Source organism: Schistocerca americana, chromosome 4 (assembly GCF_021461395.2).
Source record: "Schistocerca americana isolate TAMUIC-IGC-003095 chromosome 4, iqSchAmer2.1, whole genome shotgun sequence".
Lineage (NCBI taxonomy): Eukaryota > Metazoa > Arthropoda > Insecta > Orthoptera > Acrididae > Schistocerca > Schistocerca americana.
Window position 1 is genome coordinate 817,961,024 of NC_060122.1, and position 1,153,433 is coordinate 819,114,456.

At 40.2% G+C, this 1,153,433-nt stretch overlaps 4 protein-coding genes and 1 non-coding gene across 7 annotated transcripts; 2 read left to right on the plus strand and 3 right to left on the minus strand.

Moving 5' to 3' along the window:
• Positions 1 to 11,440: 11,440 nt before the first annotated feature.
• Positions 11,441 to 11,515, minus strand: Trnal-caa. Its single transcript has one exon. It is a non-coding gene; the product is annotated as a tRNA-Leu (tRNA).
• Positions 11,516 to 16,682: 5,167 nt separating this feature from the next.
• Positions 16,683 to 47,002, minus strand: LOC124613105 (UDP-N-acetylglucosamine transferase subunit ALG13 homolog). Of its 3 annotated transcripts, none has more exons than XM_047141699.1 (2): positions 46,868 to 47,002; positions 16,683 to 17,522 (listed from the first exon to the last, which is right to left on the minus strand). In XM_047141699.1, the coding sequence occupies exons 1-2, from the start codon at positions 46,952 to 46,954 to the stop codon at positions 17,091 to 17,093; spliced, it is 519 nt and encodes a 172-aa protein (XP_046997655.1). In that variant the 5' UTR covers positions 46,955 to 47,002; the 3' UTR covers positions 16,683 to 17,090. The 3 variants fall into 3 exon arrangements, with proteins under 3 accessions (XP_046997655.1, XP_046997654.1, XP_046997656.1); XM_047141698.1 differs by lacking the exon at positions 46,868 to 47,002 and adding an exon at positions 33,130 to 35,332; XM_047141700.1 differs by lacking the exon at positions 46,868 to 47,002 and adding an exon at positions 25,417 to 25,560.
• A 152-nt stretch (positions 47,003 to 47,154) lies between these two features.
• LOC124613825 (E3 ubiquitin-protein ligase arkadia-C-like) lies at positions 47,155 to 337,880 on the plus strand. The gene is made up of 13 exons (XM_047142547.1): positions 47,155 to 47,386; positions 80,071 to 80,266; positions 134,064 to 134,468; positions 165,931 to 166,208; positions 166,275 to 166,568; positions 210,231 to 210,762; positions 219,118 to 219,358; positions 246,895 to 247,078; positions 259,240 to 259,376; positions 286,228 to 286,324; positions 293,134 to 293,337; positions 324,171 to 324,256; positions 336,713 to 337,880. The coding sequence occupies exons 2-13, from the start codon at positions 80,086 to 80,088 to the stop codon at positions 336,837 to 336,839; spliced, it is 2,766 nt and encodes a 921-aa protein (XP_046998503.1). The 5' UTR covers positions 47,155 to 47,386; positions 80,071 to 80,085; the 3' UTR covers positions 336,840 to 337,880.
• A 73,033-nt stretch (positions 337,881 to 410,913) lies between these two features.
• Positions 410,914 to 413,107, plus strand: LOC124613826. The gene is made up of 2 exons (XM_047142549.1): positions 410,914 to 410,993; positions 412,807 to 413,107. The coding sequence occupies exons 1-2, from the start codon at positions 410,914 to 410,916 to the stop codon at positions 413,105 to 413,107; spliced, it is 381 nt and encodes a 126-aa protein (XP_046998505.1).
• A 33,979-nt stretch (positions 413,108 to 447,086) lies between these two features.
• Positions 447,087 to 971,352, minus strand: LOC124613827 (titin). Its single transcript, XM_047142550.1, has 160 exons — positions 971,130 to 971,352; positions 900,075 to 900,111; positions 898,555 to 898,712; positions 898,112 to 898,264; positions 897,847 to 897,998; positions 892,623 to 892,853; positions 891,856 to 892,000; positions 891,652 to 891,718; positions 890,813 to 891,128; positions 890,559 to 890,705; positions 888,337 to 888,572; positions 884,416 to 884,645; positions 882,015 to 882,158; positions 879,682 to 879,939; positions 878,884 to 879,027; positions 876,984 to 877,259; positions 873,697 to 873,913; positions 873,360 to 873,507; positions 872,923 to 873,103; positions 871,892 to 872,149; positions 871,625 to 871,761; positions 871,098 to 871,359; positions 868,569 to 868,712; positions 867,217 to 867,474; positions 858,944 to 859,087; positions 855,382 to 855,636; positions 853,745 to 853,888; positions 853,175 to 853,429; positions 851,874 to 852,017; positions 848,713 to 848,970; positions 848,206 to 848,349; positions 847,355 to 847,612; positions 845,044 to 845,187; positions 842,247 to 842,385; positions 841,853 to 842,109; positions 839,603 to 839,742; positions 839,156 to 839,414; positions 837,374 to 837,628; positions 833,759 to 833,902; positions 833,413 to 833,667; positions 833,112 to 833,255; positions 832,150 to 832,551; positions 826,223 to 826,438; positions 823,418 to 823,594; positions 818,745 to 819,017; positions 813,967 to 814,110; positions 813,718 to 813,863; positions 810,918 to 811,038; positions 809,685 to 809,872; positions 805,261 to 805,478; positions 802,722 to 802,980; positions 796,642 to 796,860; positions 795,296 to 795,490; positions 791,804 to 791,984; positions 790,976 to 791,334; positions 790,653 to 790,859; positions 788,524 to 788,782; positions 782,670 to 782,806; positions 779,826 to 780,087; positions 773,536 to 773,689; positions 773,319 to 773,452; positions 772,881 to 773,112; positions 772,467 to 772,638; positions 767,062 to 767,248; positions 764,857 to 765,035; positions 758,259 to 758,386; positions 757,153 to 757,327; positions 751,510 to 751,611; positions 750,424 to 750,654; positions 745,722 to 745,922; positions 743,499 to 743,823; positions 738,529 to 738,717; positions 737,612 to 737,775; positions 732,230 to 732,366; positions 731,626 to 731,688; positions 731,322 to 731,426; positions 730,973 to 731,041; positions 730,861 to 730,918; positions 728,872 to 729,006; positions 728,649 to 728,734; positions 727,929 to 727,941; positions 727,749 to 727,784; positions 724,556 to 724,605; positions 724,318 to 724,475; positions 723,847 to 724,000; positions 723,039 to 723,113; positions 720,762 to 720,872; positions 720,434 to 720,554; positions 719,964 to 720,081; positions 718,684 to 718,806; positions 718,513 to 718,596; positions 717,051 to 717,121; positions 714,434 to 714,556; positions 714,059 to 714,070; positions 713,835 to 713,943; positions 713,551 to 713,653; positions 713,328 to 713,469; positions 712,237 to 712,293; positions 711,365 to 711,472; positions 710,331 to 710,467; positions 709,889 to 709,965; positions 709,556 to 709,667; positions 708,604 to 708,662; positions 701,263 to 701,408; positions 700,347 to 700,406; positions 700,248 to 700,255; positions 700,085 to 700,149; positions 698,826 to 698,967; positions 688,494 to 697,117; positions 685,629 to 685,928; positions 682,313 to 682,627; positions 681,909 to 682,066; positions 681,161 to 681,415; positions 677,597 to 677,804; positions 672,660 to 672,754; positions 671,785 to 671,903; positions 665,615 to 665,835; positions 664,287 to 664,756; positions 664,031 to 664,198; positions 662,130 to 662,199; positions 661,833 to 661,937; positions 651,449 to 651,631; positions 651,215 to 651,362; positions 640,974 to 641,043; positions 631,407 to 632,696; positions 626,819 to 626,885; positions 623,567 to 623,620; positions 602,337 to 615,296; positions 566,344 to 581,229; positions 563,739 to 563,786; positions 556,044 to 556,166; positions 539,964 to 540,116; positions 534,597 to 534,769; positions 525,873 to 526,063; positions 522,321 to 522,636; positions 520,666 to 520,954; positions 519,554 to 519,683; positions 515,798 to 515,977; positions 514,880 to 515,136; positions 512,202 to 512,314; positions 507,999 to 508,155; positions 502,721 to 502,987; positions 502,446 to 502,560; positions 502,126 to 502,280; positions 501,015 to 501,172; positions 496,470 to 496,605; positions 496,026 to 496,167; positions 491,254 to 491,523; positions 488,097 to 488,260; positions 486,003 to 486,287; positions 470,423 to 470,577; positions 470,184 to 470,331; positions 464,568 to 464,722; positions 461,997 to 462,147; positions 461,084 to 461,164; positions 458,527 to 458,631; positions 456,950 to 457,144; positions 456,318 to 456,523; positions 448,899 to 448,998; positions 447,087 to 448,188 (listed from the first exon to the last, which is right to left on the minus strand). Exons 1-160 carry the CDS (start codon positions 971,224 to 971,226, stop codon positions 447,995 to 447,997), a joined length of 63,576 nt encoding a protein of 21,191 aa, XP_046998506.1. The 5' UTR covers positions 971,227 to 971,352; the 3' UTR covers positions 447,087 to 447,994.
• Between the last annotated feature and the right edge of the window lie 182,081 nt (positions 971,353 to 1,153,433).

A 1,153,433-nucleotide genomic window follows, 5' to 3' on the forward strand; every position in this document is an offset into this window, starting at 1 on the left:
GCTGCGACAGCATGGACGTGAACCGTATGTGCAGTTGTCGGACTTTAAGCGAGGGCGTATAGTGGGCATGCGGGAGGCCGGGTGGACGTACCGCCGAATTGCTCAACACGTGGGGCGTGAGGTCTCCACAGTACATCGATGTTGTCGCCAGTGATCGGCGGAAGGTGCACGTGCCCGTCGACCTGGGACCGGACCGCAGCGACGCACGGATGCACGCCAAGACCGTAGGATCCTACGCAATGCCGTAGGGGACCGCACCGCCACTTCCCAGCAAATTAAGGATACTGTTGCTCCTGGAGTATCGGCGAGGACCATTCGCAACCGTCTCCATGAAGCTGGGCTACGGTCCCGCACACCGTTAGGCCGTCTTCCGCTCACGCCCCAACATCGTGCAGCCCGCCTCCAGTGGTGTCGCGACAGGCGTGAATGGAGGGACGAATGGAGACGTGTCGTCTTCAGCGATGAGAGTCGCTTCTGCCTTGGTGCCAATGATGGTCGTATGCGTGTTTGGCGCCGTGCAGGTGAGCGCCACACTCAGGACTGCATACGACCGAGGCACACAGGGCCAACACCTGGCATCATGGTGTGGGGAGCGATCTCCTACACTGGCCGTACACCACTGGTGATCGTCGAGGGGACACTGAATAGTACACGGTACATCCAAACCGTCATCGAACCCATCGTTCTACCATTCCTAGACCGGCAAGGGAACTTGCTGTTCCAACAGGACAATGCACGTCCGCATGTATCCCGTGCCACCCAACGTGCTCTAGAAGGTGTAAGTCAACTACCCTGGCCAGCAAGATCTCCGGATCTGTCCCCCATTGAGCATGTTTGGGACTGGATGAAGCGTCGTCTCACGCGGTCTGCACGTCCTGCACGAACGCTGGTCCAACTGAGGCGCCAGGTGGAAATGGCATGGCAAGCCTTTCCACAGGACTACATCCAGCATCTCTACGATCGTCTCCATGGGAGAATAGCAGCCTGCATTGCTGCGAAAGGTGGATATACACTGTACTAGTGCCGACATTGTGCATGCTGTGTTGCCTGTGTCTATGTGCCTGTGGTTCTGTCAGTGTGATCATGTGATGTATCTGACCCCAGGAATGTGTCAATAAAGTTTCCCCTTCCTGGGACAATGAATTCACGGTGTTCTTATTTCAATTTCCAGGAGTGTATTTTGGAGGAAATGTAACATATTTTAATCTTCTACTGGGAAAAATTTTCGCTACATGCCACAGTTTTCGAGACATTAAAGAAACCCTAAAATAGGGAGCTTTACATGCATCCCCACCTCCAATACTCACAAGTCACCTGTCGCAACTTTTAATATGTTCTCCTGCATCTACGTCTATACTGCGCAAACCATCATGAGGTGCATGGCAGAGAGTATGTTCCATTGAATCAGTTAATGGGATTCCGTCCGGTTCCATTCATGTGTGGAGTGCGGGAAGAATGATTGTTTGAATGCCTATGTGCATGCAGTAATTATTCTAACATTATCTTCACAATCCCTATGTGAGTGATACGTAGGGGCGTATGTTCCTAGAGTAATCATTTAAAGTAGGTTCTTGAAACTTTATTAATAGACTTTCTCTGGACAGTTTATGTCTGTGTTCAAGCGTCTTCCAGTTCAGTTCCTTCAGTATCTCTGTGGCACTCTCTCGCAGATTAAACAAATCTGAGACCATCTGTGCTGTCCTTCTGTGTATACATTCAATATTCCATGTCAGTCCTACCTGGTACAGGTGCCACTCACTAGAGCAATATTCTAGAACTGCTCACACAACTGATTTGTACACAATCTCCTTTGTAGTCTGATTGCACTTCCCCAATATTCTACCAATAAACCAAAGTCTACCACTTGCTTTATCCACAACTGAACTATGTGATCGTTCTATTACATATCCCTACAAAGTGTTACACCCAGGTATTTGTACAACTCAGCTGACTCCAAGAGTATCTCATTGATTTTATAGTCATAGAATAGTATGGTTTTCTGTTTTGTGAATTGCAAAATTTTACATTTATGAACATTTAAAACAAGTTACCAATCTCTGTACAAGTTTGAAATCTTTATTTTATTTATTTATTTATTTTCGAGTTCCGTGGATCCTTGACGCGAATGTATCGCTAAAATGTAGAACATGTCAGGTTATTACAGTAATAGCCACATGTAGATGATCATTAGGCAACCAATTTAACATGCATAAGCAGATACATGAAAAAGGACATTCACATGTAAAATAATTACACACAAAAATTCGGATAACAAAACAGATAATAGTACAGTAATGACATAGATGATTGCATAAATAATAGTGCAGTAGTGACATAGATGATTACATAAACAAATTTAAAGTAATTCATAAAAAAATATTCTGCCAACAAGTGATATGCTAATCTACATAATCAGTTCTATTAGAGATGCATGATCAACGAATTCCTGTAAAGAATAGAAAGAATTATCCAAAAGATAAAGTTTTAGCTCTGTTTTGAATTTAGTAAGATCCCCAATGACTGATTTGATATAGACAGGAAGGAGATCATGTTTTCTTCTTGAATTGTGATCATGGTACCCACTATTCATTTTGTAAATTGCATAATTTTTGTTCACGAAGCACATTAGTGACAAGATGTATTGGCAAGGCATGATGAGGATCCCCATCTGTTTGAATAAATTTCTGCAAGAAGATCTAGGATGCACTCTACTCATAACCTGACAACTCTCTTCTGTGCAACAAAGACTTTATTTGCTTGTGGTTGATTTCCCCAGAATATGATGCCATATGTCATAAGTGAATGGAAATAACCAACATATGCAGTTTTGATTGTTTCCATGTCAGAAACAGATGCAATTGAGCGAATGGCAAATGCTGCTGAATTCAATCTTTTACGTAGGTCAGTGATATGGACAGGCTAGTTCAATTTGTTATCAATATGTAAACCTAGAAATTTGGAAGATGCAACTTTCACTATTTCTTTGTCTCCACATTTTATTTCAACATTTTCCAATTTTTTGTTTACTCTTTGAAACTAAATTAAATGAGTCTTATTAACATTAAGGGACTGACCATTTGCAGTGAACCACTCTAGAACTTCTTGGAATATAGTGGTCACAGTGTTCTCTAGAATGCAGTTGGGTACTTTGTCAATCATAATGGTTGTGTCATCTGCAAATAGGGTGAAGTGTGCTTCTTGGGTCACACACCATGGGAGGTCATTTACAAAGTTTAAGAAAAGTAAGGGACCAAGCACCGAGCCCTATGGCACTCCACATTTTGATGTACCTCAATCAGAGCTGGCAGGCGCCTTGGCACAACTGTTTAATACTACCTTCTGATTTCTGTCATCTAGATATGACTCAAGCCACTTCCCTACTTTATCTTTTAAGCCATAGTGCTCAGCCTTTCTTGGTAGAATCTTGTGATCTACACAGCCAAATGCTTTTGACAGATAACAAAAGATTCCAACTGGTGACATTTTCTTGTTTATTGATTCAAGGAGTTGATTGACAAATGAGAAAATGGCTTTTTCAGTTGAAACACCCTTTTGGAATCCAAACTGATTTTTATTAAGGATGTTATATTTATTAAGGTGAGCCATGATTCTATTGTACATAAGCTCCTCTAGGATTTTTGAAAGACTTGTTAACAATGAAATTGGGCAGTAGTTAGAAACCTCTGCTTTATCACCCTTTTAGAAGAGTGGTTTAACAACTGCAAATTTTAGTCTATTAGGGATAGTACCTTGACTTAGAGATTCATTAAATATGTGACAGAACTTTAAGAATATATTTGTGCCAATGTTTAAGTACTTTGATAGACATATTGTCCACAACAGTGGAATTTTTGTTTTTCATTTAGCATATCACCTTCTCAATCTCATCTTCTGTGATGTGGGGTACATACATCAGGCTAATTTTTCTCTGCAGTGCTTTTTGTAGAAGGCTGATAGCTTCATCCATTACCCTTTACATCCAATTTGATCTACTGCTGTCAGACAATGATTGTTGAAGATATTGGCAATTATTTGCCCTTCAGCTACTATGCTTCCATTGTGACACACTTGTATACTGTCTGTATCCTCTGAAACTTTTCCTGTCTCCCTTTTTACCACCTTCCAGATTGTTTTTATTTTGTTATTTGATCTGTCAATTTCAGATTTGCTAAACGTACTCTTGGATCTTTTAATAACATTCTTTAGGATGTTACAGTACAATCTGTCGTGTTCTGTATCCTGAGGTTTATCAGAATTTCTGAGTGAAACAAAGCATTCGGTTTTTTCTACATGAAGTTTTTATTCCCTTAGTGAGCCACTGTCTCCTACAATCATTCTGGTTTGTGCTTTTCGAAATTTTCTTAGGAAATACAGCTTCAAAAAGGGTAACAAATTCATTTAGGAAAAGGTTGAATTTATCATCTACATTTTTAGCCTGATATACTGTCTCCCAGTGTAACTGTTCCAAATGCCTACTGAAGGTTTCCAGATTCTCACTGTCGATTAACCTGTATGGTCTACTGATAGAACTGCTCTTGCTAGCAGGGCTTACATCACGTATTTCCAACAGCTGCTCATCATGGTCAGAGAGACCATTTAAGATTTTTGTTACGAATATATTTTCGATTCTATTATTATCTACAAAAATATTGTCAATCAGACTTGTACAGTTCTTTGTTACCCTAGTGGGAAAGTCAACAACTGCCATCAGATTGAAAAAATTCATGACATTCTCAAACTCTGTTCTAGCATTGTTACAGGTAGGAAAATGTACATTAAAATCACCAAGCATTATTATTTCTTTGGTGTTTGAATACAAGTAAGTTAAAAGTGATTCTACTTGCTTGAGGAATACACTGACCTTTCCTGAGGGAGCTCTGTAGACAGCAATGACATAAATAGGCAGTGTATTAACAAGGACTTCAATACAACAAGCCTCAAAATTCTGGTCAACACAATATTTTTTTACATCGATAGATTTGTACACTATATTATTTCTAACATACATTATCACTCCTCCTCTGTCCATTTTACTTCTAATATAAAAAGTTGCTAAGGTGTACTTGTCTAGTTGCAGCATTTCAATCCTTTCCTTCATATGATGTTGAGTAAAAACATAAAATATGGGCATTGTTTATTGCATAACTGTCATTAATGCAAACAGACAACTGGTTCAGTTTGTTCCTTAGACCCATTACACTTTGATGAAATGAGCAAAGTTTGTTCATGTCCTAAACTCTTTGATTCGATGGCACTTCTTTGTTATGAACTGCAATTAGAGATTATAGCAGATCTACCTGAAGGTATCTGCCTTATGTTAGTCTTGGAACTGAGGGCAGGTACCAAAAATACTGCAGAGTTGTATGTTTCCTGGTTCTTGTGCATTCTGTTACTGCTGATGAAGGTGAAGCTGCTGAAAAGTCTTTCACTGTTGAAGACTGAGGAGGGGCCAATACTGATGAAGGGTCCTGAGCCACTGACGAAATATCAACAGCAGATGGAACTTTTGAATCTGCTGCTAAAGAACACAGGGGGACAGTTGCAGTTTCTGCTGCTAGTTAAGTTGGTCCCATACAAGGAACTGTTTCGTTCATTTTCTCTCTGCTTTCAACAATTTAGTTTACCATTTTACATATAAAGTTCTTTCCTTCGTAATTCAGATGCATCCCGTGCCTGGTATGGTGGCATCTGTCCAATATGCCTATATCAAGGAGGCTCCATTTTGTGAACAAAGAACAAATTTGTTTTATTTTCATGTTAGTTTCTCGTATTTCTTTGTTGACACACGAGTGATACATCAAGTCATATATGTGTGGTAATTTTGAGACACTAGTATTACATTGTTCATCTCGTTCTACGAATTTCTTTATCTCCATTAGACAGTTATCTGCTTCAGTTTTTGCGACAACGTTTGAACCCGCAATACACACCGCAAAGTCATTTTTTCTTAGGAATTTGTCATGCAGATTGTCGCCAATAATATTTTTTGTTGTTGCTCCAGGCTTAACAGTACTTGTTGCGTAGCATTATCTGTGTTATTTGAAAAGTTTTTTCACGTTTTTGCCGTGGCTGTCGGTTAAAAATAATACACTACTTTCATAAACACGCTGTTTTACATTTTTTGTTAATAGTGTTCTTCTTTTTCGTTTCATTTTTACGTGCAGTGGATGGCCTACTCACTTTTTCACTGTCACTGTTTTCCCTAATGCTGGAATTTGACTCTGTTTCAACTTTCTGTCGACACTCTTCGTTGAAAAGTCCATTTTTACTTTCCGGTAATTAATTCAGTTCCTTCACTAACGGAAAGAACATGAAATTTGTTTTCAACTGCCAATTGATTGGCGTCTTCACTCGCTAGTGATTTTTTAATGATCGGATTTTTGTTTTTGTACGATATTTTCGAATACTCATTTGAGTTTTTAGCCAGAAAAGAACTACACTTTTTTTTTGGCTAACGGCACACACATTTCCTTTCTAAGTTGTGAAATCTCACTACTCAGTGAGCTGATGATTAACTGCAGACTAGAGATACGCTCATTTAGCTTTCGTTCCTATAACTAGCACACACTTTACTTTTACCACCATTATTTTCGTTTTTCGCTGGAACACTCTTCACTTGAACACACAACACTTTCGCCTTCTTATCACTTATCAAGGTTTATTTTGGGTAACAAGACCAGACAGCGAGGTCATCGGTCTCATCGGATTAGGGAAGGAAGACGGCCATGCCCTTTAAAAGGAACCATCCCGGCATTTGCCTGGAGCTATTTAGGCAAATCACTGAAAACCTAAATCAGGCTGGCCGGACGCGGGATTGAACCGTCGTCCTCCCGAATGTGAGTCCAGTGACTTATCAGGATCTGACTGAATAAGACACTCCCCCCCCCCTACCATTGTACTAAAATTTGCGAATACACGAATTTTTTCCCCTCAGACAACATATTTTGGTATTTACTGACTGGACTAATAGGAAGGCATATTGAAAAGTAATGTCTCCGATTTTCTTAATGAAAACTCTTCTTAAACAAAACAAACATCATCAACATTTTGTATCTTCATTCTTCATGTCCATATATTTACAGACTCTTTTAAGAGTCACTCTTACCACTAGAGGCTCTGAATTGTAGTGTGTAACATGGCAGGGTGCAATGTAACCACATCAGTGCATGAGAAACAGTGTGCTGTAATCGAATTTAGAAGTCAAAGATTTCATCCTCACATGGAGCACAATCTCCTTCGGAATGATAATGCTAGGTCACAGTATAATTTAACAGCGGCGACACTTCGCCTTGATTTTTATGCCTACCGCGCCAGCAGCGCCCCAAGCGGCCAGTAACTTAAAGTCTTAAACTGTGAGTTCGACGCGATCGTGAAAGCGAATAGTGGTTGTTTATTTTGATTTCTACAATGGTTTTTACAAGTGGGAGCGTTTGTAGCGCAATAAATTGCAGCAGCAACAGGAAGAAGACACCACAGTTGTCTTTTTTAAGGTTTCCTAAGGGTCCTGAGAGGTATATACCATCATGTTACTAAACTGTATCGTTAGGATTAACTTGCAAATTACATGCGTATTAATGATTACTGTTTCGTTTTCGGAGCGGAAAATGTCTAGTTAATAGCAGACGAGAAGACCTTATGAAAAAAGATCCAGGTTACCTGTATAATAATATTAGTTTTGTTTGCTACATTTCGAACAAAAGCAGTTCATGATCGCAGACAATAATAAACCTGTGTGGAATGCAGTACGCAACTGTTTGACATCCCAAATAAGCAAACTCAACTGACGATGAAGAGGAAACTGCCACAAAGATTCGACAATCCATCTAAAGCTCTAAAACAGTCCTATGACACAGAAGCAACCAGAACAACTGTTCATGTATCAGTGGCAGATTCGTGTGAATCGTCAACATAGGCCTGCTTTGACGATGAAGTGGTTAGATTAAGTGTAGTTATTCGTGTCTTACAAAAGCGTAATGTTTGGTATGTATTTCATTCACTTCTGTTTTTAGTCACTTAATTTTTCGTGCTTCCTTCATGTTATGACATTTTGTTTGCACATTGTTCACTGACATTGTTTGAAAATTATTCAGATATTTTGCGTGAAATGTAATGTAATCAGCTCACTATAATGTTTTCAACGCATTTCTCCCACTATTTGGCAGTCGCTTGTCCCACTTAGAATAATATAAAGATGAAGGTAGTACTTGTGGCAACAGGTGACAATGACAAACACAGTAGGCCTACAGAACGATAAATGAGCAGTCGATCGCTTTTGCATACAGAGGTACTTGTCTGTGGTTCTTACGTGTGAATCCGTGTGTTTATATTCTTTTGATATCAACGTGGTAAGCTGCAATTCTATTCAATGTCACAAGTGGTTATTTACGAATGTGTTGTAGCTTGCCACTCGATTCATGGTTTTTGTCCATACTTGCGCTAATTTTAGAATCATTTTTAGAAACATGTATGCCTTCTGGTACTACACAAATCCTTGGAGGCGAGAAAATAACTCAAATATTTCGTAAATTACGTAGGAAATGGGTGCAAAACAAACATGCTTACGACGCGTTTGACGTTTACCTTACTCGCCGCTTGGAGCGCTAGTGTCGCTCCATCTATCGAACGATAACAACTTGTACAGCAGTGAGTATCGCAACTGTTATGTTTGACCACAGTATGTTAGACTGTGTGTTTGACTGCGACTCCTGCAACAGTCTGACGACTTGGGTTCACTGTGATTGATCATCCTACATTCAGTCCCCACTTGGCCCCTTATGATTTTCGTGTTTCCTAAACTTAAAAAACATGTTGAACGACTTCAGTTTGACAGTGATGCAAGCCGAGGTGAGATTATTGTGGCTTCATCGAAATAGTTGAACATCCTACAGTGATGGTATCAACAATGTGGTGTCTGGTGGGATACGTGTTTGTTGCCAGGATGACTGTTGAGAAATAAATATGTAGCCATGAAAAATAAAGATGTCGGATGTTAATAGCTCATCTGAAGAAATCCTTTAAAATTTCTCAATTGTCTGTGGTAATATGAGATCATCTCTCTCTTATTTAACAAGTTAGTATTATTATTATTATTATGCTAGAAAAGTCCATACGTATTATATCTGCCCAGGCTGCTCGAAAGTGATTATTGTATTTATGTGTGGTGTTACTTTTCAGTTCTCTTCTCAAAAAATTTAGGTGGAAAACAGTCTCATGAAAATATTAGAAATCACAAGGATTGGACACACATTACGTCATTTAATCTTTAGTTTGAACAATTCTGTAGTGTAATATCCATGGCAGAAATGGTAGGAGAGGAAAGATATCACCAGATGTGCAAGTGTTTAGCCTCTCAACATACTAACATCTGCTTTTGTAGCATAAAAGTTAATTGCCATATCATTACTTTTTTGTTATTTAAAACAGGAAAATGCTATCAAGTTACTAAAATCTCCTTCAGAAAACCCTTTATGATTATATGAAATATATTGTGGACATTTAAAAAATTAGTATATACAGATAGGGTAAATGACAGGTGGCTATAATTAAACTGATGATGTTCTGGGTGCTGCAGTGTGGTCTGTATGTGTATATCCCAGGATGTTGAAAAACTGTAGGTGCATTCATGAATTGGTGCCCTAATGGTGCATGCTGGAAAAAAAAATTAAAACTGTAAGGAGTCACAACATGAAATAATTCCTGTTTTGACATCAATATGTTGTTTGTCACTTTGTGATGTGTGTTGATTTCTTTTGTGAACTAACTGATAAGGTAAAGGGTTAAGAAAGTTGAAGTTTTCCATACAAAACGCCATGCCTATTGGCAAAAGAGACCATGTACTCCTAGTAAAATTGTTTTATTTGATCAGCAGCGATAGTAGTGCTGCATTATGGGAACATTGCTGCCTGAAAAAGTTGTGAAGAGACTCCATGTCAACAAACTGGCTAAAGAATATGATAAAGAAATTTGAAGAATTAAGTGATGCAGCTGGGAGGAGGAGGTAGCCCATTCCCATGACAATTGCTGACGAAGTGTCTCTAGCCACAGTTGACCACACAGCACATGCCTCAAACAGCCAGTGCTCGAGCTGTGTCATGGGAATTCTCTCTCCTATGGTTAACAATTCATAAGATTTTGTGGCTCAGTTTACAGTGCTATCCCTACAGGATTCAGAATGTGCACAAAATGAAGCCCCAATGTAGGCTACAATACCACAGTGTTGCCTTTCATCTTTTGGCATGCATGGAAATGGATGACATAACTGGGGAGTATCCTTTGGATGGGTGACACATGTTAAACTCTGTGTGGTGCCGTGAATGCACAGAACTGCCTCATATGGGGTTCTGCCCCACCACATGAGCAGGAATACCCACTGCTCTCAGCGTATGTGAATGTGTGGTGTGGTGTCACAGTCTCCTTCATTCTCGGTCTGTTTTTCAAGGGAATGACCCTTCACAGGCCTGTCAGGTGTATATCTGCCATGTTATAAGGACCTCCTTGTGCAACACAGGGATCCAGCTTTGCAAGAATTCAACTGTATGTATACTACTATTTTAAGGGGGTAACACGACATGCCACTTGCCAGATAAAAGATTTACTTTAAGAAGCCTTTGGTAATGACTGCATCATTTCTAGGCAATTCCACAGGTGTGATTTTCCAGATATCCTGACCTAAACTCACGACTTCAGTCTGTGGGGATATCTGAAAGATCATGTCTATCTGGGATGGTTCTGGATTTTTTTCTGATCCGAAGGATGGCATACAACAACATATGTCTCTGATCACACCAGATATGCTGCAAATAAACCACAACATGTTACGGATGCAGCATGTAGCTGAGTTGGGAGAGCATATTGAACACATGCAACTCGTGACCATATTCTAATAAACGTGCTAGAACCACTGTTACCAAGTGTTTTATTGCTCCTCCCCTTTCCCTATACCATCACATTCTGCTTACAGCACCATATTTTCACCTGGTGGCAGAAACTGGAACTAATATTTTTTTCAGCATACTCCACAATTGAACTGGTTAATGAACATACCTACGATGTTTCAGCATCCTGGGATGCATGCAACCCACACAGCAGCACTCACAACACCGTCAGTTTAATTGTAATCACCCAGTATGTAGCTGGAATCTATTTATTAGCAACTGTTCGTCAATTTGCAACAAAACAAACTCTGCTGCTGTGCACAACTATTTATCAGTTTGCAACAAACTCTGCTTCTGTGCTCAGAAGCAACAGTTCGAAGTATTTGTGGTACTGAAAGTTTGTCAGTCTTACAGGCATGGACAGATAACTAAATGTTCAAGGTGAATGCTCACAATATGCAGGAAATATGGGCACCCCCATGTTTTGGCACTGACACTTGTTTGTGCCATTCAATCTGCATAGTTGTCAGGTGTAATGTTGAAACTTCCTAGCAGATTAAAACTGTGTGCCGGACCGAGACTCGAACTCGGGACCTTTGCCTTTTGCAGGCAAGTGCTCTACCAACTGAGCTATCCAAGCATGACTAACGCCCCGTCCTCACAGCTTTACTTCCGCCAGTACCTCGTCTCCTACCTGCCAAACTTTACAGCTCTCCTGCGAACCTTGCAGGACTAGCACTCTTGAAAGAAAGGATATTGCGGAGACATGGCTTAGCCACAGCCTGGAGGATGTTTCCAGAATGTGATTTTCACTCTGCAGCGGAGTGTGCGCTGATATGAAACATCTTGGCAGATTGAAACTGTGTGCCGGACCGAGACTCGAACTCTGGACCTTTGCCTTTCACGGCAGGTGTGATGTTGTTGTGTTTGCTTGCAGCATGCTGTGTGTTCCTTGAGTACATTGCAGCTTGCTAATGAACTTTAGTGTGTGACAGTCCAAGCAGTAGGTCATGAGTCAACAATGGCATTTACCAATACAGAAAAAGCCAACATGCTGTGGTGCGTGAAAAGTGTTGGCAGAATGCAGTTTGTTCTTGTGCGGTGTATGATGCAAGATATCCTAATGGACAACAACCATCTCGGCAGTTATTTATCAACCTCTTCAATCAATTAGACAATGTAACAAGTGATGACAGAAAATGGGGAAACTGATGTTCTTGCTGCTGTTGCAGCTGATCTGCACATTGCCTTACGTGCAGTTGCATGAGGAAGTGACATGAGTCAGGCAAGTGTCCTATGCATTCTCCACCAACATAGGTTCCATCCCTATCACATCTCTCTCCATCAAGAGCTGCATGGAAACAATTATGAGAATCATGTTGACTTCTCTACATAGGCATTAGACAGGATACTCCAGATGTATCAAGTTTAGTGATGAAGTGACATTTATCAATCGTGACCAGGTAAACTATTGAAAACAGGCACTGTTGGGCTGTTGACAATCCCTGTTGACTTCGTCAGTGTCCATGGAGTTTAAATTTGTGATAACGAACCATCAGCTCATAGGCCTGTTTTTTATAGCCGGAACACTGAAACTCACAAATATAACAGCCTCCCAACAGACCATCTTCCACGGATGCTAGAAGACATTTCTCTGCAGAGAAGGAGGAAGCTGTGGTACCAACACAATGGCTGTCCACCCCAGCACAAAGTTCTTCAGTATGTCATCATGAATTGTTTCCAAGTCTTTGGAGTGGATGCAGAGGACCTGTACCTTGGCCAGTCCATTCCTCAGATTTGACGCCTGTAGACTTTTTCTGTGGGGAAAGCTGAAAGATGCTGTCTACAAGGAGATATCAATTACACCTGATGATGTGCAATTACAGATTACTGCAGCCTCTTCAGAAATCTCTGTTGAAATGCTAGCATGTGTGCAGCAGTCATTCCATACCAGACTGGAACCGTATATAGCTGCTCAATTTGAACACAACCTGTGATGGTCAGTTGTCTCATTACTGGTCACAATCCACATAATCAGTGAAGCACTAGTATTGTCCTATAGTGTGTGCTACCACAGGTATTGTACAAGTGTCAGTGTGGGAACTTAAGTGTACATGACACACACTAGAATGCTGCATCAAACACCACTGACATTCTAATTTTATTTGTTAATGACAACAGACATTACTCCATTTAAACAAGTGTATGTTTGCACACAAAATACCTTTTCTAAGTATCACTACACACTGTTAACTGGCTAACAAGACAAGCCCTATCAGTATATTCTGCGACAACCACTCATCAGTAACTCTTTACATTTCTGCAATATTTATGGTGCAAGTTTTAAGTGATTCACTGTGTGTGTGTGTGTGTGTGTGTGTGTGTGTGTGTGTGTGTGTGTGAGAGAGAGAGAGAGAGAGAGAGAGAGAGAGAGAATGAGACTTGGTCTGTCAAAAAGAATTTGTTGTGTGATCAGTAAACTTTGTTAAAATTGTTCAAAACAGTCTCCCTGGGCACTGATACACAGTGGCCAATATGATTCCCACACTGCACAGGGTCCGTGGAAGTCTGCTGCTGTAACCTCTTTCAGAGACTTGATAACAGCCCGTTGGATGGTAGGAACATTATTGAAACGTTCTCTTTCCAGGCATCTATTGAGCCTTGGGGACAGAAACAAGACTGGTGGGCTCATATCATGGCTGTACAGTGGCTGCAGCAAGGTTGCAACTGTAATCTGAGCCAGGTAGTTGGTCACAATTGAGGTGTGGGCTGAAGCATTGTCATGGTGGAGCTTCAAACAACTGGCAGTTTCCAGTTATTTTCATTTGATAGTCTGTGCAGGTGTCCAAGGAAAAGATAATGAACATTGTCTTTACGTTAGATTTTGACATTCTCGCTTTCTTGGGGGACGGGGAGTTCAAGGTGTGCCATTCCGAGTTTGGTGCTTGGTTTTGGGGTCGTACTGGAATACCTACGATTCACCGCCTGTTGCTGCGTTGTCTAAAAAGCTGGGCTCACTTTCTAACTGCTCCAACATCACCTCAATGTTATTTGGCACCAATTTCCCACAAAACTTTGGTATGTTCAGATTTTCAGAAATAATTTAATGAAATGTCATTTCGCAAATTGTAACCAACTGAAGAGCAATTAATTTTACACTCAAAATGCTGATCAAGGTCCAGGAGATTTTTGACTTTGTTGATTGACATCCAGATTGCTCCATGTCTATTCTTGAACTCACTGAAACATCAAAAAACCTGGGCCTTTGACAGAGTGTTGTCTTTGTAAGTCTCCTTAACCAAAGCAAACATCTCGAAAGCAGTTTTGTCCTGCTGAAAGCACACACTACAAATTCGCCCACGAAGCACCATGCTGCTAGCAACTGGAGCGCTCCTCTGTTGCCCATCTAATTACTTTAAAGCCAAACCATACATACACTCAAGGTGTTTCAGGACTTCACTGATAAAATTTGAGGAATGATAGGTCACACAAAGATAATCACTTTTTATTAAGGAACATATAGTTTTGAATGGGTCCTTACGGTTATAATATGGAATAGTGGCAATTTGAATCACTGCCCATCCAACTTCTGAGAGCTTGTCAGGACTCTGTCAGATTTGGTGGAATACTTCAGGGATTTGGGCGATAATTTCAGCTCCAGTGGCAATTGGAGTAATGTTAACTGTAGTCTTGACATGTTCCCAAAGATCAAGATGGTCAAATCAGGCAGACCATCTGGCAACACAACATGTCCTCTTCATCCTATTCAGTGGTCCCCAAAATCTACAGTTGGCTGTGCCTGTGCACCTACGGTGAAGTGAGCTGATGCTCCATCATGCTGGAACCATTGGTCCCTGCACCAGCAAGCGGTAAATTGTTCAGCAGTTACAGAAATGTGTTCTGCAAGAACTATAAGTAAGATGCTCTAGTTACCCTCAGTAGCAGTATCGTGGGTCACAGAACGTGATTATCCACAATTCCTGTCCATCAGCTTACAGAGAACCTTTGCCAGTAGGATTTAATAGCAACTCTATGTTGATGCTCATAGTCTCAGATGTGGCTGTTCCTGCTGTTAAAATACCTGTCACTTTAACAGCAATAAAACCTGAACTCAGGAACAGTAAAATACATGACACTGAAGATATATATTGGCCACGACATCTTGGTAGATGATTGTTGCAGTGTCTGTGTGTTTATGGGTTGCATTTTTTCATATGGCTTGTCAAGCCAATGGCAGCACAGCATCTCTTGCCGCAATTGTCACAAGTATATCTGGCTGCTGAGGCAGGAGCAGTGGTAGCATCGCGAAGCTTTTTCTGCCTTAATCTGTCTAACAAGCCTTCGTCATGCTTCGACATTCCAGATGACATATCATCACGCCACTCTGGTCTCATGCTAGCCCGTGCCTCCCATCTGTTTGTGTCGATGCCAAAGCTCTCCATATCTCGTTTACAGGAGTCCTTGAACCTCAATACAGGATGTCCTACAGGTCTCTTGGCTACAGAGATCTCTCCAAGCATCACCTCACGTGGTAATCTGTCAGGACCCATACGGTGGACGTGTCCCATCTAGCGGAGTAGTCTCTGCTTCAAGATAGCTGAAATACTGTTGCAGTTAGTTTTAGATAGCACTGCTTCGTTGATCGCTCGGTTCTTCCACGTTACTCCAAGGATGGATCTCAGGCACCGCATGTGGAAATCATTAAGGCAACGTTCTTGTTTGGCATAGGTAGTCCATGTTTCCGATGCATACAAAAGGATGCTGAGGACGCACGTTTGATATACAAGAATTTTGGTGGTCAAAGAGAGTTTGTTGTTTGGAAAAACGTGTAGGGAGTTTGCCAAAAGGTGTCGCAGCTCTTCCAATGCGAGCATCAATTTCCTTGTCAACAGACATTTGATTCTATAGTAGATCCAAGATAGTAGAAGTTACCTACGACTTGCAGAGTAGTGCCATCTAGTGCGATATTTGACTTTGTGTTAGCACCCTGAACCATAATTACGGTCTTACTGCTGTTTACACTCATTGAGAATAGGTGGCATGCGTGACTAAATCTTGATACTAGCTCTTGCAGCTCTTCTGTGGAATTCACAACAATTGCAGCATCATCAGCATACAGTAGTTCACGAGCGACTATCTCGTAGCGCTTTGTCTTACTCTTTAGAAGACTGACATTGAAAAGCCTTCCATCTTTCCTAGTATGCAGATGTACTCCAACATTGCAATTCTCGAAAGCCACTTGGAGCAGACCCGAGAAGAAAATTCCAAAAGGTGTATGTGCCAACACACCGCCTTGTCTTACTCCACAGTTCATAATGAATGGTTTAGATGTACTGCCATCTAAGATATAATGTTACAATAATACAAGCTGAATGCAGCACTGATAACATGCAAACCATTGAAGGGCAGTATTACAACATAAGCTGAATGACAGGACTGGCACGACTCCACAGAATCACAATGGCACTAGGAGCTGTGCAGTAGGCCATCAGGTGGAGTGCACATCATGACCATGCACATAACTTGTGAATAGTGGACCAAAGTGTATGTTTCTTAATGAAAAAGGATCATCTTTGTGCGGTATCTCATCCCTGAAACATGCTGTACATGTGTATATTAACAGATAAACAACACGGAGTTTATGGGTTTTTATTCATTTTGTGTTTTCTTTTAGAGATCTCTGGGTGGTGAAGTGGAGACATGCAATTTGGGGCTAGTGCCAGACACAATGTAAAACCAGAAGGTGGGCAGAAAGCAATGTCCAGAAGGCTTGTCGTCAATCACAGGGGAAAAGAACATTAACAAATATCATGGCAACAATTTTTTTTTATTACAGCAGAATTAAGTTTTTGTATAATTACATGAATGTATTACATGAGAGGAGATTGATGTATTTTACTAATATTATATTTATTCAGTGTATTACATTTATTCAAAACATTAAGTATGAATGTTTTTATATTGTTTTGACATTAATAAAATTCATAATATTCTATAGTAAAAATGTCACTGGTGATTATTATATTTAACATTTTGTGGAATGTAACTTGATCATTCATAATGCAGACTGAAACTGAGTTCTGGTGTTCCTTGCATATACACTGTGTATGTCTCAATTCTAACACCAATATTGTTCCTTTACCTGGTACACCTTCATGAATCCCAATGCTTCATTGAGATTAACTCCCTGAGGCAGTGCTGAAATACTCCAGAACTCTATGTTTCATTATTATACTCATTAAAACCAAATACACTATTAAGGTATGCTGCAAAAATACCAGCATTTCCACGAGGAAAAGGTTTTAACTTTTCTAAGTTCATATTTTCTAACACACTTTTCAGATTTTCACATGTGCTGTAATATAAATGTTCATCAGCATGTAGCTGTTTTGCAAGTTCAAGTTGATGATTACCCATCAGCTGTTGATTTATAACCACTACAAGTGGCTTACCAGCTTCAAGTATCTCAAGACAGCTACCAGCTCCAGCATGACTTATAACTAAATCTGCATTCATTATATCTGCAAGCAAACTATCCCTAAACCGAAAATACTCAACAGAAATTCCTTCTTGAGTGCTGATGTTTGAAACCATAGCTCCATTTCCAATCTGAATGCACATATCAGTGTAACCTCTTGACCTGAGAACCTGAAAAGGCAATGACATCAATATGAACACTAGTGTATTTGTCACATCTGTTAATACTCTTTTTCTGGATGAATGAGAGAAAACTGTGATTGAAGAAATGTCTAATTATAGGTGCTTTGTTTATAGGCTGGCATATTTATTTTTTATGTTGTGTAATTCCATTAAACAAGGACAAATGTAAAGTAAGTAATTACCCTCCAAGATAAAATATATCTTTTCTTGTTTCTTTTTTTAATTACTCCGGCAGGATGGGTCAAAGACCACCATATTGTAAAAATTATTTTCATAATCAGACATGCACGTGTGCAACATAAAAAGCTTGACACAAAAGAATTCATTTCTTTGTAGAAAGTTAACTGATGGAATATTTTATCAGCCTTCATTCCAATTTCCTATTCCCACAATTTTCTTCTCTGAATACTTTGTCAGTTTTAAGATTCAATGTTATTGCTTTGCAATGTGAGAAAGTGATATGATACGTTAATCATTTGAAACTGTATCTAACACTGCTTGAAACATAAGAATTTTAGTACACACAGCAAAGGAAGCAAAAAGTAATAAAAAGAAATGTTAACTGAGGAAAGTTTCGAGGTCTCTCTCTAAGAACTATTAGGAAATCTCCGACAGGAGTACTTGATATGAGCAAAGCAAGAAAGAAGAAACAAACCAGAACATCCAAAGAAAGGAAAAAAATAGCATTCAGCATCTGATTTACGAATTCATTACACAACACATTCTTGAACTGGTCACAAATGGGGAAAGCAACTGGCCGGGCTCTTTTCAAAGAATCAATCTGGCATTCAACCTAAATGGCGGAACCACAGGAGCCCAAACATGAGAGGCTAGTTGGGATATAAACTCGGTTCCTTCTCGGAACGGGAGTACAGTGTGTTTTGCCTTCCCTCTTTTGCTTAGTACAGACATCCAAATAGAACTTGAGGATACACTATCAGTTGTAATATAACAAGAAAAGTTGGTCTGTCATAATACAGTACTCACAGATATGCAACATATTTTAGCTAGAGATGATAGATGGGTACTCACATATATTTCTTGAAAAAATACAAATTTTATTAGAATCACAAAAGAAAGTTTTAAAACTCAATGGATACAGGGAAACGGAAACAAGAAGTTAAACATTTGAAGTAATGTACAAGTACAAACATAAGGTGTTTAATAGAAGATGAAAATGGTCTACCAATAATTAAAACTCTATACAATATGTTTCACAACAAATGTGTAATAATGTGGAATTGATAAAGCTGGCCACTGTGAACAGGAAACGTAATTAGAGGAGGTCAAAAAGTATTGTCTCCTACTTTATGATGTGGTGTCAATAGGTCGTATCGACCACGATTAACACCACCTTTGGACACTTACTGCTCTGCCGAGCCTCCATGTTAGTTTTTTGAGTTCTGTTCTGTATCACAAGCTGTGTACACATATACGACTTAATGCGAAATATATCTCTATGTGGAATTTAATGGGGATAGTTATTGCATTCAACTGATAATCGTATCCCGTTCCCATACTGGTGACCCCAAAGTTTCTACGTCTTCCGTGCCGGGTGTTGTAAATCAACAGGTTATGTGCACGATGCCATGGCAACCTCACCCAACGCTTTGCTCGGAGATTTGGAAGCACAACAATGATCGCCAGACATCTTCATTCCTTCGCCAATGACCAGTTCTACATTAATTCACAGTGATTCGTGATCTCCAGCCACGTTAACTTCAAACTTTGTCACTCGACAACGGTAGAGTGCTACGCCACTAACACAGACAATGGACTCGGGTTTCGTGTCGTGGACTGTGCTCGCCAACATGTGAAGTGTGAAGTGAATAATATTCAGAACTGTGTACCTACTGACCGATCTTATAACGCTCAAAGTGATCTACATTCGCACACATACTTTGACTCTCAGTGGACAGCAACAACAGTTACTGTCGTGCCATGTGCATCACCGCCATTATTGCAAAATGCACCTGGCCACTATCAACCGTGAACTGTTCCGGTTTTGCCTGATTGGCAAACTAATCAAGAACATTTTAGTGCACACAATTCTCCATGCTCACTCAAGAAGAACTTTGGTCATAAGAGTTACCAACCCCCCCTTGCAACCGCCCCCCCCCCCCCCCCACACTCGCAGGGGGCCCCGGTTTTGGTCGCTCAGCTGCTCGCCTCTCCCACAGCACAGCCTGAGTCTGCCAGCCGGCCTTCCACGTTATGTCTGGGGTGGGTCAATTCAATTCAGTACCTGTAATCTCCGGTCCAGTTTACAGGACCCCCGCACATATTGTGCAACTGCTCGTTCCCACGGTACTGAACGTGCCAGCCGCGTGGCGTTTTCACGACACGTCAAGGACAATGCAGCCCGCTGTTGCTATGGACGTGCTTGCCAGTAACACACCTACACCTACTGTGCCAGTCTGGTGTATGGCCTCTCCTACCACGGACCAGCCGGTTTACCAAGGGACACCGAAGCCGCCTTCGTCCCCTCCCCCTTGTCGTCTGCCGAAGCTGCCTCCTCCATATGAGGACAACCCTCTATCATGGTTTGCGCTTGTTGAGCATCTTTACGAGTTCCATCATGTGTCTGACGACAACTGTAAATTCCTGTGTCTCGTCATGCACCTCCATGATCACTCAGACTTAATTTGCGATCTACTCCTCTTGCCACCACCTCCACCAAAGTACGAGTTCACGAAGAAAACGATCGTGGACTGACTCGCCTGCTCACCACAAGAATTAATCATCAAGATCTTGTACAAGGAACACCTGAGGGACTGAACTCCATCACAACTCTGATGCTGCCTTTGGTTGCTCGTGAGTGGGCATACAATGCCGGACGTCACACTGTGGGCGGTATGGTCCACCAAATTGCCTACCGATCTAAGATTCACCTGCTACTGCACTCCTTTGAGTCAATCGGCTCTTGTATCTGCATCGCAGACCAGCTGTATGCATTGCTACGTCAACACCAATCAGCTCACCACTCACCACTGGTCGGCACAACTGCTCCTGTTTACCGGCCGTCTGCTGGCAGAGGCAGAGCTCACTCCACATCCACGCTTTCTACACCATCTGGCAGTATCCGCTCGTTCTCTCCACCGTCTGAACATTCCAGGATAGCCCACGCACCATATGTGCTGGTATATATGCCAGAACAAGTCGATGAGGATAAGCCTCCTCCTCCTCCTCCTCCTCCTCCTCCTCCACCACCACCACACCACCACATCTGGCTCATCCGTACTGCTGATACCACGAGGTTTTTGACGATAATGCTAAGAAGTGTCAGTTACCTTGCCAGCACCCAAGCCGACTGCAGGACCTCACAGGCATTCCCATACACTGCACTCCGTCCACTCGTCCGCCTGGTCGAGCGGTCGTTTATACGTGACTGACATTTCATCATGGCTCATTTTCCTAGTCGACACTGGTGCATACGTCAATGGCTCCCCCCGTATTTTCATCGACAAGGTCACTTCTGCAAGTTGTCAATGCATCAACATTGCAAATCTCAGGCGCTGTCAAAGTTATGGTGCACCTATCTCCTCCTCTGTGTTTTCCATGGACTTTCTACATTGCTGACATCGATGAACCAATTCTCGTTACGGATTTTTTGTCCCATTACAAACTCTCTCCAAACGTGGTTCAGGGCTCGGTGCTACACCATCCCACTCACCCTCAGATACTGTGCTGCTGCCCTTATGTTCCACGCTCTGTTTCTCTCACGACATGTGAGTCAGTACGCAAGTGCTCCACCCTCGCGGGTGACATTGTGACTTGCGTCGCGAACCTACTGTCAGAATACGACTCGGCGGCACAACTCTGCCGGGAAAACGACGGGCTAAAACAACGAATAGCACAAATTTACAACAAGTTCAGTGTGGCTCGTACCTCGCTGCTGAAACTGCAGTCCACAGTGCCACCACCTAACCTTATTTCTCTAGCTGACAACAGCTCGGACACTCAGCAGGGTAGTCCAAAAACATTAATTGCGTGTGACGATTCGTGTCCGGTAGACACCGCACTCCCGATGTGCTCCCCATGTTCAGTTCCATGTGTTTCAAACAGTGCTTCTAACGGCAGTTGCACGCACGATACGCCCACCACGCAGGCAGCTGCCCCGCGTGTTAATAAACATCCCCCCCTCTCTCACGCGCCTACCACGTGACTCGGCAGCCATCGCTGTTTCCCGCTCGACGCCCACACCGGTTACTCAAGCTCTCTTGCCCGCGCTGGTTACTCAAGCCAAGGCTGACAACAGACAGTCGCTGCGTGGCCCCACCCGCTCCGTGCTGTGCGCAGCCGACCTCTCCAAACAATCACACGCCATGCTCACGTAATAGGCATGTGACTTTCGATCTGCCTTTTCCCACCCTCGCTAACGGTTACGCCTCGTCACACCCCACTCATCCAAAAACTTCACCTCAGGACGTTACTTAGTCTCATGTGCAGTTCTCAGTTTCTTCCGTCACTGACGGAACAACACAAAAGATAATTACCACTGCTGGCCCTCCTATTAGGCACAGGGTTAGATGCCTCAACCCCATTAAGTTGTGTGCGGCCCGGCATCAAATTAACAAACTTTTGGAAGCAGGTATTCTACAACCGTCGGACAGCAACTGGTCTTCACCAATTCACCTCACTCCCAAACATGACGATTCTTTTCGACTGTGTGATTACGGTAATTAACTTATTGTACCGTCATAGACAACTACCCCTTGCTGAACATAAACGATTTCACTCATATGTTATGGGCCACAATTTTCAGTGTGATTGACTGTAAACATGCCTATCACCAGATTCCCGTAGTGCTGGAAGACATTCCAAAGACAGCTATTATCGCGCCACTCGGTTTGTTCCAATACAACTTCATGCTGTTCAGCCTGAAAAATGCGGCACAAAAATGGCAAAGTTTCATCGACTCAATCTTACGACAGTTCGAGTTTTGCTTGGCATATCTGGATGACATACTCATTTTTAACAACTCGGCTGAGGAACATGAAAATTATTTATACAAGGTCCTCCAGACCTTGAACTCCAATAGCGTCGAGGTCAACAAGGGCAAATTCCAATTGTGCCAGTCCTCTGTCACATTTTTGGGTTACACCATCTCCACAGATGCCTCCCAAATCCTGGGTGCAGGCCATCACGTCACTGCCGCTCCTGCTACTTACAAAGCACTCCGACGTTTCTTGGGTACAATAAATTACTACTGTCGGCATCTGTCTTCTGCCGCTGCCGTGCAGGCCCCACTGACAGACTTGCTGTTGGGCAAACAGACTTAAGGCCTTAAACCAGTTCGCTGGACTGAACCTATGCTGGAGGCCTTCAAGGCTCTAAAACCTTCCTTAGCTCACGCCGTGACACTTGTCCATCCCGATCTGTCGGCCGAGTTGTTCATCAGTACGGACGCCAGCAACATCGCGGTGGGGGCAGTACTACAGCAACGCAAGGGCGACACAGTTTCTCCCCTTCATTTCTTCTCTAAAAAACTGTCTACAGCCCAGAAGAAATATTCCGCTTTTGATACATAACTTCTGGCGGTCTATGAACTCGTCAAACACTTTTGCCCTGACGTCGAGGGCCGCTCTTTCTTCATCCTCATCGATCACAAACCACTAGCAGACGCTTTCTGCAACCCTCCCGAGGGCCCAACCCCTCGGTGTTTCTGCCACTTTGATTTAGTCTCTCAATTGACAACAGACGTTTGCTACATCAAAGGCACAGAAAAAATCCCCGCGGATTTTTTTCTCGCGGATCAATACTGTCTCGCGTATCATCGACTTATCCAACCTTGCTGCTCTCCAGGCCTCCGACGAGGAATCTCAAGCTCTCCTCACGGATCTTCAAACATCTCTTTTGTTTACCAAAGCCAAGTTCCCTGGCGTTTTGGACGAGGTGTGGTGCGATTCTTCTACCAGCATCCTGCGGCCGTTGCTCCCGCCCACATTGCACCGGCAAGCCTTCGATGCCGTGCATAACCTCGCTCACCATGGCGTCTGCACCACTGCATGGCTCGTACCTGAGCGCTTCGTTTGGAAAAATATTAAACAGGACTGTCAGATCTGAGCATGCAGCTGCATCCCCTGTCAACGCAACAAAATCGGCTGTCACACCACCCCTTCACTAGGCAAGTTCGACATTCCACAAGGACAATTTCGTCATGTACATATCGACCTTATCGGTTCACTACCACTGTTGGAGAGCCACAGATATCTTCTCTTCACAATTGACTGCATGTCTCGCTGGGTGGAAGCTGTTCCTTTACCCAACATCACCGCTGAAACTGTGGGCAAGAGTTTCATCTCCTCATAGATTTCCAGGTTTGATTGCTCGAACACCATCACCACCGACCAAGGTCGGCAGTTTGAGTCTGCCCTGTTCACCATTTTATGTAACATCTGCGGCATTAAAAAAATTCATACAACAGCCCACCACCTGCAAAGCAACGGGTTAGTTGAACGGTGGCACCACACCCTCAGGTACCATGACTGCCTTTGGTCTGAGGTGCTTCCATGGGTGCTACTCGGTCTTCGTTCAACCTTTAAACTAGAATTACTGGGAACTATCTCTGAATTCGTTTTCAGGGAGAACCCTGTCCTACAAGGTGAACTTATCCTGCTTCAAGCACCTGAGGATTTTCCCCTCTCCCCAGATTTCATTATTCACATGCGCACCCACTTCAAACATGCACGGCTACACCCGCCTATCAGTCATTCCCTGCTGGATACTTACATGCCTCTGGAGGGGCGAGATGACGTTCGACATTATGGTTAAAGATCGTCCGCAGAACGTTTCAGTACACAGGCTCAAGCCTGCTTTTGAGGACTCTGACGCCCCTCTGTCATCTCAGATGGACCCTCCTGATGACTTTTCCACCACGGGCCTGAAGATGCTTTGTCTCATCCCACGGCACTGTTTTCTGGAACCCATAATTGGTCATCGCCATTCGCAGGTTTTCCAGGCAAATTGCCATCCACCCCATGTGTGGGTTACACCGCCACGTCACTGTCTGCAGAGACTCGCTCTCCCACATTCAACCTGTGCTGCAACGTGCCACCAAACTGGGTGGACGACGTGGCGATCGTCACCTACGACGCCAATGTGCTTGTGCTCCTAACAGACACTTCGACCTCGCCCAACAATGGGCAGTTAAATGTCAGTGTAGTGCATAGCTTGTCCCTCCTCCGCGAGTGCGACCCATCAGAAATTCGTGCGTTTATCTCCTTGGACGGCTCGATCTGCATTTGGGGTGGACGTACCTGCACCTGCCGTTCCAAACGCCTCCTCTCGGGCTAGCCGATGCATCGTCCGCCCCCGCTGGTTGACTGACTACGAGGTGGACCTGCCACCAACCACTCCACCTCCGCCTTGACCAAGATGGAAATGCCGGTCGTGCGCCTGCCGTCTCGCCCGACTACTACCGACGCTGATGCCCACATGACCTCCATTCAAGCCTCACAGGTGGTACTCGTACTGTGGGGGCTGTGTGGCATCGATAGGTCGTATCGACCACGATTAACAGCATCTCTGGAATCTTACTGCTCTGCTGAGCCTTCATGTTAGTTTTTGAGTTCTGTTCTGTATTGCAAGTTGTGTAGACATATATGACTTACTGCGAAATATATCTCTGTGGAATTTAATGGGGATAGTTATTGCATTCAACTGATAATTGTATCCCGTTCCCATAATGTCTTGGCAAATTATGAAACAAAACACATTTTACAAAATGGACAACACTGATGTATGGTTAGAAATAAAATGTAATATTAGAATTGTTCATGGCAGATTGTGACAACCTTTTGAATCTGTATATACTTGCAAGTTTGTGCTCAGTGAGTACCAAAATTGTTAAGCCAATAACGACACATGGAAAATATCTCACCAGTCTTTTAAACCACTGTGAGATACTTGTTATTTCAAACTGCAGGTAATCACAGCCAAATTGCCACATTTTGAATGAAATGATCCACAATGGCTGTTAAATACTTTTATTTAAAGGTCACAGTAGGTTTCTCATCAATCGAAAATGCAACCTCAGGTGACCTGTACAAAAATTAACAAAGAAAAAATCTGATCTGTACAAAAATTAATAAAGAAAAAAAATTGCTCAAGGAATTCTTAACCATGGTCTCAAGCATAAAGGGATATTGAAGCATAGTATTGTATAACAATACTTGAAAAGTATTCACGGAGTTTCTATTTAACAACTCATAGCAAAAACTGCCTTAGAACCACTAAACATTGTTCACATCAAGTTATGAACACACAGCACGTTAAGAGATGGGAATTAATGAGCTTCCATTGAAGATTGGGACAGGAGATAGAATCTAGATGTGAAATAGTATGCTGAATGGGGTCATGTAGATTTGCAGAGAAATGAGAGTCAAAAATGTATCACTAGGAAGGAAGAGAATACAAACATGTATTACACTGACATATTACAGGTTTCCCTGAAAATTGCCAAGGAAATAAATTGGAAAGATTGACACACACACACACACACACACACACACAGGGCTGCACTACAATCTGCTCTGTTAGTGCAACCTTTATTTTGTATTCAACAACTCATAACCAGACTGTCACCTTCCAGCATGACTTGACTGTGCTGTTACAGATAAGTCTGCCACCACAACCAAGGTTTCGAGAAAGACAATATCACACTTTAAACTGAATGATGTTCAGAAGAAATAAAATACGTTACCAGGAACCAGACTACTCTGAAAACTTATAAAACGAATTAGAGAGATGAACAGATAGTAGAAGAAACAATAATTAAAAAAGAATGAGAGTTGCAAGCCAACATTTATGAGTTGCAAGCTAACTGCATCAATTAAATTGTTATAATGGTAGTAGTGATAGTAATATCATTTAGCAAGCTACTCAAACAAGCAAAATTCTCCACTTTTTAAATTTTTGTCAGAAGCATCAGATATTTAAAAAAAACAACACAAGTTATGGGAAAAGAACAGAAAAGTACACATATAGTACCCACAAGACGTGATGCAATCAACGGAATAAGGCAAGTAATTATGTACAAAATAGAACAGATTAGAAACTTCCTGTCTGATTATAATTGTGTTATGGACCAGGAAGTGAACATGGGAACCTTGTCTTTCATGGTAAGTGCCCTACCGACTATATGTGATTCATAACCTGCTCTTGTGGCTTTACCTCCATTAGTACCTCTCTCATGCCTCTCAAACTTCACAGAAGTTCTCCACAAACTTTACGCAACACTCCTGAAGAAAGTAATTTAATTGGGTAGGTAAAGAAATCTACTCACCAAGAAGTGGCAGAACACACACATAAAAGAAGGTTGTAATTAGGCGAGATTTGGGAGCCAGTGGCTGCTCCTTCTGCAGGCATAAGGGTTAAAGGGGAAGGATGAGAGGTGAAGGAAAAGGACTTGAAAGGTTTAAGAAAAGGGGTAGATTTCAGAAAAGTCACCCAGAACTGCGGGTGAGGGGATGCTTACCGCATGGGTAAGTCTGGTAATCCCGTGCAGTCACCCCTGACCCGTGGTTCTGGGTGACTTTCCCTAAATCTACCCCTTCTCTTAAACCTTTCCAGTCCTTTTCTTTCACTCCTCTTCCTTCCCCTTCAGCGTTTCTGCCTGCAGGAGCCACTGGCTCCAAAAGCTTGCCTAATTACAACCTTCTTTTATGTGTGTGTCCTGCCGTCGCTTGGTGAATAGATTTTTTAATCTATACAATTAAATTATTTTGTCAAAAACTGATTGTTTTCATCATTTTACTAACTCCTGAAGAAGGGATGTACCATATTTTATGGACTATAAGACGCACTTTTTTCTTTGAAAAATTGCCTCCAAAATTCAGGTGCATCTTATACTCGAAATTAATATAAAAATGTCCAGTGTTAGATTTAAAATTCCCACCAGTCTTAAAAATCCATATATCTGACCTGTATCTATTTGCTTTATCTGGCAACATTGGATTTGACTGGCAGTAGCGGTGCACCAATGTGACAAACATGAGTTGGGGGGATTCACATGCTTGCTAACACTGTCTCCCTTCTGCCCCACCATCACAAACCCAGAACACTCTCTAGCCTATGACGTGTCGTTGTAGTCTTCGGTGCCAGTGAACTCGAATTTAAAGTTATCTGTGTTATCGGTAACAGTGCAGTATTTTTGTGAGCAGCTTGTTTCATAAGTGAAAAAAATAAAAGGTGTTCATATGATGCAGCTATAGGCTGAAAGTAATAGCATATGCAGAAGAACATGGAAACAAGAGTAGCTGAGTGGCATTTTGGCCCTCCATCAACAGGAAAGAAAAAAAACACACATTTGTGACTGGCAGGCTAGTAAAGAAAAACTGAAAAAATGAGGAAGATGAAATGTGCAAACAGAGAACTGAATGCAAAACAGCCAAAAATAGAAGAGGGTGATTTTCTACAATTTTAAAGGTCAGTGCAGCTTTATTAACTAAGAATTTCTGTAGTCTGGTTTTACAATCTAACAATAAAAATGGTAAAAATGTTCTTTTTTTAAAAAAAAGCTTAAAAATTAAGGTGCATCTTATAATCTGTGAAATATGGTAACACAGTAATGGCTTCATCAGCGCCTAGGGGATTTGAATTTTCACTATGCAATGTGTGCTCCCAGCAGTGCTGCTAAAACTGCAAAGAGTGCAGGAGAAATTATTTGAAGTTTGGAAGGTAGGAGAAAAGAACCTGCGCAAGCAAGGGTATGAGGACAGGAAGTTTCAAACCAGCACACACTCCACCACTTCTACATCCAATTAATGTGTGCCTGCCACTGTGAAGTCTACACGTGTGGACCTTCATTGTTGTCCACATTCTCTCACAGTGACTCATCTGACCCCAATTCTAGCGCAGTGTGTTTTGCAATCCAGACACGATACTTGGGCAGTGGCAGTGGTAGCACGTCAATACAGATCCAAAACACATGGCCACGTGTCTCATTCTATTTATCTCACAGTAATAGCAGAAATTACAGTTCCCTGCAAGGTATCTGGGAAATCCATACCCATGTTGCTTGACATGTCTGCTGGTAATCTGTACAGAAACACATCCTGGGTGCGCTGCTCAGCTTCTTGGGCCATTACCTGATCAACTTCTATGCTCCCTGATTTGGTGTATGTCTTCTTATTGACTCAAAATATGGCCTGCATTAAGACAAGTAAACATGTGATTTTCAGAACATATTAGGTAGGGTAGTTTAGAATTACATAAGAAGTTGCTGACAAAACTGTACTGGGTGCTGCAGTCAGTATAAGAATACACATGTTGGGCTGGCTGGATCACACCAGACAGTTTCACAAGTAAGATGGTTCATGGTATCCTCATTTACAAGATTTTCTTTGGATCTTGCTGTTACTGCCAGCAAAGCAGAAAGCACTGATGCCAAAGACTACATTGTTAGCAGCCCCTCACAAAAGTTGCAGAGCACTGCGACCTGGATCCACCTGTGGCCCATAAATGTGGCCATCAACCTACCCAAAAAAGGAAGATGTTGGTGCCTATCCGATGGAGTAGCATCAGTTGGGAATACTGAATGCTGCGATGGTAAAATAAATATAATAAATATGGTAAATATATCACAAAGATGCTATATATCATGACAGAGGATATAACTGGGTGTGACTGGATATAATATATTAACAATTACAAATGGTACATGTTGTTTTGTATGCTTTCCAGAGGCTCTTGGATGTTAGACAGACGACGGCATGCAACCAATGCACTGAGTAACAAGTATTCCTGGCAATGGGAAACATGAGGGCTTTGGGCTGCTGCAGAATTGCAATGAGAAGACTTCCTAATAGTCAGGGAGGAGCACCATCACACTCTTCTAATTACTCTAGGAGAAAAAGTAATTACAATTGTGAACTAAGTAATATCTGAAGTCATTTCGTGATAAACAGTCACACAGTCTAGTCAGGACATTACACGTAATACTGGATGTTCACCTATATGGCTTATCTATCTTTTGTATACATTATAAATTAAAGTCCCCTGCTATAGTTTCTGTCCATGTGTTTGGGCTAATCTTAGAAGCTACAATAGGAATCTTGCTATCATTTTCACTAGTAGATAGACTGATTCATGAGAAAGTTTTCATGCAGACATGCACACAAATGCTTGTGCCCATACATGGTGCCAGCTGTATGCACAATGTCAGGACCGCGCTTTGGCAGGTGGTTTGGGGTGGGGTGGGGGTTGTACAAAGTGCAGTGATTACAGGAGAAAAATGTGGGAGGCAGGAAGAGTGATTGGGAGTGAGTAATGGAGGCTGTCCATCTTCTGGTTAGGGATGTGAAAGAGTGGGGTAGCAGATGCACAGAACAGGTATGTGATGCGCGGGTGTCTGAGCTAATGGGAGTGTAGCATATAATGAAGGTGACACGGAGAGGTGAATTGAGAGGGCATTATAGGACAGAGGAAGGGGAAGCTGCCGGTATGGGGACCGTCGATTAATGGAGATTGAAGCCAAGATGAAGCCAGAAGTGAAGGATGTGCTGCAACAATAACTCCCATTGGCACAGTTCAGAAAAGCTGGTGGTGGACGAAAAATCCAAATCGTCCTGGTCATTAAGCAGCCATTGAAATCAAACAAGTTGCACTCAGTTGCACATTGTGTCACCAGACTTTTCTATTTAGTTCCTGCCCATAGTTTGGTGGCAGTCATTCATTCCGATGGAAACCTGGTTTGTTGTCACACCAACATAAAAAGATGTACAGTGACTGCAGTAAAGTTGATATATTACATGGCTACTATCACAGGAGGCCCAGCGTCTGATAGGGTAGGATAAGCCCGCAACAGGACTGGAGTAGGAGGTGCTGAATGTGTAGATTGAGCAAAACTTTCCAACGATTATTACCACCTAGTGGCTTCCTTCCGATTTGAAGCTCGTGCTGCCCACTCTTTGCTAATATTTTCTAATTTACATCTACTTTGTCTCTCCTGTGTTTTCCATCAGCACCTTGTCCTAAATTTTCCCTCTTACCTCTTGTGACACCCTATGGCATTGTTCGTGGCTGTCATGACTACACCACTCACTCTTCTACCTCTTCACTGTATCACAGTTATAACACTTTCCAGCAACTAAACATCACACTCCATCTCCCAATCCACCCACACTTCCTCAACACATTGCTCTCATCAGAATTTTACATCTTTTCTTTTTGTGTCCCACAATTGATGATAATTTACACGTGATCAAATGCCCTCATATCACAGAACCATCCTATTGCCCTCGGCAGAATTTCTTCTGCCCTTTTCACTCCCCAAACTCATACTCTGTTATCTATTTCCCATTAAAATCACATATCGCCTTCATTTGTCCATTTCCCCTGACATTCCTCATTTTCTTAGCACCACTCAACCCAAATGGACACCTGCTCCATCTAAGTGCATCAGCTCACGAAAGTTCCTTATCCCTATCTAAAATTCGGTCCCATACCCTGTTCCTTAAATGCTGCTTACTTCACATATTCAGATTTCCACCAGTCCCTATCCCTCACAAACCTGATTCTATAGAAAAACATCGCCATGGCACAGGCATCCCAGAACCACCACTGTTCCTTCCGGAAGATACTGTTACTGTAGAATCCTAACTTGAAACCCTTGTTCTCAATACATAGAAGAGCATTCCAACCACCACCTCCATAAATTATAAACCCGTTGACATCCTACCTCTGTCTTGGAGCACAACTACCCATCAACACCCATTCCCTCACAATGATCCACCTCGTCAACCCTTCATACCACCCACACTCTACACAGCTGAACTTTTCAATTTGCCACACCCTCCAAAACTCCATCACGCCATAAGAATCCAGAACCCATACGAACCTGAATCACTGTTGTTAATCTTTCCACTGAAAACCTCAGCCCCTCAGAAGTTCCAGTCCTATCCAAAGGCCTCACGTTCAGCCACACACCCAAGTTTACCCATGTTGGACTTGTCACAGACCTTCTCTCCTTCTCCTGATCCCTGTAACGGAAACACTTCTTTTCCACCAATCCATCTGATCCTAGCCAACCTAATTCCAACAGTGAACCTTGCCTCTTCCAAGTTCATACCATCATCCAACCATGAACCTCCCTTCCTCCCATCCAATTACCCACAAGTCACCTTGCAGAAATTTCATGTCTTCAACTTGGCCTCACCATCCTTCCTCAGGTCCCTTCCTAAGAACACTAACCTTTCAGCACATGAAAGGATAGCAATACACAACCTCAAAACAGATCCTGAGCTAATTATCACCCCTGCAGACAAAGGCTCTACCGCTGTTGCAAAGAATTGCAGTGACTATCTGACAGAAGGCTTCCGGTAACTGTCTGACTCCACCACTGACAAACTCTGTTATAGTCATACCATCCCAGAAGTCCATCATAACCTCAAATCCCTACTGAAATCTGTAGGTCCATTTCAGAATCTCTTCCCCAGTCCATCTCCCTCCTCTACACAATATCCCACACACCCACCTCCTACACACCCTCAAAAATCCACAAACCCAACAGTCCTGGATGTCTCATCGTAGCTGGTTATTATGCTCCTACTGAAAAGAGTTTCTGTTCTTGTTGACCAACACCTCCAACCAATTGCCTGAAATCTAGACTTTCACATCAATGACACGAACCACTGTTTTCATCAACTCTCCACCATCCCAACCCACTTACCTCCTGTAACCCTACTCTTCACTGTTGTCGTCATCTCCCCATACAGCAACATCCCACATGCCCATGGCCTTTCTGCTATTGAGCACTACCTCTCCCAATATCCTTCGAACCCAAAACCCAATATCTCATTTCTCATACATCTTACCAACTATATCCTCCAACACAACTACATCTACTTAGAGGTAAAGATATCTGAACAAATCCACAGTACAGACACTGTCACCCACACGGCTACCTCCTATGCCAATCTTTTTATGGGCCATCTAGAGGAAATCTCCCTAGCCTCCCAAAGCCCCAAACTGCTAGTCTGGTTCACTGATGATATCTTCAGGATCTGGGCTCAGGGCCAAGACATCCTATCCTCATTCCTTCACAACCTCAACACCATCTCTACCATCTGCTTCACCTGCTCCTCCTCCAACCAATGTGCCACCTTCCTGGATGTTGGCCTCCACCTGATGGCTCCATCCACATTTCTGTCCATATGAAATCCACTAACCACCAACAGTATCTGCATTTCGACAGCTGCCACTACAACCTCACTAGAAAACACTTCCTATACAACCTGGTCATCTGTGGATGGCTTTCTACAGTGATGGGAACTCTCTTGCTGAAAGTCTCACGATATCCTCCACCTGCCACCCCTCCCCTCCCCTTGCTAGCTAGCTGCACCTTCCTATTATTACCATACCTGACACAACCCCCATCCCACCTTAGTCCATCTGCCGAACTGCTCTCCTGGCATTGTCTGTCCAGCCAGCACCACCTCTTTCTGTGAAAGAAAGGATGTACTCCAAAAGCTAGCTAGTTGAAAACTGAAGCGTAAATATAGCATGCAGTCTTCGGAGGAATATAACATAACAGTCAAACTTTGGTTGCTACATAATTATTGGAAGTTAAATTGAAGCTAAAGCTAATATTTACCCAAAAGATAAGAGTTCTGGCCACTTGCAATCCATTGGACATTTTGGTGTCTAGAGTTTGACCACTGTTAGGCTCATCATTGGCGTAAACTATATCGGAAGGACTGCCATGTATTGAAGTTTTCATAGTCACTGGTTACTTGTTTAGCCAGTCCTCAAACTTAAGACCCAGTGAGCTGAGCCGCAGCCTTGCAGTTTGCTCCAAGAGCCGGTCTTGTCATCAGCTTGTGTAGATGCATGCAGATAATTGCAGTATGACTGTGATACTAAATAAGTTGAGAAGAAGCCCAGAAAGGCAATCCCATTGCTAACTAGTCCACTTAGACTCCTAATGGGCTTTACTATGCCTTCTTTCATTTCACTGTTTGGTGAGAAACTTACTGAAGAAACACTAGTTTTATTTGAGAATCCCATTTGTATTTATTATGTCAAGAGGAGCTAAATCATGTGAATTCTTTCAGTTAAAAAGTATCACTATTAACTACTGGCAAGGATTTAATAATAGCTTGACATGGCATGGGGGAGTATGAGAAAGATGTAGACTTTATTTATATCAGAGAATGTAGAAGTGGATTGGACAGTGGTCCAAGAAGTGAAACAGTGTGCTGTGGATGCAATTCTAAGTGAATTACTAGCAGAGATGTTAAGGAAATTGCAACATGTTTTCCAGATATCCTGCAGGGAGCCGTAACTTCCACCATCACTCTGGCAGAAATAGAATCGTGACACATGGCCACATAATCGGACCCACAGTGATGTGCTACTATTGTCACTGGCCAAGTGATACATGACAGGACTGCAAAACACCAATGTGTGAGAACTGTTGTCCGTCGCGCCACCGAGAGCAAGAGAATGTGCAGAACAGCAATGGTCAGTGCACAGTAGACCACAACATGGCATGGGTGCATTAAATGGATGCAGAAATGCTGGAACCTCCAGGCAGAATTTCTAGTAAATACAGCCACTAGTCAGCAGTGCACAGTGTCAGTGACAGGCAGCCTAACCATTAGGAAGATATTTTAGTAGATACAGGAGCACATATTTCAGTTGTTAGTTACAGGTCCTTTGGGCTTGTCTGTATGTGTCCGCCACAGTCTACATTAAGTGGAGTGGGTGGAAGTGTTGTAAATTCGTAGGCATCAGGAAGGGTTACATTTACCTTGGCCACCGTAACTTGCAGCTTTTATGCAAGTACTTAATTTGGTAGGCAGTGGCTGCAATTCCATACTTGGGTTGGATTTACTGGCTTCAAATCTAGGTATAGTTGACTTAAAGCAGCATACTGTGGAGCTTGATGAGGGTTTTGTTCCTCATGATACCACAGCTGAGGATACCAAATTGATGCAACATGGTGCTGCCTTAACACCATCACTAAACTGCAATCATGATCACTCCAGCTCAACTTCTCTGATAAGATTCCAGAAGAAACTCCACAGATAATCAGGATGGATACTGGGATGAGTTGCCAACAGACACACTGTTTCTTGTGCAGTAACAAACTGAGTAGGGTACAACACTTGGTATGGCGCAGTATGTCGCACGCTCAGAAGCATAAACAATGTAGAGTATTTCCTGTCAGTATGGATAGTTTTGGAGAAATTGGAGCTTGCTTAGCTTGTGGGACACTGATTGCAAATTTGGCAGGTGCTAGAAGAAGAGGAGATGGGGAATTAGATGCGTTTATGGGTTCCACACGTGGGGAAAGCTGCTGACAAAGTTGTTTTATGGGAAGTTAGGTCACATTTACTGAAAAGAAGAAACAGGCAAAAATGACTTTGCTACTAGGAGATTATTCCATCCTAAAGGACCACTTCCAACAATACATGTTATCCAGCATCAGAGTTACAGGAAGGATGTACGGCCAGTTTACAGGAAGACATAATGTATTCTGAACCATCTTAAACCAGTAGTGGAGTAACGGGCAAATCGCTAGTTCCCAAATGGAATTACAGACATTACTTAGAGTCCATTGCAGCATCTATAGTTACCACTCCTAAAAATGAACAAACACATAGCCGCTGATGTACACCCATTCTCTGAGTGAGAACGCATACACAGTTTAGTGCCGGAGAATGCGGGCCTCTCTGATCAACTGTTTCGCAACAATACGGGGGTCGTTTGTGCCCCAGCTCACGGCGCCGGATGCGCTGAAACGTTTTACGTATGTGCGGAACGAGCTTTGTCGACCAATCACAGCGCTCACTGGCACGTATGTGGCCCCAGGCATCATTAAATGTTAAACTTGCTTTGTCAGTGCCCTACCTATTTCATAAGTCGATTTTTGACCAGTTTATTACTTCTAACATGGATCGGTGGCTGAAGTCAGGATCATTGAAGAAGGTTGCAGTTTCTCCATCGCCTTCACAACAAGGGAAGTTTCTAGTTGAAATGAATGAGGAGGACGACCAAAGGAAGACTTTACAGACATTTGAACATTTTTCTTCGGAATCCACGAAAAACCACACACACACACACACACACACACACACACACACACACACACACACACACACACGCGCGCGACTGTTACGAAATATGCATGCTCCTTACACAACAGTAGCCAAACAGTGGAAGTGAACAGACCATAAGCGGGAGCTTGTCAACAGCGAACAGTTTGGACGCGACATTGATTGCTCTTGGAGGAAGACAGCTCCATCGTGTGAAATTTCAATTACCAAGTAATTTTAATCAGGCTATAGTGTGTTGAACAAAGGGAGTAAATCCACTAGCAAGTGTCTGGATACAGCGGGAATTCAAATTGCATCGTTAATTTCAAGTTGTTTTCATTCATCGCTAAACCAAAGACTATTGATACTTCGGGGGAGGGGGAGTCATCGGGAACATGGCACTTGCATTATGAAGCTTTCAGTTCCCATGGGTTTCGCTCTGAAATTTAAAGTTACTGTGCTCTTGACTGACTAGGGGTCCGCCATGGATTTTCGACTGAAGAAGGGGTACGCCAGCTGAAAAGGTTGGGAAGCCCTGCAATAGAGCAATATCAATATCACCATATGGCCTTCAATACTAATGAGCATGGTGTTCAACCCAGTTAGCAAAGAACAGGGAACCAGTGATCATAAGGCCATTATACAATCACTGAAAACAACTGTAAATAGGAATGTCAAGGAAGGTAGAAAGACGTCAATGCTAAGTAAGTGCCACCAGAAAAGGACTTCAGATTACCTGAGAAGTCAACACGAAACATTCTTCTCTGAGACGGAAAATGCCGAGTATAAATGGACAATGTCCAAAAGTATTGTACAATATGCCTTAGACAGGTATCTGCAGAGCAAAGTTGTAAGGGAGGGGAAGGACCTCCTGTGGATGAACCAGTATGTTAGAAAGCTGCCCCAGAAGCAAAGACAGCTTCACTGCTGATTTTTAAATGAAATCAAAGCCTCACAGACAAATAAAAACTCCACGAGGCCAATATTAGCACAAGGAGACCTACAGGTGAAGCATTCCAAGAATTTGAAAGTAAAATATTGACAAAAAATGCTATGAAGTGTTTGTCTTACGCTAAATCAATAAACAAATCAAAGCCATGGGTCCAGACACCCTGTGACCGTAGTGGCGTTGAAACGGAGGGTGACCGAAACAAGGCCAAAATACCAACTTCCTTTTTCGAAAATTTTTTCACCGAGGAATACAGTACTGGTATTGCAGTTCTTCCTTGAAATAGTCACATAAAAATTGCAATGACATATCAGAATAAATTTCCGTGGGATATAAAAGAAACTGAAATTGTACAGCAGAGGAAAGAATGCTGGACCTCACAAGCTACCAATACGATTCTACACAGAGTAGGCAAAAGAAGTCGCTCCTTTTCTAGCAACAGTGTACAGGTCTCTTGAGGAATGAAGCATTCCTAATAGTTGGAGAAAACCACAGATAATTCCCATTTTCAAGAAGAATCATTGAACAGATGCACAATACTATAGGCCTATCACTGACCGATCTGTTGCAGAATTTTAGAATATGTTTCATGCTATTAAGACACATCTACAGAATGAACAAGGTTGTATACATGGAAGAAGCCTGGAGATACTGACAGGTTTCAGATAGATCATATAATGGTAAGACAGAGATTTAGGAACCAGGTGTTAAACTGTAAGACATTTCCAGGGGCAGATGTGGACTCTGACCACAATCTATTGGTTATGAACTGCAGATTAAAACTGAAGAAACTGCAAAAAGGTGGGAATCTAAGGAGATGGGACCTGGATAAACTGACTAAACCAGAGGTTGTACAGAGCTTCATGGAGAGCATAAGGGAAAAATTGACAGGAATGGGGGAAAGAAATACAGTAGAAGAAGAATGGGTAGCTTTGAGGGATGAAGTAGTGAAGGCAGCAGAGAATCAAGTAGGTAAAAAGACGAGGGCTAGTAGAAATCCTTGGGTGACAGAAGAAAAATTGAATTTAATTGACGAAAGGAGTAAATATAAAAATGCCGTAAATGAAGCAGGCGAAAAGGAATACATACGTCTCAAAAATGAGATTGACAGGAAGTGCAAAATGGCTAAGCAGGCATAGCTAGAGGACAAATGCAAGGATGTTGAGGCTTATCTCACTAGGGGTAAGATAGATACTGCCTACAGGAAAATTAAAGAGACCTTTGGAGAAAAGAGAACCACTTGTATGAATATCAAGAGCTCAGATGGAAATCCAGTTCTAAGCAAAGAAGGGAAAGCAGAAAGGTGGAAGGAGTATATAGAGGGTCTATACAGGGGCGATGTACTTGAGGGCAACGTTATAGAAATGGAAGAGGATGCAGATGAAGACGAAATGGGAGATATCATACTGCGTGAAGAGTTTGATAGAGCACTGAAATACCTAAGTCGAAACAAGGCCTCGGGAGTAGACAACATTCCATTAGAACTACTGACAGCCCTGGTACAGCCAGTTCTGACAAAACTCTACCATCTGGTGAGCAAAATGTATGAGACAGGCGAAATACCCTCAGACTTCAAGAAGAATATAATAATTCCAATCCCAAAGAAAGCAGGCGTTGACAGATGTGAAAATTACCGAACTATCAGTTTAATAAGTCAAGGCTGCAAAATACTAATGCGAATTCTTTACAGACGAATGGAAAATCTGGTAGAAGCCGACCTCGGGGAAGATCAGTTTGGATTCCGTAGAAATATCGGAACACGGGAGGCAATACTGACCCTACGATGTATTTTAGAAGCTAGATTAAGAAAAGGCAAACCTACGCTTCTAGCATTTGTAGACTTAGAGAAAGCTTTTGACAATGTTGACTGGAATACTCTCTTTCAAATTCTGAAGGTGGCAGGTGTAAAATACAGGGAGTGAAAGGCTATTTACAATTTGTACAGAAAGCAGATGGCAGTTATAAGAGTCGAGGGACATGAAAGGGAAGCAGTGGTTGGGAAGGGAGTGAGACAGGGTTGTAGTCTCTCCCCGATGTTGTTCAGTCTGTATATTGAGCAAGCAGTAAAAGAAACAAAAGAAAAATTCGGAGTAGGTATTAAAATCCATGCAGAAAAAATAAAAACTTTAAGGTTCGCCGATGACATTTTAATTCTGTCAGAGACAGCAAAGGACTTGGAAGAGCAGTTGAACGGAATGGACAGTGTCTTGAAAGGAGGATATAAGATGAACATCAACAAAAGCAAAACAAGGATAATGGAATGTAGTAAGTCGGGTGATGCTGAGGGAATTAGATTAGGAAATGAGACACTTAAAGTAGTTAAGGAATTTTGCTATTTGGGGAGCAAAATAACTGATGATGGTCGAAGTAGAGAGGATATAAAATGTTGACAGGCAATGGCAAGGAAAGTGTTTCTGAAGAAGAGAAATTTGTTAACATCGAGTATTGATTTAAGTGTCAAGAAGTTGTTTCTGAAAGTATTTGTATGGAGTGTAGCCATTTATGGAAGTGAAACATGGACGATAAATAGTTTGGACAAGAAGAGAATAGAAGCTTTCGAAATGTGGTGCTACAGAAGAATGCTGAAGATTAGATGGGTAGATCACATAACTAATAAGGAGGTATTGAATAGAATTGGGGAGAAGAGGAGTTTGTGGCACAACTTGACTAGAAGAAGAGATCGGTTGGTAGGACATGCTTTGAGGCATCAAGGGATCACCAATTTAGTATTGGAGGGCAGAGTGGAGGGTAAACATCGTAGAGGGAGACCAAGGGATGAATACACTAAGCAGGTTCAGAACAATGTAGGTTGCAGTACGTATTGGGAGATGAAGAAGCTTGCACAGGATAGAGTAGCATGGAGAGCTGCATCAAACCAGTCTCAGGACTGAAGACCACAACAACAACAACACAGAGTGAAAATCTGCTCTGTAGGAATCAATGTGGATTTTGTCTGTCCCCACGCTGCACAAGGCAGTAGATGCAAAAGCCTATGTTGATACTGTGTTCCTCAGCTTCCAGATGGCATTCAGTACAGTCCCATACAGTTGGCTAGTAAACAAAATAAGAGTGTACAGAATATCAGACCATTTGTGTGATTAGGTTGAAAAGTTTTTGCAGATGATGCTGTCATATAGCCTACAACGAACTAGCGACAGAAGAAAATTGTGTCAGAATACTTGGTGCAGGGACTGGCAATTGACCCTCAATAGAAACATATGCAACATTTTGCACTAAAAAGGCAGAAAGCTCCAGTATTGTATGATTGCACAATTTCTGAACAATTGCTGGAAGCAGTCATGTCCATTAAATATCCAGGGGTACATATACACAGCAAGTTAAAGTGGAACAGCCACATAAAACTAATAACAGGTAAAAATAAAACAATGAAAAATCCATGCTGGAATGTAACAACATTATTAAAAGGAAAGTTGCTATTCACCATATAGCAGAGATGCTGAGTCACAGATAGGCACAATAAAAAGACTGTGACAAATACAAAACTGAGGTCTCAGTTGCCCGAGACTGCAGTCATGCGTGTGTGAGTTGTGTTTGCATGAGTGTGCATGCATGTGTCTGTCATCTAATTTAGACGAAGGCCTTACTGGCTGAAAACTGTATTTGTTGCAGTCTTTTTATTGTGTATATCTGTGACTCAGCATCTCCGCTATAGTGTGAGTAGCAACTTTCCTTTTCATAATATAATAACAGGAAAGGCAGATGCCAGACAGATCCGTTGGAAGAATCCTCATAAAGTTTGGTGTACCCATGAAGTGCTAGTTTGAGCAATGCTTTAATGTTGCTCATCAGTCTGAGACCTTCACAAGATATGATTGATAGAGTGAACAGAGAAAATTCGCAGAAGAACAGTGTGTTTTATTACAGGTTGTTTTAGTATCCATGGAAGTGTCCCTGAGATGGTGACCCAACTCCATAGACAGACGTTACACGAGAAGCGCCATGCATCACGCCATGGTTTTCAAAAGCAGACATTCGTACAAAAGTCAATCAATATAGTGCTTCCTCCTATGTATCTCTCACGAAAAGGTGATGAAGGTATGATTACAGCTCACACAGAGGCTTACCAACAATCGTCCCACACACCATTCATGAAAGAACAGAAAAGGAGGCAAGTGACAGTGGTAAACAATGTGCCCTCTGCCACATACCACAAGGTGGTTTGCAGAGTACAGATTTAGATGTAAGATTGCAGAAAGTGCTGGACAGAGCTTTTGCCTCATCTAGAGTTTGCTCTCCAGGCAGTAGGCTATTAGGGTCATACCATTGCCTAGAAAGGAATCAAACCTGACCTGTTTGACCACTGTGGCTGTACCAGATCAAAACGTTTAGACAATTGTTCATGCTGTCATAACCCAATGGTTACTAAAATTTCAAGCTCTTGTCACGGACCGAGCGAGGTGGCGCAGTGGTTAGACACTGGACTCGCATTCGGGAGGATGACGGTTCAATCCCGCATTCGGCCATCCTGATTTAGGTTTTCCGTGATTTCCCAAAATCGTTCCAGGCAAATGCCGGGACGGTTCCTTTGAAAGGGCGCGGCCGACTTCCTTCCCCGTCCTTCCCTAAACCGATGAGACGTATGACCTCGCTGTCTGGTCTCCTTCCCCAAAAAGCAACAACAACAACTCTTGTCACGGCCTGGGCTTCAAATTCCATGTGGGAACTGCTGACAACTGTGCAGGTTCAGGGGGTAAAAAATTATCGACTAGTCCATACTGATGCAAATGTAAAGGTTGTATTAAGAATGTACACTGAACCATTGGCAACTGATGCCACGGATGCACAAAGCGGCAGCAGAATGAAAAATAGTTATAGGACTGACAAAAGAAGTAAAAGATGGACCAAACCTGACAATTGGTAGTCTGTTAGAGTGGGAGAAATATTTTAAAGCCCTGCCAACAGAAGGACACAGTAGAAGAAAATAAAATGGCACATGAGAGAGAACCAGTACATGGAAATGTGCAAATTGTGTTAGAGAGGTATGGCCCAAGTAGTCTGTATAAATATCTAAGCAGTGTGTTTAATAGAATTTATGCAGTATGGGGAGGAAATTTCAGCAGAATGGTACTTACCATGTCTGAACTCTAAGAGATGTAGAAAAGGAAGAAAACAAGCTTGGATATTATCACTGTAGCAGCGTAACAAGATGAATTAGCAGGCTTTGTTGTTGTTGTTGTTGTGGTTTTCAGTCCTGAGACTGGTTTGATGCAGCTCTCCACTACTTTACCCTGTGCAAGCTGCTTCATCTCCCAGTACGTACTGCAGCCTGCATCCTTCTGAACCTGCTTAGTGTATTCATCTCTTGGTCTCCCTCTACGATTTTTACCCTCCACGCTGCCCTCCAATACTAAATTGGTGATCCCTTGATGCCTCAGAACATGATGTCCTACCAACCTACCCATTCTTCTAGTCAAGTTGTGCCACAAACTCCTCTTCTCCCCAACTCTATTCAGTACCTCCCCATTAGTTATGTGATCTACCCATCTAATCTTCAGCATTCTTCTGTAGCACCACATTTCGAAAGCTTCTATTCTCTTCTTGTCCAAACTATTTATCATCCATGTTTCACTTCCATACATGGCTACACTCCATACAAATACTTTCAGAAATGACTTCCTGACACTTAAATCTATACTCGATGTTAACAAATTCCTCTTCTTCAGAAACTATTTGCTTGCCATTGCCAGTCTACATTTTATATCCTCTATACTTCGACCATCATCAGTTAGTTTGCTCCCCAAATAGCAAAATTCCTTAACTACTTTAAGTGTCTCATTTCCTAATCTAATTCCCTCAGCATCACCAGACTTACTACATTCCATTATCCTTGTTTTGCTTTTGATGATGTTCATCTTATATCCTCCTTTCAAGACACTGTCCATTCCGTTCAACTGCTCTTCCAAGTCCTTTGCTGTCTCTGACAGAATTAAAATGTCATCGGCGAACCTTAAAGTTTTTATTTTTTCTGCATGGATTTTAATAACTACTCCGAATTTTTCTTTTGTTTCTTTTACTGCTTGCTCAATATACAGACTGAACAACATCGGGGAGAGACTACAACCCTGTCTCACTCCCTTCCCAACCACTGCTTCCCTTTCATGTCCCTCGACTCTTATAAGTGCCATCTGCTTTCTGTACAAATTGTAAATAGCCTTTCACTCCCTGTATTTTACACCTGCCACCTTCAGAATTTGAAAGAGAGTATTCCAGTCAACATTGTCAAAAGCTTTCTCTAAGTCTACAAATGCTAGAAACATAGGTTTTCCTTTCCTTAATCTTTCTTCAAAGATAAGTCGTAGGGTCAGTATTGCCTCAATTGTTCCAATATTTCTACGGAATCCAAACTGATCTTCCCCGAGGTCGGCTTCTACCAGTTTTTCCATTCGTTCGTAAAGAATTCGCGTTAGTATTTTGGACCCGTGACTTATTAAACTGATTGTTCGGTAATTTTCACATCTGTCAGCACCTGCTTTCTTTGGGATTGGAATTATTATATTCTTCTTGAAGCCTGAGGGTATTTCGCCTGTCTCATACATCTTGCTCACCAGATGGAAGAGTTTTGTCAGGACTGGCTCTCCCAAGGCCGTCAGTAGTTCTAATGGAATGCTGTCTACTCCCGGGGCCTTGTTTCGACTCAGGTCTTTCAGTGCTCTGTCAAACTCTTCACGCAGTATGATATCTCCCATTTCATCTTCATCTACATCCTCTTCCATTTCCATAATATTGTCCTCAAGTACATTGCTCTTGTATAGACCCTTTATATACTCTTTCCACCTTTCTGCTTTCCCTTCTTTGCTTAGAACTGGGTTTCCATCTGAGCTCTTGATATTCATACAAGTGGTTCTCTTTTCTCCAAAGGTCTCTTTAATTTTCCTGTAGGCTGTATCTATCTTACCCCTAGTGAGATAAGCCTCTACATCCTTACATTTGTCCTCTAGCCATCCCTGCTTAGCCATTTTTCACTTCCTGTCGATCTCATTTTTGAGACGTTTGTATTTCTTTTTGCCTGCTTCATTTACTGCATTTTTATATTTTCTCCTTTCGTCAATTAAATTCAATTTTTCTTCTGTCACCCAAGGATTTCTACTAGCCCTCATCTTTTTACCAACTTGATCCTCTGCTGCCTTCACTATTTCATCCCTCAAAGCTACCCATTCTTCTTCTACTGTATTTCTTTCCCCCGTTCTTGTCAACTGTTCCCTTATGCTCTCCCTGAAATTCTGTGCAACCTCTGGTTTAGTCAGTTTATCCAGGTCCCATCTCCTTAGATTCCCACCTTTTTGCAGTTTCTTCAGTTTTAATCTACAGTTCATAACCAATAGATAGTGGTCAGAGTCCACATCTGCCCCTGGAACTGTCTTACAGTTTAAAACCTGGTTCCTAAATCTCTGTATTACCATTATATAATCTATCTGAAACCTGTCAGTATCTCCAGGTTTCTTCCATGTATACAACCTTCTTTTATGATTCTTGAACCAAGTGTTAGCCATGACTAAGTTATGCTCTGTGCAAAATTCTACCAGGCGGCTTCCCCTTTCATTTCTTACCCACAGTCCATATTCACCTATTACGTTTCCTCCTCTTCCTTTTCCTACTGTCGAATTCCAGTCACCCATGACTATTAAATTTTCATCTCCCTTCACTATCTAAATAATTTCTTTTATCTCATCATACATTTCTTCAATTTCTTCGTCATCTGCAGAGCTAGTTGGCATATAAACTTGTACTACTTTAGTAGGCGTGGGCTTCGTGTCTATCTTGGCCACAATAAGGCGTTCACTATGCTGTTTGTAGTAGCTTATCCGCACTCCTATTTTTTTTTATTCATTATTAAACCTACTCCTGCATTAACCCTATTTGATTTTGTATTTATAACCCTGTTTTCACCTGACCAGAAGTCTTGTTCCTCCTGCCACTGAACTTCGCTAATTCCCACTATATCTAACTTTAACCTATCCATTTCCCTTTTTAAATTTTCCAACCTACCTGCCCGATTACGGGATCTGACATTCCACGCTCCAATCTGTAGAACGCCAGTTTTCTTTCTCTTGATAACGACGACCTCTTGAGTAGTCCCCGCCCGGAGGTCTGAATGGGGGACTATTTTACCTCCGTAATATTTTATCCAAGGTGACGCCATCATCATTTAACCATACAGTAAAGCAGGCTTTATGGGGGGATTTTTTAACCAAGAATGGAGAAGATTACAACTGAATTGGAAGAACAGACAGGTCCTGTGTAGATAACATCTTTATCTTATGACAGATCATGGAGAAGAGATTGGAAAGGAATCCGAGAAGTCATTTGATTTCCATATGACACAGTGTCGTTAAAGATATTGTTTGAGTAGTTGTGGTCACAGGAACAGCCAAAAATATATGTAAGAAGTATCATAAATCCCCACAAGTCAGCAGAATTTGCCATTAGAGTGAGGAAAGAAATTTCCAGAGAGACCTCCAGAATAACTGAACGTCTGAAACAAGCACACAGTCTATCTCCTACTCTCTTTATGATGTATGTGCACAATGCACAGGATCTCTGGGGTAGAAAGTGCATGCCAAGGAGGATTAAAGTAGGGAACAAGTGTATGTACACACTATTCTATGCTGTTCATCAGGATGCAGTAGTAAATGATAAAGATGATATATGTTACATGCTTAGGAAGTTGTAACACGAATACAAAAAGTGGGGTAGAATATATGTGTTGCAGAGGGAAGTAACTTGGACATGGGCAGACCTTAAGTTAAAACTTACAAAGAGTTTAGTAGCATCCTATTACATGACGGAAGATGTGACACACACATTCAACAACCGATCAGGCAGGAAAGGGCAGCTATCTAAAAATTAAATCGTCTTCTTTGCTATCTAAAAATTAAATCGTCTTCTTTGGTCCTCAAAGGTGAGTTTAAAGGTTAAAATGGTATTATAAAAATGTACTGTGGACGCAATGACAAGTTAAGGTAGTGCATATTGTGAACTCACAGAATAAAATAAAAAAAGAGACTTTAGATCTTCAGAAACAGACTACTTGAGAAGAGCACGTAGAATTGCCTGATTTGAATGCATAAGAAATGAGGAAATAAGAGGAAGGATGAAGACCTTTTAGGCTACAGAAATATAGAATAGAAGACAGGATGGTTACAGTATGTTATATGCATGGAAGAGGCAGATGTCCAAAGAGAGCACTTTCATGGCATCCTCCTGGAAGGAGGAGGAGGAGGAGGAGGAGGAGGAGGAGGAGGAGACCACAAGAAGGGTGGCTAAAGGGTATCCAAGATGTGCTAGAAAAAAGGGGAATAGAAGAGGATGAAGAAGAATGGCAAGATTGAGGTGCTTAGTGACACAGATGCAGCAACAACTATAGGACTCCACGACAAGAAAACACAATATTAATAGTAGTGTTGTGTAGCTAATGCAGCTCTGTATAATCAACTAATGTCAAAAAAGCTGCACAAATATCAAGTCTGATCTTTTACACTTTCAGACTAGTGCAAAGCTTGGCAACTTGCTTTAATTGTTCAAGAACTTTACTGAGTCTCGAAACGCAAGTATGTAGTATGGTGTGCTACAGTATCAGTCAGGTGTAATTGGAATGCTCACATAACCTGTCATGGGCAAAGCAGTTGCAACACTTTTTTCAATGGTAGGATGCCAGGGGAAAGCCACTGATTTACATACGACGTTGTTTACAAAACACTTGTGCGACCGTTCTACAATACTGCAGTAGTGTCGGATCCATACCAAACAGAACTTAAAGTGTTTTGAACGTATACACTGATGAGCAACATTAACAGCTTCAGGTTTGTTTGAACCGCCCGAGAGCGCCACGAAGTGCTGAGAAACGTGAACGGTATCATGTTTATGCGGCGAAGTCACATTTCTCTGACGCTTTAGCACAGCAAACTATAGCCTATCACCATGACAAAATTCGGCTACTTAAATAAGTTTAAGATACTTTGCCTACTAACAAGCTGCAGAACCACAAACTTGCCGCTATGTTGTTATGTTCTGGGAACTAGATATCCATCAATGTATCCTGGAAGTGTTTTCAGTGTGATACATACAATCATTAACTTTTTTGTTCACAGACAAATATTTATTGGATTAGTTGTAAATTCTCATAATTTGCCGAGCTCTCTCCGGTCAAGAACCCACATTATCAATCAAATAGTTGAAAGGAGGAGTGTAACACAATATAATACGGCATGTTACTCAGTACACGTAAATTTCGACCCAGTACAGAATTTTGGAACTGGAAATATTAAACTATAGCAGAACCAACTTTCTCCTTCAACTACACTTCTAATTAGGCCACCACTCACACGTAACACTTCTTCGGAGCAAACCACTTTTACTAGATGATCGAATTTTGTAGTGCCAACAGTAACGAACACACGTTTTTGCACCATACTTTCATTAAAACTGATGTTGTGACGTAGTTAGATCGTTGATAAACATTGAGCTACGTATCGATAGTGTGTGTGCGTGTATATGTGCGTATTGTGATTATCGAATCAGCAGTGCCTTGCGAGAAATGGTGTCGAGGTGTGGGGTTTTGTAGGTGAGTAAGCGTTTTGACAAATTTTGTGTTTGGTATAGGAAACGAATCCAAGTCTCCTTGTGCAATAGTTGTTATCTGTCATGCAGAAATACTGTGTATATGACTACTCGTCTCCATGAGTACAAATATCGTCGTTTTTTTTGTGTGTGTTTGACAAGTGACATGTTAGCACATCGGGATGGATACCATACATGATGTGAAACATAATTGTGGGCTGTGTTCCTGTGCATTGCATGTAATTTCGGTAACTGTACGTTTCGACCGTGATGCAGTTTGATAGGTAAGAATCCCCTCGGGGTTCTAGTGATTTATCGAAATTTTGTTTATGTGAAGTATACTGAAGAAAAGGTAGGGGAAAGGGGGGGGGGGTTACATTACGTATATATGAAGAGAATGAACAGAACCATAGATCTGCTGCTAGTCAAGTGCTCTTTTTTTTGATAAAACGCTGTTACTGTAACCCTTGTTTTTAATTTTAATATGTTTATTGTAGGCTTTGATATTTTTTGTGACCATTTTTGAGTATTACATCGATGTTTACAGTTAGTTGTAATCTCATGCTGACTACACCCACGGTGGCTTTATGTTGTCACTTGGAGGCATTGAGAAAGAGAAATTGCGTATAATTGAACAAAATTGCGAACGTGGAAGATTCATATTATTGGAATTTGATTGTAAGAATCAGTGTATTTTCTACTTAGGATCAACATAGTTAAATAAAATTCCTGTGGAAAATACATATTGGCGTTTACAAATTCAATTGCACATCAGTTGAAAACGCGTGAAAAAACATACCGAAGAACTAAAATGTTATTAAGAGGAACAGCATGTAGTTGTGACAGCATACTTGTGACAATCAACACTTTGTGTGGTATAAATGTATGCCAGTCGAGTTTTTCAGAATGTATGCGGGAATATAGTTATTTGTAAGCAACAAAATTTCACGTGAAATTTGTAACTTATATTTGTCCTTTATCTGCATAAGATGTCACAGGATCCAGGCAAAATAAATGCGAAATGAGTAGGCCTGAAAATAAAAAACAATAAGACAAATATGTTATGTAATCAACATATTTTACACAAAACTGTATAAATTAACAATTGGGTGATAGACCTGCTTGGTGAGGTTTTTTATTTAGGTGCAGTTGAATGACAGCCGAATTGACCGCAAGAGAAATAAACAGAAAAGTTGGAATGTGTGGAGTGTTTCTGATAAAATAGATAGGGCTTTTTTTCTTTTTTCTTTTCTTTTTTTTTAAAAAAAAGAAAGATAGAGAAACTTCCAGCAAGTGTGAAATTGAAAATTTACAGTCTTTATGTTGCCAGCTTTGAATTATGACAGTGAGATATGAACTTTTAGTATGGAATTGATTTATTCAGAAACTGGAGGTTACTAGGTGAGCAGTGAAGATATGCACATTGGGAAGCACTGTTGGGGAGAGGAAAACTAAGAAATGTATCAAGTAACAGAAATGATTATTAACCGTAATTGTGACTGCCATGAAAATGAAGTGGGAATCAGTAAGACATGTAGTCAGGCAGGAACAAAATAAAATCATGGTAAGCAGGACATAGCACAAGTTAATTGGTGGTAAGTGGGCAAAGGATGTTTTTTTGAGTTCAAAAGGTTGGAATAGACTGGGGAACAAACTAGTGGAAGGTGAGTAGACACAGGAACAACGTGTATTCATGTGGCTAAATTCCATAACAAATGTGGAAGTGTAGAGGGGTTCCTGACAGGCAGTATTCATGGTGTCAGGTGTACTAACCTCTTTAATATTACATTGCTTTTTTTTTAATTAAAATTTTTGTTACAAGTGTTTCAAAGTTTTACCTTGTTCACTAAAACAGGTTCTAGGCCAGCTTAGTGCACTTGATTTAAAACCTTGCTTAATGTGATAAGAATTCATCAAGGATACTATAAGGTACATGTTATTTTAAAGTTGCATAATTACTAAGGCAAATAATTATACCAATAGATGTAGGGAAGAGCTGTCTGATGGAAATTCGCATTGGAGTTCTACAGTGTTCCATCTAGGTACACCACTGTTGCCCCATATATATTTATTTATTCATAATTGTATATACAAGAAGCTGAACTATAATCTTATAAAAGTTACTTGCACTTGTTAGTGTACACTTTATACATTGGAACTGAATCCATCTGATCAGAGCCCTTTGCCACATGCAAACTATGTACTGTTGCCATACAAAACATAGTTCAGAGTTTGAGCAGTGAGTTTGGGGGGAGGGAGGCAGGTAACTGCAACAGGCAGTTGTGTTGTATTTTGGTAACAGCCTGTGTTGACTATTGGATATTTGGCGAACAACAGCATTTGTTCTCTGATTGATGTGTTAAACAAGCTTTAACTGAAGAACACTATGCTTATAGTTTCACATGGCAGTTGTCAGTTAGCTAGTAGTTTCAATCAATTATTTAATTGGATAGATAAAAAATCTACTCACCAAGTGGCAGTGGAACACACACGTAAAAGATGGTTGTAATTGGCAAGCAATTGCTTCTCATCCTGTACGGTAAGTTTCCCCTGACCGGCAGTTCTGGGTGACTGTCCTGAAATCTAACCCTCTTCCTAGACCTCTCCAGTCCTTATCCTTCACCCCTCTTCATTCACCTTCAACCCTTATGTCTGAAGAAGGAACCACTGGCTCAAAAGCTCGCCAGTTACAACTGTCTTAAAAGCTCGCCAGTTACAACTGTCTTTTATAGGCTCCTATATGTTTCCTGCTGCTGCCTGGTGAGTAGATTCTTTTTTCTCTCCAATTAAATAATTTTGTCAACAGTTGATTGTTTTTGTTATTATATTAGTTTGAATCAAATTGTTGTGTTTTGCACAGTAATATAATTGGCCCTAAGAGCCGTGCAGCAGCAGATGACATGGTAGATAATATTTATCACGTGAATTTCTGTTAAATAAACAAATGTGTGTTCAGTGCTTTCCAGAAAAGTTGTGAACAACAGTAATATGTGTAGTGCATAGTCTCGAGGCATTGCAAGCTTTGAAATCATATAAAATAACTAAATCAACTTATTTTGCATATCTCCTTCAGTTATACGTAATGCTTAATCACTATGGGTCATTCCGTGTCAAGGGGACCAGGGATTCCCACTAGACTATCTCCAAATGTAATGAAATTTGGTGTGAAGATCCTATATGGTCTTTGATCATTATAAACCAAATTTCAGTTCATTATCATTAGTGGTTGACTCTTTAAGGGCTTTTAAAAGAGGCTACTCATCTGTGTGTCAGGTGTGAAGGTGCAAATGTGCTAAGTTTGCTAGACTTTTACAGAAAGTTCTAGCAACCATTTGGTCATTTGCTTAAACATATGAAAACAACTTTTTATTCTGAATTGCACCATGGCAAAAAATTATAGATAGATAGATACAAGCCTTGTAAGTGGCTAAAAAATTCATCATGCAATTGTGAGAGCCAAGGTTTCACTGACAACTGCTATTTTTCCTATAAACCAATCCATCAAAACTTCATATGGTTATTCCCATATATGATGTCTATATAGAGATCAAATTTAATTTACATTTGATGCCTAGATGAAAAGATATGCATCTGCCAAAATTTTCCATGTGCAAGCTGTAGGGTGTTTGTGGGGCGGGGGGGGGGGGGGGGGGCAATTTATTGCTTCAGCACTTCAACAAGATTGAAAAGTGAAATGTTTTGCTCATTGAATTTCATAATGCTACTGGTAATTATTCTTCTTAAATCCGTTTCAAACATTTAACTTAATGTATGCTATAAAGACTAGTATAATGCATAGCACAGCAAATGTGGAAAACAAAAATTCTAAAACATCAGTACCATTTTTGGTTAAAAAGTTCTACAGTTTTGTCAAGGACAGATTGAGGACAACTGTGTTGTCTTCCTGATAATGATGATGCTTTTAAAGTCAATAAACTACGTTGCTCATGACTCCTGCAGCTGTCTTCAGCAATTGGCCAGTGGAAGGAAAGAGCAGAACCATGTGGGTGGATAAAGCTGATGAGTACATCTTGTTGTTCATGTGAAACTTCACATGTTTCCAACCCATCAGAAATTGCCATACATACATGCAACATACCATCCTGGTTGTAAACTTGCAATTGATATTGCATCTGTATATCGCACACCATCCTCTGTGGATATGATCTTATAGTAAATTTAAACAAAAAAACTGTTAGTCTTACTAACTAAGCCTAAATATAAATACCAAAGAATCTTAATTTTTGGTGATATTAATATGGATATCAGGGTAAAGAGTCATATAAATATTGGAATTATTGGATAGCTTAAGAGCTTTTGATTGTTATTGTCTAAATGATAAGCTTACTAGATATAATGCATGATTAGACAATATAATAAGTAATATCCATGAAAATAATATTGAAGTTGGAGTAGTCAAGTTAGGCCTAGCTGACCATGATCGCCTATGGATTACAGTCGCAGTCAGCATTCCAGATGAACAACACAAAACTGTTAGACCTATGAATGAATGCAACATAGGAGAGTTTAGTACTAGATTAAAGTCAGTTAACTGGTATGACATGCGTGTGAATAACACAAGCAAATTATTTATAGAGGAAATTGCAAGAATATTTGATGAGTGTTGCCCCAGATTAGAATAATAACCAAGCTCATAAACCACAGAGACTAAATAATTGGTTCACACCATACCTCAACAGCATCAGGATTATGCTTCTTATGTGTAAGGACAGATCTCATAACAGCAGCGAGTACAAAGAGATGTACACTTGACAGCAAAAAAAGTGGGTCACTGCCGAATACAACCAACATAACGTAGCTGTGTTGCAGGTCCTCTAAACACCAAAACCCTGTGGGGTACAGTCGTGTGACTACACACAATGGGTACCGCAAGAGACTACTAGAGACCAAAGGTCTTTATGGCAGTCAGTCTAAATGTCAACTAATATTGTCATATAAAACATATTAGAAAACACGTTCTTAGCGATCAGACACCCCCATACCACTCATAAACTAACCTTAATTACAACAAGTGACATTCCAAAAGTTCTGAGAAAATGTATTATTTTACATATATTGCACAGTAATCCTTAGTCAAAATTAAATACTTGAGACAATATATGGAGTTACAAAGCTGTACGGCCATTGGAAAAAGTTTTTCGCTCTCGAAAAGGTTTTTCGTCCACGTGGTGAAAGTCACTCAACGGCGAGTGGCTCTGGAAATTCAATATTGGACAAACCAGTAAAAAAACGCGATTAACGGCAACAACCACTCTACGGAAATCTCAACATTAACAGCGAATCACCAGTAATATCATTGTTCTCATAACACATCAACAGCTACATGTACACAAATTTGAAGTTTAAATGGCATGACCAACATTGTCGTTCTGGACCTGGATTCAAACCAGGCATCTATAGCCATTGCTAACTAAGCTAAGCTTTATTTGGGCCTTATTGAGACCCGATCACTAGACATAAAGAGACGTGAGGTATAGACTTTTGCACCAGTATCAGTTATCAATTCAGATCCTGAAAATAAATGACGAAAATGTTTGTACTGAACTGGGAATCCTGTCATAACAGTTACCTTCCTGGGAACTACCCCCAACGACGTATAATATGGTGTCATTCACAAGGAACAAGGGATGCTCATGTTTAATGTTGAAATGCCATCATGTAAAGCTTGTGACAGGGATGCGAACCCAGCACCTAATCGGATTGTTAACGAAGTATATAAAATCAGAAGTTAAATATCAAATGTTTTCACCAATAGCGAGATTTTGGAACGTTTAATGACGATAGAATTGTTTTTGCCTGACTGGGATTCGAACCCAGCATCTAGCGCCGTCGTTTTCTAGCCACGAACAGATACAGATGATAAATAGCTATTGTTGGTTCACCAGTAGTGAGATGTGCGCGTGTTTAGCTAGACATCAGGCGACAAAAAGTTCTGTGCTGAATGGAATTCAAACCCCGCACACGTGGTCAAGAAGACACTTTAACTATCAAATTCTTTTCCAATAATAGCTAGGAGTGGCATGTTTGTACTTTCAATGATGTGATGGAAAATACTCTGCTGGCTAGAAGTTGAATCCACAATGTATCGTCATTGGTGATTGCAACAAACACAACATCAAACCCAAATCCTCAGTAGGATGGAGAGGAGTGTTTGAATTTGAAAAGATGTAAGGAAACGTTTGATCTTGTAATGTTGTGATAAAAAGCTCATCATGTGGCTGTGTGTTGAAACAAACATGTTACAGCTGACAACGCATGAAGAGACATTGAAATTGCAACTATTTTTTACTAGTAGTTCGGAGTGCACATGCTAGGGCTTGAAATGAAATAATGAATATTTTGTGCTGATCAGGATTCGAAACCAGATAGGTTCCTTTCGAGGAGGCCTAGAAGAATTTGCAATCTTGGGGAACACAGTGAAATCGAATTCGAATCCCAGTCCAGCACCACAATTTTCAACGTCTCAGTTTCAAATAAAGCAAGAGCCTTGTGAACTTATATGGCCATTGGTTCATTAAATGAAATATGTTTTCTAGTTTACGACGGCTTGCTGGTGACAGAGTCTTTGCCTTCCAGGGTTTCTCCATCTGTCACAGCTCAAACAAATGCCACTCTGCCACAGTCGGCAGCGAAGGGATGTTATCTTTACTGCGGATATTGAACTACGGAGCTTACTGGGGTTCTTCACTTGGAGTTACTAGGGGTGAAGGAGAGTTACTTGTGTGTGTTAAAAATCTACGCCTGACGTGAGATGTGAACCTACAAGTTTTACACACCAATACAAAATTAATCCACCAGACCACAGAACCCCCTGCCAAGCACATAATTATGAATGGTATTCATTTAGATGTAGATGCAGATGTCAAGGGACGGGAACAGGAAGGAGGGCAGGATCTGGGAATGGATAGAAGTGCAAAATATAAGCGTGCAATGCTTGCAAAGTGTTGCTTACTTAGATGTGTCCACAGTTCATTTTATCTTAGGACCGAGAGATAAGGAAGGACTGTTTTCAGAACAAAGAATGGGTTATAGGGAAGAGGAGATCAAAGAATACGGTTTCATGGGTGTTGAGAGGAATGATAGAGAGTAAAGACAGCAGCAACTAAAAGCGAAAATGTAGTGTCAATGGAAACCGCTAGATTTGCTTATGAAGTTTCGGGGGAATGGAATAGAAGGGCACTTGCGGCAATAGTGTCAGAGAGAGAGAGAGAGAGAGAGAGAGAGAGAGAGAGAGAGTCAGTGTGAGAGAGAATAGAGGAGATATTAACAATGAGTAAACATAATATGAAATCGTTTGCATATTGTGTGGAGGATGGAGGGTGTATTCATGGATGGAGGGGAAGAGAGAGATGTATTTGAAATAACAAAAACTACTGTGACAGAGTCCATCTACGCTGATTAGTTTGTAAGTATCTAGACAGATTATAATTGAAATCAAAATAGAATATTTAACAAACTGTATATTCAAAAGAAACCCACTTGAATTAAAAAGGCAACTCAAAGGAAAACTGACCCATATTTTGTATCTTTTCTGTTGCCACGCGATCTTCCACTAGCTCCCAATGAGGGAAAAATGACGAAAAAGAAAACATAACAAAACATTTTAAGGACTCTAATATTTTGTCCAGAATCCTTCCTTATTTTGTACTTCTATCATGCGTCTTGGCATAGAATGTGTAAGCCGTCGGACATAACAGCCTGAAGAAGCAATGTCCTCCCAGGCTTCCAGGACGCAGTCCCAAAGAGCGTCCGCAGTCGTTGGTTGGTTTCGTGGCCAGTTCTCTGTTAATGTTCTGGCGACCTCAGCCCACATGTTCTCCATGGGTTTCATATCAGCCACCCGTGGTGGCCAGTCCATGATGTTGACGCCAATCGTGGAGAGTCGCTCCTAAACAAATGCAGACTTGTGAATGGGAGAATGGTCCTCTTGCAATGCGACTTCCCTATCTGCGTACAGCATTTGCACTGACAGAAACATCACATTTTCCAATATGTGGGCAACTGCACACTGTCCAGAGTTCCTTCTATCCTGTGAAGAATTCCCGCCCCTCTTGCAGAAATCAAACCCCAGCAGGTAACAGATAGCCAGCCACTTCTTCTCGTCGTGGTTACATATTCGCGTCGATAGCGAGTCCCTTGTGGCCTGTAAACGATTCGTGGACCATTGTTACTGGTGGAAAATTCCTTCTCATCAATGAAAATGACATTGTCCTACAACGCCCTCAGATGGAGCTCTGAAAATGCTAGCTGGTATAAAACGTTGTCTTCGCTGAGCTCTTGTTTCACGGAGGATCGTCGTGCATGCAGTCCAGCGTCGCTCAGCCTTCGGCGAATTGTGTCACTGGAGCCGGGGAAGTTGGTCTCCCGCCACAACGGCTTCGCGTTCAGAAAGGGATTTTCTCTGCTCCTAGACACTTGGTCCCTGTCTTCCTGCTGTGATCTCTCTCTCTTCCTGCCTGAGCCAGGAGCACTGTTGGTGGTAACTCTTTCAAGGCAGATCCTCCACCACCTCGTTGCAGTGGTATATGGTACGTCATACCGTCTGCGAGCTTCTCTGACGGCACATCCTCCTTCTTCAATGAGAGCGACTACTCTATTTCGAACAGACCTCTCCCAGTGAGCCTTTACGGCAGACAGCCTGATGGGTATTTCTGCTTGCCACTCTTATACTGATGCCAGGAGAGGAGGTAAACATATTTATGTCAAACAGAGCGGCAGAGGCATGCGGCGCAGCGATGCTGGATGATCCCGGGCTGTTGACCCACCAGTGCCACCGCCAGCTTGCTCACTTCCGTCTCGCCTTGGCCAGCCTGGCTGGCCTGTAGCTCGCGAGCCGCGAGTGCAGGCACACCTACAGTTGACAATTCATTCAAATATTTGACGAACAATACGTTCAAAAATACATTCATTTTAAACATAGCTACCACAAAATATTTCATCTAGCTAGCAATAGCATGACGCAGGAAACTATTCTTTCTTGTAAGCGCTCTGCATTAGATGGGCATAGTGTGGTAAATCTATAACAAGTACTTTATATCCGTTACTGATAGAATGGGATTGTCAGGATCAGTAAATAATGCCCTTGAATATCTGAAACTAGCCTTTACAGATAGCTTCAGGTACATGAATATGTCACTCCCTTCACCAAAAGAAATAACTTCCATAATAAAATCTTTAAAAACAAAGTATTCTAGTGGTTACGATGAAATATCAGCAAAGTTAATTAAGGCATGTTCTTGTGAGTTTAGTACAATTCTAAGTTACTTGTGTAACCAGTCAATTATAACTGGGACATTTCCTGACTGGCTGAAATATGCAGATGTTAAGCCTCTATTCAAGAAAGGGGATAAAGAGATGCCATCAAACTACAGACCGATTTCACATTTGCCAGCATTCTCAAAAATTTTAGAAAAAGTAATGTACAGGCAGCTTCTCAACCATCTGACCACAAATAACATATTATCAAGGACACAGTTTGGATTTCTGAAGGGTTCTGATATCGAAAAGGCTATTTATACCTACAGTGAAAAATGTACTTAATTCATTAAATAACAAGTTACAAGCAGCAGGTATTTTCTGTGATTTGTCAAAGGCATTCGATTGTGTAAACCACAACATCCTTTTAAATAAATTGGAATTCTATGGTGTCACGGGCAGTGCTGCAAAATGGTTCAAGTCATACCTCGCTAACAGGAAACAAAGGATGTCAGTGCAAGGGACTAGTGAATTAAGTCATCAGTCATCATCAGAATGGGAAGAAATTACATGTGGTGTCCCACAAGGATCCATCTTACGGCCATTGCTTTTTCTTGTGTACATTAATGATCTCTCATCAGTTACACTGTCAGAAGCAGAGTTCGTTTTGTTTGCAGATGACACAAGTATTGCAATAAATAGTATGTCGAGTGTAGTTCTAGAAAGATCTGCTAATGATATTTTCATGGATATTAATAAATGGTTGAAAGCCAACTCACTGACATTAAACTACGAAAAGACTCACTATATGCTATTCAGAACCTGTAAGAGGTTTCCACCCAGCATATGCATAAAGTACGAAGAAGAGCAGATAGAAGAGGTTGACAGTCTTAAATTCCTGGGATTACAGCTTGATAATAAATTCAGTTGGGAGGAGCACACCACAGAACTGCAGAAACGCCTTAACAAATCTGTATTTGCAATTCGAGTGTTAGCAGACATAGGTGACGTAAATGTGAAAAAGCTTGCATACTTTGCCCACTTTCATTCCATAATGTCATATGGTATAATATTTTGGGGTAACTCTTCAAGTCAAACAAAAGTTTTCAAAGTCCAAAAGCGTGTAATACGTATTATTTGTGGAGTAAACTCACGGACGTCTTGTAGAAACCTCTTCAAAGAACTGGGTATACTAACTACTGCCTCTCAGTATATTTACTCCTTAATGAAATTTGTCCTAAATAATATATATCTTTTTCCAACAAACAGCTCAGTTCATACATACAATACCAGGAACAAAAATGATCTGCACAAGAACTTAAAAGCACTTACTTTAGTTCAAAAGGGGGTCCACTACTCAGGAACACTCATCTTCAATAATTTGCCAGCAAACATAAAAAATTTAGTTACAAATAAAGATCAGTTTAAAAGAAGCCTGAAAGACTTACTAGTGACCAACTCCTTCTACTCCATTGACTAATTTTTTAATAGAAACAAATGATGTGTTGTATATATTCATAGTATTAGTATTGTTATTTCAGCTTAAAAAAAAAAAAAAAGTGACATGTTCCACATCCACGAGGATCTCCTCAACACGGATCTATGGAACGAAAAACTAATCTAATCTAATCTAATCTAATCTAAGATGTAGCCTTAAGAAAACGTGTATTCAACCACGACAACTAAGCAGAATGTAAAAGTAAACAGGTTTGGCGGCAGCTTCTCCAAATAATAATATTATATACGTAGTATAAATACATGTTTTTGCACTTATAACATGTACTCAGTGTCTCTGAAACAGTACGTGCTGCACGACAGAAATTACCTTCTGCTGAGGCACTTCATTTACATCTCAATGATACACGACTACTAGAGAACATTGCTCTTTATGGCAGTCAATCCACTTGTAAATTAAAACCATGATATCACAGATATTAGGCAGCACGTTACTAGGGATGAGAAAGGCCTTAAGGTTTGCAACTAAACGTGCTACTCCTAGCTACTACTGAATAGGAATTTGATTATTAACGTGTCTTAATAACCATGTGTGCGGCGTTCGACTCTCAGTCAGCATTGACGTTTTCCTCACCTTATTTCTAGTTAAACGTGTGCACATCTCGCTAACGGTGGACCAACATTGGACATTTTTCGTCTGTTCTCGGTTAGACGACGACGGCGATAGGGGCCGGGTTCGAATCCCGGTCAGGCAATACAACTTCAGTCGCCATTTAAGGTTCCTACCTCACTACTGGTGACAAACTGTGATATCTACATTCTGATTTTACTTACTCATTCAACAATCTGATTAGGTGCTGGGTTCGGATCCTTGTCACCAGCATTACATGATGGCATTTCAATTTTAAACATGTGCATCCTTTGTTCCTTGACAATGCAACAATATACAATGTCTTTCGAGGTTAATTACCAAGAAGGTAATTGTCATGCTAGGGTTCCTGGTTTCGTACAATCATTATTGTCATTTACGTTCAAGTTGAGAATTGATAACTGATACTGGTGCAAACGTCAATATTTGACGTCTCTTTCTGCCTAGTAATCGAGTCTTGATAAGGCACAAAGCTGTGCTTGGTTAACAATGACTTTACGTTCTGGGTTTGCATCCGGATCCAGAACGAAGACGTTGGTCATGTCATTTAAAGTACAACTTTGTGTACAAGTAACTGTTGATGAGTTATGTGAACGATGATATTACTTGTGATTCACTGTTAATGTTGGGATTTCCGTAGAGTGCTTGCCGCCGTTAATCACGTTTGCTTTTAACTGCTTAGCATTACATAAAGTTGATGCGAAACCACTCCCCATTGAACGTTGAATGACGTTCAGCATATGTTGGGTAAACCTTTTAGACAGCAAAGAACTTTTTTCCAATTGGCATACAACTTTATAAATCAATATACTGTCTCAAATATTTAATTGTGCAAAAGGATTACTGAACGATTTATGTGGCAAAGTTAGTTGTCCCATAACATTTGAAATGTCACTTATTGTAATTAAGTTTTAGTTTACAAACGTTAAGGACTGTCTGATCTCTTCTGTACTATCGTGGTGTTACTTTACATCTGGATGGACTGTCATAAAGACCGGTGTTCTCTAGTAGTCTCTAGTGGTACCCATTCTGTATCTTACGACGACTGTACTGTGGAGGATTGCTACGATGTGCAACATAGATATGCTATGTTGGCTGCATACATTCAGGTGCAGCCTACATGCTGGAATTCAGGTGTGACCCACTTTTTTTGCTGTCGAGTGTACATTAGAATAAGAAAAATTTATAGATCTGAAATAAGCTTGGCAAAACATAGGGCAAACAATAACTATATTTTTAAATCTAGAAACAGTTGCAAAGCTGCCTGGGAAGTAATTAAAAGTGAAATAAATAGACTAACAACTCAACTAGCTATACCCATAGCCCCAGATATCTTGAACTCATACTTTGTTAACTTCAGTTTACAACAAGATTCGTCTCCCCCCAAATCTTAGCTTTATGCTAAAGCTCTTTTAGGTTTAAATAAGAATGTAGTTCATAAATTCTGCTGGGCAACAGTAACTGAAAATGATGTTAGCAAAGCAATAGACAAACTAAGTAGTTCCGGAGCAGAAGACTTCTATGGTCTGTCAAACTTTGTCATAAAGAAGATATCGAGTGGTCTTCTGTCCCCTCTTACCACTCTCATTAACTGAATATTACAGCAAGGGATTTTCCCCGACTGTTTGAAAATAGCAGTAACTATTCCCATATTTAACAAAGGAGATGAATCAAATCCAAGTAACTATTGCCATATCTCATTAATACCAATAATATCTGAAATAATCAAAGACTGTGTTCACCATCAAATGAATCACTATTTTGAGAGAAATAACTTGTTAAGTAACTCACAGTATGGATTCAGGTTTAAACTATCCACAGTTAAAGTGGTTGAAAATATTGATGGCTTTGAAAACAAATTAATCTCTTGTGCTACTCTCCTAGACCTGTTGTTGTTGTTGTGGTCTTCAGTCCTGAGACTGGTTTGATGCAGCTCTCCATGCTACTCTATAAGCATTTGACACTGTATCTCATAGTACTTTGATCATGAAATTAAGACACTATGGCGTGGAAGAGGACACCCTAAAATTATTAGAATCCTACTTAAGCAACAGAGTACAATTTGTTAGTGTAAATGGGCAGCTGTCAAACCTACAAACAATAAAAAGAGGTGTGCCACAGGGCTCCATACTTGGCCCTTCCTGTTTGTAGTGTATGTTAATGATATGCCACAGTATTTACCCCATAAAACAGTCCTCTATGTGGATGATACAACTTTTATCAATTCAGGACAGACTCTTGAATCTGCACGAGAAAAAAATAATATAATATTTGAAAAATCGGTTCATTGGTTTAGTGCAAACTCCCTATACATAAATGAAACAAAAACTGAGGAAATATTCTTTAATTTGAAGGTATCAAACAAAGAAAATAAATCTGTTAAATTATTAGGAATGATGATTGACCAGAAACTTAGTTGGGATAAACATATCACATACGTCTGTTCTAAACTTGCACGTGCTATGTTCCTACTTTATAAGCTTAGGAATAATGTCAGCCAAAACTTACTGCTGCATTCATATTTTGCTTATATCCACCCCCATCTTTCATATGGTATTCTGCTGTGGGGAAATTCTCCCAATTCAGTATCAATTTTTAGATGGCAAAAAAAAGCTCTTCGATGTATAGTGGGCTTATCTCCTAGGGATACATGCAGGGAACATTTCAAAAAACTTAACATCATGACAGTTCCTTGTTTGTACATCTATTATTGCTTATTACATGTAAAAGAAAACATAGCTCAATGTCCCCTTAGGTCATCTGTCCACACCCATAACACAAGACGAAACCACACAATTGATCTGCCGTACTATAGATTGTCTAAGATACGTAATAGTTATAAATATGTAGGCCTCGAACTGTTTAATATGCTCCCTAAAATAGTACAAACAGTATCTAAAAATAAATTTAAGACAACATTGGGTCAATGGCTCAAAGGTAAAGCATTTTACTCAGTTGATGAATATAAAGATTGTAATATGGCAGATTTGCTGTTTTAACATAGAGAAAGGTACCTCTGCCTGTAGTAGGACCTAAATTTGGAAAAACAATATCTAACATTTGGCATAGACGTATTTTGAGTGCTCTATATGTGTATCAATATCTTGGGATAATGACATAGTGCTATCAACATGTATATGATAATGGCATAGTGTCATCAACATGAATACTCCCCACCTAATATAAATTTGTATAATGTTTTATTTTTTATTGTGAAATTAAATCTATATAAAATTCCAAATGTGTGCTATTGTACTACACTAACATACATATGATTCATACATACATTGTTATGAGATTATAACCATCTTTATACTGTAATTGAACTTATTGATGAAGCCCATTGTATAAGAAAATACTAAACGGCTAATAAAAATTCTTATTCTTATTCTGATATTGATGGAATTTCTTCATCTGCTTTGAAGGCAATAACTGTGAATGCCATAGCATCATTGAAAACTCTGCTTACTATGATCTGATTGCAATGAATTGGCTTAAATTGATGATTTACTCTTGTTCCAGCGATTGTGTGATTAGATTAGATTAGATTTACTTTGATTCCAATTGATCTGTAGTGAGGAGGTCCTCCAGGATGTAGAATGTGTCAGAAAAACAACAATACATGACAAATATTTACAACTCAAACAAATAAGCTAATGTACCTTTCCACAGGTCCCAAGTGGAATGATCGTCATTTTTTAATGAACGCTATATGAAAGAATCATTTTACAAGTACTAATGCACTGAGTTTGAAATAAAAAGAGTTTTTTTATTTATTTAAAAGGTAATAAACGTGTAATACAACTACTAAAATATTTACAATGAACACATTACTGCACTGAAATGGTGCAGAAGTTGGATTGTACAGGGTGTTTCAAAAATGACCGGTATATTTGAAACGGCAATAAAAACTAAACGAGCAGCGATAGAAATACACCGTTTGTTGCAATATGCTTGGGACAACAGTACATTTTCAGGCGGACAAACTTTCGAAATTACAGTAGTTACAATTTTCAACAACAGATGGCGCTGCAAGTGATGTGAAAGGTATAGAAGACAACGCAGTCTGTGGGTGCGCCATTCTGTACGTCGTCTTTCTGCTGTAAGCGTGTGCTGTTCACAACGTGCAAGTGTGCTGTAGACAACATGGTTTATTCCTTAGAACAGAGGATTTTTCTGGTGTTGGAATTCCACCGCCTCGAACACAGTGTTGTTGCAACAAGACGAAGTTTTCAATGGAGGTTTAATGTAACCAAAGGACCGAAAAGCGATACAATAAAGGATCTGTTTGAAAAATTTCAACGGACTGGGAACGTGATGGATGAACGTGCTGGAAAGGTAAGGCGACCGCGTACGGCAACCACAGAGGGCAACGCGCAGCTATGCAGCAGGTGATCCAACAGCAGCCTCGGGTTTCCGTTCACCGTGTTGCAGCTGCGGTCCAAATGACGCCAACGTCCACGTATCGTCTCATGCGTCAGAGTTTACACCTCTATCCATACAAAATTCAAACACGGCAACCCCTCAGTGTCGCTACCATTGCTGCACGAGAGACATTCGCTAACGATATAGTGCACAGGATTGATGACGGCGATATGCATGTGGGCAGCATTTGGTTTACTGACGAAGCTCATTTTTACCTGGACGGCTTCGTCAATAAACAGAACTGGCGCGTATGGGGAACCGAAAAGCCCCATGTTGCAGTCCCATCGTCCCTGCATCCTCAAAAAGTACTGGTCTGGGCCGCCATTTCTTCCAAAGGAATCATTGGCCCATTTTTCAGATCCGAAACGATTACTACATCACGCTATCTGGACATTCTTCATGAATTTGTGGCGGTACAAACTGCCTTAGACGACACTGCGAACACCTCGTGGTTTATGCAAGATGGTGCCCGGCCACATCGCACGGCCGACGTCTTTAATTTCCTGAATGAATATTACGATGATCGTGTGATTGCTTTGGGCTATCCGAAACATACAGGAGGTGGCATGGATTGGCCTCCCTATTCGCCAGACATGAACCCCTGTGACTTCTTTCTGTGGGGACACTTGAAAGACCAGGTGTACCGCCAGAATCCAGAAACAATTGAACAGCTGAAGCAGTACATCTCATCTGCATGTGAAGCCATTCCGCCAGACACGTTGTCAAAGGTTTTGGGTAATTTCATTCAGAAACTACGCCATATTATTGCTACGCATGGTGGATATGTGGAAAATATCGTACTATAGAGTTTCCCAGACCGCAGCGCCATCTGTTGTTGAAAATTGTAACTACTGTAATTTCGAAAGTTTGTCTGCCTGAAAATGTACTGTTGTTTCAAGCATATTGCAACAAACGGTGTATTTCTATCGCTGCTAGTTTAGTTTTTATTGCCATTTTAAATATACCGGTCATTTTTGAAACACCCTGTACTTACACACACACACACACACACACACACACACACACACACACACACACACACACACACATTTACAGTTAGCACATTACTGCACTGAAATTGTGCAGAGGTTCATTCCACGTGGGAAAAATATATCTAAAAACAAAGATGATGTAACTTACCAAACGAAAGCGTTGGTATGTTGATAGACACACAAACAAACACAAACACACACACAAAATTCAAGCTTTCGCAACCAACGGTTGCTTCATCAGGAAAGAGGGAAGGAGAAGGAAATACGAAAGGATGTGGGTTTTAAGGGAGAGGGTAAGGAGTCATTCCAATCCCGGGAGCGGAAAAACTTACCTTAGGGGGGAAAAAAGGACAGGTATACACTCGTGCGCACACACACACATATCCATCCGCACATATACAGACACAAGCAGACACATGTAAAGGCAAAGAGTTTCGGCAGAGATGTCAGTCGAGGCGGAAGTCGAAGTACAGAGGCAGAGATGTTGTTGAATGACATCTCTGCCCAAACTCTTTGCCTTTACATGTGTCTGCTTGTGTCTGTATATGTGCGGGTGTGTGTGTGTGTGTGTGTGTGTGTGTGTGTGTGTGTGTGTGTGTGTGCACGCGAGTGTATACCTGTCCTTTTTTTCCCCCTAAGGTAAGTTTTTCCGCTCCCGGGATTGGAATGACTCCTTACCCTCTCCCTTAAAATCCACATCCTTTCGTCCTTCCCTCTCCTTCCCTCTTTCCAGATGAAGCAACCGTGGGTTGCGAAAGCTTGAATTTTGTGTGTGTGTTTGTGTTTGTTTGTGTGTCTATCAACATACCAATGCTTTCGTTTGGTAAGTTACATCATCTTTGTTTTTAGATATATTTTTCCCACGTGGAATGTTTGCCTCTATTTTTTATATTCAGACAATTGTTAGCCTCATTTTCATAATCTGCCACCACAAAACCACTCCTTTTAATACATTACGCGCAGTTTTTTCGAAATTTTCCCGAATTTCTCCATCCTCTAACGTGTTTTGGCGGCAACACAACCACCTAACCTTTATGCACATCGTTGTCTACCAACCCAAGTCCAACATAGCCCAGCTGTAACCAACACCTTTTCGCCTTTTTTCACACCAGATCTCCAGTTACTTTCCAGTCCACCTTTATCCCTCCCCATATATTTTTATTTTCATTTTCATTTCAGCCTCATGTTACACTTTCCACCTTCTAATACCATGTCACCCTCACAACACCCCCACAACGACCCCATTAAGTTTTATTTACATTCCCTCCGCAAACCTGCCTTCGCCCTAGCCAGATTACGCTCCCATATTCTATTTTCTCAGGCTTGTCTGACATTTGGCATTACCCCCAAAGGCCTCACACTTAAAGTTCCCATCTCTGGCTGCAACCCTTCTTTCCATCAGTCCCTATACCAGTTCCAAACTGAACAATCCATTGCCCTCACCCACCTAATCCTTCAGCTACACATCAACTCAGCCAATGAACGCACCCGTCAACTCCTATCCTTAATAAAAGTCCTAATCTTTCCTCTCCCACATCCATACCGGCTGTTCAGAGCATCCTCCTATAGGCCAACGGTAAATTAGAACAGCATGCCACCCTCCACCTCAAAAAACTATCCAATCTCCTGGTTTCCCACCTCCGGAAGGGCAACTCACTCACCCTTCACAACCTTTCCAGCAAACCTCAACCTCCTCTCATTGCACACAAACCCAGTCTCTCCCATCTACTCAATCTCCCACTTGCAGCTCCACTCCCTCCAAAACCTCAAAATTCCAATCAACACAATCTGGAACCACAACACCCTAATTCAGTAGTTAACCTTTCCTCCAAACCTCTCTCCCAATCCGAAACCTCTGTCCTATCCAAAGGCCTCACCTTCAGCCCCACTCCCAGATTCAACCAAACAGCCCTCGTCAAAGATTTACTGTCCTACACTCGTCCTCTCTGCTGGAAATATCACTTTGCCATGAAGAAAAATGATCCTAATCCTACTCCTAATGATCCAACTCCCCAAGACACCATCCAAATTGAACCCTGCCTGGAACAGTTCCGTCCTCCGTCGCAGCGGGACCCACCTCCTCTTCCTCAAAATCACCCTCTCCAAACCTTCCAGGAATTTCTGACTTCCAGCCTTGCCTCTCAATCCTTCTTAAAAAACCTTAATCCTACTCCCAACATCACAACTGCTGAAGCCCAGGCTATCCGTGATCTGAAGGCTGACCGATCCATCGTCATTCTTCCGGCGGACAAGGGTTCCACGACCGTGGTACTTGATCGTCGGGAGTATGTAGCTGAGGGACTGCGTCAGCTTTCAGACAACACCACATACAAAGTTTGCCAAGGTAACCCCATTCCCGATGTCCAGGCGGAGCTTCAAGGAATCCTCAGAATCTTAGGCCCCCTGCAAAACCTTTCACCTGACTCCATCAACCTCCTGACCCCACCGACACCCCGCACCCCTACCTTTTACCTTCTTCCTAAAATCCACAAACCCAATCATCCCGGCCGCCCCACTGTAGCTGGTTACCAAGCCCCCACAGAACGTATCTCTGCCTACGTAGATCAACACCTTCAACCCATTACATGCAGTCTCCCATCCTTCATCAAAGACACCAACCACTTTGTCGAACGCCTGGAATCCTTACCCAATGTGTTACCCCCGGAAACTATCCTTGTAACCATTGATGCCACTTCATTACACACAAATACTTCGCATGTCCAGGGCCTCGCTGCGATGGAGCACTTCCTTTCACGCCGATCACCTGCCACCCTACCTAAAACCTCTTTCCTCATTACCTTAGCCAGCTTCAACCTGACCCACAATTTCTTCACTTTTGAAGGCCAGACATACCAACAATTAAAGGGAACAGCCATGGGCACCAGGATGGCCCCCTCGTACGCCAACCTATTCATGGGTCACTTAGAGGAAGCCTTCTTGGTTACCCAGGCCTGCCAACCCATAGTTTGGTACAGATTTATTGATGACATCTTCATGATCTGGACTCACAGTGAAGAAGAACTCCAGAATTTCCTTTCCAACCTCAACTCCTTTGGTTCCATCAGATTCACTTGGTCCTACTCCAAATCCCATGCCACTTTCCTTGATGTTGACCTCCACCTGTCCAACGGCCAGCTTCACACGTCCGTCCACATCAAACCCACCAACAAACAACAGTACCTCCATTATGACAGCTGCCACCCATTCCACATCAAACGGTCCCTTCCCTACAGCCTAGGTCTTCATGGCAAACAAATCTGCTCCAGTCCGGAATCCCTGAACCATTACACCAACAACCTGACAACAGCTTTCGCATCCTGCAAGAACCCTTCCGACCTGGGTCAGAAGCAAATAACCAGAGCCACTTCCTCATCCCCTCAAACCCAGAATCCCCCACAGAAGAACCACAAAAGTGCCCCACTTGTGACTGGATACTTTCCGGGACTGGACCAGACTCTGAATGTGGCTCTCCAGCAGGGATATGACTTCCTCAAATCCTGCCCTGAAATGAGATCCATCCTTCATGAAATCCTCCCCACTCCACCAAGAGTGTCTTTCCGCCGTCCACCTAACCTTCGTAACCTGTTAGTTCATCCCTATAAAATCCCCAAACCACCTTCCCTACCCTCTGGCTCCTATCCTTGTAACCGCCCCCGGTGTAAAACCTGTCCCATGCACCCTCCTACCACCACCTACTCCAGTCCTGTAACCCGGAAGGTGTACACGATCAAAGGCAGAGCCACATGTGAAAGCACCCTCGTGATTTACCAACTGACCTGCCTACACTGTGAAGCTTTCTATGTGGGAATGACCAGCAACAAACTGTCCATTCGCATGAATGGACACAGGCAGACAGTGTTTGTTGGTAATGAGGATCACCCTGTGGCTAAACATGCCTTGGTGCACGGCCAGCACATCTTGGCACAGTGTTACACCGTCCGGGTTATCTGGATACTTCCCACCAACACCAACCTATCCGAACTCCGGAGATGGGAACTTGCTCTTCAATATATCCTCTCTTCCCGTTACCCACCAGTCCTCAATCTCCGCTAATTTCAAGTTGCCGCCACTCACACCTCACCTGTCATTCAACATCATCTTTGCCTCTTTACTTCCGCCTCGACTGACATCTCTGCCCAAACTCTTTGTCTTTAAATATGTCTGCTTGTGTCTGTATATGTGTGGATGGATATGTGTGTGTGTGCGAGTGTATACCCGTCTGTCCTTTTTTCCCCCTAAGGTAAGTCTTTCCGCTCCCGGGATTGGAATGACTCCTTACCCTCTCCCTTAAAACCCACTTCCTTTCGTCTTCCCCTCTCCTTCCCTCTTTCCTGATGAGGCAACAGTTTGTTGCGAAAGCTTGAATTTTGTGTGTATGTTTGTGTTTGTTTGTGTGTCTATCGACCTGCCAGCGCTTTTGTTCGGTAAGTCGCCTCATATATATATATAGACACACACACACACACACACACACACACACACACACACACACACACACACAAATCAATTGGTACTACTGAAAAATTCATCAATGGAATAGAAGGAGTTGGCCACCAATAAATCCTTTAGGCTTCTCTTAAACAGAATTTCATTGGTTGTTAAGCCTTTTATGGCTGCTGGCAAGTTACTTAAAATGTGTGTTCCTGAGTAATGCACACCTTTTTGTGCAAGACTAAGTGACTTTAAATCCTTGTGAAGATTATTCTTATTTCTAGTATTGATTCCATGAATTGAGCTGTTGGTTTGAAAAAGTGACGTATTTTTAATGTCAAATTTCATTAAAGAATAAATATATTGGGAAACAGTAGCTAGTATCCCTAGTTCTATAAACAGGCTTCTGCAGGATGTTCTTGAGTTCACACCACATATAACTCTTACTGCACATTTTTGTGCCCGGAAAACTTTAGTTCGGCTTTATGAATCACCCCAAAAAATAATTCTATATGACATTATGGAATGGAAGCAAGCATATTATGCCAGTTTTTTTCATTTTTATATCCTCTATGTCTTTGGTAGGACATGTTCTGAGGCATCAAGGGATCACCAATCTAGTATTGGAGGGCAGCGTGGAGGGTAAAAATCGTAGAGGGAGACCAAAAGATGAATACACTAAGCAGGTTCAGAGGGATGTAGGCTGCAGTACGTACTGGGAGATGAAGCAGCTTGCACAGGATAGAGCAGCATGGAGAGCTGCATCAAACCAGTCTCAGGACTGAAGACCACAACAACAACAACAACATGTCTGACACAATTCGCATTGCAAATAGAGATTTGTTAAGATGCTTCAACAGTTCTGTGGTGTGCTTTTCCCAGTTGAATTTATTATCAAGCTCTAATCCCAAGAATTTAACCCTGTCCACTTCTTTTATCTGCTTGTCATCATATATTGGGCATATACTCGTGGAACACCCCTTACAAGTTCTGAACTGCATATAATGTGTTTTTTCAAAGTTTAGTGACAAGGAATTGTCTAGGAACCAGTGATTAATGTCCACAAATATTTTATTGCAATGTTTGTATCGTCGGCAAACAAAACGACTTGGCATCTGGTAATGTTACTGATGAAAGGTCATTGATATACACAAGAAAAGGTAAGGGCCCCAAAATGGAACCTTGTGGGACCCCACATGTAATTAGTTCCCAGTTGGATGATGCCTGATAGCTTGATACATGTCTCTTTCCTAATAACACCCTTTGTTTCCTGCCAGAGATATAAGATTTGAACCATTTTGCAGCATTTCCTGCTACACTATAATATTCTAATTTACTTAAAAGGATATTGTGATTTACACAGTCAAATGCCTTTGGCAGATCACAAAATATACCAGTTGCCTGCAATTTTTTATCTAATGAATTAAGCACATTTTCACTGTAACTGTAGATAGCCTTCTCAATATCAGAACCCTTTAGAAATCCGAACTGTGACTTTGACAGTATGTTATTTGAGATAAGATGGTTATAAAGCCGATTGTACGTTACTTTTTCTAAATTTTTTGAGAATGCAGGCAAAAGTGAAATTGGACGGAAATTTGATGCTATTTCTTTATCTCCCTTCTTAAACAGTGGCTTGACTTCAGCATATTTGAACCATTCAGGAAATATTCCACTGATGAACGACTGGTTAAACAGATAACTTAATATGTTACTTAACTCAGAATCACATTCTTTAATTAGCTTTGTTGATATTTCGTCATACCTGCTAAATGTTTTTGATTTTAAAGATTTTATGATGGACATTATTTCTGCTGGGGTAGTGAGGGTCAAATTCATATTATGGAAGTTACTTGAAATGTCTGGTCTGAGGTATTCCGTAGCAGCATCTACAGAACCTGACAACTTCATCTTTTCAGTAACAGTTATGAAATGTTTGTTAAAAAGTTCTGCAACACTATACACATCTGTCACCAATGTTTCATTTACTCTTAATGCTATGTGTCCCCTGCTGACCTCGTTTCTTGATCAGGCTGAATTTTTTTCAATTTCTTCTTTTGGTACATAAAAAAACTATACTTGGAATACTATCATCACAGAATTTGAACAAATCATATGAAGTCAATATCTGGTCATGTAAGGACCTCAGTAGACTAGCACGAGCCGGTAATCTTTTTGCTGTTCCAAAAAAATTCTATTTGGCAGTGATGCCGAAATCCTTTTCATATTGATGAAATTTTGGGATTCTTCTATAGAGCAGCTGAACCATCGCTAAAGTAATAAATGCTCTTAATGTTTTCAGTCTTTGTCTGTAAATATCCTGTTATCTTTATTTCAAAGGCATGGACAGCAGTGGTATCATGGCGGGGACAGTCGCTGATCATACAAATGTTATTACTTTGACATTCTTTGCCACCAAAATGGGCACCAAATGGATGTAATGTGGTCTGACTGTTCTCCCAATGAAATCCTTGTTCAGCATCTTGAGCAACAAATGAATAATTCTCAGCAAAATCCATCAATATGAGTAATTCATTTTCTGCAGGAATTCCTTTTAGTTGTATCAGGTATAAACTTTGCTGTTTTGGCACAAAGTGATGGTATCTTAAAACTGGTAATTTTCAAAATCAGTGCTTTCATGAAATCTTCAACAGTTCTCTAACTTGTCTCCAATGTGTGTCTGTCTGTATGGATCCATTGCTTCTATTCCATTGCTTCTTCAGGACCACAGTCTTCAAAAGTGTGTTCAAGAAAAGCCTCTAGTTCCATTTTTCCTGGACATCTTCACAACGTTGCAGCATAAAATATTTTGATTCCAAACTGTATACAGTCTTTTTTTTTCACAAAATATTGTAGTCATCTTGGATGGATGTTGCTGAAGCCAACATAATTTGACATTTTGATAAAGTGCACATACACATACCAAATGTGATCCAGAAGCATCAACTGTTGTACAACATTTTTCCCTGAGCCCACAAAATTTTGAGAATCTCTGTTGATTTCCATATTGCTGACAGTAGGCTATGACCCTCTGCTGGAGTGCAGCGAGACAGTCACTATCTTCATCAGTCTTGATGGTCTTGCACAGGGTTTCTTGAGAGACAGTCCACTTTTGTACACTATGGTAATGTCATACTCTGTAAGACGTAGTGCCCATCTGGCAACTCGTCCTCTTGAATCGTAAAGACCTGTCATTCAACAAAGTGGATTATGGTCTGTAACAACTGTGAATGGCCTTCCATAGAGATGCTGTCGAAATTTGCACATGGCCCAGATCACAGGAAGACATTCTCTTTCTGTAGTTGAGTAGTTTCTCTCGGCTTTTGTAAGTGTCCTAGAAGCATAGGCTATAACCATCTCTTTCCCATACGAAATTTTGCACCAGAAAAGCACCAATGCCATACCCACTGGCATCTCTGTGTAGTTCTGTAGGTGCTCTCTCATAATACAGACCAAATACAGCGTCAGTTGTCAGAGCTTTTTGCAGCACTTCTAAAGAATCTTGTTGAACACCACCCAGATAAATTTAGCATCAGCTTTTAACAACTCTTGGAGTGGCCTGGCTTTGATACAAAAGTCTTTGATAAAACGACGGTAATAAGAACATAATCCGAGGAGGCTTCTCACATCTCTAATACTTTTAGGAATAGGAAATTCCGTTATAGCTCTTGCCTATTCTGGGTCTGGCCACACACCTTCATTTGACACAAGTTGTCCAAGTATTTTGATTTCTTTTGCTCCAAAGAGACACTTTCTGGGATTAAGTTTCAGTCCGCCTTGTTGGAGACACTTAAGAATGACCCTCAGTCTGTTTATATGTTCATCAGTTGTCTTTGAGAACAGTATAATGTCATCTAAGTAACAAAGACACATCGCCCACTTCAGGTGACGTAGAAGATTATCCATCATCTGTTCAAAAGTTGCTGGTGCATTACACAAACCAAACGGCATTACCTTAAACTCATACAGGCCATTGGGGGTGATGAATGCAGTTTTCTCACGATCAGCCTCATCTACTTCGATTTGCCAGTATCCCGAGTACATGTCCATGGTTGAGAAAAACTTAGCCCCCTTCAGACAATCTAGTGTATCGTCAATTCGTGGAAGAGGGTAAACATCCTTTTTAGTTATCTTATTAAGCTTCCTGTAATCAACACAAAAGCGCCAACTGCCATCCTTCTTCCTGACGAGAATCACTGGTGACGACCCTGGGCTCTGTGAAGGCTGAATGATGTCATTCTTCATCATTTTCTCTATCTCATCATGGATTATTCGACTTTCTGTTGCTGACACATGGTATGCTCTCTGGCTTATTGGTTGACGGTTGACGGTCTCCAGTGCTAATCCAGTGCTTCACTGTCAATTTGTCTAATTTGCTTTTCACCTTTGGATTGAAGTATTTGGAGAACTCTTTGAAGAATGGCAAGTAGCTTCTTCTGTTGTTCCTTAGTGAGATCTGGTGATAGTCGAGCTAGAAGATCTTGTCTCGTAGTGGTGGTGCTAATTTCGCCCACAAACTCGGCATGGGAGGTTTCTATGACTCTCAACTGTTCTGCAATTAATGGCTCTGCATTTGCTACACACATGCGTCTTGGAAGGATCTGCGGTTCTCGGGGACAGTTAATTATCCACAATTCACCGAATCCGTTCTTAAAACAGGTGACAGAGGCTGGGATGACCAAATTATTCTCCAGTGGTATGCTGCTCACATTCCACTACAAGATCAATGGGTTGATGCGTGGCCTGACACATGACAGTTATCATTCTAGTGCTGACCTCAGGAATGATCACTTCATCCAGTGCACGTAGTGTCCACACACTTGGATGCGCATCTTCCTGTCCACAGTATCTCATCTCGTCTCGTCTAGCATAATCTATAATTGCCTGAGAAGCTTTCAAAAAGTCCTATCTGAGAATGACATCATGACTACACTCTTGTAAGATGAAGAATTCTAAAGGCTGTATATGGCCACTTATACCCACACGAATGGTACATCTTCCTGTAGGTTTTACATATTTCCCATTAGCCACCTTCAGCAGAGATGTTTTGCTGTCAACGAATGCGGTTTTCTGCAACTGGCGACGGTACTTCTCTGAAGTGACAACTGAATATGAAGCTCCAAGCTCCAGATTCCACAAGAGCTTGGGCTGGTCAGCCATCCATGAGGATATAGACACAGATTCCTAGCATTTTTGTAGTGATTGACGGCAGGGCATTTCTCTCTTTGGCGGCCTCACCACCAAGGAAGGTCGAACCCTTTAGTTTTCCAGCTTGCAGCAGCTAGGTGACTGGCTGTAGCTTGTAAATGGTGATGGAGACCTTGATCAGCATGTTGGGGAGCGTCCTCTCCAGCAGCTAGCTTGCTGCGATGGTAACCTACGTCATCCTGCACCCACATCTTCTTATTCACCTTCGTCGTCCTGGAGTTGGCGTCGACTAAGATCGGTCTGCTGTCTTTTGGCGTGGGTGTCATCAGATATCCGCCACCTTCCGTGACAATAGCGCACTACATGTCTCAGTCGTTCACAGTGGAAACATACTGGTTGGTTATCCTGGGTCCTCCAGACATCAGTCTTCCTTGGTGCCCAAACAGGTTCCTCACGCGGCATTGTAGGAACGTAACTCCGCCTGGGTCTCGGCTTTTTCACTGTTTTAAGGGAAATGAAGGACGAGAGATTGGGTTCAATTTCTGTTCCACTTCCTCCCATATGACCTCTTGAAGCGGCTCGGTTTTTTGCTTGCTGTGCAATCTAAGTGCTTTCTGAACTTCCTCGCCCACTGTCTGACGAAGTACACTTGTGACATCAGTTGCTTCCTCCATCACGGGCATCGATACGATGTTTGGAAGCTGTTCAAACTTCTTGGGTGTAATCTTTTTTGATGCATTGTCTCGATATACTGGCACCATTTTATGAAGTTGTCTGCTGTTGAAACACCGTGAGGAGTAGGGCTTGATACATGTCCTCAGCAACACCCTTCTCATGAGATGTGAAACCTTATCTTCCTCCTTCATTCTAGGATCCACTATTTTACACAGCTCCAAGACGTCTTGAATGTAGGATGCTGTAGTTTCTCCTGGATGCTGTGCCTTGCACTTTAATTTATCTTTAGCCTTGCACTTCTGTCATTGTGTGTCACCGAAATACTTGCACAGTTCCGCCTGGAATACTTCGCAGCTTGTGAACTTCTCCTCAGTGTTCTCATACCATTGCTTGACAGTGCCCTCCAAGTAGAAAAATATGTTAGCCAAACACACGGTGTCATCCTATTTGCTAAATTTGGCTATACGCTCATATACCTTCAGCCACTTGTTTGGATCTTGGCCATCATCACCAAAGAACCCGGAAGGATGTCTCATGTGGTGGCACACAGTTGCTATCATCGTAATGTCCTCTCCTTCTTCTGCCTCCGATAGATTGCGATCTGTTGAATATGGCTCGAACTCGGGTTTATTGCCGTGTAAACGGTGGCTCTGTTGTGGCCTGATGGGAGCCACTGTGTCGTCGATAATGTGCGCTATCACAAGTTCCAATACCTGGTGCCTCCACCAGAATAATGTCACATAGAAGAAGGTATAATTAGATGAATAGCAAACACTAACTTCACTTAACGAAGATTTATTCAGCACTTGCACATACAAGAGCGTGTAGTGAACTGCCTCCGGCCAGAACACATACAGTATATACACAGCTACAGAATGTTCCAGTACAATGATTCTTGACATTTGTGGATACTTCTAGAATGTACTCGAACCGAATATAAAAATTAAATTTGTACAGTCCAGGTGAGTTTTGAACTCACGACCCTCTATGCAAGAGTTTAGTATCATAACCATTACACCATGGCGCTACTCAGCTTCATCTGCGACAATATAACAACCAGCCTCCTTAATGGGGAAGGCACTATCTTCTGCTTAACACAGCATTTATGAGGTAAAATACGTTCACTGGTATTCATTGGAAGCTGAAAGTAGCAGGAGCAAGGTGAATTCTACTGGACAACATTATTGGATACCATGCTGAATGATCTAAAATTCCTGATAGAAAGGAAAGTTAGCTTTCAATGATGACTCTTCTTGAAAAACTTGTTATATTTGATACACACATTTCTATCTAGACAGGTGTAGCGTATTCAGTAAGGTTTAAAATAAATTTGTTAACTGCCATTGCTAAAATAAGACATATTTCACATGCTGATTGGAGAGGTTATTATAACCCTTACAAAAGTGTAACAGAAACACACAGGAAACTTGCTTGGACTCTATAGAAGAAAAGTGATGCTGTCTTCTAGGAACACTGTCTGGTAAATCTAGAGAACCAGTGCTCAAGGAAGAAAACAATTCTGCCAGCGTTGTATATGGCTCTTATCTCGTTTTTCTGAAAGCAGCAGCTCTTGATCTTCTCTGTTATTTTATCTTGCATAGGGCTCATGAGAGTAATGTAAGAGAAATTAGGGTGCGACAGACATTTTTCTCTCCAAAGATGTGATGATTGGTAGCCCCACATTAGCTCCCCCCTCCCCACTGCCATTGTGACTATTGTTATATAAAAGCTCTGTGTTTTTGAAACCATTTACGTTATCATGCAAAAAAAAGTGTTTGTAAAAATATTGAAAATCATAGGGATTGGACAGATTGGGATCTTATTATACTGAATGCTTCTGGAATTTGTTATGCAAGCAACGTCTTAATGAGAAACATTCAGATGGTAGCTGTGCTATGTGTGATCAGACTGTGTGAGAGGTGATACATCCTTCACACTCGTGTTTGATGGTTTCATCTTGGTGAGCGACTCCTGAAGCTCTACATTTTACATGTTCCACCTAATGCTTCATTTAGCTCTTGGCATAACATTTTAACAATGACATAGTCTTTATGTCTATGCAAGAAGCATTCCAGCTTACGCCTAATGTCCAGTCGAAAAACCTCTCCTCTCCCCATATTCCCCATGCATCATTAGATGACATTCTTTCTACAGATTGTAACATCTCTGAGGCCTGCATTAGGCCTAAAAATTCTAGTTACTGTGTATTGATTACCCAGGGAGTAGTAATTTGGGCATCCCTCTCCCATACCTGTTCCTTTAGTAGAAGGTTCTTCTTGCTCTTTCTAACTCTGATTACTGTTACCCTTGACTTGGAATATTTTCCTGTGTCTTTTACAACTGTTTCTAAAATCTTTTGATTATCTGAATATTTTTGACTACAGTCTCCAGAATATAGAAGCTGTTGGAGACATTTGTTTTATAGGTAACAGGTGTCCAGTGTCTGTTTAACAACTTACCTGATTTGGCAGGCTCATCTACAATCATATCATCAGTCCTTTGTGGAACCATACTGCTGCCAACTGCAGCTCTTTAACTGTCCTGACTCTTAAGTTTGCTTCTGATACTGACGGAGCAGCTGAGTTTTAAGAGGCAGCAACACAAATTTGTAATATGATCTCAGTGAGCTTGAACTTGCTCTGACACAGTCATAGAAGAGTTGTGTATGATGCAAAAGGACACTGAATGGATTATAAAGGAGGAGAGGAGGGAGGATATGAGGGGAGAATGAGTGAAAGAGATCCTAGGGGATGGAGTGTAACGGTGTGTAGTGCAGTGGGTAGTAGTGATTGAGGCCAGGAGAACTTGTGTGATTGAAGGACTTTCCGTAAGGACAGTTGTCATTAACATAGTTATGAGAAGCAACTGTTGTTTGGGGGGGGATCATCTAGATAGAACGGATTGTGAAGCAGCCATTTAAGTAGTTGTGCTTAGCGGCATGTTGTGCTGCTGTGTACTCAATTCTGCTCATTGGCCACAGTATGACCCTTTAGATGGACAGCTGGTTGATGAAGTTACACACATAAAAGGCCATGGTATACGACATGACTGCTTTCACAGGTGCACTACCTTTGGTAGACTAGGATATCCCTGTGACAGGACGTACTGGGAAGTGCAGCATAATGGTGGCTCAAGATGTTTTGTTAATTGGATTGGCAATGGAATGCCATTTTTGGAGTGGTGGAAAGTATTGTGGGTGTGATGTTTCTCATTTCTGGACACGATGATAAATAGTTGAAGCCCTGGCAAGGGGTGTGGTTACATTGCTCGAGGTGGGATGATATTATGTAAGGAGGACAATTTGCTCCTTTGCCTTTGCAGCTGATTCGTGGGGTTGATTGTAGAATTAGAGGCATGTTTGGGCTAAACATGGGATATCTGTTTGTGGTCTAAGTTTGTGGGCCAGTGCCTGTCTGAAGATCTTAGTAAGGCCTTCAGCATGCTAGATGGGGGCTTGTTCATTGCTGCAAATGCACTGACTGTGGGTGGCCAGACTGTATGGGAGAGACTTTTCAGTGTGGAAGGGATGGAAACTATCAAAACAGAGGTACTCTTGATGGTTAGTGGATGTGTCATGGTCAGAGGTTTTGGTGGCGCTATTGGATAGCTGTAAGTCATAAGTCAACATCCAGGAATGTTGCACAAGGGGCTGAACAAGACAAGGTGAAGTGTGTGGGAGAGAAGATGTTGAGGCTGTGAAGGAATGAGGATAGGATAGTGTGTCTTGTCCCTGGGTTCCGGACATAAAGGTGACATCAGTGAACCTGAACCAGACGAGGGGTTTGGAAGTTTGAGTGGCATGAAAGTTGCCCTACAGGCGGCCCACCAGAAGCAGATCCATCTTAGAAAGCAGTCATATACAGCTCTGCAGAAATTTTGTACAGTCTTTTATGTGGGCATGACCTGAAACCATCTCTTTGTTTGACTGGGCAACCTGTTTCTAGCACAGCTGACCATCCAGCAGTGAAACACACTTTTTTTAATGACATGCTGGACTCCATTGCCTCTTTCACGACCTGTACAGTCTGAATACTCATTCAATACTAGCCTCTCCAAACCACGTAGCTGTGAACTGTCCTTGTGGCACATTTTTGAATCTTGTTATCCTGGCCTCTGTTATGCCCTATACTACCCTCACCACGACCCTCCCCCCCCTCCCCGATCCCCCTGCAACTGCCCCCCCCCCCCTTCTACTTTACTCACTCTGTACTTACTTCTTCCTCTCCAGTCTCCTTTTTCCTCTGTTTCTCCATCCTCCCAGTCCACCCAACAGCACCATGTGACTGAGCCTACCTGTGCCAAAGTAAGATCACATTCTTATCTTTTGTTTTTACTGCCTCTCCTTCTCTCTGTCAAGTTCCCATACTTCTATCCTTCATGCTACTATTCTTATCTTGCCCACTTTTACTTGACCCTACTTCTCATCCCAGTTGAACTGCAGTGCCATTACAGTGTAGGCAGCCAATACCATGTAGCCATGTAGGTCGGCATATTTCTGTGCATGTATATTCTGTGCTACTTAACTTTGATGTGAGATGCCATCCAAAAGCTCAGCAACAGTTTCAGTCTTGTTTATGTGCCTGTTGACCACTCAACACATCATTTTTATAGTGTGTTGCTATATTTACTGCTTCCATTATTTGTATTCCATCAAGGACTTTTATTGCCATGCTTACCACAATTGTGCAAATAGAACACTGGTTGAACAACAGACAGGCATGCAGAAAAAGGATGATAAACTACTAAGACTTCGGGAAAACTATTTCCTTGCTTAAAAAAGAGGAGGAACAACCCCCCCCCCTGCCCCCCCCCCCACCCGCTCACACACTCTCTCTCTCTCTCTCTCTCTCTCTCTTTCTCTCTCTCTCTCTCTCTCTCTCCCTCCCTCACACACACACACACACACACACACACACACACACACAGAGAGAGAGAGAGAGAGAGAGAGAGAGAGAGAGAGAGAGAGAGAGAGATATGCCCATGGTTGAAGTGAAGTGCTACACTACTGATCCAAAGCTCTCTGGTTTGATCCTCAGTCATTCCTAGGATTTTTGTGTGTTATATATCACTTCTTTCACCTCTGGCAAGATTTGTTGATGGTAAACATGCTGAGTTACGCTGTAGTTTGGAGCCCATGTAAATCCTAGCAATACCAAAGCATTTTCCATAACACATACTACTGAGGCAGGATACTTAGTGCCCACCACAAAAAACTGAAAGAATAACAAAATTTTGATAATTGTTGTTAACTCTTATTAACAAAGTACTTTTTTGAAAGGTGCTGGTGTGTAAATTGGGTCCTGAACCTGAAAAAATATCTTTTAGCACTAACTTACCAATGTCAATGCATTTTCTGTAATGTGTACGTGAAGAGGAGGGATAGCTTATGACCACCATATTAATTTTTTAAAAATACATATTTTGTCAATTGTTGTTGAGTTTTATTCGCAGCATACTTTTCAAAGATATATAGAAGTGTAAGAAGGGTCCTGAACTAGAAAATATTCATATAGCATTTCTTGCAAAAAGTCACATTTACTAGTAAGGATTATGTTTGGATTACGTTTTACTGAAATTTCAAAACACTCACAGAATCTAGTATAAGAAATGATTGAAAACAATAAATATTTTTTAACATTTTAAAATACAAGACAAGTTGACGTAAATCATCACCCTGTTGGTATTGCGAGGATGAACTGTAGCCCATCCCCCCTTCCTCTCCTCCATCCCCTCCCCCCCCTTTCCCTCCTGTTCACTGTTTTGCTAAATTACCATGATTTTGTTTGTTTATTAAATTAACACTGAAGGAACATCAAAACTTTATGAAGCCAACATCATAAATTGACTGAAATGATGGGTAGTGTAAGATTTTTCAGTATGTTTTATGTTTGGTTACTCATATTTGGAATAATTTTTTGTAGTTCCTTTTGAATGTACTAAAATGAGAAGGGAAATTGAATGTACTGTTTTTACGTAGCATTTTTAGACTGGCATGGGTGACAGAGTGACTACGCCTGCCCCGGCCACTGCAGGCCCTCCCACGCGACATCGGCCGTGGGAACCTGCAACTGCTGAAGCAAAGTCTGGTGTCACATCCTTGGCAGACATTTTTGATACAGCCTTCTCATCTACAGTTGACCGTCCTGTGGATAATACTGAAAATTTCTCTGCAGGTAATTTCATGTTTTATCCATCACTCTCATATAGCAATAGATTTTACACAGTGTAATATCAACATACTTTATTCTGTTCAATGTCAAAGTAGACACATGAAGCATGTAATAAACGAATTTTAACAATATTTGCGGAATACGAGATACATTTGTATACATTAACAGTGTTTATGGTAAGCACACAATTTAAAAACATAGTTTAATTTGTTGGGTTGGAAATCTATTAAAATTTCCCCAGTTAGAAAGGGAGCTGTAAGAACCAGGAAAATGAGAGGGTTAGATGTACCAATACTGAAGGTGCGACAACTTGGTCCAAACAACAGAGGAGGAGAGCGATTACATTCAGCAAAGAACTAAGATAAGAACCTTGCGATTTTCGAGGCAGGGCGGGTTTTTAGTTTGTTAATAAAAGAACTAAGACCAGTATTACCCGTTGTTCACTATTATTAAATTGTGACCATCTGATCACTAGATTTGATTATGATTAAATAGTCCCAAAGCCATAAGTATAACCATACCAGCATGACTACAGAAGCTGAAGATGCGAGAAAGATCCTTTCTAAAATTCCAGAGTACAGCTGATAATTGTTAGGCCACAAACAAGATGCAAAACAAAAAAGGTGTAAAACTAACTAAAATTAAAAAAAATAAATAGTTTTGACAAGAGAATGGAGAGTATAGGAACTAGATGCTTATAAATATACACACTTGTGGTATGATGTTACAAATAGGAAGGAGGAAGGCTTTGAAGTACAAGGGTGGTTTTATAAGTCTGGTAAATTTCCATGAAAGACTGGAACATTGATGATGTGCCTTCATGGTTGGTAAGCTTGATTACCCCCAAGGGATGTATAAAGAATTTCAGAAATGTACAGCATACAATTCAGTGTTGACAGCCATCTGAATTGGTCAGTGTGTCAACTGCAGTGGAAAATGGAGAAAACATTTTCATTTGGAGGGTTTGACTGCTGCACAAATCAAAACAGAATTGGATGAAATTCACGCAGTGTCTGCACCATCATTTAAGACCATTTAGTTTTGGATTAATGGATTTCAATGTGGTTGGAGAAGTACTGAAGACAAAGTGTGGCCCAGCCGTCCAGTTGTGGTCACCACAAAGGAAACAGTTGATAAAAATCATAACATGGTAACACAAGACTGTCAAATACAAATTTGTGAGATTGCTGAGGCTGTAGGCAACTCAAATCAGTGAGTGCATAACGTCCTGCATAGAGAATTGTGTATGAAGAAGCTGCATGCAGGGTGGGTGCCGCAATTTGCTCACAGTTGACCACAAGCACATCTGGCAGAACATTTCAACACAATGTTTGGTGATGTTTAATCGCAATCTGCAAGACTTTTGGTGTTTATTCATGACTGTTGCTGAAACCTAGATCCATCATTACAGACCCGAGTCAAAAGGCTGGTGGAAGTGCACCAAAGAAGGCAAATACCAATTTGTCAGCTGATAGGGTGATTCCCAAGGAATGATCCTCAAAGATTGCTTGGTAAAAGGCAGATCCATAACTGGGCCCTATTATGCTTCATTTGAAACTTGGATTGGCTGAAAAAAGACAAAAGCTGACATGCAAAAAAGTGCTCTTTCACCAGGATAATGCACCATCCCACACACATCAGCAATAAAAGTGACAAAAGTGCTTGAACTGGGCTTTGAATTGGTTCCTTATCCGCCCTATCCAGTGGATTTAGCCCCAAGTGACTTCTTCCGGTTCCCAAACTTGAAACTTTGGCTTGCTGGGAAGAAAGTTTCATCAAATGAGGAAGTGATAGTGGTAGTTTACAGAACTCATTTTTCTTATGGGATGAAAAAGCAGGAGGATCACTGGACCAAGTGTATCAGAGGGGACTATGTCAAGATATAAGGTGAGTTCTTTATGAAACAAAACACTTTTTAATGCTTTTTTACCAGACTTATCACCCCATTTTCATAAAGGGAAAGGTTAGTATTAATTAACACAAGGATAATGACTAAGACAAAATTTGGAGGGGGGGGGGGGAGGGAAGAGAGAGAGAATCTGAATGACTTTAAGTGGCACTATTGCTAGGCAGTTTTGAAAATAAGTGTGTTATCAAATGAATGAAAAAGTATGGTAGAGTCATTGTCTTGCTGTTTTGACATGACATAAAATTTTATTCCTCCTTTAACTTTGTTCCTTGCTGTCAATAATTGATTTGTAAGTGCCAACAATTGCACAAGATATTTCTTTCAGTACTCCTGCTGTCTGTGTAAATCCAGAGGTCTTCCATGTCAAAACAAAGAGAGAGAACAGTATAAATCTTATCATGATAGTCTCAGATCAGGTCCAAATGTTTCACTAGCAGACACTTTATTGTGTGTGGCTGAAAATGATCTTAAGTATGAAGTTGAAAATAACTGTGTGATTATGTAATGCCGTAATGATCCATCAAGATGCAGTTCTTCAGGCTTTCCTGGATATCTGTTGACATCGTGGGTGTCAAGTTTTCTGCCAGATGTCAGTGTCGTCCATGCACAATATTTCGACAATGTTACTCGCTGCTTTCATCAGATGCTACCTGAGACTGATAGTTGAGTGAAACAGGTTGAATATTTATGGCAACTACCTCTCCTCCCTGTGGATGGTTCTGGACATTCCATATGTGGTCCATTCCCACTAGAAGTGTCCTGAGATGTTCCGTCTTCGGTCCAGAGCACCATGCTGTAAGCTGGTGTTCCATTTTCGGTCTGGAGCACCTCCACAGTCAGTTCTAGGTGTTCCATCTATGGATTTTCTCATTAGAAACATCCTGAGACATTCCATCTTCGATCTGGTGTGCCTGGTCCCCGGAGCTGGTGTTCAGTTTATGGTCCAGTGTACTTGACAGGTATCTGAGGCTCTCTTCTTGGTGCAATGCACTTGGTGCTGTGTCTGGGTTTTGTTCCACATTCCCAAATTCCCAGTTCTTCTATTTCTGAGTTGCTGCCACTGACGTGTTTTTGAACTAAGGCAGTGCAGGATTCAAGACATTGCTGAGTTGGTACCCAGTGCCACAATTCATGAAGTTTCCCACTACTTCCATCTCTATTGATTCTCTTATAACACTGTCCCTATATCCAGTATCTGTGCCAGAAACCTCATTTTTCCGTAGTTCATGGATAAGTTCCAGAAAATGCTTGACGATGACTGTTTTCATTGTCTGATCCAGCTGGATGTGCCTCTTATGCTCATGGTATCTGATGCCAACTGTTCTAGTTGTTTGAGCAATGTGTGACATGTCACAGTGGTAAAGTATATTATAAGTTGCTGGTTTCTGTAAGCCCAGGTCACCTTTCACATTTCCCAGTAGCCCTCTTATTTTGATTGGTGGACAGAACACACAATTGATGTTATGCTTCTCAAGGATCCTGCTGATGCTGATCTTGGCAACAATTGATCATGCATTGGCCGGGTAAGCTGCAGCCATTGCTTCATCATGCTCTTCTTCTCTCTCTCTCTCTCTCTCTCTCTCTCTCTCTCTGACTGTGTACCTACCTTTGCAGAAGACAGAGCGTAGATGCTCTCTTTATGATGTCAAGCTGTCTTGATCTAACAGTGTGTGCATTATGGACCAGTGTCCTCAAAACTCCAGTCCTTTACTCTGGGGGATAACAGCTGCTAGCTTTCAGGTATAAATCAGTGTGCATTGGTTTAGGACACACATTAGGGCCAAAGTGCCCAGATCTGCTTTCCTTTTGACAAGTAAATCCTGATTTGAAATTTAAAATTTTCCCAGCGAATTAAATGTTCAAAGAGATTTCGGGATTGCAGCCAGTCATCGTAGGATTTACTCCACAACATTTTGACTGGACACTTGCCAGTCATCTTCAGCTGAGCCATTGAAGACTGAGGAAAATGTTCCCAGCTCCACCTTGTATAGCGCACTGAGAGTATTGCCAGCATGCTGAGAGTATTGCCAGTGTGCTTGGGAGTATTGCCACGCGTACTTCAGAATCACGTTGACAAGACCATACCACCTGGCGGCAGTGCCTTCTCTGGTCCAGCTGCAGAGATCAGCTATCTTCGGTATTGCAACTTGCCGCAGTCATCAGTGTGTTCTGGTGTCCTCATCTTGTGCAAATCCTGGAGATGATGGGATTCCATGCATTAGACAACTGGTAGCTGCTGTCACAGTTCATTAGATTATACCGTATTTACTCAAATCTAAGCCGCACTCGAATCTAAGCCGCACCTGAAAAATGAGACTCGAAATGAAGGAAAAAAAAATTTCCTGAATCTAAGCCGCACCTGAAATTTGAGACTCGAAATTCAAGGGGAGAGAAAAGTTTTAGGCCGCACCTCGAAATCGAAACAAAGTTGGTCCATTGTAATATGAGACACAATTTAGGTCAAATGAATGACGATACAGCTACAATAGTTTGGTTTGAGCCTTAAGCTTAGCAGTTAAGCTTTACCAGGTAGCCGTTGCTGTGCGTCAGGTGCTCCGTCCTTATTTATACGGGTACCCTTCGTTTTTCACGTGCTTCGTCTGGTTTGAATTGAGTGCTTATTTTTCTTTGATCTGATAACTGCCATTCTCTTTGTTATAGCTGTTTACGTCACTCTAAGCTGAAAATGCATTACTGTACCGTGTCATGCATTGTTTGTCGCATTCTGATAATGTTTACGACCTGTCGCCGCTCGCGGCATGGTTTGCTTTTGTGCGTGCTACCGCCACTTACAATTAAAAAAGAGAGGAATTGTCTCAGTAGCGAAACAATAGCAAGAGACTGCTATTTGTTGTTATTTCTTTGATAATGATCAACAAGAAATAAATAATAAACTGCGTATGATATAAGATGTTCTGAACGAGAGTTTAGCGAAAATTTTTCTCCGTTTGAAATCTTCGCAGACGCCTCTTTAGTACATTACTTTCTGCACAGAAATTAGTCATCTTAGATTTAAAAATCTAGTCAACTGCCGTGCTTCATTTGTGACTGTATCACTATTAGGCATAAGAATAATACGAATTTAAACATGACATGATATGTGTATACTTCCGCGTTTGCTGTTGTCTCACTCTAGTTTCGTAGTTTATTAGGCAGACAGGATTTAAATGAGAAAGCAGCAAACACGAAAGAATACATGGAAAAGTGTTTATATTCGTATTATTCTTATGGTGAAGAGAATACTGCATGTGATTCACAATTCCTAAAAGTTCCCATTAGCAACCATCTCTTCTCACAGGTAGGAAAAAATTCAGAACATAGAATTGGCCATACTGACAAACATTGCAAACAGTCTTGCCAGTCGGATTTTCGTAGTACATTGAAAAGCAGCTACATTCGAAGATGAACAATACGGAATTTGTATTTGCTTCGTTGGATAATGTATGAAAATGCAGTGGTCGAAATTCGGGGCAGAGAAAAAAAGCTCGTCTTCCACCTTTTTTTTAAATTTATTTACTGACGCAGAGGTTTTGGCGCCAGTATTTATCTTTGTACCTGCAAAGCATGCCTGTGTAGCGCTACATATATTCGACGGCAGAAATTAGTTGTGGCGGCACCTACCAACATATTTCACAACTTCCGGTTACTTTGCACTCGATTCTAAGCTGCAGGCGGTTTTTTGGATTATAAAAACCGGAAAAAAAGTGCGGCTTAGATTCGAGTAAATACGGTATGTGGTGTGTATTTATGTGGATTATTTTGTAATGGCTTCCCAAAATGATGTTGCTGTGGCCAAAATTAATGTTTTGTCATACTTCATTGAATGTCTGTTGGAGGTACAATGTTCCACAATTGCAGACTTGGTGGGTTGCAGAAGGTGAGTGCAACATTTATGTTCTGTGCAATGTTCTTCGACTGTGTGTGTTGTTCGTCCTATGTAGGCCATACCACACAGGCAAGGTGTTTTGTAAATTCCCAACTTCCACAAGAACAAATTATCCTTCACTGATCCCAGCAGGTCTGAAACCTTAATGGCAGCTTCAGGGTAGGGAGAGTCTCAGTGAGCTTCTGGAACATCTTAACACATGCCACTCAACTGGAGGAGGATGGTCACCTGGTGTTTCTGAATGTACTTGCAAAAAGACATTGCTGTGGCCAGAAGTAATGTTTTGTCATACTCCATTGAATGCCCATTGGAGATACAATGCTCCGCGCACACACACTGTCGGATCAAAATAGTTTGACATCAGAAACAGAGTACCTATGCTCAGTTTTCTGCAAAAATGGATACACAGTCAAGCAGATGCCCAAGGCCTTTTAACGAACTACTCTGCCACACAATAGAAAAGAAGAGCAAGATGATGCAAAGGCTGTGGCTTGTCTGCCCTGTGCAGGATCTATTTGTGCCGAGATCAGCCAGATTCACAAGAAGCATAACATCAAGTGTGTGTTCTGTCCACCTATCAAAATAAGAGGGCAATTGGGATGTGCAAAAGCTGACTTGGGCTTACAAAAACGAGGAATTTATGATACACCTTGCCAGTGTCACATTTCATACATTGGCCAAACAACTAGGACAGTGGACATCAGATGCCAAGAATGTTGGGGCACATACAGCTGGGACAGACAACTAAATTATGGAACTTAATCATTCTATGAAAGATGAGAAAATCAGGGTTCTGGCACAGACTCCAGATACAGGGATAGTGTTACAGGAGAGTCAGTAGGATAGAAGTGGTGGGAAACAACATGAATTATGACACTGGGTACCAACTCAGCATTGCCTGGGATACTGCAGTGCTTTGCTTACAGTACAATGGTGGCAGCAGCATAACTCAAACAAAAGAAAGAACTGTGACATAGACATGGGGAATGAACACCAGACAGAGCACGAAGTACACCATACCAAAAACAGAACTTCTGATCTCTGTCAGGTACACCATACTGAAAACTGAATGCCAGCTCAAGCCCAAGCACGCTGGACTGAAGACAGAACATCTTAACAACATTTCCAGTAAGAATACCTGCAGACGGAATGCCTCCAACTGATGTTGAAGGTGCACTGGACCAAAAATGGAACACTAGCTTTCGGCCAGTTGGAATCGGCCAACTCTTATGTATACCTGGGTGTAACACTTCATAGGGATATGAAGTGCAATGATCACATAGGCTCAGTTGTGCGTAAAGCAGGTGGTACACTTCGGTTTATTGGTAGAATACTGGGGGAGTGCAATCAGTCTACAAAGGAGATTGCTTATAGATCACGTGTACTACTGGTCCTAGAGTATTGTGTTCAAGCATCACCTTAAGTATCTGACTGCAAATAACATATTTTCCAAGTCACAGTGTGTGTTCCTTAAGGATTCTGATACAGAGAAGGCTATTTACATGTACAGTGGGAATGTACCTAATTAATTGCATAAGAGATTAGAGGCTACTGGTATTTTCTGTGACTTGTCAAAAGCCTTTGACTGTGTGAATCACAGCGCACTCTTAAGTAAATTGGAATATTATGGTGTCACTGGCAGTGCTGCAAAATGGCTTGAGTCTTACCTAACAAGAAACAAAGGGTGTCATTTCAAAATGCTTGTCGTGTAAGCAGTCTGTCTTCAGCTGATTGGGAGTTAATTGCTTGTGGTGATCCTCAGGGTGGGTACATTAATGACCTCTCGTATGTTCCATTGACACATGCTAAATTTGTTTTGTTTGTAGATGATAAGAAACATTGCAATAAATAGCAAGTCAAGTACAGATTTAGAAATTGCTGTTAATAAAATTTTCACTGATATTAATAAATGATTTAAAGCTAATTCACTGTCATTAAACTCTGAAAAGACGTATTATATGCAGTTCAGAACATAAAGGTGCTATTTTCTGCATTCTACATACTGTCTGATGTGTTTGGAAGCATTATTTTCTCGAGCAAATAATTGTACGTGTGAAATATTTGGACAATACTTTTCCTGTTCTATCAGTTCCCAGGAGTGTGAACAGTTCGCCACACAACCTTTAACAAGAACTTTCACTATGAGTTCTGTTTTGGTCATTAATAAACTCTATTGTCACTTTTTTTCCTACATTTATTTACTATATTTCCATTTTCCATAAAAAGGATAATCCCCCAAAACATTACTTTCACCATTCAGATGCCAAACTCCACAGCAGGCAGCTTTCACAACACCGGCAATTTTGGCACTGACATGTAAATGAAAATTACCAATCAAAACAGACGAGACTCAGTACAGGAATAGTTTTATTCCCAGGTGTGCTGCAATAGACGTACTTGTCTCAAGTAGTCAATTGAGACTAGAAAGTTGATTGAATAAAAGAGGCTTTTAACAAATGTAAAAAGAGTTAGCTTGCTGGACACACTAGAAGTCACTGCACTTATGATACCCTAGAGGTCATTGCCCTCACACACAAGAGTATGCTACACTGCCATTGCCTACATAGGGAAAACACACACTCCCACATGTTAGACTCCAATGCCTTTCATCCTGCACTTCACAGTTTTCGGTTTAGATCACCATACTCATCAATTTTTGCTTTTTACTGGGTGAGTGCAAAGGATAGATCTCTCGGAAATGCTTGTCTTGACGTATAATTTGTGGTTGTAGTGTGCCAAAAAATAGCTCAATTACCGTGTACCCAGTTACCAATTTCAATTTTTGGACCAGATTTTACTTGCTGTAATACATCTGTGGTCCAATTTCAATTTTTGGACCAGATTTTACTTGCTGTAATACATCTGTGGTTTTTTAAGAGCTGATGAAATTCATTACCACTATTTCTTGTATAAACATTATATTGTAAATGTAATTTCCTTCACATATGCAAATTTTGTACAATGTATAGGAGAGGATTACAATTTTTAATCATGTATGCAAATGACATATGTTTTTGCTTGTATTTTGGGGGTTTTAACATTTTCTTCAATTCTGCATTTTCCTGTTATTTAAGTCTGGACCACACAAAAACGTAAAATAGGGGCTTCACTGTAAATGCACTATATACATGTTTTGTACCTTTTCTGATTCTACATGCTTTTCTATTTTGACACTGATGCTGAGTATGTTATAGCCCAAATCTATATCTGCAATATACTATTGTTATCCGTTTAGTCTCTTCTTCCTCATCTGTCTTAAACAGAAGACTCATCAAGAGTTCTATGACTTCATCGTTATTGTATGGTTTCCATGTTGCTATATTAATTTTACATATTTTAGCAATTTTATGAAAAGGATAGTTGCTACTCGCCATATAGCAAAGATGTTGACTCGCAGATAGACACAACAAAAAAACTGTCAGAAAGTAAGGCAAATGAGGCCTTGACAACATACACACACAGTCATGCAAATGCAACTCGCACGCCCCCCCCCCCCACACACAAAACCAAAGTCTCTGGCTGCTGAGACCAGACAGCGATCAGCAGCATATGATGTGATGGAAGATGCAACTGGGTGAGGCAGGTTACCAGAACATAGTATTATTTCAGTTAGAGTTCCCACCTGCACACAGCACTACACAGCTCTCTTTTCGACTAATGCACCCACAGTCTTTTTTATTTCTTTCGTGTCTGCTAGCCCAACCCCCCTCCCCCCTCCAAATCTCCTGCCTGCTGCCTCACCTCCTGACTGCCCTACCCTCTCTCCACCTCGGATCTGTATGCTCCCACAAGCAGCACTCCTACCTTCACACTCACCCTCCCCACTCCAGCCTCCTCCTTACCCCCACCACCCAGTTGCATCTTCCATCAAGCGCTGTTGCTCACAGCCAGAGACTACGCTCGTGTGTGTGAGTTGCATTTGTGTGACTGGGTGTGTATACTGCCTATTTCCGATGAAGGCCTTGTTGGCCGAGAGCTAACTTTCTGACAATCTTTCTGTTGTGCCTATCTGCAACTCAGCATCTCAGCTATATGGTGAGTAGCAACTATCCTTTTCAGAACACTGTTACATTCCACCCTGAATTTTACATTATTTTAGTTGTTTAACAGTCCTACTTTTAAACTGTGAATACAGACAGCTCTTCCATGCTGGCACTTATCTTCACACGAGGCAAACAATGCAATGTTACTGCAGAACAAAGGTTATTGAGAGGAATCTTTAATACAGAATCTCTCTAGTCCATCTCTCATCATTTTGTTGTGTTATACGTATAACCCATCTCCATGTTTTCAACTCCTATCTTTTCTCCTATCCATTGTTCATGTTTCTATACCTATTTGTTATGCCCAACTTGCATCTTCCCATTGCTCATAGGACAAACTTCAATGTGTAAGCCCCCCTCACTTATCGACCTTAATTACAGTGAAAAATTAAACCGCGTGCACCTAATGGAAATTTGGGAAAAGCAATCGTCACCGAAGTTAATTTGTCGGTAAAGAGGGAGGAAAGGGTTACATCTAAATGAAAGGAAAAATGCAAATGAAATTGGTGAAAATTAATTTTGAAAAGGGGTAAAGTTAATAAAGAAAGTAAATGTGTGGTCATTATGGTAACAATTAACTGGCATTAATTAGATATTTGAGATTTGGGGAAAATTACGGTCGCGAGTCCTATGAACAACTAATATAATAACTGAAAAAGAACGGTTATTCCACATATAATTAGCACTAAAAGCGTGGCAACTGAAGGTTGACACATGTCATGTGAAAACTGAATGTTTGTCAGAAGTAATAAATTTCGCTACACTCTGACTTAATTTAGTAAAAGAATTAATAAAACCAGAAAATTGAAAGTTAATTTAGTGACTGTGAACTTTGTTTCAGAAGCACTACGAAATAAAATAAAATAAGGTTAGCCTTGGGCCACCTCAACAATCATTTCAAAAGCTACTTTAATCTATGCAATTTAGAAATAAGAGATTTAACTTTGAACTTGAATTAAATGATTCTGAACAATTAACAATAATAAAATTTAGTACATACCAAGCTGAGTTGCAGTCACAGGTATGATAAAATATGGTAACAAAACTCGCACTCTTAATTTGTGCTTGTGTAATCTAAATATTGTAGCCAGCTATGAATACCTTAACTGAGCTTTGAAATTAAAGCAGTGAAATCGAATATTTCTTTAATGCTGGTGTTTGAATTTCAACGTCACTCGAGTTCATGTCGGAAAAGGAAGGGACCCTGCTTGGTAATGCAATTGGGACAATGAGCAACAAAGGTTCATGCTAAGTCGCTGTATTTTGCTAATGGAACAGTTTGAAAAGCTGAGGTCTGCCATACAGTTATAAAACTTTACGTGCTCCCAGTCTTCCTTGTTGGTTGATTGAAGGTTTGCAGTTGTCGATCGGGGAGGTGGCGACAGTCACTCATTGTCGGCCGTCGCTGTTCCAGAAGCTGGATGTTGGCGGGCCTCCTTCTTGACACGGTCACCAGGCGAAACGGGCGCTTGATGTGCGCCAGTTAATGCTTCCCGTCCGTGACACTGTGTCAGAAACTATCATAGCAAGTCGAGCGCAATTACACGCTGCCAAACCCGAAAGCGCGGCAACTCGTGGGAGCGTCACACAACACACCTGCTCCACCGCCCTACTCCAGCCAGACTCTCTCTGCCCGCACTCCGTGCAGCAGAGTTAACACTACCGAAGATCCTAAACACCTTGGTTCTCCACACGACCTGTCAATGTAATCGTTCGATAGCATAGTTTTCTCTAGGCCAGACCCAGCAGAAAAATACAAATAATATTTACAAAACAAACCAATTATACATCTACGTAAATGCATATATATATGTATAATAGAGGGAAACATTCCACATGGGAAAAATATATCTAAAAACAAAGATGATGAGACTTACCAAACAAAAGCGCTGGCAGGTCGATAGACACACAAACAAACACAAACATACACACAAAATTCGAGCTTTCGCAACAAACAGTTGCTTCATCAGGAAAGAGGGAAGGATAGGGAAAGACGAAAGGATGTGGGTTTTAAGGGAGAGGGTAAGCAGTCATTCCAATCCCGGGAGCGGAAAGACTTACCTTAGGGGGAAAAAAGGACAGGTATACACTCGCGCGCGTGCACACACACACACACACACACACACACACACACACACACACACACACACACACACACACACACACAGACACAAGCAGACATTTGTAAAGGCAAAGAGTTTGGGCAGAGATGTCAGTCGAGGCGGAAGTAAAGAGGCAAAGATGGTGTTGAAAGACAAGTGAGGTATGAGTGGCGGCAACTTGAAATTAGCGGAGGTTGAGGCCTGGCAGATAACGAGAAGAGAGGATATACTGAAGGGCAAGTTCCCATCTCCGGAGTTCTGACAGGTTGGTGTTAGTGGGAAGTATCCAGATAACCCGGACGGTGTAACACTGTGCCAAGATGTGCTGGCCGTGCACCAAGGCATGTTTAGCTACAGGGTGATCCTCATTACCAACAAACACTGTTTGTCTGTGTCCATCCATGCGAATGGACAGTTTGTTGCTGGTCATTCCCACATAGAAAGCTTCACAGTGTAGGCAGGTCAGTTGGTAAATCACGTGGGTGCATTCACACGTGGCTCTGCCTTTGATCGTGTACACCTTCCGGGTTACAGGACTGGAGTAGGTGGTGGTAGGAGGGTGCATGGGACAGGTTTTACACCGGGGGCGGTTAAAAGGGTAGGAGCCAGAGGGTAGGGAAGGTGGTTTGGGGATTTCATAGGAATGAACTAAGAGGTTACGAAGGTTAGGTGGATGGCGGAAAGACACTCTTGGTGGAGTGGGGAGGATTTCATGAAGGATGGATCTCATTTCAGGGCAGGATTTGAGGAAGTCGTATCCCTGCTGGAGAGCCACATTCAGAGTCTGATCCAGTCCCGGAAAGTATCCTGTCACAAGTGGGGCACTTTAGGGGTTCTTCTGTGGGAGGTCCTGGGTTTGAAGGGATGAGGAAGTGGCTCTGGTTATTTGCTTCTGTACCAGGTCAGGAGGGTAGTTGCGGGATGCGAAAGCTGTTTCCAGGTTGTTGGTGTAATGGTTCAGGGATTCTGGACTGGAGCAGATTTGTTTGCCACGAAGACCTAGGCTGTAGGGAAGGGACCGTTTGATGTGGAATGGGTGGCAGCTGCCATAATGGAGGTACTGTCGCTTGTTGGTGGGTTTCATGTGGACGGACGTGTGAAGCTGGCCATTGGACAGATGGAGGTCAACGTCAAGAAAAGTGGCATGGGATTTAGAGTAGGACCAGGTGAATCTGATGGAACCAAAGGAGTTGAGGTTGGAGAGGAAATTCTGGAGTTCTTCTTCACTGTGAGTCCAGATCATGAAGATGTCATCAATAAATCTGTACCAAACTTTGGGTTTGCAGGCCTGGGTAACCAAGAAGGCTTCCTCTAAGCGACCCATGAATAGGTAGGCGTACGAGGGGGCCATCCTGGTACCCATGGCTGTTCCCTTTAATTGTTGGTATGTCTGGCCTTCAAAAGTGAAGAAATTGTGGGTCAGGTTGAAGCTGGCTAAGGTAATGAGGAAAGAGGTTTTAGGTAGGGTGGCAGGTGATCGGCGTGAAAGGAAGTGCTCCATCGCAGCGAGGCCCTGGACATGCGAAATATTTGTGTGTAATGAAGTGGCATCAATGGTTACAAGGATGGTTTCCGGGGGTAACAGACTGGGTAAGGATTACAGGCGTTCGAGAAAGTGGTTGGTGTCTTTGATGAAGGATGGGAGACTGCATGTAATGGGTTGAAGGTGTTGAAGGTGTTGATCTACGTAGGCAGAGATACATTCTGTGGGGGCTTGGTAACCAACTACAATGGGGCGACTGGGATGATTGGGTTTGTGAATTTTAGGAAGAAGGTAGAAGGTAGGGGTGAGGGGTGTCGGTGGGGTCAGGAGGTTGATGGAGTCAGGTGAAAGGTTTTGTAGGGGGCCTAAGGTTCTGAGGATTCCTTGAAGCTCTGCCTGGACATCAGGAATGGGATTACCTTGGCAAACTTTGTACGTGGTGTTGTCTGAAAGCTGACGCAGTCCCTCAGCCACATACTCCCGACGATCAAGTACCACTGTCGTGGAACCCTTGTCTGCCAGAAGAATGACGATGGAACGGTCAGCCTTCAGATCACGGATAGCTTGGGCTTCAGCAGTGGAGATGTTGGGTGTAGGATTAAGGTTTTTTATGAAGGATTGAGAGGCAAGGCTGGAAGTCAGAAATTCCTGGAAGGTTTGGAGGGGGTGATTTTGAGGAAGAGGAGGTGGGTCCCGCTGTGACGGAGGACAGAACTGTTCCAGGCAGGGTTCAATTTGGATAGTGTCTTGGGGAGTTGAATCATTAGGAGTAGGATTAGGATCATTTTTCTTCGTGGCAAAGTGATATTTCCAGCAGAGAGGACGAGTGTAGGACAGTAAATCTTTGACGAGGGCTGTTTGGTTGAATCTGGGAGTGGGGCTGAAGGTGAGGCCTATGGATAGGACAGAGGTTTCGGATTGGGAGAGAGGTTTGGAGGAAAGGTTAACTACTGAATTAGGGTGTTGTGATTCCAGATTGTGTTGATTGGAATTTTGAGGTTTTGGAGGGAGTGGAGCTGCAAGTGGGAGATTGAGTAGATGGGAGAGACTGGGTTTGTGTGCAGTGAGAGGAGGTTGAGGTTTGCTGGAAAGGTTGTGAAGGGTGAGTGAGTTGCCTTTCCGGAGGTGGGAAACCAGGAGATTGGATAGTTTTTTGAGGTGGAGGGTGGCATGCTGTTCTAATTTGCGGTTGGCCTGTAGGAGGATGCTCTGAACAGCTGGTGTGGATGTGGGAGAGGAAAGATTAGGACTTTTATTAAGGATAGGAGTTGACGGGTGCGTTCATTGGCTGAGTTGATGTGTAGCTGAAGGATTAGGTGGGTGAGGGCAATGGATTTTTCAGCTAGGAACTGGTATAGGGACTGGTGGAAAGAAGGGTTGCAGCCAGAGATGGGAACTTTAAGTGTGAGGCCTTTGGGGGTAATGCCAAATGTCAGACATGCCTGTGAAAATAAAATATGGGAGTGTAATCTGGCTAGGGCGAAGGCATGTTTGCGGAGGGAATGTAAATAAAACTTAATGGGGTCGTTGTGGGGGTGTTGTGAGGGTGACATGGTATTAGAAGGTGGAAAGTGTTACATGAGGCTGAAATGAAAATGAAAATAAAAATAAAAATATATGGGGAGAGATAAAGGTGACTAGAAAGCAACTGGAGATCTGGTGTGAAAAAAGGCGAAAAAGTGTTGGTTAGAGCTGGGCTATGTTGATCCTGTGGTGAACTTGTGTAGGTAGACAACGATGTGTATAAAGGTTAGGTGGTTGTGTTGCCGCCAAAACACATTAAAGGGTGGAGAAATTCGGGAAAATTTCAAAAAAACTATGTGTAAATGTATTAAAAGGAGTGGTTTTGTGGTGGCAGATTATGAAAATGAGGCTAACAATTGTCTGACGAAGGAATAATGACGTCAAAACCTGTGGGAATCGGCTAAAAATGATCAGTGATGTGAGAAAAACGGAAATGGAAATAAAGCAAAAGTTATTAGAACTAGCCGAAATGGTTGTTACGCCAACCTATTCATGGGTCGCTTAGAGGAAACCTTCTTGGTTACCCAGGCCTGCAAACCCAAAGTTTGGTACAGATTTATTGATGACATCTTCATGATCTGGACTCACAGTGAAGAAGAACTCCAGAATTTCCTCTCCAACCTCAACTCCTTTGGTTCCATCAGATTCACCTGGTCCTACTCTAAATCCCATGCCACTTTCCTTGACGCTGACCTCCATCTGTCCAATGGCCAGCTTCACACGTCCGTCCACATGAAACCCACCAACAAGCAACAGTACCTCCATTATGACAGCTGCAACCCATTCCACATCAAACGGTCCCTTCCCTACAGCCTAGGTCTTCATGGCAAACAAATCTGCTCCAGTCCGGAATCCCTGAACCATTACACCAACAACCTGACAACAGCTTTCGCATCCTGCAAGAACCCTTCCGACCTGGGTCAGAAGCAAATAACCAGAGCCACTTCCTCATCCCCTCAAACCCAGAATCCCCCACAGAAGAACCACAAAAGTGCCCCACTTGTGACTGGATACTTTCCGGGACTGGACCAGACTCTGAATGTGGCTCTCCAGCAGGGATATGACTTCCTCAAATCCTGCCCTGAAATGAGATCCATCCTTCATGAAATCCTCCCCACTCCACCAAGAGTGTCTTTCCGCCGTCCACCTAACCTTCGTAACCTGTTAGTTCATCCCTATAAAATCCCCAAACCACCTTCCCTACCCTCTGGCTCCTATCCTTGTAACCGCCCCCGGTGTAAAACCTGTCCCATGCACCCTCCTACCACCACCTACTCCAGTCCTGTAACCCGGAAGGTGTACACGATCAAAGGCAGAGCCACATGTGAAAGCACCCTCGTGATTTACCAACTGACCTGCCTACACTGTGAAGCTTTCTATGTGGGAATGACCAGCAACAAACTGTCCATTCGCATGAATGGACACAGGCAGACAGTGTTTGTTGGTAATGAGGATCACCCTGTGGCTAAACATGCCTTGGTGCACGGCCAGCACATCTTGGCACAGTGTTACACCGTCCGGGTTATCTGGATACTTCCCACCAACACCAACCTATCCGAACTCCGGAGATGGGAACTTGCTCTTCAATATATCCTCTCTTCCAGTTACCCACCAGTCCTCAATCTCCGCTAATTTCAAGTTGCCGCCACTCACACCTCACCTGTCATTCAACATCATCTTTGCCTCTTTACTTCCGCCTCGACTGACATCTCTGCCCAAACTCTTTGTCTTTAAATATGTCTGCTTGTGTCTGTATATGTGTGGATGGATATGTGTGTGTGTGCGAGTGTATACCCGTCTGTCCTTTTTTCCCCCTAAGGTTAGTCTTTCCGCTCCCGGGATTGGAATGACTGCTTACCCTCTCCCTTAAAACCCACTTCCTTTCGTCTTCCCCTCTCCTTCCCTCTTTCCTGATGAGGCAACAGTTTGTTGCGAAAGCTTGAATTTTGTGTGTATGTTTGTGTTTGTTTGTGTGTCTATCGACCTGCCAGCGCTTTTGTTCGGTAAGTCGCCTCATATATATATATAGACACACACACACACACACACACACACACACACACACACACACACACACACAAATCAATTGGTACTACTGAAAAATTCATCAATGGAATAGAAGGAGTTGGCCACCAATAAATCCTTTAGGCTTCTCTTAAACAGAATTTCATTGGTTGTTAAGCCTTTTATGGCTGCTGGCAAGTTACTTAAAATGTGTGTTCCTGAGTAATGCACACCTTTTTGTGCAAGACTAAGTGACTTTAAATCCTTGTGAAGATTATTCTTATTTCTAGTATTGATTCCATGAATTGAGCTGTTGGTTTGAAAAAGTGACGTATTTTTAATGTCAAATTTCATTAAAGAATAAATATATTGGGAAACAGTAGCTAGTATCCCTAGTTCTATAAACAGGCTTCTGCAGGATGTTCTTGAGTTCACACCACATATAACTCTTACTGCACATTTTTGTGCCCGGAAAACTTTAGTTCGGCTTTATGAATCACCCCAAAAAATAATTCTATATGACATTATGGAATGGAAGCAAGCATATTATGCCAGTTTTTTTCATTTTTATATCCTCTATGTCTTTGGTAGGACATGTTCTGAGGCATCAAGGGATCACCAATCTAGTATTGGAGGGCAGCGTGGAGGGTAAAAATCGTAGAGGGAGACCAAAAGATGAATACACTAAGCAGGTTCAGAGGGATGTAGGCTGCAGTACGTACTGGGAGATGAAGCAGCTTGCACAGGATAGAGCAGCATGGAGAGCTGCATCAAACCAGTCTCAGGACTGAAGACCACAACAACAACAACAACATGTCTGACACAATTCGCATTGCAAATAGAGATTTGTTAAGATGCTTCAACAGTTCTGTGGTGTGCTTTTCCCAGTTGAATTTATTATCAAGCTCTAATCCCAAGAATTTAACCCTGTCCACTTCTTTTATCTGCTTGTCATCATATATTGGGCATATACTCGTGGAACACCCCTTACAAGTTCTGAACTGCATATAATGTGTTTTTTCAAAGTTTAGTGACAAGGAATTGTCTAGGAACCAGTGATTAATGTCCACAAATATTTTATTGCAATGTTTGTATCGTCGGCAAACAAAACGACTTGGCATCTGGTAATGTTACTGATGAAAGGTCATTGATATACACAAGAAAAGGTAAGGGCCCCAAAATGGAACCTTGTGGGACCCCACATGTAATTAGTTCCCAGTTGGATGATGCCTGATAGCTTGATACATGTCTCTTTCCTAATAACACCCTTTGTTTCCTGCCAGAGATATAAGATTTGAACCATTTTGCAGCATTTCCTGCTACACTATAATATTCTAATTTACTTAAAAGGATATTGTGATTTACACAGTCAAATGCCTTTGGCAGATCACAAAATATACCAGTTGCCTGCAATTTTTTATCTAATGAATTAAGCACATTTTCACTGTAACTGTAGATAGCCTTCTCAATATCAGAACCCTTTAGAAATCCGAACTGTGACTTTGACAGTATGTTATTTGAGATAAGATGGTTATAAAGCCGATTGTACGTTACTTTTTCTAAATTTTTTGAGAATGCAGGCAAAAGTGAAATTGGACGGAAATTTGATGCTATTTCTTTATCTCCCTTCTTAAACAGTGGCTTGACTTCAGCATATTTGAACCATTCAGGAAATATTCCACTGATGAACGACTGGTTAAACAGATAACTTAATATGTTACTTAACTCAGAATCACATTCTTTAATTAGCTTTGTTGATATTTCGTCATACCTGCTAAATGTTTTTGATTTTAAAGATTTTATGATGGACATTATTTCTGCTGGGGTAGTGAGGGTCAAATTCATATTATGGAAGTTACTTGAAATGTCTGGTCTGAGGTATTCCGTAGCAGCATCTACAGAACCTGACAACTTCATCTTTTCAGTAACAGTTATGAAATGTTTGTTAAAAAGTTCTGCAACACTATACACATCTGTCACCAATGTTTCATTTACTCTTAATGCTATGTGTCCCCTGCTGACCTCGTTTCTTGATCAGGCTGAATTTTTTTCAATTTCTTCTTTTGGTACATAAAAAAACTATACTTGGAATACTATCATCACAGAATTTGAACAAATCATATGAAGTCAATATCTGGTCATGTAAGGACCTCAGTAGACTAGCACGAGCCGGTAATCTTTTTGCTGTTCCAAAAAAATTCTATTTGGCAGTGATGCCGAAATCCTTTTCATATTGATGAAATTTTGGGATTCTTCTATAGAGCAGCTGAACCATCGCTAAAGTAATAAATGCTCTTAATGTTTTCAGTCTTTGTCTGTAAATATCCTGTTATCTTTATTTCAAAGGCATGGACAGCAGTGGTATCATGGCGGGGACAGTCGCTGATCATACAAATGTTATTACTTTGACATTCTTTGCCACCAAAATGGGCACCAAATGGATGTAATGTGGTCTGACTGTTCTCCCAATGAAATCCTTGTTCAGCATCTTGAGCAACAAATGAATAATTCTCAGCAAAATCCATCAATATGAGTAATTCATTTTCTGCAGGAATTCCTTTTAGTTGTATCAGGTATAAACTTTGCTGTTTTGGCACAAAGTGATGGTATCTTAAAACTGGTAATTTTCAAAATCAGTGCTTTCATGAAATCTTCAACAGTTCTCTAACTTGTCTCCAATGTGTGTCTGTCTGTATGGATCCATTGCTTCTATTCCATTGCTTCTTCAGGACCACAGTCTTCAAAAGTGTGTTCAAGAAAAGCCTCTAGTTCCATTTTTCCTGGACATCTTCACAACGTTGCAGCATAAAATATTTTGATTCCAAACTGTATACAGTCTTTTTTTTTCACAAAATATTGTAGTCATCTTGGATGGATGTTGCTGAAGCCAACATAATTTGACATTTTGATAAAGTGCACATACACATACCAAATGTGATCCAGAAGCATCAACTGTTGTACAACATTTTTCCCTGAGCCCACAAAATTTTGAGAATCTCTGTTGATTTCCATATTGCTGACAGTAGGCTATGACCCTCTGCTGGAGTGCAGCGAGACAGTCACTATCTTCATCAGTCTTGATGGTCTTGCACAGGGTTTCTTGAGAGACAGTCCACTTTTGTACACTATGGTAATGTCATACTCTGTAAGACGTAGTGCCCATCTGGCAACTCGTCCTCTTGAATCGTAAAGACCTGTCATTCAACAAAGTGGATTATGGTCTGTAACAACTGTGAATGGCCTTCCATAGAGATGCTGTCGAAATTTGCACATGGCCCAGATCACAGGAAGACATTCTCTTTCTGTAGTTGAGTAGTTTCTCTCGGCTTTTGTAAGTGTCCTAGAAGCATAGGCTATAACCATCTCTTTCCCATACGAAATTTTGCACCAGAAAAGCACCAATGCCATACCCACTGGCATCTCTGTGTAGTTCTGTAGGTGCTCTCTCATAATACAGACCAAATACAGCGTCAGTTGTCAGAGCTTTTTGCAGCACTTCTAAAGAATCTTGTTGAACACCACCCAGATAAATTTAGCATCAGCTTTTAACAACTCTTGGAGTGGCCTGGCTTTGATACAAAAGTCTTTGATAAAACGACGGTAATAAGAACATAATCCGAGGAGGCTTCTCACATCTCTAATACTTTTAGGAATAGGAAATTCCGTTATAGCTCTTGCCTATTCTGGGTCTGGCCACACACCTTCATTTGACACAAGTTGTCCAAGTATTTTGATTTCTTTTGCTCCAAAGAGACACTTTCTGGGATTAAGTTTCAGTCCGCCTTGTTGGAGACACTTAAGAATGACCCTCAGTCTGTTTATATGTTCATCAGTTGTCTTTGAGAACAGTATAATGTCATCTAAGTAACAAAGACACATCGCCCACTTCAGGTGACGTAGAAGATTATCCATCATCTGTTCAAAAGTTGCTGGTGCATTACACAAACCAAACGGCATTACCTTAAACTCATACAGGCCATTGGGGGTGATGAATGCAGTTTTCTCACGATCAGCCTCATCTACTTCGATTTGCCAGTATCCCGAGTACATGTCCATGGTTGAGAAAAACTTAGCCCCCTTCAGACAATCTAGTGTATCGTCAATTCGTGGAAGAGGGTAAACATCCTTTTTAGTTATCTTATTAAGCTTCCTGTAATCAACACAAAAGCGCCAACTGCCATCCTCCTTCCTGACGAGAATCACTGGTGACGACCCTGGGCTCTGTGAAGGCTGAATGATGTCATTCTTCATCATTTTCTCTATCTCATCATGGATTATTCGACTTTCTGTTGCTGACACATGGTATGCTCTCTGGCTTATTGGTTGACGGTCTCCAGTGCTAATCCAGTGCTTCACTGTCAATTTGTCTAATTTGCTTTTCACCTTTGGATTGAAGTATTTGGAGAACTCTTTGAAGAATGGCAAGTAGCTTCTTCTGTTGTTCCTTAGTGAGATCTGGTGATAGTCGAGCTAGAAGATCTTGTCTCGTAGTGGTGGTGCTAATTTCGCCCACAAACTCGGCATGGGAGGTTTCTATGACTCTCAACTGTTCTTCAATTAATGGCTCTGCATTTTCAGAATGAAAATTATTAAGTAGACTTTAGCTTGAGTACTTTCCTTCATTAGCCCCTTCATAACTTACATTTGGTATATATTGTACATACTCAGAGTACTGTACTAGGCAGAAGAATTTGTAATATGTCGAGTCCATTTCCAAATGGAGTATGATGGGAAATTAAGGTAATACTCATTATATCTCAAGAAAGTATGATAACATGACTCATATTATTAGCATTGTAACTCATGTATCATACAGAGGTGGTAACTGTCTGTTTACTGTTTTTACATATATATTTTATTATTGTCTGTCAGTCTAGCAAATAGAAGCTGGCCATCAGTGTGTATAAATAAATTGATAACACAACTTCTTCATGTACGGTCCCACAGCATTGTGTAACTTCTAAACAAAGAAACCATTTTATAAAGCACCGTAGACCATCAGTTTTATTATGCAAGATCCTTTATTGCACCATCTCAATATACCACATTACTGGCCAGTTTAAACCAGTGGCAATTTTCAGGTGTATAGCTGTGGTAATGTGTGTGTTACATTTAAAACCTATGCTATGGACACACACACACACACACACACACACACACACACACACACACACACACAAAATGTGTTTTCAAGCACAGATTATGCAGCATGCCATATGAGAACTGGTAGGGAAGGCGATTGGCTGACATCAGTTTATTGGGTGAATTTTAGGAAAGAGTGGTTCAGCTTAAAGGTGCATGTGGTATGCGGTCTGACCTATCTTTGAGTACTGCTTGAGTGTTTGGGATCCGTACCAGTTCAGATTAAAGGAAGATATCGAAGCTATTCAGAGGCGGGTGCTAGATTTGTTACCAGTAGCTTCAAACAACACATGTTACGGAGATGCTTCAGGAACTCAAATGGGAATCCATGGAGGGAAGGCGACATTCTTTTTGAGAAGTGCTGTTGAGAAAATGTAAAGAACCAGCATTTGAAGCTGGCTGCAGAACATTTCTACTGCTGCCAACATAGATTGCGCGTAAGGAGCATGAAGACAAGAGATTTGAAATTACAGCTCATATTGAGGTATATAGACAGTTGTTTTTCCAGGCTCTATTTACAAATGGAATAGGAAAGAAATGACTAGTAGTTGGTACAAGGCACCTTCTGCCATACAGACCATATGGTGGCTTGTAGAGTATCTATAGAGATGTAGATGTAAATAAAACACTACTAACAGTTAGCTTCCTGTCCTTGCAGATTGATTGACAACGTGTCCTTTTGCTTCCTCATGCACAATATAACCTGCTTCCAGGCATATATTATACAGCATCTCATGTAAGTAAAAACTCTGCTAACAGTTAGCTTCTTAGTCCTTGCTAATTCATTTAATGGCACAACATATCCTTTTGCTTCCTGTAATAGATATGTTTATGTATGAGGAAGCAAGAAGACACGTTGTCGTTAAATGAATTTGCAAATACCATGAACCTAGTTGTCAGTAGCACTTTTACTTACATGATGTGTTGTATCATGTGTACTTGGAAGCACAAGTTGTGATGTACGTGGCCATCTGTATAAATTTTCCACATTGAGAATGATATTTCGGGGGGGGGGGGGGGGGGGGGGGGGGAACAAGTGTCTGTCCCCACATAGAACAAGACAAGTTTTATACAAGGGCTATTCAGAAAGTAGGGAATGTTTCCGTCTGACGCCGCTAGGTGCACGCCAGTTGCGTATATTTTGGTACGTGTGTACTCGGCAGCTCTGTCAGCATCCATCCATGACAGCGGAAACGTCCCTGCACGTCTGGTTTTTTTCGATATTCGAATTTGAAATGTGCGCTGCAATCTAAAATCCCGCCAGTTGTGAAGTGCGGTCTGTGATACAGTTTTTGTTGGCAAAATCCTAAAACCTACAGAAATTTATCGTGAACTGTGCAAAGTGTATGGAACAATGTAATCAGTGTATGTCCTGTCCGTAAATTGTGCATTTGGTTTAAAACTGGCCGAACCAACATTCATATTGAAGAGAAGAGTGGACGCCTGAGTATTGTGACTGACGATCTTGTCGCTAAAGTTGATGAAACGATTCGTGAAAACCTTCGCTTCACAGTAACGGAGCTTTTGCTTTCTTTTCCACAAGTTTCTCGGACTTTGTCATTTGAAATTGTCACTCAAAAGCTAGGCGGGTGTGACTCTCTGGCTGAAGTCTCAGGTGGCAGAATTTTACGATGAAGGTATTTCAGACCTTGTCCATCGCTCTGACAAATGCCTCATTGTGTTTGGTGACTGTGTGGAAAAGTAGTATGTCATTCGCTCTTTCAGATGTATATAATAAAATGTATTTCTTGCACTCGTGTTTTTTTATATAATGCCAAAACGTTCCCTATTTTCTGAATAGCCCTTGTAAATGTGACAGAGACATCACCAACATTGTACTTTGAAAATAGCCAGTGGATGAAACTGGCCGGTAACGAGTTAATATATACGTGACGCATAACGGCACCTTGCATAATGAAACTGACAGCATACAGTGGTTTATAAAGCGGTTTCATGATTTAGAAATGAAATATATTAATATTAAATTAAATTTGTTATAAGCTTTTAATGCCACTATATTAGTTAAATATCGAAAACTGAGAACGGTGTGAAAAAATTGGTCAGAGTGAGGGTGAATGGAAGCTTCCAATATGTTTTTAGAGTTCTGTAGAGGTTCTGATGTATGTAAACAATATTGGGTGCGTATCTATCATTCTTGAGTACTTTTGAGTGTTTGAAATGCCTGTCATATCATCCTCAAATTGCCTTGTTCGCTTTGGTTGCCAAACTTTCTCAGCTAAAGTTTTTCTGTTTACAGGTTTATCTAAATTCATTGTTCTTGTTGATTCTCATATGCTTCTCAAGATATACATCAATTTAGCATGCAGTCTTGTCATGATTGATAGCTGAAAGATTTCTTTTACCTCATTGACTCCCCTAACAAGCTAGGTCATTTGACTTCAGGTTATTCTTACTTCTACTCACTCAACATCGTGTTTAGTTTACAAGCTATGAATAAATATTTTCAAAAATGTCAAATTATTCAGTAACATTTATCCTGTCGTACGCCATCAGCTGTTCTCACGATTTGCTCTTCCTTCCGCCACAGTTGTCGCCCAGTGTAAGGGATGGTAGTTGTGTCTGTCTTCCGTGTGTGGATTGTGTAAACTTTGTTCTGTGTGTTATCGTATTTTAACTGCGTATGTATCATATTTTCTGTCACGGAGATTGGAGACCAGCTCAGCATTTGCCTAAATGAGCGTAGAAAACTTCCTAAAACCCACACTCGGGCTAGCCGTTGTTCTAAACCAACAGTTGTCAACCTGCCACACAGATTATGTCCAGAGATTTCACTCACTTCCTGGTCTTGCAGACTAGTGTGCTGCTTGTTAAGATGTACAAATAGATTGATTTAGTCATTAAATGTTATCACTACTTATTTTCTTGCATTCTTTTTTTATTCCATCTAGTAATACAGATGACATCAGACATGCATAAAGCAAACAACTCAAGGTGACAACCACCATACATCTCATGCCATAAGACAGATCAGACGTACTCAAGTGTTAATACACTTCTGGTTTGCAGTATCTTCAAAGTCATCTTATGCTGCATCTCCATTGCCACACTTCACCTTCTGGATGAACAGTTGACCTTGTCCACGGCACTCTCAGCATTAAATGAACTGTCGCTTACCACTAAACTCATGCTCTGTGTGCGTGTAAGTGACACAACAGTGCATCCACCTGTTTATAAACTTATGAATTTTTCAGTTAGGTGCAGTTGTTAGTTCCCTTCCATTGCTACGATGAATCAAATTTATAAAGTTGTGAAAAAATGTTCTTGTCTTTATACTGCTCCTGTGACTGTAGCAATTACTTTAATTGTACCGCTCTCAACACCATGCTCAATCAAATGGCACAACTATGCTGCTTTTCTGTCATATTGGCAGTATTGTAGGTATTATAGGTACTAAACATTTAATACTCTCTTTATTTTATGACAGCTGCTCAAGAGGACTGAAAATAGCTCCATCATAGTTAATTTCTTTGTATTGTTATAGATATACCTAGGCTTGTTCTGAAATGGTTAGCGGTACTCCAGTAACAGCAAATTTCATCATATCACAGTAAACATAACTAAATTTCCATCTATAGAAGTTTATTCTTAAGTCGGTGTCAAGTTGGCCAGCAGGGAGGACTATAAAAAATAGACAAAGTTTCTGTATATACTGAGATAAAAAATAACTGCACAGTATTGGAGCACAAGTAGCCTTGAGAAACATTCAGCACTGCATAAGGTGGCAGTAGAAGATAATGCAGTGAGACCAGATCCAATGCAAAAATGAAGACAGAAAACCTCAGATCATGGGAACCTCTGATAGGGAGTGCTGGTCGTACTTTTCTAAAGGTTAGGTATTTGAGAACAAAGAACAATAGGCAGTTGACAACCCATTCACTCTGAAGAAACTCAATAACACCGTGAGTAGGAGTTTTACCTAAAAAATCCCTTCCTGTCCCTCTCCCCCTCCTCACGATCTGCCAAACTTAGGCTTACATACCGTACAAACTTATGACATACTCATAAAGTATGACAGATTCCCCATGATAATGTGATACGTTTGAATAACATGTGTTGTCTTAAAGTCTGCGCAACCTTTGTTAACACTCAACCCATCATAAACTGATTACTCACTTCCTAAACCTAAAATCTTGAATGCAAGTGGTGCAAGAGAGGCAAGGGTTATAACCAATCCTAAATTCATCATATGTCTATCATGATTGCTTCAAATTGATCATGCTAGTGCTCATGTTTTCCATAGAGGCTTTAAAGTAACTTTTATACCTGCACTGCATTTTAACGTTTCTAATCGTAGAATGAGAAAGAGTATAAACTTTAAATAACTGATGAGTTTTCTGGGCCTCAGAAAGGTGATAAACTTAGCTGATTAACACATTTGAGCGATATGAAAACATGGTCCCTTAAAACACTCAGTATTTCAAAGTTGGTGAGCCACAAGACATGGTAGCAGGCATAACTATCTGCTCCTTTTGGCTTCTGTCTCGGGATGTTCAACTGACATTTGTTGAACAATTTTCCTGACACTTTGCCACACAAGTCGCTGACATTGTCAAAGGCTCATCCTTCATTGTTGGTGGTGGACTGGAGTTGAGTTTGTGGTTAGAAATTACATGTACCTGTCGTGCCAACGTCTGAGAGTTTTTCCCTGGCCATTACTGCTGTGGTTTTTCCCTCGCTACCTGCAACAGTAATTTGCTGCAACACGGGAATCCAAAACCTGTATACTTTGAGGCTCTTTTCTTTCTTCTAGAAACTGTTGTCATATTTGTGAATATCCATGGCTTTCTTGAAGAGGTGGATGTGGTAGCTCGTCTCACCAGAAAGAATGTGTGTGTCTGCAGGTTTTGTTGTGCATGCTTCACAATGGCCAATTTCTCCACCTTTCCCAGTTTGCAATACCATTGTGTTTCATGAGACAGGTTTTGCTGGATCATCCAGTCATTCCAACACAGACATGTGCACAGTACATAGTATGGGATGTCTGGCAAAAAGGCTTTACCCGACCTTTCTTTGTCCTATGTATCATTTCATCAGATGTTTGGTTTTGTGACACTTCTTATGCAACTGGTGGTGTACCCATTGCTCCTGAGAATGTATTCCAGGTTTACACCTAATGTCTAAGGTGCTGTGGCTCACATATTTGTGTTGTACGCAGTACTACCATATTAAAAAATTTAAAGCTAATGATATAAAAAGCACCCTATGAAAAGAATAGAGTGCTGCTCACCACATCGAGGAGGCATTGAGTTGCAGACAAGCAGAATGAAAAAGAACACTAAAATATTTAAGCTTTCAGAAAGCCTCTTTTATGTGTGAATAGAAATCATCCTTTCCATATTATTGTCGCTGCTGTATTAATTTCTCCTCTTTTCTGGCTTGGGTGATAATTTGACAGTTTGCGTAGGTGATGGTCTGTGAGTGTCAGTTTTTGATATACGCTGTAGCATAGGTTCTCACTATGCCCTGTAACCAGTTGATCTAGAAGAGAGAGCTGTTGCTCTTTTTCTACCCGCATAGTATATTTTATGTTGGCATGGAGACTGTTAAGATGTATTAGGAAGTCACTGAGCTGTTCCTTACCATGGCTACTCATGACATACGTGTCATTGACGTGTCTGTACCACAACACCTTACGTTTAGAAGATGCCAAGTCCAGCACCAGTGGACGACCCATGGCAACACCATTCCACATAAAGTAGCTCGTGGTAAGCTGTACATGAAAGAGCTTGGTGATGTCCTGCAAGAAAATGGAATCAGTATCTATGAACAAAGAAACATCACCATAGTTGACAGAGATGTTGTTTGGTCTGAGTTTGTTTCTCCAGCTCCTCAGTGAAATCTCCTGCAGCCTTTATGTATATGTTGGCCTTTCCCATGTGCAGCTGAAGCAAAGAGGCGATGTGTTTCACCAGTTTATACTCAGTGAGCCAGGAGTGCATATGGTCAGTCATAATGCTACATCATATTTTTGGATTTTTGGTAACTCATACTATGGAGAAGGTAAGGCGTTTACGTTGCACAGGTTTTGCTGTATGTTCACTAAGATAGGAGAGACCTTGATTAACCAGTTTGTATTCCGCGTGATCTGTTGTGTTGAATCTGTGCTTAAATTTCTGCTGAGGGTTAAAGTTAAGCAAGTGGTTAACAACTCTTTTATTTGTTCTGTTTTTGTGACTGGATCATCTTTGACATTGCTGCTGTGTAGGAAAACAATGCAGTGTCAAGAAGTTTTTGTTCTGCTAAAAAGTGTAGTTAGTTTCCGTACTTTAATGGTGTGTACTTTTTTCCTTTCAGTTAATGTTATTGTGTCTAGCACAATTATTTATTCTACTCCAAGAACTTCGGTACATCATCAGGTCTAGTGCGTCACATATCTTCAGCTCATAATCTTCAGTCTTCATTAGTTAGGCTGACAGAACCGATTTGCACTTGTTGGCATTAAGGCCGTGGCAGAGCACTGTGCTGTGCGAGACTGACCACATAATAAAATTCGTAGATACACAGGTTCTCGCTATGGAGAAGAGCTACCATTCTCTCTTGTTCAGTAATGCCATAGAAATTCACAAACATGACAATAGTTCCAACAAGAAAGAAGAAAGCCTCAAGATGTATGGATCCTGAATTCTTGTGCAGTACTGAACATCTGTTGCAGATGGAAAGGGGAGAACCACAGCAATAATGGCCAGGGAAAAGCCCTCAGACATTTATGTGACAGGTACATATAATATTTGGCTGTGGGCTCGCCTCCAGTCTGCCACCGACAATTAGAGATCAGGAATGAGGTCTACTCACTTTAAACTCACAGGGGATACTATGACATCATCTCCAAATTCAGCATCTCCATTCGCTCAGAGATTGAACTCGAGAGTCTCCACCACTGGCCATTTAACTGCAAACTCATCGTTTTAGTCTGTTGCCGGTCGAAGTCGGCTATACAAGTGTAGAAATGAGAACAAGTGCACGAGTTCACAAGTATAACCAAAAACTCGCTTCACTGTTGCTACATATGTAACTAGATGTGACAATTATTTTGTACTAATACAATGACTGATCAGTTAGCAGTGACACTGTCCCAATAGTGGCATCTTTATTACTAATATATGCAATCCACAACTTCAAATTTGTTTATGACCTCTACAGGCAATGGAGGGTGAAACTGTGATGATGCCAGCCACTCACACTAGTGAAACTTCAGGAAAATCGTTAAGGAAACATCAGCTGAGAATTCAAAGACAGAAGCCAACAGGCAATTCATCAAGTGATAATGAAAGCCTCAACAACATCTGTTCATGTTTATAAAGCCTTTGTATGGTTATCACAGCATGAAGATTCTTCGTGCAGTCCACCAAGATGGAAAAATGCAGACCACCAGGGCTTGCAGGACGTTCAGGCTGGAGAGCTGCCACTGTCCATCATAGTGCGACAAGTGTATAAAATTTATCAGTACCCTAGGCACCAGCATGCCTTACCATTACTCGCCAATCCATGCAACATTATTTTAATAACCTTATATTAGGAAAGAGGCCTTTTGTCGTTCATGTAAAGAGAGCTATCATTTACAAATGGGTCTTGTAGGTGTTAAAGTTCTGCTAAGGTCATTGTATGTTACCACCGCTGAAGGCCTCCTACAAGATGTATAATTACTTTTGATTTAAGCATTGTAAATGTAGTTTTTTAAAGTGTTATTTTATAATATTTTGAACAAGTGCCACAATTTTATCACTGTGCATACAGAAGGGTCTAATAAAGGGAGATCTTTTGGCAGCTTACTTATTTTCTTTGATTGTGTCTACAGGATCAGCTTGCCAGATGCATTTACAATTTTCATTGTATAACAGTGGGGGAGGGAAGGGTGATGGAATCCTTAAGGCACTGGAGGAGATGTGATGTGATGAAGGGAAGCTTTTTTTATGTACCCTGATTCCTCCCACTTCACAGTAGATGATTCCAAACTCCAGTCTCCTACAACAAAAGAAGAGGAAAGAAATTCATCATTTGGGTACCAGGGTGTGTCAAAATCCAGGGTAATGAGGAATGGGAAACTGGTATTGCACCCAAAGAAATCTGTTGTGATCTTGCATGACGTTGCCTCGTCATTGAACCAAAAAGTTGTACACATGAGAATATGAGTGACTGAAACTACTGGAATGTAAGTTGCTGTCAATAAAACCAACTGTAACACTGTCACATCTCCATATGTGGCATTGGCCTCTGACCCTGTCTCTCTACTCCATCAAGAGTACCCACTTGTTTCTGGTGCCTTCAGGTTTGCAAGTTTCAGTATGCCTGATGTTCAAAGTGCATTTTTTGTTCTGACTTGACACTAGCTGGATATTTAAGTAATAACATGCTTTTTTTTAAGTGAAATGGATGTGATACATGTTTTGATGTAGCGATCAGCAAATGATGTATTCCTACTGCAGTATTTTAGTCGCTTCACTGTCAGCTTCTCTTATTTTGCCTAAAGTTTTAAGAATAAACTTAGTACAAGGTTTTGCGTATGTGTGTGTGTGTGTGTGTGTGTGTGAGAGAGAGAGAGAGAGAGAGAGAGAGAGAGAGAGAGAGAGAGAGAGAGAGAGAGAGAGAGATTTTACATTTATATTAGTGGCAAATATCCCTTTTTATTGTTTTTAGAATATTTATCTCAAATTAATTAAGCATGGGTGCTGAAAACCATAATGTACAGCATTCATAATGAATCCTATCCACACTTTTGACCCAACTTACTAATTCTAGAACTTCTGTGTTTATCTATTTAAAGGTAAGTATAAGCAGATAATGAGTAAGTGAATTGTGCTACAGAAACATATTTGTCATTCCTTGACAGATTAGGTTTGCACAATGTTACTTGCATTATTACGTTGGATACAATTGTTATCTGGACATTTATTAATAAAAGCTTGTATTATAGTAAGGTTTCTCCATTTTGTTTCAAAATTGTTTCTTTTGATTGTGTACTTTATTCCTTATTCATTGGCTAGATGTATTAACCAATGAGTGCAGCGAAATGATCCAGGTGTTTTATTGTAAATGTGTTTCTCATTATTTGCGAATATTGCCCACACTAAATCTGTCGGCTACTGTTGAAAGACAAATGCCTACACAACAGTACGCTGGCTTACACAAATTTGTGAATGTGGTGCAAAAATGTTGTTTTCAACTGGTTAAAAAAATGGCATAATGTCAGAAACAGTCTACTGTGAAAATGTCTGTCAAAAAGTTCTACATGCATGTGAACCCTGTTCAAAAAAAAAGATTGATACTCTATGTTTTCTTCTGCCTCCATTTAAAATATCTGAAGTTTGGGCCATAGTACACAGTTGGCTTAACAGTAATAGTAAGTAGTCCTGCTTTCCATTCTGTCCGTATCTTCCTGCTCTGTTTCAGTTACCTTGTGGCTAATGTTTAACTGCACTCTGTTGCTGTTGTTCTTTTGTAGCTTAGCAACATTCCAGGGTGCCTCTTGTAACTCTTTCATTTCACTTCTGTTTGATACCATTTCATTGTTTTCCATATGCTTTCTTTATAAATTTATCCAGAAACATTATTGTTATTACTCTACCAGCTACAGATTAAAGCAGTCAGCTTATCTTTCAATTATATCAACTTTATGTTTTTTTTATTCTTATGAAAACTCGTGCATAGAATGTCTGCTGATTTGTAGTTAAGTATCTACTTCCTCAGATTCTAATGTTGTCGTTCAATCTCAGAACTATCAGTGAAACTGTCATTGTTGTGTCTTGTCTGTCTTCCTTTTCTTAACACCACATTTACGAATCTCTTGCACATGGTCAAAGCTATTTGCCATATTTTTGGATTAAGGGAGACCACTCACCGAAAAGCAGAAGCGTTGAGGTGTCAATCGGCACACACACTAGGAAGAAAACTTGTTAGCTTTCGGAGTTATTCTTCAGCGAACAAGACTAAAACCCATAAACACACACACACACACACACACACACACACACACACACACACACACACACACACACACACACACATACATGTGTATGCCCTTACATGGTGCTAGCTTGGCTAACACTGTATTTAGTCAGGTGGTCTGGTTGTGGTGTGGGGCACTGCCCCCCCCCCCCCCCCCCACCCCCCGCCACCACATAACATAATCCAACAGATTTCTCGTGGCATATTCTCAAACACACCCAATTCTGCTGCCAACCTCAACAATCGGCTGTAAAAAAGCACCCTCCTTCCTCACCCAATATCACCCTGGACTGGAACTACTGAACCATGTCCTTTGCCATGGCTTTAATTATCTCTCATCCTGCCCTGCTATGAGGGACATTCTACCCAACATATTTTCCACCCCTCCTAAAGTGGTATTCCACTGCCAAACCTATTTACACAACATCCTAGTCCCTCCTTATGCACTCCTTCTCCAAAGCCTCTTGCCATGGAAGGCCAAGGTGCAAGATCTACCCAATTCACCCACTCAGCACCTCCTACTCCAGTCCTGTGACAAGATTATCATACATCATCAGAGGCTGGACCACCTGTGAAAGCAGCTGTGTCATACACCAAATCTACTACAGACACTGCACAGCTTTTTATGTCAGTATGACTATCAACCAGCTGTCCGCCAGGATGAAAGGCCATTGCCAAACTGTTCCCAAGAACGCATGTGATCCACCTGGTGGTACAACATGCGAGCTAAGCCTAACATGCTCAGTTTCAGTGGTCACTTCACAACCTGGGGCATCTGGATCCTTCCCTCCGCCACTAGCGTTCCTGAACTGTGCAGATGGGAATTATCCTTACAACATATCCTCTGCCCCCATAATCGTGCTGGACTCAGTCTCAGGTAACCCATTGTACCTGCACCCTCCGTGCGACAGTTTCCCCTTCCTCTGTTCCGTCACCCCCTCCCAGTTCAAGTCTCCGCACCGCATTCAGCATGCATTGCTCCCCACCGGCCCCTACAATTGTGCATTATATGCCGAGCCCATGTACCTGCCAACCTCTGTCTCGCATTCCTAGCCGGCGTACCAACTGCCTCCATCCTGCCTCTCGCCTCCTTCTCCTTCTATCCCCCCCTCCCCCTGAAACACTACCCTCACCACAACCAAGCCACCTGACTAAATACAGCCTTAGTCCAGTCAGCACTGTGTAGGAGCAGAGAGGTGTGTGTGTGTGTGTGTGTGTGTGTGTGTGTGTGTGTGTGTGTGTTTACTCTAGTTCATCACAAAGGATAACTCAATGCTTATGCCTTCATTTGAGTGGTCTCCTTCATCCCAAAAGTATTTACATTCTTTCCTATAACATTTATTCTGCATATTTATTGCTCTTAAATAATCTGTTTTCTGTTCACCTTTCCGCTACCTCCAGTGACCAATTAAAAAAAAATAGAGATGCAAAAGAAGATTATGCACCAAGTTACAGCAGAAGAGTATTTTATGAAGATGTGGCATTAACTTTTATGAAGTGTGTTTTAAAATTTAAGTCAAATACATTTTGGAAAAGAAAGTGCAATTGTTAATTCTCATTGGTTTTTGATGAAATAAGTTATGCTGTTACTTGTAATGTTTTTATTGTGGCCTATTATTTAGTTATATTCATTGTCAGTTAAGTTAATTCATGATATCTTGAGCACATTAATAAGCAGAATCTAAAAATATTTCTTGTTTGATTATTTTGGTGATTTCTAAACAAGTCATCTTTTTGATGTAATATTGGTAACACAGTAATGACGATGGCAAATAATTAAATCTTGACACTGAGCACTTTCTTTTTAGAATAACTAAAAATCATGTATAAATAACTAGAGAAAGAGAATATTAAAAGGCACATGTTTCACGTAAACATCTAACACACAATTTGCAGCAAGAAACTGGCTTCATAGATGTGACACATGTTGTCAGCTTCACTAGCATCGCTGAGAACGTATGAACGGTGTTTAATATGAGGGTCACTCCAAAAGAAATGCACACTATTTTTGTAAAAATACAGTTTTCATTCTGCATGTGTGAAAGTTTTACAGTGTGTTGATACATCCTTCCCGCTTGTTTTCAAACTTAGTTCATCCTGTTCCCATGAGTGGCGCCGTCACAGCATGTCTTCAAGATGGCTGCTACACTTGACGTTCATCAGAAGCAATGTGCTGTCATAGAATTCCTGTGCTGTGAAAACGAGACAGTGGGAAACATCCACAGGAGGTTGAAAAAAGGTGTATGGAGATGCTGCTGTCGATCGCAGTACAGTTAGTCGGTGGGCAAGCAGGTTATGTGATGAAAGCTGGCACAGCAATATTGAGGATTGTCCTCGCAGCGGCAGGCCTCGTACTGCACACACTCCAGACAATGTGCAGAGAGTTAACGAATTGGTGACTGCTGACAGACGCATCACAGTGAACAAATTGTCACACTACGTTGGGATAGGGGAAGGAAGTGTTTGCAGAATACTGAAAGTGTTGGCATTAAAAAAGGTTTGTGCCAGGTGGGTTCCCAGGATGTTGACAGTGGCTCACAAAGAAACAAGAAAAACAGTATGCAGCGAACTTTTGGAACAGTACAAGAATGATGGAGATGAATTTCTTGGAAGAATTGTGACAGGTGATGAAACGTGGCTCCATCATTTTTCACCAGAGACGAAGAGGCAATCAATGGAGTGGCATCTTGCAAATTCACCCCGAACCATACCTTATGCTGGAAAAGTTATGGCTACGGCGTTTTTCGATTCCGAAGGACTCTTGCTTGTGGACATCGTGCCAAGTGGAGCCACCATAAATTCTAGTGCATATGTGACGACACTGAAGAAACTTCAAGCTCGACAGAGTCGTGTTCGACCACATCGGCAAAAGCAGGATGTTTTGCTGTTGCACAACAATGCACGGTCCCATGACAGTCAAAAAACCATAGAAGCGATCACAAAACTCAGATGGACAACACTGAAACACCTGCCTTACAGTCCTGACCTGGCTCCATGTGACTATCATCTCTTTGGGAAACTGAAAGACTCTCTTCGTGGAACAAAGTTTGAAGATGATGACTCCCTTGTGCACACTGCCAAACAGTGGCTCCAACAGGTTGGTCCAGAATTTTACTGTGCGGGTATACAGGCACTGGTTCCAAGATGGTGTAAGGCAGTTGAGAGTGGTGGAAATTATGTAGAGAAATGAAAATATTGTTCCTAAAGGATGTATCTACACACTGTAAAACTTTCAAACAAGTAGAATAAAAGATGGATTTAAAAAAAAATAGTGTGCATTTCTTTAGGAGTGACCCTCGTATAAAAAATTCACCAATGTCTTGTTCAAATATTAAAATTTGCAGCCTTACTGAAAGAATGTTTTTGTTATTTTCATTTGATTAGAAGTAATTACAGTACAGAATCTGATAATTTTAGTTACTGAAGCTGTATTCCCGATTCTGTTAATAAATTGATGACGCTCTCCCAGCGTCTAACTCTATTCAAGTCATGGAAGGTATACAGTATCACAAGCAATGATATGCTCTGAAAAGTGGTGGCCAGCAGGCTTCTGGTGATACCATGTTAGGCACTACTGGCCAGTAGCGCAGAAAAATATGATTTGAAGACATAAAAGACAGACAGAATATCCAGAAGGAAACATCAGATATTATTAGAGAGATTTGCAGAACTTACCAGCTTGTCAGCCTCATGGATTGAAAGAAAAGCTTCTGATCTTCGAATTTTTAAAAAAGGTGGAATGAAACTGGGAAGAATAATTCTCAGGGGAAACTATAAACTTTAGTGCTCTGAAACAAAGTCAAATTGAAAAAAAGTCTTAAAAACCTCTGTAAAGATGTACTTGCATCTAGTCAGATGGTGTTTGATAGTGAAAGTTAATTATGATTAAAAAAATTTGTGTGAATTAGCCTGACATAGATGTAACATTGTTGCTGCTTTCAAAAACACATTACTGTATACCACTTTATCAGTGGCCTGTGCTATTTTGTTGTGGCTCCTGTAGTGGTGTGCTGCAGTACTGAAGCCAGGAGATTTCAGTGTGTACCATGAAAGTAGACATCTATAACAAACGAAAGACTGTTTCTAACTACATAAATAATCAATTATTGATAATATTACGTAAATGGATAGAGCTGCCACTTGGCAAGTAGATTTTTTTCTATCCATTTACATTAAAAAGACTATGTATGTAACTTTATTTATGTAAGGTGGCCCCTCATACAGATAGTTTAACCTGGCTGTAAATGGAGACAATAGTTTATGAAGTGAAAAACAAGAACCCAGCTGGACCAAATGAATTGGATGTAGCTGTGGCCAATGCTCTTGTAAAAATGGGTCAGCAGTGGTGGTACATGGCACTCAAAAGTGTGAGGAAAGAATATAAAATATTCAGTGGTTGTAAACAGGAAATAAATGTGCCAGTTACATTGACATGATGTAAAAATCCTAGATTCATTCCTAAACACAGATGAAAAAAGGGATGTCGAATTTACCCTTGAGGAAGGACGTGATGGCTTTAGACTTCACAGACCAACTATTAACCTCATTTTTGCCACAGTTATACTTTGTGAGAAGTAATAGATGGAAAATAAAATTCTTATGTCTTTCTGGTCCTCGTTATGAATGGTAATGTAGTATGTAAGGGTGTGTGTTAGATTGTTTGGTGTGTAAAAGAGTGGCTGAGAACATCACTACAAGGGTGAGATTTATATGATGAGATTAAGAGCTGTGTGCGACTCCAGAACAGAAGGTCAGAGTCCAGAACAAATGGTCAGATTGTGGTCCAAAAAGGGAGTTTTCTCTCGTAAGGCCTGTTTATCAACAGGGTAGTTAACATTGTAAATGCAATCAAAAGAAAGGATCCAACACATAATGTCTTACACTTCACTTACGTTGCAATACTGAGGTGAGACAAGTGGAAGTACAAGATAAATTAAATATCTGACATGAATTTATAGCAGTGGGTCTTAGTATCAGCAAAAAAAAGCAAATAATTTTAGTGTTGAATAAAAATTCTCCAGGAGTCCATCCGAGCACCATAAACATTGCAATAGAGATGTGGACCTCTTCCAGTTTTTACATAGTATTATCTCTTCAGATAACAACATATGCCATACAAAATTTTAATAACAGAATTCAAAAGCTATTAAATTGTACCACTTTCTATGCTATGTCCTTTAGCATGAAAGATATCCACAAGTTTCCAAGATCATTTTGTACAAAGCATACTTCTTCATTCTTGTCTACAAAATAGGATAAAATGAAGAATGAAGATATCTAATAACAGCTACGATTGAGAGAAGTCTGATAGAGATTCTCAAAGTAAAATGATTGCAGTAATATTGTCATATGAAAGGAATGGCTCTCCTGGGAACCTCACAAGTATACTTTGATTGAAAGGTTCCTGGGAAGAGAGCAAAAAAATGATGTTGTGATTGCTCGAATAACAAGATCTTAAGGATCTTAAAATTGTAGATTCCAAGTAATGAGGATGGGAATGGTATGGGCTTTATACTAAACTGCACCCGACTGCTTTCACTCATGAAGGGAACATCATCTGTGCACAATATTCTCTCCTTATAGATAAATTTTCACCTTTGATTATCATAGGGCACTACACATTTGCTGATGAACAACCAGTTCATTATTCATTTTGTTTTTCCAATTTCTTTTAACGCTTTGGAGACCAGCCACTTAGAGTAATATTGGTCCTAGGAAACCAGCCTTTTATGCCGTTATTTAAAGCATTTCTGGCACATATGTAATTAATATTTATTCAAGAGTAACATGTACTAAAAAAGAGCCAAGCTTCAAGATTAATTTTTCCACATTTACTTTAGTTCTTTGATGATTACAAATTTTAAAATAATGATGAGAGAAAGTATAATTGTCCTCCCAGGAAAAAATAGCGAGTTGAGTTATTGAGCAATTTCTTCCTTTTGAGCTTCCAAAATATATTGCACACCCAACGGACATGATGTATGTGTCGCAGAATTATGGCAAACTGTGAAACCTAATGAGTACACATCTGAAATTATATCAGCGCAATCATATTGGCTCAGCCATTCATGACAGCAACTGTTACTCTTGCTAATGTTTCTTTTGAAGCAATTCTAGAAATTGAAAACACAAGGCAGCACCAGTCAGGGGGCAGGTCATGAGACATCTGTACTTTCTTCACATACAAATTTAGTCCAGTTATCAAGTGATACTCAAGAAGATAAAGCCTGACCTATAATCGGTGTGGTCTTTTTAACACAAAGTTGCTGCCTGAGGTATACTTGGGCTTGGTCTCCACAGTGTTAAGGCCCGTATTACATTCTTAGAAATATTTTACCTTTTTTTTAAAAAAAAATATAAAAGTTTGGAATGCTCTCTGACTTTTATAAAAGCTTTTGTAGAAGTATTCCAAAACACTGTCTTAGATTTTATAAATTTCTTTTGTAAATAATCTTTGACATAGTTCTTTTACATTGTAATACCAGCTAAGATATCGTACTGCAAGAGCATGCCCCAATTTGAAATCAAAGAGAGTACTTACAGTAAGATTTTATGATCAGAATATCTCTCTCTCTCTCTCTCTCTCTCTCTCTTTTTTACATTCAATGAAAAATTGTATAGAAGAAAGTGTGATTGATGTTCCCGCCCACATCATTTAATAGCGGAAACAGTCACTGAGGTAAACATCCCTCAATAATAAAATAATCACATTAAATGTTGTCTCACTGATGTAAGGTGAACATGCATTTAATTAGTGGTTGCGTTTAAACTTATTTAGAGTGTTTTTGCAGACCCTAAATATTTGAGACAGCAGTATCACGGAAAAATTGTATAAAGATGCTTCTGTTTACTTTTTCATGTAGAGTTTAGTAATGTCTGTTATTGTCTTTATAAGAACCAGGATAGTATCAAAAGAGCTTTATATTGTGAAGCGAAGAGACAAGTGCACTTGACAGCACAAAAAATGGCAGGCAAAAATCATAGTGAGAGTCGAAGTCTGGTACAACAGTGACGTGTATGTGATGGAACATGCCAGTTTTACAGATTACATTCAGAACATGCATAAGAGAAATAATTACTTTAAATATTGTGCAAAAATAGTTCTGTCACAGATTTAGACCCATTTCAAGAATATCTCATTTTTTCCACAAATAGTATGTGCTGTTGGTAAGGTACCTATAATTACATTGCATACATCTTTAGTGGCGAAAATTTTTTTAGTTATCACTGTGGTGGATTGATCAGTCTGTAAGTTTTCTATATAATGGACCAGAGTTTAGATTCCAAGTTAATTTGTAACAGTTTCTTTGCCTTCCTTGCCGTAAGAGATACATCCAACATGGAAGACATCCTTCTCTGCCGGTAATGTGGAATTAATTTTACACTGTGGATTTGACGATTTTCAGTTTGTAAATCAATGAGGGTGGTGATAAATATGATAGAACTGGCAGCAACATTACCTGTTAGTCCGCCCAAACGGTGTGGCTCCAGCTTCTGCAACAGACTACACTACTAACAATAATAAAGCAGTTCCATCACAATCTGGCTGAAGGACAAACATTATCAAAAGCTGAGTGATGTATTAAATGCTATGCCACCCTAGCACAGTGGCTTTGCACAACTGCACGGACTACAGTTACACGCTCCCACAATCCAAATTTCCTTTCAAGCCTCAGCCCCCTTGCTGTTCCCCCTAAATTCGAAACAGCAGGCATGAATTGCAATTCGGCTTGAGGAGGGAGGCATGCTGTGGTAGTCCACACAGCTGTTAAAAGCTACTGTGTCACAGTAGCATTGTTGTTGCATCTGCCTAGTGAACAGGAGACCTGGCTTCAAGTCCTGGCCTTGGTACAAATTTTCGTTTTTCACTTCAGTGTGCCTATACAAGGTGGAATCTAAAATTTTTGGGACCAGTGCTACCATCTGGAAAGCAGGAGTAGTAGATCTATGCACTGCTAGGTGGTGACAGCTGCATATCTGACGAGTGGGTGTGTGGAGTGGCATTCAGCTGCGAGGATGTGTTATGTTGCAATTTTACAATGGATCTGCCAACAGAACAGTGCGTGTGTGTCAAATTCCGTGCGAATCTCGGGAAAAGTGCTACGGAGACCGTTGCAATGATTCAACAATTATTAGGGGGACAGAGCATGAGCCATACGCTTGTGTTTGAGTGGCTCTCCAAGACACAAAAAAGTGAGACAGATGAAGAGCAAAGTGAAGAGCATGATCATCGTTTCCTTTGATACCGAGGTAATTGTGCACAAAGAATTCGTCCCACCCTACTAAACAGTGAATTCTGGGTACTACTGTGACGTTTTATGATGGCTGCATGAAAACGTGTGGTGACAACGGCCCGAACTTTGGCACCGAGGTAACTGGTGGCTGCTGCATCACGACAACGTGCCCTGTCACACGTCCTTGCTCACCACGATGTTTTTGGCAAAAAACAACATGGCAGTTGTACCCCACCGACCGTACGCGCCAGATTTGGCACCTTGCAGCTTCGCACTATTCCCAAAACTGAAACTCGATTTGAAAGGCCTTCAGTTCGACACTCGGGGGGAGGATACGAGAAGCATCACTGGCAGTGATAAACACCCTCAAAGAACAGGACTTCCAGAAAATGTTTGACCAGTGGCAGAAGTGCTGGGACTGGTGTGTACGTGCGGATGGAAACTACTTTGAGGGTGATGGTGACCATTAGTCCAAAGGTAAGGTTTTCAGCAGATGGCAGCACCAGTCCCGAAAATTTTGGGTAGCACCTCGTATACATCTATATACATCGTAGTTGTCTGAAACTTGAAAAGATATCTGGAACCGTATAGTTTCATTTGACAAAAGCTGATTATTGAGTGTCCACAACAGCAGCAACACAAACTCTGAGATTTTCTTATGATTACATTACTATATTCTGTCAAGGGGAGGTACATCCAGCAACACACAATTTCAGTGTGCTTTAACTCTTTGAGGACTGGGTAGTTAGGGTGTTGTTTAACTAGCTGATACTGTGCCATTTTCTCAGTTTCCCTGAATTTTTTGTAGCATGTTCTATGGCACACAACTTAGATCAATTTTTTGCATTTAAAGAGGGGTCTTTTTTTCTACGAAATTTTGCATAGAAACATAGGATTACATCAGTGACAGTTTTTTAATAGTGAAATGAAAATGATGTTTTCTCGACAACAACATTTTTTGTCTTTAATTACATAAACAGAGATAAGATTACAATTTTTGATACTAAAAATGAAACTGTTTCAAAGTGTGGTTTTCGTGACTGAAAATTACTTATTTAAATTTCCATTACTGTGAAAAATTTTGAAGTGTTCTGGTAAACAAAGTTGTACATCATATTCTTCACAATAGTACCTTGTATCACCTCTTGCCACTTTGCCAGATATTGCTTTGCTTCTTTCTGCACACTCTCTGCATATACTTGGAGGCCATTTTAACTTTCGTAAAGCTAGAGTCAGTTTAGGAAAATGTCATCACAGAATCCACAGCTTGAAGAGTTTTGAGTGGAAATTGATTCAGTCATGCCAGATTTGTTCACCAAAGCATCTGCCAATTCAGTAATGAATTCAACAAGATGTTTATTACTGAACATCGAATTTTTATACAAAACATTTGAGTTTATGACGATCAGCATGAAAAGGTGAAAAAGATTTTCATTCATGACTTTATTTGCTTCCTCTCAAAAGGGTAGTAGCCCATTAGAGCTCTCTGTTGTTCACACCAGCCTTGTTTCTATTATAATCCAAAATACAGTCAGGTTTCATCTTCTCTTTTTATCATTTTTAACTTCATTCTGAAATTGACATTAGATGCAGTCATTTTGTGTTTCATTGTCAAAATAAATACATCTCTAGTACCTTTCCATTTCACAGCAAATGGTCTTGGCTGCAAAACAAAAGTTCAGTTTTTGGCCTCTGGGCTATTAGATCTTTATGTAGGTCTTTTCTATTTTTCACTATTGTAGACACTACCTTAGTTTTGGTTTTCCAGAAGTGATCGAACTGATCTGGGCTAGTGTAAAACCGATCCATTTGTAGAATATAGCCTTTACCTTAGAAAGTTTAACACGGTCTATTTACTACATGCAATATGCTGTTGTTAGCATTTGCCCGATAACCTGGATATATTCCAAACTTCAAAGTGTATCCACTATCTCATAACATAAAAAATATTACACCATATTTGTTAGACTTATTTTTCATATAGACCTTAAAACTAGGTCTGCCACAAAAAGGTCAACTCTCATTTGTTTGTACTGAGATTTTCTCCACTTTTTGTCATGAATATATTCAAGATGGGTTTCACCTTGTGAATAGGATCATATCGTGCTCTTCTTGATTTTTGAAATAAAAGCCACGTTTTGTGATATGTGATTTATTCATCTCACTACGTACAATTTTAAAATCATTTGATTTGATGTACAGGAGACATGTCAAGGTTTACAAAAGAAACTTTTTTCACTTTTTTAAGAGAATTACAAAAGTCTACATTATATTTTACATTTCTAAGTTACAGCTACACATGTACATAAAATAATACTGTAATACAGTCCTTGTGTTCAGACTGTGAAGCTGTCCTCAATGAATTCATCAACAAAATAATAACACTTTTCCACCAGATGAGATCAAACATTGCAGAATTTACAATCTCTTGGAAAACAATTTCCTGAAAAGGAGGTCTGCAGTGCAGAGTTTGTAGGCCAATTGTTGGTCAGTTTCAGTTTTCTAACAAGGCACATATATAAAACCACACAAAAAACTTATTCGGTTCGCTGAGTTTCACCGTACCCCATTTATACAAAATTGAATGCGGCTTTAGTTTCCCTGTTTGTTAGCTTTCAGTAGTTGTTCTAGCATAGCACTTTGTATGTTGGTTTACCATCTTGAGCAGTTCTGAACCATACAGATAGGTGAAACAATCAAACACAGAAGAGTTCTGATCCCGGATGGTTCTTCAAAAACTGCCAAGTCAAAAGAGGCAGATAGAGATGGGGATCCCTGATATGGCTTCAACATTGGCAGCATCATTTTGAGGGCTTGCTAACACATTAGAAATGCCTTCTTCATCTATAGCATAAATCAAAAAATTAGCATTCTGCTGTACAGTAGACAAAACTTGAACTTACAGAAAAAACTGTGATGCATTGAATAGCGTACCATCACTGCTTTGTAAACTAAAAATTTTGTTCATTGAGCTCTGAACCACTGCTGTGCAACAAAAACTTTATCTCATCATTAAGGCCATCTTGAAGACAAATATAGAGCGTGCGACCTTGTGAGGTGCTGCGTGTGACAAGAAGAAGAATCGGACCTCTGCAAAGAAAAAACATTCCTTTCCAGCCAGTATTAGTGACAGGTGCTGTCAACTGTATTTTCTTATGTAGTACAAGTGTGATAGAATATCTTTATGCAGATGAGAGATGTAAAACAGTGTTGGAATATGTTTTCAAATCCGACAAATGGCTGAATCGTATTTTCAGAGCAAATCCATGAGACTTAGGGTCTGTGTCACTCATCTTCAAAGTGTTAAAACAACAAGTTTACCCCATGTTTTTCTAAATTATTTCTGTTAAAATAAAGGTTATTGAATAAAGTAAAGTAATAAACAAGCAATGTGCAACATTTAATTAGAAATTATTGTCAGCTTTTTTATAATATGACAAAGCCAGTAATTATTATTATGTCAATGTATTTTATTATATCATTGTTGTGATGTATGGAAATATGAGATTGTGCCTATCATTTGTATTCAGTTAACCTTTTTATTGTATACTGAAGTGCCAAAGAAACATGTACACCTACCTAATATTGGGTAGGGTCCCCGTGAACACGCAGAAGTGCTGCAACACAATGTGCCGTGGACTTGACTAATGTCTGAAGTAGTGCTAGGGAGAACTGACACCATGAATCCTGCAGGGCTGTCCATAAATCCGTAAGAGTACGATGAGGTGGAGATCTCTTCTGAGCAGCACATAGCAAGGCATCCCAGATACGCTCAATGATGTTAATGTGTGGTGAGTTTCGTGGCCAGCGGAAGTGTTTAAACTCAGAAGAGTGTTCCTGGAGCCAGTCTGTAACAATTCTGGACATGTGTGGTGTAAAGAGTCCATCGGAATGCACTGTGGACATGAATGGATGCTGGTGATCAGACAGGATGCTTACATACGTGTCACCTGCCAGAGTCATATCTAGACGTGTTGGGGGCCCCATATCACTCCAACTACACACGCCCACTATCATTACAGAGCCTCCCATCAGCTTGAACAGTCCCCTTCTGACATGCAGGGTCCATGGATTCATGAGGTTGTCTTCATATCTGTACACGTCCATCCACTCAGTACATTTGGAAACGAGTTTCATCTGACCAGGCAACATGTTTCCAGTCATCAACAGTCCAATGTCAGAGTTGACAGGCCCAGGCAAGGCTTAAAGCTTTGTGTCATGCAGTCACTGAGGGTACATGAGTGGGCCTTCGGCTCCGAAAGCTCACATCAATGATGTTTCGTTGAATGGTTCGCGTGCTGACACTTGTTGATGGCCCAGCATTGAAATCTGCAGCAAGTTGTGTAACGGTTGCACTTCTGTCACATTGAATGATTCTTTTCTGTCGTCATTGGGCCCGTTCTTGCTGGATCTTTTTCCGGCTGCAGCGATGTTCGAGATTTGATGTTTTACCAGATTCCTGAGATTCACGGTATACCCGTCAAATTGTCATGTGGGAAAATCCTCTCTTTGTTGCTACCTCGGAGATACTGTGTCCGTTCGCTCATGCGCTGACTACAACACCACGTTTAGACTCACTTAAATCTCAATAAAATTGCCATTGTAGCAGCAGTAAACAATCTGACAACTGTGCAACACTTTTTGTCTTATATAGGCGTTGCCTACCACAGTGCCTTATTCTGCCTGTTTACATATCTCTTTATTTAAATTGACATGCTTATAGCACTTTTTTTGGGACTTCAGTGTTAGATGACGAAACACAGTACAACATACCATAAAAAATAAGTCTCGGTGAAACAAACAAGTGTTGCTTAGCATAGTATGGCAGATAATATGTGTATTGGTAAAAATGTGTAGTTAACAACTTTGAATAATAATAGTTCACCATGTAAAAGAAAGTAAAGATTTTATAAATTAATTTTGAAAACTGATGAAATTCTGAATATATAAAACATAAAAACCAAACTGGTATGGCAATTTTGACAAATATGTTTCCGATGGTCTTTGCACTCTGATTTTGAATACACACAGCTTTCACAGGAACGTTTTTGGTCTTCTTTTTGTCTGCAAAGAAAGCATAGTCCACATTTTTTTTAAATTTTTTTTTAAAGTTTGTTTCTGGTTGTGTTGCTGATCTTGGAATATAGCCCCCAATATGTGTCAAAATCTGTTCCATTGTTATGGGAAACTCTTTAGTTAAACTTTTTTCATGAGTCTTTCTTTTTCTCCTTCGACCAATCCAAATGGCAATAACTTGAGAAAATTGCTTAGGCTGTGTGTGCCACTATTCCCCATGTACAAGGCATAGGCTTTAACCCCTGACACATCCAAAAGCCCACACATACCGCTACATCGCATAGGACTGCGCCCTGTGGACTTATTGTGGTATAGTAAATCAAATACACTGACTCCCCTTTTGTTATTATTGTACGTAAGTACTATGTTCGATTTCTTTACCATCTTATGTATTTCACACATCTCATGCATCATTGACAGTGAAATAATGTTTTGACATTTTTAATGAACATGTTACTCTAACATATTTTCTTTCCTGTAAATCAAAGCAGATGAAGAAACTAGCCCATTTGTGGTTTTGAGCAGAGATTGTTTTTGTGTAAGATATTGACCATTGTCAAATTTTTGGCAGCCACTTCACAAGAAGCAAACCAGTTACCCATTGTAATGTTCCGGTTGGTGCCATAAATGTGGCATGTAAGACAATGATGGGTTAAGCACCAAAAAACTGATTTAGAGATAATCAATAAAATGTGCATAGCACTATAAAAATTGGGAATCACCATGCATACACAACTACTATGCAAGTTTTTTTGTCATATATGTGTTTTTGTTCTACATCAGTAGGAATAAGAACAAAATTATACAAAATTTGGAGAAAATGAAATGTTTGTACGCAGTGGTTTTAACATAAATAATGATACAAGTGCCATCATGCCCAGTTTCACTGATTTCATAGGGTTCTCCTAAAGCTATGTAATCTCCTCTTTCATAAATGGAATCATTTTAGCAAAAACCCATCTTTTCTACAGACAACCTAGATTCACAGTGTAGTATATCCAGTCGCACCTGTTGAAGATAAGAAGGCTTCACTTTCCTCTTCAAGACGTAATGTTCCTTGAACTCTTCAGTTGCATCAGTAGCTGACAGAACTTGGCAATAGAACTAGCCATTCAGCAGTCAGTCTGATCCGCTGTGATTTTGAAATATGCACATTGGTGAGATTGATATATTTTTAAGCAGCTCACTTGGTCGTAAAAATTAGTTTCTTGCTTAATAGTCGCTATGATGGTGTTGTGTGCCTAGCTTAATCACAATCACAAGACATAAAAGATTGTCCTTTCACCAAAAACTTGTGTTCTGTTTCTGTAAAGTAATCCTCTGCTTGTAGGTAAACTCACAGAAACATCATTATAATATTTTGTTCTGCCCACAGCAGTTGTCATTCCATATTATCAGTTTCTTTTTACAAATTTATTTCAGTGTAAAGGCTTTGTACACAGAGGAAGCAATTTCATTCGCACCCTTTCCGCATATGGCATCATGACTAGTTTGACTATTGCTAACGTGAATGCAAAAGTTGTAATCTGAGAGCTGCTGCAAATAGGACATTTCACTGTGCCTTAATGAAGGAAATCACTTTTTGTAAATGCATTGCAGCTCCACATGCTTCATAGTTAGACTCTTGATTGTGTTAGCTTTCATGGAATCCATAGCTTTCTCTGTTTCTCGGTGATGGAATTCTAACTGCAGTTTATTATCTTTATTATTGGGATTATACTTCAGTTTGCCTTTAAGATGATCACACGTAGAACAAGTGTCAAGCGACAAATGATGAAATTTCAGTTTTGAGAATTTATCATTAAAGACTTCAGCATAGAAGTGGTATGTGTTTTTAGTGTCGTCATGTTGCTGTTGAAATTCCTTGAATAAATGAAAAACAGTCAGTTCCTAAGTATTCTTCATCAGCTGATTTTTGCTTTGAAAAGTTGTCTTTCTTGCCTTGGTGTGCCATTAATATCATTAACAACCAGCTTTTCATCTTCTTCTGTATATTTCTGGTGTTTTGTCTTATTCCTCATTCTTTAATGACATTCTCACCACTCTAAGCAAAGTGTGTTAATGTTTTGAACCCTTCTTTTGGTCAAACTGAGAACCTCACAAAATGTATTAGGAAGCAGGGTGGGAGGTTATGGAGAATGATTTGGAGGTGGTGTTCTGTAGGAACATTGTACACAGCCACAATAGGATGTCGTGTAGGGTGACTTTTAGGGCTGCATTTTTTGAGTTCACGAAGCACTTAAATGGTAGGAGTGGATGGGGTTGCTAGTGTGAGGAGGGAGATGGATTCAGGTGTCAGGTTTTTGGGATGGACCTGAAGGCCTTGAGGAGCTGCTCGAGATCAAGTTGCACTTCCGGGATTGGATCATGGTTATGAGGTTGGTATGCAGAGGTGGAGTAAAGTTGGCTGAAACTCTCAGCTACATGACTACTATTCATGACCGCTGTGGTGGAGGTTTTGTCTGCAAAACGGATGATAAGGTCTGGATTCTTTTGCTGGTCACAGACAGCAAAATGTTCCGTAGGAGTGATGCTGGACTCACCAGGAAGCAATGTAGGAAAGGAAGGTGAGGCCAGGTTAGAAGTGAGGTATTCCTGGAAGATTACCAAGGGATGAGTGGATGGAAGGGGGAAGAGGATCATGGTTGGGGCAGGGGGAGGCTGGAGCAGTTTTAAAAAAGTTTCTGTACGGGACTTTGGCTGTTGTCAGTGGGGCATGTGGCAAAGACATGTTTTCACTGCAACGAATGAGTAAAGGAAAGGAGGTCCTTCACAAGTCCAGGATGGTTGAAATTAGGTTTGGGGCTAAAGGTGAGGCCTATAGGAAGTACTGAGACTTATGCAGAGGCCAGAGTTTGGGAAGAAAGATTGACAACAGTGTTACTGGATAGGTATTTAGGGCTAGTGTATTTCATGGAGGACACAGGAAGTTTTTGGGGGTGTGGAAGGTGGAGTAACCAGAAAGGCATGGCCGGAGAGCTAAGGGATTGGATCAGAGTATTAGGCTTTTTCTTGACTATAGGTAGCCCCAAGTCGGTATAAGATAGAAGTAGCTGAGACAGCTCCCTCAGATGATGCTGGGAATGCTGTTCCAGCAGTTGGAGGGCAAGAGTTTCTGTTGCAGTGATGCCATTCAGGAAGTTTGTATCACAGAGTAAAAGAATATTGCTCAAGGAGTAGAGGCTGTCAAGTATAGTTTGTGCGACTATGAAGGACCAGATTGGTCAGGGTGAGGGACTGATGGAATTCGAAAAGTTGAAGGTTTTTGCGGTAGGATGTATGGCAGCCTGAGATGTCAGATTTAAAGGTAAGGGCATTAGGTGGAATAATATGTGCCAGAGAGGACTTTAGGAAGAGGATATGTGAAAGGCAAGTTTTCAGAATTGGTGTGGCAGAATGAGCAGGGATTCATAGTTGGGGGACAAAAAGGCTGCCTGAAAATTTGTTAAAAAAAGGCGGAAAATAAGAGGCAAAAACTTAAGGTCAGAGTGTTTTATCATATAGAGCACTATGTAGGAAGTTCAGAATTTTTTTTTAAAGAGGTAGGAAGTAGTGAGCATGCTTGTAAACATATAAGTTCAATCGAAAATTAACGTGTGTGACAGTAAGAAACATGCATGATCGTAAATAAATCCACATGATCATATACTGAGATTGTAAATGAACCTGTGATCGGCTAACGGTCAAGTTGGGCAATACAAATCAGTAGAGGAGAATGTGTTAAAACTACTAAATTTACATGTTCAAAAAGGGTTGAATTATTTCCTTAGTTCTCTTGATTCTATGAAATGGGAGAGATTACTCCTTTTGAAACTTGATAGATTGACTTAATATTACAGCTGGAAACACTTATGATGCTTTTCTGTAGTTAAACATTCATTAACAGATCAGTCATTTCAAATCATAGGATAAAGACCGAATGAATTCTTCAGCTGCCCTTGTGACATCACGAATCATTGTCACAACTCTCAGAATTCTCTTGGGCTCTGCACGCCTTCGAGAAGGGGCGCACTTCAGTGGAATGACCACTGACTCACCAAGTGTCATATGGTGGGAACCAGCTGTCGTAGTCTTGTAGAAACATGGCATCCAGCCCCCACCCTCTGATTATACGCACATACTAACAAATTCTCACACAGTACGCACATTCGCATTTATTAACTATGTAACGAAATTTCTACCTGCAGCTGATGAATACCATTTGTTCATTAGGGAGACTTGTAGTAACCTACCACGTTCATGAAGTGATATGTTACACTTCAGGTGGTGTCACCGCATTTGCTGGGAGTTACATCACAGCACTATTTAATGTGGTGGGCCATAACAATAACAGCCATTTAAAGTCCGTCTTAGATGGTGGTCTGCATGTGTTTTGAAGGCAGGTACTGTAGAGGAGAAGATTTTACAGAAATATTAAGGAATAAAGAATGGACAACGAGTTGTAGATAAGTAAAGAGAGACAGTACCAAAGGTACAACTGTATGGGAAGTAAGTGAGCCAAATAGGCAGTTTATAATAATAATGGTAATTTATGACTCGAGCAATATGTAAAATAAGGGACTGGCAGCTGCTTGCCTATAGCAGATCAATGCATGGAGCACAGAAACTTGTAATAGAAAACAGCATCCACACTAGCTTTTGAGCACTAGTTCTATTTCTAGTAAAAGTACGCACATTCACACAGACACCCAGATTCGCACTCCAGTGGTCGCAGCAAGATTGAGCACACTGTTCAAGAAAAATGCATTTTGGAATTATTTCCTTTCTTAGCATATCTGATCTATCCCAGTTTTGCCTTGAGAAAAATGAATATGATGTCAGATTTTTTTCTCTAGTTTTTATGGTATTCTTATTTCAAGTGGAAATACTAAAAATACATTTCAAAATTCTTTTTCTTATGCAAACAGCTAAACAATTTTGGGTTGATAAAAATGAAAGTGACATTAGAGATTCGATTAGCAGGTGTAACTCTGGTTTTAAAGCTTTGCTCACTTAAGTAAAGGGACTTATTCACATGTATGTCTTCTTTTTGCTAGTTGTTTGTACTCTTTTTCTGGGTCTTCTCTAGGCACTGTCCAGTATAAGTCCACAAACATAGAAGTGTTTAATTTTCCCCCAGACCTTCACTCCATTTGTGAGATGTCCTGGTGGAACTGCTCTACATGTTCGTCATTTACTGTACCACAGTTGTCAGGGATGAAGTCCACAGATCCGCCTGTGGAATGGAGTTTAAATGACATTTTGTAGCGTAATTGATGGTATTTTTCTAGAAGATTATTCACAGTGACAACTTACGTGTTAACTCTTCGATTTCACAGGAAGCCATTTGCATCATCTTTAAATGCTTTCCATGTTGCTTTCTCATGGCCCTGGAAAACTTGTCCAACGTTTTTATCTTTAAGATGACAACAAATCTGTGGAGTAGTGAAGATACTTTCTTTAACTTTAGCAGCACTGATCTGTGGAAAGCTTCTCTGATCTCGTCTGTCCTCTTTACAAAGTTCTTCTTTAATCCAAGTTTTATGTGTAGAGGGGACAAAAGAATTTTGCTTTTTTCTACCAGAGGATCACACTGCACATTTTTCTTTTTGGGGCAGAGATTTTCCCTAGGGGGCAAGATCTTTACTTTGGAGTGAGATGACCTAGCCTGACTATCCCACTGACACATGGAACAACAGTATTTTATGTAGCCCCACTGTATGCCCAGCAATATTGTAGTGACCTCTGTCAACACAGATGTATCATTGATGGTCAGTGTATTCAGTTGCTGTCAGAAATGTCTCATGTTTTCATAGGTTTCTTTCATGTGGAAAGCATGGTCTTATAGGCAGTGAAGGGAGGGAATTTCCATTATGTAAAAATACAGCTTTTAAACTTAGCTTTGAAGAGTATATAAATAATCCCCAGTCCTTAGGATTGTACTCCAGATGTAAAGATGTATTAAACCACTCACATTACAACAGGCAACAAGAGTATTTTTCTTTATCATGTACTAATTCAGGTCTTTTTGCTGAGTCCTATACACAGACACATTGACATTAGATTACAGAAGATTCTGTTTTTGAAGCTGTTATACCAAAAGCTCTAGTTCATCTTAAGATATTCCACATCTCTAATTAAATCACTTATTGTTAGTTTGGCCTGGCTAAATCTTTGTGGCTCACTGGTCAGTTCACTTTCAGGCATAAATTCAGTATCCTTTAAGATGATGGATGAGGTGATTTCTCCCTTCCGTGCACTTTGTCTACATTTGACTGCTGACTGTATACTTGCGGAGATCCTCTCCATGTGATTCTGGTCGAATGGCTGGTGGGAAGTTGGGGCAGTCTACAGTCTGCTTCTTTTTTCTAGACTTGCTATGCTGGAGGGTGAGGGAGAGGGGTGTTGTGCAGGAATGTGATTTGAAGGCTCTCTGCAAATCATTAGGACAGCAAACAGCACTGACTGAACATTTTTGTTTACCACCCACAGAGGGTCACAGCACATGTTTTGTAAATTGTATGTGGTACCTAGGACTGATCCATATTCCTAATTGCATCCCAAAGTAATGGTGATATTCTGTCTCCATAGACATGGCAAAAATTGTCAAGAAAGTTTTTACAGTTACGTGGCATCCTGGATTCTGTGCAGCCTTGGGGGGAGACAGTTTTATATATAAAAAAAATCAAAGATGAGGTGACTTACCGAACGAAAGCGCTGGCAGGTCGATAGACACACAAACAAACACAAACATACACACAAAATTCAAGCTTTCGCAACAAACTGTTGCCTCATCAGGAAAGAGGGAAGCAGAGGGGAAGACGAAAGGAAGTGGGTTTCAAGGGAGAGGGTAAGGAGTCATTCCAATCCCGGGAGCGGAAAGTCTTACCTTAGGGGGAAAAAAGGACAGGTATACACTCGCACACACGCACATATCCATCCACACATACAGACACAAGCAGACACATTCTTTAAATATGTCTGCTTGTGTCTGTATGTGTGGATGGATATGTGCGTGTGTGCGAGTGTATACCTGTCCTTTTTTCCCCCTAAGGTAAGTCTTTCCGCTCCCGGGATTGGAATGACTCCTTACCCTCTCCCTTAAAACCCACTTCCTTTCGTCTTCCCCTCTCCTTCCCTCTTTCCTGATGAGGCAACAGTTTGTTGCGAAAGCTTGAATTTTGTGTGTATGTTTGTGTTTGTTTGTGTGTCTATCGACCTGCCAGCGCTTTCGTTCGGTAAGTCACCTCATCTTTGATTTTATATATAATTTTTCCCACGTGGAATGTTTCCTTCTATATATATATATATATATATATATATATATATATATATATATATATATATAAAACAAAGATGATGTGACTTACCAAACGAAAGCGCTGGCACGTTGATAGACACACAAACATACACACAAAATTCAAGCTTTCGCAACAAACTGTTGCCTCATCAGGAAAGAGGGAAGGAGAGGGAAAGACGAAAGGATGTGGGTTTTAAGGGAGAGGGTAAGGAGTCATTCCAATCCCGGGAGCGGAAAGACTTACCTTAGGGGGAAAAAAGGACGGGTATACACGCGCGCGCGCGCGCACACACACACACACACACACACACACACACACACACACACACACACACACATATATATATATATAGGTTTGCGGAAGAATGCAACTATTTCTGTAGAGAAACACGTGTAAGAAAATGGTTAAAAAGTTCTACGTAATAGTAGCCATCCCAACTTTATTATCTCTAAGGAAAACTTGTATGCTCGTAAAAAGAGAGTTCACAACAGTGTAATCCACTGAAATGAGATTTCTTTGAACTGTTGTTGGATTGCAGCTATTGAGATAATGGTAGTAAATACCTTGGAAGAACAAGGAAATTGTGGTCACTGGAACATGATGCTTATTTTATCCCTCATGTGAAGATAACAGTAATTAACGTCTGTTGAAAGTACTGAAGATGTTTATTCGAATAATACACTAATTGTCCAAGCTATTACTTGAAATATGTACTATTCCTGTTCAAGCATGCTGTGCCTACAGTCTAAGAAAACATTCTTATATGGATGATTGTTATTGCATTTTCTAGGATTATTATTATGATGACCCACAAAGGAAGAATGGCATCTTGTTTTAAGTCTATGAACCTTTTAATAACTGTCACAAGTTATGTCTCACCTAAGTTGTATCATCCTCTAATTCAACCCATCTCACTTTGCTCTCTCATGTTATAATTACAACTTATGCAGATGATAAGCAAGAACACAAAGGTTAGAGTTTATGTGTGAGCAGTAAGTGAATGAAGAAGTAAAAAGAAGAAAGAAAAGTATGAAGGCTAATTCTAGCATGTTGTGCAGGATAGAGGTTGTTATTGATAGTAATAAATTGCACATAGACTTTTTGGTTATTCCCCATGTGTTAAACTGACTGGTTCCCCTGCACTTCTGGTACAGGTCCCGGTGATGCAGACTTCGATCAGCTGCTGTCCGACAATGATCCACTGTTTGCTGACAGTGACCCTGACGCAGATGAATCGGTATTGGCTACAAGCCTCGATGAGTACTATGGCTTCAGTACAGATGCTGGGGCTGTAGGGGTGGATGTGGCAGTGGGAGGGCATTGGTCGGCAGCGGTTCAGCCGTCACCATCAGTTCTGCCTGGCAGCTCTGCACTTGCACCCCCACCTCCACCTCCACTCCCACCACCTGAACTGTTCGACTTGGTAAGACGCAAAAGATCACTTCGAGAGGATCGCAGTGCCTGTGCTGTTGCTGCTACTGCTGCTGCAAAACTGAGAGCGAGAACAAGGGGCATATCCTCTCCCTCGAGTTCCTCCACTGACTTCGTTTTCTCACCAGGTATTGTAATTGTTGAGAAGTATCTAGATGTAGTTTCTGCATTGATGAACAGAGACATACATTTCTGTGGAATTAAGGATGGCATTAATTGACAGAGCAAAAGGTAAACTAGACAATGTTCCAGTCCATTTCACTTGGAAAATTGGTTAATTTTAACTGTAGGCAAGAAGAAACACAATTTCTTTAAGTAAATACACTTTCATTTCACAGCATTCACGTCTTCATTTTGTATGTTGCTCCTGTTGTGTTTGTTCACTTTAGTTTCTGGTGCAGCTTTCCATTCCTATGGATTTCATTGTGTGGCACTGTTCTGTGATTGTCAGTAATCTACATTGCAATGCTGACATTTTTCACCACTGATTGCTGGCAGATTCATGTAGCAAATAATGTGACAAACTTTATTCTGTTAATTTATTTTGTGAACTTAACTTTCAACGTGTTTCTCTTTACTGTTCTTAAAATTATTGCTTTCCCCTGTGCTTGAGCCCTACGTCATTAGTCCTGTGTTGTTTGTTTTTGCTTAGCAACATAGTAAAATGATTTCACAGATATTTAATCTAGGATGCTGATAAATTCCATACAATCTTGGACAATATTAAGTTTTATTCCACATTTATTGTGACACACTCAGGATGCATAGATAGTTTAAAATTATTCAGGCCTGTGACCTACCATTTGGCTGTCTATGACCGAGACTGATGGGCAGCAGCTCCAAGCTATGGTTTCCTATTGTAATGCTGACTTTTGTTTCATTTTGTTGCCTCCTTTTTGTAAGGCTATTGCAAGGTTGTATGGTCTTCAGTGCTCATTTTATCAAAGGAGCTATGCTTCTGAGTGAGGCTTTATGCTGCTGTACGCAATTTTCAGCATTCTATCAGACCACATATATTTTCTCTGTAGTCATAGCTACATAGTAAATGTAAGGGAAATGAAAGGTTTAAACCAGATTTTCCATGACTCTGAGTAACAACATGCCCAACAGAAATTTAGCTGAAGCGGAATAGAGTTTCGTAGCTTGTGGGATTCAGAAGCTAATCTCCTTCACTATAGTGCATGTTCAATAATACTTAGTGCTTTTCTTTTGCAGGTTTCTTTGATGTATTTTTGTGGTAGTCATTTTTATTTTGCAACCATTTCCTGCATTTAATCTGCTAACTTTGAACACACATATGGTGTGCACTGCTGCATGTATTTTGTACTCATCCTTTCTCTGTAATAATGGAAAAAAACAGAAATCACTTGTTCAGAAGTTTGAAGTAAAGTGGTTAATATTAAGCGAAGTAGTGACTACAGAAGAGAAAGTGATAGTAAAGGAAGAAAATGTGAGAATTGACAACATTGCATTTCTCACTTATATTTACTGAAACATCAAGGAGCAACGACCCCTAAAATTGCAGGAGAGGGAGGGATATATTTCTATGTGGGCACAATAGAGTGTGAGGCCAAAGTAAACTGTTCCTTTACCTGCTGAACAAGAAAAATGATAAAAGTTTAAAGTAGACTTTTTGGAATGTATTTGGAAGTAAATTACTTCCTTTTCACAAGTGTAAAGATACATAAACAAAATAAAATTTGGTTTCTGTGAGCAGGTAATCGTCAGTGGAAATAGGTGATATGAGAAAAGCAAAAGTTCTTCTCACATTCTGTTTCTAGAGATTGAATTGAAAAATAAAATACGGTGGCACACGATTATTTGTTCTATTTTTAGTTTAAATTGAATTTCAAACTATGGCTACTCATTTCACTGAAGTATCCAAACATTCTCTTACAAAGATTTTCACATTCTTTCCTTTCTTAAATTTAAAATCAGAAACATCTTGGTTATATCATCGTGTTTGTTTAGTTCTGTCATCAGCTCGTGTTGTACATAAGCAAAAATTTCAGTTTAAAATTGGTGGGAATTCAGTAAGAAGATATACATCAGCAATACTATAATAAATAAGGATTATTTTTATGTTGTTCTGTTTGGAAATATTTCAGATCTTTTTTCAGTAAGTACAGCTTTTTCGTCATAACTGAAAAGTTCAGTGTTCACTACAATATGCGTGCATGCATGTGAGAGTGCGCGCGTTACACCATTTCAGGGTGGATACACCCTATGACAACCGAGAAATCCGTGGGAAACATAGGAATTTTTTCATCTGGGAAAAGCTTGGGAATTTCTTAGAATTCTGGTAATTTTTCATTGTTTTAGTTTTCAGTTAAATTTTTATAACTTTGACTGGTAAGAATTGATATTCTAATGAATAATTTTATTTTAGCCTGCCTCTGCAAACTAATTTTGCAGCAATAAAATAGAAATAAGAGAATAACACCAAAATAGAACTTTAGTTCCAAAGAAAATGTGTCCTTTACAACAAAAAAACACAATACACACACTAGCGTCTGCAGACATCAAAATGTGTCAAATGCTTTAGGATGAAAATTTCACATGTAATTATAATAATGTATGGAAAAGTTGAAGTGCTTGACAGAACAGGTATTCAACTAAGTAATCCATGAACTGTTCTGTGATAGCAGTGCAATTTGTAATCATGCTGCTGCAATTTAAGCTTTGCTCTTAGGATCCTGCCTAATCACACCCTTGGAGAAAACCAGCAAAAAAATTTTGAAGGCCTATATTGTACAGACGTGTTCAAATTATTAGACTGAAGACATTTTTTCCAGTACTTGACATTTATTACACATTTACATCCACATACAGATTATATTTGTACATTCAGTACTTTGTATGCATGCCTTTGTTCTTAATCAACATTTTTATCCTGTTTGGCATAGTTTTTATTAACATTTCACACGACTTTTTAATATCATTGTCATGGTACCAGATCTCCATGAGATCTGGTTTGGTGGTTATTCTAAATTTCCTTATCCTCTGTTTCACTATAGCCCATATATTTTCAACTGGGTTCATATTAGGACTATTCCCTGGCCTGGGAAATACTTTCAGTTGCTTTTCTTCCAAGTACTTGGAAACACTTTTGACTTTGTGGCAAGGTGCTCCATCATACATAAAAATGGCATCTTTATTTGGAAACCACTCATTTATTTTGGGGAAAAGTTCCTTTTCAAGAATTCTTTATATTGTTCTTGCCTCATTGTCCCTTCAACAATGTGTAACCTGCCAGGACCTTTCACGGACATCACACTCCAGACCATAGCGGAAGTTGGATGCTTCACACATTGCAGTTCAGAGAAAATTTGAGTCTCGTAACAAATAAATACCCCACTCATGTGGTTATACTTGGTGGGGACTTCAACCTTCCCTCGATATGTTGGCAAAAATACTTGTTCAAAACCGGTGGTAGGCAGAAAACATCTTCCGAGATTGTCCTAAATGCTTTCTCCGAAGATTATTTCGAGCAGTTAGTCCACGAACCCACGCGAATTGTAAATAGTTGCAAAAACACACTTGACCTCTTAGCCACAAACAATCCAGAGCTAATAGAGAGCATCATTACTGATACAGGGATTAGTGATCACAGGGTCGTTGTAGCTAGGCTCAATACTGTTTCTTCCAAATCCACCAGAAACAAACGCAAAATAATTTTATTTAAAAAAGTGGATAAAGTGTCACTAGAAGCCTTCCTAAGAGACAATCTCCATTACTTCCGAACTGACTATGCAAATGTAGACGAGATGTGGCTCAAATTCAAAGATATAGTAGCAACAGCAATTGAGAGATTCATACCTCATAAATTGGTAAGAGATGGAACTCATCCCCCATGGTACACAAATCAGGTCTGAACGCTGTTGCAGAGGTAACGGAAAAAGCATGCGAAGTTCAGAAGAATGCGAAATCCCGAAGATTGGCTAAAATTTACAGACACGCAAAATTTGACACGGACTTCAATGTGAGATGCCTTTAATAGGTTCCACAACGAAACTTTGTCTCGAAATTTGGTAGAAAATCCGAAGAAATTCTGGTTGTATGTAAAGTACACAAGCGGCAAGACGCAGTCAATACCTTCGCTGTGCAGTGCTGATGGTACTGTTGCTGACGACTGTGCCGCTAAAGCGTAGTTATTGAACGCAGTTTTCCGAAATTCCTTCACCAGGGAAGACGAATGGAGTATTCCAGAATTTGAAACACGAACAGCTGCTAGCATGAGTTTCTTAGAAGTAGATACCTTAGGGGTTGCGAAGCAACTCAAATCGCTTGATACGGGCAAGTCTTCAGGTCCAGATTGTATACTGATTAGGTTTCTTTCAGATTACGCTGATACAATAGCTCCCTACTTAGCAATTATATACAACCGCTCGCTCACTGATAGATCTGTACCTACAGATTGGAAAATTGCGCAGGTCGCACCAGTGTTTAAGAAGGGTAGTAGGAGTAATCCATCGAACTACAGACCTATATCATTGACGTCGGTTTGCAGGAGGGTTTTGGAGCATATACTGTATTCAAACATTATGAATCACCTCGAAGGGAACGATCTATTGATACGTAATCAGCATGGTTTCAGAAAACATCGTTCTTGTGCAACGCAGCTAGCTCTTTATTCGCACGAAGTAATGGCCGCTATCGACAGGGGATCTCAGGTTGATTCCGTATTTCTGGATGTCCGGAAGGCTTTTGACACCGTTCCTCACAAGTGACTTCTAATCAAGCTGCGGGCCTATGGGGTATCGTCTCAGTTGTGCGACTGGATTCGTGATTTCCTGTCAGGAAGGTCGCAGTTCGTAGTAATAGACGGCAAATCATCGAGTAAAACTGAAGTGATACCAGGTGTTCCCCAGGGAAGCGTCCTGGGACCTCTGCTGTTCCTGATCTATATAAATGACCGGGGTGACAATCTGAGCAGTTCTCTTAGGTTGTTCGCAGATGATGCTGTAATTTACCATCTAGTAAGGTCAACCGAAGACCAGTATCAGTTACAAAGCGATTTAGAAGAGATTGCTGTATGGTGTGGCAGGTGGCAGTTGATGCTAAATAACGAAAAGTGTGAGGTGATCCACATGAGTTCCAAAAGAAATCTGTTGAAATTCGATTACGTGATAAATAGGACAATTCTCAAGGCTGTCAATTCAACTAAGTACCTGGGTCTTAAAATTACGAACAACTTCAGTTGGAAATACCACAGAGATAATATTGTGGGGAAGGCGAGCCAAAGGTTGCGTTTCATTGGCAGGACACTTAGAAGATGCAACAAGTCCACTAAAGAGACAGCTTACACTACACTCGTTCATCCTCTGTTAGATTATTGCTGCGTGGTGTAGGATCCTTACCAGGTGGGATTGACAGAGGATGTCAAAAGGGTGCAAAAAAGGGCAGCTCGTTTTGTATTATCACGTAATAGGGGAGAGAGTGTGGCAGATATGATACGCGAGTTGGAATGGAAGTTATTAAAGCAAAGACGTTTTTCGTCGCGGCGAGATCTATTTACGAAATTTCAGTCACCAACTTTCTCTTCCAAATGCGAAAATATTTTGTTGAGCCCAACCTACATATGTAGGAATGATCATCAAAATAAAATAAGAGAAATCAGAGCTCGAAAAGAAAGGTTTAGGTGTTTGTTTTTCCCGCGTGCTGTTCGGGAGTGGAATGGTAGAGAGATAGTATGATTGTGGTTCGATGAACCCTCTGCCAAGCACTTAAATGTGAATTGCAGAGTAGTCTTCTAGATGTAGATGTAGATGCTGCACACACTCAGCTTTGAACTGTTCTCCAGGTCTGTGATCATAATACTGGCTGCTTTCTTCCATCACAGTGAATACAGATTCATCACTGGAGCACACCTGAAGCATGTGTACAAAATTGCAAGTTAGAAAAGTTGGAAATAGTAGCATAGGAGACCTCAACAGTCCCAAAATTCAAATGTGCATTTCTTCAGTATCAGTAAAACATCACAATTTGAAGCCAAAACCCCTAACTTTAGAGATCAGACCCACTTAATTTACCATATCATTGCACATACCTTAGCCCAGTCCTCACTTGTCCACTCCTGAAGTTGTTTAGCCTACTGCAATCTTTTGGTTTTCATGGCAGGTGTGATTTTCTGTTTTTTCCTTGGTTGGCATGCCTCTAAACCACATTCAAACACCCTCCTCCTCACTGGCACAGGTGAAACTTCAACACCAAAACCTTTCAGCTGATCGCTCATGTCTGTAGAAGTAAGTTTATGGTTCATTATTACCATGTTTGTAAGTCTTCTCATTGTTCCAGGACTGATTTTATTTTTATTTTATTTTTTATTTATTTATTTATTTATTTTTTTGACGTCCACATTTTCCTTTTCTGTTTGGGTTGTATTCACCACCTTTCTGCACTGAAAGTTTGATTCTGCTGACAGTTTCTGTGATATTCTCATTCTGTCAGCAATTTCTTGCAGTGTATGACACTTTTTAGCAAGAAGTGCCACCACAGTTGAAACTTTATGAGGTGAAACATCTTATGTCTTTGCCATGACCTCACTTTCTTTGGAAACGCTATGATTTATTCCTATAGCTAAAAACAAGCAAGTTCACAGGCTACAGTATATAATGTCTTGTCAATGTACAAAAAGTTGATAGAATAGATAACAAGCCGAAGTACACCACAGAAACATAAAACATTTCTGTAAACACAGTTTCAAAGCATGTACACAGACAACTAACACCAACACAATTTGGAGAAAAAATGATAAATATTACCAAATGTGAAAAATTCAGTGATCTGCGAGTTGATTGGAAGGGAAATTTTGTGACATCAATCAAACCATTAAAACAAGTCAATTATTACACTTTTCTCTCCTATTTTTACACCTGAAAACTTAATATAAAAAATAATCATGTAGTCTAATAATTTGAACACATCTTTATGTGAAAACTTGGCTTTTCTAGTAGCAATGCTGTATACATATTAAATTAAATAATTAACTTTTCCTATTCGTGTGTTCGTGCTACTTAACAGTGATGATTGCTTGGCTGAAAACATTACATGTCCTGTGCTCTGTATATCTACTGTCATTGGCAGGCTAGATCACATGCCATGACTGATGATTAACTAACAAAAGCACATCACAATCTCTATTTCAGTGCTTCGCAAGTTGCCACACTATATTTGGTGGAATTTGTATTTATACTTTTGTAATAGGAAAATATGGAGTGTACATGCACATCAAAGTTCTTTCCAAAATATGTCTTTTTTTTGCATTTAATTTCCTAAAGTGATGGGAAGTTCTAATCTGGTGAATAAAACCTTTACCCTTCAATAGATTGATAAGTTTTACAGCTCCAAGGGAAAGTATTGTCGCTTAACATGGGGGAAAAAATGTACTGCCACCCAGGGTATCTGTATTTTCACATGGCAAAAAGTGTATTTTTAACTGAGAAATTCAGGTAATTTCACCACCCCCTCCTCCCCCCCCCCCCCCCCCCCCTCTTTCCTGTCCATGCATACACACTGCATTATTCAGGCATGCACCTTGGACATTATTATACCCTCTCTCATTATTTTGGCTCAGATCTTGCAGCCATTATCAAAATGATTTTATGACAGACTTCTGATACTGAAAGCATACCTAAATATTCTTTGAGATGCCAGAAACACATGACCAAAATTATACTAAGCAGTTTGCAACACATTTGTTACAGATGACATAGTTGGCACGTAGCAAACACTGAATGTAAGTGAGCCCAGAGGTGCTGAACAAGCCACAGACCCACAGTGAATGAGTCACATGGTTCATCATTCATCCTGTTAGCATTGTACAAAATAACAGGCAGTGGAGACTTGAAACAGAAATTACTGTGAGAGAGAAGACATAAAATAAAGGGATTATATTAATTGTCTAGGTGGAGGTCCTTGTATTGGTTGATCGTATTGTGTGGCAATTGTATTTGTACTGCTTCTTTGCGCACACAATCCCGAAAGGATGAGGGTGCGACCAATATCTGAGCATTATCATACTCCATAGAATGGTTGGTGAAAATACAATGCTGAACTGTATCAGATTTATTTTGACTGTTAGTGTTCATGCATGATTCATTTACTGTGTACGGTTTATCGTAAATAACTTTTACCACACTGGTACATAATCGTACATGTACCTCTTTTTGTTACAGCAGGAGCTATACATTGCTCACTATTGGTACAAAATGCAAAGGTTGTAGGATTTGCTCTGAGCAAAGTTCCTTAATTAATTTTACTTTTGAGCCAGAAAATTTCCTCATTGGAATTTGACCACATTGTTGTTGCTTTTTGGAAAAATTTGATTTATGTGTCTACAACAAAGATGTTTCCTTGAAAACAGTCTATGTTAGATATTATACACTATTTAGCTCTTTTCCCATTACATGAAACATTCCTGGAATTTGATCTTTGGGGATAGCTTTTGATATCTCAGTGATGCATTTTTAACCTTACGTATGCTTTTAAAATGATGGCTCTTTAAGTTTTTTTCTCTATTTTTGTGCACAGAACAAAGTCACATGGCCTTATTTATGGCAAATGTGATGGCTGGGGCATCATTAAATTACTGTTTTTGGCCAAAAATGAACAAACACGCAACAAAGTGTGAGCGGGTGCAAAAGCCATGAATTGAATCAGATATATTTTTTTTTCAGATTTTTTCTGCAAACAGCACTAAATTTGTTAGTGGTGGTTCTTATTGACCCACTGAGCATAACCTTCCCATTTGACCACACTTGTTGAGTTTTTTCAGTCTTGGTGATCCAGAATGTTTCTACTGGGATGACTGAGCTTTAGTTTCGAAGCCATATCCATAAACCCACTTTTGATCACCTGTTGTGGCACATTTCGATAGTTGTGCTGTGTTGTCGATTTCATCTAGTGGCTCCTGAGCAAGTTGCTTTCACCACAGTTTTTGTTTAAAATTCAAAATTTCCAAACAAATTTTGATATCGTATGTTTCATATCCAAAACATCTGAACAAATTTTATGGTGTGAGCCAAATGATGTGCCAACATCATCGACTACTTCATTGACTGTGATTCAGCAATAATTCATAAGTCTTTTCTCTGCTTCATTGGTTAGTGATGTGTACTCATCATCTTCACTGTTCTCATGACCTCCTTCAAATGCCTATTCCACTTGTAAACCCTTGTTTTACCCAAAACAGACTTACCAAAACCAATATCTGACAAATATAAAACATTCTTATAACAAAATTTGCATGAAATTAAATTATCTGATCCATTTTTGTACAAAATAAATGTCAGTACTACTAAAATATACAGGATAACTAAAATATGAATGGTACTGTGCGAGCCGTTCCACACAGAATGGTGGATTGGTGGGTTGAAGGTCAGTGTGCTAGGGAGGGGGATCCAGCTTGGTTTGCTGCTGCATTCTGTTCTGACCCTAGTACTGGCATGAGCGAACAAGAGGTTCTTTCATCTGTCGCACAACATATTATAAAGTTTTTAACTCATGAAGGGGCTAAACCCTCGGAGATTTTAAGTCATTTAAAGGCACAGTTTGAGATGCTAGACTATCCCAGAGCTGAGTGTTTACTTGGGTCAGACAATTTAAGGATGGCCAAGAAAGTGTGGAAAATGAAGGTCATGCTCCATGGCCAAGGTCAAGCCCCACAGTGACATCTGTGCTGTTCAAGAGCTTATTGAAGGTGGTCACTGGTGCAGTATTGAATAAATTGCAGGGGAAGTGGGTATCAGCATTGGGAGTGCTCAAACCATTATCAATGAATAGCTGGGCTTGAGAAAAATTTGTACTCAACGAATTTGAAAGTTAATGTTAAGAACAGCAAAAACAGGTGAGATTGGAGATCTGTGAGAGACTTCTGAATCCATTCCAGCAAGAAGGGATTTTTTAAAGTGCATCATTGTGTGATGAGACACTGTTGCATCACTATACTCCAGAATCCAAAATGGTGAATAACGAGTCACAAGTAAAGGATGAAGCCTGCACAGTGGAGGCGAAAACCTGCTCGCAGCAGGAAAAGTACTTGTGACTCTGTTTTTTAGCTACAGAGTAGTGTTACTCATCGACTTTCTGTATGATAAATGTATGGTGAATACAGCTTACTACTCCTGATTGTTAACATCGGCAAAAGCCGCCTATCAAAAGAAAAGATGAAGAATGTACATCAGAGATGTCGTCCTACAAAACAGTGCTAAGCCTCACTCCACGAATTTGACAATGGACAAATTGGAGGACACGCACTGGGAAACCCTCGACCGTCCTCCCTTCACTCCAGATTTGTTTGCACCTGACTCATATGGTATGTAGGTGGCTACTATGCCTGATGGAAACTGCTGCATCGTGCTGCTGCTGCCGCTGTTGGAGTGGACCAGCACTGTGGCACCAAGTCCAGGGGAAATGGAGGGGGGGGGGGGGGGGTAGAGGCTTAGTGCAGGAAGCAAGTTTCCCGGTGGGGACTCGAATTCGTGGCTGCGGCTGGCGGCTCCTTGTCATTCCTTGTCCAGCATAGCCCCTTGGTACAGCTGGACTGTGATTGACTCTGCTACAAAATCAACTGTTATTTATGCCAAATAGCAACACAAGTGATGTGTATTGCTGATGTGCTAGCAAGCTACTCTTAGTGAGGCTAGCCTATCTTGCAATAATTTGACATACTTGTTGGCTTAAGCTAAATGTCAACATACCACACTTTTCAGACACCAGTGACTAATTCAGTGTTCCAAAACACCTTCTCACAGATTTTACTCTTAACGTGGTAGCGGCACTACGTTACCGCCCCCTCCCCCCACCTTTACGGAGAAGACCCAGTGCCTCAGATCTTCCTTAAGACTGTTTGTCACATCTACAATAGTTTCCTTTACAAAACATCTGATGGTGTGATTTTTAAAGTTGAGAGTCTGTGTTTGACTTCAGCCTTATATGCTAAATGCCTCCTTAGCCTATTTAGTTGCTTACATCTACAGCACTTAACAGTCCATTAGTTCTTCTAGGACTTTCATCACTTTGTGCTTTTACATTTCTCACTTTCTGTAAAACATATAGCCTTGATGATTTGCAAATATTCATAGGTTATTTCCCATAAACTCAAAAATACATTTCTCTCTCATATTTACATTACACTACTATTCATACTGTGGCTGTCATCACCTTGGAATCTCTCCTCATGTTGTTTAATCTCCCAATCTCTCTCAAGATGCCCCTCTCAAGATGCCCTTGCCCTACTCATTATCTCAAATGTTATGAAACATATTTTGCTGCAAGTCTTTTTGCCACCCTCAAGCCCACACAACTTTTAACTCCCCATTCCACACTTAAGAACAAAAAGTGACCTCTTTCTTTCTTAGTAAATTATCCTGAACATATCAACTTTAACAATAAATGCTCTAGCTCTGTTAAACTCTTATGCAGGGCATCTCATCTTTCTACCTGGTGTTTTTTTTTAATCCTTTGTTGGAACAACTTTGGAATTTTTTTATTGTGATAACAGTTCCCCTTATGTTTTTCCAGCAAACACTCTTCCAAAACAATCCTCACGAGAAAACCATGTACAGCACTAGTTGAATCACTCATTACAGACTGAATTCGCCTCAAAATGCTTGTTTTTTATTCCTGCTCCCAAAAAAACAACTTCCTGGTGCCTGTGGCACTATACCGTGTGAATTGCCCCTTATCGTATTTGTACACGGCAACAGCTTTCTGTCGCTGAAGGTTAACTTTGGCATGATTTTTCACGCAGAATATTTACTTTCAGTCTTGAGTTATAATCTTCGTCCGATTCATACTTGTCGCATACATCAGACTGTGGCTGTGTGGTAAACACTCGCTGTGCAGGTCAGCTGCATACCCTGCGAGGCTGTGACACAGTACTTGTGCTCACATTACGTACCAACCCTCTGATGCAAACTCTTAAACAGCTTTAGCTATGGGGGCTTGATCGTCCACTCTGTGAACTTATCTTCTGCCACCACATCTGCAACCCAACTACCAACAACCCTTTAATATCTAAAACAAAATAATTATTGTAGTTCAACTCTGCTTTTCACAAAAATCACCAGCACCTGCACTTACATGTGCATCTGACCCAGGCTCACCCTGCCTCAGGGCTATCCCCATTATCACTACTGCATTTAAATCACCTGCACACAGAGACAGCACTTGCCCCACTGTGTTACTGAAACTACAGCCCTGCACTAGTAGAGTTATCTGCTTCATTCGTGGGCAGTAGTTATAGGTGTTGCTGCTCCCTCTAGTGTCACCAAATGGGGTGGTGATGAGCTCAAAGATCTCAGTTCTGATACCTCTTTATAGCCAACTCCGTGGGTGGCAGAAGGCCAAGTGGCATCGGGGTGATGTCAGATGGCAGGCTGATGAGTCCCAGGAAAAAGTAGCTATCAAAATTAACACTTTTATTTCCAATTGACACATTGATTCTGCAGCCAGTCACACCCCTGCCCCACAGGAGTTGGTCAGCTGCCAGCCAGTGTCCGCCCAGCTGACTGCAAAGTGTACTGGCACCCTGCTTTGCTGACGTCTGCACTTGGCACCAGGCCAGCGGCTCTATTGTGTGAACCACAGCACTGATGTCAGTGGTGCGTACTGGAATCTTGCAGAGGTCTCCCCTGTTTGGTGAATGGCTGCATCCAGATGGCTGAGACGTGTGGCAAGAGACCCAACCACCGCATTCTCAGTAGGCAGCTGCTGTGCCTGGGGTGTGACCTGCTGCCTCCTGGCTGAAGTGAAGCTGCTGCTAGAGTGGACCCCAATGATGGAGACATTCGCCTTTCCTCCACCATTAATTACTGTTGCTCTGGTCAGTTACTCGGAGCAAAGCTATCCTGTCTTGCAATAATTTCACACTCAGATGTTGACGTGGTGTGCTTGCTGATCACCTGTGGCTAATGCAGTGTTCCACCACACTCTCTGACAAATTTTATTCTTAACCTGGTAGAGGTGCTACGAAACTTTGTATGTATCACCTACTTTTTTAAACAAATCTCATTATTCTGATGGGATTACTTTGTTATCTGTATTATTGTTCTTGAACTTCTTGTTAACAATAAAGCATACTAATCTTGTACAGTAAAGCATACATTTGGATTTCCTCCCTGCTCTCTATCATAATAAACGAATGTACTGATCTTACTTCTGTAATTTGGTCTTCATTTCATTGCTACACATCGGATAACCGTACTGGTCCCTAAATGTGGTGTAGTTGGAACAGTTGGGTTTCAAAGATCCATTCTGTTTGTGGTGGGGTGGGTTTTGTTTCCCACTATCTTTTAAACAATCATTTCACCTACCTGGATAGGTTTCATGTTGCCTGCCCCCTCACTCTGCAATGGTAGATACTGGTTTAGCCCACAAAAGCAACATTGATGAAAATTCAGATAAATACTTATCATGCAAAGGCTAGCATGATTCATTTGAAAAATGTCTAAAATTTCCTTAAAGTTGACCCATTGTCTTTAAAAAATGGAAAATGGCTATCAAGTCCGTATTTAATATCTCAATATCACTTATGCAATGTTACTGGCTTTCTCTGTTAAAAGCTCAGTTGGTATAGGCAAATGTTTCATCTTTGACACAAGTGAGAATTGTAGATAGGCTAATGGACACTAATGTGCTCTTCTAATTTTTTTTTTTAGCAATCCTGGGCCCATATCCATTGATGGAGTGGACTAAAAATGTCAGATCACACACATTAATATTTAATGATAGGAAAAAAAAAAACTGTGTACACCATCAAAGCAGAGAAACCTAAACTTCTTTTTTAACAGAACCAACTTTGATTCTTTTTTTAATACAGTGTCAAAGATAATCCAGTCATGTTATAAAAACACAATAAATAAAGGAGCTCTTGACCACTTGTTTAACAGGACTCAATAAAGTATGCGTGCCACAAAGATAAATGGCTGCTCCGTGACAACACTGGTGTGAGGTTCCACCTGGCATGATTATTACGTGTACCAATTGTGTTGGTCCCACATACAGACATTGGACTCAGACTGCCCTGGGCACACCTCTGGCCTGGTTTCTCACTTTTCACATTTATTGCCTCAGTCTTCAAGTACGCAGCTCGTTGTTAATACATATTGGTAAAAGGAGTATCACATTAGCTTGATTTGGGACTGCTCATCAAACGGACTCATAAAATACTACTTTAAAAACCATTATGTTTTCAGTGGGAAACAAACTTATGCTTTCCATCAGCACTGGGTGTCACATGTCAGACGTGACAAGCAGTGTTTGTCTGATTGACTCCAGCTACATACTACAAAAATTAAATTGCAGATATCTTCCAAAACATAGGAGATAATGCGCCTGACGACTCTTAATAGAGATGCATCGTATAGCACATCAAAGTAACGCACTGGCAAAAATTTTACTTTCCATTTGAAATGAGCAGAAAATGCATATGCGTCCATGTGCAATGAGCAGAAAATGCGTATACGAAACTTGACTAATCCAATAACAATATGGAATGAACTCCAAAAATTTTACACCTCGAAGGATAGCAAATTCCACACTCTGTAATTGAGATGGAAATTATGTTACCTAAAAATGAAGAATTGTGAATATATGGAAAATTATCTATGATTGATAAACAAAACTATAAAATCTTGTGAATATGAGTGACAAAATTGAAGATACAAATCTGACTATTCTGTGTGGACTTCCAGATGAATGTGATGCAGTAGTTACAGCTTTGTGCAATTTGTCAGACAATGATTTTAAACATACTACAATTAATAGGCATCTGCTTGCTGAAGATGATATATATCACAAATATAGTGAAAATAACGTTCTACAATGTCCTTCAAACCTAATACTGGTTGTCAAAGGTACCAAAAAAGTCACTTATGGAACAACATGACAGAGGACAGAAACAAATGAAGAAAAAAGCAACACAAAAAGGTTCTTTGTTAGCTGCAATTTCGCAAAGTTGGTCCCATATCCAGAAGTTGCCCTGAAAAGGGGAAAATTATGTTGTTGTTGTTGTGGTCTTCAGTCCTGAGACTGGTTTGATGCAGCTCTCCATGCTACTCTATCCTGTGTAAGCTTCTTCATCTCCCAGTGCCTACTGCAGCCTACATCCTTCTGAATCTGCTTAGTGTATTCATTTCTTGGTCTCCCTATACGATTTTTACCCTCCACGCTGCCCTCCAATACTAAATTGGTGATCCCTCGATGTCTCAGAACATGTCCTACCAACCGATCCCTTCTTCTAGTCAAGTTGTGCCAGAAGCTCCTCTTCTTCCCGATTCTATTCAATACCTCCTCATTGGTTATGTGATCTACCCATCTGATCTTCAGCATTCTTCTGTAGCACCACATTTCGAAAGCTTCTATTCTCCTCTTGTCTAAACTATTTATCGTCCACGTTTCACTTCCATACATGGCTACACTCCATACAGATACTTTCAAAAACGACTTCCTGACATTTAAGTCTATACTCGATGTTAACAAATTTCTCTTCTTCAGAAACGCTTTCCTTGCCATTGCCAGTCTACATTTTATATCCTCTCTACTTCGACCATCATCAGTTATTTTGCTCCCCAAATAGCAAAACTCCTTTACTACTTTAAGTGTCTCATTTCCTAATCTAATACCCTCAACATCACCCGACTTAATTTGACTACATTCCATTATCCTCGTTTTGCTTTTGTTGATGTTCATCTTATATCCTCCTTTCAAGACACTGCCCATTCCGTTCAACTGCTCTTCCAAGTCCTTTGCTGTCTCTGACACAATTACAATGTCATCGCCGAACCTCAAAGTTTTTATTTCTTCTCCATGGATTTTAATACCTACTCCGAACTTATCTTTTGTTTCCTTTATTGCTTGCTCAATATACAGATTGAATAACATCGGGGAGAGGCTACAACCCTGTCTCACTTCCTTCCCAACCACTGCTTCCCTTTCATACCCCTCGACTCTTATAATTGCCATCTGATTTCTGTACAAATTGTAAATAGCCTTTCGCTCCCTATATTTTACCCCTGCCACCTTCAGAATTTGAAAGAGAGTATTCCAGTCAACATTGTCAAAAGCTTTCTCTAAGTCTACAAATGCTAGAAACGTAGGTTTGCCTTTCCATAATCTTTCTTCTAAGATAAGTCGTAGGGTCAGTATTGCCTCACGTGTTCCAACATTTCTACGGAATCCAAACTGATCATCCCCGAGGTCTTCTTCTAACAGTTTTTCCATTCGTGTGTAAAGAATTCACATTAGTATTTTGCAGCTGTGACTTATTAAACTGATAGTTCGGTAATTTTCACATCTGTCAACACCTGCTTTCTTTGGGATTGGAATTATTATATTCTTCTTGGAGTGTGAGGGTATTTCGCCTGTCTCATACATCTTGCTCACCAGATGGTAGAGTTTTGTCAGGACTGGCTCTGCCAAGGCTGTCAGTAGTTCTAACGGAATGTTGTCTACTCCGGGGGCCTTGTTTCATCTCAGGTCTTTCACTGCTCTGTTAAACTCTTCACGCAGTATCGTATCTCCCATTTCATCTTCATCTACATCCTCTTCCATTTCCATAATATTGTCCTCAAGTACATCGCCCTTGTATAGACCCTCTATATACTCCTTCCACCTTACTGCTTTCCGTTCTTTGCTTAGAACTGAGCTCTTGATATTCATACAAGTTGCTCTCTTTTCTCCAAAGGTCTCTTTAATTTTCTTGTAGGCAGTATCTATCTTACCCCTAGTGAGATAAGCCTCTACATCCTTACATTTGTCCACTAGCCATCCCTGCTAAGCCATTTGCACTTCCTGTCGATATCATTTTTGAGACATTTGTATTCCTTTTTGCCTGCTTCATTTACTGCATTTTTGTATTTCCTCCTTTCATCAATTAAATTCAATATTTCTTCTGTTACCCAAGGGTTTCTACTAGCCCTCGTCTTTTTACCTGTTTGATCCTCTGCTGCCTTCACTATTTCCTCCTCAAAGCTACCCATTCTTCTTCTACTGTATTTCTTTCCCCCATTCCTGTCAATTGTTCCCTTATGCTCTCCCTGAAACTCTGTACAACCTCTGGTTCTTTCAGTTTATCCAGGTCCCATCTCCTTAAATTCCCACGTTTTTGCAGTTTCTTCAGTTTTAATCTACAGTTCATAACCAATAGATTGTGGTCAGAAGCCACATCTGCCCCTGGAAATGTCTTACAATTTGAAACCTGGTTCCTAAATCTCTGTCTTACCATTATGTAATCTATCTGATACCTTTTAGTATCTCCAGGGTTCTTCCATGTATACAACCTTCTTTCATGATTCTTAAACCAAGTGTTAGCGGGGAAAATTAAGAAAGAGCAAAAGAAACGAGGTGCTGTTAGTATGAGTACTTCTTCTGGCACAGTGAAATCTAGAGGCTGGATTCCTGGGCAACTCATCACACGATCCCAAATGAAAATTATTTTTCGGCTCTTGATATAAATATTTTAGCTGAAGCTGAAGGCAGAAAATAGAAACCATGGGGAAAGGTGCACTGAGGGGGAAGATAATTAATGATGTAGGTTTGTCTGGAGAATGTGTAGTTAAAAATACACTATTTTTGACTGAGAATGACCATACAATCTTGTCTGCGAGGTAGCTCACTGAAAACTATAGAGAAGTTCTTTTCAATAAAGAAGGTTGCAAGATCTATGATGAATCTGAAAGACTGCTCATTAGAACTCAACAGGAAGATAATTTAGATAACATAAATACAAAGCCATGTCCAGACAACCGAGTATTAAGTGTAATGAGAAATAACGATCACAAAATCTCTGGGCTTTGCCATCATCGTATGATGCTTATCAGCAAGAGTACAGTCAACAACATGATAAAAAAGGAAACAGTCTTGGAATTAGAATGTGAAAAACGTGAAATGAACCCTTTTGATTAGACTGTTTGGCTGATTTTGTGTCGTGGTTGAAAGAGCCACATCAATTAATGTGCCCCAGGTAGCAAGAATAAATGAATTTCATTTACTTTCAAAAATGAAATTAAAAAAAAAAAAAAAGGCCCGTTGTTTGTATACACTAGCTGGTTCCAGTCTACCGATAGTCACTGACTTAGCTCTGAGTTTCCTGACGGGCAGTGTCAGTGTGGCTGTTATCGATGGAGATTGGTAGGCCTCGAGGGTGGTCCAGGAGAGGGGTCCCTGTGAGGCAGAAGTTCGTAGCTGGTCAGAGAGAATGTGGCCGCTGTGGAGGGTGAGGAGAGAGAGGCTCTGTTGGACAGGCTGCAGACATGGCCGCTGTGCTCTGATAACAATGACGAGTTCCACACTAATGGCCCACAGGTGAGGCCGACATTGGGTCCAGCACGGAGAAACTCAGACGGGACATGGCTCAGAGCATAGGCACTGTTGGCTTGTATGGAGAATTCACACACACACAGAGTGAAGACTTGGTCACGGCTCGGAACCAGGATGCCAGGGGCTTGTGTGTACAACTCAGGCAAGATGTGGAAGTGACTCCAAGTGAAGGACTGCACTGCAGTGAAGGGACCACCGTTTGGCCCGCAGCATCACTCCGTGTGTGAACTGTCCCTGGTCAGCCGGGCAGCATCCTTTATAGCAGCTCAGTGGAAGAATACTGCTGTGGCAATTGAAGGGCACATTATCTGCAGAAGAAGAATTCGTGCCTGCGATGGCAGCACTAATTGCGATCCCTCTAAAGTGCGTGTCATTTATGACGGCGGCCGAGTTTAGGTTTGTTCTGCGCATCTGACGTCACAAAACACAGTCAGCCAATGAACAGAAAACGACGTTGCCAGAGCTCGACTGCAGTGCAGAGCACAGACGAGTGTCTTCAGTTTTAGAAACTTTCAGTCATAAATAAAGTAATTTAACGAAAGCAGTGTCTTGATAGCACACTTTATTTTATAGAAAGTTTGGAAGAAGCATTCTTTATACCAATTGCTTCATATTCTATTAATTAATTAAACCAAACAAGCAATAAGCCTCGTAATTCAGGCGATAGCAAGGAAAGGTGTTTATATCATTCTCACTTACCGTTTTTTCACAATAAAGAACAGCGGTAATTGTTATTTCCTATTGTACTTCGACGAAATGTGAGTAATTCATAGTCATACCAACAGTGTTTGTCGGTATTTTGCGTGATATGTTAAAGTCCTCTGGGAGATGCATTGCATGACGAGCTGCGTTAGCGTAATGGTTAAAGTGTATGGCTGCTAAGCGGAAGGTTATGAGTTCAAACCTTGTTGGATGCTTAATACTTTCTTTATTTAAAAACAATATCGAAGTATATTACTTCATAAATTTTATTCATTTGAATGTAATTTTTTGAAATTTCTAGTGGAAACTAAAATCGACCGTACGGAAAGTATACGCTATGGACTTTTACCTCTGCAAACTCTTCAAAATTTCTTGCAATGGTTTACTACATCTAATGCTGCACAATAACTGTGTTGAACTTCGAAACAAAATTAAGTCCTCTAGGGGGACGGGGGGACGGGGAGGGGGGGAGTTATCAGTGAAGATGATGTGTAAAAATAAAATTTTTGGGCCAAATAGTTTTTATGAAATCGAATGATAAAGTGTGTCAAAGCAGCCGAAACACCATGTGTCTGCACAGGCGAGCAGTGCAATGATGACAAAATCGCGCACATCACGGAATGCGGGGAGCACGTCTCTGTAGCAGCAAAAGGGTTAATATGGCCGTGGTGGCTTTATTTCATAAACTGCGCGCTCCCCCCTAAACGTAAGTTTGCGAACTATATACTATGGCACTGCTTCTCTTGGCGCGTACAACTGGCAACGCAGCAATCTCCCGCGTCTGGCCGGGCATTGCGAACCGCCAAGATAAAAGAATTGAACTATAGTATCAAAGCTGGCACCGCTTGGTACTGTGGCAGCTGCAGGAGATGCGGTTGACAACAAACATGGTGCGCTACTGTTTGTCCAGCATCTTCTGTGGTAGTGTTGCAGGCCACTGGCAGAGACAGCAGTACATGTCTGTGTTGCTTAATAGTGGATTCCAGGGGATACAGTACTCCTCCACCTTTTAAAAAGGCGGCAAAACTGGCTCGATGGTGAAGCAGTTGCTGCCAGAAGGAGGTACCAGTGAGCCAGTGGCGGCGGACGAGAGGATGGTGCTCCATTGATGGCAGCTGCCCTTGATGAGACGATTCAAGCTGACTGGGGAGGCATTCGATGTGGCTGACAGAAACAGCTGCTGATAAGGGACCTGAAAGCCACAAATAGGCAAAGTCGTCGTGGAGCAAGGTAATCTGGCAGCTGGGAGGCAACGATGGGTGAGAGAGCCGTAGTGGTCCAGGGCTATTTGTGTCGGAACTTCCACGACTGCGTGACTGAATGCCAGAGGACAAGGACAGGGAATGGGAACAACAGCTTGATCGAGAGCAGTATCAGAGGAGGAAGTGACATGGCAACACAGTGGTGGTGTTGAGAGTGCCGACAGTGGTAGGACCATTTTTGGAACCTACCAGTGTTGTCGGAGAAGAAAGTATCTCTGCAGCTGATCGACCTGACTCCAATGCAGTGACAGGAGTGGTGGCATAGGAGTCTGCTGTGGCAGGTCCAGATGCGGTGGTGCGAGTGGTGGCAGCAGCCAGATACTCATTGTACTCTGAAAAACCATTGGAAGAGGTGGCAGCTCACAGTACACATATGGTAAATTGACACGAAGACTGTTTCTAAGAACAGTATAGAAGGATACAAAGGAATGAACTACCCATTTATTACTTGTTCATAGTAATCTCACGGGACCTGTTGACATTCCAAGTTTGCGAGGCGATACATATTTAATGAGTATCATTTATAATGCAAGCAGATACATATTTGCACATTCCTTAAAAAACCTAGTGTGCGACATTTATGTGTGATACAATGTGAAGTTTTCATTTGCGTACCCAAACAAAGACGTCATGCTAAATTATTCACTAGGGCAGAAAAAGGCATTCTTATCGGATATTCTGTGCGTGACCACGGGTCAGAATAGGTAGGTGGAATGTGAACAGAGCTAGTGAAGGTTGAGGCCATGGGAGGTTACAGGAGTGAAGGATATGTTGTAGGGAGAGTTTCCATATGTGTAATTCAGAAATTCTGAAATTTCTGTCCTTTTCATAATATTGTCGTATAGTACGTGAGATATTCAGGTCAGTTTGTAAATACATTCTGTACATGTACTTCTGACTGTAGTATAAATGATACCTTGGAAGGGAAGATAGTTGCCTGTTCGTGTTTTTTAGTTTTATTAGGTTGTTCATGTGTTCCTTGACCACCGGGAGCAGGATGGCTGGTTGCTTGCTTTTGTTTTAATGTCACATGAATTGTCACTTCTGAAATACACACTGTTTCGCAGTGAATCATCTTTAACGTAACATACCATTAGTGTCTTCTAACATATATGCTTTAGTCATTTTACACCTTGCACTTTGATTCCTTTTACTTGTCATGTCATCTTAAAGTACGGTTTTCTGTGGCAGATCCTGCAATGGAAAAAAGTGTTAGTGACCAATCCACATTTAACAATTTGTAAGGAATTGTCAGTTGTGTTTCTTAGTAAATTAGAATGTTACAATCATTAGAACAATCACAGAATTGCATGTTATTTCTACATCTTTAACATGTTATCCTCCTAGGGACATGTTTCAGAAAATTTCCAAAACTGAATTGTTTGTTTGTTTTATCACATATTTACAATTTTTCTCTTGTCCCTCCCCTTACTTCAATGCTCTGTCAAGGAATCTTATGTACTGGGGCTCACTGTTGCTGTACACTTGGTCTTCATGTTCGTAGGCTACAGAACTGTCTTTAGCTGCAATATGTATAGAGAAATTCTTAGCACCCAAAGTGCTATAGCTGAAACAATTGCCCCAAGATTGTGGCATTGTAAAAAGAATGATGTGACAAGCTTTGTTCTCTAGGATACCTGCAGAAGAAATTCCTGTTTCTGAGGGGGAAAAAGTTAATGTGTATAAAAGCTGACTGTCTTGGTGCTGTTGAAATACATTTTAGGCAGACCGTACCTCTGGTAATTGTAGAATATGATTAGAACGTTACAATGGAATACCAATGTAGATGTGTTTGATGACCTTGTTGATGAGATGCAACATTTTCACAAGTGTAGCATGTGTAAGTATACTTTTTTCAACTGTACAATAGCAAATGCTGCAGTAGTGAACCACTATTGAAGACTGATTTCCTGCCTTGAAGTCTTTGCTATAAATGCTTCCAGGTGCTGATCTCAGTAAGGACTATAAAAATTCACTCACAGTGAACACTTATGTTACAGTAATACTTTTCATTGATGAACCTGCATCCATCTGTAATAGAATCTGTAAACAGCTACTTGTAAGTGATTCATTCAAAACCAATATAATATCATCATCGTAGAATTCTGCACAGAGCATAACTTAATCATAGCTAACACTTGGTTTGAGAATCGTGAAAGAAGGTTGTACACACGGAAGAGGCCTGGAGACACTAGAAGATTTCAGATAGATTATATAATGGTAATACAGAGATTTAGGAGCCAGGTTTTAAATTGTAAGACATTTCCAGGGGCACCACAATTTACTGGTTATGAATTGTAGATTAAAACTGAAGAAACTGTAAAAAGGTGGGAATTTAAGGAGATGGAACCTGGATATGAAAGAACCAGAGGTTGTAGAGATATTCAGAGAGAGCATTAGGGAAAGATTGACAAGAATGGGGGAAACAAATACTGTAGTAGAAGAATGGGTAGCTTTGAGAGATGAAATAGTGAAGGCAGCTGAGGATCAAGTAGGTAAAAAGACGAGGACTAGTAGAAATCATTGGCTAATAGAAGAGATTCTGAATTTAATTGATGAAAGGAAAAAATATAAAAGTGCAGTAATGAAGCAGGCAAACAGGAATACAAACGTCTCAGAAATGAGATCGACAGGAAGTGCAAAATGGCTAAGCAGGGATACCTGGAGGACAAATGTAAGGATGTAGAGGCATATATCACTAGAGGTAGGATAGATACTACCTACAGGAATTAGAGAGACCTTTGGAGAAGAGAGAACCACCTGTATGAATATCAAGGGCTCAGATGGAAAACCAGTCCCAAGCAAAGAAGGGAAAGCAGAAAGGTGGAACGAGTATACAGAGGGTCTGTGTGATGGCGATATACTTGAAGGCAGCATTATGAAAATGGAAGAGGATGTAGATGAAGATGAAATGGGAGATATGATAATGCATGAAGAGTTTGACAGAGCACTAAAAGACCGAAGTCGAAAAAAGGCCCCAGGAGTAGACAACATTCCATTAGAATTACTGATAGGCTCGGGAGAGCCAGCCCTGACAACACTCTAGCATCTGGTGAGCAGGATGTATGAGACAGGCAAAATACCCTCTAACTTCAAGAAGAATATAATGATTCCAATCCCAAAGGAAACAGGTGTTGACAGATGTGAAAACTACCAAACAATCAGTTTAATAAGTCGCGGCTACAAAATGCTAACACAAATTCTTCACAGATGAATGGAAAAACCGGTAGAAGCTGACCTCGGGGAAGACCAGTTTTGATTCCGTAGAAATGTCGGAGCAGGTGAGGCAGTACTGACCCTACGACTTATCTTAGAAGCTAGATTAAGGAAAGGCAAACCTACATTTCTAGCATTTGTAGACTTAGAGAAAGCTTTTGACAATGTTGACTGGAATACTCTCTTTCAAATTCTGAAGGTGGCAGGGGTAAAATACAGGGAGCGAAAGGCTATTTACAATTTGTACAGAAACCAGAGGGCAATTATAAGAGTCGAGGGGCATGAAAGGGAAGCAGTGGTTGGGAAAGGAGTGAGACAGGGTTGTAGCCTCTCCCCGATGTTATTCAATCTGTATATTGAGCAAGCAATAAAGGAAACAAAAGATAAGTTCGGAGTAGGTATTAAAATCCATGGAGAAGAAATAAAAACTTTGAGGTTCGGCGATGACATTGTAATTGTGTCAGAGACAGCAAAGGACTTGGAAGAGCAGTTGAACGGAATGGGCAGTGTCTTGAAAGGAGGATATAAGATGAACATCAAGAAAAGTGAAACGAGGGTAATGAAATATAGTTGAATTAAATCAGGTGATGCTGAGGGAGTTAGATTATGAAATGAGATAGTTAAAGTAGAAGATGAGTGTTACTAGTTGGGAAGCAAAACAACTGATGATGGTTGAAGTAGAGAGGATATAAAATGTAGACTGGCAATGGCAAGGAAAGCATTTCTGAAGAAGAGAAATTTGTTAACATCGACTATAGATTTAAGTGTCAGGAAGTCGTTTCTGAAAGTATTTGTATGGAGTGTAGCCATGTATGGACGTGAAACATGGACGATAAATAGTTTAGACAAGAGGAGAATAGAAGCTTTCGAAATGTGGTGCTACAGAAGAATGCTGAAGATTAGATGGGTAGATCACATAACTAATGAGGAGGTATTGAATAGAATTGGGCAGAAGAGAAATTTGTGGCACAACTTGACTAGAGGAAGGGATCTGTTGATAGGACATATTCTGAGGCATCAAGGGATCATCAATTTAGTATTGGAGGGCAGTGTGGAGGACTGAAAGCCACAACTACTACTACGACAACAACATGGCATCATTAGAAATTTTCAGGCATTGGTACATGTTGCAAACTACACATGGTAGTTTTGAATAGGTGACATGCTCTTTGGCCCCATTACTTGTACTTTTTGATACTGATTGTCTGTCTGTAGAAACACATATGCTATATGTAAAGTACATTATGAAGGTTACTAGAATAATATCTTTTGATAGGGTTGGTTATTGTGCGCTTGTTCTGAATTATTGCAAACACTTGGGAAATTATTTCTTCTTTATACGGGATGATTCACGAAAATACACAAATATTGTAATATGTTATTCTACAAGTAAAACTAAAGAAAAAAGTTCATATAAACATAGGTCCGCAAATGTTTAGTTACGGAGTTGTGGCTAATAAAAGATTTTGTCTGAAATTTAGCAGTTGGCTAATATGAAGCCATGGCAAAACTGTACGAGGTTAAAGTAAAGCACAATTTTCATTTATTTCGTTGTTATTGATCTGGTGAATCTAATAAAACATGTCCCAGACATGTATTTGTAGTAGTTTTTGATCCAGAGAAGCAAATGCGTAATTTCATAAAAATTTTAATTTATTAACTACTAGGCCCAAATTGTTTTTTCAATTCCAGACAGTTGCACAAAGTTTTCAACAGAAATTGTAGAGAATTTGATATTGGAAAAATGATGGTAATAATGTTAACTGAAATCTATATGAATGTGGGAGATATCTGCTTTTATTAATACCACTGCACACGTGAATTCATGTTAAACCAGAAAAAACAAAGCTCAGTGTTAAGGAAGTTGTACAGTGTACATACAGTTTCACAATACATTCATAATAAATATTCAAAAATATCTCCATTGAGTTCATTGCATTTAACTGCATGTGTATGAGCAGGTTTTGTTGCTCGTTTCAGTTTCAGAGGATTGTTCTTAATTTTGTCTACTGCATTCATAATGCGAGCAAGTAATGCCTCACGTGTATTGACTTTGTCCTCGTAAACTATGTCTTTTGTCCATCCCCGTACACAAAAATCCATTGGTGCTAAATCGTGTGATCTGAGTGGCCACAGATGTGTAGCACCACGACCAATCCATTTATGAGGAAAATGTTTATTTAAATGTGAATCAACGGCTTTGGTGAAATGTGGAGATGCGTCATCATGTTGAAAATATATTTGCAGTGTCCACCTCCGTAGCATTACCACCTACTACGCAGGGGCCCCTGGTTCAGTTCCCAGTAGGGGACTGGGTGTTGTGTGTCCTTCATCATCATTGACTCGCAAGTCGCTGAAGTGGCGTCAACTAAAAGGTACTTGCAATACGGCGGCCGAACTCCCCCGAATGAGGCCTTCCAGCGAACATGCCATACAATCATTTTTTTACATTTGTAATCGTGTAGAAAGTGGAACACCTGTGAGCAAGCAGGGCATTTCTTCTTGAAGGAATTGTAAGTACATCTCGCCAGTTAGACATCCATGGAAAATGAATTTTCCAATAAAGTGTGTGTTGATTATACCACACCAAACATTTATGCCAAATCACTGCTGGAAATTGTGTTGCACTGTTGCATGTGGATTTGCTTCAGACCATACGTGCTCATTATGTAAATTGTTTATACCATCTCGAGTAAACTGTGCCTCATCAGTAAATAAAATGTATTTGTGTAACCGCCAATTAGTATTTAACCAGTTGCACAACTCCAAGTGAAGGGCAGGATATCCTGGATGTAAATGATGAAATTTTTGTTTATGGTAAGGTTACAGGTTATTGTACTTCAGTGTATGCCATACCTTAGATTGTGAAATGCCTAATCATTGAGATATATATTGTGTACTGGTACCTGGGCTATGTTTCACAGCATCCATAATATTCCCCTCATCGTCTTCACGTATCGAGCGCTCATACTGATTATGAATGCTAGGTAGAGAACCTGTCTCCTGTAACATTTGAAATACTCCACTAATGGTTTGTGCATTTGGAATCCTCCCAGTTGGATATTGTACGTGATATTCGTTAGCTGCAGCCATAGAATTACCATCACATTTGCCAAAAATAAATACCATATCAGCGTATTCCTCTGTTGTAAATGTGAAAGACATCCCTGTTTCATAAGTAATCTACTAACTACGTACAACAGTTACTATGTTGTTTCACTTTAAGACACTGTTGTTATTGTGTTCTTTCACTGAACAATATAGAAAGCTAACTCGTTTCAAGGTTAGGAAATGACTGAAACAACTCACTAACGGTTCCCAACAATGACATAAACGTTTCTACATTCTTAATGGAAAGTAAATAGATTTACTTGTATAATAATCTTTTCTTCTCTGGATGTTTTGGAAACTACTGCAGCATGTCTAGGCCTTGTTTATTAGATTCACCCGACCAATAACAAGAAAATAAGTGGAAATCGTGTTTTACTTTAACCTCATACAGTTTTGCGATAGCTTCATGCTAGTGAAGTTGCTAAATTTCAGGCAAAATCTTTTAGTAGTTGTAACTCCGCAACTTATATGAACTTTTTCTTTAGTTTTGCTTGTAGAATAACATATTAAAATATTTGCATATCTTCATGAATCACCCTGTATACCCTCACCTAGGCGCCGCTCATAGTTAAAGGCTCCGACACACGGCTGCCACAAAATACTCTGCCGGAAAAAAGTACACCCTTTTAGAGGTTTCCAATTCACTCAAGATGTATTGTTGCAAGAGTGCATATGGAATACAGGGAATGATTACATTTACAGATTGATAGCACAAGCAGTTCTGAGGTACCACATATTGACCCGTGCCTAGTACATGGTGTACTCTCCACAGGCAGCAATGCAGGCATTGACTCTAGCATCCAGTTGATCATACAGATGGTGGATACTGTCCTGGGATACATTATTCCACACCTGCTTGACCTGTCCATGTAATTCGGAAAGAGTTGTCGGTTGACGTGTCGCCTGAGTCACTTCTCATCCCGTCACATGACACGTGTGCTTGATCAGAGACAAGTCCGGAAATGGTGCTGGTGGTAAAGATGCTGCACATCTTATAGAGCGTGTTACATTTCATGGGCAGTGTGTAGGCAAGCATTATCCTGCTGGAACAACACATCACCTTCCTGTTGAAAGTGCGACAAAAAAAAAAAAAATTATGGATCTAACAACATTCTGCATGTACCAAGAGCTGGGTAGTGTCCCCTCCAGAAACAGTATAAGTGAATAAGAGCTATAGCTTAGTATGCTGCAGACTAGAAGGCTGGGGTGCTGTCTGTGTGTCTTGGACGAATGCACTCTATGAGAGAGCGCTATGTCGTACGTGCAAACGACCATTGCTTGCATGCAGGTAGAAGCTGCTTTCATTGCTGAAGACCACGGCCGTACCATTCTGTCTTACAAGTGATTCCCTGATGGCACCAGTCGAGGCGTGCATGTCGATGCTGTGGTGTGAGTGGAAGAAGAGTTAAGGTGTGCGTGCCTATAGTCCCACTGCTAACAAGCAATTCCCAGCAGTTCATGTTGAGACATCTAGGCTCGTTCTTACAATATGATGGTCCTGGCGGGCGTCCAGAACCTTGTCTACAGTTGTGAGAATGTTCATGTGACCTCTGATAGCAGCGTTGTTGCACAACTGATGCAGCACATCCAACCTGCGTAATAATTCTCCGAAGGAACTGTCCTGCCATTTATAAAGCCACCTTTTTGATCCCTTTCAAACTCGCTCAGTTGCCTGTAGGAAGCACAAGTGTTTCCCCGTGGCTTGGTTGCCTGCTTGCTTCACACGTTTGCACCACACTGTGCCATCTGAACGTGAGTATTCCCTATTAATGAGTAGACACAGATGGTACTCTGGTCGCTATACCACTATACTATCTGTTGGTCGATGACACTGAAACCGTTATCACTACATCTACTATCTCCTAACTGGCATATGCCGTCATTGGATCAAAATGGACTTCATCTTTCTAGGTGTACTAATTTCTTTTCTGGCATTGTATATAGCAAAATGTATTTCTTAACAGCTGTAATACATTACAGAATTTCGAGTGTCAGAGTCCATTTTGAATATTTCCCACAAAAAGATGACAGTTGATATTTTTGGAACTATTGGTATCAGTTTATGTTTTTTGAAAAAAGTAGCAGCTAATTGTAAGGCTGCAACTTGACATGCCGATTAGCTCCTTATAGTAGAGGTTTGGGAGAGTGGCTTCGATGGAGTACAGCTTTTATGGACCTCTCGAAGGCTCTTATCGTTCAGCCTAAAAATGTCCTACCGACTTACGTATGATTTTCATGTTCTATTGCTAACATCAAAAGGGAATGAACAGAGTGGCTTAAACCTTCCTGTTGACCTATCAAATTCCTGCCTCTGTATATCTTTATTACACCTTGTTGCATCATTAATCAATGTTTAGTATTAATGTTTTGATATCTTTTAGATACCTTTATGTTTGTGGCATTGACAGTTCTGTTTGCTGTAGAAATAAGTTTGTAAATTTCTCAATAAAGTGCACTACAATACAGTAACCTAAGTATCACCACCTTCTGACAGTTTCACAAATGAATAGAGGAAATAAGTACATGAAAAATATCCCACTACTATTATTAGCACGTTTGTTTTTGTACCTGTAGTGTGCCTGAGTTGTAGTGAATTTCGTTTTCTTGCGAATAACTTGCAGCATCTGTGAGTTTGAAAACAGCATAATATGAATCCAGTGTACAGTGGATTAGGCAAAAATTTGGAACATGAGCATGAATAAGAGCCATTGCATCACCCAAATTTTAATGAAATGCTTATAGACCATTTTCCAGTGCAGAAAAAACAAATGAGTTATGATAACAAAAAGTGGTGTTAATAGGTAATTAAAAGCAATTCCTTTGTTGTAATTACCTATTTTGCTACTAAATGATGTGCTTAAAAATGGGTGGTTACATGGTTGACCACCAACATCACATTTTCCGATGCTTGAATACGACAAACCGTGCTAAATATGCCATGTTTTGGAGAGATCTTTAATGCAATGTGTCACTTAAATCATCTGTCTTCATAAGGATAAGCATGAAAACCAACAAATATGGCACACTAGCTTCATAAACACTTCAAGTCAACATAATGGCTGCTTGGTTTGCTTCTGGCAGCCAATCGAAGCATAAGATCCGTGACGTCACAGAAACATAACTGTTTTGTGTTTTGAACTGAAAATGCCAAAGATTCAACACACACAAACCATTAAACACCTCATATTTAGAATTGAAAACCAGAAAACATTAGGCATCCAGCGAATCTAACATACAGTACATCAAAGATCTCTCCAAAATGTGTGTTTGATATGATTTGTTGCGATAAAGTATCAGGGAATGTGACATCGATGGATAAATGTGGTACATTAGATCTTATCTTGAAGTTAGCTTTTGGTGTTATTTAATAGTGAGTATGAAATGGTAAGGAGAAACTGTTTGTAAACTTTTAGCTAGAGTGTGATTCTATGCCTCCTTCCCCCAAAACGTAGAAAGGTGACACTGTAGTTAGCGCAGTGGACTTGTGTTGGGAGGAAGATGATTCAAATCCTCATCCAGAGATCTGGATTTAGGTTTTCCTTGATTTCCCTTAATTGTTCCAGGCAAATGTCGAGATGGTTCTTTTCAAAAGGGCATAGGTAGTTTCCATCCCCATTCTTTCGTCATCCAAGTTTTGTAATCTGTGCTTGTTTTCCATCTCTAATCGCCACACTGTTGGTGGTACGTTGAGCTCAAACTTGAATCCCCCCCCCCCCCCCCCCCCAAAGGAATCTTGTTTGAGGTGACAGACTGATTTCTGGTCTGTAGCATAGCCCACGGTCAAAATTTGTTCCAGTCATTAAATGCGTCAGCCTTCCTCAGTTTGGAAAACACGAGCTGTGCCTGCACTATCTGTTAGATTTGCTGTGCTGCCCTTGGTTATGGAAGTTAAATTTTGATGTGATTGTTGCAACAAAATTTGATGCTCTGTGCATGAAGATTAATTGTATATTAGGGGAGTAAATTGCAGAGATGTTCAGTAAATAAATGCAAATCCAAAATCTCTGTCAAGTGCTGAAGTGAAAACAGATAGATAACAAGAGTGCATCGAAAGTGAATAAGAAGTTTGTAAAGGACATAGGAATAAATAAAAAATACAAAGATGAAATAAGACATTAAAAATGCAGACTAGAGTAGAAATAAAAAAGGTATGAATAACCCACAATGTACAAGAACACCAAGTCTAAGTAATAAAAATGGGAGTATAAAGAAAGAAAATTTGTCACAACTATTGTTTCACTTGTTGGTTGAAGGGAAGAGGGGAGGCAGGTGTTACAAGTTTAGAACTACAAGAATAGAATGAAGAATACAGGTGCAGAGGGGAACATATACCTACAGTAACATTCATAGCAAAGTTGAATACGCATTTACCATAAGTTGAAAAACTAAAGAATTCTCTCTGCTTCAGATGCATTTTTTTGCAGGTGTCTTTTTGTTGCTAAAATATATCAGTTCTCAATGGAGATAATATAAATTTCAAGTCTTGATGAATTTGCTTTTAGAATTATTATTCAAAATAGTCACTAGAAATTATTTTTAGAGGTAGTTGAGGCTCATGTGTAGAAGTCTTACTCAAATGCAGTTTCTCTACTCATGTCTCTCCATTATTAACAGTGATTTTGCAAGACAGCTCCAAACAAATGTTGCCCTAGCTCTGCAATCAGTGTCTGAATCTCCTTAGATCACAACATTGTTCTTACTCTACTCACACACCAATGGAACACTGTAATTTAACTATCAAATAATTCTGCTAATCGTTATGATTTGAAAAAGAGAAGGAAGAAATTAAAAATACTTTTCCTCAAGTATGTTTTTGTTTTTCTCAGTTACTGAGAATGGAGTAAACAATTTGATTTTGATACCATTGTAATTACTTCCATTATCTGAAAACAATTACAGGATTTTAATATTGATATTTCATTGAAATGTGCATGTAATGCCTTCATTTCTCACACCCTTCTTTTTCTTTTTTTTTCAGGGCCATCAGTATCTAGTCGACAAAATTCTCAAGGATACAGCCAGCCAGATGATGGTCCAAGCGCTCCTGATCTCCAGCTTGATTGGCTCTCATCTGGTAGTGATGCTGATGACACTGATGATGATAGTGGCATTGAAGTTCTTGGAATGCATACACTTTATGAGAATGGTTCGACAGCACAGCAGTCTCAAAATGTACAGCAGCAACAGGAGCAGCAGCAGCAGCAGCAGCAGCAGCAACAACAACAACAACAAGAACAGCAGCAGCAGCAGCAACAGCAATACCAACAGCAACAACCTCAACAGCAGCAGCAGCAGCAGCAGCAGCAGCAGCAACCACAACAGCAGCAGCAGCAGCAACAACAACAACAACAACAACAGCAACAGGTGGACATGCAACAACAACAACAACAACAACAACAGCAGCAGCAGCATGAGCAGGAAAGGCAAAGACGACAGCTGCGGAGACATTATATGAGTGAACGTCAGCATCAACAAACAATGTATACACCAAGCACGAACATCTATGTTCAGGCAGCTGCTCAAGCTTCTCAGATATTACCGCAACCTACTGATATACTTACACCGCAACAGCACTTCGAATTTTGTTTGGAGCATCCATCTGAACAAGTGCCAATGGTAAGTTATGAGATTAAAAACTTGGTCGTATTCATCATGTTAGAGTTTATGTGCTTCTAACATTCTTTCAGCTGCATTGTTTACCTTATTTCCTCTCTCTCTCTCTCATATGAGATCAGATTATTAGTGCAATGCACGTATCAGCAGTGTGTCTGGATGCTACTACTCTGTTAACCTATGAGTGCCCAGTTTCTTTTTAATTAAATTGTATTCTTAATTCTTGGAAAACTGTATCCTGGCAAACTAATTTAAGAAATATGGGGAAATTTTGTTTACTTAGGGCCTAAATGTAAAATTTTGAGCCATCCTCATTTGAGGACACTGAGCAGTTGGTAATTGTTTTATCCTTACACTGCTTACCAGAAAAATGAAAAGGGATAAGGAAACTGGTAATATTAAATTCACAATAACATTTCAGAGCTATTATTTATTTTACAGTGAACCACATTTACAAAAGTTTTAACCCAAAAACTTTCCAAAACCAAAGTTTAGTTAAGGCCTAATATGATATTAGGGAGAGCATTCCATACAGAGCACAATATTACACTTCCCAAATTATGTTGTAGGCTTTCCTTTGCAGTTCTCAAATTGGCATCTTCTTTGTTTTCATGTTTTTGGATGAGATGCTGTTTCTAGTTATATTGTGTGTCTGGTACTTTTGTCCTGGGAGATGAGATGAGTTTTGTTGGTCTTCCCTCAGTTGACCTCATTTCAAGACCTTTCTTCAGGTAAGCTCTAGCAATCTGTCTTCTGGATTCTTTGAATGAAACAGAAGTTCCTTCATTGCACTTGTTGAAAGCCAGGTATCCATTTACGTCATGTCTACCATCCACATAAAAAGGCACCACACACTACAATTGTATGTTTCTCTATTAGCCAGTCACGAAGATCGTTGCCTCCCATGAAATTCTTTTGTGTGTTCAATGCATGTGGTTGTGGAATAATAAACTTTTCTCTCAGGGATGAATTTCAGTGTCAAACTTTGACAGCAGGGAGCATGTTGTCAAGATTAGTTGCTAGTGCAACACACTACTTATCATTCCATTTTGTGGCCAAAATTTCCTTCTCTCTGTCAAATCTGAACTCAAAATATCCCCTCCCTTTCTTTTTCATTAAATTATCTAATGATAGCAGGTACTTCCTTGATTTGTTTTCTCTTATGATTCCATTTGCACAGGATCCTATTTCCTTCAGTTGGACGAGCAAGTCATGAATAGTAAACTAATTGTCAAAAAATATAATAATGGACAACATTTTCAAAACTACTTTGAAACACAGTGGTAGGTCCACATTGTCATCCTTGCTGTCCTTCCCACAGCATAGTAAGAAGTTGCAACGGTAGCCGTCAGTACTATATAAAACATATTCACGGCTTGGGTCTGATAAACTGCTTTATAGCATGATGTCCATAGTATATCACAATCATTTCATCAAAAGCTTCCCATCTTTGATATAATTTTAAACCAGAGCATATGCTAATGATTTTATTTTGAAAGAGTTTGAACTTTTGTTTTCATTGGTCTTTTTATTATCATGTTAACAAGTTACTTGTGTTGCCCATTTATTTTTATTATTGTTGAAATGTAATACATATTTCAGCTTATGATACCTATTATGACTCATTGCATTTTTCACTATTTCACCACCAATATAATCATCCACAGACCGACAGTCTCTCTCACTGAACAATTTACAATAGCCAGTAAAGCTCAAGAATGCAACACATACAAGGTACAACTGAAAAATAGATTTTATTTTTACATTCCTTAGCCTATCTTTTAGTCTCCTCTACAGTCACGTTTACAACTTCTTCTGAAAAGAGTTCTTCGAAAACCTCTACAATTTTTTTCCCCAATTTATTTGACAGGGAAGAAGCTTTCTTCCCTAAGCCAGGAAATGAAAATTTCGGAACCTGATCACACCATTTAATTTCCTCCTTGTGGGCTCTGTCAGAAGAAACACAAGGAATGTCTTCATTGCCTCTTTCATGTAAAATTTCTGTAGTACCTGCACTATTGCTTACATAGGTATTTCCTAACAAGTTATCATCTGTCTTCTCATCTTCATCTGGAGGTAGAGGTACCATATCTACTTCTATTTCTTCAGAAAATAGATATTCTGTTGCCTCGTCAATAGTTTTAAAAATTTGGTAAGCCATGACAAAGAAATCTGAAAAGACTGAAAAAATGTAACATTACCATGGAAGTGCCCAGGGTCCTCAAATTGGGACAAGTTTTAATGCACTGGAACACAAAACCAAATGAAGTATTTTCCACTGTCACTGGTACCAAACACTGCTACAGTTTTGTGTGTCCTAGCATGCAGAAAATGACAGTGGTTTTATCTTAGATGCAGCCACACTAGTAAAAATAACAATAACCAGAAGGCTCTGCAAAAACACTCCACTCTTCTTAACAGGCTTGAACTGAATAACTGTAGCAGAGAGATAACAACAGTACCCATTGTTAAAGGAAACCTCACTTTACCACAAGAAAAGCCTATTGTTGGTTTGAAGTAGCATACATTGTAATAATAATGGAAAAATCAACTGTCTTCAATAGATGGTGACTGATGCTAATGGTTTAATATTATTCATTACAACTGTAGTGGAATTCTGAGAAAAAGAAGTATCTACATGTGCCATATTTTGTGTATAATTTTTACCTTTGTGTGCATTTGTTAATATTTAGGGCAACTATTCGCCTGCATTAGTGTGACTAGAAAACCTGGATTTGTTAGGGAAAATTATTTTACCTGGCAGATTGGGAAAACCACTATGGCAGTTCTAAGAGACTCACTCAATTCTGAAATAGGTGGTGGGAGTTTGAATCATTTAATAACAGATGTGCTGAGTCATTGGAATGCAAATCACTCTGAGAGATTATGGTTTGGAGAACACTGAGTTGTTTAGTAGGAGGAAAAATGGTCCATTGAGTTGTTATCCTGTTTGTTGCTGGATTGTGATCATCTTCTGTCATCCAGCTGATCTTGTAAGTCTTCATTATCACCCTTGCGCAGGGGGGGGGGGGGGGGGGGGGGGGGGGAGTGAGTGTCACATCCCTTTTCCAGTGTTTGATTGTCAGTGCAATGTGTATGTTGGAATTTATCACATTGCTGTTTCCTCATTCACACAAAAACAAATATAAATTTGCAGAAGATCTCCGAGTGGCACTGTATCATATTTCACTGAGCCATTGCACACAGCTTCCTTGGCCAGAGTATCTACTTTTTCATTCCAGTTTATGCTGCTGTGTGTCTTCACCCACACCATGATGGTGAACTTATTTACATGGGAAAGCTTCTCAGCTGCTTCTCTAATGTGATATCCTATACAATTTTGGCACTGCTGACATCACAGCACTTTAACAGCGTCAACGCGAATTTGATGAAATTATGATTGTTTCTTCTTGCACTTCTTTTGCGTATTTTGCATATTAAATACCTCTGAAGTCACTGTATGTTCTGCAGTGGGCATGGATGTAATTTCAGGGAGCTTGAATTTGTCTCGTTGATTAGTCTTTCCATCTACGAATGCGCTTCCTGCCCTGTATTTTTGTTTAGGATTATTTTTGTAGACATCTTTAGGATGGACATGCTACTAATTATCAGCTAAAAGTTTTTCATTCAGTGTACCTTGGTTGAATGGGGGCTGTGTCTTGGTATTCAGCTCACTACAATGTTAGTGTAGGGCATGCTGAAGCAGCTTAAATTTGGTGTAGTGGCAATATATTCGTAGAAAGATGAAGCATTGAAGTAAAATTTTGCTAAGGGCACTAGTTTCTTCTTAATCCAATATCTGCCAGCCTATCACTTTGAAATGAGATCTATAATCTTTGTTATAAACTATCATTTAAGAAGTGGACACGTTTCAAGAGAAAATGACAGTGATGTATTTCTAGAATAGATCTAATGGCATTTTATTTACTTTCACCATCAAAGCATTAGTTGGAGTTGATTTAAATGCTCCAGTACAGAATCTGCTAGCTTTATACTGGCCCTTATTTAGTTTCTCTAAGCTATTTGACATTGCTGTACTTTTAACAGATGCTTCCATAATCCACGTAACGTATTATTAGAGTACACATGCCATGTTGGGCCAGTTTGTGACAACATTATGCATGCGACAAATCTGTGTGGAAACGTGGTTCAAACACTGATCGTTGTAGCAAAATACTGAGTCTGGCAACAAGTTTCAGAACTTCCTTTTGTCACATTAGGTTACTGATATTTGCAAGAAAAATATGGAAAGTAAAGTATGGAACTATTTAAAAGAAACTAAAAATTCAATTCTGACCTCCCTCTGCGGGACTGGGGGTTAGAATAGCACCGAGGTATTCCTGCCTGTTGTAAGAGGTGACTAAAAGGAGTCTCTCACGTTTCGGCCTGTATGTGATGGTCCCCTGTAGGGTTTGACCTCCATTTTTCAAAATTTTCCCGAAGAGTGAGCCAATTGGAGAAGGGTGCCTTACGTGGTGCATCATACGCTGAGACCTCTCGCATCCTTTGTTGACGTGGATCTGCACTTCCAATCATTCTCCAGCTGATGGGCATAGCCACCCTCCTGGGTACATTTTCCTCCATCCTCTGTGCAGTATCGATTTCTGCGTTGTCGCCGATAATGGACTTCTTAGCTCGTTTGCAGCTGATATCCAGCACGGTAGCCAGTGCGTTGTGGTGGGGCCGCCATGTATCCTGTTGGTTGTAGCCCCCTGACCACACAGGGATCGCTCTGCTGATGCCTGCACCGTTAACTCCACACGTATGCCGAGGAGTAGATGCCTCTCCCCCTGGGGCATCGGGACTCCCAACAATGGCCATTTTGCCAGGTGGCCTTTGCTGTAGCTGGGTGCACCCGTGGGGAGGGCCCCTGATTGGAGTGGGTGACATCATCAGGGCAGATGACATGCGATGAAGCGTAGTACATCATCTCTTGCTGGTGGTCCACCACCAGCAGTCTCTAAGCAGTCTAGGTCTACCTCCAATGCTAAGAAATATGACCCCAAATCGTTTCCCTCCTTGGCCACACCTTGAGAGGAACGCCAGGCTAATTGATGGCAGTGAACCTTATTCACCCCAGTATCTCGTGTGTACAAGAGTTGACAGGGAGTCTTTCATGTCCATGAAGCATCAGGTTTTTGTGGAGCATTTAAAGGACAAGTTTGGGGAGGTGGAGGGCTTGTCCAAAATGCGGTCAGGGTCAGTCTTGATAAGAATGGCATCCTCTGCCCAATCACGGGCATTACTCGCTTGTGACAAGCTTGCGAATGTTTCTGTTACCATCACACCCCATAGGAGCTTAAATATGGTCCAGGGTATCATATTTCACAGGGACCTTCTTTTGCAGTCTGATGATGAGCTGCATGCCAGTTTAGACTGGCGAGGTGTTCTTTTCGTCTGGCGCGTCCACTGTGGTCTGAGGAATAATCAGGTTGCCACTGGTGCCTTCATCTTGGCCTTCAAGGGTGACACATTACCCGAGAAGATCAAGGTGATGCCCTACCGCTGTGATGTGAAGCCATATATCCCTCCCCCGAAGCACTGCCTTAAGTGCTGGAAGTTCGGCCATATGTCTTCCCGCTGTACTTCCAGTGTCACCTGTCAGGATTGTGGACGACCTTCACATCCCAATACTCCATGTGCCCCACCTCCCATCTGTGTCAACTGCAGAGAGCACCATTGCCCTTGCTCGCCAGACTGCAGGATTCTCCAGAAATAAAGGAAAATTGTGGAGTACAAGACCCTGGACTGGCTGACCTACACTGAGGCTAAGAGAAAATATAAGAGGCTACATGCTGTTCATATGATGTCAACCAATGCAGCCGCTACAACGGGGATGAAGTGGCGATTCTGGCGTCTGCTGAGGCCCTAGATCTCGCTAGGCCCTTAGACACAATAGATGTTGATCACACAGGTACTCATCTGGTGGCAGCAGGTGACCCTGAGACATAGACTGCCTCACTGAGTGTTTCATGCCTTCCCAGTCTCATGATCACATCATCCTCTAGTGGAATTGCAGCAGTTTTTTCCATCACCTGGCTGAGCTACGGCAATTGTTAAGCTTTACACCTGCTTTCTGCATTGTCCTCCGGGAAACCTGGTTCCCGGCAATGCGGACCCCTGCCCTTCACAGCTACGGGGGATATCACAAAAACTGTAGCGAATATAATAGAGCATAAGGTGGAGTTTGCGTCTATGTCCTGAACTTGGTAAGTAGTGAACATGTGCCCCTTCAAACTCCTCTTGAAGCTGTGGCTGTCAGGATATGGACGACACAGGAAATAACTGTCTGCAGTGTATATCTCTCTCCAGATGGTGCAGTACCCCTGACGTATTGGCTCCACTGATTGAGCAACTCCCTAAACCTTTCCTACTTTTGGAAGATTTTAATGCCCATAATCCCTTGTGAGGTAGCACTGTGGTTACTAGCCAAGGTAGAGATGTCGAAAATTTACTGTCCCACCTCGACATCAGCCTCTCAAATACAGGTGCCCCCACACATTTCAGTGTGGCACGTGGCACATATTTGGCCATTGATCTCTTGATCTGCAGTCCTGGCCTTCTCCCATCTATCCACTGGAGAGCACATGATGACCTGTGTGGTAGTGACCTCTTCCCCATCTTCCTGTCACTCCCCTGGTGTCATGCCCATGGACACCTTCCCAGATGGACTTTAAACAAGGCAGACTGGGTAGACTTCACCTCTGCTGTCACTGTTGAATCCCCCCTCCCCCCCACACACACACCACATGGTGCCATCAATGGTTGAGGAGGTCACTACAATGATTGTTTCTGCAGCTGAAAACATGATCCCTCGTTCTTTAGGGTGCCCCCAGTGAAAGACAGTCCCTTGGTGGTCTCCGGAGTCACTGAGGCAATTAAAGAGCATTGGCGAGCTCTACAGTGACATAAGTGGCACCCTTCCATAGAGCACCTAATAGCCTTAAAGCAGTTCCGGGCCCGCATTCGCCAGCTTATAAAACGACGGAAACAGGAGTGTTGGGAGAGGTACATGTCGACCATGGTCTTTAAATATGTCTGCTTGTGTCTGTATATGTGTGGATAGATATGTGTGTGTGTGTGTGTGTGTGTGTGTGTGTGTGTGCGAGTGTGTACCCGTCCTTTTTTCCCCCTAAGGTAAGTCTTTCCGCTCCTGGGATTGGAATGACTCCTTACCCTCTCCCTTAAAACCCACATCCTTTCGTCTTTCCCTCTCCTTCCCTCTTTCCTGATGAGGCAACAGTTTGTTGCGAAAGCTTGAATTTTGTGTGTATGTTTGTGTTTGTTTGTGTGTCTATCGACGTGCCAGCGCTTTCGTTTTTATATATATATATATATATATATATATATATATATATATATATATATATATATATATATATATATATATATATATATATATATATGCGCCGATTTCCTGTTCCACCTCATTCTGTCCATTGCCCCTCTATACATCTCGCTCTGTCCCCAGCCATGTTCATCAGTATGCGTAGTCCCTGCAACACAGTTCAATAAAGCAAGCCAAATCATTTAGTCGCCCCTGACTACAGGCCGCCCTGCAAAGCAGGTTGATAAAGTAGACCAATACTACTCCAACACAGCACATCAGTTATGCAGGGCAGCCATCACGTTGCGGCCTGGAGAACCATTTCTTGCCCATGACATGTAGACTACTCTGCTAAATAGGTTGAGTTCACAGACTGATACTATTCCCACACAACATGTGATAGCTCCCCAACATAAGTGTGTTGTGGAATGAAAATAATTTAGGAATAAAAGAGACCACTCACCAAATAGCAGAAGCATTGAGTTGTCGACAGGCACACACAAAAGAAAATTAAAATTTTGCTAGCTTTCAGAAGAAATGTGTTGACAAGTTAGACCTAATGTGTATGATGTTTTTGGGGAGGGGGTGGGGGGAGAATAAACATAGCATATATTGCATCAGTTAAGTAAGAATTTTAAATAATCATCCATCTCAAATATGGAATTATTTTGCATACCAACAAAAAGTATTCAGACATCTTAATTTTTTGTATTTGAAGGCTTCCCAGGAACAATTTATTGAATTTATGCATATGAATCATATAGCTACATTTTGTGGGACTTTTGGGACACACATTGTGATCTTGAATGTTGTATGCAGACAAATTATTATGGTAGCAAGTATACAGGAAATATTGTATATTTCAGATTTATTAGTGTTCACATCAAAAGTTTCATACAAGCACAAAGTACTTTATAAACTTGAGAAACAGTGCTCCAGAAGTAAGCAACACAGAACAAGCAACCCACTCAGGTAACTCAGTTGCAGTCAGTCATCTATTTTTTATGCAGAAGTTTATTGTGAGTGGTGTTACTGTTAGATTTCAAAAGTCTGACTCTTAAAATACTATTCAGACAAACTGTGTAGTTATTCTTGATGTATTCACCAACAACAGATCTGCACAATTTCAGGGATGGACTAAGTCTACTTTTTTCTTCTCTGATTTAAGCATGATTGTCATAGCAGATCTGTTTTCTCGATGGCATGCCTTGCTTCACCGAGCTGCGACATCATAGCACAGAATAACAGACCAACCATCAGGTATTGGAACACGTAACAAAACTGCCACCTTAGAGACATGTAGCATCCATCAGCACCATCGTCCATTCACAAACAGTTCAGTTAATAACAGTTACTTTCACTGCTTTACCGAAAGTGATATGTTACACCACGAAGCCACAGCTTTAGATGGATAAAGTCATTGCAAAGCTATTAAATAACTAAACCAGGAATATTTGTAGTTTCGAACACACTGCATGTAGGGATACCAAAACCACAGTGTCCTAAACCCCACTGTTGCGTGCACCGAAACTGAGTTTATTCTACAGTTTCACTCCATGTGGTTCTAGTAAAGAACCCCGGGAGTGTTAAGAAGTAGTAGGAGACCCTTTATTAGTTCCTTATTAGACACTACTTCTTCCAAGCCTTAGGATGTAGTAGGAGACCCTTTGTTAGTTCCTTATTAGATATGTCTTCTGTCCTTCAGAGCTTCACATTTTAAGATTGAGTGTGGTGTGGTTTCATCCTCCTCATGACATAGTCTGCACTCAGGGGTTTCTTCCTCTATACCCATCATGTGTAGGTGTTTCTTAAAGTTTCCATCGCCAGTCATGAGCCCTGAGTCATGAGTTTAATCTGTTTCCTGTTCAAATTCAGGATTACAGAACTTCTCTTGAAACACGGATTCATCATTATTAGTTTGCCATGTTTTCGTTTTTGGACTGTATTCCAGTAATCTTTGTGGTGCCTCCTGATCCGACTATGTGGTCGTGATTTTATAATCGCCTTAGTAATGGATAGTACAAGTTCCAGTTCAATAAATGGAGTCGTCGTCTCTATCCTGGCCAGTCTTATCAGCTTATTCATTATGCCACAAATTCCTGAGTGACTAGGGACCCACAGCAGGTTAATCCTGGTGCTTTCACCTAGTCTCCCAAGAGCTTCATCGCATTGTGCAATGATCTTTGATCTTGGTGCAGGGGTTGACAGAGGTTTCAGAGCGGCTTGCTTGTCCGGATAAATGTAGATGGTGAATTCCATGTAGCACTTATGCAAATTCTCCTCTGGAACCCTCTGATAGCACATGTTCCCACACGAATACTGTGGCCAGCTCCCATAAAAAGACTGCTCTTTGTAGTCTAGGCTGTACCTAATATATTCCGGCCCCAGTGCTTTCATCAGTTTTCGACACATCAGTAAACCAAACTCTCTCTCCTGCACGGTGTTGTGGTTCATTGTTACACTGCTTCCTTCTTCCAGCTGTTACACTGAAATGTTTATTGAAGCAGCTTGAAGTTATTGTACGTTCAGCTGGCATTTCCCCGACTATTCCCATATTTACCACACTCACTATATTGGCATGAGATTCTGGATATTCTAAAGGAATCCAGTTGGTTCCAGTTTTTAACCCATATGCCCCAGGTGCTGTCTCCATTGTAACCCAAAGGTGTAATGCGGACATGTCCAGCACTTTCTTCATCCCTGAAGTGGGTGTGCTGCTAATTCCACCTATTATGGCTAAGCAGGACAATCCCTGCATCCTGCAAAGCTCTTAAGTGGCCAACTTTTATTCTACTTTATTCCACCATACTATATCCCCATAAATTATTGTAGGTCTTATGACAGTGGTGTACATCCAGTACCTGCTCCTGGTGTTTAGACCTCAGTTTTTACCGCAGGGCCTTCTGTTCATAAGAGTACTTTGTGCCTTGGGATGTGTGCTCTTTCTGTGAGGGTTCCATGACAAATTTGCATTCAGGATTATTCCAGGATACTTCACTGTCCCCTGTATGGTAGAATCTCATGGAGGAGCTTGAGATTCCAGTATGTGTGCTAGATTTGCTTTCTCATAAATAGTACTACAACAATTTTCTTGGGACCAACCATTAAATCCTGTGTTCCTCACCATTTTTCCACAATACCTGGTGCTCATTGTGCCATTGTTCTAACAGTACTAGCAAATTCGCCATGTATTACCATGGTTAAATCATCTGTGTATCCGTGGCAAAAGTAGCCGCTAGTACTTAACTCTCCAATGTATTCGTTCACCACTAGGTTCCACAGTAGTGGGGACAACCCCTCCTTGTGGACACCCCCTGGTGGTGTTGATCACTATTTTCTCATTCATCATGGTGGCATGTAGCTTTCTTCTACTTAGAATAATCTTAATCCACCTACATATGATGGTGTCAGTGCCATGTTCTTCTGCAGCTCTAACCGTGGACTTGAAGGTCACATTGCTAAACACTCCCTCAACATCCAGGAAATTCAGGTAACTTCTAGTTTTCTTCTACTTAAAATTATCTTAATCCATCTGTATTTGGTGGTGTCAGTACCATGTTCTTCTGCAGCTGTAATCGTGGCTTTGAAGGTCATATTGCTAAACGCTCCCTCAACATCCAGGAAGATGCAGAGATCTATGTCCTGAAAGTATAGAGCTTTATCCACCTCCCCAACAAGTTGGTGAAGTGCTGTTTCAAGTGATTTACCTGGTTGATAATGCTTACTGTTTTACATGTAGAGGTATCTCAGTTAACTTCTTCTGCCTAACATCCTCATTAACCAGTTTTTCTAATGTCTTTAGAACAAAGGAGGACAGACTGATCGAGTCTAACATCCATGACCTTTGTATGATCAGTTTGGCCTGGCCACAGATTGGAAACAACCTTCACTGTCCTCCAAGTGTTAGGAATGATTCTTGCTGGTAGGCTGACCCTAAACAGACTACATAGGAACCTAATTAAATCCTCTCCTGCAGAATGTTGCAGTAGAGCTGGAAAGATACCATTTGGCATCTGGTGTCTTGATCGGTAGAAACTTTCCCATGACCACTGGATTTTTTTAAAAAAAATCTACAAATCCTTTAGCAGATTCCATTTTCCCTTTGATTACCTGTAAAGCACTTCTCTCGAGGACTAACTCCTTGTCTGTCAGAGTGCATTAAGAGAAGTGAGTCTTAAGATACACATGCAGTGTCTCACTCACTCTCCTTGTATACTCATCATCCTCCTTCCTTAAATTACTTCCTGGATTATTTGGTATTCTAATGAGGATTTTATGAAGTCTAGTGCAAGTAGCGATGCCGTCAACTTCCTCATAGAATGCCTTCCAGGAAGGTAGCTTCGCTTCCTTGATCACAGGGCTGTATTTGACAAAAGCCTTCCGATATTTTGCCCATTGTCCTTTATTCCTTGCAAGGTTGAACAATCTTTTTAGCTGCTTTCATTGCACTTTCAGGTTTTTTTCCACTGAGGTACATTCCTATTTTGTGCACTTCTTGGTGGTTGGGCAGTTTTCCACATGTGGGTCTAATGGCAGATATCACTGGCATCAGACATGTCCTCAAAATTTGCTGGATTCCTTATCAAAGTTCTGACTTCAGATAAGCATGAGTTTAGATCTTTCTCATGTGAGTCTCAGACTGTTTTTGTGGGATTCCTATAGTCTATAGTCTGTTTCAATGCCTGTTTCAGCCTCAAACTTAGTATACATGTAGTCAGGAAAGAACGGCTCCCTTGCCCCATGTTTGACATAACTACTCATTAGAATGGACCCAAAAGTTATTTCAGTTACTTCTTCCCTCCTCCTCTTGCTGAAGGTAGGTTACCTACCCGTAGTCAAGATTTCCAGACTGTTTTCTAGTAGAAATTCAAGTAGGTGCTCACCTGTGCTGTTGATGTCACTGCCTCCCTGCACCACGTTGTGGGCACTGGGATCACAACCAACAAGCAGTTGGTCACTCTACTGTGAGCAGCTCTCTGCCAGTCCTGGTACTTGCCGGTAAGGAGTAGCACTGTCCTGTGGTCACTAAGTCCCGGGAACAAAAGTCCGCCATCAGCATGGATGGAATTCCATTTTTAACATAAATGCATATTGTGGAGTTCTTTAGATTTCTAGCATAAATCAACTTACTTCCAGTTCCTCCCAAATCTGAAACACCTCTTTGTTATAGATAGGATTCCTAGATCAGAGCCGTGTCCATCTCCTATCTTCCTAGAAGATAACTCAGGACAGCAGTTGCCCCATTACTGTGTTGCAGGTGTATTTGCAACACTTGCAATCTCCACAACTTCGTGATGCCTTTCTTTGATTATCCTGATGACTACCTGTGACGATCCTTTGTACTATTTCAGGTTAGATTCTCACACGCCTGCCACCACAGTGACTTCCACCACAAGGTTTTGGTTTTCCAGTGCGACCTTTCAGTTGATTACACTCCAATCCTCTGTTGATACATCTTGGGCACCATCTCCTGAAGCCACTCCACTGGTCCCATACCCTCACAGACATAGACAAGAGTGATTTGTCCAGATAGACCCTACTGAATTTGGGTCCTGGACTCATTCCTCTGTGCCCTCCCCCCTCTTCCTGCAGTGCCTAAAGGAGAGCCATCTGAACAAGCTCCATCTGCTGTGAGGTAATGTTGACCAGTAGATTTCCCTTTTGCATAACTGCCATCCTGAAAACCAAGACTGCAATACTCTAGGTCTGTTTCCTCGTTTCCTGTCTCGGCTTTCTAGATCTGTTTAATGGTTGGAAGTGGGGGCATTACACTCCTCTCTTGTTCTCTTGTCTTGGAGGTAGAAGGGGTCTGATTACCACCTTCAGTCTGTGACAGTCTTCTTTTATCTTGATCTGATCCAAGTTCTCAGTAACAGTTTACACTTCCTGAACTGGTCTGTTGCCCAATCCAGTTCCGGAAACAGCTTCCATTAGTTCCAACCACAATGCTTGTGAGTTTTAGATGTCATCAAGTCCCTCAGTTTTTGGTGTGTTTTTTGTGTTCTCCATTTTGATCCCACAAGAATAGTAGATCTGTTTGGTCAACTCTTGCAGAGCCCCACATGATGCAAGGTCAATTATTCAGGGAGGTCGCCCAGTATCCCTGAGGCTCCTCCATTAATGATTCTTCCTCCCATGCACCAAGCACACCTCAACATGGATCGCATCGCACCTTGGTGTGGGTATATTGGGAATTGGGTAAGGACTGTGGGAGTAGGTGGGAGAGAGATGAGTAGTTGTGGGATACTCTTCATCTGGTTCATCCACTGAGGCCTGTCTGGCAGGCGAGACCTTGCCAGTAGCTGTGCTATGCCGGCATAGTACTCAGCTGCTTGTGAATATGCGATCCTCTCCACCTGTAAAGACAGTGCTTCTACAAGGCAACATCACCCCGAGAGGTTTTAACAAACTTCAGCTATTAAAATAGTGACAGTTCATCTCTTTACGTTCTCCACTATATTCTGTGTGAATGACAAGCCGTCCATGCATAGCCTTTGCGCTAAGTACTAAGGCGTGTGATTAAAACTCTAAATTCTCACTATATGAAACAGTCATAAAAAATGTTTTGACCATAATCTATTTGTATATTGTTTCCATTTTTCCATCTGTAGTCTTACCACAAAGAGGGCTAATAAATCACCTGCACCTCTAGTTTATACTTCAGTTCTTTGAACAAATCAGGATGAGTACTCGTTGCTTAACTATGTTCATTGGATACCATATAAATATAATTTCCTGATACCAGTGTAGGGATGTCCTAACCTTATCCCAAAGCTATTTGTATGTGTGCTACACCTCTGACAGTCCTGTGAAGAAAACAAGTTTAAATATCCAGAGAAGAGAAAAGTTTCCACAGTGGAAACTACTGAACGTGAAAAAAGGAAGGATAGATGTGATACTCCTGGTGGAGAAGAAAGAAAAGGCTAGGAATGTTAGAACTGGAGAAAGAAAGTAAGAAAGAAAGACAGACAGACAGACAGACAGACAGACAGACAATTGATCCCAAAGACAGATACCCATCTCAGCCCCACCCCAAGAATCCCTCCTTGGGAGGTACTTCACAGTCAGGCTGGAGGATGAAGTTGTTTGCCACTCCTGCAGAATGGACACCATCAACTTCACCTCCTTAGGCCCTGAAAATTGGTTCTAAAACACTGTTAATAGCTTACGGAAATTGAAGCAACACTAATAGTAACTTCAGAGTGAATAATTAATTGAAGTCAGACCCTATACGTGGTCTACTCTTCATTAAACAGAGTAGACCAGTAGTAACTCTTGTTACTAAAACTCATTTGAAAAGGCATACAAAACCTGTACAAAATATACTCAGGTATAATTTCAAAATGTGCATCCGTATTGATTCATTGGATGTACCCAATCATATTTTTAATACTGGTTGGATATCGCAGTAGACATTTCATATATAATTGTATTCTTTTTTTCATTACCCCCAAATGAGGGAAGTTACAACTTTTGAACAATTAGTAACATTTTATTGCCTTACAAGTTGTACTTTTTTACTCCTTATTGTCTACATTATGAACAGCACACAAAAACTCAAAACACTTATGTCCACATTATTTTTTAAATTTAGTGTAGAAATCAGACCACAACAATTCAGGTAAATCCCTCTATTTCACAACTGTGGAGTAAGCCTCAAAACCCACAGTATTCTACTTCTGTAGGAACTCTATAGTACATCTGCTTCCTAAGACAGCTGTCTCGGAACTACCACCATATTTTCACAGTGGTACTGCCTATATATTCTACTTGCTTTGGTACACCTACCGTATCCAATTCATTGCAGATTTAATAAATGTGGGTAAAATTGCCTGTTTAATATCGCACACCAATCTTCTCTCTACTCCTGTACTTTGAGATAACTTCCTCCTGTTTTATCTGGAAGCCTTACGTGATTTCCAGGCTTCCTCATCTGTTGTCTAATGACTATAATCTCTGCATTTCGTACAGTATGACTCAAAATTCTTTTCATTCATTGCAAATATATTCTGTTACTGTGACTGCGAATGTCTGTAAGTATGTTTCATCTGGATGTTAGCTCATTATTGAGCTGCTATATAAAGGTGTCTTTTCCCATCAGTCTTCCTCATCATTGACCTGACAATGCTCACATTGTACATAGCTCCCATTAAACTCCTAAAAACAATCTTATTTAGGTAGAGTATCCTACCTGTGACTGCATATCAACTTTAAACATATATAACTTTAATTACTGTTGAGAACTTAATAATCCTCATTTATCCTCATGTTACTTTTACATAAGTATATTGTGTGAGATATTACACAGAAAAGTATTATGTAATAAACTCATGGCATCTGTAAAATCAGCTATACATGAATTACTAATATTCCATATATCAGTAAACATCTCAGTAATTGAACATTGCAGATAGAATAGCGAAAGGAAATTTAATTAAAAGAATAGAAAGTATAGTTGGAGAAGGAGACATCATTATATAGAATTCAAAATAGTAAGAAATATAACAAACAGCTGGAGCCTTCGAGTCATCACTCTACAAAGTTTGCACAGGTTATGAACACTCTTGAGGTGAATTTTTACTTTACTGCCATTTCTGCATGCCTGTGGTGTCAAAAAATGCATTTAACAATCAACACACACACCTCAGTTTGCTTAATGTATGCCTTCGATTTCAAACATACCTTCTCATCTTTTTAATCTTCTAAAAATGTTTACTATTTGTCATAACATAAAGTTATGGCGGAACTGAGACTAGGCTCTATTGGCAATGGCTGATTAATGAAAAGACAGACACACAACCAAGGTTCAAAAAATTTATTTTTTTAAAAAAGTAAAATTTTCATTCCTTTAAATACAATAACCATTTCAGAATAACAGGACACTACCAATTTTTCAGAATTAATGGAAAGAGGTAAGAACCACTGCTGATATTTTACAAATGAGATCTTTATAATAATCAGTTTAGCAGAAATTATATTTTTATTAATAAGGATGAGGCAAGTCAGCCATGTACAAGTAATACGAATAAGATAAGTTCACTAGACAAATAATTAGTCACCTCTAGAGAAATAATTACAAGCATCACACTGCCCCTGCACTTGATAAATGCCTGGATTTGGTTAGGAGGTGAGTCCACGAGTTGTGCAAGTGTGTCACATCCTGGTTAAGCGACTTGCTGAGGATTTGATTGGCGACTTCCACCAAATTGTTGGGTGCTGATGTCAATGTTTTACCCACTGTCCCACAGATTTTCTATGAGGTACAAGTTGGGTGGTTTTGCAGGCCGAGCAAAATGTAACAGTGTGGGGGAGTTTCAGAAAACCACTCACATACTCTTCCAGCCCATTGATCTTTGCTGTTGTCATCTTTATGTGCCTTTGTGAGCAATGGAATCTTACAAGTTGTTGGCTCCAAATGTTCATTGCATGCAGTTCCTGTCGCTATGTTCTCTCACTAACAGTTTGGGGTGGACGTTCATCCACTGCCTGCAGCAATTCCTGTCAGGTTGGGAAGCGATTTTGATTCATAGACCATGAAAAACATGTCAGGTTTCTCTGCCAGGTTCTTTTTACAACCACAATTCTGATGTTATGTTTTGTAGCCACATGTGTTACACCACTGCTTGCAGACACGTTGAATGGTCCACCATGAAAAACCAACAAATCCAGCAACTTCACATACTGTGTACACACAACTGCCTCCTTTTGCCACTCTGTAACATCTATACAATTACCCATTTTCACATACAGTGTCCACTTGAATCATAAATGGCTCATTGTTCTCTACTTCATTATGCTCATGTGGAGGCAGTGCACATACAGTTGAGTACGACTCAGTCGCTGCGCCATCTGTAAAGGCTAAATTAATCAGCTTTATGTGTGCTCTGGTGTGAAAAATGTTGTGCCCAGTGTCTTAATATCATCTCTTAATTAAAACTCATAATCTCCAAAGAAACCAAGAACGTATTAGTTGAAGTACAATATATAAATGGGTTAACTGTATTAATAACAATTCTGTAGTATCAATCACTGTTACAGAAATTACTACGAATTCACTTTGGAAGTTTTGCAGTTCAGTTTCTATTATTTTTTGTTATCCACACTAACAAGAAGGTTGGTCCATGACCATGCCCCTTGTACGCATGAACAAGGCTGTTTTCTTACTTAAGTGCAGAAGTTTCTGTGATACAGGTATTTTAGAAACAACTTAAATGATTGTCTGAGACCCACTCTCAACACAGATCCACAGCCAGTACTCTCTAACAAAACATCAAACCCTACTAATTGTTTGCCATTATGAGAGCAAATCCAGACAGATAATCATGAAACAGTCACATATGGTTGGTTGTTGTTTTAGTCAATCAAGATAGCACCCATATTGTAAGAATCTCTAAGTTGCTCTGCCCTACATGCTCCTGTAAAATGCCACCATTGCTTAACATACAGAAGAAAATACGGAGACACATGGAGTCCACTTCACTGTAACACGTGGCGGTATGGCACCTGATGCTGGACTCACCAGTTATGCCTGAAAGAGGCTTCCAAGGCTCTGCTCGAGGGCAAAGATCCTTAGTACTCATGCTGTTCCATGTGTCTGTCATACTACTTCTAGACAGAACAACTCCCACTCTGTGCCACGCAGTCACTTCTGAAATATGGTTGACTCGTGTAAACAACTGCGCAACTGCTGCACTCGAGAATGTCATCTGAGTGCCAGGAAGTAACTCCTTTTCAGCATGAAGAATTATTGCTCTGTGCCATAGAGATACTCCAAAACGTAAGCTACTCATAAACAACTACTCAGCCGCTGCAGTCAAAAGAGAGAGAAGCACACCATGTGACTGGTCAGAAATAATTAACTTTCCTCCTCACTGTACACACCAGTCTGGCGAGTCACATGACCTGCTCCACATCTCTGCTACACCAGTGCTATAGAATGAAGGTGCCAACCTTTGGCACAAAGTTCAAACATAAATGTATAGCTAAACCTGGCATTGTCTTTTTGTGAGTAATTACATTACTGAATATTAACTTGTAAGTTATTAGAACGTAATCTTATGAAAACACCGTACATATCATATACATTACCGCCTAAAATTAATAGACTACTGAAATCTGCACTGTCATTTCGGAGCTGGTAACAAAATTCTGTAACATGGGTTCTACCAGTTTTATTGCAATCTTGAATTAAGATAATTGTTCCTGAAATATATGATAAACTACATCTAGTGATGCAGGTGTGTTAATAAATTACTCAGCATGCAGTAGTGCCTTTGTTCCTGATAAATCATACTGCTCCACTTCTCAGTTGTCAAAGTAGAACACAAAACTTCTGACTTACATAAATCTGTATTCAATTCTAAAATATTAAAAGTGACATTAGTGTATGAACTGATTCGATGGCATGTGCATCAAATGGATTTATAACAGAATCTTGCTGTTCAGCTGATAACTCATTTATTATAGTTTGCTGTTGTAGATTTTAAGTCTGACAAACTGACAAAGTGTCACTCATTTCTTTGTTTCTGTAGCTGAATTCACCGATGAAGAGCTGTAGTCCTTCTATAATGCCGACCGCTACTCTTTGAATTCATAGACTTTACTAAATTCTCCTCTGCAGTAGTTTTTCATCAATCAGTTTAATGATTATTCATTAATGAAGCAACTCTTCTTAAATGTCTTTAACTGCTTGTAATGGCTTGTGTCATTTGCCATAATTTTGCTGGTAAGTCAACAGCAATATTTGTCAATGAAATTGTTGTCCAAAGTTGTTAATTTTTTTCTTGAGTTCTATTTAAAATATTCCACTTATTCAAATTTCATTGATTTTCCAGCATCAAAGTATTCTGGGTCCTGCGCTGAATTGCCAGATTGAAATATTCCCTATGTCTGTGTGTGTTCAGATTGCAAGTGCTGTTACCCTGAAACACCAAACTGCTGCCTGTGTTCAGACAAATTGTGTAGTTATTCTTGATATGGACTTCTTCACAGCTCCTTCTGTGCTGGAATCTGGAAGCACTAATCAGTTCTCAACCCTGTCTACCAAAATAATAAAAGCTCTTCTGTTCAATACAGTTCTATTGTGTGCTTGGTTACAATGCTGTAAATAAGGTAACACTTCATTTACAATTTACAATCAATCTGACATTAACCAAGTATAATGCTCACAAACAATAGTTCTGTGGAATCTCAGGAATAGAATGAATCTACATTTTTCTTTGCCGATGTAAGTGCAATTGTCATAGCAGTCCCATTCTCTCATTGATATACCCCATTTCTTTGAGTTGGCACATCACAGCACAGAATAACTGCCCAACCAGCAAGTACCGGATTGCACAGCAAAACTGGTATCATCACCGTCTTATTGACACTCAGCATTCATAAGTGCCAGTGGCCATGCACAAACAATACAACTTCCCAACAGTTTGCTATGCTAAGCAAATTAACTACTGATAAATACTTTCACTGTGGCGATCATCATTTGTTGGTGGTAGCCATTGGTTAACAAATCACTGTACCAAGAAGTGATATGTTACACCACGAACATTATATGCATAGTGTGTGTACTGCAGTTCGTTACAGAGCCCTAAGCCTCTGACAAGAGGTTAGTCTACTACAATCTAGTAACAAATCATACATGACCCTATGAAACAGGTCTCATTCAACAATGCAGGAAAACAGTCATTACTAAGGAAAACAATGAATTCCAGTGTAATAAGATCGGTTCCACACAGCATTCGTATCTCTTATTCACCGTACAAAGTAATAGTATGCTTCACACTATACAAATGCTGTAAAGTAAATCATGATACTGAAGGAGATTGTAATGCAGTTGCTTCTTTCAGTTGTCACATAACTGCCGAAATGACAGATACCGAATTAAGTGACCACCAGATAGGAATCTGACTGAAATATTCACCAGAGGAAATGTGATTGGACCTGATGGGGTACCTCTATGATTGTACAGGGAGTATACACAAGTACTTGCTCTTCTTGGCAGCTGTCTACCATAGGCCATCGGAGTCATGAAGCATTCCTAGTGACTGGAAAAATGTGCAGGTCTTTCACATTTTTAAGAAAGGTTGTTTAACTGGCACTTACAACTGCAGACCTATGGTGTTGATGTCAGTTGGTTGTAGAACATGTATTATGCTCACATATTATGAGCTTTTTGGAGACTGAAATTCACTTCCATAGTAATTAACAATCATTCTGCAAATAATGATTGCACGAAACACAGATCCCTCAGTTCGCCCACAAAACTCAGAAAATAGTAGATACCTGTGCCCAGGCTAATGCTGAGTTCTTTGACTTCCAGAAGACGTTCGATACAGTTTCATATGGTCATCTGATGAACAAAATATGAGTGTACTGATCATCTTTATGGTTGGATTGAAGACTTTGTTGCAAATAGAACACATCATCCTATCTTAATGGAAATAAGGCTTCAGGCATAAAAGTAACTTTGGATGTAACCCATGGGAGTGTTTAGGATCATTACTGTTCACAATCTATGTAAGTGATTTGGACTGTAATGGAAATTCCATGAGGTTTTCTGCAGATGATGCTGTTGTAAATAGAGAAGTCACAAAATTAGAAAATTGTAGGGAAACACCTACAGAGGAGTGAGACTTGGTACAGGGATTGAGTTTCAACACAAACAAATGTAATGTACTGCAGAGGAGTTGTGTGATCAAATGATTGGCAAACAATCACTGGAAGCTGGAAGTTTAGTCCAACTAATGTAATTCATTTTCTTCTGTTACAGTCACTGTTGGACCTCTGGTAGCTCATTCAGGGAGCCATTTTCTTCTTCCCCTGCCAGAGCCCCTTCATCCTGTCTCTTCTGTTGTCCTGCTCTTTTTCTGAGATTTTCAGTATCCTTCTCTCTTGTTGTCTGCTCCACTAGTATCCATCTATCCTTTTCATGTATCCTACTCTCGTGTTGATCTCTTGACGTATTGGTTGTGTTTACTTGCTTCACCAATTTTGTTCCTCTTCCACTTTGATCCCCAATTCAGATCCATCCTCAGCGAGTTCAACAACCTGGTTGTTTCCTTTCTTTGCTTTTGTCTTCTCAAGTGATTCCAGTACATTTTTTTTATGATTGTATCCATATTCATCATAATCTTACCCTCTTCAGTCAGATTTCTCTTGATATTGTCCTCGTACTGCGTTACGATTCTTCCCGAAGTTCATCCAGCCATCTGTCACTGCCTCTTGCAGGCACAGTATTTCCCAAATATTTTTCTCTTTTCCTTTCTGGTTGTTCTGCATCATATTTTCCTAGTGTGATCATTTCAGCCGTGTATAGTACCGCAAACCTCATCATTGCCTTATAGTGTCTTGAGTTCTGCATCATTAGGTGTTGTTGTTGTTGTTGTGGTCTTCAGTCCTGAGACTGGTTTGATGCAGCTCTCCATGCTACTCTATCCTGTGCAAGCTTCTTCATCTCCCAGTACCTACTGCAACCTACATCCTTCTGAATCTGCTTAGTGTATTCATCTCTTGATCGCCCTCTACGATTTTTACCCTCCACGCTGCCCTCCAATACTAAATTGGTGATCCCGTGATGCCTCAGAACATGTCCTACTAACCGATCCCTTCTTCTAGTCAAGCTGTGCCACAAACCCTCTTCTCCCAAATTCTGTTCAATACCTCCTCATTAGTTAGGTGATCTACTCATCTAATCTTCAGCATTCTTCTGTAGCACCACATTTCAAAAGCTTCTGTTGTCTTCTTGTCTAAACTGTTTATCGTCTATGTTTCACTTCCATACATGGCTACACTCCATACAAATACTTTCAGAAACGACTACCTGACACTTTACTCGATGTTAACAAATTTCTCTTCTTCAGAAAAACTTTCCTTGCCATTGCCAGTCTACATTTTATATCCTATCTACTTCGACCATCATCAGTTATTTTGCTCCACAAATAGCAAAACTCCTTTATTACTTTAAGTGTCTCATTTCCTAATCTAATTCCCTCAGCGTCACCCGACTTAATTTGACTCCATTCCATTATCCTTGTTTTGCTTTTGTTGATGTTCATCTTATATCCTCCTTTCAAGACACTGTCCATTCCGTTTCAGCTGCTCCTCCAGGTCCTTTGCTGTCTCCGACAGAATTACAATGTCATCGGCGAACCTCGACGTTTTTATTTCGTCTCCATGGACTTTAATACCTACACCAAATTTTTCTTTTGTTTCCTTTACTGCTTGCTCAATATACAGACTGAATAACATCGGGGAGAGGCTATAACCCTGTCTCACTCCCTTCCCAACCACTGCTTCCCTTTCATGTCCCTAGACTCTTATAACTGCCATCTGGTTTCTGTACAAATTGTAAATCACCCTTCGCTCCCTGTATTTTACCCCTGCCACCTTTAGGATTTGAAAGAGAGTATTCCAGTCAACATTGTCAAAAGCTTTCTCTAAGTCTACAAATGCTAGAAACGTAGGTTTGCCTTTCCTTAATCTAGCTTCTAAGATAAGTCGTAGGGTCATTATTGCCTCACGTGTCCAATCTTTCTATGGAATCCAAACTGATCTTCCCCGAGGTTGGCTTCTACTAGTTTTTCCATTCGTCTGTAAAGAATTCGTGTTAGTATTTTGCAGCTGTGACTTATTAAACTGATAGTTCGGTAGTTTTCACATCTGTCAACACCTGCTTTCTTTGGGATTGGAATTATTATATTCTTTTTGAAGTCTGAGGGTATTTTGCCTGTCTCATACATCTTGCTCACCAGATGGTAGAGTTTTGTCAGGACTGGCCCTCCCAAGGCTGTCAGGTATTATTAGGTATATTAGGTATCTTCTTCCTATTGTATATATCTTGATCATACAGTAGGCTGTCCTCATCCAATTCTTCATCCTGTCTAGTATTCTCTCATTGTTCCTGTTTCTTCCTGTTACGTATACTCCCAGGTATTTAAATTTGTCCACCATTTGCAGAGAGCCTTCTGATGTTTTCCAATACCCAGTAGTGATCCTCAGTCTCATAGATTTGGGTTTCTTGCTTAAGTTGTCGAGTTGTTTCCTTGCATCTTCCTCTTTCTCACTATTGCTATGTCGTCTACAAAGGTTATGCAGTCCACTTGAGCCCTGTTGCCCTTTTTGTCCACACGTACATCTTTGGTATTTCCATTTTCTCGTTTACTGCTCTCCCCAGTCTGATCTTTTCACCCATTGCTGCGTTGAACAAAATTGTGACAGCCCACACCTCTGTTTGACACTGGTCTTGATTTTAGACTGTTCTGTTCTTGGTCCTCTGTACCTTATCCTTGCCTTTGTCTGTCAGAGTTTGTGTTATTAGTTCTAGTGTAGTGCCATCTATTTGTCTGTTGCTTTTTAGAGCAAGTCTGTCAATGAAATCATATGCCATCGTGTAGTCCATGAAGGTTGCTACTGTCTTTGTCTTGTAGTTTCAACAGCACCTTGTAACTGACCTTCTCATAGTATTTTTTTTAAATTTTTGGTCTCTTTGATGAGCTTAAACTTATACGGACGGAATTAATAACAGTTCCTCTTCAAATAATGTAGGCTACACCAAATTTTTATCAGCTTTTCTACCAGAAGAAGAAGTAATTACAGTTTTTTTTCTCCTTTTGTTGGTGACAAATGAAGATGATTCAGCAGAGAGCAAACACTACATTAGAACCATAAAGCTAAATAGAATGGAAATAATTTAGGCATAAAGGAGGACACTCCACAATAGCAGAAGTCTTGAGTCGTCAGCAGGCACTTGCTACCTTTTGGAATAAATATTCTGTCAGGCTAGAGTACAAATACACACACCTGATACTATCTCGGCACTGCCTGTCCAGCTGGCACAATATATGGGCTCCGGTGTGTGTGTGTGTGTGTGTGTGTGTGTGTGTGTGGGGGGGGGGGGGGGGTTCTCTAGTTCAGCAAAGTTTTTATAGAAGTAACTTACAGTACCTTTGTTCATCCAGTATTTTGTTATTCATGAGTTCATGAGTCTGGGATCCTTACCAGATAGGATTGATAGAGAATGTAGAGAAAATCCTAAGAAGAGCAGCATGTTTCCTCACAGGTTCTTTTAGTAAGTTTGAAAGCATCACAGAGACGCTTATGTAACTTCAGTGGCAGACACTACCAGAATGGTGTTGTACATTATGGTGTGGTTTACTGTTAAATTTTTGAGGATGTATGTTCCTAGAAGAGTCAACCAATATATGGCTTCCTCCCCTGTATATCTTGCACTGTAACCATGAAGGTCAAGTTTGAGAGATTTTGAGCCCTCGTGGAGGCTTACCAACAATCGTTATCCTTATCGTACAACGGATTATAGAATATAGATGTAGTTGTCTCCACTGCTCAAAGGTAAAGTAAGAAAAAAAATTTCCCTTGTCATGGTGAGTAATTTTGAACAGTAGGTATAATGATTGGGTAAGTAACAATTGCCTTTAATTTTTTATAAAATGTAACTAACAATGAAATAGACATGTAGTGATCAACATCACTAGTTTTACTGAAAAAGCTTGTAAAGTTGCAACTTCATCTTTTTCTCAGTTTTTTGTAAAGACCTCACCACAAAATATTTAAGCCTGGCTTGGAAAATACCTACTTGGAAGGGACGTGCTACAGAAGTATCATCCACTTCTGGTTTTTGCCCAGACCGTCTTGTTGCACAATACTTCCTGCATTCGAGTGGGTGCTTTCCACAGTATCCCCAAATCCACGAGGATGGGATCCAGCAGGGCTCTGTATTTAGTGTCTCTCTCTTTTTAGTGGCCATCAACAGTCTAACAGCAGCTGTGGGGTCTTCAGTGTCAGCTTTCTTGTATGCCGATGATTTTTGCTTTTACAGTTGCTCCTCTAATGAGGGTCTTGCTGAACCTGAGGGTGTTGCTGAGCCCCAACTGTAGGATGCCTTTTGAAAGGCACAGCTTTCAGTTTTCTACCACCAAAACTCGCATCATTCACTTCTGTCACCATCATACTGTTCATTCACAACCAGTACTTTACCTCAATGACCAATTACTCGGTGTGGTGGAGACTTAAAATTTTTTGGCACTGGTCGTCAATGCCCAGATGACTTGGCTCGGGCTTCCCCATCTTCGCCAACTTAATTGAAGGTGCTGGCTGTACTTTAATACACTTTGCTGCCTCAGTAGCAACAGCTGGGGTGCACAACGCACTATCCTTCTGCAGCTTTACAAAGCCTCGATCGTGTCCTGTCTGGATTGTGGGAGTCTGATAAATGGTTTAGCATCGCCATCAGCATTGTGGTCACAGAACATGGTACACAGCTGTGGGTTCTGACTCACATTAAGAACCTCATCGAACTAGCCATGTGAACAGCCTACTTACGGAGCCTGTGGCAGTCTCCCATCTGTGCTTCTCACAGGGAATCCACTGTTCTTTGTCGGCTATGCATTGGCCACACTCGGCTGACCCACAGCCACATTTCCGATCTGAGGACCCACTTTACTACCAATGTGATAGCTGCCTGATGGTGACCCACATCCTGCTAGACCACCCAAATTTGCCTCTTTGCGGTGATATTTTAAACTTCCTAATGAGCTACCTCTGGTGGTATTGGACAATGCCAAAATGGCTGACCTGGTTTTACATTTCATCGGCAAAGGTTGTTTCTAGTCGTCTCTGTGAGATGGAGCACTTTGGCTTCATTGATCGCCTGAGGAGCTGGAGGGGCACCCCTTGCCTACTCTGGCCCAGGGCCGCCATGGCAGCTCTTACTCAGTGGTCAGACCTGGCCCCTACCCTTTCCACCTTTTTATTCTCCTTGTTATTTTATGTTCGCCATTTTCAATGTTTTATCTTTAGTAAACTTTTACCATCTTGTCTGTGTTGCTCATTTTCTTGGGGTAATGGACAGTGAGGTGGTGCTGGTGAGATGCAGAGGGTGCATCTCCCACCATATATCCTGCTCTGGGGACCTCCCAACTGCACTCTGTGCAGAGCAACTCACCCACCTTACCTCCACATTCCTCTCATACTTCTCCTCAATTTTATCTCTGTTTTACTGTATCTTGCTTACAATCAGGCATCCCAAGATTTGTCTTTTGTAACCTTCTTCTGAGGGTTATTCCTGGTTTGATTTAAAAAAAAAAACAAACAAAAAAAACTTCTACTTAGTGTCAGCAGCTGGGGTGGGTAATTTGTATAGGTTGACCATGTTTCTGTGATGTGCTTGGGCCACAGTTGCATTTTCTATTTGTTCACCTCCACTTTTTATATTTTTATTTAATTTTTTTATTTTCTATGTTCTTTTTATGTGTTTGACAAGGCAACATGTTCTTGGTTCCTATGAGTGATTGGAAAGTGTTCTCATTGTATTGGTGGCACACATGTGTGTTAATAAGAATTTTTTGAAGTTATGTAAACCGATTCTTGTGTACTTCTTATCGTTGATATACAGGTTTGTAACATTAATAAATTTTCTTTGTATTCGCTTTACTTTTGGTACATTTTAGATCCGATGATGACAACAAGATATTGCTGAAACCAGTCATTGTGAAATAGAGTAAAAATACCAAATGATCTTGGATGCAGAAGATTTTCCTATTCATTTTGTATTTGTTATTGTGTAAGAAAGTTTGGTTCAGTTTACCTAAACACAGTCATTGGAGATATTGCATAACTCTAGTATCAAATTTCAGCGAATTGGTAACTGAACCTAGCTGTTGCTTTTAAGACACTGTGTTCACTATATAGCATACTATTTTGAGATTGTTTCTGCATCTATGTCAGCAAACCGCAAGTCAGCTTATGGTGCGTGTGGTTGAGGGTATTTCCCCCTTTATATTCCATTTTCAGTCGTCGTGGGGGATGAATGATTGTAGGAAGCCTCCATAAAAGTTCAAGTTTCTCTGACATTATCTTCTTGATCGTGTCGTGAGATGTGTGTAAGGGATAAAGTATTATGTTGCTAGAATCTTCTTTGGATGTACATTCTCTCATTTTTTACTGGTAACCTCTTTGTAATCCTGAACACCTCTCTTGTATTGTCAGTCATTGGACTTGGATGAGCAGCTCCCTGTCACTCCCACACTTGCTAAAAGGTGACAAAATTCTCTGTATCTTTTCTATCTCGTCCACTAATTCTACCTCATGTGGATCTAAACTGAACGAGTGCTTTGTAAGCTACCTCACCCATGCATGAATTACATTTTAGCAGGATTCTTCTAATGAACCTCAGCATGGACTCTGTTTTGCTTATTACTAGTTTTATGACAGCTTGTTTTTGATGTACCGTTAGTTCTGTATTTATATCTTATATTATTGTTTTATAGTGTTATGTTGAAAATGAAAATAGTCCTATCAATTTCATTATGTTTATTGACATCATCACATTTATTAATGTTATACAGGGTGTTACAAAAAGGTATGGCCAAACTTTCAGGAAACATTCCTCACACACAAACAAAGAAAATATGTTGTGTGGACATGTGTCCGGAAATGCTTACTTTCCATGTTAGAGCTCATTCTATTACTTCTCTTCAAATCACATTAATCATGGAATGGAAACACACAGCAACAGAACGTACCAGCGTGACGTCAAACACTTTGTTACAGGAAATGTTCAAAATGTCCTCCGTTAGCGAGGATACAAGCATCCACCCTCCGTCGCGTGGAATCTCTGACGCGCTGATGCAGCTCTGGAGAGTGGCGTATTGTATCACAGCCGTCCACAATACGAGCACGAAGAGTCTTTACATTCGGTACTGGGGTTGCATAGACAAGAGCTTTCAAATGCCCCCATAAATGAAAGTCAAGAGGGTTGAGGTGAATCGAGGAAATACAGTACAGTACAGTACAGTACAGTACAGTACATACTGACGAAACTAAAATGAGCTCTAACATGGAAATTAAGCGTTTCCGGACACATGTCCACATAACATCTTTTCTTTATTTGTGTGTGAGGAATGTTTCCTGAAAGTTTAGCCGTACCTTTTTGTAACACCCTGTAGAAAGGAGTTACAATGACACTATTAAATGTAATGTCATAGAAAATAATACTATGCAACTATACCCTTGAAACATTTTCAAAAGAAAATGTCCTAACATCAAAATTCTCTCAAAGGGATTATTCTGCTGAACTGTCAAAACTTCAGTGTATAATTGAACATGGAAGACAGGCTGCCTTCAGTACAAACATTTGACAGTGTTGACATATCCTGCTGACATGGAAAGTTGCTTTTCCACTAAATTCTGAAGGGATTTGTACACCTTCGAAATATCTACAAGGCTGAGACCTGCAACATCAAGTATACATAAAAGACAGTTTGCCATGTCAGCACTAACAGAATTAATCTTACCATCCTAAATCTGAAACAATAACCTAAAGTTGTTATACAGGCTTGCGTGGGTCTGTCAGCATAAAAGTTATCGGCTGAGTTTGGAGGCAGCCCAGTGTGCTTCATTGTGTCCTTCACCTCTGCCTGAAGTATTTTCAAAAGCTTGCTGTTATCACCACCAAAATTTACTAACTGCTGCACTTAATGAGGTAAATTATGATAGATTGCTACTCACCACTCACCACATAGAGAAGACATTGATAAGCAGGTGGGCACATTTAAAAGTAGATTATTGGATATTATTTAGATGTTGGAGGCAGTTCCCTATGAGATAAAAACTCACACCCGTTCGTCTGATGAAGAACCTTGTCCGATAGACAACTACTATCCAACAATCTACTCTTAAATGTGCCTGTCTGCTGTCGACCCGTCTAAGTAGGGTGAGTAACAATCGATTGTAATTCGTGTTACAATTGTTCCATCCCCGATTTTCCATTGTTAAATGTGGAACATGCTTGGAGTGCTTCTGTTGGTCAATCACAGTACAAGATAAATGGCATCACACAAACATCTTTCTGATGGTAAAATAGAACACTGAGGGTGCTTATCTTATTATAGATTAACACATGCAGTTAAACTGATTCACTACATTAAAGATATCTTCTAAATGCATCATTTTGTTGTGGAAAAGTATTGGGAAATGTGACTTTGGTGATAAAAACTGGTACCAGAATAGAGTTAGTTGAAAGTATAAGATTTTCATCTGACATCACGTCTAGAAGAACTGCTCCTAACATGGAACAAAGTGGCATAGTCATTATCACACTGGACTCGCATTTTGGTACGATATTTCAAACCTGCATCTGATCATCCTGATTTAGGTTTTCTGTGAATTCTCTAAATCACTTCAGGTAAATGCCGGGGTGATTCGTTTTAAAGGGGCTCAGGTAGATTTTTTTCACCGACCTTCCCTAATCCGAGCTTGTGCTGTATCTCTAATGGCCTGTTGTCGACAGGAGATTAGATACTAATCTGCTCCTCCTCCTCCAACAGTTCCTAATACGGGACATAAATGGTCATTTTCATGTTACATGCGAACCTTAGCTTTGAAAGCCTCAATTTCAACATTCAGTAACTATCAGTTAAGACCATTACTAACTGCTGCCATCAAATTTATGACATATTTACATGAAAAGGGCAAACTGCTTAGTTGCAAGAAAATAGAGGTCCTTTTGTTGTGTTACTAAAACTGCCAGTTTTGTGTGACCTCTGCTCATTTTTTACACTGCCACATTCAATTGCATTTCTGGGATGCAGATGTTATAATCAGTTTCAATGTAATCGCCTTTTTATGCGAGTTCCATTTTCTGAATCCTTCCCGGAAAAGTTCTACTGTTGTTTCATTGAACCTTTTAGGCATGTCCCAGTGTCACCTTTTTGTGATGGCTACTGTGGGAGTCAGCACAGACACAAACAAGGAAGGAGAGAGCTAGTGATGGATGGAGGCAAGAATCGAAAATCATCTGTACAAAACACTTTCTAAGATTAATGGATCACTTTATTTCCAAAAAGAAAAGAACTTAACTTCTCCTGTGCTTCATGTGTGTCCTGCACACAAGTACTTTACTCTGTATTGCTGCTCACAGAACACATGATAAGTATTGTCTTCCTATTACTTAGTATTGATGTTCTCCGAGTCTGTGACCGAACTGGACCCACAAGCAATGTGTGGCTGGTTAAATCAGGATGGATGGAGCACTGAACTCTCTCTTCTTGGAGATGTGCTACTGCCTGCTCTTTCCATTGACATGTAGGTCAGCACCTTCTTGATACCGTTTTGCAGCAGTGCTCTAGTCGGTGTGCAATTGATGCTTTAGGACTGCTCATCCCTCCTCCCCAAAAATGCTGCATCAGTTTTATGTAGGGAGCCATCTTGCAACAATGGGGGGGGGGGGGGCAGCAAGACAGGAAACTGGGTGGCGTGAGGAGCTGGGAGCTGCAGCTTGGACTGACGCCAAGCCCCCGGCCACACCTCGATATCCATCGTGCGCTTCAGGGGGAAAATCAGTCAGAAAACCCCAGAAAGGTGCCCACCCCTTTTCTGAGCTGGTCCGTAGAAAAACGAAGAGGGCGACAATGATGACGGTGATGGTGCTGGGTCCATGGTGGGCACTGGGATGGGTACTGGGTAGATGAGCTACTGTGGTGGTGAAGGCAAATGGGTGTAGTTCCATTGGTTCTGCAAGAGATGCTGAAGAGGCAACAGGAGCAGATGCGTTGGCCACAGGATCCCAGTACGATGCATGTCTGGGGACAGAAAATCTGCAGAAGAATCTCTCTGTCGACAAACACGAATCTGGTTCTGATGATGGTGCAGCAACACAGCAGGCCCTTGAATTAAATTCGTGCAAGCCCCCAAATTTTGATGAATCGTTCCTCTATCCCAGTGCCTGGTGTGACTAGAAACCCTGAAAAGGATAGAATCATTAGGTGCAAAGCGGTACTTGCAGAGTGTGGGAGGCACTGTTCGCTGCTCTGGGTGTAGCTGCTGGAGCAGCATGCGGTGATGCCAGCCGTGTAGAAGCTATGGTGGCGATGGACTGTTGCGGGGCTGGTAGCAGCACATTGCAAGGAAGAGAGTAGCACTTGCTCGTGTGTGTGGGAGGCATGTTGTTTGGTCATCTGTTACTTGAATGTATGCGCGAATCGTTTGACTGGTAAGGTGAGTGATATCATTGGCTCTACAAAATTGTTTACAGTCCTGAGCCATAATCTGTGGCCCAGTGTCTGTAACCAACATTTCAGGCAAATTTTCCAAGCAAAAAATAGTTGACAGAGCCTGAATGGTACCGTGTGACATAGTCGTATTCGTGGGCACTGCAAACGTATATTTGCTAAAAGTGTCCACAACACTAAGCCATTGAGTGTCCCAAAAAGGAACAGCAAAGTCAATATGCACTTGTTGCCATGGGGATTAAGACTTTGACCAAGTTGAAAATGTTTGTGGCGGGACCGATAGATTCCCAACACAAGCGTGCCACTGACATCATCTGTTCAATGTGGGTGTCCGTGACCAGCCAAGTACAATGCTGACACGCTAACTGTTTTGTGCATACATTCCCCAATGACCGTGGTGGAGCAGTCACTGTCTGTCATGTTGTAAATAATTGCAACATGAATCACGGTGTCATTACAGTATTGTCCACAGCTACATTGAAACCGACACTGTTGTGTTGTACCTTGAAGTTCAGTGACCCACTGACAGTATATCTGCCCTGGCTTTTTGCGCAAGTGAAAGAACTTGTATCAAGCTGCAGCAACCTGCACCTGAGCCTCGTAATACTTTATGAGGGTGGAAACTCGATCTTCAAAACCTAGCAACTCTAACCTACTGGTAGGGAATAACTCCTGAGCAAGACAAAACTCCTGTGCCGGCCATTGACAAGAAATAAGAAAGTTTCACAGTACCTTGAACTTGATGTTTATCACAGTATGCCATTCGTTCCAGTCCTCTTGTTGTTAATTGAAAGCTCGGAATGGTGGAATGCACGGAGGCAGTGCCGTGGATGTGGCTGGCTGTTGAGGCAAAGTCGATTCAGCAGTGGACTGTGCATAAATGAGCTGCTGGACTGCTGTCATCAACTGCGACATTTGTTGGTCCTGAAACTGAATAAACTGCATCAGATCAAAGCCAGCAGCAGCTGGAGGCATAGGCACGGGTGGTGGAATAGGTGGGTTGGAGCCCAGTTTAATGAGAAGTGCTAAAACATAACAATTATAAGCAAATCAAATATCAGAAGTGTTGCGGTTAGTCTGCAAGCAGTGTGCTTCTGAAAGGAAAGAAAGAAATATTAGTGACCTGCTGTGGCGGAGCAGTGTAGAGCGAAGGCAACATTGGTTCTGGAATCCTTGTTTCCAGATTTTGTGTCGACTACTGTAGGAATCACCACCGACACAAACAAGGAAGGAGAGAAGTTGCAATGGCCAGTGGCAGGAATGCAAAATCATCTGTACAAAATACTGGGTGGTGGTTTCCAGCGACCTGCTGTGGCGGAGCATTGTAGAGCGAAGGCAGCATTGGTTCTGGAATCCTCATTACCAGATTTTGTGTTGGCTACTGTAGGAATCAGCACCGACACAAACAAGGAAGGAGAGAAATTGCAATGGCCAGTGGCAGGAATCCAAAATCATATGTACAAAACACTGTGTGGCAGTTTCCAGTGTGTGGTGCTGGTGTGCAAGACTGACCCGCCCCCTTCATCATTCGACTTACTTGGATGTGCTTTGCCAATCTTCTTTTCAGGATAGCCGGCTGCGTCAATCTCCTCAACTTCTTCTCTGAAGATATAATGCTGTTTGTAGGAATCTTCTCTACTCTCAAAATGATTCTGTACACACAAGATACTTTTAAATCAAGCCCACTATATTTTCGCTTCCACAAACAGAACACCACATAACAGTTTTCACATAAATAAACAATATTTCGTAAGCCCAATGACTCACATACCATCAGAACTATTAAGTACTTTTAGAATAAATTCAGTTCCAGAAATCTCTCAAAGTTTTCGCAAACCTACCATCAGAATCTCAAGAGAGTAAGTAAGTAAATTTCTTTTCTTATAACATAATTCAGCTGTTCAGAATAATGACTGACTTATGACTGACGTAGCACCATCACAGAGTAAGGCGCGCTTGCTCCTTGTGCTGAGCATGTAGCTTCTGTGGCGAGTGCGGCAACCACTTGCCCCTGTCAATCAACTGTCCACATTGTAGCATTCTCTTGATACACGTCCAGCATGCGCACACAGAAAACTGGCGCGAGGTAGACACTCCCCCATCTCTCACTCTCATATGTAAAATATCAGGTGTTCGAGACGGTGGAAAGCTGAGGGTCTCTAGAATTGGCATTGAATTTCTCGAAGCACTACAACTGTCTTAAGATTAATTGATCTCTTCATCTCTAAAGAGAAAAGAACTTAATTTCTCCTGTGCTTCCTGTGTCTCCTACATGCAAGTACTTTACTGTCTATTACTACTCGCAGAACACGGGCTAAGTATCGTCTCCCCATTACTCAGTACTGATGCCCTTGAAGTCTGCGACTGAACTGGGCCGACCAGCAATGGGGGGGCTGGTAAAATCAGCATTGACAGGTGGCCCTGAACTCCTACCTAGAGGTGTGCCACTGCTTGCTCTTTCCATTGGCATGTGGATCAGCACCTTCTTGATGCTGTTTCATGGCTCTGCGCTGGTTGGTGTGCAGCCATTGCTTTAGGTCTGCACAAACTTATTTCCTGTTCAACAGGAAATATTTTTAAGAAACCAATGGCATAGCTATGAGTATTCTGGTATCATCTGCTATGATGAACCTATATTTGTAACGCTTTGAAGCAATGGCACTAGACCTGCCAAGTTGAAACCAACATGTTTCTATCAACAAGTGAATTACACATTTGTGATGCAGTTGAATAAAATGAAAAAACTTGAAGAGTTTCTGGAACATTTTAACTCTATCCATCCTAATATAAAATGACAGAATTTGAAGCAGAGGGCCAGTTAGCTTTCTAGATGTGTTAGACTGGACAGATCCTTGGATCACAGTGCTTATAGAAAGTCCAAACACACTGACCTCAATCTCCATGCCTCAAGCTGACAAAGGAAGTCCGTGTTAAACACACTGGTCTGTAGAGCGCAGACACTTTCAGATAAGAAGATCCTTGCCAAAAAATTACAACACCTATAAGTAGTGTTCTGATGGAATGGGTACTCAGGTATTAAAATTATGAACGTGGTATACAATATGTGGGGCGGACCCAAAGAACATCAGTGACAAACCCGACTGAAACAACCAATCAAATAAGTTATTGCCAAGCACTGCCTTGAATATAATCATGAACTGAAATTCGATGAGACGGGTATCAGGGTAGAAACAACAAGTTTCTGGGATAGTAAAATTAAGGAGTCTATTGAAATAGAGATGTTGGAAAATCTAATAAAGAGGAATGGAGATTTCAATTTAAACAAAATTTGCTGTCAGACACTCAGTTCATTATGATCTCATTAGCCTTCACATCCGCAAGAGCCGGAAAATGCTGAGAGAATGTGTATATCACAAAATATCAGTACGTTCTCTGAAAAATAAAAGAGCATCGAAGACTGTTGGGGGCATTGGGAATTGAAACTCACAAGGGGACGATGCCTACTCATTATCACCGATTTCATCCAAATTTAAGGTGCCTCCAGGTCTTAGCTAGAAATTAAATTGGCAGAAGTTGAAATGCCACATGCCCAAGCATTTAGAAAAACTAACATTTTTGACCCAAGTCAGACGAGGCATGAAGCATTTACATTAGCATGGTTTGAAGGCAGTGACTGGTGCAGCAGAAAGAGTACGGAGTGGTAATCCAAAAGTCATGGGATCGCGTTACTATGCAGAAACCTTTTTCATTTCTACATTACTTAAACTGCAAATAAACTGAGATAATGCTCAAGATATAGCATTTGATGTGGTGAAATTTCTTTTGTTAATTGACTTGTGAGGAGGGCAGACAAATCCACGATTACAGATTTTTCAAGATGAGGGAGGATTGCCAGTATGCAGTGTGGAAGTGATTCCCCACAAATACGCATTGCTAAGGCAATGCTGCAGTGTCTGTTTTTATCATCAGCAAAAGAATTGGACCAGAAGGGTTCAAAACTGTTCTTATCTTGTTGAAACAGAAAAATAAATCTCATCCTCAGAAGGCTGCATCAAAATACAGTCAGCTGTACAACACAAGCTATCCTCACAAATATTAGGCAAGATGATGCATTAACGTGTGGTTCAATGCAAAACAATATGATGAAAGAAAACCTTTAATGAATGTAAATGAGATTTGTTTTTGTAAGGGCCTTTAAAACAACAATGTCATAAAAAAGCGATGTTTATAATGTGTGTGCACAATATGCGAGAAAATTACTGCTCCACCTGTTTTTTCGATGAATATTACCCGAGCACGTGTAAAGCATCACCTGTAAAATAATAAAAATATCATCTCTGCCCAAACTCTTTGCCTTTACAAATGTCTGCTTGTGTCTGTGTATGTGCGGATGGATATGTGCGTGTGTGCGAGTGTGTACCTGTCCTTTTTGCCCCTAAGGTAAGTCTTTCCGCTCCCGGGATTGGAATGATTCCTTACCCTCTCCCTTAAAACCCACATCCTTTCGTCTTCCCCTCTCCTTCCCTCTTTCCTGATGAAGCAACTGTTTGTTGCGAAAGCTTGAATTTTGTGTGTATGTTTGTGTTCGTTTGTGTGTCTGTCGACCTGCCACCACTTTTGTTTGGTAAGTCTCATCATCTTTGTTTTTAGATATAAAAATATCTAAGTTTATATATGAAGTTCACTAATACACCTCACACTCCCTTCCTCGGAATGTATTTGCAAACTCACATTTTCAGTTGCCTTCCCTTTTCATGCCTTTTATGAAAATGTTAATAAACACAATATGCTGTGCATTATTTCATTGTATTTACAGTGTAATTAATGTAATAACTGGAAATAAAAAATAAAAAAAGTTTTCACATAGCGGATCAAAGCCATGACCCTTGGATTATCATTCTGTACTCTTTTGCACTGTACACACAACCTGCAAAGTATACCAATACAAGTGGCTCAAGTCTGTTCAGCCCATGCCAAAAATGCTACTTTTTCCAAACGCATGGCCGTCTCGAGCTCCCTCGTCTGTTATTTTCACTTTTGGCCGTGCCCTGCATATTCCATAAAATTGGATGAAATTGGTAATCGCGAGTAGACACTGTCCCCTTGTCAGCTATAGATAGCAGCATGAGACCAACATCAGTCTACAATCTGGTTGGAGTCTAGGTAGTGAGCCCTCGTACCAGCACAACTTGCAGCAGCTGAAGAAGACGATGGGGGCACTCTTTGAAATATTAGGCATAAAATGGAAACGGTTACCCGGTGGATCATCTGGAAGTACCCCATTAGATTTGGTCATTGATTATAATATGAATAAAACTGGTATTGACAAAACAGGTCAAATTCACAGTTGTTATCTCATTTGCTTTGGAAGACTTTGTAATAGTAGAAGGAACAGCTTTATACCTATTTATATCCATTGTCAACAGCTTTATTTTTTAGACCGAGGAAACTGACAAACATGTTTGCCGAGGTGACACTGTGAAAAACTGTCAAAACAATGAACAGAACTTACTGAAAAACCGTCTACTCTGTTCAGAGATACTGACAAAACATTTGCAGGTCATTGTTGTGAGCAATTCCCGTTTACTCCAAAGTAACTAAATACAAATTCTGTTCAGATTTGGATTTAATAAACACCCAAACAAATGTAAAAGAAGAAAAAGTAACTGGTGGTGAAAGGGATACAAAGTCAGTCTTTCTGTGTGATATATTTCCAAGATTTTCACAAAAAATAAATCATATTTAGGAAATAAAAATAATTTTTAAAAACTAAAATGTGTTTTTGTGTTTGTTTTCTGCTACTATCATTCAACTCTGCTAATGGCAACATTTCTGTCTTTATAATTCTTATCATTTCCTGGAATATCATTGCTAAAACTGTATGACCCATCTATTAAAATAAATATGCATTTCCATAATTTATTTCTCTCTCCTAAAAGTGATGGCAGACAAGTTCTATCATATCTTAATTGCATAATGCTGTTTAATAATAACCCCACGTTATGCTAGTTTCAGGGCTAAATATTCTAGAAGTACATTGTGTTGTTGAAAATAAAACAATGTAAGACTATACAAAGTGTTCAAAGATGAAAAATATGACCTGTTTCTACCAATGTGGCTGAGGTGCAAATGGGAAAATTTTTTCTATTATGGTTTTCAAGATTAAGTGAAAAAAGGAAATTTTAAACGACAGATAATTTGCTTCTCAAGTGAAAGAGTGAAAGATCCATTCAATGGTTGTTATCTGATCTTACTGAAAAGAAGCAACGTACAAGGAGGATGTATCACAGTCATTGAACACAGCATTGAATGAGAATTGTTTAAACAGCAAAATAATTGTTTAAAGGAAACATACTTTAGAATGTCAGAATCCGGATTCTTCACCATAACGATGCATGCAGCCATGTGTTACTGCAGCTGAAATATTTATGGAGGTTATTTTTCTGCTAATCATTATTAACACTGATATTTTGTAGTTTCGTGTTTGTATAACATAAAATATTTGTGGATCCATGTGTGACATTGTTTTCTTGTTATGTGTCTTGGGTTGCATATTGTAGTGTGGATGTTTAATTTTCCCTGTCTTCTTTCCTTGGCTTAAATTTGGTTGAATTAATTTCATTGCTGGACTGTAGGTGAACCTGTAGGCCATTGGGATATAATTTAAGTGGAGCATTATATTTCTTTATTAGTTGATAAAGATGCATCAAATTGTGCCTGTAAAGATGTATTCGAGAGTGTGGTTGGATCTGAACCTATTTTGAAAATTTTTTATTTGTGTCACTATGAAATTAATGTATGAAGAAATATGCTTTTTCAATCTAAGTGTAGTTAGAACATATTTTTTATGCTAATCATTATTAACTTTGATATTTTGTGATATTTTGTAGTTTCCTTTTTGTATCACATGAAAGATTCCTGGGTCCATAGTCACCATATAGCGTAGATGCTGAGTCGCAGATAGGCACAACAAAAGGACTGCCAAACAAATAAGCTTTCAGCCACAAAGGCTTTCATCAGAATTAGAGCCCCCCCCCCCCCCTACACACACACACACACACACACACACACACACACACACACACACATGACCGCAGTCTCTGACATCGGCAGCCAGTGACTGTGGTCATGTGTGTGAGTTCTGTTTTGATGAATGAGTGTTTGTATGTTGTCTAATTCTGATGAAGGCCGTTGCAGCTGAAAGCTTATTTGTCTGCCAGTCTTTTTGTTGTGCCTATCTGTGACTCACCATCTCCTCTATTTAGTGAGTAGCAATGTATCCTTTTTGTAATGGTGTCTTCATTACATCCTGTGTTTTCCATTGTTTGACTTCTTTATGATCCATAGTTGCTTTTATATCCTTGCATAAAATTCTGAGTCACTCCATCGTGTATTCCCATTTGTGTGCAGAATACTGATTTTGTCTCCCCATGTGAAGTGATAACTTTCTGAACTTCCTGGCAGATTGAAACAGTGTGTCGAACGGAGACTTAAACTCGGGGCCTTTGCCTACACAAGAATGACTCATTACCTGTCCTCACAGCTTTAATTCCACCAGTACCTCATCTCCTACCTTCCAAATTTCACAGTAGCACTCCTGCTGGGAGGATGGGTCCTGAGTCATTCTTGGGTAGCTCGGTTGGTGCAGCACTTGCTCACGAAAGGCAAGGTCCCGAGTTCAAGTCTTGGTCTGGCACATAGTTTTAATCTGTCAGAAAGTTTCACTTCAGCACACACTGTGTTGCAGAGTGAAAATTTCATTCTTATAACTTTGTTTAGTCAGATGACATACTATTTCGTATAGACTTCATTTTGCAGCTGAACTTCCCAAATTAATAAAAGACTGAATAGTCAAATGCGAAACTGCAACCTCCCACATTCTTTGTAATATTATGTTTTCATTTACATTTTGATAAGTGACTTTAAACCACACCAGTTTGCAATTTCTTTCTAAAGTAGAATGGACAAAAAATATGATATATGAATGAATGGAAAACATTAATTACTCGAATGACCAACAAATCTTTGAAATCTCTAAATACATTCTCCCAGTTAAATTTCACATGATCTTGTTGAGAATGTATTCCACTTTTCTTGATGTTGACCTCATCCTCATCGAGGTTCAGTTACACACTGGTGTTCATGTTAAACCTAACAAACCATAGTCCATTTGACAGTTGCTGTCCTTCCTGTTTCATATGTTCCCTCTCAAACACCTTGTCATTCGAAACAGACATATTTGTTGAGATGCAGACTCTGTACAGGAGTACATCACCATTATCACCTATGGCTTCAGTGGACATAATTACCCCACCAGCTGAATTCCAAAATAGGTATTTGCTGGTCTGTCACATCCAATTCTGGTACAGCCAGTTCCTAAAAAAGGGGGGGGGGGCAGCTTAGTCTTATCCTGGTTTTTATTGTATTAATCAGCTAGTTTGACAAGGCTATGATTACCTCAAATCTGTCCTGAAATGAGGTCCATTCCATTCTGTCTGACATTTTGTCTACCACACCTACAATAGCATTTGCCCCCCTCCCCCCAATTTCCACAGTATCGTTTCTGTAATGCTTGTAATTCTGTCAGAGACAGCAAAGGACTTGGAAGAGCAGTTGAACGGAATGGACTGTGTCTTGAAAGGAGGACATAAGATGAACATCAACAAAAGCAAAACGAGGATAATGGAATGTAGTCAAATTAAATCGGGTGATGCTGAGGGGATTAGATTAGGAAATGAGACACTTAAAGTAGTAAAGGAGTTTTGCTATTTGGGGAGCAAAATAACTGATGATGGTCGAAGTAGAGAGATTATAAAATGTAGACTGGCAATGGCGAGGAAAGCGTTTCTGAAGAAGAAAAATTTGTTAACATTGAGTATATATTTAAGTGTCAGGAAGTCGTTTCTGAAAGTATTTGTGTGGAGTGTAGCGACATATGGACAAGAAGAGAATAGAAGCTTTTGAAATGTGGTGCTACAGAAGAATGCTGAAGATTAGATGGGTAGATCACATAACTAATGAGGAGCTATTGAATAGAATTGGGGAGAAGAGGAGTTTGTGGCACAACTTGACTAGAAGAAGGGATCGGTTGGTAGGACATGTTCTGAGTCATCAAGGGATCACCAATTTAGCATTGGAGGGCAGCGTGGGGAGTAAAAATCGTAGAGGGAGACCAAGAGATGAATACACTAAGCAGATTCAGAAGGATGTAGGTTGCCGTAAGTACTGGGAGATGAAGAAACTTGACCAGGATAGGGTAGCATGGAGAGCTGCATCAAACCAGTCTCAGGACTGAAGACGACAACAACAACAACAACAACAACAACAACAAGGCTTGCCTTACATCCCCTCCAACCATCACTTGCATCAGCCCTGTAACTTGCTAAACATATGCTACCAACCAAGTTATCAATTTAGGATGAATGAACATAGACTGATAACACACAGTATCCTGTTGCAGATCACACTCTACAACATGACCTTGGTATCTATTTCACCAAATGTGCAATCTGAATTTTTCTTCCTGACACCAGTTTCTCAGAACTCCACGGGTGGGAACTGGTGCTACAACATGCTCTTAGTTCTTGCCACCCACCTGCTCTTCATTTACATTAATTTCTTCTGTCTCGGCATTTCTTCTCAATAACTATTTCTTTCTTCACTCCCTTTTAGTTTCTGTACCTTTTATTTTCTAACCTATCTATTTTTCCCCTCCCTCCACCTCTGCCCAATATAGTGCACTTAACTTTCAATTCTTATTAGTTTTTGCACGAAGGTTTGTCTGAAATCTCTGCCTTGTGTGTTATCCTATCTTCCATCTTTAAGTTCTCAGTTTCAAAATCTTGTCCAGTTCAGCCCCCAATAATCAGCCTTTCCTGTCCGTCACACTGATATGGGGCTCTGGGCGACTTTTCTGAACTTCCTCTATTTCCTAAAACTTGCCGGTCCTTTTCCTTCGGCCCTCTTCCTTCCCTTTCAACACTTCTGCCTGAAGAAGGAGCCACTGGCTCTGAAACCTTGCACATTTACTTAATCTTAATACACGTTTTCTTGTGCCACCACTTGGTGAACAGATTTTTTTTTTCTCTATTCAATTATGTAAAAAAATGTATGGCTGACCTATAAATTGAAATGTGTGTCTGTGGACGAAATAGGCTAATTTCTTCATAATTTCAAAAATTCACAACTTGCCGAAGTAAAGATCACAGTGAAAACTACTGAGACAGAGCTTTTTAATTCATAGGCGTTTATTTATATCAAGTGCTTTGGATTGTTGGTGGGATTCAGTTGCCTATTCATACTGACTGATTTCGGTGCGAGAGCTCTTTTTTGCCCGTTTGGATACACTATTCAGTTCACCAACAGTTACAAAAATACGTTAATTTTTTAAACATGCATACAAATTACTTTAAAATAACAAAGCACTATTTCTGAGCAAAAAAGAAAAAGGTTCCTAATTTCTGAGCACTGAAGTAGCAATTAAATATTTTTCACAAAAAAAAGTGTACAAACAGGTTTGTGCGGTCACTTAAGGACACTAGCAATTATTTTAATTCTAATATGGTAGTTGCAAATTGATATCATTCAAGGATCAAAGAACGTTATCAAGTACAGTTTTCTGTAAACACTAAGGGTTACAAACATACATAAAAAACACAATTTCAGAATATATTATAATTATAAATAATTTTTTATTCATGTTGAGGTAACTACACGACTAAACATCATCTTAAAGAACAACAAATTGGAAAAGATAGATTGTTAGTTGTCATGCTCAGGTCTGCCCTCGTCAATGACCAACCGCAATCTTGGCCAAGAGACAGCTGTTGCAGAACATGCTGCACATCATGATATGCTTCACTTTAATGACTGCTTCACAGCTGGCCCACGCGGGGCTCACAGTTCTTTAGTGAGTTCGTGTATGGCACATACAGAGCCCTGAGCTATTGCAGTCTAGTCTTCCCGGGCTGCCTTTACTTCCCTGTGCACCTCCCCATCCACGCTCCTTCCCCACTGCCCGTTTCTTTCCCTCTCTTCGTGTTCTTACTTATGTTGGCCTGGCTATCCACCTGGTTTCCTGTATTCCTTGTGGATTTGTTTCCCTTGCCTTTTCTCTTTCATCTTTTCTGGCGTTTTTGGTCCCTTGCAAGCACGCAGAAGTGCTGCAACACGATCTGGCATTGACTTGACAAATGTCTGAAGTAGTGCTGGAGGGTATTGACACCACGAATGCTGCAGGGCTGTCCATAAAGCTATAAGAGTATGGGGGGGGGGGGGGGGAGGGAGGAGATCTCCTCTGAACAGGATGTTGCAAGGCATCCCAGATCAGATATGCTCAATAAAGTTCATGTCTGGGGAGTTTGGTGGCCAGTGGAAGTGTTTAAACTCGGAAGAGTGTTCCTGGAGACACTCTGTAGCAATTCTGGACATGTGGGGTGTTGCATTGTCCTGCTGGAATTGCCCCAGTCTGCTGGAATGCACAATGGACTCAAATGGATGCAAGTGATCAGACGGTATGCTGTCAGAGTCGTATCTAAATGTATCAGAGGTCCCATATCACTCCAACTGCACACGCACCTCACCATTACATAGCCTCCACCAGCTTAACAATCCTCTACTGACATGCAGAGTCCACGGAATCCTGAGGTTGTCTCTATACCTGTACATGTCCATCCACTGTATGCAATTTGAAGTGAGACTTGTCTGACAGGCAGCATGTTTCCTGTCATTAACAGTCCAATGTCAGTGTAGACAGGCTCAGACGAGGCGTAAAGCTTGTTGATGGCCCAGCATTGAAATATGCAGCAGTTTGCAGAGGGGTTGCACTTGTCACATTGAATGATTCTCTTCAGTCATTGTTGGTCCCGTTCTTGCAGGATCTTGAGATTTGATGTCCTACTGGATTCCTGATGTTCATGGTACACTCATGAAATGGTCATACAGGAAAATCCCCACTTCATTGCTACCTTGGAGATGTTGTATCCCATCACTCATGTGCTGACTATACCACCACGTTCAAACTCACTTAAACCTTGATAACTTTCCATTGTAGCAACAGTAACCAATCTAACATCTGCACCAGAAACTTGTTGTTTTATATAGATGTTGCCGACCACAGTGCCGTATTATGCCTGTTCACATATCTCTGTATCTGAATACACATGCCTATTTCTTTGGCACTTCAGTGTGTGTGGTATATATTATTTGTGTGGGGAATATTGTTGGATACCGTATGAAAAATGGAATTCAGTTTGCTACTTGTCCTTATTTGCTGATTACATTAACATTGTGTGTTCAGCCTGCACATTGCTAGCATCAAGTGTGTTACATTTGCAGTTTTCAATTTCTTTGCAGATGCAGCACCAGCAGCAGACTCAGCAGCAGCGACAGCAGCAACAAAGCACTGTTGGAAATAGTCAAACGAATACCGATAGTGGTGCAGTACCCGTTGTTGATTTGACTCAAGAATCTGACGAGGAGATGCCTATGGTTGCCCCAGTGCCATTAACATCAATGCCACCAGGAGGGACACGACCAGGCATTATATCTAGGCATCCTGCACGATTGAATTATCCAGCAGTGCCAGCACCTGCCCCTGCGCCAACATCATTCTCGGTCGGCTGTCGAGCAAGATGTCGAAGTAGGGGTGACTTAGCATCTACGGTTGGTCCTACATCTATGGGACCTGTTACTGGACATCTGGGGAGCTCAGTTGGCCCTGGACCTGGTCCAATTGCCACTGACTCACATCGATGTTATTCGGCACCTTGGATGCACCCCTGTCCTGCTGTTACACCACATGCTCATGGCCATGTTCACAGTCACAGCCACACACATGGTCACAATCATAATTCTCATGGATACAATGGTGGCCGGTTTTATGTAGGTGAGTGTTAGTAACCCTCATTGAAATGAAATAGTTTTTCCTGGAGACATGACTATGCACACGCGTGTGGGCAACCCCCCCCCCCCCCCCCCCCACACACACACACACACACACACACACCACATTCATCTGTTAAACATTTATAAGCCTGTATTTTTATACAAGAAATTAAGTTATTGTTGACTGTGGATTTTCCATCTAATGATTGCATTATTGGCAGGGCCATTGAGTGATAGGCAGGCAGGTACATAAATGAGACTGAACTCATAGCTAAGCTGTCAGACAATGTCACTTGCATAGATCATAATGCATGCACACACACACTTTACCAGCACTTAGAACTGTTAATATCCTTGTGTGTGTGTGTGTGTGTGTGTGTGTGTGTGTGTGTGTGTGTGTGTGTGCGCGTGTGCGCGCGCGTGCGTGTGTGTTTTTAGATGTTGGTCTGTTAACTGTGATGAAGGACATTGTATGATAGCTTAACTATGAGTTTAAACCCTTCATATGTGACTGTGTATTGCTGTATGCCTTGATTATATTATTAGTGCTTATCTTTACTTCTTCCATTGTGTGTGTCCCATCCAGGACTTTCCAGTATTTTATTAACATGTTTTAAATCTTTTTTTGGGGGCTTTGACACAAGATCATTATCTTTTGGATGAGGGAGGGTAAGGGGGTGGGGGTGGGGGAGGACTTCTTTCCTCTGTCATTTAATTAATGTTGTTGGTTCCTGACAGTATGAAATGACGTCCCGAATCTAGTTGAATTTATTTGATGTTTGTCACACACAGAGATGACGTTTTGCTATATATTCATTGTTGTTTTTACACTGCTGACCATTAAAATTGCTACACCAAGAAAAAATGCAGATGATAAACAGGTATTCGTTGGACAAATACATTATACTAGAACTGACATGTGATTACATTTTCACGCAATTTGGGTGCATAGATCGTGAGAAGTCAGTACCCAGAACAACCACCTCTGGCCATAATAACGGCCTTAATACGCCTGGGCATTGAGTCAAACAGAGCTCGGATGGCGTGTACAGGTACAGCTGCCCATGCAGCTTCAACACGATACCACAGTTCATCAAGAGTGGTGACTGGCGTATTGTGACGAGCCAGTTGCTCGGCCACCATTGACCAGCCGTTTTCAATTGGTGAGAGATCTGGAGAATGTGCTGGCCATGGCAGCAGTCGAACATTTTCTGTATCCAGAAAGCCCCGTACAGGACCTGCAACATGCGGTCATGCATTATCCTGCTGAAATGTAGAGTTTCGCAGGGATCGAATGAAGGGTAGAGCCATGGGTCGTAACACATCTGAAATGCAACGTCCACTGTTCAAAGTGCCGTCAATATGAACAAGAGATGACCAAGACGTGTAACCAATGGCACCCTATACCATCATGCCAGGTGATACACCAGTATGGCAATGACAAATACACGCTTCCTATGTGAGTTCACCGCGATGTCACCAAACATGTATGCGACCATCATGATGCTGTAAACAGAACGTGGATTCATCCAAAAAAATGACGTTTTGCCATTCGTGCACCCAAGTTCACCATTGAGTACACCATTGCAGGAGCTCCTGTCTGTGATGTAGCGTCAAGGGTAACCGCAGCCATGGTCTCCGAGCTGATAGTCCATGCTGCTGTAAACGTCCTCGAGCTGTTAGTGCAGATGGTTGTTGTCTTGCAAACGTCCTCATCTGTTGACTCAGGGATCGAGACGTGGCTGCACGATCCGTTACAGCCATGCAGATAAGATGCCTATCATCTCGACTGCTAGTGATAAGAGGCTGTTGGGATCCAGCACAGTATTCCGTATTACCCTCCTGAACCCACCGATTCCATATTCTGCTAACAGTCATTGGATCTCGACAAACGCGAGCAGCAATGTCATGATACGATAAACCGCAATCGTGATAGGCTACAATCCAACCTTTATCAAAGTCGGAAACGTGATGGTGCGTATTTCTCTTCCTTACACAAGGCATTACAACAACATTTCACAAGGCAACACTGGTCAACTGCTGTTTGTATTTGAGAAATCGGTTGGAAACTTTCCTCATGTCAGCACGTTGTAAGTGTTGCCACCGGAGCCAACCTTGTGCGAATGCTCTGAAAAGCGAATCATTTGCATATCACAGCATCTTCCTGCCAGTTAAATTTCGCGTCTGTAGCACGTCCTCTTCGTGGTGCAGCAATTTTAATGGCCAGTAGTGTATATAATAATGCACTCCAGATTGAATTTTCACTTTACTGTGGATTACGCACTAGCTTGGAACTTTCTGGCAGATTAAAGCTGTGTGCTGGACTGGGCCTCAAACCTAGAACCGTAGCTTTTTGCAGGCAAGTGCTCTATTTGTGACGTTTGCCTGCTCCATTTCTTCGTTTGTTGTCCTCGGTGTCGACGTATTGCGTTGCTATACTGGCTGAAAAATGCAGGGTGGAAGTTAAACACAGGCTACTTTAAATGATGTAGCCAACTGGTGCACACTTGCGTTTCACAGTTGCTTATTTTCACTGTTCACAACCCCACATATACACGTTTAATATGGCCAGTGCACTATTGTTTAACTTTCTATAAGCCTCATTAATAGTTTGCAGATGAACATCCACAAACTGTTACAATAGTTTACTATTGAACATCTATGAGCAGTAAAAACCTAACCACACAGTTCTTGAAGAATAACAAGGGATGTATGGAACAGACACAGTCATTGTTTTAACTCACGGCCTAATTGTGTTACCCGTATTTCACGGATGCATTGTTGTTGATCTAACCAATACGGGTTCCTCGTCTGAAACTCAGCTGTGGACTGACTGTCTCGGGACCAAAAATTGGGTCCCTAAATATCCTAACAATAATAGGTACTGGAACTACACATTGTTCAATGTTTAATTTACAGAAATTACAATTAAAACTTAACTCATTAAATTAACTGAATACATCAAAAATTGGTTCTTTTCAACAGTTTCTTCTATTACAAGAATTAGGCCGAATTATTTGTTTAAATGATGAAATTAACGTATATAGTTATGCAAACAAAACTTTGACAAAACTTTTAATTACTTTGGAATTAGTTAAGGGATGTCTTTGCTAACATGTTTTCGAATAGAGCCATATAAATACTTAAAGAATACTAGTGTTTTGTCTTCCAAATGTTTATAATTATTATAGAATTTATATTTGTTTATAAGTCAACAATAGAATTTAAGTTACGAAACAATTACTGATTTCACCCTATAACAAAATTATTAACTAGTAATAGTCAAAATAAGTTAGAAAATCAATTACATACAAAAACTAAGAACAAATTTGATCTAGTGTTATATTCTTCAAAACTCGGGCCCACCTTTCTCTTTCATGAAAATGCTGAGTACACTCATATATGTTAATCGTAATTAGTTAAAAATGAAAAATGAATTTTAAGGAGGTAGGTTGCAAAACAAGAGGGGAAGTAAATAAATCCCAGTTTGCTTCATCACGTCACCCCATCACTGGATTGACCAGATAGATATTGCAAATAGCTAACTGGGAATTTCAGTGACCACAAGTGACCCCAGACAGTGGGTTAAAAATCTACACACACAAAAAATATTACATATGAAATCTTATCAAAACTACAGTACATACGTTTTTTTAAAATTTATGCTTATATGAACTGGCCGTATGAAAATCCCCATGCAAAATATTTATATACTTTGCGTTGTACAGTGTCACAAAAGATCCGCAAGTAATACTTTTAACAAAAATTATGCATCTTCATCATAAGTGATGTCCTTTTTGGGTAAATGAAGATTACATTTAAAGCTACATATCATTTGTACAAGTCCTGTCTTGCTTAACAAAAAATTGATCCTCATGGGTAGCAAAAAAGTTAAACTACGCTGCGCATTGCAGTTCATTTTTAGACAGAAAATTTCACTTGCTTAATGTTTAGTAATTTTCATAAGCACTTTCACTTTTCCAATGAGCTTTTACACATTTTCTCACCAAGTTGTCCATGCCTTCAACAGGTCCAAGTGATAGTTAGTAAGGAAATGTATTGCTATCAGTTCCCTTGGAGTTGGTTCTCCTCCATCACAGTACATGAAAAAATTAGACAAAATACCCTACTTTAGTACACTTACTGTAACTTCTAACTTAAGCCTAAGAAAAAATGTTTAACACTAATGGAAAATGATAGTCATTACATCATAAATAAATACATTACATAGTTCTCATAGTCGCACGATAATTAGCCATAAAATTGACTATAGTATGAAAGGTTTGGAGTAGAAAAAATTTAAAATTGAGTGCACATTACACACAATAAATTACTCTCCAAGTCATAACTGTCTGAAACTGGTTGAACTTGAAAGATTTTGATCTCTTTTTCCATTTACAGAATAGCGAAAACTCAAGATATGCTGTAGCATAGATTTACTAATCATTACATTATGAAAAAAAGAATGGAGTCACCTTCACATAACTTAATTACTATTCAACTCAAAAAATTAAGGGGATGGAAATTGTACCAAATCATAGCCCCACTTGTCTACTCAACTCTGAGCACTACTCTAATTGAATCAGAAAATTAAATCCTCACAAAATGCTACCAAATAGTTGACCTGTCAGAATGTTCACATCAGTCTAGTAACATAGTTATCAGTTAATCAGCAAAATTACTTTTGTTTATCCCAATATTACCACTTTAAGCCCATAATTTGTCAGAAAACAAATAGGAGTTTTCAGATAGCCTATAGATCCAATAATGCAGTGTGACTTGTACTTAACTAAAATTTTGCTCTTTCTGGTAATCTCTCATTCCAGCTGCACTGTCATGAATTGCACAATATAAACAGTACCCAATGTTGCATACTTCAGAATTATATCATCAGTACAGCTACGCCACATTTGCTTGTATACAGTTATCTTTTTCATTAATCATGTCTGTCAGCTCCATTATTTTACTTACCTTTCTTACCTCATTAGCTAGTGGAGTGCATTCTCAAAAAATATCCCTACTGCAGAGACAGGCTCCCTAACGATTAAGACCCCAACATTATTCGTTATTTTATTATTTCATTATTGTTTCATTATCTAATAAATAAACACCTGCTCTGCTTATCTACTGCAAATTGACTCTACTGAAAAACACTCCACCATAACAGATCCTTATGCTAAGGCAAACTTAACTCTCATGACCGATCAGACAAAGTTATTGCTTAGAAAAATTATTTCACTGTATTCCATCAAATTGCATAATATTATAGCCTGAAGGGTGATATGCATACAAACCTTCCTTATTCTTTCCACATACATTACTCCAGGCAACTATGTTTAAAGTTGTAATTCCCTAATGTTAGAAAAGGCTGTACCATAACACAAGTAGATAGTTATCTCCATATACTGATTGCACTAGACACAAACACTTCTATTATACCACATTAACTTTAAGATCTCATATTTAAGATGGTTTTTACTGCATATTGCCTCTGCTGCTGCACCAATGAGCTGATTACTTCAGATATTAATTATAGTTTTCAGATAATCTGTTCCTTTTCCTCCACATATGCTGACACCTTTTATTTTCTGTTTACCTTACCTTTTTTTTAGACAGAAATTCTTTAATCATTTTACCAATTTACTTTCTTCCATCCTCTTATGATTGCATTACTTATCACTAACACAACATAACACTGGATATAACTTTTCTAAAATATTTCTATACTAAAGCATCCTACTGCACAAAATCACATGACAGTCAAGGAAAGATTGTTTCTGATTCACTGATAAACTACAGATAGAATGGGAGAAGAGTTTGACTGCCCCGTGAAACATCAAAAATGGGACAGACAGCTGGGGTAATCATTATCAACACATAATGGATCCAACACAGAATGTTGAACCCCCTACTTGCTATTTGCACAGGAAATTAGTCTCAAATATAACATCAAGCTGAGATTTTCAATCACCAAGAAATGGTCTCCAACAGCTGTCCTGCCGATTCCACAGTTAATAGTACCTCTTGTTTTACACTCTTTGATAGCTTACCAGTAGCACCAGTAATTCTTGTTCCAGAAACATGCATCACTGCTATACTCTTTGTGTTCTTAATAGATTCAAAAAATGCTTGTGGATTGCCATTCAAATCACTACCAGTGTCTAGTAAACACGTAACTTGTATACCTTGTACATTTGCAGTTATTACAGGGTGCCACACTTCCTTTTTACTTACCATGTGATCTTCTTCGAATAACAAATCCTCATTAATCTTTTCCTTGGAAAAACTATCATCCTGCTTACCAAAATGATTACCAGACCCACCTTTTTCTCTATAGTAGCCAGTTTTGAATCTAGACTTTCATGTACTTTTTCCACATTTGCGTTTCACAGTTCTTTACTTTCACTGTTAACCCCCCCAAATAATACACATTTAACATGGTCAGTGCACTATTGTTTAACTTTCGATAAGCCTCATTAATAGTTTGCAGGTGAACATCCACAAACTGCTACAATAGTTCACTATTGAACATCTATGAGCAGTAAAAACCTAACCACACAGTTCTTGAAGAATAAAATAGGTAATAGGTGCTGGAACTACACATTGTTCAATGTTTAATTTACAGAAATTACAATTAAAACTTAACTCATTAAATTAACTGAATACATCGAAAATTTGGTTCTTTTTAACAGTTTCTTCTACTACAAGAATTAGGCCGAATTGTTTGTTTAAATGATGAAATTAACATATATAGTTATGTAAACAATACTTTTGACAAAATTTTTAATTACTTTGGAATTAGTTAAGGGATGTCTTTGCTAACATGTTTTCGAATAGAGCCATATAAATACTTAAAGAATGCTAGTGTTTTGTCTTTCAAATGTTTATAATTATTACAGAATTTATATTTGTTTGTAATTCAACAACAGAATTTAAGTTACGAAACAATTACTGAGTTCACCTTATAACAAAAGTACTAACTAGTAATAGTCAAAATAAGTTAGAAAATCAATTACATACATAAAACTAAGCCAAATTCGATCTAGTGTTATATTCTTTAAAACTGCGGGCCCACCTTTCTCTTTCATGAAAATGCAGATTATACTCACGTATGTTAATCGTAATTAGTTAAAAATGAAAATGTATTTTAAGGAGGCAGATGGCAAAACAAGAGGGGAACTAAAAATATCCCAGCTTGCTTCGTCACATACTGACTGAGCTGTCGATCTAAGAATGCCTCCTGTGGACAATTTTAATCTGCCAGGCAGTTTCAAATTGGCGCACACACACTACTGAAAAGTGAAAATTCATTCTGGAAATGATCTCCTAGGCTGCAGCTTAGCCATTTCTCCACAATATCCTTTCTTTCATGAGTGCTAGTCCTGTAAGGTATGAAGGAGAATCTATAAAGTTTGGAAGGTAAGAAAAGTGGAAGTAAAGCTCTGAGGGCAGTCATGAGTCATGTTTGGGTAGATCAGTTGGTAGAAAACTTGCCCACAAAAGGCAAAGGTTCCAGATTTGACTTATAATCTGGCATGCTTTACATCTGCCAGGAAGTTCCTAAACATGAACTGATCGATTTATTGTTGTGCTTTTAACTCTGATAGAAATTGTTCACGAAGTGCAAGTATAAGGCGTTACATTGTTTATTGTTTTTTTAAATCAGCTTCCTTCCTTTCTTTTCAGTTTTTGATTTTATGTCCATTTTATGATCATAATATTTAATGGATTTTATAAAATATTTTTACCTCTTGATTTGCCAATTTATGTAATAACATCGTTAAGTTATGAACCGTATTTTTCCGGGACTCTGGAAATTTAAGTCTTGCTCTGTTGTGTATTCCCTCTCCCTCATAAAATGCATACCTCTTTTCTATCACACACTTTTCTTTCTAGGACTATCCTTTAAGGAACGTCAATTTTATTTTCTTTTTTTCTTAATTGGGGTGTTACTGATATATTTATGTTCCTACCACTCCTACTTCTGAGTAATTTTCTAATTGATATCCCTTATTTGTTCCTTGTTCACTGGTGCTTGAACTTTTCTTTGTGGTTTGGTATCCAGTTGTAAAATATTTGCGATGTAATGTAATTCTGTAATGTTCAGTAGTCTTTTTATTTCATAGACTGTCTTTGTTTCATCAATAACAGATATTTTTTCTCCAGTCTTGACACACAGTAGTCCATTGTTTTTTAGTGATGAATCTGATTTGTAAAGTCTGTGTGAGAAAATATGATGTGCATTCTGCATCGTCATTGTTTCCCTGAATTATAAACATTAAACACATTTAAGTATGAATGAAACAGTTTGAACTGTTGCCTGTAAATTTCTTAAGACATTTTTGTAAAATTCTAGGTGATGCACCACTACAACGAATGGCACAATTCCAGTATGGCGGTGTTAACTCAGGGCGCCCTACTACAGGTGCCTTTCCATATCTGGCTCCACCTCCTCCTCCTCCCCCTCCACAACCTCGTATCTATCCTGTCCATGAGCGACTGTGGCATACTCAACAGCGTATACAGGAGATTCAGCGACGACAACATTCTTTGCATGTGCAGCAGCAGCAACAGCAGCAGCAGCAACAGCAGCATAGGTATGTTGTTTTGTTTACATTGTGAGAACTGTCTTGTGCAGTCAAATCACTTTCTCTATACTCTTGTTAAATTTTACCTTTGTGGTAGAAGCAATATCAGGATTGAGAAGTGTAGCCTGAAAACCGTAACAACAGGAATAAAGTGGATAAACATGTAACAAACAGTATTTGTTAAAGGTGCAGCTAAGAAGCTACAGGTGCAAAATTTCAATTTTTTCCATGATAAATTGCATTTATTAGTTACCTGTTATCAATGTTCATTGTGACAAATCACACCAAAATAAATTAAGAGAAGTTTGTATTTTGTTGTGTTATGCAGAGTCATTATAGTTACCTGAAATTTATTTCATATTTTTTAATGTTTTATACTGCGGGTATGTGTGATTATAGAAAGTAAAAGACCTCAAAATTGTTTAAGAGTACAAATCTAGCAAAAATTCACCATTTATATTCCTCGTTTTGATATGTGTACAGATTTGTTGCTTGCCAGTTCCACTCAACATGACAGGAATTCAGAACTAATGTAAAAGTAGCTCAAATAATGACAACTCAAAATGTATGTGTGTGACAGCTCATAAACTGGTATTGTTAATGTTGTGAGGGACAATGCTTTAACTGTCTAATTTTTAAAATCAAATTTGCATTTGTTGCTTAATAAATTTGGGGTAATAACACTAGGAGATCAAAAGTAATATTTTATAGACCCTAGATATGCTTATTCATATACTAACCTTACGACTTATCTTAGAAGAAAGATTAAGAAAAGGCAAACCTACGTTTCTAGCATTTGTAGACTTAGAGAAAGCTTTTGACAATGTTAACTGGAATACTCTCTTTCAAATTCTGAAGGTGGCAGGGGTAAAATACAGGGAGCGAAAGGCTATTTACAATTTGTACAGAAACCAGAGGGCAGTTATAAGAGTCGAGGGGCATGAAAAGGGAAGCAGCGGTTGGGAAGGAAGTGAGACAGGGTTGTAGCCTCTCCCCGATGTTGTTCAATCTGTATATTGAGCAAGCAGTAAAGGAAACAAAAGAAAAATTCGGAGTAGGTATTAAAATTCATGGAGAAGAAGTAAAAACTTTGAGGTTCGCCGATGACATTGTAATTCTGTCAGAGACAGCAAAGGACTTGGAAGAGCAGTTGAATGGAATGGACAGTGTCTGAAAGGAGGATATAAGATGAACATCAACAAAAGCAAAACAAGGATAATGGAATGTAGTCTAATTAAGTCGGGTGATGCTGAGGGAATTAGATTAGGAAATGAGGCACTTAAAGTAATAAAGGAGTTTTGCTATTTGGGGAGCAAAATAACTGATGATGGTTGAAGTAGAGAGGATATAAAATGTAGGCTGGCAATGGCAAGGAAAGCGTTTCTGAAGAAGAGAAATTTGTTAACATCCAGTATTGATTTAAGTGTCAGGAAGTCATTTCTGAAAGTATTTGTATGGAGTGTAGCCATGTATGGAAGTGAAACATGGTCGATAACCAGTTTGGACAAGAAGAGAATAGAAGCTTTCGAAATGTGGTGCTACAGAAGAATGCTGAAGATAAGGTGGGTAGATCACGTAACTAATGAGGAGGTATTGAATAGGATTGGGGAGAAGAGAAGTTTGTGGCACAACTTGACTAGAAGAAGGGATCGGTTGGTAGGACACGTTTTGAGGCATCACGGGATCACAAATTTAGCATTGGAGGGCAGCGTGGAGGGTAAAAATCGTAGAGGGAGACCAAGAGATGAATACACTAAGCAGATTCAGAAGGATGTAGGTTGCAGTAGGTACTGGGAGATGAAGAAGCTTGCACAGGATAGAGTAGCATGGAGAGCTGCATCATACCAGTCTCAGGACTGAAGACCACAACAACAATGCTTATTCATTTTTAACAGTGCTACTACTATGATTTGTCCTGCATTATGTTGGTTGATCACCTCGAATATAAATTCAGCTAATGTACTGCACTGTTATGCAACATTTTTTGTAGTGTATATTGCCATAACATTCTTTTGGTTGTATAAAAACAATGGAAATTTCTGGATGGAGCAATACGTAAAGTAAGGGAAAGGCAACCAGTTTTGTAAAGTGGATTGATGTGTGGAACACACACACACACACACACACACACACACACACACACACACACAGAGAGAGAGAGAGAGAGAGAGAGAGAGAGAGAGAGAGAGAGAGTGTGTGTGTGTGTGTGTGTGTGTGTGTGTGTGTGTGTGCACTATTGCTGGAAAAAGAGCTAGTGCTCAGAAGCTAGTGTGAATGCTGCATTCCATTATGTACTACTGTGCCCCATGCATTGATCTACTATAGCTGAGTTGTATTTCCTTTAGTTTATGTATTGTGCTGAATTTTACCTGTTTTTAAGTGACTTGTCCAGTAACACTGCTGTTGTTAATTTGTTGAATGTGTTGTGATACTGAAGCTGCCTTGTGTGAAACAATTCCTTTGGCTCACTGTTATCTGAATCATGTTGGTGTAACAAATACTTTTCATGTCGTTTTGCTGGCTCTTATGATGTGCTCCTATCACTAAGCAACTCTGTTTTGCCTCTGTATTTCTGAATTTCAGGACTTGAATATTGCCTTTCCATATACTGTCATGTTAATGAAAATGGAATCTTTTTGTGAAAAAATGGTGATAAGTAGATGACTCACGTAGTGTGAATAGGCATATGAAAAGATAATTTGTAATTGCTTCAATCTTTCAAACTGCTACTTGCCTTCCAGTTTAGAAAAACTCACTCTCTCTCTCTCTCTCTCTCTCTCTCTCTCTCTCTCTCTCACACACACACACACACACACACACACACACACACACACACGTAAGTCTTGGAAATACAAAACAACCATTTACGTGTCCAAAAAGGACAAACAATTATCAGTCTTTCTGTATTTTTATACACTGTCCAGTGTTCTGATGGGTGAATGGTGGTTTTTTCCCCAGTCATATCAATGTATTAGTGGTGTACGCACCAGGGACTCTGATCCACCTATTTATAGGTGGATTTCATTACTTAACAGTTTGCCAAAAACAAGTTTTAAATTAGGATTGTTGATAGTTAAAATTGTTTTAAAATTTTTCCACCAGAGAAACAACTGAGATGTAATTGTAGAACAAAATCTTCATGTTTTGTGATATAGTGCTGTAACTCAAATGTAGTCACTCATATTGCCATTATATTTCCACTTTAAAATATCCAACTTAACGTTAGTGATAATGGCCTTGAGTGTTTCGAATGGGTAAAACAAACTCCTATAATTTGATGGAAGTTTCTTTCTCAGTGGAGGTGGTACCCTGTAGGCTAGTGTATATTTGCTCTTCTTACTAATGTTTCATTGCAGCTGATAATTCAGCTTTCTATAAAGTACCTTATGCCTCCTTATCCTTTGCTGCTTTTCCAAACCAATATCTAACATAACTCTAATGGAACTGTAATGGCTACTATCTCCCATGGTTAGAAAATGTAGTGTCCATTGTGAAATTTAACCACGGTTGTAGTAGGTCAAATATATCATGATATATATTTTTCTGTGTGTAGGAAGAAAGATGTTGCATACTGTAGCCCTGACAGAAAGATTTCAATTATCTAATTATGTATATTTGTGTCATTTGTCTAGTGCATGTTAGGAAATCAGATTGTATGTATTCAGTCGACTCATATGCAGAAAGGGACGAGTAGCAGGTGAAAGCTGTAGTGCTTACCGACTTGACAAAGAAGATCAGTAAATGACGGTGTTGGCAGGAATGTTGACATGGAGACAACAGCGAGTTGCAATTATATTGTACACGTTTACCAGCTCCTGCACCCAGCCGTCAGGTCTCCCTGCCTGCCGGGTGTAACTGAATGCCCGTAGCCATCTGGCTGTTCTGCCTGCTTGGTGTACATGTGTCCCTTAGCCATCTGGGCACTCTACTGTCAGGCATATATGCCCATAGCCACAGAAGGTTCAACAGATACATTCTCCTTTGATGGTCATGAACCAGCATTTGGTACAATATTTTGCTGTCCTGGTATATACTGAATCTCAGAATTGTATTCCAGAAGAAGTAATTCTCACCAGGTTAGCCTATTGTGCCTTAATTTGCAATTTAGCAAGACCAAAGGTGCCTTAAGATCTGTAGTGGCAATAGAATGTCTTGCTAAGAAGTAGTAGTGAAACTTTTCAAAACTCCATACAGTAGCAAGTGCTTCCCTTTCCCTGGCTGTGCATTTTCTCTTCCAATTAGTAGTGCATGGCGTACAAAGATGATAGTACGGTATTCAATGACTCCATTAACTTGTGTCGATTGATGCAATTCTGAACCAAGAAATTAATCACTGGAGTCAGCACTAAGACAGAAATTTTCACTCAGATAAGAATGATCGAATATTGGCACCTCACTCGGTTGTTTTTTAATTTATTCCAATGCTTCTTGATGTTCCTTATTCCATTTCCATAATTCCTCCATCTTTAAAAGTTCCATGATTACAAGTGATAGAAATTTCAGAAGTCAAAAAATGATTTGAGTAGTTTACATCATGTGGAGTGGCAAAATTTATTCTTGTTTTCAGTTACATTGGATGACATTCAGTTCCATGCAGAGAAATTACACATCCAAGGAATTTAAACTCTGATTTGCCAAAGTTGATTGTTGTACATTCAAGTTTCTAAGTGTTCTTCCCATAAAGTGATTTTAATTTGAATATGGTCTGTTTAGATCGTTATTTAAACTGGTAGCATCTTCCACTAAATGAAAAGACAACATATTTTCTGCTGTCGTCATCTAACAGTAGTTGCTGTAACTACTCATTAGGTCAAGGTTATTTAATTATTGTATTTCTTTAAACTTAAGTAAAAGACATTCCAAGTTTTCTCATTGGTCACATTGTAGCAAAATAATGCAGTTCGCTGCACAGACATCAATAACTGTACAACTGTGCTGTCCTTCTCGTTTATGGTGCAGATTGGGTTAGAATACTCAATTTCCAAGTGTTTAAGATCCAATTACCCAGTATCCTCTTAATGTCTTTATTGACTGCTTCTCTCTTAGCCAAAGATATTGGTTAAGATTTGCTGTGAAATGGTTAATTTGGCAGATGCAACATTTGATCAGACTAAATCAAACAATCAAAATTCCAGGATGGAATAGCAACAGCATGAAAAGGATGAATTTCTACTAACCGCATAGAGGAGGTTTTGAGTCGTGGACTGACGCAGTGAAAAGAATACTAAACTTTTAGTTTTCAGACAAACAGGTTCTTCTTGAGAAGCAGAAAACACACACACACGCGCGCACACACACACACACACACACACACACACACACACACACACACACACACACAGCTACTGTATATGGCCACTCAGGGCAACTGCAGGCTGCGCCTGCATCTTACGTGAGCAGCAAACCATGGTGGATGGCGGAGGTAAGGAGGTATGGGGTGGGAGGGTTAGGGATAGCAGGGTAGGGGTTGAAAAAGATGTTGTGCTGCTCAAGGGAGTGAGTAGGGAAATGGTGGGGAAGTGGGATGGGGGAAAAAGAATAGGACAGAGGAGAGATATGGATAAGGGGAAAGGCTAGTAGGCTTTATGCGGTCCTCCTCAACCCAACAAGCCACCTTCCTCATTGTTGAGCTCCACCTCGAGGATGGGTACATCATTACCTCTATCCCCATCAGACCTACCAACCATGAACAGTACTTCCAATTGAGCAGCTGCCACCCATACCATACCAAGAAGTCCCTTCCACACACCCTAAGGCACTCATGGCCACTACATATGTGGTGATGAGCAGTCCCTCTCCAAAAATGCAAATGATCACACTGAGGCCTTCACAGATTGAAATTACCCTCCCAGTTTTATCCAGAAACAGATCTCCTGTGGCCTGTCTCTCCAATCACCTACCACCTCCCAAATGACACTGTCTGGCCACTAAGGAGCACTCCTCTTTTGACTCAGTACCACCCAGGACTGGAGTAACTATATCAAATTCCCCACCAGGATTTTGACTACTACTCACCGTCCCTGAAATGAGTAATATTCTACCAACTATCCTCTCCATCCCTCGCACAGTGGTATTTTGCCATCCACCAAACCTACACAGTATCATTGTCCATACTTACTTCACCCATACTCCAGTCCTGCCACTGACATATACTATCCCGTCAAAGGTAGCAAACATGTGATTTACAAACTTAAGTTGCAACCACTGTGCTGTTTTCTACATGGGCATGACAATTAACTTGCTGTATGTCTGCACGAAGGACCTCTGCCAAACTGTGGCCAAGAAACAGCAGTACTGCCCATTTGCTGAACATGCTGCCCAAAATCTGTGCTTCAGTTCAATGACTGCTTCATAGCCTGCTCCTCTGGATCCTTCCTACCAACACTAGCTTTCTGGGCAGATGGGAACTCTCCATACAATATATCCTTCATTCTCATAATTCCCCCTGGCCTGAACCTTTGCTACTGCCTGTCTTCCATACTCTTCCCCTTTGCCACTCCAGTGCTACACACACCCCCTGTTCCACCAACACACCTAGTAGCCTTTTCCCTTCTCCACATCTCTCCTCTGTTGTATTCTTTCTCGTCCTCCCTACTTCTGTGTCCTGTCCCCACCACCACCTCCCTACTCACTCCCAAGCAGCAGCACAACTTCCTCCCCCTGACCACCACCATGACCACCACCACCACCATACCACCACCACCACCACCACCAATCCGGCTATCCCCCCCACTACAGGCATCCTTACCCCTGCCGCCAACAGCAGTTTAATTCTCACATCAGGTGCAGGTGTAGCCCACAGTTGGGCCTGGGCAGCTATATACAGTGGCCGTGTGTGTGTGTGTGTGTGTGTGTGTGTGTGTGTGTTTGTTTCCTTCTTGTGAAAAAGGATATTTTTGTCTGAAAGCTTAAAGTTTAATAGTGTTTTCATTGTGTCTATCTGCACTCTTGACCAAACAAGGTAGCCGGCTGAAGTGGCCGCGCGGTTAAAGGCGCTGCAGTCTGGAACCGCGAGACCGCTACGGTCGCAGGTTCGAATCCTGCCTCGGGCATGGATGTTTGTGATGTCCTTAGGTTAGTTAGGTTTAACTAGTTCTAAGTTCTAGGGGACTAATGACCTCAGCAGTTGAGTCCCATAGTGCTCAGAGCCATCAAACAAGGTGTTTTTGAACTCGGAGCAGTGTAGTGTCTTAGTACTTCTACTTTTATTCTTGTTTAGGTTCAGGTAAGTCCACTAATATTTGAATCTTGTTCTGAATACTAATCAGAGAGTCTTCATCATTATTATTGTTTCGCAGTCCATCATCCTCCTCTGATTTATTTATAACTGCAGTTCCCCCTTCTCCTTGAAAACACGTTAACCTCATATTCATGCGCACAATGTTTGTGCTATCTCTGTCAATGAATCCCTTCTATTTAGGTCTTGTCTCTCCATTATTTAACTTCGCATGCAGGCAACTTTCTTCAGATTCTATTATATATTTCGTTTTAGGTAACCAGTCAATACCAAAGACTAAATAGATCTTAGATCCAACAACCAGCACTCTTGCTCATACTCATCTTCCTGAATTCTGAAGTTGATCAGTGCCTGACCTTTGATGGATTTGCATTGATTACCTACAGCACTTATGATACATTTGCCGTTAACAGGAAATGCTGGGAATGCAACCAGACTATTCAGTTTTGAAAGTAAATGTTCTGAGATGGCACTAGGCAGTGTATCCCATACATCCACTTCTACAATCTCTGTATAGAGCTTTCTTCACATCTGTGATACATTTGCCTTTAATATCATTCAGTGCGACTTTTGACCCATTTCCTACGATACTGTTTTCTTAGTGGGCCATTTCTGAAAATTCAGTTAGTTTACTGGTACACATCCTTGTAGATTACAGTCTCAGCTTCTAGCACATTGTGGCGATCATGTGCTCTGTCTCTTGCATAAGGTGGTAAGTTTTCATGATTTACCGTAGTTCTTGTTCTGCTACAAGAACATCTATTCAGTTGGTGTTGTTTCTTATTTGGGATATCTTAGAATTTGTTAGGACAAAGTCCATAATTTAAAATATCAGCCTGAAGGAGGTATTATATGTTTAAATGATACATTATAATAGTTTGAAATGTCTTGGTCACAGTAAACACCCATATGTGTATATTTTCTTTGAACTTTCTCAGTGTACTGCATTAATTCTATCTGGTTAAGGATCCCACACCGTACATCAGTATTCCAAAAGAGGATGGACAAGCTTAGTGTAGGCAGTCTCTTTAGTAGATTTGTTGCATCTTCTAAGGGCTCTGCCAATAAATCGCAGTATTTGGTTCGACTTCCCCACAACATTGTACGAGTCCTTTTAGCACTCGTGGAGGACCTCACACTTTCCATTACTTAGGGTCAATTGCCAATATTTGCATCAAACAAATATCATTTCTAAATCATTCTGTAATTTGTTTTGATCTTCTGATGAAATTACTAGATGATTAATTACAGCATCATCTGCAAACAACCTAAGATGACTACTCACAATGTCTCCTAAATTGTTTATATAGATAAGGAACAGCAGAGGGCTTATAACACTACTTTAGGGGACACCAGAAATGACTTATTTTTTTGCTCGATGGCTTTCTGTCAGTTACTACGGGTTGTGACCCTTCTGACAGGAAATCATGAATCGAGTCACGCAACTGAGACAATATTCCATAAGCATGCTGTTGAATTACAACCAGCTTGTGAGGTACAGTGTCAAAAGCCTTCTGAAAATCTCAAAATATGGAATCAATTTGAAATCCCATGTCAGTAGCACTCAACACTGTGTGTCAATAAAGAGCTAGTTGTGTTTCACAAGAACAATGTCTTCTAAATCCATGTTGACTACGTGCCAGTAGATTGTTCTCTTTGAGGTACTTCATAATGTTCAAACACAATACAGATCCTAAAATCCTGCAGCGTATCGACGTTAATGATAAAGGCCTGTAATTTAGTGGCTTACTCCAACTGCCTTTCTTAAATATTGGTGTGACCTGTGCAGCTGTCCAGTCTTTGGATACTGATCTTTCGGCGAGAGAGCGGTTGTATATGATTGTTGAGTATGGAGCTATTGCATCAGCATACTCCAAGGATGTTGTTGTTGTTGTTGTGGTCTTCAGTCCTGGGACTGGTTTGATGCAGCTCTCCATGCTACTCTATCCTGTGCCAGCTTCTTCATCTCCCAGTACCTACTGCAACCTACATCCTTCTGAATCTGCTTAGTGTATTCATCTCTTTGTCTCCCTATATGATTTTTACCCTCCACACTGCCCTCCAATACTAAATTGGTGATCCCGTGATGCCTCAACACATGTCCTACCAACCGATCCCTTCTTCTAGTGAAGTTGTGCCACAAACTTCTCTTCTCCCCAATCCTATTCAAAACTTCCTCATTAGTTGTGTGATCTACCCATCTGATCTTCAGCATTCTTCTGTAGCACCACATTTCAAAAGCTTCTATTCTCTTCTTCTCCAAACTATTTATCGTCCATGTTTCACTTCCATACATGGCTACACTCCATACAGATACTTTCAGAAATGACTTCCTGACACTTAAATCTATACTCGATGTTAACAAATATTTCTTCTTCAGAAACGCTTTCCTTGCAATTACCAGTCTACATTTTATATCCTCTCTACTTCGACCATCATCAGTTATTTTGCTTCCCAAATAGCTAAATTCCTTTACTACTTTAAGTGTCTCATTTCCTAATCTAATTCCCAGCATCACCCGACTTAATTCCACTACATTCCATTATCCTCATTTTGCTTTTGTTGATGTTCATCTTATACCCTCCTTTCAAGACACTATCCATTCCATTCAACTGCTCTTCCAACTCTTTTGCTGTCTCTGACAGAATTACAATGTCATCGGCGAACCTCAAAGTTTTTATTTCTTCTCCATGGATTTTAATACCTATTCCGAATTTTTCTTTTGTTTCCTTCACTGCTTGCTCAATATACAGATTGAATAACATCGGGGAGAGACTACAACCCTGTCTGTCTCATTCCCTTCCCAGCCACTGCTTCCCTTTCATGTACCTCGACTCTTATAACTGCCATCTGGTTTCTGTACAAATTGTAAATCACCTTTCGCTCCCTGTATTTTACCCCTGCCACCTTTAGGATTTGAAAGAGAGTATTCCAGTCAACATTGTCAAATGCTTTCTCTAAGTCTACAAATGCTAGAAACATAGGTTTGCCTTTCCTTAATCTAGCTTCTAAGATAAGTCGTAGGGTCAGTATTGCCTCACGTGTCCCAACATTTCTACGGAATCCAAACTGATCTTCCCCGAGGTTGGCTTCTACTAGTTTTTCCATTCGTCTGTAAAGAATCCGCTTTAGTATTTTGCAGCCGTGACTTATTAAACTGATAGTTTGGTAATTTTCACACCTGCTTTCTTTGGGATTGGAATTATTATATTCTTCTTCAAGTCTGAGGGTATTTTGCCTGTCTCATACATCTTGCTCACCAGATGGTAGAGTTTCGTCAGGACTGGCTCTCCCAAGGCTGTCAGCAGCTCTAATGGAATGTTGTCTACTCCCGGGGCCTTGTTTCAACTCTTTCAGTGCTCTGTCAAACTCTTCACGCAGTGTTATATCTCCCATTTCATCTTCATCTACATCCTCTTCCATTTCCATAATATTGTCCTCAAGTACATTGCCCTTGTATAGACCCTCTATATACTCCTTCCACCTTTTTGCTTTCCCTTCTTTGCTTAGAACTGGGTTTCCACCTGAGCTTTTGATATTCATACAAGTGGTTCTCTTTTCTCTGAAGGTCTCTTTAATTCCTGTCAATTGTTCCCTTATGCTCTCCCTGAAACTCTGTACAACCTCTGGTTTAGTCAGTTTATCCAGGTCCCATCTCCTTAAATTCCCACCTTTTTGCAGTTTCTTCAGTTTTAATCTACAGGTCATAACCAATAGATTGTGGTCAGAATCCACATCTGCCCCTGGAAATGTCTTACAGTTTAAAACCTGGTTCCTAAATCTCTGTCTTACCATTATATAATCTATCTGAAACCTGTCATTATCTCCAGGCTTCTTCCATGTATACAACCTTCTTTCATGATTCTTGAACCAAATGTTAGCTATGATTAAGTTGTGCTCTGTGCAAAATTCTACCAGGCAGCTTCCTCTTTCATTTCTTACCCCCAATCCATATTCACCTACTACGTTTCCTTCTCTCCCTTTGCCTACTACTGAATTCCAGTCACCCATGACTATTAAATTTTCGTCTGCCTTCACAATCTGAATAATTTCTTTTATTTCATCATACATTTCTTCAATTTCTTCGTCATCTGCAGAGCTAGTTGGCATATAAACTTTTACTACTGTAGTAGGCGTGGGCTTCGTATCTATCTTGGCCACAATAATGCGTTCACTATGCTGTTTGTAGTAGCTTACCCGCATTCCTATTTTCCTGTTCATTATTAAACCTACTCCTGCGTTACCCCTATTTGATTTTGTGTTTATAACCCTGTAGTCACCTGACCAGAAGTCTTGTTTCTCCTTCCACCAAACTTCACTAATTCCCACTATATCTAACTTTAACCTATCCATTTCTGTTTTTAAATTTTCTAATCTACCTGCCCCATTAAGGGATCTGACATTCCATACTCCGATCTGTAGAACGCCAGTTTTCTTTCTCCTGATAACGACATCCTCTTGAGTAGTCCCCGCCTGGAGATCCGAATGCGGGACTATTTTACCACCGGAATATTTTACCCAAGAGGACGCCATCATCATTTAACCATACAGTAAAGCTGCTTGCCCTCGGGGAAAATTACGTCCGTAGTTTCCCCTTGCTTTCAGCCATTCGCAGTTCCAGCACAGCAAGGCCGTTTTGGTTAGTGTTACAAGGCCAGATCAGTCAATCATCCAGACTGTTGCCCTTGCAACTACTGAAAAGGCCGCTGTCCCTCTTCAGGAACCACACGTTTGTCTGGCCTCTCAACAGATACCCCTCCGTTGTGGTTGCACCTACGGTTCGGCTATCTGTATCGCTGAGGCACACATGGGGGGTGGGGGTGGCGGGAGGGGGGGGGGGGGTGTTTCCAAGGATAGCTACTTCTAAATTACTCAGGTTGGCAGCTGTTCTTGATTCGAATTCTGGAATATTTACTGTGTCTTCTTTGTTGAAAGAATGTCAGAAGGCTGTGTTAATAACTCTACTTTAGCAGCACTGTCATCAATAGTATTTCCATTGCTTATAGGCATTGATTGTGTCTTGCCGCGAGCATACTTTACATATGATCAGAATCCCTTTGAATTTTTGCCAGGTTTCGAGACAAAGTTTCACTGTGGAAATTATTATAAGCATTTTGCATTGAAGTCCATGCTAAATTTCGAACTCCTGTAATGGATCACCAATCTTGTGGATTTTGCATTTTTTTTAAATTTGACATCCTTTTTTTGCTCTCTTGATCTGGCACTGTTTTGTGTACCAATGGAAGGCTCATCTCCGTCATTTATTAATTTATTTGCTATAAAGCTCTTAATTGCTGGTGATACTATTTCTTTGAATTCAAGTCACATCTGGTCTACATTTGCATTGTTGCTTTGGAAGGAATGTCTCTGAAAGGCGTGGAGTGAATTTTTATCTGCTTTTCTGACTAAACAAAACAGCAGTTCTTACACAAATGAAGGCCACTACCACACTGATTTGTCTACAGACACCAGAGATGTGAGATTTGACTGAGAAGGCTTCACACTTTATGGTTATTGGTCATTCATCTTCGGCGCATCCGTGCTTATTCTGTGACAGCATGAGTCCCATTATTTCATAGGTGTGTATATAGCTTGAAGAAATATTGAAAAGTGGAACTGTAGAAGTTTATACAGGTTTAACAATAAAAACATTATTTGTCTGGCAAACATCATTCCCAGAATTTGTGAAAGATGAGGTGGGCAATCTTCCAAACTGCGTAGGCGACAGCATAAGTACTTCATACTTTAGTGGATTATTATACATCGTATTTAACCAAAAATAGAAAACTGTGCCATAAGTCTACTTTGTAGTAGACGAAAATGTGATGTATTCATAAGATTTCGTTTGCATAATGTGTTCGTCTAACTTCAATAACAAAAATGTTTCCCGTATGTTGAAAATTCGCTAACATCTTCAGAAAAGGCATTTCTTAAACTGTTCATAGTCATCTTAATAACTTTTTGCTGCAGACTGTGAGTAGCAGCACATTATGGGAGAGGCAACTGGGTGGGGGTAAGGAGGAGGCTGGGGTGGGAAGGGGGAGGAGGAGGGATAGCAGGGTAGGGGTGGGGGACAGTAAACTGCTGCTAGTGGGAGCGTGCAGGGATGAGGTAGAGAGAGGATATGCAGCGAGGTGCACTTGGGAGGGAGGTTAGATGGAGGGTGGGGGAGAGAGGGGGGGGGGGGGGGGCGTAGCGGAAAAGGAGAGAGGAAGAAGACTGGGTGTGTTGGTGGAATAGAGGGCTGTGTAATGCTGGGATGGCAATACCTCCATTTCAGTAGCTGCCACCTGTTCCATACCAAAAAGTCCCTTCCATATAGCCACCCATGGCCATCATATCTGCAGTGATGAGCGGTCCCTCTCAAAATATACGGAGGGTCTCACTGAGGCCTTTACAGACAGTAATTACCCTCCCAACCGTGTGCAAAAACAGAGTTCCTGTGCCTTATCTTTCCTGTCAGCCACCACCTCCCAACGTCCCACCGTGCTGCCACAGAGGAGCATTCCCCTCATGACTCGCTACCACTCAGGGTTGGGGCAACTGAGTCACATTTTCCCCCAAGATTTTGACGATCTCACGTCGTGCCCTCAAACGAGAAATGTCCACTCACTATCCTTCCCATCCCACCGACAGTGGTATTCTGTCGTCCACTGAACCTACACAATATCCTCGTCCACCCCTACACAGCCTTACTCCCAACCCCTTGCTCATGGTTCATACCCCAGAAATAGACCTATATGTAAGACCTGTCCCATACATCCTCCCACCACCACCTACCACAGACCGGTCGCTGACATTACCTATCCCATCAAAGGCAGTGTTACCTGCGAAACCATCTATATGATTTACAAGCTAAGCTTTATCCTCTGTGCTGCATTCTATGTGGCATGACAACGAACAAGCTGTCTGTCTACATGAATGGCAACCGACAAACTGTGTCCAAGAAACAACTGGACCACACTGTTGCAGAGCACGCCACCCTACATGACATTCCTCATTTCAGTGACTGCCGCACAGCCTGTGCCATGTGGATCCTTCCCATCAACTCCAGCTTTTCTGAATTCCATAGGTGGGAACTCTCTCTCTCTGCAATATAACCTACATTCCTGTAACCCTCCTGGCCTGAACCTGCGTTAGTCATTGTCCTTAGCCATCTAGCCCCTTCCCTGTTCCCATTTCAGCCCTACACAGACCTCTATTCCACCAACACACCCAGTCTTCTTCTTCTCTCCTTTTCCGCTACTCCCCTCTCTCCCCCACCCTCCATCTAACCTCCCGACTGCATATAGCTGCATACCCTCTCTCTACCTCATCCCTGCATGCTCCCATTACCAGCAGTTTACTGCCCCCCACCCCCACCCCTACCCTACTACCCTCCCCCTCCCCCTCCCCCTCCCAGCCTCCTCCTCACCCCCACCCAGTTGCCTTTCCTATCATGGGCTGCTGCTCGTAATCTGGCTTCAGCTGCCAGAGACTGTGGTCGTGTGTGTGTGTGTGTGTGTGTGTGTGTGTGTGTGTTTTGTCTATTTTCGACAAAAGCCATGTTGGCTGAAAGCTCATTTTGTGACAGTCTTTCTGTTGTGCCTATCAGTGACTCAGCATTTCACAATGCAGTGAGTAGCAACTATGCTTTTCATAATATTGTTGTATTTTGCACAGTGCTTTTCATTGCATGTATTACACACACACACACACACACACACACACACACACACACACACACACACAAGGTACATATGTTTGGCCCATAACTTTTCTGACAGATGAAATTGATTTCATGTCAGGACAATTATCATCCATCCATTGTTTTGATTTCTATTTCATTTCTGACATGAATTGATAGACCCATGCCTCATCCACCGTAACAAATTGACAGGAGAAAAAGAACTGTCCATATGTTGCTGGATCATCTGGATCATACAGCCATTTGTTGTTTGTTGTGGTCTTCAGTCCTGAGACTGGTCTGATGCAGCTCTCCATGCTACTCTATCCTGTGCAAGCTTTTTCATCTCCCAGTACCTACTGCAACCTACATCCTTCTGAATCTGCTTAGTGTATTCATCTCTTGGTCTCCCTCTACGATTTTTACCCTCCACGCTGCCCTCCAATACTAAATTGGTGATCCCTTGATGCCTCAGAACATGTCCTACCAACCGATCCCTTCTTCTGGTCAAGTTGTGCCACAAACTTCTCTTCTCCCCAATCCTGTTCAATACTTCCTCATTAGTTATGTGATCTACCCATCTAATCTTCAGCATTCTTCTGTAGCACCACATTTCGAAAGCTTCTATTCTCTTCTTTTCCAAACTATTTATCGTCCATGTTTCACTTCCATACATGGCTACACTCCATACGAATACTTTCAGAAATGACTTCCTGACACTTAAATCAATACTGGATGTTAACAAATTTCTCTTCTTCAGAAACGCTTTCCTTGCCATTGCCAGCCTACATTTTATATCCTCTCTACTTCGACCATCATCAGTTATTTTGCTCCCCAAATAGCAAAACTCCTTTACTACTTTAAGTGCCTCATTTCCTAATCTAATTCCCTCAGCATCACCCGACTTAATTAGACTACATTCCATTATCCTTGTTTTGCTTTTGTTGATGTTCATCTTATATCCTCCTTTCAAGACACTGTCCATTCCATTCAACTGCTCTTCCAAGTCCTTTGCTGTCTCTGACAGAATTACAATGTCATCGGCGAACCTCAAAGTTTTTATTTCTTCTCCATGAATTTTAATACCTACTCCGAATTTTTCTTTTGTTTCCTTTACTGCTTGCTCAATATACAGATTGAACAACATCGGGGAGAGGCTACAACCCTGTCTTACTCCCTTCCCAACCACTGCTTCCCTTTCATGTCCCTCGACTCTTATAACTGCCATCTGGTTTCTGTACAAATTGTAAATAGCCTTTCGCTCCCTGTATTTTACCCCTGCCACCTTTAGAATTTGAAAGAGAGTATTCCAGTCAACATTGTCAAAAGCTTTCTCTAAGTCTACAAATGCTAGAAACGTAGGTTTGCCTTTCCTTAATCTAGCTTTTAAGATAAGCCGTAGGGTCAGTATTGCCTCACGTGTTCCAATATTTCTACGGAATCCAAACTGATCTTCCCCGAGGTTGGCTTCTACTAGTTTTTCCATTCGTCTGTAAAGAATTCGTGTTAGTATTTTGCAGCTGTGACTTATTAAGCTGATAGTTCGGTAATTTTCACATCTGTCAACACCTGCTTTCTTTGGGATTGGAATTATTATATTCTTCTTGAAGTCTGAGGGTATTTCGCCTGTTTCATACATCTTGCTCATACAGCCATTATTTGAATTTATCCTCCCATTTCATAGCTGTTGAAAATGCAGGAGCGGACTACATGTAATTTATAGCTTCACTAACTTTTAATGACTTAACTAGCTGCATATCAAGTGTTGGCCAGGCTTATTAGCCTATCTCCTCCTTCCCCCCCCCCCCCCCCCCCCTTTCTGTCTGTCCATTTCTCCTTCCCTGTTTTCTCTCCATGTTCCTACTCCAACCTCAACAGGATGATGGTGGTTCATACCTCGACAGTATTTCTTTCCAGGTCGTAAATAATATGTACACCAAATACGATTGAAATTTTTCCATGGATTTGGGATAGGCTTTTTACCCGCTGTTTTGCCCGTGTACCCATGTCACATACATTTAACATATTTGTACATATATTTCACCTTTATCTCTAGCCAATATTTCCGTGCAGTTTATCTCTAGCCAATATTTCCCTGCAGTTTTATTTTCATGCAGCCCAACTTTTATAGTGTTGTATCTCCTGTACTATTTATTGTACAGTGATATAATTTTGCAGGTACATCCAGCAGTATATATGGCTACTGTTTGCAAAATGTGTTGTGAATAAAATTGCTGTTGTGGTCGTCAGTACGACGACTGATCAAGTTATGCCACAAATTTCTTGTCTCCCCCATTCTATTCAGTATCTCCTCATTAGTTGCAAATTGACCAATCTGATCTTCAACATTCTTCTTTAGCACCACATTTGAAAAGTGTCTATTCTCTTTTTGTCTAAACTGTTTGTCGTCCATGTTTCACTTCCATACATGGCAACACTCCATACAAATAGCTTCAGAAAAGATTTCCTAACACTTAAATGTATATTTTATGTTAACAGATTTCTGTTTTTCAGATATGCTTTTCTTGCCATTGCCAGTCTACGGCTATATTCCATTATCCTCGTTTTGCTGGTGTTGATGTTCATCTTGTATTGTCGTTTCAAGGCACTGTCTGTTCCATTCAACTGCTCTATCAAGTCCTTTGCTGTCTCTGACAGTATTACCATGTCATCAGCCAACCATCAAGTTTTTATTTCTTCTCCCTGAATTTTAATTCCTACTCCAAATTGTTCTTTAGTTTCTTTTACCTCGTGTTCAGTGTACAGATTGAATATCAGGGATAGGCTCTATCAGGGTTAGGCTCCAATCATGCCTCATCCCCTATTCAACCGCTGCTTCCCTTTTGTGCCCCTCGACTCTTATAACTGCCGTCTGGTTTCTGTACAAATTGTAAATAACCTCTCGCTCCCTCTGTTTTAACCGTGCTACCTTCAGAATTTCAAAGAGAGTATTCTAGTCAACATTGTCAAAAGCTTTCTCTAAGTCTACAAATGCTATAAACATAGATTGTCTTTCCATAACCTATCATCTTAGATAAGTCGTAGGTCAGTATTGCCTCTTGTATTTCTACATGTCTCTGGAATCCAAACTGTTCTTCCCCGAGGTTTGTTTATACCAATTTTTCCATTTTTCTGTAAAGGATCCGTGTTAGTATTTTGCAACTATGGATTATGAAACTGATGGTTCGATAATTTTCATGCCAGTTAGCAACTGCTTTCTTTGGTGTTGGAATTGCTATATTCTTCTTGAAGTCTGAGGGTATTTCGCCTCATACACACATCTTGCACACCTGATGGAAGAGTTTTGTCATTGTCATGGCTGGCTCTCCCAAGGCTATCAGTACTTCTGACAGAATATTGTCTACCCTCACGGCCATGTTTTGGCTTAAATCTTGTAGAGCTCAGTCAGATTCATGGCATTTTGTGCCATTTAAGAGAATGGGGTAAATAATAGAAATATTAATCCTTAACACTCTGTTGTAATATATATGTATATTAAAAAAATCTTGTTTCATATGTGCACTTCTTGTGCACTTGACACGGTTCACATCGTAACGGCTACCGTACCATGCGATTGATCGATGGAACATGCAACTAACTAACTAACCAATAAATTGTGGTCAGAGCCCACATCTGCCCCTGGGAACGTATTAAAATTTAAAATTTGGTTCCTAAATCTCTGTCTAACCATGAAGCCTTCAAGGTCTCTTCCACACACAAAACCTCCTTTTATGATTCTTAAACCAAGTTTAGCAATGATTAAATTATACTCTGTGCAAAAGTCTACCAGGTGGTTTTAGCTTTCATTCCTTTTCCACAGTCCATATTCACCTACTATTTTTCCTTCTCTTCTTTTTGTGCTATTGAATTCCAGCCTCCCATCACAATTACATTTTCATCTCCATTAACCATCTGGACAGTTTCTTTTATTTCATCATAGATTTCTTCAGTCTCTACATCATCTGTGGAGCCAGTTGGCATATAAACGTGTACTACTGTGTTACACATGGGCTTTGTGTCTGTCTTCGCCACGATAATATGTTCACTATGCTGTTCATCAGTAGCTTAACCACATTCCTATTTTCTTATTCATTATTAAATCCACTCCTCCATTACCCATATTTGATTTTGTGTTTATAATCTTGTATTCGTTTGACCAGAAGTCCAGTTTCTCGTGCCACAGAACAACACTAATTCCCACTATACCCAACTTCAACCTATTCATCTCCTTTTTTAATTTTTTTTTAATATACAAGGCTGGTTTGAAAAGTGCTCAGAACAGAATGGAGAAAAAGCACTTACATCACTGAAACTTTTTTATTTTTCAATGTACCGTATTTACTTGAATCTAAGCCGCACTCGATTCTAAGCCGCACCTGAAAAATGGGACTCAAAACCAAGGAAATAATTTTCCCGAATCTAAGCCGCACCTGAAATTTGAGACTCGAAATTCAAGGGGAGAAAAAAGTTTTAGGCCGCACCTCCAAATCGAAACAAAGTTGGTCCATTGTAATATGAGACACAGTTTAGGTCGAATGAATGACGATACAGCTATAGTAGTTTGGTTCGAGTCGTAAGCTTAGCAGTTGAGCTTTACCAGGTAGCCATTGCTATGCGTCAGGCGCTCCGTCCGCATTTATTCGGGTTCTGTTTCTTTTTCACGTGCTTCGTCTGGTTTGAATCGATTGCTTATTTTTCTTTGATCTGGTAAGTGCCGTTCTCATTGTTATAGGTGTTTACGTCACTCTAAGCTGAAAATGCATTATTGTACTGTCATGCATTGTTTGTCGCATTCTGATAGTGTGTGTTTACGGCCTGTCGCCGCTCACGGCATGGCTTGCTTTTGTGTTCGCTACCGCGGCTTACAATTAAAAAAAAAATGAGAGAGGAATCATCTCATTAGCGAAACAATGGCAAGAGACTGCTACTTGTTGTTACTTACACTGCTGCTTTCTTTGATAATGATCAACAAGAACCAAATAATAGACTGCGTATGATAGAAGATGTTCTGAACAAGAGTTTAGCTAAAATTTTTCTCCGTTTGAAAATCTTTGGGACGCCTCTTTAGTATATTACATTCTGCACAGAAATTAGAGTCATCTGAGATTTAAAAATCTAGTCAATTGCCGTGCTTCATTTCTGACTGTATCACTATTAGGCATAAGAATAATACGAATATAAACATGACATGATATGTACATTCTTCCGCATTTGCTGTTGTCTCACTCTAGTTTCGTACTTTATTAGGCAGACAGGATTTAAATGAGATAGCAGCAAACACGAAAGAAAACATGGCAGAATGTTTATATTCGTATTATTCTTATGGTGAAGAGAATACTACATGTGATTCACAATTCATAAAAGTTCCTATTAGCAACCATCTCTTCTCACAGGTAGGAAAAAATTCAGAACGTAGAGTTGGCCATATTGACAAACATCCCAAACAGTCCTGCCAGTTGGATTTTCGTATTACATTGAAATGCTGCTACGTTCGAAGATGAACTATACGGAATTTGTATTTACTTCGTTGGATAATGTATAAAAATGCAGTGGTCGAAACTCAGGGCAGAGAAAAAAGCTCGTCTTCCACCTTTTCTTAAATTTATTTACCGACACAGAGGTTTTGGCGCCAGTATTTATCTGTGTGCCTGCAAAGCATGCCAGTGTAGCGCTACATATATTCGACCGCAGAAGTTAGTTGTGGCGGCACCTACAAACATTTTTCAGAACTTCCGCTTACTTTGCACTCGATTCTAAGCTGCAGGCGGTTTTTTGGATTACAAAAGCCGGAAAAAAAGTGCGGCTTAGATTCGAGTAAATACGGTAGTCTCCTTGTAGATTAATGCACTTGGTCCAACAGAGTTCCAGTGCTGTGATCCCATCTTGAAAATGAGTTTCCTCCAGGCCTGCAAAATAGTTGTCAACTTTGGCTATCAGTTCTTCGTTTGAAGTGAATCTTCCTCCACCAAGAAAAATTTTCAGTTTTGGGAAGAGATGGAACTCTGACGAAGCCATATCAGATGGATAAGGCGGGTGTGGCAAAAATTCGTACCTTAGTTTGTGTAATTTTGCCATGGCAATGGCACATTTGTGTGGGTGCGCGTCAAGAGCCATGGCACTCATCTTGCAGATAATTTTTTCATTTTTCATTCTTCAGTAAAATGTGATATACCATTTCAGATGACATCTGGCAAGTGTGAGCAATTTCACGCACTTTCAATCTGCGATCCTCCATGACCATTTTCTGCACTTTTGCAATGATTTCTCAAGTAGTGACACATCTTGGCCGACCACTGCACGGATCATCATCTAACAAATTTAAATTCATTTGTCCACTTGGCAACAGTTGAATATGAAGGAGCAGAGTCCCCTAGTGTATTCTGGAAATAAGCTTGAATGTCTCTTGCTTTCATACCTTTCTTTATGAAGTACTTAATCACTGGTCGAATCTCAATTTTTTTCAACTTCGCAAATCCCTTAACAGGAACTACTACAGAACCACATCACCGCCACAGCTCTCTTCCAAGAGCACTGACGTGGCTCGTATTTACAGTTCAGTGAACAACTCATTGCACTAGTGCTTACCTCTCATGTTGATTCCGAGAACTTTTCAAATCGCCCTCATACCTGCTCAATTAAGGTATCTAGCATTCAATGCTCTAATCCTTAGAATGTCAGCTTTGTTTCTCCTGTTGATGACATCCTCTTGAATAGTCCTTGCCCGAAGATCCGAATGGGGGATTATTTTACCCAAGAGGATGCCATAATCATTTAGCCATACTGTAGAGCTGTATGCCCTTGAGAAAAATTACAGCTGTAGTTTCCCTTGCTTTCAGCCATTCACGGTATCAGCACTCTAACGTTCTGATGACTTAAGTGTGAGTGTGGATGTGGGTTATATTGGCTTATTCCTCCAAACCACCTTCCACTTCTTTATGATCTGACTTACTTGGAATTTGCAGCCACTCTTATTTCCTGAATAGCCGGCTGCTGGAAACCCTCTTGACTACTTCTCTGTTGAACAACGCTAGATACAGGAATTTTTAGACTCTTTCTACTTATGAAATAAGTAGACATACAAACTTTACTTTTCATCAACTAATGATGTATTTGACCTCCATACACAATAAAAATCTCACTTTCCACATGAATATGTAACTTCCTGCAAGTGTCTTGTACAGTCAGACGTTAGAAACAAATTGTGTTATAGTCAAAAGAAAGTTGGCTTGGATACCATGATCATTCTTAACATGAATCGTAAAGTGAGTCTTGCCTTTAACAAGGTTGTGTCAAGAGTCTACAAAAGTACTTCTTCAACTGTTCTTGTTATAAAAACAATAGTCAATGGCACAATAATCACAGAGCTGCATATGAACTCCATGGTTCTTTCTTACACACTCACTAAATCAGTCAATTTTTCACAAAATAATGTAATTGGATAGATGAAAAATCTACTCACCAAGTAGCAGCAGAACACCCGCATAAAAGAACGTTTTTATAGCTAGGAAGGAGCCACTGGCTCTGAAAGCTTGCTTATTTATAACATTCTTTTTTGTCTGTTTTCTGCCGCCGCTTGGTGAGTAGGTTATTTATCTTTCCATTTACATTATTTTAATAAATTTAATAAATTAAAATTTTATACAAGATGCAGCAGTTTTCAGACGTCGCAATGTTTGTTACAACATATTGCCTGAATGTTTGTCATACACTAACATTTTTTTGTGAGTACATTCAGCGCCATACATGGATGCTGTTTGCAAAATGTTTTCCAATTAGATTTCGCAGTAAAGAAATAATAAATTAAAACATCATGCATGATGCAGCAGCTTTTCATGTATCTCAGTGTTTGTGATGTCATATCTGCTGAGTAATGCTTCATACACTGATATAGTTTTGCTAGTACACACAGTGGCATGTGTGAAAACTGTCTGCGAAACACATTGTGACTACAGTTAGCACTGAAGAAGTAATAAATTAAAACATCATACTTCATGCGGTAATTTCACTGCATGAACAGAAAAAATGTAGTAAGTGATAAACTTTTCAGTGCGGCTGATCCCGGTGGAGGTTCGAGTCCTCCCTCGGGCATGGGTGTGTGCGTTTGTCCTTAGGATAATTTAGGTTAAGTAGTGTGTAAGCTTAGGGACTGATGACCTTAGCAGTTAAGTCCCATAAGATTTCACACACACACATTCTTTATATATATATATATATATATATATATATATATATATATATATATATATATATATATATATATATATAATATGTCTGCTTGTGTCTGTATGTGTGGATGGATATGTGCGTGTGTGCGAGTGTATACCTGTCCTTTTTTCCCCCTAAGGTAAGTCTTTCCGCTCCCGGGATTGGAATGACTCCTTACCCTCTCCTTTAAAACCCACTTCCTTTCGTCTCCCCTCTCCTTCCCTCTTTCCTGATGAGGCAACAGTTTGTTGCGAAAGCTTGAATTTTGTGTGTATGTTTGTGTTTGTTTGTGTGTCTGTCGACCTGCCAGCACTTTCATTTGGTAAGTCACATCATCTTTGTTTTTAGATATATATATAAAAACTCGTTGCCTTTACAAATGTCTGCTTGTGTCTGTGTATGTGTGGATGGATATGTGTGTGTGTGCGAGTGTATACCTGTCCTTTTTCCCCCCCCTAAGGTAAGTCTTTCCGCTCCCGGGATTGGAATGACTCCTTACCCTCTCCCTTAAAACCCATATCCTTTTGTCTTTCCTTCTCCTTCCCTCTTTCCTGACGAGGCAACCATTGGTTGCGAAAGCTAGAATTTTGTGTGTATGTTTGTGTTTGTTTGTGTGTCTATCGACCTGCCAGCGCTTTTGTTTGGTAAGTTTCATCATCTTTCTTTTTAGATATATTTTTCCCACGTGGAATGTTTCCCTCTATTATATATATATATATATATATATATATATATATATATATATATATATATATACTTTTTTCTTTCGTTATTTTGTGGAACTTGTCAGTGAGAAAAATATTTGTAAAGGTTTGAGATTAGATGTAAAGTTTCCTACAAGAGACTAAGTGCACTCATTCACAAATACTAGATGAATAAAGTATGAGTATTTTCACTGCTTTTTCACCCCCACCCCTTTGATAGGTAGGTGTTTCTTACCGCCACAGCAATTCTTACTAGACAGTAAGTGATATGTGTACCAAGTTTGGTTGAAATTGGTTCAGTGGTTTAGGAGGAGATATGGAACATACATATATGCACACGTACATTTATTTTTATAATACAAAGGAATGTCTGCTACTCATGTTTATGAATTCATGATTATCTATTTGAACAACTCTTGCATCCTGCATCCGGCCATCCTGATTTAGGTTTTCCATGATTTCCTTAAATCGCTCCAGGCAAATGCTGGGATGGTTCCTTTAAAAGGGCACGGCCGACTTCGTTCCCCGTCCTTCCCCCTAATCCGATGAGACCGATGACCTCGCTGTCTGGTCTCCTCCCCCAAAACAACCAACCAACCAACACTTGCATTTTTGAGAGTATAAATAGCAGTAAAACAACCATTTCTCAAAAGTGCACAAAATGTTCTCATCTACATCTCAATTTTAATGTGATTTACCTAGAAGTAGTTGTAGTTTTGTGCTAATAATCTTATTCAGTTTGCAAATTAAGAGAACCAGACTGAAATTTTAATGTAAATCAATGTCAGTATGTGTCCCCTCCAAGTCATTCTTATGCAATGGCAGTATACTGCATTTTACCATATATTTAAGCTTCATCTTGATTTTGTTTGATAATGGAGTATAGAAAGAATGCTTATATGTATCTGCCTGCACACCCAGTAGTCTGATCTTGTTATTTCAATCTCCTTTGGGCATGAACCAATGATCTGTTGAGTACATAAGGATGTCCTGCAGAAAATTGCTTCTTGAAATTTTGCACATAGGTTTCTGTGTTATATTTTGCTTCTGCTGTTAAGTATCTGCCAATTCAGTATTTGTATTTCTTGACACACTCCCTTGAATCAAACAAATCAGTCCCTATGGGTACTTACCATATTTATACATGATTTAAACCTCCTATTATGACTGCCTGACATTGGTCTCTCACATACGAGTAAATTCCACTGTTCACTATGTAAGTAATTTACAGACAATATATTTCAGAAATTGGCTGTTGTCCAAATATACTACCATTGAATTTATGCCCTTCACTATCCTTGTTTCCTCTGCTCTCTTTTTCTCTCTGAATCCCATGTTCCCCATATAATGAATCATTTAGATCCCTACTCCTGGATATGGATTCATTTATTAAATGTTTTGTCTCTGTGTGCACGCGCGCACGCACACACACACACACACACACTTCTCAGTGTTGCTACCATTGTAATCAACCTTTGGATTTTCATTATTTCAAAAATGTCACAAAATTAAGTCTCAAATACTGCCTCAAATACTTTAAAGCAATTAGACTACTAATATTTATAAATACATCAAAAGTGTTGTTTGCCTTCACACTGTGCTACAACAATGACTTTTGAGTGAAACTAACAAGTGCATGTAGTGTTGCAAACCTCTTAAAGAAGTACTTCATTTCTGTTACTGACAGCTTGGAGTTATCAGGCTCGGTGAACAGTGCAATGGAGTATCTGAGACCAGTCTTTAAAAATAACTTCATTAAAATGGAAAAGACATGATTCCCAAGGAAGTCATTAACATCTAAGTATTCTACTGGGTATGATAACATATCAGCGAAGTTAATCAGAGTGCTCTTGTGAGTTGAGTTCTGTCTTAAGTTATTTGTGTAATCAGTCTCTTATCAGTGGGACATTTCCAGACCGGCAAAAATATGCTGAATTTTTAGCCTCTTTACAAGAAGGGGGTTACAGAGATACCTCCAAGCTATCGACCAATTTCTCTTTGGCTGGCTTTCTCAAAAATATTTAAAAAGCCTGTGTTCAAGCATCTCCTTGAGCATCTGACTGCAAATAATGTATTGCCCAAGTCACAGTTTGAATTTCTTAAGGGTTCTGACGTAGAGAAACCTATTTACACTTGCAGTGAGAATGTACTTAATTCATTAGATAATAAATTAAAGGCTACTGGCATTTTATGTTACCTGTCAAAAGCCTTTGACTGTTTGAACCACAGCATTCTCTTCAGTAAATTAGAGTATTATGGCATCACCGGCCATGCTGTGAAATCGTTTGAGTCTTATCTAACGAACAGGAAACAAAGGTTGTCACTGCAAAATATCTGTGCAGTAAGCAGTCAGTCTCCATCTGATTGGGAATTAATTACATGTGGCATTCCTCAAGGTTCCATCTTGGGTCCATTGCTTTTTCTTGTGTACATTAATGACCTCTCGTCTGTTACATTACCAGATGCTAAGTTTGTTTTGCTTGCAGATGATACAAACATTGCAATAACTAGCAAGTCAAGCACAGATTTAGGAATAGCTGCTAATAAAATTTTTACTGGCATTGATAAATGGTTTAAAGCTAATTCACTGTCATTAAACTTTGGAAAGACCCACTATTTGCAGTTCAGAACCTGTAAGAGATTTCCTTCCAGCATGTGTATAATACATGAAGACATGCAGATCGAAGAGGTTGACAGTGTTAAATTTCTGAGATTACAACTCGACAATAAATTAGGTTGGGAAGGGCATACCACAGAATTGCTTAAGCGCGTAACCAAGTCTATATTTGCAGTGAGAACGATGTCAGATGTAGGAGAGATAAATATAAAAAAAACTTGCATACTTTGCTTACTTTCCCTCTATTATGTCATACGGGATCATGTTCTGGGGTAACTCATTAAATCGAGCAAAAGTTTATAGGGTGCAAAAGTGTGTAATAAAAGTCATTTGTGGCATAAATTCTAGAACATCATGTGGAAACCTGTTCAAGGAACTTTCTATTCTAACCACTGCTTCTCAGTATATTTATTCCTTAATGAAATTTGTTGCAAGTAATCTATCTCTCTTTCCAACCAACAGCTCAGTACATAGTATCAATACTAGGAATAAGAACAATCTACATAAAGATCTGAAATCACTTACCTTGGTCCAAAAAGGTGTCCAATATTCAGGAACACACATTTTCAAAAAATAGCCAGCAACCATTAAAAACTTTGTTTCAGATAGAGCACAGAGTTTGAAAGACTTTTTGATAGGCAACTCCTTCCACTCTATAGATGAATATCTTAACAGAGACTGTTAGGCCAGCTTAAATTAAAATATCTGTTAGATTTCAGTTGTGACAACACTTGGTCACAACAATCAAGATTAGGTATTTTGTATGTGATAAATTTACTAATAGTGCATAACATCGATTTCATTCTGACAGTGTATTAATTCTGTAAATACTAGGTGTTCCAGTTTACTGTCTTGTATTCACTTGTTTTGACAATCTCCTGACAAATGATCAGCATAGTAAGTGTTATATTCAAATGTTTTAAATTTTTTATGTTATGATTTTTGACAAGTTCCACACCCACCAGAATCATCTCATTTTTTGGGTCTGTGGAATGAAACTGAATCTAATCTAATCACTAAATAATTCAATTAATAGACTATTTGTGGATCACCAATGTATATAAATTGCTATGTCTCCAATAACATAACATAATATGAGTCATTCCATTATTGCAGCCGAAGCTTGATTGGCCGTGGTGAAGATGATGCTTATTGCCGACTTCAGCAGGGAGCCAGCCGACATTCTTGTCATGCTGCTCCACCTCCTCCACCTCCACCACTGCTTGCTCCACAGCAGCCAACTGTTTACAGTCGGCCTGAGGTTGTGCCGGCTCCTGCTCCAACAGCTGCACCACCTACAGTAAGTCTGAAAAAAATGTAGTTGTATCATTGTTTTATCTTTAAAGTTTTTGGATGTTTTTCCATATGATTTTTATCGAAAGTCTACACTTTTTATAAAATTTTGTTATTTATGTTTGTCAAATTAGTACCCTAAGTCAGATTAGGAATGTTGAAGACAAATCCACGATGGAAATATGCACTGTCTGGTGAATTTATTCTCAAACAATGATGCGCAAGATCATAATAAATGGCTTGCCACATCAGAATCAAATGGTGTCTCAGAAAACAATTACTAGGTTCAATAATCAAACAATGGGAAATTTTGTGGAACGTTACAGGAATGTATTTTGTCTTCTTTGTTTTTTGTCGTCTTTGCAGTCACAGTTATACATATTATATAGGTTAATACCGTGTTTTGCAACTTAAATAAATTGATCTAAATAATACTTTCATTAGCCACAAAAGATGGTGTTGACTTATATAACCTATGTTGTTGTTGTTGTTGTTGTTGTTGTTGTTGTGGTCTTCAGTCCTGAGACTGGTTTGATGCTGCTCTCCATGCTACTCTATCCTGTGCAAGCCTCTTCATCTCCCAGTACCTACTGCAACCCACATCATTCTGAATCTGCTCAGTGTATTCATCTCTTGGTCTCCCTCTACGATTTTTACCCTCCACGCTGCCCTCCAATGCTAAATTGGTGATCCCTTGATGCCTCAGAACATGTCCTACCAATCGATCCCCTCTTCTAGTCAAGTTATGCCACAAACTTCTCTTCTCCACAATCCTATTCAATATCTCCTCATTAGTTATGTGATCTACCCATCTAATCTTAAGCATTCTTCTGTAGCACCATATTTCGAAAGCTTCTATTCTCTTCTTGTCCAAACCATTTATCGTCCATGTTTCACTTCCATAAATGGCTACACTCCATACAAATACTTTGAGAAACGACTTCCTGACACTTAAATCTATACTCGATGTTAACAGATTTCTCTTCTTCAGAAATGCTTTCCTTGCCATTGCCAGTCTACATTTTATATCCTATCTACTTCGACCATCATCAGTTATTTTGGTCCCCAAATAGCAAAACTCCTTTACTACTTTAAGTGTCTCATTTCCTAATCTAATACCCTCAGCATCTCCCGACTTAATTCGACTACATTCTATTATCCTTGTTTTGCTTTTGTTGATGTTCATCTTATATCCTCCTTTCAAGATGCTATCCATTCCGTTTAACTGCTCTTCCAAGTCCTTTGCTGTCTCTGACAGAATTACAATGTCATCGGCGAACCTCAAAGTTTTTATTTCTTCTCCATGGATTTTAATACCTACTCCGAATTTTTCTTTTGTTTCCTTCACTGCTTGCTCAATATACAGATTGAATAACATCGGGGAGAGGCTACAACCCTGTCTCACTCCCTTCCCAACCACTGCTTCCCTTTCATGCCCCTCAACTCTTGTAACTGCCATTTGGTTTCTGTACAAATTGTAAATAGCCTTTCGTTCCTTGTATTTTACCCCTGCCACCTTCAGAATTGTTACAGGAGACTAATTGCAGTGTGGTGTGCCAGATGTGACAGTTAACACGTATGTGATGTTCTAAATGCACAGTTCGTCTTGTATTTCTTCTGTTCTGTAATGGTGAAACATTGAATAACTGGCTGCATATTGCAAGATTTTATTTCAGTTCGGTTTGTATGTCTTAATCAGGCTGATGTCAGAGTTGGGAGTACAAGGTTTGTCATGTTCATGGTAGTCAATAAGCCAAACATTCTATGTGCTTCCAGTGTGTTGCCACTGGTCTTCATTACTTGCTCATTAGACGGAACTAGGCTTCTTGAGCAGGAAGGTCATGAACCACAAGATATTTGCAAGCTGCAGTGATCACTAATAGACATAGATAGTGGAATGTTGTGTTTTGAATCCAAGTAGGTGTTTACAGTGCCAAGGTTTTGTAACATCCGTGTTGTATATAAAGACGAACTCACGTCCAGTGTGTGTGATACAGTAGCATATGAAACACAATCTTCGTGTACACCTTCGTCTTCAAAGTACAATAACTCCCAGAGTGTTTGGAACAGAGAATACCATGAATATATCAAGGCGAATTTCACATACGTAATCGCAGAAGATTTCTGATTGTGAATCAGATAATATGTTCTAGGGTACTCAGTCTCCAAGCTTTAAGCTTTCGGTATCACCTCTTTCTAGGAAGCTATACTTAAGAAACTCATGCTGCTAAAAAGTGAATACTAAGAAGGCTGTCACAGGTACCTGCACTTGCAAATACGCTTGCAACGATAAAAGGTTACATTTTTTACACACGTTTCATATTGATATTGACTGCCATAGATACTCTGTGACATAGTAGTATATAAATTCCGGAATATACTGGAAAAAATCACCTTGCGAGTATAAAAGCAAAGAGAATCCACAGGAAAGAATGGGAAAGCAAAGGCAGTCATTTTAAAGCCACTGGCTCTTGATATCGTAGAGTGAAAATAACTTCATGAGGTTACAGTGATAGGACATAGTAAACATGTTGTAAACAAGGTTCTTTCAAATTGTGAAATAGTTTACAAGAAAATATCTTCTGTGTGCTGTACATTTAATTTTTTATATTATTTATATGCTAAGGTGCAGCATGCATATATGTTTTTCTTGTTAACTACTACAATTTATATACAGCTACTGTGGAAAAGAAACTGATTAAAATTCTTTTATTGTATTTTTCCTGTCTTTGGCCACACAAATGTTATCATAACTGGTTACATATGATCTGTTCAAAATTAGAGAAAAGGAGAATAGTAAAATACTAAGAAACTAAATTACTGGCTCAAACCAACTTTAATTTTCTACTGTACATTCTTCACTATGTTACATAGTTACTTGTACCTGAACAAACAAAAAACTAGCAAGGGAAACTCCCCATCACAAACCCCCTCAGATTTAGTGATAAAAGGGTCCAGTGGACAGCCCGTCAAAACTGAACACAGATCAAGTGTGAAAAGAGGAAGAAGGTGTACTAAATTATGAAAAAAATGCAAAATGGAAACAGTGAACAGTCCAAGCACATGAAACACAACATAGAGCAGTGTAGAACAGACAGGGCATTATGATTAAGTGGTCACGGTGTTAGACTGCAAAGCAGATGAGCCGGCCTCAAAGCTCCCTGATGCCCGATCCCATTATTCAAATTTGTGTCTGTGTCATGCTGTAATGTCTGTTTGCAACAGCAAGGTGTAAGAAAGGAACCTACAATGAAAGTTGAGTCTGCACAACTACTCTATTAGCAGCCGAAACAAAGAGGCTTTTGAATGGGAACTGCAAATGTTTGATGACAAGGCAACAAGCCAACCAAATCGTCCACCGGTAAACACTTCTGGTGTGTCATACATGGCTTTAGTGATAGTACGTGTGTCATATGATAGGAATCTCTTATAGACGCACCTAATTTGTACTTGTGGTGGGTGAGTGAGATTGTCCAATTTAGGTGTTCATGTGACTATGAATATGGTCACTCCCAAGGAAATGATGAAAACATAGTTCATCACATAAGCTGCAACAAATAAACACAACAGTTCCACAGTCACATAGTTTCTTTGTGCTCTCTCAAAACATATGTTTTTAACATTTTTGCATTCTGTTTTTATAGTTTTGACTATTGAATTCCTTTGTTGTAACATAGTACACACCCATTTATTTGTTGTTTTCATTTCTGTGAGGTATCTATGTGGTATCTCGCCTGTTCTCACTATTCATCACATTTACTTGTGACGGTAATGTACTCCTATCACATGACTTATATTCTATAACCAATAGAACAAACATTTCAGTGACAGTGACCCGATGGACAATTCATAATGTTGTTGTGGTAGGGCAGGGGGGGGGGGGTGAATTTAAAATAAGTGGTATGAGGGAGTTTTGAACTTGGCCCCGTCTGCTTTGCAGTCCAACAACATGACCACTTAACCACAACCCCATGGCTCTTCCACTTCCTCAATGTTCCACTTGTTAAGGCTGGACCATTCACTGTTTTTAAATCCCCCCCCCCCCCCCCCACACACACACACACACATACATACACATACACATACACACACAGTTCGGCACACCTTCTTCCTATTTTCGTGCTTGATATGTGTTCAGTTAATGACAGGCTATCGATTGGGCCAGCTAACCAATAAATCTGAATGGAAGGGGGGGAGGGGAGGGGTGCGATGGGATGTTTCCCTTGTAAGAAACTAAATTACATAATCAAACTGACCTGACTTACTTGAACGCATTACATACTAACTCATACTTGTATAATTTACTACACTAAGTATTCAAGTAAGTTAAGCTGTATAAATAAATTTGTAACTTAGTTCCTTATTGTTTTACTAGCCCCGATTTTTCTTTCCTTTTAATCAGATCATCTGATAAAGACTTGCAAAGAACATGAAAGCAATTGTCACATTTGTGTGATCAGAATAAAAAAATAAAAAATAAAAAAAATAGGACTCCATAAAAATCTGTGTGTATTTGGATGAACTGAACCCTTTCCCCCTTTTCTGCCCTCCACCATTGTTACCAACAGTATCTGCTGATGGCTGTTGCACATCACTAACACAGAGAGAAATGGGAGAGATCTTCATTATCATCTTTGTTGTAATGGGACACTTATTCAATGACAGTATGGTGGCCCATCACCACTCATCAGTTTTAGCAGTCCAGCCCCATCCCATACATGCCTATATTGCAACAGCCATCTGCTAATGCAGCGAGGTTCTTTCTCCATGTGCCTGTGTCTGCCTCTGCCCAAGGCTCCCGGTTCTGCCATTCAACCAGACACCTGCGTACTATGGTTGCAGGCTAACGGGAAAAAGACGATAGCTCTGCACTGAGCTATGCTTTTGTTGGTCTGAGCTCAGTCACGCTTCTTCTCTTCAAGGTGACAACAATAGAGTTTGGTCCCGCTGATATGCTGCGACATATACACCGTGTGGCTATGGACTTACTATCTTGAATAGTGCAGGATGTGGTACGGAGGCAAAAATATTGAGACTCACCCACTCCACAGCATCTGTACAACTGCTACACAGCTGGGCACATAAAACAGTGTGACCATTTATAGAGTGTTGATTTCTTCAGCAGGTCTCTATGACGGACACAGTTCTTACTGTGCCTCTTGGCACCACTTTTTTCTTCAGTATTCATCATATCAGCAAGTGACATCAATATTGTGGCTCATTGTTTTAGGAACCACTATTAATTCATGAGGTTTTTTCAGTGCTCCTTATAATAGTTTAGTTAATTCAGTAAAACAGTTTGTTTCTGTCTTAAGCCTCTTGTAAATGTTATTCGTTGTGCCAGTACCTAAGATGCGTGTTACCACTTACCAATCTGCCTCCCCTCAGTGGGGCTCACCTCTCTTGTGAGTATTTGCTTGGCCAATAACGTAGCCCCTGGCCCTTGCCGCACTACTCCCCTTTCCATGCTGCGAGTCGATCCTTCCACTATTCTTTTTTCTCCTTTGGCTTCCCATTCGATGGTCTTGCTGCTGATCACACAGGACATTCAGCCTCCCCCCCCCCCCCCCCCCCCCTTTCTCCAATTTTCGCTTTCTCTTTATACAACTTCTCATTTTCATTAAATGTGTGATGAGAGGTTTTGCTAGCGTATGTACCCATTGCGGCTGGGGCACAGGGACTCCCTGCAATGGTTCACTAGTGCAGTAATTGTTGCTGTGGCTGTGTGATGCCTATGGTGTGAGCCCCATTCAGAGTGAGTGGCACCGAGATGAATGAGTCACTAATGAAGCAGCTCAAACTTTCTTCCGCTGCTGACGCTATTGACAGGTCACATCAATGTGACTGGACAATGTATTTCAGGAACCATCCAGAAATGAAAAGTACTAAATATTTGCTGGTGGTTGGGTCTGAACAGGTGTCTCACAGCACGCTAGCCATTGCAGCTAACCACTACACCATACTGCTTGCGCCAGAGCTCGGTTTATTTCTCCCTCTCCGGGAATAATAGCAGTTGGTCATTTCAGAAATTCTCATCACGACAGACTGCAATACATTGAATTTAGATCTTTTCATTGGTTCTCTGTAAGGTGGTGCTGGTGGATCTTTACATTCTGGTTATATTGTTAAATCCTCTTCCCCATGATGAACATCAGCATCGAGAGTAGCCCGTCCCATTGAAGCTTTGAGATTATTGACTGGGTCTTCAGTTTTATTGAACCTCTCATCTTTGATCTGCACCTCTGGACTGCAGCAGTACTTCATATGAAGGACACGGATGATGTCTTTGCACTTTTGAGTAACTTTTCCGATAGTCCTACTTTCTGCACAGGAATCAACATCCAAGCCAAGTCTAGAACTGTATCTCACTGGTTGGTGCTTGACAGTGTAGCAATCTTGTCTTATTTCGCTTGTATTTGAATGTCATTCCAATCTCTCTCTTCGACATCAATATACATCGAGAGCATATTTGCCAGTGTCTTAGTAAAGCATTCTGTGGGGCCATTTGTCTTTGGAAGTTAGGCAGTTTTCATCCTGCAAGTGAAGTCGCAACATGAAGTCAAGTGTGGTATTAATCTTTATTGGAAAACTTTTCCATAATCAGATATCATCACATTGTGTGCTCCATTGTAGAAAATGATGTTCTTTACAAGGAACCTTGCACTTTCCAGAGCTTCAGTGGTCACCACATCTTCGTTGACGTCATAGTGGGTGGGGTAGTTAGTGCAGATTATTACCCATCAGTTCCATTTGTCGACTTCAGGAACCTCCCCAAGAGGTCAATTCCAATTCGGTGGAATTGTAGTGCTGCAGGCAGAATTGGTGCCAGATGCCCGGAGGTAACTGCAGCATATGCTTCCATTGTTGACATACCTTACAGCGACTTGCGTAGTTTTTTTAACAGAGTGATAGAGACCTGGCCAGTAATAAGTGCATCTCGTCATGTCCAGGTGATCAGATGTTAAGCACAGTGGAAGAACTTCAGCATAGCTGATGGTAGATGAGCAACCATTTCTGTCCTACTGGATCATAGTTTCTCTTGCACAATGTTTAATTAATTAATTGCAATTCTCCTTTGGTCAGTTCCTTCTTCAAGACTTCTATGGTTTCCACAGTTCAGAATCTTTCCTCTGTTCAGCAACAATGTCATTTAATGCAGCAGTGACTGAGATTTCATCCTGGCTACTATGTTCTACCAGAAGAATTCTTCAAAGGCAGTCAGTGCCCTTGTGTTTGTATCCAGTTTTGTATACCACTATGATGTCATACTCAAGAAGCCTCTGTGTCCATCTCACCAGCCAATCCAGTGGATGCCTGAGGCTGGTCAGCCAGAAAGTGGTTTGCCACAATGATGAATGGTTTGTCAAATAAGTATGGCCAGAAATTGTTGAGTCCCACATTGCGATTATGCTGAGGAGTCGGAAAATCTGTAACTGCTCTTATTTTCTCTGGTTTGAGACAGACTCCATCACCATTCACTAGGTACCCCAATTTTATTTCTTGGGTGACTAAGAGGCACTTTTTTGCTTTAATTCCAACAGTACCGACCGAAATGTCAAGTTTGGTGCATAAATATAATAAATGTACATGTACAGTTGTATTTTATGACACAGGTCAAATGTCTGTCTACACTTCCTATTGTGTGTGTGTGTGTGTGTGTGTGTGTGTGTGTGTGTGTGTGTGTGTGTGTGTGTGTCATGTTAGTATCTCTTCTTGCTGCTCCACTTCTTTTATAAATTATGTGTAAATAACGTCCAATGAAAACAAATGCATCTGACAGCTGTCATTTAAATAAAAACCAGTGTTCTGTCAGTTACTGATATGAATTGTGCCTAGAAATTTGAAGTTAATCAGTGTAGCCTAATACACTTAATCAAAATATTATTGTATTTTTATTCTTAGCCAGAACCAGTTCTTTGCTCAGTCCTATTAATACATCAGGCTATATTCAGGTAGAATTAGTTTCCTACTTTCTTTCGTGTTTTTTTTTTTTTTTTTTTTTTTTTTTTTTTTTTTTTTTTTTTTTTTTTTTTTTTTTTTTTTAGAAAAAAGAGTGTGTGCACCTTGTTAATGATTATCTGTTAATTTCAATTATGCTGATGTGTATGTAGGAAAATTTCCAACTACTACCAAGAAATAGTCTTGAGCTAGAAACTGCTTTACACTCACAAGTTTTTCCTTCAGTACAATTTCTTTAATGCCAGCAAAATTCTGTATCCCAGTTAAAAGGAAGAAGAAGAAATAAATCCAGAGTGCCATCACCACTTTGGTCCCTGAAGTTAAACAGTCCTCATCACATGTTGGCTCATCATGTCCCACTAATGTTCCCTAATTGGATCAAGGTCTGATTTTAAACACTTCACACATCAACTCCCAATAACAATTACTTGCTCAGAATACCTATTTACATCTAATAACACTCTAAAAAAATTATTTAAACCTGTTTTTCATTCAACAAGCCTGAAGATCAGCCTGTTAATATTTCCATCAGCAAACTCCGGAACCTACACTACCAAAACCCAAAACACAATAATAGTTAGATAGCATAATTGCAAGATTTATAAGGATTCACTCTCTCTGAAGGAGACTCGCCACACCACTATTTTATCCTCGACTGTCCTCCCGATACCTGATGGTAAATTCCTTACCCAATCTGATTAGGTAAGCTCAATTTGCTCAACAACCCCAGATCATGGTCAGATGGAACTGTGGTCCAGCATTAACTGTCCATAAGCTCCATGTTAAGTACTTTTGGAACCATTAAAAGTGAACAAATGTACAATGCTACCTGTGCATTCAGCAATAGCTTCATTTTTAGTATCAGCCGTTGATGCAGCTTTATGTGGCCAGTTCTTCTTGGCAGGATCTTTGCCGCAAATTGTATATCCCCTGCCCCCGTTGACATAGCTGTGTAACATCAGTTTGAAAGTGCTCTCTACAACATTACAAATGACCACATATAAGCACACACAAAAATTAGAAGATTATTGCTAGATCTCTTTTATTTTATTGTACACAGGCAGTTGCTGAGGAAGAAATTAAGGCCAGTTACTGAGGCAGAAGATAAACCAATACGAAAAACATGATGCTAAATACCATCACATATTCTTGACCCATCATAGCGTGCAGTCTGAACACAATTCAACTCGGTTGTCTTTCGGCTTACATGTTCCTGAAAATGTCTTTGAAAACCAACAATGTCATCCAGATGGCAAAGTTACGTCATCCATTTAAGGTGTCAAAGCAGGTTGTCCATCGTACATTGGAAGGTGACTGGAACATTATACAGACCAAATGGTGTAACTTTAAACTTAAAGAGGCCATTGCTTCTTTCGAGCCATCTAGGGTGTCATCAATATGCTATAATGTTAGACATCTTTCTTTGTGATTTGGGTCAGTCATTGGTAATTGACACAGACATGCTCTGTGCCTTCCTTCTTCTTCATGAGGACAACGAAACAGGATCAAGGAATGTCTGAAGGATCAGTGCTGTCATCTTGCAGCATCTTCTCCATTTCCCGAATTATCTGTTGTTCAGCTGGTGACACAATATACAGGCACTGGCTAGTTGGCAGATGATCCCAGTGTTGATATGGTATTCTAGCAATGGTTGCATGGTCTGTCTTTCCTCCCCTCTGAATTTGGAATTATCTGAAACTTGACACAGAATGGCTATCATTCAGTAACGTTCCTGTGTCAGGCCATGAAAATTCGTTACAACCCCATAAAACAGTGCAGATTTACAGCTGCAAAAAATCTATGTGAGAACATGCAGCAATTGTTCATGTATACACAATACAAAATGTGCACATCCCACAAAGGGCACTAATACATGTCTGGTGTCACAAAATACAGAATTATAGTACCCAATTTCTTTCTTGAACTGCAGACTGGGTCCATAACCTATTGCAGAAACTTCAAGGATAAAGGGGCACAATATAAAGCACAAACACACAACACGTGCTACAATAAGGCATATATATTTTAGGACAGCAACAAAAGACAGAGATATGCTGTACTGAATAGAACACTGTACATGAAATTTACTTCAACACATTGGGTATAACAATCTGTTTTGTGTTAATTTCTTCTTCTGTAACTATTTGGTGAAAAACTTCATAATTATAAATGAAAAGCACAAAATTGTGTATGTTTTACAGTATTAATTTATTTAATTTACCAGTGTTTGGCTCATAAGACCATGCTTCAGATCAGATGATTTTGTGAAAATTTTGTTGATGGAAAATAAAGCTTGGTTTTTTGTAATGTGCAATCAGGCTTTGGACATTGCAGTACACCACTAATAGTTCCCATGTGTACTGGGCAGTTTGCAGCAGGCAGTTTGAAGTGTTTGCCCTTTTCTATGGGGAAGGGCAGTGTGCTATATCCCTGTCAAGTGTCACAGTCCTAGATGATCCACTCTCACATGCCTGAGAAGATTCTTAGCTATGCTTATTGAAGGAGAGGAGAGTGTTAAGTTCTTGTTTTCTGAGATTACAGAGATGGTAGTATTTGACATTGATTTAGGTCTCATATTTTATAAAAATGGATATGATTGAGTTTTCTGTTATCTGATGTATATAATTTGTGGATTAAATTTTTGTTAAATTTTCTTCTTGTAGTGTAATTGATTTTGTGTATCAGATGCTCCTTCAGCTTAGGAAATAAGAAGTGAAGACCTACAATACAGTGCTTTTTCCCTTTGTCCCTCTATTGCATTACATTAAAAAACAGTTTCTTTTCCGCCTTATAACTGAGTTCTGAATAATTTTAATTCATATATAATTAAGAAGCTAACAGCAGGACTTTTGCCTTTGTTACTGGTAATGTAGTCCAAGATAACATGGAATTACTAATTTATTAGATTTCTTGAAATTTTTTTTCCATGGCAGTGTACCCTGATGAACCAAAACATTATGACCACCTGCTCAATAGCTGTTTTGTCCATCTTTGGAACGAAATACGTCACTGATTCTGCATATCAGGGATCCGACAGTTTGTTGGTGGGTTTATGGAGATGTGGCACAGGCATGTAATTCATATAAATAACGAGCCACTTGTTTTCATATGTTGTGATGGCATCCTATAGTGACCCATACGGGTTCCATAGGATTTATGTCAGGTGAATTTGGTCACAGAGACATCAACATGGGTTCACTATAATGCTCCTCAAACCACTGTAGCATGGTTCTGGCCCCAAGACACAGACAATTATACTGTTGAAAGATGACATTGCCATTGGGGAAGACATCAAGCATGAAGGGATGCAGATGGTTCACAGCAGTCAGCAAGTCTTTGATTACTACCGCAGGTCCAATGCAAGCACAGGAGAATGGTTCCCATAGTGTAATACTGGTCCCACCAGCCTGTGTCCATGGCGCACTGCACGTTTCGAGCTGCTGTTTGTCTCAATGACAGTGTTTGTGAAGACAACCTCGACCAAGTGCAGGAAAAATGATTTCTCCAAAGAGCCAACATGTTTCCATTGATCAAAGGTCGAATCTTGACGGTCCCGTACACATTACAGTCATAATTGACAATGTTATTGGGTCAACATGTAAACTTGTAGGAGTAGTGCGCTGTGGAGCTCCGTGTACAACAATGTACAATTAATGGTGTGCTCTGAAACACTTGTGCATGCATCAGCATTGTGCTCTTTCAGCAGAGACGAATCCTAATTTACAGAGCAGACAAGCCTCCGAAGCCCACGTTCTGTGAAGTGTCGTGAACGTCCAACCGTTTAGTGCTTAGCGGTAGTTTCACCATCCTTCTTCCTCTTCCCGTAGATGCTCACATCAGTGGCACGTGAACATTCAACCAGCTTCGCTGCTTTCAAGATATTTGTTCACAGGCTGTTCGTAGTAACATCCTGTCCTTTGTCAGAGTCACTTATCTCACTGAATTTCTCCATTTGCAGTCTGTATCTTCACTACAGTGGTCACCTGTCTGTGTCTGCTCCGCTTACATACTTTTGTTACCTCGTCACATGTCCATAGTGCCACCATGCAGCATCCACCATCACACTGGGCAGTGCTAATTATGTTTTGGATTATCAGTGTATGTGCTAGAAAATTGTGTGTTGTCATTAATTGATGTGTGGACTGCAACACACTGTCTTTATACAGGATTACATGTATCTTTTTTTTTTGTTTCTCCTCTTTCTTGCAGGGAGCTGCTGCCGCCACTGCAGGCTGGACGCCAGAGGCAGATGTTCTCACATCCAGTACTGTGCTTTCATCACCTCCAACTATCATGCCTGACTTGCACACAGAAATTGTTGTCAGCTCTCCACCTACTGTTGGCATGTGAGTTAGCTGAACTTTACCTTGGGCTTGCTTTCAAGTTAGCCCTATGCAGTTGGGTTATACCTGTCTGCTTTTACTAGTGAGCTATGTTGTTGTTGTTGAAAGTGTCAAATATGAATTAATGATTCATTTGTTATATTCAAAGCTCTCTGTATAGTTCTCCCCAGCAGTCTTTTTTTCCCCTCTGTAATTTGTCCATAGAACCATTTTACAAATGATTTATACAATTCAAAACCTTACAGTATTATAATGGATGTTTGAGAACAAAGTTACATAAACTGATCAAAATACAAATTTTCACACACAATGCATAACACATATAGTTGATAGGACTAAAATATGACATAGATTACACAAAATAATTACTGGCAATACGGTACAAATTTATGGAGTTCATCTTTTATATTGCATAGGTTCTTACCATCTCAATCTACATTAAATGCAGAATATAAGTCTACCTAAAGTTATAGGGATAAATATTTAGGTTCTCCTTCTAAAGGTGTTATAAATGTTTGAGGTATAGCACGACTTTTATTAAGTTTAATAGTTCAGATTCGTATGACAAGATGTCATATGTGAGCAGACAACATTCCATTAGAACTACTAATAGCCTTGGGAGGGCCATCCCTGACAAAACTCTACCACCTGGCGAGCAAGATGTATGAGACAGGCGAAATGCCCTCAGACTTCAAGAAGAATATAATAATTCCAATCCCAAAGAAAGCAGGTGTTGACAGGTGCGAAAATTATTGAAAACTGACCTTACGACTTATCTTAGAAGGTAGATTAAGGAAAGGCAAACCTAGGTTTGTAGTATTTGTATACTTAGAGAAAGCTTTTGACAATGCTGACTGGAATATCCTCTAACAAATTCTGAAGGGGTCAAATACAAGGAGCAAGAAAGCTATTTACAGTTTGTACAGAAATCAGATGGCAGTTATGAGAGTCGAGGGACATGAAAGGGAAGCAGTGGCTGGGAAGGGAGTGAGACTGGGTTGTAGCCTCTCCCCGATGTTATTCAATCTGTATATTGAGCAGGCAGTAAAGGAAAAAAAAGAAAAATTTGGAGTAGGAATTAAAATCCATGGAAAAGAAATAAAAACTTTGCAGTTGGCCAATGACATTGTAATTCTGTCAGAGACAGCAAAGGACCTTCAAGAGCAGTTGAATGGAATGGACAGTGTCTTGAAAGGAGGATATAAGATGAACATCAACAAAAGCAAAACGAGGATAATGGGATGTAGTCAAATTAAATCAGGTGATGCTGAGGGAATTAGATTAGGAAATGAGACTCTTAAAGTAGTAGATGAGTTTTGCTATTTGGGGAGACAAATAACTGATGATGGAAATATAGACTGGCAATGGCAAGGAAAGCGTTTCTGAAGAAGAGAAATTTGGTAACTTCGAGTATAGATTTAAGTCTTAGAAATTCATCTTTTCTAAAAGTATTTGTATGAAGTGTAGGGATGTGAAACATGGATGATAAATAGTTTGGACAAGAAATGAATAGAAACTTTTGAAATATGATGCTACAGAAGAATGCTGAAGATTAGATGGATATATCACGTAACTAGTGAGGAGGTACTGAATCGAATTGGGGAGAAGAGGAATTTGTGGCACAACTTGATCATAAAACGGGATTGATTGGTTTGACACGTCCTGCGGCATCAAGGACTCACCAATTTAGTATTGGAGGGCAGCGTGGAGGGTAAAAATCGTAGAGGGAGACCAAGAGATGAATACATTAAGTAGATTCATATGGGTGTAGGCTGCAATAATTATTTTGAGATGAAGAAGCTTGCACAGGATAGAGTAGCATGGAGAGCTGCATCAAACCAATCTCTGGATTGAAGACGACAACAACAACAACAACAACAACAACATGACGAGATGTTTGCATTGATTACAAACTTGTACAACAGTCTACACATTGATGGATCATTAGTAACTAACACCCGTTGGAGACTGGGTGGGAACTGACGATGAAGTTTTCTATGATTACTTTCATGCTTCTTAGGTACTCAATATTTTTAACACATTGTAAAATATATGGTTTCGATCGTCTTCCTCGCCACAGGCGTGTGGGGGTGTGGCACTAAGATTGATCCTGTGAAAGTATTTCTTGAAGTTCCAGTGATTCAAATTCAGTCTTGCAGTATCTGTTTTGTAACTTGCTGATGTTACTGTCCTATGTCACATTACATTAAAAATTCTGTTTTCTACTGCATTACATTACAGTGTTACTTTTCTCTGTCATATTATGGTAAAAATGGCTTCTCTTCTATCCTACGACCCAGTGCTGTTTTCTTTGTTACTGTTTCTACTTCATTACTTTAAAAATGGCTTCTCTTCCATCTTACAACCCATTGCAGTTTCCCTTTGTTACTGTTCTCTGTTGTATTACAGTACTCAACTTTTCTGAATTGCACAGATGGGAACTCTCCCTGCAACTTGTCCATATTTTCATACCCCCTGGTGTCAACTTTCACTAGTCCTGTACTCCACCTTCCTATTCCATTGTCTTCTGCCACTCAATCCCTGCACAAACCTTCCAGTACTGTCTACTGGACCCTGAAAAACTAACAAGGCTAGTGCATGTTGCACACAAAATATATTTTGATGATAGCCAAGCTGATTGTACTTGACTTGGACACATCTGTGTTTATTATGCAATCCTCATTCTAACAGTAAAGAAATTCCACACCTGATGTGCTACAAATGTTGTAGTTTCAGAATTATAACATTGTCCTAAGCTCAATTTGCAGAGCCAGTGCTTCATATCACCTGTTATAGTTTGGTGTGGGGTGGATCTTTTTGTACAGTGTTCCTCAATTGCTGCATCTCTTCATATTCAGCTTTTACTTATGAAGGCTGTTGGTTTACCCAGTGTATTCCAGCCATATATTAAGTCACTGATATTGGGATGTTATCATCTATAAACAAATATCCATGATTATATAGCATTAGAAGGAATTTCTTGCTTAGTTATATTCTTTGATTGTTTTAACAATGACTGATTTGCTTCAACCACGTTGTGTTTCTTGAGCTTGACATTATTGCCCCTGTAACTATACGCAAAGCATTGTACGTCACAGTATGACACTTTTTAAGTGTGCTGCATGGTGCTGATTTGCAGCACATTTTCCTATTAACCTACAGTACAGAGTCATGGCTGTTCATCGATGGAAATACCATCATACTGCAGTTACAGATCTTATAATAGTACATAGTTCTTCACATCTTGTAATTACGTGTCTGATATGATATATGCATTTAAACTTACCATTGATAAGCATTCACTGGTGTGTGTGGGAAGGGGGGTGGGAGGAGGGGCTTCTGGGAGCAGGGGGGTTGTGTTGTACAAGTTACATTATAACTTGAAATTCTGTCTAGTAAAGATGTCACCTTGCTGGATGTACTGACGGATATTTCAAGGTCAGTTGTGATACCAACTAATGGTTGCATCCATTTTTTGTTGACAAGTCAGGAAATTTTTGTCTTCAGCGTTTGTACATATGTTATCTGCATATAATAGTATTAGAATATTCATGAATGTCTGTGGAATGTAAGTTGGACAACAGAGGAACCAAGACTGATACATGTGGAATTCCTGTGGTACTCACAAAATATATAATGCTGTTTAAGAAGGCCATGGCAATTTCAATTTTTTTTTCAATTTTTTCTCCAGTGTCAATAAGATGGCACTGCCATATGCTTTGATCAAGTCTATGAATGCTACTAATGACCAGCCATAAGATGATTTTACTAGTCCCTTTCTCTTTCTGAAAACCCATTTGTTTTTCTGTTTCTCACACCATCGTTCTGAATGCTGCATAATAATCATTTCCATTACCCCTTTGGAGTGTTGTAATGAGCTGATATGCCATTATGACTGGTTCATCTCTTTTTAGTGATTTGTGACTGGAGATGAGCAACAATTGTTTACTTATTGTGGGAGTTGTCTCAATGTATAGTAATCAATGTAATTGTGGCCAGTTGAAGCTGTGCTTTAGAAGAGTGCAATTTGGAATGTTTGCTATCATAAAGAGTTGGATAAGTTGTCCTCTTCATACCTTGTTTCAACTTCCTTGTCCAGTACAACAAGTGGTACAGTCATAAACAGGAATAATTCCAACTGTTCGTTAGGTAGCAGAATTCTATAGGAGTTTGCTGTCATGTCATTTTTTGTTGTTGTGGTGGTCTTCAGTCCTGAGACTGGTTTGATGCAGCTCTCCATGCTACTCTATCCTGTGCAAGCTTCTTCATCTCCCAGTATCTACTGCAACCTACATCCTTCTGAATCTGCTCAGTGTATTCATCTCTTGGTCTCCCTCTACGATTTTTACCCTCTACACTGCCCTCCAATACTAAATTGGTGATCCCTTGATGCCTCAGAACATGTCCTACCAACCGATCCCTTCTTCTGGTCAAGTTGTGCCACAAGCTCCTCTTCTCCCCAATTCTATTCAATACCTCCTCATTAGTTATGTGATCTACCCATCTAATCTTCAGCATTCTTCTGTAGCACCACATTTCGAAAGCTTCTATTCTCTTCTTGTTTAAGCTATTTGTCGTCCATGTTTCACTTCCATACATGGCTACACTCCATACAAATACTTTCAGAAATGACTTCCTGACACTTAAATCTATACTCGATGTAAACAAATTTCTCTTCTTCAGAAAAGCTTTCCTTGCCGTTGCCAGTCTACATTTTATATCCTCTCTACTTCAACTATCATCAGTTATTTTGCTCCCCAAATAGCAAAACTCCTTTACTACTTTAAGTGTCTCATTTCCTAATCTAATTCCCTCAGCATCACCCGACTTAATTCCACTACATTCCATTATCCTCGTTTTGCTTTTGTTGATGTTCATCTTATATCCTCCTTTCAAGACACTGTCCATTCCATTCAACTGCTCTTCCAAGTCCTTTGCTGTCTCTGACAGAGTTACAATGTCATCGGCGAACCTCAAAGTTTTTATTTCTTCTCCATGGATTTTAATACCTACTCCGAATTTTTCTTTTGTTTCCTTTACTGCTTGCTCAATATACAGATTGAATAACATCGGGGAGAGGCTACAACCCTGTTTTACTCCCTTCCCAACCACTACTTCCCTTTCATGTCCCCCCGACTCTTGTAACTGTCATCTGGTTTCTGTACAAATTGTAAATAGCCTTTCGCTCTCTGTATTTTACCCTGACACCTTTAGAATTTGAAAGAGAGTATTCCAGTCAACATTGTCAAAAGCTTTCTCTAAGTCTACAAATGCTAGAAATGTATGTTTGCCTTTCCTTAATCTTTCTTCTAAGGTAAGTCGTAAGGTCAGTATTGCCTCACGTGTTCCAGTATTTCTATGGAATCCAAACTGATCTTCCCCGAGGTCGGCTCCTACTAGCTTTTCCATTCGTCTGTAAAGAATTCGTGTTAGTATTTTGCAGCTGTGGCTTATTAAACTGATTGTTCGGTAATTTTCACATCTGTCAACACCTGCTTTCTTTGGGATTGGAATTATTATATTCTTCTTGAAGTCTGAGGGTATTTCGCCTGTTTCATACATCTTGCTCACCAGATGGTAGAGTTTTGTCAGGACTGGCTCTCCCAAGGCCGTCAGTAGTTCCAATGTAATGTTGTCTACTGCGGGGGCCTTGTTTCGACTCAGGTCTTTCAGTGCTCTGTCAAACTCTTCATGCAGTATCGTATCTCCCATTTCATCTTCATCTACATCCTCTTCCATTTTCATAATATTGTCCTCAAGTACATCGCCCTTGTATAGATCCTGTATATACTCCTTCCACCTTTCTGCTTTCCCTTCTTTGCTTAGAACTGGGTTTCCATCTGAGCTCTTGATGTTCATACAAGTGGTTCTCTTATCTCCAAAGGTCTCTTTAATGTTCCTGTAGGCAGTATCTATCTTACCCCTAGTGAGATAAGCCTCTACATCCTTACATTTGTCCTCTAGCCATCCCTGCTTAGCCATTTTGCACTTCCTGTTGATCTCATTTTTGAGACGTTTGTATTCCTTTTTGCCTGCTTCATTTACTGCATTTTTATATTTTCTCCTTTCATCAATTAAATTCAATATTTCTTCTGTTACCCAAGGATTTCTACTAGCCCTCGTCTTTTTACCTACTTGATCCTCTGCTGCCTTCACTACTTCATCCCTCAAAGCTACCCATTCTTCTTCTACTGTATTTCTTTCCCCCATTCCTGTCAATTGTTCCCTTATGCTCTCCCTGAAACTCTGTACAACCTCTGGTTCTTTCAGTTTATCCAGGTCCCATCTCCTTAAATTCCCACCTTTTTGCAGTTTTTTCACTTTTAATCTACAGGTCATAACCAATAGATTGTGCGTCATTTTTTATGTCCCTTATTACCTCCCAATTTCAGGTTAACAGTGTTTCTATACTAACCACAGTGCAGAAGTTTTACCAATTTTTATTTTTGTTTGTAAATAGTTTTTTTGCTTTGGCTTAGCATTTTTAAGCGTAAGGAAATTAATTCATTAAAGAACATTTTGTATTTTCTTAACAAATATCTTCATTCCATTAGAACTGCAACACATCCTTCATTGGTGACAGGGTGGTGATTTATGGGTTTTCCAGTTTTTTCCAACTTCGAATATTAATACTTTTCCCACTTCATTTATGAGTGATGACAAGGTGCTCGTGTCTTTTGGCAACTCCAGTTTGACTTAAGAGACATTACGGTTAGTTGTTTTACGTGTAGTAGTCAATCTAAGGTTCAAGCTTTGTGATGTTCCACTGTTTCTTGACTGTGATATCAGATGGCGATATACAGTCTGATTGGCAGCTACAAGCCGCTGTTATCCAATCTTGCTCACTTTATTATTTTGCACACCTGTCAATATCTTCTAATTGAACTTTGTCTCTCAAAGTGCTGCAGTTACATTTAGAAGTTAAGAGTACAAATGAACATCCAGATTGCTAAATAAATATGTTGCTTCTCATAAACAAGATGTAGTATATTGTACTCTTGTTTACAGTACCATGCATTACAAAACTGCTTTATTTTTCAGGATATCACAATTACATTGATAAGGATTATGTCCAAAAATGGTCTGTCGTGGTTAACGGATTCCAGTTGAGTGACTATATAACAAATCTTCTCTTGTCCCCTTGATGTCATAGGCATTGTCACGTTTGCTCTTCCTGTATTCTCGCACCATATCTCCAAGTCAGGACCTGACAATAGGGAATAAACTGCCCAACCAGGAGGCAACAAGAGTGCCTAACAATGTATATTGTTTTCCAACTTGCAGATATTCTATGTCTATCCTTTCCATAATTTGTGCAGACAAATAAAACATACATTCAAACAGTAGGTTATACTAATTCATTATGAAAATGAACTTTTTGTGTTGGGTGAATGCTTATGTAACATGTCACTTCACCAAAGTTATATGTTACACTGCAGATCCCCCTCCCCTTAGGCGAGTGATGTCATCACAACTATGAATTGCCAACAAACAATAAACTTTCAAAACTCAAAACTGATTTTAAACTTCTTAACTAGAAGTCTCAAAATCTTGTGTCTATCTGATGTATAGTCACAGCTATAATAGCATTTCATTTGTAATAAATATACTTATTCATGTTTATTACATGTGAAATGCCTGACGTTGATTGATAAACCATCAACCATAGGCATATGTTTACCTTAACTTCACTTGGATTAAGTTATTTAACATTTATAGCTGACAATCATTCTTTTACTAAGAATAGGGAACTTCAGATAATCAAAATTTATTACCAGTATAGATCATTAAAGCATTTTTATGATATTTCTTTGCTTTGTCTCTTGAATTATTCATTACTAGGACCTATGGACCAGAAGCCATTTAGTCCAATTGTACATATTTCATCTAATCAAATATAGAGGGTGAGTCAAGAGGAAAGGTACATGCTTTGAGGGGTGATAGTATTAGTGATTCTGAACAAACAACTTCATATTGGTGTATGCCCTATTCCGAATGGTTTCCAAGACAGAACACATTTAATATCACTTTTGTAAATTTTTCTTGAATAACTCTAAAGCCGCACCCTCCAGCGAAAACATGTCACAGTACAAAATTATACTTTATTAAAGTTCCTACAAAAAAGGTCCTACTCATTTTTTTCTCTAGAACTAATGATTTGTGTGAAGAGAGCATGAGAATGTTGAAAAACTCGCTCGACATGCGTGTGCTATAGCTTACGTAGTTTTTGTTGGCCAATTTGAGTTAGCAAGTTGAGACGAACAGTTTTATATGGGACACTTGTAGTCTGTTGAGGTAGTTTCCCAAACATACGACCATATGAAGTTTTTTTGTTCAGAATCACTAATACAAGCAGGTACCGTTCCTCCTGACTCACCCTGTATTTCTTCTAGAACTTGGGCTTTTTTTTTAAATTACTGGTCATGTCATAAACCTTGGACAAGCCTGTGCATACAGATTTTAATAATTGGAGACTACTGAATATGGTAAACAGGGAGGATAGCCAAGATACTCAGGAGCAGAAGACAGAAACGAGATGAAAGACTAAGGACATTAGACCTCAATGATTGGTATCCATCCCACCTCCATCATCCCAAGGATCCCGCCCTGGTAGGTTCTTCACTGAAGGCTCGGATAGTGAAGATCTTAGCTGTTTCTGGAGAATGAACTTCAATGACTTCTCCTCACCACACCTGAAAAGTGGTTCTGTACCTTTAGTATTGATGCCAAATGGAGAAGGTAGAAACACAGCAGTTATCACCTTTTCCTCTGTAAACTCCACATTCAAATTAAACCCTCTGTGGGCTAAATTACACAAACCTGCTGTAGCAAATTCTTATAAATCCAACCATCTCCAATAAAAATTTAAAGAAAAGATATAGATTCTTCAAGGAAAATTATATGAGACTCTGCAGAACTTACAAAACTATACTGGGATATTGCCATGTGTAGTTGTTACAGAGAACGCTACCTTTCCTGTTATGAAACTAGTTCTTTGCATTTACAAAACTGTCACCGAACCAGAGGAGTCATTTGTTGAATGATTAACAAGCCCTTGTTGTCGGACATTCTACGAGGGTTGACTGAAAAGTAATGCCTCCACCTTCGTAACTCTTCACCAGTTGGCAGCATTGGTGTGCGGCAGGTAGTGGCTTGTTCCATAGCCTCTTCTCTACAGCTCCAGCTGGCAGGAAGCCTTAGCATTGAACAGATGTGTTGTTACAGTGTAAAGTATGGAACCCTGCGCATATGGTCGGTCAATGCGATTTAAGCAATGTGCAGTCATTGAATTCTTGGCAGGACAAGGTCTCACCCCAAAGGAGATTCATCAGAGAATGAAATCAATTTATGGAGATTGTGTTGATGTGAGTACTGTGCGTCATTGGGCAAGTGAGTTTAAAAGTGCTGAGGTGAGGTGGAAACATGTGACCTGCATGACAAGCAATGAGTTGGACGTCATGTGACAGAAACCACCGAGTTCCACAAGCATAATGTTGACAGATTGGTTCAGGACGATTGTCGTATCACTCAGAGAGAAACTGCAAGCACAATCGGCATTTCACAAGAACATGTGGGTCACATTATTACTTTGCTTGGCTGTCGGAAGATCCGTGTACGATGGGTACCCCGGATGCCGACTCCTGAAATGAAAGCACACAGACTTGAAATTTGCCAGGAACTTGCCTTACGAGAGAATAAGGCACACAGTACCAACATCAACACAATCACCATAAACTGCTTTCATTCTCTGATGAATCTCCTTTGGGATGACACCTTCTGCTGTCTATAATTCAGTGATTGCACTTTGCTTAAATCGCATTGACTTACCGTCTGCACAGGGTTCCTTACTTTACACTGTAACGACACATCTGTTCAATGCTAAGGCTTCCCGCCAATTGGAGCTTACCATTGCTGCCAACTGTTGAAGGGTTACGAAAGTGGAGTCATTACTTTTCAGTCAACCCTCATATAAACAGTTATCTGTTGTACCAAACCAAAAGAGTAGTATGCAAAACACAGGACACTTGCCTTTTTATTATCCCTCTTTAAATTGGCACATGGAACAGATTAATGAACTCAAGTAAATTCACCTACCTTATTACTTTCTAGGAACCTTGGTACTAACAGTACCAACTTATATAATAGCTGTTAAGTTTCACTTCTTTCAGCAGTAAGATTATCTCTACACAGTCTTTTACTTTCCCACAGTGATACTGTCCATATTCATGTATCTGCCTTTTTCTCTCAAGCATGGCTCATCCTTTCCCCTCTAAGTTCACCTACCCTTTCCAATACATCATACACACATCCAGAGTAGGCTACAATATCCTTTTAATATCTAGAATGAGATTTTCACTCTGCAGTGGAGTGTGCGCTGTTAAGTTTGGAAGGTAGGAGATGAGGTACTGGCAGAAGTAAAGCTGTGAGGACAGGGCATGAGTCGTGCTTGGGTAGCTCAGTTGGTAGAGCACTTGCCCGCGAAAGGCAGAGGTCCCGAGTTCGAGTCTCGGTCCGGCACACAGTTTTAATCTACCAGGAAGTTCCTTTAATATTATTTTAAAATCTGCCTCCCCATTCTGTTAATATACAGGGTGAATCTCCAAAACTTGCATCACAAATATTGTGGAAATGGAAAGTACTGTTGATGTGTGGTTTTCATGTAGTGGATTGATTGTCAGGGGCTTGTATTGTTAGCAAATCAACAGATTCTAATAATAATTAGAAAACGTTTTTCTTGTGCAAACATACACTTTTTTTGTAATGGAACAATGCCTGTTGACATTAACAATCTAAAGTGGGGTAAATTAAAATATCAGTTCTGTTCATTGCAGGTTCTAGTGAGAGTCATTTACGAGATCTTATTTTGAAAAATTTCCACACCCAACACTTGTACAGTACATGTGGTACCACACACTGAAGAACAACGCAAGTGCATACACTAGAAATGTGGAATCTGAGCAGTAATGAGACAGTTGACCATGGCAGGTTGTGTTCAAAATGACCACTTTCTGTGGCAATGCACACTTCTAGGCTGGTAAGGAAGGACTGCTGCACATGTACAAGCGTTTCAGAGGAGATGTCCGAGCAGGCTACAGTAATACGTCTGTGCATGTCATCAATTAAAGTTGGTACTTCCTTGTAGACAGCATCTTTCAGCTTTCTCCACAGGAAAAATCCTACAGGTATCAAATTGAGGGAACAGGCCAGCCATGGTACAGGTCCTCTGTGTCCGATCCAGTGATATGGAAACAATTCATGAAGACATATTGCAGTAATACGTGCACTATGGGTTGGACAGTCATCATATAGGTACCACAGGTTCTGACTTGTCTGCAGAGGAATGTTTTATAGCATCCATGGAAGATGGTCTGTTAGGAGGCTGTGATACTTGTATTCTGTCAATGAAAAACAGGCCTGTGAGCTGATAGTTCACTATCCCACACCACACATTTACACTCCATAGACGCAGATGTTCTACATGACTAAGCCAACGGGAATTGTCAGCAGATCAATAACACATGTTTTGGTGGTTTACCTGGCCATAATTGATAAATGTGGCTTCATCACTAAACAAGATACCTGATACATCTGGAATTTCTGTATTAATGCCTATGTACAGAAGTTAACATGATTCTTATAATCATTCAGTGCAGCTCTTGGTGGAGAGAGGTGTGATAATAATGCATAAGATACATGCCTGACTTGTGCCACTTCCTTGTGTGATTGCACATGAGATAACGTGTGGATCAACTACAACAGCAGCAAGAACATTAATTTCCCCCATTTTCTGCCATCACTTGTTTCCTTTTGTTATATTGTCTAGGTGATACAATACGAATTTCACATAACTGGTTGAAGGGATTGGTAAATAATTGCTGACATGGTTGACATGTGTTGGGATACCTTGCCACGTACACTGTACATGAATGTACTGCAGTCTTTCTACACTCTCCGTACACATTGAGCATATTGGCTTTCTCTGCACTGGTAAATCTCATCGCTTGCTCAGGACCTACTGCTTGGATTGTCGCATTTTCACTGCACTCGAGGAACACACAAGAGTACTGTAATCAAACATAACATCATACTTAGCAGCTGCATAGGTTGAATGGCACAAACAAGTGTCAGTGTGAGAACTTTTCAAAATACAATATTTCATAAACAACTCGCACTAGAATCGTGCAACAAAACCAGTGACATTTTAATTTACCATACTTTAAGCTTTTTAATGTCAGTAGTCATTGTTCCATTTAAAAAAAAAAGTGTATGTTTACACAAAAAATACATTTTCTAAGTATTATTACAATCTGTTTATTGGCTAACAATACGAGCCCTGACTACCAGCCTACTCTGAAAACTGCACATCAATAGTATTTTCCATTTCCACAATATTTGTGGCGTAAATTTTGGGTGATTCACCCTGTATATTGAGATAACTACTACTACCGTGTTGTTGTGGTCTTCAGTCTTGAGACTGTTTTGATGCAGCTTTCCACGCTACTCTATTCTGTGCAAGCTTCTTCATCTCCCAGTTCGTACTGCAGCCTACATCCCTCTGAATCTGCTTAGTGTATTCATCTCTTGGTCTCCCTCTACAATTTTTACCCTCCACGCTGCCCTCCAATACTAAATTGGAGATCCCTGGATGCCTCAGAACATGTCCTACCAACCGATCCCTTCTTCTAGTCAAGTTGTGCCACAAACTCCTCTTCTCCCCAATCCTATTCAGTACCTCCTCATTAGTTATGTGATCTACCCATCTAATCTTCAGCATTCTTCTGTAGCACCACATTTCAAAAGCTTCTATTCTCTTCTTGTCCAAACTATTTATCGTCCATGTTTCACTTCCATACATGGCTACACTCCATACAAATACTTTCAGAAATGACTTCCTGACACTTAAATCTATACTCGATGTTAACAAATTTTTCTTCTTTAGAAATGTTTTCCTTGCCGTTGCCAGTCTACATTTTATATCCTCTCCCCAAATAGCAAAACTCCTGTACTACTTTAAGTGTCTCATTTCCTAATCTAATTCCCTCACCATCACCCAACTTAATTCCACTACATTCCATTATCCTCGTTTTGCTTTTGTTGATGTTCATCTTATATCCTCCTTTCAAGACACTGTCCATTCCATTCAATTGCCCTTCCAAGTCCTTTGCTGTCTCTGACAGAATTACAATGTCATCGGCGAACCTCAAAGTTTTTATTTCTTCTCCATGGATTTTAATACCTACTCCGAATTTTTCTTTTGTTTCCTTTACTGCATGCTCAATATACAGATTGAACAACATCGGGGAGAGGCTACAACCCTGTCTCGCTCCCTTCCCAACCACTGCTTCCCTTTCATACCCCTCGACTCTTATAACTGCCATCTGGTTTCTGTACAAATTGTAAATAGCCTTTCGCTCCCTGTATTTTACCCCTGGCATCTTCAGAATTTGAAAGAGTGTATTCCAGTCAACATTGTCAAAAGCTTTCTCTAAGTCTACAAATGTTATAAACGTAGGTTTGCATTTTCTTAATTAGCTTCTAAAATAAGTCGTAGGGTCAGTATTGCCTCACATGTTCTCATATTTCTACGGAATCCAAACTGATCTTCTCCAAGGTCGGCCTCTACCAGTTTTTCCATTCGTCTGTAAAGAATTCGCGTTAGTATTTTGCAGCCATGACTTATTAAACTGATAGTTCGGTAATTTTCACATCTGTCAATGCCTGCTTTCTTTGGGATTGGAATTATTATATTCTTCTTGGAGTCTGAGGGTATTTCACCTGTCTCATACATTTTGCTCACCAGATGGTAGAATTTTGTCAGGACTGGCTCTCCCGAGGCTGTCAGTAGTTCTGATGGAATGTTGTCTACTCCCGGGGCCTTGTTTCGACTTGGGTCTTTCAGTGCTCTATCAAACTCTTCATGCAGTATCATATCTCCCATTTCATCTTCATCTACATCCTCTTCCATTTCTATAACATTGCCCTCATGTACATCGCCCTTGTATAGATCCTCTATATACTCCTTCCACCTTTCTGGTTTCCCTTCTTTGCTTAGAATGGGTTTCCATCAATGCTCTTGATATTCATGCAAGTGGTTCTCCTTTCTCCAAAGATCTCTTTAATTTTCCTGTAGGCAGTATCTATCTTACCCCTAGTGAGATAAGCCTCTATATCCTTACATTTGTCCTCTTGCCATCCCTGCTTAGCCATTTTACACTTCCTGTCGATCTCATTTTTGAGACGTTTGTATTCCTTTTTGCCTGCTTCATTTACTGCATTTTTATATTTTCTCCTTTCGTCAATTAAATTCAATATTTCTCCTACCGTAGCTCGTATTTATTCCTGGTTTTTGATCTGACTTCTGCATTGTATTTATTTTACTGCACTCTACATAACCACTCATTACTGTAGCTCTGAGTGTCCTTCTATTATGTAGTTCAACAATTGTTTAACAATCGTACCTGGATGTTAGCCCATCACATTTATGTGTCATAGGTAAGGCTACATCCCCTTCGATTCTCCCTGTCAAAAGTAATGGAACTAACATACAGCACCACTTGGGGGGAGGGGAGGTGGAGGTGTCACCCTCATCTATGTTCTGCAGTCTATTTGCTGGCTAAAGTTTGTTAGTTTTTATTGTTTTCCACATACTCATACAAAACTATGTCAGTTGTGAAGTTTAGGATAGTTAAAGACCACTCAAAATCCTATAGAAGACTGGGAAAGAAACAAGAGACTGCTATACGGAAATCTGAAGCTGAAGAAATATAGCAGACAGTATGATACTTGGTGGGCCTTAATCTGCTAAATTGACACAGATTATGAATTTATCTGAGGAGTGTTTCTTAGACGCACATCTTTTGATCATGTTTATAATACATAGACCTTTTTGTTTTCAATTCGACAGATCTGTTAGGAAAGCATCATCCAGATGTGCAGTCCTCATAATAATTTTCTATGGACCGTTATCAGCAATGGGAAGACCTGCTTGTTTCTTTCATTAATTGTGAATTGGGATGAAAGACTTTCACTACAACCACATCATGAAGTTTACAGTCCAGGACACTTGCCTTTAAATTATATTCTTGCACTTAGCATTGCTCCTGTTGTTTTAAATTCCTCTCTATCTTTTCTTGTAAATCAATAGGTGTTATTTCTTTTATTTCAGGCCAAGAAAAAATTTATCAGTAATTCTCCTGTGAATTTTGTATTGAACACTTGTGTTGGGGAAAGTTCAATTGATAAATGAAGTAAATTCATTAAGCATATTGTGAAACTGCAGGATCATTCTCATCCAGATAAAGCTGTCAATCAGACAAGGATTGATCATTGTATTAGGATGTTTTTATAGACCACCAGCATCCTCAACAAACGTCGCAGAATGTTTGAGGGAAAGTCTTGAGTACATAGGAAGTAAATATCCAAATTATCCATTAGTTATAGATGGAGATTTTAATCTAGCATCCATTGACTGGGAAAATTACACGTTTATCACAGGGGGCAGAAGCAAAGATTCATGTGAAGTTATTCTAGGAGCGCTCTCAACATACAACCTTGAACAATTGGTTAGAAAACCAACTTGAGGTGGGAACATATTAGATATCTTGGTGACAAACAGACCTGTTCTTTTTGAGGAAGTTAATGTAGAAGAAGGTATTAACGACTATAATGTCGTTGTGGATTCTATGTCAGTGGAAGTTGCAAAAAACCCAAAGAAACAGCGTAGAGTTTCCTTGTTTGGGAAAGCAAATAAAAGTGTCATTAATGAATATCTTCATAGTCAGCTCCAAGCATTCACCGCGGTACACAAAGATATTGAGCATCTTTGGTCGGAATTTAAAGGTATTGTCCACCATTTGCTAGAGAAGTATGTGCCTAGCAAAAGTATAGGGGAGGGAAAGGATCTGCCTTGGTACAACAAACATATTAGGAAGTTGCTGAGAAAGCAGAGAATTTTGCACAGTCATTTTGAACATAGTCACTGCCCCACTGACCTACAGAAATTATGCGAAATGAAAGCAGCTGTCAGAAGGACAATGAGAGATTCTTTTAACGAATTTGAAAGCAATATTTTGTCTGCAGATTCTAAAAATAACTCCAAAAAATTTTGGTCGCATGTAAAATCTATGAACGCTACAAATAATTCAATACCTTCTCTTGCTGACAGTACGGGTAATGTAACTGATGATGATAAACAGAAGACCAAAATTTGAAACCTAGCTTTCAAAAACTCAGTTACAGTAGAGGACTGCAGCACCATTCCCCCTTTCAATTATTGAACAAACAAAAGGATGGCTGACATAGTGTTTAGTGTATCTGGGATTGTAAAACAGTTAAGATCCTTAGACACCAGGAAGGCATCTGGCCCAGACGGTATCCCCTTAATATTTTATGTTGACTGTGCTATTGCTACAAATATAGCACCATTCCTATCCATCATCTATCAGAGATCATTGGAACAGCAGAAAGTTCCACGGGACTGGAAGAAGGCCCAGGTCATAGCAATCTATAAAAAGGGTAGAAAATCGGATGCGCATAATTACCGGCCAATTTCACTGACATCGATTTGTTGTAGAATCATGGAACATATTTTGTGTTCAGACATAATGACCTTTCTAGACTCTGAGAAGCTCATCTGCAGAAACCAGCACGGTTTTAGGAAACAGCAGTCATGCGAGACACAGCTGGCCCTCTTTGTACATGATATACAACAGGCTCTAGATACAGCTCCCAGGTTGATGCCATATTTCTCGACTTTCGAAAGGCGTTCAACTCAGTTCCGCACTGTCGTTTGCTACAAAAAGTGTGCGCTTACGGTCTATCCAATGACATATGCGGTTGGATAGAAAGTTTTCCGACAGACAGGAGGCAGTATGTTGTCTTGAATGGGGCGACTTCATCAGAAACAAGCATAACTTCAGGTGTGCCCCAGGGCAATACAATAGGTCCTCTGCTTTTTACGATTTACATAAACGATCTGGTTGATGGTATTGACAGCGGCCTTGAACTGTTTGCCGATGATGCTGTAGTCTACAGGAAAGTAGTATCACACGAAAGTTGTGAACAAATCAATGAGAATTTGCAGAAAATAAATGCGTGGTGTAATGACTGGCAGTTATCTCTCAATATTAGTAAGTGTAACCTACTGCGTATAACAAGGCGAAAATCCCCATTAATGTACAAGTACAAAATAAATGCCCAGTCTTTGGAAGCTGTAACGTCCGTCAAGTATCTGGGTGTGACTATTCGAAATGATCTCAAATGGAATGATCAGATCACACAAGTAATGGGTAAGGTGAACTCTAGATTGCAGTTTATTGGTAGAATCCTGAAGCGATGCAGTCCTTCAACAAAGGAAATAGCTTACAACACGTTAGTTCGTCCAGTCTTGGAGTATTGTTCGTCTGTGTGGGACCTTTACCAGTTGGGTCTGATTCAAGAGATTGAGAAGGTCCAAAGAAGAGCGGCAAGATTTGTGACTGGTACATTTAGCCATCACAAGAGTGTTACAAATCTCATAGAAAGTGTGAAGTGGGACACACTTGCAGATAGACAGTGCACTAAACAGAAGGGGCTGCTTATTAAATTTCAAAATCCGATCTTCACAGAGGATGTAGAATATATATTATCACCACCAACTTTCAAATCGTGCAATGATCACCATTCAAAGATAAGGGAAATAAGAGGTCGTTCTGAGGTGTTCAGACAATCGTTTTTCCCTCATGTGATCCTGGAACAGAGGGGGGGGGGGGGGGGGAGGGGGGGGATATTACATTGATGCGAATTGTGCCCTCCGCCACACACCGCTTGGTGGCTAGCGGAGTATATATGTAGATGTAGATCTTCCTATCTCTTTCATAATTCTTGCAGAGGAATTGGATTGTGGGTGATATTTTGAAATAAGTATATGTTTTAACACCTTCCCATGGCATACTTCTTTGAAAGTACTTATAAATTCCCTTCCATTATTGGCAAGTAAGCGATTTGGTTTGCCTACATCCATGAAGTAATCTGTTAGACAGTTGATTACAGTTGTTGTACTTGATAATTTAATCAAATATAAATAATTTTGTATTAAAGGAGACTAAAGCTTAAAAGATTTAGACCAATAGCCTACTCAGAACAAAAAATAAAATAAAAATAAGGAACATCACCCTTGCACTTTGGCGAAGGACCAGAAAAATCTGCGGCTGTAATGTCATGTATTGCTTCAGGAATTACTGAATACAATGAGTAGTTTATTTGTATATTATTTTCTTTAGCTTTCTGACAAAGATCACTACTTCTTAATATCCTTTTTTATTTCTCTACTCAGATTTTTAAAATAATAAAACTTTGTCATATATTGAATGCACTTTTGTATACTGAAATGTCCATATTAAGCAATAGAAACTCTAGATTGGAATGTCAGCAATGTGAGGAAAAGATAAATTGCTACTTACTGTGAAGATGACATGTTGAGTTGCAAAGAAGCACAGTTAAAGACACTTACTCATAAGCTTTCTGTCACAGCCTTCATTAAGAAAGGAAAGAGAAGCATCTCCCATTCATTCATACAAGCAAGCACACCTCATGCGCACATGATCACCAACTCTGGAAGCTTGAACTGAGATTAAATCCTTTCTCATACTTTATTATCAACTAGCAAGTGTAGACCCTTAAATAGCAGTCACATCTGAATCTTTGCTTTGTTCTAACACTCTGAGATTTGAACATGTATTGTGTTTGTACACATCTCTAAAACTGCTCATTCACTTCATTTCGAACTAAATTGCTATGTTTTAGATTTCCGAATTTAGCACCTGTGTTAAGGTGGAAAGTGACTGCAGTATGTTACTTTTGATTCCCTGTTTTTTCTTATGTGAATCATTGAAATTCACAGTGCTACCAACTGGCGGGGTGTATATGACCCGGGAGATCTGGGAAAAACCCGGGAATTTTTTCATCTGGGAGAAAACCAGGAAAAACCCAGGATTTTTTAGAATTCCGGGAATTTTTCATTGTTTTAGTTTTCGGTTAAATTTTTGTAACATTGACCGGTAAGAACCAATACTCTAACAAAGGATATTACTGTATTTTGCTACTGCAGAATAATACTGCAGCAATAAAACTTGAAAGAGAGAATAAAAACGAAAATAAAACAAAGTTGCCAAGGAAACGTGCCATATACAGCAACAAAACACAGTGCTCACACAAGCATCTGCCAACAGCAAAATGTGTCAACGGCTTTAGGAAGACAATGCAATGCTTCCTAACAGCAAATTGACTCCAATGAGCATGACGTCACAACTGCTTACAGTAGATTCATTTGAGCAGTTGCGAGTGAGCTCATGCCATGTGCAGTAGAGTCACGTATGAGTAGTACCTTATCCCACTTTTTTGTCAGAATGCTACACTGGTAAGGGCCAGTTGTTCAGTCCCCGACTAGCAGCTGCTAAAGTTCTGTTGTGGGAGCAGCGTGGAAAACGCGTTCTACGAACACGTAATAATGCCTAAACGGAGAAAAAACGCGGGATAACTAAAACGGTGGTTGTGGCAGGGCTAGTCAAGTTAACTGGAGAATAAATTTTAACCCTGACAGGAATAGTCACAGACTTAGTGATGACAAGATTGTTAGAATGAGAAATATCATACAAATTATGGAAGAATATAACCACTCCAAATTTATATAAAAATTTCGTACTACTGCTTCAGAATCTAGAGCATATGAATGAAATGTGAAACTATTTCTTAACATGAAACCTTTTGCTTGTAGTAGGCCTAATAGGCATTTGATATTGGTACTTCATGATTATATTCTGTTGTGTTATGAAAATGACCATTTGTGCCAAAAGAGTGTCTTTTATTCGGTGTGTGTTACAATTGCTGCAATATTACGCAGACCTATTTCATGACAAAATACACGTAATCAGATCGAGAAACCACACCAGTCTTGTATTCTATTCATATTAATAGCATTTTCAGTATTAGACAACATTTGGTTTTTTCTTGTAGCAAAACATTTGACGAACTTTGATGAGCTAATAGATTCTTACCCAAAAGGAAAGCATGCCATGTAAAGCTGTACTAAGGTTAGTGAGGAAAACAATGCAAGGAGTTAAGGATTGAAGAAATGTGTACTGTCTTGCTTGTCTATTGTCTTTACTGGTTTTATGTATCCTACCTTTAATTTTATGTCACGCAAAACATAAAGTTATTAGCTAACAGGCAATAAAGAGTGCAAATTTTCTGAAGAGTTACTGTTCTCCCGGTTACAAATAATCCCGTCCAGTATTTATTGTCAGTTTTTTTTAAACAGGGGCAGGTCGTCAAACCGACCGATTGGGAGCAGGAGAGGCACCACAGGAAATTTTAATTTCCACTGTCCTGAATATAGTTTGATGGCACCCATTACAAAATGTTACATGTTTGAGGTCCACAGAACGAAATACAGTGACGTGTGACAGAATACTGTGTGAAGAGGCGTGGGACTGCACTTTGGCACATTTAAGACCAAACAATATGTCTTACATTTCCTCAAACACACATATTTTATGTATCAGACTCTTCAGAAAGATGTGCGCTACAAAATGGACATTTTTTGAAAAGTCGATTTTTTAAGTTTTTGGTGTCCTGCCTCAAACGCTCGTGGGTGGGGGGCGCCTCTATCTAGTATTGCACCAGTTCGGAAATATCGTAGATCCGGTGCAGATCTTCAGAGCAATCTTAAGTTGTAATGCGGAAGTGGGTAGTCTCACATGACCCTTGTTTACGTTTGGTGATTTTGCTGTTTCCTTTCCGTTTATTGCTCTTGCGTCAAATGAAAACCAAACTGATTTCTGTGACGGGGAGCTGTCAAGTGAATTACATAATTACGGAAGGCTAAAATATGTTATTAGTTTCAGATTTTATTTTATTTCCCCTTTCTGACAGTGAAGCATTAATCGCATTGCAGAACAATGAAGTTATTTCTATCTATTTGCTAAAGAAATTTGGTTTTTATTAATCTTTTCTGCTGAACCAGCCAATTTATTGCCAATTTATTTGAAACTGAGTGTTTAATTCCACACTATTGGCTAGTTTCAACTGTTCACTGCATTTCAGGTTCGTGTTTTCATCTTCTAGAACGTATGGCATTATGCCATATTGAAGAACCAAACATCAGATAATACAGTACTGGTACTCCAAGATTATTTACATCTGAATCTGAACATACGAATGTGCACTTTAAGCCGAATTATGCATTTTAGTATGGTTCACGAAATACCCGTGCCCTTAGAGTATCCTCTAATGTCTTGTTTCTTTTATGACATTATGTAAGACGTTTGTTATCAGGCGTCCTCTGGCAAGTGCTGAAAATATTGCGAATGGTGGTTTGAAAAGCGTTACTTTCATAGTAAATTTCCTTTTATGCAAGATGAACTGTGTGTGAGAATGTACGATGAATTTCATAAATCCCAGAGCTTTTGACTTTTAATTTAAAAATCAGCTCTTTTAGTACGATGATTTGGAATAATTTCGAGCGCAGAAGATCTAACATTTATGTCGTTCTTAAACATTTTACTGGCACATTTCTGTGATGTATCTTAAAGTGTAACACGCCCAAAAAAGGGGCAACATTATATGGGAAAGCTTTTCTTTTCTTGTAGCAACACTATGTATATTAATTTAAACCATTAACTTTCCCTACTTGTGTGTCCGCATTATCTAACAGTGATATTGCATTTGGCCGACATCATCACGTGTCCTATGTTCTGAATATCCGCTGTCATCGGCTGGCGAGATCACGTGACGTAAGCTACGACTGGCTTACAAAAGCGCATCACAATCACGATTTCAATGCTTCGAAAGTAATATGCGGTGTTTGGTGGAATTCGAATTTCTACTTTCGTAATATGACGATGTGCAGTGTACATGTTGCTGCAGGTCAGACATCTTACCAAAACGTGTTTGGTTCCCTAGGTTTCGTTTTCTAAAGTGTCGGAAAATTCTACCCCCGTGTATAAAGCCATAACCATTCAAAAGACTGATAAGTTTTACAGTTCCGAGGAAAAGTATACTCTCACTTAACACGGAAAGAGTGTATTTTCACCCAGCAGGAAATGTACTTTTAACCGGGAATGCCGGGGAAAATCGGGGAATTTTTTTTCCTCGTCCACGTATACACCCTGAACTGAATTTGCACCACAGTGAGATCCATGCTGTTGACCTTTGTTGCTACAAGCAACAGATATCAACTCCAGCAAATCTTTGTACACCAAAATCACCAATTTTCTTCAAAATGTCAAATCTTCTGAGTGGCATAAACATATTTTGGATCAACATCCAAATTGAATCTGTTCTTAATTATAGACCTACAACAGTTCATAAATAATTCATTGCACTCATAATTATATTTAAGGTATTGTTAACAGGTTATTAGCAATATCACACTGCTGGTTTAGACTGTAATATTTTAGTTAACAAGAGTTAGGACCCACTGGGGCAAGAGGAGGAGAAAATTCTAGAAAAAATATTTGTTGTTGGATTACAGAGTTTTGATGTAGTTCTGTAGTCTTGATATGTTGTACGTTACTGCTGTTGTGGCTGGCTGTACTGTAAAGGAGATTGAGGGGGTGACTCTGATGGTGTAGCAGCCAATGTTGCCTTTCCTGTCATCTATGTTATTGGCATAATGGCATGAGCAAGCTACTGTGAGCCAAAGATGGCTGTGCTGGTGTTTACATTGAAGTGATGTTGGCTTGTTGGGAGGCAGAAATTGTGTGTTTTGTCACTTTCTATTTGGGGGATGAGTAACTACACATCTTGTCCTACCGTGTCTAAACAGTAAATGGTCATAGGATTCTAAAACAGATAGTGTGTAGACTTCCACTGGGCAGTGATCTCCATGAATATAAACCGAGTGAGATGGCGCAGTGGTTAGCACACTGTACTCGCGTTCGGGAGGACAACGGTTCAATTCCACGTCCAGCCATCCTGATTTAGGTTTTCTGTGATTTCCCTAAATTGCTCCAGGCAAATGCCGAGATGGTTCCTGTGAAAGGGCATGGCTGATTTCCTAATCCTATGAGAGCAATGACCTTGCTGTTAGTTCTCTTCTCCCAAAACAACCAACCAACCATGAATATAAATAAACTGTAGGATCCACTAGAATCGAAATGTTAAATCACGAACTACTAATGACTATCTTACCTTTCCCCATCCAGCTTTATAATTTTACTGAATCACCAACTTGCAATAACCTTACAATATCTCATATGTTTGCAAGTTGTGAGCTTACTGAGGTGCAACTGCACCTCAGAAGTCTCACAACTTGTCTTCTTGGATCGTCGTCCCACTATTAATCGGCTTGTGAAAACAAATAAACAACACTGTAGCAAATGATTTTGATGCTTTCATATTTGACGCACAATGCTCCCGTTTTGTTGATCAGATTTGTAACATTTAGGAGCTTCATTATTTGACCTCGATTAAGAAGCTACGCTGGTCAACATACATTCACAAAGTTCACTGGTGGTAGACTAACCTCTTGCATACACAATTCTGATATAATAATCATGCTGTATGAATGATGAGAGACTTATTGTGCACAGGTTCATAGCTAGGGCTTAGCACACATCCAAAATATACATTTTATATACATTATTGTAGTTAATTATAAACTGTCTGACAATTGCATAAACCAAAAACTACACAATGTTTACAATTTCACTAGCAGACCTGGGCTGCTTAATGAGAACTGAGCTAAAAATTACAAATTACACCTGTTTATAGGCACACATAATGTAGAAAACTGCAAATTGGTGTAATACTGAACTAGTATGTTTTAGTTATTGATTTAAACGACATCAGTATTAAAGGGCACAAATATTCAGTAGCTAAAGAAGTAAGTCTGTTTAACTGAAATGTGTGTAAATATATAATGTCAAAACCATACTTACTACTTTGTGAGGGTGATTTTAATGTGTACCAGGATTTCCAAAGCTTGCCAAAAAATTTAAGTACAGTAAAATTTTATAATTGGACTACGTAACAAACTAATAAATTATGTTAGTGAAATTATGCATTTTTGGAAACAGAAAAATCAAGACTGAAAAACTGTGGTATAGAATTTTGGAAATAATTAAATTGTAAGAATATAACATTCTAGAACATAAAAATTTTGAATACAAATAATTTTTGAAATATTAAGATTTTGAAAAAAGGAAAACAATGTTGAAAAGAGGCGAATGTGAGCTTTGAAATGAGTTATACCAATCTACAAATAAACACCTTTTAAGTCACCAAAAATTTCGCTGTTTCATTTTTTCCATGTATAGTAAATAATGAATATTTCATGAGAACAAGTAGAACAGTCTCACCTTGCACTGTTACAAATGATGCCTCTATTATGGAGATTTCTATGTGTCTATTTATTCCCAGTTTAATAGTAAGAACTTTTGTATGTAGGCCTTCAAATCTGCTGTGCTTAGAGAAGAAAATTTTGGAGAATTGTCTCTGCAGTTAGTCATGACACACTTCCAATTTTCACAGAGCTTTTTTCCTGATGCTGGAATGTTAATTATGTGCTTCAATAACAACTGACATTCCCAGCTAATTAGTTTGCCAAGAGCCATAGAGTGCAGCCTGCTTTCTACGAATGAAGTGAAAGAATCTACATCACTTGGTGCATACAAGTTGCCAATGCGAACACTGTCACGTTGTTGAGATAGCATTAATGCATAGTAATTTCAATTCATAGTAATTTCCGTGTTTTACTGCGTTGATTGTTGAATTTTTTCTCCACCAAATCATCTTATTGCCATTTTTGAGTTATTCATTTCTGCAGCTGTTGTATCGATGTGTTGAATTTTTTGGCACCCCTCCATTATGTGATGTGATGACTGGCTTACCAATCAGTTTGCTAATTTGTTCACATGGCATTTCTTTATCCACTGTTGCACAGCATAATTGACTGTGCAAAGCTTGTGTAATCCCTACTACACATGTTGGAGATAGCAATATTTTAAAAAAATTGATGTTTGGTATATGAGCAGCTATATATTCAATACAGATATTAAAACTGTCACTGATACCACTTTATGAACACTGTCTAAGCAAATATATCACTTTACTATTGCAAAAACAGTCACTTGTTGAGTTCAGGTTTTGACAGTAATACCCACAGTGGCTAAATGGCTGTTGGTTTCGTCTTCTGAGATGTAACAGTATTTGAGTGTATAAAGGTTTTCAATATGTCAGGTCATGCAACTACTCTTAAATATTGAAGAAAAGACATTTTTAATATTAATAAATAGCAGCATTGGTGAAAAAAATTAAAAATGTCTTTTGTTAAATATTCGAGTGGTTTTACATTGGTGGCCTCAATTTTGAACATCTCCATATACAGCGTGATACAAAATGAAGTAACTTGTTTGAACTATCTCCTCTCTTTTATGTTTGTTTCCACACGTTACTGACAATGTCTTTTGTGGCGTGAACTGCTAACAATTAGCTGGTAAATGGTAGATCTTGTCATTACTGAGCATCAGCATGCCTCTTCAGTAACAAATACTGACCACAGTCCAGAGTGTAAACAAGAATCCATTATACTTGAAATCACCAACTGTTTCATCAAAATTGTATACTCTTATTATTGAGACAATGTGTAGTTGGTATGTGTTATTAGTCTTTAATGCTGAACCCTTAAGATATTATGAACATTGTACAAAGTTATCTGCTTATTGATATTTATTTATATATTTGTGTTGTGTTACTTTGCTTGCCCTTTGAATTGTCATCCCAGTAAAAATGATGGAGTGCATGGCCTTATGCAGTTTGGTGCATGCATTAATATGTGCTTTTTTGACTAGATGTAATAGATATTATACTATATTAAGTTCTCATTTTCGTAGTTGTTATCAGACTTTCTTTCTGTAATTGTGTTTGTATGTGCAGAATAAGCCAAAACCAAACTTTTTGCCTTCCAGTTACTGCATTGGTCGTATCACATGTCGACAAGAGTGACTAGTATCACTTTTAAATTAAACATCAAGCTCAGCTGTTCCAAAATTGTAATTAGACACTTATAGTTCTATCAAGAAGTAGCACCCCATCAGCTGGATCTGACAGTTCCGTATAACGACACAAACTTCCGTATAAGGCAGTTATCAGTTTGTTGCTCAGGACAAATAAATCCTAAGTTCTCAAGACTGTGAAGTCTTTAAATACATATCAGGCCTTCTTAGAGTAAAATGTGGGGCAGTTAACCTCTTTGAGATCTGGACTAGCAGCAGTAGAAGTTACAATAGTTACATTCTAAAAAATGAAGTTCATACCAATACATCTGTCTTAATGTAGCTGTGACAGGAGACTAGATTAAGTAAGGATTTTTTTTATGGTTAACCATGGTAAAAAACAAACTGTCGGAATTTAAAAGGTTCTGTAAATATTTTAAGTTAACAGCTTAATTAAATGACTCTGTAAAACAGTCTTTTTTTTGCATATCATGAATGTTAAAGGAAGTAAATCTGCTATCAACCTGAAGGTTGATATGAACACTACAGTGCTTTACTAGACATAGTTCTGTTAGAGATGGTATGCTGTTACCTTCCTCCAACCAGTGAACTGACATACCCAGCCAGTTATAGGGACCTACAGTTTAACATGGAATCCAAACCACGGTATAATGTGTCATTTTTCACATTATCAAGCATAGCCAGAGGTGAAACAAGTGGATCACAACACATAAGTAACTTAGGACTGACTGGTGTTTGAAACTGGGTCGTTGGGATCCTTAGTCTGGCAGTTGACCACTGAGCAGCCAAGCAACCTTTTTTATGTGATGAATGTTATTTATTTATAAAGTTGTTAACTAAATTACTGTAATGTATTACAGGGAAGCCACACACCAACATGTGCACCATCATCTGTATCACTATCACCAGCCAGGACATCGCATGCACCACCTGCATATCAGCATAACCCCTACAGTTGTAAGTGTACTGTTGTGTTGTTCCAATAGCGTATTATAATTTCAATTGCATTCTGTCTTATTCTGTGTTATAACTTCTTCTTCTTCTTCTTCTTCTTCTTCTTCTTCTTGTGATTAAAAAAGGGATGAAGCATTGCATAATTGTAGGTAGCTTTGACATATACACTCTGCGGACACTGTGGGTGTAGATATAAGTAGTTCGTGGAAGTTATTGATTGTGTGGGGTTCATCAAAGTGATCACTTCAGATATGCAAGCCACTTTTTCAATAGATAAAGAATCCATCACACAGAATCGAGTTAATACCACACGGAAGACTGTAAGAAACACCATTTCAGCAATAAAGTGGAAAACATACAGTATGCACAAAAAATTCAAAATTGTAAGAAGAAAACTCCAGGTTGGTACATCAACAGTATTAGGAATTTTCATTGTGCCTGTCTGCAGCTCAATGTGTCATCTTTATGGTATCAGTTTTTTCTAATATTGTCAAATTTCCAATTCGGCAATTTGTAGCAGTATTGGCGTGAAAGCAATATACTTGGTGAAGCAATTGATGTTCAACTCACTTCGAAAAGTTGCAAAACAAATTGTGTTAGATTCAAATCATCAGCCACTAAATTCAATGAATCCTTCCTAACAGTTGTTGGAAACATTGGGGCAAAAATGTCTCATGAAAATCTTAAATGCAGCAGAAATACCCTGGGTCCAACCCAACTGTTAGAGATGTCATAGCATTAGAGCTGGAGTGACAGAGCTTTCTAGAGTTTGCTGTCAAACAAGGCAAAGCAGGTAGGTAACATTCCAGCAGAATTTACAAAATCATGAGAAAGTGGATACCATTTATTTGAGTTAGCCTGCAGAATTTGTGACAGTAGATACATGCTATTGAACTCTCAGAAAAACATGTTCCGACTTGAACAAGGACCGAGAAATGGGAGAACAATCATACAATCAGATTGACCAATACAGTAAAGTTGCTGATCAGAATGTAAATATTTATGTGAGAGTAAAGGAGACCACTAAAGGAATAGCAGATGTGATGAGTCATCAAGAGACACACATAAAAGAGAATGTAAACTTTGCAGACTTTCTGAAGAAATCCCGGGATGAGCTACAGAAAAAGAAAGCACCAAACACACACATACACACACATCTGAACCAGCGTTTTGTGAACCGGGCACACCAGAATGGTGTTATATGTATGATAATGGCAAATAAAATTGAGGATCTGCTAGATATTCAATTTCAACAGTGTAGGAAAAGATAGATTGCCACTTACTGTAAGGATGACACATTAAGTTGCAGGCAGGCACAATTAAAAGAAACTTTACTTATGGCAGTCTGCAACTTAACATGTCATCTGTACAGTAAGTGGCGCTCTGTCTTTCTCCACATTATTGCTATTCCAACCTGGAGTTTCCATTATTAAGCTATTCAGTTTTGCTTTACAAAAGGTAAAGCAACAGAGAGGCAGTTCTGATGTTATACTTGTTAATGGAAGCAAGACTTAAGAAAAATCACGGAAGACTCATTCGGTTTGTCAACCCATGAAATTCGTTTGACACTTGATGCAAAATATTTGCAATCCTTAGAAAAATAGCTGTATGTTGTAGAGAAAAATGAGTACTATAGAATATGTACAAGAATCTAGAGGAAACAATAATAATGAAAAACAAGTGAAAAGTGCTCATGTTAAAACAGTGGGAAAGACAGGGATACAGTCTCTGTCTTCTACCGTTCAACCTGTATATTGTTGATGCTATGACGGAAACAGGAAAGGATTCTTTTTCACTGAACGTGCAGCATTGCCGAGATGCTGCAGAATGGGCATATCGTGTGACTGGAGCAGCAGACGTGGCAGACTTAAAACCCATAGAACTTGCCTGTGGCCCTCCTTCAAAACATGTTGCACATTTTCTGTAAGACTGACATTCATGCAAAGATTTTGGGGGAAAGGTTAAATCATAAAAAATCACAAATGAACTTACATCTATTACCTACTTTTCTATGTAGTCACCAATCTTCTCAACACGTTTCTCCCATCATGGTACCAGTTTCAGTATGCCCTGTTCATAGAAGTCTGATTGATAGGAGTACAGTATAACCTCGTTAGTATGAACTTGCATAAGAAGAACTCACGGTTAACGCGAAAAAAATATTGGTCCCGCCAGGAATACATTAGTTCTTATGGTATGTTTTATCGGTCAACACGAATTTCGGTTAAGGCGAATTACGAACTCTGTTTCAGTTCCTAGCGTAATCAAATTTCACTGTAACACAAACTTCCGACCTTAGAGTATTCTAAAGCATAATTTTTTTTCCAAAATGAATGTAGGAAATGTAGCTACAAAGCTAATTAAACTTATTGTTGACTAGTTTTTAACGTATTGTAGGTCACTAGCCGCGATTATCACCTCAACACTCAGCGTATGCTGTACATTGTAAGACATTCAGTAATGTGTACAGCAGCATTTAGGAATGTGCTCAGTGCCAGATTTGACACGTGTTCTGTTAGTCATAGCCGTATCAAGTTGGAATACTGAATAAAAACTACAGTTACAACCGGTACCATAGCACGCAAAAATGGCAAAGAGGAAACAGACAACTCTAAATGTACAGTTTAAGCGTAAGATTCTAGATGAAGTGGACCGTGGTACCAAGAAAACAGCAATTGCAGAGCAGTTTGGAATACCTAAATTTACTTTATCTATGATTATTAAGAATCGAGAAAAAATTATTACTGCTGCGGCATCAGGTTCTGGAAACAAACCTAAACGACTTTGTACCGCCAAGTATGAAGACATCGATACAGTACTGCTAGAATGGTTCAATCATATGCGTGCATCTAATATACCTTTAACTGGCCCTGTGATTCAGTCAGAAGTCAAAAGCAAATGATGTTGCTAAAGATATGGGCATCGAAGACTTCCGTTGCTCTGCTGGTTGGTTGTATCGGTTCTAAAAGAGACATTCAATTTCATCTATACGAATTTGTGGTGAAGCAAATAAAGTTGATAAAGAAAGTGTGAACAGCTGGTTGCATGAATTCAACCAAGTGAGGGAATAGTATGCCTCATGTGATGTGTTTAACATGCATGAAACTGGATTTTTCTACAATCTTTTTCCAAATCACACCCTGGGGATAAAAGGTGATAAGTGTCATGGTGGAGCACGAAGCAAACAACCTGTGACTGTTGTACTGTGCTGTAATGCTGACAGCAGTGAGAAGTTTCGTCCCTGGGTTATCCGTAAATCTGAGAAACCACGTTGTTTTAAAACATTAATATGTACACTTTACCTTGCATCTACTCTCACCACAAGAAAGCTTGGATCGATGGCACATCATTTCATAAGTGGCTTCTTCATTTCAACAGTCGAATGGTTGGTGAAAATAGACATGTTCTTCTTACATTGGACAGATGTACTGCCCATAACATTGGTGATCTGAACCTATCCAACATAAAGGTTCAGTTTTTTCCACCCAATGCCACAAGCCGCCTTCAGCCTTTGGACCAAGTGATAACCTCTCTCATAAAGAGAGCTTATCATAAGCGACTTGTAAGAGCTGCAATTTGTGCTGCTGAAAACAGTAGTGTAACCCTAAATTGGAATCTGCTTGACGCAATAAAAGCCATTGCAGCAGCTTGGTACTCAGTATTGCCACATCGTATAGGGAAGTGCTTTAACAGAGCTTGGAGACATAGCAACACTGAAGATGTCCACAAGTTAGAAGATGCCACTTCATCTGATGAATGGCCAGTTCTGCAGGACGTTGCGAACCCGGGATTAGTTTCGAAGAATTCTTTAGTGTAGACGATGATGTTGCCGTATGTGCTTCTGTGGAATCGGATGTGCCAAAAGCTGTGAACGAGATACAAGAAGAGCCATCAGAAGAAAGTGAAGAGGAAGAGAATACAGATACCATTCCACCTACCTGTCAGGAGATGTTTACAGCCCTGGACTGTTTAGAACGTTTCGCTTCAACGTCCGACGTCACTGCTGGGTTTACGGATGCTATCATTGCAATTGGTTGTGAAATTACAAAATATTATCGTTCCCATGAACGTCAGCGAACCATGACCGAATTTTTGTCCAAGAAAGTAACATACATAATTTGTGAGTACTTGGATTTTACAATCACTTTATAGTGTTATAAGTCTACAATAATGTGATTGATAGTGTAGTGTATTACACATTAGTGTAATACACATTAGTGCTGTACATGTATACTTATTAAAATATTTGTTTTTCACTTAACACGAACTTTTTTAACATGAACTCCTGATTTTTTGGTCCCTTCAGATTCGTGTTAACAAAGTTTTACTGTATAACCATCTGTGGACTGCTGATTTCAGTTTGCACGTCATAGAGCAATGACCGACCAGGAATTTCTTCATGAGACCGAACAGATGAAAGTCCGACAGGTCTGACGAATGGGAGGAGCACATTTGGGAGAGGGGGGGGGGGGGGTGAGGGGGCGGTGTTGAGCATTGTCATGAAGAAGCTTGACACCGTCATCGTTCGTAGTGTGGCATTTGTCACAAAAGGCATGACACAACTTAACCACAGTTTTAGTGTAGGCTGTGGCATGCACAGCGGTCCCATATAGAGGAAAGTCCACCAATAACATACCGCGCATGTCCTAGAACACTGTCACAAACACTTTCCTAACACACTGAATCACTTTCAGTTTTCTTCTGGGGAACCAGCATGTTTACACTTCATAGATTCCAGCTTGGTTTATGACATGTAGCGGTACACCCACGACTCATCATCAGTGATGATTCTTTTCAAAAATTCGTGTCCTTCCCTGGTATAATATGTTAAGGGATCTGAGCTTGCTATCATTCGCTGGCCCTTCTCATTGTCTGTCAGGTTCTCAGGCACCCAGCGAGCATGACTTTATGGCATTTCAGCCTGTTGTGAACAGTATCATACACCACACCATAGGAAATGCTGAACTGCTGTGATGAGGTTCGCAGTTGCATACGCAGGTTCTTTAATATTGCTGCCTGAATCGCTCCAACATTCTTTGGGGTTGCAGCTGTTACCAGCCACCTAGAGTGTGGCAAATCACTAAGATTCACACAATCCTCTTGGGAAAATGCACTCCACATGGTGACATTGCTACACCCGTACAGCTGTACCCGTAAACACCACGCATGTTGTTGTTGTTGTTGTTGTTGTTGTTGTTGTGGTCTTCAGTCCTGAGACTGGTTTGATGCAGCTCTCCATGCTACTCTATCCTGTGCAAGCTTCTTCATCTCTCAGTACCTACTGCAACCTACATCCTTCTGAATCTGCTTAGTGTATTCATCTCTTGGTCTCCCTCTACGATTTTTACCCTCCACGCTGCCCTCCATACTAAATTGGTGATCCCTCGATGTCTCAGAACATGTCCTACCAACCGATCCCTTCTTCTAGTCAAGTTGTGCCACAAGCTCCTCTTCTCCCCAGTTCTATTCAATACCTCCTCATTAGTTATGTGATCTACCCATCTAATCTTCAGCATTCTTCTGTAGCACCACATTTCGAAAGCTTCTATTCTCTTCTTGTTTAAGCTATTTGTCGTCCATGTTTCACTTCCATACATGGCTACACTCCATACAAATACTTTGAGAAACGACTTCCTGACACTTAAATCAATACTCGATGTTAACAAATTTCTCTTCTTAAGAAACGTTTTCCTTTCCATTGCCAGTCTACATTTTATATCCTCTCTACTTCGTCCATCATCAGTTATTTTGCTCCCCAAATAGCAAAACTTCTTTACTACTTTAAGTGTGTCATTTCCTAATCTAATTCCCTCAGCATCACCCGACTTAATTCCACTACATTCCATTACCCTTGTTTTGCTTTTGTTGATGTTCATCTTATACCCTCCTTTCAAGACACTGTCCATTCCGTTCAACTGCTCTTCCAAGTCCTTTGCTGTCTCTGACAGAATTACAATGTCATCGGCGAACCTCAAAGTTTTTTTAATTTCTTCTCCATGGATTATAATACCTACTCCGAACTTTTCTTTTGTTTCCTTTACTGCTTGCTCAATATACAGATTGAATAACATCAGGGATAGGCTACAACCCTGTCTCACTCCCTTCTCAACCACTGCTTCCCTTTCATACCCCTCGACTCTTATAACTGCCATCTGCCACGCATGTGGCTGTGAATTTCACTTGGTTTATGCCCTTTGGCCAACAAGTATCAGACTACGTTTCTGTGCTTTTCCCAAGTTGATGACAATAACGTGGATGCCATGTTTGCTTTGTAGTTCAGGCTTCTCTCGCTAGAGCTGCACGTGAATACAAAATACTCTCCGTAGCACAAGCTTCGAATTATATTACTGTGAAATTTCAGCATTCCTGGTGCATAACAGGGGTTAAAAAAATTATTGTGCGTTACTTTCCGATCCTCCTTTATAGCTAATGGATGAGGTCAGCATGGAATTTCCACATACCATAAAAGAAATTTTAAAGTGGGATGCAGGCTTTCTTGATAAATTTCACTGATGAAGTCTTCTCAAAATATCGGCCAAATGATAAGAGTACACTACGGCTTTCCAGTTTTTACAGGTGAAGAATGTATGACATTTGTAGGAAGTCTGCTTCTGCAACACATAGTGGGTTCAACATTTAATGTTTGGAATAACTGGTGAACTTTACTTTCAGTGAAGAATGGACACAGATAGAAGTTTATATTACTTAGAATGAGAACAGAATATCGGTGATCTTTTAGATTTAAATGTAGCCTTTTCTTTTTAATGTCATCTCAGTAGCTCATAGCAAAATCATTTCTATTTTATTTACAGACTGCTGGTAGTACCAGCCCTGAGCTGGTGTTTCCGCCAGTTCTAGCGCCTGAGTTAGTTCCTTTTCCTTTCCTGGCTCGACATATGACAGCGAGACTCGAGGATTATGTCCGTGTAGTGGAGCAGCGTCGTCTTGCCCATGCCAATCGTGGTGCTGATCAGGAGACAATTGAGCGTTACACATTTCCTCATAAATACAAAGTGGTAAGTAGTTAACAGTGATTTACATTTTATTTTTAAGTATTTAAATAATACCTGTTTCGTACAAGTAGTGAAATTACTTCTTTCATTCAAGTTCCTCAATTCTCTGCTGATGGAAACAGACAGAAATAAGTAGCAGTTCTCCTTCAGGAGAGAGAAGAAGAAAGAGTTTGCAAAATCAGGAGAGGAATCTGAGGAAGATGAATCACAAGACAGGCTAAGAGGGACCCATCTTATTTTGGAAGGAGTCATAGATGAATGAAATGGCATCAGAGAGAGCATAAGGCCAAAGATAACAACAGGGAGATAAAAAAAGCCAAGGAATAAAAATTCTAACAAACATCAATGTAAATGAGAGAGATGAGGGAATATCACAAGGAACAGTTTTCCATCTCTGGAATTGAGATAAACTAGTACTGGAGATGAGAATCTAAATAGGCATATGGTGTAGCATCGTCAGAAACCGGGTACTGATAGTTCAGAAGATGAATAAGTAATGCATCAGCCAGTTTGATGGTGGTCATCCAGATGTAGATGACATGGAGAGGACACAATTGCAGTAGCAAATCACATGAGTAGATCTGCAACTGGACCTATGTGTAACATTGTATGGTTTGCTACTTGTGGTACTGTAATAGATGATAGTGGGTGGTTGCATTGGAAAGATTTCAGGCTTAGAAATATTGGAATAGGAGTGACGACATTCCCAACCCCTCAGTGAATTTTCTTTGTATGTCTATACCATAACAGATTGACAGATTGACTTTCCTTAGATGACCTATCACTTCATAATTCACTAAAGTTCGTATTGATTTAATCTGTTTCCTTAACATGCACAGGGTAGACAAAATAGAACTAATGCAGAAAATATTTGTAAGGCTGACATGAAATTGACATTTGTTAATGAACAGGAAAACTTAATAGTGTGCTTCCAGGTGTTACGCCAAGCTGTTGTTGCCAGTTTATGCATAAAATGCAAACAACAACTCGGCATAACACCTGGAAGCACACTGTTAATAAGTACCACCTTTATAGATCACAATGCCGGAACTTCCCATTAAAGAAAATGCTGGAATCTGTTATTTTGATGCACCAAATGGTTGCTGTTGCATGTTTGCGCATAAGTATCCCTGGTGTGCTCTGTTTGAAGTACTTCGCTGTGTCATCACGTGCCTCATATAACTGGCACCTTTACCATGTTCACTATTAATAGACACTACAAAGGCGTGCCATGCGCCAAGTCGGCACTCGCCACTACTGCCGAAGACATACTGCCTGTACCATAATCACATGATTTGTAAGTGTATGTTATGAGACTAATAAATCACAATTCACAAAAAAAGACTACTACTTGTAGCTCGCTACCTTACTCCTACGGTAATACTGTCTTCATTGTCTCAGTAATGTATGTTACTGTTTGCCAAACTGGTTGCCTGTCCCTACTTCAGGTGTTTGTTTTGATTTATTCCTCAGTTTGGACATATCAGGTAGCCAGTTGCACCAAGCAGAATCTATTTATTGATTCTCCTTTTCCACCATCTTCAATCCATTCATATTTTTAGAGAATGGCTCAATTATTTTTCACTTTTGTAAACAGGGAAAAACTACTGCTGTCCATTCTGCAAGTGTACCTGCTGTTTACTCAGGTTACAGAAGCAACACAAATGGGAAAATCAATTACATTTTATTATTTTGACTGTGTGAGAGGAACAGACTTGTTTAGTGACCAGTTGAATGCATCATAAAATGGTGGTCAAGATAAAACAGCACATGTGAAACTGTGGGCACAAAATCAACTCAGTTCTGTAGCAAATACAAACTGTCACTGTTCAGAAAGAGTTCAAACCTGAAACTATTGCTGAGTGAAGGAAAGCCTGATACAAAGCCTGACTAAATCTGACCATTGTTTATCTATGCAAGTGGGAAATAAGAGTTTGTCATCTCAATAATTATCAAAAAGGTCATACATCGGTATCCTCACAATTTACTATTGCGCGTGAATTATAGTGTCTGACAAACTTTCTGATGATGAGTTCTGCTGATGATTTCGGAGTAAAGTGCAACTAGGACATGTGGCTCCTCAGTTTTTCATTTCTTCAAATGAGACCTAGTTCAGTCTGTCAGAGTACGTGAACTCACAGAACGTGCACCATTGTGCATCAGAAAATCGCATTCAGTACTTTGAATAGCCATTGCATAATATCAAGATTGTTGTTTGCTGTACAATATCTAGTGTTGTAATGTGATTCTTTCAACAAACTGTTAATACTAACTGGTAAGTCTAGAAACTGTTTAATGCATATGTGGATCAACGTACGGAAGATAAATGACTATAGGTATTTTCAGCTACATCTACATCTAAGTGATGCAATTCACACTTACGGGCCTGACAGAGGCATCGACGTTAAGTCGTGAGTGTTCCCTGACTGTAACTTCTGGTTGGGAATATATTATTTAATAATATTGTGAAAAGGAAAGTTGCTACTCACCATGTAGCGGAGATGCTGAGTCACAGATGGGCACAACAAAAAGACTGTCACAAATATAGCATTCAGCCAGTAAGGCCTTCATCAAAATTAGATGACAACAAACACATTCATACACACTCACGCCAATGCAGCTCACACACACGGTTGCAGTCTCAGGCAGCTGAGGCCACACTGCGAGCAGCAGCAACATTGCATGATTGGAGTGGCGACTGGGTAGGGCTGAGGAGGAGGCTGGAGTGGAGAGGGGGAGGGATAGTAGGATAGGGGTGGCGGACAGTGACGTGCTGTTGGGAAGCACGCAGGGACAAGGTGGAAAGAGGGTAGGGCAGCTATGTGCAGTCGGGAGGTTAGATGGAGGGCAGTGGAGAGGTAGGGTGGGGCGGATAGTGGAAAAGGATAGAAGTAAAATGACTGGTGCAATGAGGGAATGAGGGCTGTGTAATGCTGGAATTGGAACAGAGAAGGGGCTGGACAAGAGTGGACAATGACTAACGAAGTTTGAGGCCAGGAGGGTTACAGGAACGCAGGATATATTGCAGGGAAAGTTCCCACCTACCAATTCGGAAAAGCTGATTGTGGTGGGAAGGATAGCACAGGCTGTGAAGCAGTCATTGAAATGAACAACAACCTCCTATCCGTCCCCACATAGCTGACAAACCCTGTCTCGCAGACCTACTACATTTACCCCACCCTCCAAAACTCCCACCCACCCCCACCCACCACCACACACAATGCAGAACCTAAACAGAGCTGAAACACAGTCATAAACCTCTCCTCCAGAAGCCTTACCCTCATAGAAATATCATTCCTTTCCAAAGGTCTCACCTTTTGCCCCATTCCCAAATTCAATCATGCAGGACTTCTTAAAGACCTTCTATCCTCCTCCCGGTCGCTACAGTGGAAACACTTTTTCGCCACCAACCCTACCAATCAGGCTCAACCAAAGACCAATGTTGAACCCTGCCTAACTCAGTTCACTCCTCTGGCCAACCGTGATCCACCCCCACTGCCCCCAAATCACCCCCTGTTAACTTTCCAGAATTTCTTAATGTTGAACCTTGCCTCACCATCATTCCCAGAATCCCTCAACATGCAGACTAACCTAACATCTGCACTGGCCAACCGTGATCCACCCCCACTGGCCCCAAATCAGCCCCTGTTAACTTCCCAGAATTTCTTAACCTTGAACCTTGCCTCACCATCATTCCCAGAATCCCTCAACATGCAGACTAACCTAACATCTGCAGAAATAACCACAGTCCACCATCTAAAAACTTATCCCAACTTTATAATCCTACCTGCAATAAAAGCTCCAAAACTGTTGCTTTGAATGGCAAGGATTATCTGGCAGAAGGACTCCACCAGTTGTCAGATACATCCACCTAAAAACTGTGCCACAGTGACACCACTCCAGAAATCCAGCAGGATCTCCAGTCGCTCCTCAAATCCTTAGCCTCCTCCCAGAACCTCTCCCTGGAGTCCATCTCTCTACTCACCCCTACCACTCCCTGCACTCGTACTTTCTATATGCTTCCTAAAGTCCATGAACCCAACCATCCAGGATGCCTCATTATGGCCGGCTACTCTACCCCCACTGATTACCTGGAACCGACCCTCCTATATAAAAGATACCAACCATTTCCTCCACCGACTCTCCACAGTTCCTGTCCCTTTACCACACAGTGCCCTGCTTGTCACTATTGATACCACCTCCCTTCACACAAACATCCGTAATGCCCATGGCCTTACCACTATTGAAAACTACCTTTCCCAACACCCGATGGATTCCAAACCGACGACCTCCTTCCTAGCCCCCCATGACCAACTGTATCCTCACCCACAATTACTTCTCCTTTGAAGGCATTACCTACAAACAAATCCGGGATATAGCTATGGGCACTTGCATGGCACCATCCTATGCCAACCTATTCGTGGGACATCTAGAGGAATCCTTCCTAAACACCCAGAATCCTAAACTCCTCACTCGGTTCAGATTCATTGATGACATCTTTGCTATCTGGATTGAAGGTGACGACACCCTATCCCATTCTTCCAGAACCTCAACTACTTCTCCCCCATTTGCTTCACCTGGTCCTACTCAACCCAACAAGCCACCTTCCTAGATGTTGACCTCCACCCCAGAAATGGCTACATCAGTACCTCTGTCCATATCAAACCTGCTAATTACCAGCAATACCTCCACTTTGACAGATGTCACCCATTCCATACCAAGAAGTGCCCTCCATACAGCCTAGCCACCCACGGTCATTGCATTTGCAGTGGTGAGTGGTCCCTCTCCACATGGACTGAGAGTCTCACTGAAGCCTTCACAAACTATAACTATAATGTTGGCAGCACTGGCAAGGAGCAAGGAGCATTAGAAGTTCCTCTCAGTACCCTTCCAGTGTACATGTTCCTGTGTTGTCCTTTGTGGTTACAGTGTCCCAATGTCATTGATGAAGGACATCATGTATTGCTGTCCTCACCATGGAAGAGGAGGAGGAGGATTCTCTTCAAGACTGTGAGCTCATGGCTTTGTTGCTGTTAGGCAGCTATCTCTGGATTACAGATGAACTTCTTATCGACTGGCCAACCTTTGATGATGATGTTTGAGACCTCCTGTTGGACTTGATTGTCAGGAACCAGCTTATTGAACCATGACGAAATGTCACGGTTGGTTCTTTGCATTTCCTCCTTGTCTATAGCTCGTTCCTTTTGAAATTCCTGCTCTGCGCACTGCTGTTATCTTACCATAGCCAGAGGGCGCTGTGGCGTTGCTGCGGCCGGCTGCCTGCCGTGTTTGCGGGAGAGCATCGGTGGGGAGGAGGAACTCTGATTGCGGACATCTGGGAGTGTACAGGAGGCCACGCCGTTTGTTGATGGTTTAGTGTGACTCGTGTCAGGTGTGATGCACTGTTAAAACCGTGATATCAGCCAATGTTATGGTCTTGGTCTCGGGTGGATCCAAGGGGATGAGGCCTGGTTGTCCATTGAAACTCCTAACCTACGGACGTCATATGACTTAAAGTAAGACGTTTTGACCATTCTTTGCGTCATTTGCAAGCAACTGGGGATTCCGGCATCTGCAATAATTCGGCAAAGATTATTTGTTTCGTCAGTGTGTAAATGATTGAACAAGGAGCAGTTTATTTAATGCTCACCTTATGCCCGTGTTCTGCATTTGCTGCTTGCGAGTGTAAACTTGACACTCACCTTTGTCTGTTGATTTTAAGCACATCATCAATTACTGAATCCAAGTAGTGACTTTGAATTATGGATTCTTTCTTTCCTCATCATGACGTGTGTTAAATGACAAAGTAGAATTGCAGACCTTAACTTGCTACCTCATTTGTGTGGCATCAATAACAGAGCGTAACCTGTTAACTAATTAAGGCTTGTGGTAAACAAAGGTATTTAAGTATGTTTTAAAATATTATCTGAAATGTGTCAACGAATTATGTTGTGCTAGTTGATTCTGGGGTATTAATGGAAGTGTTGGCATGTCTGCCGTATAAGGGAATCCTGCTAGTTTTGATTGTCTTTGAAACTTTCATTGATAGAGAAACTACCGTGCTTTAGTCCTGCCTTGGGTTAAGGCTGTATTCAGGCTTTGGCATTTGTACTGCCAGCTGCAGTATCATCCCGTTGTTTCATGGTTGTTTTGTTCTCAAACTAGGTGTTTGTGCTAAACATGCTTTGGGCTGGGCGTTTCGCCCCTCAGCATTGTACTTTGGCTTCAGCCGAGTGTTCAGTCTATTGACTGTCCATTCTATGGCACATTGGTAATGGTCAACCTGTCATCAATTGATTTCAGTGCTGTAGTTAGTTGTAAATTAGTACTGGTTCCATTACCTTCTGACCAGGGTTCTTGCTCGACGCTTGTCTTTAAATATGCCGCTAACCTGGTTGGCGTATGTTGTGACTAGCTTAAATTAATCACTGCTCAGTAGCCCAACACAGTTTGTTGGCCGTCAGAAGCCATGTATGTGTTATTTATTCCTTTTATTCTAGTCAATCTATAAGCACGCTATTCTTAATTTTGTTACTCTATGTAGCCATTAAGTTGCCATTTTGCCATTTTTAGGGTGTTTAGATGGAGTGCGGCTCCTTTGAGTAGGCAATTTCCAATTTACTGTTTTTCCACCAGTTTTTAATTGAGCTGTACTTAATGTCATATTGTAAAGAAAAGTACTTATTTGAGGTTAACTGTCACGGTAAGGTGTTGTAGACGGTTCACTTTCCTGTTATTCACCTTAATGTTCCAGTCAATGTGTGAACTTGCTAATTATTTTCCCTTTAAATGGAGTGTGCCACCGTAATATTCTAAGTGACTGTTTTATAACCAGTTCTTTAACACACCTAGACGCATATTTATATTTATGGGAGAACTTAAATTGTGTTCTCCTTTTGAACTTTAACTAAAGTGCAGAAAACTGAATCAGGTGTTAATTATTGTTATAGTGTTATTATCTGTCAAGTGTAACATGCAGACATTTTCTTGGTCTGTTATCAAGTGTTACAATCAATGCAAATTGCAGTGAAGTGATGCCCTATTTCAGTTGTTCCCGTGATTTCCTATCTCCACAGATAATATTTAATTGTTTGATATAACAGGGTGTATACGGCCCGGAGCATCTGGGAAAAATCCGGGAATTTTTTCATCCAGGACAAATCCGGGAAAAACCCAGGAATTTCTTAGAATTCCGGGATTTTTCATTGTTTTAGATTTCAGTTAAAGTTTTGTGGGTTTGACGTGTAAGATCTGATACTCTGACAAGGAACTTTAGTCCACTACTGCTGAATAATACTGCAGCAATGAAACATAAATCAGGGAATAACACCAAAATAAAAGTTTAGTTGCATAGAAAATGGGTAATTTACACAATGCACCGACCAGTTTGCCGACACCGTAAAGTGTCAAAGGCTTTAGGTCGAAGATTATGCAGTACATCTGTAACAACTAATGTGCATTCAATGTGCGTGACATCACAATTGTTTGCATTTCTAACAGATCACCAGTAAATATTACGAATAGTGGCTTGAGATGCGTTACTTTCAAAGGAAATTTCCACGCAAGATGATTTATGTTACGTGTGGGAATGTGCAGTGAATTTCTTAAATCACAGGGTGTTATAACTCTCATTCAAAATGTAACACTTTGAGGATCAGCCATTTGAAAAATGTCGGGCCCAGAAGATAAGTCATTTATCCCACTATTTAAAATTTTATCGGCACATTTGTATTTGATATGACTTAACGTGTAGCACACGCTAAAAAAAGACCGAGTTAGTTTTCATATTTAATGTTGTTCTTACATAGATAAAAAATTATGCGATCGATGGCAAAAAGTGTAATCGACCTTCAAAAAATGTGCATAATGTGTTACTGAGTAATGTCACAAGTCTTTTCATGCCAGGACACCTCGACTTTTCTACGCAACTGATAATCATTTTGGCACGATTTTAATTGCCAAATTAGTGCCTGTTAGTAGGCCTACGGACTTCCTATCATTGTAGGACTAATAACAGTGGATGCCAGTAGACGACGCAATTCTCGTTCGTACATACACATCTACTTACGAGTTAACCACTGTAGAAACGCACTTTGTTGAGTTGAGCGAGCTCGGCCTACCTTCATAACTTAGCGCCGCGGCCTGTCTTTCTCGTAGGCCTCGTGCTCTGAATAACTGCCGTCATTCGCTAGCGAGATCACGTGACACGAGCTATGACCGGCTGACAAAAGTGCATCGCTCAACACAATCTCTATTTTAGAGTTTCGGAAGCTACCATGCTGGAATTTGTGGAATTTGTGTATATACTTTCGCAATACGAAAATAAACTCTGTGCATATTGTCTCGCAGCAAACAAATTTCCAAACACATTGTTTTTCCTGGATTTCGTTTCCTAAGATGCTGGGACTTCCTCCGCTGGTATACGACCTTTACGATTCAAAGGACTGATAGATTTTACAGCTCTGAGGGAAAGCATACTGTTACTTAACACGGATGTATTTTCACCCGCTCTATACGTAATTTCATCCGGGAGAAATTGTGTTTTTAACCGGGAAAAATCCGGGAATTTTTTTTTCTTGTCCACGTAGACACCCTGTATAAGACTGATTAAGCCTTTGTTGAAATATTGGAGGGAGGTGCACATGTCCCACTCATCAATAGTTGTTGCACTAATAGGGGATTGTGCCACTGCCTTCGCTGAATCTACATCCATGTGAAATTGAATTTCTGATGCTGTATTGAAGGATGTGTCTTGTCCTGTCTAAAGATGAGAGAGAATGTCATTGTTCACATGTTGAGTGTGGTGTGATATTGAATGTCACAGTTGTACATGACGAGGAACATGGCCCACCTTTGAAGGTGCTACACCACACTACTGACCTTATGAGGGATGTCACCTCCCTGTGCATAATCTTAAACACCTGCAGGCACTTCTTAGGATCGTACATGGAAAAACAGTTGGGCTTCAGGATTGCCCATTTTAGGTAATGAAAGGCCTGTTGGAAGGCAGTTGATCAGTGATACTTTACATTCTTGCATAACAGGTGCTGCAGTGACTCTTTAATGGGTATTATGTGAGGAATTAATTTTCTGTAATAAATTAGTATTCCGAGAACTGGCTTCAACTGTCAGATTTTCTATGGCCTCAGTGTGCTTTGGCATAGTTTGAATTCCTGCAGCACTGAAGATGTGGTCTAGGTAGTCCCACTTAAAAGATGAGAAAACACATTTGTCTTTATTATACTATAAGTTAGTCGTCCCAAGAACCTTGAAAGAGCTGCTTCATATTGTGAAACAGATATGTTGGGTCTGTCCCCATGACAATAATGCCATACACATAAGTGGCAACTGTTGGGACACCGTTCATCAATTGCTCCAGATAGCATTGAGTTCATCGAAGGGCAGCTGGAGATAAGCTTCCTGAAGCTATCTTTGAAAAAATGTGCCCAAACCTACTTAGCCATGATGTCCTTCACTGTGAGCATTGGGTCATTTGTTTGTTGATCGTGGAATTGAAGTCGCCGCAGACACGAAGGGAACTATCCAGTTTTGCCAACAGCACAATGGGTGTGGCCAAAAAAGGTATTAGTAATAATCACAGTGAGGACGCCTTTTTCTTGCAATCTTTGTAGTTCCAAATGTTGTTTGTCCCTCAAGCTAAAGGAGACATTCTGTGCCTTACAGAGTTTCGGAATTGCTGGCAGTTTCATTGTAATGTGGACTCAGACAAAAGTTGTCTTCCCATTGTAGGTGGTACAGTATTTCCATAAGATGTCCTAAAGGTGTGTGCAGGGCAGGAGAACCCAAGTTAATCAAATTGTCAATTCTAGGTCTAATGCAGAGAATGAGGTCGAGGTGCAAATTATTAATAGTGCCTTGTGATCGGACCACCTTGCAGAAAAACAGAATCCTTGTACTGGACAGTTAGTAATAATTGGCCATAGGCTGCAATGTCATCTCTACTGTAGCTGGTCAGTATTTTATGGAACATTCAGGATGGTGTGCACTTAGACGCCTATATCTTCGCAGTTAAGGATTGTGAAAGAAGATCTGATGTCTGTCTGGAAGTTGACTGGTGTGCTGTCTTTGGATACCTCCATGTTTAAGGTGTTTGTAGAACAGGGCAGACAAGCATTTTCTTGGAGGAGATTGGTACCTGAACCCAGCAGTTTGAGTTGTTGGAGGAGCCTATACACTTCGGCATTTGAGTATGCAATTGAAAAGGCGTTTCGATGAGTGTCACCTGTAATGCCATGGGCCTTGAGGTGTTATTCCAAAATGGCTATGTAGTTCACTCACGGCTCCAGCTGCTTATCGAAACTGGGAAATGGGGACAGAAATGGCTGTATGCCTTTAAGCTGCTTGTTGATCCAGAAAGGCGATTGGAAACTGTCTTTGGATACCTCCATGTTTAAGGTGTTTGTAGAACAGGGCAGACAAGCATTTTCTTGGAGGAGATTGGTACCTGAACCCAGCAGTTTGAGTTGTTGGAGGAGCCTATACACTTCGGCATTTGAGTATGCAATTGAAAAGGCGTTTCGATGAGTGTCACCTGTAATGCCATGGGCCTTGAGGTGTTATTCCAAAATGGCTATGTAGTTCACTCACGGCTCCAGCTGCTTATCGAAACTGGGAAATGGGGACAGAAATGGCTGTATGCCTTTAAGCTGCTTGTTGATCCAGAAAGGCGATTGGAAACTCCTTCTGACACTGTGTTGAGACACGCCAGCTTTTGCTAATAACACAGGTCGACACGGGTTCTGGGGTTTGGAAAGAAAGTGGTGTTCTTTATTAACTTGCCTCTCTGAACATTAAAATGATATCAGTTTTTTTCCATTATGCTCAATTGTTTCTGCACAGCTACCCCTCCTAGCGACCTGCTATTGGCTGCGAAATCACTGTTACTCAGTGGAATTTAAATTCGTATCACTCCAAGTCTTGTTTACATTCAAACCTCCACCTTCGTTAATTAGGTTCTCTGACATTTTTATTTTGGTAGGCTCTTCAATTATGCTGCCCCAGAAACTTGGCGTTTGCACCTTCATTCCGGTCCCATCTTATATTTTGTGATTATATTTGTAGCTGTGCTCAGCGACAGCTCATTTGCTTAGTTGTTTTAGTCGGGTATGTCATTGATGTTCCTTCCATCTCTCTTTGTGTGTTCTGATAGTCCGCCCCACCTGAGACATGTCACATATGCGCGGAATGCAATACACACCCAGCTTTTGGAGACATAGATTGTTTTTAATGTTGCAAAGAAGATTTTGTATTTTAGTTGAAGGTAGTGAAATATACAGGATCCCATGCTTCCGTAGCAGTGTACTGATCTTTCTGTATATCGGGTCGGAACAAGGTAGGTAAGAAATTTTTTATTTATCTTCCTTGCTCTCAACCTCTTTCTCTGTTATTCCTGATTTTGATGCAACACCTGTGCAGTTTGACAACCTTAGTACCCCTTCCATTTGGCAATCTGAGACCCCTTACCTCTGGCAGTCCAAGTACCTCTTTTTTTGGAACATGTTTTATTTCTTCAATGAAACTGCGTGTTTTAAGTGTTGGAGCTCTATGGATCAGAGTCTTAAGCACTAAAGTTCTTTGTGATGGATGGAGAAAGCTCGAGGTATGGAGATAGAGGTCAGCGTCCGTGGTTTTCTGTATACAATGTGTAACCCAGGGATGCATTCATTTTTCTCTCAAGTAACACGTCAAGGGAAGGTACAGCTACCTCTACTTACATATTGCTCCACAAGCCACCGCATGGTGCGTGGCCGAGGCTACATTGTATCACTACTAGTCGTTTCCTTTCCTGTTCCACATGCAAATGGAGTGAAGGAAAAATGGCTGTCTATATGCCTCCGTGAAAGCCCTTATTTCTCTTATTTTGTCTTCATGGTCCTTACACAAAATGTACATAGCAGTAGTAGAACTGTTCTGCTGTCAGCTGGTTCTCTAAATTTTCTTAATAGTCTTTCATGAAAAAAGTATCACCTTATCACCTTCCCTTTAGGGATTCCCATACAATTTCATGAAGCACCTCCAAATGTACCGGTAACAAATCTAGCAGCACGCAGTTTAATAGCTTCCATCTCTTCCTTTAATCTGATCTGGTGGGGACCCCACACACTCGAGCTGTACTCAACAATGTGTTGCACTTTTGTTCTATATGCTGTCTTCTTTGTAGATTAGCTGCACTTTGGTAAAGTTCTCCCAATGAACACAAGGTGAACATTCGCCTTCCCTACCACAGTCCTCACTTATTCGTTCCATTTCATATCACTGTGCAGTGTTTTGCCTATGTATCTAATCGACGTGACTCTGAAGCAGCACTCTACTAATGCTGAATTCTAACATTACCGAGCATTCTAGTTTCTATTCATCTGCATTAAATTACATTTTATGCATTTAGAGCAAGCTGCTATTTGCCACACCAACTAGAAATTGTGTCCAGTCTGTCAGATCATTATGTTCAGGGTGAGGCTAAAAGATGTTAACATTGAGTGGGTGTCTAACCATGTGAAATTAAAAGACAGAGATTTGGTTAGAGGGTTTCAATTTGCCGCCCATCCTGGTCAGTGGACTTCTAGAGTTCGTCAGTTGTTGATTGTAAGGCCCACTGAGCCATTTGGGCAGGGATGTGGTCCTTTAGGTTGTCCAAGTTGCTAGGTTTGCTGGCATAGACACAATCCTTGATTATGCTCCACAGCCAAAAACCTCATGGCATCAGGTTGGGTGAATGTGCTGGCTGTGGGAGAGAACCGCCTTGCCATCCAATGTTTGCCAAACATTTCGAGCACATGATCTGAAACCATTTGTCTGTAACGTTCAGAGGTGCTTCCTTGCTGAAAGTACCCTCACTGGAATATGGCAAGTGCTGAGCATGGCATGGTAATTCTCTCCCCTGATGAACTGTTGTTCAAAAAAAGAAGGGTCCAGGCACTCTAGGTTTGCTCACTGCTCATAAAACGTTGACCTTGGTGAAATCCCGCATGTGTTCTCAAACTACCAAGTGGTGCTTGGTGGCCCTGATGACACAGTTGTGCTTGTCCACATGACAGCTGATGTGGAATGTTGCCTTGTTATAAAACATGAGCAGAATGTCAAGCTCAATGTACACTATTTCTAAGATAATTTGTGCAGCACGTACACATGCTTGCTTGTCTGTATTTGTGAGCTGCTGCACGATCTGCAAGTGGTATGGCTTCATTCCTAAATTATGGTGCAAAATTCTAACCACTGACCTCTGAGAAATGCTAGCCATTAGAGAAAGTACACGTGAGGATTTGTATGGGTAGGCTACCGTCACTCCCCGGATGAAGATATTCTCTTCAATTCATCTTGATCTGTTTTTACTACTTTTTCCCTTGCAATCATCTTGAATGGCCCTGTTCTTACAAACTTCTCACAGATCCTACCAATTGTCAGGCTTGATGGTGCACCCTATCCAGTCCAGGCCTTGAATTTTTCTTTTATGGTGCTTGGGGACTGGAATACCTTGAGGCAGCTACCTTCCTTTGTTCTTCAATGGAATATCGGGACGCCGTGGTTTAATCAGCGAAAAAACAAAGAAGAGAACACCCATTTAAGGTTAACATCTTTTTGCCTCACCCTGTCTATAGAGAAAAAGAGCAGTCCTATCGCACTTTCCTGGGTCGCTCCTGACAATACACGTGTCTGTAATTGGCGCTCGCTGTCTGGGTTCTGTTTTTGAGTCACTTGCATATCTGGAAACATAATTTGTATGCTTAGACCTTCATTAACAGCCTGCAGTGGAGCACCATGTCAGGTGCTTTCCGGAAATCTAGGAATGTGGAATCTACCTATTGCCCTCCATCCATTGTTTGTGGGTTACCATGTGTAGAAAAAGACAAGCTGATTTTTGCACGAGCAATGCGTTTTAAATCTGCACTGATTTATGGACAGAAGCTTTTCTGCCTCAAGAAAATTTATTATCTTTGTAATCAGAATATGTTCGAGAACTCTGCAGCAAACCATCGTTACAGATATTAGTCATTAATTATGTTGGTCTGTTCCTTTACTCTTATTATATTCTGGAGTCACCTGCACATTTTTGGTACTTTCCACTGGGAGAGGGATTCGCAATAAATGTAAGCTAATTAAGGCATGGCCAATTTCTTAAATGCAACATTTAAAACTTCAGCTTTCCTTCTGTTGTCTTCTGTTGCCGTACCAGAATGGTCAAAGAGCACCTGGATAGAAGCCTTCAATCCGCTTGTCAAATTTATGTCAGACCAGAATTTTCTTGAGTTTTTCACAAGATCTTTTGGTTGTTATATGGTTCACGCATCAACTTCCTTACAGATGTCAAATTTCTACTAACTGTTGCCTGTAGACATTCGCGCAATCTTTTTTGAACTGAGAGCACAATAATTTCTGCTTCCACAGTATTTTCCGATTTTTATTATCAAGCCACAGTGCATTGTTACCATGTTTAATCCATGCATTTGGCACATACTTATCCATGGCAAGATTTACGATCAGTTTAAACTGTGCCTACATTTATTTTACATCCATCATACTGGGAGTAAATTATGTCCACTCATTGTCTAAGTGGGATGCTAACAGTTGCTTATATGCTCTTTCTTTATATAAATACTCCCACAGGCTTCTTGATTCCCGTTCTGTCTAGGCTTTCTAACTAGCTGCTCAAGACAGTTTTTGGAAAACATGTTCAAAAGTAATTCACAAGACTGACTGTCCGTACCATTTGTAATGACTCTATACACATCCCAGTCTATACTCAGTAGATAAAAGTCACCTCCAACTAATATTGCACGATTCAGATATTTCTATGCTATTGAGTATAAACTTTCAAGAATGACTCTACAACTGTTTTGACACAGAATCAGGTACCTGATAAAAACATTTGATAATTAACTTTTGTTCACTTAGGCCAGCTATTCACATCCAGATAACTTCACAGTCAAACTCAATATTGACCTCAATATAGACAGTATTTTTTCAACTGCAACCCCTCCTGTGATATGTAATCTGTCTTTTCAACAAACATTCTGTGCCTAGCTAAATATTTCGGAGCTTTCTGCTTCAGTTTTCAGTCAGCTCTCGCTTCCGAGTATAATTTGTGTGCAAAAACTTTCCTGTAGAGCAATGAATTCAGGAACTTTGTTACAAATACTTTGACAAACTACTGTTAAAATTTTGACAGTCGAAGTGTCTTTACTTTATACATCATTTGATTTCATTCTCTCAATACAGACCAGTGAGCATTCATCAGAGTCCGCTAATTCGGTTCTATCTGTCGTAATATAAAATTCACAGTGGAGCTTGAAAAAGACTTGACAGCTAGCTTTCCTGGACGTGTTAGTTAAGAGAAGAACAGATGGCTCCGTCAGGCACAGTGTATAAATGAAACCTACACACACGACCTCTATCGCCATGCCTTGAGCCATCGTAATCCATCAGAAAAAAGAAAAAAAAAATTCAGCGCTTAAGACTTTGGTCCATAGAACTCGAATACTTCCAGACATTGAGATCCTTGCTAATGAATAATGATGTTTCCGAAGGAAACGGGACTCAGATTGTCAAATTGAAGGGTTTGTGAAGCCCCCACTTCTATACCCTAAGTATTCCTATTGCAAATTGGACTTCTTGTAATGCAATTCCAACCAATTGAGAGGCCAGTGTTCTGTCCAATTAGTTTGCATAGTTTACCATAGACCACATTGCAACATAATAGGTAAATATCACGAAGAAACTCTGTAAGTATGATTAATTTACATTTGCCTCAGTAAAATTATTTCACTCTAAGCAAGAACTGACGGTGAGCATTGTGCCTGCTCAATACCCACGGCCCGAGCAGCACCAAAACGTAGGCTCCCTGCTGGTTTTACAACCGACCAACTAACCGGAAGATAGTTGCGGGTGATTATGAAAGTAGTAGTATTACTCGTCGGTACCTTCTGGTATTAATCTTGAATAAAAGGTATTGAAATACTGGTCTGTTGAATTCTCTACAATTATGAGTGTTACTGTCTTTGTTATTTAACCTTATTGTTGGGATGTTTTTGAAGGTCTGGTGGGATGCCTTCTCGTTGGTGGCAGTGCCAGAAGCCAGATTGTCTCTGGGATATTCTTGAACAACATGGGAAAAAGTTTTAGTGCAAGTAAAGAATAGTCTCAGTCATAAACCAATTACATTACCACTTCTGTCCAGTTCACCAGCCATACAGACCCCAGATTTGTCGAGTAGCACGGCGAAGCGAGCCGCACCTGATTATCGATGAACATCTTTGCACGAATGTTTGCTATGTAACTCGGTTGCATCATCCCACTTGCTTGTTGTCTAAATCAGTTTAAGCTGTTCTAGGGCATGACACTCACTCTACTAGTATTCCCGTCACCTCATCCACTTGTACTTTGCCAACTTACTGTAGACGATCCACAGTTCACAGTTTTTCATTTGTCACCAGTTTTAATAAAAATGTTTGTTTTGTATATTTTCAATAAATACAGCACTTAGTTTCCCTCACATATAATTAATTGGTATACTTTACCAAATTTATGCATTCTTAAGCACTCGAGATGTGACACGTGTAGCACCCACAGCTCCCGGCCTCCGTCTGACTCGACCCCCGTATGCTCTCCCATTTGTGATACCATGTGGCATTTGGATCTTGGCTGTTCTTTTCGTAGGGCCTGCCTGTATCAGAATATTTGCTTTCTACAGATTTAGTTTATTAACGCTGGGCATCAGTTTTATGCTCATGTATTTGGCCTAATTCAATTGTCTGTTTCTAATTTGCTTTTCAGCTTTGTTGTTCTTGACTCATTTATTAATTTTTGCGATTTTTATTTTAAAATCTGTGCTGTCCTTCTTGCCGGGTCTACATACCAGTAGGCTTTCTCAAAATGCTCTCCCACCTAAACGGCTTTCAGATGCCACAACATAAATTTGCATATGTTTCCTCAGATTGTGCAATCCATTGTCATCAAAATAAATTTCAGAAAAATTATCCTTACCTTTGAAATGAAAAATGATTTTTATACATCCCCTCATTTTTCATGTGATAATAGTCATAAAAACAAAGAAAAATGCATAATACAATGCAGCTATTACTATTTTGCCGAGTGAAATAAACATTAAACCATCAAATTGACTTGGTTAGACGACATAAGACATTCTTTCACATTCAAGAATATTCTTCTTAAAATTAATTATCTTTCAACAGTGTAATGTATCACTGCTAATTATATTAATTTTCAAAGCCTTTCAGCACTTTTAATTTTTCTGACTACCTAGTACTTAAGTCCTAAAAGTACATCTATACACAGATTATTTTATAATTATAAGCAAGAAAAAGTGTTGATACAGGTATTAATCAGAACCCTGAAATTTTTATGTAAACACAAAACCAATGAATAAAGCCATAAATTAATTAAGTCGTAAATATAAATCGTGTAGGTTTGATGGTGGGTTTTTCTTTAGCTTACTTTTTGTATAGCCTGTCACTGTGGGATTTTACCATAGCTCTTATGCCTTGTCACAATGGGATTTTGATCATAGTCTCCTATTCAGGGCGTATACGACCCGGGGACAACCAGGAAATCCGGGAAAAACCCGGGAATTTTTTCATCTGGGAGAAAACCGGGAAAGACCTGGGAATTTTTCAGAATTCCGGGAATTTTTCATTGTTTTAGCTTTCAGTTAAATTTTTGTAATTTTGACTGGTAAGAAATGATTCTCTAGTGAACAATGTTACTGTATCCTGTATCGTGCTACTGGAGAATGATACTGCAGCAATAAAATATAAACAAGAGGGGGGGGGGGGGAAATAAAACTTTAGTGGCAAAGGAAATGCGTCATTTACAACAACAAAACACCGTGCATGCCCAACAGTCTTCAAACAGCAAAAATATGTCAGAGGCCTTAGGGTGAAACCGAGCGAGGTGGCGCAGTGGTTAGCACACTGGACTCGCATTCGGGAGGACGACGGTTCAATCCCGTCTCCGGCCAACCTGATTTAGGTTTTCCGTGATTTCCCTAAATCGTTTCAGGCAAATGCCGGGATGGTTCCTTTGAAAGGGCACTGCCGATTTCCTTCCCAATCCTTCCCTAACCCGAGCTTGCGCTCAGTCTCTAATGACCTCGTTGTCGACGGGACGTTAAACACTAACCACCACCACCACCTTAGGGTGAAGACTAATATTTCGTAACAATAAGCTAGCTGTATTGGCATTAGCAGCAAGCAGCCAGATGCTAACGAGAAAAATTTTTCTCGTCTGCCCTAGCTGCCAGATTGGCGCGTGTGCAGAGTTGTCCGAGTTGTAGTGGGGAGGGGGTTAGTCTGTACCTGACTCCTGTTTGCGTTAAGCGATTTCACTGTTTCCTCTTCGTTTACAGCTCCCACGTCAAATGAAAATGAAACGGATTTCTGTGGCCGGGAGCTATCAAGTGAATTATAATACATTCACATAATTATGGAGGGCAAAATATATTATTAGTTTCAGTTTTCTGATTTTATTTTGTTTCCAAGTTATTAGCAGTCGAGCATTTATCACCTTGCAGAACAATGAAGTTATTTTTGTCAATTTAGTAAAGATATTTGTCTTTATTAATCTTTCCTCCGAGGCAATCAATTTATTTGAAATGAAGTGTTTCGTTCCACAGTATTGGCTAGTTCCAACTGTTTGCTGAATTTCAAGTGCACATTTTCATCTTCTGCCATGTATGGCATCATGCCATAATAAAGAACCAAATATGAGATAGTACAGTACTGGTACTCCAAGAAAATTTACATCCCAAAAACCACACTTAAAATCTTAATATCAGATAGGACGTACTTCATTGCGAATCTCGAAAAACCAATGTGCACTTCAAGCGAATTATGCATTTTAGTATGGTTTACTGAATTCCGATGCTTTCGGAGTATCCTCTGATGTCCTGTTTCCTTTATGGTGCAATGTAAGCCCTCGTAGTGCTTTATACATACAAACGTAAGGGCTTCCTACACCACTGCAGCTGCACATGCGCAATAATGCCTGTTTTCTGGCGCTCTCCGGAAACTGCTAAATCAAACCTCGGGACAGTATTGCGAATGGTGGTTTGAGAAATGTTACTTTCAAAGTAAATTTCTTTTTACCCAGGATGAATTATGTTATGTTAAATCACAGAGCGTTTAAAAGTGAACACTTTGAGGACCAGCCTTTTACAAGAATTTCAAGACCAGAGGACCAGACATTAAAGTCATTATTTTATATTTACTGCCGTATTTGTGTGAGGTGTCTTAAAGTATAACACACACAAAAAAAGGTCAATAATACATGTGAAACCTTAGCTTCTCTTGTAGTGTATTAATCTTAGAGACCAATATTATATGTGAAAGCTTAGCTTTTATTGGAGCTATACTATGTATATTAATGTAAACTATTAACTTTTCCTCTTTGTGAGTTTGCACCATGTAACAGTGATCTTGTTATTGGCTGACTATAACACGTGTCCTAGGCTCTGAATATCTGCTATCAGCATCTGGCAAGATCACTTGGCATGAGATACGACTGGCTTACAAAATGACATCGCAATCTTGATTTTAACGCTCCTGAAACTAATGTGCCGTGTTTAGTGCAATTTGAATTTTTTGCTGCACATCAAAGGGTCTTTCAAAACTTCCCCTCCCTTTTTTTTAAAGCATGGAAAAAGTGTATTTCTGCCTGGGAAAAAGTACATTTTTTAAACTTGAAAAATCCGGAAATAATCCGGGAAATTTTTTTTTCTTTGTCCACGTATACACCCTGTTATTACCTAGCATGTATCAGTTCAGTCTCTTACAAAAACTGCTACTTTTAGTCATGCATTGGGTACCTTTATTTATTCTGTATATGTCCTACTATGTAAAATTTCCTGCACTTCTATAAAACAGGGTCAAACCTTCCCACACTTATCGATGTGCCTCCTTCCTTGTAGGAAACCATTACAAGTTCATGCTTGTACTACATGAGGAATGAGTGAGAAACCGTAATTAAAGTCCATTGATCGGCCTCAGTAGATCACCCAAAATTTCATTGGCATGCAGTGCTGCAGCTCACCATCCCCTTGGTATGCCCATCAGAACAGTTGCATAACTGTTATATCTTACCATAAGACTAAATCCTTACTAGCTGTTAATAGTTGGTAGGTATAAACTTTCCTTCTAATGGTACAATGCAGTCTCTGATGGCCCTGCCTGGTTATGGATCATTAATATTTAGTCTCTTCAATGTGCAAATAGGTGGGACTCACCCATGACTCTTTTCATCGTAACCTTTGTATAATTCCTGGTTGAAATTTTTTTGTTTGTTAGTGGCCATGTAACTTAGCTGTGGGTTAGCCCTCTTTGCAACTTTCCTCTTTTTGAGTTTTTTCTTCCAACCTTTACCCTTTTTTGTTTCATTTTCTTTGTTTGTACAACGCGTAAAGGAGGAACTAGATATTTTGAGGATGGTGAAGCGTGGTGGGGAATGGGCAGTTGGCAAGAAGGCAGCTAGGAGGAGAAGGTATTCAGACAGTTATACTTTGCGTATATGCAATAGATTTGACCAGCTGTCAGAGTTGAGTGGAGAGGAGCCTCTTGTAGCTGTAGATGTAGGGAACATGCAGCAGCCCTTAGCAGTTAGGAGGCCTAGGTCAGTTGCAAATTCTAACAGGAAGAAGAAGATTCTGCTGCTAGGTAGTTAGCACGGTAGAGGTGTGGGCCAGCAGTTGCAGGAAGTGTTGGGGAGTGAGTACCAGGTCACCAGCATTGTGAAGCATATTGCAGGGTTGGCTCAAGCGACTGACAGCATTGGGGAGTTATGTAGGAATTTTATGAAGGAGGATCAGGTAGTGATAGTTGGTGGAACAGGGAACAGTCTTGATAGGGACGGGGAATATGATGTAGGTGGTGATCTGGTAAAGATAGCTACTCAGACTGGTGACACTAATGTGCATTTTGTGCAACTGTTTCAGCTTCATGATCGGTCTCATCTTAATGCAGCTGTCAGACACGTTAACATAGGGCTGGAGAGGGTGCTGATGGCAGAGGGCATGGGTCACATTTCATTGGTGCCAGTTGGGTCTATCAGTAGATCTGGTTTCACTATGCATGGCTTGCACTTCAATAGGTATGGGAAGGGGAGGCTGGCAAAGCATATAGGTGACACTGTAGTGGGTGGTGGTGGGATCACTCATAGAAAAATTGCTGTAGTAGTTGGTGTTAGAACAGCACATTTTTTAGATGAAGTCAGCTGATAGGTATACCTGCTTAAAGGAAGTCGCTCTAAGGACTCACCTTCAGAGGATGTCATGTTTCCAAGTAGAGAAGGAATTAGCATACTTCATCAAAATATAAGAGGCATTAGAGATAAAGTTAGTGAACTGGTTATAGATGTTGACTCTGAAATTATTAGTATGTCAGAGCACCACTTAAATAATTTGACAATTCAGAGGCTTCCTTTATCAGGATACAGATGTCATATGAGCTGATGCAGACCGTGTTTTTTCCCACTAGGGTGCAGGGGAATAGTAGCACAGCCATAGACAGTATTTGTATCCATTCTTCATTACTAGATGGGTATTCTGTTAGTAAAAGGGTGAATGGCCTTTCAGACCATGATGCACAAATTTCAACACTAAAAGGCTTTTGTTCACAAACAAATGTCACATATAATTACAAACTATGTAAGAAAGTTAATCCAACAGCAATACAGAGTTTTTAAACCTTGTCAAGGAACAGGAGTAGCAGAATGTTTATAGTGCCGATAACATAGATGACATATGTAATGCTTTCCTTAACACATTTCTCATGCTCTTTCAGGGTTGCTTTTCATGAGAACGTTCTAAATGGGGTATTAGCAGTAATAGGAAGCCCACGTGGCTGACTAGTGGGATAAGGATATCATGTAGAAGAAAACGGGAATTATATAAAAATGTTAGAAGTAGTCACAGTCAAGCTACAGTAACCCATTACAAACAGTATTGTAGGGTGCTTAAAATGTTATTAGGAAGGCGAAGAGTATGTGGTACACAAATAGAATAGCCAATTCACAGGATAAAATTAAAACCATATGGTCTGTTGTGAAGGAAGTGTCTGGTCAGCAGCACAAGTCACTTTGTAGTAAAAATATTTCTGTTACTGATAGATCAGATATATGTACAGTATTCATTTTCTGAGCATTGCTGATGAATTAAATAAAAATTGAGTTTCTACAGGGAATCATATAACTTTCTTGGCAAATGCCCTTCCAAGATTAATGTCTGAAATACTCCTCAGTGATACAGACAAGGGGGAGATTGAGTCAATAATTAAGTCACTGAAGACTAAGGGCTCTCATGGTTATGATGAAGTGCCTAGCAGAATATTAAAGTACTGTGCTGCACATGTTATCCCTGTATTTAGTCATTTGTAATTTTTCCTTTAGGAATGATCAGTTTCCTGAATGATTAAAGTACTCAGTAGTAAAGCCGCTTTATAAAAAGGGAGAAAGGGATAACGTAGACAATTTTAGACCTATTTCTGTGCCATCAGTGTTTGCTAAAGTTATTGGGTTGGGTTGATTTGGGGAATGAGACCAAACAGCGAGGTCATTGGTCTCATCAGGTTAGGGAAGGTTGGGGAACGAAGTAGGCCATGCCCTGTCAAAGGAACCATCCCGGCATTTGCCTCAAGCAATTTAGGGAAATCATGGAAAACCTAAATCAGGATGGCCGGACGTGGGATTGAACCATCAACCTCCTGAAAGTGAGTCCAGTGTGCTAACCACTGCGCCACCTCGCTCGGTGCTAAAGCTATTGAAAAGGCTGTGTATATAAGGATAATTGATCATTTTATATTACATGATTTGCTATCAAATGTACAATTCGGCTTTAGAAGTCATTTAACAACTGAAAATGCTATATTCTCTTTTTTCTGTGAAGTACTGGATGGGTTAAACAAAAGGTTTCGAACGTTAGGCATATTTTTTTATTTAACTTAGGCGTTTGATCATATCAGTCACAAAAATACAGGGTGTTACAAAAAGGTACGGCCAAACTTTCAGGAAACATTCCTCACACACAAATAAAGAAAAGATGTTATGTGGACATGCGTCCGGAGACGCTTACTTTCCATGTTAGAGCTCATTTTAGTTTCGTCAGTATGTACTGTACTTCCTCGATTCACCGCCATGATTTCATACGGGATACTCTACCTGTGCTGCTAGAACATGTGCCTTTACAAGTACGACACAACATGTGGTTCATGCACGATGGAGCTCCTGCACATTTCAGTCGAAGTGTTCGTACGCTTCTCAACAACAGATTCGATGACCGATGGATTGGTAGAGGCGGACCAATTCCATGGCCTCCACGCTCTCCTGACCTCAACCCTCTTGACTTTCATTTATGGGGGTATTTGAAAGCTCTTGTCTACGCAACCCCAGTACCAAATGTAGAGACTCTTCATGCTCGTATTGTGGACTGCTGTGATACAATACGCCATTCTCCAGGCCTGCATCAGCGCATCAGGGATTCCATGCGACGGAGGGTGGATGCATGTATCCTTGCTAACGGAGGACATTTTGAACATTTCCTGTAATAAAGTGTTTGAAGTCACGCTGGTACGTTCTGTTGCTGTGTGTTTCCATTCCGTGATTAATGTGATTTGAAGAGAAGTAATAAAATGAGCTCTAACATGGAAAGTAAGCGTTTCCGGACACATGTCCACATAACATATTTTCTTTCTTTGTGTGTGAGGAATGTTTCCTGAAAGTTTGGCCGTACCTTTTTGTAACACCCTGTATATTGATCCAGAAGCTGGACCATTACGAAATACGGGAAGTAGCTCAAAATTGATTCACCTCTTACTTTAGCAACAGATGGTTGAGAATGGCTGTGATGTGGGGTCTGAGTAGGGTATGGTCAAGTGGGGGGGGAGGGGGGGGGGTGCCCAGGGATCAGAGTTGGGGCCACGGGGCCACTCCTGTTCCTTATTTATATAAACGATATGCCCTCTAGTATTACGGGTAACTCTGATGAAATATTTCTATTTGCTGATGACACTAGCTTGGTAGTAAGGGACGCTGTGTGCAGCATTGGCTCGGTTTCAAATATTGCAGTTCATGACCTAAGTTCATGGCTTGTAGAAAATACACTAACGCTAAATCACAGTGAGACTCAGTTTTTCAGTTTCTAACATACAGTTCAACAAAACCTGACATTTTAATTTCACACAATGGGCATATGATTAGTGAATCTGAACAGTTCAAATTTCTAGGTGTTCAGATAGATACTAATCTGTCGTGGAAAGCCCATGTTCAGGATCTTGTTCAAAGACTTAATGCTGCCATTTTTGCTATTGGAATGGTATGTGAAGTGAGTTCTCGTTCAACATGAAAATTAGTCTACTTTGCTTATTTTCATTTGTTTATGTCTTATGGTATTGTATTTTGGGGTAACTCTTCCCATTCTAAAATGATAGTTTTGGCTCAGAAACGGGTGGTTTGGTGTAAGTTCACGAACCTCTTGTCGACCCCTGTTTGCGAGTCTGGGTATTTTGACATTGAACTCTCAATAAATATATTCCTTATTGCCATTTCTTGTAACTGTATTAGCTTATTTCCGATAATAAGCAGCTTTCACTCAGTTAATACTCAGACAAAATCAAACTTGCATTTGGATCGGACTTCCTTAACTCTTGTGCGAAAAGGTGTGCTGTATACTGCTGCATCCATTGTCAGTAAGCTAGCACTCAAATTCAAAAATCTTAGCAGTAACCCTCACCCTTTCAAATCAAAACAAAATTGTTTCCTCATGTGTCACTCCTTCTATTCTGTCGAGGAGTTCCTTGAAAAATTAAGCTGTTTCTTGTTGTACTGTTGATTGCGTTTACTTAAACTTATGGATTGATTTTTTTCAGTTTCATAAACATTTTACTTTTATCTGTTAATACATTTATGTTGTATTTCATATACTGACATGTTCCATGACCTTTGAGATTTGCTCCTCAATTTGGTCCTTCGGAACTTGACATGTAAATAAAAAATTAAAAAAATTTACTGATGTTTATCTACTCCATGACCATTTCCCATATTTATTCCCTATGCAGTTAATAATAAATTTCTGTTGTTCTTCTTATTCCCCTCCTTCTTACTCATATTTTAATGCTGGGTTACTTTCTGCAGTAGAAAATTTCTAACGGGTTTACAGAATAGTATTAATATTAAGAGATTGCAGTTTGGAAAAACGAAATTGAAAGAAAACCCCAAACAGCTTTGGAAGTCGTATATGCCACAAATGTTCGCTGAAGTTTGCAGACTCCTTGACCCTTCAATTCTTGGTCCTCACTTCTTTGCATACTAAACATTTTGAGGTTTTATCTGCAGTTGTTATCAATGAACACAATCAGTCCTCTTGCCTCTTCATCCATATCTTCATTCCTCACCTCTTGACACCAATTTAAAATTCTGTCTGGTGGCTTCTTCCTTCTCTTCTCCACAATTCTGATGTCGAGACTTTTGCCGCCCTTGTCATAAGCTATAATCTCATTTTTTGCCTCCCTTTTGTTATATGAAATATTCTAACTCCCACCCACCCACCTCATCCCCTCATTAGACTCCATCTCCACTGTTCTATCTTGCTTTTCTCCATTGTTGTTCATCCCATTAATACTGTATCTATCACACTGTGCATCTACTACTTACTATTTGTTCCTCATTGTTTTCACTTGAGACCACTTATGATTGTCCCTCAAAATCTTGCTTATCTGAACACCCTGTTGTGCTCATCTGTCAGCAGCTCCCTGACTTCTTCTTCATCATCATCTTCATCCCCGTATTCAATTACACGTGAAACCAAATTGCTTAGTTCCCTATCCTAGTCCCCTAATGATTCTCCGTTGCATTTACTTTCTGATTTAACAACAGCATCAACTTTCCTTACATCCTCTTCTTCCTGATGCCTGTTTTCCAATCTGTTGTTCACTGGTTCATAACTCACATCCTTTTCTGTGTTCCTTGCCATCAGATAAAACTCCAACAGTGCCTTCTCACTTCAGTGAGTCTATAATGGTTGTTCAGCTTCCATTTGTCCTCCTTTACTGCTCATCTTATCTTCAGGGCTAATGCTTTCAACTGCATCTCATATCAAAGAGTCATGGGCTTTGTTTCTGTTGACCTTGATTTATTTGTCTGTTAAATCCCCTGCGTTATGCACTTCTTCCAGTTGACTCCCAACTGTTCAGTTCATCCCAATCATTAACTTTCCTGGTTTTATTTGATTTAGTCTTCCTTCCTCTCTTTGTGCACACTGTTTGATAACATTATTGAGACACTGCTCATCTTCTGTCCAAGTTGAACAGGACCCTTTACTTTAAAAAAATCTTTTGCTCTAAATATTGTTGTCTCTTTCTATTATAAATTTGAAATACATACTGAATTATTGTTGTTCATAATAAAGTCTTTGCCAAGCTTGATGGTGCTGTAACATCCCATAGCCATTCTGTTAATACTGTGTGGTGTTAAAATTTACTTACTTTCTACACAGCTTAAGATTCTTGTTCAGTCTGTTCATGTTGGTTAATACAGTCAACCCTCCGTCAACAATTACTGATACTACTATAAAATCGGATACAGCAATAATTTTACCTGGTCCCAGCTTATTTCCTGTATGTATTAATTCCTCCAAATTACAATGATGAAGTAATTTGAGCGACATTCTGTTGTGACAAAGTTTTATGGATCATACTATATTCCACTTCTAAAAATCTGACCATAGTGGCACATATTGTTTGTTAAACCTCTCTACCTTCAGCACTGTATTTTCAGAAAATTTACTAAATACTGTGCTGATGGTAAGCAGGTAGGGAATATCATATAACAATGGGCGAGCCATGCTGAGTGGCAAATGGAAAGAGTTATAGAGCTCCTGTGTTTGAACCAATGTTAACTGTTTTAGTGTGTACATTGTTGAGCTTGAGCTGCAGTCGGAAGTGTTGTGACAGGCTCATATGCAGTTCCTTCAGGCTTGAGTAATAACATATGGACAATAATCAGTCATCCTTTTCCGTCGGGTTTTATTAGCCATTATCAGTGCTAAAAAATATAGGAAGTACATAGTCAGGCAATAGTATAAAACGTTACAACTTGTGGCGTAATCTGTTCAAAGTCAAATCGTCAGTTGTAGGTTCATTGTCAATCAAATTAACCAACAGAACTTCCTCCATGGTGTGTTCGTTTAGATGCATCTACATGGTTAATAACAGCAAATCAGTATATTGGTTTTATTGTATTTACAATGAAAATCTGCTTCAAGTGGCACAGAGATTAGTACTCTCTACATTCGTAATGGAACAGCAAGCCACTCAACTGTCCATCTTTCTGACATTTAGTGCCATCCATGAACTATTCAGTAAATAAGAGGAACCACATACCTGTCATGATGATTAAATAAAGAGAAAAATAGTACAAAAGATAGAAACATTTAAATCAAATCAGCATATAGCATGTGCCTCCTTGTGTTTTGTAAATTTTTTTTTTTAAGTTTTACCAATCTGATTTTACATATGTGTTTTAAAGAGTAACAAAACAATTGGCTCACAAGGAGTGAATCTGGAATTTTTTACATCTTCTATGTTTACTGTTAATGTGACAATAAGTCGGACAGCAACGTAAATAATTTTACTTGTATTTTATTTTGTGTTATTCCTATGCAAATTTGGAGTTTTTTGCTAGAGACCATAGCTGCCTTTCTTTGAGTGTTATATATTACGTAGTTCATATAGAGCTTGCCATACAGCTAACCGATGTGTTCTCTACAAAACCTACCTTCATTATATAGTCTTGAATGAACTGTGACAGAAGCCCAAACAACAGGGGACTGATGCACTAGGATGTGCATTGATGTTAAGAAACAGTGGTATGTAATCTTATGTATAAGTCATATAGGTTATGTCATGAGTTGTAACTTTTTATACTATCACCTGCCTATGTACTTCTTATATTTTTTAGCATTGATGATGGCTAGTCACTAGCAGAAATCTAGATTTGTCTAATAAAACCTGAAAGAAAAGGATGACTGATTGCTGTGCTCTTATCATTTGAAAGTCATACCACAGTCGTTGAGTGTGCACCCACATACCTAATCGAAGGTAACTTGATTTGGACAATAACTGAAACTCAACAAACAGATAAGGTTAGTGATGAAAATGAAGATTTTCAAAGACATCAACAATGGAATGAAACAAGCAGACATTGCAAGGGAATATGGACTTGCAGAATCAACATAGCTATTTTTCTTAAAAGAAGGAAAAGAAATTGAAGAAAGTTTTCCACTACTTTTTCACTACTTCTTGTGTGAGAAATAATTTTTAATCAGTAGAGTCTTATGTCTAATTTGTGATTCATATTGCTGATTGATATGATTTAATACTTCATTTTTCTGGTGATGCTGAACAGAGAAGTTCAATAAAACACAGACTTCTAGTGTATCTATTTCAGAGCAACTTAGAACTAAATTTATTGAGTACAGACAGTTTAAGGTGGATGCAAAGTATTTGTATACTAATACTGGAACTCCATGTATGTTCCATGCCACTATTAGTTTTGTTTTAATTGTGCATTGTTGTGGAAGCCTTTGTGCATGTGATAGTGTAACCATACAGGTGCTGCACAAATTTGAAAATTTGTTGCTGTTTATACTCCTCCTCCAGTTTCCAAACTGACTGATGTTTTATAGTGATTAAGGCTGTGAAGAATTCCATTACTAATCACACCATCCAGGAGAATAACTAGCCGCAACACCTGATTGGGGCAGCAGAATCGACAGAAATTGCAAGATGGTGTAGTACATTGGACTGATATGCACTTGTTTCAGGTCACTACCAAACTTAACTGACTGATCATACAATGCCAGTTTACACCACACACAATGCAGTATACGCTGACACTGCCATTGCCATTCTGTGTTGTTTTTGATGTGCTGAATTTGGTTTCATGTGTTGTTAACTCTGTGTTTCATTTTTCCTTTTGTGTACAAAAGCAGATGAAATGCTAGACTCAAAAGGAGAGGTATCCAGCAGTGGAACAGAGTTTTTGAAACCATCTATATTGTGATGTAGGTTAAGATTCCAGGTATCACACCCTGCAGCCATTCATCATAGTGGGCCCTTGTTTGGAAGTAATTGATGGGAGGGGGGGGGGGGGGGGGGGGGGGGGAGAATCGGAATTTTGTGTGATGCTCAACATTAAAAGAGAAGATTTCTGTAGACTGCTTGCGTGATATAAGGCCTTCACATGCTGAAGGTTATTGGTTTGGACCTCATCAAGTGTCTTAATATTTTTTATTTGTAAATTTTGAAAATGCGATCTATCAGTTAAAGAACAAATGACAAAATAATCTATTTATGTTGACTGTACAGTAGTGTCACAAATGTATTTTTCATTACAAGACTTCCTTTTTTATGGTTATTGTTGTACATATGTTTAAAACATAACATAAATTCCTGTTGCACTATGAACAAAATAACGGAGATGAAGATTTAAATGAAAGAAGGAATTATAAATAAAACAAAATTCAAGAAAAATGAGGAATAGAAATAAAGTGTGTAGTAAATGGATGAAAAAGCAGGATTATAAAATGAAATAAATTAAATCATAATTAATACATAAAATCAATTAAAATCGTGTGAACAGAGATTTCAAGTGGAAAAAGAATGATAGGAAGAAAGTACAGAAGCTGATATAATGGTTGAATTGATGTGCCAAAGCAATGGAAATATAAAATTACATTTAAACCAATTAACTGAATAAAAAAATGAGCAAAGTAATTTCAATAAAAATTGAAAAATAAAAAAACTGAAGTACCTGATGGTGATCAAATGCACAACCTTCTCCATCTCAAGGCCTTCCTTCTCCGTCTCAAGGCCTTACACTATCGATGACACAATGCAACCAGTCAGTATGATGCCACTATATTAATGGTACTGAACATCACGCAAAACTCCGAAATGTCTTTTTTTGTCAATAAGTTGCAAATGTGGGCATGCCAGGGTGAAGGGCTGCAGGGTGTAATAACTGCATCTTAACCTACATCACAGTAGAGATGGTTTAAAAAGTCACTCCCACCCCTGGGGACCTCTCCTTGTCAGTGATGTCTGTTAAGGAAGTCAGATAAGGGTGCCAGTGAGGGAAAGCCGTCAGTGGCAGTTGAATACCTTCAGTTTGTATTGATTCCACTATCCAGTATCAGCCACTGTGTCAAGTGTCTTCAAGAAGTGCAAAAATAATGGGTTATCTTGATTAAATTTTCTTTGGTTTGTTGTATTCACTTTAGGACAATACTGGATAGTGTCTCCAATAAAGTTGTGGCAGATTTCTCCCTAATCCCTTCCATTTATGCTCTGCCCCCCTCCCCTCCACAATCTCCGCCTTTGCTTTCTTCAGCAGTTGTATAAATCTGCATGTAGTAGCCAAAACATGCATCAGTTGTGCATATAATGGTGATGATGCTATGTTTCTAGTAAAAGTGCTTTTTTTCCCCATGACATTCTACTGATGCATACAGAGTACAGTATTGCAGCGTTATGCACATGTTACACAGGTTTTAAAACAGTTTAAATTGCAGTGCAAAGATAAACCACAAGGATATGTACTATTTCAAATTTTTAATTTTAAGTGATGTGTTATGTGGATAATTTGATGCAATTCACTATCATTTGTATTCACTGTTCTTTGCACCTGTTTTGTGTCCATTGATAAGATGAGTGATGTTCCTGGGAGGGGAGATCTCAAAAACTCTGTGTTATATGCAGGAACATTTGACATTAGGCTGATGTTCACTTTAACAGTGATTGTGTTTTCCTTTCTTATTGCAGTTCAAGAGAAGAACAGATGATCTGGAAGACAACACAGAGAAGTGTACTATATGTCTGTCAGAATTTGAAGAAAATGAAGATGTCAGGTAAATTATTCTAATTACATAGTGTGCAGGTGGACTGTGTTTAGTGTAGTGATCATTGAAGTATTAAAATTTAAGCTGTGACTACTACTGCAAAGTATCTTACGTATACCAATAATAAAACTGTAAAACTGTCGTGTATGTCTGTGTGAATGTTTTAATCTCCAGAACAACTAGAATTGTCATGGGGTTTTCACAGGCAACTTCAGCATTGCAACGCATGGGTTCCATTTCATGGCAGTTGGGACAAGTAAACATAGATATCGTTATTTAAAAGTTTTATCAGAAATCATCTGCTGAGCTTAGTAGTTCGGATGTAAAATCATCACAGTGTAGTACACCAAAGAAGGTGCTGTTAGTTTCATAGTGCACCAAAGAACCATTAGTTGGTGCTCTTGGTTTATTAAACTCACTAGCAATTGAGTTTTAAAATGTTTACGTCTGTGACAGAACTAAGCAATGCAGTCGTATCTTTCACAAATACAAACCTATGACGAATTTACTTGGCTAAGATATACGGATTTTTGCTTTGTGTATTAAAAACTTGTTTTGCTTCTTCTGATAGTTTCTACCTTTTACTCTTTGCGAGGAAAAACAAATTTATTAAGTTTGCTTTCTGATTTGGTTGCCTGCTCATTACATTTTGATTTTGTTTTGTTTGTGAATGGAAATTCTTAGAAAATAGTCAAATCTTTCTGAATACACCAGAACAGCTAAAAGGCTGAGGACTACGCAGTCTCAGAAATCCAGTGAAGATCGTGAAGGGAGACTTGCTGTGGCTCGAGAACATTCGGCATTATCTTGTTGTTTGGAAACTCATTCTGAAAACGATGTGAGACAAAACTCTGATCTAGAGCATCGTACGTAATCTCACTCTTCAGATCCCTTTGGTCACAGAGACTTAAAGTTACTTCTCTCCAACATATCATTGTAGAAGTGGGAATTCTAATGGGAAGTGGAGCAGGTGAGCAAGTTTTTACACCCAATGAGCTTACATTATGCCACGAACGTAAACAACGCACGAGGCCAGACATTGCATATTGCGGGCGTGGACCTTAGTGCGAGTTACTTTTCACACGGCCAGCTCTGTGTGGCTCTCTCCCGTGGAATGAAGCAAGCAGACTCGTCATTCATGTCCCCAATCACATTACATCAAACATTGCCCCAAAAAGAAGCTTTATAAGCCAATAATAAATTTCACACATTCAGTGTCAGGTACAGCTATAAGTAAGTATCTGGACAATTTCCAGTTTCTCAGCTAGTTGCTTATAAAAATGTAGCATAAGTCTATATACTTCAAAAGTGTTCGTAATAATGGTACCCTTTCATTTGAAAGGAAACTTAACATAAAGATTTTATTGTTGGTTTGGTCCAGGGGCAGATGCCGAGGAATAGGTGGGTGCTGTGACAGAGAGCAAAATAATTAGAAGCACACTTAATATGTATGTTACATCTTTTACTTAACTTTCATCTGAAAGCCCAAATTGTATCCTACATTGCCCTGTTACATATGCATGTTCATCATAAACAGGCACCAGAAGAGAGAAGCTAACTAGTAATACTGTGAAGGCTGCAAGTGAACTCTACAATTAGCCATGCTGGCATCAGTGTGGCGTCTCTTAAGCTGGCTCGATGGTGGTTCTGTTAGCGTGTGCAGCAGCGGGTGTGTCTGTGAGCCAGCTGTACATTGGCAGGACAGTAACATATGTTACTGTCAGCGTCTGGACTTAGACTGCCTGGTGTCGTGTCGATAGTGTACGACACTACATTTATCACAATAATGTAGTTTAACTGCTAATTATTGTTTTCAGTCAGGAATTATGATGTTTTATTGCTGATTAATCGTGTGCTCCTTGGTGTTCCACGAAGTTATTGTTTCCATTTTATGCGGACAGATATCTGGATGAGGATATAGTGAAAATCCTTGCTAAAATGCTAAGTTTACACCCACTCCAAAAACACTACCAACAGCAGATTACATCACCTTCATGGATCACATTGTAGCTTATCTCCCACTGAAAGCGGCAGAAGAGGTTCACTGTGTGAAACCTGTAGAACACTTACAAAGATGCCAGTGCTAAGATCAAACATCTCTGAGGGAGAAAGAACGGCATTGAGAAATCTGTGAGAGGACAAGGAAACTGTACTTCTGTCACCCGACAAGGACAGCGCTACGGTCATGATGCCGCACGTGTGGATTAGAATAAGATGATTTTCAGTCCTCTGATTGACAATGCATACAATCAGATAGATGTCAGCCCTACAATTAAAATTGATAGGAAGGTGATGGCTCTTCTGAATGAGTCAGGTGTGCCATGAAACATTATTAACAATCTTAAAATGTGAGCAGCAGTGCCACAACAGCTGTATGGAATTCCTAAAGAACATAGTGAAGAAATTTCTCTGAGACTTATAGTTAGTAATATTGGTGCACCGACATACTGGCTGACAAAATACCTGAAACACATACTTAGTTAATATGTGGGGAAATGTGAACACCAAATCCACAAGCCCGCTGAATTTGCACACCACCTCAGTCAATTGCAGCACCAGGGTACATGTATTAGGGTCAGTTTTGATGTAGTCTCCCTCTAGTGTTTCTTTTATGATTCCTTAGAACTAATTGCAGAAAAATTTGAGGGTTGTTTCACAGGACTTCTAATATATGTGCTGTAATACAATGTATCTCTTGCCAAAGATTATTATGTAGTAAAGCGTAATATCTATCATATCCATATTCTTTGTAAAAGCATTGAATGTTTACATTATGTGAATCAGTGTAAAACTGAGCGTAGCTAAATACTGTGTTTATTTTTGTACATAGCATAATAATGTACTCTATAAGAAGCAATCTGATATGGATACCACAAGGCAGTGCACTGTAACTACCTAAAACATAAAAAAAACTTTTGGGTTTGTAAATGTTTCATCACCGATCACTAAGTTTCCGTCAGCAGCACCAGCACTGCATCTAGCTACACTTGGTCCACAACATAATGCTCTTGTAACACATCTATCTGATGATGAGCCTGCAGTGGCTTGAAAACATGTTCAGGGTTGAATAAATCATAAAAACGTGACTGGTTGCATATTTATTACCACATAAATGCCAACAGAGGTAAATGATCAAGTGTTTTGAATAGTCCTTGGCCTAGCAACCATTTGCATACCTATTAAAAGAACTGGCATGATTTAGCTATTCTGCAGTACAGGGTCAAGATTTAAACATTATACACTTCCTCCAGCTCAGGCAAATTGAGCAAATCAGTTGGTTCTTTTGCATTAGGTGTAATCGAGGGTGGACCTCAGGTGGCTTACAAAAGCACCATTTATTCATGGATGGTTTATGAGGAAACACAGCAAAACTGTGATTTTTGGGTATGAAAATTACCAATTGTGGGGATGGCCACTTCTGTAGTTACCAATATTGAGAGGTGCAAAGTTACTGTTACTAACCATAGCAAATGGCTCAAGTTTTAACTGTACATTCCTTAGGCATTCATATAGAATCACCATTTTGCTGGTTGCTTTGATTTGATTTTATCAGGGAAGCAAAAACAACATTGGTCAAGCCCCCATTGAAACAGAGTTTATTGTGCGGTATCGTTCCCTGTGTCTCTAGTAAAGTCAACCAATGCCCTTGAACATTGCAAGGAGATCCTTTACTGGTGCTTTGCTAGAGACAATTTCTTCAGGTCTGGTTGATCCAAATATTCGAAGATCAGATGTGATGCGGTTTCATCACCCACTCCACACATCCTACATTTGGGGTCTTTTTCTATTATCCCCATTGTATGTAGGTGTCTTTTAATTCCCATGGCCTATCAATAGTCCAACCACGAGTTTCATTTCTCTCCTATCCTGACCAACCTATTGGCTTGCTCATTACCACTAATTCCTGAGTGACCAGGGACCCACAATAAGTTTACCCTATTGCTTACACCTCGGTCTGTTTTTGAACCGTCAGTGAACCAGATGATGTCCCCAGTATGGTGTCGAAATTTGTTCTACCAGAGCTCTCTACTTCCAATTACTACACTGAAAGGCTTGTTGAAGCAGCTGGGAGTTGTTATCTAGTCGGCCGGCATTTCCCCAACTACACCTATGTCTACCTCACTCAGTATTTTAGTGTGAGATGCTAGATACCCCAGTGAGTTCCATTTTTTGCCAGTTTTTAACCTGTGTGCTCCAGCTGCTGCCTGCATCTTTACCCACAGGTGTAATGAGGAACATGTCCAGTATGGTTTCCATCCCAGCAGTGGGTGTGCTGCTAATTCTGCCTGTAATGACTAAGCAGGCCAATCTCTGCACTTTAGCAAGCTCCCTAGCAGCTACCTGCTGTTCTACCTTTTTCCACCACACTGTAGTCCCATAAGGAATCACAGGTCTCACTACTGTGGTGTATATCCAGTACATACTCTTGGGTCTTAAGCCCCAGTTTTTACCACAAGCTCTCCTGGTACTCATTAGAGTACCTTTCACCTTGGAACAGATGCTCCTTACGTGAGGGGTCCACAGTAGTTTCTCATCCCAGGTTACCCCTAGATATTTCATTATCCCCTTCACTGATAGAGTTTCATCAAGAAGCTTGAGATTCCAATATGTGTGTTGGATCTGCTTCCTCGTAAATGGTACTACAACAGTCTTCTTATGACTGACCCTTAGTTCCTGTTTCCTGCACCAGTTTTGAACAATGTTAAAAGCTCCTTGTGCCATAGGTCTGACTGTACTTGAAAATTTGCCAAGTATTACTATAACAAGATCGTCTGCATATCCCTGGCAAAAGTACTGTCTTGAGTTTAATGAGTTCATTCACCACAAGGTTCCACAGTAGAGGGAACAGGACACCCCCCCCCCCCCCCCCCTCCCCTTGTAAACAGCCCCTGGTAGTGTTGATTACCATTTTTTCTTGCATCATGGTAGTTTCTACCTTATTACCACTAACCATGGCTGTAATCCACATGCAAATTGTGGTCTCCAAGCTGTGAACCTCTGCTGCCTTAACCAAGGATTCGAAGGTCATGTTGCTAAAAGCCTCTTCAATGTCTAAGAAGATGCAGAGGGCTATTTCCTGAAAGTGCTCTCTCCATCTTCCCACCAAGTTGGTGGAGTGCAATTTCACATGATTTTCCTGGTTGGTATGCACGTTGGTTTATGTGTAGAGGGACCGTAGTTAACCTCCTCTCCCTAACATGCACGTTGACCAGTTTTTCTAATGTTTTAAGAAGAAAGGAGGACAGATTGATTGGTCTCATATCCTTGGCCTTAGTACAATCAGTTCTCCCTGGCTTTGGGATGAAGACAACCTTCACTTCCCTCCAGACGTTAGGAATGTTTCCTGCTGCTTGGCTAACTCCAAGTAACCTGCATAGGAATCTTATCAAGTTCACTCCTGCTTGTTGCAGGAGCACTGGAAAAATTCCATCTGGGCCAGGTGACTTTAACGGTTGGAACGTTCCCACTGCCCATTGGATTTTACTGCGGTCAACATATTCTCTGACAGGTTCCCAGTTCTCCCTTCGAATACCTGAAAACGGGTATCTCAGAGGGATCTCATCCTGGTCTATGTTGTCTGTCAGAGTACATTGAGGAAAATGAGTCTTGAGTAGTAGTTCCAGCATTTTCATGTGCTGTCCTTGTATACTCCCCATCCTCTTTCCTTAAAGTTCCTCCTGGATTAGTTGGTATCCTAGTGAGGATTTTGTGAAGTCTGGCCTGAACAGTCGTACCCTCTAACTCCTCACAGAATACCTTCCAGGATGCCTGCTTTGCTTGTTTAATTGCAAGTTTGTATTTCACAAAGGCCTCCCAATATTCTGCCCATTGTCCTTTTGCTTCTTGCAAAGCTAAACAGTCTTGTACCTTTTTCATCTGTGCTTCCAGGTTGTTGTTCCATCAAGATACATTCCTATTCATGCACTTGTTGGTGATACAGCAGTTGTCATGGTATGGGGTCATGATGGCAGATGTTACAGCCTCTGCTACCTCCTCAAACTCTACTGGATTCCTTGCTACCAAAGTACTGACTTCCAATAGGCTCAAGACAAGGTCCCTCCTATACACCTCCCACCCCATTTTCCTGGGATTCGTATAGGACATGGTCTGTCTAATTCCTGTTGAACCTCGAACTTAATATACATGTGGTCTGATGAGGATGGCTTTAAAGCCACGTGCCATTGTATGACATAACTACCCATCAAATTGGAACCGAAGGTTATGTCAATTACCTCTTCCCTTCTTATATTCCTAAATGTAGATTCCTTGCCTGTATTGAGGATGTCTAAGTTATTAGCTAGAAGAAATTCTAGAAGGTACTGTTGGTGTTGGTGCTGTCCCACATTAAGTTGTGGGCATAGCATCACACCCAACCAATAGTTGGTCATCGTGTTGTGCACAGGCTTCCGTCAGTCTCCTCATCTCCTGGGAAGGCGGAGCACTGTCGTCGTAACGAAGGTATGCTGAGGCCATTACAAACTCCCTCGTGATACCTTCCTCACGTTGCCGCATCCTGATGATCACTAAGTCCCTAGAACAAAAGTCCACCATCAGCATGAAGGGGGTTCCATTTTTATGTAAATACACGTTCTGGAGTTTTTTATATTTCTAGCATAAACAAACATACCTCCAGTGCCACCGAGGCCCGATACATCCAATTTATATAAACAGGATTCCTGAATAAGGGCCATGTCTGCTTCTTTTCCTCCCAGAAGACGACTCAGGGCAGCAGTGGCTCCTCTATTGTGTTGCAGATTTATCTACAGCACATTTAATCTCCATCTTGCCACTATTGTTGCTTCTGATGTCTTTTATTACCCTGATGGCAACCTGCAAGAACCCCAAGAATAGTCTCAGGTCCTGTTCCCACACTGCCTTCAGGGACTTCTGTGTAACTTCCACCACAAGGGTTTGGCTGTTTTGTGCAACCTTCCAGTTGATTACCTTCCAATCCTCTGTTGAGACTTTCTCATTTTCAGACCATATTTTCTCATTCAGTTTCTGCACAGGTAGCCTTAAGGAGTTTTGGCACCCAGATTAATATCTTTGCGGTCTTGAAGAGCTCAGCCCCTGTCTTTACCAGCACCTTCACATCCTACCACAGTTATATTAGGGGCACCTCTTCCTCAAGCCAGTCCACTGTACCCACCCCCTCACAGACAAAGATAAGAGCACTGTGATCGAGATAGACTCTCGTGAATTTGGGTCCTGGACCAGCGTCCCCCACAATCTTCTCAAAGAGAGCCATCTGCACGAGCTGCTCCTGTTGTGAGGTGATATTGACCAGTGGATAGCCTTGCTGGATAATTGCCATCCTAAAAACTGAGACTGCAGTACTATAGGTCTGTTTCCCTATTTCTTGCCTCAGCTTTTTCTGGATACACTTATCCTGAGAAGTGGGAGTCTTATCCTCCCTTGTTCTCTTACTGCCTGCCCTCAATTTTTGTTTTCTAAGAAGTTTCCTCCTCTGAGGCCTGTCCCCCTGTTCAGCTGAGGGGTTGTTTTCCATCAGTTCCAGCCCCAATGTTTGGGTGTCTGAGGTGTCAACTTGCCCCTCAGTATTGCTATTTTCTTTCATGTCCATTTTGGTCCCACGAAAGTCAGGGATCTAATTGGTTCACACTGTGGAAACCCCATGCGGTGCAAGGCTAATTACTCAGGGAGGTCACCCGGTATCCCTGAGGCTCCGTTCACGACATATCTTTCCATGTGCCACACATCCCTCGGCACGGATCACATCACATCTTGGGTCCTTGGCAATGGACAAGGAATGGATGTGGGATGACAGGTCGTTGTGGGACACACTTAGTCTGGTCCATAGGCCAAGACCTTCTGACCATAGGTTTCCATAGCCGGCATAGCCCTCAGCTTCACGCGAACACACAAATCTCTCTATCCACATGGACAGTGCTACTTCAAGGTGGTGTCCCCCTGAGAGGTTTTGCCTGGTTTCAAAAATCTGTATCTTTATCCAGGTACACCCAAAAGATTATGATTTTTGATTACCAAAAGTGCCAATTGAGGGACTGAGAGTTCAACTGGCGCAAGTGCTTGCTGAGGAAAACTGATTAAATGAATGCCAGAGTTAAATGGCTGTTTATAATTTATGTGAGTTACTATAAAAAAAAAAAAAAACATAAAAAAACCACAGGATATTTTTCCTAATGGTCAGTTAGTCTGTGTGTAGTTGTAGCCGTAGTGAGAGACTGTAGTGGCACTGCATTATTTTTTATAATATATCAGAAATACATATACTCCTTCCATCTTAAAGCTTTTTAGAGTAAAACAGAGTCATGTGCAAAGACATTTTATTTGCTGTTCTATATTGTGAAGATTTTATTTGGTAGAACAAACCATATACATAGTACAAAGATATGCGAGTAATGGCAGAAGAGCCAACACCGTGTTACTAGAGGGGGCTGAAATGCACACGTTTTAGCTCACGCAGGCTGGCGTGAGGAGGGAAGAACTATACTGACATGAGGTCTGGAACGTGACAAGGAATTAGAATTCAGAAAGCGGACGTAATTAGTTTGACACTTAACTTTAATCCATTAATGATGAACGTCGCTCTTGATGGTACATGATTCACAATATTATCTGTTCAGATTATAGCAACTGAATATGGCGCCTTGCTAGGTCGTAGCAAATAACGTAGCTGAAGGCTATGCTAAACTGTCGTCTATGCAAATGAGAGCGTATGTAGACATTGAACCATCACTAGCAAAGTCGGCTGTACAACTGGGGCGAGTGCTAGGGAGTCTCTCTAGACTAGACCTGCCGTGTGGCGGCACTCGGTCTGCAATGACTAATAGTGTCGGCAAGCGGGTCCGACGTATACAAACGGACCGCGGCCGATTTAAAGGCTACCATCTAGCAAGTGTGTTGTCTGGCAATGACACCACATAATTAAAACAAAATTAATGTAACAAACTAAAAAAATAGGTAAATAGCAAACAAAATAAAAATACTCAATGAAAATATATTAGTGTCATTGCTGTACCATAGTGTTACACATTTTGAAGTCTTGCTCATTCCCTTCTTTGACCATTTCCTCTTCTTTCTCCACTCTTCTTACACCCATGCTGACTGCTGTCTGGAAATGAGATGTATTGTTATAGAACTCATGGTGAAGTGGATGGACACAGTTCATTATCTTCCAAACATTGTCCGCCCCCGGCAGCTGAGTGGTCAGCATGACAGACTGTCAATCCTAAGGGCCTGGGTTCAATTTCCGGCTGGGTCGGAGATTTTCTCCGCTTAGGGACTGGGTGTTGGGTTGACCTAATCATCATCATTTCATCCCCATCGACGCGCAGGTCACCGAAGTGGCGTCAACTCGATAGACCTGCACCAGGCGAACGGTCTACCTGACGGGAGGCCCTAGCCACACGACGTTTCATTTTTTCTAACGATTTTCTTTCACTTCTCAGATTTTATTTCAAACTCATCTTGGTGCAAAGACAGCAGAAGAGAAATTGATCGAGAGAGACCAATATTGTGCCCCCAAAAATCCGCTTCTGTCAGTTCATAATCAATGTTTAGTAGTTGTTTGAACTGCATTGTTTGAAGATTTTTGGTGATTCAGATCCATCTGATATTTCTCCATTGTATTCTTTGTGATCGTTCCAGTTTAGGTTACTTGTAATTGTAATCCCTAAGTATTTAGTTGAATTTACAGCCTTCAGATTTGTGTGACTTATCACGTAATTGAAATTTAAGGGATTTTTTTAGTACTAATGTGAATAACTTCACACTTTTCTTTATTCAGGGTCAATTGCCACTTTTCGCACCATACAGATATCCTGTCTAAATCATTTTGCAATTTGTATTGGTCATCTGATGACTTTACAAGAGGGTAAAAGACAGCATCATCTGCAAACAATGTAAGACGGCTACTCAGATTGTCTCCTATGTCGTTAATATAGATCAGGAACAATAGAGGGCCTATAACACTTCCTTGGGGAATGCTGGATATTACGTCTGTTTTACTTGATGACTTTCCATCTATTACTATGAACTGTGACCTTTCTGAGAGGAAATTGCAAATCCAGTTGCACATCTGAGGCAATGTTCCATAGGCATGCGGTTCTGAAGATCTAAAAATATGAAATCAATTTGACATCCCCTGTCGATAGCACTCATTACTTCATGAGTATAAAGAGTTAGTTGTGTTTCACAAGAACGATGTTTCCTGAATCCGTGCTGACTGTGTGTCAATAAATTGTTTTCTTCGAGATAATTCATAATGTTCGAACGCAGTATATGTTTGAAAAACCTACTGCAAATCGACATTAGTAATATTAGTAATATGGGCCTGTAATTCAGTGGATTACTCCTATTTCTCTTTTTGGGTATTAATGTGACTTGAGCAATTTTCCAGTCTTTAGGTAGGGAACTTTCTGCGAGTGAACGGTTGTATATAATTGCTAAATATAGAGCTATTGCATCAGCATACTCTGAAAGGAACCTAACTGGTATACAGTCTGGACCGGAGGCCTTGCCTTTATTAAGTGAATTAAGCTGCTTTGCTACGCCGAGGATATCTACTTCTATGTTTCTTATCTTCGCAGTTGTTATTGATTGGGATTCAGGAACATTCATTTCGTCTTCTTTGGTGAAGGTGTTTCAGAAAACCATGTTTAATAACTCAGCTTTAGTGACACTGTCATCAGTGACTTCACTGTTGTTATCGTGCAGTGAAGGTATTGATTGTGCTTGCCACTGGTGTGCTTTGTATATGACCAGAATATCTTTGGGTTTTCTGCCAGATTCCGAGACAGAGTTTCGTTATGGAAATTATTAAAAGAATCTTGCATTGAAGCATGCACTGTATTTTGAACTTCTGCAAAACTTTGTCAATCTTGGGGATTTTGCGTTCTTTTAAATTTGGCATACTTTTTCCATTGCTTCTGCATCAGCGATCTGACCCGTTTTGTGTACCATGGGGGATCAGTACAATCACTTATTAATTTATGTGTTATATGTCTCTCAATTGGTGTCGCTACTATTTCGTTGAAATCATCCCACGTTTTTTCCGTGCATACGTGATCAGATCAGAAGGAGCAGAGACTGTCGCTTAAAAAGGCGTTAAGAGTATTTTTATCAGCTTTTTGTATAGATGTACTTTGTGTTTCTTTGTGATGGTTGTGGTTGTTACGGTATTCAGTCTAGCAGCAACTGCCTTGTGGTCGCTAATCCCTGTATTCGTTATGATACTTCCTATTTGTCCAGGATTATTTGTTGCTAAGAGGTCAAGTAAGCTTTCACAAACATTTACGTTTTGAGTGGACTTATGGACTAATTGTTCAAAATAATTTTTGAGAAAGAATTCAGTACAATTTCAGATGATGTTTTATGCCTGCCTGTGGCTTTAAACGTACAATTTTTCCAGCATATCGAGAGTAGACTGAAGTTGCCACTGACTATAATTTTATGAGTGGGATACCTATTTGAACTGTTCAGCAACTATATCTTCTAAGTCCGGGGGTCGGTAAAACAATCCAATTAATAGTTTAGTCTGATTGTCAAGTGTAACCTCTACCCATGCTATTTCGCAGGAGCTATCTAATTCAATTTCACTACAAGGCAAACTACTTCTGAAAGTAATAAATAGGGACCAATGACCTTTGCAGTCTGGTCCCTTCAACCCCACAAACCAACCAACAGCAATAAATACTCCACCACCAACAGTATTTAATCTATCCATTCTGAACACTGTTAGGTCGTTTGAAAAAATTTCTGGTGAACTTATTTTCGGCTTTAGCCAGCATCCCGTACCTATAACTATTTGAGCTTCAGTGCTTGGAGCTCTGGTTCTTGCCCAACACAGCTACGACAATTTACAACTACAATACCGATCATTTCTACAACTGCCTTACTGTGTTTTACCTGCCCCCTTTTAGATGGAAACCCTTTTGGGGTTTCTTGAGACCCTCTAACCTGAAAAACTGCGCAATTCCCTTCCACACAGCCCCAGCTACCCGTGCAGCCACTTCCTGTGTGTAATTGACTCCTGACCTATGAAGTATAACCCTATGTTCTACAGTTCAACAGGAATAACAGCTGCCAATTTATTAACTAGTATAGTCTGATAAACAGAGAGCTATAACGGTATCCTCTTAACTTACATAGATACTAAAGTTTTTGAAAATGTGGTTTTCTTTTGTGAGTTTGAATGTGACTGTACCTTAGCAAAACGTGTATGTTCTGTTAAATATATCCTGCCACCCTGTGTTTTAAGAAGTGAATGCATGAATGTGCCCGAGTGTGACATGACAGATCACTGCACCTAAAGTGCTATGAGTACAGTCTCTCATCTTCTCTCCCCCCCTCTTATTGTATTAGAATAGAATGTAGCAGTGGAAGACTTAATGTATCCTGCTTAACCGTATATGACAATCATAAAATTGAAAATATGAACTATGTATTCAATTTTTTGACAGCTGTATTTTTATCTTTCAGACGCCTGCCATGCATGCATCTCTTCCATGTCGAGTGTGTTGATCAGTGGCTCAGCACAAATAAACGTTGCCCCATCTGTCGTGTGGACATTGAAACTCATCTCAACAAGGACTTGCAGACAACTTGACAGCTGTTTGTGTGTGTAGACAGTGAATAATCTTCAGCCATCACACCCAGTGCAGAATCTTCTGGCTTCTGTAGTGGTGCTTCCTGGAGACATCTTTAGTCTTTATATTTAATGTTAAGCTATTGTACTTTGATTGATATAATTCAAGGTGGGGCATCCGATTGTGTGGGCATGAAATTAAGGCATCAGTTTAGATTATTATTATTATTATTATTATTATTGTTATTTTTAACCAGGATGATTACACTAGGTTGCAAAATGCTAATGAAGTGTGATTACTGCAGGTTTCTTTTTCCATCCAAGTCGTGTGACGTGGCCTGCTTGTTTTTTTAGAGTTACCATATGTTCATGCTAACAGCTGATTGCATTGTTCTTAAAGTCAAAACACTGTAGGCTAAATTGGGGAATATTACTATGTTTATTTTGTGAATATAAAGTATTTATTAACAGTTGAAGCAGCGTAATAATCATGAAGGAATGGAATCCTCTGCTCCGTGAACAATAATTGTATATACAAGAAAAAAAAATGAGAGCAAGCTTTATTGTGCCTATTATCTAAATATAAATCAGTTATTAAAAACGCCAGCAACATAATAAACTTTAAGGTGTGGAATCCTCTGCTCAACAAAGAAGAATTACACATAAAATTAAGAATGAGGATTAACAGACGCAACTCCAGATGAATGATGACTGGTATTTAGGCTTACTTAAAACATCAGAAAATCATACTTGCTAGTATTAGTATAATACCCCTCTCCCTCCTTCCCCCTCAGCTCTCTCTCTCTCTCTCTCTCTCTCTCTCTCTCTCTCTCTCTCTCTCTCTCTCTCTCTCAGCTTTGTGTGTGTTACCAGAATTAACTCATATTTTCTCACTACTGCAGTGTGTCATGTGGCTCCCCCTCTCCTCCTCGACAATACTCAAAATGTCATCTTGTATCCACCTTGCCCAGCATGTCTTCCTTCCTCCCAGCTACTCAATCTTTCATTTCACCACACCCTCCTCCCTCACACACACACACACACAAACACACACACACACACACACACACACACACACACACACGTCCAGTTAACTGCTCATAAACAGTCTCTGTATATCTGTGTGTGTGTGTGTGTGTGTGTGTGTGTGTGTGTAGTAGAACACGGCAGAATAATTTATTTTCTTGTTATCTGTCCCCCATAACAGCTACCCATTGATGACCAAGATATATATATTGCCATGTATTTGAGACAAAATGAAATGTCTGTTAACTAATTTTATAAATACGTCTCAAACAATAAAAAAAAAAAAAAAAAATGTTATTGACTGAAGCAATCTGTAACATTGTAATGGTGTTATGAATTTCATTATTATTATTATTATTATTATTATTATCATCATCATCATCATCATCATCATCATCATACATAATCAGTGGAAATAACACCAAGTACTTGTCCTTTTTTGCAAAAGGAAACTTTAAGCTGTCAAATAACAGATTAACTTTTCATGGTTTGGGTTCATAGTCACATAAAACTTTTTAAAAGACATCATATTTGCCATTGACTGAAAAATTATTTATTTGCACTGTTGCAGTTTCAGCCTTATGGCCATAATCAAGTGGTATATTGCAAAAGACTGCATTCTCACACATGTCAGATCTAAAAGTCATCTGACATGTATGCATGTCGTGGTCATATTTAAGAGCAGTATGAAATTGGAGATATTTGCTACTCACAACATAAAACAGGCATTGAGCAGCAGACAGAGACATTTAAAAGTAGACTAAGCTATCGGACTAAGTCCTCCTTCAGATGTAATGCCGAGAGATGACAGTATCTCTGTGTCCTTGTCCGTGCAGAGTGTGTGTGTGTGTGTGTGTGTGTGTGTGTGTGTGTGTACCTGTGAAGATGAAGAAGTGCTTTGCCCAATAGCTTAGTCTACTTTTAAATGTGCCTTTCAACCCCTCAGTGCCTCTTCTATTTGGTAAGTAGCAATCTGTCCTATGTCATCTTGGATTTTTGACTGTTAGTATATTCATTTAAGTGTACACTGTTGAGATGTTATATGATTTGGAGAATCCTACTTCTTCAGCAATGATTTCTGAAATGTTTTGTAGATAGTTATTTAGACAGCACAGCTTTTGTCCCTTCCTTTCAAGTATATAACTCTATATTTCATATTTCCAAATTCAAACTGATTGTGTTAGTAGTTGGTGACAATTTCATTTTCAGTTATTTCTTCTCTCAAAAACAACACAGTGACAAATCAGAAGAAGGTAGCTATGCCAACACTGCAGAACTTGCTTTTTATTATGAGTGCAATTACAACTTCACCTTGAGCCAGGAGAGATGTAAGCCCTCACGCTCTAATCTCCCTTGAAATTGGGATGACAAAACTGATGTATTCCACAAAGACAATACAGAAAAAGACTTCTATATTTGTTCATAGTAAGGCTGCACAATCAAAGCTGTTGAGCTATGCCTCTTAGCTTCTCATAGCGAAGTGAAGAGGCATACAGGTACTTTGTTGTAAATATCCATTGCATTGATGCTTTCATTGAAGCATAAACTGTAAACATAAAATGAGTAAGAGAAATATAATGCTGCACACAGTTCTCAGCATATGAGCACTTCAGTGTCAAATAGCCCATATTGCCTTTTCTTACGGATAAAGATAATACTAAACTGTTACTACAGCCCTCGGAGTTGATTCTGCTGTATAATTTGTTCAAATTGAGAAAAAGTTTCATGTCACGAATTCATGATAATGAAATTTGAAAATAGATAAATAATATCTGTTTTTGGCAATTGAAAACAACATTCTTATGCTGAAGGAAGAATGCTGCAAGTTCCATAGTACTAAAAAAATTAATGGACCTATTTTGTTTAGCATGTGGAAGGTTGCATTAGACATTAGTTGCATCTTTGTGCACAGTCTAGATATCAGTTATCATATGATATAACTGTAGAAAAAATCTTTTAATCATTATTTTACCTGGGCTTCTTATTTTTCTGGTTTTATGACACTGCAGTTAAAGTTACTGCCTTTGAGCATCCATTTGAATATATGAAGAGTACAAATACCTGTAAATTATTGTTGCCATATAACATTTTTGGAAACAGTGGACTTTCGGTATAAATGAATGAGATCACTTTGTGTGTTTTTCATGTTTCTGGCATGACAAATATTTTATTTCTGTTCTTGATACACCAATAAAAAATGAGATGCATAAAAATATTTTATTGTGAACTTTCTGATGGTCACACTTGTAACTCTTAATCACTAATATCTTGCTTAACCTACCTAGTTTTCCTTTTTACATAAAAACTTATGCTTTAATAAATGATCTTGAAATATTTCTTCCACATACAAGGTTTTTGGTCAGATTTTATACAACATTTGTCTGTGTTTTAGTGGATGTCAGTTTTTACCACATCAATTTTACATTTTTTTCTTATAATAGTCAATGAGGTACATGTCTTTAACTCTACAAAACTTACAGTATAGTTCTAAATACAAATCCCTACTTACATGTTATTGAGTTTCATTGCCAAATTTCAGTTTCAGCATTCTTCCCACAGAATTTCCCATGCCCTAGAATCATTGTTTGTTGCACCACATTTTCTATCTTGTCAGCATAAATTTATCTTTGTGCAAAGATCAAATAATTTACACTAATGGCCATTAGGTTTCTTGTAATTTAATCTATCTTTTATTTACTAAATTTAACAGCAGTGAAACCTCTTTTTACACAGAAATTATTCATCAAAATCTCACCACCATTAAAAGGTTTAGAATTACAATCTAACTTTTATTCTTCTTCAAGCAATCTTTGTAATGGTGCCATACATATGGATAGTCTGAACTGAATTGCTGAATTGTAGTGTTGTGCTTTGTTAAGGTGACATTCACATTCATCTTTGCAGTGCTATCTTACTAGACTAACATTAGGAGATTCAAATCCAACAAGTTAAATGAGTTTACAGAATCAGTTCAACAACAGTGGGAAAATTTAATTCGTAGTTTTATTTGTTGTGTTATCTCTGTTGTTACAATTTCTAGGTATCTTTGGCCCACAAAATTAAACTATATGTGACTAATCAAGTACTAACGTCCCAGAATGAATGAAGCAAGACAGTGGCGTCTTTCATGTGCTCATTTATTAATTTTTCATGTACGAAGATGTACTCTGAAAGTGTTACATCTAGTTTAGTTTTGCTCCATTTTTGTGCACACCTTGTTTTAAATTTTTGGTTAATTTTATCTTGTGTGTGACTCTTATTAGAGTGGGCTTGTTAGTAACACACTTCATCATAAATTTGTTCCTCCTTTCTGAAAACTTACTTTGTAGTAGAAAACAGTAAAAGTTTATATTGTATACCTTTTTATTTATCTGGATTGATGTTTTTTATTTATTGAGAAATCTATACAGAATATTGCAATTCATGAACCCATGTTTCTGTAGAATTTTAACTGTGTTCACACTTTGCTTTTGCAAAAATGGACATGATATTTTGTTTCAACTGTGTGTGGATATGTTTTATTAGTTTTGATGTTTCAGAGGACGTCTTGTGGCCTCTCTCTTTCTGTATATGTTTCTGGTGTAGTGAATGTATTGTGCTTTACTTAGTGTCAGTCTTTTGTGTAGCCAATAGCAACAGTTAGAACTGAAAATGACGAGACATACCATGTCATCATTTAATATCCACAATGGATGAACTTCTCACATGGCATAAAAAAGTTATTTTTAATGAGTCATCTTAATTGGTTTGTTATGGTATCTGATTGACTGACAAATATCCCTTCTAAATAATATGGATATGCATATTGCAATAATTAAAAGCAGTTTTTGTCATCTTTCATCCTTTCAGTTTGATAGTTGCTCTACATGTGATTGTAAATAAACCTGATACTGTCTAGTCGTAAGCTACCTCTGAAATGTCACTGCTCCTTTTTTTAATTTTGTTTTAAATATACCTCAGTATATAAATTTATGTAAACAGTGTTTAGTTCCCAATATTTCTTACATGTTGTAAAATATGTACTTGTTATGTTTTGTATTTCTGCAGTGTTCTGTTAGGTATCCTCATTATTGAAATTTCCAGAATTAGTTGCAAAATTTTGTAAACAAAATAGTTAGACCTTTGGAAACTGCATGCAACAGTGAAAGTTTTGGAAACTGTGACTGCCCTTTGTTTTAATAATATTATTACAGATTTAGAACTAAAACCAGGACATGCATACTTCCATGCTTCCAATTAAACAGTAATTCATTTTCTGTGTCAATCTTATAATAATGAATAAAGTGTCAAAAATTGTGATACATATTTAATAAACTGCCAGAATCGGTCTTTCATCATATTTAAGTCAGTGGTATCTGGAAAAGAAACAAACTGTAGGAAGTGTTCTGAATGTTATTGGTCAGCATGAATTGTATAGTCTTAATAAAAGTTACTTACTCCCCATTAATCATTTATTGTGAAAAGGAAAGATAATGTGCTACAATTTTTCTCTTTTGTTGAGCTTCCGTGAAGGACAGACTGGAAGTGAAGTATACCAGTGACTATGAATCAGTTTTTAATGCTATTTTGCTGTGTGAATGAGATAACTTGCTTTGTATTATAAATGTATTTCAGATTAGAGGGTGAAATGTTGAAAAAATATGATGAAGTACCACATTTTTATTGGACATTGTGTGTTTAATAAAATTGTAATTGCGACTAGATTTCCAAACAAAATTGTAATTTTTGCCCATTTTCCCAGAAGTTGAAAAATGTAACTGCCTGTGTTTTTCAGTTCGCATTAACAATAACTCTCTCTGACAAGTCATCTGATTTTTTTGCCTAAGTATTTTAATTTCAAGCACAGAAAACCCCAAACTGTTATAGAAAATTAAACTTTCCTTATAACTAAACAGTCAAGCTGAAAATAATATCTGAATGACATATTAATGTTGTTCATTCCATTTTTAACAATAATGGTCATACTGAGGGGCGTGTTTCTTCAGAGTGGAAAGGAAATTTTTATCATAAGGAAATGAAATGCCTACACCCGTCCTTACGATCTTATTTATTGTGTAGCTACCATTTTCAGCACTTCATCGCTCCATCTTCAAGCCTTAATTGATGCTCAACTAAGGCCTGAAGACGGCACATTGGAGTGCCGAAACTGGTAGCTGCACAGTAAATAAGGTCATAAAGGTGGCTTTAGGCGTTTCATTTTCTTACAATAGTGAACGGCCGTGGTCCTCAAGAGCTCCAGTCAAAAGGAAGGACATACAGAAAATTTTTATTGTTTATGCACATTAAATACAGGAGATGTTGAGCAATGAACGGGCAAATAAAAAATATGTAAACTGCTTAGTTTTCAGCTAAAATCCTTATTCAGAGCTTATAAACACACAGTTACATCTCCGACTCTGCTCATTTGGCAGAGGGCATGCATCAACTGCTGTGTTGGACATGTTAGTGACAAGGTATGCTCAGTAACCCCAGTATGCAACATGGCTTCTAGTTCAGTCTTAAAACCCTAGGCCCTTTCAAAAACTTTACTACTAGTTCTGTTGTTCTCATTTGCACCATTCCATGGGGTCCATTTCATACATGCACCATTGTCACTGATTAATGTGTCTGTAGTGAATTAGTCTGTCCTTTTGTATAAAAACACCTTCAGCCTATTGTCCACATTTTTCCTGGCCTGCTTGTCACTCCTTCTGCCAACTGTCTGTAATGACCTTGTAGTTAGAGGAAGTGAAATCATATCCTTCCTCCCTTTTCTCTGCATTAACATCTATATATGATACCTGTGGTCTTGAACATTACCTCTCTCAGTGCCCAGCCACTCCAGATGTAAACTTCCTAGTTACTAATCACAACCAATGGTATACCTACTCACATCTACCACTCTTTTGAAGTATAATCCATAGCAATGCTGTGACAACTCAAAGGAACAATTTTATGTCAACCTTTCATGAGCCACCCTGAGGAATCTCTCTTAATCACTCAGAATCATAATAAATTGCACTGGTTCAGAAATCTTTATGATGTGGACCTAAGGTGACGATGCTGTATGCTCTTTCCTCCAGAACTGCAACACTTTCTCATCCATTTGCCCATCCTCATTGTCCTTGGCTTGGCTAGACACATTTTTTGATGTTGACCAGCATCTCACTGATGCTCCCATAACAGCCTTTGTTGTCTTCAGATGTACAACATTCAGTGTAAAGCTATTTTTGACGTACCTTGGCTCACTAAAAGAAGGTGATTTTAAATCTACGGTTGTGGTTTTCGGTCCAAATATTGTACTGGTGGAGCTCTCCATGCTACTCTGCTCTGTGGCAGTCTCTTCATCTCCGAATAACTACTGCAACCTACATCCTTCTGAATCTGCTTGCCGGCCGCGGTGGTCTAGTGGTTCTAGGCGCGCAGTCCGGAACCGCGGGGCTGCTACGGTCGCAGGTTCGAATCCTGCCTCGGGCATGGATGTGTGTGATGTCCTTAGGTTAGTTAGGTTTAATTAGTTCTAAGTTCTAGGGGACTTATGACCACAGCAGTTGAGTCCCATAGTGCTCAGAGCCATTTGAACCATTTTTGAATCTGCTTACTGTATTCATCTCTTGATCTCCCTCTATGATTTTTACTCCCAACACTTCTGTCCAATTCTATATTGGTGATCCTTTCATGTATCAGAATGTGTCCTATTAGTTGATCCCATCTTCTATCCAGGGTGTGCCACAAATTTATTTTATTCCCCAATTCTATTTCTATATAGTACTTCCTATCGAGTGGGGTAGTGCAGTGGTTAGCACACTGAACTCGCATTCACGAAGATGACTGTTCAAACCAGCATCCAACCATCCTGACTTAGGTTTCTCCTGATTTTCCTAAAGGCAAATGCTGGTACTGTTCCGTCGAAAAGGATAGCTGCTTCGCTTCTCTGTCCTTCCTTAACACAAGCTTGTGCTCCGTCTCTGATGACCTCTTCGTTGACGGGACATTAAACACTAACCTCCTTCTTCCTTCTCAGTTCCTCCTCATTACTTATGTGATCTATCCATCTAATCTTCAGCTTTCATCTGTAGTACCACATTTCAAAAGCTTCTATTCTTTTCTTGCCTAAACTGTTTATCATCCATTTTTCTCTTTCACTCCATACAAATATGGTGTGATTATAATTAAAGTTAAACTTTAAAACTGCTGTAAAAATAACACCACTGATCAGAATGATGTCAAATTGCCATGGACTATTATTGGAGAAGGGGAAAACGTATGACAGAAGAAAAATAAATAATTACAACATGTAGCAATAGATGACACTGTAAGCATCATAATTTAAAAGTGGTCAGCTACAAATGACAAATGAATCCTACAACAGTGCCTAAGGTGTATGTTTGATGTTCAACAAACTGTACTACTCAAGAGTGTATGGGTGTACAGGTGTGATACTGTTAGTTACGTAAGCCCATCCACCACGGCAAGGCCATATCACATCGGATGGGAAAAATCGGTTTTTAATTGCCCTGGGTCCAAAAACCACATAAATAGCATCACTCACATTGGTTTTTAATTGTCCTGGGTCCAAAAACCACATAAAAAGCATCAATCAAAATCAAATCAGATTATTAATTTCTGTGTGACTGGTGCAAAAAATGTTCAATATGCTGTCCACCATTTCCTGCAACACGAAATCGAGAATCGTGTTCCACAACTGATTGAAGTACCTGGGGTCACGTTCAGAATGTGTTGCGCAATGCATGCCTTCAATGCAGCTGAATTTGCAATCCGAACACTGAACACAACATCTTTCAGATAGCCCCACAGCCAGAAGTCACACGGATTAAGATCAGGTGATTGGTATGGCCAGGCTGTAGGGAAATGGTGGCTGATAATTCTACCATTTCCAAAATGATGCTTCAGCAGCTACTTAACTGGATTTGCAATGTATGGAGGTGCACCTTCTTGCATGAAAATGATCCCATCCATACATCCATGCTGTTGGAGAGCTGGAATGACGGGTTTGTGCAAAAGACACTCATAGCGCCTATCAGTGACATTACGGGTAACAGGACTGGAAGCACCTGTCTCTTCAAAAAAATATGGCCATATGATATATGATGCCATAAATCCGCACCACACAGTGACCTTTTCAGGATGAAGCAGTACTGGTTGATTTGCATGTGGATTTTCCATTGCCCATATTCGACAATTCTGTGTATTGACTACCCTGTCAGATGGAAGTGGGCTACATCTGTCGACAAAATCTTCCACAGCCAGTCATTGTCCACTTCCACGCGTGCAAGAAATTCTAAAGCAGAGGTCTCTCTTGCTGGTAGGTCAACAGGAAGCAACTTGTGCACATGAGTCGTTTTGAATGGATAGCAAAGAAGGTTGTTTCATAGGACTTTACGCACTGTGCTCACAGGTATGTCCAAGGTTCGGGCAATTCTCTGTTCACTAAACGTTTGCACACCACTGCTCATCTCCTCCTGCATTGCTGTGGTCACTTCTTCCACTGACGTCAAATCAATTCGTTTCCTCCCTCTTCCAAGTTGCACACCAAAAGAACCCATTTTTTCAAATTTCTGAGTCATTTTATCCAGGCCCACAGCAGTTATCGGACCAATACCGTTTTTCAAACTCTTCAGTGTCCAGAACTTCTGCAAAGCGACATGTGCACAGTCATCATTCTTGTAATACAGCTTTACAAGTAGAGCGCGATCCTGCATTCACAGTCATGGCAAATGTCGCAGATGCAAAAAGAGGAAAAGCCATGTACCCGATGTGTTCATACCAACTTCAGTGGGTTGTGCGCAGACAGGTGTTTTCATTTACGTATTCTGATACATGTAGCGCCATCTATTGATCAATTTTCACACTATTTTTTTTCTTGTGCTGTACCTTTTCCCCCTTCTCCGATAATATTTCATTTCAATTTGACATAATTGTGACCAGTGGTGTTATTTCTACAACGTTTTGGAAGTTTAACTTTAATTATAATTGCCCTATACCTTCAAAAAAGACTTCATAACACTTAAATCAGTAATCAGTGTAAACAAATTTCTCTTCTCCAGAAGCTCTTTCCTTGCCGTTGCAGGTTTACATTTTAGCTCTACTTTGGCCGGTGTCAGTTATTTTGGTGCCAAAACACCAGAACTCATCTACTACTTTCAGAGTCTCATTTCCTAATCTAATAAGCTCAGCAGCACCTGATTTAATTAGACTACATTCTGTTATCCTTGTTTTGCATTTCTCGTGTTCAACTTATATTCTCCTTTCAAGTCACTGTCCATTCCACTGAACTGCTCTTCCAAGTTCTTTGCTGTCTCTGACGACAGAATCACAATGTCATTGACAAAGTTTTTATTTCTTCTTCTTGAACTTCAATTCCTACTCCAAATTTTTCTTTGATTTCCTATACTGCTTGCTCAATGTACAAATTGAATAGATCAGGGATAGGCTTCAACCCTGTCTCACTCCCTTTTCAACCACTGCTTCCATTTCATGCACCTCAACCCTTAGAACTCCTACCTGTTTCTGTATGAGGTGTAAATAGCCTTTTATCCCTGTATTTTACTACTCCTAGATCAGAATTTCAAAGAGAGTATTCCAATCAACATTGTCAAAAGATTTCTCTAAGTCTACAAATGCTGTAAACATAGGTTTGCCTTTCCTTAACCTATCAGCTTTTACCAGTTTTTCCACTCTTCTGTAAAGAATTTGTATTAGTATTTTGCAAGCCTGACTTATTAAACCGATAGTTCGGTAGTATTAACATCTTTCAGCACCTGGTTTCTTTGTAAATGGAATTATTAAAGTCTGAGGATATTTTGCCTGTCTCATACATCTTGCTCGCCAGGTGGAAGAGTTTTGTAATGGCTGGCTCTTCCAAGGCTGTGAATGTCATCTTCTCCTGGGGCCTTGTCTCGACTTAGATCTTTTAGTGCTTCATCAAATTCTTCTTGCAATATCAAATCTCACATCTCATGTTCATCTACAGCCTCTTCCATTTCTATAATATTGTCTTCCAGTTCATCTCCCTTGTATAGACCCTCTATATACACCTTCCACCTTTCAGCTTTTCCTTCCTTGCCTAGGACTGATTTGCCATATGACCTCTTGGTATTAATACAGCTACTTCTCCTTTTTGCGGTGGCCTCTTTAATTTTCCTGGAGGTGCTATTTATCTTTCTCCTGGTGATATATGTTCCTAAATCCTTTCATTTTTCTTCTGTGTAGCCATTTTGTACTTCACAAAAGTCTCATTTTTTAGACTTTTGTATTCCCTTTCGTCTGCTTCATTTGTTGCATTTTTATGTTTTCTCCTGTCGTTATTTAAATTTCTGCCCCTGAAAATGCCTTACAATTTAAAATCTGGTTCCAAAAATATCTGTCTTACCATTATATAATCAATCTGAAACTTTCTGGTGTCTCCAGGTCTCTTGCTTATATACAACCTTGTTTCATGATTCTTAAACCTGGTGTAGCGATGATTTAATTATGTGCTGTGCAAAATTCTACCAGACAGCTTTCACTTTCATTCTTTTTTGCCAGTCCATATTCACCTCCAGTTTTACTTCTTTTCCTTTTATTACTATCAAATTCCAGTCCCTCATCACAATTAAATGTTTGTCTTCCTAAATCTATTATTCAATGATAAATTGGAAATTACTTATGTTCAAGCAATGAAGTTTGGGATATAGAAAAAAAAATAGTCACTTGATACAGTGCAACAACAAATAACTGAAATAAGAGAACAGTTCTAAATCAAAAGTGCAAATTACATTTTGAAATCAGTGTGGGTGAGCCGGCCGAAGTGGCCGTGCGGTTAAAGGCGCTGCAGTCTGGAACCGCAAGACCGCTACGGTCGCAGGTTCGAATCCTGCCTCGGGCATGGATGTTTGTGATGTCCTTAGGTTAGTTAGGTTTAACTAGTTCTAAGTTCTAGGGGACTAATGACCTCAGCAGTTGAGTCCCATAGTGCTCAGAGCCAATCAGTGTGGGTGAAAGAAGTGATCACTGACTTAAAATCAATTCCAGGTGTCTACAAAGCAGGAATTTGGAGTGTTTGAAAAACAAATTTCAGGTATTAGCTGAAGAGTAAATGTATTAGAAGAGTACAAATATACAAATGGGAAAGAAATAGTCAGATCCTACTTTGATAACCTTGGAGGAACCATTGAATGATAAAGTAGAACAAAAAGTTCAAGAAAGAACAGTGTTGTCCATGAGTTCACCTCATTCAACAGCATACTATGGAAAAACAGAAGAGGGTTTTAGGAAAATCTAGCAAGATCTGCAAAAAACTTATGAAATAATTTAAAAAAAAAAAATTAGATGATGATAGGGTTTCCTTTAGAGTTGCTAAAGGAATTTCGATTGTAATCAGGGACATTGAACATTTCCATAATTTAGATCTGAATTGGGCACACACCCTGCTTATTTTCTTGAAGTTTTCCAAAAGTCATTATCAGAGCTATTGGATGACACGAAAAAAGTGAATTTTGTTGTCTGTTATTTGGTAGGGGATGCAGTAGACTGGGAAACTACACACACTGAATTATTCAAGTTGTGGGAGGATCTAAGGAAACATTCAAAAAGAAACAATGATCATTTAGTGTGCAGGAAAAATTGACTCTAGTATTATTAGGTACCCACTGTTAAAACTAACATTGGGAAGGTTTTAAGAAAGATCAAAATATTTAGACAATCCAATAGATCAAAGTCACGTGGTGAAAGTTTTAATTTATGTTTACCTTACAAGTCAGAAAAGAAATTTATTACCAAATGTAAGTGAACCGTTAACATTCATGTAAATAATTTAGGACTACCCTAAATTATTTACATTCTACCAGGCCTTTCCTTACCATATGTTAACATTCATCGGTGATACCTTACGTAAAGATCAAGGAGATTACTCAGAGATGAAGGGTCTCAGAATTGGTTACATTAGAGGAAATTTCTTCTGTTTCTACATCAAAATGGAAGTAGACATTCTGTTTTAGTTGTTCCACGTTGATAGGAAGGGAAAAGCAGATTACTAAATGAGCCACGTACCAAACAAAAAAAAAAAAGAAGAAGAATGAAGAGATTTGTTGGCTATTCAGCAAAGGAATATGAGAGATCAGCTGTTCAATTAGTGACAAAGCCCCAGTTACATAACAGTTAGGTGCAATTAGGCATCACCAGAGATGTAAATGGGTGTATAAAGTTTGAGTGGTTTCATGTCAGGTAATTGTGAAGCAATTAGTAAAAGTAAATTGCATGTTAGTTAAAGAAAAGAAACCAACTGCTTGAAGTTAATAGTAATTTTCATTCAGCAGCATAGGGCTAACAGTATATTATAGTAATGCACTGCAGAATACCCAGAAAATGTAGGTTTCTAATGGACAGAGTTAAGAGTGTCAGTGGCTCACAGTGGTATTAGTAAGTTGTAGAAAGTTGTATTCAAGAGTAAATGGCGTCCTTTTTGATACAAACTGTGAGAAGAGGAAAGGTAAAAGATAGGTAGGTGTACTAAGCAAGAAGGACCTCCCCAATTCACGTTATTAACGATGGACAGTGGACGTGAACATATATATTATGGGCTTTACTTCAGAAGAGAGAAATGAGAAGTTCATATATGTCAAGGAAATGGAATTAGGGGAATAGAAAAGGTTGTTGTTTTCAGAGGGTATTTGTGGCCAGTGAGATGTAAATTATGTCAAGTCAGACAGCTAGTTATTGGAAAGCTGTAAATTGTTATTTCTATTTTTTATACACACATGTTCTGTTTTTTTAACAGAACACTTTGAACAACTAGAGATACGTTGTTCATATTCACAGTGCATGTACGTTAATATGTTCTGCAGAAATGATTAGCATTTCAGTCACCTCGGTTCAGCATTTGTCTTGTTTCTAGTATTCACAGGGTCCACTATAGGCCCTGACAACTTGTTCCATGTTTGATGACATCAATGTATATAAGGCTGAATGACATGCTCTTAGCCATCCATGCTGCATACACCTGCTTCCAAAGTTCACCTATGGTGGTTGGCACGGGGTCATAGCAGTGCGCAGATAGTTTCACCACATCCCACACATTTTTGATTGGCAACAAGTCTGGTGATCTGGTGGGCCAGTGCAAAAGGCTGACATCCTGTAGCACAAAGAAGGCACATGTTTGTGTAGCAATATTTGGCTGTGGATTGTCTTGCTGAAAAATGGCATCTGGGGTGTTGTGCAGAAAGGGTATGGCTATGAGCCACTGGATGTCATTCATGTAGGTGACACTGGTCACGGTGCCCTGGATATGCACCAATTGTGGTTTGTGCCTGTACCCTAAATCACCCCACAGCATAAGGCCTTGAGTTGGCACTGTATTTCTTATGTAAATGCAGTCACTGTGATGCCGCTCCTCCTGTTTGCAGTGAACTGAAATGTGGCCATAGTTTCCAAACAGATACAACCTGGATTAGTCCAAAACCACTATGTGATGGTATTCCTGTCCCCAGGACATTGTTCCATACATCTTTGCCATCTAGCACGTTTCTGCACATCGCCAAAGGTAGGTGGAGAAGTTGACGGTGTGCACGTAACCCAAACTGTAATAAACGACAATGGACTGTCACCCCTGATAGTGTACGATGTGTTACACTGTTGCACCAGACCTGAGTGGGAAGCAGATCTCTCCTGCAATGTCATTTGGATGAAGTGTTGATCTTCTCAGGTGGGGAGGGGGGACGGGGGTGGGGGTCCGGGTGCGACCTGACACATCCTATCGTTTTCTACTGCTTTCCGTGAACCATTCTTCATAAACCCTTTGCAGTGCTGAAACACGTTGTCCCACACGAGCAGCAATTTCCAGAGTAGATGCATCACATTCTGTGATGCCAATAATGCACTCTCTTTCGAACTCACTGATTTGATGGTACAGTATGCGCATATGTCTGTGAGGCATACTGCATGTATACTCATAGCAACGACTAGAGCTGTAGGCACATTTACTGGTAGGTGGTGTTCTGTCACGATATAGATGTTGACCTTGAACCTGTGAGCCAACGTGGTTAAAATGCTAATTGTTTCTGCAGAATATACTAATGTATGTGTCCTGTGAATATGAACGTCTTGTGTCTAGGTGTTCTGTTTTTTTTTCCGAAAATGTGTGTATAAACTCCAGTGCTATGCTGGATGATAACGTGAGACTGTGGCATAAGAGAATTCATTCCAGGCAACAAAAAAAAAGCACTCCGTCTTCAGGTCACGAGTGGCCTACAGGGACCATCAGACCACTGTGTCATCCTCAGTCGAGGATGCGGATAGGAGGGGCGTGGGGTCAGCACACCACTCTCCCGGTCGTTATGATGGTATTCTTGACCAAAGCCGCTGCTATTCAGTCGAGTAGGTCCTCGATTGGCATCACAAGACTGAGTACTCCTCGAAAAATGGCAACAGCGTATGGCGGCCTGGATGGTGCCGACCAGACCCGACAGCGCTTAACTTCGGTGATCTCACTGGAACCGGTGTATCCACTGCGGCAAGGCCATTGCCATTTCAGGCAGAGAAAGGTAAATAAAATTAAAGCGTATGAATAATTTCAAAAAAGTGATGATTAAGTTTGAAGAAAGTATTAAATGAGGTCTGAGAAAGAATCCTTTCACAGGCATATAATGATTCTTAAATGATAGAATGGTCAAGTCTATGGTGCAAGCCCTTGACTGGACAGTCGGCCCGGGTACAGGCAGAGTGCAGTATGTAAACATGACAGCCTATTGCTCAGGGAAGAGACACTTTATTCAGTCACAAACACGTGACCACAGGCGGCGACTAAGATCAGATCACATTCATGTTGACAGCTGAAATCTGTGTGAAAGGAGGACCTGGAGGGCCAGCAGATGGAGTTGTCTCAGGACTTCCACTGGCCCCAGAGGTGATCACGTGACCGAGAAAACCCTTCTGTTAGGCAGCACAATGTCTGCTCATTTCTCGCAGCCACTTTTCACGTCCAGTGGAAAATTAAATTGTACCCCAAAATTAATAAATATTGAATGTTATGTGTCACTGATGAGCCAGTAGACTCATTTGAAATGGAAAAGATGGATGATTATGCATGTTAAGATGTGCCTTTGATATCCACATTAGTTTATAAGTTAAGGTAAGTTAAAAGTTATAAATAATTCCTGAACTGTAAAAGTGAATGTCTCAGTGATGCATTATGCAATTGCAGCAGACAGATGTCTACGGATACGTCTCGTAGAACTGTATCAGACTGTGATACTAGATCTAGTGAAATTATTCATGTATTTAAACGAGAGTACAAAAAAGGGGATTTTGCACAATTAAAAACAGCTTTTCTTAATAAATAGAGAAACATTAAAAGTAGCGGCAGTAGGTGTAAACTTTATATATATATAGCAAATTATTTAATGTATAATTTAAATCATTTGTTAATATTTATGCTTATAAATCCAAAAGCAAACAAAAACAATAGGAATTATTGTTTATAAATAAACTATGTCAGATAAAAGAAAGCTGATAACAGCGCAATATATCTCAGAAAATTTCTGTGTGAGTTAGTGAGTCACATGTGTGTAAAAGGTTAAAATTTAGAATTTCAGCAACTTTCACTTTCAGAAGTTTAACTGACTTCAGTGGTAGCTGACCAAGATTTCGTGGGTGAACAGCGGCAATTTGGAGAGCAGTCTAGGTTTGGACGTCATTGGAGGCAGTCAGGCTGTGATAGTCTGTGTTTTGAGAAGGCTTTATCTTATGAATGGTGAACTAGCCTCTAGTTCACATGTGTAAATTATTCGGAGTTCCTACTTCTCGACCTAAATGTTTTTCGGCATCTGATGAACTTTTCGGGTTGTGTGTGCTACAAGCCCCACTTATAAGGTTTCAGTGTGTAGCCATGTAAACTTTATAGTGTGATATACTGTGGAAATTTTAACAATTTTTTAAAGATTACTCACATAATTACATACATAATAAGATTACTCACATAATTAATTGTGGCTTATTCATTTGCCTCGAAACTGAGTCAGGCTCTGAAATTAATTACTTGTGAACTGTGACTTTCGATTTTTCTCTGTTCTTATTGGAAATAAACTTGAATTTGTGAAACTTTTTAAAAAATACATGTGCACATGCATGATTTTTGCATAGCAAATCCTGCCTCCATTTGTATTAAATACTTCTGTGGATCATTGCAACGAATGTGTGAGCTGGCACCCCATAGATGAAACATAGCCAAATTTGTAATTCCATCCACATCTACAGGGGCACATTGAAGTGGGCAAATCTTTCTGTGCAGTGGCATGTGGGGATTATGAGCTGATACAGAACTTGTGCAGAGTTTAGAACTTTGATTTTTGCAACCAGATGAGAGAAATTGTATTTTATTTAATCATCAACACCACACGCACATTCCTACACAAAATGAACTGGGGACATAGAAATGACGGAGAGGCTTCATCCCACTGTAGCCCTCAGTGGTTCACAACCCCACAGTAGTCCACCCATCCCACCGCCACCCCACACCGAACCCAGGGTTACTGACAGCAGGCTGAGTAGGCCTGGTGATGTACTGGATGGTTTGGAGTGAGGAGAAACCCCTGCCCATATCCAGGATTGGACCCAGTCCTCCAGGGCTAGCTTCTTCTGCTGTACCCACTAGACCACCATAGTCACAATGTTTAAATGACACCAAAAGGAAACTCTCAAAGTGTCTAGTTTGCAAGTCTCTTCGTGATGAAAGTTGAATTCATTATGAGCTGATATAACAATGTAAAATATTATAGTTATGTGTATGTGTATTATAAATAACTTTGAAAACCTATTTGAGACTGATAAAACTTATCATAAATACGTATGCATGAGGGCATCATAATAAATGGCATTTGTCACTGCTTCCACGTGTGAAGTGTCATCCACTACAACACTGATTACTTCTACATGTGAAAGTGCATCAGCTGGAACATTTAGATTCCCTCCCATGTACACAATGCTGATCATGAACTGGCCAATATAATCTAATTGCCACAGCTACCTAGGTCTACCCCCATGAACAATGGACCTTGTCGTTGGTGGGGAGGCTTGCGTGCCTCAGCGATACAGCTGGCCGTACCGTAGGTACAACCACAATGGAGGGGTATCTGTTGAGAGGCCAGACAAATGTGTGGTTCCTAAAGAGGGGCAGCAGCCTTTTCAGTAGTTGCAGGGGCAACAGTCTGGATGATTGACTGATCTGGCCTTGCAACACTAACCAAAACGACCTTGCTGTGCTGGTACTGCGAATGGCTGAAAGCAAGGGGAAACTACAGCCATAATTTTTCCCGAGGGCATGCAGCTTTACTGTATGGTTAAATGATGATGGCGTCCTCTTGGGTAAAATATTCTGGAGGTAAAATAGTCCCCCATTCAGATCTCTGGGCGAGGGGAGAGAAATGAAAGAGGAAGCCGTCTGGTAGAATTTTGCACAGAGCATAACTTAATCATAGCTAACACTTGGTTCAAGAATCATAAAAGAAGGTTGTATACGTGGAAGAATCCTGGAGATACTAGAGAGTACCAGATAAACTATGTAATGGTAAGACAGAGATTTAGGAACCAGGTTTTAAATTGTAAGACATTTCCAGGGGCAGATGTGGACTCTGACCACAATCTATTGGTTATGAACTGTAAATTAAAATTGAAGAAACTCCAAAAAGGTGGGAATTTAAGGAGATGGGACCTAGATAAACTGACTAAACCAGAGGTTGTACAGAGTTTCAGGAACAATTGACAAGAATGGGGGAAAGAAATACAGTAGAAGAAGAATGGGTAGCTCTGAGGGATGAAGTAGTGAAGGCAGCAGAGGATCAAGTAGGTAAAAAGACGAGGGATAGTAGAAATCCTTGGGTAACAGAAGAAATATTGAATTTAATTGATGAAAGGAGAAAATATAAAAACGCAGTAAATAAAGCAGGCAAAAGGGAATACAAACGTCTCAAAAATGAGATCGACAGGAAGTGCAAAATGGCTAAGCAGGGATGGCTAGAGGACAAATGTAAGGATGTAGAGTCTTATCTCACTAGGGGTAAGATAGATACTGCCTACTGGAAAATTAAAGAGACCTTTGGAGAAAAGAGAGCCACTTGTATGAATATCAAGAGCTCAGATGGAAACCCAGTTCTAAGCAAAGAAGGGAAAGCAGAGAGGTGGAAGGAGTATATAGAGGGTCTATACAAGGGCGATGTACTTGAGGACAATATTATGGAAGTGGAAGAGGATGTAGATGAAGATGAAATGGGAGATACGATACTGCGTGAAGAGTTTGACAGAACAATGAAAGACCTGAGTCAAAACAAGGCCCCGGGAGTAGACAACATTCCATTGGAACTACTGACAGCCTTGGGTGAGCCAGTCCTGACAAAACTCTACCATGTGGTGAGCAAGATGTATGAGACAGGCGAAATTCCCTCCGACTTCAAGAAGAATATAATAATTCCAATCCCAAAGAAAGCAGGTGTTGACAGATGTGAAAATTACCAACTATCAGTTTAATAAGTCACAGCTGCAAAATACTAACGCGTATTCTTTACAGACAAATGAAAAACTGGTAGAAGCAGACCTAGGCGAAGATCAGTTTGGATTCTGCAGAAATGTTGGAACATGTGAGGCAATACTGATCCTATGACTTATCTTAGACGCTAGATTAAGGAAAGGTAAACCTACATTTCTGGCATTTGTAGACTTAGAGAAAGCTTTTGACAATGTTGACTGGAATACTGTCTTTCAAATTCTGAAGGTGGCAGGGGTAAAATACAGGGAGCGAAAGGCTATTTACAATTTGTACAGAAACCAGATGGCAGTTATAAGAGTCGAGGGGCATGAAAGGGAAGCAGTGGTTGGGAAGGGAGTGAGACAGGGTTGTAGCCTGTCCACGATGTTATTCAATCTGTATATTGAGCAAGCAGTAAAGGAAACAAAAGAAAAATTCAGAGTAGGTATTAAAGTTAAATTCTATATTTCTTCTGTTACCCAAGGATTTCTACTATCCTTCGTCTTTTTACCTACTTGATCCTCTGCTGCCTTCACTACTTCATCCCTCAGAGCTACCCATTCTTCTTCTACTGTATTTCTTTCCCCCATTCCTGTCAGTTGTTCCCTTATACTCTCCCAGAAACTCTGTACAACCTCTGGTTTAGTCAGTTTATCCAGGTCCCATCTCCTTAAATTCCCACCTTTTTGCAGTTTCTTCGATTTTAATCTACAGTTCATAACCAATAAATTGTGGTCAGAGTCCACATCTGCCCCTGGAAATGTGTTACAATTTAAAACCTGGTTCCTAAATCTCTGTCTTACCATTATATAATCTATCTGATACCTTCTAGTATCTGCAGGATTCTTCCACGTATAGAACCTTCTTTTATAATTCTTGAACCAAGTGTTAGCTATGATTAAGTTATGCTCTGTGCAAAATTCTACCAGATGGCTTCTTCTTTCATTTCTCTCCCCCAATCCATATTCACCCACTATATTTCCTTCTCTCCCTTTTCCTACTCTTGAATTCCAGTCACCCATGACTATTAAATTTTCCTCTCCCTTCACTACCTGAATAATTTCTTTTATCTTATCATAAATTTCTTCAATTTCTTCATCATCTTCAGAGCTAGTTGGCATATAAACTTGTACTACTGTAGTAGGCATGGGCTTCATGTCTTATCTTGGCCACAATAATGCGTTCACTATTCTGTTGGTAGTAGCTTAACCACACTCCTATTTTTTTATTCATTATTAAACCTACTCCTGCATTACTCCTATTTGATTTTGTATTTATAACCATGTATTCACCTGACCAAAAGTCTTGTTCCTCCTGCCACCGAACTTCACTAATTCCCACTATATCTAACTTCAACCTATCCATTTCCCTTTTTAAATTTTCTAAGCTACCTGCCTGATTAAGGGATCTGACATTCCACACTTCAATCCGTAGAATGCCAGTTTTCTTTCTCCTGATAACAACGTCCTCTTGAGTAGTCCCCGCCCGGAGATCCGAATTGGGGGACTATTTTACCTCCGGAATATTTTACCCAAGAGGACGCCATCATCATTTAACCATACAGTAAAGCTGCATGCCCTCGGGAAAAATTAAGGCTGTAGTTTCCCCTTGCTTTCAGCTGCTCGCAGTACCAGCACAGCAAGGCCGTTTTGGTTAGTGTTGCAAGGCCAGATCAGTCAATCATCCAGACTGTTGCCCCTACAACTACTGAAAAGGCTGCTGCCCCTCTTCAGGAACCACACGTTTGTCTCGCCTCTTAACAGATACCCCTCTGTTGTGGTTGCACCTACGGTACGGCCATCTGTATCGCTGAGGCACGCAAGCCTCCCCACCAATGGCAAGGTCCATGGTTGATGGGGAGGTATTGAATAGAATTGGGGAGAAGAGGAGATTGTGGCACAACTTGACAAGAAGAAGGGACCGTTTGGCAGGACATGTTCTGAGGCATCAAGGGATCACAAATTTAGCATTGGAGGGCAGTGTGGAGGGTAAAAATCGTAGAGGGAGACCAAGGGATGAATACACTAAGCAGATTCAGAAGGATGTAGGTTACAGTAAGTACTGGGAGATGAAGAAGCTTGCACAGGATAGAGTAGCATGGAGAGCTGCATCAAACCAGTCTCAGGACTGAAGACAACAACAACAACAACCTAGGTCTTGCTTTCTCTAGCTTTACCTTAAAGGCATAGGTAAGCATCTTATGAGCGATATAGGTGGTGAACTGTCAGCCTTCTACTGTGTGTCTGAATGTTTTAACTGCGGCATAAGGGACATACAATTCACAGTCGTACACTGCGCAATGTTTCTAAGATGGTGACATTTTATGACTATAGAATGCAATGGGCTGCCAATACTGATCAATTTCTTGCTGAAGTGCAGCATCAGTGGCAGTGGATGAAGCATCAACCATGAGCACAAGTGGGGCATGCGTGACCAAGTGTGCTAATAGGGCAGCCTCTGCTATAGCTATTTCCACAGCCTGAAACGTGGTGACTGCCTCGCTAGTACAGTGTACTCTGTGGTTAGGCTTCAGTGCACTCCTAAGTAGTTCATTCAACAGTGTGGTCGATGGTACTTCATTGAGAATGAACCATTGTTAGAAATTTACTACTTCTAGAACCATTGTGGTTTTCTGACTGTGATAGGCTGGGGGTATTTACTTATGGCATCTACTTTTTTGTGTGGTGCTTGAATACCCTGTGCATTCACTAAACACCCAAGGAAGTGCACCTGTTTCTCACCAAAAATGCACTTGGCAAGATTAATTACTAATCCCTGTGTGCATAGGTAATTTCACACTGGTGTAAAATGTTGCAAGTGCTCCTCTTCTGATGTGGACATCACCAACATATCATCTGTCTACACGCAGGAAAAATCTTAATCTTTTCTCATCTCATCTGTAAAATGCTGGTAGGTCTGAGCTGCATTTCACAGTCAAAATGACACCCTGGTGAACTCAGACAGGTCAAAAGCATCATCACTGCTGTTTTGGAACTGTCTTCTATAGCTACAGGTATTTGATAGTATGCTCAGACTAGGACAATGATAGAAATTATCATCTTACTGTGAATACTTACAGAAAAGTCTTCCATGTGTGGGACTGGATACCAGTCTGAGATGGTCCTTGCATTAAGTTGGCAAGTCACCAGAGGAGCACCATGTGTGCTTCTTCTTAGGCATTGTATTAATCAGGGCTGCCCATCTGCGACTAGAAACTCTCTCAGGTACACTGTGAAAGCATGCTACGAAATTCCTGTTTTAGCACTATAAGCTTTTCAGGCATCAATTGTCTAAGACAAGCCTGATTTGGCAGCTCTGCTGTGTTCAAAATGTAGTGAACAATTGTGTGCTTGACTGGTGAGAGTGTAGGTGGCCGCTGAATGACCTCAAGATGTCCTTCCGTAATTGTCTGTACGGTGTATCGCCTGTGACTGTTTACCGCTGGTGGGGTGACAGTAGACATTCCCTGGTGTATGCAGATTAGTAGTCAAGTCTGTTAATTGGCGACATTAAATATCGGACAGTAAGTCATAGAAGGATGAAAATTCTGCTCCGATAATAGGCTTCGATATATCTGCCACTGTAAATTGTCATTCAAATACACAGTGTAATCCAAAGTTAAGGAATAACGTTACTCGACCATATGTTCTAATTTTGCAGTTATTAGCAGTGAATAGACAGCAATTATCACAGTTCCAGTGTGGTAGGTGGTTTGCTGGATTTACTGACACATCCCACCCTCCATCAACCAGGTATTGTAGTTGTGTATCGCGGTCCATCACAAAAAGTCGGAGTGTGTTTGCATAGAAGTTGTTGTCACTGCTATGTTATCTGATTCATGCTTCCACTTGCAAGGTGGCATAAACTTTCATGCATTATTACCAAACTTCCTGTGGAACCAACATAAGTACTGTGCAGATAGTGAACTCATGACTGCCAGCAGTGTGGCCATTGATGGTTGTGCATTGTTTGTAATACAGCCACCTGTGTATCAATTTTGCAAGTTGTGAATGCAGAGAGGCTAGCATCACTGTGAGCACATTTCCTTGTCATGACATCAATGTTGAGACACTTGACGTGGACACATTTCAGCTACCCTGTCAGCCATTTGTGTCAGTGCGTTTAAATCGCCTGCACACACTGTGACAATTTTTTGGGTGTATGATGGCAATTAGGATGGCCATATATTCCATAGCACATCACCACTTACAGTGTTATTAGCCAAAGAGTGTAAATCTCTTACCAGTTGTGATGGAGTGCAATCTCTGAGCTGCTCAGTGCATGAAAGCTTCACTAGCCGTTTTGCTTCTGATACCGATGAGTATGTGATCAATGCATTTTTAATCCATGTATACCATTTGGTATCTTATGGTGTGGCTAGAATATCCTGGACTTCTGCTGCTAGATTCTCCATTGTAATAAAACATGGCGAAAACATTTTTGTGATGATGTTCGGGATGCATATTGTTGCTTAACACAAGAAAAACAACTTTCAATGTACGACATGTTATTGAGGATATTCTCCACCAAAAAAATAACATTTATCTTTTGTAAACCAGGGTGCTGCTTCTTGATGTTGCTGTAGGTTCATTTTGATGTTACTGCATTTCCACATGGAATTTATGTAATGGATTCAATAAGTTTCAGTACTTCTTGTTCACAGAGAATTTTATTTCGCTTGCTAGATGTTCAGTGGCGAGTGTGTCAAGTCTGACTACATGCTGCCGATACAAAATTCAGTCCAAGACTGACTTAAGACTGACCTATGGGAAACGGGAATACGGATAACTGTGGAAACCCAGTTTGTTTTTGCTGTATAAAAGAAATGTTTACTTCTCTTTCATCTTCAAAAATTAGCCAAAGTTAATTCATAATGTTTTAGCAACGAATGTAATGTTATGAAACACAAAAACTTAATATGTTAAAAATTAAAAAACATTTTCTGCTTGCACAACAACTCATTAATTTTTCAAGAAGTGCAGGTAATGTGGAAACACCTTAAAATGGTGGGAAACTGACTACTTGAAACAAAAACTATTAAAAATGTTAGACACTATTTTATTTTATATTAAATTTAAATTATACAAAAATATTTTTAAACACAACTGTAATAGAAAAATGCTTCATAAGCGAAGTTCACTTGCAAAAATTTCATATGTAAATATCTCCTTCATTTCCAGCACACAAAGAGTGACTCCACTCCTCACACACTACACACTTAATCCACAATTCTCCCCGTACATCTTTGGAAACTGCGCCTCCACAAAAAAGACAAATTGTGTCTTCTTTAGTAGGTTTCTCTTTCCCAACTGGGAGATCCAAATCTGACTTGCCTCAAGAAACAGTTGGTGCATTGGGCTCTTCATCTGAATCCTCAGATAACTTAAGCCGTTTTTTGCATGGTTTTCTAGGAGAAGCTTCACATTTTTTCTTGCTTTTGGCAGGTGCCTTATGAAGCTTCTGTTTACCCTTCAGTAAGGAGTCTTCAAGGCGTGTTTTATAAGGCGAAGATGTCAAAACAGCTGACAAACCTGGCTTACGACCTCTGTTGGAAACCTTCCTCCTTAGAGGAGGGATTGGCATGATATCTTGTGGAGACACATACGTGTTTGATGAGGTATTTGACATTGACGTTGACCTTCTGCTTTCTCTTTGGCCATCTTCACTTGGACTGTCAGTTGTCACAGGTCTGAATGCGTTCTGAGTGTCGTCTTGTCTGAGGTTATTACTTCCACGTGGAGATGCTGGATTCTCATAAGTTCCTCTCAGACTTCTGGCCTCATCTTAAGTTGATGTGGCAGCTATAAAGTCGAATTCTGCAGAAACAGTCCTGTCACATGGGAAAATTCCAGTCTCCAAAAATCCTTTTGCAGCAATAGAGCCAGTCTAGCACTTTATGGCTTTCCCAAACAACTCAGATGTGTGATATGGTCCTAAGAGCCGGCTGCTGTGCCGCAACCATTGGCGAACATACTCAGCGTAACAGGTTTTTAGAGTGCCCATAAAGGTCTTATTAAGTGGCTGAGTTTTATGAGAGCTCTTGGTTTCTGATCAGTTAGCTTTCGTGGCGTCTAGAAACAGACACAAAACATATTATAAGTAATGTATTTGATGTTGGTATTGCGGCAACGTTTCCACAGTGCCATCGTATGTATGCTTCCACATTAGCTACACATTGGCCATTTTAAATTTCGGTAGATTGCATTAAGCAACTATCCATTTAAAGTTAACAAAGCACTGCTAAAGGCTTCTATGCACCTCCCTTTATGAGCTATCAGATGTAAAGAAAGATAACTACAAAGTACGTAGATAAATATCCCAAAGTTTCCTCGAGAAAGGTTTAGAAAATGCGCGAATGTAAATTGCATCACTGTCACGGCGTCTATAGCTCAGCTGACTGCTAACCCTCTACCGTGACAAATAGGAACTATTGCAACAATATCTTGTTGCCCCACTAGTGTGCAGCACTCTGCAGGCCACATACTAGGTGTTAACCACATTACCCACAATTCCAAATTTACGCCCCTACCTCTGCATATATTTCAGCACAAAGAAAGATACATGTGTACGCTGTACAAGCTGCAAAGACTGACTGGAGCATTAACATGGCGGCTCGTCAGGGCAGTTAGAGTTCAAAGACCGTGCTTTACATGGTCGATGTGACCTGTCGATGCCACACAGCTACCCCCTCCCCCCCTCTCCCCCCTCCCCACAGTACGGAGTACAGCCTGTAAGGCCTGAGGGGAGGTCGTGTGGACGTCGGTGTCAGAGTGAGTAGTGCAAGGTAGCAGGTGCACGACTGGGAACTCCATCTCAGTCAGGGCAGCATGCAAAGGTGCAGTGATGGGCTTCAGGTCCACATCGTAATCAGACAGCCAGCGGGTTGAACAATGCGTCGGCCGGCCCGGGAGTAGAGGTGTGGGGACGGGTGCGGCGTGTGAGCGTGCCTGCCCCTAATGCAGATTGAGCCGTCCAAGGAGATGAATGCACGAACTCTTGATGGATCGCACTCTCGGGGGAGGGACCGACTGCACTATCTTGACATCTAGTTCCTTGTTGAGTATTGAGTCTGCAGTGTCTGTAAGGAGCACGAGCACACGGTCGTCGGAAGCGACAATCGACACGTCGTTAGTGTGGTTAGGTGGTACATTGCAGCGCAAGTTGAAAGTCGGGGAGCAAGTCTCTCCAGTAGATGAAATGTCATCAAAACCTGCGCATGGGGTTGATGACGACATGCTTGGGAAATCCCCGAACTGTGGTGATTAATCATCAGAAGGAGAAGACCCTACCATGGGACGAGCTAACTCATTATCGGGCTCGGCGATGGAAACTTTGTCCGGATGGTCCGACTGGGGCAGCAGAGGGGGGTGTCGGAGTCCACAATGTCATCTCGCCCCTCTGGAGTACTTCAAAGGTTCCGAGGTATGGGGGTTGGAGGGGTTGTCTAACGGAATAATCCCTGAGCATAACGTGGGAGCACGTGTTGAGTTCGGTTGGCACGTAAGTGTCCGGCGGAGAATGTCTGACAGGCAGGTGTATCTGTGAATGTCTAAAGTGGGTGTGCATTCTACTAATAAAGTCTGGGGAGGTGGGGAAATCCTCGGATCCTTGAGGCAAGATAAGTTCCCCAGGTAGAACTGAGTTCTCGCCGAAAACTAATTCGTAGATGGTTCCCTGTAAGTGAGGTTTAAAGGTCGAATGGAGACAGAGTACCACCCACTGAAGCGCCTCAGGCCAGAGGCAGTCATGGCACCCGAGTGCTGTTTTAAGGGTGCGGTGCCATCGTTCCACTAAACCGTTGCTTTCCGGATGGTAGGCTGTTGTATGAATTATTTTAATACTGCAAAGTTTACATACAATCGTGAAAAGTACAGACTCGAACTGTCGACCCTGGTCGGTGGTGATGGTGGACGGGCAACCGAACCTAGCGATCCATGATGAGACGAATCCCTTGGCCACGGTTTCTGCTGTGATGTTCGGTAAAGGAACCCAACGAGACATGCGGTCTATTGTGGAGAGGATATATTTGTTGCCCTCTGATAGTGGCAGAGGGCGTATAAGGTCGATATGTATATGACGAAAACGTCCTTGCGGAATGTCAAACTTGCTGGGAGGGGGGGGGGGGGGGGGGGTGAGGTGTGTTGTCAGGAAATGCAGCTGCATGCCCAGGTTTGACAGTCCTGCTTAACATTTTCCCAAACGAAACGCTCGGTGACGAGGAGTGTGGTGGCGCGGATGCCAGGGTGGGCGAGGATATGCAAGGCGTCGAAGGCTTGCCGGCGCAACGTGGGAGGGAGCAACAATCGCAGAGTAGAGTTGCACCACACTTCATCTGAAACCCCGGGGAACTTGGCTTTGGTAAACACAAGCGATGTCTGAGGATCCATGAGGAATGAGGAGAGCTTGAGATTCCTCATCAGAGGCCTGGAGAGCGGCGAGGTCAGATAAATCGACGATGCATGACACAGTATTGATCTGTGAAAAGAAATCAGGGGGGATGTTTACTGTGCCTTTGATGTAGCTTATGTCCGTAGTACATTGAGAGACCAGATCGAAGTGGTGGTAACACCGAGGGGGTGGGTCCTTGGGAGGGTGGCAGAACGCATCTGCCAGTGGTTTGTGGTCAGTAAGGATGAAGAAAGAACGGCCCTCGATGTCAGGGCCAAAGTGTTTGATGGCTTCATAGATTGTCAGGACTTCTCTACCAAAAGCAGAATATTTCTTTGTGTTGTAGACAATTTCTTAGAGAAGAAATGAAGGGTGAAACCATGTCACCTTTGCGTTGCTGTAATACTGCCCCGACCGCGACGTCGCTGGCGTCCGTAGTGATGAACAACTTGGCAGACGGATCGGGGTGGGCGAGTACGATGGCGTGAGCTAACGCTGTCTTTAGAGCCCTGAAGGCCTCTAGCGTAGGATCAGTCCAACGGACTGGCTTAAGGCCTGAAGTCTGTCTGCTGGACAGCTAGTCTGTTAGTGGGGCCTGCATGGTGGTGGCAGAAAACAGATGTCAGCGGTAATAATTTATAATACCCAGGAAACGTCGGAGTTCTTTCTGCATAGCCAGGGGTGGCAATGACCTGATAGTCTGCACGCGGGATTTGGAAGGCTGTATTCCGTCTGTGGAGACAGCGTAACCCAGAATTGTCACAGAAGACTGACACAATTGGAATTTTTCTTTGTTGACCTCAATACCATTGTATGCCAAAGTCTGAAGGACCTGGGATAAATGATCTTCGTGGTCTTCAGTCGATTTGCTGAAGATGAGTATGTCATCCAGGTATGCAAAGCAGAACTTGAATCGTCGTAAGATTGAGTCAATAAAACGTTGCCACGTTTGTGCCGCATTCTTTAAACCGAAAGGCATGAAGTTGTACTGGAACAAACTGAGTGGCGTGATGATACAGACTTTGGAATGTCTTTCAGTGCTACAGGAATCTGGTGATAGGCACGTGTACAGTCAATCACACTGAAGATTGTGGCGCTCGATAACATATGGGTGAAATCATTTTTGTTCAGCACTGGATAATTGTCCATGATGGTAAGAGCACTGAAGTGTCTGTAATCACCACACATTTGAAAAGAACTGTCGTGTTTGGTGATGAGGTGAATTGGTGAAGACCAGTTGCTGTCCAATGGCTGTAGAATGCCTGCCTCCAGAAGTTCGTTAATTTGCTGCCGTGCCATGCACAACTTAATGGGGTTGAGGCGTCTAACCTTGTGCCTAATATGAGGGCCAGCAGTGGTAATTATCTTGTGTGTCATTCTGTCAGTGACGGAAGAGGCTGAGAACTGCACACGAGGCTGAGTAACATCCTGACATGAAGTTTAGAGATGAGTGGGGTGCGATGAGGTTTAGCCGTTAGTGTGAGTGTGAAAATGCAGCACAAAAGTCACATGCCTATTACATGACCAAGATGTATGCTTGTTTGGAGAGCTCGGCTCCGCACGCAGCATAACCGGCGCGGGCGAGAGAGGCGTTGGTGTCGCACGGGGAATGGCAATGGCCGCTGAATCACGTGGTTGACGCGCGCGAGAGAGGGGGAATGTTTACCAACATGCGGGGCGACTGCCTGTACAGTGCGCGTGTATCGCACACGTGACTGTCATTAGAAGCACTGTTTGAAACACATGGCACTGCACACAGAGAACGTGTGGTGGGTGCAGAGATCACTGAAGGTGAATCGTCACATGCAATGAATGTTTTTGAACTAACCTGTTGAGTGTCCATGCTGGTGTCTGCTGATGAAGGTCAATCAGGTGAAGGAACTGTGGATTGCAATTGCAGCAGCAAGGTACGAGCCGTGGTGAGCTCATCGAAAGTGTGAGCAATGCGTTGTTTCAACTCGTCGTTTTACCAACAGAGTTGCACCACTGCGTCATACTCTGACAGTAGATTAGTGATGCAGGTCACAATTTTGTCCACAAGGGTGGAGCACTTGCAAACCAAATCACATGTCGCGACAGAAATGGAACGACGAGCATAAGTGCCTGAGCATGGTATCTGAGTGTCAGAAGGGTGGTGTATCACTGAACCTTGGACTATGTTCGGGGAGAGTTTGTAATGGGACAAGAAATCCATACCGAGAATTGGTTCGTCAACATCGATGATGTAAAAAGTCCACAGGAAAAGAAGAGGAGGAGATAGATGCACCATAATTTTTGCATAGCTGACAGTTTGCAATGTCGATTCGTTGACAGCGCATAGAAGCGACATCATCGGTGAAAAAATGGGAGGAGCCAACTATGTAGGTATGATGGACACGTCAGCGCCTGTGTCAACCAGGAAAACAAGCCACGAAAAAATGTCAGTCACGTACAAATGACCGCTCGGCCGAGAGGACGAGTGGATGGAGTGCAAAGTTTGAGGACGCCTGTGAAGTTCCCCGCAGGACTCGGCGTCTTTTACATCCTGCAGTCAGCGTTTGGGCTCTGGCAAGGTAATCTGCTGTTCTTTTCCTCATCCCCGAAAATCTTGTGGTACCAACAGTATGGATGAGCCAGATGTGGCAGTGGCAGTGATTGTGACAGCGGAGGAGGTTTGCCCTCGTTGATCTGTTCCAGAACATAAACCGGGACGTATGGTGCGTGTGTGATTCTTGAGTGCTCGGAAAGAGGAGAGAGCAAACGAGTTCTGCCTGGTGGTGTAGATGGCGTGGAGGTGGAACGAGCCCTGTCTCTGCCTGCAGACAGCCGGTAAACAGGCAGCATTGTGCCAGCCAGCGGTGAGGTGAGAGGTGTGCTGGTTGTTTTTGTCACAGTAGTGCACACAGCTGATCTGCGATACGAAGGCGAGAGCTGATAGACTTGAAGGAGTGCAGTAGCAGGTGTATCTGCAGGTTGTTAGGTAACTTGGCAGAAGATACCACCCACAAGGTAACATCTGGCATCGTGTGTTCACTCGCAAGTAGCCAAAGGCGGTGCCAGAGTTGTGATGGAGTGTGGTCCACCAGGTGTTCCTCATACAGGATCTTGATTATTAATTTATTAATTCCTGTGGTGAGCAAGCAAGTTGGTCCAATATTGCCTTCTTGGCAAACTCGTATTTTGGCGGCAGCGGTGGCAAAAGGAGGGGGTCACAAATTAAATCTGAGTGGTCATGGAGGTGTGCGTGATGAGACATAGAAATTTAGAGTTGTCATCGGTCACCTGTTGTAACTCAAAAAGGTGCTTCACAAGCGTGAACCACGAAACGGGTTTGTCCTCGTATAAAGGACATAGCTTCCACAGATGGGAGGGGTACACAAGAGTGGCTTCGGCATATCTTGGAAGGCCTGCTGTCCCGTGGTAGGATAGGCTGTCCTGTAACCTGGCACTACTGATGTGGGCGCGTTAGTAGCAAACACATCCCGAACAACGGCCAGTTAAAATGTCCCTGACGAGTCACGTAAGCACGATGCGGCAGGCACGGTCGGTACCGTGGGAACAAACAGATGAGTGGCGCGTGAGGTAGCCCCATAAACTGGACTGGAGGTTAAAGGCACACTACTTAAATTGTCCACTTTGTAAATGATACAGAAGGCCGGTGCAGCAGGTGCAGACAGTACTGCAGAATGAGTGAGCAGCTGTATGGTTGGAATCGGGGAACCTGTGAATGAGAGAGGGGTAGGGGGGGAGGGGTGGGTGGTTTGGTACTTGGTGTGGCAACAGCGAGAGTTTTCTGTGCACATCGGGAATGCACCCCGTGTGGTAGGGCCATAAATCACTGGTGAAACCTGCTGGCAGTCACATTGTCATGGTACAACGTTCCTGGATGGCGAAGCACCGTCGGGTGTGCTCGAACCCATGTGGTCGAGAAACTGGGCGACAGATCTGGTGGTTGAGCCTGGCAAACTTGATGTATAAAAATGTCCATTATTAAATTGTGAGGAAGACAAAACTGGGTAGCTTGATAGCAATTGTCCGCGTGTGCATTTTGGACGATTAGCGGCATTGCACATGGCACTATCATATCCGACATTGCAGCGCACAGAGGATCAAAGCACGTGTGCAAATTTGGGTCCCTACGAACACTACATGAGTGATTGATCATTACACAATTCTGTAAATCATCCACTTCATCTTTCACATGTTGGTGTGCACAGTCCCATGACACGAAACCTGAGTCCATTGTTTGAGGTAATGGCATAACACTCGGCCGTTGTAGAGCTGCAAAGTTTGAGGTTAACTTCATTGGAGATCACGGGTCACTGTCCGTTAGCAGCGAAACAACCATTGGCAGGGGACTGGAGTGGCCTGGTAGTAGTAGCTGAGCCTCCAAATCCTCATGTAAAACATTGGCTGAGGCAGCCATGGTGTCAAATGTAAAACCTGTTGATTCCACACAGCTGGCACGGAAGTCACAGAAGACGTAGAAACTTCAGGGTCACAATTTGGGAAATGGGAATACGGATAACTGTATATGCAACAAACTGTTCCCATAAATGTTTATACATACGTATATTTCATCACAAAGAAAGATACATGTGTATACTGTACAAGGTACAAAGGCTGACTGGAACATTAACACGGTGGCTCGTCAGAGCAGTTAGAGTTCAAAGATCATGTTTTACATGGTCGATGTGTCCTATCGACACCACAGCCTCTATTTATATGATTTTAAACAATTACTGTCATTTTTACATATTGATTTTGCATACTAACAATTAAAGTTTTTACATACATCTTCCCAAATTGAATAAAAATTTACATGAAATAACAGTGAATAATTTCATACAAAGACAGGAAAGAATCTGTTTCTATTAAGTGTATATATTAGATGTTTTATCATTGCAACAATATATTTCATTAATTTGCATCTATTATTTTACAGACTTAAAGTAAAACCATCCTATCATTTTCAGGTGAACAGAGCAATTACTTTTATGGAATGGAGGTCCTAAATACAATTAATTAAATTTTGAAAGGGTAAAATTTTACATTTCTATATGGTTGTAGTTACAGTTCTATTAAGTAACACCAATTAGAACATAAACATGTTTGATTCTGACTGAAAAATTATCATGTCATATTTCCGTTAGGAGAATAAACAATTTCTGACTTAAAAAACATAGAAATAGCTGTCTCTCGATGACTTGAAATATCGGAACTGTAATCATTAATTACTCCATAATTACAATAGCAACTTTATTCCTATCATGTGCCTGTAGTTTGTACTGTGTGTAAATTATGATGATACATTAGTTTTTAATCCGATATGTTTCCTTCATTCTATATACTGGTGAGGCCCAATGTAAACCATGTCAAAACAATAGTTTAAATTAGTGTAAATTACTAAGTTTCTGCATGAAGAATCTTCGGTGTATCACAGTATTCAAATCAAAATAACCAGAAACATGTCTCCTTCTTTCTATATAGTGGTGAGACACAATGTCAAAGCAACAGTTTAAATTGGTGTAAATTACTAATATTACATATATGCTCTCTTCAGGAGGGTGGAGATGAGATTGAAATAGGATACAGGATCCCAAAAGGTGTTGTGGTATTACAATACCTCCCAAAGGGGTTTGACTATCACAGGGAGACAAAGCTCTTCTCATTCTCTGGCTAAAATTAAAGGAATATAATCATGACTAGTGAAACAAACTAACAATTTGACAATTAGTGTGTGTAAAAAAGTAGGTATTACCATAACGAAATTTTATAAGGCATATATGATTTTAATATGAGGTATGTGTTATTGTACACCATTTTCTTGTGTACATCAATGACCTTTCATCAGTGACATTACCAGATGCCAAGTTTGTTTTGTTTGCTGATGATACAAACATATCAATAAAGGTCAGCTAATAAAATATTTGTGGACATTAATCACTGGTTCCTAGCTAATTCTTTCTCACTAAACTTTGAAAAAACACACTACATGCAGTTCAGAACTTGTAATGGGTGTCCCACGAGTATATGCCTAACATATGATGACAAGCAGATAGAAGAAGTGGACAGTGTTAAATTCTTGGGATTACAGCTTGATAATAAATTCAACTGGGAGGAGCACACCACAGAACTGCTGAAGCATCTTAACAAATCTCTATTTGCAATGTGAATTGTGTCAGACATAGGGGATACAAAAATGAAAAAGCTGGCATACTATGCTTACTTTCATTCCATAATGTTATATGGGATTATTTTTTGGGTTAATTCATCAAACCAAGCTAAAGTTTTCTGGGCAGAAAAATGTGCAGTACGAGTTACATGTGGTGTGAACTCAAGAATATCCAGCAGAAGCCCGTTTAGGGAACTAGGGATACTAACTACTGCTTCCCAATATATTTATTCCTTTATGAAATTTGTCGTTAAAAATATATCACTTTTTCAAACCAACAGCTCAATTCATGGAATCAATACTAGAAATAAGAATAATCTTCACAAGGATTTAAAATCACTTAGTCTTGTACAAAAAGGTGTGCATTATTCAGGAACACACATTTTCAATAACTTGCCAGCAGCCATTAAAAGCTTAACACCCAATGAAATTCAGTTTAAGAGAAGCCTAAAGGATTTATTGGTGGCCAACTCCTTCTACTCCATTGATGAATTTCTCAGTAAAACCAACAGATTTTTTTGTGTGTGTATATAACTTCTCTCTCTCTCTCTCTCTCTCTCTCTCTCTCTGTGTGTGTGTGTGTGTGTGTGTGTGTGTGTGTGTGTGTGTGTGTGTGTGTGTGTGTGCGCGCGCGTGTGTGTGTGTGTAAGTACAATCTAACTTCTGCACCATTTCAGTGCAGTAATGTGTTTACTGTAAATAAGTATTATAGTAGTTGTATGACACATTATTACCTTAGAAATAAATAAATAAACTTTTTTATTTTAAATTCAGTGCATCAGTATTTGTAAAATGACTCTGTCATATAGTGTTCATTAAAAAATGACGATCATTCCACTTCGGATCTGTGGAATGGTACATTAGCTTATTTGTTTTAGTTGTAAATATTTGTCATGTATTGTTGTTTTTCTGACATGTTCTACATCCTGGAGGACCTCCTCACTATGGATCAATTGGAATGAAAGTAAATCTAATCTAATAGAAAAAACAGAAAGGAAAAGCCAAGCGTATAAGTAGTTTTGTCATCTTGGTGCCCTTTTGATGCACTCCATTGAATGTTCTATGACATTTCTTATCGCTATGTTCAATTGTTCATATATTGTTACCTAAGAAATTGTGTCTTACCTCTAAAAACATATTAATGTGAATTGGTTTCTTGCAAGTCTCTATTAAGTTGGGTGTCAAGATATGGATATAGTATCACATAAATTATTATTATTATTTTTTAAATATGCAGTCACAAATAAATTGTGGTCATACTTTCATTTTTCCAGAGAGGAACTTGCCTCAACTAGAATGCAAGATATTAGATGCTGTATCAAACCGATCTCAATGTCAAAATTTCAATAGACCAAAGAAATTTATCATCATCCAAATTTATTGGTTAGAATGCTCATGTCTATATCAGTGTCCTCAAATAAATGTGAATGTACATCAGTAAACAAAATTAATTATTTCTCAGAATAACTCCTATGTCGTCACAACTGCTGTGCCTCTTACCTTTATGAGTAAGCATTATCAAATGCAGTAAACAGTAGCATTGTGTTTTATCATATTCCATTTCACATCATTTTGTTCCAACTCCTTCCTCAGTTCATTTCAAATTTGCATCAGCACAAAATCATCATTAGTTTACTCATAATCCCATAGTTGTTAATTAGTCTAATCACAGTGTAACTTCCAATTAAGAAGTATGGTGAACTGTACAATGTAAAGAGTTATTCTGTGTATATAATAGAGTATATAAAGCAAAATTCATGTTGATAGCATAAAATATAACCACTATACCAGACAAAATGTAGATTTGTGTCTATGAATGACATCAGATCCAAGAGTTATCCTACATTAAATCATAGAAATTGAAATATATGCCAGAAAATGCAAAGGAAAATTCCCTCCAGTCTGTTAAATGAGACCAAAGTAGTGCATAGAACCATACAGAATCCATTCATAGGAAACATTATTGCACCAAGTGACTGCAAGGCCACAAAGCAAGTTATATTTGATGAAAATCATTTACATTCTAATATACTTATGGGTTTAGCGTGGTAGGGTTGCCGAATCCAATGATTCACGCTACACCACGTGTAATAAACACCATTTTTATTTCTCGTAAGCACACATATACAGTTGTTTACATTCTGAATTCTCGGTACACGTCCGTACACTTTCACGCGCGACCACAGACTGGGGCAAAGAGCTTGCCAAAAACAAAGATATTACACGCGACTTGGTCGATAGTCGCCACATTAGCCCCCCCCCTAGAGTGTGGAGGACAAACATAAATATTGGGGCATACATGTAAAGGGAACACCCAGGGGGGAGGGAGAGGGTGTTTAATCAGAAACCATACCTTACATTACATTACATTAGTAATTGAAGTCTTCGAGCCAGCGAGGGGGGCGGATGGTCCTGCCTGACCGGGTGAATCCTCGTACAGCAGTTGAGGGATCTGGGGAGGGGATGGTGGGTTGTGAGGGGCCAGGATAGCGGATCTGAATGCCTGTGGCGGTACGTAGGACTTTGACCGTTGACGGGTCAGTACCAACAGGCAAGGGGACAGACTGGAGGAGATGAATGTGAGTTAAGTTGTCACTGGGGAAGCTGGCTTGTTCATAGAAGATGTACACATTACCCGGCTGCATAACAAAAAACACATTAGAGCTGCAAATAAGATCTGTGTTGACATTCACTACCACTTCCTTATACGGGTTGACAGAATCTCCACACGAGTCGTCATCGGTGACATCACACGCTCTGAGGCTGGTCCCTGATACATCACTGAATCCTAACAGGGGAGAGGCGAGGGGCTGCCTGTAGGAGGGTAAGTCATCATACGCATCACTCTGCATAGGAATGTCACACGCACCTGTAGCACTGTCACACGACTGGGAGTGGGGAACGTCACACGTGTGGGAATGGGCGTCGCTCATCCATGGACTGTCGGTAGATGCCTCATGCGAGGTGGGTGCAGCAGGAGATGGGGTCTGACTGGGTAGGGTATCGGGCAGTTCTCCCAGAGTCCATGCAGGTTTGAGGGGCCCTCCGCTTACGCATCGCCGCCGTGCAAGCCAAGCTCACGGACGCGCGTAAGCAGACCGCCCAGCTGTCGCACACGGCCACGCCCCCAACCCCCGCACCACTTCCTCGTACCTGCAGCCGACGCCGCGTGACATTTCTACTGCCGGACGGAAGCTGTACCCGCGACGCTACCAGGTACCCCACCGAGCTCTTCGACAAGGACTACCAGTGGATCACCGCCACTGCTGCTGAACTGCCGGCCTTGGACACACACACGTGTGCATTACAGGTTAGTCACAGTGCAACGGGTGCTGGTCCAGCATCCCCATCGGTGTTCGCGATCAATAACGGTACTGTCCACAGAATAAATACCACAGAAGGCCCACCGGTACGTGCAAAGGCTAGGCGTTTAAATCCGGAAAAACTTAAACACGCTAAAGCTATTGTTCAGGAACTTTTAGATAATAAGACTATCCGCCCTTCTTCTAGTTGTTGGTCGTCACCCATTCATTTGGTGCCCAAGAAAGATGACACTTTCCGCCTCTGCGGTGACTATCGGGCGCTTAACGCCAGAACAATTTTAGATAATTATCCCGTCCCAAATATTCAAGACTTTGCTTCCCAGCTGCATGGGGCACAAATTTTCAGTGTAGTCGATTGTCATAAGGCGTACCACCAACTGCCAATGGCACCTGAGGACGTTGAAAAGACCGCTATCATCACCCCGTTCGGGTTGTTCGAGTATTTGTTTATGCCATTCGGCCTTAAAAATGCTGCACAGACGTGGCAACGGTTCATCGACTCGCTGGTTGGAAAACTGGACTTTGCATATGCGTACCTGGACGACTTGTTAATTTTTTCTTCCTCCCTCGAGGAACATGAACAACATTTAAATACAGTGTTCCAACTATTAAAAGCAAACGGTATCGCAGTGAACAATACTAAGTCACAACTCCGCCGCACCAGTGCCACTTTTCTGGGCCACAGAGTTTCTGGCGACGGCATCCGCCCCCTAACTGAACGGGTGGAGGCCATTAGTACGGTGCCTTTGCCCAAAGATTTTCAGGGCCTCCGCCGCTTCCTTGGAACGGTAAATTACTACCGTAAGCATATTCCCCGCGCCGCCGACATACAAGCCCCACTGACGGATGCCCTTGCAGGAAAAAACACATCAGGGTCTCGGGCGGTCACGTGGACTCCAGATATGCGTCGCGCATTTGATAATCTAAAGTCAGCCTTACAGACAGCTGTTACGCTTGCTCACCCCATTCCTGATGCTCCCATCTCGCTTACTACAGACGCAAGTGATACAGCAGTGGGGGCAGTACTTCAGCAATCCGTGGGTTCTGTTGTACAGCCGCTCAGATTTTTCTCCCACAAACTGACCGCTTCCCAACGTAAATGGTCGACCTTCGACCGGGAACTGTTTGCTATTTACGCTGCTATCAAATATTTCCAAGACGATATCGAAGGCCGCCATCTCGTGGTATTTACCGACCACGAGCCATTGGTTTACGCTTTCCGTAACCCAGGTAAGGACTCATCCCCGAGACGTTTTAGGCATATGGACCTTATATGTCAGTTTATGAATGACATACGTTACGTCAGAGGCGCAGACAATGTCGTCGCTGATTTTCTGTCTCGGGTGTCGGTTTTATCTTCACAACTGGACCTCAGTGAGCTCCCTAAATTGCAGACAGAGGATACTGAACTCGCAGCATTGCGTTCCGATATCAAAACAGGACTCAAACTAGAGTTACGGACACTTCCTGGGTTTTCATCACCCATCTGGTGCGACATTTCAACAGGACGCATACGCCCGGTGATTCCTGCACCTCTCCACCGGGACATATTTAATAGTATCCACGACTTGGCACACCCTGGCATTCGCGCCTCCGCACGTCTGGTATCTGAACGTTTTGTTTGGCCCGGGGTGATAAAACAGTGTCGCAGTTGGGCACGAGCATGTGTGGCTTGTCAGCACGCAAAAGTAGGACGTCATGCACAGCCCCCCATGGGTACGTTCGATGTGGCAAAAAGAAGATTCCAGCACATACACATCGATATCGTCGGGCCCTTACCCCCCTCAGGCCCCTTCCGTTACATACTGTCCGCAATTGACAGGTTTACCCGCTGGGTAGAGGTAATTCCTCTCACTACTATCACAGCCGATGCAGTGGCCCGAGCCCTGCTGTTAATGTGGCTGCCCAGTCTCTGTCACCAGCGACCAGGGCCGCCAGTTCGAGTCTGCCCTCTTCCGACAGCTTTGTGAACTGTGTGGGGTGAAACGATTTAGGACTACAGCATACCACCCCCAGAGCAATGGGCTTGTGGAACGCTGGCACCGAACGCTTAAAGCTTCCCTGATGTGCCACAGAGGTGAGTGGGCCGATGCCTTACCATGGGTAGTGTTAGGCGTTCGGGTCGCGCTGGTTGAGGTCGAAGCGGCAGTGGAGGGGGACTTGTTTGTAGTTCCCTCCGATGGCGACGCTGCAGTAGTGCTGGTAGGAGAGGAGTTACTGCGGCGGTTGCCAGGCGGCGTTGGCTCCGCGCGCATGCGTGGAGCGAGTCGTGCGCACTCTGTACTGCAGGATGGGAACTGCCGCGCAGGTGTGCCAACCCCTGAGGCCTAAGGGCACCCTGGGGGGGTATGCGGGGGGGGCAGAATGTTGTAAACCTGGTCTGCGATCTTCAGTTTGGCATCTAGTGGGGCCGAAGTTACATGTAGAAGGTGAAGTTGAACTTGCGGGGGAAGTTTCAGCAACCAGATGGTCCAAAGTGTAATGTCCGGCATGTGATGCGTGTCAATCATAGCGCAGAGATGACGCCAGAGTTGCGACGGGGACCTGGATCCCAGCGATTCCTGACTGATGAGGCGGATAGCTTCCTCTGTCGATGTGGATAGTCGCTCGAGGATGGTGCGTCGGGCGAACGCATATTTGTCCGTAGTGGGGGGCGAAGCCACAATGTCGCAGATCAGATCCAGTTCGTCATGGAGGTGACACAGTAAGCATAGGAACTTCGAATTGTCGTCGGCGACGCCGTGTAGCTGCAGGACTTGGTCGACCAAGGCAAACCATGTGCGTGGGTGATCCTTGCGAAGGAGTGGTAGCTTCGGCCAACGGGTGGGAAAGTCTTGACATAAATGTTTATCAGAAACTGTCTCTCCCTGTCCATAGTTCTGCAACGTAATTGTCTCGGGTGCAGTAGCGGTGCACCAGCTTCCGCCACTGTCAGTGGCACGCGGCACGGTAGGCGCGGCTGGCTCGACTTTGGTCAAGAAATCAACGAATCGAGCGGTCGACGGAGTAACGCCGACGGGCGTAGAATGGACCGGCGCGGTAGAATCGACCGTAGTCGACCGATGTGCGGCGAATGACGGAATACAGTTTCCAGGCCCCTCCCCTACAGGTGCATTAAAATAGTTAAAATCACCTAATGTTTGTGGAACACACGCGGCAGGAACGGCGTGTGCCGTCGGAAACACTCGTAAAGCGGACGCTGGTGGTGTAGGGGGGGTTGGTGCAAAATCCGGAGTTCCGGCAGAAATATGAACTCTCCTGTCTTGAGCGTCCGGCTCGATTTGTACAGTCACTGATTCGGGTGGAAAATTCACACTTGCACTTGGGAAACCTGTAAACATAGTCACTGGGGTTTGAGCACATTGCGTCGGCTGTTGAGCACTCGGAACACGTGGCTGTGGAATTGTATAAACACTGTCCTGTAGAGTACGGCTAGTCGATGTGTTCGGAAACTGCGTAGAACTATTGCGGACGCTCGGTGGATAATTGTAAAACCATGCCGAAGCGTCCGTTGGAACACTTAGTTGGCACGTGTTCGGTGTAGCAGGCGGCAAGCGATCCATTGTGTACTGCTCGATGGTATAAGATTTCGTTGTAGCACTCGCAAACAAAATTCGGGGTCATCAGTATGGGTTTAGCGTGGTAGGGTTGCCGAATCCAATGATGCACGCTACACCACGTGTAATAAACACCATTTTTATTTCTTGTAATCACACATATACAGTTGTTTACATTCTGAATTCTCGGTACACGTCCGTACACTTTCACGCGCGACCACAGACTGGGGCAAAGAGCTTGCCAAAAACAAAGATATTACACGCGACTTGGTTGATAGTCGCCACATACTATTAAACACAAGAGTTAACCTACAATGCACCTGTGATATATATGTCATAACAGCTGGAAAACCGATGAAATGGATATAGTAACCAAAACTACATGAAACTAGAATTTGGCACGAGAGACCTCAAACAAAATTGAAAATGTTAAAGGCCCATGTTTGCGATGATCATACCGACCTGAAAAATCCAAACTGCTGGGTACTAACCAGCAAGGAAATTCATGTTCAGTTAGTTAAAATCTCAAAGTCCAATAAGGAATAAGTAATAAGTATGAAAATATGTGAATCAATATGATATGGAACGTCAAGTTCCAAACAAGTAACACCTACTACCAAAAGACAAGTAGAAGCTAGTATTAGAAGCACAAAGATTCAGTGATACAGTGAAGCATCAACAATGATTACAACTCATGTCAAATATGGGAAAATCTTCCAGATTAATAAAATTATTCATGTTCATACCGTAATAAAACACAGCAAAAATGTTTTTGTCAGTGATGTTCAGTCACTATCTAATTATTTCATACCACATTTTAATACAAGTGGTTGTTTGAAGCTAAGTACATACGTAGGCACTTCAATGATTCAATTAGAAATGCAATGTAAGTATTCAATAATAACCTGAATAGGTAGTTGAGGAAACACAATGACAAAAACCATACATATCACTGATATCGTGACACTGATGTGAGAATGGACAAATGTGGTTCAACATGGGTGATGTGAAAGAATACACACACACACACACACACACACACACACACACACACACACAGATATATGTGTATATGTTGGTCACATGCAGAAAACATAAATGTTCAAGATGAGCATCAAAATATCACATGACAATGTTGAGCATCATAGTACTAAAGAAGATATTTGATGAATGCTAACATCCAATATAGAAAACATGACCCAAAGCATATACAGGATCATATTTGGATAAAAGCACAAGCACAATGCAAAGCAGAGTAATACATGTGACATACTGAAACATAGCTTAAACTGCACACATAATTGGTGTGTCAATGAAACAGTTGGTGACCAGCCGGAGCATCCAGCCAAACTCCTATCTGGCTGATACCTTTCCCAGACTAATCAACCAACACATATACCTCATGAAGACTGTGGTTATCTGTAATCATGCAGCCAAAATCCACTAATAAAACAATTGTCACCCTAGGACAACAGCAAGCAAAATACTCCTAAATCATATTAATCAAAAGCTTTTGAAGACAACACCAGATTCACCACAGAGCAATGGAATTCATTATAGTCAGGATAAAGTAAATAATAAGTAAATCATTGAAATCCATAGACTATGTGTCATGTATAAACTTCATCTAGCAGGCTAAATGTATGCAATGTAAATTATGTCAATTGATGATAAAAATCTCCATAATAATCATTCTGAATATTCAGTCATGTATGTACAAGGGCTATCCACAAAGTACATTACGTTTTGGAATTAAAAATAAATAAAGTATTGGAAATTTTTTTTATTATATACAGATGAAAGCTACACTTAAATACTACTTTTCTACATAGTTGCCATTTAAATTAAGGCATTTATCGTAGTGATGGACGAACTTGGAAATTCCTTCGTCGTAAAATTCGGCCGCCTGCGCCTTCAACCACGTGGCGACTGTCTTTTGGGACAGAAAAGGTGTGATTTTTGTGGATTTCCTGGAAAGAGGCACTACAATAAACTCTCAAAGGTATTGCCAAACTCTGCACAACCTCAGAAGAGCAATACAAAACAAGCGCAGGGGAAAGTTGCGCTCAAACATCTTGCTGATTCACGACAACACCTGGGCCCACACGGCAATTCCACTCGTGAAGTTCTTGAATCTTTTAAGTGGGAGTTGTTTCCTCATCCACCGTACTGTCCCGACCTGGCACCGAGTGACTTCCGCTTATTCCCAACAATGAAGAAGTGGTTGGCTATGCAGCGTTTTGATGACGACGCACAGCTTCAAGAAGAGGTAACCACGTGGTTGAAGGCGCAGGCGGCCGAATTTTATGACGAAGGAATTTCCAAGCTCGTCCATCGCCACGATAAGTTCCTTAATTTAAATGGCAACTATGCAGAAAAGTAGTATTTAAGTGTGGCTTTCATCTGTATGTAATAAAAAAAAACCAATACTTTATTTATTTTTAATTCCAAAACGTAATGTACTTTGTGGATAGCCCTCGTACAAAGTATTTCAGATTCACGTGACAGTGAATAATTGTAGAAATCATAAATATGTGAAATAATACAAAATGTTATACATATGACCAAGATTAACCATAATTCCTGCTGATTAACTGGAATGTGAGTAAAGAAATGAATGTGTGAGATCCAGTTGGCTACACTTCTCTTCAAAATCCATATTTTTGTCAATTCCTGTCAGTGAAGATGAGATGAGATACTGTTATCAAACCAGCGAAGCCTTTCATGTACCAAGAAATGATTTAGACATGTGGCTAGAAACTAGGCGCAAATGGTGTAATTAAGGAATGTAGTACTGAAGTACAAAGATGTTGAAGCAGATACTACATTAGCTGGGGCCCTTGTGCTTGCCAGACAAATGGTATACACAGAGAGTGTCCCCCACTGAGGTTTGATCTTTGTATTATTCCCCAACTCTGCAAGTTCTCTAACTCCTTCTCAACAAACTTCCTCTTACAAATAGGTACTCCATAAGGCTTAATGAAAAATGGTTCACGTGGTCTCAATTTTAGCTTACACATGTAATCTTTTACCCTGCCTGGCTTATCACTGAAAATCCAATTATATTCCCACAGGGATCCCTCCAAGTCACTCCTTCCATCACTACTGAAGTTGTCTGCTGAGTAAACTTAATCCATTATTAATTAAGAAAAATCTTCACTAGCCACCAGGTTATCAAAAATCTCGTTATCTTCATCTAAATAATTTCTATCAAATACTTCTACTGCTTTTAAATTATTGCTACATTTCTCACTAAACATTAAATATAATTTAGTTTCGCTATGAACACCAGATTTTGGATTTAAAAAATTTAACTGCAGATTTAACCAATCAAACCTAGCATTAACTTTCAGTATCCAGTCCGTGGTGACGCTGCAGTTTGTTCGTGTTTTGCGTCTTCTGCTAAGGTGTTTATGAAACAGGTTATATGCACTACGCAATGACCATGCCAAACAAAGCCTTGTTTGAAGATGTGGAAGCACAACTCTGCTCACCGAGTTTCGTCGTTTCTTCGCCAACGGCGTATTCATCATTTACGCACAGTGATTCGCGTTCTCAACCAAAGCCGTGTGCTAACCTCATTAGTTTTCAACGGTCGACAACTACTCCATTAGAGCGAACAATGGACACAGGCTTCATGTCACCGGACTATGCCCATCCGACAGTGAAATGTGAACTGAACAATATTTGGAATCATGTCTCTTCAAATCGAGTGTTTCAAGAACAAAGTGCTCTCCATTTGAACACATGTTTAGCCACCCACCGGCATGCTACATCAGTTACTGTTGGACCACGTACATCGCCACCATAACTACAAACGGTGCCAGATCCGTTCCGAGCATGTGGTGTTCCAGTTGTGTCTAATTTACATACACAATTCAATGTTTTGCGTAACATGGACCCCTTACCTCACTTCAGTGGCCCGCCACATGCACTATGCACTACAGACATGTTATACATCAGATAGTTTCCACACGGGTGGTGTTCTCACCCCCCCCCCCATCCCCCCCTCACTTGCAGGGGTCCACGAGTCCGGTCACTCAACCGCCTGCCACTCCCACAGCGCCTCCTGTGTCTGCCACACTGGTCTCTCGCCCTGTTCCAGAAGCGGATCATTTCCACCCAGCACTCATCACTCACGGTCCAGTTTCCGCCCCCCCCCCCCCCCTCGTGTCCTGTCCATCCACCCATTTACACAGTACCATCCGTGCCTGCCAGGCCACGTTTTTGTGACACACAGTCAACTGTGCCAGCTGCTGCTACTATGGATTCGCTCGTCTGGTTTAAATCCAGGCCTACCACACCAACCTCTGACTTAACCTCAGTTCAGCCGCTACCCCAGGAGACACTGAACCCACCATCGTCAACCCCTTCTGGCCACCTGACAAAGCTACTGCCCTTATAAAAGGACAACCTGGAATTTTGGTTTGCGCTTGTTGAGCATCTGTTCGAGTTACATCATGTGTCTGACGACAACTCAAAGTTTCTCTGCCTCATCACACACCTCCACAACCACTCGGATTTAATTTGTGACCTGCTCCTTTTGCCGCTGCCTGCAGCAAAATACGAGTTTGCAAAGAAAACTATAATGGAACAACATGCCTGCTCGCCACAAGAGTTAATAATCAAGATTCTCTATGGGGAGCACCTGGGGGAACGCACCCCGTCACAACTCTGGCACCGCCTTTGTTTGCTTGTGAACGAACGTACCATGCCTGACACCATGCTATGGGCTGTGTGGTGTGCCAAACTACCTACCGATGTACAGAGCCATCTGTTACCATACTTGATCAAATCATTGGCTCCCACCTACGCATTGCTGACCAGTTGTATTTGCTGCTGCGGCAACATCAGCCTGTTCATTCCACACCCTTCATCGGCACAGCTGCCCCCGCATACCAACCTTTGGCCAGCAGAGGCAGGGCTTGCTCTGCCGTCACCTTGTCTACTTCTCCTGGCAGCATTGGCTCACTCTCTCTGCTGTCTGAGCACTCCAGGATCACCCACACACCTTATGTAACAGTCTATTTACCGGAACAAATGAAAGAGGACAAGCCGCCCCCACCTCCTCCTCACCCTGCTCGCCCTTTCTGCTGGTATCACAAAGTGTTTGGCGACGACGCCAAGAAGTGCAGGTTGCCATGCCAACACCCAAAGGCCGACCACAGGAACTAAGAGACGCTGAATCCTGCAGGAAACCTAACAGGCATCCTCTTACATTACACTCCGTTCATTCATCCTCCTGGCTGAGTGGTCATCTCTATGTGACTGACATTGCATCAGGTCTAGCTTTTCCGGTCGACTGGTGCTTACGTATCGATGTACTTTGATGGCTCCACCTGCTTCTTCACAGATGAAGTCACTTCTACGACCTTTCAATGCGTCGACGTTACCTAACTCAGACTCAGTAAAGGTCACAGTGACCCCCTCTCCTTTTCTACGTTTTCCGTGGACATTCTACATTGCCGACATTGATGAACCGATCCTCGGTATGGATTTTTTGTCTCATTACGAACTATCTCTGAACGTTGTACAGGGTTCAGTGCTCCACCATCCTATGAACACTCACATACCGTGCATCCACACCTATGTCCAACGCTCTGTTTCCACCACAACATACGATATCATACACGAGTGCTCTGCCCTCACGGGCAACATTGTGACCTGCTTTACCGACCAACTGTCAGAATAAGACTCGATGACGCAACTCTGCCAGGAAAAAGAGAAGCTGAAACAACGCATCGCATCCACTTACAGCAAGCTCGTCACAGCTTGTACCACGCTTTTGCAACTGCAGTCCATGGTGCCGCCACCTAAACGAGATTGCTCGACTGAGCCTAGCACGAATTCTCATCAGGTTAGTCCACAAACTTTACTTGCGTGTGAAGTTCCGAGGCCACCATCACGCTCACCTCATCCACTGCTGTGCGTTTCAAACAGTGCTGCTAATGACAGTCACACGCGTGATGTGGCCACGCCCACCTCTCAGACAGCTACCACACATGTTGATAAATATTCCCCCTCTTTCACTCACTGGCCACATGACCCAGTGGCCACTGTGGGCCCATGCACGATGCCAGCACTGGTCTCGCCCCCGCCGGTTGTCCAGTGCATGGTTAACAGCGGACAGTCACTGCCCGTTCCCCTTTGCTCGGCGCTGTGTGCGCACCCAACCCCTCCACACAAGCACACACAGCGCTTCCATAAGAGACATGTGATTTTCATGCTACCTTTCACCACTCGGGCTAATGGCTACACCTTGTCGTGACCTACTCGACCGAGGACTCAGCGCCAGGACGTTAACCAATCTCATGTGCAGTTCTCAGTTTCTTCCATCACTGATGGAACAACACACAAGATAGTTACCACTGCTGGCCCTCCTATTAGGCATAAGGTCCAATGCCTCGTCCCTATCAAGTTTCATTTGTGCCAGGTGTCAGTCTCCTTCCTAGGTTACACCATCTCCGCTGACAGAATACAGCCTCCCAAATCTCATGTGCAGGCTCTGCCACCTCCAGCTACTTACAAAGAGCTATGCTGTTTCCTTGGCACCATCAATTACTATCGTCTCCACCTGCCTTCTGCTGACACAGTTCAGGCACCCCTGATGGATGCGCTATCAGGCAAACAAACTTCTGGTATCAAACCCATCTCTTGGACTGCTATGATGCCAGAGGCTTTCAAGACTCTGAAGACTTCTTTAGCTCACGCTGTGACACTTGTCCACCTCGACCCCTTGGCCGAGTTATTCATCACTACGGATGCCAGCGACATCGTGGTGGAGGTAGTGTTGCAACAACACAAGGGCAACATGGTATCTCCCCTTCATTTCTCCTCCAAGAAACTATCTATGGCTCAGAGAAAATATTCTGCATTCGATAGAGAGCTCCTTGCTGTTTACGAGGCAATCAAATATATCCACCCCAATGTTGAGGGACATTCGTTTTTTGTCCTCACCGATCACAAACCACTGGCAGAAGTGTTCTACATGCCACCTGAGGACTCACCCCTTCGAAGTTACCGCCACTTTGACGTGGTTTCTCAATTCACAACGGACATCCATTACATCAAGGGTGCAGATAACGTTGCTGCAGATTTCTTGTCATGGATCAGTGCTGTTTGCCGCATCATTGATCTTCCTGATCTGGTCTCCCTCCAAGCTTCTGATGAAGATTCTCAAGCTCTCCTATGAGACCCACAAACATCACTTGTTTTCACAAAGGCTAAATTTCCTGGCGTTTCCAACAAGGTGTGGTGTGATTCTTCGGCCGGCACCATACACAATTTGCTCCCACCTGGGCTGCGAGGACAGGTTTTCGACGCCCTGCATAACCTAGCCTACCCAGTCGTTCGAGCTACCACACATCTCGTGTCCGAATGTTTTGTTTGGAAGAATAACAAACGGGACTGTCAAACCTGGGCATGCAGCTGCATCGCTTACCAGTGCAACAAGATCAGCTGCTACACCTTCCCACCTCTGGGCAAGTTCGACATTCCCGCAGGACGATTCCATCACATACATATTGATCTGATTGGGCCTCTTCCTCCTTCGAAGGTCCATAGATATATCTTATCAACTATCAACCATTTGTCTCACTGGGTCGAGGCTGTCCCTCTCCCTAACATTACTGCCGAGATGGTATCCAAGGCTTTCATTGGCTCGTGGATTGCTTGTTTCGGGTGCCCAACTACTATCACTACCGATCAGGGTCGACAGTTCGAATCCTCCCATTCCACCATCCTCTGCAATATCTGCAGTATTAAAAAAATACACACTACCGCCTATCACCCACAAAGCAATGGGTTGGTGGATAGATGGCACTGCACCCTCAAGATGGCCCTGTGAAGCCATGATTGTCTCTAGTCGGAAGCTCTCCCGTGGGTGCTACTTGGTCTACGCTCGACCTATAAACCTGACCTACAGGGGACTATATTCTGAATTTGTTTCCTGTGAGGATCTGGTCTTACCGGGGGAACTTATTCTTCCCCAGCTTAGCAAGGATCTTCACCCTTCGCCAGATTTCATTAGCCGGATGCGCACGCATTTTCAACAAATGCAATTGCACCTGCCCCTCAGCCCGAGACTTATGATCCCACCACACTCTCCGACTGCTCCCACATCATGTTGCATGATGATGCGTTGAGGCAGCCTCTTCAACCTCCTGATCTTGGCCCCTACAAGGTCCTGCGGCGGGGGGACATGAATTTTGATATCATGTTTAAAGACTGCATCACCTGAAACCGGCTTCCATTGACCCTAATGGTCTCCCACTGAAGCAGTCAGACTCTGCAGATCCTTGATCAATAATGAAGATATGCTCCCATCAACCTCACCGCACACCTCTTCTGCCGAAGACTTTTTGCCACCATTCACTAGTTTCCTGACCTCGCCCTGTTTCACCCTGTGCAGGTTTTGCACCCTCACCTCCAAATTCAGAGACGCACACACCTACTACCAGTTTGTCCTTTAGCGTAGCGCTGCACCTAGTGAATGACGTTTCTATAGTGATGTTTGACAACTGAGTGCCCATTCTTTTGACAGGTACATCGGACAGTCCCTTACACGTCTATTTTGCAAACAACCTCACACTCCCGCATGAGTGTGACCAAACTTCGCTACGTGCTTTCATTTCTACGGACAGCTCGATTCACTTAAGGGCCACACATACCTCCACCATGCCGTCGACCACCACACCTGCTTACTCCTGGGCTGGCCACAGTCTCATCCGACCACAGTGGCTGATTGACTATGAAGTGGACCTGCCTCTCACTGCTCCGCCTACACAACCGAACTTTTTCGAGATGGAAGTACCTGTGGTGAGCCTGCCTACGTGCACGATTTCCACCGACATCGCTGCCCATACGCCCTTACCTTTGGACACCTGTAGTACTCCGTACTGTGGGGGTGGGGGGGTGGGGGGGGCAGGGTTGGGAAATGGGGGGGGGGGGGCTGTGTGACGTCGATAGTTTGTATCAACCACGAAACTTAATATCTGTGAACTCTAAGTGCTCTGTCGAGCCTCCATCTTAACTTTACTTTAGTCATTTCTTTGTTATACTTCATTCTGTACGGACGCAGTGTCAAGTGTAAATATATATGGGGTACGACATATATGGGAGTTAAGTTTTCTATGTCCTGATTACCGGTCCCATTCCCATAGATTCAATAAGTTTCAGTACTTCTTGTTCACAGAGAATTTTATTTTGCATGCTAGATGTTCAGCAGCGAACATACGAAGACTGACTACATGCTGTTGATACAAAATTGGGTCCAAGACTGATTTAAACGTGATTTATGGCAGCAAACAAATCGCCTCTATTTATACAATTTTAAACAATTGCTGTCATTGTTACGTATTGATTTTGCATATTAACAATTAAAGTTTTTACATACATCTTCCCAAATTACATAGAAAATTACTTGGAATAACAGTGAATAATTTCATACAAAGACAGGAAAGAATCTGTTTCTATTAAGATTATAAACTACATGTTTCATCATTGCAACAATATATTTCGTTAATTTGCATCTATTATTTTACTGACTTAAAGTAAAACTATCCTATCATTTTCACGTGAACAGAGTGATTAGTTTTATTGAATGAAAGCCCTAGATTCGATTAATTAAATTTTGTATGAGTAAAATTTTACGTTTCTATATGGTCTAATTACAGTTCTATTAACTAACACCAATTAGAATATAAACATGTTTGATTCTGACTGAAATATCATCATGTCATATTTCTGTTAGGAGAATAAACAATTTCTATCTTAAAAAACATAAAAATAGCTGTCTCTCGATGATCTGATATATCAGAACTGTAATCGTTAATTACTCCATAATTATAATAGCAATTTTATTCATATAATGTGCCTGTAGTTTGTACTGTGTTTAAATTATGATGGTACATTAGTTTTTAATCCTATTTGTTTCCTTCATTCTATATACTGGTGAGGGCCAATGTAAACCATGTCAAAACAATAAATTAAATTTGTGTAAATTACTAAGTTGCTGTGTGAAGAATCTATGGTTCATCATAGTATTCAAATCCAGATAACCAGAAACATGTCTCCTTCTTTCTATACAGTGGTGAGACAAAATGTAGACAGTGTCAAAGCAACAGCTTAAATTGGCATAAATTACTAATACTACATATATGCCTTCTTCGGGAGAGTCAAGATGAGACTGGAATAGGATACATGAGCCCAAAAGGGGTTGTTGTATTATAACATAGCACTGTTTAGTCTCATTCACCAATATTTGTGTGAGGATGAACTGACTCTCTAGTTGGGCAAACTGTAATAGATGATTATGTTGCCAGAATGGTTGGACTTTCATTGTCACCCTGTTAATTCCTCTGCTGGCTGCTGCTTCAGTTCTGACTGTTGAGTCATTCATTCTTGTGTGGGAATGAGTGTGGTACGGCTGGTGTGGAAGTTACAAACATCAATGTTGTGAAACTGTGTGACATGCTGAAGCTGGCTTGGATGTGTTGTAGTCAATTGGGATCACCAAACATGTGGGTAATGGAGAAAACAAGATATTTATTCCTGCATATATTTGATAACAGCGTACACTTACAAAAACATAAATGTGTGCACATTGTAAAGCATGGAATAATTAACAGAAAAGTAAACCAAAGAACAACTACATCAATACCTCTCAAAACTGCCACTGCAGAGAACCATTATGTATCACTGTACATTTGCGGTGACAAAACTTCACCACAGGCCACTATAGGTGTAATTTAGATAGTCTCTTTAGAGCATTTGTTGCACATTCTCTAAAGTGATTCATTCTACATCATGTTGATGAAAGATATCTTTGAAAAGACTGTTTGAAGATGTAATTAACAAATTAATTTCACAGTTGTCTGATAGCCACCTAAATGACACCGGGTTCATGGCATACCTTCATGACAATTTCACATTTCTATAACAACATCCCAAGGGAATCTCTTTAGCCTATACAAATGTTTGCAGTCAGACCATCAGGTAAGCGAAAAAATACTATACTGGTGTCCAAAACTGAAGGATGAAAGTAACTTTCATATTATGTGACACTGCCAAGCAACTTAACTAAATGAAACTTGAACCATACATAGAAAGAACTGCTACAGTATAGTGCAGAAGGCAACTGACAGAAATACTCAATGAGACAAACAGAAATGACACTTTTATTCAAAGACCATAATTATACTGAAGTCCCCATGATTTGTGATGGTCTCCTGAACTTTACAAATGGCAGGATATGGTTCTTACCAGGGTGTGTGATCACCACAGTCAGCAGTGCATCCTCCAAAATATGCTTTCATGCTGGTCATGGGGTTGGTAGGGGGTTGTTGTGGTAGGGATTTCCACTCCTACAACAGCACAGAGCACAGTTGACAAGTGCTGGATGGTCATTGATACATGTGGACTTACTGCAATATGTATCTCCAATGCATTCCACAGATGTTCAGTGGGATGTTTGGGGAAATGGGCAGGCCTGTTCAGCTGCCTAATATCCTCTGGTTCCAAGAGTTCTTTCACTTGCAGCATTCAATGTGGCTGCACAGTGTAATCCATAAAAATGAAGTTAGGGCCCAATGCACCCCTGAAAAGATATGCAGGGGAATGAGTACAATGCACATTAACACTGAATGGTGAGTGTACCATTTTCAAAGAACTGGAGGTTAGTAAGCCCACCCAATATTATGCCTCCCCACACCATGACAATTGGACCACCAAAATAATGATGTTACACAATACTGGATGTGTGTCAACATGGAGAGAGGTGGAAATGTGTAATGCACCTAGGAAAATTGTGGAACACAATCAATTTGGTGGTCCAGATATTATCATCTTTGAACACATTACACCCACTGGTCATTATTGCTGTCATCTTTTCAGGGGTGCATTTGGCCCTCAGTTTATTTTTCTGGATGATGTAGGAGCTGTTGGAGTGAGAGGATATTCCGCAAAATATTATTTCGGTGGACGGCACAATACCATGGTAGGAGGGGTGGGAAGGATAGTGGATAGGAACCTACACAATATAATCGTCCAACCTTACACAACCCCTGCTCCCAATCCCTTACCTCATGGCTCATATGCCTGTAATAGACCTAGATGCAAGACCTGTCCCATACAACCCCCTACCACCACCTACTCCAGTCCAGTCACTAACATTACATATCACATCAAAGTCATGGCTACTTGTGAAACCAGTCATGTGATCTACAAGCTAAGCTGCAACCACTGTGCTGCATTATATGTGGGCATGACAACCAACAAGCTGTCTGTCCACATGAACGTCCACCGACAAACTGTGGCCAAAACATAAGTGGACCACCCTGTAGCTGAACACACTGCCAAACATGATACCCCTCATCTCAATGACTGCTTCACAGCCTGTGCCATATGAATCCTTCCCACCAACACCAGATTTTCTGAATTGTGCAGGTGGTGACTTTCCCTGCAACACATCCTACATTCCTGTAACCCTCCTGGCCTCGACCTTCGTTAGTCAATGTCCTCACCCATCCAGCCCCGTCCCTGTTCCCATTACAGCACTACACAGCCGTCACTTAACCACCACACCCAGTCTTTTAATTTATTTTATTTTTATTTTTATTTCTCTCCTTTCCGCTACTTACCCCCTCCCACCTCTGCACCTTCTCTCCTACCCTCCATCTAAACTGCAACACTTCACTGTCCGCCACTCCCACCATACTATCCCTCCCTCTCCCCGCCTCAGCCCCCTCCTTACCCCCACCCAGTCGTCACTCCGATCATGCACTGGTGCTGCTGCTCGCAGTGTAGTTTCAGCTCTCTGAGACTGCAGATGTGTGAGCAAGTTGCGCTTGCATGAGTGTGTGTTTGTGCGTGTGTGTATGTGTGTCTACTGCTGACAAAGGCCTTAATGGCCAAAAGCTATGATTGTGTGAATCTTTTTATTGTGCCAATCGCAGCTCAGCATCTCCGCTATATGGCAGGTAGGAACTTTCCTTCTCTCGTATTGTTACATTCCATCCTGGATATTCCATTGTTTGTATATGATGTCTGTGAGATTGCCTATTTTCACTGCTCACAGTTAGAGGTTATCTGCATGAAATAGCCACTTTATCACTTAAAAATTTATGATTTTTATTTTTGTGTATCTAATGTAAATTTATATATAAAAACAAAGATGATGTGACTTACCAAACGAAAGCGCTGGCACGTCGATAGACACACAAACAAACACAAATATACACACAAAATTCTAGCTTTCGCAACCAACGGTTGCTTTGTCAGGAAAGAGGGAAGGAGAGGGAAAGACGAAAGGATGTGGGTTTTAAAGGAGAGGGTAAGGAGTCATTCCAATCCAGGGAGCGGAAAGACTTACCTTAGGGGGAAAAAAGGACGGGTACACACTCGCACACACACACATATCCATTCACACATATACAGACACAAGCAAACATATTAAAAGGCAAAGAGTTTGGGCAGAGATGTCAGTCAAGGCGGAAGTGCAGAGGCAAAGATGTTGAATGACAGGTGAGGTATGAGTGGCGGCAACTTGAAATTAGCGGAGATTGAGGCCTGGTGGATAACGGGAAGAGAGGATATATTGAAGAGCAAGTTCCCATCTCCGGAGTTCAGATAGGTTGGTGTTAGTGGGAAGTATCCAGATAACCTGGACAGTGTAACACTGTACCAAGATGTGCTGGCCGTGCACCAAGGCATGTTTAGCCACAGGGTGATCCTCATTACCAACAAACACTGTCTGCCTGTGTCCATTCATGCGAATGGACAGTTTGTTGCTGGTCATTCCCACATAGAATGTGTCACAGTGTAGGCAGGTCAGTTGGTAAATCACGTGGGTGCTTTCACACGTGGCTCTGCCTTTGATCGTGTACACCTTCCGGGTTACAAGACTAGAGTAGGTGGTGGTGGGAGGGTGCTTGGGACAGGTTTTACACCAGGGGTGGTTACAAGGGTAGGAGCCAGAGGGTAGGGAAGAAGGTTTGGGGATTTCATAGGGATGAACTAAGAGGTTACGAAGGTTAGGTGGACGGCGGAAAGACACTCTTGGTGGAGTGGGGAGGATTTCATGAAGGATGGATCTCATTTCAGGGCAGGATTTGAGGAAGTCGTATCCCTGCTGGAGAGCCACATTCAGAGTCTGATCCAGTAAATGTAAATTTATAAACAATTCACGTAGTTCTTCTCTTTAAAAAAAATTGTGTTGACTTGACATGTATAATATCACTATACAATATGATCTGTGAACAAATGGAACTATCTGACTGACTAATATGACGTTTTAAAGACTGTCTCTGCAGATATGAAGAATAAGCCTTCTGATTATTGAGCAACAAATGGATAATTATCTGTAGATACTGTAAAAGTCTATATCATTTTCCACAGTTTTATGTATAACACAGATGGCTACCCTTGCAATCAGAAGCCTTGTGAAATCACAAAATATTGCAGTGGTAAAAAAATCTGATTTAATTGTTTCCAATATTGTATTCCATCTGTATAGCTGCTACTTCTCTTCAAAACCCAAATTGTTTGTTACTGAGTGTTCTATACAACTGTTTATGCAATCTAATGTTGTAGATGATATCTATCTATTGTGGTTAATTATTGATCAAAAATATTTTCTGTTTTTGTATACTGATGATTTTTCATCAATTTATCAAAGCTCTATCCCTTCTGAGGAATTTTGACCTTTTGAATTAGCTCAAGCAGGCTCAAACTTCTTCATAATTTGCAGTATGGTACTTTGTTATTTTCCAGTCAATTCATCACATCCATTCTTAAAGAGTTTTTATTTTTTTAATTGTTGTACTTATGAGAATTATCAACTGTTGTGTAGAGGTGAGAGCAATTTTCCTTTCCACACTTCTCAGAATTTGTAGTATTCATTTGTTCATGACAATCTCCACTGGCATTTCTGGCTCTAAAAATCAATCTTATTACATTGACAAATCTATTTCTTCAGCTTATATAAACATTACTGCATGCAACAGCCTTCTCAATGTACAGGTTAAAGCGTTCTATGTGTTTATTGCTATCATAGTTGATTTTACTTAAGTTGCATATAATTTTTAAATATAATTTCTACTTTTTTTGGTGGCTGACCACAGGAGTTCATAACAGCCCAATAACATTTTTTTGTTATTCTCCCTAAAATATTAATTTAAAATGCAGAAGATGAAATAATTAAAATTAAAAAGTTGCTGCAGGGTGCAACAAAAGAGAAAAGACACTTTTATTAATATACAAAAAAGAAAAAGAAAAGAAGAAAAGGTGATGCACCATGAACCACTAAGGAATTACCTCAATGGGGTGGAAATCAGTAGATGCGATGTACATGTACAGGCAAACAACTGATTACTGATTACAGTTCCAGAAAAATTGGATGATTTATTCAAGAGAAAGAGCTTCACAAATTGAGCAAGTCGATAACACACAATGTTCCAGCTATGGCCCTTATATAAGCAGTTATTAAGCTTGGTACTGATTGACAGAGTTTTTTAGATGTTCTCCTGAGGGGTACTGTGCCAAATTCTATCCAACTGGTGCCTTAGATTGTCGAAATCCTGAGATGGTTGGAGGGCCTGCCCATAATGCTCCAAACATTGTCAATTTGGGAGAGAACTGGGGATCCTCCTAGCCATGCTTTGGCAAGCACAAAGACAAGCAGTAAAAACTCTTTCCATGTGCAAATGGGCATTATCCTGCTGAAATGTTAAGCCCAGGTTATATTGCCAAGAAGGGTAACAAAATGCGACAAAGAATATTAGCAACATATCACTGTGATGTAATGGTACTATGGATGACAACCAAAGGAGTTCTGCTGTGAAATTAAATGGCACCCCAGACCATCATTCTTTTAGTCAGTCCATGTGGCAGGCAGCAGTCAGGTTAGTACCACACTGCTGTCCAGACACTTTTTTGCTGGTCATTGGGTCCAGTTTGAATCAGGGCTCATCACTGAAGACAATTCTACTTCAGTCAATGGGATTCCAGACTGAAGATGTATTTGGAGATACCCCCAACAGAGGTGGGATACCAAATTGTTGCCCACCAAATGGCCCATTGGCCAGGAGTGATGGTCTGGGTTTGCTATTTCATTTCATAGCGGGACCCCTTTGGCTGTCATCTGTGGCACCCTTGCAGCACTGTGGTATGTCAAAAGTCAGCTTAAAATTTTTAAATAGTGAGTTTCCTCGGTTGTACCATATATATGAATGTGATGAACAGGTAGAGTAGATAAATACAGTGAGCTCTAAAAGTGAATTTGTTGAACAGTGATGTTGAAGTTCTTAAAGGCGAAATAATTTCCTTGAAAGAAGAAAGTGGGAAACTCAAAAATGAAAAAGAAAAATGTTTGCCAATGAAAATACAAATACAGTGTCAAAATGCCGTGTACATAATAACAACAGTGTAGGAAAAGACAGATTGCTGCTTACTGTTAAGAAGACATGTCAAGCTGCAGACAGGCCCAATAAAAGACACTTTTAATTATTGTGCCTGTCTGCAAGTTGACATGTCTTCTTTATGGTAAGTAGCGAACTGTCTTTTCCTACATTGATGATATCCTTACATGGAGTTTCCATTGTTTGAGTGTATATAACAAAACAGACTTCAGTAATACGATAGAATCTGGTGAGAATGGAAAACTGCAGGTAACAATCTGTATACAAAACCAACAGAGAAATATAAATGGATAAACATAAACTGCAAAAATAGTGCACATAATACTGAACAAATTGTTGCAAATGAATTTCTAATAATCTGGAATTTATCCTTAAAAATGTATTAGCTCCTAGATGCGCCATCAGTGTTTGCCCAGAGAAGCATTTGAAGAATGTTATTGAAGCAAAACATAGCCTAACCAAAAGTGTAAATTGTAATGCAAATTACAAAGCAGTTTTTATCTATGTGGAGATGAATTCCCTTCGAAACTACAGCGGAGAAAACATATTTAATGAAACAAGAAATGTGACCACAACAGTGAAAAATGTATTTGTAGCATCAAGAGAGGCCTGGCATTATCCATAGAGGATACATGTTTAGCTTCTTTTGTGTTTTCTTAGTAGCATAGTTCTTAAATTTTGTGCATGTTTTCTTTTTCTCTATTTAAGAGATTTATTCTCATGTTTTTGTAACTGTGAAGTGTTTTCAGTCATTTTGTAGTCCCATTTTCATTCCTGCTGAACAACCAGCATGACAGCTCACAAGGCATCAGCCTTTATTGGTGACAAGTCAGGAGTTTAGCAAGTTGCATATCTCGGTTTCTGTCTGCGCTTCATTGACTCTGTGAAAGGCTTTGCTCCAGATTTCCAGCCCTGCATTATTGTGTGGGGAACAGTAAGACTTCCCTTGATTGGTGAGGAGTACACCACACAAAGGAAGTAGTTACTTGGGTAACAGAGTGCTTGTGGAGAGCACGTGGTTTTTTTAGGTTAGGCAGTAGGTTGAGGTTTCTGATGAACACATCACAGATTTCTCACAGATAGCATACTCAGATCACGTTCAGAGTAAAGACATTTAACCTGGAAAAAATTAATCAGTAAACTGTTGAAGTATTCATAATAAAGTTCCCAAATTTACTGCCCTCCAGGAAACTTCTCACACTCAAATTATTCTCGAGACTGAGAGCTGGCTGCAACCCGAAGTAGAAAGCTCTGAGATATCTAGTGGTTCATGGAATGTATATTGAAAAGACAGATTAGATGCTGTAGGAGGGGATGTGTTCATTGCATTTGATGAAAATATTGTCTCTGCTGAGGGCAAGTTTGAGTGTAGCAGTGAAGTTATCTGGTTGTGTATAACAGATCTAGATGAAATCAAGTTCATTATTGGATTTTTTACTGGCCACCTGATTCTACTGTGGTTGTAGAGTCATTGGTAGAAAGTCTGTGATGAGTAGTGTTGAAATACCTGGATCATGCAGTATGAGTTGGAGGCAACTTCAATCTACTGAGCATAGACTGGGATGTCCATAGATTCATTGCAAGGGGTAGAGAAAGACAGTCTTGCAAAGTTATTTTGAACATGTTTTCTGAAAACTGTCTTTAGCAGCTAGTTTGATAGCCCACACACAGTGGAAATATTTTACTCCTTGTAGCTACAAAAAGGCCTGAGGTAACCAACACCATCAGTAGAGAGACAGGGATTAATGACTTGATGTCTTCTTAGGAACTTCGGTTACTGAGGTTAATAAATCAGTCGAAAGGCGAAAAGAGTATTTCTCTTAGAAGGAGCAGATAGACAATGAACTGATATCATTTGGTTCCAGCATGATTGACATATAGGAAGTATGGGCAAAGTTTAAATGGATTGTAAATCATGCTCTGGAGAAGTATAAGCTGAGTAAATGGGTTAAGGATGGAAAATACCCTCCATGATTTAACAATGAAATTCAGAAAATGCTGATGAAGATAAGACTATTGCACTTTCAGTTAAAACCAGAATGCACAAATGGTGACAGATAAAAGTTTATAGAAATTTGTGTGTCTGTAAAAAGATCAAAGCACATAGATTACAAAAACTGCTTCCATCATACCTTAGCAACAGATCTTGCTGAGAACCTAAGAAAATTTTGGTTGTATGTAAAATTGCTAAGTGGGTCTAAGGCTTCAATCTGGTCACTGGTTGACTGCTCTGGTGTGGCAGTAAAAGATGGCAGAAGCAAAGCCAAAGTTTTAAATTTCACATTTAAGAAATGGTGCATGCAGAATACTCATACAAACATATCACTGTTTGATCGTCACACAGATTACCACATGGAGGACATATTAATAAGCATCACTGGTGTAGAGAAACAACTGAAAGAGTTGAAAGCAAATAAGTCACCAGCTCCTGATGGAATCTCAGTTCGGTTTTGCAAAGAGTACTCTACAACATTGGCCCCTTACTTAGCTTGCATTTATTGTGAATCTCTCACGCAATGCAAAGGCCCCAGCAAGTGGAAAAAAAGCACTGGTGACTCCTGTGTATAAGAAGGGGAAGCGGAGAGACCTGCAGAATTACAGACAAATGCCTTTAACATCAGTTTGCTGCAGAATACTTGAACACATTCTCAGTTCAAATATAATAAATTTCCTTGAGAGGAAAACGATTCTGTCCACAATCAGCATTGTTTTAGAAAACATTGCTTGTGTGATACTCAGCTTGTTCTTTTCTCCCATGAGATTCTGCAGTTCATAGATGGAAGATAATTGGTGGATTCCTTATTTGTATATTTCCATAAAATATTTGACATGTTGCCACACTGCTGACTGTTAATGAAGGTACAAGCATTCGGAACAGGTTCCCAGGTATGTTAGTGGCTTGAAGACTTCTTAAATAACAGAACCTAGTATGTTGTTCTCAATGGTGAGCGTTCATCAGAAACAAAGGTATCATTGGGAGTATCCCAGGAAATTGTGACAGGACTGCTGTTGTTCTATATATACATAAATGATCTGGTGGCCAGGGTAAGCAGCAGTCTGTGGATGTTTGCTGATAATGCTCTGGTGTATGGGAAGGTGTCACTGTTGAGTGATTGTAGAAGAATACAAGATGACTTAGACAAAATGTCTTGTTGGTGTGATGAATGGCAGCTAGCTCTAAATCTAGAAAAATGTAAGTTAATGCAGATGAGTATGAAAAAAAAATAAAAAACATAATGTGCAACTACAGCATTAGTAGGGTGCTGCTTTTAGACAGTCATGTTGATTAAATATCTAAGCATAACACTGCAGAGCAATATGAAATGGAATAATATGTAAGGACTATTGTGGAGAAGGTGAATGGTTGACTGTCATTTATTGTGAGAATTTTAGGAAATTGTGGTTCATCTGTAAAGAGGATGCAAGTAGGATACTAGTGTGACCCATTGTTGAGCACTGTTCAATTGTTTGGGAACCACATGAGATCAGATTAAAGGAAGACATTGAAGCAATTCAGAGGTGGGCTGCTTGATTTGTTACCAATGCATTCAAACAACATGCAAGTATTACGGAGGTGCCTCGGGAATTCAAATGAGAATCACAGGAGGGAAGGTGACGCTCTTGTCAAGGAGCACTGTTGAGAAAGTTTAGAGAACCAGTATTTGGGTCTGATTGCAGAACGATTCTGCTGTCACCGTTGTATATTTTGTAGTAAGGAGCATGGAGAAAAGATTAGAGAGATTTAGACTCTTGAGTGGCATATAGACAGTTTTCCCTCACTCTGTTTGTGAGTGGAAGAGGAAAGGAAATGACTACTAAAGTGTGCGTCATTTATGTTGGCGGCCGAGTTTACATTCGTTCTGTGCATCTGACGTTAAAAAAATACAGTCAGCCAACGAACAGAGAACGACGTTGCCAGATCTTGACTGCAGAGCAGAGCACGCACGAGTGTCTTCAGTTTTAGAAATGTTCAGTCATAAACAAAGTAATAGAACAAAAGCAATGTCTTGATAGCAGACTTTGTTTTTTGAAAATTTGGAAAAACCATTCTTTATACCAATTGCTTCATTTTCTATTAATTAATTAAACCAAACAAGCAATAAGACTCTTAATTCAGGCGATAGCAAGGAAAGGTGTTTGTATCAATTTTCGCAATAAAGAACAGCGGTAATTGTTTATTTCCTATTGTACTTCGACGAAGTGCGAGTAATTCATAGGCATACCAACAGTGTTAGTCAGAATTTTGCGTGACCCGTTAGAGTCCTTATGGAGAAACGTTGCACGACGAGCTGTGCTAGCGTAACGGTTAAGGCGTTAGGTTAATAAGCGATAGGTAACGAGTTGAAACCTTGTGCGATGCCAAGTATTTTTTTTATTTTAAAACAATATCGAAGTGTCTTACTTCATGAATTTTATTCGTTTGAATGCAATTTTTTGAAATTTCTAGTGCTTTGTCTCTTCATTAACCCTTTCGCTGCTGCAGTCACGTGCTCCCCGCATTCCGCACTGTGCGTGATTTTGTCATCACTGCACTGCTTGCCTGTGTAGACACATGGTGTTCCCACTGCTTTGACACACTTATCATTCGATTTCACAAGAACTATTTGGCCCAAAAATTAGATTTTTACACATCTTCTTGACTGATACCTTCCCCCCATAAATGACTCAATTTTGTTTCGATGTTCAACCCAGTTATTGTGCAGCATTAAATGTAGTAAACCATTGCACGAAATTTTGAAGAGTTTGCAGAGGTAAAAGTCCATAGTGTATACTTTCCGTATGGTCGATTTTAGTTGCCACAGTGTTGAGAATGAAATGTGGACAAGGTACCTAAATTTCCTATAAAATTTACTGTATAACAATATCTCATTTAATTTAAGCACCACATAGGTGTTGTATGTAATATTGAGAAAGATTCCGTCTTTCGCGACTGTAATAAAAGTTTTATTTACACCGGGCGCGTTTGGATTTATTTTAAAGCACTTCAGTCAGTCAAAGGAAGTGGGGGGGGGGGGGGGGGGGAGGAAGGTATCAGTCAAGAACATGTGTAAAAATCTAATTTTTGGGCCAAATAGTTTTTGTGGAATCGAATGATAAGTGTGTCAAAGCAGTCGGAAACACCATGTGTCAGCACAGGCGAGCAGTGCAGTGACAAAATCGCGCACAGCGCGGAATGCGGGGAGCACGTCTCTGTAGCAGCGAAAGGGTTAATGCGGCCGTGGTGGCTTTACTTCATAAACTGCGTGCTCCCCCCCTAAATGTAAGCTTGCGAACTGTACTATACTATGGCGCTGTTTCTCTTGGCGCGTGCGTCGTGTGCAACTGGCAACGCAGCAATCTCCCGCATCTGGGCGGGCATGCGCGAGCCGCCAAGATAAAAGAATTCAACTATAGTGGTACATGGTACCATCCACCACACACCATATGGTGACTTACAGAGTATATATGTAGATGTAGATGTAGATGCAGAAGATAAGTAAGTGACAAATATAGGCAAAGTAAACAGCAGTGTCAGAGAACATTATTCATAGGAAAATTATTTGTAGATAAATAAGTTTATAACCACATATTGCTTAGCACAGGATGTCCCACATTTCAACATGTCAGAGTGAGCAAAATTCAGCTAGATATTTACTAACATATGCAAAATTATAAATAATAAGGGAAATTAAATGTGAGGGATGGGGATGACAAGCTGCCTAATGGAAGAAAAGATAAAAATCCATTAAGAAAATCCATTCTTAAAACAATATGTAACAGGAAAGCATATTTTTGAAGCATTGAGAAACATATGAGGTGTGTGTGAAAAGTAATAAGAATGACAACACTGTGAGTGATCTGGCAACACTCTGTTGTTCTACTTGCATAGACTGGTGGTCATTCCTTCAAGAGGCTCAGTCTGAATTTCATCTGCATACAGCCATCACATGTTTTTTGAGAATGCCATCAGTAAAGTTGAGTTTTTGTTGTGTGTAAAAGAAGTATTGTTTAAATTTGGGGAATCTGCAACATGTGATCTTTGAAAAGTTGAAACAGGGCTATGGGGAACATTCCTAATCAAGAGCACAAGCTTTTTGTTGCACAAACAATTTTTGAAAGGCTGAGAACATGTTGAAGATGAATCTAATTCGGGAAATCCTTCCACTTCAAAAGCCAACAAAAATTCCAAACAAACGTGCATGTGTTGTTGTGAGATAGTTCCTCCAGGACAAAACTGTCAACCAAGTGTTTTACAATCATGTCCTCAAAAGGCTCAGGGAAAGGGTGCATCGACTGAAGCAGTACATTGCAAACAATGGATCCTGCGCTGTGACAATGTTCCTTGTCACACGACTGCTTCCATCATGGAATTTTTTTATCTCAAATGACACTACTGTTGTTCTGCAGCCCAACTTTTTACCTGACCTTAGTCCTTGTGATTTTTTCTTTCCTTGAAATGGAAAAATGTCTTAAAAGGACATAATTTTTGGCCTCTGGAGAACTTTCAAAGGAATGTGATTGACATGTTATAGGCCCTACCATTTGAAGCCTTTCAACACTGCTATCAAGACTGGAAACAACACCTCCACCAGTGTATACCTGTTGAAGGGAACTAATTTGAAGGGGACAATATTGTTGTTTGAAAAAAATAAAAACTTTTGTAGATAAAAAAAATCAGTCTCATTACTTTTGTCTCACACCTTGTAAATAACTTACATACAAAACATATTAATGGCAGAGATCCAGAGAAGGAAAAATTGATGATCTACAAATTTTCTTGGCAGGAGGGAGATATATATCAGTTCTTTGTCCAAACAAATATCAGCTGACATCAAAATACTTAATAGATTAGATAACAATGTTGTAGCAAGTAGCTTTTGTAGAAGTAACAAAATTCAAGGGGATTCCTGCACACTAATTAAAAAATTCTTCAATGTATTAGGAAGACACAATTTTAATTTTCTATGTGATGTATTTGAAAGTTGCTGTTTAAAATTAGAGAGACAAAATATTGTAATAATTTAAATATATGGATAAAGAAGTAACAAAACCATTTCTGTTTAAACTAAGGAATCTCCTACAGAAACTAACAAAACAGACAAAATGGATTATCATAGGTGCTGATTTTACCAAAACATAATAAATAAATCCAGGAATCAACAGAATTCATTGATCCGATTCAACCATTTGGTTTCAAGCTAAGCTTCCCTGAATTCACAAGAGAGAGTAAATAAACAGCAACTGCGTAGATAACATTCTGACACATTATTCATTTGTTGATATTAAAAAAAAAAAAAATCTGCATTGATTTAAGTATTTTTGATCATTCTGTGGTAAATGGGACCAGGCCAACAGGTTTTTTATGTTAAAGCCAAAGTCCAGACTGACAATAACCAAGAAAAATAGAATGAAAGAAGCTTCGTGTATAGTAAATAGGGATAAAAAAGCTAAGGGTAGTATCAATTTACTTCATCAAAATATTAAGGGAATAAAAAATAAAGTAGATGAGCTGTCAGTGTATTTAGATGATCTCAAAAATAAGAATGAGATTAATACACTTTGTCTGCTTCATCAAAATATTAAGGGAATAAAAAATAAAGTAGATGAGCTGTCAGTGTATTTAGATGATCTCAAAAATAAGAATGAGATTAATACACTTTGTCTGTCTGAACACCATGTAACTGTGGGTATGGAAAGTGTCATTATAAATTGGTATAATTTAGTATCTTACACTTGCAGATCTAGCATGGGTAAAGGAGGAGTTGCCATTTACACAAAGCAAAGTATAAGCAAAGAACTGAAGTAAGCAAATTTTTTTGTCAATCAGCACTTTGAAGTTTGTGCCTGTAACTACAGCTAGAAGATAATGCAATGTTGATATTAACAACAGTGTGCAGGTCCCCATTAGGAGATTGGGAGCTATTCATAAAAAAGTTTGACTCGCTATTGTACTGTCTGCCAGACGAAAAGAAGAAGTTATTAATCTGTGGTGATTTTAATGTAAACTTTCTAAGAAATTCTGATAGGAAAAATGAATTAGAATTGTTATTAATGGCATATAACTATGACATATAACTTATAATCAGTGATCAATTTCCCTACATGTATAGCTCAAGCCAATAGCACTCTAATAGATAATGTATTTGTATAGCAAGAGAATGTAAAACTAACACATACTTTCCCAGTGAAAAATGGATTATCACACCATGATGCACAACTGGTTAACTTACAAAACCCAGTAGGGTGTACAGTTCAGGAACCAATACGTAAAAGTGTAAGACTGGCTAATCGGGTATCTATTGAGCACTTCAGAGTAAGTTTAAGAAATGTATATAATGAGCCAAATGCCAATGATAAATGCAACACATTTCTTGATAAATTTATATCCCTTTTTGAAAAGCGTTGCCCCAGAAAATTACTAAATTGAGCACCAAACAGTTTTCAAAGAAACCTTGGATCACTACAAGCATTAAACTGTCTTCAGAAAGAAAAAGAAAATTGTATGAGGCAGCAAGAATTAGTAAAGATCCAGAAGTAATTTTACACTATAAAATTATTGTAACACACTGAGAAATGTTGTCAGAAAATTAAAAAATATGTATATTAGAGATGAAATTAACAACTCGGGCAATAAAATCATATCAGTATGGAATGTTGTTAGAAGAGAGATAGGAAAAATAACCACTGGGATAGGTAGTATTAGTATTAAAGAGAATGAGGCCATCTTAACCAACACTACATAAGCAGCTAATGTATTTAACAACCATTTCTTAAGTGTAGGTGAAAAAATTGGTGAGAATAGTTCAAAAGTAAAAGCCAAGCAGTACATGGAAGAGTCAATTTTGAGAAATCCTAGTCAGATTAATTTTCATCTAACAACCTCTTGTGAAATAAGGAAAATCATTAAATCTTTGAAAAATAAATGTTGTGTTGGAGTAGGTGACATCTCTAACAAGATATTAAAACAATGTGGGGCAGTTACAGCTGATGTTCTGAGTCACATTTGTAATGCATCACTAACTCAAGGTATTTTCCAAGACAGGTTAAAATATGCCATTGTCAAGCACATCTACAAAAAAGAAAAAGGAAACCACAGATGTCAGTAATTACTGGCCAGTATCTTTGCTTACGGCGTTTTCAAAAATCTTCAAGAAAGTAATGTACTCAAGAGTGGTTAGCATCTCAACAGTAATGGGTTACTTAATATATCACAGTTCGCATTTTAAAAATGTTGTTCCACTGAGACAGTAATAAATAGTTTCACAGCCCACATAATACAGTCTTTAAATAATAAAATGTCAAGAATAGGAATTTTCTGTGACTTATCCAAAGTGGTTGATTGTGTGAACTATGACATTATGTTACAGAAATTACAATTCTATGGTATAATCAGAACAGCATATGAGTGGTTTAAATCATACCTACAGAACAGGAAGCAAAAAGTTTCTTTATATGGTTTAAGTGATTTAAGGAAGTTTCCCACTTCATCTAACTGGGGTGAAATTACATTAGGTGTTCCGCAGGCTTCGGTCATGGGATAGTACAGTTCCTTCAATAAATACAATACATCAACAGAAGTCAGTAGCAAGGGTAAAGCATACTAAATTTTTGGGTGTACATATAGATGACAATCTGAATTGGAAAATTAATATTTTGGATATCCTGAAGCGACTAGGTTCAGCAACTTTTGCAATCAGAATAACTGCTAATTTTGAGGATACAGAAATTAACAAGCTAAGATACTTTGCATACTTTCACTCTCTGATGTCATACAGAATAATATTTTGGGGTAGCTCAACACTTAGGCAAAAGTGTTCACTGCTCAAAAGAAAGTGGCTAGAATAATGTGTGGGGCTCATAGTCATATATCTTGTAGGCACCTCTTTAAAAGCGTAGGAATTCTTACAAAAACTTCACAGTACATTTACTCAGCAATGAAATCTGTTCTCAGCAACATGAACCAGTTTAAAAACAACAGTGACATTCATGATTATAATACCAGAAGAAAGAAAGACTTACACTATCCTCTATTTAACCTATCTTTGGCATGGAGAGGGGTAACATATGCTGCTGTAAAACTTTTTGATGAATTACCAGATGAAATAAAATGTGTGACAGAGAGCAGTAATAGTTTTAAAAATAAATTGAAATCATATCTCCTTGACAACTCATTCTATACCATGGATGAATTCTTGGACAGGGAATAAATAATTCTATAGGTATAATATATACATTTAAAGTAATGGGCTAGGTGATAAAAATTTTAAGCGTAAAAAAAAAAGCCTTGATTCATGTGTGTGTTTCTTATTCACTTGACACATTCCACATCATAACGGTCACCATGAAGTTGATCAGTAGAACATGTAACTAACTAACTAATGTATAAAACTATTTTTAGAAGCATGGTAAAGGCAGAAAAAGAAATTGCATACAAAAAAATTCATTCTGAACCATACAAATAAACCCAAGGCAGTATGGTCAGTCTTAAAATCTGAAATTGGTGTCATAACTACCAGTTCACAAATTTCCAGGATTAAGATAGATGACAAATTTGTTGTAAATCATTCAGACATATCAGAACATTTCAATGAGTCTTTTTTTTATTTTATTTTATTTTTTATTTATTTATTTCATAAAAGTGTCAAAACAGATACTGATATAACTGGTTACTGGTACCCAGATAATGTTCAACCCTTTGGTTTCATCTACATCTACTCTGCAAATAACGCTGATGTGTATGTCAGAGGGTATGTCCCACTGTACCATTCCATTCACATATGAAGTGTGGGAAGGATGAATGTTTGAATGCCTCCGCTCATGCAGTAATTATTCTAATCTTATCCTCACAATCCCTACATGAGTGGTACGTGGGAAATTGTAATATGCTTCCAGAATCATCATTTAAAGCCAGTTCTTGAAACTTTATTAATTGACTTTCTCAGGACAGTTTATGTCTATCTTCAAGAGCCTTCCAGTTCAGTTTCTTCAGTATCTCTGTGACACTCTCCCACAGATCAAACAAACCTGTGACCATTCACACTGTCCTTCTCTGTATACTTTCAATAAACTTGTTAGTCCTATTTGGTACAGGTTCCAAACACTTGAGCAATATTCTAGAACCAGTTGCACAAGTAATTTGTAAGCAATCTTGTTTGTAGACGGATTGCACTTCCCCAATGTTCTACCAATAGACTGAAGTCTACCACCTGCTTGTCCCACAACTGAGCCTATGTGATCATATCCCTACAAAGTGTTACACTAAGGTATTTGTATGAGTTGGTCAATTCCAACAATGACTCACTAATGTTATAATCATAGGATACTACGTTCTTTTGTTTTGTGAAGTGCACTTAAATAAAGAAAATTATTTTGAGGCAGCTGTAATCAAAATTCTAGAAGCAAATATAATCATAACATGTATCTATTGTTCTCCAACAGGCAATGTATGTGTCTTCCTAAAAAGCCTTGAAATACTCCTAAACAAAATTCACCAATACAAAGAGGTACTAATTTTATGTGGTGATTTCAATGTTGATTTTCGGTCTACAGGGCACACGAAAGAATCGCTACTGAATCTCACTAATTCATCCAGTCTGAATCCCACAGTAACATTCCCCACAAGGTGCAAAAACAACACCAAAACCACACTTGACCAGATATTTCTATAATGTCCCTACCAGGAAGTCGAACCTCTGGTCACAGGCTATAGTGATCACTGTGGCCAAGTCCTATACCTTACAAATGTTCTCCCCTTAGACTGCAACAACAAATACACAACTAAAGTAAGAAATTACAGCAATGAAAACATGAAAATCTTCAATGATTCCTTAGCCAAAGAAACATGGACCAAAGTACATGAAGCAGATGATCTTCTTCTTCTTCTTCTTCGGTTATCAACCCACAGGTTGGTTGGCAGCAGCACGCCATTCCGTTCTTTTGTCAACTTTCTTCTTCATATCTGCATAGGTCTGGCACCCGATGTCATTTATTACTTGTTGAATGTAGCTTAATCTAGGTCGTCCTCGGCGAGTTCTTCCTTCAATGATTCCTTCTAATATTCTCTTAATGAAATTGTTATGCCGTAAAATGTGACCTATGAAGGTTATTCTTCTTTTCTGTATATTTCGCCAAAGAGATCTGTTTTCTTTCACTCTTCTGAGGACATCTTCGTTTGTAGCCTTGTCTCGCCAGCTGATTTTTTCCATTCTCCGGTAGCACCACATTTCGAATGCCTCTAATCTTCTCTTTTCTTCTTTTCCACTAGTCCAAGTTTCACATCCGTAAAGGGCTGTACTCCACACATAGGTTTTCATGACTCTCTTTCTTACGTCTAAACTAACATTTCTACTCGTCAGTAAGTTTCTTTTTCCATTGAATGCTATTTTGGCAAGTTGTATTCTGTTTTTAATGTCACTTTTGCTCCTTCCATCTGCTGTTATTTTGCTACCTAAGTAGTTAAATTCTGTAACCTGCCCTAGTTTCTCTCCCTTTATTGTTATTCGTATGGGTTCATTGTAGTTCAGGGCGCCACTCACCATCACTTTAGTCTTTTTCTTATTTATTTTCATTCCATACTGTTCTTTTAAGGTGTTTTCCATTTCATTGAGTGCGGCTTCTAAATCTTCTTTCCTTTCTGTAATTATGGCGATATCATCTGCATATCGCAACATATCTATTTTCATTCCGTTAAGTTTTATTCCTACTTCAATATTCTCTCTTATTTTGTCTATTGCTTCTTGGATATATGCGTTGAAAATTACTGGAGATAGTGGGCATCCCTGTCTCACTCCTTTCCTTATTCTTGCTGTTTCTTCTTTGTTTTCCTTCTTAACTATGGCTGTTTCATTTTGGTATATTTTAAAGATTATCCTTCTATCATTATATTTCAGACCAGCCTTCTTCAGAATTCTAAACATTTCTGGCCATACAACATTGTCAAATGCCTTTTCGAGGTCTACGAAGGCTATAAATACTTGTTTGTTTTTGGAAATTTGTTTCTCAATTATTAGTCTTAAAGATAAGATTGCTTCCCTCGTCCCTACACCGCTTCTAAAACCGAATTGGTCTTCACTTAGAGTGCTATTCAATTGGTTTTCAACTCTTTTCAAAATTATTCTTATTAGAATTTTTGATGCGTGTGAAAGAAGACTGAGTGTTCGATGGTTTTCACAGTCCATAGTAGATGCTTTCTTAGGTATGGGGAATATGATGCATTTCTGATAGTCTTCAGGAACTTCACCTGTTTTGTATATTTTCTGTATGAGTTGCAGTAATGTAGCTTTCATTTTGTCTCCTGATTTCTTAATTAGTTCAGAAGGTATATCATCAACACCTGCCGCTTTCTTATCTGGTAGTTCTTTTAGTGCTTTTTCAAATTCATCTTTCAGAATTGTGTCCCCTAGTTCTTCTTTCTCTACTTCTTCGCTTAATTCTATCATATTATCTGTTAGAGGGTCTCCTTGATATAGCTCTTCAATGTATTCTTGCCATCTCTTCAGCGTGTCATATCCAAATAGTACCTTGCCCTCTTTGTTCTTTATAGTTCCTGAAGATTTTACTTTCCGTTTAGCAAAGTTTTGTTTTATTGTTCTGTAGGCCAAGTCAGTTTTTCCTTTAACCATGTTTTCCTCCACCTCTTTACAAATGCTGTTGAGGTAATTTTCTTTTGCTTTCCTAGATTCTCTGTTTATTTGGTTTCTAAGCTTTCTATATTTGTTTTCGCTTTGCTCGTCAGAGGCATTTTTGTATAGTCTTCTTTCTTCCATTAGACAAATTATTTCAGGTGTTATCCACTCTTTCCTGTTTACAGGTTTGGCTTTCCCAATAAATTCTTCTGCTGCTTTATGTATGCCTTCTTTGATTTGTTTCCACTCCTCGTTAGTACTCCCGGGAATAATGTTTGATGCCATCTCATCAGTTTTCCGTGCATAAGGGATCACTAGTTCTTCAGACTTTAGGTTATCTCTGTTCCATACTTTGTTCGTTTTTCTCTCTAATCGCTTGAGTTTGAGTAAGCATTTCATCATTACAAGGTTGTGGTCACTATTAATATCCGCAGACGGGTAGCTTCTGCAATCCTTGATTTGGTTTTTAAAACGCGATTTTACTAATATATAGTCGATTTGGTGTCTTCTAGTATCTCCTGGGGCTTTCCACGTGTACCTTCTTCTTTTATGGTGGTTGAAAAGGGAGTTCGCTATGACCAACTTGTTTTTGGCACAAAATTCAATTAGCCGGCTTCCTCTTTCGTTTCTATCTCCTAGACCATATTTCCCTACAATTCCGTCAACTTTCTCTTCTCCAACACTAGCATTCCAATCTCCCATTATAATTAAGTTCTCTTCACCTTTAACATAATTTATAACTTTGTTGATGTCTTCATACACTGTTTCTATTACATCGTCTTCTTCTGCCGATGTCGGCATATAGACTTGTACTATTACCGTGTTCTTTGGTTTGGTTCCAATTTTGACTAGTATTATCCTAGAGTTAAATTGCACATATCCTGTGACTAGATTCCCGAGTTTTCCTTTTAGAATTATTCCAACTCCACCGATTCCAGTTGTTCCTTGGTTAGTACCTGTATGAATGATACGATAATTTCCTGATCTGAAGTCTCCTGGTTCAGGCCATCGCATCTCAGATATTCCTATTATGTCTGTTCCCATTCTGTCCATCTCTAGTTTGAGGTTCTCTAATTTCCCGCATTGGAGGAGTGTTCTTACATTCCATGTTGCTATTTTTAGTGTATTCTTCAACTTTGCCTGACCTTCCATTGTCCCCACCCGGAGATCCGATTGGGGGACTATTACTCCGGATTTATGTTTAACAGAAGATTCTGGCATGGTGCGCTACTGATTCTTGGGATATCTTGAGTGATCTTTAATGGAGTGGTTTCCCGTTGCCTTCTCCATCCTATGCCGTTGACTGTGAAGTTCTTCCGCCTTTAGGAGCAATTTCTCACTCCAAGGACAAGAGAGTGCCCTGCCTCTATCCGCTCATCCGCTCTCTTTGAGACCGTTGGCACTTGATAGGGGGCGTTTCCTTATCCCGGGAAACACTCGGTCGTCAGAGCCTCGTTAGCAATAACAGGGTGTACCGTGCAGCAATCCTTAGCTGCAACTCGGGTAGGTGAGGTTGACATTTGTACAGGAGAGGCTGTTAGAGTCGCTTCACTGTACCTTACAGATGATACAGACAACAAAATGGAATCATTCCTAAACACATTTCTATATCACTTCAATATTGCCTTTCCTCTTGAACTCAAACACATCACATCAAAATAACCCAATAAGAAGACATGGATAACAAATGGTATAAAGATTTCCTGCAGAGGGAAGAGAGATCTGCTGAAGTATCTAAAAATAACAACCCCATCCCCACCCCATCTCAAGAAAGATATATCAGGCAATATGTCAAAATCCTTAAAATAAGTCATAGCACTAGCAAAGTGACTAGCTAATGACAACTATGTGGCAACATCCTCAAACAAAACGAAGGCAGTGTGGAACATCATAAATAATTAAACAAATCAACAGCCACGTAAACATGAAAACACTATTCTGATCCACAACAAAACCAGAGTTACTAATCCACAAGAAATTGCAAATATTTTCAACAATTACTATGAAAATTTTGTTAAAAATCTGTTACAAAGCATCAACAAACCTACACTCAATAGACAAAACAAAATAACATCTCCTGTAGAATCTTCTTTGGAAAACTACTGCTGAAGAAATTGTACTAAATGCAAAGTACCTCAAGAATAAATTCTCATCTGGAATCGATGACACCCCAGATTTTATCATCAAAAAGTGCATATACAAAATAGCTCTCCCACTCTCAAATGTGTACAACTCATCATTGATGGCAGGTACATTTCCAAACTGCATGAAAGTGACTAAAGTCATCCCAATTTTTAAGAAAGCTGAAAAACTCAATGCAGAAAATTACAGACCCATATTACTGTTACCTGTGTTTGGTAAACTTTTGGAGAGATTAGTTCACCAAAGACTAATAAATTTTCTTGATAAGAACCAGATACTATCTGATGCCCAGCATGGTTTCAGAAAAAACAAATCTACAACAACTGCTATATATGAGTATTTACACTCCACCGTAGATGCTCTAGACAAAAAACAAAAAGCAGTTGGGATCTTCCTCAGTTTGTCCAAGGCATATCATGTCATAGACCACAAGATTCTCCTCAACAAACTGGAGTCATATGGCATCAGAGGCACTTCACTAAACTGGTTCAGCTCATACCTGACTAATAGGAAACAAAATGAGTCAATAAAACATAACAATCAAGGACGTCTCGAAACAGACTACTCTGACTACTGCAATATTACACAAGGTGTGCCCCAAGGCTGAATACTTGGAGCAGCGCTCTTCCTTCTGTACATAAACAACCTACAATCAAACATCAATGCCAGCACCAGTACACTCTTCGAAGATGATACCAGTATCCTCATAACAAACAAAAATGAACATGAACTCCAAGAGGCCATAAATGGAAATACATATGAACTTGGTGATTGGTTTGAGAAAAACAAGCTCATAGTTAACACAAAGAAAACCACTTACTTAAACTTCCACCTAAGAACAAATAAAATTATGCCAGATATGAAATTACACAGTTCCCAAATATCCCCAAATAGAGAAACAAGATTTCTAGGTCTATGGACCCAGGATAATCTAAAATGGCAAACACGCATAAATAAAACTAATAGTAAGCTAAACAAAGTGTGCTATACCCTATGAATCCTCGCATACTGCACAAGCCCAGAAACTGTTCATATAGCCTACTATGCACAATTTCACAGTTTAATGCAGTATGGTATTACATTCTGGGGAGACTCTACACATAGACCAAACATTCTCCTCACCCAAAAGAGAGCTATAAGAATAATGAATAAGGCAAAGCCAACTGATAGCTGCAAACCTCTCTTCCAAAAGTTGCATACTAGAACCATGCAAATTTGTAATATTACAAAATTTAATAAAAATGTAAATGTCCATGACTGTGGTACTAGGCAGAAAACGAAACTCCACTGAAAGACCTGAGTCGAAACAAGGCCCCGGGAGTAGACAACATTCCATTAGAACTACTGACGGCCTTGGGAGAGCCAGTCCTGACAAAACTCTACCATCTGGTGAGCAAGATGTATGAGACAGGCGAAATACCCTCCGACTTCAAGAAGAATATAATAATTCCAATCCCAAAGAAAGCAGGTGTTGACAGATGTGAAAATTACCAAACTATCAGTTTAATAAGTCACAGCTGCAAAATACTAACGTGAATTCCTTATAGATGAATGGAAAAACTGGTAGAAGCAGACCTCAGGGAAGATCAGTTTGGATTCCGTAGAAAGGTTGGAACACGTGAGGCAATACTGACCTTATGACATATCTTAGAAGAAAGATTAAAGAAAGGCAAACCTACGTTTCTAGCATTTGTAGACTTAGAGAAAGCTTTTGACTATGTTGACTGGAATACTCCCTTTCAAATTCTTAAAGTGGCAGGGGTAAAATACAGGGAGCGAAAGGCTATTTACAATTTGTACAGAAACCAGATGGCAGTTATAAGAGTCGAGGGGCATGAAAGGGAAGCAGTGGTTGGGAAGGGAGTGAGACAGGGTTGTAGCCTCTCCACGATGTTATTCAATCTGTATATTGAGCAAGCAGTAAAGGAAACAAAGGAAAAATTTGGAGTAGGTATTAAAATCCATGGAGAAGAAATAAAAACTTTGAGGTTCACCGGTAACATTGTAATTCTATCAGAGACCGCAAAGGACTTGGAAGAGCAGTTGAACGGAATGGACAGTGTCTTGAAAGGAGGATATAAGATGAACATCAACAAAAGCAAAACAAGGGTAATGGAATGTAGTCGAATTAAGTCGGGTGATGCTGAGGGAATTAGATTAGGAAATGAGACACTTAAAGTAGTAAATGAGTTTTGCTATTTGGGGAGCAAAATAACTGATGATGGTCGAAGTAGAGAGGATATAAAATGTAGACTGGCAATGACAAAGAAAGCGTTTCTGAAGAAGAGGAATTTGTTAACATCGAGTATAGATTTAAGTGTCAGGAAGTCGTTTCTGAAAGTATTTGTATGGAATGTAGCCATGTATGGAAGTGCAACATGGATGATAAATAATTTGGACAAGAAGAGAATAGAAGCTTTCAAAATGGTGGTGCTACAGAAGAATGCTGAAGATTAGATGGGTAGATCACATAACTAATGATGAAGTATTGAATAGAATTGGGGAGAAGAGGATTTTGTGGCTCAACTTGACAAAAAGAAGGGACAGGTTAGTAGGACATGTTCTGAGGCATCAAGGGTTCACAAATTTAGCTTTGGAGGGCAGCGTGGAGGGTAAAAATTGTAGAGGGAGACCAAGAGATGAATACACTAAGCAGATTCAGAAGGATGTAGGTTGCAGAAAGTACTGGGAGATGCAGCAGCTTGCACAGGATAGGGTAGCATGGAGAGCTGCATCATAGCAGTCTCTGGACTGAAGACCACAACAACAACAACAACATAGAAGACAAGATGTTTTAACGTGACTGCTTACTGCATTGCACTAATCTCAACTTTCAGCAAACTAATAGAGAAAATAATATTAAAAAATCTTGGAACATTACAACAGTGCTGACATATTAAGTGATTTCCAGCATGATTTCAGGCGACGTCGAATTACCATGTCACCAGCACTACAGTTTGTCCGTAATGTACTTGAAAAAATAAATGAAAAATCCCAAGCAACAGGAGTATTCCTGGACCTCTCAAGGGCTTTTGTTAGAGTACATCATGATGCCATCTCATCAAAAATTGCAAAGAGTGGCGTCACTGGAAAACTCATGCAATTGCTAGAAACATATTTAAAGGGCAGTGCATGGAGATTATGTACTATTATGGAGAAATACTGGATAGGAGAAGGTCAAGTATAAGGAATATACATTTTGGTGTTCCTCAGGGCTCTATTTTAGGTCCAGTCCTATTGGTATGCTATGTAATTCATTTCCCAAGTTCTCTTGACAATAAGCAATTGACCACTATGTATGCAGATGATACATCTGGTGTACGCTTTGTATACAATGAGCCCAGCCTAGTTGAAGAGATACATAACTTTACTGAAAAGGCAAGACCTCACTTTGAAGGAGAGAACCTAAAAGTAAACATAGAAAAAAACTAACATTATTTATTTTAAACCAAGTGGTCTGAACAGACAATATACTGTGATTGATGAAATTCTACCAAAAACCTGTACAGATAGTAAATTCTTGTGTTTTTGCATAAATGATTGACTTTCATGGAAGCAGCAAGCTGATTATGTCTGTAAAAGAATAACACCCAGTCTGTATGTATTAAGAAGATTATCACCATACCTTGATTCTGAAAACCTAAGGCGTTTCAGATGGATGGATTAGTGTTCCTTTCTTGTCTTATGGAATAGTAATGTCGGGTGGTTCATGCCAAACTAATATGAAAAGCGTTTTCATACTGCAGAATCGAGCCTTGAGGATCATAGCAAAAATAAAACCAGGAACTTCTTGCAAATCCCTATTCATTAGACACAATATTCTCACAGTTTATGCCATGTATAGACTAGAAACTATAACGCTAGTGAAACAAGACACTAAGATCGCAAAAAGGAACATGGATATTCACAACTATGAAACAAGGCATAGAAAAGATTTTCTTATGGTTAACAGAAGATCAACTTTAACAGCGAAAAGCCCCTATGTCAAAGAGCTGTTTTTAATAACTTTTTAATAAATGAAGTTAAGATATTTACAGGGGATACTTTGAAAATGTGACTCAAGCAGTGGTTTATCCAAAAGTGCCTTTATAACTTGAATTTATCATGAATTAAAATGTAATACGAAATAATGTAAACTAAAAAAATTGTAGCTGTAAAAACTTTATACTTAGTTGAAAACCCACATGCATGCAAAATTACGTGTTATGAGCAATAAATTGAATTGAAATTGAATCCCTAGTCTGGAAGAAAATATAATTCTCGGTATGGATTGGATAGTGAAAGTTGAGGCTTGTTTTGGATGGAGTGCTAAAGAATTGTTTATTTTGGAATCTAAAAGTAATACCTATCTGAAAACTAATTTCTGTATTTTAAACTGTGGGAAAAGTTCTAACTATTTGCAAAACATTTTGAACCAAGATGAGTACCAGATGTTTTATGACGATATAAATTTCGATGAGACTGAGGATTAGGATTTTGAAAGTGTAGTAGATTCTAAAGTGAGCGAAGCTAAAACTCTTAATGACCAACAAAAGGAACAATTTGGAAATTCAGAAAATGGAGACACTGGGTGTAATTGAGGAGTGCTTACAATAATCTTTTAGTTGTGGTAAATAAGAGAAATGGTGGAGTGTGAATTGTTTCGATTCTAGACACCTTAATAAATTTCTTATCAGAGAGAATGACCATCCCGAGAACATTAAAGAGCTGTTGTGCAGATTTGATTATGTAAAATACACAAATAGTTTAGACATGACCTCTGTATTTCACCAAATCCCACTTGAAATTAATTCTAGAATGTATACAGCATTTTTCAATACTGTGTGGTGCCATTTGGGTTAAATGTATCCACAGCTGAATTCATAAGAGTTCAGGATTCTGTCTTGGGAAGTGAAGTGAAATCAAAATTAATTGTGTATGTTTATGACATTCTGGCCACTGAAAAGACTTGGGACAAGATTTGGATACGTTAGGAGCTCTGTTTCCAAAACTAGAATCAGGTGGTATGAAATTTGATGTGGATGAAGTAAAATTTTTAGGACACATTATATGTGAGAAAGAAATTGCACCTGATAAAGAGAAACTTGATGCTATTGCTATTGTTAATTTTCCTACTCCTTACAACAAAAAACAGCTTAAATCAATTTTTGGGTTAACTGGATTTTATAGAAAATTTTCTAGCAACCAAGCTTTGAATGCTTCATGTCTGTGTGAACTTCTGAAGAAGAATACTGTTTGGGATTAGAATCATGAATGTCAGGATGCTTTTGGTGAGATCAAAGGACAGTTGTGTCAAAGTCAGATATTGTTCAGACTGGATTTGTCTCTTCCTTTTTGTATTATGACAGACAGTAGTAATGTCAGTTTGAGTGATAATTTATTTCAGGTGGTTGAAGTAGGAAGGTGTTATTGAACACAGACTTTTGGCATTTGCTAGTAGAGTATTACAGAAGCATGACAAGACTTACACTGGAACCAAGAATAAACTTTCACCTGTAGTTTGAAAATGATTTACTATGTCACAAAGTCATCATCTATACTGATCTCAAAGCATTATGTTATCTCCAGGAGTGTAAACTGTACCATAACAGAATTTTTTGCTGGGCCTTGTTTTTACAGCAGTTCAATTATCAAATCAGATATTTAAGGGCACAGACATTGGGGTGCTGATGCTTTGTCTAGTCTACTTTCAGGGAGTGACTCATCTAACAGCTTTGGAGCAGGAGAGAAAAACTTTAAAATAATGTAAGGGATGAAAGAGGAAAAGGAGATCTTGAAAATTTGCAAAGACATCCACAGGTATCAAAATCATGAGAAAAATTGGAAATAGGTTAAAAGCATGTTGGATAAGAAAGGAGGAGAAAAGACTGAACAATATTATAAGGTATACCAGGGTATTTTATTCTGGAGACATAAGACTGACACACATGATTGGAAACTATGTTGGTCAGTACAGTGTACTGATACTTTAATTACTTATACACATGAAAGTTTTGGTCATTGCGGAACAACCAAATGCACACAAAAGATTCAGGAAAACATCTATTTTTATAACACAGGAAGAAGAGTCAAGAAAAAGATTGCCAGCTGTGACAGATGTCAAAGAATGAAGGTAAGTAGAGGTAATATGATGAGAGGAGGAGTTGCCATATATGTCAAAAGCGTCCACAGTGCAAAAAATTTAGAAACTAAAAAATTTTGTGTAGAGCAACATATGGAAGCATGTGCCACTGAACTAAAACTAAATGATGGCACTTTCATAATTGTAACAGTGTAACAGTGAAACTTGGATGCTTTGTTGTGCTACCTGTCAGACAGGGGGAAGAAAATTATCATTTGTGGGGATTTCAATGTTGAATCCCTGAAAGAGTGTAATAGGAAGAATGACCTTGTAGTATTACTCAGCTCTTTCAATTTGAGCTCCGTCATTGATTTTCCTACTCAGATAACAAAGAACAGCAGGACATTGATAGATAACTTTTTTATAGACCAAGATAAGTTTAGGGACATAAATGCTTATCCTGTTGAGAATGGTCTTTCAGATCATGGTGCACAGCTAGTTACAGTACATGACATAGATCCATGCAGTATATCAAATTAGAATTTCAAAGCAGTGCGCTCAATTAACAATATAAATATTGCAAACTTTAGGGAAAGCCTACAGCAGCTAGACTGGGATGAAGTGTATAAGGAACCCGATGCAAACTTGAAATATAACTTATTTCACGATACATTTTTAAGGGTATTTGAAAATTGTTTTCCTAAGAAAATAGTTAAACATAATTCCAAGAAAACATATAAAAAACCTTGGCTAACTAAAGGAATAAGAATATCTTGCAACCGTAAAAGAGAACTGTATCTAACAGCAAGAGGGAGTACTGACCCCGAAATTGTTCAATATTATAGAAACTATTGTGCGGTACTAAGAAAAGTTATTAAAAAGTCCAGAAGATGTGTATCATGTCTGAGATCAGTAACTCTGATAATAAAATTAAAGCAATTTGGAATATTATTGAAAGGGAAACACGGCAACCAAGAGCACAGGAAGACTTTAGTGCCATAAAACTGAATGACAAGTGTACTAACAAACAATCAGAAACTGAAAATATTTTCAATAATCATTTTTTAAATGTTGTGGAGAAAATAGGATCTAGATCTTCACTAGAAGAGGCAAGGCTACTAATAGAAGAGGCCATACCTGTGCAGTTTGAAACAACTGTATTTCCACCAACCTCTCCCTCTGAAATCAGTAAAATAATAAACTCACTGAAAAGTAAAAGCTCTTACAGAATTGATGGCATTTCCAGCAGGGTACTTAAAGCTTGTTCCCCACAGATAAGTAGGATTCTCAGCCACGTATATAATAGCTCTTTGGAGCAGGGTGTTTTCCCCGATAGACTGAAATATGCCATTGTAAAACCATTGCATAAAAAGGGGGATACGTCGGATGTCGACAACTACCACCCAATCTCTCTTCTGACAGCTCTATCAAAAATTTTTGAGAAAGTAATGTATTCAAGAGTAGCCTCCCACATTTGTAAAAATAAAGTACCAACAACATGTCAGTTTGGTTTTCAGAAAGGCTTTTCAACAGAAAATGCTATATACGCTTTCACTGATCAAATATTAAATGCTCTGAATAACCGGACATCACCCATTGGTATTTTTTATGATCTCTCAAAGGCCTTTGATTGTGTAAATCATGGAATTCTTTCAGATAAGCTAAATGGTTTAATTCATACTTAACTGGAAGAATGCAGAAAGTTGAAATAAGTTGTTCATGTAATGTTAAAACAACAGCTGATTCCTCAAACTGGGGGGCTATCACGTACGGGGTCCCACAGGGTTCGGTCTTAGGTCCTTTACTGTTCTTGATATACATTAATGACTTACCATTCCACATTGATGAAGATGTAATAGTAATAACATCCAAAAACCAAGAACTAAGTGATGTAATTGTAAATGATGTTTTTCACAAAATTATTAAGTGGTTCTCAGCAAACGGACTCTCTTTAAATTTTGATAAAACACAGTATATACAGTTCCGTACAGTAAATGGCACAACTCCAGTAATAAATATAGACTTTGAACAGAAGTCTGTAGCTAAGGTAGAATTTCAAAAATTTTTAGGTGTGTCCATTGATGAGGGGTTAAACTGGAAGCAACACATTGATGGTCTGCTGAAACGTCTGAGTTCAGCTACGTATGCTATTAGGGTTATTGCAAATTTTAGTGATAAGAATCTCAGTAAATTAGCTCACTATGCCTACTTTCATTCACTGCTTTCGTATGGCATCATATTCTGGGGTAATTCATCGTTGAGTAGAAAAGTATTCATTGCTCAAAAACGTGTAATCAGAATAATTGCTGGTGCCCACCCATGGTCATCCTGCAGACATCTATTTAAGGATCTAGGGATCCTCGCAGTGACCTCACAGTATATATACTCACTTATGAAATTTGTTGTTAATAATCCAACCCAGTTCAAAAGTAATAGCAGTGTGCATAGCTATAACACCAGGAGAAAGGATGATCTTCACTATGCAGGATTAAATCTGACTTTGGCACAGAAAGGGGTAAATTATGCTGCCACAAAAGTCTTTGGTCACCTACCAAACAGCATCAAAAGCCTGACAGATAGCCAACCAACATTTAAAAATAAATTAAAAGAATTTCTAGATGACAATTCCTTCTACTCATTGGCTGAATTTTTAGATATAAATTAAGGGAGGGGAAAAAACCAACTTAAACATTAGTGTCATGCAATATTTTGTGTAATGTAATATCTTGTACAGACATCTTTTATTAACCTGACACATTCCACATCATTACGAAGTGTCGTATTCATGATCTATGGAACAAGTATTAATCTAATCTAATCTAAAGAACTAGAGGCCAAATGCAAAATATGTTGCCTAATGGTAGACCTGATCTCAGGTCTGTTGATATTTATGGACCTTAACCTAAGCCTAAGACTGGAGTTTGTTATGTTTTTGTGGTGGTTCATGTATTTTGTGAAGTTCATAAAGTTGATTCCTCAATCAGTAAGCAAATAATCTCTAAGTTTGAAAACACTTTTTTTCATCAGGTTGGTGTTCCAAAAACAATTTTATCTGGTAATGGTTCTCAGTTTACATCTCAAGCCTGGAAAGATTTTATTAATCATGCAAAAATAAGGCATATTCTAACCTCAGTGTACCATCCTTCGAGTAACCCTGCAGAAAGATATATGAGAGAGATTGGAAGACTATTTAAAACATATTGTAGTAAGAATCATACCAGATGGATAGATTATGTCAGTGACTTTGAGGATATTGGGAACAGCTTACAACATTCTTCAACAGGATTTTCACCATTTGAAATCATGTTTAATCACAGACCAACTAACTTTATTTCTGAAAATGTTGAGTTTCCACCATGTAAAATTCTGTCACCACAAAACGGCATGGTGGCCTGAGGAGAAACATTGTCAGACTCCACACCATATTTGCAGTCCCATACAACTATATAACAGAGTTGTGCTTTAGATTTTGATGCATATACCCCGTGTGACTAAATGTGTAGATCGTTTTACAGTTTTCAAATGTGACAATGCCATTAAATATCTAGTGATAGATTTCTTGTTTTAGAATGCTATTAGCATCAAATATTATTATTATTCTTGTGTAATCTACAGAAAGTGATTTAATTTAACTGTCAGAAACTCTTCTGGGTAAAGTCATGGGCGTTGTGGTAAATTGAGTGAAGACTCATATGGGAAATGGATACGAATAGCGGTATATGGAATAAACTGTCCACACTATTATCTGCACAGACATATATTTTGACAAGTATCATGCACGTGCACACATTACAAGATATAAGAACAGACTGCATTAACATGGCAGCTTGGATTAGCGACCTAAGTCCCAAAGATGAATCTTGTCTAAGGTCAAAATGACCTATCAACACCACACAGCCCCCCCCCCCTCCGCCCCCACCCCACCCCCTCGCCCCCGCAGTACAGAGTACCACATGTGAGTTTTGAGGGAAGACCATGTGGTCATCGATGCTGTTGGTGGTCGTACGAGTTGGTAGATGCACAACTGAGACCTCCATCCCGACCGGGGCGGGGTGTGGTGGCGGAGCAACGGGAGGCAGGTCCACCTCGAAGTCGTCGAGCCAGTGAGGATGGACGATGCAGCGGGCAACCCAAGAGCAGGCAGGTTGAATGGCAGATGGCGGGGTGTATGTGTCGCAAGGCCACATGCTAATCGAGCCGTCCGGCAAGATGAAAGCGTGAACTGTCGTCGGGTCGCACTCACAAGGGAGGGTGAAGCTATGCACAACAGTGACATTTAACTGGTCATTGGATGGTGGGGGCGTGGTGTCTGTGAGTAGAACCAGAACTCGGTTGTCGAGGGTGATAACTGAAATGTCGTCCACGTGGTGTGGGGGTACGTTGCTAAGCAGAGTGACTATGGGAGAGGGTGTCTCTGTAGTCGATGCGGTAGCAGCGAAACCCACACACGGTGTGGAGGGTGACGTGTCTGAGAAACCTGTGAAAGGCGATAGGGAGTCGTCGGGTGAACAAAACTACATGGTGGCCTGGGGAGAAACATTGCTGGACTCCACGGTGGGAGGGAGGCTGGCGGGAGAGATGTTAGGAGAATCAGGCTGAGCCAACAGAGGGACATTGGGGTCCACGAATGCTGGTTTGAGTCGGTTAATGGAACAGTTTGCGGAATGTTGTTGGCAATTATGTCGAAAGTTGCATCGTCCCGCCAGAGAACTTTAAAGGGGCCGAGATAAGGTGGTTGCAGAGGTTGTTGAACCGAATCGTCTCTCAGTATTACGTGGGAGCAAGTGCAGAGAGTGGCTGGCATTTAAGTGTCCGCAGGGAGTGGCTGATAGGTGGGTGCAGGCATGCAAGTTTGAAGTGGGTGCACATGTGACTTACGAAATCCAGGGAGGGGGGCAAATCTTCAGGTACTTGAGGCTGAATGAGTTCCACTGGTAGAATGGGGTTCTCCCTGAAAACAGATTCTGAGATAGTAGTTCCCTGTAAGTCAGGCTGGAAAGTTGAATGGTGGCCGAGCAGTACGCATGGGAGTGCTTCGGACCAGAGGCAGTCGTGGCACCTGAGTGCCGTTCTTAGAGTGCGGTGCCACCATTCCACTAACCCATTGCTTTGTGGGTGGTACGCTGTACAGTGAGTTTTCTTTATGCTACAGACGTTACATAAAATGGTGAACCAGGAAGACTCAAACTGCCGACCCTGGTCGGTCATGATGGCAGTCAGACAACCGAACCTAGCAATCCGTGAGGAGATAAAACCCTTGGCCACGGTCTCAGCAGTGATGTTAGGTAGGGGGACTGCCTCTACCCAGCGGGACGAGTGGTCAATTGTTGATAGAATGTATCTGTGGCCCTCCAACGGTGGAAGAGGACCGATAAGATCGATATGTACACGATGAAATCGTCCTGGAGGGATGTCGACCTTGCCCAGTTGTGGGGTGGTGTGGCAGCCGATTTTGTTGCGTTGGCAGGGGATGCAGCTGCATGCCCAGGTCTGACAGTCCTGTTTTATATTTTTCCTAATGAAATACTCAGAGACAAGTCATGTAGTGGTGCGGACACCAGGGTGAGTGAGGTTATGCAGAGTGTTGAAGGTCTGCCGTCGCAGGGCGGAGGGGTGGGCGGGGTGGGGGGGAGGAACAGGCATAAGGTACTCGTAGAAGAGTCGCACCACACCTCGTCCACAATGCCAGGGAATTTACCTTGAGTAAACACAAGGGATGTTTGAGCGTCCATGAGGAGAGCTTGAGATTGCTCGTGGGAGGTTTGTAGGGTGGCCAGGTTGGATAAGTCAATAATGCGTGAAATAGTATTAATTCGCAAAAAAAAATCTGCAGTGATGTTGTCCATGCCTTTGATGTAGTGAACGTCAGTTGTGAATTGGGAGACTAGATCAAAGTGATGGAAATGCTGAGGGGGTGGGCCTTCAGGGGGCTTCAGAAAGGATCTGCGAGTGGTTTGTGATCCATGAGGATGAAGAACAAGTGACACTCCATGTTGGGGCGGAAGTGTTTGAAGGGCTTGTAGACCACAAGGAATTCTCTATCGAAAGTGGAGTATTTCTTCTGAGCTGTTGATAGTTTTTTAGAGAAGAAAGGAAGAGGGGAAACCATGTCTGCCTTGCGTTGACTCGCACTGTGATGTCACTGGTGTCCATAGTGTTGAACAACACGGCCGAGGGTCAGGGTGTGTGGGTGTCATGGTGTGAGCTAAAGAAGTCTTTAATGCATTGAAAGCGTCCAGCATAGGTGGAGTCCAGTGAACGGGTTTGAGTCCTGAAGTCTGTTTACCCAACAGTGGGTCAGTCAGCAGGACCTGCAATGTGGCGGCAAAAGGCAGGTGATGATGGTAGTAATTTATTGTGCCCAGGAAATGTCAGAATTCTTTGTAATTAGCCGGGGGGTGGCAATGAAGTGATGGCATGCATGCGAGATTTGGGAGGCTGTATACCGTCGGTGGAGAAGGTGTAACTCAAGAAAGTGACGGAAGGCTGACGCAACTGGAGGTTTTCTTTGTTGACCTCGACACCATTGGAATTCAAGATCTGGAGGACCATGGATAAATGATTTTCATGTTCCTCAGCTGACTTGCTGAAAATGAGTATGTTGTCCAGATATGTGAAGCAAAACTCAAACTGTCATAAGATGGAGTCAATGAAATGCCACCACATTTGTGACGCGTTTTTTAGGCCGAATGGCATGAAGTACTGGAACAAACCAAGCGGAGTGATAATAGCTGTTTTAGGGATGTTGTCCGGTGCTATGGGAATCTGGTAGTAGGCACATTTACAGTCAATAACACTGAAGATTGTAGCGCCCAATAACGTACGAGTGAAATCATTTATGTTAGGCATGGGGTAATTGTCCATGACAGTATGAGCGTTTTAACGTCTATAGTCACTGCACATTCAGAAAGAACCGTCATGTTTGAGGACAAGGTGGATCAGTGAAGACCAGTTGCCGTCTGACGGTTGCAGGTACCTGCCTCCAAAAGTTCGTTAATTTGCTGCCAGGCTGCGTGCAACATAATAGGGTTGAGGCATCTAACCTTGTGCCTAATAGGAGGGTTGGCAGTGGTAACTATCTTGTGTGTCATTCTGTCAGTGATGGAAGAAACTGAGAGCTGCGCACGAGACTGATCAATGTCCAGATGCGAAGTTTTTGGACGGGTAGGGCGCGACGAGGCATAGCTGTTAGTGCAACTGGGAAAAGGCAGCGCGAAAGTCACATGTCTAGTACGTGAACGCGGCGTGCACTTGTTTGGAGAGGGTGGCTGTGCACGCAGAGCAGAGCAGGTCAGAATTCGTGGCGACTGTCTGCTGTCAACCTTGCACTTTGTACCTGACGTGGGCGAGAGCGACGTTGGCGTCACATGTGGAACAGTGATGGCCGCCGAGTCACGTGGCTGGCGCACGAGAGAGGAGGAATGTTTATCAACATGTGGGGTGGCTGCCCATTGGTGGGAGTGGTTGTATTGCATGCACAACTGGTATCAGAAGCACTGTCTGACACATGTGGCAGTAAACGTGGCGAGCGTGTCGGGGATGCAGAGTCTACCGGATGCAAATTGTCACAAGCAATTAATGTTTTTGGAGTAACCTGATGAGTGTCCGAGCTGGTGTCTGCTGGAGAAACATGATTAGATGGCAGGACTGTGGACTGCAGTTTCAGCAGCGAGGTACGAGTTGCAACGAGCTTGTTGTAAGTGTTTGCTATTCGTTGTTTTCCTGGCGGAGTTGTGCTGCCGAGTCGTATTCTGACAGTAGGTTAGTGACGCAGGTCACAACGTTGCCCGCAAGGGTGGAGCACTCACGTACCAACTCACATGTCATGAGAGAAGCAGAACGTGGAACATAAGTGCAGGAGCACTGTATCTGAATGTTAGTGGGATGGTGTAGCACTGAGCTCTGAACTATGTTTGGAGAGAGTTTGTAACGGGACAAAAAATTCACACCGAGAATTGGTTCATCAATGTCGGCAATGTAGAAAGTCCACGGAAAACACAGAGAATGGGATATGTGCACCATAACTTTGACAGTCCCTGAGATTTGTAATGTTGTTGTGTTGACAGCTTGTAGAAATGACTTCATATGTGAAAAGATGGGGAGTCATCGATGTAGGTATGATAGACACATCAGCACCCTAGGAAAATGTGCCGTGACAAAATGTCTGTCACGTACAAATGACCACTCAGCCGGTGGACGAGGGGACGGAGTGCAATGAACGAGGATGCCTGTGATGTTCCCCACAGGACTCAGCATCTTTTAGGTCCTGCGGTCAGCGTTTGGGTGCTGGCAAGGTAATCGGCACTTCTTGGCATTATTGCCAAAAATCTTGTGGTACCAACAGTACGGATGAGCCGGAAGTGGTGATGATGGCAACTGCGGCAGCGGAGGAGGCTTGTCCTCATTGATTTGTTCCAGCATGTATACTGGCACGTATGATGCATGGGTGGTCCTGGAGTGCCTGGACGTTGGAGAGAGTGAGCAGAGGCTGCCAGGCAATGTAGAAGGTGCGGAAGCGGAGCGAGCCCTGCCTCTGCCAGCAGACGGCAGGTATGAAGGAGCAGTTGTGCCAACTAGTGGTGAGTGGTGAGCTGCTTGGTGTTGTTGTAGGAATGAATACAATTGGTCTGCAACGCAGAGATGAGAGCCAATTGACTCGAAGGAGTGAGGTAGCAGCTGGATCTGTACGTCGGTAGGGAATTTGGTAGACCACACCACTCACAGAGTGTCCGGCTTGGCATGCTCACTCACAAGTAACAGAAGGCAGCACCAGAGTTGTGATCGTGTTTAGTCCCCCAGGTGTTCCTTGGACAAGATCTTGATGATTAATTCTTGTGGTGAGCAGGCGAGTCGTTCCATGATCATTTTCTTCGTGAACTCATACTTCGGTGGAGGCGGTGGCGAGAGGAGTAGATTAAGTCTAAGTGATCATGGAGGTGTGTGACGAGATACAGGAATTTAGGGTTGTCATCAGACACATGAAGCAACTCGAAAAGATGCTCAACAAGCGCAAACCATGATACAGGGTTGCCTTCGTATAAAGGTGGCAGCGTCAGCAGATGACCTGGGGGAGGGGACTAAGGTGGCTTCGGTGTCCCTTGGAAAACCGACTAGTCCATAGCAGGAGAGGCCATACAGCAAGCCAGCACAGTACGCATGAGTGTGTTACTGGCAAGAACATCCATAGCAACAGAGGATTGCATTGTCCTTGACGTGTCACGAAAACACGACGTGGCTGGCAAGGTTGGTACCGTGGGAACAAGCAGTTGTGCGATATGTGTAGGGGTCCTGTAAGCTGGACCATAGGTTACAGGTACTAATTTCAATTTGCCCACCTTGGAAATAACGCAGAAGGCCGGCAACACAGGCGAGCCGCTGAGTGGTCAGAACCGGGGCCCCCTGCGAGTGTGTGTGTGTGTGTGTGTGTGTGTGTGTGTGTGTGCGCATGGCGGCGGCGGGAGGAGGGGGGGGGGGGCAGCAGAGGTGGTGGGTTGGTAACTCATGTGACAAAAGTGTGAGTTCTCTGCACGCACATTGAAAACACGCCCCATGGGGTCGGACTATAAATTACCAGTTGAACTTGTGTAAGATCACTGCGGTGTGGGGTAAGATGCCTCTGGAAGGCGAAACGCCAAAAGATGACTCGAACCCACGTGGTCAACAGGTCTGGGGGATGAGCAAGGGAAAGTGTCCATCATTAGTCTGCAAATGAGGCAAAACCAGAACAGGTCTCGATTTATAGTGGCCGGGTGCGTTTTGCACAAATGGTGGCGGTGCACACGGCATGACAGTAACTGTTGTTGCGGCCCGTTGAGAGTCAAAGTACATGTGTGAATGTAGATCTCTTTGAACATTATACGATCGATTGGTGGGTACACAGTTCTGAATATTATCCAATTCACACTTCACATGTTGGCGAGCACAGTGAGGCGACGTGAAACCCTAGTCCATTGTTTGAGTTAACAGTGTAGCACTCGACTGTTGTAGAACAAAGTTTGAGGTTAATGTGGTTGGAGATCATGAATCACTATGGAATAATGGAGAGCCGGCCATTGGCGAAAGATTGAAGGGGCCCGGCGGTCGTAGTTGGGCTTCCAAATCTTTGAACAAAGTGTTGGGTGAGGTGACCGTGGCGGCGTGCGCATAACCTGTTGAATTACAACACCTGCTGCAGAAGTCGCAGAAGATGTAGAAACTTCAGAGTCGCTAGTATGGGAACGGGATACGAATAGTGGTATATGGAATAAACTTTCCTCACTAATATCTGCACAGACATATATTTCAACGATTATCATGCACGTGCACACAGTACAAGGTATAAGAACAGACTGAATTAAAACAGCAGCTTGGATGAGCAACCTGAGTCCCAAAGTTTAATGTCGTCTAAGGTCGATATGACCTATCGACGCCACATTCGTTTTATTGACATGTACTGTAAATATTAGGAACAGTATCTTGAAATTTCATATGGGCAGACCAAACACATGTGTATGTTAAACAGTTAAACACAGGATTCTTATGTATTACATCATGGACTATGGTCCATACCTCATTTTGTAGTAATTTTTTGGATGCTGCATCAGTGCAGTCCAACTTCTCTTGCTCATGTGCACTTATTGTATGAGTGCACAAGAGATGGAAAAGGTAAGTCAATGCAAAAGATATACTGTTAGTATTTGCGCTCTCACAAAAAAGGGTTGAGTTCTAAGAAACAGGAAAATAATGAAATAAAACATTTGTGTACTGAAGGAAAATATATAACGGAACGTCCAGGGTGAAATGTAACATGTAATGAAAAGGATAGCTCCTATTCACCATATAGCAAAGATGCTGAATCACAGATAGGCATAACAAAAAGACTGTCAGAAAATCAGCTTTCAGCCAACAAGGCCTTCATAAGAGATATAGAACACACACACACACACACACACACACACACACACACACACACACATGCAACTATGTGACCACAGTCTCAGGCTGTGAGCAGCAGCACACGATGGGAGATGCAACCAGGTGGTCAGAGTGAGGAGGAGGCTGGAGCAGGGAGAGGGAGGGATAGCAGGATAGGGAGGGAAGACAGTATAGCGCTGCTTGTAGGACCATACAAGGGGCAAGACAGAGATGGGATTGAGCAGCTACGTGCAGTCAGGAGGTTAGAAGGAGGGTGGGTGAGGGTTAGCGGAAAAGGAGAGAGGCAAAAAGACTGTCAGTGCATTGGTGGAGGTCATGTGTGGATGCAACATTCGTTGTAAAGCAACTGACAGAAAAGAAAAATGTGATCAACAAGCAACTATTTCTGTTCTTCCTAGACTAAGAGAAGATTCATGATGAGATAGGTAGGGTGATATTACGGGAAATACTCACTGGCAGCAATGTACCCTCAAATTTCATTACATGTTATACGAGAAAACAAAAATTCGTATAAATGAAGAGTTATTGGCTGTAAACCAAGGAATGAAACAAGGGTGCGGATATTATTATTATTATTATTATTATTATTATTACGAGGGCGGTTCAGAAAGTAACCTCCGATTGGTCACAGTGCGGGTTGTGGGGGGAGTAGCGACGCCATCTGTGCGTTCACGCACTCAACAGGTCAGTCGGCATCAAGCCGTGGTCGAGTGAACGTCGTACCTGCACTAGTTTAGTTTTTGTGGCAGTTTGAAATGTGTGCTGCAATAGAAAACCCCGCCAAATGTGAAGCGCGTGCTGTCATAAGGTTTTTTACAGCCAAAGGATATTCTGCAGCAGCTATTCATCGTGAGCTTTGTGCCTTGTACGGACCAAGAGTTATGAGTGAAGGAGTTGTCCGTAAATGGGTACGTTTATTTAAAAGTGGACGAGAAAACGCTCATGATGAAGAGAGGAGTGGTAGACCATCATTGGTGACTGATGAACTCGTTCAGACAGTTGATGCAAAAGTTCGTGAAAATCGACGTTTCTCAATGTCGGAGTTGTCTACTGGTTTTCCACAGATTTCTAAGACTCTCTTGTACGAGATAGTGACAGCAAGATTGGGTTACCGTAAGTTCTGTGCACGATGGGTGCCCAAAATTCTTACCGACCACCACAAAACTCAAAGAATGGCCTCTGCATTAGACTTTCTGTCACGTTATGAGGACGAAGGAGAACCATTGTTAAACAGAATCGTGACCGGTGATGAAACCTGGATTAAGTACGTGAACCCTGAGACAAAAGAACAATCAAAGATGTGGGCACATTCAAATTCGCCTACCAAACCAAGAAAAGGCTCGCAAGATTTTTCTGCCAGAAAACTGATGGCAACGGTGTTTTGGGATGCCAAAGGGGTGTTGTTGGTTGAATTCATGGAACATGGTACGACCATTAATCAAGACGTGTACTGTGAAACAATAAAAAAGTTACGATGGGCTATACAGAACAAACGCCGTGGTATGCTGACTTCCGGTATCGTTTTTTTGCACGATAACGCCCGTCCTCACTCTGCTCGCAGAACAACGGCCCTTCTTGAGTCCTTCAAGTGGGACGTTATCAACCATCCACCTTACAGCCCAGACCTGGCGCCAAGTGATTATCACCTCTTCATGCATTTGAAGAAATGGCTCGGGTCACAGCGGTTTGATGACGACGAAGAGCTCAAAGATGCGGTCACAGGCTGGCTCCAGGCACAAGTGGGTGATTTTTATGCAGAAGGAATTTCAAAGCTTGTGAAGAGATACGATAAGTGCCTCAATCGCTATGGAGACTATGTAGAAAAATAGTGCAAAGATGTAGTTGTAAGATGTATATATTAAAATATTTTTATTTAACTTGGTGTATTTTTTTAAATCAACCGGAGGTTACTTTCTGAACGGCCCTCGTATTATTATTATTATTATTTGCATCGAGATCAACAAAGCTTTCCATCCCATTTAAGCATACTTTCTAATCTTCCACAATTCTCTCATTATTTGTCCATGATGTCTCTTTCTGAAACTTCTGTGTACCAGACCGAGACTAAAACTCAGGACCTTTGCCTTTCTTGAGCAAGTAATCTTCCAACTGAGCTACCCAGACATGAGTCATGACTCGTCCTCACAGCTTTACTTCTGCCAGTATCTGATCTCCTACCTTCTGAACTTCTTAGAAGCTCTCCTGCAAACGTTGCAGAACAACCACTCATGGAAGAAAGGATATTGTGAAGACATGGCTTAGCCATAGCCTGGGGATGTTTTCGTAATGTAATATTCGCCCTTCAGTGGAGTGTGAGCTGCTTTGTAATTTCCTGGCAGATTTAAAACTGTCTGCTGGACCAAGACTTGAACTCAGGACCTTTACTTTTCGTTTGCAAGTGCCTTACCAACTGGTTCTTTTGTCTGCTTTCTTGAAAGTTTTGAAAGTGCAAATCACTGAGATATTCCTGATAGCCTTATATGTCTAGAACAGATTGAAGATTTGTTCTGTGCATGAAAGATCAGGACAGAAGCCTGTCTGGTATTAACCAGTTTTATGTTCTAACTGTTCTTGTGTACTATGTAGTAAGCATGCTGAGAAAATTTTGAAGGTGACTTGTAGCAGGGAGATTCCTCTATAGTTGTTCACATTCACCCTAAATTATTTTTTGTGCAGCGGATGGATAAGTGCACATTTCCAGTCATTAGGAAGTTTTTCTGTGCACCACATGGATGTGATTATTTTTGTGAGTTCCTGTAAAGACTTCTGTCCAAAGTGCTTTAGTAATTCTGCAATGATACCATCTTCACCATAATTATATCCATCATCACAAACAGCTGGATGTTGATGCTATAGTATATTACAAGACATGCTGCAAAATATTAAAGATGGTAATATGGATGTCAAAGCAAATACATTACAAGAAAAAGATAGTCACATCAGATAACAAAATAAAGACAATGTAGGATATAGTGAAGGAGACTGGTAGAACCAGACATGAAGAGGGGCAGATAGCATTAAGAGTAAATGATACATTGGCAACAGATTTGTGCACTATTGCAAAACTTTTTAACAAGCAGTTTATAACTATTACTGAGAAGATGGGGTTGTCAGGTTCAGTAGATGCTGCCATGGAGTATCTCAGACCAGACAGGACACATAGCTTCACTAACATGACTATAACCCTCACTACCAAGCAGAAGCAATATCCATCATAAAATCTTTAAATTAAAAAATTCTAGCGGGTATTATAAAATATCTACAAAGTTGATTAAAGAGTGTGCTTCTGAGTTTAGTAACCTATTAAGCTATCATTGTAAACAGTCATTAGTCAGCGGAATGTTTCCTGAATGGCTGAAATATACTGAAGTTAAGCCTTTGTGTAAGAAAGGAGATAAAGAAATACCATCAAATTTCCATCCAATTTCACTTTTTCCAGCATTCTGAAAATTTTTCTATAATGTAGTATAGAGTCAGCTTCTTAATCATCTGACAACAAATAACACATAGTCCAAGTCTTAGTTCAGATTTTAAAGGGTTCTGATATTGACAAGGCTTTCTACATGTATAGTGAAAATCTACTTAATTTATTAGACAATAAATTAAAGGCTACTGTTATATTTTGTGATCTGACAAAGGCATTTTCTGGGTAAATCACAATATCCTTTTAAGTAAATTAGAATATTAAGGTGCAATAAGAAATTTTGCAAAACAGTTCAGTTTCTATATATCTGTGAGGAAACAAAGCATGTCATCAGGAAAGATACCAGGCCTCATTAAATTGGGGAATAATTACGTGTGGCATTCCACAAGGTTCCATGATAGGGCCCTTGCTTTTTCTTGTGTGTATCAATGACCTTTCATCAGTAACATTACCGGACGTCACGTTTGTTTTGTTTGCATATGATACAAATATTGCAATAAATATCAAATCAAGTGCAGTCTTAGAAAGATCAATTAATGAAATTTTCATGTACATGAATAAATTGTTCCTAGCCAATTCTTTGCCATTAAATTTTGAAAAATCAGACAACATACAATTCAGAACTAGCAAGAGGTTCCTCACCAGTATATGGCTAAATTATGACGACAAACTGATAGAAGAAGTGGACAGTGTTAAATTTTTGGGATTATAGCTTGATAATAAATTCAACTGGAATGACCACATGACAAAACATCTGAAGCACCTAAACAAATCTCTATTTGCAATGTGAATGTTGTCAGACATAGGGGATATACAAATGAAAAAGCTGGCATACTATGCTTACTTTCATTTCATAATGTCATATGTGATTACTTTTTGGGGTAACTCATCAATGCAAGCTAAAGCTTTTCAGGTACAAAAACATGTAACAGGAATTATTTGTGGTTTGAACTCAAGAACATCCTGTAGAGGTCTTTTTAGGAACTATGGATATTAACTACTGCTTTCCAATACATTTATTTCTTAATGAAATTTGCCGTTAAAAACATATCTCTTTTTCGTACCGACAGCTCAGATCACAGAATCAGTACTAAAAATAAGAATAATCTTTGCAAAGATTTAAAGTCACTTACTTTGGTCCAAAAAGGTGCCCATTATTCAGGAACTCATATTTTCAATAACTTGCCAGCAGGCATAAAAAGTTTGACTACCAAGCTAACCAGCAAGGACAGTTGGGTGACAATTCAAGTAAGTCATATCGTCAAAGAAGTGGGAGTTTACATACATACTTCACCACTTTAAGTCATCCAGAGTGTTAGAACTAGGTGACCTGTCTGAAAGGACAGAAGAAAACAGGAATTTTAAGAGGAGCCTAAAGAATTTATTGATGGTCACCTCCTCCTATACCATCCAAGAATTTCTTAGTAGAAATTACTGATGTAAATGTGTGTGTGTGCTACTAATATTATAAAATAATACAAATATTAGTACAATCAGACTTCTGTACAAACTCAGTGCGGTGAAGCAATCATTGTAAATAATAGTTGAGAAATGGTTCTACTTTTCAGTGGTTATTACCTCATAAATAAAAATATGTTTGAAACTCCTCTGACTTATTCCACATCTGAGACAACCATTTCACTTGGGATCTGTGGCAGGTACATTAACATACTCAATGGACCTGGGAAGGAACAAATTTACTTACACTATTTTATTTGCGAAGGACCAAATTCTCCTATCAGGCAGTGAAAGTGATTCACGAAAATTGTGTTTAAACTGTATAATGATTTACAGACTTATCAAATGGTTAAAACTGTAAATAAAGTGAAAGTAATGGTGATGGAAAGGAAACATAAGAAAAGGAAAACCAGTGCTAAACAATAAAATAATAGGACAGGTGAAATCACTTAAATATCTCGGGGCAGAGATATCAGTATACAATGGTAATTCAGCTGTGGCTCAGAATACACAGAAATATAATGTAGTGCTTCAAGAATTTCTGCATAAATTCTAGAACCACTCCGCCTTTAACTGTCTTGAACACACAATATTTTAAATATAAGTGTGAGAGAGCCTATCTACTGCGTGCCACCTGTCTGTGTGTGCAGGTCCGAAGTGTGTAGTAACAAGAATGTAGACACGGTGTTCAAATGGCATCAACAAGTGTTTGCCAGTCGCGCCATGGAAGTTTAATGAAAGAACATGGCAGACTCAAGGAAATTCTGTGTTATTCAGTACTGTTTTATAATTTTGACTATTGTAGTGAAAAAGAAGAAGAACAGTTGAAATATTGTTAATTAATGCTCATTTTGGACTTGGAGAGGATAAGACGTATATTCAGATTTAGGATGAGAATGGACTTGGTTTTTAAGCCAACTTTCTCTTATGTGTTAATGAACTTTGTTTCTAACCTTTGGGTACATGAGGAGACTTACTTGACAGTGTTTGTTTATGTGGAGAATGAGATTTGTAAAAGTTTGATGTTTAAATATACATCGTTAAGTGAAGCAAAAGAAACTGCATATGTCTGGTTATTTTTATAAGTAGAAAGAGTCTTGAGAAATTCCTGTTCCTAGCAAATATACTTTGGAGAAGAAGAAAAAAGGAGGTTGCAGCAGCCAGCTAACCAGCAAGGACAGTTGGGTGAGAATCTCAAGTAAGTCATATTGTTAAAAAAGTGGGAGTTTACACACATACTTCACCACTTAAAGTCATCCAGAGCATTAGAACTAGGCAACCTTTGTGAAAGGCCAGAAGAAAACAGGAATTTTGAGACAAAAACAAGATAAGAAGATATTATGTGTTGCCATAGCAACTGAGTATAACAAGGCGAGAGAACTATTACGAGAAACTGGACTAAGCCTAAAAATCAAATGGAGAAAATTAGTAAATACAACAAAAGGGAAAGTACAATGTAAAGGATGTAAAGTTGTATATTCCCCAGGGATGTTAACACTCTGAGTTAATGTGCGGAGTGACGATCGTCAGATCTGGAGTTGTTTTTGGTGTTTCTTCCAAAATAGTTTTCCCACACCGAATTTCCTCCAAATCTTAAACTATTCTGTCATCTATTCCTAAAATCTTAATGTATCCTATAATCTTCTTACCTAGAAAATTGGATATGACTACAACTTAGGAAAATTACAGAATAAGAAAGAAAGTGATCTATAGACATCAAATAAAATGAATAGAATATTATATTAGTGGAAATTGTACTATATAAACAGAGTGAGATTTAGATGACATAAACTGAATGGGATATTATATATCTGGAAAAATATAATAACAGGTGAATATTTGAACATCTGTTATACTGTGGTGTATAGATTTTCTATTTTGTATAGAATATTGTATACCTTGTAGTGTGCCCTTCTCCTCGGGGTTCTGCCGTGAAAAATATAAAATAGAAAATCTGATTGGGTTTGGAATTTTGGTGGTTTCAGTTACAGATAAGGCGGACTTCGTATTATTGATTGAGATCGTGCTGTAATTTGACCGTGCATGGCAGACCGGGTCGGCAACACTACAAAAAGCGACTGTACGGAAATAGCATCAGAAACTAATTGAAATTTACCTTATAATCTTGTTAGATACGCATTATTAATTACAATGTAGTCTTCATGGCTGTCCTCGTAATTTCTCTTGTAGGACGACCCGTCTTTCACTTTTCTCCATCTGTTGAAAACTTCTTCAAGTTGCCACTGTTATGATCAGTTTACAAATTTGATGATAACCACCTTGAATCACTATTGAAACAACCTCGCTTTGTAATAAAATTTTAATTTCCACCCAAAAGCACATTCAACACAGCGCGGAAAAATACACGTCTTTCGTATCAAGACAAGAGAGAGAGTCCTCAATTAGTTCTTAAAAAAACGAATACAAAAACCTACGCAAAAGTAAAAAGACGAACAAAATTATTTATAAAATCGGTCGCTGGCGCAGCGCTCTTCTGCGTGCGCGATCGTAAATTATATCTTTGTATTGGCGGAGGCGCGGAAGTCAAAGTACCATTACAACCTTTTATGAAATATGATGTAAATGGGAGGATTTGTATCAGTTTCAGAAAGGGCTGGGTATTGTGGATAAAAGCATGGTTTACAAGAACACATAAATCATGACTAACACAAAACACACATCACATCTTTCAAACAACGCTTACAAACAAGTGTGCTTGATTCTTCAACATTTACCGTTTCCATAGGGTTGCTAAGGTTTCCTTCAGTGACCTCAAGGGTGAAGGTGTGAATGTCCATTCTGTGAGAGACGATTTAACACCAAACCTCCTCCGGCATCTCACTCAAGTACCTGGGAGGTAGGGATCCTGGGGAAGGGGAGAGGGAAGGGTTTCCTGTCTTTGGTGCTATCTTCGTTCTCTTCTTCGATCTTAGCAACCATATCTATTTTTTTTTCCTTTCTTACTTCTCATTTGAGGACCTATCTATTTTTCCCTCTTTCCATATTCATCTACTTCTATTGCAGAAGTCCTTCCTGGTTTCCAATAACCTAAATCTTATCTTCGACAAGATGGTCGAAGAATCAGACTACATGAACACACATTTGCATATACACAAAAATACATCTAAACACAAACATTAAAATTACAGTTTAGAAACCTGATGCTATGTGATAACCGCCAAGTATTGTAGGGGGAAACATACGTGTACATCGGGAAATATGCACACATCATTTTTTATTATGACTGTTCAACATTGCCTATTTATATAAAAAACTATGACGATTCCATATCGCATATATAACGCATGTGTACATATAAAAAAATTGAAGTACTCATGATGTTTATTTAAGAAAAGTCAGTGTAGCAAATACTCTGATAAATTGAGGATTTGAAGGATAGTGGGACTTGAATAGTGTATGTAAACATATTACCTACAGAATAGTATATAGACATGGAATCTATTAAGCATATAGAAGTTGAAAAGTAGAGGAGGACTCCTGGGATTAGATGAAGTATTAAGAAGTAAATGCTAAGTGTAGAATAGATTTTTTATCTTTACCAGAAAATATTTAATTATAGTATACATAGGAATGTATACTGGGGTTAATGAACCATGAGGCCTACTCAGAAAGCATAAGGGGGGTGTACCCAGCATTTACTGAATATAAAGGGCAGGCGTACCTACATGAAGATAGGATGACCTGTAGCCTAATGAATAGGGATGTTGTATAAAGGGGCGTACCTACCAGAATAGAGAGAGGAAGTGCACTCATATGGTCAACCCACAGGCAAGGTAAAGGTACTGATCCGAGGGTAGAAGGACACTATCATGACAGAAATCACACATTTTATAGGGATTATTCTGGTAACTTTGAATTCTATACGCAATGAGCATTATTACGTGCTATGTAAATTTACGAGTGTCGAAAGTAACACTTTCACATTGTCCAGAGTTCCTCCAACTTCATAAAATAGACTACTCAAGTGCCACATACACCTGTAGTTTACGACTGAAAATAAAAATAAAGTCTCATGTTTCCTCAATACTAGTCAGGCTTACTGGATAACTAATGAATACTCAGGTGTTGATATCAAAGAATTGCTCAATGTATACTGTTAATGTGTGAATTATTATTATGTGTGATATTAATGTACATGTTGATTATGTATAAAATATCTGAGGAAGGGTATATTTAGTGTTTCGAGAATTTTCGTGTAAGTTATAGAACCACTCAGCCTTTGACCGTCTCAAAAACACGATATTTAAAAATATAAGTGTGAGATTAGCCTATCTACTCCGTGCCACCTGCCTGTGTGTACAGGTCCGAAGTGTATAGTAAGAAAACTGTAGACACAGTGATCGAACGGCACCGACAAGTGTTTGCTGGTCGCGCCATGGAAGTTTAATGAAAGAACACGGCAGACTCAAGGAACTTCTGTGTTATTCAGTACTGTTTTATAACTTTGACTATTGTAGTGAAAAAGAAGAAGAACTGTTGAAATATTGTTAATTAATGCTCATTTTGGGCTTGGAGAGGATAAGACATGTATTCAGATTTAGGATGAGAATGGACTTGGTTTTTTAAGCCAACTTTCTCTTATGTGTAAATGAACTTCGTTTCTAACCTTTGGATACATGAGGAGACTTACTTGACAGTGTTTGTTTATGTGGAGAATGAGATTTGTTAAAGTTTGATGTTTAAATATACATCGTTAAGTGAAGCAAAAGAAACTGCATATGTCTGGTTATTTTTATAAGTAGAAAGAGTCTTGAGAAATTCCTGTTCCTAGCAGATATACTTTGGAGAAGAGAAAAGGAGGTTGCAGCAGCAAGATAACCAGCAAGGAAAGTTGGGTGACAATCTCAAGTAAGTCATATTGTTAAAGAACTGGGAGTTTACAGACATGCTTCGCCACTTTAAGTCATCCAAAGTGTTAGAATAATGCTATAAATGACACTAAAGGGATGACACTAGGACTATATTAAACATGCATGCTAAGCTTGCTCCTATGTATGGTAGCAAAAAATGGATCCCAAGAAAAGGAGATGACTAAAGAATTGAAGCTCCTGAAATGAGGTTTCTTATGTCACATGCTGGACTAACACTAAGAGACTGATTGTGGAGCAAAGATATAAGACAAAAACTAGACCTAAAAACAAGAGTGATAGAAGAGATTAGGCACTACTAAAAAATGGTATGACCATATCAAAAGGAAGCCAACTCAACACCTGCCAAGGCAAGTGTTGCATTTCAATCATGCTGGAAAATGGGATATAGGACAGCCAATGAAGAGATGGAGACAATTTTGTTAAATTTATTTGGTTTTGTATTGGACCAACACCCACTCCTTGAAATGGAAGAAGAAGAAGAAGAAGAAGAAGAAGGAGGAGGAGGAGGAGGAGGAGGAGGAGAGGAGCAAGAAGAAAGAAACTGGTGCCAAAATTGAGAAGATTAATTCATCAGCAATTAACAATGACGTTAATGACATCCAGTTAGTAAAGTCTGATGTAAAAATGTTATGACAAAATTTTTGCTTTGTAAGGAAAGAAATTGAAGAGGATGTAGATGAAGATGAAATGGGAGATACAATACTGCGTGGACAGAGCACTGAAAGACCTCAGTCGAAACAAGGCCCCGGGAGTGGACAACATTCCATTAGAACTACTATCGACCTTAGGAGAGCCAGTCCTGACAAAACTCTACCATCTGGTGAGCAAGATGCATGAGACAGGCGAAATACCCTCCGACTTCAAGAAGAATATAATAACTCCAATCCCAAAGAAAGCAGGTGTTGACAGATGTGAAAATTACCGAACTATCAGTTTAATAAGTCACAGCTGCAAAATACTAACACGAATTCCTTACAGACAAATGGAAAAACTGGTAGAAGGCGACCTCAGGGAAGATCAGTTTGGATTCCACAGAAATATTGGAACACGTGAAGCAAAACTGACTCTACGACTTATCTTAGAAAATAGATTAAAGAAAGACAAACCTACATTTCTAGCATTTGTAGACTTAGAGAAAGCTTTTGACAATGTTGACTGGAATACTCTCTTTCAAATTCTAAAGGTGGCAGGGGTAAAATACAGGGAGCGAAAGGCTATTTACAATTTGTACAGAACCAGATGGCAGTTATAAGAGTCGAGGGACATGAAAGGGAAGCAGTGGTTGGGAAGGGAGTAAGACAGGGTTGTAGCCTCTCCCCGATGTTGTTCAATCTGTATATTGAGCAAGCAGTAAAGGAAACAAAAGAAAAATTCGGAGTAGGTATTAAAATCCATGGAGAAGAAATAAAAACTTTGAGGTTCGCCGATGACATTGTAATTCTGTCAGAGACAGCAAGGACTTGGAAGAGCAGTTGAACGGAATGGACAGTGTCTTGAAATGAGGATATAAGATGAATGTCAACAAAAGCAAAACGAGGATAATGGAATGTAGTCGAATTAAGTCAGGGTGATGCTGAGGGAATTAGATTAGGAAATGAGACGCTTAAAGTAGTAAAGGAGTTTTTCTATTTGGGGAGCAAAATAACTGATGATGGTCGAAGTAGAGAGGATATAAAATGTAGACTGGCAATGGCAAGGAAATCATTTCTGAAGAGTATAGATTTAAGTGTCAGGAAGACGTTTCTGAAAGTATTTGTATGGAGTGTAGCCATATATGGAAGTGAAACATGGACGATAAATAGTTTCGACAAGAAGAGAATAGAAGCTCTTGAAATGTGGTGCTACAGAAGAATGCTGAGGATTAGATGGGTAGATCACATAACTAATGAGGAGGTATTGAATAGAATTGGGGAGAAGAGAAATTTGTGGCACAACTTGAATAGAAGAAGAGGTCGGTTGGTAGGACATGTTCTGAGGCATCAAGGGATCACAAATTTAGGATTGGAGGGCAGTGTGTAGGGTAAAAATCGTAGAGGGAGGCCAAGAGATGAATACACTAAGCAGATTCAGAAGGATGTAGGCTGCAGTAGGTACTGGGAGACGAAGTAGCTTGCACAGGGTAGAGTGGCATGGAGAGCTGCATCAAAGCAGTCTCTGGACTGAGGACCACAACAACAACAACAACAACAACAACAACAAGGAAAGAAGAGAAAGAATAAAAAACTGTGACTGTAGTTAAATGTCCAGTACTGAATCCATGCAAAATTTTCAAATTTGACAATGAAGTAAACTGTGTACAGAAAGTTTTCAATGCAAATATACAGAAGACCATTTTCAACACATGTGCAGTACTCAAGTGAATGTTTGTAAGATGTTAAAGATTTTGTTGTGTGGAGTACTGTATTTGCAGCTGAATGAGTAATGAAAGTGTTATAACCTTTAATCACCAATAATTGCATGGATATTCAAACACTCTCACTTCGGAACAATAGCTCGTTACATGATAACAACTCAGTATCTCTTATTCGACTGCCGTGCCGTGACATGCGGCCGGCGCCGTTCGTAGCTAGGTGGCACTCCCGCGCTCAGCCGAGTTGCGGAGCGCCTCTATCGCCGTTTGTGCGTACTGTCGTGGCGGCACTGTTAAATGTCATGGCACTGTCACAACACTTTTCCCCCCTTGAAGAAAAAAACACTCACTTCCTTGGAGACATGGACAATGCGAAGACATCCATGGCCTCTTGTGAGGCCCCGAGAAGATCTCGCAGAGACACACGAGAGTATGGTCGAAAATGTCCAGGACAGAAGCTCGTGCATGGAAAGTGCCTCCTGGATGAGATGATGGGTGAAAACTCTGGAGCAGCATCCATAGGTGTCGTGGACCTGGAGGTGTGCTCCAGCGAGATGGGTCCCGGAGAAGGCAGCGTCGTGACTTCGGCCGGTTCCGGTGTACTCGGAAGCGGTAGTGACGTCGGCTGCATCAACACGTACAGTAGAGCGGCAGCAGCGACAGGACTGGCTTCTCGGGCTGGTGGAGGCGAAGGAAGGGGCAGTGGCACCGGCGTGGCCACCACTTGTGGGCGCATCTGGTCGTAATGGCGAACAACCATGCCGTCGTCTGTACGTATTTCACAAAGCCGGCGGCCGTCAAGAGCCTTGACCACCCCTGGAATCCATTTAGGGCGAGATCCATACCCTCGTGCCCACACGTTGGCACCCACCGAGTATTTTCCCGCACTAGGGGACACAGCACAAGGCCTGACAGGGTGAAGCAGGTGCAGTAGAGTCTGTGGTTGGTGGCCATGCAAGAGTTCAGCAGGGCTGCGATCACCCAGAGGCATGGAGCGATAAGAACTCAGAAATTGCAGCAGAGCGTCATCTGTGGAAAAATCACTAAGGAATTTTTTCATCTGGCTTTTGAAAGTGTGGACAAGGTGCTCGACCTCCCCATTCGATTGCGGATGGAAGGGCGGTGCTGTAACATGATGAATCTCTTGTCCAGTGCAAAAATCACGGAAGGCCTGCGAAGAGAACTGAGAGCCATTGTCCGTGACGATCATGGATGGAAGACCTTCTAGCGCAAAGATTTTGGACAAAGCCAGCGTCGTCACCGCAGTGGTGGGCGATGGACATCGAACAACAAACGGAAACTTCGAGAAAGTGTCAATCAACAGTAGCCAATAAGTACTGAGGAAGGGGCCGGCAAAGTCAGCATGCACCTGTTCCCATGGCTGCGTCGGATCAGGCCATGGAGAGGGCATTGTACGAGGTGCAGCCAGTTGTTGAGCACACTGACCACACGCAGCAACCATGTGGGCGATGTCCGAATCAATACCGGGCCAATAAACGTGCCTGCGGGCCAGGGACTTAATCCGAGAAATACCCCAATGGCCTTCATGCAACAGTTTGAGAACATCTTTGTGAAGATAGGCTGGCACCACGACCCGTGGAGATGCGCCATCCGTGGCCAGAAGAACAACACCATCACGAACAGACAGACGAAGGCGCAAGGCATGGTAGTTGCAAAGGGGATCCGATGCCCGGCCCTTGGTCCTGTCCGGCCAACCCCATTGAACAAAACCAATCACCTAACGCAGGACTGGGTCCCGCGCAGTAGCCGACGTGACCTGCGACCCTGTAAGTGGAAAACCCTCGACCGCACGACGTTCTTCCTCATCAATGTGGAAACAGAGGAGTTCATCACGATTGAAAACCGGGTCTGGGCCCATCAGCAATCGCGACAATGCGTCAGCGTTGGCGTGCTGGGCCGTGGGGCGATAGTGAATCTCATAGTGAAAACGAGACAAGTATAAGGCCCAACGTTGCAGGCGGTGAGCTACCTTATCCAGAAGCGACGCCGATGGGCTGAACAGAGAGACCAGCGGCTTGTGGTCGGTGATGAGGTGAAACTTAGAACTATACAAAAAAACGCTGAACTTTTTTAAAGCATAAATGATAGCGAGCGCCTCCTTTTCGATTTGAGAGTAACGCCGTTGCGCATCGTTGAGGGTCTTGGAAGCATAGGCGATGGGGTGTTCCGACCCACCCTTATACCGATGGGTGAGAACAGCCCCTAGGCCATACTGTGACGCGTCAGTCGCCAGAACCAAGTGCTGACCCAGGCGGAATGTGGCAAGACAAGGTGCCGACTGCAAATGAGCCTTCAGGCGGACAAAAGCCTGCTCACACTCGTCGGACCAACAGAAAGGGACGTTTTTGCGTAACAGCTGATGCAGAGGATGAGCTACTGCCACCGCGGATGGAATGAATTTGTGATAATAAGCAATCTTACCTAGAAATGCCTGAAGTTCTTTGACAGTAGACAGCCAGGGTAGAGCGTTAATGGCCGCAACGTGCTGACGTAGAGGACGTATACCCTCATGGACAAGTGGAAACCAAGATACACAATGGAGGGTTGGAAGAACTGTGACTTGTCCAGATTGCACCTCAACCCAGCCGAATGCAAAACCCGAAACAGTGAATGCAAATTGCAAAGGTGCTCCTCAGTGGAGGCCCCCATGACAACAATGTCATCCAGATAGTTTATGCAGCCGAAAACGGAAGCCGTGAGCTGTTCCAAAAACCGCTGAAAAATGGCCGGTGCGCTAGCGACGCCAAATGGTAACCGCTGGTACTGATACAACCCAGAAGGAGTGTTGATGATGAGAAATTCCTTGGAAGAAGCATCCAATGGCAACTGATGGTACGCCTCCGATAAGTCAAGTTTGGAAAAGAACTGGCCCCCAGTGAGCTTGGTAAATAACTCCTCAGGACGGGAAAGAGGATAAGTGTCAATGAGGCTCTGAGCATTGACAGTGGCTTTAAAATCACCACACAATCGCAGACTCCCATTTGGTTTAGAAACCACCACGATTGGCGATGCCCATTCGCTGGAGGTAACAGGAAGGAGAATCCCTGAAGCTGTTAACCCGTCTATCTCAGCCTTGACAGGTGCACGCAACGCCACCGGAATAGGGCATGCCCGGAAAAACTTAGGACGAGCTGTAGGTTTAAGAGTAATGTGGGCATCAAAATCCTTGGCACAACCCAGACCAGCAGAGAACACGGGTGAAAATTCAGAACACAATCCATCCAGCTGTTGATACGGAATATCCTCAGATATGAGGTGCACATCATCATCAATGGAGAACCCGAACAACTGGAAAACATCATAACCGAACAGGTTTTCAGTGCCCGCATGATCCACCACATAAAACATGAGGGGCCTAACAACAGACTCGTAGGCAGTGGAAGCATCAAACTGGCCAATGATAGGAATTTTCTGTTTATTGTAAGTTCTCAGATTTTGCGTAACTGGAGACAAGGGAGGGGAGCCCAACTCCAAATACGTGCGAGAATTAATGAGAGTTACTGCAGAGCCAGTGTCCACTTGCATGCGAATGTCTTTATCGAGAACACGAACAGTAACAAACAACTTATTTGTTTGAGAAAGCACACAGTTAACATCCATGTCCGATGCCTCGTCCTCGTCGACAGGAACTTTAGGGGACTGACACACAGAAGCAATGTGGCCTTTTTTCCTACATGAATTACACGTGGCCCAACGTTTTGGACACGCTGTCATGCTGTACGAAACAACATGAACAAGAAGGAAGTGCGGAATGAACCTGCTTCTGTGGTTGCTGTTTTCGCTGCGAGCGTTGCGGCCCAATGCGACGTTGTTTACACGAGTGAACCGCCGACACATCTTCATTCTCCTGTGAAACAGGCAAATTGTCCATGTCGAAAGTTGACTGTACTATTTACGCACCATCAGCGTGAGACACTTCAAAGGATTGAGCGATGCTTAGAACTTCCAACAACAACGGGTTTGGCAGTTGTAGGGCACGTCGCCGAACTTCTTTATCAGGAGCAAGCCGTAGAATAGCATCCCTAACCATTGAATCAGCATAAGATTCATGATGAGTGTCCATGACAAACTGACATTTCCTATTCAGACCGTGTAGTTCCGCCGCCCAAGCCCGGTAAGATTGATGGGGCTGTTTACGACACCGGTAGAACGCCACGTGGGCGGCAACAACGTGGGTGTTTTTTCAATAATAGTTAGACAATAAGTCACACATTTCTTGGAAGGACAGAGAGGCAGGTTCCCACAGAGGGTTCTAACTGAGATAGCAGCTGATAGATCCGTGGGGAAATCCAAGATAGAAATAACGACTTACACATAGGAGCGTCGACAACGCCGAAAGCCAAGAAGTGTTGCCGCAAACGCTTCTCATAACCCTCCCAGTCTTCAGCAGCCTCATCGTAAGGAGGGACCGGAGGCGGAGAAGAGGAAGACAGACGATGAGTAAGTGACGTCGACAACGCCTGAATAGCAGCCGTCAGCTGTGTTTGTTGTTCAATGAGCGCTTGCATAAGCTGTTCCATGGCTGCCCCATCACGAACACACAAATCCACAACGCAGTGAAAATATCCGACCTCGTCGCCAAAAAGTGTTATAACCTTTAATCACCAATAATTGCGTGGATATTCAAACACTCTCACTTTGGAACAATAACTCGTTACATGATAAGAACTCAATATCTCTTATTCGACTGCCGTGCCGTGACATGCGGCCGGCGCCGTTCGTAGCTAGGTGGCGCTCCCGTGCTCAGCCAACTTGCGGAGCGCCTCTATCGCCGTTTGTGCGTACTGTCGTGGCGGCACTGTTAAATGTCGTGGCACTGTCACAACAGAAAGTAGTAGTTCACCTAAAACTGTGAAACTAAATGGAGAATAATAGGGTCTGATAAACTGTGAATCCATGAATAGGTAAGAAGTTTACTGAATTTTAGTGAACACATTACTTGGTGAATAGTGCTTTTCCAGTTGGGTGATTCCATTCTTCTTTTTTTAGATCACTCCAGTTCCTAACTCTCCTATCCACGGATTGTAAGAGAAAAGTAATTATCTTCTACTGTTTTCTATTCTAGGCAAAATTCATGAAGTAATAGTAAGGACTATGTGTAATGTTATGTAACAAGGTGAAGGTTGAGATAGTTGGTAGGAACCCTGTGCCTCTGAAAGTTCAATTTTGCAAACACACTTCCATAGTTAACAAGGTTGTAAGGAAGTAGTTTTATAAGACAGTAGATATGAGCAATAACATATAACTATGTACAAGTAAATACATTTTTTTAATGTGAAAAACTACATGTACTATTTGAGATAACATTGGAGCAACATATTTAACTTAAGGTACCACAAGTAAGAAATTGAATAAAATTCTAATTTATTTAACAGATAATGAAATGAATCCTGCTGCGAATCCTGTTTTCAGATTAATGTAATACTTAAATCATTCATGGAGCAAATTCTGTGTATAGATATTTTGCATTAATAACTTCAAGTACTAATGCATTAAGAGAAATATATTACTAATTAATTGTTTGTGATAGGTTAGAAAATAGGTAAAAGATCTTGCAGGAATGAAAAGCAAACACGATGTAATTTTTGAATAAGTGTTGAGAATTTCAGTAATTGGATTTAGTTTCAGAAACTTTTGAATTCAAAAGTAGTTCCAACCCCATAATTTAAGCAGTGTTTAATTACTGAAAAATGTAAAGGCATTATTAAAATTTATAGCAAGGAAAGTTATGGCAGAATACAAATAATTTAGGAGTGAAGGAGAGGCTCATCACACAGTAGAGCCATTGAGTCACTGACAGGCAGTCACAAAAGAAAAAGAAAAACTTGCCATCTTTTGGAATAATGTGTGTCTGTGTGTTTTTGTACTACAGCTCTGTAGTACAAAAACACACAGACACACACACACACACACACACACACACACACACACACACACACACTATAAACCTACATGCCATGATTGCATTTTGGCAGGTGGACTAGGGTGGGGTGGGAGTTGTGTCTGGTGGGGTGGCTAGAGGGAGAGAGAGGTAGAGACAGGAGAAGGGGTTGTGGATCAGTAGTTAACAACTCAGAGGGAAGCAGTAGATTTGTTTGCGAGGAATTGAGGGAGGAGTGGCAGATAAATGGGCTAGGAATGTGCTACATGGGCACCAGAGCCAGTGGGATGCAGTGCACAGTGAGGGTGACATGAAGGTATGGCACTGGAAGGGGTTGAGAGGTTGGAGAAAGGGGACACTATTGGATAGAACATGTGGGGACACCATCTGTCTGTTCTACCCAACGACTAAAAAGAATTTTTTCAAAAGATTTGCAGAAGATCTGAAATTGTACACAATCCTCTAAATTTAAGGTGATGTAATTGTTTATGCTTTTTTTGCGACAAAATGTATTTTTCCTCACTTAGTGTAAGTTCATTTTTTATAGAGTTAAGTCTCACCTAACGAGTCAGTTGATGTGATAGGGAAGTGATGATTTTTTACATGAGCATATGTACTTGAGAAAGTATTCCTCCAAATAGTTTCAATTTTTTTCTACAGCCAAATATCAGTTTCAATTTTTGTATTTTTGTTATGTTAGTTCCACTGCGTATGAAATGTTTTTGATGCTATTTAGAATGTGACTAGAATACTAATGTAAATTTTGAGTGCTGTATTATTAATATTTTGTTGCTATAGGTTGTAAGCAGAGATATGTTCTGGTATTGTAACGTGTGTGTGAGATGATGTAATTATGAATTGTCTGTACGAAGGTACATAATACTTTCTTTATGAAATTTGTAGGACATATTTTTTCATGCCTGAGGTCCATAAAGTTAAGATAATTTGAAGCTAATAATAGAGACAACATGTTGCTTGCATATTGCAAAAACAAGTACCTGGGAATGTTCCAATTTAAAAATTCTTTACGTAGGTCTAATGCAATTTTTCTGATATGAGTATTTCATTTGTAGTTGCCTTTCATGTATCTGTGGAGCTGCCATTTTTAAAGTTGTGTATGTAATTAGGATGTTCCTTTTTTGAGTGACTTAATTTCTGTACAAATTTAGCCTGGGTGTGATACTTTGATGACTATATAAATATGCATAACACAAGTGATGTTTTATATATCTGTGTGTGTGTGTGTGTGTGTTTTGTCTGTTCTTTCAGACATGTCCATAAGAATAGACATAACTTTGATCCAGCAGCCATTATGAATTAAGACACAAAGGAATTACTGCTGTGAATGGACAAGAAAGTTGAAAATTTGGGCTGAACTGGAATTCGAACCTGGGTCTCCTACTTACTAGGCAGTGGTCAGTTTCCCTACATACCTACCAGGTGTAATAGCTAATAGCATGCTGAGCTTCAAACTGATTACCAAGTTTTTAGAAGTACAGGAATGAAATGTTCAACAGCAAGTCATAAGTAACAGCCAATGACTGGTGATGTTACCCTTAAAAGTGACTGAAAAAAACACGATCATTCGTACAATATTATAAAAATGATAGATTGCTCTCACCATACAGATGATATATTGAGCTGCAGACAAGCACAATAAAAAAAGCAATAAAAATTGAGCTTTTGGCCAAAGCCTTCTTCAGAAAGGAAAACACACATGTTTAGACAAACAAGCACCCTCATACTCTGGAATGGCCAGAGATAGAGGTCATGTGTGCATGAGGATTGCTTGCTTGTGTGTGTGTGTGTGTGTGTGTGTGTGTGTGTGTGTGTGTGTGTGCATGCTTCCTTTTCTGAAGAAGGCTTTGGCTGAAAGCTCAGCATATAACAGTCTTTTCACTGAGCCTGTCTGCAACTCAATGTGTCATTTTTACGCAAAGTAGCAATCTGTCCTTTTCATAATACTGTTGATATTCCAACCTGGACAGCATCATATGTGCTTATTCGATGCTCAAAAGTGTTTTTTGTATTCCCCATTTCACTGGACTTTAGTTTATCTTCAAAATGAGGAAGTAATTTCTGACATTCCTGGTGTGTCAACAAAAAGGAAGGAAAGAACAATATATCACTGTACTGAAAGGTTAAAAAAACAGCAAACAAATTACTCCAACTTTAAAAATATATATATTTTAATATGATTCTTTCATGAAGTATCATTTGCTCTGTAAGCCGACTCTTACCAGTAACAAATTCATGTCGTTGCACCTATATTTTGTCTCCTTTAAGTTACCGGTGAAGTGACGCTTACTTGAACCAAATGATTACAGACTACTTTGTAAGCAGTTATTGCAACTGCAGTTGAAACAGACAGTGATATTAAAAGAGGTAAAAAATACTTGCAGCCAATTGAACACAATTACACATTTGAAATCACATAATTCAAAACTGAATGATACACAAGAGTATATCACAGCATAATACACTGTATTACTTACACACTTATTAAGTCACAGCAGAAATGTCCTGCTTCAGCAGACCCACTTCTCTGACTTGTTTTGTTGTGTAGTACAGTGTCCATAAAAATTACATATATATGAAAAACCTATAAGAATTACATTTTATGTCCATAAACATTTACATCCTCATTTCAATAAATTATTATTATTAACATTTGTAGTAATGTACAGTTCCTCTGCCTCCTTATTTACATATTTACTGAATATGCAAGAAATACAAAGCAACAGTCTTGGTCCTTGAATCAGTCAGCCAGAAGCAACAGGTGCAAGTTCTACTCTCTATCAGTGCCCCCTGCTTTGCTTTGCACAGGGTACTTTTTTTTATTTCATTGATGGAAATCAGGAAGCAAGATAGTAGAGTGCTTGCCCACAGTGCTGCTTCCAAGCCTTCATATAAAATTCAGTACAAAATTGCTTTACAAAAGGTAAAAAAATAAATAGTTCTATTGTTTTATCAGTGCCTTAAGCATAGATACGCTCAACAACTCTACTTACGACTTCGTATACACTTTACACACTATTTGTCTTTGTCTTCACAATTGATTCCTTACACCACATCACTTAAACAACTGTCGGGCATAGTACCAAATACGGAAGAAATATTCATCCCTTCTTAATAATGAACCTCTTGCGTATGATCGGATGTCAGCATCCATGCCTGCTTCTTTCATCCAGGATGTGGTGGTTTCAGTACTGAAACTAAGTGTCGGTGCTGTCGTTTCCAGCTTATCGAGTTCTTGCTGGTCAATTTCTGTAGAAAGACATAGCATACACAAAAAATTAAGATGTGTTGCAATGCTACATGCATAGGGTACGTATTACTAGACTTTTGTTCCACTATTACAAGTAAACACTTTTCCAATAAAAGGTCCAATTCCATCACTTAAAAACAACATAATCTTGAACATTGGGATCCTAACAAACCTTCTGAGAAGCTACAGGGGAAAGCTTGAAAGATTACAAATGTAAGCTTTAGTCAGACAGAACCCAACATCACAAGGATACCAGAAGAAGCTAAGAGGGAAGACATGGGGATTATTTGAGTACAGTACCAGCATTGGTGATTTACAATACAGAATGAAGAAGCATGGAAATGTTCTGTAATATGACATATGGCTTGAAATGTCAACAAGTTGCATAAATCTGCAGTTTGTTCAACTCAATTGTTATATTTTAATTAGACTGTTCAGAAGAAATGATATTTGTGGTTCAAATTTGGAGTGCTTTATTTATCAAATTGCATTCAGTGAAAAGCAGTAAGCTGTTGCACATGTTCTTATTGGAAGGAAAGTAAATACAAAGCTTTTTTCTGCATACAAATAATATAAAATTCTCATTCTTTATTTTAAAGACTCTCGATTGGAAATCATCAGCACAGACTGCTTTCAAACAGAATGCTATATCTTGAAAATTCATCTTTAATCTTAAACTGAATGCCATAATTTCTGTGGGCTACTTTACCTGTTGGCCTCAGCATTTTAAATGGCTCCTCTGATTCCAAAGGCTCACTAGGACCAACTTCATTCTTTGCAAAAATTCGAATGAGGTATTCATGGTTTTCCTGAAAGAAGAACAAAGTTATATATAAATAATCATACAATATCCAGTCCTAACACTGACTATTAACATCACATATACCCTCAGATAAACAGCGAGAGAAAACATAGAGATAAAAAGTTCTGGAGTACAAAAATAGAACTATAATGCAATTGAGTTTCAGGATAAGCAGAGGCTGCATTGCAAAGCGAATGATAAAGGAAAGCTCAGGAAATCAGCAGAATTTGCTAGCTCTGTCTGAAGTATGACTATGCACTAGATCTGTCTGAGGTATGACTATGCTTGGAAGACAATTAGATGTCAGCATAAAGTAGGTATCTAGATTGGGAGCTGACAAAAGGAGCAACATCGGTGCTTTGTACCATGCATGGGCAGGAGCAGGGGATGCATGACAGGTTGCTCAGTGTGGCATATTGTCAAGCATTTCTAATGTCCTGCAGGAGGCCCAGGGCTAGCTGGGATGTCAAGGGTTCATCTTCAATTAATACTGTTCAATATGGGGCATTTGTGAGTTTCAGGTTGGAGGCAGATCAGGTTAGAAGGCTGGTTTGTCAAACAGTTTCATGACATCAAAAGGGCCATTGAGATGCTTGCTATAAAGTGCCTAGTAAAGAAGACATTGTTTCATTTGTCCCTGCCAAGTAGGTCACACTTTTTAGGAGTGCCCTGAACTAAAATGCTTATCCTATTATTCACTCCTTACATTCTACAGAAATGGGACATGTATCTTAAATGCACTACAAAGGCCCACTGTCACTTGTCATACGCTTTACTTCAAGAGCTTGGGGACACAGCAGGCATTATTATTTGTGAAGCTTGCTGTATTGCAACCAAACAGAAAAGTAATTCTTAGATGCTGCAGGGTGGTGGGGTGATTACACAGAACGTGTTTTTAAAATGGTTTTCAAAGGGACATCATTGTCTCCTCAGATACTCCAGATGGTCGCACGATTTCACTGCCTGAAGGTGGAAACCTGGTAGTGTGTATTAGATATATGGGCTACAGTTTGGATATGTGTTAATCACCACAGAAGGGACAGTCACCAGCACATCAGCTTGTCTTGAATTGATTTCAAAAGATTCATTAGGTGTACTGTTGGCTCTGGTTGACACCAACCACCTACGTAATGTTAAGAAATGTTGGCACAGGCAGCATTAGACTGGTTGTTCCCCTTTTTGTTTTCAGTCAGCTGTCTTAGCAAGTCAAAAGATGATTGACAGTGTTTGTCAGTGAAATGTGGAAAGCATTTATGTAAGGAATTCTAAGACAAAAATAATACACGGTAACAGAATAACTCAAATTCATGTAAGTTTTATGAGAGATTAGATAAAGTGAATAGATAGTGTTTGGTGTCATTAAAATCAGCATTTAAATGTGATTTAGAATGTCCCTTTTGTTTAATTATAGATGTAAGGGCATGGAAGATATATCAAAAATTTATCTGGGAACTGATGTTGAGAGGATTGGGGGACTTTAGATAGCCCAGATATTTTCATGTCATTTTCTGTTTGAGTAAATTGTGGACAATGGTCAGGTGCTCAAGAGAGTACAGACATTTCCTTTTCACTTGTATCTGAGGATTTCTGTCAGTACTCAGGAGACATATTGGTATTGGTGTTAAAGAGAACTATGTTTCCTGAACTGTATTAGTTCCAAACTTCACATTTTTATCAAAAGTATACAGTGATTTAGAAGATTTCCTTGTGGTTGAACTGTTTGTGCTTTGAGCATTCATTGGATTTATCTTGACTTGGAATACTTACACCAGTGGCCAGTGGTAAAAACAGTCCTGTTATGTTCGAATCCAGCATTAGTAGTGTGCTTCTTGACACAGTCATGTCAATTAAATATCTGGTGTAACGTGATATAATATGGATTGAGCATGTAAGGATAGTTGATGGGAAGGCAGATGGTTGACTTTAGTTTATTGTACGGATTTTAGGAAATGTCATTCATCTGTAAACGAGGCCACATACAGAACATTAATGTGATCCATTCTTGAGTACTACTCAGGTATTTGAGATCCCTACCAGGTCAGATTAAAGGAAGACACTGAAACAAATCTGAAGCATGCTAGCAGATTTGTTATGGGTTGATTTGACCATCATGTATGTGTTGCAGAAATGCTTCATGAATTAAGATGGTAATCACTGGAGGGAAGACTATATTCTTTTTGTGGATCACTATTGAGAAAATTTAGAGAACCAGCACCTGAAGGTGACTGCAGACTGACTCTACTGCCACCAACATACATTTTGCATAAGGACCTTGAAGATAAGATAAAATAAATTAGGACCGATACAGAGGCATATAGACAGTTGTTTTTCTCTCACTCTATGTGTGAGACGAACAGGAAAGGAAATGACTAATAGTACAGGGTGCCCTCCACCTTGCACCATATGGTGGCTTTTGGAGTATCTATGTAGGAGTAGGCATATATAATATCTGAGCAGTAAAGTTATATTGAGTCAGACTCAAGAATAGTTAGAAGAGTTTTTTGGAAACTGTGAGCAAGATATTAGTATGCCTAGTAAACTGGCTGCTGCTGAAGTGACAGAGATAATTAGTGCCATTAATAAACAATTCTTATTACGTAAACAAGAGCAATTTAAACAAAGTTTTTGTGTTCCATTGGTGAAATCCAACTTCAGCTACTTAAATTTAATTAGCTAGCACATCTGCTAGGCCATCATAAACTTGAAATCATCATAAAGGGAACTGTTTTGTAGCAGGTGTCTGTTTTGTTTCTAGACAAAATGTGATGAGCCAAATTTCAGAAAAAAATCCAGTCACACATTTAAATTACCCTCCCAGGAATGAATAGTGACTCTCACCAGGAAGTCATAGCTATAGCTTCCAAGATTCATTACAGGCTGCCTACAATGAATTTCACTACACTTAGTTACTGGCATTCCCCTCTGAAATAAAAACTGCAAAGCACTGCACAAAAAGTGTTGCATACTGCTGCCAAGTTTAAAATGCAAGAATCTCATCCAGTTCATGGGTACCAGATTCCTTGAATGAGTCTGAAATCTGAATATGAATTTCTGAGGACTTCTTTTTTTAGTAGCTGTGGACTGCTGCACTAAGCATTAGGGTTGTAGAATTCAAGTTGGATACATCAGAAATGTGGAGACCACATTTTTGGCACAACCAATCATAGCCCACAATGAATTCAGAGAACAGGCAGATCAAAGAACTCTTTGAGTAGATGTTGCTCTCTTTAGATTTAGACTTCCGTCGATGTGTAGAACAAGTTCGTCCAGCAAGTTCCAGTAAGCATGAAATACCTCAAATGTGTACTTGTACTTTATCAATTACCAGATGGACACAAGTGTTTTTATCTAATGATATTTACTATTTATCTTGTCTTTTTGTAGTTTATTATTTGTTTTACATTCTGTTTCTTTTTCTAGTGGCCACTTGAAAAATTATTTGCAGTTGTAATTGCTCAGAACAGAACAACTTGAAATAAAAATATTCATTTGTTTTTATTCTTAATCTTTGAGACACAATTAATTATTTTAATGTAACAAATAATAAGTGTAACAAGTGATCAATTAAATGTCAATTGTGATTCTGATATTTAAAAAGAAAAAATAATTTAAAAATTAATAAATAGTAGAAAGGAATGCGCTGACAAAATATGGGTTGGTAATCCTGTCTTGCTTGTAAGGTTATTTATTGCATGAAAATGTGTACATATCGGTATGTCCAAGGACAAAGGAGATTTTCAGGATGAATCACATGAATAACTTTGGGTTACAAAATTCAGTGAAAGCTCAAAAATGATGTCGATTTAGTTATATAGCATGTACTTATCTTCGAAATTAAAATAGCATGTTGATTTTTCTGCTAAACTGAAAGCTGTAAATTCAACTAGTAAATAAGGGTTTGCCCCAGTGCAGTCTGTTTCAGTTTATTCACATAGGTCGAATTCTTGTTTGTCAATACAAACAATATTTTCTCTAGTTTAGTTAGTTCATTAATCAACATACAGTGTCTTATTCACTTATTCCCTCACTCAACATTTCTTAAAATTATCATCTTTGCAGAATAAGAAACACTTAACAATGGCAAAAAGGTACTCTGTTATACCACAGGTTTCACTTACTGATGACCTTGCTGTTTCATTGTATTCCACAATGGTCATTCTCAACCACACATGTTATTATAGTAACATGGTAAGTATCAAAGTTGAGGCATCCATTATCTGCTTTTTATTAAAGAAATCTCTACCATTCAGTATATCTTTAAGAAGTCTAGACCAGAAGTGTATAACCTGTGCCTTATCTTTACAGTCATCCAACACCTCCCAAAGCTCCACCGTCCGGCCACAGAGAAGCATTCCCCTTGTGATTCAGTACCACCCAGAACTGGAGCAATTGAATTACATTCTCCGCCAGAGTTTCGACTACCTTTCATCGCCCTGAAATTGGAAATGTCCTCCCACTCCCACTATCCTTCCCACTCCTCCCACAGTGGTGCTCCACCACCCATCAAACCTACACAATATCCTCATCCATCTCTACACAACCCCTGCTCCCACACCCTTGCCTTGTGGCTCATATGTCTGTAATTGATCCAAATGCAAGACCTGTCCTATTCATCCTCCCACCACCACTCACTCCAGTCCTGTCATACATCATCACCTATCCCATCAAATGCAGGGCTACCTGTGAAACAACAAGCTGTCTGTGCACATGAATGGTCACTGTCAAACTGTGCCCCAGAAACAACTGGACCACCCTGCTGCTAAGTATGCTGACCAACATGATGTCCTTCATTTCAATGACTGCTTCACAGCCTGTACCATATAGATCTTTCCTACCAGCACCAACTTTTCCGAATTGCACAGGTGGGAACTCTCCCTGCAATATATCTTACATTCATGTAACCCTCCTGGCCTCAATCTTTGTTAGTCATTGTCCTTACCTGTGTAGCCCCTTCCTTGTCCCCATTCCAGCACTACACAGCCCTCTATTCCACCAACATACCCAGTCTTTATACCACTCCTTTTCGGCTAACCTGTCCCTCCCCCCTCCCCTCCATCTAACATCCTTACTGCACCTAGCTCTCCCATTCTCTACCTCATCCCTGCACACTTCCAGCAGAACTTTATTGCCCCCCACCACACTCTGCCATACCTCCCCCTCCCTGCGCCAGTCTCCTCCTAACCACCATCTGGTTGCCTCACCCATAATACCATGCTGCTCACAGTCTGGATCCAGCTGCCAGAGACTGTGATCTTGTATGTGTGAGTTGCATTTGCGTGAGTGTATGTGTGTGTGTGTGTGTGTGTGTGTGTGTGTGTGTGTGTGTGTGTTTTGTCTATTTTTGACAAAAGCATTGTCGGCCAAAAGCTAACTTTCCTACAGTCTTTTTGTTGTGCCTTTCTGCATCTCAGCATCTCTGCTATATGAGTGGCAACTATCCTTTTCAGTATATTATAACCATTTCAAAGTGTTAAAAGGTATAAAATATGTACAGAAAGATTGAAGCAGATTCAGAAAATGCTTGGACGTATCAGGTGACAGTTTCTTGCACACAAAGGACATATCTCTCTTCTGAATCCACTCAAACATATAAGTTTAATTTATCAAGATTACATTTCAGCATTAACCCTTTCACACTGGTGCTTTGATTGTTGTGTCGTGTGCTGTGGACGAGTGCCCGGCCATGCCCGCTGTACGACGCATTTTTCACGCTCCCCACGGCACTACTCTGTCCTGCTTTCACACTCATAGTGTTATCACAGTTGGATTTTATACTATACATTTATTCAAGAAAATATTTATACAAATCACACATGTTTTTGATATTGTGTGCCGTGTCTGTGCACAAATCCAAATCTGGGGATGTCGATGGAACAGCTGTTTCACATTCATCATCAGATTCGAACAATAATTTGCTTTCATCCTAAAACTCACTACGCAATGTGAGAGGAAGAGCTTCCTCCACATTATATTGCTTCTATGTCATATTACTTCTAGTAAAAATTAACTGAGGTTAACAACACGTCACTTCAGATCAGAAAGAAGGCGGGAAATGAGCAGTGCAGCTCAAGTGAAACTAACTGAATACAGCTGCCATCAAGTGACTCTGTTGTTAAGTACAGACGTTGAGCAAAGCTGCTAAATGATGCATAGGTCAAACTTCCACATAAGTCGAGCATAGTGAAGCAGAGAAATATGATGCAAAGCGGAACTGCTATAGCAGTCCACCGGCTGGGCGGCACAGGCCGCACTCGACTGCTGCAGCAGTCCATTGGCTGAGCACTACATTCGCTCCCAACTTCTACAGAAGTTCACCATAGCAAAAGTGTTAATTATACTGTGCAGTAATCCATCCATTCTTGAAAAAAATCATTCACTCATTCATTCATACATTATATGGTTCATAAATGCAGATTCTGAATAATTTTGAGTTTAAGGGGAATTTACTTAAAAAAACACTTGTGAACAAAAAATCTATTTTCTATCCTAGAGGGAGGGGGAAGGAAGAGAGAGAATCCATTCCATTCCATATCGTATCTTACGGTGGTCACGTATATCACTATTCATTTGAAAGTAGCATCTGTTTGCTATGAACAACATTTGTCTTTGGAGGTTTGGCAATGGTGGATAAATATGAGTGGGTAGTATGCTGAATTAAGTTTTTGATTGGGTTGTCGAGATGATGATTATATTCTAACTTGTAATACAGTCAACCAAAAAATATTTTTACACATCGCATTTTGTATATTAAGTGACAAACATCTTCTGGAGCCAGTCCATCATTCTTATTAGTTTAAAATTACACAAGATGACTTTCTATATGATTTGGAGTGAAACTGTTTGCTGTGAACCAAAATGGAACTTTCATACTGCTGTGGACAGTGACTGAAATGAATCTTCCTGACGAATTGAAACTGTGTGCTCGACTGGGAATGTGGAGCAACGTCACAGTTTTCTGCAGGCAACACAATATCAAATGAGACAGATGAGTGTGACTGATGGCTTCAATAACAGCTTGTGATTGCAAGCAAGTCACTTCTGCTTTCCCAATCTCTACAGATGCCATTACATATTCTTATATGAAACTAAATGTTCAGACTGCTGGAGTTTTTCCACCATTCATCTGTGTAGGTATTTTGTCATAAGATAGACAAAAGTCCTATATTTCTTTATGCTATTAACATTGTCTTTTGGTCTGTTAAATTTTTTTAAGTGAAATTAGCTCAGAAGTATATGAAATCAGTGCCCATTAGCACCACATTCTCAACTAATAAAAAAATATTTCTGATAAATATATTTCCTTACACATCAAACATTAAAACATACCTGTAGGTCTTTGATTGTGAGTTTATGTACATCAGCTTTGACACGACCAACTTCCATCCACATAGTCTTTCGCACATCACGTATGGCGATAGTATAACCCTGAAGAGGTGCACCACCATCAGTTTCAGGGATTCCCCATGCAATCACAACAGCATTTGGGCCTATGGGTCGTACCTCAAGTGGAGCTGTAGGTGGTGATGGAACAGCTAGAAAAAATTAATGTTTTATGTAAGAACACTCACATAGTGGCAATTAAGGTATGTTTAGTGTAATAACCATATAGAAAGTAACCTCATATTTCTTATAACTATGGAGAATTCATTTAGCAACTACACAAAATCCCAGGTTTTCGATTGTTTGAGAATTCATTTAAGATGATTAAAACTACCAGTATTATTAAAATACAACTGAAATTATATCAAAAAGAAAAAAAAAAGACGATGAGTTGCAGATAGGCACAACAAAAAGCCTTTGTTGTGCTTATCTGCAACCCAGAATCTCTGCTATATTGTAAATAGCAACTATCCTTTTCATAATATTTTTGTCATTCCATCCTCTATTTTCCATTGTTTAAAAATAAAGTTTCATGATTTCCAGTTTGGTACCTTATTTTGGACTACTACAGAACTTACTTGCATGCTTTTTAAGGGAGACCAGCTCTGTGCCAGCTGGTGGGCTAAGTCCTATGGCATTTTCTGCATACACACGGAAGAAGTACTCAGCCTTATCTTTAAGGTTTTCTATACAGTATTGTAGTACTGATGGTTCAAGTGTAACAACTTTGCTCCACTTCTTTGATGACAGTAGTCTCTTTTCAATTATGTATCCTGTAGAATAGTAAAGGAAAAGTATATAGAAATTAATATAAGACAAAATAGCAACTGAAACCACATATTTAACTACCTATAAAATTACATATTTAAATGATGTGCTAGAACCAAATTTCAAATTTGGATGGCTAACACATGCAATTTGAAGCCCAATAAAAAATCATACAAAACAAAGAATATTTAGGTTAAAATGCAGAAGTAATGCAGCTTTTTTCAAGTAGATTTATAGAAATGATATTAGTCAGATGACAGGCTAAATTGATAAAAAAATTTATTGTTCTTAACAAAGTAATTTATTTTCATCTGTGTGGATTCATAAGCAAACAAGAACTATGTGGCAGGCACTCCTGTAAACTCCAGAAAAATCCACTGTACATTTCCTGTGTAACTGCCTTGAGTTCTAAAAGTGTGGAGTCAGCTCATCGTTGAGACACACTTTAAAATTTACCATGTATAGACAGCCACACACACAAGCTAATTATTTAGACAGTCTCTGCATAAGTGAAATATGTATCACTTTAAAAAGTTTTCTACTGCTTGTTCAAGTTTCATAAATAATTTCCATCTTCTTTCATGCCTTCAGCCACTGACATAATAATCTTAATGAAGAGTAATCAATATCTCTTGCTTTTTTTCTGTTCTTTTCTCTGCTCTCCCCACCCTTCATTAAAAAAATTTTCCTGTAATTCTGCTAATTCTACTCCACCTCTTCATTTAAATTCAGTTTTTTCTGGTTTTTAAAGAGAATATTCACATCTGCTGCTGAATATAACAGCTTCACTCCTTATGTCCAGCAATATGAAACTTCCTGACAGATTAAAACTGTGTGCCAGACCAAGACTCAAACTCAGGACCTTTGCCTTTCACGAGCAAGTGCTCTACCAACCAAGCTACCCAAGCACAACTCATGACCTGTCCTCACAACTTTACTTTGACCAGTACCTCATCTCCTTCCCAACTTCACAAAAGTTCTCCTGCAAAAGGCAAGAGCATTTGCTATGAAAGGCAAAGGTCCTGAGTTCAAGTCTCAGTCCGGGACACAGTTTTATTCTGCCAGGAAGTTTCATATCAGCACACACTCCACTGCAGAGTGAAAATTTCAGTCTAGAAATACCCTCCAGGCTGTGGCTAAGCCAGGTCTCTCCAGTATCCTTTCTTCCAGGAATGCTAGTCTTGGAAGTAATTATTAGAACTGACTAACGTCACTCATCGGATTTTCTGTATTTTACTCTTCTTTCAGATTTCATAAATACCCCCCCCCCCCCCCCTCCCACAAAGATAACTGAAAGAGAAGATAGATAACTGTCTAACAAAATTATAGCAATGTAATGTAGTCATATTATGCAAACTTTATGCAGAATACAAAATGTCTACATTACCTGTTAGTTCAGTTCCACCTGTACTGGCAGGGGGCCCCCACTGCAGAGTGACACTCTTGCTTGTGAAATCAGTAATATGTAGATCAACTGGTGCAGATGGGGCACCTAAACAAATAGAAATGAAGTCAGTTTTTTCACAGAAGTTACACTCTTCACAGTAACACAAAGAAACAATCAACAAAATACTTTTATTCTAAAAGATGTATAGAAGATTCCACTGAATGTGTACTCTTAAAGTGCAAATGCAAGGGGATTTGAACACTAATTCTTCTTCTTTTGATGTGTGGCGCCACATTTTCCTTGATCACTGCAGTTTGCGGTTTTCTTCTCCCCCCCACACACACAAATCCAGTCAGTATTAATTCATTCATTACATTTTATGAATCCTATCTGAAGGAGAACCTACAGGAATAAGGAAAAAGTTAAGATATGCATTAGCAAAGTGTAGCATCTGCTACTACAGCATTAATAATAATGGACTATCAACATATACTCAGATTAAGTTTAACATTGTAAAATAAACAGCAATGCTACTAGTTCGAGGGAGAAGAGAGGAGGACTGCTGTTTCCTCAGTTATATTACTACTGTTTATATGTTGTTTCAACTTAATATCTGCATGAAAACATGAATGCTCAAGACAAAGCAATAGTCATCTATATGCCACAAGAATAGAAGCCTATTCATAGTAGATGTTTAATAAGCATAATAGGAATTTAATTAGCATTATTCCTTGTCAGGGTACTGAGTGACTTCTCTAACCACTAACTCTTTTGAAATCTTTCTGGTCTTTGCTATTAGCCTTCATTGCCCTGAAGGAGTCACAGTATAAAAAATGGAAAAAAAAGACTGTGGTCTTTGTCCTTATTAGTACTTCCATCTTGATGTAAAGTTTTAATGGTTTGACCAAATTGTTCCAGGAAAATATTCAGCTGGTACCTATGAACAAGCTGTGCCCCACACCATCCTTTTTACCTGCCTGTTATTTACTTGTTCCACATAACCACAGTGATCTCCTTTATAACAGGATTTACAGAACAAAATGAATGAATAACTTAAGTAATGAGATTTGTAAAATGAAGTAAATTATTATGCTACATTTTTGTTGTTGATATTGTCCTTGTTGTTGTCCTTTTCACTGCAAATTTTATTCTGGAATTTCATAGTTCAGTGTTTCATTTTTTTCCCTTGAATACGTTTTGGATATGTTATAACATTGCCTAACTGACTCAGAAGCTACATATGAACAAGCTGTGCCCCACACCATCCTTTTTACCTGCCTGTTATTTACTTGTTCCACATAACCACAGTGATCTCCTTTATAACAGGATTTACAGTACAAAATGAATGAATAACTTAAGTAATGAGATTGTAAAATGAAGTAAATTATTATGCTACATTTTTGTTGTTGATATTGTCCTTGTTGTTGTCCTTTTCACTGCAATTTTAATTCTGGAATTTCATAGTTCAGTGTTTCATTTTTTTCCCTTGAATACGTTTTGGATATGTTACAACATTGCCTAACTGACTCAGAAGCTCAAATGAGCAAAAATTAAATGAATATATGAACCAGCTGCTTTTACTTCAGAAATAATTCATGCCTTATTTTCTTTTCCATTTTGTAGTGAACACATGAATCAGAAGCAGACTAAAGTTATTTCTGCTGCTATTCTTCAAGATATTCTGACCCATAATATTGTGGTTTGAACTCCTTATTGCACAAATCTACCAGTGTTCTCTGGAAGGCAGTTATTACATAAAAAGAATTGTCTGTGATCTGCTTCAAAAATGAATTTAAACTTCAATTGTTTTGTGAATGTATGCTTTCCCGGCATATACAGCTGGTGCCAGAAGACGATGAGTGTGTCACTTGTCGAAATGTCGCAGTTTGAAGACACCGCCACCCGGCTGGAAGCCCGAGAACTCTTCGCCAGTTCAGTTGTTTTGTTTGCAGCAAAACAAGCTTATCAAATTCATGGTAAAAACAAACAAACAAACAAACAAACACTAACACACAAAGCACTTTGTTCACTTCCATAGAGTTGAGACTGGCTAAAAATTTTCTGCTATAGAAACATAGATTAAAACACCAGTCAAAAACAGATTACTTACTAAAGCCACAGTCTATCTACCTCAGATATGTTCTATACATTTTACACTGAGTTGTTAAGAAAATGAGTCAGACATAGTGGTACAATTCACATAGTAATATGTACAGCTTCTCCCCCCCCTCCCCCCCCCCCCCCCCCCCCCACTTCCGCCCCCCCCCAAGATAAAACATGTTATCTAAAGCAAAGACACAGATGGAAAATACAAATACACTACAAAAAATCAGTAGGGCCTACAGTGTTCTTGCTCTCACAGCATCTGAAAAGTAGATTTTGAAACTACAAACTAACATAAAAGTTTATTATTCAAGATATTATTGTCTTTTGTAACACCAAACATGAGGGGATTAGTGTCTTGCAGTTCCTAAAATTTTAGGGGGACTATCTGTAGAGGACTGTAAAACAAAGTTTAGACAAGGAACATTTAGCACAAGCACAAAGCATTACTTACAATAGCCAGCCACACCTCTTGCTCGAAAAGCACCTAACATTACCAACAAAGCGTTTGTTGCATACTTGGGTGGAATTTTTCCTGTGAAAATAGTTAATAGAGAGAAAAGCTATAAAGCACAAATAGCAGTTAATAGCACTAAGGTAAGTTATCTTCATGAAAACTTCTGCCTTCAGATTCACAAAGACAGGACAAACATGCATAGGCATATTGTAAAATCACATCCCAAAATAATAAGATTACATTGCATTTTCTCCGATCTTATACATTGAACCCATGTTTAAAAGTTTCAGTTTTGCACAAGCAGATTTTCACAATTACTCAGAAACAGAGCCGACAAATTTTTTTTTTTTTTTTTGGCCTTATCATTGGCTACTATAGCCATGGAAGCATATTTATGCACACAGTCTAAATCTTCAGTAAAGTTTCACTTCAGTGCACACACTTGTGTAGAATGAAATATTTTATTTCAGAGACTATGAATGAGAGGCAATTACAATCAATATAACATTACCCTCCCAATGAAAAAAAAATCATATTTCATTACTCCTTTTAACACTGGAGGCAAAGCTGTGAATACAAATTAGTGTTCAGCATGTCTGGAAATTCAAGTTACTGAGCAATTTTTCTGTAATTATGAATATCATTCCAAACTTAAGAAAATAAATATCATGCTTCCTTATTTCACCATGCACTCCAAAAATTTCTTCTGTTTGTAATGGTAAATATGATAACTAAACTACCAAAAAATTAGTTAAAACACTTTTTGATATAGGATGTCAGCTTCTGAATAAATTTTTAATTGTGTGGCTCTGCATAAGTATGTTAGAAGCAGAAAAAGAATTATATATATTAATATGAAAAACAGTCTCTTGGTAATAAAGATTATTAGGAAACAAAAACTGTTTCTTACTTATTCTCATTCCAACAGTAATTGCATCTTCGGGAGCAAATGGTACACTGAGACCAACTTCATTTCTAGCTGTTATCCTGATATTATGCGATGAATTCGTTTTAAGTCCAGAAACTTCAATGTGAGTCACATCTTTTGTTGTGCTTCCAACCTGTTAGCATTGTATTCCTTATGTTACATACTGCAATCTGGTGATATTTTACAGATAAATTTCAGAAAGATAGTAGGTTTTTATACTGTATTAATTTAATGCACACTTTATTTGAATACATAATAATGTTACCATTGATTTTGCCAAAATTTACCCATTTATTATACAAATGAACATAAGTGCAGAAAATGCACAATTACATAAACTTTTTCTTAAATCGTATTCAGACTGCACCAAACCTTAGCCTACATTTTTTCAGGTTGTTTTGGGATGTCAATAAAATAAAGTTAACTAGTCACTGCAAATTATAAGAAAGGAAACAAAATAATAGTATTCTGTTATTGGTGAGGGATGCCCATGAGTATAGAGTGAGACTGTCCCAACTTCCTGGCAGCAACCAAACAAAGTGCCTGATAATGACACTTTGTTTTTGAAATATTTGGCATGTTTGCCAAAATGGTCTAATAACTTTAACATACATAACATTTGCTATGAAGAAGTTCCAAAGCGGCACTGACTGGACTCGTAGGTGTAAATTTCACCACATAAAAGTGATAGAAGTGAACTAAAAATGGTAATAACTGTAAGTTGTGTAACAAAAGATTCAGGAAAGGTATCCAGAACAAAATAAACATAAAGGAGATAACTGTGGACTACTCCTGGTCATGCGATATTTGTTTAACAGGAAAGTGTCTTCTTACTATGATAGGTAGGAGGGAATGATATGTTGCTTGTGTGGAACATTTTCTCCAGCCAGCCATGGACCATAATGTATTTCAGTGAGACATTACAAAAACACCGAAAGTGTACAACTTACAATTTTCAATATAATCTAGTACAAGGAGCAATCTTAGATTGTAAGTATGTAATTTCAGGTTCAGGGGAAAATGCCTTAATACAAGTTTATATATGCGGGTAGAGTGATTTGCCTATTGCATAAAGCTGATTGTTAAGCCAATCAAATAGGTTCCCATTGGATTCAAATTTGGGAGGACAACTGTTAAAATCTGTGTCCAGCCATCCAGATTTAAGTTTTCCATGATTTCCCTAAATCACAGCAGGCAAATGCTGAAATGGTTCCTTTGAAAGGGAAAGGCCGATTTCCTTCCCCGACCTTGAAACATTCCCAGCTTGTGCTCCATCTCTAATGACATCAAGGCTAATGGGATTTTAAAACCTAATTTTCCTTCCTCCTTTAGACAGTTACCAACAGATTAAAAAGGTAAAAGATCTCACAATATCCCAGTCTTCCATTCTCAGGAAGTTGTTACTTCATCATTTATATTTTTTACATTTGTTTGTCCATAAGTACTCAAAAGGTTGGCTGATTTTGATGATTCTGGATGTGTTTTATACAGGATGGACCCATATCATCATTAACTGGTAGCAGCTACTACTGGTACAGTACAAACAAAATACAACTTTTTGAATTTGCATGGGTAAAGCAGACTGGATATGGTCACCTTTTGAGTTGTCTACTTGCCACACAGAAGTCACAATGATTCAGCAGTGTATGCTGTATTTTATTTTTTTTACTAAAATGAGCCTTGTATGGAATATCTACTATTTTTGATACATAAATTATTTTGGAAAAAGATGATCCAGACACGTTTTTTCCGCAACAATCCTTGCTTGGCTCATTTCAGTTCTCTGTATTAATCAGAAATTGTCTTCAACAATGTAAACTATTAAGATTTTATGCCACTAGACACCCAAAGGTATAATGGTATCTGTCTCATGTAATAACCAATGAGATACAATAAAAATAGATTTAATTTCTCTTTCAGAGTAAAATAACTGTTTGCTCCTTTTTGTAATCTCTTCTTGGATGTTGGTTTTTTGTTTTCAAACGTTTTTATCTTCTCCCATAATTTTTTTCACCATATCTTCCCTGCACATCTTGGTAATTACCTTACTTCTCCCCCCAGCTTCCTCCTACCTGCTCCCCCCTCCCCTCTCTTAATTGTGTGAGGCTGTCTTTTTCAAAATTCATTTTTCTATTACTGCTGTGAGCGACTTCTCTCTCTCTCTCTTTCTATCTCCCCCTCCCACCTACTTTTATCATACTCATACCTCCCACTACTTCTCATGCCTTTCATATCACTTACTTCTTACAACCTTTACAACCACACGTTAACAGCATCACCAAAGCCACAGATATATGCATTTTTGTGTGAGGTTGTTTATGTACTCAAACTAGAAAAAGATCTGTAGTTCACAAGCTATGTCTATGCTGTTACATATTTCTGAATGGTACTTTACATCAGTTACAAGTGAGTGGCTGTAATTTTTAATTTTTGTTTATTTTTCCATCCAGAATAACTATTAATTGTAATGTTGTAAAAAAGTTGCATTAGCAATGTATGCTATTCTGTCAATACATTCTGTACTGAAAGATTTCACACAGTATAACGACTGACCTTCTGCCAGGCCTTCTTCCCCACTTCTCTGCGTTCTACAACATATTCCAGCACTGGAGCACCTCCATCTGATTCTGGTGATTGCCAAGCGACAGTGAAAGATGTCTCAGTCATACCTGAGACATGTAGTGGTCCTCTTGGGGCAGACGGTTTATCTGAAAATAAAACAAAATATTTGTTTCTCTCACTTGAAGAAATAACTTTACAATCATAAATACTTTATCACCGACAACAGTGCACATGTGCAGATCTCTCTCTCTTCTTAGTACACACTTCTCCCATGACCACGCCACACTGTCTTAGCAGGAAATGGGAAAATTGCAAACAAACTGCATTACATGGCTATGCAGTTGTGCAGTGACTACTGAACACCTGGCATGCCACTTTGTTTCACATTTCTCATTAACATAGATCACAAACAAAGCAAATTATGACTTATTCATTTTTGGTATGCTGAAGATATAATAAAATGTAAATCTGGCACAAACTGTCAGCAGACAGTCAGACACAGGTTGCTTCACTGATTTTCATCCTTCAGCTTGGCATGAAATTATTACTTTAGTTACATAATGAGATAATAAGCATGTTGATCAAAACATTGTTACCACCTGTGAAATGTTGCACTGGAGACATTGAAATTCTATCTGAGGAAAACTTTGTAGAACTCCTGGATAGTTCTAACACAAAGGAATTTGTATTTTACACAGTAATTACACTGCATACTGATTGGGTCCATCTGTAAATGCAACACGGGTGCTTGCAACTGAAGAGCCAAACAGTCTTGAAAAGAGCCCAAAAACAGACGAGAAACTGACAATGTCCTGAAAATGTGTGAAAATGTTTTTTCAGTGGTGCAATCAATACTTCCAAATTTGCATTTCCTTTAACTCTAGAGACTTTAGGGAAACGGATAGGGTTCTTTGCCAGAAGTTGTCCCTTCAACAATGTGATTTACTTTTTAAATACATCTAGATTCCCCATCAAATCACAAATAAATTGCACTTTATCTTGCAACATATTACTGAGAGCATCCTAGGGTGCACTCAAGTCCACTAAAAATGCAAGGTCTGCAGTCCATTCTGGGTATTGTAATCTTGTTTCCCGCTTCTCTTTCTCCTTCAGAAGTTCAACAATAGCGAATCTTAAACCAAAAAAGTGTTCCATGCATACCCCTTGGCACAACCCATGTACTTTGCAGCAATACGCAGGTTGTTTCACTGCTCTTGTAACAGGCTTCAAGGGATACAGTTTTGATAAGTAAGAAATGTTTTGATGTAAAGTAAGTTTGAAGATCAGATCACTTTCAAATCTCCCACTACACGGTATGCACACAGGCGAGACAATGAGCTCTCATCTGTGTATTCTACAGGAGCCTACAGCATGTGCAATGTTTTGAGTGTTCATCACTGGGTTCTTTTACACCTGATGAAGGACTCCCCTTTCAAAGCTGAGAATGCACTGTGTCTGTGTAGCAACACAGTCAATACTCCCAGTAGTGAATGTCACTAGTTGGTGGCTACATGCAAAAAAGATAATAAATAAATAAAGTAGCAGTTTCTCACTCCTCACAGCTGTTGCTGTAATTGGAGAAAAATGATACATCATGTTTAATTACAACAGGGACTAACTAAAAAGCCATCTTGTCTGTTTGAGTGTGTACTGTGAAGCTGGAGATTTGAAGGGGACCCAATCTTCAAATTTCTTTGTATCCACGCAGGGAATTTCTGGACATGGTTTCTTATCAAAACTTTATCAACTATTTTTCTCTCTACGACTCTTAGAAATCTATAACAGAGACAACCTATAATAGACACTGTGGGGCATCCAGTATAATATCTTCATACTCTTTGTTCAATTCTAGCAAAAACTGTTGAAACTGGCAGTGTAATAATGCATGTGACTCAAGAAAATTAACTATTTGCACTGCCAATATCATCACGTGCTCCATGCCTGCAAATTTAACACAAAGTGCTTTCAGAGATAGAAAACAATTAATCCCATGAAAATCATCTGCTGATCATTGTACTTCTTTGTTCTTTCAGCATGTAATCTTTACGTTTTTTGTGAATATTGTTTTAATGCCATTCTACAACAAATTTGCAGTGCCTGTCGAATATGCAACTGCATAATAGTTATTGAGAATTCTCATCTCTCTCTTTGAAAAAGAACTGGTTCCCATTCATTATTAAAGGTTTGTGATGACAGGTAGCGAGATTACCTCTTTATGTGCAAACAGTCACTAAAACTTTGATTTTTTTGTGCCATGAGCAAATAGTGAGGGATAAAATAGCAATACTGCTACAATTCTGTCATACTGCAGAAATTCATGCCGACCGAATAATGCCACACCACATACCATAAGGAATAGTGTCGCATCATGCTTTACTGTTTAGTTCTCAACAAATCTGATGGATCTAGCAAAGCCAAGATGAATTGAGAGGCAGTGAGGCAGGCCGAGACCCCAGAATGCATGCATGCAGCATACTTTGCAAGTAGAAGTTTTGCATGCTGTGGCTGATTTTGCTTTAATACAATAGCGTAATTCAATATTCATACAGAAACTTAAAGTACAATAATAAAAATGGAATGCATGAATGACGGATGTAAATTATAATGCTTTTTTATAAGAATGCCGGCATTCTGGCCCAAGATGCTGAAGTTGGAAGTCGTGTGTGCATGAGGTATGCTGGCTTGTGTGTTTGAGTGGTGTGTGTCTTTCTTTACTGATGAAGGCTGTGGCTGAAAGCTCTATGTAAGTGTCTTTTAAGTGTGCCTGTCTGAAACTTAACATGTCTTCTTTGTGAAACAAATACTAACAAAGAGATAGAGGGGCTGGCCAGTACTTACCTCAGCTCAGTACAGCCGATAGATACACATAAAACAGAACTGAAAATTTACATTCCTAGCTTTCGGAACTTTGTTCCTTCATCAGGGAGGAGAGAGGGGAAAAAAGGGAAGAAGGGAAAGTGGATTCAGTTACTCACAACCCAGGTTATGAAGCAACAGGGAAAGGTAAACAGGGAGGGTAGCAAGGATGGAGGCATGGTTGTATGTGTATCTATCGGCTGTACTGAGCTGAGGTAAGTACTGGCCAGCCCCTCTATCTCTTTGTTAGTATTTGTTTCACATCTTATATGAGATTTTCCATTAATCATTCATGTCTTCTTTGTAATAGATAGCATTCTGTCTTTTCCTATATTGCTGATATTCCTACCTGGAGTTTGTATTGCTTCATTTTGCAACATTAAGTCTAGATATGTCATCAACATGACTGGTACTGTACTCAAAAGCTATAGGTTTATTTTTCCTACTCAGCTGCATCTACTTCCATTTTTACACATTTAGAGCCAGCTGCCATCCATCACACCAAACATAAATTTTATCTAAGTCACATTTTATCACCCTACAGTCACTCATCTTTGACGCCACAGCACTATTCAGGAAACAACTGCAGATTGCTGTCTGTCCTGCCTGCCACATCATTTTATGTATATAGAAAATAACAGTGGTCCTATCACATTTCCCTGGAGCACTCCTGATGAAAGCATTGTCTCTGATGAACATATGCCATCAAGGACAACATAATGAATTCTTTCACTTAAGAAGTCTTAGAGCCACTCACATATCTGGGGATCTATTCCATATGCTCATGACTTCATTAACAGTCTGCAGAGGGGTACCATGTCAAATGCTTTCCAGAAATCTAAGGATATGGAATATGCCTGTTGCCTTTCATCCATAGTTCACAGTACATCATGTGAAAAAAGGGCAAGCTGAGTTTCACACAAGCAATGCTTTCTAAAACCATGCTGATTTGTGGACATAAGCTTTTGGGCCCTAGGAAATTTATTATGTTTGAATTCACAACATGTTCTAGAATTCTGCAGCAACCTTAAGTTAGGGATATTGATCTGTAATTTTGTGGGTCTGTTCTCTTATCCTTCTTATATATAGGAGTCAACTGAGCTTCTTTCCAGTCACCTGTGACTTTGCATTTGGGCAAGAGATTTGTGATAAATGAAAGCTAAGTAAGAAGCCAATGTTGTAGAGTACTCTTTATAAAACTAAGTTGGGCAACTTATTCATTTTCAACTCTTTCAGTTGTTTCTCCATGCCATGAATGCTTTTTACTATGTCATCCATACAGGACACTGTGTAATGGTCAAATGACAGTATGTTTGTACCATTCTTTGGCATGAACGATTTCTTAAACGTGGAATTTAAAACTTTGGCTTTCATTTTGCTATCTTTGGTTGCCATACTGGACTGGTCAGTGAGTGACTGGTTGCAAGCCTTATATCTGCTTAGCAATTTTACAAAGGACCTGTATTTTCTTGGGTTCTCAGCCAGATCTTTTGCTGAGGTATGACGGTGGTGGTTGTTGTATGCTTCATGCATAGATCTTTTCACAGATGCATGAATCTCTACTGACCTTTGCCTGTTGCCATTTGTGTATCATCTTTTGAAAATATACAATGTTTACAATCAGATCCAGAATTTTATCTCAGTCCTGATTCTATCAGCAATGGATTTTGTGAAGGTTGACCACAATCACTTGTTCCAGAAACATTGACATTGTGCACAACAGTGTTATAGAATTGACAGCTGGTGCATATGATTCGACTACTCTTCAGACAGCCTTGTACCATTCCTTGCCCACTGGCTGCACAGACTCTGACAAATACAAGGAAACAATCCGAAATCTTGAACATGGCAGCAATCAGCATCTGTTGAATTGTGGATGAAATGGGAATTGTACAGCTAATCAGAACTGTGTCAAAAGTTTATTCAGGTTTCGACAGATATAAACCTGGCTTCCTCAGATAAAGTAATAACACATGTTACATATTGTGTCAAAACAGAATCAAAGTCAGGAGGCTCAGTGAACACTTAAAAAAAAATAAAAATAAAAAAATAAAAAAAAAGTTCAAATGTGTGTGAAATCTTATGGGACTTAACTGCCAAGGTCATCAGTCCCTAAGCTTACACACTACTTAACCTAACACCCATGTCCGAGGGAGGACTCAAACCTCCGCCAGGACCAGCTACACAGTCCACGACTCCAGCGCCTTGGACCGTTCGGCTAATCCCGTGTGGCAGTCAACACTAAAATGGTCCCACATAATGGTCCCACATAAATAATACAGCTTAGCCATAAAGCTTAGTCAACAGTACAAACAATCCATGTAAAACCTAAGCCTTATGGATAATGTGGATTTTTCTATATCAGATTGTTTGCTTATGGCATTTGAGTACAATAAATAACAGATTATACTGAAAATGCAAAGATGACATTCAGAACTCAATATCCTGAAATTGAGTTTTTTACATTGGAAAAAGGAAACATTATATAGCAATACTGATAACAATACTGTGCTCTATCTTTTACCCCTTTTCTAGACCTTCTTCACCACATCCTACCATCCTTATAGATCACAACTGAAATTGGTACTTGTGATGTGATCATAAATAATATTCTGATAATGTCATATATGCAGCATTAGTAAGTATAATTGACTCCTCCAAAGCTCTTTTTTCAGTTCATAATATTTAGAACACAATGTACTTCCGTTAAAGCATCTTAATATTTAAATGGGACTGAAGTTCATTGCTTACCAAATTTGCTTCTAATGGTGACTGGGTCACTCTCAAGTGGCTCTGATGTTCCTACTGGATTCTCAGCAATAATTCTGAACATGTACTCTGAATCCTCTCTCAAACGTTGTACACAATATGACGAGACATCTTTCTCTACGTCAGCAACCTGAATTAATAATAATCAATCAATTAATTGACAGATAATGCTTCTTCTAATGTAAGTTCAGTTCTCAAATCTATTATGAGCAACATCATACCTTCATCCACACCATCTTTTCAACATCACATTTTTCAACAGAGTATTTAGAAAGCTCAAGGCCACCATCATCTGCAGGGGGTTTCCATTCGAGAACCACAGAATCCTTTCGGATATCTTTTACAATAATTGGCCCTTCTGGTTTGCTTGGCTTGTCTGAAATATTAATTTTTATGGTTGTTAGACACTAATAATGACTGACAGAAACATGAAACTTGTCTCTTAGTGTAGTACAGTTATACTATGCAAATGAAGAAAACTGCAATAGCCCACTGAAAACACTTACTGTATCTTATTGAGAACACTTGAGTTCTAATAAACAAATAGAGCAGAAGGCCAAATATTCCAACTATGTATTTATTATAAATGCTTAAAGGAGCATTGTAGAAGGATGCTTTTGGGAAGTCCCTCAATCATTCTTCACAGCTAGTTTATGAGTTTTTCAATGACTCATTACTCTACTACATGACACTCAGTAAATAAATATTTTTACTTTAGTACGATTTGCAGCCCACTCAAAAAAAAAGTGACTAAATTAATAATTAAAGTGACTAATTTGGAATGTAAAACATGAATTGCAATTTTTATAACTGCTATCTGCAAAAACTGTAATTCTAACAGCAAAATACATTAAATAATTTCCCGCACTAGAAATCATCCCGAATTTTGTTTTTAGACCTACACAAGATTACTGTTGTAAGAAAACAGGTAGTAGATAAAAGACACTTATGTAACAAAATGACTTCTCCACAGTACACTATTGTTTGGAAAAAGAGACAAGACTTCCAGGCTCCTTGATCCTGATGTTTCAGTGTTATATCACTGGAGTATCTTTCCAGGGAAGTGTTTCAATACTACAATATACAGAATGTGCTGCTTAGTGGTGGAAGATCTATTGATACACATAATGTGCATTGCTAATGGGCTCAAATGGTATCTCAAAACTAAGATAGTCAGACAATCAAAGAGTAATATGATACATCACCATCACTGCATGACAAAATGAAGAAAAATTCATGGTCTGCTCTTAATTACAATTTCAGGGTTCTGCAACTGATGGAGGAGCTGGTGGCTGAAAGTAAAACAGTATCATAATAATAGGAAATCTCTGTGGGAAATGCAGTCAAACTCTGCAGATGAACTTAACATAACTGCATTCAACTGGTAAGCTAATCAAACAGATGTCACCAAGTGATATCTGCACATTGGAGGTGCCTCTCTTCCCTATTGGTCACATTATTTTGTAGTGTCATATAGTACATTGATAATGTAGATAACCATAATCTGACAGCCAGTTCCACATCCACATGAATCTCTCTGCATCTGGTCTGAAACCTGTGGAAGACCTACACTGGATGAAATGAAAGATTCATATGCCAAAATTCGTGCTCACTATTGGAAAAGCATGTGTCACTGAAAAATGTAATCCCGTGACAACTTAGTAAGGATTAAGGCAAGTTGTTCTGTCTTTGCCCAAAAGGGCACAGGTACCATTAACTACTTGCAGCTCACACAAATGTCTAACTCATCTGTTGGCCCATCACTGTTCATGTGTACCTGCCTGCCCATGCAGAGGCATCCGAGCTAGAACAGCTCAGATTAAATGAACCAATGCTCTGGAAACAGATCTCCATTTCCAACTCTGTTATTTACACCACGCATTGTTAGTATCCATAAGGTAACATTTTTGATAGATCACTTCCTATGGTAAATGAATATGGATGGACTGGTCACCAATTCAAACTGCAGCCCACTGAGTTAAATGTCTCACAGTTGACACAAAGACAATCTGTATGGTAAATGTCAGTATCGACTGGTGACTTGAGAGTTCAGTTAGTATATGACCCACACAGAAACAGGAAATAGCTCCGCCACAGTTTAGCACAGTTTACATGTCACATGAAACTCTTTGCCCTGGGAGGTTAGTGTATCAAGGGTAAAGTTGTGGGATTCTAAGCATTCATAGATCTTGTTATCTGCAGGGTGTGGGAAAAAATATGCAAAAACTTTAAAAAATGGATGCTTGAACATAAATGCAGATGCTAAGCAAGCCTGCAGGTTGAACCGTTGTATTTGATCATAAACAGGACATGTCCTCAATACACTGCAAGTATTAGTCAAGGTCAGAACAGTGTTCTGTGTAGTTGTGATTGCATTATGTCACAGCTTAGTGCATTCAAATGTGGGCAAATTATTGGTGCTCATATGGAAGGTGTTTACATATCCAAGGTAGCTGAAGTATTTGTCATTCCAAGAGATGCCATATAAAGATTCACACTGCATCCAGGAGAACTGGAAAAAGCATAATCCTCTAAGCCAAAACATGGATGAAAATGTGTGCTGAGTGACTGTGACAGATAGTCACAGAAGAGGCTTGCGGGAGAGTAGGGGAGCAACTGCTGTAAAAGTCACTAAAAGTTACTGCAGAACTAAATGTTGTACTCATGAACCCTGTCAGCACCAAAACAACATTAAAGGAGACCCATAAGTAGGGAACTGCAGAACGTCTGGGATATTAAGAAATAGTTGAATGGCATTTCGTCAGATATGTCTTGTTTCACACTATTTTCAACTTCTGGTTGAGTTTACTTCACAAGAGTGAAAAATGATAGGGGTCTGGCAGTGATTTGGGCAGCCATATCATGGTATTGCACAGACACCATTGTTACTCTGCAGTGTTGCTTTGCTGCCAAAGATATGTGACCATTTTGGATGATCAGGTCCATCCCATGGAACAATGTCGATTCTCCAATGGTGATGCTGTGTTCCAAGACGACAGAGCCCCTGTTCACACAGCTCGCACCATCCAGGACTGGTTTTGTGAGCACGAGGGTGAACTGCCGCATCTCTCCTGGCCATCGCAGACACATCTTAATATTACTGAGCCTCTACTTTGGAGAGAAGGGTGCGTGACTGCTATCCACTTGCTTTATCACCACCTGGAGGTGGCCACTGTTTTGTAGGAAGAAAGATGTAAGATTCTCTTGAAAGCCATACGAGACTTTAATTTATCCATTCCAAAATGACTGGAAGCTGTTTTGAATGCCAGCGGTTTTCCTATACTTAATTAGGCATGGTCGTGTGTTGTGTTTTTGGTGTTTCCATACATTTGTCCTCTCCCTGAATTTACGTATTTAAATATGAACCAGAAACACAGGTTATTAGTAATGAAAGCTACAACAACCCCAAAGTAATGCCATATGAATGTATGAGTTCCTTAAAGTGGGAAAAACCGGCCGGGGTGGCCGAGCGGTTCTAGGCGCTACAGTCTGGAAACGCGTGACCACTACGGTCGCAGGTTCGAATTCTGCCTCGGGCATGGATGTGTGTGAAGTCCTTAGGTTAGTTAGGTTTAAGTAGTTCTAAGTTCTAGGGGACTGATGACCTTAGAAGTTAAGTCCCATAGTTTTCAGAGCCATTTTTTTAAATTGGGAAAAAAGAAAGATAATATGTTAATAAGTTCCTTAAACTGGGAAAAAATAAAGAAAATATGTTAACACAATATATTGGTTCCTTCATTTTTTCCTGACAATTCTGTAGGTGGAGTTTTGCTCTTCCTATACCAAGAGAAGTTTTTTCGTTGTGCCTATCTGCAACTCAGCATCTTCACTATATGGTGAGTAGCAACTATCCTTTTCATAATACCGATGTAGTTAGTTAGGTGTGTAAGCAATGAGGTACAGAGTTTGGAGTTGGAAGAATGCTGGGGTGACGGTGTTTGACAGTGGCACAACTGTGGACATTGGGAATGCTGGTCTGTAGGCAAGTGACATCACTAGTGTATGTAGGGATCCATGTAGTAAAGGGGTGGGGATGGTTGAGAGACATGTCTTTGATACGTGAATCTAGTGGGCAGGCAATCAGTTGGAGGTGTTCATAAACAACAGCTGAGATTCTTTTGGTGGGAGCAAAGTAAGCAGTTACGATGGGGTGCACAGGATTGTTAGGTTTATGGATTTTGGGAAGTATGTACAAGGTGGGTGTGTGGGTGGTGGTCATGGGAGGGGGAGATGGATTTGGGGAGAGATTATAGACTGGTCTAAGTATTTGAGTTGGGATTTGAGGTTGTGCTGGATATCAGCGATGGAGTCAGTGTGGTAGAGTTTGTACACAGAAGAGTGAGGCAGGCAGAATGCCTCTTGTCATGTAATCACTGTAGTTCATCAAGACAGTGGTGGAGCATTAGTATGGAAGGAACATGATTAAATTGGGGTCTGTCTCATAGCCATGATTCCCCAGTCCCCCCCACCACCACCACTCCCAGCCTTCTCTCTCACCTTGCGCATTGAACCTGACACAACACCTCACACCAGTTGAGCTGCAGTTCCAGCACAATGTAATCATCTGGTACAATTAGCTGTGTGTTTGTGTATGTGTACTCTAGCACTGAAGAAGGATGTAGTCGGAAGCTAGCATAGTTCTCAGTATTGTTTATATGCCCTTCGAAGAATCAACAACTCAGTTATTTGGTGAGGTGTTACCTCTGGTCCTAAATTATTCATGTTCCACATCACCAGGAGTACTAAGAGAGGCAGGCAAACAAAGAGGTGGATCAGGGAACATATTGGAGTATCAGCAAACACACTGGAATGGAAAATGTAATTACAACTATAATGAAAATTAAATGGAGGTGGATTGAATCTATAGCCATTGAATACATGTTTGATGGAATTAGGATGTTATTGCAATCTAAGATATGGAAAAAGACCAAGATGACAAACTAGTGGACTATGGATAAATGACATAATACATGTAATGGAAGGAAACATTCCACGTGGGAAAAATTATATATAAAAACAAAGATGAGGTGACTCACCGAACAAAAGCGCTGGCAGGTCGATAGACACACAAACAAACACAAACATACACACAAAATTCAAGCTTTCGCAACAAACTGTTGCCTCATCAGGAAAGAGGGGAGGAGAGGGGAAGACGAAAGGAAGTGGGTTTTAAGGGAGAGGGTAAGGAGTCATTCCAATCCCGGGAGCTGCTTGTGTCTGTATGTGTGGATGGATATGTGCGTGTGTGCGAGTGTATACCTGTCCCTTTTTCCCCCTAAGGTAAGTCTTTCCGCTCCCGGGATTGGAATGACTCCTTACCCTCTCCCTTAAAACCCACTTCCTTTCGTCTTCCCCTCTCCTTCCCTCTTTCCTGATGAGGCAACAGTTTGTTGCGAAAGCTTGAATTTTGTGTGTATGTTTGTGTTTGTTTGTGTGTCTATCGACCTGCCAGCGCTTTTGTTCGGTAAGTCACCTCATCTTTGTTTTTATATATAATGACATAACACATGAGAAGACTGTAGGCAGCCTTTTTATGCTCTAAACTTTCACACATTATATTGCATTTTGTCTGCTGTTACTATGAATATATGGCCTATGTCTATATAATATGAACATACAGAAGCTGCAATGAACTGAAATGTATTCCCCACTGTACAATTTATGTCTCTTTTAAATACACTTATTTTTCATTAAATCTGTTCTGATGCCAATACTGTTTGGACCACATTAATTTCCAACACAGCTGGATTATGTGTGATATTACTTTCCCAATTTCAATTTAAGAATTCATGTTTGGTCTACTACACTATTTACAGCTATCATTCTTAGATGTTGAAGATCCTGAGTTAAACTACACGGGTCATGGATACAGACCGATGTCCTGGAAGATATCTGCATAATGTCATAAAATGCACAGTGCTTGAATGAACTATGAGAAGGATATAGTGTATAGCCAGTAGCACAAGGTTAATTAAAAAAAAAAAATTCAGTACCATCAAGAAACTTTTCTACTGAATAATTTTCTGGTCGATTCCACACTTAGACAAAAAGTACTCCATAAAAGTATTTGACTATACCCTCCGCTTGTGAACTGATGGTGCTGCCAGATAATGTAAACAGTTTTAAAAACAAATCAAAATCATTTCTGCTTGATAACTTCTTCAACTTTTGACATGAATTTAATGAACAGCAAAATGTCTACCTTATTGCATTAGGGCTCCATTTGAGAAATTGTATAACACACTAAGATTAAAATTATGTAAATAGTGAGCAAGTAGACACACTTCCATTACAATTTGTATTTGTATTTATCTGCAATCTTTATAAAAAAAATTCTGACACATTTTACATCATACTGTGTTGTCACAAAGGTGATCCACATAACATGCAAACAAGTAAACTAACCTAAACTAAACTTGAAATATTTGTAACTAGACAAAACATATTTCAGGTGAACACCGTATTTTGTACAGTGCAGTCACAATAAGAGAAATTACTTAAGAACAAGAAGAAAACAGAGAATTCTGCACTAAGACACAAAGTCACAAGAGGTCAAAAGATCTGTAACATGAAAAGTACATTATGAACAATTCAAAAAAATCACATGCCCCTGGTAAAATGTTATCTCTACATAGCAAACCACAAAGACAATAAATAAACAATAATAGTTTCAAAGAGAGGAAAACTGAGAAGTTATTAATACCTGCTATTTTTCCTGTACTGACAACTGTAAAGTAACAATACAGTGGAGAACATCAATCATGAAGAAGGAAGGAAAAATAATTTAAAAAAAAAAAAAATTAGAAAGTGGGGCCATTGGATGGAATATAATATTATCCTCAGATATAAAGTGTCCCTCACCCACTCCCACATACACAGAAACACAAAAAGACATTATTTAATGCTTGTTGTATATTTCTTCTACAGTTTCTGTTACACAAAAATGGATACCCCTTCTTTCCTGCCAGTTTTCTATGCAATAGACAGATTTCTGAGTTTCCAGTCACGTTCACACATTTCATTTTTGGCACACAATATATTATTAGCCAGATATCTACTGAAACGTTGTTTGGAAAAAACTATACAGTCACAGAGCTGGACACACAGATAGTCTTTGTCTTTCAAATGAACATGTCCTTTCTTCAACTCAACCTGAAAATTTTGACATACCTCACCAAGTTGACATTCCCCAACATGAAATGTAGGAATAACAAAGCATGAAAGAAACAGTAAGTCAAGCTGAAAAATAGCAACTGTGAACAGTTTTTAAGACACATGCATGGAAGCAGAATTGTAGCTTGTGAAAGTAATAGAATCATGACAGTAAATAAGTAAGAAGCTATTGATGAGATGCCACAGTGGTAACACTGGTTTCTGTCAGATCACCAAAGTTAAGCACTGTCGGGCTTGGCTAACACTCAGATGAGTGACCGTCTGTGTCTACCAAGTGCTGGTGACAAGCAGGGTGCACTCAGCACTTGTGAGGCCAATTGAGAAGCTATTAGATGGAGAAGTAGTGGCTCCAACCATTAAAACTGGCTACAGCCGGGAGAGCAGTGTGCTGACTACATAGTCCTCCATATCCACATTCGGTGACGTCTATTGGCTGAGGATGACACAACGATTGGTTGGTACTGTTGGGCCTTCTGAGGCCTGTTCAGATGGAGTTTAGTTTAATTGTGAGATATATAAAGTTTGTTGTCTACAGTTTTCTGCATGAATTATTTCCATTCTTTTGGAGGCAATATAATTACTTTTCTCTCTTACGTTCTATTACGTCATTCTCAGAATAATATGAAAAGCAAGTTGATCCTATAATCCCTGAGTAATTTGTATTCTGGGTCTCAAATATCTAAATTACAACAAAAGGCCTTGAAAGAATAGAAACAATAGCTAAAACTTAAACATATCTTCCAATGTTCCACTGACTTCATGGATTTTCTTTTTTGCAGTTCTCTTTGTAGATTTCAAAGTAGTATGTTGGTGCTGAATATGTAAGGTATGGATAAACTTCCTCTTGGATTAACCATACAGGTGGCTATTATTTAAGAGAAAATGACGTATCATTGTAATCAACACAAATTAAGCCTTTGAAGTAAACAGATACCCAAGAATGATTTGGAGCGTAAGTCCGTAAATAGTGAAAGATGTTACTAGTGACAGCATAATCACAGTTGACTGACAGTAAAGAAATTAAACATAAAATACCAATTACATGTGTTCAACTTAACAAGCAAATGGGCACCTTTACACTGGCAATGCAGAAAGAAGGTTAGAAATTACTTGAAGTTATGATTTACAAGTCACAAAATGGAGAACTAATTTAAGATTTCTGTGCAGTAGTAGGAAATGTGTCATCATACTGTTCAATTAGGACCAAGGAATGATGAACTACTGGTCTATTTTCGAAATGAAGCATTTTAGGTAATGTGCTCAGAAAACACAGTGGCAGTTTGTAGTGTTATAATACTGAAAATTGGAAAGATTCTTGACAAGATTAAAATCTTTTGGAGCCAGCAGCAGGCATTTCCTCCCTCATCAGAGGCAGTGGCACTTACGACAGCAGCTTCATCATCTAACAGCACAGCACAGAATTCCCATGGACATAACCATCAACGAACCATCCATTTAAAGGAAGGTGACTTACCACCAAGTAACGGAACACACTGATCAGAACAATGTAGTTGACTTTAACAGTTACTTCACAAACTCTGCCTCCTGTATTCTTCTTCACCTCTCAACACCAACTTTTATGATACATGGAGTTCACAACTCTCCCTTCAATTCATCCTTCTTGCCCATAACCTCCTTGTTCTCAATCTCAACTGGAACTTGCCTCACCCTCAACTCCTGTAGCAATCCCATTCAACCCTTATGCACACACACCAGCGTTACTCTATCTCTCGTACTTTATACTCAATCCAAACATACTTATATTCATCCACATTACTTTTTCAATGTTTCTTCTAGCAGCCCCTGATTTATCCCCTGCTTCACCATGTAACAGCCAGTCACATCAGCTGAATACACCTATCTACTCCACACTGACAAAATCAATCCTAAATACCTCCCTCCCTCCACCCAACCCACATATCCTTCCACAGCCAAAAATCACAAACTTCCTCCAATAGAAGTTGGACTGCAGCTCTAAGTGTGTGTGTGTGTGTGTGTGTGTGTGTGTGTGTGTGTGTGTGTGTGTGTTTATTCATTAACACTCAGATGACCAAATTTGTATGAAAGTTTTCTTCTGCTTAATGCACCATTCTGTTCTTTGGATGTTAATCTTTATTGACATAAATAATCATATTATATCCTAGAATTTACAGTTATTTATAATGGCACCATCCTTCATTCAGTATCTGTGCCAAACAAATTTTTATTTTAATTACAAACAGTTCTTTAATGCATCTCTAATATAATATAATACCATTTTGTCTCTTGTTTAGGAAAAGTATTATGCAGGCACACAATCACTGCATGTTACTTTCAGTAAGCTCTGAGTGAGTCAGAGAAGTGATTTTCAGTATTCCCTGCTGATTCTAGATCTGGGTTAAAGTGATTGAAATACACAACCATAAAGGTCTTTAGTAACATGTTGTTATGGTTTTCAACCTGAAGATTTTGATGGTGATCTTCATTCAAATCTCTCCTGTACAAGCCCCTTATCTCTGCATAATTATGATTATTGCTTCATGCATCCATTTGAACCTGCTTACCATAATCAAGCCTTGACTCCATTTACCAGTTTCAGCCCCCACACTCACCTCCATTACCAAACTGACAGTTCCTTGGAGCCCTGAAGTGACCCATCAACTTCCTTATCTGAACTGTTTAACACCTACATTTTACTTTGATACAAGATTACACTTCAGACAAATACTTTCAGAAAAGCCTTTGTGACATTATAATTTATATCTGACATTAACAAATTTATCTTTTTCTTAAAATAATATCCTCACCATGGCCTTATTTAACTACACTATATTTCATTACCATAGTTTTGCTTATGTTAATGTTTATCCCCATAATCTCTTTCCAAAATATAATTCATTCCACTTACTGATCTTTTAAATCCTTTACTATCTCTGAAAGAATTACAATGTCACTGGCAAACTGCACGGTCTGTATTTCTTCTTCCTGAACTTCAATTCCTTCTCCAAATTTCTCCTTGGTTTCCATTACATACTGAACAATTTGGGGATAGACTACAATGCTATCTCACTACTTTCTCAACTCAAACCTCCATTTCATCTCCCTCAGCTCCAGTAACTGCAGCCTACAAGTTGTGGACAATATTTCACTTCCTGTATTTTATGTCGTCTATCTTTGGAATTTCAAAGAATGTATAACCATCAAAACTGTCATAAGACTTCACTAAGTCTGTAAATGTTATAAACATAAATTTGCTTTTCTCTACTTTATCTTCTAAGACAAATCATAGTATCAGTATTGTCTTGGGCGATCCTGCATTTACCTGAAACCAAAGCTAATCTTCCCGGAGGTTAGCATCTACTGGTCTTTCCATTTTTATGTAAATAATGTGTGGCAGTATTTTGCAACCATAACTTTACTAAGTAACTGATGGTTTGATGATATTCACACCTTCCTGCATTTTCTTCAGTTTACATCCACAGTTCATAACCAATAAATATGGCCAAATCCACATCTATCCCTGGAAATGGTTTGAAGTTTAAAATCTGGTTTCACGATCTCATCCCTATCATTATGGTGTCTATCTCAACCCTTACATTGTCCCCATGTCTCTTCTATCTTTAAAAGCTTCTTACATAATTCTTAAATGTAGAGTTAACATCAATTAACTTGAGTATCTGCTATTTCTTCAGATTTAATCTGAAGGTCACAAACAATAAATTATGATCAGAGTCCACATTTATCCCTGGCATATTTCTCTATTTTAAAATCTGGTTTCAAATTCTCTGCCCCACTATGCATCTGAAACCTTCCACTGTGTCCACATCATCTTACAGTGTGTGGCAGAGGATACTTCGTGTACTGGTGCCCTTTCCCCTTTTCCTGTTCCAGTTACATATGGTGTGTGGGAAGGATGATTGCTGCTATGCCTCTGTGCAGGTTCAAATCTACCTAATTTTATATTCATGATCTTTCCATGATATACACATAGAAGGAAGCAGTACTGTAAATTGGTTGACTCTTCTAGAAATTTATGTTCTCAGAACTTCAACAGTAGACCCTAATGTGATGCAGAATGCCTCTCTTACAGTGTCTGTTGGTGGAGCTGGTTGAGCATCTTGATGAAACTTTTGCACTTATCACATGAAGATATAATGAGACATGTTGCCCTTCCCTGGATCTTCTCCTCTTCATCTGTCAGTCCTATGTCGTGCAGATCTCATACTGATGAGCAATATTCAAGTACTGTTTGGACAAGTGTTTTGTAAGCTATCACCTTTGTTCATGGACTACATATGCTGAGAATTCCTTCAATGAATCTCAGTCTTTGACTGCCTTACACTTGATTAATTCTATGTGCTCATTCCACTTCACATCAGTCCATAAACATACTGCTAGATATTTTGTGGAACCAGCTGCTTCCAATGATTGCTCTGCAATTTTCTCTATTTTGTGTGAATTAAACCAAGTTTTCAAATAATTAAATTATGTTCTGTGCAAAATTCTACCGGTGTCTTCCCCCCTACCATATTCCCCTACTATTTTTTCTTCTCTTCCTTTTCCTACAACCAAAATCTTCCAACAAAATTAAACCACCTTTAATCATTTAAATAATTTATCATTGTACATTCCTTCAAACTGCTCATCACCAGTGGAGTTAGTAGTCATATAAACGATGGGTGGTGGCTTTATGTCTGTCTTGGATATGACAATGTATTCAGTATGCTGTTCACAGCAGCTCACATGCATTCCAGTTTTCTTGTTCATTATTAGACCTAATCCTGCACTATTCCTATTTTGTTTCATGTTGATAGTTCTGTACTCATCTGACGAAAAGTCCTGCACTTCATTAATTCCCACTATATGTAACTTCATCCTATTATTTCTCTTTTTTAATTTTCTAATCTGCCTATCTGAATAAGAGCTCTAATATTTGACACTCTGACCTGTAGAACTCTAGTTTTGTTTCCCCTGATGTAAACATCCTTGTGAGCAGCCCTGCCTGGAGCTTCAAATAGGGATGTATTTTACTACCGGAACATTTTGCCCAAGTGGATGCCATCATCATTAAATCATGTAGCAGAGCTGCAGATCCTTAGCTATTATAAGAATTGACACTCTGACCTGTAGAACTCTAGTTTTGTTTCCCCTGATGTAAACATCCTTGTGAGCAGCCCTGCCTGGAGCTTCAAATAGGGATGTATTTTACTACCGGAACATTTTGCCCAAGTGGATGCCATCATCATTAAATCATGTAGCAGAGCTGCAGATCCTTAGCTATTATAAGAATTGCAGTTTCTCTCTATTCTCAGACACTTTCAGAACACTGACCTTACAACTACTCAAAAGGCTGCTGGCCCTAATCAGGAGCCATATGGTACTGGTCACCCAGAGGTACTTCTAAGATGTTGTTGCACTTATGGTACGATTATCTGTATTAATAAGACTTTCAAAGCACCCCACAGAGGTGAGATCCAAGATCCATGGATCATGGTTCTTGTGACATACCAAAAGGACATAAAATGTCATCAAACAATACAAATATGTGTGTGTGTGTGTGTGTGTGTGTGTGTGTGTAAATGGCATGTTCTATGCGGGTACATTTATTATAACTATGATCTATAGAACATGAAACTAACCAATTTTCCAATTGTATAGTTTCATTCTGATAATTTATCTCCACTGTTCTTTTGTCTTACTTAACTTTTTAAAACATGAATTTTACAAAATTACAGTAATATCCTTAAAATTCTTGATGCAGTTTTATTACTTATTCTTTGTCTGCAATTGCCTATTCAAAAGAAAGAGGACTATTTGTAAGACAAGTTGAATGGGCTGTGGCTACTTGTCACTTCCACCATTTTATGAATATGGGGACCAAATTATTAGCCGAAGTGATTGCTGTCATGTGACTTTATGTTAAGCATTATAAGAACTGCAGTGCATACTATGAATCTACATTCACGTTCAGAAAAAGGAGAACACCTTGTATGACTAGAGACAGGACGTTCATCTTCATAAGACATGTTCATGAGAATGTTCTGCAGAAATGATAAGCATTTCAGTCACCTCAGTTCAGCATGTGTACTGTTGCCTAGAAGGCACAAGGGTCCACCATGGGCCCTGGTAACTTGCTCCATGCATAATGGCATCGACAAATATAAGGTGTGAATGGCGCCCAGTGGTGTAACCATCCATGCCACATTCACCTAGTTCTGAAGTTCATCTGTGGTGGTCGGCACTGGGTCACACAGCGCTGCACCCATTGTTTCACCATATCCTACACAGTTTTGACTGGTGACAAGTCTGGCGATCTGGAGGGCCAATGCAAAAGGATGACGTCCTGTGGCACCAAAACGGCATGTAGTCATGCAGCAACATGTAGTCATGCATTGCCCTGCAGAAAAGTGGCATATGTGGTGTTGTGCAGAAAGGGTATCGCTACAGGTCACAGGATGTCATTCACGTAGGTCACATTTGTTGCAGTGCCTTTGACATGCACCAACTGTGTTGTACCCATTAGCATGCCACATTATAAGGACTCATGATGGCACTGTATGTCTTGTGCAAATGCAGTCACTGTGATGCCACTCCCCCTGTCTGTGGCGAACCAAAATGTGGCCATCATTTTCAAACAAACAGAACCTGAATTTGTCTGAAAACACTTTCTGCTGCCATTCCTGTCCCCAGTGACATCATTCATACACCATTGCCATCCAACATGTTTCTGCACATTCCTCAAAGGTAGGCAGAGAAGTGGACAAAGTGCAAGTAGCCCATGCCATAATAAATGGTGGAGGACTGCCACCCCTGATAGTGTACAATGTGTTTCACTGTCCCACTGTTGCACCAGAACTGAGGAGAATGCAGATCTGTCCTGCAATGCCATTCGGATGAGGTGTCAATCTTGGGTGACAACCTGGGTGGCGCAACCTGACCCATCTCATCATGTTTATGGCATTCTGCAAACCATACTACACGCACTTGTTGCACTACTGAAACATGTCATCCCACATGAGCAGCAATTTCCCAGATGGATGCAAAACATTCTCTCATGCAAATAATGCATCCCCTTTCAAACTCAGTGCTTTTATGGTACAGTCCACAGATACATCTGCGAAGCATCCTGCACATCTGTTCGAGTCATTACCTTCGATTTATGGCAACAACAAGAGCAGCATGCACATTTTACCAGTAGGTGGTGTTGCACCATGATATCAGTATTGCGGGCTGACATCGCTCAAATGCTAATCATTTCTGCAGAACATACTAACGTACAGGCCCTGTGAATATGAACATCTTGTCTCTAGTGAATCAAGGTGTTCTGTTTTCCCTGAACATGAGTGTATATTGGTCATACTGTTCAGTTAATGAGACATGCGTGCTCAAACATTAGTCATTGTATCAAAAGTGTATTTCTCTATTGCAGTGAACTACAAACTCTTTTGAAACTTTCATAAAGATTAAATCTGTGAGCAGGACCATTACTCAAATGTAGTTCATTGTCCTTGGTAATCTGCTATATGTGTGACTCTGTGTTTAGTACAAATATTCAGTTCATATAGTACCACTTTTTTTTAAAAGCAAGCAACATTTTGCAGCATTTGGAGTTCTTATGTCTCTTAAAGTCACTGAGCAGCAACTTCAGTCTTGAAGCGCCTGGTGACGAGCCACAAGCTAAAGTGAAATCTTTTTAAAAACAAGTACCACTTTGTGGCATTCGAGGTTTCCACACCTCCTGAACTGATACTGCTACAACATTACCCCTAAACTCCATGTGTTTTTATTTTGTTAACCAATAGCTAAACTGAAATTTTTATTTCCACACTGAATACACTGACAGTCCTAAGCAGGTCACATTACTTTCAAGTCAGGCAGAGTAATAAGTTGCTCTCCTGTGTCACTTTTATGGCTGGAGAAAAAATAAAAGCTATGGAAGCTTCTTTCAGGTGAGCATATAACGCATGCACAAAAAAATATATGAAAATAGAACAAGATAGAATTTTCTGCAAAAAGGAGAAGAGATCATGCAATGCATGAAGAAAGAAGAGAAGATCAGAAAAAACATGTTTACAAAGATAAGACAAGTGTAAAGCTCAACACATCATTAGACACACAGTTCTGTGTATTTACCAGTTGTTTCCTCGCTGGAACTTTCTGTTTTTGCTCTTCGATCAGTGTCATCTGAAGAAAATGTGTGTGAGATATACCATTATAGAAATATATTTATTTTAAATTTTTACAACAGCAATTTATATTTTCAGAATTAACCAACATATTGGAATTTAGAATAAGTTTTAAAAGTACAGTTCTTTTAGCATATTTAGTTAAATTGTTTATTTCAGATACCTCTTTATTCACACAAAAATATTAAGAAATGTGAATAATACATTTAATGCTTTTGAAAATTACTGTAGCATATAAATGTTAAAAAATGTATGTTGTTCTTGTGGAATTTCCATTACTGAAAAATATTTATTTACTTATTTCTTTTTTTTTTAACACACTCTTAGGTCTGCAGCATCCTCTTAGATTATTAAGGAAAAAAATAATAATAATTATGGTATGCTCACACAACAGAGTAAGTATTTGGTTTGCTTTGTTTGAAATATTCTAGTACAGATGATGGATGTATGACAGTTAACTTACCAATGACTTTTAGACTGAAATCCACGCTCGCCGAACCTGCATCACTGCGAGCTGTAAATGTGTAGGTTCCAGTGTCCACTTTTGCTAAGGAATATATCGCAATTGTTGATGAATTTTCATCATGGTAGATGGAACAGTGCTTAGTAGAAGCCAGGCTTTTTCCGTTCTTTGTCCATACCACTTCTGGTTTAGGGAAGCCTGAATACTTAACTTCTATCTTCCACTGATTAGTTATCCTTAATTTCTGAGTTACCAAACTCTCATCAAATTCAAGTTTAGGAGGTTCTGTAAATTTAGATTCAATTATTAATATTAGTTATGATTATCACACAACTGAGTAACACAAATTCTAATCCAAGTAAATCCAAATTCAAAAGAATCTGAAACAAGACTTTTTTTTCTTTTTAATAAAAAACAGCTTACAGCGTATATGAGAGGTCATCACAAAGTTCTAATTATCATCTTATGTAATTAACTTTTCTTTCATTGCAGGTATGTGCCTGTAGCCCTGGTGCACATTATAATCCCCATGCCACAGTACTGTAGCATGCCACTAGAGGTATGAAAACAAAATTGCACAGACCATCGTTGAAGTAAAGTATGATGTGGTAATTTTTTCTGCATCTGAGGGGGATAAACACTGGAAAGAACTGAGAATTGAAAGAGGAGGTGCTGGTGCTCAAAGACTGAAGTACCACAAGCAAGTAAATGGCGTAAACATTGAAAATCAGCTACATAACAATTTTCTACATCTTGCACGACATTTTGAACATAACATAGGCTGCCACCAGCTGGGCTCCTCGAATACCCATAATTTTTCAAAAAGTCTGCCAAACTGAGGCAACAGCAGGAATGTTGCACCTGTGTCAGGTCAATCCAGATGACTTCTTTAATTGCCTAATACCATGGATAATTGTGACTATATCAACCTGAGACAAAGGAAGGACAGATGCAAAAGAAAGACTTGGATTCACCACTACTAATAAAGACAAAGACTTGTCAGGCAAAGTGGTGCTGAACATTTTTTGCGACCACCACGGTGTGTTGGCAACATATTATGGTCAAAAGTGGTAAACTGCACAGGTGGGTACTACCAATATCTCATTATGAGGCTTGCAGTAAGCTGTCAAGATGGAGCATGATGCAAGGGCCAGTTTCTGCTGGCAGCACTAAGTATTTTGTTAAGTATTAGCCAGAAATTCTCTCTCTTAATTTTCATATTTTTATATCTGTTCTGTTACCTGAGAGCACAATTGGCGCACAAATGTTAAAAAGTGGGACTCTGATTTGAATTAATATCTAGTACAATCACTGGACACACTTTTTCTGAATACATCTGGGATCTGCTTGGAAGACTTATTGAAGTTAGTCCATCACACCTCATAAAAGTTTTGCAGATGGACATTGCTTTTCTTGACAACTGTCAAACTCATCCTGTAGATCTCCTCAACAATCTCAGTGAATTCATGTCACACAGATGTAGCAGCACGCCATGTACGTCAAAAGACAAACTACTTTAACATGGCAGTGCTTGTGGTTATTTCACATGTTTTTGAGCTATTCTACTGAATCATATAAACAAGAAAAGAAATAGTGGGCAGCTGCACTAGCATATTTTAGTAAATCATGGTGCACCTGAAAATATATTCTACATATGTTAACATTATGAATCAAAATGTTAGATAATTAATGTGATTCTCTAGTCTTTTAAGCAATATGTGTAACATATGAGATAGAGTCACTGATACTTATCCCAAAATATGGCAACAAATTGTGGAAGGAGTTCAAGAATATTACTACACAATGTAGTCAACACAGAAAGGCAGAAATTAGCAAACAATTGTTTTGGTAGCAATGAAACATTAAGGAATCAATAAATAGAGTCTGACACAGAAAATAAGCTTGACAAAACCCAACAGAACATTATGCAATACAAGACAATAATGTGTAAAGAGAAATACATGACACTTCAATATTTTTATTTTTGTGCCACTAATAAAATCAAAATGTTCATCATTAGTGTTTAATTTATTTATTAAGTAAGTTGTGTTGGATTAACATTTTTATATTTGTTACAAGAACTTTTAACTGTACCTTGAATTTTAAGTTCACATGATGTTTCTGCAAAGCCAGCTGTATTTGTTGCCTGACATGTGTAAATGCCAGATGATGTCTCTGTAGTCTCACTTATGATGCATTTGGCAATCCTGTTCTCATATGTCAAATTTTCGCTTTTGAACGCCTTCCCATCTTTCATCCTGTTACAAAATAAGATTGTAATTTTATAAAAAAATTTACAAAAAAAATCATTTTTGAAACAGATGCTCATTTTGTGAACTGATCAGTAAATGTGGAATTATGACTAAACAGAAATGAACAATCAAAAAATTAAGTAATAATATAGATATCTCACACAAACAATTAAAGTATAGGGATGTGTTGCTGCTTATATACAAACATAGTGTTTATCCTTCAAACAAAGAGAGTAGGGATTTTGTCCAATATTGCTACACTGAATCATGCAAAAAGATGTTCAGAAGCAAGAAATTACTTAACTCGCTATTTCTGTATGTTTATAAAATTGACCAATAAACTTTAAAATACAAGCAGTACAATAATCTTTGCAAAATACATATATATTTATAATACTGGAAGAGATTGTGAATATTATCTGGAAAGGCATAACAAACTGCACCTCTTTAATTGGGATCAAATTGCAAAAGGAACCTCTGAGATACAAAAATGTTTAAAGGGTGATTTCACTGAAATGGCACTGAAGCATTTCCCTACTAAAATAAATAAATGTCGTATGACTAGGGGCCCCCGTCAGGTAAACCGCTCGCTGGGTGAAAGTCTTTCAATTGGACGCCACTTTGGCAACTCATGCGTTGATATTCTGTCGCGCTGACCACTCAGCTACCAGGGACAGACTATTTCCCTACTAATAAATATGTTTATAGTGGTAAAGAACACCTTTCAGAAAAGTGGATTACCTTCTCATTCATACCACATTATAACACTCTTAATCTCTTTATTACTTTATTTCACAGAGTTATGACAAATACTGTAACAAAATTTTAATAGTTCAAAATAAAACTTGTATTTGTCTATATAGAGTAATTAAGCAAAGCTGTTATGATAGACACACACTTTATGAAGACAGTGATTCAAAGTAGGCCTACATGTTTTTCAACAAATACTGTTTCCATTATCTTTCCACACTTACAACAACACAATTTTTTAAATAATTATCATTGTCTGTTCCTAACAATCTACACACACCCATTCTGCAGTCCTTATTTAATATGTCTGTAATTCTTCAAGAGAGAATATCTAACACTAAATCCAAAATTCAGTGTCATCAGCCAAATAGGCCTGCAGCTTTTCTATAATCATCATTGATTTTCCTCTCATGTAGCCATGCAGCATCTTCTTTGAATGGATGTCCACCAAATTGTATGCAATCCCTGAGTAATTCTGTTCCCTTCAATCCTTTCTCTTTCATTGTAAGACAGATGCACCTTTTTAACATTTGGTCTGCTGACTGTAATCATGTGATTAACATTTTCTCTGAAATATAAAGGTTAATCCAGAAGTAAGATTCCCCCCATTTTTACAAATATACAACATTGTTAATTTTAATAGACATTTACATCATTGGAAAGATAAGACTTAGCTCTATTCTTCTACATAACTGCCATCTTTTTCAATGCAATTTTTTAGTTGGTCCTCCAATTTCTGTATGCCCGTGTTGTAGAACTCCGACACCAACCCATTGAGGAAGCGTTTCACCTCTTCTTTGGCTTCATCATTGATCTGGAAGCATTCGCCACCCAAGTGTTCCTTTAACTTGGGGAACAAGTGATAATTACTTGGAGCGAGATCTGGACTGTAAGGTGGATGGAGCATGACAATCCACCAAAGTTTGTCAAAAGTTCCTGGATTTGACAAGAGATGTGACATCAGGCGTTATCATGAAGCAGCATTACACATTCTGTCAGTCATCCTCTCCAGGGGTTCTGGATAGTTCCCCTGAGTTTTTGTAGTGTTTCACAATAACTGTCTGAGTTGATTGTTATTGCAGGTTCCATGAAATTGATCACCAGTATCCCCTCATGGTCCCAAAACACAGTGGCCATGAATCTGCCACCAGTTTGTTTGGACTTCTTTGCAATTGTTGACTCTGAATGATGCCACTGTTTGCATTTTTCTTTGATTTCAGAAGTGAAATGAAACACCCATGTTTCTTTTCCCCATAACAATCAGGTCCAACAATCTTTCCTTATCTTCTTGACACTTTTGAAGAAACTGTCAAGCACAGTGAAAGTATTTCTCCTTGTGTTCTGCTGTCAGCATACGCAATACCCATTGAGCGCAACACATCAAAACTCTTTCAACTGTACTGTAAGAACTCCCAGGAATCTGAGCAACAAGTTCACAGACAGTGATCCTCCTGTTCTGAAGCACTTTGCATTGGGCCATCAGAAGAACTGCCTCCGAAACTGAAGGCTTCCACTTTGTTCTTCAACGTTGACCACCTTCCAACTATCACTGAACTCCCTGCACCAAAGTGTTGAACAGACATACACTTGTGGCAATACACTTGTGTCAACTGATGATGAATATCCATGGGAGGAGCCCCTTTTGCATGCAAAAACCGAATTACAGAATGAATCTCGCACTTGGTGAGATCAACAATGGGCACCTCCATCACAGTTGGCTGCTGAGCCAATGCTGAGTGGCACAGCAGAGCACGGCCAGGAAGAATCGAGAGTGGGGGAACAGTCATGCACAGTGGTGTTGACAGATTTCATCCAGTACCTTCTCATGCAGCTGGAGCTCTTTGGGAACCTTGCTTCTGGATCAACCCTCACAGAACAAAATTTACTGAATGCAAAGACATCACACAAATTCTTTAATTCTCCACAACATCTACTTTGGCAAATTTTTCCCTGTCTATTTTTATTATTTCTTAATATCATCTTTAGTCCCATACTTGCTACAAGGCATACTTCAATGAACTTGACTTTCCTAGATATTCTAGAGAAATGGGGAAGACTGTGCAGTCAGTGAGATCAACAAGTCACTGAATAATTAAGTGGCAACAACGATAAAAATAATGATGAATCATGGTACAAATCAGAGGCTGTAAATATGGAGGTAAGGGTAACAAGAAATTATTACTATGTTTCATCTGGAACTCCATGTAATTTGTAGTTAAATAAAAGGTGGATTGAAAAGTAATACGTACCACTTTACTGTTGGCTCAGGTATTCCTCCAATAACACAAGAAAGAGTTATCGATTGTTTTAAGCCACACACTACCCCTTCCAGTGGCTGCTGGATTGCTGGTGGTTCAGCAGATAATGGTTTAGTAACTCGTATGTAACGGGTGTTGTGTGATGGAGCACCACGGCCAATATCATTCTCGGCTGACACACGGAACATGTATTCCCCATTTGTCTGAAGTTGTGTCACTTTGTGAGTTGTCTCTCTAACCATTTCCTTTACTTGAATCCATCTATGCAAAAGAAAATTTAGAAGAAAAGGAAAAATTACATCACAACTCACAAATCAGTGGCCCATATTCATTGGAAATATGTTAATTGACATTTATGTCTGTTACAACCATTTCAAATGTTATATTACTGGCTAAATGGCGCATTTCAGCATATGATCAAGTGCAGTCATATATTTCTATGTAAGTACTATAAGTACTCTCTTTGACACACACACAGACACACACACACACACACACACTCCACTGTCTTATTAATGGAACAAAAAATTATATGACAAAAAAAATTTTTTTTGGGCACCTCTTTCACAAATCATTTATTTTTGCTGCTGGTGCTCGATGTACTGGAGATCAAGAGGTTCTACAAGAACCATCCTGAAGAGCTATTAAATGAAGAAACAGGCTACAGTTACTCTACACTTCATTATACTGCTAAAGCTGGCTAATAACCCAAACAAATTGCATTATATTGTGCCCCATTATAAATCCATGTGCCAGTTCTTTATTTATTTTACTGTCCGATGTTTATGAATGTATATTTTGTATATTTAATATTAAAAATTTAATTTCTGTTATGATTGTAAATTCTTTGATATTTACTTCTGTACTATAATAAAAAATATACACCTCAAAAAAATTTTGCATCGCCTTGGTTCCAAGAGTTCCAGAACCTGTACAGAAAATTGGAACAGAAATCACATAAATTTCATTTCTGCCCTTTTTATTGCTCACGAAAAACACACAATGCATGTTGTACCTCCATACAGCAAGACCTTCAGAGATCACGGTCCAGGTTGCTGTACACACCAGTACCTCTAATACCCAGTAGCACATCCTCTTGCATTGATGCACACCTGTATTTCATTGTGGCATACTACATACAAGTGCATCAAGGCACTGTTGATCCAGATTGTCCCACTCAACAACAGTGATTCGGTGTAGATCCCTCAGAGTGGTTGGTGGGTCACGTCATCCAAAACAGCCCTTTTCAATCTATCCCAGGCATGTTCGATAGGGTTCAAGTCTGGAGAACATGCTGGCCTCTCTAGTCGAGAGATGTCATTATCCTGAAGGATGTCATTCATAAGATGCGCATGATGGGGGAGAGAATTCTCATCCATGAAGCAGCATGCCTAATCAATATGCTGCCGATATGGTTGCACTATCAGCCAGAGGATGGCATTCACATATCATACAGCCATTACAGCACCCTCCACGACCACCAGCGGCGTGCATCGGACACACATAATGCCACCCCAAAACAGCAGGGAACTTCCACCTTGCTGTACTCACTGGACAGTGTGTCTAAGGCATTCAGCCTGACCTGGTTGCCTCCAAACACGTCTCTGATGATTGTCTGGTTGTAGGCTTATGCAACACTCATCAGTGGAGAGAACATGATGCCCATCCTGAGCAGTCTATTCAGCATGTTGTTGGGCCCATCTGTACCATGCTGCATGGTGTCGTGGTTGGAAAGATGGACCTCACCATGGATGTCGGGAGTGAAGCTGCACATCATGCAACCTTTTGCAAACAGTTTGAATCGTAACACAATGCCCTGTGGCTGCACAAAAAGCATTACTAAATAGGGTGGCATTGCTGTCAGGGTTCCTCTGAGCCATAACCAGTAGGTACTGATTATCCACTGTAGTAGTAGCCATTGGGCAGCCTGAGCAAGGCATATCATCGACAGTTCCTGTCTCTCTGTATCTCGACCATGACTGAACAACATCTCTTTGGTTCACTCTGAGATGCCTGGACACTTCCCTTGTTGAGAGCCCTTCCTGGCACAAAGTGACAATGCGGATGTGACTGAACTGTGGTATTGACCATCTAGGCATGGCTGAACTACAGACAACATGAGCTGTGTACCTCCTTCCTGGTGGAATGACTGGAACTGATCAGCCATCGGACCCTCTCCATCTATTAGGTACTGCTCATGCATGATTGTTTACATTTTTGGGTGGGCTTAGTGACATCACTTAACAGTCAAAGGACTGTTCTGTGATACAATATCCACAGTCAACATCTGTCTTCAGGAGTTTTGGGAACCGGGGTGATGCAAAAATTTTTGATGTGTGTATCTTTGTCACTTATGCTAGGCAACAGGCTAATAACCTGGCCACAAAAACAGATTATAATGAAATAACTGGCAAAAAAGAATTCTTTTTATGTAATTGTGTTTCATCAGTTTCCCATACTGAAATCAACAGAAATTATAAAAAAAGAAATTATAGTCCCCAAAACCGAATCACTACTTGGAGACACCAATATATGCTGAAACTAAATGGAGTCACAAAGAACATTTCAGTGACTACCACCATAACCTTGTTTTCTTTCAATTCACATTATATGTACTTTGTGAACATAACTATTTTCTAATTTTACAGAGCTTTGTTAGTGCTCTAACACATACTGGTATTCTGAATATCATTAAGTTCTTCGTTACCATAAGCATGTGAATGCAGAAATGCACATTGCTTAATGGTATAAATTCAGTCAACAAAACAGAAGCTTTCCCATAATGCAACAGGACTAACACCCCTGGGAGAAGTGTTATCATGACATATATTCAGCTAAAAAGTAAAAAATTTCATTTACTTGTGGTAGGAACTATAATCAGATGCTCCACCCACGTATCTTATTTAATCAGCACATTATTTAATGAAAGTGGGATAACAAAGGAAAAAAAGGGAAAGACAACTGACACAAAAAGACTTGAGAAATGAAAAACTTATAGCAGTGGGAATGAGATGAGGGATGGTGGGGGTGATGAAAAATGATATAGGCAACAACCACACTAATTAACATACTTGAAGATCAGGTTGAAGTTGGGGAATACGCTAATAATACACAGATCAGCAAGTCTGCATGTAGTGATACAAGCAGTAATGTCTTTGTGACTGGTACTACACATAACCGTATCATCAACTTATATATATAACACACACAACACAAATATCAAGCTTTTGCAACCCACGGTTGCTTCATCAGGAAAGAGGGAAGGAGAGGGAAAGACGAAAGGATGTGGGTTTTAAGTGAGAGGGTAAGGAGTCATTCCAATTCTGGGAGCCCGGGAGCGGAAAGACTTACCTTAGGGGGGAAAAAAAGGACAGGTATACACTCGCACACACACACACACACACACACACATATCCATCCGCACATATACAGACACAGGCAGACATATGTAAATCCAAAGAGGTTGGGCAGAGATGTCAGTCAAGACGGAAGTACAGAGGCAAAGATGTTGTTGAATGACAGGTGAGGTACGAGCAGCGGCAACTTGAAATTAGCGGAGGTTGAGGCCTGGTGGGTAACGGGAAGAGAGAATATATTGAAGGGCAAGTTCCCATCTCAGGAGTTCTGATAGGTTGGTGTCAGAGGGAAGTATCCAGATAACCCGGATGGTGTAACACTGTGCCAAGATGTGCTGGCCGTGCACCAAGGCATGTTTAGCCACAGGGTGATCCTCATTACCAACAAACACTGACTGCCTGTGTCCGTTAATGCGAATGGACAGTTTGTTGCTGGTCACTCCCACATAGAAGGCTTCACAGTGTAGTCATGTCAGTTGGTAAATCACGTGGGTGCTTTCATACGTGGCTCTGCTTTTGATCATGTACACCTTCCGGGTTACAGGACTGGAGTAGGTGGTGGTGGGAGGGTGCATGGGACAGGTCTTACACTGGGGGGCGGTTACAAGGGTAGGAGCCAGAGGGTAGGGAAGGTGGTTTGGGGATTTCATAGGGATGAACCAAGAGGTTACGAAGGTTAGGTGGACAGTGGAAAGACACTCTTGGTGGAGTGGGGAGGATTTCATGAAGGATGGATCTCATTTCAGGGCAGGATTTGAGGAAGTTGTATCCCTGCTGGAGAGCCACATTCAGAGTCTGATCCAGTTCCGGAAAGTATCCTGTCACAAGTGGGGCACTTTTGGGGTTCTTCTGTGGGAGGTTCTGGGTTTGAGGGGAAGTGGCTCTGGTTATTTGCTTCTGTACTAGGTCGGGAGGGTAATTGCGGGATGCGAAAACTGTTTTCAGGTTATTGGTGTAATGGTTCAGGGATTCAGGACTGGAGCAGATTCGTTTGCCCTACAACTTAGGTCTTCATTTTTGCTCGAACCATGGATATAATTAGTTTTAAATATAAGTGGCACAACTGGTTAACAGATCACCCTTTTTATAATATTAAAGAATACTTTGGTTTGCCAGATTATTATATTAACTTTTAAAAACTGTTACTTTTAATTGTATTATTATGTACTGCATAAACTTTGAAGAACTAATATTTAATGCTACACATTGTACTACTGTGCATTGTATATACTTTATCTTGTATCACATTGATGAAACCCATATCATAGTGAAAAGATTTATGGTGAATAAAGATTCTTGATCCATGATTCATTGTTTTGTTTCAGTTTAGAAGACTTGAATAAACTTATTTCTTGACTTTATATAGTAAATTACAAGTTGAGACGAGATTTCAGTGAAACAACTTACGTGAAATCAGTCTTGTCATGGTATTCCAGAACATAGTTTGTAATAGGAGAATGTCCATCAAATTCTGGAGGCTTCCAGTGAAGTGTAATGGTCTGGTCAGTGACTTCAACAACTTCTGGGATGCCTGGCTCTGATGGTGGCTCTGTAACATATGAACGTATTTATTATGTTAATAAATAAGGCACTCATAATTTTCTGCTGTCAGAAAAGTCTTCTTACTTTGTTCCTCGACCTTAGATATTTAAACACAAATTGTATTTTGTACAAGAATATTAGACATTCAAAGCACATCTATGTTTACACAGAAGTATTTCCTTCTAATCACTTAATTGCATTACTAGAAGAGTTCTATCCTGTTATGACTGTAACATAAAAACTACAAAATTAAATTGGTCATGTGAAAAGCACTAATTATGGTTTCACCAAAAATTAAAGAAAAATTACCCATTAGAATGAGGGTCATCTCTGCTGAGGCTTCCCCTTGCCTGTTGGATAATTTAACAGTATAGCTTGCAGCATCTGTTTCTTCAGCTTTCTTAATGGTCAGAGTTGCAGAATTCTCAGTCAGTGTTTGTATAATCTGAAATAATTAGCAGAAGTGAGTCACAAATATTTTATTCATTTGTTGGTTCATGCAACTGCTTCATTACATCAAATAATAAATTATCATTAAGCTTGAAAAGCAAGCAAACTGCTTTTTTTGCACTAATATTTGTTTATTATGAATCTATTTTCGGCTTATTACGCCATTGTCAGATGATAACCGACTGGCATCCACAAGAGATGCTAGTGTGCATGAAGCCAAATCTTTAAAATTAAAGATATTACTGATCCACAGAAGCACTGGTCATGGCATAGGGTACAAAATGTCTGCATGCACTAAGAGCATAAGTAAACATAAATATGACAGGATGGCTGCTTCAGTCAAAGGCGAAGGAAACACTGAAATGCAGTGTGTTACACCTTCAAATTAGGCTAACAATTTAAGACTGGACTGAGGATTTCTTGGTAGGGAGGATGTGGCATGTTACTTTGGGTGGAAAATCATTGACAGTTGTAGAAGAAACTTAAGGTATGCTCCAGGGAAGTAAGTTGTGACCCTTGCTGTTTATTTTGTATAGTAATGACCTTGCAAACAATATTAATAGTAACTCGGGACTTTTTGCTAGTAATGCAGTTATCTATAATGAAGTACTATATGAGAAAAGCTGCTAAATATTCAGTATGGTCCTTATAAAATTTGAAAATGGTGCAAAGATTTGGAACTTACTTTAAATGTTCAGAAATGTAAAATTTTGCACTTCATAAAACTAAAAAACAATATAAGTGAGGCACAGTTGGAATTGGTCAAATCATAAAAATACGTTGGTGTAATAAATTTTAGGGATATGGAATGGAATTATCAAGTGGCTCAGTCACAGATAAAGCAGTTGGCAGACAACAGTTCATTGTAGAATACTGGGAAATGTAATCAGCCTGCAAAGGAAATTGTTTACAAAACTCTTGTACGATTCCTACAAGAATGTTGCTCAAGTATGTGGGACCTGTATCAAGACTAACAGGGGATACAGAACAATATATAAAGATGGACAGCTTGTATGGTCACAGGTTTATATAGCCACGAGGGAGTTTCAGGGAGATGCTGAAAAAAAAAAAGAAACTGTCAGATACTTCAAGATAGAGGCAAACTATCCTGAGAAAGCCTACTCACGAAGTTTCAAGTACAAACTTTAAATTATGAATCGAGCAACATACAATGACCCCCTATTTACTGCTCCCACATGGATTGTAAAGATAAAATTAGACTAATTACAGTATGCCCAGAGGTGTTCAATCATCATACTTCCAGCATGCCACACATGAATGGAATGGGATAAAGCCATAACAACTGGTATGTGGGATGTACCTTTCGTCATGCACTTCAAGTGGTTTGTAGAGTTGAATGCAGATTTACATGTAATCTGTGTTCACATCTCTTAGTTTTCTTTTCAACCATGGGATGATAATAAACTTTATTAATCCTGAAATGGCACACAGTATGTTATATATAACTATAATGGCAAATCTCAGCCATGTAAGATAGCTTGACGGAAAACAAATCATTTCAAGATTTGGTGGAAAGCAACTTTTTATACCAGCATGATATGTGGAATATTGTCAAATGTCTCTAATTGGGCAGAAGGCAGTTTGTCTTCCATATTCAGTTTTGGACCCTGGGTGGCTGTTTTGACACTACAGTGAAGTGCTGAAAAATCAGTGACATAACGTCTCAGAAGAGAACTTTGAAGTTATGACAATGCTTTCTTTTGAAAAATTTTCAACATAGTATGCAAAGTTATTTTTCTTTAACTAATTATGTTTAGTGGTTTCACCATACATGATTTATTTTTTTAATAATGCAAATTGCTGAAGATCAAGATATTACAGCACAAGATGATTATGACCTTGAGTTCATGATATGACAATTATATCAGGAATACGACAGATGTGAACTACAAATGAGTAACAATGAGTAACAAAAACAGAGTATCTGGTGGCAAATAGTGATGCTAAATTTGAATGACAAAGCAGTTATGAGACACGTAGAGGAATTTAAATATCTCAGGGCACATATTGATAAAAATGGTTTGCGCCATACAGAAATAAAATATAGAATACAGCAAAGCAGTAAAGTGTTAGAGTGTATGAATTCTTTTTGGTGGGATATGAGTATGTCCAACAGCGATAAGAAAAGAGTAGGTAAGATAATGGTTGACTCAGTGCTATGTTATGGATCAGAACTATGGATCTTAAAGGCAGATCTCAAAAGAAGACTAATAGCTGTGGAAATGGATTATTTGCATAGGAGTGCCAGAATATTAAGAATTGAAAGGAAAACTAATGATGAAGTAAGAGCTAGAATGAAAGCAAATGATACAGTGATAGATAGAATTGAAAGAAAATCATTAAAATGGTACAGACATATGATGAGAATGCCAGATCATCAGTGGCCAAAGAAGGTTTACGAATGGAAACCACCCAGCAGACATATCCATGGAAGACCACGACACTCTTGGACAGACCACACAAATAGAGCAATGGAACGTTGCAGCATCGACAAGGAAGATGCGCTGGATAAAGAAGCTTGGCGGAGGATAACAGATATACAACAAGATGTTGTTATTAATTAATCTTTGTATTGATTAATCCTGTAATAATAATAATAAAATGCAAATAAATGTGTAGTTTGATTTCAATATATATAATGTTAACAGACTGGTTTACTTTCATTTTCCACATGCCACTAAAAAACAATGAAATAAGGCAAATTAAGGAAATACAATACTTCAAAAATAATGTGTGAGAAACTAATACCAAAATGGGCAAAATAAACGTAAACCAGTAGAAAAATACTGAAACTGTCAGAAAGAACACCAAAACCGGCAAAAAATGTGGCCACAAAATAAAACAATGTTTTAGTGTACAGTAGTGTGATAGTGTACTATTAATAATGGTGTACAGAATAAAACTGCCCTGAGTTTTTTCTCTTTTGTCAATGAATATTTTGACTTGTTCCACATTTATGAATGGATCTACGGAAAATAATGAATGCATGAATGTCAGATATCACTCATGTTCCATTAGGGTGCCATCTGAGTCTGTTCTTATCTCTCAGTATTCGGCAAAGTACCTCCTTGATCCATCTACCATATATTCATCTGTCTACATACCCCCTCCCCCACTGCCCATTTCATTTTCCCTATGGTCATTATTATCATTGCTTTTCCAGTCAGTTCCCTGATCTACTTGCTTGTTTTCGTGGCTTTCCTAGTATTCCCCAATAAACATCTCTGCACTCCTTGCTGAGTGAGAACATTCCAACCATTTTATGGAAACTTCCTGGCAGATTAAAACTGTGTGCCCGACCGAGACTCGAACTCGGGACCTTTGCCTTTCGCGGGCAAGTGCTCTACCATCTGAGCTACCGAAGCACAACTCATGCCCGGTACTCACAGCTTTACTTCTGCCAGTATCTCGTCTCCTACCTTCTGAAGGTCCCGAGTTCGAGTCTCGGTCGGGCACACAGTTTTAACCTGCCAGGAAGTTTCATATCAGCGCACACTCCACTGCAGAGTGAAAATCTCATTCTGGATTTTATGGAAAACTTTCCTATAATTGATCCAACAGTAACTGTGTTTCACAAAATTCTTTAATTCTATTTTTTCAGCACTGCATCACAAAAATTTGTGTGAAACAAGGATGGAAAGATACAATAAAAGATTACATCTACAAGACAGTCACTGTGCTACCACTGGGTTGTATGCTAGTCTAAGTTAATTGTGTTTGTTGTTTCTGTTAATGCAAACGGTACAGTGTTCTCTCTAACAGATTTTTCAGACTAAATATTACTGATGTGTCATCTTATGCTCATCTGATAACGTCAAAAAATGAGTGGTATTGAAAAATAACTGTAACTTTAGCATAAATTTTTTGAAATGTGAAATACACTGGAGCCAACGTTTTAAAGAAACACAGGTAGGAAAGTATTCTGAATGATACTTTACATGATATGAGACTGCCCTCTAGTTGATAAGGAGTAATAACATGGAAAGCATTTACAAAGTAATTATAGAAATACTGTAGCATTATCTGTTCATCAGGTAAGTATGATTTGAGAGGACTTACAGTGGCTTCAAAATTTTTCTAAGAGGACAGGGAAACACCAAGAACCACTTATTATATGCTAATCATATGTGGAATCAAGTATTTAAAAGACTGAAGATTAACAGGAACTTTGAAAAAATGCATTATGACAGATGTGGATGTTTGGAAACTCATTGTTGCTACCTAATAAACTGAAAATTCATTCCAAACCATCCTTACTGCAATTCTTTGATTATTACAAGTTATTAAGAAAAATACGAGAAAATATATAACACAAGAGTTTTTAAAACTGCCATCAACTTCCATCTGCAATATGGCCTGAATAATAATGAACTTATAACATACCCTTGGCGATTTCTTGACAAGTTTGCCATTGATGAACCATTCATCCTGTGGTGGAGGAGCTGCAGTGAATTTCACCTCAATAGTTACATCATCTCCTTTTTTAACTCGATATTCTTTTGTAAGAGATTCGATGTTAATCCTTGGTGCTGTTTCAATTACTAAAAATAGGAAACAAGGCAAATTACAATATAATTATTACACAAGCTATCTGTATCAATGTGAACAAATTAATATTACACTTAAAGCACAAAGAGCATATTAAACAAACTTAAGCTTACAAATATATATGATCTGAATGAACATACAAATTGTTGATGTCGTCGCTCTCAGCTGAAGACTTTTGTGGTGGAGCTCTCCACAGTACACTATCCTGTCAAAACCTCTACAGCACTGCATGACTATGTCAACCTATATCTATTTGAACCTGCTTACTGCAACAAAGTTCAGTTTCCCCTACACAGTTTAGATTCCCCCTGCACAGACACACACACTCCTGCATCATCACACCCATGTCTCATTATGTGCCATGTCAGCTAATCTCATCTTTTAGTCTAGTTGCACCATAAATTTCTCTCCAATTTGATTCTGTACCTCTTCATTAGTTATTTCTTCTTCTTCTTCTTTCTGAAACATTTGTGCTTATGCAGGTTGTTCACAGACAGCAAGTTTCTCTTTTCTCCTACAATCTGCCAATCAGTGTGCCTTACTTGAATATTTCAGGTATCTCAACTGCAGATTTTTCAGTGTTCATTTAACTTTAGGACTCTGTATCTCAGAATGAACAAAAATGGACTAGTACCACTATTGAAACAAGCCCTTCATAAGTGTGTGCCTATGTGTACTCTAGCTCATTAAAGGATTCATCCAAAACCTAGCAAACTTTCCATTTTTTCAGTGTGCCTGTCTATGACTTTCACTCCTTTACTTCTAAATTATTTACTAGAGACAGCTGTGTTCAGTTTAGTGATTCTTTGTAAGTCATATCTCTAAAAACTGTACAGAACTTGTGGAAGAAGGAAAGTGATGATGCGAGCACTCACTCACTCACACACACACACACACACACACACACATTGCTCTTGTGGAACATGCATAAAAAGTATTTACTTACTTTCAACTTTAAGTTTTGATGTTGATTTTACATTCAAAGCAACACAGCTATAGTCTGCTTGATCCTCAATGGTAACATTCTTTACAACTAATTTCTTCACAGATCCCTCTGAGGTTATTTGGTACCGCTCAGATGATTTTATTTCTTTGCCTTTCCTAAAGGAGGAACACAATTTTCTGTTTATTAAAATAATCTGGTGTGATGCTGGTAAATGGTAGGTATACAAAGTCTCACAAACATCATCATAAGCAGATCATTTTGTAGATCACCATAGCAAATTTTAAAGCAGTAACATATTTACTGGAAGATTTATTACTTACATCAACCATTTCACATTAACATCAGATCGTGACAGTTCTACAGTGAATGTAGCATCCAAGTTTAGAGGAATTAATGTCACATCTGGCAATTTCTTAAGGAACTGCACAGCTGGCTCTGTAATGCATGAATAAATAATTAATAATGAAATAAATAAGTAAATAAATGATTTATTGTGAAAGAGATGACAAAATCTACAAACATTAATAGAAGTAAACTGTTTTGCATGTGGTCTATTAAAATATAACTCTCAAATAAAATTTCATATTATTTGTACCTTCAACAGTTAGTCGTGCTGAAGATGTCTGTTCACCAACTTCGCAAGAGTAAACACCTGCATCCTTAAGTTCGGAATTGTACACTTTCAGGCGCTGCCTCTTCCCATCAATGGACAGTTGCACATGTTCAGAAAATTGCAGCTCCTTGCCATCTTTAAACCATCGGACAAGGGCATCTCCCTTTGTTAGCTCTATTTCAAATGTTGCTTTCTCACCCTTCGCAACAGTCACATCCTGCATCTTAGTGGTTATCTCTGGTGGAAGTTCTGTAATTAATCAGTTATACATATTTAATCATTTGATGTTTAATTTACCTTGACAATTATATCCGTTTTGTAAGCAACAGGAATTCAAAGGAGAGGCCTATCATTCACACCAGGTTAAGCAAAAATTGCTTGAGACATTTGTTTGCATAGAAGTTCACCTAGGTAGTTTACAATGCAAAAATTGGCATAACATTATTGGTCTATTTACATGAAGGAGAAACTTCAATGTTTTGAAAGTAATTAAGTTATACATTAACAGTGAGAAGATGCTGTGAGAGACTAATTCTGTACACTTTTCTCTGTTCACCATAAGAAAAAACCTGATGTAAACATTATGCCATGTAGTCTTCCATGTTTACTTGCATCTCAATTAATTTTGTTTCACATGGAGTGGAAGTAAGCTGTGTCCAGTACAGTCAAGTAAGATCATAAGGATATATTTTATGATGTATTACACACACAGAGACTGAGCGATAATGTGGGACAACAGCTTTACCATAGCATTAAACTTGGACAGCACTGGCCAGCCAGCTAGTCCAACTAACCTGTAATGATATGAGCAATAGCAGTTCAGATGTGACAAGACACAAGCAAAGAAACAACATAGCTTTGGATGTCATTTAATTTTTAAAGAGACTGAAATAATATCTGGCAAAACTCCAGCACTATCACACACTTCTTAGCTGACCATATTGGAAGCATAAAATGCTCTCATTCTCATCTAACACAGTATTCTAATTACAAACAAGAGTGATGAAAACTTGTAACTTATGCACAGGGTAATTTTTCTGAGTGAGTTTTCTGATTCCTTACCTTGACTCCAGATCAGTTCTGTGGGGTTCATATTGTAATGGTACAGTGGCAAATATAAAAATGCAGCATTTGTATTGTATGCTCAATGCTGTGAAAATGATTGTTTTTTATATTTCTACAACACTTATCACTCTGGTTCATGTGAGACTACATCTGTGGCATAAAACACTGAACACAGTCCAAATAAAGGGTATTTGGTTTTTTCTTTTGTGTCCTAAAACATTAAATTGTTATGTTTGCTTAATTTTAGCAACCTTTATCAACAGTCTTCTGCAAGATATTGATAATTAAGAATTTATATCTGAAATGAAAACAGGAATTTCGTTTGCAATATGTAATTAGAAAGAAGAAGACATCACTATTCACAAAAAATGATCATGAATTATACAGTTACGAGATTTGCATACTTCAGATTGAATGAAAAAGAAAAGAAAAAAGAAAGAAAGGTGACTACAGTGAGAGATGAATCAGCGATCCATGACCCGTAGTGGGTTACCAAGCTACAGCACTACCAACCCTGCTATACATCTTTTGTGTGTGTGTGTGTGTGTGTGTGTGTGTGTGTGTGTGTGTGTGTGTTTCAACTGTAACAAATACAGTCCATTGGAAAATTCCAAAGCTGATTTTTTCTGTAAATTTATGAAAAACATTAAGAACAACCTAGGGCACTTTTTAACTGTATTCCACACGTGTGTTTCACTTTGGAATAGGCAGCAGCCTCAGCCATTTTCATACTGCGTACTAACAGTGTAATAATCAGAGCACAACAGTTATTTTTGAAATAACAACTGCAAAGCTAAAGCATGATTAAGAAAAGCATTGATGGCTGTTAATACATAGAATATCTTAAAGTTTCATTTAATGTAACTTAATAATAATATATCTAATACATAAGCTGGACCTACTTCCAAGAGTGTAACAACACCAGTGTATGTGTGCTGCAGCTTCTGACCAATCATTGCATTTGCATTTGTTTAAATCAGGTTTATTCTTGTGATGAACAGAGTATAGTAACCTACTTCCAAGAGTGTAACAACACCAGTATATGTGTGCTATGCTTCTGACCAATCACTGCATTTGCATTTGTTTACATCAGGTTTATTCTTATGATGAACAGAGTATAATAACAATTAAATATCATCACACTGCTATATTCTATTTTATGAGAGGCAATTGAAAAGTCCATGCAAAGTCTGAGAGATGCACCACCACCACATATTGAGGTCATGTTTAGTTAGTAGCATCTTTGGAAAGAAAGCACACCAAGTTTCAGCCATATTGGTCTATTTCTTTGTGTTTGGCATTCGTGTGAATCAAGGAAGTCAAAAAATGGACGAAGAAGAATTTCATTTGGTGATTAAAAATTACTTTATGAAAGGCAAAATGCCTCAGAGGACAAAAGAGAAGCTTGATAAACATTACTGTATCTCTGCACCTTTGATTGGAAGAGTTTATAAGTGGTTTCAAAATTTTCGGAGTGGCCGTATGGACACAAGTGATGCTGAACGTTCTGGACGCCCTGTGGAGGTGACGACTCCAAAAATCATTGACAAAATCCATGGTATGGTGATGGATGACAGAAGAGTTAAGGTGCATGAGACTGCTAGTGCTGTGGGCATCTAGAGTGAATGGATACATAATATTTTGCGTAAACATTTGGACATGAGAAAGCTATCCGCAAGATGGATTCCAAGAATGCTCACCCTTGACCAGAAACGGAATCGTGTAAAGTGTTGCAAGGATGGTTTGCAGCTGTTCAGCAAGAATCTGCAGGACTTTAAGCATCATTTCGTCATTGTGGATGAAACATGGATACATTACTACACTCCTGAGACCAAACAACAATCTGAACAATGGGTTACCAAGGGAGAATCTGCACCAATAAAGGTGAAGACCAGTCCTTCGGCCGGAAAGGTTTACAGTGACTGTATTTTGGGATTCGCAAGGGATAATCCTCATCGACTATCTGGAGAAGGGTAAAACTATTACAGGTGCATATTATCCAACGTTATAGGACCGTTTGAAAACTGAGCTGCAAGAAAAACGCCAGTAACTGGACTGCAAAAAAGTCCTTTTCCATCATGATAATGCACCAGCACACACCTTAGCAGTTGTGGTCACAAAATTAATGGAAATAGGATTCCAACTTGTTTTTCATCCCCCCTATTCTCCAGACTTGGCTCCCTCGGACTACTGTTTGTTCCCCAATTTGAAGAAATGGCTGCCGGGACAAAGATTTTATTCAAACGAAGAGGTGAGTGCAGCAACTAATAACTATTTTGCAGACTTGGACAATTCCTATTATTCAGAAAGGATCAACAAATTAGAACAGAGTTGGATGAAGTGTATAGGTCTAAAAGGAGACTATGTTGAAGAAAAAAAGGTTTACCCTAAACATGTAAGTAGTTTTTATTTTTGCACGGACTTTTCAAACGCCCCTCATATGTGTGCCTACAACAATTATAGGCCACTTGATGTTGTTTGGTGCCCTGGTTCTATGAACAGTCACCAGGTTTGAATACTCTCGAATTTCCCTTCACCCATGCTGTCTTCTCTGTCTGGTAACATAGACCACGTCTAGTAGCTAATATTCTTTATAATGAGTCGTTCATGTAATTCGCTATTTGTCTTTTTTACAACTTTTAATCTTGTAGCTGCTTGCATTATCAAATCATACAACTTTCTTGCTCTTAAATTTTTAATGTCTGTCTGTAACAGAGCAAGCTGGGACTATCCTAATGTTCTTATACATAGATTTATAGACTATTAGAGCTCATTTGAAGCCGTTGTTGTCCTCTTTTTAACAAATGTTTTACTTTTTCTAAAAAATTCATATTTCAAAAATTAAGAAGTTACATACACCAGCCAGTCTCTTCTTATGCCATTCTTGATTGACTGATGTTTTATTATCAACAATGTAGGGAAAGACATATTGCTACTTACCATAAAGAACACACATTAAGTTCCAGACAGGCGCAACTAAAAGACTCTTACACGAAGCTTTCAGCCACGGCCTTCATCAGAAAAAGAGAAACACATACCGTCCACACACCCAAGCAAGCACACCTCATGCACACACAACCATAACTCTGGCAGCTCGAGTCTTCTTCACAGTAAGTAACAATCTATCTTTTCCAACATCGTTGATATTCCTACCTGGAGTTTCTATTGTTTGACATTTTATTATACTGTCTCTAAACAGGAGATCTCATTTATTTCCACTGTTTCTTGTGCAATTTCCAAATACAGTGAATTCAAAAGTTTCTTAGATCTTACTTATTTTGATTAGAACACAGATTACATCAGACTGGTTTTATTCCATTCAGGTTCACAATATTAGTATTTGTTCCAGGCATAACATTTCCTTGCATTTTTGTCACTGATTCTTCTCCATACAACTTATCAACATGTAGACCTGTGCCACAGTCTTAATGGAATTTTAGGAACTTTTTCTAAACAACTCCCAGACTCAAGTTGCCCAGCCAGATATCATCATATACTTGTATGTCTAAAAATTCAGCACTTAGGATGATTACAATTGCTTTCAATTATTCACATAAGTGACAAGATTTAAAAACAATTCCTTTATATTCATGAACTTAGCACCAAAAATGAATAAAAATCTTCTTTTCCTCTTGCCAATCCCCATAAGATATCTTCCACACTTATTGAATACATTGCTTTAAAACATGTTATAACTTTTTTCCATATGAAAATTAAATACCAAGTGGTATACAGCAATGACACTAATACTTTCATTTTTTGTTGAGATAGAGTCTTGCTCCTATTTATCACTCCAGACAAGCAAATAAATGAGGTCAAAAGCTTTATCTTACATGTAACTGAGATTTTTACCTCTTATATTGAATAATTTGTAACTACTATCAAGTGCCTTCTTTTACAAACTTGGTTTTACGAATACTAGTTGTTAATGTACAACAATATGGACAATATCAAATGCTCTACAAAATTAGTGAAGGACTGGTTGTAAGAAATTAAAAACAACTATGTGCATAACCTTGGAGTGAAACTGTTTACAAACCGGTATGGTGGAACATGAGCATGTGACACAGGATTTGTCAAGCTAGGAAATAAAATGTAGTGGGAATAACTACAGCATTAATTTTTAACATATCAGTTCAGAGTTAGGAAAAGCTCTGCGTATGTTATTTAAAACTGTGTATATTTTAGTACGTACCAACAACAGAGACTTCTGCAGTACACTCTTGTTCTCCAAGGGCACATGTGTACTCGCCTTCATCGTGGACAGACACACCTCGAATCAGTAACTTGCGTACTGTTCCTTGCTTCTCAAATACAAATTTATCACTTGTGTCTGTCAGTTGTTCACCATCCTGAAAGATCACAAGCAGAAATTAATGGTTATTCATACCTCCAGCGCAACTATCTATGCACCTACAGAAACTACAATCAGCCAAACAAACCGAAACTGAGTACTAACAAAATGAATGCCACTCATTCATAGAGTTAACAATGATGTATTTCTAGATGCAAAAATAAAACAGAATCATATGACACTGGCTGTAGCATTGCAAAGTAAAGAACTGAGTTTTAATGATATTGAAAATAGATACTACTGAATTAGCCCAAGTTCAATAGGTAACACAGCAGGTACCACTCAAGCCATAAAAATTTTTTGTTGATTAAAATACACACTTCCCAAAACTTGAGTCTGTATTTGTCATGTTTTTTTTTGGCAAAAACTGGGTAAACCTGCATCTTGCTTTTCTTGGAAGTAGCTGCTCATCAGTTGTAATATTTTCACCAGGGCAGTAACACTGCAGGCAGTTTTGCCCAATCTTGTTCCACCATTCAGAAATAAGAGAGAACTTGTTATCAGAACTATATTCAGCTTGGGATAAGTTTTTAACAAAGCAGAGGAATCTAATAAGTTTGCAGACTCTGTCTCTTGTCATTTTATCCCTGATGTGATTAGGCCACCAAGAACATAAGCAAAGGTCATCCAAAAGAACACTTCTAACCCAAATGGCACATCTGGTGTAAATGACAGCAATCACTGCCTCCAATTCCTCCAATGACACACTGCAAAGTATGTTCTTCATTTAATTCTGAGCATTTGATGCTCAGCTTCTTTTTATGACACACAGCACTGATCAGCAAAAAGAAGTCAGAAGGCACTGATGATAGAGCCATCGACTGGGTGGCAAGCATATGCAGTGAGTCCTCTTGTTGCCTTGAGGATGTTCAAAACAGCCCCTCTTCAAGGGCTTCTTAGTGACCTTGTATTCCATTCCATTTTGTTTCTAGCTGCGATCTTCACTGTTGTAACAGCTGAGTCTTGAAATTGTTGTAGGAAGAAATGAGATGGAGAGACATCTACTAATGATAACTCATTCTCAGTTTTGCTAAATTCATAATCAGTTGTCTCTGCCAGAAAATCAACATCTGGTTCCAATGAGTCACTCTCTACTTCAATATCTGAGTACTCCATAACACGCAAAATCTCTTCATTGGTAACACTGGTGCAGCATAATTGAAAGCACATGTTATCATACTAAAAAAAATTATCTCAATGATGAGTCACAGCAGCAGCAACACACAAAAAACAACTGAAAGTTACATTACAATGTCCAGTGTGGAAATCTTGCTGACAAAGCATCTATCATCATTCAAGGCAGCAATTGTTGACCAGAGCAAAATGCAACACAGTTACCTTTACAATTATGAGGACAGCAGTATGCTAAATGTGAGCTACTTCAGGGTTCAATTGAGCCCTCCCACTGCTATAGGAATACTTCAAGAATTTATGTGGAATTGTGAAGATACAGCAAATAATGGTACACTACTGTCAAAAGTAGAAGAAATAAGGAAATGTCATGAAGTTTGGAAGAAATAAATTAAAAATGGAATTCAATATTGCAGAAGTAAAAGTTTAAAGGTATCTTTTGTCCCCTTTTGCTGTTCTAGTGTCATGGGCAAAAAGTGCATACCATACTTTATAGGCATTCTATACAAGGCCCCTTCATCAAACAGCAATATCTTAACTATAATCCATTTCATGCAATACACTGTGAGGCATATGTGGAGTCACTGACATATGTGAATTATAAACATAAAGTCTTTCACATAACACAATAAAAAGTAATTCCACTGAAGTCAGATCTAGAGATCTAGGTGGCCATGAGCAGGACACACTGTCATCATGTCGGCTATGATCAATCCAACAGTCTGGAAGTAGTTGATTTAAAACTGTACCAGCTTTCGATTCACTGTGCTTGGATGTCAACTGAAATTTTGAACCTTCTTTAATTTTCTCTGTAAACCTTATCAGTGTATCACCTTGAATTAAATAGTTATAACAATATGTAACTGTTCTATACAGTTTGAATTGTCCTGTACATCGTTTAGGAAGATAATGTACAACACTGGCATTTGTAGGATCATGTTTAGGAAAAATGGAATGACTAGAGACAGGATGTTCATTTACATTAGTATATCCTGAAGAAATCATCAACTTTTCATTCACTTTGTTTCAACATGTGTCCTGTTGCCTAGTAGGCACAGGGTCCACCATGGGCCCTGAAAACTTATTCCACGCACGATGACATCGACACATATAAGGCATGAATGGTGGCCTGTGGTATAGCCATCCATGTTGTATTTACTTGGTTCCAAAGTTCAGGGTCACAGCACTGCACCTGTTGTTTCACTATACACCCACAGTTTTGATTTGCAACAAGTCTGGTGATCTGGAGGGCCAGGGCAAAAGGTCGACATCCTGTGACACCAAGAAGGCATTGTTTTTGCAGCAACATGTGGTTGTGCATTGCCTTGCAGAAAAATGGCATATGCAGCGTTGTGCAGAAATGGTATGGCTATGGGTCGCAGGATGTCATTCACGTAGGTCACATGGGTTACAGTGCCTTGCACATGCACCAACTGTGATTTGTGGTTGTACCCAATAAATCGTCACATCATGAGGCCTCAAGATGGTGCTGTACATCTTGTGCAAATGCTGCCACAGTGATGCCATGCCCTCTCTCTGTGGTGAACCAAAATGTGGCCATCATTTTCAAACAAACCGAACATGGATTTGTCTGAAAACACTATCTGATGTCAATCCTGTCTCCAGTGACATCATTCCATACACCATTGCCATGTAGCATGCTTCTGCACATTCGTCAAAGACAGGCACGAAAGTGGACAATGCACCCATAATAAATTATGACAGACTGTAACCGGTGATGGTGAACGATGTGCTACATTGTTCCACTGTCGTGCCAGAGCTGGGGAGTATGCAGATCTATACGGCAATGCCATTCGGATGAGGTGTCGATCTTCTTGGGAGGTAGTCTGGGAGGTGCAACCTGACCCATCTTTTCGTGTTCTGTGGCCTTCTGTGAACTGTTCTCCACACACCTGTTGCTCTGCAGAAACACTTCATCAAACACAAGCAGCAATTTCCAAGATGGATTCATCACATTCCGTTGTGCCAACAAGGATTCATCACATTCCCTTGTGCCAACAACACATGCCCTCTTGCAAAATCACCGATTTGGTGATATGGTTCATGCATACATCAGCAAGGCATCCTGCATGTCTGCTCATTCACACTGATCCATTACCTTTGAGAGCAGCAGGCATATTTTACTGGTTTGTAGTGTTGTGGAACAACATCGGTGTTGACCTTGAACTCATGAGCTGACATGGTTCAAATGCTCATCATTACTGCAGAATATACTAATGTACATGCCCTGTGAATATGAACATCATATCACCAGACTTTCAAAGTGTTCTGTTTTTTTCTGAACATGAATGTACTTGTATTTGTATTTTAACAAAAGCCCAAAATCTGTCTCCGCAAAGAATGGTTGACTAGATGAGGTTGGTCTGTTTATGTATCTCTGTGGCACAATACCAACGAATATACAAGACAAAACTGCAAGCTGTGAAAGGGCCAGAAACATGGAGATGGTATTTTACCCAATGAAAAATACCTACAATTAGAAAGTACTCTTGAGTTAGATATTACCAGCAAAATATTTAATCTGAGCGTCTGAATATTTCAGAAAGCAAAGGATCAAATCAATCACATACATCTTCAGAATGACTGACACTAGACTCACTTAAGAGAATCCTGGGTGGAGGGGGGGGGGGGGGGCAGTGTGGAAGCAGGAAGTGGGAGAGTGAAGTAACACAGTCCCTACAGATAACTGAAATCCCAAAAAGTTTTTCACACAGTTCGCAAAAAGTTATTCACAGGGCCCGTAGTAGATCAATGTCAGTGCTTGAGAAAAAATATTACAAATCTTAAATGCTACATATCACATGTTATCTGAACAAAAAAACATACACATTTCAACAACTGAAACCAATACTATACAAGCACCATAAATGCAACCAGTCAAAATTCCCTTACTTTGTGCCATGTTACATCTGCTGTTTCTGATGTGATTTCAACTTCCAATATAGCACTTTCCCTTTCTTTCACTTCGAAATCTTGTAACTTCCGCAGAAACTCTGGTTTTTTGTCTGTAATGGAAAGAAGAAAGTACTGCATGAAGTTTCATTTTAATTTTCCAGCAATGATAACAATTACAATATGTGTACAATGACACACAAATAAATATAACCTGACATTTTCATGTGTGAAGAGTCAGCACTTATGGTTCCAATCTAATGCCAATTCTTGTGACTTCTGGAGCAGCTGTCTTACACATTCAAATTACATGGTGGCAGTGAAGTGACATGGGGTAATATGATATGGTTTAGCTGTGCAAAATTCAATGTTTAATACAATAGTCAACATGATCAACATATCACACTATAATTATATATATCTAAAAACAAAGATTATGTGACTTACCAAATGAAAGTGCTGGCAGGTCGACAGACACACAAACAAACACAAACATACACACAAAATTCAAGCTTTCGCAACAAACTGTTGCCTCATCAGGAAAGAGGGAAGGAGAGGGAAAGACGAAAGGAAGTGGGTTTTAAGGGAGAGGGTAAGGAGTCATTCCAATCCCGGGAGCGGAAAGACTTACCTTAGGGGGAAAAAAGGACGGGTATACACTCGCACACACACACATATCCATCCACACATATACAATTATATATGTATTTGAGAGGTACATGTTTATTTCTATACGCAACTGTCTACTTTCAATATGGTTTTTTTAACATGAATTGTGCATGCTGTTGTATAAAATGACAAAAGGAAGACTAAATATAATAATAATAATAATAATAATAATAATAATACATATTTAGCCAGTTACTGATTTTGGATCACAAGACAGAGGATTCAACTCTAACCACACTAAACCAATTATTTTGTAGAGTTCAAAAAGAATCTAACAAAATCATACCAGTAAGACAACTCACATATTTATGTGCTTCAGAATGGTCCATTTCTTTCATACAGTAAAAGATAAAGAAAACACATGGAAAATATATAATGCGGAGAAACAATAAAATTCCAACAACTTGTGTGTTTCAAGAACATGAAATCTGATGCTAATAGTGGGAGCAAACTGAGAATAAACCACAAAGAGATCACAAAAAAAAATTAAAACAGAAAGAGAGAAGAATCAGAAAAATAAATACATATACAATTAAAGAGAGAAAACAAATAGAGGGGAGTGGAATTGCAAGAACCAGGCAACAAAAGGGGGTGGGCGGCAGAAAAACTCACTGGAGACAGTTAATATCACCTGCATGGGGACCAAGCACGTGCTGCAGAGCAAATTCCACTTACCAGATGTAACATGAGCTGGAAGAACATATGGGGTAAATGAAAGAAAGGAGAAATGTTAAGGTTTAACATCTGACATTTATGTCATTAGAGAGGCAACACTGCCTCAATTGGAGAGGATGTAGGAAGGATTCTGTCACATATTTATTCAAGTTACCGTCCCATCATTTCTCTTATTCAATTTATGGAAATGACAATAACCTAAATTAACAGGTACAATGGGGATTTTAAAAAAATACCCTAAAAACATTTGATGTCTTAACCTAGTTAACTGGTTTGCTTAAAGAGGTGACTTTTAATACACAGATGATCTGGTGGACAGCATCAGAGGCTCTACAAGGTTGTTCAGAGATAATGATATTGCCTGTAGGAAGGCTGCAATGCCAAAAGACTGTAGTGACATGCTGAAAGACCTGGGGAGGATCAATGATTAGTGTGGCGCTGGTAGTTAATCCTAGACATAAATCAATGCAACATTCTGCGCAGAAATAGGTGAAGATCCCGATTACTCTTCAATTATGCTATTAATGATAAACCACTGGTAACAAAAACAATTATAAGACATATGAGAGTAACTGTTAGGACCAAACTAAAGTTTAATGAACACATAAAATTAATTGTAGGAAAAGCTGGGGCCCGGTTGAGATTTGTTGGAAAGTAATTAAGAAACTGTAATCCACAACTGAAAGAAATAGCTGGCAAAACACTACAAAGACCAGTTACTGAGTATTGTTCATCAGTCTGGGATGCTTGCCAAGTTGGATCAACAGAATACATAGAGAAGATCCAATAAAGAGTGGCATGTTTTTGCACAACAAATGCTCAACTAACTTCAGTGGCAGACACACACAAAAGGAATCATCTGTCATGAGGAGGTTTACCCTTGAAATTCCAAGAGTTCACACTCTGAGAAAAGTCTCACACAATAACTGCAGCAAGAAAGACATTAGAGCACGTACGAAAGGTTAGAGATCATAAGGAAGTTTCTTTCTCCCCATGCACCTTTTGCAAATGGAACAGGAAGGGGGGAAATGGTAGTGGTGCCAGCAGTACCTTCCACTACACACCTTAAGGTGGGTCATAAAGTGTAGATGTAGGTAATTAGAGGAAATGAGTAACAGCAAAAAACAAAGTGATAAGATGGGGTAAAAATTTTGTATGACATCCTACCAAAATTACAGTTCACAGGAAGTTATGAACAAAAATAATTTAATTTCCAGTCCATTAATTCTATAATCACTGAAGGAACTTGTACCTGCTCACATAAGCCACAAATCTGTATAGATACAGGGAGTAAAGATTCCACTCAGAACAACATATTTAACTGCTTTACTAACCGTGGACTGTAACGTGGCCCTCCGTCACTTGATCCCTCACCCGACACTGGTACAGGCCAGCATCTCGCGATGTGCAGTTCTTTATAAGCAAACGATGAATACGGCCCTCTTGCACCACCACTCGGTGGTCCATTCCACTGAGCTCATGATTCTCATGGAACCAGTGTGTCGATACTGTGTGTGAAGTTTCACATTCCAGTACCAGAGATTCTCGTTCCTCAACTTCAGTAATTTCCTGCAGTTTCCTTACAAATGTGCTGAAAAAAATAATATGTTGAATTGCAATTGGAATCTTGTTTATGAAGCTTTTTATTTCATATCTAAAAATGTACATGACACACAAATTTGGCCTGATAAATACATGACACATTTACAATACTTACTTCTAACTCGGTCTGCATCAACTCTTGGTTGTAGCTGCCACAGTGCTTATAATTGTAATACCTCTGACCTCCTACTCCCTAACATCATTCCCCTTGATCTCCATCTCCCCTTTTCCTCACCAGAGGATGGTCTCTCTTGTACTGTGTTCTGAGTGACCTACTCTTCCTTTCCAGCCTTCCCCAGTCTATCCCTCTCCCCTCCACAAGGAAGAAACTAGTAGTTCTGGAAGCTAGGATGGTATCATGTATTTTTTATACTCATCTATCAATAGTGCTAAATATTTTGCCTCTTGAAAATAAGTACCGTTCTGCAATTTTTCCCATAATTTAAGAACTTTAATGCATCAGAGTACACAAGAGTCTCTATTAACAATTATTTACAATAACAGCAAATGTTTAAATGGCTATTCATGTATGAATTATTTATCTTAATTAAATCTGGTACAGGAATCCTGAAGTATATTTTATGAGGCTAGTGTATGTACATGATACAAGGAGATGAGAAATTACTGAGAAACATATTAACACTACTCACACTTCCGGAACATCGACTGAAACTCTTGCTCCATGAGATGTGATTCCTGCACGATTTTTGGCTACACATTTGTAGTTTCCAGCATCAACTTCTGAATCCACATTCTGAATTTCCAAAGAAGATGTGGTCCCATCAAATGACACAGTTAGGTTTGGTGATGGTTTCAGTGGTCTATTGTTCCTGTAAAAAGAGAGAATATAACCAAACATTAGTTAAGAAGTACTTTTTTCCCCTTCTACTTATCATCAAAATTATTTTTTACTCCATCATTCACCTTTTGACTAATTAGCAACAATTCTTATACTTTGAAAGTTTTACTTTAACTGATCATAAATGTAAATTTGTATCAAAATTCACATATGAAAGAAATAAATAGGTGTTTTTTGGGATAAGACAGCTAAATGTTCAAATATAAGTAGTTACAAGAAAACCAAACTGTATTTAGGGCTACAAAATGCTAAGATACACTACAAAGATAAGTTTAGAGAACTAAATATAGTTACTGCAAATGCAGTACATGTCTATGAGAAATTTATGTGGTTAAAGAGTAATTGCTCAGCCTTGTGAGCTAAAGATATACACAGGTACAATACACGACACAACAGAAATTACCAACTCGAAATGAAACGTCTTAGATTAGCTGATAACCATCTCCTAAATGATAAATTTATTCTGTGCAACAAACTACCTAATTTTCCTAACAAATCTGTATGAACATACATCAAAATAATCCATACTTTGCAAATGATTATGGAGAACATGGTAGAGATCTCTTCTCACTGTACCACATACTGTGATTTCTTCCCGTTCCATTTGCATATAGAGCATAGAGAGAATAGCTGCTTAACTGTCTCTATGAAACCATGATTAGTCTAATCTTGTCTTTGTTGTTCTTATGGGACTGATACATAGGGAATTGTAGTTTATTTTTGGGTTTCTTACTAAATGCTGTTTCCTGAAACTTAGTAAGTACACTCATGTGGAAAAGCTGATGCCTATCTTCAAGCATCTGCTACTCTAAATATTGCAGGATCCCTATGATACTCTCCCTTGAGATTTAATATGTATCCCACACACTTGAGCAATATGCTAGGAAGGGCTGCATGAGAGTTTTGCAAACAACTACTTTTGTAGACTAACAGCATATTTATGGCATGTTACCACTGAACTGACATCTGACACCTGCTTTAATAACAACTGAGCTGATGGACTCACTAAATTTCATATGCCCCACAAATTGTTGCACCAAGATATTTGCATGAGTTAATTAATTCTAACCGCAACTCATTGATGTTGTAGCAATAAGATACTAAATTTCTGAGTTTCATGAAATGCACAGCTTTACATTCACAAACATTTAAAGCAAATAAATAATGCCAGCAGGCAAAATGCATACTACATATATGATGTGTTCTAGTACAGAAATGTGTCTGCTGCTTGTTTTTCTCTTTCTGCTAATTACACCGATGAGGTGTAACATTACAGACCTGCTTAACCATCGAGTGGGAGCACTTATGTATAAAGTGTGCCAACAACAAATAACACTGGAATGAGATTTTCACTCTGCAGCGGAGTGTGCGCTGATATGAAACTTCCTGGTAGATTAAAACTGTGTGCCGGACCGAGACTCAAACTCGGTAGAGCACTTGCCCACGAAAGGCAAAGGTCCTGAGTTCAAGTCTCGGTCTGGCACACAGTTTTAATCTGCCAGGAAGTTTCTTAACAAATAACACTGTTTTGAACAATTCTGTTGTTGCTATACTACTGTGAGCCTGCTTCTATTGCTTCATTATTGTTTGAGCTAACACAGCTCTAAGGTTTCTTCCTTATCTCACAATTATTTTCTGTCTCTTACCAACCTCACTCCCACCACACAATATTCTTTTCTCTTCAGTATGCTTCATAACTTTGTATTTCAATTTTTTGTAGTAGTTTACACTGCTAAATTTATAAAAATGCAACTTAAATAAATTTAAAATGTAACACATCAACAACATTGTATCAGAAAACATGAGAGTCAGTAATATAAAAGAAAATGATGGGGTCAAAATAATAAAAAGCTCTGAAGATAAACCTAACATTCATTCAAATGAAATGACACGGTTTCAGAGACTTTACTGGTCTTATACAGATACGATTTTATGTATATAAACTGAAGCGACGAGTGAAAATTTGTACCAAAGCTGGGAATTGAACCCAGGTCTCCTGCTTACTAGGCAGGTGTGTTAGAGCCGCTAAGCATGCCAGGAGGGGGGCGTGCCAGGGTAATCCATGCAGTTGTGTGAACCGCTGTACCAAGGTGGCTTAGTGGCTAATGCACCTGCCTACCAAGCAGGAGACTCAGATTTGATTCGCAGCCTTGGTACAAATTTTTACTCTCTGCTTCAGTCTACACACATAAAAAATATTAACATTCACTATTAGGAAACTACAATAATTGTTAGTTTCTTTCTTCTGGTGAATAACTCAGAAGGTTTACTGCAGTAGGGGAGAGTGATGGTACCTTGAAACACTTTTCGGACTTTCATCTCTAACCAGCCCTGTAATAGAAGTTCAATGTATTTTCTTACTCCATTTTTAAATTATAGCATTCAATTATTATGTGCTGCAGTCTTTTTCTGAAATTACAAAAATTACCCTCAAAAATCAAAGTTTTTCCAACTGTGAAACCATGTTCCATGGTACGACATGGTCATATGCCTATGAATAAATATTCCATTGAAATTTAAAAGCATTGCAATCATGAAAATCTTGTCAATACCTCATTTAGTCATCAACGTCTTACATTATTATCTACTACATACCAAAAATCAGTAAGTGAAATCAAGAAAAGCAGAAATTGTATCAAAAACCAGTTAAAAGTTAAATACATTTTGAAACTAACAAAAGCTTCCATTTTTCAAGAGAGATAAAATTGTTCAGGCACTAATGAAACTCAGTTAATTTGCAAAAATCACGTGTTCCTTGATAAAAGACCTTCTTCTGTTTCAAGGTACATGATGGTGCACAATTGATGAAGTATGACTTCACTGTCTGTACATTATATAACTAATTTTAAAAACATACAGAATTTCATTTGCCATAACAAACTGTAAGTGACGAACTAACAATATATTCCAAATAGCTTTAATATTTTATACAATGCTTAAATGTGTACAACTCAAAATATTTATATGTCTAACAGCAACAAAAACTGTAGAAAATGGCAGAAATTGCTTATGGTGATCTCTAGTGCAAATTCCTTAATGCAATTCTAAAATCGGTAACTAGACTGAAGTACCGTCCAGAAAATATGATTTGTTTCTAGTGCACTATACTCTAGTTACAGCACTCTCCCAAACACATAAAAAGTATCAAATGTTTTGAGAGAAGGAAAGGTATTTGACTTTTATTTCAGTCACTTAATTAATGCTATACGCTGTGTAAAACAACACCCTATAAAGTACAACACAATACAGCTATTGAATGGGCAAACATGAACCACAAAAAAACTGTTGGTTCGTTCAAATTAATTAGAAACTCACAACAGTAAAAATAAGAGAAAATTATTTTGTGGTGCTGCAATGCTGAAAATATGTAATACAAAAATATAAATAAATAAAAAAAAAAAAAAAAGGCAGAACTATAATCTATGATTCAAATGCATAAAATGATTCTGAAATAATTAAGATAATATTAGTGAATGCAGCAGTCTTCTGTCAGTTAATTTTATTTCACACTCAAAAATTACAATATTAGAAGATATTCTTCACAAACCTGAGCCACGTAATCTCTGGAACAGGATTCCCTGTCACCTTGGCTACCAGACGTAATGTACCTTTCTCAGGGACTTTTACTTCCTCAAATCTTTCCGTAAAAAGTGGTGGCTCCATGTTCTCATCAGGTGCTATAAAATAGTGGTACAACACAAAAGTCAAAGATTATTGGATGTCTAAGCATACGAAATAATGTCAGCTAAGGAAAACACACACACACACACACACACACACACACACACACACACACATTGGCCACAATGGGTGATGTGACAATAGTAGCTATGTGAGCTAATGCTTTTGCAGATGTTGTCGTCATCACCACACCAACTAATACATATATACAATCATGATGCAAAGTCTATGTTTAAGCTGCATTCCAACGGAGGATAAAATGAAACCCATTTTAAATTGTGTCATTAAAGAGTGATGCCTACACACTTAGTTTCTATGTTATAGCAATTCTATGCAGTTTGTTAAGGCTGGTTAACCTTTAATTTAACCTTGACATGGGATACCATATTAATAGCAACTCTGTACCATACAGGAATAACTACTGAACATAAGTGAGATATAAATGGCCAGTGATGGAGATTAAATACAGTCTCTCAAAAAATTTTTTGAACAACAAAGAACGTACTAGTGTATTCTGTGAATGTTTTAACATATAATTTGATATTAATATTCTACACTACATTTATAACTACAGCTATAGTCCAAAAGCTGCCTTATGGTATGTGGCAGAAGGTATTTTGTATACCACTGTCACTTCACTCCTGTCCAGTTCATCACGAATGGTGCGCGCCTTCATATGAGGTCGAATCTCCCTTATTTTACCTTCACGCTCTTTTCACAAGCTATTTGTAGAAGGACACAATATGCCAATTGAAATATTAATGGACAAAATGACCAAAATTCTTGTAGAATTAAGGAATAAGTACCCATACTATGTAATTGTTTTATAAATCACAAAGATACTTTTCTTTACTCAGTTGCTTTATGAATGCAGGTAAGCTATTATAAAAAAACTTTGATTATCTCTTTGACATATTACACTTTCTTATTCTGGAAAGGTAAATAGGAAAAATTTACAAATATTTTCATTTAACTCACCTTCAACTACGAGAGATGCTGTACTTTCTACACTACCAACGGGGTTCTCTGCTCTTACTGTGTAGACCCCTGCGTCTCCCTCACCAGCATCTTTCAAGAAAATGCTGTGAGTGTCTCCATCATGAGAAACGGGCAGGTCGTCAGCTGGAAGACCATCTTTGAGCCACGTGACTTTTGGTGCTGGGTTGCCTGTTATGACTGCATGTAATACTACTGGATCACCAGTATGAACAACCGTTGGTTTCAGTGGTTCCAGGACTGTTGGTGGTTCCTTCTTTGATGTTTTTACCTGTATGAAATTTATCACAAAAATAAATTTTAATTGTATGGTAAATATTCATTTGTCTAAATTATGCTTTCACTGTAGGTTTCCTGAGGGCAATCAAAATTATATGAACACAAGACATTTTCCCTTCAGATAGCCATATTTCTAATGAAGCCTGCATGGAAATGACATTGCCATACAAACTATAAAAGTTAGCTCAGTATAAACATGTTAATTAAACAGTTATATTATGGAGTTAATTTACAAGCACCAATCAGCACACCACACTATAACAATATCTTTATCAGTAAGGTAAATAATCTTGAGTATTACAAAATCCTTAATAGTGCTATATTCTTATTGCAGAAAACAGTCCTTCAGCATATTTTAGAAGGCTATCTTAAGTTTGACTTACATAGGCACGATTTGTGATATGTCAGTTTCTGGATATAGAGGCCTTTTTCGAATGTTTCACCCTGCAGTATTGGTTCTAAATGTGTACTTATTTCTACTTTCACACAACTATACATTTACATTTGTTTGCAATTATACAATGCCATGTTGAGTGGGGTACTTCAGTGGTAAAGACAATGGACTTGCACTGAGGAGGGACAAAGCTCAAATACCTATCTGACCAGCCTGATTTATGCTTTACATGTTTTATATTTGTCAATTAAGCAAAGTCTGAGACAATTGTTTTGAAAAAGATGTAGGCAATTTCCTTCCCTATTCTAGGGTTGTGCTCCTTCTCTAGTGACATCGTCACCAATGAGATGTAAAATAATGATGTTCCTTCTGCAAGTCTTTTACAGTTTTTTTATGTTGCAGGAGTGGAAAAGGTAATGTACCCAGGTTCTATAGCAATTTCAGCATAATTATCCCATTTTCAAAGCATTTGATGTGTCTTTGCATAGAAAATATTTGTTATGCTTTTTGTGTGAAATGTGACAGCAAGAATATAACTGAGTTTAAAATATGCAATTATACTATCTTTCAGCTCTCAATGTAAAAAATACTGAAGGAACATGCCAAGATTCCTGCCTGAAATAAACGTGACCAAATGTTTAAATAAAAGCTATCAAGAAGTCAGTTGAACAAGAAGTTAACTGCAAGAAGCAACTAGTCTGGTACAATTGCCAGAATGCCAACAGCAAAAAAGAGAAAGGTAAAAGTTAATGTTAATGTTGTCAAATATTCACTAACACACTAAATCAAAGTTATTGCCTGAAAAGAATAGAGACGTATATAAATTTTTGATTAATATAAAGTCTCAAAACATTTAAAAGTTAGGCATTTATGATGAACAACCACCTCTTTTCCCTAAGTTTATAGTGCTTGATCAATCTGTAGCACAGAACATACAATAGATTCTTATTACAATTTATCTTACCTTTAGGATTATGGGCATAGACGTTTCTCCTTCGGTGTTTCTGGCAATGACTTCATATACACCTTCCTGCGATTTCTTTACTTTTTTAATGGAAACTTTGCTAAAGTACATATGACCATCAGAATCAACAGAAACAGAAACATTTTCAGTTTTATCAACTTCCTTTTTGTTGAAGTACCATGTAATAACTGGTTCAGGGACTGCCACTAATTGACAGTCCAGTTTCACATCAGAACCCTCTGGTGCAGACAGTGGCACTGGTTTGTGCGTAAACATGGGAGGAATTCCTTCCAGGATGTCTGCTAGAGACGATTCCCTGTGATAATCAAAAAAATTAAATGACAGCAGTGAGAAAGTTCCTGTTAACACAGGAGGAATAAAAATACACAGATAGACAGATAAGTCAAATTTATTATGAGAGCATAAGACAGTAAACATTAAAATGATATTAGGATAAGGACAGATTGCTACTCGCCATAAAGATGACACGTAGAGTTGTAGACAGGCACAATGAAAATGTTATTACACATTTAGCTTTCTTCAGAAAAGAAAACACTCATACATTCACACAAGCAAGTACACCTCACACACGCATGACTGGCATCTCTGGCAGCTCATATGAAAAAGCAACTGTCACAATGAATGAAAGCAACAATCTGGAGTGGGGCAGGGGAGGGGAAGGATTAGCAGGATACAGGTGGTGGGGGAAGAGAAGAATGCTGTCAGGTGGAGAGTGTAGAGACTAGATGGAGGCTGGCAATACTGCCAGGTGCAGTGGCGGGAGGCTGTGGAGCAAGGTGATGGTGGGGGAGGGGGGGGGGGGTGAGTGGAGCAGAGAAGGGGAAAAACAGATGGGTGCAACGGCAGAGAGCAACAGACAATTAAAGTTAGGGGACATAAATAGGGAGAAGGTGATTGGACAGGGGGCAGAAAGTATGGGCTGGAAGGTGTGGGGACATTGGGTTACCATTGGTTGAGGCCAGGATAATTTCAGGAGTGGAGAAGGTGTTATAATGATAATATTCATCTGAGTAGTTCAGAGAAGCTGGGGGTATGGGGGGCATCCAGAGGACCCGGGTTGTGAAGCAGCCATTGAATTGAAGCATACTACATTCAGCTGAATGCTGTGCCACAGGGTGGTTTACCTGCTGTTGGTGACAGTTTGGTGGCAGCAGTTCAACCTGTTTAACAACTGGTTGGTAATCATACCAATATAAAAAGCTGTGCAATGATTACAGTACAACTGGTATATGACATGGCTGCATTCACAGGTGGCCCAGCCTCTTATGGGATAGGATAAGCCTGTGGCAGTATTAGAATAGGAAGTGCTGGGTGAGTGAATTGGGCAGTTCTTGCACCTGACTCTTCCACAGGGATATGATCCCTGTGGCAAGGGGTTGGGGCTTGGGATTGGCATAGGATGTTGTGATGGAACACCACTTACGGAAGGACTGGAAGGTTCTTGGATAGGATTACAGTTTGGCTGGTCGACCGGGGTGAAGGCTTGTGTTGGGTAGAGGGAGAAAGGCAGCAAGTGTGAGGACGTGTTGACAAGGGGTAGCTGGCAGCTCACAGGGAGGTAGCAGGTGTGCAGAATATGAAAGTGGGAGGTAGCGGCAGCAAGTGCATGGGCACCAGAGCTGTTAAATTCGTGCAGCACACAATGACAATGATATGGAGACATGTATTAGGAGGGTTGTGAGCACAGAGGATGTGGGTGCTGTGGATTAGCAGAGGTTGAAGCCAGGAGGATTGTGGGAGCGAAGGATGTATTGCAAGGATAATTCCCATCTATGTAATTCAGAAAAGTTTATGGTAGTGGAGGGGGGGGGGGGGGGGGGGCGACCGATCGAGATGACAGGGGATAGAATCAGCCACTGAACTCAAGCATGTTGTGCTCAGCAGTGTGCAGGTGACCCTGCCTTTGATGGTACAGGATAAGCCCATGACAGGACTACATTAGGATGTGCTGGGTGAGTGAATGAGATAGGTCTTGGACCTGGGCCTTCTATGGGGATAAGACCCCTGTGCGAAGGGGTTGGGAGTGGAAGTAGTGTAGGGATGTACCAGGACCTTGTGCAGATTGGGTAGATGGTGGAGCACGTCATTAGGAGTGGTTAGAAGGATCGTGGATAGAATGACCCCATTTCCATGCATGAGATAGATAACTGAAGCCCTGGTGAAGCTGCAGTCTGGAATGATGTTGGGTGGTGAAGAATGTGTATCTTTGCTGCTTGTTCTCTGGAGTGGTGGAAGGATTAGGGGTGTGTGAGGATGTGCAGGAAAACTTTTTGTGGGCTATTTTTGGGGGATAGTGCTTGTCTGAGAGGAATTTTTTGGTGTGGAAAGGGTTACAGCTGTCAAAACAGAGGTACTGTTGTTGGTTAGTGTGCCTCATTTGGAGAGAAGTATGGGCAAAACCACTAGAGAGGCAGAGGTCAAAGTCCAGGCAGGTGTCACATTGGATTGAGTAGGATCAGATGAAGCATATGGCAGAGAAATTTTTGAGGCTGTGGAGGAATAAGGATCAGATGTCTTAGCACTGGATTAAGATCAATGCAAGGAATTTTGGGGCTGTGGGAGGCTAGGAAAGATTCCTCCAGACTGTGCAGATAAACATATTTCCACAGGAGTGCACCATTCAGTACCCATTGCCGCCATGCCATGAATCTGTTTATGTATCTTCCAATTCTGGACCAAAAAATTGCTCCCATTTAGCCTGATCACCCACAGATGGCATATCTGCAATGACAACAATTTCTTTGAGCAGTATGGTATCATCACGGTATATTCTATCTGCAATCCCTCCCACCTGTCTTAAAGTGATAATCTGCTGTCCACTCAATCTATAAAACATCCTGGTTCATCCCTATGCTGCTCCCATCTAAATCCTTTGCAACAGGGCTCACTTGCCTATAGAATTACCAAGTGCAAGATCTGCTCTATTCACCCCACCTGCACATCCTGCTCTAGTCCCATCACAGGCTTATCCTATCCCATCAGAGGCTGTGTCAGCTGTGAAAGCAACCATGTCACATACCAGCTCTGCTGCATTTTATGGGGGCTCAATTGCCAACCAACTATCCACCAGAAAGAATGGCCAAGAGCAGAGTTGACCACCCAGTGGCAGAACATGCTGCTGAGCACAACATATTAGAGTTCAATGGCTGCTTCACAGCTTTTTGAACTACGCAGATGAGAGTCATCCAGTAAATATATCATATGTTCCCGCAGTCCTCCTTGCCTCTGTCTCTGCTTACCCACTGCACCCACACCTTCTACCCAACAGCCTCTCCTTCCTCTGTCCGGCATGTGTGTGTGTGCTTGTGGGTATGTACATGTAATCTACCTGTTAAAGGATTCATCTGAAAGCTAGAAAAGTTTTCATTCTTTTTTGTGTGCCTATGAATGACTCGATGTTTATAATATTCAGTGAGTGATCTCATTCAGCCCCAAATTATTTTAATTAAAAATTGCATACAGATAATTCTGCTGCAATGATCAGTGATATTATGTTAATCTATTACTACTTTTTTTTTTTTAAGACTGTACCTTGAGAGGCTTTTCCTGGATAGTACAGCAACATCTGACCCATGGTCTGACAATGGTCCCTCTACAACAAGCTCTGTTGAAGAAGATGCAAATCCTGCTGCATTCTTTGCAACACATGTATACGTGCCAGCATCTTCTGGGAAAATTTCTTTTATGACAAGCGTTGCCACATTATCTTCACTGTAGAACATCTGAAAAAATATTTTATAATAAATCAGTAATTGAACTAGAGTATCAATGCTTGAAAGTTACCTCTTTCTCTCTGATATTAATGTATGTAATGATTTATTGTAAGGCAAAGAAACATAAAAACATAAAAGTAATGATCTGGACAAATCACACTCTCAGCCCTATCACCCCAAACTTTGACACCACTCTTAAGTCTGCTTCATTTGGGCCATCTGAAGTCAATTAAGTTACCTCTCTGGGAATTCATCTTCATATTTTCGACAGTTCATTAAAACCTTCCATGTCAACACAACTTGTACTTTAACAGCTGCAACCCATTTCATGTCAAATGTCTTTTTTTTTATAGCTTTGCCATCAGTGGAAAGTAGGAGTTAACCAAATACCTTGGTAACTTTAGCAGAGCCTTAAAAAAAAAGTAAAAATAAAAAATATCCTGCCCATCTGCAGCATGAATTTGCCTCCTGCTTCCGTTGTTACCACATGTCCTTGTACACCATCCTATTATCACACAGTCACATGGATTTCATTTCTGATCAGTGTTAGATTTATATGTGAATTCAGTCACATCCACCAGCAGTGTTGCCATTACTGTGCAAATTCTATTTTGGTAAGACATCTAATTAGCAGACAATGTGAATAAATGGCAGTTGCCTAACCTGTCGCCAACAGAAAACTCAGCTGCCTGCTTCTGAAAATGCTACACATTGCAACATCAATGACAGCAATTCCTGCCTGCTTGTGTCTTTTGGATCCTCTCCTTAATCACCAGTAATCGCCAGTGCCTCTGAAAAGCATGGGCTGGAACTATCATTTCAGCACAACTTCCATTTCTACAAAGCCCTTGGCCTAAACCTCTGCTGGACCCTGCCCTCAGTCTCCTCCTTCCCACTGTAGAGTCCTCATTATATCCTCTTTTGCTATTTTGTGCTTGGTCATTTCCTCTCATTGTGTTGTGATTCCATTTATTTTTCTTGCTGCATATTCCCTTCATGTATGTTATTGTACCACACAACATATATATTTTGTCACAGATGTTGACAGTCATCTGTCTCGTGCTTGTCAAAATTTTCCAATCTCCTCCCTGCCTCACACATAATCCTCTGTCCATGTTGCCTCGAGCCTTTTCTCTCCCCAACACACATTTTCTAATTATTTACCCTAACAGCCACGCAGCAACAGTCAGTGTTGATGCAGAAGCATAAGCAATGCTGCAATCATAGAAGAGACACTCTCTCTCTCTCTCTCTCTCCATCTGTGTGTGTGTGTGTGTGTGTGTGTGTGTGTGTGTGTGTGTCAGCGTGCGCACACATGTGTGGCTGTGTCGTTGGGCGGGTAAGTGTACATGTGAGTGATAAGACTGAGCAAATGAAGTGGCCTGAAAGATAGTATGATTATCTCATCTAAAAGTGTGGCTCTGTGACACACACCATTCATTTGCAGCTGAAAGCCCATCCTCAGTTTTGGAAATAATAAAATCCTTATTGCAATTGAAACTGTATGAAATATTTACTAAAATTATGAAAGCTCATTGTACCGGCATACCAGTTTCTCTCTATACTCTCTCTCTTTTTACACACTACTGGCCATCAAAAGTGCAATAGTATGATGGCAGCAACAAACGTCAGCTCACATGAACCTGCGCTATTGGATGCAGTCGTACATCAGATGCATGTGAGAAAGGAGCATAGGGTCACAACACTGCCAGAAAGAGTTCATGCTCAAAGATTTGGAGGACAGTATGCTCCAAGCAACATTTTTCCACCCCACACTGTAATACTTGGACCAACATAATGGTCATGTTCAACCACATTCCTTTGTGAATTATGTGCAGGGTAAGGAGTCATTCCAATCCCGGGAGCGGAAAGACTTACCTTAGGGGGAAAAAAGGACGGGTATACAGTCGCACACACACACATATCCATCCACACATCTCCCTTAAAACCCACATCCTTTCGTCTTTCCCTCTCCTTCCCTCTTTCCTGACGTAGCAGCCATTGGTTGCGAAAGCTAGAATTTTGTGTGTATGTTTGTGTTTGTTTGTGTGTCTATCGACCTGCCAGCACTTTCGTTTGGTAAGTCACATCATCTTTGTTTTTAGATATATTTTTCCCACATGGAATGTTTCCCTCTATTATATTCATATCATTAATTTGAACCCAACAATTACGTTTGTTATTGTCACTGTTGCATTTCAAAATCTTTTCTGTCGTCTTATTTTCTCTTTCTGTTTTTGCCAGTAGTTTCACTTTGTATTCACCTTCTCCTTTTTACCGTAATCTACTATACAATTTTATCCCACCTATATATACTCAATAATACGTAACCCACTTCCAAACCATAACCACAAAATTTTTTTCTGCTTTCAACATTCCCGCTACTATAAAATCCACCGTTTCTAGTTCACAAACAGTTCCTTTCACCTATTACACAACCATTTCGGTTTCTGGTCTGCTTGTGTTTGTGTATGTATATGTGTGTGTGTGTGTGTGTGTGAGTGTATACCCGTCCTTTTTTCCCCATAATGTAAGTCTTTCCGCTCCCGGGATTGGAATGACTAATTACCCTCTCCCTTAAAACCCACATCCTTAGGAAAAATATATCTAAAAACAAAGATGATGTGACTTACCAAATGAAAGTGCTGGCAGGTCGACAGACACACAAACATACACACAAAATTCAAGCTTTCGCAACAAACTTGCCTCATCAGGAAAGAGGGAAGGAGAGGGAAAGACGAAAGGATTTGGGTTTTAAGGGAGAGGGTAAGGAGTCATTCCAATCCCGGGAGCGGAAAGACTTACCTTAGGGGGAAAAAAGGACGGGTATACACTTGCACACACACACATATCCATCCACACATCTCCCTTAAAACCCACATCCTTTCGTCTTTCCCTCTCCTTCCCTCATTCCTGACATAGCAGCCATTGGTTGCGAAAGCTAGAATTTTGTGTGTATGTATGTGTCTGTTTGTGTCTATATCGACCTGCCAGTGCTGTCTGTGTATGTGTGGATGGATATGTGTGTGTGTGTGTGTGCGAGTGTATACCTGTCCTTTTTTCCCCCTAAGGTAAGTCTTTCCGCTCCCGGGATTGGAATGACTCCTTACCCTCTCCCTTAAAACCCATATCCTTTTGTCTTTCCTTCTCCTTCCCTCTTTCCTGACGAGGCAACCATTGGTTGCGAAAGCTAGAATTTTGTGTGTATGTTTGTGTTTGTTTGTGTGTCTATCGACCTGCCAGCGCTTTTGTTTGGTAAGTTTCATCATCTTTCGTTTTAGATATATTTTTCCCACGTGGAATGTTTCCCTCTATTATATATATATATATATATATATATATATATATATATATATATATATATATATATATAGACACACACACACACACACTCCTGGAAATTGAAATAAGAACACCGTGAATTCATTGTCCCAGGAAGGGGAAACTTTATTGACACATTCCTGGGGTCAGATACATCACATGATCACACTGACAGAACCACAGGCACATAGACACAGGCAACAGAGCATGCACAATGTCGGCACTAGTACAGTGTATATCACCTTTCGCAGCAATGCAGGCTGCTATTCTCCCATGGAGACGATCGTAGAGATGCTGGATGTAGTCCTGTGGAACGGCTTGCCATGCCATTTCCACCTGGCACCTCAGTTGGACCAGCGTTCGTGCTGGATGTGCAGACTGCGTGAGACGACGCTTCATCCAGTCCCAAACATGCTCAATGGGGGACAGATCCGGAGATCTTGCTGGCCAGGGTAGTTGACTTACACATTCTACAGCACGTTGGGTGGCACGGGATACATGCGGACGTGCATTGTCCTGTTGGAACAGCAAGTTCCCTTGCCGGTCTAGGAATGGTAGAACGATGGGTTCGATGACGGTTTGGATGTACCATGCACTATTCAGTGTCCCCTCGACGATCACCAGTGGTGTACGGCCAGTGTAGGAGATCGCTCCCCACACCATGATGCCGGGTGTTGGCCCTGTGTGCCTCGGTCGTATGCAGTCCTGATTGTGGCGCTCACCTGCATGGCGCCAAACACGCATACGACCATCATTGGCACCAAGGCAGAAGCGACTCTCATCGCTGAAGACGACACGTCTCCATTCGTACCTCCATTCACGACACCACTGGAGGCGGGCTGCACGATGTTGGGGCGTGAGCGGAAGACGGCCTAACGGTGTGCGGGACTGTAGCCCAGCTTCTTGGAGACGGTTGCGAATGGTCCTCGCCGATACCCCAGGAGCAACAGTGTCCCTAATTTGCTGGGAAGTGGCGGTGCGGTCCCCTACGGCACTGCGTAGGATCCTACGGTCTTGGCGTGCATCCGTGCGTCGCTGTGGTCCGGTCCCAGGTCGACGGGCACGTGCACCTTCCGCCGACCACTGGCGATAACATCGATGTACTGTGGAGACCTCACGCCCCACGTGTTGAGCAATTCGGCGGTACGTCCACCCGGCCTCCCGCATGCCCACTATACGCCCTCGCTCAAAGTCTGTCAACTGCACATACGGTTCACGTCCACGCTGTCGCGGCATGCTACCAGTGTTAAAGACTGCGATGGAGCTCCGTATGCCACGGCAAACTGGCTGACACTGACGGCAGCGGTGCACAAATGCTGCGCAGCTAGCGCCATTCGACGGCCAACACCGCGTTTCCTGGTGTGTCCGCTGTGCCGTGCGTGTGATCATTGCTTGTACAGCCCTCTCGCAGTGTCCGGAGCAAGTATGGTGGGTCTGACACACCGGTGTCAATGTGTTCTTTTTTCCATTTCCAGGAGTGTATATATATATAACAGAGGGAAACATTCCACGTGGGAAAAATTATATATAAAAACAAAGATGAGGTGACTTTCCGAACGAAAGCGCTGGCAGGTCGATAGACACACAAACAAACACAAACATACACACAAAATTCAAGCTTTCACAACAAACTGTTGCCTCATCAGGAAAGAGGGAAGGAGAGGGAAAGACGGAAGGATTTGGGTTTTAAGGGAGAGGGTAAGGAGTCATTCCAATCCCGGGAGCGGAAAGACTTACCTTATGGGGGAAAAAAGGACGGGTATACACTTGCACACACACACACATATCCATTCACACATCTCCCTTAAAACCCACATCCTTTCGTCTTTCCCTCTCCTTCCCTCTTTCCTGACATAGCAGCCATTGGTTGCCAAAGCTAGAATTTTGTGTGTATGTATGTGTCTGTTTGTGTCTATATCGACCTGCCAGTGCTTTTTTTATATATATATATATATAAAAAAAAACAAAGATGATGAGACTTACCAAACAAAAGCGCTGGCAGGTCGACAGACATCGACAGACATACAAACAAACACAAACATACACACAAAATTCAAGCTTTCGTAATAAACGGTTGCTTCATCAGGAAAGAGGGAAGGGGAGGGAAAGACGAAAGGATGTGGGTTTTAAGGGGGAGGGTAAGGAGTCATTCCAATCCCGGGAGTGGAAAGACTTACCTTAGGGGGAAAAATGTCTGCTTGTGTCTGTGTATATGCGGATGGATATGCGTGTGTGTGCGAGTGTGTACCCCCTTTTTTCCCCCTAAGGTAAGTCTTTCCGCTCCCGGGATTGGAATGACTCCTTACCCTCTCCCTTAAAACCCACATCCTTTTGTCTTTCCCTCTCCTTCCCTCTTTCCTGATGAGGCAACAGTTTGTTGCGAAAGCTTGAATTTTGTGTGTATGTTTGTGTTTGTTTGTGTCTTTCGACCTGCCAGCACTTTCGTTTGGTAAGTCACATCATCTTTGTTTTTTGAGATATATATATATATATATATATATAGAGAGAGAGAGAGAGAGAGAGAGAGAGAGAGTTATAATAGAGGGAAACATTCAACGTAGGAAAAATATATCCAAAAACAAAGATGATGTGACTTACCAAATGAAAGTGCTGGCAGGTCGACAGACACACAAACGAACACAAACATACACACAAAATTCAAGCTTTCGCAACAAACTGTTGCCTCATCAAGAAAGAGGGAAGGAGAGGGAAAGACGAAAGGATGTGGGTTTTAAGGGAGAGGGTAAGGAGTCATTCCAATCCCGGGAGCGGAAAGACTTACCTTAGGGGGAAAAAAGGACGAATATATATATATATATATATATATATATATATATATATATATATATGACACACACCACAGGGGACAGTGTCTGGAAATTGATGAAGAATGTCTGGGGAGAAATAGATTTATCAATAATGAGGATATTCACGTAGCAGTTCTGATATTCCTTTGTGACCAAGGAGTGAATTGTATTGACGAGGAATTGAATGATCAGTAGAAAATTCCAACCATTCTTTACAGAAACTTGATGACTATGCTGAAAAACAATGTTATTTATCTGTGTCGCTTTAAAATGTAGAGTGACATTCAATAAAAGTTACTTGGCCTTCCACAAGAAAATGTAATTTGTTTTTTGAAGTCACCTCATAGTCAAAGATCAAATGAACTGGTTTAGTAAGGAATGAAGACATCATACAGTGAACCCATGAGAAAGAATGCCTGATAGCTAATATTATCATTCAAGGAGAGAGAATGGTCTATTAAATATTACGACACAAGTCACTGCTAAACTTTCTATTCACTCAATTTATGATGTACCCTAATCTATATTCATATCTCTGTAATGCAAATCAACATAAAATAAAATACTTCACTATCCCGATGCACTTTTAAGTCCTCTTTGATTCATAACTAAACAGTACTCCACTTTCCAAGTATGCTACAATTACCTTTGGCCTATACTGGGTATGAAATATAAATGTAATTTTATTCCTTTAAAACAGATATTTTGTAACCATCATTGTATGTTTCAGCAATAACTTCAGAATTGCCAGACACAAAGAGTCACTTCCAACAGAACACATAACACAATATATGAGGATCATTTCAAAAGTTGTGCACAGTGTAAGATAGAACTGAAGAAAATATTTTTTTTTTACAAATACCTTTACAGGCCATTAATATAATCTCCATTATTGCTGATGACAGCTTTCCAACATTTTGGCAACTTCTGTGCTCTGGACAGAGAGTCGTATGGTTAGCTGGGTCATCTCACTGGAAGCTTCATCAGTGGTATCAAAATGTTTTCTATGGAGTTGTTCATTTGATTTGGGAAACAAATTAAAGTATGGTGGCTCATATCAGGACTGTATGATGAGTGAGGAAGAATTTCTGATCCATATTTGGCAAGCATTTCTCTCACTGGTAGGGCAATATGCAGTCTTGCATTGTTGTGCAAAATAAGGTCACCAGCTGCAAGCATGTCAGGCCTTCTTAAAAATTTTCAGATGCCAAACATTTTGTAGAAACAGCTTGTAGTACACAGCTGTTACAAATGTTCCCTGGGGCACTCTAGTTGTAGCTATAACTCCATTTTGTCATACACAAAGATCGTCATCAGTTTCACCTTTGATTGTTGGTGGCGGAAATTTTTGGGCAAGGAGAGCCCGAACTTTTGCATCATGATGACTGAGACTTCACTTCTGGCTCAAAATTCATCAAGTGCAACAATCCTTTTCAGAAACTTTTCTCCTTCTGTTCGATGATGTCGAATGAATTCTTCTGTGATTCTTTTGACACTGCTTTCTGCTCTTCACTCACATCATCTGACAGCAACTTTTCTCACCTTTAACTTTTCAGCCACGATTCTGTAAAATGAAGTGACAGACATTCTGGCCTCATATGGAATTTCCACAAATGTTTTTTGTCAATCCACTTTCAAAAGTCATTAACAAAAACCTAACAGGTGTAGCCTGTTGCAGTTGATGTTTTCCACTTCTTGGGTTGTCCTCAGTGCTTACTCAACATTCTAGAAATGAGAAGACCACCATGACAATGTGCTACAATCCACTACATTATCTTCACACACCTCTCTAAAAGCATTGTAAATATCCATTGATTCTTTCCACATAGGGTTTTGATTATGCTGTAGCAATGCTGGTCATTATGTGTAATCCAACCTGACTCAGTTTCAGCTCCAGTTTTAAAACAGGATTACTCTCAACACAACCATGTGAACCAGACCAGCAAACACAAATATGACTGTCACGCCTAAAGTCCCACTTACAACTGAAATTACTTAATCTTGATCATGCTATTATGACAGTCATGCATGTGCAGTGTGCAAGACTTTTGAAATTACCCTCATATATTCTTATTATGATAGGCATTAAAACACATTTCATAAAAGCCATTAACACTGTTTTGGTGGATCTTAAATCAATACTCATACACCTTTCTTCATAAACTTTGCTTGTCATCATCAATGCATTCTAGCTCTAGATCTACATCAACCATACACATGAGCTCTCTGTCATTATTATAAGCCTTTCCACATATCCACTTAGAAGTGTAGCAAAAACTGTTTTCTTTCTCACACTGACTCCACCTTCAATGATAGATACACAGAAGTGAAGAGCACAGGTATGGGAACGAGATTGGTCCCTCTTTGATAACACGGAGAGGAACTATATCCCCTAGCTTTCTCTTGTTACGCACCTGGAAGTCATGAGAAGGCAACAGAATGGCTGTCTGCTTAAACCATGTAACCTGTGGACGAGGGCTACCAGAAATCTGACACCGAAATTCAACTGTTGTTCCATCAGGAACATGCTTAGGTTGAAGCTTCTCAACAAATCTTGGTGCGGTAGCTTTGTCTGTATGTACAGGTTCTGCAACAGAGAAAACACAACATTAGATAAACCTCAGTTTTCTTGATCATCAGTACATTTATAGAACTAGACAAGCTGATAATTCAGCCATGTAGCATTTCTAGCCAATAAATATTAGAACAATCATTCTTGATAGCAGAACTGTAACATCACCAAATTTTATCTGACTGTCCACTTCCAGTGATTTATTTGAATAGCGAGTGTATATCTTTGAAACAGCTAATTTGTTAGATCTATTGCTTATTTACTAACCAATAATGAATGAAAACAGGAAAAAAGTCTTTCTCCAGGCAGTTTTTTTAAACTTTAAACAAGGTGTAATTTTGGATCTACTGTCTGTTTATCAGCCAATAAGGAATAAGAGAGATGGGAATAAGAAAGATATGTAATGACAGTCCAGGTCAGCTCTCAAGTATAAATATTACTGAACTGATGTCATAACTGAAACAGGAGAACAAATATGTATTAAGATGCTATAAATTCCAGTTTCTGTTACTCAGATCTTGATACTTGAATCTGCCCTTCCAACGTTTCAGTTCTTATATTTTCAAGTTATACGTTGTTTTTGAAAATGCTAAGATTATAAACAAATTAACAGCTGCATTAGTTCACTTATTTTACCAACACTGTCAAGTGAAAATTCATCAAACATTCATTGCTCATAAATTTTATTAAAACATTTCGAAAAGTGTTAGTAAGAGAAGGGTAGAACAGTTGAAAACTGTTGATTATTAGCATTCTCAAGTACATGAATAAACAGTTTACATGTGATTTATTTGCTCCACTTAATTCAGATGTATGTATTGGTAATTATACACAACTCTTGTAAAATGATGCATCTTGAGTCTGAACTGACATGTAGGCTGTGTATTTATAAACTGAATGTGCATATACAGTAAATATTCACTGTCTTTGACAAAACATGCCACCAGTATCAAGAACAATATTAATAAATCTTTTTCAACCTTCTGCAAAAATGAGTAGTGCGAAAGATCAGTTTTGTTCAGTTGTTTCAAGTTATTCAACAATCTCGCTACTATTATTAATGTTGTTGTTGTGATCTTCAATCGAAAGACTAGTCTGATGTATCTCTCCATTTTAGTCTATCCCTTTATCTCTACATGAGTAATGCAACCTAAATCCACTTGAACTCGCTTCTGCATTCAAGCTTTGCTCTCTGTCTACAATTTCTACACTCCATACGTCCCTCCATCACCAAACCGACTATTCCTTGATTTCTCCGGCTGTGTCCCATCAGCATATGCCTTCTTTTAGTCAAATTGTGCTATAAATTTCTTACCCCTTCATTGGTTACACTATCTTCCAATCTAATCTTCAGTATTCTTCTACAGCACAACACTTTAAAACCTTCTATTCTCTTCTGTTCTGTAGTATGTATCATCCATGTTTTACTTCCATGCAGAGCTACACTCTGTAGATGTAACTTTCGAAATAAACTATTTAACGCTTACATTTATCTTAGACTAGCTGAGAAACCCAGTGTTGCCCAGGTATTTAATTATATCAATGCCCAAAACTTCACACCCATGGAATTTACTTTTCACTTACAAAGCTTATTTATATACATGTAAAGTAGTATGATTGGGGACATGAATCAAGAGCTTGTTTGCTTCACTCACATAGGAGAAAGCCACATAGAGCTGCCTGTGCAAAAAGCAACTGACATTTAGGTCGATGCCCATAGCATGTGGCATCTGGCCTTGTGCTTTGTTTATGATCATGATGTAGCATCAGCTCATCGAGATCTGTACAAAAATAAAGTGAAATGGTAAAACGTTAAGAATAAGTGGGATTTGGGGTATAAAATCTCACTCGCCTGCACCACTTCTAATTAAAATTTCTGGTTCTATGGTGCTATGTTGGAGGGATGTAACTTTAAGCCTCTGTGATAGAAGGGTTCTAAAGAGCATAACACTCTAGATCAGAGCTACACTGTGCCTTACTTTCAGAATGAGCTTCCAAAGAGCGAGTTAAAGCCCAACGATTTTGGGCTCCAGAAAGTCTCACCTCACAATTCTTGAGATGATTGAGTCCACAGTCTTTTACCTTTTCAAGAAAAGAATATCAATAAAATGCATCAAAACAAGCAAAGCAATGTCATTATGTCTTTAATACACAAAGCAAAATTGGTAAACCCATATATCCTACACAAGTAAATTCAAAACTAACAGCATCATCTATTGGTTCTTCAGTGTACTACAAAACTAACTACGTGAGCTACTGGTGACTAAAATCCAAACTACTGAGCTGTGCAGGTAATTTTGCATAAAACTTTAAATTACAATATCTTTTTCCATGTGTTCCACTTTTGTTGAAATAAAGCCTATACATTGCCCCAAGCTATACCCTGGCTACCCCACGAAATTTCATCTAGTAGTTTTGGAGATCAGCGTATTCAAATAGACAAACATGGTGGTTTTCTATGAAATTTTAAATCACTATAACTTTTTCCCAATATTACATTCCATCCTGGATTTTCGATTGTTTGATTTATAACTTTTGCCCAAGTGTTCCGATTTTGAAAAAGTAAAACCTATACAGTGCTCCAAGCTACGCTCTAGTTACTTGTGAAAATCCCTTGAAAATTCATCTATCAGTACTGGAGAGCAGTGTATTCAGACTGCCAGATAGGACAGTTTTAGATAATGTGGCCTCAAATTATGCTCTAATTACCTGTCATCTAGTAGTTTTTGAGATTAGCATGTTCAAACAGACATGGCAGTTTATACATCTTATTATTAGTACATGTTAAAATATTTATCTTTTCCAGAAACTCTTTCCTGCTTTTCCCAATCTGGATTTTATACCCTCCCTACTTTCCATCATGAGTTATTTTGCTGTCTAAATAGCAGAACTCGTCTTCTACCTTTCATGTGCCATTTCCTAATCTAGTTTCTCCAGCATCATCTGATTTATATAAGCGAAACTCCATTATCCCTCTTTTACTTTTATTGATGTTTATCTTATAATCCCTTTGCAAGACACTACTCTTTCCATTAAACAGACATTGCAAGTCCTTTGTTAACTCTGATGGAATTACAATGTCAGTGGCAAAATTGTTATCTTCTTCATGGACTTTAATTCCCATCACAATTTGTTTACTCAATGTGCACACTGTATAACATGGGGAATATGCTACAACTCTGTCTCCTTCTCTTCTTACATAGTGCCTCCATTTCATGTTCTTTGACTCCTCCAAATGCAGTCTGGATTCTCTACAAGTTGTTGATAACTTCTTCTTTAACCTGCATTTTATACCTGCTTCTTCAGAATTTCAGAGAAAATATTCCTGTCAAAAGTATCAAAAGCTTTTTCTAAATCTATAAATACTATGAACATAGGTTAGCCTTTCTTCAGTCTGTCTTCTAAGTTGTAGTGGCGACACTGTCCTGACAATCCTACAGTTCTATGGAGCCCAAACAGATTTTTCACAAGGTCAGCTTCCTCCAGTCTTTTTTTTCTGTAAATAGTTTTTGGTGTGTATTGCAACTGGCAGATCAATAATATTCACATATTGGCACCTGCCTTCTTTGGGACTGGGATTACTACACTACATTATTATGTTACAGTCTGAGGGTGTTTTACCTGTCTCATATATTTTGCATACCAGGTGGAATAGTTTTGTCATGGTTGGTCCTCCCAAGGATTTAAATAATTTGCAGGTAATGTCTCTACTCCAGGTCCCTTGCTCCCACTTAGGTCTTTGCTTGTTCTCTCATATGTTTCTTACAGTACCATTCATGTTCCTATATTTGTATGACTGGTTATTATAAAGAGTTAATTCCAAATATTTGTTTTACTCTGACATGGAAAATATGATACTTCAGAAATTAGAATTTATTATTTCTATGAGCAATGTTAACATCCTCTACCAGGGCTTCAGCTACCTTTCATCATTCTTTAAGAGGAATGTTTTGCAGGTTGGGTGGGTAACAGAATGACTTTAGGAGAGGTGAGTATGACTTTCAGAAGCCCTGATACAAGATGTTAACATCACCCATAGAAATAATAAATTCTAAATTTTTGATGTACTATAGTCTTCATATCAGAGTGAAAACAAACATTTGGAATTGGCTCTTTATGACAACCAGTAATGCAAATATAGAAACACAAATGGTACTGTAAGAAAAATATGAGGGAACAAGCAAAGACCAAAGAGGGAGCAAGGCACCTGGAGGAATCTCATTACCTCAGAATTGTTGAGATTCTTGTGAGAACCAACCATGATAAAACTATTCCACCTGGTATCCAAAGTATATGAGACAGGTACAACATCCTCAGACTGTAATAATAATTATGTAGTCTAATAATCCCAGTCCCAAAGAAGGCAGATGCTGAGGTTTGAATATTACTGAACTGCCAGTTTAACAAGTCTTGGTTGCAAAATACACCAGAAATTACTTACAGAAGAAAAGCAGCTGGTAGAAGCTGACTCTGAGAAAGATCTGTTTGGTATCCATAGAACTGTAGGATCATGCGAGACAGTAAGATCCTACAACTTAGAAGACAGACTGAATAAAGGTTAATGTATGTTTATAGCATTTATAGATTTAAAGAAAGCTTTTGATAATGTTGACCTTAATATTTTCTCTGAACTCCTGAAGGAGCAGGTATAAAATACAGGTAGAAGGAGGTTATCTACAATTTGTAGAGAATCCAGACTGCCGTTGTAAGAGTCAAAGAACTTGAAATAGCGGCATTAGGTGATTCAAAACTAGTCATGGAAAATACAGATTGAAGAATCACAAAAGGCAACTGGTTGCTGTAATTTTTGGAAACTTTTATTCATCACAGTTGCAGTGTTCCATTTCCATAACAGAAAAAGTTTTACAGAAAAATGATCTTCTGAGATCCAGACGTAGTGCCGCAGAAGACACCTTTCCATGTATGATCAGCAAATTTCACTTAAAGGTTTGTATGATTTTAAATGCAGCCTACTTTTTCCTTAATACAGATTTATCGCAACAGTTTCTTGAAGTGAAAGTTTTTTAGGATCTACAAATTTGTTAATACAATCTGCCATAAGATGTAGACACAAACAAATACAAACATTCAAGACATTCTGTCACAACATCAACCAACAACAGAACTGATTATACTGATTTCAAAATTATTACATCTTATATTAAATAGCTAAATTCATGTACAAAAAGACAGAGACCAAAACACTTACTTTCAAAAACAGGAAGCTGGTCAATTTTTTGCTGGATTACTTTCTGAACAAATGTTGTGTACCTAATTTCATCCATTAGAAGTTGAGCTGGAACCCATCCTTTCTCTTCTGTGAGATGTTTTTTAACAAACCACCAGTCTGGGTTATTCATATCTAAAAGGAGAGGATACATACAAGTCATTAATATCTTTATGATTGTGATAAATAGGCATTAAAGATATATTTGATGCATATCATAATACTAAAACAATCATCAATATTGGAGTGCAGGCAATGAGCTCACATAATAGCAAAACTTGCAGCACCTGAAGAAGATGGTTAGGACAGTTTCTAAATATTGGGCAGAAAGTAGAAAAGACAACTCAGATGAACATCTGAAAGCTCATATTAATCAATCCGCCAAGAAAACCAGAGAGATCAATTCATCAGTCTTGTTATCTGTATATTCAATATGTAAATAAATGGTTTAGAAATCTTTCTGACACATACAGTATATGCAATAGTATAAAATAAATAGCACTGTTTAGCCTAATGTCTCATTTACACCTTTCCAAGAAAAATGAATGCACTGCACATACGGATCTGGACTATAAACCACATAGAAAATGAAAAAATAAAGTCATGGACCATGAAAAGACAACTAGAAAATAAATGACTACACTCATTATAGGAATAGACATACAGGATTTATCCAATAGATATTGGGATAGAAGTCATAAAAAGGAAAATTTATTTGTACGTTGGGTTACTCTTTTCAAGATATGAGCCTCCTGCATCCATACACAATCAGCATATTTTTCTATCTTTATATACACCCTGGAAGGTGAAACTTCATAGATATTCATGCATCCTGACAAAACCACTTGCACTACCTTAATAATTCTTTTATATTCCTTTGTTCAAATGTCCAGAAAAGAAGTAGAGCAGAGTTAAATATGGAGTGTAAGGCAGTTGGAGTAGCTTCACAATGCTGGTGAGTTGTTCCCTCACAATAACAAAATGTGATTGAGATTTACAGTGGAATTCTAGTTGCACTTGGCTGTGTGCCTCCTGCTGCATTCAAAAATGCTAGAATTACATCCTGGGTTACTTAAGCAAATCAGAAAGGCTAATATGAGGTTGTGGGACAGGTAGGAGGGGAAAATAGGGTCGAAAAAGGAGAGGAGTAGTGAAAGACAAGTAAGTGCATAGGCAGAGGGTAGCAAACAAAGTGCATGGGGGATGAGAATGAGGAGGAGATGATAGGACAGAGGGGTTGAAATTTTTGGGAGGAGGGTGTGGGGACAGTATGACAGTTACAGGAGCGGAGAATGTGTTGTAAGGATAGCTCCTATATGCACAGTTCAGAAAAGCTGGTGGTGGAGGGGTGGATCCAGACAGCTTGGGTAGTGATGCAGCCATTGAAATGAAGGGTGTTATGTTGCATTCTGGCTGGAACTGCTGGAGTTAGTGGTTATGTGTGTGTGTGTGAAGTGTGCTTGCTTGTGTGTATGAATGGAGTGTGTCTCTCTTTTGTTGATGAAGGCTGTGGCTGAAATCTTTGTGTAAGTGTCTTTTAATTGTGTCTGTCTGTAACTTAATGTCTCATCTTTACAGTAAGGAGCAAGCTATCTTTCCCTACATTGTCAACACAGAGCTCAGTTAGGAAGGGGCACCAAATGAATTTTCTTGGCATTTAGTTTAAGTGAAATTAGGAAATCATGCAAAACTGGAAAAAAGAGATATTTGGCTAAAAGATACATTAACTTCACTTCTCATGCACCTGAATACAGACTATCGTGTATTGTACGCTCTTGACAATACATATTCATGTCTGATATAGTACATTACAGAACTTAGATCACAAGCACTTCATTTCATATTATTTCATAATTATTTTAGTCTTTGTGAATCTTATGTATCCTTTGGACATCAGATCAAGAAGAGAAGAGAGAACTGAGACTCCCTGCAGAAAACTATTTTTTAGCTGTTGTAGCCCGCATCTCGTGGTCGTGCAGTAGCGTTCTCGCTTCCCACGCCCGGGTTCCCGGGTTCGATTCCCGGCGGGGTCAGGGATTTTCTCTGCCTCGTGATGGCTGGGTGTTGTGTGCTGTCCTTAGGTTAGTTAGGTTTAAGTAGTTCTAAGTTCTAGGGGACTGATGACCATAGATGTTAAGTCCCATAGTGCTCAGAGCCATTTGAACCATTTGAACCATTTAGCTGTTGTAGTATTCAGTCCAAACACGTTACTCTATCTACCACAAGCATACATACCGCATCCTACATCCATTTGAACATGCTTACTGTTGTCAAGCTTTTGTCTTACTCTGTAATTTTTACCACACACTCCCCCACCCCATTACTAAATTGATCATGTCTTGATGTCTCTGGATGTGTCTTATCAACTTATCCTTCTTTTAGTCACAGAGTGTTATAGAGATCTTCCCTCCCTGACTCAATGCTGCACCCCTGCATTACTCATAATCTTAATTGTTATTCTAGACTTTTGAAAAAATATCTACTCTCTTCCTTTCAGTATTGTTTCTGTCCATGATTCACTTCCATCAAGACTACACTTCACACACATCCTCCCAGAAACAAAACTTATTCTCTTCAGATTAATATTAGATGTTTAAAGCTTACAATTTCTCTTTATTTCTTGTTTCTTCTATTTAAACTTTAATAGCACTTCAAAGTTTCTTTTGCTCTTCTTTTACTGCTTGTTCTGTATACATACTGAATAACATGAGGGACAGGCTACAGCTCTGTCTCACTGTCTTGTCAACTACTGGCACCATTTTGTATCCTTCAATTGTCATAACTGTAGCCTGGTTTTTGTACAAGTTGTATATTACATTTCCCTGTATTTTATCCCTACTGCCTTTCAACAAATGTATTCATTCAAAAATTGGCAAAATCTTCTTTCTAAATCTACAAATAAGGATTAGCCTTTTTTCAATCTATTTTCTGAGATGCACTGTAGAATCAAATTTGATCCTCCTCAGTTTGACTGCCACCAGTCATTCTGTTGTTCTGTAGACAATGAGAGCTAATACTTTGCAACCATGATAATTTACTTGATGTTTTGGAAACACTCAGCATCTTCCATTTTTGGTACTGAAACTATTGCATCTGTCTTGAAGTGTAAGGGTCTTTTTTGGGTCTCACATATCCTGCATACCAGATGGAACAGTTTCATCATGTTTAGTTGTCATAAGGATATTAAAAATTCTGAAAGAAGCTCATTCAATCCAGATGCCTTGTTTCTACTAAGGTCTTTCAGTGATCTGTCAATTTTTTCTCGCAGTATGATGTCTCCCACTTCATCTTCAACTAATGCCTCTTCCATTTCTGTAATTTTGTCTTCATGTTCTTTTCCTTTGTATAACCCTTCTGTGTATTACTTCCACTTTTAGTTCACCTTTCCTTGTTTAGTGTTGGCTTCCCACACAAGCTCTTGACATTCATTCAGCTGCACCTCTTTCTTGTAAAGGCATTTTTTTTCATTTTCCTATACACAGCATCTATCTTTCCCATAATTGTGCATGTTCCCATAGAATTGTGTTTCTGCTCTGGCCACCCCTGATCTGCCATTTTCCACTTTCTGCCAGTATCATTTTTTAGACATCTGTATTTCATTTAGCCTGCTTTATTTCCTCCTTTTATCAACAAAAATCAATATATCATGTGTTTTCCACAATTTCTTCTGGGCCTTGTCATTTTCCTATTTCATCCTTTGCTATTTCATCTCTCATAATTCCCTATTCATGTTCTATTGTATTCCCCTGTTTCAGACAATTGTTGCCTAATGCTAACTTGGAAAATCTCAACAACCATTTGTCTTTCAATTTGTCCATGTACCATCTCCTTAAGTTCCTACTGTTTCTGCTATTTCTCCAGGTTTAATCTGAAGTTCATAAATAACTATGGTCAGAGTCCACATTTGTCTGTGGACATGTTTTGCAGTTTGAAACACATCCCCAAATTCTCCACCCACCATTTTATAATCCACCTAAAACTTTGTAATGTGTCCATGTCTCTTTCACACAACAAAACTGTCTTTCATGACTCTCATACCAAGTTCTTTAAATTATGAAATTATGCTTTTTGCAAAAGTCTACCAGGTGTCTCCCCTTTCAATTCCTTCCCTCAGTCTATGTGCTCCTGGTATTTTTCCTGGTCTTCCTTCTCATGCTACCAAATTCCAGTCTGCCATAAAAAATACATTTTTGTATCCCTTAATGAACAGCATAATTTCTTTCGCCTTATCATACATTTTTCAATGATGATGATGATGATGATTAGTGTTTTAGGGCGCACAACAGCGAGGTTATCAGCGCCCGTTCCCAAAAGTTCAATTCAGAGCCGAATCGTGAGAGAAGTGGTATTGTTCAAATTGCAAGATTGGACACAGCACATCAAAACAGGGAGATAAAACTAAAAATAAAATAGCAGGACAAACAGGGAAAAATAAGTAACGGTGGCTGAGTGACCACTTACAAATAACGGGTGACCAAACCACTGGACAGCACATTAAGACTTCAATCCCAATATTTTGGGAAGAAGGCCAGACATCACACAAAAACGTAAAACTCTAGTGACACTCGCCTCATTATTAGTTAAAAGAGAGGGTAGGTCTGGTGGGAAACAGAAATCTTCCCTCAAACCTGCATATAAAACACACTCAGTTAAAATATGCCGTATCGACAACTGTGTCCCACATGTCTGACACGTTGGTGGCTCCTCACGACGTAACAGAAAACCATGTGTCAAAGGACAATGTCCTATTCTAAGCCGTGTAAGGGCTACTTCCTCAGCGCGTCGTTGTCGGAAGGAGGTGAGCCACGGTCGGACAGAATCCTTCACCGCTCGCAACTTATTATCCCTCACGTCCAGCCACTGAGCCTCCCACCAACGCATGACCTTCCGAGTCACGAAAGACATAATGGCCTGCAGGGGGACGGAACAGCAAGCAGGAGGTGGGATGGAGCAAGCCTCCTTGGCAGCCGCATCTGCAAGTTCATTTCCAGGAATCCCTATGTGCCCTGGAACCCAGCAGAAAATCACATCCTTACCCTGCTGTTGCAAGAGCAGGAGTGCGTCCTGCACCTCTTGCACCATCCGATCTGCTGGGTACATTTGTTGAAGAGCGTGTAGAGCACTTTGGGAATCGGAGCAGATGATGAATTTCATGCCACGATGTCGGCGCATATGCTCTAATGCTTGCAGAATGGCAAACAGTTTCAACTGTTCATCATCTACAGAACTGGTAGCCATATTCACTTGTACTGCTGTGGTGGGTCTTGGCTTTGTGTCCAGATTGGCTACAATAATTCATTGACTATTTTCTTTCTAGTAGTTCACCTGCTTCCTATTTTCTTAATCATTATTAGACCAATTCCTAAGTTAACTCTACTTGATTTTGTGTTAATATTCCTGAACCTATCTGACCATAAATGATGATTTTCCTGTCACTGCACTTGATGAATTCCTATTGTATCTCACTGTAGTCTATCCACTTTATCTTTCAAAGTTCTCTATCCTACCTAATTAATTAAGTGATTGAACATTCCTGTCTTCTGGCCTATAGAACACTAGATTTGCTTTTTCTTATGACAACATCCTCCTGAGTACTCCATCGAGAGATCCAAATCATCATCACCACCATCATCACTTCCCCGACCCACAGGTATTCATGATGGCCCCCGAGTGAGATCACAGGTAATTTCTTTGTCTGCTAAAAAAACTTATTTAAGAAGAAATAGTGTCGAATTTAAATTTATTTGTTTCGTGTACTTGCTGTCGTGTCCATTCTTGTCACACAACTGAGTATTAGTGTCACAGCAGAGCTTGTTCTTGAAAAAACTTTGTGTTATCTGCAGTCCCGATAATCGCGATATAACCCGAAATTGTGTGTGACATAAACACAAAAAATTCTATTCAAGTTTTCTTGACAGTGTAAAATTCATTTAAAAAAAAAGTTACTAGTTTCATCAGTGTCTATTGTCACAATAAAATTATAATTAAATGTTTCTAAATCATAGTAACTAACACATTTCATATTGTTTATTAGTTAGATAGACGTGATCTAGGCCTAAATTTTCCAAGTTATAAACATTTAAAAACATGCTTGATATGTACATTCTCTAAAAGCAAAATAATTACTAATTCATTCTTCTTTCAGTGTATCTCTAGATCAGTACAAAAACAACAACCACACATAAGACCTTTGTGTCATTTTTTGTTTACATACAGCCAATCTCATGCCCTTGACAAATTTAAAACATTCTTTAAACTTAATTATTATTTTGAGACTGACCATGAGTGAGAAATGTGGGTGCTGTTATAGAGTAGTGAGTAGAGGGATTTGTTGCCAATCTTGGAGGAACTATTTTCACTGGAGTGGGGAGACAGTGGGGAAAATGTTGGGAGAACAGAAGAGGCTCTCTCCTGGAACTGCAGAGTATGCAGTAGGAACATTTTGATTGGGGAACAGGAAAGAAAAAATCTGTGCCCTTCAGGCACAGTTGGAGGAAGCAAGGAAGGAACTGATAAGGATCAAAGGAGATAGGGGGGAGGAGAGAACTGGCAGCTGGTAGGGGGATAGGAAGAAAGAGAACGTGATCTGACAGTTTTATCATCAACGCCAAAAACAGGTAACTACTACTGCCAGAGTTAAGTGGAGAAGAGCATCAGGTAGAACAAGGAGCAGAAAATGTGCAGCACACTTCTACTGAGGCCAAGAAGCCTATGAGTGTACAAAGTGTTAGGAAGAAGAAAGTGCTGCTTCTAGGTAGTTGCCATGGGCGAGGTGTAGGCCCTCAGTTACAGGAAAGTTCGGGGGCAGTGTACCAGGCCACCGGTATCTTCAAGACACATGCAGGATTAAGTCATGTGATAGACAACTTAGGGGCTTTATGTAAGGACTTTACAAAAGAGGACCATGTAATGATAGTGGGTGGGATGGGAAACAGTTTTGACAGAATTCAGTTTAATCAATGTTAACACTTGATTTAAGAATCATAAAAGAGCATTGTTTACATGAGAGAGAACTGTTGACTGCTTAAGTTTCTCAATAGGTAACAGAATGGTAAGGCAGAGGTTTAGAAACCAAATTTTAAACTGGTATACATTTTCAGGAGCAAATCTGGACAATGGTGGCAATCAATTAGTTATGAAATGCATACTGACATGAAGAATTTGCAGAAAAATTAAGGGTATGGGAATTGGTCAAGTTGAAAACAGTTCAGGTTATTGAGAGATCCAAACTAAGCATTAGATAATGATTAACAGAAATAAGTTAAGGAAATGCACCAGAAGATGCATGAGTATCTTTGACAGATTAAATAGTGAAGAAGACATGTTGTTGTTTTGGTCTTTACTCCAAAGACTAGTTTGAAGCTCTCCATGCTACTCCATGCTGTGCAGCTCTGAGTAACTACGGCGACCTACATCCTTCTGAATCTGCTTATTGTATTTATCTCTTGGTCTCCCACTATAATTTTTGCAATCCACGCTTCCCTCCAACACTAAATTGGCAATGCCCTGATGCCTCAGAACACATCCTACCAACCAATCCCTTCTTGTAGTCAATTTGTGCCACAAATTCCTCTTCTCCCCAATTCTAGTCAGTACCTCCTCATTTGTGACATGATCTACCCATCTAATCTTCAGCATTCTTCTGTAGCACCACATGTCAACAGGTTCTATTCTCTTCTTGTCTAAACTGTTTATTGTCCATGTTCCACTTATGTGCATGGCTACACTCCATACAAATACTTTCAGAAAAGACTTCGTGACACTTAAATCTATAATTGATGTTAACAAGTTTCTCTTCTTCAGAAATGCTTTCCTTCCCATTGCCAGTCTACACTTTATAACCTCTCTACTTTGACCATCATCAACATAGGATAACTATATTATATTGTAATTATTAGTTTTCATTCTGCAGCAGAGTGTGCACCGATTTGAAAGTTCCTTGCAGATTAAAACTGTGTAGCGGACTGGGACTTGAATTTGCGAATTTGGACATTTGAAAAAATGTCATTGACAGATGGCATACAACCAGAAACAGGAATGGTTAAAGGAGAAACACAAGGCTGTACAAGCATATACGACTTTCTACCTCTACATCTATGTCTATACTAGCAGAGGGTACATCCCATTGCACCACTTATTAGGGTTTCCTCCAGTGCCATTCACGTATGGAGTGCAGGAAGAATAACTGTCTGAATGCCTCTGTGCATGCTGCAATTAGCCTAATCTCATCCTCACAATCCCTATTTGAGCAATACATTGGAGGTCGTACTATATTCACAGAGTCAGCATTTAAAGTTTTCTCAGGATAGGTTATATCTTTCTTCAAAGATCTCCCAGTACAGTTCTTTCAGTATCTCTGTGACACTCTCTCATGGATCAAACAAACATGTGACCATTTGTGCTGCCCTTCTCTGTATACATTCAATACACTCTATTGGTCTTATTTGGTAAGGCTCCCACAAACTTGAGCAATATTCTAGAACTGGTCACACAAGTAATCTGTAAGCAATCTCCTTTGTAGACTGCTTGCACTTCCCCAGTATCCTACCAATAAATGAAATCCTGCTTTACCCACAACTGAGCCTATCTGATATCCCTGCAAAGTGTTACTACTAGGTGTTTGTATGAACTGATCAATTCCAGCTGTGACTCATTCATATTATACTCATAGTATACTATTTTTTTTTTCATTATACCCCCCATGAACCATAGACATTGCCATTGGTGGGAGGCTTGCATGCCTCAACGACACACATAGCCGTACCGTATCTGATGAGAGGCCAGACCTATGAGTGGTTCCTGAAGAGAGGCAGCAGGCTTTTCAGTAGTTGCAGGGGCACCAGTCTGGATGATTGATGGATCTGGCCTTGTAACACTAACCAAAACAGCCTTGCTGTGCTAGTATTGCGAACGGCTGAAAGCAAGGGGAAACTACAGCCGTAATTTTTACTGAGGGCGTGCAGCTTTACTGTATGGTTAAATGATGATGGTGTCCTCTTGGGTAGAATGTTCCGGAGGTAACATAGTCCCCCATTTGGATCTCCGGGTGCGGGTGGGGACTACCCAGGAGGACATCGTTATCAGGAGAAAGAAAACTGGCATTCTACAGATCGGAGTGTGGAATGTCAGATCCCTTAATCGGACAGGTAGGTTAGAAAATTTAAAAAGGGAAATGGATAGGTTAAAGTTAGATGTAGTGGAAATTAGTGAAGTTTGGTGGCAGGAGGAACAAGGCTTCTGGTCAGGTGAATACAGGGTTATAAATACAAAATCAAATACGAGTAATGCAGGAGTAGGTTTAATAATCAATAAAAAAAATAGAAGTGCAGGTAAGCTACTACAAACAACATAATGAACGCATTATTGTGGCGAAGATAGACATGAAATCCACACCTCCCAAAGTAGTACAAGTTTATATGCCAACTAGCTCTGCAGATGATTAAGAGATTGATGAAATGTATGATGAGACACAAGAAATTATTCAGATAGTGAAGGGAGACGAAAATTTAATAGTCATGCGTGACTGGAATTCGATAGTAGGAAGAGAAGGAAACATAGTAGGTGAATATGGAATGGGGGTAAGAAATGAAAGAGTAAGCCACCTGGTAGAATTTCGCACAGAGCATAACTTAATCATAGCTAATACTTGGTTCAAGAATCATTAAAGAATGTTGTATACATGGAAGAGGCCTGGAGATACTGGAAGGTTTTAGATAGATAATATAATAGTAAGACAGAGCTTTAGTAACCAAGTTTTAAATTGTAAGACATTTCCAGGGGCAGATGTGGACTCTGGCCACAATCTATTGGTTATGAACTGTAGATTAAAACTGAAGAAACTGCAAAAAGGTGGGAATTTAAGGAGATGGGACCTGGATAAACTTAGTTACCAGAGGTTGTAGAGAGTTTCAGGGAAAGCATTAGCGAATGATTGACAGGAATGGGGGAAAGAAATACAGTGGAAGAAGAATGGGTAGCTTTGAGGGACGAAATAGTGAAGGCAGCAGAGGATCTAGTAGGTAAAAAGACGAGGGCTAGCAGAAATCCTTGGGTAACAGAAGATATATTCAATTTAATTGAGGTAAGGAAAAAATACAAAAATGCAGTTAATGATGTAAGCAAAAAGGAATACAAACATTTCAGAAATGAGATCGACAGGAAGTGCAAAACGGTGAAGCAGGGATGGCTAGAGGATAAATGTAGGATGTATAGGCATATCTCACTAGAGGTAAGATAGACACTGCCTACGGGAAAATTAAAGAGACCTTTGGAGAAAAGAGAACCACTTGTATGAATATCAAGAGCTCAGATGGAACCCAGCCGAAAGTTGGAAGGAGTATGTAGAGGGCCTACACAAGGGCGATGTACTTGAGGACAATATTATGGAAATGGAAGAGGATGTAGATGAAGATGAAATGGGAGATATGATACTGCGTGAAGAGTTTGACAGAGCACTGAAAGACCTAAGCCAAAACAAGGCCCTGGGAGTAGACAACATTCCATAAGAATTACTGACAGCCTTGGGAGAGCCAGCCCCAACGAAACTCTACCATGTGGTGAGCAAGATGTATGAGACAGGCGAAATAGTCTCAGACTTCAAGAAGAATATAATAATTCCAATTCCAAAGAAGCAGGTGTTGACAGATGTGAAAATTACCGAACTATCAGTTTAATAAGTCATGGTTGCAAAATACTAACGCGAATTCTTTACAGACAAATGGAAAAACTGGTAGAAGCCGACCTTGGGGAAGATCGGTTTGGATTCTGTAGAAATGTTGGAACATGTGAGGCAATATTGACCCTGCAACTTATCTTAGAAGATAGATTACAGAATGGCAAACCTACATTTCTAGCATTTGTAGACTTACAGAAAGCTTTTGACAATGAAATACCCTCTTTCAAATTCTGAAGGTGGCACGGGTAAAATATAGGGAGCAAAAGACTATTTACAATTTGTACAGAAACCAGACGGCAGTTATAAGAGTCAAGGGGCATGAAAGGGAAGCAGTGTTTGAGAAGGGAGTGATACAAGGTTGTAGCCTATCCCCGATTTTATTCAATCTGTAAAGGAAACAAAAGAAAAATTCAGAGTAGGAATTAAAATCCATGGAGAAGAAATAAAAACTTTGAGGTCCACCGATGACATTGTAATTCTGTCAGAGACAGCAAAGGACCTGGAAGAGCAGTTGAACGGAATGGACTGGGTTTTGAAAGGAGGATCTAAGATGAACATCAACAAAAGCAAAACAAGTATAATGGAATGTAGTTGAATTAAGTCGGGTGATGCCGAGGGAATTAGATTAGGTAATGAGACACTTAAAGTAGTAAATAAGTTTTGCTATTTGGGGAGCAAAATAACTGATGATGGTCGAAGTAGAGAGGATTTAAAGTGTAGACTGGCAACGGCAAGGAAAGGATTTCTGAAGAAGAGAAATTTTTTAACATCGAGTATATATTTAAGTGTCAGGAAGTCATTTCTGAAAATATTTGTATGGAGTGTAGCCATGTATGGAAGTGAAACATGGGCGATAAATAGTTTAGACAAGAAAAGAATAGAAGCTTTTGAAATGTGGTGCTATAGAAGAATGCTGAAGATTAGATGGGTAGACCACATAACTAATGAGGAGGTATTGAACAGAATTGGGGAGAAGAGAAATTTGTGGCACAACTTGAATAGAAGAAGAGGTCGGTTGGTAGGACATGTTCTGAGGCATCAAGGGATCACCAATTTAGTATTGGAGGGCAGTGTGGAGGGTAAAAAGCGTAGAGGGAGACCAAGAGATGAATACACTAGGCAGATTCAGAAGGATGTAAGTTGCAGTAGGTACTGGGAGATGAAGAAGCTTGCACAGGATAGAGTAGCATGGAGAGCTGCTTCAAAACAATCTCTGGACTGAAGACCACGACAACTACAACTATTTTACGCTTTTTAACATTTAAAGCAGGTTGCTAATCTTTGCACCACTTTGAGATCTTATCAAGATATGACTGAATATTTATGCAGCTTCTTTCACACAGTACTTCATTACAGATAATTGCATCATATGCAAAAAGTCTGCCATCACTATTAATAATGCCTGCAAGGTCATTAACATACTCTATAAACAGCAAAGGTCCCAACAAACATCCCTCAGGCATGCCTGAAGTTACTTCAACACCTAACGATGATTCTCCATCTGAGATAACTTAAGGGAAGATGGATGTCATGAACAGGAAAGTTAAAGAAACCTTTGGAGAAAAAAAGGGAAGTAGCTGATGAACCTCAAGAGCTTCGATGACAAACCAGTACTAATCAAAGATGAGAAGGCTATTAGATTAAATTAGATTAGATTAATTATTCATTCCACAGACCCACAAAAGAGGGGATCCTCCTGGGTGTGGAACATGTCAGATAAACACATTACAAAAATTTAATTAGAAAAACTTGAGTTTCATTAATTTTAATTATCCTCAGTCAATAAACAGTAAAATTATGTACATGAATTAAAATAAACTTCTAATATTTACAGGTTTAATATTTACATCTGCTATCATTAAATCTATCATGCACTAGCAATAAAAGGCAGCCCAGGTGGCTGACTAGTGGGATAAGGATATCTTGTAGAACAAAGTGGGAATTATATCAAAATGTTAGAAGTAGTCACAATCAAGCTACAGTAGCCCGTTACAAACAGTGTTGTAAGGTGCTTAAAAATGTTATTAGGAAGGCAAAGAGTACGTGGTATGCAAATAGAACAGCTAATTCACAGGATAAAATTAAAACCATATGGTCAGTTGTGAAGGAAGTGTCTGATCAGCCGCACAAGGTCGACGATATAAAGTCAGTTTGCAGTAAAAATATTTCTGTTACTGATAAATCAAATATATGTACAGTATTTAAGAATCATTTTCTGAGCATTGCTGGTGAATTAAATAAAAATTTAGTTTCTACATATAACTTTCTTGGCAAATGCCATTCCAAGATTGATGTCTGAAATACTCCTCTGTGATACAGACAAGAGTGAGATTGAGTCAATAATTAAATCACTGAAGACTACGGACTCTCATGGTTATGATGGAGTGTCTAGCAGAATATTACAGTACTTTGTTGCACATGTTAGCCCTGTATTTAGCCATATTTGTAATTTTTTCCTTTAGGAATGGTCAGTTTCTTGAGCGATTAAAGTACTTGGTAGTAAAACCACTTCATAAAAAGGGAGAAAGGAATAATGTAGGTAACTTTAGATCTATTTCTATGCCATCAGTGTTTGCAAAAGTTATTGAAAAGGCTGTGTATGTAAGGATAATTGATCATTTTATATCACACAATTTGCTATCAAATGTACAGTTCAGCTTTAGAAGCAGTTTAATAACTGGAAATGCTATATTCTCTTTTCTCTGTGAGCTACTGGATGGGCTAACAAAAGGTTTCCAATACTTGGCATATTTTTGATTTAACTAAGGCATTTGATTGTGTTGATCACAAAATATTGCTCCAGAAGTTGGACCATTACGGAACAGGGGAAGCAGCTTACAATTGGTTCACCTCTTACTTTAGCAACAGGCAGCAAAAGGTCATTATTCACAATGTTGATAATGGCTGTGATGTGAGGTCTGACTGGGGTGCTGTCAAGTGGGGGGTGCCCCAGGGATCAGTGTTCGGGCCACTCCTGTTCCTTATTTGTGAAACTGAACAGTTCAAATTTCTAGGTGCTCAGATAGATAGTATGCCGTCATGGAAATCCCACATTCGGAATCCTGTTCAAAGACTTATACTGCCATTTTCACTATTCGAACGGTATCAGAAGTGAGTTATTGTTCGACATGAAAATTAGTCTACTTTGCTTATTTTCATGTCATATGATATTATATTTTGGAGTAACTCTTCCCAGCCTAAAAGGATATTTTTGGCTCAGAAATGGGTGGTTTGGGCAATAAGTGGTGTAAGTTCACGAACCTCTTGTCAAACCCTGTTCACAAGTCAGGATATTTTGACACTGGCCCCTCAATATACATATTCCTTACTGTCATTTATTGTTAGCAAAATTAGCTTATTCCCAAGAATAGGCAGCTTTCACTCGGTTAATACTCGGCAGAAATCAAACCTGCATTTGGATCGGACTTCCTTAACTTTTGTGCAAAAAGGTGTGTAGTATAATGCTGCTCCATTTTCAATAAGCTATCACTCAAATTCAAAAATCTTAGCAGTAATTCACGCCCTTTCAAATCCAAACAGAAGAGTTTCGTCATGGGTCAATCCTTCTACTCTGTTGAGGAGTTCCTTGAAAAATTAAGCTGATTCTTATTGTATTGTTGATTGTGTTTACTTAAACTTATGGACTGACTTTTTTGGGTTCATAAACATTTATTTTTAACTGTTATTACTTTTGTAATGTAATTTCATGTACTGACACATTCCATGACCTTGGAGATTTGCTCCTGAATTTGGTCTTGTGGAACTTGACGTGTACATAAAATAAAATAAAACACTGCGAGAGGAGCACAGAAAGACCTAAGTAGAAACAAGGCACCTAGAATAGGCAACATTCCCTCAGAATTATTAATGTCCTTGGAGGAACCAACCATGACAAAACTGTTCCCCCCTGGTTGACTGGATGTGTGCACTGTGAGAAATAACTTCTGACTTCCAGGGGGATTTAAAAATCCCAATACCAAAGAAGACAAATGCTAAAAATGTTGCCAAGCCTTGAGTTACACAACCGTGATTGCAAAAAAACTAGCAGAAATTGTCTATGGAACAATAGAATGACTGGTGGAAGTCATACTGTGGAGGATTAGTTTAGGTTCCAGAGAATTTTATAAATTTGTGATGCCTGCAGTTATAAGAACTGAAGGATATGAAAGGGGGCAGTAGTGGACAAGGTAGTGAGACACAGTTGCAACCTATCCCCTGTGTTATTCAACACGTACAATGAACAAGCAACAAAGGCAACCTAATAGAAATTTGAAAGGGTGTTAAATTTGAAGGAGAAGAATTTAAAAAAAAATCTTTTGTTGAGGGCATCGTAATTATGTTTGAGATGCCAAAGGGCTTGGAAGATAGGTCAAAAAGCATGGGTAGTGTCTTGAAAAGAGGTTGTAAAATCAGCATTAACAAAAGTAAAACAATGGTAACAAAGTGCACTCAAACTAAATATTGTGATGCTAAGGATATTAGAAAGACACTAAGTTAACAGATGGATTTTACTACTTGGGAGTAAATTAATTCATGGTGACCAAAGTAGAGAGGACATATACGATGCAGACCAGCAATAGCAACAAACTACTTCTGAAAAAGAGAATTTTAACATCAAATACAAAAATGAAATTAAGAAGTTCTTTCTGGAAGTACTTGGTCAGATTGAAAAAAGGTTGAAAACACTAGAGAAAAGAAAATAATAGATGTTTTTGATAAATATGTTACAGAAAAATGTTTGAGATTAGATGTCTGGGTATGATAAGTACAGCAGAGATGCTGCATTGAGGGAAGAAGGATACATCTTTATAGCACAACTAGTCTTAAAGAATGGATAGTTTGATAACAAACATCCCAAGATATCAAGGGATAGTCAGTTTGTTATTGAGGGAAGTGTGCATGGTAAAAATAGTAGAAAGAGAGCATGACTCAGATTCAGGTGGATGTAATTATGAATAAATGAACTGACTTGTGAAGGCATGATGTTATGTTCTTCACTCCAATGACTGCTTCAGTCCAGCCATTTGACTGATACCACAAAAATAACAACAAATATAAATTCTTAAAAGCAGGAAATTATTATATTTGTGATACAAGATAAACTGCCCAGATTATTGACATCATCCACAAAGGCAGTTGCTGTTTGCTATTGGAACACATTATACGTTGCACATATACAAATGAAGCCAAAAATAAAACACACATGATAAATTTAAAATTCCAACAATTTGTTCATAATCAGTTATGAGTTTTGTGAGTACCAGCTACATACTCCCAGATGAATAACTCTTAAAACATTTACCTTAATAATAGTAAGTTTTTCAATGAGTTATTTGAAAATACTTATTGATGTTCATTAGCCTTTGGACTGTTTATCATACACTTACCTATGATGTAAACCTTCTCACCCTCAACAAGATTCATTGCATCTTCATTTTCTGCTTCATAGGCACTGACTGAGTATAACACATCCCCTTCTTGAAGCTCTGTAACTAATATCTCTTCTACTCCTAATATGAGAAAATGAAATACTTGTGAGCATTCATTTTACATTTCATCTTTTAAAGAAATCATTATTTACAGCCCATTTCTACTAAAAATGCATACCTTTTTAATTATATAAATTTCAGGGAATGAAAACTTCACATTGTTAATAAGATGCACTGTAGGACTGTCAGAAAATATATTGTACTATTGAATTGTGTTTCAGGTAACTACTTGCAAGCTTAAAAATAATACAGCACAAATTTTGAAAAGTATAGTTTTTATGTATTTAATAAAAAAGAAAAACAAAATTGCATCAATTACTTCCACAAGAACCATCTCTCAAAGCAACAGAAATTCAATGTTACACACACTTGTTCAGTAATAACAACAATGTGAAAAGAATAGTTTGCTGCTCACCACATAAAGGAGGCACTGAGTGACTGGCAGTCACAATGAAAAAAAGACTGGTGGATATTATTAATGACAACATAATTGGGTAGATAAAAAAAATTGCTTACCAAGTGGCAGCAAGAGAAAACATACATCAAGATTAAGGAAATGTGCAAGTTTTCAAGCCAGTGGCTCCTTCTTCTAGCCAAAGAGTTGACTAGGAAGGGAGAGAGATGAAGCAAAAGGACTGGCAAGGTTTATGAAATGGGGGGAGTTTGGAAAAGTCTCCCAGATCTCCGAGTCAGGGGAGACTTATCAGACGGAATGAGAAAGAAAGAATTTCCGTTAGTGAGCAGATTTCTTTTATCTGTCCAATTATATTATGTTTACAATTTTTTTTTTATTTTCATTGATATTATTACCTGTCAAACTAAGTTCTTCATTAAACACATACAAACCAAACACACACATATTCACACACGGATAAATCGTACACACATGGCTATTGTCATCTCTGGGCACTAAGGTCTGGCTACAAATACATCTGAAGTTAGCAGTGACCTTTGATGGCGTGTGTAGTGGGGCTACAATAGAGGTTTTGGCAGTGATGTGGAGGAAAAGCAGCGTATTGGTGGTGGAAGATACAAGTGCTGTCTGTGATATGGTGGGGATAGAGTAGTGGGCTGCTAAGTGCAGCATCAGGAGGTTGTAACAGGGGAGGGTGGAGGGGGTGGGCAGAGGAGAGGGGGGAGGGGAGAGAAGTAGAGAAGGGGAGAGGCCTATGCAGGTGTGCTGGAAGGAAAGAAGGCGTGTATAGGACTGGAGTGGAGCAAAGAAGGGAATAGGCATGTGGAGGACATAGATTAGCAAAAGTTGAGGTCAGAAGGGTTACTGAAATGAAGGATACATTGCAGGAAGTATTTGTTAGGAGGAAAAATCGAGATGGCACAGGCTGTGAAGCTATTGTGGAAGTCAAGAAAATTATATTGGGTGGCTTGCTCAGCAACTGAGTGGTCCAGCTGTCTTTTGGCCACAGTTTGGTTGTGGCCATTCATCTTGACAGATAGCTTATCAGTGATAATGCCCACGTACAATACAGCCCATTGGTTGCAGCTAAGTAGGTAGATCAGATGGTGCTTCCACAAGTGGCCCTGCCCATGGTGGGTACGAGATGCCTGTGACAGGATAGGTGTAGGTGGTAGTGAGAGGATATATGGGATACAACTTGCATCTAGATCTGTTGCAAGAATGTGAGCCATGGGGGCAATGGGTTTGGAGGAGGGATGCCCTTGTGGACAAGGATACTGTGTATGTCAGGTGGGTGGTGGAATGTCACTGTGGGAGTAGGAGGGAGGATATTCCTGATTTTGAGGCACGACAAGAGGTAATCAAAACACTGGTGGAGAACATGTTCCTGTTACTCCATACAGAGTGGCACTGATTCATGAGAGGCTGTTTTGTGGCTGGACAATGGATATATGGGGAACGGTAAGTGACTGGGAAGAAAAGGCACATGAGGGATTTGTTTCTGGACAAGATGGGGAGGGTATTTCCAATCTGTGAAGACCTGAGAGAGACCAGTGGCATATTTGAAGAGTGTCTGCACATCACTTATACAGATGCAAAGATCATAGCTGGCTAGGCTGTACGGAAGGGACTTCTTTGTGTGGAATGGGTGACAGCTGTTGATGTGGAGGTATTGTTGGTGGTTGGTAGGTTTGTTGTGGAATGAGATAATGATGTGGCCATTCTTGAGCAATTTCCTTTCCCAGGAACAGATCTCTCATGCCTTGTCTTCCCAGTCAACTACCATCCCCCAAACATCTTCTTCCCTTCTTCCCGTATGGCCACAAAGGAGTACCCTCGTCATGACTCAGTACCACCTAGGACTGGAGCAACTGAATCTTATCCTCCACCAGAGTTTCTGTTATCTCTCGTCATATCATGAAATGAGAAATATTCTCCCCACTATCCTCCACATCATTCTCACGGAGGTATTCTTCTGTCTACACAAAATATGCAATATCCTTGTCCATTCCTATACCACCCTTGCTCCCTAGCCTTTGTCTATAGTTCACATCCTCCCAGTAGATCTAGATGCGAAACATATCACGTATATCTTCCCACTACTACCTACTCCAATCCTGTCACAGGAATCTCCTGATCAATTAAAAGCAGGGCCACCAGTGATCTACTAACTTAGCTGCCACGAACATGCTGTGTTCTACAAGGACATGATCACTAACAAGGTGTCTCCCTGGATGAGTGCCCATCACCAAACCGTGGCCATGAGACACTTGTATCACCCAGTTGCTGAGCATGCTGCACAACATGATGTGCTTGACTTCCACAACAGATTCACAGATTCTGACATATGGATTTTTTGCACCAATTATTCCTCTTAACCCCCCCGGTCACAGCCTTAGCTCGAACTAGTACCCCACCTACTGATTCATTTCCAAGTTCCCACTTCACCCCTATTCTCCTATTCTCCTGTAACTCGTGTATAGTGATTTTCCCTTCTCTACGTCAATTTCTCTCCTCTTCCCTTTACAACTCCCCCCTCCCCTCCGGCCTCCCAATACTGCACCTAGCAGCCCATTGTCCTGTCTCTACCATGTCCATGCACATCCCATAGATAGCACTAGCATCTTCGTTCACCCTTAGCCCACTCTCACTCCCTGCCACATGCCACTTCTGCACCCCCACTAACCACCCTGGCAAAGATCTCTGCTCACCTCAGGCAGCCACAGATTTTAGTGCCTGGAGATGACAGTTGCCATGTGTATGCAAGTTATGCATGTGTGAATGTGTGTGTTTTGTCTGTATTCTGATGAAGGACGTTGTCCAATAGCTAATAACATCTATCAGTCTTTTCTCGTTATGCCCATCTGCCACTCAACACCACTACTGTGTGATGAGTAGCAATCTGTCCTTTTCACACAGTTACAATATTACGAAAAGGAAAGCTACTACTCACCATATAGCAAAGATGCTGAGTCGCAGATAGGCACAACAAAAAGACTGTCACAAATAAAGCTTTCAGCCAGTAAGGCCTTCATCAAGAATAGGTGACAGACACACACACACACACACACACACACACACACACACACACACACACACACACACACACACAGGACTCAGGCAACTGAAACCACATATAGCTGTTATTTCAGTCTGGATTTTCACTGTTTAATTTTTCAGTAATAACTTATTTAAATACTTATATGACCTACTTCCATCTGACATCTCTTGCTTCATAAGGTCATAGTTCATATACACAGCATGGTATGCACACCTTTCTGTTCTTATTATGAAAACACAGTTTCCTGCATTTGAAGTGAACAGTACCACACTACTTTAAACATCATAAAAAGGAAAGGAGCCTTTAGCATATGATACTCACAAGCAGCATCCAATTGGCATTCACTACTGGATAAGGGCCTGCTCCAAATTTTCAAGCATTATGGACTTCTGATAAATGACTCCATGTTACTCTCATTCAGTTTCTAATGCCATACAGCTGCCTTCCATCTCAGTCTTATCTATATCCTGACCTATTCATCCTACCCACATACTGTAATTTCTTGTTAACAATAGCAGCTTAAACCCAAGAATTAGCAGCTTTCACTCAATTAATACTAGGCAGAAATCTACTTCCTTGACTCTTGTGCAGAAAGGCATGCAGTATTCTGCTGCATATATTTGCAATAAGCTACCACAAGAATTCAGAAATCTCGCCAGTGATCCACATACTTTCAAATCTAAACTGAAGAGTTTTGTCATGGGTCACACCTTCCATTCTGTTGAAGAGTTCTGTGAAAAATTAAGCTGATTCCTGTGTTATATTGTTGATTGTCTTCACACAGATTTATAGCTTGGCATCTTTTTAGAATTCATAAACATTTTATTTTATCTGTTATTACTTTTCTGTTGTAAGTTCATGTATTGACATGTTCTATAACCATGGAGCTTTCCTTCTCAATTTGGTCCTACAGAACTAGAAATGATAAATAAAATAAAAAAATACAAAGGTTCCACCACTGTTATTATGAATTGTAGTCATTACCTAGCAGAAGTCATCTGCCAATTACAGTACTCATCCACTTTTAAACTCTTCCAGAGCGATCACATCCCAGAAGTCCAACAAAACCTCCAAACCCTGCTTAAAGCCTTAGGCCCTTCCCAGAACCTCTCCTCTGAATCAATTTTGCTCCTTACCCCATGACACTCCACACTCCCACTTCTACATGGTCCACAAGCCCAACAATCCTGGGTGCCCCACTGTAGCTGGTTATTGTGCCTAAAATTAGGGAATTTTGGCCTTCATTGACTAACACTTCCAACCAAGTCCTGCAATCTAGCCTCCCACCCAAAAGATACCAACCACTTCCTTCACCAACTCTCTGCCATCTACACCCCTTTACCTCTTGGATCTCTGCTTGTCACTGTTGAGACTACTTCCCTATACACCAACAGCCCTTCATGCCCTTGGTCTTGTCACTATTGAACAGTACCTTTCCCAATGTCCTTCAGACTCCAGACACACTACCTCATTCCTCTCCCACCTTACTAACATTATGCTAACTCACAACTACTTCGCCTTTGAAGGAAAGGTACACAAACAAATCCACAGCCCAGCCATGGGCACCTTCACTGCACCCGCCTATGCCAACCTCTTTATGGGCCATCTAGAGGAGACCTTCCTAGCTTCCCAAATCTCCAAACACGTAGTCTGTTTCAGGTTCATCAACAATATATTCACAATCTCAACACCTTCTCTCTCATCTGCTTCACCTGGTCCTCCTCAACCAGTGGGCCACCTTCCTAGACGTTGCCTCCTTCTTTCTCATGGCATTTCCCACACCTCTAATCATATTAAACTCTCCAACCAGCAACAGTGCCTGTATTTCAACAGCTGTCATCCCTTCCACACTAAAAAATGCCTCCCATACAGCCTGGCCATATGGTCAGTGACAAGAATTCCCTTGCCCAGTATGCTGAGGCCTCACCAAGGCCTTCACTGACAGATAATACTCCCCAGACCTAGTCAGCAAACAGATTTCCCATGCCATTTCCTTACACAGCCGAAAATCCTCCCACAACCCCCAGTAACCATTTACAAAGAAGTGCCTCCTTCGTAACCCAACACCACCTCGGACTGGAACAAATGAGCCACATCCTTCATCGGGGTTTTGATTACCTATCATCACATCCTGAAATGACTGACATCTTAACAAAAATGCTGTCCACCCCTCCTAAAGTAGTGTTCCATCACCCACCCAACCTGCACAATGTCCTAGTCCACCACTAAGCCACTCCTAATCCACCTCTATGCCACTCCTGATCCAACCCTTGCCACAAGGAGCATATCCCTGCAGAAGACGCAGGTGGAAGACCTGCCCAATCCATCCACCCAGCACTTCCTATTCCAGTCCTGTTACACCGTTATGCTACGCAGTCAGAGGATGGGCCACCTGTGAAGGCAGTCATGCCACATACCAGCTATGCTGAAATCATTGCACAGCTTTTTATGTAGGTATGACTAACACCCAGCTGTCCACCAGGATGAATGGTCACTGACAAACTATGGCCAAGACCAATGTAGACCACACTGTAACACTACATGAAGCTGAACATAACATGCATGATTTCAACGGCTGTTTTACTACCCAAGCCATCCGGATCCTCCACTCCACCACCAACTTTCCTGCACTGTGCAGATGGGAGTTATCTTCACAATACATTCTTCCCTCCTGCAATTATCTGAACCTCAAACTGTGGTAAACTATTGTCCCCACACTATACACCAAAAAGTTTCTGCCCCCTCTGTCCCGTTTCTTCCTCCTTGTTTATGTCCCCTCACACTCGTTGTGTGATGCTCTCTGCCAATACATGGGCCCATCTCCCCACCCCTCAGCCCCCTGCTCCTCTCTATTTCTGCTCTCCCCCCCCCCCCCCCCTCTTCACAGCCTCCCAATGCTGCACTTGGTGGCAGCTTTGTCACGCCTTCATGTGGCCCCTGTATGTTCCACTAGACAGCACTCTATGTTCCCCCAACCTTCATCTTGCAATCTCTTCCCTGTAGCTATTGCCTGAGTTCTCTATGTACACTAATTTTTATTCTTTCCATACAGGTCAGTTTACCAACAATCCATATTATATGGTTTTATAATCTCTCTGATCTCTTCTGTCTCTTGACCCTTGCACCATGTGCATTCTTTTCCCTTGATCCCCCAGCCCCTCTTTTCTTTTCCATTTTACCTCTTCCTTTCAAATGCTCCAAAAAGTTCCTAATTCTAGTATTTTTCATTGTTATTTTATGTTATTTTGCATGGGCTAATTTTTCTCATACCTGAGCCCCTCTTAAATTGTTGCTCACTTGTGCCATTTTGTGTGGTTGTGACACAAAACGTCAGCTAATGGACTCATTACCTGTTGCATTATTAATGTTAGCACCGTTATACAATAATGACACCATCAGTTACATAGCTGTCAGCTACCTCCAACTTGGCTGTGGCTGTGGAGTACTCAGTTGAAAGCCCATGAAAATTTAATCACCTTCTATGACTGGATTCTCAATAAGATATTATTACAGAATGTTACATCACAAAAGTTCCAGGCATTATTGACAATAAGTGATGCTTCTATTTCAATGAATTTTTTAAAGTCATATTTTAAAACAAGCAATATATGCTACTAAAACAATTCTTTCTTAGTAGTAAATAAATAATTATCTTAGCACCAGCTCTTGAAAATTTTCAAATATGTCTTTCTTCAAATACTTGATATCTATTAGGCATCAACTGCACAAAACATATAAAATAAAGATATGAACTGAAATTATTGGACAGAGTCCCAGCAACAGTAACAAATTGAAATTTCAAATGAAAAAGTGGGAAATAAAAAGCTTATAACTGATGTGTAAGTAAGCAGTGATAACACCGTCACTATACATAAAAGACAACCTTGAGTTTTGGAGATGTTTTGATCCTCAAACTTCTCTTACATATACACCTACTTCTAGGTGAGAGTGTACAGCTGTAGATACACTTGTGAGATGTTATTTATCATAGCTTATATAGTTTAAAATTAATAAACACTACTTTCTCTGATAGAAATCATGTATTAAATCACTGTTGTCAGTACTAAATTCTGACTGCTAACAACTAGATACATTTAATGAGTGAAAAAATAAGTACCTTCTTGGAAGACTTCTGTTTCCTTTACTATACTCAGAGTGAAATCCTCTGTAAAAAAAAAAAAAAGTCATCGACCCATTAGGAACAATGATTCATTTAATCAATGATATACAACATAAAGAAAATCAATAAGATTAAATTGTCATGCACAACTACAAATTACCGAATAACAGGTATGTAATTCACAGGAATGACTTAACTGTTAATTAATGAAAGGCTGGATCATATCACACTCAATGTTTACATTTTTATTTCTTCATCATTAAAAAACACAGTTAATATATGACACATCAAATATACCATGTGATTATATTACAAAGAACTGCTCTTTAAGATAAGCACCTTAAGCAGACAAACAAAGAACTTTATAAATTGTTACATACACAGATGCAAAAAAACACGGTTACAATCCTTTATAAATATATTTCTAGGTGCAAAATGACCAAACTTTGCATCTCATATGAATGTAGCAATGTCACATAACTTTACAATCACTTATCCTTTAATGAAATGTATTATTCTCTATTAGAAATCAAAGATCGCCTATACAAAATAGATACATAAATTTAAAGAATTAAAATACTTTTTAAGTGAGATTATTGAAGCAAAGACAGACAAACAAAAGTGGAAACAAAAAAAGGAAACATAAGAAAAATTCTGTCTTAATAGTGAAATTATATAGACAGAGAGACTGAATGCAGCAACCAGTGATTAGAAATACAACCATACAGAGAGAGGAGAAGCAAAAGCCTAGTTACATGAAAAGCTGTGAAGACAGGAATGTGCTAGAATCATCCAGATACACAAGTGTGTCAGACTCAAGTGTTTGACTGACAGAATGTTTCCACCTGTGAACACCAGACTAAGTAATAGAAGATACAAGTAGATTCATTGCACAGGAGCTTTACAGGGAAACCTTCCTACTTGGTTTACATCCTTCCATCTGTTGAAAGCTTTTATGTTTTCTTCAATAAAACTTTTCCATGAATGTGACCACAACAACATGTCATTTTACAGACCGACATTTAGGACATTGTTGCAAGTGGTCATCATTAGAATGGTGTATTTACTTTACTTTTATAGAGCAAATTATGAGTATTTGCAGAAATTTTGAACTTCAGGAACATAGTGTCTCATAACAAACACTGACACTGTAAGTAGTTCTGTCTTTTTTATTGTTTGAAATGTGCAGGGAATGAAAGAGATGACAGTATTAAATAACATAGGACTGTCTTTGAAATATGGCAAATGCAAAACTTGTGAGGAGGAAACCAGTTTGCTGGAAGAATTTGGTATTTCTAGCAACACATTTCAGATCATGAAAGCAGTCTCAGGGATAGTAATGGGATATTGTATTAATGGGCAGCTGTGGCTCACTGAAACAAAATTTCAGACCACTAAATGCAATATATTAGGAAAAATCACTAGTCACTTGATTTGTGTCTCCATTTCCCAATGCTGGTGATCCACAACTCTGCAGGAAATACTTACTTAATAGCTGCAAGAGCTCCTTCCTTAGTCATTCTGACAATAAGATGCAATATCTGATTAGAAGATTACTGCTATAGCTACAACAGATTCACCTCTAAATATACTCAAACATTTAATTTATTAATATCCCACACAGTCCCTATAATGTGAAGACATGACAGAGCAGTATTCAAACAACAAAGTGGACAATGGAGCTCTGGAGAAATACTGATCTATATCATTTAAGTAGCTGCTCAGAAGGTCTTAGAACTTATTTTTGGAGGATTTTTGACACAAACAGATTATAATACCTAATCCAAGATATGGTTCATGTGATTTATATAAAACCCATCACATATACAATCCCAATATACACAACCATTAAATAATATTGAATATATAACCCAAGGATGTAATTTCTGGGTCATTATCCAATTACAATTGCCCTGTTGGAATTACATTGTTGAAAGTTAGTACAAAAAATGTTCGTTGTGATATATTTAAGGATCCATAAAAATTAAATGACAATAACATAATATTAGCACTTTCTTTACACAGACATATTTGTATTCTCACTGATTCTACATCATTTTGCACCCAGAAACATTTACAGTGAAGAAGCTCCTCATGCTTGCATGATTATAAAAATTAACAAAAAATACTCATTACTTTGTACATTAGCAACTATATATCAATTGTACATTCAAATCTCTGCTACATAACCAGCAAAAATGCATTCTGGCAGGTAGGAATGATTTCAGTCATACATTTAACCTGCTATAGGCAAAATGTTGAATACTTCATTTTAGAAGCATGTGTTATTTAGACGAAGCAAACAGTCTTTCAAAGACTATGAAAACAAAATTAATATACTGAAATGATATATTACTATAAAGAGGGAATTAGAAATTAAAGCAACAGAGCTGGAATGTTACCTTATTAAATTAGGTAATTAAACATTTTAGTAAGCTAAAGCACAAGCATTGTTGTTACAAATTTAATTAAAGCAGTTTGAAGGAGGATGTAATAGTCCCAGTTGCTGAGAAGCAGATGACGAAGCAGCATGTAAGAAAGCAGTTGAATACAGCCGCAAAGAAGAACCACAGTAGCATTAATATTAGAAATGTGTTACAACCTTCCTGTGAAATCCTTGTAGGCCTCTTCTTAGGCTTCAGCCTCAGCTCCAAGGACTCTTCTTCAAAGGATGTTCCTGCTGGAGTAGGCTGCTTCTTTTGAAAACCAATGCTGAACTCTTCTTCAACATTTTCAATGGAGTATGACATTTTGCGAGAATCATCTTTCTTGCGTAAGGAAATCTGAAAACTTTCTTCAATGTCTTCTCTCTCCCTATGTGGTTTTGTTAGTATCACTGTCTCCTCTTCTTCTGCTTCCTGAACTCTATAACTTGGCTTGCGCTTCAAATCAAAACTGACACCTTCAGCTTCAGGAGACTCTAAAACTTCTATAATTTCAGGTGACTTCTGATCTTCTATCTCTTTCACAATTCGAATAGTTTGCTCACCAGCTTCTTCTGCATAGGTAGGACGTCGTTGTTTCTTTAACCTGACTTTACTAGTCATTGAGATATCCTCTTCTTCATAAGTATGTAGCTGAATCTTGAATTCTTGTTCTATTTCTTCTTTTGTTTTAGTGATTCTAGGCTGAATTGTAACTGTTTCAACATCAGTAACTTCAGTTACTTCAGGCAATGATGGTTGTCTTGGCCGCATTGGTTTTATAGTGATTTCTTCCTCACCTAACTCCTCTATTGACAACTTCCTCTGTGGAGCCTTCTTCTTAACAGTGAATTCTGCCACGCTGTCCTCAGGTGTCTTTGGTGCCAACTTCTTAATTGTTATTTCTTCTGCTACTTCCTCATCATGTGGTTCTGCAGCTTTCTTTTCCACTACCTTCTTTATGGTGAGTTTCTCACTCACTTCTTCTACAGAAGGTTTCCTTGGTTTCTTCTTCTTTATTGTTACTTCTTCACTTACATCATCCTTGGGTTTTTCTGGTTCCTTCCTTTTAATTGTCACTTCCTCAGAAACCTCTTCCACTTTCACCTCTTTAGGCTTCTTTTTCTTTATAACTACCTCTTCTGTGTCTTCCCCTTCTTCTTTTGGCTCCACCGGTACCATCTTCTTTATAGTGACTTCCTCACTCACTTCTTCTACAGAAGGTTTCCTTGGTTTCTTCTTCTTTATTGTTACTTCTTCACTTACATCATCCTTGGGTTTTTCTGGTTCCTTCCTTTTAATTGTCACTTCCTCAGAAACCTCTTCCACTTTCACCTCTTTAGGCTTCTTTTTCTTTATAACTACCTCTTCTGTGACTTCCCCTTCTTCTTTTGGCTCCACCGGTACCATCTTCTTTAGAGTGACTTCCTCACTCACTACTTCTACAGAAGGTTTCCTTGGTTTCTTCTTCTTTATTGTCACTTCTTCACTTACATCATCCTTGGGTTTTTCTGGTTCCTTCCTTTTAATTGTCACTTCCTCAGAAACCTCTTCCACTTCCACCTCCTTAGGCTTCTTTTTCTTTATAACTACCTCTTCTGTGACTTCCTCTTCTTGTTTTGGCTCCACTGGTACCATCTTCTTTAGAGTGACTTCTTCAGAAACTTCTTCTACAGAAGGTTTCCTTGGTTTCTTCTTCTTTATTGTTATTTCTTCACTTACCTCTTCCTTGGGTTTCTCTGGTTCCTTCTTTTCAATTTTCACTTCCTCAGTCACCTCTTCTACTTTCACCTCCTTAGGCTTCTTTTTCTTTATCACTACCTCTTCTGTGACTTCCTCTTCTTGTTTTGGCTCCACTGGTACCATCTTCTTTAGAGTGACTTCTTCAGAAACTTCTTCTACAGAAGGTTTCCTTGGTTTCTTCTTCTTTATTGTTATTTCTTCACTTACATCATCCTTGGGTTTCTCTGGTTCCTTCTTTCTAATTTTCACTTCCTCAGTCACCTCTTCTACTTTCACCTCCTTGGGCTTCTTTTTCTTTATCACTACCTGTTCCGTGACTTCCTCGTCCTCCTTTGGCTCCATTGGTACCACCTTCTTGAGAGTGACTTCCTCAGTCACTTCTTCTACAGAAGGTTTCCTTGGTTTCTTCTTCTTTATTGTTATTTCTTCACTTACCTCTTCCTTGGGTTTCTCTGGTTCCTTCTTTTCAATTTTCACTTCCTCAGTAACTTCTTCTATTTTGACCTCCTTAGGTTTCTTTTTCTTTACAACTACTTCCTCTGTGACTTCCTCCTCCTCTTTTGGCTCAACTGGTACCACCTTCTGTAGAGTGACTTCTTCAGCAACTTCTTCTACAGAAGGTTTCCTTGGTTTCTTCTTCTTCACTGTCACTTCTTCACTTACCTCTTCCTTGGGTTTCTCTGGTTCCTTCTTTTCAATTATGACTTTCTCAGGAACCTCTTCTACTTTCACCTCTTTAGGCTTCTTTTTCTTTATAACTACCTCCTCTGTGACTTCCTCCTCCTCTTTTGGCTCCACCAGAATCACCTTCTTTAGTGTGACTTCCTCTCTCACTTCTTCTACAGAAGGTTTCCTTGGTTTCTTCTTCTTTATTGTTATTTCTTCACTTACCTCTTCCTTGGGTTTCTCTGGTTCCTTCTTTTCAATTTTCACTTCCTCAGTAACTTCTTCTATTTTGACCTCCTTAGGTTTCTTTTTCTTTACAACTACTTCCTCTGTGACTTCCTCCTCCTCTTTTGGCTCAACTGGTACCACCTTCTTTAGAGTGACTTCTTCAGCAACTTCTTCTACAGAAGGTTTCCTTGGTTTCTTCTTCTTCACTGTCACTTCTTCACTTACCTCTTCCTTGGGTTTCTCTGGTTCCTTCTTTTCAATTATGACTTTCTCAGGAACCTCTTCTACTTTCACCTCTTTAGGCTTCTTCTTCTTTATAACTACCTCCTCTGTGACTTCCTCCTCCTCTTTTGGCTCCACCGGAATCACCTTCTTTAGTGTGACTTCCTCTCTCACTTCTTCTACAGAAGGTTTCCTTGGTTTCTTCTTCTTTATTGTTATTTCTTCACTTACCTCATCCTTGGGTTTCTCTGGTTCCCTCTTTTCAATTGTCACTTCCTCAGGAACCTCTTCTGCTTTCACCTCTTTAGGCTTCTTTTCCTTTACAATTACCTCCTCTGTGACTTCCTCCTCTTTTGGCTCCAGTGGTAGCTCCTTCTTTAGAGTGACTTCCTCTCTCACTTCTTCTACAGAAGGTTTCTTTGGTTTCTTCTTCTTTATTGTCACTTCTTTAATTTCTTCAACCTCAGGTTTCTCTGGCTCCTCTTTCTCGACTATTACCTTCTCAATATCCTCCCTTTCTGGTTCTTTGGGTTTTATCTTCATCACGAATTCTTCTTCTGGTACTTCTTTGGTTTCTTTTGGTTTCTCATCCAGTATTGGTTCATCCTGCTGAGGTGCTTCTTTGGATTCATCTTTCGGAACATCTTCCACACGCTTAGGTGGTTTTGTTTTCTTTACCTTTGTTTTCTTTATTGTCCTCTCTGGTGATTCAGGTTTTACATGTTCAGTAGGTAATATCTCTTCTTCTTCATAAGGTTTCTCTTTGTCATCAAGTTTAAGGCTGTGCTTCTTAGCAATTTCAGAATCTTCTTCTGGTTTCTCTTTTACAAAAGGTTTCAAGGTAATACTATCTGGCTCCTCTGGTTCAGGCTCTCCCACCTTCTTTTTCAGTTTGATATCCTTCTCCTCTTCAGGGTAAGGTTTCTTAGGAGGCTGTTTTTCTAATGGTATTTTTACTGTCTCTGGTTCAGGTTTTGCAGAGTCTTTTTTGGGCTTTTTAACTTTTTGCTTTTCAGGAGTCCTTCTCTCTTTCTTTTCTGGCTCTTCTTTTACATACTTTTCCAGATCTATGTCAGTTCCTTCTATGTCACTAGGTTTAAAGGGAGCTAAAGTAATTTCCTTCTCTTTTGGTGTGCTCTTTGTATCCTTTTCATCAGTCTCATCCTTCTTAGGCTTCTTCATTTCAGTTATCTCTTCCACTAGTGGCTTCTCAGGAACTTTCTTAAGCTTTATTTCTTCTTGTTCTGGTTCTTTTGTTTCTGGGATTTTTCCTTTTCCCACAACCAGCTTTGGTTCTTCTGGTTTCTCAGTATCTGCAGCCTTGGGGAGTCTTTCCCATGTACTCTTCTCATCTTCCACAGGAATATCAGTACTGTCTTTCTGATCAACATCAAAAGACTCTAATTCTTCTGTGTCTGGTTTTTCTCTGCCGGGCAACTTTACTTTCTTCACTTTTCTCTTGAGGACTTTCAGAGCTTCTTGTGTATTTCTTGATAGTATCCCCTTGTCACACCTTGCATTTATTATTGTTATAAGAGGGGTATTTTCCTTTGGAGGGTAGTCTATTATCTTTATATTGCTCTTCAATAATACTTTTGGGACTTCTACAGCCTTAATCTCCCTCTTTTGAACACTTGCTTTCCTCAGCTTCACCTGCGTGAAAAGAGGAACTTCCTCTTTTGGCATCACATCAGTTATCTTCAGTTTGGTAGGTTTAACTTCTTTCCTTTCGAGTTTCAACACTTCTACTTTTTCAGGAAGATGTTTCTTTTCCTTTGGTTTTTTAGGCACAGGCTTCTCTTCCTGTGGGATTTCCACCACTTTTTCTTCTTCTTCTGGCACTTTTTCTTCTGGAATCTTTGAAACTGGCTTGATCTTCTTCTTCTTAGTAATTAATTTCTTAACTGGTGTCTCAACAATACTTACAGAGTCTTCAGTTCCCTCAACAGCTTCTGCTTTCTCTTTTTCAACATCCAATGGACTAACGTCACCTGTACTTACTGTATCTACTACTTCAGTGACCTCAATTCCTTCATGCACATCTTTTACTTCCTCAGGTTTTAGAGTGTCAGGCTTTTCCTGAGTCAGCACTTCAGTTGTCATTTCTTCAGTCACACTTTCATCAGCGTACTTTGGCTTCTCAGGAGCTCTTTTCTTCTTCAAGACTTTTCTTGTTGTTGGTTGCTTCTTGACATCTTCATCAGCAAAAGACACCAATGGCTTCTCAGTGACTGCATACTCTTGTGAAATTTCTTCTGCATGTTCAGGTGTTGGTTTCTCTTCTTCAGGAATAGCCTCAACGTTTTCTGGTGCATGAATTTCAACTTCCCTCCTTGGTAATGTAGGAGCTTCTTTAACTTCAGATATTGAAACATCTGCCTTCTTATGATCACTAATTTCCACAAGTTTAGCTTGCACTGTTGTGATTTTCTCCTCAGGCAGTGCCTCTTCTAAGATTCCAGGTTGTGAATGTTCCACTAAAAGAAGCTGTCTTTCCACTGGTATTATTGGGCTTACCTGTTCCATCCTAGGCAGAGCTGGTACAGTAATGTCACCTGTAAATAGTGCAGTTTGCATATCAGTAATTTGCACACTTTCACTTTCAGAAACTGTTACTGTAGGTTGTTCTTGTGATACTGTGAAGTTAGCAAGTTCTTCCTCCTTTGTGTTTTTGATTACTTCTGTAATTATAAGTGCCTCCTGTCGTTTCTGGACGACTTTCGGCACCTGTGTCAAATACTGTGTTTCTTGAGGTGGCTCTGTGGTAACAACCTGTTCCGTGGTAACTTCTTGTATTTGTAATGTATCCTGTGTTGAAAGTTTTCTTTGAGCTGATTCAGGTTTTGGCACTTTCTGTACCCTTGTATCAACAGCCACTGTCTGAGTTGGTTGTATCTCTGTCACAAACACAGATTCTGTTGTGGGTAGCAGTGCTGTAACTGCTTCTTTGTCCTGTGTCACTGTATACCTCAATTCTGATGGTATTTCTAAAGATGTTATTTCATTTACAGTTACAGAGTCAGACAATGGAATGTTTCTGATAGCATGTTCAGTGTCAGGTACTGCAGGTGACATGAAAATATCTTCCTTGTGTTGCAGTTCAGGAAGTGTTACAGAAAGTGTTTCCTGTGGTAAGATGGTTGTCTGGGCTGTTTCAGTTAATTGTTTCTCATGTTCAAAGTCTGTATGTGTTTCAAATGTGCCAGTTTCAGTTACAGTTAAAGGTCCTTGTTGTAGAAATGATGGTGTGGCATGCAATACTTCAGGTATACCGGATACGAGGGGTTCCTCTGTTTCATGTGTAGGAATTTCCAATATAGCCACAGATTTTTGGCTCATTACCTTAAGTGTCGCTTCTTCCTTTAAAACCTGAGGTGACTCAGGCAAATGTGCAGGAACTACCTCAACATAAGGTTCCTGTATAGATACAGTATCTTTTTCTCCTATACTTACTAAAGCCTCCTGCGGTAATGGTTTCTTATCTGCTACTCGTTGTTCAGTTAACTCTAAGGACATGGTATCACTCACAGAAACAGAATCATTAAGTGCCATAGTTACTTGTGATTTACCTGTCTCGTATGATGGAGTAACAATGTCAGTCACTTTCCCCACAACAGACGATTCGACAATTGCAAAATGTAGATGTGAGTCTTCTGGTTGGCCTTTCTGATCTTCTGCTAATCTTGATTCCTCAGGTGCAGGAAAATTGTCTTTAACTGTTTCTTCCTGCAATGACTTTTCAACCTCCTCTGGAACCAATTTCTTCTTCTTGACAATTCGTTTCACTTTCTTTTCTTTTGTTGCTTCCACTTGTTCCACATCTTCAGCCTCCTTGACTGTTTCAGGAATTTCCTCTGCCTTTTGCTCCTCTGGCTTCTCCAGTACTGGTAATGATTCTTCTCCTTTACTCTCATCTGAAGGTTTCTCTTCTTCACTTGAAGCTGTCTTCTTCTTTCTGATTATGTGTTTCACCTTTTTCTCTTTAACTTCCATTTCTTCAGTAGTAACATGTTCCTTCTCATCCTCAGGTACCTCTTTCACCACAACCTCCAGCTTTTCCACCTCTTCTTTCTTTTCTTCTTGAACCTCTTCTTCTGGTTTCACTTCTTTCTCTGGCTTCACCTTCTGTACCTTCACTTTCTTTCTGACAACCTTTTGTTCCGGCACGTCATCTGCAGCCACTTTGTCAGGCTTCTCTTCCTCAGAAACCTTTGGTTGCTCATCTACTGCAGTTAAAGGTTCACTCACTGATTCAGGAACTGTCACTGCACTAGGCTGGTCTTCTTTGGGGGAAACTATTTCCTGTGTCTCAGCCTCAGGAACATCTGGTGAAGGCTTCTCCGCTTGTTCCTGTGGTGCCTCCGGTTTCCGAACCTTTTTCAATATTTTCTTCTTCCTTTTTCCCTCTGGCAGTTGGTCCTTTTCTACTTCTTGTTCTGGCACTTCATCTGCCACCACTTTGTCGGGCTTCTCTTCTTCAGAAACCTTTGGTTGTTCGTCTACTGCTGTTAAAGGCTCACTCACTGATTCAGGAACTGTCACTGCACTAGGCTGGTCTTCTTTGGGGGAAACTATTTCCTGTGTCTCAGCCTCAGGAACATCTGATACAGACTTCTCTGCTTCTTCCTGTGGTGCCACTGGTTTCCGAACCTTCTTCACTATTTTCTTCTTCCTTTTTCCCTCTGGCAGTTGGTCCTTCTCTACCTCTTCCTCCTCTGTGGGTCTGTCTACTCCTTTGGGCTTCCCTTCCTCTTTCTCTGGCTGCTCTGATTTATCTTCTGGTTTCTCTTTTCTGAATGGTTTGAGAGTAATCACCTCGGGTTCATCTGGGGTGGGTTCACCCATTTTCTTCCTTAGCTTGATCTCCTTGTCATCTTCTGGCTGCGGTTTCTTAGGAATTCCCTTCTCCAGTGGAATCTGAATGGTCTCTGGCTCTGGTTTTGGTTTCTTTGCCTTAGGTCTCTTTTTCACCTCAGGTTTGGAAGCCCCTTCATCTGATTTCTCTGGGCTCTCCCTCTCATATTGCTCTAAGTCTGTATCATGCTTTTCTATGTCCTTCCCCTCAAAAGGCGCCAATGGTTCTTTCTCAGATTCCTTAGGCTTCTTTATCTTTTGTTCATCCCCATCTTTTTTCGATGGCTTGATCTTCTGCTCCTCTTCACCAGGTGTTGGTTTTTCAGGAATCTTTTTCAACTTGATGTCCTCTGGGACAGGAGTTTCCTGCTCTGGAACTTTTCCTTTCCCAATATCAAGCTTCTGTGTTTCTTGTTGCTCAGCTGCAGGTTTCTTTGGCAAGCTCTGCCATGTCGGCTGATCAACTTTCTCTGTAGGTTCTGGTTTTTCTGTGTCATCTGCAGGGAACTTCTCAGGTTCCTCCAACTCAGTTGCTTCCTTATCCTTGATTCGTACCTTTTTTACTTTCCTCTTTTGCACTTTCAGAGCTTCCTGGTAGTTCCGTGACAGAATACCTTTGTCAAAGTACACCTCAAGAATTGTTATGACTGGCTTCTGTTCAGCTGGTGGATAGTCAATGAACTTAATGTTACTCTTAAGCAAGACTTTGGGAATTGTCACACCCTTTATTTCTCGTTTCTTGACAGGTGTCACTTTCTTTAATTTTATCTGTGCAAATAGGGGAATGTCTTCTTTGACATCAATCACTTTCAGCTGAGTAGCTTTAATTTCTTTCCTCTCAATTTTCATCATTTGTAGTCCAGTGACTTTCTTCTTCTTGACAGGTTTGTCTTCTGTTGGTTTTCTAGGAGCTATATCCTCTTCTGCCTTGTCTTCTGTTGGTTTCTCCTCTTCCTTCGGAATGCCTTTCTTTGATTTGGACACAATTCTCTTTACCCTCCTTCCCTTAGAGTCCGCAGGTACTGTTGTAGTATCCTCTTCAACATCAGGCTTTTCTTCAGGCACTTCTTCCTCAGATTTTTCCAAGGATGGCATAATAGTTTCTTCTTCCTGCACACCACTTGGCTTTTCTTCTTCTGGAACAGTTTTCTTTTTCTTTTTCACTATTCGTTTCACTTTTTTGTGTTCAGTTTCATCAACAGTTTCAGCAGGAACCTCATCTTTAGCTACTGGCACACTGTCAGTTTTCTCTTCTGTATCTGCCTTTCCTTCAGCAGGTTTCTCTGGTAATGGCAAGGTATCTTCAATCATTTCTTCCTCCATAGGTTTTTCTGCCTCTTCTGGTACAACCTTCTTTTTCCTGACTATGCGCTTAACCTTCTTTTCTTTTGTTGCTTCAACTTGTTCCACATCTTCAGCCTCCTTGACTGTTTCTGGAATTTCCTCTGTCTTTTGCTCCTCTGGCTTCTCCAGTACTGGTAATGATTCTTCTCCTTTACTCTCATCTGAAGGTTTCTCTTCTTCACTTGGAGTTGTCTTCTTCTTTCTGATTATGTGTTTCACCTTTTTCTCTTTAACTTCCATTTCTTCAGTAGTAACATGTTCCTTCTCATCCTCAGGTACCTCTTTCACCATGACCTCCAGCTTTTCCACCTCTTCTTTCTTTTCTTCTTGAACCTCTTCTTCTGGTTTCACTTCTTTCTCTGGCTTCACCTTCTGTACCTTCACTTTCTTTCTGACAACCTTTTGTTCTGGCACGTCATCTGCAGCCACTTTGTCAGGCTTCTCTTCTTCAGAAACCTTTGGTTGTTCGTCTACTGCTGTTAAGGGCTCACTCACTGATTCAGGAACTGTCACTGCACTAGGCTGGTCTTCTTTGGGGGAAACTATTTCCTGCGTCTCAGCCTCAGGAACATCTGATACAGGCTTCTCTGCTTCTTCCTGTGGTGCCTCTGGTTTCCGAACCTTCTTCACTATTTTCTTCTTCCTTTTTCCCTCTGGCAGTTGGTCCTTCTCTACCTCTTCCTCCTCTGTGAGTCTGTCTCTTCCTTTGGGTTTCCCTTCCTCTTTCTCTGGCTGCTCTGATTTATCTTCTGGTTTCTCTTTTCTGAAAGGTTTGAGAGTAATCACCTCGGGTTCATCTGGGGTGGGTTCACCCATTTTCTTCCTTAGCTTGATCTCCTTGTCATCTTCTGGCTGCGGTTTCTTAGGAATTCCCTTCTCCAGTGGAATCTGAATGGTCTCTGGCTCTGGTTTTGGTTTCTTTGCCTTAGGTCTCTTTTTCACCTCAGGTTTGGAAGTCTCTTCATCTGATTTCTCCGGGCTCTCCCTCTCATATTTCTCTAAGTCTGTATCATGCTTTTCTATGTCCTTCCCCTCAAAAGGCGCCAATGGTTCTTTCTCAGATTCCTTAGGCTTCTTCATCTGTGGTTCATCCCCATCTTTTTTCGATGGCTTAATCTTCTGCTCCTCTTCACCAGGTGTTGGTTTTTCAGGAATCTTTTTCAACTTGATGTCCTCTGGGACAGGAGTTTCCTGCTCTGGAACTTTTCCTTTCCCAATATCAAGCTTCTGTGTTTCTTGTTGCTCAGGTGCAGGTTTCTTTGGCAAGCTCTGCCATGCTGGCTGATCAACTTTCTCTGTAGGTTCTGGTTTTTCTGTGTCATCTGCAGGGAACTTCTCAGGTTCCTCCAACTCAGTTGCTTCCTTATCCTTGATTCGTACCTTTTTTACTTTCCTCTTTTGCACTTTCAGAGCTTCCTGATAGTTCCGTGATAGAATACCCTTGTCAAAGTGCACCTCAAGAATTGTTATGACTGGCTTCTGTTCAGCTGGTGGATAATCAATGAACTTAATGTTACTCTTAAGCAAGACTTTGGGAATTGTCACACCCTTTATTTCTCGTTTCTTGACAGGTGTCACTTTCTTTAATTTTATCTGTGCAAATAGGGGAATGTCTTCTTTGACATCAATCACCTTCAGCTGAGTAGCTTTAATTTCTTTCTTCTCAATTTTCATCATTTGTAGTCCAGTGACTTTCTTCTTCTTGACAGGTTTGTCATCTGTTGGTTTTCTAGGAGCTACATCCTCTTCTACCTTGCCTTCTGTTGGTTTCTCCTCTTCCTTCTGAATGCCTTTCTTTGTTTTGGACACAATTCGCTTTACCCTCCTTCCCTTAGAGTCCTCAGGTACTGTTGTAGTATCCTCTTCAACATCAGGCTTTTCTTCGGGCAGTTCTTCCTCAGATTTTTCCAAAGATGGCATAATAGTTTCCTCTTTCTCCACACCAACTGGCTTTTCATCTTCTTCTGGAACAGTTTTCTTTTTCTTTTTCACTATTCGTTTCACTTTTTTGTGTTCAGTTTCACCAACAGTTTCAGGAACCTCATCTTTAGCTACCGGCACACTGTCAGTTTTCTCTTCTGTATCTGCCTTTCCTTCAGCAGGTTTCTCTGGTAATGGCAAGGTATCTTCAATCATTTCTTCCTCCACAGGTTTTTCTGCCTCTTCTGGTACAACCTTCTTTTTCCTGACTATGCGCTTAACCTTCTTTTCTTTTGTTGCTTCAACTTGTTCCACATCTTCAGCCTCCTTGACTGTTTCTGGAATTTCCTCTGTCTTTTGCTCCTCTGGCTTCTCCACTACTGGTAATGATTCTTCTCCTTTACTCTCATCTGAAGGTTTCTCTTCTTCACTTGGAGTTGTCTTCTTCTTTCTGATTATGTGTTTCACCTTTTTCTCTTTAACTTCCATTTCTTCAGTAGTACCATGTTCCTTCTCATCCTCAGGTACCTCTTTCACCACAACCTCCAGCTTTTCCACCTCTTCTTTCTTTTCTTCTTGAACCTCTTCTTCTGGTTTCACTTCTTTCTCTGGCTTCACCTTCTGTACCTTCACTTTCTTTCTGACAACCTTTTGTTCTGGCACGTCATCTGCAGCCACTTTGTCAGGCTTCTCTTTTTCAGAAACCTTTGGTTGTTCGTCTACTGCAGTTAAAGGCTCACTTACTGATTCAGGAACTGTCACTGCACTAGGCTGCTCCTGTTTGGGGGAAACTATTTCCTGTGTCTCAGCCTCAGGAACATCTGGTGAAGGCTTCTCCGCTTGTTCCTGTGGTGCCTCCGGTTTCCGAACCTTTTTCAATATTTTCTTCTTCCTTTTTCCCTCTGGCAGTTGGTCCTTTTCTACTTCTTGTTCTCGCATTTCATCTGCAGCCAATTTGCCAGGCTTCTCTTCCTCAGAAACATTTGGTTGTTCGTCTACTGCTGTTAAAGGCTCACTCACTGATTCAGGAACTGTCACTGCACTAGGCTGGTCTTCTTTGGGGGAAACTATTTCCTGTGTCTTAGCCTCAGGAACATCTGATACAGGCTTCTCTGCTTCTTCCTGTGGTGCCTCTGGTTTCCGAACCTTCTTCACTATTTTCTTCTTCCTTTTTCCCTCTGGCAGTTGGTCCTTCTCTACCTCTTCCTCCTCTGTGAGTCTGTCTACTCCTTTGGGCTTCCCTTCCTCTTTCTCTGGCTGCTCTGATTTATCTTCTGGTTTCTCTTTTCTGAATGGTTTGAGAGTAATCACCTCGGGTTCATCTGGGGTGGGTTCACCCATTTTCTTCCTTAGCTTGATCTCCTTGTCATCTTCTGGCTGCGGTTTCTTAGGAATTCCCTTCTCCAGTGGAATCTGAATGGTCTCTGGCTCTGGTTTTGGTTTCTTTGCCTTAGGTCTCTTTTTCACCTCAGGTTTGGAAGTCTCATCATCTGATTTCTCTGGGCTCTTCCTCTCATATTGCTCTAAGTCTGTATCATGCTTTTCTATGTCCTTCCCCTCAAAAGGAGCCAATGGTTCTTTCTCAGATTCCTTAGGCTTCTTCATCTTTTGTTCATCCCCATCTTTTTTCGATGGCTTGATCTTCTGCTCCTCTTCACCAGGTGTTGGTTTTTCAGGAATCTTTTTCAACTTGATGTCCTCTGGGACAGGAGTTTCCTGCTCTGGAACTTTTCCTTTCCCAATATCAAGCTTCTTTGTTTCTTGTTGTTCAGGTGTAGGTTTCTTTGGCAAGCTCTGCCATGTCGGCTGATCAACTTTCTCTGTAGGTTCCGGTTTTTCTGTGTCATCTGCAGGGAACTTCTCAGGTTCCTCCAACTCAGTTGCTTCCTTATCCTTGATGCGTACTTTTTTTACTTTTCTCTTCTGGACTTTCAGTGCTTCCTGATAGTTCCGTGACAGAATACCCTTGTCAAAGTGCACCTCAAGAATTGTTATGATTGGCTTCTGTTCAGCTGGTGGATAATCGATAAATTTAATGTTACTCTTAAGCAAGACTTTGGGAATTGTCACACCCTTTATTTCTCGTTTCTTGACAGGTGTCACTTTCTTTAATTTTATCTGTGCAAATAGGGGAATGTCTTCTTTGACATCAATCACCTTCAGCTGAGTAGCTTTAATTTCTTTCCTCTCAATTTTCATCATTTGTAGTCCAGTGACTTTCTTCTTCTTGACAGATTTGTCTTCTGTTGGTTTTCTAGGAGCTATATCCTCTTCTGCCTCGTCTTCTGTTGGTTTCTCCTCTTCCTTCGGAATGCCTTTCTTTGTTTTGGATACAATTCTCTTTACCCTCCTTCCCTTAGAGTCCTCAGGTACTGTTGTAGTATCCTCTTCAACATCAGGCTTTTCTTCAGGCACTTCTTCCTCAGATTTTTCCAAGGATGGCATAATAGTTTCTTCTTCCTGCACACCACTTGGCTTTTCTTCTTCTGGAACAGTTTTCTTTTTCTTTTTCACTATTCGTTTCACTTTTTTGTGTTCAGTTTCATCAACAGTTTCAGCAGGAACCTCATCTTTAGCTACTGGCACACTGTCAGTTTGCTCTTCTGTATCTGCCTTTCCTTCAGCAGGTTTCTCTGGTAATGGCAAGGTATCTTCAATCATTTCTTCCTCCACAGGTTTTTCTGCCTCTTCTGGTACCACCTTCTTTTTCCTGACTATGCGCTTAACCTTCTTTTCTTTTGTTGCTTCCACTTGTTCCACATCTTCAGCCTCCTTGACTGTTTCAGGAATTTCCTCTGCCTTTTGCTCCTCTGGCTTCTCCAGTACTGGCAATGGTTCTTCTTGTTTACTCTCATCTGAAGGTTTCTCCTTCTCAAGCACCATAGTCTTTTTCTTCCTGATAATGCGTTTCTTTTTTGTCTGGTCAGTCAATTCTTCCTCCTCGCCTTCAGAAATTTCTGACTCCTCTTTGGGCTTTTCTGTCAGTGACGCAGTTTCCTGCTTTATACCTTCCACTGAAGGTTTCTCCTCTTCAGTTGGTGTAATCTTTTTCCTTCTGAGTATGCGTTTCACTTTCTTCTCTTTCGATGTTTCTTCTGTCTCTTCCTCCTCAGCTTTTTCAACTGTTATGACCCCTTCAGGAGTTTCATATAGCTCCTCATCTTCTGGTTTATCACATGGTGCTACAGGTTCCTCAGAAAGTTTCTTCTCTTTAGCTGGCTTAGTTTTTTTCTTCCTGATAATGTGTTTCAGTTTGATGTCTTCTGTAATTCCTTCCTTCTCTCCCTCACCAATATCTGGCTTCTCCTCCTCTTTAGGCTTTTGAAACAATGTCACAGTTTCCTCCTCTGCACCTTCTGTTGATGGTTTCTCCTCTTCATTTGGTGTAGCCTTCTTTCTTCTCACTATACGTTTCACTTTCTTCTCATCAGTTGTTTCTTCCATCTCTCTGTCCTCAGCTTTCTCAACCATCATGGTGCTCTCCAAGATTTCATTTTCTTTCTCTTCTTCTGGCTTCTCATGTAGTGGTGCAGTTTCCTCTTTTATATCCTCTCCTAACGGTTTCTCCCCTTCTACCAGAGTAATCTTCTTCCTCTTGATAATACGTTTCATTTTCTTCTCTTTTCTTGTGTCTTCCATCGCTCCTTCAACAACCTTCTCAACCTCCCTGTCATCCTCAGTATGCTTATCTGCCTTTTCCTCCTCAAGTTCTTCCAATATTGGCACAGTTTCTTCCCTTGTGTCGTCTTCCGTTGCAGGTTTACTGTCCTCAATTGGGAACGTCGTCTTCTTTCTAATCATGGGTTTCACCATCTTTTCCTTAACTTCAATTTCATCAGTAGTGCCCTGTTCCTTGTCATGGTCTGGTAAGCTTTTCAGCTCTATAACTGGTGTCTCAAGTTTGTGGACTGTGTCTACATCCCCGGTGTCTTCATCAGCAGATTCTCTGTCCGCACTCTTTATAGTGTACTCACCTTGAAGGAACTCAGTTGTAGTTTCAATTACTTTTACCTCAGGCATATGGTCGGTCACTTGTGTGGCAGTGATGTGACGTGTCTGAGAGGCTGATGTATTGTCGTCCAGGCTCTCTGAAATTTCAATGATTTTGTGATGTGAAATTGCAAGAGATTGTTGTACATATGGACTGTGGTTCTCTGGTTTGACCTCTAAGGAGGTAAAATCTATATGATTCAATTTTTAATGTCTAATATTTGGTGACACCATCTGTGTCAGTGCATTTGTGCAGTGTGTACATTTTATTATGTCGATTTCATACTGTGTGTTTGAAGTGTTTCTGAATTAGGTTCAGATGCTGTGCATGGTGTCAACATTTGTTACAAGCAATAAATCACTAGACTTTGTTGCCCTGCTGCTCTGAACAATCTCATTTGCTGTTTTGCAGCATTTAAAATGATTTGAATTGTCATAGGCACTTACCACACAATACAGTACTTACCGGAAGTAATTCTGCAGCGAGAGATGAATTATTGCTCATTTATGCATGTCTCCCTTACATGATTATTTATCTAATAAAATAATTATGACTCATTGTGAACTGAAATACTTTCAGAGTTCTTTACAGTGTTTGCTTAAAAATTATAATCAGAATTATCTGTAATATTTTTATTTGATTCCAGTAAGAATATTTAATAAAACTGTTTTACTGTTATTCTTCTGTTACAGGATGAATAAGCTACATATTTATTTTTACAATGAAGAAACTTTATAGTTTAATTACCCATCAACACTGAGCCTACTGGTGACAGATCACTAGCTCATAAGTACAGTGATGGAAAGGAGAACTTGCGATGGACTTGGAAAAGACTGTCTGGCATTTTCATGAAGGAATTTACTTATTTTTGTGACTACGTGTAGGGGGAACACACATAGGACATCTTACTGGACTTACGAGAACTGAAAACCATTACTACGTACTATATAATCGAAATGTAATGTGATCTGATGAAGAGATGTTATCAAAGAGCAAGTAATTTTGAAACTCTTGGATGCAAACTATTCTAAAATAAATTTATCATTAATCTGGATGGAATGAGATGGCTTGAACTTGCACTGTCATGCAATAATATAGTATTTCTGTACAGATCATTTTTTTCCTTAGTTCTTTATTAGTCTTACTGTTTTATTTCACTTTCTCTTTCCATTATCTGAATTTGATATGTACTGAAATTTATCTATTTGCTACATTCATGGTCATAAGATAAGGGATCTGTGGTTTTCATGACTTAACATGAGGAACAAGTCTAATGTGCAGACTCGAAAGGGTGCCTGGTATCATATTAACTTGTGACACAGTGATACAGATATGAGGAGCACTGTTGAACAGATCATCCATCATAAATGTCACTTACAATGTGTAGTGTCCCTCCATCAGTTATGTATGGTACATTAATCAATGTGAGGCCAAAAAACAGCATGAGATGATGCACAATGGCTTCCTACACCATAGATCAGACCACCCAGTTATGTCTGTTGTGCTGCATTTCACTGATGGTCAGACACACTATGAGGATTAGTGCCGCTGCATAGAGATGTGTCAGGGTTGCAGACCTTTATTCTAGAGAGCCCCATACCTTACATGTTGAAACTGATTCAAATCTGGACAGTGAGATGAACACCCTACATATAAGATATGTGCTCAGACTGCATGTGCTTATCCAACACATCAGCCATTACCATTCACCAGATGAAACATAGCTTCATATGCAACAGAGAAAAGGCACAGCAATCGCAATACTGCAAGGCAACACCCAGTGAGATACATGTTCTTAGTACTGTGCTATCCCAGATGAGAACACTATGCCACCTTCTTCCGGACACATTACAAGCCTGTCATTATATTTCAAGGCACGGATATGGCATACAGTGATACCGATTATGAGGTGTCATGATAGAAACATGTGTGCCAATAAATGTTTCCTCAAGGACAGATGAACAGAATGTGAGAATCATTCTTTAACAACTCATCTTTGCATAGGATTCTACCCACTGATTGATGGGTAAGGCACCACATTTCTTCTTTGTGTGTGGGAAATGCATTTAGCATGCTGCTGAGTACACAGGCAAGCTCTCCAAGCAGACACGATCTTGTGGAACACATATAATCTAGAGATGGATCAAACTCTCGCACCTGGACATCTGTTGTGCTTGCTGGACATCTTTGGGCATTTAAGGAAATGTCAGGCTGAGATTTGTTAGAAGAATGCCAAGGGAATGTAATATACCCACGAAAGAAGTGGTTTACAGAACACTTGTTTGAATGATTCTTGAGTATTGCTCACCATCCTGGGACCTTTACAGGCTGGATTAATGGAAGAGATAGAGAAGATCCAATGATGAACAGTGCATTTCATCACAGATTGTTTGATTGGTGTGAAAGTGTTATGAAGACACTCAGCATCCTCCAGTGGCAGTCGCTATGAGAGAGGCATGGCGTATCATGGAGAGGGTTACTGTTGAAATTCTGAGAGCATACAGAGTTGGGAAATGTATTACTTCCTCCACATGTCTCGTAAAATGATTGTGAAGAGAAAATTGAAGCAATTTGAGCTCAATTGGAAGGTTATCGAGAGATGTTCTTCCCATGCACTATTTGTGAATGGAACAGAGAATGAGGGATCAGACAGTGGCACCAGGCGTACACTCACTCACACACCGTATGATGGCTTTTAGAGTATACATGTAGATATCAGGTGAGGTAATGATTCTGTGCTAGGTCATGACACTTGGTAAACCTTGCCATTACTGCCATTTCCTCTCTCAGCAATCTTCTCCATGATTGTGAAATCATGCTACAAACAACATTCAACTGCTGACCCACCTCCCGCCAACTATGGTTAATGTCTAATCTGCAAATGACCTACCCATATATAACACTACTCTGTTGTGTTCATCATCTCATTCTCCTTCCCTATCATTTAACTACTGTACCAAAGACAATCAACTCACATTTAGAACTTCCATATCCATGACTTCTGGCCGTACAGGCTCTTTCAAGAACATTCTGTGGTTATGCACTGGTAAACTAGTTATGTAACACATTTCATACTTGATCCAGCACAGCTTAGTATACTTAGTGTCACCAAGACATAGTGTTTGTTCATGAATCTCAAAGATCCCTTCACTTTTGCACAGAATGCATAATCTGATTCTTGTTTACAACAATTTATTTTATTCTTCTTCAACACTGCAACCAGATAAATTAGTTGTGTTTACTTGTACTAGTAAATTCCTCATGGAAGAAAAGTCTGATTTTTAAATACACAGCCACCTACAAACAAGTATCTGTCATATCAGTATATCAGATTTTACATTCTATCAGCTGCTGAAATATTTTCAGTGTGCATCTCATTTTCCATGATTAGAAAGGTCATTTTCAAAGTAAAGAATGTTTGGATGTGACAACCTGTAATTCTCCCCCACCCCTACCACTGTGTCACAGACCTTCCTAATAGCTGCATGATTTTAAAATGTGTGACAAAATTGACAATCCATGAAGTGTGAGGTTTGTAGTGTAACACAGTTTCTGAGTGCAAAGCAAGTTCATCCTATTAAAATTTACAGGCACATACATTAGTTTATGAAACATTTGATGAACAAAGCTTCAGTTACAGACTGGTGCATCATGTTTGATGCCAGACAATTTAATGTTCATAACGAAGAATGACCAGGCGAACCTTCAGTTGTGATTGAGAAATGAAGATGAAGACATTTCACTATTTAGGGACTGAGCCTGTGCTTTCCCAAAATTTCACGGTCATTTCTTAAAAGCTGTTAGACTGATTTGGGCTATAGAAAAGTGTGTGCCAGATGGATTCCTCATCTTTTGGCAGATGAACACAAAAAACAATGAATGGGAGTTGCAGTGTCTTGCATCATTCATGATACCTCATTCCCCCCTCCCGAAAAAAGGAAAAGAAAAAACAAACAGAACACCACAAAAATGTTAAGGCCAGAGTGTTTAGTGATTGATGGGGCATTTCACTCATCAACCTTATGCCTATAAAAGAGACCATAAATGCAGTAGCCTAATGTCACACACTTCAACATTGTGCTACTCAAAACAAACAGCATGGATTGTTGTCTACTGGCATTACGCTTCTTCACAATAATGCTTGCCAACATTCTGTTGTGTTAATGAAGGATTTGCTTTGGCAGTTTACACAGTATGTTGTCAAATATCCACCAAACTTGTTTTCAAATGATTACCATATTTTTTTCCAAAATGTTAGCACTTTTGAGTGGAAAGCAATATTGAAATGGCAATCAACTGACTGAGGACAGTAGGTGATTGGTTCAACATCTTGGTGGCAACCAAATATGCAGAAGGCATAGGAAAGTATATAGACATTATGAGAAAACTTTGAATTTGAATGATGACTGCATAAAAAAATAGCTAAGATATCAACACGTGTCATAAAAAAGTTTTCTTTCATTATCTTGAATAAAAATGTTTACAGAAACAAATATTCTTTATTTTTAGAATGAACCCCATATTTAAAATCAGATGAAAATATTGACAGAAATAGTCTTTGAAGGACTACTGACTTGCAACAGCCCAGGGGCCAACATTTGGTTGGCTGATGCACTGGTAACATTGGCAAAAATTTCCTCCCTCATTATTTGCCTTCAACAAAAATTCTTCAACAGTCATTCCACCATTATTTTCCCAACTTCCCAGAACCCAATTCATATTGTGGCTCTAGCCTGGTGCAGTTCTTTCGATTTAACACCACTCTGGTGATTTATTTATTCAAGCATTGTCTTATTTGGTCCAACATGGCTCAATTACTCAGTCTCAGAACTTCCTGTGCCAGAACATTTTGAGGCACTTACTAGTTATTGAACACAGTGACTTAATCAGACAATGGAAACTCCAGGATGTTATGTCAACAAACCAAGGAAAAGACAGATTGCTGCTTACCGTAAAGATGAAACGTTAAGTTGCAGATAGGCACAATTAAAAAGATATTTACTCATTAGCTTTCAGCCTCAGCCTTCATCAGGAAAAGATAGAGAAATACACATCAGCATGTTTTGCCTTAAGAATAATATCCAAGGTATGTAGCAAAGAGTGTATTAGAGCGGTGTACTTTAGTTATTTCCAATCAGTTGCAAGCTATGGCATAAGTTTTTGGGGAAAAACCAGGTCAAGACTAAATGACATTTTTATTATGCAAAAAAGAGCTATTTGTATCATGACACACAGCCCACCACAAACTCACTGTAGACCCTTATTCAGACAACTAAAGATACTGACAATACCATCGATATATATTTTTAAATGCCTGGAAATGATCAGTAAAAATAACTACGATCTCCAAACCAACTCGAGCTACCATGATCACAATACAAGGCATTGTAAAGACTTCCACATTCCCTATGTAGCAAAAACTAGAAGTCAGAAACATGTTAGCAGCTTAGGAATAAAGCTTTTAAATGCACTTCCCTCTCAAATTAAAGAATTGAAAGGCAAAAATAATTTCAAGTGTGAAGTAAAAAAATACTTGATGGGAAAATGCTACTACAGTGTAAATGATACCTGTCTCAGACTGTGGATTGAAACCTGTACTTATTTTTTAAAAATTCAAACTAATTTAATTATGTTTTCAACTTTGTAATCATGGTACTTATGAAAAATCTGTTAAATATCCGTAATACGATTTGTGTATAAGGCGTAGTTCATGATCTATAATTGTTTATCATGAGTACGTACTTTTGTTTTTGTGTAATAAGTTCTTGTACACTACTTATGTACTATGTGTACGTCATTTGTTTTGCTGTTTGTATATGTTTGTCCATTTATTATGTGTATGTGTTGTTATGTGTTACGTGTAATCAAATGACGAATCCTATATCACATGTGTGATCTATTGGATGCTAAATAAATAAATAAATAAAATAAATCATTCATTCCCACAAAAATAAGCATATCGCACACCAACTCCAGCAGCTCAGACCAGAATGCAATTGTCACAAAAATGGAAGCAGCTATCTGGACAGGGGAGGGGGGCAGCAGGGGATAGCAGTGTACAGGTGGCAGAGAGAGGAGTGCTGTCTCTCAGAGTGTGCACAGACTAAATTACCAACAGGCACAGCATCAGGAGGCTGTGAGAGAGAGAGGTGGGGAAAAAGGAGCAAAACAGGAGAGGAGTACGGAAAGATGGTCAGGTTTGTTGACAGAGAGTGGCACAAAAAGAGGGTGGGAGATAAGAATAGGTCAGAGGTGATAGGACAGATGGGCTGGAAACTGTTGGGTGGAGGGTGTAGGAATGGTATGTTACTGTTCGTTAAGGCTGGAATAATTTCAGGAGAGGAGAATGGGTTGTAAGGATTAGCCCCATCTGCCCTGTGCAGAAAAGCTGATGGTAAAGGAAAGGATCCATATGGCCTGCGTAGTGAAGCAGCCATTGAAATCAAGCATGTTATATTCAGCTGCATGCTGTGGGTGGTCTACTTTACTCTTGGCCAGTTTGGTGGTGGCCATTCACCCTGGTGGACAGGTGGCTGGTAGTCATACCAACATAAAAAGCTGTGCAATGATTGCAGCAGAGCTGGTATATGACATGGCTGCTTTCACAGGTGGCCCAGTCTTTGATGGGGTGTGATAAGACTGTGACAGAACTGGAATAGGAAGGGCTGGGTGAGCGGATTGGGCAGGTTTTGCACCTGGGTCTTCCAAAGGAAAATGGTCCTTGTGGCAAGGGGTTAGGATTGGGAGTGGCATGAGGATGGACTAGGATGTTGTGGAAGTTGGGTGGGAGATGGAACACCACTTTAGGAGGGATGGAAAGGATCTCAGGTAGGATGTCTCTTATTTCAGGGCATAACGATAGGTAATCAAAGCCCTGGCAAAGAATGTAGTTCAGTAGTTCCAGCCCATGGTGGTGTTGATGAAGGTGGCATTCCTTCATGCCTAGCCCTTGAGGGTTGTGGGAGGATTGGGACTGTGAGGGGAAATGGTATAGGAGATTTGTTTGCAGGCTAGGTCTGGAGGTTAATGCTAGTCTGTGAAGGCCTTGGTGAGATGCACAACATACGGGAAACAGAGTTCTTCTCACTGCAGAGACACCGTCCCTGGGTATTCAGGCTGCATAGAAGGAATTTTTTAATGTTCAAGGGATGACAGCTGTCGAAATGTATGTATTGTTCATGGTTGGTGGGTTTAATGTGCCAGAAAGGAGGAGGTCAATGCCCAGCAAGGTGGCATGCTGGGCTGAGGAGGGCCATGTGAAGCAGACAGGAGAAATGGTGTTGAGGTTGTGAAGGAATGAAGATAGAATGTCTTGGCCATTAGTCCAGATCATGAAGATATCATCAGCGAACCTGAACCAAAGTAGGAATTTGGCATTTTGGGAAGCCAGGAAGGTCTGCTCTAGATGGCCCATAAGCAGGATGGCATAGGAGAGTGCAATGCAGGTGCCCATGGCTGTGCTATGGAATTGTCTGTTGCCTTCTCTTCAGAGGAGAAGTAGTTGTGAGTTATGACGTATTAATGAGGTATATGAGGAATGAGGTGGTAGGTTTTGGAACCTGAAGGATGTTGGGAAAGGTAGTGTTCAATAGCAGTAAGATCATGGGCATAAGGGGTGTTGGTGTATGAGGAGGTGGTGTCAACAGTGATGAGTAGGGATCTAGGAGAGAAAGGGGTGGGGATGGTGGAGAGTCGGTGAAGTTATCCTTAACATGGGAGGCTAGATTATAGGCAGTTGGTTGGAGATGTTGATCAATGATGGTTGGTATAAAGAACCATGAAAGAAGGTCACATATGTGTAAGAGATCTGAGGACAATGGATGGTTTTGATCAATTAAGTTATGTTAAGACAGAGATTTTGGAACCAGATTTTAAGCTGCAAGGTATTTCCAGGGGTAGATGTGGACTCTGACCACAACTTATTGGTTATGAATAGTAGATTAAAACTGAAAAATTGTAAAAAGGTAGGAAATTAAGGAAATGAGACCTGAATGAGTTGAAAGAATCAGTGGTTATTGAGAGTTTCAGAGGGAGAATTAGGCAACGAGTGACTGAAACAGAGGCAAGGAATATGGGAGAAGTCAAATGGGTAGCTCTGAGGGATGAAATACTAAAGACAGCAGAGGATCAAATAGATAAAAAGACAAGGCCTAGTAGAAATCCTTGAATACTGTGTGAGATACTGGATTTAACTGATGGCATGGGAAAATATAAAAATGCAGCAAATGAAACAGATGAGAGTGAATACAAAAATGTAAACAATGAGACTGGCAGGAAATGCAGATAGCTATGCAGGAATGGTCAAAGGACAAATTTAAGGATACAGAAGCATATATAACTAGGGAAAGAAAGATATTGCCTATAGGATAATTAAGGAGACATTTGGAGAAAAGAAAATGGGTTGTATGTATATCCTCATATGGAAAACCAGCCCTAAGGAAAGAAGGGAAAGCTGAAATATAGAAGCAATATATGGAAGGGATGTACAAAGGAAATGTCCTTGAATGCAATATTATAAAAAAAGAAGAGAACACAAATGAAGATGAGATGGGAGATATGACAATCTGAGAAGAATCTGAGAGAGCATTGAGAGACCTAAGTCAAAACAAGACCCCTGGTGGAGAACATTCTGTCAGAATTATTGATAAATAATTCCAGTTCCAAAGACATAAGGTGCTGACAGATGTGAAAATTCTCAAACTATCAGTTTAATAAGTCACAGTTGTGAAATACCAACATGAATTATTTACAGAAGAATTGAAAAACTGGTACAAGCTACCCTCAGGGAATATCAGTTTGGCTTCTGGAGAAACGTAGGAATGCATGAAACGATACTGACCATACCACTTATCTTAGAAGGTAAATTTATAGGTTATGTACATTTCAAGAAAGCTTTTGACAATGCTGACTGGAAAACACTCTCTGAAATTCAGAAGAATCAGACGGCAATTCTGAGTCAAGGGGAATGAAAGGGAAGCTGCGGTTGAGAAGGGAGTGAGATAACTTTGTAGTCTATCTCCATTGTTATTCAGTTTGCATACTGAGCAAGCAGCAAAGGAAACCAAAGAAAAATTTTTGAGAAGGAATTAAAATTCTAAGAGCAGAAATAAAATCTTTGAGGTTTGCTGATGACACTGCAATTCTGTCAGAGACAGCAAAGGACTTCGAAGAGCAGTTGAGCAGAATGAACAGTGTCTTGAAAAGAGGATGTAAGATAAACATCAAGAAATGCAAAACACGGGTATTGCAATGTAATCAAATTCAACCAAGCTGAGGGAATTGGATTAGGAAATGAGACACTGAAAGTAGTAGATAAATTTTTGTATTGGGCAGTAAAATAATTGATGATGGATGAAGCAGAAAGGATATAAAATGTAGACTGGCAATGGCAAGAAAAGTGTTTCTGAAGAACAGAAATTTGTTAACGCTGAATACAGATTTAAGTGTTAGTAAGTCTTGCTGAAAGAATGTCCCTGGAGTGTTGCCTTGTATGGAAGTGAGACAGTGATGATAAACAGTTCAGACAAGAAGAGAAGAGGAGCTTTTGAAACGTGGAACTACAGAAGAATGCTGTAAATTAGATGGTAGATCATGTAACGAGTGAGGAGGTACTTAATAGAATTGGGGAGAGAAGAAATTTGTGGCATACCTTGAGCTGAAAATGGGATCACTGGGTTAGGACAGGGGGTTAAAACTGTAGAGGGAGACCAAGAAATGAATAGAGTAAACAGGTAGAAAAGGATGTAGGTTGCAGTGATTACGTGGAGATGATGAGGCCTGCACAGGATAGAGTAGTGTGGAGAGCTGCATAGACCAGTCTTCAGACTGAAGATCACAATAACAACAACAGTCCAAGTTGACAGAAAAATTTATTTACCTATCTTTTTATGATTCTCTACTGACAAATTTACTTGATTAACCCCCCTATTCTCACTAAAACTTAAGGGTTTGCAAGCCATTTTGTCAGAAAGACCAAATTCCGAAGTTATTTGCATGAGTGAACATTGGCTTATAAAGGACAATATTAAAACCTTAAATAACCCTGCAAATTAATATGTTTCCAACAGTTTTTGTAGGAGTAATGTAACACAAGGGCAATCCTGAACACTTGGGGAAAGGTCAATGAAATATAAAGGGAGATACGATTTTAATTCTCTTAATGAAGAATGTATATTTGAAACCAGCTGCATAGAGTTAGGATAAAATATTGTAATGTTATCTGTGAATAGAAATCCACATGCAGAAATAATGACACTCATTTTATATTCACATTGCAAATTAATTTGTAAATATGGTCACGTGCTGAACATTTCTAAGGATCTTTTTTAATATACAGATCTGAGTCAGGCCGGCCGGTGTGGCCGTGCGGTTCTAGGCGCTTCAGTCTGGAACCGCGTGACCGCTACGGTCGCAGGTTCAAATCCTGCCTCAGGCATGGATGTGTGTGATGTCCTTAGGTTAGTTAGGTTTAAGTAGTTCTAAGTTCTAGGGGACTGATGACCATAGATGTTAAGTCCCATAGTGCTCAGAGCCATTTGAACCAAGATCTGAGTCAGTAATTTCTACCCATCACTTTTTACATATACTATACCACCATAAAAAAAATTAGTACACTGTTTTAGAGGTTTCCACTTCACGGAAGATTTACTGTTGCAACAATGCATATGGAGTGTAAGAAATGATCACATTTATAGATAAATAGCATAAGCGGTTCTGAGGTACCACATATCAACCCACGCTAAAATAGCCATATTTAAGTGCGGCGTAGCCTCCATGGATGGCAATGCAAGCCCTGACTCAGGTATCCAGTCGATCTTATAGATGACAAATACCACCCTGAGATACGTTATGCCATGCCTGCTCAATGTATAAACACAGTTCTATAAGAATTAATGATTGACGAGTTTCACAAGTCACTTTTTGTCCCATCATATGCGACACATACTTCATTGGAGACATGTCTGAAGATCATGTTGGCCAGGGAAGTTGCTTCATGTCTTGCAGAGCATGTTGAGTTTCGAGGGGTTTGTGTGTATGAGCATTATCACATTGGAACAACACATCACATTCCTGTTTCAAGAACAGCAAAAGAATGAGTCTAACAACATCCTGCACATACTGAGCGTTGGTTAGTGCCTGTCCAGAAATAAAAAAAGGTGAATCAGAGTTGTAGCTTATCACACAACAGACTATAGAGTGTAGGGCCAGTGTGTGTCTTACGAATGTACTCTACAAGACAGCGCTCACCAGGTCTACGTCATACATGCAAATGACCATCACTTGCGTGCAGGCACAATCTGCTTTTATCGCTGAAGACCATGGTGTTGCTTCCATGTTCCAAGATCCTCCGACAGCAACAGTTGAGTTGTGCCTGCCAATGCTGTGGTGTGAGTGGAAGATGGGCTAGAGGCACATGCACCTGTAGTCCCACTGTTAATAATCGGTTTTCAACAGTTTGTGTTGACACATCTGGACTCACAAGTCCTCTTATCTGTGCTCTGGTAGCTGTACGATCTGCGACTGGTGCCCTTGCAGAAAGATGATCCTGGCAGGTGTCTGTGCTGCAAGGTCAGCCAGAACTCATCTAGAAGTTGAGAATGTTCATGTGACCACTGATTTCAGCATCATTGCACAAGTGACGCACCACATCCAACATGTGTAGCAATTCTCAAAAACGACCATCCTGCCACTCATCTGGCCACAATTTGACGCCTTTCAAACTCACTCAGTTGGCTGTAGGAAGCATGAGTGCATCTCCATGGCACAGTTGCTTGTTTGCTTCCCATGTCTGCACCACACTTAGCCTTCTGGCTGTGAATATTACCTATTAAAGGGTAGACACAGACAGTGCTCTTGTAGCTAGGTCACTACGCTATTGGTGGATGATGTTGAAACCATTAATGGTACATCTACTATCCCTGTGGCATCTGCTGTCATTAGATCAAATTCAATGTCATCTTTCCAGGTGAACTACCTTTCTGGCAGTGTGTAATATAAATTTTTCTACAGAATAGAAGGAGTTGTTGATTTAGCTAGTGAAGCCAACAGCTCATCAAAACTCACTGACACGAGTAAAAAAGGTTTAAATGCTACTCCCACTGATTTTACTTGAGTAAACAAATAGTCAGCAACTTGAGTATTGCTCATCAGTGTGGGATCCGTACCAGATCGGGTTGACGGAGGAGATAGAGAAGATCCAAAGAAGATCGGCGCGTTTCGTCACAGGGTTATTTGGTAACCGTGATAGCGTTACGGAGATGTTTAGGAAACTCAAGTGGCAGACTCTGCAAGAGAGGCGCCCTGCATCGCGGTGTATTGCTCGCCAGGTTTCGAGAGGGTGCGTTTCTGGATGAGGCACCGAATATATTGCTTCCCCCTACTTATACCTCCCGAGGAGATTACGAATGTAAAATTAGAGAGATTCGAGCGCGCACGGAGGCTTTCAGACAGTCGTTCTTCCCGCGAACTATACGCGACTGGAACAGAAAAGGGAGGTAATGACAGCGGCATGTAAAGTGCCCTCCGCCACACACCATTGGATGGCTTGCGAAGTATAAACGTAGATGTAGATATATAGATAGTATTTTAACTAACCATGAGGCAAATAAGGTTTTCCGACTTAGAACTTTCTGCCCATTGTGCGCTGTATTATATGGAGTCACACACACACACACACACACACACACACACACACAAACAGAACTTTGCTCCAAAGAAACTTCACCAAATGGCAGTTCAGCATATAAAATATGAATTTATTCCATCACACATTAAATTAAGTGGATTGGACTATAGAACATAGTATTCAAAATTCTGAAAAGTTTCTTATATTCTTGGAAAACTTTCCGCACACTATTAACGAAACTTTCCCTCTTACTACACTGAGATAGCAAGCAAGAGTCATGGGATACCTCATAATGTTGTGTCACAGCTCCTTTTGCCTAGCGTAGTGTGGCAACTCGACATGGGATACACTCAGCAAGTCATTGGAAGCTCCCTGCAGCCACACTAAGCCGTGCTGCCTCTGTAGCCATCCATAAATGTGCTGGTGCAGGGTTTTGTGCACAAACTGACATCTCTGTTATGTCCCATAGATGTTTGATGGGATTCATGTCAGGCAACTTGGTGGCCACATCATTTGCTCAAACTGTCCAGAATGTTCTTCAAACCAATTGCACACAATTCTGTCCCAATGATATGGCATACTGTCAATTCTCCAGTAGGATTGTTTGCATAAAGTTTCCATCCTTGTTCAGGAACATGAAATCCATGAATGGCTGCATATGGTCTTCAAGTAGCCAAACATAACCATTTCCTGTCAATGACTGATTCAGTTACACAAGAGGAAACAGTCCATTCCCTGTATAACACAGCACACACCATTATGAAGACACCATCAGCTTGCACAGTGCCTTGTTGACAACCTGGATCCGTGGCTTTATGGGGTCTGCACTACACTCAAACCCTAACATTAGCTCTTACCAACTGAAATCAGGACTCACGTGAACAGACCAGTTTTCCAGTCATCTATAGTAAAACCGACACGGTCTCGAACCCGTGCGACTTTCTGCAGGTGATGTCGTGCTGTCAGCAAAGGCACTTACATCATCGTCTGCTGCCGTAGACCATTAACGCCAAGTTCTGCTGCACTGTCCTAACAGATACAGTTTTCGTAAGTCCCACATTGATTTCTGTTGTTGTTTCGTGCCTTTTTGCCTGTATGTTAGCACTGACGACTCTATGCACACACCACTGCTCTCAGTCGTTAAATAAAGGCCGTCAGCCAACGTGTTGTCTGTGGTGAGAGATAATGCCTGAAATTTGGTATTCTCAGCATGCTCTTAACACTGTGGACCTCAGAATACTGAATTCCCAAACGATTTCCAAAAGGGAATGTGCCATGCATCAAGTTCCGACATTCGTTCCAGATACAAAGTCTGTTAATTCCCGTCGTGCGGCCGTAATTGTGTAGGAAACCTTTTCAGAAGAATCACCTGAGTACAAATGACAGCTCCACAAAAGCACTGCCCTTTTATATGTTGCGTACATGTGCATATCGTTATCCTATGGCTTTTGTCACCTTGGTGTGTATACCACAAAAATTAAGAAATAAAGAAAAATTGGTTACAGAAGCAAGTAATGCACGACAGAAGTCCGGATTATATCACCTATATTACAAAAATATTGTTAAGAAAGTTGTAAAGGCAGCAAAAGAACTCACAAATAACACATTTATTTTGGATAAATCAAAATGACAGTATGGTCAGTGGTCAAAGCTACAGCTAGAGGCTAAGATATTTCCAAAATCATGATGGGAGCAAAATTGTTGTAAGTCCTGTTCGTATTTCAGAACTGTTTACTGAATGTAATCAAAATTTAACATTAATGTAGAAAATCACACAGAGAATGTTAACTTCTTTGGCACTAGGCAGTTTGAAGGAGAATTCTTCAGTACATTCACCACAACTACACAGAAAATGTGATACTACCACTAAAAAGTTAAACATCAGCAGAGTGGTATGGAATACCAACAAAAGTGTTAAAAGCAATCTCAGAAGTAATTGTGAAGCCACTATCCACAACAGTTAATCAGTCCTTTGAAGAACGTTGTTTTCCAGATACTCCGAAGGACACAAGAATTAAACCACTATTCAAAAAAGGGACTAAATAAAGTATCATAAGTATCATAAATCTCTCTTCTTCCATCAATATCAAAAATATTTGAAAAGTTCATCACAATACAGATTCAAAACATCATACAAAAACTTAATATAATTTCAAAAAGTCAGTATGTGTTTCATACTTGCTATCAACCAACTTGTAGACAAAATTAACTCCTCTCTAGACAACTCCTTGCATGCAAAAGGAATTTTTGTGACCTATCAAAGGGCTTTGGTAGTGTGAACCACTACTTGCTAGTTTTTAAACTGCAAAACTATGGAATTAGGAGCCCTATCCAACCAAATGAAGACAAAGAGTGACTATAACATCAAAGAGAGGAAATTATGCTTCAGAATTGAAAACCATTTCATATGAAGAACTCCAAGGTAAACTCTTAGGTCCCATTCTGTTCCCACTTAACAACATTATCTATTGCTTCATGTTGATGGTCACTCAGTTTTATTTGCAGATGATACATCTGTAATCATTAAAACTAACAGTACTGACCAAATTCCTCAAACTGTCATCAGTACCTTAGAAAAATTGGGTAACTGGTTCAATCATAATTGGTTAAAAAAAAAAAAAAAAAAAAAAAAAAAAAAAAAAAAAAAAAAAAAAAAAAAAAAAAAAAGGGAAAAAAGAACTCAGTTAATGCAGCTCCAAGCAAAATAAGCAAAGTTAAATTACATTTGAACAGACCACAAAAACTAGTATTTGCAGGAAGTTAACTGTGTGAAATTCTTAGGAATGCAACAGGATAAAAATTTATCATAGGGCATACACAGTAACTCAGAAATAAATTAAATAGCTTAGGATTTGCTTTGATGATATTACACAATGCTACTGGCATGAACGTAAGGAAAGCAGTATATCACAGCTACTTCAAATCAGTAATAAGGTTCAGAATTATATTTTAGGGTGGATCCAACCACATGCCTTGACCAGAAGTAAGCAGAATGTTAAGTGAAGAAAATGATATCACCAGTTTCTAAAAAAATCTAAGTATATTTAGTGTTCCCTCACTGTACATATACAAAGTGATCCCTCCCCCCCCACACACACACAGTGAACCTGAGTTATTTATAGTAAACCAATTTTTAAACATGATTCCAACACCGGGAATCAAAATAATTTTATGTTGCCTACCCATCGTTTGGAAAAGAATTTCTCTATATTATTTTAGAATCACTGGAAAAATCTTATATTACAAACAAGTGCAGAAATGTTACTATTCAATTGAGGGGCTTGTGGGGGTTATCGACTGCAAGAGTTGACCGCCTCATCTTTGAGAACGAACTTCTTTAAAAATTGTTGATCTCAGTGTGTTCCGAACTCTGTATTCGAGCGGATGTGTTGGTACTGACATAATCAAAATAAAGTTAATTCATTATAAACGAGTGACTACTTAATGTTGGGTTCAATATTTCCATACGTAATATCTCGATCCCCACACTGGTGACCCCGACGCTCATGAACGCCGCTTACGATGCCAGAAATGTGTACTGGAACATCACCATGGACAAACAATGCAGCAACCCTATGTTGGATTTCTACGTCCATTGATTTTGCAGCACGCCGCATCTGGATGCAGTGTACAGGAAGTGTAATTAGTGTGTAAATTCCCAACTCTTGTGTGCATCGTGCTTTTTGGTAACTTTCATCACCTTCTCACACATCAACAATGCGACCGAGGCGCACACGTCGTCTGTCGAAACCCGCTCAACGCGTTGATAATTTCACTTCCGGACAGTGCAGTGCTCCTTCGCTGATTAATTTGGACAATTTTGACTTGCTTTTGCATAATGAATTAACTTTGTGCAGTGCTTTGACATGGGAAAATCATGCCAAACAATGGACTGCAACAAACTGGGACTATGTTGCAAATCCCAGTTCGCACAAACTCCGAACTATGGCTAAATCACATGCCTGGTCGAATTCACAAATGCCCGTCATGGCTACCGTATCTTCCGCCACGCGTGCAAATTCGTTCGATCCAGTTTCCGCACAGCCCGTCTTCCAGAGTTCGAATGATCACGCCAACTTTTCTGCCACTTCTCCGTGCTTGTCCCTCATTTGCAGCATTCAACTACCAACATTTCTCTCAGACCAACTCCCAATGTGGTTCATGGCCTTCGAGTATATATTCTCCTCTTATGGCATCACCAACGAAAGTGAAAAATACCTCGTACTCTTCAGGCACCTAAAGGACTATCATTATATAATTACGGACATTATCTGTGACAATTTGAGTGACAAGTACACCAGAGCAAAAGCCGCTTTAATTCAGCACCTGTCACCAACATCACAGGAACAATTTCATCAAGGACATCCTACCGACCAACAACAATGCACCAATTACACCAACGACAATGACGGCTGTTTTTCAGTGCAACACTGGATGTGCCACACCTCCCTCTACGCAGCACCCAAGCCGCACCGACTCTGCTCGACCACCACCGACAGCAATGTCACGGCCACCGCCTGCTGGCTCACTGACCTCGACCCAGTCAAAACAAACAGCTGCGCGACATATGATCCCACCACGGCTACTACACCCGCATCTTGTCAACAACTTGCTGGCACTACACATGCTTACTGCCTGGCTGTTCACTACTTGATCGTGCCCGCAACTTGTTCACCCACCCCAGAAGACGATTTCAGCTGTATCAATACTCCTTACAGCAGTGAATGTGTTCTCACTCTGCTGTGAGCGAGTACTGAGTTTCACATTCGCAATTGCACACACGATCTCTTCCACTCGAACTGTTACGTCAATACTGTGCCACCGTCCTTGTCTTGTATGCCAGGTTACCCTTTGATAGAGACAGATTCTGATTTTGACCCCATCTTACTCAGTGATACACAGCAGACTGCTTCATGACATACATTTTTGCTTGAACAACTGAAACAGCTGCGTGAACAAATTGTGACATACAACTTGTTGGTACAAGATCAGTTACACATGGTGCAGCCGACACCGACCAGGCAAGACATGCAACGAGATGCATTTTCGCCTGAACAACTGCAACTGCTACGTGAGCAAATTGCAACATACCACTTGTTGCTACAAGATCAGTTACACATGCTACTGCCAACACCGACCGAGCACGACATGCAACGAGATGCTCCTGTCATTGTTCCGCTTCCGAGTGCTGATGATCCTTTGCCGTTACTACCAGCTACAACTAATACCCTGACGATCACGCTACATGTATCCATGTCCCAGATGTCACAACTGTCATCACGACGCCACCTCAAGTGGAAATTCTACGTTACTGACGTGATACAAGCCACTTATTCACACTGCTGCCACCTTTCCTTGGTAGTTCCAGACACTTCGTTTCTGTACCATGGCATAACCAGCCACATTCCAGTGCCACTTGCTTTGCCGCCCTTTTCACTACCTCTGCAATGTACAACCAACACATCTGCTGTTTCTGCTTCGACGAGTGAGCATCTTTCCGCTCCATCACACGACTGTGCAGCAGTTTCGCGCGAGCAACTTGTAGCTTTACGACTCGACCGCAGCACTGACAGTGACAGCACACACGCAGCTCCAGTTCCATCGAACTGTGTCACCTCTCCGCCAGGGACCAGTAGTTCATCCACCGATTCGACTTCTTCACGTTCACATTACGTCTCATCGCTTTCCTGCTCCGACCATGGTTTCGCTGACCACGTCTGCCTTCCACCACCTCTCGCCGTCGCGATGCCTCATGCACAGGGCTCACGGCACATCAAAACACTGACACCATCAACTCAGCTTGGAACATCCTGCCATCTACCACTGTAACACACTCTCTGTCCATGGACTCTGCGGTGATGCTTCCATCTACATCGAAGTCATCTGCTGCCAAGGTCAGTCGTGTGCAGCTTGCTGTTTTCTCCCCTGCTGCGTCATCTAGCACCTCTATAACTCCATCATTACCGTGAGTGTTGCTCATCCAGCATCTCTCACGCAACCTGTTAAGCCACAGCATGTTTGCTCCTTTATTTCATATGACCAATAACAAACTGATACCGGACACGTTGCACTGACCGTGGCGCTCACCGGCAAATACTTTGGCAATACATCGCATTGGATCTTCAACCAACTCCACACCTTTGATCAGATCAAAACCCCGCTGTGCCGCACGGCCTCGGCACGATGATGTTCTCCCCACTGACATGCCGCCGCCTTCTGCTTCCACCATGCCATCAGCAGAATGGCACGGTCAACCTGTGGATGCCTTCCGCGCCTCCTTCCCTCCGTTGCCACCTACCAAGACGTCGAGAAACGGTCCGATCGCGCCTCGCACTATAGCGCCTGTCACGACACGATTGGTCACGCGCACCTCCGCCATCAGCCGGCCGGGTGCACACACGCCTCTCATCATCCTTACAATTCTCCGCACTACCGGCAGGGGCTCTGTGGCGGCTATCGACTGCAAGAGTCGACCGCCTCATCTGTGAGAACAAACTTCTTTGAAAACTGCTGATCTCACTGTGTTTCGAACTCTGTATTCGAGTCGATGTGTTTGTACTGACATGATCAAAATAAAGTTAATTCATTATAAACGAGTGAATACTTAATGTTGTGTTCGATATTACTGTACGTAATATCTCGATCCCCACTGGCTCATGAAGCACAATCTGAATATTTGAGAAAGAGAGAACAACTACTTAGGATTAAAGTTTGTTATTTTTTTTAAAAACAATCACCCTATATTACATTAATGATATTTTAAGAAAAACTGTAAACCACGTTTTGTGTTTTGACAAATCTCCTGTACATGAAGTCAATAACTTGAAACTATATTTTATGAGACAATAAATTTCTATTCAATTCTAACCAATTTTAATACGGAGAAACAATATAAGGAAACAAATAGATTGCTATTCGCCATAAAGATGACACATTGAGTTGCAGTTAGGCACAATAAAAAGACTGTTACACATTAAGCTTTTGGCGAAAGACTTCTTCAGAAAAGGAAACACACACACATTCATTCACACAAGCAAGAACACCTCACACGCATATGACCACCATCTCTGACAGTGCAGACAGAAATGTGTCATCTTAATGGTGAGTAGCAAACTATCCTTTTCCTTATATTGTTGATATTCTACCCTGGAGTTTCCATTGTTCAATGCAGAGAAAAATTCATATGAAACAGAAAAACTGTATAATACATGTAGGTATCAAATATATGAATCCTGTTTGACAGCCACATGCTTTGATCATTCCACCAGCACCACTTTCGTTGAAAAGTATTTACCTTATACATATGCCACAGCAGCTGTGATAGTTCTTTTCTTTATTTCTCAGAAACGCTTGTTTCTGGCCCATATATACTCAGTTTTAAATTATGTATCAATCCCATCAATTTTGTATTGAATGCATTTTAAGAACACTTTAGGTGGTAGTTTTCTCAAACTACATCATATTGCTGTGTCTGGGGTCGTTTCCTTGTCAGTCCAACAAATTACAATCACTGTGGGTTAGGACTTTTTCATACTTGTTTGCTTGGGTTAAACATTTCCTGGCCCTAAATATAAAGATAATCTTCTTGTACTGAGTGTAGCACAAGTTCCTATTAAATGTTCTGCCATATATTTGACAGCAAATTTAGTTTTAGGTTTTCAGCTACAGAGTCGAAAATTAAATGAGATGTTACCTGTAGTTTCGTGAATTTTCCTGCTGTGGACCAAATGAAAGATATTGTTTAAGGGCTCTCAACAGACCGTGAGGAAGATTTGGTTGCACAAATTATGGCCACAGTATAATAGGGTGGGAAGATACCAGGCTTTTAAGAGCAGGTACACCACAGCCTTAATGACAGCTCTACTCTGATTGTTTCCGATTTTCCAACTCGTCTTTTCCACAGAACACAAATCTTCAATTAAAGGTTGTTGTATCCATCAGCAGTAGTTTTTGTGAGAACGAAGGCAGGCACATCATACCGTAAGCAAACTTTCACTGTATAGTGTATAAGCATTTATTCTACTTCCAAACATTATTAGTACTGGAATACACCATTTGATTGGATCATGTTGATTTGCAAAGGTTTGACATCAGCCAAATCAAACAGAGGAGTTTGTTAAATGTTAAGATAAACTTAAGAATTGCTATATTATGTCTATAATTCTAAACATCTTACCTTTAGTCTCCACTGTGTGTTGATCTCCATTTTCAGCTTCATGAACATCATTTTCAAATTATAGTACACTAACATGAATGTACAATAACTTAAAAAAGAAAAAATAAACAAACATCTATTGCTGCCTGTGTTGCATGAAAAAAGGGGCCACACTATAACTTACCTGGCTTCTTTGGCAAATTACTGGCAAGTACAATGTCCGTGTCCTAGTTAATTACATACTTTGCACAAAAACCATTTTGTGATCTTACACATTCGACCTTACACGTTTCTGTTTTACATGTGTCTATGTCAGTTGTTTTTTTTCTGTATCCCCACGAAGCTGTGCCAGCAATAAATGGACAGTTATTAAATATATACATTTTTCTCATTTTGGGATGCCATGTTGTTCCTGGATACTCACCCTCTCTGTCTTCTGGCTGCACTTCTGTTACAATGACATTGGTTCCCTCTTCAAAGGAGATGCTGACTCTCTTTGGTGATGGTTTGATGAGGTCTGGCAGCTTAGCTTCAACCTCACCAGTGCTCTGTAGTTCGGTGACCATTATGCTGTGTTGTGCCTGGGGAGCAGACTCTTTTGCCACAATTGGGGTGGGAATATCTACATCTAGTCTACCTATTCCATTCTCTGGATGCACTTCAGACATGAAAGCTGCCTCTTGTTCTACAATATCTTTGTGAGCAATCTCTTCTTTCACAGTTTTTGTGACAACCTTTGTACCTTCTTTATCTTGCACTATCACTTCTGTAACCATGACGCTTTGCCCCTCTTGGAATTTCAGCTCTGCACTTGATATATCTGGCTTAAGTGTGGGCTTGAAAATCCCCTCCATTTCTTGCAAGGATGTCTCACTTTGAATGATACTTTCATATGGTAACTGTTCGGTTGTTGCTTTACTTTTTGTGGGTATTATGTGAAGGGAAGCTTCTTCTGTTGTGTGGCCAGGAATGACTTCCAACTGTTGAATAACTTCTTTTTCTGGTACTTGCGGCACAGCAGTTTGCTTCTTTGGAACATCTTTTTCTTGATAAATACCCTCTCTATCTTCAGGAATAACTTGGGTGACCATGATACCCTTCTTCCCATCATCATATGTGACTTCAACATTTTGAGTATCTGGTTTGGAGTCACCATAAAACATTCCTTCCCTTTCCCTAACAAGTACTTCTGTTTGTAATATAGTTTCTATTGGTTGCTGCTGTGGCTTAGCATGCATTTCCATGGGTTTCTCACTAATTAGATCAGCAATGTCCTGTTCTGTGACAATTTCTACTTTCTCTGCTACTTCTTTAACTGGTATCTTTGGCCTGGCGACACCTGTTTTTGGAGCTTCTGAAGAGACAAAGAAACCTTCTTTATCTTCTGCTATGACAACTGATACAGCTGTAGCTCTCTGTTCCTCAAATTCAATATCTGCACTTTTTGTTTCAGGCTGGAAAACCTTGTCAAAAGTATGTTCCTTTTCTTGTATAAGTTCTTCAGATATAATAACACCTTCAGTGAGATCCTGACTGTATTTGGCCTTTTCTTTCACGTCAGCGTCCTGCTTAACATCTCCCACAGAAACTCCAGGAATTACTTCACTTAACTGAACAGATTCTTGGCTTATCAAATCAGGCAGTGCGTGTTGAAATTTTGGAAACTCAGAAACCTCAATGTTTCCTTCCTTCTGTTGTGTTGTCACTTGAAGGACACTTAGACTTCTTCTTTCTTCAAACTTTGGTTTAGCGTTTTTTTCTGTTATTTGAGTAGATCTTCTAAATTCTACTTCACTTTCCTGAATTTCAGTTTGTGTCTGTATCAAACTTTCATATGGAATTTGTTCCACTGTAACATGCATTTCCTGAGCAGGATGTGCTTTGAAATCTGCAAGACAAGTGTCAGGAATTACTTCTGATGTATGTAAAACTTCTTTTCTTGATATATCAGAAAGTGTTGCTTTACTCAGTGGTGCTTCAGGAACAATGTATTGGCTTTCCTTATCTTCTGAAACAACTTCTGTTACTGAAATTCCTCTTCCTTCCTCAAAGGCAACATCTGCATTCCTTGAGTCTAGTTTCAGGTGTCCAATAAAGTCTCTTTCTTTTTCCTGTACAATAGCTTCTGTTTGTAACAGTCCTTCACAAGGTATGGAATCTGGCTGAAGCTTAAGCAATTTGGGCTTTTCTATGGAGAGTTCTCCAACACTCATTTCGCTAAGAGTTACAGATTTCTCTGCAATTTCTCTACTTTCAATTTCAGGTACAACAGCATGCTCTTCTGGCGTTTTTCCAATTGAATAGTCTTCTTCCTTATCTTCCAGAATTATTTGTGTGACAGTAATGCTCTTTCCTTCAGTGAAGCTTGTCTCAGCTCTCTTCAGAGATGATCTTATATCTAGACGCAAGTCCTGTTCTTGTTCCTTTTCTTGAACTAATGCTTCTGACTGCATGATACTTTCAAATGTAATTTGTTCCACTTTACTCTGTACTTGCTGTGCAGATTTAATTTCAACTTCTCCCAGACATAATTCTGTCAATACTTCAGACTTCTGAGCCACTTCTTTACCTGAGATGTTGGGTTGTGCAGTTTTTGTTTCAATTACCTCTGGAGCAAAATATTCGCTTTCTTTATCTTCCGGAACCACCTGTGTTACTGATGCAACCTGTCCTTCCTCAAATACTATAGCTGCACTCTTGGAATCTGGTCTAGATTGATCCACAAAGTCACTTTCTTTGTCCTGAACAACTGCTTCAGTCTGGATAAGACTCTGAAGAGGAAGTGATTCTGGGAAGGCCTGTGCAGTGGTTGGTACATCTGTATGCAACTCAGCTGTACCAAACTGAGTGACAATTTCAGATTTCTCAGCAATCTCCTGTCCACGAATTTCTGTTTGTGCAGTTTGAGGTTTTGGCAGTTTTGTAGCTACATAGTCGGCTTCCTTATCTTCAGTAACAACTTCTGTGATAGTAACACTTCTGCCCTCTTCGAAGCCTTTTTCTGCACTTACCATTACTTTTTTCACATCAGCATGGAATTCTCCTTCTTTTTCACTAACAATTGCCTGTGACTGAATAATGCTTTCAAATGGTGTTTGGTCAAAACTAATTTTTAGTTTCTTGACTGGTTTCACTTCAACTTCCCCAACACATGTTTCAGTGAAAACTTCAGATTTTTCAGCTACCTCTTTTGTATCAATATTTGGCTTTATTGACTTGAAATCTGGAAGAGTAGGTGTTACATATTGGCCTTCTTTATGTTGCTCAAAAATTTCTGTAATGGTAATTCCACTTCCTTCTTCAAATGCAATGTCTGCACACCTGCTGCTTTCCTTCAGGTGTTCTAATCCTACAAAGTCTTGTTCCTTTTCTCGTACTATAGCCTCTGTTTGTAAAATTCCTTCAAAAGGTACAGAATGTGGTTGAGCTTGTGCAGTTTTTGGGATAGTTACATCAAATTCATTTACGCTAACATGTGTCATGACTTCAGATTTCTGTGCCACTTCAGTACCATACACAGATGCCTCAGCTATAAGTTGCTTTGGCTGCTGTTCTACCGTATAATCCACTTCTCTATCACTTGTGATAATTTGACTAATTGTTAAACTTCTCTCTTCTTCAAAACTCCTCTCTGCAGTTACTGTAACAGCAGTTACACCAGAAGCAAATTCTCCTTCCTTTTCACGAATAATTGGTTCTGATTGCATCAAACTTTCAAAAGGAAGTTGCCTTGGGCTCACCTGAAGTTTCTGCACTGGTCTGACATCAATTCCTCCTAGAGAAATATCTGCACAAATCTCAAGCTTCTGTGCTACTTCTGTTGGCGTTACATCTGGCAGGGCAAGTTTGGTTTCAGGAAAATCGGGTGCAGTATATATTTCTTCCTTATGTTCAGGAATGACTTCAGTAATAGTAACACCTCTTTCTTCTTCAAATGTCATACCTGCACTTCTAGAATCAGGTACAAATTTCCCCTCAAATGTCTGTTCATTTTCTTGAACAGCAGCCTCTGTTTGTACTAGTCCTTCATGAAGAATAGCTTCTGGCTGAGCTTGTACAAGTTTAGGCAAACCCACAGAAAACTCACGTATTCCTGTACCAGCTACAACTTCAGACTTCTCAGCTATTTCTTGACCACGAATATCTACTACAGCCTTCTGTTCCTTAGGTCTGTCTTCTACAACACACACAATTTCCTTATCCTCAGGAACTACCTGAGACACAGTTATGCTCTTACCTTCAATAAACACACTCTTTGCACTTGCTGATATCATTTTAGAATCAGACTGGAAATGCTCCTCTCTTTCACTCACTAAAGCTTCTGACTGTATTATACTTTCAAAGGGAACTTGATCAATGGTGATTTGAAGTTCTTGGGGGGCCTTCACTTTTACTTCACCAAGAGACATCTCAGGAAACACCTGTGATTTCTGTGCAACCTCCTGCCCAGACACATTTGGCAGAGCAACTTTAGTCTCTGGTGCCCCAGGAGTGATATACTGAGACTCCTTGTCATCTGGCACTACTTCTGTTATTGCCACACCTTGCCCTTCTTCAAACAATACTTTGACTCTCTTCTTGTCTTCTCTGAGCTGACTCACAAAATCAGATTCACTTTCACGGATGGTAATTTCTGACTGAACTAAGCTTTCAAACAACAATTGTTCAGCTGTAGCTTGTACATGCTTTGGTTTTTCAACTGAGAGATCAGACGCTGCCACTTCCGTAAATACTTCAGATTTCTCAGCAACTTGTTGCACTCCAACTTCAGCTTCAGCTACCTGGGGTTTAGGTTTTTCCATGATTACATAGTCACTTTCCTTGTCTTCTGCTATGATTTCACTTACAGTAACACTCCTGCCTTCCTCAAATTTCCTCTCTGCAGTGGCAGACACTTTCTTTATACTTGACTTAAAGACGTCTTCCTTCTCACGGATAATTGCTTCAGACTGAACAATACCTTCAAAAGGAATCTGCTGAACATCAGCCTGTATTTTCTGTGTAGGTCTCACATCAACAGGTCCAAGGCTAAGTTCTGTTAATACCTCTGATTTCTCTGCTATCTCATGTCCAGATATGTTTGGTAGGGCTACTTTACTCTCTGGCGCTGTAGGAGAGATGTACTGAGATTCTCTGTCATCTGGAACTACTTCTGTTATTGTCACACCTCTCCCTTCTTCAAATGATACATCCACATTCTTCTTATCTTCTTTAAATTGACTAGTAAATTCAATTTCACTTTCACGAACAGTAATTTCTGACTGAACTAAGCTTTCAAACAAGAAGGACTCAGATTTAGCTTGTGCCTTCTTAGGTTTTTCAACCGAGAGGTCAGATGCTGCTACTTCTGTAATTACCTCAGTTTTCTCTGCAACTTGCTGCACTTGGACGTCTGGTTCGGCCATTTGGGCTTTGGGTTTTTCAGTAATTACGTAGTCGCCTTCCTTGTCTTCTGCTATGATTTCACTTACAGTAACACATCTGCCTTCTTCAAATTTTCTCTCTGCAGTGGCAGACACTTTCTTCATGCCTGACTTAAAGATTTCTTCCTTCTCCCGGATAATTGCTTCAGACTGAACAATACCTTCAAATGGAATTTGTTGAACATTAGCCTGTATTTTCTGTGCAGGGCTCACATCAACAGGACCAAGGCTAAGTTCTGTTAATACCTCTGATTTCTCTGCTATCTCATGTCCAGATATGTTTGGTAGGGCTACTTTACTCTCTGGTGCTGTAGGAGAGATGTACTGAGATTCTCTGTCATCTGGAACTACTTCTGTTATTGTCACACCTCTGCCTTCTTCAAATGACACATCCACATTCTTCCTGTCTTCTTTAAATTGGCTACTAAATTCAATTTCACTTTCACGAACAGTAACTTCCGACTGAACTAAGCTTTCAAACAAGATGGATTTGGATTTAACTTGAGCCTTCATAGGTTTTTCGACAGAAAGGTCAGAAGTTGCTATTTCTGTAATGACTTCAGTTTTTTCTGCAACTTGTTGTACTTGGACATCTGGTGCAGCCATTTGGGCTTTGGGTTTTTCAGTAATTACATAGTCACTTTCCTTGTCTTCTGCTATAATTTCACTTACAGTAACACTCCTGCCTTCCTCAAATTTCCTCTCTGCAGTGGCAGACACTTTCTTTATACTTGACTTAAAGATGTCTTCCTTCTCACGGATAATTGCTTCAGACTGAACAATACCTTCAAATGGAATCTGCTGAACATCAGCCTGTATTTTCTGTGTAGGTTTCACATCAACAGGTCCAAGGCTAAGTTCTGTTAATACCTCTGATTTCTCTGCTATCTCATGTCCAGATATGTTTGGTAGGGCTACTTTACTCTCTGGCGCTGTAGGAGAGATGTACTGAGATTCTCTGTCATCTGGAACTACTTCTGTTATTGTCACACCTCTACCTTCTTCAAATGATACATCCACTTTCTTCTTATCTTCTTTAAATTGACTAGTAAATTCAATTTCACTTTCACGAACAGTAATTTCTGACTGAACTAAGCTTTCAAACAAGAAGGATTCAGATTTAGCTTGTGCCTTCTTAGGTTTCTCAACTGAGAGCTCAGACGCTGCCACTTCTGTAAGCACTTCAGTTTTTTCAGCGACTTGCTGTACTTGGATGTCTGGTTCAGCCATTTGGGCTTTGGGTTTCTCAGTGATAACATAGTCACCTTCCTTGTCTTCTGCTATGATTTCACTTACAGTAACACTCCTGCCTTCCTCAAATTTCCTCTCTGCGGTGGCAGACACTTTCTTTACACTTGACTTAAAGACGTCTTCCTTCTCACGGATAATTGCTTCAGACTGTACAATACTTTCAAATGGAATCTGCTGAACATCAGCCTGTATTTTCTGTGTAGGTTTCACATCAACAGGTCCAAGGCTAAGTTCTGCTAATACCTCCGATTTCTCTGCTATCTCATGTCCAGATATGTTTGGTAAGGCTACTTTACTCTCTGGTGCTGTAGGAGAGATGTACTGAGATTCTCTGTCATCTGGAACTACTTCTGTTATTGTCACACCTCTACCTTCTTCAAATGATACATCCACTTTCTTCTTATCTTCTTTAAATTGACTAGTAAATTCAATTTCACTTTCACGAACAGTAATTTCTGACTGAACTAAGCTTTCAAACAAGAAGGATTCAGATTTAGCTTGTGCCTTCTTAGGTTTTTCAACCGAGAGGTCAGATGCTGCTACTTCTGTAATTACCTCAGTTTTCTCTGCAACTTGCTGCACTTGGACATCTGGTTCAGCCATTTGGGCTTTGGGTTTCTCAGTAATTACATAGTCGCCTTCCTTGTCTTCTGCTATGATTTGGCTTACAGTAACACTTCTGCCCTCCTCAAATTTTCTCTCTGCAGTGGCCGACACTTTCTTCACACTTGATTTAAAGACGTCTTCCTTCTCACGGATAATTGCTTCAGACTGAACAATACCTTCAAATGGAATCTGTTGAACATCAGCCTGTATTTTCTGTGTAGGTCTCACATCAACAGGTCCAAGGCTAAGTTCTGGTAATACCTCTGATTTCTCTGCTATCTGATGCCCAGATATGTGTGGTAGAGCTACTTTAGATTCAGGTGCCATAGGAGACAAATACTGGGCTTCTTTGTCATCTGGAATAACCTCCATTATTGTGACACTACTGCCTTCCTCAAATGAAACATCTACAGTCCTCTTATCTAATTTTAATTTGCCATCAAAATCTATCTCACTTTCTCGGACAGCAACTTCTGACTGAACCAGGCCTTCAAATAATAATGACTCTGGTTTAGCTTGTGCATGTTTTGGGACCTGAAATGAAAGTTCTGAAACTCCTGTTTCTGGTATAACCTCAGATTTTTCAGCTATTTCATGGGCCTCTATTTCTGGTTGAGCTATTCGAGTTTTGGGCTTTTGTGCTGCCACAAAATCATCCTCCTTGTCTTCTGGTATAACTTGGCAGATAGTGACACTTTTACCTTCCTCAAACATTGTCTCTGCACTTGCAGTGACCATTTTTAAATCAGAGATAAAGGTATTTTCTTTCTCACGGACTACAGCTTCAGATTGAACAATGCCCTCAAATGGAACTTGTTCCAATGATGCAAAAGTCCTATGAACTTTGTGTTCCATGACATCACCAACAGAAAGATGTGTTACAACTTCAGCCTTTTCTGCTATCTCATGGCCAAGAATATCAGGGCGTGCTTTCTTTCCTGTTGGTATCTCTAGTTCTTTCACAGTTCCCTCCTTGAGATCTGCAATTACTTCTGTAACAGTTTGTGCCTTCCTTCCCTTTTCTATGAAGACATCAGCCTTTTTTGTCACTGGTAATTGTTTTTTGACAAACTCAGATTCATTTTCATGAGTTTGACTCTCATAGACCATAACACTTTGAAGAACGTCATGTCCCAGTTTAGCTGTTTCTGACACTGGGACTATTGCTTCAATTTGACCAACCGCTATTTCTGTGAGCACCTGACTTTGTTCTGCCACCTCCTGGCTTTCGGTTATGTCTGGCTGTGCTTGTCTTTCTTTGGGTAATTGAGGTGCAGTATAAAGAAGTTCCTTATCGCCAAGTGTGACCTCTGAAATAGTGAGAGATTGTTCTGCTTCAAAATTTAATCCTGCCTTTCTAAAAGCAGGAAGTTCACCCTTTTCAAATGTCCCTTCACTTTCTTGAATAAGAGCTTGTATCTGCATTACACTTTCAAATGGTGCCTGTTCAGTGTTTGCTTTTACTTTGAGAGGTTCCTCCTGAACCAGTTCCCTGATATTCAAACCTGGAACTATTTCAGATTTCTCTGCAACTTCATGAGTGAGAACTTCTGAATGAGCCACTTTGCCACTTGGCTTTTCAGGAGTTACATATTCACTTTCTCTGTCTCCTGTCACCATTGAAGTAACTTGTAGTGGCTGACCTTCTTCAAATACAATTTCAGCAAGTTTGGCTATGGGCTTAATATCACCCTTCAAGGGTTCCTCACACTCTCTTATGCTTACTTCCATTTTAATAACACTTTCGAAGGGCAAATGAGCCTTCTTTGCTTGAGCCGGTGAAGTTTTTTCTTCCTCTAGTTTCCCCATTCCAAATTCAGGTACAATTTCAGTCTTTTCTGCCACTTCTTTGCCACTGATATCTGTCCTTGCCTTTCTTTCCTTTGGCTTTTCCACAGTTGCAATTATTTCTTCTCTATCTTGTGCCAATATTTCAGTAATGGTCAAACTCTTACCCTGTTCAAATTCCAGATTTGCATGTAGCATATCGTATTTCAGTTTCTCTTTAAATTCTCCTTCTCGTTCTTGCACAGTTGCTTCTGCCTGCTGTAGACTCTCAAATGTCAATTGTTCAGATGTGGCTTGTACTTTGACTGGAGTCTCTAAAAGTATTTCACCAGTTCTTGATTCTGTCACTACCTCTATCTTCTGAGCTACTTCCTGTCCCAATACACCAGGTTTTGCAAACTTGCCATCTGGTTTGATGGGAGCTTCATAATGCCCTTCCTTGTCTTGTGTGATGACTTCCGTAATGGCTAACATTTTTGCTTCATCAATTACAACCTCTGCACTCTTACTATCTGGCTGTACGCCCACTGAGTATACACCTTCACATTCCACAGGAGCCATTTCTGACTGAATCAAACTATGATGTGGCAATTGTTCCGCTAAAGCTTGTACACACTGGGGCTCTTCGTATGGTAACTTACCCACACTACTTTCAATCCAAACCGCTGTTTTCTCAGCAATTTCTTGCCCTATTACAGATGGAAATGCTTTCTTTCCTTCTGGCTTCTCTGGTGAAGAAAATGTTGTCTCCACATCTCCAGTAGTTACCTGATTTACAGTAAGTCCCTCTTCTTCCAAGATAACAGTATCTGCTACTTTGGAATCAGGCATAATTAATGGCTGATACTCAGATTCCTTTTCTCCTGTCAGAGTCTCACAAAGAATAAAACTCTGATATGGAACCTGGTCTTTAGTGGCTTCTGCTGTTGATGGCTCTACATGTGTTATTTCTGTGACATTTAACCCAGCTATTATTTCAGACTTCACTGCAACTTCTTGAGTTCGGAAGTCTGCTGTTGCTTTATATCTGTTTGGAGCTTCCGGAATTTCAAGTGGTTTTTCTTTGTCATCAGGCAAAACTTCTGTGACACTTAGTATCTGACCTTCTTCAAAGGTAATGTTAGCTGTTTTTTCATCTGGCTTAATATCTGCACTATAAAGACCTTCCCTTTCACCAATATGTGGCTGTAGTAACACAGCACATTCCAGTGCATCCTGTTCTGGGTGAGCACTTTCCTTAACTGGTGACTGCCTCTTCCATTCACCAGTGACATAATCCATCACCACTTCCTCCTTCTGAGCAACTTCTTGGCTACGGATATTGAGAGTGGCCTGCCTCTGTTTTGGCATTTCTAGAGATTCAAGGATAGCCTCTTTATGGTCAGCGACAATTTCTGTAATTGATATTCCTTCACCTACATCAATGGCTACATCTGCAGTCCTTTTCTCCGGCTTCACACCTTCTTTAAGTTGTCTCTCAACTTCAGTAATAGCTGTTTCTGTGATTATAAGTTCTTGCAGTGGTTCATTATCAGGCTTTGCTCTACCTGTGACATGTTCTCTCTCAGGAAGATCACCAACATTTAACTCTGGCAATGTCTCTGACTTAATAGCCACTTCATGAACTGGTACACTGGCTGTGGCTGTCATTTGTTTAGGAGACTGTTCTGTAACATATTCTTTTTCTTTATCATGTGCCACTACTTGTGTCACACTAATCTCTGAATGTCTCTCTGTTAAATCAACTGTTGCACTCTTTATATCTGGCTTTATATCTTTGGACAACTCACCTTCTTTCTCAACCATTTGTGCAAGTGTCACAAGAAGGCTTTCAAGTGGAATCTGATCAGGTTTAGCAGTTTCTCTTGTTGGATATTCACTAGATAATGGTACAGCAGAGATATCTGGTCTCACTTCTGTCTTGATTGCCACCTTTTGGCCTTTTATTTCTGGAAGAGCAAAGCATTCAGTTGGCATTGTGGGCTTTGTATACCCAGCTTCTTTGTCTTCTGTAACCACCTCAGTAACAGTTAAGCTCTCTTCTTGTAGAACTGTAATGCCTGCTTGTTTACTATCTGGTTTCATTGCTTCCTTGTACGACTGCAGACCTTCACCTGTAATAGCCTCCTCTATAATCATCTCTCGAAGGAGTTCTCTGTCAGCTTTAGCAATACCTAATGCTGGTGTATCCCTTTCTATATGACCTGCATGTCCTTGTGCAAGAGTTTCTTCAATAACAATTGACTGAAAAGGCTGAGTTGGTGATGTCTTCACTCTATGACTTTCTGGCAGTTCAGCTGCCAAAAATATTCCTTCTGACTCCTCTGCCACTGTCTGCACAACAGTTAGACCTGTCTGTGGTGAAAATGATTTTTCACCCTGAGCTGGTAGAGGTTTCTGAAGGTCAGGTAGCATACTTTCTTTTTCTTGTGCAAGTATCACTGATACTTGCTTAGCTTCTGTTGTTTCAAATACAGACACTGCTTCATCAGTGCGATATCTTAAGCTCTCTGACAGCTCAGCAGATGCGTGTCCTGCGCAAACCTCCAATATGGAAAGTGGTTCTTCCGGCCTGACACTAGCTTCAGCGTGAACTTTTAGTGGTGACTTGTCTGCAAGAAGCTCACCTTCCACTTCCTGCACAAGAGATTCAGATACATCAGCAGCTTCCAAACAAGAGAGAACAGGTTCTGCAGTTTTTTCAGCTGGTTTCTCCTCTGGAGCAAGTTCTGCCTCTCTTTCTACTGCTGTCATGAATGCTGCCTGTATAGATTCGTTCTCCATAAACAAGACACCTGCTTTTTTGGCATCATGCTCATCACTCCTGAAGGCCTTCTCTTGCAGCTGTGCTTCCACAGTGCTTACAGTAATACCTCGCATAAGAGTAACATCTTCTTCTGCTGTGGCAGTCTCTGGCTGTTGTTTTGCAGCCAATGGGGCTTCAGCTTCCTGCACATCTGACTGTGAAACCTGTAATGCCTCTCCTGGAGTAATTTCTGATCCAGCTATCTGTGATGGCGGGAGACGATCTGACACATACTCACCTTCCTTCTCTGGTGCATGCATTTCTAGAGCTGAGATTCCATGTTGAGCCACTACACTTTTACTTGCCATTTCTGTTGCTACAAATGATTCTGGCAGATATTTTCCTGGTTTCATCTCAGGAAACACCTCACTAACCAGCAATGGTTCTGCAGATGGTACCTGAACACGAGGTTTCACAGGAAGTGGCTTTGAGGTAATCTGAAGAACATTCTCAGAAGTACCCTCTGTTACTTCTAATACGGATATTCCTTCATTTGGTAAGAAAATATGTTCTGCTTGCCTCTGTTGAGGTTTTCTGAGATCTGTGAAGTCACCTTCTTTTACTGAAATTTCAGTCTCACTTACACTGGTTGCTTCTTGCAGTGTTAAACCAATGGTTGCCTGCTTCTGTTGTCCTTCAGCCAATTCCACCAACTCACCAGTTCCAGCACGCACAGTCATCTCACTTACAACTACACCTTCTCGTGGAATAATAGCTACACTAGCCTCAAATGACTGTGGCTGGAACACATCAGAGAATTCTCGTGCACGAGTATGCACATCTGCTTCCGTAACAGTATAAGGTTCAATTGTGTCAAATCGCTGAGATGCTTTTATACCCTCAAATTTTGCTGATTTTGTGGGAACTTCATGTTCTTCCACAAGCACTTGTTCTCCAGATACTGCACTTAGAGTCAACATGTTCACTTTTACATGCTCACCACGATCCTCAACTCCTGTCTGTAGTTCCGTAATATGCACAGACGGTACAGTCTCTGACACTTGTTTTGTACTTAAAAGGGGCAAAGCTTTCTGCACAGCTTTCTCAAATGGTTTTATTTCCTGCAAATATTCCTCATCAATCATTTCTTCAGATGTGTCTGGTTGAGTAGCTTTTATTATTTTCTTCACCTTTCTTTTCTCGCCACCTACCACCTGTATTTCCACCTCAACCTCTTCCTCGGATTTCTGTCTGATGACCTTCTTTCTCCGCTGGCTTCTGATACCCTCCCCCTTTCTTTCTTCAATTATAATTAGTTCTTCATCCTCCTCAAACTTTTTATCTTCTTCTTCAGCTCTTGTCTTCTGCACACCGAGTTCTTCAGCTGGTTGAGTAACAATAGCAAGAGAGGGCTCAGTTATTGTAATTTGGTGGTCAGTAGGTAATTCTGTAATCAGTACCCCCTCATCCCTTTCCACCTCTATAGGTATTAGTCGTTCATGAGGTTGTGGTTTTTCTGCAGCAGTCCTGGATGCTGTGCGCCGTTCATGGTCTATCTCTTCAAGAGTTTCTGTGAAGTGTCAATGTTATTGTGTCACTTTGTGTATATTGCACGGTGAATAGCACATGTAGCTGTTAAAGAACCAGTTTCCAGTATAATATACAAATTAAGATTGAAATACTTTATTTTATACAGTAAATATCAATCTTAAATTTTTCTAAGCTTGCAATCTGGTGTCTGGCCAAAAGAACACAATGCTATTTATATTGTACTGGATGCCTGGTTACAATTTTTGTTTCAATATTCCATGTCTCATGAGCAATAAGTAGTTAATGGCATGCAAATGATGGCAAGCAGTAAAGCTAGAAGTCATTTCAGGAAAAATACAGAAAAATGTGCAACACGTATGGGGCTACATTATCATAATTTATCAAGCTATTAATACATTCCTGTTAACTGAATACATAAAATTATGAAGCAATACAGAATATAGAATGTATGCTGGTACAAAATAATGAGCAGCAGGAAACAAATCTATGTGAGAAACAAATTTTAAAAAGAGCTGAAGTAGAACAATAACGCAGAAAAGAAGTGGAAATATGCTTATGATTTACATTCATGTTAAGAATAAGATCACGAGAGACAGAATGGAAGCTTGAATAGGATTAGGATGGTAAAGCAAAACAACTCATTTTCACAGCAGCTATTCCAGCATTTGCCTTAGCTGATTTGAGGAAATCATAGAAAAAAGCAATTTGAATCCTATTCCTTCTTAACACAAGTCCAGTGCCTTAATCACCATGCCCAACAATTTGCAATGAATAGAGGTTATTTGAGGGTGCTTTTATCGCAAATCAAGAGATAGAGAATATGTCTTTCCTAGAAAGAAAACATGAAGCAGAAAATCATACAAACAGACAGGTAAATAAACGTTAAACATATAGATGTAGTTTTAGAGTCAGTACATAGATGGCATATGAATACAATCGGAGAGATTATGTATGAAGTTATCAGTACTTTTTTTTATCAGGAATGCAATTTGTTACTGAATTCCAATGTTATCTGTGAAGAGAATAAACTTGAAGAACATATTGTGTTATCAGGTGCATGATCTACAGGAGGCTTTAGTACTGGTTTGGATGCTAATGAATTTTCATTGTGTTACATTGTGACAGAAACAGAACATAATGACATAGCCACTAATTAAACAGTGGTCCAGCATAGTAAAGGACAGTGTCTATGTGAGACATGGTGCAAAGCAACTGGGTCATTCATTGATATGCCATGACAAATCCAAGTTAATTCACTGAACAGGTTTTCTTAAATGGGCGTCAATTTCTGCATGCTCAGTTATCAACAACGTTGTGTTCATTTCCACTGATGAAGACAAATTTGTGTTGCTGGAAACTATTATGCATGGTATTAACCTGCTTTAACCTGTTGTTGTCAATACTGTAGATTATGGGTGTTATGCCATTACTGAATATAATGCAAGGCAGAATAGTGTAATAAGTCTGCTTTTTTTAATCATCAATGGCTTCTGAATGAAGGTCTACAAGCAACATGGCCTTAAGACAAATTTTCTTATGCTTGGAGAATACACGATCTGCCACTATTGCTTCTAGTTTTGGGAAAACGAGGAAAGGGATAAGATGAGGTAACATAAACATATGCTTTCATATTTTACGAATAGTTCCAATATAAAACAATATCAGCAGGTCTGTCTCATACAATTTTATTAATTGCTGCAAAAATACCCTATTATCTTAATTTAGAAGAGGTAAGGTAAACATAAAAACTTCCTCATACATTAACAAGTATTATCTTCAGCCTTTATCTAACCAGCATACATTCAATATTTAGCATGTAAGGCAGAAGTAATAAAGATAGAAACAGCAAAGTCTGTGAAGAAAGTTTCTGCAAAAAATAACACCAAAAGCACAGGCATAGTAAGAGTTGTAAAGAGAGTATGTAACAATTGATTAAAATGTGTTTGTGTTTGTGTGAATGTGTGTGTGTGTGTGTGTGTGTGTGTGTGTGTGTGTGTGTGTGTGTGTGTGTTTGTGTATGCGTGTGCGTGCGGGTGCATCTATGTGTGGGGAGGGGGCTCAGTGCGTCCATTTACATTCAACATACATCCTTGCCCCCCCCCACCTCCACCCCACCACACACACACACACACACACACACACACACACACACACACACACAGAGATAAAGACAGAGACACAAGCAGACAGACTAAGAAGACTTGATTACTATATAGTTGTAATTAAAAGCATGAATCAAGCCAAAGATGAAGTACTTAGAAATCTAATTGTGTGCAGACAGTTCGTGAAGATGTTTAGTGCAAAGCATAAAGTACTACACTCACGTTAGAGTCACAAGAAGTAATCACAGGACAGATTGCTACCAAGAAAAACTGTGAGCTGCACCAAAGCTGAAAGCAAAGCAAAAGTCTGCATTAAAGCAAATGAAAAAAGTTGTTTATAAAATTTCAAACTGTAATGTCAATTTGTGTGTAGCTACATAAGCACAGACTAACAAAGTGTTACAGCATTGGTTATAGTTGATGTTCATATTGTTTTAGGTAAATATGTGCACGGAAAATATTTTATTTTTAAATTTCTATTAAAATGGAAACATGAAGCTTGTTCTGGGACTAACTGTGTCACAAAATCTGAATCTTCAACCTGCAGAGTTGAAGATTATGAAAGACAACAGACGTACCAAACAATTTTAACATTGGCTTTTGGCGTTACGGAGAAGACTGTTAAGTCTTTGAGAAAGAGAGAGGAAAGACAAGAAAGGAATATCTTTGGGGTGTGCTAAACAAGTTACTCTATCCAAGAGTCTCTGCCACTATAGTAAAGAGCAACAAAGGGATGCAAAAAATATTAACTGATTGTGATCAGAGAAGAATAGGACTGAAATTCCCAAGGGCACGTCTTCACTGCTGACAGAGCACTGATATAGTTTCCAATTAGTCTCACCCTTGTCATACTTTCTACCTTCTGCTGACTATTCTGAGCAACTTGTACTTCTCTCTGCAATTTTTACACCATCCTTAATCTCCCATAGGAACTGTCATATCTGAAGACTTAAAGTTCATGATTTAGCTAAAGTTTTTCTAGAATGAGATTTTCACTCTGCAGCAAAGCGTGCGCTGATATGAAACTTCATGTCAGATTAAAACTGTATGCCGGACCGAGACTCAAACTCGGAACCTTTGCCTTTCGCGGACAAGTGCTCTAGGAAGGTAGGAGATGAAGTACTAGCAGAAGTAAAGCTGTGAGGGCAGGGCATGAGTCGTGCTTGGGTAGCTCAGTTGGTAGAGCACTTGCCCGCGAAAGGCATATGTCCCAAGTTCGAGTCTCAGTCCGGCACACAGTTTTAATCTGCAAGGAAGTTTAAAGTATTTCTGTTGATCTAGTTAAGATCTCCACTATAACTGGTAAGTTAGTATCTTTGTTGCCTTAATCGATATTGTATTGTCCATTTTTTTTATTTTTTTTAATTTTTTTTTGGGAGGGGGTGGGGGGAGGGGGGAGGATTGGACAGTAGGAGGTGGATTCACGAAGGACAACAAACAAATGAAGAAGGTTGCACATAATCTAGTGCAAAGCAGCAATCTGTGTTAATGGGCCTGCAACCAGAGGAAAGCTACAAAAGATATTTATTTATTTGAAAAGTATGCAATGACATCATAGATTCTTTCAAACTAAAAAGCAATAGAATTTATATAGCTATACTCACCCTTGTGTCAATTGTAGCTAATCATAATGCAGGCCAGTGTTTTGAAATTCAGCAAAGAAAAGTACAATGAAGAAAGAAGCAAACACAATACGAATGTTACTGTAGACTAATAGAACTTGTAAAATATGACTGTGTATTTTTGAGCTGAATATGTAAGACAGATTTGAAGAATTGGATGTTATGGAGGTCAAACCAGAAACAAATATAAAATCAAAGCTTAAAATCTAAAAATTATTTCAAACTCAAGATACAGATAACACAGAAGTACAATTATTACAAAAAAATATAAATCACGATTTAGTTGCAGTGCCTCATATCTAATTTACATAATTTACTTTTGCATTGTGTTACTTCAGAGCTATGAAAAGAAGAAATAAATATTAGACATTGCAAAGAAATGCAGCATAAGAATTCAGAAACAGAATAAGAAATAAATATATGGTTGTGAAAAATATGTTCTTTTACTTGTGTTAAAATGTAATAAAACCATTTATGTGACAGCATTTAACAAGAACCTTATCTTAAATTTGTCTGTTAGTACTGAAAGTTAAGCAAAAAGCAGTTCTGCAATGCAAAAATGAGATACCATCTGGCGCATTGTACATAACAAAACTTTGTGTCTCAAAATTAGAGTACTTTCAAACTATTTGAATACTACATGTGTAAGAATGAATCTTATCAATTTAAAGTGGCTATTGGGGATTAACACTGGTTTAAAACAGTGTTTAGTAAGTTCTGTCAGCAGATTCATTACCCCACATAATCAGTAGTATAAAATATTTAACACATAAGAAGAAAAACTAAATTCATTAGACATGGACTATTGCATAATGGAAATATAATATTCTAAAGAATATTAGAAAGAAGTACAGGACTCTTTTATACTTAACCAAACTAAATTTTGTTATGCATTACAGCCAATATATGACTTGAATCACTCCCCAAGAAAGCTAAATCTTGCATCATAATATACCAATATTATAATAAAAAATATCATTTCCTCTATGACCTCAAAAGTTTGACTATATGAATTTTCTCAATAAGTTGATACATACAGCTGCAGCATGATGCTGTAATACAATAATATGTTACAGAGACCTGTATTTCTTTCCATTTCAGACACAACACAACATGAAATGCACACAACAGTAAACTCAGTTTCTTATGGCACCAATCTGAGAATCACTAGTATACAAGTTCACATATTCATGAATGAATAAAGTAAATTAAATACAAAACTTAGACAATCATATCCCACAATCTGTCTTTTGTAAAACATGTCATAATTAGCTTTCAATATTTATCAGTCTTATTGAGTGCCTGAAAAAATTTTAGAAACTGAAAAATACTATGATAGAACAAGTTACCATTCTGAATGTTAGCTTTAAATATAACAATCAACCTACAACAGATATTTAGAGTGAAGAGAAAGATCATGTTCCAATTATATGAGGTTTTTGTGACTTGAAAAGATATTATACTGTGACAAAAGAATACTAATTTCACGTAGTTGTTAATACTTCTTTTGTTGTTTTAGTTTCAGGGACTATCATCAGTACAATGGTTTGAAAGCAGGAATGAGTGAGTCAAGGAAATGGTAACAAAGACAACTTTTCCTGAGTTTTAATAAAGTGTGTCTTTGTGGTTAAGCATCATTGTTAAAGCTAAGGTAGTACAACAGTAATGTTAAAAATCTTTTTCAAGATAGCACTTTCCTGAAAGGACCTAAAATTATATTTGAAATGCAAGACATTAACACAGTTACCAAAGAAGTACAGCAAAACTAATTAGTCTTACACCACATTCTACACATATGGAATCAAAGAAAGATAAGTGGTCTCATCATTTCTATTTATCATTTTCTTTCCAGTTTTTTGCCAAATGTCTAACATTAATTTAATTATTATTTTTATGATAGGATCTGTTGACATGAATGCATACTTTTCCTCCCCTCTCTCATATTCAACTCTATTTTCCTTGTTTCTGAAAACATTCTCCTTCATATTCTTACAATTGGCTTTTCCCAATATAAATAATTTTCCTTACAGTTGTATTTTCATTGTTGTGTTTATTTCAAGATGCAAGCACTTTTGGGGTCATATGACTCCATCTTCAAGCATCTGTTACACATAAATACATCTTTTCTACACTCTGCCATAATCTTATTGTCAACATTCATCAGCACCCCTCTAACAATACTATATCACTATGATTTACTCAGTTTTTTAGAACCTAATGATAAACATTGATTGGCTTCCTCTCTGCAATCTGGTATCAGCAAACTGATAGAACTATTAAATTAACAAAATTATAAAAAATAAAGCTGTAAGGAAAATCATTTTTATAGTGAAATGAGCAACTATTCTTATTATGAAGTTAACACACAGTCCAGTCGCATTAATGTGACCACTGCCTATCTTCATTGTCAATGTGCAATAAGCACTCACAGATGACAGGCGGCAGCAATATCACTGGAGGATATGTGAAGCATTTTGGTGTGTGTGTTTGGGGGGGAGGGCGGGGGGTGTGCAGTCAATGTTCTAATGTGGAAACAGAGCAATGTATTTGACATCCAAAACAGCATGATCACTGGCTTTTGAGCCAAGGGTGGAAGCATTTCTGGAAGCTAAGTTCATAAAATGTTTGCATACTGCTGTGGTTAAAGTATGTCATGCATGGCTAAATGGCACTATCCAAAACCGATGCTGAAGCAACTGTGGAGCACCACTGGCCATAGATGACAGGGTTGAAAGATTGCTGCAGAGATATGTATAAGTGAATAGATATGCAAGAGTTGAGCATCTGACCACCCAGGTGAACCAAGGGTCTACTACCTGTGTCTCCTCAATGACTGTTCAGTGAACATCTTCATGAAAGGCATCTGCTTCATAGACCCATGCTACCATTGTTAATAGGCAATACCACAACTGGATGTCCACTGAGTTACAACAAGTGGTATTTTCAGACGAATCACATCTTATATTCTTCGAACAGATGGCCAATGGCCTATAGGAACATGAAATAAAAACAAACACCTTGCAACAATCATGAGAAGGGTCCAGGCCGGAGTAGGGAGCAATACGGTCTGGCAAATGTTATCATGGAATCCCCTGAGTGATGACATCATTCCAGAAAGCACAACGAATCAACACAAGTTTTCATCTATTCTTGGGGACAATGTCCAACTGTACAAGCAGTTTGTTTTTCCTCGGCATAATGGAATCTACCAGCAGGACAATGCAACAGGTCATACATCTCGCAGTGTAGGTGCATGGTTCAAGAGCCCCAGGATGAATTTATCACACTCCTGTGGCCACCAAACTCCATGGATTTAAATGGAATCAAGAATCTGTGGGACTACCTCCATTGGGTTCTTTGAACCACTGATCCTCAGCTGAGGAACCCAGAGAAGCTGGCCATGGAACTGGATTTGGCACGACTCCACATCCTTGTCAGTGTCTTCCAGAACCTCACTGACTCTCTTCCTACTTGTCTCACAGAAGTCCATGCTGCAGAAGGTCATTATTCAGGTTTCTGACAGGTGGTCAAATTCATGTGTCTGGACAGTGTAAAGTAATATTTAACTCAAAGAAATAATCTTTTCAACTTTAAGATAAGACTTGACTCCTACACAGATTTGGCTTACACATTGCTAACCCCAAAATGTCTTCCTTATTTATGAAACCTATTCCTCTTTCATAATAACTGGACATTTTAGAAGAATGAAGCTCCATATTGTGTAATAAGCAATAAGTAATTTCAGTTTTCATTCAAGTTTCTCATATGATCATATCCAAAGCTGTACAAACACACTTCAAGTTCTAATATAATTATATTTAGTTCATATCTCGCTCATATGAATGAGATGATTATTAATAGTTATTATAAAACATAAGAACATATCTATTACTAATCACTTCTGAATTATGGGTCCTACATTCACAATGGGAAAATATAGGAGACCAATTGTCAGAAAATTAAGTGAAGCCATATTTGTCAGTACAATAAAAAATGAAGTATAGTTTTTATGCTATGAAAAAGTCTACAAAATGCAGCCACAACAACTTCAAGTATTTTCATAATTTTTCCCCTTTTCCTAGGATACATTTCTCTTTATGAAGAGTTTTTTCCTTAAAACAGTTGCATTTATCTGTGTACTTGTCTCTTTCAGAAAAAAGATGGAAAGTGCTATCTGTATCATATTATGCTACAGAAACAGTCCACCCTTCATTGCTAAAAGAAATTCATTTCGACTTTCATACCAAAAGTGATTTGCTTCATTTGCTGCTATTTATTTCCCCAGAAATTAATAACAGCGCATAAATGTAATAGCAATGGAGGGGAGGAAATAAGAAAATGTCAGTGTGGCAAGAAATGCACTATAAATAGAAGAGCTACTGGGCTAATAACAAGCACAGAGAGAGTTAAATGGCAAGTGAGGTCTAAGAAAATGTTCTTTAAAAAAAGTCATGTGAACCGACAAAATAGAGCTACAAGGAAAAAGTCAGTCTGGTATTTAGAGCAAATGCGTAGTTGTGGGTAGAGCAACAAAGGAAAAGGAACTATATTTATTGTTTTCAAACCTTCTTTTTCAACTTCAGTCTTTGTCTTCTTCTTCTTAGTCACTTTCTTCTCATCTGAAAATCATTTATACTCATAAGGCCAAATTTTCCCTGTATTTTTATTGAGAACCTATTTATTTGAAAATTAAAACAGATTTACTTTGACATGAAATAAGACTTTTAATACCCTTTAATCAATGTAAAATGTAATGTTGTACTCCTCAAATAAACTAGAAACAACAATAATAATGTGAGTCACTAGTATTAACACTTTTAGTTCTTTGAAGAAAATGCTACGTTAAATATAAAAGAGTAGATTTTTACTGAAGAAACACAAAAACCAACTTGCTTCATACAGGATTTACATGCATGCTTCCTACAGCACTAAAACTAAGGGGTGGGATGAGGAGACAACAAACTGTACAATCAAAGTTACACATGTATAACAACAGCTTGTAAGACCCTTTATCATGCACTTTGAAGTATGGAAACAAGTTAAAACCCATGCAAAGAAAGTACTTTCAAGGCCCTTAAACATTTAATTTTATTTATTAATTTAAAATCCAAGCTATCACTGACTGTAAGAAAACGTTTTTTCATTCTGTTATTAATGAAGTTAGATTTTATTGCAGATTCATAACAGAAAAAAGGCTATGAAAATTTTTTGGTTGTATGGTACACACAGTTTTTCTTAACTATAAGCAAAAACATTTGCCAATTTTCTATGTTTCATTCCCACAAATTTCTCACTTATTTGAAAATAAATTGCATAAAGCTGCATAGGGACATTGTGAAGCAACATTATACACTATTAAAACATGGCAGATTAGCACAGTGTTCACATCACATTTACTCAGTTAATAAATTTGTCACTATTAATTTCTCACAATGTTTATGAGCAGTGCCATAATGTAACACTGGAAATATATATACAACCTCCACTACCTACAACAAACTTTACTCATGCACTAAAAAAATCAAACTGAGTTGTCTCCCCAGAGCATGAAAGACAATGATTGGCAATAATACTCATTTTAAAGACAAATGGGAATTGTGTCCATATTGTTATAGACACATATGGAAGACAAAAGCAAAACACGTGTCTTCAATTCATTAATTAAACTCTTACTGTTATAGACATACAGAGTCTACAAAAGCTAAATATGTGTCTACAATTATCATAAATTCAGAACAAGAAATATATATCCATGACTCTTTTTACTTCATTTGTCACTTATCTCCGATCCTGCTCCACTTGGTCATGCAGTGCACGAAAAATCCTTCTGAATCTCTGCAATTATTTGAGCTGTAAAGATCCTTGGCACTTAAGCAGTGCTCAAGGATGGGCTGTACGATCCTGTTCAGCCTCCTGATAGTTTCAGTGCACAGTAGTTAACATTTGCCTTATCACTAAATAGCTGGTTGTATGACGGTTTATTCTCTAGAATCATTGTGTCGTGATATTTAACTTAATACGCAAACCCAGGGAACTAACTACTAATAATGTAGGCTTTAAATGACTCTAGGCATTTACATTTAATTATAAAAAAATACTTTTAATTTTTATATTTAACTGTCATCAGACCACAACAATTTTTTGTAAGTGTTCCGCCATTTTGCTGCAGTTCATTTTTTCAAGAATTGGTCATTAATCTTGCCACGTTGGCAGAAGACTGAAAAGTTGTAAATAATATCTGCACGAAATGCATCGGTTCTGTTCGATTAGTAATATAATGTTACAACATTTACTCCTCATACCCCTGTGAATAGCACTGTAAAAATAACATGTCAGAACGACGAGACGACGTAAAGAACAGGAAATAAAGATTGTTGAACATACGAACACCTAAATGTGCTTTTTTGTGGAAACTGACAGCATGGAAGAATATTCCTCCATGATAAAAGAGTTTGTATCAAACTGAAAAATGTGTCATTTGCAAATGAAAGGGTGGTGAACTTAAAAGTAAATGTATAAGACACAGCAAGCTGATGAATTGAAGAGTGTTGGATACTGAAAAGGAGGAGGTTCAGGAAGCACCACAGCAGAGTGAAATGTCTGCAAGAGAAGACTGCTGGGAGGACTGTCAGGAGGTAAAAAAAGAAAAGGTTACACGAGAAATCAAAGGAAAGGGGGGTGATGTGAAGGGGTAATGACAAACAGAAATTGAGTAGGAAAACCTCGGAATATTTCAGTGTTAAACTGGAACAACTCAGTGTAAAATGTTGCAAATCTTAATAGCAGTATCTAGAAATTCTTCAACACGAAATTATTATTTGGAAACTACAAAGGGAGGAGTTATTTCTCAAAATATTCAGTGTTCTCATTACATTTTTCTTACAGCTCTTGCAACTGTCTGTTACTCCTACCTTCCCCATTTGTCTCTGTTCGTAACGGTGAATTCCTGAATCTGGCCCAGCATCTTTCCATCTTATATCACTCTTTCATAACATGCAGTTATATGTTACTTATTCACTCTGCCTCTCCTAATCAGTCCTGACTGCAGACAACCCCTCCCCCCTTTCTCTGGGTCCCCTCCACGTTAACAACTCGGGCAGCATAAATTATTTTTCATAGCCTCTGAGCCGAGATTTAATTTTTCCTGTAATGTCATTGTTTTTTTCAGCTTTTTTTCTTTGCCTTGGGCATAACTTCCATTTAACTTATTGTTACACAAAAAGTTAGGAATCTTAGTCTTACAGACTAGCAGATTGTGACAAAAAGTGAAAGTGTAATACCCGTGGAACTTTTCATCTCTTTTCTGTATGACTACTAGTTTTAACTTTGGAGATATAAACTTAGCTTTGTTTGGTATTGTACAAGATCTCACTAATAAGACAGAGATAACGTGGCTGAAATGTGAAAAATGTCATGTAGCTCTCCATACTCTGGAAGCCAGACATGTGAATACTGTAGAATTTAATGGCAACAGCAGTCAGATTACATCAATAAGACAATAAATTAATTACACTTCTGTGTTAAAAAAATTGCTGCACATCACTTTAGCTGCATGTAACCAGTATATGTGTCTTATTAAGAGGAACTCTGTTTTCATGTCTCACACATTTCTGTTATAAACTCTTAGCCTGTCTACGTAATATTCAGAAGCTTCCAAAGCCAATTAATGTCACTCATAGCAAGCAAATATTCTTTGCAAAAATAACAATACAGTGTTATTATTACAATTATCCTTTTATTTTGTAGATGCTGGAGAACACAATTATCGTGCAACGAGACGTAAAACCCACATATTTTCACAGAGAGAAACTGCTTACCAGCAATACGAACTTCAGCTTGTTTTATAGTTTCTGCCTGTTGTGTTATATGTGTCTTCTCCACAACCTAAAAAAAAGCAAATACATAAAAAGTCATATTTAAAGACCTTTAGCAATATTTATACTCTAATACAAATTATTACACTTTATTTGGAGACTGATTAAACTTATTGTATAAACTGACAGGGTAAATCTCTAGGATCTGTGATCATAGTTACATCATATCTTACAGTGAATCATTTCTTGTAATGACTCCCTTCTTTAAAATAATAAATTTTCTAAATCCTGATTATCAGTGATGGGGATAAAAAGCAAAACGTATTGTGTAAATGCAGCAACTATAATAAATGGAGGTATGATCAATGTGAAAACATGCAGAACTCTTATAAACTAATATTTGTTAGTAAAAATAACTGTAAAATCAATTTCACACTTGTCTTGTACTTTATTAGCTGAAAAATGCAATCTCCTTTCAATAAATAAACTTTTACATCTTCTAAAATGTGACAATGTTAACAGGATACTTAAATAAGTTCTTTTAACACTGTGCCTGATGAATAAGGGTATATCAGGCAATATCTGTAACGACAAATCATGGTGGAATATCCAGACATGCACCACACATAAAATGCTCTGCATATTAGGCAGGCATATAATCAAGGTATTGGCTCATATGAGTGTCAATGAGCATTTTCTCATAAATAAAAGTACTGAAGCATAAATGCTGTCAAACATTCCCATTCTTTAAATATATTGTGAACTATGCATGGTACAATGATATACTTGTAATTTTGCAGGTACAGTCATGGGTACATGTGGATACTGTCTGAAAAACGTGTTGAGGATAGAGTTAGAGTAGAGAAATAATAAATTACATCATTATGCCTGATGAAGTTTTCCTGCATGAACAGCAAAAATGTGATAACCTGTTTTCCTTTCACTAATTTGTGGGCACGTCAGCAAGAAAAGATTTGAAAAATTTTGAAATTACTAGTAAAGTTTGTTGGATGTCAGTAAGTGCTTTTTTTTGGATTAGATTAGATTTACTTTCATTCCAATTGATCCGTAGTGAGGAGGTCCTCCAGGATGTGGAACATGTCAGAAAAACAACAATACATGACAAATATTTAAACTAAAACAAATAAGCTAATGTACCATTCCACAGGTCCCAAGTGGAATGATCGTCATTTTTTAATGAACACTAAGAGTCATTTTACAAATACTATTGCACTGAATTTAAAATAAAAAAGTTTTATATTTATTTATAAGGTAAGAAACATGTAATACAACTACTGTAATACTTATTTACAATGAACACATTACTGCACTGAAATGGTGCAGAAGTTAGATTATACTTACACACACACACACACACACACACACACACACACACAAATTTTCAGTGAACACATTACTGCACTGAAATTGTGCAGAAGTTATGTTGTACTTATATACAAATCAGTTGGTTTTCCTCAGAAATTCATCAATGGAGTAGAAGGAGTTGGTCACCAATAAATCCTTTAGGCTTCTCTTAAACTGAATTTCATTGGTTGTTAAGCTTTTTATGGCTGCTGGCAAGTTATTGAAAATGTGTGTTCCTGAATAATGCACACCTTTTTGTACAAGACTAAGTGACTTTAAATCCTTGTGAAGATTATTCTTATTTCTAGTATTGATTCCATGAATTGAGCTGTTGGTTTGAAAAAGTGATATATTTTTAATGACAAATTTCATTAAGGAATAAATATATTGGGAAGCTGTAGTTAGTATCCCTAGTTCCCTAAACAGGCTTCTGCAGGATGTTCTTGAGTTCACACCACATATAATTCTTACTGCACGTTTTTGTGCCCGGAAAACTTTAGCTTGGCTTGATGAATTACCCCAGAAAATAATCCCATATGACATTATGGAATGAAAGTAAGCATAGTATGCCAGCTTTTTCATTTTTATATCCCCTATGTCTGACAAAATTCGCATTGCAAACAGAGATTTGTTAAGACGCTTCAGCAGTTCTGTGGTGTGCTCCTCCCAGTTGAATTTATTATCAAGCTGTAATCCCAAGAATTTAACACCGTCCACTTCTTCTATCTTCTTGTCATCATATGTTAGACATATACTCTTGGGACACCCCTTACAAGTTCTGAACTGCATGTAGTGTGTTTTTTCAAAGTTTAGTGACAAAGAATTGGCTAGGAACCAGTGATTAATGTCTACAAATATTTTATTGGCTGATCTTTCTAAGACTACACTTGATTTGCTATTTATTGCAATGTTTGTATCATCAGCAAACAAAACAAACTTGGCATCTGGTAATGTTACTGATGAAAGGTCATTGATATACACAAGAAAAAGTAAGGGCCCCAAAATGGAACCTTGTGGGACCCCACATGTAATTAGTTCCCATTAGTTTCATTCTCAAATACTGGATGAATGTAATCCAGGTAACTTGTGCTCCACGACTTACACTGCCTTGTGACATAAACACAGTTTCTTACTTTAATACTTGGCTCACTGTGTTAAACTTTTACTGTAAGATTATATCTCTTAATGAGTAGATTATGCCAGCATTTTAAATTTTTAATTTTGGACTATGATTATCCAATATATTAAAATTAATTCCACTGGTAGTTGTTAGATAAGCAACCTGCAACTCAGACTATACGCTGTTTTAGCTGTTCACTGATACAGGTAAGGGACACAACACGTTTCCCATGCAACAAATGGTTGGATTTCCATTTGCCTAATTGCAAGAGACAACATACTGATTTCTGAAATTCCAAGGGTGATAACTGAGTAGTTTTTGTTTTACATTTATAAATAAGCAGGCAAAGTAAAAATGGTTATTATTATATTTATTATTGTGGCACAAAATTTTATTAACATCAACTGCAACCACTTGACTCAAACAAGAGAAGAATGTGACAGAATTTTAAAGTTATCCGAGACACTCATACTATTCACAAGCACCATTTAGCAAATGAAGAAAAATAGTTATCTTCTGACATGGAGCTAGAAAGAAGATGAGTTACATGTGATTTTCATTTCTATGACAACAACAAAATTTATCGCTCCATTATATATGGTAAAAATGCAAGGGAAATGATAATAACATCAATGCTTCACCATGTTGACTCCTGCACTTCAACAGCAACATGAAAGAAACTCTACCAAGTGGCTTAATCACAGGTGGTAAATTTGTGTAACAAGGACATATGGAAATCAAACAAAAGAAAATCCAGGACAGAATGTACCGATATTAGAGAAGGAAAGTTGCTTCTTATCATATAGTGGAGATGCTGGGTCGCAATAGGCACAACAAAAAGATTCACACAATTATAGCTTTCGGCCATTAAGGCCTTTGTCAGCAATAGACACACATACACACACGCACACACATACTCATGCAAATGCAACTTGCACACATGTCTGCAGTCTCAGACAACTGAAACCACATTGTGTCTATTGCTGACAAAAGGCTTAATGGTCAAAAGCTATAATTGTGTGACTCTTTTTGTTGTGCCTATTGCGACCCAGCATCTCCACTACATGGTGAGTAGCAACTTTCCTTCTCTAATAAGGATATACAGAAAGTAGTCCCAGAGCATGACAAGTGTCTAAACAACGAAAAATGTGCTAAAAAGTAATGGCAGTTAGGATTTGTGTAAATGAAAATTATTAAACATCAGCTGAAATGTCAGTATCTAATGGTCAATCCTAAAGTTTTGAAGATAGACATCTAACGATATGTTTCAAATGATATTACATGTAAAACAAGGACCCAATGTCTTTCCAAACAATAATTATGTATTGTGCCCTTCTTGGTACTTAAGTTACTGTGAAATACTTATACATGAGTTTATAACATGGGTGCTTAGATAAGTCAACCTGCCATTTTAAAGCATATGATGCATGTAATACAACCAAAGTATGTAGCACAAAAATAAAAATGGGACAAGTTTCATTGTTCTAGGAAGCTCAGCAAAGGACACTGTGATACCAGATTAGTTGCTATTGTGTTATCTAACCGACATTATGAACAGAAGAAGTACAAAACAGATTATTTCTGAAGCATTCCATTCTTGCAGAGCAGAAAGAAACTGTTTTATATCTAACAACTAGTTTCTGGATGTTCATTTTATCACTTTAGTCATACTGACATTAATATCTTATCAACTATTTCGCTGTACCTGTGTACAAAAAAGATAAAAGAAGACCAATAAACATATGATACTATACTATATTATAAAATGTTGCATAATTTTCATTCATTTTATCGTTTGAATTCAGTAACTACTCACATTTTTAAAGCAAATTTATACCGATGTTGAACTTGTTACATGTTTTCCTGCCATTCTTTCTTTTTACAGGTCCAAACAGAAGAACCTTCAGTTGCAAAATCTCAATGCTGAATAATAAATTTTTTAATATAGCTGTTATGTAAGAAAACCAAGTAACCTCAGTAGGTATAGTCATTTATCTATCTAAGATATAGCAAAGCGACAGCTGTGAGTTATCATGTGAGAAAAAATTATAATCAGAAGTTTAAATTGCAGTAATATTTAATTATGCATTAATGTGGTATGGATACCTCTGTAGCTTCTTGGACTTCCCACGAGTCTGGGCGGAAATCTTCAGGAGCGAAAAGAGTAACAGCTTGTTCAACAGTGGCATATTCCAGTTCAATCATGCGAAGAAATGCACGGAAGCCAGCTGTTTCTGGCCCTTGGACTTCATCCTCCTCTGCAAGAGCTTGTGAAACCAGAACTCCGTGCCCTTGACGTTCCACTAAAGAAACGAGAGCAGACTGAGCCAATGGTGTGCGAAGTTCCTGGAAGTGTCCAGCACGATGAAGTGCCGTTACTTCTTGCACATTTAACCCTCGCCGTAGCAACCAGCCAACACGTGCCAGTTCACGTAAAGGTTTTTCACTTTCTGGTCCAAATTCTTGAACAGGAATCAAATGTAGCAACTCCTCTACTTCCTGTGCCTGTTTCACACGTTCCCATCTTTCTAGCTTTTGCATAGTCTTCAATGCACGCTGGACAAAAATTTCTTCTTCTTCCTCGAGATCTTTCTTTTTGACAGCAGTCTTCTTCTTCGTCACAATATCTGTTTCCTTTTTCTCTGTCACTACTTCCTCAGCTTCCTTCTTTTCCTTTTCAACCAATACTTGCTCTTTCTTCTTTTGTAACTCTGGTGCCCTTTCTACTTTAACCTCAGTAATTTCTGCTACTTCTTGCTGTACAGGACTCTTATCAGGCTTGGCTTGATAACTTTTGGGTTTTTTGTCTTTGACTTCTTCAACTGTAGTTTCAGTCTGTATTTCAGATACAACCATGGGTTCTAAAATGGGCACTTTGTATTCTGCACTCTCCATGGTTTTTGCATCTTTCATTTCAGTTATAGTAGTCTCTGACAGAGTTTCAGTTACTAGGAAACTCTCTTGTATAGGCTTCATCAACACAGCTTCTTCTTCTTTTGGTTTTGTTTCTTTCAGATCTATGACTCTGTCTTCTGTAATAACTTCAGACACACTAACAGATTCTTGGACACTGACCTTCCTATCTGCCTGCTCCTCTAAGGGCTTTACTTCAAATTCTTTCACCATATCTTCACTTTTCAGTTGTGAAATGGATACTGACTCCTGTATATTTACTTTTGTATCAGCTGTCACTTTGGTCTTCTGTGTCTTAAGATATTTCACATCATCTTTAACATCCACTTCAGAAACTGTAACACTTTCTTGAACTGGAACAATTTCTTTTGCCTTTTCTTCTGTCAGAATGGGTTTTTCACTTGTGTCATCAACTTTTTTACATGATGCAATTGCAGATATCTCAACTGAATCTTGAACTGAAAAGACTTTCTGTGCAGTGACCTGAAACAGTGCAAAGAGAAGAGATCACTAAAAACAAAGAATAAATACTAGGTAATTAACAGTACAATATAGGTGTTAAAAACCATATCTACTATAATATGAGTAATAGATAAAATTCTATCATATTTAACATGAATTTCACAAGGAATAATGTCACAGAAGAAACAGCTTACAAAGACTGGTAATTAATGATCAAGAATGTTAATAACAACAGAATCTTCCTCATGGTCCATTTCCATTAACCTAAATAGCTTTCTCCTCTTTTGTTTCATGCTTTCCTTTAAATTCAACTCACGCCTTTGCCTTTCTATTCACGCTAGATCTACTTTTACATCCATATTCTGCAAACCATTGCACGTTAGAGAGAACTTCGCACTGCATCAGTTATTAGGGTTTCTTATCATCCCATTCGCATCTGGACTCCATGAAGAATGACTACTTAAATATGTATGTTCACGTTGCAATTGGTCTGATCATGTCTTCACAGTCCCACTCGGAGTGATGCACAGAAATTGGAAGCATATTTTTAGGTACTTTCATTTATATTTTCTTTCACGACAGACTACAGTAAATTAGCTTTCTGACTCTCAATGGCAAATTCTTTTTGTGCCACTGATTACCTCAAATTCTCCCCAAATATCAATATATCTGTTATTATCTCATTCACTTATTTTACATCTACTATCTACCTCACATCAAACAATGGAAACTCCAGGCAGGAATATCAACAATGTAGGAAAAGACAGATTGTTACTTACCACAAAGAAGAGATGTCACACTGCAGACAGGCACAATTAAAATACACTCACATACAGCTTTTGGCCACAGCTTTCATCATAAAAGGGACACACATGCACAAGCAAGCACACCGTGCACACACATGACCGCCACCTCCAGCATCTCGGCCCAAGATGCATTCTGGTCCAAGATGCTGCAGTTGGCAGTCATGTGTGTGAGGTGTGCTTGCTTGTGTGCGTGCATGAATGGTACATGTGTGTGTGTGTGTCTCTTTTACTGGTGACGGCTGTGGCCAAAAGCCATAAGTGAGTGTCTTTCAATTATGCCTGTCTGCATCTTGACACGTCTTCTTTACGGTAAGTAGCAATCTGTCTTTTCCTACCTATCTCACATGGTTTGTCATGTTTTTATTACTCATTCAGTCAACCTGTGGCTTAGTGAGAAACAAATATACTAACGACACCATTAAAAGACAATTACTACATCCCTCATCTTCAATAAAGCTCGTTTAGTATATGTTAGGTGTCTCAAAACATTTATAGCTTGCTCTCAACAGATGTCTGTGTGTCTCCCTCCATACATTACTGTGTGAAAGTACCTTGAGACTCTGCTTAAAAATGCTTAACAATGGCTAACTATAGATATCTGAGACAAGTAACAGTAATTAAAGCTTTCTTATAGTATAATGGTAATTTTTCACATAACTACAACAGAAATTAGTGCCATATTTTCTTTGTTCTTAAATTTTTCTCTTTTCCTCAAATTTCAAGAAAGGTGTCACTGAGGTTTGACATGTAGCACTCATTTTGTTGCAATGAAGAAGCATAACTAGTGAAGGATTTACCCCCTGAGACTAACAGCAAAAGTCCTCATCTTCCTTCATGTAGCTCAAACCATATTTTGTCATGCTTTAAGTGCTTTATAATATGTCTAAGACTGATTCTTAGAATAAATTTTTTACTCTGCGGTGGAGTATGAGCAATTTTTAAACCTCTGCACATTCAAATGGTGTGCAGAACTGAGACTCTAACCTGAAGCTTACACGTTTACAAATTTCTCCAGGCACAATTTGGTACCAGCCTCACAACTTCATTTCTGCCACTGCCTCTGTCCTGCTTTACACACTTCACATAAGCTCTCTTGCCTATTTTCCTGGACTAGTACTTCAAGAAGAACAGATGTCAAAGAGAAATAGCTCAGCCAAAGCCACAATGAATCTACCACTCTGTAGTGGAGGGTGCACACTTTTGAAACTTCATCAGACCAGGACTCAAACCATTGACCTCCCATTTTTCCAGCTATGCTCATACCAACTGAGTTCTCCAACTCCCTTTCAGAAATTCAATTCTTCCAGTTCTTCTACCCTACTTTCCAAACATCTCAATCTCAAAAACACGTGCCGAAGTTACAATCCCAAAAGAAACTATGTCACAGAGAAATAATTTAGCTGCAACTCAGGAGTTGTTTTACACTGCAGCAAAGTGTGTGTTATTTTGAAACTTACTGACAGATTATAACTATCTACCAGATAGATACTTGAGCCCAGAATTTTTCTTTTTCTTGACTGTGCTGTCCAGCTGCAGCTGGAGATTGGCCCTTGCCATGCCAGTTCTGCCAGTAGCTCCTTCTACTTTCCAGACTTTATGTCTACATCCATACTTGGCAAGCCACTGTACTGCCCACAGTTGAGAAACAAACAAGCAACAGGAATGCGCCTCCAACTCAGTGATATGCTCTTAAGAGAAAAGTGCGCACCATTCTAAAAACATTTTTGTGAATGTATTTACATGGACATGTAAATTTGACTCACTCAAAGCGATTCAAATATATATATTAAATCATCTCACCTCTTCAGTACACTGATATTTCCAGAATAATGTCAAGTTAAATTCTTCATTTATGTATACAGGATGTCAGTCCTGCTGCATCATCAGTTCAGTAATACCGGTACTGTGTGTGCAACTTTTGAACTGCATTTTTTTGGTCACAATATACATTTCATTTTATTCAGTTAAAAACATGGCCAATGAATTTTATTGCTTTTAATGTGGATGTGATGTCTGGTTTTCACTAGAACTTTCATCATAAGAAATAAAACGAAAATGGGAGACCACAAATGGCAAACAGTGAAATGCAACACGCTGACCTTGCCAGTAAAAGAACACTTTTCATATGGGCAACAGCCCAAACGGTGGGGAGTCACAGGAGGGAAGGAAGAGAGGAGAAGGACCACTTCCCTGCTGCCCGTCTTACCCCTCACAGGCATTCTTCTTTGGATGCCTACTGTACTATGCACGGAGGAGGTACTATGCGCCAATATCAGTGATTTTCTGTCCTATCGCATTTGTGTATCAAGTGAGGGAAAAATACTGTCTGTTTGACTCTGACAGGCCCTACTCTCTCTTACATTATTCTCACAATATTTATGTGGCAGCACAACAGTCACAGTGTCTCCTTCAGACACAGATTCTCTAAATTTACCGATCAGGCTTTCACAAGCATTGTGTCTTCCTTCTTCCGAGGACTCCTAACTGAGTTGTCAAAGGACACACACATTTGTGTGTGAGCTATACTTACCTGCTATGATCCCATCAGTGTGGCTCTGAATTTGATTACTGCCTATTCTCATGCCTAACTGATGTGGGCTCAAAACACTGCATCAATACACTAGAACTGGTCACACTAGCAACTCACATGTGATTCCTTTTACAGCTGCATCCCACTTTCCAAAAACCCTAGTAATAAATCTTAGTCTTACATGCACCTTCCCTAATACTGATTTTATGTAATCATTCAATTTCATACGGCATTGTAATGTTACTCCTAAACAAATATATAATGTGACAGGCTCAAGCTGTACATCATTGATCTTCTAATTGTATACAATCACGTTCTTTTTCTTTGTTGTAGCCATTACATTACACTTACATTTAAAGATAGCTGCCATTCGTTACATTCTCCTGCATAGCCTTCTGGATTAGCACTCCTTGAAAAATGAAAAGTGCTGGGAAATAGTTGATCCATAGCCAAGGAGCTGTTTCTGGCTAGACTTTTACATTCTGTAATAGAGGATGAAAAGGTCTGAAACTTCCTGACAGATCGAAACTTTCTGCCAAACTGGGACTCGAGCCTGGAGCCTTGCTATGCTCTTACCAAGCTATCCAGGCCTGACTCACAACTGACCTTCACAGTTTCAATTCTACCAGTATCACTCTCCTACTTTCCACATTCAGAAACAATTTTTTTGTTGCTCAAATAGATAAAAGCCTCACAGACAAAGGAACCTTATTTTTTTATATCAGTCTTCATCTACACTATGGTATAAAGATAGGGCACTTACTGAGACATCAAGCGATCACAAAGTCATTGTTTAAAATTATTAGCAAAAATCTCAAAATTCCTGGACTGATTTCATTCAAATTTTTATACGCTCTCTAATAAATGTTTGGGCAGATGCAGGCTACATAGTTTTGGTCTGATTTATATGGTATATAAATATATGCACTGCCACCAGAAATCAAGCACTGAATATATGTATGTTGTAGTTGTTGTGGCATTCAGTCAGAAGACTGGTTTGATGCAGCTCTCTTTGCTACTCTATCCTGTGCAAGCCTCTTCATCTCCAAATAACTACTGCAACCTGCATCTTTCTGAATCTGCTTAGTGTATTCATCTCGTGGTGTCTGTCTACAATTTTTATCCTCACATTTCCCCCCAATACTAAATTTGTGATTGCTTGATGTCTCAGTAAGTGTCCTATCAACTGATCCCTTCTTTTCATCAAGTTTTACCACAAATTTCTTGTCTCCCAAATTCTGTTCAGTACCTCATCATTAGTTATGTGACCAACCCATCCAATCTTCAACATTCATCTGTAGCACCACATTTCAAAATCTGCTATTCTATTTTTGTTTAAACTGTTTATCATCGATGTTTTACTTCCACATATGGCTACACTCCAGATTAATACCTTCAGAAAAGTCTTCCTAACACTTAAATCTATAATCAATGTTAACAGATTTCTCGTCTTCCAAAATGTTTTTCTTGTCATTGCCAGTCTACATTTTATATCCTCTCTACTTCAGCCATTATCAGTTATTTTGCTGACCAAATAGCATAATTCACTGACTACATTAAGTATCTCATTTTCTAATCTAATTCTCTTAGCATCCCCTGATTTAATTTGACTACATTCCATTATCCTTGTTTTTTTGTTGATGTTCATCCTATACCCTCCTTTCAAGACACTGTCCATTCTGTTCAACTGCTCTTCCAAGTCCTTTGCTGTCTCTGACAGTATTACAATGTCATTGGAAAATCTTAAAAAATTTTATTTCTACTCCCTGAATTATAATTCCTACTCCAAACTTTTCTTTAGTTTCTTTTACTGCTTGTTGAATGTACAAATTGAATAACATCTGGGACAGGTTACAGCCCTGTATCACTCCCTTCTCAACCACTGCCTCCCTTTCATACTACTCAACTCATATAACTGCCATCAGCACTGTATATAATATATGAAGAGGAAACACTGATAGCAAAAATCTCGAAAATTTACTGATACACACACACACACAAAACTTTAAAAAGAAATTGTATAGACAACCATGTGTCTTCCTCACAGTTGTTTTTAACACAAAACATCAAAGTTATGGCTTAATGACAATATGAAAAGGATAAATTGCAACTCACTACATACCAAAGATGTTGAGCTGCAGACAGGCACAACAAAAAGACTACTATACACGTAAGTTTTCAGCCAGAAAGTCTTCTTATGATACAGGCAACATACACAATACATTAATGCAAATGCAGCTTACACACACATGACAACTGTCTCTGTCTTCTGAAGTCAGACTGTGAGTAACTGTGCATGATGGCATAAACAATCTGGGTGGTGGAGTACAGAGGAGGATGGCGCTGGATGGGGGAGGGAGAGCAGGGTGTGCTTGGGGGATGGTAAAGTCCTGTTTTTGGGAGCATACAGGGACGAGATAGAATGGTCGTAGGGCAACTGGGTGCAGTCTACATCTACATCTACATCTACATCCGTACTCCCCAAGCCACCTGACAGTGTGTGGAGGAGGGTACTTTGAGTACCTCTATCCGTTCTTCCTTCTATTCCAGTTTATTTTGTCAGGAGGTTAGATGGAAGGCCAGGTGGGAGCAGAAAAGGAGAGAAGTAAAAAGACTGTGGGTGCCCTTATGGAAATAGAAGGCTGTGGAGTTGGAACAGGGAAGGGGATAGATGAGTGAATGACAATGACTAAAGGTGGTTAAGGACAATAGGGTTATGGGAATGTAGGATACATTGCAGAGAGAGTTCCCACCTTCGCAATTCTGAAAAGCTGGTGTTGTTAGGAAGGATCCAGATGACACAGGCTGTGAAGCAGTCACTAAAATGAAGGACACTGTATTGGGCAGCATGCTCAGCAACTGGGTGGTCAATGTCTTTTTCAGGGGCCATTCATGTAGAGAGACAGCTTGTTGGCTGTCATGCTCATGTAAAATGCAGCACAGTGATTGCAGCTCAGCTTGCAGATCACGTAACTGGTTCCCACAGATAGCCCTGCCTTTGATCGGAAAGGTGATGCTTCTGATCCATCCGACAAAGGTATTCAACTGCCCATCAAATCCACACAAGCTCCTTGTTCACCTGTACACAGCCCCTGCTCCCGACACCTTACCTCATGCCTCAGACCTAAGTGAAAGCCCTGTCCCATACATCCTCCCACCACCACCTACTCCAGTCTGGTCACCAGCATCACTATCCCATTAAAGGCAGGGTACCTGAAACCAGTTATGTGATCTACAAATTACACTGCAATCACTGTGTTGCATTCTATGTGAGCATGACAACCAACAAACTGTCTGTCCGCATTAATGGGCACGAACAAACTGTGGCCAAAAAATAACTGGATCATCCAGTTGCTGAGTGTTCTGGCCAATACAACATTCTTTATTTCAATGACTTCTTCACAACCTGTGCCACCTGAACCCTTCCCACTAACACCAGCTTCTCTGAATTGTGCAGATGTGAGCTCTCCCTGCAATACATCCTACATTCCTGTAACCCCCATGGCCTCAATGCTCGTTAGTCACTGTCCATCACCCACATTCCCACTCCTGCATCACACAGCCTTCTATTCCACCAACATACCCATGCTTCTCTCCAACTGCACCTAGCTGCACTATCCTCTCCCCACCCCATTCCTGGATTCTCCCACAAACAGTGCTCTACTGTCCCCCACCCATACCCTGCTCTCACTCCCCCTTCCCATCCCAACCACTACACACAGCTGCTCACAGTATGGCCTCAGTAACCAGAGGCAGTGGTCACATGTATGTGAGCTGCATTTGTGTGAATGTGTGTGTGTATGCTGTCTATTTTAGAAGAAAGCTTTCTGGCCAACAGCTTATTTGTTTATGTATAGTAGTCTTTTAGTAGTGCCTGTCCGCAACTCAGCATCTACGCTATAGCATGAGTGGTAATCTGTCCTTTCCATAATATTGTCGTTATTCCATCCCAGATTTTTCATTGTTTAAAGTTATGGCTTATTGGCTTATGATTAGAATACTACTATGGAACCTGAATCATTCAAAACTTTGTAATCCTACCCATTCTCAGGTTAAAATTATGCAACATGCTGTCGTTGAAGCTACCATCCTGACATATTGGCAGCAGGACAGGTCGCTCATACCTTGTATATCAATGATCCCAACCAAATTACCCATTCATTTTAAGTGACTTCAATTCCCAATAATGGTTTCATTGTCAATGGCAATAAATGATGTTCAAGGTCAGAGAGAGAGAGAGAGAGAAACTGAGATGGACTAGGAGGGAGGGGATAGGAAATGTACAAAGAGGAGATGGAGAGAGAGAGGGGGGAGGAGGATGTGGAGAGAGGATATGGACAGAAAGAGGTAGAGGAGGTGATGGACAGAGAGACATGGGAGGATGAGGAGGTGAACAACGATAAGGAGGAGGAGGAGGAGATGGACAGGCAGATGGGAGGATGTAGGGAGAAGAAGATTAGGACATATATCCCTTTTCCACACATATTTAACAATTACATAACATTTCCGGGTTCAGAGGTAGAATACAAAGAGTATACACGAGGTTCAAGCTCTCAAACATAGGCCGAAAATTACCTTACCCTATTTAGCCCATACAACATTGCAGAGTACTTGCACTCAAATCAAAGCAGCTGAAAATTAAATGTACATACAGTGTTTGCAGCATCAAAATATCTGTTGTGTGTGTGGAAGTGGATGTGCTCACATGCGCGTGTGACTGAGTGTGGGTGAGTGCGTTTATGTGTGAATTTTAAATTGTCGAAGTATCCAGTATCATCATGATATGATCTATGCACAAATAAAGTACTTACTTGCTTAGCTCGAACTGTAAGCCCAACCTCTCACCCCTCTTTAATGTTTGGTCATTTAATTTCCTTATGCTCATATCTGAAAATTTCTAATTATTGACAGAAGCATAGTAGTTTACTCATGAGATTAGTTAGCTGTACTTCATCTAATTACCTTTTTTGTTTTCTCTGCAAACTGTGCAGTGGATTCCAGAACATGTGTCTCATGGATGTCCACAATTTCCCTGTGGAAAAAAAATAAAATGGAGGTGCTTTAAATAGAAAACTGGGAGTAATTTCATAGATTTTAGTTAGATACATGTTCTTGTGGCTACTTTGCAAAATACCGGTGTATTGTAATGAAGTTGAAAAAAGGTCATTTTACAGAATACTAATTTAATTGGTATTTCAATACAGCTGCATTTGACCATTTACAGATTAGATCACACAAAAGAGAAATATTTAGTTTAATACCACAAGTATAGTCTGTCGGTAAACTTAAGAGCAAGTGAGGCCCCATTCTACCTACCCAGCTACGTCACAAGGCACTTCTACAGGCTGTTTCACAACATAGTACCAGCCCTGCCACTGTGCATGCTTTAAATTAGTGGTGACGCAATGTTCAAATATGTCCTGGCTGTGTTTATTTTTAGACAAAAGCGTTAAGACCATACGGAATACAAAAGATGATAGCTCCATCCGAAACACAACATTGTAGAGTAAATAATATTAAAATAACAATGGAAGTCAGAATTCTACAACAAACATAGAACTGAATGCCTGTTCATGTGAATGTATATTCCTCTACTATTATTCCTAAAACGAACCCCATTGATACAATCAATCTGTAGAATTTAAGTCTTGTTCTTACTTTGTGTTTCAACTAACAGGTAGAAGTTTTCTTTCAGGGGCTGCATTGAAACTTAAAAATTCTTGCCACACAAGAGTGTTTAAAAAGTAACCAGAAATTTATAATTTTGTGTATTGTATTAGTCTGATTTGCACTACTTTTCTTGTCACAGTCTTTGTAAACATGTCTGAAAAGTATGTGTATAATGTTATGCATATTGTGTATTTACTTTGTTGTCAGCAGTCAAGAAGATTAAATGTGTTTTGGTAGCACCAAAGATTATTTGTTTTGTATAAAAATAGATTAGAGAATCTGCATCAAATTTTGTTATAAGAATGGAATAAAGTATGAATTTTTTAAAAATGTTAAGTACTGCTTTTGGTGAGTCTGTTATGAGTAAACCAAGGGCATGCAAGTGGTATAAATATTTCGAAGCAGGCCTTTAAGAACAGCAATTTTACAAGCATGGATGAGATTAAAAATGCACAGTTAAGATACCTATAAACTATCCGGAGGAAACAGTTCCCAAAGTGTTTCGAGAATTGGAAAAACCAATGGCATAAATTTATAGTATGTAATGGGGAATATTTTAAACAGGATAACATTGCTGTAGATTAAGAAATAAAGTTCTTACCAAAAAATAAAAAATTATATGTGAATGCACCTCATATGTCAAGCTTTTTACTTAGAAGTTCAGAATTGGTGTACATGTTTCAAAGGAAATTTCAGCAGTGATTATAATAGCTACTGCACACATGTTTTAAGCAATATATCTTAGAATCAGGTGAATAGTAACTGAGATAGAGATTTAGCGACAGAACACATTCAAACCCTGCTGTTCTATAAGCATCAAAGGTTTTACATGATTGTGAAACAGTCTATAATGATGGGTTTCCTCCCAAAATAATTTGTTTTTCTTCATGGTGACTTCAGTAAACCATGAGGCTTATTTTTGCATTCCTTCCTTACGTGTCCAATTGTGGTGAGGTTGGCGTTTGCATGAATTGCAGCCTTTAGGTTGGGACTGGTGAAAATGAAATGAAATGATCACATGGCATTGTTGGCCGGGAGGCCCCATTCGGGGGGAGTTCGACAGCCGTATTGCAAGTCATTTTCAGTTGACCCCACTTCAGAGACTTGCAAGTCAATGATAATGAAATTATGATGAAAGACACATGACACCCAGTCCCCTGGCGGGAACTGAACCTGGGCCCCTTGCGTGGTAGGCGGTAACGCTACCGTTACGCTACGGAGGCAGACATTGGGACTGGTAATATTAACCAACAGTTCTTTTTGTGTTGCCTCTTTAACACATGCTGTAATAACATTAGAGATGATCAAACACTCCTTACTACACAAATACAGTACCTCCTCTCCTTTGTAGTTTGCACATTTTCTTGCATTGCACAATGATTATCCATCACTTCCAGATACTGAAGTATATCAGTGAGTATACATAGTTAACTGACTGACACTGGCAACTAAGGCCCCACAAACAGAAATGACGTAAATCACTGCACATAGATCTACACTGCTATACAGGTAACAGGCAACTGATTTTGGGTGCCCCTGTAGGCCAGTGGCAGTGTTCTTCCGGGAAAGGCCACTTTCCCCACCAAAAGCACTTGAGTTTACAGACAAGACTATAGCATGTGACACATTTGTGCCAAATAAGCTACAAGTTTCTAAATAATAACTATCCTACAGTATAGAAAAAAATTGCCCTGAAGGAATTTTTTCTCCTTAATTTCAAATTTAAACATACTACCTGTCAGGTGCATATTAACAAAGAGTAAGTGACCAAAGATTTTGGTAGCAGCATTGTTCACTCTTTTCTAAGTTAAAGTGTATGTTACTGAAGATTAATGTAGGCAATTTTTTCCCTTTTTAGTATCATAATTTTTACTATCATTATCCCTTATGAATTTTAATAGATTATTTACAACAAATTAGATGGGAGAAATTATGTACTGTGTGCTGTAGTTAAAATACTTCACTCTTTAAATAACAATATTAGGATAAGTGTAGATTGTTACTCACCATCAAGACGACTTGTTGAGTTGCAGCCAGGCACAATGAAAAGACTGTTACACATTTAGCTTGCCAAAGCCTTCTTTAGAAAAGAAAACACACACATATTCACACAAGCATACACACCTAACGCACAAATGACCACTATCTCCAGCAGCACTGACCGGAAGGCATTGTGGTTGGAGCTGCTGGAGATAGTGGTCATGTTTGCCTGAAGTGTACATGTTTGTGTACATGCGTGTGCGTTTTATTTTCTGTAGAAGGCTTTCGCCAAAAGCTAAGTGTGTAACATTCTTCTCATTGTGCCTGCGTGCAACTAAATGAATCATCTTGATGGTGAGTAGCAATCTACCATTTTCATATATTGTTGATATTCCAACCTGGACTGTCCATTGTTTCATTGTGCCTCAAAAGCAGTCGTGTGTGTGAGGTGTCCTTGCTTGTGTGGGGTTTCTTTTCTGAAGAAGGCTTTGGCCAAAAGCTAGATGTGTAACACTCTTTTCATTGTGCCTGTCTGCAACTCAACTAGTCCTCTTTACAGTGAGTAACAATTTATCCTTTCCTAATATTGTTGAAATTCCAACCTGGACATTCCAGTGTTTCCCTCCTTAAACAGTTCTCTATGAATCATCAATGGTGATCAGTACAGCATAATTGTAAAAGAAAACTCTGTTTTTGAACAAAAATTTCGTGATTTATGAAGTCAAAATGCTTTATATATGCCAACAACTGGTGCCGTTTTGGTATTTTATTGTTATAAAATCTGATGAATCACATTATCAGTAGACCAACCTTCCAAATATATATGGTGATTTGCTAAGAATATTTTTATGACTGAGACTGGACACCTTTGGTGTACATTACATTCTCAGAAAAATTAGAAAATGATGTCTTCATTGAAGGAGTCTGTTAACTACTGGCATCACATCAGTCACCTCCCTTATTAAAAAATTTAAAAATTGTGTCTTTTAATAATTCTGTAAAGGTACTCTGAGTTAATGATCCACTATATATTTTAGACATTGTGATCCTTATTATATGATAACAATTCTTTAGAATTACATTGGAAATACCACCAACTCCATTGCAATTTTATTTTGAAAGAGTTTATTATTTTTTAAATTTTAGATTTGGAAGTGGATTAGAGTACCAGGTCACGAAATTTTATAGTAGTTACTTTCTCAACATATTACCTTGATTTTTTATGCTGAATTCCTTGACCATAAGTCTTAACTACAAGGTGTACAACTTTGCTTCTGCCGTTTTTTCTCCAGCATTTGAGGCTTTAATGAAACAAACTGGTTACACATGTATCATTCAAAGTATTTTCCATTGCTGGCCACTACATTCTCCCATCTTTCTGGCAGTGTACGAATCCCGTGTCGAAAAAATTGTTCATCTTTTGAAGAGATCCACGAATCGATCCAATTTGTGACATCTTCATGAGATCGGAAGTGTTGGTCAGTCAAGCCATGTGCCATTGATCTAAACAGGTGATAGTCAGAGGGAGCAATGTATGGAGAATACAGCAGGTGGGGTAGGACTTCCCATTTTAACGTTTCAAAGTTCGTTTTGACCTCTTTTGCAATGTGGCATTAAACATTTTCGTGCTGCAAAATCACTTTATCGTGCCTCTCACTGTATTGGGGCCATTTGTCTTTTAATGCTCTGCTCAAATGCACTAATTGCATTCGATAACGAGCACCTGTGATTGTTTCATGTGGTTTTAACACCTCATTTGTGCTGCAAAATCACTTTATCATGCCTCTCGCTGTATTGGGGCCGTTTATCTTTTAATGCACTAATTGCATTCGATAACGAGCACCTGTGATTGTTTCACATGGTTTTAACACCTCACAGTACACAGTGCCGAGCTGGTCCCACGAAATGCAGAGCATGATCTTGGAGCCGTGAATATTCGGTTTGGCCATCGACATGGAAGCATGGCCAGGATATCCCCATGATTTTTTGTGTTTATGGTTATCGTAATGAACCCATTTTTCATCCCCGGTCACAATGCAATACAAAAATCCCTTCCATTTTTGCCTCTGAAGCAACTGTTCATAAACACACAAACGCCATTCAATATATCTTGGTTTCATCTCACATGGGACCCAAGTTCCTTCTTTCTGAATCATGCCCATAGCCTTGAGACATTTGGAAATGGCTTGCTATGTCACTCCCACTAATCGTGCCAATTCTTCTTGAGCTTGACGCGAGTCTTCACTCAGCAATGTCTCCAATTCTGCATCTTCGAAAACATTCTCTCTTCCACCACTATGTCAGTCTACGACGTTAAAATCACCATTCTTGAAGCATTGAAACAACTCACGACATGTTCTTTCACTAATAGCGTCCTTACCATATGTACTTGAGAGCATTCGATTAGACTCAGCTGCTGTTTTCTTCATATTGAAACAAAACAGGAACATCTCCTGCAAATGACGAGAATTAGGCTCGTAAACTGACATTTTCAATCAAGAACAACTTTATGATGCAGAGACAAGTCGACTAATGTTTCAATGAGGTTATGTTGACTGAGGTTCAAGCTAACTGCCTGATGTCTACGATATGTTTCTTTCGACCGCTACTTACCGCTGTCGCCACCTATCAGCAAATGGTGGAAGCTAAGTTGTACACCTTTTACATATAAGAAACAACAGCTCCTACTTTTGAATTACCATTTATGACTGTTCCATTCAAATCAAGAGCTATGTTGTCCTTTCTTTTATTTACCATATCCCATTAGATTTAATTCACTTATCCCAACTATTAATGTCAGAAATAATATGTATAGTTATTGAGATTTTAATAACTTTTCTTAATAACATGGAATAAATTTTGTAGTTCACACCTAAAGCAGAATCTTTACTTCTTGTTGTTAATACTAAATCTCCCTTTTCCATTTGCAAGAAATTTTAATCCCATTAGTGATCCATGGTTTTTCACTTAGTTTTCTTCTGTTCTTACTAATTAATTTATGGGGAAAACATACATATCATGCAATACATTAAATTTCACTTTGGAATTTTTTTCCTATAAATTTTTCCCAGTTCACTTTTTCCAAGTTACTTTCTGCCCTCTAGCCATAAACTGTTCCAACTCATTGCAATAGTGGTGCATCAGAACTGTATGGCAATACCTTGTTTATTCTAATCACCTGTACATCTTGATCTTAGAGTCAGTTGATTACTGAAAGCATGTTTATTTGCTCACTTTGATCTTAGTCAGTGCAGATATTACCAAGCAGTTTCTAATATCCAAAAATGTAGGTAAATTAATTACTGAAATCAAACTTATGATCCAAATAATGTTTACACGTAATTTTTCTTCTCAGGATCCTTTACGAAATCTACTTTGAAATTACCACATACCACTATTCGCTTGCTCTTGTTTGAATCTCAGGGATGGGATCTACCACTGTGGTATAGGACTGAAAGGAGTATGTTAGTGAAGGTCTATGCCAGCTGTCTGACAACTCTACACACAGCATCTGCCATCAAGATCCCATCCCTGTGATTCAAACTGTCCTGCAGTCCCTCCCTAAATCCTCAGGCCCCTCACAAGGACTAAAATGTCGTTCCATAGAACTTCTCACCCCACTCAAACCACGTACCCCCACCTTTTACCTTCTTATTAAGATCCTGGCCATTATATAGTTGCTGGCTTCAAAGCACCCACTGAAAATACGTCTGCCATAATTGATCAGCACCTGCAACTCATAGTACAAAGACTTCCCTCCTATATCAAACATACCAAGCATTTCCCAGATTGTCTGTAATCTGTGCCCATCCCAATCCCACCACACACCTTACTTGTCACCGTCGATACCACCTCCCCCTACGCCAACATCCCCCAAGTACAGGGTCTGTCTGCTGCAGAACATTTCCTCAGTCAGTGCACACTGATTCCAAACATATGATATTCTTCCTACTCACTATAATCAACTTTATGCTTACCAACAACTACTTCAACTTTGAGGGGCAGACATACAAACAGATCAGGGGTACAGCCATGGGAACCAAGATGTCTCCTCCCTATTCCAACTTCTTCATGGGTCACTTGGACAGGGTTCTCCTCAGATCCATAAGTCTTCAGCCTCTGGTTTGGTTTAGCTGCATTGATGACATCTTTACCATATGGACTCATGGTGAGGGTGACCTGTTAAAACTCCTGCAATCTCTGAATACCTCTTTCCAATTAAATTTCACATGGTCGTATTCCAAATCCCGTGCCAGTTTCCTTCATGTTGATCTCATGCTCACCGAAGGCCAGATACACACTTCTGTCCACGTTAAAACCGCTAACAAACAAAAGTATTTGCATTTTGACAGTTGCAATCCTTACCATGTCAAATGTTCCCTCCCATATAATCTTGGCATTTGAGACAAATGTATTTGTTCAGACTCTTTACAGCAATACACCATCATTCTCATCTCAACTTTCACTCGAAGTAATTACCCTACCAGCTTAGTTCAAAGGCAGATTTCCCAGGTTATCATATCCAATCCTTGTAGTGCTGATCCCTTCAAAAAATAACTCTGGGGAACACCACTGGTCATTCTGTATTATCCTGGTCTGGAATGTATTAATCAGCTAATACAACAAGGCAATGACTTCCTAAATCATGCTTGAACTGAGATCCATTCTGTCTGAGATTTTGCCCACCACACCCAGAAGAACTTTTTGTTGCCCTCCCACTCTCCGTGATATTCTTGTCAGAATCTATGCTCCTTCTGCATCTTCCTATCCTATGGCCCTACTCCTGTGGCTGTCCCTGCTGCAAGACTTCCACTTTGCACCCTCCTACCACCACTTATACCAGCCCTGTAACTGGCAAAACATGTACTATCAAAAGGAGAGCCACCTGTGAAATGACACATGTTATATACCAGCTGTTATATAAACACTGTTCAGCCTTTTCATCGGCATGACTACCAACAGATTATCAGTTAGGATGAATGGGCATAGGCAGAGGGTGTATACTGGCAGCATGCAACATCCTGTTGCAGAGCATGTTCTAAAACATGACAATTGTGATCTCGGTGCCTCTCCCTATACTTTTGCCAAAATTCCACTCCAATCCATCCCCAAAGCACCACACTCATTCCGTTTCTTTCCTCTGTTACACCATCCTATTTGTCTCCTTGGAACTTTTCTCTATTTCCTATCTGTTTATTGAATTCTGTACCCTCCCCAAGCTCTCCTTTTTCTCTCTGCATTCCTGCCAGCATGCTTATCTCTGGAGCTATCCCTGCACGAAGCTGCTTTTGTCACCTCAGTACATATTATCTTTTCTAATCTACACTGCTACCCTTTCCCTATTCCATACCACTTTCATTTCTCTGCCATCCATCCTACCTGTGATCACTACTCGTGTCTGGTGGCTGTGTGAGGAAAGGAGAGGGGCAGTTTGTGTGTATGTGTATGTGTATGTGTGTGTGTGTGTGTGTGTGTGTGTGTGTGTGAGAGAGAGAGAGAGAGAGAGAGAACGTGTGTGAGGGAGAGAGGGGGTTTTTCAAGAGGGGGATTTGCATGGCATTTATGGGAGCTGAGTGAATGACTGTGCTATCTTTAACAAACAACAATGAAAGCTAATTACTCTTCTGTCCTATTTGAATGTGCCTGTCTAGTGTCTGCTACCTCAACAAAAAGACAGTTAGACACTGAACTTTTGAACAAAGCCTCCTTCAGAAAAGAAAGGAACACACACACACACACACACACACACACACACACACACACACACACACACACACACAGGCATCCACAAAAGCAGGAACACCTCATACCCATATGACCACTACCTCCGGCCACTCTGACCAAACTGTATATTGTATTTTATAAAAGATTTTCTGTCTCCGGACTTACAATGTGTTATAATATCCTTCCACCCAATGATGAAGTCCAAATCTGACTTCTCCAATACAACTGCTGGGCTTTTATTGCTATAATTATTAGCAGACAGTTCACCTTATTTCATCTTTTCTGATCTCCATATTCTCTCTTACCCCTTCCATACTGTGGCTCAGAATCTTCTCGTGTTTTGGATTTAAATTAATAACAGCAAGAAAAACACAAAACAGAAATGACTGGTCTAAGAAAAATAAAATTAAACAAACGAGACACTGCAAAAAGTATCAAACTGTAATAACAACAGCTGGAACATGCAGCAACAACATGAAATCTCAGTCCCAGGAAAGCAGCAGTAGTTAAGTAGTTTCTGGTGCTGAAGTTCAGTTATAACACTTGGAATTTTCTCTTGTCACTCCTATGAGTGTAATACATTACATACAGACCAAAAATTATAGGCTGCAGAAGTATTTAATGTCACAATTTTCATTGTTGTTGTCTTCAGTCCTGAGACTGGTTTGATGCAGCTCTCCATGCTACTCTATCCTGTGAAAGCTTCTTCATCTCCCAGTACCTACTGCAACCTACATCCTTCTGAATCTGTTTAGTGTATTTATCTCTTGGTCTCCCTCTACGATTTTTACCCTCCAGCCTTCCAATGCTAAATTTGTGATCCCTTAATGCCTCAGAACATGTCCTACCAACCGGTCTCTTCTTCTTGTCAAGTTGTGCCACAAACTCCTCTTCTCCCCAATTCTATTCAATACCTCCTCATTAGTTATGTGATCTACCCACCTAATCTTCAGCATTCTTCTGTAGCACCACATTTCGAAAGCTTCTATTCTCTTCTTGTCCAAACTATTTATCGTCCATGTTTCACTTCCATACATGGCTACACTCTATACAAATACTTTCAGAAACGACTTCCTGACACTTAAATCTATACTCAATGTTAACAAATTTCTCTTCTTCAGAAACACTTTCCTTGCCATTGCCAGTCTACATTTTATATCCTCTCTACTTCATATTGTCATAATAATAATAATAATAATAATAATAATAATAATTTCATATGACTCAACGGCCAAATGTAAGTCTTTCTTTGTCATAAAAAGGGTGACTCCATGAGCATGATGGATGCATGACAAAAGCAAATGATCTGTCTACGAATATGATATTTGCAAGAATAATGTACCAATATTACAAACAATAAACCACAGTAACTGTCTGTTCATCCCGTAAGAAACGTGTTCTCCTGGTTTCTTGCAAAACAATCCTTCACCTATGAAATTTGGTGTATGAATTTTCAGTTCTATTATTATGAGATGTCTTAAACTTGCACACAAATTGAAATGTGAACTCAAAATTGTGCTGATAATACTTACTTCATAACTAAAATAGAAATTTGCACCAAATGACATGAAAGATATTTTGTGACCTAATGAAACGTTGAAGGTCAAGTAGTAAACAGCTGTTTTGAATGCTCAATAATCAAATAGCAGAAAATATAATAAGTAGAAAAAGAGACTTTCACTTTTAAAAAATTTCAAATTTTCTTCTGAGGCAGAATATATAAAGACAAACACATAGAATACTATTTCACTTAATGCACAAAAAAAGACTGTGATTTTAGAATCTGAAATTCACAGCATAAATTATAGTCTTCTGGAAAAAATAAGTACCTTTTCCTCTCTGTCTCAAAAACTGTGTCGACAACAGTTTCTTCTGTTTTTGGCTTCTTCTGTGTTTTTACTCTCTCCAGCTTTATCTTTGCATGCTGCTCTGTGCCTTTCTTAACTTCCAGTTTTTGGCGCTCCTCAAGAGTCAATTCTGCAAACAAATTTTGATGTAAGAGTGCAGTGTGAATGTAAATTTAATCTTATAACACACTTTCATTTTTCTGACATGTTATTTACCTTGTACAAACAATTCTGCTTTTGTTTCAGCTACTCCAACTTCGCTAGCTGCTTTGCAGATGTAGGTTCCTTCATCTTCTGGGGTTACTTTTAGTATTTGACAAGTAGTTTTGTTGTTTCTAATTCTAATTTGAATATTCCTTGTATTACGAAGAATTTTGCCATTCTTATACCAGGTTATATCTGAAAAATATTAAGACAATACTAAGCATCATTCTTTGATATGTGAAATACCAGTCCTGCCAGTAGTATGCCCCAATTCTTACTAAACACAAAGAGCTTTTCTTAAATATGTAGGTACTGAAAATGTATGGCCAACTTTCAAGATAAAGTCATCACGTGATGACTACATGAAGAGACAGATGGGTGGACGAAGGCAGAGGAGGAGAAGGAGAAAGAGGAAATAGAGATTTTTAGAGTATCTCTAGCTGTTAACTACCAAATAGATTAACATTTTTACTCAGCTAGAAGCCTTTTTTATGCTACTACAATCATACAATCATTTTCAGTGTCTTATTTATTATTTGCCAGACACGCCCTACGTATATAGAAAGAGACCCATATTTTCATGCAGCTTTTTTCATATGCAGCACTTGGATCAGTCTTGAGTAAGTTATCATGCCTTTACAATGTGCTTTCCAGTAAGAAAGCTATTATCATAGCTATTGCAAACTGTTTTCATATATTTCATGCACACTGAAAACATATGACTCATTCTGGAGGATACTTTGCAAACTGAAAGGACTGCTGCTAAATTTAAGTTTGATTGCACAAAACTAAACAAGCCCAGTTTTATTCGGTAACATGGACACAAATGCTATCACAACATAACAAAATAATAGTGATATTATAAGTGTAAGTATTTGGAGCCGTTAATTGTATACAGCCTTGGGGTGAATTTCAGCCAGTGAAACAGCTCACTAGTCCCATGAGGTTCTGTAATACCCACTGACATTTGGTGGAGCTTTTTAATGTTAACAAGAAGTGATTATTTTGATGTATACATTTCATTTCAGAAAAAGGTCATGAGAGGTGTAGCACAAAATCAGTCTGAGAAATGTGGGAAAGAAATCCATGGTAGCAGATGACGTAATTTAAGGCTGTCAGAAAAATGTGCACCACTGAACCATTACAGCTGTGAATCTATGTTATCTTGCAAATAACCAAGCAAGATGGTGTAAAGGTTAAAACACTCAACCTAAATTTGGAAGGAGTGATATTCAAATCCCTGGTGGCCATCTAGACTTACATCTAGATTTATTTTTTATGTAGTTTCCTTAAATCCATTAAAGGGAGTGCAAAAATAGTTCTTTTCAAAAGGACACAGTTTTTTATTTTAATTGTCATTAATTTTTTCACCTTATCAATGTCCAGTTCCATTCAGAATTGTACACCATATTATTTACATTTCAGCAAACCTCAATCATGTCTGTCAAAAATACTGTATGGACATTAAAACTCTGGCAACAGAACCGAGTGCAATTAAAACCATAGCACTGCATGTGAAGGACTGCGCCTGAGTATATTTTGGACCGCCATTTTCATGACAAGCACGCCACCTATTGCTCAATGACTGGACTAGTTTCATACAAGAACAATGTACATACAATTCACTAACCAACCCTTAGCAGGGACTGTCTTCTGTTGTTAACTGCTAGAATTATTTTGAAAGAACAGTAGTGAACGTAGGAACTGCTGTCATGATTGACTGAGCCACAGTGCAATTCCATTTTTTTTTATATTCATTTGCATATTATTTATTGTTTGGAGTTTGTTCTAGTTCTGCTTCAAAAATGACACATTTGTTGAGCAAAGGAAGAAATTTTGGAAGCTCTAAAGACAGAATCAATGATAGTGGATCAGAGGGAGAATCTGATTGGGAACAGCCTGACGAAGATTCATATTCAGGTAAATTGTATTTTTCTACAATTTTTCACCATTAATATCATCACTACAAATTCTGCTGCTGTAATTACAGTTTAGATCTTTTTTATAAGTCTTCCTTTCATCCTTTTTGCAGATGAATCTCATAAGAGAGCAGCATCCAACATAGGTTTCTGAGATTTGTTTAGAGGAGGTGAAACAATCTGTTGGCAAAGCAAGCAGGAAAGAAACAATGATTCACTCATTTTCAAAGCTCTGTATTTTCCAAAGTATTACATGTACAAATATGACTGATGTGTAAACAGAATTGTAAGCTCACCAAGCTTTAATTTTGCACTCTACAAATGTTCTGTAAGTGCCCTTTTCTTCACACAGCAAGCATCCAAGATGTAGTCAAGTTCATTCCAAACCTTATGTAACAACATCATCTCAATTTTCATCACAGCAGCAGTGATGTGTTCTCTGAGGAGCTCCAGTGCTCTTGGCAGTGGGGGTATGTAAACATGGTCCTTAATGTACTCCCAATGGAAAAAGTCATAAGATGTAGGTCAGGAAACCTGGGGGCAAAGGGAGCAGAACCAAATCATTTTCACCGCAACATCCAATCCAGTGATGCAGCGATTTTGATACGATGAACTTCAATGTTCCAATGAGAGGGTGTCCCATCTTGTTCGAACCTGAAATTCTTGGAATCAGCAGTCAGCTGTGGAAACAACACAACTGCAGCATACAAGGTAAGAACCTGTTTTAAAAATACCCATTAAGCTTTGTCTCTGAAATTGCACAGAAAACATTAATCTTCAGCGAATATCATTCAGGCACCACAATTTCGTGAGGATGTTCAATGCTCCATGTCCTCACATTGTGGTGATTAACCTCTCAAGATAAATGAAAGGCTGCTGCATCACTGAATGTCATCTTGGAGGCAAAAATTTTTATGCTGAAGTACTTCGTACATTGTGATGCAAAATTGAAGGCACCAGCCATAAATTTCTGGTTTTAATTGTTGCATGATCTGCAGACGGTACAGTCTGCAAAGCAGCCACCATCACAAAATCTTCCACACAGTTTGCTGCAGCATTCTAAGTTCGTGGCTTGCAAGTACAGTTGATTTTTTTGGGACTACGTACAAAACTCTCCCTGACCCTCTACATGGTTGGACCTGGCGCACTTGGTCAACTGGCACTTTTCTGTTTACAGAGACAACTAGTGTCTCTAAATTGAAAATACCAACACACAGTGCTCTGATAACATGGCCATTCTTGTCCATAATTATTTCTGAATGCACACTACACTGTTTCAACAGATGAACATCTCACATATTCCAACACACAAAAACTTCTTTCCTGCTTTGTCACCATTTTGTCGAGGCACTGCACTCAACACCAATTGAGGGGAACAATGGAAAGTCCATGAGTTTATGGTTCAATAAATACACAATCATATTTATACATGCAAAACTTTGGAAAATGCAGAACTCAGAAATTAATGAATCATTTATAGTATTCTGGAATATCAAAGAACTAAAATAAAGGTGAAGAATAAACCTTGAATCTCTGTCCTTTTCAGCATGTACTGCCTTTTAAGATATTTCAAAGATAAATGTGCCAGTAACATTTTAAATAATGACATAAATGGCTGGTTTACTGAGCCTGAAATTTTGCTAAGTGGACCTCAAAAGTGTTAAGAAACTACATTAGTATTTGAAAGAAGCTGGGTTTAGTTCTCCATATAGCCTTCTATTTTCAGTGGTTTCATTAAATCAAGTCTGGCAAACACTAGCCTTTTCCTTTAACAAGGCCACAGTTGAATCCTTTCCCCATTTCTCTGTCTACCCAGGTACTGCTCTGTCTCCAAACACCTTGACATTGATGAAATGTTAAACCTGAATCTTCATTTAATGTATCTTATACCTGGGATAGCAGAGAATTCTACTATGAATCTTACAATTGAGAAAAGAAAGGAAAAGAAAACCCTTAATTTCTCAGACAAAATAGTACAAAATGAAAATAAAGCAAGAAATGGAGAATAAAATATGTGGGGAGACTGTAAAAGACTGAGTAAATGTCAACAATGTAGCAAAAGATAGATTTCTACTTACTGTACAGAAGACACGTCAAGTTGCAGACAGGCACAATTAAAAGACAGCCACATATAGCCTTTGTCAGTAAAGAGAGAGACAAACACACAATATTTACTCACATACACACACACACACACACACACACACACACACACACACACACACACACAAGCAAGCACGCCTCATGCAAACACGACCACCAACTCCAGCCAGCTCGGTCCAGAATGAAACATCAAGTGGGATGCACGCAGCAAACTGGAGGGGGTGGGGAAGGAGAAGGGATAGTAGCGTACAGGTGGGGAGAGAGACGGACACTGTTTGGTGGAGTGTGCAGGGACTAAACTGTCAACAGGTCCAGCGTTAGGAGGTTGTGGGCCAGAGACGTGGGGGAAAAGGAACAAAAAATGAGAGAAGCAAAGATGTTCAGATGCGTTGGCAGACAGCTGTGAATAAACAGGGTGGGAGACAAAAATGGGGAGGCGATGATAGGACAGAAGAAGTGGAAACTGTTGGGTGGGGGGTGTGGGGACAGTAAGTTACCTTAAGATGAGACAGGGATAATTACAGGAGCGGAGAATGCGTTGTAAGAATAACTCCCATCTGCGCACTTCAGAAATTTTGGTGGTGGAGGAAAGGATCCTAATGGCTCAGGTAGCAAACCAGCCACTGAAATCAAGTTTGATATGGTCAGTGGCATGTCGCTGGCGCTGGGAGCTGCCAGTTGTGTGTGCATGAGGTGTGTGTGTGTGTGTGTGTGTGTGTGTGTGTGTGTGTGTGTGTGTGTTTCTTTATTGATGAAGGCTGTGGCCAAAAGCTGTATGTGAGTGTCTTTTACTCGTGCCTGTCTGCATCTTGAAGTGTCTTCTTTACAGTAAATAGTAATCTAAATTTTCCTACATTGTTGGTATTTCTGCCTTAAGTTTGAATTGTTTGAATAAATGTCATTGTGAGTAGAGAAGTATGGTGTAACAAGATAACATGCCCTGAAATAAAAAATCCAAAGGGAAGAGTTAACTGGTAAGAGTGAAAGCAATTTGCATTAAAAGACGTTCAAATCTAACTATAAAAGTGGAAAACTGTATAGTGTAGCAAGAGCAAAATTCATTTGAGAAAAACATGAAACTACAAGGTGACAGAATATCCAGCATTACTTATCTTCAAGAGGCAAAAATCCCAGTACTGCTGACACATACACATTTTAGGTCCCTTATGTCTGGACTCACCATCTCAAGAGGTGTATCACTCTCATCCTACGTTTCGAGTGAGCTTCCCCTACTTTCTAACCTGCCCCAACCTTTCATTCTTTTCTCCCGGATGAAAGAACTAACAGATCTGAAAGCTAGTATAGTCTTTTGTACTTTATATGTGGTTATTGGCAATAATGGAATTTCAGCTATTGAAGGTAAATGCTGTCCAGTCTTTGTTTCTTCAGCATGTACCACAATCTGTAATAGGTTGAATACTGTTCCCTCCATGACCACCAGAATAGACTCTTTGGCATGAATGAGTGCATGAAGTGATCCTTCTCATTCCCTGCTGCCCATTTCCCAAAGGGTACCATTATTTGACTTATGTATGAACTGCTGACAATTAACCAATACCTGTCTTTTGCGTTTACTTCCCCTGACAAGTGACACACTGGACACTCTAACAGGTGAACTATATTGGACTGGCCCAGTTTCAGTGGAAGGCAGCACCTCAAAACTGTTGGTAAGAGAGATGTACAAGAGTTGAATGAAAAGTAATGCCTCCACCTTTGTTAATTGGGTTTGGATGGGAATATTCTAATAAATCAAATGCAGAAATAATCCTTAGAATGTGGTCTTTAATTACCAATATTCACTTTTCCGCATAAACACCAACCAATTTCTGCCAACGATGAACAAGTTTTCTGAAGCCATCACAGAGGAAGTTGACACTCTGTTTCTGCAACCACAGTCTCGCAGTTCTCTCAATGTCTTCATCAGAAGCATAATGATGTCCCCGCAGATTGTCTTTCATTATTGGGAACAGATGGAAGTCAGATGGTGCTAAATCTGGACTGTACGGAGGATGCCGTACGATGGTGAGATACAGCCTCTAAAGTTCTGCTGTGGTGGCACGTGAAGTGTGTGGTTTGGCATTGTCATGCTCCAGGAAAACATTTCCCTTTTCCTTTTGGACCCTTGTTGGCCATCGTTGAAGAGTTCATAGCGTTGTGATGCAATGCTCTGAATTTATTGTTGTTCCACGATCAAGGAAATCAACGTGGGTAACGCCATCTGCATCCCACAAGAGAGAGGAATCTAAGATAAAATTTACTAGGATAAAATTTACTGATCCACTCAAAGCAAGTGTTAATTACTTTGCAGCAGTCAAAGCTATTTCCAGCTGTTTATCAACAGCAACTAACTCATCTCATGCTCAAGAACAGCATTTTCACTGTGGGACTGAGGGCTGCATCTTGAATTTCTTTTTCTGGGGCGTGTCTTTGTGTCGATATTCCATAGACTGATGTTTCAGCTCCGGGTCGTAATGGTGTACCCACGTTTCGTCTCGTGTCACAATCAAATGGAGAAAGGTGTCACCTTCATTCTTGTAACACGAGAGAAGTTCCTGGCAAATTTCAAGTCTGCGCACTTTCATTTAAGGAGTCAGCATCTGGGGTACCCATCGTGCACAGATCTTCCGATAGCCAAGCAAAGCAATAATGTGACCCACATCTTCCTGTGACATGCTGATTGTGCTTGCAGTTTCTCTCTGGGTGATAAGGCAACTGTCCTGAATCAATCTGTCAACATTTTGCTTGTAAAACCAGGTAGTTGCAGTCACAGGACATCCAACTCTTAGTTTGTCATGCAGGTCAGATGTTCCCGCCTCAGCATCTGTAAACATACTCACCCAATGACGCACAGTACTCAATCACCATAAACTGCTTTCATTCTCTGATGAATCCCTTTAGGAGTGACACTTTCTGCTGTCAAGAATTCAATGACCACACATTCCTTAAATCGCATTGCCCGACCGTCTGCACAGGGTTCCATACTTTACACTGTAACAACATAACTGTTCAATGCTAAGGCTTCCTGCCAACTGGAGCTGTAGAGAAGAGGTTACGGAACAAGCCAGTACCTGCCAATTACTAATGCGGCCAACTGTTGAAGAGTTACAAAGGTGGAGGCATTACTTTTCAGTCAACCCTCTTATGTAGAACTATGTGTCCTCTGTGGTCCCTGCCTCCATGTACAGAGTCTCTAGACCCATGACTGTCTTGCCCCCAACCACCATCTAGTCGTTGGGTGGTTCCCTACTACCTGGAGGGGAGACAGTATCCATAGGACAGGATAGTACTTGAGGTACCTTTGGTATCTCCAACATATGGCTCTCCATAGTTCTCCTAACACATCCACTCAAAGCAAGTGTTAATTACTTTGCAGCAGTCAAAGCTATTTCCAGCTGTTTATCAACAGCAACTAACTCATCTCATGCTCAAGAACAGCATTTTCACTGTGGGACTGCATTAGGACTGGTGCAATGCTTATCTGAACACTAAACGAGTAACTTTAATCTCACTGTTTATGTTTTAATTACAGGCTCTGCTATGCAACAAAGGTTGTGAGATCCCTGTAAGATCTGAAGCTACAACAGCCACAAGAGTTATTTGCCTTGTAATGAGAGAGGAATCTAAGATAAAATTTACTAGGATAAAATTTACTGATCCCTTGAAGTTTAACTTTGTGTCTCAAATGTTTGTTTATGCTCAGCTAAAAGACTTATATAACGATGTCAAAAACAGTGCTGATTCAGAACAAATACCGAGCGGGGTGGCGCAGTGGTTAGACACTGGACTCGCATTCGGGAGGACGACGGTTCAATCCCGCGTCCGGCCATCCTGATTTAGGTTTTCCGTGATTTCCCTAAATCACTCCAGGCAAATGCCGGGATGGTTCCTCTGAAAGGGCACGGCCGACTTCCTTCCCGATCCTTCCCTAATCCGATGAGACCGATGACCACGCTGTCTGGTCTCCTTCCCCAAACCAACCAACCAACCAACCAACCAACCAATCAGAACAAATGTAGATAATGTACATAACTCATTCATTATTTTGTGTAGAGAAAATTTATGTTAAAGTGACACATTCCAAATCATTATGAAATGTTGTATTTATGACCTATGGAACAAGGATTAATGTACGTTTGTATGCACACAGTATAACATTACATTGCAACATTCTACTTCATTAGAGGTAAGTTGACATTGTGATCATAAAATTTCAGACACCAAGTTAGAAAAAGCAGGCCAATTAGTGGGTAAGAAAGTAGGAAAACTGCACTAATCATGTAAGTACCTACTCAGCAATTCCGAGAAGTTATTTTCTGAAAAGGTATTACTGCTAAATTTCACAGAGTACACAAGTGTACCTCACCATCATTGATTTACAGTCATATTTGTTATCCATAATACTTGTAAGCTACCAAAAACTAAAAAAAGATTTACCTTTCATCATACAAATAAACAATAAAATTAGAGGGAGATGACTGTGTAAATGAAAATACTTCTGTCAAAATTTTTAAGAAGAAAAAATATAATTTACAGTTGATGGTATAACGCAAATTTTGTGTAAGACTACGAGTATTCGAAAATATGCAATATATTACAATAAACACAAGCCCTGACACAGCCAATGATAGATGACTGCAAAAGTACACAAAAATATTAGAAAACATAATTTCAAACAGGTCCTATTTGGCACTCATGGTTATACGAGGAGCATTCAACAAGTAATGCAAGACATTTTTTTCTGAAAGCAGGTTGGTTTTATTCAGGATTCCAATACACCATATTATTCCTGACTCTTTTGGCTACAAAACCCTATTTCTCAATATAATCTTCATTCAATGCAATGACCTTATGCCACCTTACTGGTTTGGCTTGTATGCCTGCACGGTACAACAATATTGGTCAATGTCAGAGTCAATATCTTGCTGCATCATCATCCACGTACTGGTGCCCGCAAAGTGCATCCTCCATTGAGCTAAACAGATGGAAGTCAGAAAATGCAAGATCAGGGTTGTAGGGTGGATGAGGAAAAACAGTACAACGAAGTTCTGTGAGCTCCTCTCAGGGTGCACAGAGTTGTGTGAGGTCTTACATTGTAATGGAGAAGGAGAAGTTCATTTGCATTTTTATGGCAACAAATATGCTGAAGTCATTTCTCCAGTTTCCTGAGGGTAGCACAATACACTTCAGAGTTGATTGTTGCACCACGAGGGAGAACATCAAACAGAATAACCCCTTCAGAGTCCCAGAGCACTGTCACCATGACTTTAACAATCAAGGCTGTGACTTTGAACATTTTCTTCAGAGGAGACACAGTGTGGCACCAGTCGATGGATTACCATTTTGTTTCTGATTTAAAGTGATGAACTCTCATTGTTTGACAAAAAACTATCATGATCGGCCTTGTAATGCACAAGTAATTCCACACAGACAGTCCTTTGTTGCTCTTTATGGTCTTCTGTTAGGAGTCAAAGAACCAAATAGATACACCCCTTTGACTACCCCAACTGGTGGACGTGTACGTCAGCACTACCAATAGAGATGTCCAACTGAACAGTGAGGTGTCTGTTTGTGATCCGTCAGTCACCTCAAATGATAGTGTCCACATGTTCCAGCATTACAAGAGCCACAGCTGTGTGCAGCTGGCCGACATATAGGAAATCAGACAGTTTTGCATGACCTCTATGTGAGTATGACAGATGCCTCACCCAATGACTCACAATGCTTTTGTTCACTGGTAGGTCTCCATAAACATTTTGCAAGCACCAGTGAATATCTGTGATGCTCTGGTTTTCTGCCAAAAGAAAGTCAATGATGGTTCTCTGCTTGGAATTCACCTCGCCTCTGTTACAGACACCATTTTGAAAGCTACATATAGTGCCACCACCTATTGGAACTTCATGGGGGCTGAAGCAGAAATATTCCCCAATGTCTTACAACAATTCTCCATTTTTTCAACAGAAATTGAACACTGCTCATATGTAAAGGAAAAATCAGATGTCAGCTAACATATGTAACCAAATGAATGGATTTTTTACATAGCTGATGTAAAAAAGATGAACTCTAGTGTGTCAGTTAATCCCACCCAAAATAGAGAAAATTGTGGAGGATGAAAAGAGCATGTCTTATACTTGAGGCCATCCCACACATCATGGGATGAAGTCAACATCTGGTATTGGGACGTTCAGTTGAACTCAATTTTGTATATCTATTTAATTGTATGGTGTGATGTCACATTTGCAGTCGCCCTTCATGCAGAAACTTTTTGCTGCTTTTGAAGATCTAAAGTCCAAAATTTGATTGCAAGACTACAAGTCACTAGAATTAGTGATATAGCAACAAAGTTTGGTCAATTGATGTACTTTGAAATAACTTACCAGGCAGTGGAGTCCCTGAGAACTGACATTCAAATGTTACTGTTTCCATTTCCTTAGCCCTGTTGTCCCTAATTTCCTGTACAAATGTTGGTGCACTCTGGGTAGCTGTGCAACAAAAACAGTACTTCAGAAAGTTACCATTTGTGAATATTATCTATTCATATCCAAAATACTGAAACACAAGTCTTGGATGTCATATGAAAAATAATAAACAATAACTATACAAAAATACTGAAAGATACGACTGACATTGGAAAAAGTTACGTTAGATTAGTAATTTTAACATTTATTACATACCTATGACTAGAGGTGATATTATTGTTGGGTTTATTTGAACTTCTGCAAGAATTTTCCTGCTAGCAGTGCTCTAAAGCAACAACAACAAAAAACCATGCTATTAATGAGTTATTCACATAATAATGAAACAAACTACTATGTTTGCTATCACTCTAAAAATGATCATAGTTATTTCTTCACTCAAACATGCATATACAGACTGAACACACAAAGAAAAAAATCAGACGAGGAAGTAAAGGTGTAATAGGGATATCATAGTATTAAAACATGATCCAAATTTATAGTACGGAATTACCTAATGAAAGCTTCTTTAAAATACAATATGCTTATTGTTACTTATCAACAAAAACCAAAAACAAGTAATGAACTAAATGTAAGCTGCATTATGGAAATAAATAGTTACTAATAATGCCACACAAAACACTTGGACACATATACAGGGGGTGGACAAAATATGGAAACACGCAAAACACAAAACATTACCATGCCTAACACAGTGTAGGAAAACTGTCAGCATCCAAAACAGATTCCAGGCATCTCTCAATGAATAAATACAGGTCCTGTATGATATTCAAGAGACTCTTATACCATTCTTCCAGCAAAATAGTGGCCACTTCAGGTAGCGATGGTTGAAGTGAGCAGTGATTACGCACCATTTTCTCCAAAGTAGACCACAAGGGCTCAATAACATTGAAATTTGGTGACCGTCTTGGTCAGAGGAAATGTGACAATTCACCCTTGTGCTCACAAAATCAGTCTAGATGATGTGAGCTGTGTGAACAGGGGGCCAGTCTTCTTGGAACACAGCATCACCATTATGTAACAAATAATGTACCATGGGATGGAACTGATCAGCCAAAGACACATAATCCTTTGGGACATTGCAACCTTGTAGAGTACCTACAGGGCCCACGGAATACCACAATACAGCTGCCAGGATCATCACTGAATCCCTCCCATGTTTCACTTTTGGGACATAGGCCAGAAGTTGGAAACAATGTGCAACAAGACTCATCCAACCAACTGACTTCCTTCCATTGCTCCGTAGCCCACGTTTTATGGCTTCAGCACCACATTTTCACATGGTGGAAATTTGTATCAGTGATGAGTGGTTTTGGAATTCCAGGTCAGCCTACAATTATTCCTGCTTGTGGAGTGCCTTTCATGTTGTTTTGGTGCTGACAGGGTTTGTGGGTGGAACAGTCAGTTCTAAAATGACTTTTGGAGCTGTCATCCTTTTACGTATCATCACAATACTCTTCAATGAGCATTTGTCATGATCACTCAACACACATTTTCATCCGTATTGTGACTTAGCGGATGATGTTCTCCCACATTACTCGTATGCAGCATAAATCTCCTATACGGTGCCTCTCGAAACATCAAACACTTTGGTTACCTTAGTTATGGAAGCACCTACTGTAAAAACACCAACCATTTGCCTATGTTTAGTTCACTTAGCTCTGACATAACATACTAACTACCACAAAGAACACTGTTCTGATCGCAACTAACACATGCAACATATTGAGGACATTGCACAGGTGCTGTTTACGGTCAAATACAACAGCACACCCTGTAGGTTTGGCTAGCATCTGCATTTACATTCAGAGACACACATCTCACTGTGTTTCAACATTTTTGTCCGACCTCTGTATATTGCCTGCACATTCAATGGAAACAAAGTGAATAGGTGGTAAATTAAGAAGTGCAAACTATATGATTTTTACAGTGATTCCTTTATAATTTTTCAAAAATGATGACACACTATAACATGTTTGAATAGAGCCCAGTCTACATTTGAGTTCCCTCATTGCATTCATTTAAATTACTACAAAACATGGAAAAAAGAAAATTAAAATACATCATAGTTCACTGAAAGAAAAACCACAAGTATTTACCTGCCACGATTTTGGCAGAGCCATGCTCATTGTCATCACTGTCAGAGAAAGCAGAGGCAAGCCCACGGCATTCCTCTGTCTCTCCACAGCACCTACTTTCAAGCAACAGAAATTCTTGCAATTCCTCCTGGCTGTCTGCTGTATGCAACTGCAGGAAAGTAGATGGATCTACTTCACGGGGTTCAAGTGGGAATAATGGCGAGGAATTGAGATTGGCGTGTGTACCAGCACGTGATAAACTATGAGATTCCCTAACGACACTGTTACTCGGAGTAGGAAACAGTGCCTCACAAGATGCCGACAGGTTACGCGACGCCCTTTTCAGTTCAGTTTCATTGTTCCTATCGGGCACATGTTGTAGTGCTGCTGCTGCCACCACCACAACCTCTTTCTCTTGTCGTTCAGTCAGGTGTAGTGGTGGCGATGCGAGCAGTGCTGCTCCTGCTCCGCCACCTGCACTCAACGCTTCTATAGCTGCCGAGATAGAATGTCGGTGAGAACTCAGGTAGTCGGATATGACTAAATGAGCAAAGCCAGGTGGATTAGGGGAATGGGATGCTGCAGCAGAACACTCCATAGCATTTGTGAGGCTTGGCATGCAAGTCGGTACAACAGCATCATGCACAGGCAAAGTGGCCGAACGGCCATTACCCATCAGTTTCTCCTTTAGTTGTTCCATCTGTGTCACCCATTCAGGTTTTCGATATTCCTTTGTACCTAGAATACCTGTTTAAACAGAAACAGGTAATTATTCAGAAATTATTTTCAATGCAGCTATGATACTATGGATAACGAGTAGAACAACACATGTTAAGACACTATGAAGGAAAAGTTGTACACATCTAAATTTAGAGGATTTTTTTCAGAAGTTACTTTCTTATGCTAGGATAGGCAGAATGACATATAACAGTATGAGAAATACTATTTACTTATGAATAATACAATGATATTCACAACACATTATAATTACTGCAAAGTTCTTTAGTAAATAAACACAAGTAAGCATTGATATTGTACAAATTGATTGCTGTATTATAAGTGACATGAAAAACGGCTTGTGATGAGAGTAGGTGAAATGTGTTATTGTGGATGGAAATGTACTGTTGTTGGTGGTGAAAACTTAGAGAAGGATTGTGGTTGATAGGGAGATGATACGCCTGCAGATGTTACACATAGCATCTTCTCCACATCACAATCACAAGTTTGCTGGAAAAAGAAGTAAGAAATAAATATGCATTTGTATTATATTTACATTTCAATTGATTTAAATTGAAAAAAAAAAAAACACATTCAGAGATCCAATGTTGATTGGTATGATACAACCCTTAAGAACGTGGGTTTCTATAAGTTGACAGTTATTAGTTTTATTTAATAACAAAACAAAATATATGAAATTAGATCCATGTCTATTTGATTCTCTCTTTTCAGAACTTCATTTGTCTATCTTTCATACTGATGGAGAGAGAAAATATTTTATAAATTCTTCTGGTTTCAGAACAGATGAAACTTTAAATAAAAAGTACTATTTTCATCTGTAAAGAGAACAAAACAACATATATAATCCAAAATGAAGCAGACATTTACCTTCAACAACAAGTTCAGTAACTGTTGTGTCAATGCCAAAATCATTCTGAGCTTCGCATAGAATCTCACCCGCATCGTCAGGGAAAACTTCTGGTATAGTGAGGACCGAAGTACCTTCCTCAAAATCTTCAACATCAAAATCCTTCGAAGGGGTAAGTTCTATTCCTTGCTTGTACCATCTAATCTTTGGTCTTGGTATTCCCTCTGCTTTGACCTCCAGTCTAAAAAATACAACATTGAGAATGAAAAAGATATTGGTGGGCATACACAGAGAAGAAACACTGAACTATACTAGGTACGTTGTCATTTGAAACCCTAAATCTGCTGACTTATAAGATTATTCATTTATTATTATTACTTAATAGTAAGAGATTGCAACACAGTTAAATACACAGAAACATACAACTACTTACTATCAAGAGAAGGATAGGAAAACAGGAGCAGTAAGGGGCACAATTCCAAAAGCAAAAGCATGAATAACAAACAGAAATAAGTCTCAAGTGGCAGGAAAAGAAGACTGCTCAATGACAGACAACTACATGATTATCTAGCATTGTCTGGTTACTTGTTTGTCCCATTTATACATTAGATAGTAAAGTAAATGTCTATTGCATAAAAATAAATTTGGATTATTTACATGGTTTTGAAATTATAAATACTGTATAAAATTATAAGGTATAATCTTTTACAGATTCAGTGCATTATTAATTTACCACAAAGAACATTATCTTACTCTGCAGGTATGAGGATCCACAATGACTGGGTTAGCCTGACCTTGAGGAAACAAAGTTTCCCATGGGAGAAGTATGACAATCTCAAATTCACTCCACAGTACTTTGTAGACTGTTTTATATATACTAAATAGAGTTGAAATTTTGCCAGAATTATGCTTACATGTCACTCCATTGCCTCCCCTACCTAGATTCCTAGGAGTCATGACATACAGAATAGAACAATGTGGAAGCTCAGTAAATATGAAGAAAGAACTTATACAGAAAGGAACTGCTCACATAATGGCCAATGAGAAACATAGAACAAACCGCAGGCCAAAAATTCATATTGCTAATACAAAAAAATATTACTACACATGAAGAAGAACATTGGTCAGTGCAAAAAAATGAAGAGTTTCACTGTTGGAAATTACAAACAATTCAATAGAGAAGAAGTCATTACGAGAAACACATCTATACAGCTGCCTCTCAAACAATGTCAGTCAAATAAAAAAAACATTAATGCCTTTAAGCACACAGTCAGTTAAATACAGGATAAAAATCCATTTTAGTCCTAAAATGAATTATGATAAACAATATACAAGTATGTAAATTTAAAATACACAGGAATTAGTCATAAGCTGCAAAGAAGAACTTAATACACTGTGAAACTTCATCTATTCATTGTGCTGTAATCTGTTCTACATATACACTAAATTGTAGAACACACTATGCAAATTTCTTTACATAATCAAGATATCACAATCTATATATAATGATACAGTACGTAACCTATTGAAATACATCAAAAGCTGAGTATATAAATAAATAAAAGTACTAATGGTGTCCTATTCTTACAGTATTTCTCTCCTTCACAAAGTAAATCAGTTGTGTGCCAATTTGACTGAATTTGCTCCAAATGGTTCAGATATTTGCTTAAAATGTAACCCATTCTTCATTCCATCACCACCCCTTGGGGGCTAATGGCATCAGGACTGCCATGAATTTGCCTAGAGTCCCAAAACCTATTGCTTTGACACTAACAGAGTTCATTTATGGTTATTTTTAAATGTTAGTCAACAGTACATATTTACAGACAGTAAGTACAAATGTACCATGGTTGGTTCAACTGTTCTATATGTTTCATTATTATTCTTATATGTCATCATTTTCTCACCCTGAAAAATAGGTGTGCCAGGGCTGTCTTATCTATGTGGTAATTGCATTCTGGTACCAATCAGCAGAATTATGATGTTACTGAAAACATAATTTCTAGACACTTGGATTCAAAATGATTTCAAATGACACACATATGGTACCAGCAATAAAAATCAGTGTAACATAAAATAAAAGTTACAGTTTATGATAACTTCTACATAAAACAAGATACTGTTCTGTTTGAATTGCTTATTTTCCCTAATTCTGTAACATTCTCCATTTTGGAATTATATTCTAGGCCAACACAACACTTAGCTCTGTCATTTTCTTGCCCAGAGAAGAACCGTGAGAACAATGTATCAGACTTTGCAAAAAAAAATTCTTCCACTTTAAAAAATATTCGATCCCAGCATTTATATTCAAGAATTTTTTAAATAAGGAGTGCCTAGGCTATCACAAGGGGAGGAAAGGAGTGTGTGTGTGTGTGTGTGTGTGTGTGTGTGTGTGTGTGTGGGAGGGGGGGGGGGGAAGTGGGTTTATTCATTACAGAATCTTCTTACACATGTAGAAATAAATATCTACGATTCTGCTAACAGGTTTAGGCAGTTCTAGGATAACGTGGCCGAGCAGTCACTGAATAACTTATGTTTATTTGATTGTAACACCAATCATGGACCCATTTCTTTTGACAGAGCTTTCTTTTTCTCCTGACCTAACCCTTAAGAAGACGAGAACACTTCCTGAACAAAAAGGAGATCCAAATATTTTCTGAACAATGCTGAAACAGAGCCTTCAATCATTTTCTGTTGGTTTGCCATGCTCACTACCGTTGGTTGCAGACTCAACATGTGTAGACTATTTGCTTTTACATAACAGATCACTGGCTGGCCTCTAAGGAAGTTAGTTTTGTTATACATAGCTGAGTTTGTTTCAGCAGCACCAAACCCTTTGCACAAATTCTTTAACATCTGAAAGGTAAGACACATTATCATAAAACATTAATACAAATATTTTTAGCCCATAGTCCACAGAATGCCAGACATTGTCAAAATTGTACAAAATCTATAATTTTTCTAGGTTTCTGGAAAAAAATTATTGTTTGAACTGTTTATTACATTTTTCTCATTGCTTCCCACTTTTTTCAAAAGGATAATTTATTTTTTTCTTTTATGCAGCCATCCATACAAGTCAGTGAGCACTACAAAGAGTCCTGGGATATCTCTCATAGCCTTTTGAAATGATTACAAAAAGTGCTCTATTACTTCGTTACTCTTTTGTAAGGCCAGTAAGTGGGTTTAAAATAATAATTTCAACAAATAATATCTGTTTTATTACATAGTATGTCATCTGAGTAGAATAACAGTATAAGAAGACTCTTAGTGATGGTACTGATAGAAGTAGGTGTGTCAAATGGAATTGAATGTCGGTAATTGATACTGACTTCTTTCCAGTCACTACTACCTTCAGACAGCAGACGCCACCTTGTTCAAAGGGTCTGACATGTCAATAAAAGATTCCAAAATCAGTTACACATAACAATTTAGCAGCTTTTAATTTGGCACATCATTTCTGCTATTACAAAATAATTTTTTCACAGTTCACTTTAGCAGTACTCAAAAATCAGTTAAAATAGTTCATACCATTTGATTTCTATCTATTCAAGTAGACAAATCAGCTAACATGTCAAGAGTCTTATTAAGAGCATGCACATTAATATGTGCACAGCAAGTATCCCACATGTTAAAAAGCATGTAGAATGTAGGGCCTAACTTACAGTCCATAATGTGATTTACTGATGCACACTATGCTACATGGAATTTGATTACCCCAAAATTTGGCCAAAGCCTTCTAGTCAACTTGGCAACGGTATAGCAAAGAAAGCAATAGTGCAAGTTGCCATGGCACAAAAGAGTGGCATTTTCCAGTGCCTTATTTTGTTGCCCAGTACAGTAATGCACTCAAAACCAAGGAAAGAAGCATGATTCACAAAAAATGTGCACTCCATAATCAAGTGCCATGTTACATCCTTTCTCAGCATTTTTTTAACAGAGGAGCTGGTATTCTTCTCACCACAAACTGAAACTCTGTTAACTAAACCCACCTTTCTTGCATTCAAACTTAAAAGAAAAAAGTCTAATAAGCATGTGGTGTCGGGCCACTTAGAGCAGTGTTAGTCACAACCACAGCTATTAATTCTATGAAATATGATATGTTTTCAGAATCTTCAATATAATTTAGTTCTTCTAGTGGCATCACAAACACAAACACACACACACACAGCTACTACTATCTGCTGAGACTGCAGTTGGTCAGATGTTCATGGTAAGAGACCAACAGTAGCTGTGTGTGTGTGTGTGTGTGTGTGTGTGTGTCACACCACAAGAAGGACTAATTTATTGAAGACTCACAAACCATATTATATTTCAGAGAATTTATAGCTATGGCTGAGTCTAAGACTGCTCTAAGTGGCGTTAAACATCAAATGTTTAGTAGACTTTTAAAAAAAAAAGTTTGAATGCAAGAAAGACTAGTTTAGTTTGTACTGAGAAGTATACCAACTTCTCTGTTACAAAATGCTTCGAAAGGGTGCATCAAGGCACTTGATTACGGAATGCAGTATTTACAGAAAATCTGAAAGGCTGGTGTTACCAAGTTGTGGGAAGAGTCAAAGGACATGAAAGGTAGGCACAGAATGAGAAGAGAGTGGGAGAGCATTGTAGCCTACCCACTGCACAGTGAACAAGCATGAAACAAAATCAAGGAGAAATTTAGAAAGAGGGCTAAAGCTCAGGCACATGTAACAAAAGCTTTAAGGTTTGACAATGACACTATAATGCTGTCAACAATGGCAAAGGAATTACAGTTAGTGTTAGGAAAAATATGAACATGGACAAAAGTAAAATAAGGGTAGAATTTAATCAGACTACACAAAAAGCGAATCAGATTAGGAAACGAGGCACTATAAGTGACAGAAATGTTTTGCTATTTGGGTAGCAAAACAGCTGGCAATAGCAAAATAGAGAGGATATAAAATGAAGAACTGCAATAGCAAGAAAAGATTAGAGATAACAGGAAGTTACTGAACTGCAATGCATACAGTTTCTATAACAGAACTCTCATAAAAGTTAAATTTTATTACCACACTGGAATCAAATAATTACTGAAGTTATCCATTTTAAATTTTCAGGAATGAGGAGAAGTGGAAAGGTTGTTTGTTTTCTTTGTGTCCAATCTATTATGTTGTAGGCATCATATTTTAATGGCAACACTAAGAATTCATAAAAAGTATATCTATAGTATCAGTTCAAATAGACCAAGTAAAACACTGTACAGGTGCCTCAACACCGAATCATGAGAGTTATGTTTAATAATATGAACTCATTCAAAAGGAGTTGCAACATTCACAGAGTCAACACTATACAGAAAAATGATTCCCACTAGGATAAAATTTCCTTAGCTTTTAGAGAGAAAAATATGGATAACTCAGCACTTTTTATGTATTTCCTACTGATCTGAAAACTAGATCTTAAAATCTATGTTGAAAGACTTTCTATTGGCACATTTCTTTTACTCTGTATAGGTGTTCCTCAAAGTAGTTTAGACACTTTTGCTGTGTTGTATTACTTGTTTGCATCTATAAGTGAAAATCTCTCACTTTCGTGTCTCTTTAAAAAAAATTTATCAGCAGTCCCTGAATTTGTTTGTATCTACTAGTGCCAATCCCTCACTTTTGTGTGTCTTTAAAAAAAATTATCAGTAGTACATGAATGTGTAGGTACTCAGTCAGCACTTGTCAGCATGCATTGTGATGATGAAAGATAGAAGCTTTGATGTGGGAGGCAATTAATAGGAACATGGGCTGTTAGGAATGTCAGTCACAAATGGAGACATTATGGAACACATACAAAACACAAACTAACTAGGAGTCAGAAATATCAAATGAGATTCAAACGCAACAACCAGGAAATGAATAAATGAATAACAATTTATCAGGGAGAATTCTTTCTCGTTTCTGTGTATGGCTGTATTTTGTCTCCATTTTTTATTTCCCATTCCCACTTCCTCTGTCCAGTCATAAAATGAAAAATTCCCCCTTGTCTTTCTAAGATAGAGATTTATAGTTAATTTCATAAGCTGTGGGGATATATTTAACACATTGTTGACAAGAAATTGGTACATTCAGTGTAGAGAAATTTGTTCTAAACATTCTTCTCAACAGGATGAATATGATTACTTTGGTGAAAGGAAAATAACAGAGTATAGTGATATGCTGAAAGTATAACACAGTAGAACAAAGCCAACCTTATAAGTTCACCATCACGTGAGGTCACAGTTTCTGGCAAGTAAGTAACAAACCGAGGTGCTTTTCCCACTTCCCCATGTTGCAATTCTGTCATTTCAGAAACTTCAGAGATTGTCTCCTACAAAAAAAAATAGAAAAAGGAAACAAAATGTTAAAAATGTTACAAAGTATACTTCAATCTCAAAAACATAATAACAACTACTTTGAACTGAAAACCACAACAGAATGTTTTAGACCCACTGTGTTCAATTTAGAATACATGATCACTGTTTGCTGTGTGAAATGCCACATGGCAACATCAACCACTTGTGTTATTACTTCAAGTAATTAATAAGCTTCTCTTTTAACAAAAATTTTTTCAGGTTAATCAGCATGATACATGAGAATGAAAATTGGGGTGTTGAGATAGGTGAATGTTGCCTGTAAATATCTTTAAATGTGCCCATGAAATTAATGCATTTCTCTGTAACTATTTTAATAATAATTTTACTGCACAATTTTTCAAAATTTTTATTTCCTTTTAATTTACATTTCATTTCACAACATTGCATTTGCATGGTTCATGTACTATGGGAAAAATATAAAAAGCTTCTATGAACATTCCATCCTGCTACACAAGTGTATTTAAGTAAGCTGTGCTAAGGAGAAACTGTATTGCAGCTTCCTTGAAAACAAATTTCAGCTCACAATACTGGCATAAATTTTGGTGTTAAGACTTTCAGTTCATATTTAAAGAGTTACACTATGAATTTTCCTGATCACAAAAGACTTCTATCAACATGACATAAAACAATTGTCACTACAAATTACCATATTCAATCAGCATTGGCATTTATTTGTAATCTGGATCATAAATTGATCTCCAATATATTACCTTTTCTACTAAAAGATCTTCTTCTGAACCACTCTGTCCTGTAACAAGAGATACTCCAGTTGTTGCAATCTCAGAGTCAGGTACGTATTCATAAGCTGTAACAACATAGATTCAGTTATTTTAAAAGTACAATGTCATAGTCAAATGTGGTTTACATTAGATATACATTATATCAATGTTTAATTGTGTATTAAAAGTGCGTCATTCTCAAATATTGTAATTCCATTGCATCATCTTATTACAATTAGTTATACCATGACACACAATCATTGATTAGATTAGATTAGATTAGATTAGATTAGATTAGATTAATACTAGTTCCATGGATCATGAATACGATATTTCGTAATGATGTGGAACGAGTCGAATTTTTCAATACATGACATAATTAGGTTAATTTAACAACATACTTAAGTTAATATAACTACTTTTTTTGTGTTTTTTATTTTTATTTTTTTTATTTTTTTAATATTTTTTTTCTTAATTTATATCTAAAAATTCCTCTATGGAGTAGAAGGAGTTGTCATTCAGAAATTCTTTTAATTTCTTCTTAAATACTTGTTGGTTATCTGTCAGACTTTTGATACTATTTGGTAAGTGACCAAAGACTTTAGTGCCAGTATAATTCACCCCTTTCTGTGCCAAAGTTAGATTTAATCTTGAATAGTGAAGATCGTCCTTCCTCCTAGTATTGTAGTTATGCACACTGCTATTACTTTTGAATTGGGTTTGGTTGTTAATAACAAATTTCATAAGAGAGTATATATACTGAGAAGCTACTGTGAATATCCCTAGATCCTTAAATAAATGTCTGCAGGATGATCTTGGGTGGACTCCAGCTATTATTCTGATTACACGCTTCTGTGCAATAAATACTTTATTCCTCAGTGATGAATTACCCCAAAATATGATGCCATATGAAAGCAATGAGTGAAAATATGCGTAGTAAGCTAATTTACTAAGATGTTTATCACCAAAATTTGCAATGACCCTTATTGCATAAGTAGCTGAACTCAAACGTTTCAGCAGATCATCAATGTGTTTCTTCCAATTTAATCTCTCATCAATGGACATACCTAAAAATTTGGAATATTCTACCTTAGCTATATGCTTCTGATTAAGGTCTATATTTATTAATGGCGTCATACCATTCACTGTACGGAACTGTATGTACTGTGTCTTATCAAAATTCAGTGAGAGTCCGTTTACAAGGAACCACTTAGTAATTTTCTGAAAGACAGTATTGACAATTTCATCAGTTAATTCTTGTTTCTCAGGTGTGATTACTATACTTGTATCATCAGCAAAGAGAACTAACTTTGCCTCTTCATGAATATAGAATGGCAAGTCATTAATATATAATAAGAACAACAAAGGACCCAAGACTGACCCTTGTGGAACCCCATTCTTGATAGTTCCCCAGTTTGAGGAATGTGCTGATCTTTGCATGTTACGAGAACTACTTATTTCAACTTTCTGCACTCTTCCAGTTAGGTACGAATTAAACCATTTGTGCACTGTCCCACTCATGCCACAATACTTGAGCTTGTCTAGCAGAATTTCATGATTTACACAATCAAAAGCCTTTGAGAGATCACAAAAAATCCCAATGGGAGGTGTTCGATTATTCAGATCATTCAAAATTTGACTGGTGAAAGCATATATGGCATTTTCTGTTGAAAAACCTTTCTGGAAACCAAACTGACATTTTGTTAGTATTTCATTTTTACAGATATGTGAAGCTACTCTTGAATACATTACTTTCTCAAAAATTTTGGATAAAGCTGTTAGAAGGGAGATTGGACGGTAATTGTTGACATCAGATCTATCCCCCTTTTTATGCAAAGGTATAACAATAGCATATTTCAGTCTATCAGGGAAAATGCCCTGTTCCAGAGAGCTATTACACAGGTGGCTGAGAATCTTACTTATCTGTTGAGAACAAGCTTTTAGTATTTTGCTGGAAATGCCATCAATTCCATGTGAGTTTTTGCTTTTAAGCAAGTTTATTATTTTCATAATTTCAGAGGGAGAAGTGGGTGAGATTTCAATTGTATCAAATTGCATAGGTATGGCCTCTTCCATTAACAGCCTAGCATCTTCTAATGAACACCTGGATCCTACTATATCCACAACATTTAGAAAATGATTATTAAAAATATTTTCAACTTCTGACTTTTTGTTCGTAAAGTTTTCATTCAATTTGATGGTAATACTGTCTTCCTCTGCTCTTGGTTGACCTGTTTCTCTTTTAATAATATTCCAAATTGTTTTAATTTTATTATCAGAGTTGCTGATTTCAGACATGATACACATACTCCTGGATTTTTTAATAACTTTTCTTAATATAACACAGTAGTTTTTATAATTTTTGATAGTTTCTGGGTCACTACTCTTTCTTGCTGTCAGATACATTTCCCTTTTCCGGTTACAAGATATTTTTATACCCTTGGTAAGCCATGGTTTGTTACAAGGTTTCTTACGAGTATATTTAACTATTTTCTTGGGGAAGCAGTTTTCAAATGCATTTACAAAAATGTCATGAAATAAATTATATTTTAAATTGGCATCAGGTTCACGGTACACCTCATCCCAGTCTAACTGCTGTAGGCTTTCCCTGAAATTTGCAATTGTTAAATCGTTGACTGAACGTACTACTTTGGAGGACTGTTTAGTATTGTTGAATGGAGCTATGTCATATATAGTAACCAGCTGTGCACCATGATCAGAAAGACCATTCTCAACAGGCTGAGCATTTATCTGGTTAAACTTATCTTGGTTTATAAAGAAGTTATCTATCAGTGAGCTGCTATCCTTTACCACCCGAGTAGGAAAATCAATAACGGGTGTCAAATTGAAAGAACCAAGTAATACTTCAAGGTCATTTTTCCTATTACTCTCTTTCAGAGAATCTACATTGAAGTCCCCACAAATAATAATTTGCTTCCCCCTGTCTGACAGATAGCACAACAAGGAGTCCAAATTTTTCAGAAATAGATGAAAATTTCCTGATGGGGACCTATATACAGTTACAATTATAAATGTGCCTTTATTTAATTTAAGCTCACAGGCACATGCTTCTATATGTTTCTCTACACAAAACTTTTTTGTTTCTATACTTTTTGCACAATGATAACTTTTGACATATATGGCAACTCCTCCTTTCTCCATATTTTCTCTCATTACATGTGCAGAGAGCTTATAACCACTTACATTTACCTTATCCATATCAGTAACAATGTGATGCTCAGACAGGCATAGTATATCTATTTCATTCTCAGCTTCTAAATCTTCTAAACAAACCAGAAGCTCATCTACTTTATTCTTTAAACTCCCAATATTTTGATGAAATATACTTACATTATTTTTAATTATACTTTTAAGAGAACCTTTCCTTATTCTAACATTTGCAGTACTCTCCTGTCTGAGTTTCTCATTGTGCTTAGGCCTAGTTCCTATACCAGTGGTCACATGGTGTTCAGAGAGGCAGATTATGTCAACTGGGTTGGGTGACTTTAATTCATCAATGGAATTACCTAGGACTGAGATACAACTTGGTGGAGATAAAATTTCTGGTGATTGGTGAAACTTTATAACTGATAGCTGTGATTGGTGATCCAATGTGCTAGAATTGTGCTGTTTAATTTCTTTCCTAAACTGAAGATTTGTTTCAATCCTGACCTCTCGTAGAACTTGACATCTTTCTGTCTTACCTATCCTAAAAAAGGTGCTGCTCCAACACCTGTAACCACTGGTATTTTACCATTCATGGCAGTGCCTCCCCCCCTTAAATTTCCTGCTATTACCCCAGCCAGTTTCCCCTTCCCTTTCCTGTTGAGATGTAGGCCGTGCCTGGTATAGTCCCACCTACTGAGATAATCAACAGGAACCACACCAATATGAGCCCCCGCACCCGATCCAAGCAGCCGTTCCAACTCCAAATTAACTCTCCCAACAGAAGAGTTCAAATGAGGCCGGTCATGGCGTCTCAGGACAGATACAAATTCAACATTGGTGTGTCTCGATGCTGACGCAATCTTTACCAGGTCACACTCTATACTGTACCCAGGATCTCTGTCGATGCTGTTCCCTGGCCCTCCCACAATAACCACGGTGTCTTCCCTGGTAAATCCTTTACAGAGTGAACCTAAATCCTCTGTCACCTGATCCAGACTAGCACTTGGTTTGAAAAAATTTGTGACCTGGTATTCTGGTCCTAATTCCTCCTGCAGAAGCTGGCCTACACCTCTGGCATGAGAACTGCCTAACAACAAAACTTTCTTCCTTTTCGATGACTTTCCTACATTCTTTTTCAATTTCCTATTGAAAGTTTGTTGTGTCCTGTCTACACCTACCTCTGCTTGAGGCTCATCAGTTTCTAACTGAAGCAACAGGTCAAACTTATTTTTGACATTCACCACAAAACTGTCAGACTTAGTTCTAGGCCTGTTCCTTCTGCTACCTGTTGCCACTTCCCACCTCTCTTTGCCCTTCTCCCTCCTTAACCTGTCCAGATCTTCCCTAGCCTGATCTAGCTCAGCCTGAAGGGCAGCAATTTTCCCCTCCTGTTCCACTATCTTCCTATCTCTGCTGCAAATCCTGCATAACCACTGATGAGCCTGATCCACTTTCCCAACACCCACGCCACTGCAGTCCCCCCAGTGAAAAAAACTACTGCATCCATCACACCAAACCCCGGAACTAACAATTCTACGGCAAGTCAGGCACTTCTCACTCATGGCAAAAATAATACTTTAGCTAGAATAAATCAATTAAATTACCGAAAATCCAAAAAGTATATTGCTGAGTAAGGTAACCTCTAAACAACAACTTAAATTCTAAAAGCCTTAGGTGAACGTTACAAATTATTGCTAACTGACATACTTAGAATGAAACTGAATTATTACATAATTGTTAAGTGTTAACAACTGCCTGACCTTCAACAACAAGTGATGCAGCACAAACAGCTTCTCCTGCTTTGTTGATAGCCTGGCAAGTGTACTGTCCAGCATCCTCTGGAAAAACCTCTGAAATTGCTAATTTACATACACCTTCTGAGTCTTGGTACATTGTAACACCCTTAGATTCTTTCAAAGGTAGTCCTTTGTGATACCAAATAACTTTTGGAATTGGTTTTCCAACAATCTGGAATAATATAGAACAGTGATTCTATTAGAAAAACAACATTACAATAGATAGCGTTAGCTTGTCATTATACTACAGTAATGTTTTAAGGAATTTAATGCTCATTCTATTTTAAATTATTCAGTTCACTCACAGAATGGAAGCCAAATAAAAAATGGTACATATGCCTATAACTGGACAAATGGTAACATACAGAAATATGAAAAAGTTAAAAAATACCGAGTTTCAGCAACTACAGGAGTTCTCATTCAACTGAAAATTTAAGAATGTAGACATAAGGCTTTAAATATTGGTGCAGCAAGATATGTGTGAACTGCAACACGCAGCCCAAAAGGCACATATGCAAGTCACGAGTCACAATTGGAAAATAAAACAAATCTGTGGCAAAAATTCTGGACAAGTTAATGGATAGCTTTTCACAAGAAGAGCAGTAAGTGAGGACATGAAACCAGCATGAGGAAACAATATTTTGTGGAGAGTGGAGAGAGGAAGATGAGTAGAAAAATACATGTCAAGTGGTACGATGAAAATGAAGATTGAAAGAAATGATATGGAGTAAAACCAGCAAAACAAAGGACAGTGCAAATTTTTCAATGTGCTCTATTTGTATGTCAAAATGAGAGGAAACGACAGATCACAAGAAGTAAAATGGATCTGTACAAGCTAGAATAGAGAATGTAAAAATCCAGTTTGGCTTGGAAAAGAACCTCTCATGTGTGCAAGAAGTTATTTATCTATGTGATTTAGGTTTTTAGTTCAAATAAATATTTAATTTCATTTCATTTACAGTTGGCTAATTTCATTCTTTCAGCCATTATTAAACATCATATCATGATGCACACAGTGGTATATACAATAAGTATATAGGTATTGGCACAATATTCATACACTGGTGTCCAAAATTAAAGCAACAACCCGTGATTTCCCTGCCTTGTGTCTGATTCACCATATAATCGAAAAACTGTCAACAGATATTTCCATACAATCACGTTCTGTACGAAATATCGCATTCCAGTCAACAGACAACCACATCAAGGGTGACAACGGGATACCTATCATATAGTGTAGTGTTTGCCGGGTAGCCACACATCCACAATCACTAAAGACACAGATACAGATGGTGCAGTGTGGTACAGAGAAGACACCTAACAGACTCTCTGCAGTGGAGGGCCATAGGAAGAATGGAGGAAGGACAATCGCAAATGGATGTGACCTGATGGCTCAATGTGAATTGTTCTGTTGTTTCTCAGATTTGGTGACAGTTTATAGAGGCTAAAACTGTATCCCAAAGACCAGGGCAGGACTGCCCACGTGTGACATCAGAAAGGGAGGAACGTTATTTGGCTGTAAGGGCACAACGGTACTGCCTTAGTACTGCACGGCAACTGGGATCTGAACTCGCAGCATCCACTGGACATTCTGTACCGATGCAAATGGAATACAGAAGGCTTTGGCACAGTGGCCTTTATTGTCAGAAACCTGCTGCAGGTGTATCTCTGACATGTCTTCACTGTAGAGAACGTGTAGAGTGGACTTGTCAACATGCCACATGGATGGTCAAGCAGTGGGCAATGTTTTTTCACGGATGAGTCCAAATTTAGTCTGTACAGTGATTATTGATGGATTCACATCTGGAAGGAACATGGAACACGATGTCAGAAGCCCAACACTGTGGAAAGAGACTGATATCAAAGAGCATCCCTAATGGTGTGGGTAGGGATTATGTTGACCACTCAACAACATCTTCATGAAATTGTACAGGTGAATCGGCAAGGTTTAACTGCCGTCAGGTATTGTTATGAGATCTTGGGACCCCTAGTGCTGTTGTTGTGGTGTCCTGTGGGGCCCAGACATAGTACTGATGGGCAATAATGCTCGACCTCACAGAGCACGGTGATTGATGTTTTCTTGGAAAAAGAAGATACTGCACACATGGGGTAGCCTGCTCCGTTCCCAATTTGATCCCATAGAGCATGTCGGGATGCACTACAGAGATGGATTGGATCATGTAAGCATCAACCAACCACTCTCCAAGACTTACAAGTGGCTCTGCAGGGAGAATGAGTGTTATTGCCTGAAAATGAGATTGATGACATCATTCACAGCATGCCCTGTCATTGTCAGGCCTATATTGCTGCCAGAGGTTGTCACACCCCACACTGAGAACATTAACCAGTTGTCAAAATGTGTGTGTGTGTGTGTGTGTGTGTGTGTGTGTGTGTGTGTGTGTGTGTGTGTGTGTGTGTGCGCGCGCGCGCGCGCGTGTGCACGCGTTTGTGTGTGTGCATATATATGTGTATGTGTCTGCTTTACTTTCTTTGTAAAGTTAAATTAGAACAAGAAAAGTGCAATCCATAAGAAAAGTTTGTCATGGTAGCAGCATATACAATGTATTAAAACAGGTCAGCAAATCCTTTCAACTAAAAACACATTTGTTGTGGTCAATATCTTAAAATCATGGAGTTGCACATTGTTGTGTTCTACCATAACACATCAAGGAAACAATAAATGCCTCACAAGTTCTATAATAGGAAAACACTTTTAAACTGCACAGAATGGTGAGTTAAGATGGACTCATAAGTTGGGTACTGAAATCAAAATTGGACAATGAAATGAAACTAATAGTCATAAATTCACAAGTAAGAAAGAAAGATAATTTAATGTGCCAGCAATAGTGTTATGTTGTAGAATATACACTGAAACAAACTGCTCATATCACTACACAAACCCTTGAAAATTTCCTTCATGCCAATATGATCTATGTTGATGAAGGAGTGACTTAACTATGGAAGAGGATATTTCATAAGTTGGGTGGGTAGGTGATTACTACTTTGTGGGAAGTAGGAAGGATTTTGGGAAGGATATTACCCATTTCAGAGGATGGTGAAAGGTAGTAAAAGCCATGATACATTATGTGATTTACTTACATGGTTTTCTTATGAAACATATAAAATGAAATTAACTCCAATGTAATATCACAATAGTTACAAACCAATTAAACTATACGAAAATGCAAAATAACAGTGAGCCATACAAATTGCTTACTCCACAGTAACATCTAATATTAATAGTCAGTCTCTTCCCTAAGCTCAAATGTAATTGTTCAACACAGGATCACATTTTTTTTTTCTTTTTAATTACATTTGTTTAATTTGACAAAGCAGAAATGGCAGAACTGCATCACATCCTATTATATTTTATGAATGTAATCGCTCAAACACATAAGAGAGTGCCAGCTGTTCTTTTAAAACTTTAAATAAGAAAAGTGAACATTAATTATGTTTTAAGATATCAGTACACACTGGAAGAGAAAGAAAGATTACAGTAAATATTGTCCAAGCTATGGTATAACATACCTTGCAAGTGAGTTGCACTGGTTCTCCATCCATGACTCGTAATGGCACTAACTTCTGTTCAAAATGTGGAGCCTCTAACTCTATAGTATCTTCCCATTTCTCATCAGGTATGACAGATAGTGTTGCTGTGCAAGTCACTGATCCAACAACATTCTCTGCACGACATGTATAACTACCTGTCTGTTGTTCATTAACATCTTGCAAAACTAGTAATGACTTATTTGCTTCTGTCACAATCCGTGTTTCTGTTGTTGACTATGAAAAAATAAGATATTTACAATGATCAGAAAGTTTACAATTATATGGGCATGATTAGAATAATCATAATCTGGAAAACCATAGCACTGAATTAGTGACCAAAAAGATTTCTATTCCATCTCTGCCAGGATTTCAGTGGGTACAAAACAAAATGCTTTAACTTTGTACATTCTGCAAGGCTTTCATTACAGCATTTTTGAAATTCTTACTTTAGTGAATTGATTTAGTAATGACATAACAAGGTAAAAAATTGCCCATATAGTTATACAGCAAATGATTAATTCCATTTAAAATTTTATTTTAAGTTTACATTTAGTGTTCTGAGGTAAAATAATAAATGCTAACGATAAAGCATATCACATAAACTTTTAAACAAAAATAAAATGGCAGCAACACAAATTTGGCAGTTTGTATTTCATCTATTACTGTTAGACACCAACAATGAACAAAGTCAGTCACTTGTCTTTAAACAAAAATAAATTAGTTTTACCTTCACTGGAGTAGACAGATGGAACCATTGGAATGAACATGTAGGGTATGACTCTACAATAGTCTCCAAAATAACAACTTCTCCAACAGTTACAATCTTTGGCTGTAGAGGCTTAATGAAAGATGGTGGCCTTGCTTCAGTCATTTCAGGCTGTTCTTCTAAAATTACAATAATAACAACAGATATTGAAACAGTCTAGCAGTTGCTTTTTGTTTCAAAAAACAAAAGCAAAGTATCAATCTTTTACAGTTTTTCCCAGCGTGACTATCATAAGATACCAAAGTATTTGAGTACACAGGGCTTTATAATCAATAATTCAACAATTACCCATTTGACTATGACTGCTTCCATGCCCAAAGTATGTAGTGATATATCATAATTCTAAGCACAAGGCTAATATTTACCTCTGATAGTGACAGAACAAGATGTTTTGGCCTCTCCAACTGGATTTATAGCACGAACTTCATACATTCCAGTACTGGTTTTGTTTATCTTTTCTATACGTAAAACAGTATGTTTTGTCTCTTTCACAATATCAATTCCCTCTGAAGCCACCACCTCCTTTCCATTGCGAAACCACTTTGCTTCTGGTACAGGTTCTCCTTCAAATGCTGCCATCAGCTCCACAGGCTCATCTTTTACTGCAGCAATGGCTTGTAAGGGACGTGTTATATATGGTGCCCTCATAAACTGTGGCTGTCTTGCTTCTATTGGTTTACCTGCCAAAAAGACAATTTATTTTAGGAACTATGTCTGTAAGAAGGTAGCCAACAAATTTGACAACTAATTTTAGGCTATGTCATAAACCAACCAACTAACCAAAATTTATTCATATTTCTATAATAAATATAAGGAATAATCTTTTTTGTAAACTGAAAAAATAGTTATGCAAAAAAGTCTGAATATTATAAATAAAAGAGTGAGGCAAGCAATTAATTGTTAGGCAACAGTTGTGTAATACATGATGGCTTGTGTTGTTTTTTATTGCATCTGTTAAACAAATAATTTTCTTAAGTATTGCCACAAGTGGCATTAATGTTTCAATTCATCCTGCATTTTCAAATATATTCTTAGATGTAGTGTGCTAACATTGGTGTCCTAGGCATCATAAAGGTACCAAACCAGTAGGTTTCCAGCAATGTGGAAAACTGAAATCTTTTGTTTCAGTTGTTGCTCATGTGGTTTTCAGTTCAAATACCGCTTAGCTTCAGTTCTCCATACTAATATATCCTGTGCAAGCCTTTTCTCTCTGCATAACCACTGCAACTTACATCTGTTTGAACCTGCTTATTGTATTCAAACATTTGACTCAAAATTCAATTTTTACCAGTATAGAATGTTATTTTATCACTATCAATGAAAAATGTTCAATAATTGTGCTTGTGAAACTTTGCCTTGAAAGTGAAGGAAGGTGAAAACTACAGCAATAAAGTAAAACAAAATACCAGTTACTAGCAAAAGTGCAACACAGTTGTAAAGAATTAAGATATAAGACATAAGGAAGCTATGGCAAAATAAAAATAGAGATACAAAATAAGATAAACAAAGGGATGCAAATAGACATTACCCCAGAGGAATTAAAGGGCATGGATGTAGATGGTGAAAGTGTAATGAGTAATAAACACTGCATACAAGGTGTAGGTAAACACGAGTGTTTGTGGGACTTGAAAGAAAAGTTGATAGATGGAAAATGAAAAATACAGGGAAAGTTAGAAAAGATGAAGTTCAGTCAAATTATAATACAAAGAGTGCACCAAAAACATCTTACCAAAGACACAAACTGAAATAGTCTCACATTAATATGGGAGAAACCACAAACTCATTCAGCAACTCATAGAGGAGAATTCTCACATCGTATGACATATTGTCCAACTGTATAACACATATTGTCGACTCCACCTAAATCAATCCATTGTTGCCAAAGAGCTGTGATAGCCACATCAGCATACTCTATTAATGAACAAGCAAGCTCTCCCCTTGATGACGAAACTGCAGAATGTAACATTAAATAGTGAAATTATCTTGTTTTACTATGTTACTATTGATGCAGGAATCAATTAATGTTGAACACCATCTTGAGAATTAACAATAATGATAACACAGAAACATTCTTAGTATTGCCCATACTTCATTTCTAAGAATGAAACAATGTGAAAGGGAGACATTAAATGAGAAGGGAAAGGGAGTGGACACAGTTATCGCCTAAGCCCCATGTTATTCAGATCCACACAATGAGTAAGCAGTAAAGGATACTAAAGAAAATTTTGGCAAGGGATTTGAATATCAAATGGAGGAAATAAAAAAGTTAAGACATGTCAAGACATTATCATTCTGTTGTCCGCCCCAGTAGCTGAGTGGTCAGCGTGACGGATTGCCGTCCTCTGGGCCCGGGTTCGATTCCCGGCTGGGTCGGAGATTTTCTCCGCTCAGGGACTGGGTGTTGTGTTGTGTTCATCATCATTTCATCCCCATCCGGCGTGCAGGTCGCCCAATGTGGCGCCGAATGTAATAAGACCTGCGATATGGCAGCCGGACCTGCCCCGCGAGGGGCCTCCCGGCCAATGACGCCAAACGCTCATCATCCTCATCATTCTGTTAGAGATAGCAAGGGACTTGGAAGATTCGTTGAACACAATGAATATTATCTTGGAAATAAGTTATAGGATGAGGGTCAATAAAACTGAAACAAAGATAATGAAATGCAACTTAATTGAGTCAGATGATGCTAAGGGAATTAGATTAAAAAGAAGGAAGGTTATGGTTTAACATTCTGTTGACAACAAGACAATTAGAAATGTCACAGATTGTAATACTGGGTAAGGACGAAGAAGGATATCACCTGTATTCATATCAAAGGAACGATTCTGACATTTACCTTGAGGAATTAAGAGAAACCACAGAAAACTTAAATTTGGGTAGATGAATAGGATTTAAACTGATGTACACCTGATGTGGATTAAGAAATGAGACAAATAAAGCAGTAGACAAGTTTTGCTGCTTGGGCAGCAAAATAACTGCTAACTACACAATTAAAGAGGATATAAAAGGCTTGAAAGGTGTTACTGAAAAAGAAAAATATGTTAACACGAAACATAAATTTAAGTGTTAGGAAATATTTTCACAAAGTACTTGTTTAGAGTATAGCAACATGGCAAAGTAAAATGTGTATGATAAGCAGCACAGACAAGAACAGAAGTTTTTGAAATGTTGTACTACAGAATAATGCTGAAGATTAGATTGTTAGGTTGAGTAACTGGTTTACTACAGTAGAGGAACTGAACTGAATTGGGAAGAAAAGAGTTCTATGGTTCAGTCTTACTAAAAGAAGGAAAAGGTTGATAGGAAACAAACTGAGGCATTACAAAATAGTTGATTTGGTAACTGAGGGAGGTGTAGGAGTAAATATCGTAGAGTGAGACAAAGGCTTGAAAACAACAATCAGGTTCAAATGGAGGTAGACTGCAATAACTACACAGACATGAAAAGACTTACACAACATAGACTAATGTCCACAGCTGCACCAAACCAGTCTTTGGACTGATAAGATAATCACATATTTTGAGACAAAAGACCAGTGTAACCAACTTCAGAGAGATCAAGCACAACCTACACATGGGATTATATATTAGCAGTAGAATCAAAATTGGTTTTTAATATGCACAAAAATGATTATTAGTTATTAGGTACCAAAAATGGAGAGCAATTATTGTTTTCTCTTACCAAGTACAAGATTTGCTCGGCATTCTGCTCGGCCAAATTTGTTAATGGCTTGTACACTGTACACTGCTTCATCATGTTCCGTTGGTTCACTGATAATCAAACTCGCAGTTCCAGATTCAGGATTGTAGTACATTTCCTGGCCAGGTCCAGAGAACACTTTCTGACCATCACGTAACCAAACTACTTCAGGTGTAGGCTCACCAACAACAACACATTTCAGCTCAGCAGGACGTCCAGGAGCAGCTGACAGTGGTTTCAGTTGCTCAGTAAAATGAGGAGCCCTGCCCATTTCTGGTTTCTCTGCAGATGTAAAATAATATTATAATCCCAGTTTTATGAAAGATTTATTTAGTCTTATAGCAGCCCACACTAAAGTAATATAAAAATGTGTTATACAGCAGTTCATTCATATTTCAAATCTAGGAGCTGTAAGAAGCAAACAATGGAAACTCCAGCCTGGAATGTTAACAATATTAGGAATAGGAAAAGGATAGATTGCTACTCACTGTAAAGATGACAAGTTGCAGATTGGCACAATGAAAGAGACAGTTACTCATTCATCTTTTGGCTAAAGTCTTTTTCAGGAAAGGAAACACACACATTCACACAAGCGAGCACACCTCACACACACACACACACACACACACACACACACACATATGACCACTGTCTCCACCAGCTGCGACTGGTATCAAGGTGGTCATGTGCTTCTCTGGCATGACTATATTCAAAAACCACATATACTGATCCTCTTTCAGTGCCTTCACAGTCATGCTCACACATGCTGGTCATATGGGTCCATAAATTTTCTTGTTACGGGTTAAGCTTTTTTTTATATATATGTTTATGATTTGAAAGCCAACACTTTTAAATTATTTTAAAATGTTTATCATTTGATAGCAAATACTATTCAATTGTACCTACCTTGACTGTGTAAAACTAGCATGCGAAAAACTAACTGACATTAGTAATCAGTCACTGTGATTTACAAGCTGTACTATGCATCTAATTTTTTTTAATAATTTCATGATGCCCACAACTGCTAATTATTGTGTCCAGCTGAATACATTTGATACTTCTTTCACTATAAAATATGTATAATGAGAAATATTTTATGATCAGACAGCTAAAAAAAAGGCCTAAACCCGAAATTGTGCAATTGCATGAAAAATAAAAATTAACAATTGCTGGCATCACGGTGACATTAAAAGAAACTCAAAGCTAGTGTGGATCCAGGATCAAGGAAAATCATCGATATTAACTTTCTTCATCAGGTAGTTGCGATGTACATTTGAGATACTGCATCTGTATTATCATCCAGATGAGTGATATAACGATCATTATTGCAGGACACACTGTTATACATTAAAAGACTTCCTCAGATGCACCTTCTACTCATTTCAAACTTCAACTTTTATAGTGCTTCTGGGCAAAGATTACACTTACTCATGCAGTAGGGTGTTAATAAATTATGAGTGGAGAACCATGTAAGCATTAGAATGTGTGATACTCAGTCTATTAATGATACATAAATAAAGTTCTGTGACTTCTACTGATACTTGTACAAATTTCAAAATTTCTTGAGAGTAAATAAAAAATATCATAACAGTTTAAATGAAAACATAATAAACAAAGCTCACAAAATCTTGGATTAATGTTTCACAGATTATTTTGCTGTGTCAGATCTGTATGTAAATTCAAGGTTCAGTGACTTCCTCTGTTGTGAGTGACAGGAGACAAAAGCTTGAGTTTATATATAAATTTGATGCAGCAAGAAATCCATGAACAGAGGTTATAGTCATCGCAAGTCATAAAATATGCAGAAACTAATATATCAGAATCTGCTTGAAACAGATAATTTGAACCAATAAGTATTTCAACTTTTTGTCAATTCAAGGTAAACACGTGAAGTTGATAAATATGCTCCACACGACCATGCAAAACAAAAACTGCAGATATACATGAATGTGTAAATGGTGTTATGTACCAACATCTAATACAAGCATTTTCCCAACAGAGTCTTGCCATAATAAAGGAGTTCGGAGTAAATTCTGAACAAATCTTCAAATTTTTCCCACAAAAGTCCATTATAAGTGTACACAATTTGTACACTGATGAGTTACAAAGCAGTGTTGAATGTTACTCAATAATGAAATTCATGCAATTACAGTAACTAATTTTTGCCCTTTCACACACAACTTAAAAGAGCTAAGTAAAAAAAAAGCAAACTTACTGTTGGCCATTGCATACAGTTGAGCTAGGATACATTTCTAATTGATAATAGTAAAAATTAGGACTTCAACTGCTAGCTCCCTGTGCAAAGCAAAGCTAAGGGGCTACTGAATAAATATTCTGGCATTATGCCTGAGGGTTCACCAAAGAGTAGCCAAGAGTCTCACACAAGTTCCTAAAGCATCTGAGTGTGCCAAGATTTCACAGAAATTTCATGCTATTTATATAAATGAAGCCGACAATAAACACAAAGTCGAAAATAAAAAAAAAAAATAAAAAACAATCTTTACAGCCAACAAACGTAAATAACATGCAAATTAAAATGTTTCAAACTCTAAAATATGAATGTATATCCATATCTGTATCATCTGGCACTGATAATACATGATATGCACCTTATATTATTCAACACTTTCCAAAGTCACATGCAATTCACAATAACAATAATTTTTTCCTACAATATGAGATCTAATGGTCAAAAAAGTTCAAACAGCATGCCACCTAGAGGAAGAAGCAGCAATAAGATCAAAAACTAAGAAAAAAAAATCCACAACTCCTTTCCAAATTTTGCCTCCACAAAACATATGCAGTAGTTAGGGGACAGAGCATGCTAATTTACATGTGTGCACATACCCAAAATGATCAAATTTGCTGCAGATGTAGCCACACCAGCAGGATTTGAAGCACGGCAGGAATAAATACCAACATCTTCTTTAAATACATCCCTTATTTCAAGTGTCACAACTTTTTCACGAACTGACGTCTGTATGCGATTTGACAAAGGCAACGGTTTTTCATTAACAAACCAAGTCAATTCAGGGAAAGGCTTTCCTTCAACTTCACAAATAAATGTTGCTTTCTTGTTTGGTTCCACCATGGCAGGTGTCAATTTTCTAACAAATTTTGGGGGTACAGCTTTTGAAATACTTTTAGTGGCTTCTGTGACTGTCTTTTGTACCACTGTCTGACTGACTGTGTGATGAACATCAAGATTTTCCACGTCTTGAATGGGTTCCTCTGGAATCTTCAACACGCTATCAGTCACCCGCTTCTGAGACACAATTTCCAATTCACTTAATGGTGTACTATCAGAAAGAATTGTGGGTCGGGATTCTTCAGGAACTTTCTTTTTGGAAAAAGTATCCACCTTAATGTCTTTGTGCCAATCAAGAGTTTCTGTAGTAGCTTCCACCTGCACGCTCTCAGACAGTAATTTCTCTTTATCTGAAGGGTGCACAGCTTTGGGTTTTGCCAAGGCAATTTCACCTACAGATACTAAGTCTTTCATCATCTCATCTTGTTCATCAATCAGTCTTACAGGAAGTAGCATTGGTTTCTCATCTAGAACTTCCTTTAAAATATCTGGAGCATCTGCAAGTTTAGGCATACCAGGAGTCATGGTAACTTTAGACACTTCTGGAGCAGTGTCCGTTAATTCCTCCACATCAAGTGGAGCCTCCTTCATAGGCACTGGTTTCTTTTTTCTCCAAGGTACACTGGGTTTTTTGGTAGGAGTGTCATCCTTAGGCAACTCTTCTGATTTCAGCTCCTGCAAATTTTTTTCTTCCCCTATTTGGTTTTCTCCTACTTCTTTTATAGTTACACCCTGTTTCTCTGTAATTACTTCCTTTTCGTCCTTCTTCACAGGTTTTAGCATAACTTCCTGTACCTCATCTACTGATGGTTTCTCTTTAGGTACAGGCTTCAATCGCAATTCTTTCCTATCATCGGTTTTCTCAGGAACACTCTTTTTGACAGGTTTCAAAGTAATTTCCTCCTTTTCCAGTTCAGGTGCCTCATGTTTCTTTCCACGTCGCCAAGGTACTTTTGTGATCTCCTTACTATCTTGTAAGGGAGATTCCTCATTACTTGGAATTAAAGGTACTTCCCTTTCAGATACAAGTTTCTCTAATGGTTTTTGTTTCTCCACTGCTGGTTCAAGTTTAAGGGTAATTCTTTCCAAGTCTTCGGCTGTTGGCTTCGGTTTCTCAACAGGCTTCAACTGTACAATTTCTCCTGCTTCTGTCTCCACTGGAATATCCTTCTTCACTGGTTTCAAAATAATCTCCTCTTTCTCCTGAACAGGTTGTTTAGGCTTCTTTCCTCGTACCCATGGTACATGCGATACCTGATCTTGATCTGGTGCCTCAGGCTTTTCCTCAACAGATACTCCTTCTGGAACAGAGTAGGCTTTCTCTTCCGTATCATGTGGAGTGTCCTTAAGGCTCTCTGGTTTCTTTACTTTCTTGGTCTCTTTCGGTTTTTCTGCAGTTGTGCCTTCTTTAGCCAACTCCCTTGGAAGAGATTCCTCTTCTTTGAATACTTCCTTTGTGTCCTTCTTCACAGGTTTCAGCACTAACTTGTCTTCTTCTACTGCTTTTGGTTTATGTCTCTGTACAGGTTTCAACTGTACAATTTCCTTTTCTTCTGTCTTCTCTGGAATATCCTTCTTCACCGGCTTCAATGAAATCTCTTCTTTCTCCTGTTCAGGTTGTTTAGGTTTCTTTCCTCGAACCCATGGTAAATGCGATACCTGATCTTTCTCTGGTGCCTCAGGCTTTTCCTCAACAGATAGTCTTTCTGGAACCATCTCTGGTTTCTCTTCCACATCCTGTGGTGCCTCTTTCAAGCTCTTTGGTTTCTTGACTCTCTTTATCTCTTTTGATTTTTCTACAATTGTATCTTCTTCAGTCACCTCCATTGCAAGAGACTCTTCTTTTCTAATTACTTCCTGTGTCTCCTTCTTCACAGGTTTTAGAACTATTTTATCCTCTTCTTCTGCTGTTGGTTTATGTCTCTGTACAGGTTTCAACTGTACTATTTCCTTTTCTTCTATCTTCTCTGGAATATCCTTCTTCACTGGCTTCAAAGTAATCTCTTCTTTCTCCTGTTCAGGTTGTTTAGGTTTCTTTCCTCGTACCCATGGTAAATGCGATACCTGATCTTGTTCTGGTGCCTCAGGCTTTTCCTTAGCAGGTAGTCTTTCTGGAACCATCTCTGGTTTCTCTTCCACATCCTGTGGTGCCTCTTTCAAGCTCTTTGGTTTTTTGACTCTCTTTATCTCTTTTGATTTTTCTACAGTTGTATCTTCTTCAGTCACCTCCATTGCGGTAGACTCCTCTTTTCTAATTACTTCCTGTGTCTCCTTCTTCACAGGTTTCAGCACTATTTTATCTTCTTCTTCTGCTGTTGGTTTATGTCTCTGTACAGGCTTCAACTGTACTATTTCCTTTTCTTCTATCTTCTCTGGAATATCCTTCTTCACTGGTTTCAAAGTGATCTCTTCTTTCTCCTGAACAGGTTGTTTAGGTTTCTTTCCTCGCACCCATGGTAAATGTGATACCTGATCTTGCTCTGGTGCCTCAGGCTTTTCCTCAACAGATAGTCTTTCTGGAACCATCTCTGGTTTCTCTTCCACATCTTGTGGCCTCTCTTTCAAGCTCTTGGGTTTCTTAACTTTCTTGATCTCTTTGGATTTTTCAACAATTTTATCTTCTTCAGTCACCTCCATTGCAAGAGACTCCTCTTTTCTAATTATTTCCTGTGTCTCCTTCTTCACAAGTTCCAGCACTATTTTATCCTCTTCTTCTGCTGTTGGTTTATGTCTTTGTACAGGTTTCAACTGTACTATTTCCTTTTCTTCTGCCTTCTCTGGGATATCCTTTTTCACTGGTTTCAAAGTGATCTCTTCTTTCTGCTGAACAGGTTGTTTAGGTTTCTTTCCTCGTACCCATGGTACATGAGATACCTGATCTTCATCTGGTGCCTCAGGCTTTTCCTCATCAGATACTTTCTCTGGAACAATGTCAGCTTTTTCTTCCATATCATGTGGAGTCTCTTTTAAGCTCTCTGGTTTCTTTACTTTCTTGGTCTCTTTTGGTTTTTCTGCAGTTGTGTCTTCTTTAGCCAACTCCCTTGGTTGAGATTCCTCTTCTTTGAATACTTCCTTTGTGTCTTTCTTCACAGGTTTCAGCACTAACTTGTCTTGTTCTTCTGCTTTTGGTTTATGTCTCTGTACAGGTTTCAACTGTACAGTTTCTGTTTCTTCTGTCTTCTGTGGAATATCCTTCTTCACTGGCTTCAAAGTAATCTCTTCTTTCTCCTGAAGAGGTTGTTTAGGTTTCTTTCCTCGTATCCATGGTAAATGCGATACCTGATCTTGCTCTGGTGCCTCAGGCTTTTCCTCAACAGATAGTCTTTCTGGAACCGTCTCTGGTTTCTCTTCCACATCTTGTGGCGTCTCTTTCAAGCTCTTGGGTTTCTTGACTTTCTTTATCTCTTTTGATTTTTCTACAATTGTATCTTCTTCAGTCACCTCCATTGCAAGAGACTCGTCTTTTCTAATTACTTCCTGTGTCTCCTTCTTCACAGGTTTTAGAACTATTTTATCCTCTTCTTCTGCTGTTGGTTTATGTCTCTGTACAGGTTTCAACTGTACTATTTCCTTTTCTTCTGCCTTCTCTGGGATATCCTTTTTCACTGGTTTCAAAGTGATCTCTTCTTTCTGCTGAACAGGTTGTTTAGGTTTCTTTCCTCGTACCCATGGTACATGAGATACCTGATCTTCATCTGGTGCCTCAGGCTTTTCCTCATCAGGTACTTTCTCTGGAACAATGTCAGCTTTTTCTTCCATATCATGTGGAGTCTCTTTTAAGCTCTCTGGTTTCTTTACTTTCTTGGTCTCTTTTGGTTTTTCTGCAGTTGTGTCTTCTTTAGCCAACTCCCTTGGTAGAGATTCCTCTTCTTTGAATACTTCTTTTGCGTCTTTCTTCACAGGTTTCAGCACTAACTTGTCTTCTTCTTCTGCTTTTGGTTTATGTCTCTGTACAGGTTTCAACTGTACAGTTTCTGTTTCTTCTGTCTTCTGTGGAATATCCTTCTTCACTGGCTTCAAAGTAATCTCTTCTTTCTCCTGAACAGGTTGTTTAGGTTTCTTTCCTCGTACCCATGGTACACGCGATACCTCTACTTGTTCTGGTGCTTCAGGCTTTTCCGGAACTGACACTCCTTCTGGGGCAATGTCTGCTTCCTCTTCCACATCACGTGGTACCTCTGTCATACTCTTTGGCTTCTTTACAATTTCAATCTCTTTTGGTTTTTCTGGAATTATGTGTTCTTTAGGCACTTCCCTTGGAAGAGATTCCTCTTCTTTTGTTATTTCCTTTTCATCCTTCTTCACAGGTTTTAGCCCTATTTTGTCTTTTTCTTCTGACATTGGTTTCTGTTTCTCTACAGGCTTCAATTGTACAATTTCTCTTTCTTCTATCTTCTCTGGAATATCTTTCTTGACTGGTTTCAAAGTAATTTTCTCTTTCTCCTGAACAGGTTGTTTAGGTTTCTTTCCTCGTGCCCACGGTAAGCGCGATACCTGATCTTCCACTGGTACCTCAGGCTTTTCCTCAACAGACACTCCTTCTGGAACTATGTCTACTTTCTCTTCCACACCACGTGGAACGTCTTTCTGACTCTCTGGTTTCTTTATACTTTTGACCTGTTTTGGTTTTTCTACAGTTGTGTCTTCTTTAGGCACTTCCCTTGGAAGAGATTCCTCTTCTTTGCTTATTACCTTTGTGTCCTTCTTCACAGGTTTCAGCATTATCTCATCCTCTTCTGTTGCTGTTGGTTTATATCTCTGTACAGGCTTCAACTGTACTGTCTCCTTTTCTTCTATCTTCTCTGGAATATCCTTCTTCACTGGCTTCAAAGTAATTTCTTCTTTCTCCTGAACAGGTTGTTTAGGTTTCTTTCCTCGCACCCATGGTAAATGTGATACCTCATCTTGCTCTGGTGCCTCAGGTTTTTCCTCAACAGATAATCTTTCTGGAACCATCTCTGGTTTCTCTTCCACATCATGTGGCATCTCTTTCAAGCTCTCGGGTTTCTTGACTTTCTTTATCTCTTTTGATTTTTCTACAATTGTATCTTCTTCAGTCACCTCCATTGCAAGAGACTCCTCTTTTCTAATTACTTCCTGTGTCTCCTTCTTCACATGTTTCAGCACTATTTTATCCTCTTCTTCTGCTGTTGGTTTATGTCTCTGTACAGGCTTCAACTGTACTATTTCCTTTTCTTCTATCTTCTCTGGAATATCCTTCTTCACTGGCTTCAAAGTAATCTCTTCTTTCTCCTGTTCAGGTTGTTTAGGTTTCTTTCCTCGTACCCATGGTAAATGCGATACCTGATCTTGTTCTGGTGCCTCAGGCTTTTCCTTAGCAGGTAGTCTTTCTGGAACCATCTCTGGTTTCTCTTCCGCATCCTGTGGTGCCTCTTTCAAGCTCTTTGGTTTTTTGACTCTCTTTATCTCTTTTGATTTTTCTACAGTTGTATCTTCTTCAGTCACCTCCATTGCGGTAGACTCCTCTTTTCTAATTACTTCCTGTGTCTCCTTCTTCACAGGTTTCAGCACTATTTTATCTTCTTCTTCTGCTGTTGGTTTATGTCTCTGTACAGGCTTCAACTGTACTATTTCCTTTTCTTCTATCTTCTCTGGAATATCCTTCTTCACTGGTTTCAAAGTGATCTCTTCTTTCTGCTGAACAGGTTGTTTAGGTTTCTTTCCTCGTACCCATGGTACACGCGATACCTCCTCTTGCTCTGGTGCTTCAGGCTTTTCTGGAATTGACACTCCTTCTGGAGCAATGTCTGCTTCCTCTTCCATATCACGTGGTACCTCTGTCATACTCTTTGGCTTCTTTACAATTTCGATCTCTTTTGGTTTTTCTGGAATTATGTCTTCTTTAGGCACTTCCCTTGGAAGAGTTTCCTCTCCTTTTGTTATTTCTTTTTCATCCTTTTTCACAGGTTTCAGCATTATTTTGTCTTTTTCTTCTGCCATTGGTTTCTGTTTCTCTACAGGCTTCAACTGTACAATTTCTCTTTCTTCTGTCTTCTCTGGAATACCTTTCTTCACTGGTTTCAAAGTAATTTCCTCTTTCTCCTGAACAGGTTGTTTAGGCTTCTTTCCTCGTGCCCACGGTAAGCGCGATACCTGATCTTCCTCTGGTACCTCAGGCTTTTCCTCAACAGAGACTCCTTCTGGAACTATGTCTGCTTTCTCTTCCACATCACGTGGAACCACTTTCAGACTCTCTGGTTTCTTTATGCTTTTGATCTCTTTTGGTTTTTCTTCAGTTGTCTCTCCCTTAGGCACTTCCCTTGGAAGAGATTCCTCTTCTTTGCTTATTTCCTTTGTGTCCTTCTTCACAGGTTTCAGCATTATTTCATCCTCTTCTGCTGCTGTTGGTTTATGTCTCTGTACAGGCTTCAACTGTACTGTCTCCTTTTCTTCTATCTTCTCTGGAATACCCTTCTTCACTGGTTTCAAAGTAATTTCCTCTTTCTCCTGAACAGGTTGTTTAGGCTTCTTTCCTCGTACCCACGGTAAGCGCGATACCTGATCTTCCTCTGGTACCTCAGGCTTTTCCTCAACAGACACTCCTTCTGGAACTATGTCTGCTTTCTCTTCCACATCACATGGAGCCTCTTTCAGACTTTCTGGTTTCTTTATACTTTTGACCTCTTTTGGTTTTTCTACAGTTGTGTCTCCTTTAGGCACTTTGCTTGGAAGAGATTCCTCTTCTTTGAATACTTCCTTTGTGTCCTTCTTCACAGGTTTCAACATTATTTTGTCTTCTACTTCTGCTGTTGGTTTATGTCTCTGTACAGGCTTCAACTGTACTACTTCCTTTTCGTCTCTCTTCTCTGGAATATCCTTTTTCACTGGTTTCAACATTATCTTCTCTTTCTCCTGATCAGGTTGTTTAGGTTTCTTTCCTCGTACCCATGGTAAATGTGATACATGGTCCTGCTCTGGTGCCTCAGGCTTTTCCTCAAGAGATACTCCTTCTGGAGCAATGTTTGCTTTCTCTTCTAAATCATGTGCAGTCTCTTTCAAAGTCTCTGGTTTCTTTATACTCTTGATCTCTCTTGTTTTTTCTGCACTTATATCTTCTTTATGTATTTCCTTTGATAGTGATTCCTGTTCTTTGGTTACTTCCTTTGTGTCTTTCTTCACTGGTTTCAGCACTATTTTCTCTTTTTCTTCCACTGTTGGTTTCTGTTTCTCTATAGGCTTCAACTGTACTATTTCTCTTTCTATTGCCTTTTCTGGAATATCCTTCTTCACTGGTTTCAAAGTAATTTCCTCTTTCTCCTGGACGGGTTGCTTAGGTTTCTTACCTCGTACCCATGGTAAATGTGATACCTGCTCTTGTACTGGTGCCTCGGGCTTTGGTTCAAGTGATGCCTCTTCAGGAACAATGTCAACTTTCTGGTGCACATCATGTGTATATCCTTTCAAGCTTTCTGGTTTCTTGGTTCTCCATGGTACTGTTGATTTTTCTGCATTTTTATCATCTTTTGTCAAGTCTGTCACTAGTGGACTCCTTTTTGTAACATTATTATCCAACATGTCTGCTGGCAATGTCTTGTCTGAAGGTTTTCCTTTTCGAAAGAATCTTTCTGTCCTTTCTCTCTCTTGTTGCACTCCTAATAGTGTCACATCATCTTCTTCTGTCACTGTTATTCTGCTATCTTTTTTTATGTGCTTCCTTCTTTGATCCTCTTTCTTTGGCAAATGTGGTGTCTTTTGTCTTTCTTCAAGTGTTTCTTTCCTTTGGTCCAAATGTAAAATTGTTGAATCTTCTTCTGTGGCTATCTGCTCTATTCCCGTTGTCTTGTCCATAACACTGTACAGCGAATCATCAGTGTCAGTCCTGCTATATTGTTCTTCAGGTCTTTCACTTCTAATATCTATATCCTGCCGAACTTTCTTTTTAAGCTGTACCCCCCCACTGACAGTTTTCAACTGTACTTCCTCAAGATGCTCTTTATCAATACTCCTCCGGTGCTGAGCAGTTCTTTTTAGCTGTATTTTCTCCTGTGTCCAGGGAACTGTGGTTTGTGATGGGTGCACGGGAAAAAGCTGCTTACGCCTGGGTTTCCTCCATGGCAGCGTCTCATCGCCAACTGGTAACTGGACTGCATCGTATGAATCCTCCTGTATATAATCATGTCCAGCACCACTACCGTCAGCATCTGCTTCTTGACCATCTCCTGACATCCCACCAGTTTTCGGGATTGAACCATGATGACTAGAAGAATATCCAGGATGTGGTATTTTTGGTGCTCCTGAGCCTGGATGGACTGTTGAAACATCTCTCCGTCCTGCAAAGCCATAATGCACCGACACGCCACATGTTGTCTGTTTTTGGTGTAATATGAGTACATACATTGTATTCATTAAATATGCATCTTTGCTATACACATTTTATACAAAAATATTATTCAAATATGCTTCTAAGGGTGTGATCTCTATTTTTGTTAAACAGCACTGAATATTTGTTTCTTTTAAAAGATGAATGACTTTCCAAAGGAATGCTTTCCAACTAAAGAGAAATCTCAAAAGATTCCATGAATGAAATTGTGTGTCTAATCAGTAATAAATGATTTAAAGTATACAATGATCACCATCTGATATGAGAGACAAAGTAGCTAATCAACAAAAACAAATATTGAAAAAAACTATCCCCCCCCTTTAGCAGTTTGCCACAGTCCTTTTTATTTATTTGGTCTGGTCTAAAATTTTTCAACAGCCTGACTCCACTCCACATCACACTGACACATAACTCTTCTCAGGAAATAAAAATGAACAGCATCTCCTTTTGAAATAACATCTGTTCACAGATGTACACACAAAGGCAAAAGAGTCATAAGCATTTGGGCCAACAAATTCCTTCATCCATCATCGAAGCACCACCCAAACTGTTTGCCAAAGAAAAGACAGCAGGAGAGGGCATGGCAGGAAATGTAAACAAAGATCAACACCGACAATTTTTGAAAATACTGTAGTTAAAACTGTAGCAGGAGGCTTTGCAGTAGTGCTCATAATGGGACAGTTTTTTTGCAGGTGGATCTTTCATTGTATTTCATTTGGAACCCCAAGTTGTTTCAACTGAACAGCAAAAACGGAATTTCAAACACCTGGCCTCCATGATCCTGGGGTAATGTTGCTTCCTTGAATTTAATATGCAGCATGAAGCATCTGTTGCACTTTACATATTTTTGACACACTGAAGACACAAATAATCTATTTACATATTTGATCCTGTATCAGGTGTGCATCCAAGACAGAAATATTTCACCTTCCAATATTTATGCTGTTAACAGTACAGCCATCTTCAAGATAAGTTGGTGACTGAATTAAAACCACTTTGCACAATGATATACTGTGTAGTAAAATGCACATGTGTCATAGAGAAGACAGTTAGAACAACAACACCAGTCACAAATAAAACTTATGTGTCTAAGAATAAAATGTAGCAAATGCCAAATAAGCAAATCTGCAGTGCTTACAAACTAGGTTCTTAAATATGAAAATAAACAGCATGTGTTGCAATGACAAGCAGCAAAGATTTAGAAAAATAATTTCTTTGCGAGTGCACATGAGAAAGTAGTGGTTTCCAAGAATAGTACAAGAGCAGCACCTTGAACACCAGTGACTCACCTGCCTTCTGCAGCCCACCAAATCTACAGTGGCTGAACACTGATTTCCACTGAATTCCGTGTCTTACGTGAAAGTCAAGTTACTGGACACAGCCTCATCCTTCTGGGATTCAGTGGTGAAGGAAGGTTTGGAAATACAGTTGGCAGACAACTACTCAACTGAGACAGGGCATACCAGCTCGATAATACACAGAAATCACTCACTTCATGTGTGCAGTCTCAGAGGAGTTACTGTTTTGAGTCTTCACTGCCTTGCTTTCCCACCTGTGCCATCCATTTTAATAACTAAACCCATGACTTATAAGTACTGTGGATTTTCTGACTCGGTAATTGCTATATTTTATTCCTAGACACATAAATTTTATTTGCAATCAGTGCTATTGCACCAGTTGTCTTACCTCATTCACACACGCACTTTACTTCACAGTATACCATTGTGTCAAGTACTTGTAATTCAATTACCAACTTGTCTCAAAGATTCCTGAAGGTATCAGATTTGTATTTTCAATGTAATTATGCAGTTTTGGGTTCCTAACTAGTTGTTCTACATTTACTGTGTTGCTCTTTGCACATTCATAAAAATCGCTGTACACCTCAAACACATCTACAAACTAATAACTCTATGACATAAAATACTTTATGAGCATTATAAATTAAACCACTGCATGCTCCTATACACTTGAGCAATGTGGACTTGAACCCACTGTACTTAATTCAAATCTTCAGAAAGGCAATACACAATTAATAGTATATCCTATCTCATGGGGACAAACTACAGGAAACAATTCCTGAGAGGATAAGAAGCAAGACATGTCATATGGACGTATGGCCAGAAATGCATTCCGAGGGAGGTACAACCACTTTAAGGTGACGATAAAAGATCATTGACGGTGTAGGTTTCAATGACTGAAAGCTCACATAAGAAGATGTAAGACATGTCGGGAACATTTGAGCTCCACATTTGAGATGGCAGTGAGCTGGAGCAACATGAAATACCAGGCACACTAGCCTTAGTAACGAAAAATGCATGTCTCACAACAGGGGAGGCAGTGGCACCCCAGGAAGTGCAGATATGCCTCACCTGTGAGGCATTGTGGAATGATAACTGGTCCCACAAAGTGGTTGCCAACAGTCCCCACACTGAGGTTGAACTAATGTCGACAGTTTGCTGCCAATTTATTGTGGAGACTCTTGGCAGCACATGGGCAAATGTTGTGAAGGTCGATGATACCATCTCTCACAGAGGATATGGATGGTGGCAGTTGTAATGGAGAACATTCCACACAGTTGTACAGCTCGCCATGTGTTGGCAGGCCACCTGCCTGATGCTGATACCAGGATCACTGTTAAAATATTTTTTTATCTCCACCTACAAGAGGGTGTTCCTGCCTTAGAATAGATTAACACATTTTTGTTCCTTACCTTCTCAGAGATCGATTTCTGCTGCTTGTTCCTATTTACTAAAATCATCTGGTATTATTATTGAGAAAACCATAAAATTCTGAGTGGGAAACCTACTTTTAAGCACACATTTACTACAAATTTTCTTTCCAGATCTACTAAAGTTTTATATCACATGATTATGCACAAAAACGCACACACTTTAACATATTGTTTATGTGTGAGTGTGGATGTTCACCATTGTATTATAATCTTTGTTGTGTCATTTTAAATTACTGTGGAGATTATACATTCTTTCACCCCCCACATGAGGTACATACAGCTTCTTCTTGGTCTTTCATTCTTTTGTAAGACTGCCTTACATCCAACCTCTGCTTTGACATATCTAAAAAGTATTCATTTTTTAATTACAAATATAATAATACACTCAGATAAAGTATTTATATAGGAAGACTCTGCAAATACGTATGAACTTCAACATACATGCTTCCCTGTATGGCACAGAAGACACATAAATGTAGGGGGCACACTAGTTGGAAGATCTGATTTACTTCTCCCAAAAACAGAATCCACTAACTATACTTCTGTGAAAAGACTGCTTCCTCCACTTGTGGCAGCTGAGCTCTTAATGCTCATGAGTTCCTACAGCAGTAAAGCAGACAAGTGAAAGAAGCACACTTCTCAGAATTTTGCGTTACTTGCTGCTTAATTCGATCCACTGCAATGCTTCTTTTTTTCATGTTTCTTTTTTCCCCTGTGTCTTACTTGACAAATACTCCCCCTACTATTCCTAACTCTCTAGATTTTAAAAGATTGTCTTCAACATTGCATTGCTAACTTCTTTAAACTCCTCTTAATATTTCCTGTATATGGATGTCATCTACAAGTGCAGGATCAGTCCTCCTGTCTTAGTACAAGCACTCCTGGCTTTTGGAAAATTCTTTCTCCAAATGTTCCTTTTGTCACATGGCATATTATTACTACATCAGTGTGCAAACCCAAACTACAACAATGTTCATGTTTTTCATTTTAATTTCTGAGAAAACAGATCTGTTGATTTTAAAGAAACAGTGACGATGTTATAGCGTCCTCTGCTCCAGAAATCCCCAAATGACATTCTGTAACATTTATGTATAGTCTATACAGTAACATACTTCCAAAGTATTGGCACAAAACTGAGACAAAGGATTGCATCTCAGCAATTTGTGGAAATCACCCGCTTCATGTGTGCACTCTCAGAGAAATTATTGTACTGGGTCTTCACTGCCTGGCATTCCAACGCATGCAATCCATTTTAATAATTAAATACATGACTTACAAGCACTGTGTATATGCTGACTTAGCACTTGCTATGTTCTATTACTAGAAACGTAAATTTCAGCTGTGTCTTTATTAATATGGACAAAACATGAAAATTAATGGTTATTTTTAAAAAAGGCCTGATGGGCAACATAACTAAATTTATTGTTTTTATATATTGGAGACTGGTGGCAAGTACCTTTGATGTCATTAAATCTCTGTTCATTGTGAAAAGAGTTGGCAGCTTCATGTTCTTCCAACAAAATATGAAAATATTGTATGTTGTGACACCAATGGAGGTTAAACATGCATGTTGCTTGTTTGCTGACAGAATATCAATACTATCTATCAGTTTTAGCAAAACAGAAATAACCTATTTCTCTGTATCATGTAATTAAAAATTAAGTCAGTGAAAATTGTATATCTGCTAAGTAAAACTTTGTCATGTATACAAAGTAAGGTAAGTTGTGGTCTTTCTTATAATTATAACAGTAATTGTGTAAATGAGATTGTTGTTTTTGACAAAATAAGGAAAAAATATTTCAGTATAGGATGGGAAATCCAGGAAAGAATAACGACACTATTACTAAAAGGATTGACTGTTGCTCACCATATAGAGGAGGCACTGAGATGAAGGCAGGCACAACAAAAAGACAGCTACACCTTTGAGCTTTTGACAAAAAAGCCTGATTCTAAAGTAGAAAAAACAAACACATATGCACAATTCACAAACATATGGCCACTGTCTCTGGCCATTGAGGCCAGACTCAGACTCAGTGGCCAGAGGCAATAGTCGTAAGTCTGTGAGTTGTACTTGTGTGCATGTGCATGTGTGTGTGTTTCTACTTTAGAAGAAAGCCTTTTTGCCAAAAGCTCAAATGTATAGCTGTCTTTCCGTTGTACCTGTCTGCAATTCAACATCTCCTCTATATTGTAAGTAGCAATCTACCATTTCCTAACATGATTGTCAGTAAAGGATGTTAGATATCCTTGCCTGAGAGGTAAATGGGAAAGTTCAATTTCAACTTCAGACCTTATTTGTCAGATTCATACAATGATTTATTCATGGGTGAAATATGCTAGTCATGCTCTAGCAGACGGCTAATTTAGGCAGTGTTAAATGGGTCCATGTCCATGTAACACTACCTAAATTAGCCCTGTGCAAGACCATGACTGGTGCCTTTTAAACACAAATAAAGCAATGTATGGGTCTTACTCCAATACAGTCTAAGCTGAGATTGTGGAAACTGAACTTACACCCATTTATTTCTCAGATTGGGATATACTAGCATGACTAAATAACAAAAGCTAGTTTTCAATTTCTCCAGTGAAATTATGTACTGATTAATGCTTGTATTGTAAAGCAAATAAGGAGAAATATAAAATCATTGACAACAAGCTGAAAAATTAAAACTACTCCCATTAAGAATAAAGAAAACTTCATTTCATTCAGTGGTATCAGAATAAATTTATGTACTAAGGAAATCTAAAACAAACATTAAATGTTTGGTCTATTTGCTGCTGAGCATTTCCTCAACCAGCCTCTCCTGGATAGCAAAGTAATTACCTTCTTCAGCTAACCTAAATCAGTATCATATTTTCTGATGACTATTTCATTTTTGAAAGAGAAACATAAAAACAAGTAAGAGATAGCCAAATGATTCAGGGTGGAGCCCTCTTACTGGAATCTGTCTGTGGGTCACTTAGAGATAGTCCTACTCAACTCCAAGAAGTCAGATCACTAGATGGTGTCAACATAGTAATGATATTTTGACAATTTGGATCCAGAGTGACACTGAAATAGTAGCTTCCATAGAATAACTCAACTCAATTCACAAGTATTACTCATTAATTCAATTAAAAAATATGACAAACACAAAAGTATAAACCAATTTAAAAAATTAAAAAACAATTCTCCCCTTGTCCACATAGAAGATCGGTCCCAGGCAACCTTGAGTCTAGGTATCCACCTCTCCATTCTAAACTTTCCACTCAAACCCTCTTTCCTTCCCAATTGAGGAAGCAACAATTTTGACAGTAGCGAAAGGTTGTCTCTACTTTTATGTTTTTATTGGTAGTACTTAGAATTTCACCCCCTTGTGATAAGTAATGGCCTTCTTGTAATTTTACTTTTTTTCAGGTTGATTTTCCTTATATGCAATTCAGACATAATTTCCATAATTAACCATGTAGTAGATTAACATTTTCATAATTTGCTGTTAGTGTATTTTTGTCTGCGGTGAGTGTTTCTGCACATTAAGGTGTAAGCTAATCCGTATCACATTTCTAATGACTCTCCTTTCATGATGGGATTTAAAAAAACACAATGTGTGAATAAATGAAGGACAAAACTTAACTACCTCTAAATGGTTCACAGTGAGCTCCATGCGTTAATATATCTAGTCACCTAAAACAATCAAACATTCCACATGAGACAAAAATAAACATTTAGCTTCACCACATGGCTTCTTTTAGTCTTCCTCATTACAACATTACTTTACACATGGGAATTTGCCCCTAAGAATATGTTTGCTCTATTTCATGCAAGTAGTCACTTGACGACAATTTACTTTCTTTTCTGTTGTTGCTATTTGCCTTCATTTCTGCTTTTGTTTACATATCCTTCTGATTTACTTATATACCTATTTACCCTTTTTGCCTCTTATTTTCTTTTTATCCTTTCTTCAATTCTCTGCTTGTTATCTTTACTACAGTTACTGTTCATCTATATCTATGGTGTACAACATCTCAGATTTTTAAAATTCTTCTCTTACTGGCCGCGTATTGTTGATCATCTTCTTGGGCTGACTCGCTGTATCAATCAACCTGCTGTCTTGTGCTTCTCCCTTCCCAGTCTCTGAATACCCCTATTTCCAAAAGACATTTTCTTTCTCCTGTCTGAAGAAGACAGCCCAGATTCCAAAAACCAGTGTTTTTATCAGGTTTTGTTCAAGAGAATAAATTTCCTATCATCTGTTTTTATTTGTTTATACATAACAAAGTGAATATACCGTACTAAATAGAGCAACTAGTAACAAGTTTAAAACATAATTGTTATTCTTTTGTAATTTGGGAAACAGATGGATTGACAGTAGGCACACTACATTTTCTTTCAACTTTGTTCTAGAATGTATATCACACTCCTATTAAGCTATTGGAAGTTGCATAATCATGAAGGTGGTGGTATAATGATGGCTCAAATTTTACATTTAGTGTGAAAAGAAGGAATCTCCAGATTTTCCAAAAGGGAATCTAGGCAAAATACAAGTTGGGCAAACTGAAATAATTGTTAACGAGGTTTGTTCAGAAAATAAGTATAAAAGTTGAATAATGTCTTTATGTTACAGGTTGCAGTCACCGCCAGGTGGGACTACTGCTGTAATCAATCCTATCAATGCTCAGTTTGAGTCAGAGCACTCTGCGTGAAGGTGGGAGTGTGCAGCAGCTTGTTGACAGTTACCCTTTTTCACCTGCCATCGGCATGGAGCTCTCTCTGATTGAGGAACAGCGCGTCAACATCAAGTTTCTTGCAAAGCTAGGCAAGAATGGCCGTGAGATTTTTGAGTGTTTGAAACAGGTTTACGGAGACAATTCTCTGAAGGAACCAACCGTGAACAAGTGGTTAAAAAGGTTCCGGGATGGCCGAGAAGAAGTGAACGATGACCCTCGCCCAGGACGCCTGTCGACATCGAATTCCAATGCAAATGTTGAATGAATTTGGGCTTGTGTTCTTAAAGACCATAGATTGACAGTCAGAATGATTGCTGATGAGCTGTCAATCCCCAAAACAATTGTTCACGAAATCCTGACACAAAACCTTGACATGAAGAAAATCGTACCGAAGCTCTTGACGCCAGAACAGAAAGCAAAGAGGGTTGAGTGCTGTGAGGATTGGTTGGAAGCAGAGGCATGAGGGGACTTTCTCAACCGAGTCATCACTGGAGTCGAGTCCTGGTTTTACGAATTCGATGTGGAGCTCAAATCTCAAAGCAAGGAATGGAAACTAGCAGGAGAACTGAGAACAAAAAAGTCGCGAAAATCAAGGTCCAATGTGAAGACAATGTTGACTGTTTTCTTTGATTCTAGGGGCATTGTTCACAAGGAATTTATCCCTCCAGAAATTTTTACGTTGAAGTTCTGACAACTCTCAGAGCTTGTGTGGCCCGAGTTCGACCGGAGTTGGCAAAAGGGGCCAGGTGGATCCTTCATCATGACAATGCGCCCGCTCACACGTCGCTCATTTTACGCGAGTTTTTGGCCCGAAGCTCAATCACCATGACAGACCACCTGCCTTACTCACTCAATTTAGCCCTGTGTGACTTCTTCATGTTCCCGAAATGCAAAATGGTGCTTCGGGGGCAGCACTTGGGAGGTGTGGAAGCCATCAAGGTGGAAACGACACGGCAACTGAACAACATCACAACTGAGGACTTTCAGCAATGTTATCAACAGTGGAAATGGTGTTGGCAGAAGTGTATTGCATCTCAGGGCGAGTACTTTGAAGGAGACCATATTGTAATACCTGAATAATTGTAAAATAAAGTTATTATTCAACTTTTATATATATTTTCCGGACAAACCTCGTATGCATGAGAGAGGAAGACTTCATGATAAGAAACATTTTCACTTTAAATATTTAAATGGCAGTTCATGGAGTTTTTAACTGTAGTACATGGCAGCAGGAACATGTGGGGAACTGGCATAGTTGTGACTCAGATCAAAGTCCGAAAAAAGAAGTAGCAAAAAAACTACTCTAACTTGGAAACAAAAGTAATGTTTGAAAATAATCTGCAAGTGAATTACAACCACAATATAACTCAGCTTGACATCCTGGATTACAGTAGCATTCAACTAATGTGAATTTCCTGGACTTCTGTTATAGCAAATAAAGGAAAATTAGAAAAATAGAGACAGATTACAAGGGGACATTCCCAGGTGACAATACACAATCTTGATGAAACTTGGTGTGTATGTAGAGGGGCCAAAATAAAGCAATATATATTTTTCGTTTTTCTTAATTTCACTTTGAAGGGGTAAAACACACACTAGAAGATAATTTGGTATATTAGATTTAGAGAGAAGAGCTTTGAAATCTAGATGTACAAAAAATGTGTTTCATACAAAAGCTGAAATGTAATTAACATCATTAAAAACTGTATAATCAACTTTTGAAATACTGTGAAATGTTGCAAAATACCCCACCACCATTAATTGATTTTGAAATATGAAACATTTGTCACAACATAAATTAAGGAAGCTTTCATGCCACATCTATCAATATGTAATAAAGCTTGTTTCTGAAATACTGTTTTAAAAGAATAAGCTGTACACAATATGCTGTCAGATTATTTTCAACATACCTAATTCAAATATCCAAATATTCATGATTATTCTAATTATTTGTTTTACTTATTTTTGTTTTATGTTTTAAACCATTATTTTATGTTTTAATTTCATTAATTTTGTTACTTTACTGTTTCACATGTGTCCTTTTTTCTACATTAACAATATGACAAGTAATATAAAATCATTACAATAATGATTATCTGTAAAGAAGTGCTTAAAACTTAATGTTGTTTATACCATGCACATAAAATGATCAAAATTTTTTCATATGATACAAATGACAAACAACACATTATAACAATTTATAAAATATTCTGGGCTATTATGTCTTGGTCGAAAAAATTTCACTTTAAAACCCGATGTTTTGTCCCCATCTGCGGAGGACATTTTCAAAGGGGATTGTAGCATTGTCAAATGTCTGAGTCACACCCTGATTTGCTACTGACCTAGGACAGTAGCAAGCCAGAATGTGCATTGGACATTCAACAAAGCTACAATCCCCCTTGAAAATGTCCTCCGCAGATGGGGACGAAATGTCAAGTATTAAAGTGAAATCCCTTCGACCATAGTGTAATAGCCCAGAATATTTTATTAATTGTGACGATTCCAGCCATGAAAGTTTACATTTTATAACACAGTATAAAACAAAATTTGGCAGGATTCTGAAATTGTGGTGGACAATCCTCCAAGTATCCACATTTGCACCACCATTATTTCACTACGTTGGAAAACCTTGTCAAAGAGAACTGAAGCTTGAGTATATTGTTTCTAAAGTGGGCACTGACACAATAATCATTCAGCAAAACTTCTCATAGATCTGAAAATTTTCTCTTCTTCCAACATCGGAAGCAGCATACATCCAACAGGTATATCTGTCCCATTGAGCTTTCGGGATCACCAGATTAACAAGATCCCATGTATGACACTTAATACAGATTTCTCACTGACTCCCCCCTCCCTCCTTAATAGTTTTAAAAGAAGCTAATGGAGAATTTGGACAGAGAATTCAAGATCTCTTTTTGAAGCCTCAAATGTTCTTCCAACAGCATCAAAATTTGGTAAACTAATGTCTGAGCATATAAAAAGATATTTGACAAAAGTTTTCTTCCCAAGTGCACGAGAAAAATTTGTACTATTGTTGCATTCTTGGGGTCAGTTTCCTTCATCAAGGTTTTCAATACACTGAAATGTGACTCGTACAATGTATTTTGTGCTTAGAGGATCGCCCGCCACAATTACAAATTTTGCTGGATTTTGTTTTATACTGTGTTGTGTACTGTGCATTTTGTGTGAAGAAATTTCGTTCATTTTATGAATATGATGCAAAAAATGGTATGTTTTAAGCATTTCTTTACAAATAATCATTATTACAGTGATTTTGTATCATAAAATCATTTCTTGTTATTTTCAATTAACAAACTACATATATGTGAAACAATAAAAAATAAATAAATAAATGAAGAAAGTTTAAGAAATTTTAAAAGAAACATGAATTTATAAAATAAAGCTATGTTTAAAATTGTAATATGTAAAACAAATAATTAGTATAATAATGAACATTTGGATATTTTCATTAGATTTGCTGAAAATACTATGACAGCACATTGTATGCAGCTTATTTTTCTGAAAAAGTATTTCAGGAACCAGCTTTATTACACATGGGTGGAAGTGATGTGGAAGCTTTTTTAATTTATGTTGTGAAAAAAAGTTTTCATTTTTCAAAATGAACAAAATGAATTAATGGTGGTGGAGTATTTTGCAACATTTTAAATTGTTAAAATGTTCATTATACAGTTTTCAGGAAAGTCAATTACATTTCAACTTTTGTATGTAAAATATATATATATATATAAAAGGCTTTAAATATGTCTGCTTGTGTCTGTATATGTGTGGATGTTTTTTGATAAATTTTTCCCACGTGGAATGTTTCCCTCTATTTATATATATATATAAAAACAAAGACGAGGTGACTTACCGAACGAAAGCGCTGGCAGGTCGATAGACACACAAACATACACACAAAATTCAAGTTTTCGCAACAAAAGATACTCTCTTTAAATCTCATATGACAAATTATGTTTTGGGGTGTGTCTTACCCCTTAAAAGTGAAGCTGGGAAAAATAAATAAAATATGTATTCCATTATTTTGACCTCTTTATATACCAGCCAAGTTTCATCAAGATCATTTATTTACACCTGAGAATGTCCTTTTTTAGTGAAGTATTATTGCAAGTATGTGAATAAAATTCTGACCTGAAATAAGGGGCATACCCAACAAATTTTTTGTAAATTGGAAGTTGTCATTAATGGATTACAGCTTCTCTCTCTCTCTCTCTCTCTTTTCTAGGAATTAACACTGCATCTAAAGTCAGGGTAATAGAATGCTGTCATTATCTGGGATGTTGAATTTCTAGAGCTCATATAGAGAGGAAAGTTGTTTCAAAAGATTATTCCAGAATCTGAAAGATCACTTTGAAACTAGCAGTTATTTCTACCCAGGGTAAGAATAGTGGCTGAGTTTTTAGTATAGCTTCATCAAGTTTTAGAATGATACAATATCTAAGGTAAAAAATATTTTTTATTCTTTAACTTCAGAGATACTGGGAAATATTTGATGTCACAAAACATCATGCTAAATGTAATTAACATTGTAGGGAATTTAAGTACTTGTAGTGACTGAAGTGTTTTAAGACGCTGGACTTGGATTTAAAAGACGGAGGTTGAAATCTCTGCCGAAACACTGTGACATAGATTTCCTGTGGTTTACTTAGTCTCTTAAGACAATTGCAGGGATGTTTCATTTGTAAAGGACACAGCCAACTTCCTCCCCAATTTGAGTTCAATGTACAGCAACATTCTTATCAATAGGACACTGAACCTTAACCTTCCTTCAAGTATGTCTACCCTATAGGCCATAAGGTGATCCTAACACAGGGTATTTTGTGTCACTGTTTCAGTGCTACTGTAAGATGAAAGAGGACACTGAATTCTGTACGCAAGAGTTTCAATGTTTCACTGGTTAAAGTGAATTTCTTTATTTTCTGTAAATATAATGTGCAACAATCTCTAATATCATGAAAAGAGGTGAACAGAACCAACAGGGGTAAACAGTGTTAAAACTTCAAATTCTGAAGTTGTTGAATAACATATTTATGATAATTTGTGGTAGAAGTCCATGAGTTGAAACCCATAACGCAGCCATTTTGAGAACATACACAGTGAATCTATTGAAAACAGCAAAAGATGCCAAAAATTTATCTGTAAGTAGTTTATGTTAAACAGGTTATAGAATTATACTTGATGTGTTACCTTAACAACACTTTGTCCAAAAATCTGAAGTGACAGATTGGACCCACGCCTTTTGTTTTATTATTGAATGCTATTTTCTGTTTTGAGATTATGTCTTTTTAGATTGTGGGGTGAACATGATCAACCATGCCACAGACTTCAGTGTTCCTCAAAAACAATTATCAAGAAACCAGATTCAAAGGAAAGTAGCCAGTCCTTCATAATATTCCATATACGCACATATGTTTGACACATTACAATCAGCTCTCTTTATTTTTGCAGCTTATATGCACAAAATATTGTTGATTTCAAAGTTGGCTTACCATATGTCAGGGATTAGTGAGGACAGTCCTGGTCTCTTCGTGCAATCCATAGTAATGTCCAGGTGTGGCTGACAGCCCTGCCACAACTTTTGACTTGTTAATGATTTGGCAACACAATAGGGACAATGTGTATATGTTGTTTTTGTACGTGAAGTAACTCATCTACATGTTTCATCACTTTATCTCTATTTGCTCTGTGTTTGATTTTTTAGGAATGGGTACAAAGGAAGTGTGTTTGTTTAAAGTTGATTTGCAACAGGAACACGAATTTTTGAAATTGTGTAATGACAATAACAATGAATGTGCTTACCGCACTGGAGAATTTTCCATTACACATAAAGGAAAGGGTGATATTACAGACCATAGGAAAACAACTGAATGTAGGAGTGTTATTAATGCTAATGGTTCACCAAACATAAAGAGATTTTTTAGAGCCAAATATAACAACTGCTAATTGTAGTGAGCTGCTAAAGAGACTACATTTTTATACCACACTGCTACACGCTAACTCAGTTTCAAAATATCAGACTGTATATCTAAACTGGCATAAAAAATATAAGACCCAGAATTTTCATCTGCTGGGACCAAAACTGAAACAGCCGTTGTTAACATTATTTTGCCTCTTATATTTGTTACTGTATTGTGTTCTTTGGAACATATTAATTATGTAACAATAATGATGGATGAAACAGTAACAAAGTGAAGTAAAACTTGTGCTGAATTGTTGTACGATATTTCAGTCTGGAAGAGAGAATTCAAGTTAAACTTTCAAATTTTGATGAAGTGTCACGCGAAAATGCTCAGATATTGACTCAGTATTTTTTTCAGTGTATAAAGAAATACACACTTTGCTGTACGGCTGATAACACTAAGAGTAATTTTGGTGGTGTGAAGCGGAAGGGGAATGAATATTTGCTCGCTCAGAAAAGTTCAAAATTATTTAGAGAGACCTATTTTAGGAATTGGTAATTCAGCCCACATTGTACACAAACAATTTCTGACTACAGGTATGTCTAGTGAAAAATAAAACTGAATAAATAAAGTTTCATGTTTCAGTAAACTAATAAGACTTTTATGCAATTTCAAAAATATGTTCTGGGTTGAGCACTAAAAAGTATGGTAATATGTCCCAGGTTGGACCCAAAGAACAAAAACAAAAAAATGTAAGCCTATTTCAGAGTTATTTAACTTTGTCTTCACACATCCTTATGACTGTGCAGTTGTATGGACTAAATGAAATGATCATATCAAATAGCTTACCCATAGAAAATATTATTCAAGCATATTTTACGTGCAATTAAATACAGAAGACATTACCAACAAGATCTACTGATGTTGAGATACATACACTTGTCTGACAAACTCAGTGCTATGAAATACGTAAGTCAAAGCAACAATACAAAAAGGAATAACGATGTCTAGATTTGTATGCCTGTCTGGCATTAACAGTCGCTGAATACAATTAAAATTCAAATTTTTTAAGTTATTACTAATTTTATTTAGGAAAATGAAGGTGTGACAGTATATGTAGGCAAAAATAAAACAATGGAAAATCCAGGATGGTATGTAATAATACGAGAGAAGGAAAGTTGCCACTCACCATATAGCGGAGATGCTGAGTCGCGATAGGCACAATAAAAAGATTCACACAATCATAGCTTTCGGCCATTAAGCCCACAGGTCTGGGTGACTTCTCCAAAATCTACCCTATTTCCTAAACCTCTCCATCCACACATATACAGACACAAGCAGACATATATTTGGTCTTTAAATATGTCTGCTTGTGTCTGTATATGTGTGGATGGATATGTGTGTGTGTGCGAGTGTATACCCGTCCTTTTTTCCCCCTAAGGTAAGTCTCTCCGCTCCCGGGATTGGAATGACTCCTTACCCTCTCCCTTAAAACCCACTTCCTTTCGTCTTTCCCTCTCCTTCCCTCTTTCCTGATGAGGCAACAGTTTGTTGCGAAAGCTTGAATTTTGTGTGTATGTATGTGTCTGTTTGTGTTTCTGTCGACCTGCCAGTGCTTTCGTATGGTAAGTCACATCATCTTTGTTTTTAAATATATTTTTCCCGCGTGGAATGTTTTCCTCTATTATATTAATTACATCATAACAGACATGTGATTCTCAACATCAATATACCTGCTGATAATGCCTTTTTTAACTTGCACAATACATATTTTATGTGTATGCCATTTGACTTGTTTGCTGTACTCCACAGTCAATTAATGGGATTGTCATATGGATGTCTGAAGATGGAGTTATATAACTCTGAAATCAATAACATATTTTACATATATACAGCAAAAATAAAGGCAGTTAATTGGAACATGTCGCAAATATTAGATATAGCTGAACACAGAAGAATTTCATTTAATAAAATAGAACAAATGAAAGCCCAGGCTGGAATAACAACAACATGAAAGGGACAGAGTGCTACTCATCACACAGAGGAGCCGCTGATTCACAGACATGCACAATAGGAAAAACTGCTATTAACATTTAAGCTTTCAGATGAAATAGTCTTTCTTCTGAAGCAGAAAACACACACACAAAATCAAACAATGTAAACTCCAGGTTGGAATATCAGCAATATTAGGAAAAGGATAGATTGCTCCTCAGGGTAAAGATGACCTGTTGAGTTGCAGACAGGCACTATGAAAAAACTGTTACACATTATAGCTTTTGACCAAAGCCTTCATCAGCAAAGACTTTGGATGAAAGCTGTAATGTGTAACAGCCTCTTGATTGTGCCTGTCTGCATCTCAACAAGTCATCTTTATAATGAGTAGCAACCTATCCATTTCCTAAAACACACACACTTTCACACAAGTATAGCTCACACATACATGGCTGCTGTCTCTGGCCATTGGGGCAACTCAGTGCTTTCTCTATGTGGTGAGTGGCAATCCGTCCTTTTCATATTGTTATTATTTATTAAAATAGATCACACAAAACTTCCATATACATATTTTTGAAGACTCTTATTATGAAAAATTCAAAGGATTGGTGGGCTAGAAACCGAGTGAGGTGGCACATTGTTTAGCACACTGGACTTGGAATTGGGAGGCGGTTGAAACCCACATCCGGCCATCCAGATTTAGGTTTTCTGTTATTTCCCTACATTGCTCCAAATGCCAGGATGGTTCCTTTGAAAAGACATGGCTGATTTCCTTCCTCATCATTGACACAGATGGTTCCTTTGAAAAGACATGGCTGATTTCCTTCCTCATCATTGACACAGTCTGAGGTTGTGCTCCGTCTCTAATGAACACGATGTCAAAACGACATTAAACCTGATCTACCTTCCTTCCTCGAGTTTTGAATGAAGAGGAACAGAAGATTGTAACTGAGAGCCTTGTATTGTGTTCTGATGGGGCTATTTCATTAGTCTTGGTTAAAACTGATTGTACAAGGGCTGCTTGAATATTATAGGTAAAGTAGTGGCTAGATTCATGAGAAGACCATATTCCTGAACAGCTCAGTCATAATATTAAATATACTCAAGCTAATATCGCTCTAAGAAACCACAATGAATATTTTGATAAAACAAAATGAAATAAAAATGTCCCACAGCTAGTTAACTTTGATACTTTGGTGAATGAAAATGACATTGGCAGAAGTAAATTAACTGTAAAGTATGGTTCCAAATATCAGCAAAAAATTATAAACCACACAAAGTTTTTGCTAACAATCCTAAATTGTTTACAAGTCAAACATTTGTACACAGCATTGACTGCAGGAACATCAAAAGGAACAAGATCCAAATGTACATTAAGTGGGCAGTTAGATGGAAGGATAAAATTAGAGACAAATTAGTTTTGGAAGATAATCCATCAGCATATTTTTTTCCTCTAAATCCATGAACTCAGTATTAAATTTATATTTCTTCCAAGTAACTAAACTCATTCTGCACAGCCACTGGATGTGGTCTTTTTAGGTTATTCAAAATAATTTACAAAGAAATCTTTTTAAAAACCTCTTTATATTGGAAATACCTCTACTTATATTAGAGATATAAGATATCTTTCAGTACCATGCCACTAAACTGAAAGAATTTACTTCAATTTAAATTCACAATCTCATTTTCTAGATACTTCCATTTAAGAGTAAACAAGCCCATTATGGCTACACTTGAGTTGCTAGTTTAAAAACATCTACTGAATACGTATATGCATTTGCACAATGTTGTTCAATAGGTTTTTTTTAGTGTATGAGACAGATTTTTTATTTCCTGGACTGAGTGAGGCAGTGCAGTGATTAAAGTATTGGATTAGTATCCAGGTTTAAGTTTTCACCGATTTCCCTAAATTACTTCGAGGAAAATGCCAGCACAATTCTGTCAAAAAGGATGTGGCTGATTTTCTTCCCTATCATTGTGCATTACAAGCCTTTCCTCATTTCCAATGACATCATTTTCACCAAGCTGTGTAGTCTTAACGTTCCTTACTTCTGTTATTCTCTGGAACAACTGTAATTTGTGTCCATCCAAATACACTACTGATGATACATCCATCTGCATCAGCTTGCAGGGCTAGTGAATTAAGGGCTGTCTATATGAATAGTCCTTTCAACTCCATCCAGCTTCCCATAATCAATTTCATATCCACCAACAACTACAGTCAGAAACCTTGGTGGAATCCAATGACATAAGGCAAGAAAGCCTGTGGATGCCTATGGTTATACCCATGTCTGTTCTACATCCGCATCTAGTTACAATATATGACATAGCTCCATTCAGCAATACTAAACAGTCCTCCAAAGTAGTACGTTCAGTCAACGATTTAACAATTGCAAATTTCAGGGAAAGCCTACAGCAGTTAAACTGGGATGAGGTGTACCGTGAACCTGATGCCAATTTAAAATATAATTTATTTCATGACATTTTTGTAAATGCATTTAAAAACTGCTTCCCCAAGAAAATAGTTAAATATACTCGTAAGAAACCTTGTAACAAACCATGGCTTACTAAGGGTATAAAAATATCTTGTAACCGGAAAAGGGAAATGTATCTGACAGCAAGAAAGAGTAGTGACCCAGAAACTATCAAAAATTATAAAAACTACTGTGTTATACTAAGAAAAGTTATTAAAAAATCCAGGAGTATGTGTATCATGTCTCGAATCAGCAACTCTGATAATAAAATTAAAACAATTTGGAATATTATTAAAAGAGAAACAGGTCAACCACGAGCAGAGGAAGACAGTATTACCATCAAATTGAATGAAAACTTTACGAACAAAAAGTCAGAAGTTGAAAATATTTTAATAATCATTTTCTAAATGTTGTGGATATAGTAGGATCCAGGTGTTCATTAGAAGATGCTAGGCTGTTAATGGAAGAGGCCATACCTATGCAATTTGATACAATTGAAATCTCACCCACTTCACCCTCTGAAATTAGGAAAATAATAAACTTGCTTAAAAGCAAAAACTCACATGGAATTGATGGCATTTCCAGCAAAATACTAAAAGCTTGTTCTCAACACAGATAAGTAAGATTCTCAGCCACCTGTGTAATAGCTCTCTGGAACAGGGCATTTTCCCTGATAGACTGAAATATGCTATTGTTATACCTTTGCATAAAAAGGGGGATAGATCTGACGTCAACAATTACCGTCCAATCTCCCTTCTAACAGCTTTATCCAAAATTTTTGAGAAAGTAATGTATTCAAGAGTAGCTTCACATATATTCATGAAGAGGCAAAGTTAGTGCTCTTTGCTGATGATACAGGTATAGTAATCACACCTGAGAAACAAGAATTAACTGAAGAAATTGTCAATACTGTCTTTCAGAAAATTACTAAGTGGTTCCTTGTAAACGGACTCTCACTGAATTTTGATAAGACACAGTACATACAGTTCCGTACAGTGAATGGTATGACGCCATTAATAAATATAGACCTTAATCAGAAGCATATAGCTAAGGTAGAATATTCCAAATTTTTAGGTATGTCCATTGATGAGAGATTAAATTGGAAGAAACACATTGATGATCTGCTGAAACGTTTGAGTTCAGCTACTTATGCAATAAGGGTCATTGCAAATTTTGGTGATAAACATCTTAGTAAATTAGCTTACTACGCCTATTTTCACTCATTGCTTTCATATGGCAGACATATTTAAAGACCAAATATATATGTCTGCTTGTGGCTGTATGTGTGGATGGATATGTGCGTGTGTGCGAGTGTATACCTGTCCTTTTTTCCCCCAAAGGTAAGTCTTTCCGCTCCCGGGATTGGAATGACTCCTTACCCTCTCCCTTAAAACCCACTTCCTTTCGCCTTCCCCTCTCCTTCCCTCTTTCCTGATGAGGCAACAGTTTGTTGCGAAAGCTTGAATTTTGTGTGTATGTTTGTGTTTGTTTGTGTGTCTATCAACCTGCCAGCGCTTTCGTTCGGTAAGTCACCTCATCTTTGTTTTTATATCTAATCTATATTCTATGCGCCACTGTTAGATGCATGGCTGAGGGTACGTCCAATTGGACCAGTTACAAGGGTTTCTTCCTGCTTTTCACATATGGAGTGCCTCTGTGTGTGCAGTAATTATCCTAATCTTATCCTCATGATCCCTATGTGAGTGATACGCACGGGATTGTAATATATTCCTAGAGTCATCATTTGAAGCCTGTTACTGAAACTTTGTTAATACACTTTCTCAGGATAATTTATATCTACCTTCAAAGGTCCTCCAGTTCAGTTCCTTCAGTATCTCTGTGGTACTCTCCTAAGGATCAAATAAACATGTGACCATTTGTGCTGCCCTTCTCTGTACATGCTCAATATCCCTTGTTAGTCCTATTTGGCATGGGTCTCACACACTTGAGCAATATTCTAGAAATGTTTGCACAAGTGATTTGTAAGCAATCTCCTTTGTAGATTGATTGCACTTGCTCAGTGCTCTGCCAATTAACTGAAGTCTAGCACCTGCTTTTTTCATGACTGAGCCTGTGATCATTCTATTTAATATCCCTAAAAAGTGTTAAACCTAAGTATTTGTATGAGATGGCTGATTCCAACTGTGACTCACTGAATTTACAGTTGTAGGATACACTTTCCCTCTCAACTGTACTGCTTTCAATCTTAGACAACTATTTGCACCTCATTTACACAACATTATCAGGATATAATAGAACTAACTCTCTCTCTCTCTCTCTCTCTCTCTCTCTCTCTCTCTGTGTGTGTGTGTGTGTGTGTGTGTGTGTGTGTGTGTGTGTGTGTGTTTTGATGTTTCCACCATTTTGAAAAAAAATTCAAATGCTTAAATGTCTAAAGGCTTTAAGAAATAACTGCGACCAGTGGCCTTTTGTGATGATTCAATTTTTACTATACCATGAATGATTTTGAAGCATCTAGTAACATCTTCAGATGGTACACATTTTTAATCATTGTGTGTGGCATTGTGGAGGTCTTGTAGCTGTGGCAAGATTTGTTACAGCTACATGACCCTCATAATACTAGAAACAATCATTAAAAGTGTGTACCATCTGAAAATGAGTCGCTACATGCTTCAAAACTGGTCATTGCATAATAAAAACTTAACTATCACAAAAGACAACTGGCTGCAGTTATTTCTGAAAAACTTTATTCATCACAGTTGCAGTGTTCCACATCCATAATGACTAAACATTTTAGGGTTATACATCTACCTACTCATCAAACAATGGAAAATCCAGGATGGAATATAACAATATTATGAAAATAATAATGGAAAATCCAGGATGGACTGTAACAATATTATGAAAAGGAAAGTCGCCATTCACCACATAGTGGAGATGCTGAGTCGCAGGTAGGCACAACAAAAAGACTGTCACAAATAAATCTTTCGGACCTTAAGGCCTTAGTCAAAAATAGATCACACACACACCACACACACACAAATGCAACTCACACACAGGTGTGTGTGTGAGTTGTGTTTGAGCATGTGTGTGTGGGGTGGGGGGGGTCTTTTTTGACGAAGGATTTACGGGCTGAAAGCTTTATTTGTGACAGTCTTTGTTGTGCCTATCTGCAACTCAGCACCTCCGCTAGCTATATGGTGAGTGGAAACTTTTCTTTTCATAATATTGTTAGGAAAAGAATAGATGCTTTTCACCAAATACACACACGCGTGCACACAAACATAACTCGCACAAACGACCATCTCCAGTCACGTGTACAAGTTGCGTTTGCATGAGTGTGTGTGTGTGTATGTGTGTGTGTGTGTGTGTGTGTGTCTGTTGTCTATTTTTGACAAGTGCCTTGTTGGCAAAAAGCTTATTGTCTAACAGTCTTTTGTTGCGCCTCTCTGTGACTAAGCATCTCCGCTATATGGTGAGTCGTAACTATCTTTTCCATAGTATCATCTACACATCAGCAGCTTCTAGTAATCTTTTGTCATATGATCATTCATATTTTAACATTAGCTATTTCACTTTCAAGAGGATATACAAACGTGGAATAAAGTCTTGGGAACCATGGTAGTACCCATTTCTGTCATCCATTCAGTTTACTTTCTGGGTTTATGAGGTGAGCTGGGAAACCTTTTATCAATGGATTGAATGACTGGGAAACATTAGGTAACATTTGATTCATAGCTGTTCACATATTATACATCATTCTCAGTGAGCTGGCTGAGTTAAATTTAGCTGATCTCTCGAAAGGAGAATGCTTATACTTAATACAGTTGACAGCTTTATTTGTAATAAAGAAAAAAGTAGTTGAGCAAAATATATTTAGCAGGAAAATAAATTGCAAACAAAAAAATAAATGGGTGTTTACAAGTTCCAAACTATCTTCAATCTTTTCTGAAAGCATTGTATGGACATATCATTCAAATTTGATAATCATTTCCATAATTCCTTTCTCACCACTCAAAAAAGGAAAAAAATTAATCTCTCAAGCAAAAAAGGAGCTGAATCTTCCAATTAAAGGACAGAACTTATGCTCTCAGTCTGAGAACAAATGCATTGCTACCTGCTGCATACCCATGCTTTTATTTTGTCACCAGCCCCTTTACTTACCATTCAATGTCCACTCATTAATAAGCATCTCATCTCCTTAAATCAGAATTAAATACATGCATCAAAAGTTTCCCCTTGGCCATAAACTTAAATAATGACACTTGATTCTATCACTGTAGATTGCTACTCTGGGAGAATGTTCCAATTTTGTAAAAGATGAATTTTTTTTCGACAGTGGTATTTCCCATAGGTACAGTACTCCATGCTGCATTATGAAGATACAGGTTCAGCTGTTATGGAAACTGAAGATGTTAAGTGCCACTGTGGACAATGGAAGGTCTTTGTTAACGCTTGGCATAACTCTGTAACTATGTGCAGCTAACTGACTTATCATGGAACTCTCATGTGACTAGAACAAGCTTGTTGGCTCTTTAGAAACTGAACAGTTTATTACAAAACTGTCACAGTTGCAGTACATATACTTTGGCGACTAGTTTCGAACCAACTGGGTCATTTTCAAGCCTGACCTACTGAGGCTGCACTGAAAGTGACTTTTCTTAACGTCAACCATCTAAAATTGGCAATAAATGCATCACCTAGTGATGGTTGATAAATGTCATGATACACACTTGTTCACTATACAAGTCAGTTTGATTCCGATGCATGTATTGCCAATTTTAGATAGTTGATATTAAGAACGCTGGCACGGTAGCTCAGCGTGTTAGGTCAGAGGGTTTTGCTATCCTCTGTAATAAAAAAACTGAGTGAACGGATCAACGAACAACCCGATCAGGTGTCATGAGATGTCTGCCCCGATCATATACAACGAACAAAATAGAACAAAATGATTAAAAAAAAAAAAAAAAAAAAAAGAACAGAGACTTTCAGTACAGAAGTACAATGCAATTAATGAAGGGTACAGCCGAGTGAGTGTGCATTTGTCTTGGCAAATGAATGTGTTCCTCTAGATCTTGTAGCTCATAAAGCAGTTCAGATAATACTGTTAAGTGGTTGTAGATCATGTGTTTTCACTTCAGAAGAATGAGGCTGACTATATCTGGTGTAACTTATGTATTCTTCGTAAAAGAAGCAGTCAAAATACAGATTGAAATCATGAATCTGTATAAAGTTTTGGAACAAACTTGAGATTGTTATAAGTCTTTTAGTGGAATATATTATTTAACTGGAGTGTCATGACCGTATAAATCCCAGCTCTGACCAACAATTCCTAATCAATTCTGAAATGATTAAAAAGCCAGTGTGAGGCTGACTTATCCATTAGCCACCTTGTAGCTCACAAATGAAGTATACGCAGCCATCCTGCAGCTCACAAATGAAGTATACCCTATCTTGCCACAAAAGAAAGAAGACTGCTTCCATTATGAAAGAGCTGTTTGTTGTCATGGCACAAAAACCAATCAACACAGTGGCAGTGAACAAGGGAGTTTTACAGGCATATCTTACACCTTGCCAGAAGGAGAAAATGGTAAAGTTCTTGTGGAGCCTCAAGAAAATGGCATTCAGATATGTTTTTGCAAGTGGGAAAAATGGGTGCAGACATTTTTGGAATCACTTGGGCTTTACTTTGAAGGCTAGTATCAACAAGCGAAAATATTTAGTAAGTAGGCTACAGAAATTTGTTTGACCAGTCTCATTGCTTTTGAGTCAGACTTCATATGAAACATTTTCTGGCAGAGCACAAGAATATGTCTGTAGTAAACACTTGCAACAATGCCACTGAGTTGATTAATCTTAATTAGACATGCCACAGTGTAAGAACATAGTTAAATATAAAAAACCAGTCACGTACTAACACACCACAGCAAAATGTTCCTTGATAATGTGAGCTTTCAAGTTTCTCTTCTATCAAGGTCATACAGTATGAGGAGGTAAAACAGTGTGGACTGAACCTGCCCAACAGGTAATAGCAAAAAATTGTAAACAAACATTCAGTCTTTATCAGCCGCTACTCCATCACAAAGTTCCTTCCAGTAAGAGAGGATTTTGGAGCATTTACTGTACTCGAACATTATGAATCACCTTGAAGAAAATGACTTATTGATACATAACCAACATGGATTCAGAAAATATCGTTATTGTGCAATGCAGCTAGCTCTTTATTCCCATGAAGTATTGAGTGCTGTCGACAAGAGATCTAAGATTGATTCCATATTCCTAGATTTCCAGAAAGTTTTGATACCATTCCTCACAAGCGACTATTAATCAAATTGCATGCATATGGAGTATCATCTAAGTTGTGTGTCTGGAATCGTGATTTCCTCTCAGAGATGTCACAGTTCGTAGTGATGGACGGTAAATCATCGAGTAGAACAGAAGTGATATCTAGCGTTTCACAAGGTAGTGTCATAGGCTCTGTGCTGTTCCTGATTTACATAAATGATCTACGTGATAATCTGAGCAGCCCCCTTAGATTGTTTGCAGATGATGCTGTAATTTACCATCTAGTAAAATCATCAGACGATCAATTCCAATTACAAAATGATCTAGAGAGAATTTCTGTATGGTGCGAAAAGTGGCAATTAGCACTAAACAAAGAAAAGTGCAAGGTCATCCACATGGGTACTAAAAGAAATCCGATAAATTTTGGGTATATGGTAAATCGTACAAATCTAAGGGCTGTCAATTTGACTAAATACATAGTAATTACAGTCATGAGCAACTTAAATTGGAAAGACCACATAGATAATATTGTGGGGAAGGCGAAACAAAGATTGCACTTTGTTGCCAGAACATTCAGAAGATGCAACAAACCCACTAAAGAGACAGCTTACACTACACTTGTCCATCCTCTGCTGGAACATTGCTGCGCGGTGTGGGATCCTAACCAGGTAGGATTGAAGGAGGACATTGAAAAAGTGCAAAGAAGGGCAGGTCATTTCTTGTTATCACGCAAAAGGGGTGAGGGTGTCAGTGATATGATACGTGAGTTTGGGTGGCAATCACTGAAACAAAGGCAGTTTTACTTTGTGTCGAGATCTATTTACGAAATTTCAATCACCAACTTTCTCTTCCAAATGCGAAAATATTTTGTTGACACTCACCTATGTAGGGAGAAATGATCATCATAATAAAATAAGTGAAATCAGAGCTCGAACAAAAATATTTAGGTGTTCCTTTTTCCCATGTGCCATTCAAGAGTGGAATAGTAGAGAAATAGTATGAAAATGGTGAATTGCAGAGTAACCATGTAGATGTAGATGTAGAACAAAGTCATTCAATCATGATGAACTATTTCCTTTTGGTCACTCTCTCTGTCACAGACAATTATGCCAGTGTTCATTACACCTTAAAATAATGTCAGCATAATAGTACTTTTAAATGTAGTGAAGGCTAGGATCCAACAACTGACAACATAAAGCCAAAAATTGCATCATGTTTAATGGCTAGGTACCATTCAATAATTACAATGAAGATTTATTAAAAGTCTTATCTACTGCTAATATCAAAGTCCTTACAAACATATCACTTGCTCATTTAGAGAAGAATAGAGGAAGATATTAGCTGTAGTTTCTGTTAAGAAATTGCTTCAACATTCAACTATAGTGATTTAGGAAATCCACAGATAAACAACTCAGAATAGCCAAACAGGGATTGAAATGGTACTCTTTTACATTAGAATAGAAATCAGGAACATCTAGAATATAGCCTCCAACTCTCTCTTTGAAACCTTAAGTCCAGAGAACAGAATTGCAGTGACGGACAACAGCAAAATTAAGAGTGTGATGTCACTACTTAAACACTGGCACTTCTGCAAGAAGATATATCAGAATCATCTGATGATGATAAAATAGTTGTATACCAAAGCCTTAGAGTTGCAATTTGAATACAAAGAAACAAATTCATCTCACCCAGTCTGTGTTTTGAATACTTTGAGTGTGGTGTTAATACAGGATAATTTGGGCATAAACTGCAATCAGTTGCATAAAATATTCCGAAATTATTTATTGTCAGGCTCATCACTAAATAGTAGATATTTAATGGAGCTTTGTTTTGTAGACCAGGCACATTTATGATGATGTCTTAAGATTCAAAGTGTTATGTAAAATGCAATGTACAGTGTTTTCTTTCCACTAACATGGAATGTGGATGTATGAATACAGTGGGTAAAATCAGATTTCTTAAAAACACAACTGTGGAAGATGAATACTGTCACATGGAATTTGACAAAATCTCGTAGATACAATAATGTCACAATGCAGCCACTGTATGTGGTCTGCAAAACAAAGTTCCTGTTAATATCCTCCAATCTATGTGGCCTAAAGCTGGCCAATGACATAAGAAATCATTCAAAAATATTGTAATATGACTCGAGGTTTACATCCAATTATTCCACAAATACAAACAGAGACAAAAGTTCTGAGATACAGAGCACTACAGTTCCACGTGCGAACGAGAATCAATGATTACCATAGTTTTTTAAAGAATACATTCCAAATTAATTTGAACTGAACTGACTTTTTGATCATTGGCATGATAATAAATGTCTTACAGAAGATGAACCCTGAAGATGCAATGTTCTGAAGCTCATAACAAACCAACAATGCTCTCAAATCACAATTGTGAAACAAATCATTTACTATTTGAAAAGGAGTGTGTGTGATTGGGGGGGGGGGGGGGGGGGGGGGAGGAGGGAGGATGGGAGAAAACATGACAAATCAAAAGCATTAAAAGACTGAAAAACATGACACAGTGAACAAACAGGATGTAAATGGCAGATATAACTTAATTCCTTTGTCTATTCCATCTAACACAATTTCTAGTTTCTGAAGTCTCAATCTATCTGCCCACAATATTGTTTGTTTGATGTGAGACAAATGACAAATAACGTCAGTAAACCATAGTTTCACAGATTTTAATCATTACTTCATGAAATTAATTGCAACACTTTGCTTATATGGAACTGCTTCACACGTTTCATCAAAGTGATGATGAAGTCTTGCTGCCTGACAAGGCAGCACCAGAAAGAAAGAGACACAGAAAAAACCAGAGGAAAAAGGAAAAAGAAGAACTGTAACCACTAGAAAAATGTACAAGTGTAAAAAAGAAAAACTGACAAAAGACTAAAAAAATTGAAAATGCATGTAGGAGACAGGCTACTAGAAGTATGAAGCATGGTATACATAAGAAGTGGAGAAGATGGGAAAGAATGGTGGTTGAGAAAGTGCTCAGAGAGGACAGATTAACATGTAGCACTATGCAGAGATTCAGCAATGACAAACAAGGTAGAGCATAGTAAGAATGAATATTCCCTCTTTCCATTTGAGAGCATGCAAAAATGATCTTTTGCATTTAAAAAAATTAGAGGTTATGGTTTGCTGTTAGAGAGTTACATACAATTAACCATGCTATTAAAATGCAAGGACCTTTGTTTGACAGACAAATGATGAAATAGAAGCAATGGCAGAAAGAAGAGATGCCTAAAGTAGGATAAAAACAACATTAAAATCTTTGAGCATCTTTTCGCATCCAAGAAACGTCTCAACTGCAAAAATCTTAAAGGTAAGAGAGTAAGCTAATACAAAAACTTAAATTTTTATACAGTAAGTTCTACATCACAATGTTACATTTTTACAACATTAGCTCCCTATCACTGCAGAGCAATGGGCAGAATTTGCTCATCATCTGGAAATGACTTCAGAATTTTTGTTTTTGGTTCTTTATTTCATCATGTATATTTTGTTTCTGAGTAGAAAGGCAATGAAATATTGCACTACAAGCATAAATAGTGCAGAAATGTCGGGTTCACAGCATGACTTGACAACATGTAGCAGTGGAGCTATTGTGGGCAATGTAAATCCTACATTTCATAATCCAGAAAGTCCCTGACATATTACGTGTGTGTGTGTGTGTGTGTGTGTGTGTGTGTGTGTGTGTGTGTTTGGGTGAGGCAAAAATTTATGAACTACAAAGAATACTACAGAAAAACAAAAAGATGTGAATTATTGAATTGCAGTCATCTACATCTGATTGATAAACTTTCACTATTTTCCTTTTATTACAGTTGAGGTACTTTCTCAGTGTATTCATATCTGTGTTACACACTTCTCTTGCCTCATTTGCGCCAGTGAACTAAATTATCTTTGATATTTTTAGGAATCAATATTTAACTACCCACTTTCGAATTTTGCTTAAGCAATTTACAGATTCAACAGCAGCTTTTTATCAATTTATACTGTCATATCAATGAAACATTTATGTGTATTGTTCGTATTACAGTTCTGTCAAGGTTATATGATGGTCAAAATATTAATCAGTTGTAATTTTAAAGAAAAACATTATCTATAAACTAAGATGAGTTTTGGGACACAAAGAAAAAATGGAAAAAAGCACTCACGACATTAATACGGCATGGATACCATAAGCCTATATAGTAACATGATGAGTTTTGGGAGCTTTGACAGTTAAATATAAATAGCAACTCTCACAAAAGTGGAAAATCCTGAATGAAAATCAACAGCTGCAAACGACACCTGAAATACAGGTGAATTAACATTTATCTTGGTTAGTTTTGGTGCACTATGATGTTTAAATGTCTGTCAACAGATGGCCTGATTAAAACCGCTGCTACATGACATGTGTTTGTGCAAGACTGATCACAGCATGTAATTTAACAATATTCCATGAGCAAAGAAACGAAAGTGATAATCCTGATGTAACCATGTAGCATATAAAATATTGCAAAAAACAATGTTAGTCATGATTTTAATCAATACAAGACATAGATTTATGTCATAAAGGGAGTATTGAATGTGTAATAGTAAAAGTCACTGTTTACAGCAAATCATTTGCGTTTCATAAAAGGAGAGTACATGAAGACCTTATAAAAGGAGGGTACATCAAGACTGTGGACACTCTGTCACCCCATAAGACAGCAATTATGATGAAAATCACAATACATTTTCAGAATAAACAATAGGTATTTCAGCACAGAAACACTATGAAATATGCTATCAAAGTCATTTCTGAGGCTTCCAGCATCAAACAAATACACTCAAAGTCTCTCTCCATCTCTTCCCATCCTATTAACTCATCTGTGACATATCTCTACTCTGTAGATTTCCTCTTCCTTCTATCCCCCCCCCCCCCCCCCAACCACCACTCATGCATGTCCTACATGAGATCTGCTACTTAAGTACATAAAGTTTATTTAGCATTTCCATGCTTTCTGTTTCATTCACTATTTAATGTTACACCTTTAATATCAGTGACAATCAAAAGAAAGACAAATATCATACAACAAATAAAACAGCTTTACGAGAATAGGAAAAAGAAATTGATGAAGTAACACAACAATGAATTTCAAAACAAAACCTAAGCAGGGTAATGGTTCCACACCAAAGATTTGTGACTATTTTTTAAATAAACAGAAAAATAATAATAAAATAAAAAGAGAAAAGTTGTGCTGTTCTGTATTCCGCAAAGGCAGATAAATGCAGATAATGAATATACTATTTAATTTGTTCCATATCCTCACAGTGCTCACTTAAAAATACAAATACATTCTCAAGATTTCCAAGCGAATAGCATACAGTTGTTGCTGTCATTAATTCCAAAGAAAATCCTGATATGTTTTTTATGAAATGAATTCATGTCCCACACTAAACTAGCTATGAGCTTGCTGAGTTAGAGATGCTGAGTAAGTCAGGGTGGTGTTGAAATACTTCTACCCAGGAATAAAATATAGGACAGCTTTCAGACATAAGAGGGGCGTTCAATAAGCAATGCAAGACATTTTTTTCTGAAAGCAAGTTGTTTTTATTCAGGAGACCAATACACCACATTATTCCCCACTCTTTTACCTACAAGACCCTATTTTTTCAACATAACCCCCATTTAATGTGATGACCTTACTGGGAGGTCCTGTATGCTCGATGGTATCACTCTACTGGTCAACGAACACAATGTCCTGCTGCATCAAAAATTATCACAATCAGCCTTGTAACATGCAAGTAACTCCATACAGATGATTGTTTGTCACTCTTTATGGTGTTCTCTTAGGCAGTGAGGAACCCAGCAGCCACACACCTTTGAATACCCTAACTGGCGGACAAGTATGTCAGCGCTACCAACAGAAACATCCAGTCTTGAAGTGAGATGTTTGACTGCAATCCATCGATCCCTTCAAATGAGAGTATCTGCATGTTTCAACATTGTGGGACACACAGCTGTGTGGTCGACCAGCACGCAAAAGATCGGACAGGTTTGCATGACCATGTTGTGATGATGACAGACACCTCATCCAATGACTCACCGTGTTTTTGTTCCCTGCCAGTAGTCCGTACCCATTCTGCAAGTGCCTATGAATATCTGCAATGCTATGGTTTTCCATCATAGGAAACTCAATAACAGCTCTCTGCTTGGAATGCAGCTCCATTACATACACCATTTTGAAGGCCATGTATGGTGCCACCATCTATCAGAACTTCATGAAACTATAGTGGCTAAAGTGGGAATATTTCATGATGTGAGAATATTCCGTGATGTCCCAAAACAAATTTCGTATGTTTTCAACCAAAATTGGCTGAGAAAAAAAATGTGCTGCTTATTGAACACCCATCATATTTGAGTGCCTTCAGACACTTGCAGCCAATTTTATAATATCATTGCTTTACCTAACTTTGATAATTTATCCTACAATTTGAATGAGGGAAAATCATGAGAAAATGTGGTAGTACCCATACTTTAAATTTCCAAGTGTTCCTACCAATAGTTTGCTAGTGTGAAATGAGGGATAAAAACAATGAAACTGAATTCAGTCAGCTAACGTGTCCTTCCCAATTAGCTTTAAAATAAATTTGTAGCTGAATATGAAGCATTTACTTGTAAAATTATCAAATTTGTCAGATTCTTCTACTCAAGTTCTCAAACCAACTATCATCAAATATAGGTATCAATTAATTGTGTCTTTCAGGCTGCAATAAAATGTGCTGATGGACATTCTCTACCATATCCTGGAGTCTGTAATCAATTAATATATGCAGTATCGTAGTGGGAAGAATACTTCTATATTTGTATTAATATTAATCTGCATAGATGCTAAGGAAACCACATGAGATTTTAGACACAAAAAATTTATTTAAATTTATACTTTCAAGAACCTTCAATATAATTCACATGAAAACTATGAGACACATATTACTGTCAGAAACAGTTATGACCCTGAGACAACTGACATTCAATGCATAAAAAGAAATTTTGCTATCAAGGCACATATTAAAGACTGACACTCTAGGATGGATATGGACACACACACACACACACACACACACACACACACACAGACACACACTTCAATGAGGAGCAGAATAGAAAATTCAACAAGAAAAAAGGTGAAAGAAAAAATTGCAAATGTAATAATGCTGCACGTCTCTAACTAAAAGAACTGAGTATGAATGAGGCATTCTATGTCTAAAAAAACAGAACTTAGACATGAGTTAAATTAAATTTCATGTGGTTTCCATAGCATGTAGTGTTCAAATGCTTAAAATGAATGATGGAGAAAATGAAAAGATTGACATTCCAAGTGTAATATAGTGGACAGCAAAAATCAAAATTATTTGACAAAATACAAAAAAAACTGTGTCAGCTGCAAACTGAACTTTCTTAATATTGTAAATAAAAAGCCTCTTTTGTATATGCAGCATTTGCATTATGCTGCAACATACATAAAAAGGTACAGATAATAAATGCCTGCTTGGCAGTGTTCATTCTTCTCAAAAACATGGAACATATCTTTACAAAAGGTTGCAGTCTGATAAATTCATTTATAATACCTACACTGCATTTGAATAAAATGCACAAAAACAGGAATGAATCACATGATGTTTCCGATTATGTTAACAATTAACTGACCATTTAGTGACAATAAAACACTAATCATGAACATACATTGTTAAGCACATAAAAACATAAAATTCCTGACATATGTATATCATTAGCTGCTTCTTCAAAATATCCTATTAGATAGAACTCCCCACTTTTTAAAAGTAAAATTTCAGTCTTGGAAACATTGGAGAATTGTTCCTAAGCAACAGTTTGTCATGTGTAACCCTTTCATAGTCATGAATAATGACGCAACATCCATGAACTTCTAATGTTTATAAATTCATAAAAATATCAAGTATCTCCATCAATTTAATAACATATGATCTCTTGACAGCATTACAGGAATGAATTAAACTCTGAAACAAAATGTAGTGGCACTGAAAAAGAATGCACAGCAGACTGTATTCTTATTTCATTGTTTTCCTGGAAAATGTATCAGCTGTAAGTTTTATCTCACTGCTTTTAAAGCAATAAGCTATCTACTTCTAGATAAAAATGCCCTTTTTATCATAGACAGTTTAAAAACTTGATATGTATCACAAATGTGAATCTCAAAAATAATCAGATTTCACATAAATCCTACTATTTAATGTTCTCTAAACATGTGTATTAGTGTTTTATGAATGTGATGAGCTTTGCACAAATGTCAGAATAAATCAGTGATACAAATGAATCCTTGCACATAAAAACTGCTAACTGAACAGCAATCATTATAGTCACTGTGTATCAAATCCTACAATACTACAAGAAATGCATTAAGTAATTGTCTGTGGTGCTGGCATCCACACACTAACATCAACCAAATAACAGATTATATGCAATTATAACTTCCATGTTATGTGACACACAGTCTGCTGAGCATTTCTGAAAACAGTCCACAGTTTCTGTCAAATGCATTTTATTTTGTATGTGAAAATATCAGAGTACTAGAATAAATTACATGCTGCTTCCTGAAGAAGTTAAAAAAGAACAACTTTTTCATTTGCTATTAATAAAAGTGCATAACACCTAAGTCTCCGACAAATATGTCACTCTTGGCAGTGCAGATGTATACATAAAAACAGCATTTTACGTAACACAAAGCAGAAGACTGGTAACAGTATGCAGCTGTTAGTGAAATTAGTCTTAAGTAAAGTGTGTTTAAGCTCTTCACAAAAAAAATCTCCATTCCTTAGAAATTTCTCTTTAACTAATGCTTCAGAATCTCCTTTCAGATGTACTGTTGATCAACTGATGACAGAACAGTCTTATCCAGTGAAGTTCGTCTTTTTAATTTGTTGTGTGTTTCAAGCGAAATAATCATTATAATAACTCATTCAGTCTAAGTGAGTTTTCGTTGCCAAAGAAACTGAAACCACAAAGAAACTGACAGCAATAAATATCATGTTAAGGCATGTTTAAAGTAACAAAATTTATAATGACCTGTACATATTTGTCCAAAGGCACAGCTGTTGACCAAAGATGGAGAAAATACTAAGCCAGAATTCACTGATCACAGGAAAAGACACAATTATTATTCAAAAGGAAAAGTAAACGTAGCTTACATTACTGAGTGTCATAGGTCTGAAAGCATTTCTCCATTTTATGTCTCTTGCTAAACAGTATTTCCCCCATGTACTAAATCCGTATTTAATGCCCTATCTGAGGACATCACTACTGTCCATTTGTGATTTCATTTCTCTGCTAACGAAAGGTGCACATATTTTAAACAATAATTTAAAATTATTTGAGACAGAAGAGAAAAATCTGCTTCCCTACCACTGAATAAAGAACAACTAGGCTGGAGCCAGTAGACACACAAATAAAAACTGCCTTAAGTTATGCCTGTTTCAGCAGTTGGTAAATATCCATTTCTGGTTCAAATAGTGATAATAATAATTCTTTCTCTCAGTTTTTATTCTGATTCTGTTTTATGCTTAATTTACGTATTTTCTTGTAATCCAATCGTTAGATGATGGCACAGATTGTTTGTGTGATCAGTTGACCAAGTAACTTGTTCATGAGCTAATGGTAGCTGTAAAATCAACAGCAGAGACTATCTGATAATAATACCAGTCTTGAGCATGTAATGCTTGAAAGATGCACTGCCTTCAAAAATTTCAAGTACTTTCTGAGAGACAAATATTCACACTGCAAGTAATGGCACATACAGACTGTTAGTCACCCAAGAGCTTGTTTTCTAGATGTATATGTATGTTGGGCACATTCAGGTCTGGAAGAAGTAATATGATCTCTAGCACAAGATAACATAGAAAAAGAAACAGACTACATAAGGAATGATCCAGGAACAAGGAGGGACTGAGTGCACAGCTAATGAAGGAAGGGCACTTGTAATAAGATGGTGAAACCATGTGCGATTGTTAGGAATATGATAATTGTAAATGGTATCTTATGAAAAGACTACAGTATTGCTCCTCATTTTATTGATAATTTACTTAGGTTTTACAAAACATATTATTTTTCACTATTCACACTCTCAAATGAGAATTTTTCATTTGGCAGTTATTATTAACAAGTCAGTTTGCAGCTGTGAACACAACAATTTTTGTAGCATTACACTTGGAACATATACAGAATTATAATTACATGTAAGCTTGAAATACATTTCAGTACACAACCTAAAAATAAGACATTCTAAATTACATAAGAACATGTAAGACCATTTTATATGATTCTGAGAAGTGAAAAAATATAATTCCAATACTTGGAAGTTTTATGAGAAACAAACATCAAAAATAATAAAAATCACTACAATTTGTATAAAATACTCTGACTAGATCTCTCATATGCATCTTAGGTGTCAAAAATTATACTAACAAATCATGACAAACAAGGATATACATATGAAGTTTCATGACTGGTTCAGTAACATTAAACACACTGAAATATGAGTAACACACACTCAGGAAACAACGAGTTAGCTGAAACTACTTGAGATATGTATATATTTTTAAAGCCTACATGAACATTTAAACCATTTCAATTTGAAGAGGGCTAATAGCTTCTGACGAAAAATGCACAAGCAGCATCAGTAATTTGGAATGATATCACAAAAAATGTTTTAAAGAAATATCTGATTGAGCTGCTGGAGAAAAAAAAGGAAATGAACACAGAAAATGTTAGACATTCCTCTTCTTTTAATCATGAAATGGTTATAATAAAACATAAAAAGTGGACAGCTGAAGATATTCCTAAAACAGAAGGCACTTGCAGGTAAATGTATACCCTTTTGCAAGTGTAGGCACATACATGCATATGCTTATGTGCCATCTGTATGAAACTTATGTAGCAACAGTGAGCACTTTTTTATCTACTCCCTGGTAGGTTTTATTATATATGAAAAGTATAAAGCATTTCATAATGCAATGAGCTGAACCATGTAATTGATATTCTCACTCTCAAATATAATGCTCTGTTTCAATTCTTACTTTTGACGATCAGCTTAGCAGATGACTCAACCTGCCCAGCAGAGTTAGTTGCCCTGCATGTAAAAGTTCCTGAATCCTCCTCGTATGTTGTAGTGATGAGCAGCACTCTGTTGTCGCCATCCTGTATCATCTAAACATAAAAAAATTGAAGATTTAAAAGTCAGTTTCCAGGAGGGCAGCAACACGTTTATGTTAGTAAAATACATACAGAACAAAGTGCTATAGTGTTAATTGCTGTAAATGTTCTGTATGCTATCTTGGGAGTTGAAATAGCACCCTTGTGACAGATTCCAGCCATTACCAATCTATCAGATAAACATGAAAGTTTTATAATGTGTCTCTCTACCAAAAATTATCTGTCAGATAAAAATAAAAGTAATATAATGTGCCTTACTTCTGAAAGGGCCAAAATGAACCACATTGTAGTTGTCATAAAATTTAAGTGCTCCACCCATAGCCAACAATTTATGAACTGTACAGTCACTCTTTCTGTAGTATATATTATGTTCAGAACTATGAAATGTACAGATTCTTATTTGAACAATATATATGAAAAGGTTAGGTTGCTACTTGGCACATACAGGACATATAGGAGGCATTAGACAGACTCTTGTTTGTACCGTTAAGAGATTTAGTTGATAACATACAATTTTAAATTACAGAAGGATTAATGTGCTATGGGTTTCATGGTTCCATATTATGCCTGGGTTCCTCATTAGACAGAGAGGCTTTCTATGTCACAAATAATCTCATCGGTTCTGTTCCTCTCTAATACACATTTCATTTCTTTTGTCTTATTTTCTCTTGGCACCATTTATACTCATCTTTGGCTCCACAGTTTTAGTTCTCACACTTTATGCCAAAGTCAGTGGCTGTGGAATATTAGTTTCTTAGCACCATTACCTTCTCCACCACTGCCCCCCCCCCCCCCCCCTCCCTCTTCCTTGCTTTTTATGGTCTACAACCTTGTTATAAATAAGTTAGTACGCATAATGATGTCCTTGTGAGCAACCACTTGCATGAATATTTGTTTGTTGAAATTTTTGATTCTTCAATCAGCAACAGTTATATAGATTTCACTTATCTCAATTACTAGTCTCACTACAGGTGCATGTCCTCAAAAACACCCAATTTTTATTCCGGCTGATTAACATGTGACACTATTAACTTCTAGTAAATGTCCCTGAAACTATCACTTTCCTTTTGAGAATAGCGTGACATTACGAAAGGATATGTGTTCATTTTAGATATAATTCTAAGGATATTGTCTCACCCAAAATCTCCTGTCAGATAATACTAAACATTACAGTTATGAAAAATGTTTTTAACTCTGACAATTTAACAAATGTGAAAATGTCAAAAAGATGTGAAATTTTTCAAAATAATTCTGCGTGTCTGTGACCTGGGAGTGGACCAGTTTTCATGAAGCTTATGCAGTTTGACCAACTACTGCATGAGAACATCTGGACCTCAGTCACTGGCCTCTGTTCCAGAAAATTTCATGTGACCCACAAATGCAGCCTCTTTCACAATGTCAGCCTGGAGCAGCTGTTCAATTTAATGGATTACATGTATGAGACAGCCAAAATTCCCTCAGACTTCAAGAAGAATATAATAATTCCAATCCCAAAGAAAGCAGGTGTTGACAGATGTGAAAATTACTGAACTATCAGTTTAATAAGTCACAGCTGCAAAATACTAACGCAAATTCTTTGCAGACGAATGGAAAAACTGGTAGAAGCCAATCATGGGGAAGATCAGTTTGGATTCCGTAGAAATGTTGGAACATGTGAGGCAATACTGACCCTACGACTTATCTTAGAAGAAAGATTAAGGAAAGGCAAACCTACGTTTCTTGCATTTATAGACTTAGAGAAAGCTTTTCACAATGTTGAGTGGAATACTTTCTTTCAAATTCTGAAGGTGGCAGGGGTAAAATACAGGGAGCGAAAGGCTATTTACAATTTGTACAGAAACCAATGGCACTTATGAGAGTCAAGGGACATGAAAGGGAAGCAGTGGTTGGGAAGGGAGTGAGACAGGGTTGTAGCCTCTCCCCAATGCTATTCAATCTGTATATTGAGCAAGCAGTAAAGGAAACAAAAGAAAAGTTCAGAGTAGGTATTAAAATCAATGTAAAAGAAATAAAAACTTTGAGGTTCGCCGATGACATTGTAATTCTGTCAGAGGCAGCAAAGGACTTGGAAGAGCATTTGAACAGAATGGACAGTGTCTTGAAAAGAGGGTATAAGATGAACATCAACAAAAACAAAACATGGACGATAAATAGTTTGGACAAGAAGAGAATAGAAGCTTTCAAAATGTGGTGCTACACAAGAATGCTGAAGATTAGATGGGTAGACCACATAACTAATGAGGAAGTATTGATTAGGATTGGGGAGAAGAGAAGTTTTTGGTACAACTTGACTAGAAGAAGGGATCGGTTGGTAGGACATGTTATGAGGCATCAAGGAATCACCAGTTTAGTACTGGAGGGCAGTGTGGAGGGTAAAAATTGTAGAGGGAGACCAAGAGATGAATACACTAAGCAGATTCAGAAGGATGTAGGTTGCAGTAGGTACTGGGAGATGAAGAAGCTTGCACAGGATAGAGTAGCATGGAAAGCTGCATCAAACCAGTCTCAGGACGACTGAAGACCACAACAACACAACAACAACAGTTGATGGTTGTCCATATTCACAACTGAAGATATAGTTCATGTATTTCATAACAGCTGTAGTCGCCACAATGTTTGTTCCTTTGGACATGGATGCTTGTCTGAAGGAACATTGCATCATAATTTGGAAAACAGAGGCACTGTAATATCGTAGCTCAAGAAAGATACTAGCACAATTTAAATTATGAATGCAGGTCCAAGGACATGCATGAATAGTTCAGGCAATAACAGCACTGCCTGTGAAAGGTAAGAGTATGGATCCCAGAACTGCACATAGTTTTAACCTGTCAGAAAGTTCTATAGCAGAGGATGTTCTGCTGCAAAATGAAAGGTTCAGTCTGAGAAGAGAGCAAAGCAATATGATAAAAACTGTTATTTAGATATGATGTAAAACAGTTAGCCATGGTCAAGATATTAAAGAAAGAATGGACAAGTGGGAAATCAACAATTTAGTTAGTCACCTTTCTTTGCTGAAGAGTCATGGACAACTTTCCAACACTGTTTGCAAATTTTATATTTCCCAGCTCTTTCCTCTCTTTTCTGGACGCAAGGGCCTCTGGCTATAAAAGGTTATTGTTTCTGAGAATTTCTGTTTCTGAACATATTGAATGGCACCTTCTGATTAAAAATGAAACACATTAAATTAAACAGTATGAACAGAATAATCTCAGCCCTACTTGTGTGCAGTTTTTAATCAAGAGAAGCAGAAATATGTTGAAGAGTACTGTGTACTCAAAATCCTTCTGAATATGTTTTCCATACAATATGAATAGCTTTTGATTTCATACTGAGGTGTAATATTTCATATGCCAGTAGTTATAGTAATAGAATCATATCCGTAACACACATTTCCTACATAGTTTTGCTTTACTATTAAAAAGGCTTGTATTATGACTTGTTAAATGATACCAAATGCACATCTTCATGAGTGTTTGTTTCACAAAAATATGTTTCTCAGCTCCAGATCTTTTATTATCACAGAGAGGACATTAAGGATGTCTTTGATTGAACCACATTGATTCAGAATTGAACTGTGTTGCAATAACGGATAGTCATTATTTAATGAGGTTAGCTCATACCCAGTTAAGGCTGATAAAGCACTAATAAAAATCATTGTTGTATTGTAATTGAGAATGTTGTGCCCAGCACTATGTTCTGCTGCTGGGTGGTCGACTCTGCTCTTGGATACAGACAGGCAGTGGTCATTCATTCAACGGAACAGCTGCTCATGTGAAATGCTATGCAGAAGTTACAGCAAAACTGGTAAATGATATGACTGCTTCCACAGCTGGTCTTGCCTTTGACAGGATAGGAAAGGCATTGACAGAAGTGGAGTGGGCTGTATTGGGTGGACATATTGGACAGGCCTCGCACTTGTGTTTTCCACAGGAATAATGTGGTTAGGGTTTTCGAATAGGTGTGGCATGAATGTGGACTAGAATATTTCATACATTGGGTGGGCAGTGGAAAATAATTTTGAAGGAGTAGGTAGGTTGCGGGTACAACATTCCTCAAAGGACTGGCAAAGGATATGGTGAAGTTTTTCCAGTTCATGATGATACTGAGTGGCAGCTGAGGGAAGGGAGGATGGGGGGTGAGCTGCTCCTTCACAGCTGGTTCCTGTGGGGGGGGGGGGGGGGGGGGGGGGGGGTTGTGGATTAGATAAAGTACAGATATTGTATACAAAATCCCTCAGGAACCAGCTGCAAAGGAGCACTCCTCCTCACAAACCTAACAATATCACTGACTGGAACAACTTAACTGTAACATAAGCCAGGGCTTTGACTACTTATCACTGTGCTTGGAAATGATGAACATCTTACCAACAATCCTTCCCACCCCTTCCAAAGTGAACTTGTTCTCATAACACATCTTTCGATTCTGTACCCACTTGGCCTGAACCTTTGCTAGTTCATGCCCCACATCCATCTCCATCCCTGCCTCATGACACTCAGCTTCATTGATCTTGCACTCACATCCTCCTGTCCACAGTCTGCCTCTTAATGAATCCTACCTCACATTCCCAATCTGTTCCTCCGTACCGCCACGTGCTGTCTATGCCCCCCCCCCCCCCCCCCAAAGCAGCCAGAACAACCTCACCGGTTCCACATTCCCATCCCCCTTCCCCAACTGTTGTTCCTGCTTGCTGCTATCTTCCTACCTTTTCCCACTCCAGCCAACACAAGCCCTCAATCCTAGTTGAGCTGACAACACAGTGAGACAGGACAATGTAGCCATGCACATATGTGTACTCTACAGCTCTGAACAAGAAATCATCCAAGAGCTGGCAAATTTCCCAGTCTCATTTATGTGTCTATCAACAGTTCAATGCCTAAACTATTTGATGACTCATTACATTTATAGCTTCCATCTTTTATAATGTCAGATTGGATCCAAACTGTGACCAGTAGAGTATTTCCTTCATGCTCTTCACTTTGGAATGCATGTCATAGGATGTTGGGCTACAGAATAGTTATGCACAAAATAGTTAACAACAAAAATTTTTTGCTGTACATCTAGTTTTGTTTATAAGCTGACTCACAGAACTACAAAAACAAAACTCCTTTTTAGGGAAATTTGGCTGTACTCCACCCTGACCTATTACAGAAAATAATCTCTTGTGTATAATATCACAACAACTAAAAGTATGAAGTCAATGAGAAGAAACTTTTAAATGAATGATATAACTTCAACTTACTTGAAAATCTGCCGACTGTGGTATGAGAACTCCTTCACGGAACCACTGTATAGTTGGCACTGGTTTTCCTGTTACTTTTGTCCTGAACTGTGCTGAGCTTCCCTCTGGTACAGTGACATCTCGCAGTGGTGTAATGGTAGGCATGACTTCTTGTGAGTCAGGAGCTGAAGTAATATGAAAATTAGTTCATGTTAGATGAAACTATACTATTTATTTTTAAATAATAAGTCTATAAATAAAATAGAAAGAAACATTCCACATGGGAATAATATATTAAAAACAAAGATTCCATGACTTACCAAACGGAAAAGCGCTGGTAGATAGGCACAATAAAAAACACACAAACACACACACAAAATTTCAAGCTTTCGCAACCCCCGGTTGCTTCGTCAGGAAAGAGGGAAGGAGAGGGAAAGATGAAAGGATGTGGGTTTTAAGGGAGAGGGTAAGGAGTCATTCCAATCCCGGGAGCGGAAAGACTTACCTTAGGAGGAAAAAAGGACAGGTATACACTCGCACACACACAGATATCCATCCACACATATACAGACACAAGCAGACATATTTAAAGGCAAAGAGTTTGCCTTTAAATATGTCTGCTTGTGTCTGTGTATGTGTGGATGGATATGTGTATGTGTGCGAGTGTATACCTGTCCTTTTTTCCTCCTAAGGTAAGTCTTTCCGCTCCCGGGATTGGAATGACTCCTTACCCTCTCCCTTAAAACCCACATCCTTTCATCTTTCCCTCTCCTTCCCTCTTTCCTGACGAAGCAACCGGGGGTTGCGAAAGCTTGAAATTTTGTGTGTGTGTTTGTGTGTTTTTTTATTGTGCCTATCTACCAGCGCTTTCCCGTTTGGTAAGTCATGGAATCTTTGTTTTTAATATAAATAATAAGTCTGTAATTTATGTTACATACCTTGAACTTTCAGCTGTGCGGAGAGAGTTACAGATCCAACAGGGTTAGAAGCAATACATTTATAGGTACCCTCATCTTCAGGGAAAGCTTCTGATATCTTCAGAGTGTATATGTCATTATCTTTATGCATCTGGAAGTATTTTGATGGCTTAATGACAGTGTCAGCCTTTTGCCACTTTATCTGTGGAGCTGAAAGGGAAAACAGAAAACACACATTACAGTTTTAATTATTTTTATTACTTGCCACCTGCAAGTGAAAAGCAGCAGTGCATTTTAATGATGCATGATATGAAATGAATTGTTATGGTGACATCTTGATCAAATAGTCATTTATTTGTCATCATCCTCTACGATTCAGAGCATTCACCATCATCAGAATTGGTGGCAATTCAAAATAACAAAAAAGCACAAAGTATTTACATGAAACTCATAAATCAAAAATGGAAAGTTAATTTAATGGACACAATAACCTCCACCAAGTTAAAAAAAAATTAAGAATGCAGCTTGATGGAGGCAATCGCACAGGAATGAGATACAAAATACATTCTGTGGACAGTGTTCCACAGTATAAAATGATGTCCACCCTACACAGAAAACAAGTACTATGTGGCTTAGAGTGAACTGAGAACATGAACATTAGATTAACATCCATTCACTTAATGTTGGTTGCAAATGAAATTCACCCTAAACAAAATGCTATTAATGGCTATAAAAGACACATCAGTATTAAATAAAGCAAAAAAATCATGACCTTAGCAGAAATGAGGCACCAAAGGTGTAGGTGAAGAAATACGATTGCGAACCAAAATGTACAACTACAAAGTAACCAATCAGAGAACAATACAAACAGTTGCTCATAAACTACTAATTGACTATAAAAAAAGACATTTTTGTCAATATGTAAAACGGGTAGAGAATTAAGTAATCACATATACGGAATGAACAATGCATCATACGAGGCATGTTTTTTAGGTAAGTACCGTTTCGAAATTAAAAAAAGACGTGCGAAGATATCTCAATAATTTTATTTTTACATGAAAGCCTGTACCTTAATCTACACACTGACGCCATTACAGTCTGTTTCTTCCTTGTTTAGGTTGTGTACTTAGTGTTTAAAATGCCTCCGATAATCGTGAGTCCTACCGACTGTGAAGTACAGGCTGTTATAAGATTTCTTTGTGCTAAAGGTCTAAAAGCAATCGATATTCATCGTGAGATCTGTGCAGTTCACGGAGAAAACATTATGAGTGATGGAATGGTAAGAAAGTGGGTGAGAGCATTTAAAGATGGCCGCACAAATGTACATGATGAACAACGGAGTGGGCACCCTTCGGTCGTTAATTAAAGTTTGGTGCAGGAAGTGGACAATAAGGTGAGAGAAAACAGATGCTTTACAATTTCCTCCTTGCGGGATGTCTTTCCTAATGTTTCTCATAGTGTTTTGTGTGGCATTGTGACCGAGCACTTGAATTACCGAAAATTGTGCATGCGTTGGGTACCGAAAATGTTGACGGATGTGCACAAAACCAAACATTTAGACTTTCCTTGAGCGGTACCACAAGGACGGTGATGATTTCTTAAGTTATGGGCAACGAAACATGGATGATCTATGTCACACCAGAATCAAAGCAACAGTCCATGGAAGCTGAGCAAGGGCATCATTTTGCTGCAAGACAATGCCTGTCTGCATGTGGCAAACCAGACCAAAGATCTCATCACACCTTTTCAGTGGGAAACTCTAGATCATCCTCCATACAGCCCCGATCTTGCGCCCAGGAACTACCATCTGTTCCTGCACTAAAAGAAACACCTGGGCAGTCAGCATCTTCAAGACGATGACGAAGTCAAAACAGTGGTGATGCAGTGGTTAACAAGTCAGGCAGCAGACTTCTATGAGGAGAGTATTCACAAACTGGTAGAACGTTATGACAAGTGCCCCAATATTGACGAAAATTATGTAAAAAAGTAGATTAAGGTACAGGCTTTCACGTAAAACTAAAATTATTGAGATACCTTAGCAGGTCTTTTTTTTAATTTCAAAATGGTACTTACTTAAAAAACGCACCTCGTAGAGTCTTACCCTGAAGTGCTTAAGGTGATGACAAATAAATTATCATCCAATGAAGACCATAACGTGATTATTTAAGTAACATATTTGTTGTATTAAAGTTATGAATCAATACTATGAACATAAAAAACCATAATCATGCTATCCCATGCTCCTAACACTCCACCAACATCTGCTAATCATCAACACAGGAGCGCTCTGCACCAACAGCATCACCATCATTTTTTAAAACATTACCATCACCATTTAAAACATTATCTCTTACCAAATGAATCATTTCCTCTTGCATGACTTCAAATGAGAAATATTTACTCCAGAATCCCTTCCACCACACCCATTATGATATTCACCTGTCTGAGCAACCCATAAAATATCAGTTTGCCTTATCCCTCTTTCATTCTCAACACCTTTAGCCATTGGTCACCTTTCTGTGAATGACTGATATAATAGCAGTCCCATACATGAACCAGTACATACTAATCCAGTACTATCACAGGCATGCTCCATTTCATTACAGATTGACACATTTGTGAAAACAGCAACATCATCTATCAACTTTATGATATCACAGCACAACATTCTATGTGAACATGGCCAATCACTAACTGCCCTCCCCCTTTCATGAATGTTTGCAACAAAACTCCACACAAGAGTGAACATGACCAACCGTACAACCCCGCCATCCTGCCTCAGTTTGAATAAAAGTACTGTACTGTTTCTTGTTCGAGTTTCACTTCCATGTAAAGCAATATTTTAGACAAATACTTTCAGAGAAGACATCACAATACTGAAATTTATACACAATGTTAGTATATACCTCTGTCTCAGTACGGTAGAGATTTTCCTGCTGTTGGAAGTCAGCATTTTATATCCTCTTAATTTCTGACATTATCACAGATACTTTTACGTAAACTAAACATAACACCACTCGTTGAGTACTTTTACTCAACTATTCATAGGCACATCAGGACCCTAAATTCTGCCATTATTAAGTACAACTTGTGATTCACTTTTTCTGGTTGGCTCTCTGAGGGATGACATTTGCCTAAAATACAGAATTAGAGCCAATGCTTTGAAATACATTGTCAATAAATTCATGATTTGTGACTGAAAGTGTAATTTATCTTACATTTTATCCCAGTCACAATTCTAATGTCAACTCCAAATGATAAAATAAGGTTGTATTTTGACAAACTTTTTCCAATTATTTTCATGTCCTGTGGAGCATTTGTATTATTAATCATAACACTGTGAAATGAGTTAAGCTCATATTTACAAGATGATTGTAGGTGAGGATCACGCATTGTTCTTACAGCCCGTTTCTGAGCAATGAACACTTTCTTTGTTAAAATTTAGTTATCTCAGTACATTATTCTATATGACATTATTGAAGGAAACTTACTGGTTTGTCTCTCCCCATGACTTGCAATGATTCAAAGTGTAAACGTTGCTACACTAAATTGTTTTAGGAGTTTCTAAATAATTTTTTTTCCTCTGTTTAAAAAACTATCAATATGGGCACCTAAAAATTTTGACGTTTCCATCTTAGTTCTTATTTCCTCACCATGTGTTACATTTACCATTGGTGTAGTACCTCTAGCTGTGCAGAACTGGATATGTTCTGTCTTTTTGAACTTGAGAGTGAGACCATGTGCGCAGAAAACAAACTCAATAATACTTTCAAGAATATTATTTAACATTTCTTCTGTTGCTGTATGAGAAACAATAGTAGACCTAATACTGAGCCTTGTAGAGCTGTATAAGTGATTTCTCTCCAGTCAGAATAATCCCCCCTGCTTAAACTGTTTCAATGATCAAGTACAGCTTTCTACACTCTTGTAGTTAGATATAACATTAACCATTTGTTCATTATACTATCAATTCCATAACACCTCAGTTAATTTAGGAGAATACCATGATTCATGCAGTCAAATGCCTTAGACAGGTCACAGAAAATACCAATTGGCATTATTTTGTTATTTAGTCAGTCCAGCAATGCTCTGAGATCCAGACTGTGATTTAAGACAGACACAAGGAAAAGACTGTTACACACTGAGCTTTTGGCCAAAGCCTTCTTCAGAAAAGAAAGGAAAACACCCACACATTCACATAAGCACACACACCTCACATACACGAGTGCTATCTCTGGCCAGACTGGCCATGTGTGCATGGGTTGTGCCTGCTTGTGTGAATGTGTGGGTACTTTCCTTTCTTTTCTGAAGAAGGTTTTGGCTGAAAGCTCTGTGTGTAACAGTCTTTTCATTGTGCCTGTCTGCAGCTCAGCCTGTAATCTTTATGGTGAGCAGCAATCATCCTTTTCATAACTGTTGATATTCTACCTTCCACCACCTGAAATTGTGATTTACTGAGGATATTGAAGTTGCTCAGGTGGAATACTATTCCAGAATACACACTGTTCTAAGAAATTGGAAAATGTCAGTAGTGAAACCAGTCAATAGTTATTGACATCTGTCCTATCATCTTTCTTCTAGGTGGGTTGACTAATGGCATATTTCAATCTCTCTGGAAAAATGCTCTGAGTTAGCGATGCACTACATATAAAAAAACAGTGCTTATCCCATGGGAACAAGTATTTGGTACTGTGTTGGAAACCTCAACAAATCCAGATGAGCTTTTATTTTTGAGAGAATATATAGTTTTCTTAATTTCAGAAGGCAAAGTGGATGACACATTCTCATATGACTGAATTTTATGTAAGCTGCTTGCCCAACATACTCTTCCTATTTTTTTCTTGAACTGCTTGTCCCTATATTTTCTGAAACATCTAAGAAATGGGTACAAAGAAGTAACAAAGTGGAGGCTTGTCTTTCACTATAATGAGCAAATCTTCATGATAGTTTAGAATATATTTGAACTCTAGATAATTTATGTATATCCATACCTGGTTTGCCAGAAATTCGGCACTGAAATGTAACAGGCTGTCCCTCTTTCACGACCTGTCCCTTTAGTGGTTCAATAATTGCTGGTGCTACATTTCCTGCTGGTTGTTGTTGTTGTTGTTGTTGCTGTTGCTGCTGTTGTTTCTGTTGTGTGGGTGACCGAACCTGACATTCAGCCTCACAACGTGCTTCACCAGCACTGTTGATTGCCACACATTCATAAGTTCCAGAATCCTCTGGTATAGCCTCAATAATCAACAGGGTATTCACACTATCTTCTTCCAATGTCTTGTATCGAATATCTGATGATGGTATGCGTTTGCCATTCTGTGAAAGATTGATAAGCAAATTAAATGAACTGCTGTGTAATATATTTTAAAACAGCCCACATGAGCAGGGCTAACTGAATCTGAACTCGATTTTCCAAAGTTATAATACTGCAAAAATTTATGTTAGGCTTTACCATGACTGTTACTGATAGTGAACAAAACAACAAGTGTACTGTTACCAGTCACTGTTGTACAAAATGACTAGGAACAGCAAATTTGCTGTTCCATTGAATGTCAGTTGTCAATTTCTTTGCAAAATATAGGTGTTATCATCTGATCCTTTTCACTGCCATGGCAAAATAATGGCAGATTTATAACAAAATTGAAAATTTTTATAAGCCCTATCAGGTTAAAGAGAATAATGAACAAATTCAAATACAGGAGATGAACAATGCTAAACAATTTGCACAGATGAATAATGATCTATGGAAACTACAAAATTACATGGAAATTCAGGGCCAAAAAACTGAATATTAAGATTACAATTTTCTACAGAAGTTTCAGGAAAGAATATAAATGTTGTTACTTGAAAAATAATGTATTAAATTGCATAATTAATGAATTTTTCAAACATTCTTCTATGCTTCTGCTACACGACACTTTTTCCCTTTTCAAGAAATAATGGCCACTGGCTTGGCTCAGTCCACTAAAGTACATAGTACTTATGTAATTTTCAACCATTCATTTTTTTTTTTTTATTTGTGCTTCTGAGATTACTAATGATATTCAGAAACCATATTCCATTTCATTTTTATTTAGCTCTATAATTCACTATTAAAATAGTATGAGCAATAAAATGACTAACAGAGCCAAAAGTAGGACAAACACACTACCTTCTCACCTATTAAACTGAAGGTAATTTGTGTGGTTTAAGTTGCCTGAGACTGCAGTTGTGTCTGCGAGATGCATTTGTGTGTGTGTGTGTGTGTGTGTGTGTGTGTGTTGTCCATTGTTGACATATGCCTTAATGGCTGTGTGTGTGTGTGTGTGTGTGTGTGTGTGTGTGTGTGTGTGTGAGCGCGCGCGTGTGTGTGTCGTCTGTTGACAAAGGCCTTAATGGCCGAAAGCTTTAATTGTGAGAGTCTTTTGTGGTGCCTATCTGCGACTCAGAATCTCCACTATATGGTGAGTGGTGACTTTCCATTTCATAATATTGAATGCAATTTTGGTTGCATAGGAGATATTGGGTCCACAAAAGAAGGAAGCGAGAGTATGAAACTATAACAAAGTCTATTTTCTCACATGAATTCATTTATTCATCCCTGGTTGGTTAACTGAAAAATGAAAAGTGAATGTCAATGGCAGAGTACATTTTGGAAGAAGTAAGAAGTATAGGACCTTCAGTCTTGATAGTCTGAGAGACACTGATAATGTCAACTGGTAATAGTATGCCTATGAGTCTTGACAGTCTGAGAGACACTGATAATGTCAACAGGTAATAGCATGCATATGCATTAAGATTAGGTATGAATAGATTAAAGGGCCATCGATCCCAGAAGCTGTAACAGACATGCCAATGAATGATAATACTTCACATAACTGAAAGCTCTTGCTTTGTGGAAGGAAATGAAATTAGAAATAAAGACTATACAATTTGAAAGAGACATCTAAGCCATTGCACTGTGAGGTACAAGATGACGGTGGGCACTTTTAAAGGATGTGCATAGTTAACCAGTGTTTCATACAATCTGCCTATCTATTTCTATATGCCAATAATACTTAAATTTTTGTAAAATCACTCCATTCCATGACTACCACAATGACACAGGCACAGTAACTGTAATAGAACAGAAAATACTCTTTATTCTGTTCTAAACTTCCATTTTCAGAATTTTTACTTCTATTTTTGTTTTTTTTTCAACAAACATATCAAACATAAAAAGTGGTTATGCAAACCTTTAACCAATAGACATCAATAGGTCGTGTGCCCGCTATACGAGCATCAAATCGCACAAGTGTTCCAGAATTTACAACACTGCTTTCAATAGTAGTAAGGAAACTTGGAGGCACAACACCACCTCGTCCTTGGCGTCGCTTTTCCTCAACTACTAGATTTGCACTGCACTTAGCAACTCCTCCACGATTTTCAGCTACAACCTGAAAAGAATGGTGCAGAAATCACAGAATTTTTTTATAATCTGAATATGTATCAATAAAATGATGGATATTTTTCTAATTCAATTCTAATTTATGAGCCTTTCTCTTTTTAAAATGCATCTTTGTCCTCATTTCACACAATTATCTCATAGCAATCTATGCAAAAATTATTTCCATAATAATAATAATAATAAAAATTCCATAATACATAACATAAAAGACTACTCTGAAACTATTACTTTGCACATCTTTTAGCAATGTATGCAGTATATTCTTCACATCATTCCCTCAGATAATTTGACTATGAGGACAATAAATTGAATCATTTAACTGCAGTCCCCAAAGCACCTATTATGTATACCCAACTTAACTTAATTCTAATAATTTTTTCTGAGACCTTTACAATATTCTGCCTAAATATTAGAATACTACTTAACAAGAGGCAAAGTCAGAATCTTACACAGTTCTTGTGTGTACTCAGTACAAAAAATTTGTTTCAAATATGCTGGCTGGTAACACAACATGAGACTCACTATTGTGATACTATAGGTCAAAGCTGCACACAGTATCTCTTTCATTCACCTAAGTTTCTTTAATTTTTTTGACTGATATGGAAGCCAGTTCTTCCAAACGTGAAGAAAATTAAAAGCACATAACCCATACTGTATTGTAACTGGTAGTTCTTAATATACATCTTTGACAACTGTCTTCCATACATGTTCTGTGTAATTTGTGTGCTATCTGTGAAATGTATTTTTGTCTTTGACTAGTTCTGACCATGCCTTCAATTCATAATCAGTGAACAACCACAACTGAAGGTTAAGACTTAATTATTCCTTGCTTTTTTGTTTCTCTGTCTTTCACGTACAACTGTAAAAGACTTGATCATTGAGAATAATGTGCTCGTTCTCCTTCAAGCTTGCAACATTTATGTTTACAAGTCCTAAACACATGTTTATAACTTGCTATTATTTACTTTCATGAAACAGTACATGGAAAATTTCTGATGGAAGATGCTATGTATTTACAACCACAACAAAACAGAGGAGGCAATAAGCAGTAGATACACATTTAGAAAAGGAGGAAAATGCTTAATCACACACACACACACACACACACACAGAGAGAGAGAGAGAGAGAGAGAGAGAGAGAGAGAGAGAGACTGACACACACACAGAGAGAGAGAGAGAGAGAGAGAGAGAGAGAGAGAGAGAGAGCTCCATGGCCACTATTTTCTCCTAATGCTTTCCAGGCAACCAAGAGTATCATGAGATTTTGTCCAGAAAGTAAGTATTTTCCACCTTTTTTTATAAGTGCCTTTCTCCTGTTCACTGTCTCATCCGTCTGCTTCAATACTCTTCCATCAGAATGGTAAACCAATACAAAGTATGATTGTTCAGGAAAATATTGATTTTTTGCATGATATATGTTGGGATTCCATTTTCTCAATTTTTTTGTTATATTTGCATTTTTCTTGGCAATATTTTTTGTGACTTTACTTCATGATTGACATAAATTACTTTTAAGAGATGGATGGAGTGGCTGCTGTCACAAATTGTACTCAACACATTTAAGGAAGCATGCTCTTGAGTCAGTGGTCTCCAAACCACCTTGCTTTTTCTCGATTTGCAACATTTCAACTTGCTGTATTAAAACACAGATTCATGAAGTGGAGAGAAGTGAACAACAAGCTTTTATTCCTGTTCGTGTTAGTCAAGCAAAGACCAAATGGCACATTAACACAAAGTGTTAGCCATAAAACAATGTATACACATTTATACTTGCATGCTTCCACTCCTCGTGTCACTTGACAACAATAAGCCATAATCAACACACTGGTGCACAGGACTCATGAAACCTCAAACAAAGAGAGTTTAGTAGAAGAGTTGCAGCTCCTAAAGAAATTCTCTGGAAGAATGATAACAACCACTGCCAGCAATATGATTCTGGAGCCAGCTGTTGACTATGCTACGTTACAATAACCGCAATTCATATTTGTCACCAAATGTACTGAGTTTATTTTTCAGTTTATATCAGGATAGCCAACAATTTTTCTTGACAGTAAGGTTAATCTAGCCACATTGTGTATGCAAATTAGCAGAATCATAAAAAGAAGGCCAGTGAGTGACAAATATATCTCCAAAATAAATTATGCCATCAAAGAACAGTTTGATCATCTTGATGCTGTTTTCATAGACCCAAACAAACTTCTGAGTGAAAACTACCTTGGAAAAGATGGCTTGAATTTAAACAGATTAGGGCCCATAACACTCAGCAGAATGTTCACAGATGTCTGCAAAATAGTCAGAAGGAAGGGAAACTAATATGGTATGATTGGGGGAGAAGAACCAACTGCTGCAGCTGAAAAAGCAAAATATAAACACCACACAAAAAAGGAGGGACTGCACAATATGCTCTCAGAATACAGCCCACAATAAGTATGTCAACAAAAGAAAAGTTATATAAAAGTACTACATCAGAATATTCAATACATTAGTAACAAGAAACTAGAAGCAGAAGTAGTCCTACGTGAAATACAACCAGTCGTACTATGTATCAATGCACATGGTCTAACTGAAACCCAGGTAGCTAACTTGAGAATAAAGTGCTATATTTCATTCAGTTACTTCTGTAGATCTAAACATAAAGCTGGTGGAGTTTCCATATATATTAAAACAGGAAAGCACATAAAGACTGCAAACAGTAAAGGTGTGAGATTACCTATAGCTAGAAAAAAAGACTTTGAAATTACTGGTGCAGTGACTAATGACTTTACAGTGTTTTTGCATACAGATCAACAAGCGGCAAGATTAGCATCCTTCTGGAAAAAAATGGGCAACTTACTAAGAATGAATACGAAGAAAAACGTTGTTATATGTGGAGACTTCAATATTGACATGGCAAAAGAATCAAAACGAAGACAAGATTTTAAAGAATTGTTATTACAATGCAATATGGAGGAAACAATGGCTGCACCAACCATAGTGACTTCTCAAAGTCAGACAGTTATTGACAACATTGTTGCCAACATTAGCAGGTCTAACTATGAGTCACATGTAGTCCAAACAGAAATATCTGTTCATTATGGACAGCTGATCTGCCTCTGCAGAAGTAAGAACATAATATGTTAACCAAAACAAACCACCAAAGAAATCAAGAACATCAGTGAAAAAAATAGTAACATCTTCAAGACAGTATTAAGCATGGAAATCTGGAATGAAGCCCAACAGGTGCAGAATGTAAATGAAAAATATCATTCATTTATTAGAACAATTAAACACTAGTTTAATGTCGAATTCCACAAACTAAAGAGACAAGAAAAGGTGCAGGATCGGGTAAAGTGGATTACCCATGAAATAACAGAACTGTGAAGGACGCTGCAGGATCTGAGACAGAGGGATGAAGCTGAAAATTATAAAATGCTACAAAAGAAGTATAGAAAAATAATACAAGAGGCAAAATCAAGAGCAATCAATGCTACCATAATGAACTCAAGAAACAAGGCAAAGGCAGACTGGAATGCAATTAACGGTGAAAGGCAGGAAAAAGCTAGGTCAAACAAAGAAACATATGTCAGATCAATGAAAATAAACAACACAGTCATTACAGATGGTAGAGAAATAGCTAACATACCCAATGATAACTATATAAATGTGGTAAAGAACTTAAAATTGGAAAGAAATAGTCCACAAAAGAAGGTTACTAAGTTATCACAAAAATCAATCAGAAGCATGTTCTTGAAACCAGTCACAGGAGATGAACTGAGGAAAACTATACAGAACCTGAAGTTTAATGTTAACAGCCAGACACAATTGTTGGCTATCCTGATATCAGACAACAAATAAATTTGACACTTTTGTGACCAATTATGAAATGCAATTATTGTCATATAGATCAAAACATAAAGGCAATGTTGGAAAATTGCTGACCCCAAAACCATATTTTTCCCCAAGAACTGAAAGAATGTCTATTTTCATACAATTTCATTTACAATTACCATTTTCACACAATGTCATCAAAAACTGCTGTTATTTCATATGTTGCATATTATTTTTTAAAATCAGATGTTCATATGCCTAACAATATGCCACATCTTTCCTGAAGAAAACACCATAATTTTATGTGCAAATTTTTCATCTCTGTACCATATGTTGACAACTTTTTTGTCACACTGTTGTAACACAATGAGTGAACAATAATATCTTGTAATTAGAAGAATGGTATTAGCTGTTTTCCATAGACAGGATGTATATTCAATAATCTGTTTATTTTAATGGAATACTTTTGCAGAACCAGTGTTGTTGTGCTGGTGACACTCCAGGTGCTACTCTTTGTCTCCTGTCAGTAATCATAGATAACAATGAAGTTAATACACTTTGATCCCCGTTCTCCCACTCAAAAAGGGCTAAGTGTTAATGTACAACTAAGTTTACAAAGATTTCAAATGAGACTAACAGCAAGTGGAGTGTACCAAAATCTGTGAAACAGAGAAATGACTTACCCTGAACACACCAGAATCTTCCATAAACACTTGTCTCAAGATGAGAACTGACTTTGTTCCAAATGTGTGTATTTGAAGATCGGCCGAGCTCTGGATTGGGAAATCCTCCCTGAACCATTTTATTGTTGGAAGTGGATCACCATCAAATTCAACTTCAAATCTAGCCTGCTCTTGCTCAAATACTCTGACAGGCTGTATCTTCTTGGTGAAAAATGGAGGCTTAGCAGGTTTCTGTAACAAAAAAGATGTTTCTTGTAGTTTCTTAAGTATTCTTTAAAATTACCCATCAAGTATTACTAAAGTTTGGTGCATCACAGTGAATCTGAAACACCTTAAATTATTAGAATGCTACAGAAAGAAACAAAATGGTTCTCACAGATATATTATTACTGATCTTTCTCCTAATAAATTCATTCTTTACTCTCTCTGAAACATTCTTAACTATTTTTGTATTGTATTGTCTTTTTCCCCGTAGCTCTCGAGATAGGAACATTTATTTCTAATAACTTAAATTTCACAATCACTGACCACATTATGTTGGCTAAGGCCTCAGTATAGTGTACACAGTTGGTATATTTATTTTACTGGATACATATCAGTTACAGATATTTCAGTCTTTATTTATTTGTTTGTTTTAATTTAGGCAGTAAATAAAATAAAAGTGGCGGTCAACTTGAAAGTTGATTTGAACATGGGTCTATTGAATCTGTGTGCCCTTGTCTGCCTCTGACCTTTGAACTGAGTTAGTTATCCCATTTTAGTTAAACATGGACTCTGAATAATGATGCAACTTTATATTTTTAACATCAACATATCACTTACAAGATGGAAGAAGTGATGAGAAATAAATCCTATTACTCAATGGAGATTAAACACCAGGCCTTTGGATTTGCAGTCTGGCCTCTGTCCACTGAGTCGTACAGGCTTCAATCAACAGCTTCATAAAGAAACTTATATTTAATAATGCTTAAAATGAGTGTCTTTCCTGTATACATGAAAAGTAGAAGAAAAACCTGAAAAATCATTTCTCTCTACTTGACAAAGGACACTTTATGGAAATACAGTAAATAAATGTGTATTCCTTACAACAGGCCCTTGGACAACTCGTTCTTGTGTTTTTGCCTTATGCTCAACTTCAGTTGTTTCTGTGGCTGTAATCTTCCGTGTAATTTCCACATCTCCCTTGACCTGTGAACAGCATCAGTTAACTAAATGATATGGTTTATCAAGTGAAAATTGATGTACAAGGAATATATTATGAATTAGTTAGTGTCTGCCAACTCACAAAGAACAAAAGTTATTACAAATGCTACTTGTTAGATATCATGATTTAAAATAAAAGCAGCACTTTACAATGAAATTCAGGGCTGTTGGATGTTCAGAAATCAATCAGGTTCCTTCATTTGGATAAGGAAATAACACTATCCATTTTTCCATCTACTTGATAGGAGTAAAATCAGGAGTGCATGCATAAATAGTGAGATTGTTGTTGTTGTTGTTGTGGTCTTCAGTCCTGAGACTGGTTTGATGCAGCTCTCCATGCTACTCTATCCTGTGCAAGCCTCTTCATCTCCCAGTACCTACTGCAACCTACATCCTTCTGAATCTGCTTAGTGTATTCATCTCTTGGTCTCCCTCTATGATTTTTACTCTCCACGCTGCCCTCCAATACTAAATTGGTGATCCCTTGATGCCTCAGAACATGTCCTACCAACCGATCCCTTCTTCTGGTCAAGTTGTGTGAGATAGAAACATTAAAAAATTATTCATTGTGAAAATATATACTGGGCAGTTCCTAGAGATACATATAAAAAACAGGAAACAACACAGTCAATTCAAATAGACTTGGCCCTCAATTTTTTGTTTCATTCACACAAAGGATGCTGCTGTAAACATATTCTTATGGGCAACCATTTCTCATGTGTATGACAATAAAAATGCTGAACAATAAAAGAAATAGGACTGTTGAGAGTATTATGAGAATAAATACAGCATGTATAATGATATTGGACACAGTAAAAGAAAGGGAATTGGAATGAGAATGTTGCATTATAAATAAAGGAAAAGAAAAGCAAAATTAAATTAGTCAAATCCTGGGAATAATATGTCATAAATAGGGCTGTCTACACTGATTTTGGTTCTCAGTTAATAATTTTAGCCAAATGAGCCCTCCAAACTGCAGTTATCTGACTTCAGTCACTTTCTATATAATTTTGAATAATTCTACAGACAGTGCAGTAAGAAGTACACTGAGCAAAAAATAAAATAAAAATAAATAAAAAATAACAGGAACCAAATAAACAATAAATTTGGCACCTATATTATCATTAACCCATGCTAAGGAGAATCTGTTAAATTCTTTGGATGAAAATCTACTTCCTTCAGTACATGGGTTCTCTTCCTTCAGTACATGGGTTCTCACCATCAAATTAACTTACATTTGCCATCAGAGATTCCAGTTCTAATTCTTAAACTACAGTTCACTAGTATCATATTCCAAATTATTTAAAGAAAAACACACTGAACAGTACATTTTAGCATGAGCTGGTGTATTGAATATTTAATTATCTTCCAAGACTTTCAACTGCCTAAGGGAGAAAGAAAAATTCAAGTTTGTAGGTTTTCCCAGTGAACATGCTGCTTCAAAGTCTCTCAGGCATGCAGCCAGGTTGACTGATCAGTGTAGAACAAATTTTTGAGGATATAACATACCCTTATCACCAGGTTACTCCTGCTGACTGACATCCTGGACCAGTGGGTGTAATATACCATTCATCTCCCCCCTCCAGTCCCCATATATGGGTAGTGTGATGTGCCAGCCATGGTGGTGGGTGTAGCTCATGCTCAGGATTCGAGTAGTGGGCCTCAGTCTGCACTCCACTTTCCTCATGCTTGGTGCTCTGTTTCCAGAGCATCTGAAGAATTTTCAGTGCTGAAGCCTTACACCTGACTAAGCTGAAATCCAGTTTCATTGTTAATGAGGTTCTTATGTACCCATATTTTGATAGCCACCTTGCATATACAATCCCAATAGTGGGATGTGTGTGCAAAATGTTTGTATCTCCGTATTTCATTTGGTGGTTGGTTTCAAGGCAATATTCAGCAATTGCTGATTCTGTAGGCTGCTGGAGGAGAGTATGCCATATGTGTTCCGTGCACCTTTCTTCAATTGTGTGAATGGTATGTCTGACATATGCATTCCCTCGCTCACACTGTACATAATACATTCTAGATTTCTGGAGTCCCAGATCATCTTTTACTGTCCCTAAAAGGGATTCGGTCTTTGCTGACAGGCAGTATACACATTTGATATTTTGTCATTGTAAAATTCTACTGATTTTTCCAGATATGTTGACAATGGATGGAATGTAGGCTACTTCTTTCAGTTGGTCTTCACTGGGTGTTGATTGCGGTATGGTCTTTTGCTTGAAGACACATCAAATTTGGCAGTCGCTATAGTCATTTTACTGGAACACATTCCTGAGGTTTCTTCATCAAAAATCACACAAGCTCTATAGAACAGCATGTTTAGCAGTCCTTCCCTTTGTGACAGGTGATGACAGCTAGAGGCATGAAGATACTGGTCTGTGTGAGTTTTTTTGCAATAGATGCTGTGTCCCAGTGTTCTGTCCAGTTTTCTCCATATCAGAACATCCAAGAATGGCAGCTGACCATTTTGCTCCACCTCCATGGTGAACTAAACTGTGGATAGAGGTCAGTTGTTGCAATAAAACTTGAGAGCTCATCTTTCCTGTGACGCCAAATGACTAACATACGCAACATATCTGTAAAAGGCTGCTAATTTTAATTGTTCTGAGTCTAGTGCCTTGCCCTCATGGCCTTCCATGAACATAATGGTCACCACAGGTGACAGAAGGCTACCCTTTGGCATGTCATCAGACTGTTCATAGTAATGTCTGTCAAAAGGAAATATGTGGATGTGTGGACAAAATCACGAAATTGAATAGTTTAGTGAAAGAGGACCCTAATTTATTTTAAATAAGTTCCAGTGACTCCTTATTGAAAAGAAATTTGGGCTCTCCTTCACCAAACTATTCAGTTTCACGATCATGTCCACATACTTTATTTTTGACAGACGTCACTACAAACAGACTGATGGTGTGCCTATGGGTAGCCTTCTGTCACCTGGCAAAATCAAACAATGGAAAATCCAGGATGGAATGTAACATGTAACAATATTTTGAAAAGGATAATTGCTACTCACCATATAGTGGAAATGCTGAGAGTCACAATAAAAAGACTGTCGCACAATATGCTTTTGGCCAACAAGGGCTTTATGCAGGTATGAGTTGCATTCGCGCGAGTGAGCGTGTGTTGTTTGTGTGTGTGTGTGTGTGTGTGTGTGTGTGTGTGTGTGTGTGTCTGTGTCTGTTGTCTATTTCTGACATAGACCTTGTTGGCTGAAAGCTTTTGTTATGCCTATCTGCGACTCAGCACCTCCGCTATATGGCGAGTAGCAACTATCCTTCTGTCACCCAGCCAATATGTACATGGAAGACTCTGAGGACAAGCCGCTAGAATCAGCACCACAAAAATAGGCAGTCATTTAGAGACATGTTGACAATATGTTCATCATATGGTCTCGCATGGAAGATGAGTTCTCAAGTTTTCTAGCAACACCAGCACACCAGCACACATCCAAATTCAGTTCACCATGGAGGTGGAACAAAACAATCAGCTGCCATTCTTGGATGTTCTGGTATGGAGAAAACTGGACGAAACACTAGAACACAGTGTCTACAGGAAGAAAACCCACATGGACCAGTGCCTTCGCACCTCCAACTGTCATCGCCTGTCACAGAGGGAAGGAGTGCTAAACACGCTGGTCTACAGAGCTTGCATGATCTGCAATGAAGAAAGCCTAAAACTGGAATGAGACCACCACAGGGACATGTTCCAGAAAAACGGCTATAGTGACTGCCAAATTCAATGTGTCTTCAAGCAAAAGACCACATCACAGTCAACACCCAATGATGACCACTCCAAAAAGATATACTACATTTTATGCACAGGCAACATATCTGGAAAAATAGGTAGAATTTTATGATGATAAAAGATCAAACGCGTGTACCACCCACTGGCAAAGACCAAATCCCTTTTAGGGACTGTAAAAGATGACCTGGGACTCCAGAAATCTGGGGTATATTGCATATGAAGTGAATGTCCAAAAGCATGTGTCAGACAAACCATTTGCACAATCGAAGAAAGGTGCATTGAACACAAATGACACACCAATCTCCAGCAGCCTACAAAATCAGCAATTGCTGAACATTGCTTTGCAACCAACAACGAAATGAAATATGAAGATAAAAATTTTGCATAACACATCCCACAATTGGGACTTTCATTACAAGGAAGCTGTCAAAATCTGTCTACATGAGATCCTTTTCAATAAGGTCAATGAATTTCAACTTAGTCAAGTGTGGGCTCAAGCACTTAAAATTCTACAAACACAGTGGAACAGAGCACTGAGCATGGCATAGGCAGAGCATAGACAGAGGCTTACTGCTCAACTCCTGAGTGTGGGCTACAGCCATCACCACGGCCGCACATCGTGTGATTCACATACAGTGTCAGCGAAGGGAAGAGATGACCGATATATATATTGCACCCACTGGTCCAGGATGTCAGTCAGCAGGAGTAACCTGATGAAGGTGCATCACAAAAATTTGTTCTACAGCGATCAATCAATTCAACTTCTTGCCCAAGAGACTTACAAGCAAATAAAGTGCAAGTTTATATCTAAATATGGACTAGTTACCTATTTTTCAGATAATGCTTTCTTACAGGTCCTAAATCAATTTTGAATTGGAAAAAAAGCTTTTAGTGATAAATTTATGTTCATTTTCATATAAGTCTATCAAACTTTAACAGACTAAAAAGCTCATATCTTTTATGCAAAAACTGTGAAATAAATAAATACAACTAATTAAAAATTAAAGAAAAAAATTAATGTTATCAACATTAAAGACAGAAAAGGCAACCACACTTTGCACTCACCAAATATGGAACTGCTGAGTAAGACTGACAGTTTTATACAATGTTCTTTGCTAGTACAAAGGCAAAAATGAAACATGAAATAAAGAGCTCATGTTGTAGGGAAGAAGACATTGCTCCAAACGTCATATCACAAGAGACACAATTTGTAAAATAGCACTTGCATATAACTAGTTACTTCTAACTGTTCTCCTGCATCTTGTGGGTCTCCTAAGTTAGTGTTTGTTACAACTTCACATTCCTTTAACATTTTGGTTTTCTGTAGTTAAAATCACCATGGATCACATTCACTACCCTTTATTATTGTCATGTGTATCTATCTATTTGTTATGTGTATTTTACAGCTATATCTCTGTGTGTTATTCTTGCTTCAAAATAATCGATTTTTGAAGAGATAATTTAACTGGATACATAATTTACTCACCAACTGGCAGCAGGATAACACACATATAAAAGGTATTAAAGTTTGCAAGCTTTCAGAGCCAGTGGCTCCATCTTCTAGCAGCACAGCTGAAGGGGAAGAAGGGTGAAATAAAAAGACTGGTGAGGTTTAAGAAAAGGTGTAGAGCTTGAAAAAGTTGCCCAGATCTCTGTATCATGGGAGACTTACTTAACAGAATGACAGGTAGGTTTTTTATCTATCTACTTAGATTAATGTATGTGTGTTTGTTGCTGTCACTTAATGAATAACCATACTTCCTACTGCCTCACCTCTTTCTGTGTTTGTTTTTGTTTGGCTACATGCACTTCTCGTGCATGAATAGCTGACTCTGATGGCTCAGGTGGCAAACTCGGAATTGTTTTGGAATCAACAACTGTTTCTGATGTATGTTTAGTTGGTCGTCGAGACGTTACCCAGGCTGGTTTTTCTTCTTCTTTTTCATCTCTGCAATCAAAAATTCTTATAATAGTGCAGCAAGAAAAACATGTGCCTTTGTAAATAATGATTTTAGAATTTGTTACAGTTCTTCTTTGAAAATATCAAAAGACAAACATTAAAGTGGTTGGTTGCTCTGATCCCCATTAATTTCTGCTTCAATCTGGAAACACTCTATTGTACCAGACTGAAAGCTAGGAAACAGATACTGACAGAACTGAGGATGTGAGGGCAGGTTGTGAGTCGTGCCTGAACAGCTTAGACAGCATGTGCACTGTCCGGAAGATGCTAGGTTCTGGTTTGAGTCCCAGTTTCGCACACATTATTAATCTCCCCAATTTCAAAATAGTGCACACTCACTCTGTTGCAAAATGAAAGATCCATTCTGGATCAATCTCCAAGACTCTAGCTAGGCAATTAACCTGTAATAGCCTTTATTCCAGGAGTGCTAGCCCGACAAGATGTCCAGAAGAGCTTCTGTGAACCTTGAAAAGTTGGGAATTAGAAAAATAATACCGGCAGAAGTAAAGAGGTGAGAGTTGGACATGAGTCATGCTTAGCTAACTCAGTCAGTAAGAGTGGTGACTGTGAAAAGCGAGGTCCCATGTTTGAGTCACAATGTGGCACACAGTCTTAATCTGCCAGGAATCTCTTACCACAAACATTTTCCTCTATTACATTTTCTTCTGACTGTGAAATTAAAATAGCATTGTGACTGGCAGATTAAAGTGGGAGAAAATAAGCGTTGCTAGTAGAGATGCAGTGTTACTACTAACTGTGCGACGTGAAGTTGTGGACTCTTTTCTCAACACTCAACAAAATTTCTGATTACCAAATATTAAGTTTCTAATTTATTTTTAAGCAGAACACAAATTAAACTGAATATGGAACCATGGTCATACAACAACTTATGCACTTCTATCAGACATGGATAACTTACAGTTTTTGCTCATAGCTCTGAGCCATTCCCTTGGCTACTGTTTTGGCCACAACTTTTTCTCCAGGTATAGCAAATTGATGTGATGCTTCCCGCAAACGAGTTTCCTTGATTACTTGCTCTTCTTCAAGCTGCAATATATAAAAGCAGGTAGTGAACACTCATTTCCCACACAAAAAATCTAATTTGTGTCATTTAATGTTAAAATCATTAGATCTATACACTGACATAGCTGTTGTTGACTAATGCAGACAGGACATATGCTGTGTTCAACAACATACAGACCTGAAATAAGCTGCCCTTTGGCATTCTACAGGGTTCCCCAGGAGATATGGTCAATTTTCAAGGATACAACAGAAGCACCCATTTGATGCAAAAAAACTTCCTATGGACAATCCCCTATTCTGAATGGTTTCCAAGATAGAATACATATAATGTAGATTTGTTTATGGGCAAGTGATGCACACATACGTGTATTACCCTAATCACTGGATTATTCATGGTAGTAACTGGCCACCAAGATTTCCAGACTTTATGCCATTAGATACTTGTTTATGAGGTTGGAAGAAGCCTGAAATGTACAAATGAATGGTAAATATCCACATAAACTGCTTGGTCGCATCATGGATGCTGCTACCCTCATTAAAAAAACATGCAGGGACACTGCATGACAAGTGACACATGTTCTTTCCATGAATGCACAAATGCATTGATATTCAAACATTTGTTGTAAACTGTACAACAGCTGCAATGTGGCATAAATGATACTGATTAGAGGCAAATGTATTAAAAAAAAAAAAGATGTCATGATTACTAACTGTTGTACATGCGCTCATGAGTAAACCTGACAATGTACTCAATAATACATAAAATGAATAATGATGTACATTAAATGTATACTATCTCAGAAAATATTCAGAACGGGGCATATGTCCATATGAAGTTTTCTTTGCTTCAGATGATTATTTCTGTCATATCACTGAATACTCACTACTCCTCCTGTGACACCATGTATATTGTGCTTCAACTTGCTTATATAATTACCTCAAAACATTTGGAAACTTATTGTAAATCCCTATTATTCAAACACTTACATCCACATCCCCCCAAAGCATTCAACTTTGAATTGTGCACTCTGGTGCATGTTCTCAAACCCTTTAGTGAGCGTTCTGCTACATGCTTCTCTGGGAAACTTGTTTAAGAACTCTCTATGGGCAGACACAGTAACTTCTAGAGACTTAAAATAATGCACACAGAAGGTTTTTAGCAACATTGAGAGGAAAAAATAAATCACATGGAATAACAATTACAATATGAGATGAGCATGAAAGTGTAAGGATTCACAAGAATTCCCAAGAACTGTCCCTTTTTTTGATCAGTTTGTGAACAGTTAAATTATTGTGGAAGAGGAAGATACTATAATGTCATATCTTTTGTCATTCTCCAGATTTCTTTATTAAGGCTTACAAAGGTACAATGCATCAACTTATGTTTAAGAAAGGACATGTCTTTCCTTTTCCAAAATTCTCACTTTTCTTGAATGAATGTCACTGGGACAGACACCAACACATTACTTATTACTTGTCTCTAGTCCAATTTGGACAGCCACATTCTATCATCAGTTACAAAGCTGACTACTGGTTTCCACATGCCAGAAAAAAAAAATCATCAAGCATATGTTGTCTGAACTTCAAATGATGATGCTGAAACATGTGTTTCCACTAAATTATGTGGTGAGATGTCTATTGGTTAAAATTTTCTTGTTTTGCAGATTCATTATAAGACAGCAGAACATCCGAAGCGAACAATGGATGTGGTGGTAAATGCAGCAAGCATCCACTGAAAGTATTCACTGAGCACAAAATGTGATTCCTTCTGTAGAGGCAGTACTGGACACACAGAAAGTCTGCCATCTAAGTGGAAATTTCTGTCATCCCTGAATTTGTTGAAAGACCACAGCTACAGAAGGAAAATAATTGCAAAATATCAAACGTAATCATTCAAGACTCTGACTCAGGTACACTTAAAAACTGTAAAAAATCATCTACTGGAAAGGCATTCATTCTACTCTTGTTTTATCTCTGCAGCTGACACAGAATACTGTGTAAGAAACAATGGAGAGATGATAGTTCCAACAATAGATTAAACTGACATACTTTAAAGTGCAACTACAGAGTGGAAAAAATCAATACTCTGAGAGCAGTCTCTCATAATATCCAAGAAGAAAATATTTTGTAAGCAATCAAAGCAATCAAGAATTCTCTAAAAACGTGAACACAGACATATAGCAGTATAATATTCACAACCAGTGATTAGAGTTAAGTGACAAATAGGAAAAAGTAATGGCAGTTATACAATGCACAACTACCAAATTCTGCAGCTTCCATGTCTAGAGACAACAAGAAGAAGGAAGAATAAAGAAACCTATACATATTCCATTTCGTTGTTATGCACATCATTAAGATGATGTTAACCTTATAGACATAATAAATTTATACTGAATTTGTAATCATATAGAAATGTCATTTGTGGCAATTTACAAAATGGAAATAGTGTTCAAAATTATCTGTGTTTGCAATCACATAAATGTACCAATAAAATATTTGAAATTTAAGATTTCTGACTTTCTATTTTGAATATACTATAGTAAACAGTTTCACACGAAAAGAACATAAGATGTAATCTCCTTACATGGTGTATCACATAGCAGGTAAATATATCTTCGTTTGCTAATACTGAGTCACAAGGAAATAAGTGTTTCATCTTACACTCACTGTGGCACATCATAGAACGTCACACAGCTTTAAATTTGAAGAAATGTGTTTTGGTTTCAAGTTAACCTCTTGACAAAAGTTTTATGATTTATCACAAGTACAGCAATGTACAAATTGACAATGATATTTAGATGTCTTATGTGGAGAAATAACAAAATAGTACCAAAAAGAACCTTCTGTTTTGGTGAAACACACACACCCGCAAACAAAAAGGATACTGCTCATTTTAAGTGATCATGTATATTTATTTACAAAGCAATATTTGCTTATTCCTAGCTTAAGTTTCATTTAATGGTTGTTGCAAAAGAGAAGCTTAAATCAGACTAGGCTTTCCCAAACAACTAGCCTTTATCAACATCTACATCAACATCTACACACTTCAAACAACTGTGAAGTGGATGGCAGAGGGTATGTCCCATTGTACCAGTTATTAGAGTTTCTTCTCATTCCTTTCACATACTGAGCATGGGAATAATGTTTTTTAAATGCCCCTGTGTGTGCTGTAATTAATCTAATCTTGTCATTAGGATCCCTATGTACATGATAAGTAAGGGGTTACAGTATAGTCCTGGAATCATCGTTTAAAGCTGCTACTTGAAATTTTGTAAGTAGGCTTTCTACAGTGTATGTCTGTCTCCAAGAGTCCACCATTCAATTTCTTCGGCATCTCTGTGACACTCTCCCACTAGCCAGATAAACCTGTAACCATTTGTGCTGCCCTTCACTATATAAGTTCAATATCTCCTGTTAGTCCTATTAGATGTAGGTCCCGCACATTTCTAGCAATAGTTTAGAAATAAATGTCAGCTTAAAGTATAGGTTTTTTTTCTTTCTACCAATTATTCCAAATCCACTTACAGACCTCATGTATAAATTTCTGTGAAGAATCATAAAGAACCATATTTCTTCTTACACAGTGTGCTACTGAACCTGTGGTGAAAATTGTTTACCGCAATTTTCTTCTCTGAGTTGTATTTACATGTTCCAACATTGTACTCTTTTCTACGTGGCGCAATTGTTGTTTTAATGTACTTGAAAGGTTTCTGTCGGCATGTGAAATATATAAGAAATTATTTATTACATTTCAGTTCACCAACTTCGAAATAATTGTATTAATTAGCTTTCATTTGACTCCTGAGATGCTCAGAACCAGAAAATCTTGCTTAGCTGTAGCTGAAAAGAAATATTCACAATTTACCTAACAAATGTAATTTAACAGATAACTGTTTATGTGTAAGTCCTACAAGGTGCCAATCTGGTTTAAGACTGAGGATAAAAGTGCAGATAATATAGAAACACAAAAATCGAGAGAAGATAGATTGAGCACAGAAATACATAGAAATTAAGAGGTTCTATGAGAAAATGATGTGGAATTACATAATTAATTAGAGAATGGGGCAGCAAAGAAACTGCATATGTAGATAGTCTGATTTAATTTTAGACACACTACAACAGTCAAGAAGAGTAAGAAAAATCTATGCAAAACATCAACAGTGTGGGAGGAAAGGGTGTGGAAGGGGGAAGAAAGGAGGGGGGAGCATGTAACAGTTGCTTTGAGGGTAACAAGTTCCTACTGAAAACAAAGCATTGTACTACTGATTAGTCTCCTCATTTGTCAAACACAAAGAGCATCAGCTTTTCAATAGCAAAGTCTGCAAAGTAAGAATTAGTAAGATGATGTGCTTCTTCTCCACGTCAACAATTCACTTAAAAGCGAAAATGGAATGACAAATACAAGGCAAACCTTACACATTTTTTCCAAATTTGATTGCATCAGCAACTGTTATTGTTTCAACCATCAATCCTAAAAATGGTTTAATTGTATCTTCCAGTTCTGTCACCTTCCAGCTACCCTTTTCATTTTAGTATGACTACTGCATCCTACATCAACACTCTACATTATATATTCGAATTTAGGGCTGCCCCTGCATTTCTTTCCTTCAATCGCCTGCTCAACATCAGTTTGTGACAACAACTCATGTTGTAACATGTGTCCAGTCATTCTATCTCTTCAATACATTATGGTCTTTACGATGTTTTTCTTCATCCTCATTCATTGATTGCAGGGTGTCCTTGCTCCTTTCTCAATCACTCCACAATGTCTTCAGCAATCTCCTGCAACACCACATTTCAAAGGCTTCTAATTGCATCATTTCTGTATTTCCCATTATTCATATTTTGCACCCATACAGACTTGTTCTCCAAACATAGCTTCATATTAAGTTTTCAATTTTTGTATTTGTCTCATGACATCTATTCTACATAATCTGCTCTCATTTTGCTAAATTTGTGGTAAACTCCATTTCTGTGTGACTTATATTGTTGCTGGTCACTTTCAAGATTTTGTAAATTTTCATCACTCTATTTATTCTAGTATCTTATATGTCACCTACAGCTGCTTTCATTCTGCCTTCTTCAGTCTTACAACACTTTCTGCTGCATATACTACACCTCTTTAAAACACAATTCCATTGACTTTCCATACCAATGACTCTTTGAAGGCTTATTGTTTCTTTTATCAAGTCTATTTCCCAGGCAGTTTGAATTTCTGGTCCCTTCACCTTCTCTAGTTGATAATGTTTCAGCTGATTTCTTTTGATTTCTTGATTTTCATCTGGCTTTTAATTAGCACTAGTTTATGGTCATGATCAATTTTAGCAGCCCTATAACTTACACTGAATTTTTATTTTACCAAAATATAGTCAATCTGATAACTATTTGTTCCCCTGGCATCTTCCACACACATTTCGAAAAATTTTATTCTCAACAACAATCTTATGTCCAGTACAGAATTTTTTAAATGTTTCTTCCTTTTAAATTTGCTTGGGAATACAGACCTCACATGCAATTCAAAATGTTTGTTGTGTATCAATTGAACAAAATTTTCTTGTCTTCCTAGCATTGACATTTTGGAGTGTATCCTCCATAATTTGGAGAACATATATGGTACTCTCCTTCCATCTTCTGGCCTTGGACCTTCTGAGTACTTTACCAGACAGAGAGCACCTGTCTTCCGAAATATTATGCACTCATTGTGATCTGACTTGGTAAGAAAGCTAAGAAGATATTAATGCAAGGCTGAAATCTTCCTGCTATTTTCCCTTTATTGCCTTCAATAATTAGTGCACTTCAGTCTTCCATTATGATTAAATGTCTCATCCTCTTTGACCCATTAATATGAACATACACTTCTCTAATTTCATTGTCACGTACATGTGTGGTTAGCATGTACACTTACATATTATAATATCTGTATAATATCCATTCAATTTCACTATCAACAATCTTTTTCTTTGCTGTAGATAGCACTTCACTGTCAATTTGTGTTTTCAGCCTCAGCAGTCACAGAGAGAGTTTATTTGTGTGTGAGTTGTGCATGTGTCAATATATGTGCTCTCTACTTTAGAACAAGGCTTTTTGGCTGAAAGCTCAAATGTACAGCAGTCCTTTTGTTGCATCTGCCTCAGACTCAAAGTCTCTCTATGTGGTGAGAAGAAGTCTATTCTTTCCATAATATTGTCTTATTCCATCTGGGATTTTTCATGGTTTAACTTTTCCTTCCTTTCAGATTCTTACTACTGTTCTTGTACTATCTTCTTTACTGGCACATTACTAATACTGATGCAGAGGCTAAGAAGAAAAAATTAACTGCAGTTAATGGAAAGGGATTTGGAGAAGCTGTTGTGTAATCTCAATTAACTTAGTGTAGCAAAAAATTTTTCAAATGAGCTAAACTGCACAACACTATCATTGAATAAAAACTGAATACTTAAAATTTAGGAATTTTCAGGTGTACACCTGAAAATCCAACATAATGGTTTACCAACCTCTTTCAGTTTGGAATAATAATCTTCACCCTTCTTCTTCTTTACTGTTTGCTGCCATTCAGTTTCAGTCTCAGTAGAAACTTTCTTCTGATGTTCACTGATGTCCACATGTTGGAGCTGAGCCCTTTCCAGTTCAATGCGCTCTTTCTGATACTGAGTGAGATCATAGTCATACCATGCTGTAGCACAAAAAATAGTAATTAATAATGATTGTTATTATGGCAAGTAGCTGCCTACCTTCAAGTTCTTATAGTTTCACACATGCTTATTGATAATAGCATGACTGAACATAACATTGTGCATGAAACAGAAACGAAGTGCATTTTTCTTTTTTTTTTTTTTTTTTTTTTCAAGTTACTTATAATTATGTCAAAAAAATTATTAAGCTTTGATCATGTCAACAATTTGCTTTTATGTACTGTATTGACCATTTAAAAAATCTCATCCATGCTGGCAAGTCACAATTCAACAATTAAAAATTGAGGTGAAACAAAAGAAACTAAATAAAATACTGATGCTTAATAAGAGTGCAATACATAACATAGTGACCTAATAGCAAAAGGAATGACCGAAACCAGGCTGTTTATAAAGCCAGTATTTCATTTGTCTTATGCACTAAACATGGAAGTTATATTTCCATTTTCAGATAAACAAATAAACAATACAGAAGATTTTTTTTTTTTTTAATTTCCAGTCAGAAGAATTACTTAGTGGCATGCAAAGATATAAGAAATTAATGCAGACATATTTATTTTATTAGTCATGCATTAACAAAAATAGTTAAGAAAAGTAATTCAAAGCAGAAATTCAAGGAAACGGCATTTTAAATGTTAGTCCTGGATAGGTCTTATTGTTGAAATAAGAATTCAGTAAAACAAACAGATTTCACAGTGAGGTAATATCCTACACATACGTTAGGCTTGCTCTGTCAGTGCCTTTATAGATATTCAGAGATGAAAGGAAATTGTTTTACTGAATGTAAGTCAAAAATCGTCAACATATATATCTGAATTAAAACAGGAAGAAATGATAAGAAGTAACATAAGAGGTAAAATGTGAAAAAAACTGTAAAAAGCAACATAAAAAACTAATGTCATCAAAAAACACCATACCTTATCATCTCCTCTTTTGGTAGCATGAAGATAAACAAAGATGTCACTTTGGTCTTTATTCTGAGACCACTGCCGAAGCGGTCCACCAAGGCCAACCATAAAAGCGAAGCAGGCACAGAGGAATAGGATGTAGGTGTGGGATATGGTCTTTGTGTCAATGTCACAGGTGTCTAGTGTCAGCAGTTGTCTGTCATTTGTATTAGTGTTAGTAAAAATAGCTTCTGGAAGTGCAATCCATTAATATGAATACACTTTTTGTCTTTTTATGCCATTAAATAATAAATGAGACGAGGTACCACAAACAAAAAAAGATATTTAAAATTACTCATCTCATATTACATTTCTGTGTTGTATAATATTAAAAACAACTATTTTAGTTTATTTGTTTGCTCACTGAAACAACAATAACAATTCATTTCCACAAAGCCCTCTCCAACTCCAGTCAAATCACTGGCAAGGGGCATCGTTGATAGAAAATAAGTAATTTTTCAATAATAACTCAAAAGATGAAGTCATGATAAAAGTAAAGAACTGTTCAAGTCTATTGGTTGGGAAATACAACTTGCTATGTCAGCACCGATTGTACTCATGTTTTAATGGAGTGCACTACCTCTGTAATGTTTTGTAAAAGAAAAAGAGAGAGAGAGAGTGAATAGCAGTGTAACACATGTGTCAGTAATGGCTGTGGATTTAGTGTGATTAGATGCATTTATGTCAACTTGTGGTTTATCTGACATGTTTTTTTCTAGTTTTTCAGTAAAGCTTCATTTATGTATATTGTTTAGTAATTATACTGTAACACATAAGAAAACTTATATTTACTCTTACAATACTTCAGAAAACCTTCACAATAATCTGAAAGAAAGAAATACTTTGCAGTAGACCGAAAGTACTATTATCAGCATGTTTGAAAAGTAAATTCCTTGCTGTGCTCTCCTTCTTTGCAGACAGTATTAAAATATCATAATGCAAGTACAATATTTTGCATATCAAGCTTCAGAACTACATTTTCAATGTGTTTCCACTTTATCTAAACTCAAACTTTTGTACCAAAAACATAATGGAAAAACAATAATAAAATTCTATGACTTACGTCGTGGTGAGTTCTTTAGTACTCCACGGTAATCATCCATACGTGCTTTCACAGTAAGTTCCGTAGTAGCTATTGCTTCTCCCACTGAGTTGCGAGCAATAATCTCAATCTTGCCATGGTCATATTGTCGTGTCTTGGGAATATCCAAGTGCCACATACCATCATACGTCAGTCGGTAGCGAGTACCCTGAAAATTACAGATTATGTTGCTGTATATAACAACTGGCTATGCTTCTGAGACAGTTTTATTGAGCTTCCATTTCCTTGAGCTGCTTCATTATTTAGCAGACTCTTGCCTTATTTATCAGACCTGTATGTATAGTAATACCAAAAGTGAACAACATGTTTCACAATGCAGCAATATTTCTTTTTTTGTAAGTAATAAGAGAGGTAAACTTTTATTTACAGCAATTTCACCTGTTACAACAGAAAATGAATGTTTCATTGTGTTAGTTACTTCACTTAACAAAAACGGGAAAATGAGATGAATTAAATATTGTGTGCACAAGAAAGTTTCATGAGGTGATGGTAGAAGTTTCAAGTTGGAAGTCTTTTTAATATAAAAATTAATGAAAAATGTAAAAATACTATAAATTTAGTGGATGCCATGACAATGATCAAATTTTCTTTTAAGATGTGCTCTATAGCTTTTCTTCTTCTTCTTCTTCTTCTTCTCATTCTTCTTCTTTTGTTTCACCTGACTTTTGGGGTACATTAAATCAATCCAATTTAACGCTCTGTGCCTTTCTGTTAACCCAGTATTGTCTCATTCTTTCTGATCTCACTTTCCTTTTTTCTTCAGAGACTTGGATTATTCGATTGGTTTTGATTTTGACTTGGAACATCTCTTTCTTGCCTTTCGTTAGCCTTTCGTATGGTACGTGTGAGTATATTTTATGTGATTTCGAGTTCTCTTAAATCCTTCTCCATGTCCTAAAACCAGTTGGACTGGGTTTCATTGTTGCAGATGTATTCAAAAAATATATATTTTTTTTTTCATCTATTTGATTTCATTCTCAGGAAGTGTCAATAAAAAACAATTCTTCTTTTCCTCGTTGTGTTTGAGAGTTTTTTGGTAATTTGGTAAAGGGTTTTATTCCTGATGTGGATTAGTTTGTTGTTGTGGAATCTGGGTTAAGGATTGTACTTATTATGTTCCTTCTTTGATCTCCTGCCTCTCAACTGGACCATGGTTGATGGTGGGCAATGTTTTGGCTACATACAGGGCTTCCTGTTTGATTATTGTGTTATAATGTCTTATTTTTACATTGTACGAGAGGGATTTTTTGTTATATGTGTTTTTGGTGAGTTGGAACTTTTACTTCATCTAGATTCCATTGCCTTTTTCTTGAGGACATTCCAGCTGATTCATTCTCCAAGATATCTGAATTCTTTGGCAATCTCTATTTCTTCTTTTCCCATTTCAAAATGCTATGGTGACTTTTTTTCCATTATCTTGGTCTTTTTGCAGGAGATTTTGAGACATACTTTTTCTGCTTGTTTTTGTAGTTAGAGGGCGTGTTCTTTAGTTTCTTCCCAGGTCTGGGTTAGTAGGGGTATATCATCTGCATAGGCTAGACAATTGACTTTGATGCCTTTTTTTTCTTCCTAGACAGTTTCCACAATGGATCTCCATATTCCGCTCTCCGACTAATTTTTCTAGAGTGCAGTTAAATAGTAGTGAGGAGAATCTATGTCCTTACCATGAGCCAGTTTTTGTCTCAAAAGGGTTGGAGAGTTATTCCATTAATTTGACTCTGGAGTATGTCTTGGTTTCTCTGATTAGGTTTATGAATTTTTTTTTCTAAGTTTAATTCTTTTAGCATAGATATGAGAGATTCCTAGTCTACTCAGTCATATGCTTTATGAAAATCAATGAAAGTGATACCATATGATTTTTCTCTTGATTTTTGGTAGACCATGAGGTTTAGAATGTGGGTAGGATCTTCTTTTCGTGAAAGCCACCACAGCTTTCATTAAACTCGTTTTTATCTACAACCACCACAAAGCACTAACATCTTTGATCTTTGTGTTGTGTCAGTGTGTGTGTGTGTGTGTGTGTGTGTGTGTGTGTGTGTGTGTGTGTGGGCACGCACACGCCTCATCAAAGAACCACTTCCGTGTGATAACATAGCTATCATTCTCTTTTGTGGATGCTTGTCAACAGCTTATCACCTCTGCTATTCGGTGAGTGGTCTCCTTTACTCCTGCATCATTTATTTTAAAATGTGCTATGTACTCATAGTAGTACTGTAGTAGCATTCAGTACTGTGAGAGAGTATGGTACGACACTATCTAGCATAGAACACAATAGTTGTGTTCTGGGCTAGTTCATGTCTTACCGCACTTCAACCATGCATACATACATCACACATTTTAAAATTACAGACATGTGGTCTACAGTATTATGAAAGTTGCTACTCACCATATAGTGGAGAAACTTAGTCACAGATAGGCACAACAAAAAGACTGTTCCCAATAAAGCTTTCAGCCACACTCACTCTGTAGCCTTAGACTGCAGTCATGTGCTGTAAGTTGTGTGTGTGTGTGTGTGTGTGTGTGTGTGTGTGTGTGTGTGTGTGTGGTGTGTGTGAGTCTATTGTCTATTTTTGACGAAGGCCTTATGTGCTGAAAACTTTATTTGAAACAGCCTATCTGTGACTCAGCATCTCTGCTATATGGTAAGTAGTAACTTTCCTTTTCATAAGTTTGTTACATTCTATCCTGGATTTTCCATTGTTAGACATGTGGTATACATTACTTTAATGTGTTATTTTTATGTCAGACAATGACATGCTGTTGAAACTAGTTGCAGAATAATGAATATTTTAGCAGCTTTGTGGTGGTTGTGCATAAAAGTGATCAAATTGCCCAAAAGGATGAAAAATGATCAAATTGCCCAAAGGAAGAGGGCATATCTCTTTATGAAGGTTGAAAGTGAGGAACAGAACATTCAGACCCTAGGTTGAGAATGCCCCACAGGTTGTGACAATGAAAGAAGGCAAAGATGAAGAAGAAAGAGTGAAACAATGGAAAGGCCAGGCTGGAATCTCAATAATTATGAAAAAGATAGACTGTTAAGCACCACAAGGATGACACATTAAGTTAAGGACAAGAACAACAAAACAATTGATACACATTAAACTTTTGGCCAAAATGTTTATCAGAGAAAAGAAACACACATGTGTTCACACAAGTAAGCACATCCCACACACAAATAACTGCTATCTCTGGCTCCTCAGACCAAACTGAAACTTAAACATGTCGAAGTGGAACATCAACCCATTGTGGAGCAGAGAAGGGGAGGAATAGCAGGATACAAGTAGGGGAAGAGGTATCGATGCTGCCCAGCAGAGCATGCAGGAACTAGAGATGGCAAACAAGGCTATCCAAGGCATCAGGGAGAGGCTGCGAGGAATGGAAGGGAAAAACAGGAGAAGAAAGGAGAGGAGCAGAGAAGGGGAGAAGCTCAGTGGGTGCATTGGTAGAGAGCAGTGGACTATGAGGGTGGGGACACGAGTTGGGAGGAGCTGATAGGACAGAGGGGGCAGAAACTTTTGGGTGGAAGCTGTGGAGACAGGGTACCATAGGTTGGGGCCGGCATTATTTTGAGAGTTCAGAAAAGCTGATGGTGAAAGGCAAGACACAGATGGCCCAGCTTGTGAAGCAGCCATTGAAATCAAGCATTTTATGTTCAGCTGCATGTTGTGCAACAGGATGGTCCACTTTGCTCTTCGCCACAGGTTTATAGTGGCCATTCATCCTGGTAGATAGCTCGTTGTTAGTCATATCACAAATAAAGGTAAGCGATAGAGTAGGAGGTCAAAGATAGCACACTGTTAAACACTGTACTAACTTCAGTTCACAGCATATAGAAGGGACAGCCTGAGAAGTAAAGATGTGTCAAAGAGGAAGAGAAATGAAAGGTGGAAATAAAAATGCAGTTGAGAAATAGAAGGAAAGGGAGAAAGAAAGGCTGAGAAATACTAATGTTCTAACAGAAGATGGCAGTCTATAACCCAGATGTTGAAGTAGTAGGAGGAGGAGAGGCTAATGATGGGTCACTTTCTTAAATTTGAATTTGTATTACCTCCTATATGACTATGGGTAACCAGTTACACATTCTCACCCCAAAATACAAAAATCCACTGTATTATGTAGAAGGATGGAAATCCTGTGTATTAAATATTTTTATACTACAGTCCCTCAAAGAAATTAAAGGACAAGCATAGTATTAAATGAGCTGAACAATTCTAGAAGTTTTTAAAAAGGCAACTGCAAAAAAACTTGTACGCAGTATGCTTACTGCCAATTCTTACTGATAAAGTACTCATATGGTCTTGGCTGTTGCTTCATTATATGATTCTATAAAAATAATGGAGTGATTAGCAAAATATGTGTGCATTTCTATCAGTACACTAATAGAATAAGATATATTTCAAGGTGCTTTGTGGACCAGTCTGAGGTTTTTTATTAATGCTGTGTTTACTCACTTTTAATTTGCTATACAAAAAAGTTTTGGACTAACTTGTTCATTTAATGTGTGCAGTTCTCAACTTCTTCTGTACCCTATATGTCATTGTTCGTAGTTTGGACTAGCATAATATGGGCAGTGAAAAAAAAAAAAAAAAAAAAAAAAAAAAAAAAAACTACACTGTGCCAAATTAAAGCATTTTCAACTGTTTACTAGGCTACTGATTGTAATGGCAATTTAGGCAGCATAATTAGTATTGTTCATGTTATCAGCATACATAAAAGCTTAAAAAACCTTTTTGATATCTTCTGTGAATTGTTTGTCTATGTCTGCAACATAAGTAAAGTCAAAGAACTGAACATTTAAAGCTACTGTAGAATATTTGATTCCTTCACATAATAAGTCCAGTTTCACTTCTATTAATAGATCTTTTAATGTGAGTCATTGTTTTATGTTATGGAGATTAGGCAATGGAGATACAATCAATATCGATCATCTGCTTTCAAGTAAAATTACAGTATCTATATAATCGAAGGACTTGGGAAGTTCATAATTGGATCATACATAATATCCACCATAACTGAATCTGTCCTTGAAATTATAGAAGAAAATCATGTCATTTTAAAAGTGTGAGAGTCAGTTACTTACAATGCAAGCCCTAATGACAACTTTTCCTAAAGTAAAATACCTCTGGAGCTATGTTCTGAATAACGTGTTCTTTTCTCAGCATCTTTCTCTTATCTCTCGTTTTCATCCATGTGATTATGGTGGCACTGAGAGGGATCTACAGTAACAAAGATTTCTGAGTTGGCTTTCAAATCCATCTTCTGCATTAAATACAGTGTGTGTGTGTGTGTGTGTGTGTGTGTGTGTGTGTGTGTGAGTGTGTTTAGTGAGAGGAGCAAGGGATGATTTAATTCTTAGAACTTACATTAACGACAGTTTGCCCATTAACAACCCACATAAGCCTTGGACGGGGATGTCCAGTAACTCGGCAACAGAATCTTGCAGGTTCTCCTTCAACAGTAGTGTATGGTTCAGGTTTTGTAACAAAAACTGGTGCAGAACGAGGTTTTGTTTCTTCTTCTGGTTCTTCAGGTGCTCTGTGATAGTGATTAAACATAAATTATTTGGAAAAAATCATAATTACCTACAACTGTATCACATTTTCACTTTTATGGTATCTCGAGTACATGTACAGACACATATATATGAACACCTATCTGATACAAAGAGGACAAAATCATACTACATCTATGACTAATCATTGAACAGCTTAAATGTCTGTTACATTTTCAAAGCTGTAAAAATGGAAACCACACAAAGGCAGAAAATTAGTTCTTACATTTGCCAAGCTGCCTCCATTTCACGTATACGTTCAATGCTCTTCATTCCCTTTGGTAACTGAGATTCATAGATAATGCCAGGTTTCCCAGCAGTTCTGATTACAGCACGAGTCTCGTCCATACCGTACAGATTGGTTGCTCTGCACAAGTATTCGCCACTATCCTCAGGATACACCCACCCAAAATTCATGGCTACATAGCCAAAATCATAGATTGGTGTGAAACGGTTTTCTGTAGGAAAGAAATAAAAATGAGTTGCCGTATTGTGATGTTCTACTTTACAGTACAAATTCAAATGAAGGACAGAACTCATGAAATAAAGTGTTTTACTATTCACAGTTCAACAAAGGGAGACGCCTGACTGAAATAATGTTGATTATGCACCATGTTGTAATAGTATCTGTTCTAAATAACATTAAAATAGAAGTACCACTTACTGTGAGGAAGTGGTTTTCCATTCAGAAACCACTCAACTTTCATGTTTGGGTCTCCAACAGGTGCCAGCTGGCACTCAAACTTTGTAGTTTGCATTTCAACTAGTGTTGTCTGATCTTGTATCTGGGTCACAAATCTGTACATATAAATGCAAAATATTATAAAATATGGTGGGGAAAGAATATTAGCATTCATAATAATTTACATAATTAAGCTTACCTTGGTGGTTGCTTTTTATCAGGATCATAAAGATCATCCTCTGTCAAATGAATTTCTGATGTGTATTTCTTTATGGTGGCTTCCATCTGCATAAGGGCTTCAGACTTTTTCATTCCCTTAGGAACCTGGTTCTGTAGAATGATTGTTGGCAGCTCTAGAAACAAATTAGAAATTAGTCCACCCAGAAGAGTGATAAGAACAGCAAACGTTTCTTGATATTAAGTTATGATTTTTGAGTTTGGTTTGGTTGCTTTGTAAGTGTAATAAGAGCAGAATAATTTCTATTTTAAAGCTATAACATTTTATTTAAGAGATATTTTTTTATAAATGCAATCAAAGGTGAAGTATATAGTATTTTCTTCATGAAAATAATGAATGAGGTGTACATGGTAGTAAAATAGAAGACAAAAAAAGTGCACTCTTTCTGCTCACATCTCTTCACAACAGTTCCTGAATATTATAATTCTTAAAATTGTTCAAACAGTTCTTCAACCATATCAGACATTCCCTTACTATTTCACATGTCATATATATTTTATCTGCCATGATTTCACTTCAGTTGATGATAGAGATTTATGATATTGTTGAATTAACTCTAGGGAAGAACCTTGGCAACATGAACATTGCCATCTGTGAAACAACATGTCATATACCAGCTGTTATGTAAACACTGTTTGGCATTTTACATAAGCATGACTACCACTAAATTATCAGTTAGGATGAATGGGCATAGACACAGGGTGTATACTGCCAACATACAATATCCTGTTGCAGAACATGCTCTGCACATGACAATCACGACCTCTTTCCCCTGACCCATGGTTCTGCTTGACTTTCCCTAAATCTACCCCTTTTGCTGGACCTCTCCAGCCCTTTTCCTTCACCCCTCTTCCTTCCCCTTCCACCCTTATACCTGAAGAAGGGGCCACTGGCTCTTAAAGTTTGCCTAGTTATAATCATCTTTTATGTGTGTGTTCTGCTGCTACTTGGTGAGTAGGTTTTTTTATCAATCCAATTACATTCTTTTGTCAAAAATTGATTGTTTTCATGGTAACATTTATATATAGGCTCACATGTAACAGCTACTGTTTAGTGACGAATAGAACATGTATCTCAAATTTGTATTCTTAGCAATTTACATGGAGAAACAGAGTTACCAAATCAATATGCAGAAACATATCTATTTCTTTTCTACATAAAGAAAGGAATGGCAACCACTCAACTATAGCTGACTGGTGTGTGGACCAAAGAAACATACAACAGAAAACAGCAGTTACACTAGCTTCTGAGATCTTGCTCTTTCTCTACCAAAAGTATACCCATTCACACACACAACCACACAGACAACCAAACAGACACACCTGCGGCCAACAGTGTGAGGCAGGTCTTTCGACAGATGACTCAGCAGCTAAACAACATGAAAGGAGTTCACAGGGTAGAGCATATAAGAGATAGATAGAGGGGGAGAGGAGGAGGAAGGGAGGGGAGAAAAGGAAAGGAAAGAAAGGTGGAGATGAAGGGAGGGAAGAGAGGTAGGGAGAAGAGTGGAAAATGGAGAGGGGGCAGGCACAAGGAGGGCATGCACGAATGGGAGAAGGGGGTGAAGATGATAGGAGAGGGAAGTACACCATGTAACCTGCACAGTGAATGAGTTGTGTGGAAATAAGAGAGAAGGGAAAAAGTAAGGTGAGGCAGTGGAAACAAGTTAGCGGAGGTTTAGGCCAGGAGTGTTGTGAGAGGACACAGGATATGCTGGAGAGACAATCTCCATTTGCACTGTTTGAAGAAACTTCTGCTGGATGGCACACATAGTGAAGCAACTGTTAAAGTCTTTTGTACTGTGATACACAGCACGTTTGGCAACTGGATGATCAAGTTTGGTGGTGGCCATTCATGTGAGAAGACAGCTAATTACTTGTCATGTCCACAAAGAATGACACACAGTAATTGCAGCATAGCTTACATTTGCAATGGCTACTTTCAAGCATGGTCCTGTCTTCTGTAGGGTGTGAAATGACTGGGCTGTGCTAGGAGGTGGCGAGTGGGTGTAAGGGACAGATCTTGCATCTGGGTCAACCACAATGGAATGACCTATGGGGTGCAAGAGTGGGAGCCAGAGTGGAATAGGGATGGACATGGACATTCCGTAGAGTAGTGAAACACTACTTTGGGACATGTGGGTAGGACTTTTGAGTGGGATATCCCTCATATCAGGGCATGGCTAGAGATAGTCAAAGCCCTGATGAAGGAATGTGATTGAGTTTTTCATGGGCAGGTTTACTGCTACATAGGAGGAGATGGCATGGGAGATCTGGATAGAACAAATCCTCCTTTCCACTGCACATGCTGCATCCACTTGTGGCAAGGCTGTAAGGAAGAGTTGTGGAACAGGTGAAAGCTGTCAAAGTGGAGGTACTGTTGGTGGCTGATACACTTGATATGAACAGACGTATTTATGGAGCCATCTGAAGGGTGGAGATCGACGTCTAGAAAGGTGGAATGTAGAGGGGAGAGCGACTAGCTGAATTGTATTTTGGAGTAGGTGTTAAGGTTATGGAGGCAGAGTCCAGACCACAAAAATTTCATCAATGAAACCACACCAGACAAGAGGTTTTAGGTGTTAATTGAATAGGAAGGATTCCTCCAGATGGCCCATAAAGCAGTTGGTGTAGGATGGTGCCATGTAAGTACTCATGGCAGTACCACTAATTTTTTTTATAGATTTGGTCTTCAAAAGTGAAATAATTGTGGTTCATGATATTGTTGGCTAGGAGGATTAGGAAGAGGTGGTGGGTTTGGTGTCAGGAGGATGGAGGCAAGGCCATGGGGATGGGGGACGTTGGTGTACAAGGACATCATATCCACAGTGACGAACAAAGAGACTGGAGGTAATGGGACAGGAACTGTGGAAAACCAGTGAAGGAAGTGAGTGGTGTCTTAAATGTAGGATGGGAGGCTACAGACAATAGTTTGGAGGTGTCAGTCAAAAAAAGCAGAGATTCATTCAGTGCGAACATTAACAACAGTTCATCATCATATGACTTTCAAAACAGTGTAATCTAGCAACCAAGAGAAGCAGCTTGATTCCATACTTCACAGACAGTGATCATAAAGACATTTTAGGTGATAAACTACTTTTAACTAACCATAAAATGCACCGTATCTCAGAAGAGTGTAGGCTTTTGGGGCCAGAGGTATTTCAATACAATTATTTTGCGTGTGCAGTCACGTAATGGCGTAAATGAAATTACCAGTGTTTCAATATTGTGAGAACTAACCTCCAATAGGATGACTGCCTGCAAGGTGCTGCTTGTAGCTTTAAATGATTCTGGATCTTAATCTCTCCAGTTACTACATGGCAAGGAGGAGAGGGATCTTGCCATCTTGTGGATTGTTTGGGTGATAGGGTCAAGGGGAATGAGAATCAAGTGCTTATTGCTGGAAAAGTTTTATTTCAATTTGTACTGGTTAACGATCATGAATCCACTGGACTCCAACAGTGCCCTGAAACAGTGCTTCCTTTAGCCTTAGTTTGGAGTTTACAGTGGCACTCAATGTGACAGTTCTGCAGGCATAATCAGCTGTTGGTCAGCAATCACTGTGGAGTATAACAAAATTGTAGACATTGGCAACCCTACACCTACAACGGGTGCAATCACTGGTAACAAAAGCAACATTTTTTTATTATGTTTACACTACCCACCCCCTTTCCACTTGTAATGAGTGAATGTAGCAGCTAGATAAAGATTGTGTGGTGCTGGTCACTGTGGAACAGTTCAACTGATCATTCTTCTGCATACCACACTGGCTAGAAGTCCTAAGAAAACAAGTTGCCCTACGGCCACTGCTCTTTTATTCTCAACAATAGCTTTGTTAATGGGTGGTGTCATTAAATGTTTAAAGAAATATAAATTTCAAATTTTACTCAGACTCCATGAGAAAAATAGAAAATTATCAAATGACTAACATCAATATTATCATAAGGTACAAAATTTTAAAAAATGTTGATTGCAAGTTTTACATGAAAATGGCAATAAAATTAAAAATTTAGCTTTTCCTGTGTTATTTGCCTTTTGAAAATGATTGCTTAACCTGCCATTGTAAAAATAGAGAAAGAAACATTTCAACTCAAGCAAAACAGAGGCCAGTCCTGTTAACAATGAGAAGAAAAATATAAATTGTACTGTCATATCTATTATGACTTTTCATATTTCTGTTATTCATGTGCACTGGAATATTTAGACCATTAAAAAGAAAAATGTTTGTTATTCTGTTCCTTATCAATGTGTCTCTGAGGACGATGCTTAGTAAATCTTCTGCAATCTGTTTGAAATAAATCATCTTAACAAATTCAACTGTTCCACACCAATCCATATCACCCAAACATCTACTGACAGTGGCACCTGCTCACTTCACATACAAATGGTGAACAATACAATAGTATCAGTTTCTATGAAAATACGAATTAAATACAACAACTTCCTCACATATTAAGCTAAAAATGTGATAAAATTTGACTTTATCAGTGACTGGACAAGAAGTAGGGTATGAGTGCTAGTCAAACATTTTGCGACACTTTAACTGGTACCCACATATTTCATATTAACTTCCCATTTTGTCATGAGCTTATAGGTACACTCTGTTCCTGGTCAGTTGGAAGAGTTTGTTATGAGATGTACTCTACAGCACCAGTGAGAGACTGGAAGACCAATCAGCTCTCACACAGCTTTCTCTGAGTATGACATTTTACATGATAAATAACTATTCGTTCCATTTTCTCTCACACAGTTTAGCAATTATCCTTTTGAATGGTAAATCTAACTGAGCAGACTATCAAAGTTAACAGTAATCATTACGTCTATCTTTCTGTTATTTTGCATCCAAACATTGTGCTCATTTTTATACCCAGTGAACATATAATCACTATATGCTGACTGAAATACCTTTTTATTTGATGCTTATGACATGTCATGCAATGTTTCTTGATCAGCTGCCAGCTGCAGTAGAGCTGTGTCAGAGACGTCACAGGGTGCTTCAAAAGTGCTGTTACTTACATTTTTCCTGGATCAATGTTGTCAGCACTCAACATGAGACATGGTGCAAATGCACAATGCTGTGTCAGCAACTGGTGTTAAGTAGTCAACAAGAGAACACCAGGCAGATCTTCAACTGAACTGAAGTCCTAACCACACCACAACCTCAAAAAGTCCATTATTCAAGGAAACATTGGTCAACAACCTTCTCAAAACACTGAAGTCAGTGACAGAACACACACAAATTACACGATGCACTGTTCCAACTGCAGTTTTCTGTGCTAAAATGTGACAGTGGATAGCTGGCACATAACACTGAGAGCTATCATTGTAGGAAATCAGTTCCAATGTGTAAATGCCAAAGTCGTCTCCTAGTATAATTAGCTACCACTGCCAGTTCTTGAAAGAGACTCACTTTCAAGCACAACAGTGCCACAATCGAGATATGGCAAAACATGACACACCATATATTTACTAATATATATTTATATAATAGAGGGAAACATTCAACGTGAGAAAAATATATCTAAAAACAAAGATGATGAGACTTACCAAACAAAAGAGCTGGCAGGTCAATAGACACACAAACAAACACAAACATACACACAAAATTCTGGTTTTCGCAACCAACGGTTGCTTCGTCAGGAAAGAGGGAAGGAGAGGGAAAGACGAAAGGATGTGGGTTTTAAGGGAGAGGGTAAGGAGTCATTCCAATCCCGGGAGCGGAAAGACTTACCTTAGGGGGAAAAAAGGACAGGTATACACTCGCTCACACACACATATCCATCTGCACATACACAGACACAAGCCAAAGTCGTCTCCTAGTATAATTAGCTACCACTGCCAGTTCTTGAAAGAGACTCACTTTCGAGCACAACAGTGCCACAATCGAGATATGGTAAAACGTGACACACTAAATTTGTGTGTTTGTTTGTGTGTCTATCGACCTGCCAGTGCTTTTGTTTGGTAAGTTAAATATATATTTATGTTTTTCTGAACAAGTCTTCCTTTTACAGTATTTCCACATCATGATGTTATCCTTAACTATAAGCATCACCTGAAGCAGAATCTACTCATCACTTTTTGCTAGAAAAAAAAGTAGATAGCACTCATTTTTCTTCCATTCTACCAGTGTTACCCTCATTTCTTATTTCTGTATTGTGACATTAGATACATTCTCATGAAATACTTATATGTGTACACATTTCTGAGAACATAACATGAAAAATGTGTCACTACAACCTACTGTGAACTCACTTTTGCAAGACACTGTTGCCTTTGTTGTATCTTCTCCAAGGTCATTGACAGCACGACACACATATTCACCCGAGTCCTCAGGATAGGTGTACAATATATCGAGGGATACGAAGCCCATATCATAGACTGTACGGAAGCGGTGTCCAGATGGCAACGGTTTCCCATTACGATACCATTCCACTCGTAACTTTGGATCTGTTCGGGGCTCCACACGACACTCAAAGTGGACAGGTTCACCTTCACCAATGCCCACTGATGTGATCTGTGATACCAAAATGAAACAAAAGTTACTTGCAACAAGGAATAAACTATACAGTTATATCTAATTCTATTTCTGTTTTTGTTAAGGAATTTTCAGTGCATATTAGTCTCCCAATAATGCTGAACCTAGGTATGTTCAAAGTTTCAACACAGCTATCTCAAACACAGCAACTTGCAAATTAATTATGTGTCTGTTTACACACATAACAGGACTCCACAGCTGCACAGACTGTTGAAACTTGCTACCCACATATTCCTGCTGCATGTTGCACAGAGCTAGAGGTAAGTGTATAGCCAAGCTTGAAAGACTGTTTGATGTTATACAAATGTCGCCTACAGGAGCTGAAGCATTCACTCACATCCACTGTGAAGCTGAGGGTTCCAATCTGAGCCATTAACTGGCACACTGACAACACACTGAACCATGTGGACAAGAGAAAGCTGCAGTAGTTTTTATTTGCAAAGATATAGTTAGAATGACAGTTCATAGTACATGGAACTGCCGTTGGAAAGTAAGGAGAGAGGAGGGCCAGACAAAATGATGCAGAGGGGCCACAGACCTAATGATGTGGATGAAATATCGGTACAGACAATCCAATGATATAGATGTGGAGGGAACACAGCGATATTCATGAAACTAAAGATAACATTAAATGCTTCAGAAATAATATGAACTGAATAAGAGAAATGTCACTGGCAATAATGCGATGTGTCAGTTCAGACTGACACAGACAGGGAAGGCAGAGGGAAGGTGCATAAAAATATATGAAATAAACCTTTAAGGGCATTGTACAACAATCTTCTTTGTTATATGAATAGAAAAGAGGAACGCCCTCTCTCTCTCTCTCTCTCTCTCTCTCACTCACTCACACACACACACACACACACACACACACACACACACACACACACACACACACTACTTCCTATTACTTGCAAATCTTTGCCCTTTTGAGTCCCTTATCTCAAACACTAAAATCTTTTTATACCTTTACCGAAATTCTTTTGTCATCTTCACTTCTCAAAACAGATATTCAGTTATAACAGCTTGGATCACAGTTTACTTTTTAATACATTTAACAATGACCATATGTTTTTCCACTTCAAGTAAAATTTGAATTATTACTGTTCAAATTTATTTATGACACATCTACATCACATATTAAACCACTTTTCATTCTGTCATTAGCTGTGGACCATGATTTTGAAATTAACTTTCTTCGCCATAACAACACAATATTGATTTTAAGCACTGAATAGCTCAGATATTCTGACACTGTATTTCTCTCTCTACTGCATGCAATGTGATGAATGAATTTGAAATTGACAGGATACAAAGTAAAATGGAGGAGGGGAACCTATGTACCAATCTACTGTGACAGGAGTAAGAGCAGCATAACTGACAAAGTTCAAATTACGAGTCTGCACAAATTTAAAAATAATTACTTCACAGAAAATGCAAAAGCTTAAGATTCAATGACACTTTATTTTCTTAGTATGTTTCCTGACTTACTGAAATCAGTTAGGAAGTGTTCCTTCTTCATCTCCTATAATGTGAACTTCATGCACTGCAGTAATCTTACCTGACTTTCTTTCAGTCTGAAATTTGATGACCATACACTAACTTATATTTTATACCATTATCTTGTCAAAATACCATTTGTCTCTCACAGTATATCTTTTGACAACAACAAAGAAACACTCATACTTACAAAAATAAACATAATAACCAAAATGTGAAATGTCTCGTCAAAACTGGAAATTCAAAACAAAACGGGATCAATCAAGCTTACCATCCTATCAACAATGAGGTCATTAAACATCAAGCTTAAACTCAGTTGATAGAAGAAATTAACATAGCCAAACACAGATCACTCCTAGATTTGCCAAAAGAGAATCAGGAAAACCATTTGAAACTCAATGAGGATGACGAGACCTGGGTTTGAACAAAACTTCTGTGAAGTATGCATCCAATGCATCAACTAGTCTGTCACTGTATGAGGTTGAAATTTAAAGGTAAACCTTGACAAAGAAATCTACTCAATAAAATAACATGTGAAACCAGATTAAAAAAATACAAGATCACTCAACAACTCTGTTACAGTGTTATGTATTTATCTCTTGATATGCAATCTTACTTTACATAATTACATGGTTCTTGCTTCTAAAATTGACAAAATCATATTATCTAGTCATTCAGACAGTTCAGTGGACTTCAAGAAGAATTTCTGAAATTTATATCTCTAAATCTGTACTTCTGTACTGTCCTGAGATTCCTTACACATTTACAAACATTTTATTTTATGGATATTTACTGCATGAAAGAAACTCAAAACTTATACTCTTGTTTAAAGATTTCCAGCCATCTTTCATACATGTACTGTCTACTTTCTAGTATTTAATGATAGTTCCTGATGTTTCTTAAACTCACCCACTGCTCATTTTGTTGTCCAATGAAAGCTGTACCTTTCAAATGCCTGTTGTCACACTTTCTACGTCTAAGTCCATTTGATATATGCTTCTAATTATTTACTAAACAGCAAAGTACTATACTGATACACACAATTAGAATCACTAACAAACCTGAGTTATGAACTTCGGAGGTGATGCTGGCGCCTCTTCAGGGAGAGCCTCTGTCAGTGGTCCTCTCTCCAGTTCCTTCAACTTTTCACCACTTATTCCTTGTGGCAACTGTGATTCCAACACAACGTCTCGTTTTGCTGCAACAGAATAATATAATGTACTCTTATGCAATACTCAAGTACCAGACTCAGGAGTCAGTGAGGCTGAGTAATCTGTGAATCTATAATCATACAGTAAAAACTGCAATGCAGTAAGTGATAAAATATACTTCATAATAGTTTCCAAGCAACTGTTCGTGTAACATAACATTTGTAGATTTTTCATGGGGAGATGAAAACACTGAAGGTTATGTACCTAGATATCCATTCTACTTCAAGTTTTGTATACAGCACAATAACTTTTGTTTGTGTAATTAATGAAGAGGTAAGGAAAAAAAAGATGAAAATCTGGCAATCTTACCCAGTAGAAGAAAAAGAGAACATTCAAACATCTGCAAGAATCATCATTATTTTACTTAGTCTCCTGCAGAATGCCACGTACATGACTAATGAACTACAGTGGTTGATGACACAAGAAATGCATTGTGCATTACATAGAAATTTTCTCTCAAAATCACACAGCACAAGTTCCATTATGAATCCACAAACATTCCTCCTACACATCTTGTGCAATGATTATGACAGTAAAATCATACAAATTCATGCTAATAGAGATGCTTATTGATTACTATTCTTCCCATACACTACTCATAATGAAAGTAGGTAAATAGAAGGAAAGAAACTAGAACACAGCTGTATGCTATATAGAGAGGGAGATAGTAGATACATTGGTTCACTATATATTCTCCATTTTGGATTATACAGTGGCTTTCAGACCTTTCCTTCAATAATCAAAATTAAAAAGCCCTTCTATCTCTTTTTGGAGAGGATTAATTTCTTGGATTGTGTGACAGTTGTCTCCCCCTATAGAAGATTAATTTATTCTTGCCAGCTGCTGAAACAGAAACCACCAGAGCAGATACTTCTGATGTAGCAACCAACAGAGACAGTAATTTTGTAGGTGCATACAAAAAACATCCACAGCAGAATTTTCTCTTTGCTTCATGTTATTCTACTATGATAATTGATGAGTTATAAGCCAGTTTCACTAATAACATTAAAAATGTGGTCACCTCTTCCATGCTGCCACTTCTACATTGGACTGATATAGAAGTAGCTAAAGGAAAAATAGTCAACCATAGCTCCAAAGATATGCAAGTATAAATCACAGGAACCTCAGCTTTTGCGTTTTCTTTCATCATCTTAGATAGACACCCAGGAAGTTCATTCACAAGTGACTCACAGAATGGTAATAATTTATGCTCTTAATGAAGCATACAGTAGTGCTGGTCATGGAGCAGAGGTTTCATATGATTTCAGTCTCTGGCTCCCTCTGGTTGAACAGGGAGTGCAGGAATTGCAAATAGATGGATGAAGCTGACTCTTTTCTATTTTTATCATAAGTTTGTGATACATTTAAACATAAAAATCTTCAAAAATTGCTGTTTGTGTGTGCTTCAGAGGGAATAGAATGCTGTCTTTTGAATAAAGGTTAATTACATGTCCACATTCATAAAAGTGAATTATGTATAACATGGGATTAGTGTTTGCTACAATACTAGTGAATTTTGTTTTCTAACTATAAGAAGGGCATGGAAAGGTTTGGATACCTCAACAGAATTTAAAATGATGTCACAATGTTGGTTTTAATGGAACAGCAGGAACAACAGATTAAGAGCAATAAAATAAAAGTTTTTCTATGTAAATAGAAGGATTACTTAGTCTGGCCAGAAGTGTTAAAAGATTTAAAGACATTAAACATGCAGTGACTCTCAAACAACCATTATTTTCATACAGGAGGGGAAAATAAAAATCCGATCTCTGCTTTCTAAAATAACTGCTGCACATCTACCTTTCATTCTGACAAACAAGGTTAAAGCTGTCTTCTCCTAAAATCATTGCAAAAGATGAAGGAATGAAATAAATGAAAACTAACAGAACAAATTCTACATATAGTTGGAACTGAAATACAACCCTTTTGGCTTGTAATCTGGTACTTATCCACAGGGCTACACAAACTCTGACAGTAGATACCAAAAATAATTTTCTTACTGATTACAAACATAACAGTATCCACAAAAGAAACGCTTCTGTATGTGGCACACAGTTATACTACAGCACAAGCCATAAAAGTCTGTTCACTCTTTTTTGTCAAATTAGTGCTTCCTCCATTTTCTCACAGACTCCTACAACAGCACTGGTAGTACCTGCTTGGAGCACATGAGTCAGTAAATACATATCTGCCATTCAACTCTACTCTGGTCGAATGACTGTCTCATCCATTTTCCCCAGACATCTCGTACAGTAATACCAGCAAAAGGCGAGAGGGAGGAAACCATTCAAAAACCCTGACTTTCCCACCAATTAAATGGACCTGCTGACTAGCTTTACAACACATTACTTTGAATCCAAAAATTTAAGGAGAGGCTTAGTTCCCGATAGATTATAGCTGACTCAGACAATAGTCAAGCGTAGCTACTCTGGAGCTAGATCCGTATCAGAAAGTTCTAAAATTTAATAACTGAAAATAGTAATTCTTCCTTCTTACAGACTTGACATTTTATGAATGTACAATTTTTGTACGTGAGCTGCTCGTACAACATAACATGCAGTGCACTAGCTTGCAAGACAGTGAGTTCAGCCAGAGCCAAATCTGAATCAAATCCGTGAGTTGGATTAATGACTTGTTGGCTGGTACAATGGTCAGCCTGAGTGTGGTTTTTAGGCAGTTTCCTCACACTCATTTATGCAAATGCTTGGCTGGTCCTCAAATTCCACCTCAGAGAACACAATACATAAACAGTTAAAATACGAAGACACACAGGACAAAGTTTATACAATTCACGTACAGGTGGCACACACAATTTCCCTCACTTACGTTACCTTCACAACTGTGGTGTCAGGAAAGGCAGCTGGCTACCCTGTTATTAGACAGGATAAACATCAGGGGAAAAAAGATAACAGAAGACGATAATGTTCTCGTTTCATTCATATCTAAAGGCTTCTGGATCTTCAAAATTCTGTGGTTAGCTCCATAACTTATATCTGACTATGAAGTAACATCTGTTTGTTTCTTCTTGACTTATTTCCAAAGTATATTTTGAAATTATGTTTCAAAACCACCTGTTTAAGTTCATCTGTTCTATCTCAATTATCTCAGCAAGTACAATCACATTTTACAGCCATGGGCTCAATGACAGAATTTGCATTATTAGTTTAGGTTTTCATGAAGCAATCACCAAACACAATCCATAGTTCCACACATAAAAATGATGTTGCTACAATAAGACCCCAGGGTTTACAACATTCTAAGATGCCTTTGTAGATTCCAGTACTGGAGATTTATTTACAATCATCTATATCTAATCTATACTCTGCAAACCACTGTGAAGTGCATGGCAGAGTGTACATCCTATTGTACCCGTTATTATGGATTCTTTCCGTTCCATTCATGTATGGAGGATGGAAAGAATGATTGCTTAGTGCTTCTGTGTATGCTGTAATTAATCTAATCTTGTCCTCATGATCCCTGAGTGAGTGATAAGCAGGAGGTTGTAATATATTCCTAAAGTCACCATTTAAAGCTAGTTCTTGAAACTTCATAATTTGGCTTTCTCAGGATAGTTTACACTTATCTTCAAGAGTCTACTAGTTCAGTTTCTTCAGCATCTCTGTGACACTCTCCCACAGGTCAAACAAACCTGTGACCATTCATGCTACCCTTCTCTCTATATATTCAGTATTCACTGTTAGTCCTACTTGGTACGAGTCCCACAAATTTGTGCAATATTCCAAGATGGGCCACACGAGTGATCTGTAAGCAATCTCATTCATAGACTGACTGCGTTTCCACAGTATTCTACCAATAAACCGACGTCTATCACCTGCTTTTCCTACACTGCATGCCTGAATGTGTAGGCTGGATAGTGCGATCTACTTGACTGGTTTCCTTAATCCTAACATAAATGTCATTAAGGGTGTGTGGCCAGGAATTTCCAACAAGGGGAGAGAGAGGAACTAAGGAATAGCCTGGCCTCAGGACACTAAAATGGTTTTAGTATTTTTGAAACTAAGAATCGATTCATCAACAATACTAAAATCATGTCCCCAACAGCTACAATAAATCTGAAAGCAGTGCTGAAATCACAACAAGATAATTCTTATAAAATATCACTTTGCTTGTACCTCTTCACAAAATAAGTTTTTAACAATTCTATTTAAAATCGTTCAACAACTACAACAATAGATACCGATACACTACCAGTGCACACGATATAGCAACTCTTAGTGTATGACATCCACTAACAAATAAATATATATGGCATAATGATAAATTAAACAACCTATTTATTAAAAATAAAAATCTTAGAGTGCTAATGCTGTGTGTCCAAAACAAAGTTCTATAAAATACACACAAAACATTTAGCCTCTCTAGCCTCTTAGTGGGTAGTTTATACCAGTATTTAATTGCCTGTGTTTATTTAATGTGAAGTTTGCATGTTAATATTTGTAAAGAACACATTCGAATAATGTAGTGCAAACCAGCAAGAAAGCAGGCAGTTGCGGTACCAGTTTGTGCAATGTTGAAAATGTAATGAGGAAGTGGATTATATGGCAACATGTAAGAAAAATGAGACATTCAAATACAAGTGTACAAAATGATATAATGTATATATAGCACTTTGAATATTTAGAGCTTGTAAAATGAATGTATAAAAGAATGATTTTCAGGTTCACAGATATTCTTGTGACCCAGGTAGTGCCAAGTGATACATACAGGGACAGAGCACGTAGGGCCAGTATCACGGTCTTTTGCCAGTAGAAGCAGGTGGGATAAGGTCGACCAAGTGGCCAGAGTGTCGCTCGTGTTTATGTGTGTTCCAAGTTAGGCATATTCCTTATGTATACTTATTCCGTAGTTAGTCATTTTCAGTATATCAGTTGGTGATTTTGAGACTTTTAAATTGTAAGCATTAGAGTAGTTAACAGTGACTGAACTTCGGTACAGTGAAGTAATTTTACAATGAGATTTGACTGAATTCTTAAACCAATAGGAATTTATGCAGTCTAACTGAGTTTCAGTGCACTGCACAATGCTTTTGGTTTATGGTAGCCATTGCCTGCAACTGCTCTGCTCACTCTGCTGCAACAATTATTTCTGATTTCATCTGTATCATCATGGATAGTATTATCCTGTGCAGGGCTACCATTCAGAGTAAATTTGTCTCCTGTCAATAAATCAACAGTAAAATTCAAATGTGGCGATAAGCCTACATTAATATCCTGAGGGATTATTGCCTAAGTCCCTATTATTTAATTACTTATATTTATTCATTATATATACATGTATCATTCACTGATTACTTCCGTAGCCCCCGTGATAATCTTTAGATGTTTATATCCTTGTGTAGATGAGCCACCTGTTTTCTTAGGTTGTGCACTTGCCCCAATGGTTGATGGGTTTCTGTAGGTTGTTACCAACACCCAGATACACTGCAAGAGGCACCTTCTCAGCCTTATAAACATACTCTTGGTGTACATTTACACAAAACATAACTTGCACTGCCATTTGTAACTAGGTTTCCTTTCACCAGAATTTTCTTCTGAAAACTTGAGAGTTGACCTCAATGTTTATAGTTTGTGGCAGGTTCTTTCACTGTGATACATAATATCTATACCTCTCCTTGTACAATTCTCTTTGGAATTTGTCTGAAAAGTACAAAGCAAATACAAAGAAAACCAAAGTATAAAATTACCTTTACAAGTGAGTGTAGCTTTCGTTGTTGCTGACCCCCACTTGTTGGTGGCACAGCACACGTATTCACCAGAGTCTCTGGCATATGTGTAATCCATGTCAAGAACAATAAAGCCAAAATCATTAAGCATATGGACTCTAGAGCCCGTGGCAAATGGTCGACCATTATGGAACCAGTCGATACGCATCGTAGGATCGCCGACCGGTTCTACACGGCACTCGAAATGGATCGGTGCTCCTTCTTGCACGTCGAGTACATCCTTTGAAAAATCAAAATATGACAATAAGTTACAATTCTTGACTTAAAAGGTAAGTTCTAAAAAATGAAATGCCTATGCCAAAACTGATCTAATATTCTGGATCATATATGAATTAATTCTCTTTATCTTCATTTATCCGTATGATTTATATAACATGACTACGAATATCTGTGATTAGAGAGAAAATGCTTCGTCCATTTTGTTGTGGTCATATATGTAGAATTCATCAATAATCGATTGTGCCGCTTGGCGATATTGTCATCAGAACTGGCAGTGTCCACATTAAAAGCAGGACATTGTACTCGAGAGGAATTGGCGTGCTATCGTTTATCAATTACAGAAATGTCATGGCGAGTTTCGTTATAAGGAGAATTAATATTAAATTGGGCCCCCCCACATATGCATGTAAAAATTGTAAATAGCTGTTTTAGGAGCATTAGGTTGGAGGAACAATTTACTTCTTATTAAATTAGTAATACCAGTAAAGATAGATGTTCCAGTTGTTTATCAGCCAGTGTATGTGTTTCTTATGTTGTGTCAATGTGAGAATGCATTTCCCTTCGTTTGTCACAAGAGTGTGGTGGGGGTTCGCCTCTGGTGTGTGGCAACGTGCTGTAGTAGCCTACGGGTGAGAGTGTGTTTTCACAGACGCATTGTCTGGGCTGGCGTGTGCAACGAGTAATACATTTATATTTTATGAGTATAATAGTGGCACATGGTTATAAAAGACACAGTAAATATTATGAAACATGTCGCACAGAACTGATGAATAAATGTGGTCTCCGATCTGTACTAGTTGACTTATGTATTATTTACCTGCATCCTCTGAAATAATGTGAGTGAGCAACCTCCTTAACAGAGGATAATATGGGAGGGGCTTACAAGATGCTGTAATGTTGCACGACATTTGTATTACACGTAATGTCAAACTGTCAGTATATGAACTTCACTCTTACAGTTTTTATATGTAGATCTCTAGCTTTAAAATCTACATCTACATGACTACTCTGCAATTCACATTTAAGTGCTTGGCAGAGGGTTTGTCGAACCACAATCACGCTATCTCTCTACCATTCCACTCCCGAACAGCGCGCGGGAAAAACCTACACCTAAACCTTTCTGTTCGAGCTCTGATTTCTCTTATTTTATTTTGATGATCATTCCTACCTATGTAGGTTGGGCTCAACAAAATATTTTCGCATTTGGAAGAGAACGAACACAGAGGACGAACGAGTGTAGTGTAAGCTGTCTCTTTAGTGGACTTGTTGCATCTTCTAAGTGTCCTGCCAATGAAACGCAACCTTTGGCTTGCCTCCCCACAATATTATCTATGTGGTCTTTCCAACTTAAGTTGTTCGTAATTTTAACACCCAGGTACTTAGTTGAATTGACAGCCTTGAGAATTGTACTATTTATCGAGTAATCGAATTCCAACGGATTTCTTTTGGAACTCATGTCGATCACCTCACACTTTTCGTTATTTAGCGTCAACTGCCAACTGCCACACCATACAGCAATCTTTTCTAAATCGCTTTGCAACTGATACTGGTCTTCGGATGACCTTACTAGATGGTAAATTACAGCATCATCTGCGAACACATACGTGTATTGAGTTATTCAAAATAACTGTCAAACAGACGAGCTACAGTCAGTGGGCACACATTACAAACTGTTCCTGTGTCATATCCAGAAATTTCATTGTGATAAAAAATAAATAATTCGATTAATGAATATCATTGATCACTAGTATAGAAGAATAAAAAATTACCAAAAAGAATGTATTGTACTTGACTTTCATATTTTTGTATAAATATAACACTTCTTCTTTCCTTGTTGATAACATTCAAATGTGATATGATAAAATCATTACCTTCAATTCAACAGTGAACCTGGGAGGATTTGGTTTCTCTTCTTCTGTCACTATTTCATCTTTCTTGTATAACGCCTCCTCCAGCTTCTGGATACTTTCAGTGCCCGTTTTAAAATTTGTTGGTAATTGTGGCTCAAGAATGATTCCCTGACGACTGCGGACTTGCAGCTGACATGATACAGTTGCCTCACCGTGTTTGTTTGTGGCCTGTTAAGAATGTAAAATGTTATCACCGTGTTAAGTCTTACATTTTTTTTTACATAAATCATCATTTAACTAATTTTTTTAAGTTTTATGTAATTTTCATTCCATTGTGCACTAACCTTACAAGTATAAAGACCAGAATCTCTCTGATATACACCAGCAACTTCAAGTATGACAAAGCCAAAGTCATTTATGGTCTTGATTCGTGACCCTGCCCAAAGAGGCTTTCCATTATGGAACCATTCTACTCTCATACTGGGGTCATTGATAGGAATCAGACGGCATTCAAAGTGTGCCAAAGAATTTTCAGTTAGTGTCAGGTCACTTGGAGTAGTGATGAACTCTGGAGGTTTTCCAGAATCTTCCTCAGGTGCGGCTGGAGCTGGAGCACTTCCAAGACCTTCCAGTTCTGCAATCTTCTCAATAGTATGCTCCATACTTTTTGGCAACTGAGATTCTAATATGATACTCCTCTTTCCTGTAAACAGTTTTGAAGATGATAATCTGTGACAATACTTAAAGGTTTTGCCAAAATATAATAATATACAGATGCAGTGATTTAAGAATATTTTGTCTACAGAAGACATATGTGTAAACGCAACAAAAAGTTCAGCAATGGTAATCAGAAAAGTTAAATGGAGGAAGAACAAATTACAAGACATTCTTTTGGAATTCAGTAAGATGACTATTTATCTGATTAAGATACACATCTTGACCTAAAACAGATATAACTAAAATCAAAACAGGATGTACCTAACATATAAAATGAGTATTCACAAACATTCATTAACAGAAAAATTCTAAATTTAATTATGCAAAATAAGGTAACTTCATGGACATTATATAAGTTACTGTGCAAAGTTAAGAAGGCAAATAGATAATCAACAAAAACAAAACTAAAATGAACTATTCATTTCTCACATCTAATTTACAATCTATCTACATACCTTGCACTTTCATACTTGCTGTTGTTACAGCTTCCCCATAGTCATTGAAGGCACGACATGAGTATTCACCAGAGTCTTCTGGGTACACTGGAGAAATTTCCAATATCACAAATCCAAAGTCACAGAATGTACGGAACCTGGACCCTGTCCTTAGCGGTTTTCCATTCCAGAACCATTCAACCTGAAAGAAAAGATGATACGACACTGAAAAAATGATGATACAAAGCTACCTGACATACAAAAGATTATAGTGACCATATGACAAGCCTTTTAACAAATCTTTTTCCTTGAAAAATTCAAAAAATACATAAATAAGTAAATAAAATTTTAAAAAATTATTTTATTCATGTACATTGTAAAGGAACTGAAATCATCTGCTCGTTAATATGTAGCCCACACCCAACAAACTAATAATAGTAACTCCACACAATGTATTCGAAATTTGAGTTTGGCAAACATTTCTTTGTGTAGTAATGGAACATCATTTCAAACGCCATCAAACCTTCAACTACAAATTAATTAATCATTTTGGTCCAAAGACCATTGGGGATGTAGGTTTAGACGTTTTGCAACAACCATTATGTGACTTTTGGACACCATGACACAAACTGTGTAAGAAATTAAACATGGATAACGACAGTATAATGCAAATACAAATTTCCAGATGAAAGCAACACTCAGTATACGAGAAAGGCAATGGCTCACCTATCCTTGAAGAATAGGTAGTATATGTGAGTACACACACTTAAATGATCAGAAATTTGTATCAGCACCTATGTGTGTATGTGTGTGTGTGTGTGTGTGTGTGTGTGTGTGTGTGTGTGTGTGTGTGTGCTCAAGTCAGTGTGTCTGTATGATACAACTGGAAAAAGACTGAAACTTCTAGAATTATAAATGATTATCTGCAAGCCTATTTATTGCCCATAGTTCATCTGTAGCTAAGTGATTGGCTAGTTTCATTTTTAAATGGTTGTTTCCATCTTGGGCTATCCATTATCATACTATGTGTAGCTCATCTCTTCTAAATTTACTATCTCCTTACACCTTTGACATAAGTTTATGTATTTCATACCATTTCATTCTAATCTTCTTGCCCTCCGTACAACATTGCCATACTAATTTGATTACTAGAGACATTTATGGCAACATTCTCAACAAGTATAATGTACATGTAAATATAAATGGAAGGTACTTCCAAACTTGCAGGTTCGGAGTGCTTGTTGGTATGATACAAAAGAGATACGTTTTGATACAAAATACAGCAAACTCATTATTATTTAGATTAGTATAGACCCAAGACTGCATGAATAACCGAAAACCACAAATAATCCTAAACACATATGTTTTTGCCAGAGACTGCTTTATTATGCATTTACAAAACACAAAACATGTCACAATTAAAATCCCAATGCATTACTTATATTTTACTTGTTGGAAACTGAGTATTTAGTTACATAATTACACTTAAAACACATGTATTTGATATCATTTGCTATCAGGGCACTTTCTAAAAATAATTGTCCAATTTTTTCTGCTTTTCATTCACTTTTTTTCTTATCTACTGTTTTCCATTTTCCCGAGTGTCAAAACTAAAGTACACAAAAACGAATTTTGTCTTTCATACTCTAGTACCAAATCAACATATTTCAGTATCTCAGTGAGTGTGGTAATAGTTCCCTCCATCTGCTCGTCTTTGCTGTCTTTCAGTATCAAACACACACTGTACACTATGTCTGTGTCACTTAGCTGCTCAAATCCCTGTTCATTGGCACAGCTATACAGCCACTCCTGACTGTTTTGTTATTGTCATTTATATCTCCACAACCAAAAATATATTTCACAAGACCAGTCAGACAAGAAGTATCAGCACACTCCTCACTACAGTAACCTTTAAACCCGTTTTCAGCAGAATGTTCTGCAATTTTCTTCTACAAAACAAGCTATTATTATATTTACATTGGCCTAAGTGTTACGTTGGATTCTATTTACAACTTTCACAAAGAAAATGAGAATGTCTGAAACTACTTGCATAAAATATTTCATGAGATTAAAAGATAATGTCTAGACCTACTTGAATACGATGTTTCTTGAGATTCTACTGTTAACGCAGTTTCACAGCTGTGATCACATTTCAGTCCAATGGCCAATGGCTGCATGAGTGACATGAACTGAAAGCGGAGGGTCATCATCATCATCATCATTCAACAGTTCCAGTTTCCCGGGTACTGGTAATGAGCCTCTTCCACTTCGTCCTGTCCAGATACACCTGTTCACAGAGAACATCATCCACTGTCCATCCTCGGGTCACTAGATCAGCCTTGATCAAGTCCATCCATCGGGTTAGAGGTCTTCCTTGAGGTCTTTTCCCATCCACCTGTCTTTCCAAATTTATTTTGGCTGTTCTAGTTGACTCCATTCTCATCACATGCCCGTACCATCAAAGTCTAAATGTGCCAATTGCCTCTAATGGAGATGTCTTTACTGTGGCTTCTTTCCTCACCTCCTCATTCCTTAACAATGCACAAATTGGATAATCTGCACTCATGAATTTGCTGCAGTTTGGTTACTTTCTCATCAACAGACAGACATCCTCTTAACTTTGTAAAATTAATATATTCTAAAGAACCTTGGACTCTTCCAATAATGTTAAAAAGTTTGTAACTTTATGAGTTCAGTAGAACAGCCAGCACATTTTGTACTAGAAATATATTTCTTATGAGAACAGTGTTTTTGGTTTAATGCTTGAAAAAGCACAAGTTGGTACTGGCATTGTTTTTTTAGAAGCCTAACTTTAAAAGAAAAATGAGTACCAATATTTTTAAATAAAGTCTAACTAGCCCAAGTAAATAAAAATATTTAAAAATTTATAAACTAATATCAATTTAAAATATATTTCTGTATGTTAAAACAGCCAAGCGTCAAACCCCATCTAACTTCAGAATATCATCTTGAAATCAACTAAATCTATTAATTTTTGACATCATTGATGAACCACATTGATCATATTTAATATTCTGATAAAAAGCAGTTCAGATCATAATAAATTATTTATTTTTCATTCTGGTAACCAGTTTTGGCAGGTACCAACCAGTACTACAACCCCACGAACCTGCTTCTCACATCATCTGGAGCCTTCGACCTGAAGGTGGTCGTATAGACCAAAACCAGTTACCAGAATTAAAAATAATATTATAATCTAGACTACTTATTATTAAAATAAATCTATTAGGTCTGCCATCACAAAATAGTTCTAGAACGGTTTCAGACTTAACAATCAGTTCCAAAGGACATGGTTTCCACTTCCAAATTTTAGATGGTTTGGTTGGCTTCATATCTGCTACCTGTAGGAATATCCAGGGAATGAGCATCCAGATCATTGGTGTGCATTCCAAACACTGATTCTGTCACCATTTTCTATATGAACAGACATATACTGCAAGACTTACCAGGATAAAGTTAAGTTCCTATAGCATACGTTATGGATCATCATACCTTGAGTTTTGGGTCATCTGTAGGAATAAGTCTGGCTTCAAAATGTGCACTCTCTCCCTCTCGAAGGTTGTCAACATTTGACAGAGGGACTGTAAAGACAGGGGCTTGGCCTTTTGTTTCTGTAGTTTTTTCATCTCTCATCTTTAAGTGTGAATCTTCTAAATTCTGTATTTTTTCCAATCCACCTTCCATCCCCTAAAAGAAGAAAATTGTTGTAAAACATTATTTACTTATTGTTCATCTAATCTGATGTTCACAACATGTAGCCTCTTTAACACCAAGCTAACAAATATAATTATGAAATACAACTACTGTTATTAGCTACAGGAAAAAGGAGAAAAGCAAAGTCACAACTGCTGACTGCTTAAGCTGTTCGAAAGTAATAACTTTTAAAGGTCATTTCATCATCAATCAGCTGAATGGCATGAATGGTCAAAAATTAGTAAAATGTTACCAAATTGAATAATGATGTTGTATGGCCAGTTCTCCAACAAAAATACTTTGTGACCACAATAGAGGCTACTATTTCTCAAGGACTCCACAAAAACTAATTTCAACACTAAGAAATCCATATGTACATGAGAGGCCTATTCATCTCATAATCTACATTTAGTAATCATGTGATTGCTGTACAGGAGAGACATAAAAAGTACAAAATAACTAAATTGGTATAAAACTACAGCTAATATGAGGCATCAATGATAGCTTAAACATGTGATTTATTTACTGCCTAATCACAGAGACTAGTAATAAACTACATCTAACTTAAATAATCAGTTTATTGTTTTGGAATTCAATCTCTGGAGCACACTGTGTAGCTTAGTTTGTTCAACAGAACTGGCTTAGTGTTCAGAATTAATTTGTTGTTGATACCTGCTCCTGGAAATACAGTTTTCAATGCTGAGTAGGAGGCAAAAAATTGTCTTCATTTCTTGTGATATGTTGATGATCATACTGATTATCCTTAAATAATTCCATTATTATCTATGATTTTTTAGCTCTCTACTGTAGTTGCATAAAATATGACTAAAAAGGTCTACCCATTTTTGTGAGTGATTCTCTATACCCATTTAAGCCACAGATCTACAGTAAATGCATTATGCCCTTGTTGTTGCAGCAAACCTGCTCTAAGCCTTTTGTGGTAACTTTTATGGTTCTTGATGTCTTATTGCTTTTTTTTTAATCATAACTCTGATTCTCACACTGAAGGCAGTTCCCAGTGGAGTGAACCAAATGAGTCTGATTTTACTTTTTTCATGATTCTACACAAAAATTATACAGAAAAACATGAAACGGCTATTCTCTGATTGAATTCTTCAGCTTAATATATATGAATGATTACTTACTCGAGGCAACTGTGAATCCAAGATGAGATTGGCCTTTGATACACATTTTAGTGTTGCTTTTGTGACATCCTGGCCTACTTTGTTGACTGCACGGCATTCATAAACTCCGGAGTTCTCTTCATAACAATATAAGATGTCCAAAATAACAATACCAAAGTCATGGAATGTTCTGTAACGATGGCCATGTGGGAGCTTTTTACCGTTGTAAAACCACTCAACCTGTAATGCAAACAATTGAAATAGATAATGCACTACACCAATATCTATAATGCAACTTGGGTTTCAGTACCCATTCTCAAGTGGCAATATGCAGCTAATGCTTAACTCCATCCCAAAAACCCATAATCACTGGCATATACTTCATCTGCATTTCCCATGACTTGAGTTCAGAGGTAAAGTATCAATTGATAGAAATTATCCTTCATAACACATAAAAGCAGCAGCTGTAATTGGAATGATACTGCTACCACTAATTTAAAAAAGTATTTATTTAGAAGTTGTTAAAGTGATAGTTAAAGGGAGAAATTAATTGCTTTTGCATATCTTACTGATTTGTGTACGATATGGTAGCCCATAAAGTGTATCTGATCACGGGCAAACCAAATTTTGATACCGTTTCTCCACACACAGCCACATTACTGAGTGATATATCTGCCTCCTTTCCTCCTCAAACTTGGTGGGCTGCTTTTAATCTGTGGTCTGAAGGATCTGCCCCGTCCCCCCCACCCCTCCCCCACACACTCCTCTTTCATTCTGTGTAGCACACTCCTCTTTGTAGTCTGAAGAAGAAACAGAATTTAGGAGTACTGTATATTTACTTTCATGTGTGGCAGTAATGGAAGCTGTATCTTCCAAGTGGGTATTGGCAAGCACATGTGCCTCTGAATTTAATATTTTTTGCAGTAACAAGACAGTTATGTTTTACTTGTTTATGAAGTGTTTGTAATAGTAAATTATCACACGCTCCATGGAATATGCAAATGGATGTCAAAGAACTCCAATACAATAATGGGCAGAAACACATAATCCACTTCTTGTCATCTTTTACACTAAGCCCTCAAGTGTAAATTTTTGAAATTGTCAAAATACAATCAGTGTCACATTCCTTTATGCACTTGAAGGCTTTGAAGACTACTAAATTCATGTGTATTTCATCTGTCAACAATGATAAACTCAATTGTAATATGAGGCTTTATATGCCACAAATACTTGTTCCCAACATTGACGATTATGTGTACAAAAAATAGTTAGAATTTATCACCTAAAGCATATTGTGCCCCCTTCAACACCCAGTACCACTCCAGCCTGGAACAACTGAACCACATACTTTGCAAGGGCTTTGATTACCTCTAATCGTGCCCTGAAATGAGGGTCACCCTACCCAAGATCCTTCCCACCCCTCCTAAAGTGGTATTCCATCAACCACCCAACCTGCACAACATTCTAGTCCATCCCTCAGCCACTCCCAATTCCAACCCCTTGTCATAGAGATGATATCCCATTGGGAGTCCCAGGTGCAAGACCTGCCCAATACACCTACACAGCACTTCCTATTCCAGTCCCATTGCAGGATTACCCTACCCCATCAGAGGCCAGACCACCTGTGAAAGCACTCATGTCATATACCAGCTCTGCTTCAATCACTGCACAGTTTTTTATATTGATATGTCTATCAAATAGCTGTCCACCTGGATGAACAACTACTGCCAAAATGTGGACTAGAGCAAAGTAGGCCAACCTTTGGCACAACATGCAGCTGAACATACTTGATTTCAATGGCTGCTTCATTACTCGAGTCATCTCTATCCTCTCATCCACCACCAGTTTTTCTGAACTGCGCAGATGGGAGTTACCCTTACAACACATTCTCCACCCCCGAAATTATTTCAGCCCCAACCTACAGTGAATTACTGTCCTCACACCCTCCACCTAACAGTTTCCATACCCACTGTCCTCTCACTTCCTCCCTATTCTCATCTCCTCCCCTCTTTGTGTGACGCCATCTGTCAATGTATCCACTCGTCTTTCTCCCTCTCCCCTCCTCTCCTTTTTCATCATCACCCCCCCCCCCCCCCAAACTCCCTGCCTCAAATCCTCATGATGCTGTGCCTGTTGGCATTCTAGTCATTGCACACTCCTCCAGAAAGTGTTCTTCTCTGCCCCCATCCATACATGGCTATTGCTTCCCCTTCCCCGCTCCCTCCAGATAGCTGCTTCCATTCTACATAACTGTTGCATTCCAGTCCGAGCTGCCAGAGACGGCAGTCACATGTTTGTAAGGTGTACTTGCTTGTGTGAATGACTGTGTGTGTGTGTGTGTGTGTGTGTGTGTGTGTGTGTGTGTGTGGTCTCCCAATTTCATTATTTTCTTTTTCCTTTTCCATCATTATCTGTCATCATTATCTGTCATGTCTTTGATTAAACTTCTCTTTTGAGCTTCATCAGTTTTCAGAAGCCAGAGAATCTTTCACACTTCTTATGGATGATTAGTAATCCATTTTATCATTTCATCAGTCATTTAGCTTCACTAAGCTACACATAAGTTTTTATTACTCTTTCTATGCCCACATATCCCTGAAATCATACTTGCTTAATTCTGAGACAATCCTGTATGAATTAACGACATCTTGATATGAATTTCAAATTTACATAAATAGATCCTCATATTGTTCTACATACCATATACCGTATTTACTTGAATCTAAGCCTCACTTTTCTTCCGGTTTTTGTAATCCAAAAACCCGTCTGCGGCTTAGAATCGAGTGCAAAGTAAGCAGAAGTTCTGAAAAATGTTGGTAGGTGCCGCCACAACTAACTTCTGCCGTCGAATTATGTAGCGCTACATAGGCATGCTTTGCAGGCACAAAGACAAATACTGGCAACAAAACCTCTGCATCAGTAAAAAAAAGAGAGAGAGAGAGAGAGAGAGAGAGAGAGAGAGAGAGAGAGAGAGTGGAAGATGAGCTTTTTTTCACCAACCCTACGTTCTGAATTTTTTCCTACCTGTGACAAGAGATCGTTGCTAATAAGAACTTTTATGAATTGTGAATCACATGCAGTATTCTTTTCACCATAAGAATAATGTACGAATATAAACATTTTGCCATGTATTCTTTCGTGTTTGCTGCTACCTCATTTAAATCCTGTCCGCCTAATAAACTACAAAACTAGAGTGAGACAACAGCAAACGCAGAATAATATACATATGTCATGTTTATAATCGTATTGTTCTTATGACTAATAGTGATACAGTCAGAAATGAAGCACGGCAATTGACAATATTTTTAAATCTAAGATGACTAATTTCTGTGCAGAATGTAATGTACTACAGAGGCGTCTGAAAAAATTTTCAACCGGAGAAAAATTTTCACTAAACTCTCGTTCAGAACATCTTCTATCATACGCAGTCTATTATTTGGTTCTTGTTGATCATTATCAAAGAAAGCAGCAGTGTAAGTAACAGCAAATGGCAAGCAGTCTCTTGCCATTGTGTCGCTAATGAGACAATTCCTCTTTTTTTTTTTAAGCGGCGGTAGCGCACACAAAAGCAAGTCGTAAACACTCACTATCAGAATGCGAAAAACAATGCGTGACACAGTACAGTAACGCATTTTCAGGTTAGAGTGACGTAAACATCTATAACAAAGAGAACGGCACTTACCAGATCAAAAAAAAAAGAAGCAATCAATTCAAACCAGACGAAGCACGTGAAAAAGGAATGGTACCCGTATAAATACGGATGGGGCACCTAACGCATAGCAATGGCTACATGGTAAAGCTTAACTGCTAAGCTTAAGACTCGAACCAAACTACTGTAGCTGTATAGTCATTCATTCGACCTAAATTGTGTCTCATATTACAGTGGACAAACTTTGTTTCGATTTGGATCTGCGGCCTAAAACTTTTCTCTCCCTTGGAATTTCGAGTCTCAAATTTCAGGTGCAGCTTAGATTCGGGACTTTTTTTTCCCCCTGATTTCGAGTCTCATTTTTCAGGTGCGGCTTAGATTCGAGTGCAGCTTAGATTCGAGTGCGGCTTAGATTCGAGTAAATACGGTACCTATACTGTGTTAACCCAAAACAAAAGATTACAAAATATTGATTTTTAAAGATATATAGGCTGGAAAGGTCTCTGAACTGTATTCACAACACAGGCCAGAACCAGGACTGACAAATTAAGATCACACACTGACAATATTGATGAAACAATACGTAAATTGCAAAAGTCATTGCAACAAATTTTTGTCTCATAAATGGTAATTAATTAAAAAATTCTGAAATATGCAAAAGGAAGGTTACCAGTAGTTCATATGTAAAATTACATGTAGGGAGAGGGATGAACACACACATACCACCACAAAGATACAGCATGCGGAAAAGATGAAAAAAAAGTTTGTGATTGCAAACATGTTTTACTGTCAATTGCAACAGTACACAATAGCACATTACAAACAATGTTCATTCCATGGCATCAGGAGTCTCTCCAAGAATCCACAGTAACATGACATGATGCTAGATGGCAGTCCTTTCCAAGAGAATGAAGTGTGAAGGGAGACCACAGTGTAAGTTGAGCATCCATTCAGGGTGGATGCTACCTGACTTGAATAGTGCTCTTATGTACAGATTGCAGTCCACTGTGGAAGAAATGTGTGACAATGCCACAAGGAGCTTGTGGAAGCAGTAGGAAATGATCCTCTACAGTACCGAATGGTTTCTTGGTAGGTAGATCCATTTGGGCACAGCAGAACTGCAACAGCTGACATGCACTGATCTGGGCGGCCTGTCAGTGTACACACGGACTGTGCTCATACCCAGATCACCAAATAATTGGAGAATGACAGATGACAGACGATGCAGGTATTACAGCACCATACTGGTGTTGAAAAGACAACACTCTACAGGATTTTAAGTGACACGCTACAGTTGCGTAAAGTTGTTACAAAGTGGGTGCCTCACAAACTAAGTGCAATGGAAAAGTGGACATGTTGTGAAACTTGTCACACGCATTTAGCACATTACATGTAGGAGGGAGAAAATATGCTTGTGAGAATTGTCAGCATAGATAAATTTTGGGACAGGGCCTATGAGCGAGAACTGAAATGCCAGTCCACAGAATGGCATCATCCAGGTTCACCACACAGGCAGAAAATTTTCCACAATCATTCTACTGCCAAATTAATGGTCGCTATACCCAATGACATTAGAGGAGTGATTTTGTGCCATTCCATATCACATGGAATTCACTCATATGTTAATTCACTGCATTACTGTCACACTTCCTGCAATGACAACTACGATGGGCTATTCGCAAGAAATGTCCTGAACATCTACACGATGCATTAATTCTTCAGGACAATGTGAGAGCCCATATCGCAGCATGTGTATGGAATTTGCTTGTGCAATGGGGACAGGAAGTACTACAGCATCCACCATATTTGCAAGACTTATCTCCTTGCAATTATGACCTCGTATCAAAACCACAAAACCCATTGCGCAAATACGCTTTCAAACACATGAAGATACTGCCACAGCAGTGACAGCTGAGATCCAACAATTCACTCAGTTTGAGTCCACGGGCATTCAGCATCTTCCACAGTGTTGGCAGTGTGCGATGGATTCATTGTGAGACTATTTTTAGGGACTCTAAGATGTCGCAGGCCCATGTTCCTGCCCTGTACTGTTGTGTACTGTCACAACTGACAGTAAAACACATTTTAAACATGCTATATCTTCATGGCGGCGTGTTTATTTATCTATCTTCCTGCATATAATGTTTACATTCGAACTAACCTTCTAATTGCATATTTCAGACTTTTTAATTTGTTACCGTATTTGAAATGGTTGCCACAACTTTTCCAATGACCCTTATATAATTAGTGCTTATTCTTAACAAAAGAAAAGTTATCAGTTTATCTTCTCATAATAATGTTACAAAAGTCTGTCTCTAAAAAAATAATGAAGCATATGTGATAAGATGAGTATGCCAATAGCAGCATCACACACAATGGAAGTTCACATTAAAAGCTTGCAATGGGAAAGAAAAGCTCCCCACATGCAATATTCTTAAATATTTTTACTTACTGTGAGGTTTGGATCATTGACTGGTGTAAGACGAGCCTCAAAGTGTGCACTTTGCCCTTCAACCAGGTTTGTGACATCTGATATATGTGTGGTAAAAACAGGTGGTTCAAGAACAGGAGTGGTTGGAGCCTGAGGTTGCCCACCCTGGGAGAGCTCCATTTCACGAATGCGAGCAAGTGCATCAGGCTGCAGACTGTCCAAATACACACCACCACGTCCAGAACATTTTATGGTTGCTCTTGTAAAGTCTTCCCCATACCTACAAAAATCAATTTCCATGGTGTACAGTCTGACTTAGAGAAAATAATACATGGATAGTATTTCTCAGCCTTAGCATAAATAAAAAACAAAGACAAAAAACATCCAAATAAACCAACAGATTGTCTCTAGCAGGAAGATTAAATTGTGACAAGTCTAGCACAGGAGAGAGGAAAAAATAATTGATTTATCCAACTATATCTTATACAAATTAAATGAAAATATGTTGATGGACAACATAAATTAAGTATTATATTACTGTACAATGTCTATGCTGACAATTGACCTAATACAATGTCTGTGTTGACAATGCATGCATGTCTGAAGCAGCACTATATAATGTGAATCTTCAATACCAACATTGCACAATAACATAATAAGTACGACATGCCATGACTGGCTAAAAATGACCATCACATTGAATTTCCCTCCCTGGCGGGAATCACACAGTGTGGGTGCAAGCATTAGGAGATGTGGACACGTGTGCCATATGGACATTTGGGTCCATCCTGGAGGTGAGATTAGAAACCCAAAGTTGTTAAGGCGACCACTTGCTTACAGCGGGAAATTTGGGTTTGAGTCTCAGTACAACATCTGTTTTCATATATCACAGTAAATACTACAGCTGAAGTCAATTTAAGCTCACAATTTGTGAATCAAATTTCATAATACACACATCAAAAAAAGTTTTGCATCACCTCGGTTCCGAGAATTCCGGAACCTGTACAGAGAATTGAAATAGAGATCAACATAAACATTATTCTGCATTATTTTCACCCTTTTTATTGCTCATGAAAACCACACATTGCATGTTGTACCACCATACAGCAAGACCTTCAAAGGTGGTGGTCCAGACTGCTGGACACACCGGTACCTCTAATACCCAGTAGCACGTTCACTTGCATTGATGCATGCAGTATTTGTCGTGGCGTACTATCCACAAGTTCATCAAGGCACTGTTGGTCCAGATTGTCCCACTCCTCAATGGCAATTTGGTGTGGATCCCTCAGAGAGGTTGGTGGGTCACGTCGTCCACAAACAGCCCTTTTCAATCTATCCCAGGCATGTTCGATAGGGTTCATGTCTGGAGAACAAGCTGGCCACTCTAGTCGAGCAATGTCGTTATCCAAAAAGAAGTCATCCACAAGATGTGCACAATGGGGGCACAAATTGTTATCCATGAAGATGAATGCCTCACCAATATGCTGTCAATATGGTTGTACTATCAGTCGGAGCATGGCATTCACATAACGTACAGCTGTTACAGCAGCTTCCATGACCACCAGCAGTATACATTGGCCCCACATAATGCCATCCTAAAACAGAAGGGAACCGTCATCTTGCAGCACTCTCTGGACAGTGTGTCTAACATGTTCGGCCTGACCGAGTTGCCTCCAAACACATCTCTGACAACTGTCTGGTTGAAGGCATATGCGACACTCATCGGTGAAGAGAATGTGATGCCAAATTTGAGCAGTCCATTCAGCATGTTGTTGGGCCCATTTGTACCACGCTGCATGGTGTCGTGGTTGCAAAGATGGACCTCACCATGGACATCGGGAGTGAAGTTGCGTATCATGCAGGTTGAGTTTTCACACGACGTCCGGTTGCTGCATGAAAAGCATTATTCAGCATGGTGGCATTGCTGTCAGGGTTCCTCCAAGCCGTAATCAGTAGGTAGTGGTCCTCTGCAGTAGCAGCCCTTGGGCGGCCTGAGTGAGGCATGTCATCGACAGTTCCTGCCTCTCTGTATCTCTTCCATGTCCAAACAACATCGCTTTGGTTCACTCCGAGACACCTGGACACTTTCCTTGTTGAGAGCTCTTCCTGGCACAAAGTAACAATGCGGACACAATCAAACCACGGTATTGACCGTCTAGGCATGGTTGAACTACAGACAACATGGGCCTTGTACCTCCTTCCTGGTGGAATGACGAACTGATCATCTGTCAGACCTCCCCCCCCCCCCCCCCCCCCCCCCCCCCCCCCTGTCTAATAGGCGCTGCTCATGCATGGTTGTTTACATCTCTGGGTGGTTTCAGTGACAAAGGGATTGTGTCTGTGATACATTATCCACAGTCAACATCTATCTTCAGGAGTTCTGGGAACCGGGGTGATGCAAAACATTTTTTGATGTGTGTATTTAAATTAAGAATGTTTTCACAAAGTGTAAAAAAGAAATGGTACACGATGGTGTTATAAGATTTCCGCTTTAAGCACTCAGCATTCAGACAGTAGCCTAATTTCTGATACATCAATAAATTCTATTATGCACACTTACTTGTTGCTCGCTCTGCACACATACTCCCCTGTATCGTGGCTCTGGACATATGAGATATCCATCACAACAAAGCCAAAATCAGATACTGATTTGATTCTGGAGGAGTGTCGCAGTGGCTCGCCATTGTGAAACCATTCCACTTTCAAGTTAGGATCTCCCACAGGTGTTAGTGTGCATTCAAAATGAGCAGATTCACCTTCTTTCAGATTCTCAAGACTCTGCAATTAAATTTTAGAAAGTAAATAACAGTTCTCTGTAAAAAGTGACAATTCATTAAAACTAAATGACTAAATCTGTACAAATATAATTTATTTAAATAATTTGCAAAATCAGAGCAAGTGCGAAAGTTTATTTTATAAGTTCACATCACCACTGACATCTATGTTGTAACATGAGCATTTCAGTCTACACGATCATTTCATATTAAATCAAATATTTTTGGTTAATGATACTTTGAAGTCATAGTTTTCACTGACTTTTTTTAATACCATATCTAAAAGTAACAATGCAGTTATGAAATGCTACAAATGCCAACAGCTTTCAATGACATCAGGTTTTTGTTCCACCACCAAAAATTTGAAAAATTTGTCAGTTTTTCCCACATTTTCAGGAATGAATTTCAGTGTAAATTCAAAACTGTTGGATCTACAGAGCTGACCCTCATGTCATTTTAAAGCTCTTTGATTGTGTTTTAATTTGGTGTACACCACAGCAATACTGAAATTAATTTTTGATCTTGAAAAAATAAAAAATAAATTGTTTTTGAAAAGTAACTCTTTTATTTTTCTTAGAAAAATATATGTGTTTTTTAAAAATTTTATTTAGCTCTGATAAAATTTGAAAATGAGGAAAGGATGTGCTGAAATGGGAATTAACTTTTAAATTTAGCATTGCACCACACTGTTCCTCTCAGCAGTTCATATTGCAAGCAACGGTCAACAATTAAAAAGTATAGAATTAATGTTGTAGCTTTTATTCTAATATAGGATGGTAGTCTAAAAATTCTTGTATTTTCAGATATTGTTCCATGTACTACATACCAGAGATGTTATTAACTTCTTAAATATGAATTTATCTGTTTATATCTAAAAACAAAGATGATGTATCTTACCAAACAAAAGCGCTGGCACGTCGATAGACACACAAACAAACACAAATATACACACAAAATTCTAGCTTTCGCAACCAACGGTTGCTTCGTCAGGAAAGAGGGAAGTCTTTCCCTTTCCCTCTCCCTTTCCCTCTCCCTTTCCCTCTCCTTCCCTCTTTCCTCTTTCCTGATGAAGCAACCGTTGGTTGCGAAAGCTAGAATTTTGTGTGTATATTTGTGTTTGTTTGTGTGTCTATCGACGTGCCAGCGCTTTCATTTGGTAAGTCACATCATCTTTGTTTTTAGATATATTTTTCCCACGTGGAATGTTTCCCTCTATTATATTCATATCATTAATTTATCTGTTTACGTATTTTACTGGCAATATTAAATTTAGTCACCAATGAAGGTGATTTTGAAAAAGAAATATCTTCTCAGGCATTGTTGTTAATCTGTGTTTCATGCACAAAATGAGGTAAATCAGTTGTCCATGAATATTAAGAACTATTTATTATATAGAACCTGCATGCAACATTATATTATAATATCTAGGTGTGCATGAAGCAAATTTTAACTAAATCAGGAAATCTTCTGAGAAAGTTTGCAGGCCTACTGAATTCAAACCTAATTCATGTTACTCAACTTACTCTACCCATCTGTGAGTTATGGTACTTTATATATTTACCTTTATTTACAGGCAATGAATACAGAAGGTAAGAAGGAAGAAAATGATTGGACACAATATTTTGTTAAATGTTGCAATGCATTTAAACAGCACAGCCATTCAAAATCAAGTAAGAAGAATCTAAGGGGGATCACCATATGGATATGATTTTCAAATTGTGTTATAGAATTGGATGTGGCGGTATGTGGCAACTTCTGGCAAAAGGTGTCAAAGTTATTTCATAAGTATATTCCTGGAAATCCAGATGAATATAAGGATGTTCCAGCAATGAATCATGACAATGATAGATTCATTGATGCTACAGTTTTAGGAGGTAAGTTTTAAAAAAATCACAATTAATTAAAGAAGGCATCAGAGGAAAAATTAGGGAAACACACAAAGCCTAGTAGAAATCCTTGAATGACACTTGAAATGTCAAATTTAATTGATAAAAGGCGAAAATATAAAATGCAGAAATGAAACCAGCAAATTGGAACACAAGTGTAAAAAATGAAATTGTTTGCATGTCAAAGACACAGCAAGAATGGCTTGAGAAGAAATGTTAAACTGTAGGAGCAGTCATGACTATTGGGAAGATAGATGCCACTTATAGCAAAACTAGAAATACCACTGGAGAAGACAGATGCAACTGTATGAATCATTACTAAGCAAACAAGAGAATGCTGAACAGCGGAGGAAGTATACAGAAAGACTATGTAAAAAAAATGCTGTTTGAAGAGAAGAGGAAGCACAGTTACATGAGGTAAGTGATGTGAAACTGTGAGAAGAATCTGACCAAGAACTGCAACACCTATGTTGAAACAAGGCTCCTCAAGTAGATTGTACTATTCAAAATTTTTAAGCTCCTTGTAAAATCTACCCACGACAAAACTGTTCCACTTGGTATGCAAGCAGGCAAATTACCCTAAAATATTGTAAGAAGTGTGGTACTGATAGGTGCATATACATAATAATATACACCAGTTCTCAGTAGACAATTCCATCTTTATTAACAGAATAGACAATACACTGTGAAATTCAAGTCAGAGGTATAGAGCGAACCGTACTCCGAATCAAAGACATTACTGTCGCCTGCTGCTCAGGGCAACGATATCAGTATTTACCGTGAAAGATGATAAATAGTCGCTACATAGCCACAATGTCAAAAAAATGTAATAATCCTAATACCAAAGAAGTCAGGAATAGAGGGGTGTGAATATTACAAGCCCATCAGTTTAGTGACTCATGGTTGCAAAATATTTATACAACTTATCTATGAAACAATAGAATCTACTGTAGAAGCCAACCTGGGAGAGATCAGTTGGTGTTACTGAGAAATATAGCTATAGTAATTGATGAGGAAGTGAGATAAGCATGTAAACTATCTCTAAGTAACTTAACCGAGCGAGGTGGCGCAGTGGTTAGACACTGGACTCGCATTGGGGAGGACGACGGTTCAATCCTGCGTCCGGCCATCCTGATTTAGGTCTTCCGTGATTTTCCTAAATCACTCCAGGCAAATGCCGGGATGGTTCCTCTGAAAAGCCACGGCCGACTTCCTTCCCTAAACCGATGAGACCGATGACCACGCTGTCTGGTCTCCTTCCCCAAACAACCAACCAACCTAAGTAACTTAATCTTTCAACAGAGTAAGCAGTAAAGGAAACTGGGAAGAAATTTTGAAAGGGAATTACATTTAGAGAGAAGAAATAAAACCTTTAATGGTTGCCAATGACATAATTCTGTCAGTAACAGATGAGAACGTGGAAGATTGACTGAACAGAAAGGAAAGTGTTTCAAAAAGTGGTTATAAGTAGAACATAAATAAAAGTAAAATGAGGTTAAGAAACTGTAGTGAAATTATGTCATTTGGTGCTGGGGTGCAGAACAGAAAATAATCATAGCGTGTAGGCTTTCATGGCCAGCGTCTTCAGTAATTAAAACTTCCGGGCTAAGAGGCTGTAGTCCAATAGTAGAAATACTTCTCCCTGACGTTTCGTTGCCAGCTGCGGGCAACATCATCTGAGGTGAGTCTACGACTGGCTGCTAGGCCGTGGAGGTCCTGTTTATATAGTGCGCGTAGAGGGCGCCACCTCTCGTCACGAGAGGTAGTGTGTAGCAAGTTGAAAATTTGGGCTGGCCATGGAGCGTGCTCATATAGCCGAAGAAATTAAGGTGACCACTTGCATAAAGTGCGAAATCGGGATTCAAGTCCCAGTCTGGCACAAATTTTCACTTGTTGCCACAGAATTATTTCAGTGACCTCACGCAGCTGATGTTCACATTTCTCTTTCCTCATAGTTACAATTTTCTTGAATGGACAATACATTTAGCTGTAAATTGATTTGGCAAAAGCCCATATGCTATTGGCGGCATACATTTCTTGCGCAAATTACAGTTACACGACCTTGTCTGAAAACTGTTGTCAGTTTGAATTTAGTTATGACTACACAAAGAGTTAATTCAATGACCTTGTAACTGTTATAAATCTAGACAAATGGAATGTTCTCTAGACATCAAACAAAAAATAATATGTGTTGACTACTTCAAGTTACTGTAATGGTAATACAAGTTTAATGTCATTATCACAAAAAGATTATGACTGTATCTCATTGGTAGGGATAGCCATCATTTGATGCAATATATTACCAAGAGTCACTTTTCACTTACCTGAATGTGTGTTGTAAAGTGTGGTTTCTGACCCTTTGACTTGTCAACACACTCCAGTTCAACACTGATTTCGGCACGGCCCCATTTGTTTGTTGCTCTACAAGTATAAGTGCCGGAATCTTCAATTTTAGTTCCTAATATCTCTAGGACAACCATCCCAAATGCATGTACAGTTCTAATGCGGTGACCTGCAAGTAATAAATGTTTATTTTATTTTGTATTTCATTTACTTTCACATCCTTTTATTTGAAATTTAATATGAATAGTTAACTATTGGAAGAGTTTTCATAAATGACATCTTACAAACATGGAATAAATAGTGATGAATTCAGAACATAAGTTTCATTACAGAGAAACAGACTTGGTGGGGAGGGGGGGTGGGGTGTGGGAATTCTGGTGTAGAATTTATTGTGAATAAGAAAATAAACACAATATTGAAGCAATCACAGAGAGAATATCAAGACTCGTTTTAAAAATAAACAAAATGTAGTCCATAAAAATTATGAGCTCAGAGAAAAACCAAGAAATTATAATAAATTCATCTGCGAAACAACAATGAAAAACTTACTGCAAAAAGTAGGATGAAACCTAAAGAATGATATTTCAGTGGTAAATTGTCAAGTATGATAACAGAAATGACAGAGGTCACTTAAAGAAATTTCCAAATTAGCCTTAACAAACATTGGGACCTAACTATAACTTACATTACTGCACATGGAGCAAGCAGCAAATATACTCAATAACTCTGTACATGACATGATTATAGTAACATATGAATAATGCTTTACAAATGCTTACACTACTTGCTTGTCTTCAACACTTGCCTTTGTATATTCCATCTTTAAAGCATTTTTCATTAAAAAATCACTTAAACAGTAAAGTAAAATGTCATGCTCCCATTACTACAGTGTCACATTAATGGGATAATTTATGTATGTAATGACTGGTCACCTGTCAAATACAAGCAACATGGAAATAAACACATAATACCAAAGCTGAGAAGAGCTCCGAAAGTCTATCAGTTTTTTTAAAACAGTCAACTTCTAAATATATATAAATCTCACAGCATTGCATGAGTACACCTCTTATTAAAAATGTTAATTTGATTTGTATATGAATGGTATCTCCAATGCAACAAACAGACAAAAATGAAAAGCAATCAACTGCAAAAAACTGTGAATTTACAGAAAATTATAGTTAGCTTTACATACAGAGGTACTCAGAAACACTTACTTGCTTTGATTACCTCTCCATTATAGAACCATTCTACTGTCATAGTCTGGTCACCAACTGGGGTAAGGGAAGCCTCAAAGTGTGCAATCTCTCCCTCACTAAGGTTCTTGAGATCCTGAAACTACAGAGGAAGAAAAATAAGAACATTAGTTATGACTGATTTAAGACAATTATATACTTGAAGTATTCATTTCAAACCATTATTTCACTAACACGATTTCAACCATAAGGTACCTGGCTACAAATTTATTCACATACATTAATGAATTTACCTACAAAATTATATCATTGTACGACACATAGATCAGGTGATGTGATGCCACAAACATTGGAATGCATGAAAACTTGCTTTTGCTTAAAATGGGGTGCATATTACCCAGGCTATACGCATCCAGTGTTTCAGAACAGGAGCACTTAGCAACTTCTAACAAACTTTATGCATAATTTCAAACATTTTCTAAACTTCTTCTTGCTTACATGCTCAAATTCAAATATTTAACACGTTAACTCATTTATTCAGCAATCAAATGTTTGAGGCTGATTCCTTAAAGAATCAGGGATTTTTAATGACTTCAGTGTAGTATGTGCCAGCACCATGTTTCATCCTCTCCCTTCTCTTGCATTGTCAGCAACAGCACTAAAATGACATGTACTCACCATAGATATATGTAAGACACAACACTAACACTTTGCAAAGGTAAGGCATCATTAAAGAAAAAAAACCGTTCCAACTATGCTGTGTGGCTGGATTGAGGAGTTTTTGGCAAACAGAACACAGCATGTTGTTATCAATGGAGAGACGTCTACAGACATTAAAGTAACCTCTGGCGTGCCACAGGGGAGTGTTATGGGACCATTGCTTTTCACAATATATATAAATGACTTAGTAGATAGTGTCGGAAGTTCCATGCGGCTTTTCGCGGATGATGCTGTAGTATACAGAGAAGTTGCTGCATTAGAAAATTGTAGCGAAATACAGGAAGATCTGCAGCGGATAGGCACTTGGTGCAGGGAGTGACAACTGACCCTTAACATAGACAAATGTAATGTATTGCGAATACATAGAAAGAAGGATCCTTTATTGTATGATTATATGATAGCGGAACAAACACTGGTAGCAGTTACTTCTGTAAAATATCTGGGAGTATGCGTACGGAACGATTTGAAGTGGAATGATCATATAAAACTAATTGTTGGTAAGGCGGGTACCAGGTTGAGATTCATTGGGAGAGTGCTTAGAAAATGTAGTCCATCAACAAAGGAGGTGGCTTACAAAACACTCGTTCGACCTATACTTGAGTATTGCTCATCAGTGTGGGATCCGTACCAGGTCGGGTTGACGGAGGAGATAGAGAAGATCCAAAGAAGAGCGGCGCGTTTCGTCACTGGGTTATTTGGTAACCGTGATAGCGTTACGGAGATGTTTAATAAACTCAAGTGGCAGACTCTGCAAGAGAGGCGCTCTGCATCGCGGTGTAGCTTGCTCGCCAGGTTTCGAGAGGGTGCGTTTCTGGATGAGGTATCGAATATATTGCTTCCCCCTACTTATACTTCCCGAGGAGATCACGAATGTAAAATTAGAGAGATTAGAGCGCGCACGGAGGCTTTCAGACAGTCGTTCTTCCCGCGAACCATACGCGACTGGAACAGGAAAGGGAGGTAATGACAGTGGCACGTAAAGTGCCCTCCGCCACACACCGTTGGGTGGCTTGCGGAGTATCAATGTAGATGTAGATGCTTATTTAACTACCCCTTTGGTGTTCCAGCAGACCATTCTATACAACTCTAACTTTAACTTTTTTGTACTTTAGTGCCAAATTAAAGTACACAATGAAATAAATTTTGAATTCAATAAAAAACTGGGATTATGAAAACTCTTGACACTGGACATATGCCACACTAGGGAATGAAATTATTTGGTTATGCAAAATTAAATGTTTGCTTTGTGTTTCATAAGTTTTCTGCTTCTAAGGAACTCAAGAAATGGTCACATTTGCAGATAAGACAAAGCATCGATAACTGAATCAAAATAATCAGATAATTTGCAGAAGCAGTGGCTAGTCACCTATGGTTTGCATTCAACTTTCCTTTGAATTTGCAGAAATATCAGCTTCCTTGTTTAATACCTCACAGCAACTTGTTGAAGACTTATGCACCAGACAACAAACCTCACTCTGAACATTCAAGAAGCTATGGCTATGGTACTAAAAATTATTTTGTCTCTGTGATATGGTGTTGTAAATCACAGCACAATTGTTTGTCACTTAAAAAACACATGCGCAACCCAGCCTATACTGTTGTTCAAATGTGTGCAACCCATACCACATTGGATGTATGGGGGATATTGAATGTTGTTTCATCATTTCTGCTACACCATGGGGGATATTCATCATTTCTGCTACACCTATCTCTGGGAATTCTGTCTTCATATTTTGTAAATACAAGTCCATCAACTGCCTGTATTTTGGTTTTTATTTCTGATATGTATTTTGACTACAGACATTCTTTCACAGAATACACATCTTTCATTTTCTTTTTGTGTCTCTAAAATGTATGTAAATTGTCAGAAAAATGCTGAAACTTATAATTGAGTACAAAAGTTTCATTTGCCATAAACAGTAACCACAATGGGTTTATAATATGACATGTACAGCTGTTCAAATTACATAATATGGTTATTAGAGGCAGTGATATTTGTCAACAAATTCACTGCATGTGCCATCAATTTAAAGGGTGTGTAGCTCTGTTAATGATACAATTTCTCTTTCAAACATTTGAAAGACTTTTTTTGTAAATGTACCTGTGAGGTGAAGACAGGCGGATGGCCTTCCTCGGGTTCTGGAGGAGCTCCTTCTTGCCTCCTCAGTGATTCTTCCAAATCCTGGATTTTTTCCAGACCTTCAGCTCCTTTTGGGTGCTGTGTACGTTCAATTAGACTCTCCTTCCCTACAAAGATGCATCATTCAAATCCGCAATGTCACGAGAAGTCAAAGATCGACAGGTATATGTGTGTTACAAACAGTTGTCTTGTTGTGAATTTCATATTTACCTTTGCAGTATATTGTTGTGGAGGTAAATGCTTCTCCTTTTAAATTGGTTGCTTTACAAGTGTATATTCCTTGATCCCTTTCATAAACATCAGTCAAATCAAGTGTGACAAAGCCGAAGTCACATGTTGTCTTGAAACGTGTTGCTGCAATGAAAATCAAAGTCAAAGTTACGTCCCCATCATTATACCTAGTTTGGCTATGTTACATTGATGATATGATTTAAATTTATACTTAAAGTGACTGCTAATTAAAGTTTCTCATCAAACAGAAAAGTCACTGTTTTTCTGGTTAGACTAGATAAGTGTTATTTAGCTACAAACACATTAAATATTTACATCTCCAACTTTTGTAGTCCTGGCTTCCTCAGTTGTGTGTAATATTACGGTATATTGATAATTTTTACTTATGGACCATCTGACAGCAACTGAATAAAACACAATTTTAGTGCCATACGCGTGTCACCTTTAATTTCTGCAAGGCATCATCAGTGGCCTGGAATATGTACATATGTTAGCTATTTAATTTACATTTTTGTCACTGTGCCTATAGGCTATAAACAGTTCTGGTGGTTGGTATTTCCTATTAAGTAGTAATGTTTTGAACTGTACTTACAGTTTGCGTGGACAATTTCTTACATATTACGCTCCTGTTGCATGTTTGGTGTTCTTCTTCTTCTTATGAATACCAGTTTGCAGTTTTTTTCCCACATTCCACACCAAAACATTAAATTGAAACAAGCATTCAGTTCATAGTGCTGTGGAATGTGGGAAAAAATCCACAAACTGGCATTCATAAGAAGAAGAACAACAACACCAAAAATGCAACAGGAGCGTAATATGTAAGAAATTGTCCACGCAACCTGTAAGTACAGTTCAAAACATTACTAAAGTACAGTTCAAAACATTACTACTTAATAGGAAATACCAACCACCAGAACTGTTTATAACCTATAGGTACAATGACAAAAATGTAAATTAAATAGCTAACATATGTACATATTTCAGGCCACTGATAATGCCTTGCAGAAAATAAAGGCGAAACGCGTATGGCACTAAAATTGTGCTTTATTCAGTTGCTGTGAGACAGTCCATAAGTAAAAATTATCAATATACCGTAACATTAAATATTTATTACTATAATGAAAACCCCAGGTGAAAACAATAAACAAAATTGAAGAAATACAACCATTCAACAGCAGATGATTATAAAGCTCATCTGGACACAAGGCAAGAACAGCCTCCACTCTTTCCTCCACAACCTCATCTACTCCTAAATTCACTTCACGTGATTCTGCTCAACTTCATGATTTACCTTTGTGGAGGTTTGATCTCCACCCCTCATATAACTGCACAAAAATCTCATTTCATATCAAACACACCATCCACTAGCTGTACCACCACACTGATAGCAGCAGTCCATTACAAATCACAATGTTTCTTCCTACAGCTTCAGCACTGATGGGCACCACAAATGCAGTGAGAAATGGGGTATCCAAATTATGTATGATGAAACCTCACCAGAGCTTTTACAAGCAGACAGTATCCCACTGAGAAAGTTCAGAAACAGATTTCCCATGCCAGTTCTCCCTGTGACAGCAATAAATCCATAACCATTGTAATCCAACCACTGGCTAGTATTCCTCCTCTCTCCCAAGCCATAGAAAATGCTTTTACATCCTTCGCCAAGATTTTACTAGCTCTTGCACACCCTGAGATTGAGGATATTCTGTCCAAAATCATGCCCTCATACCCTGAATCATACCCCTTTATCCAGAGTCAATGTGCTACTCAGTGACTCACTCAACCTACAAAATATCCCAGTTGGTGGAAGAGGCATTTTCTTCCTCTCACATCCTTCATCTTGAATAATCTCTCATAAACATTAGTGATTGAATGGCCACATGTGTGTACACATGAGAAGCCAGGTAATGGGGCAAGGCACAGAAGCAATGGACAGTGTACATGCACAACGCAATTTAAGCCAATAGCATTATTTTATAGTACGTGTCTGTAGCGTACACTAAAAGGTGCAGATTAAAAATGAGATTCGTACTAGTATACATACGGTGACACATATTTTGCCACTGCAGAATTCATTATGGGTGACATATGGCAACCACAGAAAATATTGCATTAATCAAAGATAATGATAATGATATGTGTACATAAATTTTTCAACAGTGAGTTGGAAGTAGAATAATGTCTCTCATCAGCACTGAATATCCCAGCACTGCCAGCTGCCACAGGACAGAACACCTGAGTATGTGGTGGGAGGCAGAGACAGGGGGCACACTGGCAACGCTACAAAGTATTGTGATCTCTCAGGCATTCCCCATGTGAATGATTAATGGTGTGCTTCTGGGTCTCTACGCATAAAATGGAAACAATAATTCACAGTCATGGTGTGTTCCTGCCAAGTTATGCATAAAATGGAAACAATAATTCAGCAGAACACTCGAAAGCACAACTTCAGTGCACAGTTCTGCCTTTCTCTCTCTCTGAGCAGAATAAATAACGCAGCTGCCTTTGAATGTGCACATCACTGTTTAAAAGAAGAGTAGCTGAAAAGCTGGTTAGTTCTTTTGTGCCTATGTGTCACACATCAAATTAGCAGCAAGTTAGTGTTTGTTTCAACTTGTATCTGTTTATTTTATAACTCTAACTATGGCCCTATAATGATACTCATCTATATACAGTTAACAAGGGAGACTTATTTAACTATGAATAATATTATCTACAGTTCTATTAGAGATCTTCATTCTTATAATTCACATAACTTCTCTAAGGAGGCTAAGAAAAGATTCTCTTCATATTTTTTAAATTTCACATAATTTTCAGTGTTGTACCCTACATCTGTAGAAAAAATATTAGAACAGTAATACTATATAATGCAGTTCTCACTCTAAACTCTAGGTGAGCATGTTGTGTTTGTTTGGATTTTTTTAAATCTTGACTTGTAGTTGTGAGCATTAGAGCAATTCAAAAATTGACTTCAATTATTATACATAAATGTAATGTTGTGGGACGTGCATGTGAGAATTTCAGTGTCTTTCTTCACCTTATACTTTACAGTTCATATTTGATGAACAGAAATTTTATATCCTCCTGTCACTGCTGCACTAATAGCTTCCCTCACACTCAGACTTTGTATACCCATTTATGCTATTTATAATTCTTCATTCAACTTCCTCTGTACTAAATGTTCTTGAATTCATCTTCACCATTGTCATTACATTCCTGTATCTGACCAGTGACATAATTTTTATGAATTTCCTGACATGTTTTCCATGGTCTCCTTAAGGTAACTCAGGTAAATACTGGATTCATTCCTTCAACAACATAATGATCAAGTCATTATCTAGTTGTTTTCCAACTGAGATATCTATTCTCCTCTTTTGCAGTCCAAATATTCATGGTTAAATCATCCTTTTTTCCTTACTTTATTGTAGTTAACTGAGGAAATGAGAAAAGGAATCAATGCAGCTGATGTGAAAATAAAGAGTTTACAGCATAAAAACAAAACAGAACAAAACTTCCTGGCACATTAAAACTGTGAACTTGACAAGGACTCAAACCTAGGAATTTTACTTTTCAAGGGAAAGTGCTTTAAGACTGACCTACTCAGTCATCACTCATGACCTGCCAACACAGCTTTACTGGCGCCAGTACCTCTCTCCTACGTACCAAACTTCTCAGAAGTACTCCCACATGCCTTGCAGGACTAACATTCTTGGAAGAAAGGCTGATGTGGAGAATTGGCTTAGTGATAACCTACAAGATTGCTCACAGAATAAATTTTCACTCTGCAGCAGTGTGTGTGCTGATCTAAGACTCTTTGCAGATTGAAACTGTGCAGTAGACTGTGACCTGGACCCAGACCTTTCCTGCAAGCAAGTGCTCTATGACTGAGCTATGCAAGCACGACTGACGACCTGCCCTCACAGCCTTGCAAAAAAAAGGGGCTTGTAAAGCAGACACCAAAATGAAATCTTCAAAGGACTAAGCAGTCACCTATTATAGAACTACAATTTGTATCATTCACTAACTGCAGGTGTAAAGAAATTAGGTCAAAAGGAACAAAAAATATGACAGATGTTCCATTCATTTCGAGAGTGAAGAGAAAATGGTACACTGTGATGGCATTCTGCCAAAGAGAAGAATACACTCAAGGCCTAGGGCCAAAATGGATGTAACTCGTACAAAGTATTTTTTGTAAATCAACTGTATCCACTGAGAAACATTCCTTTTTTTCTTTCTCCATTCTTCCTTTGTCTAATTTCGTATTGTTTTATATTACTCAAAGTAGTATTATAATTTTATCTATTTCTTTATACATACTTGTGAGCATATTACATGTGGCATTTTATTATTTTTATTTGTATATATGTTTTTACGTTACAGTAATTTGTATGTGTCACTCTACCAACTCTGATTGGCATTAACTTTTTTTGCTCAGCAGTTTTATTAAAGCATCCAACATTCAGCTTTTGCTGCAACCAAATCAGGACTACTGGTTTCTATTAGTTCCATGCACCTACTTCCCCCTCCACCCCTCTCTTTCTTGATCATGGCTTTCAAAGTACCTTATGTACCAAAAATGTTCTGGCTAAATGCAAGCTCCTAATATTTCCGACACATCAGTAGTAACACATATATATTGTTTTCCTTGTGACCTAAAAAACTTAGGAACATCTGACACTAATTAACACATTCATTATATATCAGCATTGTATTACACAGAAGTACACAAGCATAATCTGTTGGTACCAAGGTATTACCATGTTCAAGAGGCTTTCCTTTGAAGAACCATTCAACTTTGAGATTTGGATCTTCCTTGGGCTCAACTTGACACTCAACATGCAAAGCTTCATTTTCATTCAGTGTTACTTGTTCTTGAAGTGGCACCACAAATACTGGCTTTGGATAATCTTTTTCAGGAGCTAGAGGCTGCCTCTGATATTTTGATAAGTATGCTCCTTCTGCCTCACGCACAGCCTCAAGGCCTGCTTCACCCTGTGGATGTTGTGTCTGCAAGAAGATGTCTTGCTTGCCTGAAAGAGGAGAAAAAAGGACAATTACAACAATCACACAATGTAGAATAATTTATTTAATTTGTGCCAAAAACATTCTCTAAGAGAATTTTATAACATTAGTAACATGTAAACAGCAGTCGAAATGGGCTTAACAAAAGTTAAAAACCTTCTGAATAATGGGTCAAAGAGGTGTCATGTCAACAAAACCTGTTGTGAGGCTACAGAAATTGAGTAGTTCAATTCAGAATACTTTCTTAAGGGCAGAACTGAAAAGTTTTCTGAACCCTCATCGTCGCATATAAATGAGTAACTGTGTCATTTATTAATATTACACTAAAGCACATATTTAAATGGTGCACAGGTCCGCATTTTTATGTAGGATATGTTATGTTAAGTGTATAAATTTGTTGACGTCATATTGTTATTTGTCTGAGGTAATCTTGGGGTGGCATGGAGTCGGAGTTCACTAGCAGACACTTGTACGCCATGAAGTTTCTGATGTCGCATTGATGTTGAAGGGGCCCTCAGAGAAAATGAGGTCAAGAATAATCACACAAGTATGTATTTATAAATTGTATCAATCAAATGAGAAGTCATTACATTGTTTTAGTTCTACTCAAGAATCCACAATGAATGTATGCTTGTAAATTTTCATGCAATAAATGTAAACTGTTATACAGTTCAGTGGAATTCATTGTAAGAATAATTTTTCATGATTCTGCCACCCAGAACCTTCTCAATGTATTGATTTTCTTATGTTCTTTTAATGGTATCTTTCTCTTATTTGATTATATAAAATAAAAATGATGAAGTCAAAATAATTAAATAAAGCCTAAATACAAACACACAGGTTAAAATACTTATACTGTTGACTGTCAAAGGACGAACTCTACATTGACAACATTTATAAGAGATGTTCCTGTCTCAACACAGAATAAGATAACAAATTTTGTATGCTATACAAACTAACAGAGAAATCATAGTTCACATGAAGTGATAAGAAAGGAAAAAATTAAATTAAATTTAGAACAAGTAATGAATTAAAACATAAAGAGGAAACTTTTGTGAAGAGCAAGCAGAGATAAAAAGAGACATGGAAAAATTAGGAAAAAGGAATAATGCCTTACTATCAAGGAAATGATTCATATCAGATCATTTCAACCTGAACCACACCCTGGGTAATAACACTTATAATTTTAGCAAGCAGAAACTTAGGAGATATGCCTCCACAGTATAATGGAGCATATTATGTTTCTGAACCCAGATGACCCCAATCTCCTTTGCCTGCTAATCTGTTTCCTCTCTCTTTCTTCATACAAAATTGTTTACTAACATTTTTCCACTACTTTCTCCTCTCTTGCATCCATAACCTCTTGAAGCACTGCAGTCATTATATTGGTGTTCTGCTCTACCTTCTCATTCTGTCAAAAGATGTATTGTTCACTTTAAAATTATATCTGAACCTTTCTTTATTTTTCTCCCTCTTCTAACAACAGACATTGGTTTTCTCAAGGTGCCTTTTGTTTCATCAAAATATTTTCATGCAGGAATTCATTTCCCCAAAGCAATTTGTCTTGTATGCGAAAATAAGTTTGATTTTAATAGTTTTCATGGCTGTAAATGCGTTTTACCAACTATTCTGTAAGTTGTATGGTCTTGTCACCTCAGGACATTTTGTTACTGGTTTCTGCCACTATTCTGTGTCTTGCTTCATAGTACTGACATTGGAATTAACATCAACAGACTTTAATAGCAACGGTGTGTCACATTTCAAACCAGACACTCCACCCATTATGGTCGACTGATGTAGAAGGATCTTCAACAGTACCAAAGGGAAGTCTGTTGGCAGATAATACTAATAGTGGTCTCAGATTTTCACAGGTGATGCAGTTATGTATAATGAAGTAATATTTGTAAAACACTGCACAAGTATTCATCTTGCTAAAATCTCACATTGATGCAAAGATTGGCAACTTGCATTAAATGTTCTTAAATGTACAATTTTGTAGTTCACAAAGCAAAAAAATGTAATATCCAATGACTACAATATCAGTGAGTCACAGTACCTGGGTGTAGCACTTTGCAGGGATATGAAATACAATGTGGACACAGGTGGAGTCATAGGTAAAGCAGACAGCAGGATGTGACTCACTGGTAGAATACTTGGGAGAGCAATCTGTCTAAAAAGAAAATTGCATACAATAGACTAATGCAAACCACCCTATAATAGTGTTCAACTGTGTGGGAACCATGCCAAACAAGACTAACATGGGATATGGACTGCACACAGAGAAGAGCAGCACAAATTGTCACAGGTTTGTTTGACCCATGGGAGAGTGTCACACATACGCTGAAGAAACTGAGCTGGCGTACACTTGAAGACTGGCACAAACTATATAGTAAAAGACAACTTAGAAATTTTCTAGAACCAACTTCAAGTGTGAAATCTAGGAATATATTACAACCCCCCTACATATTACTCCCATTGAGATTGTGAATTATAGCCCGCATACAGGCATTTAAGTAATCACTCATCCCAAGCTCTGAATGCGAAAAGGTTCTTATAACTGGTACAATGGAAAGTATTCTCTGTGTGCATTTCAAAGTGATTTGCAGAGATGGATGTAGATGTAGATCACTAACTTGAAGCATGAAACAGTGAGAAAGTGAGCAAAGTACTACTTTGCAGTAAAAGTATTTTAAAAAAGGCCCAAAGTTGGAATAGTTAGAGCTCATCTACAAAACACGTGTGTTCAAATACAGATCTAGATTTTAATTTTTATAGAATTAAAAAGAACAAAACACCTTGGCTTTTGTGTGAATGATGAATTCACAACTACACAGCAAACTCTCAAATGTGTGTCACACGCCATCATATTCACAGTGCTAAGGGAAACAGACTCGAATAACAGCAACAAATTCCAGTATTTGTAACCTGCTGAACTACAGTGCAGATCTGAATTTCATATCTATTCAATGAGTAATCCTGATAACAAACTTATGTTCACAAATAAGAAATATAATAACGTTATGACAACGCCCATCCAGCATTGGCCGCACTTTTACACACTCATCAATTCCCTTGAAAAGTGACAGTTACTGCTCAATCTCCACACAGTTAAGCAAACTGACACCGCAGAAGTCACTGAAGGTTAGTACATGTGCAGTATTCCACTACTTTCTTCTCCAATATCATGACATCCTTATTGTGGACGAACATGCTACAGCACAGCAGGTCCAGGTTGGGCTCAAGCTGTCTTGTTTATCTGCCATGGCAAAACACCCACAAACGACATCGGCCACAGCTCGCCGTAATTGTGTCCATACAACTGCAGAGCCCACAGCTTATCATTCCACAAAAGTGTTGAATTCCAAGCGTCTCAGTTTCACCATCAGTCCACTACCACAGAGTGCCAAAAGTATTAAATGCACAATTTGGACCATATGGACCCCATCACTCTGCCGTTCTGTCCTTGTTGCTTGGTGCTGTTTAATCCTCCACTCCCCGTTGCCAGAGGGCCACTCGCAGCCAACTCGGCAGTCCAGTACCTCTGGCGAGGCCAATATTGACGTTAACACTCACGGCCGGAACACAATCAAGCCGAAAATCAGCACAAAGGTTTAGACTGAATAATTTGTTTAAATGATGAAATTAACATTTATAGTTACACAAACAATACTTTTGACAAAACTGTTAATTACTTTGGAATCAATTAAGGGCTGGCTTTACTAACATGTTTATGAATAGAGCCAAACAGATCCTTTAAGAATACCAGTGTTTCATCTTTCAAACGTTTATAATTAGTACAGAATTTGTATTTGTTTACATGTCAACAATAGAATTTAAGTTATGAAACAACTACTGATTTCACTCTATAACAAAAGGTACTAACTAGGAATAGTTGAAATAAATTAGAAAATCAGTTACATACATAAAACTAAGCACAAAATTAGATCTGGTGTTATATTCTTTAGAACTGAGGGCCAACCTTTCTCTTTTATGGAAATACAGATTACATTCATGTGTGTCAGTGGTAATTAGTTAAAAATGAATAAACGAATTTAAGGAGGCAGATGGCGAAACAAGAGGGGAAGTAAAATTATCCCAGCTTGCTTTGTCACATACTGAGCTAGGTTGGAGGCACCTTTGAGCCACATTTCCAACTTATATGTCACTATGGGAGACAATTACTGGGTTTGAAAAAACTGGTCCTTAAATTTTGTGAAGCAGTGTAAATATGATTCACCCAGTGTTGTAAAAGGAGACAAAAAGAACAGTGTCATAGATCCCTCATCACTACATGTAGAACCGTACTTGAGCAGTAAGAAATTAATCCATTCCAAATTGAGAGATATAGTTTCAAAGTAAAGTGACTTCTATAATAATAAATTAATATCTAGAATTAAATTTTAGTTACTTGTGCATTTCAGAGTTCCTGATGTTGCAGCCTGTCCCTTGCTATTTGTGGCTTTACAGCTGTACACACCAGAATCCTCTGCATAAGCATGAATTATATCCAGAGCCACATAGCCAAAATCATAAGTGGATTTGTAGCGAGCACCAGTGGGCAATGGCTTGCCATTTATGAACCATTCTGTAAAAGAAAAAGAGTGTATGCATTACAGAACCATTTTATCAATGCAGATAACCAACAGTAACAAGAATGATCTCAAAAAAAAAACCACATATACAGTACAGTCTCTCTCTCTCTCTCTCTCTCTCGTAACACCATGCTCCACTCCCACGCCCTCCTGCCTCTTTCACACACACACACACACACACACATATGACAGAACATTTATGAAAAAAAAAGTTTTTAAATAAAATCATGGGAGAATGCAAGATCAACATACGAAATATCTATTTCTTACCTGCTTAGTCTCTTAAGAAGGAATTTAATTTATCAAAAGATTGAGATTCTGACTAAAATCTTGCAATAGCATCAGTAAGGTATCCTGATATATTCAGTGTGATCATTAATATTCCATTCTTGATTCATACATAAAGTGTATTACTCTGCTCTAAGCTACGCTTCTTATTCCCTGAACCCACCAGACATGTTCTGTTCACTTATCTCTTTGATGTTTCTTCTGTGCTGATGGATACCTTTTTTTTATTCATTTTTCCTTCTTATGTTTTTTCATACTCTCCTACTCTACTCATACTTATTCTGTGTGTCATAAAATTCTCTTTGACTCAAACGTAACAAACTGTGTTGATGTGAGGTAAAAGTAAAGTGTGTATAATACCTCTTATCTCATTTCTACTTTGCCCCTATTTGTCTTTAATTCAAACAAATAGGAACTCAACTTGGGTAAGGAGGAAGGGAAATAAAACAGAAGGAATATATGCCTGAGAGAGAGAGAGAGAGAGAGAGAGAGAGAGAGAGAGAGTATTAAGTCAAAGATTGTAGAATAATAAGCACTGTTACAGATGTATTTCAGATAAAATGGAATGGTTTGTTTCACAGAAAATGGAATGGAACTATAGAGCGAAAAGCAAGGATAGATTACAAAAAGAAGAAGATAAAAATGTGGCTCTCTGCAAGAATAATGTCAATAAAGTATATTAAAATAGAGAAAAAATGGAAACCAGAAATACAGAAAACATGTAACAAAAAGATAGAATGTGATAAAAGTTGGAGCTCACTCATCCTTCTTCTCTTTTTTTATTCTATAATTTTTTTTATATCTATACTTTTTCCTCTCTTACTCTTTTGTTTAATTTATATTTCCATTTATTACAATTTGTTAGCATCATTATTTCCAATGATGCTTTCTCTTCTTCAATTGGCCCATTTCTCCCTCTCACTCTGTCCCTCCCTTCTATTAAATCTTAATGCTTGCTACCATATTTTTGATGCCCGACTCCCCAACCCCCACCACACTTCAAATCATTTCTTAATCTGACCCACCCCACAGCCCAACTTCTCTCCATTCAATCATCTTTCCTCTCTGAAGAAAAAAGTTGTGCTTCCAACATCTAGGTATACTGTTTCCTAGTTTTACATTTTCACTGGCAGTAATGGCAGTTGTGCTACCGCAAAGTAAGTACTGGCCAGCCCATCTATATCATTGCACATTTAACAATTTTTTTCCAATAGAATTTTTCTCAATGCAAGCATTTTAGGTTAAGCTTTACCATGACTGTTACTGACATTAAATGAAACACAAGTTTACTGTTACCAGTCACTGATTGTTTATCTCCATCACGCATTTCAAAGATTTAAACCTCGATCATCAGAAGGATTTACATTTGTTAGTATGACATGTGCATGTGTGTTGAGTTACAAATTTTTGGAGGAACTTGTGGCACTGTTCAGTGGAGAAACAAAACACTATTTCAGAACATAATGTTGTTACAATGTATATTCTTTGCACTTTGTGATAACGTTCTCTTCTGCTGTATGATCGTTGCACCTAATAGTTTCCAGATGACATATTTGTTTATAAATTATGATGGTATACATGTGATGTGTTATGACAGTGAAAGGAATCTGTGACCACTGGAGGTACACTATTTTACTTATTTTATTTTTACCATTAGATATACATTCAGTTTTTTCTCAAAAGAAATCAGAATCCTTGTTCTGAAACAGTGTTTTGTTTCTCCACTAGACAGTGCCACAAGTTCTTCCAAAAAATCATAGCACAACACACACACACACACACACACACACACACACACACACACAAATGCTGTACTAACAAATGTAAATCCACCTGATGATGGACGTTTAAACCTTTGAAACACACCATGGAGACAAATAAACATTGTCTTGTAACAGTAAACTTGTTGTTTCATTTAAAGAATTTTTTCTTTTTATGTGCTTAACTTTGTGTTTATTAAATTTTTAAATTTAAAATTGATGTTTTTCCAGGGATGAAAGTTTTGCCAAACATTATTTATAAAAACTTCATCAGTGCTACTGTACTAATGGTCCAAAATGAATGTTATTTTCTCCATACTTAGTGTGATGGAAGTACTGTGTACTTCACTCACTATGCACGATACTTAATAAGTGACAACAATTTCAAAACAATATATTTTTTTGGAGTTTATCAACAAACATTGATACAATTAATTAACTTGGTGGCATTTGGCCTCTTGCATTTCTTCAGATTACCAAATATATAAGGTGATCACAGAAGTTGCTTTTTTAATGGAATGACAGAAGAAAACAGCCATGTGCAACAGACAAGACATGGACATCAGTACTCACCGATATTGAGTGTTGGATCTTTTGAAGGTTCCACGTGGCATTCAAAGTGAACACTCTCGCCTTCAGTACAGACAACGTTATTCAAGTGGGTAATAAACACTGGTGATTCATAGGTAGGCTCAGGAGCTTCAGGACGACCAGCCTTTGGTTCTTCAAGAGCTTCAATCTTTGGTAAGGCCTCAGGACGAAGTGATCCAGCTAATAGCCAGTGTCGATCTATGGAATGGTATGAAAGCATTATGCAATACCAAAAATTATACTGGTCTTTAATTTTTCTGTAATTACGTGATTCAGTTTTGTCGTAGCATGATAAGAGGGAATGTAAAGACAACTTTGGAAAGTCAAATAAAGTGAGACTTTAGCAAAACAAATTAATTTATGGTAACATATTAAACAGTTAGTATCCAATTAACTGAGAAATTAATACTTGTGATAACTATTAACATTACTATTCCTACTTGTAACAATAATAGGACAAATTTTCAGAATACAGTGAATTCTTCAAATCTGGTAGCAGTTATCGACTTATTCACATGTGTGGTAATGAACTGTAGAAGCCTGACTGTTACTGCAACCACAATCTTTGGAGAGATTCTAGACTTGTTCATGTCAAATTGTCTAACTCTCAATAGTAGATTAGTTTATATATACTTTTTGATACATAAATCCATAGCAAAGAGATCCTCAAGGATGTAAAACATGTCATAAAAGGAAAATACATAATACATATTTACAGAGAAAGAAATGCTGATGTTCCTTCTTCAGACCCTGTGCAAAATAGTCCTCATGAATTTGGAATAAGTAAACATATCTTAAACATATTTTCATTTCAGAGATGATAAAAACACACTTTTCACAAACCATGTACGTATCACTATCAAGAAGATACAGTTTATTCAATGCCACAAGAACGAAAAAAGGGGTGGCAGCAGAAAAGAGTGGATATGAATTGTACGGGTATGGAAATAGTAAGATTGGGGTCTACCACATTCTTGAAACTACAATTTAATAGAAATATCAACTGGACAGTTTAAATCCTTGATCTATGTAAAAGACGGGGTTTAGCAAAATTTGCAACTCGAACTTTAGCTTTCATTTGTGGTAAAGATTGAATCAGAAGTGCTTATTTGGGCTATTTTCACCACCTTATAATAAATGGAATCATTTCTGGGAAAATCACAGAGAAATAAAGTTTTTATCAAAGCAAAGAGCGTTATCAGATTCATTCGTTGATTCCATCCCAGATGGTCTTTTAAGAACTTACTGAAACAAATAGGGATCCTCATGACCTCATTTTTTTATTGTTGTCCAACCTGTATTATTGTATAAGTCCATTTTCTTGTACACAAATAATAATAAAATTTTGTGAACCAAGGAAATAAGCATTTTGTTTCATTAATACAATAGACAACATTTTGCCAAGAACCTAACGTTGAAGCAGGTAAAGTGGTAACACAACTGAGCTATGCATGACCTTACTTTAAAAAAATAGCGAATGACTCTTCCTACTCTTTGCTGGAATTTTTTGACAGTGTTTGATATTTTTGAATTGGCGTAAATTTTAATTATTGTCACATGTTCATAATATCATAATATCTGAAAAATTGAAGAATCACAGTACTTATGAAAAAGTTATATACAGATTAGGTTGTAAGCCTTATGACTGATGGGGTATGATCATACTGTAATTATTTGACTACATGACAGTGATGCACTAGGACTATGAATCAACTGCAAACAACCCAAAAGAAAATCTGTAATCTGAGGTTGATAAGACTTTTTGACTGTTCTGACAATTAAAAAAGTGACTTTCTGAAACTTGGTTTGCTTTCTTAAGGCTTTGTTATAGCAATCCAATGCTGAATACAGTGAGGAAAATGGTAACTCGGGCTCCATACTGCTCTCAAATGGGAAAAAAACATATTAAATTACATTCACGTGTGTGGGTGTCTGTGTTGCTGTATATGTGAGCGTGTGTACTTAAATGAGAAGAAAAGCATTAGCTCAATAGCTTGTGAAGTTTCTGAGTTATTGTATGTTTCTATGCATCATAAATCAATCAACTACATGTAAGTGGCTTCAGTTTCCTCATTTTTGTTTATTGTTTCAATTCTGCAATTTCTTTTTGTGTAATAGAACATACGTCAACAGTATTTGAAAGTACAGCTGAATATACACTTGCTTCAAAGATTTATAGTTATATTTTTTGAACATTTCTTTGCATAACACAAAATTAATACATAAATATGTTTTTTCTTTCAAAAATAAAACATGTCACAGATATGCAATACAACAAACTGTCACAGAGGTTTTCAGTGTCTGTTGATTCAGACACATAAGTTTCTGTCACTTTACTGCAAAGAGATTTCATTTTGTAAACTGCATTATCCTTTTTTCTTAAAAGTCCAAAATAATGTTGATAAAAAAGATTATGACTGTTATATTCATCATTTTATTAAGCATATCTTTCATTGTTTTTAGGAAGTATAAGAATGATAGCCTCCAACTCTTCCAAAACATCCAGTTTCTTTCCCATGCTTTCAGCATGTAAAATGTTTAGCCTATCATTTATTTAATTTTCCGATGTTATACAAATGGTCCACTGTTACTGATTTTCCTAAATGGTTCAAAAGAAATATGTCCACATTCTCTTTGACACATGCCTGATAACAACTGCCTCTCTGGCAAGTTAATTTGCAGTAAGAGCTAAAACAACTGCTCTCTGCAACATTACTCTAAAGACAGCAAGTCTGTTTATAATGTGGCATTGAGATGTGTTGTGCATAATGATATCAGCCTCTATCTTCTGTGTTTATGAAATACACAATGTTGCATAAATATATCTGTAAAACTTTACAGTAACTGAACTTCCATGTGGACATTCAAATAACTTCACAGGAAGTTTTGAATTGATGTGATATAAATGTAGTAATTTCAGAATATTTTTGTAACAAACACTGAAATAACCAAAGTATACTAGGACTGTAAGTGGCATCTGAAGATGAACCCACAATGTATGACTTGTGCTAGGCATAAATAAAACATGTTTTATGACTGAAGTTGATTTAATTTAGAACACAGTTACAATCGTAGTCATGTATCTCATGGATAAGATGAAAAAACTACACAGAGACACATGCAAATGAAAAATGAAATACATTATCATGATCCAATAGTGAGCCGACTTGCAAGCTTCTGAACAAAGCTTTCTTCAGAAAAGAGAAACACACACATGTTCACACCAGCAAGCACACCTCACAAATACGTGATCACTACCAGCAGTCAGGCTGAGGGACAGCAGAGTAAGATTGGGGGAAGAGGAATTGGCATTGCCTGGCACAGTATGCAGGGACTGGAGGTGGCAGGCCAGGGCTGACAGGCTCAGCACTGGGACGCTGTGGGGGACGGAGAGGAGGGGGAAAATGAGGAGTGGAAAGGAGAGGAGCAGGAAAAGGGAAAAGACTGGATGCTTCGCAGAGAGCAGTGAACAGTGAGGGTGACGGGAGGTGAATTGTGAGGAGGTGATAGCACAGAGGGGCCAGAAATAGCTGGGTGGAGGGTGTGGGATAGTAGGTTACAGGAGGCTGAAGCCAGAATGATCTTAGGAATGGTGAATAATGTTACAAGGATAACTCCCGTCTGAGCAGTTCAGAAAAGCTGATGGTGGGGGGGAGGTTCCAGATGTCCCGCATTGTGAAGCAGCCACTGAAATCAAGTACTTTATGTTCGGCTGCATGTTATGCCACAGGTTAGTCCAGTTTGCTCTTAGCTGCAGTTTGGCAGTGGCCATTCATTCTGGTGGACCGCTGGCTGGTCATACCAATATAAAAACCAGAACAATGATTGCAGCAGAGCTGGTATATGACATGGCTGCTGTCACAGGTGGCATATCTCTGATGTAGTAGGATACGTCTGTGACAGGATTGGAATATGGTGTCCCATGTGGGCAGATTGGGCAGGCCTTACACCTGGGTCTTCCACAGGGACGTGATTCCTGTGGCAAGGGATTGGGGTTGGGTGTGGCATAGGGATGGACTAGGATGTTCTGAAGTTTGGGTGGAAGACAGAACATTACTTTTGGAGGGGGTGAGATGAATGGCCATTGCCAAACTGTGGCCAAGAGCAAAGTGGGTCACCCTGTGGCACGACATACAGTTGTACAAAACACACTGGATTTCAATAGCGGCTTCACAACATGGACCCTCTAGATCCTCCCCTCCACTACCAGTTTTTCTGAACTGGGTGCAGATGAAAGTCACCCTTGCAACACATTCTCCGCTCCTGAAGTCATACCAGCCTCAACTTACAGTAACTGACTGTCCTCTACCCTTCACACAACTGTTCCTGCCTCCTCTGTTCTGTCACCTCTTCACAACTGACCTCCCCTCATCCTCACTGTACACTGCTCTCTGCAAGTGCATCCAGTCTTTTCCCTTCCTTCTGCTCCTCTCCCTTCCACTGCCCATTTTTCTCCTTCTCTCCCTTCCACACAGCCTCCTGACTCTATGCCTGTCAGCTATATCCTGCCACATCTAGTCCTTGCATGCTCCACCAGACAGCACCGATTCCAGTTCCCCCACTCGTATCCTGCTATCCCTCCCCCTTCCCCACCTGCTCTAGGTTGTTGCTCCTATTCAGCACATTTCTGTTGTAGTCTGGCCAGACTGGCCAGAAGTAGTGGTCACGTGTGAGCGAGTTGTGCCTGCTGGTGTGAATGTGTGTGTGTTTCTCTTTCCTGAGGAAGGCTTTGGCCGAAAGCTTATATGTAACAGTCTTTTCATCATGCTTGTCTGCAACTCCATGTGTCCTCTTTATGGTGAATAGCAATCTATTCTTTTCATATTATCATTGATATTCCAGGATGTATGTGTCCCCTCCCTCATTTCACCACACATCAGCTATCAACTTGGAAGTCAGACAGTAAATAGTTTAATCTGTAGTATACCACACAATCGCTTTTTCACCATCTTTTGTTGATGTGCATAGGTCTTTATAAGGGGAGCTGCTGCTTTGCTTGGGCTCAGTCATTCCTTTCTTTTCCTCATGTTAGCATAAAGACATCATTTCTTGTCACTAGTAATGATGCAAGATAGGAATGGCCAGTATTGTTCATGAGCCAGTTGATGACGAGCAAGCACAGATGCACATGTGGCCATATGGTGATTTTTGCGATTTTGTCTTAGAGCAAGTTGTACCATACATCCAATTTTTCAACCTTCCCCTTTAGCTGTTCATGTCGCACAATGGTGGAATGATCGCAGTTCAGTGAATTTGCCAGGTCTCGAGTACACTGACGTGGGTCATTGTGAGTTAACGTGTTTCAATGAACCCCAAAGGTCTTCCTGAATGTGGAGAGTCACTAATGGACTCAGACACAAGAATATGTCAGAAATGTTCTCACTATTGCCAAATGATAAAATGACAATATAAACTTATGTACCACCCTAATACATCAATACCGGTACTGAAGATATTCTGAAGGCACATTTTAACTCTTCTATCATATAAAACATTTTTATTATTAGCCTTTTCTGTGTGATGTTGTTTATACACGTGTTATGTTGATTGATAGACTGTCATAGTTTCTGACTGTGTTGGTCTTCTTTTCTATGTGTTGGACATCTTAGAATGAAGTTTCTTGAAATGTGGTCTAAAATACTCATTATTTCTGACCCCATTGATGCATCTGATTACCTTCTCTTGCCAAATGAGAAGTTGTTTTGCTCCAGAAGAATACCCCATAACAAAATGGCCTATGTCAAGTGGGTGTCGAAAAATTAATTATCAAATAGTGTCAAGTATATAACAAATATTCAAGGATAAATGTTACAAAAATATATCTGAAAATACAAAGGATTAAAAGCATCAAACAATATATTGATGAACATGGACCACTACAACATGCTTCACATGAAAGCAACACTCACCTTCAACTTTGAGAGTACAAGTTGATACAGCCTCTCCCAGTAAGTTTGTGGCTTTGCAGGTGTAAATGGCTGAATCATCAGCTCGTAATCCAGTGACAGACAAACTGACATGGCCAAAGTCAAACGTAGTCCTAAGTCTAGTGCCAGTAGCAAGTGGTTTTCCATTCTTGAACCATTCAACTCGAAGGTTTGGATCTGTGCGTGGCTCCACTTGTGCCTCCAATAAAATATTTTGACCTTCTACGAGTTTATCATGGCTGGTCAAATGAGTTGTGAAAACAGGTGCTTGTTGAGGTGTTGTATCTACAAATTGTGGAGGAACTTTATTCATTTCTGCCTCTTTCAGCTGAATCTTTTGCCATGCATCAGGTTGAAGAGTATCTCCAATAATTGATGAACGTGCTGAAATTAACAGAAAAAAATATTTACTTATGTGATACCACATATTTCATAAATAGTACTTGGACTTATGACCACAGCAGTTGAGTCCCATAGTGCTCAGAGCCATAAATAGTACTTGTTAGTAAAGCAGTTTGATTTAAAATGTAGCATTTACGTTTGAAGTTATACCTATAGTGCAGCAATATATAGATGATTGATGATATCAGCATAGTGTGCACGTCACACACACACACACACACACACACACACACACACACACACACACACACACACACACAAACGCTCACACAGTGGGAATGAACAGGATAAATAGGGGCAGAGGGGAGGTAATGAATGGAATCAGAAGCCCAACAAGATTAAGGTAACTACAAGGGGGTAAATTACATGGATGAGATATCTCAACTATCAAATTTTCATGCCTGCTGACATAAGAATTGTATTTGTGTCATTACTCTTAGTAGTACTAATCTTCTTAATTGCTTCATTCTTTTATAAACTGAGAATGAAGAAGTTACATAATTTCATGAAGAAATTGTTCAGTTGTCTGGAAAGACACTTACTTTTTACTTTCAGTGATATTGAAGACACTGCTTCCCCAGCTTTATTTATGGCTTTACACATATAGACTCCAGAATCTTCACTAATGACAGAGTTAATATCCAAGTTCACATAACCAAAGTCGTGTGTGACATGGAAGCGAGATCCTGCAATGCACAGAAAAACATATCATATTGAACCCTACATGTTACGGCATTGTTCCCACAAATTAAATGAAGACTTATTTATGTAATATTTTGATAGACTACTGAAAAAAAATATTACTGTATATAATTTTGTCTTACAAATTGAAACTGTACCAACCTAATTTCAGCTCTGTCCCATTAATGTACCACTCAAATCGCATATTTGGATCACCTACTGGTACAACACGACACTCAAAATGTGCATGCTGTCCCTCCCACAGTTCAGATGGACCTGTGAGCACTTGTGTGAAGATGGGTTTGTCAAATTCACGTTCTGGTTGTTCTGGCCGTGCTGGTGCTTTCCCTTCTTCTAATTGCTGAATTCGTTTCATGCCCTGAGGATGTTGAGTTTCCAGTTGTATGTCCGCCTTTGCTGTAACAATAAAAAAGGAAACAGAGGATACTTCCAGTTCATTACTTCATTCTTGAACTATGTAATAACGTCAGTTTACAGTAATACTTACTTTTTATTTTCATAGATGCTGTTGTCACAGCTTCACCAAGAGCATTTGAAGCCCTGCACATATACACACCATCATCTTCAGCCCTAACATGTGTCATATCCAATGCCACATAGCCAAAGTCATGTGTCTTCGTAATTCTTGAGCCTATAAATAAAAAACACAACAATTTAAATTTATTTATATCTATTAATAGATCATAAACAAAAACTTGCATTCAAATCTACACAGAAATTGCTGCAACAATATGGGACTGAAGGAAATGAATATGTTACATTATTAGTTTTGTAAATGAAGATCTCCAGTCACAATATGTATGTCCTGTCCAACAGCAAACTAAACAAGCAGCGAAAAATTTAAAAAAATATAAAAAAGAGCAAAGACATTTATCTCCCTTGGCTGTTGCTCTCAGATGACTGATTTGTAAAATGGAGATGTATTTACACATTGCTCTTAGGCGATTGATTTGTAAAATGGAAATGTATTTCATCAGATGTATTTCCTCAGATGAGCATTCAGCAAACAACATTCTAATTTTTTGTTTTATAGCAGGGTTTCTATCATAAGTTCAGGACAGTAATAATTACAACATAGGTATCTGGACAAATATGAAGTCAGAAAAAAAGTAATTAATTTTCTCTCCTTCTTCCAGCCTTTCTAACATCTTCTTTCTGTCATCTTTGACAGTGGAGAAAACCATTTTTTAGATATTTCATCTGGATGTTATATGTGTTTCTTTCCACTCTGAACACATTATCACTACCATCATGTAGTATATTCACAAATGTATAAGGGCTCTGTAATTTTACATTTTAATTACTTCTTCCAAGTAAATGGGATCTATTCTGATATATCAACAAAACTAATGAATTTCTGAAAATATAATATAATTGGATGGGTAAAAATAGCAAGTGGTGGCAGGAGAAAACACACATAAAAATTGAGAAAATGAGCAAGCTTTTGGATCCAGTGGTTCCTTCTTTTGGCAGAAGGGATGGAAGAGTAATGAGGGAAAGGACTGGCGAAGTTTAGGTTCCGGGGAGAGTTACAGAAGAGTCACCCAGAAACCCTGATCAGAGGAGATTTACCAGCCAGGAATAGAAGGAAAGACTGATTGTTGGGGACTCCACTGGATGAGACCTGACACGTGAGAACTTCGAGGTAGAAGATAGGGCAATAAGCAAGAGACAGATTACTTACAAAATATCATGCGTGAGTTAGTAAGAGTGGACAGCTAAGTATATTACACGTAGTAGACAGGTGGAGGCAGGGGCAAGGAGTGGGGGGAGGTGGGGGGGGGGGGGGGGGGGGACAGGTCAGAAAATGAAATATACAGAAAATAAACAGAGTGAAGAAAGGAATAGTTACCAAAAAGAAATGCCAAGAGCTACGAATTGACATAACTTAAGGACAAGTGGGTGGTGAGAACCAATGACATTTTCTAACATCAGTTCCCATCTACATAATTCTGAGAAACTGGCATCAAGGGGAAGAATCCAGATGACACGTATGATGAAAGAGGCACCAAAGTCACAACTGTCATGTTGTAGAGCACACTCTACAATAGGATGCCCTCTGTCTATGCACATTCATCTTAGCTGATAACTCTATGGTAGTCATACCAATGTAGCAGAGCAAACAGTGTCTACATACAGTGGGTGTGTCATTTCACATGTGGCTCATCCTTTGACAGTATGTTCTGCCAGTTACAAGGCTGCTATAGGTGAACACAGGAGTGTGTATCAAGCAAATCTTACAGCGAGGACAGTCACAGGGGTTGGGGGAGGGGGGGCAGGGAAGCGGGGTGCGATGAAAAGCTATTCTAAGTGTGATGAGCAAAATATCAGACAGAATGGACCTCATTTTAGGGCACGACTTCAGGAAGTCATAGCCTTGAAGTAGCCAATAAATAGATTCAAGACTAGGATAATGCTGAATGACAAAAGACGTACTCCTAGGTTGTTTATTGGAGGCATCAGCAATACCAGGATTCAATGTGATGGCCCAGGAAATTTACTTTTTGAACTAGGCAGGTGGGGTAATTATTACATTTGCCTTGAATGCCAAGGCTGTATAGGAGGGAATATGACATGAAAAGAATGACAACTGTCAAGAATGTATTTAGAGAGTCCAAAAATTTTAACAGGTCAGCTTCACCATGATTCCACATGGCAAGGATGTCATCAATGTACCTTAACCACACCAGGGGCTGAAGGCTTATGGATCCTAGGAAAGCCCCCTCCAAGTGGCCCCTGAAAAGGTTGGCATAGGAAGCAGCCATCCTGTTTCCTATGGCTGTTCCCCTGATCTGTGTGTATGTCTGCTACTAGAAGGCAAAGTACTTGTTCATAAGTATAAAGTTGATTAAGATGAGGTGGAAGGACGTCCTAGGTTTGTAATAAGGTGGGTGCTGGTTGAGGTAGTGTTCAGCAGCAGATAGACCATGTACATAGGGACTGCTGGTATAGAGGGAGGTGGCATCAATAGTGACAAGCAAGAGGTATGGTGTGGGTGGTACGTCTGAAATCTGTGCCCATCCCACTCCCAGATGCCAGTTTCTTAGAACTCCAGATGTGGGAACTCGTGTTGCTGCATGTCACTGTCACCTGGCCTTAATTTACACTAATATCTTTTGTCACAACATTCCCTTTCAGTAACTATTACTTTCTTTGCTCCCTTTTGGTCTTCTACATATTTCATTTTCTGGCCTGTCTTTTTCTCCTCACCCACCACCTCCACATGTCTACTATGTGTAATTCATGAAGCATTCCCCTCTTATTTAACTCTTGCACGATGTTTTGTCAGTAATCTCTTGTCTTGCTTATTGCCCTATCTTCCATCTCTAAGCTCAGGGTTTTCAAATCTCATCCAGAACAGTCCCCAACAATGTCTTTCCTTCTCATCTCACCCAGTAAGTCTTTCCTGACCTAGAGTTCTGGACAACTTTTCCGTAACACTCCCACTTCCAAAACCTCATCAGACCTATTCCTTCATTGCTCCTCTTCCTTCCCCTCCAACACTTCTGCCAGAAGAAGGAGCCACTGGCTCTGAAGTTTGCACATTTCCGTAATTTTTATATGTGTTTTCCCCTGCCACTGTTTGGTGAGCAGGATACTATACTGAGCAGCATCAAAATTCTCTCATGATAGAAGTTCAGCCAGTAAGGATTAAATCGCAACAGTCTTCAGTTGTCATTTTAGATTTTTTTAATGATTGTATGGCTGTTAAATACCTAGAAAACTGAAGAAAAGGGAGACTCTCATAAGACACAAACGATATGTGACAATCAACAAACAAGTTAGTTAAATTTTACTCACGAGCCTCTCCTTTCTTGTACTCTACCAAATAAATTAATTCACCATTAAGAAGTCTAACACTGTTCGAGACTTGTAAAACCTAAGTACAACTGTACATAAATTTGAATCTTAAATAGATTTGAATCTTACACCTTTTGAATCCATTTTGACTAGGTTAACTGTAACAGCCCCAGAATGGAAATATCACACACTTAACTTTGATTCTCGTAAAGCCATAAACATTTTGTATTTGCTCTTCATGATAAGACCTCCATAAAGTCACTATGCCAAAGTTTTTCTTTGCCTTAAGAATATAACTTACTTGTTTCAAGGGGTTTCTCATTACGGAACCACTCCACTTTGAGTGTGGGATCACCCACAGGTATCAGTCTGCATTCAAAGTGAGCCGTCTGCCCTTCCGCTATAGAGTCAATATTCTGTAATGGCTGTGTAAACACAGGCCTTTGTCTAGTTGGCTCTGGAACCTCTGGCCTCTGGTATGGGACATGCTGCTCCAAGGCTCGAATTTTATCTAATCCTTCTGGTCGCTGGGACTCGAGCACAATGTTGCTTTTAGCTGTAACAAAAGTCATGTTTAATTTGTATCGCTACTATATGACAATAAATTAATGACGTTTTACTGGATTGTTAATACATGAAAGGATGACAAAGTAGAGATAAAAAGACTCACCTTTCAATATTTTGGAGATGTATGCTCCAAATATTAATTTGATGGAAATATTGGAAAACATTTTTCATAGATGTTAGGACAGTAAAAGCAATAAACAATACTTATCAATAAATACTATGCAAATTACCAGTTAAGAGATTCAGAAGTATACTAAACAATGCAAAGTCAGGGTTGGAACATTATAGAATTAAAGTAAATCATTTTTTACAGTATTTTCTTATCTTTTTGGGTAATAGGTGCAATCTGACATGTTTTGTCATGAGTTAGCAAAAGTCTGAGGCAAATAATTTAAGACCATCACAGTAAAGAATAAGGAGTAGGAAAGTAAAACAGTTTCACTGATTTATGGTGATGTATAATTTCTTACTTTCTGTAATAAATAAAGACATTATTATAACGTGAATAAGTAACAAATTCACTAATATGAAAAAGATAGATTGCTACTCACCAACCAGATGAGATGTTGAGTTGCAACAGGCACAACAAAAAGACTGCTAAACATGTGAGCTTTTGACCAAAAGGCTTTCTTCCAAAGTAGACAACACACACACACATTCACACAAACACAAATCACACACACACATAACCACTGTCTCTGGCTGGTCTTGTGTGTGTGAGTTGTGCTTGCATGAATTTAGAAGGAGGTTTGTTGGCTGAAAGCTCACACGTTTAGCAGTCTTTTTGTTGTGCCTGTCTGTGACTCAACAACTCTATATGGTGAGTAGCAATCTCTTCTTTTCATAATATTTCATTATTCCATCCTGAATTTTCCATTGTTTGATTTCAGCAAGATCATTAATTCATTTTACACCTCAAACAAGAATACGAAGTCACTGAAACATTTTTTTAATTGTTCTTTTTGATTAAATATTAGTAAAGCCTATTTGATAAGACTACTCTTGAAATTCTAGGTGTAATTTAACTCGTGCAGTACCATTCCACTTCTCCACTGTAATCCAGAATCTGTCCCTACACATAGGCGTCATCATGTTTTGCTCGGATGTGGCACAAACTGATGAATCACTTTTTTTAAGACATTCAAATGAACTGCTTGCAAGATACTACTTCATTTATTTATATATGTTGTTACTTCACAAATAAATAAACATAATGAAATTCTTTTCCCATGACACAAAGTTTGCACTAGATGCATTTTTCAAGTGCTAACTAAACTGCATACATTGTACTTAGAAGAACAAAGGATAATCATAAATTACAAAATAAGCATTGAAAATGCAATACATAGGTAATAAACAATAAATTACAAAATCAAATCAAGATATTCTGTTTCATAATATCTGCAATTGGTGTAGACTGTCTTTAAACGAAGTGTGAGTATTCAATGATACAGAAGTTTAGTATTAACTATTTCATTTTTCAGTATTATTATTAGTATTCTAGACTTTAACTTACCTGTCACACGTAAAGTAATTGTAGAAGTGCACTGTCCAAGGGCATTGATGGCCTTGGCAGTATATTCTCCAGCATCTTCAGGAACAGCATGGGTTATGTCAAGTGCCAAATAACCAAAATCAAAAGTGATATGGAAGCGTGATGCTGAAGGAAGAGGTTTACCATTGTGATAAAACTCTATACGTAGATTTGGATCATGCAGAGGTTCCACTTGGGCTTCAAAGTGTGCTGTCTGCCCTTCAAATATTTCTGTTGTGCCCTGGAGGGAAAGTATGAAGATAAATAAAGACACTGTCACAAAATGAAATAACTCATATAAAACATTTAAAAACACAATTATTTAAAACAATAAAAACATCCTACTTCTGTTGTTCCTCAGTATTTAATATTCATTAACCATCAATTGCCATGTCATACAATTAATGTGAAGATAACAGTAAAGCTCACCCGAAGTTCTGTTACAAAACGTGGCGGGGTGACTTCAGGTTCCTCCACTTCAAGTCGAGCAGGCCGACCTTGTGCTTCAAGTTCTTGGATTTTCTGTAAGCCTTCAGGATGCTGAGATTCTAAATAGATACTACGGCGAGCTAAAATAAAATGTTATACACATTTGTATCATTTGATGTCCTTTATCATATCAGATTTTTGGAAGACACGTAAATTGCAATGAGCAATTAGTGTAGAAAACACATACCATAAAATCAAGTACAGCAAATAATGTGACAGCTAAAATTGGATAATTTACACAAAAAAGTGAATTCCTAGTGAAACTAACTGATTTATTCTGAGAAAATAAAGTAACCAATCCCCCCCAACCAAAAAAAAAAAAAAGGAAAAGGAAACAGTACTACATGATTTTCTTGGCTAGAATCACAAATTTAGGCATCTCATCAACATTAAATCAAATAAATTATGCCTCATGTGGCCATATGTGATAAACACATTTACAAGCTCTTTCTGTTTTCTTTTAATTTATGCTTCCTTTTTCAGTTCCTTTTTGGTCTGATTACATCATTGCATGGAAGTAAGGTTGTGGGCAAAATATCAAAATGAATATGTATTCTAGAGGTTGTTTGCACCCTGAAAACCACGGACTTCAAGTTTGCTGGGGGACTGTTTCATTAGAAAATGATGTAATATCACGTGAATATCCAACTGTTTAAAAGTACAATACTAAACATGAACGTGAAACTAACTAACTTACATCATGTTTTTAAAATTGGACTTTGAAACACACATGTATGCATACAATATTACAGCATTTTCTAGTGGAACAATCCCACTGCAGATTTGGAGTCAATAGTTTTTGGAGTGCAAAAAACCTCTAGAATCTCATATTCATTTAGATCTTTTGCTCACAACTTTGCTTCCATGCAACAATTCATAGTACACAGAGTGCAAATGCACATAAACATGCATTTATTCTCAATAATCAGTTACATTTCTAACAGCGGCTAACATGCTGTTAATTTTAATATTCTTTCTGTTCAGTACTCTGAGAGCTTCAATGAAAAACACCAGTTTAACGCACTCACAAAATAGTTTGAAAATGTAACTCAGAGCAATTTTTACAACCCAATTTTTTAAAATTCCACAGAATACTGAAGTCATTTTTGTGCACATTCAAAAATTCCATGGAAACTTCGGTATAGTGGCATATACTTCACTCTCATGTTTCTTGGGAAGGGCAGTACCATATTTACTCAAATCTAAGCCGCACTTTTTTCCTGGTTTTTGTAATCCAAAAACCTGCCTGCGGCTTAGAATCGAGTGCAAAGTAAGCGGAAGTTCTGAAAAATGTTGGTAGGTGCCGCCACAACTAACTTCTGCCGTCAAATATACGTAGTGCCACACAGGCATGCTTTGCAGGCATAAAGATAAATACTAGCGCCAAAACCTCTGCGTCAGTAAATAAATTAAAAAAAAGGTACAAGAATGTAAACATTATGCCATGTATTCTTTCGTGTTGGCTGCTATCTCATTTAAATGCTGTCTGCCTAATAAACTACAAAACTAGTGTGAAACAGCAACAAACGCGGAAGAACATACGTACCATGTCACGTTTATATTCGTATTATTCTTATACTGAATAGTGATAGCCAGACATTAAGCACGGCAACCGACTAGATTTTTAAATCTAAGATGACTCTAATTTCTGTGCAGAATACAATGTACTAAAGAGGCGTCTGCGAATATCTTATAACGGAGAAAAATTTTCACTAAACTCTCGTTCAGAACATCTATCTGAGGGCATTGAGGCAAATATAAGTTATACACTGCAAAGAAAACTGTACAACATGTTTAACAAAGTTGATCAGAATTTTCATCACCAAGCTGTTCATATCAATGATGTGCAAAGGATACGACTTTTTGTAAGTTAATAACACACTTTTCAAGAGAGTGTACACTGAGTTACAGTGAAGTGAAATAGAAACTGTAAACAGTACCAAAAGGTAATGAATAGTGAACAGCACAGTATTGGGAGATTAGCAATTGTATATGAGAGAAAGGAATTAAGTAGAAGATAGAAGGTGAACTGCAACTGGCAAACGTTAAGAGAAAGAAAGACAGACAACACGTGGTTTCAACAAATAATTCCATTTTGATGTACCTTCCAAATTACATCATTTTATTCCAAAAACTACAAACTACAACTCCAGCTCAGGTTAGCCTACTGTAAAGATGTTAAAAGCTTACCTCCAACTGTTATCTGGCAAGTATTCACAGCTTCTCCCACCAAATTTGTTGCTTTACACATATAAGTTCCAGAGTCCTCTGCATATGTGTACAGAATATCAAGAGCAACATAACCAAAGTCATGTGTAGTACGGAACCTGTGACCTGTTTTTATGGCAATTCCATTCACAAACCATTCAATCTTGAGATTAGGATCATTTATAGGTTCCACACGACATTCCAAATGAGCATGTTCACCTTCCTTCAGATTTTCTAAGCTGAAAATGGGAGGAAAAATTGTTATGTAAATACTGTGTACCAGGCATTAATAGAATATTTCACATTTTAATTAATTTCTAAGTATTTCTAATACTTCAAATTATGCACAGTTGTTACTGGTGTTAATTTTGTGTACCTGACAAGTGGAGTAATGAACACAGGCTTTTGCATTTCAGGTTCAACTTCTGGTTTTTGAGGCCTCTCAAATGTTTCCAGGTCTTTTATTTTCTTCAAGCGGTTTTCATCAAGAGTATCCAAGTAGAGGCCAGATTTAGCTGCAAAAAAAATTTTTTTCACTAAGTTAATAGCATAATTTTCTTCAATTACTTCAGTTGTGTCTATCACTTTATATCAGGAAATATATACTTAATGCAAACAGGAATACATGTTAACTTACTTTATTCACACTTTAAATACTCACTGAAAAATATGGGAACTTTTGGTCTTGAAAAGATGCATATAAAGGGTCAAACAATGGAAAATCCAGGCTGGAACAATGACAATATTATGAAAAGGACAGATGTTGAGTTGCTGACAGGCACAACAAAAAGACTACTAAACACGCAAGCTTTCAGCCACAAGGCATTCCCCTGAAATATACAACATACACACACACATTCATACAACTGCAGCTCACATATGCATGATGACTGTCTCTGAATCTGGGTCTGAGTCTGGCCTCGGCAACCAGACAAAGTGGTCATGTATGTGTGTGTGTGTGTGTGTGTGTGTGTGTGTGTGTGTGTGTGTGTGTGTGTGCGTGTGTGTGAGCTGTGATTGTGTGAATGTCTATTTCTGAAGAAGGCCTTCGTGTCGAAAGATTATGTGTTTAGTATTCTTTTTGTTGTGCCTGTCTGTGATGCAGCATCTCTGCTACTATATGATGAGTAGCAACCTATCCTTTTCATAATATTGTCACTGCACATGAAGAGACTCACTTTCAATGAATAATGAAGAAAATTGGTGGAACAGATAACAACAAAGACAATCGACACCACAAAGATCATATTAAAAAGGCACAAGAATTGATTTGAAATTCCTATCTGCAGAATAAATACTCTGGAAAATAACCCACAAACTTCAGGTGCATACATTACCACTTCACCAACGGAATTCCAAAGAGATTTGACTCTACTTATACAATGTTTAAGTTGGGTTCTGCATTTTTACCTCCCTCGAATCGCTCAAGTACCTCAATAATCCTGTTTTTGTTCTCTTTAATCCCTCTAGTACTTTTTCCAACTCTCAATCTAAGCTCTCCTTTATCCTTGCTTTCCAGCAAGCATTTCCTACCTGGTTGCACCCCGATTAATTTTTCTGATTTATTTTCATCATGTCTTTGGCTTTTATTAACCTTTGCCACTGAGGCAGTCAATTTATTTGAAATGAAGTGTTTAATTCCACACAGTTGGCTAGTTTCAACTGTTTGGTGCATTTCAAGTGCATGTTTTCATCTTCTGGCATGTATGGCATTATCCCATAATAAAGAACCAAACATGAAATAATACAGTACTGGTATTCCAAGAAAATTTACATCCCGAAAAACATACTGAAAAGCTTAATATCAGGTCGAGGCCTACTTCGCTGAGAATCTGGACATACAAATGTGTACTTCAAGCATGCACTTTAACTGTGCACTTTTTAGTATTGCTCACTAAATTCCAATGGTCTTGGAGTATGTCCGATGTTTTGTTTCTTTTATGACATAATGTAAGATCTTCTAATGTTTTACATGTACGAACATATGGGCTTCCTACATCATTGTAGCTGCACAAGTGGGATGATGCCTGTTATCTGGCAACTGCTGAAACAAACCTATTTGTAATAGGTCATGGGAAAATATTTTTCGAATGGTGATTTGAAAAGCATTACTTTCAAACTAAATTTCCTTTTATGCAAGTTGACCTATGTGTGAGAATGTACAGTGAATTTCTTAAATCACTGAGAATGTGACTCTCATTTAAAAATCAACTTTTTGATGATGAGCCATTTATATGAATTTCAAGCCCAAAAGATCAGACATTTATATGTCGTTGTTACAAATTTTCCTGGCACATTTGTGTGATATATCTTAAAATGCAACAAGCACAAAAAAGATCAGCATTATATGTGAAAGCTCAACTTCTCTTGCAATTTATTAACCTTAGAGACCAATATTATATGTGAAAGCTTTTCTTTTCTTGTAGAAGCACTATGTATATTAATTTAAACCATTAAATTTTCCTGTTTGTGTGTTTGCGCTACTCGACAGTGATGTTGCTATTGGCTGACTACATTACATGTCCTATGATCTGAATAACTGCTGTCATCAGCTGGCGAGATCAGATGACACGAGCTTTGACTGGCATACGAAAGCAGATTCCAATCTTGATTTCAATGCTTCAGAAAGTAACATGCGGTGTTTGGCAGAATTTGAATTTATACTTTTTCAATAAGAAAAAATGCAGTGTAAAGGTTGCTGCACATCAAAAATCTTTCCAAAATGTGTTTTTTCCCTGATTTTCATTTTCTAAATTGCTGTTAAATTCTACACCAGTGTATACAACCATAACCATTCAAAGGATTGATAAGTTTTACAGTTCTGAAGTAAAATATACTATCATTTAACTCGGAAAGAGTGTGTTTTCACTTGTGAGAAACTGTATTTTTAACCGGGAAATCCAGGAGAAGTCCAGGAGTTTTTTTTCCTTGTCTGCACATACACCCTGTTGTTACATGCCAGAAAATAAACATAAGCAGATCTAAAATCTGAAATTTAAAAATCTTTTCCATTTATTTAAATTTAAATAGGAGGTCACTGTAAAGATTTTTTTCCAGTGGATATGATATTTACTTCTGCCAACATAAAGAAAGCATTCACGTACATGAAAAGTTTGTGTTGCTTATAATAGACATTTTTGTTACTCGAGGGACAACATAAATCTACAAATTACCTTCAACAGTAACAGAGCATGTAGTAACAGCCTCTCCAACTGCATTACGTGCCTTACACATATATGTGCCTGAATCTTCAGCATATGCATACAGGATATCAAGTGCCACATATCCAAAATCATAAGTTGTCTTGAAACGATGACCTGTAAGGAAATAAAAAAATGTGAAGAATTTTTTTATTAATTATGCCAACAACTGAATGCTACACATTCTATTTGTCTTACAAATAGCTTCTGTTTATCTCTAACCACTTCCAAATTGATGGATTAACAACTTCACTACAAGACTAACTCTGATATTATTCAAGAATGCATGTGTTTTGGCCATTTGTGACACTTTTAAAAAAATATATGCAACAGCAGTCTCTAGACAAATTTACTGATGAAAGGCGTTAGAACAATACTGAAAGAAGTGTCCTCTCATCAGTTTTTTAGCCTCACATGATATTTAGTCAGTTTTGTCTTGTATTGTTGTTGTTGTTGTTGTTGTTGTTGTCTTCAGCATGAAGAATAGTTTGATGTAGGTCTTCACACTAGTTTATCCTGTGCAAGTTTCATCATCTCAGCAAAACTTCCGCAACCCACATCCATTTCAACTCACTGTTTCCAAGTGTTCCTCCCACTTCCTTGTATAACCAAATTAACTATAAGTGGATGCCTCAAGAAGTGTTCTAAAATTCTATACATTCTTCTTGATAAGTTATACCATTAAGCTATTTTCTCCTTCATCTGATTTAGTTTCTTTTCATTAATTACTAAATCCACTCATCTAATCTTCAGCATTCTTCTGTGGTTCCATTTTTCAAAAGCTTCCAGTCTCTTCTTGCTTACATGGTTTATCATCCATGTTTCACTTTCATATAAAGCTACACTCCAAACATAATCTATCAGAAAAGACTTTTCAAGATTCAATGTAATATACTCTCCTTTTTCAGAAAAAAACTGTGCTTGACATGGTCATTCTGCATTTTACATCATGTTTATTTCTGCCGTCATCAGTTACTTTGGTGCCCAAATAACAAAACATGTCTACTAATTTCTGCATCTTCTCCTATTCTGATTCGCCAAGCATCAACTGACTTAATTTGACAACATTCCATTATCCTTGTTTTTCTTTTATTGACCTTCAGCTTACAACCCCTCTTCAGGACACTATCCATTTCATTCAGTTGGTCTTCAGAGTCTTTTCTGCAACTCTGGCAGAATTACAATGTCATTGGTAAACCATAAAGATTTTATTTCTCCTCCTTGAACTTTAATGCCTTCTCCAATTTTATCCTTAGGTTACTAAATTCAGACAGATTAATTTGAGGGACAGGTCACAACCCTGTCTCAATAATTTTGTATTAATGCCTCCCTCTCATGTCCTTTGACTCTTACAACTGCAGTTTGGGATTCTGTACAAGTTGTAGGTAATTCCCCCCCCCCCCCGCCCCGATAGCTTAAGGGCTGCAGAGAGTACAAATGCCATGAATGTAGCTTCGTCTTTCTTGAAACTGTCTTCTGTGATAAGTTTTAGTGTCAGTATTGCCTACATTTCTCTGGGATCTAAACTGATCTATCCTGGGTTGGCTTCTACCAAATGTTCCATTCTTCTGTAAATAATCCATTTTAGCATTTTGCAGCCAGGATTTATTGAACTTATGGCTTGGTAATACTCACATCTATCAATATCTCCCTTCTTTGGTGCTATGATTATTACATTGCTCCTGAAGTCTGAGGAGATTTTTTGTGCCTCAAAATAGTTTTTCCAGTGTCAGTTCATCCAAGTATCTTAATTATTCTGAGGGAAACTTGCCTACTCTCACTGCTCTGTTCCAACTTATGCCTTTTAGTGTTCTTCTCAGTCAGTTTCTTGAATTAGCTAGTACATGAGTGGAGTATTGGAGGGCAGCGTGGAGGGTAAAAATCGTTGAGGGAGACCAAGAGATGAATACACTAAGCAGATTCAGAAGGATGTAGGCTGCAGTAGGTACTGGGAGATGAAGAAGCTTGCACAGGATAGAGTAGCATGGAGAGCTGCATCAAACCAGTCTCAGGACTGAAGACCACAACAACAACAACATGAGTGGAGAATCAATAGATTACTAGTATTGTGTGATTTAATATTTTGTGTGTTCACTCAGCACTACATATTGCATTACCACAATTCGCACTCAAGGAAACAGGCTAAAAATTCCTTCCAATACAAAAAATTAGTACAGAAAAATAAGAAGAGAACTCATACTTCCAGCTCTAAATAAAACTAGCTTTACACACATATAAATAATGAATCAACAGCATAAAAAGTTGGCTTGTATTGACGTCTTACCTTGAGGAATGGGTCTGCCATTGCAGAACCACTCAACACGCATTGTAGGGTCATTAACTGGTGTAAGTGTGGCCTCCAAGTGAGCACTCTGTCCTTCAGGCAATCGATCAATATTTCGTAATGGCCGTCCAAATTGTGGTTTTTCAGCTATCACCTGTTCTTCAACAGCTGCACGTTTGTAGCGGGAATCATCCTCCAGATACTGAATCTTTTGCAATGCGCCTTCATGTTGGGTGTCCAAAATGATTGATGAACGGGCTGTTAAAAAAATTCCCCATAAATATCTTACAGTGTAATGTATTGATGAGTGTTTAATTTTCTCTTCTAGTTCTCAGAACAGAAAACTTCTTAATCTTTTAATGAGTAATGATGATTATTATTCATTATTTTCTGATAACAGATATTTATATTTTCTGCCTGAGAAAATATTTAGAACTGTCATTTAAAATTATAAGGATTATTTCTCATATTCAGTTTTGTAGTAACTTTGTTATGCATTGAGTTCATTGTTTTACTTTACAGCATCTCACTCAAAGTTTAACTCCAAAATATGAGAGAGTAAGTTTTCTTTACTCATGTGCATTCCAAAGTCTCAAGATCAGATGCTTTTGAAACAGGTACATGTAAAATTCCAGTAAGAAGAGGAAACAAACATTTAAAAATTTTATATTATGAAATAAGGAGTTATTTGAAAAGTACACAACCAAAAAACTGTCATTCATATTTTCAAAAAATAAAGTGCAGAAACGGTTTATTTATCACAGTTCTACTATGAATAGCCTAATTAAAGACACTATATTAAATATTTAAAAGATTTGGAAACTGCCCATACTTTAAGACAGTAAACTCACATTTGACATTAACTTTTATGGATGATGAAGCCTGCCCCAATTTATTTGTTGCTTTGCAAGTGTATTCTCCGGAATCTTCTGGATAAACAGTAAGTATATCAAGTGCAGCAAATCCAAAGTCATAAGTAGTCCGGAAACGGTGACCTGTTCAGTACAAAAAAAGAAAATGAAAGCAACAATCAACAATCTTATGGTACAATAATTCAGCAAATACATAACACACAGAATCAGAAAATGGCAGAAACCTCTTCCTGCATATAACAAGAATCCATTAGATAGCAGCAGACAATCAAAACATTTGAGAGAAACTATTAATAATGTCACATACTAAAACAATTTTTTAGAAGTTTAATTATATAATAAATTAATGGCTATTAAGTTAAAACAAAAATTTATGTTGCAAAGACAAGACTCAGAAAGAAAGCAGCAAAAATGGTTTCCAAACAAACAAAAAGCAAATAGAAAATCAGTTATAAGAATCTACTCCATATGTGTGAAACAATTTACCTAGTTGTAGTGGTTTTCCATTGTGGAACCATTCAACACGCATGTTGGGATCTGGATACGGTTCAATGCGGCATTCGTAATGAGCACTGTGACCTTCAATTAGCTCTGTGGGTCCATTAAGTTGAGCTGTAAACTTTGGTGGCTGAGTTACAATAATCTCCTCCTCTTCACGCCGTTGATACCTTGATGTATCTTCAAGCTGCTGAAGTTTCTGCAGTGCAGCCTCATGTTGGCTCTCCAGAAGCAACGATGCTTTGGCTGCAACAACATTGCACTGATCATTCTATTTCTTACAAGAAGCATTTGGAATGATTACATAGAAATAATCTAATTAAACATTTACTCACCAAACAGTGACAGAACACGCACATAAAAGACTGTTGTGTTGGCAAGCTTTTGGAGCCAGTGGCTCCTTCTTCAGGCAATAGGGTTGAAGGGGAAGAAGTAGGGTGAAGGTAAAGGACTGGAGAAGTTTAGGAAAATGGGTAGATTTCGGGGAAGTCACCCAGAACTGCGGATCAGGGGAGACTTACCGTACAGGATGAGAAGGAAAGACCGATTGTTGGGGACCTCATCGGATGATATTTGAAAACCCAGTAGCTTAAAGGTGGAAGACAGGGTAATATGCAACATTGTGCATGAGTTAATGTTTTAGTAGTAATCTCTGTCTTACATATTGCCGTGTCTTCCACCTTTAAGCTCTCAGGTTTACAAGTCTCATCCAATGCAGTCCCAAACAACCAGTTTTTCCTTCTCATCTCATATGGTAAGTCTCCCCCCCTACTGGCAGTTCTGAGTGCCTTTCCCAAAATCTACCCATTTTCTTAGACCTCTCCAGTCCTTTTCCTTCACCCTTCTTCCTCCCCTTCAACCCTTCTGCTTGAAGAAGGAGTCACTGGTTTCAAATGCTTGCCAATCACAACAGTCTTTTATGTCTGTGTTCTGCCACCACTTGGTAAGTAGATTTTTTATCTATCCAATTAAATAATTTTATCGTTAATTGATTGTTTTCATTGTTATAATTAAACATTTGTTAGTATACTAAATTCTTACATTTTGTCTTAATGAGTGCTTTTCATATCTTTGTTTCCTTGGTTGTAACTTTTCAGCCTAAACAGCGGAAGTCTCTCCTTGTTTCAGATTCAACAACATAATATTCATTATTTCATAGTCCTTATTTTTCCCTTTCCCTGAGCAGCATCTTTCTTAATCAAGGGTCATAGATGCACCTCTAAAATACTAAAAAGTACAATTCAAAGAGTCCCTTAGTAAGACAAATATAAATGCAAATACCACGGTTGTATTTTGAAGCAGAGATCCTCACCAGAGAACCTATCTAGCACATATGTGCTGTGGGCAATATGAAAGCCATCAAAAACTTTGTCACAACTCTTTGCAGGCCGACATAGGACTCTATTTAGCTGCTGTTTATCTATACAGATAGAGTTCACATTTATGCAATTTACAATACTTATACAATAAAAATAATTACCTACTTTTTGCAAGAATATAAATGTATTTTTATGACAAACACTCCTTGCAAAAAATAGGTAATTATTTTTATTGTATAAGTATTGTAAATTGCATAAATGTGAACTCTATCTGTATAGATAAACAGCAGCTACATAGAGTCCTATGTCGGCCTGCAAAGAGCTGATTAGTTATTGCAACAATTTAATACTACAGATCTCCTTGCACATTAAAAGGTAAAATAAAGAAAGAAAATAAAACATAAGAATAAAAGCGAAAAGTTGTTTTCTTTTTTTTTAGGGAAGTGCTATAATTCTTTTCTATCTATTTTAAAACACAAAATTATCCTAGATATCAGAAAAAAGCACGGTGTCTAACTATTAATAATCACAACACAGGAGTGTTGGCATAATGAACATTACTTTTATTTATTTGTCATATGAACTATACAAGCCTGATGGGAATAGTGGATCACACTTTTCTTTCTTCTATTATCTGATTCACTGCAGAGGATGCAACTGATGTGTATTTTTCTATCATATATTTGGTACTCATTTTTGTGTCCAAATGTCCTTCCTGCTGGCAAAATGTCACCTTAATTCAAGGGGAGGAATATCATAAACAACACCAGTCTGTGAATTGGGTGGACTATAACCTGTATTTTTTTGTGTTTCAACTGTCTCTGTGTACTGCATTTAAGAAGCAGAGTTGCATTGTGCCCCCATACATAAATGTGGAAAACCACTTAAAAAGTCATACTCAAGGTGATCTACATACCAGACTATCTGTTATTAAAGTAGCATGCAAGCTCAATGTGCATTGGGCTCATCTACATGTCATACAATTCTACAGTCCATTGTTACACTACACGAGCAAATGAATACTGGATCCTACTGTTCAGCCTAATTCACTTTGTTTCTTCAGTCTGATACATCACTTTTAAAAATAAGAAAAGAAAGACTTTGAAAGCAAAACTTTGCCTTTAATTAAAATACTGTTCTACTTCACAAACAAGAATAAAATTTGACTCTTCAAGCATTCCCATCGGATATGTCATAAATAGTTTTTTCGGATTTGCCGCCAGATGATGCTGCGCAAATTCCACAATATTTCCTCAGAGCAACTGTCTAACAAATCAAGATTTTTCTGATGACAGATCCGCCATAACATTGGTCTAATGTGGTTTTTTAGTGAGTAACGTCGGGCCGCAGTGTAAGTAAATGTAGCATACAATGCACACGTAGGGGATTGCTCTGCAATTTTCAGCAGAGGGCATTTTAGTATGGCGTCATCTATCTGCAAATCATTGTGCATGCATGAATTCCATGCCTGTGCATTCTTCGCAAGCGTATTCTATATACAGAGGCACCGATGTATGGGTACAGTCAGTAATATCTAGCCACCAGCAAAGTTCAACCACCTGAAGATGTCGGACAATTGCTCTGACGAAATATTGTGGAATTTGCACAATGCCATCCAGTGGCAAATCCATGAAGACTATTTACAAGAATTAAATTTGTTTAAAATAGTATCTTTCCCATTGTGATATTGTGATAGTAAATTCAGTTTACTCAGCTAAAGTTTCCTGAAAAAAATCTCACAATAACACGAAAGATATAAAACAGAGAATCCATTTTTTAATGAACATATTTCAATATTGCCCACATCCTCTATTCTATAAAGCTACTTACAATGAACAACAAGTGTTGCTGAAGTGACTGCTTGTCCAAGTTCATTGATAGCACGGCAAGTGTAGGTGCCTGAGTCCTCGGGGTAAACATACTTCATGTTCAGTGCAACATATCCAAAATCATGCATAGTTGTCACACGATTTGCTGAAATGACAAAGGAAACATCTTAAATAGTTGGGTGTGCAGTGACTTAGAAACTCCCAAACAAATTTATTATATGTTTTAATAGTTTATCTTTAATTTACTGGGCAATTTTCTGTTTCTGCAAAAATCTTTTCATCTCATTGCAACTGTACTCACACTCGTTCACTACCTATTTTTCACGTGGCGCATCTGCAAAGGGGGCTGGTAGTGAATGGTTCCATTTGCGCCCCTACTATTGAGTCATATAATGGCTAGCTTTTGAACAACAGTGAATTAAACTATACACGTTCATATTGAAACTTATTTATTCAAAAGAAACACTTCAACCTTGTGGCCATGCATTTTTAAGTTCACAAATAAATCCGATCCGTATAAATAATAATCGGTGCAATTCGTACACTGTTTATTGTCTCGCACCTACAAACTTTCACATTCTTCCTTCACATACACTGGCGTCCATGTTTACACTCATGGCACTTTGCCACTCCCAACCAACCACCACAATGGACAATGACCAAAGACCCCAATTTTTCCAGTCATATCCACAGTCCTGAGTAGGGTCACGTGACACTACATTAGTCAAAATAATCCCTAAACATGGCCACAATTCGTATACAATTTTTAAAAGATTTAAAAACTTAAACCTAAATACATTATATAATTTTACACACATTTATCCCCACAATTCTGTAATTCATTGCAATTAAAAGAAAGACAAAACACTATGCAACGGAACTACAACGCCCATCAAAACACAAAACAAGTATTTTCCGGTCTATTTTTCCCAACATATTATTCCTGCTGCTGTGCTTTAAATTTAAATTATGAACTACTTGAAAGAGCTCCATATTATGCCCTGTTGCCTTACATCATGCATAAGGGAACTCATCACAATCTTCAATATTAAATTGAGTTCCAACCAGCGAGACTCTATAAAGAACAAAAAGCCTACAGCAACACCTGACACAGACATGTCTCTCGATCATGAGAGACATAGGAAGCAGTAAAGATGTTGCCACTATCATGTGTGTGTGTGTGTGTGTGTGTGTGTGTGTGTGTGTGTGTGTGTGTGTGTGTATTTATACATATACCTTGTACCACATGCATGTTTATTTCTTCCTTATATTCTAATTTCTACAATCATGATACACACTTACATGCTTGAATTGGAACGCCATTTCGAAGCCACTCAACGCGTAACTTCGGATCTCCTACAGGTATAAGTCGTGCCTCAAAGTGCATAGCCTGATTTTCAGCTACACGGACATCCTTCATTGGCTGTGTGAACATCGGTGCCTGGGTCACAGCTTCTTCCTGGACTGTCTGTCGCTGATGACGAGACGTATCCTCCAAATATGTCAGTTTTGATAATGCTTCCTCATGTTGCGTTTCCATATAAATTGATTTCTTTGCTGTGAGAAAGATATTGTGAAATTATATAAAAAACACATGAACAATTTTTACACAGTATTGGAAAACTCTCCAACAAGATCTATCGAAATGAAAACAACTAACAATAGGAAACCAGTCCATGGCATAATGATGCCTAGAAATGACAAGGAATTACCTATGATTTCAAAACATTTGATTCTAGATGATGTTGGCTCATAATTAAGACTAGATGCATTAGCAAAATAACAAATGATTTGATCTACTACCAATAAGTGACTAGCAGACTCCTCATGTAATTGGATGAATGTAAGAGGCTTAGAATAGACTATACTTACAGATACAGGTCAGATTGGCAGATGTCATAGCTTCACCAACAATATTCTTGGCGCGACATGTGTATGTCCCAGAATCTTCTGGATAGCAGTACATTATGTCCAATGCAACAAAACCAAAGTTATTTGTCTCAGTAAATCGAGAACCTGAAAAGAGTAACAATATTTCTCCTGAAACATGACATAATTTGGTGCAACAAATACACAAAATCTCAATTCAAATTAGTGGCTGAAACAATGCTCAGCAGTTGTGATTCTTTAAATATTCAAAAGCTTGAGTCACTATATGTCAGAAGAAATGAGAGCTAGAAAAAAATAACTAAGACAGTTACATTTCATCTGAAGAAACATAGAACTAAGAAAGTACACCTCAGAAACATGTTTTCGAAGGAGCAGTGGTAAAATACACTCTAGAAATGATTATAGAAACTGTACACAGAAGAGAAAACTGGCGATTCAGTACCACAGATAGTCTGGAAGAGGTAAAAAATTAATGCAACAAAAGAAAAGAAAAAGAAAACAAAGTAAACAATAAGAGAAAAGCAAAAATAAAGTAAACCACATAATAGTAGAGGAATGAAGCACTGAGTGAGAAAATGATATCTTAGAAATAAGAGAAAGGGGTAAAATGAAATAAATTAGTATAATTTTCTCTATAATGAATTGTTAAGTACTATAGTTGAAACATGAACAGGTAATACTGATGAAAGATTTACATCAGCCAGTCATTTTTAGAGACTGAAATTTTCTTTATTACTCTTCATCAAAATGAATGTCTTCACATCCGTCTTCAGAAAGCTTATATTTATTCAATGGATATACACAAACAAACAACAGTGTTGGTGGTATTTGCTCTAACTTCCTCACAATTCCAAAAATTTATTATGGGGAAATTTTAATGATATCCCAACACGCAGTGAGAGAGATCAGTCCTTCGAGAAGTGCAAAATTAATCTAATACGAGCTACACACAACATCAAAGTCTTTTAAGAAAGTGTGATGAAGTAAGAGTAAACAATTGCTTGGTTCTTATTTACTTTGTTTGGCGTAAAACCAAATGATTAGGCACTTCCCAAAGCTGAATTTAAAACACTTGCAATTTTAGTTAGAATGCCAAAAAATCACAAAATCTAAATTCACCCTGCTGAGACACTTTCAAAGCTGTGATCAAATGTCTAAAATACAAGTCACAGAACAAAAGTAATTTTTTTCCAATCTGAAAATCTATAAGGTTAGCAAATAACAGATTTGAAAAGAACATGATCACAGATGATTGTGCTCACAAACCAGTATTACCATATAACTTTTGCCAATTTTAAGGCTCCTACATAGGACACTGTGGTTTATCCCCAAAGCTTTTGTCGTCACACAACTTGCTTACTAAAATTTCACGTAAGTGGTATCTACTTGTCACACTACTGTTTGTTACCTCTGAAGATTTTAAAAAAGTTTCTCATGTTCCCAGATATGTATTTTAGATGTCTGATAATGACAAAATGGCCAATACTGTCAGTGATAAAGGACATGTTAAAATAAGCCAAGTGTGCAACTATGTTAACTTCCAGAAAGTTTATACTGCTTCAAGACCCATAAGCACTGCTAAAGCAGGTTTTTTTCTCCATACTCAAGTGGATACTAACCTGACTTCACTGGGACATTATTGTGGAACCATTCAACTTTCATTGTGGGATCTGACACAGGTATAAGGCGGCATTCAAAGTGTGCCCTCTGGCCTTCTTTGATCTCCATGTGCTTCAGAGATGTAGTGAATATTGGTGCTTGCTTTGTAGTCTCTTCAATATATTCAGAACGCTGATAACGAGATTTATCTTCAAGATACTGAATCTGCTCAAGTCCTGTCTCATTCTGAGTACCTGTCAAGATCTGTGCAGTGCCTGTGTTATAACAGAATTGATTGTATTATTCACTGCTCAGAATTTCCACAATTACTGCAACAATTACAAAACCAAAATGGCATTATCATTAATAGTTACATTTCATTAAATGTGGAGCAGGCACAATCATTTTCATAACACAAGCGGGTGTACGGCGTACTTTGTACACATGTAAAGAATAGCTATCTTTATGTTACCGAGGTAAACATATATGAGTAAAACCACTGCTTAATCTTAGTTTAATTAAACAACAACAAAATAAACTTATACTATATGAGATAACATTGTTTAAGTAAACAATAATAAAATAAACTTTTACAGTATCACACTGTTGTGGCATACGAGTGAACCCCACACTGTTGTGGCATACGAGTGAACCCTATGGTAATGCCCCCCTCAGAGCATTAAACAGCTTAATTGCATTAGATCCCAGCCAAATGCTCATTCAATTACTAATTATCTTTCAATTACTAATTATCTAACAATAGATAATCCAGGATGGAATGTAACAATACCAGAGAAGGAAAGTTGCTACTCACCATATAGCGGAGATGCTGAGTCGCAATATGCACAACAAAAAGATTCAGACAGTTATAGCTTTTGGCTGTAAAGGCCTTTCTCAGCAGTAGACACATATACACACACGCACACACACACTCATGCAAACACAACTTGCACACACATCTGCAGTCTCAGAGAACTGAAACCACACTACGAGCAGCAGCACCAGTGCATGATGGGAGTGGCAACTGGATGGGGGTAAGGAGGAGGGTGGGGCAGGCAGGGGGAGGGATATTATGGTGGGAAAATCTTTTTGTTCTGCTATCACGACTCAGCATCTCCATTATATGGTGAGTAGCAACTTTCGTTCTCTGATGTAATTACTAATTATCTTGTAGACATCTGCATTTTTTGTGGGGTTGTGTTGTTAGCTCAGAATTTGGGTCATTTTCTTGCATGGATCATATTATCTCATTTAGCTTGATGTTTATTTTATATTACTGCTGCCCACTTGGACATATGGTAAATCAACTGTGTTAGCTATAACAATAATGAAAGAATACATGTGGGCTCATAATGGAATGGTACAAGACAGTTATATTGGTGGTTGGCACACTTTATACATAAATGCGCCAGCTCAAAGGTTAAACACACACAGTTATCTATAAAAATAATCATGATATCTTCTGACACCAATGAGAAGATAGAAAATAATGTATTACAGGTTACATTTAATATAGACTCTATAGTTACTATCTTTAATTTCTATTGTTGTTACGTTTCATACTTTGCTTTCTTATTTCAGAAAGTTACATTTTGCAACACTGTTAAAAAGGTAAAACAAAGATTGGCATCCTGAACTATTGTTAAATAATAAGCTTGATCCCACTCAATGCAGCAACATCATTAACATTCAGTGTAACACAGAGCTGTAAATTCTGATTTTAAGGATTTCCTTCACATATGGTACTTAACAATAAAAAATAAGATGTTTGCATAACACACACAAAATAATTTCGTAAATTCATATATGAGTTCATTACATGTAACACCCGAGAAAGAACTGTTAATTAATCAGGAATATCTGTCATGAGACACTTAAGTCTCATCTTTACCTACAATCAGGACGGAAGCGGAAGAAATGAATCAAAATTTGTGCCACAGGCAGGACTTGGACCCAAGTCTCCTTGCTCATTAGGCAAGAGTGCTAGCCTTTACACCACCAGAGCACTGTGGTGGTGTAATGGCTATCATTCCTGCCTTGTAAGCAAGGCGACCTGTATTCAAGTCCCAGCTGTGGCACAAATTTTAATTCATTTCTTCAGCTTCCATCATTAGCACACAATGGGATTGCATAGAAACAAGAGAAATGAGATAAGCTGGTGGAATAATAATAATGGTAAAACGAGGAGAGAAAAGAATAACTGAAAGGAACTAAGAAAATGAACAGCACTAAAGAGCCAGAAGAGAGCTGGTGGAGTGGTGGCAACCTACAAAGCAAAAATACACATTTTACAGATAAAACTACTCCCACAATGACTGCAGAAAAGATAATGATGTACTGCAAAAGACCAATGTGAGTTGAAAAGACACATTCTATCACTGAAATAATTTTTTGAACAACAGTTATGAGTCAAAGCTTTGCTACTGTATTATATTGTTTGAATTTCTCATATACTGAAAATTTTCCCAAATTTTATAAAAAGCCCTTTGTTGCAACAAACATCTGACCTAATGAACAGGGCTTATCATACAATAGTTACTTTCGCGATGACCAGTTCTTATTTGAATATTTTCTTCATGAACATCCTTTATTTCATTGTTTGTTTGTACCTCTGTACCTTTCTTATCTCTTCTTTGTAACAGCTTGTACAGAAAGACTGATATTTCTTACACATTGCCTTATACTTTCTTCTCAGTTCAACACAAACCTAGTCTGTTCATTCTCATAAGTTCATATCTCTGGAGAATCTACAGCTATTGCTGTTTTTTCTACACATTATTATTAACATTAGTCATTCACTTTTCATCTATTTCTCGTTTACTGTTACCTCCATATTATCATATTATCCACCCTTCCATTGTCTTAGTTGCTGAAGATATTACCTTTATGATCCCCATTTGAATTCAAAACTATTTTCTATCTCACTCGCTAAGCTCATTATTAACTAAAATTGACATAATCATTATCTCTAATTGTTAGAAAACACTTCTTCAGGTGTTAAGAGTTTCAGTCACAAAGGCAACAATACTTATTCATATAGAGCTGAAATTAAATTTATAGATCACAACTCAGAAGACCAGCTTGGGTAGCCACATGTACAAGCATGCTGTTTCCCAGATTCAGGGAGGCATGGTGGGCCCCAGATATAATCTGCCAAGCAATTTTAACAAATAGGGCTGATGTGCTGGCAACCTTGCATATGGTTTTTAGCCAGTTTCCCACAGCCAACTGGTATCACCATCTAGCATCAGTTATAAAATTTGCAAACAATAACATTCTCATACTTTTACATGGATAACAATAGATGCAGTCATATGGGGAACACAGTTGCCATTGTGGGAAGATGGGTTTGGGGAGGGGGAGCCCAACCATTCTATACCACTAAAACACAAAATCCAGATTAACAGAGCGCAGCCGCGCAAATATGGGGTATAGGAAAGGGTGGTGGAGGGTGGGAGGAGGAGGAGGAGGAGGAGGAGAGAGAGAGAAAGAGTTAGGGGGAGGGGGGGAGGACACTCAACTCAAAAGAAATCCTTAAATTTAGCTACCACAGCAACTACCTTATACAAGAAGCACACTTACTTCTGCAATTAAGAACACAAGTGGTCTCATCAGATCCAAGCAAATTTACTGCACGGCATGTATATGTACCAGAATCCTCAGCAATAAGGTCTATGATGTCCAGAGCAACGTACCCAAAATCATGAATGGGCCGAAACCTATGACCTGTAAAGAAAAAATAGCAAAAAAAATTAATAATTTACTCATCATACAATAGTGAATTGGTAAAACTGCTGCCGCCAATGTCAGCTGCTGTTGACAGTAACACTGGGATGACAGTGGTCATTTTCATATGACTCTGATTATAAAAGCAGATACACGGCCCCCAGTGTAACCAATGACTTCTGAAATCAATGTTACATATATAATATTCGACATAGTGTCTACTGAACTAAAGCAGCTGGTCTCGAAACAGTCAGAACTGTTTTTTAATTATATTTACAAGTGAACATTCACAGGTGTTTGATCTTGATGAAATTTGGTGTATATATAGAGGAGTCAAGATAATGCAATACATATTTTTTTAAATTTTGCCCAGTTTCACTTTTAAGGGGTAAAACAAACTCTAAAAGACAATTTGGCATATTAGGTTTACAGGGAGTATCTTGAAAACCAGGCTACATAAAAAAGTGTTTCATATAAAAGCTGAAATGTAATTAACATTCTTGAAAAGTGTATAACAAACTTTTGCAATAATCTCAAATGTTTTAAAATACTCCACCAACAGCAATCAATTTTGAAAAATGAAAACATTTGTTACAACACGAACTACAGAAGCTTTCATACCACATACATGCATGTGTAGTAAAGCTGGTTTCTGAAACATCATTTTTGGAAAATAAGCTATACACAACGTGCTGTTGGAATATTTTCTACATACCCAATTCAAATATCCAATGTTCATTATTATTCTAATTATTTATTTCACTTACTTTTGGTTTATGTTTTAAATTTTTATTTTACATTTTACTTTCATATTTTTTTCAGTTTTTTGTTTACTGTTTCACATACATGCATTTTGTTAATTGAAAATGATAAGTAAATCATTATGAAAAGGTCTCATTTCTATTCACCATAGAGCAGTGATGCTGAGTCGCAGATAGGTACAATAAAAAGACTGTCAAACAAGTAAGCTATCAGCTAATAAGGCCTTCATTGGAGTTAGACAATACGCACACACACAAACCAACTCACACACACATGACCACAGTCTCTGGCTACTGAGGCCAGCCTCAGAAGCCAGAGACTGGTCATGTGTGTGTGAGTTGTGTTTGTGTGAGTACACATTCACTCATGACCACTATGGCCATGTGTGTGTGTGTGTGTGTGTGTGTGTGTGTGTGTGTGTGTGTGTGTGTGTGTGTGTTGTCTAACTCTGATGAAGGCCTTTTTGGCAACATTTTTTACACCACGCACATAAAATGAATGATATTTCTTCTCATAATACACATGAGGGACAACACGATAGAAAACAAAAATTCAATAGGCTTCTCAAACTGCAGTGGGTAATTCTCTGATTATCATGATTTGTATCAGACATATTTCAGAACACTGGAAAACGTTGGCTAAGAGAATTGATTATGTACTAGTGAATGCAGCTTGATTATATTATTTCTCAAGTGGAGATTGACATCATAATCATTCAGCAGAACTACTTGTAGAAAAAAGTACCATATACATTCAACGGCTGCACCTGTCCTGTTGAGCCTTTTGGGATCACCAGACAAACAAGCTTCTTGTCCTTAGGTAAGTTGCTCAAAATGGTTCTTTCACACTGACTACCCTCCTTTTCATAGTTTTAAAATAAACTTATAGAGAGTTTGGATGAAGAATTTGAGAATCTCCTTTTGAAACCCCAAATGCTCTTGTGACAGCATCAAAATCTGGAAAACTAATGTCTGACCCTTGGAAGAAGTTTTCTTTCCCAGTACGGGAGAAAAATCAGTGTTATTGTTAGATTCTTGGGGTAGTCAGTGTGAAAGAACTCTTTTCAGCATCATATTCAAGGACAAAGAACTTGTTGATCTAGTGATCAAAAGGTCAGGTTCATCTGTTGGCCATATATGGAGTTTGATGTTGGAAGAACTTTATGAGAATACTTTCAGTTCTAATTCTGCTGAATGATTATGATATCATGCTCTACTTGAGATCCGATATAATCAAGCTGCAGTCACTAGTATATAATCGGTTCTCTTTGCCAAGCTTTTCCACTGTTCTTAAATATGCCTGATACAAGTCAGGATATTTGGAGGAAACTCCACCACAATTCGAGAATTTTGTTTTATATCAAGTTGTGACAAAATTTCACTCATCATATGTGCATGAACCATGGACCTTGCCGCTGGTGGGGAGGCTTGCATGCCTCAGCGATACAGATAGCTGTACCGTAGGTGCAACCACAACGGAGGGGTATCTGTTGAGAGGCCAGACAAACGTGTGGTTCCTGAAGAGGGGCAGCAGCCTTTTCAGTAGTTGCAAGGGCAACAGTCTGGATGATTGACTGATCTGGCCTTGTAACAATAACCAAAACGGCCTTGCTGTGCTGGTACGGCTGAAAGCAAGGGGAAACTACAGCCGTAATTTTTCCCGAGGGCATGCAGCTTTACTGTATGATTAAATCATGATGACGTCCTCTTGGGTAAAATATTCCGGAAGTAAAATAGTCCTCCATTCGGATCTCCGGGCGGGGACTACTCAAGAGGATGTCGTTATCAGGAGAAAGAAAACTGGCGTTCTACGGATCAGAGCGTGCAATGTCAGATCCCTTAATCGGGCAGGTAGGTTAGAAAATTTAAAAAGGGAAATGGATAGGTTAAAGTTAGATATAGTGGGAATCAGTGAAGTTAGGTGGCAGGAGGAACAAGACTTCTGGTCAGGTGACTACAGGGTTATAAACACAAAATCAAATAGGGGTAATGCAGGAGTAGGTTTAATAATGAATAGTAAAATAGGAATGCAGGTAAGCTACTACAAACAGCATAGTGAACACATTATTGTGGCCAAGATAGATACGAAGCCCACCCCTACTACAGTAGTACAAGTTTATATGCCAACTAGCTCTGCAGATGACAAAGAAATTGAAGAAATGTATGATGAAATAAAAGAAATTATTCAGATAGTGAAGGGAGACGAAAATTTAATAGTCATGGGTGACTGGAATTCGAGTGTAGGAAAAGGGAGAGAAGGAAACGTAGTAGGTGAATAAGGACTGGGGCTAAGAAATGAAAGAGGAAGCCGCCTGGTAGAATTTTGCACAGAGCACAACATAATCATAGCTAACACTTGGTTTAAGAACCATGAAAGAAGGTTGTATACATGGAAGAACCCTGGAGATACTAAAAGGTATCAGATAGATTATATAATGGTAAGACAGAGATTTAGGAACCAGGTTTTAAATTGTAAGACATTTCCAGGGGCAGATGTGGACTCTGACCACAATCTATTGGTTATGACCTGTAGATTAAAACTGAACAAACTGCAAAAAGGTGGGAATTTAAGGAGATGGGACCTGGATAAGCTGAAAGAACCAGAGGTTGTACAGAGTTTCAGGGAGAGCATAAGGGAACAATTGCCAGCAATGGGGGAAAGAAATACAGTAGAAGAAGAATGGGTAGCTTTGAGGGATGAAGTAGTGAAGGCAGCAGAGGATCAAGTAGGTAAAAAGACGAGGACTAGTAGAAATCCTTGGGTAACAGAAGAAATATTGAATTTAATTGATGAAAGGAGAAAATATAAAAATGCAGTAAATGAAGCAGGCAAAAGGGAATACAAACGTCTCAAAAATGAGATCGACAGGAAGTGCAAAATGGCTAAGCAGGGATGGCTAGCGGACAAATGTAAGGATGTAGAGACTTATCTCACTAGGGGTAAGATAGATACTGCCTACAGGAAAATTAAAGAGACCTTTGGAGAGAAGAGAACCACTTGTATGAATATCAAGAGCTCAGATGGAAACCCAGTTCTAAGCAAAGAAGGGAAAGCAGAAAGGTGGAAGGAGTATATAGAGGGTTTATACAAGGGCGATGTACTTGAGGACAATATTATGGAAGTGGAAGAGGATGTAGATGAAGATGAAATGGGAGATACGATACTGCATGAAGAGTTTGACAGAGCTCTGAAAGACATGAGTCGAAACAAGGCCCCGGGAGTAGACAACATGCCATTGGAACTACTGACGGCCTTGGGAGAGCCAGTCCTGACAAAACTCTACCATCTGGTGAGCAAGATTTATGAAATAGGCGAAATACCCTCAGACTTCAAGAAGAATATAATAATTCCAATCCCAAAGAAAGCTGGCGTTGACAGATGTGAAAATTACCGAACAATTAGTTTAATAAGCCACAGCTGCAAAATACTAACACGAATTCTTTACAGACGAATGGAAAAACTAGTAGAAGCCGACCTCGGGGAAGATCAGTTTGGATTCCGTAGAAACACTGGAACACGTGAGGCAATACTGACCTTACGACTTATCTTAGAAGAAAGATTAAGGAAAGGCAAACCTACGTTTCTAGCATTTGTAGACTTAGAGAAAGCTTTTGACAATGTTGACTGGAATACTCTCTTTCAAATTCTAAAGGTGGCAGGGGCAAAATACAGGGAGCGGCAGGCTATTTACAATTTGTACAGAAACCAGATGGCAGTTATAAGAGTCGAGGGACATGAAAGGGAAGCTGTGGTAGGGAAGGGAGTAAGACAGGGTTGTAGTCTCTCCCCGATGTTATTCAATCTGTATATTGAGCAAGCAGTAAAGGAAACAAAAGAAAAATTCGGAGTAGGTATTAAAATCCATGGAGAAGAAATAAAAACTTTGAGGTTCGCCGATGACATTGTAATTCTGTCAGAGACAGCAAAGGACTTGGAAGAGCAGTTGAATGGAATGGACAGTGTCTTGAAAGGAGGATATAAGATGAACATCAATAAAAGCAAAATGAGGATAATGGAATGTAGTCGAGTTAAGTCGGGTGATGCTGAGGGAATTAGATTAGGAAATGAGACACTTAGAGTACTAAAGGAGTTTTGCTATTTGGGGAGCAAAATAACTGATGATGGTCGAAGTAGAGAGGATATAAAATGTAGACTGGCAATGGCAAGGAAAGCGTTTCTGAAGAAGAGAAATTTGTTAACATCGAGTATAGATTTAAGTGTCAGGAAGTCATTTCTGAAAGTATTTGTATGGAGTGTAGCCATGTATGGAAGTGAAACATGGACAATAAATAGTTTGGACAAGAAGAGAATAGAAGCTTTCGAAATGTGGTGCTACAGAAGAATGCTGAAGATTAGATGGGTAGACCACATAACTAATGAGGAAGTATTGAATAGGATTGGGGATAAGAGAAGTTTGTGGCACAACTTGACCAGAAGAAGGGATCGGTTGGTAGGACATGTTCTGAGGCATCAAGGGATCACCAATTTAGTATTGGAGGGCAGCGTGGAGGGTAAAAATCGTAGAGGGAGACCAAGAGATGAATACACTAAGCAGATTCAGAAGGATGTAGGTTGCAGTAGGTACTGGGAGATGAAGAGGCTTGCACAGGATAGAGTAGCATGGAGAGCTGCATCAAACCAGTCTCAGGACTGAAGACCACAACAACAACAACATGTGCATGTTGTAAAAAAAGTTATGTTTTAAGCATTTCTTCACAGATTATCATTACTGTAATGACTTTGTATCATAATATGAGTTACTTATTATTCTCAATTACCATATACGCCTATGGGAAATTGTAAAAAAAAGTAAAATAACAATTTAAAACATAAAATCAAAAGTAAGTAAAATAAATAATTAGAATAATAATGAATGTTTTGGTGTTAGCACAGTGTGTGTAGCTTACTTTTCACAAATGGTATTTCAAAAGCCAGCTTTCGTAAGTATGGATGTATGTAGCATGAAGCTTTTGAAGGCATGATAATAGCATGGGGAGAGATCAGGACTACAGGGCAAGTGCTTGAGTGTCTCCCACTTGAACCTGTGTAACTTGGGCATTATGACATTTTCAATTTGGGGACATGCATTAGCGTGAAGGAGTATCGCCCCTTGTTACAGTTTTCCTGGACATTTTGACTAAATTGCATGTCAAAAATTCTTCAGCATTGCATAGTAATATTCCCCATGGGGTTGTTGTTGTCCATAATGAATAAGACTGGCCTCCCAGATCGACCGGCAAATTGTACTGAATTGCAACCAGCAAAAAACTTGGCACACCTTTCCACAACAGTGGTTTTTGACAGATACGCTGTCCCATACACATTCTTCATTCTCTGCTGAATGACTACCATTGTTTGTGCTTCAGCAGCCATGAAAAGAACAACAGTCTGTTTAGACACATTTAGTAACAACGTGCCCGTAGTTCACATTTCCCCATTTACTGCTCACACATTGGAAAGACAGTCAGTGCTTATATATCCATGTCAGAGTCACGTACATTGGATATATGAGGGTAAGTCAATTATTATCCGCAATTTAGTTATATTTTTGTTTATTTTGGTAGTATTGTCATTTTATGTTGATGACACATGCTTTGTTTATTTGTTGTTACATCTTTGCAATTTTCAAGCTGCTAGGTTAGTTTTGTTATCGCTGCCATACTGTTAATCATGGCTGCTTCACTGTCTATTTCCACCAGAGAAGAGAAACATTCAGTGATCCATTTTTTGTGGTCAGAAGGTGTATCAGAGGCCGAAATTCATCGAAGACATTCAGTAGAGTACAGGAACAGTGTTTTGCCACAACGGAGTGTCTACAAATGGATTGAAAAATTCCTAAATGGTCGCACAAGCGTTACGCACTATGAAGGAGCCGGACGACCGTTTACCACCACAAATGAAGAAACATTGAGCATTCACGTGAAATGATTCTCTTAGACAGACAATTAACTATTGACAAAGTGGCACATCATCTGCAAATTAGTCATGGTTCTGCCTGCAAAATCATCCACAACAGACCTGGGTTTCATAAAGTTTGTGTAAGACGGGTCCCAAAACAACTCACACAGTTGTATAAACAAACACACTTGGACATCTGCAAAAAACATTTGGATCACTATGGTAACAAAGGGGACAACTTCTTAGATAGGATCATTACTGGTGATGAAACATGGATCCATCACTACAAGCTGGAGAGTAAACGGCCGAGTGTGGAATTGCAACATCCAAATTTGTCTTGCAAGACAAAGTTCAAGACCCAAGCGTCCGCAGGAAAACTGATGCTTATGGTTTTTTGGGGCACAACAATAAACAGTGTATGTTACAGTGACATGCTTACTGCCAGACTAAAGCCTGCAATTCAAAGCAAACACCGAGGTTTGCTGTCAATAGGTGTTGTGTTGCTGCATGACAATGCCTGTCTGCATACTGCTGCCCACACTGCTGAAATGCTCCAGAAACTCAAATTTGAAGTATTGAGTCATCCTCCCTATAGTCCTGATCTTGCCCCTTCTAGCTATCACTTGTTTGGTCCACTCAAACAGGCATTAAGGGGCCATTGATTTGCCTTGGACAAAGCAGTGAAAGAATCAGTGCATTCCTGGCTCGCAGCTCAACAGAGAACCTTCTTTTATGAGGGCATCAGGAAGCTTGTACAACAATGGACCAAGTGCGTTGAAGCGCAAGGAGACTATGTCGAAAAATGATGTTCTTGTAAGTTTCCTATTTGATTACAATAAATTTTATAACTACTTTGCGGATAATAACTGACTTACCCTAGTACACTGGAGTAACAGTCTCAAACAGAAAATTTTTGATTGTGCCTTATATATTACTAACCATATCTTTACTGCAATTTCAACCTGTAGTACCGCAGTGATAACAATTTCATTGCTCTATTTATTTCGCTTGCTCCATCAAGTGTACAAATGTAACACTATAGCATTTCTGTCATTTAACAATCACAGTTTTGAAAGTTGTTGGCATGAAAATTTATTTGGTATTAACTGGCCTTCTATCTGCACATGGCTTAGGTGTCAGTTACTTATTCTTAACGTATTGTGTATGTTATTTAATAATATAAATAATGTATCACTTATTTATTTTTTTCCAATAGTATTAATAACCACTAAGTGTGCTGATTCACATTATTATTCCACTATTTTTTCTCTGTGATCAGAGTAATTTTCCTTGTAACTATCTGAGAAAAAAATAAAGTCAGTACTGACATGTTCTAGTAAACACACAATTAACATAAAAAATGTGACCAGAAAGCCACAGAGCAAGAATAAGAACGGACTAAAACTAAAAAATACGTTGTCCTAAACACATCACACAGACAGAAAAAACTTACATATGAATAAGCTTACCTACAGTAACTGGACGCCCATTCTTGTACCACTCCACCTTCAGGTTTGGATCAGTCACTGGTTCAAGCTTACACTCAAAGTGCGCATGCTGACCCTCACGCATGTTATCTAAATTTTTGGGCTTTGTGATGAAACGTGGGCGCACATTCACTACTTCATCCATGTACTCTGTCTTTCGATAACGTGATGTGTCCTCCAAATACTGAATTTTTTCCAGCCCAGATGGATGTTGAGTTTCCAGAATCAGATCCTTTTTCGCTGGGGTTACAAGCAAATTGTTGTGTTAAATACATATATGGCATGTGCCAATTCTTACAAACTATAATAGCAGTAAAAGATTAGAATTATACTGAGTTCTCACTCATACACTAGTTGTTCTTTTGACAAGCATTAACACCACACAAAGGTTTTCAGTAAAAAATAGTCATGAATTGAGCTTTTAATAGGGAACATTAAACTCTCACAACTGCAATAAAAAGCTGATGTTTTAACCTAAGACTCATGTAAGATAAAGTCAGTAAAGTATTCCATATGTTAATGGGCCAATCATAGTCAGCACAGAGATGCTTTTGGAGATATGGCTAACAAGCTATACGGTCAGAAACATGTAAAAAAAAATTCCACAAACTGCATCGCTACGTGTGCTGAACATAATATGAGGAATAGTTGGCCTGCTTTCATATGTGTTTTGAGTTTATCTACAACAACCATATTCACTTGGATTCAGTAGATTTATTTTGTCAAAATTAAATTTATTTCACTTTCTAGCAATTAATTTTGCTGTCTAAAACAGCTGAAATCAAATATAAACAAATAAACACATTTTTTCATCTTTGCACAGCATTAATGAAACTATTCCCTCATGTAAAAGCAGTGTCATAGTTAACACATCTTCTTCTGAAACAGTAGCCACATTCACAGTTGAGCTCCTATTAAGACCTAATGAAGTGTGGTAGTCTGTAACACAATAATTAGTGGAGAACTTTGTAAAAATAGCCAGAATATTATCCTGAACCACAATCATGTAGTATATTGCACTGCTATAAATCATTAATGTGGTAAAAGTATCCCCTGTTGCACAACTCTTGAAGGTGATACATATCTAAATTTACTGAAATATAATTATGTACTTGCATTGAAATACAAATTTATTTTTCTTATATTAATCACATTAAATAAAATTTATATCTGATCAGAAAATCAAAAGAGATGTAATGACATTAAATTAAACTCAATTGTATTTTAAGCTGAATGAGAGTCGTAACTGATTGGTAAAATTCTTACCCAGCCAGAATTTTTGTGCTTGTCAAAAAATTAAAATTATAAATAAAGGTGAAAACATTGTGGCTCACCTATGATTTTAACTGAACATGAAGTAACAGCTTCACCAAGCTGATTGCGAGCCACGCATGTGTAAACACCTGAATCCACAGGATATACACTCAGCAAGTCTAGAGCCACATAGTCAAAATCATACGCTGGTCGGAAGCGATGTCCTGTAACAACAGACTCAGTGTAAAAAACCAACTACAATCATAAAAGTTCTTTATTCAACAACAAATTGTTCTGCATATTCCAGGAGAATGTCCCTTGAAGTTATTCAGCCTACACCTGACTAGTGGGGTAATATGTACTGATTTAATTACAGAGGGGTTGCCCTGTAGAATGTCAGATATAATATTTTTTCTAGAGTTTTGTGTAATTGTCTAATTCTATAATCAGAAGGGACATTGGGAGGTTAACAATGTGGCTTTAGGCATTATAGATCTACAACAGACTGCACATTTGCACTGAGGCAAATGTAAAAAAGCATATACACACAATGTTGATCTCTACAAAGTCTGCATGTTATTTCAAGCAGGCTTTTGGTAGATTTAAAAATAAAAAGTAAAAGGATATACACTCACTGGACATATCAACCAGACATGTCACTCTCATTAAAGCAAGCTTGGGTTGCTCCAAGACAATGATGAACCAACCATACCCTATGTCAACAAAGCAGGGGGAGACAAGACGATGCCTTCTCCAATTTGCATTGCTATGAAGATGATATTGTTGACAGTGAAAGGAAGTGTTTTTTAGAGAGAGTGGTGGCTGCAGTAAAGAAGCAGCACAATTAGGAGTACTTTTAAAAGTGAATCTAAAACGGAACATACATAAATCACAATAATGTTGAACATCAACGTCCACAGATTATCAGAAACAGATTTTAAACTTGAGAACATAGAAAGTTTTGAATAATTACGATCCCACATCAATAAGATACATGCATCCAGTGAAAGATCAGTATATTAAGGGCCAATATATGCATTAGGGAAATCATGTCTTGGTTGAGGAGCCATGCAGAGAGATGGTACATAGAAATTAAGAACAAATGCTACATTTGACCACTTGTTTTAAGACTGTGCATGTTAAGAAAATAGAGAAGCATTGTCAATGGCGCACTATGAGTGGAGATACACTACTGATTAGGTTAAAACTCACACTGGTTTATGATACCATAAGAGAGGGGAAAAAGAAACAGAAAATCTTGAACTAGATGTTCATACGATACAGTATATCTCATTAAAAGATTTGACCAACTTTAAGCTACAACCTTTTGCAGAACATCTATGGGTCTCATCATTTGTCACTGGATAATATTTTTTATATGTTTAGTCTCTTAAGTCCTGTACTAGGTATTTCTGCACCCTTGCTGAAAAATTAGTTCAAATAAACTTTTATGTGACCTTCATAATATTAGAGGATATATTTACTACTACATATCCTGACCACTTCTTTTGTATCAAAACTCATTCATGAGTATCTCTTTTAAAACGTTTTAGTACAATTAATGTTCATTTCACATCACAGGTAAATATGCCAATTATAAAATGGTTAGACCTCAACACCCCTTCACAACTACTTTGCTAATTCTCTTTATTCCAAACTAGTCCCACTGTAGCTTACATTTCCACTGACATATAAGCAGTACTCTTACTTTTTTCACTGTGCACATCAATACTGTTTAATGTTATTTGCATGCATTGTACATCAGTCTCCCTAGTGAAAGTGTTAATACCTGTAGTAAACCTTTAATAGTAATTTCTTACACAACCTCAATGACAATTAAAATTTAGGTTTCAAAATAAATATAGTTTTCCTTTGTACAAAAGACATATGATTGCCAGAAAGTATCAACACACATACATCCTTCTCATGTTCATCCACCCATGTCATAAGTGCTGTCTGCAGCATGGAAACAGACACACCACTTTCTCACAAAGTCATGTTCAAAAATCTGGTGCAGCCATTCCTACAAGTTACAGCTAGAAGTTAGATTATTGGAGATATAGTATGAAGCACATTTTTTTATGTTTTGTATTTAGTTGTTTGCTAAATGTATATTTGAATCAAAAAGGCAAATAGCTGAGTGACCTAAATGGTCTTTTGTAAACTACCAAATAAATCATGTGATTGATGTACAAGGTCATCCAAGAAGGTAAAGTTCAGGAAAACAAAATGTATCAAAACAAAATCATGCTAAGGGAGAATTTAACAACAAACAGAAGCCATCAAATGATGCACAGTTTCCAACTTCTGTAATGCCCATGCCAAAATACTTTCCAACAGAGTTTCAGCTATACTTTTCTGTTGCAAATATATCCAACTTTGAAAGCTCAGGTGTTCATTAACAACCACTGCAATTATGTTTGCAACAGCACATAACTATTTTTGGTCATTGTGTATGAGGAACACCTCAGCCCACTCATCTCACTGATCATTCCTAAATCAGTGTGTCACTTACAAATAAATTATCTGTAGTGTTGATTCAAACACAAATGCAAATACAAAAAGTACTTACAATTACATCACCTGTTACATTGTGTACATTCACATACCTGTCTTGACAGGCTGCCCATTGACAAGCCATTCAACTCTCATTGTAGGGTCTCCAACAGGCTGCAGGCGGCACTCCAGATGGATGTTTGTGCCTTCAACAGTTTCAATGTTATGTAATGGTCGAGTAAATTGCGGAGCTTGAACCACTGTAACATCTTCTGTTACTGTTCTTCGATGTCGAGAGGCATCTTCTAAATACTGGATCTGTTCAAGAGCTGATTCATTCTGTGTTTCCGTTACAATATCTGAGCGACTGATTACCTGTCATACAAAAACCACCATGCCAGTCATTGTCAGACAATGAATGGAGGAAAGGTGATAAGATATTGCAGAGGATACTAGGTTACATTTTTTTCTATTGTTTGATTCAAGCTCTGTCAGTTACTTTCAAGTTAAACAGTTTACTCTTAATTTCTACAATCATATAACTACCTGAGTAACAGGTTCAGTGAATAAAAGCAACACTCCCTCATGAAACTCATCAATTTCATTTGTATATAAAACTATAGTCTTTGCACATACTAACCCTCACACAAGCTGATGTGTGTGCAGATCCAAGATGATTTGTTGCTCGCACAGTGTATTCACCAGAATCCATAGAAGTGGCCTGCACGATGTCTAGTGCCACATATCCAAAGTCATAGTATGTTCTAAAGCGTGATCCTAAAAGAACAAAACAACTGTATACTTCTCTCCAAGAACACATATTTAGCTTAGTGCTTCATCAGTGCTCCCTACATATACTCTACTTGCTTACAGATTGTATTAATTATGTTTGCAAATAGAAACTTACCAACTGTGATTGGTCGTCCATTATAGAACCATTCAACACGCATTGTTGGATCTCCCATAGGCTCCAGACGGCATTCCAAATGAATATTCTTGCCTTCACTTATGGGTTTTGGGTCTGACAGAGGCTGTACAAAGATTGGTTTCGATTTTGAGATTTCTTCAATATGATATGATGGTTCAATAAACTTTGAGTCTTCAAGGCGTTGTGTCTTTTCATATGTGCCACGATGCATACTTGTGGTGTCTATGCTTGAGCGAGCTGCATAAGGTAAAAATACAATAATTTGCAGATACTTATGAAATAAAGCAATTGATTATGACTACGTTACTCTCGAGAAAGGTTTCCTACATTAAAAATCTTACAGTAGATGACACTGAACTACAAAAATGAATCATGCCAATTTTACAGGATAATACAAATGTGGTAAGTGGTGCAATGATTTACTGATATTCCTACCAAAAATCATTCAAATGTAGTCATCATATGTGCATGTCACTATCTCTGATCTGGCCAATGACAAGCCTCTTTAGGAGGAGCTCGATAATTCTGGTGAAATTTCTCAAGACTCTGCACTTCTAACACTACTGAGATAAACAATTTGCAATCCTGTCTATCACCATCCATCCCACCCCCTGTTCTTTAAATGATGGGGAGATTACAAGGTAATTATTTTACAGAATGTTCCTATAAACTGTAAGTCAAACTTTTCAACTGAACTGCAGATGTAAGTATCATCAGATTATATAAAACAATAAACAAAAATTATGGAAAGCAACCACTCACTTCTAGCAGAATGATACATCACACAAAGAAATATGTAACATCACAGAATTACAGAGGTGGAACTATTCTTTGAGCTACTGGAGAAGAGTGGTAACCTTGAAACTAGTAATTCCTCTGTGTTGTTGTTGCTTCTACATGGTATGTACCATGTAGCTGTAAATAAGTGACTTATCTTCCTCACTTTTGCTTGTTATTTCATACTGGTATTTCTGTTATTTTAATCAGATTATGTACAACAGTTTACTCACTCTCGACAACCATACTGGCTGATAACTGTGCTTCACCAAGGGCATTTCTTGCAACCACAGTATAGGTACCAGCATCTTCAGCACGGACACCAAGAATGTCTAATGCCACATAACCAAAATCATGATATGTCTGGATTCTGTTAGCAGTCATAATTACCTTCCCATTGAAGTACCACTCAATCTGAAACAAATGAAACATTTCTGATAGGAGGTAAACAACAGTTGCATCACTAGAATAAGGTAATTTTTGTATACATAATCTGTAAAAATTCAGTAGAATTAGAGGCAGAATGAGATAATGAAGCAAGACTAAAACTCAATAATCCACTAAAAATTGGAACTAATAGTTTCTTTCCAAACTGTAAATATGCTGATTGTCAGATTACATGACCAATCTCATAAGTGTAGTTCTTTCTAAATTTTCTCTGGACTATCACCTGCAATGTTGTGTCATGTTGAGGCTCCACTCGGGCTTCAAAGTGGGCCCTCTGACCTTCCACAATTTTGTTGGTACCCTTCAGTGGACCAAGAAACATTGGTTTCTTTGTGACAGTAGTCTCTTCTTGAAGGCTTCGGCCATAGCGACTAAAATATTTAAAAAGAAATATCATCTGAGACATGAAAAAGCCAACACAAGAAGCAGTCAATGACAATATGAAATGCAGGAAGATTAAAAATTAAAACAAGATAACTAATGCACTTCTACACCAATACTGCACTAAAACAACACAATCAAATTTTTTAATATTACAGAATGTTTACCAACACACATACCTTGTGTCTTCCAGATACTGTATTTTCTCAAGGCCTCCTGGGTGTTGACTGTCCATAATGATGTCTTTCTTACTAACAACTGTTAACTTAGCTGATGTTACAGCCTCTCCCAGAGTATTTATTGCACGACATGAGTAAGTGCCAATATCATGAGTTGTGACTGATTTAATTGTTAATGCCACATATCCAAAATTGAAAAAACTTGTGATTCGTGAACCTGAAATTTGATTATAATGTAATTTTGTACATAAAATACCTGTAGTTGACAAAAGAATGGACTATCTATAAATCTGCAAAATAAGTTATGTGAAGTACTCAGAATCACTTAATACACTTACTCTTCCTTTTTTTCAGAAATATAAAGTTTTTCATATCATAATTTCTGATATTACCTTTTATGAGTTAGATGTGATGTTTCCTATATGATAAATGTGGGACACAAAGGCTCAGTTATGGTTTTACATCATTTGCTTTATATGGTACTCTGACAGGGTAGACACAGGCAAGCCAGGCTCCACCTTCCATTTTCATCCAAAAATGGGAAGTAATGTTCTGGCATTTATGATCTGGTGACACTCTAGGAGCCAACAGTCATTAAAGACTTTCATAATGGGACATTATTTCACCATAATTAAGAGTGCATGAATGATGGGAGAAGACCAAATAAGAAACATGATGGCATACAGGAAAAGCAAATGATATACAAATTTGTCATGAATCCCAAGGTGTTTAGCTTTCAAGAAGTTGCAAAATTTCAGTTAAAAAGCAGCTGACTGAAAGACAAGTGTAATGATTTGATTATGACACATTGCCTGTTGAATCATTGCTTTAAAGGAAATAATGCTCCAATCAACAAAATAGCCACAGTATATGACATGTGAATTCATCGTTTTATAAAGACAAGCAGGTTCCAGAGTACAATAGTGGCAACAGCTCTAAAAATCAGTTGAAAACTCAACTCTCCATACAAAAAGTGGATGCCACAGTGTTCTAATGCTCATCATAAGATTTCACAACATACGTTCACAGTACAAATAACTGCTACTGTAGTATGCTTTAATTACAGTAGTAATAATATTCTACATCTCCATCAAAAGGTGTCTGGTCTATAGTCCAATATAGAGTAGTTGTCATTTGACACCTAGTGGCCTGGACTGACTGCTTGTGCCAGCTATACACCAATCAGAGCCTGACATTGTCGGACCCCACAGCGTTACCACTTCGGCTGTGCAAAGCTTTGTGCTTGCCACTCCTCAAGTGGGAAACTTTTCTGGGTGCAGATTTTTAGCTAGAACTCTGTATTTAACTAATATGAAGGACATATTTTTGACATGTTTAGAGACCATTTAATGGGCTGCACCATATTTGAGCCAGTGATTTTAAACTTAATACTTGTTACAGATTAAATATAGAGAAAATTGCAAAAAATGCCATTTTCTGATGGTTATGCATAGCAAATACAATGCCATACAGAACATTGATGCATTTTTGGTAATCATCAGAAAACAACAGTATTTTAGTGATGTATGTGAATTTCAGATTTTTTGCATGATTTTTGTAGGAAATGGTGACTTTAGAGCAATTTTCTATTGCTGTGGAAAGTGGACTGCTGTGGCAGCTGCCTGCAGACATTATTTGTCACAACAACATTTCAAGTCATTTTAAATCAGACTAAAGATCAGCAACAAGTGTACAAGTGCTACCACACACAATGTAATATGATTGCTGAAGGCGACTTTTATCAGTATTAGTGTCCTGTATACATTTATTATCTTTATTCTTTGGGCTGTCATTTGAGGAGTCATCTCAATGTGTTTCAAAAGTTGATAATAAGTCAAACACTAATTTGTGTAACAAACTGTATAGTTAGATCCAAATTAATGATATGAATACAATAGAGGGAAAAATTCCATGTGGGAAAAATATATATAAAAAACAAAGATGCTGTGACTTACCAAACGGGAAAGTGCTGGTAGATATACACAATAAAAAATACACAAACACACACACAAATTTCAAGCTTTCGCAACCCAAGGTTGCTTCATCAGGAAAGAGGGAAGGAGAGGGAAAGACGAAAGGATGTGGGTTTTAAGGGAGAGGGTAAGGAGTCATTCCAATCCCTTACCCCTAAGGTAAGTCTTTCCGCTCCCGGGACTGGAATGACTCCTTACCCTCTCCCTTAAAACCCACATCCTTTCGTCTTTCCCTCTCCTTCCCTCTTTCCTGATGAAGCAACCTTGGGTTGCGAAAGCTTGAAATTTGTGTGTGTGTTTGTGTATTTTTTATTGTGTCTATCTACCAGTGCTTTCCCATTTAGTAAGTCACAGCATCTTTGTTTTTTATATAAACTGTATAGTTACACACTTGAAAAAAGTTGTGGTTCTAAAACAGTATCCTGAGAAATGTGTTACATATACTGTGTCAGTGAGAAGTGCACATGTCATTTTTCATGTCTGATCAGCACTCAAGAATTGCAGAGCAATGGAGTTGGGTGCCTATATCTAGTAAGTTACACTAATAATAAAATTTCTTGTCTACATTTCATTTACTATTTGTACAAATATGTATATCCACAAATTAATTAATTATTCAATTTAGTTTTTATATCCAATTCAGTCATTTAGTATTGTCTCAAATAGGCATGTGCAACCTTTGGTGACTCATAGGCCTGATTCACAAACTTCTTAAGTTGACGAACTGCTTCTTCAAGTGACAGACAGCAACGCTCCAAATGTAAAAAACGAAACTGTAGTGTCCATGACATTCATGTTTATGGGGTAACACACCAATATGAATGACATCCCTTACCAACATTCCATGCCAGAAATTAGGCTACAAAACATGTGTTTTTGATAGTATTTTCACTCTATGCTCACCCCAGGTCAGACCTGGCCCACAGGCTGCCAGTTGCCCACCTGTGATTTAGAAGCTTGTAAAATGTAGATAAAGTGGAAGAACATTACCATTAAGTGTACAGGAATGTAAAATATTATGTGTTCAAATTGTAATTCATCCTCCAGCTGCAAATATACTGACATATCCAGTATCATTCTAAACAGCAATCAAAGGGCGAATAAACATACAAACAAATAAATATGATCAAAATAAAAATATAAAGCTCTTTTGTGTTAAATGCACAAGCAAATGGAAACAGAAAGATAATATTTGAAAATGACATGAAAAATATCTTTTGCCATGTCACAGGAAACAACCATTGATAGTTAGTCCACTTCCATGTTACAGTGTAGAGAAAAATAAAACATGCTTCTATCAGAGCAGGTACTCACTGGCTTCAACTGGTTTTCCATCTTTTAGCCATTCCACTCGTAGAGTAGAGTCACCAATAGGCTCAAGACGAGCTTCAAAATGAGCAAATCCACCCTCCCTGATATTCAGCTGGTCTTTAATCGGTGACTTAAATTCAGGAGGTGCTGTGCTCTCTGGAGGTTCCTGCACATATCGCTGTGATTGCAGATACTGCTGATAAGCTTCCAGTTCTTCAACTTTCTCAATATATCTCTGCTGCTCTGGTATACCGAGATCTGCTGTCACGCTAGTACGTGCTGTAAATGAGTCAAAATATTTAATTTAATAAAGAAACACAATTTTGTTAGTTTCATGAGACAAAAAATATAGTCTAATTTATACAACATAAAAAACATCTTAAAACACTTGTATGAAAACAGAATGTCCCCGGTATGTGAAACACTTTAATGTTTTATAGTACCAGGAACAAAATTAGCATTAGATGAAGCATAGAATAAAAAATTAATAAAAATAAAAATAAAAAAAAAAAAAGAAATTTGAGAAGTGAAAAGAGTGCTATTAAACCTCCTGCATCTTAGAAAAGAGCTTTTACAGCTTCACACCATAGATATTGCAATATCTTGACAGATAAAGTATAATTATATCTAACCTCAGCCATACTCACAGATGCTTTCAAAGACACTCTGTTTTCATACAATTAACTGCCCTCTCTCTCTACCTATCCCTCTCTTGTGTCACCTGCTATGTTATCCTGTCATCTCTCTCTCTCTCTCTCTCTCTCTCTCTCTCTCTCTCTCTCTCACACACACACACACACACACACACACACACACACACACACACACACACACATGCACACAAAAGTCATCAGGTCTCATTTCTCTGACAATTTTTTTTAAGGTGTACCCAGTACAAAAAAACTGCTCTCAAGGTATTTTGTTCAATACCCCTCCTAACGTCAACAGATAAAATCATGTTTTTGTTGACATTAAAAGCAAAAAATTGCCAGAATTGTTATTTTATATATCTAATTGACTAAGCTACCTCAAATTAATATAGTGTGGTTTTCAATTCACATTTGTGGAAGGAAAACATGAATAATAATCAGCATTTTCAATAATGACTGAGTACAGCTCTTTCATTTAGCATTACTAATATAAGTCCATTGACAAACTGAAATGTGCTGAGAGTATGGAGAGACATCAGAATGGAATACCAACACTACTCTTTCCCTGCTAAAAATGCTGATTATTAATTGTGTCTGTCAGCAGTAGCTAATACAGATACATCTTCAGCCGCCTTACAGTCGGATCCAGTCCAATGTGACACTCATTTTCTTCCTAAAAGTTAAATAAAGCATTTATAGGTATGCTTCTGAGTACCTAGAAGCATCTGTGTACACTGGGCAATATGTACAAGGATGCATATTCTGGAAACTTTTCTTTGTGGTTTTGCAGGACACACTGAGGAATGTAACCGAGAGAAGAGCATATTGAGATGATAAGATTTTGGGAAAGCAAGAATCTGCAATACTTTCTCAACACATTCAGACATCCAATTTTTCTCTGAGGTTCAAAATAACGTAAGATAATTAACGACAAGAGAATTTTGTTGTTCAGATGTAGCTGCTGTGCAGTTTTCACTACTTTTTCTTCCAATAATTCAGTCTTGGTGATTTATTGTTTGATTAACAAAGAAGTACCATCCACATGATAAACCAGACCCAAACAAACAGACTTCTCTGCCCATTGATACCCAAACCAAATAAAGTCAAATGTTTTGGATTTCAAAGCAAGCCACACTTCCATTTCAGATGCTCCTCTACCCGCAATTTCCTCCATAATCATTTACCAAACCTTTTTTTCTATGCTATCTCAACTACACATCTCTCTGTTGTATAGCTTCTTCAGGCTTACTCACCTTGAACTTTGAGAGTAGAAGAGCTAATAGCCTCGCCTGTTCTGTTCACAGCTCGCACGGTGTATGTACCAGCATCTTCAGCCCGTAGGTGCAATATATTTAAGGAGACATAACCGAAGTTGAAGATGGTGGTAATGCGAGAACCTGTTAGGTACAAGAAATCAGTACCATATAACAAGCACCTTTTAAGAAAATACAACAAACATTTTTTCATGAAAATATATGTATATAGTACCTATCTCAACAAATATGTATCACTGAAAATATGTGTCCTAACACACTGCTATATGTATCATCATTAATAATAATGATTACTTAGAGATAAAAATATATCTGGACCAAATTTATAAATCTGTTCATTTGTTTCTTCTGCTTTACCCTTGTTATTTAAATTTCAGTCCCGTGTTGTGCATTATTATTAGCCTCTGAAATCTCTCTGATGCATTCACCTTCACTTTGTCTCTCTCACCCTCACAACATGTTAATCTTCGCCATCCTGGGATTTGAGTGACCCGCACCTCCTTCTAACATTCCCCAAACTATCTCTTTCCTCCCTGATAGAGGAACTAATAGTTCCAAAAGTTAGGACACATTCTGCACTTTTATATGTGTCACTTAGCAGTGCTGGAATTTTGCCTCATGAAGGTTAATGGTCTGCCATTCTGTCTGCTTGTAATTTTATAAGTTTTCATAATTTCTTATATGAGGTAGAAGGCTATATCAAGTAGCAAAATATGATCTCAAAACAGAAAGACTCCTATATTTCCAACATGTAACGGAGTTAAAATAATGACGCACTTGCTGTGATCGGTTTCCCGTCCTTGAACCACTCCACCCTCATAGTGGGGTCGCTGACGGGAGTGAGCTGTCCTTCAAAGTGGGCATTTCGGCCTTCTTGCAGCTCTCCTAATTCCTGAAGTGGTCGAATGAAGTTAGGCCGTTGAGACGAGACTTCTTCTATACTCTCTGTTCGCTGATAGCGTGAGTAGTCTTCCAAATGTTGGATGTATTGCAGGCTGTCGGGGTGCTGACTAGATTGTTCGATGCCAACTCGGCCTGAAAAAAATTAAGCTCTCTTACTAAACAAACTTTTTAAAAAACTAAGAAAAATATATAACATCCAATGAAGTCTAAATATTGTGAATTATTTCAAGCACACTGATGAGATACAGTGTAGAATCTTTGGAATACCAATTGGATTAGATACTTACAGAATACTGACTGTCTCAGAATGTCACACAAGTATGAAAAATATATTACCAAGCTAAAATTATGATTCCTTGTCCAACTTTATTTACGACTTCACATTAACTGCATTTTTAATGTAATGGTTCCTGAAAACTGGTGTATTGTGGTGCCTGTGGACCGAATTACTTGAAGAGCTACAGCAGCCAGTCAGCTTTGACTGGTTGCTGTATTTCTTCAAGTGCTTTTGAATGGGTTATCTTTTTGCAATAAGCATTCAGGAACCTTTTCATTCCTGTGAAGTTCACAAGCAGTACCTGGAACTGTTGCTCTAGATTTCATATGATTTGTTGTTACTGACTAGCACACAGCTTTTCATAAGCCACTAATAAGTGACTAAATGTACAGGGGCCAGCCATCAATTATCTGCATTAAATATTTGTTTATTAGATCAACAGCAGAAAATCTGTAATGCCATTATTTCAGGACACAGTCATCCTGGTGTCCAGAGCATCTGGTAGATTATTCACAAGTTTTCCATTATCCTGAGATAAAAAGGTTTTCAGGTGAGCAGCAGGCTATGTATGTAACTTGATGCAGTGTGGTCAGAACTGAATGCAGGATGCTCACACACCCTGAAATGGGGGTTCCAAAGTTTGAGCAGAGAGGGGATCGATATTTGGATCACAGTGACATGCAAGTATAGAAAAATTCCAACACCGGACCTTGTCATTTAACTTGAATTTTAGACTACATCTTCTTGTGTTTACAATAGCTTCTGATGACCTCTATTCTAGGAAGTGTTCTAGAACTAACCCTACTGAGTTCCAAAATGTTTTTCCTGTAGAGGGTTGATTCTTGCATATCTCTCTGGCTGAACGTTCAGGAAGTTTATATTCCACACTCTGTCATTTGCTATTTGCTTCAAAGTGATTAATCCAAATTTCATCTCCAGTTATGATTGATTTCAGTAAAGTTTTTCCTACATTAGCATGAAGGTCTTGTAGGTCCTGACAGATTCTCAAATGATTGCTCAGGTGTTCTTTACTGATTTAATTTGGCATTCATCTTATGTACACTTCACAAAAACTGAGCCTGTTATGCACAATTACATATGCAGAACCATGACTAACATGCACATAAAATGAAACTTCCTGGCAGATTAAAACTGTGTGCCTGACCGAGACTCGAACTCGGGACCTTTGCCTTTCGCGGGCAAGTGCTCTACCATCTGAGCTACCGAAGCACGACTCACGCCCGGTACTCACAGCTTTATTTCTGCCAGTACCTCGTCTCCTACCTTCCAAACTTTACAGAAGCTCTCCTGCGAAACTTGCAGAACTAGCACTCCTGAAAGAAAGGATATTGCGGAGACATGGCTTAGCCACAGCCTGGGGAATGTTTCCAGAATGAGATTTTCACTCTGCAGCGGAGTGTGCGCTGATATGAAACTTCCTGGCAGATTAAAACTGTGTGCCCGACCGAGACTCAAACTCGGGACCTTTGCCTTTCGCAGGCAAGTGCTCTACCATCTGAGCTACTGAAGCACGACTCACGCCTGGTACTCACAGCTTTACTTCTGCCAGTACCTCATCTCCTACATTCCAAACTTTGCAGAAGCTCTCCTGCGAAACTTGCAGAACACTCCGCTGCAGAGTGAAAATCTCACTCTGGGAACATGCACATAGTTTTCCATTTCATCAATGGTTACTTACAGGTTATTCAGAAACAGAGCACAAACTGCTCGAAGTTGGCATCAGTACTGGATGTGGTTAGGCAGTTTTCTCTTTCATTATCTTTCATGTTCGGTCAGTCAGTTTTAAAGAATTACAGATAATTACGGTCTTATGTTCATATTACCATGTATGCAGTAATTCAGATGAGATATTGTGAAAAAAGCTTCACTTATTTATCAAAACCTGCTAAGTATTTTATCCCAGACCCACCTGTTACACTCAGCAGACCATGAGATTCAACTGATCCCGAATTGCTTGACACACGGCAAACATATTCTCCACTGTCCTCCAGCTGAATGCTTATCAGGTCAAGTGCGATGAAACCAAACTGAAATGTAGCTGTAGCACGAGAACCTAAAATCAAACATAACACATATGGTTATCTATATGTGATAATTGTTTACAATCATTCAAAATACATAATTCTGTGATATAATAATAAATAATGAATGATGTAATTATGCAGACGTAATGGTCATACTTCAAGAAATTGTTCATCACAATGCAGAGGAACCCCACAGAAAAATTACGATGTACTTAGGCTTTTGAAACCAAGGATTCCTTTTATAAAAGACTGGAGAAAATGACTCTAAGAAAAATGCAGAAAAAAATGGGAAAGATTGTAAAGAGAAAAGTGAATGAAGTATCAAAAAAATATGCTAAAATAAGGGAAGGACCAAGAGCAATAAGTCACACAAGAAGATTCACAGGGCCTAGACAGAGCAATGTCAAGAATATCATAAGTATAAATATAAAAATTATCCTCGCCAGAAACTGCATTTGTGGGTTTCACATATTCTAGCATTCCACCAGTGTCATTTACACACATCAAAAAACGGTTTGCATCATCCTGGTTCCCAGAACTCCTGAAGACAGACGTTGACTGTGGATATTGTATCACAGACATAGTCCCTTTGATTGTTCAGAGATGTCACTAAATCCCCCCCCCCCCCCCCCAAAGATGTAAACAACCATGCATGAGCAGCACCTATTAGATGGAGGGGGTCCAACAGCCGATCACTTCCAGTCATTCCACCAGGAAGGAGGCACACGGCTCGTTTTGTCTGTACTTCAACCATGCTTGGATGGCCAATACCACGGTTCTATCACATCTGCACTGTTACTTTGTGCCAAGAAGGGCTCTCAACAAAGGAAGTGTCCAGGCGTCTCGGGGTGGACCAAAGCGATGTTGTTCAGGCATGGAGGAGATACAGAGAAACAGAAACTGTCGATGACATGCCTCGCTCAGGCTGCCCAAGGGCTACTACTGCAGAGGAGAGGATGACTGCTACCTACAGATTATGGCTCAGAGGAACTCTGACAGCAATGCCACAATGTTGAATACTGCTTTGCGTGCAGCCACAGGATGTCATGTTACGACTCAAACTGTGTGCAATAGGTAGCATGATGCGCAGCTTCACTCCTGACGTCCATGGAGAGGTCCATTTTTGCAACCACAACACCATGCAGTGCAGTACAGATGGGCCCAACAACGTGCTGAATGGACCATTCACAATTGGCATCTCATTATCTTCACCGATGAGTGTTGCATATGCCTTCAACCAGACAATCATCAGAGACGTGTTTGGAGGCAACCCAGTCAGGCTGAACCCCTTAGACACACTGTCCAGTGAATGCAGCAAGGTGGAGGTTGGCTGCTGTTTTGGGGTGGCATTATGTGGAGCCGATGTAAGCTGCTGGTAGTCATGGAAGGCACCGTAATGGCTGTACAATATGTGAACTCCATCCTCCGACCAATAGTGCAACCATATCGGTGAGGCATTCATCTTCATGGATGATAATTTGCACCCCCATCGTGCACATCTTGTGAATGACTTCCTTCAGGGTAATGACATCACTTGACTAGAGTGGCCAGCATGTTGTCCAGACACGAATCATATCGAACATGCCCGGAATAACTTGATAAGGGCTGTTTATGGACGACGTGACCCACCAACAACTCTGAGGGGTCTTCGTCAAATCGTCGGTGAGGAGAGGGACAATCTGGACCAACAGTGCCTCGATGAACTTGTGGATAGTATGCCACGATGAATACAGGCAAGCATCATTGCAAGAGGACATGCTACTGGGTATTAGAGGTACCGGTGTGTATAGCAATCTGGACCACCACCTATGAAGGTGCAATGTGTGGCTTTCATGAGCAATAAAAAGGGCGGCAATGATGTTTATGTTGATCTCTACTCCAATTTTCTGTACAGGTTCCGAAACTCTCGGAACAGAGGTGAAGCAAAACTTTTTTTGATGTGTGTATTTCCACTGGATTACTAGTCTTTCTGTCTATTTGTTGCAGGAAATATCACAATTCCTGCATTATAAATTCATTGTATATTTACCTCCTTCAGATCCCTAAATCCAGTTTTTTCACTTTTTTGTTCACATATATCCTATATCTTCCTCCATCTCCTTATTCCAAGAAAAAAATATCCTTGGTTTTTAAAAATTATTGTATGAGTACAGCTGACTATAATAATTGTTGAACTCCATTTATAGTGTCATTAACCTATTTTTAAAATAACTTTATTCTGGTTCCAAGTTCTACAAAGAAAGTCATAAGATTAAGTAAAAGTCAACATGAAGCTGGTATACTCACTTGCAGCCAGAGGTCTGCCATTCACAAACCACTCAACTTTCATGCTTGGGTCACCAACAGGCTCAATGCGAGCCTCAAAATGTACACGTCCTCCCTCAACCTGATGAGCATTGTTCAGTGGAATAATAAATTGTGGTGGTGGGTAGATACGCTCTTCTTCTGGCAAAGGCATGTGAGGCTTCGCACGCTCCACATGGCGTAAATAGATTACCTCAGGCCCTGGCTCTGGTCTGCAAGCACAAAGATTTTTCTTATGAAATCCAACATATATACATATATTCAGAAAGAAATGTATGGCATTCAATAATAAAACCTATAATGATATTTCAACAAGTATATATACATATGTGGTACAAATGGAAAAATTACGTTACATTCAGGAAAAAAAAAAAAAAAACTTGATTTTTGCAGTAAAAGGATAAATGTGTTAAATGCATGTGGCCTGTCGACAATGACACAATTTTACAATGCCCAAATACAAATAATGATTGCATATCTTAAATTTTTAATCAAGCTGCTCAGCATGCAGATTGTGACAGCAATAAAATAAAGAGTGAGTGTAGTTTGAATGACAAATAATGAATGATGCTAGATTATATGACAGGGCAGGGGACAATATTGCCTTTGGTTTTGTTGAGGATAGATACTAGCGATTGTCTGAAATTATTTTGAGAGACTACAAAAACATAACGAAGAATCAACATCAGATTATCTTCCATTAGGAAAGTGGAATGCACGCCACATCTGTGATATAACATTCAAAATCGTAAAGAGCAGCAGTCATCATTTCAGTTCTAGTTTTATTAGAGGAGATCCAGATTTTGGCCAGTAACTAGACATTATCAATGCTAAAAATACAATAAGTACATAGTCTGAGCATAGTATACAGAAATAACAACTCATAACATAACCTATACTGCTTGTACATTGAATTACATACTAGTATTTCAGAGTTGTATACGTGCCCCAATACGTCTACACCTGTTGTTTAAGCTCTTGTTACTATTCATTAAAGACTATTGTGTAATGAAGGTAGGCTTTGCAGAGAACACATCAGTTGGCTGTGTGGCACCCCCTATATTAACTATATAATACATAACCTTCAAAGTAAGGCAGTTATGTGCTATAGTTAAAATTTGCATAAGAATAAAATAAAATTAAATACAAGTAAAATTATTGATGTTGCTGTACTGACTTACTGTCACATTTAACAGTTAACATTAGAAGATATAAAAAAATTCCAGATTCACTCTTCTGAGCTAATTATTTTGTTAATCTTTAACAGCATAGGTAAAATCAGTTCCATAAAATTTACAAACAGCTAGGAGGCACATGATGTATGGCTGTGGTTATTGGAATTGATTTGCATATTTTTTCTTTTATACTTTTGTTAATTGTCACAATGAGGTATATAGCTTCTATCACTTATTGAATAGTTCATAGATGGTGCCAAATATCACCAAGATAGATCATTTGTGTGATTTGCCAATCTGTAATGGATGTAGAAAGTACTGATCTCTGTGTTATTTCATACAGATTTTTAATTATAAGTACAATAAAAAAAGATACTGAATTGCTGATATTAACAATGTATATACATCTAAATCGATATAACATGGAAAAAGTTACGTAGGTTCAACATTATAGCTATCATATTCATACAGTATCATATCAACGGCCACTACAAATCGGCAAGAAATCAGGAACTATTTTGTATCCCCTGAGTCACATGTTTCACAGCTTCCATGTAATCAGTTTTCAAATAATTCCCAAAAATGAGCATTTTCATAGTAACCTGATCATTAATCAGGTTGCTGCTAACACTCTTCTGATAGCAAAAGACCTCCATCTCTTCTAGGAGGTTGAGCAACCTGCCCTTCTCACCCTTACCCAGAAATCTATGCTTTTTGTTGTAAGTAAATGAACAACCATATTCAGTCTCTCCATGGCAGCTTTGAATGAATTATTTGTAAACTGGAAGCAGTAAAAAATGTGACCGAGGGGGTACAAAATATGTCTTGACTTCTTGGCAATATGTAGCAGCCACTGACATAATAGTGTACAAGTATGATGGTTATAATATTGAACCTACGTAACTCTTTCCACGTTATATTGATTTAGATGAATGTACATTGTTAATAACAGCAATTCAGTATCTTATTTCATTTTACTTATAATTAAAAATCTGTATGAAATAGCACAGAGATCAGTACTCTCTACATCCATTACAGACTGGCAAATCACACCAATGATCTATCTTGGTGATGTTTGGCACCATCTATGAACTATTCAGTAAGTGATAGAATCTATATACCTTGTTGTGACAGTTAAAAAAAAGTACAAAAGAAAAAATAAGCAAATCAATTCCAACAGCCACAGCCATATATCATGTCCCTCCCAGTGGTTTGTAAATTTTATGGAACTGATTTTACCTACACTTTTAAACATTAACAAAATAATTAGCTCACAAGAATGAATCTGCAATTTTTATATCTTCTAATGTTAACTGTTAAATGTGGTACTAAGTCAGTACAGCAACATCAATAATTTTACTTGTATTTTATTCTTATGTAAATTTAAAATTTTATTAGATAACAAAACTGCTTTACTTTGAAGGTTATGTATTATGTAGTTAATATAGAGGGTGCCACACAGCCAACAGGTGTGTTCTCTGCAAAGAGTCTTTAATCTTTAATGAATAGTAACAAGAGCCTAAACAACAGGTGTAGACATATTGGGGCACATATAACAACTCTGAAATACCGGCATGTAATTCAAAGTGCAAGCAATATATGGGATGTCATGAGTTGTAATTTTGTATACTATGCTCTGCCTATGTACTTCTTGTATTTTAAGCATCAATAATGTCTAGTTACTAGCCAAAATCTGGATCTCCTCTAATAAAGCTAGAACTGAAACGATAACTGACTGCTGCTCTTTGCTGTTTTGAAAGATGACAAATAAGAATGTCTTGGCAAAGGATCAAACCACATTCCTCCTGTATGTGGGTGCCACATCTTAACAATAGCCGGCCAGTATGGCTGACAAGTTCTAGGCGCTTCAGTCTGGAACCGCGCAACCGCTACAGTCACAGGTTCGAATCCTGCCTCGGGCATGGATGTGTGTGATGTCCTTAGGTTAGTTAGGTTTAAGTAGTACTAAGTTCTAGGGGACAGATGACCTCAGATGTTAAGTCCCATAGTGCTCAGAGCCATTTCTTAACAGTAAAATTAATTCATGCAGATGTAAACAGAAGTAAATACTAAATCTGTAGTAAGAGTGGACTGAGTGTAGTCCACCAACAACCAGAGGGAAAATAAATAAGAAACCATGACTTCTGACACACTCAAAAATGAGTCTCGACTGATAGATGACATACGTGGGAAATAACGAGGTCCACAAAAAAATGAATTAATGTGGTAGATCTGTCATCAACCCAAATGATGGTTTGAACACTACACAGCTTTGCAACAAATGGTCTTATTGTAAGTGGCTGCCTTTGCCTCCATCCAACCTTTGAACGGACTTATCCAGCCAGCCTTAGGGGACCTACACTTCATTGTGGAATCCAAAGCACAGCGCACCTCACATTAACAAACATTGCCAGAGATGAAAGAAGTCATGAGGGCAGATAAAAGTTATACAAATGAATTGGAAGCAAACCCAATATCTTTGGATCTGTAGTCTGTCACTTTTATCACTGAGCCGTGGAGATGAACTAAACAAAAGAAGCATACAACACTGTAAAAGAATGGAATGGGATGTAGACACAGAATTTTAAAAAAATCTGATATCGATTTTGCATCTTTTCACTAAATTTTGTCGTATTTTTCCTATAAATACTGTAAAATACTTCTTCCATAGTTATAACTGTGTTTTAAGATTGGGCTTTATGTGAAGGAATCATTCAATAATACTTACTCAGGTTCAATGACCTTCGTCGGTCGTGGTAAATTAAGACGACGGGGAGGAGGTGTGGCGCCCTTAGGTGTCTCGACAAAGAGGCGAGCACGTGTGGCGGTGGAGCCTGCGACGTTCTGAGCGGTGCACTGGTACCAGGCCGCATCCGACGCCTTGGCTCGCGGGATGTCCAGTGTCGAGGCTCCACCGTCTGTGTGGATGTTTACGTCAGGTCCCGGCGCCAGGGGGACCCCATCCTGTAAAAATTAATTTTTGCAGAATTTTTTAAATGTCCTTAGTCACATTTTATCTTCTACAAGTAACTGTTAGCGAAGATTTACCTTGTCTGAACTGAATGATTAATGCTGACCCTGCAGGATATCCTGAATTAATACTGCAGTACATAAAATACATGGGTGTTGATAAAAGAGTTGTCAGTCATTTCTATGACAGTGACAAGTAATTACTTTTGACATAAAGAAAAATCATAAAAACAATTATAAAGAAAGATCGGTTACATTTTTTCATTTGGGTACGTTCACAGATGATGCTTCAGTTGTTGCTACAGTCTTCAGCCTGAAGAATGGGATGATGCAAGTATCCTTGGTAATCTCTATCCTGTGCCACCCTCTTGATCACTGAATAATTACTGCAAACTCCATCCATCTGGGCCTACTTACTGTATTCACGGCTAGGTCTCCCTCTACAACTCTACCCCCTCCCATCACTCCCACACTTCCCTTTCCCTTCATTATCAAATTGTCTATTCCTTGATGGCTCAGGATGTGTCCTATCAAATAATCTCTTACGTCAGTCAGATTGTGGTAGAAATATCTTTTTCCCCAAGCTGGTTCAGTACCTCTTTCTTAGTTATACCTGGAAGATAAGATAGAACTCGAGGAACAAAATGTAAAATGAGAAACATAAAACATTATCATTGTGCCCAGGTGTCTGATAAGAGTACATAAATTTATTTGAAAGCACATGGATTCCAAAAAGAAATTATGTGATTATTCTTCTTTTGAATATAGTCATTCTTTCCATAATTAATATTTTACTCTGCTTCGGAATGTGCACTGTAGTGATACTTCTTGGCAGATAAAACTTTGTGCTGGACTGGGACACATACTCATAACCCTGTCATTTGTTGGCACATCCTCAAACTGACTGAGCTACTGAGGCACAATTCATGACACATCCTCATAGCTTTGTTTCCGTCAATACTTGTTTCCTACTTTCCAAACTCCACAGAGGTTCTCTCGCATAACTTGTGGGAATAGCACTCCTGGAAGAAAGGATGTTGTGAGTAAGTGGTTTAGGCACAGCTGCAGTGCGGCGTTGGTGAAAGTAAAGCAGTGAGGGTAGGCAGTGAATCATGCCTGAATAGCTGAGTCAGTAAGAGCATTACCCACAAAAGGAGGTTCCGCGTTCAGGTACCAGTTCGATACACAGTTTTAATCTACCAGGAAGTTGCAATATATTGCACACTCTGCTGCAGAATGAAAGATTCATTCTGGAAAGTATCACTTGGGCTGCACTTAAGCGACTCCTCTGCTACATCCTTTCCTCCTCCTCCAGCAAAGTGCTAGTTTCACAAGATATGTACTAGAACTTCTGTGAAGTTTGGAAATTACCAGAGAGGTACTGGTGGAAGTAAAGCTGTGTGGGTGGATCATGAGTCATGCCTGGATAACTCAGTCAGTAAGAGCAATGCCCATCAAAAGTAATAATTCAGGTTTTTGTCTCAGTCCAGTACATCGTTTTAATCTGCTAGGAAGTTTTGGAATCATAGTTACTAAATTTTTTTACCCTCCCTTGCATGTGTGTGTGGGAGGGATGGGAGTATGATGGGGGGTTTCACACAAATTAATTATAAGAATAAATGTTGTTATTTTATCCTCTTCCCCCCACTTCTCTTCTCCTGTCTTCCATCGACAACTACCAATCTTCACTTTTGATAGACCTTTCTTTCCCTTTTTCTCTGTTTCTTCTTCTTTTTACTAACTCTCCATCCAGTGCCTCACATTTAAACTTACATTACTGGTTCTCTATCACTTTTTCCTATTTAGAATTTTGGTCACTGTATGTATTCCATTCTATGATCTTAGTTTGTTGTGTCATTGTCCTTCGGACATTTTTTCAGCAGCATTACACATTGTCATAGTTCTTTAGTTGAAAAAATTTTAATAAACACTTTTTTAATTTAGAAATGAACATTCACTGTTTTGAGAATTGTATCTTACCTTTTGCCATGAAATGCGAGGGATGGGAGTGCCAACAGCTCGGGCTTTCAATACCACTGGCTCCCCCTCCTTCACATGTACTGTGCTGAATCGTTCCACAAATTTTGGGGCTACAACTTGTTCTTTCTCTATTACATTTAAATTGCACTGGAACAAAATTGAATATGTAGTTGTTGATATAAATGTACATGAGATATGTACATATGCACTGAACACAAAATATTGGAAATAATTAAAAGATTGATGGTACCAACCTGGAAGGAAGTCTCTCCAGCCTTGTTGCGGGCTACACAGGTAATTACTCCAGCATCTGAAATGCTCACATTTGTTATCATTAGAGCATGGTTGCCTGATTCATTGACCAACACTTTATGGGTTGCATCATCACTGACTTGTTGCCCATTGATGAACCACGCCACTTCTGGGTAAGGTCGGCCAGTCACTCGGCAATCGAAACGTGTCATTTTACCCTCAGTAACATCACGATCATTACAAACCCGCACAAAGTTAGGTGCGAGAGCCTTCCCTGCCTCTGTGCCCTCAGAAGGTTCTGTATGAGGAACTCTTCCCCTAAAACAAAGAACAAAAATTTTTACGTGGCTATATTTAAAGACTAAGTTTGATATAACACTTTCTACATATTTAATAAATTTTAGTAAATATTTTCAATGTATCCAAATGAATCTTCTTAAAATGTCAGCTGATTTTTCATATTAAACACTACTACAAAAGTCAACATAATCACTGATCCTACTTAGGAGCCATTAGGATGAAATACACATCTAGTCTGATAATAATACATTAAGATAAATTCTCAGTTAATTTTGGAGGAATATTAATTCAATTGTTTTTCATTTTTCACTACTGTGAAACATATTGTTACCAGAGATTTATGGCTGCGTGTGGTAAGATGGAAAACAATTTCATATGCTGGGCTAAGTACAAAAACTCTATTTCCAAAATGATAGTGCAATGTCCCTTCTGATAATTAGAAAATTAGATATAATGTAAAATTTCGCAGAACTTTTCAACTGTGTACAAGTCTTACTTTATGTTCTGCTATATGTAAAACTGGCATAACATTGCTACAAACCTCTGATCAAGTCCATCTTGAGTCGCAGACGATTCAACAGCTAAGTAAGCAGATGATACAACACATCCTGGAAGAAAGAAGTAAACTTATAATTTAAGATCAGGAACATGAAAGATGGTAACCAAATTGAATTTCTGTAAGGCCACACAATCAGCACTCTTGTAGATATTGAGTTTGTGTTATGTATTTTTTACATTGCAGTACCTTGAGGATTCTCCGCCAGGAGAGTATAATGTCCAGAATCTTCAGACTGGAGAGAGTTAATCTTAAGAACAGCTTGTTGGTTTGAGTAACTACTTTCATACTTCTGGGAATGAGTGATGCGCTGTCCATTCTTAAACCATGTAATCTGAAATGTTTAAATAGACTGTAATTAAAATTCACCAACACAGACAAATGCGTCTTTCATTTTTTTCCAGTCATAAAATGTAAATCTACCAATCACACAACCATTTTGCTCCAGCCAAAGAAAAAACTTCAGAAGAACAAAACATATCAAAATTCGGTAACACTGAACTGATTACTGCCTGACAAATCTTAACATGGCTTCCATTCCTTATCTGCATTTTATTCAACCATGCAATAATAGAAATATCTCCCTCTTACTAAGTAGCTCCTTTGCCAGATTATAAGTCCATAATTTTATACACAAAAACAAAACTTGAGAAACACTTTTGGAATCATGGATCAACAAAAGAGCGAAAAGGGATTTCACTATTTAAGCATTAGTTAGTAATGTCCCTATGAGGGATGGGATGGTAGAATTATTTCCCTTTTGTATTTTAGGCCAGGTGAGAAAATTCCTGATCTCAAAATGCAGCATGTTTTTCAGCTCTCATTCACATCTGTTTCGTGCAATCAGTTAAGTAAAAGATTGTATGACTAAATTTGGATGTAGTTTGTACTGAAAAATTTTGTTCTTTATGGGTCCATGTATACTCATTATTACATGAATGAATAAGAATCCTTACCCTTGGACGTGGGTTGGCTGGAACTTTAGCCTGGAATGTCGCTGTGGTACCTTCCTGGAGTTTGGAATTTCGTGGTTTCTGTGCTATTTGTGGAGGTGCAACAGGTCCCAGTGATCGATCAATAACTGTACTGATCTCTCTGTCAACTTCTCCAACAAAGCGCCGTGTTATTGATTCACGAAACTCAACTTCACGGAGAAGCCGGTACTCAAATGTGTCCACTTTAAAATCCTATGAACGAGTGCAGATTTTCTAAGTTATTGTTATCCATATAAAGAACAATAATTTACATTTTTTCACTTGACAAACAATAAAATTACAAAGAGATAGCATGGCTGCCCTGTATTTACCTTCAGAATGTGAAATTCCAGTACTGCCAAAGATACATTGTTTTATTTTTAAATTTGTCTATTGGCAGTACTCGAGTTTTCCCTCCTGAAAGTAATTAACTGTCAAGAAAGCTGTCATAAGTAACACATAACCCAGTTACGTATCGTTGGCTGCCCTCAACTTAAAGCTTCCTCTACTGTCTAGTACTTCAAATAATTCTTACAAAAGAAATCAAATGGAATTTTCTGATTCCCACAAAAGATGTCTTCAGTACATTGCTGATTATATAATGCGTACCATATACATCACAGTCCATGTGTATTACAGTTCCTCTGCATCATACACAATTAACAATACTACCGCAGCACAAAAATTAAAAGTAGAATACCTTCCAATTTATTTTGTTTTATAAGTCATGTTACCACATCTTTCACAATGCCACAAGCTTGAAAACTGTGTTCACATATTTACTTATTTATTTACTGATTTATTTATTTATTTTGAAACTAGTAAAGGAGAATCAAGACAGTAACATGCCTATTTATAACAAAATAAAAGGGACAAGAGAAAACCAAAAATATTTAGGAAAGTTGCAGCACAAGGCAAATAATTTAGTAGTAAAGGAGACCACTCAAAGAATAGCACAAGCACTGGGACGTCGACAGGGACACACGAAAGAGAAAGAAAACTTGCTAGCTTTCAGAATAAATCCTTTGTTGAGCTAGAGTGTAAATACACACACACACAAACTTTGGTGCAAAGTTGCGTGCGTGCGTGCTTGTGTGTGTGTGTGTATTTCTGTGTGTGCGCGCGCGCGCATGCGCGTGTCCGCGCTTTCGCACTCAAACTCTACTACAGTGTTTACTCCAAAACCTAACAAGCTTTCCTTCTCTTTTGTGTGTGCTTCTGCTATTTGGTGGGTGGTCTCCTTTATTGTAGGAGAAATTATGAAATACAAACATGCAACTGTGACTTTAACTAAAGCATTTGGTCTGGTACTTGCTATTTCATTTTTTATCTGGTTGGAAATGCATAACCTTATTGCAAGTGCACTGATGGAAAAAACCACAACATAAAATAATAATTAATGTAATTTGTCTAGGTAACATATTTAAGTGGTTAACATTGCAACATCACACGAAATGATAATTAAATCAAGACTCTAAGCTGCCGACAGGCGTTGATATACATCAAAGGGGACAGTTGAAAATGTGTGCCCCAATCGGGACTTGAACCCGGGATCTCCTGCTTACATGGCAGACGCTCTATCCGTCTGAGCCACCGAGGGCACAGAGGACAGTGCGACTGCAGGGACTTATCCCTTTCACCCTCCCCATGAGACACACATTCTCAACTTAATGTGCACACACTACATTTGTAGTGCCCCTGCCCATTACACTCATTACTCACAGCAGACAATGTGACCGAGTCCTGTACAAGTCTGGGCAATGTCAGTGCATCCACACAGAAGAAGGTCGATGGCCGGTTAGCCTTAACTATATGTAGATGGTATCTATTCTTTTGGACATGTCCGAAAGAACAGATACCAACGGTGACCGTGCAGCTCTCTAGAATGAAATGATAATTAAATCAAGACCCTAAGCTGCCAACAGGCATTGATATACATCAACGGGGACAGTTGAAAATGTGTGCCCCGATTGGGACTCAAACCCGGGATCTCCTGCTTACACGGCAGACGCTCTATCCATCTGAGCCGCCGAGGGCACAGAGGATAGTGCGACTGCAGGTACTTATCCCTTGCACGATCCCCACGAGACCCACATTCTCAACTTAATGTACACACACTACATTCATAGTGCCCCTGCCAATTACACTCATTACTCGCGGCAGACAATCTGACCGAGTTCCGTAAGAGTTTGGGCAATGCGTGTGCATCCGCATAGACGAAGGTCAATGGCCAATTATCCTGAATTATATGAAGATGGTATCAGTTCTTTTGGACATGTCCAAAATAACAGATACCATCTTCATATATTGCAACATCACAGGTTAATGTAAGCGCGAGATAAGCCATTGCAAATGTGAAGTGTCGGTACATTAATAACGGGTGTAACTGCAAGAATGTCGAGTGCAAGCGTGCAAATGTGCATGCGTTGTGTTGTACAGGTGAAAGATATCAGTATTTGGTATGGAGTTCCATACCTGTTGTACTTGGCCAGTCAATATAGGGACGATTAATCCCGTTTGTGGATGCCACCGGAGTTGTCAACCAATGACGCTTCATATGTGCTCGACTGGAGACAGATCTGGTGATTGACCAGGCCAAGCCAACATGTCCACACTTTGTAGAGTATGTTGGGTTACAACAGTGGTATGTGGGTGAGTGTTGTGTGCAGGATAACCACGAAGAGTGCTCCTGCTGTCATACGAAATTGCACCCCAGACCATAACTCCTGCTGTAGGTCCAGTGGGTCTAGCATACAGACATATTGGTTGCAGATCCTCAATTGGCCTCCTTCTAACCAACACACAGCTGTTGCTGTCACAGTTCACTAAAGTAATTTTAGAAGCACTGGACAAAGGTGAAAATGTAAGACTTGTCCAAGGCCTTTGATACAGTTGACCACAAAATCTTACTTCATAAATTAGGGCAAATAGGAATAAGAGGTGAGACAAAGAAGTGGTTCAAATCATACATGGAAAACAGAGTTCAACGAGTTGAGATATCACAAGTTTCAAACAATTCCCTTATAAAACACCTGTCTGACCCAGAAAATGTGAATATAGGCGTCCCACAGTGAAGTGTATTAGGCCCAATATTGTTTCTTATATACATTAACGACTTCCCACAAAGTATCAGACATGGCGAAAAAATACTTTTTGCTGATGACAGCAGCATAGTAATAACAGGTGAAAATCCAACACAACTGTCAGAAAGAGCAAACGAGGCTCTCAATGATGTCCACAACTGGTCATTAAAAAATAAAGTAACCTTAAATGTAAAGAAAACTAACTATATTAACTTCCAATTGAACAAAAAACACAATGCCACTGGAATAAAAGTGAATAATAATGAATTAGAATGTGTAACAAGTACCAAGTTCTTAGGGATGAATGTGGACAGCCAACTGAAATGGACAAACCATGTCAACATTTTGGCAAAGAAATTATCCACAGCATGCTATGCTCTTAGAATCCTTGCACCGGTATGCAATAATACCTGTCTTAAAATAACATATTACGGATATCTACACTCAGTCCTCAGCTATGGGATCATGTTTTGGGGAACAAGTGCCAGTAACATACAAACTGTGTTCAAAGTACAAAAAAGAGCCATAAGGACAATAACAAATAGCAACAACAGGGCCCACTGTCTAGAATTATTTAGAAAGCTAGGAATTCTAACTGTTTCTTGTGAGTATATCTTTCAGAACATAATGTTCATTAAGAAAAATATCAACATGTACAACACAAACAGCCTAATACATGACCATGAAACAAGAGCTTGTCACCACCTCCGTCTAGATAGAAAGAACAAGACAAAGACGCAAAAAAGTATATTTTACAATGGGATAAAACTGTATAACAAATTACCACAAGAAATTAAAGAAATAAATGAGCCCCTCACTTTCAGACAAAAGCTTAAAACCTTTTTAGTAAGTAAAAGTTGTTATACTGTAAAAGAATATTTAACATAGATGTAGATTATTAGCAACATGTGACATTATAATGTGATTATAAATATGTGTATGACTAGTTATAAAAACTACACAAAATATGAGAAACCTGTTTAATTGTAAATGTAAATGTGTGCTCATGTGTTGTAATCTGACGACTTCCATACAATATTTATTGTTCCACGGATGAATAAATAAATAAATAAATAAATAAATGAGGCAAAACAGGCTTTCATCAGAAAATGCAACAGGCCTCCACCCTACCCTCCAATAATCTCTCACTAGACACTACGAAGTTGCAACTGTGTACTACATGGTGTCTGTCTTGGAGCTGTCCGTGAAGTAACCGATTTACAATTTGTTATGTCACTGTGGTGCCAACTGCTACTCAAACTGCTGCTGCAGATGCAGTACAATGCGCCTAAGCCATACACTATACACATTACTGTCACACGGTCATCTGGAACACGGTCTTCTGGCATGCATACATTCTCACGACCACCACTACCAGCAACCATTTACAGTGGTTACATTCCATCAAAGTCTTTCTGCAATATTGCAGAAGCCACATCCAGCTTCTCGACCTCATTAAAACTCAGTGCTGTGTCGATAAAGGTTTCTTTGCCACTTTAAAGGTATTCTTGACTACATCAACTCACCACATCCAGTCTCAAAGGTAATTAATGTTCACAACCGTTAAAGTGTGTATTTAAAGCAAACCTAATTTGCATCCTCATAGTGGTACCACTAGTGCCACACTATGTGAATGGCGTCAAATTTCAACAGACATCACCTTTAAGATGTAGAAACACATCTACCAACTTTTTTTAATGTCGCACAGATCCTTCTAGGTGCTGCAGTTTTTTTCCAACAGTGTAATTTATATTAACGTTATCATTGATAAAACCAATACTGCAAGAGTAAATACATATTTATCACATTTCTTGCACACATTTTCAAAGGATATGATTAACTGAAAGCAAAAAAAGTTCTTATCACATGAACTAGATAGGAAAACATATTTAGATTAGTCACGTTGCAAAACAAAACCCGAATTTCAGTGACTGATGCGCAAATTACTGTGAGGGAGAAATTGTTTTTCTCACAACAGTGTAAGCACTCATATTTTTCCACTTGATCAAACCTTATCTCACTGTTCAGGTGAATTATCACCTACTGCACCTCTATGTTAAATGAAGTCATTTTAGAATATCATGTCAGTAATTAGAACAAATAAATATTAAATCAGTTTTTACCTCTTCTACAATGTGTCCATTAGCATATGAAATTTTTCCTGTTGTCTGTTTCTGAAAACGCTGCTGTGTTGTTCGCTGTTCAGAGGTTTCAATTGTCTGAGTAAACTCTCTCTGGTAGCCACCTGGAGGCTGCTGTATAATCTGCCCCTGACCTGTACAAGCAATAGCAACAAAATTTGACTCTTTTACATGTACATACAACACAAAATAAATTCTGAAAATCACTTCACAAAAGGATTAATAAGAACTGAAATGTGTATTGTACCTTCAGGTTGTATGTAAACTGAACAGATAGCTTCACCGTACTGATTTCGTGCAGTGCATGTGTACTCCCCTTCATCTCCTGGTCCTATTGCATTGATGAGCAATGAAACATTTCCAGTCTGTTCATCATATTTCATTTTATATTTGTTTGATTCTGTAACATACAAATGATGAATTAAACAAACTGAAAGTAACAAAAAATATTACATTGCTATTGGCATAAAATACTGAAAGCATATTTTTTTCTCATTTTTAAATAGAACTCTTTGACTGACAGTAAACATGGAATTTTACATTACAAGGCTCCAACCGCTTCTGTTATACTACTGCTTATATTTTTCTCATCATAAACAGATAAAGTTTTTTATACAGAGACTACTTTTTATACCGGAATATGAAGTAAATAAATGCATGCATTTTTAATGGCCAAATGAAGCAATTTACCAAGAAGGGGAGCGCCTTTCCTTGTCCATGAAACAACAGGCTTCGGATTACCCCGGACTTTACCCTCAAAGAGGGCATTACCACCCTGTGCAAAGCGGGCATTTCGGAAAATCTGTTCGAAGACTGGGGGTGAGACATCTCCTGGCCTGTTACCGAACCTGTAAATAAATAACAAAATAACAACTTGTATATTTCTCTGTTGAGCTCACAACAGCAACAAGAACCATGCAAGTTCCTAACATATAGTTCTATGCTGGTCAAGTTATGAATGTTAAATAAATTGCTGACATTTTAATTACTTTCTGGATTATATTGTTTGCAAACTAATTGTCACACACATGAAATACTTCCCTTTTTTTTCAAATTAACCTTATATTCCGTACAAACTATTTTAACAAAAATTGTTATGTTAAAGAAACAAATAAATAAAACTGAAAGAATGTTGCACAAGGAAAAAGATGAGAAGAAATGATGCCGCAAGGGGTGACCGCGCGGTGATAGGTGAGGTGTCACAGATTGCGCGGCCCCTCCCGCCGGAGGTTCGAGTCCTCCCTCAGGCATGGGTGTGTGTGTTGTTCTTAGCATATAAGTTAGCTTAAGTTAGTTTAAGTAGTGTGTCAATTTAAGGACCAATGACCTCAACAGTTTGGTTCCTTAGAAATTCACATACATTTGAACATTTGATTTGAGAAGAAATGAAGCTGACACAAGTTAACATGACCCTCAGATGGGGGGGGGGGGGAAGTGAATAAGAGTTTTTCTAAGATACTGCTGAAGATTTAAAGCCTGCTCTGTCTGTAAATTAGCCCTGGTGAATGTATTATCTCAAAATTTGTTTGGCGTGATTTCGAGACATCTGAGAAAACGTGTCTCAAGATGTCTGCTTTACGGCTCAAGTCATACTGTCAGAAATATAAGTTTCCTTTAATTTACGTCTATGGTCACAAACTTTTTGTTAACAGATTACCGGTTTCGGTCTATAATGACCATCATCAGATCAGCTGCAAAAATGGGAGAAACATAAATACACTCACAGATTGTCTACAGCTTAAAAACAATAAATAGACCATAGTGAAAAGTACTACTGACGAATATATGCATTTGTGTCTATTGTTTTTAAGCTGTAGACAATCTGTGAGTGTATTTATGTTTTTTCCCATTTTTGCTGCAGATCTAATGATGGTCATTATAGACCGAAACTGGTAATCCGTTAACAAAAAATTTGTGACCATAGGTGTAAAGTAAAGGAAACTTATTGTATATACGGGTCACTGTTTTATTCGCGACAATGTCGCAGCTTGTGAAAATGTCCAAAATACGTCTTGAGTACTTTAGTGCTTTGCTTCCTCAACTGGAACCACCTCCAAGCTACTGAGATGAATTGATATGTAGGTCTACAGTAATACTTTCAGTTCCTTGAAATTTATAAAATGTCTGCATGCTACATAGGTTTGATATATTAAAACACCTCTAATATGTCAGTCACTAAAATATCTGTCTGTAATCACAGGTACACTTACGTAAGTTGTGGCGAAGACTGCATCACCATTCCTTGCACTGTAAAAGAAGGAAACACAGACAATTTAGTAATTGATAATATCCTTGTTGTACTTTAGGTAAGGCTGCAACTACCACATAATTGATTGGGAAATAAAATGTGCTGCATACAGTCGCTGTTATTATTTATTGCCTCCATAACACATTTCAGGGATTTCATTCTCTATTCTTTGGGTGGGCAGTTTTGTACATTAGAAAAGTGATGGATTTTAATTTGTGTGTTGTAACACTGCACAGAAATAAGTTAAAATTCAACGTCACAAGACAGTGCAGCTAAAGATGAGGGAGTAAAACTTGAAACAGGTGTTTTGGGTCCCAAATAATAATAGTGACTCTAGGCAGTACATTTTATTCGTCAGTTTAATAATTAAAGTGGTAAACAAACCTCCTGACTGTTAAAACTGTTCAGTAAAACAAGAAAGTTTTATAACACAGGAGGAATCTGCATTTGTCTACTCTGCTGTCACTGAATTATCTGACAAACAATATTGTCCCACTGAATGTTACTAATGACACAATTTTTGTGGAATTTTCTTTTTGAGTGAAAAATGCATTATTTGACATCTTTTTTCCAAAAGGTATTTATAGATACATGTAACCGTTACAACATGAGAAACGTTAAGTAAATTGTAATATTTGAGAATTACATTATTGAAACTGATGACAGTAATAAGCATTTATTGTACAACACTGACTATAACAAATGCGCTTAAATTTGTTACGGCCCAGCATTAATTAGAGCTGTTCATGATTAAGATGATAATAATAATAAAAATAACTGCACAGCATCTAAGCATCAAAAGGCATACACACAGACTTCTTTCGTTCTTTTATTTATTTTTAGTGTCAAACCTTCATTATGATGGAAGAATGGGTTCAAGTGTGACAGTGCCTATTCAGTACCCTGGTTGTGGACACAGGCTGACTTACAGCACCGCTCAAGGTCTAGGTTAGGTCGGAAGGTTCTAATTCGGTCATTAATTGGCAAAGCCGACTAACGTGAAGACGAAATAATGGTTGTAGAGTGGATCGAGCCCTACATTAACTCGGTATTTTAAGTACTTTTCATTATAAATAACTAAAACTTCACGGTAAACCCAAAGTTCTAACTACACATTAGACAGATCTTTGGAGAGTATTTTGGTACCTAATATATTATCTTGCACATATTTTATGTTGTATGTCAAATATGGAAACTATGAGGAGCGAGGGGGCACTACACATCTGTTAATGGGATAGTTATTCCTACACAGAAAACTGTTGAATATGAGCTGTTAAATTCAGGGAATGAGCAATTCTCTATAAAGATTTATGAATCACTGTGTTTTTCTCTGTGTGTGTGGGTGTGTTACCACCCTACTCATACTACCAACGAGTACATACAGCACACATCATCTGCAGGCCTACTGTCACAAATCTAGATTACCTCCACACGTATGTCACTCAGCATAGGACAATAATCTTTTGTAATCTTCGTTCTTAATTTCTGATACAAGCGCAAGTGAAGCATCTGCTTTTGTTAAACTCTTTACTCAAAATGGGGAACAAAATAACACACATTCATTTGATTGTTGTTATGGCTTTAAAAATGGACACTTTCTTCAGATAACAAGTAAGGGAACTCAGTATTTCACGCTGGAATAAAAACTGAGAAACTCATCGATGTCACCTTTTCCCCTTACAAAAACATTGGCACGTATACAAACTAACGATAGACTTTTGGTTGGCTAATACTGTCTTGACAATATAAAATTAAAACACTGTGTTATTAGTATGTACGTTCAAAATGGATCACTACCAATAGTGAGTGAAGTGTCCAGGACCTTTTTCTTTTCTTTTTTTTTTTCACTGCCAGCATCAAAAGGCTGTTGGTTACATCAGTGCTAGTGCCACATAAGAATCATGACAGGGAGAACAATCTAAAGGGAATTCAAACATTCATCAGTCTATAATATAAACGTAAGTGAGGTCACCCGTGCATGCCGTTGTGACTCTGCAACCCACCCCTGCAGCACCGTATGGTAGTGAAACGTGGACTTTGGGAAAACCAGAACAGAAGAGAGTTGAAGCATTTGAGATATGGTGTTACAGGCGAATGTTAAAAATTAGGTGGACTGATAAGGTAAGGAATGAGGAGGTTCTGCGCAGGATTGGAGAGGAAAGAAATATATGGAAAACAGTTACAAGAAGAAGGGACAGAATGGTAGCACATCTGTTAAGATATCAGGGAATAACTTCCATGGTACTAGAGGGAGCTAAAGAGGGTAAAAACTGTAGAGGAAGACAGATATTGGAATACATTCAGCAAATAATTGAGGACGTAGGTTGCAAGTGCTACTCTGAGACGAAGAGGTTGGCACAGGAGAGGGGTTCGTGTTGGGCTGCATTAAACCCATCGGAGGACTGCTGGGAGAAAAAAAAAACACCTTGTTTTTCCATCCTCGAAGAAGGTTCTGGTTTGGAGCTGAAGGGGTTGGGTTGGAAGACACAGTGCCAGAAAGAGGGTGTCGCACCAATGGAATTACGAGAAGTGAGTCAAGCAGCTGGGAATCCAGTCTCGGAATGTCCATGAACATTCTTTGTCTGATGCCTCCAAACCCACCCAGCACCAGTAGATTAGATTAGATTAGATTAATACTAGTTCCATGGATCATGAATACGATATTTCGTAACGATGTGGAACGAGTCGAATTTTCTAATACATGACATAATTAGGTTAATTTAACAACATACGTAAGTTAATATAACAACTTTATTTTTTTGTGTTTTTTGTTTTTCTTTTTTATTTTTATTTATTTTTTTATTTTTTTAATATTTTTTTTCTTAATTTATATCTAAAAATTCCTCTATGGAGTAGAAGGAGTTGTCATTCAGAAATTCTTTTAATTTCTTCTTAAATACTTGTTAAATACTTGGTCCTGCAGTGGTAGCGGTGGCCGTGGAGAAAGGAGTGTTTGGTGCGCTCAGTATCACGTTGCGGTGGCCACCAGGATATTTTCCATCTCTTTCGCAGCAATGTATATTGCAAAAAAAAAGTACTTTTGCGCGGCGAAATACTAACAACTTAATGACTTCTTTAAACGCTCATTTTTAAGATAATCTCGAATGTTCTGGAATGTTCCGAGAAAACAAAAATAAAGGCCAAGCGAAACGAATCTTTTTCAGCTAGTGTGCTATGGGGATGGGAGAAAGCGACCGGTGAAAATCGATATCGATATTTTAGTTCTAAATAACCGGTGTTTTTCGGTATTTGTACGATTTCGGTTATAACAGTTTTTTTTATCTTTTATTAATAACCAGGTACTATCTTCCTTTTTTCCCTTAGCAGTGGCGATAAAAGTTTTGGTTACCAAAGAACACTTCTTTTAAAAACGAGTAACACTTTTTAGTAAAACTTCCGCTGCTTTGAAATGTAGGGTTATTAGAAAAATGAGAAAAGCTGCCAGTGGTATTTCAGTAACAACACGGACAGCAACGAGCGACAAATCCATAAGAAACGGTGCAGTACTGCCGAGACAGTTACGTACCTGCTGGTGTGTGGTGTGGCCTATTAGACGACGCTTGTACCACTTGTAAATGGACGACTTAAGCCACGAAAAACAGAGTTTTCCAATCGCCAGTTTTCACCCTTTAGCACTGACTATTCCTAATGATCAAATAGTGGTATGATCCTCCATGCAACATGATTTTTGAGCAGAGTTTTAAAAAATAGAGGGGTACTAGTGATTTTCTTATATTATCAAGCCCTCATTACTTTTCGAGATAAGCAGGGAACGTTGCACAGACTGTCTTCATTTATTTACCTATTTTATTTGATAGCTTGTTTCCGCGTATCTTGAAATATACAATGCAAAAGTGTGAGGTAGTCTTAAAATGTTTCGATCTTTGTTCGGTTTCTGCACTTAGTACTTAAAATAATAGCAAGAAAGAACCGAAAATCGGTATGTCAGAAACCGGTTGTTTTGTGCCTTTAAAACAGACAGGTTAAACTGGAGATGAAAATAAACCAGTATAACAACAATGAAGAATAAAAATGCGGTAGTGGGATATTTATTATATTTATTATAACAAGTTATCGAGTTATGTAATAGCGCGCCCACGTCATTCGTTCCGTGCCACATGTGCGAATGGGCTGGTAAGAGACCGTAATGCAACGGAAAGTACCCTCTGCCACGCACAACACAGTGATCTGCAGGGGATGGGTGTAGATGTTGATATGTGCTGTAATTAGCATAATCCAATTTTCCTTGTTCCTGTCGTAGCGATGTACCAGCAGCAGTAGCTACAGTTTCGAAGTTTACTTCGACGAAGAGTGAGAAGGGCCTTTCCTTTTCTTTGCAATTGTATTTTAATCCTTTTTCCGTTTCGTATAGCGCCATGTATCGTATCTAAGTAACCGCAAGTCGCTTTTATGCTGCTAAACGCGCAATTAAACGCAAAGTTCGCTTGAAATCTTAAGATAAGTCTAGGGGTGTAATAGGAATAGGAGCGAAATGATCTTGGCAGAGCCACAAAAATTGATGGGATCTCTTTGGAAGAGGGGCGTGCGTTGTGTAGCGTATGTTTCATTTTCTTGTCTTACTGTGTCCACCTTTAAGAAGTCCACGTTGGCTATATCCTGTCAGCTTAGTAGGTATCAATTCTTTTCATTGAGATTCTTGACAAATAACAGTGTGAGGGCAGTAATACAGGCTCAGCCATGTGGATACTTAATGGGTAGCTTCTAGAGATACGCTATTATTTTCTTAAACAGCCCACATTGCTTCCTAGGTTTTTCCACAAAATACTTTTCTTACAAAGCATTTCTAGCTAAAAAAAAAAAAATCTTGTAAAAACATTGATCGGTATCGTAGTGCGGAAACCGTTCGCAAAAATCATTTATGTGCGGCATATTTCTTTAAGGATATAAGGGCTACCTCTTCATGGATATAAAGTCTGGACATAATGGAAATAAGGGAAGATCCGAACTGACGTAATAGAAATTTAGGTACGATGGAAAATGAACAGAACGGGCCGTATTGAAAGAAAAACAAATGAGATACTACGGGAAATACAGGACAGAAGTCTAAAAAGAGAAGATGAAAGGAAGAATACGAAATTTACAGGGCACGTCTTTAGACATAACGCCTTCTCATAAACAATTTGAAGGCGTGGCATTACGCAAAAAACTAAGTAAGGGACCGAGAAAAATTTATGTTGAGAATATACCGAGCAGAAGAAGATTCAAAAAATTCTGACGGGATGAGAGTAGTACAATGGAGTGGCTGTTTCGACAAGGTATACCCTAAAGAAAATCGGTGGAGTTTATCGAAAATTTTCGAAACGTCCACACACGACGAATCTCCCAGGACTAGACTGACTCTGCTTTTACAGTTAAGGTGCTAAACAATGAACATCAGTCTGTTATAACATCAACGCCTGCTGCTGTTAAGAGTATGTTAGGGAAGGCAGAAAAATATTTTTGCCCAGCAAGTGTACAAGAGCAGACCATTTAGAATACCAATGGGTTAAAGTTAAGTGCGTCAGCTGGGTTTGTGTCTAAGAACGTCGTGGACTTAACGGCTGTGTTAGAAAGTTAGTACAAAACCAAACAAGAGGTTCAAAGCAGATTTAAATGAAGGCAAAGCCTCGCTGACAAACAAAAGCTGAACGAAGCTAAAATGAACATAAGGAGAGTAATGCGAGAAACTTTCTGTAAATTCAAATATGAAGTACTGTCTACTAAGCTGACATAAAATCCTAAGAAGTTTTGGCCTTACGTAAATTCAGCAGACTGATCAAAATCATCTAACAAGTCGCTCCGTGATCTTACAGGCATCGAAACAGTATGTGAAAGGCTGGAATACTTAATGAGGTCTTCCGAAAATTTTTCGCTGTGGAAGATCGTAATATGGTTCCTCTTTTCAACTATCGTAAGAATACCGAAATGGTGGATACCGAGATAAGCGACCGCAAAGCAGAAAACAGCTAGCTAGGATTGCCAACAGAGAAACAGAGACCAGGCCTATGCGACACGTGTAATATTCTGAACGGATTACGCGAAAGAACTTGCTCGCTCCCTAGCAGCATTTTGTAGAACGTGATCAGCAAGAACATTATCACCACCGACCTACTATCGATATAAACCCGTCCAGGCGATAGCAGCGTCTCCTGGCGAAGAATGACTGCTAGGCAGAAACTCGGGCGCTGCGTGTAGCAGCCGGCCGGAGGCCGGAGTGGCCGAGCGGTTCTAGGCGCTTTAGTCTGGAACCGCGCGACCGCCAAGTCCCATAGTGCTCAGAGCCATCTGAACCATTTCCGTGTAGCATCAGTGAGCGTGCTGTCCGCCGGGGAAGGCGCGAAGTCAATCTGTGTTTGACCGAGGGCGGTTGGAATGGCCCGGAGGGTCGGCACGAGCATTTCGGAGACTGCACGCCTTGCCGGGTGTTCGAGGAGTGCTGTGGCGAGTGTCTTCAACGTGTGGTGAAACCACGTCCTGACGTCGTGGGGTTTGGCGGCCACTCCTCATTACAGACGTCGGACGTCGTAGGCTGGGCAAATTGGTAAAATAGGACAGGCGGCGAACTGTGGCAGAACTAACATCAGAGTACAAGTGTGTCTGAAAACATAGTCCACCGAACACTTCTAACGATGGGCCACCCCAGGCGACGACCCATGCATGTGTCAAAGTTAACACTACGACATCGCCAACTACGATTGAAATGGGCAAATAACCATCAGCAGTGGACGTTGGCGCAGTGGCAGAGCGTTGCACGGTCTGATGAATCCCGATACCTTCTTCATCACGCCGCTGTACAATACTCGTGTGGTAGTCTTCGCTCCTGAGACTGGTTTGATGCAGCTCTCCATGCTACTCTGTCCTGTGCAAGACTCTTCATCTCCCAGTACTTACTGCAACCTACATCCTTCTGAATCTGCTTAGTGTATTCATCTCTTGGTCTCCCTCTACGATTTTTACCCTCCACGCTGCCCTCCAATGCTAAATTTGTGATCCCCTGATGCCTCAGAACATGTCCTACCAACCGGTCCCTTCTACTTCTCAAGTAGTGCCACAAACTCCTCTTCTCCCCAATTTTGTTCAATACCTCCTCATTAGTTATGTGATCTACCCATCTAATCTTCAGCATTCTTCTGTAGCACCACATTTCGAAAGCTTCTATTCTCTTCTTGTCCAAACTATTTATCGTCCATGTTTCACTTCCATACACGGCTACACTCCATACAAATTCTTTCAGAAACAATTTCCTGACACTTGAATCTATACTCGATGTTAACAAATTTCTCTTCTTCAGAAACGCTTTCCTTGCCATTGCCAGTCTACATTTTATATCCTCTCTACTTCGACCATCATCAGTTATTCTGCTCCCCAAATAGCAAAATTTCTTTACTACTTTAAGTGTCTCATTTCCTAATCTAATTCCCTCAGCATCACCCGACTTAACTCGACTACATTCCATTATCCTCGTTTTGCTTTTGTTGATGTTTGTCTTATATCCTCCTTTCAAGACACTGTCCATTCCGTTCAACTGCTCTTCCAAGTTCTTTGCTGTCTCTGACAGAATTACAATGTCATCGGCGAACCTCAAAGTTTTTATTTCTTCTCCATGGATTTTAATACATATTTCGAATTTTCTTTTGTTTCCTTTATTGCTTGCTCGATATACAGATTGAATAACATCGGGGAGAGGTTATAACCCTGTCTCACTCCCTTCCCAACCACGGCTTTCCTTTCATGTCCCTTGACTCTTATAACTGCCACCTGGTTTCTGTACAAATTGTAAATAGTCTTTCGCTCCCTGTATTTTACCCCTGCGAGGCGCAATTCTCTCGTCTTCCAGGGAACAGCTCCTTGACACCTGTACTGCGGGACGGAGACAAGCTCGCGGCAGCTCCATTATAATCTAGGGAACATTCACATGGGTTTCCAGGGGTCCAATGGAGCAGGTGCAAGGGAACATAACGGCCAATGAGTACTGTACATTGGTTGCAGACCACGTACACCTTTTCATGACAAACGTGTTTCCCGACGGCAGTGGCATTTTTCAACAAAATAATGCGCCATGTGACAAGGCCAAGAGCGTGATGGAGTGGTTCGAGGAACACAGTGGAGAGTTCCAGTTGATGTGTCGGCCCCTAAGCTCTCCAGGTCTGAACCCGATTGAACACATCTTGGATGTGATTGAACGTGGCGTCAGAGCGTTGCGTTTGCGTTGTTTGGGGGAGAAGACCAGACAGCGAGGTCATCGGTCTCATCGGATTAGGGAAGGACGGGGAAGGAAATCGGCCGTATCCTTTCAAAGGAACCATCCCGGCATTTGCCTGGAGCGATTTAGGGAAATCACGGGAAACCTAAATCGGGATGGCCGGACGCGGGATCGAACCATCGTCCTCCCGAAAGCGAGTCCAGTGTGCTAGCCACTCGTGGCGTCAGAGCTCCTGGGAATTTATGGAATTAGGTGACTTGTGTTTTCAAATGTGGTGCCAGTCCCCTGCAGAGACCTACTAAGGCGCTACTGATCCCGTGCCACGGCGCATCGCCGCTGTTATCCGTCCCAAACTTAGACATCCCGGCAAATAGGTAGGTGCCTATAATATCCTGGCTGACCACTAAGCGTTCCAAGCCACCGGAAAGGCGCAGCTTGTCCCATTTCGAGGAGGGCTCATCGGACAGACATGCAGAACTAGTGGCCTATGTCGCTGTTGTCGATATGTTGTAAAATTGTGGCACGCGTTTTCTGCTAGCATCTTATGAACTTTTTTGCAGAATGAAATCTGAGGAGGGTGACCTTCTGAAACTCAGCTCCCTCTCTTTGCATATGAGATCGAGGAGTCAGCTGATTGCGGCGTTCATAATGATTCAGTGTTTCTCGACTTCCGGAGGCCGTTTGATGCAGTTCCGCACCGCCGTCTATTGAACAAAACGCGAAGTTACAGGCTGTCGTACTAGCTTTGTGACTGAATTGATTACATCGAAGCGGATGAAACACAGCAAGTTGTTCTCAAGGGGGTGAAAGCGTCAAATGTTTGGATAGCTGCAGGGGTTCTCCAAGCTGTGAATCAAAGCGTCGTTAGAGATCACGATGAGTGTAAATGACCCAGTGGGCAACACTGAGTACTCCATGACGTTCGTTTCAAATTATTTCGTTAGTAGAGAAACGCGTACTGCGCGAAAACAGACGACCATTCGCCACTACGGTTAAACACCTAGGACTGCGCATCTGGAAGAATTTAAAGTGAAGCGACCTGCATTACACTGAGATTCATCGGAAGAACCCCACGGAGAAAGTAATTAGCCGAGTTGGAGGTTGGGTACAAAAGACTTTTTACTCATTCTTGAATACTGCTCCTCACGCTGGGAGTGAGATGAGGTAGGATTACGAAAGTAGATCGAGCAGATTCGAAGAAGGCCTGCTCTTTTCGTCGCGTTGTCGGTCTAGATAGCGCGAAAGCGTCACCTACAATGAAATGCTCATTAAATTCCAGTGGCAGATGATGCAAGAATGGCAGGTTAAGTGGTACCATTGCGAGGGCATACTTTTCGGGGGGAAAAACAAGCAATATGTTACTTCCTCCCAAATGTATTTCGCAAAATAATGATGACAACAAATCGAGCTGATCCAGAGGTTTACCGACAATCGTTTTTCCCCACACAAAATTCACAACTGGAGCGCCATACAGCGGTTTTGAAATACAAGTGAAAATTTAGAGATACACATGTTGCTCCGTGTTTTCCATCACGTAACAGAATCAGCAGAGATAATTCATTTGTTAACGAAAGCGAAGGAGCCACAAAAGCAAAATCTGTACACAGAATAAACGAAAAGCTGTCGAGACTCTGCTATAAGCAATTTTTGCTTAGACGTGTTATGTTTACTTAAATCAGTACGAAAGTAACTGCTACGAAAAAATTTCTGGCCCGTAATTTTAATTAAACAGCCGCTATTTATCTTGTACTGCTTCAGTTTTATATGACTGCACTGATATTTATTATAACATCAATATTTATTGCAACGACAGAGGTGTGTTTATAGTGGACAATGCTAGTGGTCTGTCAGCTAATAGGAGTTTTCATCTTTGTTCAGTGAGACGGAAGCCCAGGCTGCGAGTAGAAGGTAAGATTAATGTCCGAAGGAGCTGAAGAGCGCTAAATGGATTCGTCTGCTCGGTTATAAAACACACCATCACTGCAACGAAAAACCAGTCAAAGCTGCTGACCCAAGCTACTCCAGAGCATGCTGGAAGTTCGTAAACAAAAACACCATCACATTGAAAAAATCTCAGAAATTACAATTGCTACTGCAGTTTATGAAACCCACTGAATATGAGTGGATCTAACAGTGAATCAAAAGTCAAACATCGTCCGGAAATTTCCTATGGGGAATTTTCAAGCCCACCTTTCAAGTGCCAGGACGTCCTGTCCTCTCCGTCTTCCAGTAGCTTGCGATCTCACAGACAAGTATTTAGTGACCTCACTGATAAAACTACAGACAGGGTTTTCATTCATTCGCGAGTTCGTGTTTTCTTCACTCTCTCATTTCAACCCACGCCGCAAAAATTGCATTTCCTTTCACAACCGACAGCAGCTTTAGTGATGTGACAGTACGCGAAAACAGGCTTTGGCGATAAGCGGCGACCCGTTATCACACTCGTTCGGCACGCTGCGTATTTGTCGACGGTTGTAGTAAATCGACGATTTGATACCTGCCCACTGCGTGGGCCATAGAGAAAGAAAGACATTTTGCGCGTTGCTCTGCCTCGCCGAGGGGCATTCCGTAACGAATCTCCAAGGTGTGTCAGTCGACACAAGAAAAATGGGCACGAAATTAGCTATGTACCCACAGGGCAAGGTTGGTTTGTAATTCAACTGCGTGCCTATAGAATATCGTCTCAGCCGTGCGACTGAATTCGTGATTTCCTATCAGAAGTGTGACACTTTGTAGTAACTGACGGACAGTCATCTAGCTGTGACGTTCTCCAAAGAACGTTGTTGCTTTTAATGTACACATATAAATGATTTAGGAGACAATCTAAGCGCAGATTTTACTTTGTTTGCTCCTGATGCTGTCGTTTACCGTCTCCGAAAGTCTTCTTCAGACGATCAAAACGAATTGCAAAATGATTAAGACAAGATTCTGCATGATGCGAATAGTGACAGTTAACCCCGATCAACAAAAAGTCTGAGGTTAAATTTAGGTTAAACGGTACATCACACACATTTAAAGATTGTCGAGTCAACCAAATACTTGTGATTACAACTACAAACAGTTCGTTCTGGAAACATCCCCCCAGGGTGTTACTAAGCCAGGTTTCTGAATACCCTTTCCTGCAGGAGTTCCAGGCCCGCAAGCTACACAGGAGGGCTTCTGTGAAGTTGGAAAGGTAGGAGATGAGCTATTGGAGGAGCTAAAGCTGTGAGGACGGACCGTGAGCGAAAGACGAAGGTGCCTGCTTCGTATCCCAGCCTGGCGCACAGTCTCAATCTGCCAGGAAGTTTTACAAACGACTTAAATCTAAACCACTGCACAGAAAATGTTGTGCAGAAGGTGACGTTTTATAGGCAGTACACATAGAATGTGCAACAAATACTAGCGAGGCTCCCTACACTACGTATGTCCGTCCTGTTCTGTGGTAACTCTGCGCGCTACGGGAAGGTCGTCTCGCATAATCAGGAAATAAGGGAGAAAGTGTCGCGGATATGATAAACGAGTTGGCGTGTCAATCATTAAAGAACGGCGTTCTTCATTGGGGCAAGAGAAATTACAACCCCCAACGTTCTCCTCCCAAATTAAAGGTATTTTGTGTACTTCAACCTTTCACGGAAAGATTTAGGTGTTCTGAAAGCGGTTCTATAAACCCTCTGACAAAAACACAAGTGTGAATTGCAGATTACTGCCGACCGTGCTGGCCGAGCGGTTCTAGGCACTACAGTCTGGAACCGCGCTACCGCTATGGTCGCAGGTTTGAATCCTGCCTCGGGCATGGATGTGTGTGGTGTCCTTAGGTTAGTTAGGTTTAAGTAGTTGTAAGTTCTAGGGGACTAATGACCTCAGAAGTTAAGTCCCATAGTGCTCAGAGCCATTTGAACCATTTTGTTGCAGAGTACTTTCGTGGATGTAGACGAATCTGTCTTTAATAAGCGCTCGAACCATGAAGGCGGTAAGTGCAATGGCAAGATGAAATTTCTCGGATAGGTAGGGCAGCAGTAAAAGAATCTACGAAAGAATGACTGATGTGTAAAATAATTATGGATTTTCAAAATTAATCATTAGCAAATTAGACGGCTGCATTGGACTGAGAGTGTTTTAGCTCACCTGATCCTATAGCGAATGAAATAAATCCTTGCGTTATCTCGACAAGTGGGTTGTCCACCCCAAACCACGCTCTTACTGGGACACCTACAGTTGACCGCACTGGAGTCGCGTATTGGGTATGAGGGCGGTAGGTGCAAATGGCCGTACAGATTTCGGATTTACGTTTTTCCGCAATTTTTCCATATGGCTTAAGGCGAAGCTGCCCCGGAATGTTTGCAGTGTAAGGGGATGCCTAAATCCCCCTCCCCGCTGTCACGAAGCGGTTCTAGGCGCTTCAGTCCGGAACCGCGCTGCTGCTACGGTCGCAGGTTCGAATCCTGCCTCGGGCATGGATGTGTGTGATGTCCTTAGGTTACTTAGGTTTAAGTAGTTCTAAGTTCTAGGGGACTGATGACTTCAGAAGTTAAGTCCCATAGTGCTCAGAGCCATTTGAACCATCCCCCCCCCCCTTTCCCCTTCCCCAATTCTTCTCCAATCCGAGCTTACGCCCCTTTTCCAATAACCTCGTCGCCGAACAAGACGTTAAACCTGTATCTTCCATCCTTCCTTTCTTCGGATTCACTTGTAGATCAAACCACAAAACATTCATTTGTCAAAGAGAGAAAGTTTTGTTTTTGACAGCTCATGGACGTCGAGAAACATAACGCTAACTAACTGAAAGAGATGACGCGATAGGAATTGGCAACGGCGTTGTTGAACGAAGCATACCAGCGTTTGCCGACTTAATGAATCTTCTTAATATTAGAGGTCGATTTGTGGTGGATATCAAACAAACTGTGGCTCTCACAACTAATGTTGCCAAAGGAATACAGACAAGGTTGAAGAGAAGCTAGATAATTGCCACTGTTAATCACAACTAAGGACGTAGCACAGGAAAAGAAACAAAGTGGGAAGTGGTCCGATGGGATGTTGTTCTTCTGCAACATGTACCCGCGTACAGCCCACAATTATCACAACCTGTCGTTAGCGGCTACGGTTTTACGTAATTTAACTATCTACCACAAGCCTGCGTCTGTCAATACTCCCTAACTCCGCATCTGAAGAAATTTCTATACACATGCAGCTCACTGGCGACGTTACGGTTACGAGTGATGCACGTGTTGTCTAACGCACAGTCCCCTAACAAAACATCGGAGTCCGTCCGCTGATGTTTGACTCTGGTAGTGTTTGGAGGAAAACCGTGCCTTCTAAGTTCCCTCAGTCATGCACTTCACTTCGGCTGTGTAGACGTAGGTGTGCACGGCTGCTACAGCCTTCTTTCTAGAGCCAGAGTCAAGAGCGAAAACGTTATTGCTTTAATATCTGCATCTTCTTAGAACCGTAACGGTTCAACGTATTACGCTACGGTGGGCGCGACTACATACTCGACACTGGTTTTTAGCATCTCTACATGAACAACTGCAAATTCACGACGAGGTGTTGCCGTAAAAGGATGACGTTAAGTTGTTACGGCTACTGTTGACGAATGTAAAATAATTTCTACAGCTTACACGGCCGTATACTATATATGAAACCTGTGCCAATTTTCATTTCTTGCAAGTTTAACCAGTAGTATACAGTTGAGCATACCTCACAGGTATTTTACTTACCGCCGCCCCCCATTTTCCACTACCCTTTCGACGCTGCGGTTACGGATTATGTGCCGAAAGAACGATTCTACACGCGCCTTTAATTTTATCTTGTGTCGATTCCTAAGCAAGTAGATGTTGCACCTAAATACACGTTTCCTCGATCTTTCTCTTTGGGCAACGCACTGACGGATGATCTGCGACGCTCTTTTACCTACCAAATAAAACCGATATTAACCGCATGGAGCTCCTCTGAACTTATTCAGTTTCAATAGCCGATTCGATATAATGTGGTTCCCAGATCAACGAAAAGTTTTGAACAATGGATCGCTGAAGCGTTTTGTAGCCAACTTCATACGTAAAGAAACTCTACTTCCCTGAGCCGGCTGCGGTGGCCGTGCGGTTCTAGGCGTTGCTGTCCGGAACCGCTGGACTGCTACGTTCGCAGGTTCGAATCCTGCCTCGGGCATGGATGTGTGTGATGTCCTTAGGTTAGTTAGGTTTAAGTAGTTCTAAGTTCTAGGGGACTGATGACCTAAGATGTTAAGTCCCATAGTGCTCAGAGCCATTTCTACTTCCCTGAATGCTTCCTTCGAATTGCAGTTTACTGTTTGCGTTGTCCAATGATTTACACAATTCTATCGCTATATGACCTAGGCGGTCGGGCTCGAGAATTTAACAGTTTCACTGAATTCAGAAACTTATATCTGATGCGACATTTGTCAATCGGAAGTGATCTCAATGTGCATCGCTTTGCATGCGCTTATTCATCATATTATTCATCATATTAATCATAACAGTTGTTAATGAAAGTCAACTCTCTACAAACTACAGCAGCGACAGGGAAAAATCTCAACACAAATATTGCGTTTTCTTTATACCGTGAGTAGCGACAAGCATATCGCGCTTCCTCGAGGAAACGCTGCGTTCGTTTACTATGGTGGGTTTCATGGTGAACTATGGCATGAGACAACATTCTCAATGGTGTTACGACACTGCAGAGAGCAGCGCGCCGATCGCCAAACATTTCGCTCCCCGAACGCAAATAGTTGCTCGAGGAGGAGTCTCGTTCTCAAACGTCCATCGCGCGCGCGTGCGTTCGTTCGTTCACTCACGGCGCAGCGCGGCGTCTGGGAACGACTTAATGAAAAGTACGGTTCTGCTTAGTCTCCTTCGATACAACAAGGGCTGTGGGACGCGCCAAGACAGATCGTAAGTACACCGCAACAGCCTTTTGTCGCCACTATTTCTGTATAGCGTCCGATATATTTCGAAATCACATATGTGCACATCTTCCAAACCATCTTATGCAGAGGACTGTTTGACTCGTAATACAAGATGGTATTCTGTTGGCCCTGTAATTACTACCAATGTAAAGATTTAGAGGTATTAAATGTATCTTACAGTGCAGCAGCTGTTAGGGAACAAGGAAGAAGTGTTTGGAGATGACTGCGCGTTGACAGTCACAGACAATACTGAACGTCTGACAACTGTCTACCGGACATAAATGGCTATCGCAACGTATATTCCACTAAAGAGTGAAGAAGCGTCATCTGAGAGACAGTCCCGTCTGTCAGTACTTGCGGAACCTGACAGTGGATTTCACTACCAGGTCTGGCCGTAAACTCAAATCAATCTATTTACTCTATTTGAGAGAGCAAGATAAGAATCTGTATGTAGGCTACTAGTACGGAACACTTCCACTCCTAAGAGCAGGCTGAAATTCTTGCGTACAGCTACATGGCTAAAATGATTCGTGTAGAATTCCACTTTTAAAATCACCGTAAAAGAATGCGTACGCAGAAAGTTCTGAACATGTTCTATCTGTTCTTAATAGGAAACAAATAATGACAAGAACACTTATTTGGTAATACTCACACGCCAGCAGACCATTACATAGGTATCTTCCTCGACAGAAAATCCCCTCATTTTTTTGTCTACGTGACAGCGTCTGCTACACTGTAATATAAATGGAAATGCTTTTTCTCGGGGCTGTTCGTCGACTTCCGAGATAGAATAAGCGCATTCTTTTAACTGCTCTTAACAAGGAGTTCAGCACTGTGTAAACAATTTTATCTGGTTGACAAGATAGAATTATGAACTCGATTTCTTCGAAATACCAGTACAATCCTCGAGGCGTATTGGTGTTCTACGCTTTTCAAACACTCTCCTTTCTTCTTTTTAATTACATATTTACAGCACGGAAGACGCTGAAGGGCTCTAACGGCTAGTCTACAAACATACCAAAGCTTCGAGATTTACTTCCACGAATCAGTTATACACCGACACTGTACCGCAACAACATTCCTGCACGGAGTAAAGATAGAGCTACAGGATAAACATTTTTTTTATTTTCGTAAGAATGTGAGTCTCTGGTAATTACTTCCATTCATCAGAGTTGATAAGATTTCGAAATGGTGCACACATTGGTAACTTGCCTTAAATGTTTCGAGACGTGAAATTGTGTACTTCACAAAACGAAAAAAACCTAGTATCTTACGGCTATCGTATATATACATACATAGTGTACCAAGAAGAATGGTCAGTATCCAGGGATACTATACAGTCTAGTACACGTAGGCTCCAAGATGCATAACAGAGCTATCAGCACTTTTTCATGTTCGATAATGTGAAACAAATCGGTTCTACTGCAAGCTCTTTGCTTTTCTTATTTTCAGAGGTGGTAGTATGGACCAAAACAATGAACAAATGTGCAGTAAACATTGGCCCTAGAGTCATGCCTTAACAGCTATGAGCACTTGTACAGACCATGTTTACTAGACTTTTTTGCTTCGAATGATCGTCCCTGTCGCACTAATGAACACTGACACTTCCTCCTGGAACACACCACACAGGCTCAGTCGTAGGGGAAGCAGGCGGCAGACTTCGTCACTGGTAGAATATTTTGAAGATGCTACCATGGAGACTTCTTACAAACACTTGTGCAAGTTGTCGTAGAATATTACTCAACTGTGTGGGATGCGTACCAAACAGGACTCAGAGATGTTCAGTATACATAAAGGAGGGAGAGAGTTGTCTAACTCGGGGGGGGGGGGGGGGGGGGGCGGTCGCGGAGCTGCTGAAAAATGCTCCAAGATACCCGCAAACTTTCCCGTTGAAACCGACTTTAAGGGTGGTAGGACGTCAAACGGGCCGACTTGGAGCAGGAAAGGCACCACACGACATTTTAATTTCCACTGTCGATACTTTTACAAATAAATTCATAAAACTTTGTCACCATAACCAGGAAGGATTCAGGACTCACACTCATAGCAATGTAAGTTCAAAAATATAACAAAATAATTTTTTTTATTTGTGAAATTTCACCATTTTTTCACTTACTATTGGCTGCATTTGTTTCTATAGGTCCACTTTTCTTCACAAGTAAGAGAGATTCTTGGATGAATTTTGCACAGCATACAAACCATACTTACAGGTGTATGAAACTCTAGAATTTATTTAATTAATGAAAAAATGAATGAGCTGTTACATTTTAAACTTCATGTTTAAAAAAAACTCAAATTTTATGGTTAATTATCTCAATTTTTACCACAGTTTTTAATAGATTTGGAAAATTCTAGAGTTTCATACACCTGTAAGTATGGTTTGTATGCTGTGCAAAATTCATCCAAGAATCTCTCTTACTTATGAAGAAAAGTGTACCTATAGCAACAAATGCAGCCAATAGTAAGTGAAAAAATGATGAAATTTCACAAGTAAAAATAATTAGTTTTGTTATATTTTTGAACTTACATTGCTATGAGTGTGAATCCTGAATCCTTCCTGGCCATGCTGACAAAGTTTTACGAATTTATTTGTAAAAGTATCGACAGTGGAAATTAAAACGTCGTGTGGTGCCTCTCCTGCTCCAAGTCGGCCCGTTTGACGTCCTACACCCCTTAAAAGTTTCGACCCAGTATGAGGTAAGGAATTTAGGGGTACACTACGGCCCATACGCATCGTCCCGTTGGCACGGCGAAGACGAGATCAGTCTAATTAGAGGCCGCTCAGCACCCACTCTTCCCGCACTCCTTACGTGACTGAGACGGGAAGAAGCCCTAACTGACGATACGATGAGAAGCACGCTCCGTCACGTACTTCGCGGCGGTTAGCAGGTTTTAGATGTAGACGCATTGGGCCTTATTCTCCGAAACCATGGCACAAGGTGTGCTGGCGGTGCACAGCTGAGAACACACACAGTGGAAGCGGTCGGCGCGACGCTGCACGCACCGTGCGGAGTGGGCGGCTGGAAGCGCAGGGCGAGGTCTGCGACGGACCACGGCATCCCGCGCGACCGCAGCCGCGCCATCGCGCCACAGACTGGCCGGCGCGCCCGCCAGCCACGCGCCTTATCTGCCGCTATCTGCGGCGATACGGTTCTGCGCGGACCGGGATTGATACCGAGCGGCGGGGTGTGGCGGCCGGTCACATCTCGTGCCGTCCCCTGCCGCTCGTAGCTTGAGCCCCTCCGTCCCCTTACGTCTTGGCACAACCCCTCTGTCGCTACTCTGCCGAGGGCTTTCTTCCACTCCTTTTAGCCACCTGTCCCTCGAACTTCCCCGTGCTCTTCTTTCCTCTACCTTCATCTCGCGCCTCTTTCTATGCATCTCTCCTCCATTCTTGTCACATACCCATATATTTGCCCGCATCTCGTGGTCGTGCGGTAGCGTTCTCGCTTCCCACTCCCGGGTTCCCGGGTTTGATTCCCGGCGGGGTCAGGGATTTTCTCTGCCTCGTGTTGGCTGGGTGTTGTGTGATGTCCTTAGGTTAGTTAGGTTTAAGTAGTTCTAAGTTCTAGGGGACTGATGACCATAGATGTTAAGTCCCATAGTGCTCAGAGCCATTTGAACCAGCCATATATTTCCTTTACTTCACGTCAATGGCCACAAATTTTTCGTCATCAGACTACAGGTTTCGGTCTATAATGACCACTTCAGATCCGTTTTATAAAAACATGTCCTAATATGCCACAGTGGCATCGTCAAATGGCTTCAGTATTCAGGGTGAGTCACCTAACGTTACCGCTGGATATATTTCGTAAACCACATCAAATACTGACGAATCGATTCCACAGACCGAACGTGAGGAGAGGGGCTAGTGTAATTGGTTAATACAAACCATAAAAAAATGCACGGAAGCATGTTTTTTAACACAATCCTACGTTTTTTTAAATGGAACCCCGTTAGTTTTGTTAGCACATCTAAACATATAAACAAATACGTAATCGGTGCCGTTTGTTGCATTGTAAAATGTTAATTACATCCGGAGATATTGTAACCTAAAGTTGACGCTTGAGTACCACTCCTCCGCTGTTCGTTCGTGTGTAACGGAGAGCACCGAATTACGTAGGGATCCAAAGGGAACGGTGATGGACCTTAGGTACAGAAGAGACTGGAACAACACATTACGCCCACATGCTAACACCTATTTATTGGTCTTTTTCACTGACGCACATGTACATTACCATGAGGGGTAATGAGTGTGTTCCGTCCACCTTCTAAGATTAGGGCTCTGCTTGGCTCTATGAAGGATGATTTGGGGCTTAGGAAACCCGGGGTGTACCAAATTCCCTGTCAATGTGGGAAAGCTTGCGTTGGCCGTTCTATTCGCACAGTGCATGACAGGTGTGTGGAACATCGCCGTCATACGAGGCTACAACAGCCGGAAAAATCGGCGGTAACAGAACACTGCCTAAATGAGGGACACAATATGAAATTTGAGGAAACTGGTGCGGCTGCCAACACTTCCGGTTTTTGGAACAGTGTCTATAAAGAGGCGATTGAAATTAGGTTGGCTGATAATTTAATCAACAGAGACAACGGGTTTCCTCTTAGCAAGACGTGGAATCCTGTATTATCTCGCGTCAAAACTGAACGTTCTTTGGTGCGGCCTCGATTGCGATATATCGTTGCCAGCAGTGTTTCACTAAGGGCGGCGCCACCTCCCTGTTTTGGAAGGCAGAAACCGTGATGGCCGGAGCATGCGCCGTGTACTGAACGGTGGCCTATATAGGACGTCGATTTGCAACCTGGCGTCAGTTCTCAGCGGGACTCACCAGCAGAAGCAGCATTTTCCTGAGGATGGCGAACAGTTGGATCGCCGAAATATCGAGTCAAGTTGATTTTAGGATCCGGCAGCAAACCCGAAGAGACTTTCAAGACTTATTAGGCCGGGAAAGCCTACGCAATCACTACGTCCTCTGGTTTCGGCTCTTGTGGAAGAGTGGGCTGCCACCCCCCCACAGGCGTACAAACACCTCACAGTTCGTGCCCTGATGAAGGCGAAAGGCGGACACAGCCCACTGAGCGGTGTCCGAACACTTTTGGGCAGACGAGGTACTCCAGTTGTAGCAGCGGCGCTCTGGCGGCCTCGGCTGGCGAGAGTGGAATCACCTGCTCGCGCCGCAAACCTGAATGAGGTCTGGCGAGGGAAGGGGGCGCGCCTGCAGCAGCACCGGGAGGGGGGGGGGGGGGGGGGGAGGACCTCCTCGATCCGACACCCACGGCTCCGGCGCGCCCGCGTCCTTGGCTCCTTTCCGCTGCGTATCCAGGCTGCGGCAGGCGGGCTGCACTACTAGCAGCTTTCAGTCTCGTTCAGTTAGCGAACGGAGCGGCGAAAGAACGACTACCTACACACGCATCGGTACACAAACACGTCTCTGTTGTCTTATACTCGCGATCTCTTCTCACGACGATGTGTGGAGGAGGCCAGAGACGAATCCACCAGGGCAGTGAGGAATATGGGGCAGCCACACCCCACCCCCGCCCGCCGCCAGAGCTACACCTGATTCTCCGTAATTAAAAAGATGATTCTTCTCAAGATGGCTTTCAGACTTAACAGAGGCATCTACACAGTCGTTTTTCCCTCGCTGTGTCTGCGAGTGGAACAGGAGAGGAAACGACTAGTTGTGGCACAAGACACCCTCCGCCACGCACCGTACGGTGGTTTGCCCAGTATTTACGAAGGTCACACCAAAAGAAAGGCACACCATCTTTTTTTTTAAATGCATCTTTTATTCTACATGTCTGAAAGTTTTACAGTGTGTAGATACATCCTTTAGGAACAATATTTTCATTTCTCCACATAATTTCAATCCCTCTGAACTGCCTTACGCCATCTTGGAACAAGCGCCTGTATACCTGCACGGTAAAATTCTGCACCAACCTGTTGGAGCCACTGTTTGGCAGCGTGCACAAGGGAGTCATCATCTTCAAACCTTGTTCCGCGCCGGCCGCGGTGGCCAAGCGGTTCTAGGCGCTTCAGTCCGGATCCGCGCGACTGCTACGGTCGCAGGTTCGAATCCTGCCTCGGGCATGGATGTGTGTGATGTCGTTAGGTTAGGTAGGTTAAGTAGTTTTAAGTTCTAGGGGACTGATGACCTCAGATGTCAAGTCCCATAGTGCTTAGAGCCATTTGAACCATTTGACATCACACACATCCATGCGCGAGGCAGGACTGAAGCGCCTAGAACCGCTCGGCCACACCGGCCGGCGATTAGGGAATGACGGGGAAGGAAGTCGGCCGTGTCCTTTCGAAGGAACCATCCCGGAAAACCTAAATGACGATGTCCTCCCGCGGGCTTGAATGTCGTCATCCCGAATGCGAGTCCAGTGTGCTAACCACTGCGCCACCTCGCTTGGTAGACTACCGGAAATAAATAATCTGGGTATTTGTGTGTACTGAGTTACGCTGCCTTAAGACGAAGAATATGTCACATATATACGCATAACTTCCTGCAGTTTTTCCTACGTCGTAACGTGGAATGACAAGATACTAATGGTTATCGGCAGTGCACGCACGGATGTATTTCGGGGAACCGATATAAACGTGATCAGCTTTCCGCACATGCATCTGGTGACGGGATGTGTATCGGATATATCTCTTGCGAGAAGCCAACACCAATAAAGTGCGCAGCCTGAGGAAGTCTGTACTCTTCCACATAATAAAATAAGCTAGTGTAGGACGGAGCTGACGGACCAGCTGACGAGCGAGCAGGCTCCAAAATACATCACGGAGTTCCGCAGTGGGCTGGCCCTTCGGCGGCGGGGCGTCACGCACGCGCAACAGGTGCCTTCGGCCTGCCCGGAGGTCGCCTTTTAACTCGTGACGTCACGCGGTGGGCGGCGGCCGTGGGCGGCGGCAGTCTTGCGCTGCGGAGTGCCAGGCTGCAGCGTCGCAACCTCGCCACGGCGCTGCCCAGCCGCGGTAGCTCGCGCTAAAATGTTCGGATACGCGCAGCCTCATTCCAAACGAGGCCCACTCTCTCTCAGGGCAGTACTTTCGCGTGAAACTACAAGTCTACCGTAACCAGCCAAAATTTATTTTTATTCCAACTACCGTGTTTCGAAGATCTGAAGCTCCATTATCAATTCCACTTCCGTTAGTTATTAAGATACGTATATCTTGTGTGCGCGACTTCCAGGGTAGCCCGCGCCACTGGCTCCGCTAGTGGCAAACTCATTTCCTTTGTATGTATTAATGAAAACACCATCAGCTTCATCTACTAGTGTTATTCTGCCGGAGCCTGCTCCATGACTCTGGGTGATAACGTTGATACCGGATAATCATTATTATACTAGCTACAGAAGGACTGAAAATCGGCGTCCGCTAAACTAAATCCTCTTCTTGACAAATCTGTGTACGGTGGCAGTACATTAACTCAACCGCTGTACACACCATAGGTCATAGGAGACGCCGATTTTTGGACTTTCTACAGACGGTATATCATTCTCCGTATCAATAGGGTCACCCAGACTCACAGACGGGCCTCAAGATATAACACAGAAACCGGCTGCATATGAATGAAACTAGTAAATGCAGCTGATGGTGTTAGCCTTAATACGCGCAACGATCAGCCAGAACAGTATGACCACCGACCTGCTATCGATATAAACCCGCCAAGCGATTCCAGCGTCACCTGGCGAGGAATGACTGCTGGCCAGACACACAGACACACCACGGCGCGTCCAGTATCAGTGGGCGTGCTGTCCGTTTGTAGCCACGTGGTCCAGGGTGCCTTGCCACGGTTCGCGCGGTTCGTCCCGACAGTAGAATAAAATTAGGTGTTCCAATGTTCAAATGTGTGTGAAATCTTATGGGACTTAACTGCTAAGGTCATCAGTCCCTCGCCGGCCGGATTGGCCGTGCGGTTCTAGGCGCTACAGTCTGGAGCCGAGTGACCGCTCCGGTCGCAGGTTCGAATCCTGCCTCGGGCATGGATGTGTGTGATGTCGTTAGGTTAGTTAGGTTTAATTAGTTCTAAGTTCTAGGCGACTGATGACCTCAGAAGTTAAGTCGCATAGTGCTCAGAGCCATTTGAACCATCAGTCCCTAAGCTTACACACTACAGGGTGATTCAAAAAGAATACCACAACTTTAAAAATGTGTATTTAATGAAAGAAACATAATACAACCTTCTGTTATACATCATTACAAAGAGTATTTAAAAAGGTTTTTTTTCACTCAAAAACAAGTTCAGAGATGTTCAATATGGCCCCCTCCCGACACACGAGCAATATCAACCCCATACTCCAACTCGTTCCACACTCTCTGTAGCATATCAGGCGTAACAGTTTGGATAGCTGCTGTTATTTCTCGTTTCAAATCATCAATGGTGGCTGGGAGAGGTGGCCGAAACACCATATCCTTAACATACCCCCATAAGAAAAAATCGCAGGGGGTAAGATCAGGGCTTCTTGGAGGCCAGTGATGACGTGCTCTGTCACGGGCTGCCTGGCGGCCGATCCATCGCCTCGGGTAGTTGACGTTCAGGTAGTTACGGACAGATAAGTGCCAATGTGGTGGCGCTCCATCCTGCTGAAATATGAATTGTTGTGCTTCTTGTTCGAGCTGAGGGAACAGCCAATTCTCTAATATCTCCAGATACTGTAGTCCAGTTACAGTAGCACCTTCGAAGAAAAAGGGACCAAAAACTTTATTGGCTGAAATGGCGAACAAATGTACAACTAAATGAAACTTTATAGCTCCCTTAATTCGCCGACAGATGGTGCTTAGCTCTGCCTTTTGTCGTTGCAGAGTTTTAAATTCCTAAAGTTGTGTTATTCTTTTTGAATCACCCCGTACTTAACCTAAATTATCCTAAGGACAAACACACACACCCATGCCCGAGGGAGGACTCGAGCCTCCGTCGGGACCAGCCGCACAGTCCATGACTGCAGCGCCTGAGACCGCTCGGCTAATCCCGCGCGCCGAAAAAATTAGGTCCAAAACGCCGGTTTCGGTCTTGATTTTCGGTATAATCTCCTTGAGTAAAAGCAACTGCTGTCAGTGCGGATCGTTCCCCGCACTTTCGCTACTGACCTGCCCCTTCTCCCCGGTCACCGTTCGCTGGGTCTCGGTAGGAAAGCAACTGAACAGCTCGCAGCGTCAGAAGGAGACGCCTGGGTCGTTCGTCGAGATATCGCCCATAAAATGGTACCAACAACTACGTTGCGCGACCGAACGCACTCCGTTAGGGAACGAGAGTCGATAAAAGCCTGCCGTGTCCACATCGAGTCTGAACTGAAAGGTGCAAAAAGGAAATAAAAGTGTCCGGTGCTTGCCTCCCGCATACGGTGGTCACTGCAGCCCCCAGACAGATGTACGTGGATCCAGCCAACACCCCGAACTTCACCTCTGGCGTCGCGACCTGTAAACGCTGCCATTGGTCAGGTCCTTTCTGTCATCCGAAAATAGTCGCGGCGCGCTTCACGTTCGTCATCTTAATTTAGCCGTTTTATCCTTTGTCCCTTTCCAGCGCTACAATATTATTTCAATCTTTCCGACTTACAATCAGTAGCTTCCATCTTCCCCTACACAATTTGATGCTGTCTTTCTGGTTTTTGTATTACGATCGAGGACTCTTCGTAACGATAAGAACATACCTTTTTGGTGGTAAAGCAATTATTTACAGTTTCAACGTACGATTAAACAGCCAACCGGTTGCACGTAACCGGTAAATACATTGACCTACGTTTCTACACGTACTAGGATTGCATTCATCAGCGTGAAATGTTGCCAGATCGTAAAATTACATTGTTAAAAAGCTACAGTCACAATCTGGAGCTGCTATGCTCAAGTCAAAATTAAAATAAAACGTTCTCGCCTTTGTCACGTGTGTCCAGCTGAGAACAACATCAGACATCAGTCCGATGATGTAAAATAAAACGTTCTAGCCTTTGTCAAGTGTGCCCAGCTGGGAACAACATCAGACATCAGTCCGATGATGTGAAATAAAACTTTGTAGGGTTTGTCACATGTGCCCAGCTGGGAACAACATAAGACATCAGGCAAAGGCTAGAACGGTTTATTTTACTTTTGACTTGAGCATAGCCGCTCCAGATTCTGGCTATTGCTTTTTAGCAATGAAATTTTAAGATTTAGCAACATTTCATTCTGATGAAGACACCCCTAGTAGGTGTCGAAACCTAGGTCAATGTACCTACTGTTTTTGTGCAACCGGTTGGCTGTTTAATCTTATGTTGAAAATGGTATACGATGGCTGAGTAACAGTCACATTCAAAACTGTAAATGTTCACAGTGTTTGCATAAACCACATCCTGATCTATAGCTGTGGCGCGCTAGAATGATCATAAAGGAGGGCAAACGCACAAGTAAAACAGTGTACTGCTATTACGACATCTAACACTTCTGCAATGTGTAGACGTGACTTTCTTCTCTTCCTAGACAGTAAATTTTATTCAAACTGAAAATACTTTTCTACATTGTTCACAACTGGTTGCGTCAGTCTTGCCCAACTGTGATCTGATTGTATGGTATAAAGAACTCTGCCATGGTAGACCTGGCACAATGAGTAGAGAATTAAAAGTAAAAAAAATCGTATTTTATTAAGCCAAATTTGATTACAATAATCCTACTAGTGCACTGTAGGAGATGACAGAAAGCAGCAAAAAAATGTATGAGTGGTATTACATGAATACCTTTCTCAAGATTTTAAACATGGCTGAAACACAACTGTTGAAATTCTTGACGGTAAACGATAACAGTCAAACAGTTACAGGATAAAGATTTATTAAAATTCTTGACCACAGTTTCGGTACATCTAAATATACCTTCATCAGAAGTAAAACACACTAAAATCACATCCTGCAGTGGAAATACATAAAGCAATCGTGCCAAAGGCGTCGTCAGTAGTTAAAGCATCATCTCCAATTATACAACATAATTATGGACAGAAGGTTGATGCGAACACAGCATAGCATCAGTACTGTGCCTGCGCTAGTTCCACAGGCGCAGTACTGGTGCAATGCTGTGTTCGCATCAACCTTCTGTCCATAATTATGTTGTATAATTGGAGATGATGTTTTAACTACTGACGACGCCTTTGGCACGATTGCTTTATGTATTTCCACTGCAGGATGTGATTTTAGTGTGTTTTACTTCTGATGAAGGTATATTTAGATATACCGAAACTGTGGTCAAGGATTTTAATAAATCTTTATCCTGCAGCTGTTTGGCTGTTATCATTTACCGTGATGAATACCTGTCGTTTACTCGTGCATGATTTCGCTGTGTCTTGACTGTCCAGTGTTTTCTTGTTCGCAGTCACCTTGCAGCACTGTACATTTCATCAGATACTGGCTCACGTTTTTTTTAACGCGGACTTATCAATATTATCTGCTGTCTGGGACAACGTAGTGCAAACAAGCTGTCGTAGATGATTGTTATTAATTCAGGGCTACATAGTTAACACCAAAATTTGAGGAGCACACATTGCTCCCAAGAATTACGACCAAGCAAGTCAGTGTCAGACATAGCTCAGTTGACAAGGGCACTGCCCACCTCAGGCATCTTTCCGGAGTTCCAGTCCTGGTCAAGCACACAGTTTTCAGCGACGAAGATCATTGCAGACAAATACTCCCACCAAATATTTCAGTGACTAAACCGCGTTTCGAGTTATCAAATGGTTCAAATGGCTCTGAGCACTATGGGACTTAACAGCTGTGGTCATCAGTCCCCTAGAACTTAGAACTACTTAAACCTAACTAACCTAAGGACATCACACACATCCATGCCCGAGGCAGGATCCGAACCTGCGACCGTAGCAGTCGCGCGGTTCCGGACTGCGCGCCTAGAACCGCGAGACCACCGGGGCCGGCTCGAGTTATCAGTCATTTCGAGTAGCACATTAGATATAACTGGTAACTCGGAAAAAGAGTTTAACCACTGAAATATTTTATGCGATTATATTTTGGCTCCAATTATGGTAAGAAATGTGTTCAGCACTGCCCTCTGGCAGTAAAAGGGCAAAAACGAACAGACAGTACTAATCTTTCTTTCAGAAACACGCTCAGTCCGTTGCACAGTTGAAAGATTCATTCTCGAGCCATTTGCCGTAAATAAGAGAACCTAAACAGAATTGTGAACAACACTGTCATTTTCGATATCGCCAATTTCAGGCCACTGAAGATGTCTATTCACAGCTAAAACGAAAGATGGATGCTAACCAAGTAAGAAAAAGGAGATGTTTTTGTTATTGTAGATAGGTAATAAGAATTAATAGAGAGCTCAAATGAAGAGAAAAAAATGACGTGAAACGGTTGAATTCACAAAAGACAGTTTAAGAAGTAGGAGGAGGTAAATTCTGGAGGCAATGTCAAAGGAATTGACCGTGACGTCAGTCTCGGAATTAGAAGCGGCGCCTGCCCACGACACATTGTGCAGCTCGCGCAGCGACGGCGGCAGAATACACTGCCTTGCCCCCTCCATCCACGTGTAGCGTCCCAGGCGTGAGGCAACACGTGGCCAAAAACGGACGTCAAACGGCCGCGGGGAAGCTTCGCAACAGGTGCGGCCGGCAGCAGTCCCACGCTCGGGCGCCATCTGCCTCGCCGTCGCCCGACCGGGTCACTCATCGCCTTCACAGTCGTTACGTCAGTCTACAAGTGGTTCATTGGGCACAACCGCTTCGATAAGATCTCCACGTGAAACAAATCTAACATTTACAAATCCCTACAGAGCCTTGCAGTAATAGAATGCGGTTTATCTCGTTCGAAGGTTCTTCTTAAAAGTGTCCAAGACTGAGCCATCCTACAACGGGGGAGGACAAGACAACAATATAAGGCAAAAATCGTAGCGCAAAGCGTCGGTCTGACCTCTCTTTGCACCCAAGCAATCGGATCACGGGAAGGAAACGGTGCTGTGGCGACTACCTTAGCCATCACGTTTACCACACATCAGTATACTTCTCTCTGGAAAAATCTCCACTTCTCAAATGGCGTATCACTTCACTCCTTCCAACAACTCCCGAACGGGATTGAGGGATACCTCATTCAACTTACAAAAGTTATTGTTACTTCAGTATAACCGTAGTTATCCACACAAGAAAATCCTCACCCAGTTGCACGCCATCACGTGCAGAAAACGCTTTTTATGTTTTAAATCGATCCATCAAAAGTAATCACTCTCGGAAGGAAAATAACACACGAATAACGAAGGAAAGAGGACATAATAAGCAGAGTAACACAGGCGAAGAGGGCATTCCTGGCCAAAAGAAATCTACTAGTGTCAAACATAGTCCGCCATTTAAGGACGAAAATTTCTGAAAATGTCGCAGCACAACACTGTGAGAAAATCGGAAAAGGATAGAATCGAAGCGTTTGAGAATTGGTGCTAAGGAAATATGGTGAAAATTAGGTGTACTGATAAGGAATGAGGAGTCTCGCCGCAGAATCGCCGACGAGAGAAACACACGTACGATACTCATCTTATAGATCATGAGCTTAGAAGGAACATGTGGACGATTCATATCTTATGGACGATTGTCATGGATTATAACCAGTAACCAGAATTAAAAATAAACATTCATTGCGATTTGGATAGTTTTTTTATTATTTTATTAAAATATTAAGTACGATCGCGGTTGTTCCACAATGATGTCAAAGACTGTTGATTGTAAGTCTGTTGAGTAATGATCCGTGCTCTGTCCAGTACGGCCGAATTTCAGCACTTGATTTGTAGTCTTGTATCTTCGGCAAGAGGACGAGGCAAGGAAGATATTGAAAACACGTTAGCACAGGAAAAGAGGGCATTCCTGGCCAAGAGCGCTGCACTGTATGGTAGCGAACCGTGGACTGTGGGAATAGGCGAAAAGAAGAGTGTAGAAGCGTTTGCAGTGTGGTGCTGTACATGAACGTTGAAAATTAAATGTACCCGTAAAATAAGCAATTAGGAGCTTCTCTGCAGAATCGGGGAGTCGAGAAACGAATGGAAAACACTAACAAGAAGATGGGACAAGATGATAGGACAAGTGTTAAAAATTTAGGGTATAGCTTCCTTGTTGCTTTAGGGAGCTGTAGAGGGTGATAATTACCTAAATAAAAATGAATTTTTAAAATATCATCTTTTTAAATCGGACTAGAAAGTACAAAATAATTTCTCACAGACACATACAGATTACTAACCCCACACAAAAGACCTGAAAACTTATGACGCAAGTTTTTGATAGCTATGATAATATTTGTACAATTTAAAACGAAAAAGTGGGGCATATGCAATAGATAATAGTAAGGTGGGGAACTTTTCATGCATCAGTTAGAAAGTAGTTTTAACAGTAAGAAGGTGAACTAGTCATGCATCAGTTATGTTATGCATATGCCCCACGTTCATCGTTTTAAATCTTAAAACGATTTTACACAGCTACTGAAAATTCCCAATCACAAATTTTCAGGACTGTCTGTATAGGGATAGGAATCTCTATGTAGCTAGGAGAAACTATTTTACAGCTTTTAGTCCGATTTAAGTGTATTAATAATTGATTTTTATTTAAATAATTTTTTCTGCTTTTCCATCAATTTGAAACATTTTGATGAGATTCCAACAGGGACATGCGGCAAATTTTCTGTTTATTTCATCTTCTCTTCACCTGACACAATGAATATATTGCATCCTGCCACATATATCATGTGAAAAGTTTTGTGTTAGCGGAAGCGCCAACACCGTGTTACGAGTGGAGGCCGAAATGCACGCGTTTTAGCTCACGCAGGCTGGCGTGAGGAGGGAAGAACTATACTGACGTGAGGTCTGGAACATGACAAGGAATGAGAATTCAGAAAGCGGACGTAATTAGTTTGATACTTAACTTTAATCCATTAATGACGAAAGTCGCTCTTGACGGTACATGATTCCCAATATTATCTGTTCAGAATACATTCTTCAATATAGTAAGTATAGTAACTGAATATGGCGCCTTGCTAGGTCGTAGCAAATGACGTAGCTGAAGGCTACGCTAAACTATCGTCTCTGCAAATGAGAGCGTATGTAGACAGTGAACCACCGCTAGCAAAGTCGGCTGTACAACTGGGGCGAGTGCTAGGGAGTCTCTCTAGACTAGACCTGCCGTGTGGGGGCGCTCGGTCTACAATCTCTGATAGTGGCGACACGCAGGCCCGACGTATGCTAACGGACCGCGGCCGATTTAAAGGCTACCACCTAGCAAGTGTGGTGTCTGGCGGTGACACCGCAAAAAGAATGGGGAAGGTAAAAGTTAGAGAGACACAGAGGCTTACCAACAACTGTTCTTCCCACAAACCAAAAGGACACTGGTACACAAAGTACCCTCCGCCGCACACCACACAAGAAAGCGAGTTAATACTACATGATCATTCAGTTCTGAGCTATTCTGAAAGTTTCAAGTCCCTAGCTCATCAGGAAATAACAGTGGTAAAGCCGGCCGAAGTGGCCGCGCGGTTCTGGCGCTGCAGTCTGGAACCGCGAGACCGCTACTGTCGCAGGTTCGAGTCCTGCCTCGGGCATGGATGTGTGTGATGTCCTTGGGTTAGTTAGGTTTAACTAGTCCTAAGTTCTAGGGGACTAATGACCTCAGCAGTTGAGTCCCATAGTGCTCAGAGCCATTTTTTGAACAGTGGTAAACAAAATACCCACTGCCACACACAAGGCAAGTATGTGAGTTAATACTGAATTGCCGGCCGCGGTAGTCTCGCGGTTCTAGGCGTGCAGTCCGGAACCGTGCGACTGCTACGGTCGCAGGTTCGAATCCTGCCTCGGGCATGGATGTGTGTGATGTCCTTAGGTTAGTTAGGTTTAAGTAGTTCTAAGTTCTAGGGGACTGATAACCACAGCAGTTGAGTCCCATAGTGCTCAGAGCCATTTGACCCATTTGACCAATACTGAATTGTCATTCAGTTCTAAGCTACGTTTGTAATTCCGAGTCTCTAGCTCATCGGGACGTTAGTTTAAAAGCGATTGCATTGTTTCTATCCAACATACAGACATACAAGAAAGTGATATCCATCTCCTCTCCCCCGCACCCCACCATCTGTTCTGAAGCGCCGTCCGTTCGCATACCGCCTGCAACGCATTCCGATACAACCCGCACAACACACTGGACCTGCAGAGCAGCCGAGATACCAGACGTTACAGACCTTTTCCGGCCCCACTGCCACCCATACCGAAGGGACCGACGAGAAAGCGAGTTGAAATCACAACGTCACCCAGTTTTGAGCTACGTTTAAAATTTTCGAGTCTCTAGCTCATCGGGAAGTTGTGAGATTGGAATACGACCATCAAATAATTGAAGATCTAGAATGCAAGTGCTGCTTTGAGATGAAGATGTTGGCACAAGAGAGGAATTAGTGATGGGCTGCATCGAACCAGTCAGAAGAATGGTGGAAAGTCATCAGCAAGCATTACAGTTTCTAGCAGTGTTTTGTGGTGATTGGTAGCTCATTTATGAAATGAATAGGAGCAGACTCAGTAAAGAAGCTTCGACGCTCAGCTCTGCGGCTGTGCTCGGGTTTACGAGAGGACGGCGCAGCAGGCGACAGCCATTACCGAGCGGCGACTGCCCCCGGCCCTGCAGTGCTGGGAGACTTTTTTCACGCTACGCCGCGTCGCGCTCGGCTTTACCGGTTCCCGCGTAGCGCGGGGCGGAGCCGCCAAGGCCGCGCGTGTGCCCGCCGGTCGCCAGCGGTCTTCTGCTCGACTGCGCCTCCACTCGCCGCCGGGCACCGAAACGCTCAGCAAAATAAGGTCAAGGTCACGAGCCGTTCAGTGCGGTTATCCGGCGCAACGCGTCGCACACACTTCTCGCGACGACAGTGAAATCGCGGCTGGGTGCCAGGAAACGTCAGTTCAATGTTAAAAAATATATCTGCTCAACCACTTGTTTATAGTGTAAAACACTAAGATTGACGCGTTTCGGAAGCCAAGCTTCCATCATCAGAATAATAAAAAGTAAAAGAACCTGTTAAAACCCGCTAAAATGGAACATGCACCAGGCACAATAAAATTGATGATAAAATTAATTTCATTATCAATTTTATTGTGCCTGATGTTCCATTTTTGCGAGTTTTAACAGGAAGCTTGACTTCCGAAACGCGTCAATCTTAGTGTTTTACACTATAAAAAAGTGGTTGAGCAGATATATTTTTTAACATTGACATTCACAACCACGACCGCTCATCCAGTATGCATAAAATCAACGTCAGTTCGTTTTAAAGGATCGATATCGTTAGAGGCGGAGACCTACATAGCTTTGCTGGCACGGCATGGTGGCTTTGCTGAGGGAAACATCCTTTCATTCGCCTTAAATGATTTTAAGGACCCCTTAACGTTCCCCGACTCTTCGTTTTATTTCTGTACAGCAGTGACCGTAAGAACACGCAGCTGGTGCTAGGAGTCGGCCGTATTGCGATTTGACCCAACAACGTGGGTGCTCGCTCGCTCTTTCTACACAGGTCTGGCATGTCTCGTGAGACATTTGTTCGTTGCAAAGTTTCTCGAACGTATTCGCTTTTCTTTGCTGGAGTCTTTTGCGCCTGTAGTATCATGGATGTGCTATTGGCAGTGTATCCCGCGATAAGATGTACTGGGTGATCAAAAAGTCAGTATAAATTTGAAAACTGAATAAATCACGGAATAATGTAGATAGAGAGGTACAAATTGACACACATGCTTGGAATGACATGGGATTTTATTAGAACCAAAAAAGTACAAAAGTTCAAAAATGTCCGACAGATGGCGCTTCATCTGATCAGAATAGCAATAATTGGCATAACAAAGTAAGACAAAGCAAAGATGAAGTTCTTTATAGGAAATGCTCAATATGTCCGCCATCATTCCTCAACAATAGCTGTAGTCGAGGAATAATGTTGCGAACAGCACTGTAAAGCATGTCCGGAGTTATGGTGAGGCATTGGCGTCGGATGTTGTCTTTCAGCATCCCTAGAGATGTCGGTCGATCACGACTTCAGGTAACCCCAAACCCATTAATCGCACGGACTGAGGTCTGGGGACCTGGGAGGCCAAGCATCACGAAAGTGGCGCCTGAGCACACGATCATCACCAAACGACGCGCGCAAGAGATCTTTCACGCGTCTAGCAATACATTTTTTTTGTTCTAATAAAACCCCATGTCATTCCAAGCATGTGTGTCAATTTGTACCTCTCTATCTACATTTTTCTGTGATTTATTCAGTTTTCAAATTTATACTGACTTTTTGATCACACGGTATAATCAAAAAGTATTAAAACGCCCAAAACATGCACACACACACACACACACACACACACACACACACACACACACACACAGACACACACACATTTTTAGCCGGCCGAAGTGGCCGTGCGGTTAAAGGCGCTGCAGTCCGGAACCGTGCGACTGCTACGGTCGCAGGTTCGAATCCTGCCTCGGGCATGGATGTTTGTGATGTCCTTAGGTTAGTTAGGTTTAACTAGTTCTAAGTTCTAGGGGACTAAGGACCTCAGCAGTTGAGTCCCATAGTGCTCAGAGCCATTTTGAACACACATTTTTAATTGAGTAAACGTACAAGGTGTTCCCCGTAAGAGACGTCAGCCGAGTTTTCTCTAGTATTTCGGCAGACATCTGCACTTTCGTTTATGCAGTGTGTGGCAGCAGTCAGCTCAACTCGAGACTGCTCATCACCCTTTCATTTGACGTCCAGCGTCGAGGGAAAGCGCCGGTGTGTTTTCTGTTACAAACGAACTGATTTTTAGAGCGCAGGCTCACTCGCCCATTCGATAGTGCGGACCGAAATTAGTCCAGCGCTATATTTGATTTTAGCGATGCCTATTAATAGGGACAGTAAAACTCAAAAAATGAACTGCACTCCAGCAGCAGTCCCGAGCTGGCCCCGGCTGACTGCCGTGCAACAGCGCTGCCCATTCTCTGCTGGAGAACAGTTTGGTTTTCGAGTTTTACTGTCCCTGTTAACACACATAGCTGAAAGCGAATATCGCACTAAACGAATCTGAGTTCACTCTGACGAATGGGCAAGTGAATTTGCGCTTAAAAAATCAGGGACGTGAGGAGCAGTGTTTGTTCGCGGTGACTCCAGTTACACATTGCAAAAACAATTTCAAATATCTGGCGAAACAGTATATGAGTGCGGTTTCTCGTAGTTTTGTGCACGTTTGCGTGTGTGTTTGGACGCTTTTATATTTTGTATTGTAGTTAAAGTTTTATTATGCTGCGACTTTTATCCACATTCATCTCATTAAATCTTAGTACGGGTGCTACAGACCTTGCCCGTCGTGCGACCACGTCAACGTATAACCATCAACCTCATCGCCATCCTCATCGTGAGTGAGAAATTAGAAATTTTCTAGCTCACGCGGAGGCTAGCCAACAATAGTTCTTCCGGCGCACCATTTGCGACTGAAATAGAGAAGGAGAAGGGGGGGAGCGACAGAGTACACAAAGTACCCTGAGCCAAACACCATACAATACGATGCAGAGTATGGATGTAGACGTAGTCTGTCATCCTGGGAGATATTCTGCACGCAGTTTTCCATTACTGTACCACGACAGTTTAAAGCAGACACCTAATTGTAAATTGAAACCACCATCGCCAGGAGAATTTAACTAAGGACGCTTCATTAATAATTGCGTTAGAGGAGCGTTACGCAAGTGCTGCTTGTAAGTGACGCTCAGCATTGGCTGATACACGCCGTGGCCGCTTCCTCCAGCAGACGTGAGGAAGCTGTGACACGTGTGGTCGTAAAGCGGCCAGGAAGTCACAGCTGCCGCTGGCGTCGAGAACGTTCTTCGAGCGCTGACGGCCTGCAGGCGGGCAGAGTGCTGGTGCTGCTCTCTGCTAGCGGGCAACACGCGCCTTCGGCGTCGCCACGCTGCAGCAGTTTAGCTCTCAAACTACAGACCCAGTCGAGGTTTCTCAACACTCCGTGGTTTCAGCTCACTTTTAGAGCGTGGGTGTCCTCTCTGCGCCCGTTTGCAGAAGGGGAGGAGTGAAACCTCGTAAAACGTCGGGAGTCGTCCGAGTCCTGTCTAGAGCTCCGGTGAACAGGACCAACGGCGGACGAAGATGACAATCTCAACGGGAGAGAAGGCCGGAGAGTCTTCCTTCCCAAAGTTGGAGGTAGAACAATGAAGAAGGCACGAGCTGTCAATCCGGTCTGTGACTCAATATTTGCTGGCGTAGTCAGAACGACCTGAATGGGAGTAAGACTGAGATTTGGAATGCAACAGGACAGCGCCACAATATTCCCTAAGTACGGCAAGCAAGGGGAGTATACGGAAAAATGCCTACGTTAGCGATCGTCGGCCAAGATATGGCAGCGGTATGAGTGAGGTGGCACAGGTCGAGATCCAGCGATAGCTTCACGCCGGCGGGTGGCCGAACAGTTCTAGGCGCTACAGCCTGGAACCGCGCGACCGCTACGGTCGCAGGTTCGAATCCTGCCTCCGGCGTGGATGTGTGTGACGTCCTTAGGTTAGTTAGGTTTAAGTGGTTCTAAGTTCTAGGGGACTGATGACAGATGTTAAGTCCCATAGTGCTCAGAGCCATTTGAACCATTACGAACGATAACAGCATCGACATTTTAGGACTGTGTGGAACCAGATAACAAGGGCAAGACGTTCTTCCAGTTTTCCACTATCCTGGAGTTTCAAAAACAGTTGATATGGGAGTGTCTAGGGCGCACAGCCTAGTTCGACCATGGTACTCGGTCGCCTGACATCATGGGAAAAGCGTGAGCTGAATGGCACATTCTGGCAAGGTAACAACCGCTGATTCTATCCGTGTGTTCCATTTTCCCTTGCTCAACAGCAATCGCACACATTTGAGCTCGCAATCCACAGAAATAGTACCGATTGTTGCAAACGGTGGTAGGAGTCGCGTTTCTCTTACAACAGAAACTAGCATAAACGAAATTGGTTAAAAAAATCAGCTCCGTGAATCGATGTTCTTTTCCATTTGTTTTCGTATACAAAAAATGGTTCAAATGGCTCTGAGCACTATGGGGCTTAGCTGCTGTGGTCATCAGTCCCCTAGAACTTAGAACTACTTAAACCTAACTAACCTAAGGACATCACACACATCCATGCCCGAGACAGGATTCGAACCTGCGACCGCAGCAGTCACGCGGTTCCAGAATGTAGCGCCTAGAACCGCACGGCCACTCCGTCCGGCTTTCGTGTACAGATTTACCCGATATGAGATTTCTTTCTATTTCGCGAGACTCTGTGGGTCTCAAATTGCAGAAAAATTTGCTATAAAGAATCATGCATGCTTGAAATAAATGGGACAAGAATCCAATTCATGGGGCATTTAGAAAGAATGGACTCAAACAGGTTAACGCACAAAATCCATACATTTTTAAAGAACAAAACTACAAGACCGAACTGGTACAAACAGACGGAAAAAGTCCTGAGAGAATTAGGGTCTCCAAAGCTACATGACAGAAATGAAATCAGAAAAATTACAAACACACGGGGTTTTGCGGAAGAAGAGAGAAAAACAAACCGACATATATGGTCTACACAACGAAAGCTAGCCCATTCGTTGCTTATGAAGGAATACTGGGCGAAAAGGAAGGCCAACAAATGTTGATTACGCGTGGTCCTAAGTGATCCATCCGCAAACAAGAAAGAAAGGGTCGTTAACTAAGCGTTCGTCAAATTCTAACACGACTGAAACTTCTTTAAATCTCTCGTTTCACCAGTATAACGCTTGTTTCACTTTTTTTTTCTAGCTACTACAGGAAGGAACGGCTATGGAACAGCAGTAGAAGTGACGAAGAACAGTGGCATTTCCACCTTCCCAACATAGCAACGATGTAAAACTGCCTGGCAGATTAAAACTGTGTGCCGGACCGAGACTCGAAATCGGGACCTTTACCTTTCGCGGACAAGTGCTCTACCAACTGAGCTACCCAATCACGACTCACGCCCCGTCCTCACAGCTTTACTTCTGCCAGTATCTCGTCTCCTACCTTCCAAACTTCCATGTCTCCACAATATCCTTTCTTTCAGGAGTGCTAGTTCTACAAGGTTCGCAGGAGAGCTTCTGTAAAGTTTGGAAGGCAGGAGACGAGGTACTGGCAGAAGTAAAGCTGTGAGGACAGGGTGTGAGTAGTGCTTGGGTAGCTCAGTTGATAGAGCACTTGCCCGCGAAAGGCAAAGGTCCCGAGTTCGAGTCTCGGCCCGGCACACAGTTTTAATCTGCCAGGAAGTTTCATATCAGCGCACACTCCGCTACAGAGTGAAAATCTCATTCTGATAGCAACAATGTAGTAGTACTGATATTGTAAACATGGGTACGAAACACTGACTTTTTTTTCAGCGCAGCGAAGCTCTCAAAGTTCCGTCACGATCGCGCTCACGCCTGTACCAGACTCACGAGCTACCGCCAGTCCGTGTTTACGTGGCCGGCCACTGCTGGAGAGCTGCCCTCGGCTGCCACTCTTGACGCTGCCGCCGCCGCCGCGCCCGCTGCAGCCCGCGATCAGATTTCAGACGGCATCGCCAACCACACGAGACAGGTCGCACTTGCCCCTGCGGCGTTCCGTTACTCAAATCGAAGCGCGAGCGTACTGCCACGCTGCCCGTTTAGCACAAAAGCTGTTTCCCCTAAGCCAGCGTTTGCTCTGCTGTGGGCACCATCTGCTGCGATCGTTCCTATTTCACCACAGACGCGAGAGAACGTTCTTGCTGCGCCAATGAAGGAAGACAAGCGTACCACACATCTGCATCACATAATTCGCAAGCTACTGAAGAGCACAGGGAGTAATGTACTTCGTACCATTATTACGCAGTCCCGCGAGATACGCTGGTTTCCATGTGTGCATCTACAGGGTGTTACAAAAAGGTACGGCCAAACTTTCAGGAAACATTCCTCACACACAAATAAAAAAAAAGATGTTATGTGGACATGTGTCCGGAAACACTTAATTTCCATGTTAGAGCTCATTTTAGTTTCGTCAGTATGTACTGTACTTCCTCGATTCACCGCCAGTTGGCCCAATTGAAGGAAGGTAATGTTGACTTCGGTGCTTGTGTTGACATGCGACTCATTGCTCTACAGTACTACCATCAAGCACATCAGTGCGTAGTATCAACGGTTAGTGTTCATCACGAACGTGGTTTTGCAGTCAGTGTAATGTTTACAAATGCGGAGTTGGCAGATGCCCATTTGATGTATGGATTAGCACGGGGCAATAGCCGTGGCGCGGTACGTTTGTATCGAAACAAATTTCCAGAACGAAGGTGTCCCGACAGGAAGACGTTCGAAGCAGTTGATCGGCGTCTCAGGGAGCACGAAACATTCCAGCCTATGACTCGCGACTGGGGAAGGCCTAGAACGACAAGGACACCTGCAATGGACGAGGCCATTCTTCGTGCAGTTGGCGATAACCCTAATGTCGGCGTCAGAGAAGTTGCGTCTGTACAAGATAACGTTGACCACGTCACTGTATGGAGAGTGCTACGGGAGAACCAGTTGTTTCCGTACCATGTACAGCGTGTGCAGGCACAATCAGCAGCTGATTGGCCTCCACGGGTACACTTCTGCGAATGGTTCATCCAACAATGTGTCAATCCTCATTTCAGTGCAAATGTTCTCTTTACGGATGAGGCTTCATTCCAACGTGATCAAATTGTAAATTTTCACAATCGACATGTGTGGGCTGACGAGAATCCGCACGCAATTGTGCAATCACGTCATCAACACAGATTTTCTGTAAATTGGGCCTCAGTTCTTCCACCTACGCTCAATGGAGCACGTTATCATGAGTTCATACGGGATACTCTACCTGTGCAGCTAGAACATGTGCCTTTACAAGTACGACACAACATGTGGTTCATGCACGATGGATCTCCTGCACATTTCAGTCGAAGTGTTGGTACGCTTCTCAACAACAGATTCGGTGACCGATGAATTGGTAGAGGCGGACCAATTCCGTGGCCTCCACGCTCTCCTGACCTCAACCCTCTTGACTTTCATTTATGGGGGCATTTGAAAGCTCATGTCAACGCAACCCCGGTACCAAATGTATAGATTCTTCGTGCTCGTATTGTGGACGGCTGTGATACAATACGCCATTCTCCAGGGCTACATCAGCGCATCAGGGATTCCATGCGACGGAGGGTGGATGCATGTATCCTCGCTAACGGAGGACATTTTCAACATTTCCTGTAACAAAGTGTTTGAAGTCACGCTGGTACGTTCTGTTGCTGTGTGTTTCCATTCCATGATTAATGTGATTTGAAGAGAAGTAATAAAATGAGCTCTAACATGGAAAGTAAGCGTTTCCGGACACATGTCCACATAAGATATTTTCTTTCTTTGTGTGTGAGGAATGTTTCCTGAAAGTTTGACCGTACCTTTTTGTAACACCCTGTATACAACCAATGAGCCTGTCGGCAGAAGGTTTGACGTTTACGCTGAAGACCTCTGTGTATTGCCCAGTGTGATACAAGTGGACAGCTGGAGTTGTCTTATACCCGCTAATGAGGGCTCTAAAAACGGTTTCCTGCGTGACTCCGCGCTGTTGTTGTTGTTATCAACCGAAGACTGCTTTGATGCAGCTCTCCACGCTACTCTGTCTGGCTCACGTTTGGTCACATCAGCGAAACTACTGCTCCTGACATCCATTTATATCTTGTTACTGTGTTCAAGCCTTCAACTACCCCTACCAACACCCCTCCCCGCACTTTTACAAGCACAGGCTTCCCTTAATTATCGCAATAACAATTCACTGATGCTTCTCGATATGTCCAATCAATCAACCGCTTCTTTTACTCCTGTTGCGCCTTTATGCACTTTTCTCCTCAATCTGAGTCTGTACTTATTCTACAGTTACTCCATCTGGCCTTCTAACCGTCGGTGTTCTTCTGTTGCTCCACACTGCAAAAGTTTCTACTCTTCTCGTCTGTTCCATCATCCACGTTTCACTTCCATACGACGCTCCATTCCTAAGATTTTCTTGCTGTTAGTAATCTACATTTAATATTCTCTTTACTTCTGCCGTCGTCGGTGTTTTGCTACCCAAATAGCAACACTCGCCTTCTACTTTCACCGTCTCATTTCCTCGTCAAACTCCTTTAGAATCACCTGATTTAGTTCTATAGCACTCGATATCCCTTGTTGCAACGCTTTTATATCCATCTACTGTCTTTCTTAGAGCCCTAGTACAGGATATGCTGTGGAGGTTGTAGAAGCGTTCTGAAGTTTGTCTCCAATATTGTTCATGTAAACTCGCCGAACAGCGTTTCAAGAAAAGAATGTTGGTTTTACACCACAGATATAGATGTACAGTTCTTAAGCATGTCCGTAACACTTCCAAATTTTCTATGCAAACCAACTCTATACTAAGCAACACGTATTTTAACTCATTAGGTACGCCTGCTGAGGAAAGATACATAACAGTAAGTTATATTAGACTCTCACAAGTAGTCTGCCGAAAGCAGTATTTACCCGACACACCTAATTCGTTCGTTTGCCCTCTTACAACTCAGACATATCAGTCAAGCCCTTTACAACCATGCATGAGCAGCGCCTATTAGACGCAGGGGGTCCGACAGCCGATCAGTTCCAGTCATTCCACCAGGAAGGAGGTACACAGCTCGTCTTGTCTGAAGTTCAACCACGCCTAGACGCTCAATACCACGGTTTGATCGCGTCCGCATTGTTACATTGTGCCAGGAAAGGCGCTCGACAATGGAAGTGTCCAGGCATCTCGGAGTGAACCAAAGCGACTTTGTTCGGACATGGGGGAGACACAGAGAGACAGGAACTGTCAATGAAATGCCTCGCTCAGGCCGCCCAAGGGTTACTACTGCAGTGGATGACCGCTACCTACGGATTATGTCTCGGAGGAGCCCTGACAGGAACGCCACCACGTTGAAAATGCTTTTCGTGCAGCCACAAGACGTCGTGTTACGACTCAAACTGTGCGCAATGGGCTGCATGATGCGCAGCTTCACTCCCGACGTCCATAGCGAGGCCGATCATTCCAACCACGACACCATGCAGCGCGGTACAGATTCGCCCAACAACATGCCGAATGAACCGCTCAGGATTGGCATCACGTTCTCTTCACCAATGAGTGTCGCATATGCCTTCAACCAGACAATCGTCGGAGTCGTGTTTGAAGGCAACCCGGTCAGGGTGAACGCCTTAGACACACTATCCAACGAGTGCAGCAAGGTAGAGGTTCCCTGATGTTTTGGAGTGGCATTATGTGGGGCCGACGTACGCCGCTGGTGGTCATGTGAGGCGCCGTAACGGCTGTACGATACGTGACTGCCATCCTCTGACCGATAGTACAACCATATCGGCAGCATGCTAGCGAGGCATTCGTCTTCATGGACGTGCACATCTTGTGAATGACTTCCTACAGGATAACGACATCGCTCGACGAGAGTGGCCAGCATGTTCTCCAGACATGAACCCTATCGAACAATCCTGGGATGGATTGAAAAGGGCTGTTTATGGACGCCGTGATCCACCAACCACTCCGTGGGATCTACCCCGAATCGCCTTGAGGAGTGGGACAATCTGGACGAACAGTGCCTTGATGAACTTGTGGATAGTATACCACGATGAATACAGGCATGCATCAATGCAGGACGATGTGCTACTGGGTATTAGAGGTACCAGTGTGTACAGCAATCTGGACCACCACCTCTGAAGGTCTTGCTGTATGGTGGTATAACATGCAATGTGTGGGTTCATGAGCAATAAAAAGCGCGAAAATGATGTTTACGTTGATGTCTATCCCAATTTTCTGTACAGGTTCCGGAACTCTCGGAACCGAGGTGGGGCAAAGCTTTTTTTGATGTGTGTACTTGTCTTACCGTGATGAACTTTTATAAGATCATAGATCTTAACTAGTCGATGGCGATGACAATCTACATCTTTAAATTCGGCCAGTAAATACGCAAAATAATAAAATCCGTATTTTTCGTAGCCCCTGCAAGCCGTCGTATAGGCAACCTGTTATTGGTGAAAGGTAAGTGAAATGGGACCGCGTTTCTAGAATATCCAGTCCCAAAAACAGTGTTTACGCCTCTGAGCGCGTTATCGGATAGCGCGCTAGGTGCACCTCGGGTCGCGCGCGGTGCCTCGCCACAGCACGCGGAGTCTGGACCGGCCGGCCCGCGGACAACGGGCAGCGGCGACGCCGCACGGGAAAGTCCGAGTCGCATAGCCGGCGAGAAAGCGGACACCGCCCCGCCCGTACAGGCCAGATCAAAGGCGGGCCGCCGCGCCGCGGCACGCCACGCCCCCACGCTGCTCGCCATCTGCCGACGCGGCGACGAATGCGGGCAGCTGCGACCGGTCAGTTATTAAATATTCGAATGAAACAACAGGTCTATTGTTACCAATCACTGTTTATTTATATCGACAACGCGTTTCGAAGGTTTAAACCTACATCATCAGGCGAATTTACACGTCTTAGTCCGACACGAGGGTGCTGAGTTACGACTTTGGTGTAACCTATGGCACTGTCTCCAGTTGTCATAGCCTCCTATCTCTGTCGTAATACATCACATAAAAGCTGTCATATTCTGTAAACAGAGGTGGTGTCTGGAATCTACTAGAACACCATCTTTGTTTACAAAATATGACAGTTTTTATGTAATAAATTACGACAGAGAAAGGAGCCTATGACAACTGGAGACAGTGACACAGCTTACCCCAAAGTCGTAACACAACACCCACATGCCGGGCACATGTAAAATCACCTGAAGATGGAGGCTTGAACCTTCAAAACGCGTTGTGGATATAAATAAACCGTCACTGGCAACAATAAACTTGTTGTTTCATTCGGTATCAATAACAATCACGGTAACGCCAAACCTAAAATGTTCGCGTTTAAAAATATTAAATATTTCTCTATTCCCATTTTCGAGGCCTTGCAGGCTCATCTTCAAATAAGGCGCGACAAGTTCATATGTTCATATCTGTAGTGTGATGCTATACAGGACATTCTGGACGTTGAGCGGCCTCTGGTGACAGTCTGTATTTACAACACGATAACAGCGACAAGTACTCACTGATAGTGAACAGTGCTTAACTATGCGGCTCATAAGCAATGGCAATAGAAGCTGCTAGTTCGACGTTAAAACCAATACCACCCACACTATCGCTTGAAGCAGCCTTCAGTGTGTTCCATTATACTACAAATTCGATTAAACAAACTTCGGGTACCGCATCCGAAAGATGAGTCTGAAAAGGTTCGAAAACTGATTCAAGAAATTTAAAAAATTTTATCGAGTTTGTTAAACATTTATTTTTATGATGGGGGTAGTTTCGATCAAAGCTGATTATCTTGAAACATTAAAGCTGCGCAAACAACATGTCCTATCCATAGGACCATAAATCAGAACGACGTGTAGTGCCTTTGGATACGCAGTTATATGTTATTTGAATATGATCAACTTTGATGGAAATCTGTCACATCACAAAAATAAATGTGTAAGTGATATATTTTTCTTTCAGTATCAACACAGTCGCGAAATTTCTCGCGACGAGTATGACGGCAAATGTGGTAATTCAGCAAAATGTTTCACAAGCGACTGGTCGCGACAATCCGCGTCAGTTTTTCATTTCATATACAGTCGTGATGCTCTACAGCGCCCATAAAGGATGAGCTTCACTGGCACGCGTAGACAAGTGGGTACCCGATAAGTCCCATCGACACATAAAGTTCACAACAGGTATGAATCCCTAGTCCTATGTATGAGGCCCTTTCGCTATGTCTGGTGAGTTCCTCATTGGGACACGCTTTCGTTCTTCCCTCACTTATTGTCAGCTTGGAACGAATATGAACATGTCACGGTACAAATAGCGTTTGACACGCCTCGGACTTTGCGATGCAATGTAACCTTAAACACGGTGACTTCATTTCATCAATCATGAACGGCGTTTTTCGAAATTCTCCACCTCTGTAACTTAAATAATAAAGTACAGCACCAGTTACGTCTTTACCTGCGCTGCACGGCACCTTTCAGTAGTTTACTGCCATTTTCAAGTGCTATGATAATTTACATGAGTATTCTATGTAATGTCCGCGTGTACCTTGTTCCGCATCTCTTGCCCTGCGTACGTCCGTCCTAAGGTATTGTCCCCCCCCCCCCCCTGTCCACCATTAATCAGAAATTCACACACACGCAAACCATCATTCACATTTTTTGCTTTAAACGATTGTTATTATATTGAAACGTTTTGTGTATTTCATCTATCTACATGTGTATTTATAAAAATCGTTGTATGCATGTATATACTAATCACACCTACACCTAAACTACTGGATGTATTGCAACTAAACCAGGAGAACATATCACTTACTATCTGGAAAGAAGAACTGTGGGAGAAAGAAGCGCATTCTTCCCTGAGGTTGAAAACGTGATGCCAAACAAGCGTAATTCAGGAGTGTATTGAGCACTTTCATTCAAATTTTGTACATATACGAATCATTGTTTGTATAAAAATATGTGGTGACACTATATCTCTACCAACCGCAGCGGTGAGGATGGAGGTGGACATGAGATGGGCTAACATGCAAAAATGTTCGAAAGCGAACTGTTAGTATTTCTTTCCCGTATATAGTTGAAGCGGAAAACTTAAAACTTATGAAACGCAATCTGCCTCCTTTTTGTGTTGTCCAACGCGTTAATCAGGTTGCAATGAGTTGCACTGGAGCGGGTCAATAATTTTGTCAGCGTGTTTCGGTGTCAAAGATGATACCACACAGCTGAGTACCACAGATACATTTTGGAACTGCATGCTGTAAAACAGCTGAAAATCACTCTGCTGCCAGCGAGATCCGTTTTTCTCGAAACTAGAATCAGTTATTGTTGTCAGTATCCCTCGAACGAAACGGAAGTTCGTTGGTCAAATTCAACGGAGAAAAGCGAAACTGTTGCGGTTTATCGACGACAGCATCGACTTCAGGCAGTGCGGGTACTAAAATGTGAGTTCCATTTTCATACGAAAAATTTGAACTTTTATTCACGAGTTTTTAAGCATTTCTTAAGTGTCCCACAGGCGAGCGACGGATCGCAGCGATCCGTAAGAAGCGATGTCGCGGCTAAAGTGCACTCACGGTGTCAGAGAAGCTGCAATCGGTCGCTCGCCTCGAACCCGCTACACACGAGCGATTTGCCAATCAATTTCAGCCAATGTTGCGAACCGAAAGTACAACAAAAGCCACTGCATCGTAAGTCCTGCCATGGAAAATGAACTGCTATGTCTAGTACAACTTTTCTGTATGTCCACGAATAATTACAGAAAAAAAACAGGTATTGTAATTTACTAAACTGATTTTGAAACGCTTTTCTAGGGAACTGTAGGCTACTTCGGTGGATATATTAAGTTTTCATGGACATCAAGTGGCTTGTCTAGACCTTTCCAGTGTGCTAATACAATTCGTTTGTTATTTCTTTAATAGTACTCAATTCGTTTAGCATTCATTTGACTTATAGTTTAACCGGAAGTTTTTACACAATTTGTTTTCAGTCTCGATGTGCCTACAGAAATGTTGAGATATAGACTTGCTGCCAAGATCAGAGATGCTGATTACCGTAACTACTGTTTTAAATTGTTGAGAGGGTGTTCGATTATGTGAAATGACAAGGAACTAGAGTATATCTGCGTAATACATTTAAATTGAAATGCGCACTTAATATTACGGCACGGTAACGCATTGTGTTTGGAACTTAAGAACCTTAATAACACTTGTAGCTGTTTCATAAAGCATCAAAATCATCAGATGCAGCTCGGTGTATTGTGACTTACTACGAACTTCCCATCATTTTACTTCTACAGCACAAGCTTCAGAATGGCTTTAGCTTCTCAGAGTGATTCATGGCCCCTCAATAACTATACATACTAACGTAAAGCTCTTAGTGTGGACAAAGCGAAGCGAAACAAAACTACATAACCACGCTTAATAAGTAGACAAACGAGTTGCATCCAAGCAGCCATAGTGTAACACATCGCACGCGACTCATGAGATTGTACGAGAACTCCAAGCGATCAGCGTACGATCGCTGCGATCTGCGATTTGCTCACACACGTGCCATCTCCGCCCAAGTCCCACGACCTAGTGTGGATCGCTGCGATCCGTCTCTCGTGTGAGGGGCCCCGTACCCTACATCTACGTCTATACTCTGCAACCACTGTGAAGTGCACGACAGAAGGGACGTCCCACTGCACCAGTTATTAGGGGTTCATTCCGTTCCATTCACGTACGGAGCGCGGAAAGAATGATGATTTGAACGCCCCGGTGCATGCTGTAATTAATCTAATCCTGTCCTCACGACCCTTAGGGGAGCGATACGTAGGGGGTTGTAGTATATTCCTACAGTCATCGTTTAAAGTCGGTTCTTGAAAATTTGTAAGTAGGCTTTTTCGGGATAACTTAAGAACCTTAATACCACTTCTAATTTATCCAAGCATAATTACAAGTTTCCTTAGGATTAAGATGAAACTGCAGACGTATATTCGCTACAGATACACATACGAGTGTGATTTGTTAAATATGTGTATGTCCGAAGTAGAGGATGGTAAATAATTAAACTTCGCTACTTGAGAAGGATCCCTTGAAGAACCAGTGAGCGTAGGACAATGAAACTATGTGGATGCATCTGTACGAACATCGGAAGAAAAATAAACACCTTTTAATTTCCATCTAACGCAGCTAATGTGGGAAACATTTCCCAAATGCGAATACGTTTCATAAATTTAGTACAGATGCAAGAATTACACCAGTGTCTGTTTCTTCAGACATTGTTAGAAATACCTGCAACGGTTGCAGGTTCGAATCCTACCTCGGACGTGGATGTGTGTGATGTCCTTAGGTTAGTTAGGTTTAAGTAGTTCTAAGTTCCAGGGGACTGATGACCACAGACGTTAAGTCCCACAGTGCTCAGAGCCATTTGAACCATTTTTGTTAGAAATACGTACAAACGTGGCGACCATCTGTATGCACGACAACCTGTAACCGCACAAGGGATACCATTTCACAATCGGAGGACCACGGAATGTTCAAATGGTTCAAATGGCTCTGAGCACTATGGGACTTAACTTCTGAGGTCATCAGTCCCCTAGAACTTACAACTACTTAAACCCAACTAACCTAAGGACATCACACATATCCATGCCCGAGACAGGATTCGAACCTGCGACCGTAGCGGTCGCGCGGTTCCAGACTGAAGCGCCTAGAACCGCTCGGCCACTCCGGCCGGCACGGAATGTTCACCTGTCGTGAGACAGGTGGTGCACAGCTTGAAGATCGCACATTGCGTCCAGCATTCTCAACCACGGCAAAAGTAGCTTGTTCGACAATTTGTGGCGCAATTGGCCGACGGTCTCTCCCAGGAGTTAATTCGAACTTCCAACCCCGGTGCGGAAAGAGGACCTCTCCGTATTCCCTTAACGCGTCGATTCTCGCGAATAGAAGCAGCCCTACTGCTGCCGTTGTGATAAAAGAATTTCCTACATCTACATCTATACTACTAGATGTGTGTGGCAGAGGATACTTTACGAGTAAGCGCTGCACACCTTGTCGAGACCCATGTTGACTGGTATTTCAAACCTATGTCGCCGTACCAGTACCGGTGCCTACCGAGAAGTCAAGACACCAACACAATTAGCAAAGCAAATCCTGCAGCACACGGTTTTAATATCGTTCCTATAAAGATGGGCACTCTTGCGGCAAATAGTCTTCGGCAGGACTCAACAGGACCAGCCATACCTCTGAGGATGTCCAACGTAGTGTTGGACGAAACGTTAGGAATAGAAGTATTCCATGGACCACGGCCATATAACCCGGAAGAATTATGAACAACAGTACCATCCGGTCGTGAAAAACTTCATTGTATAAACAGTTTTCTGCCTACACTGGCTCAAGTAGCGAAAGTTTCATTATGACCATTCTGTACATGTGTCATGCGTGCGCCGTGAAGCCGCGGGAAAAAGCTAGTAAGTAGCTATCCTAGGGTATCCGTTGCGCTGCACGGGGCTGACGGCAAGGTATGTTTGGAGGGAAGGGGGGGGGGGGACAGTAACAAACTGTGACCCGCAGAACTGAAAAGCGTGCAGACGGCGGACAGGGGGACGTGTGAGGGCCAACGGCCGGGTGTCTCCGGCGCGCTGAGCGAAGCGGCTCGGGCCGAGTCGGCCGGCGTGACGGCCGGGCATCAGGCAGCGTGACGGAACGCGCGAGCACAAAGACAGCCACGCCACGGCAATGCCGTGCCCACACGTCTCCACACCCCCAACAGCTCCTGTGTGCTCTCCACGAGCACCGAACGCGTCGAACACTGCTTCCTCTGTTCTCGATATCCAGCAGACACTACATCTACATCTGTACTCCAAAAGCCGTCTTACAGGGTGACAATTCTTGAACATTAAGAAATAAAATCCTCAACTTCTGAACGGTTTGTGGCCGCGCGGCACGATGGGAATTAGTATGCGCGAGCGCACGCGTTTAGCAATAAAGCCCACTTGGATGGGATCGTCGATAATCAGAAATGGCGCATTTGGGGGACTGAGAATCCACATTTCGCGATCGAGGTCTCAAAATGGTTCAAATGGCTCTGAGCACTATGGGACTTAACTTCTGAGGTCATTAGTCCCCTATAACTTAGAACTACTTAAACCTAACTAACCTAAGGACATCACACACATCCATGTCCGAGGCAGGATTCGAACCTGCAACCGTAGCGGTCGTGCGGTTCCAGACTGTAGCGCCTAGAACCGCTCGGCCACTCCGGTCGCCTCGAGAAGTCTCTTGATCATCAACGGGTGACCGTGTGGTGTGCAATGTCCAGTCACAGAATAATCGGTGCGGTATTCCTTGATGACACAGTGACAACCGAACGGTACGTGAAGGTTTTTAAGTTGATTTCATCTCCGTTATCCAAAGTTACCCTGATTTCGACAACATGTGGTTCGTGCAAGACAGAGTTCGACCTCATCGAAGCAGGAAAGTGTTTGATGTCCTGAAGGAGCACTTTTGGGACCGCATTCCGGCTCTGGGTAGCCAGAGGCCACTGGTATGGGCCTCGACTGGCCGCCATATTCTCCGGATCTGAAAACGTGCGACTCATTTTTGTGGTGCTATATTAAAGACAAGATGTACAGAAAGAACCCTAAAGCTGAGCTGGAAACAGCCATTCAGCAGGTCATCGACAGAATCGATGTTCCGACACTTCAGCGGATCACGCAGAATTTCGCTATTCGTCTGCGCCACTGCATCGCCAATGATGGCAGTCATATCGGGCATGTCATAACCTAAATCCGAATATCTGAAATTACGTTTACATGTTGAATAAAGTGTGTGCACACCATAGCTTGTAACTAATTTGCGTATTTTTTTCATATAGTTCAATAATTCTCACCCTGTATCATGCGGGGCGGAAGACACTTTGTATGCTCCCCTTTCTTGGCGGCAAGGGCTATTCTTGGTAATCTTCTGTGAGAGCTCGAATCCCTCTTCTTTTACGTTAATGGTCGTTTCGTGAGGTATACTTAGGTGGAACCAATAAACCGGTCGCGTACTGTAGAAACGTACGCCACAATAAACCACACAGAACGCCTCTCTTGTAGCGTCTGCTGCTGGAGATGGCTGGCCATATCCGTACTGTGCTCACTACATCAATCTGCGACGAAACGCGCTGCAGTTCTTCTTTACCTCCTCTATCAATCCTTTTTCGTAAGGATTCCAGGCTGACGAGCAACATTCAACTACTGGTCGAGGGAGTGCCTTGTAAGCTACCACCTACATCGATGGGCTACGCTTCCTAAGGATTCTTCCAATGAATCCCAGTTTGGCTTCTGCCTTACATTCAATTCGTTTTCTTCGGCCGTTCCAAAACAATCGCTCCATATGCTGACTCTTCGGACGTGGCTGCTGCAGTGACAGTTCTGCATCATACAACAATGCGACTTTCTAGCTACTATGCATCTGTTTACGTTGAGGGTGAACTGCACCGATCGTCGATCCTCCGAAGGTCTTCCTCCTCTGCGTACAACAGCACGAAAAGCCTCAAGCAATTTTCAACAGCCCGCATCTCGTGGTCGTGCGGTAGCGTTCTCGCTTCCCACGCCTGGGTTCCCGGGTTCGATTCCCGGCGGGGTCAGGGATTTTCTCTGCCTCGTGATGGCTGGGTGTTGTGTGTTGTCCTTAGGTTAGTTAGGTTTACGTAATTCTAAGTTCTAGGGGACTGATGACCATAGATGTTAAGTCCCATAGTGCTCAGAGCCATTTGAACCAATTTTCAACATTTTCCGTTAGGTCATATAATGAGCGTCCCAGGAAGAATGGTCAATATTCACGGATACGACAGGAACGACCATTTGAAGCCAGAAAGTCTAGAAAACATCGGCTCTAAAATGCGTAGCTTAATAACTATGAGCCCCTCTGCTTCTTAGATACCGTCAATCAAATTTTTTCGACTGCATGCTCTTGTTTTCCATATTTTCAGAGGTGGTAGTATCGACCAAAACAAGAAAAAAATGTCTACTAAACATGGGCTCTAAAATGCATACCGTACGACCTATGAGCATTGCTCATCTTCGCTACTGTGATACCCATCTCTTCCACTCAACAAGTGCTCATAGCTCTTACGGTATGCAGTTTAGAGCCATGTTTACTACACTTTTTTTCTTGTTCTGGTCGATACTACCTCCGCCCAAAATATGGAAAGCAAAGAGCTTGCAATAGATAAGATTTGTTTCACAGTGTTGAAGATGAAGAAGTGCTCATACCTCTTAATTTTAATGAATTTTAGAGCCCTTGTTGGCTGCACATTTTTGTTTCGAATGATCGTTCCTGTCATATACGTGAATATTGACGATTCCTCATGGGATACCATGTACCAACGATCTGATGCAGCATGTCCATAGTTCTGCGAAGTCATTCCTAGAGGAAGCAAGTCCCGTCCAGTGAGGTGACATCCTTAAAAACGTGTTACCGAATACAGAGGAAATTGAAGAGGGTCACTTCCCCTGCAAAGATTGGTAGTTGCCTCTAAAATAAACAAATGGAATGTAATGCGTATAACGGAAAGAACTCGACATCGTCTGACTCCGCGATCGGCGGTGAGTCAGTCAGAACGTGCCTGGGGTGATTTAAGGTAGAATGACCACATAAATTGAACCGCGGGGGAAGTCAGATAGCGGAACTACATTTATCCGAACAGGCCTAAGAAAGTGTAATTCACGTACGAAAGAAATGGCTTAAAAAAATAAATTAAAGAAAACATTTTCGACCAGTTGTCGGGTATCTGTCTGAAATGCTTACCAAGTAGCATTAACGCAAAGGAAAGAGAAAAAAAAACTAAACAAGAACTGCACGGCTCTTGACAGGTTTGCTTGGTCGTCGCCAGAGTGTCAAAGAAATGCTCAGCGATCTGCAGTGTTGGAGGATGCGACGAAGACGTTCTGCAGCGCGCAGCACCTTCCAGGAGTCAGCCTTTCAGAATTTGTCGAGAAACTCGATAAATTTCAGTTCATACGGAAGAGTTTCTTCGTGCGTATTATCCGAGAAATAGGAAGCGCAGGAGTGTATGCAGATGTAAGTCTACTGTGTCTGTCGTCATATGTATTATCGGCACTATCGATGAAGGCCTTTCCGTCAGACGGAAAAGCCAAACCTGTCGTTTCCTCTGACATTTCTTGTCAAAAAGATTGGGATACGCGCCAGCAACCAATCACACCACCTCCCTTCTGTAATCGTTATCAACAACACCGATACTGGAGTTCGCGGCGTCCTAAAACGCCACTCGGCAAGTTATGAGCTTGGAAGGAAACGGCCCATTTCAGAGCAAAATTAACGTTTGTGATTCCCAGAGCGTTAAAGTGTATTTTTGTGTTGTCTCGTCCTACAAGAGAACACGTAATCTAAACGACAGCGTGGAATGACGTCATCCAAGCTCGGTTCCACTCGATGGCCAACCGGTCTGCAGCCGTCGTTGCTTCCACAGGCGACAGCTCTGTGCGCTTCATTTCGCACATTGTATGTCCCCAAATCATACAGAAATTTAATCGTATATGCGCACAATAAGAAAATTTCTTTCTTTGCTGTCCTTCCCAACTTTGCAGCTTTAATCGCCGGCAGTGTAGTCGTCGGCTGCTAGGCCTAATAATGGTAGCCAGCACTGACTTACTGCTACAGGCTATGTGGTGCACGAAATTTGTAACAGCACAGCAAAGCAGTATTAGACAGTAACTGCAGATGTACTGTATCCGGCCAACTTTCTCCTCGTGTGTATCAGAGCATTTTCTAGTAATTCGAATTCAAAGTGATTATAAACGTATATGTTGTACACGGTTGATCTGAAGAAAAGTGGAGATAAAGAACCGCACGATTTAGAGCGGTACGTTGAAGCATGTGCTTGTGGTGTTATGTTGGAAGCAACGGTTTCCGTTACTGTTACGGGCGGCCTGTGTGCCGTTGCCGTCGCGACCGTCGGCGCCCACAGTGAAAGTCACCTTCTCTCCCGCACGCAGCGCGGTGCGTGACGCATAGCGATGCGGCTGATCCGCCGTAGAAATTTGGCTCGCGCGGGAACCGGCGCTCACGAATGCGCAAGTAGCTGCTGTTTGTGCTGCAGGCTGCCGCTGCGTCCGCGAGAGGAGAGCAGGAGAGGAGTGGTCCGCCCTCAAGGACCTGGCCTCCAGGCCGCCTACGGACACCGGAGCCGCAACTGGAACATTACGAGCACTGGCGCACACTGCTGGAACTGCAAGTGGGCCGACGTGCCAGCTGCGCAGTCTAGGCTAGTCCAGTCTAGACTACCTGCATCCGTACACGTACCATGTGTGGTCGAGGGTATTTCTGGTACCATTATCTCCACCCCCCCCCCCCCTCCTTGCCCTGGTACATTCGCGAATGTCCCGTAGGATCAATTATCGTCGGAAACCCTCCGAAGTTGCTGTAATTTTTCTGATTTTCTCGTTGCCGTCATTTCGGAATAACACGGTACCCAACTCTTCGCCGAAGGTACTCTCTCAGAATCTCAATAGTACAATAGTATACCTCTCCGTGATGTACAACCCCTCAAATGGCTCTGAGCACTATGGGACTTAACATCTGAGGCCATCAGTCCTCTAGAACTTAGAACTACTTTAACCTAACTAACCTAAGGACATCACACACATCCATGCCCGAGGCAGGATTCGAACCTCCGACCATAGCGGTCGCGCGGTTCCAGACTGTAGCGCCTAGAACCGCTCGGCCACCCCGGCCGGCTACAGCGCCTCTTTTGTAGTGTCTGCCACTGGAGTTTATTGGGCATGTCCGTAAGGCTCTCGGGCCGGTTAAACGATACGGTAACGAAAAGCGCCGCTCTCGGCTGGATTAGGGCACTTCTTTCGTAGATAAATTACATGACTGAGCGCCGTATTTGAAAATAATATAGCAGCTGGGCGATCATTTTGGGAGGAGGTGTGATGTGTTTGCATATGTCTATTAAAAGGCTTTCTGCAGCCGGAGTCAGACTCCAAAAAATTCTTCTGGTATCAGGTGTTACGTACCCTACTGAAGACCACTGTCGTTCCGACTGCTATTGTTATTGGACATCAGGGTACCTAATACCTAATGCAACAGTGGCCGCAAGGATGTTCAACATTTAACATGAAGCAACTCACAAGCAAAGCAAGTCATCAATCATTCTGGAATCCGAAGATTGTTTAGAACACAACAGGGCTTTACCGGGCACGGTGTCGCTGGAGGTCGTACGCCGATGCCTTCCTCCGACCTTAGAACTGTCTTAGCCAGCAAGTTATGGGGCGACGCACACCTTATTGTGGATTCTGGTGCAACACTGCAGATTTCACACCGACAAACTTTGCCAGAAGTGAAATAAATGGGAAGTGACAGAGAAAGACAGCAGAATTTGCCGAGAATGAACTGGAGACCTTTAGAATTGTAGTGTAGCACTTTACCACTGAGCGCAGAATCACTTTAGGCAATCTTTACACCAGTGGCACCGGACGCAGGGCACGAACAACGTTTATCTAAATCAATGACGAGCAAAACAAGGGTGATAGAGTGTAGTAATGTTACATAAGGAAATAAGACAAATGGTTCAAATGATTCAGAGCAATATGCGACTTAACTTCGGAGGTCATCAGTCGCCTAGAACTTAGAACTAATTAAACCTAACTAACCTAACGACATCACACACATCCATGCCCGAGGCAGGATTCGAACCTGCGACCGTAGCGGTCGCTCGGCTCCAGACTGAATCGCCTAGAACCGCACGGCCACTGCGGCCGGCGAAATAAGACACTAAAGGTAGTTAGTTACGTAAGTGGCAAAGTAATAAAAAGGAAAGCATTTCTAGGAAAGCAGATGATAACCAGTACAGACAAGAACAGAACAGAAGCTTCTGAAATGTCATGCCACAGAAGGATGCTGAAGATTAGATGGGTACGAGTAACTAATGAAGCGGTACTGAATCAAACTGAGATTAAAGAAATTTATTGCACAACTCCAGTAAACGAAGGGATACGTTGATATGACACATTCTGAGGCATCAAGGGATCGGCAATTTGGTAATGGACGGAAGTGTTGTGAAAATTGTAAAGCGGGACGAAAACTTGATTATAGTAAGCAGGTTCAGATGTACGTAGGCTACAATATTTATGTGGAGATGAAGAGGCCCGCATGGGACAGAGTAATTATTTTCAGCCATAATGGCTATGTTTGTGGACCGTGACTGTGTGGGATAATTATTTATTTCAAGTTTCTGCTACCAGTCACTTTTTATTTTATTTTATGCTTAATATAACATAATGCAACGCGTTTCGAACATGTTCTGTTCATTTTCAAGCGTTAATACATACATACATACATAGAGAAATGTTACTTAAAAATAAACAGTCTTAAATTAGATTAGTCTAGAATACTTTGTCCATTGTTTTTTAATTTTTTAATGGAGCTGCTGGTGTGGCATTTGGGGTGAAGGAGGGGGGCAGTGTACGTCTAGAAATCGAAATCAGTGATGTCAAATGGTTCAAATGGCTCTGAGCACTATGGGACTTAACATCTATGGTCATCAGTCCCCTAGAACTTAGAACTACTTAAACCTAACTAACCTAAGGGCATCACACAACACCCAGTCATCACGAGGCAGAGAAAATCCCTGACCCCGCCGGGAATCGATCAGTGATGTCTTCTGCTGGTTTTCTTCTTTGTTGTTGATTATGTATATTACAGCAATTTCGTCGTCTTGCTAATTCATTTGCATCACTGGTGTAATGGCAGAGCTGTTGATTGACATTACACTATTGCACATTACACTTTGTCACTGATTGCCTCCCGGCCGGCCGGAGTGGCCGAGCGGTTAAAGGCGCTACAGTCTGGAACCGCACGACCGCTACGGTCGCAGGTTCGAATCCTGCCTCGGGCATGGATGTGTGTGATGTCCTTAGGTTAGTTAGGTTTAAGTAGTTCTAAGTTCTAGAGGACTTATGACCACAGCAGTTGAGTCCCATAGTGCTCAGAGCCATTTGAACCATTTTGAACCACTGATTGCCACTGCACTGAATAACATCAAAGCAATTTGTGCAGTGGGAATCAGTGACAAAATGTAATGTGCAATACTGTAATGTCAATCAACAGCTCGGCCATTACACCAGTGATGCAAGTGAATTAGCAAGACGACGAAATTGCTGTAATATACATAATCAACAACAAAGAAGAAAACCAGCAGAAGACATCACTGATTTCGATTTCTAGATATACACTGGCCCCCTCCTTCCCCCCAAATGCCACACCAGCAGCTACATTAAAAAATTAAAAAACAGTGGACAAAGTGTTCTGGACTAATCTAGTTTAAGAGTGTTTACTTTTAAGTAACATTTCTCTATGTATGTATGTATGTATTAATGCTTGAAAATGAACAGAACATGTTCGAAACGCGTTGCATTATGTTATATTAAGCATAAAATGAAATAAAAAGTGACTGGTAGCGGAAACTTGAAATAAATAATTAGGACAGAGCTTGCAGAACTGACCAGACCAGTCTTCGGACTGATGACCACAATAACAACGGAATGATCAGTCTCAAACCCACCTAAACCACGAAATGCAGAATGCAGCCGATACTTAAGTGAAGACTGTATGTGACTAGGTGCAGGGGGTGGCGGGGGGGGGGGGGGACGACTGTCGAGAAAGGAACAAGCAGTGCCCTCTTCGCTGTGCGAGATCAGCTGTGTCGAGGTCAGGCCACCGAAGCAACACCGAACAGCGTTCCATGTAAATGTTTGCGCCTGCGTGGGAGTGGCGTAACAGCCGCAGCACGCGTTTCGTCGTAATGGAGACCGGCTGGACAGAGAGCGGCCAGAGGAGAAGGGGCGCTGACGTCTGCGTTTCGTTTGGACGCGACTCAACACTACCGTAGTCTCTTCGCTGAACGATTTTCCAAAGATGGGAAGAGGAAGAGTCGTTTCAATGTGTAAGCTTTTCACAGCGTTTTTCGCACACTGATCTTGTAATTGCAAAATGTGTTGATGCTAAAAGTTATTTTCCGTCGTACGTACTTTGTGTGAAAGGAAAATACTGCAGTCAAGGTAGGTAGCAATTGAAGTATCTAACCGGTAAAGAGTCTGGACACTATTGTGTATTTTAAGTTCGCTGAGACTCCTCTACAAACTTTACGTAAGTTTCACACGCGGACCGTGTAGTTTATGTTCGTTTGTAGTTACCACCAGATATTTCAGTCCGTAAGTATAAGTAAGAATGAATCTTCCACCCTGCAGCGGAGTGTGGCCTGTTTCTTGAGGATTCCTGGCATATTGGAACTACCAGAACGATTTAGTAGAAGATCTTCCTGGAAGTTTCAAGAAACAACGGGTACTACAGAGTATGGAAACAACCCCTTGACTGCGGCTAAGCCGTTTTTCTCCGGTATTCTTTCTTCCATGTGTGTCAGTCCAAAAAGCCACACAGGAGAATTTCTGTGCACTTTGATAAGTTGGAGAGAAATCCTGGCATAAGGGAAGATGTGAGTCGGGCCTGTTTAGCTCAGTCGGTAAGAGCACTAACAGTTAAAGGCAAGCTTCGAGTCCCAGTCAACACACACTGTTGCTCTGTGAGGAGGGCTCAAGCATTATTTACAATCAAGTGGTGGTAAACCACTAATGTTTCACCACGACCTGATTAGGTATCAGTACAGTATTTATTAATCAATATTTCATCGTATAGAGGGTGTACCATAACTAACAGCGAAAACTGACATGGGTGAAAGTTGACAATAACAGGAGCAATGAACATTACGCTAAACATGGGCCGACAGGTGAGCCGATTGCGAGATAGCTGCGGATGTGTGGTTACGAGCCGGCACTGACTTCAATGTGAGGTGTTGCCCTAGTTGCTACAAATGTATCTGAAATGTAAATTTTTCGATTACATTTTGATCTAACTACGCTCAAATTTCACTTGTGGGCAATGGCTAGGGAACCTGATATTTTCATGATGGCACACGGGCAATTTTTGTTGCTGATGTAAGCCGACATCTAGCGTGCCAATAGTTTCAAGAGGTTAGGTCGGGGATGGCCCGTACCTTGGCGTTCGATATCACCTGATATCTATGCTCTCGATTTTAACACTTTTTTTTTTATTTCTCTGTCTGTCAGGTATAAATCTTGCAGCTGACTTTAAACTAACTTCCAGATGAGTCTGAATATGGTCGCGTATTCCTGCTTGACCTAGGAAGTGTTGAGGGGAAAAAGGTTAAGCTTACCCCAGTAAATATAATTGTTAACTGTATTTTTAATCATGTATTGTTTATGGTTAACCCTGTAAATAGTGGGTTTCATTCAATAACACCTATAATTGGAACTACTGCTCCTATGGACAATATGTAGTGGAAGTAGACTACGTATTGTATACTGGAACTGGATGACAATGCAGTATGAACTCGCTTTCTTGTCGGTCTGTTCGACAGGGGTGTGAGTGAGTGTGAAAAAAGGTTGGTGAAGCCTGAAGTTGCAACTGCCGTGCAGGACCGGCATGTCGTGCTGATAGTACTGGAGTGCACTCCAGGCGGTATGCAAGCAGGTGGGCACAACTGAGCAGACAGAGGCGGCAAGAGGAGGTAGGATGTGTGCAATATATGTGACATGCGTGTAAGCTAGTATAGATATAATTTTTGAAATAAAAAAGATGTCATCAAAAAGTTTAAAATCCATCGAGAAATTTGACGTACACAAAGACTAAAAACAAAAAAAAATTATATAAATAAATACAACTTTTTAATGTAACACGTTTTTAAATCGGACGAAAAAGTATAAAATAATTCCTCCTAACCCCATAGAGATTACTCAGTCCACAAAGATAGTTCTGAAAATTTATGGTTGTGAATTCCCAATAGCTAAGATAATACTTGTAAGATAAACCGTGAGGTGCAGGCAACAGATAATAGTTAGGAGGTGACCAAACATGCATTAATTATGTACAATATTTTTCCCAACGTTTTTCGTTATAAATCTTACAAGTATTGTCACCGCTGTTAAAAAGTGACAAGCATAAATTTTCAGGAGTATCTATTTGGGTTCTAGGCGCTTCAGTCCGGAACCGCGCGACCGCTACGGTCGCAGGTTCGAATCCTGCCTCGGGCATGGATGTGTGTCATGTCCTTAGGTTACTTAGGTTTAAGTAGTTCTAAGTTCTAGGGGACTGATGACCTCAGATGTTAAGTCCCATAATGCTCAGAGCCATTTGAACCATTTGAATCAATTTGGGGCTAGGATAAATTATTTTACACTTGTCAGCCCGATTTAAAAACGAGCTACATTAAAAATTTATTTTTATTTAAATAATTATTTGTGTGTGGAGTCGTCTCAGAGGTTAGGTGTACGATTTTTTCTGTTAACAGTTAAATAATTGGACGAAGACACATAGACGATGCGGGAATTTATGAAACAATTCGTAAGTGCGCACTACTACATCCAAATACGAGGGTAAAGATGGGACAGCTGCTTCAATAAATCCTGTTGTTGTTGTTCCGGTCTTCAGTCCTGAGACTAGTTTGATGCAGCTCTCCATGCTACCCTATTCTTCATCTCCCAGTACTTACTGCAACCTACATCCTCCTGAATCTGCTTAGTGTATTCATCTCTAGGTCTCCCACTACGATTTTTTCCCTCCACACTGCCCTCCAATACTAAATTGGTGATCCCTTGATGCCTCAGAACATGTCCTGCCAACCGATCCCTTCTTCTAGTCAAGTTGTGCCACAAACGCTTCTTCTCCCCAATGCTATTCAATACCTCCTCATTAGTTATGTGATCTACCCATCTAATCTTCAGCATTCTAGTGTACAGGAAATTGGAGTATGTAACGTGCTGAAACAATACTGTATTTCTTGTTAAGGTAGTCGGTGCGTAAAGTTTCAGCCCAGTTGCATAGGGACATAATGGAAAATTAAATTTCATACACATTTGCATTAGGCAGAACTTACGTTAATGGAGCTTCGTAAGCACACATTCGCTATTGACTCGATGATTGCTCGTTCGCGGACCATTGTGTAAAGAAACGCTTTTGCTTCCATTATCGTACACTTTCTCCTGTGTCACATTTTGCCATTACTTACGATGCACACAGCAACTGTGGATCGCGAACAGACAGATTAATTCGTTCCGGGACTTTCTCGCAGGCCATCGCGACCGAATCGTTTCAGCCTAGGAAGAGCCGACGTGACAGAGGGCACAATGTCGCCAAGAACGGCGAGCAGCCAGGGCGGGTTGTGCCTCGGCAGCAGAACCGCACAGCGGTGTCGCAAGCAGAGGCCCGGCGCGCCGATTTATATGGCCGGGGTTGCGCGTGGGCCGAGCGCGTGCGTTCCTCGCCGACTGCGGCAGCGGTAAGCCGAGCCGCCGGCTGACGGGGCGCTGCCCGGCTGGGGGCGTCGCAACTCGGCGCAGAGCACGTGTCCAGGCGAATACGGGTGACAGGGGAAGCTGGCGCTTCTGGCGACTTCCGTACCGCCTTTCATTTCGACAGCCCCTTCGTATCCTAAAAGAACATTTTCCTCTCTAGGCCGAAACAAGGCCCCGGGAGTAGACAACACTTCATAAGAACTACTGACGGCCTTGGGAGAGCCGGTCCTGACAAAACTCTACCATCTGGTGAGCAAGATGTATGAGACAGGCGAAATACCCACAGACTTCAAGAAGAATATAATAATTCCAATCCCAAAGAAAGCAGGTGCTGACAGATGTGAAAATTACCGAACTATCAGTTTAATAAGTCACGGCTGCAAAATACTAACGTGAATTCTTTACAGACGAATGGAAAAACTGGTAGAAGCCGACCTCGGGGAAGATCAGTCTGGATTCCGTAGAAATGTTGGAACTTAATCTTAGAAGCAAGATTAAGGAAAGGCAAACCAACGTTTCTAGCATTTGTAGACTTAGAGAAAGCTTTTCACAGTGTTGACTGGAATACTCTCTTTCAAATTTTGAAGGTGGCAAGGGTAAAATACAGGGAGCGACAGGCTATTTACAATTTGTACATAAACCAGATTGCAGTTATAAGAGTCGTGGGGCATGAAAGCGAAGCAGTGGTTGGGAAGGGAGTGAGACAGGGTTGTAGCCTATCCCCGATGTTATTCAATCTGTATATTGAGCAAGCAGTAAAGGAAACAAAAGAAAAATTCGGAGTAGGTATTCAAATCCATGGAGAAGAAATAAAAAGAATAAAAACTTCGAGGTTCGCCGATGACATTGTAATTCTGTCAGAGACAGCAAAGAGCAGTTGAACAGAATGGACAGTGTCTTGAAAGGAGGATATAAGATGAACATCAACAAAAGCAAAACGAGGATAATGGAATATAATCGAATTAAGTCGGGTGATGCTTAGGGAATTAGATTAGGAAATGAGACACTTAAAGTAGTAAAGGAGTTTTGCTATTTGGGGAGCAAAATAAATGATGATGGTCGAAGTAGAGAGGATATAAAATGTAGACTGGCAATGGCAAGGAAAGCGTTTCTGAAGAAGAAAAATTTGTTAACATCGAGTATAGATTTAAGTGTCAGGAAGTCGTTTCTGAAAGTATTTGTATGGAGTCTAGCCATGTATAGAAGTGAAACATGGACGATAAATAGCTTGGACAAGAAGAGAATAGAAGCTTTCGAAATGTGGTGCTACAGAAGAATGCTGCAGATTAGATGGGTAGATCACATAAATAATGAGGAGGTATTGAATAGAATTGGGGAGAAGAAGAGTTTGTCGCACAACTTGACTAGAAGAAGGGATCGGTTGGTAGGCCATGTTCTGAGGCATCGAGGGATCACAAATTTAGCATTGGAAGGCAGGCAGCGTGGAGTGCAAAAATCGTAGAGGGAGACCAAGAGATGAATACACTAAGCAGATTCAGAGGGATGTAGGTTGCAGTAAGTACTGGGAGACGAAGAAGCTTGCACAGGATAGAGTTGCATGGAGAGCTGCATCAAACCAGTCTCAGGACTCAAGACCACAACAACAACAACAGGCCGTTCTTTCATTTTAGAAGATACATTCTATTTCATTATTGACCAATTAACTAATTTCGTCCTCTCCCCCTCCTCTCCCTTGGGCATTATCAACCTACATCACAACAAAAATTGTTTTTCTTACAGCACGTTAATATTCCACCCTTAAGTGTGGTAGGGAAAGCAACGTGAGATGGCATCCCTCGCACAGCCGGGTACGGGTACAATTGTCCTAGATACGGATTCCATATGTGAAATGGAACCGCTACGGTCGCAGGTTCGAATCGTCCCTCGGGCATGGATGTGTGTGATGTCCTTTGGTTAGTTAGGTTTAAGTAGTTCTAAGTTCTAGGGGACTGATGACCGACCTCAGATGTTAACTGCCATAGTGCTCAGAGCCATTTGAACCATTTTTTTGTAAAATGGGAAACAGCAATGCCTTATGCATGTTTCGTCACTGTTCCAGCATACAAGCGTACATAACCCATTACAACCCGTCATCATAGTTGTTGTTGTTGTTGTTGTTCTTGTTGTTGTTGTTGTTGTCGCTACCGTGCTCTTCAGTCCGAAGACTGTTTTGATACAGCTCCCCATGCCACTCTATACTGTGCAGGTCTCTTCATCTCCGAATACTAACTGCAACCTACACCCTTTTAAACATGCTTCATGAATTCACTCTTGATCTCCATCTGCGATTTTTACCCGCCACCTTTTCCTCCAACACTCAATTGGCGATTCCTTGATGTTTCAGGATGTGTCCTGTTAACCGATCCCGACCTTTAGTCACGCTGAGCCACAAATTCCGCCGGCAGCGGTGGCTGAGCGGTTCTAGGCGCTTCACTCCGTAACTGCGCGACTGCTACGGTCGCAGGTTCGCATCCTGCCTCGGGCATGGATATGTGTGACGTCCTTAAATTAGTTAGGTTTAAGTAGTTCTAAGTTCTAGGGGACTGATGACCTCCGCTGTTATGTCCCATAGTGCTCAGAGCCATTTGAACGACAAATTTCTTTTCTTCCTTCCCCTTGGTTACATGGTCCACCCGTCTAATCTTCAGCATTCTTCCGTAGTACGACATTCCAACAAGCTGCTGTTCTCTTCTTATCTGAACGAGTTATCGTCTACGTTTACTTCCAAACAAGGCTACTCCAGACAAAAACCAGCATAAGTAGTGAAGTGAAAACTCGCATCGCGTGGCCACCGTCTTCGAATCAAATAGGACCTCTTACTGTCATTGACCAAGTCTGTGTTTCTTTTTGTATGGGTTTTTTGGTATCTTTGACAGTACACTTGTGCTCGTAAGTTCTCTGACATCCATCCTACCTGATTGCAAGATGTCTACCACGCCATGTGTGTTACACTTCAACAGTCACACTGGCGTATTTTAGTGTGTTACGTATGCTGGAATGCTGACACAGTGACAAAACGCCCATAAGGGACTGCAATTTTTGCATTTTACTTATCGACTCCATATCTAGGATAGCTGTACCCGTACGTACTGAGGACGTTCCTTTCTCCTCCCACACTGAGGGGTGGAATGTAACATACTGTAAACAAAAAAAAAAATCATTCTGGTGTAGTGGTGTAGGTTGATAAAGTCCAAGGGAGGCGGGGGGTAGGGGGTGGGATGGGTAGGCAAGATTAGGTAATTGCTAAACAATGAAATAAAGTATTTATTTCAGAATAAAAGATCAATCTATGCAGGAAAATGACTTCCGTTAAGAACTTTACCGCGCCTGTACGCCTATCCACTAAAAAGACTATACTACCCACGGATACAGTTACTCGCACGTAGACAACGCTGCAGTAGGAGAGGCCAAAAATTATTTGTAAGTGATAGAACAGACGAATATTGGACGGAATTGTCCAAAATCGTAACACAGCAACACGCCTAAGAACTTATTTTCACAAAAACAGTCCAACGACTGCTTCGCAAAATTGTGTCTGCGGCGAAGTGTGAATGTTCGTAACATTGCTGAAGGACGAAAGAAAAATAATATCTCACGAATTGTTGTTTCTGAAATTGTTTACGATAAGAGGTGGAGGATATCAAAGGTGGCTTTTGTTCGGATTGCTGAATCCTAAAGCAAATAGGAAGGTAGATGTGTAGTCGTTTGGGCGGAAATCTGACTGTATTCTATTAGTGTTTATCACTCTTAGTGGACGATTTATAGCAGTAAGAACTACAGCCACATATTAAGGGCATAAGATATATTCGAATACATCTCATGCCCTTAATATGTGGCTGTGCTCAGAGATGGCACCGTGCTCATGCACACAAGGCGACTTCCAATAAAACTCCAAACAGACCAGAATATAAGTCAAACTATGTTAATGGCATGAGGTCAGCGAGTATACTAATTAGAAAAGTTCCAAGATGTCTATTTGTCAGCATCTTACTATCTGCTACCTATAAATATAAGATTTTGCTGAAGAAGACGCAGCACGTTTAGTGCCGGGTGTACAATTAATGATTCAACAAAGTTATTTATTCCGTACCTCTAATACAACAAGGCATGCAGAAGAGATTCTTTATAGTTTGAAGAGTTGGAGAGAGGTACTGGCAAAATTGAGCCCTAGGTCGGTTCCTCAAAAGTCTGCTCAGGAAGAAGGTGAGAATTTTCGTTCGACTGTATGTTCAGACATAGCATTAATCTACTGGAAAGTCTTCTTGGCAGATTTTTATTCACATGACTTACTGAATCAACTCAGGTAAAGTTCTGGAGCAGAGTGCATCAGTTTTTTGTGCGAAACAGATATTTTCAACATCAATGTGAGTGTTACTTGCGATGTGGTGAACGTATGCAACAAAGTCAGTTTGTTGCCAAACTTCATCCAGTAAATCGCACAAGTTTTGCGGCTACAGCGTTAATCTGGTTTCTCAGAGCAACGCAATCGGGAAGTTAGTGAGCCACAGCTAACAGGTATTTAATGAAAACTGTATGGCAGAGGACAAATAGCAGAACGAGAGATGGCCATAGAATTTGTTTCTGCCAAGCATTTCAGCACTTAGCTCAAGCCGGCACGTACTAAATGTCAAATCATTTTTTGCTCTGAGAGGAGCAACAAAATCAATTTTTCCTTCCGCTCCTCTTTTGTCTCTGCACTTCCTTTGTGGAGATACTTATTTAACAGCAGTTTCCAGAGCTGTAATTTGTTCATCGTTATTAGCAAGAACCATATATTCTGAACGCTTTACTTTGTTCTGCCTCAAATGTAGCAGAACCACGAAATAGAATATTTCGTCCTAGCGCTTCACATCGGAATCCTTCTTTTTCACTCAATATTTTTCAAATTTTCCAAAACATTCAAGCTATTGGCCTTCTGTTAGGCTGCCAATAACACTAAAGTTAAAAATTATGTGCAGAAAGCGATGTAAAATTGTTACAAAACTCCTTTCGAACAAACAGCATTTCTCACAGAATCAGCTACATAGACGCAACTTTCCCCCTTCGTGTAATGGCTAACGTGTTTTCGCCCTTCACTATCCGCCGAGTGATATCAGTCTAAATCGTTTCTGGCAGCTTTTCTGAAATACAATTTTTCGTGTTGTTCTTGCAACATCGGCTACTTCCCTTCTGTTCCCGCACTCGTGAAAACTTCACCTTGAAAATTTAACCAATCCGAGTGAGTTTTTGGGCGGCTTTGCGGATCAGAGTTGTGGGGCGTTCCGAGCCATACACAGCCAGGCTGGAAACGCGATGCGGCGCGAGCGCCAGCGGTTTCTAATAATGAAACCCTGGGCGGCGGTACCCCCGCTGTTCGCGGGGTCTAAATTTACCCGCTCCGGATTCGGCTGTCTGCCGCCAGATGGCGCAAGGTGGCCGGCAAAACCGAGGAAGCTTGGCCCACGAGCAACGCCGTTGTGTGCGATGTGGCCTCACTCGCCACAGGATTTTTAGTGTAGGTGCGCACCGGTCGCCCCTGCATTACGCGATGGGCCTTTTGTCATGGGGGGTGAACCCGAACTCCGTCGACGAAATTTCGAAGGTTGTCCAGGAATATTTTCAGGGTATTTTGGTGCAATGAATCCGTGGTCTCCGATGGCTCGTTACAAAGTGATAATATATTTATTATTTATTCGGTTCGTTACTCATGTTATCTTTGTTTCTGTGAAAATACTTCCACTACAGCAAACGCACAACACGAAGCACAGAGTAAAGAAACAACCCTGGAATGCGAAAGTACTTTCATGTAGATGCTGCCACTGCAGAAACAGGTCAGCATAGCGTCCCTCTTCCGCTGTATTCAGTGAAACCACACACGAGGTGCATATTAACTAACACTTCACCAGTAAACTAATCGACACTGCTGTGTATTACTGTTAACGTGTAACTAACGCTGTTGGAAAAATAAACCCGAGCCAGAACCGAGCAGTACTGAATAAAAGTTCGCAAAGTAAAGTGGGCGTTACTGTTTTGAAAAGCAAATACCGTGGCTAAATGGAACGAGTTTGTTTCCAACGAGACCACACAGCGCATAATGTGTCGACATTTGCACTGATGAGCAGATATTTTCATTGCGACACAAATATAAAGATAAATGAGGGTAAGAAATCAAACGAATTGCAATTACTGTCTAACGAGCAACTGGAGACCACAGGCCCTTTACGTCAAAATACTTACAAAATATCCTATAACAAACTTCAAATTTGGTAGATGGAGTTTGTGAACCCTTTCTATTGACTAACTAACGAAATCAAATTTGTTTACTAGCATCAACAGAAAATAAGCGTCTGTTTGAACACTGGAAGTCCTTTATCGCAGTGCTTGTCTTAGAATATATTTCAGTTTTTTTTTTCTTCGTTTCTGCGAGAAAACTGAGTCTGTTATGCCCTGTTACCACTCACTCCTGCCATACTGGTGCCTCAAAATGCGCGATATGCGCCACGTGAAAATTTTATCAGACGCTACCTAACTCATTATCAGACTTGAGGATGAAAAGTTCGGGTTGTCCTAAGTCGTAGACTGGGTACTTGACAGCGAATGTCAGATGGTAAAGGCAGCAGGCTGTGCTTTCTGTTGGGAACTAACGAAGTCTGTTTGGAGAGATGGTGGCGCTTCAGCCGACTAGTGGTCGCTCTTAATTTTTGGACTGTTACGTGTGTCGAAGGAGGGGGAGGGGGGGGGGACAAGGTGGGTGGGTGTGGGGGAGGGGGGGAGGTGTTGATTCTACTTCTGGAACCTGAGTCACCCGCCCTGCGGATAGAATTTCACTAGTGTGGGCAAGTGGAATTGCATAACGTGGAATAACCAGAAATTTTAGCATGATTTCTACGAGTTAACTCAAAAAAATTGCGCGCTAAATATGTGACGGAAAAGGTGAGTCGAACAGATAATTTTTGAGCGCGTATATAACATTTCTAGGATGAACAGTACGGCGGACATCGATGTTTGACACATAGCATCTACGAAGGAAGTTTCGCTAGATACATGAAAAGTCAACCCATGGCAGAGAAGTTTACTGTTATAGTTACGAGAACGCACGTCCAAAAACGTTCAAGCACCATACACACTACTTTTCCCCACGAACATCAACGTAATTCGACCTCAAAAGGAGACTTAGCGACAGGCTAGTTCGCAAATCGAAAAAGAAAACGTGGAGATCATGGTGCGTTCCCTACCCACACACATGCGAGGTGTAAGTGTATATACATACACAGATGTCTGCGGCTTTTAACACTTGATGGGGCTGTACGGTACAACGTCCATGTTATCAGGGTACGGAACGGTCCTAAATGACGGCATTTATTTAGTTCAGTAGTGTAGAACAGCACTTATGAACATAGAGACATATTGCCCTACTATATACGGTTACTGTCTGGTAAGTATAGGACAGTCTACAAACACACCGCTGTTGAAGTGTTACACTGAAAGACGAAACAATGAACAGAAGTGAGACTGAGGAAGTCGTGGGGTGAAAAAGAAGAGAATGGAGAGTTAAAGGAAGATGAAACCAAATGAAGAGAGATTATATCACCCTAATCGTTGTCACTTTCTGATCGCCAGGTTACCGCTACAGTTGAAGAATAAATCTCCTTTGGATGTACTCTACCGTACAGAAGTAGTGACGGGTAAATTAAAAGTGATTTGGGTTCGAAGATGGGTCCAAGAAAGTGTTCATGTGAAACGTTTACAGCGACGTCCCGTAGATTTTTAGCATGTGTCCCAAGTTTAGTTTAGGTCGACAATTGAAATTGGCTCGATATGGTCGTATTCGGTCAAAAAATATTTTTCTTTGTTAGTGGGTCAAATTTATTGAAATTAAAGTGCCATAAGTGGTAAAACGACAAATAGAGCACTGGCTACGTGGTTAAAGGTGTCACGTCTGACAGATAAGTGGCAATACAGGCTCTGTGAACATACTATTAGCAGAACTTTCTGAAAATAGTGTTTCAGGCATTAGGTGAGCAATAATTTATAAGCAAAGGATATTTTTCATTGCTATCCTGAGCGTGCGGTCAATCAATTTCTGCGAATAATATGGAGTTATAAAAATTTTGTGGATGTTCGTCTTTGACATGAATGAGAACTTCAAGTCGAAGTATACAGACCGATAGTATTTTAAATGTGAACTGACCTATACAACTACGATTTCTAAAAGTCTACAGCGTTAACAATCGTCAACAAGGAGTAGCATTTCAACCACGCGCCCCATGTCTTCGCTCTGTCTCTCCTATATGCAATAATAAAAAGGGAAAATGGAGCTACAAGCCCCTAATATGCATGAAAGAAGGCGCTTTTCATGTCGTCATGTATTAAGGTTTCTTTCCGCCCCTCAAGGAGGTAGCGTGAGAAGATTGGGTGTTTCTACACCTCAATAAGAGCTGTTAGTAATTTTATCTTCTCCACGCGAATGATGTGCAGCGAACTGCAGAACCAACTCAGCCATAGGAACTGCACCTCGGTGTTTGGGCACGGTTTTCGCGAGATATTAGTCGTCTTCCTGTCACACTTTCGTTCGAGGCCTAGGCGCCTGCGGCCAGCTCCGCCGCCCCGCTTTGTCCACGCATGGCGGTGCGGCTTCGTCGGGACAAGTGAGCACGAATTACAGCGACATTTACGACGGAAACAGAGCCAGGGAAATGCCAGTGGGCGTGTTGTCGCGGGCACGCCTCGTATCCGCAGTTAACCTCAATTCAGCCAAAGGCGGGCGTCGCGGCCCGTTTTTTGGTGCGCCACGCTCGCCGACAGCGCGTTTTGATATCCGAGAGCGCGCCGACCGGTTGTCGGCGAGACGCCGAGCTGGCCCGGCGGAGGCCGGTACGGCTCGCTCTTTGGCGGACACGCCTCGTACGCACACACGCACACACACACACCTGGCGCTCTTACCGTCGCCGCCCGACGCATTCCACACCCCGTGCTCTAGCTGTCAGCGCACCTGGACTTCGTTCGAACACCGTGATTTATTTGCGCTACCAGAAAACTTTGCATTTTACACGAAGATACCTTGCTTTTCTGCACCGTGACCTTCTTCCTAGTGCATTACTTCCTACATCGCACTATTATATGTTATTCGCGAATAAAAATTTACCAACAGTCCGTACCTCCGTTTTTATTAACCTGTGTGTATATCAGGGCGAAAGCTACAATTTCAGCATTTCGGTCGAGACTTTTCACCAAGGTCTGCTTAAGCAGTTGCGTGATAAAATGCCTAGATTATCTCTGAAACACGAAAAACTAAATGAAAACCCAAAATGCGAACAGTTTGCAAACTTTCATTCGTGCATTTTCCGTCACCGCGCCGTGCAAAGTGAAACCATTATGAGTCCGTGAAATAGTCGCCTTGTTCCTCATTTGTTTCCTAATTCCGCTCCCCCTTATCCGAGTTGGACACCAGGAAAGCTGCGTTACAAAAGCCAGTCACATCCTACACTCGTTTTTATGCGGCTCTATAACTCAAAATTCATTTTATGCGAATGGTTAGAAGACGTTCACAATCTTTATTTCTGCTCAGGTGCCTGGATTCCCTCAGCCCAGTTTCCAGACATGGACGATTTACCTCACAGAAAGCACTTACTATGTTGCATATTGTTGGTTTCGCCTGCTCTTTCCCTTTGGTTACCCCACTCGTCTTGTATTCCATAACACTTACAACATTCTGTGTGTTTGGCGTTCTCAGCTATCCAAATTCATCGGTAAACTAAAGCCGAAGGTTGCTCTGGACACCACACTACTTTGCGTATTGGAGGGGGTAAATCCTGCCGTTCCTCCGACCTTTGAACTGACTTCTCCGAACCACGGTGCAGCTCGGCATTTTTTACATTAACTAAATTCCAAAGAGTGCCCGAGGAAGGAACCCCAGACCTCGATCCGCTGGCAGATACTTAATTACTGAGCTCCTACATCAGTGAACCACAACATACTTAAGAAACGTAACCAATTACCGCGACAGAAATCGCCGCCTTTGACAGACAAGTCTCATTCAATACTGTCATTTGGTAACTGTGTCCGAGGAAGTCGTCTTCACGTTATCACACGCGCTGTTAGCCCGACTGCTGTCGTGGGTATCAGCGTCCAGCGCATTCCGTAAGTGTCAGAATTTTTGCTCGAGTTTCTGATCTCGAATGGGTAATACATATATTATTGAACTGTTTCTTACAAATTTGTTAACCCCGCGCGGGATCAGCCGAGCGGTCTCAGGCGCTGCAGTCATGGACTGTGCGGCTCGTCCCGGCGGAGGTTCGAATCCTCCCTCGGGCAAAGGGTGTGTGTGTTTATCCTTGGGATAATTTAGGTTAAGTAGTGTGTAAGCTTAGGCACTGATGACCTTAGCAGTTAAGTCCCGTAAGATTTCACACACATTTGAACATTTCGAAATTTGTTAACGTGCTATCACGATGAGCGTGAAGTATCGACAGACGTCAACGAGTATTCGGATGTACACATTTACACGAAATGGTTTGCTGATTCCTCTTCCCAGTAGGACGATGATGACCAGAAAACAACTTGTGTATCCTAACTTTCTGTCTACGATTCCTGTCAATCGAAGGGGAAACGTTACTGTCAACACTGAGCTTTGACCATACACAGGAGATTAACTACAACGCGTTAACGGCTTCTCGAAGGATAGGTGGTAGCTAGCGGTGGGACGAAGCCCCGGTCGAAGAGACTGGGAGTTGTTAGCGACACTGAGGTAGTTATACAACGATTTGTTAATTTTTAAGATTTAGCCTTTTTTGCAGCGAAAGATGCTTTGCTACGGCTGGAGTCTGTCGTTACTGAGTGGGCAGCTGGCGGGAGGCACAACCTTAGAGCACTGTCAGTACACTGGGTTACGGAAAGCACACAGCACTGAGACGGCGGTCGCTTAGTGTGTCAGAGAAGCTGCCCTCCGCGCTGCTAGAGAAGTCGGCTCCGGCAGAGGCACGCGGGTAGCTGCTCAGCGGCTGGCGGCTTAGACCGACCTTGCTGCGTGCTGGTGACCTGCCGGCTGAAGCGCTGCTCCGTGCGGGACGAGATCTGTTGCTGCTGCTGCAGCTGCTGCTGCTGTCGCTGCTCCATGGTCGCGTGGGGCAGCGTCGGGAGTCGAACACTCGGAAACGAGCAAAGTCAAATGTGAAATCAGGAGGCGAAGGCAGCGGGCATCCCCGAGCCAAGAGGAACATGCAAGACGTCGGTCGTGTGCGAAGCGCGAGCGCTGAGTGAGAGCAGGGCCGGCGCCGGCCGGGAGGCGGCCGCCGCGCGAGGGGGCGGGGGCGGGGCAGAGGGGTGGGGTGGCGGCCGTGGAGGGGCGGGCCGCGTGGAGGGGGCAGCGGCCGGGGGCGGCGGCGCAGCGCCAGCGCCGCGAATGGGCCGGCGCGCCGCCCGGGACGCGACCACGGCGGACCGCTCCGCGCCGGCCGTTCACCACTGCCGGAAGCCGCGCCGGCGACGGCGACGGCCGACCACAGCGGGAAATAAACAAACGCCGCCAAGGCCGGCAGGTATCGGCACTCGTCTCCCAGCTGGCGACCCGGAGGCACCCCACCCACACCGTCACTCTCCCTTACTTACTATACCTACGTATTACCCCAACTCTGCATTTTCCCCCTTGGGCTGCCTGGGAGGGGAAGGGGTGGGTGCGTGTATCACACATCTGACGGCTTTGATGCGACCCGCCACGAATTCCTCTCCTATGCTAATTTCTTCATCTCACAGTAGCACCTACACTCTAACAAGGGAACCTCCCCATCGCACCCCCCTCAGATTTAGTTATAAGTTGGCACAGTGGATAGGCCTTGAATAACTGAACACAGATCAATCGAGAAAACAGGAAGAAGTTGTGTGGAACTATGAAAAAAATTAGTAAAATATAGAAACGGAGTAGTCCATGCGAAGATAGGCAACACCAAGGACAATGGGAGCCAAGGAGCGCCGTGGTCTCCTGGTTAGCGAGAGCAGCTACGGAACGAGAGGTCGTAGGTTCAAGTCTTCCCTCGAGTGAAAATTTCAATTTTTTATTTTCAGTTTATGTGACAAACTCTTATGTTTTCATCACTTTTTTGGGAGTTATTATCACATCCAGAAGAAAACCTAAATCGGGCAAGGTAGAAGAATCTTTTTACCCATTCGCTAAGTGTACAAGTTAGGTGGGTCGACAAGATATTCCTGTCATGTGACACACATGCCGTCACCTGTGTTGTATAGAATATATCAGACGTGTTTTGCTGTGGAGGAATCGGTTGACCTATGACCTTGCGATCAAATGTTTTCGGTTCCCATTGGAGAGGCACGTCCTTTCGTCAACTAATCGCACGGTTTTGCGGTGCGGTCGCAAAACACAGACATTAAACTTATTACAGTGAACAGAGACGTCAATAAACGAACGGACAGATCATAACTTTGCGAAAATAAAGAAAGTAAAATTTTCAGTCGAGGGAAGACTTGAACCAAGGACCTCTCGTTCAGCAGCCACTCACGCTAACCACGGGACCACGGCGCTCCAGAGTTCACATGCTCCTTGATGTTGCATACCTAGCGCATCGACTACTCAGTTTGTATATTTTACAAATTTTTTTCATAGTTCCACACAACTTCTTCCTGTTTTCTCTATTAATCTGTGTTCGGTTCTTCAAGCCCTATCCAATGTGCCAACTTATAACTAAATCTGAGGGGGGTGCGATGGGGAGGTTCCCTTGTAAGTCCTTAATTTATTACTAGATACACAGGGGAACATTAATACAACTTATCAAACTACAGGGACGGATCCTGACTGGAAATGGAGGAGAAAAGGTCCTACGGACATGTAGCCGGAAATGCCTCGTTGCCACGGTATATGGCGCTGACGAATAACAGTTCTTCTTACCACGTGGCGTGTGTCCCTTGTGTGTTGGAGGCTGCGTGGTTGGCGCATCGTACTGTAAGCACCAGAACGGTCCAGTATTCATGTCGGGGACAAAAATGGCTCAAATGGCTCTGAGCACTATGGGACTTAACATCTGAGGTCATCAGTCCCCTAGAACTTAGAACTACTTAAACATTATTAACCTAAGGACTTTTTTTCATTTAACCTACAGAGAAACCCACCGTCTAGTAGCTATGGTGGATTGTACTGATACTACTACATGTAGCGTTAGTGGCACTCATGGTCTCTTAGCCGGTGAGAGTAGTCATAAAAGTTCTCACACCGTTGCCCGTCCCTAGCCACGTGGAGGCGGACCAGATTTCTTGCACGGTGTGCCACTAACCTTCCTCTGCTTATATATATATATATATATATATATATATATATATATATATTTTGTTAATAAGAAAAAACTCTAAAAATATTTAGAATGTTTGAAATTTAAGAAATATATAAAATCAAACAAGAATAAAATTTATATAAGATAATTTATAAACTTAAGATCTACTTCCTTAGTACATTTGAACCTCTATATATGGTCGTTACTCTATTGCAAACAAGAAGCATAAAGCATTAGTAATCATACAAGAAAACAAGAATAAATAACCTAAGGACATCACACACATCCATGCCCGCGCCTAGAACCGCTCGGCCACCCCGGCCGGCTGTCGGGGACAAGCCGAGATAGTGTCTGTGAACGGCCAAGCAGATGGAGACGGTCGAGAGGCAGCACGGCTATACCAAAAGTACTACCCTCACAGACATCAACCATATTACACAAAATTTCAAGCCCTGTTTGAGCGTTTGTGTGATTATGTGCCCTTTCACAGGAACGTGCAGGTAGGCGGCGGACAGTGATAACAGATATGCAGGACGGGCTTCTGTCTGCTGCTTACAGTACGCTGCGGCAATCACGCAGCTTGCAACACACAAGGAACACACGCAACATGGTAAGAGGAACTGTTATTCCTCAGCGTCATATACCGTGGCAACGTGACATTTCCGGCTATATGTCCATACGACCTTTTTTCCTCCATTTCTACAAAAATGGTTCAGATGGCTCTAAGCACTTTGGGACTTAACACCTGAGGTCATCAGTCCCCTAGACTTAGAACTACCTAAACCTAACTAACCTAATAATATCACACAGATCCATGCCCGAGGCAAGATTCAAAAATGGTTCAAATGGTTCTGTGAACTATGGGACTTAACATCTGAGGTCATCAGTCCCCTAAACTTAGAACTACTTAAACCTGACTAACCTAAGGACATCACACACATCCATGCCCGAGCTAGGATTCTAACCTGCGACTGTAGCAGCAGCGTGGTTCCGGACTAAAAAGCCCAGAACCGCTCGGCCACAACGGCCGGCGACAAAGAAATAACTACAATTTCAGAAAAAATAGATGCTTTATTCGGGAGAAATACCTTCAAAAACTGAGTAAGTCAATAGCGCGTTGGTCCAACTCTGTCCCTTATACAAGCAGTTATTCGACTTGGTATTGATCGACAGAGTTGTTGGAGGTCCTCCTGAGGGGTCTCGTGCCAAATTCTGTCCAAATGGCGCGTTGGATCGTTAAATTCCCTATCTGGTCGGAGGGTTCTGCTCACAATGCTCCAAACGTGCTCAATTGGGGAGACCAAGGTGGGGTTTGGCAAGCGGGAAGACAAGCAGTGCAAACTCTCGCCGTGTGTGGGAGGGCATTATCTTGCTGAAATGTAAGTTGAGGATGGCTTGCCACGAAGGGCAACAAAACAAGGCGTACAATATCGTCGACGTATCGACATACCGCTGTGCTGTCGCGGTGCCGCAGATAACAACCAAAGGGGTCTTGCTATGAAAAGAAATGGCATCCCAGAACACCTCTCCTGGTGGTCAGACCGTATGGCAGGCGACATTCAGGTTGGTACGGCAACGCCGTCGGCGGTGCCCCCTGGCAAGTCTTTGCTCGTCTCCGGGTCTCAGCTCGGTGAAGATTATCTACTCCAGTCAATGAGATTCCACGCCCAGGCTCGCTCACCTACAGTTCCGTGCTCCAAACGTACATTCTCAGAAATGTACTCCTCAAGTTAAGGCCAAAGTCAGATACTAGTACAATTTTTGTGACCTGGAATGCCCTCTCTGACTTTGCTAGTCTGCTTGTGTCCACCTTGCTCCCTCCTCGTGGACGAACAGGGACTTAAATCTCCATCCTCCTGAATACGAGTCCAGCGTCTTACCACAACCTTTCTGCAACTTCCTGGCAGATTAAAACTGTGTGCCGGACTGAGACTCGAACTCGGGACCTTCGCTTTTTCGCGGGCAAGTGCTCTACCATCTGAGCTGCCCAAGCACTACTCACGCCCCGTCCAGGAGTGCTAGTTCTGCAAGGTTCGCAGGAGAGCTTCTGTAAAGTTTGGAAAGTAGGAGACGAGGTACTGGCGGAAGTAAAGCTGTGAGGACGGGGCGTGACTCGTGCTTGGGTAGCTCAGGTGGTAGAGCACTTGCCCGCGAAAGGCAAATGTCCCGAGTTCGAGTCACGGTCCAGCACACAGTTTTAATCTGCCAGGACGTTTCATATCAGCGCACATTCCGCTACAGAGTGAAAATCTCATTCTGCCCACAACCTTTCTTCCTGCAGTTCATACGCTGTACTCAACTTATATACTACTGATGAACGCTGCCCGGAACAAAGGAAATTAAATTATTGATGACGTACAGCGAGGAACAACAAAGGAAACTGATGACACATACATAGCTTATAGGTACAAATAAATTCCCTGTCGTTCTTGAGCACGTCTCAGAAATCTTATCAACAATCCTCGCCTGCTTTCCAACCCCGAACAGCGCGCGGTAAAAAGCGAACACTTAAACCTTTCCCTGTAGCTATGATTTCTCTTATTTTATAACGATGATCACTTCTCCCTATGTAGGGGGGGGGGCGCCAAAAATATTTTTGCATTCGAAGGAGAACTTTGCAGATTGAAATTTCGTGAAAGATCTCGCCGTAACGAAAAATGCATTTGTCATAATGATTGCCACCCAAACCCACGTATCATATCGGTGGCGCTGTCTCCCTTATTTTGCGATAATACACAACGAGCTCACCTTCTTTGAACTTTTTCGATGTCATCTGCCAGTCCTATCTGATAAGCATGCCTTACTGCGCAGAAATATTCTGGCAGAGGGCGGGTAAGCGCAGTGTAGGAAATCCCCTTAGTGGATCTGTTGCATCTTTTAAGTGTTCTGACAGTAAAACACAGCCTTCGGTTCGCATTCCTCACATTAATATATAGGTGACTGTTCCAACTTAAGTTGTTCGTAATTGTGTTTAATTGAATCGACAGCCTTTACATTTGTTTCAGTTATCGTGCAACCGAAATTTAACGGATTCGTTTTCGTACTCATGCTGATGACCTCACGCATTTCATTACTTAGTGTCAACTGGCATTTTTCGCACCGTGTAGACACCTTTTCTACATCATTTAGCAGTTGGTTTTGATCAGCTGATGGCCTTACTAGACGGTAAATGATGTCATCATCTGAAAACAATATAAAATGGCTGCTCAGATAGTGCCCTAAATCATTTACATAGATTATAAACAACAGAGGGTCTATAACACTTCCTTGGGGAACATCAGATCTGTTTTACTCGAAGACTTTCCGTATTTTTTCATGATTCGGTGTTGACAGATTCTTCAATGACGAAACAACAGATAACAGCACTAAATCTCAATCAACGATAGTAATGGTACAATGACGTACGCGTAAACAGTGTGATGTAAGTAATGTACGTTTTTTAATGTAATTTTCATCCGGTGAAAACGTCAAGCAACTAGTTACTTCTCTGGATATCACTGCCGCATTCGCGCTACTAATGTGGCGCAGTTAGACTTGGTGTACATCGGGAGAGAAAGGAGAACTAACAACGACAACAAAGGAAAAAGGCGATACTAGGCAGCAGGCTCGAAAACTAGGAAATTATGACCACTGTCTTGCGTTATCTGCTTTTTAGATACTAGTTACACACTGAATTTAATACGAGTAAAGCTTCAAAGAATTCAGGTTTGCATAGAATGAGACTTTCTGATTAATGATGGATTCGGAGTAGCCGTTCCCAACAGCCTATTCCAAACCGTCGCCTCAAAGCGATGTCGTCTAATGAAGTGTCGCTGTATTCTCATTCGAATTCCACTAACATTCCGGGAATGTTCCTTCGATCTGTTGGAAGAGCGCCAGTAGAACAAAGAAACCGGAAATAGGCTCTCGAGACTGCTGCTAGAGGCACTTTTTAGGTGACGGAGAACTAGACTCAAATAAGTGCCAGAAGTCTGGGTCTTAGATTCTCGTCACACGAAGTGCTGAACAAACACGCGAGAGACGCTCCCGCTGCCTTGCACGTGAACACTAGGTCAGGAGTGTTGTTGTATTTCTCGGTCACGGATTTATCCGCTGGTACTGCGCACTCACTCGCATTACATCGAAAGTGAAAGTGCTGCAGTGTGTAGCCCTGCACTCCCCTACAGCAATCAGCGATGCTTATTTCTGTGCAAGACTGCTTGCCAGGGCTAAGTGTTGTCACCAGGAGGCTTTAAACTTCCTTCACAATTACAGTGCAGTTCATCGATGTTAACCTCGGTCTCCTAAGCGTCCTTTACGGATACACACAGGAAGTGGCCAAAACTTATTGGTCATATTCATTCTAGTTCGTTACTAAAATATTAGTGATGTTTTCGAGACTCTAATAGGGTAATACACTACTGGACATTAAAATTGCTACACCACGAAGATGATGTGCTACAGACGCGAAATTTAACCGACAGGAAGAAGATGCTGTGATATGCAAATGATTAGCTTTTCAGAGCATTCTCACAAGGTTGGCGCCGGTGGCGACACCTACAACGTGCTCACATGAGGAAAGTTTCCAACCGATTTTTCATACACAAACAACAGTTGGCCGGCGTTACCTGGTGAAACGTTGTTGTGATGCCTCATGTAAGGAGGAGAAATGCGTACCATCACGTTTCCGACTTTGATAAAGGTCGGATTGTAGCCTATCGCGATTGCGGTTTATCGTATCGCGACATTGCTGCTCACGTCGGTCGAGATCCAATGACTGTTAGCAGAATATGGAATCGGTGGGTTTAGGAGGGTAATACGGAACGCCGTGCTGGATCCCAACGGCCTCGTATCACTAGCAGTCGAGATGACAGGCATCTTATCCGCATGGCTGTAACGGATCGTGCAGCCACGTCTCGATCCCTGAGTCAACAGATGGGGACGTTTGCAAGACGACAACCATCTGCACGAACAGTTCGACAACGTTTGCAGCAGCATGGACTGTCAGCTCGGAAACCATGGCTGCGGTAACCCTTGACGCTGCATTACACACAGGAGCGCCTGCAATGGTGTACTCAACGACGAACCTGGCTGCACGAATGGTAAGCCGTCATTTTTTCGGATGAATCCAGGTTCCGTTTACAGCATCAGATGGTCGCTTCCGTGTTTGGCGACATCGCGGTGAACGCACATTGGAAGCGTGTATTCGTCATCGCCATATTGGCGTAACGCCCGGCGTGATGTATGGGGTGCCATTGGTTACACGTCTCGGTCACCTCTTATTCGCATTGACGGCACTTTGAACAGTGGACGTTACATTTCAGATGTGTTACGACCCGTGGCTCTACCCTTCATTCGATCCCTGTGAAACCCTACACTTCAGCAGGATAATACACGACCTCATTTTGCAGGTCCTGTACAGGCCTTTCTGGATACAGAAAATGTTCGACTGCTGCCCTGGCCAGGACATTCTCCAGATCTCTCACCAATTGAAAACGTCTGGTCAATGGTGGCCGAGCAACTGGCTCGTCACAATATGCCAGTCACTACTCTTGATGAATTGTGGTATCGTGTTGAAGCTGCATGGGCAGCTGTACCTGTACGCGCCATGCAAGCTCTGTTTCACTCAATGCCCAGGCGTATCAAGGCCGTTATTACGGCCAGAGGTGGTTGTTCTGGGTACTGATTTCTCAGGATCTATGCAGCCAAATTGCGTGAAAATGTAATCACATGTCAGTTCTAGTATAATATATTTGTCCAATGAATACCCGTTTATCATCTGCATTTCTTCTTGGTGTAGCAATTTTAATGGCCGGTAGTGTAGTTGCTTCTGGCAGATTGAACTGTCAGCTAAGGGGCAGCGAGGAAAGTTTACAATCTGCCTAAGGGCAAAATTACACTAGCACGTTTCCTGCGTGAAGTGTGAATCTTGCGCCGTAAATGTTCAGTGAAGCCTCTGGTAATGATTCAGTGAAGCTGCTGGTAATGACTGCTTGCAACCAGCAGCGCCGTATTCAGCTGATGACAGCGGGACCATGAAGGAAGCGAGTAACACCTGATGTCAGCACACGGGCTACTTTTCTCGTAGAGCCCAGGTGGGCTTCGGAGCTTAATGCACCCGTCCAACTAACAGGTTGCCATGAATAGTATCACATGAGGGATTGCTGAGAGATCTGAAATCCAAAACGGAAAATCGACTTATAGCTCGGAGAGCAGAAATTTCCCACCGTCATCTTTCTCCTACGTACCACACAAATAGTGACTACAGGTATTAAAATTTCACCCTTCACCAGGATGCCAACAGGCTACGACCTTTTAAATGCCGCAGAAATCGTGACTTCATCAGCGGATACACGTCTGCGATACATAAAAGTAAGCCACAAAAGTCGTGACTGAACATTTAATTTAGTACAAGGAAGGAGTAAGAACAACACCTGTACTTGCACACAACAGAGTACGAAACATTTGGTAGCGCAATACGCAGCACTGGGGGTGCAGTGCTCTACCGCACAGGTGAACTACTCTTATGGCAAAATCTGAGGGGAAGGGGGCGCGAAATTTTGGCTGGAATTCCAGAATACTGTAACAAAATTAAATTTTCTGAAGGCTTACGTTGTTAGCGGTAGAGCCACTTGAAAACTTTCTTGTTCGTTTTCACCCCTTCTTATTTTCACTTCTGTCTAAAACTCACTTCGTTTTCCACAATAATCGTTAGTTCTTGTTTGATTGATTACTATTGCTCACTGATTTGTTATTATTGCTTGTGCTCGTGTATAAATGGTTAACGTGCCGTACTGTCGAAACCAGATTTCCAGTTTCAAGCCCGGATGAGTTCAGTGTGCATTTTTCCTAAGTTATCCATTTCTCCATCATTTTTTCTTTTATTTTAACGAGAAATATGACCGTACGTATTCGTTTTTGATGGTACGAGACTATAGTGACAAGCGATTTTGACTAAAGTAACTTTTATTTTCCAAGATATGAGATAAAATGCTTCGGCACTTTTCTGGCACCCATCTAGCCGTTCAGTGTTCTTTACGAGTACTGTGTTTTTTACGAATACTGTAGTACACGAAATAACTACTGTACTTCTAATCCTGTCCAGCGGCACAAAAGCATCAATACTCCTTTACTCATGCAATGTGGAACATTTTGCATCAGTTTCTGTCCTTATATACAAATGAGCTTATATTGGACACATACCTATATGGAGAGATCAACATCAGTGCGAAAGTACACAACTGAATGGCGAATGCATGCTTTGTCCGGCGTATGAAATGTGAAGTTCATTTGTGTGCGGATAAAGACGTAAAATTTTTAAAAATGCTCAACACTCTAGTAGTGAAGGAATACTGATGTAGATCTTGTGCCATTGGCCATCATGAGTAAAGTAATAGCTACGTCACGTGGTAAAATGGAAGTAAAAAAACAATGAACTGCTCACGTACTGCACCTTCTACGCTGGGTGTGCCAGAAATGTGCCAAACCATTTTTTTGTGTTTTGGAAAATAAAGCTTTTTTTTCAAAATTGCTTGTTAATATGGATTAGTTAGCTCCAAAGCCAATCATATATCTTTTTCATTAAAAGAAAAACATTCATGTAAAAAGTACACAGCAGTTTTCCGGTTTGAATCATACATAGACCGCCGTGAAGGTCAGGGGTTAAAAATTCACTGCACGCCATGTTAGTCTAAGAGTGCAGGTCCTATACGTGTCCTGCATTACTTTTCCTATATCCTCTGTACAATTTAAACCTCGAATTTCGTTCCCAGGTGGCTGCGGCAGTCTAGATCTAATGGGTAGAGAGCTACACTCCAATCCCGGAGGTCCCTGGGTCAATCCCGGGTAAGAGCAGGGATTTTTCCTACTTCCATTCCCCCCAGGAACGTCCCGGGTATCGCTACTGCTGGTAAGTGCCGGCCCGGGGCGACGCCCCCTCCTCCTAGTTGATGATGATGATGTTTGGTTTGTGGGGCGCTCAACTGCGCGGTCATCAGCCCCCGTACAAAGTCCAAATTTTTACAAAAACAGACATAATGTCTATTGGGATAACAGCAATCAGTGATTTTATGTTACTTTAAATCCGTCTTGATTGCAAATTTTTTTATTTTTTTTTATTATTCATATGACCGGTTTCGGTTCATTCAGAACCATCTTCAGATCTGATATTTAAGTTACAGGAGTAACCCGTCCAATTCAGCAACTTTCACATGCTACGTCACATGTACGTCACACGTAGCATGTGAAAGTTGCTGAATTGGACGGGTTACTCCTGTAACTTAAATATCAGATCTGAAGATGGTTCTGAATGAACCGAAACCGGTCATATGAATAATAAAAAAAAAAAAAAATTTGCAATCAAGACGGATCCAAATTTTTACACTGTCCAATTATTTCGCAGTCCAATCCAGCCACTGTCACGAATGATGATGATGATGATGATGATGATGATGAAACGATGAAGACAACACAAACACCCCGTCCCCGGGCAGAGAAAATCCCCAACCCGGGACGCCATGATCCAGAGCCAGCAACAACAGCCACTAGACCACGAGCTGCGGACCCCCGACCCCCTTCTGCCGCTGCACTCTGAGCCTGGACAGGAGCCCGTTCACGGGCTGGGCACCACAGACTTTACCCTCTTTTATGTCGTTCCCAAAATGTTTCTGGTGGGACAATTGCGGAAATCCAACTATTGAGAAACTGATCATAGAAGCCGAGGGACACACACATTTGAAGACTGAAAATGCCAAATGGTGCAAAGTGTCAAATCTCATATTTGTTAGGGAATAAAAAAAGTATCTCTTTTTGTACACAGCTTATGTGTACGAAAAAAATTGAAGAGGCATTCTGATACCGCCAATGGCAAGGCTACAGAGATAACACCAGTTCCCGCCACATCAACGAAGTTAAGAGCTGTCCGGCTCGGTTAGCGCTAGGACGGGTGACCGTCAGTGTTTGCCAACGCATTTTTGGCAAGCGGGGTGCACTCAGCCCATTGAGAACAACTGCAGAGCTACTTTACTGAGAAGTAGCGGCTCCGGTCACGCAAACTGACGTCGGCCGGAAGAGGTGTGTGCTGACCACATGCTCCTCCACATCCGCATGAGTGGCGCCTGTCGGTGAGGATGACACGGCGGTCGGTCGATACCGCTGGGCCTTCCGAGGCCTGTTCTGACGGGGGAGGGGGATTCTGATGCCACTGAATTATGTCGCTCACCTCATCACTGCAAAAAAATGAGGCAAATTTAAAATATTTATAAAGAACGTTCAAGTTTTTGTTTCAGGCGTCGCTAATACTGAGCTACTACATTTTATTTGCGACGTACAGAAATAGAACCGTAATGATTTTACTAGCAGCACTGCAGTCAACATGCGCCATTTAGTAATGAATGTTTCAATCATTTTTCGCATCATTTGGCTTTTGGATCAAGTCTAAGGATATGAAACACAGTTCTGCGGACACAGTAGCACTGAAAACACGTTCTGTGAAGAAACTGCTCTTCCAAGAAACTGCTCTTCCAACAGTTGACATTTCCACTCTTCATTTCTATTTACATTTACCTACAGAATTATGGTTGGTTCAAACGGCTCTGAGCAGTATGGGACTTAACATCTGAGGTCGATCACTATGGGACTTAACATCTGAGGTCATCAGTCCCCTAGAACTTAGAACTACTTAAATCTAACTAACCTAAGGACATCACACACATCCATGCCCGATTCGGATTCGAACCTGAAACTGTTTCGGTCGCACTGAAGCGCATAGAATCGCTCGGCCACACCGGCCGGCCCCTACAGAATTAAATTAACTGAAATGTACTGACTGGAATGAACTGGATGAAACCAACGAAATGCGGTGGATGTCGAAACAAATTAAAATGTATATTAACGCGCAGTTATTGCGCAATAATTAAATTAACGCTAAACCTGAAAACCTGTGCAATCTGAATACGATAACATCGAACATTATCATTAATCGCCTAAAAAATTTAGATTGTAGTCGGCCAAGGGAAGTAACTGCCCACAGCACAGTCGTGAAAGCAATTATGGAACACAGCACTATCTATTAATTACCATTCTTGGAAGGAGAGACAGCATTGGTCGTATTTTTTTGTTTTATTAACGGTAAAATCGATTTTCGGTCACTAAGTGACCATCCTCAGTGCTGTAATATACAATTTAAATTGGTAGGCACTGGTGTCAACAAGCTTAGAGTGATCGCTCTAAGCTTGTTGACACCAGTGCCTACCAATTTAAATTGTGTATTACAGCACTGAGGATGGTTCAAATGGCTCTGAGCGCTGTGGGACTTAACATCTATGGTCATCAGTCCCCTAAAACTTAGAACTACTTAAACCTAACTAACCTAAGGACACCACACAACACCCAGTCATCACGAGGCAGAGAAAATCCCTGACCCCGCCGGGAATCGAACCCGGGAACTCGGGCGCGGGAAGCGAGAACGCTACCGCACGACCACGAGCTGCGGACCACTGAGGATGGTCACTTAGTGACCGAAAATCAATTTTGCGGTTAATAAAACAAAAAAATACGACCAATGCTGTCTCTCCTTCCAAGTATATCCATTATCTGGTCGTGGTGCACAGGACACTCAATGGAGTCGCCAATCAATAAAATTACCATTCTGTCTGGCATCCATAGGTTTTGAAGCAGTTTTGGACACAGTGTCGACCAAATACGTAGTAACTGCCTTTAAGGTAAGGCACTTATTCAATCTATGTTAGTGTACTGAAGAATATGTACAGCATTGTTACGTCTCCTATCAGACATCAGGATAGTGAGCATTTATTAGCTGGGAAACGAATCGCACAATGGCACTACGTATCAGCAGAACTGTTGTCATCAGCCTTAGACGAAGTTCCGGAACATCAAACAGGGAAAACAAAGAAAGAGTTCGCGTCTGTAGAACGCATCTGAGCCGCGGGACTGTGCAGCTCTTGTCCAGACAAATATCAACAACGAATGGAAGAACTTAAGAGGAAAAGTCTGAACCTAGGCTGAAAATATGACGAACATAACGTATAACCAACAAAATGAAAATAAAATAGTACAAATTAACAATAAAGCTACAGACACGGGTATTTAGGAAGGCTGAAGACAACGACTGGATGAATGGCAAAAGTAATAAACAGAAAAACAAAAGCGGGCTCGAAAACTTTTGCTAAACTTCACGGAATTTCAAAATCGAGCTTTCACCGTGAAGGTTAATTCTTGCAATAAAGTAACAGCAGCAACCAGCCTCTCTTATTAATGCCGTCAACTAAGAACAAACAGGATGTCAAATTAAACACCTTTCAGCCGTCTAGTTTCCAAACTTATTTTATCTGACTAGCAGTTTCGGCGTTTTACTACGCCATCTTCAGGCCCCTGGCCGACGTGCAGGAAACTCCACCCCAGTTATGATCAAAACAGGGGCCAGCAATATTGGTATGTGTAGATTTCTGCTTGCTATAGATATCACTTCAACCATCATCTGCCGACTGTTAGTCGGCGTAGTAAATCGCACAAGCTGGTAGCCAAATAAAATAAATTTGGAAACTAGACGGCTCACAGGTGTTTAATTTGGCATCATGTATCGAACCATCTCTGAAAAGGTGGATATATGATACAAAGAACAAATAGCGGCGTTATCGGTTTCGAACCGACAGGTTCATACATACACGGCCATTCACATTTAAAATTACATTATGGCGTGCATCTACATCTACATCTATACTCCGGAAGCCACCGTGCGGTGTGTAGCGGAGGGTACTTTGTGTATCACTGTCACTTCCCCCTTCCCTGTTCCACTCGCGATTAGTTTGCGCGAAGAACGATCCCCTATTAGCATGCGTCGTCTCGAAGCTCTTTAGTTTCACCTCCGTGGGCTTTTCGCGACGTATACCTAGGAGGAAGCAATATACTGGTCGATTCCTCTAGCGACGTACACTCTCGGAACTTAGCCACACAGTGGTGTAGAACGCCTCTCTTGCAGCGTCTGCCACTGCATCTGGTTGACTATATCTGCGACGCTTTCTTGCTTACTAAATGAACCTGTAACGAAAGGCTCTGCTCTTCTTCGGATCTTCTTTATTTCCTCTAAAAGTTGATCTGGTATCGATTCCATATTGACGAGCAATATTCAAGTATCGGTCAAACGAGTGTTTTGTACGCTGTTTCCTTTATTGGTGGACTACATTTCCTGAGGATTCGTTCAATGAATCTCAGTCCCGCATCTGCCTTACTCGGAATTAATTTTATGTACTCGTTCCACTTCAAATCGTTCTGTATGGATACTCCTAGACATTTTATGGAAGTAACTGCTTCCAGTGATTGTTCTGCAGTCGTGTAGTCATACAGTAAAGGATCTTTCTGTGTATATTCGCAAATACGTTACATTTTTTTAAGTTGTCGGTCAACTGCCTTTCCCTACACCAAGCACCGATCCTCTGGCCCTCTTTGTCCTTTTCGCTACAATTTCCTAACGTCGCGACTTCTCTGTATACAACAGCATCATCCGCGAAAAGCCTCATGTACCTTCTGACGTTTTCTCTGCTACTTCATTTACATGTACTGCGAAAAATAATGGTACAATAACACTCCCTTGCGCCTCGTCCAAAGATACATTTACGTTCGAAGACCTCTCTCCGTTCAGAACGGTGTGCTGTGTTCGGTTCCCTAGGAACTCTTCAGTCCTGCCACACAGTTGATCCGATACTCCGGAAACTTGTATTTTGATCATTAGATGACAGGTGCGGCAAAATGTCGAATGCCTTCCAGAATCGAGGAACACGGCATCCACCAGGGTGCTTGCATCTACTGCTTTCAGGGTCTCGTGCACGAACAGAACGAGCTTGGTTCCACACGATTGCTGTTTTCGGAACCCATGTTGGTTCCTACAGAGCAGACTTTCGGCCTCCAGAAATGTCATAATACGCGAACATAAAATACGTTTCAAAATTATACATCCGACTGACCTCAGAAATATACGCCTATAGCTTTGTGCGTATGTTCGGCGACCCTTCCTAAAAACGGGAACGACTTGTGCTTTTTTACAATCATCATGAACGCTTCGCTTCTGCAAAGACCTACTGTACGCTGCTGATAGATGATGATGATGATGATGTTTGGTTTGTGGGGCGCTCAACTGCGCGGTTGCCGCGCGGGATTAGCCGAACGGTCTAGGGCGCTGCAGTCATGGACTGTGCGGCTGGTCCCGGCGGAGGTTCGAGTCCTCCCTTGGGCATGGGTGTATGTGTTTGTCCTTAGGATAATTTAGGTTAAGTAGTGTGTAAGCTTACGGACTGATAACCTTAGCAGTTAAGTCCCATAAGATTTCACACACACGCACTGCGCGGTTATCAGCGCCCGTACAAATTCCCAATCTCTGCACTGTCCAGTATCGCCACTTTCCCAAATGATGATAAAATAACGAGGACAGCATAAACAAACAGTTCACGGGCAGAGAAAAGCCCCGAACCGGCCGGGAATCGAACCCGGGACCTCGCGATCCAGAGGCTGCTAGAAGAGGGGTAAGTTCTTTCGCATACTGTATGCAGAATCGTATTGGTATCCCATCAGGTTCATTGGCTTTCCCTCTGTTGAGCAATTTCAGTTCCTTTCTATCGCACGATCACTTATTTCGATATCAGCCATTTTGTCGATCGTGCGACGATCTAAAGGAGCCACTACAGTGCGATCTTCCTCTGGGAAACAGTTTTGGAAAAAAACGTAAGTATTTCGGCCTTTTCTGTGTCGTCCGCCGTTTCACTGCCATTATGGCCACAGACTGTCTTGGACAGATGGTTTCGATGCATTTACTGATTTAACATAAAACCAGAACGTCTTACGATTTTCTGTCAAATCGGTAGGCAGGATTTTACTTTCGAATTCTTTGAACGCTTCTTGCATGGCTCTCAATACGCTAATATTAGCCTCGTTTAATTTTTGTTCGCCCGTGAGGCTTTGGCTACGTTTAAATCGGCAGTGCCCTTTGCTTTCGTAGCAGTTTTCTACCGTGACTGTCGAGCTATGGCGGGTCTTTTCCATCCCTCAAAACTCTGCTCTGCACTTACCGATCTAAAGCGTATTGTATGACGCTCTTGAACTTTGTCCATTGATATTCAACGTTGTCACTGTTGGAGACGAAATTCTCGTGCTGACCGCTCAGGTAATCTGAATGTTTCCTGTCGCTCTCGCCGAGCAGAAAGATACTCCTTCCGTTCTTTGAATTGCTATTTACAGCCGTATTCAGTGATTCTGTAACGGCATTACGACTGCTGATTCCCTGTTCTACGCTGAGTCGAAAAGTTATCAGCACGTCTAAGATGTCGGTTCTCTGAGGAACTCCTCAAGGCAATTTTCGGATAAAGCACTTAGAACAATTTCATTTGATCCTCTGTCCCTACTACTCGTCCTAATCACTCGAGTCTCGCCGGCCGGTGTAGCCGTGCGGTTTAGGCGCTTGAGTCTGGAACCGCGTGACCGCTACGGTCGCAGGTTCGAATCCTGCCTCGGGCATGGATGTGTGTGATGTCCTTAGGTTAGTTAGGTTTAATTAGTTCTAAGTTCTAGGCGACTGATGACCTCAGAAGTTAAGTCGCATAGTGCTCAGAGCCATTTGAACCATTTTGAACTCGAGTCTCCCAGTATGTAGCTACTAAGTTAAAATTTCCACCTAAAGCTATAATTTGACCAGGAAATTTACGCGGAAATATTCTCCAAGTTTCCCTCAACCATTCCTCTACTACAGCTACTGAGGCAGAGGATCTATAAAAGAATCGGATGGCAATGTTTGATCGAACCTTAACTCGACATCAGAAATTTTGCTTGTATAAGTAGTTTTTTTAATTAAATCGCCCAAATTGTTACTGGAACAGATGACAGTAATGCACATGAAAGGAAACAGACGACATCCGATGAATTACATTGTCTAGGATTTGTCGCTGGAATTTTAAACATATATTGTTTTCCTACGTTATGAAACATCTTGAGGGAAACGGTCTATTGACACACAACCAGCACGGATTCACAAAATATCTCTTGAGAAACACATCTAGTTCCTCACAAGGGGCTTCTAATCACATGTCTACGAAGTATCATCTTAATTGTTCGAAGGAAAATCACAGCTAGTAACAGCTGACGAGAAGTTGTCTAGTGAAACCGAAACGATATCCAAAGGAAGTGTGATAGGCAACCTGCTGTTCTTAACCTATACAAGCGGTTTAGGAGAAAATCTGCACAGCCCTCTTAGATTGTTTGCAGATGATACTGTCATTTACTGGCTAGTAAGGTCATCAGCAGATGAAAATGAATTCAAAATGATTCAGACAAGAAGACTTAATGGCACGAAGGCAATTGTCTCTGAATAAGGAAAAATGTGACCTGATCCACATGGATACAAAAAGAAGACTTAAATTTCCGTTACACGACAAATCACAGAACTCTAAATGCTGTCAATTCAACTAAATATCTAGGAATTGCAGGTACAAACAACTTGCATTTGCACAATCACACAGATAATTCGGTGGGGAAGGCGAATCAAAGATTGCTCTTGTTGGAAGAACACTTCTGATATGCAACAGGTCCACTAAAGAGACTTCCTACACTACACCTGTCCGTACTCTTCTGGAGTAATGCTGCGCGGTATGGGAGCCTTACCAAGTAGGACTGACAGAGGTTATCGAAAAAGCTCCTTTTGAACTATAGCGAAATAGGAGAGAGGTTGTCATGGATATGAGACGCAATTTGGGGTGGCGATCATTAAAACAAAGGTGTTTTACGTTGCGGCGCAACCTGTCCACAAAACATCAAACCTTCTTCTGTTGTTGTTGTTGTTGTGGTCTTCAGTCCAAAGACTGGTTTGATGCAGCTCTACATGCTACTCTATCCTGTGCAAGCTTCTTCATCTCCGAGTACCTACTGCAGCCTACATCCTTCTGAATCTGCTTAGCGTATTCATCTCTTTGTCTATGATTTTTACCCTCCACGCTGCTTTCCAGTACTAAATTGGTGATCCCTTAATCGTTAAAATCTGGTGTATGTACCGCCTCTACCAAGTGAAATAGAGTTTCGGGAGAGAATACGGGAAGCGACTTCCACAGTCGACGATGCCATGCTGGGACGGGTATGGCAAGAATTCGATTACCGTATTGGCGTCTGCCGGGTCACTCATGGCTCTCGCATATCGAATGTTTGTAAAAAAAAACACACAATCCTGAGTTTCTCTTCAAAATACAGTATGTATGACATCTGTACAATGTTTAGTTCTTACGACAGAGACGACAGAGAAAGGAGCCTGCGAGTACAGGAGACAGTGCAACAGGTAACCCTAAAGACGTAACTGAACGCACACATGTCGTGTTAATGCATATAAATCCACCTGATGATGGAAGTTTCAACCTTTTGTGGATATAAATAAACAGTGACTGCTGCCAAAAAACTTGTTGTTTCATTCGATCTCAGTTATCAATGAAATGAGTGGGGTAGGCAATCCCTCGCACGCAACACTGTCCTCCGATATATTCTGCAATCCGACCTCAGGCAGTTTCTTTCCGAATAAGGCCTCGGGCATGGATGTGTGTCATGTCCTTAGGTTACTTAGGTTTAAGTAGTTCTAAGTTCTAGGGGATTGATTACCTCAGAAGTTAAGTCCCATAGTGCTCAGAGCCATTTGAACCCTTTTTTTACGAAAAAGGTATACTATTAAGACAGTCGACTGGGGGAAATTCACCTCTGTGTTAGACGAGAGCATCCTTGGAATTGATTCATTTCGAGAAGATCACAATACATAAAAGGTCTGACTTCAGAAACTTCGGAACGTTTGGGAAACTATCTTGATCCCTTAGACAATGATTCCTTTAGTGAAGAGACTTTGCCGGCCGGAGAAGAACGGCAATGTCGAAGAACGAGGAAGATGCTTGGTGTAGACTCATGGAGGAGACAGATCTGAGCAATAGTAGCTACAAACCCTGGAGGCTTCTTAAACGTCTGAGTTGGGATCCAACAACTAGAAAGGGACACGCAAATGTAACAGCTAACCAGATTGCCCGTCACCTCGCAAATAACGGAAAACCTGATTGTGCTATGCGGAAGTCAGGCCACAATGTTGCACGGGCAGAGGAACAGGAGACTAATGAATTTTTACAGCCGTCTCGCATGGGAAGAACAGAATGCAGCCATTAACAGTCATAAAGGCAGCAGCAGTAGATGACATCAGAATGAAGCAGATCAAACACTTCCGTGATCACGCGGGAGAATGTATTTGGGAGACTGTATAAAAGTCTGTAATTTCCCCAGAACCTGGATGAAATCACGAGTGATTCCTTTCTTAAAACCTGTAAAATCCGAAGCTGGGCCAGAAAATTACAGACCAGTATCCTTGTTATGCCGTTTGCTCAAGATTTTAGATCGAATGTTGCTGAATCGTTTCACTCATGTTGTAGAGCCATTCTAATACAAGAACAAGCAGGTTCAGATCACGAAAAAGCTGTCCATCTCAGGCCCTCAATTTCACAGAATTTATTGAGGATGGCTATGAAACCCGAAAAATTACGGGAACACCTCCTGTGGACATGACGTATGCTTCTGACACTGTCAGTCACCATGCACTGTCACAGAAGATCTACGGGCTGAAAAAAAAAATATGGTTCACCAAACTTATGCAAAGTTTACTCCAAAAGAGGAGATTTTGTATGGAGTTCCAGGGTCAGCGAAGTCGATGGAAATGGCTTACCACAAGGAAGCGTTCTTTCATCAATATTATTTAACATCTACAGCAATGAACAACCGCATTTGGTGAACGCAAGGAGTTTCCTTCATGGTGAAGATCTGACATTAGCGAGTCAAGGGAAATCTTCTGATGTTGAAGCCCACCTGGCAGACACACTGTTAAAGTTGACTGTCTATTTAACAATCAACTTCGTCCAAACACAAGCTACAAGACAACTGACTCGTTTCATCTTAAGCACAATCAGGCACGTCGCAAACTTAACATCACATGGCAAGGGATACAGTTATTAAATACGACCCATTCAAAGTATCTGGGAGTCATTCTTCATCACACTCTGTCAAAAAAACAACATTGTGAGACTATGAAAATGAAGCTGGAAGGCAGAAATAACATCCTTTGCAAGATGACTAGTATCACGTGCGGATCTTGACCACAAGCCCTGAGAACGACGGAACTAGCAACATTTTACGATGCTACAAATTATGCGTGCACTCTCCTACAAATCCACCCACGCAAATACAGTTGATAAGGCCCTAAACGGAACGTGTAGGCTTATTACAAGTAGTTTGAAACCTGCGCCACTTGTAAAAATCTACCAAATCGCTGGTATAGCGCCACCAGATATTCGTCGTGAAGTAGCCGCCAATGCGGAGAGAACAAATCAGGCTTACCAGGAAAACCATCTACTACGTGGGCACGTTGAAGTCCACTTCAACCTTGCAAACAACAGCAGCTACAGCAAGAAAACTATTGTGGATTTCTCGACTTGAGAATAACTCTACCAGACATGTTGAGCAGAACTGGATTTTGTGGAGGTCACTCAACCGTCTTCATTCTGGAGTTTGGAAGATCTAGGAGAAACCTCCAGAAAAGGCACATCCCCGTCGATACCACCATCTGTGACTGCGGACAGCCACAGACCCCCCACTGGACTGTCTGTCGACTATGCCCTGCATCTTGCACAGAGGGGGATCTTCCGCTTACTTACCACGTATTGTATTTGTTTCTGATGCGTATAAATAGATACACAGCTAAACAACCGTGGCGACATTTCCGACAGGGAAGAGTGTTGTGCCTTGGAACACCTTTCAGGCTTCCGCGTCTAGCCAGCTCTGCAATAGATGTTTCACTTATTTTCTTATGTCATTTTTAAATGATAACATTCAATTTTGTGTGCTACTGTGTTCTTCTGAAATTCCAAAAAATTAGTCCAGAAAATTAAGGTCTTTCGAAATTTGGGAAAATGTTCCAATGTACTACACGGTAATGTACCGAGGAACAAAAATTCTATTGAAATTTTGAAGTGTTACAGTCGAGAATGTCTTGTCACTGCCGTATTTAATAGTCTATCTGTTACTCTATTACACACCAATTATCAGTGAATGAAATCAAATTACGCTGAAATATACTCAAAAACAAAGTACATGTTAAACACTGTTTGAAATAGAAACTAAAGGAAACTAATACAAATTTCCATTTTTAAGACGGATGAAACTGTTAGGATATTAAAGAAACTCAGTTCGTTTGCAAATATCACATGTTCTTTGGTAAAAGATCTTGCGTTTCAACTACAAGATGGTGCACTATCAATGAAGTATGGTTTAACCATCGACACGTTATGCAACTAGTTTTAAAAGTGTATAGAACTTCACTGGCCATAAAATTTTGTCACTGAAGAATTAACATCTTTCAAAGAGCTTTACAATATTATACAGCACTCAAATGTGTGGAACTCAGAGTATTTGTAAACGCACCACAAAACATAACCCCATGCCTCACAACAAAAACAGCAGGAAATACTGGGAGTTTCTTATGACGGTCTCTAGTGCGCATTTCAACACGTGATTCTGAAATCGGTCACTTGATTGGAACACCGGGTAGGAAATATCATGGGCTGCTAAGTCACTGTCCTAAAGGTAGAACATTCTCCGCTACTGTGTCACAGGAGATTCATTTCACACCAGTGAAGCACTCCACTGAAGTTGCCACAATAGAATATTGCGCTAAGTGTTTACTTCCGAGGTAGGGATGTGAGTCACGACATTTCGCACCTAGTTAAAAACGATCATCCTGCCACACCGGCCGATGTGGTCACGGGCTCTGTGCAGTTTAAATATCACATTTAAATACTCCGATTAATAACTGGAATCACTCACAGCCATAAAATATCTAGGGGCACCCGCCCTGTATACTTCAGTCGAAATCTAGTTACAGGAAAAACAGCTGACTGATAGAGATTCATTGTAAGAATACAAAGGAAGTGTAATTCACACACGAAACTGACCTATTCTTAAGTGTTTTTCGTCACTGTGACAGTCTCGCCAAGTTAGATTAACAGAGGGGACAGTTGAATTATAACAAGAAGCATATAGAAGTGTTTCCAAGAGTAGATTAAAGTCGTTTCTCCTTAACATATCTTTCTATACGACGGAAGAAGTCTTGAATAATTAGTCAACTGTGTGTGTGTGTGTGTGTGTGTGTGTGTGTGTGTGTGTGTGTGTGTAGGGGTCAAGACATAATTAAATCCTAATTACCTCTGCAATCTTTTGTTGAACTGACACGTTGCATATCGTAACGTTTATCGTCAATATGATCTGTGGAACATGGAACTAACTAACTACCTAACTACCAGTAACTAATTAAAAATACGTAACGAGGCACAGTCACCAGCGAAGCCTTCGGAAATTCAGGAAGAAATCAGAATGACAGGGATTATCTATCACCCACCCGCCCATGTATATATGTTAAATGTATTTGCATGCAAATACACGAATTACATTTTGTTTTAAAAACTAAAATAATGAGTTACTTTCTTTAGAGCCAGATTCGTATGTCGATTATGTGGAACACGATTACTTAGGCTTTTCAGCAACGTTAGTTGGGGCGAAGTTGTTTTCGCGTGGCGTTCCAAAATGGTTCAAATGGCTCTGAGCACTATGGGACTTAACTTCTGAGGTCATTAGTCCCCTAGAACTTAGAACTACTTAAACCTAACTAACCTAAGGACATCACACACATCCATGCCCGAGGCACGATTCGAACCTGCGACCTTAGCGGTCGCGCGGTTCCAGACTGTAGCGCCTAGAACCGCTCGGCCACACAGGCCGGCGTGGCGTTCGAAATAAACCATTATTTTGTCCGTATACATTGTCACCACTTTACGAGCCCTAACGTCATCATAATGAGCGCCAATTTCGTGACTATCGTCACTGACTGACTGCAGGTGAACTAACAGCGACAATTTTCTCATCGGCAGTCATCATTTTGAAACAAAAATCTTAAATTCCTTTCCCATTATTCTTCCAATGTGACACAGTCGAAATTAAAACAAGAAATTCAGTAACGTTTTTCTTCAACACTTCTCCTTTTTCTATGCTATGCAGTGCATCTACGAGACTACAACCTTCTTTCTCTTTCATGTATTTTTACACTTGTCCGCCCCTGGTAGCTGAGTGGTCAGCGCGACAGAATGTCAATCCTAAGTGCCCGGGTTCGATTCCCAGCTGGGTCGGAGATTTTCTCCGCTCAGGGACTGGGTGTTGTCTTGTCCTAATCATCATCATTTCATCCCCATCGACGCGCAAGTCGCCGAATTGGTGTCAAATCGAAAGACTCGCACTCGGCGAACTGTCTAACCGACGGGAGGCGGTAGTCACACGACACGACCTCAATCTTAACTTGCTGACTGACAACGGACCGTGATGTGATCCGTGTAAGGCGGCTGGCTGAATTTAAATTTAATGATTCTCGTCCACGACTGTTGCCGCTTTTACTTCCGGTGCATCAAGTACTGTACAGATAACGTACTTAAAAAAAAAAAAATCCTGATGTACTGGAAATCCGAAATAGTGAGGGTCATATAACCGAGGTCACTGAATTTATATTGCGTCGATTTCGAGAAGTGATTGTTTTATGTCGCTTATAATAAACTTCTGTAAATTTGCGAGTCATTACACACGCACCGTTCACCTGTTAGTGGACGATATCGTATGCCGAATCCGGGACCTAAAAGTGAGCTGTGAATCTGCGGGGAGCGGTGAGTCACGCAGCTACGGGTGGATTTGGACCGGGCCACGGCACGCTACGTCAGTGCGTGTGTCAGAGCGGCAGGTTTTAGTGCCGGGAACGTCTCCAAGCATAACTGTCACTCTGCGCTGGTTCCGCACTCTGTGAGCGGCCTCGAACAATTCTCTCGGCATCCAGTGACGCAGCAACTTAGAATAGGGTTCACAACTGGGAAGAATGGTTCCAGGCTGACGATTTATGTAACTTCATTTTGACTTTAATCTTAATCTACGATAAAATTTAATAAATGTAACTCACCCAGGCAGATGTTCATCACAAAAATTCATCTGTGGAATATAAAGCGTTGTAAAATGTAAGCTTTCGCGGCCGGAAATTTACACTTATTTATGCCGTGGTCGAATGGGTTTCAATTTAAAATGCAACGTTTCGTCGCCGTATGCCGTGGACATTTTCAAGGGAGGCTGTAGCTTTCTCAAATATACGATGCAGCACTCCCGCGCACAGAACTGAAGTCGGCCGTTGTGGCCAAGCGGTTCTAGGCGCTTCAGTCCGGAACTGCTACGGTCGCAGGTTCGAATCCTGCCTCGGGCATGGATGTGTGTGATGTCCTTAGGTTAGTTTGGTTTAATTAGTTCGAAGTTCTAGGGGACTGATGACCTCAGATGTTAAGTCCCATAGTGCTCAGAGCCATTTGAACAGAACTGATATACGAATATCTCTCCAGTACGTTGCAGGAGAATGAGTATTCGTCCGCTGAGACAAAAAGAGATGTTAAGAGAGCCGCAGAGCAATCATAGTGATGCACAGGCGTCTGAAAACTCTGAGGTTTTCCTGCCGTTCATTACGGACGTAACTGACGTCACAGGAAAGATATTAATGAAACGGAATATCGCTGTGATTTAGAAACCCACCCGAAAGATCCAGGAACACCTAAGGTCGGTGAAGGATAATCCCAAACTGCTGGTAAAAGCAGGAATTTACAGGATATCGTGGAACTGTGGGTACTGCTAAGAAAAACTGTCAAAAAGCGACTAGAAGGGAAGAAACAGACAGATCAGCTGTTGCAGAGACTACCGTATTCCACTTGATAACAGCCAAAGCGGATACTACGAAGGAATATACAGTGAGGACGCAGGTATTACTAAATATCCCAATAACTTTAATCGGAAAGAGGAGGGTGTGGAGCTAAATGGTATCAGGAGTCCGTTGGTAGCAACAGCGGACCACAGCGAATGACAATGGCCAACTGCGCTTAAATATTCAAAACATTTGATGTCACGTCTGTGCGCGGGAGCACGCGGTAACGGAATTTTACTTCAGTCAGTAGTGAACGAGGGTGTGCATTGGATCTTAGAAAATGCTACAACGGCCGATGAAGATGTCCTCCGCAGGCGGGGGCGAAACGTTGGCATTCTATAAGAAATTCATTAGACCGCGGCATAATAGCCCGGAATATTTTAAGAAGTGCGACAGAAAGAGTTGTCAAGCAGAGACGACATCACTTTTATAAGAATTGTTTGACTGACGAGTAGCAAGTAGGTCGTCGAATATTTTATGAGTGCATACTTCGCTCATTTCTGTGCAACACCGGGGTTAAATTGGGTATGGTCAAGTCAATTTTTGTTCCTAGTGTTGTATTTATGAATGTTACTATAATCCTCAAATTCTGGCCGGTTTTATGCAACAAACTTCGAAAGAGTGTAATTGTATAGTGAAGCTGTTGGTAGCACGCCTATCTTTTTAAAAAGACTCCTGCAGGGGGATCGAGAATAGACCGCGGATATTATCCTTACAGCACGCTTCAGTGCTACGAATACTTTATGTCTAAGAGTGAAACTACTGACCTGGAACATTGTTGCGTAGGCCTATGTTGTTAGTAAGTCAACTTTCGGATGCCTTCACGAGTGAAATCAGTATTCATAAGTTGGGCAAACAATTGCTTTACTTAATCGTATCGCTGCAGATCGTAACGCATGGGAAAGGCTTGTGGTTGCTTATGTTTAGCAGTCAATGAAAATTTTTTGATGATGATGGTGCTGATAATGCTCTAACGGAAGCAGATTTCCACGCCATTTTCTCAGATCTAGGTTAAACACCAACGTGGATACTGAGAAGATATCTCACAGCATGAAGGCGGGTCTAGATCGAAACTCTATCAGAAATTCTAGTCGGTACTAAACTAAACAATGTTATCAACTCTAGCTAATATCCCTCATCTGACAATATCTCATTTGTTATTTCTGTGTTACAAATGAAGAGGTGACTTCTGCCATCAAGACTGAAATATGCTGGCAGTTTGGCAAGTCTAAATTTGCATCAGCACACCGAAAACCATCTTCCCATGTGTGGGGAACAGTCCTTATGGAACTGTTATTATTTCTATCGTATCAATTGCAAACCTTTCGTGACGCACAGCGCCTCTCTTATGGCGCCTCTGACAGGAGTTTGCTGACCATCACAGTGAATCACGCGCGGTTACTAAATGGACCCCCGGTGGCACCTGGCGCTCTTCTTTGGATATCCTGTGTCCACGGACAACCCTATCTGGTAAGGCACTCAAAAGCCTGTCCAATTTGTTGCAATGATTTCCTGCAACTAGTTTTATGTTGTCGTCTCCAGATCCACTCTCCCAGATATTTTATGGTTGTTGCAGTTTTTAGCGGTTGATCGCCAATAAGACTGTTGTTGTTGTTGTTGTCTTCAGTCCTGAGGCTGGTTTGATGCAGCTCTCCATGCTACTCTATCCTGTGCAAGCCTCTTCATCTCCCAGTACCTACTGCAACCTACATCCTTCTGAATCTGCTTAGTGTTTTCATCTCTTGGTCTCCCTCTACGATTTTTACCCTCCACGCTGCCCTCCAATGCTAAATTTGTGATCCCTTGATGCCTCAAAACATGTCCTACCAACCGATCCCTTCTTCTAGTCAAGTTGTGCCACAAACTTCTCTTCTCCACAATCCTATTCAATGCCTCCTCATTAGTTACGTGATCTACCCACCTTATCTTCAGCATTCTTCTGTAGCACCACATTTCGAAAGCTTCTATTCTCTTCTTGTCCAAACTAGTTATCGTCCATGTTTCACTTCCATACATGGCTACACTCCATACAAATACTTTCAGAAACGACTTCCTGACACTTAAATCTATACTCGATGTTAACAAATTTCTCTTCTTCAGAAACGATTTCCTTGCCATTGCCAGTCTACATTTTATATCCTCTCTACTTCGACCATCATCAGTTATTTTACTCCCTAAATAACAAAACTCCTTTACTACTTTAAGTGTCTCATTTCCTAATCTAATCCCCTCAGCATCACCCGATTTAATTTGACTACATTCCATTATCCTCGTTTTGCTTTTGTTGATGTTCATCTTATATCCTCCTTTCAAGACACTGTCCATTCCGTTCAACTGCTCTTCCAAGTCCTTTGCTGTCTCTGACAGAATTACAATGTCATCGGCGAACCTCAAAGTTTTTACTTCTTCTCCATGAATTTTAATACCTACTCCGAATTTTTCTTTTGTTTCCTTTACTGCTTGCTCAATATACAGATTGAATAACATCGGGGAGAGGCTACAACCCTGTCTCACTCCTTTCCCAACCACTGCTTCCCTTTCATGCCCCTCGACTCTTATAACTGCCATCTGGTTTCTGTACAAATTGTAAATAGCCTTTCGCTCCCTGTATTTTACCCCTGCCACCTTCAGAATTTGAAAGAGAATATTCCAGTTAACGTTGTCAAAAGCTTTCTCTAAGTCTACAAATGCTAGAAACGTAGGTTTGCCTTTTCTTAATCTTTCTTCTAAGATAAGTCGTAAGGTTAGTATTGCCTCACGTGTTCCAACATTTCTAAGGAATCCAAACTGATCTCCCCCGAGGTCCGCTTCTACCAGTTTTTCCATTCGTCTGTAAAGAATTCGCGTTAGTATTTTGCAGCTGTGACTTATTAAACTGATAGTTCGGTAATTTTCACATCTGTCAACACCTGCTTTCTTTGGGATTGGAATTATTATATTCTTCTTGAAGTCTGTGGGTATTTCGCCTGTCTCATACATCTTGCTCACCAGATGGGAGAGTTTTGTCATGACTGGCTCTATCAAGGCCATCAGTAGTTCTAATGGAATGTTGTCTACTCCCGGAGCCTTGTTTCGACTCAGGTCTTTCAGTGCTCTGTCAAACTCTTCACGCAGTATCTTATCTCCCACTTCATCTTCATCTACATCCTCTTCCATTTCCATAATATTGTCCTCAAGTACTTCGCCCTTGTATAAACCCTCTAATACTTCTTCCACCTTTCTGCCTTCCCTTCTTTGCTTAGAACTGGGTTGCCATCTGAGCTCTTGATATTCATACAAGTGGTTCTCTTCTCTCCAAAGGTCTCTTTAATTTTCCTGTAGGCAGTATCTATCTTACGCCTGGTGAGACAAGTCTCTACATCCTTACATTTGTCCTCTAGCCATCCCTGCTTAGCCATTTTGCACTTCCTGTCGATCTCATTTTTGAGACGTTTGTATCCCTGCTTAGCCATTTTGCACTTCCTGTCGATCTCATTTTTGAGACGTTTGTATTCCTTTTTGCCTGCTTCATTTACTGCATTTTTATATTTTCTCCTTTCATCAATTAAATTCAATATTTCTTCTGTTACCCAAGGATTTCTACTAGCCCTCGTCTTTTTACCTACTTGATCGTCTGCTGCCTTCACTACTTCATCCCTCAGAGCTACCCATTCTTCTTCTACTGTATTTCTTTCCCCCATTCCTGTCAATTGCTCCCTTATGCTCTCCCTGAAACTCTCTACAACCTCTGGTTCTTTCAGTTTATCCAGGTCCCATCTCCTTAAATTCCCACCTTTTTGCAGTTTCTTCAGTTTCAATCTGCAGTTCATAACCAGTAGATTGTGGTCAGAATCCACATCTGCCCCTGGAAATGTCTTACAATTTAAAACCTGGTTCCTAAATCTCTGTCTTACCATTATATAATCTATCTGATACCTATTAGTATCTCCAGGATTCTTCCAGGTATACAACCTTCTTTTATGATTCTTGAACCAAGTGTTAGCTATGATTAAGTTATGCTCTGTGCAAAATTCTATAAGGCGGCTTCCTCTTTCATTTCTTCCCCCCAATCCATATTCACCAACTATGTTTCCTTCTCTCCCTTTTCCTACTGACGAATTCCAGTCACCCATGACTATTAAATTTTCGTCTCCCTTCACTACCTGAATAATTTCTTTTATCTCGTCATACATTTCATCAATTTCTTCATCATCTGCAGAGCTAGTTGGCATATAAACTTGTACTACTGTAGTAGGCATGGGCTTTGTGTCTATCTTGGCCACAATAATGCGTTCACTATGCTGTTTGTAGTAGCTAACCCGCACTCCTATTTTTTTATTCATTATTAAACCTACTCCTGCATTACCCCTATTTGATTTTGTATTTATAACCCTGTAATCACCTGACCAAAAGTCTTGTTCCTCCTGCCACCGAACTTCACTAATTCCCACTATATCTAACTTTAACCTATCCATTTCCCTTTTTAAATTTTCTAACCTACCTGCCCGATTAAGGGATCTGACATTCCACGCTCCGATCCGTAGAATGCCAGTTTTCTTTCTCCTGATAAGACTAGTCGAATAATAATCGGCGTTTCCGCCTATGTAAACCTCATAGGTTATTATTTGTTTATCTGGGGACTCAGTTGGGAGTCCCCACACCAACCAAGAAGCCTCTGCTCGTCTTCCTGCATTTCGTTTCAGTTTTCAGGAGTTACTATTTGCGGTGCTCCGGAAGTTACCTCTACATTTGACGGTTTGACCCCGATTAGAGCGACGTATCCTGCTCCACCGGCGAGGAAGCCCTGAATTATAACAAACGTGGTCCAATATTCCATAAACTCGTATCTTGTTCACTGGGTGAGAGCGCTTAAAACTAATGAGAAGAAAAGACCCAAAAATAAACCTAAATATAATGTGAAGCAAAGCTGGAAAGGCAATACTGGAAGAAAGATCTTTAGGGGCGGCCAAGTTATGTCCGCTTTCCGTCTGGGATATGTGCCATCAGAAAAGTAATAATAAAATCAGTCTACTGACTTTACAACAACTTTTCTACTACGACAACGGAAGTTAAGTCACATCTTCATCATCATGACTTCGTCGTTAGGTAGGGACCTTCAGCGCATATTCCTTACGTAGCAATGGAGATGTGACTTCGAAATGAACTTTGTCGTACTACAAATGCTGTTGGAAAGATCAAAAAGTTCAAATGGCTCTGAGCACTATGGGAGTTAACTACTGAGGTCATCAGTCCCCTAGGACTTAGAACTACTTAAACCTAACTAACCTAAGGACATCACACACATCCATGCCCGAGGCAGGATTCGAACCTGCGACCGTAGCGGTCACGCGGTTCCAAACTGACGCGCTTAGAACCGCACGGCCACACCGGCCGGCTATTGGAAGCATCGTAGATGCATGTCATTATTAGGTTTCTCATTAATCCACTGCCCCGATTTTGGCAGGAATGAGCACTGTGACTACCATGAAAAATACAAGTCTTAAAAGCAACAACAACGACGGGGTGCAGCGACTACATCGTCCACATGCTATTAGTAGCCGGACGGAGTGGCCGAGCGGTTGTAGGCGCTACAGTCTGGAACCGCGCGACCGCTACGGCCGCAGGTTCGAATCCTGCCTCGGGCATGGATGTGTGTGATGTCCCTAGGTTAGTTAGGTTTAAGTAGTTCTAAGTCCTAGGGGACTGATGACCACAGCAGTTAAGTCCCATAGTGCTCAGAGCCATTTGAACCATTTGAGCCATTTGAACCATTTGAGCCATTTGGACCATTTGAGCCATTTTGCTGTTAGTACTGCTGGCAGAGAGAAGACGGTCCGAGAAGGGAAGCAAGAGGACACCACAAACAGCGAAGTCATTAAACACCCAGGAGGAATAGCACGTACGCTTAAACTCCGCACAGACCAAGGCAGCGAGGCTGTTTCTGTGAGAAAGAGGGATGATGGAGCTGGTGAAAACGAAAGTCATTCCTCTGGAAGAAGATGATGATGAAGTCCCATACTCCGTAACAGAGCGTAGGGGAACGATGCGAGAGACCCGCACCGCCGTACTAGGCAAGGTCCTAGTGGAGGTGGTTAGCCATTGCCTTCCTCCGACCGTAATGGGGATGAAAGATGATTAAGACGATACAACAACACCCAGTCATCTCGAGGCAGGGAAAATCCCTGACCCCGCCGGGAATCGAACCCGGGACCCCGTGCAACGGAAGCGAGAGCACTACCGCGAGACCACGAGCAGCGGACTCTAAAAGAAGAAGGGAGGTTAAATCTGAATGTCTCGTCGACAGGGTTGCTACTGGGAACGAAGGTTGTTACAGCTTAACTTTGAATTCAGGTCATCAGAGGCGGAGTTCTAGTTCAGTTCGACAAAAAATAAGGTAGTAAGTACGCCGTAGCCTTTTCAAATGAATCGTCCCTCGATTGTCTGTCTGCTTAGTTGAATGATAACGTGTTTGCCGACCATGCAACGGGCCCAGATTCGATTCCCGGCCGGTTTGGAAATTTTCTCCGCTCGTGGACGGGCTTTTGTGTTGTCCTCATCATTTCATCGTCACCGACGCTCAAGTCGCTCAATGTGGTTCAAAATGGTTCAAATGGCTCTGAGCACTATGGGACTTAACATCTATGGTCATCTGTCCCCTAGAACTTAGAACCGCTTAAACCTAACTAACCTAAGGACAGCACACAACACCCAGTCATCACGAGGCAGAGAAAATCCCTGACCCCGCCGGGAATCGAACCCGGGCGTGGGAAGCGAGAACGCTACCGCACGACCACGAGCTGCGGACGCTCAATGTGGTCTCACCTGGAATAAGTCTTCACACCCGGCGGCCGAACGTCCCCGGTTGAGACCTCTACATCTACATCCATACTCCGCAAGCCACATGACGGTGTGTGGCGGAGGGTACTTGGAGTACCTCTATCGGTTCTCCCTTCTATTCCAGCCTCGTATTGTTCGTGGAAAGAAAGATTGTCGGTATGCCTCTGTGTGGGCTCTAATCTGATTTTATCGTCATGGTCTCTTCGCAAGACATACGTAGGAGGGAGCAATATACTGCTTGACTCCTCGTTGAAGGTATGTTCTCGAAGCTTCAACAAAAGCCCGTACCGAGCTACTGAGCGTCTCTCCTGCAGAGTCTTCCACTGGAGTTTATCTATCATCTCCGTAACGCTTTCGCGATTACTAAATGATCCTGTAACGAAGTGCGCTGCTCTGAGTTGGATCTTCTCTATCTCTTCTATCAACTCTATCTGGTACAGATCCCACACTGGTGAACAATATTCAAGCAGTGGGCGAACAAGTGTACTGTAACCTACTTCCTTTGTTTTCGGATTGCACTTCCTTAGGATTCTTCCAATGAATCTCAGTCTGGCATCTGCTTCACCGACGATCAACTTCATATGATCATTCCATTTTAAATCACTCCTAATGCCTACTCCCAGATAATTTATGGAATTAACTGCTTCCAGTTGCTGACCTGCTATATTGTAGCTAAATGATAAGTGATCTTTCTTTCTATATATTCCCAGCACATTACACCTGTCTACATTGAGATTCAACTGCCATTCCCTGCACCATGCGTCTATTCATTGCACATCCTCCTGCATTTCAGTACAATTTTCCATTGTTACAACCTCTCGATATACTACATCATCATCCGCAAAAAGCCTCAGTGAACTTCCGATGTTATCCCCAAGGTCATTTATGTATATTGTGAATAGCAACGGTCCTACGACACTCCCCTGCGGCACACCTGAAATCACTCTTACTTCGGAAGACTTCTCTCCACTGAGAATGATACCCTGCGTTGTGTCACAGTCAACAATGCCACAAGCTCATTTTTGTCCCTCGATTTGCCAGGAGTGACTCAGGAAAACCACAGTCCCATCGGAAGACGCTCCCTCGCTTCTCTCGGAAAGTTAAAAGTGTGGCGGCCGCCCGACGGAAGATTCTGCTTCACAACGTAATGCAGAGTACCGCGCATTTACGAGTCGCCCTTGGTATGTTGACGTGCGCGGCACGATGGACTGTTAATCTCGAGGTGGCACGCGCCGTGCGGAGATCCTTCTAGTAGCGAACGGGCTGTTGGAGGCGACGCAGGTTTAAAGCCCGTCTCGCACGGAGCGAGGTTCGCCACAAGTTTGCGAGATGGCGTGCATGCCTGCCGGCTTGCAGGGATAGGAGCCGGCTATCTTCCGTGCCGAAGCTCTCCCACGGTGCAAGATCGGCAGCTAGTTGTGTTGTGATCGGCTGCATGTTGTATGGAACGAAGATGGCTGCTTCAGGTACAGATGTTCAGAGCAAACTGGCGTTATTAGCTGTTTTGGTGCTAAACGATGCAGAAATGCATGCTAATTTGAGAAGAAGAAAGAAAGAATGGACGAAAAACTGGATTAAGAGGAGAAACGCTGGGAAAGGTGTGCTCTCCATGCTTCATAAAGAGTTGAGGTTAGTTCGCATAACACCTACTTTTGTTTGAAAAGTATCACCATTTCATTACTGTTTGACTTTATAAATATACCAATAATGACTGTTATATACGACTTTATTTTATAGGACAGAAGATCGTACATCCTTTTCAAATTTTGTACGAATGGATGTATGTGGTCGAACAAGACACGCGGCATTTGCAACTCTTTCGAGTGCTTCTGCACGCAAGTGTTTATTATAATAGTTCGCGCTTTTCACGACGTACAGACACTGTTCTTCCCTATAAGTACATATCAATGCTTCAATCGCTCCCTTGGACCGCTGCGGTGCCATTATTTAATAATTACAAAAACTTCCTACCGCACCGCACAACAGCAGAAAAGCGACTATCAACAAAGGCTTCCCGCCCAAGCTTTCCGCGTTTGACGTCACAGACGAAACGTCTCATGATTGGCCAACGCAGGTAGCACGCACGGAACCTTACAAGAAAAATAGCAACCGACCTATCCTGGAAATCTTACAAGGTTCCCAGTAAGGTAGCCCGCTAGCAGACGACGGAGCCCGCAAGGTAGCTGTGGCGTGAGCCAACAAGGAAACTTACAGCGAATCTTGCTCCGTGTGAGACGGGCTTAAGCGTACCCGTCCGTGCTGGTGAGGTGAGCGAGATGAAGCAGGCGAGAGGGTTGGCGGCGGGCCGAGGCGCCACGTCACCGCGTGGGCTGCTCGCCGCTGGCGGCTGAGGTGCGACCGTTGCGCAAGGCGCCGCTACGGCGCGGCCTCCCGTTACGTCACACGCTCCGCCGACAGCCAGTCTGCCGTCACTCGCACCTCGCCGTCCGCTCTTCTCGGACAAGACATCCCCGTTTGGGGTTACACTACAAACGTCGAGATACTGCGGCGATGAGGCACCATTAGATCGAAACTGCCTCTGTCGGCGGGGCGACTGGGGGTTCATGTGACGTCACGGAAACTCCAAGGATGGACAGAATGAACGTCCCCTTACAAAAATTTATAAATGAATGTGCTGATAAACCTCTTACATTATTTGCTTTTCAAACAGCTGAGCAAAACTGAACGTACTCTCTTTACTTATTCTGACTAATAAAAAAACTAAGGACTAAACTGACACATAATATTTTTAGCGCAACGCAATCTGACTTTTAATAATCCCAACAAAAGAATGACCCTGACTAACAATAACCTATACCTTTCATGAATCATTTACCTCACAAAAATCTTCGTTACTCGAAATACTGCAATACAGCGAGCGCTACTACTGCCAGTTAAATAAAAAATTCAAACTACTGAAGGCACTAACTACTGATAGGCATAGTTAACAAATGAAAGATTTTGATAGAGAACAAACAATGTATTTACCATAATAATGCTCAAAAGTCATTATATATATATATGAGTTCATGATATCCACTATTACAAATTTACTCTTTCTGGCGGACACACGTCCAGATCGTCCGCTGTCAAAACTCCGCCATCTCTCTCCCCACATCCACCACTGCTGGCGGCTCACCTCCAACTGCGCAACGCTACGCGCTGTTAACAGCCAACTGCCCAACACTACAATAGCGAATATTTCAACAATGCCCATCAGCCACAGACTGCACACAGCACAGCCAGTGATTTTCATACAGAGCGCTAGGTGACGTTACCACCATAAAAACCTAAACAGCCTACCTACTCCTGCAGTGAAAGATCGAAAGGAATCAGGAAGGTGCTGCTGCAGTTACACCCAGACGCTTTCCTCCGCACGAAATCGGCATGAGTCGTACATTGCATGTAAGGAAGAACTTTTGTAAGAAGGACCACGATATTATGGCGAACGCTCTTCGTTAAATTTTGTTGCGCCAGTTGAGCTGGAAAATAATTCTACCGCTTCAGTCGGATTCTTCGCTTAAGAGACAACAACGCATTGGCAAGAGTTTAAAATGAACACAGAGACAGGAAGGGAATAGTACGCGCCCCCACGGCCGAGGTCGTTGGCACGTACACCTACGGAAATCCATAACGCCATCTCACGGACCCGACAGTATAGAAGAACCTCGGGAAGCACCTTTATTGTGGACAGATCAGCGCCGGCCGTAGTGGCTGAGCGGTTCTAGGCGCTTCAGTCTGGAACCGCGCGACCGCTACGGTCGCAGGTTCGAATCCTGCCTCGGGCGCGGATCTGTGTGATGTCCTTGGATTCGTTATGTTTAAGTAGTTCTAAGTTCTAGGGGACTGATGACCTCAGATGTTAAGTCCCATAGTGCTCAGAGCCATTTGAACCATTTTTTGAACCAGATCAGCGATTATGAACATCGGTCGTGGCCTCCAAGACGAAGGGGCACTGCCATTGCTCACAGTGGTCAAATTCTGTTACCTGCGTTATCATATTTGCTGGACGGCGTCGTAACCCTACCGCCGTTTACTTCACAAGATATGAGCCCATACCCGGCACAGCTTCCGTCGCAGCCTCAGTCCAGTCCAGCGACTGGCCAACGTCAGCACCTATGTCGCGCCCAAGCTGGTTATGATGTTGTGGCGTTGCAGCCAACATATTCGGCTACAAGAAGGTCTTCTTAGAGCAGTTGAGAAGGCAGCTCTGGCAAGATGGCGTAATGTGGTGTGAGGTACCGATGAGAGATGGTTTCTTCGATATGGGTATCGTGAGAAAGGCCGCCTAAATTGTAGTCCCACTCCGCGATTAGCTGCTGTATTCCAAAATGATAATGTTCTGTTATTAAGGGGGGTAGGACGTCAAACGGACCGTCCTGGAGCAGGAGAGACACCACAGGACATTTTAATCCCCACTGTCTATACTTTTAAGAAAAAATTCATAAAACTTTGTCAGCATGACCAGGAAGGATTCAGGATTCACACTCATAGCACTGGAAGTTCAAAAACATTAAAAAATATTTTTTTTACATGTGAACTTACATTATTTTTTTTACTTACTATTGGCTGCGTTTGTTGCTACAGGTACACGTTTCTTCATAAGTAAGAGAGATTCTCCGATGAATGTTACACAGTACACAAACCATACTCACAGGTGTATGAAACTCTAGAAATTATTTAATTTATGAAAAAAATGAATGTAATGTTACATTTTAATCTTCGTGTTTAGAAAAACTCAAATTTTGTAGTTCATCATCTCAATTATTACCACAGTTTTCAATAGATTAGGAAAATTCTAGAGTTTCATACACCTGTGAGTATGGTTTGCATGCTGTGCAAAATCCATCGAAGAATCTCCCTTACTTATAAAGAAAAGTGTACCTATAGCAACAAATGCAGCCAATGGTATGTGAAAAATAGCAACTTTTAAATGTAAAAAAAAAAATTATTTTCTTATATTTTTGAACTTCCACTGCTATGAGTGTAAATCCTGAATCCTTTCTGGCCATTCTGACAAAGTTTTATGAATTTATTCGTAAAAGTATAGACAGTGGAAATTAAAATGTCCTCTGGTACCTCTCCTGCTCCAAATCGTCCCGTTTGACATCCAGACCCCTTAATATTAGACAAACTAAACAGCGTATTTACTTGCATTTCATATTAAAGTATCTCTCAATAGTTTGCTATCATTTCATTATTCCACAAGTATTAATAACCAGCAGGGTAATAAACAACTGCTAAATGAAAAGGCAGACGAAAGACTTCGGTGATCTTCGGATCGTGCCTACCTTGGATGGTAGGCGACCTTGGATGGCGGGCGAAGTGGTTCGGCTGTAAGATCCGAGCTGGTTCGGCAGTGTCGGAGGAAGGACATGTAGTCTGCCGCGGTCGGTGTCAGTTAAGGCTTTATTAACAATTTCTGGTTATGTGGACATGTAGTTGAGAACAATTTGATAGTAATTACGCAAAAACGCTGTTCATTGTTTTGTTTTTATGAAAGTGTGAAGATTGGAGATTATTTGTGACTAATAAAGTGCAATGTAATTGTTGAGTTTCCCGTATTTTGCTAATAAAAAGCGAGTGGCATCCCGTATAAACAAAACAATTGAAAATTTAATTATTCTCATAATATTAGTTTCTCGCTAAGAGTTCCTTACAGCCTCAAGATAAAGGATTCACGACATACGTGTTGTCTTCTACGCAGGAGACAACAACAGTAGAAGGCTGCAGGTTTGTCAACATTTATTGGAACTTACGTATTCCATTCAGGGCGATGGAAGGAAATAGGCACCTAGCTTGTACTGCAATCTTAGTACAAATGAGATCAGTGACACGTCATCTGTGGTAGCAGAGGAGTGTATGAAGGCGAGAAGTTTTCGATGGAAAGTGTTTATCATACGCACGTATATACATATCTCCCTCACTCTTTTTCAACTTGCCGTTGGTACACGTCCAAATATTCCCTCTGCCAATGGCCATAAATCGACAATTCCAGGCGGCCTTTGGGTACTTCGTATCAGCAGGAACCATCTTTAAGGTCCGCTATGATACCCTCACCCACCACCCACCCCACTTCTGCAGGAGGACTCAGTGTCGTCCATGTTAGAGCAAGCACATCCGCTTCATACTTAACTACTGTGACAAAGCCCTGGCGCAGGCCTTTCATGTCCCTTACGTTGCACTTGGGAGATTCTTATGCCGGTGTCGCCGGTGAATGTGACCAGTTTGCCCCAACACTTTCCCACATGCGACCTACTTTGTCGAACTCAGTTACGTACGTGACGCCCTTCCTATCACGTACGCACCTCGAGCTAAAGACTGTTACAAGTTGTTTTCGCAAGGCACCCCCCCCCCCCCCCAGTACGTCGGAAAACCTCCGCCTAGATGTCCGTTGGACAACAGTGTCGAAGAACGTCCATGTGCCTTTCCTTACAACCGACGCACGAGCCCTTTGGTACCGACTCATTAGTGGTAAATACCCAACAAACAGCTGACTTCGCCTATTGCACTGGTCGAATCACCGTTATGTACTCGCTGCCACAGCGATGATACTGATGGACATCGTCTCACATGTCCGTCGACGCACCATGCATGGCAACTCGTGTACTGGCATGTTGCCTCCCTGACCCGCCAAAGACAGTCAGCTCGCAATTCCTTTTCCAATTAGCAAGCACCATGCTATAACATGGTTCGGGAAACGGACGATTGCTTACCTCTTCAGCAAGCTCGATTTTTGTTACCACGTTTTAGATGCTCACACAGCACTTGAACGAACGCCATACGACCGCCGTCAGTTTGCTAATTACTTACACAGTGTAATTTACGAATCGCCGCCCCCCCCCCCCCCACCTCATTTGGGGCGTACCCAACATTCGACATAACTGACACCTCACGACATCCTTTTTCGGAATTGTGCGGTGTAGTAGCCTAGTGCTGGCCGTGAGCAGGAGACGCATTCGTAGGAGAGCGCGCTACATCCCCAACTTGTCTTTCTTTGTCTTCTCCTTTATTCCTCCTTTTTTTCCTTTCGGTTTGTCATGTCCCCAATGTTTGCTGGTCTTGAGTCGTTAGGGAAGTATATCCTTACTGAGAACAGCCGGGACTAAAAAATTATATACCAAAAAAACATTCAATAAATAAAAAACAAAAACATATCCCGTAAATTTCCTACTTCCCACAGCAGTCGCCACGTGTGATGGGAATGCCGCGGCCACGCCTCGGTTTACGAGCATTGCACACTTGCCCCCCCCCCTCTCATCCCCTGACGATCGTTGTGCCACCTCTTTAAAAATAAATAAAAATAAGTAAAAAGAGTGGTAAAGCTTCGGATCCCTGTCCAGAAATAAGGTCGCTAACGCACGCCTGAGAAGTGGCGCTCGACTCGGAGGTAAGCAGATTCGAATCCTGGTGAAGGATGAAATTTTCACTGCCAGTATTTGACCGGCTATGAGAGGAAAGGTGGCGTAAAGTTACTAACCGCTAGTCTTTACGCCAATATCCTGGATTAACTTAATGATATCGTATTTAAATTCCCAACTGACTGTTATGAAATCAGAATTAATACATGCCACATGTATGATTTCTTTTACATATTAAACGATTATCATCTTCCTTATTTTTCTTTGTCTTCATTGTAAAGTTATTTTCTCCTGAAAGAATTGGTCTCGTCACAAATCATCCGAACAATGGCCCTGTATTGTTATTGTTGTTGTGGTCATTAGTCCTGAGACTGGTTTGATGCAGCTGTCCATGCTACTCCATCCTGTGCAAGCCTCTTCATCTCCGAATAACTACTGCAGCCTGCATCATTCTGAATCTGCTTACTGTATTCATCCCTTGGTCTCCCTCTACGATTGTTAACCCCCCCCCCCCCCCCTCAGAGGTCTGAGTCCTCCCTCTGGCATGGGTGCGTGTGTTGTCAATCTTAGGGACCGATGACCTCAGCAGTCTGATCCCACAAGACTTTACCACAAATTTCCAATATCCAAATTTTGTTAACCCTCACTTCTCTCCAGTACAAAATCGATGTCCCCTTGATGTCTCAGAGTGTGTCCTACCAACTGATCCCTTCTTCTAGTAAGGTTGTGCCACAAATGTCTTTTCTCCTCTGTTCTATTCAGTATCTTCTCATTAGCCACGCGATCTACCCATCTTCAGCATTCTCCTGTAGCTTTCACTCTCTTTTCATCTAAACTGTTTATGATCCATGCTTCACTTCTGTAGATGGCTACACTCCACACAAATACTTTCAGAAAAGAATTCCTGACACTTAAATTTATTTTCGATGTTAACAAATTTCTCTTCTTCAGAAAAGCTTCTCTTGCCATTGCCAGTCTTCATTTTATAACCTCTTTACTTCGGCCATCGTGAGTGATTTTGCAACCCAAACAGGAAAACTCATCTACAAATTTTCGTGTCTTGTTTCCTAATCTAATTCCCTCAGCATCATCTGATTTAAGTCCACTACGTTCCGTTATCATTGTTTCCCTTTAGTTGATGTTCATCTTATATTCTCCTTTCAAGGCACTGTCCATTCCGTTCAGCTGTTCTTCGAAGTTGTTTGCTGTCTCCGACAGAATTACAATAACACCGCAAAACCTCAAAGTTCTTGTCATCTCCCTGAACTTCAATTCCTGCTCCAAGCTTTTCTTTGCTTTTCTTTACAGTTTGCTCAAGATATACACAGAATAATATCTGGGATAAGCTAAAATCCTATCTAACACCCTTCTCCACCACTGCTTCCCTTTCATGCCCCTCGACTTTTATAACTGTCGTTTGGTTTCTGTACAATTCGTTAATAGCCTTTCGCCGCCTGTATTCTTCCCATGCCACCCTCAGAATTTCTTCGAAATGCCATGGTATGTTCTAAAAGTACATATAGTTCAGATGCTGACTGTGATTTACGTTTATTCCACAAGTCCTCACAAACGCCACACTAAACATTGAAGGGAAAGAAAACAGGGTATTAATCAATTTTTTTCCCAATCCCATTCACTTTGCTTGGTCTGCGCCGCAGTAAGAACACGTTCTGAAGTGGCTGTTCCACACTCATCATTATAGCCACTTTGATCACTATTTTCCGAACTTTGAACTACTGCTTCCGATTCTTCAGAACATGAATCGCCGAAACACTAATCACTAACTTCATTATCACTGTTGAAAACAATACCAACAAGCTTCTGTAAATCTTCCTAAGCATCATCACCACAAAATACTGTCTCCATCATGTTGATTGTTTAATAAAGTAAGTTTATTCGTAACACACGTGGCCGTGCTTCGTCTTAGAAAATATTTAACATCCATCTACCGGCTATAAACTGAACTCCATGCATTCATGCAGTCAAGCGCGCATTTGCGTGCTGAGCTCGTCATGTGATTTACATGACACAGAAACTTCGTGCGACTACAGCCCGTCATTTGGTACGGAGGGGTTAAATTCCGAACCTCTCCACAGTGTCTCCCGAAGTGAGGAGTGACACTTTTGATGGAGATCCGAGATCCGCCCGTCGGATGTGGAAGTTAAACTCGGCGGCCCCTTTTGTGCTACTCGAGAGCAGTAGGCTGTGTGCCGGAACCGGGTTTCACCCTCTCCCTTCTGTCATCAACATAAGCCCACCTAAAATTAAAAATACACGTACCACACAATTTTCACATATCAGCAAGGAAGAACACCCTTCCCGCTAGGCAGCTGAACACACACGGTGGGGTATCCCAGCGAACAATGTCACACGACATTTAGATTTATTAAAAAACTAAACCCTGTCCGAACAGGCCTCGGAAGGACCAACAGTACGGACCGACCGACCGCCGTGTCACCCTCAGCCGACAGACATGAGTGGATGCGGATATGAAGGGGCATGTGGTCAGAACAGTGCTCTCCGAGCCTTTGTCAGTTTTCGTGACCAGAGCTCCTCAATTGGCCTCACAACTGCTGAGCGCACCCCGCTTGCCAACAGCGCTTGACAGACCTGGACCGAGGTGTTAGCCAAGCCCGGCAGCGCTTAACTTCGGAGATCTGACGGAAAGTGGTGTTCCCACTGTGGCAATGCCGTTGGCTTGCATTTATTAAGGGAATAATTACTATCTCCTCGCTAAATATGTACTACGAAGCACTCTCCGCCGTGGATCGTACAGTGGCTTGCGAAATACAGACAGTTTTTACTCGAGGCAGAAAATTCTACAATCCATAAACTCTGCTAGACTATCTTTATACGTTTCTTATGCAGTCTTCTCGAATGATAATGTTCGCTACTGCCAAAGTCCGCACTAAACGTAACGTCTTCTGCTCTTCGACCAAAGGGTTTAATTTCGTGTCGGAGGCGACGTCTTTAAGAGATGGGGGCGCAAGCCCGTATTGGACAAGGACAGAGAAAAAAATTCGGTCACGGTTTTTGTTAAGCACCAGTACCTGCATTCGCTACAAGTTATTTAGGGACTGTACATCAGGATTCCTCACAAATACTAGTCACGTGTCCCAAACGCCGTGCGCCTCGCTTAATGCACAACCATAGTTTTTTTGTGGTAACGTACTGTAATGGTCAGATGTGAACGCTTCTGTAACCTCCGATTTGTCACCCCTCGATTTGCAGACGGACTGTCGCTTAGTAGACTGACATTTTGGTACTAGATCGTATTGGTAAGTCTGTGTTTCAGTGTCTGTTATTACCTGAAATACACAACAAAAGGAACCGTTACCAAAATGCAAAAACATTTCACGATACCGTTCTATCCGAAAGCTTGTTTCGGTTGCCGGAAAATCTGGAAGCAGCAGTTGACGTCTTTCGAGCACGAAAAGGACGATGTAGTGTTTCTACAATACTCTCTCATTCAATGTTGACAGCTGTCTCAGAACACTACTACGTTAATCTGACACCTTTCCTCACTATTTTCTCACTGGTAGCAATTTTTTTGCTTCGCTCACCTTTTTCGAATGTCTTCCGAATTCTTCATCCCAAACGAATACGAAGGTTCTTTTGAATGTAAAGAATCTACAGAAAAGAAATAATTTCTTCAATGGATGAACTGTCAAGAAGTGTAGTCCACCGACAAAGGACGCAGTTTAGAAAACCCTCGTTCTACTGACACTTGAAAATTGCTCGTCAGTCAGGGATCCGCCGGCCGCTGTGGCCGAGCGGTTCTAGGCGCTTCAGTTTGGAACCGCGCGACCGCTACGGTCGCAGGTTCGAATCCTGCCTCGGGCATGAATGTGTGTGATGTCCTTAGGTTAGTTAGGTTTAAGTAGTTGTAAGTTCTAGGGGACTGATGACCTCAGATGTTAAGTCCCATAGTGCTCTGAGCCATTTGAGTCAGGGACTGATCGAGGAAATACAGAAGATCCGAAGAAGAACACGTGTGTCGTTACAGGTTCATTTAGTAAGTTTAGGAAGCGTCACAGAGACTTTGAGCCAACTCCATTGGCAGACGCTACAAGAGAGGCGATATGCATCACGGTCTGGTTTACCATTAAAGTTCCGGGAGCGTACATATCTAAAATAAACAAGAAATATACTGCTTCCTCCTACGAACATCTCGCTTAAAGACAACGTAGGTAATATCTCAGAGACTCGAGCTCACACGACCGCTTACCAACAGCCGTTCTTTCCGCAGACCAGTCGCGACTGTAACACATACGGTAAAGTGGACTGCAGAATATAGACGTAGATGTGGACTCAGCCGTAAATGTAGATGTAGAAGACGTTTGGAAGTCTACCAGCCGGCCAAAGTGGCCGTGCGGTTAAAGGCGCTGCAGTCTGGAACCGCAAGACCGCTACGGTCGCAGGTTCGAATCCTGCCTCGGGCATGGATGTTTGTGATGTCCTTAGGTTAGTTAGGTTTAACTAGTTCTAAGTTCTAGGGGACTAATGACCTCAGCAGTTGAGTCCCATAGTGCTCAGAGCCATTTGAACCATTTTTGAAGTCTACTACGGAATTAAACGTACATCTACATGGTGACAATTATTGAACTATATGGAATAAAATCGTCATAACTTCTGAACGGTTTGAGTTAGGACGTTCAAACTGCACGAAAATAAGCAAAACTGGCGCATCTGGGGAACTGAGGTTGGTTGGTTGTTTCGGGGAAGGAGACCAGACAGCGAGGTCATCGGTCTCATCGGATTAGGGAAGGACGGGAAAGGAAGTCGGCCCTGCCCTTTGAAAGGAACCATCCCGGCATTTTCCTGGAGCGATTTAGGGAAATCACGGAAAACCTAAATCAGGATGGCCGGACGCGGGATTGAACCGTCGTCCTCCCGAATGCGAGCCCAGTGTCTAACCTCAGCGGGGGAACTGAGAATCCGCATTTCGCAAGCGAGGGGTCTGTTCACTCTCAGCGGGTGACTGCGTGGTGTGCAATGTCCAGTCACGGGATAATCGGTGCGACATTCCTTGATGGCACGGTGACGATACGTGAATGTTTTGGAAGATGATTTTATCGCCATTATTCAAAGTAACCCTGATTTGGACAAGATGTGGTTCACGCACGACGGAGCTCGACCCCATCGAAGCAGGAGCGTGTTTGATGTCCTGGAAGAACACTTTGGGGACCGCATTCTGGCTCTGAGGTAGCGAGAGGCCACTGGCATGGACCTCGATTGGCCGCCATATTTTCCGGAGCGGAAGACAAGCGACTCCTTATTGTTGGCCTATATTAAAGACAAGGTGTACGGAAATAACCCCAAAACCACTGCTGAGCTGAAAACAGCCATTCAGGGGGTCATCGACTGCATCGGTGTTCCGACACTTCAGTGGGTCATGGAGAATTTCGCTACTCGTCTGCGCCACATCGTCGCCAATGATGGCAGGCATATCGAACATGTGATAACCTAAATCCGAATATCTGTAGTGACGTTTACGTGTTGAATAAAGTGTGTACACGTCGTAGTTTGTAACTAACTTACGTTGTTTTTCATATAGTTCAATAATTGGCACCCTGTATGTCAGAATATACGTTCTAGTCACCTTTATTTAGCTCGCATGATTATGGATCTGATATAGTTCTGACCAAGAAATTGATGTGTCAGCTGCCACACCAGTTCTCCTAAATTACAGCAAAGCTGAGGTAAAAATAAATTATCGCTCGAGTAAATACAGAAAATGTACTCGTTTCGAAAGCATCATTCTTCGTATCGAACTACATCAAAGCGACGGCTACGTGTGATGTGAATACTAATTTCACGAGCCATTTAACCTAGCGACACTAAACAGCACGGAGAGATCTAACTGCATCCCTTCCGGCTTTTTCTTCTGTTTCTCTTGTAAAGCCTTTAACAGCGATTCAAATTTTGAAATATTCATTTTGCACCTTAATCACAATCTGGACGCTAAGAAACCTGATGCGCAACCGAAGAAGCAACATCCGCAGTGAAACTTGTGTAGGAACCAAGTCTAGGTCAATAACGAAGTAGTTTAAGAAACAGTTCAGAAGACGAGCTGGAGCTTCGAAGTATGAACAACCGTACGTCTGAGCTAACGCTTCTTTGAGTGTCAGAGACGTTCCGGTGATGTCAGATATCCTACCAGCAATATTCTACGCGAAATTTCGATGCCCTGGAGGCAGCACATATCATAAATCTGTTAGCGGAAGAAAGGAGATGAAGATCGAAAAGGCCCGCGCTTGAGTCGAAAGCCAATTATTACGCAGCTCACGGTCTCATTCCTACAATGCCTTACATGTTTACACAGTTTTGGAAACAGCATGGAACTCGCGACATTGGGCATTTGTCGGCGGCGCTCCCGGAAGTAGCAGGTGTCCTCCTGGGGTGGAGGCGACAATTTGCTGAAGTAACCCACACTACTCGAAAAACTAGTCTTCCAGCAGAGGTCAGCTTATAAGAGTTTCTAAGTGGTTTTCCCATGCGCGGTAGTGGAGTTCCGAGCAGTTTTCTTCCGATTTTTGTTCGCAGGTGTTGTGGCTAAGTGCCTGCGCATGTGATTAGTCGCAAGTGAGCTTGAATAGATCACGGAGCTATTAGCTAGCTGTAGATGACACTAACGGAAAACGGACTTACAAAGGTAAATGAAACTGCGATTGTTTCCTGGAATACTTAACTGTTCTGTTTTCAGAATGACTATCGACTTGACTTTCTTCGAACTGTTATCCCATTTTATCTGTGTGGAAGTTGCAAGAAGCTAACTGGAACTAGTGTATTGACTGTTAGACCTAAATGTTATCCAATACAGTGACGGACCTTGGAATAATTTTGATTATTAGAGGGGTTTTGTCACTGTCACTGACATTGGAATAGTGGAGTAGTGAGTATTTTAAACCTGTCTCTCGACCACCTTGGGCTCTCACGTGACCTGGCCTTAATCCTCTGGATTTTTCTGTCTGGGGTCGTCTCGGAAGTGAAGAGTAAGCCCTGTAGCAATCTCGTTGATGCGGCTGAAGTACTGAAGTAGTACTTGTACAGTCATATCAAACTTCATGATATCCACGGGTACTTGAAGGAACTCAGCAATTCGTAACTCACGGCAGAAACGAGTGTAATATTACATCCAAATGGGAGAACGACACTTGAGACAGCTCCTTTTACAGACGCCAGTGAAAGATAAATTATAACACGTAACATGCTAAAGCAGCCTCGTACTTCCTACTAAAGTAGTCCGTGGGTGAAATTTTGAGCTTCATTAGATACGATATTAAAGAAAAGGTGTAATGTCAAATACGTTTGTGCTAAATAAGCAAATACTCCATAAAGAAGTCAGTGACAGCTGGTGTCCACACATCTGCATCTCGCAAACGGCTCCTTTGCGAACCCATGTTTACTGGAGCGTTTATGCTTCTACGATCGTGTACTGCCCGTCAATTTTTCATACTATCTACGCTACATCCTTTATAACAAAATCTTCTAAGCCTCTTAGTTAAGATTTTCTTGTCTTGTTATAATCTAAAATGCTATGGAATCAAAGAAAACAGACTGTCGTTGATTGTACGTGACAACTGACAAACCTGCAACAGTTGTTAGTTCTATCCTGTCTCCCCGATCACATCATCAGACCATTGTTGGATGAAATCAGATCTTCTTTCAGTTACTGAAAGAAGTGGCGTAGTGGTTAGCACACTGGACTCGTATTCGAATGGACGACGGTTCAAATCCCCGCTCGGCCATCCAGATTTCCCTAAAACGCTTAAGGAAAATGCCAGGATCGTTTCTTTGAAAAGAGCACAGCCGATTACCTTCCCCATGCTTCACTTGTCCGTGCTTCTTCTCCGTCTCTAATGACCTCGCATTAGGAGGAATTTTAAACTGTAATCTTCCCTCCATTCTTTATTTTTCAGTTTCTTCAATCATCAAGCTTTTTGACTTCGTATTCTCCAGTCTAAGGATTTCCTTTGTCACTCACTGCAAATTTAACCCGCGGCGATGATTTCTTAAGGTATAGTAGATAAGATCCACTACGATTAGGGATCGACGATGAAACATAAGTCTCTCAATGACAGGCTGGATGAACCAGTTCGAAGGGCACCACTTGCGACAGGACAATTCTCAGCGAACCACTATGATGTTCAAACCAAACTTCCGAGTTGAGAACACCTTTTAGTCGTATTTTATTTAGAGTGTTAACTGTACTCGTCTTCCAATTTTCCATTTCAAACAAAGTCGGTGAAAGAAAATCCTCACATTTCGACCTATTTAATGTCGTCCCATCTTTACTATATGATTTTATGCTTTAATATTAAGAACACCGAGCGAGGTGGAACAGCAGTGCTTGAGACAGTATTCGGGAGGACGCCGGTTCAAATCCCCGCTCTACCATCTTCATTTAGGTTTCCCGCGGTTGCCCTAATCGCTTAACGCTAATGTTGGGATGGTACCTCTGAAAGAGCACAGCCGATTTCCTTCCCCATGGTTTCCTTATCCGGGCTTTTCCTCCGTCTCTTAATTACATCACTGCCGAAAGGACGTTAAACCCTAATATTCTTTCTTTTATCTCATCTTAATGCGAAAATGCAGTTAGTTAAATAATACTCTTTTAAGACATGGTTAAGATACTACTTGCATGACCCGAGGGTTGCGAAACATAAGTAATCAAATTGGGTTACGAGAAGGTAAGTGTGTTCCCCTTACGCTACTCTCCTTGACTGTTTAATAATTTACTTGTTCAACAGAAAAAAACATTGAGTATACAGGGTGTCCCAATATGTCAATATTCAGGTATATGACAAGCTCGATCATTCTAAGCAAAAAAAGACCAGCAAACACGGGCTTTAAAATGCACACCTTAAAAGCTATAAGCACTTCTTAAACTTCGGTACTGTAAAACATGTATCTTCTACTGCAAGCTCTTTGCTTTCCGTGTTTGAGGAAGGGACAGTAAGGACCGAAACAAGAAAAACGAGCTCAGTAACCATGTGCTCTAAACGGCACATCTTAAGATCTCAAAGCACTTCTTCGTTTTCGATAATGTGAAACACATGCGTTATACCTAATAAGTACTCCTAGCTCTTAAGGTAGACATTTCAGAGCCAATGTTTACTGGTGTTTTTTCTTGTTTTGGTCCATACTACGTCCTCCCAAAACATGGAAAGCAAAGAGCCTACAGTAGAAGAGGTTCGTTTCACAGTATTGAAGATGAAGAAGAGCTCGCAGATCTTAAGGCAAGCTTAATGTTTAACAGCACAAATAATATTTTTGGACCTTTCTATCATTTAAAAGACGAAAATCAGAAATTCCGTGCTACATGATTTATCAGAATTTGTATCCTATTTCCCCCACAATTCTGCATATGGCTGGGAGGCGGCTGCCTTCTCAATCATTTTTCGGAAAACAAGAATCAAATTAAATAAAATGTTCTCGTGTTTCCCCTCTTCAACCGCGCTATCGCTGGATCCCACGCAGCGCTGAACTGCAAGCCACCGTCTCTATTCAGGGTGTTTGCGGTAATTTTTATTTCAATAGCTTCCTTTATTAAACTGTCCTAGAAGCCGTTAGTGCGAGCCACGACAGAGGTATCGCACAAATGTTATGTGGTGACCGTTTTCCAACGCATGCTCAGCTAACGCACATTTCTCTGGATAGCGTAGGCGATAATACCTCTCATGTTCTTTCCTGCGTTGTTCCACAACTCAAAACATGGCCATAAATGGAAAATGTCACGGGCACCAGTGACGTCACAGCCGGCAGCTAGCGTATATAAGGGCGCACCAACAGCCCACTGGCAGTCGTAACACTTGACAATGGCCAAGGAGTGCTTGGCCGAAAGCTCGTGTAGTTTTAAGCAACTGACGCGGTTGGAAACCCGAGAACATTTTATTCAATGTTATCGTTGCGAGACTCTGCATTCAAGAATCAAATTGTTCATTAGCTGTCCTGAAGTGGAATATATGGTTGAAATACGAATAAATGCCTTTAAACAGTCTCCAGCAGCCTATGTTTTACACTGTTTAGTGTCTTCGTCGCACGAAAATATCTCACCTCATGAATTTTCTAGAAAATAAAGTAGCCGTGATAATAGTATGTCAACTAACTCGTCTAACTGTTATTAATAAGTCAGCTTTAGGTTCGGTATCCTTGAGGTTTCATCTAATGATCGTACAGTGTTAGGTAGGAGGACTCTCTTCAGTTGCGAACTCTGTGTCTTACTTGGTTTCATAAGATAAACTGTCAGAGTTTTCAAGTCTACTGCCATCTTTAAAATCACTTGTCTCAATGGGTAAATTGTGAAACTAACAGAGTTTATTTTTGACAAAAAACAAAAAAATGATTCAAATGGCTCTGAGCACTATGGGACTTAACATCTTAGGTCATCAGTCCCCTAGAACTTACAACTACTTAAACCTAACTAACCTAAGGACATCACAAACATTCATGCCCGAGGCAGGATTCGAACCTGCGATCGTAGCGGTCGCGCGGTTCCAGACTGCAGCGTCTAGAACCGGTCGGCCACTCCGCCCGGCAACAAAAAACAAATCTGTCGCAAAATTCCCAACGAGCATTTAGATTTGGCCCAAATTAGAATTATTTCGCTCTCGATGTCCCCAGCAGCCAGTGAGGTGCCGGAGCTGAGGCACTCAACGCGTTGAGAGGCGACGGGCCCGCAGGTGTCTCCTGCACTGCCGTCGGGGAACCCCCGGGCCGTCCCGTCTGGCCGCCCAGAAATAACGCCGCTATTTCGGTGGCGGGGAGCCAGCGCGCTGCACGAGATGCAAGCGGGCTCGGCACCGCCAAATTACTCGCTGCACCGTCGCCAGTACAAGCAGCCGATAGCTCCAGCCGGTGGCCGATCACGAACCACACCGAGCGCCGACAAGGATTTTGCTCGTATTCCGCACTTCGGAAAAGTTATCCCCACGTAATGTCAATCGACGACGGAAAATCATCTATTCAGCCACTGGTTGATAACCCTATACAGACACATAAGGTCATAAAGTGAAAGCCCAAAAATTACACAGTATCTTCAGAAATTACGTCGCTGAAAAAGATCAAATTGTACAGGCGCCTCCTTTCGATCGTCGCACGGACTCTGCACCACACTCATGAACGTAAAAAATTCTCAATCAGAAATCAAAGGGTGTCGCTCCACAGAAAAAATAGTTCAAACGGCTCTCAGAACTATGGGACTTAACTTCTAAGGTCATCAGTCCCCTAGAACTACTTAAACCTAACTAACCTAAGGACATCACACACATCCATGCCCGAGGCAGGATTCGAACCTGCGACCGTAGCGGTCGCGCGGTTCCAGACTGTAGCGCCTAGAACCGCTCGGCCACCCCGGCCGGCGCTCCACAGAGAAAAAGCCATTAGACCTGATGGGAAGCCTGTTACTTGCTATATCAATCGTGGGAAAACCATACTTGGGACAACATTCTCAATGAAGAAACAGGCAAAGGTGGTCATACTTCAAGGTGTGCTAGGAGTGTTATTAGTAAAGTTACATAGAAGTGATATGTATCGTCGGTGGCCCTCTGAGCTGACCGCAGACGATGTAGCTATGCACATCGTGCTCGTATTATTAGATAGAAGGATCTTATCTACGAGATCATCGATCGAGATCATCGATCAAGGAATGCAAGCTCGGAATTGGAAGGAGAACACGGGAGGAAATCAGCTGGGACCTTTGCAAAAGAACAACGCTGGTATTTGCATTAAACGGTATAGCGAGGTTCCAGTACGCCACGCTGCTTGCTCGCATCATTAGAAAATTGTTACTTCATGCAGGAAAGGCTGATGCTCGAAACTTGATGTAAAGAACAACAACTGACCCTCAACGTAAATGTAATACAGTGCCTGTAAATGGACGAACCTTACTGCGTTAAATCTAAACTTCACTAGAATCAATCACAACCATAAAATACACAAATACACTGGCTGATTTTTTTTAAAGAAAAAGAAAGAAAGAAAAGAATGTGAAGCATCCAGAAGGGAGGGGCAAACGAAATGAAACCTGGCAGGTTGAAAGGATACGTGGTGCTATTTCAGTGTTTATGGAGCCGAGTCAAATTTACAAAGAAGTTGCCAGTTTGAGCCTACTCATCAGTATTGTGTTGTACCCCCTCTCGCGTGGCTGCACGCACTGATTCGGTTGGGAAGGGTGTCATAAAGCCATTTCATTCTCTTCTCAGGCAAGCCGGACGAAAATTCTTGTAACTGGTCCCTGGGCAGAAGTGACTTCCGAACTGGTCCCACACATGACCTACCAGGGACATATCTGGTGATCTTGCTGGCTGCAGGAGTACCTTAACGGCGGTGGTGTAAGTTCCTATGGGACCAACCTGCTGAGGTCATCGGTCCCTAGGCTTATACACTACATAATCTAACTTAAACTAACTTATGCTAAGGACAACACGCACACCCATGCCCGAGGGAGGACTCGAACCTCCGACGGGATGAGTCGCGAGAACCGTGGCAAGGCGCCTCAGACCACGCGGCTGGTACCTCAATATCACGCAGTCAGTTCACTGAGACAAATGCCATGTGTGGACGAGCATTGTCCTGTTGAAAATGGCACCAAGGTACTGTCACACGAGAGGTAAGAGATGAAGACGCAGGACATCTGTGATGTACCGTTGTGCCGTCACAGTTCCCTCAATCACTGTCAGGCATGACCTGAAATCACACCCGATGGCTTCCCACTCCATGATACCAGGAGCAACACTGCTGTGTCTCTAGAACACATAAGAAGAATGGGACCTAATCCCATGTCCCCGCCATACTCGCCGACGGTGGTCTTGCAGCGGAGTGCAGATCTGTGATTCATTGCTGAACGCGATGCGACGCCGTTCGTCAGGAGTCAGCGCTTGCCAACCACGGCACCACTGGAAACGCTGCCGTTTGTGTTGCGTTGTTAACAAAGGCTTACGCACGGGACGGTAATTCACTAGTCAGGCTGCTGCTATTCTATCAATGGTTCGGGACGGAACGGAATGTCGCAGGCAGCTCATTACTTGTTCTCGCTTGGCTGGCGTGGATGTGAAGGTGTTACGATGTGCACGGTGCACGACACGGCGATCCTCTTTTGTGGTGGTCAGACGTGTGTGACTGCCCTCATGTTCCTAGCCGGCCAAATGAAAACCGATGATGACACTCTTTTCAGATTCTGTCAGGTGCTGATAACGCTCTGGATATCTCCGAGTCCTTCACGGTAAACACTCAACATCTGACGTATTCACGCCCATATACGTCCTGCCGATCTTTTAACAACACTAAACAAGAACAGCACTAATTTACTACCAAGCGAAGTGGAGCAGTGATTAGGACACGCATTCGGGAGGACGACGGTTCAAACCCACATCCCACCATTCTGATTTAGGGTTTCCGTGATTTCGCTAAATCGCTTCAGCCAAATGCCGAGATGGTTCCTTAGAAAGGACGTGGCCGACTTCCTTCCCCATCCTTCCGTAATCCGATGGGACCGATTACCACGCTGTTTGGTCCCCTTCCCGAAATCAACCAGCCAGCCACTAATTTAGTCTGGTGGGGCGGGGATGATAATGTGGAAGGAGACGCGCAGGGAGGAGATGCACTGTGAGAGGGTGCTGGAGGAGATAGTCGGAGACGCGGGGAAGAGGGAATAAACAGAGAAAGGGAAGAAGAAGTGAACTTACAGAGAGGCGCCGGAGGAGATGGACGAGGAGAGCAGAGGGAGGGGATGGACTAATGGGGTGAATACATACCTGGGCAAGACCGGGCGCTCAGCTGATATTACACTACTGGCCATTAAAATTGCTACACCACCAAGATGACGCGCTACAGACACGAAATTTAACCGACGGGAAGAAGATGCTGTGATATGCAAAATGATTAGCTTTTCAGAGCACTCACACAAGGTTGAGGCCGGTGGCGACACCTACAACGTGCTGACATGAGGAAAGTTTCCAACCGATTTCTCATACACAAACAGCAGTTGACTGGCGTTGCCTGGTGAAACGTTGTTGTGATGCCTCGTGTAAGGGGGAGAAATGCGTACCATCACGTTCGCGACTGTGATGAAGGTAGGATTGTAGCCTATCGGGACATTGCTGCTCGCGCTGGTCGAGATCCAATGACTGTTAGCAGCATATGGAATCGGTGGGTTCAGGGGGGTAATACGGAACGCCGTGCTGGAACTCAACGGCCTCGTATCACTAGCAGTCGAGATGACAGGCACCTTACCCTCATGGCTGTAACGGATCGTGCAGCCACGTCTCGATCCCTGGGTCAACACATGGGGACATTTGCAAGACAACATCCATCTGCAAGAACAGTTCGCCGACGTTTGCAGCAGCATGGACTATCAGGTCGGAGGCCATGGCTGCGGTTACCCTTGACGCTGCATCACACACAGGAGCGCCTGTGATTGTGTACTCGACGACGAACCTGGGTGCACGAATGGCAAAACGTCATTTTTTCGGATGAGTCCAGGTTCTGTTTACAGCATCATAATGGTCGCATCCGTGTTTGGCGACATCGCGGTGAACGCACATTGGAAGCGTGTATTCGTCATCGCCATACTGGCGTATCATCCGGCGTGATGGTATGGGGTGCCATTGGTTACACGTCACCTCTTGTTCGCATTGACGGCACTTTCAACAGTGGGCGTTACATTTCAGATGTGTTACGACCCGTGGCTCTACCCTTCATTCTATCCCTGCAAAACCCTACATTTCAGCAGGATAATGCACGACCGCATGTTGCAGGTCCTGTACGGGCCTTTCTGGATACAGAAAATGTTCGACTGCTGCCCTGGCCAGCACATTCTCCAGATCTCTCACCAACTGAAAATGTGTGGCCAATGGTGGCCGAGCAGCTGGCTCGTCACGAAAATGTGTGGCCAATGGTGGCCGAGCAGCTGGCTCGTCACAATACGCCAGTCACTACTCTTGATGAACTGTAGTATCGTGTTGAAGCTGCATGGGCAGCTGTACCTGTACACGCCAACCAAGCTCCGTTTGACTCAATAGTCAGGCGTATCAAGGCCGTTATTACGGCCAGAGGTGGTTGTTCTGGGTACTGATTTCTCAGGATCTATGCACCCAAATTGCGTGAAAATGTAATCACATGTCAGTTCTAGTTTAATATATTTGTCCAATGAATACCCGTTTATCATCTGCATTTCTTCTTGGTGTAGCAATTTTAATGGCCAGTAGTGTATAATAAACACCTCTCAACGGTTCAGGGAGTAAACGAATAATTACGTGTTATCAGATGCCATTATTTTCAGCGTAAATCTGTTTTATAAAAGCGTTAAATATAAATACAGTAAAGAGCCCAACCATAGAGTTTTGGCAATAACTGTTTCTAAATGGGATGCACACAGAGCCACCGAAAGCCGGCAGGAGTGCCATATTTCGAATAACATTTTTGTTCGGCACTCTTTGATCTTGTGGCTCGAATTAGTGCCGGAGTAGCTGCTAATGCGCTCGGTTTGCACCTGCCGTCCCCTGGCAACTGCTCCGAATATAATTTTACCTTACGAAATTGCGTAAAGGGCCCGCGGCCAGTGCCCTCTCACGACAAGCGAGCGCAGGTGTCCCTAAATGACTCCGTGCAGTCAGGCCCGAAGTAAAAGGACAGTGGTCACCTGAGACCAGTCACAATATCCAGGAGGAGCCTGAGCTACGCCCTGTGTCTGAAATTTGTGTGGAGAGGATCAGTGCCCTTTTCTAAAAGCTATGAGGCTGCGAACGATTGGTGTGATCTGATAAAACAAAAAATAGTTCAAATGGCTCTGAGCACTATGGGACTTAGCTGCTGAGGTCATTAGTCCCCTAGAACTTAGAACTACTTAAACCTAACTAACCTAAGGACATCACACACATCCATGCCCGAGGCAGGATTCGAACCTGCGACCGCAGCGGTCGCGCGGTTCCAGACTGTAGCGCCTAGAACCGCTTGACCACTCCGGCCGGCCTGATAAAACAGTCAGTGCCGTTGACCGTAGGTGGACAATGTTCGAAGGAAATCTTAGGTATTTGCACTATACCTTGAGAGGCAAAGAGGGAGGCAATCAAGAATCTTCAATTGAAATTAAACACATGTAAAAAAGTCCAGCCCACAATAAAAAAAGAATGACAGAAGCTGGCGTAATGAAGCTATTACTCTGTAAAAAGATGCAGTTCTGCGGCCGATGCCATTTTATGTACGTAGCAGTAACAAACAGTTTTGCAAGGCAAAAACCTCGAATTCGGTCTGTACTCGCTCTGTCTCTCTTCATCGTGTATTCGCGCGTTTTTTCACCATACCATTTGTAAGCTAGGGCATTAACAAAAACTATGAAGTGACTTTCGATGTATTCTGTCTCTCGAGCTCAAAGTATATTCGGTTTCAATTCATTTAGGCGACTGACAGATGTATTCAGCACAATGGGACGTGGTCTGTCAGATTTCCTCTGGCACTCTGACTGAACCGGCTCTGTGGACACCTTTCGTTCGACTCAACTTGACAAGTTTTGCGTTTGTTGCTTTAGCAGAAATACACGGCGAGGCAGCTAAGACTACCCCAGATACACAGGTCTACATAAAGTGTAAATACTGTATATCATGGTGAGGGTTTCCTTAAGTTATGTGGGATAATGTGGCGAATGTTCAGACGTAGTCTACGCAAGTAATATTTAACACTTCTAGATGCCGAATTACGACACCGACTACTTCTCTCGAAGCAACTGTTTTCTGTAGCTCCACCTACCGGGTGACAATCACTGAACAATGAGAAATAAAATCGTCATAACTTCTAAACGGTTTGCGTTACATCTTCTAAATTACACGGTAGGCTGCGGCGCATAGTGGGAATTAGTACGCGCATGCATGGTTTGGCCTAGCGACGAAGACCGCTTTAAAAAATGTTCAAATGTGTGTGAAATCTTATGGGACTTAACTGCTAATGTCATCAGTCCCTAAGCTTACACACTACTTAACCTAAATTATCCTAAGGACAAACACACACACCCATGCCCGAGGGAGGATTCGAACCTCCGCCGGGACCAGCCGCACAGGCCATGACTGCAGCGCCTCAGACCGCTCGGCTAATCCCGCGCGGCAGACCGCTTTCATTTGGATGGGTTCGCCAATAAGCAAAATTGGCGCATTTGGAGAGGGAGAATCCGCATTTCGCGATCAAGAAGTCTCTTCACCCTCAACGGGTGACTGTGTGGTGTGCAGTATCCAGTCACGGGTTAATCGGTGCAACATCCCTTGATGGCACGGTGACTACGGAACGGTACGTGAAGGTTTTGGAAGATGATTTCATCCACATTATCAAAGTGACCCTGATTTCGACAAGATGTGGTTCATGCAAGGCGGAGCTCGACCCCATCGAACCAGGAGAGCGTTTGATGTCCCGCAAGAGCACTTTTGGGGCCCTCATTCTAACTCTTGGATACCCAGAGGCCACTGGCATGGGCCTTCGTTGGCCGCCACATTCTCCGAATCTGAACACGTGCGACTCCTTTTTGCCGGACTATATTAAAGAGAAGGTGTACAGCAATAACCCCAAAACCACTGCTGAGCTGAAAACAGCCATTCAAGAGGTCATCGAGAGCATCGATGTTCCCACGCTTTAGCGGGTCATGCAGACTTTCGCTATTCATCTGCGCCATATCATTGCCAATGACGGCAGGCATATCGAACATAACCTAAATCCGAATATCTGTAACGGCGTTTATATTTTGAATAAAGTGTGTGCACATCACAGTTTGTAACTAATTTACATTTTTTATATAGTCGAATCACAGTTTTACGTTTTCATTGATTACTGTTGCAGTGAATACACCTCACAACAGCAGTCAATGAGTTGAGCAACAGAGAAGTTAATTTACCCCTGTCAGTGGTGGTTGAGATCCGCGTCTATGGATTAAATTACTTGAAGACGCCACGGCGCGTTTCAGGAGCAACACAAGTAACTGCAGCTAACTCTTAATAAAACGTAAATAGGCAATTCCAGAAACGTGATAGCTAAAAGAATTGTTATTTTCCACAGTTCAGCTGCAGCACTAAAAGCCAGTCGATAAAAACGTTACACGTCAACTGAAGGTGGCTGAAAGCCCGGACCACGTCTTGGCAGAAATAAAGCTATAGAAAAGATGACTGGCTGCTGTATTTTTTTCAAGTACTGCAACATAAAAGTACATCTGCAAAGGGGAAAGATTCACTTGCGCAAGTCTTGCACAGTTGTTGCAATAAACGGAGTTCAGTATTTCGACGAGACTTAAACCTAAGACTATGTGCTATTTTTATCTAAGACCCTCTGAAAAAAAAAGACGTAGTCTCAACGGATCGTTTTGTTCCAATTCACGTTTTATAAGCGTAACTTTGTTTGTTGCGCGTTTCCCCACGTACCTGAAATTTGATAAATATGAATTCCACAGAAGGGAGCATGACTTGAACCAGGGACACGTGGAACTGAAACCGTCTGTATAAACAGCGCAGGCCGCCATACGACCATATCCCACGTAAAAGAAAATATTTTGTAGTGACCCGGGCACCGGGTGTGTGCGCTTCCCACGGCTAATTTCGTCTCCTGGCACGCTTTCGCGGTCTCTGACGCAAATTCCCGGGAAAATGCGGCGCAGCGCTCTTTCTCTCGCGTGAAGATAACTAACACGGTGCCCAAAATACGTAGCAGCTGTGGAGCCATTACACCGGCTCTCAACTGCGGACTTAGCGAGCCCGTAACGACAGAGCGTAACGGTCGTCTGCAAAACGGTGCACGTCCCCTGCAGAATATCGTGTAAACACTGCAAGCGCCACGAAAACGGCGTTCAGATTTCCTTCAATGTGCTCAGCGTTTCTAAACATGCAAAGCTATTGGATGGCACAACACAAAAAATGTGCACGTGGAGGGAGACGAAGGCACTCAGCCACTTGTTGCGCTTTGAAGCCTCAGTACTAAATGCACTGTCCACTATAAGCTAAGGGACAAACAGAATCACAGATTCCATGTGCGTAGTATCTTTACTGTAAGCAGATATTCCGGATAGTCAATTTACTATAATTTACTCACGAATTCACACAATAATTCTAAGAAAAACTTTTTCTACAGTAGCAAAAACCAAAAAAATCCAGGAACACAAAACGACGACGAACGGAGTTAACATTAATGTGTAATAGCTTCGTTAGTATACGTGTCTCTTGGTGCAGCATGAAGCTACTCTTGTCAAGCACGAAGAAGGAGAAATAATATCGATTGGAGACATCCCGCAAGTGCCGCATAGCGCTAACGTCTTCAGGTCGTAGGCGCGCAGTCCGGAGCCGCGCGACTGCTACGGTCGCAGGTTCGAATCCTGCCTCGGGCATGGATGTGTGTGATGTCCTTAGGTTAGTTAGCTTTAAGTAGTTCTAAGTTCTAGGGGACGGATGACCACAGCTGTTAAGTCCCATAGTGCTCAGAGCCATTTTCTTCAGGTCATACTTGCCAATCCATCCTTTGCGTAAAGAGCTCCCCAAGTGTCGGTTAAAGCACGTTATGTTTCCACACTGTAATCCCCCCATTCCTTCCTAATTCCAGTTATCGTCCACAATAAGCAAAGTCTTTTATGAAAAATCTGAGAGGAGCGAAGATTACAATAAACTTTCTGGTTTACTTAGCTTTTCGTGTACAGTTGGCCCTAGTTCTCCTTCTCCAGGGGCCTGATTCCTGAAGCTGAAATTGTCACATGGTTCAAAAGATCTAAATAAATTTGAAGACTATTGTTGCAGAATTTTGTTGTTAGGTTAATATATTTTGTCACATTTTAGTATATCATACAGACTTTTGAATTTTCTCATAACCAAGCCGAAATTACATTATTCTTCAAAATACAAAAATAGGTCCCATCACTTGAGAATCAGCCGCTCGCAGTGGCCGAGCCGTTCTAGGCGCATCACTCCGGAACCGCGCGACCGCTACGGTCGCAGGTTCGAATCCGGCCTCGGGCATGGATGTGTGTGATGTCCTTAGGTAAGTTAGGTTTAAGTAGTTTTCAGTTCTAGGGGACTGATGACCTCCGATGTTCCCATAGTGCTCACAGCTATTTGAACCAAACATGAGAGTCATGCTTACCACTGTCTCACTCTGTGGTAATAACCATACTCCAAACGATGACTAATTTTTCTCAACAAATGAATTTATATTAATTTCGATTATTATTTCATAAATGATTCCAGAAATAAACATACTAAACAGTACTAGATTACGTAATTAATAATAGCCATTTCAAGTATGCCAGATAATTGGTAATTTCAAATGTTTCTGAAACAAAAACAATTTTAACTGTACAGTCAGAACTAGTATTTATCGATTACAACATCCAAAATAAAGTAATTGCTTTTCATTCAAATATGACATACTGTGTATAAAATTATATGGGAGTTTTGAGGAAAGCACCTGAGATAATATTGACCTGGCCGACCGGAGTGGCCGAGCGGTTCTAGGCGCTACAGTCCGGAACCGTGCGACCGCTACGGTCGCAGGTTCGAATCCTGGCTCGGACATGGATGTGTGTGATGTCCTTAGGTTAGTTAGGTCTAAGTAGTTCTAAGTTCTAGGGGACTGATGACCTCAGATGTTAAGTCCCATAGTGCTCAGAGCCATTTGAACCAATATTGACCCGTCCAAAATTCGAAAAATAGTACTGGTATGGGCAACTACTGTCGAGGAAAAGTAATGCTCGAGGAGGATGTCCCGTTACACCAACAACCACCTCCTTTACACAAACCTCGTTCTTGCGGAAATCCTGTAACATTAAGACTTCTTCTTCATGTGCCGTCTCCTCTAAGAAGGTTGGCTATCATCATGGCAATTTCTGATCTTGATTTGGCTGATCTAAGGAGTTCTGACGTTGAACAGTTGTACCAATTTTTTAAATTGTCAATCCAGGATGTCCGTCTTCTACCCCTCGTTCTCTTCCCACAAATTTTCCCTTCTAGTATTATTTGCAATATTTTGTAATTTACTCCCCTAATAACATGGCCTAAATATTGTAGCTTCCTTACTTTAATAATTTTAATTAATTCTTTTTCCTTTCCCATTCTTCTTAGGACATCTTGATTAGTAATCCTCGACACCCAACTAATTCTAAGTATTCTTCTATATGCCCACATTTCAAAAGCTTCTAAACTGTTCATGTCCTTCTTTTTCAATGTCCACGCTTCCATTCCGTATAATAATTTTGAGAATATATAGCATCTTAGCAACCTCATTTTTGTGTTTAAACAAATGTCTCTCGAACAGAATGCATTTTTCATCTTATTAAAGATACTTCTGGCCTGTCCTATTCTCGATTTAATTTCTTCTGAGCTTTCAATCTCCTCATTTACAATTGTTCCGAGATATTTAAATTTACGTACTTGATCGACTCTTTCCCTATTGATTGTAAGATTTTCTTGTTGGTGTGTTTTAGATATCACCATGAACTTAGTCTTGCTTACGTTAAGAGTCAAGCCAAATTCTTCACTTTTTTCTGCGACTTTGTCAAGAAGTAATTGTAGATCTTTGAGGTTTCCAGCTAGTAGTGCAGTGTCATCAGCAAACCTAACATTGTTAATGTTTAGCCCATTCACTTTAATGCCAGCTATTTCATCTGATAGAGCTGCCTGGATTATGTCTTCTGAATACATATTAAACAATAAGGGTGAGAGAACGCAACCTTGTCTCACACCCCTCTTTATTTCTATATCATTCGATAACTCATTTTCTACCTTCACGGTTGCGGTTTGATTGTAGTAGAGGTTATATATAATGCGGATGTCTTTCTTATCAAGTGTTTTCTTTTCTAACAATTCTATGAGATGATCATGACGAACTTTGTCAAATGCTTTATTATAATCCAGGAAGCACACATATAGTGGCTGGTTAACCTCCATACATCGTTGCGCTAATATGTTAAAAGCAAACAATGCTTCTCTTGTACCGAGGGAACTTCTAAAACCGAATTGTGTTTCACTTATACCTTCTTCTACTTTTTTGTATATTCGTTGGTGTATAACTTTTAGAAATATCTTTAAGGTGTGACTCATTAAGCTTATTGTACGGTGATCATTACAAGTTTTGGCATTAGCCTTTTTGGGTAATGTAACAAAGGTAGATGTCAACCAATCCCTAGGAATAATTGCCGAATTATAAATATCATTAAACAATTGTACAAATATATCTATATGGTCTATTCCTATGAGTTTCAGGATGTCATTTGGTATCTTATCCGGTCCAGGGGCTTTTCCTGTCTTTGATTTGTTGATAACATGTAATATTTCTTCTTTCGATATACTTGGTCCTCGTTCTCCGATCATGTTATCATAAAATTTTTGATCTTTTCTTGTATCTTCAAATAGTTCTTTGACATATTCTGTCCACCTGTCAAGTTTACCTTTAACATCAGGAATTATTTTGTCATTTTTATCTAACAATAAACTTGTACTTTTCTTTTTATTAAGTCCAGCTAAATCTTTAACTTTTTTGTGTAAGTTGAAACTATCATGTCTTGTTTCATAACTCTCAATTTCAGAGCATTGTTCCTTGTACCATTCTTCTTTTGCTCGCCGTGTTTCTTTTCGTATTTCTGCATGTAATCTTTTATACTCACTTTCATCTCTATTTTTAAGTATTCTTCTTTGTTCCATCAATTGTAATATCTTCTCTGTCATCCACTTCTTTTTCATGTTGTCGTGTTTGGTCGCCATTGTGTTTTTACATGCATTATTTAATGTGTCTTTTATAAGTTCCCATTTGCCATCAATGTCTTCTGTTTGATTATTCTTTATCCTAACTAATTCCTTATTAATCTCTTCAGAAGTCTTTTGTTTAGTCAAGGGGTCTCTTAGAATAGTTGTATTTATATAGTCCTTCTTTTGTTTCTTTTGTATGGCTTTCAGTTTCACATGGAACTTTGCTACTAAAAGGTTATGATCAGAAAATATATCAGCTCCTGGATATGTTTTCACACCATGAATAGAATTTTTGTACCTCTTGTTTATAAGTATGAAATCAATTTGATTTCTGCAAACTTCTTCATTACAGTCTCTTGGTGATTTCCAAGTATAAAGTCTTCGTTTAGGGAGTTTAAAAAATGTGTTTGTAATAGACAGATTGTTTTCCTGGCAAAATTGTGACAGCAAATCTCCTCTTTCATTTCTTGTTCCTAAACCAAAAGGTCCAATAAGATCACCTTCACTTCCTTCACCTATTTTGGCATTAAAATCTCCCATGATGATAATAATGTCTCTGCTTTTTGAGGTTCCTATTGCTTGTGTTAATTCTTCATAAAAATTTTCCTATTTCTTCTTGGTCTTTGTCGGCTGTTGGAGCATAGATTTGGATTAAATTAATATTTGTTTGTTTCGTTTGTAAATGTAGACTGATTACTCTATCTGAGATTGGTAAAATGCTTTTGACAGATTTACTAGCATACTCATCTAAAATTATTCCTACCCCATTCCTGTGCTGGCTATCAGAATTTCCCGAGTAATATACTTTCATGTTGTCAATGGTCATTTCTCCTGAAATGACCATTAAGACTAAACACGAGATTTTTCCTCTATTTCTAGTTTGTAAATCTTGTAAACAGCGTGGCAAACTGGAATTTTTATCATTTAGATGAATATCTTCAACATTTCGCGGCCCTGTGAGCAACTGTGTAAATATTAATTTTTATTTTAATAATTAACAGCCTCAGTTGCACCGTTTACCTAGAATTTACCTGGGTTTCAGAAGGGATAACCCAACCTTCTTCAGAATAACAGTAACTACCGTCTTTCCATAGTGGACATCGTCACGCTAAAACGACAAATCCATAAATCAGCGTCAGACTATAAAATTTGTCTGGAACTGCCTCGGCCCCACTTCGTACTGGAGTACAGCGGTCGCGAAGTGGGGCCGAGGCAGTTCCAGATAAATTTTATAGTCTGACGCTGATTTATGGATTTGTCGTTTTAGCGTGACGATGTCCACTATGGAAAGACGGTAGTTACTGTTATTCTGAAGAAGGTTGGGTTATCCCTTCTGAAACCCAGGTAAATTCTAGGTAAACGGTGCAACTGAGGCTGTTAATTATTAAAATCAAAATTAATCATTTAGATGAATTCTTCTGACGCTGTGTGGTTGATTGATTTGGAGGAGGGGACCAAACAGCGGGGTCATCGGTCCCATCGGATTAAGGAAGGATGGGGAAGGAAGTCGGCCGTGGCATTTCAGAGGAACCATCCCGGCATTTGGCTGAAGCGGTTTAGGGAAATCACGGAAAATTTAAATCAAAATGACCGGTCGCGGGTTTGAACCGTCGTCCTCCCGAATGCGAGTCTAGTGTGCTAACCACTGCGCCACCTCGCCCGGTCGGTGTTTGGTAAAACAATTTCGTGTTCACGAATGAAACCACTGATCGTGTATTTATTAGCATCGTGAAGAGATTTTCTCCAAATGTTCTCGAGCGATTGTATCATCGCAGCTCAAGGCGGACTGATCAGGTAATACTGTCCAACATCGTCGTATGAGACAGTATTACGGTTATCATTCAAAGGCGTTTGAAGACTGCTACATGCGGCTTTCGCTTTTGTTAGTGCGGCTACCGCCGCCGCCTTTAGCTGATGTCACGGGATGGGGTGGGGGAGGCTGATCTCCTGGGCGGAGGTCCGCGCTGCGCAATTTTCCGTGTATTAGCGGCCAGGAACGCGGAGCGCTGCCGGGGCGCTATTTTGGAGCACCTTCACTCAGCCGCTCTCGGAGTCTGGGTGCGCGCGTTCACACCCAATACTCGCGGCGCGCCCTTCGCAACAAGTTACACTTCTGACCATTAAAATTGCTACACCACGAAGATGACGTGCTACTGACGTGAAATTTAACCTACAGGAAGAAGATGCTGTGATATGCAAATGATTAGCTTCTCAGAGCATTCACACAAGGTTGCCGCCGATGGCGACACCTACATCGTGCTGAGATGAGGAAAGTTTCCAACCGATTTCTCATACACAAACAGCAGTTGACCGGCGTTGCCTGGTGAAACGTTGTTGTGATGTCTCGTGTAAGGAGGAGAAATGCGTACCATCACGTTTCCGACTTTGATAAAGGTCGGATTCTAGCCTATCGCGGTTGCGGTTTATCGTATCGCGAGAGTGCTGCTCGCGCTGGTCGAGATCCAATGACTGTTAGCAGAATATGGAATCGGTGGGTTCAGGAGGGTAATACGGAACGCCGTGCTGGATCCCAACGACCTCGTATCACTAGCAGTCGAGATGACAGGCATCATATCCGCATGGCTACAACGGATCGTGCAGCCACGTCTCGATCCCTGATTCAACAGATTGGGACGTTTGCAAGACAACAACCATCTGCACGAACAGTTCGACGACCTTTGCAGCAGCATGGACTATCAGCTCGGAGACCGTGGCTGCGGTTACCCTTGACGCTGCATCACAGACAGGAGCGCCTGCGATGGTCTACGCAACGACGAACTTGGGTGCACGAATGGCAAAACATCATTTTTTTCGGATGAATCCAGGTTCAGTTTACGGCATCATGATGGTCGCATCCGTGTTTGGCGACATCGCAGTGAACGCACGTTGGAAGCGTGTATTCGTCATCGCCGTACTGGCGTATCACCCGGGGTGATGGTATGGGATGCCATTTGTTACACGTCTCTGTTCTCTGTCACCTCTAGTACGCAGTGACGGCACTTTGAACAGTGGACATCTCAGACTTGTTACGACCCGTGGCTCTACCCTTCATTCGATCCCTGCGAAACTCTACATTTCAGCAGTATAATGCACGACCGCATGTTGCAGGTCCCGTACGGGCCTTTATGGATACAGAAAATGTTCGACTGCTGCCCTGGCCACCACATTCTCCAGATCTCTCACCAATTGAATACGTTTGGTCAATGGTGGCAGAGCAACTGGATCGTCACAATACGCCTGTCACTACTCTTGATAAACTGTGGCATCGTGTTGAAGCTGCATGGGCAGCTGTACCTGTACACGCCATCCAAGCTCTGTTTGACTCAATGCCCAGACGTATCAAGGCCGTTATTAGGGCCAGAGGTGGTTGTTCTGGGTACTGACTTCTCAGGATCTATGCACCGAAATTGCGTGAAAATGTAATCACATGTCAGTTCTAGTTTAATATATTTGTCCAATGAATACCCGTTTATCATATGCATTTCTTCTTGGTGTAGGAATATTAAGGGCCAGTAGTGTATATTACAATCGCCAAAAGAGCTGCTTTTTATTTTCGTCGGATACAATTGGTTGTCTACATTAAGACAAAAAATTGAAGAAACAAACGAACAAGATTATGGATCTCCTTAAGCTTTTACGGGTGTGATTCGCCGTGAAACGTATACATACAACTTGAGAATCACTATGCAGCCATTCGCCATAGACAGCAGCATTCAAGTTCAACCAAACGCTTGTAAGACAACTGTACAGACCAAACAATATGGCTTATTCATTGTCATCTTGGAACACCATGTCCTTATCATAGAACATTTCAAGTGACCCAGAATGTAACTGATTATCTGAACACTCCAGAATCACTGGCGAATATATGACCTTGAAAATATATATGCACACTGTTGTCCAAAATTAAAGCAACAAACTGCTATTTCCGCGTCCTGTAACTAATTCACGACGTAATCATACAAACCGTCAACAGATGTCCGTACGATCGTCTTCTGCGCCGAAGGTGGCATTCTGGTCAACGGACAACCATGGCAACAATGAAGTTAGGGCACCTATCAAACGAAGTAGTGCTTGCCGCGTAGTCCCACAACCACAATCGCTGTGTACACAGTCACAGACGGTGCAGTATGGCACAGAGAAGATCCCCACCAAGCTCTCTACGGTGGACGGTCATAGGAAGAATGGGAGCAGGGCAGTCGGAAACTGATGTGGCCCGGTGGCTTAAATGTGAATTGTTATGTCGTTTCTCGGCTGTGCCGACAGTTTAATGTGACCGAAACTGCATCCCGAAGACCAGGGCAAGGCCGACCACGCGTGACATCAGAAAGAGAGGACCGTTATTTGGCTGTAAGGGCACAACGTGCCACCTTAGTACTGCATTGCACGTGGCAGCTGACCACGCAGCACCCACTGGACGTGGTGTACCGAGGCAAACGGTGTACAGAAGGCTTCGGCAGGGTGACCTTCACTGTAGGAGACCTGCCGTCTGTTTACCTCTGGCGCATCTTCACTGAAGGGAACGTCTAGAGTGGAGTCGTCAACGCGCGGCCTGGATGGTCGAACATAAGGCCAATATTGTTTTTACAGATGAGTGCCGATTTGGTCTGGAGAATGATTCCAGCAGATTCGCATCTGGAGGGAACGCAGAACGCGATTTCGTGACCCAAACATTATGGAAAGAGACCGATAGCGAGGGGGATCCCTAATGGAGTGGGCATGGATTACGTTGACCACTCGAATAGCTCTTCATGAAATTGTACCGGTGAATCGGCAAGGTTTAACTGCGTCGGATATCGTGACAAGATTTTGGGGCCTTAGGTAGAGCTGTTGCGAGGTGGTGTGGTCTCAGACTTCGTATTCAAGGACGATAATGCTCGACCTCGTAGCCGCTCGCTCTCTCGATTTGAATCCCATAGAGCACATCTGGGATGCACTAGGGAGACGGGCTGCATCACGCCAGCATCCACCAACCACTCTCCAAGACTTGCTAACAGCTTTGCAAGAATAATGGGCGTTATTGCCTGAACATGAGGTTGCCGACATCATTCACAGCATGCCCCGTCGTCATCAGGCCTATATTGCAACCAGAGGTGGCCACATCCCGTACTGAGCACATTAACCAGTTGTCGGAATATGTGCAAAAACCCGTTAAGTTGGAAAAAAAACCGATCATTTTTGCCTACCGTTACGCTTGTTGCAGTTGGTTACGTTCTGCATTGTACACATTGTCCTTACTTTTGTAGTGTTTTGGGGCGAAATACATGAATCTTGCAATATATATATATATATATATATATATATATATATATATATATATATATATATATCCAACTGCCGCAGGCATAACACCGGTTCCCGTCAGATCACCGAAGTTAAGCGCTGGGTTACCATCAGGACTGCCAAGGGCTGTTGGCAAGCGGGGTGCACTTACACATTGTGAGGCAAACTGAGGAGCTACTTGATTGAGAAGTAGGGGCTCCGGTATCGGAAACTGACATACGGCCGGGAGAGCGGTGTGCTGACCACATGTCCCTCCACATCCGCATCCAGTGACTCGTGAGGGGTGAGGTGACACGGCGGCCGGTCGGTACCGTCGGGCCTTCTTGTACTGTTCGGGCGGGAGTTTAGTTTTAAACAGACGAAGCCGAACTCTTTCAACCATACTAAATATAGTCCCCTGAAATCGTTGTCGGTACTTCTAGTGTCGTCTCCGTACAATTTTCGTGCTGCTGACGATGTTGTCGGTAGCTGGTGACATTCACGTCATCTATTAATGATTTAGCGCATAGTATCAGTCACCATCATTCACTTTTCGTGATTGTGTACGGAGGGAGGACTTTTCAATGAAATAAAATGTGTGGCTGGGGCCTCCCGTCGGGGGGATAGTCGCCTGGTGCAAGTCTTTTTAGTTGACCCCACTTCAGAGACTGCGCGTCGATGAGGATGAAATGACGACAAAGACACCACATCACACCACCCAGTCTCCGCACGGAGAAAGTCTCAGGCCCGACGGGGAGTCGAACCCGTGCTGACAAGTCAGCTGTGGAGGGGGACTGGTTTAATGTGGCGATAAAGTGTCGGCCTCTACCAAAGATTAGCAACGATGTTTTAATGTAGAGAAATGAAGAGTTGTAGACTGTACCTACGCTATCTATAATTCTCAAATGGAATCATTACCGTCATAAAAACATAATGGAGTGATGATGTGTAAGGTCTCCAGTGGACCGTCACAAGATCGATATTAGCCATCATTCTTCGAGTATCTCCAAGTTATGCCTTATCTGAATTTCTTTTGTACATTTCGCGAGGAAAAATAAATCTGAGAATATTCGTGCTGCCCTTCTTTATAATCTCCTCAATTTCCCAATATCCACTTGCTTCAGCTACAAAAATTATATATGGCAGATACTCCAAGAAAGACTTCTAATTTCTAGTGAAAAGTTACTTAAAATTTCAAGAAAATGGGTTTCAGGAAGATATTTACCAAACATACTTCAGCTCCCTATGTCTAGCTCACACAGAGCCTACGAAAATACAATTAGACTAGCAGTAACTCGCACATGGACATAATGAAACGTACTCTCTGCCACACGCCACAATGGTTTACGGAGCGCAGATGCAGCACTAGAAGTAGATCGAAGGCTATTCGTCGAGTACACGTAAGCGTACACGCAGCCCAATTAATTATGACTTTTTAACGAATGCATGGAGAACCGCTTGGTGCATAATTTGATGTCTGGGCCTTAATGTAAGCAAATCTAATGCAAAGATTTTTGCATTTTATGCTCCACGGCTTGCATATATTGTACAAAAAGATGATTTTAAATCTATCGCAGCTGCTGTTATTGTTTTAAGTAAACGTATGTAATCAGTGCAAATAGGAGAAAACTCTACCAGATTGTCCATCGATGCCACTGTCGGAAAATCGCTCAAAATAATTCCCTAAAGTGGTACGTAGGGAAATAGAGTGAATCAAGGAATAATGAGCACATAATTATAGTATTGGGGAAGACAGTTCTGACTATCTGATCAAAAGCATTCGGACACCTAAATTTAATGCGGAAGACATCATCAGATGTCACGAAAGGCTGACCGCCCGTGTAAATAGCTCTGAGCACTATGGGACTTAACTGCTGAGGTCATCAGTCCCCTAGAACTTAGGACTACTTAAACCTAACTAACCTAAGGACATCACACACATCCTTGCCCGAGGCAGGATTCGAACCTGCGACCGTAGCAGTCGCGTGGTTCCGGACTGAAGCGCCTAGAACCGCTCGGCCACCGCGGCCGGTCAGGCGACGGGACTTGGCTGTACTATTATGAAGTGACGGCTAAAACTCAAAATAAAGTTTGGGTTTTTGAAGATGGCGACACACTCGTAGCTGTCAGAAAATCCCAATCAGTAAAGAAGAAAATGATAGTTTTTTTTTTTTCAAATCGAGTGGTATTGTCGAGCATGTTGTTTTGGACACACACTCCACAGCTAAGTGGTACACTGAGCACTGCCTGCCCAAAATCATCCAGTCTGTGAAATACCTGCGACCGAATTCAAGAATGGAGATTTGGTTCCTCCATCACGACAACGCTCCAGTTTACTGCGTCAAAGCATGCGCCGAATATTTGCGTGGCGCACGACTGAAACTTCTTGAGCAAATCTTGCTTCTTGTGACTTTGTACTGTTCGCACATGTGAAAACGAATCTGAAAGGAGTGCTGTTTTCAAGTGATGAGGACCTCCTGCAGGTTTGAGAGTCGAAGGACCAGGAAATGGGTTGCAAGCCAAACAAGGGACATTTTTTAAATTTATCTGTTATATAGAAATAACATAAAATGGGCTTCTTGAAGTTTAATGAAATCAAACTTCATGATATGCCCGTCAGACCAAGTTCAAAGGCGCTCACTAGGCAGAAACTTTGCTATAGCGATTTGCCTCGTACTTCTCCTGCACTAGGCACATACATAATGCGTTGGTAAGAAGCTGCTAAAATGTAATTCCAGGTTCGTGCAGTCCTTAGAATCCATAAAAACATTAGCTGCTTAGTTTGATTCGGACTATTCTGCCTTCTTTATGTTTTTCATCCTTCTTGATGACGATGCTGGTAGTTGGGCTCTCTCTTTTCTTTTAGGTCTTCTAACTGCGGACATCTTCGGCAACACATTGTGATTCCCGCGGCCGAAATTCACTGTTATTCAATGAGTTTGTTCTGCTGGAAAAGTGATTTCTACCAGCTGACATAAAATAACAAGAGTGATAGGAGAGAAAGTGTACGCCAGCCATCATATCATTTTACACGAGTGTTCGTTTGTGATGTTTAGAAGCGAAACCAGGAAGTCCACGGAGGTGAGTGTGGGAGACAGTGTAAAAAGCGTGTTCCAGCGGCTCTGATCGCCTGGCCTGCATTCCTTCCACGGTCTGACGATGCCAAACGGCTGGCGAGGCGAAAATCAGAGGACAGTAAAAACTAGGAAGAACCGAGGACGAGTTGGGTCAGTGCTTTTATCTATGCTTCTATTACTTTTTAATCCCTATGACACTAACACAATATCTGTTGTGTCTAACGTAATTATATCTTGCGCAGACACTCAACGAAACACGGAAATAAGATTACCTATAAACTTATGAGTTTTGCTGGACGGTATCGGCGGAAGGCAAGTACGGAAACTGATCGTTCTCGGCCCACGCACCAACAGACGGGGAGGGGGATAAGTATTTAATGTCGCAGCGATGAAGAGGTCAGCAAGTGCGAAACATAAGCGCAGATAAGAGAGGACGCGGAAGCGAATTGCCCGTCCCTGTTAGAAGGACCCGTCGTAGTGTGCCGCGATACGCAATATTTCTGTTAACCTCTCTCGCAAGCCAAACAAGCTTTCGCGCCGCCCTCTTTGAACACGATCCATGTTCCCGGCTAGTGTTACCTGACTCTGGTTCTGCATATTTAAGCAGTGTGCAACATGGGCCATTAAACGCTTCGTGTTGTCTCTTTTGTAAGCAAACTACAGCTTGCCAGTATTCTCCCGAAGGCTCGCTGCTGCCACTTACGTTACGTACAAGTGAGCCCATGTTCTTGTTCCACTTGTTTCCTCTGCACATTATTACTGCCAAATATTTATATGACATGGCTGACTCTATTTGTGACACGTCAAACCAGTACTCAGAGGACAGCACGGTTTTACGTTTCGTGGAGGGCACAACATTGCATTTCTCTGCATTAAGAGAACGCACTCCGTACCGCACAAGCTCGTATGATCGTGTGGGTATCAGCAACATTTCTACATATATACCTACATCTACATCATTACTCTTTAATTCACTATCAGGTGCCTGCAAGAGAGATCACTCAACCATCTTTAAGTTTCTTCCCTACCGTTCCACTGTCGAACAGCGCGCGGCAGGAACGAACACTGAAATCTCTCCGTGTAACAGGATCGAGATTTATTGTTAGGGAGGACGCAGCATGTTATGTTGGACAGAGAGTCATCGACAGATGTAGAAGTAACTTCGGGTGTACTCCAGAGAAGTGGATCCCTTGTTGTTCACGTCGTATATTAATGACCTTGCGGACAATATTAATAGTAAACTAAGACTTTTCGCAGATGATGCAGTTATCTATAATTAAGTACTTGAACATATTCTCAGTTCTAACATAATAAATTTCTTTGAGAGGGGAAAGCTTCTGTCCACAAAACAGCACTGACTTAGAAAGCATCGCTCGTGCGAAAGTCATCTTGCCCTTTTCTCGCATGAGATCCTTCGAACCGATTGCCGTAAAGCATCTGACAAGGTGTCACACTGCCGGACTGTTAAAGAAGGTACGAGCACACGAATACATTACCAGGTATCTGAGTGTTTCGGAGCCGGCCGGTGTGGCCGTACGGTTCTAGGCACTTCAGTCTGGAACCGCGCGACCGCTACGGTCGCAGGTTCGAATCCTGCCTCGGGCATGGTTGTGTGTGATGTCCTTAGGTTAGTTACGTTTAATTAGTTCTAAGTTCTAGGGGACTGGTAACCTCATCAGTTAAGTCCCATAGTGCTCAGAGCGATTTGAACCATTTGAAGACACCCGTTTGGTAAAACACTGAGTCCTACTGCGTTAAGCTGCTACATGTTCAAATGCTCAAATGTGTCTCAGTTCCTAAGGGACCAAAGTGCTGAGGTCATCGGTCCCTAGCCTTACACACTACCGGCTCTTAATCTAACTTATGGTAAGAACAACACACATATCCATGCCTGAGGGAGGACTCGAACCTCTGGCGGGAGGGACTGCTGCGTGTCCTCGGCGACCCTTCGAGGTCTTTTTTAAGGGACCGAACCCACGACGGCCGCACGAGGAGAGATCAGGACCATAGGGCGGACGCTCGAGTGTCTCCCCCTTGCGTTGACGGAACTTCTGCGTCACGACAATTGTGATTTGTGGACGTGCGTTATCATGGAGCAGCAACAACCCCTTGGCGCACCATTCCAGAACGGTGGTTTTTGACGGGCATGCTGTCCCATACAAATTCTTCATCCTCTGACGTATGTCTACCTATGTTTGTCCTTCGGGAGCCAACAAAAGAATAATAGCACGTCGATCTTGTTTGGACGTATTTGGTAATAACGCCGGCATCGTTCACGTTTCCGCATTTACCGCACGCACGTCGGAAAGACTCGAATGCCGCACGAATCCCTTGCCAACATGTCGGTGCTTTACACCAGCATCGGAGTCGCACTACGTCGCGTACACGCTGCAGCAACGCCCTCAGACGGAAATTTTGATCGTCCCTTATACACTACTTGTGGTGTCCCCGCCAGACACCACACTTGCTAGGTGGTAGCCTTTAAATCGGCCGCGGTCCGGTAGTATACGTCGGACCCGCGTGTCGCCACTATCAGTAATTGCTGACCAAGCGCCGCCACACGGCAGGTCTAGAGAGACGTCCTAGCACTCGCCCCAGTTGTACAGCCGACTTTGCTAGCGATGGTTCACTGACAAATTACGTTCTCATTTGCCGAGACGATAGTTAGCATAGCCTTCAGCTACGTCATTTGCTACGACCTAGCAAGGCGCCATTATCATTTGCTATTTATCTTGTGATGCATGTACCGTCAGACCGATGTTTACCAAGTTAAGTATTCCAGAAGCTACTACGTACTTTTTTTTACTAGACTCAATTCCTTTAACTGTTCCAGACCTCACGCCAGCCTGCGTGAGCTTAAACGCGTGCCATTCGGCTATCTCATAGTGGCTTGGTTGTCTTGCCAAGTCACAACACTACTAGCCATTAAAATTGCTACAGCACGAAGATGACGTGCTACAGACGCGAAATTTAACCGGCAGGATGAAGATGCGGTGATATGCATATGATTAGCTTTTCAGAGCATTCACACAAGGTTGACGCCGGTGGCGACACCTACAACGCGCTCACATGAGGAAAGTTTCCAACAGCGGTTGACCGGCGTTACCTGGTGAAACGTTGTTGCGATGCCTCGTGTAAGGACGAGAAATGCGTACCATCACGTTTACGACTTTGATGGTTCAAATGGCTCTGAGCACTATGGGACTCAACTGCCGAGGTCATTAGTCCCCTAGAACTTAGAACTAGTTAAACCTAACTAACCTAAGGACATCACAAACATCCATGCCCGAGGCAGGATTCGAACCTGCGACCGTAGCGGTCTTGCGGTTCCAGACTGCAGCGCCTTTAACCGCACGGCCACTTCGGCCGGCTACGACTTTGATAAAGGTCGGCTTGTAGCCTATCGCGATTGCGGTTTATCGTTTCGCGACATTGCTGCTCGCGTCGGTCGAGATCCAATGACTGTTAGCAGAATATGGAATCGGTGGATTCAGGAGCGTAATAGGGAACGCAGTGCTGGATCCCAACGGCCTCGTATCACTAGCAGTCGAAATGACAGGCATCTTATCCGCATGGCTGTAACGGATCGTGCAGCCACGTCTCGATCCCTGAGTCAACAGATGGGGACGTTTGCAAGACAACAACCATCTGCACGAACAGTTCGACGACGTTTGGAGCAGCGTGGACTATCAGCTTGGAGACCATGGCTGCGGTTACAGTTGACGCTGCATCACAGACAGGAGCGCCTGCGATGGTGTACTCAACGACGAACCTGGGTGCACGAATGGCAAAACGTCATTTTTTCGGATGAATCCAGGCTCTGTTTACAGCATCACGATGGTCGCATCCGTGTTTGGCGACATCGCGGTGAACGCACGTAGGAAGCGTGTATTCGGCATCGCCATACTGGCGTATCAGCCGGCGTGATGGTATGGGGTGCCATTGGTTACACGTCTCGGTCACCTCTTGTTCGCATTGACGGAACTTTGAACTGTGGACGTTACATTTCAGATGTGTTACGACCCCGTGGCTCTACTCTTCATTCGATCCCTGAGAAACCCTACATTTCAGCAGGATAATGCACGACCGCATGTTGCAGGTCCTGTACGGGCCTTTCTGGATACAGAAAATGTTCGACTGCTGCCCTGGCCAGCACATTCTCCAGATCTATCACCAAATGAAAACGTCTGCTCAATGGTGGCCGAGCAACTGGCTCGACGCAATACGTCGTTCAACACTCTTGATGAACTGTGGTATCGTGTTGAAGCTGCATGGGTAGCTGTACCTGTACACGCCATCCAAGCTCTGTTTGACTCAATGCCCAGGCGTATCAAGGCCGTTATTACGGTCAGAGGTGGTTGTTCTGGGTACTGATTTCTCAGGATCTATGCAGCCAAATTGCGTGAAAATGTAATCACATGTCAGTTCTAGTATAACATATTTGTGCAATGAATAGCCGTTTATCATCTGCGTTTCTTCTTGGTGTAGCAATTTTAATGGGCAGTAGTGTATGTGTACCGTGAAGTTAGACTGTATTAGATTAGGAAGAGATTAGTATCTATCGTAGGAGTGGCGACAGTAGGGTTGGAAAAGATACAGGTGAGTGGGTTACGGGTGGCTCGGGCGGTGCCAAGTGCTTGCGCCAGTTGGGGACAGTGACAGGAGCGCCCTGGAATGGAGCGCGAGAATTAGGCCGAGGCTGGCGCCCCGTGGGATGCTGTGCAGCTATGGCCGGCCTCCGCCCGTGGCCGCAGTCGCCTCTGCCAGCCGGCGTCCTCCCGCCGTTTGTTACTGCTAGGTTTGATCATCATGCGAGTGTTACGGAAATGCTTCAGGAACTCGGGTGGGAGTCTCTGGAGGAAAGGAGGCGTTCTTTTCGTGAATCGCTACTGAGAAAATTTAGAGAACCAGCATTTGAGGCTGACTCCAGTACAATTTTACTGCCGCCAACTTACATTTCGCGACAAGACCACAAAGATAAGATAAGAGAGATTAGGGCTCGTACAGAGGCATATAGGCAGTCATTTTTCCCTCGTTCTGTTTGGGAGTGGAACAGGGAGAGAAGACGCTAGTTGTAGTACGAGGTACCCTCCGCCACGCACCGTATGGTGGATTGCCGAGTATGTATGTAGATGTGTAGATGTAGATGTAGATGTAGGCTGTGAAAATCCGATGGAACTTTGCACAGATGTGTTGGGCAGTGTCTTTAGTGTGCCTGTCGATCGCATCACGTCGCTCTTTTTCAGTCCTGAGCGCAAAGTCATCACGTAGAAATGCCTAAAACAACAGTATGTGGATCTGGCGAGAGATTTCGCCTGAAGCTATGTAGCCCACATAATGTAAATGTCGTGCGTTTCTTTCTTCGAGACAATCTTCGGCCGCATTCTGCAGGGGCAATGAATACGCTCCTGCAGCGTTCTGGATGGAAAATATTTGATCACCCACAATACAGTCCTTCATTCGCTACCTTCGTTGTTCATCTCTGCTCACACGAACCATTGGCTACGAAGACAGTATTTTGGCACAAACAACGAAAAGCAGACCAGTAGAGAATTGGCGGAAAGGACAGGCGGCTACTTTCTGTTACGAGTGTACTGGAAAGTTTGTACGACGGCACGACAAATATCTAACGACTATTTAGAGAGGTAACTAGAGGGCGTGGCTAACTGTTGCGAATATCAAATTTTTGATTTTCACTGTGGTTTTCATTTCACGAGCGATCGGACCTTGTATTGTATTGTATGTTAACCGGGGACCTAGAAACGACGGAGAGGCTCCGACGCAGGATTCGAACCTGCGACCGTAGCGGTCGGGCGGTTCCAGACTGAAGCGCCTACAACCGCTCGGCCACTCCGGCCGGCCCAAAGTTCTCCAAGACATCAAACACTCTCCTGTTTCGATGGTGTCGAGCTCCGTCTTGTATGAACCACATCTTGTCGAAATCAGACTCCCGGCCGGCCCAAAGTTCTCCAAGACATCAAACACTCTCCTGTTTCGATGGTGTCGAGCTCCGTCTTGTATGAACCACATCTTGTCGAAATCAGACTCACTTTGGATAATGGCGATAAAACCATCTTCCAAAACCTTCACGTACCATTCGGTAGTCACCGTGCCATCAAGGAATATCGCACCGATTATTCCGTGACCGCACGTTGCACACCACACAGCCACTCGTTGTGGGTGAAGAGACTTTTCGATCGCGAAACGCGGATTCTCAGTCCCCCTATTGCGCCAATTTTGCTTATTGACGAGCCCATCCAAGTAAAAGTGGGCTTGGTCGCTAAACCAAACCACATTCACATCAAAGTCTGATCGATTTCCTGGGACTAGTTTGAAACACGGCGCGTGTTTTCAGACGTTTTCACTCTTTTTGGACGACCGACATTGCCAACACTGTCTTCACGAACACTACCCGTTCTCTCAAAGTTGAGAATCAAATTCTTGATTTTTAGCCCACTTGGACCGGTTGTCTTCAGCTTGAACTCGATCACAAACTTCCTTTGAGCAGCAGTTGGGCCGTCGCTGCTCGCATAGTAGGCTTTCACAAGCGCTATACGCTCAGGCACGCTGTACCGTAACATTTTCACGTGCAAATGGCGCTCAAGAAGTCGCGTGCGCATGCGCATACTAGTTTCCATCATGCCCCGGCCCAACTGTGCAGTTTGAACGTCCTAACACAAACTTTCTGAAATTATTACTATTTTATTTCACACAGAGTTATAACTATTTTATTTCATACAGTTCAATAATTGTCCCCTGTATCGGTCTCAACTAACTTTTGCTATAACTTTAGTGGTTCGCAACTCTTGCCGGAAAAGAGGTGCTCTTAATGGGACGTTGCCTGTTTCATGACTGAAGGAGATGTGACGAGCTGTGAATGATGTTGTCACTGAACAATAATGCGTTGGAGATCCAGATAGCACTCGCGTTCTTCGTTAACGCGCTTTCAGCTGTCAACAGACACTTGATGTATCTCCGTCATTCAAACTCGTCGTTATACGACTGAGCTCCGGAAAGTGATTGAGTCAGGATCCTTCACAAGGAGTGATTATTGTGTCTTTAAGTATGCCTATGCAATGGAGGCGATTTAGATTGATGAGCATAATCTTCGTGTTGTTACTGGTGGAACGAGGCTATGAAATTAGCAACTATTCCTTTCGAAAACCATAAAGACGGTTGCCGATGGATGGAACGGTAATGTGACACGTTACTTCAGGAAACACTGCGATTAGGTCTAGCACATAACTCACTGGGTAAGTGAACAGTACCGTGATCGGCAACGGCACGCCACCACCGCACCTTACCTTGCAGCCCACTTTCCGGGAATGGAAATTCCTTCCGCGACCGGAATTCGAACCTGCTACCCCCTCTTAGAGAGCCACAGCACTGGCGTGCGCCAGTGACGTTGGTGGTTACGGAGGCCGGTGCACTGCTGTGTTCGAACAAACCCAACTATGATGGTGGCCTCACCGAAGTCGACGTCCAGCAGTGTTGAAGAAAAACAGAGACTGACATCGAAGAAATGCTTTATTAGTGACACAACATCAAGGGAAACAGTGGCGTGCCTCATATTCGAGAGGACAGCCGACCAAATTCCACCCGAATAACAAGATGTAGTTTTCTGGGATTACTTAATCGATTAGTGTGACTGCCAGGATGATTCCTTTGTGCTCCATCTATAATGAGCTTGCCATCAAATTGATGTTAAACCTTTTTTTCTTCCAGTGACACAATCTGAATCACGCAGATCATTAAGAGATTTGGCTCTAGCATTGCAGCCTAAGACGACGCGATTCACGATTCACTCCATTGTAATCAATGAAGGACCTGAAACTTCCTCACAGATTAAAACTGTGTACCGGACCGAGACTCGAACTCGGGACCTTTGCCTTTCGCGGGCAAGTGCTCTACCAACTGAGCTACCCAAGCACGACTCACGACCCGTCCTCACAGCTTCAATTCTGCCTACCTTCCAAACTTAACAGAAGCTCTCCTGCGCTGAAGAGCACTTGCCCGTTGAAAGGCAAAGGTCCCGAGTTCGAGTCTCGGTCCAGCACACAGTTTTAATCTGTCAGGATGTTTCATATCAGCGCACACTCCGCTGCAGATTGAAGATCTCATTCTGGAAAGTTCAAGGACCTTCCTCAACCTCCGTCACTGACGCGGGCGGAACATTGTCACGTGAAAGTCCCTGTGTAGTGGTCAGAGTCGCACCACGATTGTGACAAGAGTGTTCCAATATATTTCTGCATTGTGTAGTCCCTTACAGTGGCACGATAACCGCAGTTTGCTGTTCCAAATTGTAATTCTTTTTTCATCCAGGTGAATCCTGAAAAAGTCTTCACTAAACGAAACATAGTCTCGTTCTCCACAGCCATACTGATTACAGATATATAGACATTGGCTTAGCTTTTTCAAATAGATCTATGCTACGCTCTACTGTTAATATCATGGTTCACTCTTCAAAATCTGATTACTAGTTTCGGAACAGTCGTAATATTTAGAACTTAGGATTTATACGTTTTGATGAAACCGACTGCTGTCCCATGCGGAAGTTTGTGATTCCATACCCAAATAAGGAAACGTCACGTTGAGCAGTGAGGAAACAAGGATGTTTCAGGGCAGCTATATCGTCATGAAAGGGGCACAGAGGAAAAATCGCTTTCATTCTGACTACGTAGTTCACGTATGTCGAGTGGCGGGTAGTTTGAAAAATAAATGCCTTTGTCAAACTAAGAGATTCAAATGGTTCAAACGGCTCTGAGCACTATGGTCATCAGTCCCCTACAACTTAGAACTACTTAAACCTAACTAACCTAAGAACATCACACACAGCCATGCCCGAGGCAGGATTTGAACCTGCGACCGTAGCGGTTTCGCGGTTCCCGACTGAAGCGCCGAGAACCGCTCGGTCACTCAAACGAAGAGAAACGAAATGTGCTGCTTCAATACGGAGGCTATAGAAGGAATGCGATGAGAACAGTCAAATTACTCGCGCAAAGCTATCCCGACAGACGGGGGCCAACAGCAATGACAGTTCGGCGGATACGCAAAAAAAAAAAAAGTTACTTGAAGCCTAGTGGAACACTACGCAGAGGATAAGCAGCAAGCCTGCAAGGACAGAAGCGAAGGAAGCAGATGTGGTGGCAGCTGTTGGTCATACGCCCACACGTTTAACTCATGGGATAAGTCAGCCCAGCGTTTTTCGCACTTTGCACGCAGACGGCTTCCATCCGCATCACACGTCACTTCCGCAGCAGACTAACCAGCAGGATTGCAAAAGACAAACGGTACTCTGTCGTTCCATTCTGCTGCATCATCAGGACAATATTCTTCAAAGACTTTACCACTGAACAAACTTTTATACGAGGGACGTTCAATAAATAATGCAACACTTTTTTTCTCGACCAATTTCGGTTGAACATATGCAGGATTCGTTGAGGTACATCGTGGAATATACCAGCGTCAGCCCCTACTCTTGCATGAAGTTCCGATCGGTGGCGGCGAAATACGTAGCCTTCAAAAACGGCGGTTGTAAGGGATGTGCGTTCCGAGCAGAGAGCTGTCACTGAGTTTCTTTTGGCAGAAAATCAGATCACTAATGCATCGCTGGTATTCACAGGCGCTTGCAGACAGTCTACGCGGAAAGCTGGCAATGAACAAAAGCACGCTGAGCCGTTGGACGGGGCGTCTGTCACCATCGCAACACGGTCGCGCAAACTTGTCCGATCTTCCGCGTGCCAGCCCCCCCCCCCCCCCCCCCCCCCCCCCCGAAACCGAAGAGACGACTGCGGAGTGTTCATCGCCACGAGAATGCGAACGAACTTCTCCTTCTGCACGACACGACAACGCAAAGCCTCACACAAGTACGCGCGCCGGAGAGTAGCCCACAAAACGCCACTGGTCTTTTGAAAGACCGGTAGTGCACGACGTGAATGAATTTCTTAACAAAATAAATGTACAGGTATATAAAGAGTGACCTAGAAAGAGGCAAGAAGATTCTACAATGGCATGTCATCAACAATATATACAAAACAGACAACGAGGATACCGATTTAACTGGAAAAGTAAACGACTAGGAGCATTCATAAATAATAATAGTAGTATAAAATCTATAACAAATCCCCTCCATGAAACATGGACCTTGCCGTTGGTGGAGAGGCTTGCGTGCTTCAGCGATAGATAGCCGTGTCGTTGGTGCAACCACAACGGAGGGTTGAGAGGCCAGACAAACGAGTGGTTCTTGATGGGTAAATGATGTGGCGTCCTCTTGGGTAAAATATTCTGGAAGGGTAAAACAGTCCCCCATACGGATCTCTGGGAGGGGGGGGGGGGGGGCTACTCAAGAGGATGGGATGTCGTCATCAGGACAAACATAACTGGTGTTCTACGGAAAGGAGCGTGGAGTGTCAGATTCCTTAACCAGGTACAGGTAGATTAGAAAATTTAAAAAGGGAAATGGACAAGTTAAAGTTAGGCACAGTGGGAGTTAGTGAAGTTAGGTGCCAGGAGGAACAGGAGTTCCGGTCAAGTGAATACAGGGTTATAAATCAAAGAGGGATAATGCAGGAATGGGTTCAATGATGAATAAGAAAATACGAATGCGGTATGTTACTATGAGCAGCACAGTGAACGTATTATCGTAGCCAAGATAGAGAAGAAGCACACACTCACCACAGCAGTACAAGTTTGCATGCCAACTAGCGCCGCAGAGATTGAAGAAATGTATTATGAGAAAAAAAACTATTCATACAGTTAACGGAGACGAAAATGAAATAGTCTTGGGGGACTTGAATTAGATAGTAGGAAAAGGAAGAGAAGGAAAAATAGTAGGTGAATATGGACTGGGGTTTTTAAAGAAAGAGGAAGCGGCCTGGTAAAATTTTGCACAGAGCGTAGTTTAATCATCGCTAACATTTGGTTTAAGAATCATAAAATAAGGGCGTATACATGGAAGAGACCTGAAGTCACCGGAAGATTTCAAATTGATTATATAATGGTTAAACAGAGATCTAGGAAGCAGATTTTAAATTGTAAGACATTTCCAGTGGCAGATGTGAAAGCTGACCATAATTTATTTGTTATGGACTATAGATTAAAACTGAAGAAACTGGAAAAAGGTAGGAAATTAAGAAGATGGGACCTGGATAAATTGAAGAAACTGAGAATGTTGTTTCAGAGGGAGCGTTAGGCAAAGCTTGACTAGAACAGAGACAGGAATACAGTAAAAGACGAATGGGTAGCTTTAAGAGATAAAACAGTGAAGGCTGCAGAGGATCAAATATGTAAAAAGACAAGGCCTAGTGGAAATCGTTGGATAACACAAGAGATATTGAATTTCATTGATGAAAGGAGGAAATTTAAAAATTCAGCAAATGCAGCAGGTGAAAGGGAATACGAGGGCAGTTCAATAAGTAATGCAACACATTTTTTTTCTCGGCCAATTTTGGTTGAAAAAACCGGAAATTTCTTGTGGAATATTTTCAAACATTCCCGCTTCGTCTCGTATAGTTTCATTGACTTCCTACAGGTGGCAGCGCTGTACGGAGCTGTTAAAATGGCGTCTGTAACGGATGTGCGTTGCAAACAACGGGCAGTGATCGAGTTTCTTTTGGCGGAAAACCAGGGCATCTCAGATATTCATAGGCGCTTGCAGAATGTCTACGGTGATCTGGCAGTGGACAAAAGCACGGTGAGTCGTTGGGCAAAGCGTGTGTCATCATCGCCGCAAGGTCAAGCAAGACTGTCTGATCTCCCGCGTGCGGGCTGGCCGTGCACAGCTGTGACTCCTGTAATGGCGGAGCGTGCGAACACACTCGTTCGAGATGATCGACGGATCACCATCAAACAACTCAGTGCTCAACTTGACATCTCTTTTGGTAGTGCTGTCACAATTGTTCACCAGTTGGGATATTCAAAGGTTTGTTCCCGCTGGGTCCCTCGTTGTCTAACCGAACACCATAAAGAGCAAAGGAGAACCATCTGTGCGGAATTGCTTGCTCGTCATGTGGCTGAGGGTGACAATTTCTTGTCAAAGATTGTTACAGGCGATGAAACATGGGTTCATCACTTCGAACCTGAAACAAAATGGCAATCAATGGAGTGGCGCCACACCCACTCCCCTACCAAGAAAAAGTTTAAAGCCATACCCTCAGCCGGTAAAGTCATGGTTACAGTCTTCTGGGACGCTGAAGGGGTTATTCTGTTCGATGTCCTTCCCCATGGTCAAACGATCAACTCTGAAGTGTATTGTGCTACTCTTCAGAAATTGAAGAAACGACTTCAGCGTGTTCGTAGGCACAAAAATCTGAACGAGCCTCTCCTTCTTCATGACAACCCAAGACCTCACACAAGTCTTCGCACCCGAGAGGAGCTCACAAAACTTCAGTGGACTGTTCTTCCTCATGCACCCTACAGCCCCGATCTCGCACCGTCGGATTTCCATATGTTTGACCCAATGAAGGACGCAATCCGTGGGAGGCACTACGCGGATGATGAAGTTATTGATGCAGTACGACGTTGGCTCCGACGTCGACCAGTGGAATGGTACCGTGCAGGCATACAGGCCCTCATTTCAAGGTGGCGTAAGGCCGTAGCATTGAATGGAGATTACGTTGAAAAATAGTGTTGTGTAGCTAAAAGATTGGGGAATAACCTGGTGTATTTCAATGCTGAATACAACAACCCCTGTTTCAGAAAAAAAATGTGTTGCATTACTTATTGAACTGCCCTCGTAAAAACGTTTAAAAAATGAGACTGACAGAAAGTGTAAAAAGGCTAAGTAGGAATGCCTAGAGGACAAATGTAAGGATTTATGAGCATGTATCACTAGGGGAAAGATACATACCGCCTACAGGAAAATTAAAGAGGCCTTTGGGGGAAAAAAGATGCAGCCGTATGAATATCAAGAGCCAGAGGTAAATAAGTCCTAAGTAAAGAAGGGAAAGCTGGTAAGTGGAAGGAATATTTAGAGGGTCTATACAAGCGAGGTGAACTTGAAAGCAATATTATAGAAAGGGAAATGGACGTAGATGAAAGTAAGGTAGATATGATAGAGCGAGAAAAATCTGACAGAACTCTGAAAGATCTAAGAAAAACAAGGCTCCTGTAGCAAACGATATTGGTCAAAACTAGACAGCCTGGGGAGAGCCAGCCATGATAAAACTCTTCCATCTGGCGTGCAAAATGTGAGAGACAGGCGAAATACCCAAAGACTTCAAGAAGAATGTAGTAATTCCACTCCAATCAAAGCGGTCACTGACGGGTGTGAAAATTACCAACTATCGGTTTAAAAAGTCATCTTTGCAAAATACTAATACCAATTCTTTTCAGAAGAATGGAAAAATTTGTAGAAGACGACCTCGGGGAAGATCAGTTTGGAATCCGGAACGGAACATGCGGGGCAATACTGACCCTAGGACTTGTCTTAGAAGATAGGTTAAGGAAAGGTAAACCTACCTTGTAAACTTAGAGGAAGCTTTCAACAATGTTGACTGCAACACTCTCTTTGAAATTCTGAAAATAGCAGAGGTAAAAAACAGCGAGAGAAGTGCTATTAACAACTTGTATATTGAGAAGAAATAAAAACTTTGTGATTTGTCGATGACATTGTAATTTTGTCAGAGACACAAAATGTCTTGGGACGGCATAACTGATGATGGTGGAAGTAGGGAGGATATAAAATGTAGATTGGCAAAGGCAAGAAGAAAAGCATTTATGAACAAGAGAAACTTGCCAAGACCGAGTATAGATTTAAGTGCCAGGAAGTCCTTTCTGAAAGTATTTGTACGAAATGTAGCCATGTATGGAAGTGAAACATGGACGATAAACAGTTTGGAGCCGGCCGCGGTGGCCGTGCGGTTCCGGCGCTGCAGTCCGGAACCGCGGGACTGCTACGGTCGCAGGTTCGAATCCTGCCTCGGGGATGGGTGTGTGTGATGTCCTTAGGTTAGTTAGGTTTAAGTAGTTCTAAGTTCTAGGGGACTTATGACCTAAGACGTTGAGTCCCATAGTGCTCAGAGCCATTTGAACCATTTTGAACATTTTGGACAAGAACAAAATAGAAGCTTTTGAAATGTGGCGCTGCAGAAGAATGCTGAAGATTCGATGGGTACATCACGTAACTAACCAGGAGGTACTGAATAGAATAGGGGAGAAAGGAAATTTGTAGCACAACCTGACTGGAAGACGAGATTGTTTGGTAGGACACTTTCTGAGACATCAAGGGATCACCAATTTGGTACTGGAGGGAAGCGTAGGGGGGAGGGAGGGGGGGGGGGGGTAAATCGTAGAGGAAGACCAAGGGATGAATACAGTAAGCAGATTCAGAAGGATGTAGGTTGCAGTAGGTACTCGGAGATGAAGAGGCCTGCACGGGATAGAGTAGCATGGACGGTTGCATCAAACCAGTCTTCAGACTGAAGACCACAACAGCAACAAAAATCTATGAACGCTTCCAGTTTTTTGCATGAGAGATGGTTTTGCAGCAGTTGAGGACAGTCCAGTTTTCTCCCTGACTGATGGTTTTGCAACAGTTGAGAACAACATCGTTCGTTATACCTCAAGAGAATTATAAGCAATCTGTCTTTAATTGATGTTGTTCCCCTCCACGCAGGACTGAGGAAATCAGGAGTGATAACAACAATAACTAAAGGGCACTTGGCCTTCTGGTGCATTAAGATACCTCTTAATCCATGGACGCTAAATCCTTTGCTACTTTATTCTGTTTGGTATGTATCACTGTATACCACGGAATAACAACTACCGTATCTTAGAAGAATATTTTCGTTCCTGAGATTTGATTATTCAACAGCATAACTTCTTTCAGTTGGGATTTTGCATGGCATTCCTATAGAAAGAGCCTATGGTACGTTTTTCCCATTTTGTTCAGGACATCTTGCAATATCCTATCTGTTGTACGGAAGTTTCTCTCCGACATATACTTTTATAGGATTCCTACATTCTGGAAACTTACCTGCTTTGTTGCACTGGGATTCAACGGACAACCTATTGCATCTGGTATGTGACTTAGGATCTTCTGTGCAAACTGCTTTGATGCATTCTGACGACGAGTCCTCAAAGTTTCTACATTTCTTCCGCATCCTCGTTTAATTACTTGTTCAGCATTTAACTCTATCTTCCACATACTTGTATGACTTTTAAAATTTATCCTACTTTGTTGTTCCAGAATACGTCTGCATTTTGGCGTTATCTTCTCAGGGCGTGCAACTCTCTGAACAGGATCATTGTGTTTTGCTGCGAGTCGACGTTCGCCGGGAGAATGGGAGAAAACTCTAAGGAAAGGCTTGGTGGCCGGCCATCGGCGGAGATTTCAAAGTCGGAAAAAATCTCCACAGCAGAATAGAATTTTTGATTTTCGAATTCTCGCGAGAAACTGTTTCAGAAACATTATCATAAGCACTTCCCCTTCAGGTGAGTGCTTTCCGAAAGTTTTTTGGGAAGCGACTCTTCAGCAATCTTTAGTCGGACCTTTGAAGTGAATCATCCATCCGGTTTTAGGGGAGACCAACAATCTAACGTCTACTCGGGAGCACAGTGCAGCTCGGCATTTTAGACATTTACAGATGGTGACAGAAGTGACAAAGAATCCTAAGATGGAACCCCGAAACTTGAGATATGTCCTTTGGCATTGATCCACTGAGTGGATTACAGTGGCTGAATGAAATGGGCCCTGGAATGAGAAGTGCCAATGTCTCACCAGCGCTGGGTGACCATACGCGAGTCTGGTTGAAGTACCAAAGCTTACGCCTAATTTCAGAAAACCATGACAGGTATTGCCCTGTGAAGGTAACTGTGCGTGCTCGGGTACTATGAACTGAATTCTCCTCATCTACCGCAATTAATAACAAAACGCACTCTGGTAACATCCCTCATCCAATTCACTGAGGCTTGTGCTTCGGGCGCCAAGGCATACAAATTCTACTAGAATTTTTTTTAAATAAAAAATCGCACGATGTCTTTTATCCATTTTGATATTTGTTTTGGTCTTCAGTCCGAAGACTGATCTGATGCAACTCTCCAGACTATCCTGCACATGCCTCATCACTTCTACATAATTACTGACTACTATGGTTAAGCCTAGGTCTTCTACAAATTTTATCCTCCCCTCTCCCCCCTCCCCCATCGCCTCTCCTAGTACTTCCGACCATTACTAAATTGACTATTCTTTGATTCCTCAGGACGTGTCCTATAAACCGATGCATTCATTTAGTCAAGTTGAAACAAAAAATTTTATCGTTCAGACTCTTTTGAAATATGTAGCTGGAGAAGAACGGATGAAAGTGTAATGGGCATGCGAAATAATATAGTTGTTTCACGTGAGTGGGATGAACGAGAAAAGACAACTACTTGGAATAATTAAATGGAGGAAAACAAATTAGCCAGGGCAATGGATAAGAGACCGCGTCATGAAGGTTACATTAGAAGCAATGGTCACTGGGAAAAGGACCAGAGGAACGAGAAAATACGAGATAATCACGACGTAGAGATAAGTGCATCATATACAGCTACGAAAAGGATGGCGGAAAATTAGGAAGACAGGCAAATGCTGAACTTGCAGTGATGGACCTGCTTTATGGACGAATAACATTGTCGTTATATCAACTGAAAAAAATGGTTCAAATGGCTCTGAGCACTATGGGACTTAACTTCTGAGGTCATCAGTCGCCTAGAACTTAGAACTAATTAAACCTAACTAACCTAAGGACATCACACACATCCATGCCCGAGGCAGGATTCGAACCTGCGACCGTAGCGGTCGCTCGGTTCCAGAGTGTAGCGCCTAGAACCACATGGCCACTCCGGCCGGCATATCAACTGAATTCATTAATATCATATAAGGCGAGAAGGATTTGGATTTGCTGCAACGTCATCAATACACTGATATGGGATGTTCCCGTAGTTCTTTTATTAAAAAAGCTACGGCTGACGGCAGGCACGCACGGTGCTGGATCCTCTGTGACTGCTTTATCGCCATGACACACGGCTTGTTGTCAGCGCTACTCGAAATATTAAAAATAATTCACTTCTTGATACTGGCTGGGATTAAGCAGTTGCCGGGGGCGAGCTTATTAGCGGGGAGGGGGTGGGCGTGCCGCTATTTCTGAGGCGGTCCCGGCCGCGCTGACTCGGCGTGCATCCGCCGCCTGAAATACCCAGGCTGGCACGCGCCTTGGGCGGTGGCTGCTGCAACAGTTACCGCCGGCCGCCCCTTGAATCACACGCCGCGAATAACGGCGCCTCTTCACGACATGTCTCCGTTGCGAGCAGTTGCGAAAACCACTCGCAACTGCTGGCGATTCGCGAGCCTTCTCCCGACTTCCAGCTGCGTCCCCAGCTGACGACGCCTCAGAAACGTCTTGTGGGAGGGGGACGCAGCTATCCAGTCTCCTCCACTCTGACCCGTCGGCGTTCCCTTGCGATACAACTCTGTTGATTCTCCGCTCTTTTTTTCCAATGTAGACTGGTAACGAAGGTTTGAGCATATGGAAAGGTTCTTAAGTAAAGTGGAAAATAATTTGATGCTAAATCACAGCAAGACTCAGTTTTTACAGTTTCTAACTCACAATTCAACAAGAACCGATATTTTGATCAGACAGAATGGGCATATTATAAGCGAGGCGGAACATTTCAAGCTCGTAGGCGTTCGGATAGATAGTAAGCTGTTGTGGAAAGCCCATGGCTCTAAGCACTATGGGACTTAACAGCTGAGGTCATCAGTCCCCTAAAATTAGAACTACTTAAACCTAACTAACCTAATGACATCACACACACCCATGCCCGAGGCAGGATTCGAACCTGCGACCGTAGCAGCAGCGCGGCTCCGGACTGGAGCGCCTAGAACCGCACGACCACCGCGGCCGGCGAAAGCCCATGTTCAGGATCTTGTTCAGAAACTAAATGCTGCTTTATTTAACATTAGAACAGTATCTGAAATAAGTGACAGTTCAACACGAAAAGTAGTCTACTTCGCAGATTTTCTTACGCTTATGTCATATGGTATTATTTTTTGGGGTAACTCTTCTGATTCAAAAACGGTATTTTTGGCTCAAAAACGGGCTGTTCGAGCTATGTGTGGTGTAAGTACGAGAACCTCTTGTCGACCCCTATTCAATAGTCTGGGAATTCTGACATTGCTCTCACAGTATATATTTTCTTTAATGTCGTTTGTTGTTAACAATATTACCTTATTCCCAAGAGTTTGCAACTTTCACTCAGTTAATACTAGGCAGAAATCAAATCTGCATGTGGAATGCACTTCCTTGACTCTTGTGCAGAAAGGAGTGCAGTATTCTGCTGCATCCATTTTCAATAAGCTACCACAAGAACTCAAAAATCTTAGCAGTAGCCCAAACACTGAAGAGTTTCCTCATGGCTCACTCTTATTCTATCGAGGAGCTCCTGGAAGAGCTGAAAAATTAAGCAAATTCCAGTGTTACATTGTTGATTTTCTTTATTTAAACTTACGAATTGTCGCCTGAATATGTTACTTATATTTCATTTTATCTGTTTCTGCTATCGTGTTATAATTTCATGTATTGACTCGTTCCATGACCATGGAGACTTCTCCTTAATTTGGTCCCACGGAACAATAAATAAATAAATAAATAAATAGAACCTAGTACGTTGTCCTCGACGGCGAGTGTTCATCAGAGACAAGGGTATGTGATGAGTGCCTCAGGGTAGTGTGAGAGGACCGCTATTATTGTCTACATGCGTAAATGGTCTGCGCTTGTTTGCTTTTGATGCTGTGGTGTACGGTAAAGTACTGAAGTTGAGTGACTGTAGGAGGATAGAAGGTTATTTAGACAAAATATCTAGTTGTTGTAATGAATGGCACCTAGCTCCAAATGTGGAAAAATGTAAGTTAATACAAATGAGCAGAAACAAACAAATCCGTAATGTTCGGATACAGCTTGAGACAGTCACATCGTTTAAATATCTGAAGTTGTAAATCGATATGAAATCGAACGAGCATGTGAAGATTGTCGTAGACAAGGGGAATAGTCGGACTTCGGTTTATTGGAAGAATTTTAGGGAAGGGTGGTTCGTCTATAAAGCAGACGGTGCGACCTATTCTTGACTATTGCTCGAGTGTTTGGGATCAGTACTAGGACGCATTAAAGAAAGACATTGGAGCAATACAAAGACCGGCTGCTAGATTTGTTACACACAAGTGTTACGGAGATGCTTCGGGAATTCAGAAGGGAATTTCTGAAAACAAGACGTTCTTTCCGAGGAACACTACTGAGAAAATTTAGAGAACCGGCATTTGATGCTGACTTCAGAACGAATCTGCTGCCGCCAACATACATTTGGCGAAGTACCACGAAGATAGGAGCAATTAGGGCTCATACGGAAACATGTAGCCCGTAGTTTTTCCCTCGTTGTATTTGCGAGCGGAACAGGAAAGGAAATGACTAGTAGTGTGGTTTGCGGAGTATGTATGCAGGCGTAAATGCAGAATGTTAGCATCGACTGTGAGCACTACATCTAGCCGGCCGAGGTGGCCGAGCGGTTCTACGCGCTGCAGTCTGGAACCGCGCGACCGCTACGGTCGCTGGTTCGAATCCTGCCTCGGGCATGGATGTGCGTGATGTCCTTAGGTTAGTTAGGTTTAAGTAGTTCTCAGTTCCAGGGGACTGATGACCTTAGAAGTTAAGTCCCATAGTGCTCAGAGCCATTTGATTTTGAACCACTACATCTAAATCTAATCGACGCCTTCTGGCGTAAGTCACTTCGTTCAATCATTACAAAAATTATAATATAAAAATTCTGATGTAACATAACGGAGGCTTTTGGCTGACACAAAATATCTTTGAAATTATTCGCCTCTATTCATACTTATACTTACTTTTTCAGCTCTCATCGCGTGTTTCAAGTTTTAGCTTTCAGTTTTCTTTTTACAACTTATACCTAACATTAGTAACATTTACTCAAAGTCATCTCTTATTCGCAGTAACATATAGGATTTGTAAGGGTAGCGTCTACGAACTGCGCCTGTCAAGTCCGATATCAGATCATCGCTTAACTTAGTTTTTCAGAATTTAAGTTATTTAAAAAATGCGTATTGACGAAAGATAGTCCATAATTCTACAACAGACCGAGGTCTCAACAGTGGAAAGGCAGCTGGACCGGGGGAGACACATGTTAAGGTGCTACATATATTATGGGAAAAAAGTTGCTCCATTTATAGCAATAGTTAATCCTAGGTCACTGAAACAACGAAGGCTATTTATCGACTGGAAAAAAAAGCGTAAGACATTCCCGTTTTCAAGAAAGTTCGTAGGGCAGACGCGCGGTGTATATCACCGACGTCAGTCTGTTGTTGAATTATGAACTATCTTTTATCCATAAGCATTACGACGTTCTTGGAGAGCGAAAACCTCCTCCATACAAATCCACATGGATTCCGCACACAGAGGTCTTGCCAAACTTAGCTCGCTCTGTTCGTTCGTGGGAGCCACAGCGCCGTCGAAAATGGCGCTCTGGTTAATGTTGTACTCGTCAGTTTTTGGAAGGCATTCGATACTGTTCTATACCGAAGTTTAATGAGCAACATAAGAACTTACCGAGTATTGGACCACACCAGCGATTGGATACACAGCTTCCTTGCAGGCAGGACTCAACACGTCGTTCTTAACGGAACAAAATTGACTGATGTAAACATAGAGAATACCGCAGAGGAGGTTCAAATGGCTCTGAGCACTATGGGACTCAACTGCTGAGGTCATTAGTCCCCTAGAACCTAGAACTAGTTAAACCTAACTAACCTAAGGACATCACAAACATCCATGCCCGAGGCAGGATTCGAACCTGCGACCGTAGCGGTCTTGCGGTTCCAGACTGCAGCGCCTTTAACCGCACGGCCACTTCGGCCGGCCGCAAAGGAGGCAGATGTTATTCACAGTTTACATTAATGATTCACTGGATAACGTTGCAGGCTATTCGCGGACGATGTTGCTCTCTAGAGAAAGGTTACAATGCAGGAGGACTGCACTGAAATGCAGGAAGATCTCCAGAGGATCCACGACTGGAGCAGGGATGGGAGAAGACCCTGAAAGTAAATAAATATTACGTATTACGCACAAATAGGCGAAGATTACTCTATAGGTGCCAAAATTACTGGGAGCAGGAACTACCTAAAATACTTCGGAATAACCATCCGGAGCAACCTACAGTGGAATAATCACTGCCAGACTGATGTTCACTGGGAGAATCTTGATGTTGTTGTTGTGGTCTTCAGTCCTGAGACTGGTTTGATGCAGCTCTCCATACTACCATATCCTGTGCAAGCTTCTTCACCTCCCAGTACTTACTGCAACCCACATCCTTCTGAATCTACTTAGTGTATTCATCTCTTGGTCTCTGTCTACGATTTTTACCCTCCACGCTGCCCTCCAGTACTAAATTGGTGATCCCTTGATGCCTCAGAACATGTCCTACTAACCGGTCCCTTCTTTTTGTCACGTTGTGCCACATACTCCTCTTCTCCCCAATTCTATTCAATACTTCATCATTAGTTATGTGATCTACCCATCTAATCTTCAGCATTCTTATGTAGCACCACATTTCGAAAGCTTCTATTCTCTTCTTGTCCAAACTATTTATCGTCCATGTTTCACTTCCATACATGGCTACACTCCATACAAATACTTTCAGAAACGACTTCCTGACACTTAAATCTATACTCGATGTTAACAAATTTCTCTTCTTCAGAAACGCTTTCCTTGCCATTGCCAGTCTACATTTTATATCTTCTCTATTTCGACCATCATCAGTTATTTTGCTCCCCAAGTAGCAAAACTCCTTTACTACTTTAAGTGTCTCATTCCCTAATCTAATTCCCTCAGCATCACCCGACTTAATTCGACTACATTCCATTATCCTCGTTTTGCTTTTGTTGATGTTCATCTTATATCCTCCTTTCAAGACACTGTCCATTCCATTCAACTTCTCTTCCAAGTCTTTTGCTGTCTCTGATAGAATTACAATGTCATCGGCGAACCTCAAAGTTTGTATCTCTTCTCCATGGATTTTAATACCTACTCCGAATTTTTCTTTTGTTTCCTTTACTGCTTGCTCAATATACAGATTGAATAACATCGGGGAGAGGCTACAACCCTGTCTCACTCCCTTCCCAACCACTGCTTCCCTTTCATGCCCCTCGACTCTTGTAACTGCCATCTTGTTTCTGTACAAGTTATAAATAGCCTTTCGCTCCCTGTATGTTACCCCTGCCACCTTTAGAATTTGAAAGACAGTATTCCAGTCAACATTGTCAAAAGCTTTCTCTAAGTCTACAAACGCTAGAAACGTAGGTTTGCCTTTCCTTAATCTTTCTTCTAAGATAAGTCGTAAGGTCACAATTGCCTCACGTGTTCCAACATTTATACGGAATCAAAACTGATCTTTCCCGACGTCGGCTTCTACCAGTTTTTCCATTCGTTTGTAAAGAATTCGCGTTAGTATTTTGCAGCTGTGACTTATTAAACTGATAGTTCGGTAATTTTCACATTTGTCAACACCTGCTTTCTTTGGAATTGGAATTATTATATTTTTCTTGAAGTCTGAGGGTATTTCGCTTGTCTCATACATCTTGCTCACCAGATGGTAGAGTTTTGTCACGACTGGCTCTCCCAAGGCCGGAGTGGCTGTGCGGTTCTAGGCGCTACAGTCAGGAACCGAGCGACCGCTACGGTCGCAGGTTCGAATCCTGCCTCGGGCATGGATGTGTGTGATGTCCTTAGGTTAGTTAGGTTTAATTAGTTCTAAGTTCTAGGCGACTGATGACCTCAGAAGTTAAGTCGCATAGTGCTCAGAGCCATTTGAACCATTTGAACTGGCTCTCCCAAGGCCGTCAGTAGTTCTAATGGAATGTTGTCTACTCCCGGGGCCTTGTTTCGACTCAGGTCTTGCAGTACTCTGTCAAACTCTTCACGCAGTATCGTATCTCCCATTTCATCTTCATCTACATCCTCTTCCATTTACGTAATATTGTCCTCAAGTACATCGCCCTTGTATAGACCCTCTATATACTCCTTCCACCTTTCTGCTTTCCCTTCTTTGCTTAGAACTGGGTTTCCATCTGAGCTCTTGATATTCATACAAGTGGTTCTCTTTTCTCCAAAGGTCTCTTTAATTTTCCTGTAGGCAGTTTCTATCTTACCCCTAGTGAGATAAGCCTCTACATCTTTACATTTGTTCTCTAGCCATCCCTGCTTAGCCATTTTGCACTTCCTGTCGATCTCATTTTTGAGACGTTTGTATTCCTTTTTGCCTGCTTCATTTACTGCATTTTTATGTTTTCTCCATTCATCAATTAACTTCAATATTTCTTCTGTTACCCAAGGAGTTCTACTAGCTCTCGTCTTTTTACCTACTTGATCCTCTGCTGCCTTCGCTACTTCATCTCTCAGAGCTACCCATTCTTCTTCTACTGTACTTCTTTCCTCCATTCCTGTCAATTGTTCCCTTATGCTCTCCCTGAAACTCTGTACAACCTCTGGTTCTTTCAGTTTATCCAGGTCCCATCTCCTTAAATTCCCACCTTTTTGCAGTTTCTTCAGTTTTAATCTACAGTCCACAACCAATAGATTGTGGTCAGAGTCCATATCTGCCCCTGGAAATGTCTTACAATTTAAAACCTGGTTCCTAAATCTCTGTCTTACCATTATATAATCTATCTGATACCTTTTAGTATCTCCAGGGTTCTTGCATGTATACAACCTTCTTTCATGATTCTTGAACCAAGTGTTAACTATGATTAAGTTATGCTCCGCGCAAAATTCTACCAGGCGGCTTCCTCTTTCATTTCTTAGCCCCAATCCATATTCACCTACTATGTTTCCTGCTCTCCCTTTTCCTACTCTCGAATTCCAGTCACCCATGACTATTAAATTTTCGTCTCCCTTCACTACCTGAATAATTTCTTTTATCTCATCATACATTTCTTCAATTTCTTCATCATCTGCATAGCTAGTTGGCACGTAAACTTGTACTACTGTAGTAGGCGTGGGCTTCGTGTCTATCTTGGCCACAACAATGCGTTCACTATGCTGTTTGTAGTAGCCTACCCGCATTCCTATTTTCCTATTCATTATTAAACCTACTCCTGCATTACCCCTATTTGATTTTGTGTTTATAAACCTGTATTCACCTGACCAAAAGTCTTGTTCCTCCTGACACCGAACTTCACTAATTCCCACTATATCTAACTTTAACCTATCCATTTCCCTTTTTAAATTTTCTAATCTACCTGCCCGGTTAAGGGATCTGACATTCCACGCTCCGATGCGTAGAACGCCAGTTTTCTTTCTCCTGATAACGACGTCCTCTTGAGTAGTCCCCGCCCGGAAATCCGAATGGGGGACTATTTTACCTCCGGAATATTTTACGCAAGAGGACGCCATCATCATTATCCGTACAGTTAAGCTGCATGCCCTCGGGAGAATCTTAAGCAAATGTAATTCACGCACGAAATAAGCGCCTTACGTAATTTTTGTTTGACCGATTCTTGAATATTGTTTATTAGCTTGGACTCGTACCAGGTTGGATTCAGAGAAGAGACAGAGAAGATCCCACGAAGGGCGACGCGTTTCGTCATGGAATCGTTTAGTCGGCGGGAGACGGTTACAGAGATGCTCGGCAAACTTCAGTGGCAGACGCTACACGAGAGGCGCTGTGCTTCAAGGAGAGATTTGCGACTGAGAGTCCGAGAACTTTCGTTCCAAGTAGAGTCTGGTAACGTATTACTTTCTCCCCTATAGGTCTCGCAAAATGGTCACGATGTGAAAACTAGATATCATGCAGAGCTTTGCCGGCAGTCATGTGCCTTCGTGAGTGGCACAGGAAAGGAGGGAAAAGATAGCGATATTGTAAGTATCTGCATTAGATTTAATTAGTTACTAGAAAGAGGTTACAAAAGAAACAGGTTAAAATGCGTCGATAATATTAAATACATTTTGCCTTGACAAAATCCAATTCTAGATTTGTAATCTACTAATCAAACGAATCTTATGATATACATATCAACCAAGTTCTGTTTTTTTGACATTTTTGTGGTTATTTTCGCTATTTTCTTTTTAGCATTTTTATCTCCATGTCAACTTGGTTCAATGAATACGTTACAAACATCTACAATTGTATAAACACTAACTTCATTCAAAACACATTGTGTAATTTTGATGACTGACTCGTTTGTTGTCATGAGAATGATGCCACAGGCCAACATTATTTAACAAACTGCTGCCCCAGCTGAAGGTCTGCAGTTTAGGGCAGCTACGACATTCACTAAAAATGAGGGGAGCGAAGTTTGGTGTGTGTGTGTGTATGTGGTGTGTGTGTGTGTGTGTGTGTGTTTCTTTTTTTTTTCGAGGCACATTATGATGGCACCACCGCTGGACCCATCGACATTTGTACTTGGTCCTTGAGAGGAGGATGCTGGCAGCGGTAACTTGCCATAGGCTTGTAGCATATGGGCTGCTCAAACGAGCCCCCCCCCCCTCCTCCCCCACTTCTTCGTCCAGAACAGCCAGCTTATAATTTACAAAACAAACGAACCTGTAATGGCTTGACGTGTCGCAGAAATGACACAAAGTTGAGGGAGTATCGCAGCTTCTTCAAAAATGGCTCTGAGCACTATGGGACTTAACATCTATGGTCATCAGTCCCCTAGAACTTAGAACTACTTAAACCTAACTAACCTAAGGACATCACACAACACCCAGCCATCACGAGGCAGAGAAAATCCCTGACCCCGCCGGGAATCGAACCCGGGAACCCGGGCGTGGGAAGCGAGAACGCTACCGCACGACCACGAGATGCGGGCGCAGCTTCTTCGTTCCTTTTGTAAATAAGATTAACAATCACTAAGTACAAAAACGCTCATGGATCAATATTGTATTCACAGCGGTTACTTATTGTTACGGCGAACGGACTGCACTGCTACGTAGCCAAGCTTTGCAACGAGCGTAAGCTTACCGGAGCGGCACGAAGTCAGTCGCCTTCAACCGATAACAGTGGTCAAGTCAAAGTGTGAGACGAATATATACTTTTATTCGTGCTGGAGGCTAATAATAATGAACAGACATTATGTACAGTTTTTGTTTGTTTTTCATACCTTTAAGATTACGTCAGACATCATGTGGAGCAGAACTGCAACCCTAGAAAAAACATTAATAAGTAAATCCACGGCAGTTGTGGATTTGAGAAACTACTTGTGAGGACTCGAATTTAAGCCACAGGTAGATCTCGCTGTCACGACTATTTCCCTACACTTAGGCACTTCGATGAGATATGACGTTATCGGGAAGCTAACGGGCTCCCAATCTGCACTTGTCTTGTGTTCCCTCTGACATATGAGGCTACGCGCACAAAATAGGTCGAAGTCGCTCCAGATGGGAATCTAGGAAAAGTTACCTAAGAACTTCTTTTCACCCTAAGCTACAGTCAGCGTGAGAAACGTAGAACACAAGTACGGAGACACCAGAAATATCGAAGCTGTCTCAAGAATCTTTCTCACCTGGGCACGCGTGTTGCGTGCACAATCCGACAAGCTGGGGTTTCTCTATAGTTTCAAACTTGTGTGGCTGGCGAAAAGACACCTCCCACATGATCCAGCTTTCGAAATGCACTTTGTCTTGTATACAAAGTGAGCAAACGTTAACAATAGGAAATGTAGTCCTTAGAATTACGGCACGATACTGAATGAACAGTGCATGTTTGTGTACTTTTATCTAGTGCTATTTCGTATTTCTCTTGACTTTCTTTAGTCTGTCTGTATTTTTTCGCTCTGGCACCTCTTTCCCTTGCAGTCAGATGTAAAAGATTCCATTTCTTTCTAACTATTCTTCGGTCTTTAGTCTTCAGAGATGATTACTTAGTTCAGTGAACATATTATCAGTACCGGTGGATTACGGGGTAGGCGTCAGATTACAAATGTAAAGGTTAACTGCTCAGTCTTGTGTCGGTTCTTCGAATTTTTTTTTCACCTAGGCCTGTAACTTCTTACACCTCTGTTTTCACAACCCAAGAGATGTCAATGCCAAGTTTCCCCATTGTTGTTAGTCTACGTATCGGTGTAGATCCTCCTATAATTGGTTGGTTAAGTAAGTTCAAAGGTCTGGAGAATTGCTAGGGGCAGATTAATCTCAAAAGACGACGTAAACACTGTTGAAAAAATCTTCAATAGCAGAATACATGACATGTGTGCACAGTCTCTTCGTTTCGTCTTGGCGGTATGCCTTGCTAGTCAAATTCTGGGATAGAAATTCCTTTTTATTTGTACCTCCATTTTTTATTTGACTATCCATGCTCATCTTTCGTTTACGGCGAATCTCCATTCATTTCTATCGTGGGCTAATCTTTTCATTCCAGCATACATGTACATCGCACACCGATGTTATAAAATTCTGCATCAAGCATTCCATTTCTTTTGTCATTTTCCCCCTTTTTTCGGCCTGCATTGTCATATTAGGTATTCTTCCATTGGGACATGTTCCACATGATTTCCGTCATCGTATCAAATACTTTCTCAGTTTTCCTTTCTTGCGTTGTGTAACACGTTAATAACCCCTACAAAAAAACAAGCTACTCAGTCATTTATCCTAATGATTTTGGACAACTATTTTCATATCAATGACTCGCGCTCTTCAAAGACCACTCTAATCCTTACGCAGTTTCTCGGAGCAAACTTTATTAACATAGGTCAGAGGCGTTACCAGGCCGTACCTACGCAATAAACAAAGGAACAACGATCGCTACGAACTACAGTGATTAGTCTCATGCACTTGAATGACACGCTAATGCTAGTGAGAGCCAAACTACAGAAGGTGTTTTTACTTGCTGCTTCAGTTACGAAACTACAACACAACGGGTTTGGTTGAGCCGAATTGAAATAGCGTTAGGGTCGTTTAATCAGCTGGTGACCTATTCTTGTTACGTTACACTGACTGAACTTATATGATTAATTCCAGGTGTGGGATTCGGCGCCAAAAGAATAAACTTAAATTTAGTGTGTAACTTAAAATCGGTGAAAGTGTATATATGTACTGGCCCTTATCTTAACTCAAACATGAAAAGAAAGGCTCTAAAAAATTAAATTAAAATCATTCTTAATAAATATAGTTGCCACAAATACATAGTACCAATGTTTTAAAGAATAAGTATGTATGTACCCAGAACTTTCGAATTCTGCGCGAGCAGTGGTTCTCGGCCAATCAGAACAAAGCACGTTTAGGTTCGTGCGCAAGCCGCATAATGGCGGGTTGCAAATCTGTTCATTTGACATATTTATTTATTTTGCACTGCGGAGCTGGGAGCGTGTTACCGAGCAACAGAAACAGTGTAGGGAGGGGTATGGAACAAACACTACGTTTGTACTGTTACAATGATAATGTTGTAGATCAACAAATTATGGTCTTACGTCTGGAACAACATTTTATTTGAAAGAGAAACAGGTAATTTCCAAGAATGATTGGCTATCGAAGTTGCAGTGTCCAAACGATACATATCGAACGTGCGATCGTAAATTGATCATGCGACTCTGGTGGCGGGCGTTGTGGTTAGTTATTTGTGATCGTCATTTTTATCTGTTTCCCGTCGTTCCCTTAGCTGCTCTAAATTACATACCTCCGCGAATAATTTGTGAGTTGCTAGGAAATCCCAGACGATTTATGTGGTTAGTGAGTGGGATGTCTGGTGTTCTTGACGTTTCTTCGGCCGATTCTCTCACATGGAAAATGTAATTCCATGTTTATCCAGCGTAGAAAATTGTTCGACTTTTTGTCGCAAATATGGAGTACTACTGGACGAAGAAAGGAGGGATTGTGTAGACTGTGTCGGTGCGAAATGTGTAAAACTTCGTAATAACAATTTCAATGCTGAAATACCGTTTACAATTTCATTGTGGACAGTACGGAAAACGAACGAGCATCAGTAAGAATACATGGTTCGACTCTTCCAAATTATCCATCCAGACCACCTAATGGACTTTCACAAGATTCCAACACCGACGACGAGTAAGGTAAGTCGTCTCCTTTGCAATTGAAAGTATTTTTGTAACGCTCTTCTTTTGTCGTTGCTGTAGCGACCACCGTCAAGACCACCGGTCTTGCCACCGTAAACATACTCACAACGCCCGCCACCAGTGTCGTACAATCGATTTACGATTTCACGTTCGATATGTATCGTTAGGATCCCGCCACTTCGATAGGCAATCATTCTTGGAAATTACCGAGAAACATGTACCGTACTAAATTACTTTATAAAGTGGGATCCTGGTGACTTCTCAGTTTGAAAGTTTCCAAGTTTGGTGCGCCTCACCTCGTTGCAGGATTCCGAGATGGTGTGGTGGTGATGACACGCCATTCTGGTATTTGGCCATTCGTCGTTGAAATTGATGTCTCCAGTTCCGTTATACATCTGCTGCAGGTAATAACGGCACACCGGTACTGTCGCACCTTCTGTTGCAAGCGTGATGTGGAAGGTTTGCACTTCCACAGTAGGCACACTTCGAAATACACGGCATTAACGTATTTGCAGATAATCATCTTGCAGGCGGCGGAAGCTCCTGTCAGCGTTTTAGCCTGCGTTTGCGAATTAAATTGTTGTGTTATGTACAAGACAGAATTTGAAAACCCAAACATATTTACGGAGCTTTTCGTCTATACAGTATCCTGCTCCTTGGCATCCGAGAAACAGTTTCCGTTCAATGGATTGTGTGACACAGTTCAAGTCTTGTTCAAGTCAAAGCACTATCCTCGAAATTTCCAAACCTGATTCCGTGTCCATGCACTGTATCGTTAGTGACGCACCTATTTGCGTCCATTGTACACCCGGAAATAGGCTTACTTCAGACACGAATAGAAGCAGAGTGCACAGTCCACAGTTTACTTAACATTAGTTAATCACTGTCTTTCAACATTTCACAAGTTTCGATGCACATCTCGATTTAAATGTTTTATCTGTGTCTTTCGGCACGAAATCCAACACACCGACCACGCCACACGTCAACAATTGGAGTTCCCCATTTCACCGCGCTACCACTCGATTGTTCAGTTTCGACAGTCGAAAATATGCTCTCATACGGCAAAAATATAAATACAACTGCATCTAAACGTTTATGCTCTAATAGATGTAATATTTGGAGGTATTGACGTTTACTGTTAAATATGATGAATAAAACAAAGTAATAAAGAAAAAATATTTATGTAGGCCCCATAGAGCCTGCCTGTACAAAACCTACGGTTGGTTTGATTCATCCTCTATCCTAATCGCATGGTAACCATCCCCTTCATTTTAGCATAACCGCTGCATCCCACAGCATTAACGATCTACCTTACACTTACTTAGATCTGCATCTGCGATCCTTTCCTATCACCAACATAACTCATGTTGTAAAACATATCCTGTCTTTCTATCACTACGATCCACAGTGTTATTTATTACGCGTTTATTTTTCTCGCTCAATCGTGGCAGGACTTCGTCATTTCTTATCTGATTATTTATGTTTGCATTTTAGTACACTGTGGTGGTTGCACACGATGAAAACAGATGTGCCTGAGCACAGCCTTCTTGTCTGTTTTTGAAGAGGATATGAAACCTGAGAAGAGGATATGAAACCTGATCGATGCGTCTAAGAAATTTACAGAATAAAAAAAAATCACTCTTTATTCAGTAAATGCCAACTACCTGTTATTGATGAAAACACTTCATAACTGTGAAGGAAATAAAGATACTAATAAGCATAAAATATATTTATTTGCGCAAAACTGCAAAAATTAACGGATTCATACATTTAGTACATAAAATCAATCATATACTGTTGTTCTCGCTACCATATTTATGTATAAGTCGCTTAGGTTCTATAAACCTAGCACAATAAAAATATCGCCAGTATCAGTCGCGCAAACAGTATTCAGATTCCTGTCAAAGTGTTGCCACGAAATTAGAACCAGCAAAAGGTTGTCTTTTAAAACATTCTAGAAGTACAGACCAGAGGAGCTGAACAATTGTGAGTTCAGTGCAGAATGATTTCAGGTGTATTTGGTGTACGACAGATCTTGAATTAAGCAAGGACACAAGAAATCTGGAGCTGTTGCAGTATCTGCATTTAAAGAGATATCAGAATATGATTTGACGAGAGTGTAAAATATGCTGAAAATTCGTTTCATTCGTCTGACAACCGCTAGATTGGTCTCGCGTTACAAACCGAGAACTGTGTTCTTCATTAACTAACCTGATAAGGCTGATCGCTCGTCTCCCTTTAGATTTTTATTTGGTATTATTTATTTTTATAAGAAGACACGTTTCCTGAAAGATTTCTGATGTTTGGATCATGTTTGCTTTTTCGCACACCATTTCTGATATTTATAGAAAATCGTGTTTCTTCTTACTGAATTGCCATTAAAACCTTTCAACATTAATCACTGATGTGTTACGAATTCTCCGATACAGTTATCTTTGATAAAAGCCATCTCTGTATAAGCATCTGTAACTACAGTAATCTGTGCACAGTTTTGCTATGGGATGTTCCGCTGACTTCATTAATTCTTACGCACCAACAATGACAGATGAAACCAATGGAGGGGATGTTATTTAATAACAGGCGAGGGAGATGTATCATAGCAATGGCTTGTGTCATCAAGTTACAAGAAACAACAGAATATAATGGATGCCTACCGACTGTTACAGAAGGCAAGTAATTATTGATATAATTTGCAGATGCTAGCGCAAGAACCTGTACATTTCACGTTCATTTTCATCTGTTGATTTAAATAACGGAGTGCATCCACATACACTGATTTCCCGCAGTGGAGTGATAATTTTCACGTTCGCCTTTATTAATAACTTCATTTTCAATATTTCAGTGGGTCAGTTTCGATCAAATTGGCAAGAAATAGTAAAAAAAAGTAACAGCGACATAAGAGTCTCAAAGAAATTATTGCTGCAAAGTGTACCTCACAATTCGTGCACCGATTAAAGACCACGAGGCTTTCTTTGGGATTTAATTTAATCTTGATTGACTTACATTTATAAAAATTCAACTGTTATTGCAATTAATTTAGCCTCAGTTAAGTAGGTCGCAGATGACAAAGCTCAAAATGTTAAACACGTCTACGAAAACTGAAGTAGTTGATCTATGTGATAATATTAGGCAATTAAATTTGGTCAGTTATATTGTCTTCATTAATTTCGACATTTGCACAAAGAGCAAGCTGATAGACATTCAAATACAGTAAATCTGTTTGTACAGGAACTTAAAATTTCCCAAAAGATTACGAGCAAAAATAAGAAAAAGATAGATTTAACAAAGAATTCAATCGGTCAGTTTGAAAGTAATGGCTGTGTCATGAATTCTTATGATATATTAAGTATGTTGGACGTTGGGGATGGCATTTTGTGCCCACGCACGAGCCACGTTGTTTTTGTAGGTCGCGGAGGCTGTCTTTCGTCTCTGCGACAGTAATGTACCAAAATGTACGATTCATCTCACGGGACTAACTCTTAGGAACTATTCTGTCATAGAATTTCGATGTTGTCATGCTCACTACAATGGCAACTGACAATTTCGTTGGATCGACATATACTGGAAGTCTGCTAAGAAACAAAATCTGCAACGATATAGCGTATTTCATCTACATCTATATCTACGTGATTACTCTGCTATTCACAATAAAATGCCTAGAAGAGGGTTCAATGAACCACCTTCATGCTGTCTCTCTACCGTTCCACTCTCGAACGGCACGCGGGAAAAACGAGCACTTAAATTTTTCTGTGCGAACCCTGATTTCTCTTACTTTATCGTGATGACCATTTCTTTCTATGTAGGTGGGTGCCAACAGAATGTTTTCGCAACCGGAGGAGAAAATTGGTGATTGAAATTTCATGAGAAGATCCCGTCGCAACGAAAAACACCTATGTTTTAATGATTGCCACACCAATTCACGTATCATGTCTGTGACACTATCTCCCCTATATCGCGATAATACAAAACAAGCTGCCATTCTTTGTACTTTTTCTATGTCATCCGTCAGAACCACCTGATGCGGATCCCACACCGCACAGCAATACTCCCGAACAGGGTGGGACTAGCGTAAACAGTCTCCGTGGTAGACCTGTTGTATCTTCTATGTGTTCTGCCAATAAATCGCAGTCTTTGGTTTGCTCTACCCACAATATTATCTATGTGATCGTTCCCATTTAGGTTATTTGTAATTGTAATCCCTAAGTATTTAGTTGAATTTACAGCCCTCAGATTTGTGTGACTTATCGCGTAATCGAAATTTAGCTGATTTCTTTTAGTACTCATGTGAATAACTTCACACTTTTCTTTATTCAGGGTCAATTGCCACTTTTCGCACCATACAAATATCTTATCTAAATCATTTTGCAAGTCGTTTTGATCATCTGATGACTTTACAAGACGGTAAATGACAGCATCATCTGCAAACAATCTAAGACGGCTACTCAGATTGTCTCCTATGTCGTTAATATAGATCAGGAACAATAAAGGGCCTATAACACTTCCTTGCGGAACGCCGGATATTACTTCTGTTTTACTCGATGACTTTCCGTCTATTACTACGAACTGCGACCTTTCTGACAGGAAATCACGAATCCAGTCGCACAACTGAGGCGATACTCCGTAGGCACGCAGTTTGGTTAGAAGACATAGCACTTATTACTTCATGAGTATAAAGAGCTAGTTGTGTTTCACAATAACGATATTTTCTGAATCTGTGCTGACTATATGTCAATAAATCGTTTTTCTCGTGGTACTTCATAATGTTCGAATACAGTATATGTTCTAAAACCCTACTGCAAATCGACGTTAGTGATATAGGCCTGTAATTCTGCGAATTACTCCTACTTCCCTTTTTGGGTATTGGTGTGACTTGAGCAATTTTCCAGTCTTTAGGTACGGATCTTTCTGTGAGCGAGTGGTTGTATATAATTCCTAAATATGGAGCTATTTTATCAGATACTGGTGTACAATCTGGACCGGAGGTCTTGCCTTTATTAAGTGATTTAAGCCGCTTTGTTACACCGAGGATGTCTACTTCAATGTTTCTCATCTTGGCAGTTGTTCCTGATTGGAATTCGGGAATATTTACTTCGTCTTCCTTGGTGAAGGAGTTTCGGAAAATCGTGTTTAATAATTCTGCTTTAGTGGCACTGTCATCAGTGACTTCACCGTTGTTATCGCGCAGTGAAGGTATTGATTGCGTCTTGCCACTGGTGTGCCTTATGTATGACGAGAATCTCTTTGGGTTTTCTGCCAGATTTTGAGACAGAATTTGGAACTTCTGTAAAACTTTGCCAATCTTGAGGATTTTTCGTTCTTTTAAATTTGGCATGCTTTTTTCGTTGCTTCTGCAACAACGACCTGATCCGTTTTGTGTACCATGGGGGATCAGTACCATCACTTATTAATTTATGTGGTGTATATCTCGCAATTGCTCTTGATACTATCTCTTTGAAAACATTCACAACTTTTCTACACTCATATGATCAGATCTGAAGGAGAGAAGACTGTCTCTTAAAAAGTAGTTAAGAGCATTTTTATCAGCTTTTTTAAATAGATATACTTTGCGTTTCTTTTTGATGGTTGTAGGTGTTACGGTATTCAGCCTAGCAACAACTGCCTTGTGGTCGCTAATCCCTGTATTCGTCACAACACTCACTATTTGTCCAGGATTATTTGTTGCTAAAAGGTCAAGTATGCTTTCGCAACCATTTACGCTTCGAGTGGGCTCATGAACTAATTGTTCAAAATAATTTTCTGAGAATGCATTCAGTACAATTTCGGATGATGTTTTGTTCCTGCCGCCGGCTTTAAACGTATAGTTTTTCCAGCATATCGAGGGCAGATTGAAGTCACCACCGACTATAACTGTATGAGCGGGGTACTTATTTGAAATGAGACACAAGTTTTCTTTGAACTGTTCAGCAACTATATCTTCTGAGTCGGGGGTCGGTAAAACGATCCAATTAATAGTTTAGTCCGATTGTCAGGTATAACCCCTTACTTTACTTTACTTTACTTACTTTACACGTGGCTAAGGCCTTATCGACCATACACCTGCTCTACGAGCCTCTTCCAATTATTTCTATCCAGGGAAATTGTTGTCCAATCAGAGTTGATGCCCATCCTAGCTGCATCTTCCCGGATATTCTCCATCCACCTAATTCGAGGTCTTCCTCTTCTTCTCTTTCCTTCTAATTTCTTAGTGGGTGCTATTTTGGGTAGTCTGTTCTCCGGCATCCTTGCTACATGACCAGCCCAGTTCAGTCTTCTCTTCTTTAACATTTCCACAATGGTACTATGTTTGTACAGCTCCCGTAGTTCTTCATTTTTCCTTATCCTCCACCCCATGACATTTTCATCGAAGATTGGTCCAAATATTTTTCTTAGTATTTTTCTTTCAAATATCAACAGTTTTTCTTCATCTTTTTTCCTGACTGTAATAGCTTCACATCCATATAATGCTACTGGTACAATAGTTGACTGATAAAAACGGATTTTGAATTCAGTACTAAGTGATCTCATCCGTAAAATTTTGATACAGCTGTAAAAAGTTCTATTAGCTGCTGCTAGACGGGCGTCTATTTCTATTTCTGCTCTATTGTCTCTGCTAAAAAGACTCCCTAAGTACTTGAAGTGGTCAACTGCCTTGAAAGTGAGCCCATTTACGGTCAGTGGTGTATTCTTTTGGAGTTTCTTACTTATGACTAGATATTCTGTCTTTTCTTCATTCACATGAAGTCCAGCTTTCTCAGCTATTTTGTAATAATTTTGCATCATCCTGATTAATTCAGCTTTTGAAGTGCTTATTAAGGCTACATCATCTGCATAAGCAAGTCTAGTAATGTTCTGTCCCTGCAGTTGGATCCCTTGTGGATTAGTTTTGGTGAATTCTCTATCAATCTTCTCTAAGATAATATTAAATAGAATAGGTGAGATGGCATCCCCTTGTCTCAGTCCAGTGTACACCTTAAAATTTTCAGTCTCTCCTGCAGGTGTCTTAACTTTGCATATGGTTTCTTCCAAACACATTTTAACTAATTTGATTAATTTTAATGGTATTTCAAATTCTTTCATGGTGTTTAAGAGTGTCTGTCGGTGTATGCTATCATAGCCCTCTTGAAGTCTATAAATAGAATATGGGTATCTACATTAAATTCCCATGCCTTCTCATTTATTTGTCTCAATGTGAATAAGTATGTATAACCCCTACCCATACTATTTCACATGAACTATCTACTTCAATTTCGCTACAAGGCAAACTACCTCTGACAGCAATAAATACTCCACCACCAACTGAATTGAATCTATCATTTCTGAACACTGTCAGATCGTTTGAAAAAATTTCAGCTGAACTTATTTCCGGCTTTAACCAGCTCTCTGTACCTACAACTATTTGAGCTTCAGTGCTTTCTATTAGGTCTTGGAGCTCTGGTTCTTTCCCAGTACAGCTTCGACAATTTAAAACTACAATACCAATCGTTTCTACAACTACCTTACTGTGTTTTACCTGCCCACTTTTAGACGGATGCCCCTTCTGTGGTTCCCTAACCTAAAAAACCGCCCAGTCCCTTCCACACAGCCCCCGCTGCCCGTGTAGCCACCTCCTGTGTGTGGTGGACTCCTGACCTATTAAGCGGAACCCGGAAACCCACCACCCGATGGCGCAAGTCAAGGAATCTGCAGCCTACATTGTCACAGAACCGCCTGAATGATTTAGACTCTCCACTGGGCTCTGCACCAAAGGACCACAGTCGGTCCTATCGACGATGCTGCAGATGGTGAGCTCCGCCTCAATCTCGGAAGCAAGACAGGCAGTCTTTACCATTTCCGCTACCAGACAGAATCTGCTCCGATCCAAAGCGACACACGTCATTGGTACCGACATGAGCCACCACCTGCAGTTGCCTGCACCGTGTACTCTTCATGGCATCCGGAAGCATCCTCTCCACATCTGGAATGACTCCCCCCGGAATGCACACGGAGTGCACACTGGCTTCCTCCCCCTCCTTGGCAGCCATGTTCCTAAGGGGCCCCATTACGCGCCTAACGTTGGAGCTCCCAACTACCAGCAAACCCACCCTCTGTGAATGCCCAGACCTTGCGGGCCGAGAAGCTTCCTCTGGAACGGGGTGGACGACTGCATCCAGCTGAGACATCGTCAACCACAGATAACGCCCGAAACCTGTTCGTCAAACGAACCGAAGAGGCCCTACGATCGGCCCCTCGGAAAGTTTTTCGCTGCCTGCCAGACTTTGGAATGATCTCCCACTCGAGCACGGGTGAGGGGTCAACCTCAGTGCAGGCAGTACGTGGGGAGGTCACAGCAGTGGACCGATCGGAGGACACGTGGGACGTGCTCGACGTCCCTCGCATTCCCGCGTCCGATCCTCCGCAGTGACGCCCCCTGGCAGCAGCCTCAAGCTGTGTGACGGAAGCCAATGCAGCCTGAAGCTGTGAGCGAAGGGTCACCAGCTCAGCTCGCATCTGTACACAACAATAACAGTTCCTATCCATTACTGCAGTCGCTCCTGTTTGAAGCTCGTAAAAAATGTAACAAACGAACGGTGTACTCGCCTTAGTAGTAGCAGGAACTAGCGGTGCGCTCTCGCTGACGGTCTGTCACTGAGCTGTTCTAACCAAACAAACAAAAGCCTGCACTATAAGAGAGTCGATACAACGGTCGATAGCAATGGCGGCACTGTACGCTACACTGTTATTGAAATAAAAGGTTGTGCCTAGTAAGCACTCGAACACGCAAGAAATTACAAAAATAAACGAGTAACTACACAGATAACTGAAAATAAGTCGCTCCTGTTTGAAGCTCGTAAAAATATGCAACAAACGAACGGTGTACTCGCTTTATTAGTAGCAGGAATTAGCGGTGCGCTCTCGCTGACGGTCTAACTATTTCGGGAATCTAACGCGCCATCGAATTAATGCGCACCTCAATTTTAAAAATTGAATTAATAAAAAAAAGGAATTTTGGCACATCGCTGGTATGGTATTTTTGTATTTCTGAAATTTATTTTACAATGCTAACTTTATTTCAAACAGTAGTGAATGTATACATGAACAATAAAAAAACAGCAATAATTTATTTTTAAGTTACTCATTACGGTGATAAGTGACATTTTCATTATTAAAACAGGACGCCTAACTTGCTTACCTACATGACATACAAAGAAACATACTGTAAATTACTCATCATTATTCACTAATGTGACCATTACTGGAATCTTCAGAAGAGTCTACGTCAGAAACAGACTCATTTCCTCCTTCCCCGCCATCCTCGGTGTCGTTCCAGAGCACATCATCTTCACTGCCATCCAGAGTATTTGAAATACAGCGTTTCTAGAATGATTTTACGATCATTGGTGCTTCGATGCGTTTCCAGGCAGCCGAAACCCAGTGCGCAATAGTATAGCGTGCAGCACGTTGAATTTTTCCTGTCGGAGTCAGTTCACGATTTGGTTCGCAAAACTATTTTTCGTACTGTTCCTGAACGTAACCTTTGAAAGGTTTATTTATACTAACGTCCAGGACTTTAATACAGAAGCCATTATTCCAGGAATAATGACAAGGTCGCCGGGTAAGCTGTGGATCTTCTTTTTACGTCGTCAGTGAGATGACCACGAAATGTATCAAGACAAATCATTGATGGTTGCTTCGAAAACCCATTAGGACGGAGTTCCCACACGTTTCGGAGCCAGTCAAGCATCCAAGTTTCAGTCATACGTCCCTTCTCTCGATTCCGAACAATGAACTCATCAAGAAATAGCTTTTCATTTTTTTGAGTCTTGGGGCTTATTTTTCGCTTGAAGATTTATTCCCATCTGCTGTGATTGCCAGCATTACAGTTACGCGTTGTTTTTTACAGCCAAATGTTTTGATGGTAACTTCTTTTGTACCCTTCTCGTCATCGTGTAATTACGTGTCATAGCAAACCAAACTGGAGTCTCATCAGCCTTGCCTATTTATTTGGCCCATCGAAAAATTCTTCTCTTTCCGAAGTTCCTTCTCAAAATCCTGTGGAAGCTTTTGGCATATTGTTGCACGGCGTCACAGAGATAACCCCGCTCGTTTCATAAAGCGATCAACCCAAACCCGGCTAGCCTTAAACACTTGCTTCGGTATATTAAGAGCTGCAGCCACCTCTTTTACATTTTTTTATTATGGCGTCACTGGTCATTCCTTTCTCGGACGAATTCCAAAATATTAACTTCAACGTCAGGGTGTCTTCCTTTGCGAGGTCCAGTGAATTCCTTTCTAGTAGCAGTAGTTGCAAATAATCCGAATTTCTGTTTCTTCCATAAGCGAACGCTACTCTCAGCTACATTGAACTCTCTTCCTGCCCTTCTGTTACCATATTTTTCAGCATAAAAAATAACTTTACGCTTGAAAGTAGCTTCATGCGATATTCTTCTCTGTTTGCCTTCCATTTCGTGACTACCTAACAGCGTTGCCAACACAGAAAAATTTATTCCGCTAAACTGAAGTTAAAATTCCGCTAAAATACGCTAAATGCTTATTATTGTTATCTACCCTCCTTAAAACGAAATTTCAATGTACTGATATCTTACAAAGAAATTTGTTGCCATCGTCATGGCATAATATTATTACTATTACTACTACTACTACTACTACTACTAAAAGGAATTTTGCTAAGTTCAGATTCCACTCACCACATTAATGTAGTTCAAGCCAATTTCATTTTCCACCTCATCCTGCAGTAGATTGTCTGCTGAAGTACTGGGACCGAATGAAGGCATCCCTGGGGCGTATGATGTCATGGTACCGATTACGAGCTCCGGCAGTTCGTAATCGAGACAGCACTTACCAACACGATTAAGACCAGCTCTTATTGTAATTATGGTGTTCACCATGATAGTAGTTATCCATTCCGGAGAGACGTTTTCATCAAATTAGTTGGCTAAAGGCCCTTTACACCTCTACATTGGATCATGGTAAAACCAAAAGCATAATAGCCAGATCTGAGAGTTCTTGGAAAGGATTTAAGCCGCTGGCATCTCTGTATGACCTAATTTCATTCCATACCGCCGTAGTATTGTTGATTTGTTTCCACTGGACATTAGTGAGCTTGGACCACTGAAAATCAGTTTTTGTTACTGTACTGTCTAACAAGCCCGTTTCCTTAACCAGCGATACTATGGCATTGATTCTTTTATCACTCTCAAGCATTTCTTGGAGCAATTAAGGATACTTTTTGTAACACTTAAACATTTTGGGGCAAGCGGCATTGCAGCTCAGGAGCAAGGGAAACTAAAAAAATGTTCACATCTTTTATTTATGGCATTCTCAACCTCAGATGAAATTTTGTTGGAAGTATTCATATCCTGCAGTAAGACTTCGACTTCATGACCTAAGTATGTTCTTGGCGATTTACATTTGCGAACATCTGCTGTTAAAAGAGGGCCTATACACCCTGGTACAACAACTCTCTTTACGAGCCCACTGATTAGTAAAACAACATCGTTTAGGAGCCGTGATTGGTCTGTAGAATTTAACTGAAATTCCTTATTTACCAGCTGATTCTTCCAAATAAAGTTTCATAAAAGTAAGATAAATTTTGTTTACGTCATCACAGTACATATTATGGAGGACTTGGGCAGTACAGCACTTCTCATGAAGCGCTGCTATCTCAAACTGGGTTTTTAGTTCAAGCCACTGAGACAAAGCACGAGAAACAGTGACTAAAATAGACATCCAACGTGTATCGCACTTCTGAACTATTTTCAATGGATTAGCTCCGTCATTTATTGCACTGAATAACTTTCTGTAAGCAATTTGACGAGATGAAGATGTGAAAAACCAAGAATACATTTCTGACAACAAAAATTCCAAATTCCGGCGCAAAGTTTCAGCTGAGGCATCTCGTTTCAACTGCCCTTGTGAAGAAAAGGGTGCCGCAGCTTTTACATGCTTTTTGATTTTGGAAAGATTCAATAAATCTGACAGACACGGTTTAAATTGCACTGGCAAAATCGGCATCGCACACTACGAGGATCGGTGGGGATCTCAAGAAGAGAGTCCTTCAATTGTTTGTTGCTAAGCCAGTCTTTTCTAAGCTTTTGGGTGTATTTTTTGGCCTTTTGCTTCGACATTTTGATGAGACAACTAATAAGAAATTAAAGAAAATCACTGATTACAACGCGATTAACTACATCATAAACATTAACAGTTCAATGCTGTGCACTGTACCGACTTCGGTCCACGGTAATTTGTATCTGCAATGCTAAAAGCAAAGAACTAAGACTGGAAAGGATTGTTGTGTTGAGACAGGGAAAACACTATATCGAAATCTGATCATTAAGAGTTAGCTGGAGCCATGTTGTTTCCAGTTTAGGATATTTCGCGCTAAATATAATTTCAAGTTGTAAAATGGAAAGACTGAATTAAACGGAAAAATATTGCTGCAGAAATCAATCCACAAATCTGTTAAAAAAATCTGTTGACCGCTAAATTGCAAAATTTCACCAGTTGACAGCGTGCAAAATCCGGTCAAATTTAGCGGAAATTCCGCTAACTTGGCATCCCTGCACCTAATGCAAACACAATGCTGTATTGTAGCAGGCCAACAATAATGAAGCGAGGGTTGAGAAGCACAACAATGCGTTGTAATGTACGGCACAGTACATAAATTTCAACGAGCAAATAAGAAACAAACAAAAAAAACACGTTCTATTTGAATCGAAGACTAAAGAAAATTTTATCTCTTGGCAGTAATGGATTTTGTTCGGACGCCTACGAACAGAATTCAGAAACTGGAAATATATACCAGCTCTTTTAACTCGATAACCTCTTACCCGATTTACGTCTTCTTTTTTCTTACGTCATGCATTAGGCTTTCCCTCAGTCTGTTGTAGCTCAACCTGGTCCGTCCATCGTTTTGCAGGTCTTCCAATGCTTCTTTTACCTTGCGGAGTATATCGCAAAAAATGTAGTGGTAATCTTGATTTGTCCATTCGTAGCAGATGGGATATCCATTTTTGTCGGTATTCGTCAACCTTACTGTTTATATCGAAAATATTTAATTCCTTCCTGATATCTGTATTTCTTTTGTAGTCTAGCTTGGTGTATCCTCTATGGACCTGGGTAATTTCATTTTATTGGCTTGTAATCTTATTTTATCTCTCTTTTTCATTATCCAAGATCCATATAGTAACGTTGGTGCCGACATAACTTTATAAAATTTTAGTTATGTTTCTGTTCTTACTTTACGTTGTGGGGCTCTTCTGATGGTGCCATTTAAGCAGTTAAATTTCTCAATTTTGTCTTTTTGATCTAGGTCCCCCCCCCCCCCTTTAGAAATTTGAATCTATCTACTTGCTCTATAATCTTGTTGTCTATAATTATTTTTGTTCTTACTGGATTTTTTCCACAGGAAGCCATGGCTTTTGTTTTTTGGATTGATATTGACATATTATACATCTGGCATGTTTGGTATAGTTCGTGAGCAGATCTCTGCTTTCCATCTTTATTATTTCGAAATTAACACTTTGTCATCTGCGAATGTCCGCCTCTGGTAGCTGAGTGGTGGACTAGTGCACACTCCACAATGGCCGAAATGTCGCCAAGTGGATGACGACCATCACCGCTTAACTTGTATCGCGGTGGAGGACGTCTGGCTCCTAGGAAGACAGATGGTAGCTTGCTACCTCCGTGTGACCCCGCAACATATTACACCTGCTTCCTTCTTACTTCCGGAGAGTTACTACTGTCCGGCGACTAAATCACAGTCGATCATCTGGGTCAAAGGTTGGACGATCGCGTACCTCTATGGGGATGCTGCCAAGTCGCGACTTGACTTTTGGTATTTCTTGCAGCAAGCCCACAATGAGGTTCATAGGTGGTCACACTATCGGAAAACCTTTGCCAACTATTTTCAGGCAGTCTTCCTCGACCCACCACGCAGTTGGGATGTGCCGGGTGCAGTCGGTGTGCACATTTGACAGCTGATAATGAACCTCACTCTTCTCTCACCACTCAATATGTAATGCAAATACTATACAATAAAATGATCTACATGTTCCTTTTAACAGAGTGATCTTTATTGAAAATAAATAAATAAATAAAAAAATAAAAATTAAAAAAAAACATCCCTGTCCCTTAAAAAAAAGTCAGCGCGACGGAATGTCATACATAACGGCTCGGGTTCGATTCCCGGCTGGGTCGGAGATTTTCTCCGCTCAGGGACTGGGTGTTGTGTTGTCCTTATCATCATCATTTCATCCCCATCGACGAGCAAGTCGCCGAAGTGGCGGCAACTCGAAAGACTTACACCAGGCGAACGGTCTACCCGACGGGAGGCTCTAGCCACACGGCATTTATTTTTATCTGCGAATAACAAAGTCATAATGTAATCTTTTTGGTTGAAGTTATATGTATAGTTCTTCAGTTTCATTCTCCATTGTCGTATAAATGTTGTCAGTGTATCTATTAAAAAGCAGTGGAGAGAGGCTGCAACATTATGACTTTGTTATTGGCAGATGACCAAGGGTTAATTTACGTCTTCCTTTCTTTAATTCACCGATACCGTACCTGTATTTTCTTGCTAGAGTTTAATAAACGTTTCGCTACTTCAGATCACCTGGGGTAAGTTTGTACTCGAATCTAATGCGTTATCGGATCTTATGCACACCCTAATTTTGAATACTTCGTATGGTAAAAAAAAAAGTGAGCACTATATTCGGATATACGTTTCAAGGAACGGTTTGCCGTGAAACTTTTTAAGGACCCCACACACGGGCGACGGGTCGCAGCGATCCGTCGCATGCGATATCGCCTGCAATCGGTCGCTTTCCTCGATACTCCACACACAAGCGATTTGCCAAGCAATTGCAATGAGTATTATCAACGTCAGTGTGTTGAGAAAATCTGCTCTGGCAAAATGAACTGCTTTGTTAAGCAGCAATTGCAGTTGATTTTCACATTCCCGCGCATCATTGCAAAAATAAATTTAAAATAGACGAGAATTACAAGTTATTGAACTTGTTTTGAAACGCTTTTCTTGGGAACTGCAGATTTCTTCACAGAATATAATACATTTTCCATTGATGCCAAATAGACTGTGTAAATCACTCCATTGTGCCAATACAATTCGTTTCACGTTTATTAGCTCTCAGTTCCTTTTTTATTCATTAGTCTTATTGTTTAGCTGCAAGTATTTACACCTACACAATTTGCTCGATGTGTCTGTAGAGATGTTGTCAATAGCAGCACTGCTGATGTGTAGAGACGTTGTGTATAGCAGCACTGCTGATTACCTAACTCTTGTGATGTACAAAATGGGGCTCACGGGCGCTCAACGGCGAGGTCATAAGCTAATTACATAGAACGACAAGGGACCCGAGTATAGATGTATAACAAATTAGCCCTGAACATGTACAAGGTCTCTTAAATTACAGTATGCAGATATGCCTTTCTGGGTATATGTTAAAAATGTTAATAATAGTATTTCATAAATAACATAAAATCATAATATGGAGCTTATTGTATCGCGACTATTGCTATGAACACCCCACGACTTCTATAGCATTAGCTTCTAAATGCTAATCACTCCAGAATCGGAGGGTGTATCTTGTATTTCTAAATGGCTCTGAGCACTATGCGACTTAACTTATGAGATCATCAGTCGCCTAGAACTTAGAACTAATTAAACCTAACTAACCTAAGGACATCACACACATCCATGCCCGAGGCAGGATTTGAACCTGCGACCGGAGCGGTCGCTCGGCTCCAGACTGTAGCGCCTAGAACCGCACGGCCACTCCGGCCGGCTTGTATTTCTTCTCAATATAAATGACAACTCTGGCTTTCAGTCCACCATGGTCCCTGGATAACTATAAATTCTAAAGTAAATTTGTTACTCAGCGTGGCCAAAGTGAAACTAAACAAAACTGCACAACAACGCTTGATAACTGATAAACGAGTCACACACCGCTGCTAATCATCCAGGCAGCCATATTGCGTGCACGAATCGCATGCAGTCGACTAGGCTGCCTGGGGTTTCTATGCGATCAGCGATCGATCGCTTTGATTTGTCCACACACGTGCGGTTTACGAAGCGGTCGGCCGTCCACGCTGCGATCCGTCGCTCGTCTGTGGGTCACTTCCACAGCGTTACATGATTGTCAACTGTGCCCTGTTAGGCCGGTATTACACTATCAAATTTCTTTGTCAAATATCTTTGCCCAAAATCTTTGTCAAAGACATTTGATGGTGTAATAGGAACTTTGTCAAATGTCGTCCAATATTTGATCAAATCTAGGGCCTCGCTGTAGATTTGATCAAAGAAATCGCTTGTCTTCTGTTCACTGCAATGTGACATGTTACCACATGGAGCGCTAGCATCGCTGCAGCGTTCTGTCGTCTGTAGTGTTTTTATAAACATTGCCGGTAAATACAATTGGTGTGTGCCAACAACTACAAAATTAATAGAGATGTATGAAGCTGATGAGGCGCTTTACAACGTGAGGCACCCTGAATAAAAAATAAAATAAGAAGATTGGAGACCTGACCTGACCTGACCTGACCTAACCTGACCTGACCTAACCTAACATAACATAACATAACATAACCCTCTCCTGTAGCAAGGAATCGGAGTGTTACAGTGAGCCTGTCTTCTGAAGATGTAGCAGTTCTTAAGTGAATATTGTGCTTTGTGATATGAGGATACACTTCACTGAGCACATACAGGAATGTATGCTCATCCATTCTTAAGTAATTGATGTACCACTTGACGTCTTCCACTGTAAGCTCACGTAAGAAGTTTTGTTGAATGCTTTTATCGTGTCGTCGTAAAACCCACGGCTTCACCCACATTAGATTAGTTTTTCGTTCCATAGATCCGTGCGGAGGAGATCCTCGTGGATGTGGAACATGTCAATTTTTTTAAGCTGAAATAACAATACTAATAGTATGAATAAATACATCATTTGTTTCTATTAAAAATTTCGTCAGTGGAGTAGGAGTTGGCCACTAGTAAGTCTTTCAGGCTCCTTTTAAACTGATCGTTATTTGTAACTCAATTTTTTTATGTTTGCTGGCAAATTATTGAAGATGAGTGTTCCTGAGTAGTGGACCTCTTTTTGAGCTAAAGTAAGTGCTTTTAAGTCCTTGAGTAGATCATTTTTGTTCCTGGTATTGTATGTATGAACTGAGTTGTTTGTTGGAAAAAGAGATATATTATTTACGACAAATTTCATTAAGGAGTAAATATACTGAGGCAGTAGTTAGTATACCCAGTTCTTTGAAGAGGTTTCTACAGGACGTCCGTGAATGTACTCCACAAATAATACGTATTACACGCTTTTGGACCCTGAAAACTTTTGGTTGACTTGAAGATTTACCCCAAAATATTATACCATATGACATTATGGAATGAAAGTATGCAAGCTTTTTCATTTTTATGTTGCCTATGTCTGCTAACACTCGAATTGCAAACAGATTTGTTAAGGCGTTTCTGCAGTTCTGGGATGTGCTCCTCCCAACTGAATTTATTATCTAGTTGTAATCCCAGGACTATTACGACTGTCACCCTCGTATGTATGGTTCCATTTTTTCCCCCACTTCTTTTCCGCGTGTGCACACAATGCAATTGGGGTACGTACAACTGCTGCGGTTAATAACAAGTTGTTGTCAGCCATCTTGAACTTTGACGAAAACTTTGATGACAGTGTAATACCCCTTGTAGCGCTACGTCAAAGATCTTTGTCTAATATATTTAACGGAATATTTGATCACATCTTTGATCAAATTTTTGACAAAGAAATTCGATAGTGTAATACCGGCCTTAAGGGCACTGCACGTGAGCGGCAGATGGCAGCAGTCCGCGTTCTTACCGTAGACTGCAAGTGTGTGGGCACGTCGCAGATCGCAGCGACCAGTCGCTTATCACTCGTGATTTACAAGTAATCGGTGTATGCACGTAATATGGCTAGATAGATCCAACTGTTTTGTCCAGATATTAAACGAGATGGTGTAGCTTTGTTTCATTTCCCTAAGCCCAAGTGGTCTAAGAACTTTTCGTAAAATTTATAGTTACTCAAAGAGCATGACGCTGGTTGAAAAGTGAAGTCTGAATGCTGAGTTGTCAGTTATATTGAGATAAAATAAAAGTATAAAAGCACTGGTACTCCCAGATTTTGCAATGAGCAGCAGTTTGAAGCTAGTACTATACAGGGTGTTACAAAAAGGTACGGCCAAACTTTCAGGAAACATTCCTCACACACAAAGAAAGAAAATATGTTATGTGGACATGTGTCCGGAAACGCTTACTTTCCATGTTAGAGCTCATTTTATTACTTCTCTTCAAATCACATTAATCATGGAATGGAAACACAGAACAACAGAACGTACCAGCTTGACTTCAAACACTTTGTTACAGGAAATGTTCAAAATGTCCTCCGTTAGCGAGGATACATGCATCCACCCTCCGTCGCATGGAATCCCTGATGCGCTGATGCAGCCCTGGAGAATGACGTATTGTATCACAGCTGTCCACAATACGAGCACGAAGAGTCTCTACATTTGGTACCGGGGTTGCGTAGACAAGAGCTTTCAAATGCCCCCATAAATGAAAGTCAAGAGGGTTGAGGTCAGGAGAGCGTGGAGGCCACGGAATTGGTCCGCCTCTACCAATTCATCGATCACCGAATCTGTTGTTGAGAAGCGTACCAACACTTCGACTGAAATGTGCAGGAGATCCATCGTGCGTGAACCACATGTTGTGCGTACTTGTAAAGGCACATGTTCTAGCAGCACAGGTAGAGTATCCCGTATGAACTCATGATAACGTGCTCCATTGTGCGTAGGTGGAAGAACTTGGGGCCCAATCAAGGCATCACCAACAATGCTTGGCCAAACGTTCACAGAAGATCTGTGTTGATGACGTGATTGCACAATTGCGTGCGGATTCTCGTCAGCCCACACATGTCGATTGTGAAAATTTACAATTTGATCACGTTGGAATGAAGCCTCATCCGTAAAGAGAACATTTGCACTGAAATGAGGATTGACACATTGTTGGATGAACCATTCGCAGAAGTATACCCGTGGAGGCCAATCAGCTGCTGATAGAGCCTGCACACACTGTACATGGTACGGAAACAACCGGTTCTCCCGTAGCACTCTCCACACAGTGACGTGGTCAACGTTACCTTGTACAGCAGCAACTTCTCTGACGCTGACATTAGGGTTATCGTCAACTGCACGAAGAATTGTCTCGTCCATTGCAGGTGTCCTCGTCGTTCTAGGTCTTCCCCAGTCGCGAGTCATAGGCTGGAATGTTCCGTGCTCCCTAAGACACCGATCAATTGCTTCGAACGTCTTCCTGTCGGGACACCTTCGTTCTGGAAATCTGTCTCAATACAAACGTACCGCGCCACGGCTATTGCCCCGTGCCAATCCATACGTACATCATATGGGCATCTGCCAACTCCGCATTTGCAAACACTAACCTGTTGATGCTACGTACTGATGTGCTTGATGCTAGTACTGTAGAGCAATGAGGCGCATGTCAACACAAGCACCGAAGTCAACATTACCTTCCTTCAATTGGGCCAGCTGGCGGTGAATCGAGGAAGTACAGTACATACTGACGAAACTAAAATGAGCTCTAACATGGAAACTAAGCGTTTCCGGACACATGTCCACATAACATATTTTCTTTCTTTGTGTGTGAGGAATGTTTCCTGAAAGTTTGGCCGTACGTTTTTGTAACACCCTGTATAGGTAAGTTCATAGTTAGTCACAACATACTGGACTCCAGCTTGAAATTTTGAGATATTTGTGAAACACCTAGATGCATTATTCAAGTTTTTAACGCCTAAACAGACTGATGTATATTAAATGCAGTGTTTAATTTAAAAGTTTGGGGCCACGTATTCTACAATTGTACTTGAGTCTCTTCTCATTCCATATAATTTAACTCTCTCTCATACAGTTTACAACAAGACTAATGGAAACCACACATATCTACAGACACAAAGTGATTGGACTACCTTCGTGTGAATAGTCGTTAAGCAACAAGACTAATACATTAAAAAGCAACTATGGACTTTATAATGTATTCGCGAAATACGGACTAGAATGATGTACACAACACACTTTGATAACTGAAGAAATTAATGTGTTCTGTAGCCAGCCGACAGTCCCAAGAAAAGCGTTCCAAAACAAGGTTAACTAGTGTTAGTCGGCGTATAGAGATCAAGTGCCACTGCTCCGTCCTTCCCGTACCTTCGACAGTAACTAATGGCGGAAGATTGTCAACATAATACGAGTCTGGAGTCTGCAGGAAGCAATAAAAGGGTGTTCCAGAATGATATTAACAGCTTTGAGACGTATATTTCAGAAATGGGATAGGTAGAACGGTGCGGATTGTGGCATACTGTTCACACACAACAAAGCATCTTTTATGTTTTCGTTTTTGCAGGTTATTTATTGACGAAAATTGCCATCCCCGACCCTCCCCATCACCCGGTCCCACAGGACCAGCATCTCCAACCAGATTCCCAGGTTACTACGCTCGATCCAACGGCGATCCCTTTTCGATTAGCTTATGTGCGTCAGTTCTTTATGCAGAAGAGCTATATTTCACCAGACTATTCGCAACAGCGAATCGGAAGGCGAAGAAGCTATATGAAGCTGTTAGGGGAACACCGCCGCGGAATAAGTATGAAGCACGGCAACCACATCAACAATGGAAGATTGTTTGGCAGAAATCTCTGCCCGTTATCTGTCCCCTCAAGTCAAAGCTACGTGGTACAAATGTGGTTAATAGGACAATTCCGACTAATGAAATGCTGCAGAGGTTACATCTAATTCCCTCCAACTTGTGTGCCACTTGTGGTGAGACAGACAGTATACAACATCGCATCACGTGCCCCCGCTCCAAATCAGTGTGGGACGTCGCATGGGACATGCTACGGCTCATGAATCGCAAAACGATCGACTGTTTCGATGCTGCCACGATCGTCACCCCAGATTTCGCGCCTTTTTCTGCCAGTAAACGGTCGACAACTACCTGGATTGTCGCACATGCAACACACGCCATCTTTCACCTGGATATTACGGACGCACTTCAATTCCTGATGTACGTGTGAGACCAGCACCAGGTTTTGCAAGGACATATACGTCACCCAGAGACTTTCCAGAAATTCGTGAAGCTAACATTCCATACTGTTTTTCCGAAATTTATGTCTACTACTGTGAGACTGTGATGGATGATAGTGAACATTGTATTCCGGGCAGTTTCTTTCTGAGTATTTGCAGTACTGCTCGTCCTTACTGCAGAGACAATAGGATTGGTACATTTCTTGATACTCACCTGTACGTAATATGCTAGATAAAAATGTGTAACTTGCAAGATGGTTACTATTTTATATTTTTGTTAAAGTTGAAATGTACTGAAAAGATATAACGATAAAGTAATTTTAAAAAAAGAAAAAAAAAACATCACATGGCACATGAACGATTTATCGAGTAATTTCAACAACTATTTCGAACGCCACTGTGTCACGAAGTTCTGCCATGCTGCTGTGTTTAACAGCAGTAGCAGTTGATCTCTGTGTGTTTTCCTTTTGTTTTTGCATGTTATTTATAAACGAAATTGGTCACCCTTGCCTCCCGCCCTCCCCATCAGTTGGCACAATGCGTAGAATGGTCGATTGAGACCGAAACAGGTGTAGGCATTTATCCGTAGCCCAACCAAATCACCTGTAAAGCTTCAAAACAGTTGCGGCTACAACACAGGGTGCTACAAAGCGACTGAAGCTCCATGCCTATAAGGTGCAGCTACTGCATACTACATGACGACAGCATATGGAACGAAGATTCTGAGTCGCATCGACGATGACCCAACTATCTGAAAAAGGTGCACGCTTTCATGTGTCTGGGAAGACTGACCGACACAATGTGAGGATATGGGGCTCTGAGAAGCGCCACTTTATCACGGAAATTGTGTGCCACAGACCAAAGCTGCTGTGGTCTGCTTCATGATCCTGTGGCGAGACCCTTTTTCTTTGCAGAGGCGTCAGTAACATGGGATGTTTATCTGGATATGGTTCAAATGGCTCTGAGCACTATGGGACTCAACTGCTGAGGTCATTAGTCCCCTAGAACTTAGAACTAGTTAAACCTAACTAACCTAAGGACATCACAAACATCCATGCCAGAGGCAGGATTCGAACCTGCGACCGTAGCGGTCTTGCGGTTCCAGACTGCAGCGCCTTTAATCGCACGGCCACTTCGGCCGGCTTATCTGGATATGTTGGAACAGTTTGTATTTTCACAGGTCGAAGAACTGCAACCCGAAATCATGCTGCAACAAAATGGTGCCTTTCATCAAGGGGCCTCTGACGACACAGTTCCTTACCGTTGGATTGGCGGAGGAGGGCCATTTCCCGGTCCCCAAGTTCTCGAGACATTATCCCGTTACACTCCTTTTCTTGGGGGGGGGGGGGCAGGAGAGAGGGGGGGGGCTTTGAAAGGGATACTGTCTACCAGACTGACTTGCAGGAACTGCAAGCTCGCGTGGTAGCAGTAGTTGCACACCTTAATGAGGACATGGTAGGAATGTCGCTTAGAGATCATGCGTGCAAAAAATTCCGTAGATACTGAACTCCGTTAATCGGCTACTAAAACTTTAGGTGAGTGTGAGCATTATGCCACAGACCGCAACCTATCTACATAGCTCCACTTCTAAAACATAGTATTCAAAATTGTAAAGCCCATTTTGGAACTCCGTTTAGGATGTGGGACACCTTCATGCAAAAGGTTTTGCGTTACATAAACTAATTTCAGCGAGATTTAGTCATTGCCAGGAGTCAAAAAATCCAAAACGCTATACAAAATAAGGAAACATATACTGTCAAGTTAACTTCACTTTTAGAAGATAAGAGATAGGGTACTGGCAGGAGTAAAACTGCGAGGACGGGTCGTGAGTCGTTCTTGGGTAGCTCAGTCGGTACAGCAATTTCCCGCTCAAGGCAACGGTCACGAGTTCGTGTTCCTGTCTGGTACACAGTTTTGATCTGCCATTGTCTGTTATTAATTATTGTACACTGCTGTGTTTCAACTCACTTCACTTCACTTTACCAAACCGTTAGAAGAAGTATGAAACATAGCAAGCGGTCTGCAATATGAGCGTCCATTGTGACTGAAAGTCATATTAACAAAGTTTTACGTTGTGATTTTAGGCCGACATTCAGATATTTAAGTGAACGGTAAGCGAACATGATGAAGTTAAGGTGCAGACAAACGAAAACGAGACATGTGGAATAAAAGTGGGTAAACTGTATCTAATTTCAAAAGTAATCGCCGTAACTGTTATTACATTTCTCCCATAGTGAGACAAGATGGTGAACGTCTTCATGGAAAAATTTATACTGTTGCCTGCGGAACCATGGTTGTACCCTGGCATGCAGATGTTGGCCCTAAGCAAATCGACGCCCACGAATGTCTTTCTTCGGGTATCCAAAAACATGGAAATCTCTTGGGGAGAGATCGGAACTGTATGAAAGATGCGTTAGGGCTTCGCAGAGGAACTTCTGAAGCACAGTCGAAACAAACTCGGCACATTGAAGGCCTGCCTATAAAGTCCCGATCTCTCCCCATAGGATTTCCATCTCTTTGGAACAATGAAGAAAGAAATTCGTGGGCGTCGACTTGCTCCGAACGAAGGGATGCGCGCCTGGGTTTGGTCATGGTTTCGTAGGCAACAGCATACATTTTGCCATGAAGGGACAAACCGTCCTGTCTCAAAGTCGGATAAATAACAGGTATGGCTAACACTTTTGAAATAATAAACAGTTTACTTACTTTTTTAACCACCTGTCTCGTTTTATTTGACTGCCCCTTATGTAACGAAGTACTATCCGAAAAAAGCTGCACAAATACTCATTCGGATTTAGATTTAAATTAGATTACTTCTTTTCATTTATTCATAGTGAGGAGATCCTCAATGACGTAGAGAATGTTATAAAAGATTTCAAAGTGGTACAAAGATAACAACGTCCTTACTAATACTGTATACTGGCGTAACAGTTCGCGGAACGGAACGATCACATGGGTAAAGCAGGCGGAAGATGTCGGTTCACTGCTAGGATTCTAGGGAGGCTGCTTACACAATACTCGTGCAACTCATCATAGGATAACGCTCGAGTGTGAGAAAGAGCCGTGCCACACGGTGGTAACAGCGGATACTGAACAGGCACAAAGAAGGGCAACACGAATGATCACAGGACGTTCTGACCCGCGGAAGACTGTCAAGGAAATCCTGAGAAACCTGAACTGGCAGAGACTTGAAAGATGGACAGCAACCGTGTCGCGAAAGCCTACTTATGGCTTAGAGAACAGTTTTACGTGACGGATATTTTATAGCCGCCATTGTGCCGCTCCCGCAGGCACGACGAGAATGAGATTAGATTAATTACAGCACGCGCAACGGCATGTAAGCAGTATTTCTTCCGTGCAACATATGCGAATGGAACGCGAAGTGACCGCAGTACGTGGCACGATCAAAATCACCCTCTGCCAGGCGCCTCACTCTTGTTTGAAGCGTCTGGATGTAGATGCAGAGATACGACGTTTAACTATACAGGTCATCTTAAAGTGAAAACAGTAACCAACCACTCATAATAAAGCTATTTATGAGAAACAAAACGCGCCGTCACTGATTTCGAACTGTCTGTTTCATTAGACGGCTGTTCATATTTAAAGTTACCTTATGCTGTGCACCTGATGTTCGCTGGTTGTGGAGAAACGTTCCTTTTCGACAAAATAACATACAATGTTTTAATTTGCTTTGATTTAGTTGGTAATTGGTACGCAACTCACAGTTAAAGAAACGTTGATACCAAGTTGGCTGTCGTAGTGTATTCGGATTGCTTGTGGCCTGGTGAACACCTATCCAGCTACTGCATAAAATCATGGCGTAACCTCGAAGCATCCTGTGTTTCTTTCGGTAGTTAGCTCTTCACAACAGAAGAAAGGGGAAAATCTGATGAGACATTTAGAGAAAGAATCCTCGTCCTTGGCCGGCCGGTGTGGCCGTGCGGTGCTATGCGCTTCAGTCTGGAACCGCGTGACCGCTACGGTCGCAAGTTCGAATCCTGCCTCGGGCATGGATGTGTGTGATGTCCTTAGGTTAGTTAGGTTTAAGTTGTTCTAAGTTCTAGGCGACTGATGACCCCAGAAGTTAAGTCGCATAGTGCTCAGAGCCATTTGAACCATTTGAATCCTCGTCCTTCGCCTAGTGGCCCGCAACTCAATGGTGGATTCAGAGACTAAACATTAGTTCTGATCCATGACAAACCATCGATACCACCTAACGTCATTTGATTTCTTTAGGCACGGAAACCAATACCCACAAAACGTAAGACGGTGCGCACACGCATAGATACTGGAATTTTGGGAGTAAGCCAGGCAACAGTTGCGAAAATGTGTTAAAGCTAGTATCTTGAAAGTTTGGGTTCCATGTGAAATATGTCTAAAGATATAAATCCGAATCGTGTGGCTCAGTGGTTAAGACACTGGGCTTGCATTCTGGAAGATGGTAGTTGAAACCTCCACCTGATGATTCAGATTTAAAGATACCGCAGTTTCCCTAAACACCTTAAAACAAAAGCCAGGATGTTTCGTTTGAAGAAAAAAAGAACATTATCGAATTCATTCCCCATACTGAGCTTGTGCTCTAACAATCGCGACGTTAAAATCTTAGTTTTAATTTCCTTCGCAGATGTAAGCATCAATGAAAAGGCCGTGGCGGGTACCTAAATGATAATAATAAGATCTTGCTCTTTGAGTAAGAAGTAAAAAACTGACAGTCTCTTAAAGCACGAGGGCAACAGGTTCAGGCTAGCGACGGAAGAAAGATCGTTGGCCTCAACAGCGGGCCCAATTAACTAGAAACTGGCAGTAACCGCAAGTGGGCTCGTTGCCGACAGAGACATACAAGCTCCCTTTCTCTGTCGCAAATAGAAGGTGCATCAACCCGAACAATCGCGGTTGGATTTCTGCCACAGGATAAACTAAACATACACGTCCCTTCAGTTCGAAGATCGTCGCCTTGTTGATGAGGTCATCCCGACATTTCTCCGTAGTTTGTTTAATAAATCAGTAGAATCCATTAATTATAATCGTGCACTGGAACGAATATTATTGACACACTTCTGTGATATCGTGAATATTTTACGGTAGTGGTCATTACGAGAGATGTATGCTGGAGGGAGCAATACGTTTCTTGACTTTCTGAAGCTTGCCTTTCTTTTAGCTTCTCCCAATATCGTAATTCGTTTAACATTTCCGTGGCACTCTCACGCTGGCCCAACAACTCCGTCATCAAGCCCACAGCTCTTTCTTGGCTCTGCTTTTTGTGTTTCTCCCTTCCTTTACTCGACTTTTCTGCGGGTCGCAGACCGCTGAACAATATTCAAGACGTATTCCGTGAAATTACAGCTCCTCAAGATTATTCCAATAAACCCGAGTCTGGCGTAACCCTTCTCACAGCTACAGATATGTAGTGGTTGCAGCTTAGATCCCTTCAGACAGATACCGTTAAGAGATCTGAGGGTCGTAATTGACTAAAGTTGTCGGTCTACGACGCTGTAGTAAAACAATGTCAGACCTTTTTTCTATTTGAGGACATTAAGCTATATGTGTGTAGCTACATGGAGTGTTGCCATGTATGGAAGTGAAACGTGGACGATAAATACAGGGTGATTCAAAAAGAATACCACAACTTTAGGAATTTAAAACTCTGCAACGACAAAAGGCAGAGCTAAGCACTATCTGTCGGCGAATTAAGGGAGCTATAAAGTTTCATTTAGTTGTACATTTGTTCGCTTGAGGCGCTGTTGACTAGGCGTCAGCGTCAGTTGATGCTAAGATGGCTACTGTAACTGGACTACAGTATCTGGATATGTTAGAGAATTGGCTGTTCCCTCAGCTCGAACAAGAAGCACAACAATTCATATTTCAGCAGGATGGAGCGCCACCACATTGGCACTTATCTGTCCGTAACTACCTGAACGTCAACTACCCGAGGCGATGGATCGGCCGCCACGCAGCCCGTGACAGAGCACTTCATCACTGGCCTCCAAGAAGTCCTGATCTTACCCCCTGCGATTTTTTCTTATGGGGGTATGTTAAGGATATGGTGTTTCGGCCACCTCTCCCAGCCACCATTGATGATTTGAAACGAGAAATAACAGCAGCTATCCAAACTGTTACGCCTCATATGCTACAGAGAGTGTGGAACGAGTTGGAGTATCGGGTTGATATTGCTCGAGTGTCTGGAGGGGGCCATATTGAACATCTCTGAACTTGTTTTTGAGTGAAAAAAACCTTTTTAAATACTCTTTGTAATGATGTATAACAGAAGGTTATATTATGTTTCTTTCATTAAATACACATTTTTAAAGTTGTGGTATTCTTTTTGAATCACCCTGTAGTTTAGACAAGAAGAGAATAGAAGCTTTCGAAATGTGGTGCTACAGAAGAATGCTGAGGATTAGATGGGTAGATCACATAACTAATGAGGAGGTATTGAACAGAATTGGAGAGAAGTGGAGCTTGTGGTACAACTTGACTAGAAGAAGGGATCGGTTGGTAGGTCATGTTCTGAGACATCGAGGGATCACGAATTTAGTATTGGAGGGCAGCGTGGAGGGTAAAAATCGTAGAGGGAGACCAAGAGATGAATACACCAAGCAGATTCAGAAGGATGTAGGCTGCAGGAGGTACTGGCAGATGAAGAAGCTTGCACAGAATAGAGTAGCATGGAGAGCTGCATCAAACCAGTGTCAGGACTGAAGACCACAACAACAAGCTACATGTATTTACGAGGGTTGGAACGTAATTAGTGGCAACTATTTATTCACAGCCGACACAAAAGAGTAACATGTTTGCACCTGTTACTGTCCTTCAAAGTAGTCACCAGCGTTGTGTAGAACCTGTAGCAGCGATGTGGAAGGCGTAGTATACAATAGAAGAGCCTGTTCTGTTATTGGTGCGAATGGAGCGGTCTGCTGCCCGTCGAATCCCTGGAACAGTTCTGAAGCGAATGCCACGAAGAGGTTCCTTCATCTTCGGAATCAAATCAAATTCACAGGGACTTAAGTCCGGGGAGTATGGTGGATGGTACAGTACTTCCTAGTCCCATCGACCGAATAGACCAGCCACAGACTGCGCTGTACCCGCCGGCGCATTGTGCAAAATGATGGGTGGGTTGCGCAGAAAGTGTCGCGGCTTCTTTCGCAAAGCTGGTCGCAGCTGATGCTCCAAAAACGAACAGTAATACGACTTAAGTCCTTGTGACTTTGATTTGATTCCGAAGATGAAGGAACCACTTCGTGGCACTCGCTTCAGAACTGTTCCAGAGATTTGACAGGCGGTACACCGCTCCATTCGCACCATCAACAGAACAGACTCTGCTAATGGTGTACTACGCCATCCACATCGCTGGCAACGGGTTCTACAAAACGCTGGTGACTACTTTGAAGAACTGTAACAAGTGCAAACACGTATCTCTTTTGTATCGGTTGTGAATAAATTGTTGTTGTTGTTGTCTTCAGTCCTGAGACTGGTTTGATGCAGCTCTCCATGCTACTCTGTCCTGTGCAAGCTTTTTCATTCCCAGTACTTACTGCAACCTACATCCTTCTGAATCTGCTTAGTGCATTCACCTCTTGGTCTCACTCTACGATTTTTACCCTCCACGCTGCCCTCCAATGCTAAATTTGTGATCCCTTGATGCCTCAAAACATGTCCTACCAACCGGTCCCTTCTTCTTGTCAAGTTGTGCCACAAACTCCTCTTCTCTCCAATTCTATTCAGTACCTCCTCATTAGTTATGTGATCTACCCAGCTAATCTTCAGCATTGTTCTGTAGCACCACTTTTCGAAAGCTTCTATTGTCTTCTTGTCCAAACTATTTATCGTCCATGTTTCACTTCCATACATGGCTACACTCCATACAAATACTTTCAGAAACAACTTCCTGACACTTAAATCTATACTCGATGTTAACAAATTTCTCTTCTTCAGCAACGCTTTCCTTGCCATTGCCAGTCTACATTTTATATCATCTCTACTTCGACCATCTTCAGTTATTTTGCTCCCCGAATAGCAAAACTCCTTTACTACTTTAAGTGTCTCATTTCCTAATCTAATTCCCTCAGCATCACCCGACTTAATTCGACTACATTCCATTATCCTCGTTTTGCTTTTGTTGATGTTCATCTTATATCCTCCTTTCAAGACACTGTCCATTCCGTTCAACTGCTCTTCCAAGTCCTTTGCTGTCTCTGACAGAATTACAATGTCATCGGCGAACCTCAACGTTTTTATTTCTTCTCCAGGGCCTTTAATACCTACTCCGAATTTTTCTTTTGTTTCCTTTACTGCTTGCTCAATATACAGATTGAATAACATCGGGGAGAGTCTACAACCCCGTCGCACTCCCTTCCCAACCGCTGCTTCCATTTCATGCTCCTCGACTCTTACAACTGCCATCTGGTTTCTGTACAAATTGTAAATAGCCTTTCGCTCCCTGTATTTTACCCCTGCCACCTTCAGAATTTGAAAGAGAGTATTCCAGTCAACATTGTCAAAAGCTTTCTCTAAGCCTACAAATGCTAGAAACGTAGGTTTGCCTTTTCTTAATCTAGCTTCTAAGATAAGTCGTAGGGTCAGTATTGCCTCACGTGTTCCATTTCTGCGGAATCCAAACTGATCTTTGCCGAGGTCGACTTCTGCCAGTTTTTCCATTCGTCTGTAAAGAATTCGCGTCAGTATGTTGCAGCTCCGGGTTCCCGGGTTCGATTCCCGGCGGGGTCAGGGATTTTCTCTGCCTCGTGATGGCTGGGTGTTGTGTGCTGTCCTTAGGTTAGTTAGGTTTAAGTAGTTCTAAGTTCTAGGGGACTGATGACCATAGCTGTTAAGTCCCATAGTGCTCAGAGCCATTTGAACCATTTTTATGTTGCAGCTGTGACTTATTAAACTGATAGTTCGGTAATTTTCACATCTGTCAACACCTGCTTTCTTTGGGATCGGAATTATTATATTCTTCTTGAAGTCTGAGGGTATTTCGCCTGTCTCAAACATCTTGCTCACCAGATGGTAGAGTTTTGTCAGGACCGGCTCTCCCAAGGCCGTCAGTAGTTCCAATGGAATGTCCCCGCCCGGAGATCCGAATGGGGGACTATTTTACCTCTGGAATATTTTACCCAAGAGGACGCCATCATCATTTAACAATACAGTAAAGCTGCATGCCCTCGGGAAAAGTTACGGCTGTAGTTTCCCCTTGCTTTCAGCCGTTCGCTGTACCAGCACAGCAAGGCCGTTTTGGTTAGTGTTGCAAGACCAGATCAGTCAATCATCCAGACTGTTGCCCCTGCAACTACTGAAAAGGCTGCTGCCCCTCTTCGGGAACCACGCATTTGTCTGGCCTCTCAACAGATACCCCTCCGTTGTGGTTGCACCTACGGTACGGGCAAGGTCCGTGGTTCATGGGGGTAGGTATGAATAAATAGTTGCCACTATTTAAGTTTTAACCCTCGTATACTGATGACCAAGAGCCGGTCTTTATACGCGCTGACTATCTATAAGTCCCTCTGCATTTCGTAACTATTTCCCATCGTTGTCAATCTGTAGGCAAATAATCGCGCGTTATTCCTGTGTTTCTTTTCACTCCCTTTATGCATGTTGATAACGAGCGTACAAGGAGCAACACTGCTAGCGCGAATGTTAAAAAGTTGAAAAGCAAATATGATGAAATGAGAGACTAAAAAGTAGAAGAAGAGATATTTACCCTATGTTGTACCACTTCTAGTCTAAAATATCGTACGGGTGCTGGCGAAAGACTGTTCATGTCGAATTACTGAGTTGTTCATATGTAATTAGTCTAGGAAATCTAGTGACCGTGCGGTGGTAACCGCAAGCTCAAGGTGGAATTGTTATGAGTCCACGAACAGGTATCCCCTTCACCTCTGACAGAGACTGCTGACATGTATGAAGAACGTCAAGAAAGACCTTCGTTCGAAACTGCCTTAAGCTAAGACTTCTGCTCCCACCCACTGACAGGCTGCGTGAGTGCTAATTGAGGATACTAGGACAGAGAAAGTCAATAGTAAACTACATCCATTAAAGTTTCGCATGTAGCAATAGACTCCAATTAGTTCTGCAGTATTATCCACTGTTGCTACCTTAACCCCAGGTCGCTTTAGTGGAAATGACCCATATGCATAGTCCTGTATAAATACAACGCTTTTAGACTACGCTCATTCTTTGATATCGGTGAAACACTTAAATTACCCGGAAGAATGAAATATGTATTATGAGTAACTGCTGAAGCACGAAGGAGTTACACAACAGCGATGTTTAGATATTACGTAATAGAGATATTTCTGGAGCACTGAAGCTTGTGACTTTAATCACAAGCCATTAATATCAAACATTTTGGTGAAAAATTTCGTTCGCCTACTTTTTACAGCGGATTGGCCCATCACAGAAGTACCAGTTAACCCCAGTCTCGATTGTTTAAACAATGGAACTCCGTTTCATGAGAAGCTAGTTGTTCACGCATGACTGTCTACGTCATATCTCCTCTACTCTGTCTGCAGCTCGTGGTCAAATGGTGCCGGCACGGTAGCTCAGCGTGTTCGGTCAGAGGGCTTCGTGCTCTCTGTAATAAAAAGAAATTGAGTCAAGGCATCAACGATCAACTTGAACGGATTTCTTGCGACGTCCGCTCAGACCAAACGCAACGAACTGTATCGAACAAAATGAAAAAAAAAAAAGTGGTTAGCGTTACTACCTCTGGGCCAAGGGGTCTCGAGTTCGATTCCCGGCCGCATAGGGGATTTTCTCTGCCCGGGAAATTGGTGTTTGTGTTGTTCTCATCATCATTCGGGAAGTGGTGAAATTGGAACTGAAAGATTGGGAACGGGCGCTGATGACTTCGATGTTAAGTGCCTCACAAACCAAGCATCATCATCATCATCTCTCGTGAACTGTGTGTTATATAATTTTGCAGATACATTCTGTGGCATATGTAGACACTGTCTGCAAAATACGTTGCGAAAGAATTAGTAGTAACGAAGTAATCAATTAAAACGTCATGACTGAAGCTGGCGTTTTACTGCATGACCAGCGAAAATGTAATAAGCGGTAGGTAGGTAGGTAGGTAGGTAGATAGATAGATAGATAGATAGATAGATTAATAAATAATGTTTCTTTCTTTCTTCGACGAATTGCATGTTTGCTATTTATTTGTTACGAGGGCGTGTTCAAAAGTAATGGCTCCGAATTTTTTAACGTGAAAACTATTTAAGGTTTTGTTCGAATCCTGCCTCGGGCAGATGTTGAGTCCCATAGTGCTCAGAGCCATTTGAACCATTTCTTCATGTGTCTGTATTTATTTCTCAACATAGTCACCCTGGCGAGGCACACATTTCTAGTTCACGAGAAATCAATTTGTTGATACCGCCTCTGTAGAATGTTTGACTTCCTTGACGGAGTCACGTCCACATTTCTGCCTGCACTGCTTCATCGCTGTCAAAAAAGTTTTGGAAGCAGATGAAAATCGGATGGTTCCACGTCGGGACTGCATGGAGGATGGTCGATAATCGTGAACCCGAGGCGTCGAATTGTTGCAGGTGTCACGGCGCTCGTGTGTGCCTAACATTGTCATGCCGAAGGGGAGGGTGATCCATGTGTGGACGAAGTCGCTTGCAGCACAGTGTCTGTCGCGCACCGCCATACTTAGGTTACACGCTGCCACGTTACACGCTACAATTCGGAGCCCTCTAGCAGAAAAGGGTTGATCCAGTAATATGCATGACATTTAATCCCTTAACGGATATTGAGACAGAAGAAAAAATTCGGAGGCATTACTTTTCAGCGCACCCTCGTGTTTTCTGCCGGTGTCGGTCGCAATGACCATCTTAACAGGAAAAAGAAAAAAAAAAAAAAACCTAAGCATTAGATGGATACGCAATACAACTCTTCATTGGGTACATCTTTGATGTACTCGTAGCACCGAAGGTCAGTCCGCGTGTTATTAAGTTAATGATCGTGTTGCTTAATTATAAGAAGTGAGCTTTGTTTAGTATCGAAATTACAGCCTGTTATATGTGTTTCTGTAAACATTTTATGGCCCTGAATGGTTTTTACTTTGTCCAGTGGAGAGTTGAATCCAGTATGCACATTATTTACAGTACTTTTTTTTGGTGAAGATGGTTGCTACGACCGAAACCGGTAGAAAATAAATAAAAATAAATTCATACAGCTGACGGAAAAAGCATGCAATTCTTCAAATTGCTGACAGCTGTATCGAGTCGTCTCATTAAAGGTTTTTTCCATCATATTTTGGGGTAAGGGCCCGGAGAGGGTTGTCAGAGAGAAGAAGTTCAGTAAAGTTTTGAAATGGCGTATACATTTTGTTTGAAATCGCTAAGCGCTCCCATTCTCAAATACTGGGTGAATACATTCGGGGTAATTTACGCGCCCTGAGATGCGCTGCCTCACGGCATAACAATGTTTCTAGCTGTAATACTTTTCTTATTGTCTTAAACCTTTTACATAAGATTATAGCTCTTAATGAGTAGATTATGAGAGCATTTTACATTTTTAAATTCGGTGTATAATTATATCGAAAATGAAATTTTTGTTGCCCCTGGAAGCCGTCGGAAAGGCAACCTGCAGGTGAGACCTTGCAATGGTTTAGCGGTTTAGTAATACAGATGCTTGTAAGATGATGCCCGGGGAGCAACTAAAACAAACCACCCAATATTCTTAGTAAATGGTTTACGGTAACGACAGATAAAAACACCATACGGTTAGGACTAGGATTTGAACCCAGAACCTCTCAGAAGCAAAGCCTGCGTCAAGCGTCGTAAAATCGCAGGCCACTCCATACTCCTTCCATTTCTCAACAAAGCCCTGCGGCTTTGCTTCTGTGTGAATTCGAAGCGGTGGAAACAGCGCTACAGCCATACTGATGAGCATGTAACCGACAAGCAACACTACCTAGACCTCTTCTTTAAATCAGGACACCTGCAAGACATCGCCCCCATCTCATGAAACTGTGATTAGATAAGGCAATATTTCTAACAAAACTGACTGCGCGAAATTCAGAAGGAGCGAAGTTCAAATCCGCGTCCGCGTCCGGTCATCCTCCTCTGGAATCACATTAGATAGGAGTAACAGGGGACGTCGCCATGAGTATAAAAAGAACGGCGGCGCGGAGAGTCAGAGGCTGGTTTGACAGACACGAGATGTGTTGCAAGGTCTTTAATGGTAGATACTGCCGCGCGGGATTAGCCGAGCGGTCTTAGGCGCTGCAGTCATGGACTGTGCGGGTGGTCCCGGCGGAGGTTCGAGTCCTCCCTCGGGCATGGGTGTGTGTTTTTGTCCTTAGGATAATTTAGGTTAAATAGTGTGTAAGCATACGGACTGATGACCTTAGCAGTTAAGTCCCATAAGATTTCACACACATTTGAGCATTTGGTAGATACTCCGAGAAAGACGCCGTAGATATTCCGAACAGCTCTTTACTAAACTGTAAGTTCTGAAAGGGCAGGGAATACGGACATTTCCTACATCTACATCTACATCTATACTCCGCGAGCCACCTTACGGTGTGTGGCGGAGGGTACTTATTGTACCACTATCTGATCCCCCCTTCCCTGTTCCATTCACGAATTGTGCGTGGGAAGAACGACTGCTTGTAAGTCTCCGTATTTGCTCTAATTTCTCGGATCTTTTCGTTGTGATCATTACGCGAGATATATGTGGGCGGTAGTAATATGTTGCCCATCTCTTCCCGGAATGTGCTCTCTCGTAATTTCCTACCTCCCTTGGTCTCTATTGTGTAGAAATCGTGCAGATGGGATAAATAAACAGCTCGCGCAGGGTGTACGAGCAGCCATTCTTTCCACGCAGCACCACCGAGTGGAACGTGCAGAACCCTTAACACGTGACAGAGTAAGAAGTACTACCCTCTACCACCGCACTTCAGGCTCGTTTGCAGAGTATCGATTCAGAGATGAATGAATGACAGTATGGCTCCTGTAAACAAGATCGTGATACACTACGTCCAACGAGCATGATGAAATGAGCTTCTTTCCTTCTGAAACTCTTATTTATTTGGAAACCTACGACGACGTAGCTTGGTAGGCGTTACTCTGCTAAATTTGCAGACGCATTGAAAGCCGATTAGCGAGTAACAATGGCTCTCTTAAGTCAGTTTGTTTCTACGAAACAATCTTAGATGTTAATCCTATCCCGTTGAGTCACACTATTACAGTCTTTGCTGGTGCTCAGAGTAATCGCCATCTCCAATAGACATACAAACCACAACTACATTCCTACACTCCACCAGCCACCTTACGAAGTATGGCTAAGGGTACGCGTGATGCCACTAGCGCCCCCCCCCCCCCCCTCTCCCTCTTTCAGCTCCAGTTCGCGAATAGCGCGTCGAAAGATTGAAGGTTGGTAAGCCTCTATATGAGCTAGAATTTCTCTAATTTAGCTTTCATGGTCGTTTCGCTAGATGTCTGTGCGAAGAAACATGACATTGTCTGACTCCTAACGAATCGCGCGCTCTCGGAGTTTTAACGACAGATATCTCAATAGTCATTTTGTAGCGGCTGCCATTGGAGTTCGATGAAAATCTCCGTGACGCTCTCACCCGTACTAAACGAAACGGTGACAAAATGCACTGCTCTCCTTTGTGTCTGTCCTGTCTCCTGCGTAAATCCTACCTGTTAATGCTCCCAGATTGACATGCAGTCTCAACAATCAGTCGAAACTAGTGTTGAATGTGAGAGTCGAGAGCTATTATATCTCCGTAGCTATCTGATAATGCTCTCAGCAGAACCTACTACGGCTGTTGAAAAGATCACGTAGAATTTGCTTAAAACTTTCGAAATTGGGGGGGGGGGGCGGGGGGGGGGGGAGGCAGAGGGAGGGCAAGGGCAGTACTTCTGACATTTTATCGTGCTCCTTGCAGACATCTGCGGACACATCTAGTATTCGATGAAAGATCCGAAAACAAACCTGTCACGGCTAGCTTCCAACTAAATTAATGCGCCTGCAGACACGAAAATATTTCTCAGAACTCAGTGACTGCCTGGGTGCCTCGTATTTTTTCCAGCCTGTTTGTTCTTCGATATCCCTCGGCATCAAAGTGGACGTTCATCTGTCCTACGTAGTAGAAAACTTGATACGTTCGAGAAGGCTACCCGTCGCCTGACAAGACCACACCATTCTCTATAGTACGAGCGTCTACGTTCTCTGTCGTTGCACTGACATCTGTAGATGTGCAGCCAAGAGCTTCAGAGCCCCATTTGCAGCAAACTTCACTGAACGGATGCTGTGGGCATCAGTATACTGTAACGACCCTTGGCTGAATCTTTCGATAAGTTGCTCCTTTGCAGCCCTTCAGTTGGCGTTAATCTCGGACTCAAAGGCAGCCGTTAATCTCGGACCCAAAGGCACGCGCAGATCCGTAGTTTCCACAACGGTTCGTTATTAGTCCATTAACGGTGCTCTTTCACCACAGAGCTATGCGATCATTGTACATTCTTCACCTTGTCAGAATAATGACCTCTTCTACCTCTGCACTTTATCAGTGGATTGCACTATTTTGTTGTGGCTACGACACGGTGGCACGTGGAATCAGTGGGTACCAGGACTGCAGACACGTACCTTACATGGCATGACATCTCAGTAGAATTCTTTCTCTCTTTGGTCTGAAACAGCCAGCGAGGCGATATGTGTACAGTCGTTGCGAAGGTCTCCACTCGAAGAAATGAAGTTAGGTAATTTTTTTTGTCTGTTTGCAGGTACCTGTTTGTAGTCCTGGTGCACATTGAAGTCCACGCGCTATCGGATCGTAGCCGCAACAAAATGGCGCAGGTCATCTGCACTTTATCAGTGGGTTGCGCCGTTTTGTTTTGGCTACGACACGGTGGAGCATGGACTTCAGTGTGCACCAGGACAGCAGACAGATACCTGCCAACATGCAAAAAAAAACTAATTTGGCAACTTCATTTTTTAGAGTTCATAAATACGAGAGCGTGCTGAAAATTAACGCCTCTGAATGTTTTTATTTTGTTGTCTATGTCGTTTCGCGTATTACATGTCGTGCATATTACTTGCTCGATGTTCCCGCTTCACTGACGCCAAGTTGCAACTCTCTGCCGCTAGATGGCACAGAATTAGAGCGTGTAACATAGCGGTGAGTAACGTAACAATGCCGCTGCATGAGGAACAGCGTGCTGTAATCGAGTTTCTAAGCGCAGAAGACGTGACAGAGATTTCATCCACACGTGGCGCACCTCTCCTTTAGCGCGACATTTCCAGTTCGTACACAAGCGCAGCCACATTTGCAACAATTCGACGCCTCGGGTTCAATGTCTTTGACAATCCTCCATACAGTTCCGACTTGGCCCCATCCGATTTTCGTCTGTTTCCAAAACTTAAAGAATATCTTCACAAAACTTAAAGAATATCTTCAAGGTATTCACTTCGATAGTGATGGAGAGTGCAACTAGAGGTGGTGGTGGTGGTTAGTGTTTAACGTCCCGTCGACAACGAGGTCATTAGAGACGGAGCGCAAGCTCGGGTTAGGGAAGGATTGGGAAGGAAATCGGCCGTGCCCTTTCAAAGGAACCATCCCGGCATTTGCCTGAAACGATTTAGGGAAATCACGGAAAACCTAAATCAGGATGGCCGGAGACGGGATTGAACCGTCGTCCTCCCGAATGCGAGTCCAGTGTGCTAACCACTGCGCCACCTCACTCGGTCTAGATGTGAAAGTCAAACATTCTATAGTGACTGTATCAACAAACTGGTCTCTCATTGGGGGAAATGTGTTCGTCGCCACATGGACTAATGTCGCCATATGGACACGTGAACAATAAAGCGTAGAATGTTAAAGAAATCTGTTTTACTTAAAAAATCTTTTAAGGGGGGTAGGACGTCACACGGGCCGACTTGGAGCAGGAGAGGCACCACAGGACATTTTAATTTCCACTGTCTATACTTTTACAAGTAAATTCATAAAACTTTGTCAGCATGACCAGGAAGGATTCAGGATTCACACTCATAGCAGCGGAAGTTCAAAAACATAACAAAATAATTTTTTTTACATGTGAAGTTTCATCATTTTTTCACTTACTATTGGCTGCATTTGTTGTTATAGGTACACTTTTCTTCATAAGTAAGAGAGACTGTTCGATCAATTTTGCACAGCATACAAACCATACTTACAGGTGTCTGAAACTCTAGAATCTATTTAATTTATGAAAAAATGAATGAGCTGTTACGTTTTAAACTTTATGTTTAGAAAAAAATCAAATTTTCTAGTTAATTTTTACCACAGTTTTTAATAGATTTGGAAAATTCTAGAGTTTCGTACAACTGTAAGTATGGTTTGTATGCTGTGCAAAATTCATCAAAGAATCTCTCTCAGTTTTGAAGAAAAATGTACCTATAGCAACAAACGCAGCCAACAGTAAGTGACAAAAATGATGAAATTTCACTTGTAAAAAAAATATTCTGTTATGTTTTGAACTTCCGCTGCTATGAGTGTGAATCCTGAAACCTTTCTGGTCATGCTGACAAAGTTTTATGAATTTATTTGTAAAAGTGTAGACAGTAGAAAATAAAATGTCCTGTGGTGCCTCTCCTGCTCCAAGTCGGCCCGTTTGACGTCCTGCCCCCCTTAAGAGTTTTCATATGAAAAATTCGGAGGCTTTACTTTTACGCACGCCTTTGTAAAACTTTATGACTAGCCCTTGTAACGAACTGGAAATACTGGGAAAGAAACTTGATACTGGCCTTGCTGGTGGAACGATACGGGCATTCGCGTGAAGTATTTCAGGCAACCACATAAAATATCGAAATCAGGGTGGCATGGTGGTCAGAGTCTGGAGTCGTAGACTATTCGGCAGGGCCACGGTTCAGAGCCCCGTCTGGTCATCCATCTTCACGAATTTCTCGATTTATCTAAATCGCTTATGGCGGGTGACAGGATGAGGGGAACGGCCGCTGTCCCTCCCCAAGCCGAGCTTCTGCCCTGACTCCAGTGACCTCGTCGTCGACAGCACGTTGCACCCCAGCCTTCATTCGTTCCTGTATTCGGCTCCTGCACTGCCGCTCGCTCGCAGTGGCCGACGGTGGGGCGTGTCGGAAGGGCTACGCAGAAGCGGCAGGTAGGCCGCATTCCGCCGGGCCGCGGCGCGCCGCCTATCGCCTTATTAGTCGCCTCGCCGGCCGAGTTTTCTCCGCCTGTGACGCCGCCGCCGCCGCGGCCGACACAGCACGCATCGGCGTGTCGCCGGACCAGCTGCGTCTCTGCAACCTAAAACCCTCTCCCTGCGCGCGTCTGTCCCGCGACGTGAATTTCCATATAAAAGGCCTGCCCGGGGCGGCACGGACGCTGCCTGCCCCGAGCAATGTAGCTCCGCCTACCGTGTCGTGTGTCCGATCAAATCATCTTTTAAAACGACTGCGAGCAGAATACACCTAAGTACAACGCTGGTCCTGACGGTCAAGTTATTGTTCAACAAAATGAGGACGAGCTACGGAGATCTTCAACAGATGCACTCGGATGAACATCTTCACCACGTCACATCTACACTACTGACCATTAAAATTGCTACACCGAGAAGAAATGCAGATGATAAACGGGTATTCATTGGACAAATATATTATACTAGAACTGACATGTGATTACACTTTCACGCAATTTGGGTGCATAGATCCTGAGAAATCAGTACCCAGAACAACCACCTCTGGGCTTAATAACGGCCTTGATACGCCTGGGCATTAAGTCAAACAGAGCTTGGATGGCGTGTACAGGTACAACTGCCCATGCAGCTTCAACACGATACAACAGTTCATCAAGAGTAGTGACTGGCCACCATTGACCAGACGTTTTCAATTGGTGAGAGGAGAATGTGCTGGCCAGGACAGCAGTCGAACATTTTCTGTTTCCAGAAAGGCCCGTACAGGACCTGCAACATGCGGTCGTGCATTATCCTGCTGAAATGTAGGGTTTCGCAGGGATCGAATGAAGGGTAGAGCCACGGGTCGTAACACATCTGAAATGTAACGTCCACTGTTCAAAGCGCCGTCAACGGGAACAAGAGGTGACCGAGACGTGTAACCAATGGCACCCCATACCATTACGCCGGGTGATACGCCAGTGTGGCGATGACGAATACACGCTTCCAATGTGCGTTCACCGCAATGTCGCCAAACACGAATGCGACCGTCATGATGCTGTAAACACAACCTGGATTCATCCGAAAAAATGACGCTTTGCCATTCGTGCACCCAAGTTCGTCGTTGAGTACACCATCGCAGGCGCTCCTGTCTGTGATGCAGCGTCAAGGGTAACCGCAGCCACGGTCTCCGAGCTGATAGTCCACGCTGCTGCAAACGTCGTCGAACTGTTCGTGCAGATGGTTGTTGTCCTGCAAACGTCCCCATCTGTTGACTCAGGGATCGAGACGTGGCTGCACGATCCGTTACAGCCATGCGGATAAGATGCCTGTCATCTCGACTGCTAGTGATACGAGGCCGTTGGGATCCAGCAAGGCGTTCCGTATTACCGTCCTGAACCCACCGATTCCATATTCTGCTAACGGTCATTGGATCTCGACCAACGCGAGTAGCAATGTCGCGATACGATAAACCGTAATCGCGATAGGCTACAATCCGACTTTTATCAAAGTCGGAAACGTGATGGTACGCATTTCCCCTCCTTACATGAGGCATCACAACAACGTTTCGCCAGGCAACGCCGGTCAACTGGTGTTTGTGTATGAGAAATCGGTTGGAAACTTTCCTCATGTCAGCACGTTGTAGGTGTCGCCACCGGCGCCAACCTTGTGTGAATGCTGTGAAAAGCTAATCATTTGCATATCACAGCATCTTCTTCCTGTCGGTTAAATTCCGCGTCTGTAGCACGCCATCTTTGTGGTGTAGCTATTGTAATGGCGAGTAGTGTATATCAGTACTCCACGAGTCACCTGACGGTGTGTAGCGGAGAGTACTTCTGGTAACAATAACTGACTTCCCTTTCTCTGTTCCACTCGCGAATGGCGTGTGGGAAGAATTGTTGCCGCTATTACCTCTAATTTCTCGAATTTTCTCGTCGTGTTCATTTCACGAGACGTATGTGTGACGAAGTAATACGTTGTCCAACTCTCCCCGGAAAGTACCTGTGTGTGATGCCTAACACCTCTCTTGCAGCGTCTGCCAGTGGAGTTGTGGAGCGTCTCTGTAACGATCTCGCGCCAATTAAACGATCCCGTGACGAAACGCGCCGCTTTTCGTTGAGTCTTCTCTATCTCTCTCTTTTATCATTCCTACCAATACTCAAGAATCGGTCGAAAACTTCTTTAGTGGAAGAATTACATTTCCTTAATATTCTCGTTCTAGGGGACTGATGACCACAGCAGTTGAGCCCCATAGTGCTCAGAGCCATTTGAACCTTAATATTCTCCGTATGAGTCTGCTTTTCCTAATATTCGTTTTATGTGGACATTCCATTTATGGTGACTACGGATAGATAGGCCTAGATATTTTACGGTGTTTCAGCAATTAGTCACCAATAGTGTAGTTTTACAGTACTGGACATCTTTTCCTGTGCATGCTCAAGATGTTACGTATATTTACATTCAGGGTGAAATGCCAGTCCCAGCACCATGCATCAGTCTTCTGTAGGTCCTTCTGCATGTCTGTGCTGTCTTCTGGTGTCGCTACTGTCTTATAGACAACCGAATCACCTGCGCACTGTCTTATAGTACTTCCGATGCTTTCTACTCGATCATTAACATACACTGTAAGCAGTAACGTCATATCACACTTCGTTGGGGTACCACAGAAATTACTTTTATATCTGTCGATTTTGTTCCGTTAAGACCGATGTGCTTCGCTTCATATGAATCCAGATGGACGTGTCGGGCCATTTAAAAGAAGGAGTGTGCCAACCGATTGAATGCGAAGTGCGTGAGGGCCGCGCCGAGGCGGCCGCGGCTGCCGCGCCGGCAATGTGGGCAGCCGGCCGTTCCCGCGCAGGCACGCGTCCCCATTTTTCTCTGTCGGTTAAATCCGTCCCGGGCATTCGCTTGTATAACTCTGCGTGCCAGCCATCCCGAGCGCCGCGCTGAGATTGCGAGTAATATTAACTTCAAAGGTCCGCGCCAGACAGTGTCGCGTGCAATGAAGCCAGTCTCTGTACGACTACGTGCACCTGGCCGCCGCGAAACACGAAAAGAGGCGGGGCGGGGGGGGGGGGGGGGGGGGGGGGGACGTGACAGGGAGGTCGCGAAGGACAGACAGATACGCCGCTCCAACAGGCAAAGTGTGAGTCCGGAGGGGCGTCGGCGAATTTTCGCAAGTAATAAAAATGAAAGTTAATCTATCATCTTTCTCAGTAAAATATTACTCTCACAAGGGAACCTCCCCATCGCAACCCCCTCAGATTTAGTTATAACTTGGCACAGTGGATAGGCCTTGATAAACTGAACACAGATCAATTGAGAAAACAGGAAGAAGTTGTGTGGAACTGTGAAAAATTAAGCAAAATATACAAACTGGTCATCAGTCTTGGCCACATATGCAACATAAAGGAAAACCTGAGTTCAGGAGCGCCGTGGTCCCGTGGTAGAGTGAGCAGCTGCAGAAGGAGAGGTCCTTGGTTCAAGCCTTCCCACGAGTGAAAATTTTACTTTCTATATTTTTGCTTAGTTATTATCTGTCCGTTCGTTCATTGACGTCTCTGTTCACTGTAATAAGTTTAGTGTCTGTGTTTTGCGACCGCATCGCAAAACCGTGCGATTAGTAGACGAAAGGACGTGCCTCTCCAATCGGAACCGAAAACATTTGATCGCAAGGTCATAGGTCAACCGATTCCTCCACAGGAAAACACATCTGATATATTCTATACGACACTGGTGACGGCATGTGCGTCATATGACAGGAATATGTTGTCGACCCACCTAACTTGTACACTTGGCGAATGGGTAAAAAGATTCTTCTACCTTGCCCGATTTAGGTTTTCTTGTGGATGTGATAATCACTCCCAAAAAAGTGATGAAAACATAAGAGTTTGTCACATAAACTGAAAATAAAAAATTAAAGTTTACACTCGTTGGAAGATTTGAACCAAGGACCTTCCGTTCCGCAGCTGCTCACGTTACCACGAGACCACGACGTTGCTGCGGTCCCGGCCTCCTTAATATTGCCTAGCTTGCCATGAACTACTCAGTTTGTATATTTTGCTTATTTTTTCACAGTTCCACACAACTTCTTCCTGTTTTCTCAATTGATCTGTGTTCAGTTTTTCAAGGCCTATCCACTGTGCCAACTTATAACTAAATCTGAGGGGGGGGGGGGGGGGCGATGGGGAGGTTCCCTTGTCAGTATTCGGAAGAATTATTTTTTTAATAATAAGTTTCTACTCCTCCGGGAAAGAATAGAGTATCCATCATGAAAGTGAAGTGGTGTTTTTTCACGAATACTCCTGCTACGCAACACATCGCGAGACACTTATGCCTTTTCTGTTTCAAAACAACATAAAAAGTAAAGCAATTTAGTGTCTTGCAGTTGCTATGCAAATCAGTGATATAATTCGCCTGCTTGTCGCCAGCTTTATATTCGTCATTAGTGTTTTGTTTATGCGGTGAAGAACTGCAATATTTCCTGCTGTCATAAGTAATAAATTTTGCGTCACGGTTGGAAGTAGTACGAATTATTCCAGCCGCGCGGGATAAGCCGAGCGGTCTCAGGCGCTGCAGTCATGGACTGTGCGGCTGGTCCCGGCGGAGGTTCGGGTCCTCCCTCGGGCATTGGTTTGTGTGTTTGTCCTTAGGATAATTTAGGTTACGTAGTGTGTAAGCTTAGGGACTGATGACCTTAGCAGTTAAGTCGCATAAGATTTCAAACACATTTGAACACATTTTTTGAATTCTTCCATTTCCTTTTACTTACCGAGACGACAGTCACAGTTTTTAATCACTGTAATTATTAAACTAACTAATCTATTCATGATTATGGAACAAGAGAGAGAGACTTAACTTATGCGTATTGGGAAAAGTTTTAAAGACTCTCAAAACAGTATTTTTTTGTTCAGGGAATGAAGCTGCACAATAAATTGTCAAAAAATGAGAAAATAATTTAAATAAATATCTTTAAAAAGGCAGTTCAACTGTAACTCTCAAATAATGTATACTATACCCTAAAATATTACTTATAAAACTCAAACGGGAAGTGGTAAAAAATTTGAGGGTTGGTAATAATTCCACAATATGATGTCAGCGTATAATGTGTGGTACTTTAAAATTGTGTCCCCAAGATTCAAGATGGAAAATGTTAACTTCCTTTCCTCTTCCTGATCTCAGATCTACATTATGGAGGGATGCAGTTATCCGCCGGCCGCGGGTGGTCTAGCGGTTCTAGGCGCGCAATCCGGAACCGCGCGACTGCTACGGTCGCAGGTTCGAATCCTGCCTCGGGCATGGATGAGTGTGATGTCCTTAGGTTAGGTAGGTTTAAGTAGTTCTAAGTTCTAGGGGACTGATGACCACAGATGTTAAGTCCCATAGTGCTCAGAGCCATTTGCAGTTATCCGGGCAGAGACAAATGGGGATTGTACAAAGGAAGTAGTGGATAGACAGGGATGTCATCGGGGACCTGATGACAGCCGAGAGGAACGTGTGTGCAATGTGTGCAGCGAGCACAATATGTGCAGTGGCTCGTAATCAGTTGTGAATTAGTAGTGTAACATCAGACACAGCAGTGAAATATCTACGCCGAAACTAGGCACCTGGTGTAGACATTCCCTCAGAATAAGTGAGATCCTTGGAAGCATCTGCCGTGATGTAATTTGTGCACCTTGTATAGAGGATGGATGAAACTGGAAAAATTATCTCCACGAACAATGTAACAATTCCAAAACCTAAGTAGGCAGGTGCTAGGTGCGAATACCACCGAACCATCAGTTTGGTAAAAGTCATGGTTCCAAAGTAGCGACACGAATTATTTTCAGAAGAATGGAAAGACTGGTTCAAAATGATTCAAATATCTCTAAGCACCATGGGACTTAACATCTGAAGTCATCAGTCCCCTACACTTAGAACTACTTTAACCTAAGGCCATCACACACATCAATGCCCGAGGCAGGATTCGAACCTGTGACCGTAGCAGCAGCGCGGTTCCGGACTGAAGCGCATAGAACCGCTAGGCCACAGCGGCCGGCGAAAGACTGGTGGAACCCGACGTTGGGAAATACCAACTTGGTTTCTGGTGGAACGTATAAACACACGAGCTAATACTGACCCTACGAATAATCTTAAAGAGTAGTTTTAAGAGAGAATCCCACATTTAAAGCATGTGTACAGTTCGAGAAAGATTTTGACAGTGTTACTGGAATAAACTCTTTGAAATCCTGAAGGCCGCAGTGATAAAACGTATAGAGCGAAAGTTTACCTACAATTTCAACAGAAGCTAGACGCCAGTAATAGGAGTGGAAGAACGTTGAAGGGAAGTACTGGTTGAGATGAAAGTGAAGACAAGGCTATTCGAGAACCCTGTCCCCAACGGCATTCAATCTGTGCATCGAATAATCGGTAAAGGAAGCGACGAGAAATTTGGAAAGTAAATTATGGGAGAAATTTGGAAAGTAAATTATGGGTCAGGTAGAAGAAACTGAAACTTAGACACAAAGGAATTAAAGACAATAGCTTGGCAGTGGGCATTCATTCATATCAGTGGAGCAAAATTTGGGCCAGACCGGGATTCGAACCTCGGTCTCCTGCAGATGTGCTGACCACTACGCCATCCAGACACAGTGGTCAGACCCAATTTCAGAACTTATACCTCTACTGATGCTGCGCCTCTGCTTTTAGCCTCATTACTCGCGGCATCTCGTCGATTCCCGTTAGACACATCTGTACTGAAGGTATCAATGGCCGTCATCGCCTTAATTATGTATATGTGCTGTCTGTTCTTTTGGACATGTGCAAAATAACGAGCACCAATCTAGACACAAAAGAATTAGACATTAGCTACCAGTGGGCATTTTTTATAGACAGAGACAACATACTGCATTTATATAAAACTTTGAGGTTTGCCGAGGGCTTTGTAATTCTTTCAGAGACGGTAAATGGACTGAAAGGTCAGTTGAGCAGTATGGTTAGTGTCTTGAAACGAGGTTATAAGATGAACAACAAAAAAAGTAAAACAAGTTCAATAGAGAATATCAGAATTAAATGTATCGACACTAGTGGAATTACATTTTGAAATGAGAGACTAAAAGCAGGAGACGAGCTTTGCTGTTTGTGTAGCAAATAACTAAAGTTGGACAAAATTGAGTGGAGGTATAAAACGAAGACTGGTGACAGCACGAAGAGTGTTTTTGAAAAGGAGGAATACAGGAATATGTTTACATCGAATATAAATTAAAATATTAGGGTGTCTGCTGTAGTATTTGTCTGGCATGTAGCCTTGTACGTGAATGAAACGCGGGTGGTAAGCAGTAGAGACAAGAAGAGAAAAGATTTTGAAATACGGTGCAGAAAATGCTACAGACGAATGCTGAAGATTAGAATCACCTTCCCTGTCTCGTTAAGACGACAAAACACTTCTTTATGATACGGTGCAGAAAATGCCACAGACGAATGCTGAAGATTAGAATCACCTTCCCTTTCTCGTTAAGACGACAAAACACTTCTTTATGATAACGTAATTTTTTTTAACTTCGCTGCGCGGGGTAGCCGCGTGGTCTTGGGCGCCTTGTCACGGTCCGGCCGGCTCCCCACGTCGGAGGTTCGAGTCCTGCCTCGGGCATGGGTGCGTGTGTTTTGTCCTTAGCGTAAGTTAGTTTAAGTCAGATTAAGCAGTGTGTAGGCTTAGGGTCCGATGACCACAGTAGTTTGGTCCCATAAGACCTCACCACAAATTACATCCAGCTTGTGTCTCCTTTTACGTCTTCTTTTACGTGCTTACTGAAACACAGGACTGGAACTGCTGCCAGATAACCTATTTTAACCGCAGAGACAGAACGCACTGACAAGCGTCAGCTGCTATAGGTGGTGCAGACGGGGGACGTGGCGCGAATGCATCGCAGTACTTTTTGTGAGGCAACAGTGATCTTCATGCCGGCCACGTGTAATAAAACGGCCCAACACCTATAAACCGCATTCGTACTTCGCAAAGGTGAGGTCCACTCTGCTCGATTGAAGAGTACCACCGCAGTGGCCGGCTGAAGCCGTCTGTCGCACCACCCGGCCGACGGTAGCACACGGCGCCAGATCGGTGCGATCCCCACTCGATCGGCCGCAGCCTCCGCGCTGCCAAATGAGCACAGCGCGACTTTCACCACGCCGGCAGGCGGCAGCACCGGCGACCCGCACCGCAGCACACTGCGCCCTGTCGCATCTCGCCCCTCTCAGGCGCAAGCCACTCCCTCACCCAAACACGGTTTTGCCGTGTAAGTATTGTGTAATCTACTCAAAGAGTAAGTTTTGCGTAAACTACATTTCGCCGAACGTGCGTAAGCTTAGAGACAAACGGAGCAGGAGACGAAGCATCTGCAAACAAACAAAAATTACTTCATCAGGTTACCTTCCATTCCGAAGGCTGTTTCACGCAGCGACTGTTATATTGACTTGTAAATAATGGGTTTCAACTATTTTTATTGGCAGATCTAGGTTTCAGCTAGAAACCAGCCATTCTCAATGCACTATCATTTTTGATCAATGCATGTTGGTCGCTCTTCATCCACAGTTCAGCCGGCCGGAGTGGCCGAGCGGTTCTAGGCGCTACAGTCTGGAACCGCGCGACCGCTACGCTCGCAGGTTCGAATCCTGCCTCGGGCATGGATGTGTGTGATGTCCTTAGGTTAGTTAGGTTTAAGTAGTTCTAAGTTATAGGGGACTTGGATGTTAAGTGCCATAGTGCTCAGAGCCATTTTAGCCATCCACAGAATACTAATAGTATTCTATGAACTGTGGATGAAGCCCTATCAACAGGCATTACATGCATTGATCAAAAATGATAGAGCATTGAGAATGGCTGGTTTCTAGCTGAAATCTAGATCCACCAATAAAATTTAAAAAGGACGACCGATAGCTGAAATCTATTACTTACAAAAATTACTTTACTGCGAAATAAACTCTCTTGTCCATTGCAACATGCTTGCATCCACCGTGGCATTCTGTCCACAAGGTGATCCAGCCGTTCTAAATCTACGTATACATACACACTCCGCGAGCCACGATACGGTGCGTGGCGGAGAGTACACTGCACCACTACTAATCTTTTCCTTTCCTGTTCCACGAGCAAACAGAGCGAGGGAAGAACGACTCTCTATATGCCTCCAGTATGAGGACTAATTCCCCATTCGGGAGGACGACGGTTCAATGCCGTGTCCGGCCATCCTGATTTAGGTTTTCCGTGATTTCCCTAAATCGCTCCAGGCAAATGCCGGGATGGTTCCTTCGAAAGGGCACGGCCGACTTCCTTTCCTAATCCGATGAGACCGATGATCTCGCTGTCTGGTCTCCTCCCCCAAAAACAACTCAACTAATTTCCCGTATCTTATTTTCATGGTACTTACGCACAATGTAAGTTTGCGGCAGTAGAATCGTACTGCAGCCATCTTCAAACGCTGGTTCTCTGACTTTTCTCCTTAACGTTCCTCGAAAATAACGTCGCTATCCCTCAAGCGATTCCATTTGAATATTCGTTATACAATCTCTAATACTTGCGTCTTGTTCGAACTTATCGATAACAAATCTAGCAGTCCGACTCTGAAATGCTTCGATGTCTTCCTTTAATTCGACCTGCCTTCCTTTAATTCGACCTCGTACGGATCCCAAACACTTGAGTAGTACTCAAGAATAGGTCGTACTGGTGTTCTATACGCGAGCTCCTTTACAGATGTGTTACACTTTCCCAAAATTCTCCCAATAAACCGAAGTCGACCATTAGCCTTTCCTACCGCAATCTTCATATGCTCGTTCAATTTCAGATCGCTATGCAAAACTACGCCCAGATATTGAAACGATGGCCGACCGGTGTGGCCGAGCGGTTCTAGGCGCTTCACTCTGGAACCGCACGACCGCTACGGTCGCAGGTTCGAATCCTGTCTCGGGCGTGGATGTGTGTGATGTCCTTAGGTTAGTTTGGTTTAAGTAGTTCTTAGCTCTAGGGGACTGATGACCTCAGATGTTAAGTCCCATAGTGCTCAGAGCCATTTGAACCATTTGATTTAAACGATGTGACTGTCAGGCAGCGTACTATTAATGCTGTACTCGAACATTATGGGTTTTATTTCTCCCACTCATCCACATAAACGTAACATTTTTCTACATTTAGGGCTAGCTGCCATTCATCTCACCATCTAGAAATTTTCTGTATCATCTTCTATCCTCCTACAGTCGCTCAACTTCTACACCTTATCGTACACCACAGCATCACAAACAAACAGCCACAGATTGCTGCCCACCCTGTTCGTCAGATCATTTACGTATTTATGAAATAATAACGGTCCTATTCCATTTCCCCAGGGCACTCCTAGCGATGCTCTTATCTCTGATAATCACGCTGCTGCTCAAGCACGTCGCAATCTTAGACATCGGCTCTCCAGAGTTCATCTAGTGTGTCAGAATGCACAGTCGAGTTGATATCAGCAGACACCGCCGGCGATTCCATTCGGCTGATGGCTGCTTCCTGGAAGAAGATGCCTGCGAGGGCACTGAATGTAGACTGTACGCCAGGAAACTATCCTCGATAGCGACGAGTGGCGGCCGACACCTCTACGTGTTCCCTGCCCAAAACATGCCGTACCCGACTACCTCTGGACCTGAGACGTCCATTGGTGGCTGGCGGCGCTCACCAGCCGCCAGACAAATCCTGCACTTGCCGATGAAGAGAACGCTACGCTGTTAATCCAGATCCCATCAAAGTTATTCCCTCGTACAGTATGTTCACACACAACGGTGTTGGAAGGTTTGTAGTTCTGTCCGTAATGGGTTCAAAATAGTTCAAATGGCTCTGAGCACTTAGGGACTTAACTGCTGAGGTCATCTGTCCCCTAGAACTTAGAACTACTTAAACCTAACTAACCTAAGGACATCATCCATGTCTGAGGCAGGATTCGAACCTGCCACCGTAGCGGTCGCGCGGTTCCCGACTGTAGCGCCTAGAACCGCTCGGCCACCCCGGCCGGCCCGTAATGGGTGCCTAGAGGTCAAACCGCTGCTATTATGACGATTGAGCGCTATGTAGGTCGACACAAACAGCAGCGCACAGCTCTGTTGCATTCTCCTACGAGTACGTACGAGCCATAATTGTATGTAGCTGGAATTCTTCACCATGACCAATAACGATGAGGCAGATCGACAACGTCTAGTGTCTCGCGACAGCGGCTGAATTTCGAATGATATCCCTGTGGTGCATAGTAATTCAGCGGTCAACATCCCGTGTATCCCCCGCCGTAAAGCGCCGGTGCGGACATGGTCTACTTAACTAGTTAAATATTCGTACACCATTTGCACGATTATTAAATTATGATGTGGAACCATTCAGTTTACAGAATGCGTAAGCGATATTGATATTACCATCAATGAACATATTTTTTTTAGTCCTGCTCATGCAACCGCACTTAAAAACTAGGTTTTTTCAGGCTACTAGTTTTTAAATGAAAATTTGGCAGTATATTAGAAGGAGTTATTTGTCAGACATTTTGCATTATTAGACAGATTATCAAACAAAATTGTTGCTACATAATGAACTGTCTGCTTGACGGGGAATAGGGTTGGGGTTGTTTGGGGGAAGAGACCAAACAGCGAGGTCATCGGTCTCATCGGATTAGGGAAAGACGGGGAAGGAAGTCGACCGTGCCCTTTCAAAGGAACTATCCCGGCATTTGCCTGGAGCGATTTAGGGAAATCACGGAAAACCTAAATCAGGATGGGCGGATGCGGGATTGAACTGTCGCCCTCCCGAATGCGAATCCAGTGTGCTAACCACTACGCCACCTCGCTCGGTGACGGAGAATAAAGGTCAGTTTTGTCCTCTAGTGCCGTAGGCGTGCACATCACTGTTCTTCTCAAATTGTTGGGATTATTTACGAGGAATTTAACTGCGGAATATATGTATTGTGATGGTATAGTTAAAAGCCACAACTCCTTGAAGAAGGACGTACATGACGATTGCGAGTGAACACCACATATTATTCTTACCACTCGCTTTCGTGCAATCAGTACTTTGTTTCTAAGTGAAGAGCTACTCCAGAAAATTATTCCATAAGCCATTATTCAGCGGAAATATGCAAAATATGTGAGGCGGCTCATATGTTTGTTTCAGAGATTAGTAATTATACGAAAGGCAAAAGTAGCTGAACTTCACTGATTGAGTAGCTCAGTAATATGCTACTTCCAGTTCAAGTTTTCATCAATACATGCACCCAAAAATTTGGATCTTTCTGCCCTGTTTACTTACTCCTGTTCATGTGCCGCATCAATTGGTGGTATAACTCTTGTGTGCTGTGCAGAACTGAATATAGTACGTTTCCCCAAAATTTACGGAGAGTCTACTTTAAGAGAACCAGTTAATAATTCTCTGGAAAACATCGTTAATAATCTCTTTTGCTGCCTTCTCTCTAATGGGATTTATTGTAACACTAGTATTGCCTGCAAAAAGTACTAATGTCATTTGTTGAATGTTAAGTGAAAGGTCATTCACATGTATAAGGAATAGAACTGGGCCAAAAATTGAATCTTGAAGCACTCCCTATGCTTGAAATGACTCCTCGAGTATGTTGACAGACTGACTAGTATACAAACGTTCTATTGTCCCCTACACGATTAGAGATACAGCGCGCTTTACGGGACTGCACCAACAATAAAGATTTAGTTTTATCCCTGTTTAGCAGTGATTACTGTGATCAAAGCGGTATTGCGAAAAAGTTTTATACAGAAAACTGTACATAAATCATGATGGTCGAGCAACAATTTTTTTGTGAAGTTTATATGACATTGGAAATAATGGCTTGGGCAGCTTTCATAAGAAGTTGCATGCTTCAGGAACAGACCACTGACCCAGTGATTGCATCTTAGTGCCGCTGGGAAGGAAGGCAACCGAGAACACGCCTTCTTGTAGTTGTCTGTCAGTAGAAAGTGAGCAATAGTTCCACTGGGTAAGGCCGGGACAGGGGAACGTTCATGGTCTTCTAGAAGGTACATTTCTACATTTTTCTGAAGTCCAGTAGGTAGCTACGTAAACCTGAACCAGGACGGTCGGAAACGAATTTGAAACGCATTTCTGCTTGTCTGATTGATACCAGTGCACTGTTTTAGTCACCATTATGGAGTGTGTCTTTGTCATCACCTGGTGAAACGAACAGCGCGAGGAACTATGTAATCGTGCTTGGTACTGACTATGGATAAATGATACCACGTGACGTTACTTTTTTACATGCTGTACGGCACCTTATGTCTTTGATTCAGGAAACATTAAGCTTCTCATAACGATTTTCTTTTCTTTTCAGAGCGTTTTCAACTTATCGTATATGGTTCTCGACGTAATGAATAGAATCAAACAGTGCAAGTACCTCAAGCAGAGTGTGTAAGGGCTTCTCTTTCTGTCGCATTTATTTCGAATAAAGCGTACTCTACTGCTTACATCTGGAACCGTAACTTCATGAAGTTAGCTTTTTTCACCTTAGAAATATTGTAAGAGTGCCCGTCTCGTCACACGACCCAAGTCCAAGCAGTAGTCAATTTGTTGAATACCTTATGTAGCAAGATCCTTTCAGTGGTTATCACAGCACCATTGATGCGTTGTCTGAGCTGTACCAGAGCTCTTGCTGTGGGGGTATGTAAACAGAGTCCTTACTGTATCCGCAAAGGAGAAAGTCGCAAGGCTTTGGGTCAGGTGATTGGCGGGCCAAAGGAACTGAGCTACATCACCTTCACCACCCAATCCAGCGAATCGCAAGTCATTTAGGTAGCGACGAACAGTGTTGGAAAATGCAATTCTCGGAAGCAGCAGTCAGTTGTGGAAATAACCACAAGTGCAATATATCAAGTTGTGGTGAGTAACCTCCCCAGATAAATGGAAGGTTATTTCGCCGTTGAATATCAGTTTGGAGGTGAAATGTTCGTGCTCATGTGCTTTCCGCATTGTGGTGAAAATTGGAGGCGTCAGCCATAATCCTCCGGTCTCAGTTGCTGCACGAGCTGCAGACTGTTCGCTTTGACAAGTACGCGCCGTCGCAAACTCTCCTTCACAGTTTGATGCTGTATTCCAAATTCTACGTACGAAATTTTGCCTCACCCTCTCCACGTTTTTATCTGGCACACTTGGTCGACCGGTACTTTTGTATTTACAGAGGCAACCAGTGTCCCTAAATTATCGATACCAACACACAGTGCCCTGTTTACACGACAGTTCTTGTCCACAATTCCTTCTGAATGCACGCTGCACGGTTGTAACAAACAAACATCTCGCACATTCAAACAAACAAAAATTCTTTACCTGCTTTGTCGCCATTTTGTCAAGGCACTACACTCGTAAACTGGTGGGCACAATGCAAACTCTTTTAAGTTCTATTCGTGCGTGAGTCAACAATGGTTAAAATAATTGTTGCACATTGTCGAAACTTGCAATACTGAACGTTGTGATCCACAACTACGTTATGGTATCAATGGATTAGTTTGTTTGCAATGTAATTCTAGCGGAAAAAGTCCATGTTTCTATCGTCAGGGGCCAGCATGTGCAGTCTATGTGCAAACAAAAGTGGTTCAAACGGCTCTGAGCACCATGCGACTTAACTTCTGAGGTCATAAGTCCCCTAGAACTTAGAACTAATTAAATCTAACTAACCTAAGGACATCACACACATCCATGCCCGAGGCAGGATTCGAACCTGCGACCGCTATGTGTAAACATCCACTACTTGTCGTATGTGTCAGTACGAGAGTTGTGGCGCTTCGGAAAACAATAGCATACAATCAGAGGCTCAGTATAGTCACTCTAATAAAGTGAAAGTTATGTCTCTGGAATCTGGAACAAGTTTCTAGCGATAGGATCAGTTGAGTATCGTCAAAGACGTGGCCGCAGAAGAAAAACAACAGATGTGCAGTACCCATATTTGCGTATAACAGCAGGCAGAAATCCTCAACACAATGCTACACGTCTACGGCGTTAGTTCCAGACGGTTACAGGAGTGCATGTATCAACACAAGCGATACGAAACAAGTTCCATGAGCAGGGATTACGTTCCAGAAGACGTCTCAAGCTTCCTCATCTATATCGTGTTTGGAGAGGGCCTCACGTCGCATTGGCACGAAACCACTCTTTGTGGATTAGACAGCAGTGGGTGACAGTGCGCTTTTCTGATGAGACCCTTATCAGTCTCCACCCTGACAATGCTGATATTCCTGTGTGGAGGCAACGAGGACAACGTTTACACCCTACTATATCGCAGTCGGTCTCACTTAGCAAACCGGTTCGCTTATTTTTTCCGGTGGAATCGTGTACGGTCGTAGGACAGCTATTATGCCAATATGTGGGAGGATGACTGCTGTGAAGTATCTGGACTAAATCATTGCACACATTGTGGCTCCATCTGGTGAACACGTTGGAGCGGGATTCACGCCGAAGCACGACTACGCACGCCCCTATTGTCACAATCTTGCGAGCACTCTCCTAATGGAACATAGAATCAGTTGGATGGAATGGCCTCCATATTCTCAAGATCTCACTGCATTGACAATGTGGGGACCACATTAATACGAACGGTTCGCAATCGCCGTGTCCCACCAGAGACGTTACAGGTCATCACAGGCTGTTTTAGAGGAATGGGACAATAGCCTATCCCACAGGCTTATGAGAACAATTTCGCAAGCAGTATGGCCAACAGCATTCAAAACTGTCTCCAACTGCGAAGAGGGCCAGTTAGATCATAAACAACGTGAAGTCCAAGATGACAGAACAAAGTGTCTGCAGGGGAACCTCTGTAACGTTTTGTTATTGCACCGGCCGCTGTGGCCGAACGGTTCTAGGCGCTCCAGCCCGTAACCACGCTGCTGCTACGGTCGCAGGTTCGAATCCTGCCTCGGGCATGTATGTGTGTGATGTCCTTACGTTAGTTAGGTTTAAGTAGTTCTAAGTCTAGGGGACTGATGACCTCAGATGTTAAGTCCCATAGTGCTTAGAGCTATTTGAATCATTTTGTTATTGTTTTTTGTTTGTGTTTATCAAGTGGAAATTTGTCTATCTTCTTTATTTTTGTTTTCTCATAACTGTTCTGAGATAACTGTATCAGCTTTGTTTGCTATTATGTCCATTAGTGACAATAAATCAATATGCAACATTTATTATGGCCGTAGTATATGTACATGTAACAATTTGGGAAATATAGAATTTTGGAAACGAGTTAACCGGATATAGTACCTCTGTTTGAACTTCTTTTAATTACTTCGTACCGCCGCCTTCAATCTGCAGCTTCTGTGTCACTCCGTGTTGTGCCGCGTCGACTATTATGTCAGGGCGCAGCTTTCTCCGTGCAGCTGGCGCGCGCGGCGTAACCAGCGGTTCTCCAGTGACACAAGTAGGACGGCCCGCTGCCCGTGTTTACTCTCCAAGGACGGCGTCAGCCTAGCAGCCGATCGCATGCAAATACGCGCTGCGCAGCGCAAAGAGTTCTGTCAAAATGCACTGGCTTGCATCTTCACGTTATGCGTCTGTCTAGTAAAGATAGCTCAAGAATTCATTTCTTATCAGTCCAAAACATCATAAAACGAACAAAAAGCAGGTGTAATTGACAGCTTCCGTTCGAAGCCACAATCTGACAAAACCAAGTATCGCAGGTCCACAACACTTTTAAGAAATTTCAGCTATGTGATTACATCCCGTTTCAACACAGTTTGACAGTTACTTTCGACACTATACGCAACTAGTGCTAACGCGTGTAAATACGTATATCAAGGAAAGTAGTCATCTATGAAAGCAGCAAATAGCAACGTAAGTTATTAGAAAGTTTAGAAAGCTACCAATAAAGCTGCATTCATTTCATATAGGTTGTTCGAATATGTATTACTGAACTTCCGACGTGCGACATTTATTTGCTTTTTGGCGCCAGCAGGTGACACTTCGGGTGGATCATTTCTTGCCGTTTCATGCCGTCATATCTCCCAAGTTTAATATACAAATAGATTAACTGCTGAGTCACTGAAGGACTTATCGCGGATACAGTGAGAAGCTGACGTGTGTCCAATGTCAGCTTAGCTCCGTCGTTTATTTCTAAGGTTCCTAAGGATTTTTTAAAAATTAAGAACTCACCATTTCGATTTCCAACGACACTTGACAAACTCAAAGTATGTAACTTTTACTGTAAGACTGTCACCACTCTAAACAGTTATAAAAGAAAACATACAAAAATACTAATGTCAGAAACAAATGAGCATACGATAGGAAAGCCGGTCGTGGTGGCCGAGCGGTTCTAGGCCGCTACGGTCGCAGGTTCGAATCCTGCTTCGGGCATGGATGTTTGTGATGTCCTTAGGTTAGTTAGGTTTTAGTTCGAAGTTCTAGGGGACTGATGACCTCAGAAGTTAAGTCCCATAGTGCTCAGAGCCATACGACTGGAAAATCTGCGCAGTACACCTCAAAGACACACAAAAACAATAGTGATGGTGCCAAATACCTTGACAGCTTCCACTCAGCTATAATCTACAACTGAGGTATTTTGGTTAGCTTCGCGCCAATAAAATATTGCACTTCCTGATGGAGTACGTTGTTATATGAATAGTAAATAATCCAACGATGACGAAACAGCGAGGAAATAATTTCTCGTTGTTTTCATTAACAAACCGTAACTATCTTCAGTTACAAGAATACTGTGTCGTCTGTCTGTGAATGTCCCGTAAGTGAGGTTCCGAAATTCCATACTGCACCTCACTGTCAAGCTTGTTCTCCAGTTTTACTGGAGACGTTCCAGTTCGATGTCTTAGATGTTTATCCCACAACACTGTGCACAGGTTTTTTAGAAACTGCCTTTTCATTACAACAGTACGTGCATTTAGACGTGTACTCTGCACGGGCTTCACTAGTTGATCAGAACATAACCCGTTACTGGACAGATGTACGGTATACGTCTGCAGTTTGAAAGAATTTCTCAATTGTGTCGCTTGTTTGACGCGTCGAGTACTCAGTCGTATCAGCGCGACGGGCTGTAATTTCGTACGTTTTTGTTAGATGTCGGATGCGAAGAAGTAGATGGTACATGTTGCTAATCATTACAGAAGGCGTATAAGCTGAGGGACAGCTACAAAGAACGAAGTCTCCCACGGGTTGTTTTCTGCTTTAAGAAACTTTATGAGTAAGAAACGACTGACGTGCACGGCACAGAATTACAGTTGCCTTAGTTTACAGTATGTCCTGCCCTCAAGATATCTGGAGAAGGTGATAAATAGGTACAAAATTTAACTACAATAATGATAAATGTGACCAGTTTTTAAGAACGATTTGAACACTATAACTTGGGGTGTTTACTGTACTGGAACATAAACAGAAGAATAAAACTTTCACCAACGATACAATGTCATACACGGAAGTGAGACGCTAGTTAACACGTTGAAAGGTGATTTTGTTTTCGTTATTGGAACAGTTTTCATTATATCCTTTACATTAACATTATATTTAATTTATTATTAGTAAAAATCTATCACGTTATATGTAGGCACGAGCCAAAATACTGCATCGGTTATGAAGAGACTCCTGTGTAATATAATAAATACCAAGACCTTGGGTCGCACATAGAGAAACGTAGACGGAATAAAATCACGTAGACAGCCTATTATGAAAACTAGGTCGTTTCCCAAACAGCGCTGCAGTTGCTTGTACAGGTATGTCTTCATGAAAGTTATGGAAGGTTCTCTGTCACTTAAGCCGTGCTGCTCTTCGTTTTTCAGGAGTGAAGAGTAGGTGGCATAATACTTGTTTATACCTCAGTTGGTTTCGCGTAAAAAAATATCCCTTCTTATCATCTGGCACCATGCGGTCTTCTGCAGAGGATATTTATGATTCTAAACAGACATTTTAATCCAGAATTATGGTGACAGTTATAGCCGCAGCTGCCTCTTCTTTTCTCGGCTAGTCAAATAAGATTCTGCAGTAAAACTAAGTTTGCAGCCTCGCGTAACTTTATACTGATTAATCGGGAGTAAACATCTTGTAGCCGTTTCAACCCGTAGCCAACTATGCAACTGGATCCATAGAAACTACGTCTCATTATTAGATGCTTATCCTTAAAACAATATTTTCTCTCGTTTCTCACTGTTGTTCCTCTGCACTATTTTCGAACAGCTCTGATCACCCATACTCTTTTTTCCAAGCGAACACGCAGAAAAACACGAAATTCTTGTATAGGTGTGCATACATACCACAGAAACTGAGTGGTATTTGATAAATTACAACGATTACCAGAAAATTATTGATTAGAAGTGCTCCATTTCACAAATGGAATTTGTAGGTCTAAAACTGTACATAAGTATAACACTAATTAGGAACATTAATTTCTACATGTCACTTCCTAATAACACTCAAAAGCGGCATCCCGTATTTCACTAGAACGTTGCTATCTCCAGGTGTCTAAATAACAGCATCTTGTATCGCACAGCATGTAATCCTTGTACGCACTGAATTTCGAGAGCGATGTTTTTTATATCTGTGTCGCATAAATTATTTGACGACGTAACGTCGATCCTGGATGAAAGAATCTTAATATGTAGGGTAATTTGCCAAACCAGCACTTATTTGAATAATTGAAATTATTTGATCTAAGTAGCAGAATACAGGAAGCCTATGGAATCAAAAACAGATTGAATGCCTTGAGTGTATTCGATACCATGTAATACACTCAAGAAGGTTGCTTTGTGATGACACGTGTTGTCCCAATTCTAGATGCAAACGAAAACTCTTGTAGTAAAATAGTGAAAAGTATTAAGTACATGTGTTTCGCTAGCAATTAGCAATTCATACATGCATCCATTACTTACGAGGGTTGCCCAGTAAATAATGCCCCATATTTTTTTTCTCCAGAAGTATTTATTCCACAACAATCAAATTTACATATGTGAAAGACTGATGTTTTGTCTACTTGCTTTATTTTTCCGCATAATCTCCTTCAAGTTCGACGGCCTTTTTCCAGCGAGACACAAGAGCGTGTATTCCCTGCCGGTAAAAATCTGTACTCTGCCTACGGAGCCAGGTTGTCACTTCGTGAATCACTTCTTCGTCATCGGCAAAACGTCTTCCACGAATGAAATTCTTCATTGGCCCAAACAAGTGAAAGTCTGAAGGAGCCAAATCGGGGCTGTAGGGTGGATGGGGTAACACTATCCAACCCACTTTCGCGATGTGTTCACAAGTCCTCAAACTTGTGTGAGGACGAGCGTTATCATGCTGAATCAAAACATCCTGTGGGTTAACATGACGCCCAAGGCGCCGGAAGCGCTGCTTAAGTTTGTCTAATGTTTTGACATAAGCCTCTGTCGAGTCGTAATGCGTCGATCCCGTCGAATGAGAACATCAGCCCGCTGCAACATGTCAGGCGTGACAGCCGTGGGAGGCCTTCCCGACCGCGGCAAATCTCGGAGCTCCGCAGCACCGCCCTCTGATGCTTTCACCCTCTGTGCCCAGCGACCAACAGTACTCCTATCGACTGCAGATGTTCCGTAGACTTTGCACAAGCGTTTATGAATATTGTCCACGGTTTCTTCCTCTGCTACGAGAAATTCAATCACTGCACGTTGTTTATGACGGATGTCACCTGCAGACGCCATTTTAGAACATTCCTACACCACCGCTCTCTGTCGGAGGAAATTGAAACTTTGCGTACACACGCGGGAAACTTCAAATAACTCGCACCTAAAGTGTCACATTTCTAATATTTTTTATTTCGGAGGCATTATTTACTGGGCAACCCTCGTATATTGTCGCAGAAGAAGCTGAGTAGGACTTTCACCGTGGCTTAGTGGTTATGATACTAGACTGTTGCATGGAGGGTCGTGAGTTTTCTATATTCGGTTCGAGTACATTCTAGAAGTATCCACAAGTGTCAAAAATCATTGTACTGGATTGTTCTGTAACAATATATATACCGCATGTGTCCTGGCCGGAGGCAGTTCGCTCCGCGCTGTTGTATGTGCAAGTACTGAATAAACCTTCGTTAAGTGAAGTTAGTGTTCGTCATTCAGCTAATTACACCTTCTTCTATGTGAAATTATTCTGGTGGAGACGCCGGGTATCGGAACTTGTGATAGTGCACATTATCGACGACACAGTGGCTCCCATCAGGCCACGACAGAGCCGCCGTTTACGTGGCGAGAAACTCGAGTTCGAACCATATTCAACAGATCGCAATCTATCGGAGGCAGAAGAAGGAAAGGACGTTACGATGACAGCAACTGTGTGCCACCACATGAGACATCCTTCCGGGTTCTCTGGTGACGATGGCCAAGATCCAAACAAGTGCCTGAAGGTATTTGAGCGTATAGCCAATTTAACAAATGGGCTGACACCGTGTGTTTGGCTAACGTATTTTTCTACTTGGGAGGCACTGCCAAGCAATGGTATGAGAACAACGAGGAAAAGTTCACAAGCTCCGAAGTGTTCCAGGCGGAATTGCGCAAGTATTTAGACGACACACAACGACAGAAGTGCAAGGCTGAAGATAAATTAAACTGCAGGGCACAGCGTCCAGGAGAAACTACAGCATCCTGCATTCAAGACGTCTTGGAGCTGGGTAAAATAGTGGCTTGGTTCAAATGGCTCTGAGCACTATGGGACTTAACATCTGTGGTCATCAGTCCCCTAGAAATTAGAACTACTTAAACCTAACTAACCTAAGGACATCACACACATCCATGCCCGAGGCAGGATTCGAACCTGCGACCGTAGCAGTCGCGCGGTTCCGGACTGAGCGCCTAGAACCGCTAGACCACCGCGGCCGGCGGTAAAATAGTGGATCCTAGAATGAAGGAGGAAGATAAGGTTGCACATCTCATGAAGGGTGTTGCTGAGGACATATATCAACCTCTACTCCTCAAGGAGGTTTCGACAGCAGACGACTTCATAAAATGGTGCCAGTATATCGAGACAATGCATCAAAAAAGAATTACACGCAAGAAGTTTGAACGGCTTCCAAACGTCGTATCGATGTATGTGATGAAGGAAGGAACTGATTTCACAAGTGCTTTTCGCCAGATAGTAAGAGAGGAAGTTCAGAAGGCACTTGGATTGCACGGCGAGCAAAAAACCGAGTCGCTTCAAGAGGTCATAAGGGAGGAAGCGGAACAAGCGTTGAACCCAATGTCTCGTCCTTCTTTTCCCGTTAAAACGGTGAAAAAGTCGAGACCCAGGCGGAGTTACGTTCCTACAATGCCGCATGAGGAACCTGTTTGAGCACCAAGGAAGACTGACGTCTGGAGGACCCAGGATAACCAACCAGTATGTTTCCACTGCGGACTACCGGGACATATGGTGCGCTATTGTCGAGAAAGGCGGCGGATATACGATGACGCCCGCGCCAGAAGACAGCAGACCGATCTTAGCCGACGCCAACTCCGGGACGACGAAACTGAACAAGAAGATGTGAGTGCAGGACGACGTAGGCCACCATCGCCGCAAGCTTGCCGCTGGAGAGGACGCTCCCCAACACGCCGATCAAGGTCTCCACCGCCGTTTAGAAGCTCCAGCCGATCACCTAGCCGCAAGCTGGAAAACTAAAGGGTGCGACCTTCCTTGGAGGTGAGGCCGCCGAAGAGAAAAATCCTCTGCCGTCGATCACTCAAAGATGATAGGAAACTACGTCGATATCCTCATGGAAAGCCGACCAGCCCAAGCTCTTGTGGACTCTGGAGCACCATATTCAGTCATTTAGGAGAAGTACCGTCGTCAGTTGCAGAAAACCGTATTCGTCGACAGCAAAACATCTCTGCTGAAGGTGACTAATGGGAAATATGTAAAACCTACAGGAAGATGTGTCATTCGTGTGGGTATAAGTGACCATACACAGCCCTTAGAATTCATCGTCTTACAAGAGTGTATTCATGACGTCATTCTCGGATGCGACTTTTTGAAAGCTTCTCAGGCAACTACAGACTGTGGTCTCTCGAAGATTATTCTAGACGAGATTAGATACTGTGGACAGGAAGATACACATCCGAGTGTGTGGAAACTATGTGTGCTGGATGAAGTGATCATTCCTGCAGTCAGCGCTAGAACTGTCATTCCATGCGTCAACCCATGGATCTTGTATTGGAATGTAAGAGAAGCATACCATTGAAGAATAACTTGGTCATTCCAGCCTCTGTCGTCTCGTTTAAGAACGGATTCGGTGAGTTGTGGATAGTTAACTGTCGCCGAGAACCGCAGATCCTTCTAAGACGCAAGTGCGTAGCAAACGCTGAGCCGCTAATTTAAGAACAGCTGAGTGTCATAGAAACCTCCCATGCCGAGTCTGTGGGCGAAATTAGCGCTACTGCTACGAGACGAGATCTTCTAGCTCGACTATCACCAGATCTCACTAAGGAACAACAGAAGAAGCTACTTACCATTCTTCAAGAGTTCTCTGAATGCTTCAATCCACAAGTGAAGAGCAAATTAGACAAATCGATGGTGAAGCACTGGAGACCATCAACCAATAAGCCAGAGAGCATACTGTGTGTCAGCAACGGAACGTCGAATAATTCGCGACGAGGTAGAGAAAATGATGAAGAATGACAACATTCAGCCTACGCAGTGTCCATGGTCGTCACCAGTGGTTCTCGTCACGAAGAAGGATGGCAGTTGGTGCTTTTGTGTTGATTACAAGAAGCTTAATAAGATAACTAAAAAGGACGTTTACACCCTTTCACGAATTGACGATTCACTAGATTGTCTGAAGGGGGCTAAGTTTTTCTCAACCATGGACATGTACTCGGGATACTGGCAAATCGAAGTAGATGAGGCTGATCGTGAGAAAACTGCATTCATCACCCCCAATGGCCTGTATGAGTTTAAGGTAATGCCGTTTGGTTTGTGTAATGCACCAGCAACTTTTGAACAGATGATGGATAATCTTCTACGTCACCTGAAGTGGGCGATGTGTCTTTGTTACTTAGATGACATTATACTGTTCTCAAAGACAACTGATGAACATATAAACAGACTGAGGGTCATTCTTAAGTGTCTCCAACAAGGCGGACTGAAACTTAATCCCAGAAAGTGTCTCTTTGGAGCAAAAGAAATCAAAATACTTGGACAACTTGTGTCAAATGAAGGTGTGTGGCCAGACCCAGAATAGGCAAGAGCTATAACGGAATTTCCTATTCCTAAAAGTATTAGAGATGTGAGAAGCCTCCTCGGATTATGTTCTTATTATCGTTGTTTTATCAAAGACTTTTGTATCAAAGCCAGGCCACCCCAAGAGTTGTTAAAAGCCGATGTTAAATTTATCTGGGGTGGTGCTCAACAAGATTCTTTCGATGTGCTGCGGAAAGCACTGATGACTGACCCTGTACTTGGTCTGTATGATGAGAGAACACCTACAGAACTACACACAGATGCCAGTGGGTATGGGATCGGTGCTGTTCTGGTGCAAATTTTGGATGGAAACGAGAACGTTACAGCCTATGCTTCTAAGACACTTACAAAAGCCGAGAGAAACTACTCAACTGCAGAAAGAGAATGTCTTGCTGTGATCTGGGACATGTACAGATTTCGACAGTACCTCTATGGAAGGCCATTCACAGTTGATACAGACCATCATTCACTTTGTTGGTAGACAGGTCTTAAGGATCCAACAGGACGACTCGCCAGGTGGGCACTACGCCTTCAAAAGTATGACATTACCATAGTGTACAAAAGTGGAAAAAAACACTAAGATGCCGACTGTTTCTCAAGAAACCCTATGCAAGACCATCAAGACTTTGATGGAGATAGTGACTGTCTCGCTACACTCCAGGATCCTCTGCCGAGCAGAAGAAAGACGCCAAGATGTCTCAAATTATGCTTGTCTTAAATCGGTCAGAGGATGTGAAAGGACAATTTAAGGTAGTTAATGGATTACTTTGCAAGAAGAACTTCCATCCGTTTGGAAAGAGGTGGTTACCAGTGATTCCTAAACACATGCGCTTAGTTGTTCTACAGAAATTCCATGACACACCTGAGGCTGGACATTTAGGTTTTATTAAGACATACGATAGGACCCGTAAGAGATTTTTCTGGCTAGGTTTATTTCGAAGTGTCCGTCACTATGTGTCGCACTGTGGAGAGTGCCAGAGGAGAAAGGCAGTTCCTCAGAAACCACCCGGCCGACTCATACCAATTCCACCAACCGAAACGCCTTTCCAGCATGTTGAGATTGACCTCCTCGGACGATTTCCCACCTCTGTTAGTGGCAATAGATGGATTATTGTTTGCACTGATTATCCCGCACGCTATACCATTACAAAAGCCGTGAAAACAGCCCAAGCATTTGAGGTAGCCAAATTCATCGTGGAAGGCATTGTATTAAAACATAGTGCCCCAAGGTCGTTAATTACGGACCGAGGCAAAGTTTTTCAATCGAACCTTGTGACAGAGCCAAACCGTCGGTGCAACATTACTCATCACATGTCGACTGCCTACCATCCGCAAACCAACGGGCTCACTGAACTCCTTAATAAGACCTTTGCCGACATGCTATCAATGTTCGTCAATGTTGAGCAGAGCAACTGGGTTGAGGTGCTACCTTTCGTGACGTTTGCCTACAACACCGCCAAACAAGACACCGGAGGGTTTACGCCATTTTTCCTGGTGCATGGCCGTGAGGCGACTACGACGATGGACACTGTGTTTCCGTTACAGCCTGATGACGTAGACGACGACTACGTCGGCCAGGTGTTAACCAGAGCTGAGGAAGCTCGGCAGTTAGCTCGACTCCGCACGCTGCAGGCTCAAGAAAACGATCGCCGAAGGTATGACGCGAGCCACGGCCCTGTTGTCCACCAGCATGGTGACCCCGTCTGGATCTTCACTCCTGTTTGGAAGGCTGATCTCCCTGAGAAGCTCCTCAGGCGCTACTTTGGACCTTATAAGGTTGGAAAACAGTTGACTGATGTTACTTATGAAGTTGAAGATTTCGATCCCGACAAAAGACGACGGAAGATCAGAGATACGGTCCACGTACTTCGAATGAAGCCATACAAGGATCCTGAAACCCAGGGTAAATTAGAAGCTCCAGCGACACGCAACAAGCGGAAAGGTGACGAAGAACGTAGCGGCAAGAGAAGTTCTAACAAGGGAACCTCCCCATCGCACCCCCCTCAGATTTAGTTATAAGTTGGCACAGTGGATAGGCCTTGAAAAAGTGAACACAGATCAATCGAGAAAACAGGAAGAAGTTGTGTGGAACTATGAAAAAAAAGAAGCAAAATATACAAACTGAGCAGTCCATGCGCAAGATAAGCAACATCAAGGATAATGTGAGCTCCGGAGCGCCGTGGTCCCGTGGTTAGCGTGAGCAGCGGTGGAACGAGAGGTCCTAGGTTCAAATCTTCCCTCGAGTGAAAAGTTTACTTTCTTTATTTTCGCAAAGTTATGATCTGTCCGTTCGTTCATTGACGTCTCTGTTCACTGTAATAAGTTTAGTGTCTGTGTTTTGCGACCGCACCGCAAAACGGTGCGATTAGTAGACGAAAGGACGTGCCTCTCCAATGGGAACCGAAAACATTTGATCGAAAGGTCATAGGTCAACCGATTCCTCCACAGGAAAACACGTCTGATATATTCTATACGACACTGGTGACGGCATGTGCGTCACATGACAGGAATATGTTGTCGACCCACCTAACTTGTACATGGGTAAAAAGTTCTTCTACCTTGCCCGATTTAGGTTTTCTTGTGGATGTGATAATCACTCGCAAAAAAGTGATGAAAACATAAGAGTTTGTCACATAAACTGAAAATAAAAAATTAAACTTTTCACTCGAGGGAAGACTTGAACCTAGGACCTCTCGTTCCGTAGCTGCTCTCGCTAACCACAGGACCACGGCGCTCCTAGACTCCCAGTGTCCTTGATGTTGCTTATCTTCGCATGGACTACTCAGTTTGTATATTTTACTTTTAATTTTTTTCATAGTTCCACACAACTTCTTCCTGTTTCTTCGATTGATCTGTGTTCAGTTTTTCAAGGCCTATCCACTGTGCCAACTCATAACTAAATCTGAGGGGGGTGCGATGTGGAGGTTCCCTTGTAAGAAGATCACCGCCAGGGCGAACATCAGTCATCGGGAGTCGGAGTATGCAGGACCGATGACTCGTTCCCGGACTAGGAGGACGTAACACCGAGACGCTGTTCTCTTAAGGAGGGAGCAATGTCGCAGAAGAAGCTGAGTACAGTAACCGTAGCGTGGTGGTTATGATACTAAACTGTTGCATGGAGGGTCGTGAGTTCAACACTCACCTGAACTGTAAACTTTTGATCTCTATATTCGGTTAGCGTACATTCTAGAAGTATCCACAAATGTCAGGAATCATTGTACTGGAATGTTCTGTAACTGTATATATACGAGGGCTATCCACAAAGTACATTACATTTTGGAATTAAAAATAAATAAAGTATTGGAAATTTTTTTTATTATATACAGATGAAAGCCACACTTAAATACTACTTTTCTACATAGTTGCCATTTAAATTAAGGCACTTATCGTAGCGATGGACGAGCTTGGAAATTCCTTCGTCGTAAAATTCGGCCGCCTGCGCCTTCAACCACGTAATGATTGTGTTTTGGGACAGAAAAGGTGTGATTTTTGTGGATTTCCTGGAAAGAGGCACTACAATGAACTCTCAAAGGTATTGCCAAACTCTGCACAACCTCAGAAGAGCAATACAAAACAAGCGCAGGGGAAAGTTGGGCTCAAAGATCTTGCTGATTCACGACAACGCCCGGGCCCACACGGCAAATGCCACTCGTGAAGTTCTCCAATCTTTTAAGTGGGAGTCGTTTCCTCATCCGCCGTACAGTCCCGACCTGGCACCGAGCGACTTCCACTTATTCCCAGCAATGAAGAAGTGGTTGGCTATGCAGCGTTTTGATGACGACGCACAGCTTCAAGAAGAGCTATCCACGTGGTTGAAGGCGCAGGCGGCCGAATTTTACGACGAAGGAATTTCCAAGCTCGTCCATCGCTACGATAAGTGCCTTAATTTAAATGACAACTATGTAGAAAAGTAGTATTTAAGTGTGGCTTTCATCTGTATATAATAAAAAAAATTTCCAATACTTTGTTTTTAATTCCAAAACGTAATGTACTTTGTGGATAGCGCTCGTACCATATGTGTTCTGACCGAAGGCAGTTCGCTCCGCGCTCTTATGTGCAAGTGCTGAATAAACCTTCGTTGAGTGAAGTTAGTGTTCGTCATTCGTCTAATTACACCTCATTCTACGTAACAATATTTATAATGAGCTCGGAGACCGAACAAAAAATGTTTGCATCTAAAATTAACTATAAACGTTTGCTAAAAGAGAGAAATTGCCCAGATGCGAGTAGGTCTCGCGCACTGAGGGTTCCGTGCAAACTTAAACATATTATTCAATCTTGGAAGCGAGGGCATTGGCGATTTTTGTCTGTTATCGGCATTGATGCTGGGAACATATTGGTCCCAGGAATTCCAAGACTTTCGAGAATGTTTTAATTTCAAGTTCGAAGTCGGATAACAAATGACAAACGAAATATGTTTTTCGTGCGATGTAACTGCACATTAACAGTTTCCCTTTGTTTGTACTGTGAAACCTCGCTTGTTGGCAAGTTTCAGCGGAAAGTACCCTACAGATTTGATGAATGAGTTTGCGAATGTCAAAATGTCACGCAAATGACCGTACCTTTAGATTGCACTGAGTTATAAGCTTAAATTTTTGCGCCGGCAATGGACCATAGACCTCGGTATGTAATATCGACTTGATACGTCTATTCGTTGCTGAGAAAAGGGGTTCTTAACAGTCAGACACACAGACAGACGGACAACAAAGTGATTATATAAGGGTTCCGTTTTTACAGGCTGACGCACGGAACCCTAAAAATGCTCTGTCTCTAACTTTTTCGAGGGTCACTCCAAAAGAAATGCACACTATTTTTTTTTTTAAAAATGCGTCTTTTATTCTACATATTTGAAAGTTTTACACTGTGTAGATACATCCTTTAGGAACAATATTTTCATTTCTCCACATAATTTCCATCCATCTCAACTGCCTTACACCATCTTGGAACCAGCGCCTGTATACCCGCACGGTAAAATTCTGGACCAACCTGTTGGAGCCACTGTTTGGCAGCGTGCACAAGGGAGTCATCATCTTCATACCTCGTTCCATGAAGAGAGTCTTTCAGTTTCCCAAAGAGATGATAGTCATATGAAACCAGGTCAGGACTGTAAGGCAGATGTTTCAGTCTTGTCCATCCGAGTTTTGTGATCGCTTCCACGGTTTTTTGACTGACATGTGGCCGTGCATTGTCGCGCAACAGCAAAACATCCTGCTTTTGCCGACGTGGTCGAACACGACTCAGTCGAGCTTGAAGTTTCTTCAGTGTCGCCACATATGCATCAGAATTTATGGTGGTTCCACTGGGCATGATGTCCACAAGCAAGAGTCCTTCGGTATCGAAAAACACCGTAGCCGTAACTTATCTAGCAGAAGGTGTGGTTTTGAATTTTTTTTTCTTGGGTGAATTTGCATGATGCCACTCCATTGATTGGCTCTTCGTCTCTGGTGGAAAATGATGGAGCCATGTTTTATCGCCTGTCACAATTCTTCCAAGAAATTCATCTTCACCATCCTCGTACTGTTCCAAAAGTTCGCTGCATACCGTTTTCCTTGTTTCTTTGTAAGCCACTGTCAACATCCCGGCACAAATCTTTTTTAACGCCAACACTTTCAGTATTCTGCAAACACTTCCTCCCCCTATCCCAACGTAGCGTGACAATTTGTTCACTGTGATGCGTCTGTCGGCAGTCACCAATTCGTTAACTCTCTGCACATTGTCTGGAGTGTGTGCAGTACGAGGCCTGCCGCTGCGAGGACAATCCTCAATATTGCCGTGCCCTCTTTCATCACGTAACTTGCTTGCCCACCGACTAACTGTACTGCGATCGACAGCAGCATCTCCATACACCTTTTCCAACCTCTTGTCGATGTTTCCCACAGTCTCGTTTTCACAGCACAGGAATCCTATGACAGCACATTGCTTCTGACGAACAAGTGTAGCAGCCATCTTGAAGACACGCTGTGACGGCGCCACTCACGGGAACAGGTTGAACTAAGTTTGAAAACAAGCGGGAAGATGTATCTACACACTGTAAGACTTTCACACATGGAGAATGAAAACTGTATTTTTACAAAAATAGTGAGCATTTCTTTTGGAGTGACCCTCGTACTAACGTCTATATCTGTGTGACTGCGTCCGTGACCGTATACGCGCAGGCGAGCGCGCGCGCGCGTGCGCGCGCGCGCGCGTGTGTGTGTGTGTGTGTGTGTGATGGCTCTACGAGCTGGGTGTTGCCGCTAGACACAGCGGTTTACCTATGGAGACTGGCGCGCTGACCTGGCATGCCGTGGCGCCGGACGTACGCTGCAGGTGTCTTCGGCCTGGAGGAGCTGCACTGGCGGCGACTTTGCGGGCAGTCGGCGCGCCGCCGGCCACAGCCTCATATAAGGAGGTGCGGCCGGCGCGCCGACGTTCCGTTTCCCAGAGCCGGGGCCAGTTGCCGCCCGCTTCACCTTCGACATGGCGGGCCGTGGGCGGACTGCCGTACGCGGACACCGAACGGCGCGCTAATTGTATCCGCGTCAAAAAAACTCCAGCACCCTGCTGGCGCTCTCTCTTCATTTAGTCGCAGGGACGGTAGAAAGTTCTACATTCTGCATTTATACTACGCAAGAAACCCAGCGGTGTGTGGCGGAGGACACTTTACGTGCCACTGTCATTACCTCCCTTTCCTGTTCCAGTCGCGTATGGTTCGCGGGAAGAAGGACTGCCGGGAAGCCCCCGTGCGCGCTCGAATCTCTCTAATTTTACATTCGTGGTCTCCTCGGGAGGTACAAGTAGGGGGAAGCAATATATCCGATACCTCATCCAGAAACGCACCCTCTCGAAACCTGGACAGCAAGCTACACCGCGATGCAGAGTGCCTCTCTTGCAGAGTCTGCCACTTGACTTTGCTAAACATCTCCGTAACGCTATCACGTTTACCAAAATCCCTTGTGACGAAACGCGCCGCTCTTCTTTCGATCTTCTCTATCTCCTCTGTCACCCCGACCTGGTACAGATCCCACACTGATGAGCAATGCTCAATTATACGTCGAACGAGTGGTTTGTAAGCCACCTCCTTTGTTGATGGACTACATCTCCTAAGGACTCTACCAATGAATCTCAACCTGGTACCCGCCTCACCAACAATTAATTTTATGTGATCATGCCACTTCAAATCGTTCCGTACGCATACTCCCAGATATTTTACAGAAGTAACTGCTACCAGTGTTTGTTCCGCTATCATATGCCGGCCAGGGTGGCCGAGCGATTCTAGGCGCTACAGTCTGGAACCGCGCGACCGCTACGGTTGCAGGTTCGAATCCTGCCTCGGGCATGGATGTGTGTGATGTCCTTAGGTTAGTTAGGTTTAAGTAGTTCTAAGTTCTAGGGGACTGATGACCACTGCAGTTGAGTCCCATAGTGCTCAGAGCCATTTGAACCACTTTTTTTAACTAATTTTCCTTTCTTCCTGGTAAAAGGCATCGGGGAGATGGGAAACAAACGCAAAGTCAGACGTCATTATTGACAAAGTGCGTAGATCGGTTGGTACATTCGCACTCGAACGACATCTTTACGACATGTTTGGTAGAGAGCGAAACAGTGTACAGCCCGTAAGTCTGAAAGGCTGTCAGCAACACATATCGTGCGCCGCATTGCTCCGAGGGACTTCCTTGTAGAAGGCGTATAGAAGACCGACGTACTAATGCTAAACGCTGACTACAAGAAAAAGGGAAAAAGTCGTTAAATATTCTGGAAGCCTGTGAAACCGGAACGTCTCCTAATGAAACCAAAAGAGTTTTCAAGAAAAAAATTCGTATCTGTGACGTCAGCAATTTCCAAGACCGTACGGCGCAAAGAGTAGAATACAGTTGTCTAATGAGACACCCACAGTTCACATATACTTAACGTCTACTTTTGTCGGTTGTAGTATTATGGAAGACGTTTTATGCTCACGTACGAGGGTTGGAGCTTTACTAGTGGCAACTATTTATTTAAAGCTCGTCCAAAATAGATACGTGTTTCAAAGTTTTACTGACCTTCAAAGTAGTCACCAGCATTGTGTATAATCAGTTGACAGCGATGTCGAAGTCATAGGATACTCTGAGCAGTACCAGTTGTGTTGAGAGTTGGAGCGGCGCGGTCTACAGCCCGACGAGTTTATAGCAGTTCTGAAGCGAATGCCGTGAAGTGTTTCCTTAAGTTTAGAAATCGAGTTGAACTCGCGAGGGCTTAAGTCAGGATAGTGCAGTAGGTGGTATAGCACTTAGCGGCCCCATCAGTCAAACAGTAACAATAATTTTATATATATGAAGATGTTATCTGTTCTTTCGGACATGTCCGAAAGAACAGATACCATCGGTGACCATGCAGCTCGTTAGAATGAAATTACAATGAAATGAACACCCTTAGCAGCTTACAGGCGTTGACGTACGTCAAGGGGGACAGATGAAAATGTGTGCCCCGACCGGGACTCAAACCCGGGATCTCCTGCTTACATGGCAGACGCTCTATCCATCTGAGCCACCGAAGACACAGAGGATAGCGCGACTGCAGGGATTTATCTCTGGCACGCCTCCCGCGAAACCCACATTCTCAACGTATGCCATCTTAGGCACTGTATAACATTTGTCAAAAACACCTGATAATGGTACTTTTAAGCCGAAATCATGATCGTGTAAATGTAACACTGCGAATAAAAAACAGTATAATGGCGCTACTGACTTTAAAGAAATCAATAACAGCTTGCACTGTACGTGCTTGAGCATTGTGCTGCAAAATAATGGTCAGGTCCTGCAGAAAGTGTCATCACTTCTGTCTCCATACTGTTCAATTTTGGAACACAACCTACGACAAGCCTAGAGAGAGAAGTGATGACACTTTCTGCAGGGCCTGACCGTCATTTTGCAGGACAATTCTCAAGCACGTACAGTGCAAGCTGTTACTGATTTGTTTGACTGATGGGGCCGCTAAGTGCTATACCAACTACTGCACTCCCCTGACTTAAGCCCTCGTGAGTTCAACTCTATTTCTAAACTGAAGGAAACACTTCACGGCATTCGCTTCAGAGCTGCTACAAATCCGTCAGGTAATAGACCGCGCCGCTCGAACTGTCAACACAACTGTTACTGCTAAGAGTATCCTACTACTTCCACATCGCTGGCAACGGATTACACACAATGCTGAAGGTCAGTAAAACTTTGAAACACGTGTCTATTTTGTACGAGCTGTACATAAATAGTTGCCTCTATTGAAGTTCCAACCCTCGTTTTAGGGTTCAAATGGCTCTGAGCACTATGAGAGTTAAAAAAAAAAAAAAAAAAAGGTTCAAACGGCTCTGAGCGCTATGGGACTTGACATCTGAGGTCATCAGTCCCCTAGAACTTAGAACTACTTAAACCTAACTAACCTAAGGACATCATACACATCCATGCCCGAGACAGGATACGAACCTGCGACCGTAGCAGTCGCGCAGTTCCGGACTGAAGCGCCTAGAACTGCTCGTCCACAGCGGCCGGCCCCTCGTATTATAACCTTTCTGGAGGTCATAGCTCTCCTCGTAGGAACCAGCACCGATTCCGCAAACAATACTCGTGTGAAACCCATATCACTCTGTTTGTCTATGAGACCCAGAATGTAGTAGATACCGACATCCATGTAGATGCCGTGTTCCTTGATTTCCGGGAGGGTTCGATGCAGTCCCGCACTGTCACCCAATGAACAAAATACGAATGCACGGAATACCAGACCAACTGTACACCTGAGTTAAAGAGTTTCTAGCAAACAGAACACAGTATTTCCATTCTCAGAGAAGAGAGATCTCCAGACGTGAAAGTAAATTCGCATGTACTTCAAGGGAGTGTTACAGGACCATTACTGTCCGCAACATATACCCGATATGCCTCCTAAGAGTCACCAGGCGCATTTGCTCCGCTGTTGCGGCAGATATTTGCAGTTTCGTCTCTGCAGTGTGTAGCTTGAGTGAGCGCAAAGAAATGCTGCCCGCCAAGTCTTTCGTGGGAAGCCCAGCGTCAGCAGTAGGCGTCGGTTTGTTTCCCGTTCCAAAGAAAACGATGTTTAAAGCGGAATTTTACGTGTCCAAGCGATAGAGCCGTCCCAGATTAGTCTAGTGCAATATTTTTTTTTATCGATATGTATTAACAGGGGCAGCGCGGCACCACTCTGGCCCACGCTGACTCCTAACGGCTTTCAGAAGCGCTGGGCAGTCACTGCTGGAGTATACGTTACTCATTGTGTTTTACTGTCTCTGTTAATACATATCGATAAAACAAATATTGCATTAGACTAATGTGGGACTGTTCCATCGTTGGGCACATAAAATTCCGCGTTAAAAAGCATTTTATTTGTAACATTTTGTAACATTTCGAGGAAATAAGAACGGAATTAAAGATAACCTAAATCAATAACATATCGATCGATGTGTACGCACAAAAACGACAAACCAGGCTTGTGACTGGGCGAATAACGTTTACCAAAGCAGTTTAAAGATCATTCACTGAAAGGAAAAGCTTACTTGCAAAGAATAAAGAGTAACTAATAGGCAACGGGCCTGCAGGTCTAGGCTACGAAATTTATAACTTAGGAATACTCGCAACAGAATCTTTTTCTGTCACTGTAAAACATACTACAGCGTTGTTTTTTTGAAGTCTCTGAACTGTCTGTGAAAACGTCGCCAATACGTCGGAAGCTATACATAGTTCCAGAAATGTTATGTTAGAACTTAAACAGAAGCAGAAGAAGAAACTGAAACTTTTTCACTAAATAAGTTATTTCAGATTTCAATTTTGTAAGTGTTCGATATTTATTAAAAGCTTCATCGCTCATGATCGGAGGGTTAAGCTCGTTCCATTGTCGGTCAACGAGAGTAACACCTCGGTTCGAACTCTATCCTGAATGCATTTATTTCCATAAATCCAATTTCTATGCTACTTATATTTGTTGCTATAAACTCATAACTTGTCATATATTGTTATGTTTCTTCCATGTTAACCTAATACAGACGTGAAAAATAGTTCGGCACACTTTACCCTTCCCTTTAATACTGAGACAGTGTACGTATATCATGACTATAGTAACGAAATTAATGCATTGCATCTGCTCAAAGAAAGCATGTTCCTCGTTCTGGCCTGGCGAGCAAGATCTATATTATAGTTTCTCGGCGACGCACTAGTACAACCGATATCAGTTTCTTTAAAGGAATATCCTTTCATAATTTTGTCAGGAGGGAGGCCTTCAGGTCATTTCGGGCACGATTGAGACAAAGAACAAGTTAAATTCCTCACTGCTCTCGGTCTGCGGTAATTGGCGACAACTCGCTACGGGACAAACTTGGCTCGAATCATTACGCTACCCCTGCGACCTCGAGTTCCAAGTTTCCGCGCTGCGTCAGCTACCTTTGCAACAGCCTCCAGAGTAAGTCTGGCGCGTGAAGCCGTCTATTCTCGGGCGGGCCGTGTGGACGAGTCAGCGGCAGAGACACCGAGGGCTCTGGCCACACCACACGTTCTATTTGGAATCTGGCAGGCGCTGCTCGTCAGCATCCTTTCATCCTTTCTGACTAATCTATTACTCACACGGCGAAGAAGAGACACTACATACGTGTCACTTACAAACTGCCAAGTTGTACTGATATCACACCTAAGGAATGAAAGGTATTAATGTTACGTCAACGTCATGTCCCTTAGAGACAGAGCTGGACTGTGAATGTGACGGAAATCTACGACAGTCTACTGAAAGAAACGATTCCGGCATCTGCGTGAAATTAGTTAATGTAAAAATGTCGTGTGACTAAGGCCTCCCGTCGGGTAGACCGTTCGCCGGGTCCAAGTCTTTCGATTTGAAGCCACTTCGGCGACTTGCACGTCGATGGGGATGAAATGATGATGACTAGGACAACACAACAGCCACTCCCTGAGCGGAGAAAATCTCCGACCCATCCTGGATGGAACCCGAGCCCTGAGGATTGACATTCTGTTGCGCTGACCATCTTTTTTTCCGTTATTGATCGTTGTGTTTGGTCGTTGCGGACGTCGCAAGACATCCTGTTCAAGTTCGGTGGTTGATCCTTCCACTCAGTTTTTTTATTACAGAGGCCAACCGGCTCTCTGACCGAACACGCTGAGCTACCGTGCCGGCATCACTCAGCTACCGGGGGCGGACAAATGTGTTAATAAAAAGCGTTAAAAGCCCACATCAGGATGTCCGGACGGGGATTGGAGCCCTGCTCCTCCCGAAAACGAGTTCAGATTCTTTACCATTGTGCGACATCGCTCGGTGGCATGCCATCGAGGTTTCACGTTACGTTGCCGATTATTTCCGTCTGTGAGGCAAGCTGAAGTGAGTGTTGCCGGCATGAAAATGCCAACAGCGGCGATTAAACCGAGACAAACTTTGTGCCTGAAAGCAGTTTTTTAAAAAAATGCCTCTGAGCACTATGGGACTTAACATCTGTGGTTATCAGTCCCATAGAACTTAGAACTACTTAAATCTAACTAACCTAAAGACATCACACACATCCATGCCCTAGGCAGGATTCGAACCTGCGACCGTAGCGGTCACGCGGTTCCAGACTGAAGCGCCTAGAACCGCTCGGCCACTGTGGCCGGCGCAGTTTCTTACAGACAATCTACGAGTTGCAAGCATCGACTGATGTCGACCACACTTTGCTGTAGAAGGGCACTAAACACGATTATGAGATTTGTGTAATATTTCGTAAGCACGTAATATAACGCGAAATAATAATTATAGTGTAACTCCACGTCGTCTGAACTTGTAATTAGAGTTATTGTCGTTTGGTTGATTTGGGGGGAGGGGGAATCACGGAAAACCTAACCCAGGATGGCCGGACGCGGGCTTGAACCGTCTTCCTTCCGAATGCGAGTCTAGTGTGCTAACCACTGCGCCACCCCCGTCGGTAGAGTTATGGACGATGCAGTTCTATAAAGGAAACTCCTCATCGCACCCCCTCAGATTTAGTGCTAAGAGGAGCCCAGCGCACAGCCCGTCAAAAACTGAACGTAGACCAAGCACGAAAACAGAAACAAGGTGCAGTGGACTGTGAAAAACAAGCGAAATAGAAACAGTGAACGATCCAGGAACAAGATGTGCAATATAGAGCAGGTGGAAACTGGCGTTTCTTACAAACACCCACTCAGATCGACATCCATACACTTTTACCCCGGAGGGGATTTTTTACCCCACCACCAAAAGTCACTCTGTGAACTGGATCTGTGGTCACACGATCCGTTATCTTTTTAATTCTGGCCGTAAGTCAGTGCTAAGATATTGGAATTATCTCAACGAACGACACTGCGTCCTAACACGCAACCCACACTATCAATTTCCAGTTTCTTAGGAAGCACATTTAACGATTCGCCTCTCAGCTGGAACGTCCAAGCCATGAGAAGCTGAAAACTGATCTGAACCTCCCAGAAACGAACAGAACCTACCGAGCGAGGTGGCGCAGTGGCTAGCACACTTGACTCGCATTCGGGAGGACGACGGTTCAATCCCGCGTCCGGCCATCCTGATTTAGGTTTCCCGTGATTTTCCAAAATCACTCCAGGCAAATGTCAGGTTGGTTCCTCTGAAAGGGCACGGCCGACTTCCTTCCCTGTCGTTCCCTAATCCTAAGAGACCGATGACCTCGCTGTTTGATCTGTTTCCCCAAACAATCCAATCCAATCCGAACAGAACCCATAACAGAATCTACTCCCTACACATTTGGACGTGCTGGCTGATGTAGGACCCGCTACTCAAGGCTCTCATATACTGTATAAAACAATAAATATATTAATTAATAAAAATAAAAATATAAAATAAAATAAAAAACTAATTATGTTGAATTTTCATGACTTCCCTGTCGTTTCCTTTCCTTTATCCTTTCTCGCCCCCTCGTAGCTATAGGTTAGTCTTACAGGGAGTAGGATTAGACAGGGACTAAAGCCTGAAGTGGTGGTTCGTCTTTTTTCGTTTTTTTTTTTGGGCAAAAGTGGCGGTGGCAATTTTCTTTCTTCCTTATTTTTGAATGCCTTTTATACTCCCCAGGGGAATAAAAAAAGTCGTTAGCGTTAAAAAAAACAAAAAAAGTGGTTACGGTGTTGTACTGCCAAGCTGACGAGTCGTGTTCAAGCCTACCTCGTGCTAATTTTTTTCCCTCGCTGTTCGCTTTATTTAAATTTGTGTCTGTGTCGTGGTGCAACGCCCGTTTTCAACAGTGAGGTTCAAGGTAGGGACCTATAGTTACAATTGATTCTGCAAAACTTCTCTATCAGCAGCCGAAAGGAAGTGGATTTCGAATGGGAACCGCAAATCTTTGCTGACAAGGCGACAAGTCAACCGAATCCTGCACTGGAAAACACGTCTGGTGTGTCATACACGGCACTAGTGGCAATAAGTGTGTAGTATGGTAGGAATCTGTTATCGACGCTTCTAATTTGTACGAATGGTGAGTGAGTGAGATATGCCTCCTTGCCCCGTACAGGTCTTCGTATGAACGTGAATGTGATCGATCACAAGGAAATGATGAAAACATAATAGTTTGTCACATAAGCTGCAACAAATGAACGCAGCAGTTTCACAATCACCCAGTTTGTCTGTGCTCTGTCAAAACATACGTTTTTAACGTTTTTGAAGCTGCGTTCCGATTTGGAAGTCTTGATTCTTAAATTCCTTTGTTGTAACATAGTTCACACCTGTTTATTTGTTGTTTTCATATCTGTGAGAGGTCTATGTTGTTTCTCGCCTGCTGTCACTATTCATCACGTTTACTGGCGAGGTAACGTATACTTACCACATGACACATATTCTACAACGAATGTGTAGTATGATAGTCGCCCTAAAATAAAATAAAACAATGGTATGACAACTGTCAGTAGTATAGAAAGATAACAAACATTTCAATGACCGGATGAACAGTTCATAATGTTGTGAAGGAAAAAAAATGAAGGAGTCTTGAACGTGGCTCGCCCTGGTGGCAGTCAGTCACCATGGCCACTTACCCAGATCGCAACAACTCTTAATTGCGCTTCTTTTCCTTAGACGTCCATTTTCTATTTTGCTTTTTTCACAGTTCAGTAACCCTTCTTCCTGTTTTCATGCTTTATCTGTGTTCAATTCGGGCTATCCACTGGGCCATCTTACCACTAAATCTGAAGGGGGGGGGGGGGGGGGTGCAATAGGCAGTTTCCCTTGTGAAGAGAAAAGTACACTGGAGCTGCTATATTAGTACGCAGTCTAATTTCCCAACCGATTTATACACATTAGGAGGGAACAGGAGTGCCGAGAAAAGTGAGTATTCTGTGGCTGGTATTTTAAGAGTTGTTCACTTACGTTCCTCTTTTTGCCAATCTTTAACGATGGCGCAACATGCCGGTTGTAGCTACACTCCTGGAAATTGAAATAAGAACACCGTGAATTCATTGTCCCAGGAAGGGGAAACTTTATTGACACATTCCTAGGGTCAGATACATCACATGATCACACTGACAGAACCACAGGCACATAGACACAGGCAACAGAGCATGCACAATATCGGCACTAGTACAGTGTATATCCACCTTTCGCAGCAATGCAGGCTGCTATTCTCCCATGGAGACGATCGTAGAGATGCTGGATGTAGTCCTGTGGAACGGCTTGCCATGCCATTTCCACCTGGCGCCTCAGTTGGACCAGCGTTCGTGCTGGACGTGCAGACCGCGTGAGACGACGCTTCATCCAGTCCCAAACATGCTCAATGGGGGACAGATCCGGAGATCTTACTGGCCAGGGTAGTTGACTTACACCTTCTAGAGCACGTTGGGTGGCACGGGATACATGCGGACGTGCATTGTCCTGTTGGAACAGCAAGTTCCCTTGCCGGTCTAGGAATGGTAGAACGATGGGTTCGATGACGGTTTGGATGTACCGTGCACTATTCAGTGTCCCCTCGACGATCACCAGTGGTGTACGGCCAGTGTAGGAGATCGCTCCCCACACCATGATGCCGGGTGTTGGCCCTGTGTGCCTCGGTCGTATGCAGTCCTGATTGTGGCGCTCACCTGCACGGCGCCAAACACGCATACGACCATCATTGGCACCAAGGCAGAAGCGACTCTCATCGCTGAAGACGACACGTCTCCATTCGTCCCTCCATTCACGCCTGTCGCGACACCACTGGAGGCGGGCTGCACGATGTTGGGGCGTGAGCGGAAGACGGCCTAACGGTGTGCGGGACCGTAGCCCAGCTTCATGGAGACGGTTGCGAATGGTCCTCGCCGATACCCCAGGAGCAACAGTGTCCCTAATTTGCTGGGAAGTGGCGGTGCGGTCCCCTACGGCACTGCGTAGGATCCTACGGTCTTGGCGTGCATCCGTGCGTCGCTGCGGTCCGGTCCCAGGTCGACGGGCACGTGCACCTTCCTCCGACCACTGGCGACAACATCGATGTACTGTGGAGACCTCACGCCCCACGTGTTGAGCAATTCGGCGGTACGTCCACCCGGCCTCCCGCATGCCCACTATACGCCCTCGCTCAAAGTCCGTCAATTGCACATACGGTTCACGTCCACGTTGTCGCGGCATGCTACCAGTGTTAAAGACTGCGATGGAGCTCCGTATGCCACGGCAAACTGGCTGACACTGACGGCGACGGTGCACAAATGCTGCGCAGCTAGCGCCATTCGACGGCCAACACCGCGGTTCCTGGTGTGTCCGCTGTGCCGTGCGTGTGATCATTGCTTGTACAGCCCTCTCGCAGTGTCCGGAGCAAGTATGGTGGGTCTGACACACCGGTGTCAATGTGTTCTTTTTTCCATTTCCAGGAGTGTATTATGATGGATGATTTTGCTCATGTCCTTGCTGCAGGAGTCACCTTCACGTTCACCTAGTGCGACTCAAGGAATAAATGGAAAAGGTACGCATCGCAGACTGAACTAGAATTTGAACGTAGCCGCTCGAAAACAGTAGACTGATACGTTACTCGCTAGCTAAATCACAGAAATAATTTCATTACAAACGGTGAATGCTATGAGAGTGGACCTGTTTCATTAATGGCCCACTATTTGGCTGCCGCAATAACAGGCTCGAATATAAGTAAAGCTAAGGCTTATTTTCAAGAAAAAAGTACCGTCGTATTGCAAGAGGCGGCGGAGAATATTGTACTGGCGACAGAGGTGTATTGACTGCGACAGGATAACGTTATGTGATTAGTGATAATACACTGGTAAGCCGGCAGATAAGATCTCTGGGGTCCAAGACACTGCTGAAACAGAATAGATGACAGCCACTCCGGCACTTCAGTGTAGTGGCGTCCAGGCTCTCCGTAGACAGGTGACTTTGACGTGTCCGTCATACCGAAGCGTCCACGATTAAAGCATTGAGTTACTTTTAACGTTAACTCCTTCTGGTTTTACAGCAATCGGATACATTTCTCACCCCGACAATCTCTACCAGGGTGAACTCTCCTTGATTAATAATTCCTGCACTGTCCAAGACTGAAACACAGTTTCAGTAGTTCACAGTATACTATCTTGGTTTTCTGCTGCTATAAAAGGACGGTAGCACAAAATTATTAAGCTTTCTTGGTGTTGGCTTTGTCAGCACCAGAAGGTGAAAGCAAGAAGAATTATCCTAATTCTGATAGTAAGAGTGGCGATGTACGTACACACGCAGGCGACGCTAAGAGCTCCGGGTGACAGCGCTTCATCGAGCTGGTCGTGGGAACTGGCCGACTCCTCCAGTTCCGCGGTCGTCCAAGCCTCACCTGGAAGTCAGAACGGGCCGACTTGAGGCACTACAAGACGCGTACTGAGAGGACAGCCGAGATTACTAATTTTAAAAAAAGTGGTATAAAAAGCGGAGCGAAGGAGAAGCCACAAAACAGCGGAAACTCACCGCTGTCCTCCGGCAACGACTGAGACGTGGACAGCCAGTGAGACGAATCTTCGGCGTCGCTCGAACTGATTTCTGAAAGGAAACAGAATTATTACGATTCGCCATAGAAGCGGGATTCTATAAGGTAGCAGGAGCAGTCGCAAGAAAAGACGCCCTGGAAACATAGTACACATGTTTTGATACACATACAAATTCACATGCATAGCGGAATATCACTAACACAGTGAAACATCCACTATCAGTTTCATTACCGATTGCTTAGTTGGCGGTATAAAATGTCGGACTTCTTGTGGAAAGCGACGCTCTTTAATCCAAAAAATATAAGCAAACATTTCAAAGGCAGAATATACACTGTCTTCATGTATGCACTTAAATCAGCTCTCGAAAGTAAATCAGGATCCCTTTTATTTTCTATAATTTCATTTTGGCTCAGCCACATTGCTGATTAAAACAACAAATCCGACAGGTGTCACAACAACAGATTGCGAGATTTGTACTGTGGTAAGGTGCAAGGCTTGCAAGCAACATGAAATATTCTGAAGAACAACTTTTCTTGATACTGTCAGACACAGAGATAAAAGTGAAGAGGTCGTGTCTTTTTTCACAGAAACCGAACGTGCATTTTATTTAAACGATGTAAGCAATTTGCGCGGGAAGTCTATCATTGTCCCACTGAAGCTATCGATTCTTCGAAATGATATCTTGTGAATCATTTTCATTAACTGAAGGCCAATCCAAGTGATGCCATGCTGCCGAGCGATCCAAGACAGGGAGACAGCGTAGTTTCCATGTACGTCACTACTGACAGCCGTTATGTGTGGGGAACTCAAGTTCATTTACTTGCTATTATGGGTAGTGATAACTGATACTATATCTTGGTACGAGCCTCACAAAAAACCTCGCAAATCCACAAATAGAAATAATCAACCATAAGATAACACTGTGGACCACAATACTTGTAGGAAGAAAGACACATTAGGATTTAACGTCCCGCGGCCAGGGGATCATTAGGGACGGACGACGGGCTAGGACTAGGGAAGAACTGGGAAGTAATCGGCTGTATCTTTTACAAAGAAACCATATCGGTACCTCCCTGAAGCGACTTAAAAAAACCACATAAGAATTTAAATCTGTATGGGCGAACTGGTAATTGAGGGCCGTCATCCCGCCTCCACCGCTGCGACTGCGCCATATCACCGTGGGGGGGACACTGCTACAGACGAAGAAATTACTGCATAAAGGTCCGGTAACCGCAAATGTGAGACCGACCAAAGACCAGCGTTTTAAACAACAATGAATTCCGCAGACATGACACATACTTGTGGTCAAAGAGGTTCCATGCAATAACAGTTTTTACAGTCAACAATATCTCAAACAGTTATCTAGCAGAATGAGATTTTCACTCTGCAGCGGAGTGTGCGCTGATATGAAACTTCCTGGCAGATTAAAACTGTTTTAATCTGCCAGGAAGTTTCATATCAGCGCACACTCCGCTGCAGAGTGAAAATCTCATTCTGGAAACATCCCCCAGGCTGTGGCTAAGCCATGTCTCCGCTATATCCTTTCTTTCAGGAGTGCTAGTTCTGCAAGGTTCGCAGGAGAGCTTCTGTAAAGTTTGGAAGGTAGGAGACGAGATACTGGCGAACTAAAGCTGTGAGTACCGGGCGTGAGTCGTGCTTCGGTAGCTCAGATGGTAGAG

Excerpts from the sequence above, each read along its gene's own strand:
- LOC124613105 (XM_047141698.1), bottom strand. The coding sequence starts at position 33,255 with ATGAAAACTTCAATACATGGCAGTCCTTCCGATATAGTTTACGCCAAT. Across the intron at positions 17,523-33,129 it reads CCAGAACTCTTATCTTTTGG|GTTCTCAGGTCAAGAGGTTA; the intron begins GTAAATATTAGC and ends TTGCCTTTTCAG.
- LOC124613825 (XM_047142547.1), top strand. The coding sequence starts at position 80,086 with ATGGGTGACAGAGTGACTACGCCTGCCCCGGCCACTGCAGGCCCTCCC. Across the intron at positions 166,209-166,274 it reads AGCAGCAGCAGCAGCAACAG|CAGCAGCAGCAGCAACAACA; the intron begins CAATACCAACAG and ends CAACCACAACAG. Across the intron at positions 219,359-246,894 it reads CAGCAGCAACAGCAGCATAG|CCGAAGCTTGATTGGCCGTG; the intron begins GTATGTTGTTTT and ends CCATTATTGCAG.
- LOC124613826 (XM_047142549.1), top strand. The coding sequence starts at position 410,914 with ATGAATCCTCGCATACTGCACAAGCCCAGAAACTGTTCATATAGCCTA. Across the intron at positions 410,994-412,806 it reads TCACAGTTTAATGCAGTATG|TGCTGACATATTAAGTGATT; the intron begins GTATTACATTCT and ends ACATTACAACAG.
- LOC124613827 (XM_047142550.1), bottom strand. The coding sequence starts at position 971,226 with ATGGAGCAGCGACAGCAGCAGCAGCTGCAGCAGCAGCAACAGATCTCG. Across the intron at positions 833,256-833,412 it reads TGGGACAGAGCTGAAATTAG|GATCTCGCTTCCATGTCACA; the intron begins GTTGGTACAGTT and ends TGTGCATTGCAG. Across the intron at positions 772,639-772,880 it reads ATGGAGGCAGCTTGGCAAAT|AGCACCTGAAGAACCAGAAG; the intron begins GTAAGAACTAAT and ends TCACTATCACAG.